The following is a 1,135,997-nucleotide window of genomic DNA, read 5'->3' as shown; positions in this document are numbered from 1 at the left end:
CCTCAATAAAATACTGGCAAACTGAATCCAGCAGCACATCAAAAAGCTTATTCACCATGATCAAGTCGGCTTCATCCCTGGGATGCAAGGCTGGTTCAACATACGCAAATCAATAAACGTAATCCAGCATATAAACAGAACTGATGACAAAAACCACATGATTATCTCAATAGATGCAGAAAAGGCCTTCGACAAAATTCAACAGCCCTTCATGCTAAAAACTAGGTATTGATGCAACGTATCTCAAAATAATAAGAGCTATTTATGGCAAACCCACAGCCAATATTATACTGAATGGGCAAAAAGGGGAAGCATTCCCTTTGAAAACCGGCACAAGACAGGGATGCCCTCTCTCACCACTCCTATTCAACATAGTGTATGGAAGTTCTGGCCAGGGTGATCAGGCAAGAGAAAGAAATAAAAGGTATTCAATTAGGAAAAGAGGAAGTCAAATTGTCCCTTTTTGCAGATGACATGACTGTATATTTAGAAAACCGCATCGTCTCAGCCCAAAATCTCCTTAAGCTGATAAGCAACTTCAGCAAAGTCTCAGGCATTCTTATACATTGTTAACAGACAAACAGAGAGCCAAATCATGAGTGAACCCCCATTCACAAATGCTACAAAGAGAATAAAATACCTAGGAATCCAACTTACAAGGGATGTGAGGGACCTCTTCAATGAGAACTACAAACTGCTGCTCAATGAAATAAAAGAGGACACAAACAAATGGAAGAATATTCCATGCTCCTGGATAGGAAGAATCAATATCATGAAAATGGCCATACTGTCCAAAGTAATTTATAGATTCAATGCCATCCTCACCAAGCTACCAATGACTTTCTTCACAGAATTGGAAAAAAACTACTTCAAAGTTCATATGGACCCAAAAAAGAGCCTGCATTGCCAAGACAATCCTAAGCAAAAAGAACAAAGCTGGAAGCATCACGCCACCTGACTTCAAACTATACTAGAAGGCTATAGTAACCAAACAGCATGGTACCAAAACAGATATATAGACCAATGGAACAGAACAGAGGCCTCAGAAATAACACCACCCATCTACAACCATCTGATCTTTGACAAACCTGACAAAAACAAGAAATGGGGAAAGGATTCCCTGTTTAATAAGTGGTGCTGGGGAAACTGGCTAGCTGTATGTAGAAAGCTGAAACTGGATCCCTTCCTTGCACCTTATACAAAAATTAATTCAAGATGGATTAAAGACATAAATGTGAGACTTAAAACCATAAAAACCATAAAAGAAAACCTAGGCAATACCATTCAGGAAATAGGCATGAGCAAGGACTTCATGATTAAAACACCAAAAGCAATGACAACAAAAGCCAAAATTGACAAATAGGTTCTAATTAAACTAAAAAGCTTCTGCACAGCAAAAGAAACTATCATCAGCATGAGCAGGCAACCTACAGAATGGGAAAAAAATTTTGCAACCTACCCATCTTACAAAGGGCTAATATCCAGAATCTACAAAGCACTCAAATTTACAAGAAAAAATCAAATAACTCCATCAAAAAGTGAGCAAAGGATATGAACAGACACTTCTCAAAAGAAGACATCTATGCAGCCAACAGACACATGAAAAAATGCTCAACATCACTGGCTGTCAGAGAAATGCAAATCAAAACCACAATGAGATACCATCTCATGCCAGTTAGAATGGCAATCATTAAAAAGTCAGGAAACAACAGATGTTGGAGAGGATGTGGAGACATAGGAACACTTTTACACTTTTGGTAGGAGTGTAAACTAGTTCAACCATTGTGGAAGACAGTGAGGCAATTCCTCAAGGATCTAGAACTAGAATTACCATTTGACCCAGCAATCGCATTACTGGGTATATACCCAAAAGATTATAAATCATGCTACTATAAAGACACATGCACACGTATGTTTATTGCAGCACTATTCACAATAGCAAAGACTTGGAACCAACCCAAATGTCCATCAGTGATAAACTGGATTAAGAAAATGTGGCACATATACACCACGGAATACTATGCAGCCATAAAAAAGAATGAGTTCATGTTTTTTGCAGGGACGTGGATGAAGCTGGAAACTATCATTCTGAGCAAACTATCACAATGACAGAAAAACCAAACACTACATGTTCTCACTCATAGGTGGGAATTGAACAATGAGATCATTTGGACATAGGGCGGGAGACATCACACACCAGGGCCTGTTGAGGAGTTGGGGGCTAGGGGAGGGATAGCATTAGGAGAAATACCTAATGTAAATGATGAGTTGATGGGGGCAGCAAACCAACATGGCACATGTATACCTATCTATCAAACCTGCACATTATGCACATGTGCCCTAGAACTTAAAGTATAATAAAAGAAAGAAAGAAAGAAAGAGAGAGAAGAGGAAGGAAGGAAGGAAGGAAGGAAGGAAGGAAGGAAGGAAGGAAGGAAGGAAAGAAATAAAATAGATATACATTCATTACTCAGATTAGTAAACCTTGACTCCTAATATGACAATATTCCCTGGGTTTACCTAATGTCTACACCTAGTTAAAATAGGAACCTGCTGAAAAAGATCATTAAAGAATCAGTGTGGGAGCTGGGGTTAGAAAGAGTGTGATGGCCTAATTGTGTCCTCCCTACCCCCGCCAAAATTTATACATTAAAACCCTAACTCCCAAGACCTCAGAATGTAACCATATTTGGAGACAAGGTCTTTAAAAAGGTGATTCTGTTAAAATGATCTTTAGCGTACAGCCCTAATCCAACAGGACCGGTGTCCTTGTAAGAGAAAAAGATACCATAGGTGTGTGTGCACAGAGGCCATGTGAGGACAAAGCAGCAAGAATGTGGCCATGCGCAAGCTGAGGAAAGAGGCCTCGGAAGAAACCAACCCTGCTGATACCTCAATCTTAGACTTCCAGCCTCCAGAAGTGTGAGAAAATAAATTGTCATTGTTTAAGCCACCCATTCTGTAGTATTTGCTGTGGCAGCCCTAGCAGTGAAATACAGGAGAAAAAAGAAACCCTGAAGCAAGAGGAGCTTTTTTCATGCATAAACTTTACTCCACAAATATGCTGACATTTTCCAGGAGAGCTTCCGTTGCACATCATTTTTATTATGTTCAATAAAATTATTTAATGGACAGCTAAAAGTGCCATTTTCGTACTTTCACATGAATAACTTTTTATAAATCAAGGGTGAAGGAAGCCCTTGTTGGGCTGCTGTATGAATTTTAATTCATTCTCTGGTCTTCTTTCCTGTAGCTGACAGGCAGACTTATACATGAAGCTTGGGGCAGCCACACATGGGATCAGCCCTTTATCTGCCAGGCCTGAGGAAATGGGCAGTTTGATAAGGGTGGTAGGCAGAAAAACAGCCCCCACCCCCACCCACCACCAGAGATGTCCACATCCTACTGCTTGGAACCTGTGAATATGGTCCACAGGACCTTGCAGATGTGACTGAATTAAGGATCTTGAGACAGGGAGATTTTCCTGGATTCTCCAGGGAGGCCCAATGTAATCACAAGGGTCCTTATAAGAGTAAAACAGGGGAATCAGAGTGAGTAGTAGGAAATGTGATGACAGAAGCAAGAAGTAGGAATGATGCGAAGAAGGTGCTATGAGCCACAGAATGCTAGCAGCTTCCACCGGCTGAGAAAGGCAAGGAAACATTATTTCCTGAAGCCTCCGGAAAGGACAGAGCCCCACTGACACCTTGATTTTAGACTTCAGACCTGTGTTGTTTTAAGTCATTAAATTTGTGGCAATTTGTTACAGCAGCCATAAGAAATGAGCACACTGAATATTCTGGTTTCCAGGCAGCAGGCTGTGATGGGCTTCTCAATTTAATGCAGATTTAGGGTTTGATGCATTGTTTTTGTTTTTGTATTTGTTTTTGAAACAAGATCTCACTCCGTCACCCTCGTGGTGGATAATACAATAATGCAATACTATACATTGTACTATTCTTCTTTACATTGTACAGAAATGCTTCATAAACTCTAGTATAAAAACTATGTTTTACAATAACATTTTAAAAATAAAAAAAATTGTTAAGAATTTTAAGACAAAGAAATCTGTGAATTGGCTCAAGTCCAAGGTCCATGAAAGAAGCAAGAACAAAACTCAGTCTTCTGAGTAGGTTACGATTGTTATGGACAATTCTTCCCTAAATACGCCTAGATCAACATTAACCCATCAAATGAGGATTCCTAAGCTTTGCAGAATACTCAGTGCACATAACCTTAATTCTGAAGATCCAAGGGCTTTGTATAACGGACCTGAAAATCACTCTTGTTTTTTAGGGTTAATGTGTCTTAAAAATGATAATACATATAAAGTGCTAAAAGTGGTTCCTAGTACAAAATAAAGATTCAATAATTATTAATTGTTATTATTGACCTAGAGCTAAAGAATCGTTTCAGAAAGTTTAAATTTCAGGGTGTTTAATGGAGTTGATGTTTTATACCTTTTAACAGTTTTATGTTGAGAACTGGATGTGGACTATGGTCTTTCTGAAATAGGAAATTAATAAAAAGAGAAATCTAAATTCACAGCTATTGGAAGATTTGGCTGTGGTTAGGATGCATTCAAATGGTAGAATCTGGAAATCATTATGTTTCAAGTGTTCAACTGTCAGAGGCTCTGGAGTATTTAACCTTCCACCTGCCTCCAGTCTCTTTTTGTGCTTGAATATTCAGGGATTCTATTACCCTCAAGTTCCTTCCCAAACTGAGATGTCTCTTGGGATCTTTTCACATTAGGGGTCTTTATCCTCTCACTCAACTACCCTGAGCCAGGGGTCTGCACATTCTTGCTGATATTAACTTGAACAAGACAGAATTGGACAGGCAAATCTGTTCCCCAACCAGGGCCTCCAACACCCACCCCGTTACTTCTTAAACTCCATCCTTATTTGGTTTCTCAGATGCCAAGAGAGCAAGCTAACTTGGGGTGAGAACAAAGACTCTGAAGTACAACAAATCTGGGTCCAAGTCCTGAGTCTGCCATAGGCTAACAACATGACCTTCGCTGAGTTACTTACTCTCTCTAAACTTCTATTTCTGTATCCATACAAAGAGCCTAATATCAATTTCATAACAATTCATGACAATTTCATTGTCATGAGCATCAAATCATACAATGCATGAGAAAGTATTTAGCACAGTAGCAGGCACATAGTAAACACTCAATAAAATGTTAACTATTTTTGTACACTCTTAGTTTCTATCCAGACCCTGCAACACCTCTGTTAGTTTCACTGCCTGGTTCCCCCTTCTCTACCTGCACCCTTAATGTTAGAGTTCCTTTTCTCCCCCACTTTGCACGCCTGCCCAAGGGGACCTCACCCAGTCTCAGGACTTTCACTGACACCCAACTACTATGCACAAAACTCCGAGTGACAGCACCCAGAGCTCTCTGTCCAACCCTGATCTTTTATCCAAGCTCTAGATTTGCATTTCCAATTATTTATTTATTGTGTCACCTTAGATACCCTATAGTCGCCCAAACAGAACCCACCATCATCCTCCTCTAACCCATTTCATTTCCTGTCTTCTCAAGCACACTTAATGGGGTCTCCCAGGGTAGAAATTGTGAAGACATTCACAACCCCTCATGCCCACTCACCAAGCCCTGGGATTAAAAAATGTCTCCTGGCTCCAATGCCATCCCAATCCCTCCGCCCTGCCACTGCCTTGGTTCTGGTCTTCCTTATCACAAACTAGACAAAGGAAATAGCCTTCTATTTGTGGTCTGTCAGCCCTCACACACCAAGTCTCCCATATCCATTCATCCTCTAGTCCCCTACCCAACTCATCATCTTCAATACCTGCCAAGGACTACAGAGATACTCTGAATGTCGGGAAAAGTGAACATCTTAACGTACATTTCACAGGGAAATATTGGGGGCATAAACATTAAGTTCAAGAAACAGTCAAAAAAAAACACCCTGTGATATTATTATTATTTAACATGGTTCTGTTTTTCAGTTTTTACCATATTATTTAACTACTACCCTGATAGAACTAGTTGCTCTGTCTTCTGGGGTCCCACTACATCTTCATTACACATTTGCTTTAGCCTTTAACCTGTATGGCAATTCATCTGCCTTTCTCTGGTTAGCCTACATCATTTGCATCTTTTTACACCCAGAATCTGTTATCATGCCTACACATAGTCAAAGCTTGCTAATCAGTAGAAAACAGTCTAATAATTGACTTTTCATGCTTCCCATTAGAAACTAAGAAAATTGACACTTTTCTTGAAATCGCAAAATGGTAGCATAGGTTTGGTTTGGTTTTGTTTTGTTTTGTTTTCAGATGAAGTTTTGCTCTTGTTGCCCAGGCTGGAGTGCAAAGGCACGATCTGGGCTCTCTGCAACCTCCGCCTCTTGGGTGCAAGCAATTTTCCTGCCTCAGCCTCCCGAGTAGCTAGGATTACAGGCATGTGCCACCACGCCTGACTAATTTTGTATTTTTAGTAGAGACAGGGTTTCTCCATGTTGGTCAGGCTGGTCTCGAACTCCCGACCTCAGGTGATCCGCCCGCCTCAGCCTCCCAAAGTGCGGAATTACAGGTGTGAGCCACCACACCCAACCAGTTTTTTTGTTGTTGTTGTTGTTGTTTATATCAAAGTATTTTCCCTTCTTGAGGATTCAGGATTTTTTATTTTGTCTTTATTTTGATCTCTTTTTTCCCTTCTAACATTAAGTCTAGGCCCCAGGAATAGAAGGCAGATTCCACCTATAACTTTGAATTTCAAACTAGACTTTTTATTAAGATAAGTAAGAGGAAAGTCTTTGAAGGAACCGGAGCTTGGAAGATTGACCATGGAGTTTATCACAGAAGGAGATACTTGAGGGAAGTTCCTGCCTCACTAGAAGGGGAAAGCCTTTCCAGTGCTAAGAGGGAATCTGTTTCTCTCCTTTGCACACTCTAAAATTCAGCGTTATCAGTGATCATGGAACAATGAAGCTTATGATATCAGGCTTCATCCTAACTAAATTCGTAAAAGAGCAGTGCAGAAAGCACAATGTCGCTTGTTTTATGACTGATTCACTCATTTAACAAGGAAATGCGGCACAAGATTAAGAATGCCAGCTCTGGAGTCAACAGCAAGTGTGACTGGGGCCACATGTCTCAGTTAGATTTTTTATTTAGTCCTTTAGCACAAACCTAAGATTTTCCCTCCAATCTATAGAGTCTCAATCCTCTATTCTCTTTGTACATATAAGATCCTTAGATTAGCACACAGAACATAAGAAGAGATCTAGAAATACAATCTGAGAGCCGAATCACATATGAACTCCCATTCATGACTGCCACAAAAAGAATAAAATACCTAGAAATACAGCGAAAAAGGGAAGTGAAGGACCTTTTCAAGGAGAACTACAAACCACTGCTCAGAGAAATCAGAGATGACACAAACAAATGGAAAAACATTCCATGTTCATGGATTGGAAGAATCAATATGGTGAAAATGACCATATTGCCCAAAGCAATTTATAGACTCAATGCTATTCCAATAAAATTACCATGGACATTCTTCACAGAATTAGAGAAAACTATTTTAAAATTTACATGGAACCAAAATAGAGCCTGAACAGCCAAGGCAACCCTAAGCAAAAAGAACAAAGCTGGAGGCATCATGCTACCCGACTTCATACTATACTACAGGGCTACAGTAACCAAAACAGCACGGTGCTGGTACAAAAATAGACACATACACCAATGGAACAGAATAGAGAACCCAGAAATAAGATGACACACCTACAACCATCTGATCTTCAACAAACCTGACAAAAACAAGCAATGGGAAAAGGATTCTCTATTTAATAAATGGTGCTTGAAGAACTGGCTAGCCATATGCAGAAAATTGAAACTGGACCCCTTCCTTACACTATATACAAAAATCAACTCAAGATGGATTAAGGATTTAAATGTAAAACCCAAAACTATAAAAACCCTGCAAGAAAACCTAGGCAACACCATTTAGGACATAGGCATGGGCAAAGATTTCATGACAAAGACATGAAAAGCAACTGCAACAAAACAAAAATTGACAAATGGAATCTAATTAAACTAAAGAGCTTCTGCACAGCAAAAGAAACTATCAACAGAGTGAACAGGCAACCCACAGAATGGGAAAAAAATGTTGCAATCTATGCATCTGACAAAGGTCTAATATCCAGCATCTATAAGGGACTTAAACAAATTTACAAGAAGAAAACAAACAACCCTATTAAAACGTGGGCAAACGACATGAACAGACACTTCTCAAAAGAAGACATAGATACATGCATGCAACAAACATGAAAAAAAGCTCAACATCACTGATCATTACAGAAATGCAAATCAAAATCGCAATGATACACCATCTCACACCAGTGAGAATGGCTATTATTAAAAAGTCAAAAAATAATAGATGCTGGTGAGGTTGTGGGGGAAAAGAAACACTTATGTGCTGTTGACGGGAGTGTAAATTAATTCAATCATTGTGAAAGAGAGTGTGGTGATTCCTCAAATACCTAAAAACAGAACTACCTTCAGCCTAGCAATCCCATTACTGGGTATATACCCAAAGGAATATAAATCATTCTATTACAAAGACACATGCACACATATGTTCAATGCAGCACTATTCACAACAGCAAAGACATGGAATCAACCTAAATGCCTATCAATGATAGACTAGATAAAGAAAATGTGGTACATATACACCATGGAATATTATGCAGCCATAAAAAGGAATGAGATCATGTCCTTTGCAGGAACATGGATGGAGCTGGAGGCCATTATCTTCAACAAACTTGTGCAGTAACAGAAAACCAAATACCGCATGTTTTCACTTGTAAGTGGGAGCTAAATGATGAGAACTCATGAACACATGAGGGGAACAACACACATTGGGGCCTGTTGGAGGGTAGGAGTGAGAGGAGGGAGAGGATCAGGAAGAATAGCTAATGGATACTGGGCTTAATACCTAGGTGATGGTATGATCTGTGCAGCAAATCACCATGGCACACGTTTACCTATGTAACAAACCTGCACATCCTGCACATGTATCCCTGAACTTAAAATATAAGTTGGAATTTATATATATATATGTGTGTGTGTGTGTATATATATATATATGTGTGTATATGTATATATACACACATATATAATTACATATTTTATATATAATTATATGTAATAAATTATATATGTAAATTATATATATACAAATTATATATGTGTGTGTGTATATATATATATCAGCCATGGTTATCATCTGGGCCAGGAGATGAGCTAAAGTTGTGGACACCTGGTCCCTTTCCCCAATGTGCTTCCTGAAGGCCGAACTAGAGTTCTGCTGCTCTTAGGCAATGCGTTATTTCTCTTTGGGCAATCTGTGGAAGCCAAATCATTAGTTGCTGTTTGCTTGGTAACCATCTTGGCAAATAAGATTAAAAGCCAGGATGTCTGTTGGCTCACTAGTCCTCCTAATGGGCCAGTCTCAGGCTGTCTTACTCTGAAGTATCCTCCACTCCTCAAAATCACAGATGAATGCTTCTGGGAAAAGTGGTATCTTGTTTATTTTCACAGAAACCGCCATGTATGCATCAAACCCATTTCCCCTTCTGCCTGGGCACACACCTAACCTTGTCTCCCAGCTTCCTTTGCAGTTAGGCCACATGACATGCATTAGCCAATACCATTGGCGTGGAAGCCATGTGCACCCTTCCTGGTCTTGCTGATAAAGTCCCCCCACAGGCAACCCTCCGTGCTCTACAGGGACTTTGGAAGCCACATGCTGAAGACATGAGAGCCACAGGCGAAAGAAATCTGGGTCCTCACATATTACTTGGGTGAGGCATCCACTCATCAGCAATGCCCGTTGTGAACTTTATGTGAGGAAAAACAAACTTCTATCACATTTGAGCCATTACACATTCTTGAGTTTGTTTGTTACAAGTTCTAGGATTACCTTAACAAATACATCTGTCTCAGTCATCATGAACCTATCATTCCCATAGCAGTGCCTTGTACACAATAAGAATTCATGTCTGTGGAAACTCTAGATTTTACTAGAAATCAGAGCCTGGTGTTTACACAGACTAAGAGTAATCATTGACATGCAGGAGACAGACTCTGGAACTCTGCAGAAGAGTTTAGTTGTCTACCTTTCTGAAACATGAGGATGCCACCAGGAGAGGAAATATAAGATATTTTTTCCCAATTTCAGTTCTCCTCAGATTTCATCAGTCTGATCATCCAGACTCAGAATTATCTGAAGTTATTTCATTCAGAGACGATAGAAACCAGGGCGTTTAAGTATGCAGAGAGCAATTACATTCTGAGAAGAAACCTCTGAATAGCACAATCACTGGCAGCTATCTAAAGAGAATAGAAGATTGAGACTGCATAGGTGGGGAAAAGATCTTAGGTTTGACCTAAAGGGTTGAATAAAAATCCTAAAGGACACTTATGGTCCCAGAGCTGGTGCTTTCCGGGGGTGTGAGGCCTGGACAGTTGGAGAACCGGCAGTAGTGACTAGAAAAGGATAGTATTTGGACAGATGCCAGAGGTTACATTCCAAATTCCTTCCACCTCACCCCGCTTCTCATTCCCCAAAACATTATTTTCAAGCGAGGAGTCACAGTATATTGAATTTACCACTGAGGCCATTAAGAGAGGTGTGTGTTGTTATACATCACCAGAAAACATTTCCTTATTTCTCAAGGTCTTTTTTGATTAAAGAAGCAAAATCATACCAGCTCTTCCCAAACTCATCTTTCACTCTCCGTTAAAGAGAAAAGCAAGACTATCAAGTAAGGCAAGCAGCAACCTACAAAACGCAATCTTGGACCACATGAACAAGAAGATGAGCAATGGACAAGAGAATGTCATTGCAGGTGGGAGTTGGAGGTAGTATGTATGTGGGACAGAAAAAGTCTTGAAATCTATGACCCTCATTGACCCCTCATGAGGGGTTATACTCAAAGCACTTCACCAAGCTTCTGCTCCATAAGCATAAACGGCCATGCCCTGCACCATGTGACCCCACCCCAGGCTATATCTGACTGAACCAGAGGTGGACACCCAACCCAAAGGCAGCCAATTTAGAATTGCCCAATAGCCTGTGAGATAGCCTGGTAAGAAATCTCTGTCATACACAAATAATGACGATAAAGGCATCAAATTATCTTTCTCTGGAATAGAAAAGGAAGATGAAATAAAGATATGATATAAAATGAAAATATGAGGAAATTCTCAGGAATACGAAGAAGAGATAGAGGGAGAGAATCCATCTTCGTTAGCAAGAGAGAAAGAAAAAAACAGAGAAAAGGCAGGCAAGATTCGAAAGAATAATGAAAGGTCAAGAGAAAGCAGAAATTATTAAATTAGAGTAAGCAGAAGTTGGGAGGAGGCAGAAGTCCAAATGTACGTTAAGCAGAGCACGAGGGAGATGTTTAGAGCAGGTTCAAGATAAAGGCAAAAAGGAGGTGGGCCCCATAATGCTAGAACTCTTGAAGATCAACAAATTCGAGCTTCTGGTATAAGCAGGGAGACAGGAGAGAGGGCCAGCAGCAAGATTATCGGTGTCCAGGACATTTAACTGGACACTGAATGACCTTCTGCATGGGATGATTTATTCCGGGCTCTCTGATGCTCTCCTGTCCTGTGGGTCTTACTCTTCTTTGGCTGTTATGTGGCTTTCCCTCGATTCCAAGGAGGCCTGGCAACAAGCTTGAGATTCCTGTTTTCCTTAGTCCCACAAATCCGCTAGCAAACTGTCCCCTACTTTTACTCGAAATAACACAGGTAAGTATATTCCTTGCTACCAAGCAGTGGGGTGTGTTATTTGTACAGTGTGGATGTATGTGTGTGTCCAGTGTGTTGTATGCTGGGAGGATGAGGTGAGAGGCCAAACGCAGAGGACAGAATCACCTTGATAAGTGTGGGAGAACAGGGGGGTGATAAGGTAAGGAAGTCTGGGAATGGGAGTAATAGGAGTGAGCAAACTCATTTGGGCTTCTTCACATATGTCTGGCACCTGGTCTGTGGCTTCCTGTATCCGTCAGTTTCCCTATCTCTTAAATATACTGCATATCAAGAGAAAAGGGTACATGTCTCTTCTATGGACATTCCTAATCTATTGTTGTTTATTCAGAAAATCATCTCATCTTCCTCTAAATAATGTGTTATAGGCTGGAGTGGTGGCTCATCCTTGTAATCCCAGTACGGTTCAAGGCTGAGGCAGGAGGTTTGCTTGAGCCCAGGAGTTCAAGATCAGCCTAGGCAACATAGTGGGACCCCGTTTCTACAAAAATATACAAAAATTAGCCATGTGTGGTGGTGCGTGCCTGTACTCCCAGCTACTCAGGAGGCTGAGGGAGATGATCACTTGAGCCTAAAAGGTTGAGACTACTGTGAGCTATGATCGCACCACTGCACTGCAGCCTGGGCAACTCTAGAAGAACCCCGTCTTAAAACAACAACAACAACAACAACAACAAATGCTTTATAGAGTGTACTGGTCAGGACTCTTGGTCAAACGGGGAAAAAACTCAATTTGGACTAGCGTAAGCTAACACTCCCCTCTTTTTCTCTCCTGTCTGTCTGTCTGTCTGTCTGTCTCTCTCTCTCTCTCTCTCTCCCTCTCTTTGAGACAGGATCTCCAGGCTGGAGTGCAATGGTGCAATCACAACTCACTACAACCTCCAAGTCCTAGACTCAGGCGATCCTCCCACCTCAGCCTCCCCCAAGAGCAGCTTGGACCACAGGCCTGTTCCAACACACCCAGCCCCTCCTCCTGAGTCTGCTCCTCCTGGCTTGTCGGGCACCTTCTCACAGGCCTGCTGTCTCCTTGAGGCTGAATCCTGAGAGCACAGATCCTGTGTTCACATCCTCGCAGCTTCACCTGCCCAGATGACATACACTCAGAGCAATTGCTATGACTAGAAGGGGACAGTCAGCTCCTATTTGAATCAAATGTTGAACTTTTGGCAAGAGATGTGGGGCAGACCGAGCAAGCCCACTAAAGGAGTTGTTGGGGTCCCCCACACTCACACTTCGCATCTGCTGCGGGAGCCGTTATTGCCCTCACTGTCTCGGATTTGGCCAGCACTTAGTGGCTGCACAGGGACACTTCCCCTGTAGACCTGCTGCTCCCCTTTAGCCCAGTAGAAGGCAGCATTGCCCCTCCTTGCCCTACGCCTCGCCGGGCTGATTCCAGGCTTCCAGCTCAGCAGGAAGAGGGTCCATTAAAAAGATTTTGTCTTCGGAAAACCTTATCACCCCTCAAATGTCAAGACTTTCAGAAATTAATCTAGAGCTTTCTTCTTCTCAGGTCTCAAATTTTGAAACAGAATCATAAAATCCTAGAGCCAGGAGGAGCCTCTGGAGTCCTGTCACATCCAGCCCTCTGTTTTAAAGATGAATAGATCGACCAAGGCAGAGACTCAATTATATATTCTAACATTTGGTACCAGATTGCGAAGTCATTGGAACCAAGCATAAAAAGCTATCAAGGAGAGATAAAAGATCTGAAGGAAAGGTTGCTTATCAATTTCTGGAAAGCTGGACTAAACTTTTAATGGGAAAACAATTATTTTATAAAAGGGTAAAGAGAAAACGTGAAATTTTAAAAACAGGTTAAGTAATACTTCAATAATATTTAACCTACATATCAAATATACTATTATTTCACCATGTAGTCAGTAAAGACACCTGTGAATAAGATCTTTTGCATTCTGTTTCTGTACTAAATCTTTGAGATCTGGTGAGTATTGTACAGTTATAGCACATCTCAATTTGGACAAGCCGTGTCTCAAGTGCTTAGTAGCCACATGCAGCCAGTGGCTACTGTGTTGGATGGTGCAGAATTGAAAAACAGGTTCGTACAGAACCTTGTAGAGCCCTCAGGACAAGCTGCACAGACATTTGAGCTCACCCAGGGCATTCTGGGGAAATGTCTTATATCAACAGAATATAAGGGGCTGATATATTTTACCAAAAAGAGCTTCCTGTTTGAAAAAAATTATACTTTTCACCCCATCTCCTCTCCTCAGATAAGCTGCAGAAAGATGCCTGATCATTGCATCATTATCATTCTTAAACAATGAACTAAGGTGGACCAGTCAAGTGAATGCCAAAGGGAGTTTGATGGAAGAGGCTGTCTTGTTCTCGCCTAGAGTGACCTCACCATCTGTGGCCCAGGAGGATTTTATAAGATATCAGCATGCCTGTGGAGAACAAATGAATAGTTTTTTCCTTAGTGCTAAAAACACCAGAGGCAATTTTCACATACCCACCCTTCGTTTTTACAGGACATGGTGGGGGAGTCAGGCTGTAATCACAGTGTGTTAACTGAGGATAAAATAGAGAGCATCAGCTAGATTGCTCTTTCTTGAAAACAACAGCCAAAAAAGAAAAACAGCACTCAGGATTTTGAGTCGCTTTGCCTGCTCAGGAAAGGATGGCAGTTTCAAGCACAACATCAAGAGGAAGGACAAAGTTGAGCCCAGCTGGGCACCAGGAAGCAGTGGGTGCACCCATCCATGCCTCCACACTCCTTCCTCCACAGTAAAAATGAGGGCTCCCGTCATTTTGGGATAGTGGGTGTTTCACAGTCTGTTCTCAGCAGCTTTGAAATTCTGCGTTCTGAGTTCTGGTATTGTAGCCTGACACAGAGTTGCAGGGACAAGGTCTGTTCACACCCTAATCTCCTACCCCAGCCTGCTGTCTTCCTGGCTGCCCCACAATCTGAAGTCGAGGGTTTCTCACTAAACACTGAGCAGAGCTGCGGGCAGACCTTGACTTTGCCTCATACGTTCAAGTGAAATAAGCAACCACCCTAAAAAAGAAACCAAGTTTTGCCTTTGTTGATAGATTCCTCCTTCTATGGAAGTATCTGTGATAAGGATACTGTCATCCTGAACCACTGAGTCCTTTGTTCCAAAAATAGTGATTGACAGTCATTGATCACTTACTGCCGGGTCCCTATAGTAACTCATTTAAAGCTCTGCATAATAATAGTCCTTCCATAGCCAGTTGTGGTGGCTCACGCCTGTAATCCCAGCACTTTGGGAGCCTGAGGTGGGCGGATCACTTGAGGTCAAGAGTTCAAGACCAGCCTGGCCAACATGGCGAAACCCTGTCTCTACTAAAAATACAAAAATGAGCTGGGCTTTGTGGCAGGCGCCTGTAATCCCAGCTACTCAGGAGGCTGAGGCACAAGAATTGCTTGAACCTGGGAGGCAGAAGTTGCAGTGAGCTGAGATCACACCACTGCACTCCAGCCTGGGCAACAAGAGCAAAACTCCATCTCAAAAAATAATAATAATAAATAAAAATAAAATAAAATAAAAATAAATTAACCAGTTATGGTGGCTCACACCTGTAGTCCCAGCTACTCAGGAGGCTGAGGCAAGAGAGTCGCTTGAACCCAGGAGGCAGAGGTTGCAGTGAGCTGAGATCGTGCCATTGCAATCCAGCCTGGGCAACATAGAGGGATTCTGTCCAATAATAATAATGACAGCAATAGTCCCTCCAAACTATCCTAAGTGCTTTGTATACTGTATTAAAGTCCTAGGTTCACCATAACAAAGTACCACAGACTGGGTGGTTTCAACAACAGAAATTGTATTTTTCCACAGTTCTGGAGGCCAGGCATCTTAGATCTAGGTGTCAGCAGTTTTGGTTTCTTCTGAAGCTATGAAGGAGACTCTGTTCCACACCCCTCTCCCAGCTTCTGGGGGTTTGCTGGAAATCTTTGGTATTCCTTGGCTTGTAGATGCAACACCCTAGTCTCTGCCTTTGCCTTCACATGGCATTTTCCCTTTGTATGTCTGTATCCAAATCTCTCCTTTTCAAAAGGGCACTGGTCATGCTGGATTAGGGCACACACTAATAACTTTATTTTAAGTTGATTACTTCTGTGAAGACCCTGTTTTCGAATAAGGTCACCTTCTGAGGTCTTGGAGGTTAGGACTCCAGTATGTTTTGAGGGGGACACAGTTCAACCCATAACACACATATTAACTCATTTATCTTTCCAACAGCCCTTCAAGGCAGCTTCCTTGATAATTTATCCCATTTGCAGAAGAGGGCACCTGGGATACAGAGAAAGTAAATGACTGGCCAAGGTCACTGTATTAGTCGGTTTTCACGCAGCTGATAAAGACATACCTGAGACTGGGTAATTTATAAAGAAAAAGAGGTTTAACGGACTCACAGTTCCATGTGGCTAGGGAGGCCTCACAATCATGGCAGAAGGCGAAAGGCACTTCTTACATGGCGGCAGCAAGACAGAAAACTTGTGCAGGGAAGCTCTCCTTTGTGAAACCATCAGATCTTGTGAGACTTATTCACTATCACGAGAACAGCACAGGAAAGACCTGCCCCCATGATTCAATTACCTTCCACCAGGTCCCTCCCAAGACATGTGGGAATTGTGTGAACTATGATTCAAGATGAGATTTGGGTGAGGACACAGCCAAACCATAGCAGTCACCAAGCTGGCAGTTTGTGGAGTCCCACAGGCTGTCTAGTTTGAGTGAGTCTGCTGTGCAACCCCATATGTATTGTTATTACTGTCTCAGACTTAGACCTGAGGAAACCAAAATATACAGGTCACAAAACCCACCAGTATTACACAGTGAGTCATTGGCAGAGCTGGCGTTTGAACCCCCTGCCATTCGGCTTCAGCACCTGAGCTGGTAATCACTAAACTATGTGAATTCTCTTAGATAAAAATATCTTCCCAGAATTCAGGAAAGGCTAATTTGCCCCTCCACACTTTCCAAGGACTGCACAATTCTTTGGTGGTGTTGGTTATGCATCACAGTAACCGTTGGAAGGGACTGGTGTTGGTCATTGGCGTGGGTCAGCAGGGTATCAGGAAAGAGCAAAAAGACCCAGGGGGTCTGCAAGTCCTTGAGCCCCCACCTCTAGCACTGCCCTTAACCACCTCGGGCTCTGCCAGGGAACCAGGAAGAGGATGGGCAAATAGGAGGGCAATTCTGGGCTGCTTTGGGTAAAATAAAAAGGGGGCAGGAAATGAAAGGATTCAGGCTGTTAAAAGAAGCGACTCAACAGATCCTGCCTTATCCTTTCTTCCTTACTGGAAGGAAGCGGGTCTTACTGTCGCATGAGGAAATGGAGGAGCCCAGCTCCTGAGCATTCAGGCCAGTCTTGGTGTGATTCATAGTGTGATGATTTCTCTCTCTGAAAAATTTAAGTGTAGAGACACAAAAGCTGGGAGTTGAGAGCTGTGTCTCATGATTGTCACAACTGGGGTCCCCACACCTACCCTCCTTAGGATTAGCTGTTCAATTCCTCCTGGAATTTTGGGAGAAATCCATTGAATCCCACCCCCTACTCCCTGTTACTAGTTGTTGGTGGTGGTTAAGAGAGCTTGAGTTGTTTTCTCTGTTCACTTAGTTTGAGTCCTGTACACTCATAAAAGTTATGTCATTACCTTTCATTTCATTGAATCTAAACTATCTTTTCCCCATTTGCCCAATTTAATGAATTTCCTCAATTTAATTCTCACTAATTACACACCATATTCAGTATCGAAAATAAATCCATTTTTTTTACACCCGTAGTGTAAAAGCTCCCTGAGGGTAGTGATTTCATCTTTTGTTTACTTCTATATCCTGAGCACCTAGAAATATTGATAATGAAGGAATGGCTATGTGTAAATTTTTTCTCCCATTTTATATACTTGGTAACTTGCTATACATACTGTTCTGCATATGTGTTTTCTACTTATCAATATATCATGGAGATTGTCAACATTTAGTGGGTCAACACGCAGGGGACGGGACTTTTACATTTATTAAAATTACCTGCTTAGAGTTCCAAGCAGAATAAAAGTAATTCTCCATCCATGCATGCACAGACTAATCCCAGGAAGTAGCCGTCACCCAGCATGAATTAAATTCGCTGTACAAGGCATGCCTGGTATGCAATAGAGCTCTCTCACTTTTTTGTTGTTTTTAATCTACATGACTGACACCATAGCCACTGTTTCTTAGTACACACCATTCAAGATACAACTACATTTTAAAGTATCTATTTCACTCCACAGAATCCTTTTATCTTGCAATCACACTAAACATGGGTGCCTTATACCTGACAGGTATTCAAGTGTGGGGAAGGGGTGTGAATGAAAAGTTAAGATATACTAAACCACAAAGTATATTAACTTTTTTTCCAAGTTAAGGTAGAAAAAGGGAGGAAACCAATACATTTTAATTTCTTTAAATGAAAAACTCTGGAATAACCACGGGATTTAATCCGATAAGCTATGGCAAAATCATGTTGGTGACTTGTGCCTGGTGCCTGCCCATCTATCTATTTCATGACTTAGCACCAAGTTTTTTATCTGAATTTGGGTGTGTACCACTTCTGTGAGACACAGCAAATTTAAAAGTGTCATCCCCAGATTGCAATGTCAAAGTTATCGTTTATGGCCTGTCGACAAAAACATTGTGGGATGAAAAGAGGAGCGTAGGCAGAATGATTGGAGTTTCAAAATTGGAACAATGTGAGATAAATGGGTGATCAGGGGTCAAAAGGGCTATTTATAAGGCTTACTCTTCTCCTAGACTTTAATTCTCCAGAACACTTATATCACCCCATGGAAGTATCTTGCCTGTGAGTTTTTGTTTATTCTCTTTCTCCTCCCACTGGAAAGTATGTTCCATGAGAGCAGAGACTTCATCTTTGTTCACTACTGTATGTCTAGTTGCTGGCATATGGTACATGCTTAGTACATATTTGTTGAATAAAGGAATACACAAGAGAAGGATGAAGGTGACTTTTGGCTTCATCCCATTCCTATTGCTTAGGGGTCGTTCATCTTAAGAACACTTCTAGAAATTACCAAAGAAAGTTTTTTCCATACAAACAAGTGGGAGTGGAGCAGGTTCACTGTGCACTGACTACCAGTTTATCTGAGTACAGTGAGACAGAACACCCACATGCAAGTTACATGAAGCAGGTTTATCACTTACAGGTAGGCAGCAATGGATAACAGAAGACAAGGCTTCATCCTGAGCTGGTCTCCCAAGGCTCACAAAGCTGCTTGGGGAACATAGAGTCTCCAGGGCACATGCCCCTCTTGCACTGCATCTGAGGTACCTGGAAAAGCTGTCTACCCTGGGCTTTATGCCCAGGGGCAATGAGATTCTGGGCCAAAGCATTGAAGGACATCCTATTTCTAGGGTGGGCTGGAACGGAGCCCAGGCTGTTCTGGCCAGTCCCCTACTATCTCACGACATTGCATTGCATTCCCAGCATATTCTACAGTTATTCTTAAGAATTACAAGTAAGAAAGTAGTGAGAACTGGGTCAGTCCAAGGCCACCTGGAGAACTGTCCTGCAGGAGTCATTGAGAAAGGAGTGGCTATCTGGGGTTCAGTGGAAAATTTTCTCTTAAAATGTAGCTACAGCCCAGGGTCCATGGAGCTTGACTTCAGTCTCACCAGTATTCTTTAGTTTTTCACTAACACTCTTTCCAAAGTCCTGCCCACCACCCCATTCCAAAGCCACATCCACACTTTCAGGCTTCCATTGACTCTTCCAGGTACCTACCTCTAGATTAGTTATCAATTACTGAGTGAAATGTTACTTCAGAGTTAATGCCTTAAAATAAATACAGTATAATGGGAAATACATATTTGGTCTTTATCCCCAATTAGTGACCAACAGTTCTGAAACCCTTGGAATCCCCGGAGTGATAGGAGTGTTTCTGGTATGTTAGTGGAGATGACTGGTGGCTGGGGGGCCCCAGATAGCTTCAGGATGGAGGCTAGTCACCCAAAAGACCAAGGCATGATTAGAGGGTTGGAATTTTAGCCCACCTCAACCTTCAGGACCAACACCTAATGATTTAATTAATCATACCTTCATAAACATCCCCCAACAACAGGATTCAGGAAGCTTCCAGGTACTGGGAGGGTGGCATGCTAGAAAAAGGAATAGAAGCTCCATGTACCCTTCCCTGTCCCTATACCTTGCCCTATGCATCGCTTTCGTTTGGCTATTAGAATAAACCAGTAAAAGTGGTAATGTATGCTCCTGAGTTCTGTGAGCCATTCTAGCAAATCAACAAACCTGAGGAGGTAGCAGATATGTGGCTGGTTGGTCAAAAGCACAGGAGGCCTGGGACTGAAGACCAGCATCTGAAATAGGAGGGACTGAGTCCTTCACCTGTAGGGCCTGCACAGGCAGAGTCAGAATTGGTTGGAATTTAACATTCAGCTGGTGTCCAGAGAATCAGAAAATAGGTTGTTGGTGTGGAAAACCCCCATACCTTTTGGGTCAGAAGTGTTGTGAGGAGATACAGCTCAACAATAAACATTTATTATCTCATCATTTCTGTGAGAAAGGAACTTGGGAGCAGCTTATCTGGTTGGTTCTGGATTGGAGTCTTGCCAAGAGGTTGTAATCAAGATGTTGTCCTGGGCTGCAGTCATCTGAAGGTTTGACTGGGCCTGGAAGATTTACGTCCAAAGTGACTCACTCATATGACTGTCCGATGGTTACAGGTGTAGGCAGGAGGCCTCGTTTCACCAGTCGGGCCTCTCCAGGGCGCTGCTCAGTCCATGATAGCTGGCTTCCCTCCAAGCAAGTGCCCAAGAGAGCAAAGTAAAAGCTGTAATGTGTTTTATTCCTGGCCTCCTAAGTCACAGCCTGTCATTTTAACAGTGTCCTATTGGTTACCCAAGTCAGCCCAACTGATTACAGAAGGGAATTACACAGGAACATGAAGACCAGGAGGTGAGGCTCTTCAAGGGCCATCTTGGAGGCTGCCAACCCACAGGGCTCACATACACTTTTCAAATAAATGAACAAAATATTTAATCAACTCCAAGTCCTCTGTACTCAGTCCATTTGGATCTAACATGAGAGTTTAGGCTTCTGACGACATGCAACTTTTTACTGGCTTTAGCATTTTCACTCTGGAAGACCTCTGACAAGTGATCTACTTTCATTGTGCCTCAAGTCTTAAAACAAGAGCTGTAAGATCACCATGAAATTAAATAATTTTAGTGCCATGGAGAATGTTCATTAATGAAACCTTCCCACAGGATTGGCCCCACGCAAAATCATGAAGATAAGGTAGCTTGCTTTTTCTAACCCGTCTCCACAAATCTCCCCAATTTCCCCCACCCCTGCTCCCCGACCCTACACATGCAATATTCAGTTTAATGGACAGAGGCACGTATTTTGCAGGATTTGCTTCCACATGCCTTTAAAAAGTACCAGTTGGAGATAATAATTGTGTATACATGCATGTTTCAGTAAACTCGATAAGGCCAATTTTTCCTGTAGCTTTAAAACATGTCACTGAATCTCAGTTGAACACCTGATGAAAATGGCTTACAAACAGAAGTTGAGACGTATGAAAATCCTGAACACTGGAGATGTTTGTTGTGGAGAGATCATCAAGGAGTGAGATCTCACTGAGGGGCAGAGGATTCCTACAGCTCATCTCAGGCTCACCTGAAGGGTACACGAATTGAGCAGAAGGATGGATAGAGTTTGCTTGTTTGTTCATTTAACACATATTTTCCAAGCACCTACTTTGTGCCAGGCACTGTTCTAGGTGTTGATCTACGCTCACTTCGGGTTTTTGCTCAAATATCATCATTTCAAGAAAGCCTAGCCAACTGCCATATTTTAAATTGCAATTTTGATTGCAGCCTTCCCAATCCCTTATTCTGCTCTACGTTTTCTTGTTTCATAACATGTGTTATGTTTTACTACATACTATGATTTACTTTTCTATTGCTTTTGTTGTCTTTCTTCCCCCACCCAACTCCATGCCAGAATTTCAGCTCCACAATGGCAGGAATCTCAGTCTATTTTATTCATTGATACAGTGCCTGACTCATAATAGCAATTGAATTGAACGCCCAGCTGGTGTCCAGAGAATCAGAAAATAGGTTATTGGTGTGGAAAACCTCCATACCTTTGGGGTCAGAAGTGTTGTGAGGAGATACAGTACAGCTCAACAGTAAACATTTATTATCTCATGATTTATGTAAGAAAAGAATTTGGGAGCAGCTTTTCTGGTTGGTTGGTGAATGAACTGATGAGTGCTGGCAGCATAAGAATGAATAAAACATATCAAATTCTCTGTCTTCTACAAATTCATTCATTCATTTATTCCCTCTCTCTCTCTCTCTCTCTCCATGCATATAGTTGCCATTCACTGGGTTAAGTCCAGCTATGATGCTGTCACATTGTTCTGACCTGCAAATATCATTTCCTACAAATGCCCCAGGCAATCTGTGGCTTCTTTCCAGAGCAGCCTAAGTGCCCTTGCTACAAAACCTAGATCCCTAGTGCACTGCATATTCTAATTTCCCATTTGTTTTTATGAAAATAAAGTTTGCCTTTCAAATGTAAATGCTCCAGGGCCCCAGTCAGGCTTCCTGAACTCTCTGCACAGCAGTACCTCTGAGTTTAGGGAAGAAAACAGATTTATTTTTACTTTCATATTGGTCTAAGGAGGTTACAAAGTTATTACACACTTTTGTCAATAAAGTTAAGATTACCACCACCCTCCTTTCCAAACTATGAAAAAGACAAAACTCATTACTCTCCAAAAGCCACATAAAAGCAAAAACATTCCATTGACAGTTTAATAAAAAACAGGACATGCCAAACAGGAAGCATACAGAGAATGACAACTGGGATTAAGCAAGGGGGCTGGAGAGGACAGATTAAAGATTCTCAGTGAGCACAATCAACAACAGGAATGTTTAAGGGAGGGTTTCATTAAAGTGCATGAAAATGGTAACTGACTTCAGTAATATCTACTGCCTTTCAACACAGATAATGACATTAGTGTATGAGATACAGAATAGACATCAGGAACTATTTTTCCAGATAGAAGACAAAACGAGAACAAAAAGCCTTATATGTCAAGACCCACTGGGTACAAAAACAGTGAAATGAAAACAGAATGTGAATAGAAGGGGAACGTTGCTGAAACCAGCAATTAAGAGCTGTCTCAGGAATTTAAAGGAGTGTTTTGGTGGGAGGCATGGAGCGGGAAGGGACACAAAAAAATCTTTGTGGCTTTGTTTCTTTTGTTGAGGGATGAAAGGCCAATAGTGGTTGGTCTTGCTAAGGAGGGAAAGAATTGTCAAACCTGCATTTCAAGGGCTGAGCTGTTTAACAAGGTAGCCACTAGCCACATATGTGATTGAAAATTAAACGGAAATTTTTTTTTTTATACTTTAAGTTGTAGGGTACATGTGCACAACGTGCAGGTTTGTTACATATGTATACATGTGCCATGTTGGTGTGCTGCACCTATTAACTCGTCATTTACATTAAGTATATCTCCTAATGCTATCCCCGCCCCTCCTCCAACCCCATGACAGGCCCCCGTGTGTGATGTTCCCCACCCTGTGTCCAAGTGTTCTCATTGTTCAAATCCCACCTATGAATGAGAACATGTGGTGTTTGGTTTTCTGTCCTTGCGAAAGTTTGCTCAGAATGATGGTTTCCAGCTTCATCCATGTCCCTACAAAGGACATGAACTCATCCTTTTTTATGGCTACATAGCATTCCATGGTGTATGTGTGCCACATTTTCTTAATCCAGTCTATCATTGTTGGACATTTGGGGTTCCAAGTCTTTGCTATTGTGAATAGTGCCGCAGTAAACATACGTGTACATGTGTCTTTATAGCAGCATGATTTATAATCCTTTGAAATGAAATAAAGTGTAAAATTCAGTTTCTCAATCACACCAGTCACATTTCAAGTGCTCAGTAGCCACACGTGACACATTGGACAGCACAGGGCCAGAACATTTGTTTCATCATCACAGAAAGTCCTCTAGGACAGCACTGCCATGGAGCATGGCAGGTAGGAAAGCAAGTCTTGGTCAGTATCGACTCCAGCTTTACCTGTGGTTCTCTTACTCCCTAAAGAGCTACAGACTCCTAATGTTAGAGTCTGCAAGGACCGTGCAACTGAAGTCAAAATTCTCATCACCCTTGAGGCTTCCCCCTCCATACGCGCAAATGAGGTTCGGAGTGGTTAGAATAAGGCATTTATCAAACATATCTTCATAAAGGTGCCAGAGATACTAAAGTGAATAAAACACAGACTAAAACCTCCAGGTACTTGCACCCTTCAGCCAGTAGGGTAGACATGAAAGAGGCTAATGACATCAAGATGGTCATTATGAGAAGAGAGATACATATGAGGCACTGTAGCATACTGGATTTAAAAAAAAAAAAATGGCCATGGCAATATTTCCAGTTTCACATGCCTTTCCAGATGCTTTCCTCTCCATCAAGAGTGGGAATCCATTTCTTCTCCTTTTCCACCTAGGGAGCCTCATGACTGCTCAGACCTATGCAGTAGAATGGAAGTGATGCTATGTGACTTCTGAGGCTAGGTCATATAAAAGACACACATTCCTCCTGACTTGCTGTCTCTCTCTCTCTCTCTCTCTCTGCCACGTGAAGTGCACACCTTTGTAGCCCTCAGCCACCCTGTAAAAAGTCTAGCTACTTTGAAGTTGTAATGCTAAAAAGACCATGTGGGAAAACAACAGAAATACAGAGAGAGATGCCTAAGGAGCCCCAGCTGTTCCATACTCCGGAGGTTTGGCCCTTCCCAGCATCAGCCAAGTGAGTGAATGTCCTCTCGAATGATTCCAGCCAAGGCTTTAAGTCTTCCAGATAAGATCCTGTTAACACTCAGGGATGGCTGGAGTGTAGGCAGATGTAGTAGATGTAGGAGTTTCATTTATTCATTCTCTTATTCATTTATCCAATAAATATATATATTGAACCCCATTGTGCCAGGCACCTGGCTTGTGCATCAGTTAAGATTGCTTTTGACTGAAAACAGCTGCACTCCCACAAAAGTGGTTTAAATGCTAAGGACAAGTTGTCTATTTAATGAGAAAATCAGAGGGGAGCAGTCCCTGGAATATGTTGCTGTTTCCAGCTAGCCTCTTGCTATCTTTCTCCTTCACCAACCTCAGAATGTTGGCTTTTTATCTGAATGCCTCATGGTCACAAGATGGCTGTAATAGCTCCACGCATCACACCCTCTCAAGCTTCTCATGCCACATCCAAAGGCAGGAAGAAGAACACCAAAGTTTCCTCTTGTGTGCTCTCAACTTTTATCAGAGAGAAAAACATTTATCTGAAGTTCCCACCAGCCAACTTCCCCTTATATCAAATCAACCAGGAGCAAATCACACAGCCATCCTAGCAGAGGGTAGATGAAACAGGGAGGGTGCTGGGAAAGTGAGTATCTGGCCTTTTCAGCTTCTATAGTGGAAAACAGATGAGGGAAAGGGGGATTGGAAAAATTAAGGGGAAGACAACCAGCAGGGCCTGCTGCAGCAAGGCTCAGCAAAGCAGTTGGGACATAATCCTGCCTTCAGAATGCCAAGGTAGGAAACATCCAATTATGCAATGCACAACCATGGAAAAGTATGGAAAGGCTGCAAGCAGCACACTTGAGATGTGGCCAGTAGCATAATGGGAGGCAGAGGAGAGGAAAGGAAGGGAGAAGGGAGCGATAGTTATTCCCTGGTGGTGATACCTTTGCAACAGGCACCCCCTACACACACACACACACACACACACACACAAACACACACACATCACACAATTACCATTTAATTCAATAAGAATAATAGGATGTATTAGAAAACTCTGCTGCCATGTGGAGAGAGGTTGGATGGGACCAGGTCAGAGGCAGAAGAAAGACTAGATTTTTGTTTCTTTTTTTTTTTTGTCTTTGAGACAGAGTCTCACTCTGTCACCAGGCTGGAGTGCAGAGGCATGATCTCGGCTCACTGCAACCTCCGCCTCCCAGGTTCAAGAGATTCTCCTGCCTCAACCTCCCGAGTAGCTGGGACTACAGGCATGTACCACTACACCCAGCTAATTTTTGTATTTTTAGTAAAGACAGGTTTTCACCATGTTGGCCAGGATGGTCTCGATCTCTTGACCTCGTTATCCACCCGCCTTGGCCTCCCTAAGTGCTGGGATTACAGGCATGAACCACCACGCCCAGCCTAGACCAGACTTTTCAAAAAAAAATCTACCTTAGTTTCAAAACAGAAATGGGAAGCAGAGTTTGAGGAGCCTACTTTGTTATTATGTATGTCTTAGTCCATTGGGGTTGCTGTAACAAAGTATCATTAAGTGGGTGGCTTATAGGCAACAGACATTTATTTCTCACAGTTCTGGGGACTGGGAAGTCCAAGATCAAGGCATCAGCAGATTTGGTGCTTAGTGAGGCCCTGTTTCTGTGTTCTCACGTGGTGGAAGGAGTGAGTGGTCTCTGTCTGGGTCTTTTATGCGGGTGCTAATCCCACCCAAGAGAATTCTTCTGCCCTTGTGATCTAATCAATGCCCAAAGACCTTGCTTCCTCATACCATCACCTTGGCAGTTAGGATTTCAATGTACAAATTTGGGGAGACACATTCAATCTATAACAATATAATCTACAGAAACATTAAAAATACCCTCCCTGGAATTCCTTTAAATTCAAATGCTTTATTTAATCAGAGAAATAGAATAGAAGAGGAGAGGCAGAAATCAATTTCTTTAGATTAAAAAAGCTTTGCAATGCATTAAGAGGGAACAAAGGAATTTAATAACACAAAGATAAGTGACAGTGGCAGACAATCCCTCAACCCTGACTCTCACACAAACAGTACACTTTTTCCCCACTAATTTTTCACTGAACTATTTTCTCTTCTCCAGTCTAGGCTGGACTTGATAAATAGAAAGTATTCAAACAAGAAATGGCTCTGAGATATTGTAAAATAATAATTAAACCACATACACAATTGCTCTAGCTGAAAAGGTCTCTAAGCATTTTTCTGTGGATAAGAAATGCACATGTTTACCTGGAGGCTTCTGTGTGTTCATAGAATATGGAGAGTGTGATTAAACTGGAAGATAGGTGAAACATAAAAGTAAACTGGATTATTCTACTATGAAAAGTTACTTTTTGTTGAAAAATGAATCTACTACTAGGTCTTGCTTTTGTCCCAAATAAGTGTTCAACCAGGAGATTTGAAGCTTCCATAGGATAAAAAAGGAAAATACAAACATGCTATGCATATGGATTTTGAAAGGGGTTTGTGTATAGGTCATTAGTTGAGGAAGGGGAAAGGAGGTGGAAGATTATATCTGAGATGCTTAAATCACTTTTTTGGGCTTCTCTTCATCACTGAGTTGCCCCAGCCAGGTGTAACCCTGGATAAATTGAGGAGACCTCCAGGTACAGTGACAATGGGGCCTGAAAAAGACAGGCAAATAAGTGTCCACTCAATTGCCTAAGTTGCTTGGCACTGTGCAGAGGCCTGATGGAGCCATACTCTACTCTTCCTGAGAACTCCATGACCCTGGAACTAGTTGCCCAGTCCCAGCAGGGGCATGGTACGTGTGAGAGTGACATGTTTGGTCACAAAATAGGAGAGAGAAGAGTGACAATGAAACTGCTTCCTCCCACTCTCCCCCAACCCAACTCCCCCCACCCCTCTCTAATATAAGTATTGATGGTTAATTTTATGTATCAACTTGGCTAGGCCATGGTACCCAGATATTTGGTCAAACATTATTCTAGATGTATCTGTGAAGGTACTTTTTAGATGATATTAACATTTGAATCAACAGACTTTGAGTAAAGCAGTGTATCAGTCCATTTTCACACTGCTATTAGTTTAGCATAAAAAATTACCTTTAATTATTAATTTTAATGGCAAAAAATGCGATTACTTTTGCACCAACCTAATATGAAGATACTACCAGAGACTGGATAATATAAATTACCCAGGAATTCATATTATATTAAAGGAAAGAGGTTTAATTGACTCACAGTTCCACATGGCTGGGATGGCCTCAGGAAACTTACAATAATGGCAGAAGGCGAAGGGGAAGCAAGCACCTTCTTTACAAGGTGACAGGAGAGAGAGTGAGCAAAGGGGGAAAAGCCCTTATAAAATTATCAGATCACATGAGAACTCAGCCACTATCATGAGAACTGCATGGGGGAAACTGTCTCCGTGATCCAATCATCTCCCTCCCTCAACATGTGGGGATTACAATTTGAGATAAGATTTGAGTGGGGCCACAGAGCCAAACCATATCAAGCAGATTATGCTTCCTAGTGTGGGTGTGGGTGGGCCTCACTCAATCATTGGAGGCATTAACAGAACAAAGTCTGACCTCCCCAAGAACAAGCAGGAATTCTGCCAGCACATGGCCTCTGGACTGTGACTCTTCCCTAGGTCTCCAGCCTGCCTGCCCACTCTGCAGATTCTCAACTTGCCAATCTTCACTACTGCTTGAGACAATGCCTTAATCTCTCTCCTCTCTCTCTTTACACACACACACAGGCACCCACACACATTCCATTGGTTCTGTTTCCCTGGAGAACCCTGACTAATACACACACACACATGCACACACACACACATACACACACACACAGGCACCCACACACACTCCTCCAAGGCATCAAATTCTTACTATTTAATTCAGCAAGACAAACTTGGGGTTTCTTAGATGTATCATCCACAAGTTTGACTGTGAACTATCCTAATAGTCATGGCTCATCATTCATGACAAAGAATCCCTATTTCACAGTTTGCCTGTGATGATTAAACCACCCCCTCCATCCCCCACCCCAGGAGGAAGTACTCCTTCCCGTAGTGCCTGGGAGTGTTGGCTGTTGACAGCTCTCAGCTGAGTCTCTCACCAGAAATTGTCCTTGGCTGAAGAGAATGATCTCAGTCAAGGTCATACACCCTCCCTGAGGCAATCCCACGCAAGTCTGGAATGATGTGTGGTAAAGGGGTAGAGTTACGGTTTACCCCCTTTGCCTCAATTTGGGATAAATCTGAAAGGTCCTCCAGCTCCAGAGCTCCCCTTGGAATCAGCTGTGGCCTTTGTTACACTGCACCTTGGTTCAGCTTCTCTCTCTGCCCAAACTTGCTTCACTTACCACCACCCTCAGCCACCACACTTGCCGATATTGAGACCACTCTCCAGTATATCTCCTGCATGCAAATCTCTGCCTCAGAGTTCACTTCCAGAATCCCTGCACTGTGGGCCCAGCCCACCTCCAAGCAGCCTTCTGACTATTAGTGGGATCCCGTATGTGAGGATTTGCCAAGATCTCAGACAGTGCCAATGGCTTGCTGTGTCAATTGCATACCCCTATATGGATAAAACCAAGGAAGTTGTTGTGGGCAGCACTGTCGTTAGACCTGTGCCTAATAGAGGGCCCTGTACCTTGGAGTGCCTTCATCAAAATTTTCTTTTTTTTTTTTTTTAGATGGAGTCTCGCTCTTGTCACCCAGGCTGGAGTGCAGTGGCGCGATCTTGGCTCACTGCAACCTCTGCCTCCTGGGTTCAAGCAATTCTCCTGTCTCAGCCTCCCGAGTAGCTGGGATTATAGATGCCCGCCACCACACCCGGCTAATTTTTGTACTTTTAGTAGAGACGGGGTTTTGCCATGTTGGCCAGCGGTCTCAAACTCCTGACCTCAGGTGATCCTCCCACTTCAGCCTCCCAAAGTGCTGGGATTACAGGCATGAGCCACCGTGCCCAGCTGCCTTCATCAAAATTTTCTAAGTCTCCCTCTGATGCCTGAGGGCAGTCAGGGCCAGCAGTGCCATCCAGGTGGGCCACCTCTTTCCTTGAGATGGCTGCACCTGTATCTTCCAAGGGTATTCTAGCTACTAGGCCACATGATTAGGCTAATAGCAATTTTTACAGGATGCCTAACAAACGTGATCTTATTTGTCTTCTGCTCTGAATAAAAAGTGAAATATAGATTTTTGTTAGTATTAGGTTGATGCAAAAGTAATCGCAGTTTTGCCATTCCTTTGCGTGGACTATTAGACTTAGACGTGGTCTCTGGGCACTCCCACTTTTCCCCTGCCACCACTTTGGCCAGGCTGTATTCTTTTCCTTTGGCTCTCAACTTAGAAGTAACCTCCTCTGTGAAGCCTTCCATACTCCACCCTAGCCCATTAATTCTCCTGCCACATGTCATACCGTATGTGCTTGCCTGTGTACCTGCCTGTTGCTTTGAGGGCAGGATCTATGACTTACTCATTAATAAATGTGTAGCACCCAGCAGATGCTGAGCACATGGTAGAGAGTTGTTGAATGAATCTGGTCCAACCCTTCGTAACACCTGAATATCCTTTTATCATTGCTTTACTTGAAGGAAACAAAGCACAAGACAGTTAGTTATAGGTTTGGGAATCCTAGATATCAAAAACTGCCTCCATTAAAATGAGCTCCCATTGGCTTTCTTGTGAATTCCCCCCATTAGCTCTATCTCTGCCTTCCTGAGCTACTCAGAACGATCCTGGATCCCTACTCCATGAATTACTCCTTGAGTATTTGGAGTCACATCCTCCCTTCCCAGACGGGGCAAATTATTTTCTCTTGAAGTCCCTAAGTTAAACATCTGGATACTTATCAACACATGAGAAGTATGTATTTCCCTAATGAATAGTGTTTATAGGAAACCAAATAGATTTCAGACCCAAAAAGGGTAACACATTTCTCAAGACCAAGAACTGTACATCTCTTCATATGCACTGCCCAGCACTCAATAGATGTTCAGATTAAACTACCTTTCACTCTTCTTTTTCTTTTATTGTATAAATGAAAAAATAAGCATGGCTCCACTAGGTCTTCCATAACATCACTCTTCCTTGACCCGCCCCCAGCCCTGTGGAAATAATTCAATGATCCTTCATGTACTTCTACAGCATGTTGTAAACCAATTTGAAAGTACTGGCCAGGCATGGTGGCTCACGCCTGTAATCCCAGTGCTTTGGGAGGTTGAGGTGGGAACATTGCTAGAAGCCTGGGCAACAAAAAAATAAAAAAAAAATAGCTGGCCATGATCATGCGTGGCTGTAATCCCAGGTACTTGGGAGGCTGAGCTAGGAAGCCCAGGACTTGGAGGCTGTAGTGAGCCATCATCACACCACTGCACTCCAGCCTGGGTGACAGAGAGACAGAGACAGAAAGAAAGAAAAAAGAAAGAGAGAAAGAGGAAAGAAGGAAGGAAGGAAGGAGGGAAGGGAAGGGAAGGAAAGAGAGAGAGAGAAAGAGAAAGAAAGAAACAAAGAAAGAAAGAAAGAAAGAGAAAGGGAGAGAAAGAAAGAAAGAAAAAACAAACTGACCAATGTGTGTTATTGTGAAGTGCTTATGTACATGTATGTTTCCCCACTAGACTGGGAACACCTTGAGGAGGGAAAGGTTTTATTTGTTATTGTATCACCAACACCTAGCACAATGCCTGGTACATGATAGGTACTAAATATATGTTCTGAGTGTGTATAGTAGAGTATTTGAACTAAAAATACCTTATTTGTGTACACAATTCTTTGTCCTATCCATTTTTAACAAAGAGATAAAGTTCTGCTTTGCTGAACCATTTTGCAGCAAGATAAGATGTGCTCTTGTACATATTGTACTGTTTAGATATTTGAGAAACATCAGACAGGAGTCTTCTTGGGCTTTCAGAAGAAAATATATGTGCTTTATGCTTCCACATAGTTAATGTATAGTGCACAGGGTGTGCCCTCAGTTGAGTTGAATCACATCATTGCTTCAGTGAGAGCACTCTGAAGTTCCAAAACACGAGTTTTGCACTCTAGAGAGTGCAAATCACCCTTGCTCCTTCATGGGAACTTCTGTGGCAAAACAGACATCTAAGCAATACTCCCCCTGGAGCAGGAAAGCTTTAGAAGTCAACTCTTACAATGAAATTTTTTTTCTTTTTAAAATTAATCTCCATCATCTCTTTAATCTTCTTTAGGGATCTAATGGATTGTTGGGTTAGAAGTCAAAACCCATGACAGAATTTACCCAAGAGGTATCTTCATCAGCTGTAATGGAAACGGAAATGTGTATGCTAATAGTAACAGACACATCAGAGCAACATCAGTTAAAATAGAAGCAGAGCTTACTGGAATTTTGTTGAGGCACCCCCAAGGCCAGACACTAAATCTACAGAAGCGGACTCCTGATGAAGATTCCATGGCAACCATCACTAGGGGAGATGGGCATAGTAAGAGCGAAGAATAACTGCCCCATCCCCTTCTAGAATTGTCCATTGAAAGAGCGAGCCAAATGTATGTCCCCCTTAGCAAGTGTGAGTTTACCTTTTGTTTACATTTTGTCAGCCTGTTTGCTGACACCATTTTACGTCTCTATTGTATCTTTTTTTTTTATTTTTTTGAGACAGAGTTTGGCTCTTTCTGGCCAGGCAAAAAGTGCAACGGTGCAATCTCGACTCACTGCAATCTCCGCCTCCCAAGTTGAAGCCATTCTCCTGCCTCAGCCTCCTGAGTAACTGGGATTACAGGCACATACCACCACACCCAGCTAATTTTTTGTATTTTTAGTACAGATGGGGTTTCACCATGTTGGCCAGGCTGGTCTTGAACCCCTGACCTCAGGTGATCTGCCCACCTCGGCCTCCCAAAGTGCTGGGATTACAGGTGTGAGCCACCACACCCGGGCTATTGTGTCTTTATAAGCCCTCATAAATTAGTTTGGGAACAAAATGAGGAATAATGGAAAAGGAGAGCATAGGGCTGTTGACTGGTGGGCTTCTCTGGCATGATATCGAGCTAGAGATCACTAATTTTTTGCATGATAGGGCTCGATACCACCAATTCTTTTCTCCTGGACTGATAGGTTTTGCAAGAGAGAAATACTCCAATTTCTGCCTGGGATAGAGATGGCTGTAAAGCCTCTTTTCTGTTTTCATGTTTTTTCAGAACCTAGTGGAGAAAGGAATTAGGAAAGAGGGCATTAACTATTTAGTTGGTGTCCTGTGATTTTGCCTTTGGTTGTTCCTTTACTATACACTGATGGTGGGAGTGGGGTGGTGGACTGAGGTAAGTGTGTGATTTCAACCTGCCAGAATTAACTGCAAATCTTCCCAATGATGTCAGAGAGGGGTGGGTGCCTGTAAGTGATTGCATGAGCGAGAATATCTGGTGGCCATATGACATGGAGAAACACTCAACTGAACTTTCTGTATTGGAAGCAAGGCTGTTCATCAGTTTCTTGGACCATATTAACCTAGTGTTTTTCTAGAGCACTTAAAGAAGTCATCACTGAAAGGTCCAGAAAAGGGCCATACTCTATGTCTGCCATTGAGGCTCTAATCCACCTTCACTCGGTAGGGACTCCACATCTTTGAAACCACTGTTAGAGAGGTGTGGGTACATGCCAGGACAGTACGAGTTCACTTGCTCAAAAGGGCTCCTCCAGATTTCATTACATGCCAGGGTCCTGCTGGTAGATGCCTTGTCTCCTTCTCTGTGACTGTCATCTCTACAGTCCTCCCAGAGTCCCTCCCAGTGACAGCCCTCCAGGTTCAAACCCAAAAAGATTGGAGAAGGTGGAGGATTTGGGGAGGCTGCCTATTTTACGTGAGGCCCTCTCTTTTCTACATACCAAGGATACAACAGGGAAGAAAATAGGAAAACTCCTTGTTTTCATGGAGCTTACATTCTCATGGGAATGAAATTTAAAGGCAGCAAGACCAATTTTAGGAAAAACTTACCCACTCATTCTAACTGTAAGCGAAAGATGACAAGTGGTGCATTTAGGCTTCTAAATCTTAGGAAACACAAGGTCTTTATAAACTCAAAAACAGTGAAGACAATGGCCACCCAGGAGCAGAGTGGCAGGTTGGTGAGTGGACAATGAGTCAGCAAGGATCCCTGACCCTCAGTGAGATCTGGACTAGACATCCCTGGCCCATCCATGGAGGAGCTGGTGATCTCACATTCTCATTTCTAATGTCTGCATTGTCTCTGTTGGACATAGAAACACATGGATGTGCTGAGCACAGTGCCCAGGGACAAATGCTGATATTATAGCTGCTGGAGTCAACACCTCTTCTTTCTACCCTTTCTTGTTCAAGGCTGTGAAGATAAATGTAATGTAACAGCCATTGGAACCCCCAAAACGCTTTAAGTCTTGAGAAAGATGTGACTGTGATCTGAGTCAAATATGGTTACAACATCTGTTCTCAGATTATAGATTAACTGACCAGATGATAGAAAACTCATGACTATTACATCCTCTGTTTAAAACAAAGTGAAATAGTTAAATGTACCCTTTCTAAATAGAAAAACTTCCTATAAGCAATTAAATTGCTATAACTATGCACCAACCTTGTCTGAATAATGTTGTAATCCTGCTAAAAATCCCTCTGTCTCTGCCAGTATAAATAAATGAAACCTTAACCTTCCTATTTGTGAACTTACTCCATTCCTTTGGAGTTGGTGTTTCTGGGTGGTCCATCTTCACACTTTGCACTTGAATAAACTCTCTTTAAATTTGATGCTGACCATTTTGATTATTTTAAGTTGACAAGGCTGACAGCATATCCATATTTCCAGAAACATCTTTCTTATCTGAAACTTTATTTCCCCAGGGCACTTGGATTCACACTCTAGATAAAATTTCTCAAGCAACTCTGAGTAAAACTGTTGGGAAAATTGAGGTCTCCCTTTAATATTTAGGGGATTAAAGACTTCTGTTGTCTTAGTGTAGAGCACAGGTTTAGGCAGGAATGGCAATGGGCATTTGTTGGTTTGGTGTCATCCAGTATCCATAACAGGTCCTGTTTTCATTTTCTTTTGGAAATCCACGCTCACCTATTCTTAGGTCATGTGGTTCAGATGCACACCAGCCCTCCCGCTGCTCCCAAGACATCACCCCATGAAGCACAGGGATGAAGAAGCGTGTGACTTCAGCCAAGTGGTTCATTCAAACTCCTCTCCACAGTGGTTAGTCTGAGGTAGCAACATGGGTTCTAAGCAGAGCTAGCGAAATGAAAGGAGACCTTTTGTGGAAATGCCAGAAGAGAAGCAGGTGATCCCTGATGAACTTGAACCTCAGACATTGGAAGACCTAGGACTACAGCCATCTTTTAACCAGCTGGGCACTTGAGCTAAAATTGAGGAAAGACAGAGAGAGAGAGAAAAGGAAACATAAATGATATCAAAGCAAAGAGGGAAGACAGATTGGATCCTGGTGCCATTATTTGAGCCCTGAATCAAACTGTACTTGAAACTGGATATAGAGCTCAAGTTTTCATCCAGATGAGTCAATAATCTCCGATTTTTACTTAAACTAGGTTGCATTACGTTTACTGTCATAAAGAAGAAGCCTAGTTGATAAGCTAGTGTGGCTATCCTCACAGAGTAAGCAGGGAAGGGATGCCTCACTGATGTGACTTGAAGGGAAACAGGCCCAGGACCAGCAGACTTGATTAAAGAGATGTGCAAACAACAGATCTTCTTGGTCCTCCTCCCAGAACTTAGGACTGCTGAGAGCTTAGGAAGAGGATGTCACTGTTTGTCTCAGGTAATACAGTGTCTATGTGTTTATAAATCTGGGGAGGACAAGTGATTTGAGTGATTGTAATTAGGAAATAATGAACTGCCTAATAAAGTAGATTTCCTAGATCTCTCAGACCCCAAAAAGGAATGTGATTCTCATAAAGTTCTACCATCTGGATTCACCAAAAAAATTCTGCAGCAAGAAAAAGAACCCAGTTCCTGCATGCTAAACCCAGAAACTCTTCTTAATCTGAAATATAAAGTAAACCACCATAATGCTGCAGAGATTCAGTGGGCTCTTGCCATATTTCCGCTCTTTAAATTTCACACTATGACAAACCTCTTCTGGTTGTTTAGAGGTTGCTGCGGTGATTTTGATAGCTGAGATTCCTGACCCGCAGTTTTTCCTGCCTCCCAAAACCAAGGTGCCCTTGTTTTCATGGGGCGGGTTTCATTTTGCGGTTTTCTTCAATTCCAAGTTTGAGCCTGGTGTCTAAAATAGATATGCTGCCCTTTGCTGCTGATCGCAGTGACCTTCTAAAGGGTTTAGCCGAGAGAGTAATCCCTGTTCATATGAAGTACCCCTGCTGCGAAAGCTTAACTTAAACCACATTCCACAAATCACACACCGCCCCCCCAGGAAAAACCTCCATCATAAAGAGATGATTGCACTTTTTGTTTTTCAAATAGAGCTCAAGCCCCTGTAAATTGTATCAGGGATTCTCCATAGGATAATGAGATTTGGGAATAGGATTAATACCAGAACATGTATCCCCAAAGTTTCAAAGAATTATTATTTTTTAAATCCTGTTTTTCATTTTGTTAGAAAGTGAAGTTAAAGGGACAGCAAATTATTTGTTGGCTTGTTTTTTAGTTAAAACCGTATGGAGCAAGAATTTCATCTTTGGTCAGCTTATTTTAAAAAAGGATTCTCTACCCAACTAATATACTCTTGAATTCTAGAATGTGATTGCTATTTGCTAGGGACAAAAAAGTAAAATAAAATAAAATAAAACAAAACCAGGTATATATTGTCATCTGCTCGATTAGGTATGCTCACAAATAACCCCACTCTCAGTGGCATCACAGAAGACAATTGTATTTCTCGCTCATGTAAAGCTCAACTGGCTGTTGGGGAGGTAGCCCAGGGAGCTGCTTTCTAGCTGAGTCTTGGGGTTACTACATAGAACTTGTGCATCTGGCCTGCAGAAGATGGAAGAAGGTAGAGCAAGGAGAAGCATGTGGGAGGATTTAGGGGCAGGCTGGAAAGAAGCAAGCATCACTTACACCCCTCTGACCAGAGGTCAGTGAGGAATCCGTATTAACTGCAAGGGAGGCTGGGAAATGCAATCTTCCTCTGTTCCCAGGAGGGCAAGGACATGGGTTTCGTGAGCCTCCCACTGTTCTCTGTCACCTCTGCTATGCCCATCACTCTAAGTCAGCATGCTGGCTTCTCTTTCTTCTGGGTCTTCTCTGTAATCCTCATCAAAATTACAATATTTGCATAATACTTTGTAGTTCTTAAAGCTTTTGCATGACCATTATTTCAATTAATCCTCGCAACAACTCTGAGACATAGCAATCATTAATTTCCACTTTAAAGATCAGCAAACTGAAGCAGGAGTAAATGAACAGCAGAGCTCAGTCTTGAACCCAAGTCTTACTGCTCTACTCTTCCAGGGAGGCAGTGTAGTGAGGTGGCCAAGGGAACTGGCTCTGGTCGCAGACTGCCTGGGATGAAATCCCAGCCCTGCCACTGGTTGACCACAAAACTAGGGCATGTTGTTAAGAAGACACATCCGTGGGGACCCAGCCTGAGGTGGCCTTTGAACTGGGGACTCACATGCACTTTAACTATTTCATTTCAACACCATGAAAAATATCCAAGTATACCAACTCCACACCAGATTTCTGTGGACTGTATAATTTACCAAGACATTTTCTCATTTGATCCTTGCCCCACATTCACCCCATGAGGGAGGCATGGAAGATATTATTCCCCATCTCTAAGATTAAAGAAACTGAGTTCTCAATTAAATGATCTTTCCAAGGTTATATGGCTATTAAATAGTAGGGTCCACACTAGAACGTGCTAGTGTATGAAGTGTTACTGCCTTTCTTAGTATGGTGTCTCCCAGAAGCATACCTGAGACAAGGACTAGAGAGCAAGTAGTTAATTTTAGAGGCAATCCCAGGAAGTGAAGAAATAAGAGAAGAAAGGGAAGGAAGGCAGTGAAGCGTGCATTATTGAGCAGGTGACTCCTGTGGGCAACTGAGGCTTATCCTGCAGGAGAACTCTGGGAGATAGTGTAAGACGCGCCCCTTGAGGGTATTTATCCTCTAGCCCCATCTCTGCTGTCATTGGCTGAGACCTCTTCCCAGGAGTATTCCCTCCCTGGCCCATTCATGCTCCCTGTAGCCAGGCTGAGAGCAACCCTTTGTGTGAAAAATCCCCAGGACTTGCAGTAGGTGACTCTGACATGTTTCTGAATGGTGAGGGTGACAGGGATGTGATTGGGCACCAATGCCTCTGCCAGCTTCCTATGTCTGAACAGAGGCCCCCACCATGCCCCTTCCTTTACCTCTACCCTATTCCTACTGCTTCCTCTACAGTGAGGCTCTTAGTAGAGATTGTGACTTTCCCAAGGGCTGCAAAGTGTCCTGAGTGGGAAGGAATTCTAAATTCTACATATCTAATAATAGTGTATAGATCAAATATTGAATCCAGGCCATTTCCTCAGGTAAATCAGCTTAACCTATTGGAGACTATTTCCCCACCTGTAAAATAGGGATAATACAGATTGTAATGGATTGGTAGGAGGACTTTTTTAAAAACTGAAGTGTAAGCCCCATGACAGCAGGGACCATGCAGGTCTCAATCATAATCATCAATGTATTCTCAGCACTTAACACAGTGCTTGAGACATATAAATGAGTGAATGGGTGAGCAAAAGCGGGGAAGGAAGGGAGGGAGGGAGAGAGGACAGGCTGAGAAACTAATGAAAATATGAAACTGCCTAGCACAGTACCTAGCCCACTGAAGCCTCTCACAAAGTGTTGATTCTTATCTCGCCTTCTGGTTTCTTGGCCTGCTGATATACAATATTATACTAGCTGAATCAGGGAGAAAATGGAAACTTTAAGCACCACTAAATATTGTTTTATTTCTCATGGAAACCATGAGGTACAGAGCTAGAAAAGCATTTCCCCAAAAAATGGGCTCCATGTCTCTACCCGCTGCAGCCTCTCAAGCATCACATATCCCTGCCCTCTGTCCTTGCCCAGCCTCCATCCTGCTGTTCCTTCTCTGATTGGTAGTTTACCTGCCCGGGACTGTCAAGTGCAAAGTTCAAGGGAAGCCAAAAGCTCTACTTTTCTTGCTGCTTTTGCATGTTTCTCCTTAGCATCCTGCCTGCCATGCACCACCTCTACCTGTCTCTTTCTCTCCCAACCTCCACCATACCCCAGCTGTGTGCCCAGAGGAGAACACAGACTCTTCTGCCCATCTTGGGTTTCAGTGAATGTTACTGTGAATGCCTAAAACCTAAATATCATGAACCTTAAAGCCAGAAATCTCCACCCTTTTTTTTTTTTTTTTCCACAAAACACGTTCTGCATATTGATAGCCACAAAGCAATGCTGAGACACCACAGGGCAAATTCACTCATTCCACCATTATTAAGCAACTGTTATGTACCAGGCACTTTGCTTGGCTCTGGGGATATAGTGGTGAATAAGTAGTGAACAAAGGAGCCTGTGTGTCTCCTTCTGGAACTTGAAGTCTAGTAGGCGTGGGAGAGAATAAATAACTAATCACCAAATAAATATATAATTACAAAGTCATATGCATTGTGAAGGAAATGTACAAAATCTTATGGGAGCCTGTAATAGGGATATGCCACTTCATCTGTGAAGTTTCACTAGGTGTCCTCGTAGTCTGTTGAGGGCCATAATAAATACCATAGACCAAATGGCTTATAAACAACAGAAATCTATTTCTTACAGTTCCAGAGACTGGGAAGTCCAAGATCAAGACACCAGCAGATTCATGTATGGGGAGGGCCTGATTTCCGGTTCACAGATGGCACTTTCTCACTAAGTCCTTACATGGCAGAAGAGGCAAGCTAGCTCCCTCAGGCCTTGTTTATACCAGCACTAACCCCATTCATGAGGGTTCCACTCTCATGACTCAATAGCCTCCCAAGGGCCCCACTTCCTAATAACATTACATTGGCAATTTGGAATCAACATATGAATTTTCAGGGAACACAAACATTCAGACCATAGCACTAAGAAAGTGGCATTTGGTGTGTAGATGCTCGGGGAGAAGACGTGAGATGTAAAAGGGAACTGCCTGGTAAAAACCCTTGAGAGAAAAAGGAACCACACAGATGCAAAGTCCATAAAGCCCAGTGTGGCTAACACACAGTAAATAGTCTAGAAGGGGTGGGACTCTGGATGAAGCCTGAGAATTTCAATGATTTTCCTAAGTCACATGGCCAGTTCACTGGGACTAGACTAGATCTCGAGGTAGATTACACAGAGCATTGTAGTTTAAGTCATTCATTACAGTGTTTATTGAGCGCCTACTGTGTGCCATGCATTGTTTTAGGCACTGATATAGAGGAAAGAAGAAAACAAGGCCTCATCTCTCAAGGAGTTTGGTTTTTGTCCAAGGAGCCCTAGGGGCTGCACTGAAAGAGAAAACACAATCAGACTTGTATTGTCACAAGACTGTGCTGCACTGCAGTGCAGTGAATGGGATGGGGGGACCATTTCAGAGACTGCTGCAGTTGTCAGAGAGAGAACAAATAGTGGCTTGGATCCAAGAGAGACAGACAGGACAGAAGGAAGTGGATGAACTCAAGAGATATTTAGAAGGTAATGTTTATAAAACTTGGTGATTAATCGGATGTCAGGTTGAGAATGATGAAGACATTACAGGTGCTAGGATTTGAATATATCACCTCCAGAATCTAAGTGTTGCCAATGTGACAGTATTAAGAGGAGGGGACTTTAAGAGCCGATTAGGCCACAAGGGTTCCTCCCTCATGAATGGGATTAAGACTCTTATAAATCTGCGTGCTCTCCCTTCCAATGTGTGAGGAAATCGTGTTCTTCCTCGCTGGAGAATGCAGCAACAAGGTACCATCTTGAAAGCAGAGTGCAGCTTTCACCAGACACCAAACCTGCTGGCACCTTGATCTTGGAATTCCCAGCCTCCAGAACTGCGAGAAAATTAATTCCTGTACTTTATAAATTACCCAGCCTGTGGGATTTTGTTACATCAGCAGGAAAAGACTAGGACAGCAAGTAACCCCCTGATTTCTGAAGAATGTGGAATGCCTTCTGAGTCATCTAAGAATGATTAGTTTATATGCAATGCAGTTTAAATATTTGGATTCCTTAAAAGCATAGACATTGGTGTATGACATGGTAGCTAACTAGAACTTGCCCTTTTCCCAAATGCATTTAGTTTAGGGTAAACAAGAGATGTATGGGGGAGGTGGGTGTTTGTTCTGGTAGAAGTAGAATGTCTAGATTTGCCTCTAATTTCTTTAGTTTTGATTTTTCTTAAATGTTCAGAGTATCCTTTATCCTTTATCTCAGGGCTGCCATGACAAATTAGCACAAACCTGGCAGCTTGAAACAACAGAAATGTATTCTCTCCCAGCTCTGGAAGCCAGAAGTCCAAAATCAAGGTGTTGGCAGGGTTGGCTCCTTCTGCGGGCTCTGCGGGAGAAGCTGCTCCATGCCACTCTCCTGGCTTCTGGTGGTTGCCAGCCCCTCTTGTCATTCCCTGGCTTGTAGACATACCACTCCAATCTCTTCCTGGTTTCACTGGCTTTCCCTCTGTGTCTCTGTGTCTGTTTCTCCTTTTCTGTCTCTTAGAAAGAAACCAGTTGTTGGATTTAGGATTCAGCCTAAATACAGAATGATCTCATCTTGAAATCTTTAACTTAGTTGTACCTGATAAGACCCTATTTCTAAATAAGTGCACCTTCCCACGTATCAGGGGTTAGGACTTGGATATATTGTTTTGGGGGATTCAATTCAACCCACTACAAGGGTATAACCACCTATATATTAGAAAATATAATTGCAGACTTAGGGAGAGAGATTTCTGGGTTTTAAAGATGCGCATAGAAATATATTTGTTTCCTCTTTGTTGCCGAATGTTAATTACTATAGTCTTTTTTTTCTTCTTCTTCTTCTTGATGCCCTAGAGCAGAGCTGTGGTTTCAGCAGTCGCTTCCGAAGTTTATGTATAAACAGAGGAAACAAAAGATTTGTTCCATTGTGCATGGCCTTGGAGATATTTACAAATTCTTTCAAGCTGGGACTAATTGTTTAGTTTAAAGGCTGATAATTTATTTGCCGAAGAGTCAGAAAATAGCCAGAGATTAAAGAACGGCTGTGGATGAATTAATTTTATCCTCATCCCACGAATAAGAGCTGGAAATGTACCAGGAGTAAAAGTGAATAAATGAATTGAAAGTCCTGGGCATGTACATTAAACTTAAATTGATCATTTTCAATCTATTCACCATTGCAAAGAATAGTAATGGAAGCTTAAAATATTAAGCATTTACTCTGTGCTTGCCAACCACTTTTCAAAGCACTTTATATTTATTATCTCATTTGGTCCTCACAACAACCCTATGCCAATTATCACCTCCATATTACAGAAGAGAATACTGAGGCACCAAGAGGTTAAATAACTTGTCCAAGGTCACAAAGCCACTAAGAAATGGACAGGCCAGGATATAAACTCAGGCAGACCATCAGAGCACCTACTTTTAATCAGTAAGCTATTTTTAAAGCCATCTTTGTTCAAAAACTAGATATAACATATATAAAATAGTAGAGTTTTTTCTGCTAAAGGCAAAAATATGGGTAAAATTCTGCCGGTCACTACCAAGTGCCTACACTTCTATTCAGCCTTGATCTTCCTGCCTTCCTAAAATGATTTGATTGCTTACAATATGTCTTTCTCAAAAAACAAGAGGAGAAAATATAAGAGAGTAGAATGATGGTTACCTGAGGCTGGGAAGAGTTGGCAGGGAACAGGGAGGCATGGTTAATGGGTATTAAAAAATAGAAAGAATAAGATCTAGTATTTGATAGCACAACAGGGTGACTATAGTCAATCATAATTTAATTGTACATTTAAAAACAATTTAAAAAGTATAATTGGATTGTTTGTAACACAAAGGATAAATGCTTGAGGTGATGAATGCCTCATTTACCCTGATGTAATTATTATGCATCATATGCCTATAGCAAAATATCTCATAACCCATAAATATATACACCTACTTACTATGTGCCCACAAACTTTTTTTATTAAAAAAAGAAAAAAAAAACATGTTTCTCAGGGTAGGCAGTCTCTACTTGCATATTTAGCCAATGTATAAAAGACTCCGGGCATTAGGACAAGGTCACGTAAAGGATACTCTCCAAGATTAACAGTAAGAATATTCAAACTGTGGATTTTGTAAAAGAAAGGGAAGGGAAAGGATGGGAAGGGGAGGGGAAGGGAGGGGAGGGAAGGGGAGGGGAGGAGAGGGGATTTTAAGGAAAAGAAAGGGATGGAGAAGAAACCTGTAAATTAAAAGAGACTTAAAAAATTAGCCAGACATGATGGCATGCACCTGTAGTCCTAGGCTGCTTGGGAGGCTGAGGTGGGAGGATCACCTGAGCCTGGGAGGTCGAGGCTGCAGTGAGCTGTGATTGTGCTACAGCACTCCAACCTGGGCAACAGAGTGAGACCCTGTCTCAAAAAATAATAATAACAATTTTTAAATGGTTAAGACTAAACAAACCATAGTGCTCAACAATGTACACTGGGTAATAAAACTATTTTTCAAAACACAAGACAATTATAGCTATAAAAGTCAGGAAAGTGTTTCCTTCTGATTAGAACAGGGCAGGGGGAGGGGCTACTAGGGTGTTTGCCAGTATTCTGTTTCTTGTCTTGGGTGGTAGTTACAAAAGTGCTCAACTCGCAATATCCAATTAAATCATTCATTAGTTTTGTGTGGTGTTCTGTGTCTTATTTTACCTCCAACATATTTTTGCATTTTTAATAGTAACTTAATTTCAAAGTAATCTAATACAAGTTAGGTAATTTGTATTACTTATAAATAGAGAGGTAAACACCAGAAGTGGCCAAAGCCAGCAAGGTGGTTATTTCTGGGGTATTGCATAGATTATAGCTGATGAGCTCCTATTTTGCATTGTAAATCTTTTGGCGCTAGTTGGGTTTTTAAATTATATGTGTGTACTATGTTGATAAAAAAAATGACTTTTAAAATAAATTGTCCCAGACCGGGGAAGACTAAGAAGACATGACAAATAAATGCAGGGTAGTAACCTGGATTGGATCTTCAGACAGAAAGAGAACATAAGTGGAAAACAAGTCAAATCTGAATAAAGTCTGAAGTTGTATTAGTCTGTTCTCATGCTACTGATAAAGATGTATCCGAAACTGGGTAATTATGAAAGAGAGAGGTTTAATTGACTCACAGTTCCACATGGCTGGGGAGGCTGCCACCATCATGGCAGAAGGCAAGGAGGAGCAAGTCACATCCTACATGGTGGCAGGGAAGAGAGACAATGAGAGAGCCAAGCGAAAAGGGAAACCCCCTATAAAATCATCAGATCTCATGAGACTTATTCACTACCATGAGAACAGTATGGGGGAAACTGCCCCCATGATTCCATTATCTCCCACCAGATCCTCTCACAACACATGGGAATTATGGGAGCTACAATTCAGAACAAGATTTGGGTGGGGACACTGCCAAACCATATCAGAAGGTTAGTTAAAAATAATGTACCAATGTTGGTTTCCTAGTTTTGACAAATTTACCAAGGTAATGTAAGATATTAAAATTAGGGAAACTGTGTGAAGAAAATCAGGAACTCTCTGTAATATCCTTACAACTTCTCTGTAAATCTAAGTTATTCTAAAATTCAAAATCTATGTTTGCCCTTCTGCCACGTGAGGACACATAAAAAGTGCCATCTATGAGGAATCAGCCCTCACCAGACATGGAATCTGCTGGCACCTTGATCTTGGACTTCTCAACCTCCAGAATTGCATCTTTGTAAACATCTTCACCCCATGATACCCCCACACTGCTTCATCTCATACAGCAACGGTAACACAAGGCTCTTCTGGGAATCTGGGAAACAGACTTATGGTGATGATTTCGAATGGAATTTGAGAAGACCTATTAGGAATAATTGCTTATGATTTCCCCAAGAATTCTAAATGGAATTATTTAACCAGATCATCTAGCTTTATAAACATGAATACACTTACTTTTTATAACTAAGGTGCCAAAAATATTTCAAAAAAAAACATAAAAAACATTTTTAAGTGATTTTTATGAGCTGCCTTTTAGATTGTCTTATTGCAAAAATTTTAGACACACACACGTGCACACACACACACAACCACCAACTAAACCTGTCACATGGGAGAAGGATGAGTCACACTTCTGAATATGTCAAGTACCAGAATGGCTTATTCTGACTTTGGGGTAATCCAAAAGCTGTAGTGGGGTAAAAGACAAAATTTTAACACAATTCACCTTGCAGTTCTTTCCATTTCAAGGTCATGGCAATTTCTTACTCTATCTCTGTTCCATAGCTGAACTCCTGGAACGTACAGGCCAATGAACTGGAAGCAGAACAGAGTGAGGAAGAGGTTTTAAAGGAGAGAGTTTGACCTGCTCGAGGAACTGGACAAAGCCCAGTGCGGCCAGAGCTCAGTGCAAGGAAGAAGCATAGCAGGATAGAAGGAGGGGCTGGCGTGTGTAGGACCTTAGTATGGAACAGCTGACTCCACGAGATGCCACTGGAGGATGATACATTCACTGGAGAATGTGCCCAGTGGGAGCACAGTCTGATCCACTAATTTCAAAGGTCCTTCTGCTCCTGATGTGATAACCTGAGAGGGACCCTACCAAACATGCATCACCTGGATTTACTCACGAGGAAATCTCAGACAAACCCAAATGGGGGAGTGTAGTATAAATTACTGGCCTGTACTCTTCAAAAGTCCTAATGTCACAAAAGACAAAGAAAGCCTGAGATTAAAGAAAGCTGAAGGCACATGACAAGCAAGTATCTGTCCAGGATTGGATTCTGGAAGAAAGTAACTTTTTAGGTAGGACATTTTGCGGACACTTGGTAAAATTTGAATTTGGACTCTATAGTAGATAGTAGTATTGAATCAATGTCAAATTTCCTGATCATTGTAGCTGTAGTTATGGAAGAAAATGTCCTTGGTAGAGGTTACAGACTGAAATAATCAGGAGCAAAGGGTTATGATGTCTCCACCATACTCATAAATGAATCAGCAACAATAATGTAATAACAGTAATTGTAATAATCAAAATATGCCTATATAAAGAGAGATAAGATGACAAATTATTAAAACTGGTAAATCTAGATGAAGGATAGATAGTTGTTTGTTGTCTATTCTTGCAACTTTTCTGTAGGTTTACAATTTTTCAAAATAAAAAGACAAAAGAAAGCCCTCAGGTTGCTGTGCCATGAATGGATTGAGGAAGCAAGACAGTATGGTGGCTTGGACTAGGGGGTTGGCAATAGACATGAAGAGATACCTCTGTGATTGATGTATATGTTGGAGGTGAAGGGATGAACCTGGAGGAATGAAGGAAAGGAGGTGTTTTATTTATACTTGCCATCATCACAAATCTACCTGGTCAGTTTTTTTTATTGGTCTATCAATATAATATCTTTCAAGGTATGACAATAATCATTAAAATCACTATAAGCATAAATGTAATAAGTATCATCATTCATGTGACTATCACAAACTCCACACAAATAACTTATTCCACTGAAATATAATTTACTATAAATGCTCATGGGTGAGCTGGACCCATGCCAGAGTCTGGGATTTGGTAGATGTTATGGTCATCATCTATGTTGCAGGAGTTCAGCTATGGAACAGAGATAGATTAAGAAATTGCCATTATCTTAGGTGAAAAATTTGGTCAGGTCATAGTTTTTCATTCGGTATATGAGAAACTATGTTATTGTTGCTGGTGCTGGTGGTGCTGCTGGTGCTGCTGGTGCTGGGGGTGTTGCTGGTGTTGCTGGTGGTGGTGAAAGCATCCTGCTGGCTCTGACACAGTCAGGCTGGAGAACCCCTGCTCTAGGCATAGTCTGGGTTTGGAATTCAGATTCTACTCCTGCTGCACTTTGCCTCCCTCAGTGTTTCAGCACAAACCCACCCTCAGGCTAGAGTGGGTTTATTAATATTGATGCAGGGATTGTCTGACAGACGAACAAGATCATTCAAGAGACTTTCAAGTCAAAGCAAGCAGGTGATATAATCCCTTCATTAAGGATTTTGAAATGGTATCTTCTTAAGTTCTCTTCCCAAGTCCTAGCCTTCAACTTTCAGATTTCCATGTTTTATCTCAAGAATAGCAGAATAAATTTTGTGGCATTTACAATTTATGTCATATGACTTTGGCAATAATTTCAAGAAAACCCCAAATCAAGGAAAAACATTTCAGCAAGAAGACAAGTTTCACAATTAGACCAGTTGGAAATTCTAAACCCTGTTGAAAGGGCAACAGTGGAAAAACACACATTATCAACTTTCAAGCCCCTCTTGGGCCTGGAATACTCAAGAGGAAAGAATTTCAAACACCAGATGAGGACAGACATCAAGCCTATTACACTGTCTTCCAGTAATCTTAAAATTATATCTCAAATTACTATACTTAGATGACGGTTCCAGGGCCTGTGTTCATTAAACAAATGTGAAACTAAAAAAATCTCTTTTGGCATTCATAAAACCAGGTAGTTCTAGGGTTCAGTGTTAGCTCTTGGTCCAAAAGATTTAATGAGTTCCTGTAATTTCCCCAAGTACTTTCTCAGGACAAATTCAACACTTGCACATGGATACAGCTAAGCCTTCCGAGCCTACTGGTATAAGTCCTTCCTGCCCTATAGGGAAAATTTTTAAGTTTAAAAATGTGGTTTACATATGTGCAAAGATATTCACTCCAAGGTTTTTGTTGCTGTTGTTGTTGTTGTTTGTGGGTTTTGTTTTCGTTTTTGTTTTGAGACAAGGTCTCACTCTGTCACTCTGTTGCCCAGCCTGGAGTGCAGTGGCACAATCATGGCTAACTGCAGCCTCAACCTCCCTGGGCTCAAGCGATCCTCCTACCCCAGCCTCCTGAGCAGCAGAGCATGCACCATCACACCTGGCTAATTTTATATTTTTTGTAGAGATGGGGTTTTGCCATGTTGCCCAGGCTGGCCTTGAAATCTTGAGCTCAACTGATCTACCCGCCTTGGCCTCCCAAAGTGCTGGAATTATACATATGAGCTACCGTGCTTGGCTTTGCAAGGTTGTATGCATACATAAAAGTAGCTATGATACATCTATATTATGGAATTATATGCAGTAATTTTTTTTGAGATGGAGTCTCACTCTGTCTCCCAGGCTGGGCTGCAGTGGCATGATCCCAGCTCACTGCAACCTCTACCTCCCAGGTTCCAGCGATTCTCCCGCCTCAGCCTCCCAAGTAGCTGGGATTACAGGCACACACCACCACACCCATCTGATTTTTTGTATTTTTAGTAGAGATGGGGTTTCACCTTGTTGGCCAGGCTGGTCTTGAACTCCTGACCTCAAGTGATCTGCCCACCTCGGCCTCCCAAAGTGCTGGGATTACAGGCGTGAGCCACTGCGCCTGGCCCAGTAATTTATTTTAAATGAAGTCACTCTAGTATAGAAAAATCTCTAAGACTATTAAGTTGAAAGACCAAGTTGCAGAATAAAACTTAATAATCTTTGTTTTAAAAATTAAAACTAAAACCATATATATTTATATATATCTATGTGCAAATATACATGCGTTAATGCAAAAACAGGTCTGTAAGGGCCTACCACAAACTTTCATTAGCAGTTATCTTTGGGAAAAAAATGGAATTGGAATAAAGGGGAACTTTCGGTTTTCACTCTATTTAACTGGATATTTTTGGTGAATTTTTAAATATGATCATGATTTCTGTGTCAAAATTACTGCATACAATTTCATAATATGGATATATTGTTATTTATTTAAGGAACATTTAGATCTTTTTGACATTATATGCAACTTTGCAGTGACTATCTTCACACAGATGTAAACAGCATTTTTATACTTAACACTTTTCTACATAGAGCAGGAAGGACTTACACTAGTAGGCTCAGAGGCTTAGCTATCCACATGCCAGTGTTGAATTAGTCAAGTAACTTTATTTTAAAAAATGCATATGGAAGTCAAACTACAAAAATAATAAGAAAAAAAGCCTTGTGAAGATTCTTTTTTATTATGTTTTCCTAACTGTGGACAATAAGCATTTAGTACTTTCATCTTTTAAATAATACAAACATGTTTTAATAAAACCAAACATGTGATCTGACTAGAACTAGGGAAACCCAAGAGTGTTTCTGTATAAGAAGTTTCCTAAATGGCTCAGGTAAGAGGTTGCCAAATTGCTATGATTTGGAGCCGTTGGTGTTGCCAAGGCCATCTTCAGCAGATGAAAAGGGGCAGAGAAGGCTGCCTTCACCGTGGGCCCCACTGACTTGAAGCTCTGGAGAGGTTCTAACAGCTGTGAATCTGGACCTATGTGAGCACCGACTGCCGCTCTCTGAGAGGGTCCCTGGCATACATGTGAGGAAGGCTGTGTCGGGCAAGACCCTCTGTGCTTCAAGAGGTGCAGAAACAGCACTTGTGAATAAAATGCTGACTTCAATGGACACTGGCAGCATGATTGGCTCCCAGGGGCAAAATTTGTCCCAAAGCTAGGTATAGAAAAAGTTTGCTCGAAGAACAAGAAGCAAGACTTGATAATATCAGCTCTTTCTGCCTTCTCTTTCATTGGCTGACCAAAGCAGCATCCATCTATGTGCAAGAGCCCAATCTGCAGAGTTTGTTGCCCTAAAAGAAAAGAAGATATTAGAGCTAATTTTAGAACCAGGCCACAGCAGAGACTGTATATGATCCAAAGGGTGAGCATACCTTCAAAGAATAAAGGAATTAAGCTAAATGGTGTTAGCACAGTCTCATTTTGTTTCTTAAATTATTCCAGATAACTTATACTTATTCCTATTTTAAACATGTGCTTCAGTGGAAGATTTGAGCAGTTCTTCCATGTTCAGCTAGCTCAGGCCTAATAATGAGTTAATAATAATAAAATAACAGCTAACACTTTCTGAGCACTTACATTCCAGCATTGAATGTATTGAATGCACTGAACACAGTGACAGGCATCAGGTTATGTGTTTGACACACTTTATCTCATTTAATCCTCACAACAACACTTAGACGTAGGTACTGTTATTATCTCCCATTTTACAGATGAGGACACTGAGTTTCATACAGTTGGTAAGTGGCTGAGCCAACATTCAAATTTGTGTTATTTTTACTTCAAAGACTGTGCTCTTAACTGCTGTGTTATTGGGGAAAGCTCTATTCTTTCAGATGAACAAAAGCTTGCTTCTAAACCACCTCATCATTTGTACCTGAAATTTGCACCACGTGGCCTGGGTGGTCACCAAAACAAAGGGTTCCAAAAGGACTCTCAGCTCTTTTAAATCCTGGCCTCAGTGTTCTCATCCCTAGATGGGAATGATAATGAGAGAGAGATCCTATCTCACAGGGTTGCTGTGAGAACCCAATGATCATGTAAAGTACTCAGCTTATTACTCATTGCAGATTAATTGCTTAACAAATGTGTGAGAAAAAATAACTAACATTGGCAAACGAGTACCAGTAAACATATCAGCTGGATTAGCTTGCTACTGCGTATATGCTAAACATATTAGCTAGAAAACACCTAGCAGAAAGCAGTGTCTAAATCATGGGACACTTCCCATTCTGTAAGTTTTGATATGGCAGAAGAAAAAAATCTGGATCACGGCCCCCAGGGATCTCAGTGTGTGTTGGGGGCACAGGGAGCACAGCATGTCCAAACAGAGCAGCTTGCTACCACATCTTCCTAAAGGGAAGGGGATGCCAAAAACAGTAGGTGGACTTCCTTCTCACAGCTTCTTCAGTCCTGGAGCTGAAGTCCACCTGCTTCACGATTTTACTTGGGGCTGACTCGAACCCACCCCCTTTATGCCATGGGATGGAGGCGAAAGAAGGAAGGGAGGTGGGAATGCAAGGTCCCAGGCAGAACAAGCAGCCACTTTACCCTTTTTTCCATCCTCCTACCAACAACAGTGCTAACTTAATGAAATTTAGTTAAAATGAGTTCAACACCACTCTAAAGGGGAAAATAAGCCAAGAAAGGGCAGCGGGAAAGGCTGAAAAACTTTTGGGGTGAGGAAATAAAGGAGGCCTTACTTCTTCAACACCAGATTAGTGGTTTTCAAACTATGTTCTACGGACCCCTGCTTCAGGGGTTCCACAAATGTTGTCATTAGAGTTTCACTTTTAAAATATAACTTGGCTTAATAACCAACAGATATACTCAACTGTGTTATAAATCAAATTTGAACTCCTTGGAGACTCTAACCGAGGTAATCTGAGAGGTTAACTTATTTTAATGAGAAATCATAAAAATAAAAGTTTCCCCACTATTTTGGTTTTATTGAAAAGATCTTGGAGATTGCAAGGCAGTTGTTTAAAAAACAAAATGAAACACAATATGCAACCATGTATCAGTGCAAACTTGAATTTTCATAATTCCATGTGAGTGAAATAAAAGTTCAGATGTAAATTGGGTGCTAAGACCAATACAAGAATACTATTGTCATTGACAATCCTTGATTTCAAAATTTCATGTTCCTCAGATAGTTGCATTGTTCTCATTCTAAAAAGAATTTATAAAAGGAATGTATACTAATAAAATGCCACATAAAACACCATATATACACAAGTGGTCAACAGATATATGAAAAGATGCTTAACATTACTAAGCATCAGACAAATGCAAGTCAAAATCACAATGAAACATCACTTCATGCCTGTCAGGGTGGTTATTTCCAAAAAGTTGAAAGATAAGTGTTGGCAAGGATGTGGAGAAAAGGGAACCTGCTATGGTTTGAATGTGTCCCCGAAAAAGCACGTGTTAGTAACTTAACCCCCAATGCATCAGTGTTGGGAGGTGAGGCCTAATGGAAGGTGTTTTTAGGTCACGAGGGCTCCACCCTCATGAACGGATTAATGCAAATGATGAAGTGCTTGAGGCCGTGATTTTGACCTCTTCTTCCCTCTTGCTTGCACTCTCTTCCCCTTCCATCTTCCACTGTGGGATGGCACAGCACTAAAGTCCAGGCCCAGAGAGGGGCCCCTTGATCTTGGACCTCCCATACTTCAGAACTATAAGAAGTGAATCTCTGTTCTTTACAGATTACCCAGTCTCAGCTATTTTGTTATAAGCAGCACAAAATGGACTAAGACAGAACCCTTATATATTGTTGGGGGGAATGTACATTGGTACAGCCATTATACGGAAAAAAGTGTGGAGGTTCCTCAAAAAATTAAAAACAGAAATACCATATGACCCAGCAGTCCCACTATTGGGTATATATCCAAAGGATGTAAATTCGGTAACTTCCAAGACATATCTGCATTACCATTTCATTGCAGCATTATTTACCGTAGCCAAGATGCAAAACATCCTAAGTGCCCATTGACAGATGAATGGATAAATACATGTCATATATATATATATATATATATGCACACCATTAAATATTATTCAGCCTTCAAAAAGGAGGAAATCCTGTCATTTGCAAGAACATGAATGAACCTGGAGGACATTATGCTAAGTGAAGTAAGCAAGACATAAAAAGGCAAATACTGCATGATATCACTTATATATGGAATCTAAAAAATGGAACTCATAAAAACAGAATAGAATGGTGGTTACTAGGGCTAGAGAAGGGGAAAATGAGGAGGTATTAGTCAAAGGTTACAAATTTCAGTTTAAGATGAGTAAATTCTCATAATCTAATATATAGCATGGTGACATAGTTAATAATAATGGATTACATACATGAAATTTGCTAAGAGGGATCTTAAATGTTCTCATCACACATACACAAGAGTATTGGCTAATTAACTTAACTGTAGTCATCTCACAATGTACACAGGAAGGTGTACAACCATCCTGTTGTACACTTTAAATATATACAATACTTATTTGTCAATCGTACCTCAATAAAGCTGAGGGAAAAAAAATTCCATATACACACAGTTAGGTTTTACATTAGATTTTATTTTTCAAAAAGGTTGTGCTACTGAAACGAGAGCTTGAAAACAGCCCTAGATCATTTGGGTGATGGACTGGAAAGGGTGAAATTCTATATATAAGCCCCTCTGGTTTCTGCTCTACCTCCTGATTGCTAAGACCAGCTCTTTCTCTTTCCTTGCCCTAAACCCTGCAGCTCAGGCCTCCACATGCTTCTTTGAGCAGGCACCAGGGAGAGATGGAGATTTCAAGAGGTACAAGTGAACTTGCATTCCCTTTCTCCTGCAAGCACCCACGACACAGAACAGTGACGCTGCTTCTACTCTGGGCAACCGTCACCAGTCCCTCCTTTCTTGCTTTAGGTAAAACCAACTTGGAAAGTGATGCAAGCAAGTCTTGATAAGATCTCAGGGCTTCTGTTTCCTCATCTTGACTTTGGAAAGTTTGAACTATTTTCCAGGAACTCTCTTTCTGCTCTAGCATTCTTTGATTTAACACATTGATCAGTAAAATCTTCTAATGACATGCCACAAGAGAAAACATCAACAGGAAAGGGGCAAGACAAACAGAAATTTTGAGTCTGGCCCCATCCTTTTGGGATAATTCCAGAAAAGTAAGGGGTAGATGGAAAAGTGAAAACCTAGAAGGCATGTAAAACAGCTGTGAGAGGTAGAAGTTGTCACTTTTGCATATATATATTCATAGAACTATATTCTATAATCTATATTAGTTATAAAGTGCTGTTGTTTCGTTACAATTTTCCAAATAAATGTGGTTACTTCCTTATACTGCAGCTTCAGTCTCATTATTTTTTATATTATTTAGCCACTGTAAAAGTTAAGGCCATTTCAACAATTAAACCTCTGCATCACAAAAATGTTTTTGCATTTATGCTAATGATTATGTTACTTCAAGTTAGAGGAATGACAAAACACATGGAAAATCCCTTAGAGTTGGTTGTCAATCTAAGCCACATCAACAGCTAATACATTTGTCCTTTATGGGTTTAGAGATCTTGAATAGTTGAAGGCTTGTTCATTTGGTAACTTTCCAGTACCATCTGAAAATTCCAGCAGTCTGAAACAAGATTGGCTATAATTAACTGTTGAAGCTGAGTCGTGGGTTCACAGAGGTTGTGTTCTATTCTACTTTTGTACATGTTTAAAATTCCCCATGATAAAGTTTTAAAAATAAACTATATCTACTTTCCCAGAAATCTATTTTAAAATACATTCTATCAGGCAGCTTTCTTTAAATGTTAGTGTGACAGAAGTCACTCACTCACCAGCCATGCCTAAGAATGCATGAAATCTCTGTTCCCTTCAGCTCTGCTTTGCCATTTTTCTTTATTGAATATTCTCCCTACACTTCCATCATTCACTTATTCACAACACTTGTTCTCAGAATGTCACTATAGGCTTTTTATTTTTTTGAGACAGGGTCTTGTTCTGTCACCCAGGCTGGAGTGCAGTGGCACAATCATGGCTCACTGCAGCCTCTACCTCCCCAAGCTGAGGTGATCCTCCCACCTCAGCCTTCCAAGTAGCTGGAACTTCAGGTGCATGCCAGGAAGCCTGGCTAATTTTTCTAATTTTTGTAGAGATGGAGGTTTCACCAGGTTGCCCAGGCTGGTCTCAAACTCCTGGGCTTAAGCGATCTGCCTGCCTTGGCCTCCCAAAGCCCTGGGATTACAGGTGTGAGCCACCATGCCCAGCCAACTTTCTGTCCAGTACTTCATTCCTCCATATATGTAAATGGAGAAGAGAAAAAAATCCTGTACCTAATGTAATTAAAGTTCTATTATGTAGCTTATAGTCTGGGGTCAGCAGACATAATTACAAATAAATGCCTCTAGCAAAAATAAAGCAGGAAAGCTTCAAAATGCAAAACTATTTTCCAGAAATTCTAAAACAGTAAATGAGTTCCTATCCCATATCACTTTTTCTAACACCTTAAATGAGTCCCTATCCCATATCACTTTTGAGAGGTCTCACAGTTTTTGCCTACAAAAATCAAAACTTACAAAAAATTGTAACCAAAACTTGAATAGCAGAAACAAAATAGGATATTTGTTCTCAGGTAGGGGAGGACTATAAGGATTAAAATTATGCTTTGCCACTTTAGTTGGCTTGCCATGAGGCTCTTTTCCTGTACCTCCGAAAATCAGAAAGTGGCTTTCAGATCTTTTATTTAAACCCTTACATCGATTTCTCAAATATTGTATTTTCTTTCCCTTCTTCTTCTTCTTTGTTCTTCTGTGAAAAGAAAATTTCAGGACCTTCCCTATTTATTATGCCAAGGGCAAAAGTTAAGCCCTGGAAACTGAGTCACAGTTGTTTTTCTTCTCTGGTGAATGACCGTTGCTTCTTGACCTTTGTGTTGAGATGTTATACATTAACGAGACTCCCTAATCTTTATTCAAACCTAAGCTAAATGAGATGGAGACCCTCATGATTTTCACCTCTTTACAACTGGATGTTAAGCAATCCTTTGGAGTGTAATCAATAGCAGCCAATCAAATCCTATATCTCTGTGTTAGCCTTTGTATGGAAAATGTTGTGATTCTGTTCTACACCTGTTTTTGCCTATATAAATAATCTTCACTTATCCCCACACCAAGAGCACTAATAATCATTCTCTGGTATCTGGGTGTGCCTGGACAGCTACCCTCAATCTTTGCACTTAAACTATTTTAATTGGATCCTGACTCTTTTAAATTATTTTAGGTTGACCCTTCCTTTCCCGCTTTATAACATTAAAAAGCTAAATAGGAATAAGAATCACCTCTCCTCTCTTCTTCTTAGATTTCTCCACGTTAGCCCCACACCCCCTTGTCACGCATTTGTTTTAACTCAACAACCCTTTCTAGGCACCAGCTTCAGAGAGGGACAGGACACTGTCTTCACGGAGCCCGTCTTCTTCTCTCTTTTCATGATCTCTTGTTCCATTGCCCCATCTTGCAGAAAGGTAAGGGCTTGTTTAACTTCAGCCTTGGTTTGGATTCAAGATCACTGTTGTCACATTTGGGGGTGTTTTTTTTTAAAAAAAAAACACATAGACAAGCAATGCAAACAAAGTAAGAGCAAGACTTGTGCAGCAGCTCTTTTGAGGACAATCAGGAGGTGTCTGGGGGGCCCTTCCCACTAGAGGGCACTGGACCCTGTCCCTGCATCTTCAATCGTCTCTACTGCCACCTGCCCTGTCCACACCAGGATGACCCTTCCCCACCCCAGCCCTATGACTCTGGAAAGCTCTTCAGCACACATAACAGGATCCAGACAGAACTTGGACCTTCTCTGTTGGAGCAAATTGGAATTCCTGAAATTTATTGAACCCTCCATACAGAGGGAGCTCAGTCCGCATCTCCTCGGTTTAAGGCCCTGCCTCAAATAGGGGTTCTGACCCCTCAGGAAAGCAAGGGCTAGAGACACAGACACACCTGAGCCTCAGGGACTCTAAGGGAAGGTGTGGAGGTGCCAGAACTATGAACAATGAGCAAAGCATGTCAGTCGTACCAGGCGATGCCCACCATCACACTACATGCTTTCCAGCATTTCTATTCATTACAAAACTGCTTTGACCTCGTTTTACAGGTTAGGAAAAACTGAAATCCAGATTTCTCCAGTTACTTGTAAGAAGCCTTCTTTGGTGTCTGGGCCAACACCACCAACCCCGTGGGCAGGACGAGTTGCTGCTGATCAATGAGGCACCAGCACACCAGTAGCCATCCTGTTTGTGTGTATGACGCTCTTTTCCCCCTTGCCCTCATGAGAACAGCAGACTTCAGGAAATGACCTCCCAGTCTAGCACTCTCCAGCCAGACCATTAGGAACACAACTGTGGTTGAACATATGCTCAGTGCATTGGGAGACCACACACTGGGGGACTGTGGGGCATCTCAGTAAGCAGCTGTCAGAAAGAACTTTGAGGATGGAGGCCTTGCTTAGGTCATTCGTGGGAGTGTTCCACGGATAGGGGTGTGCTTTGGATTGGGTGTTGTCAGGAAGTGGGGGAGATTATCTGATTGAGATCATAGTAAATCTCATGTAGCACAGATGAAAGCAAGGCTAAAATGGGAACTGGTGAAGGGCAGCAGGCACTCGGATGAAGAAAGAGTTTGTGATTTCGGGGTCTACATAGTGACCTTGTGTTTGCCTATGCTGGGATGAAATTATGAAGTGGTCTTGTTTTTTGTCTCACTTCATCACAGTCACGGCATGACCTTGTCTGAGGGTGGTGTTCTGTGCGATTTACATGGAACAAGAAACACCACAGCCCAGCGATGAGCGCCGGGATGCCTCCTGACAACATCAGAGGGTGGCTGTCTCAGGCTAGGCTCTGGCTGTCAGGGGATGCTTGTTTTTCTCACGTCTTCAGCATCATCTTTCATGCCTAGGAAATGTTAGGAAATGTTGTGGGGAATAAATAGAACAGTAGAGCCTAGTATCCCAGAACTACTTATGATTTAAGTAGCTAATATTATATACTTTCCATTGTTTTGCCAATTGGTCTCTCTCCCTTGGGGACTTGTGTGGAAAATGGCCCCTTCACCAACTACCACTCATCAGCACCCTACCCCAATACTATGTCCAACATCTGACTTAGGCAAACCAGGAAGCAAAGATCAGGACTGAACTAGGATCTCATGCCTCCTGATCCTTTGCTTTCCCATATGCTAGGGGGATTGCATAGGCTGGTGACCAACCCACACTGGAACCTGAACTCCATTGAATTGAATCTAAAATTCCATGGGAGAGTGAGGTCAGGGAAACAGCAGAAAGAGTAGAAAATGTGTAGGCTTCCTGTCAGCGAGGGACAAAGTGGGGTTTACCTAAGTCCCAGCTAACCTTGCAAAGCACACACACACAGGTGTTGGGCAGGTGTTGCGGCAAGACCCAAGGCTAGAAGCTAAGCAGTATTAGGAGTCTTAACCTTATTTCCCTCCTCTTACCCCCGAAACTCACAGCCCCTTATTCTTCTACATTATATACACATTTCCATCTGAGGGGAGGTTGTATGGTGAATTCATTCTTCTTAAACCTTCACAGACTCCTCAGATGACATAATCAGTTAAAAGACCAAGTCAATCAATAGCCATACAGGAAGAGGGTTTTCTCTCCATTCTACAGCCTTCACCCTTCTGCTGAAGTCTCATACATCTGTGAAAGGAAAAGAACATCTCGGGACCCCAAACTCACTTTACCAAAGGGAAAAGTTAAGCTTGGAAGTGGGTCACAGAACACTGTCTTTCCTTTCGTTCCTAAACAGATAGCTACAAGAGGCCATGTCTCCCCAGGTGGCCTTCCGGAGTATGGGACAAAAGGAGAGTACAAACCATCCCCACTGCCCACCGTAAGATAAATGCATATTTGACTTCTCCCCTATTCTATCTTTTGTAAAGTGCAGTTTTACTGAGCAGGGGACATACATAATCGACTATTCCTCTACCCATTCCTTGCCACGTGCAACATGTGGATTCAGTAAGTGTGAATCAAAGCCTCCTAAGAATGTGACCATACTCTCCCTCTTTTTTTTTTCCTTCCTCCTTTCTCCTCCTGCCTACTTTTCCCCTTTAAATACTGAAGCCCTCAAAATCCTCTTTGGAGAAAGTAGGGGCCATAGATCATACTGTGGCTTGTGTCTCTTTTCCCTGGTGTGTCTTCAACCTTGGCAAAATAACCTGTACATTGATTGAGACTTGGCTCAGTCCTTTGGTTTACATGTCAAAGCTGGCACATATGACATACCTAGCCTAGCAATTTATACTTAATATTTGTTCTGTGGGCTTTGGGGTAGCAGAGATAGAACAATATACTGAAGCCATTTCTCTTCAAAGAGTTTTCAAACAATTTATTTCACAGGAGAAGTGGAGAAGGCCAATCTTCTTCACACAAGTTTTATAACCCATTAAAACAGTATCTTTCTAATCCCCTCAGAGTGGAAAACAGGTAATTCTCAACTTGGAGACAAGCTCTAAAGTACAGAGCTATCACCTGCTGCAGGAGGTGTGAAGTCTCATTAGTTTCCTCACGTTTATTTTCCATTTTCTTAGCACAGAATGTTCTTTCCAGCAAGGTCCATTAGGAGAGACTGAAATATGAATACGACTGCACTGGATTCCAGAGGAGGGCTTGATCAAATACGTAGAAATAGTGGCTTCAATGATCAAATTATTTTGCTTCTAGTCAAGTCGGATACAAGTCTGAGTTTTCTTTTCAAAGCTCCCTTATGCTGAGAGGAAGTAAGAACAGAATCAGACTGCAATCTACAACACAAGTGCCTGAACTTCTTTTCCAAGAAGAGCTTCTGTAGAATTCCACACTGCCTTAAGCACAACCTCACTCTTTCTCTCACTCTTGGGAAAGAAAAAAGTGAAAGATGCATCCGTGTAATTGACAACCTGAGTACGATTCCCCCCGAGGTTGTTAATACATAGTTTATTATAATCATGTGGGAAGTAAGCACACAATTAGAAGTCTTTTCTATACAATCTAATGTCGTTTCTGACTCTGGTATCTCATAAGCAAAATGAAGCTATTTTTCCTTTGTAAGCTCCTAATGTCTTTTGTTCAAATCACTTTAAAACATAAAGGAACCTTAAAAAGCAAACAAAGGCTGATGCACCAATAAATCGCTTATGCCCTATCTTATTTTGGTAAGTCTAGATAGGCTCTAATTACTTGGTCATAATGTAAACAGATTGTTTAGAAATAACAGATATTTGATTCATAAAGCCCACTGTTGAGGCTTTCATGATACTGGCTCTTTTAACATCAGAAGAGGCAAAACGTGAAGTTCATTGCTGCAGCATAATCGATTTATACTTTGTTTTTCAAAATGTGTTGTCCCTGAGCTAGAAGGCAGGCTGGGAAGAGTGTGGGGCTCCCAGGAAAAAAGATGGGGTGGCTTCATCCAACAGTGCCATCTGCATAGTGAGGCTGCGGCTGAATACCAAACTGTGCTGAACTGCAAGGAGTTTCCCCCACACGTGTTATTTCCACAACTTAAATTTTAAATTTCTTTCTCACCCAGACTTGTCTTCTGAGACAAAAAACGAGTCCGTGAGAGGGACCCAATCTGTGTCACCTTTTTATCCTCCAGCTCCTATCACAATGCCTAGAATGCAATAGGTGCCAAATAAATGCCTAATTAAAAATCTCTCCACCTGGGGTATCTTCAGAAAAAGTCTACATGGGCTATCTTTAGTACTAATCCCACAACCAAAATTTTCCTTCAGTAAAAGAAAAATGACTGATACGGTTTGGCTCTGTGTCTCCACCCAAATCTCATGTTGAATTGTAATCCCCAGTGTTGGAGGTGGGGCCTGGTGGGAGATGACTGGATCATAGGTGGTTTAGCACCATCCCCCTAGTACTGCCTCATGACTGAGTTCTCACGAGATCTGGTTGTTTAAAAGTGTGTAACCCCAGCCAAGCAAGGTGGCTCTTGCCTGTAATCCCAGCACTTTTGGAGGCTGAGGCACCTGAAGTCAGGAGTTCCAGACCAGCCTGGCCAATGTGAGGAAATTTTGTATCTACTGAAAATACAAAAATTACCCGGGTATAGTGGCACATGCCGGTAGTCCCAGCTACTTGGGAGGCTGAGGCAGAAGAATCACTTGAACTCGGGAGGCAGAGGTTGCAGTGAGCTGAGATCGCATCACTGCACTCCAGCCTGGGTGACAGTGAGACTCCATCTTAAAGAAAAGAGAAAGAAAAGTGTGTAACCCCTCCCCCTTTGCTCTCTTCCTCTTGCTCCTGCCATGTAAGATGGGCTTGCTTTCCCTTTGCTTTCTGCTGTGATTGTAAGTTTCCTGAGGCCTCCCCCAAAACAGAAGCCTGTATAGCCCATAGAACCATGAGCCAATTAAACCTCTTTTCTTCAGAAATGGCTCAGGTATGTCTTTATAGCACTGCCAGAATGGACAAATACTACGACTTGGTAAATATTTTTATCTTCACGTAAACATAAGGGAATGGAAATGGAAGGCTTCATTTTTTTAGTAAAGGTATTTTAAGTATCAATAAAAAGAGAGGAAAGGAAATTTGAAGAAATGGGAAAACACATTCTCTAGAATTTGTGTCGCCTTGGTAGTGACAGGCCTATCCTATAAATCCCACGACAAAGTGAGGCCTAGGAAAGAAAAACACAGTCCCAAGAAGGTCTTCTCTGCCTTTGGCCTTCGTGGCAGACAGAAGTGACCTTCCCAACAGTCTCTGTTCCAGCTCAGTCAGGTTCAACTGCACTGCCCCGAGATGGACAGCAGCTGGGAGACTCAACACTTACTGGCACATTCCCTGCTCTTGGTCTATGAGGTTTTATTCCCATAATTGGGCCCAAGCATGTATTCAGATGACAATCTTCTGTCCACCCACAGATGCCCTGGGTGATTGACGGGGAAAAGCAGCCCTACCCGTGGTTACTGTAGGCTTCACTGAGGCCACATGGCATGGACCTGTGCCTGCCCTCCTTCTGGGGCAGGGAGTGGTGTGAACCCACCTGAGTATTTCTGAAGCTGGGGGTCCCCCATGGCTCAGAAACAGGACCATCAGGGACCAACCACACTCCTGCTCCTTCCTAGAAACCAGATGCTGGAAGCTGCCTCCTTATTTGGGGAATGGATCTTTCATTTCATAACTGGTTAAAAGGATTTTATATGCAAAGTCCCCAAAAAGAAATTCACTGTGATGCCTAGTTAACTATCCCTAAATTCTTTTCACTGATATTCTCAATTTGCTATTCTCCAGATACCATTTCCTGAATTAAATTCTGTTGCTCTTTTTCACTTAAAAAAAGTGATGAGTTATCTCCAGAACATTGATTTTTATCAACCTTGAAAGTAATACTGCCTTTATATATTATAATGATCAGAATGTTCTGTACATTTCCACTGCTTCAAAATTGTTTGTAATAATTATTTGGACATAAGACCTGCCACTGACTCACACTTTATAAAAAGGATTTTAAGTCCATGTGTGTAGCATTACCCGGATATAATTCTCTAGAAAGAGAATTCCCATTTTATTCATTTATTTATTTTTTGCAAACAATTTTAGAGGCAGGGTGTTAAACTGATTAAAATTTCACAAGATTGACATTATTGCTTAAAGTGCTTGAATTGGTTACATTTTAAAAAATTAAGGTACAGATTATTTTAAATAAAAACTACAATATTTTTAGCAACAAAATAATAGGAACGCCACACAAATACAGTAACTATTTTGGTTATACAGAAATGGAAGCCAAAAATAAATTAATGTAATACTGGAAAACAGAAATTTAATTAGGCAGAAAAGTAGGAAATAATTTTCCCTGACCCATGCCATTTACATGAGTTCATTACAATAGTGCTGATAAATGCCTTGACCATATAATAGCAAACAAGGGCAAAACATTTAGTGCACAATATTTTAATACACATGAATATACAAAGTTGATCAAAATGCAATGTTGAAAGATAAAATCCATCTGTAATAAAGCTACACTCCAATATCTAAAATAAGCCCTAAGCTCCAATTAGAACATAGATCATTATTAGGCATGCCCATGAAATTAAGGGTATCCATGAAAATAAATGCATAGGGACCATTTCTGACATTTTTTCCCTATTTTATCTTAAATCCAAAATATACCAGGCCATAAAACCAAATATGATTGACTCCCTATTCAAACTAATGCCCTGCTTGTGTTGTGCCTCACTCTCTTTAGACCAGTCCATTTCCTATGACCACAGAAGGGAAAATGCATCAACACAATAGGACCAGATGCCAGCATTTTACCAACATTTACTTTTAAACACATGATTTTTTAGCATGCTATGTCATAACCTAGAGGTTAAACTAGTAAGTAACCAATAAAGCAAATGTTCCTTCTGTTTTTTTTTTAAGTGTAAAACATTGTAACTTATTTTGTAACACCCAGCAGTTAAAAGAAATACAGCAGGCCTACTCTCTCCTGCAGATGACACACGAAATCCTTGGCCGTTGGAGGGAATACTGCAGAGGCTTTGGGCTATCGCTGACCTCAGAATGGTCTCATATCTCCCACATCATTTCCTGCTTTACACCATGAATGAGGGATGCATGTTACTGTCTTTACATAAAGAGACATGATTGGGAGAAACCTGCAGCTGCCCAGTGTTTGTTTCATTTATTGAGGAGGAAGAGGGAAAAAATTAGCAGATAGCTCTAAATTTTAAAAAGCTGATGGAGTGTTGCTGCAGAAGTGTGTTTTGGTCTTTTTCCAATCTTCTTTTCCTGCACCATACAAGTGTTTTAATGTCTTTGCAATATTTTCTTATACTTACCCTTTTTCATTCCAAAAATCTATCCATGAATGCTGAATTTTAACTGACTCTTTCTATTAAAAGGAATTACTTCGATTAAATCACTGGAAAAAACATTTTGCACAACCAAATAGAAAAGAAATATCCTGAACTTATGACTTAGCATTTAAACATTACTTCTACAGGCTTCCAATTGAAATATTTGTTCTAATAAATTATCTTCAAGAGGTGTTTCAAAGATAAATTTAATAACTTTTCTTATGAATCAGTTCCAAATATATTAGAGACCAATCATCATGTTCTTAAAACTTTGTAACTTGCAGTCAAATCTATGGATTCTATACAGTACAAACACTTCCCCACATCAATCACCTTCAGTTGGAAAGTGACTCTCCTTAAAAAGAGATCAAGACTCACCTTCCAGGTAGTGATTACTGTGTAAGTTTCATGGAGGAAAAAAAATATTTATAAATGTGAAATTGCCTCTAAACAAGGCAAGGTACATTTCCATCACTTGTAAAACAATAACATGAAGATCACCCTGTTTTGTCTTCTCCAGTGAAAAGTAAAACATTTCACTTCAAGCATAAACAAACGAAATGTTGGCATGCTTACTTAAGTTCTGAGCAATAAACAGTTCAAGATATTTCAAAGATAAGAAATCCAGTTTTCATCTAGATAAAGTGCTATCCTCTTCATTGTTGCAAAATGGCCACTAACATTTTCCATTTCAATTTTAGTTCACATTATGCCCAAAGTTTGCATGTTCATCAGCGGATGCATTAGTTAACAAAAATATGTTCACAGTTTATTATAGTGTATGGAAGTTAAGTGACTTCCAAAGGAAGCCAAGATCTATGACTCAAAAACCAGCTCAACGGCAAAACACCAAATGACCCTTTTAAAGGTACCAATATTCAAATGCTCTAATAAATACATATATAACAAAAGTGAAAAAAGTAACTATAGTGAGATGAGGTTCTTCCAAAAAAATTCTGACTTGTCAAGCATTCTAGGAGTCTGAGCCAAAGAAACAGCGCCATTTTGTTCATTCCTCCCCCGCCCACGGACACTTCCTTTGAGCCACCTCCATACCCAGCTAACTCTGGTATTCCCTCTAGGGAAGGTTCTGTATCAGCCCTGGGACTCGCCAGTGCCTCAGTAAACAGACGGACTATGTTAAAAAGTTAAGTTGTACAATGTGCTGATGGCTGAAAAGATGCAGTACCTTTGTTATTCCTGATAAGGAACAATGCTGTGCTGACTGGCTAAGGGGAGGTTTGCCAGCCCTGCAGCCATTGACTGCGACACATCAGCAGGATTGGAAAGATACCTTGAAAAGCTTAGCAGTGCCAGATACAGGATAAATACAACTCACAGGGCCTTACATAAGTGTCACTGAAAATAAACAACATAGAGTTATTTTCCTGAAACTTGGTTTTGGTAGAAAAGTACGAAAATAACTTTTCATTGTCCACAAAAACTTCCTCCCCTTGACTTTGCCTGCCCTGAGCCTTCTTAGCCCCTGGAATTCTAATGGCTAGGTCAGCACAGCCCAGTGCCAACGCCAGCCAACACCAGCCACCGTGGACAGCTTCTCTTCACCCTGTTTCATGACAAGGATGATTTTAGTATCGAGGTTACTCACTTTTCAACATTTTCACTTGCACAAACTTAAAGCTATACTTGCACCCCTAAAAGGTGAATATCTACCCAATTCTTCTGTCCTTGTATCAGAAGAGAGGCAGAGAAGCTGAAAATGGGTAGCAATGCTTCCAGGGACAAGTTAAAGGAATGCATTGTAAGAAGACCCTGGAAGCCATAGAAGTTTAGCAAACACCTAAAATAGACCATAGACATTCATAGGAAACGTCATTCTAATACAGCCAGACATAATGAATGGCATAGCTTTCACCCAGTCCTAAAATTAGCAACTGTTATTCATCTAAATCAGACTACAATCTGATTGCAGTTAACTCTATGTCAGACTGAAATAAAACCAAGAGTAGTGCTGCATGTAAAAACACAAAAGGAGAGAGTCTAACACAGCCAGACCACTGAGACTCAGAGTGACACCATTAGTGGGCCGCTGGGGAAGAAGAAAGACTGCAGAGAAACCAGGTAATCGTGCTTTGAACATTTTCCCCCACTTGAATTAGTTCCACAGTTCTTTCAGTTACTCTCTTGACTGATAGAATAAAATATATCCAGATTCTGAATTTTTTGATATATCTGACGTCAGGCCATAGAATTCTTCAATAGCTTGAGCATCTATTTTCTGCAATAAAGGAGAAAGAAAACAACACAATTACTTAACATGATTCCTGGGGACAGGAAATAAAAACGAATAGAATATATATTAAAATGCAAGGAACACAATTTGTTATGAAATCATGATTAGGAACTTTCAATAGCAAATGGAGAATTCCACAGACTTGGCTAAAGGACATCATCACATAAATTGTACATCTCTGGGAAAGAAGGCAACTCCTTCATGCATTAGCAACCCTGTGTGGGCACACTCTTTGAAGAACAGGCCAAGACATCTCCCAAATGGTAAACTGATGGGTCCTGGAAATAGCCTTAAGTCTTTTCAGCCACCAGAGTTCATCTCTTTTGGTGTTATTCCACTAAAACTGCTACCCTAGTGGGTTAAAATAGATCATGTCTTTGAGTGTAGAATTCATTCCAGCTAGTATTCTTTTATAACAAAATCAATACATAGAATGTATTGATGTAATATAAAGATTTCCAGATCCAACAGACTGAATAAAATATTTTAAACAATAATCAATACAAGAAAAATATGTTATAATAATTTTAATAGAACTTTGAAGTCTATTGTTTGCCCTGTATCAGAGGGGGCTTTAGTCATGATAGGAAACAAGACTTACACTGAAGTATGATTTACGGTGGCACAGATAGAGAGATCCCATGTCTATGGCTGAACCGTGGAGAACACAGCGTCAGTGAGTCCATGATTACACCCCTTCTCCCTTTCCATGGAGCATGGGGATTAGCAGAATTTGGTTTTGAACACAAGTTTAAGTTGTTTTCAAATTACATTATGGGGAAACAGGCCTATTTTAGAAAATGTCTGTACATACACATTCTCCGAAATACTACTGATGCTCTATGACTACTGGAGAATAATCTGCAAACCAACCTCTACAATGTCATCATCAAACAAAAGCCAGAAGCCATGACTTTTCACAATAGTGATATAATGCCCACGATTAGGACCACTGGAAAAGAACAAATAAAAGACAGTTAGCAAGTTAACATTTATCTCTTTATAAAACTCTACTTAGCACTTTATAAGCAGTGATTCTCTGGGAAAAAAACTATATCATCAGCACAAATAACTTGGCATATAGCTCATGTCTATGTTCACAACACCATGCTGGACACAGGGGAATACAAAAGTGTGCAGAAGAGATGTCTCCTAAGGACTCATAATCCAGCAGCAAAAACAGACATTCAAATTCAGCAAATATTAACAAAAAATTACTCTCTACGTATTCTGTGCCAGGCCCTATTCTAGCTGTCAGGGGAAGAAGCAGTGAACAAAACAAAGACCTCACTTACTTGGGACTTGGAGTAGGGGCTAGATTGGCAATACACAAACTAAACTTATAAATGTATGTCAAGTGGTGAGAAGTGTCATGGGGAAGGATGAAGCAGGGTAACGGGATATGAATAATGGGAGAAGGTAATATTTGATGGAAAGTGAAGGGAGGCCACTTTGATAATGTGAGTAGAAGGAAACTTCCCTGAAGGAAATGGCAGGGGTAGGGGTAGGGGTGGGGGTCAGGGCATGGGGAGAAGCCATGTGACTCTGGGATGGAAGTTTCAGAAATAAGGAATAGCAAGTGCAAAGGCCTGGGGTGGGCGAGTAGCACTTGGTGTGTTCAGGAAGAGCAGAGAGGCCAAAGGAGGCCAGAGCAGCAGAGTGAGTGAGGAGGGGAAGACCAGAGGGGGCTGAGGGGCAGGCGTAGTAGGAGGAATCACAGGTAAGATTTTAGGCTTTGCTTCGAGCAAGCCAGGAAGAAATAGGGAATTTTAAGGAGTTGTATGATCTATGCTTTAGAAAGACATTAATATACCAATATGCATAGTAACAAGTGTTAAAAAGCCGTATACTATGCTATATAGAAAAAAGCAGAAAGGACAACTAAGCAGCTGTTACTATGTAGTTAGGTTAGATTTGCACAAGTGAGGAGATTTTAATCCTAAACCTAAAACTGTTTTTTAATGCACGTTAAAGTTGAAAAAGCCAAACTTCCCCCTTTGTTTACCCTCTTTCAATACAAGATGATGTCAATGATCTGTTCCTGCCCTTTCTCCAGCCTCCTCCAGCTACTGTCTCCCTTTCCCTCTGAGCTCCAACCCATCGGGCTCCTCTCACATGCTGCCCCCTTCATATTATGGGCCTTTGGATTGCTGTAAACTCTGCCAGAGATAATCTTCCCCCAACTGCATTCTATTTAGCCCTCTGCTCAAATGTCACCTCCCCAGATAAATCTCTGCTGACCACCTCATCTGAAGATGTATCTCCCATCACTGACTCATCTCCCTGTTTATTCCTGATAGCACTGATCAAAATCATAAATTATCTTGCAGTGGTTTGTTTTTGGGGGTAGCAGGGTGGTGTGTTTATTTGTTTATTACCAGTCTTTCCAGATAGATTACAAGCTTTGTGAGGGCAGGGTCCCTGTGCTGTGTGTCTTTTCGTTACTCTATTTTCAGATCCTGGCATGGAATCCAGAATATATGAGCTTAAAAAAAAACTTGCAGCAGAAATCAGTGCATGAGGTTATGCACCTGCTGCAACTGTGGGCCAGGAGGTCCTGGCATGGAAGGGAAGGCAGGCCCAGCTCGCTAACCTCAAAGCTTTCCAGTGCTACCTGGAAGCCACCCAATCTGCATGCATAGGCCAGCCCTGCTCCACATAGGAGAACAATGCTACTTCTGTGGGGAGGAGTTTGAAGAATCCTAGTTAGTGGCATGCATGACTTGGCACCAACTGAGCTCTGCTACCAGGGCTCTTCTGACCTTGTGCTCACATTACAGAAACTGACCTTAGAGAACCCAACCTCCTGCTGGACATCCAGTTCCCTCACCTGGGTCTCTGCCAGTCCTCCCAAGGATCTGAATTGGGCACCCACAGAGACCCACACTGAAAGTCCTGTACCCTGTGCAAGGGGCCCTCCTGTCCACACCACCCCTGCCACCCACTTTAGCCACAATGCCCACCAGGTCCCAGGCTCTGCCTGCCCTAAGATCTTCCCCAACCTTGCACCAATGTGAGGCCTCATCCAGTGCTCAAGGCTGGGTTCCAGATCACTGGAACCTTGTGTTCTTCAAAAGAATAACAGCTGTTCTTTAGGGAGAACACCACAAAACTGGCATATAACTAGCCAATAAATATCATTTTACTGAGAATACAAGAAAATAGCCAGTGACTTAAAGTTAATACACACAGGATAAAATATGGGGTGCTTCAGATGTGAAGTTACAGTTTCTGATGCCATCTACCCTAGTACACAATTAAAAATACATCAACCTATTCCTCTGCGTGGCAATGGTAGTCTCCTGGTAATGGTGTATTCACTATAATCCGATCTTAGCAGATGGAGGAGAAAGGCTCTTGCTCTATGACATGCCCCAATCTAAAACCTATGAGGGCAGGGGGAAAGCTGTGCCTACTCCCAAGACAGAACATAAACCTGTCCCAACTGAGCAAAGAATAACAAACAGGTGAATTTTCAAGATACTTTTCTTCTCTTATACCAAATTATGGAATAAAAAATATCTGCTCAAAGGAATTTTGGCAAAATGCTTTGCCTCTCCATATCTAGAGGCCTTCTCGCTCTTATCTTTTTTCTGATTGTATACTTATTACAGAATGTTGGGGAAAGACCAAAAATAACAAAGAATTTTTTTAAGAATATATTTTTAATCACTCAAAGTGCCAAAAAATTATTAAATTTGATCCATTGCTTCTAGTCTTTATTTACACATCTTAAAATACTTTTGAGATCATACTATAAATGCAACTTGGCTTTTTAAAAATTAAAATCATAGCATAGACATTTATTTCTCCATGTTATTTCAAATTCTTCATAACCATCGTTTTCATGCAATGGAGATTTATTAAGTTATTTCTCTCATGATAGAACATTTAGATTATCATTATTGGAATGCTCTTTATTTTATGTGTCTGCAGGCATGTTTATATATTTTTTGTGATGATCAGTAAGAGTTTGGCAAAGATCCCAAAAGTACTGAGTGCCACGGCCCAGGAAAGGTGCAGCTGGGTATACTTCAGCAAAGTGGCAACCCTTACACTTACCCTGTATACCTGCTTCCGGTCTTGCCCTTACCTGCCACAGTGAACGACCACGGCAACCAGGTCATACATGCGGTCCAGGTTCACTGCATCACTGGAGGTGTTGAAGAGCCGGAGTTCCAGAGGAAAGACCACACGGTAAGACAGCTTGGTGTATCTGTGCAGCTGCTCCATGTACTTGAACCGCTTTAGGTGCAGGGCCAAGATCATGGGCAGCTTTTTTACCCTCATCCTAAGAAACCATGAAATAGAAAATCAGTTGTACCCAACACCTATTAAGGGAAGAGAATACACTGTCATCTGCACAAACAGAACAGTAGGTTCTATCCAACTTCAAACCAGCAAACAACCAAACAGTTTGCAAGGATAAAAGTATGCTGGCTTATATAGAGCTGACTTATCCTACATCCCTGGCTCCCAGCAGGAGAAATGTACAACAGTGTGTGTCTGTTTGTTGAAAGGAGACGTTCCAGAATTTTTGTACAAATAAAAATAGGCTGTGCAATTGTTCTCCATCACTGCCCTGTGCCTTCCAGAGAGAAATGATATTTGGACAATCTACTCCCTGAGATGATGGAGAGGAGGGTTGAGAGCTTTTGAGAACAGGAAACTGGGAAGAGGACAAGGTAGACGGTGCTGACTGCTGGACTTACAGGTTCTGAGGACTGGCAGGAGGATGGATGCTTCTGACATACACTCTTGGGCATCAGGACATCAAGCGTGCCAGGCTCACTCTCATTCTGACCCTCGTGATCTTGGGCAAGTCACTTCCCTTCTCTAGCTCTCAGTTTCCTTATTTATAAAATGCAGGGGTTGGCTTAGGGCTACATTTCACAAACTGGGCTCAGGAGAGCCCTGGAGATGTTAACAGATGTGGTGTTTCTGTGGCTAGGTAAGTTTGGATGATGCTACTTTCTGCTTTGAAGATCCTATGTATACATTACCAGACTGAAGATTTTGAGAAATCCTGCAGTAAAGGAATTGTTCTGTCGTTTGATGTTGGACTTCCCAAACTTATATAAACATAGAAAAGTTTTTTTACTAGGTAACCATTAACATTCCTCAGTAAAAAGTCACAAAGGCAACAGTTTATGCAGAGTACACTGCTAGAATAGAGAGTCTTCCAGTTACCTTCCAGCCCCCCATTCCATGAATGTACTGAATTAAGTGTAAATGCCATTTAGTTTGTGTACATTTTTAATGCATAGTATGTGAAAAGGACAAATTTTAGAAGAATAGTTTTAAGGAATCTATTAAGGAAAAGCCCTGTTCATACAAATAAGCAAGTAAAACAACAGTAGAGAAATAAGAAGTATGGGGAACTCCATGTTTTATGGGAACACATGACACTGTAACATATAAACCCCCCAGGGCTGAACAAAAAATGTCTTAATGCCACAAAGGAAGACCCAAGGCCAGCCTTAGGCAGACTGAGGTTATAAGGATGGGGGACAAACATGAGTGACCTTCTTTACTAACAAAAGATATCTACCTGCCTCCTTGAGGCCTGCCTGCTACAGTGACTAACCATCTGTAAGTTTTGCAGCAAAGAAAAGTGTACATGTTTGGAGTGAACGCCTGGGAAGGCTGGGCAGAGAAATGATCTTAACCTCAGGTCTAGACCCCTGATGGTTTTAGACAGCAGTATTGAGCATCTGCCAGCTGCCTTGAATACTCCAGAACCACTGACAAGATAGATTTAACTCACAGGAAGCCTTCGCAGGATGACTGAAATGGCAACTTTCCTGGCTTCTAGGAGCAGATTAATGGGGGACAACTGGTTATTCCAGATTTTCCAAGAACTGTAACCGTCTAGTGTGCGGAAAAGGTGGTGCAATAACTTTCTAACTTTCTTATCACCTGTTTTTCTTTTTTCTTTTTTTGATACAGAGTCTCACTCTGTCACCCAGGCTGGAGTGCAGTAGTACAATCTCAGCTCACTGTAACCTCTGCAGCCTGGGCTTAAGTGATTCTCCTGCCTCAGCCTCCTGAGTAGGTGGGATTATAGGCACCTGCCACCACGCCCAGCTAATTTTTGTATTTTTAGTAGAGACGGGGTTTCACCATGTTGGCCAGGCTGGTCTCAAACTCCTGACCTCAAATGATCGGCCTGTCTCGGCCTCCCAAAATGCTGGGATTATAGGTGTGTGCCACTGTGCCCAGCCTCTAATCACCTATTCTTATAACTGATGTGTTAATAATTTCCTCATGAGTCCTTATGAAATGATATATATTTTTTAAACCTCTGTCTCTAAATAAGAGGTCCTAATGTTTAAGCAATACAAACAAAAATAATATTGGGTGCCTACTATGTGTTATATACTCTGCTAAGTACTTTATATAATTTACCTTTAATCTCAAGAGAATAGTGATTATATTTAATCATTACTTGTTTAGCATAATATCTGGCACATGGCAGGGCTCAACAAATATTTGCTGAATGACTGAAAGAATAAACAAATAAGTAAACAATCGGACAGACAACTCTCCAAGTTGTTCTCTCCAAGGTCGGTGTTCTTATCCCAGTTTCACTGGTGAGGAGGGTAACTGACTTCCCCAAGGCTCCACGGCTACAAGCCCAGGTAGCTGAGATTGATTCAAAGCCAACCCTGCTGGGCCCCACAGTTGGGATCCTTCTCACCACACAAAGATAACCCTGAGCTAAATCTTTACCTACCTTTTCTGGGCTTCTTGTTTGCTGCAGCATGTTTCACAATAATATTTTTGTTCACTACACAGTGTTTCTGTGTTGCTGAAGTCTCTGTAGAGGAAAATATTTCCATCGTTAAAAAATGTCCAAATCTACTTGGTATACCATGTTTTAAATCCCTCAATTAACCTGTAGGGTAATTTTTAAGTAAAAATGGAAGAAGAAGTAATCAGAAAAAAATCCTACTTAAGACTAGGATGGTAGAGAAACTTCAGGATGAAAAACAAAAATAAGAAGACTGGGTGCCATTATGGTGGTAGACATGTTCTTTTCATCAAATCATGAATTTACCATGAGAGATTCAAATATAGTTTTATTTAATGGGATACAGGCAGATATAAATTAGGGTTTCCAACTGGATTTAGAAAAAAAAACTCACGATTTAATGGAGAATACCTATAAGCTAGAAATTAAAATCATAATAGAAAAGTACTGTTGAGTAAAAGTTCACCATAAACACTAAAACTTAGATCCAGAAAGCAAATCACATAATATGCAAGGTGACATTATTGTGTAGTTAATGAAAAATAGTATTTCTCTGGTAGTCCATATTTTCAAAGAGCATGAAAGTAAAGATAATGACATTTAAACCATATACAAAACTGCCCTCTTAGTGAACTAAAGAAATCCTGAATTAATCAGATGACCACCTCCCACCAACCCCTGCTCCCCACTGCTCCCCCACCAGAGGATATGAACTTTTGCCTGCCCTTTGGAGAACAAAAGCCATTGTGTTTGTCATATGTGTATCTGCCTTATCATGAGGTTCTACTCTGCTACTTACGGTTTTTATTTTTTAAATGTCATGGTTTTTCATTCTTTTCCAGCCATCGAGATTCTACTTAACATTTCTGTGGTACTGCTTCAAAGGCTGAAAAGAACATCTGGACTAATACCCTACAGTTTTGAAAAATTCTGGGGCATTTCCTTGTTCATAGTGTCCTAGTACCATAATGGCCAGATTTTATTAAACAGAAAATGTTATTTAAAATGTGTTAAATGATTCTACCACTTACACAGAACACATCAAAAGAAAACATGGATTCTTTCATTCATTAAGTCCCCAAATGTTTCCTGCCAGTTCTCTGGGCTAGGTTCTGGGGATCCACAGAGAATAACTGCCCTCATACAGCTCACACTTTAACAGAGACGCATGCAAATGAACCACTGACAACATGAAATGATCAGTGCAGCTTCAACAGAAAGCATTACTTGATTCCCCTGCTGAAACCCTCCAGCAGTTTCCAGTGCACTTATCCACCCTGCCTCCTTCTCTCTGCTCCAGCCACACTGGCCCTGGGATATCCTCTTCTCATCTTAGGGTGTTTGCAGGTGCTATTTTCTCAGCACTGAGAGCTTCTTCCCAGAGGCTTCCATGGCTGGCTAACCCGGTTGTTCAGCACTCAACCTAAACATCCCCTCTTTGAAGAAAACGTCTCTGGCCACTTTGTCCAAGCCTATCCAGCTCCAGCCCCAGCCCCTATCACATTGCTGTCTTATTTCTTCCCAGCATCTGAAACCATTCTTCTGTTCATTTGATTACTTGCCTCCCCTCTATGTGGGCAGTGCACTTGTCATTCCTATATCCCCAGCACGACACACAATGGAATGCATTAATATTTGTTGGTTGAATGAATGAACCAACCAAGACAGAAGCAGGTGTAAAGTCCAGGAGAAAGCACAGAGAAAGAGGGAAAGTGTGCCAGGTGAACAAGTGAATAAGAGTCAATGACTCCAGAGAGAGAACACTGCAGTGCAGAGGCCTGGAAGTAGGGAACAGCAGCAGTGGCGTATTAGTCTGTTCTCATGCTGCTAATAAAGACACACCTGAGACTGGGTAATTTATAAAGAAAAAGAGGTTTAATGAACTCACAGTTTCACATAGCTGGGGAGGCCTCACAATCATGGCAGAAGGCAAAGGAGGAGCAAAGTCATGTCTTACATGGCAGGAGAAAAGAGACAGCAGATGCAGGGAAACTCCCATTTATAAAACCATCAGATCTTGTGAGACTCATTCACTACCACGAGAACAGTATGGGAAAAACTGCTCCCATGATTCAATTATCTCCGCCCGGCCCCACCTTTAACACGTGGGAATTATTACAATTCAATGAGATTTGGATGCAGACACAGCCAAACCATATCAGGGAGCAAGTCACACAGCCTGGAATATGCTACCAAGAAGCCAGCATGAACCCTAACTAACAGTCTCAACAAAGAAAAGACATAATCAGGTACTGCTTTTTAGAAATTCCACTTTTGACAGCATGGCAGAGGGGGGATTGGAGACGGATGAAAGGCAAGAAAGCCATTAGAATGCAAATGTACTAAACTTTCAGATTTCAAGTACATGGTGCATAAAACAAACTCATACTTAGCTGAATGAATACTTCAATTGAGTAAGTGCTGTGGAATCTTGTTTTGGCTGCATGGGATTGACTGGAGTGGAACGGGGAGCCAGAGGCAGGGAAGTGAGTATGGGTGTGATGGAGCCTCATATCCTCCCAATGTCTACTGCAGAGAAGCTGTACTACCAAGCTAAAGGGTCACAATAGCCAAAGAAAGGCCAGCAATAAGGAATCATTCATTCCTACTCATTCTTATTTTCCCCAAAAAGTTATTTGATTTGTAGACCCAGACAGGTGGAAATATAGCAGAAGTTAATACCTAATGTAAAGACCCATTTTACAAAGAAGCTTGCTGACAGAGTAATGCTCTTAGGGCACCCATGAGTTGAGAATTAGAAAATGAAGGTAAGTTAGGAGAAGGCGAGGACCCCAGCAGGCGAGACCTCTGCTGAGGCAGAGCAGCTGTCAGTTAATGTTCTATACCTATTGGAACAAAAGTGGGCAACAATGGTATAGGAAACTCTTCAATGAGAAAGACAAGAGGGGCACTTGCTCTTTCCAACACTTGGGATAAACTACCAAAGCACGGAGCAGAGGTTGGGAGAAAAACACAAAATTCTTTGTATTGCTTTAAAAAGAGGCAGAGCAGCAATAAAACATTACTTAAAAATACACTTTGGGGCTTGATATAGTTTGGATCTGTGTCCCCACTCAAATCTCATATTCAATTGTAGTCCCCGATGTTGGAGGTAGGACCTGGTGGAAGGTAACTGGATCATGGGGGCAGAATTCTCATGAATGGTTTAGCACCATCATGGTGCTGTCCTCGCCATACATCGTGGAGAGTTCTTGTAAGATCTGGCCGTTTAAAAGTGTTTAGCCCCTCCTCCAACCCCTGGCTTCTGTTCCAGTTATGTGATGCGTCTGCTCCCCCTTCACCTTCTGCCATAATTGTAAGTTTCCTGAGGCTTCCCCAGAAGCCAAGCAGATGCCAGCACCAAGCTTGCTGTACAGCTTGCAGAACAATGAGCCAATTAAACCTCTTTTCTTTATAAATTACCCAATCTCAGGTTTTTATTTATAGCAATGTGGGAATAGACTAATACAGGGCTGGTCCAAAAGTAGTGAGTTATCTCAATTAATGGTTCACAGTCAGTTATAGATCAAACTCCTTGTTCTACTTTTTCCCTCGTTCTCAGGAAGGAAGGAAGGAAAGAGGGAAGGAAGGAGAGAAAGAGAAGAAAACACACTTTGGGAACAAATCTAATAAGAAATGCACACTTTTACAAAAAAGGCACTAAAGCCTTATGCAACTATTTTAAAAATTCAAAAAATGGAGAAAGACTGTTTTTGGATGGGAAAGCTATCATTTTTTGTAAACACAGCTATCGTGTCCAAGTTAATATCTATCTTTGATACATTTTCAATTAAAATCTTTTTCACTCACCACAATAATTCAAACTTGATATTAAAAATCCTCCAGCAATGCTTCCCGATAATTTCCATGTCATGATCCACACAGAAATACTACATGAGAAAGAAACTAGGATATACTGATGAGGCTGCTCCTATGGCTGGCCATGGGGCTCTGGCACGGCCAGGCCCTCCCAGCCTCCCAGGAGCCGAGGAGATGAATACATCTAATCCATTTTCCCTGGCTCACCAGTTGGGAAGCTTTGTTCTAGAATCTAGTGCAGTGGTTCTCCTCCTGCCCTCCTGGCTGCTCATTAGAATCATCTGAGAGCTTTAAAAACAATCCCAATGCCCAATCCCACACCCCTCCACCTGCCACTCTCCCTCCATTCAATTATATCAGAATCTCTCCAGGTGGAACCCAGGTATTGTTGTTCTTAAATCTTCCCGGGTGATTCCAATGTGCTGCCAGGGCAGAGAGCCATTGCTCCAATGCTTCCCAATAACCTGGGGATCTCGTCGGCACTGGGAGAATGGGAATTTAAAATGAGAGGAAGACAGAGGAAAGAGAAGGTGGTGGTTTTAGAGCACTGAGCATTTGGAGGAGTAAGGGGAGATTCTGGGAAGGACTCATGGGGAGGGTCTAAGGCGCTCAAGTGGAAGACAAAAATAACCAAAAAGGCCATGCAAGGATAATTAAGATAAACTTCACATAGTTTAAGTTTTTGCCTGAGGCCACCCCTGAACTTTTCACAAGGAAAAAACATCTTTCTTTCTCAGTATTAGCCTATGACACAAATAGCTTACTCTGCCTAAGACACAGCACTGAGGTTTGAAATATTAGAATTATAACTCAGCTACCATACAAACTTAACAGCTTCTCCAGACCTGTATGCTGAATTCAAACACTATTTATATCATTTCTCTGGAACAAAAGTTCAGTCACCAACTAAAAACCTTCTGGAAGAAGGTGGCAGAGATCTTAGATTCAAATCCCACCATTTTAGCTTAATTTTTTATTTTTTAAAGTTATCAAAATGAAAGAAACATATCAGAAGAGATATGCAGACATAACATTAGAGAAGAAAATTCATAATTCTAGTTTAAAAAACAAATCGTCAAAAATGTAATCCACATTAAACCAGGAAAGGGGCCAAGCAAGAACCCACCCTTCCCTTATCTTTTGTCTGAGAGACAGAGAAAGCTAACGACTCCACTGGCATTATTTGCTCCCTGCATCTTTCTCCCGCATGTCCTTCTCCCATCGCAGAACTCTGAGTGGTGAGTGGCAACACCTGGCAGGCTTCTCTTTCTGCTGTGGAGGTGACATCTCACACTCATGTTAGGGCAGGTATAGCCGAGTTGGTCAAGGTCTAGATTAGGTGTGATGTAAAACAGGGGATGGGGAGGCACTTCAGAGATATCATCCTGCACAGTGCAATAAGACAGAGTCGAATATGTTTAAAAGGCATTCAGAGGCTACTTCATACTCACCCACCCTAGCCTGAACATTTCCAAGTGCCTCTAGCCTGCCTTCACCAGGTATGGATGACCAACATACACATTTCTCCAGGAAAAAAAAAAATTATGGAAACCTAAACCTCAATTCTATTTGTTATAACAAGGTTTCCCAAAGGTTGAAATTATCACCAATCACTTAACACTTTACCTGGCTGATCTCAAATCTACAGCCACTGCCACCTGCCCTTTTGAACAGTTCAAGTAATTCCTGGAAAAGAGGGAAAGCAGCCAACCTCCCTAACTCCAAATTCTCACCAAGGACAGGAATGGGCATATAATGGCTTTCTCCCATTCCCTCATCAGCAACTAATGGTGGTACACCCTTAACGTTTTCCACAAACCCAAAGAATGGGCTTAGAGTCACAAAGAACAGTGGAAACAAGACTTTTAATGGCGGTCTGGCAATATTGGATGTCTGGTTACGCAGGCACACCAGGGGCAGGTACAGTAGGTAATTTCAGTAGGTAATTTATCTCCTAGCATGCAAGTCCCTCCCCCAGTTCCTCACTGGTTGAATACTATGGGGTTACAATCTTCCCGGACATTGCCTAAGTTTCATTATTCCCTCATAAGGTCATACCCCAGTCCCCTTCCCTGCTTAAGTTTCAATTTCCCAATAACAAAACTTTCTTCCCTTTTATGTGCTGACCCCTCCTCTACATCCTGTTCACTTATCGTGACTTTCTAGGTGCATGAGCCATGCAGTTTGTCACATCCACAGGCTGGCTGACAGTACTTAGATTTATTACGCCTTGAAAACAAACCATTTAAAATGTTCTCTCACAGAGGGAAAAATGATTTCATGGGCCAGACCTAGGGCCTCCACTGCACCATGCAGCCTCAGGACATGGCATCCTACATCCCAGCCACTCCAGCTCCAGCTATGGCTAAAAGGCACCAAGGTACAGCTTGGGCTGTTGCTTCAGAGGGTGCAAGCCCCAAGCCTTGGCAGCTTCCATGTGGTGTTGGGCCTGCGGGTGTGCAGAAGGCAAAAGCTGAAGTTTGGGAGCCTCCACCTAGATTTCAGAGAATGTATGGAAATGTCTGGCTTTCCAGACAGAAGTCTGCTGCAGGGGCGGAGCCCTCATGGAGAGCCTCTACTAGGGCAGTGCGGAGGGGAAATATGGGGTTGAAACTCCCAAACAGAGTCCCCACTGGGGCACTGCCTAGTGGAGCTGTGAGAGGAAGGCCACTGCCCTTCAGACCCCAGAATGGTAGATCCACCAACAGCCCACCCTGTCCACCTGGAAAAGCTACAGGCACTCAATGCCAGCCTGTGAAAGCAGCTACAAGGGCTGTACCCTCCAGAGCCACAAGGGTGAAGCTGCTTGAGGCCTTGGGAGCCCACCACTTGTGTCAGTGTGCCCCGGATGTGAGACATGGAGTCAAAGGAGATTATTTTGGAGCTTTAAGATTTAATAACTGCCCTGCTGGGTCTCAGACCTGCATTGGGCCTGTAGCCCCTTTGTTTTGGTCAATTTCTCCCATTTGGAATGAGAGCACTTACTCAATGCCTGTACCTCCCATTGTATCTTGGAAGTAGCGAACTTGTTTTTTATTTTACAAGCTCAGAGACAGAAAGAACTTGCTTTGTCTCCAATGAGACTTTGGCCTTGGACTTTTGAGTTAATGCTGGAATGAGTTAAGACTTTGGGGGACTGCTGGGAAGACATGATTGGTTTTGAAATGTGAGAAGGACATGAGATTTGGGAGGGAACAGAGGAGGAATAACATGGTTTGGCTCTGTGTCCCCAACCAAATCTCATGTTGAATTGTAATCTCCAATGTTGGGGGAGGTATCTGGTAGGAAGTGACTGGATCATGAGGGCAGATTTCCCCCTTGCTGTTCTCAAGATAGTGAGTTCTCATGAGATCTGGGGGTTTAAAAGTGTGTAGCGCTTCCCCCTTTGCTCTCTCTCTCCTGTGGCTACTCCCCCTTCGCTTCCACTATGATTGTAAGTTTCCTGAGACCTCCCTAACCATGCCTCCTGTACAGCCTGCAGAACTGTGAGTCAATCAAACCTTTTTTCTCCATAAATTACCCAGTCTCAGGTATGTCTTTATAGCAGTCTGAGAATGGACTAATACAGAAACTCGTTCCATAAACAGAAGCATTCAGAAGGAAAAAAAGGCCATCATGGCCTATAAAACTCTTTGCAAACAAAGAAATTGCAAACTTGTCCTAGACTCCTGGACACAAGCAGAAATGCCAAACCAATAAGAAGCACTCAGGAAACTATCAGTGCCAGGGTGGGGAACTCTCAGAGCCCTGGGAAATGGGAACAAAATCAGCCCCCAGCTCACACAATACATTACACTCAGATGAACCAAGAAGCTCTTCCAAGCTGTTGTTGGTGCCTTTGCCCTGAAAGACGGCCTTCTAACTGCAACCACCACAGCCAAATCCTTTTAATCTATTCTTCTAAAAGGTTCCAAGTAACCTGAGCTCCTGAAATAAAAGTTCTGTCATCTGGCCCTTACTCATAAAAATTATGATACTGTAACAATGTCTCTGACACCCTGCTGGAACACCCCAAGCCTTGGGGAGGCCCATGCTGACCACTTGGTCTACACAGGCACCTCCACTACCAGCCACTCTCTAAACTTGTTTTATTTCCTTCAAAGCACTGATCGTTGTCTGTGCATTCCCACTAGAATGTAAGTGCTGTGAAAGCACAGCCCTCGTCAGGTTCACTCCTCTATCCCCAGTGTCTACAACAAAACCAGGCAAATTATAAGCACTCATGGCCTCTTGTTGAAAGGAAGAAAGGCAGAAGGGAGTGAGGGCTCAAAGGGAATTATGTCTTTACAGCAACTCTGAGCACATTTTCAATGCACAAGTCAATAAAAATGTCTACAGTAATCCTGGGCAAGCATTATTGTTATCCTCAGGGCTCCTTATCTTCTCTCCACCCTCATGAGAAAGAATTTCTTTCCCTGCATGATCTCCACTGAATGCTTAGAAGATGGAGGAACAAGCAACTCCCTCATTAGTTCTCAGCCCAAAGTGCATAATATTTAAAATAATAAAATAGATTATCTTAGAAAAAGAGTAATGGTAGGCATCTATAGCCCTTATTAACTTAATTGTATGAGAGAGAGAGACTGTGTGTGTGTGTGTGTGTGTGTGTAAGAAAGAGAAACACTGATTGATGAAGGCCAAAGCCTACATCTGCATTAAAGATTAACACTTTATTTTTAAATTTAACGACTAATGACTTCCATTTTATGCTCTTTTTTTTCAGTGGGACTCTTCTCCAGACCACATAATCTCTCTTGGGAAAGGAGAGATAGAAAATAATAGGATCATATTGGTTTAAGAGAAGGGAAGATTATGTCCTGAAGAAATACAGGATTTTCTCTCCCACTTAGTTAGAAGCCTGATCAAAAGCTCAAACCACCTCAGAGTTCATAAGGTTACCTTAGACAGTGGGTAATGGATGTATTCTGCTCCACATCAACAGAAAGGTCAAGAAAATCTTCATCTTTGCTACTAACCTGAAACAAAAAAAGGAAACAATATATTAGGCATGAAATATGTAGTAGATAAAACTTTGAACATGTATAGGTAATCACTGACTGCAATAAAAACCACAACTGCAGTTAGTCCTGCCTGGACATGTATACTCATTGGCACCCAGTTACCTCAAAAACAACCCAATCTAGAGAAAATCCCAAATTCTCAATTTAACCTCATCCCTATCCCAGTTTTGACTCACAGCTTTTAATAGTTAAAACTCAACCAGATTTCTCTTCCTCTCCATTCATTTTTCCCATCGTTTCAAAGTAGGGAGTATTAAATATCCATATAGCCCAGATTGCAGAGTAATAAAAATGGAAATGGAAAAAGGACAAGAGACTTATAAAATCTACCACCCAGATGACCATCCCTTGTTGAGTCGTTTCCACTTTTTGCCAGTCCCTTGAAATCACTCCCTTTCTCCCTTGCCCCATCATTCAAACTGTATGGTGGGCCAGGGTGCCTGACAGGCAATGGGCTGGAGAATCGCACTGACCACACACAAAGCTGTCCTGTGGCCAGGAAGTGGTCATCACATGCAGAGCCCTGTGCTGTCCATGACAATGACCAGACCTGGGGCTGGCCTGTAGCCTGGGCTCACACAGGCCCGCCATACCGTGGGCAGCTCTCAGCTGAGCCGGTTCAGTGACCCCAGCTGTCTCTCAGCCTTCAACAACTCACTCCACACTAATTCTAGATCTCATATATCTCAAAGCTCACTGAATAAGTGCTTACTTCCCAGTAATTCACTGACAACCCTGGGGTTTTACTGTCTTGTTCCCGGAGTAGCAGAAACAGTTGGCAACAACCTTCAGGTGCTCAGTCATTTAGCAGCAAAATGAAAACAACATTCTTTTTAAAGTGTGACAACTACCCTATGACCCAAAATTCCAGAAGTTATCTGAAGAAATATTCAGAGATGTGAATACACTTTTTTATACTTTTAGAAGTACACATGGGGGCCAGTCGTGGTGGCTCACACCTGTAATCATGGCACTTTGGGAGACTGAGGCAGGTGGATCACTTGAGGTCAGGAGTTCAAGACCAGCCTGGCCAACATGGTGAAACCCCATCTCTACTAAAACTACAAAAAATTAGCCAGGCATGGTAGCACATGCCTGTAAAAATCCCAGCTACTTCGGAGGCTGAGGCAGGAGAATTGCTTGAAGCTGTGAGGCAGAGCTTGCAGTGAGCTGAGATTGTGCCATTGACTCCAGCTTGGGTGACACAGCGAGACCCTGTCTCAAAAAAAAAAGTACACACAGGAATGGATACTGAGACACAAGAATGGTTACTGCCCAGATCCATATCCTGTCTCTGCAGTTTATAAAGTCGATGGCTTTAGGCCAGCTACTCAGCCTCTGTTTCCTCATCTGTGAAGCGGGGACAACAAGAGTGTCTATCTCATAAGGCTGTTGTAAGGAGGAAATGAGATAATACATGTGAAGTGCTTTAAAAAGTAAGGACTCAATAAATTAGGAAGGGATAAAACATTTTAAGTGGCCTAAAATGGTCAAAAAGTTGGGAATGGCTTTCTACATTGTGGTTATCACCCTTATTGAAAAAGTAGGTTATACAACTACATATAAGTTAATCCCAATTTTGTATAAAAAAGGCATCTTTATACTTACACACATGCATCCCCTCCCTTGGCATTCTCTACGATCCTGTTTTAATTTTTTAATGACATTTATTTCTACCATGGTAGAATGCATTAGTAGCCCCAAATCCTCACCATTGCCTCTACTGGCTTCTTTGTCATATGGCTTCACAGATACTCTCATCAAGAGGTGATTATGTTTTGCCACCCTTAAGTCTGAGTGTGACCATGTGACTTGCCTTGGCCAGTGGGATGCTAGAAGGCAGGTTACCACCAGCAGAGGCCAGAACAAGCATTTGTGAAACTGCTCTCTTGCATCACTGTAAGAAGGATAACCCCAGGCTAGCCTGCTGTTCCCAGGAAGAGGAGAGATCCATGGAGAAAAGCTGTCCTAACCAAGGCATTCCAGCCAAGCCCAATCTAGAGTAAAACCCCTAGTGATCTTGCAGACACGTGAGTGGGCTAGCTGAACTACAAACACACAAGTTTAGCTGAGTCCAGCCTAGACTAGTCGACCACAAGCCAATCCACTATTGCATGAGTTATAATAACAAATGATAGTTTAAGGCTCAGAGTTTTGGGGTAGTTTGTGACAAAGCAATAGGTAACTGATACAACCACTTATCCTTTTATATGTTTTATTTTTATGTTTACTGTCTGTCTCCCCCTCACTAAAATGAAAGTCCAAAAGACTGGCTTCCATAGTAACTAAGATCCCAGCACACCAATACTCCTCCAGAAAACTAGAAACTATAAACTCACATAACCAAAAACTAAAAGCAGCTACCTGAAGGTACTGGAGAGTGAACACAAGCAAGCACATGGGGAGTCCACACTTGGAGGAGGAGAGCTGTACACAACGAGTTCATGGTTTCATGGCCTTTAGCTTGGGGTGCTGAGGGGGAAATGCAGTCTTTCCGGTCTGCAAGCCAGAAGACTAAATCTGGGAAACCATGCCCACTGGAAAGAAAGGAAAGAGGGTATCTACAACTCTGCCCACATGTGGCTGACCCCTGATCCACCCATGCATGGAATACACACAAAGCAACTTGGCTATTAACAAAATGGCTGCCACCCAAGATTCAAGCTGTCACCCAAGAAACATAGTGAATAATTTGGGTCCAACCAAGATAAGTGCCTGTTAAAACTAAAGAAACTCAATATGCATTAAAGAAAACTAACAGAATCCGACCAGGTGTGGTGACTCACACCTGTAATCCCAGCACTTTGGGAGACTGAGGCAGGTGGATCACTTGAGGTCAGGAGTTCAAGACCAGCCTGGCCAAGATGGTGAAACCCCATCTCTACTAAAAATACAAAAATTAGCTGGGTGTGGTGGTGGGCACCTGTAATCCCAGCTACTTGGGAGGCTGAGGCAGGGGAATCACTTGAACCCAGGAGGCGGAGGTTGCAGTAAGCCGAGATCTCGCCACTGTACTCTAGCCTGGGCGACAGAGCAAGACTCCATCTCAAAAAAAAAAAAAAAAAAAAAGAAAACTAACAGAATCCAGAGTCTCTGCCACTTAATATTCTCAATGTTCTGAATAAGATCTACAGTTATACTATGTGACAAATGTCTTACCTAAGACACTGTTAAAAGAAAATAAACTGAGACCAATCCTGGGATGACCCAGATGTTGGAATTAGCAGACAAGGATTTTAAAGAAGCCATTATAACTATCATCAGTAAAATAAAATATACTCACAATGCATCAAAAAACGTGAAACCCCAGTAAAGAAACAGAAACAATAAAAAAGAATCAAATAGAAATTCCGGAACTGAAAAACACAATACATTGAATGAATTTAACAGCAAAGTGGAGGTGACAGAGGAAAAAACAAGTGAATATGAAGACAGATCAATGGAAATTATCCAATGAGGACTAAAGAAAAAAGATTGAAGTAAAAATTAACAGATACTCAGGAATCTTTTAGCTAATACTGTACATATAATCAGAGTCCTAGAAGGGGAGAAAAGGGAGAATAGGGCAGTAGAACTATTTGAGAAAATAAAGGCTGAATATTTCCCAAATTTGGTGAAAGACATCCATTAATAGATTCAAGATACTCAACCAACACCAAGCAGGATAAATACAAAGAAGGTAAGCCAAGGTGCCTCACAGCCAAACTGTTGAAAACCAAAAATAAAAAGCAAATCTGAAACATCTACCAAAAAAAAAGACAATGGGATGATCCAATTGGCAGCTGACCTCTCATCAGAAACTATGGAGGCCAGAAGACAGTGAAGCATCTTTCATGTGCTGAAAGAAAAAAAATAATTAGCCTGGAATTCCTATATGCCACAAACAGATCATTCAAGAATGAAGGCAAAATGAAGAGAATTCATTGATATAAGAGACCTGAATCACAAGAAAGGTGAAAGGAAATTCTTCAAGCCAGAGAAATGACACCAGTTTGAAATCCAGATCCTTAAGAATAAAATGCATCAATAATGATAAATATTTGTGCAAATACAAAATACTTTTTTCCTCTTGATTTTTGTATAATATTCACACCTCTTTAAAGGAAAAGGCATAACACTGTCCTGCGGGATTTATATTCTACATAAATGTAATATATCTAACAACTACAGCATAAAGAACAAGGTAGAGTGGGAGCAGAGGGAATATACACCTATATATTTATATGCTTTCTATATTTTATGTGAAATAGTATCATTATTATGTGTAAGGATACTGTGAAAAGTGAAGAATATCTATTGTAATCTCTAGCAAAATCACTAAAAATACACACAGGCATGCGAAAATGTACTCAGAAATGATCAAGAGGAAAATTAAAATGGAATTATAAAAATACATTCAAAAAGAATAAAAATATGTTCAAAAAATAATTCAAAAAGAAAATACAGAAGAGGAACAGAAGAACAAAAAATAGAGGAAATAAATAGAAAACAAATGAAATGGCAGCTCCAAACCCAACTATATCAATAATTACCATAAACATTAATGGACTAATAATTACAAGTAAGAGACAAAAATTGAAGGAAGGATTTGTTTTTTTAAGGCAAGACCAATTTCTATACCATCCGCAAGAGCTAAACTTTATATATAAAGACACAGGTTGAAAGTAAATGGTTGGAAAAACAACATACTATGCAAAGAGTTAGCATAAGTTTGTAGAGGGCTAATGTCAGATAAAATAGATTTTAAGATAAAGTTATTCAGAGAAATAAAAGAGGACATTTCCTAATGATAAGAATGTCAACTTATCAGAAAAACACAACAGTCAAATATGGAGAGCCCCCATAATAGAGCCTCAAAAACATATGAAGCTGGAACACTATTTCACCAACAAAAGGGAATAAACTCCTGATACATGCTACACCACCAATGAATCCCAAAAACGTTATGTAAGTGAAGGAAGTCATACATAAAAGACCACATATTGTATGATTCCATTTACATGAAACATCCAGAAAAGGCAAATCTCTAAAGACAAAAAGTAGATTAGTAGTGACCTCAAATAAAACAGGAATTAACTGCCAGTTATGAGGGATCTTACTGGTGTGATGAAAATTTTCTAAAACTAGGTTACAGTACTGGTTACACAACTCAGCAAATTAAAGAAAAAAAAATCACTAACTGGATAGGTTTATGGCACGTAAATTATACCTCACTAAAGTTGTTTTCAAAAAGTCAAAAAATTCATAAAACAAAAATTGACAGAATTAAAAGGAGAAACAGGACAATCCCACAAAAATATTTTAATGCTCCTTTCTCAGCAACTGGTAGAAAAGCTAGTAGGGGGAAAGTCAACTAAGACATAAAGGATCTGAATAACTTTATCAATCAACATATCTAACTAACAATTATAGAATGCTACACCCAACAACTGCCAAATATTCTTTTCAACTCAGTAGTTCTCAACAGGGGAAATTTGGCTTCCAGGAGACATCTGACAATGTCTGGAAACATTTTTCAATGTTGTATCTTGGGAGATGCTACTGACATCTAGCAGGTAGAAGCCAGAGATGCTGCTTAACATCCTATAATGCACAGGGCTGTCCCCAACAACAAAGAATTATCTGATCCAAAATGTCAATAGTTCTGACACTAAGAGATCTTGTATTTCTTTCTTTCTTTCCTTCCTTCCTTCCTTCCTTTCTTTCTTTCCTTCTTCTTTGAGGGAGTCTCGCTTTGTCACCCAGGCTGGAGTGCAGTGGTGCAATCTCAGCTCACTACAACCTCCACCTCCTGAGTTCAAGTGATTCTTGTGCCTCAGCCTCCCAACTAGCTGGAATTACAGGCAGGCGCCACCACACCTGTCTAATTTTTGTATTTTTAGTAGAGACTGGGTTTCACCATGTTGGCTAGGCTGGTCTCAAACTCCCAACCTCAGGTGATCCGCTCGCCTCAGCCTCCCAAAGTGCTAGGATTATAGGCATGAGCGACCGTGCCTGGCTGAGAGATCCTGTTTTCAAGGGCAGATGGTACATTTACCAGGACAGACCATGTGGAAGGACATAAGACATATCTCAATAAATTTAAAACTGAAATCATACAGAATATATTCCCTAACTACAACAAAATTAGAAATCAATACTATTAGGATATATAAGAAAATCTCAAATATTTGGAAATTAAACAGCATACTTCTAATTAGTGTATGGATCAAATAAAAAAGATCACAGGAGAAATTAGAAAATATTTTGAACTAATGCCAAAGAAAACATACCATCAAAATTTGTAGCATGCAGCTAAACCAGTGCTTAAAGGGAAATTTATAGCTTTATATCTGTATGCTAGTAAACAAAAGGGACCATTTTTCTACTTTAACTGCTATATCCTTAGTACCTAAAATAATTCCCAGCATTTAATAGGAAATAAATATTTACTAAATAAATAATAACTGAACAGAAGACTGAACAAATGGAAAGATATCTAAATGACAACAGTGGCATCTGAGTGGCAGAATTATGATTTTTTATTCATTTCTGTTTCTAATTTTTAAAAATAATCCACAGTATGTTCCTTAATTAGCAGAACTTTTTTCTTAACCTAAATGGCCCTTCTCTGAAATAAGAGGATTATAGCCAACTGAAACCATAAATAAATTAGATAACTAGGATCTCATTCTACTTAAACTCTTATACGAAGAAGGTAATAAAAACAAAAACATTTTGTCCTGTTGGATGCAAATCTTTTTCTGAACTTAATCGTTTTGGAGAGAAGGAGAAATGGAACAAATGTAATTCATTAACTGAAAAAAGTCACTGTACCTCTCTCAATTCCAAATGCAAACTGCTACTAGAATTAGAGTGTGTGAAAGCACTGCTCAGAGGAATCACCCCTGCAGGGGCTATCAAAACATGGTGCAAAACCTTTCCGTTTGGATTTTTCTCTCTCCTTGCCCCAGACTGACACAGTCAAAAGCAATTAATGATCAAATAATGTGGTTTTTTTGGGGTGGGGTGTGGAGGAAGGGTGTTGGTTTGGGGGTTCTGTGGGGTTTTTTTGTTGTTGTTGGGTTTTTTTTGCTTCTCTCTCTTCTAAGAAAGCTGCCACAAAAGAAAACCATTTTCTTCCCACACACAAGGATCTCATTCTGGTCTAACTGAAAATACAGCTTGTCTCCAAGGAAACATCTATCACTAAAAGACTCCAATACTCTTAGCAAGTACAAGCTATATCTTATTCTCCTTTCTTCTCCCTCAATTTTGAGCATGGAGGTCTCTCAAAAACTCTTAGTTTAAAAGCATAAAGAGACCTCACTTAATATTCTTTTTAAAGTAATTAACTACAAATCAGTTAGTAAAACAGATTACATATAGGGTATACATATAAATCATGAGCTTTGCTAAATCCTTAAGTAATTAAAATCATATTCAGGCCAGGCACAGTAGTGGCTCACGCCTATAATCCCAGTGCTTTGGAGGGCTAAGGTGGGAGAATTACTTAAGGCCAGGAGTTCAAGACCAGGCTGGGCAACATAGTGAGGCCCAGACTCTACAAAAACGCCTGTAATCCCAGCACTTTGGAAGGCTCAGGTGGGCAGATCATCTGAGGTCGGGAGTTTAAGACCAGCCTGGCCAACATGGTGAAACCCTGTCTCTACTAAAAAATACAAAAATTAACCAGGCATGTGGCAGGTGCCTATAATTCCAGCTATTCGGGAGGCTGAGGCAGCAAAAGCGCTTGAACCCGGGAAGCGGAGGTTGCAGTAAGCCAAGATCACGCCACCACACTCCAGCCTGGGTGACAGAGTGAGACTCCATCTCAAAAAAAAAATCTTATTGAATAGCCAGGCATGGTGGTGTGCACCACTGTATTCCAGCCTCGGCAACAGAGACAGACTCTAACTCTAAATAAATAAATAAATAAAGTCAGCTTCTAAATCCCCATATTCCTTTCTTGGGCTTAGTAGAAAAGGTGATGAGGTGGCTGTTCTGCACTGTTCAATCATGAGCCGAAAATGCGCTGGCTTTAAAAGGTACCCAATGGTGGGCTTTGGAAAAGTGCAACTACAACCAATTTGAATGAATCTCTGGGACTCAGAATCTCCACCGAGTATCACACCTCCCTCCACTACCCAGCCCTACTCCTATCTGCGAAAGCCTCAAAAGCTCTACTGAATCAATTTGAACCTCTGCAAACAAAGCAATGAGGAGCTGTAAAATTGGTACTTAATAAAGCAGTTCTTAAAACAACCTTTTGGCTCCAGTAACAGATACAAACATGTTAAAGCCACTGAGAAGCACGGAAAAACCAGAGATTTGTAGAGCAAAAGCTCAGCTTAAATGGAAAGAGGGAAAATTAAAATAAACAGCAGCAAAATTAAGCTCCAACTGGGCTAACAAATCTTACGAACCAAACAAAAGAATAACCAAGGGAGCATGCAAGGCTACAGTGGAAAATCCCCAAGCCCCAATTCTTAAGTGCCTTTATCAAGGTTACCTGGAAAAGTTAACAATGAATTACCCCTTAAAATAGTCTCTCCAAGTCTATTGCAGAAGGAAACTGTTTGTCTCCATAAATCCCTCAGTTGACATTTGCACTGCAATCATAAGCAACATTTACAAAGGGTGAGACCCGGGGAAAAAAAAAAGAAAAAGAAAATCATTGTTTTCTGAAAGCATGAAGGCTGGCAAAAAGGTTTTCCAGGATTGAAGGAACTAGCAGCTGAGGCAGCGACAATGGCAAGGTGCCCCCAGGGGCTAATTTGCTGCTCAGGATCTAGTGCCATTTAATCCTACAGTGAGACTTCACAAACATGGGTCTTGGCAATTCTGACTGAAGCACCATCTAAAGGCCGTCTGCCCTAGGCAAAGGATGTTACTCAAAAGAGGCGCCTTGTTTTTCATCCAGGTGAAGGAAATCTTTCCCATTTGGTCTTCTTGCACACTAAGTCCTCAACACTTTATAGTAACAGAAAAAGCCTGCAGGCTCTGTGTTTTCTTAGAAAGTACAGGGCTTTCTAACAATTAGAGCTTTCTAAAAATGGAATGCAACGCCTTGGGAGATTGATTCCCTGCCTCTGGACGGGGTCCATCAGATGCTGTTGACCAAACTGGCTAGGCTATCACAGAAGGGACTCAGCACTGGTAGAAAAAAAAGATTAAATGACTGCTAGGATCCCATCCAGTTGAAGGATCTAAGAAAATGGAGGTAATTATCCAAGTAATTCCAGAGAAAAAACACTCTTACCTGAAATCATCTCATCATTTCAGGGGGAAGAAAAGCAGGTTTTTCAGATTGCCCCATTTTCCAGAAAGACATACCTGCACACTCATCTACTTCTACAAAGCAAGTATAAACAGTTGGAATCTCATTATAACAAATACTACAGTATCATCCAAAATTTTCAAAGGCATTTTTGGGCACAGGCTTCCCACTCAAGATAACCCTCCAGGAAATAACAAGCTGGGTAAAAGCTTTGCAATATAAATACTTGACAATGCAATATTTGTATTTATTAGGGTCAGCTGACCTTTTCATAGAAAAACAACAACAACAACAACAACTACAGATGTGTCTGAGCCCATCTTCTGAGTCTTCCTGAAAATCCACATAGAGTAAAGATGGATTTAGCAACAGTGTTACTGTAGAGTCTGGTGCAGGTTTTCTGGCTACAAATGCAGGAACTGAAGCCCCCTTGTTCTGGTTTCCATATCATAAACTCATGAAGTAATCTGTTCTTCTTCTTCAATTATAATTACTTCTTGCAATTATAATTCTTCTTCTTGCAATTATAATTACTTAAATTATTCATTTTGTCATTAAAGTCTGTCTCCATGCTGGAAGTTCCAGAAAGGCAGGGCTCTCACTGTACCCTCAGTGCCTCAGGCTTTTACAAAGCAAATGTGGAAAAAAAACCCAAATATTTACTGAATAAAAGAATACTGTACAAAGCCACTAGATTAGCAAAAGTGAAGACATGAGAATAGCAGGGATAGATGATGTAGAGAAATGAAAGCACTCACTCATATACTCAGTGTGTAAAGTGGTATAACCATTTTGGGAATTTGACACTTTCTAATGATGTTAATGAAAAGCATACCATATGACCTAACAAATTTACTTGATGTGCATATCCTAGAGAAACTGGGTTCAGGTGCACTAGAGTAAATGTATTAAAATGCTTATAGCTGCATTGTTCATATTGCCCCAAACTGGCAACAGCCAAATATCCATCAACAGCAAAATGAATTAGTAAACTGTGGCATATTCATGCAATAGAATACCATACAGCAATAAAAATGAATAAACTAAAGCATCATGCAACAACACAAATGTATCTCACAAAGGATACTGAGGAGCAAAAGGCAAAACACAAAGGATACATATTTATATGTATCAAAATATCAAAAACAAGCCAAACTGAACTATATATTTCAGATATGCAAAAATAGGTCATCAGTTCTATCAAACATTCAAAGAACAGATAGATAAAAACTTATAGAAGCTCTTCCAAAGAAAAGAGAGAACTAATTTTACAAGAATGTTGATAGCAAAACCAGACAAGTACAGTAGAGAAAGAAAAAGTTCAAGCCAATCTCAGCAATAAGCATAGTGACAAAAAACCCTAAAAATCTTAGATCTCACAATCTGACGATGTATATAAAAGATAAAGCCCCAATTCACTTTATTACAAAAATACAAAGTGGGGTCAACATTAGAAACTCTATTAATGTGACTGCATGCTGTGGCTCACGTATGTAATCCCAGCACTTTGTGAGGCTGAGGTGGGCAGATCACCTGAGGTCAGGTGTTCAGGACCAGCCTGACCAACATGGTAAGACCTCATCTCTACTAAAAATACAAAAATTAGCCGGGCGTGGTGGTACGCACCTGTAATCCTGGCTACTCCAGAGGCTGAGACAGGAGAATTGTCTCAGAGGTTGCAGTGAGCCAAGATCGTGCCACTACACTCCAGCCTGGGTAACAGAGCAAGACTCTGTCTCACACACGTAAAAAAAATAAACCTCTACTAATGTAACTAACTTACCACCACTTTAGAAACAATTTGGCACTACCTAGGAAATCTGAAGATGCACATGCCCTATGGCCAGCAATTCTGCTCCCAAAAGGATACCCCAGAGAGAATTTTGCCCATGTGGGCCAGGAGATAGTTTGTAGCAGCACTGTCTACAAGCCAAAAACTAGACACACCATAGAAGAATAGAAAAACAAACTGCAGTATATTCCTACAATGGTATACTACAAAATGATAACAATGAATGAACCACGCTACAAAGAAATGGCCAATTCTCAAAAATATTAATATAACCTTTAATGATAATAGCAAGTTTAGAAGAATACATGTATGTGATTTCATCTATATAAAAGCCATAAACATGCAGAACTAAGTAAATGTCTAGAAATACACATGCATATGTATGTATAACTACAAAGAAAAGATAGTATTGACACACAAAATGGAAGACAGTGATTACCTCCTGGGCAAAGGATGAGATTGAGAGGAAAATTAAATTGCAAAGAAGTACACAGAGGGTTTCAAAGTTATTGTTAATGTTCCATTTTTTTATAGGTGTTGGGCATATGGATTTTTTAAACTATTCTTTAAAATGTATATGTGGCCTATATATAAACATACATTATACACACACATACGCTTCTTTATAAAAATGATATATTTCCTAATTTAAAAAATAATTTCAAGACTTACCAGTCTAGACCAGGCTTTACTATGAATCATTCCTCAATTCTACCTCATGAAATAAATCAAAATCTTTTCCCATAGCATATAGTTTTCTTCTTCAAGAAACATGACAAACATTTTCATCTATTTATTCACTCAACTATTTATTAATTATTATATATCAAATACTCCTTGGGCACCAGAGAGAGAAGCAAGACCGACACTATCCCTGTCCTCATCAATCTTACAGTTTAGTAAGGAAGATAGATGCTGCATACGAAATACATATAGATAAATATATAAATACAACAAAGTGCTATCACAGAAAAGTAGACTATTGTAAGATGATACAAGATGACTTCATTAAGTTGGAAGTTCAGAGAAGGCCTCTCTCGGGTTTTAACACAAGTTGAAACCTGAAGAGGATTTAGTCAGGCAATAGGGGCAGGTGGTGTGCATTCCAGACAGAGAGTGGCATGTGCAAAGGACCTGAAGCAGGAAGGGATTTGAAAGGCTTGAGAAGCTACACTAAAGCTAGAGTAAGAAACAGAATGGCAAAGATGACCCTGCAGAGACAGACAGAGCCAGCTTACATAAGAATTTGTAGGCAGTGGTATTTTCAGTGAGACTGCAGGCCACTACTATACTTTAGGTAGGAGAGTAACATGGAGGAAGGCCAGAGGAAAAAGCAGAGAATGCAGTAGGAGTTACTACAGTAGCTTAGTTGAGACTGCCAGCCAAGAGTTGATGGGTGCCTGAGCCAGGATGGGAGTGGCAGGGAGGAAGAAAAGTATCTTAAGGGAGATAGAGCAGACAGGGAGTGGCAACAGAATAGATGTAAGAGGTGAGGTAAGGATGGTGCGAAGGAGTACACCCTTATTAAATGAAAAAGACTGAAAATCTGTCAACTGTCATATTTACAATATAGCCCTAATTTTGATGTTTAAAAGTATACAAAGTTATTCTGAAAATAAACTGAATATCAAAAGGAACAAAAAACTATAATGGATTAAAACACATGAAATATGTTAAAATTCATGAGTTCATCACAAAATGGTAACACAAAAGACAGAGAGGGCGATAAAGTATATTAAAGGCTCTAGCTGTTGGAAAAGTGGAAAAAAAATGAAATAAGTCAAGGATGCATGTTGTAATCTCTAGAGTAACCTCTAAATGAATTTGGAAATGTAATACATTAGATGCCAAAAAAATGAAAAATATTTCATTGATCCAAAAGAAGAGAGAAAAATGAATATAAAATAAATGAATTAAATAAAAACAAAGAGTAGGGGCCAGGTGCAGTGGCTCACACCTGTAATCCCAGCACTTTGGGAGGCCAAAGCAGGCAGATTACTTGAGGTCAGGAGTTCGAAACCAGCCTGGCCAACACGGTGAAATCCCATCTCTACTAAAAATACAAGAGTTAGCCAGGCGTGGTGGCCGGCGCCTGTAATCCCAGCTCCTGCTTAGGCAGGAGAATCACTTGAACCCGGGAGGCAGCGGTTAGAGTGAGCTGAGATCAAGCCACTGTACTCCAGCCTGGCCAGCAGAGTGAGACTCTGTTTCAAAAAAAATTTTTTTTAATAAAATAAAAATAAAAACAAAGAGTAGGGTGGTAGAAACATACTGCCATTTTATCATACATGTTAAAGTACACCACAAGAATGTTTCCAGAATGTGGGAAATGCTATAGGACAAACACCCTGATTTCTTCAAAAAATAAATTGCAAGGAAAAAAGGGTGGGTTGGGGGGGGTTTGGCGGGGAGGATCAGGATTGGCCAAAGTGTTAACAATCACTGATCCTGAATAATACACACATGGGAAATACCGTACTACTGCCTCTACTTTTGTATTCATTTGAATTTTACTGGAATATAAAGTAGAAAGGAACAGAGGGAAAATGGGAGGGAGAGAAGAAGGGAGAGCAATACAGAGATGGTAGCAGGGAGGGAAGACCTCTGGATACTTATTGGCATATTTATGTGCAGAAAATGTTTTGACAGGATATATTTTTAAATGTTCAAGTGGTTATCTCTGGGCTAATGTGATCACAATTTTTAGAACGTTACAAATTCATCAATTCTGGGTGGGAAGATTATTGGTAACTTTTAGTCTCTTTTTGTTTAGCTGTGTTTTCTCATTGCTTCTACAATGGGTAAAACAGAATGCTTGACTCAAAAATTGTTTAAAAGGATGGAAGAAAGACTGCCAAAACCTAAAAACTTCTCCCTTTACATAGATGTTGATGTGTAAATCTACATTTCTTAAACATTTCTGGGTCACAGCTCACAATGGACTGAATGTCTGTGTCCTCCCAAAATTCATATGTTGAAACCCTCATCTCTAATAGGATGGTATTTGGAGATGGGCCTCTGGGAGGCAAACAGGTCATGAGGGTGGAGCCCTCAAGATAAGATTTGTACCCTTATAAAAGGAGACCCGAGAGAGCTTGCTTTCTCTATCTCCACCAAGTGAGGACACAGCCAGAAGGCAGCTGTCTGCAAGGCACAAAGAAGGTCCTCACCAAGAACCTGACCCTGCTAGCACCTTCATCTGGGACTTCCAGCCTCCAGAACTGTGAGAAATGAATTTCTGTTGTTTAAGCAACCCATGATGGATTGCGTTGTAGCAGACCAGACTAAGACACAGGCTCTTTGCAGAATCTGACAAAAGCTACTACCTCTCTTTCCAGAAAAATGCACAATCTTATAGAATTTTCCATACAATGTCAGGAAACTCTGAGATCCCTAATGAACCCATAGACTTTCTATTCTGTCAGTAGTAGTTATAATAAAAAATAATACCTGACATTTATTGCCTACTTGCCATGTGCCAAGCATGGCTCTCGGTGTCAACTCATTTAATCCTCCCACCAACCCTCCAAGATGGGCATTCTCATCATCCCTATTTTATAGATGAGGAAAGTGAGGACAGAGAAGATTAATAATTTGCACAGGGTCCACTAGCTAATAAGCAGAAAAGCCAGCATACAAACTTGGGCAGCCTGGCTCCAGAGCTCAGCTCTTAAGCAGCAAAATATGAGGCCACCCACAGAGTTGAAGTTATACATGCCAAGAAAATATGACATCCTGAATCATGCTCTGGAGAACATGTTTTCAAATTCAATTAACATTATGTACCTACCATGTGTCAGACCCATCCAAACACATAAGCTCATCCAACCCTCAAAACAGTGCTGTAAGTAACTTGCCCCAATACCCAGTTAACTGCTGTAAAAACAGGAGTCTAGCCTGTCTTCTGACTTCAAGTTCAACATACCACAGCTGATTGCCTCTAAACTGGGGTAATAGTCCTGTTCTACATCACACAAGACCTCCCCATGACCAAAATCTTTGCAAGGTAACTGGTTGACATCCAATTCAATAGATTAAATCTGTAGACCCCAAAATTTGCCCATGGTGTAAAGCAATTCATCATTTGAGGAAATTTTCCTTTATTATTCAGCTTTGACCTGCTGAGACATCCTGGATGGATATGTGCTTCCAAAAGTTTGTACTTGAGTTTCATATGCATAAATAGGATTATTTACATACACTGCAAATAATTGCTAAATGCTGTAATACCACATTGCAATCACATGCAACATAGCCTACATAAATATGAAAATGCAAGTTACATGAGAGCTCCCCTAGTACTTACAGTTTCACAGTTCAAGCATCGAGTTTCATTGGTAAGCGTTCCCTGAAAAATCTCATGGACCCAGGTGAGTTCTGGTTTATTATTTTCTGCAGGTTCGTTCATGTTGCCATTTTTTAATTTTCCATTTTGTTTTTCCTGTTTCTTCTCCTCCTGCAGGATGTCCGCAATAGTGTTTAGCAAATAATTTAAAAATTCATGAGCATCCTGCTGCATGTAGTTATCAAAGAGATCTGGAAAGGAGAAGGTGGTTATTTCAGTCTCTGGTTCTTGAAAAGCAAATGGACGTAATTAGTGTTACATGCCATACTTAAATATTTTTTTTTTGAGACGGAGTCTCGCTGTGTCGCCAGGCTAGAGTGTAGTGGCATGATCTGGGTTCACTGCAACCTCTGCCTCCTGGGTTCAAGCAATTCTCCTGCCTCAGCCTCCTGAGTTGCTGAGACTACAGGTGCATGCCACCACACCCAGCTAATTTTTGTATTTTTAGTAGAGACCAGGTTCACCATGTTGGCCAGGATGGTCTCAATCTCTTGACCTTGTGATTTGCCCGCCTTGGCCTCCCAAAGTGCGGGGATTACAGGCATGAGCCACCGCGCCTGGCCCATACTTCAACTTTTATACTGAAAGGATGGACAGGTATGGAATATAAATATACTCATCTCTACCAGGCAGCTTCAATGAGTAAGTTTCCAAAGAGTTTTTTTAATTCATTTCCATTTTCTGCCACGCACCAAGAACAAAATTTCCCATATCTCCCTAAAGTCATCACATTTATATAAAACTACCAAAAGTTCTATTTGTTCTACAAAGGAACAGAAGTTACCAGATAAGTTCCCTGATAAAATATCAATTTTTAATATAACTACCAATGATCAATTAATTATTCATTGGGTAATTTATTCAGAGCAACTGGGGTGTCCTCCCAAAGATCATATTAAACCCTGGCCCAGCCTGGAAGCAGCTTAGATGAAACACAGAAGGGAGATGAGGGATATATGTGAGCACGCATCTATCTGATAGTGTTCTGAAACCAAATACAAATGATTCCAGAAGCCTAGTGCTGCTCCCTGCCATAAGGACAAACAATCAAGAGATGAATGCAGCTGTGAACCTTCATTATTAATCACATTCACAACTCGACAGAGTGCTCTGCTTCCTTCTCCACTGAAATTAGTTTTATTCTGGTATGTATAAACTGTAACTTCAAAATATAGCAACAAAATTAAAAGAGACTTTATAAAACAAATACCTGATTAACCATGCACGTCTGATGAAGGCAGGCTGAATCTAAGATAAATAGTAATTGCCATAACAAATATCTTTATTGTCATAAAAATTGCCAATACAAAACTTCTGGAATACACACCTAGTTTCTACTACCAATCCCCCAGAAGAAGAAGATAGAAAAACCAGAAAAATCAGGACTTTTAAAAACCATATAAAGCAATCAATTTGATATCTTTCAATTACCTCAGGCAAATGAAAATCAGAGGTATTATATTTAAAACAGCAGAGGCTCTGATTAGATAATAGGCACTTATTTTAATCACCTATGACAAGTGTATAAGCCAGTACTATTTTATTCAATTATTGCATCAACTAATTTAGGCCAATGAGTATCCCACTCCGAAGGCTGCCTTGGACACTAGTCTCTCTTACAATGATACTGCCCAGAATGGAGCAAATAAAATGGTCATTCTAAATTGGAATAATAAATGTGCATTTTTAAGCATGTTTCTAACCCAGTTTTGTTTTATGTTTACTGGGCAGAGAAGAAATGTTGTTTCTTAAAAAATGACACCGAGTAGTTAACCATGCTTATTTTCCCTTTTCAAAAAAATCCCAGCTCTTCCTTTTGAGGAGATACAGAACCATCAATTCTCCTTATTTCAGAGGCTTAAATACATTATACTGCATAGTACTCACCATTCTCTTTTCTCAGCCTTGAAATGAACTTCTTTGGTGGGATGACGCCAACCTTCTTCTTCTGCGTGGCAATGCTGTGGAAAAGGTCCGCCAGGCACGTCAGCAAGTTTTCCTTCTTCTTTTGCTGGGCCTTGTATGCCAACACATTCTCCCGGAATGGACGGCAGAAGTACAATGCCTGAAGCACGGAGTTACAGTAGCATGTGTTTCCAAACTGCCAAGGGACAAGAGGGATGGTTCAAGTCATCGCCTAGGGATGAGCCACCTCTGGAATAAGTGGTGAGGGTGAGAAGGTCCCTGCTCCGTGAACTGGCCCGGATGTCCCTGTATTGGAGTCCAGCTCACCATATTAGAAAACTAGTTAACTACTCTAAACACCAGTGACCATCTGATCCACAGAGAAATGAAGAAAAATGCACATCATTCCGCTGCTTCTCTAGCCCATCAAAGTCTCTAAAATGATAATAAGCACTCTGCCTCAATAAAGAGTCTAATGAGACCTGCTGGTGCTTAAAAAAAAAGAGAAAGAGAAGGGGAAAAAATCTACATACTGTGGAGACCCAGGAAAGCAGCTGGCTAAATAAAAGATGCACATTGCAACACATCAAAACTCCCACGACAGGGAAAGTAAAAATCTGAACCAAAAAGAAATCCAGTAATTAGGAACCACTTGCTCGGCTGAAACAGCCTAAACTGAACGGGGGCTGGTTTTCATTTTTCAATATTCCAGTACTCCTGCCCACTGGCTCAGACCACATTTCCTCACTTAACCCCGAGCAACGCAGGCAAAGATATGCTGCCTCATGTCACCCTCCCAGCTTCCCACCCTCTGGACTTCTAAATGGCCCTTGATCTTGCTTCTGCCAAGGCAGCAATTGTGCCAATACAATACTACCCAAGTTCCTAGCCTGCAATCACATTAGGGCCCACCCAGTAACATTTTATACCTCTCACAAAGCATGGATACTGAGATTATTATTAAAGAGGGAAAACGTCTCACTGATTTTCTACTGACTATAAGACCACCTCTGTAGAAGAACACAGCTGAGACTATCACTTTAGAATTTGTTGTGCACAGTAAAATTTAAAGAAAAAAATTCTAAGGAAATAACTAACAAGATTAATAACACAGATTACGAAATGGTATGTAAGATTAAAATAGAACATGAACACCTTCTCAAAACTGGTTGTTGGCTTGTGTGTCGTTTACCCAAGAGCGAGACAGATGCTCTGCCATACTTAACATGACATTTCTACGTATGCTAAGATAGAAGCCTTCCTATTTTTATATTTTAATCTACTTTGACACAATTATGTAACAGGAGACAAATCTCTTTGTACAGAGAAGCTGGAACTTTCATAAATTTCCATTCAAAGGGAACATAAATGAAGCTATTAATAAACACAGATCCCACAATCCTTACACAAACTAGGAAATGGCCTTAATTCTTTCTTTTTTTTCTCTCTCTCCACTATCTGCATTTGTATTTTTCTTAGCCAGGGCAGAATCCCCATGCCTTGAATAACTCACTTCACAGGGCTAAGCAGAGACCTGTGCAAAATGGCTAAAAAGTTTGTTTTAAAATCATAAGTCAGTATTTCACCAACACAATGCCCTATATTCCAGGACTTAGCTTTCCTCCTTCCATTCTTTTCTCTCCTACTCAGTATCTCACCTTTCCCCAGACACCCTTCAGTAACGCTTGGCCCCAATTCAGTGGACAACTCCTGGGAAGGGAAAGGAACTAACATTTACCGAGTGTCCACAGTATGTTTCAGCTTCATGTCAGGGTTTTAAATAGGTGCTCTCATTTACCCTTCATTATCACCCAAAGGGTAGAAGCCATTATGACCCCCCACTTTACAGATGGGGAAATGGAGGCTCAGAGAGCGCAAGTAACTTGCCCAAGATCACACAAGCTAGGGAGTAGCACAGGCAGAATTCAAACCGAGGTCTGTATTACATTAAAGCCAATGTTCTTCCTATTATATCATGGGCAGCATTTACTTGCAGAAAATTATTTCCAGCTTTCCCAGTGGAAATTACTACTTACCACACCTGGGCATTGATGGACTACGTTCAGCGTAATTATTCAGAAAACCAATTGTTTTTGAGTTAATGTTTGATGTCACTTAACACCTACATCCCAGAGAAAAAGGATCAAGTGAAGAAGAAAGCTCACGAGGATGGAGGGCACACCACCTCTACCGTGTTACTACTCCGTTATCATTAACCTGCCAAGGAAGCAGAGCTGCTGGGTCCAGGCTTCTACAAAGGAGGTTACTGCTGAGTGCAAAAAAAAATGAGGCCAGGAATTCTGAGATAAAATGGTCCCAGTTTTCCCTCCCAACCTGTCCTGCTTCAGGTACACCAAGTTACACTGTTAAAGAAAGACACTGGCAATGTGCTGGTAACGTTTTTAAAACACTGGTTGTACTGATGCATACTTAAACAAAGACTGGCTGAACAGTTCATCCAGATGATACAGGGAGAACATATAAAAGCAGATTTGAGGCCTGGTGCAGTGGCTCACGCCTGTAATCCCCACACTTTGGGAGGCCGAAGCGGGTGGATCACCTGAGGTCTGGAGCTCTGGCCAACATGGCAAAAACCTGTCTCTACTAAAAAATTAGCTGGGCATGGTGGCACATGCCTGTAATCCCAGCTACTCGGGAGGCTGAGGTAGGAGATCGCTTGAACACGGGAGGTGGAGGTTGCAGTGAGCCAAAATTGCGCCATTGCACTCTAACCTGAGTGACAGAGCAAGACTGTCTAAAAAAAAAAAAAAAAAATCAGATTTGGCTACAAAGACTAATGAAATTACTATGAAAGTTTGCGTGCAAAGGAAATTCCTTAAAGCATAGGGGAGAAAATGTAAATTTGACCCAAAATGCAATAATTAAATGTTTTTTGCTGGGACAACTCATACTTTCAAAAATAGGTTAAGTCGCTTTCTCCCCAACATTGGCATTCTGCTAACTAAGGAGCATGACCAATCATTTAAAAATTGGTAGTGATAAAAATGCACTTAAAGTGGAGTTGCTTCATATACCCTAAAACATTTGATGAAAATAATACATTTTACATACTTACATTGACCAATCCGAAATAGTGTTCATTGATTGGAAACTGCTCTGGACCAATGTCTTTTTCCAGAGCAGAGGCATTGGTGCCCTAAAAGAGAAAAATAGCAAAAGTTCTGTTGCATGTAAAATAGACAAAAAGTAAAATCATACCTAAAAGAGTCTACTACTGAGACAAGCATCTCCCCTGGTCAACACAGTATTTGTTGATGTTTGCGCTGAAGAAAAATGTGTCAGAAGTAAAGCAGAAGAGTAGTTAATAATGTCAGCCTTATTCTTCTCCTCATTCAACTTATTCATCCCCTAAAACCTACTCTACCTGACTTCAATTTTCTATTTAGAAAAGAAAGTTTGAGACAGGCAAATGAACAAACAATCGCCAAGAACTTCTGAATAAAACACAGGCATTTCAAACAGCTACAGCAGCTTTTGTAATATTTGATGGCATACAGAATCATATTACCACTATCAAAGTCAATGTCTTCATTTTAATACAGATTTACTGAGCACCCACTAAGCCAGACACACTGTTCTCTAGGTCTGGGCATGGATAACAGAACAGTGAGCTAAACACACAATGCCTGCTCTCATGGATTTCACATTTTAGCAGATGAAGACAGACTGAAAGGAAAAGTGTGTTGGAGAGTTTATTTAAAAATAATAGTGCAGGGGCTGGGTGCAGTGTCTCATGCCTATAATCCCAAGACTTTGGGAGGCCCAGGTGAGCGGATTACTTGAGGTCAGGAGTTTGAAACCAGCCTAGCCAAATGGTAAAATCCCATCTCTACTAAAAATACAAAAATTAGCCAGGAGTGGTGGCAGGCATCTGTAATCCCAGCTACTTGGGAGGCTGAGACATGAGAACTGCTTGAACCCGGGGGCTAGAGGTTGCAGTGAGCCAAGATTGTGCCACTGCACTCCAGCCTGGGTACAGAATGAGACTCCATTGGAAAGGGAAGGCAAGGGAAGGGGAAGGGGAAGGGGAAGAAGGGGAAAGAGAGGTAAGTGAGGTAAGTACTATTACTATCCCCATTGCACGGACAAGGAACTTAAGACTCAGAAGCATTTAAGAATTCAGCCAAGGTCCATTGTAAGTGGTAGAGCTGGGATTTGAACCTAAGAGGTAGACTTGAGAGCCCACAATCATAAGCAAATGCTGTACAGAGCAATTCTACTATTAAACCTTTTGTTGAGCCCCACTAAGGGTCAGTTACTGGCAAATGATTATCATCACTCCCAAAGACCTGAATGAGTCTTCTAGGATTAGGAAAAGTGACCCATGTTCAGTCCAATAAGGTAAGTAGTTTGGGAGGCAAGTAAAATAAGGCTCCATTTGTACCATGGACTCTATCATCATTCTAGAGAAGGCTCTGTCTACCTTCACAGGCCATCATGGAAGACTAACAGCTCACAGAAACTCAAGACTTGAGAGACAGGTATTTTTAAATGAATAAGAAAAAAGTTTTGGCCGGACATGGTGGCTCACACCTGTAATTCCAGCACTTTGGGAGGCCGAGGTGGGCAGATCCCTTGAGCCTCAGTGGTTCGAGACCAGCCTGGGCAACATGGTAAAATCCTGTCTCTACAAAAAATATAAAACTTAGCAGGAGTGGTGGCACAAACCTGTAATGCCAGCTACTCAAGAGGCTGAGGTGGAAGGAGCCTGGGGAGGTAGAGGCTGTGCAATGAGCTGTGATGGCACCACTGCACTCCAGCCTGGGCAACAGAGTGATACCCTGTCTCAAGAAAGAAAAGAAAAGACAGAGAAAGAGAAGGAAGGAAGGAAGGAAGGAAGGAAGGAAGGAAGGAAGGAAGGAAGGAAGGGAAAGAAAGAAAGAGAGAGAGAGAGAAAGAAAGAAAGAAAGTTTCATTTTTAAAAATTGATCTGCTGCTACTACTTATTGTGGACTCACAACTGGCATCTCCTCTCACAGAAAGAAATGACCAAAACGTAACTGAGAACTAGTCGAAATGGCCACTTGTCCCTAAGCAAACATTAAATGCAAAATGACCTTCCTCGGACCACAGAACTACAGTAGAAATGGCACACAGCCTCCCCTCATCATAACATCCTTCAGATTCCACTTGTTTCCTAGGTCCTTAATACTGTTCCACCAAACTAATAACTCCCTTTACTTGTCATCTGAGACTTAGAGTTCAAGGATCATTTGCATCTAGGATAGTTTCCATGTCTTTTCATTAGTATGGGGGAGCTGGGGAGTGCTCACTGCCTTCACAATAATGTGACACTATATACAAGGCTGAATTTTTGAAATAACACATCAAATTACGGTAGGACTTTTTGGTATAGACAAAAATCACTAAAAATTTTCAATAAAGTTATATCTTAAGCATAAATCAATGTAAATAATGCATATTAAATATACCCCCATAGCCATTTTTCAAGCAAAATTAGGATATATGGCTTAGAGCCCGGGAGGAATGTCAGATATAAAAGTATAGCACATGGAGAGAGATACCATTAAATCTTTCTTTATGATGTAGGAACATATTCAAGTTATGGAAATTCTTAAATTCGGTTTGCTTTTTCTACCTATCTTAATATTTTCCCATTTTGGGAGGCGGGAACCTGGAGGTGATGACTAATACTAAGGATGGCAACCCAGGGGTCAGTGTTCAAGAGAAATATGCTGGAGACAGAGGCCTGGCCCACTCAGGCAGGAGGCTGAGTGTACCACAGCACAGCACAGCACAGCACAGAACAGCACAAAACAGCACAGAGAAAAATCAAAGTGAGCTCTCTGTGCTTTCAGTGAAATCTGGCTCTACTCTGAGGCCAACACTTCCTCAACACCCCTCAGACTGAGCTTGCTTGGACCTGCAAGGGTCATGAGGAGAAGTTGGCTGGGCCCTGATCCTTGGCGCTGCTTCTAGACCATGACACGCTCACCCTCTTGTAAAAACATTTCCCTGTCTTTTTCTTTTTTTTTTGAGACGCAGTCTCGCTATGTCCCCAGGCTAAAGTGCACTGGCTTGATCTTGGCTCACTGCAAGCTCTACCCCCTGGGTTCAAACAATTCTCCTGGGCCGGGCACGGTGGCTCACGACTGTAATCCCAGCACTTTGGGACGCTGAAGTGGGCAGATTGCCTGAGGTCAGGAGTTTGAGACCAGCCTGGCCAACATGGTAAAACCCCGTCTCTACTAAAAATACAAAAATTGACCGGCCGTGGTGGCAGGCACCTGTAATCCCAGCTACTCAGGAGGCTGAGGCAGGAGAATCACTTGAACCCAGGAGGCGGAGGTTGCAGTGAGCTGAGATCACGCCATTGCACTCCAGCCTAAGCGACAAGAGCGAGACTTCGTCTCAAAAAAAAAAAAAAAATTCTCCTGCCTCAGCCTCCTGAGTAGCTGGGATTACAGATATTCGCCACCATGCCCAGCTAATTTTTGTATTTTTACTACAGATGGGGTTTCACCATGTTGGCCAGGCTGTTCTCAAACTCCTGACCTCAAGTGATCCACCTGCCTCGGCCTCCCAAAGTGCTGGGATTACAGGCGTGAGCCACCACGCCCAGCCAAAACATCTCCCTTTCTGAGGTCTATGCCTCCCACCACTGTGAAGCTCCTTCCTTGACCCTTGTCTTGGCTGACCCGACTCATGGAAGATCTACAATTATACTACAACTCTTGGTATCATCCCAGGTGATTTCAACACCCATGTGGATGGATGAGCCATCCCAAGCATGCTCTCATAGCAACTTGATGTCCTATTTTGCAATTGTCTTTTATTTCACTCCACTTTTTAAAATTCCATTCCACTTCAGTTACCCCTCCCATAGACACCCTGGATCTGGCCATCACCCTGAAATCCTCAAATGCAGCTGCCCACAGTCTACCCAAACTCAGGTGTCAGCTGGCTGCTTCTACTTCTTCTTTTTTTTTTTTTTTTGCCTCCTTATACCCTCCAGCCAATGTTACCACTGGCTTCTTTTAAGCCCACCATCACAGGCACACCTACATCTCTCCAGAACCTCTAGTCCTCTACTTTCTCATTCAGCTTTGAGTCTAGGGATAACAGATCCAGCTGCTCTTCTAAATAGCCCTCACCCTGCCCTTTGGCCATACCATCTGGCAAGAAAGCCAAGCCAGTGTAAACCAAACATTTTCCTCTCTGAACACACACCCAGACGAATGTGCAATGCTAGAGGGAAAAAAAGTCAAACAACCAAGCTGACTAGATTCACTGGAACGCCCCCATTTCAAGTGGCCCACAACAGGTCCCACATTCCAGGGTTTCCCCAGTGCATTCACTCTCCACTCCACAGTGCTCATTTACAACGGTCCCCAAGCTCCTCAAAACCTCGCCATCCCCTTGACCCTTCTCACTGGCCTTCCATTCAACAGAAAAAAAAACATTAACTATTAGACAGGGACTCCCCCAACTTCCTACATGCCTCTTTCTTGCTAATGACAGAGAGGTCTCTCTTGTCCAAGGGCAATCTCTCCTCCTCTATCAGATCCTTCCCATCAGCATTTAAACATGCTTCAGCATCTCCCATATCAAAAATACACACACCCACACTGCCCCAAACATCACCTCCAGTTACCAGCTCCTCCTCACTTCCCCCTCAGAGCTAAACTTTCTTAAACAACTGTTTATTCTGAAATATTTATGGATGAATCAGATGATTTCTGAGATGGGTTTCAAACAATCTGGTGGTGAGGTGGGGAGAAGTGGGGGTGGAGGATAAAGCTGTGTTGTTGAAGTTGAGTGATGGGTGTGTAGGGGCTCACTGTGCTTTCTGTTTATTTTTCACATAGATGTATATAGGCAGAATAGTAGTCCCCCTAACCTCCATAACTAGAGAATACATGACCTGCCATGGCAAAAGGAAATTCAGGCTGTAGATGGAATTAATTTGCTAACCCAGTGACCTTACAATACGGAGATTGTCCTGGATTCTCCAGGTAGGCCCAATGGAATCAATTACAAGGGTCCTTCCAAGTGAGAGACAGAAGCAGAAGAGATCAGAGTGAGGCAATGTGTGAGGTCTCAGCTCACCCTCACTGGCTTTGAAGATGGAGGAAGAGGCCAGAGGCAAGCAAGGCAGGCAGCCTTTGGAAACCAGGAAAGGCAAGGAAATGGGTTTCCTTACAGCCTCCCAGAAGAACACAGCCTGGTACCACCTTGATTTTAGCCCGGTGAGACCCATTTCAGACTTCTGACCTCCAGAACTGTAAGATCATAAACGTATATTATTTAAGACACTAAGTTGGCCAGGCATGGTGGCTCACGCCTGTAATCCTAGCACTTTGGGAGGCCAAGGCAGGTGGATCACAAGGTCAGGAGTTCAAGACCAGCCTCGCCAATACGGTGAAACCCCATCTCTAGTAAAAATACAAAAATTAGCCAGACATGATAGCAGGCACCTGTAGCCCCAGCTACTCGGGAGGCTGAGGCAGGAGAATCGCTTGAATCCGGGAGGCGGAGGTTGCAGTGAGCCAAGATGGTGCCACTGCACTCCAGCCTGGATGACAGAGTAAGACTCCTTCTCAAAAAAAAAAAAAAAAAAAAAGACACTTAAGTTAATAGTAATTTGTTACAGCAATAATAGTAAATTAATACAAAATGTCTCAGGTGTTCCATAATAAAATCATTTTTTTTTTCTTTTTTATGAGACAGGGTCTCACTCTATTGCCCAGACTGCAGTGCACTGGTGTGATCTTGGCTCACTGCAGCCTTGACCTCCCAGGCTCAAGCGATCCTCCCACCTCAGCCTTCCAAGTAGCTGGGACTACAGGTACATACCCCCACACCCAGATAATTTTTGTATTTTTTGTAGGGACAGGGTTTTCCATGTTGCTCAGGCTGGTCTCAAACTCCTGGGCTCGAGCAACCTGCCCACCTTGGCCTCCCAAAGTGCTGGGATAACAGGTATAAGCCACCACACCCAGCCTCCTAATAAAATCTTAAGACTTGTCTCTACTTCCTTATCTCCAAATCACTCCTCGAAAAGCCCTTTCTGGGCTCTACCCTCACTTCATCACTGTTGAGCCTCAAATCTGGCAAACTCCATGGCACTTTTAGGTGGCTGGCTTTTTCCAAGGGCTGTCTGGGGCCCTCCACCCTCTCCCAGGCCCAGGCAGGAACCACTCACATGGCTTCAATCAGCTGCTACATGCCAACCATTTCCAACTCTTTCTTGGCAGCCTGGACACCTCATTTCTGAGCTCCAGGCTGAATGAATACTGGCAAATCCACTTACTTGTCTTACAGGATCTCAAAATCAATTTAACTAAAACTAGATTATTCACTTATCTGGTGTTTCCCTGCTCAGAAAAGAACAATACCCTCCTCTTCTTGGCTCATGCCAGAAACCTACGGGTCATGCCGACATCGTCCTCTGCACTCTCTGCCCATCCATCACTGTCCTATTGTCTCACCCTCACTAAATCTCTCAATCTCATGTGCTTCTCTTTTACTCTACTGCCACCAGCTAGGCCAGACTACCAGATCTCTCATCTGAATTACAACCACATCGTGAATGGCTTCTACCGCCCACCTTACCTACCTGTAACCCCCACTGTCAACGCTGCAAAAAATCCTCCAGTGCCCTTCACTGCTGTTTCCAACCTCATCTCCTGCCCCTCATCCCCTGTTCCAGTGGTTCCAATGGCCCTCCTGCTATTCTCCGGTACCTCAAATGCCCCCTGCTTACCATCTGAGTGCTCCTCCTTCCCTGCTTCTTCAGACGCCTGTGTCCCAGCATCCTGCAAGGCCAGCTTAAAAGGTCAGCTCCCAGGAGAATTCTACACTGGCACCCCTAGGTTAAGTCAGCCTCTGTGACAGAGAGAATACTGCCCCTCCCAAAGGTGTCCAGGCCCTAATCCCTAGAACCCATGACGACGTTACCTTATGTGGCAAAAGGGACTTTGCAGATATGATTAAATAATTAAGAACCTTGAGATGGGGAGATTATCTTAGATTATCCCAGGAGACACAGTGTAATTACAAATGACTTCAAGAGAGGGAGGCAGGAGGGTCAGAATCAGTGATGGGACATGACAACAGATGTAGAGGTCAGATGGAGAGACTGAAGATGCCATGCTGCTGGCCTTGAAGAGGGAAGAAGGAGCCATGAGCCAAGGGATGCAGGCAGCCTCTACAAACTAGAAAAGGCAAGGAAATAGATTCTCCCCTAGAGCCTCTGGAAGGTGTACAGCCCTGCTGCACCTGGATTTTTAGGCTTGTGACCTCCAGAACTGTAAGATAATATATTTTTGTCTTTTTAAGCTACTAAGTTTGTGGTAATTTTTACAGCAGCAATAGGAAAGTAATATACCCCCCCCCTCAAGCTCCACTCCCCACTCATAGCATCCTGTATGTCTCCCTTATATATTCCAGTTATTATTTATATAATTATTAACATCTGTCCAATGCCCTAAATTACATATATAATATATATAATTTTATATATTTTTTTTGTGAAAAAAAAATATATATATATTTTACTCATGGGAGCCAAGAATGTGTCTGACCTGCCCAATACTGTGTTCTCAGTGGCTAGCACATAGTAGCCCCACAATACCTGCTGCATGGACTGATGGCTGGATGAATGCATGCATGGACAGGGATGGGTAGGGCTGTCTGGGTAGCTTCCATGTGCATGATAATTTGGAAACATATGTTCGTGCTCTCCCTATGTACGGTTCAGTGAGGCATAAGCAGTACCCTTCACCACTTCCCCATTCTCCCTTCCCTTTTATAGACACATACTCTAAGAATTAGTTTCCATGGATACAGAATGTCACTGATATTGACATTTGGAACCAAACTCTTACTTCACATGCTAGCATTTTTCATTGGTAACATGAATCTTTGTGCATCCTTAACAGACTTAGGGCTTAAATATGTTAAATGTAAATGTTTGCATAATAAAAGAACACAGACATGATGGGGAATGTTTCATGAGATGATGATGATAATTGCTTAAAGATAAATTAAGCAGTAGCATCAAAGTTTTAAATGACCATATCCTTCAACCCTGCAATTTGACTTTTTTTATTCTACTATATTTTCACAGAAGTGGAAAAAGAGATAAAGGCTGTAAAAAGACCCAAATAATATAAGTGTGGCTATAACAAGATGAAAATTTATTTTTCTCTCATGTAAGTATGCAAGAGGATGCAGCGTGGGCCTGATACAGCCGCTCTGCAGTGTTGAGGACTCGGGGTCCTTTTATCTTGTTGCGCTGTCATCCTCAAGAGCCAGTTTCCATCTTTGGAACCAATATGGCTACTCTAGCTCCTACCACCAAATGACCTCTGCCAGGGGAAAGCAGAAAAAAAAATGGGAAAGGACTGATCCTCCTCTTTCAAGGATGCTCCTGGAAGCTGCACACATTACTTTTGCTCACAATCCTGCTAGCTAGAATCTAATCTAGTCATATGGCCACACCTAGGTGCAAGGGAGCTTGGCAAAGGTGGTCTTTACCTGGGCAGCCATGACCAGGTAAAATGTCTCTAGAAATGAAAAGTGAATTTTTTTTTCAGACAGGTTCTCACTCTGTCGCCCAGGCTGGAGTGCAGTGGTGCTAACAGGGTTCACTGCAGCCTCAACCTTTCAGGCTCAAGTGATCCTCCCACCTCAGCCCCATGAGTAGCTGGTATTACAGGCATATGCTACCATGCCTGGGTTTTTTTTTTTTTTTTTTTTTTTTGGTAGAGTCAGGGTCTTGCCATGTTGTCCAGGCTGGTCTCAAAATTCCTGGGCTCAAACAATCCTTTCCCCGTGACCTCCTAAAGTGCTGGGATTACTGGTGTGAGCCATTGTGCCTGGCTGAAAAATGGATACTGAGGGGACAATCAGTAGTCATATCCCTGCAGCAAGGTTTGTAACAGGAAAAAAAAAAAACGGAAGTAACTTGAATTGGGTAAATAATTATAGTAATCCATATGATGGAATACCATGTAGCTAATTTAAAAAGTAAAGTTACCCTACAGGTACTGCTATGAAAATTTGCCTAAGATACAATGATAAGTAAAAACATGTTACAGAGTAACAACGTGTTGTATAGGACAATACTGTAAATGTGGTTCATTCCATCAACAGACACTGAGCCCTGCGATGTGCCTGGCTCTATTCTACATCTGAGGGACACAAGATGAACAAGACCAGGCCACTGTATTCAACATCTACATTTAATGGAAATTTCTGAAAGAAGACTTGAGAGATTATAACAGTGGTCTTCAGCATCAGGGAGGAGGCCTAGAAGAAGAGGAGGTCAAGAAGGGGCTTTTCTTATTATCTTCTTAACTCTTCGAATTTTTACTATGAGCATATATTATTTTTTATTAAAATTTTAGGCCAGGTTCATGGCTGTAGTCCCAGCAGTTTGGGAGGCCAAGGTGAGCGGATCACCTGAGGCTGGGAGCTCAAGCCCAGCCTGACCAACATGGAGAAACTCCGTCTCTACTAAAAAAAAAAAATACAAAATTAGCCAGGCATGGTGGCGCATGCCTGTAGTCCCAGCTACTCAGGAGACTGAGGCAGGAGAATTGCCTGAACCTGGGAGACAGAGGTTGCAATGAGCCAAGATCGTGCCATTACACTCCAGCCTGAGCAATAAGAGCCAAAACTCCATCTCAAAAAAAAAAAAAAAAAAAAATTAACAAATTTTTAAAAATATAATGAAAGTTTAGTAAACGAATGTCCTGCAGACCAGTTGCCTAAGGCCCTCGGCAAATACCTCAGAGCTGTATTTGGCCATTTTTTTTTTTTTTTACCATTATGAAATGCCTTTGATTTCAGTCACTTTACCTCTCTGTGGCCTTAGCTTCCTGGCTGAGAGGTTGGGCTGCTGATACCCAGCCTGACTATTCCTCAGGGCAGCGGAGAGAATGAAGCAAAACTGGGAATGTTATCAGCACTGTATAAATTGTAAAGTATGTTACAAACCCAAGAGACTGCACTTCTATTGCTAGCACCCTGCACAAGACACAAAAGGCAATGAGGCGCACTGAAAAATAATTGTTATATGACCAAATAGTGAACAAAGTACCTATCTAGGGGGGTAAATCACAGGGTCTGGAAGCATAAGAAACATAGGGTTCTTATTTCCATCAGTAAAAAACGTAGTAACCTTTGAAAAACAGTGCAGCCAACTTTATTAAAAATAGCATCTGAGCTGGGACAAGTTCCAACAAGACTATAATGTTAACTCCTCAAAGCACCTCTGAAAGCAATTCTATGACTGCCAAGGGGTGCTACCAAAACACAAACAACAATAACAAAATCCCAGGAAGGATGATTCATAAATGCATAAGATGGATAAAGAAAGAAATGTTTTGAAGCAATTTACAAGGAAAACAAGTTAGAATTTCTTCCTTGGTCGGGGGGTAAAGGATGAAGACGGCCTTGCCCAGAAGGAGGAAATAATCAAAACAACGGCATTAAAAGGTCTGGAAAAACCAATGAGAACACTGTCAAAATATGGAAGAGCCTAAAACAAAAACACGGGGACCAGGAAGCGTCCTTGAAGAAGAGCCAGACCATGCCACAGATTAAAAAACGAAGGCCCAGAGAAGCAAACTTACTTGCCCAAGATCTTTCTAAGGCAACTCATTTATCTGCATCCTAGGACATGCAGCCTTTCTTTCAAGTTTGTACAAGGAAGGGACACAAGAAAGGCCAAAGATAACATGTAAGGATTTCTAAGTACATAGAGAATAAGTCATTAATTATAGACCATAAATTAAAGTAGATGACAGAAGAGGTGAACATTGCTGCTAAAACCACATTTGTAGATCTATGGTTCAAAAGGCTACTCTACTATCAACTATACTTTCAAAGTACAAAGCACATAAAGGACCTATTTTCAAAAGGACTAGTGTTCCCAGAATTCTGATGACAAAGATCATTCCTATAGTCTTATGAAGAAAGTGAAGCAAAAATGAAGTGACTCAGCCCAAGATCTCAGGATGAGTCAGAAGACACCTGACAGAATTCAAGGGTGATTACAGAGGAATTATGGCTACTGATGCCTCTGATGTAATTAATAATAATAGAGAACTCATAAATAGCATAGACTGTGTACAGTTACTGTTCTAGGGATTTTACTTGTATTTCATTCATTTTAATCTTCATAATAACTCTATGAGGCAGATCCTGCTACTGGCCTTATTTTAAAGATAAGAAAACTGAGAGGGCAGGGAACTATTCAAGTTCACACAGCTACTAAGTACTGGAATTGGGTTTGAACTTGAATAATCTGGCTCCAGTGTGTGTGCCCCCAACTACTACATAATATTGACTCTCAGGGAGGCAGAGTCTCCTTGGAACCACAGAACTGAAAGAATTGAAGAAACCGAAGGGGTCACAAAGTTGTTGGGAGAACCCCCTTCCTTCTGAAGCACCCCTTGAAATTTTCTAGAATGAGAACACCCAAGTCCTTTTCCATGGAATCTCTACAGAGTACTGGCAACTCGTTTAGAGGAAACATACAATTGAGGTGGGGAGTCAGAGGAGACATGAGATGTAGTTAAGAGGAAAGCAGATTTTTTTTTCAAAATCATTTCAAAGACTGTGGACCTTTTATCTAGCCAAATAATAAAAACAAATAATGTCAACTTTTAAAACGCTAAAAGAGAAAACCGTACCAAAAAGCAAATTTGAGTTCTAGAGAGTAAACCATTCTACACCTAATAATGAAATAATGTGCAATCTTTACTAAATACTTGGATAGATACTGACAATAATATAACAAAAACAATGGAAAAGGGAGAGAGAGAAAGTGCATATGCAGAACAAAATGTGTTAATATATTAATATAGCTTATCTCTTGGTAACATAGCTTATCTCTTGGATTATTGCAGGGAGAGGGGTGGGGGAGGAGAGAACTGGCAATGAATTAAATAGAGGAAAGAAATTATTTATTTTAATCCAAAGAAAGCTGCAGAATATCTGTTATGCCTTTAAAAGATACGAACCCACAGACCAGCCCGGAGCACCCTCCATCTCCTCCTCTGGCTGCCTCTCCTTATCATTTGGTTTCAATGTCACTTCTTCAAAGCTACCTTCCCTGACCCTTCCCATTCATAGAATCCTGTCTGTTCCTCCACAGCCCTTAGCACAATCTGTAACATCATAATTGTAATTATATTTAACAACTGTCTTCCCACTAGACCACAGGTCTGCAAATTACAGCCCATGGGCAGAATATGACCCACCAATTGTTGTCATAAATAAAGTTTTACTGCAACACAACCATGATCATTCATTTACTTATGGCAACTACTTTCACAATATTAACAGCAGAATTGCGTAGCTGTGATAGAGACACTACGGCCCACAAAGCCTAAAGCATTTACTGTCCAGACATTTACAGAAAAGCTTACCAACCCCTGTACTAGGCCATAAGCTTTATAGGGGTAGCAATTAGGTCTGATTCATTTGCCAGCACCTAGTAGAACGTCTAGTTGTATAGAAGGCACTTGATAAATTTGCTCACTGAATAAACTTGGGAAGCTGGGGAAAAGTTAGCAGTAGGTGCCACTCATTCAGAGAACTTCACATCTACATATTCGTTTAATCTTGCCTGCCAACCCAAGGCAGATTACTCTTAATATCCCCATTCTACACATGAAAAAAATGTAGGGAACCTGCCCAAGCTCAGTCAGCCAATAAGAGCAGATCTGGCATTCAAACCTAGGTAAATTCGGTTCCTGAGTCTGAGCTCTGGACCACAAGCCAGGAGAGAAGATATTTTCATTCACATTTTCAGTAATTCTTTAGCTACAGATGTAAGGCTTGGGCAGACAGCCAGAACTGTCTCTGAGTATGTCCACTTTGGCTGCTGGCTGTCACACATTACCTAACCACCGGGCACTTACCCAGAGTGGCTACGAATGCCTGACCTGTTTAGTTAGCAACATGTCACCACGGAGCCCCTGTCCCACTGAGCAATACTGAATGTGACTCTCTCTGCCAAATAAATCACTGATGGAGACTCATTATCCCCAAGTCATAGCTGAAGGAAATGAGGTTAACTAACTTGCCAAGGTCAAGTGTTAGCATGAGGTAGAGGTAAGTGGTGAGCCTATGATCTTAACACCATTATTCCACAACCCTGGCTCCTGTTTCAACAGCCCATTCCTCTCCAGGCTTCAACAGGGAAAGCAATCATGAACAAGAAGGCAGTCAAGGGGCATTTTCATCCCACAGCATGACAACATGTCACTTCTATGTCTTATGTCAGGAGTCCCCAACTCCCAGGTACAGTTCTGTGACCTGTTAGGAGCAGGCGAGCAGGCATTACCACCTGAGCTCTACCTCCAGTCAGATGAGCAATAGCATTAGATTCTCATAGGAGAGTGAACTCTATTGTGAACTGCGCATCAGAGGGATCTAGGTTGCATACTCAGCTAAGAGTCTAATGCCTGATAATCTGAGGTGGAATGTTCATCCCAAAACCATCCCCAGCTCTGCCCAGGTTTGTGGAAAAATTATCTTCCACAAAACCTGTCCCTGGTGCCAAAAAGTTTGGGGACCGCTGTCTTACATGATATTGAATTAAAAAAAAAAAAAAAAAAAAAAAAAACCTCTGAAAAAAACCTTGGCCAGGCGCAGTGGCTCATGCCTGTAATCCCAGCACTTTGGGAGGCCGAGGTGGGCGGATCATGAGGTCAGGAGTGTGAGACCAGCCTAACCAACATGGTGACACCCCATCTCTACTAAAAATACAAAAACTTAGCCAGGCGTGGTAGCACATGCCTGTAAGCCAAGCTACTAAGGAGGCTGATGCAGGAGAATTGCTTGAACCCAGGAGGTGGAGGTTGCAGTGAGCTGATATCGAGTGCCATTGCACTCCAGCCTGTGGGACAGAGAGGGACTCCATCTCAAAACAACAACAAAAATTAGCCGGACATGGTGGCATGCACCTATAATCCCACGTACTCGGGAGGCTGAGGCAGGAGAATAGCTTGAACCCGGGAGGCAGAAGTTGCAGTGAGCCGAGATCGCGCCACTGCACTCCAGCCTGTGAGGTGAAGACAGACTGCATCTCAAAAAAAAAGAAAAAGAAAACCTCAACATGACTTCATTTAATAATTGTACACAGAAGCCAAAACATCTGCCACTGAAGAAAGCTGACCCGGGATACTTGACTACATGACCATCCCAAGTCATTCTAGCAAGGAGCATTAAAGACCATCTAGAAAGAAGCTATGGCTGGCAAAACAATTCTCCATATATTTAGAGATAACAAAATGAAGTCCTCATGCAAAACTAAAACTTCAAGTCAAAAGCAGAACAAAGAATCTTGAGACCATGCCTGTTTTCTAGCTGCAGGTGGAAGACAAGGAAATAGCCACTTATGTCACTGAACTCAGTGAGCTAGAAGCAAGAACCTCATTTCCAATCCAATCCTTCTACAAAGCCACCAAGATGCTGCCTGAATTATCATGTCCCCTAAGCTCCTACTTTACCCACAAATACACTTCCCATCTGTTCCCAGAAAGGCAGCAGAGGAGGCTGGGGTCCTTGCAAAATCCTAGGTCAGAGGCCTTGATACGGTTTGGCTCTGTGTCCCCACCCAAATCTCATCTAGAATTATAATTCCCACAATTCTAGGGGCCTGGTGGGAGGTGACTGGATCATTGGGGTGGTCTTTCCCCTTGCTGTTCTCATGCTAGTGAGTGAGTTCTCACAAGATCAGGTTGTTTGAAAGTGTGTGGCACTTTTCCTTTCTCTCTCTCTCGCTCTCTCCTGCTCCACCATGGTAAGATGTGCCTGCTTTCCCTACACCTTCTGCCAGGATTTTAAGTTTCCTGAAGCCTCCCAGTCATGCTTCCTGTTAAGCCTGTTAAGCTTCCTGTTGAACCTCTTTTCTTCATAAATTACCCAGTCTCAGGTAGTTCTTTATAGCAGTGTGAGAATGAACTAATACAGGCCTGCTCTGCAAATTTTATTAATAGGGTGATTTCATCCTCCCATCTTCTCATCCAAGCTCAAGGTCTTCATCAGTGAAAATCACAACACCTGCATCCCCACCTCACAGCATGGGGAGCACTGTAGGAGTCAACATGCCTCAATGCACTTGTGCAGCAACCCTGCCCTCGGGAACCAGTCCCTCCTGGGTCAGTATTGCACCACCAGAGATATTTTCCACTAATGTAACAAAACCATCCTGAAATGTGCTGATTATGAAATGTAAAATATAAAATTCTGGGCTCTCTCCTCCCACCCTCAAATAGGGTAGCAATGGGAGAGAAAATATGAGTAAGTTGTTCTTTACAGCAATGTTATTTACTCAAAACTCTCTGTGGTGAGCTACATCCAGAAACTGAAAACATGGAGATAAAATGAATGGATAGAGTAATTTTGTATCTGTCAAGTTTAGTAACAAAAAATTAAGGCTTGCATTTTATTTCTCTTTGGGTATTTTTTATTCCATTTTGCTAGTTATTCCTTTTTTATTGTATTTTACAAATATATTGGTCTGAGACAGATTGAAAATAACAATAAAACTGGTCCTCCCCTACAGACTCTGAAAATAATTACCAACAGCAAGGTATTTAAATAAAATTGAGTTTATTTTCCTAAATATGTGAATAGCTGCTGAAGCTCACTTCTAATAAGAGAAATGCAAACTACAAATATACTAAGACACCATCTTTCCCCTGACTGGCAAAGATCAAAAGGTTTCTGGGTAGCACACTGCTTTGGCAAGGCTGCAGGCAGCCAGAGTCACACATATTGCTGATGGAGGGCAATTTGGCAAAATCCATCCCAGTTACAAATGCAAATCCATTTTTAGGAAGTCGGTCCACAGATATACTCCCACATATGGACAAAGTTGTTCCTTACAGCCTTGTTTGTAAAAACCGAAGACTAGAAAACTACCTACAACACGTCCTGCTAGTCAGTGAGGGCCTGGTTCAGTGAATTCAATACAATCAAGCAACTGAATACTCTGCAGCCATAAAAAAATAATGAGGTGGCTCTTCCCACAGACCCTCCTACAAGACACAAACAGCAAGGGGCAGATCGGGACAGATCAGGGTATACTCTATGTACTCTTTGTGCTTTTAAAAACTAAGACAGAAATATAAACACAGTTGCTTGTATATGCATATAACTCTAAATGGAAGCATAAGAAACTATAACTATTGATAGATGCCAGAGACAAGAATTGGACACTGGGTCTATTTTCAACATACAACCTTGTGCACATTTTGAAATTTCTGCCACATAAACTCACAGTACCTATTCAGACACTTTACTTAAAAATTTAAAAAAGAAACTGCGCTTAGCTACTTCATATATTTCTCAGTTAGGAAGGCTGTGTGCGCCAAATGACACAAAAGAGTGTGGTACAAGCTCATTCAAAGACAACATAGCTTTTACTACAGAACGTGCTCTCATTCTCAGGAAAAGGAAAAACATTGTATCTTGACTAGTGACAACAAAAGCTTGGCCACACACCACCAGCATGTGTCTTCCAACGGCATTTTTGTCCGAAATCATAGCTTCTTCCTCTCTTTGTCCTGCAGCCCTTCCCTAGTTCTCCTTGACTGAAAACCATAGCTGGTTTATAACACACATGCTCATCTTTTTGCCACTGCTCACCAGCAGGAGTGGTTCTTATTTTACAGACCCAGAGAGGCCTCAGTGACCTGCCCAACACCGCTAAAGCTGGAAAGCAATCAGAGCCCGGGATTTCTGAGTCCTAGCTCAGGGCTCTGTCTACTACAGTGTTTGGTGGACTCTTTCACTAATGGAAACAAGAAGGGCACTGGAAGAAAGTGGTAATGCAATGCCCAGGCAACAGGCTAAGCACTAGATATCAATCTATCCGGTTAAGCCCCACAATGACCCAGGAAGGTAAGTTCTCTCATCACCCACAGGCTATGGATAAGAAGCATGTCTTCACAAGGGTAGAGAACATCAAGCTCTCATACCCAATCAACAGTGGTGTAGAAAGTCCAACCAGATCCCAGCCATGTGCTCACTTGCCTCCCAAGGAAGCTCACTGACCAGACCATCATCTACAAAGCAGTTCAACAAATGGTGCTCCTCCAAGAGCCAATTATTTGAGCCACTACAAAAAACCTCTTATCTGAGCCAATGTCACCCAAACTATGGGCCATGAATCCTGGAGGGAAGGGAGTTACTCTTAGGTGGCACCAGTATGAACAGTTTTAAGTGTAGCAATAATGTTTTTGAAAAGGATTAGAAAAGCATAAAATTAGCTCATCAAACCCATCATTTTGCAGATGTTTCAGAATAAGGTCAAATTAGGGTGAACAGATTTAAGGAAAACTAAGTAAATAAGTTCAAGTGATACACAGATGTAGCAAAAACCATGAACAATGATGACAAACTGACATTTGAGTATCACTGACCTAAGCAACTGGATCCATCCCACAGTTTTTCTCTAGAGTAAGAAAAGCTTGGAAATAATAGGTTATCCACCCCTACACTGCCAACCATACAATATGCATTCGTTCTGAATGTTATTTTTTATTTATTTATTTATTTGTATTTGCCTTCTCTCCATTACTACATTACCCCTCTGATTCATGAGGCAGGGAAACCCAGTTCCCAAAGCATCCTGAAACTCTGCATTTAAACGGGAGTGTCCTGTGGTGGCTTAACCTTAGAGTGACCTACCTCTAGTTTGCCCTGAATAGCTCAGATTATACCTACAGATCAATTAATATTTTATAATTACTCTGAGCATTCTTTTCGCTTTGAAAAGTATCTGACTTGGGAACCCAATTAGACAGTTTCCTGTTGTCCTGTCATCCGCTACAGCGCTGATTAGAAGAGTCCTGTGGGCCTCTCTCTACCCGTGTCTCCCAATACCACAGAAACAGGGAGACGGGGCCCCCTCACCACCACAGCACCCAGTCAGAACCAAACCATGCTGTGAATTTGGCCTCTGCTTTTGCCAACTTCCTTTACCAATGTCACTCCTCCCAAAGTGCCCCACTAAATGTGGATAGCAGGTCAAAATGGAAGTAGAATTTCACTGGATCCTGAAATACCAACAGCTTTGCACTTTCAGCAAACTGAAGGAAAATAATGATGAACTAAAAGAGTGAAAATAATTACGAAAACTAACATGCATGAAGGTATCACAGCTCACACAGTGCTTCCATGGGCAGGATCTCTTCCGACGCTCCCCAAAAAGCTTTAAAGAAGGTATTTCATTGACTACCTTTGTTGTAAAAAGATAAATAGGATCTGAGATTTACCAAACAGGATTCTGAATTCCAAACTCCTCCACTTTACAACTATATGGAAAATAGAAGTTGTTTTGTTTTTCCCAAAGCCTTGCTGCTCTAAAAATGGTCCCAAAACCAGCATTATCTGTATCACCAGAGAGCTTGTTAGAAGTGCAAAATCTCCGCCCTACCCCAGACCTGCTGAATCCAAATCGACATTTTAACTAGACCTCCAGCTAATGCCTATGCATGATAAAATTGGAGGCATACTGCTTTACTCCAAGGCAATTCTTCCATTCTACCAAATTACATCCCTTCATTCATTTATCAATATTTATTTATTGAGCACCAACCACATATGTGCTAGGCACTGTGCTGACAGCTGGGAAATCAACACTGAATAATACAAATAAATATAGTTCCTGCCCTCATAGAGTTGTCAGTCTAACATGGCGGTTTCTCAACCTTGGATGCTCACATCGGAATCAACTGTGGCACTTAAAATACACACACACACATACACACGCAGGTGCCTAAAATTCACCCCAGACTACCTATATCTACATACTGTCAGAAACGCTGGAGACTGGGACCCTAGAAACTGCATGTCAATAAAGCTCCAATTGGTGGAACCACTTTGGAGAGCAATTTGACACACCTAGCAAAGCTGCAGATGGGCGCATCCTAAAAGCAGCACATTGACTTCCAGGATTATACCCTAAAGAAATGAAGGCATCTGAGCAAAGAAGACAGAAGCAAGAACATTCGCTGCAGCACTGTTTCCAGAGAGAATATTGTAGAAACTACCAAACTGCCCCTAAATAAGAGAATGAATAAGTAAACCATGGTTAAGTCAAAGAATCCTGTAACAGAGCAGTCAGAATGAATAAACTCGACCTCTATGTGTTGACATAATCTCAAATATACTTGTTGAGTAAAGAAAGACAGTTGCAAAAAGCTATACGGTTTTATCCACACACAAACGTTGCAATCCATTGCTTATGAATTCATAAATACGAAGTAAAGTATAAGACATGTTTGGTAAACACCATACCAACTTCAGGAAAATGGTTTGCTCTGGGAGGAAGAGAAAGGAAAGAGATTGGGGTGAGTTAGTGTCTGTTTTTAAGGTAAAAGAGTCTAAAAAGAGTGCTGTTTTTACGGTAATGTGTCTAAAAATAAAAGTAACCAAAATATGGCTACATTTTAATATCTGTTAAATCTGAAGGGTAGGTAAACATATATAACATTATTTTTTTCATGCTTTTTTGTATGTTAATGTTTTGTGATTTAATTATTATTTTTAAAATTTCTTTTAAAAGCTTCACAGGTGATATGATATAAAGCCAGTGCTGAAAATCTCTGTTCTGAGAATATAAACTAATAAAAAACCTGGCTATTTAATATCAAGAAAAAGTTAAGTTGGCCGGGCACAGTGGCTCACGCCTGTAATCCCAGCACTTTGGGAGGCCGAGGCGGACGGATCACGAGGTCAAGAGATCAAGACCATCCCAGCCAACATGGTGAAACTCTGTCTCTACTAAAAATACAAAATTAGCTGGGCAAGGGGGCACATGCCTGTAGTACCCTACTCAGGAGGCTGAGGCAGGAGAATCGCTTGAACCTGGAAGCACAGCTTGCAGTGAGCTGAGATCGTGCCACTGCACTCTAGCCTGGCAACAGAGTGAGACTCCATCTCAAAAAAAAAAAAAAAGAAAAAAGAAAGAGAAAAAAGAACAGAAAAAGTTAAGTTACTAGCTTAAATAATTTTACATTCATTTTTTAAAAACTTTCACATGGCAGGTAATTTCTTAAGCAATATTTTTTAAGAGGCTGAGGTTATTACCCAAGGGAAGCAATATTTCTCCAAGCATGGTCCTCAGCTCACCTATAACAGAATGTGGAGGGAGTAGAAGGAGGAGGGAACACTAATTTAAAAGGCAGATTCCAGAGCCCCAACTAAGACCTACTTAATCAAACTCTCTGGGTGTTGAACCCCAGAGTCTAAATTTTTAATAAGAGAATGCACATGTGGGCACCACTCTTTGGTACACCAAAGAACCTAAAACCATACATTTCTTTGTTTAATGAGGTAATATTCGTCATACTCTGAAAATTAAAATGAAGTGTAGAGAATACTTTATCTAAATATTTGAGACAGTAATTCCACCAGTATATATTCAAGCAGATCCAGACAAAAATTTTCCTGCAGTGTGTACCTAACCTGAAGGACAGAGAAATGTATTTTAGGAAGATGACCATCATTTCACAATGCCTTTCTAAAAGAACTTGAAAAAGCAACTGGGTAAACAGGAAAACTCCGCAAGTCCAGCTTTGCTGCTGTTCTCACCAGAACAGGCCCCAGACACGATTTTCACTAAAGCCAATTTCAATTAAACAAAGCAAATGTAGCTTGAACAAGGCCCGGCTAGCACAGGCAGGTCTCCCAAATTTACTCTCAAAACTCAAGGTATCTTCTCAATGTTACTCTATTAACTTTTTGTTACTAGTTTTCACCCCTCCACAGTGATTATCTTGTCACCATTTTTTTCACCTGCCTCTTCCAGTCCATCCCTACGTTTCATGTCTTTTGCTTTGGTCACCTTGATTTTCCTCTTCATTGTCCCTTCTTCATTGTCCGTGTTTTCAGACAAAACCGAAACTACAATCCTGACTTTCAAGCCCTGGAAAACTGTTCTCAGGCCCCTGAGTTGAAAACAAACCAGCATAACAAACACATGAAAAGATGTTCAACCTCCCCTAGCAAACAGGAAAAGTGCAAATTTTAAACCACAAAGGCACAATTTCACACCCATCAGATTTGCAAAACATCAAGTCTAGCAATATCAAATATCTGCAAACATGTGAAGCAACTGGAACCCCCAAATGCTGCTTGGTTGGAATGCAAATTGGTATAACTTCTTTGGAGAGCAATCAGGCAACTTACTAAAGAAGACGATCAAATTCCTTTGACCCAGCAATTCCCTTCCAGGTTTACACCACAGAGAAACTGTCAACTGTCAACTGTGTATACTATACACAGGGAGATGAGTTCACAACTGTTCATTGCATTAAAACAGCACACTCACAAATTTGTAAACCTGCTTACAACATTAAAATGAATGTGTCATAGTATATTTATATAATGGAATATTACACAGCAGTTAAAATAAACTAGGATTATGTGTCTCTCAATGGATAAATAGCAAAATCACAATTTAAACAATAAAAGCAAACAGAGAAGAATGTTTAGTATTATAAAGCATGTTTAAAACATGAAAAAATACACTATATCTAGTTTATGAATGCATACAAATCCAGTAAAAATATAAAAATATACAATAAACATCAAATGCAGAATAGTAGTCACTCTGTGGGGAGAGGCAATGAGATCAGGAAGGACTCATAGGTGGTTTTAAATGTATATATAGTATTTTATTTCTCCACTGGGTGGGGAGTACACGAGTATTCACTCTATTATTCCACATTTCTGTATGTCTAAAATTCACCAACACTCAGAAAAAAAGCCAAAGTCTGAGCTAATTTAAAAAGTATCTGAGGGTTCTGAAAGTGGCATTGGAACTTGAGGATGAAAAGGAAGGTTGGCCCTATGAGGGTAAAGTGAAGCTTTGGGGACCACAGAGTCCCATCAACATGATCTTAAAACTATCCATTGCAAAGAATCATTCTCAGAATTGGGGTAAACTTCCATGTACAGCACTTACAACATCCCTCAAACTTCAAGCCACAGTCCCAGAAGAGAAATATTCCAAAAACCCTTTACTGTTAGGGTTGTTCGCTAATACAGAGTTCATCTCAAGAATGTTTTCGTGGCAGGGCACAGTGGCTCACACCTATAATCCTAGCACTTTGAGAGGGTGAGGCGGGCGGATCACCTGAGGTCAGGAGTTTGAGACCAGCCTGGCCAACATGGTGAAACCCTTTCTCTACTAAAAATGCAAAATTAGCCAGGCATGGTAGCAGGCACCTGTAATCCCAGCTGCTTGGGAGGCTGAGGCAGGAGAATCACTTGCATCCAGGAGGCAGAGGTTGCAGTGAAGCCATCGCACTCCAGCCTGGGCAACAAGAACAAAACTCTATTTCAAAAAAAAAAAAAAAAAAAGATTTTGCTGACTGATTTTTGGGTGGCCTTTTCTCTTAAAGACCACCAAGGCCTTTCAAACCCTTAGATCAGCATTTGGTTCCACCACAACTGAAGGTTTGTTATAAGAAGCTGCATTAAAATAATTAGACCAGAAAAGTTAACTAGACTAAAAGACACCATCTTTTACATCTCTTCCAGTTAGTTAGCTTTGGGTGGCTTCATGGGTAGGCTAGAGATAGAGATAGGTGGTTACCAAATACCTTTCTGATGATACTACAGAATTTAACGCCATCATGGAACCCCAATCTATTCACACTAACTAGAAAGACCAGGAGGGGGAAAAAAAAGACATCTGAGCTAGAGAAATTTCTCTTAATTGCTAAGAGAATCAAAATTGAAAATGCCTTTCAATTATAACCCAAACATACCAAAATTCCACTTAGTGAAGAATAAATAAACAGGTTTTATGGTATGAGTGAACTGAAGCACATAAAGTTGCTATACAGAAAAGGTATCATAATCTTCATAATCTTTCATTCTAACTAAATACCGGCATTCAACTTTGTTTTCTCTGAGGAGTCCAAGAAAAACAGAAAAATCCGCAGAACTAATTATCAGGTCCCGACCTAACATAAACCTCTGCATATGAGACCAGTGGGGCCAGAAAAACAGAATTTCTTTTCTTTAAACATTAATCCACCTCATCTCAGACTGTATTTTCTAACCCCAGCAACTATCAGAGTAGACTCTCATACGACTTTACACCTAGCTGATATATTAACTAAACTTATAATTGCCAACTATCTTTGAGAATGGAAAGCATGAATAACAGTAACAGAGGAAAAGGCAAGATATCTGTTCCCCCAAATCACAAGATCGACTTTTTTTTAATAATTAAAAAATTGTTTCCAATCATTCTCAAAATACTTGCCTTAGGTAAGTAGTTGACTTATCAAGATAAAACTATAAAAATTCTCTAGTTTTGTTTCAAATTTTTAATGTTTACTTTCCCTTTATTTCCAGATAACTTCATTTATTTATACGATATGTTTTTATTTACATGATTTTATTTGTTTGTTTTTGGTAGAGATTGGGTCTCACTATGTTGCCTAGGCTGATCTTGAACTCCTGGGCTCAAAGAATCCTCTTGCCTCGGCCTCCCAAAGTACTGGTATTACCAGTGAGCCACCATGCCCAGCCTACTTCATTTATTTAAACTAACTAAAATCTGGCACTCAAACTGATGTCAAAAATTATCCTGAGGCTGTTCTACAGATGCTAAAATGCTAATATGTCATAAGTTCAATACAGTTTTAAACAAGGTAGTTAGGTAATGAAGTGGTTGCTAACCAATTAAGAGGTGCAGATTTTCATAAAGGCTTCATCTAAGAAATTCTACCACGAAGCTTTTCATGACCAAAAACAGAAAATCAGTTTTACAAGATGAGAAAAACTAAGGTCCCTGGAAATACAACAATTTGCCCAAAAGCACCATTAGATTCATGCTTAACTGGAGAGACACCCAATGGTGCAGATTTCAATTCTAACTCACATTGACCATAATCATGTCCTCATATAAAATAAAAGCCAGAAGTAGAACATGTATCCAACTTTGGTCAAACGAGAATATATTTTTGAAATGTCCTGTTGTGTTAATCGGTCTTTCCACTGTACAGCTGCTGGGAGTTTATTCAACTTCTATCTGTGCCGATATAACACTGTATTGAAATTGTTTCATCTTTACCAATGGTACACCCACAAGATAAGGAACAGCTGAGCCCCTTGGGGACAGAGACTCACCTCACTCATTTATTAAGCACCTGAGTATAGTCTGTGCCAACACCAACATTGCAGGTCCTCAACAGATGGCCATTTATCGGAACAAAACTCATAATCATTTGATACACGGCATTTTCTCAGAGGTACATCTTACAGCATTATTAACAAATGAAATAAGATTAGATGATCTGGACCAATTTGCATTGGTATGTCACATTTGGTTTCTTCTAACTAATGCTTCCTTTTTAGAAAATTTCTCAAGCTCTTCAAACAGGAAACTTAAAAAACCCAAAAACAAAAACTTTCCATTTACAGGGCCATAAAAATACATAGGAAGTTAAATCCATTGGTCTGGACAAAAATCAGAGGATTATCAACAGAACACATTTCCTCATGCTTGGTAGCAGCTAGTGCATTATGAAAATTACAACACACCAGCCAAGCAAGCTTTACTATCTCTGAACCAGACACTGCTGTGTGGCCAAGCTGCCTTGCCCTGAGCAAGTTCATCAAGAATTACCATGGCAGGAATTCACACGGAAGAAAAATTAAAACAAATAGAAACTAGTACTAAACCTCCAGTGGACAATAAAACTTCAGCAAGTGGGTGGGTAAGTGGAGGAATGAAGACATTTTCCAAGTTTCCTATATCTAAAACTGGCACAAGAAGTATGGGGAAAAGAGGGGATGTTTAGTTCTCAATCACACGAAGTATCTGCTACAAATTTGGTTTCTGCTCTGCTGGGTCCTTTCTCATCTGGTGGAGGAAACAAATCCACTTTCAATGATAGATCTTCGTTTTTTCCTGTTACCCAGAAAAATGGTACCTTCTAATATCCTTTCTGAACACATATCAGCCTGTTCAAAATATGTTAAACAATCTGCTTAAAAAAAAAAATGCAATCACCATTTGCTCTTACTACAACTACTCAAACCAGCTGGGACCAAACAAAGTTAGGAGCGGGAAGGGTCAGTAAGAGGCCCACAGAGGAGCTAAGCAGTGAGGAGGGACCTGTAAGACACCTACCTGGAAACAATTCATTATTGAGCAAAGAATCTAAAGAGAGGTCCAGTTAATATTTACGTCTGATCCAGTGAAGAGACAGCAGTTTCCTCATACCCAGGCTTCTCCTCTGGGAAGGAAGACTGGGAGGGGCAGCAGGGGCGGTGGGTGGGGGATTGACCTGAGCAGGGGGCGGGGTTAAGGATTCCCACTCCAGCCTTCCCATACATGGGAGGTGTTTATATTAGTGGTTGCTTCCACCAGGTCTGAAATGGCATGATCTCCACTGTCCCTTAAATACCTGGTAGATGACATAACAATGAGAAAGATGATGTTGACAATGACACTGAGTTCTAGCCATGTACCAGGCCCTGTGCCCAAGTAATACAACAATATTAACATCTTCTTTTGGTAGATAAGGAAAGTCTAAGACTGGGTAACTTGTTCAAGGACACAAAGCCAACATGTGTTAGAACCAGGACCTGCCGGGCATGGTGGCTCACCGCAGTAATTTGGCGCTTCGGGAGGCTGAGGTGGGAGGACCACTTGAGCCCAGGAATTAGGGACCAGCCTGGGCAACAAAGGGAGACCCAGTCTCTATGGAAAATTTAAAAATTAGCCAGGCATGGTGGCACGTGCCTGTAGTCCCAGCTACTCAGAAGGCAGAGGTGGGAGAATCACTTGAGCCTGGGAAGTGGAGGCTGCAGTGAGCCACGATGTTCGTGCCACTGCTCTCCAGCCTGGGTGACAGTGTGAGACCCTGTGAAAAAAAAAAAAAAAGAACCAGGACCTGAACCCAGGAAGTCTGACATTAGAACCCAAACTCTGTCACTCTCTCTAGACACGGCGTCTAAATAGAACATCAGACTCCTTACTTAATGAATTAGTGGTTCCTCACTTCATCTGGGTGATGGTCCTAAATTTGGTACCTGTTTAGGTCACCTGAGATGTCAACTCTCAGGGCAGTATTGGCCTGCTCCTCTCAGGTCCTCCCCACACCCTGTTTCCCTGACTGAGTTTCACTGAAACACGTTGTGACATTCAGCCCAGGTGTGCCAGAAAGCCCCAGCAGCACTGAGGGCGGGTGGGGGGGCGCGTGGGGGGAGGTTGGGGGCTGGCTTCCTCTAGGGGCATGCTAGCTCTCAAGTTTCCAGCCTGCTTCTACACAGAGAGGTGTAACCACACACAAGCAGGACAAGAACACCACCAAGGGCTGGGACGGAGCCTCACTACCCTGTAGTATCCTTAGGCCTGCGACCACACCAGCAGACATGAAAGAGTATTCAAGCTGCTCCCGATTCACAGTTCCCTCAGGAACTGGTCGTAGGAGAGAGAAACTGAGAAGGCTTCACCTCTTCACAAGCAGCCCCTCCACAGGAATAAGAGGAAACCTGTCTCCTCGCAGAGAAAGGAAAAAAGAGAAAACAGAAAGGCTCTAGGATCCACTCCCCGTATGGAACTCGCCCGGCACCAACCAGTACCTGTGCAGCTATCACTCTGGGAGGCCCCAGCATTTGCTCTGCTGGCCGTGACAGTGGCACGTCCCACTGTGATGAAAGCTGAAGCCAGCGGGTCTCAATTCCACCCCTGAGCTAACACAAGGCTCCTTAATGCTCCTTTGCCATGTGTTGATCTTGCAACAGAATGTGGGACAGAAGATTTAAAAAGCTATGTGATGGGGGAAGGGCAGCCAGATCACCTTACACCAGAGCTTCTCCTCAAGCTTCCTTGAATTCCCTTTAGGGGCCAGTATTACCAGCTTCAAGGGAGGTTTTCCTCAAACTGGCACGTAAGAGCACGTGTTGCCTCCGGGGACCCGCTTGGGAGGGGGCTGGAGGGGAGGCGGGGTGCAGTCTAAAGAATGTAGGCAAAACACACATCATCTCACCCTGCAAGGGACAGCAATGCCTTACTCCAATCTGAGGTCCCCAAAGGCTCTGACAAGTGGAGGTGCCAGCAGGGTCCAGCCTGGGGACCCAAGGGCTGGAGGTTCTTCCTACAGAAAAAGGGAAAGCAATGGGGGAAACCCAAATTAAAGTGACCACCGCGTCATGGGCTCGGACTGCATCAGAACCCAGTGATGTCCCTGGCTGTATCCATGCCCGCCAGCCTCCCCTAGGTCTACAGCGGATCGGGCAGGATAACCCTGGAGACCTCCTCCAAGCCCACAGCCGGCTCCACCCTTAGGGCCTGCAAATATTACGGCCACAGAGCCTTGTCCCTTTTTCACAGATGGGGAAACTGAGGCATGAGGAGCAAATTACGGTGCTTTTTCAAACCAGGTTGAAGTTCACTTCTCCAGCCACAATTTTGCACTTTTTTACAGCTTTATTACATTTCCGATTTCTCCAGATACACAATTGCTGTTGCAAAGTGAATTTTAAACACCTCGGAAGGACTGAACTCAAAATGAGATGATGGCAGTCTGGGCGTCCAATAAGGCTGTCTTGACCGCAAGAAGAGGATGGGTGCCCCCCACCTCCAGCTTATCCCCCACCCCCTCCCCAGGGACGTTCAGGTTCGGTCGCTTCCCTTCCCTCAAGCCGCTTCCACCGCAACCCGAGGGCGGGGGGCGCAGCAGCGCGGCCCCGGGATCGCCGGGCGGGTTCCGAGGTCCCGGGGCTGAGACGGGCGCGGGGGGCTCGGGGACCCTCCCCGGCCGCTGAGGGGGCTGCGGCCGCGCGCCCAGCTCGGGGGCCGGGAACTTCTGGCGGCGCGGACCCCGCTGCCCCCGCCGCCCCAGCCACCGGGCGTGTGTGCAGCTCGGGCTTCCCTTTCTTTGCCTCGCCGCGAGTCGGGCGCGACCCCGAGGCGGCTCGGCCACTCACCATATTACAGATGGAGGCGATGTTTCGGACAGTCATTAGTCTAAAGGTTGCAGCGATCCCTCACCGCCATCTTTACAAGGGGAAACCGGGACTGCCCATGGTGGCGCGCTGGCGGGGAGGCCGGGCGGCAGCGCAGCGGCCTGGGGTCCGGCTTTCAGTTTGGCTGGGAGAGGGAGGCCGGGAGGAGGAGGCGACGGCGCGGGGAGGGCGGGGAGGGAGCGCGGAGGGGCGGGGAGTGGCGGAGCGAGGGAGCCTGGGCCGCGGCCGGCGGCGCGGGGAGGAGGGGCGGCCCGGGCTCGCCGCGTGAGTCCGAGCCGGCCGCTCAGAGCGCTCCGGGCTGGGTTCCCGGGCCCCGCCGCGCCGCCTCTCTCCCCGCCCGCCCGCCCGGGCCTGGCCTCCTGCTTTTCCATTTGATTCCCTGCCTCTCTCTGTTCGGACTGGAATGCCGGGCCAGGCTCCGGGGCGCGCCGCTGCGGCAGCCGCACCTCGCAGGTCCCCCCGGCAGACCCCGACGCGGAAGCGGTGGCCCTCCTCGCCGTCGGGGAGCCAGGGAGCCGGGGACGGTACGGTGCGCGGGGTGGGGAAGCGGACGGCCCGGGCCGGGGCGAACCCTGGGCCGCCTTCCGTCCTCGCTTTTTCCTCGTCGCCTTCCTCCCGCCGCGCCTCGGCAGCCCCCAGTGTTTATTTATTGGTAAGGGGTAGGGGTGGCGACGTCCAACTTTTAGTTCCTCCCGAGGGTTCCAACCAGATGGCACCGGCGGGGACCCAAGAAGTAAAATGGGGCGAGGACACTGGAGCGGTCAGAGAGCCCTTGCCAGCTGCGGGCCGGGCGCCCGAGAAAGGGCGCCGATAAGGGAAAGGAATTCGGGTCTAGGCGGAGGCCAGCAGCGGCGCGTTCGGGCGGCTTGTGACATTAGCGGGTCCAAAGGAGACGTCCCGGTTCCGCGCAAGCACTAGGGACTGTCCAAGGAGCGGAAAGAACGAAAACAAAACTTTTCCATATCTTCAAGGCAGGCATACCCCTCTCGGGGGCACCCAGCCTCTAGTTGTTGAGATGGGCGCTGTATGGGATCATGCACATTTCCTGCATTAAAGGTCGTGGCTGCGGGCTCAGGGCGCGAGTCTGTGCACCACTTAGCAGATGGGTCCACGCGAATTGAAAGGGCCCGTTTCTGAATGTGTGGAACAGTTACACATACAAGGTTGCAATTCGATGCTTTCAAAGGAGAAGTTCTACAAGTGAGATGCATGATAAATTCTTAGATCAATGTATTTGATGACAAATTGAATCAGAAGAAAAATTAGTTGAAGATAGCTTTTATCTAACCAAGAGTAAAGATTTGAGAGCCGTTGATTGCTAATATCCCTAGAATCTGGGGAGGAAACAGTAAGACAGACTTGTTGACTGAAGGTTTTGGGAGTCATGTCACTGTGTTTTCCAGTGGACATGAGTAATAATATTCCTGCTTAAGTCTTTCAACCTAAATATTATTTCCAAATACATCCTGATAATAATTTCTTCCATTGTAAGTCATGACTGATTTTCTTCTCTCTCTCTCTCTCTTTGTTTTTTAAGAGACAGGGTCTCGCTATGTTGCCCAGCCTCAGGCTGGGCAGCCCCGAGTCATCTCAAACTCCTGGGCTCCAGCGATCGTCCCACCTTGGTCTCCCAAAGCGCTGAGACAACAGGCGTGAACCACTGCACCCAATGTTTACATTCCTGATATCCTTTAATCGCCACCATAACTATCAGCTGGTACATGCTATTATCTCCTTTTTTGCAGATCAGTCACATAAGGCTTAGAGGATCAAGTATCCTGCCCAGATGCCTTACCGAAATGTTACAGATTAAGTTGGTGTGGTAACCTGGGCTGAGCACTCTGGGAGAGGAAGAGAAGAGAGAAGACAGGAAACAACTGAGCTATGACCAATCCCAGCACGGAGGCCCAGAAAACTTGAAGATTTGAGTATTAATGTCTCAAGGTCAGGAGCAACCTCAAGGCTAAAACTCAGATCTCAGGACTCAATTTCACAGAAGTTCCACTATAAAGGCATTAATCTAAAGCTTTAAATGATATGAAAATTTTGTAATAAGAGTTCAGTATTTCTGCCAACATTGGCACATGGATTGCAAAGTTCACAAGATTGAAAACACCATCGACATAATGGAAATTGAACAGCATCTGATTACTGAGTGCTATATCAGCAAGTTAAAAGGATCTTTTGCATACCTTTTAATGGTATATATCCTAAAACTGAAGTGTTCAATATAGACATCCAGATTGAAACTCAGGCAGTGAATTACATACACAACAAATCAATTGAACATGGCAGAGCTTGTCAGACTCATGAAAGATTAAATACATTTTACATTTCCACAAGTGTGGTATTCACAGGTCTAAATTGGAAAATTCTTGGGTTGAAGAAGAATAATCATAATCTTAGCTTCACTCATTGAGGAAACATTATTCAGGGATGATAAGAGGTAAAACCTTAAAAATATTGACAAGCTAATGAGAGAACTTTGAAGTAAGCTGATATGCAGGTATAGTTAGGACTGGGAAAAGCAAGAAAATGGAAGGATGGGTTGGAGGGTGGCACTACACGGCTGATATAGTTTGGATATCTGTCCCCACCCAAATCTCATGTTAAATTGGAATCCCCAATTCTGGAGGCAGGGCCTGGTGGAAGGTGTTTGCAACATGGGGAAGGATCCCTCATGGCTTGGTGCTGTCTTAACAATAATGAGTGACTTCTCCCGAGATCTAGTCATTTAAAAGTGTGTGGCACCTACCCACCCCGCCCCCACCAACCCTCTCTTGCTCCTACTCTGCCGTATGAATGTCTGTTCCCCCTTTGCCTTCAGCCATGATTAGAAGCTTCATTAGGACTCCTCAGAAGCAGATGTTGGTGCCATACTTCCTGTATAGCCTGTAATACCATGAACCTCTTTGCTTTATAAATTACCTGGTCTTGGGGATTTCTTTATAGCAATGCAAAAATGACCTAATACAGAAAACTGGTACCAACAAGTGAGTCATTGCTGTAGAGATACCTGAAACTGTGGAAGCAGCTTTGGAACTCGGTAACAGGCAGAGGTTGGAAGAGTTTGTAGGGCTCAGAAGAAGACAGAAAGATGAGAGAAAGTTTGGAATTTCTTAGGGACTGGTTAAATGGTTGTGACCAAAATGCTGATAGCTAGGCCGTGAACAGAATGCACCCAAGCACTTTGCAAAGGCAAAACATGCATGACCTTTGCTCTAGTTCCCAATAAGTTCCTTATTTCCATTCAAGACCTCAGAAGCCTGGACTTCAAACCAAAATGCTGATAGTGATGTGAACAGTGAAGTCCAGGCTGCTGAGGCCTCAGATGGAAATTAGGAACTTACTGGGAACTAGAGCAAAGGTCACACAATGTTATTCCTTAGCAAAGAGCTTGGCTGCATTCTGTTCATGCCCTAGGAATCTGTGGAAGTTTGAACTTGAGAGTGATGATTTAGGGTATCTGGCAGAAGAAATGTCTAAGCAGCAAAGTGATCAAGAAGTGGTGTGGCTGCTTCTAGCAACCTGTATTCAGATGTGGGAGCAAAGACAAAAGGTAGAACTTATATTTAAAAGGGAAGCAGAGCAAAAAAAGTTTGGAAAATTTGCAGCCTGGCCATGTGGCAGAGAAAGAATAAAGCTTTTTCAGGAGAGGAATTCAAGCAGACTGTGGAACAATTACTTGCTAGAGATGTTTGCAGGATTAAAGGGGAGCCAAGTGCTACTATCCAAGACAATAGGGAAAAAGCCTTGAAAGCATTTCAAAGAACTTCAGAGTGGCTTCTCCCATCACAGGCCCAGAGGCTTAGGAGGAGAGAATAGATTCATGGACTGGGCCCAGGGCACTGGTACCTTGCACAGCCTTGGGACACTGCTCACCACATCCTAGCTGCTCCTGTTCCCACTCTTGCCATAGCTCAAAGGGGCCTACATACAGCTTGGACTGCCACTTTGGAGAATGCAAACAGTAAACCTTGATAGCTTTCATGTGGTGTTAAGCCTGCAGGCACACAAAGTTCAAGAATCGTGGATTCTTGGCAGCCTCTGCCTAGATTTCAGAGGACATATGGAAAAGTCTGTTTGTCCAGGCAGAAGCCTGTTACGGGGTGGAGCCCTTACAAAGAACCTCTACTAGGGCAGTGTAGAGGAGAAATGTGGGGTTGGAGGCTCCAACAGGGTCACCACTGGGGCACTGCCTAATGGAACTATAGGAAGTGGGCCAGTGCCCTCCAGACCTAAGGATGATAGATCTACCAGCAGCTTGTATTCTGCACCTGGAAAAGCCACAGGCACTCAACTGCAGCCCATGAGGGCAGCCTTGGATTCTTTACCCTGCAAAGCCATAGGGGCAGGACTGCTCAAGGCCTTGGGAGCCCACCCCTTGTACCAGTGTGGCCTGGATGTGGAACATGATGTCGAAGATTATTTTGGAACTTTAAGATTTAGTGACTTCCCTACTGGGTTTTGGACCTGTGTGGAGCCTGTAGACCCTTTCTTTTGGCCAATTTCCCCCTTTTTGGGATGGAAATATTTACCCAATGCGTATACCCCTATTGTATCTTGGAAGTAAATAATTTGTTTTTGATTTTACAGGCTTATAGGTGAAAGTGACTTCCCTTGTCTCCAATGAGGCTTTGGACTTTGGACTTTTGAGTTAATGCTAGAATGAGTTAAGATTTTGGGGGCCTATTGGAAAGGCATGATTGTAGTTTGCAATGTGAGAAGGACATGAGATTTGGAGGGGCCAGAGGTAGAATGGTATAGTTCAGATATTTGACCCGGCCCAAATCTCATGTTGAATTGTAATCCCCAATGCTGGAGGTGGGGCCTTCCTTGTATGATGTGTTTGGAACATGCAGGCAGATTCCTCATGGCTTGGTGCTGTTTTCATGATAGTGAGTGAGTTCTCCTGAGATGTGGTCATTTAAAAGCGTATGGCACTTCCCCCTACTCTCTATCTCTCTTGCTCCTGCTCTGCTATATGAGACACCTGTTCCCCGTTTGCCTTCCACCATGATTGAAAGCTTTGTGAGGCCTCCTCAGAAGCCGAGCAGATCCCAGTGCCATGCTGCCTGTATAGCCTGTAGAACCACGAGCCAAGTAAACCTCTTTTCTTTATAAATTACTTAGTCTCAGATTTCTTTACAGCAATGTAAGAATGGCCTAATACAATAGCCTAAACTAATTTGAGGGAGGTGATGTGTCTCTTGCTACACAAAGTATGGTTCATGGACTAACAGCATTGGTGTCACCAGGAGGTTGTCAGAAGTACAGACTTTCAGTTCCCATCCCAGACCTAATAAATCAGACTCTCCAAAAAGTTTGGGGAGCACTGCTCCAGCCAATGACTTGTGGTAGAATTCTGTTTTTGCCTCACCAGCATCCATTCTCCTATCAGTAACAACTCCTAGCTTCTACTTTGGGGAACTTTCCATCTCCCACACTCAGACCTAGGGTTCAGATGTGGCTAACCTAGCCCCGTGCAGCCAGAGGAAGGCACATGATCCAGGCCTGGCCAATGACAATGCCTTATGACCCAGCCAGAGTGACTGGTTCAGCAAAGAGGATGTAATATAAGCTGAGCCAATGAGACTTAGCCCTGGTACTTTTGGGAAAGAAATGCTCCCCTTCGTGAGTTTGCTGAGCTGATAAGATATTCATCTACAGCAGCCATCTTTCCACTACCTGAGAATGAAGCCAACATAGGAAAATGGAGCTGAGAAATGAAAGAGATCCTAACTACCAGATCTAAATCCTGGGCTTTTTGGTAACTCAAGCCAGTATAGTCTTCATTTTCTTTGGCCAGTTCAAACTGGATGTCTACTAGTTACAACTGAAAGAATCCTAATACATCAGTCTCTTCCTGTCCCTGAAATTCATTAGGCTCATTCTGAATCTTTGATATTTCCTTTTCCTCTCTTCTTTGTCTGTGTTTAATCCATTTTGCATTGCTATAAAGGAATACCTGAGACTCGGTAATTTATAAAGAAAAGAGATTTATTTGGCTCACAGTTCTGCAGGCTACACAAGCATGGCACCAGCATCTGCTCAGCTTCTGGTGAGGCCACAAGAAGCTTTAACTCATGGCGGAAGGTGGAGGGAGGGCAGGTGTGTCATATGGCGAGAGAGGGAGCAAGAGAGAGGGGAGGGAGAATTCTCTTTTTTTGGCAATCAGATCTCGCGATAACTAATAAAGCAAAAATTAATTCATTACCATGGCAAAGACACCAAGCCATTCCAAAAAGATTCATCCTCATGACCCAAACACCTCCCACCAGGTCCCACCTCCAGTGTTGGAGATCACATGGGAGACAAATATCCAAACTATATCACTGCTCTCTAAACCAGTTTAGAGGGTTCAAACTTTGCCTTCTCCAGATTTGCCTCTTCCCTGAGACCTTCCCAGATAGCTTCGCACACATACTGCTCTCCCCAGCCCATCAATGAATTCCTGCATCCAGGTGGCTAATGGTTCCATACTTACCCTTCAGCTGTGACCAGTTTTGTGTCCACCTCTGTCTTCCTCCCTCTTTTTGCTTAGATGACACCCACTCAACCTCTAGATGTCCCCTGCTACAGGTGGGATGCCCTTGTTATATGTTCTTATAGCACCACCTGTCTTCCCTTCATGGCACTTATATTTGTAAATATATTCATGACATAGAGTACTGCATGAAGGCAGTCGAGTGGGTGGTTCAAATGTAGACCCTGGTGTCAGCCTGCCTGCACTAGCTATATGACCTTGGGCAGTTTCTTAACCTCTCTATACCTCAATTTCCTTATTATCAGGTGAAGATACTAAGAGTACCCCCTCAGAGTGTGATTTTTTTAATTTATGTAAAGTATTAAGAACATGCCTGGCATGTAATAGGCACTGTATAAGTGATATCTATTATTATTGTACATGGGATTATTTGATGTCTGTATCCCATCCCCCATCAGACATGAAAAAATAGGTCTGCTTTTGATCACCATTTTACACTTAAAGAAAAGGGTCAGGCTGGGCGTGGTGGCTCACACTTGTAATTCCAGCCCTTTGGGAGGCTGAGGCAGGTGGATTGCTTGAGCCTAGAAGGGAGGGAGGGAGGGAGGGAGAGAGAGAGAGAGAGAGAAAAGAAAGAAAGAAAGAGAAAGGAAAGGAAGGAAGAAAGAAAGAGAAAGAGGAAAAAGGGAAGGAAGGAGGGAGGGAGGGAAAGATAAAGAGAAAAGAAAGGGAGAGAGAAAGAGAAAGAAAGAGAAAGAAAGAAGGGAAGGAGGGAGGGAGGGAAAGAAGGAAGGAAGGAAGGAGAAGGGGAAGGGGAAGGAGAGGTCCATAGGAGTAGCCAATAAATTGAATACTGAATATTTGGACAATTGCCTCTCTCTAAGTGGTCTAGAAGCTTCTAGAGGGAAGGAATCTTGTCTTGTACATTAAAAAAAAAAAAAAAAATCTTATCCAGTCTTAAGTACTGTGCCTGGCACATTAATTCCTTTCCTCTTTTCCCCTCACTGCCAAATGAGCTATTGCCACTCACTTGATATGCAAACACTGGCTGTCTGGTATGGAAAAATATTTTTCTGGCTGTAGACTTGAGTTTGATTACCAAATTGATTTCTGTGAATTACATTTCAATTCTGTGCAGAACTTTTTGACAGCCCTTTTCTTTAATCACCATGTATCCAATAAATATTTATTAAAGACATATTCTGTGCCATACACTGTGTGAGGCACTTGCCATCCTGGGATAAGAGAAGGTGGAACCAGCACTTACATAACTCAATTTCTAATGCAGCATACATTGGCATTGTTAATTAATGTCTTTGCTACTTTTTGTGTGGTATTAGTATAAGGATAAGATAACTTTGGCATGAGTATCAAATTAGAATTCCTACAATGGAAACTACATCTAAAACCATGGGTGTATTTACGGGTGGTTAAGATTCCCTAAGTTAGCCAGGTAGGGTGGCACACGCCTATAGTCCCATGTACTTGGGAGGCTGTGACGAGAGGATCACTTGAGCCCAGAAGTTCGAGGTCAGGCTAGCTGACATAGTGAGACACGATCTCTATTAAAACTATAATAATAATAATAAAAGTTGTTTAAGCCTTTGAACAATTGGCATATTTTGAACTGCCAGGTAAAAGGCCATTGAAGGATTTTTAAGCTAAGTTGGAACGTGATTAGATTTTTATTTGATAATACCTTTTGATTAACTGAAAGAATGGATTACTCTAGTTGGCTATACTCTGGGGAAAGAGGGTTAAAAGATAGCAACATTTTTCTTGATGAGGCCAGTTAGAAATCTGTGGTGAGAGAGTCCCAGAGTTGTTGATAGTCTGAATTTAGGGGAGTAGCCGTGGAAAAAGAGAGGTGGACATACTGAAGAGCTTTTTTGGAGATAGTCAGCTGAATTTGTGATTGACTGGGATGAAGGACAAGGGCTAGTCCCAGATTTCTGAGATTTCTGACTGGAATGAAGAGATATGTCATTTTGGGTTTTTTGTTTTGTTTTGTTTAACAATTGGGAATGCTGAAGGAGAAGGTTCAGGTGAGGTAATGAGGGAGAAATGAGTTTGGTTCAGAAATGTCGACTTTGAGATAACCGTGAAACACCTGAATCATTATATCAAGTAAGCCCTACACTATACACATGTAGGGCTCAGAAGAAAAGTCTGCACTGTAGAAATAAATCTAAGAGTGATTAATATATAGAAGATAATGGAGGACATGCAATTATGGATTAAAATGCCCAGAGATAGTCAAGTGAGATACAGACAAGCGTGTAGTCATGAAGAGCTCCACCATGCAGAGAGCAGGTGGATAAAGAGTTACCAATAAAAATCAAAAGAGAAATTCCAAAGTGGCAGAAGAAAAGCCAAATTGGCCTGGCACAGTGGTTCATACCTATAATCCCAGCATCTTGGGAGGCTGAGGCAGGAGAATCGCTTGAGGCCAGGAGTTTAATACCAGCCTGGGCAACATAGTGAGATACCCATCTCTACAAAAAAAAAAAAAAAAAATTTAATTAGCCAGGCATGGTGGCACATGCCAGGAGACATTTACTCAGGAGGCTGAGGACAGAAGATTGCTTGAGCTCAGGAGTTTCAGGCTGCAGTGAGCTATGATCACACCACTGCACTCCAACCTGGGTGACAGAGCGAGACCCTGTCTCTAAAACTAAATGAATCAGTTTTTTAAAAAAAGAAAGTCCAAATTAACACACAACATCCCAAAAGCCAGAATATTTCAAGATGGAGGGAGTAGTCAAATGTATCAAATACAGCCAAGTGATCAAGGAAGATAGATAATAATATTAACAATGGTCACTTCTTGAACAAGACTTTAAGATGCATTTAATCCTTTTGATGACCCTGTGAAGGAGGTAATATTAAAATCCCTATTGCAAGGACCACTTGGGGCCAGGAGTTTGAGGCCAGCCTGGGCAACATAGCAACACTCTGTCTCTTAAAAAATAAAAAAATTAGCCAGGCATGGTGGCACACACCTGTAGTCCTAGCTACTCGGGAGACTAAGGCTGAAGGATTGCTTGAGCCCACGAGTTAGAGGCTGCAGTGAGCTATGAACATACCATTGCACTCCAGCCTGGATGACTGGATGACCAGAGTGAGACTCCATTTCTAAAAAAAGACGTTTTTAAAAAATCCCCACTGCAGGGAAGGGAAAGCTGAAGCTGAGAACTTAAGTAACTTTCCAGAGTCCGGTGAGCATTGTCTCAGGAGAGCCTATTACTAAAGAGTTATTTGAATTCTGTCAAGGGCAGTCTGGGTGGAATGGTTGGGAGATAATACCTATGGAAATGGGTTGATCAGTGAAAAGCACATGAAAAGACAGACTCTAAAGCTGTTTGGCTGTGAAGGAAATGAGAGATAGGTGGTAGACAATTGGAGACCTCAAAAATGCCTTCAGTGGGTGATTCTTTGCCTGGTCTGCAAAGACCTCTTCTGATCTGGCTCTTTCCTGCCTCTTCCAACTTTTAAGCCAAAGACAACACTCACTTCATACTTCCAGGCCTGTAGGCTCACAACTCCTCCCATCATCTTCCTTTTGTTTCAAGTTGACTCATTCCTCAAAACTCAGTTCAAACTTCACTTCCACAGGAAGTCTTCTCAGCCTCATCTTCCTCAGTAAGTTTTCATCAAAAGTCACTTTTTATAATTCTTTAGAAACCTAAACTGCCCAGCACAGTGCTAGGCACCTGCACAAGTGGTTCTCAGATACTCAGCGGGTAATGAATGATTTTACCTGAAACACTTGGCTCACGTGATCAGAACCAGCATACTCACCACCCTGCTTTCCTGATGGTTCTCTCTTTTCTCCATATTCTGGTCTGAATTATATGGAGCTGAGAGCCCTTAAGCTTATGGGAGGATGGAATTTAGAAGGTAAGTGCATGGTAGGGAAATTGAAGCCAAGAAGTTTCCATAGAAATGAGACTTAGAGAGGTTTAGCCATAAAGAGAGATCTCAGACAGCAGCTTCAGGAGAGAATAAATAGGTTTGTTGATTTATTTGTTCCTTTTATCGAAATAGTTCATGTGAGAAACCTTGAGTATGTTTGTCATCAAAAGGTGAGGGGCTCATGAACAGGGGGGCTTGATGGGAGAAGTTATTAGAAGGAGTCGGGATGGGGCAGATCAAGAGCCCGGAAGCTTTCGAAAGGGGGAAGTCCTTCCATTAGGTTGAAGAAATTAATCTGAGATGCCCTCCATCTTCTCCGTAGACAGAAATATCTTCTCATTCATTACCCCCAAGGAGTTCCACTGCCTTGTTTACTGCTCAGTCCCCCAGAATGGCAGGCACATAGTAGGGCTCAATAAATATTTGCTGAATGAAGTTATGATTGAAAGAGGATAACACTGGAAGAATACTAAGCATGGACTCTAGGATAAGGTAAGTAATATAGAGTTCCACAGTGGGCAGGTCTATGCAAACCTACCCCAAAGTCCAAGGCAGCTGAGAGGGCGAAGAAAGAGGCTGAGAAATCTGGTTTCTTAGAAAGAAACATTTAATAGGTACTTATGAACACTAGCCTTGTATGTGTCTCAGGTGGCATGAGACAATATGGTGGATTCCCCACCATTACTCCCACAACTCAGGGCTTCAATACTACAGGGAAAGGAGTGGCTCAGAAGGGATTTGTAGAACAATTGAAGTATTATAGCATCAAGGTTATTTGACCTAAGGGCAGGACTGAGGGTCAATATGTGCTCTTACACAGGGAACAGTAGATAAATTGGAAATCTCAGAGGCCTTCCCAGAACTGGGGTTAATCAGAAGCTAACATGGTGAATTAGCACCCAAGATAGAGTTGCTTTGGCCTCCACATGTAGCCTGGTCTTATTTAGAACAGGATTTCTTTGGGAACATTTACATTCCTTCCATGTCCACAAACACTGTTTACAATAAAGGCAAAGCTGTTTCTTCTAACCAGATTATACTTCAGTGTCCTCCCAGCCCATCACTATGGGTCACTTCCACAGCTTTAGCAATCCCACCACCACCTGGTGGGAGGGCCAGGATTCCGAAGCAGCACCCTGAACAAGACTTCTCTCAGAGGGGCAGCACCCTATAATTCTCTTTGGTCCTAGAAAGCGGTAAGCCATGTGGCCCATTGAAAACAAGGTAAGACCTTTCTAAATGCCCTTGCTGTACAGTTTTTCCCCAGTCAGGAGTGAGGGTTTCACTCTTCCACTTCTTCTCGGAAAATTAGGTAGACAGCCAGATTAGGGTTTACACTGGCAGGGCCACAGGCATAGCATCCTCCTAGCGGTGGCTGTGGTACTCTATATTCGTAAAGCACTAAGAAAATGCCGGACATTGCTTACTGTCACCAGTGGCCAAAAAGAGGTAGGCTGTAAGGAACTGACCAGCACAAAATTCTTTACCCAATTGTTAAGCCTTTCAAGATCTACATGAACGAGGTAAATGGATTCAAAAGTCTCACAGGTGCTAATGGATTCAAATGATCACAAATGTCTTGTGCTTTTTTTTAAACGGAATTCTGGTTCAACTGAAACATTTGAAAAACGTGACACTGCAGATGTTTCCATTTTCAGCATTGTATTCGTTGCCATTTGGACTTTTTAAATAAAAAGGGAAACACAAGGATAGCTTAATTATCTTTGAGGAGCACAGTGATTATGACCATTTGACAGAAATCACTGATAAAATAATGAGGTTCAATTTATAAATAGGGTAGATTCCTATAGGTTATTACAACTTTTTAAAGAGCTATTGTTTTTATGTCTAAGCACAAAGCATCACAATTTCTGTATGTTTTTAATATTTTTAATTAAATCATAACATGCATACACAAAAGTACATAAATCTTAAGTAAATTGTCACAAAGGAAATACACTTGTGTAATTACCAGACAGGGTGAAAGAACAAAACATTATCAGCATCACTAAACCCCCACCCTTCTCTGATTCTTCCAATCACTATCCCCTCTTCCCCATGGGTGACCCCTATTCTGACTTCTAACACCATAGCTTACTTTTGCTTGGGTTTTTCCTTTGTGTATGTTTATATAACTAAAACCATGTAGGGTGGGCTCCTTTAATCTCAGCTACTTGGGAGGCTGGGGAAGGAGGATACACTTGAGCCCATGTTTGAGTCAGGCCTGGGCAGCAAACGAAATCCCATATATACATATGCTGGGTGCAGTGGCTCATGCCTGTAATCCCAGCACTTTGGGAGGCCGAGGCGGGTGTATCACCTGAGGTCAGGAGTTCAAGACTAGCCTGGCCAACATGGTGAAACCCCATCTCTACTAAAAATATAAAAATTAGCCAGGCATGGTAGCAGGCACCTGTAATCCCAGCTACTCAGGAGGCTGAGGCAGGAGAACCTGGGAGGCGGAAGTTACAGTGAGCTAAGATCGCACCACTGCACTCCAGCCTGGGCGACAGGGCAAGACTCCATCACAGAAGTAATAATAATAGAGGCCGGGCGCAGTGGCTCATGCCTGTAACCCCAGCACTTCCGGAGGCCAAGGCAGGCGAATCACAAGGTCAGGAGTTTGAGACCACCCTGGCCAACATGGTGAAACCCCGTCTCTACTAAAAATATAAAAAATTATCGGGGGACCTGCCCCAATAATCACATAGATTCTTTTCTGTTTTTCCTAAGCGTCGGCCGGCTTGAGAAATAAAGGGACAGAGTACAAAAGAGAGAAATTTTAAAGCTGGGCGTCCGGGGGAGACATCACACGTTGGTAGGATCCGTGATGCCCCACAAGCCACAAAAACCAGCAAGTTTTTATTAGGGATTTTCAAAGGGGGAGGAAGTGTGTGAATAGGTGTGGGTGACAGACATCAAGTACTTAACAGGGTAATAGAATATCACAAGGCAAATGGAGGCAGGGCGAGATCACAGGACCACAGGACCGAGGTGAAATTAAAATTGCTAATGAAGTTTTGCGCACCATTGTCATTGATAACATCTTATCAGGAGACAGGGTTTTGAGATCAACTGGTGTGACCAAAATTTATTAGGCGGGAATTTCCTCTTCCTAATAAGCCTGGGAGTGCTATGGGATACTGGGGTCTATTTCACCCCTGCAGCCTCAACCATAAGAGACAGGCCACACCCGGGGGGCTGTTTATAAGCCGATACCTCCAGGCATGTATTCTCTTTCTCAGGGACGTTCCATGCTGAGAAAAAGAATTCAGCGATATTTCTCCCATTTGCTTTTGAAAGAAGAGAAATATGGCTCTGTTCTGCCCGGCTCACCGGCGGTCAGAGTTTAAGGTTATCTCTCTTATTCCCTGAACAATTGCTGTTATCCTGTTCTTTTTTCAAGGTGCCCACATTTCATATTGCTCAAACACACATGCTGTACAATTTGTGCAGTTAATGCAATTATTACAGGGTCCTGAGGCGATATATATCCTCCTCAGCTGATAGGATTAAGAGATTAAAGTAAAGACAGGCATAGGAAATCACAAGGGTATTGATTGGGGAAGTGATAAGTGTCCATGAAATCTTTACAATTTATGTTTAGAGATTGCAGTAAAGACAGGCATAGGAAATTACAAAAGTATTAATTTGAGAAACTAAAAAAGTCCATAAAATCTTTACAATCCATGTTCTTCTGCCATGGCTTCAGCTGGTCCCTCTGTTTGGGGTCCGTGACTTCCCGCAGTAAAAAATTAGCTGGGCGTACTGGCGGGCACCTATAATCCCAGCTACTTGGAAGGCTGAAGCGGAAGAATCTCTTGAACCTGGGAGGTGGAGGTTGCAGTGAGCTGAGATCTCACCACTGCATTCCAGCCCTGGTGACAGAGTGAGACTCTGTCTCAAATAATAATAATAATAATAATAAATAAATAAATAGTAAAATAATGCAGTGTATACTCTTGTGTCTGGATTCTTTTGCTTAATATTATATTTATGAGATTCAGCCATGTTGCTCAGAAAAGCTGTAGTCATTAGTTTTCATTGCTGTATAGTATTCTATTATATGAAGATACCACAGTTTATTTACAAATTCAACATTGATGGATTTGGGCTTGTTTCTAGTTTGAGGCTATTACCAAAAATGCTACTATGAACATTCTTCTGTGTATCCTTTGGTGTACATATGCACACATATCTGATTGGTAGATACCTAGGTAAAATTGCTGGGTCATAGGATGTGTATATGTTCAACTTCATAATGCCAAGCAGGTTTAAGGTATCATATCAACATTCCCACTAGCGGAGTGTCAGAGTTCTGATTGTTTCACATTGTCCTTATACTTAGTATTGTCAGGCTTTTTTTTTTTTTCTTTTTAAGACAGAGTCTCACTTTGTACCCCAGGCTGGAGTGCAATGGCTTGGTCTCGTCTCACTGCAACCTCCGCCTCCCAGGTTCAAGTGATTCTCCTGCCTCAGACTCCCAAGTAGCTGGGATTACAGGTGCGCACCACCATGCCTGGCTAATTTTTTTTGTATTTTTAGTAGAGACAGGATTTCGCCATGTTGGCCAGGCTGGTCTCGAACTCCTGACCTCCGGTGATCCACCCACCTCTGCCTCCCGAAGTGTTGGGATTACAGGCATGAGCCACCACACCTGGCTGGCTTTTTAACTTTAGCCATTTTGGTGAGTATACAGCTGTATTTCATTGTGGTTTCAATTTAAAATACTGTCTTTTAATAAACAACCAATTGGGTTTCCTTTTATAGCAGAAAAGAGGGAACCATTTATAACTTGGTAATGCTCATAAAAATATTTTTGGCAACGAGTCCACATCATCCTATTTCCTTTTAGGATGGTGTTGATCAGTCCATGTCCCAACTAATACAAAAATAACAACATAGGATGTGGCAGGGCCGTCCAAACCATCTGTTAAGCAGAAGGACTCATTTAATCTCCTTGAGGCAAAGAATGATAGAAAAATGAATAGCAGCCGGGTACAGTGGCTCATGTCTGTAATCCCAGCACTTTGGGAGTCCGAGGCAGGAGGATTGCTTGAGGCCAGGAGTTTGAGACCAGCCCTGGCAACATAGCCAGGCTAAAGTTTGCTAAAGTTAAAAAGCCTGACAATATTAAGTATGAGGAGAATATGAAACATTCCTTAAACTCTCATCTCTACAAAAAATTTTTAAAATTAGCTGCCACTTAGGAGGTTGAGGTGGGAGGATCACCCTTAAGCCCAGGAGGTCAAGGCCTCACTGCAGCCTGGGCAACAGAGCAAGACCTTGTCTCAAACAAAAAAAAAAAAAAGAAAAAAGAAAAACGAATAGTCAAAAACTATAAGCAATAACAGAGAACCACCTTTTAAAAAATTAAATGTAAAATATAGAATAATTGTATAGTTCAACTTGGCTCATCTAATACAACCCAATGAAAGCCAAGAGATTAGATGATTAAGACCCATACCAGTTATAGACAGAGCCAGAACTAGAAGTCTAGTCCATACACCCATGGCTTTTTATACCCTACCCAGAATTTTATTCAACATACTTAAGTCTAAAATTTCTCTTGGAACTCAATTTAATTGACCAAAGTTCAGATTAATTCTGTAAATGCACTTAGCTAAGCATGAAAAAGATCAGTATGTTCATATAGTGTAATTATATAGCCATGCTTTCTCTCCCTGACTAATTAGGAGACAACTCAACACTGAAATCCAGTCCCAACAGAACATGTTATCTGGCTATCACTCTGCAGAAAGACAAAAGCAGTCTGTGTAAATTCCCACTACTTTCTTTGCCAGCAAGTCAAGGCTTAGAGTTTTATAAAGCAATCCATGTATATACTTAGCTTTCTTTTCCTCTGTGAACTCGAGGGGGCTAGCTCCATAATGCGATAGCTTTCTTATAGGAACATGTCACCGCTGGCCAACTGTCAGTAGAGCATGGACTTTAAGTCAAGGCTCTGCACCAATCAAATACATTCATCCAGAACTGCTAGGTAACAAAATAAAGCTAATTTGTCCCTATAAGGTTTATGGTTCGAGTCTCTGCTAACAGCATCAGCAAACCAGCTAGACTCTTTCACTCACCTTGAACTGGGAAATAGACATTGTTTTCTATTTCACTGTGGCATTCAGGTACTATACCCCCTAAATCAAAGGCCCCACAATGGTAGCCCACAGACATATTTGGTTTCACTATCACTGGTTTAAATATGAATTAGAGCCAACACTTGAAATCTAGCGAGTTTACACAAAAATTCAGATTATCATCTTCTCTTGAACCATGAAATGCTTTAGCCTTTCAGGGTCAAGATTCCTGTTAAGGGCCAGGTGTAGCTGAAAGAGAGTGGCCTCCCTGAGTGGAGACAGGTCTCGGTAGTTCACCACAGTCTCTTGTCCAGGCCTCTTCACTGCTTTATTCTCCCTTCCCTGGCCTCCATAGGCATTTGAGTTTATAACCCCTTCCCTAATCAAATGGCCTCAAGGTCAGGTTTCTGCCTGGAGAAAACAATGGTTGCATATTGTCAGCAATTTTTTAAAGTCTCAAAACAGGCTGCATATGATTGTGATACCTGCAGGGCCCTGGTGTATTGCCCAACCCTGCCCTTATTCATTCCCTTTCTATGGATTGGATATTGGTATCACACAGAGCTCCACTGGCGAACAACCCAGCTAGAGAGATCTGGAACTTCTGTCGTGCCCCATGAACCCAACTTCCATTCCTTCTTCCCAAGTACTGCCCACAGGCAGAAAAGTGCTGAGACATGTAATTCAGTTTTCTGTAATCTGCAAGAAATTCAATTGACAAGGAGATCTGCATGTCTGACTCTCCTTTTAAGCCTCTGTATGTTTCCCCTGTGAATCAGTGAATTCAACAATGCTATTTAAAATTCAATAAAAACAAATGAAATTATAAAAATGGATAATCACTTTTATGGAAAATCAACTAAACAAATGTTTTGCTCAGAATGTCAAGTATTAGGGGACTTGAATAAAATATTGAAAGTGCATTCCCTAGGGGAGATGAACAATTCAAAAATAGAGCATATGGCAACAGTGCTAATTGATATTTCAAATACAAATGGTACTCCATTTCCTAATGGAAGAGGAGCTGTGTTACCTGATGAGATGACACAAATCGTGCACTGGGGGTCTCAAAGGCCCAGTGGACAGCAGCTGTGCAGGATCTGAGGCTATGGATGTGAGCAACACTATGTCCCTGGCAATCCACAGGGGAAATCAGTTCACATATAGAACTATATTTTACAGGATTTACTGTGGTAAAAGCTTCTTAAGTTCCAGTAACAATAGATAGGCCAGGCACAGTGGCTCACACCTGTAATCCCAGCACTTTGGGAGGCCGAGGCGGGTGTATCACCTGAGGTCAGGAGTTCAAGACCAGCCTGGCCAACATTGTGAAACCCCGTCTCTACTAAAAATACAAAAATTAGCTGGGCATGGTGGCAGGCACCTATAATCCCAGCTACTCAGGAGGCTGAGGCATTAGAATCGCTTGCACCCAGGAGGTGGAGGTTGCAGTGAGCCAAGATCGTGCCACTGCACTCCAGCCTGGGCGATTCTGTCTCAAAAAACACAAAATTCTGTCTCAAAAAAACACAAAAAAACCAGATAGCCAGAATCCAGATTGTCTCAACAAAACTGCAGCACCACAAGGAGTTCAGTACTGCATAGCACTACTCCTGTCTGTTGGGCTCTTGTTGAAGGATCTAATTTATCTACCCTCCTTTCTCTTGAATCACCAATAGTTGGTCGTGTGGTATCATTTTGGAGTCTCTGCTAAGAGCATCAGCAAACCAGCTACAGACTCTTTCACTTACCTTGATCTGGGAAACAGACGTTCTTTTCTATTTCACTGTGGCATTCAGGTACTATACCCCCTAAATCAAAGGCCCCACAATGGTGGCTCACAGACATATTTGGTTTCACTATCACTGGTTTAAATTTGAATTAGCGCCAACACTTGAAATCTAGCGAGTTTACACAAAAATTCAGATTATCACTGAATTATCACCTGCTCAGGTGTGCATCCACTCAGTCATTTATTCCCAAGCTCTTGTTTGTGGGTTTTTTTTTTCAACCTGTCTTATGCAGCTGACATTCCCAGGCTCTAATGAGGTTGCCCCATAAGGCTATCCATTCCACAGCCATTTTAGAAATCTCTAGAAAAGTGTGTTAGAAGTGAAGATTCTTTTTCTTTTTCTTTTTTTTTCTTTTTTTTTTTTTTTTTGAGACAGAGTGTCTCCCAAGCTGGAGTGCAGTGGTGTGATCTCGGCCTCACTGCAACCCTGCCTCCTGGGTTCAAGCAATTCTCCTGAGTAGTTGGGACTACAGGTGCACGCCACTATGCTTGGCTAATTTTTTGTATTTTTAGTAGAGAAGGAGTTTCACCATGTCGGCCAGGCTGATTTTGAACTCCTGACCTCAAGTGATCTGCTCGCCTTGGCTTCCCAAAGTGCTGGGATTACAGGCGTGAGCCACGTGCCTGGCCCAGAAATGCAGATTTTAGAGCTCTACTCCAAAAGACTGTCACCTAGTAGGTCCAGGTGGAGACCAGGAATTTACATATGAACCAGTACCTCCAGAGGATTCTGACTTACATGGTCTGTGGCCATACTTTGGGAAACACTATCTCAGAAGGCTGATGGCAAAATTTCATAATTCCATCTCCAGCATCAATTTTTAAAACATGCATTTTATACATTGTCAAATATATGTTTAGAATTCATAATAATACAAAACCTGTTCCATCATTATTGGAGGTTGTTTTCCTGTGAAATTTGATAAATAAAGGAAAAGAAAAATAATGTGTCCTGCCTTTGCTATATGAACTGTTTTTCAGAGTAACCAAATAGTGTTTGAGGAAAAGTCCATCCTTATAGAAGCCCGGCTAATAAATACAGAAGGAATGATTTAAAAAATTTTAAATCACTATTTTACAATTACTAACATAAAAAGTTGTGTAAGGAATGAACATAAATGGATGTCAAGGCCATTTAGTGAAAGGGTGATGGCTAACTTTATTTTATTTATTTATTTATTTTCAGATGGAGTTTCACTCATCGGCCAGGCTGGAGTGCAATGGTGTGATTTCGGCTCACTGTAACCTCTGCCTCCTGGGTTCAAGCAATTCTCCTGCCTCAGCCTTCTGAGGAGCTGGGATTACAGGTGCCCGCCACCATGCCCAGCTAATTTTTGTATTCTTAGTGAAGTCAGGGTTTCGTCATGTTTGCCAGGCTGGTCTCAAACTCCTGACCTCAGGTGATCCAAACGCCTCAGCCTTCCAAAGTGCTGGGATTATAGGCGTGAGCCACAGCGCCTGGCCTGGGTGATGGCTAACTTTTTACTGAAGGGATCACATTTACACCACCTGAGCCCACTGATGAAGCCCAGAAAAATGGGGCAAATATGACAATATGTACCTCGTGATATGATGCACCAAGAAGTATGAAGTTTTCTTGTGCAAAAAAGTCAACCTGAATTTCACCAAGCCACTGTATAGGAAATATGGGAGAAAAAGAAATAAGTTAAGTTACACTAAAATGATGTAATAAGACAAATCCAGAACGTGGGTCATGTGTAAAATTTGGACAATTAATCCAGTTTCTACAACAAATCACTGGTCAGATGAGGGAAGAGGGTTGTTACAAACTAAAAGAGACTTATGGACATAACTAAATGCTATGTGTAGGTCTTATTTGAATCTTGATTAAAAGAAACTGACTGTAAAAAGACAGTTCTGAGATGCTCAGAGGAATCAAGTATTTTTGCAAACACTTGAGCAAAAGTAAGGGTAGATGGTCAGATGAAATGAGACTGACAAAATATTGCTAACTACTGAAGCTTGATGCTGTGTATATGGTTTATTATACTGTTTACTTTTGGGTATGCTTGACATTTTCCACAATAAGAAGTTTTTAAAATATGCTTTAGCTCTAGGCACCTGCCTCTTCCAAGTCAGGCTAATGAAGTCAAGAGGACTTAGCAAGAAGTTGAAGTTCTTATTACTCAGGAATTAAACATTTCTTTCGGGTAATAACTCCCCTATAAATGTCCTTCTAGAAAGTCAAAACTCAGTTTTCAGATCCTGAAATCTACTATTTTTCTCAAAGCCCAAAAAAGCCAGGCATGGTGGCTCATGCCTGTAATTCCAGCACTTTGGGAGGCTGAGGTGGGCCAATCACTTGAGGTCAGGAGTTCGAGACCAGCCAGGCCAACATGGTGAAACTCCACCTCTACTAAAAATACAAAAATTAGCCAGGTGTGGTGCCGTGCACCTGAAATCCCAGCTACTCAGGAGGCTTAGGCAGAAAATTGCTTAAGCCTTGGAGGCGGAGGTTGCAGTGAGCCGAGATCACGCAATTGCACTCCAGCCTGGGCGACAGAGCGAGACTCTGTCTCAAAAAGAAAAGAAAAAGAGAAAGTCCTGGAGTCAAAGCCTAAAAAAGCACTGGTGGTTTTTCCCTGTACTGCATTACTCTCTTCTCTAAAAGCTTAATGAGATACATGGAGTAACTGGAACTCCATTTATATTGTTGGCTGCTCGAGAACCATTGAAAGACCCTAAAAAGCATCACATAGCTATTAAGTGAAAGCAAACTCTTTGCATTAAATAAGGAAAAAACAGCTGTCTAGACTCAGAAGTTTTTGGTGTTGTAAAATGCATTATTTAAATAATGATAAAATGTTGAAACAAGAACGGTTGTACTTCACTGTCACGTATTTCTAGAATAAAAGGATAGTTACCCTTAGAATGCTGCATCTATGACTTACTTTGTTCTTGTTCACCTTGAAGAAAATGGATTCAGATTCAGAATTTAAATTTCCTGAATGAAAACTACTCTAATTAATTAACCTGATTGCATTTGTAAATTCTGAAGTCACTACTGTAAAAATGTGTGTAGTAATGTAATTCTTAGAGTCCATTTGGTTTTCATTGCCTTTAATGTTAAATTGGCTAGTTCACTCACTCCCGGGTAGTTAACATTCACAACACAATTCTCTTGCCCAACATTCTTTCCAATGTCTGTTTCCACTCCCGAAGACATCAGCCAGTATGCTTAGGCCTTTTTTGGTAATTCTGTAAGTAATATTTCTAACTTTATTTTTTAAAAAGTCTTCATCAAGGCTGGGTGCAGGTCTCATGCCTGTAATCCCAGCACTTCGGGGAGGCCAAGGTAGGCGGATTGCTTGAGTCAAGGAGTTCGACACTAGCCTGGGCAACATAGTAAGACCTCATCTCTACAAAATATAAACAAAATTAGCTGGGCGTGGTGGGACATGCCTATAGTCCTAGCTCCTCAGGAGGCTGAGATGGGAGAATCATTTGAGCCTGGGAGGTCAAGGCTATAGTAAGCTGTGATGGTGCGCTGCACTCCAGCCTGGGCAGCAGAGTGAGACCTGTCTCAAAAAAAAAAAAAAAAAAAAAAGTCTCAGTCAATAACCTTTTTCTTTCTTTGGCTTTCCTGTGAAATGCCAACTCCCATTAAAATAAAAATTTTGGATACCTGCCAGCGTTGCCTACGTTGTGTTCTGGGAATACCTACATCAGAATCAAAAGGTGTGTGAAAAATGGGCCAGGCAATGGTGGTTCACATCTGTAATCCCAACAGTTTGGTAGGCCAAGGTGGGAGGATTGCTTGAGCCCACGAGTTTGAGACTAGCCTGGACAACATAGGGAGAACCTGTTACTATACAAAGTAAACAAAATTAGCTGGGTATGGTGGCATGCACTTGTAGTCCCAGCTACTTGGGAGACTGAGGGAGGATTGCTTGAGCCCAGAAGGTCACAGCTACAGTGAGCCATGATCGTGCCACTGCATTCCAGCCTGGGCAACAGAGTGAGACCCTATCTTTAAAAAAAAAAAAAAAAAAAAGTAGATTCTTGGGTCCCCTCTTGAGCCTATGAAATCAGACTTGTGATGAGGCCTGGAATTCTTTACCTTCAGCAAGTGTGTCAGGTGACTCTTTCACACGCTAAAGTTTGACAACCAAGTTTCCAAGATCATGGGGTTCGTGGGGTTTCTCTTGCATTTACAAGAAAAACAGAGGATAGAGAAACAAGTTTAACGGTACCATCAATAAAGCAACCAGCCAAATCTGGCATGTGGAAAACTCTGCAGGAAAACTGACCCGCTTTCTTAAAAAAGTCCAAGGCATATCCATCAACTCATGAATAGATAAACAAAATATGGGCCCATACAATGCACTATTATTCAGCCATGAGATAGAATGAAGTACTGATATCTCCTACAACATAGATAGACCTTGAAAACATTATGCTAAGTGAAAAAAGACAGTTACAAAAGGCTACATCTTGTGTGGATTTCATTCACATGAAATATCCAGAATGGGGCAAATCCATACATAGAAATTAGGGTTGCTGAGGGGAACAGAGATGGGGAAAAGTTAAACATAAAAATGTTCTGGAATTAGATCATGGTGAGTGATCACATAACTCTATGAATATACTAAAAGCCACTGACTTGTGCATTTAAAAGGGTGACTTTTATGACACCTGAATTATATGTCACAAACTGTTATTAAAAAGTTAAAGGCATAAAAAGGGTCATTTTTTCTAGACTAAAAAAAGGCTTAAAAAATACAAAGGAGGCATAAGAAGTAGATAATATGAATAGACTTTGTTTGAATCCTAATTCAAGTAAACTTTAAAGTGACATTTTTAGACAATGGGGGAATTTGAATGTGGACTTGGCAATCATCTGGCTTTGTTGTCAGGTATGATTGTCTTTTTGTATTAGGGTTCTCTAGAGGGACAGGACTAACAGAATAGATGTATATATGAAGTGGAGTTTATTAAGGAGTATTGACTCACACGATCACAAGGTGAAGTCCCCCTGTAGGCTGTTTGCAAGCTGAGGAGCAACAAATCCAGTCCGAGTCCCAAAACCTGAAAAGTAGTGCAGCCTTCAGTCTGTGGCCGAAGGCTCAAGAGCCCCTGGCAAACCACTGGTGTAGGTCCAAGAGTCCAAATGCTGAAGAACTTGGAGTCTGATGTTCAAGGACAAGAAGCATCCCGCATGGGAGAATGATGGAGGCCAGAAGACTTAGCCAGTCTAGTCCTTCCACGTTCCTCTGCCTCCTTTTATCCTAGCCGTGCAGGCAGCTGATTAGATGGTGACCACCCAGATTGAGGGTGGGTCTGCTTCTCCCAGTCTGCTGACTCAAATGTTAATCTCCTTTGGCAACACCCTCACAGGCACACCCAGGATCAATACTTTTTATCCTTCAATTCAATATTAAGCATCACACTTTTCTTTTGAGATGAATACTAAAATATTCAGGAGTGAAATAACGTAATATCTGGGATTTGCTTAAAAATACTTTGACAAAAAGGGGTGATAGATGGGACAAATACGCAAAGTAAATGTTTTTGGTTAATGATTGTTGGCTGGAAGATACATACATAGGGGCTTATTGAACTTTTTTTGTGTATGTTTGAAAACCTTCATAATAAAAAGTTCAGAATAGCCCAGAAGTTCAAGACCAGCTTGGGCAACATGGTGAAACCCTGTTTCTACAAAAATTAATACAATTAGCCAGGTATGGTGGTATGTACCTGTAGTCCCAGCTACTCAGGAGGCTAAGGTGGAACAATCACTTGAGCCCTCTTGTGATCAAGGCTGCTTTGAGCTATGAGTGCACCACTGCACTCCAGCCTGCATGAGAGAGTGATACTCTGTCTAAAAATAAAAAAGTTAAGACTAAACGAACTCAGGATTTCTTGATTGTCTTATTTTGCTGTGATTCAAAAAATTGCACTTGTACTACTGAACACCAAAGGTGTTAGAGTAAGATTGAAGGGCAAATATTAGAAGCTAGTTCTTACTTTTTAGCTCTTCTGCAGGGAAGGGCCAGAGGAATGAATTTTGAATGCTTCCATTAACTGGGAGAAATTAATGGACAGAATAGTAAGGCATTGGGTTTAAAGTTTCTTGGTCATTTTTTTTTTTTAAAGAAAGACCACTTAAATTGAAATTCTAAGCCACTGGAAATTCTAAGAGCATGAAATTATTGTTTACTAAGTATTCTGTTGATACCCATTCTAAGTAATAAATTAATTTTGCATCAAAATAAACTTGTGTTGGATTCAACATTTTATTTTGGAGGGCTTCCTTTGGTGATATATTGCTTCTAGAACCTAGTTTTACTCTTATAATCTTGTTAAAGATATTTACCTGCCTTAAAAATATACAACTGTTTATATACATGCACACGTAAACATATGCACTGAGAAAAGAAAAATAGTTTAGAGCAAGTAATCCCATTACTGAGTATATACCCAAAGGAATATAAATCATTCTATTATAAAGACACATGCACATGTATGTTCATTGCAGTACTATTCACAATAGCAAAGACATGGAATCAACCCAAATGCCCATCAATGACAGACTGGATAAAGAAAATGTGTTACATATACACCATGGGATACTATGCAGCCATAAAAAGGAACAAGATCATGTCCTTTGCAGGGACATGGATCCTCAGCAAACTAACACAGGAACAGAAAAACAAACACTGCATGTTGTCACTTATAAGTGGGAGCTGAACAATGAGAACACATGGACACAGGGAGGGGAGCAACACACACTGAGGCTTCTCTGTGGGGGTGGGGTGGTGGAGAGCATTAGGATAAATAGCTAATACATGCAGGGCTTAATACCTAGGTGATGGGTTGAAAAGTGCAGCAAACCATCATGGCACACGTTTACTTATGTGACAAGCCAACATATCCTGCACATGTATCCCAGAACTTAAAATAAAATAAAATAAAATTTTTTTAAAAAAGAAAGAAAAATAGTTCAGGACAGTTTGAGCTATGTGAAGTATGCAAAATTTATAGCCCAGAGAGACATGAGTATGGAACTTCAGTCATATCCCCTGACTCAGTGCCTATGCCTTGGGGATCATTGTTTAAAGTCATTTTGTTACTAGCTAGCTGCCTTACCCATTATCTTCATGTTCCTAGAATTTGTGACATAAAGAACTATTTGTAGCCAATCAATAGCTTATGTTATTTTAATGTAAATTCTTGATAAACAAGTTACAAATTGCTTCTTTTTTCCTTTTAAAACCCACTTGTAACTGCCACTAATCAGAGTGTATATTCAGGGCAACTTGAATTTATTTGAGCTCAGAGCTTGAGGAGGCCATCCTCAAGCTCTGAGCTCAAATAAATTCTCTACTTAATTATATTTTCTGAATCTCATTATGTAAGGTTGACATTTTGGTGATCCAGCTGGGACCTGAAGCAGACCTCCAGTGATCCTCAGCGTTTTGCCTACAGCCCTGGTATCAGCACAAATGACTTTGTTCATCTGACCTTGCCAGAGTCACTAGGGTTCTCTGGTAAGGCCCTTGGTGGGTTTAAATCCTCTGTGACGGTTAAGGACTCAGAATTGATTCAAGCTGCACACATTTCTACCCAATGGGGTTGGAATTGAAGCTCTACTTTAAGGTAGGTGGTACATTTGTTATTCTCTAGAGATCCTGCTGATTGCAGACTTGTGACTTTCGTATTTCTCTGAGGTTAAGTGTTTGTTTCTAATTACTCCTTAGAGTTCTTCAACTTTTCTGTATTTGAAATTTTGATCAGGGAGAAAACAGTTTCCCTCTGAAAAAGGAAAGTGAAATCTCTGTGGCTGAAGCAAAAAAATTATAATTTGAAAAACTGGCCAGATTCTGAAGCTCAGTTCAGTTGACAAATCTAAACTTTTTTCTTGAATGACCGAAATTTCTCCCAGTAGGTCTTTCAGAAGGAAAGTCTAAATTATAGACATTAGTACTATGATAACCAAGTTCTGTTAGTCCGTTCTTGTGTTGCTATAAAGAAACATCTGAAGCCGGGTAATTTATAAAGGAAAGAGGTTTATTTTGGTGCATGGTTCTGCAGGTTGTACAGGAAGTGTGGTACCAGCATTTGCTTCTGGTGAGGGTCTCAGGAACCTTACAATCATGGCGAAAAGTAAGGGGAAGTAGGCACATCACATGGCAAGGTGGGCGGGGAAGGTGCCACATTTTTTTAAACAACCAGCATTCATGGGAACTACCAGAGCAAGAACTCACCCTTTACCATGGGAATGGTATCAAGCCATTCAAGAGGGATCTGACCCGATAATCCAAACACCTCTCACCAGGCCCCACCTCCAACATTGGGGATTACATTTCAACATGAGATTTGGAGGGGCAAATATCCAAACTATACCATGAGACTTTCTCTTTAAGAAGAAATCTACCACTAGAAACACCAGCTGAATTCATATTTAATACTTACGTTGCCTCTTCATGCACATATTTAGAAAAATATGGGTCTCACATAACTTGAGATGATGACCCTGAGTTACAATGGTCAAAATGGGGTGCCTTGGAAATACCTAAACTAGTTTATCTGCATGCTCAATTAGAAAAAACCCAGCTCTAAAATAAAACAAAATAACTGGGAGAGCTATTTTCAATGGAAAGTAGAAACTTTTTTAGAAACTTCTAAAAAAGTTTCTAGTAAAGGCATTTATTTGCAAGTGGAAAACAAAGGATTGTCTAAAACAATTTCTAAATTGAAAAAGACTGCTGAAATTTCTCCCCCTTTTTCAACTCTTCCTTCCCTTTTGTCAGAACATCCTTGTCTGGACTTTACCTCCCCTTCCTCTTCCTCCTCTTTCTCCTGCTGTTCTGGTTCTATTTTGGGAACACCCTCTGTCCAGTACAGAAGAACATGCCTTGGTTTACCAACCATGGTAAAAATAGAACTTAAAGGGATAACTAAAGAATTCCCAGATCCTTTTCAGAACTCTGTTGGATTTGCTAGAGGTTTTGAATTAAACATTTGAGCTTATGATCCAGAAATTTCTGATTTATATCAACAGGTTCACATTTTAGTGTCAGAAAATAAAGCCAAATATTGGATAGCAAAGGCAAACTGGAGAAATCTTTTAAAGGACTTTCATAATTTTTTTGAAGCCGATTGCAAATGTGCTCACAATACTGTCAAAGCTTTAGTTGACTCTATCCCCTTAGTTTTCCAAAAAGTGGTTGATTGGAACAAAATACAACATGCTGAAAAAGTCCTGTTGATCACATAATGTCATACTATGGGAAATTTGAAAGAATGTTTAAACAATATTCAGGCCTATCGGAAGAAAGTTATGCTAACCATCAAAATGATACTCTCCTTAACTCAAACTTTATAAATGAATCAGATGAAGAAATGGCAACTATAATAAAGAAACAATGCCCTGGTTGGGCTACCTCTCAAACTCCTAATCTAGTTAATTTTGCCAATCCAATGTTCTATACTATAACCAAAGAAGAAAAGGAAAGGGAAGTTAAATCAAGAGGAAAAGTAAAAAAGTCATGAGTTTACAACTAAAACAATTGTCCAGGCCAGGTGTGGGGGCTCATGCTTGTAATCCCAGCAGTTTGGGAGGCCAAGGTAGGTGGATCACTTGAGTCCAGGGGTTCAAGATCAGCCTGTGTGACATGGCAAAATCCCATTTCTACAAAATAAAAATAAAAATAAACAATTGTCCAATCAATTTATAACCCCTACACAACCTAATAAGTTCCCAAACTGACCCAAATCAACCACTTTTCAATTACTAAAAAAAAGCCTGAACATTTCAGAAAGGATTGTATAATACTTGCATCTCCTTTCAAGAAGAGGTATATGTATTTAGAATTAGAATATAAAATAGAATTATTATGTTCCAAAAAATGTTCAAAACCTGATCATTTTAAATCATAAATCGCAATTCATATTGTCACAGAGGAAACTAAATTGGTAAATAATTAAAAATTATAAGAGCTGTTAAAAGTATAGGAATGGCCAGGTGGCTCATTCCTATAATCCCAGCACTTTAGGAGCTCAAGGCAGGCAGATCACTTGAGGCCAGGAGTTCAAGACCAGCCTGGCCAACATGGCAAAACCCCATCTTTACTAAAAATGCAAAAATTAGCCAGGTGTGGTGATGCATGCCTGTAATCCCAGCTACTTGGACGATTGAGGCACGAGAATCACTTGAACCTGGGAAGTCGAGGTTGCAATGAGCTGAGATCACGCCACTGCACTCCAGTCTGGGTGACAAAGTGAGACCCTGTCTCAAAAAAAAAAAAAAGTAATATCTGATCTCTTTGATTTTGGGGAACCAAGGATTACTTTGTGCTGTGAGAGAGAACTTGACTTTAGTGTATGCAGTGTCTGACAAGCCACTGCAAAAGCTGCAGTTTGGGGAGTGGCTGACAGTGGTCTCAGTGAATGCTTGTTAATGCAGAGTGCTACTTATTTCTTTATGCACTTAGGTAAAAAGGTGGGTTTGAACATTTGGAGGTTGTGGGGACACTTGCCACCAAGAGATAAGACTCCTGACAGGGAAGGGCTGATCACAGAAGGGGCTGATTGGCATCATTTCACCCGCCAGTGACAAAGGAATGTCTTCGTGGTGAAAGGCACTGTGGAAGCATTGCATGGCCCAGTCCCAGGGGATTTCCTTTTATTAGGAAACCTGGGATTGTAAAAGTGGGATCCTTGATTTTTTGTTTGTTTTTGAGACAGAGTCTCACTCTGTCGCCCAGGCTGGAGTGCAGTGGCACGATCTTGGCTCACTGCAACCTCCATCTCCTGGGTTCAAGTGATTCTCCTGCCTCAGCCTCCCGAGTAGCTGGGACTACAGGTGCGTACCACCACACCCGGTTTTTTTTTGTATTTTTAGTACAGACGGGCTTCACCGTGTTAGCCAGGAAGGTCTCGATCTCCTGACTTGGTGATCCGCCTACCTCGGCCTCCCAAAGTGTTGGGATTACAGGTGTGAGCCACCAAGCCCGGCCAGAGATCCTTGATTTTTAAAGATCTAGACGTGCTGCCTTCCAGCTGTGCCTGCTTTTCATATATTTAAATATTAGGCCCTGGTAACTGCAAAGGCTTTCTTTGTTTGCCTTGTTCATTAAAGGGCTCCACCTTGAAGTCAGTAATCTAATCAAGAGACAAATTAAGTGGAAAGGAACACCTATCTAACCAGATTGGTATCCAAAATACAATGTGCTTAGCTGGCTATACTGAAACTCTTTGTAAAATCAATCTACATCTATAAAGGAAACCTCCATTTGTAAGGACATCTCCCTCACTGTACTTAAACCACTCGAAACTTTTGGGAAAACATTAGTTTAAAGTTTACTTGACAAATCTTGCCTTTATTTAAGATACTTAACATAGGCCTTTACCTATGCCCTTCTTTGTCTCAGCAAATAATGGTGTTTACATCTAACTTCTGTGTCTTTAAATAAAAATTCTCACATAAGAGTCATGTCTTTAAAAGTACAAATTTAGGGTTGCCTAGCTAATATTGTTTAGAGCTTGATTGTCTATAGATGGTAGAAAAACTATTTGATAATTGGCCTAGAAAGGACATTATGAAGCTGTAAAATATACTTCTGTGTATGTCTATATGTTTATAAGTGTAGTGTATGTGATATTTCCTTACAAAGATATATAAAAAAGCTCTAATCATTGGCTTTTAAAAAGTAAACACTTAAATATTTCATCAGAAAAACAGAAACAAACTCAAATGCCTTTAGTTTACATGACTTGGGTAAATGCTTAGTAAATAAGACTAGTTTAATATTGTTGGTTTAACAAAAACAGCTGTGTCTTCTAATCAACAAAATATGCATGTATTTAACTTTAGGGTTCCTGCTTAGGTGGCAACTACCTAACATTCACAAGCTGTAAAAATGATTAACTAATAAATAGCTTGAGATAATAGCTAGCTTTGTTTAATGAACTATTCAAGCATAATTGTTAAAGATGAATAAATTAGGCCGGGTGTGGTGGCTCACGCCTGTAATCCCAGCACTTTGGGAGGCCAAGGCAGGTGGATCACCTGAGGTCAGGAGTTTGAGACCAGCCTGGGCAACATGGTGAAACGCCATCTCTACTGAAAATACAAAATTAGCCAGGCATGGTGGCACATGCCTGTAATCACAGCTACTTGGGAGGCTGAGGCAGGAGAATCACTTGAACCCGGCAGGTGGAGGTTGCGGTGAGCTGAGATCGTGCCACTGTACTCCAGCCTGGCCAATAGAGTGAGACTCCGTCTCAAAAAAAAAAAGAATGAATAAATTACATGAATGTAAATGGGATACAAGTTTATAAATGAACTCCATAGTTCCAAAAATCTTTTCAGAAACTTGATCTTAAAGTCATGTTGTGTTAAACTAAGTAACAGATAATCATAAAATGTCTGAGTCATTTATCTGATATAGAAAAGCCATATCTAAATCTGTTAATTAGAAAATTGAGGAAACATCTTTCTAAAAATTATGAAATGGTTTAAATTTACAAATACAAGCATAAACTATACACCAAAAATAAAATTCTAAGCCCCCGCCAACCCACTGGACTCCTGCTTGGCTAAGGGCATTCTAAAATAAACCTGATTGAATAGGAGAATACTTAAGGGGAAAAATAGGGGTCCAGGTGTGGTGGGTCATGCCTGTAATCCCAGCACTTTGGGAGGCTGAGGCGGGCAGATCACCTGGGGTCAGGAGTTTGAGACTAGCCTGGCCAACATGAAACCCCATCTCTACTAAAAATACAAAAATTAGCTGGGCGTGGTGGTGGGTACCTGTAATTCCAACTACTCGGGAGGCTGAGGCACTATAATCACTTGAACCCAGAAGGCAGAGGTTACAGTAAGCCGAGATCACACCACTGCACTGCAGCCTGGGTGACAGAGTGAGATTCAGTCTCAAAAACAAACAAACAAAAAACAAAAAAAGGGGGAGAAATATTAAGGAGAAAGAGAGAGAGAGAGAAAAGAAAAAAAAGAAAGGAGAAAAGAAAAGGCAATTTGGAATTCAGGCACAGCTGACCAGTATTAACATAAAAACAGAGACTTTAAGACTGACAAAACAGACTTTTTGTGGCAACAAGACATCAGCATGACAGATAGCAGGCCCTGAAAGAAATTGAAGTATTTTACCCCAAAACATATTTCTTTTTTCTTTTCTTTTCTCTTTTTTTTTTTTTTTTGAGACAGGGTCTCACTCTGTCACCCAGGTTGGAGTGCAGTGGCGCAATCTTGGCTTACTACAACCTCCACCTTCCAGGAGCAAGCAATCTTCCCACCCCAGCCTCTCTAGTAGCTGGGGCCAAAAGACGTGCTCCACCACACCTGGATAATCTTTTTTTTTTTTTTTTTTTTTTGTTAGAGATTGGTTTTGCCATGTTGCCCAGGCTGGTCTTGAACTCCTGAGCTCAGGAGATCCACCTGCCTTAACCTCCCAAAGTAATGGGAGTACAGGCATGAGCCACCATACACGACCTCCCAAAATATATTTCTTTGACATATTTTGAAATGGCACTGCAAAGCTATCTCTTGTACAAAAAATATACCTTCTGTCAAGAACCCCTTTCCCTTTCCAGGTCTTTCTGATCCAGGAGTGAATTAACAGAGTTTGGCACCTTAAAGTAACACAATCTATTTATTTTGAAGCCTGCTACCTGGAGACTTCATCTGCATTATAAGATCCTTGGTCTGCACAACCCCTTACCTTAGCCCAGATACTCTCTTCTACTGATTTCAGATCTTTCATTAAGATCTTTCAACCAATTGCCAATCAGAAAACCTTTGAATTCACTTATGACCTGGAAACCTCTTCTTTGAGTTGCATGAGGGGGAACTTCATGTGTTCAAAATACAATAGGAAAAAAAAGTAAATTTTTGTCCTAAGGTAAGATGCCAATATAAAAAGGAAATACAGGACAAAACTGGCACCTTAAGCAAATTTTAGAAAATCTGTGGAAAACTTATCTTGTGAAAGGAATTTTGTCTGTGATCAAGTTGGCTAAAATTAGAAGGGAATTATATTTAAATTATTTTTCTAAAAATTGAGCCATAGGAGCACTCATGGGCATAGAGACTGCCAGGCCCATACCCACCAGTGCCCTGTCCCCATGCCAACATTGCCACCAGTGCAAAACTGTGCAGGAGACCAGTAGACCCATCCCCACCCCCAGCAGCAGTTGCTGGCTGCACAGAGGGTGCACACAGTTTCATGCCTACCAGCACCCCACCCTTGTGCTAACACTAGCCCTGGAGCAAACACATGCACAGACACTGGGGGGACCCCTGGCTGGCCACACTATCCTGCCACCATCACCACTGTGAACACCTACACAGAAGTTGGCACCCCTGAACCTGCCAGCACCTCACTGCAGCCAATGAGTGTGCACCCTGCCATATTACCCATGCTGCTGGCACATGCAAACAAGGATGGATCCCATTGCCACTTCCCTACAAAGTTCTGTGGCTGGCACCACCCATCAGACTCTTGTGAAAACTGCTTCAGGAACAACTTGGCCCTTCCAGCATGGCAGGTTCCTAACTTCCAGGGACCACAGAACAAAGCCAGAGGTCTGAAATCAACACCCCAGAGTTAGAACACACAGTCTAGGAGTTCTGAGCTGAGCCTTGGCTCCCTAAAATCCTCCAGAAACAAACCCAGTCAATTGAACCCACCTTATACCACAATTAAATCTCCCAGAACATAAAATGGAATAAAAGAAAAAAAAACTTATCTAAAAGTCAGCAACTACAAAGATTGAAGGAATATTAGCCCACAAAGATGAGAAAGAACCAGTGCAAAAACTCTGGCAACTCAAAAAGCCATAGTGTCTTGTTACCTCTAAAGGATTGGACTAGTTCCTAAACAGGCTGAGATGACCAAAATTACAGAAATAGAATTCAGATTCTGGATAGAAATGAAGATTATTGATATGCAGGAGAAAGTTGAAATCTAATCAAAGGAATCTAAGGATTACAATAAAACGATACAGGAACTGATAGACAAAATGACCATTAGAACAAAGAACCAAATTTTTCTGGTAGAGCTGTAAAACATTCTATGAGAATTTCGCAATGCAATCCCAAGTATTAACAGCAGAAATGACCAAGCTGAGGAAAGAATCTCAGAGCTTGAAGACCTCTGAAATAGCTCTATCAGAGTAAAAGAGAGGAAAAACAATAAACAAGAAGGAACAACCTTTGAGTAATATAGAATTATGTAAAGAGACTCAATATATAACTCATTGATGTGCCTGAGAAACAGGGAGGGAAACCAAGCAACTTTGAAAACATATTTCAGGGCCAGGTGTGGTGGCTCACGCCTGTAATTCCAGCACCTGTGGGAGGCTTGAGGTGGGTGGGTCACTTGAGGTCAGGAGTTCGACACCAGCCTGGCCAACATGGTGAAACCTTGTCTCTACTAAAAATACAAAAATTAGCTGGGCATGGTGGTGCACGCCTGTAATCCCAGCTACTTGGGAGGCTGAGGCAGGAGAATTACCTGAACCCGGGAGGCAGAGGTTGCAATGAGCCAAGATCATGCCACTGCACTCCAGTCTGGGCAACAGAGTGAAACACCGTCTCAAAAAAAAAAAAAAAAATTCAGGATATCATCTGTGAAAATGTCCCCAACCTCACTAGAGGCCAATATTCAAATTCAGAAAATACAGAGAACCCCTGCAAAACACTACATAAAAAGACCATCCCCAAGACACATAGCCATCAGATTCTCTAAGTTTGAAATGAAAGAAAAAAAGGCAGCTGGAGAGAAGGATCAGGTCGCCTAGAAAGAGAACCCGATAAGACTAACAGCACACCTGTTAGCAGAAACCCTACAAGCCAGAAGAGATTGGGGGTCTATATTCAGCATTCCCAAAGAAAAGAATTTTCAACCAAGAATCTCATATGTGGCCAAACTAAGCTTTATAAGTGAAGGAGAAATAAGATCCTTTTCAGACAAGCAAATGCTAAGGGAATTTTTTATCATCAGACTTGCCTTACAAGACATTTTGAAGGGGGTGCTAAATATGGAAAGGAAAGATTGTTACAAGCTGCTAAAAAACACATTTAAATACATAAACCAGTGACACTATAAAGCAACCACACAAACAACTCTGCATAATAACCAGCTAACAACATGATAACAGGACCAAATCCACACACATTAATACTAACCTTGAATGTAAACTGGCTAAATACCCCAATTAAAAGGCACAGAGTGACAAGCTGGATAGAGAAGCAAAACCCAATTGTATGCTGTCTTCAAGAGACCCATCTCACGTGCAATGACACCAATGACATCCCTTCAAAGTAAAGGCAGGGAGAAAAACTCTACCAAGCAAATGAAAAACAGAAAAAAAGTGAGAGATTGCTATTCTAATTTCAGACAAAATAGACTTTAAACTAACAAACATAAAAAAAGAGACAAAGAATGCATTACATAATGGTAAAGGGCTCAATTCCACAAGAAGATCTAACTATCTTAAATATATACTCACTCAGCACAGGATTGCCCAGACACATAAAGCAAGTTCTCAGAGACAACTGAAGAGATTTAGATAACCACACAATAATAGTGGAAGACATTAATACCCACCTGACAGTATTAGATGGATCATTGAGGCAGAAAACTAACAAATATATTCAGGACCTTAACACTTGACAAAATGGTCCAAATAGACATCTACAGAACTCTCCACCTGAAAACAACAAAATATACATTCTTCTAATCTGTACATGGCACATACTATAAAATCAACCACAAAATTGGGCATGAAACAACCTTCAGCAACTACAAAAATACCAAAGTCATACCAACCACACACTCAGACAACAGTTCAATAAAAATAGAAATCAATACTAAGAAAATCATTCAAAACCATACAATTAAACAAAAATTATACAACCTGCTCCTGAATGACTTTTGGGGAAACAATGAAACTAGAGCTGAAATCAAGAAATTCTTAGAAACTAGTAAAAACAAAGATACAATGTACCAGAATCTCTGAGACACATCCAACACAGTGTTAAGAGGAACGTTTGTATAAGTAAATGTCCACTTCCAAAAGTTAGGTCTCAAATTAACAACCTGACATAAAGTCTATAGAAGCAAGAGAAACAAGAGCATACTAACCCCAAAGCTAGGAGAAAACAAGGAATAACCAAAATCAGAGCTGAACTGAAGGAAATTTAGATGCAAAAAAAAAAAAAATACAAAAAGGTCAATGAATCCAGGAGCTTATCTGAAAGAATTAATAAGATTGATAGCTTGGTAGCTAGACTAGTTAATAAAAGAGAGAAGATCCAGATAAATACAAACAGAATTGACAAAGGGGATGTTATCACTGAACCCACAGAAATTACAAAAATACCCTCAGAGACTATTACAAACACCTGTATGCACACAAACTAGAAAACCTAGAAGAAATGGATAAATTCCCGGAAACATAAAATTTCCCAAGGTTAAACTAGAAAGAGATTGAATCCTTGAACAGACCAATAATGAGTTCCAAAAGTGAATTTAGGATTAAAAGGCTAACAACCAGAAAAAGGCCAGGACCAGATGGATTCACAGCCTAATTCTACCAGATGTACAAAGAAGAGCTGGTACTATTTCTACTGAAACTATTCCAAAAAACTGAGGAGGAGAGACTCATTTCTAACTCACTCTATAAGGTCAGCATCATCTGATACCAAAACATGGCAGAGACACAACATAAAAAGGAAATTTCAGGCCAATATCCTTGATGAACATTAATGCCAAAATACTCAACAAAATACTAGCAAACTGAATCCAGCTGCACTTCAAAAAGCTAATCCACCACAATCAAGTAGGCTTTATCCATAGGATACAAGCTTGGTTCAACATACATAGATCAATAAATGTTATTCACCACATACACAGAACTAAAAACAAAACCATGGCTGGGTGCAGGGGCTTATGCCTGTAATCCCAGCACTTTGGGAGGCCGAGGTGGGAGGACCACTTGAGCCCAGGAGTTTGAGACCAGCCTGGGCAACATGGTGAAACTCCATCTCTACAAAAAATACAAAAGTTAGCAGCGTATGGTGGCATGCATCTGGAGCTGGAGAGAAGGCGCTCACCTACCAAGAGAACCCCTTAAGGCTAACAGCACATCTGTTAGCAGAAACCCAACAAGCCTATTATCATTTCCCCAGAAGTCATTCCCCAGTCATCCCCCAGAATCATTTCCTCAGTTACTCAGCAGGCTGAGGGGGAGGATTGTCTGACTGGGAGGTCGAGGCTGCAGTGAGCTGTGATCACATCACTGTGCTCCAGCCTGGGCAACAGAGTGAGACCCTATCTCAAAAAAACAGAAAAACAGGCCAAGCGTGGTGGCTCACACCTGTAATCCCAACACTTTGGGAGGCCGAGGCAGGCAGATCACAAGGTCAGGAGTTTGAGGCCAGCCTGGCCAACATAGTGAAACCCCGTCTCTAATAAAAATACAAAAAACTAGCAGAGGTTGCAGTGAGCCAAGATCGTGCCACTGCACTCCAGCCCAGTTCAACACTCTGTCTCAAAAAACAAAACAAAACAAAACAAACAAAAAAACAGAAAAACAAACAAAATCCATGATCATCTCAAGAGATACAGAAGAGGCTTTTGACAAAATTCAACATCCTTCATGTTAAAAAATCATTGCTGGGTGGGGTGGCTCACGCGGGCAATCCCAGCACTTTGGGAGGCCGAGGCGGGCAGATCACGAGGTCAGGAGTTCAAGACAAGCCTGACCAACATAGTGAAACCCCATCTCTACTAAAAATATAAAAATTAGCTGGGCATGGTGGCATGTGCCTGTAATCCCAGCTACTTGGGAGGTTGAGGCAGGAGAATCGCTTGAACCTGGGAGCGGAGGTTGCAGTGAAATGAGATCACGCCACTGCACTCCAGCCTAGGTGACAGAGCGAGACTCTGTCTCAAAAAAAAAAAAAAAAGACAGAAAAAAAAAACCTCAACAAACTAGGCATTGAAGGAACATACTTCAAAATAATAGCAGTCCTCTATGAAAATCCCACGATCAACATCATACTGGCAAAATATGGAAACATTCCCCTTGACAACTGGCACAAGACAAGGATGCCCTCTCTCACTACTCCTATTCAACACGGTACTGGAAGTCCTAGCCAGAGCAATCACGCAAGAGAAAGAAATAAAAGGCAGCCAAATAGGAAGAGAGAAAGTGAAACTATCTCTGTTTGCAGACAATATGATTCTATACTTAGAAAACCCGATAGTCTCTGCCCAAAAGCTCCTTGATCTGATACACAACTTTACCAAAATCTCAGGATACAAAATCAATGTACAGAAATTATTAGCATTCACATACACAAACTGGGAGCCAAATAATGAATGCAGTCCCATTCACAATCACCACATAAAAAATAAAATATCTAGGAATGGCTGGGCATGGTGGCTCACGCCTGTAATCTCAGCATTTGGAGGCCGCGGTAGGCAGATCACCTGAAATCAGGAGTTCAAGACCAGCCTGGGCAACTTGGTGAAACCCCATCTCTACTAAAAACACAAAAATTAGCCAGGCATGGTAGTGCACACCTGTAATCCCAGCTCCTTGGGAGGCTGAGGCAGGAGAATTGCTTGAACCTGGGAGGCGGAGGTTGCAGTGAGCTGAGATAGTGCCACTGCACTCAGCCTGGGTGACAGAGTGAGATTCTGTCTCAAAAAACAAACAAAACAAACCAAACAAACAAAAACACCTAGGAATACATCTAACCAAGGAGGTGAAAGACCTCTACAACAAGAATTACGAAACACTGCTCAAAGAAATCCTAGATGTCATAAACAAATGGAAAAACATTTCATGCTCATGGATAGGAAGAATCAATATTGTCAAAATGGTTATACTGCTCAAAGCTATTTGTAGACTCGATGCTATTCCTATCAAACTACCAATGACATTGTTCACAGAATTAGAAAAAAAAAATTTTAAATTTCTTATGGAACCAAAAAAGAGCTCAAATAGCCAAGGCCGTACTAAGCAAAAACACAAAACAAAACAAAACAAAAAGTGGTATTCATCACATTACCTGACTTCAAACTATACTACAAGGATAGAGAGCCCAGGAATAATGCCACACACCTACAATAATTTGACCTTTGACAAAATGAACAAAAGCAAGCAATGAAGAAAGGACTTTCTATTCAATAAGTGGTGCTGAGGTAACTGGCTAGCCATATGGAAAAGACTGAAACTGGACCCCTTCCTTACACCATATACAAAAATTAACTCAGGATGAATTAAAGACTTTAATCTAGAACCCATAACTATAAAAACCCTGGAAGATAACCTAGGAAATACCATTCTGAACCTAGGACCTGGCAAAGATTTCATGATGAAGACATCAAAAGCAATTGCAACAAAAACAAAAATTGATAAATGAAACCTAATGAAACTAAAGAGCTTCTGCACAGCAAAAGAACCTATCAAGAAAGGGTAAACAATCTATACAACGGGAGAAAATATTTGCAAACTATCCATCCAACATAGATGTTACATCCAGAATCTATAAAGAACTTAAATTTACAAGCAAAAACAACCCCATTAAAAAGTGGCCAAATGTCATTAACAGACGCTTTTCAAAAGACATGCTGCCAACAATCATATAAAAAAATGGCTCAACTTCATTAATCATTAGAGAAATGCAAACCAAAACCACAATAAGATACCATCTCACACCAGTTATACTGGCTATTAATAAAGTCAAAAAAAAAAAAAAAAGATGCTGGTGAGGTTGTAAAGAAAAAGGAATGCTTATGCACTGCTGGCGGGAATGTAGACTTGTTCATTCACTGCTGAGAGCAGTTTGGCAATTTCTCAAAGACCTTAAAACAGAACTACCAATTGACCCAGCAATTCCATTACTGGGTATATACCCAAAGGAATTATAAATCATTCTACCGTAAAGACACATGCATGTGCATGTTCAACTCGGCAGCATAGCAAAGACATGGAATCAACCTAAATGCCCATCAATGGTACACTGAATAAAAAAAATGTGATACACACACACACACACACACACACACACACACACACGGAATACTATGCATCCATAAAAAGGAATAAGATCATGTCCTCTGTAGCAACATGGATGGAGCTAGAGGCCATTATCCTAAGCAAACTAATGCTGGAACAGAAAACCAAATATCACATGTTCTCACGTGTAAGTGGGAGCTAAACATTGAGTACATATGGATGCAAGGAAGGGAACAAGAGACACTGGGGCCTACTTGATGGTGGAGGGTGGGAGGGGGGTGAGGATTGAAAAACCACCTATAGGGTACTATGTTTATTGCCTAGGTGGCAAAATAATGTGTACACCAAACCCCTGTGACATGCAATTTACCTATATAACAAACCTGCACATGTACCCCCAAACCTAAAATAAAAAATTTTTAAAAAGAAAACAGGAAAAAATATTTATTTTGCTGAGCCCTAACAAAAAATAAATAAAAGTCAGAAGGGTCATAAGTGTCTAATCACTCAACGAAACTAGCTCTCTATCTTCAGATCACAAAAAGATGATAAACTCAACACTGATTTTACTTTTCCAAAGAGCATAAGTTCAGCTCCACTACAAGGAATCTTTTTTCACTGTTGTGTATCTTCAATTATTTAAAAAGGTTAGCTTCCCATTCCAGTAGACATAGCTGAAAAAAAAAATTAGTCTTTCTATAACTTCTTCGATCCTATGGGACCCTCTGATATATAAAAGGATAATTTCCCTCTTCTACAGAATAATATATCCACAAGTATAAATATATTCTTGCAAACAGATCATGGTCATCAACACCTTAAATGTTTAGTGTCATGGAAGAATTTGGCATCAAAATTTGTGTATGTTAATTTATTAAGAAAAATATTTTTAAATAAAATGGAAACTCAGCATCCTAAATACAGTATTCTAAATGTAATTTATATTTTGTTCTGTGGCTTTAGGTTATCACCATTATTGAAATAAATTTTTGTATTGTGCTTTCATTAAAAAATAATAAAATAAAAATTGAGCAAACTGATTCAAGACCAGAGTCTAGGACCCTATGTAAAACAACACAGTTTTCTTAGAGCATTGATCTGGTCTTTAATAGATAATTGTTAAGAGGTTATAAAATGTTTATAGAAATCTCATCTTGTGTGGCCAAAGCTGTTAGATTGGATGAATTTGTTTATAAGGCTTTATTAAAATTAGCTTTATTAATATACTAATATGAAAGTAAAATTTGATTTTCTCCTTCCAATAAGAATTTCACATAGTATTAATAAGACATTATAACATATTTATTTACCTTTTGAGTAAACTGCAAAAAAAAGTGGAGGAAGACTTTGCCTCTCATGCTGTCTTTTTTTTTCTTTTCTTGACTGGAAATGATCTCTTCTCTATCAGAGTAAAAGTTTTTGCGTTTTGAAATATGTTAATTATCATTTTGGGTAAATGAATGATTTTTTTTACAGTGACCTGTGATTCTATTTTGATCATATGCTTTAAACTTTTCTTATTTTAATATCGGAAACCTTTAATATTTGACATACTTCCCAAAGTTAAATTTTGAATTCTAAAATGAAGTCTTTTTGACCTGAACTAACTTGCACATAACAAACAGGAAATCCTCAAGAGACATGTTACGCTTATTTGGTATGTTAAACTCATAGGAGGCAATGTTAAATAAGAAATGGTGTTTAACTTTTTCGAGTTATATTTGCATAAATGTGTTATTAATATGTGTTCCAAAATTATATGAGGTTCCTAAAATTCTGATATGTCTTGGTATATGTTATATCTTATGTATGTATGTATGTATGTATGTTTTTGAGACGGAATCTTGCCCTGTCACCCAGGCTGGAGTGCAATGGCACGATCTCAGCTCACTGCAACCTCCACCTCCTGGGTTCAAGCAATTCTCCTGCCTCAGCTTCCTGAGTACCTGGGATTACAGATGGGCGCCACTATGCCTGGCTAATTTTTTGTATCTTTAGTAGAGATTGGGTTTCACCATGTTGGCCAGGCTGATCTGGAACCCTTGACCTCAGGTGATCAGCCTGCCTCGGCTTCCCAATGTGCTGGGATTACAGGTGTGAGCCACTGTGCTTGGCCTATCAGTCATATTTATAATTATTATGTTAAATTGTTGTATGCCACAGAAACAATAGAATTGCATTTTCAATTGCATCTTTAACCATGGCTACTCTAAGTCTTTCTTCATTCACAATCATTGCTTTACTTTTATTCTACTAAAAAAGTGGTTTATAATAGATTATAGTCTATATTTGCTTCTTCAGGTGAATTCACTTCTTTTTTTGTTTCTTCAAGTAAATTCAGTGAAAAGAGTCCTGGCAAGTACCCTTGAGAACAGGCTTCTGATAACTTTAGAGATCATACCATTAGACCAAGTCAAAATTTCCAGAACTCTAACAAAAAGCTTATGTGTTCATGAAATTGCTAACAAAACATCAAGCAGAATAAGAATTATTACATGGTACTGACTTGATAGAGGACTAAAAGTAGGTGTTCATGAAAATTTTTAACAAAACATCAAGCAAAATAAGAATTATTACACAGGACTGAATTGATAGAGGACTAAAATTACTTTTATGACATTTTTTGTTTGAAACATTCTTGGTTCTTTTTATATTTCATTTTCTAGAGTCAAGAAAACATTTTTCTTTTCAGTTATTTACAGCTCACAGTAATTGACTAAAGTATACTTTTGTAAGCAAAATTGAAACAGTTACCTTTCTGTCTACCTGATTTTTCCAAAATTTGGAAACTATTGGTGACTATTCCTATTTTATGGAAATATAATTATTTGAATAGGTTCAATAAAAATATGTTTTCTTTTGTAACAGGACATGTTAGATGAACTGGTAATTTTACTAAGGCTTGACAGGAATGGCATGTTTTACATATGACCAGACTGCTTTGAGGAATTGAAACTGATTTTATATAGCTGCTAAAAAGCTGTTGGAAAGACTGGCCAGGTACCTTGTCTACACTGTTTCTGACCTTGTGGTAAATGAATAATATCACCTTCTGAAGATCCAGGAACCTCAAGATATTTTTGAGACCTTGAGAAGAGAGGAATTCACCCAATTCATACAGGTACTACACGCACAGTCTGATGGTAAATCCCTGGCTTGGTATCCTAACTTAAAGAAGCTTTTAAAAGTTTAATCTTAAGTGGCTGGGCATGGTGGCTCACACTTGTAATCCCAGCACTTTGAGAGGCCCAGGCGGGCAGATGACCTGAGGTCAGGAGTTTGAGACCAGCCTGACCAACGTGGAGAAACCCCGTCTCTACTAAAAATACAAAATTAGCCAGGCGTGGTGGTGCACGCCTGTAATCCCACCTACTTGGGAGGCTGAGGCAGGAGAATCGCTTGAACCCAGAAGGCAGAGGTTGAGCAGAGCTGAGACTGCGCCTTCACACTCCAGCCTGGGCAACAAGAGTGAAACTCCATCTCAAAAAAAAAAAAAAAAAAACTTAAATTCCTTATTAAAACGTTCCAGCAGGCCAGACGCGGTGGCTCATGCCTGTAATCCCAGCACTTTGGGAGGCTGAGGCGTGCGGATCACAAGGTCAGGAGATTGAGACCATCCTGGCTAACACGGTGAAACCCTGTCTCTACTAAAAATACAAAAAAATTAGCCGGGCATGGCGGCGGGCTCCTGCAGTCCCAGCTACTTGGGGGGCTGAGGCAGGAGGATGGCGTGAACCCAGGAGGCAGAGCTTGCAGTGAGCCGAGATCGCCCCACTGCACTCCAGCCTGGGCGACAAAGCAAGACTCTGTCTCAAAAAAAAAAAAAAAAAAAAGTTCCAGGAAAGCCAACTTAAAATATGGCCATTCACTATTCTTGTTGAGTTTTATGCAAATAATCAGGCTGAGTATAATACTAAAACTTATTTTGCAAGTAAATTGGTCCTATTAAAATTTACCTTTAGGAAAAATGGGGAGCTAAAAAGGGAAAAAATATGTTTCAGAAGAAAACTATAGCACACCTTTTCTTGTATACCAGTCCTGAACACTGTTTTTAACATTTTATTATTTCTCTACAATTTGAACTAAATCCTAAATTATTTCCTGGCTATAAGAATTTTCTAAAGAAGGACCAGGTTTTAATTTTCTTCATAATATTTGTAGTTGACTCCTTTATAGAATAGGATTTTCTTTTTTTCATTTTGGCATTCAAATTCTCTTTTTTATTATAACCTTTATGTGTATTATATTTCTACTACTATGTATCCCTTGTTTTACTTCTGAGAAAACTAAACTCCTGGTAATCTGAATACTAGAGATGATTCAACAAGTGACAGCAGCTATATAAATCAACGACTTGACTGAGGTCTCATTTTTGCCACCCTGTGATGCCATCCCAATTAGCCTTTGGGGACTCTTAAAATTCCTCACGAGATGTATCCTGTTTCTCCCACCCCCCAATGTGGAACAGGACCATCTGAGAATGAGTCTTCCTAATGACATGGGACTAAACTCCTGAACATAACTGAAGCCAAAACTGTTTGAGGTCACCTACGATGCTTGCTTTGAAAGGTCTTGATGAAAAGGGGGGAAATGAGAAAAAAAAAATAGGTCAGAACAGTCTGAGCCAAGTGAGGTATGCAAAAATCTATTTGGCCCAGAGGGACATGAGTATGGAACTTCATCACGTCCTACCCCCGCTCCCCACATCCATTCCCAGGGACAATTGTTTAAAGGCATTTTGTTCCTGTCTAGCCCCTTCCCCCATTATCTTTTTGTTTGTTTGTTTGTTTGTTTGAGACAGAGTCTCACTCTGTCACCCAGACTGGAGTGCCCTGGCGTGATCTCGGCTCACTGCAATCTCCGCCTCCCAGGTTCAAGCGATTCTCCCACCTCAGCCTCCTAAGTAACTGGGATTACAGGTGAGCGCCAACACTCCCGGCTAATTTTTTTGTATTTTTAATAAAGATGGGGTTTCACCATGTTGGCCAGGCTGGTCTCGATTTCCTGACCTCATGATCCGCCCACCTCAGCCTCCCAAAGTGCTGGAATTACAGGCTTGAGCCACCACACCTGGCCTACTTTTTGTATTTTTAGTAGAAAAGGGGTTTTACCATGTTGGCCAGGCTGGTCTCGAACTCCTAACCTTAGTAGATCTGCCCATCTCAGCCTCCCAAAATTCTGAGATTACAGGTATGAGCCACCACTCCCAGACCCCATTATCTTCATGTTCCTGGAATCTGTGACACAAAGAACAATGTATAGTCAATTAGTAGCTTGTGTTACCTTAATGTAAATTATTGGTTTACATTACAATTTAGGAACTGCTCTTCTTTTTTCCTTTAAAAATTCACTTTCAGAACAAGGATCACTGAACTACCAAAAAATAAAAATAATAATAAACCCACTGTGGCCATAATCCCAGCACTTTGGGAGGCTGAGGCAGGATTGCTTGAGGCCAGAAGTTTGAGACCAGACTGGCCAGCATAAGAAGACCCCAGCTCCACAAAAAATTTTTGAAAAGTAGCTGGGCATGGTGGCACTTGCCTGTAATCCTGGCCATTCAGGAGGCTAAGGTAAGAGGATCACTTGAGCCCAGGAGTTCAAGGTTACAGTGAGCCATGATTATGCCACTGCACTCCAGCCTGGGAAAGACCCTGTCTTTAAAAAAGCTAAAAATTAAAAATAAACCCACTTGTAACGGCTGCTAATCAGAGTGTATATTCAGGACAACTTGAATCTTTGCTCCTGGGTGGCCATCCTCAAACTTTGAGCTCAAATAAACTCTATACTTAAAAATATTTTTTGAATCTTGTTATTTAAAGTTGACCACACACACACACACACACACACACACACACACACACACGTATGTCTCTGACTAAATGCTGAATCTTTGGCCAAGGAACTAACCCAAATTACCACATCTTTGTTATGGGAACACGCCATCTGTTTTTAACCATTGATTTTACTATTACAGCAGAGTGTAGCCTATCTGCTTCATAATCAGTTAAAAGTCCAATTTTTTCCCCAAGTGTCACTGCATGACAGATAACTCTCTTGCCAAATGATAATTGGGACTTGAAAAACATTTTGTTTTAATTGAGTTCAAGCAAGTAAATCATCTTGGCTAGGCATCAAAAAACCTGGACACCCAAAAGCTAGAGAGATTAAAAACATTATTTTTCTTTTTCTTTTTTTAACACACCTATTTTCCAAGTAAAAAACTACTCTCTTTAGATTATTGGTATTGAGGAGGTTGGTTATAGTACCCTCTTTATAAAGACCCATGGAAGAAATTTCTTTCAGGAATATTTGTGTTTCTCTTGAGTGTCAATTTTTTTTTTCTATTTTCTGCTGTTTTACATTGACTGCCAGGCAGCTCAGAGCAAAATTTTTGGCCTTCCTCCAGCAAGTATTCCCCATGGTTTCATTGTGTGTACTAGCCCTGGACTTTAATCATATTTTCCCTGCACTCCAACTTTCTCACTATTCTTTGAAAATCTTATTGTAATGTATTTGTGTAAATTACACTCAAATCCTTTTTGGACTAAACTGGGCTATAAATAATGAATAAATGACCAGGTGCAATGGCTCACACCTGTAATCTCAGCACTTTGGGAGGCTGAGGCAGACGGATCACTTGAGGTCAGGAGTTCGAGACAAGCCTTACCAATATGGTGAAACCCCGTCTCTACTAAAAATACAAAAATTAGCTAGGTGTGGGGGTTTCTCCCTGTAATCCTAGCTACTTGGGAGGCTGAGGCAGGAGATCACGTAAACCCAGGAGGCAGAGTCTGCAGTGAGCCGAGATGGCGCCACTGCCCTCCAGTCTCTGCGACAGAGCAAGACTCTTTCTCAAAACAAAAACAAAAACAAGAAACAATGAATAAAAAATAAATCACAAATAATCATCAATAAATACAAAAACAGTAGAAATTAAAAAGCACAAATAAATTGCAAATACAAGTTGTTTTCAAGTTCCTGGTTAACTCCATTTCACTCTTAACATGTACTACTTCCCTCTCCCTTTATACAGGGATATCCGAAGCTCTCTTCTGATATTTATCAACAATAAATATGCTGGGTTTTTACCACGCAAATGAAATTAAAGAAGAGAGGGTAGAACTAAGGGGGTTTTAGTTTTGTTATTAGGGCTTTCCAACATTGGGGGAAAAAAGTGACTTAAATGCAGGTCTGAGGAAGACATTGGGATTAATGTGTTTGTGTGCAAGACTAAAAAAGAGGAAGAGCATGTGATGTATATCTATCCCAAAAAGGGTGGAGAAAGGTGGCATTAAACTGTTCCTAGATGACTTCTCAGCAGCTTTATTGTCCAGAGAGCTTCGTGGCTGCTCAGAGTGTACAAATGGCAATTTTTATTTTGAGTTTGTGGATGTCAGGAAACCTTTCTGCCCATTGACCCATCATCTCTGAATCTCTAAAACCAATCTTATGTTATATAGTGGAGGTTCCTGGGGCTCAGAGGCAAGCTTCCCTACCCCCAACTCCCCATATTTGGCTGAGACCTTCTGTCCAGTTCTGGAAACTGGATCTTTCTCCTAGTGACCTATCAGGTCACTTATAGTCCTACCTGCTTTCAACAAGCTCACCCCACAGCAGAGGTCAGGTTGTTGAATCTCAGTTTGGTGGCTTGGGCCTCTCTTTCTGCTACTGTTCTTAGATAGCACGGACCCAGGAATTCGACAACTGGCAACCCATTCCCACCTCTGCCTGTTTTTCAGCACTCAGTGGGTACCTCTTCTTGGGCAAGTTATTCAATATCTCTGGGTCTCAGTTTCCTATCTGTAAAATGAAGATCGTCTAGTACATATATCTCAGTGTTAGTATGAGGAATCAAAAGAGACAACGAAAAAAAAAAAAAAGCTTAGAACAGTGCCTGGCACAAATAGTAGGTGTACAGTAAACTGGACCTTTGCTGATGATTAAGGAAGAAGCCCTTGTGTAAGCATGGAGTTTCCTCCTTAGCTGTGCTGTGCTAAGGATGGTATTAAAGGATAGCCAACAATTCCCCTTTCTAGAGCATCTGAGCAGCCAAGGTAGATTTACCCTAAAACTGTTGAAGTAAAGTTTAGGTGTCAATTTCTTTATTTGCATGGGCCTCACCTAGGGCCCAAGAGGAGCTCTAACAATGTGTCCATGGGGTTGCATATTTTTGTAAAATTCATAAAAGTATAATGTTTTTGCATTGTTTCTTTTAAGAAGGACCACCCAAATTGTATAAGCTTCACACCTCACAAAGTCTGGCTCCATCCCGGTATCCAAGTCACATGACACCTCTGGAGCCGCCAATACATGAGGTGGGTGCTGCCAGTAGTAGATTGATCAATAGATTTAGAATTAGAAATATGATCATACATGTACAAAAGGATGATTTAAAACACTGAATTTCGGGCTGGGCGCAGTGGCTCACGCCTGTAATCCCAGCACTTTGGGAGGCTGAGGCAGGTGGATCACGAAGTCAAGACATTGAGACCATCTTGGCCAACTTGGCGAAACCCATCTCTACTAAAAATACAAAAATTAGCCAGGCGTGGTGGCGGGCACCTGTAATCCCAGCTACTCAGGAGGCTGAGGCAGGAGAATTGCTGGAACCTGGTAGGCAGAGGTTGCCATGAGCCAAGATCGTGCCACTGAACTCCAGCTCTAGCGACAGAGCAAGACCACGTCTCAAAATAAATGAATAAATAAATAAATAAAATAAAACACTGAGTTTGTTACTTATTTAGATAAGCCAACCTATTTTAAAATAAAGAATATAAATTTCCTTCTATCTTTAGAATTGAATTAGAACTTGTACAATACCCTTAATAATAATAATTTGATCTAACCCCCCAAAATGCTTCCCTCACCTTGCTGCTTAATCAAATTTCACAACATCCTGTTATTTTTGCAGATTAGTTACTGTGCAGAATATAAACCATGTCTTGGCTCCAGGCTATGTTGTCCCCTCTATTCATTCTGGTGGCTTTTTGGGCCTTACCCTACCACCAGAGCTCTATACCCTATAACTGACTTCCACAGCTGAGCACACTAAGATCTGCAGAAATTGCATCCCATAGCTCAGCAAAACACATTTTGCCATGAATTTAAAATAACCTCTCAGGTAACTGTCATTTTTTTTTCAGTAAAGAAAAAATTGCCAAAATTTAGAAAAGAAATACAATAGCCAAAAATGAAAACATTCGTTCTTAATAGAGTATTTGATAGAACAAATCCTTGATGCTAAGGGCCAAACAAGATGTCATCTGAGTCACCCAACATATCCATATACTTCTGCAGATGCTTCTAGTGATTCCAGGTGACCTTCTCTGTACACCTAAGGCCCCTTTTCAGACTCCAGCCCTAGCTAGGAGTCAGGCAGGGGATGGAGAAGAGGTGATTGTCGTGGTGCTAGGACCATGTCTGCTGTGGGGGTGGGAGGGTAGACACAGGAGACAGCAGTGGAGGCATCACAAGAGGTCATTCTGCTTTCAGGTTGGTTGTTGCGTATGCCATGGCTACTGCCCGCTCTTGTGTTGTAGACGAGGGAGTGTCTCTAACTGTGGAAGGTGGGGGCTCTCCTTTTTTGTAAAACACTATACTTTATTCTGATATCGTGTTCTTGAAGTTACTTACAAAAGGCTAATATAGTCTTTATTTTGTTTTCTGTAATGAAAATTATTATATCAGTAATACATGCTCTTTGTAAAGAATTCGAATGATACCTCAAAAATATTTTTAGAAAGTAAGACACATGAAATCCCATCACCTTGAGAGAACTACCACTGACATTGTAGTAACCATATTTTCACACACACACACACACACACACAAACTATGCTTGTACGTGTATATACATAGAATACTATACATATATACATACTATACTATAAATATATACATAGTATATATATGTGTGTATTTATATTATATAGCTACATACATACAGTTATTTAAGATTACAAGATACAAGTGGTTTTATCATAGATATTTTCTCTTTCCCTCTCACTCCTCTCCCCCATATCCTTCATCCCCTACCCTCTAGATTACCATATTAACAGCAGGTTATGAGTGTAGATGGGTCTAGGGATAAGTAGGAGTTAAGGAAAAAAGAACAGGTGACAGGCAGCCCAGACAAAGAGAACAGCACATGCAAAGGCAAGGAAGCTAGAGCTTATTAGAGCTGTGGCTCTTGAAACTTTAACATGCATACAGATCACCTGGGGATCTTGTTGAAATATAGATTCTGAATCAGCAGATCTGGGATGAGGCCTGAGATTATGCATTCCTACAAGTTTCCAGGGAATGCCCATGCTGATGAACCACGCTTTGAGAAGCAAGGATGTAAACTATTGTGCAGTTCAATGTAGTATCTACCAGCCACATGTGACTTTTATTTTTATCTATTTATTTATCTTAGATGTCTTGCTCTGACACCCAGGCTGGTGTGCCGTGGTGCCATCATAGGTCACTGCAGCCTTGAATCCTGAGCTCAAGTGATCCTCTTGCCTCAGCTGCCTGAGTAGCTGGGACTATAGGCCTGTTCTGCCATGCTTGGCTAATTAGCAAGACCCCTGTAGAGATGCCCTATATTGCGGCAGCTGGAGTGCAGTGGCTATTCACAGGCACTGTCAGAGCACACTGCAACCTCAAACTTCTGGCCTCAAGGGATCCTCCCACCTCAGACTTCTGCCCACATAGCTGGGATTATAGGCATACCACCACCAGGCCCAGCATGACTATTTAAATTTAAATTAGTTAAAAGTAAATAAAGTTTAAGATCCAGGTCTTGTGTTGTGCTAGCCACATTTCAAGTACTCAATAGCCACATGTGGCTACCATACTGGACAGCAGAGATATAGAACATTTCCATCACTGCAGAAAGTTGTATGGGACAGTGCTGGACAGCATTCAGGGAACTGCCATTAGTTCAGCATGGCTGGATCATAATAGGTATGTGGGAAGTGGGAGGAGGAGGTAGATAGGTGGGGGTTGGTTTTGTTCCTGGTGGCAGTAAAGAGCCATTTAACAATTTCCAATGGAGATGACAGCAGTGTGGAAGAATTCATAGGGAAGGGAACACTGGAGACAGGGAAACTGAATGAAGGTGGAGGCTACTGCAGTGGATGATGCTGAAAGTAAATGATGGAGCTAGAACTAAAGTACAAGCAAGGGCTGGAAAGAAGAGGCAGACTCACGGATGGTCAATAGGAAGAACTGCCCACATGGAAGAAGATGAGGAAGTAGGAGGCTGAGAAATGGAGGAGGAAGCTGAGAAAGGAAAGCATTTGCGCTAAGTCCTGGACAGCTGGGCTAAGGAATTGTTATTCTTCAAGACAGAGGACACAAAAAGGAAGTGGAGAGGTGGAAGAAGAGAATAAACTCTGGGCCAAAAGAGTGATTTTGTGGTGTCTCTGGGAAATCTAGCTGAGAATATCTGGAGGGCTAGTGAGTATTCTTCTAGGTCCCTTTATTCAACCTCTGACAGATTAAATTTGGAGAGACTGAACTCCCTCAAATTGGACAGACTGGCCAGGCGTGGTGCTCACACCTGTAATGCCAATGCTTTGGGAGGCTGAGGTGGGAGGATCACTTAAGCCTAGGAGTTGGAGCCTGCCCCATGAGCTATGATCATGCCACTGCACTCTAGCCTGAGTGATAGAGTAAGACCCTGTCAAAGGGAAAAGAAAGGGAGAGGGAGAGAGACGAGAGAGAGAGAGAGCAAGAAAGAGAGAGAGAGAAAAAAGAAAAGGAAGGAAGGGAGGGAGGGAGGGAAAGAAAAGAAAGAAAGAAAGATTGATTAGACATACTAATTTCTCTCAAAAAATTAGGCCTAATAATAAACCCAACTGAAACAATTCTCTTTAAACTGTATTATAAGCATTTTTAGTACCAAATATATATTATCTTGAACCTAACTCAAAAGCAATTATAAATCAGTTTATTTTGTTCTATCATCTCTGTATTTAATAGATATTTCTCCTCTAAGACCAGTGAACAGTTTTACTATTTCAAATGAACTGAGTTTGTAACGTTCATTGAATTGAGGCATTTGGCCAGAAATGTGAAGCCTTCAGATTAAGGTGAATTTCTCTTAAATCAAACACAAATATAATTCTTTCATAATTCCTTCCCATTTTTATCCCCTGATTGGGGGAGGGGGGAAGACATTCTGCACAACTACCCCCAGCCCCTGCTAGGTTGCTGCTGAATTCCTGCATTAGTCTCTTTACTAAGGAGATTTACTTCTCTTTTCCTATATTTTCCCATGTAGCCTGACCACATTCATTGCCATAGTTAAAGGAAAGGTAATATCTCTCAGCTATCCAAAGGGACTATAAAAAGAACAGCTTCCAACTAGAGATATGTTTGGAAGACTCTTGAGAAAGGTGAAGGGACAATAAACTGGTATTCACTCTCCGATTTCAACAAGATCCTATGAATATCTGCAAGATGATGACTAGGTGCTAGGGTTTATTGGGAAATTTTATTCAACTTCTTCTTCCCACCAAAACCACCTTAATCACACCCGAAACCACACCCTACATCAGATCCTATCATTCCTCTGTTAAAACACACACACACACACACACACACACACACAAAACAAACAAAACACTTGAACAGCTTTCCATCATTCTTAGCACAAAGTATAAACTCTTTCACAAATACAAAAATTAACCAGGCATGGTGGTGCGTGCCTGTAATCCCAGCTACCCGGGAGGCCGAGACGAGAATAGTTTGAACTTGGGAGGTAGAGGCTGCAGTGAGCCAAGATCGTGCCACCACACTCCAGTCTGGGCAACAGAGAGAGACTCCATCTCAAAAACAAAACAAAAGAAAAAAAACTCTTCCAGGGTTTCCTGCATGGTCTGGCCCCAAGCCATTCTCATCTCAGGCCACTCTGCTCTTTAAGTTCCATTTCTGGGAGTCCTTAAACAGGTAAAGCTCTTTCCTGTTTTACCTTGGGGCTCTGGACGAGCTGTTCTTTCTGCTTATAAAGCCGCACCCCACCAGAGCTGCCTGTCTTGATCAGTTAACCAAATGTAGGCTATTTTTTGGTTTCCCTTCCTGCTCCACCCCCAACACCTGGGGAAAGGCTAGGTAGTATGTTGTTGGAGGGGCTCTGCCTTCAGGCTGCTTGAATTCAAATCCTGGATCTACCACTGGCTAGCTGCTCTGTGACTTTGGGCAAGTTACATAACATAATTATTTCCCCATCTATAATTTGGAGATGATTAAATATATTTTGAGGATTAGATTTGTTAGCAGACGGTAAGTACGTGAAACAGTAATATAAGTTCTCCTTTTAGCATATTCTCCAATTTTATTCCACTTGTTTGTTTGCCAAGTTTGAGCCTGTTACCTTGAGATTGCTATGGTTGCCTTCTCAACCTCCCCAACTCCTAACCTCCAACTGATTATGGTCTACTGATTGGAATCTGTAAATGAATAAAGAGGGAGCATGAGGAAAGGAGGTAGTCCTTCTAGCTTTAGGAGAGGCCATGTGAGTGAGCTTGTTGAACAAGACATGGTCGTGGCTTCTCTTTAAGCACACAGATGATGAACACACAACGGATTAGTGTGGCTTTAGCAAAGGGAATCTCAGGGCCTTAGGCCAGCCCTAGAGTAACCTCGATGGCCTCTCCACAAGAGAACCCGAGGAAAGGTCTAGGGCCCCAGAGCACCAAAATCACCAACGCCGAGGATTGGTAGGGAGCCTGAAAAATCGAATTCCAAGAAGGATGCGCCGCGCGCAGACATGGCTTATCCCCGTGCTACTGCAAGAGCCACACCTAGGCCCGCCCCGGACACCGACAGCCAATGGCCGGGCCCGTCCCCCCCCATCCGGGATTGGCTGTGCGTGCCGTGGCCCTCCACCCCGCCCCGCTCAGGGTCTTCCCGGGATTGGCTGAGCTCCCCGACCTCTCCAGGGATCGGCTGCGCGCCCCGCCCTCGCCCAGAGTCTTCCCGGGATTGGCTGCGGGCCCCGCGACTCTCCTGCTTCCCTCCCCGCCCCGCCCCGCCCCGCCCCGCCTCTCTAGTTTGTGCGCCCGGCGCAGGTCGCAGGCCTCTTTGTCAGCTGGAGTTGCAAGGTGAGTGCGTCTCCAGTCTTCGACTTTCGGTCTTCGGCGGGGAGGGCGCCCGGCCGGCCCGCGGGCCGGATCAGGGGCGAGGCTCGCCCGGTGTCCCCACGAGCTTTGCCTGCCTCGAGCTCCTCTGCTCCCGGCGGCCAGAACGGAGGGGTAGAGCAGCCCTCGGCGGCCCGGGGGGCGGGCGGCCGTGCCCGTCCCGGGGCTGCGCGAGGCACAGGCGCCGCGCCCAGCGGAACAGCCAGAGGTTCCCGGCGCAGGTCTGGGCACCGTAACAATTTTGCGCTTTGCTTCCCCAGGGCTGACGCGCCACTACTTTGTAGCGGGTTTCGGGCGGGCCACGCGTGCGACTACAGGAACCCAACCCCAGCCGACCTTGAGCTCCAGGAGTTCGTCTCTTACGTCTGCGGAAGTGCAGCTGCCTCAGTTCTTAGCGCAGGTATGTTCCTAGCCTTGAGCGGGGGGGGAATGACTCAGCCTGGAGCACGTGGCCAGTGGGACCGGAGGGTTCCCCGGCGTCTGTTTGTCGCCAAGGTCCGAATCCGGCTCCCCTTAACTGGAAGGAAACATCCATGTAGGGGGCTCACCAAACAAAACAGCTGTTTCTAGTGGTGGTTTCAGACTTAGAGAAGCAGAGATCCACGAGGTATTGAGAGCAACGCGGGAAATAGTAGTGAACCCTGTAAAAATCAAAGAAAAAAAATCCCAAAGCACCCTTTCCTGTGCCCTTTTAAGGTTGACCCAGTGCTTTAAGAGGCTAACACAGAAGGGTAAAGTAAATCTCCATAAAACCCAGAGAAGAGACTGGAAAGCTCCTCTTTGGATCCTGTCTGGAGTCACAACTGAACCAGAAAAAATTTCGTTACAACTTGAGCGCCTTTATGATTTTCTTTACAGTTTATAGAACAAGCAATACATTTCAGTTTTCTTTGGTTAAAACGTCATTTTAAAACTTTTCTTTCTATAGGTTGACAACTACAGGTACAAGCCGTTGAAGCTGGAATGTCCTGTTGCTGGTATTTCAATTGACTTAAGCCAACTATCCCTTCAGTTACAATAGGAAAGTGCCTCTAATAAGGCCAAATATGCGTACTAACTTGTAGCAACCACGTGTCCGTGCAGTGCCACAGGAGCTAGAGCAGTGACAATGCTGGTGGCAACAGGGCAGTGTAGCAGGTGCTTCATGTTCACCTTTTCAACCTTTTCATTTAATTGTCACAACTTGGAGGTGGATTCTGTTAGGGACAGGCTGCCCCAGGACCACCCCACCCCCGCCAATTCAATGCAGCTGACCCTTACCCTGAATACTCTGCAGCTGCATTCCTGAACCGTTATCTAGGCGCCATAGCAAGGTCACCAGACTTGCTACACTGAAGCCCTCCGGGTGGCAGGGGGGAGGTCATGAGAAACGTGGATAAACCTAAGTTACACCCCCTTGTAAATTACTATTTTCACAAGATAATATATTGTAAGCCGGTCATGAGATTATATGTGGTAAAGCTAGTTGACTAACAACCCCAGGGTCTCTCTCCCCCATATAAACCCCTCATTTTGTAAGCTCAGGGCTGCCACCTCTGACTGGTGGAGAAGCCCGGCAGGTTAATAAACTTACTTGGCCTGACCTTGGGTCTCTCATCTTTTCTCTCAGCTAACCTTACAGATTCTATTCTCCCATTTCACAGGTAAAGAAATAGATTAGGGATAACTTAGGTTTCATCACCTGTGAGTATCTCTGAATGAGAGGCTTCACATGTATAACTTTTCGGCAATGTGACTTCTGGAAAGTCACTTGTCTCTTGAGATTTGGTATCCTGGTGTAACAGTTAAGAATTATTTTAAACTAGGAAGGGACCACAGTCGAACTGTTAAGAATATAAACTCTTTGTATTATTTCATTGCATTGAGCCTAAGAAGATTCACAAAATTTGGCACAAAAGGAGTATCTGTCAGCATATTCTGGTTTTTTTGTGTGTCTATGTAGCAAGTATTAATATTTATCTTGGAGTCATTCTTAATTCATAGCATTGTTCTTACCTTTTTATCTAAACTTTTATGTTCCATATTGTAAAGTCTAGTCTCATAAATTTAGGTAATTGCTCATAAGTTTGCATAATGTTGAATTGTAATCCCGATGTTAGAGGAGGGGCCTGGTGGGAGGTGATTGGATGAAAAGGGTGGATTTCCCTCTTGCTGTTCCTTGTGATAGTGAGTTCTCATGAAATCTGGTTGTTTAGATGTGTAGTGTGGCTGGGGCAGTGGCTCATGCCTGTAATCCCAGCACTTGGGAAGGCCAAGGTTGGGGGATCACTTGAGGTCAGGAGTTAAGACTATCTTGGGCAACACAGTAAGACCTCGTCTCTACAAAAAATGAGGCAGAAGGATTGCTTGAGCCCAAGAGGTTGAGACTGCAGTGAGCCATGATCTTGTAACTGTGCTCCAGCCTAAAAAGAAAAATTAATAAAAATAAAGGTTATGCAATTGTGCACGTTATCTCAAGGCAGAGGCAGAAGAATGGCAGAGTTTAGATTAAAAGTGTGGCACCTCCCCTTCCTCCTACTCTGGCCATGTGCTTCCTGTTAGACATACCCCACGACTGTAAGTTTGCTGAAGCCTCAGCAGCCATGCTCCCTGTGCAGCCTGCTGAACCATGAGACAAACCTTTTCTTTATAAATTACCCAGTCTCAGTTCTTTATAGCAATGTGAGAACAGACTAGTACAAAAAATAAATTCAACTAATGTGTTAGCTGGCTATAATTGCTAAGGGGGTAAGGAAAGGGAGATGACTTAACATGGCCGGCAAGGGAGGCCTCACTCAACATGGAAGAGCTGAGGGAGATGCCATGTCCTTATATATAGTTGAGAGAAGAGCATTCTAGGCAGAGGGAAAACTTGTGCAAAGGCCCTGAGGATAGTTGTGTTTAAAGGTTTGGAGAAGCAGTGAAGCTGTAGAGAAATGACCTTAAGGAGGGGAGGACTTGATGTCTGTATGTAGTAGTGGAGAGTTGGTTATTTTCAAACTATTGTAAAATGGCAACGTGCTCTGGCCTTCAGGGCTCTGAATGTTTTAATTTAACTGGAATGCTTTCTATGGCCTTATACTTTACTGCTCTTAACTTTTCTCTGACCACCATCCCTTCTATGTGCTCTTGATTTTCTTCAGCACCCTGTAATGGCCCTGTAGCATCAGAACTACGTTGGCGCATCGCGTGTGAACTTACCTAACTGCCTCTGCTTCTTTCCATTCTGTAAAGTCCACCTTAGTTCCCACCATATTACAGAGGGTCTAGTCAGGTGCTTGACCTTTTCTAGGTAAGTGGCTTACAGTCCCCTTCTAAGGGCAGCATAATGTTGAGCCTAGGTTCAAATCTCTATGTGTGATCTTAAACCACTTAGTGTTAGGTTCTATTAACAAGTAATTAAAATGAGTTATATGTGGTACATCAGACTACTTGGTAAGTAGTCAGCAAATGATATATTAGTTGGTAGTACTATTTAATCATTTTTATAACACCGTATAGTCATAATGTTAGAACAAAATGACAATACTGATACTTAGTATTGTGCATGTTTCAGCAGCACATCTACTAAAATTGGAACTGATACTTAGTATTTACATAATACTGGAATAGCTCTAATGTTCTTTTAATGGAGCATTTAACTATGGGCCAAGTACTATTCTAGGTATCATGAGAATCAGTGAGCAAGTACACAAAAATCAGTGGATATGGTTGGTTTTGATCACATAACTCATTGGCCACATTTCAGATATTCAATAGCTGCATGTGGCTAGGGGCAGCACAGACATAGAACATCAACATACAGAAAACAACCCCAGAGCCTTAAAAGGCCCTAGCAAGTTCTGTCAGAACAATGGTCCAGTGAAGGTGGGCCAAGAGAATGGCAAGGTTTTCTAGGTACTGTCAAGATGAAAGGTGTAAAAACTGTGTTAAAAGTCTGAAGGCTCTAGCAAATAGTTGTCAAGAATAACCACTGGTTTCACAAAGCACTCCACGGAGTCCTGGTGGTGGTCCTTTGCCCCTTGAGTTACTTGGGCAGAGGCTCTGTAACACGTCCATGGCTCAACAGCCACATGTGGCTAGGGGCAGCACAGATAGAAAACATTTCCATTACTGCAGGGTTTTATTAGCAGTACTCTTGTAGACATTGCATGAATCAACAAACTTTTCAGAAGAGAAAACCTGTGAGAACCTGGAAAGACAGTGTAGTCTGAATGACCGCCTCCAGAGATAATCAGGCCTAATCTCTGGAACCTGTAAATGTTACCTTGTTTGCAGATATTATAATTAGATTAAGGATCTCAGGATGGGGAGATTACCTTGGATAATCCTAGTGGGCCCTAAATGCGATCACAAGTCCCCTCATGAGAGGGAGCCTGAGGGAGATCCACACAGCAGATTGGAAGATGCTGGCCTTGAAGATCGGAGTGAGGCAGCCCCCAGGAGCTGGGAGATGCCAAGGAACACATTCCCCATCAGAGCCTCCTGAGGAGCATCATTTGATTTGGCTCAGTGAAACTGATTTCTGACTTCTGGCCTTCAGAACTGAGAATAAATTGCTGTTTTAAGCCACCAAGTTGTAATTTGTTACAGCAGCCTCTAAGATCACAAATACAGCTGGGGCAAGAACCCCACCACCTCAGCCTGCCTCCATTGTTTTTATTAGTGCCATGTGGGTGGTTGGGAGTAGATCCTATATATATTCATTAGTCATTTTTTATTTTTTTGAGAGAGTCTTGTTCTGTCGCCCAGGCTGGAGTGCAGTGGCGCGATCTCGGCTCACTGCAAGCTCCGCCTCCTGGGTTCACGCCATTCTCCTGCCTCAGCCTCCCGAGTAGCTGGGACCACAGACGCCCGCCACCACGCCCGGCTAATTTTTTGTATTTTTAGTAGAGACGGGGTTTCACCGTGTTAGCCAGGGTGGTTTCGATCTCCTGACCTTGTGATCCACCTGCCTCGGCCTCCTAAAGTGCTGGGATTACAGGCGTGAGCCACCGCGCCCAGCCCATTAGTCATTTTTTAAAGGTATGACCATGAATTTAAAATGTATTTAGACTTTAATCTTGAGATACATGAGCATGTGGCTAAAATACGTGTGGTCAGCAGATACCTCGTAATAAAACATTGTGAAAAGTAAAGAATCAATTTATGGTTTATTGGGAAGTAACTTATGCACACTTGTATTTATATAGCACAAGACACCACATTTTAAAAATTCAATAACTGAAGCAAATTAAGACAATAGGAAAAGCATTCTAATTATAATTTTTGCCCTGCGGGCTGTACAGCTTCAGCCAGCAGTGTCCTGGAGGTAATACAAACTGCTAAAGTGAGATAATGTTTTCATAAACCTCAGTTTCAGTTTGTGTTTTAAGAAATGTAAACTTGAATCTGGGCAAAAGAAGGTTCTCAAAATTTGGCACAAAGGGAGCATCTGTCAGCCTATTAGGTGTTTTTGGTGTATGTAACATGAGATGTAAAAGAGGACTTAAAAGGACAATAGTACTAGTGTCCTTTAAAAAAAATATATATATATATATATATATCAGCTAGGCACAGCCTGTAATCCCAGCTCTTTGGGAGGCTGAGGCATGGGGACTGCTTGAGGCCAGGAGTTCGAGACCAGCCTGAGCAACAAAGCAAGACCCCATCTCTACGAAAAGCCAAAAACTTAGCTGGGCACAGTCATCTAATCTATTTGGGAGGCTGAGGAGGGAGGATTGCTTGAGCCCACAAGTTCAAGGCTGCAGTGAGACATGACTCAGTGTACTCCAGCCTGGGCAACAGAGCAAGGCCCTGACTCCAGAAAAGTAGTATGACTAATGAAACCAGTCTTCCCAGGGTCAGCTACCACAAGGCTCTGACTTAAGTCCTTGCCACTAGGTTGCAATAATACTAATTCTGATTTACGGGATACTACACTTAAACAGCACTATACTAGAGAATGAGAAGGAAATTGGGGTAAAGAACCTAAGTTTTTTAATGAGTTCATATTGAACTCAAATTTATTATGTGATGGAATAACACATGGTTCACCTAGCTCCCTAAACTAACATGTTAATTGACAAAAATACTATCTGAAATCCTTTACATTTTCTAGGTGTATCAAAATTTCTTCTGTGTGAAACCATTTTTCACCTATTCTGTGTAAGAATACCTTATCTATATCAACTGACATGAATTACTAATGCTTTTTTATTAAAGTGAGCAAAACCACCATTTGACTGGACCATGATGTACTTGAGGCTATTCGTGGGCTCACAAATATTCAAGTAATTCAAGCTTTCCTTTAATGAATGCTGTAGAGCTGAAGCATTAGCATATGAAGGTCAAAACTCAGTCACTTGAAAAGATTGTATATATTGTTTACTTGTTAATACCCTTTGAAACTTCTCAAACTATAGAATCTCATTCTCATGATGAAAGTTAGGATCAAACTGAACCCTATTTGCCCTTTATTCTAAATCCTAGAGATGAACAGTTTATATATAAAAATCCATTTAAAAGTGAAATTTAGATTTTTAGATTATATAAAGAACAAAGTATTGTGAGATTCTGAACATAATCAGGTCCTCACTTTTTGGTGGGTGGGAAGAGTGAAAGAGAACAGTATATATATATATATATATTTTTTTGTTTGTTTGTTTGTTTGTTTGTTTTTGAGATGGAGTCTTGCTCTGTTCTCCCAGGCTGGAGTGCAATGGCATGATCTCGATTCACTGCAAGTTCCACCTCCCAGGTTCACGCCATTCTCCTGCCTCAGCCTCCCGAGTAGCTGGGACTACAGGCGCCTGCCACCACGCCTGGCTAATTTTTTGTATTTTTAGTAGTGACAGGGTTTCACCGTGTTAGCCAGGATGGTCTTGATCTCCTGACTTTGTGATCCGCCCTCCTCAGCCTCCCAAAGTGCTGGGATTACAGGTGTGAGCCACCACGCCCTGCGAGAACAGTATATTTTTATTTAATGCTTAAACTGCCCACAATTCTTCATTGTTTTTTCTTTCTTAATTGAATCCCTGTTTCCAACATCTGAGCTCCATCTCCCACTCCCAAAAGAAGTTTCATTATTACAAGTTAAATATTTCTGCCCAAGTATGGCCAGTCTCAGACTACTTTTGAGATGTGTCCATACAGAATAACAATTGCTAGCTCCCTGTTGAAGGTTTAACTGCTTAATCTGCAGGTAACCTGATGAGCTCACTTTGAAGAAATAAGCTAGAAAATCTCCTACGTTAGTTCCTTACTGTGAGATAACAGTTTGTTCCTCCTAATAAACTTCTGGTTCCATCCTCTTTTTTTTGTCATATCCAGCTCTACAAGTTTCATGCTGTTTAAATCATGTACCTACAAAAGCCTGTGAAAAATGTTTGCAGATGCTCAGCTTGTTTCAGTCTGAAATTTCTCCAAGACCAATGAACAAAACAGGATCATGCCCTGAATACACACCCAAGCTGCAGGGCTCCTGCTTACCCCTATTTTGGTTTGGCCTCCATGAGATCTTCAGCCACAATAGCAGGAGATAAAAATCTTCCTAGAAGCTTTCATCAGCTGCAAGTTTTCTTACAGAATGAAACTTTTCTGCTATTTTTCTCACAGTTAATTGGCTATTTGAGAAAAACGAATTTCTGACTCTCAGCATTTAATTGGATTCTGTGGGTGACTGGATGACCTCTTTGCACATCACCATGTGTATCATCCCTACCTTCTTTAAACCTTTTGTGCCAGTCAAAAATTCTTGCTCTTGATATGTCATCACCGGAAACTACTTTTTTTTTTGTTTCTCTTTTGCGACAGGGTCTTCCTCTGTCACCCAGGCTGGATGGAGTATAGTGGAACAATCATAGTTCACTGCAGCCTTGGTACCCTGGGCTCAAGCAATCCTCCCACCTCAGCCTCCTGAGTAGGTGGGACCACAGGTGTCTACCACCAGACCTGGCTAATTTTTTTATTGTTGTTTTTTATAGAGATGGGGGGGTCTCCCTATGTTGCCCAGGCCTGTCTTGAACTCACAGGCTGAAGTGATCCTCCTGCCTCAGCCTCCCAAAGTTCTGGGATTACAGGGGTGAGCCACTGGACCCAGCCAGAAGCTACTTTTAACAGTTCTAATTGCCACTTGTCTTGGCTGTATATTCAGAAAGAGCCACATTGGAATTATGGTTTTTTTATTGCTATTGATAAGGAGGTTCAAATGCAATATACCAAAATAGTCTATTTCAGGTGTCTCACTGACATATTTAACTTTACACAAAACTTAATATGAATTATTTGCTCTAACAGTCAACAATTTTAAGGTCAACAAAAGAATAATTCTATTCACATCTAAGAAAGTTAGTTGGCAACCTTAAAAGCTCTGTTGTAGCCAGCTGAAACATAACCTATTCCAGCAATTTCACAAACTACACAAAGAAAAATTGGTAAATATTTCAACAGATGAAATAATCTTTGGAGAAGCTGATAAAGATTTCAGTGCTATATCATCTTAGCCTTCTATTTTCCCACCTACAAAGGGTCGAAAATAAATCAGCATTTTCTTGTCCAATTAATAGGAAAATGATATATGAAATACTTTAATTATATGTAGTCAGCACTGTCCCACCCCGAAAGAACCTAAGATTTAAAAATACATCCTAATAACATGTATATTGCCACTTGGCTGTATATTCAGAATGAGCTAGTTAGGAATTATGGATTTTGTTTGTTTTTTTTTTATTGCTGTTGATTGGTAGGGAGGCTCATATGCAAGGTACCAAAATAGTTATTTCCAAATATATAACAAGAGAATAGATGCTGTTGTCTCCAGTCTGTATAATACAGTATGTGTGGTTGGGTTCCTAGGAATTCTAACTAACACATAAGTATTGCTTCCCAAATTCATCCTGCAAATACTACCTAGTGGAGTCAATTTAAAATAAGCACACATACACTGAAAAATACCATCTTATAAGCTTTGAACACGTATTTCATACCTCTCTCTAATCAACTTTTGAAAAGGTTTTCACAAATTACAATTGTACAATGTGGATGCTGGAATTAAAACAGGTTTTCTATTTCCAGAACTTTTCCATCATCCCAAACAAATTTTATACCCATTAAATAGCAGCTCCTCATTCTCTCTTCCCCTAGCCCTGGAGAACTTCTATCCTGCTCTCTGTCTCTATGAATTTGACTATTCTCAGTACCTCATATAATTGGAATCATACAGTATTTATCCTTGTGTCTAGCTTATTTCACTTAATGTTTTCCAGGTTCATCCACGTTATAGCAGGTATCAGAATTTCATTCCTGTTTAAGGTTGAATAATATTTCAGTGTGTGTGTGTGTGTGTGTGTGTATACCACGTTTTGCTTACCCAATCATCTGTTGATCAACATTTGGGTTGTTTCCTCTGTTTGGCTATTGTGAATATTGTTGTTATGAACATTGGTGTACAAGTATCTAGAGTCCTTGTTCTTTCAGTTCTTTTGGGTATACACTGACAAGTGAAATAGCTGGATCATATGGTAATTCTATGTTTAATTTTTTGAGGAAGTACCATACTATTTTCTAGAGAGGCTGCACCATTTCACATTCCACCAGCAAAGCACAAAGGGTTCCAATTTCTCCATATCCTCACAAACACTTGTTATTTTTCTATGAACGGTCGTAATTGTATGTGAAGACTAAGGTATCTACAGTGTTTTGTATTCTCTTCCCAATTGCACGATTTTTTCAGTGCTTTGCTTTCAGGGAAAACAGACTCAGACTGGTCTTTCTTATGGTATTAAGTACAGGCTACTTTAAGATAATTTTGTGGTGTTTGCTAAATTCAACAATTCAATACAGGCCAGGCATGGTATCTCACACCTGTAATCCCAGCACTTTGGGAGGCGGATTCCGGCGGATCACCTGAGGTCAGGAGTTCAAGACCAGCCTGGCCAACATGGTGAAACCCCGTCTCTACAAAATTTACAAAAATTAGCCGGGCGTGGTGGCTGGCGCCTGTAATCCCAGCTACTTGGGAGGCTAAGGGGGAGGATCGCTTGAACTCGGGAGGTAGAGGTTGCAGTGAGCCAAGATCGCGCCAGTGCACTCCAGCCTGGGCGACAGAGCGACACCGCCTCAAAAAAAAAAAAAAAAAAAAAAATCAATACATATTGTCATGTGCCTTTACTGAGGGAATCTCCTTTACCTTTTGGGGAGGCTGATAGGGCTGCTTAAAGTATTTGTATTAGAAAGGCACTGGAAGATGTAAACGGGACCTTATCCTATTTAAACTCTCTTTAAATTAGCTAGAAACGGGCTGGGAACAACAGGAACCCACCATTTAACTACAGCAGCTAATCCCCCAAGTATGGTAACATACTGTACTGCACCCCCTAAAAGTGTGTTACCAACAGGACCACAAACAAGTTTGCCCACTGTTTTTAATGCAAATGTTCCTTTCAAGATCGCAAACCCTTCAATACACAGGGCCTAATCCAGTCGCGCTTTACTACTACGGGTAAATCCCGCCAACTGGCGGGAGAGCCACCCCGGGCCCCGCGGAAAAGGCAGGTGCGCGTGAGGGAAAGCATGAGAGCCCGGGCCGCGCCCACCTCGGCCCCAGGCACTGCGGGTCCTGCGGGTCCCGGATTCGAGACGAAGCGACCCAGAGCCTGCGGCTGCTCAGACCTCCTCACCGCGCCCACCTCCCAGCCACCTCCTGGCTCCAGGTGCGGAGCAGGAGGAGGACTACCGGGGTCCCTGGCACACAAGGTGCACAAATACCTTGAGGGGCGGGACCAAGTAGCCCAGCGCTGGATGAAGACCCGCACCCTCGCGGGAGTTCTGAGAGCCCTAGCAGGCCGCGACAACACTGGGAGACGTGTCTGCCAATCATCGGATGGGGGCGGTCGGGGGGGGGCACGCAATTGGCTAAGCACGGAGAAGCTCTCGTTCCATTGGCCACTTTTCCGGTCCCAAGCCCACCCCTAGGCCTGAATCCCCATCCAGTTCCGCCGGCCAGCTTCTCGGCCGAAAGGCTGGGGAGGAGGAGAGGAAACGCCTGGCTTAGTTTTGGTTCCTTCTGCTGGCGCTCGGGCTGCCGGAAGAGTCCTAGACCTTCACCCGTGGTCCCTTGGGCCCGTTTCACGCCCAGGTTCTGACATGTCCTGTCGTATTCTGTACCTCTGCCTTCTACCCTGTGTCCCACGCTGATCCATCCTAGGCAGCGAGAAGGTAGCGTCGCAGGGACAATGCCAAAATCAAGATATTTCTCAGAGCTTTCTAATATTAATACCTTATGTCTAGGTCTGTATAGTATACAATAAGCATATATATTTTTTATAAATCTAAAACCACTCCCCCTCATTAAATCATCAAACTAGTCCCAATGAAGTAGGTACTGTTATTCCTTATTTTTCAAGCAAGGAAACATGAGCAGGAGGATTTAGTGATCGGCTCACGTCCTGTCATGTTTACTTCCTAAATACCAGCTGCACCCTGTCCTCATTCCTATTCCCTTGCTTTAATTCAGACCTTCATAATTGCTTGCCTGGATTAGTTCTACAAATAGCTCCCAACTCCTTTCCCGGTCATCCTCCAAAGCCAAAGATTAATCTTTCTAATGCAAATCTGATCGTGTCTCTTAAACCCTTCTCAAGCCTCTCAAATGTCAACTCCTTCTGTGGCGCCTCATTGCCTGTAGATTCTGGCAGAGACTGCTTTTTATTGAAATATAACATGCCCACAGATGAGTACACAAAAATGCACAGTCGGCTGAAATTTCACAAATTAATCACAGTCCTGCCGCCAACAACTAATTTAAGAAACAGAACATGGCGGGGCGTGGTGGTTCACGCCTGTAATCCCAGCACTTTGGGAGGCCGAGGTGGGCAGATCGCTTGAGGTCAGGAGTTTGAGACCAGCCTGGCCAACATGGTGAAACCCTGTTTCTACTAAAAATACAAAAATTAGCTGGGTGTGGTGGCACGCGTCTGTAATCCTAGCTACTTGGGAGGCTGAGGCAGGGGAATTGCTTGAACCCGGGAGGTGGAGGTTGCAGTGAGCGAGATCACGCCTCTGCACTCCAGCCTGGGTGACAGAGCTAGACTACATCAAAAAAAAAAAAAAAGAAATAGGAAGAAAGAGAGAGAGAGAAAGGGAAGGAAGGAAGAAAGGGAAGGAAGGAAGGAACGGAGGGAGGGGAAAGAAAAGAAGAGAAAGAAAGGAAAGGAAAGAAAAGAAGAGAAAGGAAAGAAAGAAAGAAACAGTGCACCAGAAGTATTTCCTTCCGGTAGCTAACCACTCCTTTTCACCCAAAGGTAACCGCTAGCCTGACTTCTAACAGCATAGAGTAGTATCCTTGTGTTTGTACATTATATACATGTGATTTTTTGTGTCTGGTTTCTTTAACTCACTATTATGGTCATGAGGTTCATCCATATTTTGAGTGTAGTCACAGTTTGCTCATGGGAATGCTGCAGTGCATTCCATTTTGTGAATATACCACAATTTATGTATTCAACCAATTGTTGATAGGCATTGGAGTAGGCTACATTTTGGAACTATTAAAAATATTGCTGCTATGAACATTGTAATAAACGTCTTTTGATGAACATGATGAAAGATGATTGCATTTCTGTTCGGTGTATACCTACAAATGGAATTATTGGATCATAGGTTATATACCATGTTCAAATTTAGTAGATATTAAATATTTTAAAACAGTTTTTCAAAGTGTTTGAGCCAATTTACACTTATCAGCAACATATGAGTATTCCGGTTGTTCCACATTCTCATCAACACTTGGTATTTTCCATCTTTTTTCATTTTAGCCATTTTGGTGGGTGATAATTTTGCTTCAGGTGATTTTAATTTGCAGCTCCCTGATGATTAATGAAATTGAGTACCTTTTCATCTCTTTATTGGCTATTAAGAAATAACTTCATGAAGTGTCTGTTAAAATTTGTGCACATTTTTAGTGTCTTTTAAATTTGTATTTTCCTAACATTTGATTATGAAAAATTTCAAATATTTAGCAAAGTTTAAAGAGTTTTACAATAGCATCTGTAAACCTACCACATAGATTATTCTACCATTAACATTATATAACACTCACTTTAGGATATTTCTACCTTTACCTGTATCTATCTTAATGTTGTTGCATTTCAAAGTAAATTGCAAACAGCAATACATATTTGGCCATTTAAATATTAATATTTCAGCATGTATATCATTAACTAGAATTTAATACTTCAGATTTCTTTTGATGTAAAATTTACATGAAATGAAATGCACAAATCTTTAGTGTATATATTTGCTGAGTTTTGACAAATGCATTCATTTGTATAACCCAAACTTCTATCAAGTATAGAACATACTATCACCCCGGAAAGTCCTTCATGCTCCCTGCCATTTCCACTTTCCCAGGGACAACCAATGTTCTAATTTTTTTCCCCACTGTAGATTAGATTTGCCTGTTTCAGAAGATCATATAACTGGAATCACACAGTATGTTCTTCTGTATAAGGCTTCTTGCACTCAGCATGCTGTATTTGAGATTTATTCATATTGTTGCATGTGTCAATAACTTATTCCTCCTTATTTCTGAGTAATATTCCATTGGATGAATATATCACCTTGTTTATCCATTGTAAGAAGATTTTAAAAAATGACTTTATTGAAGTATGATTAGCATGCTAAAAAGCTATACATATTCAATGTACACAACTTCATAAGTTTGGAGATAAGTGTACACCCTTAAAACCATCAGCACAATCTATGCCATGAACCTAATCCATCACCTCCAAAAGTTTTCTCCTGACCTCTTTATTATTATTATTGATAATAACCCTTAACATGGGGGGAGGGAAAGAGAGGGAGAAAAGTTGGAAAAACTGTTGGGTACGATGCTCAGTACCTGGCTGAAGGGATCATTTGTATCCCAAACCTCAGCATCACGCAATATACCCAGGTAACAAGCCTGGACATGTACCCCTGAATCTAAAATAAAATATGAAAAAAATAAAATAAATTTAAAATAACACAATGTAAGATATATCCTCTTAGCAATTTTTTAAGTATACAGTATTATGTTTTTGTTTTTAGAATTCTGAATATTCATCCTTTGTCAAGTATATATGTCGCAAATATTTTCCCCCATTTGGTTACTTTTCATTCTTTTAATGGTATCTTTTGAAGAAAACTTTAATTTTGAAATATCCAGTTCATTAGTTTTAACAGTTAGTGTTTTTTGGTTTTATTTAAGAAATTTCTGCCTACTTCAGGTTATAAAGTTTCCTCCTTGTTTTTTTTTTTTTTTTTTTTTTTTTTTTAAAGACGGAGTCTCTCTCTGTCACCAGGCTGGAATGCAGTGGCGTGATCTCGGCTCACTACAATCTCCGTCTCCTGGGTTCAAGCAATTCCCCTGCCTCAGCCTCCCGAGTAGCTGGAACTACAGGTGCACACCAGTATGCCCGGCTAATTTTTGTATGTTAGTAGAAACATGGTTTCACCATGTTGGCCAGGATGGTCTCCATCTTCTGACCTTGTGATCCACCTGCCCCAGCCTCCCAAAGTGCTGGGATTACAGGCATGAACCACCACGCCTGGCCCCCAAAAAGCTTTCATGTTTTAGTTTGCTCATTTAGATCTGCAGTCCATTTGGAATTGATTGTTGTGAATAGGGACATAGAGGTAGGTCCAGATGCCTGTTTCTATGTGGATAGCTAATTGATCCAGCATGTTTATTCAAAAAATCCATTTTCCCACTTGAAATTGTCGTAAGTCAAGTGACCACGTATGTGTGGTCCTGTCTCCTGACTCTGTTTTGTTCTATCAGTTGGTTTTTCTACCTTTACAACAATGCCAAACTGACTTCATTACTTAGCTTTATAGTAAGCCTTAATAGTGTATCAGTGAACCGAATTTTCAATGTAATTAAATTTAAATTTAAATAGCCAACTGGCTATTGGCTACTGTATTGGACAGCACAGATATAGAACATTTCTATCCTGGCAGGAAGTTCTGTTGGATAACACTGTTCTAGAAAGCATCTAGAAGCCAATACCAGATGCTTCATTTCATAGCTGCATGCTGGGCTGCTCTTCAAAAATATATATGTAAAACCTTTTTTCAAAAACTCAGAACACAGCCTTCTGTAGTTACGACACCAGTTCTTTTAACCTTGCACTTTTTGCAATACAAATATTATGTCAGGTGCAGGAGAGCTTAGTGAGTTGGGAAACATTTTCTTTGATCAGACACCAAAAAATAGTAGCCCCAAATCATAGGAAAAAATTCCTGCTGAATTACCATTACTTGTAGTTCGTTACCTGCTCTCATCCAAGGTCACACTTAATTCTCTTACTGCTCCAGGAAAGCCCTGGGCTGTCACTAGCTGTGTTTGAGAGAGCTTGCCTTCAGACTTGCAATCAGGGGTCTGAGTCAGATCTGGCTCCTGTAAGGGATTCCTCAAGCCATATGGTCCTAGTCTATCCGTGACACTGTAGACTTGTGACTGTAAAATGATGCATTGTACTCATTTTATCCTTGAGATGTTACTTGAGAAATTGTGTGTATTTATTTCTCCCTATAATGTTTGTATTTGATAACTGTTTCTTTTCCAATGGTTTAGTTTTACACTACTGTGATGGCTATTTTATCATCAATTTCCAGACTGCAGTCTAGCCCAGGGCTTTATTTTTATTTTTAGAGACTGGATCTCGCTGCGCTCCACCCAGGCTGGAGTGCAGTGGTGCAATCATAGCTCACTCCAACCTCAGCCTTCTGTAGCCTAGGGCTTTAGGCACGATCTAAATCTCCATTGGGCAACAAAATGTTTGTGGAGCACTTACTCTGTGAGAGGCACTATGCAAGGCCCTGGGGAGATAGATGACAAATAACAGATCACTGTTACCACTGAGCATCTACTATAGTCCAAGCTCTTGTTATTTGTTATTTTTCATGATCATAACAACTCTGCAAAGGTAAATGTTGCTGCTTCATTTTCAAGATGATAAAGCTAAGGTTGTGGAGTGGGGGGAGTCAAACTCCTGTAGATAGTAAGTGCTGGAGCTGAGATTTAAGCTATGAATTCACCCTTACAGAAATGGGCCCTTTGAGAAGACCCTGAATGTGAATGTGGTGGCTGGATCTCTAGCTGCTACCTTGGGCCACAGGGATGAGAATCACATCCTAGACCTTATGGTCTGAATTGTACCTCCCTCAGATTCATAGGTTGAAGTCCTGACTCCCAGTACCTCAGAATGTGATCTTATTTGGAATGTGACCTTTCAGATGTAAATAGTTAAGATGAGGTCATACCGAAATAGGGTGTGACCAACTTGACTGGTGTCCTTATAAAAATGGGAAATGTGGACACAGAGAGATAAACACAGGAAGAACGTGATATGAACATGAAAATGAAGACAGAGGTACTTCCACAAGCCAAGGAATGCCAAAGGTTCATAGCAAACCCCCGGAAGCTAGAGAGGAGTCAGGGAACAGATTGGTGCTCACAGCCCTAAGAGGAACCAACCCTATCAATAGCTGATCTCAGAATTCTAGCCCCTAGGACTGTGAGAAAATACATTTCTGTTGTTGAAGACACCAGTTTGTAGTACATTGTATGCCAGCCTTAGAAAACTAACACACTAAGGGCCGGGTGTGGTGGCTCACACCTGTAATCCCAGCACTTTGGGAGGCTGAGGCGGGTGGATCACCAGATGTCAGGAGTTCGAGACCAGCCTGACCAACATGGTGAAACCCCATCTCTACTAAAAATATAAAAAATTAGCTGGGTGTGGTGGCACACGTCTGTAATCCCAGCTACTCAGGAGGCTGAGGCAGGGGAACAGCTTGAACCTGGGAGGCGGAGGTTGCAGTGAGCTGAGATCATGCCATTGTACTCCAGCCTGGGCAACAAGAGCAAAACTCTGCCTCAAAAAATAAAATAAATAAAAAGAAGAACACTAACACACTAGAGACGGCTGAGAAACTCACACACTAGGGTGGCTGAAAAACTCTCACACTTGGGATGGCTGAGAAACACACTAGGGATGAAGTGGAAGGAACTTGAGACCCTGAGGATGCTGTGAAGCACAGTCTCCACATCAGCACTGGTTGGAACAAAAATGAATATTTTCTTATTTAAATGACTACTATTAGGGCCTCTGTTATTTGCATTCAAACCTAAATGACACTTAGGATAAAGTCCAAACACCTAATTATGACATACTAGGCCCATCAAGAGTTGGCCCTTGCCTTTTTTTCTACCTTCCCCTTTCTGACCCTGCATATTCTTCAGTCATATAAGACTACTCCTAAAGCTCTCTCCCCACTGCTTTCCTCTGTGCATACTTCTTCCTGTCCTATAAGTGATATCTTTCTATCTTTTTCCCTCTGCCTCTGTATTATTTATTTATTTTGTTAAGCCTTCTTAGCTTGGTCACATCTTAACATAGGTTTTATATCCTCCAGAATTCCTTACCTGACCTCATCAGGCTAGATCTCTTATCTCATGGTACCAGTGCTTCCTGCTATCATAATGTTTACCAATTACATTGTAGATTGTAAATTTCTTTTAGAGCTCAGTGCCTGTTTCATCATAAATACTCAGTAAATCTTTGCTCAATGGTTGAAAGAGCACTACTGTTTTTCCTTGGCCTTCTATGGAAAGATATTCTCTGAATTTCTAAAAAACAAGATCTTACAAATATTTTTAATGAGCAGCTCAAAAACAAACCAAAGATAGCAATAAAATGAAGCATCTGGTACTGGCTTCTAGATTTCTTCTAGAACAGTGCTGTCGATAGACTTTCTGTGAGGAGGGAAATGTTCTATATTTGTACTGTTCAATATAGTAGCTCCTAGCCCTATGGCTAATTACAATAAAATAAAGTTAAATTAAAAATTTAGTTCTTTGGTATGAAAGGCTGAATAACAGCCTCCAAATATGTCCACATCCTAATCCTAGGAACCTGTGATTATTACTTCATATGGTAGAAGGGACATTGCAGATGTAATTAAACTAAGGATCTTGAAATGGGGAAATTATCCTGGGTTATTTGGGTAGGCCCTAAATGTAATTGCAGGTGTCATTACATGAAGGACACAGGAGGAGATTTTACTACAGGCCAAAAGAAGGCAATGTGACAACTGAAGCAAGAGGCCATGCTGCAGGCTTTGAAGACAGAGCTGGAGTAAGGGGCCTCCAGTCAAGGAATGCATGCTTCTGCTAGACTAGGTTGAAAACAAAAGGAATGCATAAAATGCAACTCTAGAATCTGGAAAAGGTAAAAAAAAAAAACCAAAAAAACAAAATTGTCTCCTAGAGTCTCCAGAGGGAGTATGACCCTGCTGTCACCTTGATGATGGCCTAGCAAAACTTATTTTAAACTTCTGGCCTCCAGAACTGTAAAACAATAAATGTATGTTGCTTTAAGCCACCAGGTTTGTGGTAATTTGCTATAGCAGCCATAAGAAATTAATACATTCAGCAGAACTGGCCACATCTCCAGAACACATTCTAGATGGTGCAGCTCTAGAGTTTTCTGCTTGCCACAGACACGTATGTGGGAGATCTCTTGGATGCTACATCTTTCAGACTTTAGACATTCTGAATATTAATTTGCTACATTCGTACATGAATTTATGGTATAATTGTTTTGCATATGGAAACCAAGCCTAGAAAGCTCACCTATCTTCTGCTAAAGCAGAACACTAGGACTATAGTAAATCAAGGCCTTTCTTCGACACTGTGATCCCTTACTTTTTACTACTCAAGACCATTTATAAATGGCCTCATTTTTCTCATGAACGTTGATACCAAAGAGAGGTGTTCCAGTTCACTTCACCTTTGGAACACCAGAAACATCATCAAGTCAGATACAAATCATATTTCTTTGATATATGTCTCATTTAATAAAAAAATGACTTTGATGTCTTAGTTTTGCTTGGTGTGTACATATACAGTCCAGGCAGGAGCATATCTAAGATGTGGAGGTGAAAGAGACTCACCTCTAATCTCTGCTTCAAAAGGCTCCACACACAATAACCCTCACAGCAGTACAGCAGTGCTTTGTGCCTCTATCTGTCTGCACACGTGAAAGTTTTATAACGGGTAAGAATTGTTAGCAAAATGTTAAGTCCTGCTTTCCTTGGAGATGGTAAGAGGAAAAAATAACCACTAAACAAATTCCATTAAAGCAATTACTACAATGCCTTGTATTATAATCCTTAGCACTCTAGTTAATGTTAACTAATTGGGAAAGGACGTTCATAGCCTACCCACTTCCATTAAAATTTTTTTTTTCTTGTCGTAAAATATACATAACACAAAATTTATCTTTTTAACCATTTTCAAGTGTACATTTCCATGGCATTATATAGACTCACAATGTTGTCCAACCACCACCACTTCCATTTCCAGAACTTTTTCATTATCCCAAACTGGAACTCTGTGCCTGTTAAATAATAACTCCCCATTTTCTGCTCCCCCCAGCCCTGGGAATCACTGTTTCTACTTTCTGTCTCTATGAATTTGACTATTCTAGGTAACTTATATAAGTGGAACCATAATAGTATTTGTCCTTTTATGTCTGGTTCATTTCACTCAGCATGATGTTTTCAAGGTTCATCCATGTTGTAACATGTGTCAAAATTTTCTTACTTTTTAAGGCTGAATTATATTCCATTGTATGTATTGACCACATTTTGTTTATCCATTCATCTGTTGATGGACATTTGGGTTGTTTCCTCCTTTTGGCTATTGTGAATAATGTTTCTTTGAACACGGGTGTACATGCTGGTGTATTTTATTAGTGGGCTACACAAACCTATTAACCAGAGTTTGCATAATATGAGAAATAGGTTTAAAGTCTCCCCTAAATAAGTGGTTATACAATTTGGTCATACATTAGAATTACTGGGGGTTTACAAAGTTCCCAGTATCTATGTTGCACCCCTGAAAAATCATGTGACATTACCTGGGAATGGGACCCAGGAATCAGTGTCTTTTGTAAATCTTACCTCATGATTCCACTGTGCAGCCAAGTTTGAGAACTAGTGCCCTAAACAATTGCCTCATAAATATTGTTTCATCTAAGGCTCTTTTCCTTTCCCTACAATCTCTAAACCACACTCAGTTTTCCCATATTTACAAATCCAATTTAGCTGAATTAAATTCATTGTCATGTTTTCAAGCTCTTTCCACCAAAGCAGTTACTCATATAATTTAAGCTTAAGGGGGAACATCTCAGCTCTGCCTAAAATTATTAAGGAAATGTTTGCTCCTATCAGCAATAGGATGCATATAGTCAAATATGTTTTAAAAATTTAATCTACTAATGAAACTCTAAACATGTTTTAATTGCAGGACTGAGAATTAACTTTTTATTTATTTATTTATTTTGTATTTTTTTGAGATGGAGTCTCGCTCTGTCGCCCAGGCTGGAATGCAGTGGCGTGATCTCGGCTCACTGCAACCTCCGCCTTCAGGGTTCAAGCAATTCTCCCTGCCTCAGGCTTCCGAGTAGCTGGGATTACAGGTGCCCGCCACTACACCTGGCTAATTTTTGTATATTTATAGAGATGGGGTTTTGCCATGTTGGCCAGGCTGGTCTTGAACTCCTGACCTCGGGTGACCCACCCGGTTCGGCCTCCCAAAGTGCTGGGATTACAGGCATGAGCCACCATGCCTGGCCACAAAATTAACTCTTACTAATACAATTACTAAATACTGCCTTGGGAATGTCATGCTAATGTAATTTTATAGGAAAGAAAGAAAAGCATCATTATTTGCAGGTGACACAATTGAAATGCTTAGAAAATTCAAAATAATCAGCTTTTAAAAAGTTCTGAAGGTATACAAATAAGTTAATGGCAAGAAAAAGAGATAATCCTTATATGGGATCCTTGGATAGCCAGTTATACCAGTTGAAAAATAAGAGATCCAATGTATAACAGCCACAAAAATTAAAAGACTTAAAACAAAAGATGCAGTACACATTTATTTGTTTAATCATAAACCACATCGGACAATGCTTCAGAAAGTGGCTTGTAGAACAGGCTGCTTAGGGGATAATCCTGGCTTCCAGCACTTAGTAGCTGTGGGAACTTGGGGAGTTATTTAACCTCTCTGTGCCTGAGTTCATCTATCTATAAACTGGGGAAATAATAGTACCAACTGCATAGTTTTAGAAGGATTCGATGAGTTTAAAATCTATAGTGCTTAGAACAGTCCCTGCTACAATAGCATCATTTCAGTGTTAGCTTTTAGGTTTATTATGAGGAGTCTTTTGAGAAAGGAATTGACTACATAGAGGGCTATAGCATATTGTTGAATAGAGTGAGTTTTTAGGTGTGAAAGGAGACAGAAAATAAATACACAGTGGATGACTGGGTGTGAAAGAAACAAGTCTGAAGCTTGAGACTAAATATTTTATATATTTGTCCTCCCTATATAATATGAAATTGCATGAATGTGTATAAGATTTTTACATCAATACAACTCCAGTTAAATACAGAGAATGCTAAATATAGTATAAAGGGAATTTATAAAAATTCACAGGGCAAAATAAATGGATTTAAATATAAAAGAATATTTGAACAAGAAGGGCTGTTATCAGCTTTTACAGCCTATTATGCAGCACTTACAAAACAGTAGTGGCATAGTAAATACTACTTCAAGAACTAAGAATCTAGAAACAACTCCAAGTTTAAAGAAAGCAAGAGGAAACATGGCTGTATAAGGTTTTCCAAAACTCAAGGGGATGTACATATATATCCTATGTATACACAATATGTATGTATATACACATACACAATTAGTTTTCTATATACTATACTATATATATATATTTGTGTGTGTATATTTATACACATATATATACATATATACACATATACACACATATATACATATATACACACACATATATATACATATATATACACACACACACATGACTGTGTCCAACTAATTTTTAAATTTTTAAAAATTTTTACTTTTTGTAGAGACAGAGTCTTGCTACCTTGCCCAGGCTGGTCTTGAACTCTTGGCCTTAAGTGATCCTCCTACTTTGGCCTCCCAAAGTGCTAGGATTACAGGTATGAGCCACCATGGTTGGCCAATGTAGTTGAATAATTGGATAGAAGCTTGAAAAATACTCCAAAGGCCTTAAACATTAAAAAAAATAGGGAACCATTAGAAAACAATTTTTAAAACAAACTATGAAAGAAAAATTAATTTCTTTCTGCTTTGAAGACCTCGGTAGAAACAGACTGGAATATCAGACTGGAATATATATTACAATTTTAAGTATCTGTAAAATGGAACACAAAAGCACAATAACAGAATAGGAAGATTTAAAAATCAAGTATGACCAAAAAATTGATCCATCTCCACTTCCATCCTGGACATGGTGTGTCTTGCTTTAACTTCCGAAATAGCTCCTACTCGAATAGGTTTCTCTGCTTTTACCCTTGCCTTCCTAAAAATCCGCGCTCCACGTGGAAAGCCGAGCAATCCTTTTTAAAGAACTTAATAAGACAGGGTCAACTCTCACACTTAATACTCTCCATTGCCTTCCCAGTGCACTAAAATAAAATCCAAATCCCTACTCATGGTTCGTAAGGTTTCACATGATCACTCACTTTATGCCACTCTACTTCAGCCATTGATATGTCCTGTGCTGGGTCCCACCTGAGTCTTTGTACCAGCTGTTTTCTTTTCTTTTCTTTTCTTTTTTATCTCTCTCTCTCTCTCTTTCTCTTTTTCTTTCGAGATGGTCTCACTCTTATTGCCCAGGCTGGAGTGCAATGGCACAATCTTGGCTCACTGCAACCCCCGCCTCCCAGGTTCAAGCGATTCTCCTGCCTTAGCCTCCTGAGTAGCTGGGATTACAGGCATGCACCACCACGCCTGGCTAATTTTTTGTATTTTTAGTAGATACGGGTTTCTCCATGTTGGTCAGGCTGGTCTCGAACTCCTGACTTCAGGTGATCCACCCACCTTGGCCTCCCAAAGTGCTTAGGATTACAGGCGTGAGCTACCGCACCCAGCCACTTTTTTTTCCCCCCAAGATGGAGTTTTTTTCTTTCCCCCAGGCTGGAGTGAAATGGCTATCTCAGCTCATTGCAACCTCCGCCCCAGGGGTTGAAGCGATTCTCCTGCCTCAGCCTCCCGAGTAGCTGGGATTATAGGTGCCCACCACCATGCCTGGCTAATTTTTTTGTATTTTTAGTAGAGACAGGGTTTTGCCATGTTGGCCAGGCTGGTCTCGAACTCCTGACCTCAGGTCAACCACCTGCCTTGGTCTCCCAAAGTGCTGGGATTACAGGCGTGAGCCACCATGACCAACCTCTACCAGCAGTTTCTTTTGTCTGGAATGCTCTTCACAATCCCCCATCTTTACAAGACAGGATTCTTCACATGCTTTAGATTCCAGCCTGCATAGTTCTTTCTCTGAGAAGCTTTATCTGAGCCCTCAGTTTAAAGTAATAAAAACAAAGCAAAACAAAGACTAGAGGCTGGGTGTGGTGGCTCACACCTGTAATCCGAGCACTTTGGGAGGCCAAGGCAGGTGGATCACTCAAGCCCACAAGTTGAAGACTAGACTGGGCAACATGGTGAAACCCTGTCTTTACCCACAAAAATACAAAAATTAGCTGGGCATGGTGGTGCACATCTGTAGTCCCAGCTACTTGGGAGGCTGAGGTGGGAGGATTGCTTGATCCCAGGAGGCAGACATCAGAGTGAGCCATGGTTGCCACTGCACTCCAGACTAGGTGACAGAGTGAGACCCTGCCTAAAAACAACAACAAACCTAAAACAAAACCAAAATATATTTCTATATGCCAGGCACTTTCTAACCCTTTACATACAAAACTCAAAATATTCTCACAAGAACCCAATGAGAGAGATTCTATTATCATTCCCATCTTATAGCAAGAAAACTGAATCCCAGCAAAGTTGGGTAAAAATCTCAATATACAGCAAGAAAGTAGCTTATAAGTGCTTTTATTTAATTGCTGTGCTCTGCTGCCTGTACAGGTAGCCTTCCAGCTACTCTCAACCATATCACTGTTTTTATTTTCACTATGGCACTTTTCAAAGTGTGATTTTTAAATTTGTGAATTGTTTGTTTCTATTGATACAATGTCTGTCTTGTTCACTGCTATATGTCCAACACCTAGAACCATGACTAGCACATTGGAAATACTTAATACTCAATTTATACATATATATATACACACACATATATATATATACACACATATATATATAGTGTGTTTTTTAGATGGAGTTACACTCTTGTTGCCCAGGCTGGAGTGCAATGGTGCAATCTCGGCTCACTGCAACCTCCTCCCGGGTTCAAGCGATTCTCTCACCTCAGCCTCCCGAGTAGTTGGGATTACAGGCGCCCACCACCATGCCCAACTAATTTTTGTATTTTTAGTAGAGACGGGGTTTCATCATGTTGGCCATGCTGGTCTTGGACTCCTGACCTCAGGTGATCCACCCATCTCGGCCTCCCAAAGTGCTGGGATTACAGGTGTGAGCCACCATGCCGGCCAATTAATATTTTTTGAATGAATGGACGAATAAGTGAAAATTAAGAAATCATTCAACTTGATAAAAATAAAGATTATGAAAGGACCAATTTTATTCCCACTCAAAAGTTCCTACTTTCTTTTAATGCTATGCTGTCTGATGGCTATAGTACCTACTATCCCTCATTTATTCTAGAGATGAAAGATAAAATACCAGGTAATGCACCATGCCATTAAGGGACTACAGTATTTCTTCAGATTGGGAAGCCTCCCAAAGGTAATATTTAAACTGAGACCTTAGTGACAATAACTCAAGCCATGTGAAGATGGACACAGGGGAAGTATTCCAGGCAGAGGAACAGCTATAACAAAAGTCTCAAGATAGAACAAACATGGGAAATCGAAGTATCTGATCATATATGGGTTTATGGGCTGTGTAAAGAGTTTGGATTCTATTCTTCAATGATAAGCCCTTGAAGACTTTTCTTATAGAAAGTTATGTGATACTGGTTATGTTTTCTTCTTTTCTTTTCTTTGTTTCTTTTTCTTTCTTTCTTTCTTTTTTTTTTTTTTTTTTGACTGGGTCTCACTGTGTCGCCCAGGCTGGAGTACAGTGGCGTGATCTTGGCTCACTGTAACCTCTGCCTCCGGGTTCAAGCAATTCTCCTGACTCAGCTTCCTGAGCAGCTGGGATTACAGGCGACCGCCACACCTGGCTAATTTTTGTTTTTTTTTTTTTTTTTTTTTGAGACGGTGTCTCGCTCTGTCACCCAGGCTGGAGTGCAGTGACATGATCTTGGCTCACTGCAACCTCCGCCTCCCCGGTTCAAGCGATTCTCCTGCCTCAGCCTCCTGAGTAGCTGGGACTACAGGTGTGTGCCACCACGCCCAGCTAATTTTTTGTATTTTTAGTAGAGACAGGTTTCACTGTGTTAGCCAGGATGGTCTTGATCTCCTGACCTTTTGATCTACCCCCCTTGGTGTCCCAAATTGCTGGGATTACAGGCATGAGCCACATGCCTGGCCCTCATTTTTGTATTTTTTTGTAGAGTCGGGGTTTCTCCATGTTGGCCCGGCTGGTCTTCAACTCCTGACCTCAAGTGATCCGCCCACCTTGGCCTCCCAAAATGCTGGGTTACAGGCATGAGCCACTGTGCCTGGCCAAGTGATACTGGTTATGTTTTCTAAAGTCCCCATTTGCCTAAAGCACAAAGAATAGATTTTTAGGGGGATAAGATTAAACACAGTAGGTTTCCAAAGTGGCTAGAGGAAGTGGTGGTTTAAAGTGGGGTAATGCTGATAGATTATTCTGACTGTGTTGTGGAAATTGAGTTGAAGGAGCTTGCTGGTTGATTGGATGTGTTGGACAAAAGGGAAAGAAAGGAATAGTGAAAGACCACCTGAGTTTTGGCATGAGCAACTAGGTGGATAGTGTCATTATTCATTGAGATAAGGAAAACTGAAGAATAAGTCTGGGGGAGGGAGCTGAAAGTGAAGTTTGTCCATGCTAAGGTTGAGATGCCTCTTCAGCATCCAAGGGGAGATGACAGATAAGTACAAAGAGACATGAGTTTGGAGTTGAGTAGAGAAATCCAGGTTTGAGATACAGATTTGGGAATCATTGCTAGAGACTCAAGAGAGCCAATTGTGTAGTTCCTGTTTAAGGCCTGGTAGGCTTGAGACCCAGAAACAGCTGAAGGCAAGGGGGAAAGGTCAAATTCACAGGCAGTCAAGCAGGAAGAATTCTCTTCCTCAGGGGAGGGTCAGCCCTCTTATTCTCTTTAGGCCTTCAGCTGATTGGATAAGGCCGACTCACATTAGGGAGATAAATCTGCTTTACTCACTATTCCCATTTAAGTGTTAATTTCATCCCAAAACACTTTTACAGAAACACTCAGAATACTGTTTAATCAAATATCTAGGTGTTCTGTAGCCCAGTCAAGCTGACACAAAAATTAAGCATCACACTGTGATTCAGGGAAGGTGTTTGGAAAGAGGGAGTGGCCAACCATTAAGACTGGCACTGCACGATGTGTTAAGAAATTTATAGACCATTTATTTGGCAAAATGGTTTTTTGAATATCTTTGTAGAAATTATTAGGAAGACAGAAGGTATGAAAGGGCAGAGTATTTCCTTAAGATACATTTCCAGTGAAATTACTCAGCCAATGGAAATGAAATTTTAAATATCCTATTATACATGGTACATTTGCTTCAACCTTTCTGAAGGATAGTTTAATACAGAAAAAAGAAACTCATTGAAAAAGGCAACTAGCTTTAACATACATAAACTATATATGTATATATTTATACATCTGTTTAATTTGAGGATGTAAAATACTATTACTTTTTAAAGCTTTTTACTCTGAATTATATATTCGAAAAAAAAATAGTGCAGAGAGATTCCACGTAGCCTTCACCCAAATTCCCCCAAGTGGAAGTCACTATAGCACAAAAACAAAACTAGAAAATTGACATTGAGCTGTGTGTGCCAATATTACATCATTCTATGTCATTTTGTCATGTGTAAATTCATGGAACCATCACAATTCAGATACAGAATTATTATGTCACCACAAAGATCTCACTCAAAAAGTATTATGTCCTAAGGCATTCGTTAGGAAAACAGAAAAAAAAATCATCCACATTTCCTCCCAAACAATTATCTTTATTGCATATATTCCCTCACAGTTGTAATTACTGTATAGCATAATATTTTCTTAACTGTGAATGCACATTTTCTTCACCTTTGACTTTGTGCACCTCTAGGTTTTGAAAGCAAAGCGACCCATGCTGCAGGATTATTGCAGGGTTGTTGCCACCCCTGAAATATTCCTTGTGGTAGTACTGATTGCTGGTTAAGATGGCTACATTTAAATACTCATCTTCTGAAGCTTTCTGTGGAGAAATTAAAAAATATATATCCTGTATAAAGTCATAGATAACAATCAAAAGAATAAAAAGTATTTGTTCTTCAGTAGTCCATCTGTGTAACTATCATTAGAATTGTATGAGGAGGCTAGCCCAATTACTTTTCATGATTTAAGTGAATTTAGCGTTTTCTTGTTTGCTTGTACTTTGTATGTAGATTCTCTAGATGCCAATAATGATGGGTTAACTTTTAAAGAAGTGAATATATATACACATATGTGTATATACCTATATATAAATTGAGAAGATGATTTAACTTTCAAAAACAATGTCTTGACTGAATACTGCAAAGCTAAAGACAAAAAAGCAAATGCTGTATTCTAATTGGTTACTTTGTTTCTCATAAAGGGACAGGTTAGCAATTATGTAACTATGTTATGTAACTAGTTTACACATATAGTAGAGTTTAACAAATAAGCAAATAAATCTTAGATAATAGGAGACAGGTTTCTCAGCAACAGAAAAGTTACAAATAAGCAAGGGGTAAGGTGAGGCTAGAATGAATCCTGTGGTGCTGAATGAGAGTTGCAGATATCAGTATAAACTGGTTTATTTCAATAAACTGTAGGTATAGATGTACAGGTATCTGTGTATACATACAAACATTTCCTAGCTGTGTCCACTGAGGGGGCCTACACAGTGATAACCTAGTAGCAGTAGCAATGAGCACATCTTGTGCCCAGATCTTGGTTTCTAAAACCATTTTTCAGTACAGGGAACAATGGTTTCTTGGGAAAAAAAATCACTGATTCTAGGGCTGGGCAGGAAAAATAAAAGATGAGCTTGCAGCATATTGGAGCACTGGAGAGTAAGGAAGTGCTGAAAAAAAAATAAGGCCAAACAAACAAAAAACACATAGGGAGAGGCATGTCAAAAGGAAAGAGGAACCAATTTTTCAAGAGCTCTCAAAGGCCAAAGCTGCAACACTTTGAGCAACAGTATGATAGTACTGGATTACAACCCAAAGAACAATATATATATCCATGAGTCCACACTGATAAAAAATATTGGATAACAATTTTCCTTAAGCTTCTAATTAATAAATATATCAGGAAATAGGAAGGTAAAACATCTGGTGAGCCTTTGAGCTGGCTAATAAATGTTTTTGCCAACCAACCTATTTTGTGTTCCTTCTGATGCATAACAATGGAAAGAGGATTTTTTTCCCCTATGAGTTTTGAAAATCAGAAATACCTCTGTGTCCATCACTAGTAATGTTGAAACTATTTCCTATAACTTTTCATGCCCTACAAACCTTACTTTAATCCAATATTGTGCAGCTTAACACACCTCAAAATCAGTCATGCTATTTGATGAAACTTTATCCTAAATTAATAAGACATTTTCTAACATTCCAATGACTGCCTCTTTATTTCATATTTCCTCTTCACTTTGTATTCGTACTTGACATTGTGAAATGAGGACCAGGCCAGGTGCGGTGGCTCACACCTGTAATCCCAGCACTTTGGGAGGCCAAGGCAGGCGGATCACCTGAGGTTGGGAGTTCAAGACCAGCCTGACCAACATGGAGAAACCCCATCTCTACTAAAAATACACAAAATTAGCTGGGCATGGTGGTGCGTGCCTGTAATCCCTGCTACTCAGGAGGCTGAGGCAGGAGGATCACTTGAACCCAGCAGGCGGAGGTTCCAGTGAGCTGAGATTGTGCCACTGCACTCCAGCCTGGGCAACATGAGTGAAACTCCGTCAAAAAAAAGGAAAGAAAGAAAGAAAGAATGAGAGAAAGAAAGAAAGAGAGAGAGAAAGAAAGGAAAGAAAGAAAGAAAGAAAGAACCAAGCATCACAAATACCCAATACTGAAAGTTGCATTATCTTTTAATGGCTTCTCTAGTTTCAATGTATATTGCATAACAAACACAGGAAGTCCTATGTCTTTCAGCTCAAGGAGCCTTTCTCTTGTATCCTATATTGCTGAAAGTTTTTCTTACCTTCTTTTGTGTGTGTCTGTGTGTTGTGTTTTTGGGGGTTTTTTTTTGAGACATAGTTTCGCTCTTGTTGCCTAGGCTGGAGTGCAATGGCGCGATCTCGGCTCACCGCAATCTCCGCCTATTGGATTCAAGTGATCTCTTGCCTCAGCCTCCTGAGTAGCTGGGATTACAGGCATACACCACCAGGCCTGGCTAATTTTGTATTTTTTTTTTTTTAGTAGAGACAGGGTTTCTCCACGTTGGTCAGGCTGGTCTCGAACTCCTGACCTCAGGTGATCTGCCTGCCTTGGCCTCCCAAAGTGCTGGGATTACAGGCATAAGCCACTGCACCCTACCTTCTTTTGATATCAACATTACTATGAACAATAAACCCATCTATAAGGGTTCTATTGTTCCAGAGTATGAGTTTTCTTTTCTTTATCTTTTTGAGACAGGAGCTCACCCCATCACCCAGGCTGGAGTGCAGTGGCACAATCTTGGCTCACAGCAGCCCCGACCTCCCAGCCTCACGTGATCCTCCCACGTCAGCCTCCTGGGTAGCTGGGACTATAGGTACGTGCCACCACACCTGGCTAATTTTTTGTAGAGACAGGGTTTCGCCATGTTGCCCAGGCTGATTTCCAACTCCTGGGCTCAAGCAATCCACCTGCCTCAGCCTTGCAAAGTGCTGGAATTACAGGCATGAGCCACCACACCCAGTCTGTGTTTTTTTTTGTTGTTGTTTGTTTGTTTGTTTTTGCCACAGAATCTTGCTCTGTTGCCAGGTTGGAATACAGTGGTGCGATCTCGGCTGACTGCAACCTCCGCTTCCTGGGTTCAAGCGATCCTCCTGCCTCAGCCTCCTGAGTGGCTGGGACTACAGGTGCCTGCCACCATGCCCAGCTAATTTTTGTATTTTTGGTAGAGATGGGGTTTCACCATGTTGGCCAGGATGGTCTTGATCTCTTGACCTCGTGATCTGCCCACCTTGGCCTCCCAAAGTGCTGGGATTACAGGCGTGAGCCACCACGCCTGGCCATCCATGTTTTCTTAATGTAACTTGAAATGATTATTCTGTTAATAAATTATCAATCTGCTATGTTCATAAATTTGTTTATGTGCAACCTTAAAAAGGAGGTGAGAATCTCACTGTCCATTCCTCTTACATGTAATCACTTTCAATTGTGAATGGCTTTTCCTGTTTTATTTGCAAATACATACACATATACATATCATTTCACCTTTTTTAAAATAAAAAGTAACATACTAGGCTGGGTGCAGTGACTCACACCTATAATCCCAGTAGTTTGGGAGGCTGAGGTGGGTGGATCATGAGGTCAGGAGACTGAGACCATCCTGGCTAACACGGTGAAACCCCGTCTCTACTAAAAATACAAAAAATTGGTCAGGCGTGGTGGCAGGCGCCTGTAGTCCCAGCTACTCGGGAGGCTGAGGCAGGAGAATGGCATGAACCCAGGGGGCAGAGGTTGCAGTGAGCCGAGATCGAGCCACTGCACTCCAGCCTGGGTGAAAGGGCCAGACTCTGCCTCAAAAAAAAAAAAAAAGTAACATACTAGGTACCCTGTTCTGCATCTTGCTATTTTTCAGTAATAGTATAATCTTTAGCAAGCTATCTACCCTTTGAGTTGATTAATCTGTAAAATATGAACACTGAGAGGATTAACTAGAAAGATGCATGTAAGGAACTCACCAGAGGACTGGGCAGAGTGAAGCATTTGATATAATAGATGCCACCTCAACACTCCCTACATCGTACTTCCACTTGCGGCCCATGTCATAAGATGGCTAAAATGCATATCAGACTAACATTCCATTAGACCACTAAAATGCCCATGGGAAGTCAGGAAAGCTCAGATCATACCAGCCTAAATTATTTGTGGCTTTCTCCCTAAAGTAAGTTTTCAGTCAATTCTGATGACTACCCAATATTTATTCTTTGAGACAAATTTAAGGACATAGTCCTGTGTATGTGTACATTAGATTCTTCTACCTTCAACCAAAATCAAGGGAACAAAATTCCCTTATCTATTCAAACACACTCTTTGGTCTATCCAGAAGCCTACAAAGTGCTGTTGGGAGAAACTATCCTGCCCCCAACTTAGTTCCAGTGTTTGGGGGCTTGCAAATTAACAAATCAATAGAAAAAAACATTTATTATATATGCATGCAAGAACACTATAAAGAGTAGCTCTCTGAACAGCAAGGGGTAAGGGTTTACAGATCAGCTTAATGGTGTGTGTCTTAAGGCTTCAGGGTGAAACTATGAAAAGTTCTGATAAGGCTTATTTACAATACCTTGGGAGGTCCTAGTGCTAAGTGCTCTTATAAGAGGAACACTCAGAGGAGGGTTTTGGCAGCTGAATTCTCAGTAAGGCCTGCTTTACTCATCAAAGTTTAGCTAAGGCTTTTTATCTGCAGCTGCTGTTTGTTCAGATATTCTCAAAGTAGACTTGTGTCATATTGATGGGTTGTTAGTCCTTTCATTGCCCTATTTGAAACTTGACATGAAGTTTCACTGACAAGGAGCTGTGCTGATTGCTGTGGAGATAAGGCTGGGTTCAGAGGTTGGGAGTTAAGGGATCTGCGAGATTTGCGAAAGACACGAACATAGATTAAAACAAAGATGAATAAGCAGAAAAGAACAATTAAAAGCACATAGCCCCATGATCTGAACCAGTCTCCCACTTTTGCAAATATGCCTTCCCAATCAAGTAACGGTATATTCTTCAGGTTCTCGGATGCTTCGTGGAGACGCTGTATATTAGACTTTATTTCTTCTGAATAATTTATATAGAGGCAACACTGTTTGCCAACAGTTCCACAAGCCGTTTGTCGTTGGGTGGTCGGTATATCCAAGACATGATCCTTTTGGGATGCAGAGGCTAAACTGCTAACTTTTGATTGGTGTGCTTCCAAGGTCTGCTTAGTGGCACTGAATTCCTGTTCCATTGCTTTGGAAATGTTTAGAATTGCCTTTTCTAAATCATAAGTTCCCAAACTTGGAAAAAGGGCCCTTATTGTTGAATTGTCTTTGGGGTTGCAATACAGAGGTGGATCGTCTGTGTCTCGTTGGGTGCATCTATGTGGTGTTACTTTATGAATGAAGGATCTCAGGTTTGTAATTTGGCTAGCATTTAAGGTGAGGTATCTGGTGAGGGAAGGTACAAGATACCCAAGTCCACATCGCCCAGACCATTTAGGTGGAAACCCTTTGTACACCCCATTGCCGCACAAAAAAAAGAGGCCAGAGTTGTTCACAGACAAGGTCAGATTGGAACCTGTGAGCCACCAGGTGGGGGTCTGGTGTCCATCATGACCTTTGTCATTAGTTATGTTGGCATCTGCACATCTCCATTTCCCATGTGCCTCTGTCAGGCCATAAGAGCAAAATAGGTTGCGAAACAGCTGGTACAGAAGGCCTTTGGTTTGGTTTTGGCAGCTATAGAGACAGGTGTCATTACCTGACCAGGTCAATCCAGAATTTCGATCTACCCATTTGTAGTCTTGGGTATTGGGCAGACCAATCAAGGGAACAGCTGAGCTGTTCCAGGTCCGGTTTGTGCAACCTGCAAACCAGGAACATTGTCTAGTGCCTAGGCAAACACTTGTATCATCATAATCATTCCTGGATTCATTTGTAACATCTATAGAGGGCATGAAGGTGCCATCTGTAGAATCAAACCATAGTATTTGATTACAGTATTGTTTAGGTATATTACCTAGGAAGGGTCCAGTGCCATTTTTATTTTCTACGCAAAGAGAAAAATTTCCCTCCAATAACCTTACTTGAGCAAAGGATAGACCTTGAGCTTCCATGGAGGCTTCCCAGTGCCGAGTCACTTTACCATAGGAGGAAGTAGAGGGATTCGGTACTTCTGCTTGTGGATACCACACCCTTTCATACATCCATTGTCCAGAATAGGTCCACCAGGTGCTTGCACTGGAAGGAACAAAAACTAGTTCGGGTTGTTCTGCATTATCTAGATGTTCACATAACCAGCAATTAGACTGATTAGTCAAGATAGATAGTGTCCGGAAAACTGGAGCAAGCAGGTGTTGAGGTTGTACTAGAATTGTCAAAAAAGCAGTAAAGGTTAGTTGAAGCAGGGCATAGTTTGAAAGGGAGCCCATAGTGGAGGAACAGAGGGAGAACAGGCTAGGTTAAGACAAGCAAACTCCAGACAATGGAGATTCAATGAAAGGGGAGGGTTTTGTTTAAATTTCTAAGTCAGAGAATTTTCCAGGTCGAGGAGGGAAGATGTTTCAGCTAGTTGGAGTTGGAGAGGAAGTTCTTGGTGTGAGATACTGAGTAAAGCTGTCTACTTCATCTGCTCATGGAGATGAATTTCCTCCTGCTCACCTCCTGTGAGCAGGTGCTGAAATTCCTTAATTTGAGGTAACCCATAGGCTTGGCCTTCCAGTTGTCATGTGATGATCTCAATCTAGCTTGCTGTGGCTTGTACAAATTCAGGAATTTTATTTTGATGACTATGTAGGTGGTTAGCAGTACTTCATAAAGTCTCTTCTTTTTCCAGGGAGGTTACATCTTTTCTTCTAAAAACTTTGAGATATACTTGATCACCTGGTTGAAAAGATGGCAGGGTCTATTAGTGAAAACCACACATTTTTACCTGTTGAAAATATGCTCCAAGTATACTAATTATTGTATATAATTAGTCACAGTTTTGAATTGTTCACTGAAGTCCCCACAATGCGCATTCAATCTATGAAAGTTTTAGAGATGCCAGTAGGCACAGAGTAGCCAAAAACTATTTCAAAAGCAGTTAGTCCTCCTATTTGGAGTATTCCAGACCTTTTTTGTTTGTTTCTTATTTTTTGTAGAGATGGGGATCTCACTTTGTTGCCCAGGCTGGTCTTGAACCCCTGGCCTCAACTGATCATCCTGTCTCAGCCTCCCAAAGTGTTGGGATTACAGCCATGAGCCACCATACCGGTCAGTATTCCAGATCTTTATAAGGACCAAGGGTAATGCTTCTGGCCGTCTGAGTCCAGTTTATTGACAGATTTTTTCCTAGAGTTCATTTTATGTTTAGATTTTTATGTTTCACTTGCCTTCAGGATTGAGGATAGTAGGGGGTATACAATTTTAATGAATATCCAAGAGTTTTGCAAGCAACTGATTTAATTCTGCTGTAAAGTGAGTTCCTTTATCTGATTCAATTCATAAAGCAATGCCAAAACAAGAAATAATCTCAGTTGTTAGTTTCTTTTCCACTGTTATGGCCTTAGCACATCTAGTTGGATAGCACAGTCCATCCATTAAACATGCAGTGAGAACAGTCTAAGACTGGAGACAAATCTATAAAGTCCATTTAGAGTACCATGAAAGGCAGTGTGGGTCTTGGAAGACTCTTTGCAGTATGCTTACCATCTCTAGAGTCTTGGTGAGATTTACAAGTACTGCACTGGGAAATAATTTGATCAGAAATGCTATGGATGCCAAGGGCCAACTGTCTTTTGGCTCTTTTTGGCTCTTTTGATCATCCTATTCACACATATGTAAATACCTTAAAATTTTCTGTATACTAATTATGTTCTGACATTTGGAAAACCTTTCCAGCTGAGGGCTGGGCACAGTGGGACACACCTGTAATCCCAGCACTTTGGGAGGCTGAGACGGATGGATCACTTGAGGCCAGGGGTTCAAGAACAGCCTGGCCAACATGGCGAAACCCCACCTCTACTAAAAATACAAAAATTAGCTGGGCATAGTGGTGTGCGCCTGTGGTCCCAGCTACTCGGGAAACTGAGGGAGGAGAATCTCTTGAACCCAGGAGGTGGAGATTCCAGTGACCCAAGATAACGCCACTGCACTCCAGCCTGGGTGACAGAGTGAGACTCTAAAAAACAAAACCAAAAACAAACAAACAAAAAACCTTTCCAGCTGAGGAGACTACCTTTCTTGGGGGCTAGCCAATTCTCAGAGATAACAAAGGGCCAACCAGGAGCATGACTTTGATATACAAACTAATCAATCCAGAGCCATACCTCCTCTATCTGGCCCTTACACACATAAGCAATTATTTGTCTGCCTTAATCATCCCAGGGCCAAGTGCTATGCAACTAGGGGACAACCTCTACAGTTTGAAATCCATTGAAATTATTCAAACTAGCCAAGCCTAAGCTGTTCACCCTGCCCTGCCTCTTCTTTCCCATGGAGGTTAAACCATACATCCCTGGCCTTGAGTGGAATAAAATGACCCAGGCCACAAGCACATGACCAGTGCGACTGGAGGGTTCCTTGGTGCGTTTGTCACCAAGGCCCAAATCTGGCTCTCTTAACAGAAAGGCAATTGACACCCATGGGCTCACTTAGCAAAACAGCTGCTTCTAACGGGGATTGCAGACTTAAAGAAACTGAGATGCAGCCGGGTGCAGTGGCTCACGCCTGTAATCCCAACACTTTGGGAGGTCAAGGCGGGCGGATCACCTGAGGTTAGGAGTTCGAGCCCAGCCTGACCAACATGGAGAAACCCCGTCTCTACTAAAAATATAAAATTAGCCAGGCGTGGGGGCATATGCCTGTAATCCCAGCTACTCGGGAGGCTGAGGCAGGAGAATCGCATGAACCTGGGAGGTGGAGGTTGCAGTGAGCCGAGATTGTGCCATTACACTCCAGCCTGGGCAACAAGAGGGAAACTCCATCTCAAAAAAGAAACTGAGATTCATGAGCTGTGGACCAGGGAGCAGTGCAGGGAGTAGTAGCAAACCCTGTAAAAAAAAAAAAAAAAAAAAAAATCTTTAATCACCCTTTCTTGTGCCCCTTTTAAGGTTGACACGTGCATTAAGCAGAAGGGTTAAGTGAGTCTCCATAAAATCCAGAGAAGAGAATGTAAAGCTCCTCTTTGGAGGAGCTGGACTCCTGTCTGGAGTCACAGCTGAACAAATTCCTTACAGTTTAAGCACATTTGTGATATTTTTACATATCACATATGATGCCTTCAAACTTAACCTTAGCTTTGACAGTGCATTAAAACCAAGTGTTGGTATTTGACACTGTAGGCAGTAATGGCCCAGCAGAATAGTATAAAGACTACTTTCACCTGAGAACATCTGAAGACTGGCTGACTCTGGTCATAATGCCTCCCGGAACCAGATTTCAATGGGTACGGACATTTGAACTGTTACCTACTTAGGCCATGGAATGTCTCAAATTACTAAAACTCACCCGCAAAGGCCTTGCGTCACTTGCGTTCATCCTGATCTCAAAGGCAGGTGTGCACACTTAGCAGCTGGCTGTTGCTGCCAGTGGATTCCCAGTTGTGCTGCCTTTGCCTAACCTCTACGTGCTCTCCCAGGCACAACTACAGAAACCTTTACTGAGATATTGAAATTAGCATTAACCACCCCACACACCTGTTTTTATTTACTCAGTTTTGACAAGCCTTTCTGTGTATATTGCTGTGAAAACAATGAGATAGCTGTGGGTATTCTAGGACAACTTTCTTCCTCTCAGGTAAGTTCCATAGCATATTTTTTTTTTCTTTTTTTTTCCTTGGAGACAGGGTCTCACTCTGTTGCCTAAGCTGGAATGCAGTGGTACAAGCATGGCTCACTGCAGCATCGAACACCTGGGCTCAAGAGATCCTCCCACCTCAGTCTCCCCTGTAGCTGGGACTACAGGCATGCACCACCATACCTGGCTTCTTTTTTTTTTTTTTTTTTTTAATTATTTTTAATAGAGACAAGGTCTGGCCATGTTGCCCAGGGTGGTTTCAAACTTCTAAGCTCAAGCAATCCTCTCATCTTGGCATCCCAAAGTGCTAGTATTACAGGTGTGAGCCACCATGCCCAGCCTCATAGCATATTTTTCATGTCAGTTGGATCCTGTGGCGTCAGGCATGCTCCTACGCCTATGTAGTGACCTCAGCTGCCACCCTAATTGACAAAGCCATTAACCTTACAATAGGTTCTCTTATTTACCTTTGTTTCCCATTCTGTGTCAGCTCTTACAGTTCCATAAAAGAGTGCCTTTCTACTTGACAGACCAACCCCTCCTCATCTTGCAACTCTGTAATGCTCTAAACCTATACCTCTCCCTGATGGAGAACCCCACTCCCCATCACATGATTGCCTTACAGTCACAGAGTTGGCTTCTAAACCACAAGAAGACCTCTTAAGACACTCCCTTGAGCCATCCACACTTACTCTGGACCGGGTGTGGTGGCTCACACCTGTAATCCCAGCACTTTGGGAGGCCGAGGTAGGCAGATCACCTGAGGTCAGGAGTTTGAGATCAGCCTGGCCAACATGGTGAAACCCCATCTCTACTAAAAAATACAAAAATTAGCCAGCGTGGTGGCTTGTGCATGTCTTCCCAGCTACTTGGGGGATCACTTGAACCCAGGAGGTGGAGGTTGCAGTGAGCCGAGATGGCAGCCTGGGTGACACAGCGAGGCTCTGTCTTAAGCAAACAAACAAAAACAGACTTACTCTGTCCTGTGACAACTCTTATAATCAAAATTCTCAGAAAGATAATAACCTGCTATGACATAGTGAGCTTGTACACTGGCGAAAGAGAAAACGTACACTACTTACACTGACTAGGTATATACCCTGGGACTCTGCCATGTCCTTGGCAGTTTGGAAGCCCCATAGATGATGATGATGATTATTTGAGATGGAATTCTTCTTCTTATTATTATTAATTGAGATGGAATCTCACTCTGTTGCTTGGGCTGGAGTGCAGTGGTGTGATCTCTGCTCACTGCAACCTCTGCTTCCCGGGTTCAAGCAATTCTCCTGCCTCAGCCTCCCGGGTAGCTGGAATTACAGGCATGCACCACCACGCCTGGCTAATTTTTGAATTTTGAGTAGAGATGGGGTTTCACCATGTTGGCCAGGTAGGTCTCGAACTCCTGACCTCAGGCGATCCACCCATCTCGGCCTCCCAAAGTGTTGGGATCACGGGCGTGAGCCACTGCGCCCTACCCCCCCATAGACTCTCGACCTCAGCAGATACTCCCATCACCCATGGGCATATAACTGTTATCCTATTACAGGCTATTTATTTTCCTACATAAATTGTTACTGTTCATTGCGCAACACTTAGGAAACTGATAGAGTATCTTTATGGAATTGTAGGGCTGAGAAAGCTGCTAAATGGGCAGGCAAAAATGGACCCTCTGTCTCTCCTCCACCCAGCTTGCGACCCTCCTCTTATCTCTGACTCACGTTCATTGTCGGGCAAATGCCCCACAACCTAAAACAGACATGGCTACCAAAGGGGGCCAAGCAGTTATGCGATGGATTAGACATGGGACCAAATGGACTTCTTTAGCCACTGTGCTCACAAAGGGGAGACATAGGAGAGGCTCAGGAAAAAATAAAGCGTTATACTCACAAGTCCTAAAGACAGGAACCATGCCAACCATACAGGGCCACATGGGAAAGACACCAGCATGGTCAATAGGCAGAAGACCATCGTGAGGGAAAGGTTCAGAGCACAGCCTCTATTGCCTTCCTGTTAAGCGAGCGGGATTCAGACACCAGGAACCTTCCGGTCCCACTGGCCACGTGCTCGGGGCTGGGTAATTTCCTCCCGCTCAAGGGTAGGAACATACCTGCGCTTAAAACTGAGGCTACCGCACCTCCGCAAACGTAGACGACGAACTCCTGGAGCCCAAGGTCGGCCGGGGTTGGGTTCCTGTTGCCGCACGCGTGGCCCGCCCGAAACCCGCTACAAAGTAGCGGCGTGTCCGCCCTAGGGAGGCAAAGCGCAAACTTGTTACGGCGCCGGGACCCGCCCCGGGATTCTCCCAGCGGCTCCGCAGGACGCAGCGCCTGTGCCTCGCGCGGCCCTGGGACTGGCACGGCCGTCCGCCCCCTGGGCCACCGAGGGCTGCTCTACCCCTCCGTTCTGGCCGCGGGCAACAGAGGAGCTCGGGGCGGGCAAAGCTCGAGGGGACACGGGTCGAGCCCAGACCCTGCCTGGGAGCCCTCCCCGCCGGAAACCAAAGGGCAGAAACGCACTCACAGTGCAACTCCGAGGGACAAACTGGCCGACGATCGCCGCCAGGCCAGAGGACCAAGAGGAAGGCGCGCGGCGGGAACTGAAGTGAGCGGGGACACACAAGGGCTGGGAAGATCCTGGGTTGGGGCGGAGCGGGGCTGGGAAGGTCCTGGGTTGGGGCGGGGCGGGGCACCGCAGGGCGGACAGCCGGATTCAGGCACCAGGAACCCACCGGTCCCACTGGCCAGGTGCTCCGAGCTGGGTAATTTTCTCCCGCTCAAGACTAGGAACAGACCCGCGCTTTCGGCGCAGGGAAGACTCTGGGCGGGGGCGGGGCTGGGAGGAGGGCCGCGGGGCAGGCAGCCAATCCCAGGAAACTTTGGGACGAGGGCAGGACCGGGGCTGGACGGGCCCGGCCATTGGCCACCTGTGTCCTCTGCCTGCCTAGGTCTGGCTTCCTAGGTCTGGCTTCCTAGGTCTGGCGGGTGAGACACAAGGCGAGCCTGCACGAAGCATCCTTCGAACCTCAGGTACCCTGGGCAGGAGAATCGGCTTCTTCAGGCACCCTGCTGGGCGTTGGCCCTCGTCGATCTGGTTCTCTCAGCCCCTCGGTTTCTCCCCTGGGGAGCCTTCGCGATTACCCTCTCCTCCCCTTGGCGCCTAGGCTCTCAGTCACGCCACCGCCTAGAGCCCTGAGCTGCTATTTATGCCGCGTTTTTATTCACTTAGGTATTCAGCACGGCTTCATCAGGTGTGTACTCTGTGCCAGGCAATCTTCTAATCCTTAAATGGACGAAATAAAGGCCTCCCTTGGACTGACATTTTTAATGGAGAACAAAAACTCATAATGAAATATAAAAATATTAAGGTTATAAGAGCTAAGGGAAAAAACATGTGTTACAACTTGAAAATACAAAAATAGCAAATCATCTTTCTCTGTGAACGAATGAAACCCCTCTGATTGTAAGAAACAAAGAAACAAAACTCATCATGACTGGTGTTCTGCAGTCTTTGGAAAATACGTTTTACTGTAGAAATGACTAAATGCGATGAAAGACTCTTTACCAGAAGCAGTGGCTGGTTGGCGCCTGTATGCCTGAGGAGCACCCTATTTTGGTCCATGTTTGATAAAGCAGAAGAGACCTAAAGATACAAGGGGCGGCCGGGCGCGGTGGCTCACGCCTGTAATCCCAGCACTTTGGGAGGCCGAGGTGGGCAGATCATCTGAGATCGGGAGTTCGAGACCAACCCGACCAACATGGAGAAACCCCGTCTATACTAAACATACAAAATTAGCCGGTCATAGTGGCGCATGCCTGTAATGCCAGCTACTCGGGAGGCTGAGGCAGGAAAATCGCTTGAGGCAGAGGTTGCAGTGAACCGAGACTGCGCTATTGCACTCCAGCCTGGGCAACAAGAGCCAAACTCTGTCTCAAAAACAAACAAACAAACAAACAAAACGACAAGGGCCATCGCTCTGGGGCGTGGGACACGTGGTCCGCAGTTGGGATACTAACTGTTGTATGGGTGGGGGAGTGGTCCTCAAACCCTGGAGCTTCTCAGTCCCTGCCTCTTTCAACCTCTAAATGGGCCCACTGCTTTTCCCTTCCCACTGTTCTGCTGGCTGGAGCACCCCCAACACCAGCAGCGCTGCTCCCAACCCTCTGGTCTGGGCTCTGCCAACCCCACGGGTCTAAGCTCTCCCCAGGCCATTATTTTTTGTCTCCTCTTTCTTCATTGAGGTCCTCTCTCTGTCTTTTGCTCTTGTGCCTGGCTCAAGACATGGGTTTAACCACTGTTTATACTACCCCTTACTAATGTTGACTCACTACCCCATATCTTTTTCTTTTTTCTTTTCCAAGTAGCACTCTTTGAGATGTCTTTTACTGATGTTTCTTTGCACGTTGTTTTTACATGCATTACAGTGTAATGAACATATCCATCCACTGAAATAACATTATTCTCAACTACGCAAAAGCAAGCAATACTCTTAGAAGAATCCTTTCTGCATATGTCTTTAGACACTTTTACATTCATAACACTGTGGTCACTACCCCATTTCCATGTTTAAGTAACTTGACTTTTTCTCCTCCCTTTCTCTACCAATTAAATTCACATTTTATTTTACCGCAAGCTACTTTTACCTAGTAGAGTGTCTATGTTTTTCTGTAAGATTGAGTAAGGCCAGAGATGAGGAGAATAGTGATTGTGAAATAAAATGAAAGATATACTCAATTCTTGGGAGCAATAGCCTTGTTGTTGGGATATGTTTATTCATTTATAAAACTAATGAGAACCTACCATATGTCAAGCACTGTAGTAGACCTGAGAGAAAATAGTGAATAAAACCCCAAATCAAGGACCTTGCCCTTGTGGAACTTTTAGTATAGTATATAGAACAGACATTGATACACGAATCATGTAAAAATGTAAAATTACCACTTAAGAGCTGGAGTGGTGGTGTCAGGGACCTAGCTGTGAGTTTGAGGGAAGGATGATTAAGCACAAAATTGAAGATCATTTTATAAAGCAAAAGAGTGGAGCTTGGGGTATAGATAGAGGAAAGAGGATGTACAGTGTGTGTGCAAGGCTGCCGTGACTTTCTACACAAAAAGCCAAGGGGTGAGGTGGGGTGGAGAGAGATATAGGATAAGGCATGATATAATCTGGGCTACAGAGGTGCTGTGGCTGGAGATGCTGGTGACTGCCAGACCATGCTGGATTTTGTAGACCATGTTTAAAATGTCCATAAATGATGCTCATTAATAATGTGTTGTATAAATGCATGTCAATAAAAGTTGATGTTTGCAAGACCAGCATGTGTTCAGGCCAGCATGTTCACAGCTAATAATAGCTAACCATTATTGCACACTTATTTCATTCTTTGCACTCCTTTAACTGCTCTATATAGATTATCTCATTTAATTTTTCCAGCTACTGTACCCAATAGGCATGATTAAATTCCTCATTTTAGGCAGAGCGTGGTGGCTCACACCGGTAATTTCAGTGTTTAGGAGACCGATGTAGGAGGATCACTTGAGGCCAGGAGTTCAAGACCAGCCTGAGAAAAATTAGCCTGTTGTGGTGGCATGTGCCTGTAGTCTCAGCTACTCGGGATGCTGAGGTGAGAGGCAGTGAGCTATGATAGTACCACTGCATGCCTCGGTGACAGAGCAAGATCCCATCTCTAAATTTTTTTTTTTTTTTTTGAGACAGAGTCTCGCTGTGTTGCCCAGACTGGAGAGCAGTGCTGTGATCTCGGCTCACTGCAACCTCCTCCTCCCGGGTTTAAGCGATTCTCCGGCCTCAGCCTCCTGAGTAGCTGGGATTACAGGTGCATGTCACCAAGCCTGGCTAATTTTTGTATTTTTAATAGAGACAAGGTTTCAGCATGTTGGTCAGGCTGGTCTCGAACTCCTGACCTCATGGTCCACCCGCCTCAGCCTCCCAAAGTGCTGGGATTACAGGGGTGAGTCACCACGCCTGACCTCTAAAAATTTTTTTAAAAATCTTCATTTTGCCCTTGAGGATCCACATATTGCTTTTTTTTTTTTTTTTTTCTGAGAGCTAGTCTATTCCCAGTCCAATAGTGTAGATGGTTAGTAAACATATTAGGAATTCTGAGCACATCTAATCAGTGTAGTAGCTCATGACTGAAATGCCACTCTAACAGTTGCACATGTGTGCACAAACACAAATTTAGAAAATTGAAATTACAGCTGCAATGGCAAGATGGTAGACACAGAATTCCATGGCAGCATGGAATTCTCAATTTCTGTAACTTTGAAGGTGCTTTTCTTTAAAAACTTGTGGGGCTTAATTTGGAATGCTTTAAAATACAAAATTATATTAAGGCAGTCATATTGGAAGATGCATGTTGACCTGCTGAACCTAAATAATACAGCTTCCTGTCCTGTAGAATTTGATGATATGGATTTTAAATAGTGCTTTTTCTTTAAAAAAAAAGTTCCTTAAAATGATTACATATTATCCATTATGCTTAGCATCCAATGTATTCGATGAAATTACTATATAAATTAAAGTAATAATTTATACAGTATGGTCAGACTAATTAGCATAAGGCACTCAGTTGAAAGTAGAGCTGAAATAAATGATTGAACTCTATTAAAGAAAATTGAGTGAAGAGACAGACCAGCTTCTTCTGTAGCATGATTTTAATGAGACTGCTGAGTTGAGTTCTGTTCTGTATCAAAAAGGGAACACAAATCTCTTGAGGTTCTATTTCTGGCTCTACCAAAGGCTTTGCTGTTATACCTAGAGCAAGATGGAACCTGTTACTTTTTTTCAATCTGCAAAATGCAGGCAATGTTTTTAGCTTTTTTCACAGGAGTAGCAGGATTAATGAGCACCACAAATGGCTTTCCCTATTTTGTAACTGCAAATGCATTCTTATTGCCATATTTTCATGAGAAATGAACATCTGCTGGTTTTTTCCAATAAGGCTAAAACTTTCAAATGTGGAATATGTAGGTTATGAGCTCCACTTTAAAATTCCAGTTCCAAGTTTAAACAAAAGGAGAATAAGATAAATATTTCAAGTACTAATCAAAACAGTAAGAAGGAAGTGAAAGTGTTCTTATAAATGGAGATCTTTTGTTTTTTTTTTGGAAATCTACTATTTATTTTCGGTAAGATTAGTAAGAGTATCTGAAATATGTTATTAAAGCTTATGTTGAACGAGGCTGGTTTGCTGGAAAAGATAATTTCAAAAGTAAATTGGTATGTCCATGGGAATTAATATGGCAAGCCTGTTGAGAAGTTTGTAATTTGTTAGTTTTTATTTTATTTTATTTAGAGACAGAGCCTTGCTATGTTTCCCAGGCTAGAGTGCAGTGGCTATTCACAGGCATGATCATAGCACACTACAGCCCTGAACCCCTGTGCTTGGATGGTGGGCATGTCTTGCCAGATAGCAGTAACTAGAGCAGACCCTGAGAATTACCCTATGTTTCTTGGTGAATGTTTGTTCAGTGTTCTGAGGTATGGACCCCAGGAATGGCTAAATCAGATGTTTACACCATACCTGTAAGAACACCAGGACCCTGACTCGTTCCTTGGAACACAAGTCATACAAGGAAGTGAAGGCCTTTGTTTTGAGCATAGTAGAGGCTACTAAGTAGAGGCTGCCAAACGAAAATACCTTTATAACTTACGTGTTATTCACAAATAGCAGTGGTTTTCCTGTCCAGCATGCCATTCCTGGATGCCCGGTATATAAGCCCCCGGAATAAAACTCCATGTCTTGCCTGCTGTCTCCGGATCTTTTTTATTAGCCTCTCGGCGACTGTACCCTCCCAGCTTGCCAGCCTGGGGATCCAAAACGACGGGGCTCAAGCAATCCTCCTGTTTCAGCCTAGCTGGGACTACAGTCATATGCCACTGTATAGGGTAATACACTTTAGAATGACTCTTGATAACTCTGAGATCTATCAGTCCCCACACTGGGCTGGGCGTGGTGGCTCAGGCCTTTAATCCCAGCACTTTGGGAGACGAAGGTGAGTAGATCTCTTGAGCTCAGGAGTTTGAGACCAGATAGCAGTAACTCAAGCAGACCCTGAGAATTACCCTATGTTCCTTGGTGAATGTTTGTTCAGTGTTCTGAGCTACGAACCTGAGGAATGGCAAAATCAGATGTTTACAACATACTGGACCCTGGCTCGTTACTTGGAGTGCAAGTTGTACAAGGAAGCGACGGTAACATGGCGAAACCCCATCTCTACAAAAAATACAAAAAATTAGCCTCGTGTGGTGGTGCACGCCTGGAGTCCCAGCTACTCAGGAGGCTGAGGTGGCAGGATTGCTTTTTGAGCCTGGGAGGCAGAAGTTGCAGTGAGCTGAGATCATACCACTGCGCTCCAGCCTGGGCAACTGAATGAGACCCTGTGTCCAAAAAAAACAAAACAAAACAAAACAAAAACCTAGCATTGATGCCGAGGGTCTGGGATTGATGATGTAAATGAAATGAGAAACATTCTTAAACTTTGTGATTTACACAGATTTCCAGCTAGTCAATCCTAGGTGACTGTTACTGGCCTATACTACTGTGGGAGAGCTCAGTCCTTATTTCAGCAATTGGATGAGACACACGTTGTGATTGTGCTTGTTTTTGAAAGACAGAGTCCAGGTCAGAATCACAGGGAAGGAAATCAACTACTTCAAAATATTGAACTGGTTAGTGGGAAGCGCTTAACTTCTCACTCAGAAATTCCAAGTGGAGAAATTTGCAGTAGAATAATGTGCCTGGCTTGCCTCGGCTCCTTCTCTCACTCTTCCCCAGGGAAGGAGGAGCATTTTCTCTGATTGGTGAGTTTCAAGAAGTAACCGAACAGGGAATGGCAGCCTCTCCCTGCCTCCAGGCCTCTGACATTGCTGACCTGCAAGAGCTGGTGTAAATTAAAAAAAAATTTTTTTGTACATTTTTTATGCGTATCTATGGAAGTCTTCTTGTTTGTTTCTTTGTTTCCTTAAGATGAAGTCTTTCCCTGTCACCCAGGCTAGAGTGTAGTGGCACAATCGTGACTCACTGCAGCCTTGACCTCCTGGGCTCAGGAGATCCTTCCCACTTAGTCTTCCAAGTAGCTGAGACTACAGGTGTGCACCACCATGCTTGGCTACTTTTTGAATTTTTTTGTAGAGATGGGGTCTTGCTATATTCCCCAGGCATCGAACTCCTGGACTCAAGCCATCCTCCCACCTGTGCCTCCCAAAGTGCTGGGATTATGGGAGTGAGCCACTGCACCTGGGTAGTGTGAATTCTGTTTTCTGCAACTGAGTCCATTCGACATACTTGGTGCTTCTGGCCAAGCTGTTATTAGTGTTCATTATGTGGACTCCAGGATGGATTTTACGTAAAGAATGAAGACAACATCTATTCATAAAATTCCCCCAAATCAACTATCACCTCATTTCAGTAACTTACAGGAGAAATTGCCCTCTTCATATAGGCTGATATTCAGATGAAATTGGACTTACTAAATATTCTGTTTTTTTTCTTTTGCTCACATTCTTCTATACCCTTGACGGCCGTGGCTGTGGACATGCAGAATGAATGGAAGAAGTGTAATGTTTTTACATTGGACCTTTCCTACTATTATAGCACAGTAGGTAACACATATTTGAAACTTAGCAAATATTTGTTGACTGAATGAATTGTTATATTCAGGGATAAACTGAAAATGTTTTATTTATTTATTTATTTATTTTTGAGACAGAGGTTTACTCTTGTTGCCCAGGCTGGAGGGCAATGGTGAGATCTTGGCTCACTGCAATCTCTGCTTCCTGGGTTCAAGCAATTCTGCTGCCTCAGCTTCCTGAGTAGCTGGGACAAGAGGCATATGCCACCACGGCTGGCTAATTGTTGTATTTTTAGTAGAGACGGGGTTTCACCATGTTGGCCAGGCTGGTCTCGAACTCCTGACCTCAGGTGATCTACCCTCGGCCTCCCAAAGTGTTGGGATTACAGGCATGAGCCTCTGCACCCACCCAAAAGTATTTAAAAATCACTGTAAAGTATTTTATAATGCCTTTAATCAGATTCTAGTAGCATGGTGGGTTACTTACTGATCCAGCCTGGGAGTCTTACCAAGCTAATTTTGGGACAGATCCATCATGCAGGCCATGGGTGTGCTGTACTGAGAAAGCTTTTAAGCATTTATCACATTAAAGAGGGCACTACCACATTAGCCTGGATCTCGTGTACACACATAGATACAGGTTCTCAACCAATGTTTCCAGGTGCAAATAGTTAAAAACGTTAGAGTCCATCCTGGACAGGCAGCAAAGAAAATGATATCAGCTTTCTGCTCTCTGGGGTCTGAAGCTGTAGCCTGTGTCCTATAATGGCTGTCATCTTGTCATTCACTTCACCTTTAGCCCATATTTAATAAGCCCCTTTCTACTAAATATGCACCTGACTTCTTGGACCTTCTTATGTCACATATTCCAACTGCCCGTCCTTGCTCTAGTTGACCTGTTTCCCAATTGTTCTCCCTCTTTCTTCCCAGACTCCTGAAGACTCTCGCTTTTAGCCACATGGGTGAAGGGTGATCTGCACATCCATTCATGCTCTTAATCAGATAACAGGTACTTGGGAGCACCAACTGTGTACTGGGCAGTGGGTTATGTGCTAGGGATACAAAGATGATCAAAACATGGTCCTAAATCTCAGAGAGCTCACAGATGATGATCGTACAATAAGTGATAAGGTCAAGGTAGCACTGGGCACTATGGGGGAGAGAGATGAGGCATCAAACCAGGCTGGGAAGGGTTCCAGGAGCAAAGCTGCCTTCCTCCGGTTGCCGTGTCCCAAAGAGCATCTATTTATAAAGGTGAAATTGAGAATCCTGAATAAGTCCTAGAACCAGACCAGAAGGCTTTTTCTGCTTCTGGGAGAAAATGGATAGGTAGACGTGGGCTCTGAGGAGGAAGGAAAGTTCTACACACATTAGAGAAAATGTTAAGTGTTTAGGTTACTGGGCTTAGAAACAGCATTTGTACATCTTTGTGATGGGGCCTTATTGGCACTCTTTTAAAATTAGTCTTGGGGAACAGGGTTAAGTGGGGAAAAATATATTAACTAAAATTTGTTTATAATGCATAGGAAAAAATTGTGTGTGTGTGCTCTCAGTATTTTTACTGCCATTTTGGAGGAGGTTTATGGTTTCCTAACAAGCTCTGATTATTAAAAAGCATGTACTTGTATAGACAAGTTGAGGGAAAAGCCTGATTGACATTAATCTCAAACATGTTGCTGGGAAGAATTTTTTTTCCTGGTTGTCTTTGAAGTGAAGATCAGAGGTGATTCTTTGCTACCGAAAAAACTTTGATGTTTTCCTGCACTACTGCTCACAGCCAGGATGTAAACACTAACATCCACCATCATTTTATGATTAGAAATTTGTTCAGGAAAACATAATTTGTTATTGCTCAGTTGTGACTTTAAAATGTTCCTGGGTGTCTTGAAGGGAAAGATAGTTCTAGAACAGAAGCATTGACATCCATTAACGAAGTCTATTTAAAAACTTGTTTAGCTGAAAATGAATGCATCAAAGTGGCAACAAAAGAACTTGCTTTAGTACAGTTGGAGTGGGACGGAATCAGGATGCGTCCGACTGCTGAGCGTGTGGAACTGAGCCTGAGGATTTGGAGCTGGACAGGCTCAGCTTTGAATCCTGGCTCTGTCATTTATTAGCTGTATGTCCTAAAGCAACTTACATTATCTCGGGTTCTTCATAAAGAAAATGAGCATAATAATATTGTTAGAATTCAGTTCCAGTACGTATTTAAGGTGCCTAATATGAGTAGATGCTCAAAATGGTAGCTGTGTTGATCTTGAACAAAATCATTTCACAAAATTTTCACTCTGAAGTGTCAAATGATATGGCATGAGTTTTAAATATACTAAATGGCCCAAATGTCTTACCTTGCACAGCTCCTCCTGGTATGATGTTGGCTTCTGTTTTTCCTGATTGATATAGAAGCTGAAGGTGCTAGAATGTGACTCATCGAAGTGCATGGGTGAGACCTGGCAGAGACCCTTTGGATCAGTCCCACGTGTTGACATATATACCTGTGGTTTTCCATATGCTATATTGACAGATGCACAGATGATTTCTGGTTGTTGCTGGCTGTTTCTCACAAATGCTATCCTCTCCTTAATTTATGACCTAATAGATACAGAAAGAGGTGAAAGTAGTGCCTATACTTTAATCAGCTGAATGGTCCTCCAAGCTATGAGAAAATCCTACTGTGCCACTAAACTTCAAGAGAAAATAATAGGGAATTGATGGAGGAGAGAAACCCCTTTCTGGCCCACCAGCACAACCAAATCCATCCACCCAACCATTCATCCACTAGCATGTGCTCAGCAGTGGGGGTCACAATGTGAAGCAGACATCTGCTCTCACAGAGTTGACAAGCTGGGGATCACAGGCCCAACTGATTTGTTAGGCAGAATGCCTTCATATCAGGTGAGGAAAAGAGCATTTCATCCCAAATATGCACTCATTGTAGAAAACTTTAAAAAAACTGTGATGTTAGGGTGTCAATTTTTGATCTTTCCTGCTTTCTCTTGTGGGCATTTAGTGCTATAAGTTTCCCTCTACACACTGCTTTGAATGCATCCCAGAGATTCTGGTATGTTGTGTCTTTGTTCTCATTGGTTTCAAAGAACATCTTTATTTCTGCCTTCATTTCGTTATGTACCCAGTAGTCATTCAGGAGCAGGTTGTTCAGTTTCCATGTAGTTGAGCGGTTTTGAGTGAGTTTCTTAATCCTGAGTTCTAGTTTGATTGCACTGTGGTCTGAAAGACAGTTTGTTATAATGTCTGATCTTTTACATTTGCTGAGGAGAGCTTTACTTCCAACTATGTGGTCAATTTTGGAATAGGTGTGGTGTGGTGCTGAAAAAATGTATATTCTGTTGATTTGGAGTGGAGAGTTCTGTAGATGTCTATTAGGTCTGCTTGGTGCAGAGCTGAGTTCAATTCCTGGATATCCTTGTTAACTTTCTGTCTCGTTGATCTGTCTAATGTTGACAGCGGAGTGTTAAAGTCTCCCATTATTATTGTGTGGGAGTCTAAGTCTTTTTGTAGGTCACTCAGGACTTGCTTTATGAATCTGGGTGCTTCTGTATTGGGTGCATATATATTTAGGATAGTTAGCTCTTCTTGTTGAGATACCATCTCACGTCAGTTAGAATGGCAATCATTAAAAAGTCAGGAAACAACAGGTGCTGGAGAGGATGTGGAGGAATAGGAACACTTTTACACTGTTGGTGGGACTGTAAACTAGTTCAACCATTGTGGAAGTCAGTGTGGCGATTCCTCAGGGATCTTGAACTAGAAATACCATTTGACCCAGCCATCCCATTACTGGTTATATACCCAAAGGACTATAAATCATGCTGCTATAAAGACACATGCACACGTATGTTTATTGTGGCACTATTCACAATAGCAAAGACTTGGAACCAACCCAAATGTCCAACAATGATAGACTGGATTAAGAAAATGTGGCACATATACACCATGGAATACTATACAGCCATAAAAAAGGATGAGTTCATGTCCTTTGTAGGGACATGGATGAAATTGGAAATCATCATTTTCAGTAAACTATCACAAGAACAAAAAACCAAACACCGCATATTTTCACTCATAGGTGGGAATTGAACAATGAGAACACATGGACACAGGAAGGGGAACATCACACTCCGGGGACTGTTGTGGGGTGAGGGGAGGGAGGAGGGATAGCATTGGGAGATATACCTAATGCTAGATGACGAGTTAATGGGTGCAGCACAGCAGCATGGCACATGTATCCATATGTAACTAACCTGCACATTGTGCACATGTACCCTAAAACTTAAAGTATAATAATAATAAAATTAAAAAAAATTATCACATGTATTCCCAAAATATATACATTACATATCAATAAAAATTATAAAGTAAAAAAAAACACACAAATAAATGAACAAAATGATAATCACCTTTAACTTACTTCCTAGAGCTAATCATCATTAGCATTTTGGTGTAGTTCCTCCTTAATTTTTTTTTTTTTTTTTTAGATGGAGTCTCGCTCTGTCACCTAGGTTGGAGTATAGTGGCACAATCTTGGCTCACTGTAACCTCGACCTCCTAGGTTCAAGCAATTCTCCTGCCTCAGCCTCCCGAGTAGCTGGGACTACAGGTGCCTGCCACTACACCCAGCTAATTTTTTTTTTTTTTTTTTTTGGTATTTTTAGTAGAGATGGGGTTTCACCATGTTAACCAGGATGGTCTTGATCTCCTGACCGCGTGATCTGCCTGCCTTGGCCTCCCAAAGTGCTGGTATTACAGGCATGAGCCACTGTGCCTGGCCTCCTCCTTAAGGTCTTTGTGTTTGTGTATGTGTGTCTAACATGCAATCCATATTTTCTGTCTTGTTTTATTATTCACTTAATATTATATCATGAGCAGTTTCCCATGCTGTTAAATGTCTTTTAAAATATGATTTTTAGTGGTTGCTTGATGTTCCATTTCATGGATCTACAAAATTAATTTTTACCATTTAGACTGTTTTTCTCCTTATTGTTTGCTACCGTAGTTAATAGTAAAATAACATCTTTAAACCAAAAATTGTGCCCAAATCTCCAGTTTTTCTTTAGGGTATATTTCTAGAGGTGTAAATTTTTGGATCACTGGATATGAAAGTTTTGCTGCTTTTGCCAAATTACTTTCCAGAATGGGGAATATTTGGTTCTAGAACATCTGGATAATTTAAGCAGTGGTTTGGTTTAGTGCTTGCTGTCATGTAAATCAATCACGATGACATACTTAGCTGAATGATGGTGTTTTGTTTTTTACAAGTGCGTATTTGGACAGAAGCTTTTTAAATTACAGGTCACAGAGGGTGGCTTTGAGGACCCATGATGAAAACAATGGTCCTTTTTTAGTGTTTTTCTTTTTCTTTTTCCCCTTTCTTTCTCCTTGCCTTTCTCATTCCCTCTTCCCCTTTTATTCACAGCAATTCAAACTTCCCCATCTCCACCCATGCTCTTCCATTTATGCTGGTAACCCACATTCACAGTCTGGTATGTCTCCTTCCATAATTTTCCTCCTATACATGTAATTTTTTTTTTTTTTTGAGGTGGAGTCGTGCTGTCAGCCAGGCTGGAGTGCAGTGGCATGATCTTGGCTCACTGCAACTTCGACCTCCTGGATTCAAGCAATTCTCCTGCCTCAGCCTCTGAGTAGCTGGGACTACAGGTGCCCACCACCACACCCAGCTAATTTTTGTATTTTTATTAGAGATGGGGTTTTGCCATGTTGGCCAGGCTGGTCTCGAACTCCTGACCTCAGGTAATCTGCCCGCTTTGGCCTTCCAAAGTGCTAGGATTACAGGCATGAGCCACCACACCTGGCCATTGTACATGTAATTTATGCACATATATATGCACACACATGCACACATAATGTCACTATCTTACAGAAATGATGTTTCATTATACTTTTCCATGTTTGAAAAAAAAAAAAGGTGAAAGGAAAGCAGTGTCTGGTGGTGAGTTCAGCAGTGATTTTCTGGTGGCCATTGCTGGAGGCGCAGCTTAGAGCCAACTGCTCCAGCCCTTTCAATAATAGGTGCTTAAAAATTATTATTTTGTATTTCAGGTTGGGTGGTTCATGTTTCCTGCACTGCAACCTGATATATACACTTCATTTAATATGTCTTTTACATTATAATTCCTGGTGTTCCATTCCTTAGTCTGTTCCAGCTGCTATAATAATATACCATAGACTGAGTGGCTTACAAACAACAGAAATTTATTTCTCACAGCTCTGGAGGCCGAAAGTCCAAGATCAAGACTCTGGCTGATTCAGTGTTTCGTGAGGGCTGCTTCCTCACAGATGACAGCCTCCTTCTCACTCTAACTTAACATAGAAGGGATGAGGGACATCTCTAGAGCCTCTTTCACAAGGGTGCTAATCCCATTCACAAGGGCTCCACCCTTTCGACTTAATCACCTCACAAAGGCCAGATCTTCTAATGCTATCACCTTAGGGGTGAGAATTTCAACATATAAATTTTGAGAGAACATAAACATTCTGCCCGACCATAACACAAATTAAAACAGAATAATTTCTCTTTTTTAAACCTGAATCCTGACCTTATTCAATCACCCTTTTCCAATTCCCACCACTTATATATGTCATTGCTCTTCAAAATTTTTGCCAGTCTGATGGGTATAAAATAATATCTCAGTATTGTTTAATTTTGGTCTTCTCTGATAACTAGTGAGTTTAAACATATTTTCTTTAAAAATTGCCATTCACGTTTCTTTTTCTGTAAATGCCTATTGATATCCTTGGCCATTTTTCTTTTCAATTGCTTACTTTTTTCTTATCCATCTTTAATAGCTCCTAATGTATTTTAAATTATATGTCTTTGTCTATCATCAGTGTGGAAGTTCCCAGCTCACAGCCGCCAAATATGTTGCTTTTGAATGAACTTTGCTTGTTGGACATGATTTTGCCAGTGGATGTAGAGAAACCCTTGATATAGAACCCCTTCTATGTACTCTTTTGACCACAGGTGCTGGCAAGATAAAGACCACATTCACAGATTCTCCTGCAGCTAGGAATCTTTTATTATTATTATTATTATTATTATTATTTGAGACAGGGTCACCCAGGCTGTAGTGCAATGGTGCAATCATAGCTCACTGTAACCTTGAGTTCCTGGCTCAAGCAATCCTTTCTCCTCAGCCTCCTAAGTAGCAAAAACTACAGGCTTGCGCCATCACTCCCGGCTAATTTCAAAAATATTCTTAACAAAATAAATAAAATAAAATCCTGTCTCACTATGTTTGCTCAGGCTGCAGCAAGAAATGTGGCATGAGTTAGGTTGCACCAAAGGGATGCATTCTTGCAAGACCTGGAAGATGGAAGGGAGGCAGAAGCCATCTTCTTCTGCTATTTCTGCTGTAAAGCAAGTTTAGAGAATTATGAATATTTGTAAGCAGACTCTGCATTCCAGTGTCTGATCATCACCTTCCTGACTTTGAGAACTGAAGAAGCAGCGGTGATAGTAGCAATAGCTTTCTGACGTCTCCTTGTAATTTTGTTGATGTGTCCTTGAAATGGGTCATACGGTGGCAGACACCTGACTTCTGGTTCTTGTTCTGTGACCTTCGATACTTTTGTAAACTCCTAATTTTCTGTATTAAACTCTTTACTTCTTAAAATATCTAGGGTGGTTCATGTTTCCTGCACTATATTCTCACTGATGCACTTTGTTTTGTTTAATGTATCTTTTACTCTGTAAAGTTCAAAATTTTTATACAGTCAAATATTTCTATTATTTTTACTGCATGGTTTATGAGATTCCTGACTTGGTTAAGAAACATCTGTGACCCTAGATTATACCATACATGGAGTCCAGATTATCTTTTACATTTTTATAATTTAACTTTTTATTTTACATTTTTATTTACCCTGGAATTTAGTTTTAATATTATGTAAGATAAAGGCTGAATATTACTTCTTTAGTTGGTGTTGTGGACTGAACTGTGTCTCTGCAAAATTCCTACATTGAACACCTAATTCCCAATGTGACCAGATTTGGGGGTAGGGCCTTTAAAGAGGCAATTAAGGTAAAATGAGGTCATTAGGTGGGGTCCTAATCCAATATGACTGGGGTCCTTATAAGAAGAGGAAGAGAAATCAGGGATGTGCATGCACACATTAAAAAGGCCATGGAAAACCGGGCTCGGGGGCTCACGCCTGTAATCCCAGCACTTTGGGAGACTGAGGCCGGTGGATCACTGGAGGTCAGGAGTTCGACACCAGCCTGACTAACATGGTGAAACCCCATCTCTACTAAAAATACAAAAATTAGCCAGGGTGGTGGCATACGACTGTAATCCCAGCTACTTGGGAGGCTGAGGCAGAAGAATTGCTTGAACCTGGGAGGCGGAGTTTGCAGTGAGCCAAGATCGCGCCACTGCACTCCAGCCTGAGTGACAAAAGCAAAAAACTCTGTTAAAAAAAAAAAAGAAAGAAAGAAAAAGAAAAAAAGGAAAGGCCATGGAAGATACAGTGAGAAAGTATCCCATCGACAAGCCATGGAGAATGGCCTCAGGGAAAACCAAACCTGGCAATGCCTGATTTCAGGGCTTCTGGCTTCCAAAACTATGAGAAAATCAATTCCTGTTGTGTAAGCCACCCAGTTTGTGGTATTTTGTTAAGGCAGTGGTAACAAACTAATACAAGTGCATAGACAATTGAATTAGCATTATTTATAACTTAATCATTTCTCTTGTTGAATTGAAATACCACTTGATCATGTAAAAATGTATATATGTATAAGGCTCACTGTAGCCTTGGCCTCTGGGGCTCAAGCAATCCTCCCACCTCAGCCTCCTGAGTAGCTGGGACTACCTGGGGATGCACCACCATGCTCAGCTATTTTTTTTTCTTTTTTGTAGAGATCTTTTGTGATCTTGCTATGTTGATTGTGCTGGTCTTGAACTCCTGGCCTTAAGCGATCCTCCTGCCCTCCAACCTCCCAAAGTGCTGGGATTACAGGTGTGAGCCACCTCACCTAGCTGAGGTTTTTTTGTTCTTGTTGTTTAATTTTTGTGGGTACATAGCAGGTGTATGTATTCATGGGGTTCATGAGATAGTTTGATGCAGGTGTGCAATATGTAATAATTGCATTATGGTAAATGGGGTATCCATCCCTCCATCATTTGTCCTTTGTGTTACAAACAATACAGTTATACTCTTTTAGTAATTTTTAAATTTATAATTAAATTATTATTGACTATAGTTACCCTGTTGCGCTATCAAATACTAGGTCTTAGTCATTTTTTCTAACTACTTTTTCTACTCATTAACCATCCCCATTTCTCCCTCTGCCATTCTCCCATCCTGCCCACTGCTCTTCCCAGACTCTGGAAACTCTCTGTCTCCACGAGTTTAATTGTTTTAATTTTTAGCTCCCACAAATAAGTGAGAACATGTGAAGTTTGTCTTTCTGTGCCCGACTTATTTCACTTAACCTAATGACCTCCAATTTGATCCATGTTTTGCAAATGACAGGATCTCATTCTTTTTTTTTTTTTTTTTTTTATGGCTGAATAGTACTCCATTGTGTATATGTACCATATTTTCTTTATCCATTCGTTTGTGGACACCTGCATTAATTCCAAATCTTGGCTATTGTAAACAGTGCTGCAACAAACATGGGAATGTAGATATCCCTTTGATATCCTGATTTCCTTTCTTTGGGGTATATACCCAGCAGTTGGATTGCTGCATCATATAGTAGCTATATTTTTAGTTTCTTGAAGAACCTCTAAACTGTTCTGTATAATGGCCATACTAATTTATATTGCCACAAACAGTGTATGAGGGTTTACTTTTCTCCAAATCATCGCTAGCATTTGTTATTGCCTCTCTTTTGGATAAAAGCCATTTTAAGTGGGGTGAGATGATATCTCATTGTAATGTTGAGCACCTTTTAATATGCCAGTTTGCCATGTGTATGTCTTCTTTTGAGAAGTGTCTATTTAGATCTTTTGCCCTTTTTAAATCAGATTATTAGATTTTTTCCTATAGAGTTGTTTGAGCTCCTTGTATATGCTGATTATTAATCCCTTGTCAGATGGGTAGTTTGCAAATATTTTCTCCCATTCTGTGGATTCTCTCTTCACTTTGTTGATTTTTCCCTAGCTGTGAAGAAGCTTTTTAACTTGATGTGATCCTATTTTTGTTTTGGTTGTCTGTGCTTATGGAATATTACTCAAACATTTTTTGACAAGACCAATGTCCTGGAGAGTTTCCCCAGTGTTTTCATTTAACACTTGATAGTTTGAGGTGTTATATTTAAGTCTTCAATCGATTTTGATTTGGTTTTCATATATGATGAGAGATATGGGTATAGTTTTATTCCTTTACATGTGGATATCCTGTTTCCCCAGCACCATTATCGAAGAGATTGTCTTTTCCCAAAAGTATGTTCTTGGCATCTTTGTCAAAAATGAGTTCACTGTAGATATATAGATTTGTTTCTGGGCTCTCTATTCTGTTCCACTGGTCTATATGTCTGCTTTTGGCCATACCATTGCTGTTTTGGGTACTATATCTCTGTAGTGCAATTTGAAGTCAGGTAATGTGATTTCTCCAATTGTTCTTTTTGCTTACGGTAGCTTTGACTATTCTTGGCCTTTTGTGGTTCCAAGTAAATTTTAAGATTTCTATTTCTGTGAAGAATGTCATTGGTATTTTGATAGGGATTGCATTAAATCTGCAGATTCCTTTGGGTAGTATAGACATTTTAACAATACTGATTATTCTATCCATGAAAATGAAATATCTTTTAATTTTTTTTGTGTGTGTCCTCTTCAGTTTCTTTCATCAGTGCTTTATAGCTTTCATTGTAGAGATCTTGCACTTCTTTGGTTAACGCCTAAGTGTTTGAATTTTATTTCTGGGTATTTTTGTAAATGGGTTACTTTTTAATTTGTTTTTTCAGATTGTTCACTGTTGGCATATAGAAATGATACTGATTTTTGTATGTTGATTTTGTATCCTGCAACTTTACTCAATTTGTTTATCAGTTCTAATAGTTTTTTGGTGGAGTCTTTAGGTTTTTCTAAATATAAGATTACATCTGCTGCAAATAAGGATAATTTGACTTCTTCCTTTCCATTTTGGATGCCTTTCAGTTTTTTCTGTTTTTTTTAGTTTTTTTTAAATTATACTTTAAGTTCTAGGGTACATGTGCACAACGTGAAGGTTTGTTACATATGTATACATGTGCCATGTTGGTGTGCTGCACCCATTAACTCGTCATTTAGCATTAGGTATATCTCCTAATGCTATCCCTCCCCCCTCCCCCCACCCCACAATAGGCCCCAGTGTATGATGTTCCCCACCCCGTGTCCAGGTGTTCTCATTTTTCAATTCCCACCTATGAGTGAGAACATGCAGTGTTTGGTTTTTTTGTCCTTGCGATAGTTTGCTGAGAATGATGGTTTCCAGCTTCATCCATGTCCCTACAAAGGACATCAACTCATCATTTTTTATGGCTGTATAGTATTCCATGGTGTATATGTGCCACATTTCCTTAATCCAGTCTATCATTGATGGACATTTGGGTTGGTTCCAAGTCTTTGCTATTGTGAATAGTGCCACAATAAACATACGTGTGCATGTGTCTTTATAGACACATGATTTATAATCCTTTGGGTATATACCCAGTAATGGGATGGCTGGGTCAAATGGTATTTCTAGTTCAAGATCCCTGAGGAATCGCCACACTGACTTCCACAAGGGTTGAACTAGTTTGCAGTCCCACCAACAGTGTGAAAGTGTTCCTATTTCTCCACATCCTCTCCAGCACCTGTTGTTTCCTGACTTTTTAATGATTGCCATTCTAACTGGTGTGAGATGGTATCTCATTGTGGTTTTGATTTGCATTTCTCTGATGGCCAGTGATGATGAGCATTTTTTCATGTGTCTGTTGGCTGCATAAATGTCTTCTTTTGAGAAATGTCTCTTCATATCCTTCGCCCACTTTTTGATGGGGTTGTTTGATATTTTTCTTGTAAATTTGTTTAACTTCTTTGTAGATTCTGGATATTAGCCCTTTGTCAGATGGGTAGATTGTAAAATTTTTTTCCCATTCTGTAGGTTGCCTGTTCACTCTGATGGTAGTTTCTTTTGCTGTGCAGAAACTCTTTAGTTTAATTAGATCCCATTTGTCAATTTTGGCTTTTGTTGCCATTGCTTTTGGTGTTTTAGATATGAAGTCCTCCCATGCCTATGTCCGGAATGGTATTGCCTAGGTTTTCTTCTAGGGTTTTTATAGTTTTATGTCTAACATTTAAGTCTTTAATCCATCTTTAATTAATTTTTGTATAAGGTGTAAGAAAGGGATCCAGTTTCAGCATTCTACATATGGCTAACCAGTTTTCCCAGCATCATTTATTAAATAGGGAATCCTTTCCCCATTTCTTGTTTTTGTCAGGTTTGTCAAAGTTCAGATGGTCGTTGATGTGTGGTATTATTTGTGAGGGCTCTGTTCTGTTCCACTGGTCTATATCTCTGTTTTGGTACCAGTACCATGCTGTTTTGGTTACTGTAGCCTTGTAGTATAGTTTGAAGTCAGGTAGCATGATGCCTCCAGCTTTGTTCTTTTGGCTTAGGATTGTCTTGGCAATGCAGGCTCTTTTTTGGTTCTATATGAACTTTAAAGTAGTTTTTTCCAATTTGGTGAAGAAAGTCATTGGTAGCTTGATGGGGATGGCATTGAATCTATAAATTATCTTGGGCAGTATGGCCATTTTCACAATATTGATTCTTCCTACTCATGAGCATGGAATGTTCTTCCATTTGTTTGTATCCTCTTTTATTTCATTGAGCAGTGGTTTGTAGTTCTCCTTGAAGAGGTCCTTCACATCCCTTGTAAGTTGGATTCCTAGGTATTTTATTCTGTTTGAAGCAATTGTGAATGGGAGTTCACTCATGATTTGGCTCTCTGTTTGTCTGTTATTGGTGTATAAGAATGCTTGTGATTTTTGCACATTGATTTTGTATCCTGAGACTTTGCTGAAGTTGCTTATCAGCTTAAGGAGATTTTGGGCTGAGACGATGGGGTTTTCTAAATATACAATCATGTCATCTACAAACAGGGACAATTTTACTTCCTCTTTTCCTAATTGAATACCCTTTATTTCTTTCTCCTGCCTGATTGCCCTGGGCAGAACTTCCAACACTATATTGAATAGGAGTGGTGAGAGAGGGCATCCCTGTCTTGTGCCAGTTTTCAAAGGAAATGGTTCCAGTTTTTGGCCATTCAGTATGATATTGGCTGTGGGTTTGTCATAAATAGCTCAAGTTATTTTGAGATATGTCCCATCAATACCTAGTTTATTGAGAGTTTTTAGCATCAAGCGGTGTTGAATTTTGTCAAAGGCCTTTTCTGCATCTATTGAGATAATCATGTGGTTTTTGTCTTTGGTTCTGTTTATATGATGGATTACGTATGTTGAACCAGCCTTGCATCCCAGGGATGAAGCCAACTTGATCGTGGTGGATAAGCTTTTTGATGTGCTGCTGGATTCAGTTTGCCAGTATTTTATTGAGGATTTTTGCATCGATGTTCATTAGGGATATCGGTCTAAAATTCTCTTTTTTTTGGTTGTGTCTCTGCCAGGCTTTGGTATCAGGATGAGGCTGGCCTCATAAAATGAGTTAGGGAGGATTCCCTCTTTTTCTGTTGATTGGAATAGTTTCAGAAAGAATGGTACCAGCTCTTCTTTGTACCTCTGGTAGAATTCGGCTGTGAATCCATCTGGTCCTGGATTTTTTTGGTAGGTAGGCTATTAATTATTGTCTCAATTTCAGAGCCGGTTATTGGTCTATTCAGGGATTCAACTTCTTCCTGGTTTAGTCTTGGGAGGGTGTATGCGTCCAAGAATTTTTCCATTTCTTCTAGATTTTCTAGTTCATTTGCATAGAAGTGTTTATAGTATTCTCTGATGGTAGTTTGTATTTCTGTGGAATCGGTGGTGATATCCCCTTTATCATTTTTTATTGTGTCTATTTGATTCTTCTCTCTTTTCTTCTTTATTAGTCTTGCTAGTAGTCTATCAATTTTGTTGATCTTTTCAAAAAACCAGCTCCTGGATTCATTGATTTTTTTGAAGGGTTTTTTTTGTGTCTCTATCTCCTTCAATTCTGCTCTGATCTTAGTTATTTCTTGCCTTCTGCTAGCTTTTGAATGTGTTTGCTCTTGCTTCTCTAGTTCTTTTAATTGTGATGTTAGGTTGTCAATTTTAGATCTTTCCTGCTTTCTCTTGTGGGCATTTAGTGCTATAAATTTCCCTCTACACACTGTTTTAAATGTGTCCCAGAGATTCTGGTATGTTGTGTCTTTGTTCTCATTGGTTTCAAAGAACATCTTTATCTCTGCTTTCATTTTGTTATGTACCCAGTAGTCATTCAGGAGCAGGTTGTTCAGTTTCCATGTAGTTGAGCAGTTTTGAGTGAGATTCTTAATCCTGAGTTCTAGCTTGATTGCACTGTGATTTGAGATAGTTTGTTATAATTTCTGTTCTTTTACATTTGCTGAGGAGAGCTTTACTTTCAACTATGTTGTCAATTTTGGAATAAGTGTGATGTGGTGCTGAGAAGAATGTATATTCTGTTGATTTGGGGTAGAGAGTTCTGTAGATTTCTATTGGGTCTTCTTGGTGCAGAGCTGAGTTCAATTCCTAGGTATCCTTCTTAACTTTCTGTCTCGTTGACCTGTCTAATGTTGACAGTGGGGTGTTAAAGTCTCCCATTATTATTGTGTTGGAGTCTAAGTCTCTTTGTCAGTCTCTAAGGACTTGCTTTATGAATCTGGGTGCTCCTATATTGGGTGCATATATATTTAGGATATTTAGCTCTTCTTGTTGAATTGATCCCTTTACCATTATGTAATGGCCTTCTTTGTCTCTTTCGATCTTTGTTGGTTTAAAGTCTGTTTTATCAGAGACTAGGATTGCAACGCCTGCTTTTTCCTTGTTTTCCATTTGCTTGGTAGATCTTCCTCCATCCCCTTATCTTGAGCCTATGTGTCTCTGCATGTGAGATGGGTCTCCTGAATACAGCACACTGATGAGTCTCGACTCTTTATCCAATTTGCCAGTCTGTGTCTTTTAATTGGAGAATTTAGCCCATTTACATTTAAAGTTAATATTGTTATGTGTGAATTTGATCCTGTCATTATGATGTTAGCTGGTTGTTTTGCTTCTTAGTTGATGCAGTTTCTTCCTAGCATTGATGGTCTTTACAATTTGGAATGTTTTTTTCAGTGGCTGGTACCAGTTTTTCCTTTCCATGTTTAGTGCTTCCCTCAGGAGCTCTTGTAAGGCAGGCCTGGTGGTAAAAAAATCTCTCAGCATTTGCTTGTCTGTAAAGTATTTTATCTCTCCTTCACTTATGAAGCTTAGTTTGGCTGGATATGAAATTCTGGATTGAAAATTCTTTTCTTTAAGAATGTTGAATATTGGCCCCCACTCTCTTCTGGCTTGTAGAGTTTCTGCCGAGAGATCCACTGTTAGTCTGGTGGGCTTCCCTTTGTGGGTAACCTGACCTTTCTCTCTGGCTGCCCTGAACATTTTTTCCTTCATTTCAACTTTGGTTTGACTGACAATTATTTGTCTTGGAGTTGCTCTTCTCGAAGTGTATCTGTGTGGCGTTCTTTGTATTTCCTGAATTTGAATGTTGGCCTGCCTTGCTAGATTGGGGAAATTCTCCGGATAATATCCTGAAGAGTGTTTTCCAACTTGGTTCCATTCTCCCCGTCACTTTCAGGTACACCAATCAGACGTAGATTTGGTCTTTTCACATAGTCCCACATTTCTTGGAGGCTTTGTTCATTTCTTTTTACTCTTTTTTTCTCTAAACTTCTCTTCTCGTTTCATTTCATTCATTTGACCTTCAATCACTGATACCCTTTCTTCCACTTGATCGAATCAGGTACTGAAGCTCGTGCGTGCATCACGTAGTTCTTGTGCCATGGTTTTCAGCCCCTTCAGGTCATTTAAGTTCTTCTCTATGCAGTTTATTCTAGTTAGCAATTCATCTAATCTTTTTTCAAGGTTTTTAGCTTATTTGCAATGGGTTCGAACATCCTCCTTTAGCTCAGAGAAGTTTATTATTACCAATCGTCTGAAGCCTTCTTCTCTCAACTCCTCAAATTCATTCTCCATCCAGCTTTGTTCCGTTGCTGGCAAGGGGCTCCGTTCCTTTGGAGGAGAAGAGGTGCTCTGATTTTTAGAATTTGCAGCTTTTCTGCTCTGGTTTCTCCCCACCTTTGTGGTTTTATCTACATTTGGTCTTTGATGATGGTGACGTACAGATGGGGTTTTGGTGTGGATGTCCTTTCTTTTTGTTAGTTTTCCTTCTAACAGTCAGGACCCTCAGCTGCAGGTCTGTTGGAGTTTGCTGGAGGTCCACTCCAGACCCTGTTTGCCTGGGTATCACCAGCAGAGGCTGCAGAACAGCAAATATTGCAGAACGGCAAATGTTGCTGCCTGAACCTTCCTCTGGAAGCTTCGTTTCAGAGGGGCACCCGGCTGTATGAGGTGTCAGTCGGCCCCTACTGGGAGGTGTCTCCTAGTTAGGCTACTTGGGGGTCAGGGACCCACTTGAGGAGGTAGTCTGTCCGTTCTCCGATCTCAGACTCCATGCTGGGAGAACCACTTCTCTCTTCAAAGCTGTCAGACAGGGACGTTTAAGTCTGTAGAAGTTTCTGCTGCCTTTTGTTCAGCTATGCCCTGCCCCCAGAGGTGGAGTCTACAGAGGCAGGCAGGCCTCCTTGAGCTGCTGTGGGCTCCACCCAGTTTGAGCTTCCCAGCTGCTTTGTTTACCTACTCAAGCCACAGCAATGGTGGATGCCCCTCCCCCAGCTTCACTGCCACCTTGCAGTTCGATCTCAGACTGCTGTGCTAGCAGCAAGTGAGGCTCCGTGGGCATGGGACCCTCCACACCAGGCACAGGATATAATCTCCTGGTGTGCTGTTTGCTAAGACCATTGGAAAAGTGCAGTATTAGGGTGGGAGTGTCCCGATTTTCCAGGTACTGTCTGTCACAACTTCCCTTGGCTAGGAAAGGGAATTCCCCGACCCCTTGGGCTTCCCAGGTGAGGTGATGCCCCGCCCTGCTTCAGCTCACACTCCGTGGGCTGCACCCACTGTCCGACAAGCCCCAGTGAGAAGAACCCATTACCTCAGTTGGAAATGCAGAAATCACCCATCCCCTGCGTCGCTCACGCTGGGAGCTGTAGACTGGAGGTGTTCCTATTTGGCCATCTTGGAATCTCCCTTAATGTCAGCTTTTTTCTCTTGTCTGATTTTTCTAGTTAGAAATTTCAGTATTATGTTGAATAACAGTGGTAAAAGTGGGCATCCTTGTTGTGCTCCAGATCTTAGAGGAAAGACTTTCAGATTTTCCCCATTCAGAATGATACTAGCTGTGAGTCTGTCTTGTATGGCTTTTATTATGTTGAAATATGTTTCTTCTATACCCACCAGCTGAGATTTTTTAAATGTCTTTAATATTTATTGGTTCTGATGGATTTTTGTTTGTTTACTTATTTTTTGCTGTCTAACATCTAAACTACCTTCCTGTTTGAAGAATTTTCTGTTGTATTAGTCTTGGCCAAAGGCAGCACCTGTCTTCCATTATAATAGCTGAAATGATCGAACATATGCATTCCTCTACCTACTAACATCTAGGATCTGGGAAAATGCTATGTGTTCAGTGAAGGAGGGCCTCTTGCCTAGTATTTTAAACCTAGAGCAAATTAGCAAAGAATCAAGAAAGTATAGAGTTTTGTTTTGTTTTTCTATATGTGGCAATGGTACAAGAAATAGCATCAAGTGTCTAGGGACTGCAATGTCTAGTGATATCATGGTATCCTCTCCAGTTATAGCATCATTTTGTCTTTAGAGTTTTAAAAAATTCATTGCTGCATTCAATGAGCTAAATCTTTTATAGGTGACCCTTGAATAAAATGAGTTTGAACTACCTGGGTGTAGTTTTTTCAACCAAACTTGTATTGAAAATACGTTATTTGGCTGGGCACAGTGGCTCACACCTGTAATCCCAGCACTTTGGGAGGCCAAGGTAGGTGGATCACTTGAGGTCAGGAGTTTGAGACCAGCCTGGCCAACATGGTGAAACCTGTCTCTACTAAAAATGCAAAAATTAGCTGGGCGTGGTGGCAGGCGTCTGTAATCCCAGCTACTCAGGAGGCTCAGGTAGGAGAATTGCTTGAACCCAGGAGATGGAGGTTGCAGTGAGCTGAGATTGTGCCACCGCACTCCAGCCTGCACAGAGCGAGACTCGGTCTCAAAAACAAAAACAAACAAAAAAGAAAATACATTATTTGTGGGATGTGTAACCTGTGTATATGGAGAACCTTTTCTCATACGTGAGTTCAGCAGAGCCCACTGCTGGACCTGAGTATGCAAGAATTTGAGTATATGCAGGAGGTCCTGGAACCAATCCCCACGTATTGGGGTAACTGTATTTTGGCTATTTGCATGTATATGCATAAGTGAGATTGGCTGATAACCTTTTCTTGCCCTGTGGCTTTTTTCAGTTTTTGTAACTGAAATTTCAGTTTTTGTAACTGATTTTGTAAAGTAAGCCAAAATCATTTTCTGTTGCTTGAGCAAAGGAACCCTGGCTGACAAAGTGTTCTCTTCAGATCTTGTTTTTCGTGTAATTTGGTAATTCATAATTTTCTATTTGTTTCAAGTAGAATCAAGATTCTGTTTTTTTTTTAATCTGTAATCTTGACTAGAGGTCACTTGTTTGTGCGTGTGTGTGTGTGTGTGTGTGTGTGTGTTGCCAATACACTAAGTTCCTACCTTTGTTTTCATTTTTTGGAATTAATTTGTTATAAAAATTTATTCTTGACTTATTCCTGAAGAGCAGATAGATATTCATAGGTGGTTAGCATCATCTCTAGTGACTTCCAGCTGTCCCATAATTACTCTCCGGGCAAAGATCCTCATCTCAGTGCAGAGAAAGTACCCATGCCCTAGGAGAGTGCCTCTGCGCAGCATCTTCATTAATTCAGATAGGACTGTGGCAATCTCCTCTGGGAGAAGACTGGGGGTTTCTGTATGGACAAATGTCCCTAATTACCATATGACTCAGGAGAGATTGTCACAGACAGAATTTCACAAAATGGAACTGTTCCACCCATTCCCTGTTTCCTTCTCCTGCCCTTGTCTTGCCTTTGTCTGGCCACCTTCTCCCCGTTCCCAACTCCAAGTCCTGTCTTGGCTTGCTGATTTTTGGGAATTTGGGATCCAAAGTAGAGAGAATGATGCCCAGGCCAAGACCTAGCTACTTAGGAGACTGAAGCAGGAGGATCCCTTGAGCCCAGGAGTTCAAGTCCAGCCTGGGCAACATGGTAGGACCCATCTCAGAAACACAGAAAGAGAGAGAAAGGGAGAGAGAGAGAGAAGAAAGAGAGAATGAGAGAATGGGTATGAATGACAGAGTAAAAAAGAAGACAGGAAAGAGAAAAGAGAAAATAAGGCTTCTGAGAAAGGGAGGAGCATCAGGACTTACAATAGGACCACCAGCTTCTAAGGCAGTGTTAGAATGCAAGCAATAGCAGCCCTGCTGAGACGATGGGGAATTATTGCTGTGGGATATTAATTGGATTTCTTTACTGTTCTTCCAAAATACAATCAATGGCTATAATTACCTTTTAATGACCTGATTTCTTGACTTTTTTCCTTAAATGTGCTTAATGTTTAATTCAGCAATATGAGCCCCAGGTTCACTTTCAAGGAGCTGAGCGTAGATTGGCTTCTCCTTGGTTGGCACTTTTCATCTTTCACTTGTGCTGGACTTTACAATGAGGCTCAAGAACTCCATATACTATGCATTGAGTATTGCTGAAAAAATCTTCTTGTTGTTATTGTTATTGAAATAGCGTCTTGCTTTGTTCCCTAGGCTGGAATGCAATGGTAAGATCACAGGTCACTGCAGCCTCAACTTCTGCGCTCAAGCAATCCTCCCACCTTGCTCTCCCAAAGTGCTAGGATTACAGGCACGAGCCACAATGCCAGGCTGTTCAGTAATTCTTGAAATATATTTTAACAGTGGTCATGGAGATTTTCAGAACTTGTATTTCATTGTGGCATTGTTTCCTAACCACCCCCAATATCCTTTTCCCCTTTCTTCCTTACTAATAAAATTCCCAATGTTTAGGTTGTATCAGTGATGCAGAATAAGGATTACATTTTATAGCTTCCCTTACAGCTAGGTGTAGCCACCTAAGTAAGTTTCAGCAATGGAATCTACGTGGAAGTTGTATGTGGTCCTTCCAGGAAATGTCTTTCAAATGCCTATAATCCCGGCTACTCAGGAGGCTGAGGCCAGGCTCTGAAGTCTGGGGGAGACTTCAGAATGCTTTTACTTATGGCAGAGGGTGAAGTGGGAGCAGGCACAACACATGGCTAGAACAGGTCAAGAGAGACTGAGGGCGGAGGTGCCACACATTTTTTTTTGTTTTTTTTGAGACGGAGTTTCACTCTTGTTGCCCAAACTGGAGTGCAATGGCGCAATCTTGGCTCACTGCAACCTCTGCCTCTTGGGTTCAAGTGATTCTCCTGCCACAGCATCCCAAGTAGCTAGGATTACTGGCACGTGCTACCATACCCAGCTAACTTTTTGTATTTTTAGTAGACACGGGGTTTCACCATGTTAGTCAGGCTGGTCTTGAACTCCTGACCTCAGGTGATCCGCCCACCTTGGCCTCCCAAAGTGCTGGAATTACAGGTGTGAGCCACCGCGCCTGGCCGCCACACACTTTTAAAGACCAGATCTCATGAGACTTACTATTGTGAAGACAGCACCAAGCCATGAAGGATCTGCCCCCATGACCCAAACACCTCCCACCAGGCCCCCCACCTCCAGCATTGGGGATTACAATTCAACATGAGATCTGGGCAGGGACAAATGTCCAAACTATGTTACTCACCTCATCCCAGCTCTTGGGATGATCTAAGTGTTATCTCACATTTCTGGCAAGAATTTGGTACATGAATGGCTACATGACCCAAGGTGGGCTACTTAGACTCAAGAAGCAGTTTTCTGGACCTTCTAGGAAAGTTACTTCTCATTTCCTTGGAAAGTTTCTGAAAGCGACCCTTTCTCCCTTTGCTTGGCTATTGCTGTTCAGATCCAAGGCCCGACACTGCTGTAACCATCAGCACATGCTTGAAGATGATGCTGACACAGAGGACAGCAAAGCCAGTCAAGTCACAAGCACATGGAGTCATAGGCACTGGATTTAATACTTTTGAAGCAGGTTCTACTTCAGGACTTTCAGTGAGGTAAATCGATCAATTTCCAGGTAAGTGATATTGAATTGGATTCTCTACTACTTGCAGTTAAAAATATTCTAAGCTGATATGACCATATGGTGGAAACAAGCCCTCAACTTGGAGCTGAATACTTGGATTCTGCTCCCAGCCCCACCACCAAGTGGCATGTGCCCATAAGCAAGTCACTCCACCTCTCTGGGCCTTACCTTCCTTATCAGAAAAGGTGAAGCTTTGGGGCTAGATCAGTGATTCTCAATCATGGGTAGTTCTATTCCCATAAGATATTTGGAAAAATATGGGACGTTTTTCATTTTGACAATAATTGTGGAGACACTACTGACATTTAGTGGACAGGAGACAGCAATGCAGAATTTCTTCAATGCTTGGAGTGATCGCATATGATGAGAATTTCTCACACCTGACATGCCTCTTGAAACACTGCATTAGATGTTCCTTTTATCTCTTTCTTCCTTATGAATCTGGGGGGTCATTTATTAATCTCTCTTAATTTGCTCTCTTGCTTTTCTCAATCTGTTGGCCTCTATTTGGCTGTCTAAATAGAAGCTATAGAACAGGGTTTCCTAGTTGTGGTCCCTAGGATAATATGCAACAGAATTACCCTGGAGAATTGCTAAGAATTCAGATTCCTGGGCGCAATCTGAAACCTACTGAATCAGCATCAAGATCCCCAGGTTGGGGCACAGTGGGATGTGCCTATAGTCCAAGCTACTTGGAAGGCTGAGTGAAGGCTGAGCCCAGGAGTTCAAGTCCAGCTTGGGTAATATAATGAGACCTTGTCCCTAAAAAAAACCAAAAACCAAAACAACGTCTCCAGGTTATCTTTATGCAAGCTATAATTCACTTTACATTTTGTCTACCTAGGCCACAATGCCAACACTGTAAGTTTTTTTTTAAATAAAAGTCACTTACAACATTTAAAAAAATAAAGTGTCATTCATCTTGGTAGTATTTGAGTTCCTTACATAAATTATTTTACTTAGCCTCACAGCAACTTCATTTAAATAAGCTACTATCCCCATTTTACAGAAAAGAAGAACTAAAGAACTAAAGTTCGTATCTTCATTTCATAGGTTAAGGAAAGAACTGCTCCATCTTTACAAGCTAGCAAATGTTAAGGGCTGGGACTTGAGCCCAGATTTGCTTCAGCCCAAAGCCTGACTCACGCCATTACACTCTGCCAGCCCATGTTGTTCCTTGTCTTTGATAGTGTCTAGCAAAGACACACACCGGAGAAATGCCCCAGCTGCTATTTGCAGCCACACTGTTCGCACAAATGATGTACATTAAAAATATATGTGACATATGTTATTCAATATACTGTTTATGATAAAATTCAGTTAATAAAACAACATGTATAGTATGATGCCATTTATTAGCTATATTCCAAAATGTTAACGGTAGGAGGGATTATAGAATATATATTTTTAATGTACTGACATAACTCAAGCATGGCAGAGATGGCTGGCTGAAACTCATGTTTCCCTCTTTCTTAGTTTAGAGTTATCACTTGGACACAGATGTCCAATAAGGGACTACATTTCCCAGCCTCCTTTGCATTCAGATCAGAACATATGGCTAATTCTCACCAATGCAATGTGAGCAAAAGTGATGTATTACTTCCGGGATGGGGCTTTTTTATGCTCCCCTCCACCCTCTGTTAGCTGGGAGCAGAGGACTCCAAGGAAACAGAAGCTATTAGACCCTCAACTTGAAAAGATCCTAGGTTCCTAAATGACAATGTGGAGGAACAGCCACTGTCTGAACTCAACTGTTCAATTACAGAACTGAACTTTTCAGTTTAGTTACCCACCTGAACTGTTACATGAGCAAGAAATAAACTGTTACCTGAACTGTTACATGAGCAAGAAATAGACTGTTGTGCTACGTCATGGAAATTTGGGGGTTATTTGTTATAGCAGCTAATGTTACCCTACCTAATATGTGTAATACATACTGACAATTACACTTTTAATTTTCTTCTTTTTATACATGTGTGATTTTAAAAATAATGATAAACAACATTTTTGGGATTCAAATTTGTAGCTATAGTAAGGAGTCTCCTTACTGATTTTTAACTCTCAAAACTCGCATCGTTTAATGAAAACTAGAGGGATTTATGAAGGAAGGAATAAAAAAGGCTGGCAGATTGACTAGCTGCCTCTCAACATTTCTTTTTACATGAAAGCTGACCATGCATAGAAAGCCATCTAAATATCCTTCAGTTATTACTGCACCAGAGGGACAAATCAGTGTCAAAAATTTGGGAACTTGTTACCCAAAATTTTGCTTTTCCTTTAGTTGAATGGCATTCTTCACATAATAAGTACGTATGAACATGGGACGACAGATTGCAAAGTGCTCTTAAGGGCATAAAGAAGAATGAATAAAAGATTTTCCTGTCCTTTGTCATGGTACCTTGCATGGATGAAGCTTAATGTAATACCTAATTGGCTAGAAAAGAATCACAGGCCTGTAATCCCAGCACTTTGGGAGGCCCAGGCAGGCAGATCACGAGGTCAGGAGATCGAGACCATCCTGGCTAACACGGTGAAACCCCATCTCTACTAAAAATACAAAAAATTAGCCGGGCGTGGTGGCAGGCGCCTGTAGTCCCAGCTACTTGGGAGGCTGAGGCAGGAGAATGGCATGAGCCGGGGAGGCAGAGCTTGCAGTGAGCCGAGATCACGCCACTGCACTCCAGCCTGGGCGACAGAGCAAGACTCTGTCTCAAAAAAAAAAAAGAATCACAGGGTTTTAGAAAAGCTGAATAGTGCCTTGGGTTTAATTTCCAGGGAGTTATGCTGCAGCATCTTATCCAACAACTCATAATGAATTGCAGTAACATAATCCAAAGGCATTGAACATGAAGCTGACTTTACCGTGAGGCTGCATGAGAACCCTGAAGAGTATACAACAGCCACATTGTGGACGGGTTTTAATAGGTTTAAGGTTTCATCAAAAATGAAAAAGAAGATGAAAGAAAAACCTGTAATTACTTCAACAGAAGAAACCAGAATAGTTTAATTACTTGGAATGAGAATTAAAGCACAAAATAAATATTTGGTGAGAGCTTAGCTATAAATACAGGGGAATATTTATTTTCATGGGCAAGATCCAGGTAAAATTATCATTTTTATTTCTCATGGTTCAGTAATTACTGCGTTGTTTGCTTGTAGTGTCTGTATGATGACAGAGATAGATCTTTGTGGACAGAGGTTTTATTTCAAATGGATCATTCCTGCTTCCTGGCTATGTGCACACAAAACCAAAATATCTAGATAAGTGCTATCAAGCTGAAAAAATGGCAAATGATGCCAAGGTTTCTGGTGTTTCTAAATATCTGAGTGTTTGTACAAATGTTTCCAAATATGTAGATGTAGGCATTGGCAGTTTAGTTGACAAAACTCAGATAAGTACTGGACTTTCTATTTTTAGCATACTTATTTTTAGCACAAGATTCTACCTATGCTTAGTAATGGATGATAGAGTAACTGCTTCAAATTCTTGACCCCAGGAAAGGCCCACATATTCAAGGAGGTCTGGGAAAAGCCGCTTATCCCTTCAGCCTTCTATGGGTCACCATTTCCCTGTCACATGAAATCTAGTAAGTCCTGCAAACAGTCCTGAGTTATTACTGTCCTAGAGAGGCAAAGGCATGCCAAAGATGTGGAGAACCTGTTGTGATGACCTAATGGGCATCCTAGTCCTGAGCACCCAATAAGTACACGAGAAAATCTGCCAATAAAGAGAATGTTCACAGACTGCCTTTACCACATCTGTCCCACTTATCAGCATCTGAAGCTACATCTTCCTATGGATGAATTTCCTGTGTTCCTATCTAAAACCAATCCTTCCACTTTGCACTAGACCCCTTTCTCTCTTGCCTACCCAAGATATTGTCCCAACAGTTCTTCTTTCTCCTACATTGGAACGTTTTCTCTTCTTCTTCAGGATCATTCCCATCTGCAGACACACATGCTGTTGTTTCTCCTGTTCTTCAACATGCACAGGCATGCAGGCATGGGCGCACACTGCACTTTCCTTTGATGAATACTTCCCCAGCTAGCTACTGTCATACTTGTTTGAGAGCGAAACGCTTTCCAGATGTGTCTGTACTTACTGTCTCTAAGCTTTGTCCCCTCACTTTCTCTTAAACCTGCTCTTATCCAGTTTTTAGTTCTACCCATTCCATCAAATCTGCCCTCCTTGGCTGAGGCTGCTGGATCCACCCATTAGTTCTCAACCCTCCTTTTAACTTGATCCCTTAGTAGCATTTGATACTTTGGGTCACTCCCTTCTTTTTTTTTTTTTATTATACTTTAAGTTTTAGGGTACATGTGCACTACATGCATGTTAGTTACGTATGTATACATGTGCCATGCTGGTGTGCTGCACCCATTAACTCCTCATTTAACATTAGGTATATCTCCTAATGCTATCCCTCCCCCTTCCCCCCACCCCACAACAGGCCCCGGTGTGTGATGTTCCCCTTCCCGTGTCCATGTGTTCTCATTGTTCAATTCCCACCTATGAGTGAGAACATGCAGTGTTTGGTTTTTTGTCCAAAGGGCTAATATCCAGAATCTACAATGAACTCAAACAAATTTACAAGAAAAAAACAACCCCATCAAAAAGTGGGCAAAGGATATGAACAGACACTTCTCAAAAGAAGACATTTATGCAGCCAAAAGACACATGAAAAAATGCTCATCATCACTGGCCATCAGAGAAATGCAAATCAAAACCACAATGAGATACCATCTCCCATCCAAGTACTAACCAGACCCGACCCTGCTTAGCTTCCGAGATCAGACAAGATCGAGATCGGGCACGTTCAGGGTGGTATGGCCGTAGACGAGATACCATCTCACACCAGTTAGAGTGGCGATCATTAAAAAGTCAGAAAACAACAGGTGCTGGAGAGGATGTGGAGAAATAGGAACACTTTTACACTGTTGGTGGGACTGCAAACTAGTTCAACCATTGTGGAAGTCAGTGTGGCGATTCCTCAGGGATCTAGAACCAGAAATACCATTTGACCCAGCCATCCCATTACTGGGTGTATACCCAAAGGATTATAAATCATGTGTCTATAAAGACACATGCACACGTGTGTTTATTGCAGCACTATTCACAATAGCAAAGACTTGGAACCAACCCAAATGTCCATCAATGATAGACTAGATTAAGAAAATGTGGCACATATACACCATGGAATACTATGCAGCCATAAAAAATGATGAATTCATGTCCTCTGTAGGGACATGGATGAAGCTGGAAACCATCATTCTCAGCAAACTATCGCAAGAACAAAAAACCCTTCTTGATCTTCTTTCTGTTTCACTTGGTTTCCAGGACAACAGACCCTTCTAGTTTTCTGCCTACATTAGTGCTTGATTTTTCTCAGTCTCCTTTGCTGTTTCTTCCTTCCCCTCCAACCTTATTTTATATCTGTTTTTATAGAACAAACTGTAAAACAAACTTTGTCACCCAGGCTGGAGTGCAGTAGTGCAGTCATAGCTCACTGCAGCTTTGAACTCCCAGGTTCAAGCAATCCTCCCACCTCAGCCTCCCTAGTAACTGGGACTACAGGAGCACACCAACTCCCAGCTAAGTTTTTTATTTTTTTGTAGAGAGGGAGTCTCATTTTGTTACCCAGACTGGCCTCGAACTCCTGGCTTCAAGCGATCCTCCTACTTCAGGCTCCCAAAGTACTGAGATTACAGGTGTGAACCCAGATGCAGTGGCACCTGGCCCACACAACCTAGCTGAAGTATCTGAGAGTATAAACATCAGAACTTTTCTTCGCTTGATCTAAATACATTTTATTGGAGACTTTATTTAGTCTTATGGTATATTCTGAATGTTTCTATCCCCCTCAAATTTGAATGTTAAAAATGTGATCATCAGCTGGGCGCAGTGGCTCACACCTGTAATCCCAGCACTTTGGGAGGCTGAGGCGGGTGCCTCACAAGGTCAGAAGTTCGAGACCAGCCTGACCAACATGGTGAAACCCCATCTCTACTAAAAATACAAAAATTAGCAGGGCGTGGTGGTGTGTGCCTGTAATCCCAGCTACTCAGGAGGCTGAGATTGGAGAATCACTTGAACCCGGGAGGCGGAGGTTACAGTGAGCCGAGATTGCACCACTGCACTCCAGCCTAGGCGACAGAGTGAGATTCCATCTCAAAAAAAAAAAATAGTAATAATCAATTCAATGGTATTATGTGGGGCATCATGAGACTAAAGCTCTCACTAATGGGATCAGTGCCCTTTAAAAAGAGGCCCCGGAATGCTGTCTGGCCCCTTCTGCCATGTGAGGACACAGCGAGAAGACATCTGTCCACGAAGAAAGTGGGTTCTCACCAGACTCTGAATCTGCTGGCACCTTGATCTTGGACTTCCCAGCTTCCAGAACTGTGAGAAATAAATTTTCTCTTGTTTAGTCATATTATCAGGTATTTTGTAACAGCAACCTGAATGAAGTAGGGTATATAGCTTTAAAAACACCATGCTGATGACAATAACTCCTGAATTTATTTCATAATTCCAGGCCTTTCTCCCACACTCCAGAAGTACATCTATTAATATCTCCACTTGGATGTCTAATAGACAAGCTCAACTCCTGATCTCCCATCTCAGTTAAAGGCAACTCTGTCCCCAAGGTGGTCACATCAAAAGCCATGGAGTGAATCCTGGACTCCTATTCTTCTCACAGCCCACATCCAATTCTGGCTCCGTAGAAATCCTGTTGGTGCTACCCTCAAAACATATCCAGTGTCCAACTACTTTTGGCCACCTTCACTACTTCCATCCCTTCTGGTGTCACCATAACCATGTGTGTGTGTGTGTCTGTGTGTGTGTTTTGAGATGAGCTCTTGCTCTGTCACCCAGGCTATGCTCCATCATAGCTCACTGCAACCTTGAACTCTTGATCTCGAGTGATCCTCCCACCTTGGCCTCCCAAAGCACTAGGATCACAGGCATGAACCACCATGCCCAGCTCAATTACTTGATTTTGATGCGCATACTCTATTGTCTCCTCTCTCCCCACACTGGAATGTGAATTCCATGAGGGCCAGGGTCTTCGTCTGTTTTGTTCACTGATGTACCACAGGTGGAGAGAACAGAGCTTGGCATACAGATGACACTCAATAAATATTTGTCAAATGCATTAAATCAATAAGCAGAAAAATCAGGTTGTAAGATTTTCCTGGTAATGATGATGATGATGATCATGATGATGCTGATGACAGCTATCTTTTATTGGGCACCTACAATGTGCCATTGACAGGCTATGCACTGTATCTCATTTCATCTTCAAAACAACCACCTAGCATAGATACCTTTATTTACCCTATTTTTCAGATGGAGTCTGAGGCACAGAAAATTTCTGTAATGTGGCTGGTCCAAGTGCAGTGGTGTTTACAATGAATAGATCACAACCAGTTACATATCTCTTTGTTTCTTCTCCATTCCCACTGCTTCACTTGACTAGCCTTTAAAAACTTTAAAGAAACATTAAAAAAAGAGAAAATTTTTGTAATTTGTCCCAGGTAACCATCACTGGAGGAGGCAGAGCCAAGATTAAACCCAGAGCTGTGTGCTCAACTTCTCCACTATTCTTATGCATTTCTGGAGTGAGTATTAATTAGTGCAGCTTTTCTGGAGGGTAATTTGACCTCAGCTTTAAAAAGCATATGTTCATACATTTTATTGCAGAGAACTACTGACAGATATGCACAAAAGTCTATGCACACCAACGTTATAACGAACAAACAACCAAACAAATAAAAAATCAGGAAGAACCCAAATTATTCATAGCAGGTACATTCATACAATGGAAAACTACATAGCCAATGATACAACACTTTAAAACAATGTAATGACATGGAAAAACCTCCACACTATGTGGTAAGCAGAAACAAAAGAATAACAAGAAACCAGGACACAAAACTGCGTACATGTCATGATCTCCTAATTTTAAAAATTTGTGCATAAAAATAACTGGAAGGAGGACACCAAAATGTTAATAATGGTTCTCCTGATACTGTGATTATGGGTGCCTTTTATATTCTCTTGAATAAATTTATGTATAGCTTTTTACAGAAAAAAAATAATAATAATAGTTATATTATTATATATATAATATATTATATTCTATATGTAATATATAATAATAGTTATATTATTATATATTATATATAATATATTATATATAATATACAATAATAGTTATATATTATATATAATATATAACAATAGTTATATATTATATATAACATAACAATAGTTATATATTATATATAACATATAACAATAGTTATATGTTATATATAACATATAACAATAGTTATATTATATATAACATATAACAATAGTTATATTGTTATGTAACATATAACAATAGTTATATTGTTATGTAACATATAACAATAGTTATATTGTTATGTAACATATAACAATAGTTATATTGTTATGTAACATATAACAATAGTTATATTGTTATGTAACATATAATAATAGTTATATTTTATATATAATAATAGTTATATATTATATATAATAATAGTTATATATTATATATATTAGTTATATATAATATATAGTTATTATATTGTATATAAATTATATATATAATATAATATATAATAGTTATATGATTATATATTATATATAATAGTTATATGATTATATATAATATATAATATATAATAATGTATATAATATATAATATATATTATGTATTATATAATTATCTATTATCTATTATCTGTTATCTATTATATAAGTATATATTATATATTATATAATTATGTATATATTATATATTATATATTATATAATTATATATATATTATATAGAATAATAGTTATTATTATTATTATTATTTTTAAGATGGAGTCTGGCTCTGTTGCCCAGGCTGGAGTGCAGTGGTATGATCATAGCTCATGGCAGCCTCCAAACTCCTGGGCTCAAGCAATCCTCCCACCTCAACCTCCTGGGTAGCTGGGACTGCAGGTGTGTGCCACCCCACCTGGCTATTTTTAAATTTTTTGTAGAGATAGGGTCTCACTTTGTTGCCCAGGCCAGTCTCAAACTTCTGGCTTCAAGCGATCCTCCTGCCTTGGCCTCCCAAAGTGCTGGGATTATAGGCCTGAGCTACCATGCCCAGCCAGAAAAAGTTATTTTTTATTTATTTATTTTTTTGAGATGGAGTCTCGCTCTGTCACCCAGGCTGGAGTGCAGTGGCGCCATCTCCGCTCTCTGCAAGCTGCATCTCCCGGGTTCACACCATTCTCCTGCCTCAGCCTCCCGAGTAGCTGGGACTACAGGTCAGGTGCCTGCCACCGTGCCCGGCTAATTTTTTGTATTTTTAGTAGAGACGGGGTTTCACCATGTTAGCCAGGATGGTCTCGATCTCCTGACCTCGTGATCCGCCTGCCTCGGCCTCGCAAAGTGCTGGGATTACAGGAGTGAGAGAAAGTTATTTTTAAAAGGAGTCTCTGCTTCAACATTAAAATGTGCTTTTCCATTTATAAAATATGTTAATAAAACTTATTACAAAATTACACATACCTGAATAGCTGAAATAAAAGATTAGATATCCATGAAATATCAAAGGGCTCCTAAGAAGTTGGAATGCAACAACTATATTTCATATATCCAATTTTTTCCGGTATATATCCATATATCAATTTTTCTATATATCAAATTTTTGTATTGCATATCCTCATCTGGATAAAACATATTGAACCATTTCATTTAAGCACACTAGGTTTTCAATGTTTTAGTAAGGTTTAGCTTCTCTTTCCCTTTCTTTTGGAGGTATATTCCTTAAAATGATGTTAAGTTCTCTTTGGAGCACTTGGTTCTCTTAACCAGGAGAGAAGTATCTCATTCCATAGCAGAGTGCCTCGATAAGTTGTTTCAAGGACATTGCAAATAAAATGTATTTACACTGTTTCATCACATTAAGAAGTTACTGTATTAAACACATTCCTAGGCAATACTTACATGTAATCTCTCTTAACTCCATTCCTGGAGAATTATCTTCTTTACTTGGAAAACATCACTTTTTTTTTCCTGATTACAAGTCATTCTGAGAGATTTCAGAAACCTACATGGTGCAAGTGAGTACTGTGGGTTTTCTTAACATCAAAAATAAGATCAATGCCTGAATGATTAGTTAACTTACTAAACAAAGAAAGAAAAGAAAAGGACACCTTTGAATTCACTCATAGAACAACTTGAAAGATTCAAAAATGTTAATGTTTCTAGGTTAATAGTCATGCGACTGAAGTGACTTTTGAAATATATAATTCCTGAAGCCTAGATAGAATCTTAACATTCTTGTGGGTTTAAAGGTGAAATGTTTTAAAGGATTGGGAATGAATGTATTAACAGAAAGGCTATGAAGAGAATGAAAGAGCTGACAGAAAGTGCCACACTGGAGGGGAACACACACACCAGTGTGCACACACGTGCACAGCCACACACGTGCACACATGCGTGAGCACGCGCACACACACACACACCTGTTCATACAGCTCCTACAGCAAACTGGGCTCAGTTTTGAGAACTTGAATATAAGCCAAATGCCTGCTCAAGAGAATGAGTCCAGCCTAGGTCAACATAGCCCAAGAGATGGGGCCAGCTATTGAAGAAAGAATGCAGGAGCCATCAACATCAAAACCAGAAACAATGACTGGAGACCTGAATTCCAAACCTGGAATGTAGAATATAAAGGAATGGAGAAGCACATTGTTTTCAGAGAATCCCAGAGCTGAAACACAGGGAATAAGAGGAGAAGAATAATTAACATGTATGAAATCCAGAAATCCCGTGGACCAGTAATGATCAGCAAAATGCCTGGCCAGGGCTGGAAGCCCCGAGGGCCATTGCCTATGGCTAGTTTTCCCAGCATACCCTAACCTCTTTCAGTGCTGCTGGGACCTCTGCCCTTCTCATCTCAGGCCCACCTTCCTGCAACCCTTCAGCAGGGAAGAAATGTCTTCCTGGGAGATCCCTTTCCTAGGGTCACGACCTTCAGGGAGCAGTCAGGCCAGAGCATCAGGTTTTCGGACGCCATAGGGATGGGAAGGCCACCAGTGCCCTCTCAGAGGCCCCTGCATGGAGCCCATGGTGTCTGGCATTTTCACCTTTCTATTTGGGTATTATGATATCCACTTTTATTCGTGAGGAAATTGAACTTATTCTGGGTCATTCAGTTCAAAATTAGCAATATTAGGTTTTAAAATTTCTTCTACTGTTCTCCAAAACTCAGATTCTGTTTTTTTGTTTTTGTTTTTGTTTTTTTTTTTTTTAGACTGAGTCTCACTCTGTCACCAGGCTGGAGTGCAGTGGCACAATCTTGGCTCACTGCAACCTCCACCTCCAGGGTTCAAGCCATTCTCCTGCCTCAGCCTCCCAAATAGCTGGGACTACAGATGCGTGACACCATGCCCAGCTAATTTTTGTATTTTTAGTAGAGACCAGGTTTCACCATGTTGGCCAGGATGGTCTTGATCTCTTGACCTCGTGATCTGCTCGCCTTGGCCTCCCAAAGTGCTGAGATTACAGGCGTGAGCCACCGCACCCAGACCAAAACTCAGATTCTTATACTTATGACATCATTAAAAGCACATCAGAGTTCTACTCCTAATAACAAATGTTTAATTTTTAATGAAATGTGGGTGTTAGACCTTTACTAAGTGCTGGCAGGAATTTCTGATAGAGGTGGATTTTAGAAACCCTGGTTCTTACGTGTCCTCCCTCTCTCTCTTGCTCTGTCCGTTCATTCATTATTTATTTATTTATTTTTGAGACAGGGTCTCACTCTGTCACCCAGGCTAGAGTGCAGTGGCATGATCACAGCTCACTGTAGCCTCGACCTCCCAGGCTCAGGTGATCCTCCTGCCACAGCCTCCCGAGCAGCTGGGACCACAAGGGTGCACCACACCCAGCTAGTTACTTTATTTTTTGCAGACACTGGGTTTCACCATGCTGCCCAGGCTGGTCTCGAACTCCTAGATTCAAGCAATCTGCATGTCTCAAGCAATCTGCCTTCCGAAGTGCTGGGATTATAGGCATGAGCCACTGTGCCCCACCCATTTGTTCTTTCTTTCTCACTAATCTTCTTTTATTTCTCCCAATCTTAAGAGAGAGCTTTAGCTCCTAGGCCTTCATCCAGCCATCCATATCTCTGGTATGGACAAATGCAGTTTTCACCATCATATATCAAATATGTCCTCGAAGCCAACCCTCTCCCCGACCCGCACATCCAGGCTGGTGCCTTAATCTCACCCTTTGTGGAATTCCGTGCCAGGCCTTATGTTCTAGTGCACACCTTAAAAGGGATCTGCATATCCAAAAAGCTGTGCTGCTCAGGAAGCAAGGAGGCCAGCCCCTCCGGCTGCCCCCACCATCCTCACTGTGCTGTTTTCTGGATCTTACTTGCAGTGGGGCAGGAATTCCAGGCTTTTCATTTTTCTTACTTCTATGAGGAGAAAAAAAGAAAGAATGTTCAGATGGGTGGATGAGGCACATGGATTCCTCCACCTGAGGACTCCCAGAAAAGCAACTGAAAATGGAACACATGTTTTAATTTTTTCAGATTCAAGCCCCATGTTTTCCAACAGAACAAAAATGTGACGTAATGCTTCTTCACGGAAGCAACAAGTGTGGGGTTAAACAGGGAGAACGAAGGTGGTAACAGAGGCCGGTGTCGAGGGAGTGTGAAGGGAAGGAAGGGCTCTTGGCTCACACCATGGGGGGCAGGGGGAGGTGTGGGCTTGCCCTTTGTCCTCCTCTGGACTCTTATATGAGCTGCCTTTTGCTTCCAAATCTGCCAGAACTTGAGATGAATGCCTGAGCCATAAAATAAATGGGCTGAGGTTCAAGAAAGCCCACCTAGCCATTCTTACCAATGGTGACTGGAGTTACGTTCATAAACAAATTAGGAGGATCAGTCACACTGATGGACCAAAAGGTCATACTTACACAGCAGTAATGTCTATGTGGATATGAAGCACATATGCTGTTCATAGTGGTATTAAAGTGGCTGTGGATCAGACATCAGACCTGGCTCAGGGGTTGTCTCCTCAGGAAGCTTTCATTGACTGCTCCTGGCAAGGCCTCCAGGATAGATGGGACTTCGCTCATGCGGAATCCCTCCGGATACCCAGAAGCATATTTACCTGGGATATTCACTCTGTTCATCCATCTCTCTTCTCACTAGCCTGTGACCTCCTTGAGGATGAAAACTGTGTCCTTCTTGGCTCTCCAATACCAGCAGTCAGTCTAGGGCCTGGCACACAGTAGGGCTTCAAGACCTGTGTCTTGAGGCACCTTAAGCCTTTAGGTAGTTGGAGACAGGATAATTAGTGGTTTATGTGCAGGGACCATGGACCCAGACCTCCTAGGGCTGAATCCTGCTATCAGCTCGTAATAACTGTGGGCTCTTAGGCCCACAATTTCGTCATCTGTAAAATGGAACTGTGATTGGTACCCACCTCTTCAGACTGTTGAGTGCTGAATGAGATAATTATTTTAAAAGTTTAGCCCAGGGCCTGCCTAGTAGCAGTTCTGTAGTGATTCATTAACAATAGCTAATCTTACTATATCATTAGGCTGAGAGCTTTTCTGAGCAAGAGCAAATGGAGTCTAGTTCTGTCCTTTTCTTTGCCTTGAATCCAGGTTTCAGAGAGTGATTCATCCTAAATCCTGCTTCTCCCTATATGGCATGTAAACCCTTCCAGATTCCTGGAAACTACATCCTGGTTGTTTATCTCAGCAAGCTGAGCCGACGACTGAAGGCTCATGACCACTATCTCGAAAAGCAGGTCAGTTTAACTTTGGTATTTCTGAGGAAGCTGATGGCATCAGTCCATTTCTGGCTCTTTGATGATTTCCTCTTGGTTGCTGTATATCTTAGTCCATTTTCTGTTGCAATAACAGAATACAATAGACTGGGTAATTTATAATAAACAGAAATTTATTTCTCACATAGTTCCAGAGGCTAGGAAGTCCAAGATCAAGGTGCTGGGATCTGGTGAGGGCTTTTGTGCTACATCAGCTCATGGCAGAAGGTGAAAAGGCAAGTGAGTACACAAGATAGGGAAAACTGGACCAAATGCATCCTTTTATCAGGAGCCCTGTCCCATGACAACTAACCGGCTCTGGTGATAATGGCATTAATCCGTACACGAGGACAGAGCCCTCACGACCTAATCACCTTTTAAAGGTCCAACCTTTTAACACCATCACAATGACAACTAAATTTAGAATGGGTTTTGAAGGCCACATTCAAACCACAGCACTGGGTTACAGGATGAACACTGGAAAGATGGAGCCATGTTTAGTTCCTTGGTACTTCCAAATATTTAAATAGCTCACAGATTGGGTATTTCTCAAAATTAATATCCTCCTTAAAAATGAATACTCACTCTCACCCTCTGCCAAGTCCTTTTATTATTATAACCCCATTAATTGTCGTAACACTTCTATGAGAAGGGCCAGATAGCCTCCCTTTTAAAAATCAGATATTAAAGTCCCAGAGAAGTTAAGTGAATTGTCAGGATCACACAGAAAACAGCAATGTGTGTGTTGAGGGAGCACTATAGAACTCAGGACTCTTGACAATGAGACCAGTTGACCCAGTTTGGATACCTGTCCTCCCCAAATCTCATGTTGGAATTTGATCCCCAGTGTTGGAGATGGGGCCTGCTGGGAGGTGTTTGGGCCATGGGAGTGGATCCCTCATGACAGGCTGCAGAGACTTGCCACTCTCCCATCAAGATTACAGTCTATTTCTCCACCTCCTTGAATCTCTGTAGGTCCTGTGACAGCTGCACTCAGAATATGGCAGAACTGACTCTCCACCTGTTCCTGGTGTGACCCTTCACTGGCCCATACTTGTCATAACACTTTGGCCTGGCAGCTTCTGTTTCTACCTTTAGAAGCCAGTTGTCAAGTAAGAAGTGCAGGTACACTGAAGCCACCATGCTGCATGAAGCCCAGGTGAAGTCGGGGAGGCCTGGGGGGCAAAGCACTACATGAAAAGAGAAAGTCCAGAAGGCACTGAGGCACCAGCCATATGAGGGAGCCATTTTGAGTGTCCCGCCTGGATGAGCCTTTGGATGACTGCAACCCCGGATGCTATCTGATTGTGATCTTGAGACCCTAGACGAGAATCTCCTGGATGATCCCAGCCAAAGCACAACTTTGTGAGCAGTAATAATACATTTTGGTTTAAATCCATTTGGTTTCGAGGTGGTTTGTTATGCAGCAATACATAATGTGAACACTGGCACAGAATAGGCAGTTGGTAAATATTTATCAAATGAATAATTAATAGATGTGGTTCTTTTCATTCTTTAATTGCTGGAAGCTAAAAGGCCCGCAGTAATTCTTAGTCAGACCCACGATCAGAGTGTCTTTCAGGGTGGAAGTCTGTCCCTGTATCACAACATCCTTACCGTAGGCCTGTGATTTAATCCTTGCAAGACTAAAGCAAGAAGAAGACAACTTCTGCAAGAGTAGGTCTGGGAACTGAGGGTGCAGCATGGGAGATAAGACCAGGGCAGTTGGCAGGTTGTCCCTGGCCTCTTTGCTTATTGTGGCACATGCCATCTTTATTCTTTTAGGTTTTTTTTTTTTTTTTGAGACATAGTTTTGCTCTTGTTGCCCAGGCTGGAGTGCAATGGTGCGATCTTGGCTCACTGCAACCTCCACTTCTGGGTTCAGCTGATTCTCCTGCCTCAGCCTCCCTAGTAGCTGGGATTACAGGCATGTGCCACCACGCCCAGCTAATTTTTTATTTTTAGTAGAGACAGGGTTTCTCCATGTTGGTCAGGCTGGTCTTGAACTCCAGACCTCAGGTGATCTGCCTGTCTCGGCCTCCCAAAGTGCTGGGATTACAGGCATGAGCTACCACCCCCAGCCAACATGCCATCTTTAAATCATCATACACACAGCTGAGTGAGACAGGCAGAAGGCAAGGAAGTCCATGAAATGCAAAAGATAGAGAGGTGAGCAGTGGCTGCGACTGTCTCTGGGCAGCGGAGTTACAACCAATTTAAAATACATCCTTCTTTTTGTTAATTTGTATTTTCTAAACAACCTTCAAAATATGTCTTACTGTTTTACTAAAAATAATAAATAATTTTTTTTTTTTGAGATGGAGTCTTGCTCTGTTGCCCAGGCTGGAGTGCAGTGGTGTGATCTCGGCTCACTGCAACTTCCCCCTCTAGGGTTCAAGCAATTGTCCTGCCTCAGCCTCCCAGGTAGCTGGGATTACAGATGTGTGCCACCATACCCAGCTTATTTTTGTATTTTTAGTAGAGACAAGATTTCACCATGTTGCCCAGGCTGGTCTCAAACTCCTGACCTCAAGTGATTGGCCTGACTTGGCCTCCCAAACTGCTGGGGTTACAGGTGTGAGCCACTGCACCCGGCCAATAAACTTTTATTTAACAGTTTCACTTGTGCTGTGAACTTTGCAGAAGGCCAAAACAACCAAACCAAAATTGTAACAAGACAAAACAACCAAATAGAAACCCAGCCTCCAAAATTACATTCTCTTCCTCCAAAAGATTAAAGCAAGAACTACCATATGATTCGGCAATCTCACTGCTGGGTATATATCCAAAGAAAATGAAATCTGTATGTCCAAGAGATCTTTATACTCCCATGTTCACTGCAGCATTCTTCAAAATAGCCAAGATATAAAATCAACCTGATGTCCATGGATGGATGAATAAATAAAATGTGATGTATATATACACACACTATTCAGTCTTAAAAAAGAAGGAGGCTAGGCATGGTGACTCACACCTGTAATCCCAGCATTTTGACAGGCTGAGGTGGGAGGATCGCTCGAGGCCAGGAGTTCAAGACCAGCCTGGGCAACAGAGTGAGACACTGTTTCTTGAAAAAAAAAATTTTTTTAAGTTAGCCAGGTGCGGTGGTATGCATCTGTAGTCCTAGCTACTTGGGAGGCTGAAGCAGGAAGATCACTTGAGCCCAGAAGCTCAAGGTTACAGTGAGCTATGATCATGCCACTGCATTCCAGCCTGGGCCTCAGAGCAAGACAAGAAAGAAGGAAGGAAGGAAGGAAGGAAGGAAGGAGAGGAAGGAAGGAAGGAAGGAAGGAGAGGAAGGAAGGAAGGAAGGAAAAAGTAGAAGAAGGAAGGAAGGAAGGGAGGGAGGGAAAAGAAAGAAAGTGAAGAAAGAATGAAAGAAAGAAAGAAAGAAAGAAGAAAGAAAGAGTCAGCTGGACGTGGTGGCATGCACCTACAGTCCCAGCTACTCTAGGAGAAGCTGAAGCAGGAGAAGGAAGGAAGGAGAAAGAGAGAAAGAGAGAGAAAGAAAGGAAAGAAAAAAAGATAAAAAAAGAAAGAAGAAAGAAAGATAAAGAAAGAAGAAAGAAAAGAAGAAAGAAAGAAAGAAAGAAAGAGAGAGAGAAAGAAAGGAAGGAAGGAAGGAAGGAAGGAGAGGAAGGAAGGAAGGAAAAAGAAGAAGAAGGAAGGAAGGGAGGGAGGGAAAAGAAAGAAAGTGAAGAAAGAATGAAAGAAAGAAAGAAAGAAAAGAAAGAAAGAGTCAGCTGGACGTGGTGGCATGCACCTACAGTCCAGCTACTCTAGGAGAAGCTGAAGCAGGAGAAGGAAGGAAGGGAGAAAGAGAGAAAGAGAGAGAAAGAAAGGAAAGAAAGATAAAAGAAGAAAGAAAAGAAGAAAGAAAGATGAAAGAAGAAAGAAAAGAAGAAAGAAAGAAAGAGAAAGAAAGAAAGGAAGGAAGGAAGTAAGGAAGGAAGAAAGAAGAGGAGAGGAGAGGAGAGAAGAGAAAGAGAAAAACAGATTCAGTTGGGCATGGTGGTGTGCACCTATAGTCCCAGCTATTCTAGCAGAGGCTGAAGCAGGACAATGCCTCGAGTTTATAAGTTCAAGTCCAGCCCGGGCAACATAGTGAAACCCCATCTCTGAAACAAAATGAAACAGAAAAAAGAAAGGAAGAAATTTTGTCATTTTTGACAATATAGGTGAACCTAGAGGACATTATGCTAAGTGAAATAAGCCAGGTACAGAAAGATACATAGTGCCCGATCTCACATGTGGGCTCTAAAGAAAGTCTGAAACTCACAGAAGCAGAGAGTAAAATGATGGTTAAACCGGAGGAATAAGTTCTAGTGATCTATTGTACAACATGATGACTATAGTTAATAATAATGAATTATATATTTCAAAATTGCTAGAAGAATAGATTTTAAATGTTCTCACTACAAAGAAATGATAAGCATTTGAGGTGATGGATATGTTGATATGCTTGAATTAATCATGCTGCAATGTGTATGTACATATATCATAACATCACATTGTATCCCATAAATGTATAAAATTATTTGTTAATTAAAAATAAAAATAAAAAGTAAATATCATGAAAAATTACATTCTCACCAGCTAATCATTTTTTTTCAGTCTTCAAGGCCATTATTTTAGGAAATAAAGAAATATGCCATCCTAAAGTAGCTTATAAAGGGCAAATGAGAGCGAGCCTTTGGTAGGGTATGGCAAGGGGGTGGCAACTGTCTGGAAGCCAGGTGCAGAGGACTCTCTCATCTTTATTTTTCCATGGAATATTTAGTTCCCTCAGCTTGGTCCCTTAGTGTCCCATCTAGCAGCAACTTGGACTCATCAAACACTCTGATTTATAATTATCCAGCATTAAGTTGCTCTTTGGCAACAATTTTTGGTGATTCTGCTCATTGGTGTGTGATTAATTACACCCTATTAAGAGACCAGTATATGTTCTGTGGGAGTGTAACCTTGTCTAATTTGTGGGGAGCAGTTTTCAGCGCAGCCAGCTCAGGAACAATTTAATACTGAATCACCAGCAAAGAATCATTGCTTCTAAAGCAGGCAGCTCAGAATTTGGAAATCTGATGAGGAAAAAATAAAATAAAACTAGAAAAATTAGTTTGGGAGGGGAACAACTCCACCTCCCCAGTTAGGTTCTCCCAGGGGTCTCCTGAGGATAGATTCACAACTATTTAATGTCATTTGATTCAGCTGACACTTATTGACTCCCGCTTTATGTCAGGAGCTGTTTGGGCTACTGGCTCCACATAACACATGGCATTCATTCATTCATTCATTCATTTAGTAAGAATTTAGTGAGCATCTATTATGTCCCAAGCATGTTCTAGATCTAGATTCTTTTCTTACATCACACCAGGGTAGGAATTTCTGTTTTGTGCATTGATATAACACAGGAATCTAGACCTAGAACAATGCTTGGCACACAATAGATGCCTACTAAATTCTTACACATGCACATACACACACACACACTCCTCCTGATGCTCTTTACCCTCTTCTAGTGGAAAGGAAGAATAACAATAAACCTTATACATAAGCAAATAATCTAGTATATTAGCAGGTGGCAAGTGCTACAGAAAATAAGAAAGACAGGAGGAGATACAGACAGTGACAGAGGGATGAGGGAAGTGAGGAGGCCAGAGCATGCAGGGCCTCTCAGGGTGTTGTAAAACCTTGGGTGCAGCCAGGCGCGGTGGCTCATGCCTGTAATCCCAGCACTTTGGGAGGCCGAGGCGGACGGATCACAAGGTCAGGAGATCGAGACCATCCTGGCTAACACGGTGAAACCCCATCTCTACTGAAAATACAAAAAATTAGCCGGGCATGGTAGCAGGCGCCTGTGGTCCCAGCTACTCAGGAGGCTGAGGCAGGAGAATGGCGTGAACCCGGGAGGTGGAGCTTGCAGTGAGCTGAGATCGCACCACTGCACTCCAGCCTGGGTGACAGAGCGAGTCTCCGTCTCAAAAACAAAACAAAACAAAACAAAACAAAACAAAACAACAACAACAAAAAAACACCTTGGGTGCAACAGTGCATGTAGAATTCATCATAAAAGCACCATTACTGAGCACCTATTGCATGTCTAATACTGTACATAGTTACTTCTTCACCTGCACCATCTCAGCTATTCCTCACAAGGGCCACGTAAGAAAGATTTCCTCCCCTTAACTTCACGGACAGGAAACTGTATTATTTAACACGGTTGTATAACTAGTAAGTGTTTGAGTTGGGACCCAGAGCCAGTCTCTCTGCCCCAAAGCCCACATCTTTCTACTCCATCACATAACCTTGCAAGAAGTGCAATAAAAATGCAATGACCTGGGCAATACTGAGAATAACATGAATACACCTGCAGCTTCAAATCATCGTAACAAGAGCAAACACTTTTCAAGAGCTTTATACATTATACATATCAACTCATCTCATCTTCTCCACAATCCTATGAGGGCCCATCAGGATGTTCCCCATTTTGTAGATGAAGAATCTGAGAGGTCAAGTGACCCGTGTGTCATGCAACTAGTAAATGGTGGATCCAAGCTCTGAGTCAAAGTGGCTGGCTCTGTGTTCATAACTACCGCACTCTGTTGATTCATTCATTTATTCAGCATTATTTGTTGAACACTGTGGCAGGAAGGATAATTGCCGCCTCAAAGTGTTCATATTTTAATCCTGGAACCTGTGAATATGCTATTTTACATGACAAAAGGGACTTTGCAGGTGTGATTATGTTAAGAACCTTGAAATGGATATCTGGGAGTATCCCAGCTGGCTCAGTCTTTAAAAGCAAGTCCTTAAAAGTGAGAAACCTTCCTGACTGTGGTCAGAGGGAATTGTAACTGTAGAAGAAGGGTCAGAGCAATGCATTGTGAGAAGGACTTGACCCCCCTGCCCTGATCAGTTGCTGACTTTGAAAATGGAGGATGGACATGAGCTAAGAGGCAAGAAAATGGATTCTCCCCTAGAGCCTCCAAAGGAAACCAGTCCTGCTGACACTCTGATATTAGCCCAGTGAGATCATGTGGGACTTCTGCCTTACAGAACTGTAAGATGATATATTTATGTTGTTTTAAGCCATTTAGCTTATGTAATTTGGTAGCACAGCCATAGAAAATAAACATGACCACCTACTATGTGCCAGCACTATTGTAGTCACAGAGGATATGGGAGTGAAGAAAATACAGCAGAGTAACTCATGGTGCCTATGACAGCAAAACACTGGGAAAAACTGTGGAGAGAAGCAGCATGAAGGCACCGTGGCCTAGGAAACGCCTTCCTTTCTCTCCATACCCTATGGGTGGAGGCAGCAATCCTGTGCTACTGGAGAGGAGAAGGCTGTACCTTCTGTCCAGAGCTTTACTCAATTAAGTACAGTCTGCCTTCTGTGTCCTTGAATTCAGCATCTGGAGATTCAATCAACTGCAGATACGAAATCTCTGAGGAAAAAAATGGAAAATAACAATAAAACAATACAAATAATACAAAAAAATATAGTGTAACAGCTATTTACATAGTGTTTACATTGTATTAAGTATTACAAGTAATTTAGAGATGATTTAAAGTATACAGGAAGATGTGCATGTGTTATATGCAAATACTATGCTATTTTATATAAGGAACTTGAGCATCTGCAGATTTTGATATCCTTGAGGGTCCTGCAACCAATCCCCTTCAGATACTGAGGGATTATTATATTTGCTTTTCAGGCTTTAAGCAGTCTTGAATTTGAATCTGAGCTCCTCACTTCTTGGCTTAAGCATGTCTATGAATCTTCTGAGAACATCTCATCTGCAAAATGGGGGTATTGATACACACTTTACAACTACATATGTATGTTGTATTAAGTATCTGTTCTCATACTGCTATAAAAAGAGACTGGGTAAGTTATAAAGAAAAGAGATTTAATTGGCTCACCATTCTGCAGGCTGTACAGGCAGCATGATGCTGGTATCTACTTGGCTTCTGAGGAGGCCTCAGGGAACTTACAAACATGGCAGAAGGCAAAGGGGAAGCAGGCATGTCTTATATGGCCAGAGCAGGAGGAAGAGAGAGAGAGGGCAGAGGTGCTGCACGCTTTTAAATAACCAGATCTTAACAGAACTCACTCACTATTATGAGAACAGCACCAGGAGATAGTGCTAAACCATTCCTGAAGGACCACCCCTTAGTCCAATCACCTCCCACAAGGCTCCACCTCCAACACTGGGGATTACATTTGGACATGAGAGATTTGGTGGAGACACAGATCCAAACCATATCATATGTATATAGAGTTTTATTTAAAAAAATCTGTGTCTATAGCTATAATTTAAATGACACTTGTGAGGTTGCTGTATCAACCTGCTATACCTGGTTTTAGATTTCACGCTACAGTAAAGAGTTAAAAAAAAATCATCTTATTTAAGGACCACACAACAAATCAGAGTAATATACATGTCAATCTCTTACCTTTGGGGGTAAAATTATGGGACATTTCCATTTTCTACTTTTTATATTCTGTTAATTAAAATAAAAAATCTTTAATATTTTTGTAAGCAGGAAAAAATAAAGACAAAAAGAAAATGATAGTAAAGACCTGAATTACATACCTGTCAGGCTTCTTGGGAGCATTAAATAAGCTCTTGGTGCTTGAGAAAGAGCATCAAGGGAGGACGTGGGAAGAGATGCAGCACTTGAGCCGTAAAGTTCAATGCTAATCAATATTGTGGACATGAACCTGAGATCCTGCAGGATTCTGAAGCAGAGTCTGTTCAGGGTTGGATACTTTCTGGACTAGTATATTTAATTTTATTCTAATTATTTGGAGGATGGCAAATTCTTTGTAGATAGAATCAGAGTTTTATTTCTCTTGAATCCCTGACAGCTCCTAGGGTAATGCCTAACTACATCATAGTTGCTGAATAAATACTTTTTAACTAATTGATGAATTTATGTTTCATGTACATTACGTATAGTAACTTATTCTTGAGTGAACTAGAATACTCCATATGGGAAGTGGACTAGAATGTACTATATTGTACCCTGGTGTTAAAGAACAAGTGCCACTTGGGGCTCATAAAGAACTATTTGGAAAAATTCATTACATCTAAAGATAAACTTGGTAGGAACACTGCAAATAACTTATGAGGCTGTCAATACCTTGATTCCAAACCAGAAATAGCAGACAGTTTGAGAAAAGAAAATTATAGATCAATTCTATTCATGAATATAGACATGAAAATTTTTAACAAAATATTGGTTAACTTAATCCAGCAATTTATAAAAAAGAATAATAAAACAGCTGTTTGAGAATACTGGTTTAATGTTTAAAAATCAAATCATGTGTTACATTGTACTGTCTAAAGAAGAAAAACCACATGATCATATCAATCGATGTAAAAAAAGCACTTGACAAAATTCAACATCCACTCATAAAAACATTCAGAAAACTAGGAATAGAAACCAATCCAAATTTTGATATCTAATTTTACTAGTTTTAATTATAAACACTCAGCAAACTAGAAAGAGAAGGAAACTTCCTCACTCTGATAAAGGATATCTACAAAAACCTATAACTGGCATCATACTTAATGTACTTAATGGTGAAAGACAGAATGCTTTCCCTTCAGGATTGGGAACAAGATAAGTTTTTCCATTCTCAATGTTCTTGTTCATCATCATATTGAAAGGTTCTAGCCAGTGCAACAAGGTAAGAAAAAAAATAGGCATATAGATTGGAAAGGAAAAAAAAAAAGTGTTTGCAGATGACCTGATTGTTTACATAGAAAGTTCAAGGAATCTGTGGGTTGCTGGCAAGATGGCCAAATAGGAACAGATCTAGTCTGCAGCTCCCAGTGAGATGAATGCAGAAGGCAAGTGATTTCTGCATTTCCAACTGAGGTACACTGTTCATCTCAATGGGACTGGTTAGGCAGTGGGTGCATCCCACAGAGGGCAAGCAGAAGCAGGGTGGGGTGTCACCTCACCTGGGAACTGCAAGGAGTGGGGGAGCCTCCCTTTCCCAGCCAAGGGAGGCCATGAGGGACTGTGCTGTCCGGCCCAGATACTATGCTTCTCCCACATTTTTTGCAATCCACAGACGAGGAGATTCCCTTGTGTGCCTATACCACCAGGGCCCTGGGTTTCAACCACAAAACTGGGCAGCCGTTTGGTCACACATCGAGCTAGCTGAAGGAGGTTATTTTTTTTTCTTATTTTTTTTTTTTAACCTCAGTGGTGCCTGGAACCCCAGCAAAACAGAACTGTTCACTCCCCTAGAAAGGGGGCTGAAGCTAGGGAACCAAGTGGTCTCACTCAGCAGGTCCCACTCCCACAGAGCCCAGCAAGCTAAAAACCACAGGCTTGAAATTCTCAGTGCCAGCACAGCAGTCTGAAGTCAACCTGGGACCATCAAGCTTGGTCGGGGGAGGGGCCTCTGCCATTACTGAGGCTTGAGTAGGTGGTTTTCCCTTGACCATGCTCAAAAGGCCTGGAAGTTCAGACTGGGAAGAATTTAACACAGCGTGGCAAAGCGGCTGTGGCCAGACTGCTGTTCTAGATCCCTCTTCACTGGGCAGGGCATCTCTGAAAGAAAGGCAGCAGCCCCAGTCAGGGGGCTTATAGATGAAACTTATAGATAAAACTCCTGTCTCACTGGGACAGAGCACCTGGGGGAAGGAGAAGCTGTGGGCATAACTTCAGTGGACTTAAACATACCTGCCTGCCAGCTCTGAAGAGAGCAGTAAATCCTGACAAGGAGGGTTCTCCCAGCACAATGCTCAAGCTCTGCTAAGGGATAGACTGCCTCCTCAGGTGGGTCCTTGACCTCCGTTCCTCCTGACTGGGAGAGACTTCCCAACAGGAGTTGACAGACACCTCATACAGGAGAGCTCTAGTTGGCATCAGGCCAGTGCCCCTGCAGGATGAAGCTTCCAGAGGAAGGAGCAGGCAGCAATCTTTGCTGTTCCGCAGCCTCCAGTGGTGATACACAGGCAAACAGAGTCCGGAGTGGACCTCCAGCAAACTGTGGCAGACCTGCAGAAGAGGGGCCTGACTGCTAGAAGAAAAACAAAGAAACAGAAAGCAATAATATAAACATCAACAAAAGGAACCCCCACAGAGAAACTCCATCCAAAGGTCATCAATCTCAAAGATCAAAGGTAGATAAATCCACAAAGATGAGGAAAAACCAGCACAAAAAGACTGAAAATTCCGAAAACCAGAATGCCTCTTCTCCAAATGATCACAACCCCTCTCCAGCAAGGGCACAAAACTGGAGAGAGAATGAGTTTGACAAGTTGACAGAAGCAGGCTTCAGAAGGTGGGTAATAACAAACTCCTCTGAGATAAAGGAGCATGTTCTAACCCAATGCAAGGAAGCTAAGAACCTTGACAAAAGGTTAGACGAACTGCTAACTAGAATAACCAGTTTAGAGAAGAACATAAATGACCTGATGGAGATGAAAAACACAGCACAAGAACTTTGTGAAACATACACAAGTATCAACAGCTGAATCGATCAAGTGAAAGAAAGGATATCAGAGATCATAGATCAACTTACTAAAATGAGTCATGAAGACAAGATTAGAGAAAGCAGACTGAAAAGGAATGAACAAAGCCTCCAAGAAATATAAGACTATGTGAAAAGACCACACTATGATGGATTGGGGTCCCTGAAAGTGATGGGGAGAATGGAATCAAGTTGGAAAACACTCTGCAGGATATTATCCAGGAGAACTTCCCCAACCTAGCAAGACAGGCCAACATTAAAATTCAGGATATACAGAGAAAACCACTAAGTTACTGCTCTAGAAGAGCAACCCCAAGACACATAATTGTCAGATTCTCCAAGGTTGAAACGAAGGAAAAAATGTTAAGGGCAGCCAGAGAGAAATGTCAGGTTACCTATAGAAGGAAGCCCATCACACTAATGGTGAATCTCTCTGCAGAAACCCTACAAGCCAGAAGAGAGTAGGGGCCAATATTCAACATTCTTAAAGAAAAGAATTTTCAACCAGAACTTCATATCCAGCCAAACTAAGTTTCATAAGTGAAGGAGAAATAAAACCCTTTACAGACAAGCAAATGCTGAGGGATTTTTTCACCACCAGGCCTGCCTTACAAGAGTTCCTGAAGGAAACAGTAAATATGGAAAAGAAAAACTGGTACCAGCCGCTGCAAAAACACACCAAAATATAAAGGCCAACGACACCATGAAGAAACTACATCAACTAATGTGCAAAATAACCAGCTAGCATCATGATGATGACAGGATCAAATTCACACATAGCAATATTAACCTTAAATGTAAATGGGCTAAATGCTCCAATTAAAAGACACAGACTGGCAGATTGGATGAAGAGTTAAGACCCATCAGTGTGCTGTGTTCAGGAGACCCATTTCATGTGCAAAGACACACATAAGCTCAAAATAAAGGGATGGAGGAATATTTACCAAGCAAATGGAAAGAAAAGAAAAAAAGCAGAGGTTGCAATCCTAGTCTCTGATAAAACAGACTTTAAACCAACAAAGATCAAAAAAGACAAAGAAGAGCATTACATAATGGTGAATGGATCAATACAACAAGAAGAGCTAACTATCCTAAATATATATGCAACCAATATAGGAGCACCCAGATTCATAAAGCAAGTTCCCAGAGACCTACAAAGAGACTTAGACTCCCACACAATAATAGTGGGAGACTTTGACACCCACTGTCAATATTAGACAGATTAACAAGACAGAAAATTAACAAGGATATTCAGGACTTGAACTCAGCCCTGGACCAAGTGGACCTAATACATATCTACAGAACACTCCACCCCAAATCAACAGAATATACATTATTTTCAGCACCACATAGCACTTATTCTAAAAATTGACTACATAATTGGAAGTAAAACACTCCTCAGCAAATGCAAAAGAATGGAAATAATAACAAACAGCCTCTCCAACTACAGTACAATCAAATTAAAACTCACGATTAAGAAACTCACTCAAAACCACACAACTACATGGAAACTGAACAACCTGCTCCTGAATGACTATGGGTAAATAAAGAAATGAAGGCAGAAATAAAGATGTTCTTTGAAACCAATGAGAACAAAGACACAACATACCAGAATTTCTGGGACACAGCTAAAGCAGTGTTTAGAAGGAAATTTATAGCATTAAATGCCCACATCAGAAATGGGAAAGATCTAAAATTGACACCTTAACATCACAATTAAAAAAACTAGGGAAGCAAGAGCAAACAAGTTCAAAACCTAGCAGAAGACAAGAAATAACTAAGATCAGAGCAGAACTGAAAGAGATAGAGACATGAAAAACCTTTCAAAAAATCAATAAATCCAGGAGCTGGTTTTTTGAAAAGATTAACAAAACAGATAGACAGCTAGCCAGACTAATAAAGAAGAAAAGAGAGAAGAATCAAATACACCCAATAAAAAATGATAAAGAGGATAGCACCACTGATCCCACAGAAATACAAACTACCATCAGAGAACACTATAAACACCTTTATGCAAATATACTAGAAAATCTAGAAGAAATGGATAATTCCTGGGCACATACACCCTTCCAAGACTAAACCAGGAAAAAGTTGAATCCCTGAATAGACCAATAACAACTTTGGAAATTGAGACAGTAATTAATAGCCTACCAACCAAAAAAAAAAAAAAGCCCAGGACCAGACAGATTCACAGCTGAATTCTACTAGAGGTACACAGAGGAGCTGCGACCATTCCTTCTGAAACTATTACCAACAATAAAAAAAGAGGGATTCTAACTCATTTTATGAGGCTAGCATCATCCTGATTTCCAAACCTGGCAGAGACACAACAAAAAAAGAAAATTTCAGGCCAATATCACTAATGAACATCCATGCGAAAATCCTCAATAAAATACTAGTAAACTGAATCCAGCAGCACATCAAAAAGCTTATCCACCACGATCAAGTCAGCTTTATCCCTGGGATGCAAGGCTGGTTCAACATACACAAATGAATAAACTTAATCCATCACATAAACAAAACTAATGACAAAAATCACATGATTATCTCAATAGATGCAGAAAAGGCCTTCAATAAAATTCAACATTCCTTCATGCTAAAAAGACTCAATAAACTAGGTATTGATGGAACATATGTCAAAATAATAAGAGCTGTTTATGACAAACCCATAGCCAATATCATACTGAATGGGCAAAAGCTGGAAGCATTCCCTTTGAAAACCAGCACAAGACAAGGATGTCCTCTCTCACCACTCCTATTCAACATAGTATTGAAAGTTCTGGCCTGAGCAATCAGGCAAGAGAAGGAAATAAAGCGTATTCAAATAGGAAGAGAGGAAGTCAAATTGCCTCTCTTTGCAGATGACATGATTATATATTTAGAAAACCCATTCTCTCAGCCCCAAAACTCTTTAAGCTGATAAACAACTTCAGCAAAGTATCAGGATACAAAATCAATGTGCAAAAATCAAAAGCATTCCTATACACCAATAACAGACAAGCAGAGAACCAAATTATGAGAGAACTCCCATTCATAATTGCTACAAAGAAAATAAAATACCTAAGAACACAACTTACAAGGGACTTGAAGGACCTCTTCAAGGAGAACTAAAAACCACTGCTCAAGGAAATAAGAGAGGAAACAAACAAATGGAAAAACATTCCATGCTCATGGATAGGAAAAATCAATATGATGAAAATGGCCATACTGCCTAAAGTAATTTATTGATTCAATGTTATTCCCATCAAGCTACTATTGACTTTCTTCACAGAATAAGAAAAAATTACTTTAAATTTCATATGGAACCAAAAAAGAGCCCATATAGCCAAGTCAATCCTAATCAAAAAGAACAAAGCTGGAGGCATCATGCTACCTGACTTCTAACTATACTACAAGGCTACAGTAACCAAAACAGCATAGTACTATTACCAAAACAGAGATATAGACCAATGGAACAGAACAGAGGCCTCAGAAATAACACCACACATCTACAACCATCTGATCTTCGACAAACGTGACAAAAACAAGCAATGGGGAAAGGATTCCCTATTTAATAAATGGTACTGGGAAAACTGACTAGCCATATGCAGAAAACTGAAACTGGACCCCTTCCTTACACCTTATACAAAAATTAACTCAAGATGAATTAAAGACTTAAATGTAAAACCTAAAACTATAAAAACCCTAAAAGAAAACCTAGGCAATACCATTGAGGACATAGGCATGAGCAAAGACTTCATGACTAAAACACCAAAAGCAATTGCAACAAAAGCCAAAATTGACAAATGGGATCTAATTAAACTAAAGAGCTTCTGCACAGCAAAAGCAACTGTCATCAGAGTGAACAGGCAACGTACAGAATAGGAGAAAATTTGTGCAATCTACGCATCTGACAAAGGGCTAATATCTAGAATCTACAAAGAACTTAAACAAATTTACAAGAAAAAAACAACTGCATCAAAAAGTGAGCAAAGGATATGAACAGACACTACTCAAAAGAAGACATTTGTGTGGCCAACAAACATATTTAAAAAAGCTTGTCATTATCAATTGTCATTAGAGAAATGCAAATCAAAACCACAATGAGATACCATCTCAGGTCAGTTGCAATGGCAATCATTAAGAAGTCTGGAAACAACAGATGCTGGTGAGGATGCGGAGAAATAGGAAGACTTTTACATTGTTGGTGGGAGTGTATATTAGTTCATTCATTGTGGAAGACAGTGTGGTGATTCCTCAGGGATATAGAACCAGAAATACCATTTGACCCAGCAATCCCATTACTAGGTATATACCCAAAGGGTTATAAATCACTCTACTATAAAGACACATGCACACACATGTTTACTGAAGCACTATTTTCAACAGCAAAGACTTGTAACCAACCCAAATGTCTATCAATGATAGACTGGATAAAGAAAATGTGGCACATATACACCATGATACTATGCAGCCATAAAAAAGGATGAGTTCATGTCTTTTAAAGGGACATGGATGAAGCTGGAAACCATCATCCTCAGCAAACTAACACAGGAACGGAAAACCAAACACTGCATGTTCTTACTCATAAGTGGGAGCTGAACAATGAGAACACATGGACATAGGGAGGGGAACATCACACACTGGGGCCTATCTGGGGGTGGGGGTAAAGGGAAGGGCAAGCATTAGGGCAAATACCTAATGCATGCAGAGCTTAAAACCTAGATGATGGGTTGATAGGTGCAGCAAACCACCATGGCACACATAAGCCTATGTAACAAACCTGCACATTAAGCACATGTATCCCAGAACTTAAAGTAATATTAAAAAAAAAAAAAGAAAGTTCAAAGATTCTGATAACAACAACAACAAAATCCAAGAACTAATAAGTGAGTTTGGCAAGTTTGCAGGATGCAAAATAAACACACAAAAGTCAACTCTATTTCTTTATATTAGCAATGAACAATTGGAAATCAAAACTTTAAAAAAATACCATTGACAATAGTTACTCCCAAAATAAAACACTTAGGTATAAATCTAACATCATGAGACATGTATGATGATCACTACAAAACACAGATGAAAAATAAATCAAAGAAGACCTAAATAAATGGAGAGACATATGCTCATGGATTGGAAGACTCAACATAGTAAAGATGTCAATTGTCTCCAATTGATGTACAGATTTAATGTCATTTCAATCAAAATTGTAACAGAATTATTAAAAAGATAGAGACAAGCTGATGCTAAATTTTATATGGGGAGGCAAAAAAGTAAGATAACCAAAACAATTCTGACAAAGAAGAAAAAGTTTAGAGAAATCATACTATCCAATTTTAATACTTACTCCAAAGCTATAGTCATCAAAGCAGTGAAGCAATTGTGAGTACTAGCAAAGAGAGGCACATAGCTCAATAGAAAAGAAATGAGAGTTTAGAATTAGACCCACACAAATATATCTGATTTTTCACAAAGGCAATTCGAAGGAGAAAGAATAGCCTTTCAACAAATGCAGTTTGGACAAGTGAACATCTATATGAAGAAAAAGAAAGAAAGAAAGAAAGAAAAGAAAGAGAGAGAAAGAGAGAGAGAGAAAGGAAAGAAAGGAGAGAGAAAGAAAAAAGAAAGAAAAAGAAAATAACTTTAACCTAACCCTCAGAGCTTACATAAAAATTAAAAAGAATCATAAATCTAAATGTAAAACTTAAAACTATAACGTTAGCCTTCAGTGGAATGGATCTAAAAAGTTAGATCCTTTCAGTCCATTACATTTTAAAGAAAAGAAATTAAATTACCTGGGCGTGGTGGCATGCACCTGTAATCCCAGCTACTTGGGAGGCTGAGGCTGGAGAATTGCTTGAACCCAGGAGGCAGAGCTGAGATCGCGCCACTGCACTCCAGCATGTGCAACAGAGCGAGACTCCATCTCAAAAAAAAAAAAAAAAAAAAAAAAGAAAATTTAGCAAAAAGGCAATCTCCCCTTTAATTTAGAGGAACAATCAGGAGTAAAAAGGAAAGAAACAGAAACATACTGGGAAAAAAAAATGGTGAATCACATGGAGAAACGTGGCCTGGGAGATCTACTTGGGAACACGAATTCCCAGAAATAGCAGTGTCTTGACAGCCTTTGAACTCATTTATTCATTCACCAAATATTTACTGAGCCCCTTCTATATCTGAGATGCTAAGTACACAACAGTAAACAAAAAAGAACCCATCTTGTTCCATACCCATGGATATTACACTGAAGCAAGGGAAATAGGCTTTAGACAAATACTAATAAGTACATAATAACAACCTGTGAAAAGTGCTATGAGAGAAACAACAGCGTAAAAAAGTAACTGGGTGAGGTGATGGATGTGTTAGTTTGCTTCACTGTAGTCATCATTTCACTTTGTGTATGTATATAAAATTATCATGTATACCTTAAATACATACAATACAAACTTTTTAAAAAGAGAACAGGAAAGAGGAGAAAAGAGGAAATAATAGATTATCATCCTAGGAAAGACCAAAAGGGAGGCCTGCTTTAAGTTGGGATGGAGATCAAGGAAGGTGTTCCTGAGGAGGGGTCAGAGCAGATGAGCAGGAACAAGCCAGAGCAAGACTGATGGGGAGAGGGCTTTAGGCAGGGGTGGGCTTCACATCAGACCTCAGCTGGAAAAGTGCTGAGGGAATATGAGAAATGGAAATATGAGAGACGAATGGGATGAGGAGTGTGTGGATGGGGAGGGGTGGCATGAGATGGGGCTACAAGAAGACACCCAAGGGCTTTTATGCAAGGGAGTGACATGATTCAATGCAAGCTGTCAAAGATTTGCATTGTCAATGTATGAAAAGGGGCCTCGTGAGAAAGTAAGGTAAGTGGTTGGAAAGTCTTGACAGAGGTCTACGGTGGCCTTATTGGTGACATGTCAGTGAAGATGAGAAAAGTGAACAGATTTGAGAGGTGTTTTGAAAGTATTAGTTTGAGGATGGGGAGCAGTGGCTCACACCTGTAATACCAGCACTTTGGGAGGCTGAGGTGGGCAGATCACGTGAGACCAAGAGTTCGAGACAAGCCTGGCCAACATGATGAAACCTCATCTCTACTAAACATATAAAAAAAAATTAGCTGGATGTGGTGGCAGGCACCTGTAATCCCAGCTACCCAGCTACTTGGGAGGCTGAGGCAGGAGGATCACTTGAACCAGGGAGGCAGAGGTTGCAGTGAGCTGAGATCATACCATTGCACTCCAGCCTGGGTAACAGAGTGAGATTCTATCTCAAAAAAAGGAAAAATAAAGTGTTAGTTTGAACACTGTAAAATTGTCCATATTTGGCCTTTTTTTTTTTTTTTTTGAGATGGAGTCTCTCTCTGTCACCCAGGCTGGAGTGTAGTGGCGCTATCTTGGCTCACTGCAACCTCCACCTCCTGGGTTCAAGCGATTCTCCTGCTTCAACCTCCCTAATAGCTGGAATTACAGGCGCGTGACACCACACCCAGATAATTTTTGTATTTTTAGTAGAGACGGGGTTTTGCCATGTTGGCCAGGCTGGTCTCGAGCTCCTGACCCACCTCAGCTTCCCAAAGTGCTGGGATTACAGGTATGAGCCACCATGCCCAGCTGGCTTTTTTTTTTTTTTTTTTCCTACAAAGATGGGAATTTCATATGATTTGGTCTAACATTTGGCAGGACTGGTGAAGGAGTTGCAGGGAGGTGTTAGGAATAAGAATGACCCCCATGTTTCTGGCCTTAGCAGCAGAGCATATGGAAGTTTATTGAGATGGGGAAGACTGGGGGAGGGACAGGTGCTGGGGTGTGGGGGTTGGTAGAAGAAGCTCAGTTGACAGATGTGAGGTTTGTGATATCTGTGTGATGTCCAAGTAGAGATGTCCATAAGCCAGTTGTTACAGGATTTGGGAGCTCAGCGGAGAGTTCTAGCTAAGACACACATTTAGGAATTTTAGCATATTAGATGATACTGAAATATGTGGGAATGGATACACGCATCTAGAAGAAAGTTTAAAATGAGGAGAGAAGAGGGCCCAGCAAGCTCCAATATCTGGAGACTGGGTATAGGAGGAGGAGCAGCAAGAAACTGGAGAATGAGTCAGAGCTGTAGGAGGAAAACCAGGAGAGTGCAGCCTGTGAAGGCCAAAAGAAGAGCAGGAGTCAACAAAAAAGAGAGAACGGTAGATTATGTTGGATGCTCCTGAGGGGTCTAGCAAGAGGAGACATCGATTATTTGTTGTTTAAACTCCAGGTTAAGGCTAGGCATGGTGGCTCACACCTGTAATCCCAGCACTTCGGGAGGCTGAGGCAAGTGGATCGCTTGAGCTCAGGAGTTTGAGACCTGCCTGGGCAACATGTTGAAACCCCATCACTACAAAAAATACAAAAATTAGTTGGGTGTGGTTGCACACACCTCTAGACCCAGCTACTCGGGAGGCTGAAGTGGGAGGAATTGTTTGAGTGTAGGAGGTGGAGGTTGCAGTGAGCCAAGATTGCGCCACTGGATTCTAGCCTGGGCAACAGAGCAAGACTATGTCTCAAAATAAATAAATAAATAAATAAATAAATAAATAAAATAAAATAGAATAAAATCCAAAGTGAGAAAATATACCTCCTACTCTATAAAACAACACAGATTTGGTAACATCACAGAAAAGAAACCCTACTATTGCTGTGAATGGATATGACAGTATAAACACATACATTGTGTTTGCTCTGTGCCAGGCACTGCTCTGAGTATTTCTTATATATCCACTCATTTAATCCTCACCACTCCCAGTTTACAAACAGGACAAAGGTAAATAACTTGTCCCATGTCAAAGGGCTAAATGTAATGGAGCTGGAATTAAATCCAGGCATTCTAGCTCTGGGGTTAGTGCTATTAACTATTATACTCTCATGAATGATTGACAGATTCCTTAACAAATTTGAAAGCTGTCATTTGAAATACAGAATGTCACTGCTGATGCATTCAGATAGCTGCCAAAGGTGAAACAGTTTTCAGTTTAGAATTTTAGTGGATTTGCTATAAGGACGTGTTTGTGTGTGTGTCCACGTGTTTTAACTTCTCTAATCCTGGGCAGACCTATTGCCATATGTGGTAGATTGTTTCAGAGATGCTTACAACAGTCTCTCCCATCCAGCATGCCCTTAGCCTCTCCTCCATCAAGAGGAAGGGCCTATTCCTTTCCCCTTAAATCTGGGCTGCCCTTTGTGACTTGCATCAGCTGATTAAAACAGGGTGGAAATGATGTTCTTGGACCGTCAAGGCCTGGCCTCAAGAAGCTTTTAGTTAGTTTTTTTGTTTGTTTGTTTTTTGTTTTTTGTTTGAGACAGAGTCTCGCTCTGTTGCCCAGGCTGGAGTGCAGTGGCGCGATCTTGGCTCACTACGACAACCTCCTCCCAGGTTCAAGTGATTCTTGTGCCTCAGTCTCCCGAGTAGCCAGGATCACAGGTGCCTGCCATCATGCCCAGCTAATTTTTGTATTTTTAGTAGAGATGGGGTTTCACCATATTGTCCAGGCTGGTCTGACCTCAAGTGATCTGCCCACCTTGGCCTTCCAAAGTTCTGGGATTATAAGCATGAGCCACCACGCCCAGCCAAGAAGCTTTTAGTTTCTGTTTTCACTTAGGAAAAGCAGCCATCATGTAAAGAACTCAAGGCTCTTCTGCTGGAGGGAAAAATATCTGAAAAGGAAGGCCCTGGAGGATGAGACAAAATGAATCTAGAGAGGTCAAGGGAAGAAAAACCGAGGCGTCTCAGTTGAAAGCCAGCACCGCAGCCCGAGATAGATGAGTGAGGCTGTCTTGGATCTCTAGCCCAGTGAAATGCCAGCTGGACACAGCTGTGTGAGTGAACTAGCAAACACCAGGTAAAACAGTCTTTATGCTGAGCCTGGCACAACCTCCTGACCCACACAATCGTGAACAATAAGAAATGGTTGTTGTTTAAGCCACTAAGTTTTAGGGTGGTTTGTCTTGCCACAATGTGTAACAGATAAATTCGATCTCAATCCTCTCTCTATGTTCCTGAGAAGAAGAGTGTTAAAGTCAAGGAAGGGCCTTTTACTTTGACTCACAAGTCTACAAGACCTTCAACGCCTGGGTTAGATCCCCTTTCCTCTGTCTCCACTTGGCTTCATGTACCCAATAAAGAAGATTTTGGTGTCCTCAGACACCAAAATGTCAGTGGATTTCTTTCGGTCATGTAGTTATAGGTAACTTCCTGTATTTTTCAATTTTTCTAGAATTAGCAAAAATTATTTTAATAATGAGGAAAGATATACCAAAACTCTTTTTCATAACCGTGGCAGCATGGCAACCACTGTTTGTGGGTTGCACAGCAGCCACTCCCAGACTTTGTCTTTCTTCCCAAAGAGCCTGAAAGAACCAGGTGCTCATCTTCCCAGTCTCCTTTGGTGCTAGAGGCAGCCATGCAATCAAATACCAAGAAGATGCTGATAGATACGAAGGTAAGTCTGCTGAGAGGCTTCTGACCAAGAGTTTTCCTTCTTGGGAAGGAAAGAAGGAAGGAAGAAGAGCTCTCTCTTGTTTTGCTCCTTCTGCACCCTGCCTTTGGTTGTGGACACATAAGATTGTTGATGTTTGGAGCTCTGTAACCATGTTGCAGCCATAAGGCAATGGGTTTACAGTTTAAAAAACTAAAGAAAACAATCTACTCAAAAATAAAAAGGAGGAAAGAAATAGAGATTGAAAAGCACTTGGCTTCTTGATATCATCATTGGTTGCTGAACCAACCCTGAGACTTCCTGTCTGTTGACTACCTGTTAACTAATTGACGAATGTCCACATAGTTTAAACCAGTGTTAATTTTTTTTTTTTTTTTTTTTTTACTCACAGCTGAAAGCATCCTAGCTAAGACAGCATCTCTCTGGGTATTGAACATTCTCTTACTGGTACAATCATCCCTTCAGTATACATGGGGGATTGGTTTTAGGACCACTGCATATACCAAAATCTGCATGTACTCAAGTCCTTCAGTGAGCGCTGTGGAACCCATGCATGCCAAAAGGCAGCCCTTCATATACACAGCTTTCGTGTCTTGCCAGTACTGTATTTTTGGTCCATGTTTGGTTGAAAAAAAACCTATGTATATGTGGACGTACATCGTTCAAATCTGTGTTGTTCAGGGGTCAACTGCACTTAGTTTTCCCATGCTGCTAAATTCAATTCTTCCTGCTGTAAATTAATCCTTTTCCCTCTTTTTTTGTCACAGTGGAGACAAGACTTGCTGCTTATCAATCTTTGCAGTAGAGGGAATTCTGTGGCAGGCAGCCATCAGACTTGAACTGCAATACCGGCTCTTCCTGGCTTTCCAGCTTGTGGGCCCGCCTACATAATCATGTGAACCATTTCCTTAAAATCAATCACCCCCTGTGACTTATTTATATATATATGTATATGATCTGTTTCTCTTGGGAACCCTGACTAATACAATGATCTAAACCAATTTTCTGTTTTGATTTTAGCTTTGTATTACGGCAATTTGTTATCTATCCAAAAATCGACAAAATAGAATTAAAAACTCCCATGCACCTAGCACTCAGCTTCAACAATGGTTAATTTGCAACTTTTCTTTCTCATGCTATACTCCCACCCACTTAACTACCTCCCATATTATTTCCAGGCCAACCCCAGACATTGTATCATTTCACCTATATATCGTTCAGTATGCATCCCTAGAAACTAATGACTTTTAAAAATATAACCACAATACCATTTGCACACTTAAAAATAATTCCTTAATATCATCAAATATTCCATCATGTTTAAATTTCCACCAATTATCTATCTCTTAAAAATTGGGACTGAACGTGGTGGCTCACACTTGTAATCCCAGCACTTTGGGAAGCCAAGGTGGGTGGATCACTTGAGCCCATGAGTTCAAGACCAGCCTGTGCAACATGGTGAACCCCCATCTCTACTAAAAATACAAAACATTTAGCTGGGAGAGTAGTGGTGTGCACAAGCTATTTGGGAGGCTGAGGTGGGAGGAGCACCTGAGCCCAAGAGGTCGAAGCTGCAGTGAGCTGAGATTTTGCCACTGCACTCCAGCCTGGGTGACCAGAGTAAGACCCTGTCTCAAAAAAAAAAAAAAAAAGTTATACTATGTATCATTTTTTAAAGTTAATACAGAAGTAGGACATACTCATTGAAGACGTTTTGGAAAACATGAGAAAACACATAGAATAAAAATGAAAATCACCTGCAGTCTCCACCAGCCTATAAGGTGCCATTGTATGATTAGAAAAAGATGGACCTTTCCAGCAGGCACAACCTGTGCCAAGATGCCAGCCACCGTTTATTGTCTCAAGTGGTACCCTCACATCCTGCACAAACTGGGCCATTGTACACTCACGGCCCTGAGTATTCCACCAGTGTTTACATTTTGAAGTAGAGCCTTCCAGATTGTTTATGGATATAGGCATAATTTTTGTATAATCAGTTCCATGCTATACATTCTGTTTTGTAAGCAGCTTTTTTTTTTTTTCACTTAATAACAGACCATAAACATTTTCCCACGTCACGAAATTTGCTTCCCAAGCATGACTGTCTGTGGGTACACAGGGTGCTGTGTATGACTATACTATAATTGGTGTAGCCAGTGAGCAGTTGTTTAAACCTATTGCCCTTGCAGTGCAATGCCTATCTTAAAACACAGGCAATAACATTATGTCCTTTTTGGTAGGAACACTAAAGCATGCAGGGGAGTTTCTGCACATGGATTGCATGATTATGAGGTTTTAAATTGGTTCCACCCATTGGTTTGGGAAGACAGAGAAAGTATGCTTCCACTTAGTGCAACTCACGTCTTGCGGGGTGGAGAGAGCTGTCTCTTGATGCATTTAGATTCTTAGCTCTTCCATAGTAAACAAGAAACTTCAGCGAGGGGCAGTGAGTCACAAAAATGGAACATATTTATTTGTATGGTTATTCCCAAAGTGATGCAACCAGGAGACCTAGGGTTTGGGGAGCCAACCTCAGCTGATGTGTGAGGCTGGCAGAAGGCCACAGCCATGAGGGTTCTCTTGGACTGGCATTGCTGGGTGTCAGGGCATGAACACACCTCTCCCTGAATGAAAAAACCTGCTAATTGCCTTGTAAGAAACATCATCACAGACTCAAGGAGTTGACTAATGGATTCTCGGAAAATTGCCAGCTCATAATCTCTGTGTCTTGAGAATTGGGATAAACATTGAGGTCAATTGCAAAGCCCCATTTGACCAACCCACAGCCCAGTCAGTCCAAAGCCAGAGCCCTAGTGTTTTCTATGCCAGCTCTTATCATTTTTTCTGAATTCACGAAACTAAATGACTCAGTTTAATGAAGGCATTCGGACTAGGGGAGGTTACAGGGCAGATGCAAAGCAGGAATTCCTAACCCCAGAGGCCACTCCTAGGGGTAACGGTATTTGGTAAGTTTGTTGAAATACCTCAGATGGGAAGACCACATACATGAAATCTTCAGAAGGGTGATTTCACATTAATCCACAAATTAAACTTTAGGAGGAGAGAAGAAGTCCATATCACTGGGCCTTGATGGAGGGCTTTTCTCAGGTAACAGGAAACACAGAACATCAAGTTCTCCTCAGAGATGACTCATATATTAAACTTGACCTGGTAGGTACTCTTGAATCTGAAACCACAATGAGCTGTCTCTCATCACTTCCAAGGAATTGCATTTTCTAGAATTTCACCCAGTTCTTGTATCAGAGACACTATTGGATGGTATGAGTTTTCTAGGACTGCTGTAACAAAATGCCACAAACTGGGTGGCATAAAACAACAGAAATTCCTTCTCTCACAGTTCTGGATGTTAGAAGTCTAAAATCAAGACGGTGGGCAGGGCCATACTCCCTCCAAAGCCTCTAGGGGAGGATCCCTCCTTGCCTCTTCCAGTTCATGGAGGCTTCATCCGGGTGTTCCCTGGCTTCTGGCTGCATAGCCCTAATGTCTGCCTCCTTCTTCATATGGTCTGTCTTCCCACTGTGTATGTCTGTGTCCAAATTTCCCTCTTATTATAAGGAAACCAATCATATTGGGTTAGGGTCTGCTCTAATGACCTCATTTCAACTTGATTGCATCTGCAAATACTTTATTTCCAAATAAGGTCATATTCACAAGTACCAGGAGTTAGGATTTCAACGTGCCTTTTTAGAAGACACAATGTGACCCATGATAGCTGGAAAGTCGAAAGTCCAGAATTATAGATACAGCTGCATCACCAACTGCTGTGTGATCCTAAGCAAACTGCTTTTCATCCCTGGGCCCAGGTATCCTCATCTGTCCCCACAATTACCCTCATGACTCGCAGATTCAATTTCTTTCAGATCAGTCAAAGGGAATAGACTCATTGTAGAAAGGGTCTACCAGGCGGGAGCAGCATCACAATGCTGGCAGGCAATGCCAGGACTGGCGTGGAGGGGTCTGCATGATAGCCCGGGTGTGCCAAGTGGAGAATGAAGGGCACCAGGATACCCCCCGCAGTCTCTGGCAAGGCCTTTTGTGGTGCCGGCAGCCAGGCCATACACTAAAGAGCAACCAGCCAAATTGCCATGCTCCTTCCCCCGGCCCTGTAGGCAGCCAACCCCTGGGACAGCAGTCATGATACTCAGTTCTAAGGCCCAAAAAGCACAGCCAATAGCCTTTGGCTTCCAGAGCTCATCATGAAACTGGCATGAGCAGGTGAGATCCAGTTGGCTTGAACAACTAGCGTAATCAATCCAGACTAAATATACCTCCCCTTGGCCCAGCTTAAATATTTAGACAGCCACAATGCCTGTGCGCAGAGGCAGTGAGTGGGTGAGAAGGTTTTAGCTCTGGTGAGGCTGAAGGGACTTGACATGTTATTGAATCAAGGGCTGTAGAAGGTGAAGCTGGGGCCGCCACACATTCCAGGAATGCGGATGTAGCACTCTCAGTGTGTATCTGAGGCTGACAGGGTTTGACAGTCTCCATCTGGGAACAATAACCGCCAGCAGCAGGCCAGGCCATGCTGAGGGCTGCTCTGCCTCCCTCCTGACTCTGCCCCTCATCTCTGGCCCTGAGCTGTGCACTCCGAGATGGATAGTGCAGGGGAAGTCCATATTCCATGGTCCCCCGCAGCACTGCGCTGTGTGCAGGAGCCCTGGAGAAGCCAGGGGTAGGGGCCAGCCTCACCAAATGCTTGCAATTCCAGGAGCAGCGGGCTGAGGACAGAATCCATTTCCCCACTCTGGGAGACCTGAGTGGCATGCCACAGGGGAAGGCAATTTGGGATGCTGACTGATCACCCAGCCAGCTGCAAAGTCTCCTAGCATCGGGTGGAGAAGCCGGGGGTGGCAATGTGTTTACGTCACGTTTAATACCTTGGGCTATCTTTGTGTGAATGGGGGAAGGGAGGAGGCTTTCATCTGTGAAGTTCAAAGCACTGTTCACAAACTGCCTCGGCTAATCCTCACTCTGATCTGAATTTTGTTGTGTAGTTAAACTGATTACAAGAATTTGGTGGATAGGGCTAGGCTGGGCCTCTGGGACGGGCTTCCCCATGCTTGGTTCCCATGTGGCCAGGCAGTGAGGTGGGGGGAGTGGGTTTATGGTGCAGAGAGTGCTGGAGCAGGAAGGAAGACCTCAACACCACATCACACAGCCCAGCAGTGTCCTGCTTTATACGGGTGACACTGAGTGCAGGGAATGTGACGAGACATACTTTCCTGAGCTCCAGAATGACAACCTCTGACTACCTTCTGGACATGTCCACAGGTCTTTCAAACACAGCCTGTCCAGAACTAAGCTCAGTGTCTTTCCCTATCTGGTTTTCTCCCTGCAGTACTGCCCTTAGCCTGGGCTTCTGGGACCCTGCCCTGGGGTACATCGAGGCCCCCATTCTCTTCTCTTCTGGCTGTGCCCCTTTCCACAGGAACATCCCATCACAGCCCACACCAACCCCTCAACTATGCTTATTCTCCAGGACCCCAGAATTCCCTGCCCAAACAGCTTCAGGCTTCTTCCAGGGCCTATGCAGGCCTCTGGCACTGGTTTGTCCTCTGGAGGGTGCCACCTGCTGCAGGGGCAGTTCTTAGTGTGGATGGGGCATTGGCGGAGCTTGGCTGTGCAGACTGGAGTGCCACTTGTTGGGCTCCTCATGGTGCAGGAAGACGGGTAGGCTTTGGGTCACTGGCCTCCATGGATAGTGTGGCCCCAGGTCCTGGCCTGTCCCCCTGTATTATCCAGTTCTGTGACATATCATCATCATGTTTAAACCCCTCCTGCCATCTTGATCAGATCATCCTGATTAGCCAGTTACTAACTTCTCTTGACACCACCTCCACAACAGCTCTTGGGCACACTCCCTTCTCTCCACCCACACTGCCTTGGCCCCTCCTCTGTTCCCCTGGGTAAAGCAAAATAACAGCCTCCTCCCTGGTCTCCCTGCCTCTATACCTGCCCCTCCCCAATTCATTCTCTGCACTGTGGCCAGATGATCTTTTGTCCTCTAATCTTGTGACTTCACTGTTATTCACAATCGGAATAACTTCTACTTGACCTTCAGCTCCCAACTTGGAGGTCAAGACCTACCAGTGAGGTACCGGGGAGCCTCACATCCCACCCCTCAGCACCCTACACCATGCAGGTGAATTGTCTATGACCCATGCTGGACTGTGAGCACCATGAGGGCAGTTTAGTTGCTTGTGTTGGTTCTTGGGGTCACGATGTCCCATGTAATGCCTTGGGTAGGTTAGATGTTGTGATGGTTATTGTAGACATCAACTTGACTGAATTAAGGAATATCTACAAACTTGATAAAGCATAATTTTGGGTGTGTCCTTGGGGATGTTTCCAGAGGAGATTAACATGACAGTCTGAGCGGACTGAGTGGGGAAGATTTGCCCTCAGTGAGGTGGGTACCATCCAATTGTCTGGGGACCCAGAAAGAACAAAAACAGAGACAAGGCGAATGTGTCTGTCCATCTGCTGGAGCTGGGATACACCCTTCTTCTCCTGTCCTTGGACAAAAACTCCAGTCTCTCCAGCCTTTGGACTCCAGGACTTACATCAGTGAAGCCCTGAGTTCTCATTCCTTTAGCCTCAAACTGAGAATTACACCATCTACTTCCCTGGTTCTGAGGCCTTCAAACTTGAGCTGAGCCATAAGCTCAGCTTCCCAGCATCCAGTATCCAGGGTCTTCAGCTTACAGATGGCCTGTTATGGAGCTTCTCAGCCTCCGTAATTATGTGAGCCAATTCCCCTAAAAAATTCCCTCTTAGCCGAGCGCAGTGACTCATGCCTATAATCCCAACACTTTGGGATGCCAAGGCAGGAGGATCACTTGAGGCCAGGAGTTTGAGAACAGCCAGGGCAACAAAGGGAACTCCATCTCTAGAAAAAATTTAAAAATTAGTTGGGTGTGGTGGTGCACGCCTGTAGCCATAGCCACGCGGGAGGCTGAGGTGGGAGGATTGCTTGAGCCCAGGAGTTCGAGGCTGCAGTGAGCTATGATTGTGCCACTGCACTCCAGCCTGGGCAGCAGAGTGAGACCAGTCTCTAAATACATAAAAATGGACTGGATGCAGTGGCTCACACCTGTAAGCCCAATATTTTGAGAGGCCAAGGTGGGCAGATTGCTTGAACCCAGTAGTTCAAGACCCACCTGGGCAACATAGGGAGATCCTATCTCTAAGACAGATAATAAATAAATAAATAAATATTTTAAAAGCTCATCTCAGATATCTATATATTTATGCTATTGGTTCTGTCTTCCTGGAGAAACCTGACTAATACAGATGTTTGACAAATATTTGTTGAATGCATAAAGGATCCAGACAGACAGTACCATTGCAAGAACTAGAATCTGCCAGGTGTGGTGGCTCACGCCTGTAATCCCAACACTTTGGGGGGCCGAGGCAGGCGATCATGAGGTCAGCAGATCAAGACCATCCTGGCCAACATGGTGAAACCCCATCTCTACTAAAAATACAAAAATTAGCTTGGTGTGATGGTGCATGCCTGTAATCCCAGCTACGCGGGAGGCTGAGACAGGAGAATTGCTTGAACTCGGGAGGCTGAGATTGCAGTGAGCAGACATCGTGCCACTGCACTACAGCCTGGCAACGGAGCAAGACTCCATCTAAAAAAACTAAAACTAAAACTAAAAAATAAAAAAAACGAACTAGACTCTAGGTCTGCTAGTCAGTGTCAGACTTATGAGTGCATCAGTCAGGTAACTTCACAGGCCACAAATCTTTCTTTCTTCCAAATTTATTTACCTTATTAACAGCAATAATAATAATGATAATTTATGTATGCAGTATAAGTTATTATTGATAACTGAGTGACTAGGTGGGGTTTCCAAGATACCTTAGACTGTTAATATTCTAAAATTGTGAAACTTCTCCTTATCTGAAAATGGAAGAATTCAGATGAGGGCTAACTTTATGCAGTCCTATTATTAAAGGGCTGGAAACTTGAAAGTGTTGAAAATCTATGGTTTCTTTTTTTATTGATACATAATAATTGCACATATTTATTGGATACATGTAATATTTTGATACATGCATACAATGTGTAACAATCAGGTCGGGTAATTAGGATATCCGTCATCTCAAACTTTTTTTTGTTGTTGTTATACTTTAAGTTCTAGGGTACATGTGCACAATGTGCAGGTTAGTTACATATGTATACGTGTGCCATGTTGGTGTGCTGCACCCATTAACTCATCATTTACATTAGGTATTTCTCCTAATGCTATCCCTCCCCCCTCTGCCCACCCCATGACAGGCCCCGGAGTGTGATGTTCCCCACCATGTGTCCAAGTGTTCTCATTGTTTAATTCCCACCTATGAGTGAGAACACTGTCATCTCAAACTTTTATCATTTCTTTGTGTTGGAAACATTTCACATCTCCTAGCTATTTTGAAATATGCAATAAATCATTGTTAACTATAGTCACCCTACTGTGCTACACAACACTAGAACTTATTCCTTCTGTCTAACTGTATGTTTGTACCTATTAACCATGCTTGCTTCATTCCCCTCTTCACCCTTCACAACCTCTGGTAATGATCATTCTGCTCATGAGATCCACATTTTTAGCTTTCAGATATGAGTGAGAACATGTGACATTTCTCTTTCTGTACCTGAACCACCAGTCTTTGAAGGGAGTTTAAACATTGCTGTGAAGCTAAAGCATCCTTGGAAATGTGCCAACATGGAACCAACTCTATTTACTAGAATTTCGCTCTAGGAGAATATAGTATCATAGGTCTAGAAAAAATGTTCTGACATTTTCTGGGGAGTATTTGAGTAATAAGAGGTAGTAAATATGGTGCCTTACAAAGTACTTCCTTTTTTGCTAGGCAGGTACGCAAGTTGGGGGCCAGAGCAGAGTTGTTGGGGACAATAAAATGGAAGCTGAGCTGCTACGAATAGTCCCCATTCTTCCTATTTCCCTCAAATCACTGTCAGTGTCTCCTCATATAGCACAGTCTCCTCTGTAGCTAGGTGTGCTTGTGCGTCTGAGCTCTCACCACTGAGATGTAACCAGAATGTTTGTATAAGACTTCTGGGAAGGCTTTATAAAATGTAGAGGATGTGAATACTTTTTTTGCCCTTCCTTGGTTCCTCCTTCATGCTCCCTGGAATGTGAAGGTAATGGCTGGAGCTACTAGCAGCTATATTGGATCACAAGGCAACCTTCAAGAAGGAAAGCAATGAACTAGGTTGGTGGACCAGAAAGCTAAAAGGAACCTCAGTCCCTTTTGAGTTTATAGAGCCACTACAGAAACCATCTAGATTTCTTTTATGTAGGAGAGGAATAAGCCTCTTCCCGAAGGTACCACACTCAGGTTTCTGATGCTGGCAACTAAATCCAATTTCTAATTGAGTCAGGGGCCAAATGATTAGCTTGCCCTGGGGTCCTACATGCCTCAGTTAAGTTCATTCTGATCCTGGCCCCTAGCCAAGGACTCCCTTCCCTCTCCCTTTCTCCTTTTTCTCCTCCCACATTGGCAAAGCCCCAGGCAGCTGATGTCTCCCATGAGCAACCCATGAACAATTCCCTTCCAGCTTGGCAAGATGCACCCAGTCTTGCCGAAATAGTGATCAGTAGGGGGATTCAAACATAAGCAAGACTCTACAAATGTAGTAACAAGGAAAACTCTTTCTCAGAAGTTTGGGCCTTTTCATTGATTATGGAATCTGTTTCCTGGGATAAAGTCGATGAAATGTGGTAGTATTCTTGAAATCGTAGACACAGACAACACTAGTCTAGGATGTTCAGAGCACTTTGTACAGCTCTTCCAGGGTTCCAGGGTGCAAGGCAGAACCGTGGGGAAGCGGGAGAGACATTGTTCTTCCAGTGGGAAAAGGCAGAGAGTAGGAGGTGCAATGGCAGACCTTTCCCATGGCAGTCATCCCCCTTCTGATGGTACCATTGTATTTCCCATACATATGACTTCCTGAATGTGCACTGGTGGGGTTGTACCCCATCCTGGAGCCTGGAATGGAGGGCTATTCACTGACTTCCATAGGAAGCGAGAGTGCCTCAAAAGGCAGGGCTTTGAAAGGTGAGCTGACTTGCCTGAGATCACAAAGCTTGTTGGCACAGAGTCCATTCAATAATAATAATTAATAATAATAATAGTAACTAAGAGTGATATTATTACCATAACATAAAATATAATAACTTATTTTGTGACAGATATCATTCTCTGTACTTTACACATTTCAACTCCTTTAATCTTCAGAACAACCTTATGCGGCATTCAAATCTGCATTTTATAGATGAGGGGATGAAGAACAAATAAATTAAACATCACCCAAAATTACCCCGCTGACTCATGGCAGAACTTAGATGAGGAGGGCCCTCTGTCAAGTGTTTTTGCTACCATAGCCCAGGTGCTTAGGAAAGGTTTCCAGATCAGAGTAATTTTTAAAATTTTAACTTTTATTCTTTTTTAAAAAAAATTTTATTTCCATAGGTTTTTGGGAAACAGGTGGTATTTGGCCACATGCTATAAACATGCATGTTTATAGCAGCACAATTCATGATTGCAAAAATGTGGAACCAGCCCAAATGCCCATCAACCAATGAGTGAATAAAGAAATTGTGGGATAGATAGACAGATAGATAGATAGATAGATAGATAGATAGATAGATAGATAGACAGACAGATAGATAGATAGATAGATATGATGGAATTCTATACAGAGTCATTTTTACAAGGGCACTTCTCTTCAGTGTCTTCTTGGGATAGTGCATCTCCATCTGCACATGACCAGGCTTCAGTGACAGGCTGGAGTCACACCTAGGGTTGGGGAACACGATCCCAGAAGCAGAGAAAGCTCACTTTCTTCCTCTCTGCTCTGTCTTTGTCTTCCTCACAGGCAAGGAGGGCCTTGATGGGCAACTTAGCAAATGACATTCCCTGGGGGTGGTCTGAGTAGATGACCATTGAGTATTTAAACCTGGGGACAGGAGAACTTTTAAGCAACAGGTGCACTGATAAAAAGCTGGTGTCTTATTTTTACAAACAGGATTCTGTTTGAAATGCACAAGAAGGATGTATGTGGAGCTTGTCTGTTAGCACGTCTGTGGTGACTCATTTACAAAACCTATTATCAGCTATCACCCTCTACTTGATCTTTCTTGAAAATGTAGGGTTTTGAAACAGGTATTATTTAAATATCTCTATATTTATGATTCTGAAATATAATCTGATGCTCCAAGGGTGGGGCTTCTGGGAATTATGACACACCCTGTGACCCCATCATAGCTGAGTGCTCTGGGGACACAAAAGTGGACCTTGCGTAGGTCATTGGGAAGACACCCCTATGGCTGGCAGGGTGCCTCAAGCCCAGCCATGCTTCACTGGACAAATATTTTTGGATCTCTTTTCTCTCTTTTTAAAAAATCTCTACTCACTCCCTGTACGATCTCATATTTTTGAGTGACATCTTTTCACTTATGACTCCCACATTTTTATTAAAGTATCTACTTGGCATATTCTCTTGGATGTCCAATGGACATCTCGAACTCAGCATGTCTAAAACTACTTCTAATCAATCCCTTGAAGATGGCTCAGTTGCAGCTTTCCCATCTCAGTAGATGAAAACTGTCTTCTTAGACGTCAGGTGAACCATTCTCGACTTTTCTCTTTCTCTCAAACCCAACATTCAGACTCTCAAAAAAACTCTTCTTGACTCACCTATCAAAGTATTTCCAGAATTTGACCACCCTTCACCACCACTACCTTGGTCCAAGTGCTAACTTCTGTCACTTCGATTATTGCAATAACTTCATAATTGGCTTCCCACTTCCACTCTTGGCCTCTTTGGTCTACTGCTAACATGGGAGCCAGAATAAACCTGCTAGATAAAAGTGCAATCATGTCAACCCTGTGCTCAGAATCTTCCAGTGGCTTCTTAACTCTCAGAAGGAATGTACAGTCCAGGCTCTGATCTACAAGTGCCATATGCTTTTCTTGACTTCTTCTTCATTACATTGCACACTGCATCTTCTTTGCCTGTCTCTCATTCCTCCACTCCAGCCTCCTTGCTTTTTCTTTAGCATGCCAAGACCACTGCCACGTCAGAGCCTTTGCACCTGCCATTCCCACCTATGGACAACCCCCACCCCTCAACACACAACCTCTCCCCATTGGCCACACAATGGGTGCTCTCACTTCCTTTAGGCATTTCTTGAAGCCACCTTCCCAGTGAGGTCCCCTGTCCATCCGATGTAAAATGTTACCTCCTACTGGTATGTTGTAACCCCTCCTCCTGAGGTAGACATGGCAGTTGCTCCATCCAGAATCTTTTCCTCCCAGTGCACCCACCCTGAGCTGCTGTGAAGATCAGCTGCCAAACACTCCCAGATGTCCTGATTCCCTGGAGAATTTCACTCAACTAACAGGTACTGCCTTGATGGGAAATCACATTCCCTTCTCCATCCACACTAGCGCAGCCTGCAGCCAGTGATGGAAAGATATGGGAACACAAAAGGCCGCTTCCTTTGCCTTAAGGGGGAGGGGGAGAATTCTGCAGTGTTATGTGAATATTCCAGAGTCCCTGTGGATCAGACCTAAGACCACATCTTGTTTGGCTTTTTTTTCCATTCACTCCTTGATTCCTTCCTTCACTCTCTTTCATCTGAGAGCTCTCCCTCAAAACTAAATCAGGGCTGGGTGTGGTGATTCATGCCTGTAACTCCAGCACTTTGGGAGGCTGAGACAGGCAGATCACCTGAGGTCAGGAGTTTGAAACCAGCCTGGCCAACGTGGTGAAACCCCGTCTCTACTAAAAATACAAAAAAAATTAGCCTGGCATGGTGGCAGGTGCCTGTAGTCCCAGCTACTTGGGAGGCTGAGGCAGGAGAATCACTTGAACCCAGAGGCAGGGGTTGCAGTGAGCTGAGATTGTGCCATTGCACTCCAGCCTGGGCGACAAGAGTGAAACTCTGTCTCAAAAAACAAAAACAAAAACAAGAACAAAACAAACAAACAAACACCCTAAAAACTAAATCAGCTGCACTGAATCCCTGTCTTAGGCTCTGTTTCTAGGGTACTCGACCTAAGACATTTCTATTATTCTTTTCTTCTTAGTGATCACCTAACAAACTATGTATTTACCTTTATCCATCTCTATCACTAAAATGTCACTCTGTGAGGACAGTCACTTTGCTTGGTTCACTGAGGCATCCCCAGTACCTAGCACAGTACCTGTACATAGTAGATGCTCAGTAAATATATGTGGAAAGAAGGAATGAGTCCTTATATCCCTGTGAATCCTAGAACTTACAAAAATCCTGCTCTTGTTAATCAGGCGGGGGGCCTGGACTCTTAATTCTGTTGCCCACACACTCTTCCCACTTTCTCATGCATTTTCTCTGGCCTATTAAGGTGGCTTTGGATTCCAGTGGTCTACTCTGCTCTATCTTGGGTGACTTCCCAGTAACCTATATCACTTGCTTGTTTGTCCAAAAGCACCTGTCAGCTCCTCTTTGGACTACTTTCCTCATTCAATCTACCCATCCACTCCCAGTAAAATAACAAGGTAAGCAAGAAAAATCTATTCATCGGCATCCAGGTGTGGTATGAAAACTAGGTAGATGAGGAAAGGTAAGAGGTAGAAGACAGCCAGGGGCTGTTCTTCACAGTTGGAGTGAGAGATCAGAATGTGTGACAGAGATGGGAATGACCACAGGCAAGGGGAGAAGCTCCCTTTTTTGCGGGGGGATAGATTGGGTATAACCTTGCTAAAGCAAGCTGAGAGCCACTGCTTGACTCATGTTAAAAGTGAATTTTGGCATAATTACAAGAGGATATCTCAGCACTGTGCTCCAGCCAAGCTGTGCTGCTATCACCTAGGAGTGATTAAAGGTCTAGTGACACGAAATCAGGCAATCCAGTTGGGGCTCAAATCTTGGAGGTTCTGCACTCTTGACTAGTCAGTGACCTCGGTGCTTTCCTGGGCTGTTTCTGGTGAGTAGTATTCATTGGTTTCAATAACAGCAAATTCTTCCTGCTGCTCTTTATGTGATAGGCCCTGTTCTGAGTGCTTGCTAAGTACTAACTTATTGATCCTTCTGATAACCCTGTGAGCCACATACCCATATGTCTTATTATTATACACACTTGTCAAAGAGGAGGCAATGGAAGTACAGAGAACTCAAGCAACTTGTCCAAGACTGCAGTCAGTGGTGGAACTGGGATTTGGACCCAGTTTTCTCACTCCACTGCTTGTGCTTAACTGAAGCAAAAGGAAATGCATTGAAGGATATTGAGTGCTTGCAGAATTAATGGAAAGCCAGTGTCAGGCCTCTGAGCCAAAGCTAAGCCATCATATCCCCTGTGACCTGCACGTACACATCCAGATGGCCGGTTCCTGCCTTAACTGATGACATTCCACCACAAAAGAAATGAAAATGGCCTGTTACTGCCTTAACTGATGGCATTATCTTGTGAAATTCCTTCTCCTGGCTCATCCTGGCTCAAAAGCTCCCCTACTGAGCACCTTGTGACCCCCACTCCTGCCTGCCAGAGAACAACCCCCCTTTTTCCTTTACCTACCCAAATCCTATAAAACGGCCCCACCCCTGTCTCCCTTCGCTGACTCTCTTTTTGGACTCAGCCCACCTGCACCAGGTGAAATAAACAGCTTTATTGCTCACACGAAGCCTGTTTGGTGGTCTCTTCACAGGGATGTGAGTGAAAGCCAGGAGGACCAGCTCCAAAATAGGCAGGTGTGAAGGTATTCTAGAGAAGTAGGAGGCAAGAGCAATAAGGAAAAGTCTTTAACAGAAAGAGTCTCATCAGGATGAATAAGCCCCAGCCATTCTTACTCTGCTGAAATTCTAACAGGAAAGGGTGGGCTTGGTCTAGCTCAGGTCATGCGCCTCCTCTTTGGATCAAATGAAGAAAATAACTCCTTTAATGGGTACAAAAAATAGTTAGAATGAATGAATAAGGCCTAGTATTTGATAGCACAACAGGGTGACTATAGACAATGATAATTTAATTTTGCATTTAAAAATAACTAAGAGAGGCTGGGCATAGTGGCTCAAGCCTATAATCCTAGCACTTTGGGAGGCCAAGGTGGGCAGATCACCTGAGGTCAGGAGTTCGAGAACAGCCTGGCCAACATAGTGAAATCCTGTCTCTACTCAAAATATAAAAATTAGCTGGCTGTGGTGGCATGTGCCTGTAATCCCAGCTACCCAGGAGGCTGAGGCAGCAGAATCGCTGGAACCCAGGAGGCAGAGGCTGGAGTGAGCCAAGATCACACCACTGCACTCCAGCCTGGGTGACAAAGTGGGACTCCATCTCAATAAAATAAAATAAAATGAAATAAAATAAAATAAAATAACTAAAATAATATAATTGGATTGTAACTCAAAGGATAAATCTTTGAGGGGATGGATACCCCATTCTCCATGGTTATTTCACATTGCATGCCTGTATCAAAACATCTCATGTACCCCATAAATATATACACCTACTGTGTACCCACAAAAATTAAAAATAAAAATTATATATATGAAAAGAAAATAACACTGTATTTTTTTAATCTGTTGCTACATAACAAATTACTCCAAAACTCAGCAACCTAAGAAAACAACAAACACTTATTATCTCACACAGTTTGTGTGTGGGAATGCAGGAGTGGCTTGGCTGGGGAATTTTGGATTGGGGCTCTCACGAGGTGGTAGTCAAACTGTCAGTGGGCAGCTGCAGCCATCTGAGAGCTGGACTGGAGGCAGAAGTTCTGCTTCATAGATGTCTCCCTCACATGGCTGGCAAGCTGGCGCTGGCTGTTGGCAGGAGGCCTCAGCTCCTCAGTGCTTGGGCCTCTCTGTGGGACTTCTTGAGTTCCCCATAACACAGCAGCTAGTTCCCAGGGTGAGTGATCCAAAAGAGCAAGGTGGATGCAACCTTGTCTTTTATGACATACACCACTCTTTCTACAATCTCTTTTTGATTACACAGATCAGCCCCATTCATTGTGGGTGGGGACTGTCAAAAGCGTGAATATCAGAAAGTGAAGTTCAGTGGCCATCTTAGAAACCAGTTACTACTTTCCTCAAAAAGAATCCAGAGCATGGTTAGGAATTGGGAGCAGATGTTACAAAACCAAAACAAAATCACACACAGACACACACGTGCACGCACATGCGTGCACACATATACACACACACACAGAGATATCTTCTAGTTTCCTGCAAGTGAAATGGGAAAATAATAGTATCTACTTTACATGGTTGTCCAGAGAATTGGTGGATTAGCTGGCTGCATGGCACATTGTCAGCAATAAACAGATGTTAGTTACTATTGTTGTGGTTGTTTGCTAGAGTCATCAACTTGTTAGTCATCTTCTGGTTTAATAAAACTCTTTCAGTCAAGTTTCAATGGTGCTTTTGCCCTAACTGGCATTTACTTTATTCACTTCTCACTGATTTCTGATCACACAGCTCTCAGCATCCACTGCAACTGTGGTTTCTAGGTCATTCCATTCCTTGCATCACCTTTGCTCCTCTTTTCCTGAAATGTATAAGCTCCTCCATGCTGCCTTTTCTTTTCTCTATTTGAATGTTTATCTCTACACAATTTCTCATCTTATCCTTCATTCTTTCTTCCTGTGACCAAATGGCTTAAATTCTCACCTGGAAATTCTATCTGTGCCCCAGTGTTAACAGGTCTTAAAAAGGAAAAACTCTAAAATTCTTCCCTGCCATTTTAAGCAGATACAGAAGGTGGGCTTACCCATGCAAAGAGTAATACTTTTTTTTTACTATAATCTCTAACATTAAAGCATCATTTTATAGTTTATAAAATGTGATAGTTATCAAGTAGTATTAAGTACCAGTAACTCCTGGTAATGGAGTTAAATCTATTTACATTCTAAGATGTTTTGCTGAAGTTGAATGCAGTTGAGCTCTCAGGAGTGCCATCCCAGGGGCTGGGTGATCTAGTCCTTTCAGAGCTTGTGGTGAATGTAAGTGCTACTTCCACTATATCTAAAATCCCACAAGCCTACTCTAAGAATCAATTGTTTGCAAGATGGACAGTACACAATGATTCATTCACTCAATTATTTGTAACCAACATTGTAAATGAAGCTACCAGGGACCTCTTACTGTGCTAGATGCTGGGGATACAACAATGAATAAAGCTGACTCCATCCCTGTCCTCATGGAGCTGAGTTTGCAGGGCTAGGGCAAGATGAAAAAGACATTCAACTAATAATGGCACAAATATTTTGTTTTGTGGTTTAGTTCTGGTTGTTGCAGAGGGAAAAGCAGCAGATGCTGGGAGAGTATTCTACAGAATCTCCAACTCACTTACTCTGTCTCACTTGCCCCAACTTGCCCATGCCCTGGCTGTTTCCCAGGCTCCATGACGGCACAATTCCTGCTTGGTTCAGCCAGGCGGAGGCACTGACTGGAGGCAGTCTGACTGGAGACTGGAGGACAGGGCAGAGGGAGAAAAGCCAAGATGCTTCTGTTCCCTTTCCTTTCTTGCCTTGGATGGTGTCCTCCCCATTGCTCCCCAGCAGCCCCAGCTGCCGGTGAGGTGGCTGTCCTTTGATTGTGGTTTCTTTCTGGGACTCCTGCCTCGGCTCTGATTACACCATCTCCTCGCTTTGTCCCTTAAGCCGTAGGGTAGCCACAGCTTCCTTCTGTTGCCTATTTCAGGTGGTCTCATCATCCCATTTGGCTGCTTGGCTCTTCCCTCACCAGCGTGACAAATTCCCTGGAATCAATTCCCTGTTTTAAATACAGAGTGGTTTCTGTTTTCCTAGTGGGACTAGACTGATATAATTGCTCTCTGTATTTTTTAACCCCAACGACTGCATTTGCTGCAATGTCTGTTCCTGTCGTGGAGCTGGACTGTGGCTTTCTCACAGACGGTGCCTGTCTTAGGTCATGGCAAAAGAATGTGGCCCAGGGCTGCAGGCAGTAATGGCTAATAGCACTGAGCAGAAAGAACTCAGGTGGGATCGGAGCAGCACTAGCTTTATTAATTTTTCCACCTTTGACATAAGAAACCTATCCTAAAACCTCAAGTCTCCTGATTCTCAGCCCATTTCCTTATGGAACCCACCTATTACCTCCAGAGTCCCACCCATTGCCTGAGCCCATGGGATCATTCCACACCTACTCCCAGTTTCATCTGGCTTCATGGCCACCCAAGCAGAAATTATTTGTCTGCCCACCCTGTAACTTCCACCCTGAAAGTACTGAGGTTTCCGAAGTGCCCTGGGGCAGGGGAGAAGGGGTGGGGGCAGAGGTGAGGGGACAAAAGATGGGCTGTTATTTAAGCAGAACAGAGGTCTCAAGTCCAGGGGATCAGCTAGCCGCGTGATCAGAAAGCAAATTGGGACTGGAGATCAAAGGGCGTGAAGCAGGGGCAGGAGTGGAGAGACATTTCTGGAGCTGTGTCCTCCAGCTGCAGTTCTCCTCTGTCTCCAAGCCCAAACCCTCCCAGGCAACTGCCCATTGTGTCAAGCAGTGGCAGCAGGTTTCAATCTAGTAATATCTTTTCTTGGTCTGGAATTGCTTCTGGAGCCCGAGGCAGGATAAGGACCAGTCAGCATTTTCTACCGGATACAAATGTTTCTCTCATTTACCTCTTTGTGCAGAAAGCCTGACTTCCTCAGAAATGTCAGCCAGAAAAATCCACACTCTTCATAATCCTACAATTTCCCACTAATCAGATGTCTAGACAAGAATGGTCTCTGCCCCCTTTCCTGTTTGCAAATCTGCCTCGACAAGTTGTATCCTCCTGACAATACCGTTAAAATGTTCTTTATTTGCTCCGTGGGCCTTCTGAGACTTGGTTGCTGGAAATGCTACCAGTTCCTGGACCAATGCAATTCTCTTGAAATCATGCTTTGATATTCCTCTGCTTAAATTTCATTCTCATGAGAGGAGCTCTGTTAACAAGGCAATTAGTACAGCTTTGAATATAAGTAGAGTACTGTGGTGTTTGCAGCCAGATGGCCCATGAGCCAAACTTGATTCAGGGTTACCATGACTTTGCAGAGAAAGCTATTCTCACTGTAGCTTGAACTCATTTAGAGAACACAACGTGCTTCTTTAATTTGGTAAGAAAACTGGTGACCGGTTTCAATTTCTATCCATCCATTAGAGATCTGGAGAAGCTATCATTTGATTTCTCCTCCTTGGTATGCTACCCATAACTAACAAGGATTGCAAAATCACATAATGGAGGCTTAAAGCTAATTTATATAGAGTACATTGTTTAAAACTTAGCAATAAGATAATGAGGATCAAAGGCTGTCAGAGAATGAAATTCCCAGCTTCTTCATCAAGTAGCTGGGGAACAGGGCACTGGATTAAGTGATGGACCACCCTCACCTTCCCGCAAAATCCCACCCAAACCACTTCTTACTTGGCATCACTGGGGACCACATTGGCAATCACTGAGCCAGGGATGGTGCCACCCTCAAGGTCAAGGGTGGCTGCAAGTACTCCCTTCCACATTGAGAAAAAATAGTGACTTCATTCTTTAAAAGCAGTACATGCGTATGGTATTGGATTTTTGGAACCTCTCTACTTCGGTTCAGATGCTAGAAGTATAAGCTCTGCACCTCAGTTTTCTCATCTATAGAATGGTCATCCTAATAGTTCCTACCTCTTAGGTGTGTTGAGGATTAAATGAGTCTATAAATGTGAAGTTATTAATGTGAAGCAATACCGGGTATGTAATATGTGCTAAACCAGTGTTAGCTATAATAAAGATAATTTTTAAGTTTTAAAATTCAAACATTATAAATGGGTATCCAGTGAAAAGTAAATGTTCTTTTTACCTCTGATCTACAGGCCCCTCATTTTCCTCCCCGGAAACAACCACTGTCACCAGTTTATTATGTATCACTCTAGAGATATTCAAAGTACATTTATTTATAGATATAGATACTGAAATAGATAAACAAATGGAGAAAGAAAGATAGATACAGATAACTCCCAATTTAAAACAACAACAGTAAATATTATACCCTGGACTGCATTTTAAAAAATTTACATTGAAAAAAATGTGCTGTAAATAAAACATATTTACAATAAAAAGATTGTTCCTTATCAGTCCCTACAGATCCAGCCAATCTTCTCACCAGCTGTACAACACCCCCTTCATCTGGATGTGCACGTGGAGTGATTCATTTAGCCAGGCCCCTGCTGATGGGCAATTAGGGGGTTTTTCACTCCCTTTCCTTTGATCACTCTGGCCCCTCCCCCTTCCTTTCCTTCATTCCAGCTAAGTGGGAGAGGCCTTCATGAGTCTCTTCATGAGGACGTTGATACAGATCCTCGTGTCTTCTAAAATGATCAGGGCCAAAGTTATTTACAGAAGTGACCAGGCAGCTTCTAGCAGAGGGTTCCATTTCCAGCCTACTGCCCGTACTATCCATAAGAGAGGAATTCAGAGCACCTGGGTCTTGCCAGACTTACAAAAGTTTATCAAGTTTTAGAATGTCTTTAAAATATCTTCAGGTTATTTTTCAGAAGCCATGTCACGAAGATATAGAATCGATGTGTATATAATTGTAAATTACATACAGATTGTAATCTGCGGGTGTATTTGCATACCAACCTTGTTTTTCCAGTCTTTGGGAACTCAAAGAACAAGTCATTATACTGTCACAGCCATTTATCTCACTTTTTGATTTTTTTTTAAGTTGCTTTAAAAGAGCATTTAATTTTAGCACCGCAATAATGATGGCTCTGGAAAATAGTCTCCCTCCACACCCAACAGGCTTTGAAATACAGGAATTTCGGGTATAAATAACAATTGGCATGTTACAGTATTGTCCAAAGATTCAATAACAAGTCATGAAAAAAATGTTATGTCTCGATTTCTTTCTAGAACAGGAAACATCTTTTTTTTTTTTTTTTTCTGAAAGCTAAGCCCTGAAGCAAAATTTTGAATGCTGGTAAATTTGTCTGAAATAATCAAAAGGTCATCTGGGAGGTAGCTCTGTAACAATCAAAGGTCAAGGTTTTTGGCCAGACGGTTCTGCATCTGAACCCCAGCTGGCTGGGCTGCTCCACCATTTTTTATGTGGAACCTGGCTATGGGACCCCCAGAAACCTCAGCAACCTCATTTTTGAAATGGGACTAAGGTCTACCACGAAGATCAAGTGAGGACTGAAAAGCACTGTGAATGGGCCTGGCCCGTAACAACATCCTATGTTCATCACTCAGAGTGCCTGACATTACTCTGTTTCTAAGCCCTTGGAAGCACGTGGATGAGAGAAGAGACTGGCTGCCTTGCTTGTTTCCTTTTTAATTCTGTCTTAGTAGAATGGGAGTGAGGGAGCCAGGCCCGACCTCACAAAGGGCCACTGTCTGTGGGCTCGGTGATGTCTGGGAGGCCCATTAGTCTGAAATGGGGCCCCGCCAAGTTTTCATATGGTTTTCATATCAACAGGCTTGTTTTGACTTCTGCGAGCTTCCTTGCCACAATCCCTCTAGAAGCAAGGAAGTGCAGGTGATGTGAAGCAAGGCTGCCTGCGCAGAGGCAACCAAGGGTACAAAGACAGAGAAACACCTCCAGGGCCTTGCGGAATCCCTGAGAACTGTCTTCCCCAGTGACTGTCTTCCCCTCTGACTGTCTCCTCACTCCCCTTCCAAGTCTCCCAGCCTCTGGCATGCGTCTGCCTCTGAAGGACTCCGTCCAGTCTGCTCTTCCTTCCCAGAGGAGGATGGGCGGCAGAATCGGCAGACGAACAAAAGCCATTAGCAGCGTCTGGTCTGGCGGAGGCACAGCATTTGGGGCAGTCCTCGGCTCCACCGGGCCGACATGGGCTGGGCCCTCCATCAGCTGCCTTTTGACAATTGCACCCCAGGTCCCTTCCAGCTTGGGCAACTGGTTGCCCAGAAATAAAATTGGGTTACATTAGGCTCTTCCTAGGTGCTATGTAAATGGAATGGGCTCTTGATGTTGCTTGTGGGTCCTTTGTGGCAACAATAATAATATAATAATAACTAATTCACTAATATTTATTGAGCTCCAACTATATGCCTGGCATCGTAAAAGTCCTGAACAAAACAAATGAAAACAGCCAAGGCTTGCTGTATTGACACTGTTGCAAAGAACTTTTCAGGTATTATTTTAATTAATCTGCTCCTTATCCTTGTGAAATGGGTATTGCAATTACTCTTCTTCTTCAGATGAGGAAACTGAGTCTCAGAAAGATTAAGCAACTTGCCCCAAATAACATCACTAGAAAGGGGGCCACAGGTAAGGTGGTGGGCAGGAAAATGAAGCCAGGACCCTGACAACATTGTGCAGCTATTGTGACTGTCTACCAGGGGCAGCCTGAGAGTGCTCCTCTAAGACTTTGGTTCCAAGCTGCTGCATCTAACCTTAACTGATGCGCTGTAAAGACCTTTCCAGCTGGGAAATCCTGACTCTGTAAACACAATGTCCTGCTTGCCTCTCAGCCCTTTGCCCTCTAACCTTTACAGCTTTCACTTCCGCCTCAAACTGGGGGCTTTCTCCAGGCTAAACAAAGGAGAAGCGTTCTCAGCCCCAGAGCAGGAGAGCCAGGCTTCCCCGCTCTTGCGACCACTAACTACTAAGTCTTCCTCTTGTTTTGAGACTAAGCTGCCGTTTCCACCACACCCCCTCCTTCCATCCCTCCTCCCCCAAGGCCCTGTCTTGCTTCTCTGTCTGCTGCTGAGTTCCTCTTGAACATGGCTCCAGCTTGGAGTTTGCTAATAGGGATAGGAGGGAAGGAGAGAGGTTTGGAAACTCCGGGTGGTCCTATTGTCTGCTACATGGAGAAAAGCTTCCAATGAATGGTTCAAACCGGTCAGTTTTGTGGGAGATGGGAGGATAACACTTTTGCGTTTCCAGGCCTTAGGTCTGTTATCTAAATTCAAGGAAGTGGGAGAGCATAATCTCTTTGACCCTCATTTTCTACTCCAGACCCTGCACCTTTATCATAGTCCGGATGTGACTAAAGCTGCATCTCCTCCTTAATCTCAGTTTCAAACATCCCGCATGTCTCATATCTTCTACTCCCCCAGCTGGCTTCCTCCCGTTGCTCAACAGAAACCATCCTTTGGCCCTAGTGGGTAGAAGGTCCCATTAAGTTTACTGCCCTCACCTCCGTCCTTTCCTCATTTCTCCAGCTGAGTGTCCACTATCCATGTCTAGAGTCATTTTCTTGCAAAGACCCTCAGCCTCTTTACCTCTCTCTCTTCATTTATTATCCTGGCAGAACACAAACTAGTCAAATCCTATTCTGTGCCTGCACGCAGGCCAAATGACAAGACCTGAGAAAAATACTCAGCCATGCTGGCTAGTCTCATTTTATGTTCCTGACCACCAATCTTAAGTCGGTCTTGAGTTTGCCCAATAATCCTACCATGTATCCCTAGTTTATTTACCTCCTTCTACCCCACCCTGTGACTGTTTCACACTCTTTCCTCCTTCCTCAACTCCACAACACCTCCCTCCCCATCTCCATCTCAGCTGCTGGCCTTGCTTTCCGCTTCACTGAGAGGATGAAACAGTCAGGGGAGAACTTCCACACTCTCTCCCCATTCGCATCCACCCTCCTTCCTGCTTTAGCATCCACATTCTGACTTCCTCCTGAAAGGGGCAGTGCCAGCTGCATCAGAGCTAAAGGTTTTCCTGAAACTGTCAACAAGCTTCCACTTCCTCTATTTCGTTGGCCAGGACTGTGTTATAATCTTCCTCACTATGATGGAGATTGGGAAATGAGAATTTACCTTTCTTTGCTTCTATAACAGAATCTGTAAAGGCTCAGGAGTTGGGATTGGCTGTTGGATTAGACAGGTAATCCTGTCTGCCACAAATAGTCTTATTCACCAAGACTCATTCATGGCAGCAAGGTGGTTTCCTGTATTTGGTACATTCTTTCTCCTGAAGGTTCCCTCCCTCCCCAAAGTGTGGGGCCCTCACAGGCACTGTTGTCCTAAGTGAGGGAATGTTTTTCAGCTAAGCTAAGAAGGAGATAGCTATTCCAAGCCTTTTGACTTCCTAACTCTAACTCTTAACCTTAATCAACACTTTATTAAATTGATCAGACTCAATTCACAACCAAAACATGAGTGTGTGGTTTATGTTTATATTCCTTTCTTCAGGATGTGTAGGTAGTTTCTTTTCACTCCCTTAACTACTCATTTATGATGGAAATTGAGATTGGTTTCTAAAAAAACAGAGGCAATGAAACTATACACTAAGCAATGATAAAAGAACAAAGGCTTAGCTAAAGGCTTAGCAATGAAGGTGTGAACGAGTCATACCAGAATATTCAAGATGAGGAATATGGATCCAGTTAAGCATCACTCTTAGGCCTGAGATTCCTGGGAATTGTAATGAATAGTGCATGATTGTCTTGTAAAATGAAAGGATGGTTTTAAGAAGCATCGGCTTGGTTCATAAAATAAGTAAGTAAGTTTTGGTCAGGTGCAGTGGCTCAGGCCTGTAATCCCAGCGCTTTGGGAGGCCGAGGCGGAGGATCGCTTGAGCCCAGGATTTTGAGACCAGCCTGGGCAACATAGTGAGACCTTGTGTCTACTAAAATTAAAAAAAAATTACTGGGTGTGGTGGCATGTGCCTGCAGTCCCAGCTACTTGGGAGGCTGAAGTGGGAGGATTGCTTGAGCCTGGGAGGTTGAGTGAGCCGTGATTGCACCACTGCACTCCAGCCTGGGTGACAAAGCAATACTCTGTTTCAAAAATTAAAAAGTTAAGCTTTGGCATCTGTGTCTTGGTCAGCTCCTTCATGTCATAAATGCCCCTTGGGAAGGGTCATGGCGATGCATGTATCCGCTGCTGTTGTGTAGAAATCAGTCAATTGCAGAGGCTCCTCATTGGGGATGAGCTTGGAGATGACCAAAGGAAGCCCTATGAGCTATTTTGAACAATGGTGCATGCTTACCAGGTATGAGGTGCTGGGAGAGGCAAACACCAAACACACCAGGGACACTGCATTTGTCACATATACCACTGTGGAACTATTTCTTTTTATCTAGCTAGAAGATGATTTTCAAAAGCTCCTTCATAAGAATTCCTCTTATATCTCATTGGCTACTTCTGTGGTGAGGGATGCTGGAAAAGGAAATATCTAACAATGGGAAATGGGATAGCTATGGTGGGCTTAGACCAATCATGATGCATTCTTTAGGGCTGAGCACATTTCTGACCAGAACAAAACAGAATGAAAAAACCAACAAGAATTGGTTAGGAAGAAAGGATGGTTGGGGAAGGGGCTGGCTCCTGGAGGCCACCTGCAGTGTCTGCCACAGAGGCTGTTTAGCGTAGTGGAGGGAATGCAGGCTTTGGAGCTAAAAAGACCTGGGTTCAAATCCTAGTGCTACTGTTTTCCAGCCAGGCAACTGTGGCTAAACTCTCTAGTCTCTCTAGGACTCATTTTTCTTAACTCTACAATGTAAGTGATATGAATAAATAATCTATGTATTGCTTGGCACATAGTAGGGGCTCAGTAAACTGTAGCCATTATTATTACTACTAATCCATCAAGTCCTTTCTTGAAAGTTTTCACATCCTCACCACGGTCGCCGAGGTGGGAAGTATATGGTAATTCCCATCTTGGCAAGAGGCTCGAACTTCAGAAAAGTTAGAACTAACCTAAGATCACATGGGAAGCTGGTGGCAGAGCTGGAACTTAGATGCGGAGGTGTGGATTTCCACCTTCCCCACCTTCTGCCTCCCCATGAAGTTTTGATCCTCCAGTGCATATGGGCCAACCACTGGGGACGAAAACCCTTTTCAGAAATGCCTTCTGAATTCCATTTTTCTGTATCCCAGAGAGACACACTAAATGTGAGCAAGAGAAGCAGAAAGCTTCCGGAGGGCACCAGGACAGCATAGCCTGATCTGTGCATGGCCCCTTCTATTTCAAAATGTGAGCCAGGGCCTCATACAAATCAATTAAGATCCCAGAAGAGATTGTTTATTTACACATGGAGGGGAGCGTAAATTGGAGGTCTGCTCTTTTACCTGTCTGGCATTCATTTCTCATTAATAACCATCCTGTTCCCATTCCTAATACAAGTGGTTCAGTGTGGCCGACCTCAACTTCTCGGCTCCAGGGCTGGGCATGTGGTCTAGGCTTGGCCAGTCAGCAATTTCTATCCTCTTGGCCAGGACACTTGGTTCTGGAGTGGACCTGTGACCCAAGCCAGCCAACTCAGGCTCAACTCTGGAACTTTTGCCAGGAAACAGGTCTTTTCTTTCAGCTGGGAGCTGCTAAATGTGAGGTTGATATAAGCTTGGAGCTTCCAAGGACAACTGCCTGGCCAGAGACTGCTTAAGAATAAAGGCAAGCAAGAGATGAGAAGCAGGCCTGAGACCTATGGACCTGTGGAGATTGTGGGAGACTATAAAATCCAGCCATGCCTAAAAACCTACCGAATCCACCTTTAGATTTTCCCATTTTAAAAGCCTATACATTTTATTTTGATCCTTAAGACAGCTTAAATTGGGTTTCTGCTATTTTTTTTTCCAAGGAGTATCCTGACTAATTTGCAAAGATTCTTTTCCCATCCTCCCTATAAATCCATTAATCTACACGATAAAATGAAAACCATTCCAGCCAGCGTTGTTACTCTTCTGCTACTTAGCTGAGACAGGTCCTTCTTTCTTAGCTAAAGGCATCACGAATTAGTCTTTAGCATCAGAGGATGACACCTTGTCTGACACTATCTGCAACAATAACCCAAAGATCGAGAGATTTAAGTTTGAGTGGGAGACAGTTATGAGAAGGGGGTCATTGCTGACTCTGCTTTTCTACAGAAATTTCATATTTTTAAGCAATTAGACATCTGCTGTAACATTATGTCCAGCTTAATACCAGATAAGCCACCAATACCAGAAGACATTAGTATTGACTTCCTCAAAGCATTCTTGTACTCACCAAGTGCCAGGCTTGTGACTATTAATGCATATTCAGTAAATCATACAGCCAATGAGAAGGAAAAGTCAAAGTTTTGCAGAAATTAGGACAAGACAGTCCATAAATTTTTACTGACTTCACATTTCTCACTCAAGTAAGTAGAGAGAAAGGTGTCATCGCAGATTGGAAATTATTGCCCACTATTAACCTCCCAGAGGGAATAAAGAAAGCCATTTATCCATCTATTCCATAGCATAGGCTTGAGCATTCTATTTCCAGCCATTTCAGATGTCCAGCCTGTCTCCTAAAGGGCTGACCTTTCATCACCAAAGGAAGGCAACTCACCCAGGGGCTTTGTAGAGGATACTTTATAAATCTAGCATCTGTCTATAAATGCACTTTCATTGTCACCTCTCTTTCTATGGGAAAAGCTGCCTTCAGCTCTCCTTGAACCCATTCTAAATGTGAGGACTAGAATGAGTGGGCAAGAAGAGCTGGCCCAGGCTCTAGTGTCTGGGCAGGATTTGTTTTGGGGCCTTGTGCACACATCTCTTGCTCTTCTTTCTGTGCTCTTTCAACTTCCAACTTTGATTGGTTGGCTGCTTCCTATTCTTGGACTCACCCCTGAACCTACATTCATCTGCATCTACAACAGTGCCTGGGGCACATAGTGGGCATGCAATCTGGGCCATCCTGATGCATAGCTCCAAAAACACTGTTCATATTTACTCTACATGGCACTCCAGCAATGCCCTTTATATACAAAACAGTGTATGCGGAGCCCCCTGTGATTGGGTAACTGAATGACTGCACTCAACATATTTTGTTGATAAATAGATAGATGAATGAATGAATGAATGAATGAATGAATGAGACCCTGGCTGGACATGCTTTGACTTCTTTCCTTGGGTGTTGAAGGTTCTCCTTTTCACTAAGTTCTAGCTTGCCTTTTCCTAACATGCATCTGACATACAGTTGGCACTTTGTAAATATTAACTAGATGACATCAGCCTCGAAATTAATTCTGTTCCTACGTCTACCTGCTTTCCACTTAGGTGATTTGACTGGTTATTCTAGCTTCTGGACAAGTTCTGCTCAAGGGTCCAATTATTTTTTATTTATTCCTTTTTTTTTGAAACTGGGTCTTGCTCTGTCACCCAGCCTGGAGTGCTGTGTTGTGTTCTCGGCTCACTGCAACCTCTGCCTTCTGAGCTCAAGCAATCTCCCTACCTCAGCCTCTGGAGTAGCTGGGAACACAGATGCATGCCACCATGCCTGGCTAATTTTTTTTATTTCTGGTAGAGACAGGGCTTTACTATGTTGCCCAGGCTGGTCGGTCTCAAACTCCTGAGCTCAAGCGATCTGCCCCCCTCAGCCTCCCAAAGTGCTGGGATTAAAGGTATGAGTCACCGTGTCCGGCCTCAAGCAGCCAATTTTTTTATCTCATGGCTCTTGACATCCTCCTCCAGGTTCGTGGCTCCCTAGGGTTGGCCTTCACCCCCTCACCCCATCTCTCCTTTACTCCTCTTCATTCCACATGCGACGTCTGCCCCTGGAACGTGAAGGCACTAGGGGGAGTGGTTATAGCTTGATTTTCACAGAAAAACAAAGGTAAGAAATGGATCATAGTTCAATGATTAACTTAAATTGTGGCCTATTTTTGACAGTAGCCATAGTCACAATGTTTCAAATGCTTTCGTTTTGGCAGGTTCTGGAGTGCACCTCTCCCGCCAATAGGCTCTAGCAGGGGTAGCTGGCTACTGTGAGAGTGGGGAACCTTGGGGTCCCCCACTCAGTTTGGGTACTAGCAAGTATCAAGGCTAAAGCCTAAATGTCCTGCCTTTCAGCTTCCAAGTCCTTCCACAATCTGGTAACATCTTACTCATTCAATCTGAGTTCCCATTCCATCCTAACACATTTCGTTGATCAGTGCAGCCTCTTCCGCTTCCTCCACAAGGCCACTTCCATTCCCCCTCAAATGCACCCTCTTATCCAAATCTCATCCATCCTTCAAATTTCTGCCCAATTTCCAGCTCCTCTGAGAAGCTTCCTACAGCCACTCCAGCACTTATTCATCTTCCACTTTCTCCTTAGATACTATTTGACATTATTTTTATAGATTATAGTATATCATTCTCTCTTTCCTGTGTGGATCTTGCCTTTCTTAGCAGACTATATATTCCTTGAACGCAGGGATCATGCCAAAGTCTTTCAGTGACCTTCACATTGAACTCACATGCACATGATGATTTAAACAAATACACTTGACTGACCTGCATCATAGTTAAACATTTAGTATTTTTGAGGTATCTTTCCTGGGAAAATTTCATTATTTTGACAATTGAAACAAGACCGGCTTTTCAACTTTTCAGCATCATGTTAATGAGGACAATTGAAGTTAAGCATGTTTGCTGAGGAAGTAGAATGAACTTTCTGTCCAAGACGGAAGTAGAATCCTTTCTTTGAGACCCCTGCTGGAGCCTGTTACGTACACATAGTTGTCACATTGTCAGGGCATACAAAATAATCAAAGGTTCTGTTGATCATTATAAACTCAAGTGGAGCTGTGGCATTTGTCAACAGCCACTAGTGTTCAGCAAATGTGCTCCTTGTCATTGAATGCTGGCCCTGTTTTGAAGCATTATTCCTTTTCTGAATGGGGCTAGCATTATGTAATAGGACAGAAGGTAGAAAAAGCAAAACATCAAGAAATAGACAAATGCCACTTTTCCTTTCTTAAGCACGCTGCAGAGCCCTTGCTTATGATTGGAGTTAAATTAAATTCTACTCCACAGATTCAATTTTGAGGGGCTTCTTTTTCAGGCCTTGGAACTTCTGGGTAAAATGAAGAGGTGTTTGATCGAATGCTTAAGTTAAATTCAACAAGTGATGCTCTTTCCCCCTTTTCCATGGGGAAGAGGCTGAAAATCTTGGTAGGGTGTTGCTTTTCTGGGGAGCCAGTCCTAAAGTTTCTGTGCTCTGACTCTACATTGGCAGAGGTAACATCACGGTCAAATCACTGTTCTGTAGCTCTGATCCATGCAGCTCTAGGGGGAAATATATGAGAAGTCATTTTTAGCAACTGCAGCCGCTATCACAATACACAGACACACACACACACATACACACACATGCAAGCACACACGCACACACATGCTTCGGACTCTGGTCTTCTGCTCTCTCTTCATCTTAGAATTTCACATATTCCATTCCAAATACAAACCTCTTCCACCTGTGAGTCACAGAAAAGATAAAAAGGGGAGATAAAGGCTGAGAATAAAAGGGACTTTGCCCTGGGTAACTAGACAGTAGAGCCTACCGAGAAATGGGCAGCAGATTTAGAGTAGTGGGTCTCTGGAGCCAGACTGTCTGGGTTCAAATGTTGCCTTTCCCACTTTCTAATGCTGTCATCTTGAGCAAACTGCCTAACTTTCCTGGGTGTGAATTCTATGTCTGTAAACAGCTGCCAACAGTACTGGCCTTGTCTCATGGGTGTGTCGTGACAATTAAAAGAGCCAGTACATATGGAGCACTCAGAACAGTGCCTGGGACATGGTATGTGCTTAATTCATATTAGGGAAAGGGGTGTAAGTTCCTTAAGTAACAGTGCCTGGGACATGGTACATGCTTAATTCATTGTAGGGAAGGGGGTGTAAGTCCCTAAGGTCCAGGAGAAGATCCACATGAGACAGCAAACAATAGAAAACCGTATCTGCGGCTGGGAGCGGTGGCTCATGCCTGTAATCCCAGCACTTTGGGAGGCTGAGGTGGGCAGATCATGAGGTCAGGAGATTGAGACCATCCTGGCTAACACAGTGAAATCCCGTCTCTACTAAAAATACAAAAAATTAGCCAGGCGTGGTGGCAGGCGCCTGTAGTCCCAGCTACTCAGGAGGCTGAGGCAGAAGAATTGCTTGAACCTGGGAGACAGAGGTTGCAGTGAGCCGAGATCCCACCACTGCACTCCAGCCTGGGCGATAGGGTAAGACTCCATCAAAAAAAAAATAAAATAAAATAAAGAAAGAAAACCGTATCTGCCAGTTCTTGCATAGAACCTGCTCTTGCTCATTAATTTTATTCAGCAACTATTTACTGAGTGCTTAATATATACCAGCCACATGCTAGGTGCAGAGAATAAAGAAGTAGAAAAAAATCGCACAGTCCTTGCCCTTGTACAGTCAAACACATGTGTCCATTCACAGCCACTCTTGGTATGAGATGCTGTGCCACTAGAGACTTGGTGTGCAGCACAGTGCCTGGACCACAGGAAGGCTCCAGAATTATTTACCATTATAGGCTCCTGATGGACATCCCTGATTCACTTCCCACTTGGATTCCAGAATCAGCCATTCATCAAAATTCCAGATAAACTCACTTTCTTGGCTCTCTGAGATGCCTCCCCACCCAGCTTCTCTGCCTCTCCTTCCCCATAGAGAATGCTGCTGCCCAAATCACACCCTCCACACTCCTGTTTTCTCTTTTCAGCTGGTCCTTTGGTTCCTGCCAAAGCATTTTAAGTGGGTGTCGCCTGCCTGTCCTGCTCTCCCTCTGACTTCCCCACCACCAGCCTGCCATTCCTAGTCTTGCCCCTCACCCTGTTCTGGGCCAATGACCTAAATTCTACTTCCTTGAGACCTGAGTTGGCCACAGCAGCATCCTCTCACCCTCTTCATCCTGTCCTCTTCACGGTCACCTCACCCTTCAAGCCCTTCCCTTTCATCTTTCCACTGGTGCCAGTGGAAAAGTGAGCCAAGATTAAGCCTATGTCTGGAGCATCCTGAGAGCTTGCCTCATCTCCAAAGCCAGCCTCTGCTTCTGTGATCTCATCCCCACCACTCCCTCCCCACTCCAGCCCCAGCTGCCCCATCCACTTCCACAATTCCAGCTTCCTCAGGCTCTTCCCACTGCCTCCTTTCTCATTGCATACAAAATGCACAGATTCATTCATTCATTCATTCATTCATTTACAAATACCCATTAAGTGCTAGCATGTGCTGTGTGTTAAGCACTCTTCTAGGTTCTGGGGATAGGGCAGTGAACAAAACAAAATCTCTACCCTTACAGAGCTTACACTCTAGTGTGGAGAGTCGGACAATAAACAGCCTACCAAATAATGCAGCATGTCAAATGGCGAAGAATACAAGCCTGAACCAAGCCTGCAGGCGGTGCTGGGCCTGCATGTGAACTGGAGAGAAAGGATGGAGGAAGAGTGAGAGAGGTCAGTCATTACTTCAAAGGGCTCTCCTTATGGGTCAAACTATTTCATAGTGGTGCAGGAAGAGCTGCTAAGGGTCGTATTGCTTCACTGGTTTGCTGAGAAACTTCTGGAGCCTGCTGCTGGACAGGACTACAGTCTGGGTATTGTTCTCTACAAGGCTGTGGGGCTTGGCATGCACTGAAACTGCAAGGAGCCTGCTGTATTCTGCCCTAAAATCACAGTAGGTCTGAGGTTGATAAAACAGTGTGCCAGCCTGTCCAAGAGGAATCATTCCACCTCTTGCCTGGGGATAGAGAGCAGAGGAATGCCTTGGCTCTTGGCTGTGCTGTGTATTTTGGCAAATGAATATAAGAAAGGCTTCAGCGTGGTCTTTCTACCTATCTCCTCATCTAAGTCCAGGTAATGAGGAATTTGGGAGAAGATCTGACAAGGTTATGAATGTGCTACCTCCCAACCACTAATTAAAGGACAATCCAGGCTGGAAAAAGAGCTCTTTGTTTCACTTTCATCATGAACATATCAAAGTATTAAACTTTTATAATTTACCAGGCTATTTTATATGACAGAATATGTTGACAATATGTTCAACATATTGTATGGCACAAAACTTGTTGTAATTTACTTGTCATTGAGCTGAATATATTTCCCAGTTAGCATGGGGGTACACATACTTTGCAAAACAATATTTTGTTGTTGTTTTTCCCTTTTAGAGTTAGTTAAAATCATCTCAAATGACACTAGAGCTTTTCTATCTTGCAACACTTTGGAGCAGATAGCTTTACATTCCAGCTGAATTAATAATAATTAATTATGGGCTTCACACAACATTCTCAGCGGAGATGTCCCAGCATACCAGTCTTCATACTCCTGATGCTTGGAATGTGCAGTTCCTCTATCAGTTACAATCTGCTGTGCACAACTTCTATTTTGGGCCTAAGTTGTTTCTTTATATAGAAACCAGTACCCTTGTCAAATCAAGTGAGTGCATGAGTCATTTCTGCATTTCTTAAAAACCATCACATCAAATTTTCCTCATCTGTTATCCATTTTCTTTTTTAATTAGAAGGAAAAAGCATTAACAATGCATATATCTTGGTGAAAATCCTAAGTGTTCACAGACTACTGTTACAGTAAAAATGTTTCTTGGCCAGGCACGGTAGCTCACGCCTGTAATCCCAGCACTTTGGGAGGCTGAGGCGGGTGGATCACCTGAGGTCAGGAGTTCAAGACCAGCCTGGCCAACACGGTGAAACCCTGTCTCTACTAAAAAATTCAAAAATTAGCCGGGCGTGATGGCACGTGCCTGTAGTCCCAGCTACTCGGGAGGCTGAGTCAGGAGAATTGCTTGAACTCAGGAGGCGGAGGTTGCAGTGAGCCAAGATCACACCATTGCACTCCAGCCTGGGTGACACAGCAAGACTTCATCTCAAAAAAAAAAAGTTCCTTGGTGGTGACTGAATTTCATACTTGTTTAAGAAATGATCAGTCTCCATTTGCATTTTCATCAACTATGTAACTTAAATACCTCTGCTAACTTGGGGCTCAACTTCGATCGTTCATACTGTGACCTGTAATATTTTAGACACTATTGAATGGCTGGAGACGGTGTCACTAATTAGAGTTTAGAAAGTATTTGATGGTTACCCTGATTTTTGAGTCCGATAAAGCAATGAGAACCAGTGTGGCCCCAGACAACACTTAAATTCTCACTTTCCAGGTGACTTGAGGTATGGGGGGGACATGAAGCTTGTTCTTTCCCCATATCATGGATGGATATTTTTGAAAAGCTTTGATTTCCTTTAGGTCTTAGTACATCATGCTAAGGAGCTGATGCTTTGGGGAGAGGATACTGCCTTCTATGGGAAGACAAACAAGGACGCCTAAAATGTCCTTAGGTAGCCCTTTCTGCACTCTAGGGGCAGTTAGAGGCAAATATGAGATATGTCTAATCTACTTAAGAATTTGAACCCAAAGAGGTCTGTTAAACAATTGGCCCATTCGTCTGAATCTTTCTGAACTTTTCCTGCTTGTGCATATCTTCTGATCACAAAATCTTGTCAAGTATCCCAAGAGTACTCGCTCCTGTGAGGCCAAGGCCAATGCTCATTTCTTTTGCTCTTTTATCTTCGGAATGAATAACAAGTTAGAAGGAGAAGAGGCAGAGGGATATTCTTGTAAGATTCTTCCCGCTGGAGAAGAGAATGATCCCAAAGAATATTGCCACTGTCTATTTGCAATATTATTAGACCTTACATTTAACTGAGGGAACTTCTACCAATGGCTTTATTAATAATGTAGTAATGTCCGTTTCTAGTGTCATTCAATGTTCCAAAGGCTTTGTGAAAATGGGCACTGAGACTTTTCCTATTTCCAATTAAAACAGTGGAAATTTACCAGTTGTTTCACGGACTATTTAATATTTGAATTTATTCTGACCTATTGTCATGAGATTGCTTATCAAATAGGTGTTCTATGTTCCCAGAAAAATGACTGAGGCTATTAAGATTCAAATCATTGAGAGGAGAAGAAAGTCTCAGATTTTAACTTAAATGAAAAAGAACTAATTTAACTTTTTATTTTATCTTTCTTTAATATATTACATTGAAATAGAGAAAGAGGGTGGAAGAAGCCTTCCAGAATAAGGAAGATAAAATCTGACTGAGTAGCAGGGGAATATAATACTAGAACACTAGTTCTTCTTTCCTGCCTGGTGTGGAAAGGGGGACATGTGGGCTGTTTTGCTGCCATGGAAACCAACCAAGGTATGTGGGAGGGGGAGGGAAGGCCCCTTTGAGGCCCATCCTCCCCTTCTTGGAACTTAAATATCTCACTTTTCTCAGAGTTAAAGTGTTCTAGTCAGGTGGTGATCTTTCTAATGGCAAGAGGTGTGTGTGTGCGTGTGTGTGTGTGTGTATGTGTATTTTATTTAAAGTACCAATTTGCCTTCTTTCCTACTTTGCCTTTTAAATCTAGTGATTCTGGCTGTCTTTAGTCTAGACTCACCCAGAAGGAAAGTTGACAGTTAAAAACAAAACAATCGTTGAGCACATATTGGGTATCAGCACAGCCTTCTGTTGTGGGGATGCACAGACTGCAAGATATCTAACACATCACATAGAGTCACTAGATAGAACAAACTTAGCAAACTCTCTGTTATGCTAAGTTATATCTGTCCTGTTCCTATTTCCATACTCAGAGATCTCTTAGAAAATAAGCAGCTCAAAATGAATTTCCTCTCCTCTTTAATTCAGAGGATGTTTCTGAGCCACAGTTCTCTTTAATTTTTAAAACTGAATATTAAAAACTGTCATCCTCAACACAGATGCAGAAGCCTCTCCTCCCGGGTTTGCTATTTCTTTACAATCCTATGTCACAGGCATCCACCTTTCCTCTTCTTCCTTCCCTTCAAGGCGAAGGAGCAATGAACCAGGTATTTGCAAAGCTGGTGAGCACGCCAGTCTGTTTTTCTGGAAGGATGTTATAGGAGAGAAGAGATCAGCTTGGTAGAAATGTGCTGCTGTGGATGGTAGGAAGTTCCTGTCACAGGAAGCATCCTAGACTAGGTTGGACAATCTCAGAGGAGGCGTTGGATTAGATGTCCAGTAATCTCATTTTTTAAAAAATAAGCATTTTATTTTTTAGAGCAGTTTAAAGTTCACAGCGAAACTGAGCAAAAGGTGCAAAGATTAGCCCTCTCTCCACCAATCTCTCCATTATCAACATCCCACACCAGAATGGTGCATTTGTTACAGTCCATGGATCTACATTTACATGTCACGATCACTCAAAGGCCACTCTACATGACTCTACGTGAGGTTTCACTCTTGCTGTACATTCTATGGGGTTGGATAAATGTATGACAAGTATTCACCATTGTTGTATCATACAGAGTATTTTCACTGTCCTAAAAATCCTCTGTGCCCTGCCTGTTCACCCCTCCCCCCCCCCCAGATTTCCTGGCAACCACTGATCCTTTTACCACAGTCTTACCTTTTCCAGAATGTCATATACTTGGAATTAGACAATATGTAGCCTTTTCACATTGGCTTTTCTCACTTAGTGATACACACTTAAAGTTCCTCCCTGTCTTTTCATAGCTTGATAGCTCATTTCTTTTTAGTGCTAAATAATATTCCATTGTCTGGATGTACTAATATCCTTATGTTAGTTTCTAGAGATTGCAGGATAGCACTGCTACGGTATCCACAGAGATGAAATAAAAAGGATGTAACAGCCTGATATCTGTGATTTCTACTGAGAATGAATGGCTGAGTTTCAGAGTTCTGAATGAGGAACATTGCTGATGCTAGGGAGTCAACCTCAGCGTGGCTTGTGTGCAGCCCATGACTCTGTGCAAACAGATGTGGGAGGGCTTGTGCAGTCCAAGTGACAGAGATGCAGCACAAACCAGCTGAATCTAAACAGGGACTGTATTGACTCCTGTAACTTGGGCTAAGTCTGCATTTTCAGGCATGGCTGAATGTAGGGTGGGAAAAGGTGCTATCAGGGTCCTGGCTGTCTCTGCCTCTCAATTGTCTTTTCTTCTGGGTTGGCTTCATCCTCAGCTGACTCTCCACGAGGTAGCCAAAATGGAGCTCCAGGCTCACTTTCTACCAGCCGGTTGACACCTGCGCAAATGAAGAAGCTCTTTCCTAGCAAAACTCTCAGGGATGGATTTAATTGGCCCAGCCATGAAGGAGTCCCTGTGGTGGACGCCCCTTCTTCCGCAGAATTAGGGATTGGGATCATCATACCACCACCACCTGGGCAATATAAAAGTGGGGCAGGGGAGGTTTCTAAAGGAAAATTGGGAGTGCTCTTATTAAAAGAATGGAAAATGATTCTGAGCAAGGGAGGTCAACAGACGTTCTTTGTAGCCAGACTACAGGAAAACAGTTCAAAAGAGTGGAGATGGGTGTTGATATGGTTTGGATATCTCACTCAAATCTCATGTTGAATTGTATTCCCCAGTATTGAAGGTGGAAGTATTGTGGGAGGTGTTTGGATCAATAGGGTAGATCCATTATGAATGGTTTTGGGCCATTGCCTTGGTGATAAGTGATCTCTTGCTCTGAGTTCACATGAGATCTGTTTGTTTAAAACTGTCTGGCACCTCCCCTCCCACTCTCTCTCTCTCTGTGGCTCCTGCTTTTGCCATGTAATGTGCCTGCTCCCCACTCACCTTCTGCCATGATTGTAAGCTTCCTGAGATCTCCCTGGAAGCCAAGCAGATGCCAGCACTGTTTCCTGTAAAGCCTGTGGAACCATGAGCCAAGTAAAACTTTTTCTTTTGTTTTGTTTTCTTTTCTTTTCTTTTTTTTTTTACCTTTTTCTTTATAAATTACCCAGTCTCAGGCATTTCTTTAGAGTAATGCAAGAACAGCCTAACACTACATAAAAGCAATGAAAACAGTGGTCTTGAATATGGTCTCAAAGCAATCAATTCAAAAAGAACCTCATTACACCCTTTTATAATTGAAAGTTAAATGTCTACTGGGACATGACCTCTCCTTTTCTGGGCCTTTGTGTTGTTTGGGCTGCTAGAGAAGAGTGGAAGAAATGGTGAATTCACACTGAGTTCCTGTCTATCTGTTTCCAGTGTGTCTTCATGTACTGCCAGGAGTAGAAAGGTAAACACGACATTTCCTAGACTCCCTTGCAGCTAGAGTAATAGATACAAATGAATTTCATTAATTAGATGTGCTCAGAGATTTGAAAGGCAGAAGCAAGGAGGAAAGATTCTTTCTGCTGCTTGATTGCTTTCTGCTGGCATGCACAATTGAGATATTGGGCTTCTCTGCAGCAACTTTCCAATGTCTGGTCTCTAGCTTTGTGAGTTTTGAGAGAGAACAACAGAGGCAGCCGCTGTGTTCCCCTGATTATGGAAGAGGCAGCGGCTTCCTGCGTGGGCCAGTTCTGCAGTGCTGCTCTGGGAGCCATTTCTGCAGGTCCAGCCTAGAGCCCGCTACTCCAGCCCTTCCAATGACATTGAAAGCAGGTAATTTCCTGTATTAAATCGTCTTCTGCTTAAAACTGCTAAAGAGTGTCTGTTTACTGGATCTAAACAAGCAGAGTTGACAAAAGTCTCAAGAAAAAATAAAGTCTGGTTCTTGCTCAAGGCCCGGATGTTCAGAGAGGGCTGATTTGGGAGCAACTCCTGGTTATGTGGGCAGAGGAGCAGCTCATTTTGCTTCAATGGGGGCATGTTCCCATGGAAGAAGGGAGCACCAAAGCAACTTCTGGAGCTTTTCTTATCAATATGAGGGCTCCTCCACAGAAATCACCAGGGCTTTTCTCTCTGTTCACCCATCAGGAACTATCCTCTGTTCCTTTAATTCATTTTCTCAAGTGAGGCCTTTGCTATATTCACTTATGCTTTCATTTATAATCCACAACTATTTACTGAGCACCTACTGGCAAGTGCTATTCTCTTTGCAAACTAACCCACCTTGCCCCCTCCTAACTCCCTGCTCCATACTCCCATGTACAGGCACACACATCCATGCACACTGTACACAACACACAAACTTCTCAACTCCTTCACCACCCCTCCTTCACTGCCACAACCCAGGTTTTTAGTCCTAGTTTGTGCTTCTGTAATTCTTGAATTTTCCCTATCAAAGCATTTTCTCACACTGTATTGAAATTGCTCATTCACTTCAGTCTCTCATGCGAAATGTAGCTGCAGGGATGGCAAATGTTGCATTTCTTATTTGCCACTGTAGACTCAATACCTAGCATAATGCCTGGTATACACATAGACCAGACATCCAATAAATATTTATTGAATTTATATTCTGGCATTCTAAGGGCTTCCAGCGACTGAATTGTCTGGGCTAACCTCTTAAGATCAAAGGAAGTGCTAGAAACTCCAGATGCTGAGGTAAAATTGAACCTTGGCAAAATACTTCTTTCTTTTCTTCCCAAACCCCACCTCATGTTTCAATTCCCCATCCTCATCTCTTTTAGCTTGACCAAAAAAAAAAAGGCTCTGTCCCTTACTGGATGTGTAACTTTGGAGGAGTTTTTTAACCCGAGACTTTGCTTTCTCACTTGTAAAATGGAAGCGTAGTGAATTAAAGATGGCCATACATTCTTTGACACCATTCCCATTTAAAGATAGGATTGATGTTCCTGCCCCTTGATCTTTAATCTGGGTAGGCTCTGTGACACTTGAGCAATAGAACACAGCAGAAGTGATGCTGTGCCAATTTCCAAGTGCAGGTCTTAAGAGACTAGCAGCTTCTACTTGGTTTCTTAGAATGCTCACTCAAAGGGAAGCCCGTCACCATGCTGTGAGAGAGCCTGAGCTAGTCCCAGCTGTTCTGCCCATTCCAGCTGACACACAGACATATGAACGAAGGTACCATCTTGGATGAGCCTTCAGATGATAGCAGCCCCAGCTGCCATCTGACTGCAACCACATGAGAGACCCTAGTTAAGCACTCCCCAGCTAAGCCTAGTCAACACACAGAACTGCGAGCCACTAAAGGTTGGGGTGGTTTACTAAGCAGCAATAAATAACGGCAACTAGAAGTAATGGTAATACCTACCTCACAGGACTGTTATGAAGGTAAAATGAGATTTTTAAGTGCAAAACCCCTGTGTACAACCTAGAATGAAACAAGCGCTCATTATGTATCATCACTTCTCCTGCCTTGTCTCCTTCCTCTTTTTAACTTTATGAATGTTTCAGAAGGAGAGGTAGGTGGAGTGGAGATGGGCTATATGCTAGGTATTTGGAATTTGAACAGCTCTCTTTTCTTTTTTACATCTTTCTCTTGCTTCTTTCTTTTCTGTGTTCTTTAAAGCATAGCCAGATCATTTATATCTAAAATAAGAACACCAAATCAAGCCTTTGCGTTGCAGACAGAAAAATCACAGGTTTTGTATGGGCTTATGGTAATGAAAATCAAGCCCAAGAAACTAAATGATTCAAAGCAAAATTCCCTTTGACAGCTTTTGTCACGTCTGTGTGTGTGTATTAAACCAATACTTTAGCCTACATCATTATTTTACCACGTAAGCATGATAGAATTGCAGGCTTTTTGGAGGGGAAGGATTTTAAAAGTACATGGTTACCTGTACTTACAGTCTTGCAAAGTTTGATTTTATAGAAGTGACATTCAAGTCTGATTTAAACCATGCAGAAAGACATGGTGCATATTGGAAATGCTCTTTTTCTTTCTGACTCAAATGGCTGTTTATTTTGTTCTAGTGATCTCCCTAGAAGTCAGCCTTTTATTATGTTTATTGTAAGGTTGTATGTCTTTCTAATTATGTGGCCCATCCTAGAAAACTTGCTACCTTGAGATTACCTTTCTATTTCTCCTTGCATTCCTGCAAACACCTAAACCTCTGTGGACAAGAGGTTCATCTCAGAGTCTGAACTGGCTGAGGATCATAAAATTCTGTCAAATACCTGGTCAATTAAGTTCAGGTTGGAAGAGGGGGTCAAATTAGATGCCTGACATGTGCGGATAAGGGCACTGGTTTATTTCACATTTTAGCCTGTAATGTGGGTGGGTACACAAAGCCACAGAGTTTGTTGTCATACCCCAACATAAAAGCCTCTGGGACAAGATTGAAAGGGTAGCGGGGAGAGGGCCTTTGATGGGGCGTGGGGTGGTTAACCCGCGACTCTGGTGACATCTTGCCATCAGCTGCAGCTACAGAATGTTGCTTGCAGGAGAAATTTGGCCTGCCGTTGGAGATGTGTTTCTCAGATGAGACTGTAAGGGGCCGGAGCTTGGGATTTTAGGAGTGCAGGGCCCACCTCTTCCTTGGCATCAAGCCACTTAACTAAACTCTTGCGGTGTCTTATGACCAGGGACGAAGTGTGGGGCCCCTTCGGACGTCGCAGCTGGGGTAACTGTTTTCCTTCCATTTCACAGCTCTTGGTGGAGGTGTGACTGAGTGAGGCGCTGGAAAGCTTGTTCTGTAATTACTTCTTGATCCGCTTCTAGGCGTGCTGTGCATGCGTCCGACCATGTGTGTTCGCGTTAGCTTGCGCCGTCAACAAGAGCCAGAGAACGTGGGTCTAGGATAAAATGTGGATGGTATTTTTGCTTCAAATGTCACATTTTACGGGGGTCTAAAGGTCTTAGGCTGGAGTCTTTGTGGATGATTGCAACTGTAGCCGAATCTATGAGCTGGGATGTACCCAAGCCAGTGCAATCGCTCCAAATTAGGGCGTGTGGCACTAAGCCGGGCAGCAAACGCCGCTCCCGGCCCGCCCAGAGCAGGCGCCCTAGGTGGGGGCTGCAGCGAGTGCGCGCGTGGGCTGTGGAGCCGGCGGAGGCAGCGGTCCGGGATGGCTCTGTGGAGGCTGCGCTCTCTTCCCGGCCCCGCAGCCACAGCATCTGCCCCATGCTTGCGCGGCAGGACCTACCAGGCGCCCGCGCCGGGCTGCGCCACCTCGGACCACCCGCGGCTCCCCTCCGCCCGCTGCCTCTTCTCCCCGCGCCTCACGGGGCTCGGCACTGACTCCAGGCGCCTCCGGGGGCGTCGCGCGCGCGGAGCGGCGCCGGGGGCGGGGCCTCGTGTAGGGCGCCCCGGGATTGGCTGTGGGGAGAGGGGGCGGGGCCTGCCGCGGAGAAAACAGCCTGCGCGCCGCCCCAGTGCAGTCTCGGTCTGGAGCCTGAGCCCTGCGGAGGGTCGGCCCCCGGCCCCACCCCGCCCGTACCTGCACTTATTTATTGTTGTTATTATTTCTTACTGCGGAGCCCCGCAGTCGGGTCCTCCCGCCCGCTGCCGCGCAGCGCTAGCATTCTCCGGTCCCTCAGTCCCTTCCCGCGCGCTGCGCCGCAGCTGAGGCGATGCGCCTCATTCAGAACATGTGCACCATCGCCGAGTACCCCGCGCCGGGCAACGCCGCCGCCTCCGACTGCTGCGTGGGCGCCGCCGGCCGCCGCCTGGTCAAGATTGCCGTGGTGGGCGCCAGCGGCGTGGGCAAGACCGGTGAGTCGTCGCGCTTAGCCCTGGGTCTGGTCGTGGACGACCCCTGACGGGAGTTGAGTGAGGCTAAACAAGGCGTGGGGAGCGGTGGGAGCTGCAGCGCGACCGCTCTCCGTCCCGCCGCAGGGAGCCGCTGCCCCTTGGGAGTGGGCTTAGCCGTTGTCTACGCCACCCGCCTGCTTCCACAGACGAGGGAAACAGGGATCAAGAATGGCCAGGCAGCTTTCTGGGGACCACCGGCACCGCCGCCATCAGAACTTTGGGGTGTTTGAGCCTCTGGCAGTGCCTGGCACAGAAAGGGGAGTTAGTGAAGGTAGCCCCCCGGGAGGTCTTGAAGGTTAGGAAGACATGGGTCTACTGGAAGGCTTAGGTGTGGCTCAGCCGGGCTCAGAGGAGGGGGTGGGCCCAGTGAGCCTTCCAGCTGCACAGAGCCATAATTCACGATGCCTTCTAGCCCCCTCCTTCTTGTCTGGAAGAAGGGTCAAGGAGCTACAGGGTAGGAATTTCACTTGGTGGCTATCTATGGCTTTCTTTGGGAGAGCTGTTTTCCAGGCAGGGGGTGGGGTGGAGAACAATCTAACTTCCAGGGTTAACACTTTGACTTTCTTTTTTCTGACCTGCAGCACTGGTGGTCCGGTTCCTCACCAAACGATTCATCGGTGACTATGAAAGAAATGCAGGTGAGACAATGCATTTGAGAAAAATTCTGTCCCACTGCAGGAGGACTGCGGTTCCGATTTTCCAGCGCTTCCCAGGCAGGTTCTTTCAGTGACAGTCCGAGCCTGAGGATCCTGCCACTTAAAACTTTCCCCAGTCCCCAGCCCTCCATGGCGCCCCCCTCCCATAACTACCATCTGGCCTCATTCCATTCCAAGCCCATTCATCATTTTATCAAGTGCCTGAAAGTATTCCCCTTGGTATGTTTTAACTATAGTGACCCCAGTTGGAAGCACCCTTTGTAGTCAAGAACCTCTCCCTTCAAAACACTCCTGCAAAAGTCGTAAAAAAAAAAAAGAAGAAGATGGCCAGCTCCTTCCCCCACCCCTCTCCTCTGCTGGCTGCCTTTCAGAGGTGACCTTTTAAAGCAAAGGCCAAAGGAGAGCAGTTGTAAACCTAAAGTTCCTCCTTCTTAACAAAGACAAACAACTGGATGGTAGAATTTTAGGAGGAGAATTCCCGAATAAATGAGAGGACACATTTTTCAATCCTTATGATTAAGAATAGCCACGGGGGAGGCTTAAGAGCTTTCTACCTGTGCTCTGTTAGCAAATTGCTTAACTCTGTAGACCATATGAGTACCTATAGGGGATTATTTGAAATGAGCTGTATAAGCTATCCCAAGATAAGACATGGCAGCCTTCTGCTTTGATGTAGAGTTGATTATAATTATGTCACATTTTTATTCCAACTGATAACATTGGCTGTGTGTTTACTAACAGTATTTGTCTAGCAAGCCAGTATATCTAACGGCCAAAATACAAAGTTACAGTCAAAGAATGAATCAAGTACTCAAGAAAACAGAAACCTCACATAGGCTGAGCAAGATAATTTGCATCAAGGGAGTACTCTAAAAATGGAAACTTTGTTTAAAATTAGATAAATAAGTTTTCAAAAACTTGCAAACTCTGCCCTGGTTTTAATAAATCTAACATAGGATTAAAATTGCTGTTGTTTTTTCAAAAAAATCTGAAGTAAGCCCACTAAATGGAAATAAACTATAGCTGTTTTGTGTGCATTTGTGCATTGTGCATTTTTTTTCTAGCTTAAAACTCACAATGTTTTAAAAGTTGTACAAGAAGGAAGAACATAATCTTTTTTATTTGCCTTCATAGGTAATCTCTATACTAGACAAGTTCAGATAGAAGGTGAAACCCTGGCTATTCAGGTTCAAGACACTCCAGGTATTCAGGTGAGAAGCTCTGAGACTGGGTGAAAGGGGAACCTACTTGGCTGTGGAATCATTCACTTTTTCTCAAAGTTCCTCATGCTGCAGGATCAGAGAAATTTGGGGAGTCACATCTAGACTTTTACATGTCTGACAATTCAATTGTATCTGGCTGTTGGTCAATCTTAGCATGGTTTTGTTTGGGAGATTTGGCTAGGGGGCAGAAATCTTCCTTTAGAAGGATTCAACACAGCCGGAAAGCCCAAACCAAATGCAGTTGGAATTGGTGTTTTCCTTGCTATGGTTTAAAAGTCCAGTTTTAATATGTGTGTCTTTGGCATGAAAAACCAAGCTTCTGGGTATAGTCTGCAAATACTTGGAATCTCTTTTGTACTGGAAAGTTGCTCTATAGACAAAAGCGCCATGCTAGGGTTTTCTTCCCCCCGCCTCCTGAACTGGGCAGTTATCCAGGTTTAAATGCTTCCAGCTCCTATCTTTACTTCCCCAGACTTACTGTCTAGCCAGTTAATTTCCCATTTTGTGCAACTACAAAGTCTCTCTGCATGGAGTTCTCTGCAGGTCAATTTTCCACTTGAGTGTGGTAAGCTGCACTGTTATTTATTCCAACTCTGTGCAGCTGGATCAACATATCGTCAAGAAAGCTGAAGTGTGTGGGATATAACTTGTTTATGGCCCGCAACCTGGCATTACTATGAAGGGCTCTTTTGAATTTGAAATCTACCCAAGCCCAGGCTCTTGGTACAACTGGCCAGCATTCACCTTGCCATCACTCCTTTCTTTCAGGTCCATGAGAACAGCCTGAGCTGCAGTGAACAGCTGAATAGGTGCATTCGCTGGGCAGATGCTGTGGTGATCGTTTTCTCCATCACTGACTACAAGAGCTATGAACTCATCAGCCAGCTCCACCAGCACGTGCAGCAGCTACACCTGGGCACCCGGCTGCCTGTGGTGGTCGTGGCCAACAAAGCTGACCTGTTGCACATCAAACAGGTTGACCCTCAGCTTGGACTGCAGCTGGCCAGCATGCTAGGCTGCTCATTCTATGAAGTGTCTGTCAGTGAAAATTATAATGATGTCTACAGCGCCTTCCACGTCCTCTGTAAAGAGGTCAGTCACAAACAGCAGCCTAGCAGCACACCCGAGAAGCGAAGAACCTCCCTCATTCCCAGGCCCAAGTCACCCAACATGCAGGACCTGAAGAGGAGGTTTAAGCAAGCTCTCTCTGCCAAAGTGAGGACTGTCACCTCCGTCTGAAGCAGGAGGAGCACTCAAGGGGGTTTGGTCTTCCCAGGAAGAGGGCCTGAGGTTCTCCCAGTGCAGGAACGTTGAATATTGGCAATGATTCCTGGTTCCAGAAGGGCTGGAGCAGAAGGGCCAAGAGGGCCTATGGAACTGTTACAGAAAAGGAAGTGTTGTTCTGAGCAGGGGGACAGGATTGATGAGGCTTGAAAGAGCCCACTGAGCCACTCTCTGAATATGTGAAATGTACTCTGTGTCTTTTCCTTTAGAGTGGGGAGGGGTCATAATCATTTTGGTTTCTGCATTCAACTACCTTGTAAATGGTGATCCGTTGCAGTTTCACCAAATGTATTGATGTGACTTACAGTGGGAATGAAAGAACAGATTAAGCATTAATAGGCTTTCTTTTTTCCCCCTTTTTTCTTTTTTCGCTTTTCTTCTTTCTTTTCCTCTTTTTCCCCAAGAGGAAGAATTGCTTTTCTCTTATCAGTATGATTTGTAACTGAAACACTATTCCTACAGAATGCCTTTCTAACCTGAAGGATACCCAGATTTCTTTCTTTATGTACAAGATGGAAAATCCCCTACCCCTCAAAAACAGGTTGAGTTTATGGGCCAGAATATTCTGTATACCAGACATTGGTAAGCTCGCACGGTTTGCAGGAAGGCTCTGGTTCCCCCTCACAGGATGAGCATGCTCAGTTGGGTGTGTGTGGAGGAGCTGTGAACTTCACACTCTTCAACCCCAGACTTTGACTGTATAGTTTTTTGTTTTTGTTTTTAACTGTTCCATCAGGAAAAAAAGGTGTCAGTTGGTTTTGGTGTGACTTGTGTAAATGGTTCATGGCAATGACGTTGGGTTGCTTCCTAGGCCTGGCCGAGTTGTGCCTAAGGGTGGCTGAAATACTAAAACACTATCTTACAGCAAGTGAACAGGGGCTACCTGCCAAATCCCCTCCACAGATGCACTTTAAAAAGCCACTCATGCTTTGGCTTAAACTGTAATTAATTTATTTTATGTACAATAAACCGCATTTGAAAAAGAGCAGATGTCTAACTTCGTCTCTATTGAAACGTTAACTTTCTGCCATTTAGACAAAGTATGACCTAGAATCCTGTGATTATTGGGCATATTGAATCTGGCATTGTGCCTTTTAGGGGTTATCTCTCAAGGATCACAGCAATCCAAGGAGGTGCATTCTAGTATTATCCCCATAATACAGATGAGGAAACAGGCCTATAGAACAAGATCAGTAACTTGTCAAAGGCCACAGCCTGTAGCATTGTTAATTGTAATTTGCTGCTTTATATTCAAGGGTAGCGTATCTCCTATTCACTAACTTCGTGGTCTTCCAGGTATACCTGAGACGGATGTCTGGCTCCACATAGTCAGCACAGCCTCGAGGGTATTCTTTCTTGGACACTAAGATGACTGCTTCTTTACACATGCTTTGTTTGGCAGACCTCTTCTTTGGGTATGCTGCTTTCAGGAGATTCACTTTATTCTCACTGTAGAAGCTTGCAGTCATTGATCTGGGGCTGGGAAATCAGGAGCCCAGTCCTATAGACCTTTGCCACACGTGTCTCGCTAAAGCTGCCAGCTCTCTCATCTGTAACACTTGGGCCTAGAAGAGCTTTCCTGCAAGCTAAGTAAGCCACCATCTACAGGGGCAAATAATCACAGCTGGCATTTCTTTGAGTAGTGTTTTCACATATCTGATCTCATTTAAGGCCCAGGAGAACCCAGGAGAATACTGTGGGGTATTGATACCATTTTACAGATGAGGAAGACAGGCTGTAAGTGTTGAGTGATGTCTTCAGATTCACACAAAGGAGCTGAACCAATGCCACCTGACTATATTTACTGTTCTTAGTCTTTTAGAGCATTTCATAGCTAAAATACTCCGGCACGCGTGGGGTGATGGGGCCACAAGTGAACAGCAGTTGAGGGGCTACTGTGGGGTGTTGCCAGGATTTCCAATCAGTGTTCCCACAGGGTACAGATCCTGACAGCTGACAGCATTTCCAGGGATGCCTCAAACCTTCCTAATATGCAAGGTAACTTTCTATGCTTTCAGCCTAACCTCATCTCTGAGAAGGGTGTGTGTGTTGGGGGTGGGCAGGGAAACGGCGCTAACATGGGACTGAAAACATCTCAGTTCAAGGGCAGTGACAAGTATCTCCAACTGGATTCTATTCACTTTTATTTCTATTCAGCCTATGCGGTTGTGTTAATGTCCAGTGAGTGAGAGGTTGATCTTTACATATTTACTGACGATCCCTTCCCCACGTTCTGGAATTAAATAGGAGTTTTCCTGCAGGTGGCTTTATGCTCCCGAGGCACTGAGCAGTGCTGCATTTCAGTGATCACTGCCGCGCCACTGCCCCCTTTTCTTCCCACCAGCTTCCAGGCTGCAGGGCTCTGGCAGCCCTTGTCTGCTCCCTTGCTGAGCTGTGAGCTCCAGCTTTTCCCTTCCTGGCCCCACAGCTAGCGATTGCCCCTTACTTCCTCAACCCTGTACTGGACTCAGTGTCTCCTACTGCACCTTAGACAGGCTGGAAGGGAGCTCAGAGCTGTGGCACACCCAGAGGGATAAAGTGGCTTGTGCAAGGCCACTCTAGGAGAGAGAGGGTGGGGAGAGAGACAGAGACAGAGAGAGACACACACACAGGGACAGAGACAGAGTCACAGCTGGAAACCACCCAAGTCCCCATTCTGTCCACTCTCTCAGGCGGACTTGTCTATTTATAGTTCTGGAACACATTTTTCTCTCTTCTAATAAATCTAGCTTTATGTGTTATTACTTTTGCTCATCTCTTTCCTTGCTGGTTAACTCTTCACTTAATCCCTGTTTCTGTTTTGTTTTAAAATTTATGAGCTACCACCACCTGGCCCTGAGAAACGACCCTCTCCACCTAGGTAGGGGAATACCTCCTTTGCCACCTTGGAAAGGGAAGGCAGGGATGTGTATGTGTCTGGGGTACAGGGGAGCAGAGAAAGGGAAGGAGTTAGAATTTACTGAACATTTACAACACGCCAGATTCTACGTTATCCCCATTCATCTTTTGAAGAATCCTGTAAGGAAGGGTAGTAATAGCGCTTCTATTTTAAGGATAAAGAAACTGAGGCACAGAGAGATGAAATTTACCTGCTTAAGGCCACATCGGTTATAACAATTATTGTTTCTATTTATGGAAAATCTGTGTGCCAGACCCCATAGGAGGGTTTTTGAAATAACTGATGTTTGCTGTGATATCTCTACAATCCATCTTTAGTCTCCTCTTCAGAAAAGCAAAAGGGAGGCTGAGAAGAATTGGTTGGCCCAGGCCCTAAGGGGCGGATCCAGGACTCCATCCCAGGTCCGTCTGATGCCACTGCCTAAGCCCTGGGCTGATGGCTCAGCAGAGCCCCACCTCGGAGCCCTCCTCTTCCCTCCCCTGGCCAGGTCTCCTGTCCTGCTGTTCTCGTCTCCCCTTTGCTGCTGTGGGCTCCTGGATTCTGTGGGGCTCCAGGCCCCCCTGGCTGCCAACCACATCTGCTGTTGCCATCAGCCAGCTGCTCACTGGCCTCCAGCCCTGCTCAGTCATAAAGACGTCCAGGCTGGGAGGGGGAGGGGCATGTAGTCCGGCTGTCTCAGAACCGAATCCACTTCTGTCATGATGTCTGGCTTTTGAGTTTCCTCCCTTGCCTCAAATCAAAAACATTTGCAACACTCTGCAGCCTGCCTGGCGCTGCATGGTGTGCAGAGAGGGCTCAACCCTCAAAGTCTTCCTGGCTGCTCCTGGCTGCAGTACTCACCAGGCGCCGCAGATCCGGGTTTGCCTGCCCAGCCAGCTCCTAACCCCAGGTTTAGAAGCCATGGGTGTATTTATGGTGAGCCCCTTGCTTTGGTGGAAAATGAGATTTTGACATTCATCTGACACTCCAAGAGGGAGAAAACAAATGTGTTTTCTGGGCAAATGAACAAGTTTGTAGGCACATCCCTCAAAAATGAGCCCCTGATAATCTCTGGTGCTACCTCTGCACCCAGGGGAAATAGGCACTGTCCAGCTGTCTCTGTGGATAACTCATGACAGGTCCCTTGGGGAGTGGCCCAGGATGAATTAGAGAGCTTGTCTGGTTATAATAACCAGGAAAACTGGTGTTGCACAGATTCCCTTTCAAGTCTAAAGAGAGATGGTTCCAGAAAGTTCTTACTATCCTCATTACTCTCCTGAATTTGCAATGAGAATGGGATTAGGGTTATTACTGACTGTGGCAAGATCCCAGCCACCACCCTCCAAGCTTCCCTCTCAAATAGTTTGCAAACCCTCCATCATCTGGTTTTGTCTTTTTAAATTCCTTTTAAGACAGAGATGGAGTCTCTTGATGTTTCTTGGGCTGGACAGCAGACATTTGTAATACTGGATTCTTTGTTGTTGAGATTCTGTTTCTGGTAACCAGGGTAAAATAAATAATAGTGGTCTTGGGGGGAGTTTGATGGAATTCTTTGTTATTGGGATCCCATTGTAATGGAGGGGTGGCATAAACAGAGCCATCTGCATAGGCCCCGGCCCACTAGGGACAACTCTTGGCTGATGTAGCCTGGAGTGCTTCCAACCACTTGGCCGTGCCCGTGCCCGCTATGTCTGCCCTGAGGTAGACTCCAGAATAGGGTTTACAAAGGCAGAAGTCAACCGCTACAAAGTATTTACACTTCCATCAATTATGTTTATAAGGAGTGTGGCCAGTGAGGTAGCTGGCAGAAGGTTTGGATTTGTAAGTGCTTGTTTAGGTGATAAACACTTAGACCCAGGCCCCAGACAGGGGAAACCAGTCTTATCACTCAGCTCAGCCTTTTAAGTCACCATCAGGTGGCTGACAGCTGCTGGATCCCTTTAGAATGGATACATTTGGAGGGGTTGAAATGGGAAATCAGTAAGTCCATCTCAGATTCTGCCTGACTTCGTGGCTAGCATTAGTGATGGAGAAAGTTCTATCAGAGACATATGGCCCTGCATGAGCAATCATCAGACATTTATTACCAATAAATTCTTATGTGCTCTGTATGAGCTCACCATGTGCCATGTTCCAAATGCATTACACATATTAACTCTTTTAATTCTCCCCCAACCTAATGTGGCAGGTCCTATTGTTATATGACTGCATGGTCAGCAAAGACCAGGAGAGGTGGACGACGATGTGGAAGAGGTGGGATTGGAATCCAGCCATCAGACTGGGCTCTTGACCTCTGGGCTGTGCTACCTTGGACCTATGTTGGACCGAGTTGTTATTCCTCCTCCATTTTCTCATTTCTTTGCAGACCCCATGAATGCCTCCAAATTTCCTCTTCATTTAGTATTATTTTCCTGTTGACATTTTATCGTTTTGAGAGGTAACTTCCTTGGCGTCCTCAGTGTGAAAACTCATATTCCTTGAGATTCACATGCTGGCCACTGTGTTAGGGAGATGGCTCCACAGCAACCCCCCATGAGGCAGGTGCCACAGTTATCATTTCTTACAGATGCAGACACTGAGGCTTGGAGAGATCCACAGTGCTTGGAGTGGCAGAACTGGGACTTAGGCCCAGAGAAGCCTTCAGAGCCCTTTTCTGCCCGCTGCTCCTTCCGGGGGTGGAGGGCATGACTTGCTTCTCCTCCAGCCCCTCCCACGCTGAGAAGTGTGCCCACGAGCCTGGCAGCAGCAGGGAGTTTCCCGGGAGGCTCTGCCATGGCCACAATCCTCCTTCCCCCAAGCCCCCCTCTTTTTCCTTATTTGTTGGAGGCCCTTTGCAGGATTTATACCAAATGTCTATTGTGTTCCTGCTTTTTAGTCAAGGAGCAGTGAACGTCCTGTGCCTCCTGCTTCATCTTCACCCAAACTCTGGTTACGAAGAAATTCTTCCAGCTCACCTTTCCTCCAAAGCCTTCTCCCACCTGACCACCTGCCTGGCTCAGCTCCTCAAGCCAGCCTCCAGAGAAGAAAAAGATGACCATAAGCCAAACTTCTGACACTTCTCCCACCACTCACAGACTGCCCCTGACCATACTAATTACAGTATGGGGAGCATTTTCAAGACATAAGAACTGCTGAATAACATTTACAATCAATACCTTCCTCCTTTTATCATTTCAGATTAAAAGCTTCTGAATTTTTTTTTTTTTTTTTTTTTTTTTTAAACAGAGTTTCACTCTTGTTGCCCAGGCCAGAGTGCAGTGGTGCGATCTCGGCCCACAGCAACCTCTGCCTCCCAGGTTCAAGTGATTCTCTTGCTTCAGCCTCCCTACCTGGGATTACGGGCATGCACCACCACACTCGGCTAATTTTGTAATTTTTTTAGTAGAGACGGGGTTTCTCCACATTGGTCAGGCTGGTCTAGAGCTCCCGACTTCAGGTGATCCACCTGCCTCAGCCTTCCAAAGTTGAATATTTTTTAAAATAAATAAAAAATTAATTTGTAAAAATACAGTTTTCTGCTATGGCTGATTGAAGTCACAAAAGTAATATACAAATACACGTTTGCTGTAAAAAAAAAAAATAATACAAAAGTATACTGAGGGTGAGACTCTCCCTTCTCTTAGCTCTCCCATTCGATATTCCTTCCCAGAAGTAACCATTATATATGTATTTCCAGAAAGTTTCCTTTGCATATAGACATGTGGTTTACAACTTCACCTTCAGAAGATGCTCACGTCGGGCCAGACCATCAGAGAAGCGCCAGCTACTCATTCTGAGTGCCAGGGAGTCAGGGACGCATCTTGTTCATTCATTACAGTGGCCCAGAACCTAGCACAGTGCCTGGAACATGGCAGGTGCTCAGTCATCAATCTTTAGGAATGAATGAAGGAGTACAGATTTGAGTCACGTAACAGGTTACTTTTCAATTTTTTATTTTAGAAAAGTCGTCTCCTCTTTAACATTTCTTATGGATGGCTACCATTAACTTCCTTATTCAAATTCAACACTTTAAGATTAGTAGAATGAAAAAGGCACCTGAGGTCTCCTCTATTTCATGAAAGAATTGATATTATGTGGAAAACATACCTGGGCAAGAAAAAGAGTGTCTGTGTCTACAAAAATCCTGCTTTGATTACATCTTAAAATATTCTCCAACTTCACGGTTCTTTCAAAAATGACAGTGTTTTATACAGAACTAAAATCAGAGACATGTGAGTGTTTTGGTTTACATGTTATTTCCTCCACCTGTGTAATCCACAATAAAAACCTTTTCAGTTTTATCTCTTTATTACCAACATGGATGCCAGAAACTTCCATCGACCATACACCTACAAACATGTGGGTTGCAAGTGGTTCATTTTTGCCCTGGAGTTCTTAGAAAATTTTACTAGGTGGGTCTAGGTTTTTCTGCTATGGTCAGATGGAAAACTTAAACTTACAGAAAAGAAAGCTTTATATTTCAATCAAAACTCATACCCACAAAGTCCATAGGGGTTGCTGTTACAATTTAGACTCCCTGGGACCAGATATCTTGTATTGGAGTCTTTCTTTGGAGGGGAGAAAACCTTTTATATGCAGATAACCCTCCAATCAACCACCTTCCCACTACAGTTCCAAGTAGCCTGGCAGACCTGCCCAGTGGGCCAGCTAGAACAATGCAGTCCTTTGTTATGGCAGGATGATTTACAACACATGCAGGCTACCAGCACTGCCCCAGACACTACCCCTCCCTTCCTTGCCTTTTCAGAAATGTTTCAGAGCAAGAGAGAGACAAAGCCTCAGACCCTATTTGCAATGTTCCCTCCTCAGTTATATAATCCTAAGGAACATCAAATTTTCCCTACACTCATAATTCTAAAGCATGTCTAACTTCTCGAGCAACTTCAAATTAAAAGAGTTGTAATCTACCAACACTTACCAACAGGCTTTTATTGAGAATTAATGAACTTGTACGTGGAATCAGGAAGATCACAAACAGAGGGTTAAGGATAAATGGAAACGATCACGAATTGGACTCGCCAAAAGACAGACTGTCGCCTTCAGGAAAATAAAAAAACTTTTTTTTTTTTTTTTTTTTTTAAGAATCACAGCAATCCAAGCAAAGTACCTCACTGAGTAGGTATCAAGACCCTTCAGGCAGAATTCCATCATACTCGCAATTAGTGACAGGGATGCTTGTTGTGGAGGAGTATTTGGAGTGGTGGCAGAAAACTGCATCGGCATTTCCAGCTTGAGTAGGTCTTATCTTCTTAGCCGATGCTCAGAAGCCAAGGTCTGGATGCAGTCGGTCAGTTGCAAATAACAGTTCAGGAATGTTAAGTGGCTTCAGGAGTCGTGTGGACAGCACGATTACCTAACAACAGGAGAGGGCAAACACACCACAGGGAATTAGGGGGGCCAATCTCGGGGTATTGGATGATGAGAAATAGAATGCAACAAATGTCTCTGGGGGAGGGCATGAAGCGAAGTTCTAGGAAGGAAAAGTAGAAGGCAGCCAGCTGAATGGCACCTGGTGCTAGTGCCCTGCCTGGAAGGAGGGGGGCACAGTCTGGGAGAGATGGCATGTGGGACAGCTGGGCTATGTCTACTGAACCTTTAGCCAGTGGGGCACTCAGGATGGCTGAGACTGGCACTAGGTACATTTCAGAGGCAGAGCCCAGCCACTACCCTGCTGCTAAATTGAACTGGATCATATTCTCGCTTTGTAATGCAGTAATTTGATGTCAATATCAAGGTTTCTCTCCATTTCAGGGAGCCTTTGCTCCTCCAGGGAGCATGAGAAGGCACATCCAGGAGGTGGATGTTGTTAGTGATGATGGTGATTGTTAGTTTCCTAGTACCATAAACTGGGTGGCTTAAACAATGGCAACTTACTGTCTCATAGTTCTGGAGCCTAGAAGTCCAAGATCAAGGTGTTGGCAGGATGATTTACAACACATGCAGGCTACCAGCACTGCCCCAGACACTACCCCTCCCTTCCTTGCCTTTTCAGAAATGTTTCAGAGCAAGAGAGAAACAAAGCCTCAGACTCTATTTGCAATGTTCCCTCCTCAGTTATATAATCCTAAGGAACATCAAATTTTCCCCACACTCATAATTCTAAAGCATGTCTAACTTCTCAAGCAACTTCAAGCAGCCCTTCTAAGGGCTGCGAGGGAAATCTGTTCCATGCCTTTCTCCTAGCTACCCTGCGCCTTCACATTGTCTCTCCCTATGCATGTCTGTTGCTGTGTCCAAATTTCCCCTTCCTATATACACACAGTCACACTGGATTAGAGCCCACACTAAAGACCCTATTTTAACTCGATCATCTGCAAAGATCCTATTTCCAAGTAAGGTCATATTCACAGGTACCAGTGGGGAGGTTAGGACTGCAAGACATTTTAAAGGGGACACATTTCAACTCATACCAATGATGATGGTGATGATAATCATAACTAATACTTGTTAATTTTTATGATGTGCCAGGTTCTGACGATTATCTCATTGAATATTCATTTGATTCTGATATCAAGCTTATGAAATAAGTACGTTTATTTTTCCTGCTTTGTAGATGAAGAAAATAAAGTACAGAAAGGCTCAGCAACTTGTACAAGGACACACATACAGTCAACAGCTGAGTAAGGATCCCAGCGCAGACAGGCTGGCCCCAGTGCCCCCGTGCCTCCCTTCCCTGTCATCAAGGGCTCTGGGCCCTTTACTCCCTTACCCCACAGGCACCTTTGGGCTCCTCTGGCTTCTTTCATGGTGACCCTTTCTGCTTCCCTCAGTCTGGATTTTGTTCCAGGATAGATGTATCTCTGCAACAGTGGGAGAGCCTATTCCCTGGGTCTGGGCTGGGGGCATGATGTGCTTTGTAAGGGCCTGGTTAGGTTTTGCACAAGCAGTATTGTATGCACCCTAGAAGAAGAGGTGACTATGGGAAAAGCTGTCCTGGAGCCTGAATTCCACAGCCCACAATCCCTTGGAAGGGGATTCCAAGGCCTGCAGCATGACTACCTGGCTGCGCTCCTTTGGAGTGGCACAAGTGGGCCTGCACACTTTACTATCCTCCTTGCCCACTCCCAAAATTGTCCCAGGTATAATTAAATTAGCGAATTAACCAACCCCATGTCCACGAGCTCGTTGGTGGAAAACAAAAAGTCTATACTCCAATGAAGAGAAAAAGTAGAAGAGGAAGAGAGAAGGAAGCATTTCTTGTTGTTAAAGAAAGAATTTTTCAACAACCTTATAAGAAAGTTTTCTGTTTAAAAAACTTAGTCTTTGGAAGCATCTCTGTTACTTCTTCTTGAAAGAGGATTATCTTAAAATATATATATATGTATGTATAGTTAATGTCAGCCAAGTCATATTTTTGGCAGAAACAAATTCACTGAAATCTGTGTTTCACGATTTTCCTTGAAAACCATGCAAGGATCCTTTGAGGACAGTGGGTGAAGATTGGCCTTCTCTATCATCGGCATGCATGGTTTAGACACCGTTTGAATGTGTGTCTCCCGAGAAGGTCTCTACTTATTTCAGGTCTTCCTCACCAAACCTAGTAGGTAATTGAGCCTGGTGGCTTCCAGGCGAGTGCCATCAGCAGACCCTGAGAAGATCCCAGCTCCACACGGACTGGCCAGATGCCCTCCAGAAAGTCACAACTTACAGCCTTGCTCATCTCATCTCTCTCAGAAGGAAAATAACAGTGCCAAGCTTGAGGCAGTATGGCAAGGATTACATAAGATCGTGTATGTGGAGCACAGGAAGTGCTCAGCAACTGTGAGCTGCTGTATTATTGTGATTTTGTGATTTGGTCCTACATCTCCTTTTGAATCTTATGAAAGCTAAGAACTTTCTAGAAAAATACACAGACGTTCATCCAAGATTTTGTGTTATAGTTTTAGGCATGGTTCATGAACTCCTAGGAATTCACAGACCACAATTAAGAAGCCCTTTTTCGAGCTGGGTGCGGTGGCTCATGCCTGTAATCCCAGCACTTTGGGAAGCTGATTTGGGTGGATCACCTGAGGTCAGGAGTTCAAGACGAGCCTGGGCAACATGGTGAAACCCCATCTCTACTGAAAATACAAAAATTAGCTGCGTGTCGTGATGCACACCTGCAGTCCCAGCTACTTGAGAGGCTGAGGCAGGAGAATAGCTTGAACCCTGGAGGTGGAAGTTGCAGTGAGCCAAGACTGTGCCACTGCTGTCCAGCCTGGGTAACAGAGCGAAACTCTGTCTCTGTCTCAAAAAAAAAAAAAAAAAAAAAAAGAAGCCCTTCTTTAGAAATCTTTTTAAATGTACACATAAAGACAAACATTGCGCTCTTTGGAAGTAGGTTCTTCGAAGGTGGTAGAGGCCAGCAGTCGTTCATGCAAAGGGCCTTCTCCTCCTGCTGTGACTTGGTGGTCTCCAGCACACTGCTAGCCCTTGGGGTCTTTAATTCTAAAGCAAAGATGGTGGATTCCTCTCTGGCTGGGGTGAGGGTGGACCTGAGGGCTAGGGTACGTCTCCATCCCCATGGGTGCTAAGTCTTCTCAGCAGGTTTGAGGAACTTGGAGTGAAAAGGCTAAAAGTGTTGACTTCCAGACCAGCAATAACTGAGCCCAAATAATCTGTCACTCTTGGGTAATGTGTTGGGCTCCCAGCCATGGCTGACAGAGACCGTGGATTTGGCTACCGCCACTGAGCTAGAACAGTAAGGCCAGTCCTCACATCTGAACAAGCAGGTATTTAACAGTAATCAGCCTACAGCTTCAGGAGGGCTCAGCCAGAGGCTGTCTGGGGCCTGCTCTGTGGAGGGGTGAAAAGAAACAGATGGAAAACAGGGGCTTCTCAAGCAGTAGATTAGGGGGCCTTTGTGGAGGGGAGACTGCAGGACTGAGGCCAGGAGGCTTTGGGATAACACAGTGGTTAAGAGCACAGGTTTAGGAGGGTCCAGTCTGCGTTGGACCCTGGCTGGGCCACTTGCCAGATGAATGACCCTGGAGCGGTTGCTTAACCACATTGAGCCTCAATTTCTTCATCTGTAAAGTGGGAAGGATACTCACCCCATATGATTATGTGAGGATCAATGTGAACATCTTTGTAAAATACCTGACACAATGACAGGCTCCAGAGGGTCTTAGAATGGCAGCTGCCATGACTGCCTTTGTCACCGTCACTGTCCTCATTATGTGCATCCCCGGCTGCATCCTTCCACCCAGCTCACAGCAGTTATGGGACAGATGCAGGGAAGGTGGAGTTGCCAGAGCCAGTGACCCCAAGTGTGAATCTGATCGCATTACTCCCAGGCTTAAAATCCCTGCAGCTTCATCACTGCCCTCTGGTAAGCCCAGCCCTCCCGGAGAGCATCACAGGACTTCAGAACCTGAATGCTGCCAGCACTCCACATCCGGCCCTTGCCTCCACACCCCCAAATCAGTCTCACATTCCAGCCTCCCTAACTCCTAGCAATTTCACACCCGGCACTTTGGGGATGCTTCTTTGTCTGGGAGAGGAGCTCCCCATTCTGCCCAAAGACCCCTCCTCCATTGCCCTTCAACAATCAGCTCAGGCATCACTCCCTCCAGAAAGCCTTCCCAGACCACCCCTCCCCCAAGCCTGAGTGTGTCCCCCTGGCTGTTGGTATCTCATGGTATTCCCTGTCAACTTAACTGAGTCTTTTCATTGTTTCTTAGCACAGTGCCTGATACACAGCAGGTCTTTGATTGAGTCAGTTAGTGCCTGAATGAGCGAACAAAAACCATACAGCAGTGAAAGAGGCAGGGAGTGTAGCCACGGTCAGTGGGAAGTTTTCACTCAGGGCAGCTCTAGTAGAAGATGCTCAGACAGCTCCAGGTAAATGTGTTTCCTCTCCATTCGATGAAAAACCTACTTGTCTCTAATTCCTATTTTGAAGAGCAAGCAGGATCAAACTGCTGACATTTCACATAGAGCATGAAATATAATAGTTGGTGGCCTTTAAGTATGCTTGCATCTTAGGCATCTTCTGGTATTGGCTACTTTTTTGAATTTTCAGAATTTTTAAAGCACATTTTACTAGAACATTTCTACATTATTTGGCTAAGATCACCCTAAAATTCTAAAAAGTGGGCCCTAAACAGGAACACAGATGCTCAAAAATGAAAAAGAAAATAGAAGAGTTTGGAATTGGCTGATCAGATATGACATTTAATTTTTTTTAAACATAATCATCAAACATGTGATAGTGGACAAATTAAGCACTAGAGAATTCCTTTCAGAGAACTGGTCTTTTCTCAGGCAACCAAGGGCACTGAAGAAGATTCCCACGGGTGATGCTCAATCCTTGCCCATCATATGGCTACTTTTCTCTGCATTTTCTAAAATGCTTCTTTTGATTCTCAGTATTAGAAATCAGAGGTACATAGAACCTAAACCTGGTCTTCCCTGCTTCCTCTCCCTCTCCCCTTTTCAGGGTCCCTGCCATCTCTTCTTCTCCTTCTTCTCCTTCGCCTCCCTCTCTTTCCTCCTGTTCCTTTTTGGGGGTTGTTTTTGTTTTTTCTTCTCAACACAGGCCTGTGTGTCATTCAGGGCTGAAGAGTCAGCTGACTTTACCCCGAACCATCAACTCCTAGCCACCTCACTTTCACCTGCTAATAGCCAAGAGGGCTGGTGGCAGTGGTCAGCCTCCTTCTCAAGCCAGAGGCGTCCAGGACACTCAAGAGCACCCCGCAGTGCTCAGAGCTTGGCCCAGCCACCATACCTGCCCTGCACCATCTACCCACCAGAACACCTTCCACAAAAACAGCCAGTGGGGAGAGAATCTTTGCTGATTAAAAATAAATTTCACACTCAAATATGAGAAATGGGGTTTTTAAGGAAAACAAAAAAATTGTTTTCAAAGAGCCTGAACGACACTGCAAGCTGCAGGGCAGTTATGACTTAGGTATCGGCACGTGTTGCCAACTGCAGGCAGTTCTATCAAGGAATGTTTGAAGATGCAGCTCATTCATCAACAACAAGCCTCTGTGTCAAAGCAGATACTTGACATCAAAAAAATATACCGACTGTGAGATGGGGTGGAGGACATCAGCCAGGGAACCAAGTCCCTCCAGCAGCCTTCGGCCCACACTTGCTCTCTACTCCAGCTGGAAGGGGGATGTTCAGTCTTTGTTCTCAGGCCTGCCCTGAAATCCACATGGGCAGCCCAGCCCTTGGGAGTGACCCAGCCCTCTGGGCTTTCCGTTGCTCCAAACCATGGCTGTAATTTGTAGGTGTCAGCATCTTCCTGTTCTATTTCTGCTGAACACAGAAGAAACAGGGAAGTCCAGGATTTACATTCCATATCCCCCTGATTCCTAACACTCAATATCAAAAGGAGCAAGGGGTACATTTTTTTCTCCCCTTTTCTTTTACATTTGGGAGATTCTTCCCCAAAGTGACCTACATATGCACAGACACCAACATGCATATTCATTCGATAGGCAGCTTTTGGAGCATATATTGTATTCACGCTGTATAGGCACACACACACATACACACTCACACACCTGTGTTAAACCCAGAAGGTTTGTATCATTAAGCCAGTGGCACAGTGGATTAGCCTTACTGAAAAACCTGGAAACATCTGACCTGGCTACCACTGCCTCAGAGCCACTGTGTTGTGCTTATAAGGCTCTCAGAAGACCTGAAGTGTGATTCAGATCTTTCCGCTGTTGTCTCCCTGGGGCTTCCCATCAATTTTAGAATAACCTGGGGGTAGGTTTTGGAGCCAGGATTAGGGATCCTTGAACCTCTTAAGTTGCGTGCAAAACTATTTTTTTTTTTTTTTTAAGTATTGTGTCTTCACTAAATATTCAACTCTGGGTTGGGCATGGTGGCTCACTCCTGTAATCCCAGCACTTTGGAAGGGCAAGGTGGGCAGATCACTTAAGGTAGGAGTTCAAGACCAGCCTGGCCAACACTGTAAAACCCTGTCTCTACTAAAAATACAAAAAATTAACCGGGAGTGGCGCTGGGCGCCTGTAATCCCAGCTACTCGGGAGGCTAAGGAAGGAGAATCACTTGAACGTGGGAGGTGGAGGTTGCTATGAGCTGAGATCATGCCACTGCACTCCAGCCTGGGCGACAGAGTGAGATCCTGTCTCAAAAAAAAAAAAAAAAAAAAAAGGAAAAAAAAGTATTGAACTCTATAAATGCAGAACTACAGGAAAGTGTGGGTGCGGCAAGCACGTGCCTTGCTATGAAAAGCAGTGGATGGGGGTCAACTCTCCCACTGGACTTCCCCTTTTTCCTGAGCTGGCCGTTCCCTGTATTTCCTCAGAGGTTCCCTCCCTGTTATTTTCTATTTTCTTCTTACAATCACAGGCTTCTGCTAGCCTCTTGGCTATCATCCAGCTACAAAGTTCAGCCAGCCAGAGCTGTCTGGCCATGGAGTCCCACAGTAGGCATCAAGTGAGTGAGGAGAGAGGCTGGTGTCAGGCACATGCGGATCAGAGCAGGGGAAACCTGGAATCTCCCACTTGGTGTTTGTGGCAGTTTGGGATGGGGGAGGTTGCCCTCTTGATCCCTTTTCTGTAGACAGGAAAGACGACCTTCTCCAATGCACCCATTTTCTCTCATCAGCACATCTCCCAACAGCCACAGGCAGGAGAGTGGAGAAAACATGTCCCTTTTAGAGCAGAGCAGTCATCAGAGGCTAGCAGGTAGGTATGTGGTTTCTGGTTTCCTATGTTTCATGCTATTCTTGCCACTTTTTGTGAAAGATAGTTCATTTCTGGAGGTGCTGTGAATGGATTCTATTCATTTCCTTTGAACAGCTGATCCCCGAATGCTTTTTAAATCTCAGATCCAAAGCCTTCTCCATGGGAGTCTGTGCTATCTAAAGGAAGCTATTCCTCCTGGTTTTTCTACACTAGCACCCATCTATGTCTGTTGTCCTTTTGTCATGAGCTGTTGCTTCCATGTTTATTGTCAGTTACCACCCAGTAGAATGGAAGTTCCATGAAAGTAGGAATGTGTCTAGCTTGGTCACTGTTCTGTCCTTAGCATAAAAGACAATGCCTGGCACAGAGCAGATCATGTTTTTGCTTTTTAGATAGTCAATAAATGCCTGATGAATCATTAGTTAATCCAGCTTAATAGGAATGATTGCAAGTTCCTGTATGTGGATCCAAAGAGCACCCACACAGCAGCAGAATAGGGAAGATTTGGAATAATAGCAATAGATACAAAAGACAAAGTGGTTTTAATTGTCTATAAAAGCTGCTTTTCTGTTATGTTGGAATGGCACAAGTAGAGTCTCTAATGTTCAGTATTGGACATTCAATTAACATTCATGAATATCCACTAAGTGGCAGACTCTGTTTGTGGTGCTGAGAATACAACAGTTGAAAAATGCAGAGTCCTGAGGCTGGAGGGGCATACGCAAGGAGAAGAGTGGTAGGAAAAGAAGCCCCAGACGTAGGCAGGGGTGAGATCATGTGGGCTTTGTAGGCCATGGTAGAGAGGAGGAGGAGGTGACCCTAATTTTCTCTGAGCTGATCAGTCCACACCAAGGTTTGGCTTTTGGTTCCAATCAAGTGTGAGAGAGGGAGACAAACTGGGGTTGAGGAGAGCTGCGACATCGACAGGGGATTCAGGTCCGTTTCACAGGGTAAGAGTGGGGTGGCTACAGGAACTGATGATATTCAGTTTGGAGAAGAGAAGACCTGGGGGAGGACTTGGGAGCTATCTTCATATGTCTGCAGAATTGTCGTGCAGAAGAGGGATGAATCTCATTTTCTTTTAAATTCTATGTGGCTCAAGAGCTAGAACCAGCACTGATGAGTGACAGTGCCAAAGAGGCAGATTTGGGCTTCATTTAGAGGAGATATTAGAACCAAGAATGAAGCCCTCCGTGACGGTTAATTGAGTGTCAACTTGATTAGATTGAAGGATGCAAAGTATTGTTCCTGGGTATGTCTGTGAAGGTGTTGCCAAAGGAGATTAACATTTGAGTCAGTGGACTGGGAAAGGCAGACCCACCCTCAATCTGGGTGGGCATAATCTAATCAGCTGCCAGGACAGCCAGAATAAATGCAGGCAGAAGAACGTGGAAAGACTAGACTGGCTTAGCCTCCCAGCCTACATCTTTCTCATATGCTGGATGCTTCCTGCCCTCAAACATAGGACTGCAAGTTCTTCAGCTTTTCAACTCAGACTGGCTTCCTTGCTCCTTAGCTTGCAGATTGCCTATTGTGAGACCTCACCTTGTGACTGTGTGAGTCAATAGTCCTTAACAAACTCCCCTTTTTATCTACATTTATCCTGTTAGTTTTGTCCCTCTAGAGAACCCTGACTAATCCACCCTCCAAGCCTCAAATAGGCTGCAGTGGGAGGGGACAAATCCTCATCCTGGGAGATGGTCAAGTAAAGGCTGGATAGTAAAGCCAGAATGGAAGCACTAGCTAGGTCTATTATTGCTGTTTACATCAATGATCAAGTGAGGGTTACTCCCTTGCTTGCTCAAAGGTCTTAGACAGTCTATTGGGTATAGCTTCCGTAGAACCTATCCCCTTCAATTAGGTCACATGTGTTCTCGAACAGAAGTCTGAGTCTGAGCAGACAATGGAACTAGCACGCATGCCACTTCGTGTATTGCTAGGGCAGCAAGGCATGATTTCTGCTGCACTCTAAAAAGCAGGAAGCTGGTCCTGTCTCAGATTGGCAGAGTTTGCTGTAGGGCCAGGGCAGCTATGTGTCTGTCAAGGTCTAAGAAAGGGAGACCCGCCACAGCAGGTGTCACTCTGCAAACATCCAGGTAATTCACCTCCTTTCAAAAATGTGGAGATGAAGGACTTCATGATAAAGAATGCCTTTTCTGTTTCCCCTGCTGCCTGAGGAATCTTCCTAGGGCCTGCTAACTCTTCAGGGGAGCTTTTTGCACAAAGGGCAAGTAGCAGTCAAGGCTGATCCTTAAGCTCAAAATTCTTTGAGAAGCTCTCTCTGCAGATGACTGAGCACAGGGTCAGATTGCAGCAAAGTCACTGTAGATTCTGGGACTCTGTTGTCACACTCAGGTCACAGGACTTTGAAAACGTCTGCATTTTATCCTTTTAGAGTAGGGATTAACATGTCTGTCAGGCTATTACAATGCATCACTGTTCTGAAGAGCTAAGAATTTGGTTCACCATGTTAGAGGCAGCAAGAAGTGTGGTTTCTGATGAAAAAAAAAAAAGAGGTCTTGCTCAAAAAGGCAATCATTCGTTAAACAGAACCTTATCACTGCTGGCAGGGAGGGTGTTAAATGAAACAGAATTTACAAATTTATCAGAAATCTCACCAGCTATGACCATAACAGGTGATAGTAACAGAAGAATGGTCATAGTCAAAAACTGGCCACTCCCCTGCTCAAGAGTCTGCTGTAGCTCTCTAGGTACCCAGGTCCCATTCCTCAGGTGGGTGTCTGGAGACCAGCAGGGACCAGACCTTCTTGGCTTAACCTGGTAGCTCAGCCAATCCAACAACACAGACTGCTCCTACCAGGCCAGTTCTCGTGGAGTCAATAAACCCCTCAAACTACAAGGGTTACTGAGCCACTGCCATGTGCTCAGGCCTGGAAAGCCCCAGCCTTTGTCCTCAAGGAATTTGTATTTGATTGAGGAGACTAGGCCAGCAAATATGAAGTAGTCAGGGAGAAGTCCAGAGCTGCATTGCCCAGTATAGATGGTGGATGCGGGTAGAGATGTGGAAAGAGCCTGGAGCAACAGGTAGGGTGTCACAAAAGGGAAGGATGCAGCTCCTGGAGCTGGCTGTGTGGATATGTACAGTAGTGGGTGGAGGTAGGAGGTGGCACAAAGCTGTAACCCCAGAGCACTGGGAAGATAACACCCCCAGAGTCAAGTCTCAACCTGGGAGGATGAGAGTGGAAGGGAAGACATCCCAGGCTCTCTGATCTCTGGCATGACAATTCTGAGCCATGTAACACCAGCTCCTCAGGGGCCCCCAGAGGACCGTGCCCAGAGCATACCCAGCTTGGCAGTGTGTCGTTTTGTGGCTTTTCTTCTTCACTGTCTTTTTTTTTCTGAGTTCTTCACTTCTGCTTCTTGGGATCATCTGCCAAGTAAACCACCTGCTCTCTCATCCCTGGCTCAGGGGCTGCTTAGGGGAACACACTAAGGCAAGGGTTTTACATCTTACCAATTTAACAGGCTGTGCAACCCCAGTCACATGAGAACTTCCAGAGGCAGGGGTTCTCCTCTTCCAAAAGCCTCTCTCCTTGGGCTCCTGCTGCATCATGCTGTGAGCCTCAAACCCTCCAGCACAGCAGTGTGGTGACTGCTGAAGAACGGCCGGGAATAACTGCAGCCATCATTGACCGAGCGTTCTGAGCCAGGCACAGTGCTAAGAAGCATATTCTCAAGCCTCTTCTGATTTAAGATTCACAGCCACCCCAGCGCATTTCCTAAAGGAGGAAACTGAGGGCTTTTCCCTCCCAGATCACCTGATTAGTCAAAGGCAGAGGCAGGATTGGAACTTGGGCCCATAAAATAGAAAGGTCTATGTTCTTCACCACTGGGCAACAGAGCCAGTTTTCTTGTTTAGGGGATGGGATGGGGCCTGGCAGGAGGTATGGAGAAGAAAGCTACAACACTAGTCATTGTCTGGACAGTGATCCTTCCCACACTCCTCTGGGCCCGCCCTCTAATTGCCACAGTTGGGAGGTGGTTCCTGGAGTTATCCCTCCATATCTGGAGCCTAGAAAGCAGTGAAAACTCCTGAGTGATTCAACACTGATTGGATGCCAGAGAATATAGGCCCCTAAGGAATCAAGAATAGGGATAACAGTACCTTAGACCCAGAAGCCCAGAGCTAGAAAAGAAGAGCTCTCCTCCCTCCCTTCACCCCACCGGACTCCACCCTGCCCCAGATTATTTTGCAAAGAACAGAGTTTCCATTTAGGACTCATTTGCTTGGTGTCATAGCATCTAACCTGTCACGATAGACTTTATCAAAATGACCCAGTCCTCCACCACTGGGAACAAAGGAACTCCAGGGCATGTAGGGCTGGTTCTGGCTGCAGGAAGACATTGTGACACAGGTGGCAGCAGGAGGGAGGGAACAAAGCCAAGAGGGTGATGGGCAGGCAGGCTAGGAGAGGAGCACTGGGACCCATAGGTGGAGGGCCCTCACCCACCCTTCACACCCCTACCTCTGAGCTCTTGTTCAAATCATGGAGGACTCAGTACCTGGGTTCCTGGCTTCAACGATGCCACAAGATCTTTGACCATTTTCACTTCAGAGACTGTGATCCCACCTACCACAAAGAGGATCAGGAGGGGGTAGTCACTAGGATGAGGCCGGCTCACCTGCAAAACAAAACACCAGCAATAGCAGATGGATGGCAGTGATGCAGGCACAATGCAGCTGGGTACGATCTTCATTGTCCCTCGGTAGAAACCTCAGGACTACTATTGATAGTGGCAGGAGGCAGACAAATCCTAGGCAGACAGGGGTGGGTCCCTGGTGAAACCTGTTGACAGTTTAAAGCCTAGCTACAAGTCCCGGGTAAATCCATGGACTGGATTGAGAACCTGTCTTCCCATTTGGTGTGTTTTCCTCTGATTGATCCCTACCCTTCACCTATTTTACATATACCTACCCTTCCCTAATTGTTTTTTTACACTGTCATTTCCATCTTTGAGCGGTGACTTTGTTTTAGCCTTTTTTTGCATACTTGCAAACCAATCAGCATGCACTCCCCATTCTGAGCCCATAAAAGCCCCGGACTCAGCCACACACAGAGAAAAACCACCTGACTTCGGTTGGAGGACCACCCTTGCATCCCCTCTCTGCTGAGAGCTGTTCTGTTTCTCAGTAAAATTCTTCTCCACCCTCCTCACTTTTCAATTGTCAGTGTGACCTTTTTCTTCTTGGGCATGGGACAAGAACTCGGGAACCACCGAATGTGGGTATGAGCTATAACATGGGTGAGCTGGGGCATGCCTGCCTAGCCACAGGCTAAGCCAGTGCACAAGCCAGGTATGGCCCAGTGGGCCGAGTAGGTGGGGTATCTCCTGTGGCAGGCCCGGGGCCTAGCAAGGCCTGGGAGTGGGGCATTGCTGGCTGTGGAGGTCCCTGGTTGGCAAAGTGGGTGAGAAAAATCCTGCGTCACTACATCCATTATGCAGGTGTGATAAACAGCCCTTAGAGAGATGATGACTTCTTAGCTACCAGATGTCCCAGTGGTCTGTGAACTCACTGACCAGGAAAATGTATAACACAGCCCCTTATTATGTCTCTTTCAATAAAGATTTCATTGAAAGAAAAGTTAAAGGAGCAGGAGCTACTAAAAACAAGAGAAGGCTGAGGGACAACTTCTTTCTTCCTTGTTAATCTTCAGGTCTCAGCATAAATGTGTCCCCTTCTTTGTTGCATGGCTCTGTTTATTTCCTTCAGAGCATCTACCACAGCCTGTGGTTACTCTATTTGTTTGTTTATTTATTTGTTTACTTGTTGGCCATCTTCTCTACTGGAACATAAACTCCATGAGGCAAGAGCCTCATCCTCCTGGTTTATGCTATTCCCAGCTTACCTAGTACAATTTCTGGTACATAATAGGTGCTCAATAAATGTTAGTGGAATTAATAAATAGTTAAAGCTTTAGGTAGGTGGAGGCAGAGGGTGTACAAAGATGAAAGAGAACAGGGCCCACCCTCAAGGTGCTTACAGTACAGTACAGACTTACAGCCCTTAACTTCTTCAAGCTAGCCTGAGCTGAGGGTCCATGTTGCATGAAACCTACACTAGATGCTGTGGAGAATTCCTCCTGATTCCTTATGATTTCATCAATGAGGCAAAAATATTCTTATATACTAAAATGAGAATAACTCAAAGTAACCACTCAGGAAATGCGAAACGACCAATAACTAGACTCAGTGATGGAGACACTGAGGGGACAAGAAGGGATTCCTGAAGACAGTATGTTTTGAGCTGAATCTGGAAGCCACAGTTGGTTTGATGAGGAGTGGGGAGGAGAAATAGTGTGAGTCAAGTTCCAGAGAAAATCAGTCACCAGAAGGGTGGAGCGGGACAGGGAGGCCCAGCCAGAATGGAGCATGCATGGAGTCCTTGCAGGAAAAAGTCTGCCAGCTGCCTGCGTGGCCACCAAAGCCAGAAGGTAGGCAACAGGCTTCACCTCCAGCAAGGAGAGGGGGAATGAAGGTAGTAAGTGTTCTTGCCCAACACAATGCATCTGTGGGTCACAGGCAGTCCCGAGGAGTGCCTGGGGGAGGAGCAGGGCAAGAGGAAGCCCTTTCTCTTACCACCCCCCAACTCCTTTCTCAGCTGAACTCTCTGGCTCCCTTGCCTGATTATACCCACGTCTCAATATCTTATTCTAAAAGCACTTGAAAGGATGATGCTTTAAGTGTTCCAAGTTACGTAAGTTATTCCTTGGCTTCTGAAGAGGAAATTCAGAATGCAAAGGCAGGCAGGCAGGAGGAAAGGAAGGACAGAGAGAAGAGAGAGGACTGGGGGACTATCTAATGACCTCAAAATAGGTGGTGGTGAATACCGGAAAAAGTTTCAAAACACTCTCATCTTTAGAAAAAGACTCAAGTCCGCATCCTGCTCTGCACCTCTGTTTCCCCCTGATGAATTTGTCAACTGCTTTCTTCCAATCTGCATACCAGACACCATAGCAACGCTGCTTTTGTCCTACTGTACCCTGGAATTGCTCTCACGGGAGTCACCAATGGCTATCATATTGTAGGAGTCAATGGACACTCCTTTGTCATCATCTAACCTGACATTTCTATGGCGTCTGTCACAGCTGATAACACCCCTCTTAGGTACCATGAGAGTACTTTCTCTAGGTAGTTCCTTCTACACTTCTAATTATTTCTTCTCAGATTTCTTAATAGGTTCCCTTTCTTGGTCTGCCCATTTAAATGTTGTTACTTATGGCTCCATCCTTGGCTCCTTGCCCTTTGCACTCAATGCAACATCCCTGAAGGACCTCATCTTCTCATGTGCCTTCAATATCTTTTAGGTACCTCTCAAACCTATGCCTTTTGCTCAGTCATCTCTATTGAGCTCCTGTGGACATCACCACCCAGCTCCTGCGGACGACACCTCCCGGGATTTCTGAACTTAACAGGTTTCAAATGTGATCCATGATCTTTTCCCCAAAACTTTTCCTTCTCTTGAATTTCTAACAGCATCACCACCTTCACAGTCACCTGAGCCAGGCACATGAAAGACATCTTAGACTTTGCTGTTTCTTTCATCTCCCAGATGAAGTTCTATTCATTCTACCTACTTAAGGTTATCAACATCTCCTTGATTACTTCCACATTAGATCACTGCTATAGCCTTCTAGTTTGTCTCCCCATCCGCAGTTTGGCCATACCCCATTCATTCTCCTCATTTCTGCCAAGTATGTTTTCTAAAACACAAATATTTATTATTGAATACAGCAAACATTGTATTATTTTTGTGTATTATCTTATTTAATTCTCAAAATATCTTTGGAAGGCAAACACAATTATTAGTGTATTTTGCAAATGCAAAGATTGAGGTTCATGCACAGTAATGGATCCAGGAGCAAAACGCCAGAGGCCACACTCTTAAAACACCTCTCAGCTCCATCACACGCTCAGATTATCTGCATAGAGTCTCATAGCTCTTAGGATAAAGTTCGAACTCTGCAGTTCAGCATATAAGGCTTTTACAACGTGGCTCTGGTTTATGACTCTATTTTCATCTCCTCCACACACATTATTTGCTGGATCCATTCACAGTGGCTTGTGCCATACCTGAACACCTGGTATGTGTTTTTTGGAACATCTGTTAAACATATGATAATTTACTGAGTGTATGCATATCACCAGTGTGCTGCTCCATTAATTTTAAAGTAAACAAACCAGTGTAACCAGTACCCAGACCAAGAAACAGAAAACCAGCACCCTGAAGAGACCCTCTCATAACCTACTCCTGTCACTACCTCCCCACAGGTAATCATCATCTTGAACTCTAACACTCTACCTTATACTTACTCAACCGTACACCTTGGGGATTTTCCATATCAGTAAGAAAGGCCTGTAACCTATAGACACGGTGTGGACTACACCAGTGGGTTTTGGCCTGTTTGTGCTTAGTACTTAGCACCTGGTAAGCTTTCAGTAAATGTTGCATGAATGAAATAGTTATATGAAGGAATGAATCATATCCACAGGTTAACAGGAAAGGCCCTTCTTTTCCTAGAAACTCTCCCTTTGCTTTATGCATAGTTCTTCTGGCTGAGTAAGTAATCCAGACCTTCCTTCCAGCCCTACAAACAATTGTTGTTTCTCAGTTAATCCTGGGACAGAAATAAATTGGCTCCAGAACTTGAACGTGGTGCAATATGTTCCCAAAGACATATGCTTTCTATAAGAGAGTCTGGAATCCAAAGTACATTGGGAGAATCTTGGAAGGATGTATTGACAGATGAAAAGGGAAAAAAAGAAACAAACTGCAACAACAAAGAACAATACCCTGTGGCTAAGGAGTGGGGGAATGTTGGTTTTGGTACAAATAAATGGGTCCAATTAATGCATGTTGGTGTTTGCTATTTTGGTTTCTGTTTAGAGTCATGTTTTGACACCAGACTTTTCTTGTGGAGCCGTTTAAGTCAACAGACTGTTGGAAAGTGGAGTCTTTTCAGTCTTTTCTATCAGAATAACACATTCCTTATAATCAGCCATACATGACTGAGTCCTGTTTGCATGTTAGTTCATGGTATAAGGCACTTTGAAGATGAAAGACGGAAGCATAACTACTGCAATTGCAAATGCACAGATTAATAAAGCAAGTCTGAGTCACTGTTCTTTCTTTCATTTTCTAAATCTTTGCTGGCTGTGATTTTAAGACATCAGTTCTGGTGAGAGAAGACAGTTTCCTTCCACCATTCTATCCCAGCCTTTGCAGCAGAGGCTGCTGAGACCCCTTTTGAGGTGTGCGCCCCTGAGAGAGCTCTTTCATGTGTTGATTGTCTTCTATGGGGTTGTCAAAAGAAGGGTTTCTGCTGCTGCTTCCAGTTTCTAGGCGCCCTCTAAGAGTATGGGATCCTGATTCCTCCTCCACATGGTGCTCCTCCACTCAGTTTCTCTTTATTTGTGACTCATTTGTCCCTATAACAAGCAAGGGGCAGGTCATTCTCCAACTATGGGCAGGGCCTTGTAGAAGGAAGACAGTTCAATAGGCGCTTTGGCCTTAAGGGGTACTAAGCCTAGGAAGCACCCAGGTTGACACTGAAGTTGGCCCTTGGTAATGGCTTTTCTCCTGCCGAGAATTAGTAACAGCACTGCCACTCCCTCTGAACACTTCACGTCTCATGTTTCATTCATTTATTCATCCATTCAACAAATATTTATTGACCAACTACTGTGGGGACAGACACCATTCTAAGCATCAGGGATTCATCAGTGAACCAAAGAGAAAAGAACCTCTGCTGTCACAGAGCTTATATTTTGGTGGAGGGAGAGTGACAGTCAATAAAATCAGTAAGTCAGTGGGTAAGTAAGGAAGGTGGTGAGTGCTATGGAGGAAAATCAGGTGGGGGAGGGTAAGTGACAAGCATCACTTTATGCAAGCCTTAGAATCTATGAAGCAGGCAGAAGCCCCATTTCACACAGAGACACAGGGGCTTAACGAGGTGGAATAACTTGTCCAAAGCAGCTGAACTAGTAAGCTGTAGGGTTGAGGTTGAAATCAAAGTCCATCTCGCTGCAGAGCTGTAACCGTTCTACCTTTCATTCCACATACCGCCTTTTCTCAACAAATTCTTCAGACAAAAAGTATTTTTATTAGCATTCATCTCTTAAAACTCTGTATTTTTAGTTCTTTAGAAACATCAGCCAATCACCAGAGCCTTGTGGGACTTACTTTTACTTACACTTAATCCCATTGCAAAAGGTTTCCATGCTGCTAGAGACCGTCGGCTGTTCAGCTTGACCTCTCTGCCTCATTTGCTGCAGTTGATGACTTCCTTTTTCCTGAAACTCCGCCCCCCCCGCCCTCAACTTTCTAAGCCCTCTTAGCTTCTCTCCCTTCTTGGAGGGCTCCTCTTGCTCAACTTGCTCCATGACAAGCTGTGTTTCTGACTGCTCTGGCCTCTGGCCCCTGTTCTTCTCCCAAACATCCTCCCTTGGTGGCCCTGTCCCTGTCCATAGTTCAATGCCTCACACATGCCAGTGTCCCCAGATTGCTACCACTGGCCCAGGCTCTGCTGAGCTACAAGGCTGCCTCTCAGGCTCCTAAATTCAACAAGTCTAAAGTGCAAGTTTTCTTCTTTTCCAGTTCTGCTTCCCAGTAGAAACAATGTTAACACTGTCCATCCAGTCACTCCAAACTAAGCGAATGGCCCTAGACAGCCTCCACTCATTTACGGCTGCATCCCATCAATCCCCGTCCTGTGGAATCCAACAGCTTCATCCCTGCCCCCTCATCCCCTTGGCCCTACTTGACCTTAGACTTTCATCTTCTCACCTTCCCTCCCCAAGCCAGTCTGCTCTTGTTTCTGTCTTGTGCACTGCTGCCAGGGTGAACTTCATAAAATGTAAACTGATCATATATTCCTAGCAAACATCCAATGGCACTTCAGTGTTTCTGGTCAAATGTCAAAACTCCAGCCCTCTGAGATCTAGTTTCTGCTTATCTCTGTCTTCATATTCTTCTACTCCCTGCAGGTTACCCTTAGCTCCAGCCATTTGGAACTGCCTGTACTCACCTCAATGTATGATGGCATTTCATTACTTTGGAGTTCCTAATTGCTGCTGGTCTGGCAAAATCCAACTCCCCTGGGAAGCTTTCTTTGACTCCCTGACTGAGCTACTCCTCTGTGCCCTCACATCCCGTCCACCGCATCACTTATCTCTCCTCTCTGCAATCCTCAATTTTCTTATCCATCTCCTTAACAAACTGTAAGCCACATGATATAGCTGTGCTTTGGCAGGTAGGGAACCTGGTTTGTCTCTATATCTTCCTTAACCGCAACAATGACTAGCATACAAAAGAGCCTCTCAATCATTGCACACTGTCAGATGCAATATACAGACTGCCAAAATCAAGTTTGTGTCTTTGCTTTACAGTTCATACGAAAATCTATATCACTTGAACTTATGGATCATGTTTAGCTAATGTTATGCAAATATTGAACCCTATTTCATAGCATGGAGTATGATTAAGAAAAAGAAATATAAACAATGGTTTCAAATAGTGTTGCAAAGAGGAATTCCAGGACTTGTACTCATTTAATCAACAAACATGAACACTGAGATATTTTCCTCTTGTCAGAAATGCCCTTAAGTCCAATGGACCTAATCCAATAGTTCAACCCTCTGAATCTTGCTTTTTCTTCTCACCTCTCCTCTTTCTTTTTTCTTTCCTTCCTTCCTTCCTCCTTCCTTCCTTCCTTCTCTCTCTCTCTCTTTCCTTTCTTTCTTCCTTCCTTCCTTCCTTCCTTCCTTTCTTTCTTTCTTTCTTTTTTTCTTTTTCTTTCTCTTTCTCTTTCTTTCTTTTTTGTCTTGCTATGTTGCCCAAGCTAGTTTCCAACTCCTGGGCTCAAGCGATCCTCCTGCCTCAGCCTCCCCAGCAGCTGGAATTACAGGAGCACTACTGCATCCTGTCTTGGTTTTCTTTTATGAACGATGTGGAACGGGACTAGATGACCTCCAAGACATGTTCAGCTTTTACCATCCAAGGACCTGACATCAGTCTTTACTGACAGCCCATCATTTTTGCTCTGCATTCCAAAGCATCCTTTACCCCTGCTGTATATTCCTCTGCAGGTATCTGTCCAATCCACAAGCCAACAATCTCCCCTGCCCACATGGTCATAGAAAAGGCTCCTAGCATCCATGCAGTTACAATGTGACCCTGTCCTTCAGCCACAGTTGATTGGTCCTGGAATGGCCCCCGACCCAGCGTGGGCCAACTAGAGGCCCTTCCCTGGGAATTCAGGCTTGACCTAAGATAGATAAGGTTCAGTCAAAGCTGTGGCATGGCTACTCAACCATTCATTTATACTATTTATTGAGCATTTACAAAATGCAGGGCACCGTTCTCATGCAAGGCAGAATGGGTCTCACAGAACTGCCTGGTTTCCTGATGGCTTTCCAGTTCTTAGTCTCAATCCTTACTGAGGCCTCTCTCACTGCTGCCCTTGGGTTCCCCAGGACATCCCATGGGCCTCATAATAAATTTTCCTTTCTTTAAGTTATTGCAATTTGTTGGCATCTTACTTCCAATGGAAAGACTTTTATCTCTTACCCCCTCACCACCAACAGCTTTTCAAAGCCTACCTGAGCGGTTGCTCTAGTTCTCCTTGTGGTCCTCTTTTTGTTGCCACTTAAGGAATGGGGGACTAATATCCACTCAAATAAGGGACCCAGAGGTAAGCACTGGGCTTTCTGTGAGTCTTTTTCATAGTTTTAAAATTTTTTTCCAATTAAGCATGGCCACATAAGAAATGAAAGAACAAAAAAAGAACTTCTTAAAAAGCACACATAAAAAGAGGTAAAAGGGCCTCATGCAGTTTCATTAGATAAAACCCACCCTTCTCATGTCAATTTTAGCAGAGAAAACATCTTGACAAATCATGTCCTTTAGTCAAAACAAGCTGAGGTCCAAACATATGGAGTAGATAGAAAATAAATTATTTTCAGGAGACTGAGATCCAAACCACAAATTCCAGAAATGCACTTTAAAAGTGCTGCCTATTAGACATGCTAGGTTTTTTTTTTTTATTATACTTTAAGTTTTAATACTAGTTTTAAATTAAATTAATGTTGTAGGGAGAGGGGTAAGGTATGTTTTGATTTATTTATTAGATCATTATCAAGCTTTCCTCTAAGGAGCTCAAGGTATTCCATGGACAAGGATTTTAGAGAAAAGGCTGTTTGAAGAATGTCAAGTTCTGCCAAAGCTGTTTCTCCCTAGTTTGCTAGAACCACTCCCTAGGGGGCTTCACACACTGCCCTTTGAAGCTGACAGCTTTGTGTGGCTAACCGGAAGTCTATCCTCTGGTTGAGAAGTACATCAAGTTACTTCAAACACTTTCTCAAAACTGCTGCAAAAATGATCTAGTGGGTAAACCTGCTCTTCTCCCGAGCTCGTCTGGCTTACTTTATGGGACTTGATGGAGCAAACTTGGGAGAGGAAAGTTCCCTGGCTCAGTTTCTTATCCGGAAGTATTTTTAAAAATGTTATATTGTTAAAAAACATTATGGAAGAATGGCAAACAGGCCTTTCAGTAACAAAGCTTTCTGGGCTCAATTATTTTGAAACCAGCATAGAAGCATGAGTGATATCTTCCATCCTCTAGATTGGAGGGAAAACTCCCAGTATTAGTCAAACACTGCCTTGCCCAGCTGGACAGCCAAACATATTTAGGTGGGGTACAGATTATTTATATTTTCCAAAAGTGCCCATGACAATATTTTCTTCTCCTCATGCTCTTGATCCATTTTCTTTTTTTATTATTATTATTATTATTATTATACTTTAAATTTTAGGATACATGTGCACAAAGTGCAGGTTTGTTACATATGTATACATGTGCCATGTTGGTGTGCTGCACCCATTAACTCATCATTTAGCATTAGGTGTATCTCCTAATGCTATCCCTCCACCCTCCCCCAACCCCACAACAGTCTCCGGTGTGTGATGTTCCCCTTCCTGTGTCCGTGTGTTCTCACTGTTCAATTCCCACCTATGAGTGAGAACATGCAGTGTTTGGTTTTTTGTCCTTGCGATAGTTTGCTGAGAATGATGGTTTCCAGCTTCATCCATATCCCTACAAAGGACATGAACTTATCATTTTTTATGGCTGCATAGTATTCCATGGTGTATATGTGCCACATTTTCCTAATCCAGTCTATCATTGTTGGACATTTGGGTTGGTTCCAAGTCTTTGCTATTGTGAATAGTACCTCAATAAACATACGTGTGCATGTGTCTTTACAGCGGCATGATTTATAATCCTTTGGGCATATACCCAGTAATGGGATGGCTGGGTCAAATGGTATTTCTAGTTCAAGATCCCTGAGGAATCGCCACACCGACTTCCACAAGGGTTGAACTAGTTTACAGTCCCACCAACAGTGTCAAAGTGTTCCTATTTCTCCACATCCTCTCCAGCACCTGTTGTTTCCTGACTTTTAAACGATCACCATTCTAACTGGTGTGAGATGGTATCTCATTGTGGTTTTGATTTGCATTTCTCTGATAGCCAGTGATGATGAGCGTTTTTTCATGTGTTTTTTGGCTGCATAAATGTCTTCTTTTGAGAAGTGTCTGTTCATATCCTTTGCCCACTTTTTGATGTGGTTGTTTGTTTTTTTCTTGTAAATTTGTTTGAGTTCACTGTAGATACTGGATATTAGCCCTTTGTCAGATGAGTAGGTTGCAAAAATTTTCTCCCACTCTGTAGGTTGCCTGTTCACTCTGATGGTGGTTTCTTTTGCTGTGCAGAAGTTCTTTAGTTTAATTAGATCCCATTTGTCAATTTTGGCTTTTGTTGCCATTGCTTTTGGTGTTTTAGACATGAAGTCCTTGCCCGTGCCTATGTCCTGAATGGTATTGCCTAGGTTTTCTTCTAGGGTTTTTATGGTTTTAGGTCTAACATGTAAGTCTTTAATCCATCTTGAATTAATTTTTGTATAAGGTGTAAGGAAGGGATAAAGTTTCAGCTTTCTACATATGGCTAGCCAGTTTTCCCAGCACCATTTATTAAATAGGGAATCGTTTCCCCATTGCTTGTTTTTGTCAGGTTTGTCAAAGATCAGATAGTTGTAGATATGCGGCATTATTTCTGAGGGCTCTGTTCTGTTCCATTGGTCTGTATCTCTGTTTTGGTACCAGTATCATGCTCTTTTGGTTACTGTAGCCTTGTAGTATAGTTTGAAGTCAGGTAGTGTGATGCCTCCACCTTTGTTCTTTTGGCTTAGGATTGACTTGGAAATGTGGGCTCTTTTTTGGTTCCATATGAACTTTAAAGCAGTTTTTTCCAATTCTGTGAAGAAAGTCATTGGTAGCTTGATGGGGATGGCATTGAATCTATAAATTGCCTTGGGCAGTATGGTCATTTTCACGATAATGATTCTTCCTACCCATGAGCATGGAATGTTCTTCCATTTGTTTGTATCCTCCTTTATTTCATTGATCAGTGGTTTGTCGTTCTCCATGAAGTGGTCCTTCACGTCCCTTGTAAGTTGGATTCCTAGGTATTTTATTCTCTTTGAAGCAATTGTGAATGGGAGTTCACTCATGATTTGGCTCTCTGTTTGTCTGTTATTGGTGTATAAGAATGCTTGTGATTTTTGCACATTGATTTTGTATCCTGAGACTTTGCTGAAGTTGCCTATCAGCTGAAGGAGATTTTGGGCTGAGACAATGGGGTTTTCTAGATATAAAATCATGTCATCTACAAACAGGGACAATTTGACTTCCTCGTTTCCTAATTGAATGCCCTTTATTTCCTTCTCCTGCCTGATTGCCCTAGCCAGAACTTCCAGCACTATGTTGAATAGGAGTGGTGAGAGAGGGCATCCCTGTCTTGTGCCCGTTTTCAAAGGGAATGCTTCCAGTTTTTGTCCATTCAGTATGATATTGGTTGTGGGTTTGTCATAGATAGCTCTTATTATTTTGAGATACATCCCATCAATACCTAATTTATTGAGAGTTTTTAGCATGAAGGGTTGTTGAATTTTGTCAAAGGCTTTTTCTGCATCTATTGAGATAATCATGTGGTTTTTGTCTTTGTTTCTGTTTATATGCTGGATTAAGTTTATTGATTTTCGTATGTTGAACCAGCCTTGCATCCCAGGGTTGAAGCCCACTTGATCATGGTAGATAAGCTTTTTGATGTGTTGCTGGATTTGGTTTGCTAGTATTTTATTGAGGATTTTTGCATCAATGTTCATCAAGGATATTGGTCTAAAATTCTCTTTTTTTGTTGTGTCTCTGCCAGGCTTTGGTATCAGGATGATGTTGGCCTCATAAAATGAGTGTGGGAGGATTTCCTCTTTTTCTGTCAATTGGAGTAGTTTCAGAAGGAATGGTACCAGCTCCTCCTTGTACCTCTGGTAGAATTCGGCTGTGAATCCATCTGGTCCTGGACTTTTATTGGTTGGTAAGCTATTAATTATTGCCTCAATTTCAGAGCCTGTTATTGGTCTATTCAGAGAGTCAACTTCTTCCTGGTTTAGTCTTGGGAGAGTGTACATGTCGAGGAATTTATCCATTTCTTCTAGATTTTCTAGTTTATTTGCGTAGAGGTGTTTATAGTATTCTCTGATGGTAGTTTGTATTTCTGTGGGATCGGTGGTGATATCCCTTTTGTCATTTGTTATTGTGTCTATTTGATTCTTCTCTCTTTTCTTCTTTATTAGTTTTGCTAGCGGTCTATCAATTTTGTTGATCTTTTCAAAAAACCAGCTCCTGGATTCATTGATTTTTTGAAGGGTTTTTTGTGTCTCTATCTCCTTCGGTTCTGTTCTGATCTTAGTTATTTCTTGCCTTCTGCTAGCTTTTGAATGTGTTTGCTCTTGCTTCTCCAGTTCTTTTAATTGTGATGTTAGGGTGTCAATTTTAGATCTTTCCTGCTTTCTCTTGTGGGCATTTAGTGCTATAAATTTCCCTCCACACACTGCTTTGGACGTGTCCCAGAGATTCTGGTAAGTTGTGTCTTTGTTCTCGTTGGTTTCAAAGAACATCTTTATTTCTGCCTTCATTTCGTTACGTACCCAGTAGTCATTCAGGAGCAGGTTGTTCAGTTTCCATGTAGTTGAGCAGTTTTGAGTGAGTTTCTTAATCCTGAGTTCTAGTTTGATTGCACTGTGGTCTGAGAGACAGTTTGTTATAATTTCTGTTCTTTTACATTTGCTGAGGAATGCTTTACTTCCAACTATGTGGTCAATTTTGGAATAGGTGTGGTGTGGTGCTGAAAAGAATGTATATTCTGTTGATTTGGGGTGGAGAGTTCTGTAGATGTCTATTAGGTCCACTTGGTGCAGAGCTGAGTTCAATTCCTGGATATCCCTGTTAACTTTCTGTCTCGTCAATCTGTCTCATGTTGACAGTGGGGTGTTAAAGTCTCCCATTATTATTGTGTGGGAGTCTAAGTCTCTTTGTAGGTCTCTAAGGACTTGCTTTATGAATCTGAGTGCTCCTGCATTGGGTGCATATATATTTAGGACAGTTAGTTCTTCTTGTTGAATTGATCCCTTTACCACTATGTAATGGCCTTCTTTGTCTCTTTTGATCTTTGTTGGTTTAAAGTCTGTTTTATCTGAGACTAGGATTGCAACCCCTGACTTTTTTTGTTTTCCCTTTGCTTGGTAGATCTTCCTCTATCCCTTTATTTTGAGCCTATGTGTGTCTCTGCATGTGAGATGGGTTTCCTGAATACAGCACACCGATGGGTCTTGACTCTTTATCCAATTTGCCAGTCTGTGCATTTTAATTGGAGCATTTAGCCCATTTACATTTAAGGTTACTATTGTTATGTGTGAATTTGATCCTGTCATTATGATGTTAGCTGGTTATTTTGCTTGTTAGTTGATGCAGTTTCTTCCTAGCCTTCATGGTCTTTACAATTTGGCATGTTTTTGCAGTGGCTGGTACCGGTTGTTCCTTTCCATGTTTAGTACTCCCTTCAGGAGCTCTTTTAGGGCAGGTCTGGTGGTGACAAAATCTCTCAGCATTTGCTTGTCTGTAAAGTATTTTATTTCTCCTTCACTTATGAAGCTTAGTTTGGCTGGATATGAAATTCTGGGTTGAAAATTCTTTTCTTTAGGAATGTTGAATACTGGCCCCCACTCTCTTCGGGCTTGTAGAGTTTCTGCCGAGAGATCCGCTGTTAGTCTGATGGGTTTCCCTTTGTGGGTAACCCAACCTTTCTCTCTGGCTGCCCTGAACATTTTTTCCTTCATTTCAACTTTTGAATCTGACAAGTATGTGTCTTGGAGTTGCTCTTCTCGAGGAGTATCTTCATGGCATTCTCTGTATTTCCTGAATTTCATTGTTGGCCTGCCTTGCTAGATTGGGGAAGTTCTCCTGGATAATATCCTGCAGAGTGTTTTCCAACTTGGTTCCATTCTCCCCGTCACTTTCAGGTACACCAGTTAGACATAGATTTGGTCTTTTCACAAATTCCCATATTTCTTGGAGGCTTTGTTCATTTCTTTTTATTCTTTTTTCTCTAAACTTTTCTTCACGCTTCATTTCATTCATTTCGTCTTCCATCGCTGATACCCTTTCTTCCAGTTGATTGCATCGGTTACTGAGGCTTGTGCATTCGTCACGTAGTTCTTGTGCTGTGATTTTCAGCTCCATCAGGTCCTTTAAGGACTTCTCTGCATTAGTTATTCTAGTTATCCATTTGTCTAATTTTTTTTCAAAGTTTTAACCTTCTTTTCCATGGGTTCGAACTTCCTCCTTTAGCTTGGAGTAGTTTGATCTTCTGAAGACTTCCTCTCTCAACTCGTCAAAGTCATTCTCCGTCCAGCTTTGTTCTGTTGCTGGTGAGGAGCTGCGTTCCTTTGGAGGAGGAGAGGCGCTCTGATTTTTAGAGTTTCTGGTTTTTCTGCTCTGTTTTTTCCCCATCTTTGTGGTTTTATCTACCTTTGGTCTTTGATGATGGTGACGTACAGATGGGTTTTTGGTGTGGATGTCCTTTCTGTTTGCTAGTTTTCCTTCTAACAGTCAGGACCCTCAGCTGCAGGTCTGTTGGAGTTTACTGGAGGTCCACTCCAGACACTCTTTGCCTTGGTATCAGCAGCGGTGGTTGCAGAACAGCGGATATTGGTGAACCGCAAATGCTGCTGCCTGATCGTTCCTCTGGAAGTTTAGTCTCAGAGGAGTACCCGTCCGTGTGATGTGTCAGTCTGCCCCTACTGGGGGATGCCTCCCAGTTAGGCTACTTGGGGGTCAGGGACCCACTTGCGCAGGCAGTCTGCCCATTCTCAGATCTCAAGCTGCATGCTGGGAGAACCACTACTCTCTTCAAAGCTGTCAGACGGGGACATTTAAGACTGCAGAGGTTATTGCTGTCTTTTGTTTGTCTGTGCCCTGCCCCCAGAGGTGGAGCCTACAGAGGCAGGCAGGCCTCCTTGAGCTGTGGTGGGCTCCACCCAGTTCGAGCTTCCAGGCCACTTTGTTTACCTACTCAAGCCTGAGCATTGGCGGGCACCCCTTCCCCGGCCTCGCTGCCACCTTGCAGTTTGATCTCAGACTACTGTGCTAGCAATGAGGGAGGCTCCCTGGGTGTAGGACCCTCCGAGCCAGGTGTGGGATATAATCTCCTGGTGTGCCGTTTGTTAAGCCCGTTGGAAGAGCGCAGTATTAGGGTGGGAGTGACCTGATTTTCCAGGTGCCATCTGTCACCCCTTTCTTTGATTAGGAAAAGGAATTCCCTGACCCCTTGCACTTCCTGTGTGAGGTGATGCCTCGCCCTGCTTCGGCTCATGCATGGTGCACTGCACCCACTGTCCTGCACCCACTGTCCGGCACTCCCTGGTGAGATGAACCCGGTACCTCAGTTGGAAATGCAGAAATCACCTGTCTTCTGCATCGCTCACGCTGGGAGCTGTAGACTGGAGCTGTTCCTATTCGGCCATCTTGGCTTCACCCCCCCGGCTCTTGGTCCATTTTCAAGAGGAAGAGTGCATGTCTCTTCCCCTTGAACCTGGGTGGGCATTTGTGATTACCTTGACAAATAGAGTACAGTGCTGTGGAAGTGATGTTATGTGGCGTTTAAGGCTAGGCCATAAAATACAATACATCTGAATCCTGGCTGTCTCCTAGGATGCCGGCCCTTTGAACGCAGCTGCCACATTGCAAGAAAGCTTGGCCACATGAGAAGGGCCGTATGGAGAGAAACTGAGGCCCCTCGCTGCCAGCTGCCACTCAGCATCTACTTTCTGACTATATGAATGAGCCATCTTGGAGGTGAATCCTTCCCTACTGAGCTCTAACCAGAGCGCAGATTCATGAGTAAAATGAATGATCAATATTATTTTAAATCAATGATTTGGGATGACTTGGTATGTAGCAATAGATAACCAGAACAGGTGGAGATGAAAGACTTCTCTGGACAATCTGATTTCAACAGGAATGCATGCTAAACGCTGCAAAGAAAGTAAGTTCAACCAGTTGCAATATGATGCAAATGAAATTCTGACTCTAGTAAAGGCAAAATCCAGCTACCGTGACTTTCCTGACACAGAGAATTTGTTTGATGCAGACAATCTTAGATACACAGTTATTTTTCTTAACTTTCGCTGCCTGCAAAAATGTACATAAATAAGATTGAGTTCTGTGAGCCATTTCCAAGTACCTGGAATGGAGGTCTCCATTTCCCTGCAGTGCTGAGGCTGCCCAAGGAACAGGAGCAAACCTTTGCAGAGCACAGCTCTTGATCAGTCCCCATACATGGAGACTGTACTGCTGAAGTGCTCCTGGGAGAGTTGGGGGCCTGAGTAGCTTGGGGCTTCTGCCTCTGTGTTGGCCAGGGTCTAGCCCTGCTGGCCTCCATTCCCATGAAACAGCTTGTCATGGCATGTGTCCAGAATTTCACTGGCTCCCTACAGTTTTCCCCAAGAAAGACAGTTTATATCTCCCAAGACTGAGGAGCTCAACAAGTTACTCACAGTGGAGAAGAAAAAGGGGAGACTGGAAAAACACGTCACTGCCTTATAAACATGGCTTCCCATAGGCACAGCAAAAGAAGAACACTCAGCACTCCATGTCTTTCTGAGAAGAGCAAAGCAGTAGTGAAATATGAAATGTTTGTGACTTCTTTGGGGTGCAGTGTACCTACTCCCTTCTATTTAATTCACTTATTCACCCAACAATTAGGCTTTGTGCCCCAAATGCTTGAGCACTGGCTATGTACAGGCATACAAGGGTATTCAAGGTGGCTCTTTTCAGACGTCACAGTGTGGCAGGGATACAAACCCATAAAAATAATAATAGCAAATACTTATGTAGTACTTACTACGCGCCAGACACTGTTCTGAGTGCTTTATACGCATTCATTGATCTAATTCTCATAATAGCCCCCCAAAGTAGATGCTATTATCATCCCCGATCTATAGATGATGACACTTAGGCACAAAGATGTGCCCAAGGTCACATAGTTAGTTAATGGTGGAGCTTGGGTTCTAACCCAGGTAGCGTGACTCCAGATGTGTTATCACTACTTTCTGTTGGCTCTTGTAAACAAACACAGTAGAATGAAGTGATTGCTATTAGCATAGCTTATAGTAGACAGCATGAGGAAGGAATGCATGAAAGAGACAGCTGTCTATCATTTATAAAATCTAACTTAAAAAATAAAGATGTTAAATAGGAAAGAGCCTCAAATCTCCCTTGGTGTCACTCATCCTCCTATGTGACCACTCTGTGAGGACATTTTTCCTCTCGATTCCTTGAATTTCTCAGTCTACAAAATACACCCCTTTATTTCTGTTCTGTTCTCTAGAGAAACAAAGAAGTTGGAAGAAACAGATTTGCACACTGTCAGCATGGAAAGGAGAAGAGAGCATCAGATTTCTTTGACAGAGGTGGAGGCAGGCTTCGTTTCCCTTGTGCACATCAATGCATGGTGGGCGAGGCAAGAGCGAGTGGGCTGCTGCTTCTTTGGGGTTACCTACAGCTGAAACAATGACCAGCTTTGCCTTGCTTAGTAGCTGCTGGAAAGGAGAGTCGGGGCCTCCTTTGAGGGTCACTGGAGTTGAGTGATGGGGCTGCTACCTTTCATCCCCTGTGAAACTGAGATAGAAGCTTTTGGCTTAAGGGCAGTAGTTGGAAAGAGGAACCAGTGACTTGAAGCCATGCTGCATTCTGAATAAGGACTAAAACAGGTCCACCCTGACCACCCTCCCAACTTTTGGCGAGCCTCTGTTGTTTGTAAGGCCTATATAGGTGCCGACCGCTGAGGATGCAAAAAAGAATAATACCCAGATCAGCTTTCTGATTCTCACAGTGATAGCTTTCACATTCTTTTGATAAATAAGAAAACATTTAAATCATGCGTGTGTATCTATGTGCAACTGGGTTGTGTTATTTTACCTTGCTAGATGCAGTGAACTCCGATCTAGTCTGTTCTATTCTTTTTCATTTAAAAAAATGCCGATTAAAACCATTGAATTGATATGTTGATCCACTAATGTGCAGTGAATGAAGTTGTGGAGTTAGAAAAATGCTAGTCTGAAGGAAAACATTAGTCTGGAGAAAGGTACCTAATATGTATAGTTACAAAAGAGTGTATGAATGCAGCTTCAAAAGTATGAAAAAAATGTATAGAGCCCTGAAGAAGCCACATGGGGCCTGGACAACACTCTCCTGTGTTCTTTCCATCACCCTCTGTGAGGGAACACACTCCACACCCCACGGGAATAACTGCTGGCTCTGTTTCCCAGCGCATCTCTCACCAGGCTCTCAATCTGCCCTCATCCCCGCACAGTCCATAGACCCTGCTTCTGGGTGTCCCTGAGCCAACACCATGACGAAACCATCTATGAATTCAGAGACAGGGCAGAGATGGATGAGCGGCTCAGCTAGAGCCTTTCAAGTTCTAGAATTTTCCCATTTGTAGGGCAGCACCCTGAGCACAGGAAGGATTCCGCATTGATAACTTTATTCAGCAGGCTTTGCCTTTTTGTGTCTTTCTGGCTCAGCACTGGTGGGTCTTCAGTGAGAAGGGGAGGAGGGAGCAGATTCCAGAGGAACAGAGCAGGGCAGTAAGTGACAAGAAAGAAATGAGCAATAACTGTTGGTAGTTAATACGCAATGAAGATGCAATGTGTACAGGCAACTCAACTCCAATGCACACGTTTATTCTCCTGGGGAGCACTGCCAATGAGTCCCAGGGCCAAGTCCCAGAGATGCAGATGTGGTAGCAGCAGATGACCTCGAGGGAGCTCACTCACACTGGCTGTCTTGATGACCAGCCCAGGCATAGATTTTATTCATGAGCTGGATAGATACTGGAAAGGGAGAGCACTTGTGCTAATGAGTAACCATGAAGGAAACCAGAATGAATAACATATGAGTATATGAATACTTAACTTCAAAGAAAATGCCTGGCAGCCTCCTGGAGCCAAGAAATGTGGTTAAGAGCTAGGCTTTGGAATAAGAGTGACCTTGGGACAAATTCTGGTGTCACTATTTCCTGTGTGCTCTTAGGAAAATGCCTGAGAACAGAGGAGAGTAAGACCCAATCCCAGGTTTCTGGAGGTTCACATCTACTGCTTAACCTTTCTGGGCCTCAGTTTCCTCACTGGTAAACAGGGATAATGATAGGACCTACATTCTAAGGCTGCCATGAGGATTAATATCAGACTGAATGGTAAGAGCTTGGCTGAACCATGGTACACACTGATCACAGGTTCTCTGTATAACTTTGGATAGTAAGAGGTGATGGAAAACAACACAAAGGAGGCTGGTAAATGGTTATAACCATGTTAGACTCCATCTGCATCTTGCATCCTCCTCTTCTGGAAAGCCTTAAAGCAGAGTGGTAGACATCTTCTCTTGATGGCTTCACCTCTATCTCAAAGAAGTAGCTCTTTGGGCAATTACAGTCAGTGTCTCAAAGCCCTACTGGGTGTTCCTCTTTAAGTTCATTCCAATTTTGTTCAAACCCCAACACATATGCCAGAGGTAACTCTTTGCTGTACTGTGTGGAATTGTAGGAGGGTTCAGCCACAGAGAAGGCCCATTTAGAAACCAAACAAAATGACTCTCCTTTGGGGGCTGGAGTGGAGAGGGCTTTGTTGCCAGCCCACCAGAATTCTCCCCCACCCCCTGTAGATAGATGAGATGCCCTGGCAATTGAGAGCTGAGGCCTCACAGCTAAAGTCTGAGGAATGGATCCTGACAGCTGCTGGGAGAACATAAATTCCTTTTTCTTAAATCCATTACTTGGAAACCTCCCTTTGAGATCAGTCTTAAGCTGGCGGAGCATTTTGTCATGAGCCCTAACACTGGGGGTTTCAAATGGAGAGAAACACAACAGCCCATTGCGGCCCAGGACGGTTCTAAACATCTTCCTAGGTGGAGCCTGCTTGAGGACAGTGGAGCAGGAAGAGATGTAGAAAACACTCTGCAGCGTTTGAAAGGGTCATTAAAAAATAAACTCCAAAATAAACATGATCAACAACAACAACAAGTGACACTCTTGTTTCATCAAACAGTGACAGAAAATGCAGGTGGATATTCCTTACACAACACGACTATGTTCTATAATATATTCCATATTCTCCTCAGGAAGGATTGTAAAGTCCATTAGTGTATTAAAGGCACTGTGATTTTGGACTACAAAGAAACAATCAAATTTGTTGTTTAAGCCAGTGTTTCTGGAACATATTTAATCAAAGATCCCTTTGGCTAAGAAACAGCTATTTCTGTGGAACATCTTTGGACAAAGAGCAGAGTTAGGGCCTCCTGTCACCTACACTGCAACTCTCCAAGTGCAGGTGGGGTGGAGCCTTCATTTGTACCCTTGGCCAGACACCCTGTACAGGGTCTGACTGCACCATAGACACAGCAGCCTGTCTGGGAAAGGGCACATTGGCAATTGGGCCATCCTCAGACCTTACTAACTAGGCTCTGAAAGTCCACACTTGTTATTTTAGTCTCTCTTCAGGGTAAAGCCACGCCTGTGAATGAAGGAGAAAAATGCTCAAGTGGAAAAGGCTGGAAACCGTGTCTAGTCTGGAAGTTTCTGTACCAACTAGCCACCATGAAGGGCTACTAGGGAGACACTAACCAATTCTGAGCCTACTTATACCAACGCAGAAGTCCCTAAACACTTTGAAGAAGCTGACTACACTGCTTTACTAAAAAATATAGAAGGAAAATGCGAACCAGGCACTGCAACAGAAGTTGCTGAAAATTGGGAACAGCAGGAAGGAGACCTGCAGGTCCGCTCCAGCAGGTTTACTGCTTGGTTTAGAGTCTGATTGTCTGGCATCCGTCCTCTGGGTTTTGGAGTGGAACAGTTTTCCTGGAATATGCATTTATTGAACTCTGAAAGGTCAGATCTCTTAGGTAGATTAATTCATGATTTCAAAGATGCTTTGATGCTGACAAAACATTCTGTTACTTCCAAGAGTTATTACAAGTGAAATTCTGGCATGGACTGAGAGGTCAGCCTGTAATCTTATTGAAATCTTTTTAGATTTAGAAACTCTACAGTAGGTTAAAAATAGATCACATTTGTATACTTTTTCCTCCTTGCATCCCCACTTCAAGGGTTGTTCGGTTATTTTGACCCACCCCAGATATCAGCCAGATAAATTCTGGCACTTGTCACCTAGGAGTCTGCCAGTCCAAAAGTCATTTCCAAGTGGGTTTTGGGGTGATGCTAGCCATAGGACTGAGCAGAGCCGCTCATCATCCTACATAATCAGTTCTAGAATTAAGAGCAAAGGGCTGTCACTAAGACCGGTGTGTGCTATGTGGATTCATTTTAAGTGAAAACATAGGCTGCAAGGAGGAGAGTTTTCAATAGTGCTGTCCCAGAGAGCTTGTGTCCTCCACGTTAGACCACATGTGCTGACCAGAAAAGACCACAGTGCTCAGGTCAGAAGAAGCTGTATGAGGCTAACAGGTCAGGCTGCTTACAATCAAAAGATAAAGATTGCCCTTGATTTTAGAAGAGCCAAAATACCAAATGTTATCTGTATGGTGCTGGCTAAGGTTAACAGGGTGCCAGAATTTTCATGCCCAGCAAAGAGAACATTTCTATACTCAGGATTACCTCTTCATGGTTACTTTACCTTCATGAACATGCTAAATCCAGTTTTAAGGAGATCAGTGAGGCCTGAAGACATGTGTTCAATATCAACGGAATCTGGCCTCTCGGGATGAAATATTTCCTCCACAACTTGCTTCAACAATGGCTTATAAGATGCCTGGAAAGACAAAATACTGTGAGTAAAGGGATTGTTTGGTTTGTCTGGAGAGAGGACAGCTTTATCGTCAATGAAGAAAGCAAAGCAAGTTTATTTTGATACTGAGCAATGGCTATGATGTGTGTGTGTGTGTGTGTGTGTGTGTGTGTGTGTGTATGTCAGAGAAAAGACAATATAACAACATTGGGCTTTTAAATAAACTTTCACCCCAATTCTTTAGCATGCTTTTCTGCTTCTTATGCTCCCTTCTACAAGCAAATATATCTTACGAGAGCTACAATCGTACTATGACTAATTTTTCTATTTAAAGTGACAATTTTATGTATACTGAGAAACAAAGTACTGTCGTTTGATACAGACATGAAGACATGAAGACGGTCTCCAGTTTTTCCTGAACATTCTTAGCATTATGCTCTCCTCTGCTAAGAACTCCAATGTTATTTACAATGTGCTGTCAATAACCAAGCTTAAAGCAATCCCTCTTCCTTCTACAGAGCTCAACTCCCAAGTATGACTTGGCCAGGAAAAGAAGCTAAGATGACATAAAGGAATCTGACAAAGGTCAGAAAGCAGACTACATGGTATCACAAGAATTTCAGTAGAATTAGGGAGATGTTAGTTTGCAACAACTTCTACAGTTTGATAAATGCTGCTAAATGCCTTCCTTTTCTGTAATCTGAATAACCCATCCATGTTTAGGTTATATTGGGAGCCAGCTGCCTTATTGACCCTGAACTTTCTGAGCTGTTTTTCGCCACCTCTTTCCTTAGTTCTTGCTACCAAGTTCTTCCCGTTTTCTTTTCCCACTTGGTGGACCACCTTCCTCCCAATCCTCCAGTCAGATATGGCACGAAGTCTGGGGCATGAAGGGCAAAGGACGAAGGAATATCTTCTCTCAATGCACTCTCTGATCTATTATAGCTTCAGTAAAGCCAGTTTCTAACAGGGCATAGTTGAGGCATATCCTGTATTAAACTCTTTCTCTCTTTGATTGGCCAAATATGTGACTTGTCTGTAGCAACTGTCAAGGATATTTAGCGTACTGACCTCATTCCTGGCTTCATCTTGGTTTTCTTCCAGTCATTTTTTTTTACTCAAATTTTCCCTTTCCAATTTTCTTATTTAAAATAGCTTAGAAATAAAGCAAGGTATAAACCATTAAAATCATAAATAACCATTCAGCAGGAATATAGCTGGCATCTTTCCCAGGGAAAACTAGCATCTTCTCACTTGGGGATACCAACCTTTTTATGTTTATTAGTCAAACAGACCATTGTTTGTCCAGAGATCTCATGGTTACATGATCATGAAGGGCAAGACAATGAACAGAAACACCGGTCAGACAGAAATATTTTGAAAACTATGGATCCACCTTGCTCATACAGAAATTGCAATTAAAGCTATGCCAAGATGGATTTTTTTTTTAAATCAGACTATTGAAACTCCAAAAGTTTGAAAACACACTCTTTTGATGAGGCCATGGGGTAACAGGCCCTCTTATACATTGCTGGTGGGAGGGTTAATTGTTACAATCAATGCAGAGAGCAATTCGGTAATATCTATCAATATCACAGATGCATTCGACATAGCAATCACACTCCTAGTCATTTATTCTTTGCATATGCTCATGTATGCAAATGAGATCCAAAAAGGCTGTTTATTGTTCGTAGTACTAAGATTAGAAACCACCCAAGTGCCATCAGTAGGGAGCTGTTTAATAAATGGGGTGCATCCACAGGGAGGAATGCCATGACAGAGAATAAGAAAGCTCTGTGCTTGTGTGGCAGAAACAAGGTACAGAATAGTGTGTGAATGAAAAAAGCAAGGTGAGGATACTGTGTATGATGGGTTAGCATTTGTGTAAAAAGTGGCAGGGGGAATATGGAAGTTTAAATTGCTGAAATATGCAAAAATAAGCTCTGGTGCGACACATACTAACTATCAGCAGCAAGGATTATGGGGTGGCGGACCAAAGCAAGGGAGAAAGGTGAGAGGAAGACTTTTCATTGTATTGTTTATTTATTTATTTATTTACAGCACAGTTTAAAGCACCACTACAAACAGCAAGAATGATCTCAATTGTTAAAAATTAATAAATTATTTATGCATGAGAAAGAGACTGGGGTAAAGCACACCAAAATGTTATTTAGGGTTATCTCTAGGTTCAGGAAGTAGAAGACATTTATTTTATTTTTCCAGATTTTCCAAAATTATGAGGGCTACTTCCAGAATCATAAGATAACTTAATAAATGTTATTTTAAATGTAAAAAAAGGGCCATGGAGTGGCCTCTGAATCCTGCAAATACTCTTCCCTGAGTAAACTGTTTCGAATGCTCTTCTATCACCTTAGCCTTTCTGGACATTGACTCGCTTAAACTTCAATTTCTTTAAAGCTCCTCCACAAAAAGTTCTTTGTCCAATAATCTGATACCTTATCAGCACTATCATCAAATAATAATTGACCTCTTCCTTGGTAATAGACTTCAATCTTCAGCCATGCACATTACCAGCTGGCTAAAAGACTACATTCTCCAGCCTTCATTGCAGCTGAGTATAGCCATGTAATTAAGGTCTGGGCAATGAGAAGTAAATAGAGTAATGTGAGAATTTCAGAAGTCTCCTTTTTAAAATGGAAGGATATGCTTTTCTCTTTTCCTCTGCTCTGCTGGCTGGAATGTAGAAGTGAAGCCTGGAGCTCCAGCAGCCATCTTGGAAGACAGGGCATTCCTTAGAGATGGTGAAGCAGAGAGCTGGAGAAACCTTGGTAAGTGATGACTTATAGCGCCACTATCACCATAACATGGACAGGCTAAATTAGTACCTACTTTACATGTCACTATAAAACCTTGTATGTTTAAGCCACTGTTTTTCAGATCTCTGTTACTTGTAACTGAATGAAATTCTGATAGAAAGCATGAAGGGAATACAAAGATATAAAAGGACGTTTCCTCCTTCCAGAAGCTTACAGTTATTTATTTTATTAGTCTATTAAAACTCATTAGCAGAATCACAGAGAAATACACATAGGCTGTCATATTTAAGAGAGAAGAAAATATACCCCTGATATGGTTTGGCTGTGTCCCTACCCAAATCTCATCTTGAATTATAGCTTCCATAATCCCCACATGCAGCAGGAGGGACCTGGTGGGAGGTAGTTTAGTCATGGGGGCGGTTACACTCATGCTGTTCTCATGACAGTGGGAGAGTTCTTATGAGATCCAATGGTTTTACAAGCAGCTTTTCCCCCTTTTGCTCAGCACTTATCCTTGATGCTGCTGTGAAGAAGAGCATGTTTGCTTCCCCTTCTGCCATGATTGTAAGTTTCCTGAGGCCTCCCCAGTCCTGTGGAACCGTGAGTCAATTAAACCTCTTTTCTTTATAAATTACTCAGTCTCGGGAATGTCTTTATTAGCAGCATGAGAACGGACAAATGCAACGCCTTAACCCATAGCAAAAAAAATAGATTGTCATTCTCCATAAGATGTACTGTACAAAAAGGAAGAGTAGTGATTCTGAAAAAGAGATCATACACAGCACAAAGGTGGCTCTGTAATTAAGCGAAAACACTATACTCTGTACCTCCTCTGTGCAAGGCACAGTGTACCTGGGGTGATAGGATTTGTTCTCAGGGGTCCTGTGACCCCAGTGTAGACTGGGAGACGGCGGAAAGCAGGAGTTATGGAGGGATTGGGGAAAGTAGGGACACTAGGATCACTCTCTCTCTTTCCCCTGCTCCACTTTTGACTAAATTTTGGGGAATGAAACATCCAGGAGAAAATGCTCGCTGAGCTGGGTTCTCCTTGGGGGTAGTGAGCAGAGATTTTAGAAGTGCTGTTTTGTTAACCTCTTCATTCTTGAGACTTTCTGATTGTTCTGTGCTACACTGGGAATGTTGGAAATCTTTTTTGTTTTTTATTTTTTTAAGGTATGTAGGTGAACATTTATTTAGCAGGAGAAAAGAAACTATGATTTAAAATACAGAAAAGTAACAGCAAACACATCACATAATCCAGGAAAAGAACATAAATGCTTTTATTAATTGCCTGACCTACCTCTTTGATATTCATTTCTTACATTTTTTTGGTTCCATTCTCTCTGATTATCTTTTCATATAACAACAATTTTGAAATAACATTTTCTATGAAAATGTGATAGTTATCAAGCTATTGTCTCTCAATTCCAAACCCTCTCTTCTAGACTCAGTTCTGTGATGCTGGGCTGAGACTCTGAAAACCACTTTTGTGCTTTGCCAGCTAGGTCTGTTAGACTCTGCCGATGGGGGGCACTAGAGGGAGACCGGAAGGCAGGAAGAACAGGCAGGAACTTGCTTCTCCTGTTTATTTGCAGTTCCTGCCACCATCACCCTGGCGATGGCCTCTCACCACTTGAAGCTGCCCCTCCTCTAGACTTTTAAGTTATAGGATTTAATAAATTACCTTTCTTTTTTTTTTCAAGCTCAAAGTGGCATTTTATTTAGTAAACAATCAGTATGCATAATGCTATAATAGTAGCAGAAGCTGATTAAGTCTACAAACAAAACAAAACACAACAAATCTTGAACACTGACAAAACCAGGTACAGATATTAACAGAAAAGATGAGATAATGAACATCATAAAAATTTATTCTAAAATACATTTATTCCACTAAAACAGTGTAGTAGAGGATGAGAGGGACACTCTGGTTTAATATTTTATCTAAAAGCATTTAGATTTTTAAAAAAGACATAAAATGGGAAAAAGGAGAGGGGCAAGAATCAGGGGCTAGAAAGGCAGAAAAAACATTATCTTTCTTGTTTAAGCTTTTTAGAACTTTTTTCTTTATTTTTAATCGTAACCAAAAGCATAGTAAATGATGTAAATATTAATTCATAGAGAAGTTGATAGGTTTTCCTACTTGAATGGGAATAAGGGGAAAAAAACCCTCTAAATTTTCTACTGAAAGAACTAAGTACAGAACAACTGGGTTACATTGTGTATTCAGAGAGCACAATTTGGTAAAGACTTTCTCAGGCACGAAACAGTACTTGTGCCTTCTTAATAAAAAAAATTCCCAGTTAAGTTTTTAATGAGGAGAACCTTTGGTTTCTGCCTCTCAGCCTCTTAGTTTGGACCATTTTGTGCCCTAAATCATGTCACTGAAATCTGGTTAGAATGAACTGCTTGGCAATGACTTCTTAGATGGGAACCCTCTGACTTTCATGAAATTTTCTACTCAGCCAGGAATGACTCACTTCTCAGCAAAGGACCCTGTAGAAGGTGGTGATAGTGGAGACAGATGTGATTTCTCTGGTGCCCTACTCAAAGATTCTCTCGCATGCTAGGAAGGGCCAGAGGAGAGATTAGCCATATAGTTTGTCTCCATATTAAGAGGGTAAACCATAGTAATTTAGTTTTCCTAATCAAACACTCTCTGCCAGTTCACCTTTTTGGGAGATTGGGAGAGGAATTAAAACCTCAGAAAAATTTGTTTTTTCCTTTTCTTGCTGGTCATTTATTTATTGCTTATGTCACATCCAATGTGGGTTGGCAATAGGAGATCTGTGCCCTGCCCAATCATTCAGTGACCCAGGTTCCTGCTACACCAGGGGTCCCCAACCCCAGGCCATGGACCGCTACTGGTTCATGGCCTGTTAGGAACTGGGCCACACAGTGGGAGGTAAGCAGTGGGTGAATGAGTGAAGCTTCATCGGTATTTACAGTTGCTTCCCATCACTTGCATTACTGCCTGAGTTCCGCCTGGTGTCATATCAGTGATGGCATTAGATTCTCCTAGGATCACAAACCCTATTGTGAACTGCACATGTGAGGGTTCTAGGCTGCATGCTCCTTATGAAAATCTAATGTCTGATGGCCTGTCACTGTCTCTGTCTCCCATCACCCATAGACAGGACTGTCTAGTTTCAGGAAAACAAGCTCACCTCTCCCACTGATTCTGTATTATGGTGACTTATATAATTATTTCATTATATATCACAATGTAATAATAGAAATAAAGTGCACAATAAATGCAATGTGCTTGAATCATCCTGAAACCACACCGACCCACCCTGCACCGCCTGGTGCCTTCCATGAAACAGGTCCCTGGTGACAAAAGGTTGGGCACCACTGTGCTACACCATTCCCTAGAGCATTAAAATCCTACACTGAAGACTTTACCTCTCATCAGCAGATGGTGAATGAGAGAGAGAGTATGAAGGATTTCCAGAGACTTTATGGATCCAGCCCTAAAGTGATATGTATCACTTCCACCACGGTTCATTGGCCATAATTAGTCACAATTCTACAAGGGAACCTGGAAAAAGTAGTCTAACTGTTTGCTCCAGAAGAAAAGGCAATGGAGTTTTGGGAATACACAGGATGGTCTCTGCCATAGACACATTGTTAAGTTTTGATTGGAACATTAATGTAAATATTTCCTTAACAACTGGCAAGCTGCAGGTTGTAGGTAAAAGATTATTAAACCCTTTTCCCTTCTGAGTAAGAATTTAACCTTTGGTTAACTTTTTATCTCTGTTTCCCTGGAAACCTGATAAAGGAAGAATGTCAAACTATGCAGCCAGGCAAGATTGCTTATGACAAAAATGACCGCTGGTTGGTAAACTGCATTAAACTGGAAGAACTATAAAAATTTGATAGAAAGCCAGAACTTTGGGCTTCTCTGAGTATAATGATTCTTGAATAATAATTGGACTTGTCCCTTGGAGGAGTGCTGGAAGCTATGTCTGTGGAGTTCTTACAGAGAAATTAGCTCCTATAGGATATGAGGTTTTTAAGCCAGGGGACTTGTGTATTCATCCCATGTGAATCTAGCTCTCTCACTCCTGAGCTGTCACCTTGAAACCAGTCCAAGTAGCTCCTCAGTAGCTGCGTGGACTGCTTCAAGCTTCATGGATGGCCATAGGGACTACTCCAAGGAAGAAAAATGCCTGATGCTTCCCTGATGGGAGCTACGTTCCTGTCTCGGGCACACTTGCGTCAAGTGGGAGCCATGACCACAGAGCTGACTTATTTGTTAGATACAAACCTACAGTGCCTTGGGCCCACATTCCTTTTGAGGGCCCATGAAAATACATTTTTTTAAATCAGAAGAAAAAATACTTTAAGGTGAAAGTGATGTTTTGATATGTAATATTGATGTATTTATTTTTACACCAATGCAATTGTATCATATGTTTTTTACTATTTTTTATTTTTCAAAAAAAGGGGCCCATGAAGGTCATATCGTGGCCCTGTATGAGAGCCTCCTGACGCTGGCCTGATAGCTTGATAGAGCTTAAAGAGACCCCTTGATGGCTGATACACATGGAATAGTTGAAGTTTCAAAAAACGAATCTTTAAAAAAATACCACATTTAAGTAAAATATGATAACTAAAATACTTGTGTCAATGTCTCTGGTTACTCTTTTGGGATGAACATACTGTGGGTGGGTCTGGAAGATTCTTTTGTTGACTTGAATGTTAGCTCTTCAGGAAAAGTAGTGAGTATAGCAGCAGTTCCTGACATAATATATAATAAGTCAGATACAATCTTGAGAAACCAGTGTAACTACAACATCTTGAATTTGGTGCACCTTAAAAATGACTTAGGATAGCAGTTTCCAAGAAAACCCAGTTGGGGCCACAGTCACATCTCCATCAGCTGGGGCTGCTGACCTTGTTTTTGCTGTTGCTGTTGGCGTAGCTGGGGACTCCTCAGTTCTGATAGTGAAGATGCCTGCTTCTCCCTTTTCTGCAAAATTGACTCTGAACAACCAGCCTCTCAGAAAAACCAGGCTTACTGGGAGGATATTCATTTTGTTTCAACCCAAGACAGCACAGAAAAACATCTGTTCAAAATTGCTCATGGCTTTGACTAATCCATGGCTCATTTATTTTTATTTTTTGCTATACGATGACTGTTTTTTCTCTTTTCATCTTCTTAAAGGAAACAATTTATTTGTAGATTTTAAAATGGTTCATTTGTCTGTCTGTTCATCCATCCATCCATCCATCCAACCACCCATGCTTCAATCCAGAAGCAGATTAGTTTTTAAAAATTTGAGTATAGCCCCTTCAATTCAATATGAGGAAGGTGAAGCCCAAACTCATTAACATGTTTGCTTGAGTTCACACAGCCAATTAGAAGTAGACTCAGGACAGAGCCAAGTTTCCTGGCCCTCAGTTTAGTCCTACCCCATGCTGATTCCTTCAGAAAGGATGCTAGCAGGTCTGTTAGAAAGAATCAGGAGGAGGAATAGAACTTAGCACTTGGAAAAGAACAACCAGAGGCCAGGGCTGGGGACTGTTGACAAAAGAGGCCTGGCCTAAAGCCTGTTCAGAGAGCCATATTTCACTGGGCACAAGATGAATCAAGCCTCCTCAGGCACTGCTGGTTCGAAATGCTCTTGTTCAACATGCCAGAGGCACAAAGTACAGTATGTGTCTGTGGAAGGTTTTCTGCAGCTCAGCCCTGCTCTTCAAGATGCATGCCAAGGCAAGCCATGCGAGAGCCATACAGTATTTTGTCTGAAAGCCCCGTATAAGCTCCCTGCCCTGAGACATCTGCCTAATATCCTCCTGGTGTCGCAGCTGAGGAGTGGCATCGCATCAGACACTGTGGCATTTAGTGGGGAGATTAAGCCTCTCACTAAACTGAGCATTTGCAGTAAGAAACGGAAGGGTAAGAAGACTTTCTGCGGCCGGGAGCAGTAGCTCATGCCTGTAATCCCAGCACTTTGGGAGGCTGAGGCAGGCAGATCACCTGAGGTCAGGAGTTCAAGAGCAGCCTGGCCAACATGGCGAAACCCTGTCTCTACTAAAAATACAAAAACAATGTAGCTGGGCATGATGGCATGCACCTGTAGTCCCAGCTACTTGGGAGGCTGAGGCATGAGAATCGCTTGAACCTGGGAGGCAGAGGTTGCAGTGAGCCGAGATTGCGCCACTGCACTCCAGCTTCCGCGACAGAGTGAGACTCTGTCTCAAAACAAAACAAAACAAAAAAAACACTTTCTGCACAGGCACAGTTGGGGGCTTAGGTTTCCAGTCAACAGAAGAGACCAACAAACACAACCTTTTAAAACAAATGGGTGTCAGCAACAAGCCTTCTGCCGCACAGCAGCTAACAGGACACCCAGCTTTTGAAAGACACCCTTTCTGTGTGGCCCATGTCCTAACAAAGGAAAAGATAAAATGTTGCAAAAGAAAATAAAGGAAGGCCCTTTTGTTCTTTACTGTTACAATGGCTGTGATAGCAAATGCTTACATAGTGCTGTCTAGGTGTCAGATACTATTCTAAGAAGTTTTTTGTTTTTTGTTTTTGAGAAGGGGTATCACTCTCGCCCAGGCTAGAGTACAGCAGCAAAATAATAGCTCACTGCAGCCTAGAACTCCTGGGTTTAAGTGATCCTTTTGTCTTAGCCTCCCTAGTAGCTGAAATTACAGATGCCTACCACCACACCCACCTAATTTTTTTAAATTTAAGAATTTTTTTTAGAGATGGAGTCTTGCTATATTTCCCAGGCTGGTCTTGAACTCCTAGCCTTAAGTTATTCTTTCACCTCAGCCTCCCCGGTAGCTGGGATTACAGGTGTGAACCACTGCACTCAGCATGTTCTAAGAGTTTTATATGTATTAATTCACCAAATCATTAGAGCATTTTTATGAGAGAGCAACTATTATTAGCTCCTTCTTACAGAGTAGGAACCAGGCACAGAGATGTGAAGTTGCTTGCCCAAGGTCACACAGTTAGTAGAGGGGACAGCTGGGCTATGAACCCCGATGCTATGGCTTGAAAATCTGTTGTTATCCTCTGTGCTAAGCCCCCTCTTACTAAGAATTAAAAATGTAAGAAATGCCATTCTAGATAACGTGCACAGTCTGGGATCCATCTAGCCATCCACCTACCCACCCACCAGGTGGCAAGCACTGAGTTAGCCCATGCAGATACCATGGTGATCAAAGACAGGTGCTGTCTCCAGCCTTGGTGTCATGTTCTTTAAGTCAAGAGCTTCTGTGGTTGCCTCTTGATCCCCATTGCCCCCACTCTCCAGGCTGTGAAAAGGTCCTGGCTGCTCTGGAGGGCCAGGCCTGTGGTGATGTTCTGGGATTTATTTCTGGAGGTCTAGTCCAGATCCCACTCCTCTGACCCCTCTAGAGATTTTATATGCTCGATGTAACACAGTTGGGACACCTTCTCCTTAAAGTGACTAGACGGTGTCTGTTTTCTGCATATGAACTGTGATTGACACCTTTTCCTAATGGGTTAATGGGTAAAGATTAAAATAAGAGGTGCCTCTAGTCCTAACAAGGGAAACAGGAGTGGCTCTGAGACTTAGTGCATGTGCATCACAGCAGGACAGAGGGCCACTGGGAGGGAAGGTGGGGCCGGTGGGGGCCCAAGGCCTAGATCCTAATATGCAGCATAGGTCAGACCTGGAACAGGAACCCAGGGCCGGGCCAGCTAGCGCTCTCCCACGTGGCTGGGGAGCCCAGGACATCTCAATCAGATTCTGTCTGGAGACAGCATGGAGCTGGGTAGAAAGCATAGATTTTTTCTGGAGCCACAGGGCTGAGGACCAAATTGGGAGATGAGATGAACAGAAGATTGTTTAGCCAACAACTATTTTTCAAAACTGGACACACAGCTGGACTCTGAGTCTAGTCTGGACACTTGTACTTTCCTATGTATGCATATTTTGTGTCCCAATAAATCCCCTGATCTGTAATAAAGATATATGTATTGTACTTAAGATGCACCTAACAAATATTTGTTAAGCATCCACTATGTGACAGATGCCACTCTAGGTAGTGGGGATATGGCAGTGAACAAAACCCATAAAAATCCCTGTTGTCACAAGGCTTACATCTGTAATTTAAAAATATTTTAAATTTGAAAAACATTGAAAAATCCAGAGGTAAAAATTACCCATAATCCCATTAAAAAGTGTCACGTGTATAGAATATGTAAAAATAAAGCAAGAAATCAGTGTTTCTCCTTATCCATCCAATCCTACCCATCCACCATAAGGTAACCATTACAAATTTTTCCTAAATTTTAAAGACATTAAATATACATACCTATGAAATATTTATTTTATTCTATTTTTACAAAAATAGAATAATGCTTTACAGAATGACCTACATGTCCCCCCACTGCCACCCAATTGATCATGGACCTCTGTTTCAGTTGAGCTCCCCAAGAAGTGGACCCTGGGTCAAGGATTCAAACACACACCCTGCTCAGCATATCTAGGTCTATTCCATTCATTGTAATGGTTGCACAGCATTTCACCATGTGTCTGTATCATTATTTATTTAATCCCCCCAACGTACACACATCACCCTACCTCCACCCCACTTCCCACTCACTGACACTTAGTATTGTTGGGAGTGCGCTGATGTTATTGACTATTGTAAGGGGGGACATATGCCACAAAGGGAAACTCCATTTTCCAAAGGCCATGGCTGCAAGACAGGGTTCTGAGGGCTGGAGAAATGACAGTGTTGGCAGCAGGGAGGTAAGGTCTAAGAAACTTATCATTGTCTTTATCACATGCAAGATATATAGCTAATACATGTTTACGTGAAGTTGGCCAAATCAGTCACCCGGATGACATAAAATGGAAAAGACCTCATTCATTTAGGGGTCTATTTTCTCTTTGCCAACTACACCAGCCACTTGCTTCTTGACATTTTTGGTCTCAATGTCATCATATATCACTAGTTCTAGCATGTCTTTTGGAACTAGTCCACATTATAGTATTTAAGATTGCTGATTTTTTAAAATGACAAAACCACGTATGATTATCTGAGTGATTTTATCTGTATTTTGTCGCCATGGCATTCTCAGATCTTTGAGTAAAGGATGAAAATCTTTATGTTTCTAAGAAGAGTGACAGTTTCTAAGGTCTTCAGTATCTTGGTAGGTGATTTCAGATGATCATCAGCACCATCAATCAACACTTGTAGAATCTCTATGAGAACCATATTATAGTCAGGGAGGAGGTTTTGGGCTAGCAGCAAAGATCTGGCATCTGCCCCTGGCCATCTGCATGCCTGTGGCATGTCACTTGGCCTTCCTGGATCTTGGAATAATAATGCCTCCCTGGCATGACTTGTGGCAATCAAAGGAAAAATCCAATGTAGAAGTGCTCTTCAGGTATCAGCTCCCAAACAAATACAGGATACTGGATGAAGAATCTGGATTGTGCTAGGCTGCAGTGGGTAACATTAGCTCAAGTCTCCCTTAAAGAGTCAGCACCCTGAAGCTGAACTCTTCCCCACTAACAGCACATTCAGCTCTCCAAAAAGCCTTAACAAATAGAGTTTATTTTACTAAAGGTTTTATGGAGAAATAAATAAGATTCCCCACAGTTAAACCTAGTCATCTTTTCCATCAGAAACATTTGTTCTTCCCTGAGAGCTCATCTTTGGCCACCAGGAACCTTAGTTCCATCTCCTACCTTGTCCAACAAAGACTCCCCAGCCTCAGTGGCTCTAACCTTTCTTTATTCCTTAAGCTTCCCTTTGGATCTTTCTATGTACTTTCCCCCTCTGAGTTTTTACACAGCAATTACACCTCAATCTTGATACCATCTTCTTACTCAATGGTCAAAAAACATTCTTCTTAGGTCCTCCTGCCCTCCTTTGAAAGCAGTGGAGGAATTTTAAATAACACATATTTTCATCGCAAACTTTTCCCTTGTTGTAACATTATCAGGTGCTTTTCATTATTCTACTCGTTCAAAATGTTTACGGACTGGTTAGATCCAGAAACTTGGGAATCCTCTAAGGCCAGCCCCTCATTTGGTACCTGTAGTCATTGGCTCCCAGAGGAGAGAAGGGACTTGCAGAAGGCTATAGAATCAGTCTGCGACAGACCCATAATTAGAAAGCCGTGGCTGACTCCCAACTCAGTGCTCATCCCACCATATCAAGCCTGGGGCATAAATGAATTGAGAGGCTTTCAGATTCCGTGGGACCCAAAACTCTGAACTAAAAGAGAACTTGGAGATCATCTAGAACAAACCTTTGATTTTAGAGAGGTTAAAAGGGAACCTTTTCTTGTATAGACTCTGAATCCTAGAAGTACAACAGATTAGAAGGTTACTTTAAAACGTATATACTTGCCTGGTGGGTATGATTTCCAGGAACATATACAGACTTAAACTGTTTCAGGAGACTCCGAGCTCCAGCAATATCCCGAAGTGAAGTAAAGAGTTCATCCACAGCAATTTTGGATTTGTGAAATGTCAGGTTAATTGAAGAGTCCCAGTCTGAAAAAATCCAGAGATATTTTCTTGAGTAAGTAAATCTTTAAGTTTTCATCATGACAGCTTGAGCTCAATGTAATGTAGTTGGGAGGTTTTATTTTTTTCTTTATTATTATTATTATTATTGTTATTTTTTACCCTGTTTTCCCCTGGCTGTTTATCAACTAGGCTGTTTCAATCGTCCATGAACAATGAAGCAAATTGAGTATAAATGCCTTTGACAGAAGTGGAACTCAAAACTGCCTGGGATTGCAGCCACTGGCTTCCATCCCTAGACTGCAGACGTTTCACAGAAAGCAAGCCCCTAGGGCCCATAATTCTCGCAACACAACTTTGGGAAAATATGAGGAGACACAAAGGAAAATACGAGAGACTGTTACGATCAAACTCGCTTGCTTGAATCCCACCAATAGTTTCCATAAAGCAGGAGAGCAAGAATGAGAAAGATCACAGTGTTGCTCCAAGGACAGAACTCACTGCAATGGGCATCTGTCTAATGCACTAACAAAGCACGTGGCACATTCCAGAGGGCGGCCATTCAAAGCTGATCAAACACAGGGGGACTTATCAAGAAGACGGTTTTCTGCAACCTTCTGTTTCTTTTTCAAACTTAGAAGAACGTATTCTCTGTTTTGTTAGAAGCTCATTCAGAAGAGACATGATCATGGATAAGTTAAAAAAATAGGAAAATATTAAAAATATGTCTTCTTACCTCTCCCAAATACATCAGCTACATTAACTCATTAATCGTCACATCATCCGTATGTCTTCACCATTTTAAGAATAAGAGGACTGAGGTGCAGGTTAAGTAACACCCCTGAAAGCAGGTGTGTCAAGGATTGCCAAGGCCCTGCCCATACCCACTCGGTCACCCTGGGTGTCCCCTGTGAGAGTGGTAAAGTTTCTGTGTATTCTGACTGCTTCCTACCTCAGTACCTGCATGTCAGGCAGTCAGTCTGTCTGTCTGTGTCTCTCTGCCTCTGCCTCTTCTTGTCTAAGGGCTTTCTCTGATGTAGAAGCATGTTTGGCTTGTGTACGGGGCAGGCTGGGAGTGCTGGGGAGTCAACACTCATAGAAATAATCCCATTTTCTTTTCCCGTGGAGGAGTAATTCTGAGTTGTGGTCTGCACAGCCTTTCTGAGGGGCCCCAGAAGGATGAAGCCCCCACTGCCCACAACATCAACTCACCCATTAATACCCCCATTAGTGGCTTTCCTTCCTCTACCGTCTCACTTCCCTATCTCCTGACTGTGCTTTGGGATATCTTTCCAAATTCAGTATTTGCACCCACATCCTTGTCTCAAGACAGTAGTGATTTGAAGACAGGTCTGGCTTTATTTTTTTAGTAACGGCTTTGTTGAGATATAATTCATATCCTATATGGTTACCCATTTAAAGTACACAATTCAAAGCTTTTAGCATATTCTGAGTTTAACAACCATCATCACCACCACAATTTTAGAACACTGTGTCACCCCAACAAGAAATCCCATACCTGTTAGCAGTCACCCCCGATTTCTGCCCCCTCCAGCCCCTGGCAATCCCTAATGTGCTTTGTCTCTATGGATTTACCTATTCTGGACATTTCATACAAACAGAATGACAGAATATGTAGTCTTTTGTGACTGGCTTCTTTCACTTACCATAATGTTTTCAGGGTTCATCCAAGTTGTAGCATTAGTACTTCATTTCTTATTGCCTACTAATATTTCATTGTATATAGAATATTCACGTATATGGAATGTGGAAATAGCACATTTTATATATCGACTCATCGGTTAATGGACATTTGGGTTGTTTTTGCCTTTTGGTTATGAGTAATGCTGCTAGTTTTACACGTACATGTGTTTGTGTGGACATACATTTTCATTTCTCTTAGGTATATACCTAGGAGTAGAACAGCTGGTCATATGGTAACTTTGTGTTTAACCTTTTGAGGAAGTACTAGGCTGTTTTCCAAACTGATTGCACTATTTTACCTTCCCACCAGCAGTGTAAGAGGGTTTCAATTTCTCTACATCCTAACCAATGCTTATTATTAGTTATCTTCTTAATTATAGCTATCCTAGTAGATGTAAAGTGAGGATACACATGTTGAAGAGAAATAGTTTTTAGGGAGTAGAGGTAGATTCAAACAAGCTTAAACTAAAACGGAATGAATCTAACACACACAGAAGCATCCAAAAGAATCCAGTTGCGTCAGACACAGCGAGGTGGCATGTGAGAAGCTGAGCTTGTACTCTCAGTCACTGCGTGACATTGTATGTAATAACTCTTAAAGGATGGGCAAAAGCCTCTGATTAGTCTTCATCTCCTGGTTTCCAGAAATGTCCAACCCATTGCCATTAAAAAAAAAATCAGGCTGGACATGGTGGCTCACACCTGTAATCCCAGCGCTTTGGAAGGCTGGGGCGGGTGGATCACTTGAGGTCAGGAGTTCAAGACCAGTCTGGCCAACATGGTGAAACCCTGTCTCTACAAAAAATACAAAAATTAGCTGGGCATGGTGGCAGGCCGCATATAATCTGAGCTACTTGGGAGGCTGAAGAATGAGAATTGCTTGAGCCTGGGAGGTGGAGGTTGCAGTGAGCTGAGATCGTGCCACAGCACTCCAGCCTGGGTGACACAGCGAGACTGCATCTTAAATAAATAAATAAATAAATATATATATATATATATAAATAAATGAAAGTGTGGTCAAGCTTAGTGAGAAAATGCCTCCTCACGTCAGTGGACCCTACACACATGGGATTCATAGACTGCAGGGGATTGGGGGGTAGGGGAAGAATGAAGGGATTCAGGAAGTTCGTGGGAACTTCCTGGAATTCTACGCCAAGCTTTGAGGAAAGAAGAAAATATGTAGTTTTATGGGGAGCATGTCTATAATTCCCTCTTGATTCTAAAAGAGTTCATAACCAAGGCAAGTTTAGAGCTACAGGTACAGAGCATTGATTGATATCACAGAGTGCTTACTGTTGGCATCACACTTCAGTTGAAATGCACTAGCTTGTGCTTTAGGCAATCACCAGCCAGAAGAAACCCTGGGAGGTTATGGCTTCTCACTCAACATGTGGCTTCTTTCCTTCAACCCCTAGGCTCAGCCATTTAAGATGTGAGAAACTGAATCACTTATATCTAGGAGTTGGGTACTATGTACTACTTTTTCAAATTTAAAAAGGCACAAAAACAAGGAGAAAAAAACATTACTAGTTCTAATATCATGCAAAGTCTTTCAGTCTCTCTAAAAGTCAATCCAGCTAAATAGACTAATTTTTTTATTTAAAGTAATTCATTTTCTATAGAACAGAAAGAGTCATCCATTTTCCATATGGTCTCTTGCAATTTTTTGGAATATGAGAAGTATGATATTCATTCATTAGGCTGGGTAGAATAGAATCATCTACTAGATTATACAGTATTTACTTAAAATCCTAGATTATACATGAAAATTGTGGATTATACATTGACATTAATTAATCATAGGCTGTGTAATTGCAGAGATTTAGGTCTACTGTGGAGCAGGTTGTCTGATATAAGTGTTTACAGGTTACTACTGGTAAATTGAACTCAAATGAACCCAACAGAAAAACAAGACTGTTAAAGAAACTGCTGGAAGGAAAATGCAAAGTTCTAAATTCACAAATATAGTCAATCTTGCTGAAAAATAGTCAATTATGTCTATTTTTCAAGCCTACTGTACATGGGCAATTTCTGTCCAAACCATTAACCCTCTCCAATTTGTCATCCTCAAAGTTCTATGATATATATGTTTTAGGGATACTGGGCCAAAGGTGACTCATTTTTATCAGTCTTTGAGCATTTTTCATAATCACATCAATCCTCACCAAAAGAAGGATTTACATTTATTTTCCCAAACCCTATAATGAAAGGTACACACACACACACCCTTTAGAAATATGGATCAGTCAGGATAAATGACTTATGCAAGATCACATCACTATTCCCAGCAGAGCCAGGGTTCAAATATCCCTGATTGCAGACCTGAACTTCTCCATGTATGCTGCCTCCCTCAATTCCAAATCTCATCTGTGAATGCAGCTCATTCCAAATATATGCTGAATTGATAGATAAGAAGGAATATGGGTACAAAAGCTGTTAAATGGGATGAATTATTTTCTGTGATAATAGTAGTATGTGAGCACCAGTTGCTCACACTATGCTAGAAACTATTCTAAGAAGTTTATATATATTAGCTCATTTAATCTCCACAGACACCTAATGTGCTAGGTACTATTATCATTCTCATTTTGCAGATGGAGAAACTGCGCCACAGAGAAGTAACACAAACTCACTCAATCAGTACATGGTAAAGCTAAGATTCAAACCCTTACAGTCTAACTCCAAAGTAGGTCCTGTTAAACATTACATTCTGCTGTCTTTCATATCTGCTAAGGCCACGTGTGTGTGTGTGTATATATATATATGTGTGCTATATGTGCTATTTTATATATATATATGTGCTATATGTGCTATTTCATATCTGCTAAGGCCATATATATATCAACAAAACACTTAATTCACATTTAAACCAAAGAGATGCTAAAATGGAGGGAGTTGCGAGTACCTTTCTTTTTGGGAAGACCTGGGCCTGTCTCTAGGTTAGATGCTAACAGTGTGGTTTGTAGCTAGACCTTAGATCCTTCTTTTTTTGCCATACGAGGTGTGAGCTATCCCGGGCCTGGTTGCACAGCCTCCTTTGAATCTCTGCTCTGTAAGGTGCTGTATTCAGTTACTTCTAATAAGCCCCTGACAGGCTGTTCCATTAAGCCAGCTTATGAGATAACGGCCTTTTGTAAGGAAACTTCAAGTGTCCAATTCCAGTCAATTCTCATTTAATCCACTTAGTTAAACAGATAATAAACCAGAAGCTGATTGTAACCTTTAGCCAAGCACAGTCTGTGTACTTCAGTTGCCCACTTCTTGATAGGGGAGGCCCTCAATCCCCTAGGGTGCCCTGTGTTCTTCCATAACCGGGGGATGACTCATGCCTCTGTAATTTCTTTCTCTAAAGGGCTTGAGGACCTCCTGGGCAGGGGTCTAGTTACCCCTCAGATCAACAAAATAGGGCTCCTGTGTCAGCACCTACACTTCCTCTATTCCCCCTCACCCTTCTCCACTTACTGAAGCCCCTTTCCTTCAGCAGAGTGAGAGGAATGGTTTCCATGGCTCTGCACACTGCAGGGACCCACAGTGTGGGTCCATTTCCAGCCCCAACATAATTAAAATGGAGAGAAAACAGAACAGCTTAATGATCCTTCTGGGATGGCTGAAATGAAGCTCTACTTCTTACTCCAGTCTACCCAGTTCTCTTCTGTTTGGTTCTCTCAGGAAACAGTCTTGAAGCTTGCTGGTGCTTGGGGCACCTTTTCATAAGAACCTGGTTTCCATAAGTTTGGTTTCATTACTTAGGTATTTAGGAAAATAAAACATCTTTCATCAGAAGGGTACTTCAGTCTGGATTCGAGCTGAAGTAGCCCTTACCTGAGTTCTTCAAAAACACACACACACACACATACACACACGCGTGCACGCCTGTACACATATGCATTTATGCAAGTCAAGCAAAAATCATGCACACGTGTGGCTTGATAAGCTGGGAGTAGGAGGGCATAGCTAGAGTAGGATTTGAAATGTCTCCCTATTTACTGATATCATTATCTGCACAGTTCTAAAGGCCCCTCAGGCCCCTCACATCTGTTTGGGAAAAGCTAAGGTCAAAAAATGTACTTTAACCCTGGTCAAGAGGCTATTTTCTCATCTGGTCTAAGACTGGTCTCATTTTTCTACTGGCCTGAGTTTGAGAACCTCAGGCCCACTTTCTAGTTTGCACTCCTGCCTGCCTGCCTGCCTCTCAGCAAGCCCCAACGCAGCAGGGGCCACCTCCATGGGCTCCTGGGGCAGTTAGAGAAAGGGTTGGCTTGGGGGTGTGACACAGCCAGACAGGGAAGAGCACTGGGGGTCACGACCTCCCCCATCCATTCAGCAGTCTGACAACGCCTTTTCTCTCTCTTCAAATGATTGTTTTTAAAATGGAGTCTTTTCTCATGGCTTTCAAGAAATGTTTGGCAAATGAAAACAAAACTAAATGAAGTAAAAATCAAATAAACCTTAGCAAGTAGCATCATATCTGAAATTTTTCAGTGACGCTGACTGTATAAAACCCCTCTTGAGTAGGACAGTCCCAGGAAGTGCATGAGGCAAATAAACAACAATAGAAGCCCTCTTTCCAAATATGCTTGGACTGATGTGTGATTGGAAAAGTCATTAAAAGACGGGGATCATGGAAAATCAATCTCTCTCTTACAAACATTTCTAAATTATTCTATCCACACCTCCATATGTATAAGTACATATTCATATATGTAATCTTTAAATTAAAATATAAATGTGTTTTCATTCACTAATCCTTTGATGACAGACCAAGGTAATTTTTTTTTTTTTTTTTTTTTTTAGTATTGTCTGCTGATTAGAGTTCTTTTTTAAAAAACATCATTATTTACCATGTAGGATTTCTGACATGCCATATGCAATTCCATTTAAAGTGGAACCAGAAGTTAAAGACATCTGCAGCACAATCTGAGGACAGAATTCTTCTAGATTTTAAATTGTTTTCTTCAATCTTTTACATTTGCCTTGTTCACACCTAATTCAAAAGCATTTTTATTAATGACCCATTTTTACTGAGTCTTTGAAAAACATCTAATTTGGTTTTCACTGAGACAATTTTCTTTTTGAGTTCATACTTCATTAGTATGTGAGAACATTTAATTAAATCTTGCAACTTAATAACAAGTACAACTGGCACACACAGGTTTGAGAACAAACACAGTTGACTTTCAGAAACACACAACTCAGCTGGGAAGAGCAGGCGTGCACAGGACATGGAAATAGCTTTAGAACTGTGATTGGTCAGGGTTTTGGCGTTAGTCCTATTTTATAAAAGGATTGTGAAGTGTGAGTGATTCTGGTGACTGGGTCAGGTGGAGGCTGGTTTAGAATACATAAATTATATCTATTATATATACACATATTTATTAGATGTATTACTATATTTTACATAAATCAAAACAATATATAAGCACATATTTCTGAGGTTCTATATTTATACTACCCAGGCAGTTGTATCTGTCATCAATTTCATGTTTAATAACCTAATGTGACTTTAAGTTCTAACATACAAAAATTATAAGCTAGGTGCAGTGGCTCATGCCTGTAATCCCAGAACTTTGGGAGACCGAGGTGGGAGGATCACTTGAGGCTAGGAGTTTGAGACCAGCCTGGGCAACATAGCAAGACTCTGTCTCTACAAAAAATTTTTAAAAAATAGCCAGTGTGGTGATGCATACCTGTAATCTCAGCTGCTTGGGAAGCTGAGGTGGGAGGATCATTTCAGCCCAGGAGTTCAAGGCTACAGTGAGCTATGATCACCACTGTCCTCTAGCCTGGGTGACAGAGTAAGATTCTGTCTCAAGAAAATTATAATCTAGGTTGTCAGACATCAGGTTTTATAGGGACAATTTCCCCTTTCATATTAGAGTTCTTGAGCTATGTACCACACAGCAGGGCACCTCAGCAGGTGTGGAGGTAATGATATAAAGATGCCTGGATTAGTGAGGAAGGCCAACTAACAAAATTAGAGCTATAACTATCTAGGTGAGGTCACAAAAGGCCAAAGACAAATAGGCATGCACAAAGGGGGGACTCCTTCTTGAAGTCCTCCCAGAAGTCTCCCTTCTGGCTCCCAGCCTATGCTGATCCCATGACTCTTGGTGCACTGAATCCTGCTTGGTGTCTTGGAGTCTCTTGGCCTATAGTTATTGCTCCTATTGTTATTGCAGTCTGTAGCCTATAGTTATTGCTCAAATGACAAAGGAAGACAGCTGAGAGGAGGCCTGAGGACATGCTCCAGTGGGAGCAGAGACTCTGGACTCTCCTTGCATGCCTAGCACAGTGCTTAGCTCACAGAAGACACTCACTACATAGTTTTTAAATAAGTGAATGGGGAAAATAGAGAGGTTATAGAAAAAAATAGGTAAATCAGACCAAAAAAATGACATAAAGCAGCAGCACTGATTTTCTTGAGCGGCTGATAAACTGTCTCTGCATGAAATTTCAAACAAAGAGCTCCCAGATGGTTTTGAGCAATTGCAGCCCACATGGGTAAGTGGATAAACTTCCAAAAAGGCTACTTGAGAAGACCAACCTCAATTGGCTGATAAATTCTGCTTGTCTATTTAACAAGCAAAACTAAACTATACGTGGTTTAGGTATACACACATATATGACAAAAACTCTGAAGTTTGTGTTTATGATTCTCCTTCTCTGTTTTAAAGAGAAGGATGGGTGAGGAAGGCAGATTCATCTGGAGGTAGGTAAGCAAAGTGCCAGGATAGGGTGGTGGATTCATGGGTGTTTATTATATAAGTATGTTTTATACCACACAGATCATGTAATTTTTATATGTATCAGCTATTATCTTAAAAATATAACAAAACAAAAACCAGTTGCACTACTTTCTAAAGCCTCCAGCAAATTCAGCTTTTTAAAACAGCTGATTAGAGAAAAAATGTCAGCTGAAATCTATTATTATTAGGCAGGTTTGGGATGTGTGATGGACATGGAAAGACTTGTACATTCGGGAGAGAATGTGACATGGTTGCAAGTGGCTGCCCAGCTAGAATTCTGAGGCTTTTTGTGAGAAATCACGTGGTGGGAAGCCTGAAGGAAGGAAAACCATCAGGAATACGCTTCAGAACTTGCACAGTCTTAAAGGCAAGTTTGCCTGGCAGGGTGCAAAGTTGCCAGAGAGGCCCAGAAAGCGGGAATCCTGTTAGGGATGCAGGCACTGGGACAAGCAGCCCTTTGATCCTGAACATCTGTACTACTCCAGGAAGCATTGCTACAAAAAGAATAAAATACCTTGGAATCCAACTTACAAAGGGATGTGCTGGACCTCTTCAGGGAGAACTGCAAACCACTGCTTAAGGAAATAAGAGAGGACACAAACAAATGGAAAAACATTCCATGTTCGTGGATAGAATCAATATTGTAAAAATGGCCATATATTCCAAAGTAATTTACAGATTCACTGCTATTTCCATTAAACTACCATTGACATTCTTCACATAATTAGAAGAAACTACTTTAAAATTCATATGACAAAAAAGAGCCTGTATAGCCAAGACGATTCTAAGCAAAAAGAACAAAGCTGGAGGCATCACACTACCTGACTTCAAACTATACTACAAGACTACAGTAACCGAAACAGCATGGTACTGGTACAAAAACAGACACATAGACCAATGGAACAGAATAGAGATCTCAGAAATAAGACCACACATCTACAACCATCTGATCCAAATTTGACAAACCTGTCAAAAACAAGCAATGGGGAAAGGATTCCCTATTTAATAAATGGTGCTGGGAAAACTGGCTAGCCATATGCAGAAAATTGAAACTGGAACCCTTCCTTATGCCTTATACGAAAATTAACTCAAGATGGATTAAATACTTAAATGTAAAACCTAAAACTAGAAGAAACACTAGGAGAAAATCTAGGCAATACCATTCAGGACATAGGCATTGGCAAAGATTTCATGACAAAAACATCAAAAGCAATTACAACAAAAGCAAAAATTGACAAATGGGAACCATCAAGGAGGTAGAAAAATAGACAATCCTAGATCATCACAAAAACAATGAAATAACCCCAACTATTTCTAAAAATTTTCTCTAAGCTGCCTATGTGAAAAATCTCTCTAAAATGGCTCCCTTCTGACTGCCATAACTATAAAATAACAGTTTATCTTAAGGTTTTATGTGTTAAATAAGGGAAGTGTGGAGGACTATAAAAATATCATGATACTGTATCACAGTAATTAATACAATTTCATATGTTGGTTATTAGGTTGTCTATTAAATCAATCTAAATACACTATAGACAGAGATTCTGAAGTTCAGCATTCAGAGTAACTGAAATACAATGTTTGAGGTTATTTCTTTAAAAAGGTAGGCATCAGATTTTTGATCAGTTACCCTAATGTTCTATTATCGGCTGTCACCATGGGAAAATCAGATCTCTCACAGCGTTTCGACTTTGGGCCCTTTTTCCAGCAATTAAACCTACTGTAAGTGGGGGAAATGCCTGTATACAGCCACTTACGCCAGGCTCAGGTTCACAAATCTTTCCATTCCCAAGGAAGGCAGCACACAGGCTCCTACTAGGAATCACAGCCAAGTTCTCAAACAGGCATATCTCACTAGAAGTGCTTCCTAAAAGGTGGATTGTTTTTATTCCATTGAATTAATTGTATTAAATTACAAACTTGCCATTTTCACTATAATAAGTCCCCTTTCAAAGTGTGTTGACATTTCTGGTGGTTCTGAATAGCTCAAAATGGTTTGCTGGACTCTCAGAGCTGACTTGAGAGACTACCTGGATCTGGCTGTTTTCAACAGCTGTGGGGCGGTAGAGCCCAGGGAGCTATGCTGCACCTGATAGAAGAACACTATGACATTATTACCACTGCTTTCGTCTTCTGAACTAGGAGAAAACAAGGTACACAAAAGAGTTACCACAACATGCCCATGAGTTAAGCACAGCTGGCAGTTTTCCTGTTAATATTTGCTTACTTCTTGTTTCCCTCCCCCCTCCCCCGGGTGGGGAGTGCAGGGTGCTACAAAAGATGAAGCAGCAACAAAGTTAAGAAAACACAGGACAGATGAAAACTTATGGTGAGGAAATTTTAATCTGCTTACTTTATTTTTCTTTGAATTGGGAAAAGACTGCTGTAATTTGATTTTAGCGGAAATAGTATTCCCCTAGTGTATAGTTTCAGAATGAATGGGCCAGTCCAGCATCTCAGAGAGAGTGACATGGAAGCCCAGATGCATCTTCTGTGGATGGTCCTTTCGAGACCTGATGGAGGCTGATCCCTCCTGCCCTCCAGGAAGCATATCTGATGTGCCACTTCCTGCAACAAGTCCCGTACCTTCTTACCCTCCACGCTGTCTCCCCCTATATTTCATCACGAAGATGTGTGGCTGTATGTGTGGGAGGGGGATTCTACCTGATGCAGCTGCAGCAGAGGCCCCAGGGCTCCCCCAAGAAGACCACCTGGAAGGCTTCCTGGAGGTGCAGGCCAAGAAGGAAGCTGTGAAGGATGACATCAGGTACACTATTTCTGCTCTTTTCTGAATCTTCGCCCAAGACCAGTCTGGTTGCTGGTTTAAAAAATAGTACCAAAGGCCCACCTCACATGGTGATTTGTTTAAAGAGATAATGTTATACTTTATTTTAGAAATGCCAATAAAATTGGAGTAGAGTGTGGGAGTCATATGGTGACACTTCTGGCTGTGATGTGTCCCTGGAAAACGCTTTTCTTATTGGGTTACAAAGAATACTTCATTCAGAGTTTAACTTGTCTGCTAATTACACAAACTTCTGTCACAGCTAATTGTCCATTTGTAGAAAAGGATGGAATCAGAAGACCAAGTCATGGCATACTTAAAAGCCTTTCAAGTTACTGTCTGCCTTCCCCACCTCTTGTTTTCACTGTCATTTGGAAGAGTTCTTTAAAAATCTTTATTTTCCATTAAGTTTTTTGAGGTCCAGCCTCACTGACCATGTTACAGGATTCTGTAAGTATCGGGGGAATAGTAGTGTCTTTTTTTTTCATATTTTTGGGGAAGGCAAGGTGGTTAATAATATGGGATTATTTTCTGATCTATTTGAGAAAGAGGCAAGAATAAAAGAAGCTTAGTGGCCTAAAGTTCCTTTCATCCCTTTGTTTCTTAGAAGAAGAGAAGGGCAATTTGAGTTTATTTTTCTTCCAGTAGCAGACAGATCAAATGAGGCCCCCACTTTCTCCCCTCTCCCAACACACACACAAATCACTCTCTGCCCCAATCTAAGGTTCCACTGCACCTGTTGTTGTAAATCTCCATTGAACCGAGCCAGCATCACTATGCCTGAAATTTAAGCTCCCACTAAATGAGGCCCCTTATCTATCACTTTTCTCTATTTTCTTTTGGAGGCAGCATGAATTAGTGTGTAGGTTAGGCATGCTTGATTCAGAGTTGGGACACAGTCCAGAGAGGGTTGCCAGTGGGCCGTGGTGAGGAGGAGAAGGGTAGAAATATTCCCCTTCTTCTCATCCCTTTCTGAGGCAAGGCTGGGCCTTGAAGGTGGATTCCAGAAACAAATGCAGAAAAATCAGGGAAGTTTACAGAAAGATGTCTCCCTCTTGAAACTCACTTAGGCTCAAAGCACATTCAAGTAGCATTGTAAGCAGGGTTAGGATCTGGAAGAAGCAGGACAGAAAGCAGCAGCTCTCTCTGTTTCCCTGACCCAGAGGACAGGGCTAGACTTCCTGCTGGGTACAGAGGCTGCTGTCTGCAGCCTTCCAGGTGCTCCTTACCCGGCCTGACCCCAGTCCAGACTTAGGCCCCCATGGAGATGCCCACTCATTTCCTTCAGCCTCTGGCAGAGATAACTAAGATGAATCACATTGTCTACAGGGAGATTTAAACTCTTAACAAAACTGAGTTATCACAAAGATTTAGGGCTTCTAGGCTTTCACTTGTTTCTGTGCAGGGACAATTTCAAGCCCACAGCTGTTTTCATAGTTACTATGTCCACCATGTCCATGTAGGATGGGTTTGAGAGAGTGGGGCTTGGGCTCAGAGTGCAGCTCTTTCCTTCTGCAGGATGGGGATGGGGAGAGTTAAAGACTGGTGAACTACAGCTGGCTCCATGATCTGAAGGCAGAATATGCAGTGAACAGCTGAGGAGGTCTTAGCTTCTCATTTCCCAGAAAGAGCAAGGGATTTGAGAATTAGTTTAGAAATAAAAACTCTAAAGTAGTTAGAATTTCTTTTGGGCCCTGCTCTGACTTGAATGTGTCCCCCAAAAGTTCATGTGTTAGAAACTTAATCTCCAGTGCAACAATATTGGGAGGTGGGGCCTCATGGGTCATGAGGGAGGAGCCCTCGGAGTGGGTTAATTATCATGGGAATAGGCTGTCATAAAGCAAGTCTGAAGCTAAGTGCCTCTGTCTTGTGTGCTTGCTTTCTCCTGCCGTGGGATGGTCTTGCCAGATGTTGGTGACATGCCTTTGGAATTTCCAGTCTCCAGAACCATAAATGGAATTTCCAGTCTTCAGAACCATACACTTCTATTGTTTATAATTTACCTAGTCTGTGATATTCTGCTATAGCAACACAAAGTGGACTAAGACCGAAAAAAATGAAAGAAAAAATCATCAACCTAGATGGGCCAAGTTGGTAACACTTAAGTTCTCGTTTCCCACACTAGCATACAACCACCTACATTACTGCATCAAATGCTTGCCTCTCTCCCAGTGGGAAAAAAAATGTGCAAATTGTTCAGGACCAGCCTTAATGAACAGCCATGTCTTGCCCCCCAAGTTGCCACAATGGCTTCACTGTGAGCTCATAAAATGAGACAGGTCTCAGGCCTGCAACCGGTTTGGCATCTCATGTAGGGTCAAGCATCCAGGAGGTGGTCAATAAATGTAACATGTGGCTAGATTCAAAACACATAATTATTCTGGAAAAAATTTTTATGGAAATTGTTGGCTGTGGCTTCAGGGCTCTACATTTCCAGAGGCAGGCTGTGGCTGTCTGGTTTGTTTGTTGTGAAAAGCCTTGGGGCCCAATTCAGGCAGGAAGCCTCTAGGAATTGCAGCTCCTAGAAATGCACCTCCAGGGGCTCCTGCAAAGCTTCACATAGTCATAGTCAGCATGTACTGAGCTCTTACTGGGTTTTGAGCACATCTCCTGTATTATCTGATTGCACTTTGCAAAATTTATGTTAAAAAAGGTTGGAGAAATGCACAAGGATATAAGTTCCAAGGAAGTTCATGGCAATATTATTTATAATAGTGAAAAACTGGAATTAAATATCCATTAATAGGAGGATACAAATCAATGTGTTTGATTTATTGATAAAAGAAGATGACCACGCTAGATTAAGTGACAAGAGTTGGTTGCTGAAGAGTATGAATGGACATTATTGTCCCATAGAACTTTCTGCAGTGATGAAAATAGTCTATACCTGTGTGGTCCTATACAGTAGCCGCTAGCTACTTATGGTCATTGAGCACTTGAAATGTGGCCAGTGTGACAGGGGATCTCATTTTTAAATTGTATTTAACTTTACTAAATCTAAATAGCCACATGTGGCTAGTGGTTACTGTATTGCATTGCACAGCAGTAGAATGTAAGTCCAGTGGGAACAAAGATCTTTAATTACAATGAATTGGAACTTCCCAAAACAGTGCTTGTGCTTGGCATATGGAAGGAGCTCAATAAATAGTTGCTGAATGAAACAACTGCCTGTTAAGTGTTGTTGTGTCAGGAATTATGGGAGATTTCTATTTTCCACTTTATATGCTTCTGTTTTGATTTTTAAATAAGCATATAATTTAAGTGTTTAATTAACAACAACAACAACAACAAAATTCTGTGTGGAGGCTGAAGCAATTCCACCTTGAAAGCTAATCTACCATGTTGGCTGCTGATCAACACCTGTTCCAGGAAGACCTCTAAGATTTCCAGTTTATCGATTGTTCCTTGTGTAAGAGCACATACTCACTGTAAATCCTGCCCTTAGGTCAAACATCCTTGATGTTGTTATACATTGATTGTTCTACATATCTTCTGAACCAGCCCTCCTCTATGGTATGTAAACCCTGGGTTTGGGAGTTAATGGCATGGGGATCCACCATTGTGTTTCACCGCTGTCTGATACACAGACATGGCTTCTGTTAAACATTTAAAGTCTCTATTAAATGTTTCTTTCTAAGAAATTGGATATGTCAGCCTCTTTCTTTGGCATCTCAGCTTCCTCAGACTTTGGGGTAGGTTTGCATAGACCTGCCCAATGCAAAATAAATTGCACTTCTGAGAAGCAACACATATCTATCTCATTCTTTTCTTTTTCTTTTCTTTTTTTTTTTTTTTTTGAGACAGAGTTTTGCTCTTGTTGCCCAGGCTGGAGTGCAATGGCATGATCTCGGCTCACCACAACCTCCGCCTCCTGGGTTCAAGCGATTCTCCTGCCTCAGCCTCCTGGGTAGCTGGGATTACAGGCATGCACCACCACACCCAGCTAATTTTGTATTTTTAGTAGAGACAGGGTTTCTCCATGCTGTTCAGGCTGGTCTCAAACTCCTGACCTCAGATGATCTGCCTGCCTCATCCTCCCAAAGTGCTGGGATTACAGGTGTGAGCCACCGCACCCAGACTTCCTTTCCTTTTTCATGGCTGTCTAAATGACTGCTCACTTTGGCTGGTGGGGAGGAAGGCCAACTCCTGGGTAGTGATGTAATTTATTGCTGGGTACCCGGATTAACTTTCCCTAAATAAACATTACTGGGTGACACAGCTCCACCTGCTTAAACTCATCCTCCTGTCCTTGATGCCTGGAAAAAACCATAGCCTCCATTTCATTTTTCATCAGTCAATGCAGTCTTCATCAGGATTTCCATATGTTTGAACAAGGTTAACAGCAGAGGGGAAAAAACCTGATATATTGTCTCTGCCATTGAAATATGGGGTCAGGTACATATATTTTTTTTTTTTTTTGTAATTTACAAGGTCAGCCACAGTACTGATTTATAGCCTTTCTAAGTCAATGAGTGTCTTAGTAATAAGACTCTAAAATACCTCTTCACTTCTCCTGACCACCCATCAAGTCTGTCTGTCAACTCAGTTTTCAGTTGTCTCCTCAAGCCTTGGTGAACACCAGTTAGACTTCCAATGTCAGGCTGGCCCCTCTAGCTCTGACTTATCTGCTCTTCTCCTTCAAAGCCTGACTCTAGAAGCCAACTCCAGAGCACTCACCTCTCCACTCCTCTGCCTCCTTCAGCTCATAGACGTTGTATCTGCTAGATCCATGTTTCCCAAACTTCAATCACTCATTTATCACCTTCGCTTCTGCGACTTCTTTGCACTGTCTACTCCATTATTTACTCAGTCTTCTCCTATAAGTTGACTTTAAATCAACTCATGTATTTATTAGCTGTAAGCTGATCTTCCTTTCTTTCAATAAATATTTATTGAGTGCTGACTACCGCTAGGCACTGAAGGTATAGTGTCCGTGCTCATGGAGTCTACACTTCAGTGGTGAGAAAGAGACATATACATGTAAATAAATCATGTGATATGAGAGGTAAGTGCTTAGAAGAAAAATGGAGGTAGGGGATATTTTACATGTGGCCAAAAAGGGCCTCTTGGAGGAGTTTGCATTTTAGCAGACACTTTTTGAAGTGAGTAGGCAAACACTACAGATACCTGGGGAAAAACTTTCTGGGCAGAAGGGAAGCAAGTGCAAAGGCCGTGAGGCAGGAATGTGTTTAAGTTCTAGAAGAGAAAGGGGGCCAAGTGGCTGGCTGAGGGGTAGGGAATGCAGAACAAGTGAGAGAGGCAGGGAGGGCCAGATCACTTGGGGGCAGGTACAGAATCACAGATGAAGGAGCAAGAGAGACAAGAGCATGCACATGGATGAAGGCTGGAAAGGAAGGCACATTCACAAGCCTGAACTCCTTCTTAGGCTGATAAGTGGACTTATGTGGGGGCACCAGGAGAGAAGCAGACCATCTACAAGGGGCTCCTGTAGAGAGCATACAAGCTCTGCACTTCACATGGACATTTTCAATGTCTCCTCCATCCCTTCCCGACTGTAAGAACATGATGAAATTCAGTGGGACAGAAAGCCACATTATGAAACACAATAATCATCCAAATTGCTATAGGAGGAAGCTATAGCATGGCTTCATTGTCACCAGCCTCTGTTGTGAGAGGCTCAATATTGTAATGCCAGAGTCACCAACTGAGGGTGTGAAGAGTGGGGAGGAGAGTGCCAATCTCAGAAGCTCGACATGGCACCTCTGCCGGATTTGATTGAAAGTGAGCTCACAAGTGAAGGAGAAAATGAAAATCCTTGGCCAGTGAGGTTACTTACTGGTTCATTCTGGATCCTGAAAATTCAAGGTTGGTCAAGGTAGCTTTAAGAAAAGGAAATTTTCTTATTATTCCAATAGAGGAATCAAGAATTAAGCCAATGTTTAAATTTCACAAAGGTAGTGCTCATACATTGATTCATACATTGACTCAACAAATATTTACTAAGTGCCTGCCATTTGACACTGTCCTAAACATAGGTTAGAACAGCAAACAAAACATAAAAACTTCTGCCTACATCACACTTCCTCTGCATTTCTCCACTGTGCCTAAAAATGATGAAAATAGTTAACATTTATTGAGCACTTACTATGTGCCAAGTACTGTTTTAAGTACTTTATATGTATTAATTCATTTACTCCTCAGAGCTGTTCTATGAAGTAGGTACTAGCATTATCCGCATTTCACAGATAGATAGAAAAATAAGACAGAGAGGTTGAGTAACTTGCCTAAGGCCACGCAGCCAGTCAATGGCAGAACCATTATTTGAACCCAGGTAGTCTAAGCCCAGAGCCCAGACTCCTAAATGTTATGTTTTTACTATTGCAGGAAATCAATAAACACTGAAATGACTATGATAAAAAGTATAGTACAAACACAGTAAAATAGTCCAAATTTAAATAAATGGCTAGGAGAAAGATCAGTTTAAATTGTGACAAACCTGTGAGTTACTTAGAAACTGCACTTTTATTACCTGTAGATACATACTGATACTAGGGCGAATCTGTAATATACTAACAAGCAGAGGTCTCTACTGCTTGTTGTGATGAACACTTAAAATTAGATTCCAACTCAAGAGCCCTACAGCTAATAACTAACACTTAATGTCCTTAAAATAATTTTTTATTCTCTTAAGCAGGCCAAGCAGTTGCCATTGTAATTTTATTGATTTTACTCTTTTGTTCAACAATCTTCACTCTCAATCTAGATCAAAGTAACCTAAATGAATAAGGTTTCATTGTGTTTCAAAGTCAACTCATCTTAAATATTGCTGGACTCGTCATTGGTGTTCAACAATATCCCAGTTCTCCTCTTCTGTGTGTGGTAGGATTTTACTCTTCTCTGAATGAGGCAGGGATTGGGCAGTAAAACATGAGTGGCAGGGACATGTGCCACTTCTGAGCTGAAGCCTTTAAAAGCCAGTGTCTAATTTACCCCTCCCCCTTTTACCTGCCTCAGTGATCATGGAAGCCAGGGGACTTCTGGATGTCTGGCAGAACCCTCATAGATCTGAGGTGGACCCATAGCACAGTGAAGAAACCAGCCATTGTTTTAAACTACTGAGATTGTGGGGTTATTTGTTATTAGTACAACCTAATGGATACAAACGCCAACCCTCCACATTCTAGGTAAAAAAGAAAATGAATAAAGAATCTATGAGCCAATTAGAAAGAAAATAGAAACAAACATTAATTGGCCATTATGATATTTTAGATATTTACATGTTATCACACCTAATCTTCTTGGTATTGGCAATACTGAGAAGTGGGTATTATTTCCATTTTATTTCTATGGAAACTGATGTTCGGAATTGCTAGTAAGTGACAGAGATGAGTTTCCAATCCAGGCTTGTCTGAATCTTGTGATTACGCTATGTTGTCTATAAAAAGCATATGCAACTAGATTACTCTAAGGGCCAAACATAGGAACACTAGGAGGGAAAGGCATTCAGTCACTGAGTCATTCTCCAAAAGGGATAAGATGCTTACTATGTGTCAGGCATTGTGCTAAGAATCTCAGAGTGAACAAGACAGTTCTGTTGATGAGCTGACAATCTAGTGTGGGCAACAGACAAGTAAAGTGGCAATTTCATTATGGTGTAATAAGAGCTATTTGACTAGGGTAAGGATGGGTTTGGACTTAAGAGTACACTCAAAGGAGTGGAAGAAAGAAAAAATGAAAAAAAAAAAAAAGCAGAGAAAGGAAAGCTAGGAAATAAATGAGGAATAATGGCCAAATAAAGAAGCACCATCAACGTCATGATCTCTTCCTGTCCAGATTTGCACACATTTGGTAAGAATATGCCATATGTTTCACCCTGGCACACATAACTCTGGTAGCATGCTGCCACTGGCTGGTGACATCAAAGTCACCTGTGAAAACCAAGAGAAGCTCTGCTCTGCTGTTAACAGCAGTCCCCAGCCCAGCTAGCTTAGGAATTCAAACCCAAGCAGGGAGCCTGCATTCCCTCTAGGGCAGCTGGCACCCCCAACTCAGGAGGACAGAAGGGCAATTTGCTTGCTAGTCTTCCCTGCTGGCCTATGTCTCTTGGTCAAATTTATCAGAACCTTACAATGCCTGACCTGCGAGCTACTCAATAAATGTTGATTGGTTGCCTGATTGAATGAACAGCTGTTGGGGTGGAAAGGTGCCTAAGGAACCTCAGGTGCTGTAAAGCATCAAGAGGCCTGAGCCCCTTTAAAACCCAGCCAAGGACCCCAGAATGGCTGGGGCTTGTTCCGACTACACTCAGCATGTATTAATAGATCTGCATTCTCAGTTTCACAGGGAGATCCCTCCCACATGGAAATTAAGAAATAAATGGCTCTCCTGAGTGGAAATGTCAGAGTACGGGCTGCTAGGTCACAACGTAGGACCATGAGATCTAGAGAGACAAGTAAGTCCCACATTAGAAATTAAAGGCACAGTCCGTATCTGGGCAGTTTCACAATCTAACTATAGAAGGGTTAATGCATAAGGTAGATTAGAAGATGACCTGGGAGGACTCTTGTAATCTAAGGATTCCAATTGCAGCTAGAAAGAGGAATGTAGCTGAAATGACAGGAAACATGAATCACTGCTCATAAGTTCAGATTTCAGAAGGGCACCCCTGTGTCCCTTTTAAACTGATTTTTCTGAGGGCTCAGCCAGGGAACAATCTGTTTTGTGGTAATGGGCAAAGGGACTTCTTGTTGTAGGACTAAGCACTTATAGGAGAAGACACAAACTGATAGAAAGGGTGGAAGGAACGAGCATTTTAAGGTAGAAAGAGTACACACCACCCTGTGGGAGTAGGAATGAGCATGTTCTTTAGGAGAGGACTGGTTAAGACCCTTGGGCACGCTCTTTCCACTGTTAGAAATGCCCTTCTGATTCTGTGCCTGGTAAACTCTCCTTCTCTCTGATATACCAGCTCAGATGTCCCCTTTCCCATGACACCTCCCTTGATTCCCCCTGGCCCTAGATAGCAGTTTTATAGCCTAAGTTCTGAGACCCTCTATCCAAGCCATAAAAAACTATGCTAAATCCTGACATTTTTTGTTTCCCGCAGAAGAGAAGGTAGCCTCACACCCCTTTTCAACACAGTTCCAGAAAGATCTTTTCAGCTGACAAAATTAATTAAGCACATATTAATTGAATACCTACTATGCAGCATGCAGTTTCTAGGGGATGTAATGGTGAACAAGACAACATACATACCTGTTTCATGGCTCTTACATTCTAGCTGAGGAGACAGATAATGAACAAATAGATATGTAAGTAAATGTTAGAACGTAATAAGTACTAAAAATATAAACAAAGCAGTGCATGGCAGAGAGGGTGAATAGCTTTTCTGACATTTATTTCTGCTTCTTTTGGTGGGTCTTTCTATATAACAGAGGCTGGAAAACTAAACACTCAACTTCTTGGACTCCTTGCCCAGAAGCTGAGATGCTCCCTTGGTAGCCTTAAGAAGATCCCAGAAATACAATGTTGAATTATCACCCCACTGTGTTAAACCTGTCTTCATCATTGGACAGGGAGTATTGGGAAGCCAGACACTCACTCCGGTTCACTTATCTGGCACACAGAAGGCACATGCCAAATGCTTGTTGAGTGAATGGCTCCATCTGAAACAGACTGCGTAGCTTAAACAGAGGGCCTGCCCTGATAGGGATGAGGGAAATTTACAAAGTTAGGATGTGGGCACAAGTTACCCACTGCACAGTGCATGCTAAAAGGCCATGTGAATACTACAGGTTGAGTATCCTTTATCCAAAATGCTTAGGACCAGAAGTGTTTCAGATTCAAGATGTTTTGATTTGGGTTTTGGAATGTTTGCATGATACTTAATCTGAAACTCTGAAATCTGAAATGCTCCAATGAGCATTTCCTTTGAGTATCATGCCAGAGCTCAAAATGTTTAAGATTTTGGAGCATATTGAATTTAGGCTTGGGATGTTCAACCTGTGAATACTAATTAAAGAGAAGCTACTGCTGATTCTTTCGCAGGGCCAAGAGTTTGATGAAAATAGTATATGAGAGGAAAGATTTTTCTAGTGTCTATGTGTGGTAGGACTGGAGTATACAGAAAGTGGAGGAAAAGAACTAAAATCTTGACTCTAGATGGTAGAAAGTTGGTTGCCAAAGAAAAAGGAAAAGAGCGGGCAGAAGCTACAGAATATTTGGCAAAAGATTAGCTTTTTAGTTTTTAGCCAAGGGACAAGGGGGAGAGTGGGTTGTGGGACATAATGGAGAAGTTGGAAAGCGTGTGCTAGTTTGAAAGAAGTTGAGAGTTCTGATTCCAGCACCAATGTCATGCTAGAGGAACTGGGAGCTGATCTGGACAGATGTGACTACCTTAGCTGGAAGTGCTAACTTAGGAGAGGTAAAATCATGTGGCTGTTAGGAGCAAGGGCCAGGGAGCCAGGGAGACTGTTATGAGTTCTGTTCTGCCATTCATTAGTTGTGGGGGCCTGAGCAAGTTACCTGACTTCTCTGGGCTTCATAAATTCAATATGGGTGATAAAAGTACCTCCTTCATAGGGTTGTTGGGGGAATAAATGAGTTACTATATGGAAAGCCCTTGAAACAGTGCCTGACACTGAGAGAAAGGCAACTTTGTTAAAGTTATCTTTAGGTAGCACTCTCAATGAATGACATCTCAGGAGGAGAAGTACAGAAGGGAGAGGGACTAAGGTCCAGGGAGAAAGTATTTCACTCTACTTAATATAACTCAAAACAAATGGGCTAGTAGTGGCTTGGCCTTGGAAATATTCTGAGCATTTTGATATGAGAATATTCCTCATCAAAATGGGATTTGCCTATACAGGAAAGCTTATAGATAGCTAAGGATATGACCTATATAAATCTGCCATGGAAAGTAAAAGCAAAAAAAAAAAAAAAAAGTCATTAAGCACAAGGGAATTTGGTACTACCTGAATTTGACTTTACCTTGATACTACTAAATAACATCTTCTAAAATGGTAAAAAATAATTTAAACAAAACAAAGGTATGGGAGTAGCCCAGTGATTCAAGATGGTATGCCTGACACAAGAAGGCCAGCTGCAGCCCCCAGCTTCTCTGGCACTAGTGTCAAGAGTATGCCTTACGGAATGTGCTGAATTCCAAACATCCCATATTAAAGAAACTGTCAGTAACTCATGCCTTAAACAAAACAAAACAAAACAAGACAAAACAAAAACACTGTTAAAGATAGGCATTAAGCTTATGCTAGGTATACGTTTTAGTTTGCTCTGTGCTGCTATAACAGAATATTTCAGACTGGGTAATTAATTAAGAACATAAATTTACTTCCTCACAGTAAATTTATGGATGTTGAAAAGTCAAAGTGCCAGGTGACGGCCTTCTTGCTGCATCTTCACAGGGCGGAACCAGGTGTAGCTTCTCTTTAATTGATACATAGTATTAATCTGGCCTTCAAGCACTCACCATGCAGTGAGTAACTTGTGCCCATATCCTAATTTTGTGAATTTCCCTTATCCCTAACAGGAAGGGCAAGAGAAAACCAATCCCCTCCACAGAGCCCCTTTATAAGGGCACTTAATCCTCATTCATAGGGGAGAAGCTTTGTTGGTCTAATCACATCTTAAAGACCCCACCCCTTAATACTATCTTATTGGCAACACTTGAATTTTGGAGGGGACACATTCAAACCAAACCCTAGCATATTAGGCTGACATGAAGAGAGACCCTGAGCTCACCATGCAATGGCTCTGTATGATCCATCTTGGCTTCCTTGTTCTTCTCCCAACCCTTCAATGTGTCTAAAATAGAACCATGTGGGAGGGCTGAATTCAGGCACATGGTATACCTTTATTTTTAGCCCATTGAAAACATTTGTTTACCAAACAATCACATGAAATGGAAGCCTAACTACAAGAGCTCCAGGATGTCAAAATGTTAAAAGTACAAACAATTATTTAGCAGATAAAGCCTTAGAAACTGACAAGGATAATGAGCACTAAAAATATTCTTAATGGGCCTTATTGAATGATAGATAACACTTGTAATTTTAAACACATTCTGTCTCTTTTAGTTGTATCTGGATTAATATAATTATATCATATGACCTCTCAATATTTATTTTATGTCATTGTGGACTAAGACTGAGAATTCTCTTGTTTCTTTATTCATACAAATTATGTATTACTGCTTATCTCATTTGTCAAAAGATTTCCATACTGCAACAATGTTATTGAGTTCTATACCAAAAGGTCTGTGGTTGTGGGAGAAGACATTGAAATCATATTGCTTTCATAACAATCATGTCTTAGAAATGTTAAGTTCCTTCTTATGCCCAAATATCTGGGACTTAAGAACCATGACAAGTAGGGTTAAGCACTAAAGGAAGAGACCATAAGACAGAAAAAGATGATAGCTGACTATATTATTCAGTTCTTTAGAGCCCATGCCAGAGAACTATGCAACACTGTAAAGAGATAGATGTCATGACTCTTTTATTTAAAAGACTGAATTACCTATGTCTGTTGTTCTAATGACAAATTTATCATCTAAATTTTGCTCTCAAGGACAAAACTCCCTGGTCTCTATTTTCACATGTTTAACATCATAGATACTCTATTTCAACTTTCGAATTTAGTTTTAAATATATTTCACTAAAGTGCCTGGGCACTGTTGCCTAATGCTTGATCAGAGACATCCCTCTGAGGAGAGCTATAGGTAGGTGAAGTAACCTCCAGGTTAACTGGTGGAAGGAGAAGGTGGCCTCCTTCTGAAGTCCCCTCCCTGGAGTCATTCAATGTCTTTGAGCTACTCAGAGATAATCGAATCTTCCGTGTCCACCTAGCTGCAGATATTTCTTGACCAACTCCTGTATCAATGAGTAATGACTAAATTAATAATATGGAGTAATATGCAGTCACTAAAAAAGGTCTATAGAGTTATCTGAAAATAACTAACACATATTAAGTGGAAGAAGCAAGCTGTGGAACAATATGCAGAATATTATGTCATAATGCTTTAAAAAGCTCTATATACTTCTAAGCATTTCTTTGCAGATAAATTTTTATGTGAATACTTACAAAACAATGTAGAAGACTACATCAAAACTGATGAAAGGGGTTACATACAGAAAGGGGTGAAATTAGAAAAAGAGATCTCAAGAGGGACTTGTGCTTTTATCTCTATTGTTTAAATTTCATTCGAGATCACATTCGTACGCTATAAGCATTATGAATCTTATTTAATTATACATTTAAATTATTTTTCTTTAGAGAACTAGAGGCACAGCCCAGAAAATCTGGTTGGAATGCCTTGTTTTTATATCCCCAGCCCACACTTAAGATTTTCTCTCCCCAAATCCTCTCCCCCTCAACACATATATTTTAACTTAGTCTGGTAAAATAATTCCATATCCTTGTCATGGCAATGATTATGAGGATGTTAACACTGACCTTTTTACAGATGTTTCTTTTTACATTAATACTCAGTGTTCATCCATGGGAAAATGAGTTGTACTTCCGCTAATGTCAAGGGCAAGACTCAAATTCAAAAAACATCACCACTACCAATAAACAAAACCAAAGGGAAAGGATTCCTTATCAGCAGACAGTTACAGCTCCCACTAGGACACTGCCTTCTCAGAGGCTTCAGTTATCAGATATTCCTGGACATACTTTCCAAGCCATGAAAAATAACGTAAGTTTCAAATGGGATGATTATTTTACTGACTTTAAATTTAATTCTCTTTTTCTTTCTCTAACTTTTCAGTTATAGAAAGACTCATGAGAATTTTAACATTCCTTTCTCTTTTTTCATGAAGGATAATGAGTTTGGGATTTATACGTTGAACATTTTGGGGGGTTATATTCTTTCCTTTTCCCTAAATTAACTGATTTTAAAAAGCAAATGCTGCATCCTTTTAAAATAATCTTCTAACTTTTTTAGTTTTAGGAGAAAATAAAACCACATGCATTTGGAATAAGTTACTATCATGGAAAAATGAAATAGGTTATTTGCAAAAAATTGAGACAATAAGACTCTTGCTTCAAAAGCACAGAAAATTATCACAGGTGGCTAATGAATCTCTTGGCATGGTACCAGGGATCTGCATTTTTAATACCACAGTTAGTTCTGATGGTTTGCCAGCTATGTTTTCCTTCTTGGTATAAAATGCATTTTCTAAAGCTGTGATTATCAGCCGTGAACATCATAGGTTTATCTCAGAATGCCAAAAAGATCCTTAAGATCTCATAGGAAAAGATTCTAAAATTTTCCATTTAAAAAATAAATATATTCCATTGAGTACTTTCAGAAGGATAGGAAATGGCATGTTTCAAAATTACCAAAGTATTCTTACTCTAAAAAGGTTAGGAATATTTGCCCTTTACTTCTAAAAAAAAAAGTTTGATGAAAATACCTAAAATTCAGAGTTCCTTCTTAAGCAAAGAGAAAGGAGTATCAGAGTTCTCAAGAATTTTTCTATAATTAGGAATAAAAATGACTTACCATCATAACAACTAAGATTAGGGTCATAAACAATCACTATGTTTTTATCTCCTTAACCAAAAATATTAATTATGTTTCTGTAGTTTACCATAATAAAGCCACTTATTTTAATTTCTAGAAAATCTTAAGAGTTAAAAGAAATAGGCTCTCATCTTTTAAAAATCCTCATTTACCAGGATTGGAACCTCCTAGAACAAAGGATTAGCATTATTACTATTCAGGACTCAGGGATTGTTTTTCTTTGAGTCTTAGGTACTTATGGTTGGAAAGCTGGGAGGATCAGAAAAGTAGACATCAGAAGAAAAGGGTAATAATCTTTGGAATGAAATTGGTTGGGCATGTCAACCTCAGCAGGCTCGAAGGCACTGTCCTATTCTATTTTTGCATCTCTGTCCTGCTGACAGTTTCCAGCCCATGCAGGCTGCTCACTGTGCCCTGGTGCATGTGAGCGCTTTCATTCAGGCCATCTCAGGGACTCAGCTGTCAGAGCTGAGTTGGCTCCTGCACTGTTCTTACAGGCTTTCTTCTCCCTAATTACGTATATTTGATCACTCAGCTAGAAAAAAGTCTTGGCAAACTGCACTACAATAATCATTTCTCCCTTCAGCTCACCATCAAGAAAAATATCTGCCATGATGAACTCAAGATTCATTGAAGGATGGCCATTCGGAAAGAGCTTTCCATTCACGGGGAAACTGACAGACAGAAGCCAGAAGTTATTTCATTATTTAGAGCAAGCTCCGGCCTTCATAGGCTTATGGCAGGTGAAACTCAGGTTCCATCAGGCATTAGTATTGTAAAACTACCAATTCTTTACAAATTAATCTAGCAATTCAGTACAATTTCAATGAAAATCACAAAGTGAAGTGTTTATGTATAATTTTACAAATTGATTCTAAGACACCTATGCGAGAGCATATGGTTAAGAATAACCATGAAAAATTTGAAGAAGAACAGCTTCATTATACATATATAGTAATTAAGACAGGGTGGTATTGGCACAGGGATAGACACATTTAGATGAATGAAACAAAGCAGAGGGCCCACAAACAGTTCCACGCACATATGGAAACTTGATATACTACCAAGATGGCACTGAAATTCAGTAGGGGCAAGGATGAACTACTTAGCAAATGGTGTTTGCAAAAAACCAATATAAAATTTCATCCCTAGATTACAAATTTCATGGAAAAAAATACAGGTGTATTGAATACCTAAATGTAAAAAGGCCAAAACTTTAAAATTAAAAAAAAAAAAATTGAAAGATACCATGAACAGAGTGAAAAGCTAAGCCTTAAGCTAGTATAAGGTATTTGTAACATAAAACCAACAAAGGATTACATAAGCAAACAAAGAAATCAATAAGAAAATCAATTGGAAAAATACAAACAACCAAGTAGAAAAATAGGAAAAAAAAAAAAAAAGCAGGCAAATCCTAGAAGAAATCATGTGAATCACAAAAAATCACATACAAAAAATTCTTTACACAGGATCAGGGAGGAAAGAATGGCACAAATTTAAAGGTGTGATACCACCTAAATCCATATGGGATACAGCAGAGGCTAGAACCCTGAGGTGGGAGAGTGTAGTGTTGTAAATAAAATACAGGGATTAAACGAGATAAAGGCTATTACATGCCTGGAACAGAGCAAGTGCTCTGTTAATGCGCTTTCTCTTCCCTCTTTTGTCCCCCTGGCACATGGCTCTTAATCAGCAGAGCCACAGCTTTCCCAGCACTCTGACAAACGTCCATGAGCCCCCAAAGACTGGGAAGTAATGATGATGCAGCTGCGGCACCAGAGAAGAAACAAGTGATTTCAGTCAAAGGGCCTGGACTCACGAGCCGGCAACTTTGGACAGATTCGTGAACTCTCAGCCTCAGTTTCCACTTCTGTAAAGGGAGATAACTACAGTGACCTTAAGGTTATCTTGAAGATGCCAATGAGCTAGTGAAAATGCAATTTAATCTGTACAGAACTAAACAAATGTAAGTCAGTGCTAGTATTCTGTTCCTAGTGGGGACATGCCAAGTCTCTTTATTGCAACCAGTGGTTCATATATGGAAATATTGTGCTAATTTCCAACTCCTACTTATATATATGACTTGTTAACTCTGGAGGATGCAGCCATCAGCATAAGCAACCAACAGAAGAACATGCTGGATCCTCTCCTTTTCCTGACAGTGTGTAGTCTTCATGGGGGTGGACAGGCTAGATTTAAAACGATGGGCGGATTGATTATTTTTCTGCGTCTATTTCCAGGGTTGTAATGTATATTCTCTTTCTCCCACATCCCGCCTTCTATTTTCTTCTCCCTACACAGCTCTTTTAATACAAATTAATTAAAAGCAGGCATCTTAAGAGGTGGCTTAAGAAGACTCCTGCATCATCATAGGGAGTTAAAATTCTGAGCAAAAAGCCTTCTGCAGGAGAAGCATAGGACAGGCAGCCCCAAGACTGGACTGGATAGATGTTGCCGAGCCACCAACTCTGAGGGACTTGAGGCAAAGCCAGGTGACCTCACTGGTGCTCCATGTTCTCACCATAAGTTCTATAGGACACTCAAATATTCTCAAGACACCAGTTTACTATACACATGCACACACACATATTTTACATTTCATTCAAAGGGTAAAACATAGACTCCCTTTGTTCTATAAACCTACAAACATGTCTGAGCATTTTTTACATAAATATTTCACATAAATATTTTACACGAATACTTCGACTTATAAGTCCATATTTTAACAATGGCATCTTTTCCAATGTGTACATTATGGAAGTGTGGTTGGGGTGTAGAGCCTAGGAGCTCAGGGACTGCACAGGCCTGTTCTTTATGAATGCATTGCATTCATCTCCCACAGCCATTTGTAGCTTCAGCTGTTTCTGAAAGCAGCCACTTTCCCTTTTGATGTCTGAGGTTCATTATTTTCATTTTTGACTTAACCAACAGGTGTTCTCTCTTGAACTCTTTCCTACATGAGCTGTCTTCCCTCAGGGTTCCCATGGACAGGAGAGATTTTCCCTACAGTGTTACTGAGAGGCACAGAGAAATCAGTTCCTCCTGGTTCACTGGTTCCACTCGCAGCACTGCAGTCTCTTGTGACCACGCTGAAGTCTCAATGTTTCCCCCTTCTGAGAACATGCAGGGACAGAAGGGTGAACCACAAGGGCCAGACCTAATGCTCCAGGAAAACAATGAAAGAACAATTTTCCATCCTTTCATTTAGGGCTTAAGTAAGCCAGGCCTATAACACCAAATTGTGAGAGTGCACAAGATGTTTTTGAACCTTGGTGCAGAATCCAGAAAGAAGCGTAGCCTCTGGGGACAGGGTCTTGGGCTAGCCATGTGAAGCCTGGCTTTATGTCAGACCTCTCAAATGTGCTGTACAAACCTACCTGCAGGTGTACTCTAGGCAGAAGGGGTGGACTGATGGCACCAACAAACACATCTGTACACACAACAGTGCAGCAGACACTTGTGGATGGGGTATGAGACAAGATGAAGATGCCCTCAATTAAATCTGAGGACAAAAGAAGACTGCCCAGAGAGTGGCACTAGCATGGCAACAAAATATTTCAAAATATTAATGGGTTTTACACACACGCATAAAATCACATTTTTCTGACCTTATAACACAGTTCAGTCATTTAGGTATTGACTTTTTAATGCTTGTGGATACTCAAAAAATTGAAAGAGGCGAAGTTAGACTTCTTGTCCCCAAGACCGGAAATATGTCCCTTGGTTGAGAGTTGGGTGGTGTTGAATGCAGTTGGGGTGGAAGGAGAGGAGAGCTAATGGGAAAACAAAGAATAAGCAAATGTTCTACATTCCTGAGAAAAGGGGCCCTACTCCCTAGCCATCTCTGCAGCAAAGCCCTGGGGGAGAAAGAGAGAATGCTCAGACATGTTTGTAGGTTTACAGAACAAAGGGAATCTATGTTTTACCCATTGAATGAAATACAGGAAAGCAAAATACCTAGAGCAGAAATGGCTGTGTGATATGTCAGACAAGGTCATAGAGTTTTCCATGGCCCTGCACTGCCCATGGCTCATGTGGCATGACTGTAGGTGAAACCCAGAATGGACTCTCAAGGTGCCCTGGGCTCCCTTCCTCAATGGCTGAAGAAGGCTTCTCTTGACCTAATGGAGTTTAAAGAGACTTGGGGATATAGTGAACTGGACCCCAAAAGCCTTTCAAACAGGAACTAGGGGGCACCCATCAGGACCTTGTGGACTGACAGTGGAGGATCAATGGGACAAAATGTGTCATGGAAATACCTTCAGGACAGACAGCATTGGGGAACAGATACCAGCTCCTTACAGTCTTGGCCTCCAGATTAGACATGGCCCTGGAAAAAGGTGATGGGGGACCTGGAATTACTGGACAGCAATTCCGTTCCCCCACTTAGTGGAATGGGAGCACAACATGTAAATTAAAGGAATTAGAGAAAAACATTTAAAGTTGCATTTGTTATACACCCGAACATTTATCCTGAGACTGATGCCCACTACACTTGTAAAATCAACCCATAATAGATGTGTTTAGTTTGGGACTAACACACTCTACGAGGTGGCTTTGATTGATTCATTCATTCATTCACTAATTCTCTCCCTCCCTTCCTTCCTCCCTGACTCACCAAAGAGCCAGCCATTCTGCTGAGTATTAGCAATGTTTTTCTTTAAAAAACTCCAAACATCTGTTGTTTCCTGACTTTTTGATGATTGCCTTTCTAACTGGTGTGAGATGGTATCTCATTGTGGTTTTGATTTGCATTTCTCTGATGGCCAGTGATGGTGAGCATTTTTTCATGTGTTTTTTGGCTGCATAAATGTCTTCTTTTGAGAAGTGTCTGTTCATGTCCTTCACCCACTTTTTGATGGGGTTGTTTGTTTTTTTCTTGTAAATTTGTTTGAGTTCATTGTAGATTCTGGATATTAGCCCTTTGTCAGATGAGTAGGTTGTGAAAATTTTCTCCCATTTTGTAGGTTGCCTGTTCACTCTGATGGTAGTTTCTTTTGCTGTGCAGAAGCTCTTTAGTTTAATGAAATCCCATTTGTCAATTTTGGCTTTTGTTGCCATTGCTTTTGGTGTTTTAGACATGAAGTCCTTGCCCATGCCTATGTCCTGAATGGTAATGCCTAGGTTTTCTTCTAGGGTTTTTATGGTTTTAGGTCTAACGTTTAAGTCTTTAATCCATCTGGAATTAATTTTTGTATAAGGTGTAAGGAAGGGATCCAGTTTCAGCTCTCTACATATGGCTAGCCAGTTTTCCCAGCACCATTTATTAAATAGGGAATCCTTTCCCCATTGCTTGTTTTTCTCAGGTTTGTCAAAGATCAGATAGTTGTAGATATGCGGCGTTATTTCTGAGGGCTATGTTCTGTTCCATTGATCTATATCTCTGTTTTGGTACCATTACCATGCTGTTTTGGTTACTGTAGCCTTGTAGTCTAGTTTGAAGTCAGGTAGCGTGATGCCTCCAGCTTTGTTCTTTTGGCTTAGGATTGACTTGGCAATGCAGGCTCTTTTTTGGTTCCATCTGAACTTTAAAGTAGTTTTTTCCAATTCTGTGAAGAAAGTCATCGGTAGCTTGATGGGGACGGCATCGAATCTGTAAATTACCTTGGGCAGTATGGCCATTTCCACGGTATTGATTCTTCCTACCCATGAGCATGGAATGTTCTTCCATTTGTTTGTATCCTCTTTTATTTCCTTGAGCAGTGGTTTGTAGTTCTCCTTGAAGAGGTCCTTCACTTCCCTTGTAAGTTGGATTCCTAGGTATTTTATTCTGTTTGAAGCAATTGTGAATGGGAGTTCACTCATGACTTGGCTCTCTGTTTGTCTGTTATTGGTGTATAAGAATGCTTGTGATTTTTGTACATTGATTTTGTATCCTGAGACTTTGCTGAAGGTGCTGGAGAGGATGTGGAGAAATAGGAACACTTTTACACTGTTGGTGGGACTGTAAACTAGTTCAACCATTGTGGAAGTCAGTGTGGCGATTCCTCAGGGATCTTGAACTAGAAATACCATTTGACCCAGCCATCCCATTACTCGGTATATACCCAAAGAACTATAAATCATGCTGCTATAAAGACACATGCACACATATGTTTATTGCGGCACTATTCACAATAGCAAAGACTTGGAACCAACCCTAATGTCCAACAATGATAGACTGGATTAAGAAAATGTGGCACGTACACACCATGGAATACTATGCAGCCATAAAAAAGGATGAGTTCATGTCCTTTGTAGGGACATGGATGAAATTGGAAATCATCATTCTCAGTAAACTATCGCAAGGACAAAAAAGCAAATACCGCATGTTCTCACTCATAGGTGGGAATTGAACAATGAGAACACATGGACACAGGAAGGGGAATATCACACTCTGGGGACTGTTGTGGGGTGGGGGTAGGGGTGAGGGATAGCATTAGGAGATATACCTAATGCTAAATGATGAGTTAATGGGTGCAGCACACCAGCATGGCATATGTATACATACGTAACTAACCTGCACATTGTGCACATGTACCCTAAAACTTAAAGTATAATAATAATAAAATAAAATATCTATGGATAACGTAAAAAAAAAAAAAAAAAAAAAAGAAACCTCCAAACACCTATTTCCTGCCCTCAAGATTTAGAAGTTTGGCTAAGACACGGAGAATCATAGAGAGGCAGAAACAGAAACACTGACAACTAAATCTAATACAACATGGTAAGGTCTATAACCAACATGCATACTACATTGTCTAAGAGCACAGAAGAAGGCTTGTTAACCTGAGACTGGGAAATCTTTGAAAACTGACAACTCCAATCTAGCCAACCAGTACCCTTAGAAAGACTAACTTACGATTGGAAAGCTGTAATCGACTCAATTGTATTGAAAATTTGGGGGGATGTGTTGTGGCAGAAGCATCATCTGCATACTGACTATCTGTAGGATCCACCTAATTTTCCAGCCCCCTAGCAGTTAGGAAGAGTCATGTGATTAGTTCTTGCCAAGAGTCTGTTAGAAGTGATACTCCAAAAGCTTACACGAGACCCTCCAGTTCAGCTCTTCTTTCCCCACCGTAGTTTCTGTGGAGACCTCAAGATGGTGCAGCTTTGAGCTGTCTGAGCCTCCATCAAGCTGTATCTTTGAGAAACTATGTGAAACACAAACCTCACTGAGCCATATTGAACATGTAAAATCAGCAAGAAATAAGGCCTTAATTGAATTAAGTCCTTGAACTTTTTGGGTTAGTTTGTTACTGCAGCAAAACTTAATGGCAACGGAGGATTAAAAAAGGGAGCTGGATTACAGAAATGCATTTCAACACTATGAAGGAGAAGGCGCTCTACCCCCAGGTGATCAGTATCTTAAGAACAAACTCCTGAAAGAGATGATGGAGTGGCAGGCCACAGAGTGATATCTGTACACGGAGACAGTACCTAGAGATGAGCTTAGATGCCAGGTTGGTAAGAGAAGCCTGGACTAGAGGCAGAAGACAGGTGGAAAGTAGGAAAGCCACACTTCTACTTTCTCTCTGTTCATCTGTCTGAGTAGTAGCCCAAAGCCACTCCCTACCGTATCCCCTCTCACCTCCCCATCCCCTCTCACAGCCCCATCCCCTCTCACACCCCCATCCCCTCTCACACCTCTGCCCCAAATGGTCCCACGTGAGGCCCAGACAGTAACACACCACCGTCAGGCGTCTTTCTGGGGGACAATCTAAAGGCAGCTGCCCTCCTCTCTGCAGGCCCCTGCGGTCTGCTCCAAGGGAATGAATAGCTTCAGACTTGGCATCTTAGAAAGGCTGACAGCTCCTGAGAGAGAAAGCAAGTAAGTTCAACAAGGCCAGTTTAATTTTACTCCAGAAAAAAATTTATCTTCTCTCCCACAAATAGTAAACATAAGCTTTAAAATGTTTCCATTATTACTGCAATAGTTAATTTTAAAATTTTAATTTCTTTTGAAATAGGCAGTAATCACATATGGGCAACATCTAGGTGACCCCAGCGGCATGGAGCTGCTGCACGGATTGCTGAAGGTCCCTTTCTTTCCTGATACATAACTCATGATTTAGTGTGGAACAAAAAGGTTCACAGCATTACAATCTGTTAGAGATAAGGGGACACATGTTGGAAACAGGTCCATTAGAAAAATGATGATCCTTTCATTCCCTAAATGTCACTGACCTTCTCCCCCACCTTTTCCTAGATAAAAATAGAAATCTTCATTGTGACTGAACCATTCCCCGGGAAAGTCATCAAACAGAAGGGAACCAGTGATAAAATGAATGCTAACATCTTGAAATCTAGTAAAAGTATCTTTTTAGTAGCCACAGATAGCAGAAAAGTGTTTATAACTTTAAAATGTCCCATAGGCCCAGCAACTTTTTCTGCTGGGTAGGGTGAATATAAAGGCTTGTTGGAAAAGTAACAACAAACGAATAACAGTAACAACAACTACAACACCTAGATGGCTCCATTATCTGAGTATTTACAGAGTGCCTGGTAGTACTCGGTGCATTATCTTCCTCAGTCCTCACAGTGAGCCCTTGGGGGAGTTACTATCATTGCCTCCACATGGCAAATGAAACACTCTAAAAGCAGCCATTTAACTACAGTAGTTTCCAACTATAGAGTAAAGAATGTGTATCTAGGTTAGTTTGCTTTACAACCTATAGATCTGGTGTCAGTTTATGCCAATGACTGTGACTTGGACTAACATGGGATAGCCAGCCTCAAGGAGACCAAAAAAGGAAGGGACCTCTACTATGTCTACAAGATAGACAAGTTCACAGACAGCGCTGGACACCAACCCTGCCAGCTATGAATATTCCCGATCTAGGAATAAAGAAACAAGCTCAGGGAGGTTAGATCACTCTCTAAAGTCATGCAGCCCCTGAAGGTGGTGTCAAGGGGAGTCAAAGCATTTTTTTAGCAGCACCCTGTGAATTCAGTTTCCTTATTCAGGAGACAGGGATTGTGAGGAATGAATGAGAAGATGAACCGGAAACTGCTTTGTCAAGGGTCAAGGGCTGCACAAGTGTGAAGAGGATGGTGGTAAAATCCCAGGAGAATTAATCATCAAGAAGATAATTACCAATGGACTTATATTAGAGTTTATCCAGAAAAACTACCTCATCCAAGCCAACAGCAATGCCAGGACAGCATTGAAATTAAAAGGCTGGGCAGGAATATTTGATAAATAATAAGATTAGCAGTGTACAATAAAGGACAGATGGGCACTTGTTGATTCTTGTTTGGTCAAACACCATTTTATAGTGAAGTGGCTGAGACCATGGACTCCTGAGCCAGGCTGCCTGGGTTCAAATCCTGGTTCTGCCACCTACTAGCTATGTAACTGTGGGCGAGCTGCCTTACCTTTCTGTGCCTTTGCTCCCTCATGGCAGACGGGGACATTCCAAGTACCCATGGCATGGGGTTGCTGTGACATTCACAGGCAGCACTGGGAGCAGTGCCTGGCATAGAGGGCTGCCATCTAAGCACGAGCTGCTCCCACATCCATTTCCCATTCTTGACAGTTAACTTGCTTTCTGTCACCACAACCTCCTCTTCAGTGGCAGGTTGTCCCCAAGTCTTTGGTCTCTCACCTGCCTGTGGAGGACCAGGCTTGATGGGTGGGAAGCAGGCCCCACACCAGGCCAGTCTGAGTGCCTATATTCTTCTATCAAGTACGTCTTTAGCCTCATCTTCCCATCTTCCTCAAATCTGTGGAAGGTGAGGAAGATGACAGAAGATTACAGGCACTCAGTTCCAAAGATGGAATGCCTGTGGAAGGTGAGGAAGTTGGGCGGGTGGCTACAATCCAGCTCCCTTGGGAATTCACAGTTGTAATCTTAACTTGAAAATATTCAGTTGGGCTATATGAAATTGCTGTTTTGGTAGGTCAAAAATGGCTGAAAAGCAGGAATTTCATATTCTGCCACCTAATCCACATGGGCAAACAGATCAAAAGCTCAGAAAAGCAGCAAGAGAAAGGAACAAGCAGTCTAGCGAAAATCATAAAGGGTGAGTCCAGAGAAAGGTAAATAAAATAACCATGGATTACACAGCTGCATCAGAATCAAAGAAATGCATAAATCAAGTCCAGGATCTAATCATGTCCTTTAGCACAAACATTAGCTCAAGGGCTGGCAGGTTTGCAGATGTACACATCTGACTAAAAAGTGGGAAGAGGAGGGATTCTTCCAGGCCATAAAAGAGACATGGAAGAGACTCTGTCCGCCCTCAAGAAGTGGCTCCTATCTGCACGAGTACACACTCCTCTTTCATCTGTTGCTTTTCCTCCCTGTCCTTTTGATCCACAAAAGAGAACCTCCACCCACCCCTCCTGCTCCTGACGTCAAGGCGTCTCCCACACAGTACCCCATTCTTGAGACTTTCCTCACTCCATCTGACGGCTACTTTCCTCCCACCTTCGAGCTTCACCTTTGTCCTCTCTCCCACAAGGGCAGCCCTGTTTAGGAGGAAATAGAGAACAGACAGGGGCTCAGCTGTCCACAGTGGGCAGCTGGGGTTCCAGGATGCTCCCTTTATACTTGCATTGGACAGGAGAGCTTAGGGCAGTGGGTTTTCAGAACTGTTTTCTGTTCAGTGCTAAGAGCAAGAGGTCATCCCAGCATCTTTCTCTTCCAGCACACCTTTGGTCTTCTTGCTACTAATTTTGCTGAGACTCATTTCCCAGAAGAAGGAGAAAGACTATAATATAAGAAACAGATCTCACAGCCTCCATGTGAAACAATGATTATTATTGCTAATATTTATTAAATGAGTACTAATGTGGTAGAACCTATGGTAAGCCCTTCATGTCTTCTATAACATTTAACTTCTCACAATGGCCCTATAAAATAGGTGCTGTGCCTAGCGTCAGTTTTCATGTGTGGGAACTGAGGCACAGAGGGGTTAAGTGATTTGTTTCAGGGAACACCACTGGTAAGTAACAGATATAGAAGTCCAACCAAGCAGTTGAACACCAGAGCCTCTGCTCTTAGCCTTACTCTAAATACCCCTGAAAATTGGCTTTGTGTTTCCATAACCTGATAGGACATTCATAAAAAGACCCCAGCAGCAGATTCTACCTCAGCAATGTGGAACAGAAAAAATAATGTATTTATACACAGAGAAATAAAAGAAAATAGCTTTTCCACGATGACAATGGGACAAAGACAGTGGTCAGTAATAATGATTTGGGGCTGAGAAAAATATCCCTTGCGTGCCCAAGTTATCATGCTCTAATTGAAGGAAAGGCAGCTACTTGGCTGTGGGAATACTTCCTAAGGACAGAAGATAATCCTTTACATTAACCTGGTGTCCCACAGTAGGCTGAGATACCTATTGCTGTGGTCAGCAACACCATGGAGGCTTCACTGTGGGACTTCAGATTTGCTGGTGAAGAGAAAGCTATGGGGGTCCCACTCTCCCTCCCAGCTTGAGGTCTCTGAGATGCAACACGAGGAGCCTTGGAATGAATTTCTCCACAGCCAGAGCTCTAAATCTGGAAGAAGCTCAAGACTATGGCTGGAGCTCACAGAATGGTCATCCCTGGAGCAGCAGCCATCTCCCCTACATCCTACCTGCCTCCCCATCATACTTAGAAGGCAAACCTCCTCCCCCTTGGAGCCTGGAAGGGGAGCTGTGGCTGAGGAACCAGAGGAAAGCAAGGTGGCTTCATGACAGAGGTCAAGGGGACTATGTTAGATAGGGCTCTTGATGGCAAGTGACAGAAATCCAGCTTAAATTATCTTAAGGAAAAGAGGAAAAGGTATTGGCTCAAGTAACCAGGCTGAGGGAAGGGCAGGTGGCCACCAGGGTTCTGGGACAGTGCAACGAGGACTTGGAACCCACCAGGCCCTTTCTGTCTCTTGTCTCTTGTCTCTTCTCTCTAAGGCTCAGTTTAATTCTCCTGCAGATTGGAGGCTTCCTTGCAGTATAAAAACACGGCTGCCAGCCGCTCTCATGAGCACCTCTTCCCAGCTTCATGGTTAAGAAGGAATGCTCTTCCTTCCATTCCAGTTAGTAAAGTCCTAGACAAGAAAGCCAAATGGCCCAGTCCTGTGGGCAAAAAGGTGAAGCACTATAAAAGACAGTCCCCATTAACATCAAGTGGGGGAAGAGGAAGAGTAGCTGCCCATGAAGGATTCTCAGAAGGAGGGCTGGGTGACTGGCAGGCAACAGCACAGATGTCCACCAGATAAGGATCTTCCAGTCCTGGGCCCCCAAGCCTCTGCAGTATGGTGGGAGCTGCCCCGGGTGAGCAGCAGGGGAAGAGAAAATGGGGATGAGACAGCAGGGCTGGAGTTGCTGAAATCCTGGCAAAATTCGATTTGTGGTCAGAATGAAACATGCCTTCATAACTCAGGTCTTCAATGCTTTGGGGAACTCATGTGGCTTGGGAGACTGAAGGCACACAAGAGAGGAGGGCAAGGGGATCAGAGACACCTCACAATTCCAGAAACCACCCTGGGCTTCAAATGCAAATGTTGCTGCCATGCAGAAGGAGTGGGGTTGTAAACATAAGGGTTGGAAAAAAAAAAAATGAACGCAGTCTGGTTGCAGTATTTCCACCTGAGCCCTGCAGAGCTGTTCTGCCAGACAGTCTACAAAGCACGCACCTGGGTCTGCAAGTGCCGGGTGTGTGCTTCTATTTAATGAATAACCCTGGCACACTGTATAAACATCAGATGAACATGAAAGCTGCAACATCTGGAGAATTGTCACCATCTGCCACTCTGAGGGGAGCATTTAAAGAATCAGCGGGATAGGAGCGGTATGTGGCCTGAGTTAAAAAAAAAAGTTGGCAGCTGCTGCCAGCTATCAGTTGCTGAGAATAGCAGTGGTTCTTCCTGACGTGGCAGTTTATGGACTTTCACAAATCCCGGGTGACCCCTCACAAAGGCGGAGGCCAACATACCAACCGGCTCCAATGGCCATCACTCACCAAGTGCGTTTACAAGGCTTTGTTCCTTCTCTTCTGTGGCCTCACAATGGCAGATGCACACCAGGTCCCACAGCCAGAGAAAAAGAGAGGGAGGTTACTCGTGGAGATGTCAGAAAAAGTACTCCCCTTGTGCCTGACTTCTTTGATTAAACCCTTGTTTGATTTTGTCCAGAGAGGCAAGACTTCAACATGCAGCTCTAAGTGCTGGGCCAGGCACCCCAGGTTTAGATGAAAAACTAATGCTGATAGAGGTATGTGTTTACATCAGACCGAGGTTATACTTACATTTTTCATTTGTTAATATAAATCTAAGTTAACCACCTCAAGCGGGACTCAGTAAGGGCTGCTCTTTATTAATGGGCTGGTCGTTGCTGTTTTTAAGAGAGTGCCATTAACCCTAACATACGGGCTCCTTGTGTAATTGAACAGTAAATGTGATTATGATCCCAACTGCCATCTCCAGGCACTCCTTGGAACACAAGTTCTTTGTACAGGAGAAATAAAGTCAGACACAAAGGAAAAAAGGTTCATTTTCTCTTATTGTATCAAAATTGTTCCTTTAGATTAAGCAGGGTTATTCTTACTCCCCAAGGTGAGAAGCAAAAACAAAGACACTTTAAGTCCAATTAGAAAATACACTCATGCGTAAACATTTGATCCCAGTCTTTATTACAAGGTTATGAACTTGTGCTTACATATTAAAATCTGACTGAGCTGTGAGGCCCTTTTGTTAATACTATAAGGCAGGCTCCACGTGTTTGTTTATTTCTGGGAAGGAAAGAATTAACTGGGCTCTTATCCCAGCTCTGTCTCAAATCAGGTACTTTCCTCACTTATTAATGGAGGAGGGGAGAGTGCCGGACAAGATGTTTTCTGAAGCTCCTTTCAGCAGTAACATTCCATAACATGGTGACATTTTTTATGTTGTCATGACTGACCTTTCATTACGGTTTCACCCCCACCCTCAACAAGTGACGTTCATCGGCTTACCGTCAGATCCAACATCCCCATGTCTACAGATCTCACAGCCACCCTGAGCACAAGAACAAAGGAACAGCTCTCGGAGGAGAACAGCTCTCTAACTTGGGAGTAGTTGAGTCCCACATCAGCCACCCATGGCCAGAAATACGGGAGGAAACGTGTGGCTAGAGCAGAGGACAGGTGTCTCTGTACAGCTCTCCTGTTCCCCAGAGATGCCTTGCCATTCCATCTCAAATGGCTCTTATACTTTTTGGAAAGCTCTACAGGTAAATACGGTTCAAGAATGGAGATAAATTACCATAAATGAGAACAATAAGCTGATAATCACTGATAATCACATTTAAACATTAACCTGAACTCATTATGTATTAGGCATTATGCAAAGTGCTTTATGTGTATTATCATGTGTAATCCTCCCAATAACTCTTGACAATTGGTATTATTACACCTACCTCACTGATTAAGAAACTAAGGCTTAGAGAGGAAAAGTAATTTGCAGAGTGTCTCATGGTTCAGAGGTGGTCACGTTGGCGTTTGAATCCAGACAGTATGACTCTTGAGTCCACATGTTTAATCACTATGCTATATGATGCCTCTTACAAGACAGGCAGACAGGCAAAGCTCTGGACCGGGTGTCAAGAGGCTTCGGTTCTAGTTTCAATCTGTAATGGCTGTGTGATGTTCAACAGGTCACTTTGCAAGTATTGGCTGCAGTTTCTTTCTGCCTGATAATAGGAGGTTGGGCTGGGTCAGTGCTCCTCAAAGCGGGGTGTATGGGCTGCTCTACCCAGAATCACCTGGGGTGCTTATCTGGGCTCCATTGCAGATGTACAAAATCAGAATCCCTGGGGATAAGGCCCAGGAATCTATCTGTTGAACAAGAACCCCAGGTGATTCTTAAGCATATTAAAGTCTGAGAACCCCGTGTACATGATTCCTAAATCTCATCTGGGCTGTATTATTAAATGGGCCATGGTTTCCTTTTGTTAGAGACTCTTCAAGAATGCAAGCCATTCTCTTTCAATGGGGCCCGAAGTTAACCTCCAAATATCCAGAACATCTTCTTTAGATCAACTTTATACGACACAAGCTCTTGCTTCGTATACGACACAGGCACATTCCTCCTCCTCTAAAATGTTTAAACCACGCCAAATGAATTCCGCTCATTTAAGAGGAATGCAAAAACAAGATGACATGGCCTTAGCTAAAATAATTTTCTTAAAGTTGTTTTGCAAATAGATGTGAATAAACATATGGAACTAGTTACTGAGGAAAGGGTCACTGGATCACAGAACACTGACAGTACACGAGGGAGGGAGGCAGGGAGGAAGAGAGACTCCAAATTGAAACACACACACACTTGAATCACCTATACAGAAGAAAACAGGTAAAATTAGGCTGTAAGTGAACAATGTGAGAGAAAACAGGCTTCATTTTTACTGAGAATAAGTAAGTTTTGTCACCTTGTCCATGGTCTTAATTTTTTCTCTGAATTTATATTCCTATTTTCCCCTAAAAATGTCCCTCTAACCCCATTATCTTCATTCTTTCCCCCAACTTACCTTTTGGCCTATTTATGTTTGTCCCTTCCTGCTGAAGGTGAGCTTAGAGTGACAAAATAACCCACACCCAGTACCTTATAATTTCATGATTTTACTGCCCAACAGGTAAGGATGCAAAACCTCCTCACCTGAGGCCTCAACTCTGGCTACCAAGATGGCCAATTACTGGCATTAGTCATGCGGCCACCAGGACCATGGGCTGCCTGCTGATGTTTCTGCAGAGAGGCACATCTTCTTCTTCTTCTTTTCTTTTTTTTAAGACAGAGTTTCACTCTTGTTGCCCAGGCTGGAGTGCAATGGCGTGATCTTGGCTCACCACAACCTCCACCTCCCGGGTTCAAGTGATTCTCCTGCCTCAGCCTCCCGAGTAGCTGGGATTATAGGCATGCACCACCATGCCCAGCTAATTTTGTATTTTTTAGTACAGATGGGGTTTCTTCATGTTGGTCAGGCTGGTCTCAAACTCCCGACCTCAGGTGATCCGCCTGCCTCAGCCTCCCAAAGTGTTGGGATTATAGGCATGAGCCACTGTGCCCGGCCAAAGCACATCTTCTTTTCTATGCACCTCATTTCTTTCTCTGACACACACACACAACACACACACATGCACACCACACGTGCTAACAGTAGCAAAAGTCACTCACAACAACAAAAATTTATTATACATCAACTATGCAAAGTACAGTTCCAGTTGCTATGAGGAAAACAAAGATGCAAAGATGTGTAAGATGTGGTCTCTGCCTTTAAGGACCTTAGCACCTAATTTTAGAGACTAGGAATGCTCCAGGAAGTGAGTATGGTAGGAGTTCATGGTCATTGTGAGTAGTCTGGCTACAAAATGGCCTCCTGGGGGAAGTGGGACCTGAGCGGGACCTTGCAGGAGAGTCTGAGGAGAGTTGGCAGATCATTCTGGGCACAGAGAATGACTGCAGTCTCCACTCCCACTTCTTTTGATTCTGGCACATTGATTTTCTTTACCCTTTACCCTCAGCTCCCGTGATTCAGAACTTTACCTTGCTCACCAAAGCATTCTGTCCATCTGGCCACGGTGAGGGCTCAGCATGGCCCATAATCCAGATCAGTCTGAGACATGATCTTGAGACTTTTGCTGGAACCATGGGAAAGGGAAGTTCTCCTTTTCGGGGGGCTGCTTGTTCAGAGGATGTAATCCTGGAGCTACTGGTGGCCATTTCGCTACTACCCAGAGAGGGAAGAACTAAGAATAAAGCCAACACCGAGAGAGGCAGAGCCAAGATAGAGGCAGACTCCTGAGGACAAAGATTGAGGAAACCAGACCTATCCCTGGCCTTTTATTTCATATGAGCTGTTTATTTTAATCCACTTTTTAAAAGCTAGCTTGAGTTGATTAGCTGTCATTTGTAAGTTGGAAGGAGAAATGTCAGGGTGTTCATGGAATAGTGGGAAAACCAGCCTCCCTGGTTGATGTTGAGCAGCTGAAACGGTGAGGTGTGGCCAGATTTGGTGGAGGATGGGAGGGTAGGCATGAATGCAAAGCAATGGAATAAGAACTTTAAATCTTATTAGCAAGAGATGCCACTGACGACTTATGGGTGAGAAAATACTGATGACAGAGGTAACGTTTTAGTAAGAGTTCATGCACAAGACAGGAGGGAGGGCAAGATGAGCTCTTAGGTTACTTTCAGCCTGCAGATTCTGTGTAGATGGTAATAGCTGGTGACAGTCATGGCTTAGAAGTGGTGACACTGGAATCTGGGATAAGCAGAAGGCAGTTATAGACAGGCTGAAGGCAATACTACAGTGGTGATGATAGGAATGCAGAAGGGAGGCTTGGAATGACATTGGTGACTGCTTGTGACAGGCAAAGAGAAGAGAAGATGTTGAGTCCCTGCACCTCTGAATTGAGAGGATAGTGGTTCCACTGATGGAAATTACTGGTGGAGTGGGGATGATTCTCACCTAAGACTTTTGAAGGAATGTGGCTGGAGCTTAAAGGTGGCCATGGTAATCCTTTAGTCTCCCTGAGTATGGGTTGGACAAGACAAGCTTTGAGGTCCCAGCCAATTCTACGGCTCTCTGATTCCAGGAAGTAGGTCAAGGTTGCAAATGCAGATTTGGCACTGAAGGGAGCTCTCTGTTCTAAGCAGCTTCAGAGGGTACCTCACAGAAGCTCCAACTCAAAGCAGGAATCTCCTTTCCAGAAAGTCTGTTAGTTAGGCCTTCAGCCTGAACACATTTTACTCCTGGTACCTTACAAACTCTTGAGGCCGTCAACTTTGCTGCCAGATAGCTTTAACAAAAAATGATACCCTTTATTGAGTTGAAATAGTCTTCCCTATAAATGTGGTCTGTAGGTTGTAGTATTTTCTCCTGAAAGTAGCACATTTAAGAAGAAGCATAGCTGGGCTGGGAGTGGGGTGGCAGAGGTCATTCTCCTTGGCCACATTCTCAAAATATGATTGTCTTCTTATTTTTTTCTTTTTGAAGTAATATGTTAAAATGAGCATTGTGTTAATGCTATGATGAAAATAGTTTGGCGGGGGCAGGCAGCATGAGTGAAACAGGCTAAGAAAGTAGACAAAAGTTGTAACTTCTTGCCTCCCTGTCCGTCTGCTTTAATCAGCAGTAGGAAACCTGCCTTACCCCCAGACTGGCTCTCACAGATGATGGAATCTGACTTTCTTTGAAATGAAGTTGAATCCCTTTTTCCCAACACAGCTTATCCAATATTTTACTATCATGGTCATTGTGAATCTCTCTTTTCCAAATTAATTATCTCTGTGGATGACACAGCTGAAGTTTTTAGCTTGGATGAGATCCCAAAAGGAGAGGGAATAGAAAGAAGGGCCAAGGCCTCACAAATCCACACAAAAGTGACTTACTTGTATATAAGCTCATTGATTTCCTTATTTCTCCTCCCCCAGTGCAACACACACAAACCTGGCTTTGTTTAAATCAAGAATTACTAAACAAACACAAGTTTTACCAAGTTGAAGTATCCAGAAGTACTCCATTCCTATGAAGGCATTTCAATTATCCTCTATTGAAAAAAACTGTATCTTCTCAAGTTTGCAACTTATTTTCAGAATGCCCTGGTCAATTATTAGTGAGATTACTACAGGGACCATTTAGGGTTAAACAAATAAAATCTTTCTCTCTGTTGTCATTATTTCCGTTGTTTTCTCCTGATGCAACGTAAGGTTGGAGGAGAAGTGAGAATCCTGGGGTCACTCACCCTATTGCTTTAAAAATGTTCACATATACTTCATTCTTTTGCATTAAGAATTTGCTGTAAGGTCCTTGGACTGTCTTCTCTTTCCCATTTCTGGGAGTCGGGTTCTAAAAGGCAATCTATCTTTCTGAGAGTACCCATGTCTGTAAAGAAAATATTTTTAACTTGACGTTTTGTTTTTTAATCTAACCACCCTGCCCTGTTCCTTATCTTAAATTGAACTACTTCAAATATGAGTATATAAGATACAGTTACACACTCAACTGTCTGCAAAAGTCTCTCCATCAAATGAACTCAAATTCCCCTTTTCTAGCCATGATTATTTATTTTTCCTCAGGAATGGGGAAAAATGGTCCTTTGAGACAGGAGTCTCTTCTGTAAATTTGATGAGCAACAGCCTACATCTCTCTCTCAGCCTCAGTTTCACACTCCAAAAGACACACTATTGGTAAAAACAGAGGTGAGGGGAGGATAAAATGTTGCCTTTTGGTTTCATAAGTTGGACAAGAAGCAATGGCTGTGCAACATTAAAAGTTCCATATTGTGTCATTATCTGAATAGTTAATCAAATACCTGAAAATCAAGAGATGCCTAAGAAAAATTAGACATGAGAATGAAGGACTAGTCATACATTTGTCCTTGCCAAATTACATTTTTCTCTAGTCATTAATTGGGAAAAAGAATAATATAAAGATTGTATTCAATTATTTCCATTGAAAAGCTCAATGATGGATTAATTAAGACCAACACATCTTTCCCTGAAGCAGGCCACTTAGCAATGTTCTGGGCACCAATTTTAGAAATGGAAAGCCTCCAAGCAGTTGTGTTCCAAGATTTTAAAGCTAATTAGTACAGAGAAATTATTTTTATCTATGCATCATGTAAAGATACAAAAACTAGGTCAGGAATATTTCTGCCTATTGTTAGCTGCTTAAGTTCTGGACTGGTTAAAGGCACAGGAGCTTGGCAGAAGGGTAAAGATGCATATATCACAGGTTGAATCCAATCCAGTGTTAAGTCATCAGTAGTAACTGCTAATTGCTTTAGCCAACAGGTCCAACTTTTCCAAAATAGGAAAAGGACATTTTACTATACCAAAAGGGGGTTCACATATTCCCAAAAACCAATGTCTTTTCCAACGGCCCTGTCAGCACTGAAGTAATCTCCATCCATGTTTCCAGGCACATTCTAGGAGTTGCAGGCTAAGTGTCTTGAATTTTGATTTCACTGAATTAATGGTTCAAGGTAGACAAAGTGGGTTTGCAATGTCAAGACAATGTAGTCAACTACTACAATCCACCTCAGATTGCCAAAGTAATATAGACGTTGCGAAATGTGAGGGACACCCACACACACACATACACACGGACTCAGAAGCGATCCTTGAATATTTTGGTCTAAAACACCCATCAAGTGTAGTTTGCCGTCCAGCCCTCGCTTGAGTACTCCTAAGGGTGAGCCAGCATAAAACAGGATGCTCTAAGATAAGCATCTGAGATAAAATAACACCATGTTAATTTAGTCAGTAATTTAGACAGTGGTATCAGTTGAGATCCCATCTTGCAATAGAAAAAGCCTCGCAGAAATGACATTAATTACATGATTCCTAATCTGAAAGGCACAATGTATGGTGGTGACTAAGTGAATAAAACAAAAGATATGCGCGCACACACACACACACAGTGCTGTTGCCATCTATTTCATAATGATCATTCACTCAGACAGCATTTATTGAACACCTTCTACATGCCATAACCATCATGATAGGTGGAGGCCAGGCTGGAAAATATCAGATTTCATGCCATTTCTGCATTCTGTTGCACATATTTCCTTTTCTAGGAGCCATATTGAAAACACCCCAATAAATTAAGTAGACTATAAAAGCCCCCCCAAAAAATGATGGGCCTAAGAGTGACATCTTTCATGGCATATTATTGGATTTCTTTGATTTCTCACTTCATGCCACAGACACTATTTACTGGTTTCCGGACTCAGGCCAGAGCCCTCAGTTCCTCTGGCACCCCTAACCAATGCCCATTTCCCTCAGCAGCTGAGCACATGCTTCTTTTATTCTGTCCCTGCCATGCTAGTGTTCATTCTACCCACAGAGTTGTGTCCCATAACTTCCTTACTCTTCTCATGTTGATTGGTCAGAATCTGTGCATGCCCAATTTCCACAGCACTGTGCAGTATTCAAAATGATGCCAATATTGCTGACATTTCAGCTCCCAGAGGGTGTGGAGCAGAGCACCCATGGAGGCTGTGCAGTGCCCACTTCTGATGTTTCATGCCTCCTCTAGCACCTCCTGCTGTAGCCAGCAAGCCTGGCTGGGTCTGGCCTTTAGGAAAACAGCTCAGTACCATACATGTGACCAAAACCTGCCATGACTTGGTTTCATTTGGTTTGACAGTTGTTATAGAAGGAGCCTAGGAGCTCACAATTCATTCTTTCATAGTCATAATAGGAAGATCATGGTTGTGGTCCTTTTTCTATTATTTATTACTCAAAAAACTTGACTCTAGTGTCTGCAAATAATGCTCTATGCTAGTCACGCTACCAGTTATTGTAATTCAAACAACATGGGTAAACATGCCAAATACAGACTTTATGGGTGCTAAAAATGTGCTGAACTTGGATCTGATTGATAAAGACTTTCTTGGGTCAAGAATTAAAAATGGCACGATCCTATGAAAACGACATCTGATTTATAGGATCAACCCTTGACAGCCCAGTCTTGACATGTTGAAGTGCCCTCATTTATGGAGACACACCAGGCCACCTGGTGATGGGCCCATGCCTCATGCCCTGCACCATTCTTTTTGTTCATAATTGCCAGGATTTTGTTGTGCTTTAAGGAAACATACCAAGGATGCATGTTTAGTAATCTTCCATATCTGGAATTTGAAATACTCTCAGCTGATTATACGTGTGTTTTTAGGACATTCTCCTGTGCATGTGCAAAGCAGATCAATGTAAGCGCAGGTCACTTGATGACCTGAGTCCTTTCCCAGGCAGTGCCCATGGTCATCTGCTCATCTGCTGCTGTGGTCAATCCTGTGATTCCTCAGATTCTTTAAATCCCTTTCCTCCTTCCCATATTACCTTCCAAATCACCTTTTTAATCTCTGTTTTCGGGCTTATAACAATCTCTCCCTGAATCTCAACCATCCCTTACTCAACCAAGGGAGCTCTTACTCAACCAAGCAGCTCTTTATCTGGTTCTTCCCAACTTCTGCATCTACTTTTTAAAAATATACTTCATTTATTTGGTAGGACAGTTTTAGATTTATAAAAAAAGTGACAATAGTACAAAGATTTCTTACATAATTTATTGCTATCTGAAGCCAGTTTCTCTTATTATCGACATCTTACATAAGTCTGGTACATTTTCTTACTATTAGTGAACCAATATTGATACATTATCATAACTAAAGTATAAACTTTATACAGACTTCCTTTGTTTTTAAAAAAAATTGTGTAAAGCTCATGTATATAACATAAAATTTACCATTGTAGCCATTTTAAGTGTACAGTTCAGTGGCATTAACAACATTCACATTGTGCAGCCAACACCACCATCCATCTCTGGAACTCCTTTTATTTTGCGAACTGAATTCTTGACCCGTTAAACTGTAACCACACTCTCCCTTCCCTCCAGGCCCTGGCAAACACCATCCATTTTACTTTCTGTCTCTATGAATTTGACTACTGGAGATGCTTCATATAAGTAGAATCATATAATATTTGTCCTTTTATTTTTGGCTTACTTCAGTTAGCATAATGTCTTCTAGGTTCACCCACATTGTCCATCATCTGCATCTTTAAACAACCTCAAGGGCATGTTGCTGCACATTCTTGGCCTTTCTACCATGGTCTCACTCGTACTTCTGGTTCTCCACCCTGGAGTTGGCCATCTTCCACATGGAACCCCAGCTTGCCTCTAGTTCTGGGACCTTGCCCTAAATCCCACTTTGCCTCTGGGACCTGAGAACCCCTCCTAGATCTTACATTTTCAAATCACTTACTACATGGCAGTCCTTGTTGTCCCTAAGTAACTCTATACATGTTATTTTGCTTAATTTTCACAACATCCCCATGAAGTGGGTACTATTATTAATCCCACTTTACAGATGAGGAAACTCAAACATAACTTGCCAAAGGAATACAGTAAACAAATGGCAGTCTGAGAATTGGAATCTAGGCAGTCCCAAATGCCCTGTAACGTCTCTCAGTTCCTGCCAGTCCTGGTGTTCCTTCCATGGGAGAAGTGGTCCAGTTCTCTGTACTCCTGATAAGACCACAAATGCACACATTTCCTCATGAGACTACAGCTGGTGCTGATTCCTTTTGGAATCTCTCCCCATTGCCCTGTTCGCTGGTTAGGGTCTGGTGGTACCGGTGTTTCCTGAGCCATGCCTGAACTTGTGAGACCCTTTGTCTACCCTCTGGGCTCTGGAGCCTGTGTCTCATGCCCTGCTCTGCACAATTCTGTCCCTTCCTTTTTCCCCTCCCTATGTCATTCCCATTAGTGTTAACTTGTTTCCCAGTTCCAATATAACTTCAGCTGGAGTCCTCTCAGTTATTAATTTTTTTGTTAAATTTAATCTACAACTACAGGGAAGATGGCTCTAGCATCCCACTAACATTTTATTTTATCATCTGGAAGGCTGGCAATACATAATAATTCAATTCAAAAGCCACAATAGTCCTTTGGCCTGTATTAATAGAGGCCATTTCATAGCTGGGAAATGCCACCATCCTCACAGGGGAAACACAGCCATCAATGTTTCCTCATTCCATTTCTAAAGTTATCTCTGCTCTCATTTAGACCGGGGCTACTGTGTGTCAGGCACTGTGCTAGGGCTAAGAATATAGGTTGCTGTTGCTCAACTACACAGGGAGCATTGTTGTTTGACATTTTAAATGCTGGGCACAAAAGGTATTCTTATTAAAAGGCACAAAGTCAGAGGCTGCATCAGGGAGGAGATAAGGTACTTAAAATGCCACCTTGAGTTCAAATGGAAGCAAGTCAGAACATGCAGGCATACTTGGTTCTGTTTCATGGCTGGGCTTTGTTAGTATCTGGTCTTCCAATCTGTGGCCATGGGGCAAATAGGTGATCGGGTGTACGGGTGTGTGTGTGCATGCACGTATGTGTGTTCAGCATTTATGTAGCCGTAGTTGGCTGACATGGAAGACAGATACTATTATGAATTCTTTACTGCAAGAAGGGAAGATTACACAGAGGTTTTCAAGAACCTAGCCACAGGGAAGTGGGTGTGACAAAAATCTTTGATTTATACTTCTATCACTGCAAGACAGAATTGGACAGGTATGACGAGGGTGCTGTTGGCGTGGGGATTGGCAGCCAACTGTGTGTGTGTCTGGGTGCTTGTGTGTGCGCATGTATGTATATGTGTGTGTTGTGCTCAAGGGATCTCATGTGGGGGCAGCCAAATGTTATCTGGGGATGGGGCCATAAAACACATTCAAATATATGACAAAGATTCTCTGCTTGGCCAAACGCTAATTAGGCTTCTGAATCCTCTGCTAGGCCCATATGTTCACTTCCTTGTAAAATCCAGTTTTGGCAAAGAATTCTGCTACACCAGTTTAGCAAGAACCGCTATCCTCAATATCTGACCATTCTTGATCTCTGATTAGGTTTCTTACCCTCCACCATTCCCCAGGTGATGTCCAATCACCCTGGCCTTTCTTTGGCAAGAATCCTGTTAGGTGGTTTTAGCCAGACTCTCCCTTGCCCCTGATGTCTCCCCTTAGTAATTTTCCATCCACTGACTCCCACACTCCTCCTTGGCTATAAATTCCCACTTGCTTATGTGTTTGGAGTTGAGCTCAATCTTTTTCCTGACTGCAAGGCCCTGTTGTGGTGGTCTCTATAGCTCTCTTTATGGTTCTGAATAAAGTCTTCCTTACTGTGCTTTAATAAGTATCATTGAATAATTTTTAATAACATGTTTTTAAATCATACATAAATATAAACCATTGCTCTTGGCCCAAATATCCATTGGTAGGAAAATGGTTTAGGAAATTAGGGTTCATGACAGAATAGAATATATTTATGGAACTCATAAGGGCCCTTCTCAAACATTCCATCTCTTGTTCTTCCGGGCACACAGTAGATGAATAGTTCATTCCCCCTGAAGTTGGCTTGGCCATGTGATTTGTGTTGGCTGGCGGAAAGGAAGCTGGGGTGATGGGTGTTACTTCCAGGCAGGACTCTTAAGAGGCTGTTTGTAATTTGCTGTTTATCCTTCCTCTGCATCAGTGATTGTGGAAGTGTGTGTCCTGATGAGGTCTGACCCGTTGGGCCTGAGGAGGAGTGACTATGATAAGCAGAGCCTTCTGCAAACCTGAGGCGGTGATGCAGAGGGAGTGAGATATGAATTTGAGTTGTGTTTAGCCCCTGAGATTTGGGGATTATGTTAATTGGAGCAAAACCTAGCCTCTACTGCCTAAGATGACCTGCAAGGACCATTATGGAAAACATTAATAGTGTGAGCCTGAACTGGAAGGCAACATGGAAAAACGAAAATCACTGTTAGTTTTTTGAAAATGGGCAGTTTTCTTCAATATAGTTGCATTTTTTCCACTTATAAAAATGTTTAAAGAGGGTAAAAATCTCAAGGAGTATAAAAGAAAACAATTGTGGGGGTGGAGCCAAGATGGCCAAATAGGAACAGCTCCAGTCTAGAGCTCCCAGTGTGAGCAATGCAGAAGACGGGTGATTCTGCATTTCCAACTGAGGTACCGGGCTCAACTCACTGGGGAGTGTCAGAAAGTAGGTGTAGGACAGTGGGTGCAGCATACTCAGCGTGAGCCGAAGCAGGGCGAGGCATCGCCTCACCTGGGAAGTGCAAGGGGTCAGGGAATTCCCTTTCCTAGTCAAAGAAAGGGGTAAAAGACAGCACCTGGAAAATCGGGTCACTCCCACCCTAATACTGCGCTTTTCCAACGGTCTTAGCAAACAGCACACCAGGTGATTATATCCCGCGCCTGGCTTGGAGGGTCCTAGGCCAACGGAGCCTCACTCATTGCTAGCACAGCAGTCTGAGATCAAACTGCAAGGTGGCAGCGAGGCTGGGGGAGGGGCACCTGCCATTGCTGAGGCTTGAGTAGGTAAACAAAGCTGCCTGGAAGCTGGAACTGGGTGGAGCCCACCGAATCTCAAAGAGGCCTGCCTGCCTGTGTAGACTCCACCGCTGGGGGCAGGGAGTAGCCAAACAAAAGGCAGTAGAATCCTCTGCAGACTTAAATGTCCCTGTCTGACAGCTTTGAAGAGAGTAGTGGTTCTTCCAGCATGCAGCTGGAGATACGAGAATGGACAGACTGCCTCCTCAAGTGGGTCCCTGACTCCCAAGTAGCCTAACTGGGAGACACCCCCTAGTAGGGTCAGACTGACACCTCACACGGCCGGGTACTCCTCTGAGACTAAACTTCCAGAGGAACGATCAGGCAGCAACATTTGCTGCTCACCAATATCCGCTGTTCTGCAGCCTCCGCTGCCGATACCAAGGCAAACAGGGTCTGGAGTGGACTTCCAGCAAACTCCAACAGACCTGCAGCTAAGGGTCCTGACTGTTAGAAGGAAAACTAACAAACAGAAAGGACATCCACACCAAAACCCCATCTGTACGTCACCATCATCAAAGACCAAAGGTAGATAAAACCACAAAGGAGGGGAAAAAACAGAGCAGAAAAACTGGAAACTCTAAAAATCAGAGAGACTCTCCTCCTCCAAAGGAACGCAGCTCCTCACCAGCAATGGAACAAAGCTGGACAGAGAATGACTTTGATGAGTTGAGAGAAGAAGGCTTCAGAAGATCAAACTACTCCAAGCGAAAGGAGGAGGTTTGAACCCATGGCAAAGAAGTTAAAAACCTTGAAAAAAAATTAGACGAATGGCAAACTAGAATAACCAATGCAGAGAAGTCCTTAAAGGAACTGATAGAGCTGAAAACCACAGCACGAGAACTACATGACAAATGCACAAGCCTCAGAAGCCGATTCGATAAACTGGAAGAAAGGTATCAGTGATGGAAGATCAAATGAATGAAATGAAGGGAGAAGAGAAGATTAGAGAAAAAAGAATAAAAAGAAATGAACAAAGCCTCCAAGAAATATGGGACTATGTGAAAAGACCAAATCTACATCTGACTGGTGTAGCTGAAACTGACGGGGAGAACGGAACCAAGCTGTAAAACACCCTGCAGGATATTATCCAGGAGAACTTCCCCAATCTAGCAAGGCAGGCCAACAATGAAATTCAGGAAATACAGAGAACACCACAAAGATACTCCTCGAGAAGAGCAACTCCAAGACACATAATTGTCAGATTCACCAAAGTTGAAATGAAGGAAAAATGTTCAGGGCAGCCAGAGAGAAAGGTCGGGTTACCCACAAACGGAAGCCCATCAGAATAATAGCTGATCTCTCGGCAGAAACTCTACAAGCCTGAAGAGAGCGGGGGCCAATATTCAACATTCTTAAAGAATTTTCAACCCAGAATTTCATATCCAGCCAAACTAAGCTTCATAAGTGAAGGAGAAATAAAATACTTTACAGACAAGCAAATGCTGAGAGATTTTGTCACCACCAGGCCTGCCCTAAATGAGCTTCTGAAGGAAGCACTAAACATGGAAAGGAACAACCGGTACCAGCCACTGCAAAAACATGCCAAAATGTAAAGACCATGAAGGCCAGGAAGAAACTGCATCAACTAACGAGCAAAATAACCAGCTAACATCATAATGACAGGATCAAATTCACACATAACAATAGTAACTTTAAATGTAAATGGGCTAAATGCTCCAATTAAAATGCACAGACTGGCAAATTGGATAAAGAGTCAAGACCCATCAGTGTGCTGTATTCAGGAAACCCATCTCACGTGCAGAGACACACATAGGCTCAAAATAAAGGGATGGAGGAAGATCTACCAAGAAAATGGAAAACAAAAAAAGGCAGGGGTTGGAATCCTAGTCTCTGATAAAACAGACTTTAAGCCAACAAAGATCAAAAGAGACAAAGAAGGCCATTACATAATGGTAAAGGGATCAATTCAACAAGAAGAACTAACTATCATAAATATATATGCACCCAATACAGGAGCACCCAGATTCATAAAGCAAGTCCTTAGAGACCTACAAAGAGACTTAGACTCCGACACAATAATAATGGGAGACTTTAACACCCCACTGTCAACATGAGACAGATCGACGAGGCAGAAAGTTAACAAGGATATCCAGGAATTGAACTCAGCTCTGCACCAAGCGGACCTAATAGACATCTACAGAACTCTCCACCCCAAATCAACAGAATATACATTCTTCACAGCACCACACTGCACTTATTCCAAAATTGACAACATAGTTGGAAGGAAAGCACTCCTCAGCAAATGTAAAAGAATAGAAATTATAACAAACTGTCTCTCAGACCACAGTGCAATCAAACTAGAACTCAGGATTAAGAAACTCACTCAAAACCGCTCAACTACATGGAAACTGAACAACCTGCTCCTGAATGACTACTGGGTACATAATGAAATGAAGGCAGAAATAAAGATGTTCTTTGAAACCAACGAGAACAAAGACACAACAAACCAGAATCTCTGGGACACATTCAAAGCAGTGTTCAGAGAGAAATTTATAGCACTAAATACCCACAAGAGAAAGCAGGAAAGATCTAAAATTGACACCCTAACATCACAATTAAAAGAACCAGAGAAGCAAGAGCAAACACATTCAAAAGCTAGCAGAAGGCAAGAAATAACTAAGATCAGAGCAGAACTGAAGGAAATAGAGACACAAAAAACCCTTCAAAAAATCAATGAATCCAGGAGCTGGTGTTTTGAAAAGATCAACAAAATTGATAGACCGCTAGAAAAACTAATATAGAAGAAAAGAGAGAAGAATCAAATAGACGCAATAACAAATGATAAAGGGGATATCATCACCGATCCCACAGAAATACAAACTACCATCATATAATACTATAAACAACTCTACGCAAATAAACTAGAAAATCTAGAAGAAATGGATAAATTCCTCAACACATACACCCTCCCAAGACTAAACCAGGAAGAAGGTGCATCTCTGAATAGACCAATAACAGGCTCTGAAATTGAGGCAATAATTAATAGCTTACCAACCAAAAAAAGGCCAGGACCAGATGGATTCATAGCCGAATACTACAAGAGGTACAAGGAGGAGCTGGTACCATTCCTTCTGAAACTATTCCAATCAATAGAAAAAGAGGGAATCCTCCCTCACTCATTTTATGAGGCCAGCATCATCCTGATACCAAAGCCTGGCAGAGACACAACAAAAAAAGAGAATTTTAGATCAATATCCCTGATGAACATCGATGCAAAAATCCTCAATAACATACTGGCGAACCAAATCCAGCAACACATCAAAAAAGCTTATCCACCATGATCAAGTGGGCTTCATCCCTGGGATGCAAGGCTGGTTCAACATAAGCAAATCAATAAACGTAATCCAGCATATAAACAGAACCAAAGACAAAAACCACGTGATTATCTCAATAGATGCAGAAAAGGCCTTTGACAAAATTTAACAGCCCTTCATGCTAAAAACTCTCAATAAATTAAGTATTGATGGGACGTACCTCAAAATAATAAGAGCTATTTATGACAAACCCACAGCCAATATCATACTGAATGGGCAAAAACTGGAAGCATTTCCTTTGAAAACTGGCACAAGACAGGGATGCCCTCTCTCACCACTCCTATTCAACATAGTGTTGGAAGTTCTGGCCAGGGCCATCAGGCAGGAGAAGGAAATAAAGGGTATTCAATTAGAAAAAGAGGAAGTCAAATTGTCCCTGTTTGCAGATGACATGATTGTATATCTAGAAAACCCCATCGTCTCAGCCCAAAATCTCCTGAAGCTGATAGGCAACTTCAGCAAAGTCTCAGGATACAAAATCAATGTGCAAAAATCACAAGCATTCTTATACACCAATAACAGACAGCGAGCCAAATCATGAGTGAACTCCCATTCACAATTGCTTCAAACAGAATAAAATACCTAGGAATCCAACTTACAAGGGATGTGAAGGACCTCTTCAAGGAGAACTACAAACCACTGCTTAATGAAATAAAAGAGGATACAAACAAATGGAAGAACATTCCATGCTCATGGGTAGGAAGAATCAATACCGTGGAAATTGCCATACTGCCCAAGGTAATTTATAGATTCGATGCCATCCCCATCAAGCTACCGATGACTTTCTTCACAGAATTGGAAAAAACTACTTTAAAGTTCAGATGGAACCAAAAAAGAGCCCGCATTGCCAAGTCAATCCTAAGCCAAAAGAACAAAGCTGGAGGCATCACGCTACCTGACTTCAACCTATACTACAAGGCTACAGTAACCAAAACAGCATGGTACTGGTACCAAAACAGAGATATAGACCAACGGAACATAACAGAGCCCTCAGAAATAATGCCGCATATCTACAACCATCTGATCTTTGACAAACCTGACAAAAGCAAGCAATGGGGAAAGGATTCCCTATTTAATAAATGGTGCTGGGAAAACTGGCTAGGCATATGTAGAGAGCCGAAACTGGATCCCTTCCTTACACCTTATACAAAAATTAATTCAAGATGGATTAAAGACTTACATGTTAGACCTAAAACCATAAAAACCCTAGAAGAAAACCTAGGCAATACCATTCAGGACATAGGCATGGGTAAGGACTTCACGTCTAAAACAACAAAAGCAATGGCAACAAAAGCCAAAATTGACAAATGGGATCTAATCAAACTAAAGAGCTTCTGCACAGCAAAAGAAACTTCCACCAGAGTGAACAGGCAACCTACAGAATGGGAGAAAATTTTTGAAATCTACTCATCTGACCAAGGGCTAATATCCAGAATCTACAAGAAACTCAAACAAATTTACAAGAAAAAAACAAACAACCCCATCAACAAGTGGGTGAAGGATATGAACAGACACTTCTCAAAAGAAGACATTTATGCAGCCAAAAGACACACAAAAAAATGCTCATCATCACTGGCCATCAGAGAAATGCAAATCAAAATCACAATGAGATACCATCTAACACCAGTTAGAATGGCAATCATTAAAAAGTCAGGAAACAACAGGTGCTGGAGAGGATGTGGAGAAATAAGAACACTTTTACACACTGTTGGTGGGACTGTAAACTAGTTCAACCATTGTGGAAGCCGGTGTGGCGATTCCTCAGGGATCTAGAACTAGAAATACCATTTGACCCAGCAATCCCATTGCTGAGTATATACCCAAAGGATTATAAATCATGCTGCTATAAAGACACATGCACACGAATATTTATTGTGGCACTATTCACAATAGGAAAGACTTGGAACCAAGCCAAATGTCCAACAATGATAGACTGGATTAAGAAAATGTGGCACATATACGCCATGGAATACTATGCAGCCATAAAAAAGGATGAGTTCATGTCCTTTGTAGGGACATGGATGAAGCTGGAAACCATCATTCTCAGCAAACTATTGCAAGGACAAAAAACCAAACACCGCATGTTCTCACTCATAGGTGGGAATCGAACAATGAGAACACATGGACACAGGAAGGGAAACATCACACACCGGGGCCTGTTGTGGGGTGGGGGGAGGGGGGAGGGATAGCATTAGGAGATATACCTTATGTTAAATGATGAGTTAATGGGTGCAGCACACCAACATGGCACATGTATACATATGTAACTAACCTGCACGTTGTGCACATGTACCCTAAAACTTAAAGTATAAAAAAAAAAATTGGTTGTTTCTAAGATTCTATTCATGTACAAATTTGAAGGCTTTGTAAAAAGAAAGAGATAGGAGTAAATTTTAGCTATTGCTGCTGAAGGCTGCTATTGTATTCAAATGAAGTAATACCTACCTGGCAGGTGAAATGTTACTTTGATAAAGGGAATTGTTAGGGGAGGCATTTCCTTTGTCTTCCAGAGTGAAGCAGAAAATTATTTCCTCTTTTAAAGTCATGGAAAATTGTGGCTCTCCTCCTATCAAGCTTTCTCTTTAATCACAAGTATCATCTCCAAAATCAGAAATCTACCTCACAGGGATTCACCTCCTCCTGAAATAGTAAAAATTCTGGTGGAGAGGAAGGGGAGCGGCAGCCCAAACTAGAAATACTAGGCTGGATGAACTATAGCCACAGGTAGCCTTGGTTAAGTCAGAATGCCAGCAGACCCTGACACTGAAGGAGCGGATGTTCCCAGTGACCCAAACACCTTTGACATGGGACAATCTGCCACTTCACTGAGGCATTGATTTGAATGCTCCACTGTAGACAACAGGTGTGGCAGCCCCATTCAAAGGTGAGTGAGCCCTCACCAGCACACCTCATCACAGCTTTTTTATTCACTCATATTGAGAAGGATGACAGAGTTGAGATTTTGGCATTGGCTCTGAGGACAGGCAGCCTTGATAGGAGTCCTGGTTCCACCATTTACTAGCTGGATAATGTGAGGCAAGTTATTTTACCTCTCTCTACTTCAGTTTTCTCATCTGAAAAATGAGGACAATAATAGCACTTAGTTTGTAAGGTTGTTGGAGGATTTAAAGAGTCATGCATGTAAAGAGGTCAGCATGGAGCCTCACACACAGTGAGCTCTGTGTCGGGCCAGCTCATATTCCTGTTATTATTGTTAACCACATCACTCTAACTTCCTTGAGGTGGCAAATTCTACTTTGAACAATTGCTCCCACGGGAAAGTTGACTCCTTGTACTGTCACTGGAGGTGGAAAGAATATTAAGAAGTTGTACATAACTGATGATTTTTATAAGAAATTCAATTGTTTTTGTTTAATATAGAATCATTAAGGTTCTGAAGAGGTCACTTACACTTGACTGCACTTTATGGGAGAAATTATGTGTTACAGCACCATTTCTAAATCTGAACAATTGCTAAGAGCTTGGGACATCCTTTCTAAGAATATTAAGGGTCTACCTCATTCCACTCTAAGGTCGAGGGGGTCAGGGCTGGCAGTCATACTCCTTTCCTGTAGGCAAGAACTTCATGGGACGAGTGACAAAACAGTATTATCAGAGACTGGCTACAGTAGCCCCTTGGGATCCTCTGAGCTCAAGGGGCCAAACTATAGGCCAGAAGAAAGATACAGGCATCTGGCAAGGAATGACTAAAAAAGAGGGTATTACGTTTCCTTCTAGATTATTCTATTCAGTTCAAAATGGAAGTATCTGAGGCAGACAGTATTCAGTAACAAAGACTGAATGGCTGGCTAGATTCTCTCGTGCTCTAGTTATTGGGAATATGAACATATAATAAAGAGGAAAATTGTTACAGAGGAGCTAGTAGTTCCTACAGCCTTGCTCATTATTCAGGTATATGAGTAAGGAACACAGAGGCCAGGGCTCTTCTTTCAATGAATTCTTACAGCCTAAGAAGGATGAAGAGACTTCGTCTATGCCACAGACTTTGTCTATGGCAGATGAGAAAGAGCCCATCCATGTTTTTGACATGTGTTTGGTTAGAAGCCTGGAGTTAAGTATGAGATTGAAAGGGTAAGATTCAGGGTGATTTTATTACTTGTTTATTTTCTGTCTGTGCTCAACAGCTCCACAGAACAGAGATTTAAACAAAATAGACTGTTTTGTTCACTGCTGTTTCTCCAGTCCTTGGAGCAGTCGCTGGCATGTAGAAAGTGCTTGATAATTACTTGTGGAGAGGGTGAAGCATGGAATGAAAGGAGAATTGTGGAGAGGGCAGCAGGGTAAGCAAACAGTCATCATAAGCGAGGAAGACACAGAATCTGGAGCTTGAAGGCCAGCAGGTCCAACAGAGGAGCTGTGAACACTAAAAGTCACCCCCGGAGCAAGGGAGTGTGCTCACAGGCCTAAACAGAATTCTGCAGGATGCTGGCCCTGCTCCCCCAGTGTTTGATGCTACTCTCTGATGACCCCCTAGGCATTTCCAACAAGCATTCTAATTAGCATCTGCTAGTAAGGCCTGAATTACGTATATCTTAGCCCAACCTCCTCATCTGTAAAATTGAAGTAATATATCTTTCAGGGTTGTTGTGACTATTACATTTCGGTAATACATGGGAAATATGCGGCACTTGGCAATGATTAGGACTCAGCAAATAGTAGTTATTATTGTTATTATAAAATAATACAGATGGTTTATTTCCTTAAGATTTGTTTTTAGATTGATTTCCTAATTATTGGATGTTGATTGTGATTAGATGTTTTGGAAAAATAAAGAGGCATGTTTTGCTTTAAAAAAATGAAAAAAAAAAAAAAAGAAAGGAACAGCAGATAAACTTACTTGTGACATTGATCTTAGGTAAAATGTATGCTTTACAGTGCAAGCCCCAGAATATAGAATCAAGGCATTGACAACTCTGGCGCCCTAAGAGTGAAGCAATACTAAAAATGTGGCATATTTTATAAGTATCACACATAAGGTAAAGCAGGGAAAAAAATTAAATCCCTAAGAAAAATGTGTTTAGCCAGTGTAACCTGTTGGACTGGGTTTGTTATTGTTGTTTTGTAGAGATGGGGTCTTGCTATCTTGTCCAGGGGTCTTGAACTCCTGGCTTCAAGTGACCCTCTCTCTTCAGCCTCCCAAGGTGTTAGGATTACAAGCATGAGCCAACACACCAGGCCTTTTTTTGAGGGGGCGGGGGAGTAGTTAATAGCAAGATAAAATAGAAAATACATAATTGGACCCAAAACAGGCTAAGAAAATGATCCTGCCATACTCTTAACTGCCTGTTCCTGGGAGGCTTTTCCCAAGGGACTCCCAAGACTCCTAAGAGACCTCTACAGATGGGTGTGAATAATACACCAGTGGTGTAGGCTTTCTAGGGGCTGACGCAATGACATAACCCACATTCTTTTCTGTCTCTTCTATTTGAGGGTGCTCTGAGCTTGTCTGTACAAAAAGATGCATATACAAATATTTCTTCTTCTGTGTCATTAAAAGTTCACACTTACATGCGCTGTGATGAGTATTTCAAATATATATTAATCAAATGAAGTGCTTTTTCACAACTATTAGGAGACTCCATTTTTATGTATCATATTTCACTGAAAAGGTGTCTTGGGTGATTGAAATCATTAATTCAGAAATAACAGTGTCAGTCTTGCCAAACAGAAGACTGCAATAACACAAAATCAACATAGGATTCTGACATTTATCCTGGCACTGAACTGCATTGGGCTATGTTATTAGGAACACAGTTTGAGTTAATCAGGATTAACTCAGTAAATCCCAATTATTTACACTCATAAAAGGATGAAACACACTTAATAGAACAAAATCACTAATCTGAAATCATGTTTATTTTCCCTTTGGAAAGCAGTTAGAGACACATATTCGGAGACATAAAATAATCTGAGTTGATTCCCCACCCCTCTTACTTCCCCTCTGCACACCTACCCAGGCCAGAAATCTAGTAGTTAATCAAGTCCCTCTTTATTGTTCTTACCCATGAGATCTCTTGTTTCCCAATATCTGTCACCACTGTTTCTTCTCTGTTCCCCTCATTTAGGTTCTCGTCACCTCTGGATTACCTCTTGTCTTGTTCTGCTCAGAGCCATTGCACAGCGCAGGTCCAAGGGGGCACTGTGTCATCTACACTGACTACAAAGTGAATGGTGCCCCTTGGGGTTGGCAATATAATAGCTTTGCCACCTGCCTTGCTTCATTTGCCCTCTTTGTCATCTTTTAATGCAAACAGGGTAATGGTGTTCCATTTCTTAAAATCTTAAAAATTAATGCAAATTATAATGTTGAAGATAATAATAACAACGGCAGTTACATGCCACGTGCCATGCACAATGCTAACCAAGCATTTTACGTTTGTTAATTTGTTTAGTTCTTACAGCAGTTCTATGAGGCAGGCACTATCATTATTCATGGTTTACAGATGATGAAAGGAGGTTCAGTGTTGAGTAATTTGCCCAGGGTCATACAATTTCTATGGCTCCTTTTCACTTGGAGGTGGAATAACCGTAGTTCAGAGCACGACTCAAACAGTGGCTTACCTGAGCTGAAACCTCATCAGCTGTTGAGCATTATATGAGTTAGATCATGTAAAGTGGTTTTAGTGAGGCCCCCAAGTTAGCTCATGTTGTTAGTATTAGTATTTCAGGATACAGCTCAAATTTTTTGGAGAGAATACGAGACATACAAAGTCCTTTCATGACTTGGTGCCTGCATCTCTTTCCAGCTTTGTCTCTGGCCACAGACACTTTTGTATTTCAGTTGTTTCCCCAAAGGACACTGCTGATGCACTTCTGGTTTCTCTGCATACCTGAATCCTCTTCCTGGGACACTGTTTTCTTCTTTGACAGGTAAATATTATTTACTCATGACACTTTGTCTGATCCCTCCATGGTGACAGAAGCGCTTTTTTACCCCAAAGCACACAGTGCCTTCTTCTATTACTTCACCAGGTTTCTGACACGGTATTTTTGCATATAGGTCTTCCTGCTGGACTGTGAGTTCTTAGAGAGCTGGGCCCAGCATTTGCTTATTACATAGCCTGTATTGGTGTAGTGCCTGGCATCTGGAAGACACTCAGCAAAATGCACAGAACCGGATTGAACTGGCATGGGGTTGGCTCAGTTTATAAATAAACTGAATTTTAAAAATTCACCTTCATTTTCTGTAGTCCACTGATTTAAGAGCATCTGATTATTTATTATCTGCTATAGGCAATGGAACAATTCTAGTTTGGATGTCTGACAATCTGAAATTAAAAACTTGACAACAGTGTTCTGCTGATGAGAATAGTATAAACCTTGAAAATGCACTTATAATAAAGGATGGTTAGAATGCCAATGAACATACAAACTTACATGGAGCTGGTACATTCAGATAGAAACTAGTGAGAGAACAGTAAATTTGCTTTCTAAGAAAGATGAAGTCTCCTGCCCTGCTTTAATTTTAGGCTTTAAGCATTCTCACAAGGTATACACATCCCTCTATTAATTGAAAACATTGCTGGTTAACATGTATGTCTCAGTTTCAAAGCATTTTATAGGTCTATACTATACTTGGAAACTATTTTCCAATGGGCCTGTGGCTAACCTCTCATATTATGTCAGGGTCAGTGCTGAGTAGAGGATTATTAGAAGATAAATTCAAGAGAACTGCTATTTTTTTCTAAGAAAACAGGAAGGTCGTTGCTAGAAAGGACCAAGGTCCTTATTTTAGATGAGAAAATCAAGGCCCAGAAGGTTAAGTGACTTCCTGAAATCACACAGCCTTCAGGCAGGGGCAACACCACACCGGAAGGCCCTGAGTCAAAAAGAATTTGGAAGGGGTACAGGGTGAGCCAGGAGAGATGGTCAGGGCTTAGAGAGCCACTACCAGGGGTTTAGATTATATTCCAAGATGAATGGGCAGCAGTTGAAGGATGTCACGCAGGGAAATGCTAAGATCTGGTCTATGTTATCAAATATAAATACCCTACTACTGTTGGGAAGAGAAAGACCAGCTGGAGGTTCTTACAGTGTGCAGACACGTGATGATGGGGGCCCAGGTGAGAATCTGACAGTGGAACTGGAAAGAAGGAAATGGATTTGGGATGTATTTTAGAATTAGAATCAAGAGGACTTACAGACAGTAAGGAAGAGGAATGGATCAAGGATGACTCTTATGTTTCTGGTGTGGGTGGATAATGGTACTGTTTATAAGCTGGAAAGATATAAGAACAAGGAACCAAGATTCTGACTTTGGACATGTGGTTATGGGAGGCTAGAAGTGGAAGCCATACAATGGAGGCTGCACTGCATGGTGTCTGCCACAGCATAGGCATAATGGTGGTGGTTATTTTCGCTGTAACTCTCTCCATCACCCAAGGAGAGTTACTATGGCCAAGGGGAAACAGATCAGAATTGTGATGTAGTTTGTACAAGGGATAGTTTGACTGCATAATGAATGGTAGACACATTTATTGGTAAATTGATGCAGATGTCTTGAATGTTGGGTATAAATAGGCATTCATTGAAATGACACTGATTTTGATGACTCTTCTACATAAGTAGTCAGAGATCTGCTTTGAATTACAGCTATTACCGATGACCTAAATCTTATGCAGAATTTGTTACCAAATTTTTCTACTCCAAAGTAAGCAGTTTTGACTTATAATAAACTGCTTATCAGTATAAATACTAGCATTCCTATTGATAGCTTATTGTTTGGATGTTATTTATCCAATCTCTAAAAATTGATTCATTTATAAGATAGTTCAAATTGTCTTCCACTGTCAGTGGAAACTGAATATCACCTTAAGAGAATATGCCTGATACTGTTTTGAAGCATGTTAATTTTCGGCCAGCTATGTGCTCAGACACTCCTCTACTGCTCTCTAGTGTCCATAATTACTCAGCAGACCTTTAAGTTTGCACATGTAGCAATCCACTGGGGAAGAAATAAAAACCTTTACTTTATCTATACTTTATCCCAATTTATTTTGGGAGATGTACATACCATAAGTAGTCAAAATAATAATCCACCTGGAGCAGTAAATATTTTCAGAAAATCCATTCTCAAGGATTTCCAGTGGGCATTATTTATAATCATGATTCTCTAACCTCTCAGAGAGGTTATTTTTATTGAGTTCCAATGTGAACTACTTGGTCCCTTGGTTTGTTGTGCTGGCTTTTGACAGTGTTATGGTTCAACCTATACAAGGTATTGTTTCAGTGCCTTCACAATAGACCTGGATGCTTGCCAGATAACATAATCTACAAAGTGCACAAATAAAGGAACAGAAGGGCACGATAACTCTTTGCTTAGCCACATGAGAGTACCAGATCTGATAAAACCAAATTCAGCATTCAATGTATATATTTGTCATTTCCAACACCCATAGAATCAGATTTTAAGGACGGATACAACTAAAAATCACAGTACAGCAGAGAATTGCCGTGATATTTATGACTCTTGTGTTAAATGTTTCCAAGAGAAGGAAAGCCACATTTTAAAGCAGTCAAAATAATTTAAAAGCTGTAATTGCGTATGTATATATGTATGCACAAATGTTCAAAGGATATGTATTTACCTTAGTTTAGTGGGGATTTATCTCAAATATCAAGATCTAAATCAAGCTGCTTGTTGTAGTGGGTCTTACAATATACTTAAATAAATAAATAAATAAACTGCTTGAACAGCCTACATTTTCTAGACAAGTGCTATTTTTCTTTATCTACAGAATAAAGTGGTCTGTTCCCAGTTCCAGGAGCTGAGAGCTCAGTTTCCAGGGCCTCTTCAGTAATTTGCCTATTCTAATTTATAGAACCTAACAATTCCCATGTCTGACTTTGAAACTCATCTAGATAATGAAAATGGTGCCCTCTGCTGGAAAAAATCAAGAGGAACTAGAGTGACAAACCCTTTCTCGTGTTGGTTTCATTACCTGGAATATGGAAAAGAAACATCTATATTTGTTTTAGGAGTTAACCTAGTATCCTTGCCTACACCCTTATTAAGATAGATGCTCCATCAATCTCTTCTATCCTGGAGAATTTAGGCTGTTTTGCTGAACATTTCTTTTCCGAAGAGAAAGCCTCACCCCAAATATGGACTCCACATAGTTTTTGACTGAGTAAATAGGGTTATTAGTTTACCACTTCTCTGCAAAGCAGTTGGAGTACCTGTGTACATGAAGGAGAATGTAAGAGAATGGTGGATTGTTCAAAAAGCATCTCAAGCCTACTTATTGCCCCTGCCAGGTTCCCAAACAGGAAGCCACTAGGGTGGTAAATATAACCCCAGTGGGTGAGTTACTCCAAGGGCACCTTTTGTAAAACTCTGGAGGCTATATTGGATATATTCACAGTGAAACAAAAGGGTTGAAGTTGAAGAACATTTACAATATTAAAATCACTGACATAACAAGGTGAAGAATTTGAGTGTTGTCTTTAATAGGAACTTTTTCTGCTGCTCTATAAAATAATGACCTCAACACTGTGCCACAAAGCCACCATTGTCAAGGGTGCTCTATCAACACTGTTATGAGGATCCAACACACTTTTAATTCTTTATCAGGGAAACAAAAGAGTCACAAGGTGACTGACAGTGGAATCAAATGCTTTCCAATAGGACTAGACTCATAAAAGAGCTTACAAAGGTTTAAGTTCCTCTGAAGCCAGGGCCTCTTTGGTGTATATGTGACCTAAGAGTGACCATTATATAATAGAATGAATGGGAAACTGCCTGTTCACCATGAATCCTAAACAAGTCTAAGTAGTTCTTCTTGTTGAATCATCAATGACAAATCCTTAGGTCAGCAGAGGCCTGAAGTCATTTGTCATCCAAATATAAGGGGAGAGAGGCACATAAAGCCATGTGCAATGTTTAACCTCAGGTTCCAAGTATTTAATTTTGAGTCCTCTTTTCCCCATGGGCTGTCTTCAACTTTCCAAAACAACTTTAATGAAATGCAGCTGGATTCTGCACCTTTTCCAATAATGCAGGAGATGGGAAAAATGATTTTGCTTACTTGCCTACACTTTTTATATGCTAAAGTGTGAATGAACTATCAAAACCTACTGAAACTTATTAAGCTGAATTCTGTCGCCAGTAACACATTTTATAGCTTTTAAAAGAAAAGCTATGGGGAATTTTGAGTAGGACATGGGTATTTAAAAACACAGTTCACTCATTTAATTGGGAGCTGTACAGCTAAGCTTCAGACAAATTAAGTTTTAAAATTTCTCTTGGGGTTTTAAGGGTATTGATCATAAAATACTTATTTAATACTGTTTGACTGTGTGACTGCTCCTTCGCAGTAAGGGTCATCCTTGCCCTGCTCCCTCCCAGGTATGAAGAGTGGGACACGGTATTTAGCATGTGTTAGTGAAAACACAGAAACAGCCAGCATTCTTCTGAGTACAGTTTTAGGACCTTTCTGCTGCAGTGAAGTCATTGGTTATATCTGCTGCAGTGAAGTCATCTTGGCACCATGCTTCGCTCCTTATTTTATTAATTAGCATTCTGTTTCCTTCTAATACTAAAATAGAAGCCTTTCAAGTTATTGAGGATCCCAAAGCATTTATAATAAAATGCTAATATCATCTTTGTAACTTTGGGGATTTTGGTGTTGATAAATTTGAGGGTGTTTTGGAGAGGTTTCTAGCACCACATAGCAGCATATTATAAAACCATGGCAGTTTTATTCTATTAAGAAATCACACCCCCAGAGGTATCTGAAAAACTTCCTTTGGAAGATTGCAAAAGGCCAGATGCAAATTTTTTGCTTAAAAAATTAGTCCAGGAATATAAATATCAAATGTTTATGATTTTAGAAGGTCCAAATATCTGTCTGGAATTCTGGGTCGAAGTTAGCAGGTTAAGGTCAAGTTTTTTTGAAAGTCTCTCCAAATATGCAACAGATGACACTTTGCAATTCCAGCTGTGTTCACCTATTCTTAGAACAAAGCCCTACATGTACTAGGAAATTTCCAATCAGATAAGAAAAACACCAAAGAGAATGGGTAGATTGGTGAGGTGCGAGTATATGGACTTTTTTTTTTAAAGTGCTGAACAAATCACCAAGAAATAATTTCTTCGAAGACACTGAGAGGACAGAATTAGCATACAATTCCTTTACATATTCTGTTTTTGCACCTGTCCCCCTGTGATGTCGCAGTCAAGTAGATCTCATGTTAACCGGCTCCCTGGCTTTGGTAGGCGCCTGGGGCTGGAGGCTGGCTTCCACCTCTTCCCTCCAGAGCTGAACCTCTTTGCACCGTGAGAATTACCTCCCCACCTTTCTTCCCTCTGTCCTTTCCCTGAGCAATTTAGAGGGGAAAAAAGTGTAAAGTTTTTTTTTAATAGTCATTGAGTATATGTAAGATTTTAAAACTTCTTGTATCCTCCACTTTGGGTATTAAGGGAAAGCTCAATGATAAGAATCTAATTCTGCAACGTTTGTGGCTAATAATGACGGTGCAAGTTCAAAATTACTCTGAGCTTGTGATAGAAGTCAATAAGTATTCTCTCAGCAACTATTGTAGGCTGGGTGTTACAGGGGATGAAGAGAGAAGAAAGACACTACCTTCATCTCAAGCTTAGGATCTTCATGAAATTCTTTTTTTTTTTTTTTTTTTTGAGACGGAGTCTCGCTGTCTTGCCCAGGCTGGAGTGCAGTGGTGCGATCTTGGCTCACTGCAAGCTCTGCCTCCCAGGTTCACGCCATTCTCCTACCTCAGCCTCCCGAGTAGCTGAGACTACAGGCACCCACCACCACGCCCAGCTAAATTTTTTGTATTTTTAGTGGAGATGAGGTTTCACCGTGTTAGCCAGGATGGTCTCGATCTCCTGACTTCGTGATCCACCCGCCTCGGCCTCGCAAACTGCTGGGATTACAGGTGTGAGCCATTGCGCCCGGCATGGGATTCTTAAAGTACCTAATTTAAGTTCTTAAATTTCTAGACTACAAGAAAGAATTCAGTAGTTGTGATAAATGAGGTTAAGATTCTAAGCCATATGATAGTGACAATATTTGAACATTTGTATCTATAAAATGGGAGTTTAATGTGGCTCAGCCCTGGTGAGAATTTAGAGCTTGATACATAATGTTCTATAATTTTTAGTTGCAAAATAACAGTAGTTTGAAAGGATTTTTTTTTTTTTTTTTTTTTGAGACCGAGTCTCGCTCTGTCGCCCAGGCTGGAGTGCAGTGGCGCAATCTCGGCTCATTGCAAGCTCTGCCTTCCAGGTTCACGCCATTCTCCTGCCTCAGCCTCCTGAGTAGCTGGGACTACAGGCGCTGGCCACCGCGCGCGGCTAATTTTTTGTATTTTTAGTAGAGGCGGAGTTTCACCGTGGTCACGATCTCCGGTCCTTGTGATCCGCCCGCCTCGGCCTCCCAAAGTGCTGGGATTACAGGCTTGAGCCACCACGCCCGGCCTGAAAGGACTTTTAAAATAAATGACCTATGTATCACTCCCTTTCCTCTTTTGTTGTAGTTATTTAATATCATTTGTTTTTCTAAAATACAAATGAGTAAACTTTCATTTTCAAATGGCCATTCCTTTCTTCACAAACTTTCCGCCTCAAAACAATGCTTTTCTAGATCTTGCTCTCCTTTTCGTCTCCTTTTCCTTGATGTCTCCAGAGTACACATTCCTCTGGAGTGTCTCTTTAAACAGAGTTCATGGAAAGGTGAGCCATTTCACCAAAGAAAGGGGAGAGTAGAGGACTGGCAATGTGCCATTATCATCAGAGCCTCTTGTAAATCAGAATATGTGATAAGTTCTTCACTGAACTAACTCCAAGCAGTAGTATTTCTGTTCAGATTCATTTATCTCGATTTTTTTCATTTACTTATTTTTGTGCTTTTTACATTGTTAACTGAGATGGCAATGGTACACACAACTATTCTGCTATCCACAAAAATAAAACAACACATAAAACTCCGCAATGCAATTCCCTCTCATCAAACTGATCAACTGTAATAGCTAGGGTGTCATTTCCCCCATGTGGAGGAACTGCAAGTGAGACAGCACAAGCAATGGGTATCTCAGAAGATCCTACCAAAGTGCATATGAAGAGAAAGTGCCAGGTTGAAACGTCTGCCAAGATCAGAGAGTGTGAGGCCAGCTCATTACAGTGTCAGACAAGTAAGGACTTTCCAGTGCTTCCCTAAACTCTAACCTTGCAGGGGTCAGAACCTACAATTCATCAGCTGTGGGAGGAGAAGGAGAAACCTTATGTGAGGGAGAGAGAAGGACCCAGACACACCTCTCATCATCAACTGCAGCACGCAGAAGCTGGGAGAGAGAAAATGTGTTAACTGTAAATCACACTCCGAGTTTTGACTATGACATGGAGTTGGACTTACAAATTAGCAAATTAAGACTGTTTGTATTTCTTAAGGATGAACAGAAAAGTTATGGCCTCACCCAAATATTCATCCTGGGGTAGGGGAAGAACTGGATCCTATTGAATAATTTAAAGAAACGTGAAAAACAAAATAATGTTGCTTTAGGACCTGATCTTATGAACCATATTTGTCCAATGTCCTGGTTACACAGCTTAGAGGTCTCTGTGTCCTTGGGCTCCAGAAAGGCTTTAAGTTTGAGTGATGAAGTCTGAGGGAGAATGACCACTGCTGATTCTTGGGTTTTTGAATGTCAAAAAATCAGGTTTCAACCTTCGAGACTCTTCTTTTTATAGTCTGGATCCCCCTTAATTCGTTACCTCAACCATCAGGTACAGATGAAGACATCTTCTGAGGGACGCCAAACCTCCATTTTAATCGTACTTCTGCAGTTGAATTTATTTCATTTCTGTACTTGTTTTCACTGAGGTACACTGACCCAGAGGCAATACAGGAATACATTTCCATTTTACTATAGGATACAACCACTCTAGCAAGCTTTTCCATTATTTTCCTTTCCTGCTCTAATTTAATCTTGCTGTCTCCCCCACCTTTTTGATGAATACAATATTAATACCTCTTTTTTACTGTAAAAATATGTATGACTATTTGCTGTTGCATGAAAATGATAATTGCCACAATGTGTTGACTATCTACCTGTTTCAAATACTTTATATATTTTATCCCTAATAGTTATAATAATCCTGGGGTGGCAGTATCTCCATTTTATAGAAAGAGAAATCTAACAAAGAACATCAGAGTTGCTCCAGTTTATAAAGTTATAACATCAGGGAGTCCAGACTCCCAGCTGGGTGTGTTTAATCCCTGGTTCATTTGTTTCTGTAGGATGAACAGAGGGGGCAATCATTGTACGAATGGAACAAGAAATTTGGATGATGTCCCTAGTTATGTGACTAATTTGTGGATTATTTTATTAGTCCTTTAACCATGTTTGGTGAAATAAAAACCATGCTATGCCCATCAATTTCTCCTAAGGGGATGTTATAAGACCAACGTGCCACTATGGATAAAGCATCCTAAGGAAAGATGATGGAAATAGTCTTATTAACAGAATAACTTCAGTTTTGTCTCTATTCATATGATAGCTTAGGAGTTCAACTTATGATAAAGACACTGTAATTTTCCCTGGTGTGCCCATTTCAAATATATTGCAAAGAAAGAATAGAATGCCCGTGGAATGCTTATGGTACTGACTTCAAAGGAGTTCAGAAATTTCTATCACACAAAACCTTTGCTCCCTTGTTTACATAAAATCGACATCATCTAATAATATATGTTTCCCACTTTGACATTGGATTCTATTCACCTTGATTCCTGTTTTCATTTCTTTCATTCTACTTTCTTCCCAATCTGCCTGATGCATTTTGTTTTCTCAAAATTCTGCCTTTTCTGTTGGTTGCTAATGAGTTTTCCCCCTCTGTTCCCTTCTTTCCTTTTACCTACTGATGCCCCCTCCCACCATCTCTGCTTACATGTTTCTAGTCCTGCTGTTCACCTCCCTTTATTTTTCCTTCTTTGACTCTCTTCTTCTGTCTACACTCTGCACATTCTGGCATCATCTCTCTCCTTCCCTCCCTCCCATCCTTCATGCCTCCTTCAACTTTTCCTCATTACTGCTGCATGTATAAATAGGCTCGAGGCAATCTATCATTTATGCACATGCTCTCAGATAATCTCCTGCTGCATCTCACAGACAGTAGTTAACTGCAGCAGCAAATGTAACATGCTCATTTATTATCTTTTTAGAAGGAGTGCTGAAGCAGGGGTCAAACATGAAAGAGACATCTCACATGATTCAGTGGCTTCTGAAGAATGAGCTGGTGATAAGAAGAAAGCTGTTTTCTTACATTTAAGATCGACTGAAAACATGTTTCTAATGAGACAAAGCTGCTGCAAAATACATAAGGCTCTGAATGATATTAATCTGTCTTCCCAATGTGTTCTCATTAGTCTCATTCCACTATTACAATTAATAATGTTATTGCTAGAAATTTACAATGTGTCAGGCTTTCAGTGTTACTTTTTAAGTATTTAAAGTGAATTATCTAATTCAGGGATCTTCCTATGGCTGTACCATTTGTGTACTACATTAGGGAGACCAGCCAACGGGGAGAGCTGAGGCTGCTTGCAAAGCCATAGGTGGAGGCTAGCATTATTCCCATTTTTCAGATGAAGAAAATGAGGTGCAGATGGTTTAAGCAACTTGCCCAAGTGGAAGAATCATGTAAAGTACAAAGTTAAAACTGGGCATTTTGAGACTTGAAATGACAAATGTATAATATACTGTCCAGTACAGTATTCTCTTACTAAAGCATACACAAATTGAAGGCAGGTATTGTGTCTATCTTGTTCATCCTGGTAGCTACTAGTTTTAGAATAAAGAAAAAAAAATAAGGGTAAAAGTCATGAAACATTTAAAGGATTGGTCTTTCCAACAAAAGAGAAATGCAGTGATGATAAAGAAACTGTCCACTGTTGTAACTCTTACGCATCAGTTTTATCTTCACTTCCATCAGACCCCAGGCTGAGGTGGTGGTGCAGAATGTGGGAAAGTCTGGACTGACCCACCTGGACGTGGAACACACCTGGCTGTAGGTGGACAATGCGAGTTCAGATTGTTTTATCTGCCGGTATCTGTCCCAAAGCGATCTTGAATCCTTTTGGAATGAAGTAGGGTATAAATTTAAAAAGTGTACATGTCTATATAGTGGATACATTTCCCCAAGCAGCCTTAAAATGTGTGTGTATATTTTTCTTAAGTATGTTTTTTAATTTAATTGAATATTTTATTTATGTGAGGCAACTAAATCATCAAAGTCCTTTCAGTGGCTCACTAGGATGCATACCTAGAAGCAGCTCCACGTTTTAGTCTCAAGTGTGTTTGCAGGTTCCATATAATTTTTTATGTATATTGTTTATCTCTTCAAAATGACTGCTTCAAGAAAACTGAAGAAACAAAGACAGTGGCAAGGGGCTGGCATACAGGGTGAAATAAAAATGCCACTCCACTCATACCAGGCAAAAGTTGGCAACATTGCTGGATTTCCACCCCAAGTTTCCAAACTCCAATGATAAAAATGGTCATAAAATTAATTGGAATCATTGTAACTCTCTAGCACAGGTACTTTTCTTTTGACATGAAAATTATTTATAGACTGTTCTGTACTTAGTAATAAGTAGCCTCAAAAAAAGGCTCTAGAGACAGAGGGAAGTGTGGGAGATATTGAGATTGTCAAAACGATGATTGGGGGCGTGAACTGCAGGTCTTGGCAGTGCCATGGCAAGAGGAACAAGGCGCAGACCGCAATGCTTGGACCCCAGCCCTCCTCCCAGCCCTGAGGCTGGTCCCGCTCTAGACAGCTGGGTTTGGAGCTGCTCCTGTTCAGGGGTAACTCCCCACAGGCCAGGAGTGGGGCTGTTCCTGGGGCATCCTCAGGCCAGCAGTTCCTCTGAATGGTTGGGGGAGAAATGAAAAGACACCTGGAGGGCTGTGGATCACAGCTGGGTATTCTTGAGGGAGCTCAAGCACTCTGGGCAAGTCCTGGATGAACCCTGACCAAACCTAGAGGATCCCCTGTTTTTCTTAACACTGCCTTGCTACTTCAGTTTTCTTCAAAACTCTAACATTTCACTAGCCTCTTATACTGCCTTGGACCACCCTGAAATTATGAGAGGGGAAGTGGAAAGAGCAGGGGACTTGGTGCCAGAGAACTGGATTCTACTTCTAGCTCTGCTGATCTTGACCTTGAGCAAGTCAATTAAACATTGCCCAAGTCAGTGCCATCAGTGCCCTCACCTGTCAAATAGAGGGTGGGCGGCAAGCCCCACTGTTCAGTGAGGGATCTGGAGATCATCTGGCCCATTTGACACAGGGACCTTGTTTTAGAGATGAGTAAACCAAGGTATCAAACAGCCTCGTGCTCCCCTGGACTCTCAGGTGGTGTGGGGATTACGCTTGAACTCCAGGGCTCTCGCCCTTCCTCTACTCCACTCGACAGATATACCACACTGTTGGTGATTAAAGTCTTGTCTGTTGTGAGACTCCATGGAGCAATTTAGACCAACACTGACATAGTTTCTGTCCTCACTGTTTGCAATGCAAAAACATTCCCTCATTAACAACATGAAAAAATGAGAGTATCTACATCTGCATAATATCATACACTATATTTATCATCATTACCATCATCATCATCATAAAACAAAAGCCTTGCAAACACCTACTATGTTAATGATACCAACCAACATCTGTTGCTGGAGAGGAAATTAATTTACTTACAAATAATGGCTATGTAGGAAAGAAAGCAAACTGATACCACAGGGCAGCAGGGATCAGTTTCATGGAAGACAATTTTTCCATGAACCAGGGGGGTGGGGTGGGGATGGTTTTAGGATAATTCAAGTGCATTACATTTACTGTGTACTTTATTTCTATTATTATTACATTTTAATATATAAGGAAATAACTATATAACTTACCATAATGTAGAATCAGTGGGAGCCCTGAGCTTCTTTTCCTGCAACTAGATGGTCCCATCTGGGAGTGATGGGAGAAAGTGAAAGATCATCAGGCATTAGATTCTCACAAGGAGCGCGGAACCTAGATCCCTTGCATAGGCAGTTCACAATAGGGTTCGCACTCCTAAGAGAATCTAATGCTGCTGCTGATCTGACAGGAGGTGGAGCTCAGGCGGTAATGCTCTCTTGCCCACTGCTCACCTCCTGCTGTGCAGCCTGGTTCCTAACAGGCTAACAGGCCATGGACCAGTGTCAGTCTGTGTGGCCCAGGAATTGGGGACCCTTGCCCTAGAGCAACTATTGTGTTTACTTGTGTCTTCTCTTCTAGATTCAGTTTCTTAAGAGCAAGAACTGAGTCATTTCCATTTGACCAGCATGTAGCATCATGCCTGGTCTGGGTAAGAGAAATAAAGATTATGGATAATCCAAAGGCTTTCAATCTCCTTTCATGTCTTTCACAATAAACCTTTGTTGAAGACTGCTGTGGAAGTAATGCCTACTTTGAGGAACTAAAACCTTTCTTGACACCATCACAAGGAAAGGGGCAAAGAAAGAGTGGCAGAAGGAAAAGGAGATGGGGAGGGGTTGAAAATTCTAAACAGCAGGGTGGTTATAAGTGGATCATCGTGGTATTCCATGTGCATTCCACTGCTGTGTTATGTCCCACATATGAGGTCTGAGGGTGCCCTATTACCTCCTGGTCTAAAATCCAGTAAAGAACAAGAGTCCCATATTAGCCTGCGGATCCTCAGTGGTGGCAAAGAGGAAGACTGATCCTGCTGATGGCAGTAAAACGGGGCTCTCGGTCAATGCTAGATCTATCCAGAGTGTCACTCTCTGCCTATTCAACATGAAACAAATGACTGAAATCTTGGTACTGCCTTTTGAGTCACTTTCTTCCTCAATCTCTGGTTCAAAGAGAATAAAGCCTAAACAAAAAGTCACCTCGATTATGGAAGTTTTTTCCTCACACATTTACTCCCCCTGAGTCAGTCAGGGACCAGACTTACTTGAAATCCCATGTGCTGAAAGAGACAGGCGGATGCACAAGGTCATGCCTTTCCAAGTCTCTCTAGCCGTAAGGACCCCACTGCCTCCCAGAGCTTGAGCAAGGAGGTCTTGGCAACTGTATGTACAGACGATAACAGAGCAATGATAAAAATCCTCCAGCTGGAGTGGAGTCGCCTGACCGTCACTGGAGCCTCCAGCCCTCTTTCCTGTGCAGGGCACATTGGAAACACATTGGTGTTATTTTCCCTTTTTAAAAGCTGTTTTATGTTTCAGCTTTCAAGTTGTCCCAGTTACTGCGTCATGGCATCATCACATACCAACTCAATGTGTTTCATGTTCATTTGGAGAGAACATTCCCTCCCTTCCCCTTCTGCGAAATAAAAAGTAAGATGCTGGTGTTGTGGATAAGCAGCTATAGGAGTATATGGGGCTTGGGGTGAGAAGAAGGAGAACAAAATGAAATTCTAACTAATCTGGCCCATCTCATCTCAGAAAACCAGAACCCTATGAATGATTTATGATTCTCCTGACCCTCACAGCAATGCAGATTGTGGCTCTTGCCAAGAACAAATTAGGCTGTCTGCATCTGTTACTTTTCCCAACTGAGAAAATCTCCTTGTGTGAGGAAGGAGCAAGGTCAGCAGCCAGGACAAATGATCAACCCAAGAGAAGGAAAGATAAGGCTGCATTCCAATGCTTCTATTGGAAACACCACTCACTGGAAGCAAAATCAAGTCTTCTTTCAAAACTCAGAATGGTTGCATGTGTGAATCTAAAATACTCAGAATAAAAAACAAAATAGAATACTCAGAATAGCAGTGCCATCAGGCACATTCCAAATGTTTAACCCTTATCTTGCTTCAGGGGCATGCATGACTCCAGGCCAGCTATTGACTAGGTTTGGCTCAGGTAACCTTGACCTTATTTCCCCCAGACTGAGGGTACCTCTCCATTGCCACAGCCCTGGAAATCTTTAGGACTGAACCCCTCTGCGCCCACTTCAGAACTTTTCCCTTAGGCTCCTGCTGTGTCCGATGAGTTGTTATTGTTGGCTGCATGTGTAGCTTTGGAAGGGAGCTTGAGGTTTCCCTCCTCCCACTCAAGCGCCGAAAGAAAGGCCCTCTGCACTTGGATCAAGGGATCAAAGAGCTCTCAGGAAAACACAGGAGAGCCCTGGTGTTAGGGGCAACTGGAACTTTCCGTGGCAGGAATAAAAAGGCGAAAAAGCCTATTGTCGTGTGTCTTCTCATCCTTCCCAGGAGCACGTGCAGAAAGACAAGCCTCCTACTTGTGGGGGGCCCACTTTGGAGTAGAACCAGGGGATGGGAGCTCTGGAGTGGATAAGGCCATTAGGTATGGTCTAATGTTCAGAGAAAGGCTTTCTAAGATTGCTTTTTCATTTTATTGCTGGCCTGGGGAATGGTAAAGCATCAAAAAGGCCAACCTCAGGGTTTAGGCCTGGGGAAAACAGGTTCCTTCACCTCAGAGAAAATAGACTTTAGGCAAAAACAGACCCAGAGGCTTCTATATGGTATAACCCCCTCACCAATCTAGGTAGTCAGATAAGGAATTAGGGTCAAACCCCAGCTACTTGATGAGGAGTCTGTCTTTGCCCAGAGGGTCTTCTATGCTTATATCCCTGGCAGCCCTTGGACTCTGGGATTTGGCATGGTGGTAAAAATATCTTCTCAAGAGACACACAATTAAAAGTTAAGATAGTATAGCTTGGTCTGACTACTAATCAAGAGTAGTAACATTATTTTCCTTATATTCTTCCTTATTAGATGATCTAATTCTTTCAAATACCTCGTAGAATATTGGTATAAATGCAAGGGACTTTTGAGTGGATGAAACCCAATGCCTTCATTTTACAGATGGTTAGGTTAGGATCCAGAAAGATTATTTCTCTAGGCTAGGTCACCCTGCTAGTTAGTGGTGAAACTGAGACTAGTGCACAAGGAAAGCTGCAGTCATTGGCAAGGCCTGGGATAATGAAAAAAACATGTGACACTGAAGGGGTAAAATCTTGGCAATCATCCATCAGATACTCAGTAAAGTCCTACTATGTGCCAGGCACTGCAAGGCTGAAGTGTGAGGTCAGACAGACATAGCCACTGACCTCGCAGGAGATATAAAATACTGTAAGTACCAAACAACAAGAAATGGAAGCAAGGCCAGTTTTACTTCAAAGAAGAATGAGTGCTTTGCATCCTGAGAAACTTGTAGGTACCTTGGCCAACTGCATATTCAGCCATCAGAGTACTTCAATGATAAGAGATTAAATCCTTCCTGTTCATATACATGAATGTATTATTTCCACATTCATGAAAATGAAAGAGAAAGTTAATTTCAAAAGAACTATCCCGACTTTGCTAGTGCCAGCCCCTTTAGCCCCAGCTGGAGAAACAACTGTAGGTGTGGAGCCACACTTCTTTGTAGTCAGGAGGAACTCCTTCCTGGTAAGATCACCCAAAAAGAAGACTGATGCTCAACCACAGCTGACATGAACGACAGAGTCACAAATGGACTGTGCATTTACTCCTGACTCCGCAAAAATGAAAAACAAGAGTGATGCTTCAAAATACTAAAGGAAATACTTTTGAGTAATAATCAATAATAATAATAATATTAACAATAATGACATGGTATGCCATTAAAATACTGTTTAGACTAAAACACATTTTGGGGTGTTACGATCCATTCCAACAGTCCCTGAGCTATAGGGTTGGAGAACAAAGTTCCATGAAAATAAACCCTCATCTGGGGCAAAACCCACCTTATCCTTTTCTGTAAATCCAGCCAAATGTATGTTTCCTACTATTTCCCTCTGAAATTTAATTTCAGGGCATTTTGAATTAGCAATAAGGGTTAACACATGGAGTTGACTTTTAAAGAATTGGATGATTATTACTTTCAGGAACATAAGATGAGCCTTCAAGAGTGTTGGCGAGTAAAATCCCTGGGGACCTGCTTTAACAGATTGACAAGGACTACATATAATTAGCACCCTGATTGCCTATACCCTAAAACCTTGTTTACACCAATCAATTGCTTTGACTCCCTAATTTCACAGGACAAAAGAGACTTCAGTCCAATACCAGTGTGAATGACCATGAATCTACTCAAAATTAGTAGACTGTAATGAATTCATTTGTATTCCATTTAATAACTCTCATCAGATTGCAATTCTCTTCCTCTTGCCCAGAGGTAGTGTGTTACTAGAACGGTTGGGGGCAGGAAGGAGGTGACACAAATCAGAGGGAACTGTGAGAGGTATCAACATGAGAGGGGCATTTATTTTTCTTTGTTTTGGTTTTTGCCTTGATGAAAAATTTGTAAAAACAAATTGGACTACGATATTTCACATTCAACTCAGCTGACTGTGTGTCTGACAGGACCTGGTATGTGTGGAGGGCAAGGACATCAAGGTAAAATGTGCGAAGGGTCATGTTTCCCCTGCCAACCCTATTAAATACTGTTTGACATTCTCATCCATCTGACTATTAGCTTTACGCTTCGTGCCTGCTTCTTCTATAATGTTGTTTTTGGGTAAACCACGACTTCTTTGAAATCACCAAAAGAGAAGACCACCTGTTGCATTATGATCATCATGGTTCAAGGTCAGGTCACTGTGAGAGTCTAAAGAGGTGTCAGAGATGAGTTCCTTGTTGTCCTCTCTGATCCTCCTGGGCTGTTCTGTGCAGTGGGAAGGATGGCAGTCGCTGAGCTGCTGGGACACTGGGCAGCCTCCTCTGGTCGGCGTTTCTCCTGTGGTCTATTTATTTACCTGTGTGTTCCACACAAGCCAGGGAGCTCCTCAGGGAATGTATCTTCCTAATCTTTGCACTCCTGTCCAGCGAGCCCCCAGCACAGTGCCTGGGGCATAGCAGATGCTCACTAAATGGTGGGACTGGATGATGGGATGTTGTGGGAGGCAGGGACTGCAAACTCAAGTGCTTTCACAGGGTACTGCCTTTGCTCCCTTTGGTATCCAGTCTGAGGAGAGCACAGGTTGAGAAAGGCCAGAAAAGCCTCGTACCTGGAACGCCCATTAGGTGGCCAGGTGATGGTAGACACCTGAATTCTGTTGGAGGCCCCAAACAGATTTTGCTCCCTATATCTAAAAATCAAAAGATTTCATATACAAATAGAGACTTCCAGCTTCTCTAGAAAAACTAGATACTACAAAATTCGGCCCACATTCCAACTCAGCAACAAGTGGCTGGAGCTGCTCCCTTTAGATGGGACACAGTCTCCAACCATCCACCATTCATGTTTATACTATCTGTGTGGCTCCATGAGGCATCTGACTTTGCACCTCTTCTACTGGAGGAAAGGTTAGAAATCCAGCCAGATTGTGTACAGAGGAGCCAGGGGATCCATAAGCTGAGTCCTGAGTTCCAAAGTTCCCAGGCCATAGCACCAAGCATCACGTTACCCAGAGTCTTGGCCTATCTTCCAGGCCAGCCTGCTGCCCCTGGTCCTCGCTGTGGGTATCCTTTGAACAGGTTTGGTAGATTAGTACCAGCAGAGAGAAGCAAGAGTCCCTCATGGGAAGGGCACTTGTTGTTGAGGACCTGTTACACTAACATAGCAACCACTCAACATGTGCTTCTTGATTGACAGGAGGCGGAGCTCAGGCGGTGAAAAAGGGTCTTTGCCTACCACTCACTTCCTGGTATATGGCCTGGTTCCTAAGAGGCCACAGACCTATACCAGTCCATGGCCCGGGGGGTTTGGGGACCCCTGCTGTAGAAGGATCTAGCATTCTTCTAGCATTGAAGTCATTAATCAAGAACAATGAATTAGATTAAACACTATGACACTGGCTGCTTTCTTTGTAAAACAACACTAGCAATTTTGATACTTCTCAAATATAACTTTGCAATACAGTAATCAAAGCTAACTGCAGTTATGTAGCACAGTGTAGCTACCTCCATAGAACTAAGTTTGCTGAAGGGCTGTTTAGTGCTCATGTTGTCTTTGGGGAGGGAGCATACAGTGGCTCCAGAGAACTGAAGATGTCTCCCGCAAAGGGAGGTTCTACAGTGAGAATTTACGTTTGTAAATTGTTGTCCTTTCTACCAGGACAGTCAAGAGAGCACACAGCAGCATGGGAATTAACCCTAATTACACTGAAGAATTTACACTGGAGGTACAGTTCTTTCCTTTTAGCGTTACTGATTTGCCTTTTACTGAATTGTTTTTCCAGTATTTTGTTTCTCTTTGTTTATTTGGCTTGATTAGGTGGTTTGCTTGATTTGTAATTTAAAAAATATAAAAACATGGCTTTTTATTACTTGTAAAAGGAATTTCCAACTATGTTGCATGGCGACAATGCTTAGCTTTACTAATAAACTAAAACAAACTAGTTTTCCACATGAAAGGTAGATAGTAAGATTATTATTTTAGTAGTTTAATCTTTTAACAGTGAAATAGGTGTATAGGACAATACAAAACGGTGAAGTGTGATTAAAATTTGAACACTCGAAATTGACGTTAAATTCCTATGTATATGTTTGGGAATATGTATATGTTGGTATATTTAAGGAGAGAAGAAAGCTTACATTTTTTGCACACCAAGCACTGTGCTAGATACTTTACCTACAATGTCTCACTTAATCCTCAGAGTAAATTTATAAGAGATGCATTATTATGCCATTTTACAGATGAGGACACTGAGGGTTTGAGAGTTTACATGATTGGCCCAAATTAATCTAAGTAGTAAGCTGTAAAGCTAAGACTTGAATCCAAGGTGTCCACCTACAAAGCCAACATTTTTTCCACTATTTGCTATTAAGTGATCTTGTGGTTTACTGAATAATAAATAATTATTCAATAATTATTGGATATCCTGTAATAATCTGACAGCTTGGTCATGGTTGTCAAGGAGAAGGGAAGAGGAAGGTCAGAATGATACGGTTCAAAAAAGTAAGCATCAGAGCAGAGAGAGGCACCAAGAGAGGCCCCTTGTGAAAAACACACGAATAAGGGGATGATGGGGACAGGGCTTAAAGGTGGCATAATAAATAATCATGACTACCTCCCTTTCTCTTTATAAAGGATTTTAGTGGTAAGTAGCTGGATTTCCAAGCCAAACAGGGAGCAAGAGGTGAGGATATGTCAGAGAAGGCAGATTTGCTTGATAGACTTGGAAGGCCTGGAGAGGATACCACCACCAAACGGCACCAACATTGCTTGTCTGATATACAGCACTGGGTGGGGTATCTTTCTTCCTCCTATTAACAACAGCAGCCTTGCTTAATATCACTGGGGAAGGGTAAGTTTTCTTCCTATTAACAACAACCACTACTAGGATTACTATCCCCACCACTACCAATCTTGCACTTATTCAGCATTGGTTTCAACTCAACTAACATTTCTTGAGCCCCTCCTATGAGCCTTGATATAGTTTTAGGCAATGGGTATAAGGGTATGGGCAAAGAAAAGACAATCCCTGTCTTTGGAACTTAAAGATCTGTAAGCAAATATATAAACAAATGGGTGTCTACTACATTTAAGCTCTACAAGGTCAGAGACCTGTTGTACCAGTCTGTTCTCACACTGCTATAAAGGAATATCGGAGCCTGGACAATTTATAAGGAAAAGAGGTTTAATTGGCTCATGGTTCCACAGGCTGTACAGGAAGCATGGTGGAATCCGCTTCTAGGGAGACCTCAGGGAGCTTTTACTCATGGCGGAAGGCAAAACGGGAGCAGACATCTTACATGGTGGGAGCAGGAGGAAGAGAGAGAGGTGGGAGGTACTACACACTTTTAAATAAACAGATGTCATGACAATTCACTCGCTCACTATCAGGAGAACAGCACTGAGGGGACAGTGAACCCATTCACGAGAACTCTGCCCCCATGATCCAGTCCCCTCCCATTGGGCCCCACCACCAACACAGGATTACAATTCAACATGAGATTTGGGTGGGGACACAGATCCAAACCAGATCACCCATCTCTCTCTTTTCCCTCTCTCCCTTCCTTTTGTCCTTCTTTTCTTTCTTTCATTCATGCCAAATGGCAGGCACTGTTCTTCATCCTGGGAGTAGAGTGATAAACACAAGACACGGATCTCTGTCCTCATCAGGCTTATGTTTTAGAGCTGTGCTGTTCAATACAGTAGTCAGTAGCCACATGTAGCTATTTACATGTACATATAAAGTAATAAAATTACACATTTGGTTCCTCTGTTGCACTAGCCACATTTCAAGTGCTCAATAGCCATCTATGGGTAGCAGCTATCATACTGGGTAATGCAGATATAGGACATTTCCATCCTCACAGAATGTTCTACTAGATACCACTGTCTTCAAGTTTTATTTTCAGTTAGATTTTTAGAATCTACCACTGTGCCTGGCACATAGAAAGCAGTATTAAACTGTCATTAAATGTTAGAGTAGAGTGGTAAGGACAACAATAAAGTTATGTCCCTGTACAGAAATTGCACAGAGGGAGAAGAACTTAATGGGATGGGGTCAAGGAATATCTCCCAGAGGAGACAGAAACAGGTGATAGGATTTGAACTATGATAAAAAGTTATGATGTACATTTGGTCAATGAAGGCAGCTTGCTACAACTCTAAGGAGGACAGTAGAAAAGGATTCCTTTCAAAGTTAAATCACAAACTTCATGATAGCACTGGTCAGATGCTTCTTGGATGGGTAGGCTGAAACGTGGAGGAAGACGAAAAGGGCACAATAACAGTTTTCAAACCCCTGAGGAATTCTCATTAGGAGGATGTAAACAAAAAGCATGCCCTCCTTATTTTAGGAAATAAACAGTTTGCAATAAATGTCTGAAATAGTCCTGGTTCTTAAGTATTAACTATGCTCTTCAAAATGAATGCTCTGGTGAGGCCTTCCTTTTAATCAGCAAATATGCTAGTCAGAGTCTTCTATAAAAAGAAGCAGTACTTAGGTGTCCATTCCTTAGCCACAAAAGGAAACCGAATAAGAACATGCACACGATATGTGGTCAGTGATGGAGACCTCTGCGGCCTGATTCAGAATAGCTGTAGTCTAGAGCTGCCCATTCCAGTGGGTATCTCAGCTACAGGAAAACCAGAAGATTGGAGAGCATGGAAAGGAACGTAAATGCGGGCCACACGGAGGACATGGTAGGTTAACTTCAATTACCCATGTCTGCTTACCAGAGAAATAGAAAGGCAATTATCTTGCATAAAGGTGATCTGGTGGCTGGCCAGACACCCACTGTCATTGTAATCAGAATAAGTCCCATAGCTAACATTCAGATAGCCCTTACACATGCCCGGCATTTACTACATTTAATTCCTACAATGACCGTACGAGATAGGTATTATTATGATTCCTTTTGACAGAGGAAGGAACTAAGGCACGTAGAGGTTAAGCAGCTTGCCCAAGGTCACACAGCTAAGTAGTAAGTGGTAGAGCTAGAATTTGAAAGCATTGATTATATGCCAAGTGTGGCTGGGGACAGAGGGGCCAAAGGAGGTTAGGTGGTGAGAGGGTTAAACACTTGCATATACTGTCAGAGGCATTCTAGAAACTTCCTGCGGTCAATCCCCACCCTGACACCCCGAAGACAGATGGTGCACCACTGGAAGTAAGGAAGACAGTCAGGGAAACTGCTTATGGTTGGGGGTATTTTTAGGGGTAAAGTATCCATTCCCCCAGCACCCACGAAACCTCACTGCTCTCAGGACAGACAGGAATTTCTATTCTTTTTTTAAAGACAGAGTCTCGCTCTGTCGCTCAGGCTGAAGTGCCACCAGTGGCGTGATCTTGGCTCACTTCCACCTCTGCCTCCTGGGTTTAGTAATTCTCCTGCCTCAGCCTCCCCAGTAGCTGGGACTACAGGCACGTGCCACCACACCCGGATAATTTTTGTATTTTTAGTAGAGACGGGGTTTCACTATGTTGGCCAGGCTGGTCTCGAACTCCTGACCTCAAGTGATCCACTCGTCTTTGGCCCCCTCAAAGTGTTGGGATTACAGGTGTGAGCCACTGTGCCTGGCCAGGATTTCTACTCTTAACTTTGGTCATGACTCCACTCCCCAAGTCCATGAGACCAAGGTAACAGATGTTGGAGAGAGCTGCTAATTCTGTACTTTTCCATAAAGTTGCAAGGAGAGTAAATAGCAGTAACCCACCACTGCTGATCTCTGCTGATAGGCATTTGACCCTGCTCAGCAAAGAACAAGAGCCCCAAGTTTTGGCCAATTCTGCATCCTCAACCACTTCCACTTTTTCATAAGGAGAAGTTTGTGAGGTTTCCCTCTCCTCATACATTAAACTAAAGAGACAGCTGTAAGCACTATAAGATCTTCATGTTCCTTCATCGATAAGTAAGGCTGATTATTCCATTAAAACAGACTCCTGTTTTGGGAAAGATGATTCATTTTCTTAAATTTGCATCTATTTCCTGAAGTCCTTTGGCCCCTTAAAGAAGGGTCAAGCTATAACAAGATGGAACAATAAAACATTCAATCAGAGAGACACAAAGAGTATTACATTTAAAAAAAGGATTATATGCTCTTACCCTGACTGAAGCATGCTTCATAGTTGTACTTTAGAATAACATCTAGATTCTACTGAAACCTTCTACCTTGAGTGTGCATTCACAAAAGTAAAGCCGACATTCACCAACAGGGCTTTCTGCCACATACTTCATTGTACTAACTGGAGAACTTGCCCTTTAATAAGCCCTACTGAGTGTTATGCACTCCACTCCACACTCCAGGAGAAAAGAGGAAGGAGGGGGACCCAGCACTGTGTGTGTTCCTGGCAGAACCTCTCCCTCCCCCACTCCTGCCTCTCCTTCAACCCTCACTGCCTCATGACTGCAATCTGCTTTGGGAACCATCAGGACTATCACCAGCATGTCCTGCATCCCTTTGTACATCTGTCACTAGAGGGACCCAGTCATTCCTCATCACTCCTGTTCCCAAGATGGGCTTTGCAAATTCCTGCTCTCCCTCCTTCTCCCCTTGCCCAGCCCCCAATCACTGTGCCTTCTGGACTCATGTCCACCACCAGCAAAAGCCTCTATGTTCTCAACTTCTTTGAAACTTCCCTTCACCTTGCTCCACCTAAAATTGGCTCTTCCCTCTCCCATAGCTCTCTGAAGCAGCAGTTGTTTTCTCTCCTACAAACTTCACACCATTGGGCCTGGAGGTGAAGTAGATATTCACCTTTCATTAAAAATAGGGGCAATATTGCCAACAGCAGCTATCTTCAAGAATACCCAGAGATTTTACTTGTTTGGCTTTAGAAGCAAACTGCTTTAACGGATTAACTCCAGTCCAAGAATAAGGATGCCTCTCTTGTCCTTGCTGAGTTACCTAAGTTATTAATAGCTTACTTAGTTAACTGAAGCAGGTTGTTTTCTTCAAATTCACAGGTTTTCTATTGAGTATAACCTGTTCTGTTTTAGGTGTTGAGGCAAGCTTAAAATATAGACTGTCCTCCCTAAACCTAATCTAGCTGGGGAAACAGAAGTTCATGTGGGAAATGACTAAAGGCATGCAAGTGGTTTCCAAAGACCACATGTAAAAATGATTTTCACGCAGAGATCCCAGGCTCAAGGCCTCTGGAAGTCAGGAAGGAGCATGGATTCAGGAACAGGCTGGGCAGAGGCCCTCACAAGTGAAGGGCATGGACCCCACCTGAACAGGGCAGCTCCTGCTTGCTCTGGCCAACTGTTGCTGTGGCCTATGGGTCCCAACAGCCAGATCTTCCATTTTTTCAAGAGACACCAGAAATGCATGTTTTAAAATGAAATATGGGCTGGGCACAGTGGCTCACGCCTATAATCCTAGCACTTTGGGAGGCCGAAATGGGAGGACTGCCTGAGGCCAGGAGTTTGAGACCAACCTGGGCAACGTAATGAGACCCTGTCTCTAAAAAAAAAATTAAAAATCAGCTGAGCATGGTGGTACGTGCCTGTAGTCCCAGCCACTCAGAAGGCTGAGGGGGGAGGATTGCTTGAGCTCAGGAGTTTAAGGTTACAGTGAGCCATGATTGTGCCACTGCACTGCAGCCTTGGCAACCGAGTAAGACCTTGTCAAGAAAAGAAAGAAAGAAAGAAGGAAAGAAAGAAAGAAAAAGAAAGAAAGAAAGAAAGAAAAAGGAAGGAAGGAAGGAGAAAGAAAGAAAGAAAGGAAGAAAGGAAGGAAAGGAAGGAAAGAAAGAAAGAAGGAAGGAAGGAAAGAAAGAGAAGGAAGGAATTTTTAATGGTAATTGTTAATTTGAAAATTTAAAAGCACTGTGAGAGGTAGCTTAGCACAGAGTTAAGAGCATGGATTCTGGAGCTAGACTGTCTAGGTTCAAATCCTAGCTCAAGCACTTATAGGTATGTTCTGGGGCAATCTACCTCACTTCTCTATGTGTCAGCATCTGTACCTGTAAAATGGAGGTAATAATAGTATCCAACTCTAAGTGTGGCTTAACAGCACCTGGAAGTACTCTATAAAAGTTTGGTAACTGCTAATTGTCTGCCAAAAGTCAGGCTGCCAATTGGCAACCTCTACTCACTAGCCACCCTTCCTACATATCCATGAAACATTATTTATAAGCATGAGGAGCATTGGTCTCAGTGCATTTAAGTCAGTATATGAGAGAGCATTTTTAGGTGCTTATGAGTGTGGCAGACTGTAAGAGCTAGGAGATCTCAAGAAGAGCTTCATGCTGAACAGAGAGACTTCCTTAAGAAGATGAACATGAGTTGGGCTCTAATGAATGATGTTCCTGGCTGGTGAGCAAAAAGGAGAGGGTTACAGGAAGGTGAGTATATCAGTCAAAGTCTCTGCAGGAAACAGATAACTCACTCAAACTAGGTAATTTGAGGAGAGTTGAATAAAAGGACTATGTACAAACATGTGGGCAAGGTTAAAGGAAACTAATGAGTGGAGGGCTAGTAGTCCCGGGCCATGCGTAGGCCCAAGGAGCCCATGCAGGAGGCACTAGAATACAGAGAAAACAGCTCCATGGAGAGGGTGGCCTCATTCTCCTCCTAAAACCTACAGCTGATGCCTCTGCATTAGCCAAATCCATCCAGAAACCACAGGGCAAGAGAGCCTACTGGTGCAGTCCATGTAGAATGACACCCTCCCTTCCCCTCTCCCTCCCCACCGTGGCACACAGCATCATGGAGAAGCATGGAGAAGGCAGAATAATGAGCACAATGGGAAAGATGAAGCAAAAGGAGAAGAAACTAAAATGTGCTTGAGAGAAAGAAAACTATTGTAAGACTTAGTTTTTAACTTATCATATTCATTTGCCCTCCCTAATGTCCAATAAATAACAACAACAACAACAACAAAACTCTTTACAATGTTGGAAGGACACTGTAGCTATGTAAACTTGCTCAGTGAGGTGGGGAAGAGAAAGGGTAAAAAGTCAGCCAGGGTCAGGGAATGGAGAGGTGCATGTATAAAACACTCTTCAAAATAATGAAAGGTTTCTAGAGAAAAAAAAGCACAAGTCTACAAAACTGTTGAACTTGAATGCTTAGCCAGGTTTTCAGAGAAAAGCTATAGAATCCAGCTGCTATTATTTTAATGGGCATGAACTGAAACTTAATAGAATGTGACTGGCCTCAAAGTTCTATAGAAGTACTTTCCAATTGTCTATAATCTCACTATCATGCAGAACGATCTGCTTGATTCAGCCAAAACTTAAATGAGTTTCTTCTATGTACTTTTCTCTTTTGATGGTGCAGAAGAGATGTGTGATCCTGACAGAACAATCTAAACCCTGATGTGGAGATCTGGGTCTTAACAACTCCTCTAAAAGCACTGTGGGGACTCTAATGGCTTTCCTTTGGATGGTCAGCCACACTTCCCAACTACCTTTGATGAACTTGCCATCTTCCATAAATGACTGTAAATTCCTACTACTTGCAAACTATTAGTCCTCACTCACTATCAGCCCCTTTATTATTTTCATCCAGTATTGATTGGCTCTAGAAGTAATAAATTTCACAGTGTTGGTAGCGCTTCTTCTGTCATGGATTAACTTCCTTCCAGGGACCTTAATAATCTTAGAGTCCTATCTTCCCAGAAGCATTTTCCAAAGTCCTCATAGGCACTAAATGAACAAAGGATTACATGGTCAAATGAGTTTGGTAAATACTGGTTGAGATCCACAAAGTTAAATAAGTTTTCCTTAAGAACGACCTTTTGAGATCTTTTAATATCAAATGTAAAGGGAGAATCTACTGGAAGAACACATGGTATGAAGAAATTTTCAAACTTACTTGGCTAAAGAATACCTTTTTTTAGCAAGCACCTTGTAGGACAGATGTGCTGCTGAACATATTCTGGAATCTGGATTACAAAAGAAGAAACTGGAGTCGAACAAAGTGGCATGTCTTACTCAAGACTTCACAAATGATTATGGCTTTCCCTTGGTTCTCGTAATTCTGAGACTTAGTGCTGACCTTATATATAACCTCCATTTATAGACACACATAGTCTCAACCTCCATTTCTACAGACTGAAGAATCCTAACCTTCTTGTTTTTTCCTATTATGGCATCTGAGCTCTCCCACTATCACCCCCTGCTTCCCTTTATCATTTTAATTGCATTTCTCAGAACTCTGTCCAATTTGAAGCTATCTTTCTGGAGGAACAAGTTTGGAAGCAGCACACACATTCCAGGTGGGAACATGGATGGCCCTGTAAACACCTTCAGTCTGGTTTCCTGCAGCTTTCCCAAAACCCCTTGCATTTCACTGGCCTGCTGGCCTACCAGAGCTCTGTGCTCACTATACTTTCTCGGGCTGCACTGACAGCTTGGAGCACATCACCTTCTAAGTCAAGGGCTTGTTTCATTTCCTCTCTGAGATTAGATTAGAGACCATCTTATTCTACCTCATATCCTCCACAGCGTCCAGCCTCCTACATGATAACCGAGTCCTCAAAGTCTTGCATTTGTTTTGCTAAGTTAATATTTTAGAAGTTTCTTCCCGAGTTATTATCTTGCTCCGGCCTCAAAGAAAACATATTCAACACATTTCTATAGCTTTACAAGATCTTGTTTATTCCTGACAGCTTCGCAATTACTCTATATTTACAGGTACTTTCTTCGAATTACTTAAAACTATTTTCTATGAACTGTTTCTTAGGGCTTTGTACTGCTTCTTCAAGATATGACAAAAATTTATATTCAAAACATGACTTTTACACAATAGTAAATATGTTGGCAATGACAAGAACAGTCTAGCAAACAGGTTTGTGCTTTTAGAGGCAGACACGCTAAGTTCTGCTGAATGTCAAGGCTGACTTGGGAATCCAGCTGCTTCTTACACTATAGCAATGAGGACAGAACATTCTTGGCAGAAATCCCTGTCCTTGTGGGCAAGCTGCCTTTAAACTAGACCTCCCAGTACCTGGCACAGTTCTGGTCTCACATTAGATACTCAATAAACTTTTCTGAAATGAATAAATCATTGAATAAAGGATGAATAAGTGAAGAAAGAAACATTTTGGAAGAGAAACATCTTAGGTATGGTATTGGTCACCTCTCTCAAGTGAAAGTTTTCATTCCTTTTGCTTCTTTTCCCATTTTGGGGCCGGGCGGGGGGGGGGCGCGGTCCAGCCTCTCCAACATATGTCTTTACACTCTCAGGACGTTCCTCAGATCCCAAATACAGCAGCAGGTAGTCTAATCAGTCATGTCCTTAGAATGGTGACAATTTAAAATTTCTGTACCTCTTTTGTTCCAGAAAATTCATGCCTTAAAAGACCAATGGCAAACTTTTCAAAATGCCTTCAGGAAATAAAGGTGACATTTGTTTCTATAGCGTACCTTGAAAAAGCAGCCAGTTCAAACACTGTTCTAAAGCACTAGCTATGTCTAATTTCATATTTTACATTTGGACTTTATTTTCCCCCTAAAAAAGGCAGACATCAGAATATTATGTTTGCCAACTCATGAAAAAATTGTTACTATTCTGTATTCTTTCTATGAGGATATTGTTATGAGGCTGTGCTCATAATAAAACCTTCATCCTAAATCTCTGTGCACCTTATGAATTTCACTGCATCTTTGCTTTTTTTTCCCAAAGAAGTCATTCAGGTTCCTTTAATAATACCAGTAAATAGCTCCAGCCTTCCACAGCTGCAGAGGTTTACTGTCCTGAGAGATTTTTCAGTGTTACAATTCATGCTTCCAATCAAAACAGTGACAGAGTTGACATGATTTAGTGAGAAGAAGGACTTGATTAGGAACCAGAACACTACTGAGCAAATATTAAACAACTACAGGGAATTTTTAATATGCAGTGTTCTCTCTGTTCACAACAAAAACAAGCCAGAAACAATTTCCTGTGCTGCAGCTAAGTGAAATGGAAGTTTGTTTTTAAGGTTCCTTGTAGTGTGTTGTGTACATTTCAGCAAAGCCGATTTCACCTATGAGAGGCACTGGCTCCTTAAATAACTCCATCCTTCTCATTTCAAATAGAAACCAGCTGCACTTCTAAACTGTAACAAGAACACCTATCCAGGAGGTCAAAGCTGGAAGACACCTCACTGTGAAACGCTTCAAGCTTCTTTATCTGGGTTACAAGTTTGGTCTGCAGTGAATTGTCAGTGACAACCTGTAGCCTGGAATTTAATTCCTTGATGCCTTAATAACACTATTATTTCTTCCTCTCTAGAGGATAAACAAGCACATAATATACTATGAATTGGAGGCTGAAACCGACATTGATTGTGGGGAGAGGAAAAGGTTCTGGGAACACAAATCCGGGGATTTTTCATTGAGAATAAGTAATTTTGAAAAACCAGGTTATAGGCTTTTTTTTTTTTTTTTTTTTAAATAACTTAACTCCTTCTATGGGATAATTTGAGAGGACTCTATCCCCCTACTCTCTGCCCCACAAATTTCCAAAAATAACAGCAAGAAAGATCCTGCAGAAGTCAAAGGGTCAATGGATCCTAAATAGTTTTCAGGTTCAAGTATGCACCATCAACAATGAGAAAAGCCCAGCCGTGTTACAACGACTCACCCCTTGACAAGAGATTCCAAACTGTGAAATCGAACAACTGCATATTTAGCCCTATGAATTGCATGGCTTACAAGTTACAGAGGGGTAAATTTGAAATAGGGAAAGGCTGGGATATCTTATTAGCATAAAATATCTCTCTCTCTCTCTCTCTCTCTCTTTCTATCTCTCTCTCTCTCTCTCTCTCACACACACACACACACACACACACACACCCCCCAAAGGCAGGGAAGTGGATGCAGAGGCTGCACTGTGATCCTGGTCAAATAGGTTGGTCCTCTGTGAAGTGCCCATAATTCCAGAAGAACCCAGGGCTGGCTATTTGGTCTGAGGGGCACTCTCATGGCCTGTTTGAAATAGTTCTCCTAACAGCAAGATTCAAAAAAGAATATTCTTTTCTTTCTCTCTTTATTTTTCTTTCATTCCTTTGTTCATGTAGGATAACATTTTTACCTTTCTCTACCCCATTTCATTTTCTTAGCATTTCAGGAGAGATGAACCAGTGCTTTTCTGGTACTGCTCATCAGCATATTCTAGCCAGTTGGCAAAAAAGGCATCTGCATTTATGGAGTTAATTGACATCTTATTAATTTTGCTCAGATTCTTTCTTTTACCTCCCTCTCCCCTCCTTTCTGTTTTTTTTTTTTTTTTTTTTTTTTTTAAGAGAGAGAAAGCTAATGAAAACCATGTTTATGTGCTCAAAGGCACAGAGGAAATTCATTACTCTGAGGAATAGCACACTCCACAAGTGAAATGAAAGTAATCTTATTTATGACAGGAAGGGGCCCTAGCTAGACTGAACTCCACCACACTTCCACTGTTACATAGAAAAGGAGCTGCAGAGCTCCTGCACCAACTCCAAATGGCGGCCTCGCTGACAACAAACACATTTGCACTCTGTGTTTGAAAACTGTTAGAAGCTCCGGAAAAACAGCCATCTGATAGAGACAAGCAAAGAAAATCTGCTTAGAATAGGCCATTCTTCCTTTACACCTACAGTACTTTCCCAGGACTCCTTGTGACTAAATGTTACAAAGATATGTCATCAAATCATTAGGTGATGACATTTATCAAGTACTGGTAAATACAGCTATGTTAGTTTCATAGCCTTAATTCCCTTATTAGAAGAGTTTTTCACTGTAAATTCATGGGCCCTTTCCTGTGTAAATAAATAATGTAAGAACTTAAATAATTCCTTTCACTGTAAATGTCAACTTGTACCCTTGCAGACAATTCTCCCTTTCCTTCTTGAAAATTCCATCAACTGTGAGAATATTTCCCTTTTTATTACTTGGGTTTTTGCCATGTGGCTTTTTTTCCTCATTCATTCAATTAGTCAATGAAAATCATTTAGCTGTTATGTTCTAGAGGTTGGTGGGGAGATAGTCTCTACAATTTCTGTCAAAACTACTCATGAGTACTCTTCTAAATCTTAACATTATGTGAAATGTTGGCAGTAATAAGATAGTTTTATAATATTTATTATGTGGCTTCTGAGAGTAACTTTTGCTGGAAGGTCCTCTGAGATCATTAGGCCCATCTCCTCATTTATAGATGAGAAATCAGGCTCAAGGGCAGATCCCAGACTGTATATCTCCTTATTAAAAAATACTTTTTTAAATTCCAAGAAGCTTCACATGTTTACCACTGAAGGAAAGGTATTACTGCTTGGATTCTGTGCAGAGGAGGGATTTTATAGTCCTCCCATCTTATGAAAAGGCTTCAGTATAAAATAAAAAGGGTCAACTAAAAAATATCTGGTATTTTGAAGTCCCATACAGAGATGCTATATGAGAGAGCAACTTGGAATTATATTAACTAATTTGAGTTAACTCATCTTTATTAAGCCTGAGGTGCTGAGCATGTGTTGGGTCCCGGAGAAAAACAGACATACACCCTTTGCCATGTATAGGGGATTCAGGGAGGTAAATGGGTGGACCTGTTTACATTATGGTATGGTAGGCGCTATGACGTGGAAGTGCAGAGTGCTACGAAACAGAGGAGGCTTCCTCCAGGGTGAAAGGAGTTGGTATGGAGATGGAGTGGCAATGATTGTTCCAGGCAGAAGAAACAACTTGTATAAAAGCCTGGAAAAGAAAGTTCCAGAGTTTTTGTAAAAACAGTGTCAGTTATGCACTGAAGGGGAGGTTAGAAAGGGATTATAGTCAGAGTCTCTGATTTTCACTGGCCACACCTAAAATCCATGTGTTTCTTACTTGCCTTGTCCAAGTTGACATTTTTAAGTGTGGTATGTAACATTTATTTGTGCAGTTATTCTTCCCTGTCATCCAAGACACTATTCTTAGTTTTCCTTTGCAATACACAAAGGTGATTCACTCACCTTGAGAAGGCCCTGAATTCAGCTTATTCAGCATTTATCAAGAACCTCATAGGCATGACCCTCTCCATGTGCTGCCTCAGCCCTCTGTGTTTACAGTCCTTGTTATAACACAGATCACATGACATTAGGGCTCCTTGGGCTCCCCCCTGAGCTCCAGGAAGGACTGTCTTAGCCACCTCCAGAACTCCAGCACAATGCCAAGCATATAGCAGGAGATAAATGCTTCTTGAATAAATACATGAGTTTGGTGGGATATACCTCAATTCTTAAAACATACTTAAATGCACCTTTTGAAAACAACAGTGTCCTACATAGCTTGCTTTGGTACAGATGGTAAGGGGACAACTAAAAAATGGTTAGAGAATCTCTGTTTTGTGAAAAACGCATTAACTCAGCATTCCCTGTTATAACGGTACATAGAAATATTTTTGAATTTATAATATCCACTAGAACATTTTACTGGTGTAGTACTTAGTAGCAGTTGTTTTGAATAAAAACTAGACATTACAAGGTAATGATTTAGCAAAACAAACCAAAAGTCAGTGAGTCAGGAGGAGAAAAGGCACTGTGTTAAAATGACCAGCTGTATTACAGGGTCTGCTATTTGCTACATCAGTTTCTCATTAAGCAAAGCTCACTACATTTAAGGTAATTTTAACAGAGTAAATACAAAAAAACACAGTAATAAAGACTAACCATATACTTGGATGGTCAGGACACAGGCCAGGATTATGGATTTTATTCTTCTGATCCACCACAGTTGGTCCTAAAACACCTGTCATTCATCTAGTGTTACTGGGGACCTGCTATTTGCCAGCCACTGTGCTGTGCATTGAGAATACAAAGGTAAGACAGCAGCTCTGCCCTGAAAAATTTTTAGTAAGGAGTACAGGAAAATAAGCAAAAAAACAAAAACAAAAACAAAACCCAAAAAACAAAACGAACCTTTGGAAGAAGCAGCAGGAGAATCAGGGCAAGCTTCCCAGGAGAAGCAAAATCTCTCAAACGCCCGTTGTCAGTCATCAGACGGTTCAGATAAGACTTTGAAAACTTATCAGCACACGTCTTCCATCACTATTAGAAAAATAACTTGAGTGTACCCAACCCCAGCTTATCTTCCAAGTTGGTAACACATCTCTATGTGTTCCTGGAAGCTTTGACCATATGGCATGGTCAAATAATATATTTATTAAAATATATTCTACCTTTAAAACTGATTAAGTTTGGGGAGGAGAGAAATAGCAAATTGATAAACGGTCTTCTGTAGTAACATGTTTGGGCCACAAAGAGGCACTCTGGATTCAAGAATGAGTGGGCTTCTCTTATTGTACAGTCTCTTCTCTATGAGGGGCTTTCAAAGAACAAAATGCATTTATCTAACATCAGGAAGGCCAGCAGCTCTTGTAGGAAGGCAGATGTTTGTCCTGTACAAAGTACAGATGTTTTTGACTGAAGTTCCAAAATAAATCTTATTTGTGGAAGAAGAATTAAATGAAGGCAGAAACTGCTTCTTAACAGAGGGGCTTCTAACATCTAAACCATTTTCCTACACGGTCACCTGGGGTGGAGGAATAAATAAAACAAACAAGCACATCAAATTAAAATATTAACCAACAACAACAAATGATAAAAACCCTCACAAAATAAAACAAAGCTCTCAGAATAATGAGAACATTTTTGAAACGACACATCGCTGGAAGCAGCTCTGATAATATTCCCCTTGGTGTTGGTTTTGGAGATCCTATCCAAGGAGGAATCTTCCTTAACCTTCATGCTGAACTAGCCAGTAATCTCATGTTTGTAATATTACGATCAGTAGCCATGGAAATAAAACTGATGTCACAAATTTTGCTTTTTGATTAACACTCCTGGATTGTACAGGAGCAGAAAGCAAGAAAATCACATCTGACCTGTGCTATTTTGTTTTTAGTAGATTAAGAAAAATTGGACCAACGGTATACTGTTATAATATGAATCTTTAAAAAATCTTCAAAATCTTTATGCAGATTTTCAAAACTCCAATGCTTCAAGATTCTTATTTAGCTAGAACTCCTGAGCTCTTTAGTCATGAGTATTCAAAATATTCTTTGTACTAGACAAAATAAATGACTCGTGCTAGAGATGAGTAAAAGGCTCTAATTAGAAGACAGGTGAAAGAAAACTTATACTTCTCACTGTTTAGAACATTTAGTTTTAGCTGAGCTTGTAGGGATTTTTTTAAAAACTGCTTCGAGATCTTGAAAAAATATGAATCTTTCAAGATTTCCCAAGTATTTCAGGACATTTAAAAATGATCAAGATCTGGCCAGGTGCGGTGGCTCATATCTGTAATCCCAGCACTTTGGGAGGCCAAGGCAGGCAGATCACAAGGTCAGGAGTTCGAGACCATCCTGGCTAACACAGTGAAACCCCGTTTCTACTAAAAATACAAAAAATTAGCCAGGCGTGGTGGTGTGCACCTATAATCTCAGCTACTTGGGAGGCTGAGGCAGGAGAATTGCTTGAACCCAGGAGGCAGAGGTTGCAGTAAGCCGAGATTGCAACACTGCACTCCAGCCTGGGTGACAGAGTGAGACTCCGTCTCAAAAAAAAAAAGAAGAAGATTTATCCTTCTTCCTGCTCGTACCCTCGTTCCCTCCCCTAAAAAGGAAAAGAAGAGCTTGAACCCAGGAGGTGGAGGTTGCAGTGAGACGAGACCGCACCACTGCACTCCAGCCTGGGCAACAGAGCGAGACTCCGTCTCACTCACACACACACAAAAAGAAGCAAAAGTTCTTGCCATAGTAATCATATTTGGGTGGGCACCGGTGGCTAATTATAACACAATAGGCTATTTTCTGCTTCCTAAATATAAGGAGGACAATTATCCAGGGGTGGAGGTAGTTATGCAATGGTACCACATATTTCTTCACTCACTAGAAATAAACGTGCAAAACATTCAAATCACATATGAAAAACAAGGAGAGAGAAGATGAATAAAAACAAGTTAAATGAAAACATACTGTGTGAAACAGTGAGGTAACTCACCCAAAGTTCTGATGCTGCTGCTGTTTTATATCTGTAGTAAAGATGACAGATGAAATAGTAGGTGCAATATGGGTTTTATAAACCTAAGGAAAACATCTTAAAGTATTTGACCCAACTATGCTTTATCTTTTAAGTTTCAATTTCCATCTAGATTCCATGAGAATATGGACTTTAAAATATCCCACATTAGTAAGATTAAGTTCTTTTAAAATTAACATTTGGGAAAAATAATGACCAATTTGTTGTAGTATAAAGACCACTGGGTTGGGTCTGCCCAAAATCCTCTGTGACACACTTCTCACACAGAGCCAAAATCCCCATGAAGGCAAACTAGGTCCTACCTGCGCTGAGCTCTGCCACCTCTCCTTCTCCTCCCACTTGCTCATTCCACCCTCCTGGGTATTGTTCCTTGAAGAAACCCAGCAAGCCACCACTTCAGGGCCTTTGCATTTGCTATTCTCTCTACCTGGTAGGTCATTCCCTAAAGTATCCAAACAGCTCACAGCCCAGTTCTCTGTAGGTCTGTACAAATGGCTCCTTAAAGTAGGGCTTCTCTTGACCATCCTATATAGAACAGCACACCGCTAAACCACTCTGTATCCATCCTGCTCTCTTTCCTTACTCTATTTTTCTCCAGAGGTATCATCAGCATTTGACATACTATACGTTTGTCTGTTGTCCTCCCATACCAGAAGGTAAGCTCCATGATGGCTTACATGAGAGCTTTGTTGGTTTTATTTACTGTTTCAACCCCAGGGTCCATGATAGGGCCTGACACTCATATTTATTTAATCATTTAATTGATTTCTGTGACATTGTTGAGCAGTTAAGAAAAAGTTGATGAAAATTTGATATTGTTACAGAATAAACCAAGCATTATAAACCATAACTATCATAAATCTATTATTCATAGATTACTAAAATGGAAAAGGAATTGATAGAACATGTACACCCAGAAAAAGATAGATCTAAATCTTACGGCAAATCCAATATTGCTCCAAATAACATGATATCTGAAATAGGGCAAAAATGCAATGTTCCTGACAAGTATTGCTCCTGACGGCAATAATCCAATGTCTCACACTTCAGAGGCCAATTTCCTTCTGGTGATTTCTTTCCAGTTCATCCTGAGTGGACAGAATCACTCAAGTCAGAGTGATTTATATTTAGTCAATCAATTCTACATCAGCAGGAAAACTCCACTGGGCCCATGAAGTGCAATTTTCACGCTTGGAGTTTCCTTTATTGCTGGACCAGACATTTCTGGGAAAGAGACACAGCATATCAACCCTGAAGACCAAACACAACCCTCCCAAAGGATGCTTAGGACATCTAAATATAACAAAACTTACGCCAGCCTGACCTTGCTCATTAAGAACAAGACAGTGCATGTGTTCATGCAGGATGCATCAACGATGGTGTGTACGCTCTTGTTCACCTTTAGACTAAGGATAGCCATAATAAGGTTTGTTGTGATAGCCTCTCACAGTGTATACTCAAGATGGCCAGTTAGGAAGCAAAGCAGCCCGTAAAGCTATAGAGGCCCTAACATGTCCAATTTCTACTTGATAAGTAAAGAATAATAGTGTTGGAATGATTTTGGTCAGATGGGTCCTCTCATACCCAGATGATAGGAATGAACTGCAGCAAATTTCCCAGGGTGCAATGTGTTCCATACATATTAGGAGCCTTAAAAAGGATTATAATCTTTGACCTAGTAATTCCATTTCTAAGACTTTCTCCTAAGGAAGTAATCAAAGATAAGGACAAAGATTTATGCACAAGGATGTTCAAAAGCTGGAAACAGCTGAAATGTACAAAAACAGGAAAATGGTTAAATAAAAAACAGTAAATCTTATAATACAACATTAAAAACAAATTTTTGAAAATGAATAATTTGGGAAGTACCTTTCATATAAAGGTTAACTTGTATTTAAAGCCCTGTTTATGCAGATGTATACAGATAGATAGATAGATAGATACTTATACATATATGCTTATGAATTGAAAGAAATTTATCAAAATATTTACAGTGATTATCTCTAGATGGTGAGAATAAATTCTATTTAAAATGTTTATCTTCATAGTTTTCTACCATAAATAGATATTACTTAATTTAAAATAATACCATTGGCCTGATTATAAAAGGACACTTACTACTTCAACATCAGGAGAAGAAATAAGGAGTAAAAGTTCCTCTTGGATTCAAAGGGGTTGGACAACCCTGACACTTGTAAATGTGTGATTGTATCAATGTTGTTGAAATTCTTTCCTTCTATGAGACATATCACTTAAAAAAATCACCTCCAAACAGACTTACAAACAAACAATATATAAAGTTATGCAGCTGAGTTTCTCAGCTTCCCACCTTCATTTTCCCAGTGGGTTCTCTGGTGGTAACTTACTGATTTAATTTAGATTAATATGGTAGGTCTTAGGTGATTACTCTGCTTTAGATCCCAAGCAATGCTAATTATTATCATAAAGGACAAGCTACTCGGAGGTTTAAAGTTCAGGCACAGAGACCTTGTCTACATTTCTGTTATCTGGCTCACCAAATTACAAGCGTCTGGTGAGTCAATATGAAAGATTCCAAACACAAAGGTCAACGCTGGGCTACTGATCTTCCTGACCCTAACTCAGAGCCAAGAATTGCAATGCAGTTTTCTCCTCCCACACTAAAACCATTAGCAACCAGCTTGTCTTGGCTGATTCTTTTCTTTTACAACTATCTTTGAATAGGCAACAGCTCTTCCGGTGCCCACATACTAAATTAGCATGTCATTTCATGACTTTTCTTCTCTGTAAAGCCTTTAATGTGTCTGTAACAGTACTGTACTTGCTAATGTTAATTCACATTAATTAGATGATGCTCTTTCAAATCAAACTATGGTCCCTCTGAAAATTCACATGATCTAGAGTGGATGTGGAAAGCCAGTTTATACATATCTTGTGAGTTAATCGGTTACTGTTTCAGAACAACTTTGCAACAGACAACTATCCAGAACCTGGTCCAGTTGTTTTTTAGAAATAATTTTCAGACATCCTCAAAAGGACAGAGATAGGGAAAGGTTAAGAAACTGTCAGTCCTATCATCTGTCTTTCGACATCCCCATCCAGTCAGTCACTAAATCCTAATCATTCAAATAGCTCTGGTGTTGGTATACCCTCGTCGACTCCCATGACTCTATGCCTGAAACAAGGTATCCTGTGAGATGCTTTCAGATCTCAGAGACTAGATAGCTGTTCAGCACACTCCTTTCCTTCCTGGGTACACAGTAGCCCACATTTCCCAGCCTCCCCTGCAAATAGGAAGAACCATGTGACTGACTGAGGGTACAAATGAAATACACCACCGCCACACATGGCAGATAAAGACTTCCCATATATAGTCTTTATCTTGGATTAAACAAGATGGAGCTAGGGTGCCTAGGTTGTGTTCAAATGAGAGCAAATCATGACTACCTGTTCCTGCCCTTTGATGAAAATTTGGTGTGAAGGGTCTTAATGCTAGGGTGGGTGGTTTTGGCTTCTGTTCAAGTGAAATTTTTGCCCCACATTCTTCCTTCCAGAATTGCTCCTGTGGCCACCTCATCACGTAACCCTAAACTGTGCAAGCCATCACTGAAGCGGTAGATTTTTTTAAAAGTGTTACATTCTTTTAGAAATGAGTTCTACCTTGACTAAGCATGTACATCTTTTAGATGACAATATACTAATAATGTGAAATTTTCAAGTAAAGCAGAAACCCATTTTAGAATGATAAGCACAAACTTATTGGGCCTTTTAATTCATGACAGAGTTGCCAAATGTCTGAGGTCAAATCTAAATGACCTGAATAATTTTACATGTCCTGTGAGTTTCAACAACACAAAATGGCAATTGTTTTTAAAAATGTATCTTTAAAAGGATAACTTGAAACCCAAAACAATAAACTTCCTATTTCTAACATTTTATAGAAGGAAAAACATTTTAAAGTACTTCATTTTTAATAATAGCAACTTTCAACATAATTTATTCCTGTAGGTTTAGTTTAAAACTAACAGATTACTAATTTCTTCTAAACTTGCAAATCATTTCCTCAACGGAAACATACTGTATGTTACGAACTTTAAAAGATACAGTGGCTACTCTCCTTTGAAGAGTTTACTGTCTAGTGGGAGAGAGGAAAATACAAATAAATAATGGCAATGCAATGCGGTATGCATTAAGTTCTCCAGGGGCGCAGCGGCAAGTCAAGGGTGAGGGTGTTGGGAAAAGCTCCTTAGAGAAGGTGACATTCGAGATCTATCAGGATTTGAAGATGTGGGAGAGAAGAAAGGAAGAGAGATGGTAGAAAAAAGCATTTCTGAACTTTTTGACTAGACTTTTTTTCCTCCAGTAAATTTATTTTAGATACTTCAGCAAAACCTTGTTTTGTTCACAGTGCCGACAGAAGAATATGTAGTTGTTCTTCTGTAGCATCCCTAACCTTGGCCCTGGAAACTGTAAGACAGAATCCAGGTGACACTCTATGATTACCGGTGCCAAGCCAGCAGATGGAAAACATTACTGAGCCAGTTCTACCCCAATGACTGGATGCCAGCATCCTGGTGTGAAAAATGAGGAGGGGGTCACAGGTCCACGTATCATAGAGCATGATGGTAAATGCCAATGGGGATGTTGTCAGGTGATTTGTGTTGTTGTCAGAAACACTTCCACTATAATTTCTTGTTCTTCAAGGCTTTGGGAATAGGGAAAATATTATCCCTGGCAAGTTAGGAAAGGAGGCTGAACTGCAAAAGGATGTCAAATGTTAACTATTGAGAGACGCATGTAGAAAGGAACAAACATGGAAAAATGTTATTTTCTCTTACTGGGGGACTTAATTTACTTTTAAATTGATAGTGACAAAGAATAAGGACACAGTATCTTTCTATTCCCCTCCACCTATAAGTCAGCCCTGAAAATATGCCTGAGCCCACATCTAGGGCCTCTAAGGTCATTGAAAGCTCACATTAAATCAGGCAGCAGTCTAAAAATAACCTGTGTTCCGATTATTCCTTTTTACTTGCTTGGTTTTCTGAGAAATCTGTATATCTGTATTTATAGTGTCATAAAGAGCTGCTTATCCTTTTCCATCTAGCAAATTGGAGGTCAGAAAATGAAGGGAAAATGCCTAATTGGGAGAATAGTCTAAGAGAGAAAGTTTAGGCCTTAGAGTTGGGAGAACTGGTTTTGGATCCCTGCTCTGCGTGGCCTTGGCAAGTTTTAAACTTTCTCCTGATCTCTAAAGAGGGATTAATTCCTGCCAGACTACCTCACAGAGTAATTTAGAGATCAAAATAGAAATGAGATAATACTTAAGAGGCTGGTTGGTTGGCTAGAAGAAAATGCAACAAGAGTTAAGTTTCTTTCTTAATAACAAAATAATAATTATAACTGTAGGGGTGTGGAGATTGACATTTTTATTCATTGCTTTATCCCTAGTGATTGGCACAGTGCCTGGCACATAGTTGGAGTATGAGAATTATTTATTGTATAAATGAATGAATGGGGCCAAGGTAAATCTATAAAGCAGTGCTTCTACAGGCATTTTGAAAACTATCCAAAAGGCTAAAAGAGCCACATTAAACCTCTTTAGTGCATCACAGGCAATTGATTTAATTTATGGTGATATGAGTGGTTGTTATCTTCTTGAGACCTTTGTGCATAGAGAGTTTAGTAAATACTTAGACTCATGGGTACATGGGTCTAAATGTAAAACTAGACTCCAGGGAGGAAAAGTCCTTTCCTGTGATATTATATTTAATTTCGGAGCTACATCTCATTCCTTCATTCTGATTTGAATTTGCTCCCCCAAAGATGAACATTGCTAAGATGAGGAGTTGACATCTGCAATGGGTTATGACTCCAATTCAATGAATTCTCTACTCCAAAACCGCACTTTGGAAAATTTGGATATCAGTTTCCAAAGGTACATTTTGGAAAAAGGAATTATGAACCCATGTGAACCTGGCCCTAAAAATATTGGTATAGCTGTAGGAGGTACCAAGAATTCAGGAGGCTTAGCCCCTACTCACAGAGTGGAGTCTGGGTGGGCAGATTGCTGTGATATTAGACCCCTTCATCTCCTCACAATCCCAAATTCTAACTAATCTTAGTTTTCACTTTTCTTTGGCTGCTAGGAAGCTGTGTCAAATCTAGATCAATCTCATCTATATAGGACCTATGAATTTTATTTCATGAATTAAAGTCCATGATTTTCTTTACCATACCTTTAGCTTCATGTTTTCTATTCTCTTTTGCCCTGGTATTATCACTGTTTTTGTAGTCTGTTTCTCTGCAAACTGCTTTGGATCTCTTTTGGAATGAGGCATAGTATTAATAAATGCAACTGCAAGTGCTAGTCTCAGAGGTTTCTAGAGTGAAACCTGAAGATGGACAGTAGCTCTGCTCAGTATGAGCTCTGTCACCACTGGATGACATACTCTTACCACGTGCAGTTAATCATTTGAGGGAAAACTTCATCTCGACATTGAGAATGTGGGAGATTGGGGGTGGTGGTGGAGGGAAGCCCCACTGATGACAAGCCAGAGTTCTAGAGACACTGTAATTCAAATGAATCTGAGGCTGGCTTGGAACATAAACTCCCCAGTCAGCAGCAGCCTTATTCTTGGGCATCTAGAAACAACCAAGCAATGGAAACCTGCTGGTTTCAAGATGTCTGCTTTCATTAAATTCTTGTGGCTGCACTTCTAAAACCCTAACACCAAGTCCTAGCCATCACAAGGAAACCTGAAGCCTTGAAGATTCACTTACCTCCCCAATAAGAAGGATTCTAGGCTAACATTTGGCCCCAGAAAAATCTTCCAAAGAGGTGGTGGCTGGCTCAATCTTTTCTTATTTAACTCAAACTGGCTAACAAACACTGAAGACCAAAGGCTTTTCATCCAGCTTGTCCCAGGTAATAGGTTGAGAGATAAGATTTAAAGCCGTTTTTAAGATGGCATAATCAACTTGGAGGAAGATATTGAAGAAATGGTTGTAGAGATGAAAAGAAAAGAAGGTTGAGGGGAAGTGACATAAAGTAGGCAAGCTATAAATAGCTGATGAATGAATAGTTGCATGAATAAATGGTAGGCTAAGACACTATTGGTTCTTTCTAGATATTTGGTTTCACTTGTTTTGAAGACTGGCCATCCAGTGCCAAATTGAGACCACTACCTTCTGCCAAAATTCTAAAAAATAGAAATAAAATATTCCCATGTTTTTTTCAGCAATCATTAGGGATAGTACTTTTATTGAAAGGTGTTTATGTCTCAGGCCATTTTTTTTTTTTTTTTTTTTTGCCTTCAGCCACTCCAAATAAGGTTTTCACCTAATCCATGGGTTGACATTACTCTGAAGCAGTTCCAGAGTTCCTTTAACTCTGGTCCTGTCACCACCTCAATCAACACACATTGGCTCAAATTATCCCAGGGCCCGAGCATTTTGAAGAAAGCAGTCCTTGGTAACCTGAAGACATTGACACAGCTTCTAAACCCCTGTTGACTCTCCCTAGAATATTAGCTTAGGCGCTGTGAGTATCCACTGCATTTGTCCCACTGGTTATACTCTACCTTATCTATTCACAGATAAACAGGGCACACGTGATTAATCCAACATGTGAGGATCTCCACAGCCCCTCTGTGTTGCTCTGCTGAAAGTTTCCATTACTATAGTTACGAAAAAAAGGAATGGAATGAACAGAAGAAGGGGGTAAGAAATAGAGGGGAAGGTGGCTTAGCCCTTCTGGGTGGCCACGTCTGAAACAGAAATCTATACTTGGTCATATAATACCACATTCAGTTTTTCAAACTCTCAAATCACACTTATACAAATAAAAATATCTTTATTTCCAAGTTATCATGAATGAAGCACAGATGGGGATATCCTTCTTACAACGAAATTAGAAAATAAACATTAAAATAAACATTCTTGTTAATCCATGAGAACATCTTTTAGTTTAATTGATGCCAAACAACATACATACTTCCAAACCAAAAAACACATCAAAGAAAACATATATTCTCCATGCTGCTGATGGAGAATGCCTAGTAAGTACAATTTAGAGATCACACAGTAGGCAGATAGTTATTTCCCAATCTCTATCAGTTTATCAAAGCACAATTTTTCACTGCCGTAGTAGGACTCTTATGCTAAATTTTCACTCTTATGCCATCTCAGCATGTTCTGTTGTGATCTACCTATTATCCAAGGGCAGAATATTTCCATTATAAATTCTAAAAATTTGAGTTAAAAAAAGAGATTTTGAAAAAGCTATTCAATTGATGTGGGAAAAACTACCACAATGTGAGCTCCTGGAGGATGAGGCCCCTGTGGCCTGCTGCTGTGCACCACAGCACACACACAACATTTATTTAACTGGAGTCACCTCATGGATCTATGGACTGGATTTTTAAATAAAAGTTTGTCAAAATGTAACCTCTGTTAAATACATGTACAAAACTAACATACTTGATTTCCACAGGGATAATTTCACATGTTAAAAGTTTCAAGAAATCTTTTTACTTAGACTGAATTATGTTCTTATCATGTACTTTCATGAACATGGATATGTAAAAGACTACGGTTTTTCATTTTTTTTTCTTTCTCCTTCTCAGGAAAAATTTCATACACTTTTCTAGAAAAGTAAGCTATCACCACCAGAAAAACAACAACAACAACAACAAAATAAGACACAAAAAAACTAAAATTCTTTTTGTTAAACTGTGATTACAGAGTTTCTTCCACACTGTTTAAGTTGCCCCTCAGTTCCACTCAGAGATTCTAGGAAACTCGCTGCTTTCAGGAGTAGAATATTCCCATTGTGAAAGACGTTTCAAGAATATCCAGTCCAAGTCCTGCATTTAGAAAGGAAAACTTGCCCAGAGCCCACTGCTAATTAGAGGCATAACTTAAGTTCCACCAGGGCAGGAGTTATCACTGTGCTTCCGATGCCTAGCACAATGCCTGGTACATGGTTGACATTCTATAGGTATTTGTTGGCTAAACAGATGACTTAACATGAGCTAAGAATGCTGCCTCCAATTTCCTAGTCCAGTCCTGCTACAGCAACATAGCCACAGGGCCAGTTTTTAAATGATGCACTAAATGAGAAACAAGGATATCAGAGCCATGTTTGAAGATTAGCATTTTCAGGGCTGAATTAATCTTGCCAGCTAGGGACATGTGGATAAAGTTACATTGAGAACCCTGCAAATCCATACTGGCTTATCATCATGCAGCATTTTAGGCAATCACTCTAGGAGCCAGACCCTTTTGGGTGTCTGAAATACTCCATAACTTCTAGACAGCTAGAGTAGTAGTACTGCCATTACTTGAAGGTCACTCTAATAGGGTACAGTGCAGGGCAAGCAGAAAAAACATAAAATGCAAACTTTTAAATTCAAACCATCATTTTTTCTTAAAAGGAAAAGGCAAGAAATGGAGAATGACAAATTCCAAAGTTGACAATGGTTACTAAACTCTTTCAGTTTTTTCCCTGCTAGTGAAAGTGTAAAAGTTATTAATTAACTTCTCTGGCCAAATGATATGTGTACAAATTACTGTTTTGAAACAGCAATGAATTGCCTGTCACCCTAGTGACCTGATAGAGTTAATATACACCAAGGTAACAATCTCCTTAAGTTCCTAATTGACCACATTATCAGTGAGCAGACCTGTCTTTAGTTGAGCTAGCCTCATCCAGAATCATGGGCTTGTTTCCCTGAAGGGTTCTAAACTCCAGAGTTCTGCAAACACATCCTCTAAGCTTACCCTGTTCTTCCCATCCTTCCAGGCCTTGTTTGTCCACCTCCTTCATGAGGTCTGCTCAGTTACCCAGCCCCACACACTTCTTTTTTTTTTTTCTTTTTTTTTTTTTGCCACAGTCTGAGGTACTTTCAGGAAAGAACTGGTCCAGCTCTGAAGTGCCCTGCGCAGTGATGTAGGTAAAGTGGGCTGACCTGCCCAGTGTTGGTTTTCCAACATGCTTGGATAGGGTGATTAGAGAAATCTCTCCCAGCCCCAAGAGTCTATAACTCCACCTACTCTTTGCATTTGTTACTCTGGCAATTCTTTAAGTTCTTCACCTGGAAGTCTGGGAGTGATCTACAGAAGAGTATGAACAATTAATATACACATATTTAATAAAAAGTAGGCTGGTAGCGTTGGCTCATGCCTGTAATTCCAGCATGTTGGGAGGCAAAGGCAGGCGGATCACTTGGGACCAGGAGTTTGAGACCAGCCTAGCCAACATGGCAAAACCCTGCCTTTACAAAAAATACAAAAATTTGCCAGGTGTGGTGGCACCCACCTGTAGTCCCAGCTACTCGGGAGGCTGAGGTGGGAGGATCGCTTGAGCCCAGGAGGCTGAGGCTGCAGTGAGCTGCATTCAAACCACTGCATTCCAGCCTGGGTGACAAAGTGAGACCACATCTCTAAATAAATACATAAACAAAAACAATAAAGAAAGAAAGTAAAGTAAGTACATTTTTGTATTAATTAAGATTTTATTATTTTTCTTTATGGGATAGACTATGGTAGCAATATTAAAGTTTTAAGAAAAATATATGTGGGCGGGCACGGTGGCTCATGCCTGTAATCCCAGCACTTTGGGAGGCTGAGGCGGGCCGATCACTTGAGGTCAGGAGTTTGAGACCAGCCTGGACAATATGGTGAAACCTTGTCTCTACTAAAAATACAAAAATTAGCTGGGCATGGTGGCGGGCTCCTGTAGTCCCAGCTACTTAGGAGGCTGATGCATGAGAATCACTTGAACCTGGGAGGCGGAGGTTGCAGTGAGCAGAGACTGTGCCACTGTACTCCAGCCTGAGTGACAGAGCGAGACCCTGTCTCAAAAAAAAATATAAATAAATAAATAAATAAATAAAAGAGAAGAAGAAAAATATGTGAGAGAAATGCTTAAAGTTTTATTCTTTAAATTCTTTTTGTTGTCAAATTAGACAAAAGACTGCCAATATTTTATTTTATTGATAACAAATATAAATATCCCTTGGAAAAACTAGGTAAAATTATCTGTAGGCTAATTCTTTGTGAATCATACTACAGTACTCCTTCTCTGTCCCATGGATATATGTTCTCTATTCAACACAATCAAGGAGGAACTATGTCTTATTTTTTCTGTGATTTCCTCATATTATGGCTCAATGCTACTTATTCAATAGAGATGGAAGAAAAGGGAGAGAGGGAAGGATAGAGGGAGAGAGTAAGAAGAAAAAAAGAAGAGGAAGAAAGCTCTTTCCCGGGGTTTTAAGTTTTCCCTGGTCAAGTATTCTATGAGTTAAGTATAAAGGGGGAGTGACTACCAGGCTCTTTTCAAACTTGCCAAACTAACTTTTTTTCTGAATTCTACCACAAAGTTGAATCAGTTACTTGATGAAATGTTCTCAGGACTTTTGAAGGTTAGGTAGGACCACTGCATAGTAAGCTGGCACACTGGAGATGAGAGACAAGTAGGCAAGCAGGTTATTTTCTGAACCATTTCATTGATAAATGCTAGTTACACATACTTTGTAGCTTGCTTTGAAATCTTGCTGGTTGGAACCAAAAAGATGCCAGTTTCTAGTACTCCATTCCAATACAAGAAGGCAAGCTTTTAGTAATAAAAATAATTCTATTCTTTTGGGCTTAAACAAATATCGAGCTGTAAAATTTTTCTTCTGATGTGTGGTATGTGTGTGTATTGAAGAGGAAATTATTCTGTAATTTCACACTTCCCCTTTTAGGAAGAATCTGGAAAAGTTTATGCCAATCTTCATCTTTGGAAAAATCTTACCAAAAAAAAAAAATTTAAAACAAGGTGTGCAAAAATTGCTTTTCCTTAACTTTGTTCTTCTACCCCGTCCAACCCTGGTGAGTTCCACTTCCTACTAAACTGCTCCAAGAGGCAAGAGGGGAATGAGGCAAGGCCTTCTGGTAAACAGGTGGTCAGAGGCCCAGAAAGCAGGACAGAAGCTCTAATATTTTCTTTCTTTAGATCATATTGTACATGCACTCCACCTTGAAGACCTGTGCCTTAAACAATTCGAGTTTTTATAACTTGAATTTAACTATAAGATGTGTTCATTTTGACTTCATTAAGCTATAAACAAGAACATGGTCTAAAGGGATTTGATAACTTCATTTCTTGGGTAAATTTAGAAGCACTATGGTGGATCTTTAAAATTCTTAACTCTGGAACAGAATACAGTGTTTAGAAACATATCCACACATATATGATCAACTGATTTTGATAAATGTGCAAAGGCAGTTCAATGGGGAAAAATAATCTTTTCAATAAATGGTACTGAAACTACCATCTGTAATCCAAAAAATGAACCTCAACTAACACTTTGTACCTTATATGAAAATTAATTCTAAATAGATCATAGATCAGAATTTATTTATTTATTTATTTACTTAAATTTTATTATTATTATACTTTAAGTTTTAGGGTACATGTGCACAATGTGCAGGTTAGTTACATATGGATACATGTGCCATGCTGCTGTGCTGCACCCATTAATTCGTCATTTAGCATTAGGTGTATCTCCTAAAGCTATCCCTCCCCACTCCCCCCAGCCCACAACAGTCCCCAGAGTGTGATGCTCCCCTTCCTGTGTCCATGTGTTCTCATTGTTCAATTCCCACCTATGAGTGAGAACATGCGGTGTTTGTTGTTCTTGCGATAGTTTACTGAGAATGATGATTTCCAATTTCATCCACGTCCCTACAAAGGACATGAACTCATCATTTTTTATGGCTGCATAGTATTCCATGGCGTATATGTGCCACATTTTCTTAATCCAGTCTATCATTGTTGGACATTTGGGTTGGTTCCAAGTCTTTGCTATTGTGAATAGTGCCGCAATAAACATACATATGCATGTGTCTTTACAGCAGCATGATTTATAATCCTTTGGGTATATACCCAGTAATGGGATGGCTGGGTCAAATGGTATTTCTAGTTCTAGATCCCTGAGGAATCGCCACACTGACTTCCACAAGGGTTGAACTAGTTTACAGTCCCACCAACAGTGTAAAGCGTTCCTATTTCTCCACATCCTCTCCAGCACCTGTTGTTCCCTGACTTTTTAATGATTACCATTCTAACTAGTGTGAGATGGTATCTCATTGTGGTTTTGATTTGCATTTCTCTGATGGCCAGTGATGGTATTTTTTCATGTGTTTTTTGGCTGCATAAATGTCTTCTTTTGAGAAGTGTCTGTTCATATCCTTCACCCACTTTTTGATGGGGTTGTTTGTTTTTTTCTTGTAAATTTGTTTGAGTTCATTGTAGATTCTGGATATTAGCCCTTTGTCAGATGAGTAGGTTGTGAAAATTTTCTCCCATTTTGTAGGTTGCCTGTTCACTCTGATGGTAGTTTCTTTTGCTGTGCAGAAGCTCTTTAGATCTGAATTTAAAGGTAAAATTATAAAACTTCCAGAAGAAATCATACAAGAGACTCCTTGCAGTTTTAGGTTAGGCAAAGATGTCTTAGACATGGCACCAAAATCATAATCTCTTTTAAACTGGTAAATTGAATATAATAAAAATTTAAAACTTCTGATCTATTAAAGACACAGTTGAGCGAACAAAATGAAAAACACGGTCTAGGAGAAAATATTTGCAAAATAATATCTGTTAAAGAAATTATATCTAGAAAACATAAAGAACTCTCAAAATTCAATATAGGAAACAACCCAATGAAAAAATGGGAAAATATTTGAACTGATACTTTACCTAAGAAGATATATGAATGGCAAATAAGCACATGAAAAGATACTCAGTGTCTTTATGAGTGGTAGCTACAAACCTACTGGAATGGTTCAAAAAACAGAAACAAAAAAGGAAATCCTGAAAATACTAACTGCTGGTAAGGATATGCAGAACTGGAACATTCTTATATTGCAGAATGCAAAACGGTATAGACACTTTGGAAAAAAATCTAGCCCTTCTTTTTTTGAGACAGAGTCTCATTCTATCACCCAGACTGGAGTGCAGTGGCACGATCTCGGCTCAGTGCAACCTCCGCCTCCTGGGTTCCAGCAATTCTCCTGCATCAGCCTCCCAGGTACCTGGGACTACAGACGCATGCCACCACGCCCAGCTAATTTTGCATTTTTAGTAGAGATGGAGTTTCACCATGTTAGCCAGGCTGGTCTCGAACTCCTGACCTCAGGTGATCCACCTGCCTCAGCCTCCCAAAGTGCTGAGATCACAGGTGTGAGCCACCACCCCCGGCCAATCTAGCAGTTTTTCATGAAGATAAACACATACTTACCTATATGACCCTGTAATTCCAATCTTGAACATTCACCCAAGTGAAATTAAAGTTGATGGACATATAAAAGCCAATACATGCATATTTATAATGGCTTTATTGATAATTTCAAAAACTGGAAATAATTCAAATATTCACCTGGCTAATGAATAAATACTTTGGTACTTCCACACAGCAGAAGACTTCTCTTCTATAAAAATAATTAAACTCTTGACACACATAACAAATGCATTATGCAAAGTGAAAGAAGCTATATTTAAAAGGCGACATCCAGGAGAGCCCTGGTTAGCATCTGTCAGGTGCCCCTGTGGGATGAAGCTTCCAGAGGAAAGTCAGCAATCTTTGCTGTTCTGCAGCCTCCACTGGTGATACCCATGCAAACAGGGTCAGGAATGGACCTCTAGCAAACTCCAGCAGACTGGAAGTAGAGGGGCCTGACTGTCAGAAAGGAAACTAACAAGCAGAAAGGAAGAGCACATCCACTCAAAGACCCCATCTGAAGGTTGCCAACATCAAATACCAAAGGTAGATAAATCCACAAAGATGGGGAGAAACCAGTGCAAAAAGGATGAAAATTCCAAAAACCAGAAGGCCTCTTCTCCTCTAAAGGATCACAACTCCTTGCCAGCAAGGGAACAAAACTTGACATAGAATAAGTTTGACAAACTGACAGAAATAGGCTTCAGAAGGTGGGTAATAACAAACTCCTCTGAGCTAAAGGAGCATGTTCTAACCCAATGTAAGGAAGGTAAGAACCGTGACAAAGACAAAAGGTTAGACGAACTGCCCACTAGAATAACCAGTTTAAAGAAGAACATAAATGACCTGATGGAGATGAAAAACACAGCATGAGAACTTCGTGAACCGTACACAAGTTTCAATAGCCAAACTGATCAAACGGAAGAAAGGATATCAATGATTGAAGATCAACTTAATGAAATAAACAGTGAAGACAAGATTAGAGAAAAAAAGAATGAAAAGGAATGAACAAAGCCTCTAAGAACTATGGGACTAGGTGAAAAGACCAAATCTATGTTTAATTGGTGTACCTGAAAGTGACGAGGAGAATGGAACCAAGGTGGAAAACACACTCTTCAGGATATTATCCAGGAGAACTTCCCCAACCTAGCAAGACAGGCCAACATTCAAATTCAGGAAATACAGAGAACACCACAAAGATACTCCTAGAGAAGAGCAACTCCAAGACACACAATCGTCAGATTCACCAAGGTTGAAATGAAGGAAAAAATGTTAAGGGCAGCCAGAGAGAAAGGTCGGGTCACCCACAAAGGGAAGCCCATCAGAGTAACAGTGGATCTCTTGGCAGAAACTCTACAAACCAGAAGAGAGTGGGGGCCAATATTCAACATTCTTAAAGAAAAGAATTTTCAACCCAGAATTTCATATCCAGGCAAATTAAGCTTCATAAGTGAAGGAGAAATAAAATCCTTTACAGATAAGCAAAAGCTGAGAGATTCTGTCACCACCAGGCATGCCTTACAAGAGCTCCTGAAGGAAGCACTAAACGTGGAAAGGAACAAACAGTACCAGCCACTGCAAAAACATACCAAATTGTAAAGACCATCGACACTATGAAGAAACTGCATCAAGTAATGGACAAAATAACCAGCTAGCATCATACTGACAGGATCAAATTCACACATAACAATATTAACCTGAAATGTAAATAGGCTAAATGCCCCCAATTAAAAGACATCGACTAGCAAATTGGATAAAGAGTCAAGACCCATTAGTGTGCTGTATTCAGGAGACCCATCTCACCTGCAAAGACACACATAGGCTGAAAATAAAGGGATGGAGGAATATTTACCAACCAAATGTAAAGCAAAAAACAAAAACAAACAAACAAAAAAACAAAAACAAAAAACAGGGGTTGCAATCCTAATCTCTGATAAAACAGACTGACTTTAAACCAACAAAGATCAAAAGAGACAAAGAAGGGTATTACATAACGGTAAAGGGATCAATGCAGCAAGAAGAGCGAACTATCCTTAATATATATGCACCCAATACACAAGCATCCAGATTCATAAAGCAAGTTCTTAGACCTACAAAGAGACTTAGACTCCCACACAGTAATAGTAGGAGAGTTTAACACCCCCCTGTCAATATTAGACAGATCAATGAGACAGAAAATTAACAAGGATATTCAGGACTTGAACTCAGCTCTGGACCAAGCAGACCTAATAGACATCTACAGAACTCTCCACTCCAAATCAACAGAATATACACTCTTCTTAGCACCTCATTGCACATATTCTAAAATTGACCACACAATTGAAAGTGAAACACTCTTCAGGAAATACAAAAGAATGGAAATCAGAACAAACAGTCTCTCAGACCACAGTGCAATCAAACTAGAAATCAGAATTAAGAAACTCACTCAAAACTGCCTAACTACATGGAAACTGAACAACCTGTATTTGAATGATTACTGGGTAAATAACGAAATGAAGGTAGAAATAAAGATGTTCTTTGAAACCACTGAGAAAGAAGACACAACATACCAGAATCTCTGGGACACATTTAAAGCAGTGTGTAGAGGGAAATGTACAGCACCAAATGCCCACGAGAGAAAGCAGCAAATATCTAAAATTGACACCCTAACATCAAAATTAAAAGAACTAGAGAAGCAAGAGCAAACAAATTCAAAAGCTGGCAGAAGACAAGAAATAACTAAGATCAGATCAGAACTGAAGGAGATAGAGACACGAAAAACCCTTCAAAAAATCAATGAATCAGGAGCTAGGTTTTTGAAAAGAACAACAAAATAGATAGACCACTAGCCAGAATAATAAAGAAGAAAAGACAGAAGAATCAAATAGATGCAATAAAAAACAATACAGGGGATATCACCACTGATCCCACAGAAATACAAACTACCATCAGAAAATACTATAAACACTTCTATGCAAATAAACTAGAAAATCTAGAAGAAATGGATAAATTCCTGGACACAACACCCTCCCAAGTCTAAACCAGGAAGAAATTGAATCCCTGAATAAACCATAACAAGTTCTGAAATTGAGGCAATAATAGCCTACCAACCAAAAAAAGTCCAGGACCAGACAGATTCACAGCCGAATCCTACCAGACGTACAAAAAGGAGATGGTACCATTCTTTCTGAAACTATTCCAAGCAATAGAAACAGAGGGAATCCTCCCTAACTCATTTTATGAGGCCAGAATCATCCTGATACCAAAACCTGTCAAAGGCACAACAAAAAAAGAAAATTTCAGGCCAATATCCCTGATGAACATCGATGCGAAAATCCTCAATAAAATACTGGCAAATTGAATCCAGCAGCTCATCAAAAAGCTTATCCACCGTGATCAAGCTGGCATCATCCCTGGGATGCAAGACTGATTCAACATATGCAAATCAATAAATGTAATCCATTACATAAACAGAACCATAACCAATCACACAAACAATCACCATATGATTATCTCAATAGATGCAGAAAAGGCCTTCAACAAAATTCAACAACCCTTCATGCCAAAAACCCTCAATAAACTAGGTATTGATGGAATGTATCTCAAAATAAGAAGAGCTATTTATGACAAACCCACAGCCAATATCATACTGAATGGGCAAAAGCTGGCAGTATTCCCTTTGAAAACCAGCACAAAACAAGGATGCCCACTCTAACCACTCCTATTCAACAAAGTGTTGGAAATTCTGGCCAGGGCAATCAGGCAAGAGAATGAAATAAAGAGTATTCAAATAGGAAGAGAGGAAGTCAAATTGTCTCTGTTTGCAGATGACATGATTGTATATTTAGAAAACCCCATCATCTCAGTCCAAGATCTCCTTAAGTTGATAAGCAACTTCAGCAGTGTCTCAGGATACAAAATCAATGTGCAAAGATCACAAGCATTCCTATACACCAATAACAGACAAACAGAGAGCCAAATTTTAAGTAAACTCCCATTCCCAATTGCTACAAAGAGAATAAAATACCCAGGAATCCAACTTACAAGGGATGTGAAGGACCTCTTCAAGAAGAACTACAAACCACTGCTCAACGAAATAAAAGAGGACACAAACAAATGTAAGAACATTCCATGCTCATGGATTGGAAGACTCAATTTGTGAAAATGGCCATACTGCCCAAAGTAATTTATACATTCAATGCTATCCCCATCAAGCCTCCACTGACTTTCTTCACAGAATTGGAAAAAACTATTTTAAACTTCATATGGAACCAAAAAAGAGGCCACATAGCCAAGACAATTCTGGGCAAGAAGAACAAACCTGGAGGCATCACGCTACCTGACTTCAAACTAGACTACAAGGCTACAGTAACCAAAACAGCATGGTACTGGTACCAAAACAGAGATATAGACCAATGGAACAGAACAGAGCCTCAGAAATAATAACACCACACATCTATAACCATCTGATCTTTGACAAACCTGACACAAAATAGCAATGGCAAAAAGACTCCCTATTTAATAAATGGTGTTGGGAAAAACTGGCTAGCCATATGCAGAAAACTAAAACTGGATCCCTTCCTTATACCTTATACAAAAATTAACTCAAGATGGATCAAAGACCTAAACATAAGACCTAGGACCATAAAAATCCTAGGAGAAAACCTGGGCAATACCACTCAGGACATAGGCATGGGCAAAGACTTCATGTCTAAAACACCAAAAGCAATGGCAACAAAAGCCAAAATTGACAAATGGGATCTAATTAAACTAAAGAGCTTCTGCACAGCAAAAGAAACTATCATCAGAGTGAACAGGCAACCTACACAATGGGAGAAAATTTCTGCAATCTATCCATCTGACAAAGGGCTAATATCCAGAATCTACAAAGAACTTCAACAAATTTACAACAAAAAAACAAACAACCCCATCAAAAAGTGGGCAAAGGATATGAACAGACACTTCTCAAAAGAAGACATTTATGCAGCCAACAGACATATGAAAAAATGCTTATCATCACTGATCATCAGAGAAATGCAAATCAAAACCACAATGAGATACCATCTCACGCCAGCTAGAATGCTGATCATTAAAAAGTCAGGAAACAACAGATGCTGGAGAGGATGTGGAGAAATAGGAATGCTTTTACACTGTTGGTGGGAGTGTAAATTAGTTCAACCATTGTGGAAGACAGTGTGGCAATTCCTCAAGGATCTAGAACTAGAAATACCATTGACCCAGCAATCCCATTACTAGGTATATACCCAAAGGATTATAAATCATTCTACTACAAAGGCACATGCACACGTATGTTTTTTGTTTTTATTTTATTTTATTTATTTTATTATTATTATACTTTAAGTTCTAGGGTACATGTGTACAATGTGCAGGTTTGTTACATAGGTATACATGTGCCATGTTGGTTTGCTGCACCCATCAACTCGTCATTTACATTAGGTATTTCTCCTAATGCTATTCCTCCCCCAGCCCCCAAACCCCCGACCAGCCCTAGTGTGTGATGGTCCCTGCCCTGTGTCCATGTGTTCTCATTATTCAATTCCCACTTACGCGTGAGAACATGCGGCGTTTGGTTTTCTGTCCTTGTGATAGTTTGCTTAGAATGATGGTTTCCAGCTTCATCCATGTCCCTGCAAAGGACATGAATGTACATGTATGTTTATTGTGGCACTGTTCACAATAGCAAAGACTTGGAACCAACCCAAATGTCCATCAATAGTAGACTGGATAAAGAAAATGTGGCACATATACACCCTGGAATACTATGCATCCATAAAAAAGGATAAGTTCATGTCCTTTGCAGGGACATGGATGAAGCTGGAAACCATCATTCTCAGCAAACTATCACAAGAACAGAAAACCAAACACCGCATGTTCTCACTCAAAAGTGGGAGTTGAACAATGAGAACATATGGACATAGGGAGGGGAACATCACACGCCGGGGCCTGTCAGGGGGTGTGGGGCTAGGGAAGGGATAACATTAGGAGAAATACCTAATGTAGATGACGGGTTGATGGGTGCAGCAAACCACCATGGCACATGCATATCAATGTAACAAAACTGCGCATTCTGCACATCTATCCCAAAACTTAAAGTATAATAATAATTAAAAAATCTACATCTACATGATTCCATTTTTATGATATTCTGGAAAAGGTGAGATTATAAGAACAGAAAACAGGTCAGTGATTGCCAAGGGCTGGTTGTGGGGTAAAGGGTTGATTACAAAGGAGCAGTAAGGGGAAACTTTTGGGATGATGGGAAGTTCTGTATCTGAATTGTGGCAGTTACATGACTGCATTCATTTGTCAAAACTCATAGCAGTTCACTTTAAAAAGTGAATATCCCTGTATTTAAGTTTAAAAAGTAAATGAAAATTAACACCTTACGTAAATGTCTATCAACTGAGAACTGTTCAAATAAATTATAGGCCACTTCCCAAAGGAATATAATATTCCTGTCAAAAATGAATAAAGTAGATTTATATGTAATAGCAGGAAAAGCAAGTTGTAGAAGTTTAGGCATATGGTGATTCCATTTTAAGGACTATATGCACAAGCATGTTAGGAATTATATAGGAAAAATTATGGAGAAATAGTCTCCAAATACTAAGAGAAGTTGCATAAGAGACTTTCATTTTCTGTGATTTGCATATTAAAATAATGTATGGAGTTTTTAAACAGATTTTCTTCATAATACAAAATTTTAAAGCTATAAAATCTTATGTCTCAAGCTGAAGACATGCATGTATTTTCCCAATAAAGCACAGAATTTAAGTGATTTCATGACAGGTTCTTAAAAATGAGTTTCAGCAATAATTTGAAATGGAAACTTGATTCTGAGTACATTATAGAAGCATTTGTGTTGCCAATCAGTAACTGTCTGCCAAGTTGGAATATTTTATGTAACCAATGAAAACAGCCAACCAATATGACACACATCCTGTAAGCACAGGTGCATGTAAAAGCGAAGCTTTTATAGCCCCCCAACCTTAACTCTTTTTGGACACTATGTTGTCTCAGATCTGAAGTTGTCTTTTCACAGAAAAATGTCTAATCTCTTTAAAACCACATATATCTGTTATATTTATGAGACCTGAGAACTCATCCTGGCAAAGCAAAGCCAAGGAAAAAAATCTATTGATAAACATGACAACAATCCAAAAATGAACATAATGTCACAGTTCAACCAAACCCTGGGGAATACAGATCTTGGATATCTGCTTGGAACATGACACTTCATTGCAAGCCAGAATGTGAAAATTTTTATTAAGTCTGCATTCAGTGAAAAGAAAATAGTGGTGCTCTGGATCTTTCTAAGAGGGTTGGCCAATGTTAGGCTGTAAGTGTAATACTTTTTGAATAATAATTGGTAACACAAATTGGCTCTTGAAATATCACATGCTCCCAGAATTTTCCTTAATAAGAACAGCATGTTAGAAAGATAATTCTGAAAAGAAAAACGAATACAAGTCTAGAAGAAGTCATGTTTTCTGATTTACTGAGCTCTTTACTGGCATTTACTGGAATCCCATAGAACTCCAGCCTCCTGGAGTTGGCAAATCCTTTCATGAGTCTGAAGAGGGTTCCATGAGGCAGGAAGTCTGCCAAAATGAAATCACCTTTCTTTGGCCCACCCTCAACTGTAAAGACAACTGGATTGTCTTGGATACAACTCTTCAGATTGATAATTGGGCTCCTGTATATTTCCTTACAGATGTTCAAATGTTCACAGAAGAGTTTGTTTTAAACAGTTTTCATTGTAAAACAGTTCGGTTTTAATTAAAACAGACTTTCATGGAGAGTTTTATGAACAAATCATGCCTTATATCTGAAGCCTCTGAGCCTTGTCCATTATGAATTTTACTCTAAGTACAAAATGATAGGGAGAAACAACATGGAAAATAAAATGCCAGGTTGTTAACAGAAAAAAGGAGACATTTAAAGTTTTTTTTTTTTTTTTTTTTTAAGACAGGGTGTTGCTCTGCATTCATAGTGGAATACAGTGGTGTGATCACATCTCGCTGCAGCCTCAATCTTCTGGGCTCAAGCAATCCTCCCACCTTCGCCTCCCGAGTAGCTGGGACTATATGCGTGTACCACAATGCCCAGCTAATTTGTTTTTTTTTTTCTTTTAGAGATGGGGGATCTCACTTTGCTGCCCAGGCTAGTCTCGAGCTTTTGGCTCAAGTGATCCTCCTGCCTCAGTCTCTCGAAGTGTTAGAATTATAGGCGTGAGTCACCATGCGTAGCCTAAAGTATTTTAATACTGACAAAAATATTTCCTTAAACAGGATTTGAATTCTGAGCTTTCCTTCTACCAGCACTATATATTCCCTTTCCAGGTAGCAGTTTGGCTACTCTAGTCTAGTGCCTTCAGAATTCTAAAAAGCTCTTCTGGGCTTTCACTTTCCATTTCATCAAAGAGAAAAAGAGATTCAGTCTTCCTTTATGGGAACCCCATTTGGGATCAGAGTTTGGCTCTTAGGCCACGGTCTAAAACATATACATACCATATGTGTTCAATAAATGTTCATTTTTTTCTTTCTCATTCTTTGTTCTCTACTCTCTCATTTCCAATCCAGTTTGCATGTCCAATTATCAGGTCTATCAGAATAAGCCTTAAAGTACCAATTTCATTAGGTGACTTTCTTGCTCAAAAACTTCCAGTGACTCCCAACTGCCCATAGAATGTAGCCTGAACTTCTCTTCCTGGTATTCAAGGCCCTCTGTAATCTGACTACAATATACTTTAAAATTTTCTAACACACTTTAAAGACAAATTTCTATTGGGCCAATCTTCTCACCAATTCCTGCCTTTAAGTGCCAGGCCCTAACCAAAACTTTCACTGGGCCTGAGTTTAGGCATATCTTTTGCAAGAGGACTGGCTGCTCCACTCCTGCCCGGATAGATCACAATAGCCTTAGTATAGCTACCAGGTAATGGGTGCCTCCTGTACATCATGCACTTTTCATACATTACCTATTTTCATCATCATAACAACTTATAAAGAGGACATTCTGATTCCATTTTACAAATAAGGAAGTTGGAGCTCAGTGACATTGTGACATAAGACCATGTTGCTGTTATGAAGTGGTGAAAACAGGATTCTCTCCTAAGACGGTTGCTAGAGCCATTGCTCTGCCCCTGCCTCTATGCTGACTTCATTCATCTCTTCTGCTCTGAACCTTGTCCAGTTTTATCTTTGGAATCACTTATTTGACACTTACACTCCTTCTGTCTTGAACTGGTAATTACATGATCCACTTGTGCTTATCTTCCCAACACGGCTGTTAGAGGGCAGTGGCTTCATGCTATTAACAAATCACCTCCATCAGCATTGAGCACAGTGCTATGGCATAGCAGAAATGCAGTGGGTGAGTATGTTCTGAAATCCTACTTATAAACTTCTTTTTGAGTTGAATTCTCCCTCAGACCTCCTGTTTTTGTTTAGAGCGCTGTTGCTCTTTGCTGAGTTAATGTTATCAAATGAAGCAATATATCTTTATCTGAGCCCATGCAACTACCGCAGCATGTAACTCAATATGAAAGAGGGAGGTGAGCTTGACTCAAACATCAATTTTCTAAAATTAACAAAGTATTTATGAATGAATGAACTTACATGAGTCATCTGAAGAAGGATCTTTCTTTATAAAAAATCCACATTGGAATTTGATTTTTTTTCTCTAACCACACCTCAATTTTATATGATGGGGTTCATTTAAATCAAAATTTAATTTCCTACAATGCAATAAAAATGAAACAATGTGAGATTCCATATGTTTCATCATGGAAGCTTGCTAGTCTGTAAAATGGAAAGTACCTAGCCATGTTTAATGTAGATACTTTGCTTTGCTCTATTTGTCTAAAAATCTCTGAGGAATGCCCTGAATTATGCAACTATAAATATCTCTGTTCTTTGAGTTTCCTATCTTTTCTGCAAACTCCACCTACATTAAGTTCTTCCAATGCATGCTTCTTACTCATTGCCTTTTAGCAGTGGATTCATTATAGAACTTCCAGCATTGTCGATAAGAACTGTACTTTTTTGATGGTTCATGCCTTACCAAAAAATTTGTGAAAGACCTTTACCAAGAGTGAAAATGATAACTAATTTTGAAAACAAAGGTTAAAAGATTTTAAACTTGTTGATAGAAAATCTTTCATGAATGCGATAAAACCTCTGTTGAACTTAAATAATTGCCTAGGTTTTAAAAGCTTATTCATTTCCCTTATTTGGTGAAAGAAAAAGAAAAAGAAAACCACAGGGACTATTCAGTCTATAAATCTGATACTAGACATATGCTATGCATATTTTCATAAAGACTTTTATTATGTGATCCTTAAGCAGCATATCCGTGCCATATGGGTAGACTGGAATATAAAACACATCTCTCAGAAGAAGCTATTATTGGGTCAATAATATGCTAATTAAAAGGGTTTATGCAACCATCTGTGGGATCCCCAATGGCAGAGGTTTGTTTCTACAACTTATAGTGCTGCAGCATCTTATGGTGCCTCCTACAGTGTTATGGATGCTTGAGACAGTTTCACTGATGGTGATGGGAACAGAGGTGTTGGTAAACCTGGTGAATTCATAAGGTATGTTTTACACTTAACAGAGATTTACAATCACTGCACGTAACTTGGTAGATTTAAAGGCTTTCTGTGGAGCTAAGTTCCTCTAACTACCATTCTATTAAAAATAAATCAACATTACATTTACCTGTTTACCATACTTGCACACAGTAAAACAGCATTTAAATCAGGAGATGAGATGTCCAATGAGAGTAACTAAGTGATTAACTGTGCACTCCAGTTACCAGCTTTTGGGAAGGGTAAAAAGTTAGTTTTGTAAAAGCACTGGGTAAGGATGAGAGAAAGAGAGAATGAGCCACATTGTTTCCTCAAAATGCCTTTGAAAATGGAAGCGTTCACCTTGTACATGTGGTTTAAGGATGGTTTGATGTAGCCCTTAGGAAATTCACACATTACTGCTTCAAAAACCATGCTTCACTATTTCAGTGGTAATATAATCACTTGTTGTTGGTGTTAAAATACTTGAGTTTTATTCTTTTCAGGCATTCCATAGCACAGCTCTGTTTCCCAGAGTGTATCCACTTCTTCCATCATTTGCTACCCTCAAGAGTTTCCTTATTTTTATATTCATCCTCTTTTCAGTAGTGATAGCATGGAGCATAAATGTTCCACTTTGTTAAGACAAGCTGAGGGACAAATAAGCTATGTCAAAAGAATAAAACATATCTCAAATATACCCAAGAGCCAAGACCTGGTCTCATGGGTCTAACAAAGGGGCACATACACTTCTCTCAGCAGAGCTGGAAAATGCTTCTGCTGACTCTGGGCCCTTTAGTAATCAACAACTCTGATGTGGTTTACAAAGCTGGTCTCGTTGGAGACTGCAACAGGGTTTTCTCTCATTCTCTACACACCATGGTGGTGGATTTGCTATCTATTCCTCAATCCAAATCTGGAAATGCATAAAATCATTTCACTGTTTTCAACCATCTGCTATTATAGACATTTACTTCTATGTAAGTAGTATAAAGCTTCTTCTAAAAAATGTGTGTGTCTGTGTATATATATATAGATCATCAAAAGATCCAAGAACACTGGACCTTCATTCCCACATGGATGCAATCAGCCAAGGCTGAGCAAAGGTGTCCCTTCCCTGTGGTATAATTTAGCATGGTTCAACACACCATGTTCTTTGCCTTTCTCAATCCAGTAGAGAAAAAGGAAATATGTACTGGACTTCCTGGAAATTGGAACTTTAAGGCTGGATCTAAATATTACAATACACAAAGAAATAAAATATACATTTTCTTGTGACACATCTGGAAAATGTACATGGAGGATCTGGTATAAGATAAAATATTCTCAAAAACAAAATCTCTACATATTAATTTCCTCCTTTTCTTCCCCAACCTATTTTTTTTTGTTTTTTTTTTTTCAGCGAATTCAGCCATTTTCTCCTAATGTCCTCCATTTACACACGTTAGATTTCCAAGTGAAGTAACAAAATGGAGCCTCAGAATCCCCTGGAGCTGACCACCTTTCTTGGAGCAGTCTCCTGTAGTCTCTCCTTGGGACCATGGATTGTCATCTAAATGCTATCCCTGGTTTGTCTTGGGGCAAGTTTGGGCTGAATCTTCACAGCCGGAGGTATTAGGACTTACTCTACTTATTCTGTTTTTTGGAAAAGGGAAACCAGAAAGCACATGAAACTTTATAAGTTAGAAAAATAACAGGGCCACAGACACTACTTCTAAAAACAAATACCACCTCGCCATTTCTGACCATGGCAGTGGGTTCAGCTACCAATAAAATCCGATTACATTATGTATTAATTGAGTGGCTTTCTATTAAGAGAAGCAGGGGTGAGAGGGAAGGAGGTTAGGAAAACATCTCAATAAAGCTCAGCTTCACAATGCTGAAGGCAATAGCAAATCAGATGGAACCAGGAAAGGCACTGTGGGGAATCTGATGAAGCCCACATCAGTGACAAGTGAAAGAAAAGGGATGGCTTTGAGCCAAAAGGAGGAAGAAAACAGATGGCAGCAAAATTAAAGCATCTGATTAGGCTGGAGATCTTAGCTAACTGTCAACTAACAAATATAAATAAATTAGGGAGACTTGACATATAAAAAACAGTGTTGAGAAAAGAAACCAGCCATGCTTAATTTTAAATAATTGGTGACCATGTTGCTGTGAAATCCATGCATTTGTCAACAAAGATTAGTTAAATTGGGGAAATAAAAAGTGAAAAAATAATAATTATCTGGAAAAAAATTTCTAGATAATTATAACAAAACATGAGGGTCAGAGCAGTGGAAGGCGTTAAAGTGTGCTAAAAATCCTATCTTGTTGAATAAAAAAAGCAACTTGCAAAACAGTATTACTTTTAATATCGTTCCACTTTTTATGTACCACAAGAAAAGACTTTGTGAGGATACACACCAGATTTTTCAAGTGGTAACTGGAAACAGAGGGAGAATATTTGGGTACTTCTGTATTATTTAAATTTTTTAAACAATGAACTTTTAAAAAATATTCTTTTAAAATAAACACAAACCTTTAAAAAATAATATATTTCCCAAAGTATGTTTTCAAAATATGAAATCTCTTTTATTTTTTGACATTGATATACTGATTATTTGCTTCCTGTGTTTCAATAGTAAAACATGTCACAGTTAATGTTAGATGCTGTGGTAACCCTGGAGTTCACTGTTCAAACTCTTTCAAGAAAGAACTTGCCTTTGAGCTGCAAGGAGTGCAATTAGTAGACAGCTGCCAGCTGTCACCCCATTGGCATCCACCTTAGCTTTTGAGACGGGGCCACAGTCCTCCTGGTCAGTACCAGCCAATAACAGAAGATGGTGAGGGCACTAGGACCTGGCCATTTCCTCCTAATGAAGTCTTCTGTAATAGTCAATCTTTAATCCCCAATTCCCCCTGGGGTTGGTACACTTGTCAGACCTGCATCAGAGTCTGAGGCTGTACCTCCCCAACCCTGCTTCCCCCACTGTCCTTTCACAGTTGTCAGGTTTACATCACAGCCCAAGGCTTTCCCTGCTTAAATTGCAATCCTGCTCCCTCCCCCTTTTATTTTTCAAAGCCTTTATCGCCTCCTCCCACCTCCCATAAAGCTCTTGCACTTCGAACTCTGTCTCAGCACCTGGTTTCTGGAGAACCAAATCAACAGACACCTTTTGGGGTTCCACATACTTTACAGGAACTTCCTTCCTTCCTTCCTCCCTCCCTCCCTCCCTCTCTCCCTTTCTCCTTCTATATACTTTACAGGATTCCTTTCCCTTTCCCTTTCCCTTTCCCCTTCCCCTTCCCCTTCTCTTTCTTCTTCCTTCCTCCCTCCCTCCTTTCTTTTTTCCTTTTTTCTCCTCCTCCTTCAAAGGGGAATTCCTCTCTCCACTCCAACCCTGTAATTCCTTGCCAAGCCTTTAAAAAAAAATCATATAGCTCTGTCCTAAGATTATTGGCAGTGTAGGAAGCAGACATAATCTGTCTCCATCTTTACATAGTGAGTCAATTAGTATGCAAAAGTATTTCTGTTTTTTTTTTCCTTTTTGTCGGTACATAAACTGTATCCACTTAACTCCCCACCCCAATTCCCACCTCCACCCCCAACCCCCCACCCCACCCACAAAAAACTTGCTTTGAGTCTGGGGTGAGCCGTGGTAACTTATAGTCACTTAGTAGCTACTAAAAATATTCTAAAAATAAGCAATGCTACTGCAATAGAAAATTCAACTAACAAATCTGCCATCTGCATTCAATGGACAATAGTATAGGAGAATAGCAATGTTGCCCTGATGACAAAGTGTGATCCCCAATACATCACAGCAAAGAGGTGAGTTTCACAAATATTCAGGTTACCTGGAAGAGAATTCACGTACATTTATAGGATTTTACTGTTTCCTTTGTACGAGGTTTTACTAATATTGTTGCTTTTGATTGCATACACTCTACTGGAATTCATTTATTATTTGTTTTATAGTGTGGATTTTTAGTTATTAGTATTCAACAAAATATAGTACTTGTATTTGCTTTTCTAACCCCATAAGTATGGTATGGGCACTTAATTTGTAAATGCAATTTGTGTTTTATTGCCTGCTGGGTTCTAGTATTCTACGGCCATTGTATTTCTTTTTGGGTATGTAATTTAGCTTTAAAAGCATAATTCTAAAGGTTTGAATACTACTATATATCCAGAACTTATGATTTCATATACTATACAAATAAATTTATAAATAAAAATAGCTTTTCTTATTCTCTGTATAATAAGACATACTTAAATTTTTAATTTCTCCCAAAATTTCCTTATAAAATTAGATTGCATCTTACATATCTGAGTATATCTTATATTCTGCCAAATAAGGGATTTTGTGTGTGTGCTTAGCATATAATTCTTGGCATAGATAGATAGAGTGGGTGTTCAAAAATGCTTATTTGATGACTGAATGAATTAATCTACCAATTATTTACATATTTTGGAAAATAGAAAATAGTCTGTGGCTATCTCAACTTAAGATCCTGTCAACTAAGAAAAATTCTAATATGCCATAAAATGTTCTTCATATGCTAATTATCTCATAGTTGTAATCTAACTTCTTAAAATATAAATGTTTACTAACTATTTGTGAAATGAAAAAAAAATTTATAGCTTTGTAGAGCTGGAAAGAGATCAGTTTGCTAACCATCCCATCTTAAAGACGGGGAAACTAAAGATCAGAGGTCACTTAACTATCCAGAGGCTATACACAGCTATGGAGGTGCAGAAGTGGCCCCAGAATGCGGCTCTCTAATATTTTCAGCTTAGTTTTCATTTCTCTTCTACCATGAGGTTGAAATATCCATACTAAAAAATCTTTTCAAAACAAATATTCAGTACCTATGAGGATGGAGTCAGCAGTGGTATAAATTAAAGTGAATATTTTAAATTTTATTTTTATTTTTTTAGAGATGTGGTCTCATTCTGTCACTCAGGCTAGAGTGCAGTGGTGTGAACACAGCTCACTGCAGCCTTGATCTTCAAGCAATCCTCCCCTTTCAGCCCCCAGGTAGCTGGGACTACAGGTGTGTGCCACCACACTCAGCTAATTTCTGTACTTTTTTGTAGAGACAGGTTCTCATTACGTTGCCCAGGCTAGTCTCAAACTCCTAAGCACAAGCAGTCTATCTGCCTTGGCCTCCCAAAGTGTTGGAATTATAGGTGTGAGCCACTGTGCCTGACCTATACCATTTTTTAAAGAGCACAGATTTTTTTTTTTGGTGATATCCAGAAAATCATAAAATAAGATATGCTCTGGAAAATGTTGCAAAAGTAAGTAGAAAGTTCTGGTTCAATGGTACCTGACACTCCCACTTCAACAAAGCTACGTGTTTTTGTTGTTGTTTTTTTCTTTGAGATAGAGTCTCGCTCTGTCGCCCAGGCTGGAGTGCAATGGCATGATCTCGGCTCACTGCAACTTCCACCTCCCAGGTTCAAGCAATTCTCCTGCCTCAGGCTCCCAAGTAGCTGGGATTACAGGCACGCGCCACCACACCCATCTAATTTTCTTTTGTATTTTTAGTAGAGACGGGGTTTTGCCATATTGGCCAACCTGGTCTCGAACTCCTGACCTCAGGTGATCCACTTGCATCGGTCTCCCAAAGTGCTGGGATTACAGGAGTGAGCCACTGTGCCCGACCAAAGCTATGTGTTTTTGTGATGTGTGTAGTAATTATTTTCCCAAGTTTTGACTTCTTTTCATATTTCAGTAACAAATATTTACTGAATGCCTACTATATTTCAAAAATTGTTCTATAACTTGAAGATCATAGATTTAAAAAACACAAAGTTTTTTTAAATCTGCCTGCCATTCTCAAAAGTGTGAAATCACAATTCTCACTGAGCACAGTGGCTGATAACCTATAATCCCAGCACTTTGAGAGGCTGAGGCAGGAGGACTGCTTGAAGCCAGGAGTTCAAAACCAGCTTGGGCAACATAGTGAGACCCAGACTCTACAAAAAATTAAAAAATTAGGCAAGCATAGTGGCATGTGCCATAGTCCCCAGCTACTTGAGAGGCTGAGGTGGGAGGATCACTTGAGCACATGAGGTTGAGGTGGCAGTGAGCCATGATCACACCACTGCACTCCAGCCTGGACAACAGAGTGAGACCCTGTCTCTAAAACAAAAAACAAACAAACAAAAAGCCCCACAATTATCTTCCAAGTATTTTCTTTGCAGGCTGTGTCTTCTTGACCCCTTAATTATCTGTTCCTCATGATATCTTCCTCTCACCTGTACCACGCACACTAATGCACACACACATACACACATACACTTCTATCAGGTGACTGACATGCATGTTACATCTTACGATTTTGAAATTCAGAATGACTTTACTCTTTTCCAATTTTTGGCTCTGTGGTTCCACTTAGGTTGTTTCTATCCAAAGAAAGCCATGAATGGCATATTTATTTCTTCCCTCAAACTCCAAGGTGTGCTTTGCTTTGCTAGTTTGTTTTCCTTAGAGAAATGAGGTTTAAACTGTCTCAGAAATGGGCATCTCCAGTGGGTAACCTTCTGGACTTCAACTGATAATACTTTGCAGGGGTGTCTAATTCTTCTGAAAATGTGACAGCTCTTTGACCCGACAGGCCTTCTGCCCTGACTGGTCACATGTGAGGGAATGTGTATACCGTCTGGTGACTGCTAAATGTGGCCCAGGCATTCATTTACCCAGTGCACAAGACTCAGCAGCATCATCAGCAAGGTAGCTTGAAAAATCTTTTAGTTAAATATTCTAGGCTACACGCGGTTGCTCATATCTGTAATCTCAGCACTTTAGGAGGCCGAAGTGGGTGGGTCACCTGAGGTCAGGAGTTCGAGACCAGCCTGGGCAACATGGCGAAATCCTATCTCTACTAAAAATAAAAAAATTAGCTCGGTGTGGTGGTGTGCGCCTGTAGTCCCAGCTACTTGGGAGGCTGACGCATGAGAACCACTTGAACCTGGAGGCAGAGAATGTAGTGAACTGAGATCGTGCCACTGCACTCCAGCCTGGGTGACAGGGCAAGACTCTGTCTCAAAATGAATAAATAAGTACATACATACATACATACACACAGACATACTCTAAAACTTAGTGAGTCACTTTAACCTTTGCAGTATTGTCTTGACCTAAAAAAATGAAGATAGTAGATGTAGTGGCTCATGCCTGTAATCCCAGCATTTTGGAAGGCTGAGGCAGGAAGATCCCTTGAGCCCAGGAGTTTGAGATCAGCCTAGGAAACACAGGGAGATCCTGTCTCTACAGAAAATAAAAATAAAAAATTAGCCATGGGTGCTGGTGCGTATCTGTGGTCCCAGCTACTAAATAGGTTGAAGTGGACAGGTCGCTCGAGCCTGAAAGGTCAGGGCTGCAGGGAGCTGTGTACCTCAAATGTTTTATTTCGATGGCCCTCCAGGCCCTGGGTCATCTGGCTCCTGCCTCTCTTCTCTTTGGGCTTCAGCCATGCTGCCTGCATTCCTCCAACTCCCAGTGCCCCTTCTTGCTTCCTCTAAAGCTGCTCACATCTTCTGTCTTCCCATTTCCTGTCATCTGTCAGGTGGAAGCTTAGGGAGGCCTTCTCTGGACTCCCACACACCACTACACTCCAGCCTGGGTGACAGAGCGAGACCTAGTCTCAAATAAATAAATAAATAATAAAAATAAAGCATCAAAATATTAATCTTAGGAATCTTTCTCAGCTTGTGGAGTAAATCAGATGAACAGTGTGTGAGAATTGGAAAACATGTCCCAAAGAATAAGCACAACAGAATGGCGTACCTTCTTTCAACCCAGTTCAGTTTAACACAAGAGACTTCACACGGTTAATTCCATGTGGGAAGGACATTTTCTTGCTGGAAACAAATTTTAATCTTTGTGAGTCTGGAATTCACTAGGAAGAACACAAGATATGATACCAAGAATGTCTGTCCAGCCTTGCCATTAGAAGTCTTGTGACATGGAACTCTGTCTGGCACACTCATAACCTTAATGCAAGGGGATGGTAAACAGGAATGTTTAGTGACCTGACTGTAGATTATTAGTACTAATAGTAACAATCACAGTAACAACAAACAGTGGTATAGTGCATACCATGTGCTATTCACTGTGCTATGCACTCTTCATAACCTATATTAACTTATTTAATCCTCACAAGAGACCTAAGGGTCAGTCTACAGAGGTTAAATCACTTGTGCAAGCTTACACAGCAGAAGTAGGATTCAAACCCAGGCAGTCTGGGTTTCTAGTGCTCTAAACCACAATGTTTCACTGCCATTAGCTATCGTCTCCTCCTTGTTTTGTTCCCAAATGACAGAATAATGTTAAAGAGTGAGCAGAGAGGCAGCAGGGCATAGTGAATGGAAGGCATGCATCAGCTGGAATCATGAATCTTGCCTGGTTCAGCCTCCTGCACCAAGCTGCCTAATCTGAGTCTGAGTTTATCTCTTTAAAAAATTTCTGATAATGGTAATGACTACCTTATGTCAGAAAATTAGATAAAATGCACAGACAAAATGCTCTCTCTCAGTGGAGGGGTTATAGGTCATTTTGTTGATGTTTTTGTTTTATTTGGGGTCATTTTAATTTTCTTCTTTTGGCTTTTCAGTATTTTAAAAAATTCTTTGATTGGCATGTATTCATTCATATATTCAGCATTCAGCAAATGTTTATTTACTCCTGTTACAGGCTATACGGGTTAAACAGGAAAAAATAAAACGCAATAGAAAATATTTTGATATGTGTACATGAGTCCACAAACACTCTAATGTCACATGCAAAGGTAGTCATATAAAGGAGGTAAGGAATTTCTTTCTCTAAAATTCTATGTTTAATGTTGTTTCTATGGCCACTTTTGACATCAGCAAATAAAAAGAAGTCTTAAAAACACCCTTAAGTACTTAAGAGAAGCAAGATCTTACCAGGATACCTTATTCTCCCAATAATGGTGGACAAATGAGGCGTTGATTACACATTTTCAAAATGGCACAAAAGGCAGTCATGAGCACTGCTTTCTAACAGCTCCAGATTAAGTGGCGGCAAACCTCACCAGCAACAGTCTGGCTACATAGCTGTCGTGATTAAACGAATCAAGATAGGTTGTAGAGGAGGCCATGAGGAATATTTCAAGATGACAAAGCTCAGAATTGGATTGGATTATTCTAGTTCAATAAAACAGATAACATCTCTATGTCTGGAACTGAAAATTACAGCCATCCCCTTGAAGCTGGAGAGTTTTGCACACAGTGGTGGGAGGCTATGAAGAAAGAACAAAAACCATGAAAAAGCCAGGCAGATAATGCACCTGATTGCCGACACCATCTCTGGCCTCACTCCAACCCATTCTCCACATTGAGGTCAGTGTTTTATAAAACACAGATATGATCAAGTTACTCATAGGTTGAAAACCCTTTCATGGCTTCTCACTGCTTTGTTACCTCAAATGTTTTATTTCGATGGCCCTCCAGGCCCTGGGTCATCTGGCTCCTGCCTTTCTTCTCTTTGGGCTTCAGCCATGCTGCCTGCATTCCTCCAACTCCCAGTGCCCCTTCTTGCTTCCTCTAAAGCTGCTCACATCTTCTGTCTCCCCATTTCCTGTCGTCTGTCAGGTGGAAGCTTAGGGAGACCTTCCCTGGACACATCTTGATTAGGTCAGATCTCCTGGTAGGCACTCTCTCAAAACATCAGGTTATTTTCCTTCATAGCCTTTATTACAATTTCATAATTAACATTGTGTGATTGTTTTATTTCTGTCCATCTCCTGGCTAAACTGCAAGCTCCATGAGGGCAGAGACCACATCTAATTTGTTCCTCACTGTATTCCTAGTGCCTGGCACAGTGTAGGCATTTATGAAGATGTATTGAAAACAATAATGAATAAATATACTTTACAAAAAGCAACAAAGGTTTGAGAACATCTTCTATCACTATGGCAGACTGGTTAGACTCTGATCCCTTAAATTTTCTTCTTCTTCGTACTCTGGGAGACATCGGTCAGCCTCCCTTTCAGCCAGGTTCTGGGGGGCATGCAACTGTGCCCTGGCCTGTATGCAGAAGTGACATGAGCCCCTTCCAGGACCAGCAACAGAGCATCTCCAATCTTCTATACCACTCTTTTCCCCAGGAGTATGGTCAGAAGTTAAAGATCCCAAGGTGTGGAAGCACCTAGGGGAAGCAACCCAAGCCCCTGAGTTACCTGTTGGTTAAGTGGGCTGCTTGAACCACGCTATGCTTGGCTTGAGTGAGAAAATAAAATTTTATTAGGTAAAGCCACTTTATAATTTGAAATTTTTATTACAGTGGCTAGAGTTAATTACATTGGTTAATACTACTGCTTATTTCACTAACTTGTTTTTCCACCTGGATATAAAGTGGCACTAACTGCACTAGCAATGCTGTCACTCATCTGAAGTTAAAGTCCGGAAGTTTACCACCAATCAAAGAAGGCTCTGATTAAAGAAGAAAGTAAGGATTTTAAAATTAGTTCTACTGAGTATTTCTCCTCATCTTTTAGTCAAAGAGAAGGAATTTCTAAAAGTCAAAGATGTAATAAAGAAAGAAGATACAGAAAAGATCTGAACATATTAAAAAATGAGATGAGGCCATTAAAGAATAATGACTGGTCCCTCAATTAGATCTAATTTTTCTAAAGAGCCCAAACCTACAGGTCAGACATTCAGCACCAGACCTCCTTTCTTGTAAGAAAAGCACAATAGGGAATCTAATTATTTTTAAAATGCAAAAATATGACATTATTCCCCTTCTTAAAACCTTTCAGAAGCTTTCCATTGCTTTTACTAATAAAATCTAAGTTCCTTCATGCTGCAGGCCCACACATGATTAGGTCACTACCCACAACTCAACTCTGCCTCTCTCTCCCCTTACTCTCTTCACTCCAGATACACTAACTTTCTTTTAGTGTCTGGAACTTTGAGGGTTTCCTCCACCTTATGGCCTCTGCACATGCTGTGCTCCCTACCTAATTCCTGCTCATCTCTCAGTTCTCAGCTTAACAAGAAAAATTAAAAACAAAATCTTTCCCAGTCCTCTAAATTAGCTCAGAATCTTGATTGCTCGTTACAAACTTCTTGTCACATGTCCCAGTGACTGGCATCTAGTACATTCTCAACAATCATTCATTCATTGATGAGTCAAAAGGCCATTGGAGATTAAAGAATAACAAGAAAATAAAGACTGTGCATTATCAACTGGAATACTCTTGATCTTCCCTTGAGATGTTTGCGATCTTAAATTTTCCAGCTACTGACAGATCCTTGATCCCTTAGGTGGGACAGTGGGGCAGTCTTCAGCTTAAAGCCCAAATGGTAATTGAGACTTATACAATGAGCATTTTGTAAAGATGGCTAAAATGAAAGTGGAGAAGTCTGTTCTTGGTTCACTTTCAGGTGATTTTAGGTCAACAATTGAAACAAAATTAGTTACAAGTGACCCTAAAGGTATCTCCATACAATGCAATACTACACAACAAACAAAGCTACTGCGACATGCAACAACATGATGGATCTGACAGACAAAATGTGGAATGAAAGAAGCCAGACACAAAAGAGCACACACTGTATGATTCCAGTTACATGAAGCTCAGAACTGGCAAAACAGGCCAGGCGCCATGGCTCATGCCTGTAATCCCAGCACGTTGGGAGGCCGAGGTGGGTGGATCACTTGCGGTCAGGAGTTCGAGACTAGCCTGTTCAGCAACATGGTGAAACCCTGTCTCCACTAAAAATACAAATGGTAGCACATGCTTGTAATCCCAGCTACCTGGGAGGTTGAGGCGGGAGGATCGTTTGAACTCAGGAGGCGGAGGTTGCAGTGAGCCAAGATCATGCCACTGCACTCCAGCCTGAGCAAGTGAGACACCGTCTCAAAAAAAACAAAAAACAAAAAACAAAAAAAAACTGGCAAAACAAATATATAGTAATAAAGGTCAGAATGCTGTTTACCTCCAGGGAGACTGATGGGAGGAGGTACAAGAGAGCTGCTTCAGTGCTGGGAATATTGTATATGCACTGGGTCCAGACATATGAAAATTTCATTAGGCTGTAAACTTATGATTTGTCCACCTTAGTAGATAAGTGATATCTTAATGAAAAAGAAAACAGAGATTCCACTGGTCAACACCCTGCAATGATTCTATCACAGCCTATAGAATAAGGTCTAAATTCTCAGCAAGGCATACAAAGCTCTTTGTAATCTACTCCCCAATCAGATGCCCTCATCTCAACTCCCGACGCTCAGCACTTGCACACCGTGCTCCGATCATATGGCTCTCCCTGAAGTCCTCTAGAAATGCCATCCCATTGCTCATCTCCATGCTTCTGCATCCGCTTTCCCTCTGCCTAGAGAGGACTCAGTCTGCTGTCCACCCAACACCCTCCTGTTCCTCAGGGAATGGCTCTACTTCTCTGGGGCTGAGTCAGGAGCATCTTCCCCTTGTTTCCCTGTCTATTTTCTTTTTAAAAATTTTTAAATTAATACATAATAGATGTATATATTTTCAGGGTACATGTGATAATTTAATGCATTCTGATAATTTTTAAAGATCAAATCAGTATAATTGGAATATTTACCACCTTAAATATTTGTCTAATTCTTTCAAAGAATTAGAATTATTCTTTGTCACTATTTTGAAATATACAATAGAGTATAATAAACTATAGTCACCCTCTGGTCTCTGAAACACTAAGTCTTATTTCTTCTATCAAGCTGTATATTGGTATCCATTCATCAATGTCTCTTCATCCTCCCCTCCTCACTACCTTTTCCGGCCTCTGGTAACCACCCATCTATTCTCTGTCTTCATGAGATCCACATAAGCTCCCATGTATAAGCGAGAACATGTACTATTTGTCTTTCTGCGCTTGGCTTATTTCACTTAGTAACCTGCAGTTCCATCCATGCAAATGACAGGATTTCATTCTCTTTTATGACAGAATAATATTCCCCTGTGCATTTTTCGTACGTCTTATAATTTACAACCAGAATTAGCATTCTGCATTTTAGTTGACTTTTTACATGTCCGCTTCTCCCCCTAGACTTAAGGCTTCTAGAGGGCAGAATTTTGTATTAATCAGCTCTATACCCTTAGGTCCTGTCATGGTGCCTATCACACAGAAGGTACCTGACAAATATTTGCTAAGTTTGAATTGAAAAATATGCAGTAAGACATATAACAGGTAGCAAAGAACAAGAGGACATTTTAACTAATGATTCATTTAAAGAAACTAAATCCTTCTAGAATATAAGAAGCCAGAGATAGATGAAGTAAAGAAAGAAAATGATTAGCTTTGGAAAAAAAAAAAAGGGTTGTTTTTTTTTTTTGTTTTTTTTGAGACAGAGTCTCATTCTGTCACCCAGGCTGGAGTACAGTGGCACAATCACAGCTGCTTAGCAGCCTTGACCTCCTGAGCTTAAGCGATCCTTCTACCTCAGCCTACCCAGTAGCTGGGACTTCAGGCATGCATCACCATGGCTGGCTAATTTTAGTATTTTTTGTAGAGACAAGATCTCCCTATGTTTCCTGGACTGGTTTCAAACTCCTGGGTTCAAGCAGTCTGTCCACTTCGGCCTCCCAAAGTGCTGGGATTACAGGTGTGAGCCATTGCCCCTGGCCTGAAGTCCAACTTTTAAAAGTTAACAGATTGAGGGGAGAGAAGCAGCCATAACAATAATGAAGGAGTTTGTGTTTGTGGGTTGTAAGGCATGAGCTAGACCAGGATATTCACCATAATATCAGTAATAACACCTAATTGTGGTACCTAACATTTATTAGGTGCTTCCTATCTACTAGGCAATTTGCATTCATTATTAGATTTAATCTTTATGGCAGCCCTTTGAAGGTCTGTCATTATTCTCCATTTTATGTATCAGGAAACTGATGTTCCAAAACGGTAACTTGCTAGGGTCACACAGACAGGATGTGGCTCAGCTCAGATTTTAATCCAGGCCCATGAGATTCCAGTGGGACTGTGATCAGTGACACTCTCCAAAGAGCACCTTGGAAGCCCACATAATGGTGGACGACAGGCAGAAAAGTGGCATGGCCTCTCTCCACTGTGTTCACTTATAGCATTTAAACGTTCACAGCTGGAGAGCTACCCTTGGGAAATGATGCCTGGGAGTCCTGAGGGTTTGGAAAGTTGCCTAAAAACAGGCCCATTACAAAACCACATATGAAGCTGTGTGGTGATTTCCTGTAAGGTATTCATCCCAGCACCTACTAGGATAAAAAAGAACCACCCTGGAGGAACCCACAGGTTGACAGATCTGAGGGAACAGCTACCAATGTCTACATGCCAAAAATAAAAATAAAAAGGAGAGAGAAAAAAGAATGAAACAGGACTCACCAGAGTCTTATGATGGACACATGGCTCCCTCTGCAACCCACAACAAACATTAGAGTAAACGCCCTGGCACACCAAATGCCATCTGGTTTATTTTAGGCAATCTTGGGCACAGTATATTTAGTGTGGCTTCCTAGGGTCTGGGTATTGGAGTGTGTGCGCACTTGCTTAGCCTCTCTCCTGACTGGCTGCAGTGAAAATAAGCTCGCTGGCCAGAGCAGACCACCATCAGAAGAGCCACCCGCCTCCTACAGATGCTTCATGTGGTTCTCTCCTAGCCCCAGCACTTAACTGCAAAGGAAGGAAAATAAAGTACCCCAAAATGAACATGTGTATCCTGGGCACTTTTACCAAATTATGCTGCCAGATTTTTTCTATGTTATTCCTCAAGATACCTTCCAAAACCAACATTTCCAGGGTGTCCTGTGACTTTGTAACGCAGCTTTTTTTTTTTTTTTTTCAGGTCATAGGGGAAGGCAAACAGACACATTTTTTACATTGACAGGCCTAGAAAAATAACAATGACTGCCTGTATTATACAATGGGGCCTTGTATTTTTACAGCTAAGCTGCATTAAAATACAGCCAGTGGACCTAGACTAAATCAATTTAATGACCTCAGGTGAGGACCCGGGGGAATGTCCATTCTCATAGTAAATCCCAACCATTCAGCCTCAGCCTCAGCCACAGTTTAGGACTGGGCTTCATCAAGTCTCAAAAATGGTAATGTGAGATATATATGTTTTGCCTCTCAAATAAAGGACCACTCCTGGAAGTAAGGAAAGAGTAGATTTTATAGGGAGAGGCTAATTATGTTTTATCCACAACAAATTCATTTATATATCTAACTTTTTTTTTCTAAGTATTGTTCAATCAGATTACAAAATCATACATGAAAATTAGCTTAGACAAAACTAGTAGAGTAGGGTGAACTGTCATGACTTCATTCTAGAGATAGATTTTCCAGAATATATTGTACATTTCTTTCTAATTGTTCAGTTTCTCTAGTAAAGCACCACTTTTAGCCACCAATAACTTATGTTTCGACATCCCCCACTCTTCAGTTTTAGATCCTTGTATAAATTGGAACACAGTGTTGAAAGAGGAAGAGGGATAGGGGCACTGAGTGGGGAGACCAAAGGATGAAGAAGGAAGAGTAATAATGAGGAAGGAGATACAGGGAAAAGGAGGAAAGTCTGACAAAGACAAAAATATCACAGGCTGGGCACCGTGGCTCATGCCTGTAATCCCAGCACTTTGGGAAGCCGAGGTGGTGGCTTGAGGTCAGGAGTTGGAGACTAGTTGGAGACTAGCCTGGCCAACATGGTGAAACTCCGTCTCTACTAAAAAATACAAAATATACAAAATACAAAATACAAAAAAAAAAAAAAAACAAAATACAAAATACTCTGTCTCTACTAAAAAAATACAAAAATTAGCCAGGCGTGGTAGTGCAGGTCTGTAATCCCAGCTACTCTGGAGGCTGAGGCAGGAGAATCACTTTGAACCTGGGAGGTGGAGATTGCAGTGAGCTGAGATCGCGCCACTGCATGCAGCCTGGGTATATACCCAAAGGAATATAAATCATTCTACTATAAAGGCACATGCACACATATGTTTATTGCAGGACTCCCATACTAGCAAAGACATGGAACCAACCCAAATGCCCATCAATGATAGACTGGATTAAAAAAATGTGGTACATACACACCATGGAATACTATGCAGCCATAAAAAGGAATGAGATCATGTCCTTTGCAGGGAAAAAGCTGGAAAGGGATAAAGCTGGAAAGGGATAAAGCTGGAAGCCATCATCCTCAGCAAACTAACACAGGAACAGAAAATCAAACACTGCATGTTCTCACTCATAAGTGGGACTTGAACACTGAGAACACACGGACACAGAGAGGGGAACAACACACACCACGGCCTGTTGAGGGGTGCGGGGTGAGGGGAGGGAACTTAGAGGACGGGTCAATAGGTGCAGCAAACCACCATGGCACACATATACCTATGTAACAAACCTGTACATTCTGCACATGTATCCCATTTTTTTTTTAGATGAAATAAAGGAAAAATAAAAGACAATTATCAGGAACAGGGTGCTTGCTTATAAAAGAAAGAAGTAGGTATGTGCCATTCAAGATAGGGAGGGAGAATAATTAGAGCCTGTCATTACTTTTCCAAATGTGGTAGAGCATAAAAATAAAGCTATGCATACCTTGTGCTGTGTTAGCAGCCAAAATGTAACGTTACCAACACCAGCATGTGGCAGGGAAAGGGCAGTGCAGAGATCAGCAGGAACTTGATGCCAGCTTACAAGAAGAGATTGCTTAGAGGGTAGAAAAGTACTGAGCACTCTCAATAAAAGCCATCTCGGAAAGTCAAGCAGAAGGGAATCTCCCCTTTGTCCTCGGCAACTTCCATTGTAAATAATGCTATCAGATAAAATCTGACCATTCAATAGACAGCTGCATTTATTACTAACTTAGCTAATTATAAATCTAATTACAAATATGATTAATTTTAACATTCTATCTTAAATAATTTTAAGGCAGAGGTGATAATTTTATTATGTGCTATTATAGAGATTATTATTGTTTTGCTAAATATAACATTAATTCAAATATTTTCTTTTTTTATGCCTATGAGTTGGGGAATTAATGTTATATCCCTAATTCATATAGGCATAAAAAAAGATTTGAATTAATATTATAGTTAGTAAAACAAAAATAAGATATATTTTTAATATATCAGACAGTCAGACGACTACATAGTTAACTGTATATTTAGCTTCAAATACATATAATGTCTCGGGGAAAGTAGCCATTTTAAGTATATGCAGAATTTTAGGACCAAAGTCCATATAGCAGTGGGCTGGCTGCACATTGGTATCACCTGGAAAGCTTTAAAAATTGCTATTTTCTAGGCCAATCCCTGTCCACTGACACCAGAATCTCTGAATCAGGCACTGATAGTTTTAAAGACTGATAGGAAATTCCAATTTTCAGTCAAAGTTCAAATTTATTGTTAAAAAGGAAAGCAAAATTGCCCCTAACAATCTGTCCCTTAACTGAATCTTTTGGTTTCGATCTCCGGGTTTGGGTCCTTTATCAATTGCTTAAGACACAATGGTTGAGAACTCTCAGATAAGTGTGGAAGACTGAATATACAAGTTTATATCTGCTTATCCCCAGAACCCCAGGAAAACTGACAGTAAAGCAGTAAAAATAGGTACCACAAAGAAAATACGACAGGAGATATACTTGATGCAAGATAAAACGAGCCTTTTGGAAGATGGAAAGCACACAGACAAGTGGCAAGTAACTTGGAGCTGAGAAAACCATCAAGTAGCATGCCACTCAGTGCCACAGCATCTCAGAATTGCTCCGGAATCGCGGTACCAGGAGCTGACGGCAAGGGTGTAGAGTAGAGCCAAGTGAGAGAAATGATTGTAAGTTTCTACTAGAAGCAGTTTAGAATATCAAATTTCTTACCCTGATGAACTCCAGCCAGGTGACTGATCTCTCCCTTGCCTCAAAGGAAATAGGAAATTAATCCTGGATAAAATAAAACAGAGACCTCGAAACTAAGGACACCAGAAACAGCAAAGGCCTGTGCTGGTTAAATCCTCCCACAACTGTGAAAGAGAGGTGTCATTAGCCCTATTTTACAGATGAAGATCTGTAATGAAGGGCAAAGCCAGCATTTACAACTACCATGGGCCTGGCATAATAACAACTTGCCTCATTCAATCTTCAAAGCAACCATAAGAAGTAGATACTTTTAGCTCCATGTTAGAGATGAAGAAATCATCGTTTAGAGATGTTACGTATCCAAGGCCCTGTATGTGCCAAATAGCCCAGCCGGAACATGGGTCTTGGCTGTGTCTGACTTCAGAGCCTGAGTACTTAAACACGAATGTAAAAGCATAAAGCAGAGCCTGGTTTAGTGATACAGTATTTATTTTGCAAATGTCTTTTGGTAAAATCTCCTTTCTCTTTTTTTTTTTTCCTGACTGTGGCTAGGAAGAGGTAATCTGCATTCCCCTTCTTCCGTATAGCCAACTTTCAAATACTTAATTAGTGCAATTTACCTCAATTCAAGCCTCCTTGATATGTCAGGAGGTTGACTGAGATGGACTTCAATAATTCTCAGAACAAAAATATAAGTGTACTATATTTTTCTTAAAAACATTAACCAAGTACTTTTCTACAAATAGCAATATAATATACATTACATTATTTCTCCTTGCAATTTTGTAGTCTGAAATTTTATGCAGTAAAAAATCTCCAGTGCTACAGTAACTAGACACGTAAAGCAAGTTCTTCCTTCCTTTTTAATGATACTCCTCTCACTCTAAGTGGGAAGAACAGAATCTCACATTGAAAAGATTCTTGGGCTCATTGGTCCAACTTTCTCATGTGCTTACTACTGGGAACACTTGGTTCCAGAAAAATGATTCTCTCAAATGAGCAAATAATTTTCCATAATACTTAGGCCAAGACAATATGTCTTGCTCATGGAGTGTAGAATGAATAAAGAACAGTCAGGGTTTAAAAAGAAAAGAAAAAAGTTATAGCATTAGGTCAGAGTGCTAAGGAACTAAAGGCCCCATTAATTCTACTTTCTCTACGAAAAAAGTACTTTCTTCGTGTTACTCTGATCACGAAGGTAACTGGGCTGGGGTAGGTTGGGAGGTGGAGATTTGGCCCAAGCCTCTGATCCATGAATGACCTCCAAATGTGGATATGTGGCATCATCTCCAAGTGAGGTTTACATGTAAGTTGAAACAGAAATGTCCTCAAGAGGTTGAAAGATGCTTATTCTACACATGAAACTTAGATCTCTGTACTGCAAAGGTTCTCAAAGTGTGGTCTGGCTGTCCACTAGGTTAATGCTATTTTCATTAGAATACTAATACATTATTTGCCTTTTTCATTCTCATTTTCTCATAAGTACATAATGGCTACCTTTGGTGTGATATCTCAACATACTGAATGCAAAAGGAGATAAGAGAATCTACCTATCTTCTATTTAATGAGACATTAAGGAAATCTGGAAAAATAGAGAACAATGCCACTCATTCTATATATATATGTACTTCTGTTGTTTTTGAAAGTATAATTTAAAAATATAAAGATATGTGACTTTGTTAACATGTAATGAGTTTATTATATTCAGGTTTAATTTCTAATAGATAAACAGCAATAGATAAAATCCATATAAACAAAAGCTTTGAGGAGCTTATTACTATTTATAAAAGTATAAAGAGGTCTAGATGATCATAAAGTCTAGGAACTGCTGCTTTACTGGGTCATAACATCTACAGTGAATTATAAATTTAGAATTCATCCTGTAATTTTCTTGTGAATTACAAAAATGCAGTGCATTATATTTTTGTTAAAAGTATTAACCAAGTAATTTTCTATAAATAGCAATATAATATACATATAAATAATAGAAATATAACTCTTTAAAATATGCCACAATTTTTATAAACCTGCTTTGACATCTCTTTAATTAAAATATGCTAAGAGCTTAAAAAACATCAGGTCTTTCTTGAGTTCTGAACATCCATTAGTGAAGAAAATGCAAGATTGAACTTATATTTTGGCATGGCAAATACTAATGCTCATATTCATGGAGCTCTTACTCTGTGCTAGATGCATTTCTAAGTGCTTTCCACTGGCTCTCCTCACGGAGTCCTCACAACAATGCTCAAGGATGGTATCGAAGCCCAGAGAAGTTCAATAACTTGTCCAAGGTCAGACTGCTGGTAAAAAGCTAGGATTCGGACCCAGGTAGCCTGTATCCAGAGCTCCTGCTCTAAATCATAGGGACCACCATGATTCATCCAGTCCATTCCTGTCTTAGGAATCTTCCTCTCTTACTTGCCAGAAGGCACTTTAGTACAAACGAGGAGAGGAGGACTACAAATCAGAAGGGCTCTTAAGAGTATGGCAGGCCCTCACTCATAGATGGGAATTGAACAATGAGAACACATGGACACAGGAAGGGGAACATCACACTCTGGGGACTGTTGTGGGGTAGGGGGAGGGGGGAGGGACAGCATTAGGAGATATACCTAATGCTAAATGGCGAGTTAATGGGTGCAGCACACCAGCATGGCACATGTATACATATGTAACTAACCTGAACATTGTGCACATGTACCCTAAAACTTAAAGTATAATAATAATAATAAAAAAAAAGAGTATGGCAGGCCCTTAATGTAGATTGAGGTCCATGGTTCTGCCTTCTGTTGCATTTACGTTGCGAGTTCCTTTAGGGTAGAGTTCTGCTTACTCTGTGTTATTTATTCATTTGGGAAACATCAGCCTATGTGTGAAGCGCTTCAGGGCTGGGAGATCAGATGGTAGTTTTAAAGGACTTTTTCCCTGGGGAGTTGTGTCACAAGAAATTCTCATAACGGCACTATGTCCCCCTATTTCCATTATGCAAATCTGATTGCCTTAATCAGTCCTCCTTCAGCACCTGAAAAAGAAATGTAATACTAGGACACAAACTGGTGCAACAGAAACAATAAGTGATTTTTCCCAAGTCCACGATTAGACAGAGGGTGAGAGAGCTAGCTGGCCTGATGTTATCACATCCAGATGTGATGGCAGCCTTTAGTCTAGGGAGGTAACAAGATGCTATTAGGTGACTTAAAATATATATAATTATTGTTGTAATTATATAACATAATATGTAACATAGTAATAGTAATAATAGGCCGGGTGTGGTGGCTCATGCCTGTAATCCCAGCAATTTGGGAGCCTGAGGTGGGCAGATCACTTGAGGTCAGGAGTTCAAGACCAGGCTGGCCAACAGGGCAAAACCCCGTCTCTACTAAAAATACAAAAATTAGCCAGGCCAAGGTAGTAGGCACCTGTAATCCCTGCTACTTGGGAGGCTGAAGCAGGAGAATCACTTGAACCAGGAGGCTCAGGTTGAAATGAGCTGAGATAGTGCCACTGCACTCCAGCCTGGGCTACAGAGACTCCGTCTCAAAGAAAAAAATATGTACAATAATAATAATAATAGTCTCTCATTAAAGAGTTTTGTTTGCTTTCATTAGACCCATACTTCCTTGTAGACAACAGTTGATTTAGAAATTTTCCTCTGCATTTCTGTTCAAATGCAAATTCTAGTTATCAAAGAACCAAACAAAGAATGACAGGCATTTTTGTTTAAGTATCATGATTTACATACCTACTAGCAGAAACGTTATTTCTTGTCAGCTGGGGAGCCTGGGAGTGGGGAGAACAGTGCTCTGATGGAAAACCCAAATCAGGTGTTCTTCCTACCTGTGTAAATTTTTAATAATTTACTCAGCTCTTACAACTTTTATCTCATTGTGATATAAATGTAACACCAGGATAAAATTATGGCTGAATAGTGACACACAAAAAGAGTGTTTTCATTTCAAGTGAGAGGAGATGCAAATCACATCTGTGATTAGACATTTAAAAAACTGTTTTTTTGAGCACCATCCAGGGATTCAGTCTCTTGAGTAACAAAGCTGGCTTTATTACATGGAACCCATATAATTTAATAGGTGCACAGTGATACAAAAACACTATTACAAATGTGAAATGACCTGGCCCTACCAAAATAAAAACCATTCATCTAGTAATTTCTTGAGTTCTTTTCACATTCAGATGACAAAATAGAAGCTTCAATTATAAATATAGGTTTATATTTAAAATACCTAAGACAAGGTTTTGCATACAAAAATAGGAGCTTAGCATATGCTTGTTAATACATGGCAAAGATTAATTTAGAAATTTCATCTTCTTCATAATTGGAAACAGTATTTGGAATAATGCCTTTGTCAGACTTTATTCAAAATTTATATACAAATAGTGATCTTAGGACTTTGACCTTTCAACATGTAAAATTGGGTAATCAATCTTTATATTAGAAGTTTTAATTTTAAAAACCCACAATAATTATTCTATATACAACTTATGCCCCAATGTAACATTTCTCCAAAGCTAATAAAAGAAACATAGTTCTTTAAAGGAAAGATATCATAAATACATTTAAAATAATAATTCCCATTTTAAAAGGAGATAAAAAGGGGAGGAAGGAGAAAGGCCTGATTTCACTTTCATAAATTCATTTAATGATCCTAATGAACAAATAAATGCTATCATCTCCTTTAAGAGATAAGGAAAGTGAAGCTCAGATGCTGCTGCTGCTTGCCAGTCTCAAGTCAGATAAACAGGGAAGTTAGGATTCAAACCCAAATCTGTCTGACTCTAGGACAACAGTGCTTACCTCTACTAAATGAGAAGAGTGAAAAGACTACTATATAACTTGAATAAGCTTCACTGTTATTTGATGAAGGTCCCCAGAATTTATTCAAGCTCTCTCCATGCTAAATGACCTTAATCACTAAAAGTAGATTCACTTGATTAAAGTATCCCTCTAGAACCACTTCAGATGAACATGGCCAGTTCTTGGTTACCACTGGCAGAGTCTATGCTTATCAGAATTTTTTTTCTAGCTAAGCTCAAGGCATCAACTGTCTAGCCCGGGTTTACTATCATTTGTAGCTAATTTTGAGGCAAATTGCAGTCTCCACCTTCCCTCCCTCTCTCCTTCCCTTCCTTCTTTCTTTCCTTCCTTTTTATATAAAATATCAGTATTATCTCAAATTTACCTTCATTTTTTTTTTGGTAATGGCTCCCAACACATCCATGTTCTAAAAATGTTGTTTTCTTTTTAATTAATCTATTATTTCAACTTTTATTTTAGATTCAAGGGGTACATGTGCAGGTTTGTTACATGGGTATGTTGCATGATGCTGAGGTTTGGGGTACAAGTGATCCCCTCACCCAGGTAGTAAGCATAGCACCCAGTAGTTTTTAACCCTTGCTCTCCTTCCACCCTCCCCCTCTAGTAGTCCCCAGCGTCTATTCTTCCCATCTGTATGTCCACCAACACATACCATTTTGATTAAATACTTGAATGCAATAGACTGCCATTTAAAGAAATGTCTAACAATATCCTGTAATGCAAATGACCTTTAGGCAATTGGAAATGGAAGGGGGAGACTTATTACTTGGGTAACTGTCCTGAAGACACGATAGAGCCCATTATGCCTCATTTTCAAAGCTACAGGCAGCATTACTTACTTTCAATACCAATCTCTTGGAAACTGAGGACAATCCAAGTAACAGTCCTAGATCACTGAAGGTGTTTAAAAGAGGAGAAGAAACAGTAACACACAATGGTTGAGGGGAAAGGCTCTGTTATTGAATAAGCTCACTTTCAGAGGTACCCTAAGGCAATTAAGTGTGACATTATTTGTCTTAAACAATCATAGTCTTAAAATATTTCCTTATGAGGTCTGAATTCCAGCTCCACCAATTTATAACACTTTGGACAAGTTTCTTAACTTACTTGAGCTTCAGCTTCCTCATCTGAAAAAACAGACATAAAAAGGCACTGACTTCATAGGGTTCCATGAGATAATACATGTAAAGTACTTAGCTCAGTGTCTGGCATGTAGAAAGTACTCAATCAATTATGACTTATAATTAATCATGTTCTTAATATTTTCTCTTGGGACATCTATAGTTTTTCACTAGAATGTGTGCTTTATTTTTGAAAACATGTTGCTTTTTAGAAAAGAGCCAAAGTTTTTCCAGTAGTTATACAAGGCAAAAAAATTTAATCAGAAAAATATAGAAAGTAGACAGGAAAGAACTCCAGTCATGACAGCAGATACCTTGAGAGTGGCAGGAAAACTTTCAGCAGATCATCTCAGTAGAATAATAACTGCACAAATGACAGGCATATAACTAGCAGTGGTCATAGATCACTTATAGCAGTTAGCACAATAAATTCAATATGGCTTATGAGTTAAGAATATTTATACCATATATAAATTACTTCAAGGATACAGACCAGGGAAGTAGCCTGGGGGAAAGGATAACAGAGACAAACTTTAGTCTAAATATGAAAGGAAATCTGGAAAGAAAATGAATACTTCTACTGTAAGAACACTTACAATACAAATAATAAGTCAGATGTCAGATTAGGAGAAAGCAAGGAAAATCTCTGAAATCCTGCTGAGAAACTAGCATAGCAAACTGTCAATAACACTCTGGTTCACCTAAAAGAATTTGTTATTTTTCTTAAACTGTAGTCATAGTTAAAGACATTAATTGTTATTCTGTTTTAATATTAATAATATCACACTTCAAAGTATGTCATAGTATCTTTTAGGTCAACATTATTCAAAAGCATTACTATTCTATTCCAAAAGTTTTATCTTATAAATAAAATTTATAATTTTTTTCCCATTTGGTTTCTGTTACCATGTCTTATCAAAATAAGAGTTTGGCTTTTTTAACTTAAAAAATTAAATACACATAGTGCTTCCTGATGCCATTCCACTACCATACTATGTATTTGTCATTTTTCAACAGTTTTAACACATGCACAGTACAATCCCTTATTTTGGAGAAATAAGTAAGACTGCTGACTGAGGTTTAAAAAAGAAAATGATCAACTGAGCCCTTAAATAAAAATACCACATGTTTTTCATCCATTTTCTCACTACGGTATTCACTGAACAGCTCTTATAAGAACAAAACTTAAAGGAATATGAACTTGTGGCAAGACCAGAAAGAATATTCTGGAACTACGCTTTGAAGTAAAATGATTCCCTTAACATCAGGAGACTTAATACTACAATTTCACCGTGAAAATAATCACAGATGAATGTTCTGACCAGGACTAATTGTCTTTGAAGTTCTCTAAATTCAAGTATTAAAAACAGTGCTTGAAAAAACTCTTTACCTTATCAAAAAGTTACAAAGAAAACAACTTGTGGGCAAGGCTCAATCTACTTTGGCTTGCATATAAAATCAAACCTGTAACATTAAGCAAAATTAAAAACTGTACAAGAATCATGTTACTAAGGCAATGTAAATTTGAGAGCCTGACCTTTGGTCCTTATTTCATAGTTACCAAGGTGACAAAATAACTGCTGGGTGACAGTAGCCACTTAGCAATCAAAATCAGAACAGTCAATGTATGTGCTCTTTCCTTGTGATTGTTTTATGGTATGTGTTCAAATTCTGTACCCAAAAGTACAGCTGTAAAAACAGATTTTATGGTGAAACAAAACATACAAAAAATAAATATCGTAGGTCCAGCAGAACATTCACTTGCACCTGTATGGGTCCTATGAGGTGTTTGGGAGTTGTAATATTAAAAACTGAAGGCTTTTTTTAGTTATCTGGGCCCCCACCCAACCAACAATATTAGAGTTTTAGCACATTCTGTTCCATCTGCCTAGAAAACCTTTCACTTTCCCTGCCTATTTCACGCCAACTCATCCTTCAGATGTCAGCTGAAGTGTTATTTCCCTGGGGATGTCTTTCCTGACTCCCTAGATTCAAACCCTCTCCATAATATGTGGAGATATGTTATTTCCTCTCCTCCGTAGCACTTGTCACAGCAGCAACTTTACATTTTTATACATAGCAGTTATTCAATCCGTGCTCTCTCATTCGAATGCAGGCCTCAGGAGGAAAAGGGGCTGATGATGCTCGTTCCTGCCATTAAAACCCTAGAACCTAGCACAGAGCTGGGCATGCACTTATGCTTGTTTATGGAGAGATGAAAGGAAGAGGAAAAGTAATTATAGTTAATTGGTTTGCCAGTTACTACTGGTTGGTTAGGTAATGATAACTAGCATTCTACTTCAGGCCAAAGTAGAATGCTACCTTCTCCACTAATCTTACTTGGTTTCCTTCTACCTTTTATCTTCTTTCTCCCTGTAGCCTCCTGCTATAGGGACCATGGAGCAAAATGTACAAGATTGGGATGGAGATCTCAACCCTGTGTATCATGGCCTTGTAGCTCCTGTACTCATTTCAAACATGCTTTACTCATCCTGGGCCTCACACCTTTCTTTTGGGGAATGTGGTTAGTACTCAATCATACATTTCAATCAAGGCTCTCTGGGGTCAAGATTATACCAAAAGAGTGGCTGTGATGTCACTGTGGCAGCCTTTCAGAATGGGCATGTGCATTTGATATGGTTTGGCTCTGTGTCCCCACCCAAATCTCACCTTGAAGTGTAATAATCCCCATGTGTCAAGGGTGGGACTAGGTGGAGATAATTGAATTGTGGGATGGTTTCCCCCATGTTGTTCTTGTGGGTAGTGAGTAATTTCTCATGATATCTGATGGTTTTATAAGGGACTTCTCCCTTCTCTTGGTTTCATTCTTCTCTCACCTGCTGTCATGTGAAGAAGGACATGTTTGCTTCCCCTTCCGCCATGATTGTAAGTTTCCTGAGACCTCCTCAGCCATGCTGAACTGTGAGTCAATTAAACCTCTTTTCTTTCTTGGGTATGTCTTTATTAGCAGCATGAGAACAGACTAATACAGTGTTGAACACAACAAAGGCTCTGAGAACAGAGGTCATAGCTAGAAAATACAGGAATCTAGCAGGTGAATAGTCTGCCTGGTCTATGACTAGGAGAGAGATGAAGGCTGACAGAGTTTGGGGTTCAAGAGGACAGGAGGAGCCAGCCAGAAAAGAAATCTATAATACCAGATACAACAGAGTTCAGAGTTCTTAGCAAGTCCTTGCTTCTTTCCAGACTACAGACAGAATCATCTTGCTCATAAGCACTGCCCTTATGACTTATTAAAACTCAAATGTTAACATAACATGTTAACTGACATCACCTATGATCATGAGACAATAAAAGATGGCCAACTAGTGAAAATGTAAAGGGTCTTTCAAAATTTTCATAGATATTTTTAGAGATTTACGTTTACAGAAATATTAAGAAGAAAGCACAGAGTTCCTCTATACCATCACCCTGACCCACTCCACAGTTTCTAAAGAGTCAGTTTAAAATATACATAAATTTAACTGTCAGAAATAAAATGTTCCAAAATCTGTTCCTCTTGTTTCAAATTAATTGGCAATTTTTCTATTTTAGATAAGCATTAGCACCAGTTAACTTATTTAAATGACTTAATGTTTAGTTTATTTTGAAAGAAAATTTAGTACTGATGAAGGAAAGAGAGAGAGAATAAGATAGAAAGGAAAATTCAGACCTAGTCTTTGTACTCAAAGGTAACTACAATAATGTGTTGGTGCATACCTTTCAATACTTTTTCCTGTGTATATATTTTTAATTTTTAATATTCTACATAGTAACCAAATATTCTGCATATTATTTTGGTTAGATGATAATTATCCATATAATAGAATATCCTGGTCATATTTGTACTTTATTAAGTATTCTTCAGCCTTATTTTTAAAGGCAGCATAATATTCCATTTTATGAATAACCATACTTTATTTAACCAATGTCTCCTAGCTTTGGACATTCAATATTTATTTGTAAAATTTCAAGCATCTATCTTCCCCAATTCATTCTTTTACATATATTTAAAGAACAGTACTTTGTAGGGGTGGAAAACCCTGCAGTGAAACGTCAGATAATTTATTTTAATCTTTATACAAGATACTTGTTGGCAAGGCAGGAGAGAAGAAAAGCTCTTCCTATGACGCTTGTTTAACTTTAGACGGATGTGCACAGTCCAAGGCCAGCAAAGTGATAAATGGGTTTTGGCAGCTCATTCTCCCTACCTTAAGTAATATTACAGTGTGTCATTGGAGTGGGTCATTTAGAACAGGAAGCCAGGGACACTCTGTGGTATTCTCCCAGGGTAAATTCACAGATACCTCATAGAAGGCTTTGGCAGGATTCTCAGTATGCACAGAGAGGCATAGAAAGTGGCTTTATTTTTAAGGCTCAGATTCAGCTGAAGGATCCTGCTAGGGAATCCAGAGAAGGGAATGCCTGGGCTTGGGTTAAAATAGCTGGTTTATTCCTGCCTTCACAGTGCACAAAAGCTTTACTGATTTGCCCAGCAGTCATCTGCTAATCTCACACCTTGGGATGAGTAAGTAACACACACACATCCTCATTATGAGTGAGTCCACGACTCTGAAGGGAGGGATATTCAGGAGACTGCAATTCTAATTCACATTAATTAACTACATTTTCATATCTGATTGGAATTCAGTGTAGATATTGCAATTCAGCCCACCACGGGCTGCATACAGACTTCATCAGCAAAAGCAGCAAAATTTCAAATTTCCCGTGAAATTTCCTAAATGCTATGCTTCAAAATCACAGTAGTCAGTCATGGGGTATACAATTTTACTTTCGAGGTGGCTCTTTGATTTTTAGATGATAGAACTCTGCGGTGGAAAAAAGAAAGAATGCTACTTTTGTTTATCAATTTTCTTATAACTTGTCTCCAAAATGGAAAAATGTGCCAGTTTGTTTTTTCCCCCAGTAATAAAAGTAATGCAACATGGTACTATAAAAATCTATACAATATAGAAAAGAAGCTCTAGACAGTAAAAATCGCCTTTAATCCCATCATCCCAAAATAGCTGCTACTATTCAGTTGGATAACTGGTGTGTATTGTTAGAGATTGTTTTCTCCCTGACACTTAAACATTTTAAAAACCATATTAGACATTCTTGCTTTGTAACTTTCCTTCCACTTTAATAATATACATATACATCTTTCTGTATCAATCGATATTTTTATAGCTTCATAATTAACTTTTTAATATTTTTTAAAGTCCTGACATATTTTTTAGATTGACAATTAAATTAGTAAGACCATTTTGAGGGAAGGGGTCATGTGTTTCAATGTTGACATCTGGCTTTCTTCCAAAGAGAGAAACTTCTTAGTAGTCACTAATTAAAATAAAGAAACCAACCATTTATAGCTACAAATTTCTGCATCAGCAAAGAAAACTATGCACAATAAAAACAAAAATAAGACCATTAAAATGTCTAAAAACAGCTTGCTTTCTTAGAGTTGGTTTTATCAGTTGTTGATTTTTGAAATGAATTAAATTAGGATTTTTGACATTTTATGTGTTGTTCAACATGTGCTACTTAAAACTAGGTAAAAATTAAAAGATCAGATGATTTGTACAAAGCAAAAGCATTAAAGCAGAAATTCAATTAAACTAAAAAAGATGTTCACCAGGCTTTATTAAATTGAAATTTAATTAATTATGAAAAGCAAAAGTTAATTTTTAATTCTCAAAAAGAATCTTAATTAGTATCCAAAATGATGAAGGAAAAGGGTAGATAAATTTTAAATTGTTTAGGAATCATTTAAGTAACAGATCATAAGTAGATGCATAAGAAATAAGTCATTGACTTATGATGTGTAAAGTGATTGATTTAAGAGAGCAAATTAAAATGATAAACATTATCAACTGGTGTCTATGCTGTGTACATAATAGCACCAAATCTGCACTTACTGGTTGGCTGATTATGTCCTACTTTTCTGTTCACAGCACAGGTAGAAGATGATCTAGAAAGATGCTTTAGTCTATAGGTTTACAGAATAAAACGCCTGATTCCACTTTGAAACGGTGTTTTCTTAGGTTTATACATTAAAATACATCTCTTTGAGATTCTGATGAAAGCCATAGATTCCTTTTCTCTCTATAAAAATATATATCCATATTTTATAGACATAGAACACTCTCCCATTAGGCGCTCTTCTTTCTTGCTTACTAATGAAACTCTGAGAATAAAAACTATGTTTCCCAGTTGCTCTGTTAGCTAGATGTGCCATGTGGCTAAGTTTTGGCCAATGACATATAAGCATAAGTGTCATACTCAACTTCTACAGAGTGTCCTTAAAGGTCAGTAGCATGGCCTTCTTTCACTCCCTCCTCCACTTCATCTTTATTGTTGGCTCGAATGTAGATATGACAAGTTGGAGCTTGAGCTGTCATGCTGAACTATGAGAAGGAAGCCATAGGCTTAGTGAAGTAAAACAGCAAGAGAGGAGGAGCTTCAGTCCTTGATGATTATGGAATTATTGTACCCATCCTGGATGAATTTTCTCTGGAGTCTGTATATTTGAGAGGGAAATGAACTTATATTTTATTAAGCCACAGTTCCCTGTAGGTGTAGGCTCCGCTGTGAGCTGAGCCTAATATTAGGTGATACAGGTGTAAACACATACAAGGTTACATATAATTTTTTTGGAGGGAGGTGGTCCATGGACCCCAAATTAAGAATATCACTTTAGAAATATATATAAAAGGATAACCATTTAATGTTTGTACTTTGTAATTAACAAATTTTTCTTCACATCCATTATCTTTCTTAATCTTCACAATCATCAGAGAAATAAATATCATTTTTAATACTATCTGTTTATTAAGAAACAAACAAAAAAATCCTGAGGCTAAAGGCATATATCTTGCCAAAAGTTAACAATGCAGTAAAAATTATAACCAATGTGAATGATTCTAAATCCCATGCTCTTATCACTATTCCAATGACTGTAGTACATGTACAGGTATCCTCCAGTTTTGTAAAAAAATAAAAATTAAAAAAAATTATTCTTAAAAAACATGTAAGAAAGGCAAATGTATGCAACTTAAATGTAAGAATTATATTCTAAAAGGGGGATTCCATTTCCATATAACTAGAAACAGTTTAGCTATTATAAAAGCTTTATTTTAATAAAATTGCTTCTACTTTTTGATACCAGATAGTAATATAATTTGCACATAATTATTTAAAATACAGAAGGCAAAAACAGTCCTTGTTTAATGTGCAGTGCTTCACTACCACCACCACCCTTTCTTCTGGTGACAGATCCTATCATACCTTCAGTGGTGTATACCCCACGTGCTTCCATAACAACTTTACAACTAGAGCCGGTGGGACAAAACTGCTTCTCTGATGGATGATATGAGTCCAGAATCTCAGATACTTAAAGAAAATCTCATGTGCAACAGATCATCACCTACACCTAAGAAGAGGCCCAGATGAGAGACAAAGATGGAGAGAGAAAGGGTACTGTTAGCAATCCAGGCTCTGGTGTTAGTGATACAGGAGCTAGAAATAAATTATTCAGGCAGATAGTGAGGATAAAAGAGTCCTCAGCAGAATTTCCCTTTTAACAAAAAGCAGCCCCAAATCATTTCTTTTCTAACAAAGAACAGCCTGAAATATCGAGCTGCAGACATAGATAAGCAACCTGGAAGCTTGCACAGGTGAAGGTTGGCAGCTGTGCCAACAGAAAAGGGCTACCTGGGGTTCGAGTATGTTCAACCTGGAGGCTCCATCTTCCCTTTTCTTTGTCACCTCGTGTACAGTGAAGAAACAGGCAACATGGCACTAACCAGGCAAAGAACCCAGAGAATAATAAAAGATTAGGGTGGGGAAAGCCAGGTTTTCACACCCTATGCAAACAGCACACTTAGTCCTAACTAGTTTTTTGTGCCCAATGCAAATGACACACTTGGTCCAACCAATCTTTTGTACCCTATGTAAATCAGACACCGCCTCCTCAACCTCATCTGTAAAACTCACTGCATTTCACCAAGGAAGTGGCAACCGATTTCCCTGGGACCCTTCTCTGTAGCAAGAGAGCTCTTCTCTTTCTTTCACCTAGTAAACTCCCACTCCTAAACTCACTCCTTGTGTGTCCGCATCCTAGTTTTCTGTAGCCATGAGACAATGAATCTCAGGTATTTACCCCAGACAGTGATGTCACTTCATTAGTCCCTGAGATGTCCAGGGCTACCCTCACTTTTATATCCTTTGATTAGACTCAGTCTTCTTCTAATTAAACCACCATTGATGGGTTCTGCATCTATGGATTCAAACAACTGCAGCACAAAAATATTCCAAAAAATAGTGCCTGTACTGAACATGTACACACTTTTTTTCCTTGCTATTCCCCAAATCATATAGTATAACTATTTATATAGCATTTTCATTATATTAGGTATTATAAGTAATCTAGAGATGATTTAAAGAATACAGGAGGATGTGCATGGGTTATATGCTAATACTATGCCATTTTATGTAAGGAACTTGAGCATCCACAAATTTTGGTATCCATAGAAGGTCCTGGAACCAATTCCTGAGGGATGATTGTATGTGTTATTTTTCTCTCTGGAAATGCACAAGGCTTTGAAACTTTTTCACTTTCTATTGCTTGGATAAAGCTAATTTTACAAACCCAATACAGTTGATCGGGTCCCTATAATTTACCTGAACCATGTTTAGCCCCCAGCAGTAAATACCACCTGAATGTGGCTAGCATACCAAGCATTCCAAGCCCTGCTGACCCTCTCAACATTGCATTTGGACTATCCTCTGAAAATGAGATAAAGATGCTGAAAAGAAAAGGTGGAAGACTTTAGTTTCCCTGCCAAAAGATCTGCAGACATGAGTGGGCATAATGACATACAGACATACTTCAGAGATACTGTGGGTTTGGTTCTAGACCACTGTAATAAAGTGAATATTGCAATAAAGTAGGTTGCATGAATTTTTTTGATATAAAAGTTATATTCATAGTATGTTTTAGTGTATTACATATGCAATAGAATTATGTCTAAAAACAATGTACATACCTTAATTAAAAATATTTATCGCTAAAAATGCTAATGATTATCTGAGCTTTCAGTGAGTTGTAATTTTTTTGTTGGGAGAGACTTGCCTTGATGTTGATGGCTGCTGACTGATCAGGGTAGTGGGTGCTGAAAGTTGGGATAGTTGTGGCAATTTCTTAAAATAAGACAACAATAAAGTCTGCCTTATTAACTGACTTCCTTTCATAACAGATTTGTTTGTAGCATGTAAGCACCACAGTAGAACTTCTTTCAAGATTGGAGCCAATCCTCTTAAACACTGCTGGTACTTTATTACCTAAGTTTATGTGGTATTCTAAATCCTTTGTTGTCATTTCAACAATGTTCATAGCATCTTTGCCAGAAGTAGATTCCATCTCAAGAAACAACTTTCTTAGCTTATCCATAAGAAGCAGCTCCTTATTTGTTCAAGTTTTATGGAATTGTAACAATTCAGTCACATCTTCAGGCTCCGCTTCTAATTCTAGTTCTCTTGCTGTTTCTACCACATCTGCAGTTACTTCGTCTGCTGAAGTCTTGAACCCTTCAAAGTCATCGATGAGGCTGTTAATGATATTTTCACCTCCTCCCATGAATCACAAATGTTCTTAATGGCATCTAGAATAGTGAATCCTTTCCAGAAGGTTTGCAATGTACTTTGCCCAGATCCATCAGAGGAATCACCACCTCTGGGAGCTATAGCCTTAAATAAATGTGTTTCTTAAATAATATGACTTAAAAATCAAAATTACTCCTCAATCCATGAGCGACAGAATGGATGCTGTGTTAGCAGGCATAAGAACAACATTCATCTCCTTGTACATCTCTGTCAGAGCTCTTGGGTTACTAGGTGCATTTTTAATAAGCAGAAAAAAGGAACTTTTTTTCTGAGCAGTGGGTCTCAACAGTAGGCTTAAAATATTCAGTAATCCACGCTGTAAACAGATGTGCTGCCATCCAGGCTTTGTTGTTCCACTGAGAGAACACAGGCAGAAAAGATTTAGCATAATTCTTAAGGGCCCTAAAATTTTCAGAATGGTAAACGAGCATTTGCTTCAAGTGAAAGTCACAAGCTGCATTAGCCCCTAGAAAGAGAGCCATCTTGTCCTTAAAAGCTTTGAGGCCAGGCATTGATTTCTCTCTACCTATGAAAAGTCCTAGATGGCATCTTCTTCCAATAGAAAGCTGTATCATCTACACTGAACATCTGTTGTTTAGTGTAGCCACCTTCATCAATGATCTTAGCTAGATCTTCTGGATAACTTGCTGCAGCTTCTACAACAGTGTTTTCTGTTTCGCCTTGCACTTTTATGTTACAGAGACAGCTGCTTTCCTTAAACCTCATGAAACAATCTCTGCTAACTTCCAACCTGTCTTCTGCAGCTTCCTCACCTCTCTCAGCCTTGATAGAATTGAAAATATTTAGGGCTTGCTCTGGCTTAAGCTTTGGTCTAAGGGAATGTTGTGGCTCATTTGATTTTCTATCCAGACCACTCAAACTTTCTCCATATTAGCAATACGTCTGTTTCAGTTACTTATTGTTTGTGTGTTCACTGAAGGAGCACTTTCAATCTCCTTCAAGAACTTTTCTTTTGCATTCACAACTTGGCTAACTATTTGGTGCAAGAGGCCTAGCTTTCAGCCTGTCTCAGTTTTTGACATGCGTTCTTCACTAAGCTTAATCATCATTTCTATCTTTTGATTTAAAGTAAGGGACATGTCATCTTTTCACTTGAACACTTAGAGGCCACTGTAAGGCTGTTAATTAGGTTAGTTTCAATATTATTGTGTCCCACAGAAGAGGAAAGTCCAAGGAGAGGGAGAGAGATACAGGAACAGCCAATTGGTGGAGCAGTCAGAACACACATATTTATTGATTAAATTTGCTGTCTTACATGGGGGTGGTTCATGGTGCCCCCAAACAATTATAATAGTAACAAAAAAGATCACTGATCACAGATCACAATGACAGATATAAAAATAATGACTAGTTTGAAATATTGTGAGAGTTACCAAAATGTGACACAGACATGAAGTGAACATATGCCGTTGGAAAAATGGTGCTGATAGACTTGCTAGACACAGGGTTGCCAGACACAGGTTAATTTGTAAAAACAAAACCATACAAAAAAATGCAATATGTGCACAGTGCAATAAAGTGAAGCTCAATAAAACAAAGTGTACCTGTATATGTGTAGGGATTATTTGCCCAAAAAAAAGTAGTTTTATAGCAAAAGGTATAATTTCTTAATGACATTTAATGAAATCTGAGCCTAGAAAGGATTGTTCTCCTCAGTCCTAATTTTCATATATTACAAGAAAAAATTTCTATCACAGTTACAACTTTTCACTTGGACATCTGGGCTGGTTATTCCATCCCCTTTTGGTCTTTTCTAAAGAAACCTTTTATATACAAAAACATTCAGTTATTTTCTTTTGGCTAAAAAAATCCAATTTTATAAAGTAGGTGTTCTCTACAGCATCAAGGTTGATGAAAACCATACCCTTGAACAGGAAGTTCAAAAGACAGAACGGCAGGCAAGAGTGGACCCATCTGCTATGGAAACATGTTACCATCCTGCGAGGCCCAGAACCCCTGACAAGAGCACACCATTATTTATGAAAAGCCTCTGCTGCCTGGCTCTTGTCAGACTCATTCCCAAGCCACTCTGGGGCTGAGCAAATGCGCTGATATCTAGTTGGCCTTGTGTCCTCGTAACTGTCAGGAGCAGAGGTGTTGGTGAAATATTAAGAGGAAAATGAGGTGGACGGACCAATCAGTGGCAAAAGAAGTAATTTTAAAAGCTGTGAGGAAAAAAGGACCTGCCAGGTCTGAGCATTGAAATATAATTCTCCATCAAATTTAATGAACCTTTAAATGGTGATGAGCAGGAGCTCCCCAGCAGCCTTTCTCTACACTGGCTCAGAGTAGGCTGCCAGCCACACTTGCATTTATCCAACACGGGCTGCTTCCCCTTCCCTCTTCTTTGAGAACAAATTATTTCTTCATTCAACAGCAGAGTAGAACTTGGAGAAAATATGCTTGGTAATTGCCCTAATTTAAACGTACCAGAGGTCATTTTACATATTGCTCACTCAAAGTATGCCAAGTAAAGGTCTAGGAATACAGTTCAGTTATAAGATGTATATCTTGTATATATCCTTTAAGCACCCAATGGTATCATCATAGAACTTGCATTGTATTTTCTTCCTATAAGGAAGAACACTCCTTGTTCTCTGGAGAAAATCTAGCTTTGGGGGATACACATGTAGGTTATGAGCCTAAGTGTGATCACATTTAATTTTAAGATCTCACAGTGTGACAAGAAAAATAACAACATAAAAATACAAGTTCTCTATTTGATCAGTGCATTCAAAACTTTATTAATAGAATTCCTTTAAGTGCTTGTGTTTTATGGGTCATATTTCAGTTTTAAGATCTAATTTTTACTTCTCATTTTTGCATATACACAAGTTTTCTGGAAAAATCATGGGAAATTCCAGTAATATTTATACCCTAGTTTGACAAATGCTCAATCATCTTTACTGTATTAAAAGCTTATTCTATCTTTCCTGGACTCATGAACATTTATTTTTTATTTATTATTTTTTGAGAGAGAGTCTCACTCTGTTGCCCAGGCTGGAGTGCAGTGGCATGATCTTGGCTCACTGCAACCTCCGCCTCCTGGGTTCAAACAATTCTCCTGTCTCAGCCTCCCAAGTAGCTGGGATTACAGGTGTGTGCCACTGCACCCAGCTAATTTTTGTATTTTTAGTAGAGATGGGGTTTCACCATGTCAGCCAGGCTGGTCTCGAACTCCCGACCTCAGGTGATCCACCCGTCTTGGCCCCCCAAAGTGCTAGGATTACAGGTGTGAGCCACGGCGCCTGGCCTCATGAACATTTATTTCTAATAATAATAAATGAACATTTATTAGGTCATCTTGTCCAATCCTCCTATATCAAGAATGAGTCACAGAACAATTCAGTAACTTGCAGTAGATCACATAAGCTGTTGCTATTACTTTACTGGATTTTATGTCTAAAATACATAGCACTTTTCTTGGTGATAAACTGTCAAGTTTTTCTCTTTAGGCCAAAATTCTACGTGACAGCTTGGTGTAGTATGATTAATGTTAAGCTCCAGCATATTTTGGAGCACTGTAAGATCAAGACCACTGGAACCATCATAAGACTTTGCTGATTTTTCGAAATCCTCTGGCATGGTCAATAGGAACTAGTTATTGGTTAAATTACAGGAGCAATTTTTTAGCACCATCATTTGCCTTATACTACAATAGATCAATTGCCTTATTAATCTTACTTTATAGACAAGGAACTGAGGCTCAGGGAAGTGAAGTACTCGCCTGGGATCAGAAAGCAGCAGACAATGGGATAAGATTTAAAAACCCAGTCTGTATCTCCCAAGCTCACATTCTTTCTACTCTACCAAATTGACTTTAATCGCTATTTGTTGTAGGAAATATTCAAATTATTAAAGCATTCATAGGTAAGAAATCCATTTTAGTTCTAAAAATGTTAAGAGCACAGCCATAATTAATTAATAAACAATTTGTGGCAAGTTCAATTTTAAAGATTTCACTTTGACAAAGACACAATCCATAATTTAAAAAGTGTGCAATGTGTGCCTTTCTAAACAACAGGGGCTGAATTAGAAGTCTTACCTTCTGTAACAAATCAAGAGGCATTTCCTTGGGCATTGACTCTATGTGCTGGTAATGTTCTAAGTGGTTCAAATATATAATTTCACTTATAATGCTAATAAGGCAGGTGCTATTGCTAGCCACACATTCTAGGTAAGAACCCTAAGGTACAGAGAGGTTAAATAACTTGCCCAGTCGCACAGCTAGTAAACTACAGAATTAGAAATGAACCCATGTGATCTAATTCCAATATCCATGGTCTTATCCACAATGCTGTATTTACTAATATAATTTTAAAAAATCTATTAAATGGTTATGTCTTGTTCTTTTACTTGCACTTACTCAGCGTATTAGTCAGGGTTCCCAGAGGAACAAAACCAACAGTCTATATAAAATGTTCATTTTACCCCTAAACACAGAGTGATCCTGGTAATTACAAATGGTGATATTTTGTAAAAATCTAAACCAAGAGGTTTAGATTAACTCTGGTTTGTACAAGAACCAAGAGGAGATCAATTATAGGCAGTGGCTCACATAACTATAGAGGTTGAGAGGTCCCATGATCTTCCCTCTACAAACTGGAGAACCAGGAAAGCTGGTGGTGTCATTCAGTTTGAGTCTGAAGGCCTGAGAATTGAGGTTGGAAGGGGAGGGGAGACAATGGTGAGGAGGGCAAATGGTGTAAGTACCAATCTGAGTCTGAAAGCCCAAAAATCAGGAGCACTGATGTCTGGGGGGCAGAAGATGGATGTCCCAGCTCAAGCAGACAGCTATTCTGTTCTATTCAGGCCCTTGAAAGACAGTGCCCACTCCCATTGGTGAGGGTGATTACACAGTCTACCAATTCAAATGCTAATTCTTTCTGCAAACAACTTCACAGACAAATGCAGAAAAAATGCTTTACCAGCTCTCTGGGCATCCCTTAGCCCAGTCAAGTTGACACATAACATTAATCTTCACATGGAGTTAAGATGAAACAGAATGAGGTGTAAATCAAAGAAGAACATAGCATTCTCTTGGATCCAAATTTTTTTTTTCATAGAATATTCTGCAATTACTCTGTGTGCTATCACTGGCTACAATGTGTAGGCAGAGGGAACTAGGAAGATACAGCACTGAGTTTATTGATTTCTTGTGGCTGTCCAAACTAAAAAGTAACAGTGCTCACAGCACCCAGTAATTACCATTATATGGTTCCTGGCACAGTAATTAGACTCTTGATAAATGCTTACATTCCCCTTACATTGTGCTTTATAACCTGAATATACTATGCAATTGCAAGTCCTCAACCAAAAGCATGAGAAAGTCACTCTCTCCATTATAAATCATCATTGAGCTAAGACTGCAGAGGATGTTTGGTGACTATATGGCATATACAGATACATATCTGTGTGATATAGAAAACATATATAAGATTTATGTGCATAAATATACATTTTAATATATACATGAAGAAATTTCTTTCTTCACTATGGGAATAGTTACATATTCCTGTTGTGTAACACATATAGACAGATGGTAAGGATTCATATATTTCTTTAAAGGTAATTCCAGTGAAGCTTTGCCTTTGCAAAAGGATAGCAACATACAGAACCAAGTGCTCTAACAACGAAACATTACCCTCTGCCTCTACTCCCCTTAACAATTGCTTCTTAGCCTAAGAATGATGAGTTCTCGTCTCACGTTTAGATTTTTACAAAATATCACCATTTGTAATTACCAGGATCACTCTGTGTTTAGGGGTAAAATGAACATTTTGTAAGTTATGGTTTAATAATGTCTTTCCAATCTCCACTCAGGAATCTAAGACTTTCTGGCTTAAAAGGCATTAGAAGAGATACTTGTGCAAAACTTTAACTTTGTTGTTTTATAGGATGTTTTGATATAATTAGAATGGGTCATAGCAATAAAAAACTATTAAATTATGTCCTGTAATATAAACATTGAAGACTTTATGCTAAAAGTTTGAAGTGAAAATAACATATATAGAAACAGGATTTTTAAAATGCCTGATTATTTACAGGTTCCACTTACTCCTTAAAATGACCCAGGGTGACAGAAGGGTTTGATCAGCAGGGAGAACACCTTGATAGGCCTTTCTCTCTCTGGCCCAAAAAGAAGTAAAGAAAGGCAATTATTCTTATACTCACAATACAGCAAACAGGGAGGGGTTGTGGGAAATCTTCATTTAACCCCTAAGAACTATTTTTCATGCAATTAGGAGATATGTCAACAACCAGGTTTCAAAACCTCAAAACAAACATAGCACTGGGGGTGCACTGGAAATGATGTTTTAATATAAATAGCTGTTTAGGGAATAGTAAAATTAATTTTACACAGCTAACTACTGTAGAAAGACATCTAAAGCAAACACACATGATACAAAACTGCCATATTTAATCAAATCTAAGACATCATTAATTGTGAAATATATCTCAGATGTTAAAATTGGAAAAAAATTGTACATCTTAAAGTAGATGAAATACATTAAGTATATAATAATTCTGACTTCAAGAACTACCCAGTACATTATTTCAATTACTTGTTGCAAACTACGATCCACCTCCTAATGCCCCGTAAATGCAACACATGATTAAATCTATACTTGAGCACACATGAAGCAGAATTTCAGGCAATTATCTTAGTGTGTGTGTTTGCAACATCTAGGTAATTGTTGTATAATCTATCCTTTATATCCTGGGAGAAACACTTGCTGTCATAAACAACTCATCTTCTTTTTCAAAATTTTTTTGTTTCAACTTTTATTTTAGATACAAGGAGTACGTGTACAGGTTTGTTGCAAGGGAATATTGTGTGATGCTGAGGTTTGGAGTATGGATCCCATCACCCAGACAGCAAGTATAATACCCAATAGGGAGTTTTTCAACCCACCTCCCTCCACTTTCTACTAGTCCACAATGTCCATTATTCCCATATTTATGCCCATGTGTGGTCAATGTTTAGCTCCCACTTATAAGTGAGAACATGTGGTATTTGGTTTTCTGTTTCTATGAACCACTCATATTCTTAAGTACTTTTACCTTTTAATAATAACTTAGGGGGGAAATCAGAACTCTGGATAATTATAACATTGCTTTATCATGATGACTTTTAGTTTGTTCATTGATTTTTATAGGTTCTCTGTGTTGATTCTTAAAAATTGACACATAATTCACATATAAATTGATTACTTTAAAGTGTGCAACTCAGTGGATTATATTATATTGACAAGATTGTACAAGTGTCATGACTATCTAATTCCAGAACACTGAAATCACCCCTTAAAGAAACCCAGACCCATTAGTTGTCATTCCCCATGTCCCTCCCTTCTCTACTGCCCACTCCAACCCTCCTCACTCTACCGTCAGCCCTAGGCAATATTAATCTTCTTTCTAATCTGTATAGATTTGACTATTCTGGACATTTCATATAAATGGAATCATACAATAAGTGGCCTTTTATGTGTGACTTCTTTAATGTAGCATAATGTTTTTAAGGTTCATTCATGTTGTAGCATGTGTCAGTACTTCATCTATTTTCATAACTGAATATTGTATGGATATAACACATTTTGTTAAACCATTCATCAGTTGCTGAACATCTGGGTTGTTTCTATTGAGTTACTATGAATAATATTGCTATGAACATTCATATACAAGGTTTAGTGTATAAAAACAGAATCTTATTTCTCTTAGGTATAGGAGTGGAATTGCTGGGTCATATGGCAACTCTTATGCTCAACTTTCTGAGGAACTGCCAAACCATTTTCCAGTCTGGCTCCACTATTTTATATTCCTATCAGCAATGTATGAATGTTCCAATTTTCCCAAATCCTCATCAGTATTTGTTATTGTCCTTTTTAGATGATGATGATTATTATAGCCATGCTAATGGCTATAAAGTGGTATCTCATTGTGGATTTGATTTGCATTTCCCTAGTGGCTAATGAATCTGAGCATCTTTTCATGCACCTACTGGTTATCTTCTATGGAAAATGGCTAGTTAATTTTATGTGTCAACTACACTAGGCTAAGGGATGCCCAGCGAGTTAGTAAAACATTATTTTTATGTTTGTCTGTGAGGGTGTTCGCAGAAAAGATTCACATTTGAATTGGTAGCCTGAGGAAAGAAGATCTACCCTCACACATAGGGGTGACCAAGATTTAATCCACTGAGGTCCCAAACAGAACAAAAGGCAGAAGAGGACCAAATTTGCAGGTCTCAGAGAGCAGAGAGCAAATTTGAGATATCCATCTTCTCTGGCCCACAGACATCAGTGCTCCTGATTCTTAGGCCTTCAGACTCAAACTAGAACTTACACCATTGACCTTCGTGGTTCTAGAGCCTTCAGGTTTTAACTAGAATTATACCACTAGCTTTCATGGGCCTCCGGTTTAAGACAACAGATTATGATATTTCTCAGCCTCTATAATCACATAAGCCAATCCATTATAATAAATATCTATCTCTCTTTCTCTCTCTCTTTCTTAATATATATCCTATTGGTTCTATTTCTCTGGAGAACCCTGACTAATATAGATTTTGGTACTGGGAGTGGGGTGCTACTATAACAAATACCTAAAAATGTGGGAACAGCCTTGAAACTGGGTGATGGGTGAAGGCTGGAAAAGTTTTGAGGTGCATGCTAGAAAAAAGGTATATTGCTTTGAACAATATTTCAAAAGCAGCTCTGGTGAGGTCACAGAAAGAAAGGAGAAGAACTGTAAAGAAAGCCTCAATCTTCTTGAGAATACTTAATTATAAACAGAATTTTGGTAGAAACATGGATGGTAAGGGCCATTCTGATGAGGTCTCATATGGAAATGAGAAACATCTTATTAAACATCGGAGGACAAACATTTAAAGGAAAACTAATACCAGTCCTACTCAAACTATTTTTTTAAAAAAAGAAGGAGGGAATACTTCCAACCTTATTCTGTGAGGCCACTATTACCCTGATACCAAAACCAGACAAACACACACAAAAAAAGGAAAACTACAGGTCAGTATCTCTGATGAATATTGATGCAAAAATCTTCAACAAGATACTAGCAAACCAAACTCAACAATATATTAAAAAGATCATTCATCATTATTGGGGGAACCCACCCTCAATATTTCAACATAGGTTCTTTCTATTTTCCACAAGTGTCAGCCAGCTGAGAAATAGAGAGAGACAGTACAAAGGGAGGAATTTTACAGCTGGGCCACAGGGGGTGACATCACATATCAGTAGGACTGTGATGCCCACCTGAGTCTTAGACTAGCAAGTTTTTATTAAGGGTTTCAAAAGGGGAGGGGGCGTAAGAACAGAGAGTAGGTATAAAGATCACGTGCTTCAAAGAGCAAAAAGCAGAACCACTAATAAAGGTCTAACAAAGATTACATGCTTCTCAGGGAACAGGACAAAGGGCAAAAGCAGAACCACTGATAAGGATCCAACAAAGATCACAGGGCAAACGGCAAAAGCAGAACCACTGATAAGGGCCTGTGTTCAGAGGTGCACGTATTGTCTTGATAAACATCTTAAACAACAGAAAACAGGGTTCAAGAGCAGAGAACAGGTCTGACCACAAATTCACCAGGGTGGAGTTTTTCCCCACCCTAGTAAGCCTGAGGGTTCTGCCGGAGACCAGGGCATATCTCAGTCCTAATCTCAACTGCACAAGACAAACATTCCCAGAGTGGCCGTTTATAGACCTCCCCCCAGGAACACATTCCTTTCCCAGGGCATTAATATTAATATTCCTTGCTAGGAAAATAATTTAGTCATATCTTTCCTACTTGCATGTCTGTTTATAGGCTCTCTGCAAGAAGAAAAATATAGCTCTTTTTGCCCGACCCCACAGGCAATCAGATCTTATGGTTGTCTTCCCTCATTCCATAAAAATAGCTGTTATTCTGTTCTTTTTCAAGGTGCACTGATTTCATACTGTTCACACATGTTTTACAATCAATTTGTACAGTTAACACAATTATCACAGTGGTCCTGAGGTGACGTACATCCTCAGCTTACGAAGATAACAGGATTAAGAGATTAAAGACAGGCATAAGAAATTATAAAAGTATTATTTGGGAACTGATAAATGTCCATATTAATATGAAATCTTCACAATTTATGTTCCTCTGCTGTGGCTCCAGCTGGTCCCTCCGTTCAGGGCCCATGACTTCCCACAACACATCATGATCAAATGGGATTTATCCCAGGGATGCAAGGATGGTTCTGCTTATGCAAATCAATCCATGTAATGTGTCATATCAACAGAACGAAGAAAAAAATATGATCATTTCAAATAATGCTGAAAAAGCATTTGATAAAGTTCAACACTCCTTCATGATAAGATACCCCAAAAAACTGTATAGAAGGAACATACCTTGACATAACAAAAGCCATATATGACAGACCTACAGCTGGTATCATGCTGAATGGTGAAAAACTGAAAGCCTTTCCTCTAAGATCTGGAACACAACAAGGATATCCACTTTCACGACTGTTATTCAACATAGTATTGGAAGTCCTTGCTAGAGCAACCAGACTAGAGAAAGAAGTAAAGGGCATCCAAACGGGAAAGAAAGAAGTCAAATTATCCTTGTTTACAGATGATATAATCTTATATTTGGAAAAACCCAAAGACTCCACAAAAACCATTAGGACTGATAAACAAATTCAGTAAAGTTTCAGGATAAAAAACCAATATACAAATATCAGTAGTATTTCTATATATCAACAGTGAACAATCTGAAAAAGAAATAAAAAAGTAATCCCATTTACAAAGGCCACAAATAAATTTAAATAATTAGGAATTAAGTTAACCAAAGAAGTAAAAAATGTCTACAATGAAAACTATAAAACATTGATGAAGGAAATTAAAGAAGAAACATAAAAATGGAAAGATATTTCCTGTTCATGGACTAGAAGGATCAATATTGTTAGTATGTCCATACTACCAAAAGCCATCTACAGATTCAATGCAATCTCTATCAAAATACCAATCACATTCTTCACAGAAATATAAAAAACAATTCTAAAACTTATATGAAACCACAAAAGACCAAGAATAGCCAAAGCCATCCTGTTCAAAAATAACAAAACTGGAGGAATCACATTATCTGACTTCAAATTTATTGCAGAGCTGTAGTAACCAAAATAGCATGGCACTGGCATAAAACAGACACACAGACCAATGAAACATATTAGAGAATCCAGAAACAAATCCATACACCTACAGTGAACTCATTTTCGACAAAGGTGCCAAAAATATACATTGAAGAAAACGCAATCACTTCAATAAATGGTGCTGAGAAAACTGGATATCCATATGCAGAAGAATGAAACTTGACCCCTCCCATCTCTCATCATATGCAAAAATCAAATCAAAATGGATTAAAGACATAAATATAAGACCTACAACTATGAAACCACTACAAGAAAATACCCTGGCAACTCTCCAGGAAATTGATTTGAGCAAAAATTTCTGGAGTAAAATATCCCACAAGCACAGGCAACCAAAGCAAAAATGGACAAACAGAATTAGTTTAAAAGCCTATGCACAGCAAAGGAAACAATCAACAAAGAGACAACCTACAGAATGGGAGAAAATGTTTGTAAACTACCCATCTGACAAGGGATTAATAATCAGAATATATGAGGAGCTCGAACAACTCTATAGGAAAAAAATCTAATAATCTGATTTAAAAAGTGGGCAAAACATCTGAATAGACATTTCTCAAAAGAAGACATACAAATGGCAAACAGGCACATGAAAAGGTGCTCAATATCATTGATAATCAGAGAAATGCAAATCAAAACCACAATGAGATATCACCTCACCTCAGTTAAAATGACTTTTATCCAAAAGACAGGTAATAACAAATGCTAACAAACGTGGAGAAAAAAAACCCTATACACTGTTGGCGGGAATGTAAATTAGCACAACCACTATGGAGAACAGCTTGGAAGTTCCTCAAAAGACTAAAAACAGAGCTACCATATGATCCAGCAATCTCACTGCTGGGTGTACACCCAAAAGAAAGAAAATCAGTATGTCGAAGGGATATCTGCACTCACATGTTTGTTGTAGCACTGTTCACAGTATCCAAGATTTGGAAGCAACCTAAATGTCCATCAACAGATAATTGGATAAAGCAAATGTGGCACATATATACATTGGAGAACTACTCAGCCATAAAAAAGAATGAGATTCTGTCATTTGCAAAAACATGAATGGAATTGGAGGTCATTATGTCGAGTGAAATAAGTCAGACAGAAAGACAAACTTTGTAGGTTCTCACTTATTTGTGGGTGCTAAAAATCAAAACAATTGAACTCATGGAGATAGAAAGTATATGGATAGTTATCAGAGGCTGGGAAGGGCAATGGGGGGTTGTGGGGTAGTGGAGATGGTTAATATGTACGAAAAAAAGATAGTTGGAAAAAAGGAATAAGACCTGGTGCTTGGTACCACAACCAGATGACTATAGTCAACAATAATTTAGATAGCTGGAAAAGTATGACTGGATTGTTAGTAACACAAAGAATAAATGCTTGAGAAGAGGAATATCCCATTTCCCATGATGTGATTATTGCTTATTGCATGTATAGAAGTATCTCATGTACCCCATAAATATATACACCTACTATTACCCACAAAAATAAAATTCTTTTTAAAATTGAAGTAAAAGCTATCTTTGCTCTAAAGAGGCAAAGAACCTGGCTGAACTGTGTTCATGTTTTAGCAAAACACTAAAACATAGAAGATAGAACTTCTACAAAACATAGAAGGTAGAACTTATGAGCAAATAAATAGAATATTTAACTAAAGCTATTTCTTTTTCTTTTGTGATGAAGTCTCACTCTGTCACCTAGGCTGGAGTGTAGTGGCACAATCTCAGCTCACTGCAACCTCACCTCCCGGGTTCAAGTGATTCTCCTGCCTCAGCCTCCCAAGTAGCTGAGATTACAGGCATCCGCCACCACACCCAAGTAATTTTGTATTTTTAGTACAGACAGGGTTTCTCCATGTTGGTCAGGCTGGTCTCGAACTCCTGACCTCAGGTGATCTGGCTGCTTTGGCTTCCCAAAGTGCTGGGATTACAGGCGTGAGCCACTGTGCCTGGCCAAAGCTATTTCTTTTTCTTTTTTCTTTTTTTTTTTTTGAGACGGAGTCTCGCTCTGTCCCCCAGGCTGGAGTACAATGGCATGATCTCGGCTCACTGCAACCTCCGCCTCCCAGGTTTCAAGCGATTTTCCTGCCTCAGCCTCCCGAGTAGCTGGGATTACAGGCACCCACGACCGTGCCCAGCTAATTTTTGTATCTTTAGTAGAGATGGGGTTTCACCATCTTGGCCAGGCTGGTCTTGAACTCCTGACCTCATGATCCACCCACCTCAGTCTCCCAAAGTGCTGGGATTACAGGCATGAGCCACCATGCCCGGCCCTAAAGCTATTTCTAAGAGAAGTGTTGAAAGTGAGGCTTGGTTCCTTCCGACTGCTTATAGTAAAATAACAGAAGAGAGAAATGACTTAAATATGAAATTGTTAGGTAAAAAAGGAAGCAGAACATAAAGGTTTAGAAAATTCTTAGCCTCTCCATATTGCAAAACAAGATAACAGTAAAGGTGTGACCAAGCAACCATTTGCTAATGAAATTTGTATGGATCAGCCATCTCAACAGAAGCCTGGTATGATCCTCTAAGACAATGGAAGAATGACCCCAAAGATGATTCCAGAGATCATCAGGGCTACCTTCCTTGGTTTCAAAAGGGAAGACCATCATTGCACAATCAGCCAGATTTCCTCCACCCAAAATAGTGAGAGCAGGACTGCCAAAAGGCTTGGAAACTAAGCCCTGCCTGACAGAGCCGTGGGAGCAGAACCTCTAACCCAGCAGTTCTTGAAGGCAGGAGTCCCACTGTAGTGGGCCTGGAAGGAGCATCAAGCCAAGAAAGATTTTTCTCAAGCCTTAAGATCTCATGGGGGGGAGGAGCCAAGATGGCCGAATAGGAACAGCTCCGGTCTACAGCTCCCAGCGCGAGCGACACAGAAGACGGGTGATTTCTGCATTTCCATCTGAGGTACCGTGTTCATCTCACTAGGGAGTGCCAGACAGTGGGCGCAGGTCAGTGGGTGAGTGCACCGTGCGCCAGCCGAAGCAGGGGCGAGGTATTGCCTCACTCGGGAAGCGCAAGGGGTCAGGGAGTTCCCTTTCCAGGGGTGACAGACGGCACCTGGAAAATCGGGCCACTCCCACCCGAATACTGTGCTTTTCCGACGGGCTTAGGAAACGGTGCCCCAGGAGAGTATAGCCCGCACCTGGCTCAGAGGGTCCTATGCTCTGCAGACTGAAATGTCCCTGTCTGACAGCTTTGAGGAGAGCAGTGGTTCTCCCAGCACGCAACTGGAGATCTGAGAACTGGCTGACTGCCTCCTCAAGTGGGTCCCTGACCCCTGACCCCCGTGCAGCCTAACTGGGAGGCACCCCCCAACAGGGGCAGACTGACACCTCACACGGCCGGCCAGGTACTCCAACAGACCTGCAGCTGAGGGTCCTGTGTGTTAGAAGGAAAACTAACAGAAAGGACATCCACACCAAAAACCCATCTGTACATCACCATCATCAAAGACCAAAAGTAGATAAAACCACAAAGATGGGGAAAAAACAGAGCAGAAAAACTGGAAACTCTAAAAAGCAGAGTACCTCTCCTCCTCCAAAGGAATGCAGTTCCTCACCAGCAACGGAACAAAGCTGGACGGAGAATGACTTTGATGAGCTGAGAGAAGAAGGCTTCAGACGATCAAATTACTCCGAGCTACGGGAGGATATTCAAACCAAAGGCAAAGAAGTTGAAAACTTTGAGAAAAATTTAGAAGAATGTATAACTAGAATAACCAATACAGAGAAGTGCTTAAAGGAGCTGATGGAGCTGAAAACCAAGGCTCGAGAACTACGTGAAGAATGCAGAAGCCTCAGGAGCCGATGCGATCAAATGGAAGAAAGGGTATCAGCCTTGGAAGATGAAATGAATGAAATGAAGCGAGAAGGGAAGTTTAGAGAAAAAAGAATAAAAAGAAACGAGCAAAGCCTCCAAGAAATGTGGGACTATGTGAAAAGACCAAATCTACGTCTGATTGGTGTACCTGAAAGTGACGGGGAGAATGGAACCAAGTTGGAAAACACTCTGCAGGATATTATCCAAGAGAACTTCCCCAATCTAGCAAGGCAGGCCAACATTCAGATTCAGGAAATACAGAGAACGCCACAAAGATACTCCTCGAGAAGAGCAACTCCAAGACACATCATTGTCAGATTCACCAAAGTTGAAATGAAGGAAAAAATGTTAAGGGCAGCCAGAGAGAAAGGTCGGGTTACCATCAAAGGGAAGCCCATCAGACTAACAGCGGATCTCTCGGCAGAAACTCTACAAGCCAGAAGAGAGTGGGGACCAATATTCAACATTCTTAAAGAAAAGAATTTTCAACCCAGAATTTCATATCCTGCCAAACTAAGCTTCATAAGTGAAGGAGAAATAAAATACTTTACAGACAAGCAAATGCTGAGAGAATTTGTCACCACCAGGCCTGCCCTAAAAGAGCTCCTGAAGGAAGCGCTAAACATGGAAAGGCACAACCGGTACCAGCCACTGCAAAATCATACCGAAATGTAAAGACCATCGAGACTAGGAAGAGACTGCATCAACTAACGAGCAAAATAACCAGCTAACATCATAATGACAGGATCAAATTCACACATAACAATATTAACTTTAAATGTAAATGGACTAAATGCTCCAATTAAAAGACACAGACTGGCAAATTGGATAAAGACTCAAGACCCATCAGTGTGCTGTATTCAGGAAACCCATCTCACGTGCAGAGACACACATAGGCTCAGAATAAAAGGATGGAGGAAGATCTACCAAGCAAAGGGAAAACAAAAAAAGGCAGGGGTTGCAATCCTAGTCTCTGATAAAACAGACTTTAAACCAACAAAGATCAAAAGAGACAAAGAAGGCCATTACATAATGGTAAAGGGATTAATTCAACAAGAAGAGCTAACTATCCTAAATATATATGCACCCAATACAGGAGCACCCAGATTCATAAAGCAAGTCCTGAGTGACCTACAAAGAGACTTAGACTCCCACACATTAATAATGGGAGACTTTAACACCCCACTGTCAACATTAGACAGATCAACGAAACAGAAAATCAACAAGGATACCCAGGAATTGAACTCAGCTCTGCACCAAGCAGACCTAATAGACATCTACAGAACTCTCTACCCCAAATCAACAGAATATACATTTTTTTCAGCACCACACCACACCTATTCCAAAATTGACCATATACTTGGAAGTAAAGCTCTCCTTAATAAATGTAAAAGAACAGAAATTATAATAAACTCTCTCTCAGATCACAGTGCAATCAAGCTAGAACTCAGGATTAAGAATCTCACTCAAAACCGCTCAACTACGTGGAAACTGAACAACCTGCTCCTGAATGACTACTGGGTACATAACGAAATGAAGGCAGAAATAAAGATGTTCTTTGAAACCAACGAGAACCAAGACACAACATACCAGAATCTCTGGGATGCATTCAAAGCAGTGTGTAGAGGGAAATTGATAGCACTAAATGCCCACAAGAGAAAGCAGGAAAGATCCAAAATTGACACCCTAACATCACAATTAAAAGAACTAGAAAAGCAAGAGCAAACACATTCAAGAACTAGCAGAAGGCAAGAAATAACTAAAATCAGAGCAGAACTGAAGGAAATAGAGACACAAAAAACCCTTCAAAAAATAAATGAATCCAGGAGCTGGTTTTTTGAAAGGATCAACAAAATTGATAGACCGCTAGCAAGATTAATAAAGAAAAAAAGAGAGAAGAATCAAATAGATGCAATAAAAAATGATACAGGGGATATCACCACTGATCCCACAGAAATACAAACTACCATCAGAGAATATTACAAACACCTCTACGCAAATAATCTAGAAAATCTAGAGGAAATGGATAAATTCCTCAACACATACACCCTCCCAAGACTAAACCAGGAAGAAGTTGAATCTCTGAATAGACCAATAACAGGAGCTGAAATTGTGGCAATAATCAATAGCTTACCAACCAAAAAAAGTCCAGGACCAGATGGATTCACAGCCGAATTCTACCAGAGGTACAAGGAGGAGCTGGTACCATTCCTTCTGAAACTATTCCAATCAATAGAAAAAGAGGGAATCCTCCCTAACTCATTTTATGAGGCCAGCATCATCCTGATACCAAAGCCTGGCAGAGACACAACAAAAAAAGAGAATTTTAGACCAATATCCTTGATGAACATTGATGCAAAAATCCTCAATAAAATACTGTCAAACAGAATCCAGCAGCACATGAAAAAGCTTATCCACCATGATCAAGTGGGCTTCATCCCTGGGATGCAAGGCTGGTTCAATATACGCAAATCAATAAATGTAATCCAGCATATAAACAGAACCAAAGACAAAAACCACATGATTATCTCAATAGATGCAGAAAAGGCCTTTGAGAAAATTCAACAACCCTTCATGCTAAAAACTCTCAATAAATTAGGTATTGATGGGACGTATCTCAAAATAATAAGAGCTATTTATGACAAACCCACAGCCAATATCATACTGAATGGGCAAAAACTGGAAGGATTCCCTTTGAAAACTGGCACAAGACAGGGATGCCCTCTCTCACCACTTCTATTCAACATAGTGTTGGAAGTTCTGGCCAGGGCAATTAGGCAAGAGAAGGAAATCAAGGGTATTCAATTAGGAAAAGAGGAAGTCAAATTGTCCCTGTTTGCAGACGACATGATAGTATATCTAGGAAACCCCATTGTCTCAGCCCAAAATCTCCTTAAGCTGATAAGCAACTTCAGCAAAGTCTCAGGATACAAAATCAATGTACAAAAATCACAAGCATTCTTATACATCAATAACAGACAAACAGAGAGCCAAATCATGAGTGAACTCCCATTCACAATTGCTTCAAAGAGAATAAAATACCTAGGAATCCAACTTACAAGGGATGTGAAGGACCTCTTCAAGGAGAACTACAAACCACTGCTCAAGGAAATAAAAGAGGATACAAACAAATGGAAGAACATTCCATGCTCATGGGTAGGAAGAATCAATATCATGAAAATGGCCATCCTTCCCAAGGTAATTTACAGATTCAATGCCATCCCCATCAAGTTACCAATGACTTTCTTCACAGAATTGGAAAAAACTACTTTAAAGTTCATATGGAACCAAAAAAGAGCCCGCATCACCAAGTCAATCCTAAGCCAAAAGAACAAAGCTGGAGGCATCACACTACCTGACTTCAACCTATACTACAAGGCTACAGTAACCAAAACAGCATGGTACTGGTACCAAAACAGAGATATAGATCAATGGAACAGAACAGAGCCGTCAGAAATAATGCCACATATCTACAACTATCTGATCTTTGACAAACCTGACAAAAACAAGAAATGGGGAAAGGATTCCCTATTTAATAAATGGTGCTGGGAAAACTGGCTAGCCATATGTAGAAAGCTGAAACTGGATCCCTTCCTTACACCTTATACAAAAATCAATTCAAGATGGATTAAAGACTTAAATGTTAGACCTAAAACCGTAAAAACCCTAGAAGAAAACCTAGGCAATACCATTCAGGACATAGGCATGGGCAAGGACTTCATGTCTAAAACACCAAAAGCAATGGCAACAAAAGCCAAAATTGACAAATGGGATCTCATTAAACTAAAGAGCTTCTGCACAGCAAAGGGAACTACCATCAGAGTGAACAGGCAGCCTACAAAATGGGAGAAAATTTTTGCAACCTACTCATCTGACAAAGGGCTAATATCCAGAATCTACAATGAACTCCAACAAATTTACAAGAAAAAAACAAACAACCCCATCAAAAAGTGGGCGAAGGACATGAACAGACACTTCTGAAAAGAAGACATTTATGCAGCCAAAAAACACATGAAAAAATGCTCACCATCACTGGCCATCAGAGAAATGCAAATCAAAACCACAATGAGATACCATCTCACACCAGTTAGAATGGCAATCATTAAAAAGTCAGGAAACAACAGGTGCTGGAGAGGATGTGGAGAAATAGGAACACTTTGACACTGTTGGTGGGACTGGAAACTAGTTCAACCCTTGTGGAAGTCAGTGTGGCGATTCCTCAGGGATCTAGAACTAGAAATTCCATTTGACCCAGCCATCCCATTACTGGGTATATACTCAAAGGACTATAAATCATGCTGCTATAAAGACACATGCACACATATGTTTATTGCGGCATTATTCACAATAGCAAAGACTTGGAACCAACCCAAATGTCCAACAATGATAGACTGGATTAAGAAAATGTGGCACATATACACCATGGAATACTATGCAGCCATAAAAAATGATGAGTTCACGTCCTTTGTAGGGACATGGATGAAATTGGAAATCATCATTCTCAGTAAACTATCGCAAGAACAAAAAACCAAACACCGCATATTCTCACTCATAGGTGGGAATTGAACAATGAGAACACATGGACACAGGAAGGGGAACATCACACTTCGGGGACTGTTGTGGGGTGGGGGGAGGGGGGAGGGATAGCATTGGGAGATATACCTAATGCTAGATGACGAGTTGGTGGGTGCAGCGCACCAGCATGGCACATGTATACATATGTAACTTACCTGCACGTTGCGCACATGTACCATAGAGCCTAAAGTATAATAATAATAATAATAATAATAATAATAATAATAAAAAGAAAAAAAAAAGAGACAAAGGAAAGCCTAGAATTATACTAATTTAGCTTCCTTTAGAGGAACCTACCATGAATGATATATTGCAAGTGAGAAAGTAGTGTTCTCCTTCATAATAAACCTTCTCTGTTTTTGTTTACCTAAAAAAAAAAAAAAAAAAAAAAGATCTCATGGAGTTTGGCTTGTAGTCTGGACTTACATGGGATTTGTTATCCTTTTCTTCTTTGCTATTTCTCCCTTTTGGAATGGATATGTCTATTCTATCCCTGTCCCACCACTGTATTTTGGAAGCATATGGCTTATTTGGTTTCACAGTGTCACAGCTAGGGAGCAATTTGCCTCAAGATGAATCACATCTTGAGTCTCACCCATATCTGATTAAGATGATATTTAGGTGAGACTGTGGGTTTTAAATTTTAGGTAGATGCCGGAATGAATCAAGATTTTGAGGACTGTTGGGATGCAATGTCTTTTGCTTGTGAGAAAAACATAAATTTTGGGAGGCAAGGGGTGGCAGGCTATGGATTGAATATGTATCCCCCAAAATTCATATGTTGAGATACTAATCTCCAATGTGCTGGCATTAGGAAGTGGGCACTTTGGTAGGTGATAAGGCCATGAGGGCAGAGTCCTTATGAATGGAATTAGTGCTGTTATAAAAGAGACTCTGGATAGCACCCCTACTTCTTCTATCATGTGAGAACTTAGCAAGACACTGTCTGTGAACCTGGAAGAAGGCCCTCACCAGACACCAAATCTGCTGGCACTTTGATCTAGGAATTCCCAGTCTCCAGAACTGTGAGAAATAAATTTGTTACTACAAACTACCTAGCCTATGGTAGTTTGTAATAGCAGTTCCAACAGACTAAGGCAAATGTCTATTAAATTCTTTGTTCATTTTTTAAATGGTTTATCTTTTTATTGTTCAGTTTTAAGAGTTCTTTATCTATTCTGAATACTAGACTGTTACCTGATATACGGTTTACACGTATTCTTCCAGCTCTTATAATTGCCTTTTCGCTTTATTGCTAGTGTCCTTTAAGCAAAAAAGTTTCTAATTTTGATGAAGTCCAATTGTGCTGAACTGTTTTGAACCACAAAAGTTCTTTATGAAAATTTTCATTATGATACAGGTAACTAAAATTAAAATGCAAGGCTTTTTACAATTATTCATTTGACAAATAACTGAATATGGAATCAGCTTACAAATTCTCTGCTGGTACAAAAGTCAAATTTCTTTAATTTGTAAAAGAGACAAATAACTATAAAGTGGGCAATTAAATATTTAATAATCAAAAGATACCAAATTAATTTTGTCATGAGGCATTCATAACAAAAGATTTTTTTCTATACAGGTTAGGAAAGAATTGCTTGAAAAGGGATCAAAATAAATATAATCAATTTCTTGCCAACGGATAGAGGTTAAGGCCATCTCTAGATGTCCCGTTTGTAGAATTTCTATATTCTTAAATTAGTTTTGGAATCTACATCTGGACTAAATGCTAGTCTTATTAATTCACAGAACATGTTTGCTTGCCATCATTTCTTAAGATGTGAAGTTATACAAACATATTTCCCCTGCAGCATTTCAAAACATACTCAACCATTAAAAGGAAATTAATTTTAAAGACATCTGTGCCAAAATGTATGATATATTTGCTTCTTCTGCAGAGAGCTACAAAAGACAGAACTTTGCTTTGGTAATAATAAAATGTGTTGACTTCCAAGCACTGTATAGTTTTGCAATGGAAAACAAGCTGGAGAAGATTTTGAAGGTTTGTCAGGAACTATGATGTCTGGGTGGCAAGTGGGATTCCACTAATCCCCAGGGACATTGCAAAACTGTCTTCCCAACCATCTGTTGCCTGTTGCTTTGTATCTGCAGTTCTACTGGACTCTAGTCAAAAAGAGGATGACAAGTGAAAACTATTTTGGCAACAGAACAAAAAATAAGAAACCCAAAATAAACCTCTCACAAACAGTTGGGCTTTCTATTAGATTCAAATCATACACGACCACATTTTTAGAAATGTACATATTCAACTCACTGAAAATGCCAAAAGACATAGAATGGAAAAGGAAAGGTAACCAGGAGGGGACACCTCTTCTGGAAGAAACTTGTCTATTAATACTTGTTCATATGACAGAAAAGTTCATTGAGGGCAGTGATTGTATTCTTAGAATGTCAGTGCTGGCTAAATGAATATGTGAAGAAAGAGTACAAGAAAGGATCATAAGATCCAGATAGGAAAGAAATGAGCTTGAAAATATCCACAGTATGTGACTTGGGATAAGGAAAGAACACTGAGCATGGCAGTGGTATGAAGAGACAATTGAAGTTTACATAAAGGGACTTGTTTACGTCTGAGAATTGATAACAAACACACTAACCACTAACCACTGAAACTCTAATCTTCACCACTGCACAACTCCCCTCACAGATTCATCATATGACTCTACGATCATACTTCTATATTAATAACTGCTATGCCACGTTGTTTATTTTTGGATGGCAATTACGCAAATGGGTGTTATACCATTTCATACTATATTATACTATTATAGTCATTCACAGATGAGAGAAAAATCTTCCATATTGGTAAAGTTTAAATCTATGGGCTGAAGAAAGGAAATTTTTTGTCTCTGAAGACTGCTGAGAGACAGTGAGGAGATACAAAGTTAAAACAGATGCACATAGCAGAAAGGAATAATGCTATGAGTTTTTCTAAGATGGAAGAGAGCTGTCTCCCACTAGAGATAAAGAATTAACTCTCAGCACCCAGGCAAAAGAGGAAAATAGGTTAAAGAAAAAAAAGAACTCTGGCAACTCTGTGCTAGGATGGTGTGTAAGTCTTAAAGTAATTATTAATGAGATTCAGAATATTAAAAAACTAAGAAAATCATTTGAGTATATATTGTCTCTGATGATTTTCCAGTAATTCAGAATCTAGAAAATAACATATAAAATATTAACATGACCCTCCAGGGATATCTACATAAATCTTATTGCTAAATAAGTTAATTATGACTTATTATTCCATAAAATGTCAATTTAGCTCAACTATCAACTGTTCAAATTCAGAACACCTAAAGTCTCTCCAGAGTCCTGTAGATACAACTTTCATAGAAACTGCTTAGGTGACCTGTGATATAACACAGGCAGATATGAAGATTTCTGGGAGGAGAGATGCACTCTGAAAAATAGGGCTATGGAGTCTGGTCCTTTTACATTCATTTTAGCAACGCTACATCTTCACTATTAGACACTCTAGATCATGCTCACTTCCCACTTACAATAATTTATAGCTTTTCCTTTAAAAATAATTTTATTAATTGATGTTCTGCTGGAATATCAAAACTCTTAAAAGATTCAATTACTAAACACTTAAAGAAATATAAATCTTCCAGAGCCAGTATCATTATCACTGTGAGTTTTTAGGCAGATGTGACAGAAAAGAAGACGTCAAAATTACAACAGGATGCAAAATAATCTCATTAAATCAAAGCTATATTAGAAGTTGTCATATGACATATTGTACAAATTACAGTGCATATTTGCGTTTCATTTCATTCAATAAATATTTACAGAATACAATAGGTCAAGCCTATTGTATTCTATGCTAGAAGCATATATACAGGACAAAATGATACAGTCTGAGCTTTTGATGGATTTACAATATAATTTGCCTGAAAAAACACGTCATATGACACATAACAGGTCATATTTTTTAACATCTTGTAAGAAAAAAATTTTAGGTCTAAGGAAATAACCTCAAAATTGTTAGTTGAAATGTAAAATGGTACAGCCACTCTGAAACACAGTTGGGCAATTTCTTTAAAAAATAAACATACACTTACCATACAAACCAGCAATTACACTCTCATGCATTTAACTCAGAGAAGTAAAAATTTACAACTCCACAAAAACTTGTACATGAATATTCATAGTAGCTTTATTTTTAAAGCCCCCAAATTGGAAACAACCTACATGTCCAATAATAGACAAATGGTTAAACAAACTGTGCTACATATATACCATCGAATACTACTCAACAATATAAAGGAACTGATTGATATATGATATAAAAAGAACTATGGATATATGAAACAACCTTGACAGATCTCAAGGGTATTTAAGGGGAAAAAAGCTAACCTCAAAAGGCCACTTAATGTATGATTCCATTTATATAACAATATTGAAACGACAAAATTATTAAGACAGAAAACAAGTTAATGATTTCCATGAGGTAGGTAGGGATGATAAAAATACAGTATGTCAGATGGTAATAAGTGTTATCAAAAAAATAAAGCAGACTAAAAAAACAAAACAGAGGGCCCAAATGGGGAAGGAGATTATTGCTACTTTACATAGGTTGGTGAGAAAGACTGCTCTGAAGGAGGTACAAGAGTGAGTCACGTGGCTATTCGAAGCAGAGAGGACAGAAGAGTAGTGTCCATGGCTGGAGTGTGCACAGTGCATTTCAGAGGGCTCAGTGTGGCTGAATGAGGGAGGACAGAGGAGCAGGAGATACTGTTAAAACATTGGGAAAAAGAGGAGAGTTGATCATAAGTGGTCTTGTAGGCAACTGTATGGATTTTGACTTTTTTGCTGACTGACCTAGGGAAGCTGCTGAAAAGTTTGGAGCACAGGGTTTATACCAGTGCCCAAAACAATGACTGCAAATGGTAGGTGTTCAGCAAATAGTTGTTCAAGGGATGGCACGTTTTGACTTATATTTTTAAAAAAGGATCACCGTGGCTGCTGAAAGAAGAATGAAATGTGTTAAGGCAAGAGTCTGAAGAAACAGTATTGATGTGAGAGTAAATCAGTACAATTTCCATTAAGAGCAATTTGGCAATAATTTGGCAATATCTGTCAAAAATATCAATATATATAACTTTTGATCCAGGAATTCTTCTTCTAGGAATACATCCTACAGATATACTCACACATGTGTGAAATAATGTATCTGGAAGGCTTCTGTGTAATAGCAATAGATTTTAAACAACTTCAATGGCCACTGTGAGATAAGTTAGAGAAACTATAGAATACCCATACAACAGAATACCATGCAACCATAAAAATTTAATAGAAAGCTCTTTACATGCTGATATAAAACAGTCTCCAAGATATATATTAAATGAAAAACCAAGGCAGATTCCAATGCTATGATTTAAAAGGTAACAGGAAAAAAATATGTATTTGTGTATGTGTAGATATGTATATCTTTGCAGGAGCAGTCAAGAAACGGTAGCATCAGTCATCTCCAGGAAGAACAGCAGGGTGAAGGGGCTAGGGATGGGTGGGGGCCAGGATGGAGGGAAAACATTTCACTGTATGTAATTTTTAAACTTTTGGATTTTGAACTATGTAACTAAAAAATGAATAACATTGAAATTTTCTTTAATATTTTTAAAATAGATTATTTATATACCTTAGTTAGGAAGGGGGGAAAGAAATATGAGACTTAAAGTTACAAAGATGCAGGTTTAAGACCACTTCCAGCATTAGTAGGGTTATAACATTAGAAAAGTCACATAACTTTTTGAGCCTCAGTTTCCTAACTGGTAAAAGGAAGTGTTGTAGAGTAGCCTAACTCTTAATCAAAGTTCATCTTTCCACTGTGCATCACATTCCATCCTTTCTCCTCTACTCAATTATGTGGCTTGTATTAGTTTGCTATGGATGCCATAACAAATATCACAGACAGGTGCCGTAAACAACACAAATTTATTTCCTTACAATTCTGGAGTCTAGAAGTCCAAGATCAAGGTATCAACAGGGTTGTTTTTCTAAGTCTGTGTCTCCTTGGCTTGTAGGTGGCCATGTGTCTCCCCATGATCTTTCCTCTGTGTATATCTGTGCCCTTATTTCATAAGGATGGTATGAGATACTAATCTCATTGGATTATCACCCACCTAATGACCTCCTGTAGCCATCATTAACCTCTTTAATGACCCTATCTCCAAATACAGTTCCATTTTGAGGTACTGAGGGTGAGGATTTCAACATATAACATCAGGAAGATCACAATTCAGCCCATAACAAAGTATTGGCAACTCTGCTCTTTTTCCCAGTGTCATCAATTTCTTTAATCTCTGTTGGACCATTTTCATCAGCGTACAAATGTGCTTTTATTTCTTTTATCTTAAAAAAAAAATCTCTGACTCCGCTTCTCCCTGCAGCAACCACCCTATTTTCCGGGTCTCCTTTACAGCATAAGTCTTCCAAAGAGTTGTCCATATTCACTGTCTCAAATTTCTCTTTTATTCTCTTACACTCATTCCAACAAAGCTTTTGCCCCCTCACTCCACTGAAGCTGCTATTGCATTGGTCACCAATAAACTCTATGTCACAAAATACAGTGGTCAAAACTCAGTCCTCATCTTAACTTGTCCTGTTAGCATTATTGATGTACTTTTACTTGGCTTTAAAGACATATATTCTATTAGTTTTCCTCCTAATTCATTGGTTCCTCCTTCTCAATTTCCATTTCTGGTTTCTTTCTTCTTCCCCTCTATTGAACGTTAGTTCTTGATTTTGTTTCCTTCTCTAATTATACTCAATCCCTTAGTGATTGTCTCATGGCTTTGAATAATGTCTACATTCCAATAGCTCTTGCATTTTTGCCTTGGATGTTCAATAGATGTGTTAAATTCAGCATGCCCCAAAGTGAACTTATGTTCTTCCCTTAAAAACTGGCTCACACATAGCCTCCCCTATTCCAGCTGACTTTAACTCCAATCCCTCTAGCTGCTCAAGTCAAGTAATCTTTGACATCGTTCTTTTCCTTATATCTCACATCTAATCCTCCAGAGAATGCCTAAGGCACAGTCTGCTACATATATAATCTGATCTCTTTTCACCTCCTTCACCACTACCATCCTGGTTCAAGCTTTCATCACCTCTCACTTAGATTACTCTAAAAGCCTCCTAACAGGAGTCCATGCTCCCAGTCTTACTCCCCTCTTCAGTATCTTCTTGACATGATAGACACTGTGATCCTTTAAAAATGTATGACAGATAATTTCACTCCTCTGCTGAACACACTCCAACGGCTCTACACTTCATTCAGGGTTAAAACCCAAGTGCTTAAAATACCCTAAGACTCTTCGTGACCTACTACTACATTTTTCTCTCTTGCTCATTTTGTTCTTTTTTTTTTATTATTATTATACTTTAAGTTCTAGGGTACATGTGCACAACGTGCAGGTTTGTTACATATGTATACATGTGCCATTAACTCGTCATTTACATTAGGTATATCTCCTAATGCTATCCCTCCCCCCTCCCCCACCCCACAACAGGCCCCAGTGTGTGATGTTCCCGTTCCTGTGCCCAAGTGTTCTCATTGTTCAGTTCCCACCTATGAGTGCAAACATGCGGTGTTTGGTTTTTTGTCCTTGAGGTAGTTTGCTGAGAATGATGGTTTCCAGCTTCATCCATGTCCCTACAAAGTACATGAACTCATCATTTTTTGTGGCTGCATAGTATTCCATGGTGTATATGTGCCACATTTTCTTAATCCAGTCTATCATAGATGGACATCTGGGTTGCTTCCAATTCACTATTTGTGAACAGCGCCTCAAAAAACATACATGTGCATGTGTCTTTATAGCAGCATGATTTATAATCCTTTGGGTATATACCCAGTAATGGGATGGCTGGGTCAAATGGTGTTTCTAGTTCTAGATCCTTGAGGAATCGCCATGATGTCTTCCACAATGGTTGAACTAGTTTACAGTCCCACCAACAGTGTAAAAGTGTTCCTATTTCTCCACATCCTCTCCAGCACCTGTTGTTTCCTGACTTTTTAAAGATCGCCATTCTAACTGGTGTGAGATGGTATCTCATTGTGGTTTTGATTTGCATTTCTCTGATGGCCAGTGATGATGAGCATTTTTTCATGTGTCTGTTGGCTGCATAAATGTCTTCTTTTGAGAAGTGTCTGTTCATATCCTTCGCCCACTTTTTGATGGGGTTGTTTGTTTTTTTCTTGTAAATTTGTTTGAGTTCTTTGTAGATTCTGGATATTAGCCCTTTGTCAGATGAGTAGATTGCAAAAATTTTCTTCCATTCTGTAGGTTGCCTGTTCACTCTGATGATAGCTTCTTTTGCTGTGCAGAAGCTCTTTCATTTAATTAGATCCCATTTGTCAATTTTGGCTTTTGTTGCCATTGCTTTTGGTGTTTTAGTCATGAAGTCTTTGCCCATGCGTATGTCCTGAATGGTACTGCCTAGGTTTTGTTCAAGGGTTTTTATGGTTTTAGGTCTAACATTTAAGTCTTTAATCCATCTTGAATTAACTTTTGTATAAGGTGTAAGGAAGGGATCCAGTTTCAGCTTTCTACATATGGCTAGCCAGTTTTCTCAGCATCATTTATTAAATAGGGAATCCTTTCCCCATTTCTTGTTTGTGTCAGGTTTGTCAAAGATCAGATGGTTGTAGATGTGTGGTATTATTTCTGAGGGATCTGTTCTGTTCCATTGGTCTATATCTTTGTTTTGGTACCAGTACCATGCTGTTTTGGTTACTGTAGTCTTGTAGCATAGTTTGAAGTCAGGTAGCGTGATGCCTCCAGCTTTGTTCTTTTGGCTTATGATTGTTTTGGCAATGTGGGCTCTTTTTTGGTTCCATATGAACTTCAAAGTAGTTTTTTCCAATTCTGTGAAGAAAGTCATTGGTAGCTCGATGGGGATGGCATTGAATCTATAAATTACCTTGGGCAGTATGGCCATTTTCACAAATTGATTCTTGCTATTCATGATCCTGGAATGTTCTTCCATTTGTTTTTGTCCTCTTTTATTTCGTTGAGTGGTGGTTTGTAGTTCTCCTTGAAGAGGTCCTTCACATCCCTTGTAAATTGGATTCCTAGGTATTTTATTCGCTTTGAAGCAATTGTGAATAGGAGTTCACTCATGATTTGGCTCTCTGTTTGACTGTTATTGGTGTATAAGAATGCTTGTGATTTTTGCACACTGATTTTGTATCCTGAGACTTTGCTGAAGTTGCTTATCAGCTGAAGGAGATTTTGGGCTGAGATGATGGGGTTTTCTAAATACACAATCATGTCATCTGCAAACAGAGACAATTTGACTTCCTCTATTCCTAATTGAATACCCTTTATTTCTTTCTCCTGCCTGATTGCCCTGGCCAGAACTTCCAATACTATGTTGAATAGCAGTGGTGACAGAGGGTATCCCTGTCTTGTGCCGGTTTTCATAGGAAATGCTTCCAGTTTTTGTCCATTCAGTATGATACTGGCTGTGGGTTTGTCATAAATAGCTCTTATTATTTTGAGATACATCCCATCAATACCTAGTTTATTGAGAGTTTTTAGCATGAAGAGTTGTTGAATTTTGTCAAAGGCCTTTTCTGCATCTACTGAGATAATCATGTGGCTTTTGTCTTTGGTTCTGTTTATATGCTGGTTTACATTTACTGATTTGCCTATGTTGAACCAGCCTTGCATCCCAGGGATGAAGCCCACTTGATCATGGTGGATAAGCTTTTTGAAGTACTGGATTTGGTTTGCCAGTATTTTATTGAGGATTTTTGCATCGATGTTCATCAAGGATATTGGTCTAAAATTCTCTTTTTTGGTTGTGTCTCTTTCAGGCTTTGGTATCAGGATAATGCTGGCCTCATAAAATGAGTTAGGGAGGATTCCCTCTTTTTCTATTGATTGGAATAGTTTCAGAAAGAATGGTACCAGCTCCTCCTTGTACCTCTGGTAGAATTCGGCTGTGAATCTGTCTGGTCCTGGACTTTTTTTGTTAGTAGTCTATTAATTATTGCTTCAATTTCGGAGCATGTTATTGGTGTATTCAGGGATTCAACTTCTTTGTGGTTTAGTCTTGGGAGGGTGTATGTGTCCAGGAATTTATCCATTTCTTCTAGATTTTGTAGTTTATTTGCGTAGAGATGTTTATAGTATTCTCTGTTGGTAGTCTGTATTTCTGTGGGATTGGTGGTGATATCCCATTTTGTTCTTTAAACATTCCAGACTCACTGCTGCTTTAGAGACTGCTCTAACTGTTCCCTCTCTCTGGAAAGCTCTTCCCCTAGATAGCCACTTGGTTATCTCCTCAGTACTTTAAGATCAATGAGCCTCTTCCCTGACATCTCTATTTAATACTTCCTACATGCACGTGTGTGTGCACATACATACACACACACACTCTCTCTGACTCCCTTAATGACTATATGATTACTCACACACACACACGCACGCACACAATCTGACTCACTTAGCCACTATATGATTACTTTTTCTTAGTCTCATCAACTCCGTTAAACTACTGTAATATTATTTGTTTCCATAGACCTATTCTTCTAACATGCTCTATCATTCATCTAGCTTTGTATGTACCTATCTATCAATCATGTTTACTGTTTATTGGCTGTCTCCTCCAGATAAACTGTAAGCTCTGTAAGGGAAATGAATCATTGTCTGCTTCGTTCACTGGCATATCTCAAACACCCAGAACAGTGTCTGGCACTCAGTAAGTATTCAAAAACTATTTGTTAAGTGAATGAATACAATTGCTAGTACTACTGCTTCTATCACTTCTACCACCATCATTCATATTAGAAATATACAAACAGTAAACAATGACAAGTCTTCACCAGTTTTCCAAATCACTAAGGATGTCTATAAAACTACTTCTACAATCTCCTTTTGTCACATGAGGTCACAAAATTTCACAAAGTGGAGAGTTGAAAGAGAAAAGAGTAAGTTATCATTACATTCCTTTTAACTTGTGCCCACCAAACCCATAATTATTAGCCCACTTCCTTATTAAATATCCTCTAATGGGTAGTAATCTTTTGAGGGCATCTTCATCTACTTTGTATTGCTATGAAGGAATATCTAAGGCTGGGTAATTTATCAAGAAAAGAGGTTTATTTTGCTCATGGCTCTGCAGGTTGTACAAGATGCATGGCGCCAGCATCTGCTTGGCTTCTGGTGAAGGCCTCATGCTGCTTCCATTCATGGTGGAAGGTGAAGGGGAGCCAGCGTGTGCAGAGATCACATTGTGAGAGAGGAAGCAAGAGAGTCTGAGGAGAGGTATCAGCCTGTTTTTAACAAGCAGCTCTAGAAGGAACTATTAGAGCAAGTACTTACTCCCCCTACCCACTTAGGGAGGGCATCAGTCTTATTCATGAGGTATCTGTCCCCATGCCTCAAACAAACACCTCCCATTAGGGACTACCTCCAACACTGGGGATCAAATTTCAACGTGAGGTTTGGAGGGGTCAAACATCCAAACCATAGCAGAGGGTTTTTGTTCTTAATTTTTTTTTTAATTATTTATGGGTAAGAGGTATGTGAAAGTTTATAAAATACTGGAAAAGACACTGAATTGAACCTCATTCTAGTTCAGTGGACACGGAAAATATGAAGAAAAAACTAATTTAGAAGTCTGATAAATACCAATAAATAATGGTATAAGCAAACTAAAAGGAAATCAGAACGGACATCAGGAAACTGATGAAGAAGAAAATAATAATAATAGCAATCTGTTGCTTGTCATGTTAGTAGTCTTAGCCTTCACTTCTTCTAATTCTTACTCATGTGGTAGTTAAGAGCTCAGGAATTAAATTGCCAACATTTACTACCTGGATGAACTTGGGCAAGTTATCTAACTTGCCTCAGTTCCCTCATCTGTTCAATGTAGGATAATAATAGCAACTACTTACTAGGGCTTCTAAGAAGAATAAATACCTTGTTTATAATAGTGTCTGGCACCCAGTGATGGTCCCGCGGTCATTAATCAGAAGTACCATCATAGTTATGAAATACTAAATAAATTATACAAACAAAAAATAAATGTGTACACATGCATGTGTGCATATGTGAATGAACGAATAGAAATGGTTTCATAATGTGATTATTTAATTAGCCATAAGAACCACTTCCTATCCATGCTAGATAGCAAAATTGCGTTACCTTTATTAAATTAGGTGTTGAAAGGTCATTACTTCTATATTACAAATTCTTATTATTAAAAAGTTGCTTTTATAACTATTCCAACAAAGCGTACTGTGAGAATAAAATCTGGATGAGGAAAGAATGAACAGACACATAAGGCTCCCTATGGAATCAGCCCAAACCCAGTAAGTGTTCAAGATTATAGAAACTGAATTTCTGGCTTTACTTCAGCATTATTCTGGGTCCCAAAAATTTGCTTTCTTTTTAAGTATTTTTCAGTATCTCTTTTTTAGTGAACGCAAGATATAACCAACGTTACAAGTAAATTGTAAAAAATGGTCTGCAAGTTTTCATTAAAATCTCATCACTATGCAAATACTCAGAACTTTTGCATAAATAATCACCACGACCCCCAAATGATGTTTGCGAATGAATCATGCAAACCCACAGTTGAGAGATTAAGTATAAAAAAAGACAGATATCCACCTCTGGCACAACTTCAAATGCGTCGAGAGAGACAGAAAAATGTCAAACACAAAGATTACATGAAGCACTGCAGCTTCCATGGACAGGGAAGAAACTACCAATACTTTCTGTATGGTAAAATACTTAACACACTTCAGCTTTCATGCATTATAAAGAGGACTGACTTGTAGAAACTCAGGACCAGTGGCTTTATGGATCTGCAACAGGGACTCCTATGCTGTATATGAACCTAGTCAAAGAGCTGCACTTCCAAATGCTGACATACTGCTAAGGAGATTGGGGCTTCTCTCTGGTCCTGTTCCTCTCTTTGACTCTTTGACTCTCTTTGATTCAAAGAGCAACTCAGAGTTTTCAGAATGATATTCTAATGTGATAGTAGTTGATCTTTTAAATTCTAGATAGTGAAGGGTTCCAGTAGATTCTAGTTAACAGTACATGTGTGAAGTTTAAAATGTATCTGCTGATAGAGAGGAAATTACTCATGGAAGAAATATCTCTGATGCATAACACACAGTCTGGCTGTAATGAGATAGTTGTTTCAAATGGAAAAGAATGCAGTTGGTAGTGCTTTTAATCAGAACTTTAAAAACCACTGGGTGAAGTTAAAAGATATAATGGTAGAGAAAAACCTCATTTGCAACAACAACGGAAAAAAGAGATAATACTTGGAAATAAACTCCAAATGTTTCAAACCTATAGGAGCAACACTTTAATAAAACACTCTTGCAAAACACAAATGTAGACTTGAACAAATGGAAAGACATTCCTGGTTCTTGATTAGGATGTCTCAACATCATCAAAAGATGTCTGTACTCACTAAGTCAATTTATAAATTCTGTGACATCCCAATAAAAAAAACCAATAAGCTTTTTCTCCCCTGGGAAATAAACAAATGAACTTTACTACACATGAGTTTTCACATGAAACAATAGCCAAATGAGAATATCAAGAAAAACAATGAAAAGAAAGAGTTGTGAGGAGATAACAGCCACATCAGATATTAAAACCTACCACAAAATCTGTATAAGTAAAATGGTGTGGTCCTGGAACATGAATACACATGCAAATCAATGAAGCAGAACAGCAAGTCCAGCAAAAGACCTGACCACAGGTGGAAATTATTCTAGTATATGATACAGGTGCAATTCAAAATGCTGCGGCAGCAAAGAACATTTTAATAAATGCTGTTGGGACAATTGGAAAGCCATTTCCAAAAGATAAATCTTGATCCATTCCTCATGTTATCCATAAGCACAAACTTCAAATAGATCAGATTTTTAATAAGTAAAAGTATACAATTAATTTTTGATGGATAAATTCCTCTATAATTCCTCTATAATCTGAGGGTAGAAAAGGCCTTCTATGACTAAAAATCCAGATGCAAATTTTTAAAAATTGACATATTTGACTAAAAAAATTGAATGGCAAAAACACCATAAGCAAAATGATAGGACAAATAAATTAGAAGAAAATATTTGCAAATAATATAAAGAACTAATAGTCATAATTTATAAAGAACTTTTAAAAGTTGATGAAAGGAGACCAAAAGTACTCTAGAAAATGGGCAAAAGACATGAATAGAAAATACACAAAAAAGATACAAAATTACATTAAAATATGAAAATATGTTCAATTTTACATAAAAGGAAAATTCATATTAAAATTATATTGAAAACAATTTCTCATCCATCAGTTTGACAAAAAAACAAAAGCTTGTTGGTGAGGCTGAAGAAAAACAGGCCCATTTCTATACATGATTTTCAGGAAGGCAAAAGGGTATAAATCTTATGTAGGGGAATTTCACAACGTCTAACAAAAATATAGGAACCAGCTTGTAGGAGCTCTTACTTGACAAATGTAAAACAACAGGGTACCCAAATTAATTCATTACAACTCATTGAATTAAGAATCCATGAGTCTATACTGATAATAAATAAATAAATACATATATAGGCAGACAGCTGGGGAGAAGGAAAGGCTCTTCCTTCTGGTAGAATGTCAACTGATGAGTGCAGAGAGTAATGGAATTGAAAATCACCCTTTACAACCATCACTGTAAGATTGTTTGAGGGAAGAATCAATGGGGAAAAGTTTGATGAGGAGCAGGATATTTGTATGGTCTCAAAGAAAATGACCACACATTGCTTATTTCTTCCAAGGGAGAACATAATAAATATATTATAAGTCAATGTCTTGACTGGGTGATCAAAATTAACATAACTGAAGGGAGATGATTAGCAAAGGGCTCTGGATATAACACCCCAAGAAGGCTACAACCTCACTTATGTAGTATTGTGGGTGAGTAGGGGTTGGGAGTATGAACTGAATCTAAACAAATAAATGGATGCAGAATTATGGGAGCCAGGTTTTTCACTGTTGGTGTGGAAGCGTGCAGATAAACAAGGACATAAGGCTATAATCCATCTATTCACATAGAATGCTCCATCTGGTAATGGATTAGAGCTGAAGACATTAGTATAAACAAATGTTTAGCTTAATCTGGATGTAGAATGTTTCATAAAAATATTTATAGATATCTATATTTTCATGGTTTTTATATATATTATATATAAATACATATATAATTTTCTTGCTCTGTCAGCTAAGAGGATGTAGAAGGACAATGACATTCTAGTAGCAATGAGCATATCTAGTACCAGACCTTGATTTTCAATATCCTCCAGTGAAAGGAAGCAGGGTTCCCTGAAGAAATAGCTGATTCTAAGACAAAGGCAGGAAATATACAAGATGATCTGGGTCTTGTAGTTCCGGAAAGTAAGGAAGTAAAAAAAAAAAAAAAAAAAAAAAAAGGCACAGGGTAGGGGATGGGAGAAAAGAAAAAAAAAATCCCATAAGGGTTGACAACACAGATGCCACTGAAAGAGCTCCCAATGGCCAAAGCTGTAACAATATGAGCTAAAAAAAAAAAAAAAAAAAAAAAAAAGATGTATTGGATTATAACCCAAAATACAAAATAAATATGTATCAGTCCATACTGATATAAATAAATAATTGATTAAGTAAATAAAGGGAGAAGAGAAAAATATCTTGTGCAGAAGAATTCCTAATAATTATGCTGAGGTTTTATAGATGTTATGTATGTATGTTGCCTTCAAGGAGGTGGAGCATAACTCCTTATTTATTAAGTGTGGGCTACTTCCTAAAGAGTTGAGTATGAAAGCGGGAGTAGTGGGGGAAGAGTAATTGTACAGTAGAGAAAATTGAAAAATGCTTCTTTAGCCAGGTGATAAAGGTCAACATCATGTCGATGGTATATACTCTTGATACGATGTAATGAAAATGACACTTTACCTCTGCAGTCTTCCTCCCCAAAATTTATACCACCAATCTAATAATGAGAAAAACATCAGACTCATCCCAGCTAAGAGCATACAAAATGCTAGTGTTCCTCAATACTGTCACGGTCACCAAAAATAAAGAAAGTCTAAGAAACTGCCATAGCCAAGAGAAGCCAAAGGTGATGCGATGAGTAAATGTAATGTGGCACCCTGGATGGAATCCTAGAACAGAATAAGGATATTAGATAGAAACTAAGGAAATCTTTAAAAAGTCCACACTTTAGTTAATAATACTGTATTGTTACTTGTAAATGTACCATACTAACGTAAGATGTAAATAATAAGAAAAACTGGATACAGGTTATATGGAAACTCTGTATTAGCTTTAAATTATTCTGTACATCTAAAACCATTCTAAAAAACAAAGTTTATTTAAACTAAAAACAAAATCCATGTCAGCTGAACAGCTTGTGCTAATCATTACTGCAGAATATCATCACAAAACATAGATGACCTGACGTTTCCTCACAGTTCAGTTCTCCACAGCTCATGGGGTCTTACAGCACAGCCTAATTAAGAGATTTGGTAGTAAAAAAGAATTAGAGAGTGGCTGGCAAGATGGCTGAATAGGAACAGCTCCAGTCTGCAGGTCCCAGTGAGATCAACACAAAAGGAAGGTGATTTCTGCATTTCCAAGTGAGGTACCTGCCTCATGTCATTGGGACTGGTCAGACAGTGGGTGCAGCTCACAAAGGGCAAGTTGAAGCGGGGTGGGGCATTGCCTCACCCCAGAAGTGCAAGCGGTCGGGGAACTCCCTCCACTAGCCAAGGAAGCCATGAGGGACTGTGCCATGAGGAATGGTGCACTCCGGCCCAGATACTATGCTTTTCCCAGATTCTTCACAACCTGCAGACCAGGAGATTCACTCCCGTGCCTACACCACCAGTGCCCTGGGTTTCAAGCACAAAACTGGGCAGCCGTTTGGGCAGACACCTACCTAGCTTCAGGAGTTTATTTTCATACCCCAGTGGCACCTGGAATGCCAGTGAGACAGAGCCATTCACTCCCCTGGAAAGGGGGCTGAATCCAGGGAGCCAAGTGGTCTAATCAGCGGATCCCACCCCCATGGAGCCCAGCAAGCTAGGATGCACTGGCTTGAAATTCTCACTGACAGCACAGCAGTCTGAGGTCCACCTGGGACCCTCGACCTTGGTGGGGGGAGGGGTGTTCACCATTTCTGACACTTGAAAAGGTGGTTTTCCCCTAACAGTGTAAACAAAGCTGCCGGGAAGTTCAAACAAGATGGAGCCCACTGCAGCTCCACAAAGCCGCAGTAGTCAGATTGCCTGTCTAGATTCCTCCTCTTTGGGCAGGGCATGTCTGAAAGTAAGGCAGCAGCCCCAGTCAGGGGCTTATAGATAAAACTCCCATCTCCCTGGGACAGTACGCCTAGGGGAAGGAGCGGCTGTGGGCACAGCTTCAGCAGACTTAAATGTCCCTGCCTGCAGGCTCTGAAGAGAGCAGCAGATGTCCCAGCACAGTGCTCGTGCTCTGCTAAGGGGCAGACTGCCTCCTCAACTGGGTCCCTGACCCCCCGACCCCCCGCCTCCTGACTGGGAGACACCTCCCAGCAGGGGTCGACAGACACCTCATACAGGAGAGCTCTGGCTGGCATCTGGTGGGTGGGTGCCCCTCTGGGACGAAGCTTCCAGAGGAAGGAACAGGCAGTAATCTTTGCTGTCCTGCAGGCTCCACTGGTGATACCCAGTCAAACAGGGTCTGGAGTGGACCTCTACAAACACCAGCAGACCTGCAGCAGAGGGGTCTGACTGTTTAGAAGGAAAACAAACAAACAGAAAGGAATAGCATCACCATCAACAAAAAGGACGTCCACACAAAAACCCGATCTGAAGGTCATCAACATCAAAGACCAAAGGTAGATAAATCCATGAAGATGAGGAAAAACCAGCACAAAAACGCTGAAAATTCCAAAAACCAGGACACCTCTTCTCCTCCAAAGGGTCACAACTGCTTGCCAGCAAGGGAACAAAAATGGACGGAGAATGACTTTGACGAATTGCCAGAAGTAGGCTTCAGAAGGTGGGTAATAAGAAACTCCTCTGAGCTAAAGGAGCATGTTCTAACCCAATGCAAGGAAGTTAAGAACCTTGAAAAAAGGTTAGAGGAATTGATAACTAAAATAACCAGTTTAGAGAAGAACATAAATGACCTGATGGAGCTGAAAAACACAGAGAACTTTGTGAAGCATACACAAGTATCAATAGCCGAATTGATCAAGAGGAAGAAAGGATATCAGAGATTGAAGATCAACTTAATGAAATAAACAGTGAAAACAAGATTAGAGAAAAGAGAATGAAAACAAACAAACGAAGCCTCCAAGGAATACGGGACTATGTGAAAAGACCAAACCTACATTTGATTGGTGTACCTGAAAGTGATGGAGAGAATGAAACCAAGTTGGAAAACACTCTTCAGGATATTATCCAGGAGAACTTCCCCAACCTAGCAAGATAGGCCAACATTCAAATTCAGAAAATACACAGAACACCACAAAGATACCCCTTGAGAAGAGCAATCCCAAGACATGTAATCATCAGATTCACCAAAATTGAAATGAAGGAAAAAATGTTATGGGCAGCCAGAGAGCAAGGTTGGGTTACCCACAAAGGGAAGCCCATCAGACTAACAGCAGATTATCTCGGCAGACACCCTAAAAGCTAGAAGAGAGTGGGGGCCAATATTCAACATTCTTAAAGAAAATAATTTTCAACCCAGAATTTCATATCCAGCCAAACTAAGCTTCATAAGCACAGGAGAAATAAAATCCTTTACAAACAAGCAAATGCTGAGAGATTTTGTCACCACCAGGCCTGCCTTACAAGAGCTCCTGAAGGAAGCACTAAACATGGAAAGGAAAAACTGGTACTATCCACTGCAAAAACATACCAAATTGTAAACACCATTGACACTATGAAGAAGCTGCATCTAGTAATGGGCAAAATAACCAGCTAGCATCATAATGACAGGATTAAATTCACACATAACAACATTAACCTTAAACATAAATGGGCCAAATGCCCCAATTAAAAGACACAGACTGGCAAATTGGATAAAGAGTCAAGACCCATTGGTGTGCTGTATTCAGGAGATCCATCTCATGTGCAAAGACACTCACAGGCTCAAAATAAAGAGATGGAGGAATATTTAACAAACAAATGGAAAGCAAAAATAGCAGGGGTTGCAATCCTAGTCCCCAATTAAACAGACTTTAAACCAACAAAGATCGAAAAAGAAAAGAAGGGCATTACATAATGGTAAAGGGATCAATGCAACAAGAAGAGCTAACTATCCTAAATATATATGCACCCAATACAGAAGCACCCAGATTCATAAAATAAGTTCTTACAGATCTGAAAAGAGACTTAGATGCCCACACAATCATAGTGGAAGACTTTAACACCCCAGTGTCAGTATTAGACAGATGAATGAGACAGAAAATTAACAAGAATATTCAGGACTTGAACTCAGTTCTGGATCAAGTAGACCTAATTGACATCTACAGAATTCTCCACCCCAAATCAACAGAATATACCTTCTTCACAGCACCACATCACACTTATTCTAAAATTGACCACATAATTGGAAGTAAAATACTCAGCAAATGCAAAAGAACGGAAATCAGAACAAACAGTCTTTCAGACCACAGTGCAATCAAACTAGAACTCAGGATTAAGAAACTCACACAAAACCCCACAACTACATGAAAGCTGAACAACCTGATCCTGAATGACTACTGGGAAATAATGAAATTAAGGCAGAAATAAATAAGTTCTTTGAAACCAATGACAACAAAGACACAATGTACAAGAATCAATGGGACACAACTAAAGCAGTGTTTAGAGTGAAATTTACAGCACTATATGCCCACAGGAGAAAGTAGGAAAGACGTAAAATTGACATCCTAACATCACCATCAAAAGAACTAGAGAAGCAAGAGCAAACAAATTCAAAAGCTAACAGAAGACAAGAAATAACTACAGCAGAAGTGAAGGAGATATAGAGGAACGAAAAACCCTTAAAAAAATCAATAAATCCAGGAGGTGTTTTTTTTAAAAGATTAACAAAATAGATAGGTGACTAGCCAGAAGACAAGAGAGAAGAATCAAATAGACACAATAAAAATGATAAAGGGAATATCACCACTGATCTCACAGAAATACAAACTACCATCAGAGAATACTATAAACACCTCTACACAAATAAACTAGAAAATCTAGAAGAAATGGATAAACTCCTGGACACATACACCCTCCCAAGACTAAACCAGGAAGAAGTTGAATCCCTGAATAGACCAATAACAAGTTCTGAAATTGAGGCAGTAATTAATAGCCTACCAACTAAAAAAAGTCCAGGACCAGATGGATTCACAGCTGAATTCTACCAGATGTACGAAGAGGAGCTGGCACCATTCCTTCTGAAACTATTCCAAACAATGGAAAAGAGGGACTCCCCTCTAACTCATTTGATGAGGCCAGCATCATCCTGATACCAAAACCTGGCAGAGACACAACAAAAAAAGAAAATTTCAGGCCAATATCCCTGATGAACATCGATGAGATGTTCATCTCATTGATGTTAAATCCTCAATAAAATACTGGTAAAGCAAATCCAGCAGCACATTGAAAAGCTCATCTACCATGATCAAGTCAGCTTCATACCTGGGATGCAAGACTGGTTCAACATTTGCAAATCAATAAACGTAATCCATCACATAAACAGAACCAGTAACAAAAACCACATGATTATCTCAATAGATACAGAAAAGGCCTTCGATAAAATTCAACACCCCTTCATGCTAAAAACTCTCCATAAACTAGGTATTGATAAAAAAGTATCTCAAAATAATGAGAGCTATTTATGACAAACCCACAGCCAATATCATACTGAATGGGCAAAAACCGGAAGCATTCCCTTTGAAAACCAGCACAAGACAAGAATGTCTTCTCTCACCACTCCTATTCAACATAGTATTGGAAGTTCTGGCCAGGGCAATCAGGCAGGAGAAAGAAATAAAGGGTATTCAATTAGGAATAGAGGAAGTCAAATTGTCTCTGCTTGCAGATGACATGATTGTATATTTAGAAAACCCCATTGTCTCTCAGCCCAAAATCTCCTTCAGCTGATAAGCAACTTCAGCAAAGTCTCAAGATACAAAATTAATGTGCAAAAATCACAAGCATTCCTATACACCAATAATAGAAAAACAGAGAGCCAAATCATGAGTGAACTCCCATTCACAAATGCTACAAAGAGAATAAAATACCTAGGAATACAACTTACAAAGGATGTGAAGGATGTCTTCAAGAACTACAAATCACTGCTCAAGGAAATAAGAGAGGACACAAAAAAATGGAAAAACATTCCATGCTTATGAATAGGAAGAATCAATATCATGAAAACGGCCATACTGTCCAAAGTAATTTATAGTTTCAATGCTATAAATCAACCTATCATTGACTTCCTTCACAGAATTAGAAAAAACTACTTTAAATTTCACATGGAACCAAAAAAGAGCCTGTATAGCCAAGACAATCCTAAGCCAAAAAAAAACAAATCTGGAGGTATCACACTACCTGACTTCAAACTATACTACAAGGCTACAGTAACCAAAACAGCATAGTACTGGTACCAAAACAGATATATAGACCAATGGAACAGAAAAGAACAGAACAGAGGCCTCAGAAATAACGCCACACACCTACAACCATCTGATCTTTAACAAATCTGACAAAAACATGCAATGGGGAAAGAATTCCCTATTTAATAAACAGTGTTGGGAAAACTGGCTAGCCATATGCAGAAAACTGAAACTGGATCCCTTCCTTACACCTTATACAAAAATTAACTCAAGATGGATTAAAAAATTAAATGTAAGACCTAACACCATAAAAACCCTAGAGGAAAACCTAGGCAATAGCATTCAGGAGATAGGCATGGGCAAAGACTTCATGACCAAAACACCAAAAGCAATGGCAACAAAAGCCAAAATTGACAAATGGGATCTAATTAAACTAAAGAGCACAGCACAGCAAAAGAAACTATCATCAGAGTGAACAGGCAATTTACACAATGGGAGAAAATTTTTGCAATCTGTCCATCTGACAAAGGGCTAATATCCAGAATCTACAAGGAACTTAAACAAATTTACAAGAAAAAAAACAAACAACCCCATCAAAAAGTGGGTTCATCTCAAGCTCATCATCACTGGTCCTTAGAGAAATGCAAATCAAAACCACAATGAGATACCACCTCATGCCAGTTAGAATGGCAATCATTAAAAAGTCAGGAAACAACAGATGCTGGAGAGGATGTGGAGAAATAGGAACGCTTTTACACTGTTGGTGGGAGTATAAATTAGTTGATCCATTGTGGAAGACAGTGTGTCAATTCCTCATGGATCTAGAACCAGAAATACCATTTGGCCTAGCAATCCCATTACTGGGTATATACCCAAAGGATGATAAATCATTCTATGATAAAGACACATGCACCCGTATGTTTACTGCAGCACTATTCACAATAGCAAAGACTTGGAACCAATCCAAATGCTCATCAATGATAGACTGGATAAAGAAAATGTGGCACATATACACCATGGAATACTATGCAGCCACAAAAAAGGATGAGTTCGTGTCCTTTGCAGGGTCAAGGATGAAGCTGGAAACCATCATTCTCAGAAAACTAACACAGGAACAGAAAAACAGATATCACATGTTCTCAGTCATAAGTGGGAGTTGAACAGTGAGAACACATGGACACAGGGAGGGGAACATCATACACCGGGGCCTACTGGTTGGTGGGGGACTAGGGGAGGGATTGCAATAGGAGAAACACATAAGGTAGGTGACGGGTTGATGGGTCCCGCAAACCATCATGGCACATGTATACCTATGTAACAAACCTGCATGTTCTGCACATGTATCCCAGAACTTAAAGTATAATCATAAAAAAAGAAGAATTAGAGTGAAATGCTAGTAATAAGATATACTGTTACAGAACTTTCTGGTACATATAATTTCACTTATTTCAATGTCATAACTTTGTTTTGAATTATTCTGTGTTATATTTATCTTCAAGTCGGTCATCTTTCAAGCAAAATGTTGTGAAGCTTTGGTAAAAATTAAAACAAACCATAGCATAAATATTACTTGATTAGGAAAGCTATTCTGGATCACACATTCCTGGAAACAAAGACAGTCTCTGGACGTATAATTGAGGACTAAAAGGGTAATTAATTGTGTAAGCTGAATTTTTGCATTTCTTCTTCCCAAAGCCCACAGCAACATTGCTAATTTTACCATTTAACATTTTTCATATTTGAATATATAGAGTTTCTGATTGTGTTATCTGAAAATTTTATTACTAACTATATTTCAAGAGCACTTGTGATTCATAGCTTATGCTGAAATATCAATGCTATACAAAGATTAAGATAAAACCTCATTCATTCTTCTATTATTGAGTGTATTAGGGAGTAACTGCATGCTTGGCACCATGATAAATAAGTGCATTTGGAAACAGTGAAAGAAGTATGAAGAATGAGTTCTTCATTCTCAAGGAGGACTATAAAGAGGAGCAGGAATTAGTCAAGGATAAATGTGCTTAAAACAACAACAACAAATGAAGATCATTTAGGAATGATAGACAAACAGTGAGAAGTTTCATGGACCTGTGGATACAGAGCTAGGCCTGGAATTTTTATGTCAATAGATGGAATTGAAAAGAGTTTTACAGAAGGACTTTGTAGTCCACATATTGAATCACTCTGCTACATTGCTTGAAATAAATGTCACTCAAATGAATCTTGACCAAATGAATGCCTGAAGGAAAATGAAGGGAAAAGAGAATGAAAGGTGGAGTTTTCTGAGGAAGGAATCAGGATAAACTGAGGCACTTTAACTAAATCTAAACATCTTGTATTACAAAAGACTCTATCTAGCCTTAATGCATAAATTAATTTAAATGAAAGCATTTACATACAATTTTGAACTTTGACTTTAACACCTCATCAATATAAACTCAACTGGGATTTATTGCATAGCTGGTATGGCTCTAAGGTGAGCAGAGAACAGTAAGTCATGACATCTGCCATCAAAGGGTCTATCTGCCAGATGCATTTGCACCAAGTAGAAGCCCTAAAAATTTGCATCCTTTCTCCATTACAGGACATAAAATAATGCTTCTCAAAACATTTGACTGAAGTAGTGTGACATGGTAGTTAAGAGCACAGGTTTTAGAACCAGGCTCAGGTTTGAATCACTGGTTTGCCACTCAATAGCTGAACTCTATTATTTCTCCAAACCCTACTTTCCTCACTGAGAAAATGGGGATAATAATAATAGATTCCTCAAGGGATCTTGGAGGATTATCCCATCAATCTGGAAACCCTGTTTCTTCAATCTACCCACTTCTCTCAACTGTTGATGCCTAAATCAAGCCTCCATCTTCTCCAGCCTACATTAGGACAATGGCTTCCTCACTGGCTTTTCCTTATGCATTCCCCACCCCTATTCCCACCATCATCTATTCTCCACACTAGCCATAGGATCCCAGATAAAATATAAATCTTATGATTCCCTCTTAAAGTCTCTTACTGGCTTCTCATAGCTCTTAGGATGAATATTAAACCCTTAAATTGGCATACAAGGCCTTGAGTTACTCTACCACATTAGTCACATTTTGTGCTTCCATCTACTCCCCACCCCAATCCCTTCGCCTTTTGCTTCAGAATTCAACTCAAACATTGCCTCCTAAGGAACCCTTTCCTGACCTCAAGACCAGACTGGCAGATCTTAGTGCCACTCCTCAAATATTTCTGCTTTTCTTCTTTCAGGCACGGTAGGACTGCACTTTTCCTAGCCCCTGTAAGTTAGGAGGGACCATAACCCTTACTTTGGCCATTGAAATATGAGCAGAAGCTACTGTGTTACTTCTTTTCCTGTCCTGAAAATGGCCATGTGCTTGTTAGTGGCGGCTCTGTTTGCCTGTGTCCTGGAGTAAGGGGGACAAAAATACTGATGGAGAACAGAACTCTCAGCCTACTTCTCATAGACATGTAGCATAAGCAAGAAATAAGTTTTCATTGTTTTAAGCCATTGAAATGTCAAGGTTGTTATTTCAAAATAATCTGTCTTATCCTGACTGGTAGACTAATTTAGAAACCCCACTAGAATGTTCTCCTAACAGTCTCCTCTATGACAGTTTTCACAACTGCAATCACATAGGTATACGTGAGTCATTTGTTTCATGACTTCCTCCTACTAGAATGTAGCCTCCACCAGGGCAGGTTTGTCTTGTTCACTTCTGGAACCTTAGCACCCAGCACAGTACCTGACATAATTCTCAATAAAAATTGGACAAATGAACACATTTATTATTGGATAATGTGTATAAAGTGGCTGGAATAAAACAAAGATATAGAAAGTGGTCAATAACAATGAGGCATTATTTCTTCTCACTATTGTGAGAAGGCATTATTCCTTCTCACTGTTGTAAGAAATTATTTCTTCTCACTGTTGTGAGAAGGCATTATTTCTTCTCACTGTTTTAGTATAATTATTACATAATCATAGTTAATTAAAGGCAGCTTAGTGTAATGGTTAGGAGCCAGACTCTGAAACCAGATTCCCTGAGGATTTGAATCCTGGCTTCACCACTTACTAGCTGTGTGACCTTGGTCAAATTACTTAAACTTTCATTCCTTTAATTTCTTCATTTGTAAAGTATGGGACAATAATTATACACATCTCATGGGACTGTCATGAGGATTAAATGAGTTAACTTGCACCTAAAACTATGGTTGGCACATACTAAGGACTATGTTAGATTTTGTTAAATACACACAAATATGCACACATACCACACATAGTGTTAACATAAAAGGGGCGTTAGCAGCTTCTGTTGAACTATGTATCTCGAAAACAGATGCACATGGAGGTTCCTGGTAAGTTGAAGTTACAATACTCCATCTTTTCGCCCCCACTGAATGCAAGTAGAAAACCTGGGCAGAGCACATGACCCCAGAATGCAAAAAACCATACTTTGAAGTCTCAGTAAACTGGTGGTGAGTATATCATTCTTCTTGTTTTCCTCCCAGCCTGTACTCAATCCAGCCCAAAAGCCAGAAATTTGATTTGAATAATTGTGGATTTCTCATCAGAACCTCTTGGAGGCCAGAAGGAAGTAGAACATTTTTTAAAGGCTGAGAGAAAAGAAATACATTCAATGAAAACATTTTTTCAGAATTGAAGGTGATGTAGCTATTTTCAGTTGAAAGAAAATTAAGAGAATTGCTACAGGAAGTTCTTCAGATAGAAGGGAAATCAGAAGGAAAAATGGAACATCAGAAATAAAGGAAGAAAAACAGAAATAGTTTTGAAAACTGAAATTGAAAATGATCACATTATCTAATGGAGTTTTTAACGTATATAAATGTAGTATATGAGAGAACTACAATATAAAGAGATTTAGAGATATATGAGTAATGTTTCCATGTTCCACTTGAAGTAGTAAAATATTGATTGTAAACAGACCATGTTAAGTATGTGTATTCTAATCCCTAGAGCAACCTCTAACAACACTATACAAACAGAAATAGGCAAACACGATGTTTTTAAAATGGAGTATTAAAAAAATGTTTAAATAACCCCAAAGAACACAGGAAAGGGAAAACAGAAGAATGAAAATTAGAAGGAATAATCAGAAAACAAATTATAAAATGGTAGACCTAAATCCAAACATTTCAATAGTTACAATAAATGTAAGTGGTCTACACACACAAAAGACAGAGATTATAGACTGAATTTTTTTAAATGGAAGCAAATCATATACATAGACAAACTGGAGCACAAGAAGGAGAAAACAGTACAGTTAGGAGATTTAGAAACACTAATTCAAGAAAAAACTGAAAGAACATGACAAGATTAACCCAAAGAAGAAAAGACTGGGCCAGGGTATCTTTAAATTTTTAAAAATATACAGTGAGAACCTGTTCTTTACTTAGTGCCAGGTCCATCCTAGAAGCTTCCACACACATGGAAGTGGTACAAAATTTGCTTTCATCTTGAGTCCTAAAAGGCAGAATTAATGAATGTCAGTGAGATGTAGACAGATCAATTGCTGTAAGAATCCAAAGACAGAGAGGGCAGACCTGTCATCTCATCGGAGGTATCTTCCCTAAAGCTGAATAAAGGCTGAAATTTGGGTGATACTGTGGAAGAAACTTGAGAAAAGGAAAGGTAGTCACATTCGTATTTTAATCTTTTACTTTATTACTGACAAGTGGATATGGGCTGACATGATATTTCTACTTTAGGCTTCAAATTTATAATTTTTTCCTGACATATCTATTTATAGTATGGCAATAAAGAAGACCATAAAACTCTCTTCAATAGATTTAAAAAGACACTGACCTTCTAAAAGGTCTAACAATGCGACGCCTGCTCCAAAATAAAAATAAAATGCTGCAGAAATTTTTCCTTTCTTATCGTATAGAAGACCTGTGCTGTTTTAATTTGCCTAGCACTCATCCTCCATTTTTCTGATATCACTATTTCTTTTGGGTACCTACATCTCTTTTACTTTGCCCATGAGCATTGGGTGGGCTGATTTCCCCTCTGACTCAAGGATAAAGATGTGACCTTGACCTGGCCAATCAGAACACAGGATTCGTTCAGAAATTAGGAACATCACTAACCATAGCTATTCAGAGTTAATACTAGGACACTTTTTTGAGCAACCAGAATAGAAATTCCTTTTGTTTTCATTTGTATATGAACATGGAGGATGTATGTTAGTCAGGATAGAAAGGATTATGTTATAATAAAATGTTAAAACCTCAGTGAGTTAGCAAAACAAAAATTCTCTCTCACATTAAATGTCCATAGTAGACAAGCAGGGAAGGTCTGCTCGTTGCTGTGACTCATGCATCTAAGCGGATGAAGGCCCACCCCATCTTGATACATGCTTCAATGTTTGCCATGGTAGGAAGAGGGGGACATAATAAATAACGTACTGGCTGTTCAAAGCTTTCTGCCCAGAAGTGCCACATGCCTCTTATGTCCACACTTTATTGGTAAAAGTAAATCACATTGCCAAACCTAACTTCAGGGGACAGAGAAGCAGAATCCTACCCAAAAGGAAGAAAGCTGGAAATATTTGGTGAACAGCTAACAATTACATAAGACATAACAGGATATACTACACAGAAGAGCACTTGCACAGGTAAAGGAAGATGGAGTCCTGATAACACTGTTCCAGCTTCTGAATCAAATTATACCTGAAGCTGGATGGCCTTGGATAGCTGGGTTTTGTGAACCAATAAATATGATTAATTCAGTTGGATTTTCTTTCATATCTAACAATTAAAAGAACCCTGAGTCACATACTTCTCAACAAATAACAGAGATAGCACAGTAATTTGGGGTTTTGAGGGATATGGTAGAAAGCAGATGGACGTTAACATATCCTTTGGATGCCAACAGGTCTTAAAGCAACCACAGAGCCTCTAAGTACCATTATCTTGTCACAGATATCCTGGAATTCTGTATGCAATCAAAGTTGAAGAAGCTGATGAAGAAAGAAAACCAAAGATGCAAGATTTCTAACTAGACCTAGACAAAACTTCTGCATCTCATCTAACAGATTCTGAGAAATAGACTCAGAAGAGGAGTGTTTCTCATTTTCTACAGGAGGAGAGTAGCACTCTGTGTACTGGAACTGAAACCATGGAAACTTGAGGGAATTCCAGACCACGCTGACTCCTATCAAGCTGCTGTGCCCCACCCCAGGAGAGCTGAACACAGGAGTAGCACAAGAGGGGCCACATTTTAACCTACCACTTCCTGTGATCTGTCTCACCTGGCCCAGAGCAGCTTGGAGTAAGAGAATTTTCACTCTTGCAAGACTTAGCCAAGAATATCTATTAGATAGAGAAGAGGTGCATTCTTGTTCCCATATACAGCAGCTTGGGGTTGGCAAACCTAGGTTCAAATCCTAACTCTGCTACCTCTCTACTGAATATTCTTGAGAAAGTTTCTTAACCTCTGAGCCTTAGGTTCCTTATCTGTACAGGTGATCAACACTATCTACCTCAAAGGTAAGAGGTGATTTAAAAAAACAAAAAACAAAAAACACATACAGTGTTCCATACAAAGCCAAGCACCTAATATGACTTCCTCTCGCCACCTCCTTCCCATCCCACCACCCACTGTCTTTCTTCTTTATCTGGAGGTGTAGAAGGGAAGGCTGATGGTTTGTGGGCAGACCAGGAGTTTTGTGCACACTAGAGAAGGAACTCATCATGCTGTAAAGTACAGTAAAGTTCAAGAGCAAGTCTCCAACCTTGGTTTATATTTTGGAAAAACCTTCTTTTAAACATGTCTTGATATACCAAAACACCACATGCAATTTTATATAAATAGAGTCACAGCCAAGGGCTTCTTTAAAAAGCAAGAAAACAGTAATCAGCTAGATTCATTTTTCCATCCAATCAGATGGATTGAGATTGTTAATAAATAAAACATAAAGACAAGGTGGTCTTTTCATGGAAAAATCCTAATTTTTTAAAGAAAATTTCCAGAAAGAGCACTGGACTTCCATTTCAGTTAAGCTGCACTCAATTCACCCAAAACAATCCCACTTTGATTGAGCATCAGCATTGTATGCCAGGTACTATGCAATGTGAGATGGACACAAACACGAGTAAGAAGTAATGTTGCCATTAAACCACAGGCTCTTTGAGGGCAGGGGATTTTTTCTTATTTGCCATTGTTTTCCCAGAACCCATTCCTGCCTGGCACATAGTAGGTGCTCAGTAAATAAGGGACAACTGATGAAATGACTGGCTCAAGCAGTTCATGGTCTCCTGGTAGTTAAAATTAAGTGACATAAGTCATATTGGTGACTGCATTTCTCCATCTTTGAGTAGTTATTGATTAAATAAAGAGGCTGTGGTGGTCAATAAAATTTGAAATGAGATTCAATCACAAAGAGAGATAAATCAAATATTTGTATCAGAAAAAAAAGTATTTTGAAAATCCTTTGAAAACATGACATCTCATAATTGCAATAAGTAGAATTTTCTTCCAGATTCAGTTTACAGCAAGGTACAATAACAGTAAAGCAGTAATAAAGGTAACATATTAGTGGCTGAGTGCTTACTAAGGGTGGGCTGAGCAGTGATCCTACCCACCACCCAGAGGGCGGGACACAAATGACTCCTGATTTACAAAGGACAAAACTGAAAAGTAAGAACTTGCCAAGGTCACAGGCATAATTAGCAGGGATACATTCGATTCTGACTCTAGAAGACTTCCCTCCCTGCTTCTGCCTTTTAACTGCCATACTATATCTATTCCCTCTTATAATCTACAATGCATCTACGTAAAAAAAAAATAAAATAAAAGGCTTTTGTTTCAGGGGTATCCATATCACATGGGGGAACAAAAGCCACTTTGGGAAACAAGTCTGACAGAATTCACTGTTACTTGGTAGACTCTTGAAATGCATTTTTAAGTAACTGGAAAGAAGAGGCCCAACATAAACATTTGTAATCTTGCTACTAAAATCAAGTTTCTGGCTGGGCACGGTGGCTCATGCCTGTAATCCCAGCACTTTGGGAAGCCGAGGTAGGTAAATCACTTCAAGTCAGGAGTTCAAGACCAGCCCGGCCAACATAGTGAAACCCTGTCTCTACTAAAAATACAAACATTAGCTAGGCATGATGGTGCATACCTGTAATCCCAGCTACTCAGGAGGCTGAGGCAGGAGAATCACTTGAACCCAGGAGGCAGAGGTTGCAGTGAGCGGAGATTGCACCATTGCACTCCAGCTTGGGCAACAGAGCGAGACTCCATCTCAAAAAAAAAAAAAAAAAAAAAAAAAAGCCAGGTGTGGTGGTGGGTGCCTATGGTCCCAGCTACTCGGGAGGCTGAGGCACAAGAATAGTTTGAACCCAGGAGGCAGTGGCTGCAGTGAGCTGAGATTGCACCACTGCACTCCAGCCTGGGCGACAGAACGAGACTGTTTCAAAATATAAATAAATAAAAATAAAATAAAGTTTCTGCCCAAAGTAAGTAAGGGAGTGGATCAGAGGAAGAGATGGTAATAAAGCCAGCTTAAAACTCCTGTGGTTTGATGGTTAAGAAAAAAATAAAGTCTCCATAAGGTTAGCATATACTGTTAGCCCTGTGAGGACTGCCAGTGTTTGGTATAGGCATGTGTTACCCCTGAAGTATGCTTTCATTTCAGAACTTTCCAAACCCCTGAAGAGTGCTGTAATCCCCTGTAGAAAACAGATAAATTGAGGTATTCCAATAACACAGATGAAACCCAGAACCCTGGGGCCAATCAGCAGTGACATCACACCACATTCCAACGCTGGCCTCTCACTACAAGGAGCTCACACAGAAACCAGAGCTTTGTTTTCCTTCAGTAATCAGGGGTGAGAGAGTGTTGGATTTTTATAGAAAAGTAATTACTGCAGGAAGATAATTACCTTCCCTCAAACAGGCCTCCTCTGCCTGTCATAACCAGGAAAGCAAGGGGCCCCTTCTATGCATACCTGAAGGGTTCCTGTTTTACCAAATCCAACTCAATCATACACTAATGGGTGAAAATGTATCCAATATTTTTATAGTCTAGTGACAAAAGGGCTGTGCAATCTTCAAAGTAATAAATGCATTTGACAAAAACTATACCTTAAATATACACAGTTTTATTTGTCAATTATACTTCAATAAAGCTGGGGGAAAAGAGACAAAAAACCAAATTAAAAAAAAGTTCTTAGTGGCATATTTTTATAATTTAAGACAGATATCACTTCTGCTATCATTATTACCACCAGAGTGGCAGCTGTCATTTACTGGAGGTTATGTTTAAGGCGTTGTTCTAACTATGCTATGATCTTACTACTGGGATACTCATTTTGCAGATGAGAAAATTAAGGCACAGCAATGAGATATAACTTGCTCAGGGCCACATGATGAACAAATAGTAGAACGAAGATTCAAACCCTGTCAATCTGTGAAGCCCTAGTCCTAAATCACTGTGATAGAAGCATTAATAACTTGTATTTTTCCTTGTAGGACAGGACCTAAATGTTATTAACAGTATAAGCATTCATGGTTAACACCAAATGTCTCTGGGGCACAAAGATACAGAGGTCCCTGTTTCACAGTCCACACTGGAAGAAATAGACAGTATCAGGTTAGAGAGACTGTCAGGCGTCACACCCAACTGAACCCAAGAGGACATTTTGCTTGGATGAGAAAAAGAAAATTTATTGAAATTTTATAAGGTCACCAAAGTTTAATGTCCCCCAGAAGGGTGTTGGTATAACGTGGCCAAGGTATCCCATCACAAAATAAAAATAAAATCCTGTATTTTATGGAAATGAAAAAAAATTGCTAGCTGTCATCCAAACTCTTTGTGTACTTAAAGAGTGTCATTAATATTCCCAAACTGCCCTGTAAGGTCTCTTCTTCCAGCCAAACAAATGACCCTGAGTCCCCACACACTCAGGAGTTCTATTCGTAGATTCACTCAATAGACGCTTGCCAAGCGGCTACTATGTGCCATATCTGGTACTTGATACATTTCTGGGCCTCTAAGGACACTTATAACTGTGTGGATCTTGAGTTCCTGTTTACAAAAAATTGACACAATGATAAGTGAACTATTTCCAATTTGATCAGAACTGTTGCTCATTATAATCTTGTATTCCACCAACAGGGTGGTGGAGGGAAAACATGCCAGTGAAGGGAAAGCAGAGGCCATAAACTCCACTGCACCTAAGGGCCCACATGTAACACAAGAGAATGAAAGGGATTGATTCTGGGGTGGGCTGGGAGCACAGGCCCCTTCTAAGGGGCAACCATGATTCAACTCCAACCAATTCCTACCATTCCTTGCATTTTTCAAAAAGAAACACACAAACAAAATCCAGCTATTCATGTGAAGTCTCTATTGTTCAAGTTTGGGCTCCAAACGAAAGTTATCACAAACACTGAGTAGGCCAAACAAAACAGGGCTCCAGAACAGCTAGGGCTTGCTGGTTATGAGTCTGCCATCCAGTTTCTTTTCTGAGGCGTAGAAGGATAGAGGCTGATTGAATTGGGAACATGCTGTTATGGACAGTTCTTTCAGGTCCCTTCCACGTCCACAAAAGAAGTAACTTTGTGACTTACTGGCAGAGCAGACTGAATGCGGTGCTTACGTAACAGACCTGGTCGCAATCAGAATAGTGTCCTGCAAAGGCAAGGCACAGACAGAAGCGGCAATCCATGTGATGTTGACTCCCTTTGTGGAAGAAAGTGGGATCCCAGGCAGCCCTGCCTGCATATTGTTTCATATTACATAAACATAACTAATTGGTTGTGACTGGTACAATGATTATAGCTGTATTACCAGTGTGATTTTTTAAAAGCAGACATTAATCAAGAATGCTAATATAAGCAGCTACCAAGGTCACTCTTATTTTTCTTGTTTTTTTTTCCCCCAAAGTGAGTTCTTGCTTTTAATTTCAGCTGCCATCATCACATCACATTATCCATTTGAACCCAATACTGACCTGATGGAATCACCTAAGGAATAAACTTCCCAAGACTCACGCACTTTGGTGCCAAGCAAAAAACATTCTGAACCCTAGTCTTGGCGCAGTGGCTCATGCCTGTAATCCCAGCCCTTCGGGAGGCTGAGGCGGGTGGATCACCCGAGGTCAGCAGTTTGAGACCAGCCTGGCCAACAAGGCGAAACCCCATCTCCACTAAAAATACAAAAATTAGCTGGGCATGGTGGTGGGCACATATAATCCCAGTTACTCAGGAGGCTGAGAAAGGAGAATTGCTTGAACTCAGGAGGCAAAGGTTGCAGTGAGCTGAGATCATGCCACTGCACTTCAGCCTGGGTGACAGAGCGAGACTCCGTCTAAAAAAAAAAAAATCCTGAACTCTGACCTCCGAACCCTGACATGGTGACAAGCCCCAGCTCACTCACCATGAAAGGGAAGGAAGAGCCTCAGCATAAACCCTGTCCTGCCAAGAACTTCAGCCACTAAATGGCACAGCTGTGTCACAATAAACAAAGAGAAATAAGCAGAATAAATAGGTGGGGAGGGAATGTCGGAGCCTCTTGGTCCAGAATTAGTAGGCAATACAGGCAGACATAAAGAACTCAGACTTTGACTCCAGATGGGCCTACATTTGAATTGTAATTTTTTCACCTAATAGTTTTGTGATGTCACATAAGTCAGTTCACCTCTCTAAGCCCAGTCTTCCTCATTTGTAAACTGGGTGGTAACACCTACTTCACAGGATTGCCATGAGGTATAATGAGGGAAAGTACACAAGGCATTTTATAGGCACTCAGTAAATGGCAGCTGTACTTACTCTAAATGTTTTCATGTTTAATATTATTATGGTAAACTTATTTTTATATTATTTTCATGTTTTTTATTTTTAATTTTATATTATTTTATATTTTTAACATAATAAACTTAGGGCTTACTCATACAAAAAAATTAGGGCTTATTTCTGAACTGTGAGATTATTTGGAACATATGTAAAATTCCTGTCCAATACTCCTTACTGCTCCTATTAAATGGCTATTGAAGGACTTCTTTGCTGACCCACTCTCTCCAGACAAAATTTTCATTACAGATTCACATTTTCAATGAAGAATAGCATGCTGGATATTTACAGTTTTCATTTTCATTTCTCCTGTTGCAAGGTATGTTTCTGTCCCCCCATTTCCACCCTATCCTAGCCTGATAGCTAGACATGAATTATTTTCTGCAGAAACAGAAAGCAAGATTTGCAAACACTTGAACATTAAGTTTAAACAACATTAATCTAAGCAAAGGGCAAAAAGATTAGGCTGTGTACATATAGAGCTTTCTCACTCCCAGGTTAGGTTTTTAAATGTTTCCGGTTTGGCCAAGGAGATGGGAAGAGAGAGGGAATGCATGAATAGGTGACTGTGAGACCATGGAAATCCACAGTGGGGACTGTCCAGTGCCAGAGACAGCTGAGGAAACAGCCAAACCAGTGCCCTAAGGGTTACCTTGCTGCTAACATGAGATGGGGGTTGGGGGGAGGCACTGACAAACATTGTTAGCAAGTTGCCAGTTGTGTGCCTATTAAGAGGTGATGCTCGTTGATGCCCAAAATGCTACTAAAACCCAAAACCTCCACTGATCCCCTCCAAGAACACAACTCTCACCCCATTCATTGACCTAGGACCTTAATTGCTCCAGAAGAAAGGGCAAGGTGCTGGGCAGCTCAAGTGAGATGATGTCTCAAAGGAAAGCCATTCCTCATGCTTGATCAAGGGAGCTCCAGACAGAACACACTGCTCCAGTTCCACACAGATCTTCAGACAGGCCTCCTCAGCTTTCTGATTCAGTAGGTCTAGGGTAGGACCTGTAAAGCTGTATTTTTAACAACCATCTCAGGTGATTCTGGCTTGCAGAATGGTGCTTGGAAACCACTCCATCTAGAGGAGAATTAAAATGGATTTTCATAGGTACCTCTGTGGTAACAACAGTCCCATACCGGGAAGCAAGAGTCCAAAGGCTTTGTGCACTCTAGTGATGAGTCTATAGAAACAGAATATTTGGGGGGCAGGGCTTTGTCCTATTAAAGGGTCCGATATATTGCTTTCCTGCTTTAGACTATGAGACCAGTGAGCTAGGTCATCCCACAGGGTGGTTTGGTGCTGTATCTGGTCATTTTTGGTGTAAAATAAATATTAATTCCTATTAGTGTTGCTTGGCATGCTAGGAACACAGGACCAAGTATTTGACAAACAGACACCAAATCTTCCTCTTATATGGGCAAATTAATAGTGTCTGATAACCAAACTTCACAAGGTTGGGCCAGAGAAAGCTGAGGGTCAAACTATAAAATTTTCTTCTGAGAAAAGAAGCATAAGAAAGTAAGTTCATCTTAACTATGCATAGGTTAAGTGTCCTTCTCTTGTGAAGTTATTATTAAAGAAAATCAGTTCCAAATATGTAGGTGTGAAAGAAAAATAGGAGACTCAATTCTAGATGAACAAAGTGGTTTGGGGGAAGAATAACTAGACTCACTGTCGAGAAGATGATGTATTGTTATGACATTTGGCTTATCAGGATTAGAGAAAAAAGTCCATGATAGTGTAAGCAAAGTTTTATGAAGAAAGAAGATTTTTCTAGAAAGTATTGGTCATTAACAAATACTTCCCTCATTAGCTAACATCCTAGAACCAGGTCTAGACCCCAAAGGATCAGCTATAAATCTAGCCTCCATTGAGTTTAAACCAAATCAGAAGAGAAAAGTGAAGAGCATCATAAAAATGTCAAAACTCTTTGTTCATTCCTTCATTCAGCACCACCATTTTCAGATGGGAGCTAGAAATGCAAAGGTGGAGAACACAGTCACTGCTCTTAAGGAACTTAATTAATAGAAGAGAGAACAAACAACAATAGTAACTATATTCTGCAATCCCATGAGATAGGTACTATTATATCCCCATTTTAGACATGGAGTAATGGAGGTAAAGAGAGATTAAGTGATTTGCCCAAGATCACCCAGGGAGAAGGAACACATGTGGATACATTTCAACCCTGTGTGGCAATACAAATATAAGTCCCTAGGATCCTCACAAATCAATACTGAGGCACAGGGGTCATTTTGAGCTGGGATGATTAGGGAAGGAATAAGAAAGGCAGTGACATATGAGTTCCACCTTAAAGAATGAGTGGGAGTTTTATAGGTAAGAATGGGGAACAGGGAATGTATTTTAGGCATAGGAAATGGTATTAAAATATAGTACAGTTGGGGAAAATAACTTATGATAGAGATGGTCTAAAATTATTTTAATCCTGAGGAGAGAATACAGAAGGGATCTTCTTCCAGCATATTATAACATGTCAGATGAGATCATTTTGGTTATAATATTATAAGAGTAACATTTTATTTATCTTGATCTAAAGCCTTTTTCATTCTTATTCTCTTTTACTAGCATTTTGAAATTTTCCCGTTTATCACAGTCAACAAAAATTTATTAGATATTCTACTGTATGTAGGAAAAAAAGCAGCAAGTGCTCAGACAAGCCAGTCAGCTTCCTGCTGTTGAGTAGCTAACCTCAGAAGATGGGACACAAGCTCATGTTTCTGGCAATGGGCACACATGCCTGATGGCAGGGCCCAGGTTATATATATGCAGGGAAACAGATACCTGGGGCTAGGAGCAAACACACTCCTGCCACTTCATATTAAACATTATATATTCTTAGTTTCTCTGTTATAATGAAAGACTACCCAATAGGATGCTGTAACTTAGAAATGCCAATTTCATGTCTGACTGGCAGGGTTTAGGGCCTGATCACTAAAGGGAGGGGGCAGATATGGTGTAAATAGAAGTTGTTTTAGAAAATGTTTCAGGAGTGATGGTTCCATCCAGGTTGGGAAGAGTATGGGAGAGCATCCAGAAAGGACTACAGAAGTTGGCTGAGGACAGATTTGTCAAGGAACATTTGCAAAGAGGCTGCAGCTGTATACTACCAACAGGCACTTCTCCCATGAAGGACAAAGGGAAGTGGACCATGCTGAGGGAGTTCAAGGGAAAACCAGAGAGTTGAAGTTGAGCTAAAACTAATATGAAGTTTCGCTAAAACTAAGGGATATCTGTGGCATTCATGAGAGACACTTTCCCCATAAAAGTAAGCTCCATGGCAACACACACCTTGCCTACTCTACTATTGACCCTTTGCCAGTACCACCTTAGATGCACAGTTGTTCTTCCATAATAATCGGTTGAAAGGAGAGGAGAGAAAGAAGATGAAAGAACAGATACTTTTGTCACTTTAAAATGGCAGATTGTGTTAAGTTACATTACATTGTTTTTTGTTTGTTTGTTTTGAGACAGAGTCTTGCTCTGTCGCCCAGGCTGGAAGTGCAGTGGTGTGATCTCGACTCACTGCAAACTCCGCCTCCCGGGTTCAAGTAATTCTTCTGCCTCAGCTTCCTGAGTGGCTGGGATTACAGGCATGTGCCACCATGCCCAGCTAATTTTTGTATTTTTAATAGAGACAGGGTTTTGCCATGTTGGCCAGGCTGGCCTCCAACTCCTGGCTTCAAGTGATCTGCCCGCCTCAGCCTTCCAAAGTGCTGGGATTACAAGTGTGAGCCACTGTGCCCATCCTTACACCGGTTTTTAAATGATGGTGTACAAATGGAATTTACTTTCCTCCTTAAAACTGGTACCTTGCAGGTCCCTCACACGTGGGACAAATAATTTGCCCACTTAACTACAGAGTACAAGTTGTGTGGGTGAGCCACACCTGCAGGGAAAGCAGGATTCCCGAGAATCACCGTCTCGGCAGAGAGCACTCCTCTTTCTCCCTGAGTTCCTCCCAAAAAGTTATTTGGCCTGTTTCATTCCTATTATAATCAGGTTGGGAAAAAAACCTTCAGAGAACCAGAGGATTAAAAGATGGGTTTTAAAAAAAACATTTTGCATTCCATGTGTTGGCTGAATGGAGTGCTCAGTACCTGACCAGGAAAACAAGATGTGGGGACAAAAGGAAAGAAGAGAAAAGCAATAAAGAAGAAAAAAACCTGAACAGGTAGAGAAAGAAGCAGCTAATTTAACCCAAAACTTCAGAATTTAAAAATCTGGTCATGTAAAAATATTAAAACACAAAGCAACAGTTCCACTAACAGCTGATGTGACTTGTTTTCATTTCATGAAATATTTTCTTCACTATATTTCAAACAACGGGATTTAAAAACTCTCATCCAAAACTCATGGTTTCCTTTTATGTTTCATTTCCTTCTTCAACCAAACTTTCTATTCTCCAAAGCTAAGTTCATCTGGTAAACTTGCAAAATATTTGCCCTGTTGCACAGCATCAGAGGAAACTCTGAAACGCAATCAGCTTCTTTCTTATTCCTTTATTCATGCAATAAATATTTATTAAGAGTCTTCTATGTACGCCGCCCCCCCCCCCCACCCCCCAGCACAACTGGTGCTTGAGATACAACGTTGAGCAAAATTCACAGGGTTTATGATCCTGGAGGGAAGGCAGACACTAATCAAAGTAACACACAAATACGTAATAAACTTTGTTCACTTTACGACACACAATGGGGTTGGGAGGAATTGAGCTGGTCTGGAGGGTCAGAGAAGGCTGATCTCAGGAGTTGTCTGAGCTGAGCTCGGAAATGGTTAGCTGAGCTGGGCTGGGCTGGGGAATGAGTTGGAGAGAACTGCTCTTGCAAGCACTTAGTATCTCAGGCAGTATAATATATTTAAGGAACTGCAAGGCCTGTGTCTGGGACAGAGGGAATGAAAGAAAAAAATGGCCTCCAGACTAAGAAACTGGCCACGGAAAAATGACCTGCTGCTGCTCTGAAAAGTCCAGTGTGGAGGGGTGTGTCACTTTGGTCCAGACAGAGAGGACATGGTGGGTGTAGCACACTATTTGGTAACCATTTCTAGCTCCTCTCTACCCTGGAAAGTAATAACCCAGTTTTTTTTTGTTGTTTTTTTTTTTGTTGTTGTTTTTAGCCCAATCATGTGCATTTTTGAACAAGGGCCATGTCCTAAAAAAAAAAAAAAAAAGCCAATAAAAAATCCAATATATGCACGTTCCCAGAATTGTTTTCATTTGTTGAATCTGACATTAAAATAAATTTTGACATAAATTGGCTCAAGAAAAAACGTAAAGATAATACTAAGTAATTAAGAAGTTGATATTTTGATTTTTACATGCACATACTCCATCAAAAAATTCCAACAAATATATCCTGATGGCTTTTGTTCTGTTCTAAATTCTGTATATAGCTGACCTGATGTATAACAGCTTCAACACTTCCATTCTAATATCTGGAAGGGCTGCTGCTCTGAAATGCTATAATCACCTCAAAGTCAAAAGCCATTAAATGTTCATTTCTAAAATAAAAGGCATGTACTCATCTCAAATGATGTCATTTTGTCTGGGCTTCTGCGTTTCCAAGGAGAACAACTTGAAATAATCAAGAATACAATGTGCAGCCTCCCAAGGTGACCAGTTATAAGATATAGTATGTGTATGTTTTCTGATTTCTCTTGGAGAGCTGTAAGGTTAGGAGGGGAGGAGGGGTGAAAGGGAATGGTAAGCAAGAGATTAAAGTTTAAAAAAATAATAAAGATACATTTACAGAATAAATTGGTGCCTTGAAATATGTTTCTGGGAACAAAATTTAAAGCATCCTACATTTTCAAAATATATGAAAATATGTGCTTCACTTCTTATCCACGAAAGAGATGACCAAAATACCATGAACTATAACTACAGTGTTATTGTTTTTATGGTGCACTGTTTCTATGATTTCACAGAAGGGCTGTGCATTCCCAGTTAGCATGTATCCAGTCACATTTTAACTATGAAGAAAACTTTCTTGGCCAAAGATTGAATTCTTTGCAAGGTGGTGATTTGTATGGAAAAGAACCCCCAAATTGTATATCACTATGTGAGAAGAACAGTACAGATGTAACTGTTTTCTTAACTACCACAACACAAATAAGGAAATAAAGAGTTTAGTCATTTTACAGTATAATTTGGCTTTAAAAAAGCTTCAAAAATTAAAACTCTAAAGCATTTTGCATGTTGGGAAATGTAAATTGCTAATGAACACGGCACCACATCAGTTTCCTCTGCCAGCTGGCTTTCTGTCAGGTTGGCAACAACTCAAGAGCCAGACAGGAAAGTTCAGGCGTGTATCTTGGAAGAAAACAAAACAAAACAAAACAAAAAGAAATGAACAGAGAAAAATAGAGAAAGGGGCTTCATTTTGTAAACACTTCAGTGAAAATTAACACTCCATTTGGGACCAATTCAGTCCAGGTGCTAAGGACAAAACAAACAAGCAACACATGAAGGCCTAAAAAGTCAGGCTTCTATGGGAATTATATTATTGGTTACATTTAAAACTAAATTTTAAAATACGAATCAATATCAGCATGGTTGCACACATACATTCTCCTTCTGGCTTTAAAAATGTTAATCTTCCATTCTCACATCATAAAATAATGTAAGTCAAAGCCTAGAGCCTGTTGCATCTCTTTCAATATTTTTTCTGCTGCAATTTTAGGCTGAAATGGTTGTACCTAAATGTTTTTCCTCCCATTCAAGATCCTAATGAACCTCATTTTGAAATTAGAGGATCCTTTTTACATTCTGATTAAGGATAAATTTACTTTTATGCAATAACGTCTCCTAGAATGTGAGACATAAATTCAGCACCAACATTGTCAACAATTTCCTTTCCAATGTCAGTTTTAATATTTTTATGTTGACAGTATATCCACGCTTTCTTTATTCTAGGCACTGGTGGCCTTAATACAGCAACTGCAAAACACATGCAAAACAAAATCCCACCTGATACCTTCACCTGGAAAGCATATATGGGATCAGGCTTTCTATTTACCAATAGACTTTGCACTAAATACATACTAAAATACTAACAGTGGTTTTCTCTGGGTAGTGGGTTAATAAATTATTTTAAATTGTATTCTGTGTTTATTAAAGAGCAAAAGCTCACACTGAAAATCCTGACTTCACCACTATACAATATATCCATGTAACAAAATTAGACTTGTGTCCCATAAATTTATAAAAATTTTTAAAAATAACTATAACATCTTTCAAGTATTCTAAAATAAAAAAGTATGACTTCTGTAATAAGGAAAAATCCAATTATAAATAATCCATCGTAAAGGAAATTATAAACATAAAGAGAGATGTTTTTAAGACACTGTTTTTAAGTTTTTAAGACACTAGAGGAAATTCCATACAATTATTGTTAGGCATACAAAAAATCTTGAAGTAACTGTTCAGATGTCAGTGACATTTTCATCTCTTTATAAGTAAAATATCAAACTCACTGTGAGAGAAGACAAGATACCTCTATTTTTAAAATACAGAGATATAAACCTGGTTCTTTAATGAATGCTCTTATGGTAGACATATCTAGTTTTTGTACATTGGTATCCCTTCCTTTGTGGAATCACTCCAACTGTCAATCTAAGTGGCAGTTGTGGGACTGCCAATTGCAGTGCTACCCCACTGACCATTTCTTCAAATCTCTTCCCCCATCTCCCCTCTCCCTCTACACACACACGGTTATAGCCATATGACTTTGGTTTGGCCAAAGGGTATCCCATCCTCCTGGCAAGTGACTGAAGGTCAGTCAGCTTCCTTTCCTGGGACTGATCTACAACCTCTGGAAGAAAAAACCCTCTTTTTTCATGGGTTGCTATTCTAGAATGACATAAACCAAAAGTGGTTGGGGGTGATGAGGGGTTATACAGAGGCAATTGTGATAGGAAAGGATGAGGTCAATAACTAAAAGGAAGAAAATGCACAGAATACTAACTAAAAATGCAGAGAATATAACTAAAAGGAAGAAGATGCAGAGAACACTGATCATGCTATTGGGCGCCTGCCCCAACTCTCCTAAATATAGCTCTATCTCTGGCAAATATCTCTATCTACACGCAAATATAAAAGGCAAACACCAACCAGAAAAACATATTAGCAAAATATATGACTAAGAATTAATAACCGTAATAATCCAAGTGCTCTGATTTTAAATCATTAAGCATAAAATGAATGATTCAGCAGAAAAAAAGGAAAAAGGCAGTACCAACAAAATGAAATTTATATGTGGGCTCTACTTTGTTCTTTATGATTCCAAATTTTCTAAAATGAGAATTTATTACTGTAATAATAGATAAAAAAAGCTTAAAGGCATTAAAATATAAAGTTAAATTTAAGAATGTTGCCTGGGATCAGTATGCAGGACGAATGGGTGGGTATGCAACGAGTCAGAGATGTCAGACAGAAGGCCATGGGCCAATGGGTGTCTGAGATAAAGAGGCATCTTTAGAGAGATCTGAACAGCATATCAAAGGAAACAGAAATGGGCTGCAGGGAGGTGCTGCCTACTGTGGGGGTGAAGGTGAGTCAATGACTCCATTGCTTCCCTCCTGAGATGATGGTGTGACCCTGAAAAAGACAGATAGTACTGAGGAAGAGCTGATTTGGAAGTGGATGAGGGAGTATATTGATTCAGATAAAAATAAAAAGCATATGAAGCTAGAACCATAGAATGGCAGAGAAAGAAGAGATCTTAGATTTGTCTAAAACAAGATTCTCATTTTATGATGAGTATACTGAGTCTGCAGCGAGCTAAGTGACTTGCAGGTTACACAACTGTGGGCATACTTAGGAGTGAAAATTCGGCCTCCTCCCCGCTGTGCTCTTTTCAACCACATCACATCATCTCTCCAATTTGATCCATAGCTTTGTGTTCAAGAAAACCACTCTTGTGTTCCATGCATTCCATCTCTTCTCTTTCATGATTGAGAAATATGTATTGTATCTAATGTAGAGTTAACAAGAATCAGTAATAGCTAATCTCTTAAACAATTCATTGTATAATTACAAAGACAATTATTACTGCCAGCATTGTCATAAAAATTGGTGATATGGACAGTATGTGTCATGCATTTGTACACATATAAATATTAGTAGAAGAAGATTCATTCCAGTGTCTCAGATAAGAGTAATCATTTTTGTGATGTGGCATGGAAAAATTAAGTACTGGAGAAAGTAATTTGTAGTGATTCTTTAATATGTTAGCAAAATTACTTAACTAGTTAGCTACCTCAATAGGAAGCTCTAAGTATCTTTCTACATAGCTTGTGATATATTTTAAATATGTATTAAACATCTTAAACTTCACTGATACAGTGTTTAGTAATATGTGCTATGGGTAACTATTTTAATATGTTGGATAGTAAAACTAAATGTAACGGTTCCAACATTTCTCCTGGGAGTGATTTTGGCAGACGTATGTTCTTCGTCAGAGTTTCCAGCAGAAATCTTAGAAATCAAAAGAAAAAATAGACCTTATTATACCAAACAACGTTGCAAACCACAATAGAAAACAAGTATTTAAAGCTGCTTTTTGTTTTCTTTTGTTTTGTTTTGGCAGCCCTAAAATAACAAATCTGAAACACTAGAAATGAAGATGTATTCTGTAATGGAAAAGTCTAACACTGGCATGGCACAATAAATGAGAATATTTAAATTAGAAACAAGAGATTAGGCAAAATCCTTTCTGAAATGAGTGTTCCCCCTACACCCTGAAGTTTTCCTTTAGCTGAGTGGGTGGATTTGACAGTCATTGTTTTGTACACTTTCACTTACTGTAATGAGCTAAAATTTTCATTCAAGTGTGGGTGACATGAAAGCTGGTGATGGACGTGTAGAATCAGTCTTCCAGTTGCCATAGCAACATCCTTGTCACCACCAAGCCAGGAGGTATGCTCAAGGTTTAAGGGACAATTTTTGAAGGAAAAGATTTTCAAAATCCTGAAAACTGTCTTTCAATTGTAATAGTGTCCTGAGGAGCAGAAATATGCAGCTATACATATCCTGAAATTTGATGAATTACTGAGGAAAAACTGTGGGATGAGAGAAGAATGCAGAGGTGATAATAAGGGAAGCGTAGAGGAAAAATTCTTATTAGCTCCTTGTCTTTTACAATTCTCTGTTTGAGGCCGGGTGCGGTGGCTCACGCCTGTAATCCCAGCACATTGGGAGGCCAAGGCAGGTGGATCACAAGGTCAGGAGATCGAGACCATCCTGGCTAACACAGTGAAACCCCATCTCTACTAAAAATACAAGAAATTAGCCGGGCGTGGTGGTGGGCATCTGTAGTCCCAGCTACTCGGGAGGCTGAGGCAGGAGAATGGCGTGAACCCGGGAGGCAGAGCTTGCAGTGAGCCCAGATCGCGCCACTGCACTCCAGCCTGGGCGACAGTGTGAGACTCCGTCTCAAAAAAAAAAAAAAAAAAAAAAAAAAAATTCTCTGTTTGGAAGTACTTCATATGTTATAAAGAAGACTCACTTTCTACAAGGCTGGAGAAAATTACTTGGCTAAGTATGAAAAATGCTTAGTTTGAAAGATATAACTTCTCAAAGATAATAAACAAAACGTCCATGCCTTGTGCTAATGGAGACGAAAGCTTGTATAATTAAGTGGTAGCCATGAAGAACAATAATAATTTTATATGGTCTACATTAGACCCAGACTTTTCCAAAGAAGAGAGATAACATAAACATATCATTGCAAATAGATTTTTACTACTGCTTGTAGAATGTGGCCTTGTTTTACTATGGATAAGAATACATACATGGTTTCCTTTGGAAACTAGAGCTGAAGACATTACCATGAGCTGCCTTCCACAACCCAAGGAAAAACAAATCCTCAACTCCTTCCTCATTCACAGTTGATAAGACTCTGCTCTGTTAGATTTCTAGTGGGGAATGTAAGAGAACCCCAATTGAAAGCTCACTATACTATGCCTGCCTTCCCAGTGTCTTTAAGAACACTGCTTTCCATTTGTCTGTCAATGAACATTTAGGTTGTTTCCATAGCTTGACTATTATGAATAGTGCTTCAGGGAATACCAGAACGCCAATATCTCTTTGAAACAATGGACTATTTATTCAACCTTAAAAAAGAAGAAAATTCTGTAATATGTGACAACATGGATGAATCTTGAGGACATTACAGTAAGTGAAATGAGCCAGTCACAGACGGGCACATACTGTGTGAGTCCATTTATACGAGGTATAGGCAAATTCATAGAATCAAAGAGTGAAATGATGGTTACCCAGGGCTGGGGTGAGGGGAACTGGGGAGTTGCTTGCTAATCAATGGGCATAAAGTTTCAGTTACGTAAGGTGAAAGAGTAGAACTTATTCTACTTATTCCGCTGTGCAACATGGTGCCTATGGTTAACAATACTGTATTGTACACTTTAAAACTTGCTAAGAGGGTAGATCTCATGTTAATTGTTCTTATCACAATAAAATAAAATTTAAAAAAAAACAGTGCTTTTTAAACCAGACCTGTCTTTCCTCATTTGTTATACATGGTTGAACTTAAACAAGGTAATGAATAGGTGAGAAAAATAGAGAAGAAAAAATTTACAGAAGAACTAAAATCAAAATTTTTAAAAAGTTGATGATAATTTTTAAAAAGCATGGTTCACTACAAAGGTAATTTATACATTTTATGCAAATAAATGTGAAGCTTTTGATTATTCCAATTCGAGTAACAGGAATCTCTATACCATTATTTTATGTCAAAGTTTTGGGAATTAAATAGCAAAGGAAGCACAGATACAGATGTAGCTAGAAAACATACCATCTTGACAGAACAGGAGGAGAGCCTCACACTTTTCCATAAAACTTACTTTTCACATTCTAGTTTCTTAAAGTCCTAGAACTCAATTAGTGCAATTCCTACCAATGCAGAAGGCCCAGTGTCAGTTCCTCATGCTGGGAAGCTCTTCTCATGGAGTAAATCAGACGTTCTAGCTGGCTGTAGTTTCCAGAGATGTCTGCCTTGTATTTAACCCAAAACTGCCTCTCAGCCTTTTCTGTTCAATAGACAGAGTTCTATGAGAAGCCTACTTCCACTTAAATGGTAACTTTATAGAATCTATTTGAAAAAAAAAAAAAACCTATTCTACATCACTAGTAAACTTAAGCCAGATTAAAATGTAAACAAATGTAATTTTTTTGTTTTAGTTAAAAGTAATCAAAAAAGGAGATCATTGGGTACTTTCCCTTGCTTTCTGATAAAAGTACAGGGCATCATTTTATCCATCTGGAGATCTTTTAGATTTCTAATAATTTCTAGAGTTAGAGATTCAAAAGCATTCCTCTGTAACCAATGCCTAAGGCCGGGGCTCTAGAATAAAGACTGGAAATTGTTAAGTCCACAAGCTGAATTCTGTCCACCAATGAGATTTCTTTGACTCATGTAATGTTTTGGAAAATAAACCAATTTCTTAAACTTTGGTGATTTCAAATTTTTAAAAATCCAGATTCCTGGTTTCTTGAGAGATGGCAATACCAGACTCATGCTGCCCCGGCAAAAATAAGAGGATCTCAGGCCAGGCGTGGTGGCTCACGCCTATAACCCCAGCACTTTGGGAGGCCGAGGTAGGCGGATCACAAGGTCAAGAGATCAGAGATCGAGACCATCCTGGCCAACATGGTGAAACCCCATCTGTACAAAAAATATAAAAAATTAGCTGGGCATGGTGGTACGTGCCTGTAGTCTCAGCTACTCGGGAGGCTGAGGCAGGAGAATCGCTGGAACCTGGGAGAGAGAGGTTGCAGTGAGCCAAGATCGTACCACTGCACTCCAGCCTGGCAACAGAGCGAGACTTCATCTCAAAAAGAAAAAGGATCTCCAGTTTGACACAGTCTCCACCACTCCCTATTGCCCCTTTTAGTAAGACTATACATCCCTGCCATTTATCATTGCATTTTCACTGTTGTTTCCCCAAAACCTAACCTACTTTACTTATTTATATTTCTTGCTAGCCTCTGTAAATACCTGAGTTTGAGATTCCTGTGCTAACCCATGGTTTCAACCATTTTTAAAGTATGAAGACACAATATAATTATGCTTTTGATATCTGTTAATTGAAAAATGGGAAAAAATTATGTAACCTCAGCACTATCTTTAAATAAATTTATCTTCTATAAATCACAACTGTATCTACAAATATTTGTATATTTATATGCGAGAGTAATATTTAGTTCATGGATGATACATAAAGCACACATGAAGCAGTGAACCTTTGCACTAAGTCTTATGTTTTCCCAGGGATCCGTAAGCCAAAGGTTGGGAATCACTGGTCTAGTAAAAGGAATTCTGGACTGGGAATTGGGAGACACAAACCCTAGTCCTATCCCCTCATTGAACAGGCTATGACTGGTGATTTGAGGCAAGTCAAATAACCTTTTGTGGCCTCAATTAACCTTGTTGTCCTCATGAGCAAAGCGAACAGACTAGATAATTGTTGAGAACATTTCCATCAATAAAACACAATAATATTATGCCTTATGACTCCTTTTACCTACCATAAAAACCCAGACATCTATAAAACTCCCAAAAAGTATACTTTGATGGATTAAAGGAAAGAATTGCCACGGAAAACCTGAAAACACAATGAAAACTAACTCTACCATTTCCAGATTTAGACACAATACCATATTTTCTGTCCCAAACCATGTTTGAAAAACTAGTAGTGTATCTGCAAACAAATTCTCCCAAAGAGAAGTTCGTATTACAGATACATTTCACTTGAATTCAGATATTTTGGCTACATTTATTAGACATGCAAGTTTATGGAAATCAGCACACAACTACTAAGAGTCAGAGTCAAAACCAGAACCCAGATCCACTTGACTCCAAATCCTGTGCTCAGAGCCTCTACATTCTATTACCACTGTCCCAGGGTTTCAATGCTAGAGAGCTTAGACTAATGCTAGGTACATAAATGTGGTCAATAAATATTGACAATCTGAGAATGTTTATAAGTCCAGCACACAATAGATCATTATTTCAGTATATACTGTAAAAAATTTTAATATTATAACTGTAATATTAAAACACTGGGCATCACTCCAACTCACAGTATCTTGCCTTAGAATTTCCTCTGTTAGAGAAGTCTGTAATTGTAGCAAATACAAGTTTCCTACCTGATGTACATTTTCACCTTCTATCTTCTAACAGAAGCCTTACTTTGTTTATGACAAATATACACCCAGTTAAAATATACACTCATCAGATTCTCTTGCAGTCAGAGGCTGCCATGAAACCCAGATCTAGCCAAGGATGAAGTCTTCTGAGTGGGGCTTTCAAGAAAGCTATTGTTTTCCTAATAAAAAAAGGACAGATTTGGCTAGCATATGCCTTTTACCTTCATCCTTCCTCACTTCTTGCCCAAAGCATGGACACTTCTCCCTGGAGGGGAAGCATCCAGCACATGACCATGATGATAAAAACCACACCTAGGACAGTGAAGGAGGAAGTCAGAAAGAGCATGAATTCTGTCTGGACTTCTTGCTTAGAAAAATAAATCCCAGATGTTATGCTAATATGGTAAATTTTTCATTGTATACAACTGGGTATCCTAATGCATATAAAGATATAGTAACTGATAGTCCCAAATTATCAACAGTAAAATAAGAGTTTGATAAATGTAAATTACAGTTCTTAGGGTATTATCATGCCTCTATCATGAACCACTGCATTTTTAGATACTTCGAGTTATTCATTCTCTAGCATTACACTAAGCCTAAACAGATCTAGCCCTTGTTGACCTGGACTTTAAAGATACTATAGAAATAACAGGGAAAATCAATGAGTAATAATATGAGTAAATCAATGAGTAATAACAAAACATGTTTAGCAAAACAAATTTTTCCAAAGTAGTTTTTTGTGTCAAAAAGTAATATTAAAGTCTTGTTTTCCTTTGTTTCCTGATTCAGAGCCTTCTGACCGATATACCCTAAAGCATTGGTTTGCTCCTAATAGGTCAGAGGTGTGCCAAGCTGCTGCTTCACCTCAGTCCACAGGTCAACTGGGTAGGACCTAGACTGGCCAGGGCCCCCAGGGCTGGTTGCCTTTGATCATAAGAGTCTCGTCCACTTACCTCAATCTACTATGCAAACATTCTCATTGTCTATGCACATGATGAGAAAAGGGTGAGGAAGCACTACCCTATATGACAGCTAGATGCTATCAAAATCATAATGGTGGTGGGAGAAAAATAGCCTATCTATAATACTAGATGGACCAAACATTAGTTAACACACATAACATCATTTTATTCTCAGCAAAATCAAGAATGGTCAATAGGGCAGTTATGTTTATATCAAGGTTCAAGGATGGATGATTTGCCCACTAACACTCACTGCTGAAAAACAGCAGAGCCCAGACTTTCAAATCAAGAATTTCTACATCCAAACACTATGCTTTTTTTGATATACCTCTCTATATGATGACATTCCAAGTTTACACAGATCTTTAAAAATAGTGTTTTGATTTCGTTCTCTGAAGAAAATTCAAATCGTTTTCCTTGTTTTCTCTTCTGACTGCCATGCAAACACTAACGTATGTTGAAACTGATACTCTCTTAGAACTTAGCATGACTGAGAAAGCATAACACTAATCAACATACTTGGCTGTACCAATTTTCTTTTTACAGCTCCCTACCCTTGAAAAGCAGAGAGCCAACCCTTGTTATTTTGTGTGAGTAGAAAAGTGAATTTTTGCCCACCACGCTAGAAATCTCCTCAAAAGTATCTATTAAAAAGTGAACAGAATAAAAGTAAAAGAGTATGCTGCCATTGAGTATGCTTAAATTTTTGTTTTGTTTTGCTTCATTTTGTCAGAGATTTGTATTGCCTTTCCATACAAGGGAAGAATATAGAGAAATTAAAGAAACTGTCAAAAGTAAACTACATATTTAACAGATAAAAGAAAATATAAATTGTAATCCACAGGGCAATCACTGTCAAGAGATATTATTGAAATAAACAAAATTTAAGTTTCCTAGCCTTCTTTTAGAAAGCTGGGCAACCAATAGATTTCAATGGCTTGAAGTGATACTTTAATTTCTTTATAACAATGCAGAAACTAAAGAGGATACATTCATAAAAATAGGGAGGTATGGCAAGATCTATAAGTAGCTAATATAGACAGATTAAAAAGCCTAGGCAATATCTAACATATTAACCAGAATATTAATTCTCTGTTCAGAAAACAAGAACATAATGGGATGGCTGAGCATGCACGGCATAAAATGATATATGTAAGCAAACATGAGTTACAGAATATAATACATGAAATGGTTACCAGAGGTGAGGTTGTGGCAGGTTTAGAATACCATGTTTAAAGACATGGGCTACAGATCCAGAATACCTGGGCTCAATTCCAGGCTCTACTGTTTATCAGTTGGGTGATGTTAGCACACTTAAATTTTTAGTATACAAAAATGGTTACTTTCTTGATCCTATCAACAGTTAAGATGGTAATGCAGGGTAGCCAATCATATACCCAAAAGATGCAGTCCTGAACTCCCTAATCCTTAATGTTGAAATACTAAAAGATCAGAACCCCTAAAGCTGAAATCCTAACCATTGCAATCCTAAAAGCATAATCCAGGAGGAACTGGTACCATTCCTTCTGAAACTATTCTAATCAACAGAAAAAGAGGGAATCCTCCTTAACTCATTTTATGAGGGCAGCATCATCCTGATACCAAAGCCGGGCAGAGACACAACCAAAAAAGAGAATTTTAGACCAATATCCTTGATGAACATTGATGCAAAAATCCTCAATAAAATACTGGCAAACCGAATCCAGCAGCACACCAAAAAGCTTATTCACCATGATCAACTGGGCTTCATCCCTGGGATGCAAGGCTGGTTCAATATACGCAAATCAATAAATGTAATCCAGCATATAAACAGAACCAAAGACAAAAGCCACATGATTATCTCAATAGATGCAGAAAAGGCCTTTGACAAAATTCAACAACCCTTCATGCTAAAAACTCTCAATAAATTACGTATTGATGGGACGTATCTCAAAATAATAAGAGCTGTCTATGACAAACCCACAGCCAATATCATACTGAATGGGCAAAAACTGGAAGCATCCCCTTTGAAAACTGGCACAAGACAGGGATGCCCTCTCTCACCACTCCTATTCAACATAGTGTTGGAAGTTCTGGCCAGGGCAATCAGGCAGGAGAAGGAAATAAAGGGCATTCAATTTGGAAAAGAGGAAGTCAAATTGTCCCTGTTTGCAGATGACATGATTGAATGTCTAGAAAACCCCACTGTCTCAGCCCAAAATCTCCTGAAGCTGATAAGCAACTTCAGCAAAGTCTCAGGATACAAAATCAATGTACAAAAATCACAAGCATTCTTATACACCAATAACAGACAGAGAGCCAAAACATAAGTGAACTCCCATTCACAATTGCTTCGAAGAGAATAAAATACCTAGGAATCCAACTTACAAAGGACATGAAGGACCTCTTCAAGGAGAACTACAAACCACTGCTCAAGGAAATAAAAGAGGATACAAACAAATGGAAGAACATTCCATGCTCATGGGTAGGAAGAATCAATATCATGAAAATGGCCATACTGCCCAAGGTAATTTATAGATTCAATGCCATCCCCATCAAGCTACCAATGACTTTCTTCAGAGAATTGGAAAAAACTACTTTAAAGTTCATATGGAACCAAAAAAGAGCCCGCATCGCCAAGTCAATCCTAAGCCAAAAGAACAAAGCTGGAGGCATCATGCTACCTGACTTCAAACTATACTACAAGGCTACAGTAACCAAAACAGCATGGTACTGGTACCAAAACAGAGATATAGATCAATGGAACAGAACAGAGCCCTAAAAAATAACGCCACATATCTACAACTATCTGATCTTTGACAAACCTGAGAAAAACAAGCAATGGGGAAAGGATTCCCTATTTAACAAATGGTGCTGGGAAAACTGGCTAGCCATATGTAGAAAGCTGAAACTGGATCCCTTCCTTACACCTTATACAAAAATTAATTCCAGATGGATTAAAGACTTAAACGTTAGTCCTCAAACCATAAAAACCCTAGAAGAAAACCTAGGCAATACCATTCAGGACATAGGCATGGGCAAGGACTTCATGTCTAAAACACCAAAAGCAATGGCAACAAAAGCCAAAATTGACAAATGGGATCTAATTAAACTAAAGAGCTTCTGCACAGCAAAAGAAACTACCATCACAGTCAACAGGCAACCTACAAAATGGGAGAAAATTTTCGCAACCTACTCATCTGACAAAGGGCTAATATCCAGAATCTACAATGAACTCAAACAAATTTACAAGAAAAAAACAAACAACCCCATCAAAAAGTGGGCGAAGGACATGAGCAGACACTTCTCAAAAGAAGACATTTATGCAGCCAAAAAACACGTGAAAAAATGCTCACCATCACTGGCCATCAGAGAAATGCAAATCAAAACCACAATGAGATACCATCTCACACCAGTTAGAATGGCGATCATTAAAAAGTCAGGAAACAACAAGTGCTGGAGAGGATGTGGAGAAATAGGAATACTTTTACATTGTTGGTGGGACTGTAAACTAGTTCAACCCTTGTGGAAGTCGGTGTGGCGATTCCTCAGGGATCTAGAACTAGAAATACCATTTGACCCAGCCATCCCATTACTGGGTATATACCCAAAGGACTATAAGTCATGCTGCTATAAAGACACATGCACATGTATGTTTATTGCAGCACTATTCACAATAGCAAAGACTTGGAACCAATCCAAATGTCCAACAATGATAGACTGGATTAAGAAAATGTGGCACATATACACCATGGAATACTATGCAGCCATAAAAAATGATGAGTTCATGTACTTTGTAGGGACATGGATGAAACTGGAAATCATGATTCTCAGTAAACTATTGCAAGAACAAAAAACCAAACACCGCATATTCTCACTCATAGGTGGGAATTGAACAATGAGAACACATGGACACAGGAAGGGGAACATCACACTCTGGGGACTGTTGTGGGGTGGGGGGAGGGGGGAGGGATAGCTTTAGGAGATATACCTAATGCTAAATGACGAGTTAATGGGTACAGCACAGCAGCATGGCACATGTATACATATGTAACTAACCTGCACATTGTGCACATGTACCCTAAACTTAAAGTATAATGATAATAAAATAAAATTAAAAAAAAAAAAAATTTTTTAATCTTTAAAGATATTTACATTTTTTAAGGGTGATTTATTTGATAAACAACATGACAGAACACTCCATAAGCCACTTTACAAAATAAAACAGCCAATGATAATCTATATTTTTGTAAGCATAAACACTCAGGTATACTAATGACAGTCACAGGGGTATAACAGTTAAGATGAGAGGAAGTACATTTATAGAGAAATAGGGTCAAAAAGCGAAATGTATACATATATCCCTCTAATTGGTAATTGTGTGCACCCAGCTTTATGTAACTGCAATCATCTGAATTACTATGATGAACAACCTATGTCTTTTGACAAGATTGATCAAAAACCAAGATGACTGAGACAGGAAAAAAACAAAACAAAACACACGAGTCACCACTCACAAGAGCCAAGATTTTGAGAAATTTTGTCTTTCACAAGTGCAGATGTATGAAAAGGACACCTCTTCATTTATTGAGGAAGTTTCAATGTTTTTATATACATGTACAATGCTTACACACAAAGTCAGTGTCGTGATAATGTAGATTTGTGGAGTCAAATTTGAAAAAAAAAAACATTAAATCAGTTAGAACTCTTTGAAAGTCTCTACACATTTTATACCTCCAATTTATACTGGATGTTGGTAACATGGCTCAGGCTGAAGAAGCCTCAGGATTCTGGGGATCAGTGATGTAAGTTCTGGAGTCTAAAGTCCAGCAAGCCTGGAGTTCTGATGTCTAAGGCAGCAAAAGAAAAGTCTGTCCCAGCTCTCAGAGAAAGACCAATTTGCTTTCTGTATTATTATAGTTCTATCCCGGCCCCAGCTGTTTGGATGCTGCCCACCAACACCAAGGGTTGATCTTCCCCACCAAATCCACTCAGGCTCACACACTCATTTCCTCTGAAACACCTTCACAGACACACCCAAAATAATGTCTTACCAGATTTCTAGGTATTCTTTAATACAGTCAAGTTGACAAGTAAAATTAAGTCCACAAGTCCACCACCCCTTGTCAACTTGACAACCATGCACATTTTCTTAAAACATACTTAATTTCCAAATAAAGACAATAACAAGAAAATGGTTCCACCAAACATTATTCAACTACCCTGTGTTTGTGATTTTCAGGATTTTAGATGTTAGGAACTTAGGCTTTAGGGATTTTGATCTTTCAGATATCAACACTTGGAACTGGTGTTCAGAAATGTGTCTTTTAGGATTATCCAAACCTATAAAACTAAAGCACTATATAAAAAGTAGAATTGCTATTCAATTGTTAATCGATTCCTTATTTTCAATAATTCTTTTTAACCAAATTTTCATCAACCACAAAATGTGCATGAGGCATACAATAAATTTTGCCATTCAGTAAGAAGAAAGCCAAAACTGTACATCAGAATAACATGAGTGCAAACCTTATGCCAACTTTCCAACAGCAAACTGTAGTCAAGTTTGCTGTAAAAGCCAGGCTAACCTAGTTCTAGCACATACAAAGCACATTTGGAAGGCAATTCAGTTTTCCAATATGTACTGGGATATCCTTTCCTATTCTACAAGACCGAGTCAGAGTCACCACTGCCCCAATACTATGCTTTTTATCCTGAGATGTAAATCAATAATCATTTCAGCAGTAACTGAAAACACAAATGCTTCTTTTTAGTACATTTTTGATTTCTCAACATACTTAGTAAGATGTATGTCTATACTGACCAAGTAAGTCTATCTTCAGAAATAAAGTCCTATTGGTCTTCACAAAGGCTGAAAAAATGTGTGTGTGTGTGTTCCAGTGGTAAGTTTGAATATGTCAAATTTATTTGACATCTTCTTTACCCTGTTTAAAGTGTATATCCAAAGTTAATCTAAGCTGCAATGTGTACTTAGTATTATAAGATGTCTCTAAAACTTAAAAATATGCCAAAATTTCCACATATTCTTAATTTTTAATCTTTAACTTCTGAATATACAAATTTTCCTAATATTAGTATGAATGCACAGAAGTATTTTAAAAGCAAGAACATGCAATATCCTAAGCAACCATAAATAGAGAAACTAATTAAAAAATGAAGTGCTGGGCCAATGAACACCTTGAGTGAATATCAAATGAATATTCTTACAGCATGATTTCAGTTCCAAAAGTACCATAGCAACATATAAATGTTTAAAAAAGCTATCCAAATAACCTTGGTTAAAACATGTCATCTCGTTATCTGTTTCCAAAATTATGCTTCTTAGGAATAACTTTTAATTAAATTCTCCTAGCATTCAAGCCTACTTTGAATCCCAGCACTCTTCCAAGCACTGTATATCATATTAAAACTTTCTAAGTTGATATTTATTGATGGCCAAACACACGCTATCACATATAGTGTTATACTTAATGAAATGGCTTTAAGTTTTTCTTAAATGGATTTTAAGTTGGCCTGAAATGGATTTAGGTTTTAGGTTTTATACTAAGCAAGAAAATGTTTCATTTCTGTGGAAAGTTCATTCAATTTCCATCTTGACAGGGTTTCATTTTCTATAACCAACCATAAGAAAGGTCAACAGTGGGCACAAAGTAAAGTTCACATGCATGAGAGACTAAGGTTTACAGCTGCACATCCTGCTCCTGAGAAGTCTGGACACTCCTCCCAGAGAGGCCCAACAGAGGACAAGAGGAAAAGATGGAGGATAATATAAGCTGCCTCAGCTGCAACTTTCTGAATGAAGAAGTCTTCATATACCTAAACACACACACACACACACACACACACACACACACCAGCAAATGAATGGAAATGTGGTACATTTTTAAAGTACTCGCATTTCACATAGAACTTTTAATAACTTCTTACTTTCAGATAGACAGGCTCAATCCATACTCATGGAAATTAGCTTTACAAAAAATATAAATAATAATATTGAATTTGATACAAAATAACATGAATGCCTTCATGAGTTATATTGCAGTTATTATTGGAAGTGAAGGTAGTTAGATTTTATGATGTTTAATTATATGTCCCTAAAATTAGCAGAACCTACTTTACTGGGATGTTTAGGTATTATTCTGGATAATACCAATTAATTCAAATTCAAAATAAAATAAGAAAAGTCAAAATATAAGGCTGGGCATGGTGGTTGACAGTTGTAATCTCTGCACTTTGAGAGGCCAAGGAGAGAGGATCGCTTGAGCCCAGGAGTTTGAGATCAGCCTGGGCAACATAGTGAGACCCCATCTCTATTTAATTAAAAAAAAAATACACACCCACATATGTAATATATGTGTGTATATATGTGTGTGTATATAAGTATATATGTTATATATACACACGTGTGTGTGTGTGTGCATGTGTATATATACATATACATGTATATACATGGACTTATATATGATATATATTATATATACACATAGATATATATACTGGACATATATATACAGGTGTGTATATATATACATACACACACAGGTATATATACATTGGAAATTAGAATATATGTATTTTTTATATATATATATAAAAAACACTACTGAAAATGGCAATTTCCAGTCCTATAATATTGTGTAACATCTCAAAGAAACAGTTTTTAAAGTTTGAAATGACAATCTCACAGAGAATATATCAATAGGAAACTCTTTGAATAGGATGTACTACCTTTTATTTTTCCTTACAGATAATACGCTCTGTATTTTGCTATTTTAACAAGGTCTAGGCTCTAAGGAGTATTAATTAGACAAGCAATTAGAAGAGAGGCCATGTCACTACCATACCATCGCAGAAAAATACTGCAGTGGAAACCTCTAATCCTATAGGCCAGGGGTCCCTAACTCCGGGCTGCAGACAGGTACCTGTCCATGGCCTGTTAGGAACTGGGCACAGCAGGAGGTGTGCAGTGGGCAAGCAAGCATTACTGCCTGAGCTCTGCCTTCTGTCAGATCAGCGGCAGCATTCGATTCTCATAGGAGTGTGAACCCTACTGTGAACTGCACACATGAGGGATCTAGGTTGCATGCTCCTTGAGACTGTAACTAATGCCCGATGATGTGAGGTGGAACGGTTTCATCATGAAACCATGCACCTCCATCCCTGTCCCCTGATGGCTGCCCTTGGTGCCAAAAATGTTGGGGACTGTTGCTATAGGCTGGCTAGCATTCATCAGGCCTCATGAAATTCCAAACAACTCCAGTGAAGATGGCTACCTCCTCTTCCCAAAACAGTATTTATTTTGAAACCTGTTTCGTGTATCAGTGATGTTTGTGTCCCATATCTTTGTTAGACACTCACCCGTAATTTTTTGCAGCAAAGGTGACAATTCAGATTCCTCACAGAAGACCTGAGCCAATGCTTTCTTGACTTTTTCTTCTGCTTCACACAGGTCTTTATCTACTGTGAGCTCTCCAGTGACAGAATAAATATATATGAGAAGGATCAGCAGTTCCTCAGGGCTGTAGTCCTCATTGGTTCTCTGGGTTACAGGCTTAATCATGGGCAGCAGCTGATTTAACACAACGGACATTGCTGACTCCCCAATGCTCTAAAATAAAAAACGATATGAAAATATGTCAATCTTGCACAAAAACATAACTTATGGATTACATTAGTCTAATGATAGCTTTCAAACAAGTCTGTATATGATATTTACTGACTGCATCACTTTTTATTTGTGTGTTTCTTGTCCTGGAGAGAATACTACAAGAAGTTTGGCATTACAGTTTTGGTTTTGAAAGTCCTAATTTATAAAATGGCTAGTCAAGTTGTAGGTTCCATTATATCATCTTAATATTGCTTAAACAAATAGGAGTCCATTAATTTTAAAGAAAAAAAAGTAAGTACTTCAGATACTTGAAATTTTAAAGAAAAATAGTATATTTGTAAGATAATATTATTTAACAAAAAAACAAACATGGCAGCATCTATATATCCAAATGAATGCTGACACTACTTCAGAGGAATCACCTCGGATTTTCCAGCATATTCTTTATAATAGTCTCTATATCAGCAAATATTAGCCAGAATACTTTTTAAAACAACAAAAAGTCACTTTCTGCTAAATCTGATGAATAAAATACAGAATCACACAGGGTAATGTCACTTAGGGTTGAAAATTTCTTTGAGTGAGTCAGTAGATAACTCGCATTAAATTAAAAAAAATTGCCTTTATATCTTCAACAACTTCTTAAGTGATATTTAGCAGAGGATTTCAAAATTCTTTGAATGTGATAATAGCACTGTATTGCTGGAGTAACTGTATAAGTTCCCAGAAACTACATATTTCTATCATAAATTCTGAGATTTTTGGTGGATACAGAAATCCTCATCTTAAATAATATGATTTAACTCCTCTTAAAATATAAAATAATCCTATAAGATAAAACTCTACACTTTGTATTTATATTCAATACAAATTGAATATTATATTCAAATCAGGGGCCAAATTAATACAACTTGCAACTTACATTATTCATTCAGAAGCATTCATTGAGCACCTACTATGTTCTAGGCACGAGTCTACGAATACAGCAGTGCACAAAACAAACTCCCTGCTTTCATACAATTTACATTCTAGTTAGAGAAAACAATTAAAAAGCAAAAGAAGTAAAACATAAACAGCAGCCCATCCTTATCCATGGTTTTGCTTTCCATGGTTTCACTTACCTGTGGTCCAAAAATATTACATACAATGAGATATTTTGAGACAGAGATAGAGAGAGACCCCATTCCTATAACTTTTAGTATAGTATATTATTATAACTGTTCTAATTTTTATTAGTTATTGTTAATCTCTTACTGTGCCTAATTTACAAATTAAACTTCATCATAGGTATGTATAGAAAAAAACACAGTATATACAGGATTCAGGACTATGGATAGTTTCAGGAATCTACTGGCAGTCTTGGGTCTTGGAAAATATCCCATGCAGATAAGCAGGGACTAGTGTAGTATATTAGAGTAGTAAGTGCTATAAACAAAAATAAAGCAGGAAAGGAAACAACATCTTAAGATGTGTGTCTGTGTGTATGAATATGCACACACAGTTTGGGGCTGCAGTGAGCTATAATTGTGCCAGTGCACTCTAGCCTGCACAACAGAGCAAGACTCTGTCTCTAAAAAAATTTTTTTTAATGCTCAAAGAAGAAAAGCTTTATTGTGGATACAGTTTACATAGGAAAAGTCATGTTAAAAGGAAATATTAGAATAAAGAAATACCAATAGAAACTCTTCCTCTTTTTGAAGAGAAAGTTAACAGCAAACAGCTCAATGTTGTTCTGTGCTGAAATGATTACCAAAACGAGCTTTTCCAGTCAAGCCATTTCCACACCTGGAAAAATGTGGATAGATCATCTCAAGGTTAAGGTTCATGATTATATTTTATACACAAAAAACAGCTGTTACCATTTATTTCCACTAAAAATCTTGGATGTTCACAATGTACCACAGAAAAATAAAATGTTCAGTCCTTGGAATGGACAAGGTAAAAATGGAAAAGAACGCAACAGAGATTTTACTGTCACATGGTGACAAGACACAATTTACCAAGTGTAAACACACACATGCTTCCAAAGGACCAGGGGGCCGAAAGTTTTGAAGACACCCTAGGGCTGCCCTGTAGCTTCAGGAGTCTCTCTAGAGCAGGGGTGTCCAATCTTTTGGCTTCCCTAGGCCACATTAGAAGAAGAACTGTCTTGAGCCACACGTAAAATATACTACCACTAATGACAGCTGATGAGTTTTTTAAAAATTGCAAAACAATCTCATAATGTTTTAAGAAAGTTTACAAATTCCTGTTGGGCTGCTGCATGCAAAGCCATCCTGGGCCACATGCATCCCATGGATCGTGGGTTGGGCAAACTTGCTCTAGAGGAACCCTCAAGTGTTTCTTTGCTTTATAAGCTGCCAAAAGTAATTTAAAAGAAAACAGTCCTGTGGTTGGCCTGTTAAAGGAAGGTCATGAAGGCTGCAGCTTTCATTTTTGCTGTTTACTCTACCACTAACTCCTTGGATGACAATAAACAGATTATTTCATTGCTTTATGTCCCATTTCTAGAAACTAGGTGTATACATAAAGCATCTATCCTACAGGGGCCCTCTGGGTCTCCCCCCAGAGCAAAATGATTTTTTAAAATATAGTTATAAAAAGTTTATATAGTTATAAAACAGAATAGAATAATCATCATGATCATTTGTAAAGATTCATTCACTAACATCTTGCCTTCAGAGCTTCATTTTCAAGTCATTGGTCTATGACATGTGCAAGAGAATAAAATCCCTCACTAGTGATACCCTATCAGTATTCTGTTGTACATACCAATTTCTAAACTTACATTCTAAATCTGTTTAATGCATCCCAATAAGCCTGTAACTGACCTGAATACAAAGTCAGGAATATTGACCAGTCTTAAAGAGCCATCAGAGATGGTGGAATAAACAGACTCTATTTCAAAAAAGCTAGATTCCAACCCTGATGGTTCCTCTAACTCCTTAACTTCTCAGGATCTCTTCTTTCTAAAATGACATGATCTGACCAGAGGATGGCTGGGCAATAAGTCATGTTATGCCCAGGTCTCCATTTTCACTTTCTTCCCCTTTTCCTTTTTTAAAAACTTTACCATTGTTGTGAGGGCAGCAATTCATACTCTTACTGCTGGCTACTTAGCAAAACATAAATGCTCAAAAGAGGCCAGCTGTGGTGGCTCATGCCTATAATTTCAGTACTTTGGGAGGCCAATAGGGGAGGATCACTTGAGGCCAGGAGTTTGAGAACAGCCTAGGCAACATAGTGAGACTCCTGTCTCTACATAAAACAAAAAACTAGCTGAGCATGGTGGCATGTGCCTGTAGCCCCAGCTACTCAAGAGGCTGAGGCAGAAGGATCGCTTGAACCCAGAAGTTTGGGGCTGCAGTGAGCTATGATCATGCCAGTGCAACAGAGCAAGACCCTGTCTCTAAAAAAAATTTTTTTTAATGCTCAAAGAAGAAAAGCTTTATTGTGGATACAGATGGACAAATCCAGAAATAATTGTAGACATGCATGTAACATGGGCTGGCATGGATACATGTATTTCCTACTCTGTCCACTGGGAAGTAGTGCTGACTCAGTAGCAATGATCACAGCCAGTGCCAGATCTTAGTTTCTAATATCATTCTCCAATAAAAGGAAACAGGAATCCTCAGAGAAGTGATTCTAGGGATGGGGAAAGGAAAATTCAAGATGAGTCTGCAAGGTCTTTTTTAAAAGTAAGAAAGTGCTAACAAACCAAAATGATAAGCACAAGTCAAAAGGACACACAAGCCAAATGTAAGACTTCCCAGTGACCAAAGCTGGAACAACGTGAAACCCAAAATAAATAAAGTAGTATTTGATTTTAACCCAAAGTATACAATAAATATACGTCAGTCCATATTGATATAAATCAGTGATTGGATTAATAAATATAAATGTAGAGGAAGAGACAAATCTTCCTTAAGGAATTCCAAGTAACCTATGTAGATACTTTTATCTTCAGGAGGTAGCACTTAATTCTCCCTATCCCTTGAATATGGGCTGCACGTAGTGACTTGCTTCTAAAAAGTAGAGTATTTTTGGAAGGGAAAATGAAGGTGTATCTTTACCTTAGCATAACCAGTGATAAAACATATTGATATCATGTCCCTAAGATGATGCCATCTTCCCTCATGTGATTTGATGAGAATGGTGCTTCACCTTTCTACTATTCTTCCCCAGAACCCATAACCCTAGTCTAACCATGACAAAAACATCAGACAAATCCCAACTGAGCAACATTCTACAAAATGCCTGGCCAGTATTACTCCAAACTACGAAGATCATGAACAATCAGGAAAGACCCAAAATCTATCACATGCCAGTTGAAACTAAAAAAATAACCTAACTACTAAATGTAATTGTAGTATCCTCGATGGGCTCTTGGAATAGTAAAAGGACTTTAGGGGAAAATTAATGAAATCTGAATGAAGTCTGGAGTTTATAGTTAATGTGCCCATGTTAGTTTATTATATTTGATAAATGCACCACAGTAATATAAGATTCTAACAATAAGGTAAAGATTATATAGAAACTCTCTGTACTATCTTGGGAACTTTTCTGTAAATCTAAAGCTATTCTAAAATAAAATGCTTAGGGAAGGTAAAGGAGGGAGAAGGAAGGGGAAAAGAAGAAAGTAAGGGGAAGGGAGGGCAAGGATGAGAAATAAAGACTTTGTGGTCAGGGAGAACTCCTCACAACCAGAGCCATCAGCCAAGATAAGGGACTGACCCAGGAAGCAGTAAAGTCTCCATCAATGGCAAAGAGAGGCAGGGTGGTCATCTGCCCAAGATGAAGCAAGGAGAACCCTGTGCCACTTTGGCTTTGAAGGTAAACCAGACTAGACCCTCCTAGTGCTATCCATAAAAGCATGGTTCCAAACTGAATGTTTATACATTTTCTGCTCTTCTCTATTCTTAGAATGGAACCTTGACAATAAGGAAGAAAAAAAATCCGTGACTCCATAGATTGAAAACGTTTTAAAGGCAGAAGATAGAATCTCAAGAGGATTAATAATAAGGATGTGGGAATAAGATAATATGCTTGGGTTTCAATCCAGACTGTACCAATTACTAGCTGTATGACCTTGGGCAAATTATTTACCTTCTCCAAGTCTCAATTTCCTCATCTGTAAAATGGAAACAATACCATAAATGCCTGAATATTAGACAATCCTATATCACAGCCATCCGTGTGCATAAGATTGGGACAACTGCTTCAACTACTTTGTGGTTTCAAATGACGTAATCCCCATAATATGGTAGTCTTTGTAAAGACTCAAATATAAGGTGATGCCCTATTTTCTGAGGGCTAATTTGGGGAAAGTACTTTACCTGATTTAGGAATATATAATCATAGCTTTTGCTTTATCAGGTTGTTCTGAAGATGTAACATCAGAAGTGAATTACACAACCAGTAAATATAAAATATTACTACCACGACTCCCACCTACTACCCCACAGGCTCCTTTCTTAGAACTGATTAAGATGATTGGAAAGAGAATCAGACCTTCTAAGAAGAGGAAGTTAGTAGTCTCAAAGGAGGGAGGGGCAGCCTACAAATACTCGGTTTGAAATCACATCTTGGAACTTACCTACAACAGTCAGTGAAAGGTCAAAGGCAATATAAACATTATTAAACACTGCCATTAAAAAAGGACATGCACAGCAAACCAAATCCGAGACCAAAAGAAAAAAGGTTTCCTTACAAAGTACTGAGATTAAGTTTCTCGTTTGTTTTGATATAAATGGGCTTACTAGCAGGAGGTAGAATACTGAAGCTGTGTCTAGAGTGACAAAACCTTTTGTTTATCTGAAGTCTGGGGCTCCTGTTATTCTTCAATGAGTCCTCAGTCACTATGCTCAAAAGGCCCTCTGTAAAATACGTGTTTTCTTTAGAAAAGCTGACCTTTTTGGTTCAATTAAAATGCCACTGCAAAGTCAGAGTTTGTCTCTGTACTGGCTACCTTGGCAGGCATGAGGAGCAAACAGGCTTTATTCCACGTGGCTGCAGAGCAGGCCAGGCTGGCTGTACACCTGCCCTTCTACGGTGCACAGCCTGAAAACACTCTGTAGAACTCCAAATCATGCTAAGCTTCTGCTGGAGAACCCATCTCTGCAACTCATCGTGTTAGTCCATTTGTGTTGCTATGAAGGAATACCTGAGGCTTGGTACTTTACGAGGAAAAGAGATTGATTTGGCTCACAGTTCTGCAGGTTGTACAAGCATGGTATTAGCATCTCCTGGCTTCTGGTAAGGCCCCAGGAATCTTCAATCACAAAGGAAGGCAAAGGGGGTGCTCAGTACATCACATGATAAGAGAGAGCAAGAGAGAAGTGGGGAGGTACCACACTCTTTTAAACAACCAGATCTTTTATGAACTCAAAGCAAGAACTCACTTGTTACCATGAAGAGTGCACCAAGCTATTAATGAGGGATCTACCCCCATAACCCAAACTCTCCCACCAGGCCCCACCTCCAACACTGGGGATCACATTTCAGTCTTTTTGTATTATTATTTTTGACAAACCAGACTTTACTAAAATTTCTGTTCAAAAGATGTAATTAATAAGGCAGTAAAAGGTAAATCCAGTCTCCTATATAAACAAAACACCTCAAAGAATCAGTACAAAGTATACCAAAGCTTGAGACTTCATGTAAGAGGATATCCAAATACCATTAGGCACATATACATGTACTTAGCATTGTTAATCAACAGGAAAATGCAAGCTAAATTCACAATAAATCCATATCATACTAACTGGAATGGCTAAGTGAAAAAAAAAATTAAAAAAAGAACCTTCCAATATCAAATGTAGGCAAGGATGTGGAGCCACTAAACCTCTCATACATTGCTACAAGGAGTGAATATTAACATAAACACTATTAAAACCTGTTTTGTGACATCCGCTAAAGCTGAACACAAGAATTTCTGATGAAGAAAAAACTTCATTCTTAGGTATAGGGGTTTCAATATGAGATTTGGAGGGGGCAAATATCCAAATATCATTCCATCCATGGCCTCCTCAAATCTCATGTCCTTCTCACAATAAAAAATACGGTCATCCCCTCCCAATAGTCCAAGGTCTTGACTCATTCCAGAATCAGCTCAAAAGTCCAAAGTCTCATCATAGACTCAAAGTAAGTTCCTTTCACTTACAAGCCTGAAAAATCAAAACAAGCTATTTACTTCCAAGATACAATGGTGGTATAGAAATTGGGTAGACGTTCCCATTCCAAAAAGGAGGAATCAGCCAAAAGAATGGGGCAACAGACCCCACACAAGTCTAAAACCCAGCAGGGCAGACATTAAACCTTAATGCTCCAAAAAAAATCTTTGACTCTATGTCTCACATCCTGGGCACACTGGCATGAGAAGTAGGCTCCCAAGGCCTTGGACAGCCCTGCCCGTGTGGCTTTGAAGGGTGCGACCATGAAGGTTGCTCTCATGGGTCAGAGGTAATTGTCTGCAACTTTTCCAAGCTCAGGATGCAAGCTGCCAATGGCTCTACCATTCTGCGGTCTGGAGGATGGTGGCCTCCTTCCCACAAAGCTCATCTCGAGAGTGTCCCAGTGTGGAATCTGTGTGGGGACACCAACCTCACATTTCCCCTCCACACTGCCTTAGTAGAGTCTCTCTGCAGGGGCTCCACCTCTTCAACAGGTTTCTGCCTGGGCATCCAGGCTTTCCAATACATCTTCTGAAATCTAGGGGGAAGCTGCCAAGCCTGCTTCACTCATGCACTCTGCGTGCCTACAGTCTTAAAACCATGTGAAACCTGCCAAGGTTTATGGATTGTGCCCTCCAGAGCAGCAACTAAAGTAGTATCTGGGGCCCTTTGAGCCATAGCTGGAGCTGGAGTGGCCAGGATCCTGGGAGCAGTGTCCTGAGGCTGCATAGGGTAGTGGGGTCTCAGATCTGGCCCCTGAAACTATTCTTTCCTCCTACACCTCTGGCCCTGTAACAGGAGGGGCTGCAAAGGAGATTTCTGATGCTTTCAAGGCCATTTTCTCACTGTTTTGGATATTAGCACTTGGATCCCTTTTAGTCATGTAAAATCTCTCTAGTAAGTTGTTGCTCCACAGTCTGCTTGTATTCCTCTCCTGAAAATGCTCTTTCCATCTCTACTACATGACCAGATTGTGACTTTTCCTAATTTTTATGCTTTGCTTCCCTTTTAAATATAAATTCCAACTTTAAGTAATTTTTTTGCTACTATATCTGGTCATAGGTTGTTAGAAGCAGCCATACCACATCATGAATGTTCTGCTGCTTAGAAATTTCTTCTGCCAGAAACTCTAAGTCATCTTGCATAATATGAGCAACCATCACTCCAATTCTCAATAACTTTCTCATTTCCAACTGATACCTCATCAGCCTGGGCCATCACTGTCCATATTTCTATCAGCATTTTGGTCACAACTATTGAACCACTCTCTAATAAGCTCCAACCTTTCCCTCATCTTCGTTTTTTCTTCTGAGCTCTCCAAACTCTTCCAGCCTCTGCCCATTCCCAAGTTCCAAATCCACTTCCACATTCTCAAGTATTTTTATAGCAATACCCCATTCCTTGTACCAATTTTCTGTGTTAGTTTGTTTGCATTGCTATAAAGGAAAACCTGAGGCTGGGCAATTTATAAAGAAAAGAGGTTAATTTCTCTCGCAGTTCTGCAGGCTGTACAAGCATGGCACAAGCATCTGCTCAGCTTCTGGTAAGATCTCAGGAAGCTTTACAATCATGGCAGAAGGCAAAGAGTGAGCTGGCATATCACATGGTGAAAGAGAATGGAGGTTGGGGGAGCAGGTAGCATACTCTTTTAAACAACCAGATCTCACATAAACTCTGAGCAAGAACTCACTCACTACTGTGAGGAGGGCACCTAGGAATCAAGAGGGATCTGCCCTCATGATCCAAACGTCTCCCACCAGGCCCCACCTCCAACACTGAGAATCACATTTCAACATGAGATTTGGAGAGGACAAATATCCAAACTCTATCATCCTCCAAGCTTCAGCCAAGCCATGGTGTGTGCAGGCTCATAGGATGTTGCCAGTGGGAGCCTGACAGAGTGCTCAAAGGAGCCCACATCCTAGTCCCTGGAATCTGTGACTGTGATACTCTATATGGCAAAAGGGACTTTGCAGATGTGATGAAGGTTGCAGATCTTCAGATGGGAAGACTGCCTACATTATCTGGGTGGGGCCAATCTAATCATATGAGTGCTTAAAAATAGAGGACTTTTCCTGGCTGTGCTGAGAGAGAGATGTGATGATGAAGAATCAGAGAGATTCAACATTTATGGCTTTGAAGATGGAAGAAGGAGGCCATCAGCCATGGAATGCAGGGGGTCCGTGGAAGCTGGAAAGAGCAAGGAAACAAATTCTCTCCTAGAGCCTCCAGAAAGAGAGACAACCCTGATGACATTTTGATGTTAATCCAGTAAGACCTTCCAAACAGTAAGAGAACAAATCCATGTTGTGTTAAGCCACTAAATTTGTGGTAATTTGCTACAGCAGCAATAGAAAATTAATACAAGTGGCTGATGTGAGGTAGGGCCTGAGAGGTTCTGCATCAGGGCACACAACTTAGGCAGAGAATCTGGTACATGGGGGGGTAGGATGCTGTGGTCTGAATGTTTGTTCCCTCCAAAACTCAAGCTGAAATTTAATTGCTATCGTAACAGTATTAAGAAGTGGGACATTTAAGAGATAATTAGGCCATTAAGGGCTCTACCCTCATGGGTGGGATTGGTGCAGTTATAAAGCAGCAAATTCAGCCCTCTCTTGCTCTCTCAACCTTTTCACCTTTCTGTAAGGGATAATGCAGCAAAAAGGCCTCACCAAACGCCAGCACCTTGATATTGGACTTCCCAGCCTCCAGAACCATAAGCCAATAAATTTCTAGTTGTTATAAATTACCCAGTCTCAGGTATTGTTGTAGCAGCACAAAACAGACTAAGCCATAGGGCTCAAAAGGTACTTGCTGAATGATTAAATGAACAAGCAATAACACGCATGAACAGGCAATTCAGCTGTATCCATTCCATCTGTACCACTAGTGATCCAGTGCATGTCTTCAGGGATGTGATAGAGAGGAAAGGCACAAAGACACACTGAATTTAAAGCTTGCTACTTAGTAATTTTACCAAGAACTAGTCAGTTCAAAATCATGTAATCTCATAAGCCAATATTTATCAGATCCAGAATAATTATATAGGAGGACAGCAGTTTTCCAAGTTTGGTCCACAGGCTCCTGAGATCCCAGAGATTCTGTCAAAAGGTCCACGAGATCAAAATTATTTTTGTAATAATAGGAACACATTCTTTCCTTTTTCACTGTATTCACATTTGCTCTAATAGTGCAAAAGTACGGTGGGTAAATTTGCTGGTAACAACACAGATAAAGGCAGTGGCTCCAAACTAATAGTCACTGAATTCTTTATCACTAGGCTATATACTCACAGCTGAATTTTGTAAAAGCCAGTTTCACTTAAGAGCTCTTGATATGGCCAGGTACAGTGGCTCACACCTGTACTTTGGGAGGCCCAGGTGGGTAGATCACGAGATCAGGAGTTCCAGACCAGCCTGGCCAAGAGACCAGCCTGGCCAATATGGTGAAACCCCGTCCCTACTAAAAATACAAAAATTAGCCAGGTATGGTGGTAGGCACCTGTAATCCCAGCTACTCAGGAGGCTGAGGCAGGAGAATTGCTTGAACCCGGGAGGCAGAGGTTGCAGTGAGCCGAAGATCATACCATTGCACTCCAGCCTGGGTGACAAAGTGAGACTCAACTCAAAAAAAAAAAAAAAAAGAAAGAAAGAAACAAAAAAGAGCTCCTGGCCTGGCTTGGTGGCTCACGCTTGTAATCCCAGCACTTCGGGAGGCCAAGGCGGGCGGATCATGAGGTCAGGAGATCGAGACCATCCTGGCTAACACAGTGAAACACCGTCCCTACTAAAAATATAAAAAAATTAGCTGGGCGTGGTGGCAGGCACCTGTAGTCCCAGCTACTCGGGAGCCTCAGGCAGGAGAATGGCATGAACCTAGGAGGCGGAGCTTGCAGTGAGCTGAGATTGCGCCACTGCACTCCAGCTTGGGCGACAGAGTGAGACTCCGTCTCAAAACAAACAGAAATCTCATGACAAAGTGGTCAAAATTATTAATCTTATTGACTTTCAATCCTAAATGTCTCTTTAATATTGTGCATGACAAAATGGGAGTATTTATGAAGCACTTCTGCTATATACTAACAACAATGGTTATCCCTAGAAAAAGCACTTGTTTAATTGTTTTGAGTTGTGTACTGAAGCAATCTCTTCTTTCATGCAATAGCATTGTTACTTGAAAGAATGACATAGAAGTTACAATTTTTAAGACTTGGCTATTTGGCACATATTTTCTCCAAATGAACAAAGTGAGCCTGTTCCTTCAAGGAAAACAACCAACATACTTACTGTCAATGTCAAAATTCTGGCAAAAATTGGAATTCTGGAAAACTTATATATGCCACTGCCAGATGATCTATTCTTAAAAACTTTTCTGATGAGATCAGTGGTGACATTAAATGTGATTTTTTGAATTACATAATAAAATGTGTTGACATTTGGAACATCTGTATAATTTGGTGAATCAAAATGTTTTCCAAATGACCAATGCATGATGTAAGAAAATCAGGCATAGGCTAAAGATCCATTCAAAATACAAAGTATACCAGTGAATTTTAATGTAAAAGGGTACAAAAAGCTTATTGATAGGGTTTACAATGCCGCATTACAACTTAACTTCAAGAAATCACTACTTGTAGAGTTTAGATATAGCATCAAACAAGGATATCCATAAGCATCTAAAAAAGCCATCACAATATTCCTCCCTTTTCCCACTATATGTCTGCATGGGGCTTGATTTTTTTCATATTTTTTCAACCAAAACAATATATAGCAGCCTATTGAATGAGGAAGCAAACATAAGAATCCAGCTGTTTTCTATTCAGCAAAACATTAAAAATATTTTCAAAAATATAAACAAATGTCATCCTCATTTTTTTGTTTTGGAAATATGGTTACTTTTCATAAAATATGTTATTTGTACTATGAATCAATGGATTTATTTTTTTTTTAAGAATAGATACTTTTCAATTTTCTCAGTATTAATTTCTAACAGAGTAAATATCAATAGTTACCAATTTAAGGATATCAAAAGAAAGCTCATTATTTTCTACTCTCTTTTCCTCTCTCCACAGCTGAAATACAGATAAAGTGGTTGTAATCCAGCTTCATCTACGTTGTTAGAGAAGAAGTCTGAGAAACAAGATAGAAGGAAGGTTAGTTCCCTGGATCAGAGCTTCTCAAAACTTAATGTGCATGTAAATTATCTGTGCTCAGTTAAATTCGTTAGGTCTGGGATGGGGCCTAAAGATTCTGCACTTCTAAAAAACTTCCAGGTTGATGTCAATGCTTCTGATCTTGTAGCTCCTTCAAGTTCCCTGGTAAGGTACATGAATGGCCTCAGAACCTTAGCCCAGGTTAAAACCTCCAGTGGAGGGATTATGTAGTTCCAGCACAAATAATGTAGACCACATTTTGAATGGCATGTGGACTGGACCATCCAATTATTTCTAGACTGCAGTGTCAAAGTGAAATAAGCTATCCTGTTCGAGTCCCTATATCACTTCTTTTGGTATAGCACTTTAATCTGCATAATAATATAACACGTAAATACATATCTCCAGCCAAATTTCTCTCCTTTGCTCCAAACCCAGCCAAAACTGCCTATTGGACTTCTCCACTTGTGTATCTCACCTGTAAATTTGATTCAATGTGTCTAAAGCTGAAATCACTATTTGTACCCCCAAATTTGCTCTTCATCCTCTACATCCTATACTATTGTGCGGTACCATCACTCTTCCAGTCGACCAAGTCAGAAGCTTGGACTCTACCAGAATTCTCCCTTGCGCCTGCCACATCAAATCAGCCAAGTCCTGATGATTTTTATATATCCATCCCTTCTTATCCATTCCTTCCCCTACCACATAAGTTGTAATTACCATCATCTCTAGCTACAATATATCTCATTCTAAAACAAAAAACTGATCCACTTAAAATTATTTAATGTTAAATAAAGTCCTCCAGACAAAGCCCTTAACATTACATACGTATTCCTTTTATCTTCTTGGTCTCAATTAACTGCTTAGCCTCAGCAGTCACTTCTTTTCTCACAGATTACAATTAAACTTTACTGAACTACTTGCATTTGCCTCTGGGCTTTTGTGCATGCAAATCTCCCTGCCTAGACTGTTCTTTTCCCTCTTCACTTTGTCTCAGGATTCAACCTAAGCATTACCTTCTCTGACCTTCCCCAAATGGGTTAAATGTGCCCATTTTGCAATCCCAAAGAAGCCTCTCTTTCTGTCTGCCATGGCTCTTATCACCCTGAATTTAATTATCTATTTATATCTAGCTTTCTTCTAAGACTGAAAAATCCTCAATAGCAAGAACCACATCTTATTCCTAATCCCATCTCCAGGAACTAGCTCCGACCTTTGAATACAGTTGGTATTGAAATCATACTTGTCTCTACAATGAAATAACTGACATTAGAAAAAGAGAAAAAAATAAACATTTATAAAGATATAATTGTAGATTATGTCATTTAATCCTCCTAATTACCCTGTAATATGGCTATTATTATTACAGAGGGGGAAATTGAGTTTGAAAAAGATTACTTGTCAAAGATATCAGCTGGTGAATGTTTGAGCTGGAATCCAACCCAACGCCATCTTTCTTCAAAATATACATTGAGTCTACCACACATTTTCGTCTCCAGTGCCTCCCAATCAGAGGAAAGCTAGAGTTTGCAGGGAAGGGGAATCCAAATCCTTGGGACAAGGATGATAATGACAAGGATTCTGATGAGGACAAATAGTTAAGGGACCCAGTTTATAAGACAATAGATAAATTACATGAGAGTAGAGGCAGTAGCAGGGAAACTTTACACATCAGAGGTAATCTACTGACTTGTGGCTCCTTAGAGTTCTCTGGTAAGGTACATGACTAGCCCAAAGTCTCAGTCAAAGTTAAAACCTCCAGCGGAGGGAAACCAGATTTCCCCCACCCCCTTGGCACATAAATACTATGTGCCACAAATATTAAGGCAGATATTCCCATCCAGGATGTCACCATGCCATGACCACCCCCTTCACAAGCCCTAGTGACAGCTGGCTGGGGCCTAGGACAGCCAGTGCCCCTGGGCCAGTGACCATAATTTCTGTGAACCCAGTATATGCTGTGCAAATGCAGTATTTTGTATGTATACCTACCACTATATGAAAAAGGATGGGATGCACTTAAGAGATATGCACAAGAAATGCACGAAAAAGAATCAGATTCCAAAGTTCACTAACAGGGTAGAAATGGTCTCCATGAGCAGCTTATTTAAAGATGATAGACTGGAACTCTGGCATGGGCTTCAGACGCAAAGAAGGGAGAGGGTGCTAGATCAATGTTACGGAAATTGTCAAGATAGATTTAGTTCCTTTAGCAATGGAAACAGAAGAGTGGTAAGACAAGGCAGAGAAGGGGCCAGATCATTTAGGGTGGTGTAGCCGGCCCATTGTTAGAACTTCTGCATTTCTTCTGACATGGAAGTCACAGAGGTTTTGAGCAGAGAACTGGTATGATCTTGTTTTAAAGGGTTTCTCATTTGGGCTATGGTGAAGAGAACAAACTAGAGGGACAAGGGTATAGGCAGGGAGACAGGAAGAAATTTCAATAAACCAAGTGAGAAACAATGGGGCCTGGATCAAGGAAGGAGCATTGAATGTAATGTGAACTGGTGGAATTTGCAAAGATTTTGAAGTTAAAGGCAGTGGTTTGTTGATGGACCAAATGTGGAGTATAAGCAAAAGAGTCTAGAATTATTCCAAGATTTTTAGAGGAGGTTCAGAAAAGGAGGGGGTGTTTCAAAGGAGAAAACACAGAGGACAGAATTGGTGTAAAATGTTAAGAATGAGACAGATACAAATATTTCAGAAAGTAGGATGTCTAAGCCCAGGACAATAAAAGAGAATAGAATTAACTGAAGGATTCTGGAGTGAGGAGCAAAATAATGGCAAGGGTGAGAGGCAGGAGAGGTAGAAGAATGCACCGAGAAAACTTAATAGACAGGATAAGCAGATGAAAATAAACACAGAAAGGTTAATCTCAAAGTATCAACGTGTTTCCCAAAATGTATTCCTATAAGGCTCACTAGCTGACATTGTGTGTCTGTGGAGCATACAATTCTGATAGTGAGAAACAGTGAAGTCCTCGAGGAAGTGAAAACATTCTACAAACTTTCTCTTCTATTAAAAATGCCACTGGAGGAAAAAATGTGCTATATTCACACAATGGAATATTACATAACAATGAGAATGAATGCTCTGTAATTTCATAAAATGATAATACAGATGAAACTCACAAACATAATGCATAATGGAAGAAGCCAGAAAAAATATATAATTATATCCATGTAAAATACAAAAGCCAAGGGAAACGTATCTAGATTTTCAGAAGTCCCTACTCCTTAGAGGGAGGGAGTAACCGGGAGAGAGCAAAAGAGGGGCTTCCAGGGTTGTTGGTAATCTTCCAGGTTGAGCTGGGTGCTGATTACACAGCTGTCTTCAGTTAGTAAAAATTCATTGAGCTGTACTTTTCTATATTATATTTACTTCAATAAAAAGTTTTTAAAATGACATTAAACCGGCCATATTTCCTGTGTCCTGGGAAGAACAGAGCTATCTACTTAGAGTTCCTATTACAGATTAGCATTTATCCAAAGTAAGAGCAGGAAAACATAAGAAGCTCACAGGATTCATCAAATAATCTAATTCAGCTACAAGTACCTTTGGCTAGGAAGATAGGGAAAGGCCTTGATTTCAGAGGATGGAAAGAACAACTTTCAATGGATGCTCAGTTTAAAACACGCATATGTTTTAAGGGAGATATAAACTTTTTTGTAACTTTTTTTCCCATCTCTCGGGAAGTGATGTTATGCTGTGCTTCAAACAGAACTGCCAAGTTTAAGAGGCTGTTTTCTGTAAACAGGCCAGCTGAGCCATAGTTGCATGAAACAAGGGACAAGTGACTTCTTCAGAGAGCAGAACAGAACACCACCGGGAATTGAGAACTATGCATCCAACAGAACCACCAGTCATTCATCTTTATCTGGCCACGTTTAATGATTTAAGAACTCTTGTTGTCATGTTATCGTCAATCAATTACAATGATTGAGCAGCTTCTAAAAACCCAGGGTTTTTAAAATGCAACTATCCGTGACCTAAATTTCCTGCTGATTCTGTTGGCCCCAGGTTAGGCCTGTTTGTCTATCATCAAGGGAGCCAATAAAAATAATAAAAACAGGTCAATACTGGGCTTTCCAAAGCCTTTATAAAAATATGCACACTTCTCCAACCAGTGCCAACTCAACATGTCCACCCTTTGCTTCAGCTCTTGGTAAATTCTGCCCCTAATTACAAATATTTCACAGAATGTATACATTATCTAAAAACCTGGTTTTTTTTTTTTCCTTTTTCCCTTGCTTGCTTTTTTTTTTTTTTTAGTCGGCTAAGCAACAATTTTGCAACTCTGATCAGGCAACATAAACGATGTCATTTTTCTGTATTCAGCAAAGGAGCTACATCTTGGCAAATTAGGGGATATATGAGAAGATGAGAATCTAAATTTTAGCTATCTGAATGGAGAAGGTGATACTGCTGCACTCCCAAGCCTGTGCTAGAATCTGACTTCCAGGATCCACAGAACAAAGCAAAAGTCTAAACTGAATGTTTAAGGAGGAGGAAGAAAATGGCTAGTAAAAAAGGCCAGTTTAAAAGCTGTCTGTAGAAATGAGGGCAGTTATCTTAAGTGCTACTTCAATCCATTTCCTATCACTTGTTTGAGAAGGAGAAGAGCATTTCAATGGCTGAGGCCTCCAGCTACCTTATGAGAGTGAGGAGCAACAGGGAAATTCTACTGGGTAATAAAGCACCATTCCTCACATTCATGACCTCCCTGCGGAAACCTGCAGGCTCAGTGGAGCCGGGACAAGGCCCTGGAGTCCTACCCTACAAGAATTCCAGCCAGAAGCTCTGCAAGTTAGACCAGCACATTTAAAAGCAATTCTGGAATGTTCTCTGCTCCAATGGAGAAGTCTGGACAAACTCCAGAAAAGGCTTGAGTGATGGAATCAGGGCCCAAAGTCAAAATCAGGAAGGTAGCAAATTGCCTTTAGGGGTTTCTATTTTCCTTTCTCTCACTTTGGTCCTCCCACGTCCCCACCCAGAACTCACTGGCTTCTTTCGAGCATCAGCAAATGAACCACCGCTCCTCTAAGAAATGAATGACTGGATGACTGTATTTAAAAAGAAGAGAAGAGGCCAGGCGCAGGGGCTCACACCTATAATCCCAGCACTTAAGGAGGCCGAGGTGGGCGGATCACTTGAGGTCAAGAGTTTGAGACCAGTGATTGAGCCAACATGGCAAACCCCATCCGTAGTAAAAATATAAAACAATTAGCTGGGCATGATGGCAGACACCTGCAATCACAGCTACTCAGGATGAGGCAGGAGAATTGCTTGAATCCAGGAGGTGGAGGGTGAAGGGAGCCACAATCACACTACTGCACTCCAGCCTGGGTAACAGAGAAAGACTCTGTCTTGGCGGGGGTCAGAGAGTGGGGGAGAGGAGAAGAGAGAACCAAAGAGGAAGTGAGATGACTCTTTAATGGTTAAATTTCTGGCTTGATGGTAGTTTGGCAGAATTTGGCATTGGAAGCCTTTCTGGATCTCTTGAAATAACATTTTACAGAAATTAACTGAAGCATACTTCATCTTCTCCTCCTCTTTTAAAAATGTACTAGTACACATTCAGAAGGAACATCTCATTTTTAAAGGAATAATATGAAAGGCTGTAACTGAAGACTGCTATACCTCTTAACCATAGCAAGGCATTTAGCATCTCTAGGTCTCAAGTTTTTGGTAAAAAGCAAGATAATACCACACACCTCACCAGGCTTTCATGGAAGAGAAATGAGATGAACACTCTATAAAGTACTGTATATTTGTTTTACTACTACATTTATTACTATTTTATTACCTTCCCCAAAAGGATGCTTCTATTTATTTAGAGAGAGGCCTGGTGTGTGAGGTGTATTTATGTTCCTCTAAAGATTCACCTGCCCACTGCCCCCAACTGCTGAGTCTTGGCCACTTGTTCCGTGGAGCCCCTGAGCGACTGCTGCACTGCCTCACCCCTATATAGCCAACTCCTTCAGACTTCCCTCAGGACAACCTTGACACGGTTACATCACACCCATATGGTGTGAGCCACAGTAGCTCCACGTGCCTAGGTCCAGCCAGCTAGTTCCACAGAGGCTCTGGCTTCCATTGTAGCCACCTAGAAGACCCAGAGAATACCATCTAGAAGTAAGGGCAGTATTGACAGAATGTGGTAACTCATGCCTGTAATCCCAGCACTGTGGCAGGCCAAGGCGGGCAGATAACTGGAGGTCAGGAGTTCAAGACCAGACTGGCCAACATGGTAAAACCCCGTTTCCACTAAAAATACAAAAATTAGCCGGATGTGGTGGCGTGCCTGTAGTTCCAGATACTTAGGAGGCTAAGGCATGAGAATCACTTGAACTTGGAGGTGGAGGTTGCAGTGAGCCGAGATCCTGCCATTGCAGCCTGGGCGACAAAGCAAGACTCTGAAGTCTCAAAAAAAAAAAAAGAAGAAGAAGAAGGGCAATGTAGTCATTCCTTAGGAGAAACTTTAAGACCAATGAGAAAGAAGAAGACTAGAAAGAACTAACAGATAAATTCCTCACCAGCTTCTCCCTTACAAACGATTCTAAGTAGCAACAATGCTATAACAAGTCTCTTCAGAGTTGACCCCATGACTGAAAAAGCTGTGTTTTGTGGAGCACTGGCTGGCTTAGCAGTGCAGCCCCTGGAATGTGCTTTTCTTCCATCCCTAACTCACTCTCCTTGTTCCCTTACTCTTGCTGCTCCTGGGTTCCACCTACCTTTCCTTTTAAGCGTTACCATGAAAATTTTGCCTCAACTCTGTTTCCTAGGAAAACAGGATGAAGATACTTAGAGGATGGCACAAAGGTGAATTAGGCAAATAGAAGCTTCCTGATGCCACTGAACTGTTTGAGTTTGAGTGGGTTTGTGTATGTGTGCATGCATTGTCTCTTCAACTGTATACTTGCATAAATTTTGGAATAGAAAATCCTTGAAGAAAGGGAAAGAAAATCCTTGCCTATCTTCATATAATTAATGAAAAGCAAACATTAACCAGCCTGATTTTTTTAAAAAGAATCTCCTTATTGTTGTATAGATCATGGAGCTGTAATCTCAGAAAGCCATGGCGTGCAATGGAGTCTCCACTCCTTGCACTGACTTGCACGGCCCTACATGACCAGCTTTGCCTTCCTCTCCTTTTATCCAATACCACTCCTGCTCCCACCCTGACTCTTCCCTTGTTTGCTCCAGCCACACTGGCCTCCATTCACCCAATTACCCTTCTCTGGTTCATATTTCTCTATAGACCTTTTCACCACCTTACTTACTATAGGTTTTACTTATTTACTTTGTTTATTGTCCGTCTGATTTCACTAAAACACTCAGGGAGACCAGGATAGTTGAATGTTTGAGTGTTTTGCTCACTGCTGTAGCCCAGTGTCTAAAACATACTTGATACATAGCAGGAAATCAAAATTTATTGAATGAATAGATGACTGAATTAATGAAGTCTCTAAATACTGACCCCCACAAGATACGATTTTCTCCATTTCTTCTCAGATGTAGTTTTTTAAATTGTTGCAGTAAAATATAAATAACATAGAATTTGCCATCTTTATTATTTTAAGTGTACTTTCTGTTTGTATAAATTTAACTATTCTAGGTACCACATATAAGTGATAACATACAATATTCATCCTTTAGTGTCTGGCCTATGTTATTTAGCATGTCTTAAAAATTCATCCATGTTGTAGCATGTGTCAGAGTTTCACTCCTATTTAAGGCTGAATAATATTCCACTGTATGTATATACCACATTTTGTTTATTGATTCATTTGTCAATGAATATTTAAATTGTCTCTACTTTTCCGATACTGTGAATAACGCTGCTATAAACATTGATGTATCAGATATCTTTATAAAGAGGTAAAGATGTATCTGTTTATCTTTTTGATATAAAGAAAAAAACAGGAGGAGACCTCAGAGGTCATGACATTTAATCTTTGTCAATACACAATCTTTCTTTGCTTTTGCGGCAAAAAGAAAAAAATCTGTGAAACAAACCGGCTGCTTGCTAGGTAGAAATCATTCAGTTTGCATTGGAAATGGCTGGTATACCTTCACTTCATGTGTTTGAAATGGACCTGCCTTATAAGGAGGTACATAGAGAGATTGGAGGGCTGAAAGACATAAAAAAAGAGATAAATTTTGAAGTTACAAGAAAAAAAGTGAGACAAACATAAACCGATTCTCTAGATTAAAAATGTTAAAGTTAGTGAAAATGAGAAAGAAAGATTATGGTAACCTGAAGTAAAATAAAGTATTTTCCCTATTCCTGCTGCAAGTGGTAATATACGAAAACAGAAAGCAAAGTGGTACCCATCCACAACGAAGGCAGCCAGCAATCAAGCAATCAACACTTGGATTAAAGATAACACAAGGACCAGAGATCATTCTGAGGATTGAAAGATGGTGTAATATCAAAAATGCCCACCAAAAAAAAAAAAAAAAAAAGGACTCCACATACTGAATTCTTTATAATCTAGGTCCACATAACAAGATAAAGCATTTGGTAGCATTTGGGAATAAGAGGATAGGGCTGTGAATAGGAGGGACAGAGGAGCTGTGATTTCATTAAACTAAGTCAGTGGCCTTTACCGCCTATGAGACAATGAGTATGTGATAGTATTAATCATCTCTTCTTCAGATAAACCTTTCTAACCTGCTCCATCTAACAACAGCCCCTTTGCCTAGACTTCCTCATCTCCCCCTTTCTTTACTGGACAATTCCTACTTACTCTTTAATACCCAATTCATATGTCCCTTCCTTTGTGAAGTCTTCCCAGACTGGTCAGAACCTCAGCATCACAGACACAGATGCTCCCTCCTGCGTATACACAGAATACTCTGTAGCCTTTTCTACTCTGGGACTTAGCCCACCACCTTACAATGATTTCCAGACATTTATTTTCTCATTAGGCTAATGTGTCCAAATGATTTCCAGACATTTATTTTCTCTTTAGGCTAATGTGTCCAAAGCACATGACTATTTGAAGGTTAAAATCTCGTGGTAACTGACCCAACAGAATTGGAGAATGATGCAAAGGACAAATCTAACTTATGGAAAATACTGAATATTGAGCAGGAACATTGATAATAACCAAAGTACAAATAATGGATCCAAAATTCCAACCCTAAAACATAGTTACATTTTAAGATATCTAGCTCCTAGGCTTTTTCTGATGCTACTTAATGAGATAGTCCATATATATAATCCAACAAGTGAATCAAAACACTTGATTTAGGTTTTAATTTTGTTTAAAAAATGATCTAAAAATACATGAGAAACTAGGATAAAGACAATGACAAACGCTAAATTTTACAGTGATTATACTGTTCACCAAAACCAAGAGGAAAGAGGAACAGTTCTTTCTTCATATAAGACTAATCTCTATACTTGCAATGTTTCTGCCCATGAAAGCACTTCATTATTCAAAATTTTCAAGGTTAATTATGCTACATATTTTCTGAAAAACACAGATTATTAGGGACGCATATGCAAAATGAATAATTAAAGGTAGACTTCAGTGTCTTGGAGTAATATGAGGCTGGATATTATGATGGACCCTCTTGCTACAATAATATATATACCACACACAATACAATAATATATAAATGACAGTAAATGTACTTTTTAATTCACTGTTGACTTGTAAGGAAAATCCACATAGGCCAAATAAGTAAAACAAAAACCAACCAATGAGCTGAAATCAGACTTTAGATAACAAGCCAACAAAAAGCTGGAATTGCCTTGGGGAAACTACTGGCTTCCTTGCAGGAATCCAGAAATTTGGACTTGGGTTGCCTTATAGGTGGGAGAACTGAACCTGCAATTCATCTGTTCATTCAGGACCCCAAAGTGAGCTGAAGCAGTGGCAGATTGGTAGTGTCCCTAGTGACCCCTTAGCTTCAAAGGAGAAGCCAAGCCAAATGCTCTTTGAAGGAAATCACCCCTGATTTAGGCCTGCAGAAGTACCAAAGATTGTTCTTCCAGATAGGAGCTCACAACTCAAACCTAAAAACACAAAAAAGCAAGTCATGAATGAGTCAACAGACATATCATAGAGCAGATTCAAATGCCACTGACTTCAATAGTGGAATTATTAATGAATATAAACTATATATAAAATGTTCCACAAAATAAAAGATGAAAGCAAAAGAATTAAGTTGGAAGTAGGACACTATCAAAAGTAATCTGAACATTTTTTATTATAGATTGATATATTATAGTTGTACATATTTATTGGGTAAAAAGTGATGTTATGATATATTCATAGAATGTGAAATTATTAAATCAAGTTAGTTAACATATTCATGATCTCAAATACTTATAATTTTTTTGTGGTGAGAACATTTGAAATTTATTCTCAGCAATTTTGAAATATATAGTATGTTAGTATTACTATAGTCACCATACTGTGCAATAGATCTAAAAAACATATTTTTCCTGTCTAACTGAAACTTTGTATCTTTTGACCAGTATCTCTTCATTCTCTCCATGCCTCGGTCTCTGATAACCACCATTCTACTCTCTGCTTTTATGAGTTCAGTTATTTTAGATTCCACATATAAGTGAGATGATGTGGTATTTGTTTCTGTGCTTGGCTTATTTCACTTGACATAATGTACACCAGGTTCATCCATGTTGTCGCAAATAAAGGATTCCCTTCTTTTTTTTAAGAATGCATAGGCCGGGCATGGTGGCTCACGCCTGTAATCCCAGCACTTTGGGAGGCTGAGGTGGGCAGATCACCTGAGGTCAGGGGTTCGAGACCAGCCTGGCCAACATGGCGAAACCCCATCTCTACTAAAAATACAAAAATTAGCCGGGCACCTGTAATCCCAGCTACTCAGCAGGCTGAGGCAAGAGAATCTCTTGAACCTGGGAGGCAGAGTTTGCAGTGAGCCGAGATGGCACCACTGTATTCCAGCCTGGGTGACAAAGCGAGACTCTGACTCAAAAAATAAAAAAAGCATGAATAGTATTTCATTGTGTACATATATACCATGTTTTCTTTATCTGTCCATCTATTGATGAACATGCAGGCTGATTCCATAACTTTGCTACTGTGAATAACCCTGCAATGAACATGAGAGTGCAGATATCTCTTCAACATGGCAATTTCCTTTCCTTTGGATATATACCCAAAGTGGTATTGCTGGATAATACGGTAATTCAAAATATTTTAAGGAGCCTTTGTATAGTTTTCTATAACGGCTGTATGAATTTACATTCCCATCAACAGTGTGTACGGATTCCCTTTTCTCCACATCCTCGCTCACACATCTTTTTTTGTTGTTTTAATAATAGCCATTCTAATACAATCATATCTCATTGTGGTTTTAACTTATATTTTCCTAATGTTTAGTGATTTGGGGCATGTTTTTCATTTTCTTTGTTGGTCATTTGTATATCTTCTTTTGAGAAATATCTGTTCAGGTCCCATTCCCATTCGTTAATTGGATTGTTTCTTACCATTGAGATGTTTCTGTTCCTTAAATATTCTGGATATTATGGATGTATCCAGTGCATGGCTTGCAATATTTTCTCCCAATCTCTCTAGGTTGCTTCTTCACTCTGTTAATTGTTTCCTTTACTATGTAGAAGCTTTTTTAATTTGATGTAATCCTATTTATCTCTTTTGTTGCTGGAGTTTTTGGGGTCAAATACAGAAACTCATTGCCCAAACAAATGTAGTGTGGTTTCTCTTGCATGTTTTCTTGTAGTCGTTTTACGGTTTCAGGTCTAACGTTTAGTGTCTAACTCATTTTCAGTCGATTTTTGTATATGGTGTGAGATATACACAAGTGTTCAGTTTCATTCTTTTGCATGAGATACACAGTTTTCCCAACACCTTTAATTGAAGACACCATCCTTTTTCCCACTGTGTGGATTGGGCATCTTTGGCAAAAATCAATTTTCTGAAACTGCATGGGTTCATCTCTAGATTCTCTATTTCATTTCAACCATCAATGTATCTACTTTTAGGCCAGTATCATGCTATTGTAATTACTGTAGATTTGTAAAATAGTTTGAAAGCAAGTAGTGCAGCGCCTCCAGCTTTGTTCTTTTTTACTCAAGATTGCCTTGGCTATTTGAGTTTTTATGTTGTTTCATATCAATTTTAGAATTGTTTTTGCTATTTCTGTGAAAAATGCCATTGGAAATTTGATAGAAATTGTATTGAATCTGTAGATTGCCTTGGGTCATATGAACGTTTTAACAATATTAATTATTCCAATACATGAGCGTGAAATATTTTTCCATTTATTTGAGTCTTCTTCAATTATTTTCATCAATGTTTTATTTTTTTCAGTGTATAGATCTTTCACATTCTTAGATAAAATTATTCTTAGGTATTTTTTATAGCTATTGTAAACAGGACTGTCTTCTTTATTTCCTTTTCTGATAGTTAGTTGTTGGTGTATAGAAACGCTACTCATTTTTCTATGTTGATTTTGTAACCTGCAACTTTACTGAATTCATGTATTAGTTCTAACAGCTTTTAGTGAAATCTTTAGGGTTTTCTATACATGAGATCATGTCAGCAACAATCAGTGATAATTTCACTTTATTTCCTATTTTGATACCTTCTATTTCTTTCTCTTCTCTAATTGATCTGGTAAGGATTTCCAGTACTATGCTAAATAGAAGTGGTGAATGTGTATATCCTTGTCTTGTTCCTGACCTTAGAAGAAAAGCTTTCAACTTTTCACCATTGAGTATAATGTCAGCTGTGAGCTTGCCTTTCTTGTGTTGAGGTACCATTCTACTAGACCTAATTTGTTGAGAGTTCTTATTGTAAAAGGATGTTGGCTTTGTCAAATGTTTTTTCTGCATCTAATAAGATGATCATATGATTTTTAACCTTCATTCTGTTAATGTGCTATTTCACATTTTTCGATTTGCATATGTTGAACCAAGCTTGCATCCCAGGGATAAATCCAACTTGTTCATTGTGAATTATCCTTTTGGTATGTTGTTGATTTCAGTTTGCTACTACTGCATTTTGTTAAGAATGATTGTGTCTGTGTTCAACAGAGGTATTAACCTATTATTCTCTCTCCTGGTAATTTCCTTCTCTGGCTTTGGTACCAAGATATGAGTTTGGAAGTATTCCCTTCTCTACAATTTTTTCAAAGAGTTTGGGAAGGATTGGCTTTAGTTCTTTTTTAAATGTTTGGTAGAATTCAGCAATAAAGCCATCAGGTCCTGGGCTTTTCTTTGATGGGAGACATTTTATTACTGATTCAATTTTCTTACTTGTTATTAACTGTTCAGATTTTTTATTTCTTCATGATAGTAGGTTGTATGTGTCTAGAAATGTATCTGTTTCTTCTAGGTTATCCCATTTGTTGCTGTATAATTGCTCATGGTAATCTCTTATGATTCTTTGTATTTCTATGGTATCACCTGCAATGTCTTCTCGTTCATTTCTGATTTTATTTTAATCTTCTCTCTCATTTTCTTAGTCTAGCTAGGGGTTTGTCAATTTCAGCTATCTTTTCAAAAAATCTGCTCTTAATGTCATTGATTTTATTATTTATTTTTATTTTATTTTACTTATTTATTTATTTATTTATTTATTGAGACAGAGTCTCACTCTGTCACCAGGCTGGAGTGCAGTGGTGTGATCTTTGGCTCGCTGCAACCTCCATCTCCCGGATTCAACTGATTCTCCTGCTGCAGCCTCCCATGTAGCTGGGACTACAGGCACGCACCACCACACCCAGCTAATTTGTGTATTTTTAGTAGACAGGGTTTCACCTTGTTGGCCAGGATGGTCTCAATCTCCTGACCTTGTGATCTGCCTGTCTCGGCCTCCCAAAGTGCTGGGATTACAGGCGTGAGCCACCACACCTGGCCCTGTCATTGATTTTATTGCTTGTTTAGTCTCTATTCCATTTATTTATGCTGTAATCTTCGTTAATTCCTTTCTTCTGCTAACTTTTGGCTTAGTTTCTTCCTTTCTAGTTCCTTGAGATGAAACATTAGGTTTTTTATTTCAGATCTTTCTTCTTTGTTTGATATAAGTGTTTATTGCTATAAACTTCCCTCTTAGAGCTACTTGTACTGTATCCATTAAGTTTTGGTATATGGTTTGTCCACTTTCATTTTTCTCAGGATATTTTTTCATTTTTGTTTTGATTTCTCCTTTGACCTACTGGTTGGTCAGGAGCATGTTGTTTAACTTCCACATATTTGTAAATTTCCCAAGATTTTTCCTGTTACTGATTTCTAGTTTTATATCATCATAATCAGAAAGATACGTGATATGATTTCAGTCCCCTAAGTTTATTCAGACGTGTTTTGTGGCCTAATACATGATCTATCCTGAAGAATATTTCATGTGCAGTTGAAAAGAATGTGCATTCTGTTGCTGCTGCAGGTAATGTCCTATATAAGTTTGTTAGGTCTATTTGGTCTAACGTGTAGTTCAAGACCAATGTTTCCTTATTAATTTCCTCTCTGGATAATCTGTCCCTTGTTGAAAGTCAGGTACTGAGGTCTCCCACTATTACTGAATTGCAATTTATCATATCTCTCCCTTCATATCCTTTAATATTTAATATTTACTTTATATTTAGGTGCTTCAATATTAGGTACAATGTATTTATAACAGTTATATTCTCCTGTTGAATCTACCTTTTTATCACTGTATAATGTACTTCTTTGTGTCTTTACAGTTTTTGACTTAAAGTCTATTTTGTCTAATATAAGTACAGATGCCCCTTAACTTATAACAGGGTTGTATCCTGATAAATCCATCATAAGTTGAAAATATTATAAACAATGTAAACCAAAAGTGCATTTTTGACTTAAAATGTTTTCAACTTACCATGGATTTATCAGGATGTGCCCCATCATAAGGCAAGAAATGTACTGAAAATGCATTGCTTTTGCACCCTGATAAAGTCAAAAAATCATAAGTCAATCAAAAGTCAGGAACCATTTGTATAACTACCTCTGCTGTTTTTTGGTTTCCATTTGTGTGGAATATCTTTTTCCATCCCTTCACTATGGGTCTATGTGTGCCCTTAAAAGTGAAGTAAGTCTCTTGTAGGCAGCATATAGTTGGATCTTGTTTTTTTTTTTTAATTATTATTATTATTATTATACTTTAAGATTTAGGGTACATGTGCACAATGTACAGGTTAGGTACATATGTATACATGTGCCATGCTGGTGTGCTGCACCCATTAACTCGTCATCTAGCATTAGGTATATCTCCTAAAGCTATCCCTCCCCACTCCCCCAACACCACAACAGTCCCCAGAGTGTGATGTTCCCCTTCCTGTGTCCATGTGTTCTCATTGTTCAATTCCCACCTATGAGTGAGAATATGCGGTGTTTGGTTTTTTGTTCTTGCGATAGTTTACTGAGAATGATGGTTTCCAGTTTCATCCATATCTCTACAAAGGACATGAACTCATCCTTTTTTATGGCTGCATAGTATTCCATAGTGTATATGTGCCACATTTTCTTATCCAATCTATCATTGTTGGACATTTGGGTTGGTTCCAAGTCTTTGCTATTGTGAATAGTGCCACAATAAACATACGTGTGCATGTGTCTTTATAGCAGCATGATTTATAGTCCTTTGGGTATATACCCAGTAACTGGATGGCTGGGTCAAATGGTATTTCTAGTTCTAGATCCCTGAGGAATCGCCACACTGACTTCCACAATGGTTGAACTAGTTTACAGTCCCACCAACAGTGTAAAGCGTTCCTATTTCTCCACATCCTCTCCAGCACCTGTTGTTCCCTGACTTTTTAATGATTACCATTCTAACTGGTGTGAGACGGTATCTCATTGTGGTTTTGATTTGCATTTCTCTGATGGCCAGTGATGGTGAGCATTTGTTCACGTGTTTTTTGGCTGCATAAATATCTTCTTTTGAGAAGTGTCTGCTCACGTCCTTCGCCCACTTTTTGATGGGGTTGTTTGCTTTTTTCCTGTAAATTTGTTTGAGTTCATTGTAGATTCTGGATATTAGCCCTTTGTCAGATGAGTAGGTTGCGAAAAGTTTCTCCCATTTTGTACGTTGCCTGTACACTCTGATAGTAGTTTCTTTTGCTGTGCAGAAGTTCTTTCGTTTAATTAGATCCCATTTGTCAATTTTGGCTTTTGTTGCCATTGCTTTTGGTGTTTTAGACATGAAGTCCTTGCCCAAGCCTATGTCCTGAATGGTAATGCCTAGGTTTTCTTCTAGGATTTTTATGGTTTTAGGTCTAACATGTAAGTCTTTAATCCATCTTGAATTAACTTTTGTATAAGGTGTAAGGAAGGGATCCAGTTTCAGCTTTCTACATATGGCTAGCCAGTTTTCCCAGCACCATTTATTAAATAGGGAATCCTTTCCCCATTGCTTGTTTTTCTCAGGTTTGTCAAAGATCAGATAGTTGTAGATATGCGGCGTTATTTCTGAGGCCTCTGTTCTGTTCCATTGGTCTATATCTCTGTTTTGGTAACAGTACCATGCTGTTTTGGTTACTGTAGCCTTGTAGTATAGTTTGAAGTCAGGTAGCGTGATGCCTCCAGCTTTGTTCTTTTGGCTTAGGATTGACTTGGCGATGCGGGCTCTTTTTCGGTTCCATATGAACTTTAAGGTAGTTTTTTCCAATTCTGTGAAGAAAGTCATTGGTAGCTTGATGGGGATGGCATTGAATCTATAAATTACCTTGGGCAGTATGGCCATTTTCACGATATTGATCCTTCCTACCCATGAGCCTGGAATGTTCTTCCATTTGTTTGTATCCTCTTTTATTTCATTGAGCAGTGGTTTGTAGTTCTCCTTGAAGAGGTCCTTCACGTCCCTTGTAAGTTGGATTCCTAGTTATTTTATTCTCTTTGAAGCTTTTCTGAATGGGAGCTCACTCATGACTTGGCTCTCAGTTTGTCTGTTATTGGTGTATAAGAATGCTTGTGATTTTTGCACATTGATTTTGTATCCTGAGACTTTGGTGAAGTTGCTTATCAGCTAAAGGAGATTTTGGGCTGAGACAATGGGGTTTTCTAGATATACAATCATGTCATCTGCAAACAGGGACAATTTGACTTCTTCTTTTCCTGATTGAATACCCTTTATTTCCTTCTCCTGCCTAATTGCCCTGGCCAGAACTTCCAACACTATGTTGAATAGGAGTGGTGAGAGAGGGCATCCCTGTCTTGTGCCAGTTTTCAAAGGGAATGCTTCCAGTTTTTGCCCATTCAGTATGATATTGGCTGTGGGTTTGTCATAGATAGCTCTTATTATTTTGAGATACGTCCCATCAATAACTAATTTATTGAGAGTTTTTAGCATGATGCGTTGTTGAATTTTGTCAAAGGCCTTTTCTGCATCTATTGAGATAATCATGTGGCTTTTGTCTTTGGTTCTGTTTATATGCTGGATTACGTTTATTGATTTGCGTATATTGAACCAGCCTTGCATTCCAGAGATGAAGCCCACTTGATCATGGTGGATAAGTTTTTTGACGTGCTGCTGGATTCAGTTTGCCAGTATTTTATTGAGGATTTTTGCATCAATGTTCATCAAGGATATTGGTCTAAAATTCTCTTTTTTGGTTGTGTCTCTACCCGGCTTTGGTATCAGATTGATGCCGGCTTCATAAAATGAGTTAGGGAGGATTCCCCCTTTTTCTATTGATTGGAATAGTTTCAGAAGGAATGGTACCAGTTCCTCCTTCTACCTCTGGTAGAATTCCGCTGTGAATTCATCTGGTCCTGGACTCTTTTTGGTTGGTAAGCTATTGATTATTGCCACAATTTCAGAGCCTGTTATTGGTCTATTCAGAGAGTCAACTTCTTCCTGGTTTAGTCTTGGGAGGGTGTATGTGTCGAGGAATTTATCCATTTCTTCTAGATTTTGTAGTTTATTTGCATAGAGGTGTTTGTAGTATTCTCTGATGGTAGTTTGTATTTCTGTGGGATCAGTGGTAATATCCCCTTTATCATTTTTTATTGTGTCTATTTGATTCTTCTCTCTTTTCTTCTTTATTAATCTTGCTAGCGGTCTATCAATTTTGTTGATCCTTTCAAAAAACCAGCTCCTGGATTCATTAATTTTTTGAAGGGCTTTTTGTGTCTCTATTTCCTTCAGTTCTGCTCTGATCTTAGTTATTTCTTGCCTTCTGCTAGCTTTTGAATGTGTTTGGTCTTGCTTTTCTAGTTCTTTTAATTGTGATGTTAGGGTGTCAATTTTAGATCTTTCCTGCTTTCTTTTGTGGGCATTTAGTGCTATAAATTTCTCTCTACACACTGTTTTGAATGTGTCCCAGAGATTCTGGTATGTTGTGTCTGTTGTCGTTGGTTTCAAAGAACGTCTTTATTTCTGCCTTCATTTCATTATGTACCCAGTAGTCATTCAGGAGCAGGTTGTTCAGTTTCCATGTAGTTGAGTGGTTTTGAGTGAGTTTCTTAATCCTGAGTTCTAGTTTGATTGCACTGTGGTCTGAGAGTTTGTTATAATTTCTGATCTTTTACATTTGCTGAGGAGAGCTTTACTTCCAACTATGTGGTCAATTTTGGAATAGGTGTGGTGTGGTGCTGAAAAAAATGTATATTCTGTTGATTTGGGGTGGAGAGTTCTGTAGATGTCTATTAGGTCCACTTGGTGCAGAGCTGAGTTCAATTCCTGGGTATCCTTGTTAACTTTCCGTCTCGTTGATCTGTCTAATGTTGACAGTGGGGTGTTAAAGTCTCCCATTATTATTGTGTGGGAGTCTAAGTCTCTTTTTAGGTCACTCAGGACTTGCTTTATGAATCTGGGTGCTCCTGTATTGGGTGCATATATATTTAGGATAGTTAGCTCTTCTTGCTGAATTGATCCCTTTACCATTATGTAATGGCCTTCTTTGTCTCTTTTGATCTTTGTTGGTTTAAAGTCTGTTTTATCAGAGATTAGGATTGCAACTCCTGCCTTTTTTTGTTTTCCATTTGCTTGGTAGATCTTCCTCCTTCCTTTTATTTTGAGCCTATGTGTGTCTCTGCACGTGAGATGGGTTTCCTGAATACAGCACACTGATGGGTCTTGACTCTTTATCCAATTTGCCAGTCTGTGTCTTTTAATTGCAGCATTTAGTCCATTTACATTTAAAGTTAATATTGTTTTGTGTGAATTTGATCCTGACATTATGATGTTAGCTGGTTATGAAGCTTAGTTTGGCTGGATATGAAATTCTGGGTTGAAAATTCTTTTCTTTAAGAATGTTGAATATTGGTCCTCACTCTCTTCTGGCTTGTAGAGTTTGTGCCGAGAGATCTGCTGTTAGTCTGATGGGTTTCCCTTTGTGGGTAACCCGACCTTTCTCTCTGGCTGCCCTTAACATTTTTTCCTTCATTTCAACTTTGGTGAATCAGACAATTATGTGTCTTGGAGTTGCTCTCCTCGAGGAGTATCTTTGTGGCGTTCTCTGTATTTCCTGAATCTGAATGTTGGCCTGCCTTACTAGATTGGGGAAGTTCTCCTGGATAATATCCTGCAGAGTGTTTTCCAACTTGGTTTCATTCTCCCCGTCACTTTCAGGTACAATCAGACGTAGATTTGGTCTTTTCACATAGTCCCATATTTCTTGGAGACTTTGTTCGTCTCTTATTCTTTTTTCTCTAAACTTCCCTTCGCGCTTCATTTCATTCATTTCAGCTTCCATCACTGATATCCTTTCTTCCAGTTGATCGCATCGGCTCTGGAGCCTTCTGCATTCTTCACGTAGTTCTCGAGCCTTGGCTTTCAGCTCCATCAGCTCCTTTAAGCACTTCACTGTATTGGTTATTCTAGTTATACATTCGTCTAAATTTTTTTCAAAGTTTTCAACTTCTTTGCCTTTGGTTTGAATTTCCTCCTGTAGCTCAGGGTAGTTTGATTGTCTGAAGCCCGCTTCTCTCAACTTGTCAAAGTCATTCTCCGTCCAGCTTTGTTCCGTTGCTGGTGAGGAGCTGCGTTCCTCTGGAGGAGGAGAGGTGCTCTGCTTTTTAGAGTTTCCAGTTTTTCTGCTCTGTTTTTTCCCCATCTTTGTGGTTTTATCTACTTTTGGTCTTTGATGACGGTGATGTACAGATGGGTTTTTGGTGTGGATGTCCTTTCTGTTTGTTAGTTTTCCTTCTAACAGACAGGACCCTCAGCTACAGGTCTGTTGGAGTTTGCTAGAGGTCCACTCCAGAACCTGTTTGCCTGGGTACCAGCAGCGGTGGCTGCAGTACAGCAGATTTTTGTGAATCGCAAATGCTGCTGTCTGATCGTTCCTCTGGAAGTTTTGTCTCAGAGGAGTACCCAGCCGTGTGAGGTGTCAGTCTGCCCCTACTGGGGGGTGCCTCCCAGTTAGGCTGCTCGGGGCTCAGTGGTCAGGGACCCACTTGAGGAGGCAGTCTGCCCGTTCTGAGATCTCCAGCTGTGTGCTGGGAGAACCACTGCTCTCTTCAAAGCTGTCAGACAGGGACATTTAAGTCTGCAGAGGTTACTGCTGTCTTTTTGTTTGTCTGTGCCCTGCCCCCAGAGCTGGAGCCTACAGAGGCAGGCAGGCCTCCTTGAGCTGTGGTGGGCTCCACCCAGTTCGAGCTTCCTGGCTGCTTTGTTTACCTAAGCAAGGCTGAGCAATGGCGGGCGCCCCTCCCCCAGCCTTGCTGCCACCTTGCAGTTTGATCTCAGACTGCTGTGCCAGCAATCAGCGAGACTCCATGGGCGTAGGACCCTCCGAGCCAGGTGTGGGATATAATCTCCTGGTGCGCCATTTTTTAAGCCCGTCGGAAAAGCGCAGTATTGGGGTGGGAGTGACCTGATTTGCCAGGTGCCGTCTGTCACCCCTTTCTTTGACTAGGAAAGGGAACTCCCTCACCCCTTGCGCTTCCCAAGTGAGGCAATGCCTCGCCCTGCTTCGGCTTGCGCATGGTGCGCTGCATCCACTGTCCTGCACCCACTGTCTGGCACTCCCTAGTGAGATGAACCCGGTACCTCAGATGCAAATGCAGAAATCACCCGTCTTCTGCGTCGCTCATGCTGGGAGCTATAGACTGGAGCTGTTCCTGTTCGGCCATCTTGGCTCCTGATTTGGGTCTTGTTTCTTAATCCATTCAACTGTTCTGTTTCTTTTTATTGGAAAATCTAACCAATTTACATTCAAAGTAATTATTAATAGGTAAGGACTTAATACTGCCACTTTATAATTTGTGGTCTGGTTGTTTTGTAGATACTTTATTTCTTTCTTCTGTTCCTGTCTTCCGTTGTGGTTTATAGTTTCCTCTAGTGGTATGCTTTGAATTCTATTTCAGTTTTGTACTTCTTTTATACATTTTTGCTTTGTGGTTACCATGAGGCTTATGTAAAATATAACAAGCTATTTCAAGCTGATAACTGCTTAACTTTGATCACATACAACTCCACACTTTTACTGCCCATGCTCATACCATATAGACATACACACATCATACAGCAGATTCAGATCTTACTGTCTTCAATAGTAGAATTATCAACTAAAGAATATAAGTTATATAAAAAATGTTTAAAGAAATAAAAGATGAAAGCAAAATAATTAAGGTATGAATAAGGAATTATCAAAAACTACCTGATATGTTTTAAAAAGAAGTTTTTAAAAGTGAAAAACATATTTGAAATTAAAAACTCAAACACTGACTTCAAATACTAAAGAGGAAAATAGTAAAATGAAGATAAATCTGAAGATATCAACAAACCATGGCAAAGAAATAAAAGACAAAAATATGAAAATAATATTGAATGCGAAGGTCTAAAACATGATTAATTAGAGTTCCTAAATTTAAAAAAAATGAAGAGTAGACATAATACTAAATGAAATAATATATGAGAATTTTCTAAAACTGAAGAAAAACATAAAATCACAGACACAGGAAATACAATATATACCAAGCAGGGAAAATGTAAAGATATCCAGAATTAGACATTATAACATTATAATGAAATTGTAAAAAAAATATATACATACACATCTGAAAAGCAGTCAAAGAAAAATGGATCACATACAAAGAAACTGACATTACAGTGGCTGCAGATGTATCAACAGCAAGAATAGAAGCTGAAAATAGTAAAATAAATAATATCACCAAAATGTTAGTCATCTTTGTGCATTTAGCTCCTATTATAGTGCCAAGTACACCCCAAAATGCTCCAAAAATGCTGGTCTAATCAATCAACCACTTCAATAAAATGATTAAATTGGGCACAGGGAAGAATGGAATGAGACTTACATTAATGAAATCTGAAATTATCTTATTTCCTCATTTGTTAGAGTCCTGGAGTGGGGGAAGGTGCAACAGTAAATTCATGACAAAGTGGGAAACATCTGCTAATATGAAACAATAAGTCTTCATACCCACACCTCACCCCTTGTATTCAGTCAAAATAAATGACATTTATTCAGTATAGTTAGCATGGGATGTTTTTGTTTATAAGAAAGATTTGTGTCATCCATATAAACGTTCTGCCTATGCAGTACAGCACAGATGACTGTTTTGCATGGTTGTGACAGACCACAGCTCCATATTGACTATAGAAAGTCTTACTCAGCTCTAATTTCAGTTTACTCTGGGGTTTCAGATTCTGCTGACTACAGACAAAATTTTTTCTCCCCCAACAATGGCTGCATACTTTAACCATCCCCATAGAATTCCACAGGAGTCTGAATTGAAATACAGAACTAATAAGGTACCCTAACAAATAGAAAAACTTCAAATCACTTTTAGAGTTAATAACTTCTCTACTTAATTAAAAAGCAAATATTAGTACAGAAATAAGTTTTATTTCTTAAAACAAAGCCATGTAATGTGATATCTTTCAGCTTGGTTTAAATTTTTGAATTTCCTGTTTTCAGGGACTAGGAAATTGGATGTTCAAATTCACTTGAGACAAACTGTAATGTTTTCCAAATAATTAAAATATAACAAAAAATCCTACTAAATTTAAAATTTTATTTGTACAAGGAACGAGGCTAAAAATTATTTTAATCTGCAAGTAATTCAATGAGTTCATATAACTATGTCTGAAATTTTTTCATTTCTTTAGCATTCATTATAGACTGAAATTAGTTCCTAATTGAAAATTGAAACTGCTAATTGAAATTTTACCATGAATCAGATCTATATCTGTTATTAGTTTATTTATGCCTTATCTTTTTTCAGGAAAGATTTAAAGCACAAAGATCAATGACTAATTTAGGACACTTTGGCATCTTTAAAATTGTCTCCATGAATATTTTATTGGACCTCATGACTATAAGCCATGACACTTTCGAAAATGGAAAAGCACACTAGCAGATAAGACAACTGCCACTTTCAGTGACCCTGGATATACCACTTAGGCTCTCCCTCATCTATAAAATTGGAACACTGAACAAGAGGATTCCAAAGGTCCCTGGTTCTAGCTTTACAATCCCATAACACATAAGGAATCTTTATATCTTCCTAGTCCCTGACTTCCTTAATTATTCATTAAGTCTCTAAACCCAAGACTGTGAATTTATAACCATTGTGATGGTTCTTCTCCCATTCCATTCTTCACACCTTTCTACCTGTCACATAGTTGCCCATTTTCTATTATTTTCTATCTGTTCAAATGATATTTTTTACTTTATTTTACAGAACAGTCTCATTCAATTGAGAAAGTGTTCTCAATGTTGAAGATAATAAAGGAATGTACCATGATAAAAATGTGTCATTGAATACTTAGATTTCAATTAAATAACAGCCAAACTAGATACATTATAGTCTACCTACAAACAACTTCTTTCAAAAGTCTGCAAATTAAAATATAAGTAAAACATATTTTGCCAAGTCTAAAAACACTGGATAGATTTTTAAGTTAGTAATACAGACAATACTCAAAGGAAATTTATTTTTGTGAACTGGTAGAATATAATACATAGTTGAAACACATAACTGAAACCCTCCTTAAGCCTCTTAGAGCTCTTTGGGAGTGAACTGATGAGATACCTTGGGGAGGAAATGAAAGAGTTACCTTGGCCAGACAACTTAGCCGACACAGAAACAACTCTCACTCTCACCACACCCTAAATTGCCTCTGCTTTCCACCATGAGCTTAGAGAAGGGACCTGAATAGAGAGAAAGGAATAACTACCATGCTAAGCAAGTGGCAGCTGAGACAAAAAGCCTTCTAGACCACTGTTCTGACTGCACTGTGAGAAAACTGACAGCTGGGTGGGTCAGACAGAAACAGGTTTTGGACGGGTGCAGTGGCTCACGCCTGTAATCCCAGCACTTTGGGAGGCCAAGGCAGGTGAATTACCTGAGTTCAGGAGTTCTAGACCAGCCTGGCCCACATGGTGAAATCCCGTCTCTACTAAAAATATAAAAATCAGCTGGATGTGGTGGTGGTTGCCTGTAATCTCAGCTCTTCGGGAGGCTGAGGCAGGAGAATCACTTGAACCCGGCAGGCAAAGGTTGCAGTCAGCTGAGATTGTGCCACTGCACTCCAGCCTGGGCAACAGAGTGAGAATCAATCTCAAAAAAAAAAGAAAGAGAAACGGGTTTTAAACAGGTAGACATCATGAAATCAAATGTACTTCTTCCTTCTTCCTTATCTGTTTCCTATTCCCTTTTTGTTAGCTTTTCCTTCTTCCTCTTCCTTTTCTTCACCCATTCATTTTTACATTTGTTTAACAAATGTGTGTTCAGGCACTGAGTGCCAGATAGAAGAGATACATTGGTGAATAAACAACATAGGTCATCCCCTTATAAAGCTTAGAGTCTAGTGGGGGATAAAATCATATAAGCAGACAATGATAAAACAGAGAGTTAGTTGAAGAAAGTAAATAGCATCCCTGGTGTTACAGTAATACATGCTTGGGGCAGCCAATCCACAATTGAGATATCAGGTAAAGAAAGCTTCCTGGAGGAAGTAAAGACCATGCAGAATCTGGAGGAGAGAGGGCCAAGGAGTGGGCTAGGAGAAGGGAGAGGGTATTAAGGTTTATTTGTTTGTTTGTTTTGTAATTCAAAGTAAATTGAGCAAAAAAGTAAAAATAAAAAACAATAAGAAATGAAAACTAACATTTAACAGGATTAAAATAAGAACATGCCTAAACTTTGGAATCCTTATGAAATTTTCCATCTTTCTTACATTTTGGCTACTAGGATGATGGAAACTACTTAACAGTCACAAAGAAACATCTTTCAGAACAAAGTTGTACTAGCTTCCATTTCTTCATTCAAAAGTGGCCTGAACATATAACAGGCTGCATGTTCTTGGCTTCATATCTGCATAATAATGACACACAGAACAGTTAATCTGAGCAAGCACATACAACAGTTAATCCAAGCAAGGATGATGATGCAGCCAGTTTCATCAGCATTACCTAATATAACAAATGCCTTTCAGAGACTACGAAATTAACTAGAAAATGTAACCTACTGCTAGAAAAATATCCCATTTAAAAATGTAATTTATGTCACTGACTTTCAGTACTATAACTAGTGGTAAAGGCCATTGTATTGGAGATTGTTTCTTGTGCCCAAATATTCAATTGTCCTTACATCATTTAGTAATATAACCACCCGTTTAGCTTGGCACATGGTTATCTAGGGAAAAAGACTGCATTTCCCACCAGTCCTTGCAACTAGATGTGGTCATGGAAGTGAAATCTAGTCAATGGGAGGGTGGGAGATGTAGTGAAATTACAATTTCTGGGTCATCACCTTAAAGGGAACATACTGTATCCATCTGTTCCTTTCTGTTTCTATCTTTGATCTCTGGAATCAGGAAATAATTGCAATAGCTAAAACAGCTATTTGGGACCACAAAATGGAAATAGTATAGACAGCAGAACAACAGTAACTGGAACCCTCATACCAAGAAATTGCATTGCCAGCTCTGGACCACTGATGGAGATTTTTACATGAGAAAGAGTAAAATTTCTATCTTGCTTATATCTACTGTATTTTAGGGTCCATTTATTAGAAAAGCATAAGATATATCCTAGCAAATTTGACTAATATCTACCATGTTTGTCCACAGGCCTTTCGAGATGGCTGGTGAACCACTCTTAAGCAAGCTGTTGGCAATAGGGAACTCAACTCATCAATCCCTCACTTACTGTTTACTTCATGTCAAATATCAACAGTGCTATGCAAAAAGAACTACTCTTGTTTGTTATCATGAGGCTTTGTGGAAGCTTGGGAACTTCTTACTTGCTCTAATATATCCTGGCTGCCCATGAAACAATCTTTCTACCAGCTACAAGAGACTAACTTTCCTGGTGAGCAAGCATTCTCTTTGTAGATGGATCTGTTGTGATGAATTTGATGCATCTCTTTGCTAGAGGGAAAAAGCATTTAGAAAAAAACAAATAAAATATAAAAATACTCTCCCTAAATAGAAGCCAGTGAACATTACCAATAGCTAATTGATTCTCATATATTATAGACTGATAAGAGAGAAAAATATTCTTCACTTAATTCAGACTACAGGGGCTGACACAGTGGAACATGCAATCTAAAGAGAAATATAGAGAGTAATAAAACTCTTTTGAAATGATAATCCTTTGTGATATTAAATTTATGATAAGTAAACCGTATAGCAACCATAATCACAAAACACCTTATCTCACGCCCTTAGGTTGTAGTAAACCATGGCAATTTTAATCGAAAATAATACTTGGCACCAGGAAACCAAGAATGGCATCCTTGAAAATGCTGCTCTGAATAGGAACCTAACATTTTAGGTATATTACAGAAGAAAGTAACTCTTAGCTGCTTTGAATTATAATAATAATTATAATGCATTTATTTCATTTCAAGTGGCACTCCATTATGCAAATACTTTCACGAATTAAAATACATTTTTGAGATTTAAAAAATTCAGTTGACCTTGTAGAGAAAGGGGAGAAAAGCTTCCCAGGAAGATCCAGGGATTGTGCTAGACTCTGTGGATACCAGGAAGATATCCTTGTCCTCAACCTCAAAGAGTTCAAAGTCCAATGGGGGAAGGGAGGACAGAGGGACAGGCCCTGAAACCCAACCATAATGCAGTATAAATTTTCCCTAACAGGTGCTACGTACGAGCACAGAGGAGAAATTGATCCTATCTAGAGAGAAGACCAGAAATCTTTACAGAGCAGGTAACACGGAAGACAGGTGTGAAAAATGAGGCTTTTTACATGGCATCTTCAAGAATGAAGGGTCAGTAGTGGGAGGCCAGGGTAGAGGTTCTCAACCTGAGTGATACTGTCCCTCTAGATGCTATCCCTCTAGGGGGCATTTGAAAATGGGGGTGGGGTACATCTCATTGACACTACAACTGGGAACACTATAGATATTTACTATGGAAGGTGGAAAGTAGGACCAGGACAGTAAATATCCTTCAGTTATCAAGACAGCACTGCACAATAAAGAATTGTGCAGTCGTCTAAAATATCAATTGCATCGCTACAGGAGGATAAGGTAGTTGAAGTTATGTGATGGGATAAAACACTACAATGGTAAAAGCCTCTTCAAAATGGCATTTATAATTTCTCCTCCCCTCTTTCCCAATAAGCAGCCTTTACTTCCAGGGCAGTACCATATTGACTGTACATTCTACATCTAAGGGAGCAGAATTCAAATAATAGATATCATAGATTTGTATATTTATTATGACAATTTTCTAGCAGAAGCCATGGGGTATCTTGAGGAAGGGGAGTTTTTTCTTATTGCTATAAAGGTGCCATATGAACTAGAAGTAGTCCTGTGTGTTTTCTAACTCCTAAACTATACGAGGAAAACTGGTTCTAGTGAGGGAGGAAGTGGTGGTTCTGATGGCTATGGATAGAAAGAAGAGAAGAATGGGGGGATGGTTGGTCTCATTACTCATTGTGTCCCACTCCAGTTTATAGTAAGTGCTAAATATCATGAGGAGCTGCAACTAGCCTTTAGTCCACCAACATTGATCTGCATGGACATGCTCTCTCCCAAGCCTTGGGGACTGGCTTCTGTTCTCAAGGTTAAATGGAGAAGGGCTTAGCAGTCATCATCTATTGGACCTAGTCCTGGTCCCAGGTTCCAGACTGCTAAATAATGCTGCTCTTAAAATTCTATTGTAGGCTCCAAGCTTCCTGCTTCCTAGTCTCTCATGTTGACTGTTGTTCCCTGGCAGGGTCCTACCCCCAACCAAAAGAAACCTGCAAGTCCCCAAAACAGCAAAGGTATCAAATATGATTTTTTAAAACTCTTTTTATTATCTAAATTAAGCTGGAATTACTCTAATATATTAAGTTACCAAGAGTAATAAAAGGCATACCCATACACATATATATCACTGTTTGAAGATATTTAAATTTAACTGTGATTACAATCTTTAACTAAGGCTCTCAGACTCTCTTAAACCTCTAAGGTTAATTAGTAACCAATGAACAATTTTCAAAATAAAAGCATAATATATAAAAGTTAATAAAACTGGCTCCAAGTTAATTAAATTTATTTTCCTTCAGAAATATCCTGCCCTCCTTGAGATGCAACATGGATAACTTTGTGAAAACAGTGAAATGTAAAATTCAGCAACTACTAACACAAAAAAATCAAAGGGATATTCTGCTTTGTAAGTAAAAATCTACAAGGTAGGCCTTATTCTACAGTCAGCACTTTTCTAACTTTTGTTCAAGTTGTGATCATGAAAACAGTGCTTAACATTGACTTAGCTCTTGACTGCGTGCCAGGTAGTGTCTCACACGCTTCACATGTATGAACTCACTTGATCTTTATGACAGTCCTATAAGATGGTGCTATTATTATCCCAGTTTTAGAGTCTGAGTCTTTCCCACCCTTCAAGATTTGGTTTAAATTTCACTTCCTCACAAATCCTTCCTTAATTATTTCCCAATTCATATTATTTTCTACCTCCCCTTTTTCCCACTATATTATGCGTATCTCTTACAGGACTTATCATAGTTCCCCCTAAAGCTCTTTATGAATGCTTCTCTTTCTTGTCATTACATCACAAGTTTCTGGGGAGGCAGACTCTGTCTTACTCATTTTTGTATTCCTACAATGCCTAGCAGAGATTCTTGCATGAAGAACGTGTCTAGAAAATGTTTGTTGAACTTACTTATACTAGAAGAAAGGAATTTAGCAGCAGCTCTGAAAACAAAGAAAGAGTCATGAATAAAAAGCAACAAGCAGTTATTCTGTTTCTGCAGATGACAGAACAAAAGAGATCCCAGAGATCATAAGATAAAACATTTAAATATTAGGTAAACATTAAACCATAATTATACTGAAAGAAAATACAGGTGAATGGTTACAAAATCTTTAGAGGTAGAAGGCCTAAATAGGACACCAAGAGCAAAATCAAGCAAGAGAAGAATTAAATAAATGTTCACGGGAGCCAGCTCTGAGTTAGGCTACATGGTTTTGATTCCCAATTTGCTGTCTGTAGAGTCAGTTTATTCAACCATAAAACGGGGATGATGACAATATCTGACTTACAAGGTTGTACAGTGGAATGAAGGAGATAATGACTATCAGGCTCTCAACACAATGCATGACATAATGTCTTCCATAAACATTTCAAAACAAACCAATTAAGGAAAAGATAGAGTTGACTGTAAAAAGAAAAAAGCATTTATGCTATAAAAGTATCAATCAAGTCAATCAGTATCAAATGACAAACAAAAAAAGATTACTATCATAAATATATGAAAAGCTTGTACAAATTAATAAGAAGATTAAAACTCCAATAGAAAAGAAAGGAAAGCCGAGCTCAGCATTTCACAAAACATTAATATATACAAATGAGATAATAAACATGAGAAAAACACACCTTATTTAAGAAATTAGAAAGTGTTCATTAAATTTTTCTTCTTATTAAATCAGCAATATTGACAATGCTATGAAGCAATGGACAGCATAGTCTTGTGGAAAGCTTAAATTGGCATATTTCCGAGGGCACTTTGCCAATAACCATCAAAAGCCTTAAAATGTGCATACCTTCCTAAAAATGCATAATTATTATACATCCATAAAAATCTAAAAAAAGAAAAAAGTACATATTTTATGACCTAGGAAATTGAGGCATTTATACCAAGGAAATAATCATTGATATGCACAAAGATGTAAACTGCAGCCTTGTTTATAAGAGTGAAAAACTAGACATAACGTAGTGATCTAACAATGAGACTAGTTAGTAAACTAAACACCTTTACAAAACTGTGACTGCAGTGATCTCGTGGGAGATACTTAATGCCATAAATGAAAGAAAAATGATATAACAGCTTATTATATGGTCCCATTTTCATTAAAACAACAACAATAACAAAATGTGTGTAGGTATGGGTGTGTGTATATACACACATAAGATCTGAAAGGAAAGATAACAAAATGCTAACATTGATTATCTCTAGGTAATAAAATTATAGATGACTTTGGAAAACCATAACATTTTCTAAATTCTTTATGATAAACATATCTTCATAATTAAGAAAATAAAAATTATCTTTCCAAAAGGAAAAATTAAACATCAAGAGATATTCTTACCCATTGTTCAGGTAGAATATATCTTTAATTGTGGCTGCACTGTGCTCCTTAGAAAAGTCATACAGTAATGAGCTTCAGCCCACAGGTTCTATTGGTACAGAAGCAGCTCAAGCAGTTTAGCAGAAAAGTTCAATCAAATACAAAAAACAACTCAAGGGAACATCATATGCTTAATGGTTAAATGGCAATAGAAAAAAAGACAAATAACTAAGCAGTACTGGATAAAGCTAAAACCTTAATCTCATGCTTACTCAGCAGCAAAAAGAAAAAGCAAAGCAAACATTAATTATGGAAGATTTAGTGATCTGTATGGTTATAGTTGTAGAAACACTTTCAATCTGTGTTTACCCACGCTATAACTCATTGCTTTCTGCAAATTTAAAGAAACCTTTTGCCTGACAGTTCAAATGCTTGGTTACAGCTAAGGGACAAAGTCCTCACACTTCAAAACTGGTGTGTGTGTGTGTGTGTGTGTGTGTGTGTGTGTGTGTGTGTGTGTGTGTGTGTGTGTGTGTTTAGTGGCTTTCCAACTTCATAATAAATCTACAAAAGGGCCAACTTCGCAAGGGAGCCAGTCTGAATACAAATATATTTAGCCCCATCCTCCCCACATGGCAAGGAAGGAGCAGGCACATCACTATGTAACTAGGTTGCACATTCATTCGTTCTTACGACTGTTACCAAAGATTCCCAAAGTAAATAGTAGTCAAAGCCATGGTATTACAGTATTGAAAGCAATCTATTAACTCATGCCTTTTCAAAACCAATGAGAGAATAGACCTAGTTGAAAATTCTTAATTCCATCTAGTAAGATAAATCTTGAACACAAAATGCTAGAAAAAAGGGTGGGGAGGTCTAAGTACATAACTATTTAAATTGTCTATCCAGTCTATCCCAAATGCAGTGCTCACTTGTTTTTTTCCTGCCCAGCATCCATTGCCCCTTCTCTGAATAATAGCACCCAGTTTTTATTTAGGGGAATCTCCCATTTTGGTTCATATGATCGCCTCTATTTCCTAACTTCAGGAACTGACAGGTAACTCAGGAATGGTCATGCAATGTATTCATTCCCTAGACAGAATAAATATTCATCAAGCACATAGCCCAAGCTAGTCCCACTGGTGACAAGAATTATCAGCCTTAAAACTTTTCTCTAAGCTCCTGGGAAAGAAGTACGTTCCTTTTGCCTGAGTTTCATGCTGAAAGAATGTAAGCCATTGCTGTTGGGCGCAGCTTTGCCATCACTTGGAAAGAGTATATCTAAAAACGAAACGGTAAAAAAGTGAGTAGGATTAAAAAACAAAGAAAAACAGATTCCTGATAAACTATTTTTAAAAGCTGGATCCAAACATGCCTGAAGCTATTCATCACCATTTGATTTAGATTCTGTCACATGAGACTAAAAGGAGACAATAAATATGGGGGAAATGAAAGTTAGATGGTTGTCTCTTCCCTCCCCAGTTGATCTACCTGTCTTGGTCAGCATGGGTTACTATTACAAAATATCATGGACTGGGTAGCTTAAACAAGACATTTCTTAGCTTGCAAACTTTGCTTCCTTCTTGCTGTATCCTTGCATGGCGAAGCCTGAGAGAGCAGTAAGGGAGGAATTCTCTAATTTCTTCTTAAAGGGTACTAATCCCATTATGAGGACCCCACCCTCATGACCTCATCTAAACTTAATTACCTCTCAAAGGACCCACCTCCAAATACCATCACATTGGAGCTTAGGGTTTCAACATAGGAATTTGGAAGAGACACAAACATTCAGTGCATAGCACTACCTAAATTGCTTTTAGACACACACAAAATAGACTGGAGGAGGTTACTCTAGGCTACCTCCAAGCAGATCTGTGTGACTGTCATTGTACTAGAATATATCACCAGAATATTGGCTACATCCTTAAGTGTATATCACTGCTTACTCCAAAGCCTAACCCAGTGCCTAGAACACAACATCACCCAATAAATTTTTGTTGAAAAATGAATACGTGAATTAACTAAACTTTTGGGACTTATTTTCAATACAAACTAAACAATAACATGAATGCTATAATAAAGATATCAGTAACATGATATGAAAATACACAGAAAGGTCTAACTGTATATTGGAAACCAGATAATCTGGAGTCACATTCCAATATTCAACTGATCTGAATCCCTCCTGAAACAGTCAACCTATCTCCTCATCTTCTCCTTAGCCTTATCTTCAACAGGCACAAAATACTTTAATAATGAAAAATAATCCCCAATCACTGGCATCTTCTACTTGACTAGCTGAGAAACAGCTCTGAAACTGTAGCACAGACAGATGTTTGCATGTGTGTTTTGTGTATGTGTCCTTATCATGGTCTACAAGGCCCTACAGGCTCTGTTTGACCTCGGCTGTTCTCCTTGCCGGCTTTGCTCCAGCCATATGGGCATCCTTGCTCTTTGAAAACACCTGGCACTTCTCACCTCGCGACCTTTGTTTTTGCTATAACCTCTGCCAACGGATGATACAAGTGGCTATCCCTTTTCAGGTGTTTGTCTAAATGTCACCTTCTCAGTGAGGCCTTTTGACCCTCCTTTTTACAATTGCAAACTACTCCACCTCTAATATTTCCTATTCCAAGGCATTTATCCACGGCATTATACCTTCTAATATACGATTCACTTATTTATTTTCTTCATCATCTGTCTGTCTTCCCATACTAAAAGATAAACTCCACGAAGGCAGAGATTTCAGTCTGTTTTTTGTTCTCTGTTGAATCCTCAATGCCAAGGAAATAATAGATGCTGAATAAATGAACAAAGAAATATAACACAAGAGAGCTACAACTAAATCATTAAGTGCTCTGATTCAAATTAAATATGAAGATTTTCCAATCAAATAAACTATAGAAGGTTATGTCTGTGAACTCCTTCAGAAGTTAAAACCAGAGAATTCCTATAAATATATTTAAAACTATAAAATATTCCCTTATATTACAGAAGTTAAGACATAACAATTATTTAAGAAATGAAATATGTTATCACAAAAAACTACAGCAATAACCAGAAAGTATAAGGGTTGCATTTACTTTGCTTTAGATCTAAAACAGTATTAAATATAAAATTTGAGGGCAGAGTGTTGTGGCTCACGCCTGTAATCCCAGCACTTTGGGAGGCTGAGGAGGGCAGGTCACTTGAGGTCAGGAGTTCAAGACGAGCCTGGCCAACATGGCGAAACCCCCATCTCTACTAAAAATACAAAAAATTAGCTGGGCCTGGTGGCAAGTGGCTGTAATCCCAGCTACTTGGGAGGCAGCTGAGATCGTGCCACTGTACTCCAGCCTGGGCAACAGAGCGAGACTCTATCTCAAAAAATAATAAATAAATAAACAAACAAACATAATATTTGAGTGATATTCATTAGCAAAAAAATCAAGCGTGAAAATATTCATAAATTATGGTTATATGGGTTTTGTTTTTTGTTTTTTTGAGATAGAGTCTCACTCTATCACCCAGGCTGGAGTGCAGTGGCACGATCTCCGCTCACTGCAATCTCTGCCACTCGGGTTCCAGCGATTCTCCTGCCTCAGCCTCCCAAGTAGCTGGGATTACAGGTACATGCCACCGCGCCCAGCTAATTTTTTGTATTTTTAGTACAGAGGGGGTTTCACCATCTTGACCAGGCTGGTCTTAAACTCCTGACCTCGTGATCCACCTGCCTCAGCCTCCCAAAGTGCTGGGATTATAGGCGTGAGCCACTGCGCCTGGCTGGTTATATGTTCTCTTATAGAAATTAAATAAGGAACTGTCATAGAAAACAATAGGAACACACTTTGTGACTCCAAAAAGGTTTGTCTATTGGAAAAACAGAAAGCACCAATTAGAAAGGGGCTTCCTGGATGCAAAAAGTCCTACTTCTACTGCTTGTAACAGTCCCTGTCCCTGGAGCACTCTTTTCCTGATTTCCTTTCCAGTAGAGATCACCCTAGGTAAATGGAAAGATAAGTTTAGCCCTGGCTGCCCCCATGCGCCTTAACAGGGGAACAGTAATATTAACATTTAATGTCAGGAATCCCCAGCTCTAGACTCTGGGAGTCAAATGTTTTGTTTAGCAAAAAGAGTGTCTTGAAAATTAACAAATTTCCCATTACAAATTCAAACTGCTGACTTCTCTTAAAAATCTGCAACTTTAAGCAAGACCGAAGTTGAACTGCTTAATAAAAAGAGGAACTAAAGAGTAGTTGCCCCTTGACACTAGGCACCTGTTTTCAGGTTCACCACACTGTCCCCACGACTCCCTATTGTCTTACATCTTGTTTCTACTGCCTGCCTGGCCAGGGAAGTGTTGAAAGTCCCGCTGTATATAGTCCAGTACCTTTCCTTATCATTTGTAAGCATGAACCCTGAACTCCCTGCGTTCTGTTGTTTGATTCATTTAACTCTTAGCCCCTTCTGCCGTAGATTTAAATCCTACTGCAGAGTAACATGAAATCAAGGTCAGAATCGAATTTTCTAGGGGAAACTGAGTGAGGGGTATATAGGAACTCTCTGTACTATCTGTGCAACTTTTCTGTAAACACAAACTACTGTATTCTACATAAAACGTTTATTTAAAAAAATCAGAGGGGAAAGCATGAACTATTCAATAAATGACAACAATACAAAAGAAAACCCCACGAATTGCCATTCTTCACCCACTCAATGTATGACTGCATGCAAGTCACTCATCCTCTCTTATCTACAAAATGGGGATGGTAATTCCTCCTCTGCTTTACTCAGTTTTGCTGTGATGATTAAATGGGATAACAGATGTAAAAGGTCATGGAAGAGCTGTCACTATACAGTAAATGCTAATCTTACTATAGTAAGTATACTAACAGGATATTAGTAATATATAATAAATGTGCTAATAGGATAGCACATTTAAAAATATACAAAACAACAGCATCTTATAAGAATCTTTAAGGATGTTACACCAAGAAGGTTTGATTATCTATACATGGTTAATGGCACAAAAGAAATTATGAAGCCTAAGATTACATACTCAGGAAATATAAAAATATACATATTAAAAACAACCTCCTTATTGTAAACAAGTTGTAAGCATAAATTACATCTAACTTGTCAGACTGCTAAACTGAGAAATGACTAAATTTCCTGAAAACTAAGGATAACTTTAAGGTCAGCCAAATAAAGTTTTCAGGAATAATATATATGACCAAAACAAGTCTATCTAGGAATGACAATGTTAAGAAGTGAACAAAATTCATCTGTAAAGGAAACTAAGACAAATGTTGATATTAAAATGTATGTAATGAGCTAAGATTACCACTACCTCCAAGGAGAATATAACAGGATTTCTTAAGTGGTTAGCCAGCTTTAAGATTCTAGACAGTCAAGGTTGCTGTGATTATCTGTTTCAAAGAAACAGGCCTACAGAATACAAGTATATTCTGGTAACAGTCACCAAAAGACAAAAAATAATTTAAGAAGTCCTTGAGGCATCGTGTCACCACATCCATCACTTAAATCTATGGACTTCAGTAATTTGCTATTGAAAATTAATCAAAATGGTCCACAGGTCATTGGTCAGGTTTATTCAGTCATCAAAAAACCTGGCCTAATTAACCAAACAGATTATGAAAAATGTCTTCTCTGGAAACCTTCACCTTACCAACAAAGGGAACTTTTGAGACTAAACAAAGCCAAGAGCAGTTACTTATATGCCAAATTAAGACCTCTGTTTAAGGGGGAAAAGAAAAGTACAATGGGGTACATGAAGAAATATTTTTTCTTGTTTTTTTTTAAATATAGAACTTTGAGTACCTTTTGTTTCTATCACCATTGTTTTTAAAGTATTTTATTCTTATCAAAGTAAAATATAAGCATGGTTCATAAGATTCTATTCAAATAGTACAGAATAATTTACAGTGAAAAGCAGCAGCCTCCTACCTCACCCCTTCCCAAGCCTGTGCCTACTTCTCAGAGAAAATCACTTTGGGTTGATTTTTGGTTTGGGTTACTCTGGCGATCTGCATCAAGTCATAAAATAGAGTGCTATAATTACACCACTTCTTTTAAAAATCACTTTTTTAGCACTTTCTATTGGCTTCCTACTATGATAGATTAGAATTTAGCTTGCTTGCATCCCCACCCTATACATACAACCAACATATACACAGACAACGTACATTTATATAACAACTTTGGTTTCTCTATTGATTACCTTCTTCATCTAAAATACTATAGTTACACTTTTGTCTCTTCTTCCATCAACTATAGAGCATCCTTTCTGTCTCGTGTGTAAACATACTAACGAATGCAGTTTTCTTTTCCTTTTCACTCCTCCTGTCACTACTACTACCACTACGTTAGCTTATACCTCTGAGATTCTCTTTCTTTTGGTCAATGCTTATTCCAATTATGTAAAGAAAAAATTCACTATTATCTATTAAAACCTTTTTAGAACCTATAATTATATAAGTTATTGCTAGCAGTACATTTGTGCCTCACTTTTGAAGACTATTATTCACTATGAAAATCCACTCTAGTAACACATATATTCTTTTCTTCATATTACAGATGAACATAGATCAAATTTCTTAAAGAACTAAGTTTTACTCAGCCAAGGAAGTACCAGTAGTTTCAATTTATTGTTGAAACTAGAGGCTTTCCACAGTAGAAATCCATCATTAGAAAATAACACAGATTTAGGATAACTTAATCATTTGAAGGAAATCACAGACTAGCTGAGATGAACACAAACCATCTTTTATCTTAATCCTTCTCTACAGAGTATCAGCCTCCTAAACCAAAGATTTCTTTTCATCACTACCTGATGACCTCTGGCACAAATCACCCTATATCCCTTCTGTCTCCAACCCAGTACACACGAGCGAGACTCTGTCTCAAAAAATAAAAAATAAAAAAAAAGATCTTATTTTCTCATTTAGAGCCACACATTTGAGCACCATGGCTGTAGGTACAGATATAGCTGCTGATAAAAAGTCAATGGATCTGAACTGGACAGATTGGACATTAACAGGATTATAGGTTACAGATGTCATGTAAAAACCCCAAGTGGCTTTAATAACAGAAAAATCAGTATGTATTATGCAGTGGTAAAGCAGGCTAAGAGAATGGGCTTTACAGTCAGAATGGCTGGTTACAAGGACTAGCTCTGCCACAGCCAGTGGTGTGACCTGAGCATGTTACTCAAGCCTCTGTATCCAGCTTCCTCATTTTAAAAATCGAGTGCTGTAGGGATTAAAAATAATGGTATATGTAAAGAACTTAGCATTGGCATGGCATATACGAACTTAACAAGTGAGATCCACTAAAATTATTAGGAGTAGTAGTAGTAATAGTATGTTATCGGTCAGAGAGGCAACTTCACCGATTTTTTTATGTTGGACCTAATCACATCTTTCACTTCTGCACATCTGGTGAAGTCAAATAAATGACTTTCCTTTTCAGAAACCTGCCTTTACCTCTAACTGTAGTCAAGGCAAATAGTCCTGATAGGCAAATAGCCCCCAGGTGACCCTTCTGGTCTGGGCTCACTGAGATATTAACCCCACATTCCTACAGATCCTGGTTTCACATTGTGTCCTTCAAATGCTTTCACCATGCCACTTCTCATAGTCAGCCCCAGTTTTTAAGGTGCATTTAAAATAAGCTTACATTTGGAACCAGCTAAGAATGCTAAAAACAGATGTGCTACTTTCCAGACAGACTGAAGAAATCGTACGAACAACCGATTCAGTACTACCTGGATTGTGACTAAAACCTATCGAATTATAGCTCCTGTTAACGAGCCTGAAGAAAAAAGTTAATTTAGTGATAGCGCCCTGTTAGACACATTTAGGGCAAAGAAAAGTACATTTCTATGGCAATTTCCAAGATATTAAAAATGAGATAAAACCAAATGAGAGAAAAACAGAAATCTAGCTCAAGACTTAACATCACCACATGTGAAATATCAAATAAATAGCTACTCTAATCTCAAATGGTAATCTTTCCTTTCAGCCTTTCTCATTTTATTGGACCAAATATTTCAAGCCTCATCTGTGTTCTATTACAGTCCTAAAGACAACATGATATCTAGGATAGTGTTCATATATAAAAATCATTTTAGATCAGGAGGTGACAGAAACTGATGTCCAGATTCCATTACCCTAAGACTTCATGTAATTACATTGTCTTTTTAAAAATCCTTAAATGACCATTTTCTCCTTTGGCACAGAGTCTTTTGACTCCACTTTTGATGCCAACATAGTCTCATCATGAAAATAAATTGAAAGTAGGTGGTCTGGTTAGTCTTCACAATGCTACATTTTAATCAGGCAAAGCAGTGAAAAACATGATTGTCGAAATGCTGGCGTGTCTTCAAACAACAGTGCATGCTGTCCATTTTACTCTCAATGAAAAAGCTCTTCAAGAGATTTCGATAAAGGTTTCCTTCCTACTTGCAGTCCACATTTGTAATGTTTATATAAGTGGAGGATATAAATCTTTCTCCAATGAACCCCATGGTTTTTAAAGCAGACTTCTTGTTATAAACTGCCTGTTTCCGTTTTGCCTGCCTAAGCAAGCCAGGCAAAGACCATTCGCGAGAGACTGGAACTAATTTAACGTGCTCCAGGTTTAAGCCCCTAGCCTCTGCGCCTTTGCAGGGAGATTTTACACAGTGGATTACTGCTGACTTTAACAATGATTCATATGATAAGTGGCTTTTGATTTGTTTTTTAATGTCAGGAAATATGCATTGGCAAAAGAAATGTCATTGAAATCATTTTGTTAAAGCAATATCCATAAAAAGGGGTGGGAAAAGGAGAATGCAACTTTTCATCAAAAAAAAAAAAGTCTAAATCATGCCAATGTCTCGTTCACATAAATTTATAGTTTTACTCAATGCAAAAGAATACAAAGCTGTTTAGAGATAATTAGATTTAAGACTGGATGAACTGCAAGATATGATTGGTTGAATCGATATACTTTACCACAAAATTGGTTCTTATTATTAAAATACCAAAGCCACACGGAAGATAGACAAAAGCATCATTCTTTATCCAGCCTCAAAGACACCCTGTGTGCTTTTTTCAAAGATTCACAATTCCTTGAAACCAACACTAATTAAAACAGAAACACATTCACAAAACCTGGAGTAAGATCCATCATCCCAAAGCATGTCAGGGGAGGAAAATTTCCTCTGTTTAACTCAAAGGAACAGAGCAGCAACAACATTAATTCAAAAGAAAACAAACTGAGAAACAAAAGTATGTATTATACTATTATTCTAGAGTTCTGCATTTAAGAGGCCTGAACTGTTCATCAAAACATACTTTTAAAATGCCAAATGTAATAAGATATGCTTGTCCCCAGTCATCTGTTAGTTTCTTCTGGTTTTTCTTCAAGTTCCTTTGAAAGGATTATCCAAAGTCTTACAGTAGGCGGCAGTATTGTAACATCATGCTCACACTTAAAAGGCCTCCAGGTCAGCTCAAAAGAGGAAAAAGAGCCATTATTCTTCATAAAGACTTAACTATGTTGGCGTAATTACCCAAATTATTACAAAATTTCAGATTTTTTCTCCGAAGCCCAACCTGCTTTCTTACCACCTACCTATAATATTAAGATGTCTTAAACAATAGAAAAAGCAAATGCTTTTTATTGAAAAAGTCTGTCCAACAATCTGATACATGCTGATTGCTGTTTAGCAGTGGAAGAACTATTTATTGAATGTCATATTTCAAAAGCGTGAAGACTTCTCCAATTGCAAATATCCAGATGTTCTTTATTGTAAATATGACATTAGAAGATGGCAAAAAAAAAAAAGAAATGAATATTTCATCTTACTCTAAAATGAAATGCAGAGCTGGTTTATAAACACAAGTCGATGTAACCTATGCTAATGAGATGTTAATTTCAAAAATATGGGGTAAAAAAATATTTACAAGTATAAGAATGTCTTCATATTTTCCAGGAATAAACCTTTTCTTTCCATCTGTCTAGGATGGCTCTTGGCTGGCCTGCTAGGAAATATGGAAACTGAAACTATTTGTACTGAATGCTTGGCTTCCAATGACTTACAAAATTCTGGGAGTTTGCGGAGAGGAAAATGCAAAGTCCTCACCATGTCCCAAGATAAAACATATAGACATATAACGGCAATTTTTTTCCATGCATAATGGTGATCCATATTGATTTCTCTTAATTCTGTAAATACGAGTGATTGCAACTTTTATTTAATATTCAAAGCCTTAAGGTCACTAACCAAAACAATAATTACTGTATTTGACTTTAAAAGAATCAAACCTCCTATCATCTTAGGCAAGTACTGTTGTTTATCTTCAATTTCAACTCAAATTGAGTTGCTCGTTTGCTGCCTGCTAGCTTTAAGGGGATGGGCTGTTATAAATTCAAACAGGATATTTTTAAATCTAATAATTTCAACAAAAAATTATATTAAAAGTATTATTTTATAGACACATAATCTAATATTTTTAAATGTAAAAAGATCCTAAGAATACTAAAATCTATGAAATATCATAAGAAGCCAGCAATTATTGTAATCATGTTTAAATGCTATAAATTTTCAGTTTCAGTACTTCAAGTTATAGTTTATTCTAGTCTTATTATTATACATTATACTCTCTCTACTTGTCCATTTTTAAGTTGTTTTAGAGTTGGGAATGTTTTGGTTTTATGCTGTGTGAGTAAATGTGTGTGTGTGTGTGTGTGTATACATGTGTTCATTTAAAGATCCTATAAGAACCCTCATATGTATACTTCTTGGAGAATATGGACTGCTCCTATGCCTTATCACCCAGGTTTTCTCAATTGTTGTGATAGCTTCCTTTTCAAGACTTAACAGAAAAACTGTGCCTATAATTACCATCAAATTTCCCTCAAATTGAGCTAAACAGCATACATTTGAGTTGCCAGATGGGACATAATTCTTCATAATTACTGTCCGAAAGAGCTTGTGACAGTTACAACAAAGTAATTCACTAATGGAAGAGCACCAGGTATGCATTTTCCTGAAACATCTGTTTGAAATGCTGGGTCATTTGAAGAGTATGTAAAATGCTCCCATCTTCTAATTAGTTTCTCACCAACCAAAACATCACTGCCAAACTTAACTAGTTTGAGGGGCCAAGGTTCTTCTGTAGCAAAGCCAGTATAACCACTCAGTCCCTCTAAAGGCAAGCACTTGTTTCATCTCTGAGTGATGGCATTTGTGATGGAAAAGAAGGAAGCATTTCCTTCTAATAATAACATTTTTTCTTATTATTTCATTTCTCCATGATCTGTAGTCAGAAAGCATCCTGACATACTACATAAAATGCTTGCTTACTTTCTTGCTTCTCTCCCTTCTTTATCTATCTGATCGAATGAGTGGGGAGATGATCACAAACAACAGAGTATGAACTTTGGGTTGTGTGGTATAAGAAGAAATACATTTGGTTTTTGTTTCTGGTTCCTGGCAGAGAGTGCCAAAAACCTTTAGAATTTCCTGAGTGATAAGAGTATCATTGTTTATTCATAACTAGCTCCTTTTGATTCATAACTAGCTGAGTTTATGCTAATAAGGTAACTTAGGGTAGGATCCCTAGATAGCCTCAGGATGGGGCTGGTCATCAGAAAGATCAAGTAATTAGAGGGTTGAAGTGGGTGGGACTTCAGATTGAGCTCTACAAAAACACCTTAGCAACAAGACTTGATGAACTTCCCAGCTGGCGAACGCATCAACAACATGCTGGAAAGGTGGCATGACCAGAAAGGGCATGGAAGCTACTTGTCCCCATACAAAATAAGTAGCACTGGGTAGCTTAAACAGGAGAAATCTATTTTCTCAGTTTTAGAAGCTGGAAGTTTGACATCAGGGTGTCAGTATGACCAGCTTCTGGTAAGGGCTCTCTTCCTGGCTTGCAGATGGCTTCTTTCATGTGTATTCACATGAAAGAGAGAAGGAGGGAGGCGGGAAGAAGAGCGAGAGAGTAAGAGTGAGAGCAAGGGTGGGGGAGAGAAAGAATGCAAGTTCTCTTGTGTCTCTTTTAATAAAGGCATTAATCCTATCAGAAGGTCCCACCCTCATGACCTCATGTAAATCTAATTATGTCCCAAAGGCCTCATCTCTAATTACTATCAATCACATTGGAGGTTAGGACTTCAGCATATGGGTTTTGGCAGAACACAGTTCAGTCCATAGCACTGAGGTCATTGGCCAAAATCAGATATACAGCTTGTACTCATGTAATAATCCTTCTTCCTAGGAGTGAGTGATTATTCTGCACCTGATCCTTCAAACCAGGATATAAGAAACAGAGTCATTGCAATAGAAGTTTGTCTTAAACAACAGCCTCTCCTATTCTTTTTCCCATCCCTCTACCTCCAAACTCACCACCACCACCACCAACAAAACCCACTGTAGAATGTAAGTAGCACTATGAAAATGAATCTCCAAAAACTTTGAACTATTAAAGTAGATTTCAAATGAAAAAAGTTACCATAGTATCCTGATACAATCAGATTTGAAAGGAAAATATAAGCACTGTCTCTATGACTAATTACAGAGTTTTTCCTCTACTTAAGGTAAAATCAATAATCTGTTTCTGGAAAGAAGACTGGGCTTCGTGTTTGAAAAGTCAGAAGATAGGACAAGCACTTGTCTAGTAACTGAAAACAGTTTTCCTCTATGAGGTAGAGTATCTGGTTCAGAAAAAAATGTGTTCAAATTAAATCCTGACTATTGCTGAAGGATAAATGTAGACTAAAGTACATTCTGTCTTAATGGCATGAATTTAACCTACACTGTGACCTGTGCAGCTTCTAGAAGACTCAACCTCATGACACATATACACATGTATTCAATGGATTCAGTTCATTCATTCATCTCTGTGCACATTAAATTTTTCACTAATTCATCAGAAATGTATAAATCAATTCTAAAAATCAAAAGTTTAAAAGTTCAGCAAAGTTCAAGTATTTCATGGAAAATAAGGTTGATATAATTTATAATACAAATATGAATTTTATTTTTTTATTTTTTTAATTTAATTTTTTAAATTTTATTATTATTATACTTTAAGTTTTAGGGTACCTGTGCACAACGTGCAGGTTTGTTACATATGTATACATGTACCATGTTGGTGTACTGCACCCATTAGCTCATCATTTAGCATTCGGTATATCTCCTAATTCTATCCCTCCCCACTCCCCCCACCCCACAACAGTCCCCAGTGTGTGATGTTCCCCTTCCTGTGTCCATGTGTTCTCACTGTTCAATTCCCACCTATGAGTGAGAACATGCGGTGTTTGGTTTTTTGTCCTTGCGATGGTTTGCTGAGAATGATGGTTTCCAGCTTCATCCATGTCCCTACAAAGGACATGAACTCATCCTTTTTTATGGCTGCATAGTATTCCATGGTGTATATGTGCCACATTTTCTTAATCCAGTCTATCATTGATGGACATTTGGGTTGGTTCCAAGTCTTTGCTGTTGTGAATAGTGCTGCAATAAACATACATGTGCATGTGTCTTTATAGCAGCATGATTTATAGTCCTTTGGGTATATACCCAGTAATGGGATGGCTGGGTCAAATGGTATTTCTAGTTCTAGATCCCTGAGGAATCGCCACACTGACTTCCACAATGGTTGAACTAGTTTACAATCCCACCAACAGTGTAAAAGTGTTCCTATTTGTCCACATCCTCCCCAGCACCTGTTGTTTCCTGACTTTTTGATGATCGCCATTCTAAGCGGTGTGAGATGGTATCTCATTGTGGTTTTGATTTGCATTTCTCTGATGGCCAGTGATGATGAGCATTTTTTCATGTGTTTTTTGGCTACATAAATGTCTTCTTTTGAGAAGTGTCTGTTCATATCCTTCGCCCACTTTTTGATGGGGTTGTTTGTTTTTTTCTTGTAAATTTGTTGGAGTTCATTATAGATTCTGGATATTAGCCCTTTGTCAGATGAGTAGGTTGCAAAAATGTTCTTCCATTCTGTAGGTTGCCTGTTCACTCTGATGGTAGTTTCTTTTGCTGTGCAGAAGCTCTTTAGTTTAATGAGATCCCATTTGTCAATTTTGGCTTTTGTTGCCATTGCTTTTGGTGTTTTAGACATGAAGTCCTTGCCCATGCCTATGTCCTGAATGGTATTACCTAGGGTTTCTTCTAGGGTTTTTACGGTTTTAGGTCTAACATGTAAGTCTTTAATCCATCTTGAATTAATGTTTGGATAAGATGTAAGGAAGGGATCCAGTTTCAGCTCTCTAAGTATGGCCAGCCAGTTTTCCCAGCACCATTTATTTAATAGGGAATCCTTTCCCCATTGCTTGTTTTTCTCAGGTTTGTCAAAGATCAGATAGTTGTAGATATGTGGCATTATTTCTGAGGCCTCTGTTCTGTTCCATTGGTCTATATCTCTGTTTTGGTAACAGTACCATGCTGTTTTGGTTACTGTAGCCTTATAGCACAGTTTGAAGTCAGGTAGCGTGATGCCTCCAGCTTTGTTCTTTTGGCTTAGGATTGACTTGGCAATGCAGGCTCTTTTTTGGTTCCATATGAACTTTAAAGTAGTTTTTTCCAATTCTGTGAAGAAAGTCATTGGTAGCTTGATGGGGATGGCATTGAATCTATAAATTAACTTGGGCAGTATGGCCATTTTCACGATATTGATTCTTCCTACCCATGAGCATGGAATGTTCTTCCATTTGTTTGTATCCTCTTTTATTTCATTGAGCAGTGGTTTGTAGTTCTCCTTGAAGAGGTCCTTCACATCCTTTGTAAGTTGGATTCCTAGGTATTTTATTCTCTTTGAAGCAATTGTGAATGGGAGTTCACTCATGATTTGGCTATCTGTTTGTCTGTTATTGGTGTATAAGAATGCTTGTGATTTTTGCACATTGATTTTGTATCCTGAGACTTTGCTGAAGTTGCTTATCAGCTAAAGGAGATTTTGGGCTGAGACGATGGGGTTTTCTAGATATACAATCATGTCATCTGCAAACAGGGACAATTTGACTTCCTCTTTTCCTAATTGAATACCCTTTATTTCCTTCTCCTGCCTGATTGCCCTGGCCCGAACTTCCAACACTATGTTGAACAGGAGTGGTGAGAGAGGGCATCCCTGTCTTGTGCTAGTTTTCAAAGGGAATGCTTCCAGTTTTTGTCCGTCCAGTATGATATTGGCTGTGGGTTTGTCATAGATAGCTCTTATTGTTTTGAGATACGTCCCATCAATACCTAATTTATTGAGAGATTTTAGCATGAAGGGTTGTTGAATTTTGTCAAAGGCCTTTTCTGCATCTATTAAGATAATGTGGTTTTTGTCTTTGGTTCTGTTTATATGCTGACAAACATGAATTTTAAAAAGAGAAAGCATAATCGGATTTTTTTTAGCTTGTATTTGATTCTAGTTAGATCATGAGGCATAAAGATCTGTAAGTTGGATTTTCGATTTTCGATCAAAGAAAGAAAGATCAAATGGAACGTAAAGGAATAAATACACTCCCTCAAAAAACCCTATTAAATTACTTAAAAAGAAAAACAAAAAAAAGTTTTGTTCTTTTTTTGTATATAAATAAACCCACAAATGCAAAAAAAAAAAGAAAACTTGAAGGAGATAGCAATAGCATTTTAGGAGCTTGAAAGCCAATGATTAAGGGTTAAAGGACTTATGAAAGTCAAGTCAAAAAAGCCAAATCCCCACTGGTGGAAGAGGTGAGAAACAAACCTACTTATACTATGGAATCCTTGAAAGGCTCAGGAAATGGCAGCAAGAGGTTATTCTAAAATTGGGAGGGAATTGGGTAAATTAATAACACATGGGATAAAGTTCTTCAAGAAGTAGTTGGATCCCTAAATGTCCCCACCAACACGCCATCCAGATCACTCAGCAGGAGGTTTAGTATCTGGAGAGAGTAAAATCGCATTTTGGTCTAGGAATTAACTGGCAAAACTTGAGAATTATTAACTGAATGTACACCAAAAGCTGGTTGCTGACACTACGCACCCTTTCTTCTATGTGTCTCCCAGAAGATGCGTCCAGACCTTTTCTATTCCATGCAGGAAATTGGAAAGGTACTCTTTGTGGGAATATTTCTATTTCAAGAAGAAAGATCTAATACTGATTCTGATGGCTCTCCAACAAACCTCATTCTATAGTAAACCTCAAAGCCACAAACCCCCCATAAACTTAGCCTGTTCCATTGGCTTTTTAGATCTCCACTCTTAATCCTTACAACCTGGGACTATCCAATATCTTCAGAAAGTTTCTAACATGGAAAATGGAAGATAAAACAACTTTTTTTAAAAAAGCAATTTGGAAAATCTATGCAGGGAAAAGGAAATGTCCAAGAAAAATTACATTCTTGAAAAACGAAGAGAAAATATTGTATCCATAAAAAAGAACACTATTTAGAAAAATAATATTTAGAATACAGACATGTACACATATAAACACACAAAGATTGAAATTAAAAATATGAGCAAAAATAAAAATTCAATAAAAAGCTTTGAAGATAAAGAAGTTGAGACTATCTCCCAGAGGAAGAAGAAAAAAAGAAGACAAAAGAAATAACAAACGAGGAAAAAGGTTAAAAAACTTTTTGAATCTTCTCAAAAATAGAACAGGGATTTCAGAAAGGGAAAACAGAGAAAATGGAAAAAGGGAATTTTAAAAAATCAAGAAAATTTTCCAGAGTTGAGGCTGTGTGATTCCATACTGAAAGAGTATCCAGCATACTAGATGAAAATAGGCCCACAGCATGGCTCACAATTATGAAATTTCAGAATACTGGTAACAAGGTAAGATCCTATAAGCTTCCATAGTAAGGAAAAACATGTATTACATATATTACAAAGGATTAGGAATCAGAACACGTTCAGAAATCTCAAAAGCAATGCTGGAAGCAAGAAAACAGTGAAGAAATGCCTTCAAAATTCCAAAAGAAAATTATTTCTAAATTGGAAGAGTATATTCAGCCATATTACTAATAGGAAGATAACATATAGGCATTTTCAGCTTTTCAATGTATCAAAGGATATATCCTTTTCTCCTTTATGTCTGGAAATTACTAGACAATGTCCTCCAAAAAACAGGACGTAAAAAAGTTGTAAGCGAGGAAGATATGGCATGAAGAAAACAGGGGATCCAACACAGGGTAGAAGAAAAGAGAATCTGCAGAATGACAGTGAAAAGAACTCTGGATCACAACTGTGCACTACACATATAAGATAAGTAGTCCAGACTGCACCAGTGTCCAATTCAGGAGACAAGCACACTGAAAGCTATCATTGCCACTGTCCCATTTACCTTTGTACCACCTTTTTTTACCTGGATGTACTCCATCAAATCAAGGAAGTAAACCAGGAAGGATAAAAATAAAGAGGTCCAAGAAAAACTGACTCCATCCCAGGAAAAAAGCAAATGAAATTTGAAGAATGACAGCAAAGAATGATGATGTCTACAACGAGAACTGGAATTCCTAAGATAAAAAGAGAATAGAACAGTGGTTAAAGCAAACAAACAGTAAAAACAACAAACCACAGAACTGCTTGAAACCCTTACACCAACATGATTCATCTTATGAAAAAGTCAAGAACCAAAGATGAAAAAGGCTCTTAAAAGATGGGCAACACTTTGGGAGGCCGAGGTGGGAGGATCACAAGGTCAGGAGATCGCAAGCATCCTGGCTAACACGGTGAAACCCCGTCTCTACTAAAAAAATACAAAAAAATTAGCTGTGCATGGTGGCGGGTGCTTGTAGTCCCAGCTACTCGGGAGGCTGAGGCAGGAGAATGGCGTGAACCCAGGAAGCAGAGCTTGCAGTGAGCCAAGATCGAGCCACTGCACTCCAGCCTGGGTGACTGAGCGAGACTCTGTCACAAAAAAAAAAAAAAAAAAAGATGGGCAAAAAGTTAGTAATAGTACAAAATAAGCTTAATAAATTTAAAAAAACACAATTATCAACTCAAAGGAAAAAGTAAATACAATCATAGAACTTTACAACTCTCAGCTGTGAACAATTTTTGCCTGGGCATTATCAGCACTAATTATTATTACACTAGTCCCCCAAAATGCAGCAAAAATTTTAAGTTAACTTGGTATATTAGCTGTGAGTAATTTTATAGTACAAATTTCACTGTTAGCTTTTTAGTCCACAAATCACTACACAAGTAATAGATGTGCATCTTGATCAATGACTAATAATGTCACTTCTTTCAAATTCTGTAGGCAACTAGTTACTGCATATCTCTTATTTGGGTCACACACAGACAGCAAAGTGTGTAGTGCTGTTGCCTCCTTGTCTCCCAATAATAAGCCCATATGACATTTAATTTAAAAAATAAATAACTAAAAGTAGAAATTCGCAAACAGAAGATGAAGATGTTCCAGAGGAAGTGATGCAAGCAAAAAATCTTCACATTAAAGGAACTCTCAGAGATATGCATGACTTTGAATGTACAAAGCTTAAAATGCTGTAAGTTAACCCAAATTTAGAAAGAACTATGACTGTTTACCAAAGCACAGAAAACATGTTTGCTCCATATTGTAAGTTATAGAAGAAGAAGGTGAGAAATCTTCAAACTACTCAAGTTTTTTTTATCGTAAAAACTCCACTGTAATTCTCAATGTTGCACTGCTTTAAATTACAATATACTAAATAAATACTAATTACCCTATACATGTATCACTGACAGTAAATGAGTTTGTAATATTCTGACTAAAATTATTTAATGGTCATGGAACAATTATTATTTTTCATTGATTATTAAATCACTTGCTCTTCACAGAATTGGAAAAAACTACTTTAAAGTTCATATGGAACCAAAAAAGAGCCTGCATCGCCAAGTCAATCCTAAGCCAAAAGAACAAAGCTGGAGGCATCACACTACCTGACTTCAAACTATACTACAAGGCTACAGTAACCAAAATAGCATGGTACTGTTACCAAAACAGAGATATAGATCAATGGAACAGAACAGAGCCGTCAGAAATGATGCCACATATCTACAACTATCTGATCTTTGACAAACCTGAGAAAAACAAGAAATGGGGAAAGGATTCCCTATTTAATAAATGGTGCTGGGAAAACTGGCTAGCCATATATAGAAAGCTGAAACTGGATCCCTTCCTTACACCTTATACAAAAATCAATTCAAGATGGATTAAAGACTTAAATGTTAGACCTAAAACCATAAAAACCCTAGAAGAAAACCTAGGCATTACCATTCAGGACATAGGCGTGGGCAAGGACTTCATGTCTAAAACACCAAAAGCAATGGCAACAAAAGCCAAAATTGACAAATGGGATCTAATTAAAGAGCTTCTGCACAGCAAAGGAAACTACCATCAGAGTGAACAGGCAACCTACAAAATGGGAGAAAATTTTCGCAACCTACTCATCTGACAAAGGGCTAATATCCAGAATCTACAATGAACTCCAACAAATTTACAAGAAAAAAACAAACAACCACATCAAAAAGTGGGCGAAGGACATGAACAGACACTTCTCAAAAGAAGACATTTATGCAGCCAAAAAACACATGAAAAAATGCTCACCATCACTGGCCATCAGAGAAATGCAAATCAAAACCACAATGAGATACCATCTCACACCAGTTAGAATGGCAATCATTAAAAAGTCAGGAAACAACAGGTGCTGGAGAGGATGTGGAGAAATAGGAACACTTTTACACTGTTGGTGGGACTGGAAACTAGTTCAACCCTTGTGGAAGTCAGTGTGGCGATTCCTCAGGGATCTAGAACTAGAAATTCCATTTGACCCAGTCATCCCATTACTGGGTATATACCCAAAGGACTATAAATCATGCTGCTATAAAGACACATGCACACGTATGTTTATTGCAGCATTATTCACAATAGCAAAGACTTGGAACCAACCCAAATGTCCAACAATGATAGACTGGATTAAGAAAATGTGGCACATATACACCATGGAATACTATGCAGCCATAAAAAATGAGTTCATGTCCTTTGTAGGGACATGGATGAAATTGGAAATCATCATTCTCAGTAAACTATCGCAAGAACAAAAAACCAAACACCGCATATTCTCACTCATAGGTGGGAATTGAACAATGAGAACACATGGACACAGGAAGGGGAACATCACACTTCGGGGACTGTTGTGGGGTGGGGGGAGGGGGGAGGGATAGCATTGGGAGATATACCTAATGCTAGATGACGAGTTGGTGGGTGCAGCGCACCAGCATGGCACATGTATACATATGTAACTTACCTGCACGTTGCGCACATGTACCATAGAGCCTAAAGCATAATAATAATAATAATAATAATAATAATAATAATAATAATAATAAAAAGAAAAAAAAAAAAAGAAAGGATGCACTAATGCAATATGGACAAAACCTAAAAATACTATGCTAAGTGGAAAGCCAGATACAAAAATTGTATTGTTCCATTTATATGAAAAATTCAGAATTGACAAATCCATAAAATACATTAGCAGTTGTCAGGATCTGGGGAGGGAGAGACGAGGTATGGTTTAATGGATACAGCATTTCATTTGCGGATGATGAAAATGTTCTGGAACTAGGTAGTCATGGTGGTCGCATCACAGTATAAAGTGCTGAATGTCACTAATGGTCAATTATATGTTATGTGTATTCTACCACAGCTTTTTTTTTTTAAATTTTCAAGTTAGTTCAATTCTCAGGTTTCTGGAAGGGCTTAACTATAGTCCTGCTCAAAACCTAAGGGGGCTATTGACAGCTGCAGGGTTCCCACAGGCCTTGGGTTCTAGATAAATAAATAAAGCCCAATTTAAGTAAAAAATAAATAAATAAATAAATAAATAAATCACTTGCATGGCCTCAATTCTGAACAGTCATTTTTACCATACCACACTACTGTGCAAAGTGAGGACTATATTTGATTTTTAAAGCTATATGCATGAATTTGCTTACTAAAAATTAAATTAACAGTACCTGGTTGTCTTAGTCCATTTTCTGTTGCTATAAGAGAGTACAAAGACTAAGTAATTTATAAAGACATGAAGTTTATTTAGCTCACAATTCTGGAGCCTGAGAAGTCCAAGAGCATGGTTCCAGCATCTGGTGAGGGCCTCCTTGCTGCATCATAACATGGTGGAAGGTATGGCATGGCGAGAGGGCATGACAGCCTGTGCAAAAGAGAGGCACCAGGGCCAGACTCACTTTATAACAACCTACTCTCTAGATAACTAAACTGCTCCCATGATAATACATTAATCCATTCGTGAAGGTTTTGCCCTTATGACCCAATTACCCCTTATTAAGCCCCACCTCCCAACAATGATGCATTGAGGATTAAGTTTCCAACCTATGAACTTTTGGGGGAGACATTCAAACCACAGCACTGACAAAACCTAGGAATGTAACACATTTTTGCTAAAAAAAAAAAAAAAAAAAAGGATGATGGCAAGAGGGGAGAATTTTTTTTTAAATAGTGCTCACATTTTTCAAACTGCTATACTGACAAAACCAACAATCCTTAGTGTCTGGAAAAGGTCAAACTTGAAAAGATCATAAACCAACAAAACATAGCTGAGTAGTTTGAAAAGTCAATTTTAGAAATTGTAAAGTAGTTATATCAGGAAAAAATCACTATATATATATATACACACACACACGTATTTATATATATATATATATATTATTTATATATATATATTCTAAATGAAAAGCCTAATATGGTTTGGGTCTGTATCACCACCCAAATCTCATGTCAAAATGTAATCCCCAGTGTTGGAGGTGGGGCCTGGTGGGAGGTGATTGAATCATGGGGGCGGATTTCCCCTTTGGTACTGTGAGTGAGTTGTCATGAGATTTGGTTGTTTAAAAGTTTGTAGCACCTCCCCCTTCTCTCTTCTTTCTCTGGCCATGTGAAAACATGTCTGCTTCCCCTCTGCCTTCCACCATGATTGTAAGTTTCTTGAGGCCTCCCCAGCCATGCTTCCTGTACAGCCAGTGGAACCACCAGCCAATTAAACCTCTTTTCTTTAAAGATTACTCAGTCTCAGGTATTTCTTTTTTTCTTTTTCTTTTCTTTTTTTTTTTTTTCCATACAAAGTCTAGCTCTATCACTAGGCTAGAGTACAGTGGCAAGATTTCAGCTCACTGCAACTTTCACCTCCCAGGCTGAAGCCATCCTCCCACCTCAGCCTCCTGAGTAGCTGGGACTACAGGTGTGCACCAACATGCCCAGCATTTTTTCTCTTTTCTTTTTTTTCTTTTTATATATATAGAGAGAGACAGGGTTTGCCATATTTCCCAGTCTGGTCTCAAATTCATGAGCTCATGCAATCCACTTTGGCCTCCCAAAGTCCTGGGCCAGACACGAGCCACCACACCTCGCCAGGTACTTCCTCATAGCAGTGCAAGAACAGACTAATACACTGACATTGAAAACAATAAGCAAGTTTATTGAGTGAAGCAACAACTGAGTAATGCAGGTACATCAACAATGATCTATACATATTTACTAAATAATCCTGTACATGTCACACACACTTTCCTGCATGTTATCTCTTAATACTCAGAACAATCTGTGACAATGTTATTATAGTTTCTCCTATTTTGTAGAAAAAGAACTCATAGTTCAGCAAAGCTAGGTCCTATCCAAGGTCCCCATAGCTGGGTTTGTGGCAAAGCTGGTGTGCATACCCAGTCTCCTGACTCCTAGTTGTGTGTGTTCTATGCTGCACCATGGCAGCAAAGGCTAAGGCAGTGCCCTTAACTCCCAATCAAAGCCATATACACCTCTCATAATTCCAAAGCAATGGAAGCATATACATTTTCAGAATTAGGCAAAGAAGGAACTAGAACAATCTTATAAGTTAAATATCTTGTTAAAAGTACGTCTCACATTAAATGATAAATTGATAAACTAAGTGAGCAATGTTACTGTGATTTTTAGCAAAAATAAAAATATTCCAGTGAAAGAGACTAATCTCAAGAAGCTTGGCCCTTTGAAAGTTTGCCTGCCTGCCTTTAGGCAACTAAGGGACTCTTGGCCACAGGAATGTACCCAGTAGTTGCATTTCTAACAAACCCTAATTTGAATTCCCTGCTCCTGTGCACAGACTTAGGGTAGAGGATTAAGACAAACCCTCTCAGTTTGCCTGAGTTTGAAGGAGTTACCAGGACTTGGGACATTCAGTGCTAAAACCAGGGACGTTCCAGGCAAACTGAAATGAGTTGGTCATCCTATGGAGGCTGCATGATAGTAAGGGATATATGGTCAACACTGTGCTGCCTTCCTGCTCTCACTCTCCAAGGTCGAAGTCTATACAGATATTAACATAATATTAACAATCCAAAACCTTAGTGCTTAATGCATCCTACCATGTCCTTGATAAAGCTAAATACAACGATACTCTAGATGAGGGGGTGGCAGCCAGGAAAGCTTCTCCTTTGAGTAACAGACTTTTGGTTAATATTTGTGCTCAATGTATCCTTAGGGAAGTGGACGCTGAGGTTGGAAAAATGTGATGACTCTCTTCAAAGACCAAGTGGAAGCTCAGCACTAATGATCAGTTCCTCTTTGAATATAGGAATGTCCATTTGGGTATTCCTTCCTATACTGCTAATAGTGGGTCAGAAATTATTTACAATGAACATAATTTCATTATACAGTATAGCTTCTGCTTCATTCTTTCATGGATACATGCCCTCATTGTGTATTCAACTAAAAAGCCACTCAGGGAATACCAACTATAGCTAGACACTGTGTTAAGAGTAGAAAAATGATGACATGGTCTCTGTCCTCAAGAAACTATAGTATAAAGAAGTGACATACCAGTGTTCTTAACAGTCCTTAGATTGTTTTGCCAGTAACTTTAAGGTGTTTCTCCATTAAAAAAAAAAAAAATACAAAATTGGAAACAGTAGATGATGCATTTTTAGTGTGATTTAGGCAAAAAAGAGGACGGAGAACTCCGATCAGTAAACCCTTTCTCAAAGAAAAGGCCTAGCACTACACCAAAATTTTGGTGAATAAATAGATATTTTACACATTGTAAGTTAAAAAAAAGTTGATGTATGTATGAATCTTTCTATGATTCTCTCTTTTGAACTGCTTTTTCAATTAACCAATCATCTTCTGGCCCTTATCGCCATGGATAAGAAGATTTCAACTATAGTTTTAATTTCAGAAAGTGAGTTCACTCATTCTCAACGAATCTTTTTGATATTTTCATGATACCTTGAGTCAAAGAACGCTCCCATAATAAATATCTGTACTGGATAGACTCTACTTGATCTAATGCTTAAGATTCTGGGCTCTGAACTGTGGGCAGCTAGGAGAATAGGTGAGTAGGGGTGGGAAAAGGAGCAGGCTGAAGTGTTGATACAAAGAGGCTCAGAGGGGCTTAACACAAGAGTGTGGCTGGAAAGATTTGTGTAGGCCAATAGTTCTCAAACTGTGGTCAGGAAAGTCCTGAGGGACCTTTCCAGGGGTTCCATGAGGTCAAAATTATTTTCATAATAATACTAAGTAATTATTTGCCTTTTTCACTCTCATTCTCTCAGGAGCATAGAGTGAAGTTTTCCAGAAGCTATGTGATGTGTGATATGACAACAGATTGAACGCAGAAGCAGAGACGAAAATCCAGCTGTCTTCTATTAAACCAGACATTAAAGAGATTTGCAGAATGTAAAACAATACCACTCATCTCACTAAATATCTCTGTTCTGAAAAACGTATTATTTATGTTATCACATATATTTATTTCTATTTTTATTAATAACATGCATTAGTATTCTTTTTAATAAATTAATAAGCATGGTGTTATGACAGATATTGATTTTTGTCCATGGTTCCTGGCTTGTAACTCCCACAGCCTTTGTTACAGTCTTTTGTTATAATGTGGAATGTGTTAGACCTCAGGGGCAGGCTTCTGCCCTCCTGCCCTCCTTTCACCTGCCCCGAGGCAGCACTCTAATCTTTCCCTGCCTTTCTGTTGTGGGTCTTAAGACCCTCCCAGAGATGGTCCACCCCATACCCTGAGGGAAGGAATGCTGACATCAAGAAGCCTCCATAAAAACCCAAGAGGGGCCAGGCATGGTGGCTCACTCCTGTAATCCCAGCATTTTGGGAGGCTGAGTCGGGCAAATCATGAGGTTAGGAGATCAAGACCATCCTGACCAACATGGTGAAACCCCGTCTTTACTAAAATACAAAAAATTAGCCAGGCATGGTGGCACGCACCTGTAGTCCCAGCTACTCTAGAGCCTAAGGCAGGGGAATCGTTTGAACCCGGGAGGCGGAGGTTGCAATGAGCTGAGATTGCACCACTGCCCTCCAGCCTGATGACAGGGCAAGACTCCATCTAAAAAAAAAAAACCCAAGAGAACTGTGTTCAGAGAGGTTCCAGATAGCTGAACCCTTGGAGGTTCCTGGAGGATGCACACCCAGGGTGGGCATGGAAGCTCCATGCCCCTTCCCCCATACCTTGCGTTACACATCTCTTCATCTGTATCCTTTGTAGTATCTTTTATAATAAATTGGTAAACGTGAGTGTTTTCTTGAGTTCTGTGAGCCGCTTCAGCAAATTAATCAAATTCAAAGGGGAGTCATGGGAACCCCAACTTGAAGCTGGTCAGTTAGAAGTTCTGCAGGCCAAGACTTGAGACTGATGTGTTTGGGATGGGGGCCAGTCTTGGGGACTGAGCCCTCAACCTGTGGGATCTGATGGTATATCACTGGGTAGATAGTGTTGGCACCAAATTGGATGATGCTCAGCTGGTGTCCGCTGCTTTGTGTGTGGGGAAAAATCCCCACACATTTGGTCACAAATGTCTTCTTCTGTGTTGACGATTGTTGTAGTGTGAAAGTAGAGGAAAATCATGGTTTGAGAGTTTTCCTCCATACACTCAGTAGTTTTAAAATTTTCCATTTTATTTCTAAGATGGTTGATACCAATAAATATAATCCATTTAAACAAAAGCTCTTTGGAGCCCACAATAACATTCAAGAATGTAAAGGAGTCCTATGACCAAAAAGTTTGAGAACCACTGGCTTAGACCATACACTGGAAAACCAAAACTACCAGCTAAAGAGTTTGAATTTTAGGCTTAACAAGCCTAATTTCTGCCTAGCATTTTACTACTTCTCCTTCACCTCTTCCCTTCCTCAGTTATCTTATAATATTGGATGGATAGTATACCCCCCAACCCAAATTTCCTCCAGCTGAATGTTAAATCACTCAGGCATGGCACCTCTATTCCTTCTGCTGGGGAAAAATAAATCAGAACTTAATAGAATTCACTGTTGGGAAAGCATTCTCCACCCCTCAAAATCAAATGCTCCTTTCCTACCCCAAAGTTGGTAAAGTTAACCATACATTATAGCTTATAAAGGACCAGGACTTCCAAAAGTCAAAACAACACCAAATGTGGAAAGTACGTTTAGCTTAGTGTAACCCTCAGAGCACCCAAAGTGACATAACCACAATGAAATCAATTACCTAGTCAGCAGGTGTTTGTCCATGTCACTTCCCAAACCAATAACATAGTCCAGGAAAGGCTGGAAACAGTATCCAAATTAAAAGAAAGCAAAAAATAAATAAATAAATGAATAATTTGCCCATGAACAAAGAACCCACACAATACAGTATTAAGGAGATGGTAAGAAAGAGAGGAAGAAAGTGAGCACGTGTGTGTGTGTGTGTGTGTGCATGTGGGGTCTGTGTGTGTTGACGTGGAAGGGATAAAGAACTATAAACAAATGACTAATATTCATTAAGGTACAAGGAAAACTGTTCATATTATGAATAAAATTTTAGAGTAGTTGTTTTTATACAATTATTATATGGGATCATTTTTTCTCTAGAGGTGATAGTAGTTTTAAAAAGGAAACCAAATGAACTATTCAAATTCTGCTTCACAAGTGAACCTTAACTCACCACAATGATTACACAGTTTTTTTTTTTAACCAGCACACATTATTTCTTCTATCTTGTTAACAAATATAGTTGATTTTTAAAAATTCTACACATCAGAGAAAAGCCAGTAAACTAGGTGCAGGTAGACACGTGACCAAGGAAAATATTCAGCCTGTATATACCAATAAGGCTGTTCTAGATGTCAAAATACGGAAACACTTCTGTAATAATGATAAATGAAGTGTGTGTAAATGCATCTGGTACACATAAACACTTTCTAGCAATGATAATTACGATTAAATTATTTAGTAGGCATAATGTGAAAAGCACTACCTTTTTGCAAGATTTAATGTCTAAAGACAGTCCAGTTGCAGATAAGACTTTAAATACGATTGTCTCCAGTATAAGCAAAAAGAGATGATGAGTAAAGATAGAAATCAAAATCACAATCCCTTTACGTTTTATTGCTGCAGGTGTATAGAAAAAAAGAAATTCCTCTTGGGGATGCATAGTGCCAAAACAAGAACTCCAAAACCTTCTTTGTAATAGAGTAGAAAAAAATGCCTCTGACTTGATTCATTTCTCATCATGGAACTGACTTTTCATACAAAAAGGGGTCTGAAATTAAAACAAGGGTGACTACGATCTCGAAAGTCTACCTGCTTTCAGTCATGCTCTGTAAAAAGCCTCTTTGTAAAAACTCTTCATGCTAGTTCAAGCTGAAAGTAAATTCAGGAATTAAGATGTGCAGGCAAATACAGGATATAAAAGTATTAGTGGAATTCTGCTTCAAAGAGTTCTTCAAATTTTCTCATTCGTTAAATAATGCCATATGGTTCTTTTATTTATTTATTTTTTTATAAAGTTCTAGGGTACATGTGCAAAACGTGTAGGTTTGTTACATATGTATACATGTGCCATGTTGACGTGCTGCATCCATTAACTCGTCATTTATATTAGGTATATCTCCTAATTCTATCCCTCCTTCCTCCCCCCACCCCACGACAGGCCCCGGTGTGTGATGTTCCCCTTCCTGTGTCCATGTATTCTCATTGTTCAATTCCCACCTATGAGTGAGAACATGCGGTGTTTGGTTTTTTGTCCTTGTGATGGTTTGCTGAGAATGATGGTTTCCAGCTTCATCCATGTCCCTACAAAGGACATGAACTCATCCTTTTTCTTATGGCTGCATAGTATTCCATGGTGCATATGTGCCACATTTTCTTAATCCAGTCTATCATTCATGGACATTTTGGTTAATTCCAAGTCTTTGCTATTGTAAATAGTGCCACAATAAACATAACATGTGCATGTGTCTTTATAGCAGCATGATTTATAATCCTTTGGGTATATACCCAGTAATCGGATGGCTGGGTCAAATGGTATTTCCAGTTCCAGATCCCTGAGGAATTTCCACACTGCCTTCCACAATGGTTGAACTAGTTTACAATCCCACCAATTGTGTAAAAGTGTTCCTATTTGTCCACATCCTCCCCAGCACCTGTTGTTTCCTGACTTTTTGATGATCGCCATTCTAATTGGTGTGAGATGGTATCTCATTGTGGTTTTGATTTGCATTTCTCTGATGGCCAGTGATGATGAGCATTTTTTTCATGTGTTTCTTGGCTACATAAATGTCTTCTTTTGAGAAGTGTCTGTTCATATCCTTCGCCCACTTTTTGATAGGGTTGTTTGTTTTTTTCTTGTAAATTTGTTTGAGTTCATTGTAGATTCTGGATATTAGCCCTTTGTCAGATGAGTAGGTTGCAAAAATGTTCTCCCAATCTGTAGGTTGCCTGTTCACTCTGATGGTAGTTTCTTTTGCTGTGCAGAAGCTCTTTAGTTTAATTAGATCCCATTTGTCAATTTTGGCTTTTGTTGCCATTGCTTTTGGTGTTTTAGACATGAAGTCCTTGCCCATGCCTATGTCCTGAATATTATTGTCTAGGGTTTCTTCTAGGGTTTTTATGGTTTTAGGACTAACATGCAAGTCTTTAATCCATCTTGAATTAATTTTTGGATAAGGTGTAAGGAAGGGATCCAGTTTCAGCTCTCTAAGTATGGCCAGCCAGTTTTCCCAGCACCATTTATTAAATAGGGAATCCTTTCCCCATTGCTTGTTTTTGTCAGGTTTGTCAAAGATCAGATGGTTATAGATATGTGGCATTATTTCTGAGGGCTCTGTTCTGTTCCATTGGTCTATATCTCTGTTTTGGTAACAGTACCATGCTATTTTGGTTACTGTAGCCTTGTAGTATAGTTTGAAGTCAGGTAGCGTGATGCCTCCAGCTTTGTTCTTTTGGCTTAGGATTGACTAGGCAATGTGGGCTCCTTTTTGGTTCCATATGAACTTTAAAGTAGTTTTTTCCAATTCTGTGAAGAAAGTCATTGGTAGCTTGATGTGGATGGCATTGAATCTATAAATTACCTTGGGCAGTATGGCCATTTTCACGATATTGATTCTTCCTACCCATGAGCGTGGAATGTTCTTCCATTTGTTTGTATCCTCTTTTATTTCATTGAGCAGTGGTTTGTAGTTCTCCTTGAAGAGGTCCTTCACGTCCCTTGTAAGTTGGATTCCTAGGTATTTTATTCTCTTTGAAGCAATTGTGAATGGGACTTCACTCATGATTTGGCTTTTTGTTTGTTATTGGTGTATAAGAATGCTTGTGATTTTTGCACATTGATTTTGTATCCTGAGACTTTGCTGAAGTTGCTTATCAGCTGAAGGAGATTTTGGGCTGAGATGATGGGGTTTTCTAGATATACAATCATGTCATCTGCAAACAGGGGCAATTTGACTTCCTCTTTTCCTAATTGAATACCCTTTATTTCCTTCTCCTGCCTGACTGCCCTGGCCAGAACTTCCAACACTATGTTGAACAGGAGTGGTGAGAGAGGGCATCCCTCTCTTGTGCCAGTTTTCAAAGGGAATGCTTCCAGTTTTTGCCCATTCAGTATGATATTGGTTGTGGGTTTGTCATAAATAGCTCTTATTATTATGAGATACGTCCCATCAATACCTAATTTATCCAGAGTTTTTAGCCTGAAGGGCTGTTAAATTTTGTCAAAGGCCTTTTCTGCATCTATTGAGATAATCATGTGGTTTTTGTCTTTGGTTCTGTTTATATGCTGGATTACGTTTACTGATTTGCTTATGTTGAACCAGCCTTGCATCCCAGGGATGAAGCCCACTTGATCATGGTGGATACGCTTTTTTGATGTGCTGCTGGATTCGGTTTGCCAGTATGTTATTGAGGATTTTTGCATCAATGTTCATCAGGGATATTGATCTAAAATTCTTTTTTGTTGTGTCTCTGCCAGGCTTTGGTGTCAGGATGATGCTGGCCTCATAAAATTAGTTAGGGAGGATTCCCTCTTTTTCTATTGATTGAAATAGTTTCAGAAGGAATGGTACCAGCTCCTCCTTGTATCTCTGGTAGAATTCGGCTGTGAATCCATCTGGTCCTGGACTTTTTTTGGTTGGTAGGCTATTAATTATTGCCTCAATTTCAGAGCCTGTTATTGGTCTATTCAGAGATTCAACTTCTTCCTGGTTTAGTCTTGGGAGGGTGTATGTGTCCAGGAACTTATCCATTTCTTCCAGATTTTCTAGTTTATTTGCATAGAGGTGTTTATAGTATTCTCTGATAGTAGTGTGTATTTCTGTGGGATTGGTGGTGATATACCCTTTATCATTGTTTATTGCGTCTATTTGATTCTTCTCTCTTTTCTTTTATTAGTCTTGTTAGCGGTCTATCAATTTTGTTGATCTTTTCAAAAAACCAGCTCCTGGATTCATTGATTTTTTGAAGGGTTTTTTGTGTCTCTATCTACTTCAGTTCTGCTCTGATCTTAGTTATTTCTTGCCTTCTGCTAGCTTTTGAATGTGTTTGCTCTTGCTTTTCTAGTTCTTTTAATTGTGATGTTAGGGTGTCAATTTTAGATCTTTCCTGCTTTCTCTTGTGGGCATTTAGTGCTATAAATTTCCCTCTACACACTGCTTTGAATGTGTCCCAGAGATTCTGGTATGTTGTGTCTTTGTTCTCATTGGTTTCAAATAACATCTTTATTTCTGCCTTCATTTCGTTATGTACCCAGTAGTCATTCAGGAGCAGTTTGTTCAATTTCCACGTAGTTGAGCGGTTTTGAGTGAGTTTCTTAATCCTGAGTTCTAATTTGATTGCACCATGGTCTGAAAGACAGTTTGTTACAATTTCTGTTCTTTTACCTTTGCTGAGGAGTGCTTTACTTCCAACTATGTGGTCAATTTTGGAATAAGTATGATGTGGTGCTGAGAAGAATGTATATTCTGTTGATTTGGGGTGGAGAGTTCTGTAGATGTCTATTAGGTCAGCTTGGTGCACAGCTGAGTTCAATTCCTGGATATTGTTGTTAACTTTCTGTCTCTTTGATCTGTCTAATGTTGACAGTGGCGTGTTAAAGTCTCCTATTATTATTGTGTGGGAGTCTAAGTCTCCTTGTGGGTCTCTAAGGACTTGCTCTATGAATCTGGGTGCTCCTGTATTGGGTGCATATATATTTAGGATAGTTAGCTCTTCTTGTTGAATTGATCCCTTTACCATTATGTAATGGCCTTCTTTGTCTCTTTTGATCTTTGTTAGTTTAAAGTCTGTTTTATCCGAGACTAGGATTGCAACCCCTGCCTTTTTTTGTTCTCCATTTGCTTGGTAGATCTTTCTCCATCCCTTTATTTTGACCCTATGTGTGTCTCTGCACGTGAGATGGGTCTCGTGAATACAGCACACTGATGGATCTTGACTCTTTATCCAATTTGCCAGTCTGTGCCTTTTAATTGGAGCACTTAGCCCATTTACATTTAAGGTTAATATTGTTATGTGTGAATTTGATCCTGTCATTATGATGTTAGCTGGTTATTTTGCTCGTTATTTGATGCAGTTTCTTCATGGCATCAATGGTCTTTACAATTTGGCATGTTTTTGCAGTGGCTGGTACCAGTTGTTCCTTTCCATGTTCAGTGCTTCCTTCAGGAGCTCTTGTAGGGCAGGCCTGGTGGTGACAAAATCTCTCAGCATTTGCTTGTCTGTAAAGTATTTTATTTCTCCTTCACTTATGAAGCTTAGTTTAGCTGGATATGAAATTCTGAGTTGAAAATCATTTTCTTTAAGAACATTGAATATCGAACCCCACTGTCTTCTGGCTCGTAGAGTTTCTGCCGAGAGATCCGCTGTTACTCTGATGGGCTTCCCTTTGTGGGTAACTCAACCTTTCTCTATGGCTGCCCTTAACATTTTTTCCTTCATTTCAACTTTGGTGAATCTGACAATTATGTGTCTTGGAGTTGCTCTTCTCGAGGAGTATCTTTGTGGCGTTCTCTGTATTTCCTGAATTTGAATGTTGGCCTGCCTTGCTAGGTTGGGGAAGTTCTCCTGGATAATATCCTGAAGAGTATTTTCCAGCTTGGTTCCATTCTCCCTGTTACTTTCAGGTACACCAATCAGACGCAGATTTGGTCTTTTCACATATCCCATATTTCTTGGAGGCTTTGTTCGTTTCTTTTTACTCTTTTTTCTCTAAACTTCTCTTCTCGCTTCATTTCATTCATTTGATCTTCTGTCACCGATACCCTTTCTTCCAGTTGATCGAATCAGCTACTGAAGCTTGTGCATTCGTCACGTGCTTCTCAAGTCATGGTTTTCAGCTCCATCAGGTCCTTTAAGGACTTCTGTGCATTGGTTATTCTAGTTAGGCATTCAACTAATCTTTTTTCAAGGTTTTTAGCTTCTTTGCGATGGGTTTGCACTTCCTACTTTAGCTCAGAGAAGTTTGATCGTCTGAAGCCTTCTTCTCTCAACTCGTCAAAGACATTCTCTGTCCAGCTTTGTTCCGTTGCTGGCGAGGAGCTGCATTCCTTTGGAGGGGGAGAGGCGCTCTGATTTTTAGATTTTTCAGCTTTTCTGCTCTGTTTATTCCCCATCTTTGTGGTTTTATCTACCTTTGGTCTTTGATGATGGTGACGTACAGATGGGGTTTTGGTGTGGATGTCCTTTCTGTTTGTTAGTTTTGCTTCTAACAGTCAGGAACCACAGCTGCAGGTCTGAGTTTGCTGGAGATCCACTCCAGACCCTGTTTGCCTGGGTATCAGCAGCAGAGGCTGCAGAACAGCGAATATTGCTGAACAGCAAATGTTGTTGCCTGATCGTTCCTCTGGAAGCTTTGGTTCAGAGGGGTACCCGGCCGTGTGAGGTGTCAGTCTGCCCCTACTGGAGGATGCCTCCCAGTTAGGCTACTCGGAAGTCAGGGAACCACTTGAGGAGGCAGTCTGTCTGTTCTCAGATCTCAAACTCCATGCTGGGAGAACCACTACTCACTTCAAAGCTGTCAGACAGGGACATTAAGTCTGCAGAGGTTTCTGCTGCCTTTTGTTCAGCTATGCCCTGCCTCCAGAGGTGGAGTCTACAGAGGCAGGCAGGCCTCCTTGAGCTGCGGTGGGCTCCACCCAGTTCGAGCTTCCAGGCCACTTTGTTTACCTACACAAGCATCAGCAATGGCAGGCGCCCCTCCCCCAGCCTCGCTGCCACCTTGCAGTTCGATCTCAGACTGCTGTGCTAGCAATGAGTGAGGCTCCATGGGCGTGGGACCCTCTGAGCCAGGTGCAGGATATAATCTCCTGGTGTACCGTTTGCTAAGACCGTTGGAAAAGCGCAGTATTAGGGTGGCAGTGAACTGATTTTCCAGGTACCGTCTGTCACTGCTTTCCTTGTCTAGGAAAGGGAATTCCCTGACCCCTTGCACTTCCCAGGTGAGGTGATGCCTTGCCCTGCTTCGGCTGTTGCTTGGTGGGCTGCACCCACTGTCCTGCCCCCACTGTCCGACAAGCCCCAGTGAGATGAACCCGGTACCTCAGTTTGAAATGCAGAAATCACCTGTCTTCTGCGTCACTCACACTGGGAGCTGTAGACTGGAGCTGTTCCTATTCGGCCATCTTGGAACCGCCCCCGCCATACGGTTCTTTTAATGCTTAACATTATTTTAAGACACACTAAGATCAAAAAATATAAATGACAATAATAATAATGGTTACTACTACCACCACCACGACTGCCAAGGTCTATAAGGCCTAAGAATCTGCCCAGTCATCCCCCCTACTTCCAAACACTCACACCCCAGCAGTGGCCTCCAACCTGCTGAGGTGTAAGCATTGGGTAGTGGAGGTGTTTTTGCCCTTCCTGCTACCTCTACCTAAAACAATCTCTCCCCAGTCAGCCTCATGGCTCACTCCCTCTCTTCATTCAAGTCTCCATTCAAATATCACTTCTTCAGAAATGCGCAACCCTCACCATACTGTATCTGATAGCTTTCTCAATTCTTACTGCTTTTTAGCCCATGACCCAGCTTCATTTTTCATCATAGCACTGATCAAAAGCTATATTCAAATTATTGAAGAGCCAATACAGCAAGGACACCAACCAAAGGAACACATGCTATAGAAAACCTGATCAGCTTATAAGCTCATTATCATATATACCTATTACTCCTGACATAATGTATACATTTGTTGGTTTCTTTACTGTCTGTTTTCTTAACTAGAATGTAAGTTTTGTCAAGGCAGGGACTCTGTAATATTAACTGTTCTATTCCTACCACATGGAACAATTGACTATTAGTCATATAATAGGTACCCAATAATTACTTGTTGAAATAAGTAACTAAGTAATTTCTGTGTGTCTATGTGTCAATATATTTAACAATTTATCAGAAATGCAAAGAATATTCTCATATAAAATGCAGTCAGGTATTCAGTTACTCAAATACCATATAAATGTACACATACACATAGACACACAGCACACAAGAGTTTTATAGCATTAGATACAATAAAGCAGTTAATAATAACATCTTAATATCTGTAACAATATCCTTGAAGATTCAGAAGTCACATGCAAGGCTTCACACATATCACAAGAGTCCCAAAGACTCCATCCAGTTATCACTGATTCTGCTGGTAATGGTTTGGGGAAGAAGAATTCCTCTAAGAAAATAAATATGCTTTACTGAAATAAAAATGTGAAGCCCTAATTCAAATTACATGCAGGGATATTTGAAATGCTGTCTTCTCTTTCCTTCCAATAAAGCTAAACAAAATTTGCTACGCAGGAAGTGGGAGAAATTAATCTTACCTGCATCGTGATGTTTATTTTAATCATAGAAAAAAATAGGTATTAACAAAATACTGGCAGATAAGAAGGTAATAAGCAGCAGAGTAGCAGGAGTATCAGGAGCAACTGCAATGGTCAAATCTATATTTTAAGTACCCACAATTGGCCAGGCACTGTGCTAGTGCAGTATATATATTATCACTAATGCCCAGAACCACTCAACAGCCACCTTACCCACACAAATGAGGAAAATAGGGTTCAGGAAGGCCAAACAACTCTTCTTCGAGATTTGAAAGTAAGATAATGTTGATCATTACAGAATCTCCTCAAAGAAAGGAATAATAATAATTTCTCATTTGACTGATAAGGAAACCAAGGAGCAAAAGATCTAAAGACTGAAAATTAAATCCTTTGACTCCCATTCACAAGCATCCTTGTCTGTTGAGGCTAAATTAGTCCATGTGTTTTTAATTTCACCAAGATCTTGCCTTGTAATAAAAACTGTAATATTAAATTAAAACCCCACTCAGTTCAAATTTATAAATTTAAATCTTGCTAATAACTATTTATCCTTGACAATACTACAACAGTTTGGAATGATGCCTCCCCATCTGTAACTTCCTCTCCAATAGTGATTTGTGACATGAATTCCTATCTAATGGATATTGTCCAGATTTTTGATACAATTTTTAAAATATGATTGCTTGCTTACTTTTTAACTGACTACCTACAAAAATTTCAAATTAAGGCTACTGTAGTAGAAAAGAAAAATCAGGTTAAAATTAAAATGTCATTGACAGGAGACAAATTGCAAATTGGAAGAAGGCAGAACAAGATTAATATTGCTGGAAGATGGAGATTAGAAAATGAGAAATAGGAAGATCCAGCAGCTCTACTACAGCTGGTGACATTTCCAGTCCTTGAACACCATCAAGCACCATGAGAGGCTACAAGAAGAGGCAACAGAGGAACCACAACAACAAAATACTACATTAGCAACACATAGGACTGATTCTGTTAACTGTGTTCCTTGGTTCCTAGTGTACCTGACATTACTTTGAATGAGTCAGATTTCAGTACCAGACAGGTTCCTGGCCACATTGTTTTTCCATTAGGCTTATTACTAAAACAGCTTTTCACAACATCGGCTAACACTTTGAAAATCTGTTCCTATATTACCATCTCATCTGGATTATGTCTTTCCTTTTCACCCGCCCACCCTCACCTTTGTTTTTCTAACACAAGAAAACAGTACAAATTTTAATCATGTTCTAAAACAGTGAGAGAAGCAGCAATGACTCAATGAGTTAAGAAGAGAATAAAAATCTTGGTTTTGAAACACGGAATCCTGGTGTGTCACCATCATAGTATTTAACCTGGAGAAAACCACTGTACATGTATGTGCTCTGACATTCTTCCTGAAGCTTGAAGCTTTGACAGAAGTAATTATTTTTACATGACTGCAAAAGCTTAACTGTCATTTTTATCCATGGGACAGTGGATATCTGTGCATGATAAATTTAGAAAACATTAAGTGATAAATATTTGCTAATAATATCCTGAACTTACTTTTTATTTGAAATTTTTATTGGTTTATCATGATAACTATTTTAATGACAGTTTTAGGGAAAAAAAGACAGGACTTCAACACCAATTAAATTCATTACAAGTGGAAGTACTACTCCAAATACCATTTTTTTTCACTATAATATTGATTCCAAATGACTTGCCCAGAATAAGTCAGTTCTAGTTCTGGTTACCATATTTAATAATGATTTCAGAGATATGTCAAAACATCAAAGGGATATCACTGCAAGTAATATGCCAGAAGAAAGAACTGGTACCACAAAGTTTAAAGCCCTAATTTGTATTGTGTCCTATCTGGTTACTGTTATCTTTGAAAAGTAATATAACTTCAGCTTTATGCATTTAATTTGGTACCCAGATATTTGCAGGCATAGGCAGTAGCAGATTCTACAGAAACGTATTTCTGTAGTCCCTCCAAGGAAGTTTTGTTTTCTTTCCCCCAAAAGAGCACGGACTGGTCACCAGATGTGGAACCCACATGGCACACAAACACGAGAGCCCTGGGACAGTAAGAATGGAGCTAATAAGCTCAACAGGCAGGAGCACCCATTCTGAGATGATGGACAAATGTTCAGTTCTATTGGCTTTCTGAAAAAAATATATAAATCACTTTATTTTTAAACTAAAAATATGGCTTGGCCTGTCATTTTCTCCAATTCTTCTCTTTTTTTAGTTTGAAAGGAAATTTACCCATATGTAATTTGTTACTTAGTCTGAATTCTGTCCTTTTTGCATATAATTCATGTTGAGGTTTAAAGAAAGAAAACTAAATCAGGAACAGATAGTAAGATTGCTTTAACTAGTGAAAAGTTAAATTTTCTTTGCTGTAACTCTGAAGGAACTGTTATAGTTCATCAGTCACTAGGACCTGTATATTCTGTTTCTTGGTTATCTCTGGAATGCAATTCTTCCCCTCCAGGTGTCAGCCCTTTTTCCACAAACACATGCCTTACAGTCACACCCTGCCGTGTGAGATCCTGCAACATGCTATGCACTATCAGAACTCTGTGTCTTTGCATATACAGTTCCCATTGTCTTGCATGTCTTTCCCGTCCTTCCCTAACTGGCAATTCCCTTTCATCCTTCAAAACACAGTCTCACGGAACATTTTCTCATGGAAATCTTGTTCGGCTTGCCTAGACGAAATTATGACTTTTTAATGCCTTTTAAAATGAGACACTGCAAAGAAGTCCACCAATGTGTTTCTTTTCTAACGTAAAAGAACTAAAGATAATACTGATGGCAGTTGACATTTATAGAGAGCTCTATTTATGCCAGACACAATGTTAACTACTTTATGCCAATCTCATGGAAGGTTATAAACTTTATAAAAAGCTCTTACAAATTACAAAAATAATACTTCTGCATTATAGATACTACAGAAACACAAAGAAAATAAGAATCTCACAATCCACTTGAAAGAGGATAAAGATGGTCATAAATTCTTTGCTTCTCCTCCCCTTGGGAAGTGCAGTCTAATTCTTTTCCCTTCATTCTGGGCTAGTCAATTAAGTTCCTTCATTCTGGCTAGTCAATTACTTTCTGGAACTTTCAAGGCTAGGTGATAAAAAGTCTTACATTTGGCTGGGCGCAGTGATTCACGCCTGTAATCCCAACACTTTGGGAGGCCAAGGCGGGTGGATCATGAGGGTAGGAGCTCAAGACCAGCCTAACCAACATGGTGAAACCCCATCTCTACTAAAAATACAAAAATTCGCCAGGCGTGGTGGCATGTGCCTGTAATCCCAGCTACTCAGGAGGCTAAGGTAGGAGAATCGCTTGAACCTGGGAGGCAGAGGTTGCAGTGAGCCGAGATCACCCCACTGCACTCCAGCCTGGGCAACAGAGCAAGACTCCATCTCAAAAAAAAAAAAAAAAAAAAAAAAAAAGTCTTACATTTTCTGCCAGTTCCCGCAGAACAATTTCTCTGGGTACCTTAACCTCCGTGTAAGAGGTCTGACTACCCTGAGACTGCCATGACGGAGAGGCCATGCGTAGGCACTGCAGCTGAGTCCGTTCTTCTACCTAGTCCCTACAAAGCCCAGATATGTGACTGAAGCCATCTTGGATCCTCCCTCTACAAGCTGAATAGCCCCGAATAACCTTAGTAGATGACATGTAGAGCCAAAGAATTGCTCAGCTCAGCTCTGCCTGAATTCCTGCCCCCACAAACTGTGAGCTCTAATAAAATGCTGGCTTTAAGCCACTAAGTTTTGGGGTAATTTGCTATGCAGCAATAGATAACTGAAAAACCTACTACTTAGAAAACTATGATAATAATTGTGATGTATTTTCCAGTATTTCTTCTACTTTATATATGTAATCTCCCTCTACTTTCTTCACCTTTTTTTTATTATTTAACAGAGTTAGTTTCATGGTATATACGTAGTTTTGTTTTTCATGTGAATAAACTCTCTTCTATTAACATTACATGAATAACATTTCCACACCTCATTAAAAATATTCTTCAATAACTTAATTTTTAACAACTATAACACGCATTCCATCAATCTCACTGTAAAACATCTAGGTTGTTTCTAATTTGTCATTATTATAAATAAAAACCATAACGAAAATATTACAACATAAATCATATCACCATATTTGATTATATTCTTAATTATCTTAATTAATCTGAAATGAAATTACCATAAAAAATATAAACCTTTTCAAGGTTTATTGCCAAGGTGCTTTGACAAAATTCACTCTTCCAATAGTAATGTTTCTGAATGAACATGTTACTGAGCTCTACCCAACACTAATTATTATTTGATAATCTTTGATAATTTTAAGTGGTAAATTACATTTCAGCATTGTTTGGGGTTTTTTATTACTAGGAAAAGTGAATATTTTTTTCATATGCTTATTAGCCATTATTATTTCTTCATCTTTAAAATGGCTGGCCACATTTTAAGAATCATTTTTCCTGTTGAATGATGTTTTCCTTATCCATATGAACAAATTCTTCACATGTAATATACATCAATCTTTGTCTTATGGCAAATACTTTTCCTATTTTGTTTGCTTTTATCACAGTGAGTTGTTAAAACACTATATAAAATTTTTAGAGCTAATAATAATGGCTAAAATTTGTTGTGTTTTCTATGTTATTGCCAAAGGGCGACTACCTGACATAAATTTTTGTATTCTAAAGACTTAATGAATTTGCTATTATGATTATCCCCTCTAGTTTACAAATGAGGAAACTGTGCCCTAATGAGGTAGATAATTTCTACCAAGATCACTCAGTAAGTATCAGCAGAATTTAGTTCTAGAACCCTCTAATCTTAAGGTCCTTTCTCTAAACCACTAAGCCATAGTATTATCAAATCTGGTGGCTTTCCCCCTTTGTGATTAATGTCATGGCTTTTAGGTTTTTCCCTATTCCAAAATAAATCCAATGTTTACCAATATTTTCTGGTAGTTTACTTTTTATTTGGGGTATTTTTAATTTTTTTTTAATTTAACAGTACAGAAATTTGATCTTGCTGTATTGCCCAGGTTGGTCTCAACCTCCAAGCCTCAAGAGATCATCCTGCCTTGGCCTCCCGAAGTGCTGGGATTACAGCTATGAGCCACCGCACCCAGGCTGGTTTTGGTTTTCTAATTTACCTTTTAATATAGCAATAATCACTCTCCTCATCAATTGTTCTTGGCCACATATTAAATATTATTTCTTTTCCCACTGGTTTGTGATACGGCCTTTATCAAATAAAAAAGTCACTAAAATACTCTTGCATCTGTTCCTAAACTATCTTGCAGCAATACAACATTATTGGTAATTATTTTTATGGGGGGGAGGGGACTAATTGCTGAATTAAAATGTAAGAACCAAAACCCAAAAAGACTACTAGAAAATACTGATAAACATTACTGATGTATAATTGATATATATTGATATATAATATTGACAAGTATTATCATATGGGCTGACACAAGTCTTTTCCCCAACATTATTGTCTTTTAGGCTTTTTTGGCTGTTTTCAAGAATAACTTAATCAAATTATTTAAAAATTTTTTCACTGACATTCTGATGAGCAATGAAGTTCATAAAATAAATTGAAAGGAAATTTTTAATGAACATGTACTATCTGCCAGGTGGAAAAATAACAATAAACAAAACATGGGATCCCTGCCTTCAGAGAGCTAAGGAGACAGATAAGTTAGGCAATATTTAAATTAATTGAATTATTTAAATTAGGGTGATCAGTGCAGGAGGATGGGCAGCACCAAAAAAAGGCAGCTTACTTGGACTTGAAGGATGAGGTAACACATATAGGTAGAGAAATGACCCAGTAAAAGAGAAGATCACTGTGGCTGCCTCCTTAACCAGAAACCAACCAACCCCCAAAAACCTGTCTACCACTAACTAAATTATTTTTAACACTCTTGTACAGTTATCAGGGGATTACATTTTTTCTGTGGGTTATTTACCCCGATCTAAAAAAAGTATCCCTAATGAGGTACATTTCAGCAAACTCCTTGCTATTGAGGATGTCCTGGACCTTCTCATCCTTTCCTGTCATGCTGTCTCCCTGCGAAAGAAGATGGAGCATGTGGCTGACAGATGGAAAGATGGCCAGTATGTGTGACCTCTGTAAGAATCTCCTCTGGCCTCTTATCTGAGCATCACCTGACCTTCTTCAGTGATGAAAATCCTTCCTATCACCACTCTACAATTTTCTATAAAAGGACACCAATTATAATTTCAGCCACAGAAAGGTGACAAAATTAAGTATAATGTGAGAAAAGGACATTGTATATAAGAGATGTGAAAATAAATTTTAAAGAGAAAAAAATGGCCACTTCCTTGATTATTTTTCCTGTCACAGCAAACAGTGAAATTCTCCTGTGTAGCCAATGTTTACAAAGAAATCTAGATCTTAAATAAACCCATATAAGCCATCTATAGAAGGGTGTGCCATAGAGGGGATTCTTGTAAAGATGACACTAGTTCTTCCAAAAATGAGAATCTTGGTATAAACAGGGCTAAGATTTTGAAGTAAATGCAAACAACAATACAAAGTCTTTGCATGAATTTAAAAACTATATTTGCTGTTTGGATCAAGCCTCACTACAGCAGAATATCTTCACCTTTAGGGCTGAGCACTGGGAAGTCTAAACCCTTTATTCCAATATGAATCATCCATCAGTCATAATATATGGCTGGAAAATAGCAAATAAGATGAACTAGAAGTACTGGAGGGGAGTGCTCCAAAAGAAATTCCAGGGTATATTATTTATTCATAAAACAAAAATAAGGAATTATTTCTGCAGAAAATCAAAAATTATGAATCTGGCTTTATTTGTATTTTCTGATAAATGTATGTACAGATGATTTGCTTATAAACAGGCAGAGCTGCACTTCTCATACTAGAAGTGCAGTTTGACAATTACATTCTTTAATTTATATTTTCAAATAAGCTATTCAATGTAGTGTGGTAGAGTTATTGAAAGCACAGACTTTGGAGTCAGGCAGAGCCAGGATAGAATCCAGGCTCCACCACTTATTAACTATGTAACCTAGGCAAATACTTAACTTCTCTAAGTTTGTGTTCCTTCCTCTGTAAAACAGGAACAAGGATAGTTCCTAGAACTGTAAGGTTTGAATAAGACAATGCATGTGAAGCATTTAAGCCTAGTTCTTGTCACTGGGCAAGAGCTCAATGGTGGTAGATGGGGTGGTAGTGGGGATCAACTATCTCATAATTTCAGTATAAACATCTTGTAAAGACTTCAGAATGATTTTACAAAGAACAGGGTAAAAATGGGAGTGGTGTGGTGAAACAAAAGCGATAAGGGTTTCTGGCAAGATTCATACATTTTTGACAAGATTAGATCAAGTTATAGGCATGAGCAGCTATAGTCATCCTTCATCTACGACTCTTGGCAAAAACCCTTATGTACAAGTTGTCACTTAAACTTGCTGTCTTCTGTTGCTTCAACAATAACATTACCTCTTTTATGAGTTTGATGAAGATAAAACAGATACAAATGTTAAGATATTTTCTATATCTCAGATATTGAAATAAGATATGCATTGACAAAATTCAACAACCCTTCATGCTAAAAACTCTCAATAAATTAGGTATTGATGGGACGTATCTCAAAATAATAAGAGCTATCTATGACAAATTCACAGCCAATATCATACTGAATGGACAAAAACTGGAAGCATTCTCTTTGGAAACTGGCACAAGACAGGGATGCCCTCTCTCACCACTCCTATTCAACATAGTGTTGCAAGTTCTGGCCAGGGCAATCAGGCAGGAGAAGGAAATAAAGGGCATTCGATTAAGAAAAGAGGAAGTCAAATTGTCCCTGTTTGCAGATGACATGATTGTATATCTAGAAAACCCCATCATCTCAGCCCAAAATCTCCTTCAGCTGATAGGCAACTTCAGCAAAGTCTCAGGATACAAAATCAATGTGCAAAAATCACAAGCATTCTTATACACCAATAACAGACAAACAGATAGCCAAATCATGAGTGAAATCCAATTCACAATTGCTTCAAAGAGAATAAAATAACCTAGGAATCCAACTTACAAGGGATGTGAAGGACCTCTTCAAGGAGAACTACAAACCACTGCTCAATGAAATAAAAGAGGATACAAACAAATGGAAGAACATTCCACACTCATGGGTAGGAAGAATCAATATCGTGAAAATGGCCATACTGCCCAAGGTAATTTATAGATTCAATGCCATCCCCATCAAGCTACCAATGACTTTCTTCACAGAATTGGAAAAAACTACTTTAAAGTTCATATGGAACCAAAAAAGAGCCCGCATTGCCAAGTCAATCCTAAGCCAAAAGAACAAAGCTGGAGGCATCATGCTACTTGACTTCAAACTATACTACAAAGCTACAGTAACCAAAACAGCATGGTACTAGTACCAAAACAGAGATATAGACCAATGGAACAGAACAGAGCCCTCAGAAATAATGCCGCATATCTACAACCATCTGATCTTTGACAAACCTGACAAAAACAAGCAATGGGGAAAGGATTCCCTATTTAATAAATGGTGTTGGGAAAACTGGCTAGCCATATGTAGAGAGCTGAAACTGGATCCCTTCCTTACACCTTACACAAAAATTAATTCAAGATGGATTAAAGACTTACATGTTAGACCTAAAACCATAAAAACCCTAGAAGAAACCCTAGACAATACCATTCAGGACATAGGCATGGGCAAGGACTTCATGTCTAAAACACCAAAAGCAACGGCAACAAAAGCCAAAATTGACAAATGGGATCTCATTAAACTAAAGAGCTTCTGCACAGCAAAAGAAACTACCATCAGAGCGAACAGGCAACCTACAGAATGGGAGAACATTTTTGCAACCTACTCATCTGACAAAGGGCTAATATCCAGAATCTACAATGAACTCCAACAAATTTACAAGGAAAAAACAAACAACCCCATCAAAAAGTAGGCAAAGGATATGAACAGACACTTCTCAAAAGAAGACATTTATGCAGCCAAAAGACACATGAAAAAATGCTCATCACCACTGGTCATCAGAGAATGCAAATCAAAACCACAATGAGATACCATCTCACACCAGTTAGAATGGCGATCATTAAAAAGTCAGGAAACAACAGGTGCTGGGGAGGATGTGGAGAAACAGGAACACTTTTACACTGTTGGTGGGACTGTAAACTAGTTCAACCATTGTGGAAGTCAGTGTGGCGATTCCTCAGGGATCTAGAACTAGAAATACCATTTGACCCAGCCATCCCATTACTGGGCATATACCCAAAGGATTATAAATCACGCTGCTATAAAGACACATGCACACGTATGTTTATTGCAGCACTATTCACAACAGCAAAGACTTGGAACCAACCCAAATGTCCAACAATGATAGACTGGATTAAGAAAATGTGGCACATATACACCATGGAATACTATGCAGCCATAAAAAAGGATGAGTTCATGTCCTTTGTAAGGACATGGATGAAGCTGGAAACCATCATTCTCAGCAAACTATAGCAAGGACAGAAAACCAAACAATGGGTGTTCTCACTCATAGGTGGGAATTGAACAATGAGAACGCATGGACACAGGAAGGGGAACATCACACACTGGGGACTGTTGTGGGGTGGGGGAGGGGGGAGGGATAGCATTAGGAGATATACCTAATGCTAAATGACAAGTTAATGGGTGCAGCACACTAACATGGCACATATATACATATGTAACAAACCTGCACGTTGTGCGCATGTACCCTAAAACTTAAAGTATAATAATAATAAAATTTAAAAAAAGATATGCAATATCTGAATCAGGTATTGAAATCAGATATTCAATACCTCAGATCTCTGAGGTATAATTTTGAAATAAAATTAGATGAAAATGCCTCACTAACTATAAAGAACTACACATACATCAAACCAATATGTACACTGTATTGTATGCTTCTTATAGGTCAGGCATATTCCAAGTGAAGTGAAAGCACAAATAAATAAGTTATAAAATGTCAGTCTAACAGTATGGGTATAGTTGTGCCAGAGTGAGATGGATGCAAATAAGCCATGCTACAACCGATATGTATTATTATAGGTATATGCATAAGGGACTATGGCATATCAAGAAAGGAACTATTCATGTGTTAAGTAGGATATATATCCCTTATAAATTGAAAACTAGTTTTAAAAAAAAAACCCTTCTTAACACTGAACAAAGTGTTTCAGACCTAACATGCTCACAATCTGTGCTGACTATAATCCTTATTATTTAACTTGCTTGTCCCTACTCACTAGATAATGCAAGCTGCACAACAGCACAAATCTTGTTTTTCTTGTTCATGGATTCAGCCTGGCTGTCAAAGCATGGCGTCTGGTGTCTAATAGGTGGCTCGATAAATACTGATTGAATGAATGGATTTTATGTTCTGGTTACATAAGAAATCATCTCCATTTGGAGGTCATTTCATAAGTTCTGCTACAAAAGCAAAATGTCTTCGCTTCTGAACTTTAGTCTATATTTTCTCTTTTTTTACTGTATTATTTTATCATGCTAATCAGAAACACACTCAATTATTCCTATACCCAATCAATATGTGAATTATTCTTAAGGAGAATTTAAATCAGTTGGGTGCCATTAAAAACTATCCTGGTCAATAGAGAAGAGTGCGATGATGTATGCCTTGGTTGATAAATTCATCATATTTAAATAGGCAGCTTTCCTCTAAAATGTTATATTTATGAGATAACTGCTAATATACTTTTTTCTTTTCTTTTTCTCACTAAGGCTATAATCCCTTAAAAAATGTAGTACCAAGAAGAAAACAAATCCATCAGATAAAAGTTACTTAAAAAAATTAAACAAAAAATGCTATATATATATTAAAGTTTCATGTAATTATCTTCCTTCTAGTCTCAAAACACCTTGATGTACTCTACATGTACAGATTTTATGTCTTTGTACTTTATGATGTTTTTTCTATCAAAACCAAAGTTAAAGAACACAAAACAAAAAATAGTGGGTATCATATATTCAATAAGACAGAAGAGAAATTCTATATTTTTCAATAAAAATTAGTAACAAGAAATGCCAAATGCAAATTTTTCCAGTTTAATTCCCTACTTTTTTCTATTTAAAAATTATGAATCCAGAATGTTGCAAGGAAAACAAACTTTAAATACTTACTAATATATAAAACAAAACAGCAACCAAAACAAAACAGTTCACTTACAAAAAGAAAAAAGGCTACACCATCCCTATGTGGACAAACTACTCAAAGGAATCTTTTGTATTCTCTAGTAAAACTACAATAAAGATTTTTTTTAAATCACATGGGTGGATAACAATAGAAAGTTCCACGTGGAAGGGTGATAATCTATCAATTATTAACACATATTTTTCCCCTAGAATAAGCTTTTTGGCAATTTTATTTTGCTTATTTACAAAATCAGGAGATAAAATACCAAGACTAGTATTCTTGCATTTTATGTTAGGAAAGACGCCTGTTAAAAACATACAGTACAACCAGTATGTAATTGCCCAGCTGTGGATTTCTTTTTCTGCACAGGACATGAAATATCATAAATTACTCTAGAAGAAACAGTTCCAGAATGTTTGTAAAATTACACTGCAACACAACACTGCAAGTCATAAGCTAGTACTGCTCCCACTGGACAGCCTTGAGTAAAGAAAGAAAGAGCTGAGGAAAGCCACATATTCCTCCTAAAGTATGTCCGTCTTTAGGAGATTCGCATCATTCGACATTCATCACTTCAAGCATCAACACATTCTGGAGAAAAAAAACAGACAGACTTATCAGGTTCTGCTCAGCACTCTTCTGCTTCTTCCACCCATCCACTTCTGCTGTGAGTCCTTTAACTTAAAAGTAAAGAATGAGAAGAACAGAGGGAGACAGCAAGGCATAGACCTTCCAGAGATCATGGAGAAATCCATGCACTAGCCCAACACTCCTGTCTAGTCTCAGGCACCCACTAATGTTAAGCTAACCTCTAGCACTCTCGGAATCCTTAAGTCAGAAATACTCTAGGTATTCTGCCAGCCTAGGCATAGGCTTCTTTCAGAAAAGCACACCTTTAGGCACATTAGACCTAAACGCCCTGTGAATAGACATAAGCAAGACTTGGTTTCTCCAAGGCTAACGCTAAAAAGAAAAAAAAAATCAATTAGACAGTGTTACGTCCTTTTATTCTTAGGAACCCAGGTGTTTAACAAAGAAAAAAAAAATCCTAGCACCACTGGGGTGGTTGTCATGGTACAAACAGCTAGAGCGAGTGGCTCAGGATGGAAGATTCAGTTAGTGTAAGGAAGCACAAACCACTGTTACTCCCCTTTTGGTCATGCAAGAACAACCAGAATGGTTGTATCCTCCTTGTTTTTCACAAAATGAAGACCCACCCATATGCGCCTTCAGTCACTGGCATAAGGTGTGTATTTGAAACTTTTTTTAGTAAACCCATGAAATGGTAAGAACCAAAATTGTTAGCCTTAAACTTACTTTGCCTGATTACTAACTCTGGTTTCCAGCTGGAATAACATATGATATCATTGCTTCTAAGGCAAGGCCAGTTAAAAAGCACTGGTTTACATAGCCTATATATTTGACTCTCATTTTCTGATCAGCTGCTTGGCACAGATTCACCTAACTCCAAATCTGGCCATATGCCTACCCTGGGAAAAGGAACAAAAGTTCATGGTGTTATTTTCTTTTTTCTATTTGTCTCTCTTTCATTATTCAAAAATACAATACGTTAATGTGATAGGGGAGAAGAACTACATTAAAATAACTATTCTGCAAGAAGAAATGAAATTGAGATGATATATCCTTATGGAGAAATGTGTAGGTCTCATGAGGGTCCAATTAAAAGCTTACTGAGGAGTAAAACTCAAGACAAAAATCTAACATGAATGCCAAATTTATAGATATATCAAAGAAAAACAAATTAATGCGAAACACTGCATTTCAGTAATCCCAGTACTCATAAAAAAAGTTACCAATTAAATGCAGAATCTAGGACTTATTTTTCTCACAGAGGCAATACTAGAAAAGCAGGACTCAGATACTCATACCAGCCTATAAAATCCTACTTGGTCCTGTATCCCTGAAAATGGCACAAGTAGTAGTAGTCTACTGATAAATCCACATTACAAAAGAAATTGTATGAACATCCAAAAAAAAATATTTGTTTCAGTTTGACAACGTTACTGTCTAGCAGACAGCATGTGCTCAATACATTGTTATTACACAGACTGAATGAAACAGAATACTTTGGAAAAGGCTTTTCAGCTTTTCCCCTCCACTATTTGGAAGTGACACCTCTCTTGGCAAAGAACTTGAGGGAGGAGATTCCCCAGAGAGGAGAGAAGGTGATGGAGAGAAGATTTATATTTCTTGGAACTAGTAAAGTTTATTAATTCTCTCTATAAATAATACAGTATCCCCCAGGTATTCTGAATGATTTTAAAAAATGGGAACGGGAGGACAGAGGTTTTATCAATTAAATAAAAGTGTCTAATCATATGAATGTCTGAGGAGCCAACATGTTAGGCAGCTCAGATCTCTAATTCCTAATGTTCTTTATCTGGGACTTTTTTGATACATTTCTTGGGAAAATTTAAAAATTCTAAAAATTTAGGTTTGCACTAAAATAAGTGAAATCTTCATACACTACTTCCAAACACCCAGAATCTGGCGATGTTTAAGAGCACAAGCATCAAGATAATTCATTATTTTGATCACTTCCTTAGCAGGTCATAAAATGATCAGAATTACAAGGCTCACAGCACGAACTCCTGTGATGAATATTGCAGCAAAAGGTGACCATATTAATTGGAATGTAGTTCAGCTACTATCACAGAGACCCAAAATTACAGTGCCTTAAGCAAGATAGGAATGTATGTCTTACTCACACAAAGTGAAAACAGGTGGTCCTGGGCTGGTATGGTGTTTCCACCATCATGAGAGAACCGACCATGGTCTTTCCATCTTTTGCTCAAACATCCCCAAGACACAGCTTCCTCTATGATCCAAGATGGCCACTCCTGCTCCTGTCATTCTGGCTGCATTTCAGCAAGCAGGAAGAAAGGAGATAAGGGAAGACATGTGCCTGCCCTTTAAATGCACAGCCTGAACCTGGCCCACATCACATCTACATAGGTCTCATTTGCCAGAAACTGGTCTCATCTAGTTGGAAGGGTAACTGGGAAGAACAGTCATTACTTGGGGTGGCCATGTGCTATGTAAAAATGTGAGAACAGGTGGTAAGAACATAAAGAAGCCTCTCTGTCCTAACAGCCACAACGAGATATCTCTCCGGACTCTGGTAAACCATGTAAACATTTATCAATTTATGGCAGGTACCAATCTGTGGCAAGTAAATTCCATGTTTATAACAAACTACTCCAATTCCCATGAGTGGGAAGTTATGCCTGCTACTGCAAATGTGAAAATGAAGATTCTACATTTGAGGACATACTCATGAATAAAGTACCCAAGGTCCCTACTCTCACTTATCTTATATTCTAGCAGAGAGAGATAAAGTAAACAAAATAATGTCAATAAACGAGAAGTAAATATAAAACAAAAGTGGCTCCAAGCTATTCAGGGAAGTCCTCCTTGAGGAGCCACAAATGAGTTTTGATCTGAGCCAGCTATGTGAAGAGAAAGTAGCAATTGTAAATGCTCTGAGATTCCCCATTTGTCAAGATCAAAGTTACCTCAGCTCTAGTTTTCTTTATGTAAGCCTGATATGTGTGGAAGAGGAAATGAAAGTATGAGCATGCATGTGTGTGCATACGTGTGTGTGTGCATACATACGTGTGTATAAGGACAAAAAGGGAAATCTGTAACACTAACACTGGAGTTAATACTGAATAACCAAAAATAATGTAGAACACTCTAAAGCCTGGGGCAATCTATGGACTGAGGAGGATAAAAAAGTAAATGGTTAGAGAAGTTGAGAGGCACAGTAGAAACTTTGTATTCTGTGATGGTTAATACTGAGTGTCAACTTGGATTGAAGGATACAAAGTATTGATTCTGGGTGTGTCAGTGAGGGTATTGGCAAAAGAGATTAACATTTGAGTCAGTGGGCTGGGGAAGGCAGATCCACCCTTAATCTGGTGGGCACAATCTAATCAGCTGCCAGCTAATATAAAGCAGGCAGAAAAACATTAAAAAGAGAGACGGGCCTAGCCTCTCAGCCTACATATTTCTCCCATGCTGGAAGCTTCTTGCCCTCGAACATCGAACTCCAAGTTCTTCAGTTTTGGGACTCAGACTGGCTCTCCTTGCTCCTCCACTTACAAGGTCTCCACAATTGTGAGACCTTGTGATTGTGTAAGTTAATACTAAAGTGGAGTTTATTAAGCATATGTAAGTGTGTGTGTATATATATGATATATTTATTAGGATATATATATCACACATATATAAGGATATATATACATATATATCCCATTAGTTCTGTCCCTCTAAGAGAGCCTTGACTAATACATAATTCAAAAGCTATTTTTCTTAGTTGTTTTAAATGGTGCTTCTTGTTATATAAAGTTAACTAACTTTGAGTATATTGTTCTAACTAAATTACAGTTCAAAATGAATAATCAGCAGTTATGAAAAAAATGTCTGGCATGTTTTTTTTTAATCAAAATGAGTTCTATGCAAAACAGGTTTAAAAATAAGCAAATACAGTAATTAAATATTTATATATTTATATTGCTTTAAAAATAATAATTACAGGGTTATTTTAACTAGGATAATCTGTCATGATTTCTAACTACTTAAAGTCACTGTTTTAATAAAATGGAGTTTCACTCTTGTTGCCGAGGCTGGAGTGCAATGGCTGGATCTCGGCTCACCGCAACCTCCGCCTCCTGGGTTCAAGTGATTCTCCTGCCTTAGCCTCATGAGTAGCTGGGATTACAGGCATGCGCCACCGCACCCAGCTAATTTTGTATTTTTTAGTAGAGATGGGTTTTTCCAGGTTCGTCAGTCTGGTCCTGAACTCCCGACCTCAGGTGATCCCAGCCTCCCAAAGTGCTGGGATTACAGGCATGAGGCACCACGCCCGGTCTTTGTTTAACACTTAAAATATTACGCTATTTACATTTCACTATATAGACCCAAGCTAAATTAAGACATTCTTGAGCTATCAGTAATCCATTCATAAAAATCTTCCTAGCCTAAGATCTCATAATGTCAGCCTAAAAGGTCATTCCCAAAGCATCCCTCAGTCCTAGACTAGATTGGGAGAAAGTTCAGTGTTGTTGAAATAATCATGATATATTCTCAGCATATTCAAGTAGTCACAAAGGTATCTGATAAAAGATCACCCTCTTTAACTTATGAAAGCTGCTACAATGGGTTGACTACAACAAGTGAACAACTTTTTGTCATACTCAGGGCCAGTGAAGGCAAACTGCCACCATGTTTTTGCTCCAGTGGTTTTGCCAACACAGCAGAACCAAAAAAATATGAAGTCAGGCCCAGGTCAGAGGGAATTTTCATCTACCTCTTACCTTCAAAAATCCCATTTCATTGATCTAAGACTCTATGACTGATTGTAACACACACCATTATTTTATGTGCTCCCAAGCTAGAAAAAAATAGTTTCAACTAAAATATGCTACCAATTTCAGGATGTACCCAAATTTCAGAAATGTAAAAAAAATGGACATATCAGAATCAATGAAAAATGGTAGGTAGTATTCTTCTAGCCAAATCTGCCCCTTTGTTTACAGAATGGAAAGTGACCTTCACTATTTTCAACTTAATCCTCAAAAAAGGAAGGTTGCCTGTATTATATCACCATTTCATTGATTCCAACCTCTTTTTGCATACAACTATTAAATACAAATGACCAAAGGGGCAACTAATACTTTCCCATTTGACGTTTGTCCAAAAATATTTAAAACATTTCATTCAAAACAACTTCTGATTACTGTTTGGATCTCAAAATAGCTATAGAAAACAAAACAAAACAAACACCTCTTCCCAGCTCTGGTTCTGAACAAGTTAAGAAATAAAGCAAAGCTTGAAAAAGACATGCAGTCAGGCATCCGGAACTGGCTGCCTATGCCACAGGGCAGTGATCGATGGCTTCTGCTATCCAGTGCCTTGAGTTCGATTTCTTAGAAACAGTTTGAGATGAAGAAAAGAACACTGAATGGACCTCTCCAAGATGGTCAACTAGACACAGCCAGGAGGAACATCTCCCACACCAAGGGACCAGGACATCAGGAAGACTGGCACACTTCTAGCAGATCTTCAGAGGGAAGGCACTGAGAGCAGACAGATGGAAGACACAGATACTAGACTGAAGGGGAAGGAAGCTGGGAACGCTGTACAGTGCTACCGGCACCAGGACTTATTTCCAGCCCCCAACAACTCCTGCAGAAGAGGTGAGTTGAATAGGCAAGGAGCAACCTGCTCTCACCATAGGCTTCTGGAATCCTGTCAGGAGGGGACCCCTCAACCACCAAAGACAAATGAGTTGGCAGAGAGAGATGCTCAGAGAAGTACTAGGGGCAGAATTCCAGCCACTGCAAAGCCCAGAGGGTTTGGTGCGGTGACAACTATAGTGGAGCATGGACAGAGATACCCATCCCCTAGGTTCAACTTGCTGCCATAGGAGACTTTAGCCCCCAAGGGAACTGTCAGATCTGAAATCTGCAAGGCAGTCTTCCCCATGAGACAGGGCCAGTCCAACCCAAGCACCCCTCAGTGTGCTGGCCTCTCCCAGCCTGGCTGTGCCTGTTTGCAGTCCTGTCTCCAGGTACCTCCTGGGGCCCCACATCATAGCTCCTGTGCTGGTGGACCATACCTGACCAGCAGAGTGCTCCAGTAGAGCAGCCCCATGGATATACACCAGCCCGCTTGTATCCTCCCACCACTGCAGACTCCCATGTACCACTTTGCTGGCACACACCCAGTACATCACTTTGCCAGCACGTGTGTGCATAGGCAAACCTTGCCTTCCCTCCTATGCCAGCATGTATGTGTGTGTGCACCCTGTCATGCCACTGCTGCCAGTGAGAGTTCACTCCCTCCCCCTCCTCCTGCTGCACCACCATTGTTGTCTGAGCATTAGTGGGTACTGAGCTTAACAGCCCCAATTCTGCCAGCACCCCACCCCTGTGCCAACACTGTGGTGGCTTTGAAAAGAGGCATGGAAAACAGTGGACATGCCTCCACTCTGAGTGGCACCACCACCTGCATGGACACGTACAGAGGACATACAAAGTCCTATGCCCACCAGTACCCCACCCCCATGATAACACCATCACTAGTGCAAAAGGGCACAATTGCTGGACAGGGGCTCCCAGCCCCCACAAGCTGTGCTGCCATTGCTGCAGCTGTGAATGCCGAAACAGAGGCTGGTACCCCAGCACCCACTAGCATCCTGCCGCAGCTGACAAGCATGCAGCCTGCTGCACTGCTGCTGCTAGTGCTGCTAGTATGTGCAAACAAAAATGAACCCTGCTGCCAGCAGACTATGAAGTGCTTTGGCTGATACCACCCATCAGAGAGTTGTGACCAGCAGTATGGGAGCACCTCAGTCCCTTAAGTGCAGCAGGTTCCTAACCTTGAGGAGCCAGAGAACAAAGCCAGTGCCAATACCAGTCACCCAAAGTTAGATAACACAGGCTTGGACTCCTGAGCAGAGTCCTGGCTCCCTAAAAATCTTCCAGAAAGGAAGCCAGTTGACTGAACTCACATTATACCAAAAATAAACCCCCAAGGTCACTAAATAGGATAAAAGAGGAAAAAAAACATCCAAAGGACAGCAACTTCAAAGACTGAAGGAACATTAGCCCACAAAGATGAGAAAGAACCAGTGCAAGAACTCTGACAACTCAAAAAGCCAGTGTCTTCTTTCCTCCAAATGACTGCACTAGCTGGAGAGCAAAGGTTCTTAACCAGGGTGAGATGGTTGAAATAACAGAAATATAATTCAGAATATGAATAGAAATAAAGATCAGCAAGATTCAGGAGAATGCTGAAACTCATCTAAGGAAGCTAAGAATCACAATAAAATGATACAGGAGCTGACAGACAAAATAGCCAGTATAAAAAAGAATGTAGTCAATCTGATAGAGCTGAAAAGCCCACTACAAGAATTTCATAATGTAATATCACAAGTACTAACAACAGACTATAACAAGTTGAGGAAAGAATCTCAAAGCTTGAAGACAGGCTTTCTGAAATAAGCCAGTCAGACAAGAATAAACAAAAAAGAATGAAAAAACATAAAACCTCTGAGAAATATGGAACTATGTAAAGAGACCAAATCTATGACTCATTGGTGTCATAGAGATGGGGATAATGGAAGCAACTTGAAAAACATATTTTAGGATATCCTCCATGAGAACTTCCCCAACCTTGCTAGAGAGGCCAACATTCAAATTCAGAAACTGCAGAGAACCGCAGGAAAATACTTTACAAGAAGATCATCCCCAAGACACATAATTATCAGATTCTCCAAGTCAAAATGAAAGACAAAATGTTAAGGCAGCTAGACAGAAAGTATAGGTCACCTATACATGGAAGCCCATCAGACTAACAGCAGACCCCTCAGCAGAAACCCTAAAAGCTAGAAGAGATTGGAGGCCTACATTCAACATTCTTAAAGAAAAGAAATTCCAACCAAGAGTTTCATATCTGGCCAAACTAAGCTTTATAAGCAAAGAAGAAATAAGATCCTTTTCAGACATGCAAATGCTAAGAGAATTAATAATTACCAGACCTGTCTTACAAGAACATCTGAAAAAAACACTAAATATGAAAAAGAAAGACTGTTACCAGTCACTACAAAAACACACTTAAGTACACAGACTAGTGATGCTGTAAAGCAACTATACAAACAAGTTGGCATAATGACCACTTATCAACATGAAGAGAGGATTAAATCCATACATATCAATTTTAACCTTGCAAGTAAATGAACTAAATGTCTCCATTAAAAGGCACAAAGTGGCAAGCTGGAAAGAAAAAAAAAAAAGGAAAAAAAAAAAGAACCAATGGTATGCTGTCTTCAAGAGACCCATCTCACATGTGATGACACCCATAGGCACAAAATAAAGGGATGGAGAAAAATCTACCAAGCAAATGGAAAGCAGAAAAAAGCAAAGGTTTCAATCCTAATTTCAGACATAACAGACTTCATTTGTTTGTTTGTTTTTGGTATTTTCTGTTTTTTTCATTTTTAAATTTATTTACAACTTTACTCAATGAAGAGACATAACAGACTTTAAACCAACAAAGATCAAAAAAGACAAAGAAGGACACAATAGAAAATACATCATAGAAAAGGGTTCAACTCAACAAGAAAATCTACCTATCCTAAATGTATATGCACCTAACACAGCAGCACCCAGATTCATAAAACAAGATCTTAAAGACCTTCAAAGAGACTTAGACTCCCACATAATAATTGTGGGAGAGTTTGACACTCCACTGACAGTATTAGACAGATCATTGAGGCAGGAAATTAACAAAGATATTCAGGACCTGAACTCAACACTGGACCAAATGGACCTGATTGACATATACAGAACTCTCCACCCCAAAACAACAGGATATACATTCTACTCATCACCACATGGCACAAACTCTAAAACTGACCACACAATCAAATATAAAACAATCCAATCCTCAGTAAATGCAAAAGAACTAAAATCATACCAACCAGTCTCTCAGACCACAGTATAATAAAAGTAGAATTCAAGACCAAGAAAATCACTGGAAACCATACAATTACATGGAAATTAAACAACTTGCTCCTGAAAGACTTTGGGGTAATTCATGAAATTAAGGCAGAAATCAAGAAGTTCTTTGAAACTAATGAGAATAAAGATACAACATACCAGAATCTCTGGGACACAGCTAAGGCAGTGTTAAAAGGAAATGTATAGCACTAAATGTCCACATCAAAAAGTTTGATGTCCACATCAAATTAACAACTTACCATCACAACTAAAAGAACTAGAGAAGCAAGAGAAAAGCAACTCCAAAGCTAGCAGAAGACAAAAAATAAGCAAAATCAGAGCTGAACTGAAGGAGACTGAGATGTGAAAAACCATTCAAAGGATCAACCAACTCAAGCCTTGGGGTTTTTTTGAAAAAAAAAAAAAAAAAGATAGATAGACCAATAGCTAGACTAATAAAGAAAAAAAGAGAGAAGATTCAAATACACACAATTAGAAAGAACAAAGGGGATATTACCACTCACCCCACAGAAATTCAAATAACAATCAGAGAATACTATGAACACCTCTATGGACACAAACTAGAAAATCTAAAAGAAATGGAAAAACTCCTGGACACATACACCCTCCCAAGAATCAACCAGGAAGAAATTGAATCCCTGAATAGACCAATTACAAGCTCTGAAATCCAATCAGTAACAAATAGCCTACCAACCAAAAAAAGCCCGGGATCAGATGACAGCTGAATTATACCAGATGTACAAGAAGAGGTGGTACAATTGTTACTGAAACGATTCAAAAAATTGAAAAGGAGGGACTCTTCCCCATCTCAGTCCATGAGGCCCAAATTATCCTGATAGAAAAACCTGGTGGAGACATGAAAATAAAGGGAAAACTTCAGGCCAATATCCTTGGTGAATATTGATGCAAAAATCCTCAACAAAATACTAGCAAACTGAATCCAGAATTACATCAAAAAGCTAATCCACAATGATCAAGTAAACTTTATCCATGGAGTGCAAGGTTGGTTTAACATATATAAATCAATAAACATGATTCATCATGCAAACAGAACCAAAGGGAAAAAACCACATGATCATCTCAATAGATGTAGAATAGGCTTTCAATAAAATTCAACACCCCTTCATGTTAAAAACACTCAACAAACTAGGTATTGAAGGAATATACCTCACACAAACTAGGTATTGCAGGAATATACCTCACACAAACTAGGTATTGAAGGAACACACATCAAAATAGTAAGGACCATCTATGCCAAATCACAGCTAACATCATACTGAATGGTCAAAAGCTGGAAGTATTCCCTTTGAAAATTGCCACAAGACAAGGGTGCCCTCTCTCACAACTCCTATTCAACATAGTATTGGAAGTCCTGGTCAGAGCAATTAGGCAAGAGAAATAAATAAAAGACATTCAAATAGGAAGACAGGAAGTCAAACTATCCCTCTTTGCAGATAACATAATCCTATATCTAGAAAACTCTATAGTCTTGGCCCCCAAAGCTCCGCAAGCTGATAACTTCAGCAAAGTCGCAGAATTCAAAATCAGTGTACAAAAATCACTATAATTCCTAACACCAACAATAGCCAAGTGGAGAGCCAAATCAGAAATGTAATCCCACTTACAATTGCCACAAAAAGTATAAAACACCTAGGAATATAGCTAATCAGGGAGGGGAAAGATCTCTACAGTGAGAATTACAAAACACTGCTCAAAAAAATCAGAGATGGCACTACAAAATAAAAAAAATTTCATGCTCATGGATAGGAAGAATCAGCATTGTTAAAATGGGTATACTGCCCAAAGCAATGTACAGATTCAATGCTATTTCTATCAAAATAACAATGACATTCTTTCCAAAACTAGAAAACACTATTTTAAAATTCATATGGAACAACAACAAAAAACCCGAATAGCCAAGGGAATCCTAAGCAAAAAGAACAAAGCTGGACATATCACACTACCCAAATTTAAACTACACTATAAGGCTACAGTAACCAAAACAGCATGGTACTAGTGCAAAAACGGACACATAGACCAATGGAACAGAATAGAGAGCCCAGAAATAAGGCTGCACACCTGTGACCATCTAATCTTTGACAAAGCTGACAAAAACAAGCAATGGGGAAAGAACTCCCTATTCAATAAATGGTGCTGGAATAACTGGCTAGCAGAAGATTGAAAGTGGACCCTTTCCTTATACCATACATAAAAATCAACTCAAGATGGATTAAGGACTTAATTAATTGAATGTAAAATCTAAAACTATAAAAACTCTGGAAGATAACCTAGGCAACATCATTCTGGACATAGGAACTGGCAAAGACTTCATGATGAAGTTGCCAAAAGCAAGTTTAACAAAAGAAAAAAATTATAAATGGGATCTAACTAAACAAAAGAGCTCTGCACAGTAAAAGAAGCTATCAACAGAGTAAACATACAGCCTACAGAATGGAAAAAATTTTTGCAAACTATGCATCTGACAAAGGTCTAATGTCCAACATCTATAAGGAACTTACAAAATTTACAAAAAAAAAAAAAACTCCAAACAACACCATTAAAAATTAAGTGGGCAAAGGTTGAATACTAAGAATGAGAATTTAAAAAAAAAAAAGTTGAGCAAAGGACATGAACAGATACTTTTCAAAAGAAGACATACATGTGGCCAAAAAGCATATGAAAAACCAGCTCAAAATCAGTGATCATTAGAGAAATGCAAATCAAAACCACAGTGAGATAATCTCACAACAGCCAAAATGGCTATTACTAAATGTCAAAAAATAGGTGCTGGTGAGTTTGTGCAGAAAATGGAACACTTGTACACTGTAGGTGGGAGTGTAAATTCGTTCACACAGTATGGAGATTCCTCAAAGAGCTAAAAACAGAACTACCATTCGACCTAGGAATCCCATTACTAGGTATGTACCCAAAAAAATATAAATTGTTCTATCATAAAAACACATGCACATGTATGTTCATTGCAGTATTATTCACAATAGCAAAGACATGGAATCAATCTAAATGCCCATCAATGAAAGACTGGATAAAGAAAATGTGATACATATACACCATGGAATACTATGCAGCCATAAAAAAATAACAAGATCATGTCCTTTGCAGGAACATGGATGGAGCTGGAGGTCATTATCCTTGGCAAACTAACATAGAAACAAAAAACCAAATACCACATGTTCTCACTTATAAGTTAGAACTAAATGATGAGAACACATGGACAAATAGAGGGGAACAACACACACTGGGCCTACCTGAGGGTAGAGGGTGGGAGAAAGGAAAGGATCAGAAAAAATAACTATTGGGTACCAGGCTGAATGAATGATATGGTTTGGCTCTGTGTCCTCATCCAAATCTCACCTTGAATTGTAATCCCCATAATCCTCACGTGTCAAAAGCAGCACCAGGTGGAGGTAATTGGATCATGGGGGTGGTTTCCCCCATGCTGTTCTCACGATAATGGGTGAATCTCACAAGATCTGATGGTTTTGTAAGTGCCTGGTGGCGTTTCCCCTGCCTGCACTCACTCCATCCTGCCACCCCGTGAAGAAGGTGCCTGCTTCTCCTTTGCCTTCCACCATGATTGTAAGTTGCCTGAGGCCTCCCCAGCAATGTGGAACTGTGAGTCAATTAAACCTTTTTCCTTTATAAATCATCCAGTCTCAGGTATTTCTTCATAGCAGTGTGAGAAGGGCCTAATACAGTGACAATATAATCTGTACAACAAACTCCCATGACACGAGTTTCTCTATGTAACAAACCTACACATGCATCCCTAAACCTAAAATAAAAGTGTAACACACACACACACACACACACACACACACACACACACACGAAGCCAAATATCACCTTTAATACAGATAGAGAGGCCAAACCAGGTGGTAGAATGTGAGGTCTATTAGCCAAGTGAGCTTGCTAATATGGGGCTCCAGAAGGCAGCCTTTTCTTCTCGGTCACAGGTAAGCTATGAGCAGGCTAGGCCTCCCATGAAGGGGCAGGACAGAATGCCTGTTCCCTATAGTCAGTTCAATGTGAAGAAGAGTGCAGAAAGAAACAGCAGCTGTCACACAATAAAGGCAGATCCTAACCCTGGAAGGCTGAGCCCCACAGTGCTCTGCATAGTCAGAGCGCCTCCTAAGCGGAGAAGAGGCAAGTTGAGCCTCTTCTTATTCCATCATTCCAAATTAACCAATCAGATAAAACATCCCTCTCACTAAAAGAAGGTCAGAGAAAGGTCAAGACCATAGGAAAACTCTTCTTGATGGAAATCAGGAGTGGGAGAATGTCGTTATACTCTAATAAAAAAAATTTTCCATGTTGGGTTTTTGGATACAATATTGCAAAAAAAATGCTCCAAAATTTTTCTTCCCAGGAAAAACCTTATCAAAATCTCTTCCTAATCTGTAAAGAGCACCCAACTCTGCCTTTGGAGATTATATTTTTTTGCCTCTTTCTTTACTCTTCATTCAAATGATATCATAGATTTTTTTTTAATTTAAAAATCTCTTTATGTCTGGAAATCATTAGTCCAATACAATCTTTTCTGCATTATACATGCTCTCTTTTTTAAAAAAATACTCATATTTAAAAAAACATAGCAAAAAAGATACAAAATAGGATCAATAAAGAAAAAAAGTCCCTCCCTACATGTTATGAGATAGGGTTGGCTGCAAAAGAAACTTAATAAGATTTAGGAAGTAGAAGGAAGGCTGAGCAGATGATGCTCATCATTGATCAAGGGCCATAAAGGAAAGACTCAAAGGTGCTAGTGGTTTCCAAGTCATCCTCACTTGTTCTCACTCCATATCCAGCCCATCTTCCTGACTGCCAACCTTGATAGCATCAAGTCTTGTCAATGACTTCTTTTAGAATTTTTTATTTCAATAGGTTTTGGGGAAACAAATGGTATTTGGTTACATTAATAAGTTATTTACCAGTAATTTCTGAGATTCTGGTGTACCCATCACCCAAGCAGTGTAACTGTAAGCAATGTGTAGTCTTTTATCCCCCCCCCCACACACACACATTCCCCCAAGTCCCCAAAGTCCGCTGTATCATTCTTATGTCTTTGTGTCTTCATAGCCTAGTTCCCACTTTCGAGTGAGAACATAAGATGTTTGGTTTTCCATTCCTGAGTTACTTCACTTAGAATCATCATCTCCAATTCCATCAAGGTTGCTGCAAACGCCATTATTTTGTTTCTTTTTATGGCTAAGTCGTATTCCATGGTGTGTGTGTATATATACATAACACATTTTCTTTATCCATCCATTGATTGATGGGCATTTGGGCTGGTTCCATACTTTCACAACTGCAAATTGTACTGCTATAAACATGCATGTGTGTGCAAGTATGTTTTTCCTATAATGACTTCTTTTCCTCTGGGTAGATACCTAGTAGTGGGATTGCTGGGTCAAATGGTAGATCTACTTTTAGTTCCTTAAAGAATCTCCACACTGTTTTTTATAGTGGTTGTACTAATTTACATTCTCAACAACAGTATAAAAGTGTTCCCTTTTCACCACCTCCACACCAATATCTATTTTTTTTAAATTTTTTTATTATGGCCATTCTTGCAGGAGTAAGATGGTATCACATTGTGGTTTTGATAGGCATTTCCCTGATAATTAGTGATGTTGAGCATTTTTCCATATGCTTGTCAGCCATTTCTATATCTTCTTTTGAGAATTGTCTATTCACGTCCTTAGCCCACTTTTTGGTGGGATTGTTTGTTTTCTTCTGCTGATTTGTTTGAATTCTGTGTAGATTCTGGATATTAGTTCTTGGTCAGATGTATAGATTGTAAAGATTTTCTCCCACTCTGTGGGTTGTCTATTAACCCTGCTGATTATTTCTTTTGCTATGCAGAAGCTTTTTAGTTTAATTATGTCCCATCTATTTATCTTTGTTTTTGTTGCATTTGCTTTTGGATTCTTGGTCATGAAGTCTTTGCCTGAGCCAATGTCTAGAAGGTTTTTCTAATGTTATCTTCTAGAATCTTTATGGTTTCAGTCATAGATGTAAGTCTTTGATCCATCTTGAGTTGATTTTTGTATAAGGTGAGAAATGAGGATCCAGTTTCATTCTTTTACCTGTGGCTTTCCAATTATCCCAGCACCATTTGTTGAATAGGGTGTCTTTTCCCCACTTTGTGTTTTTGTTTGCATTTTCAAAGATCAGTTGGCTGTTAAGTATTTGGCTTTATTTCTGGGTTCTCTATTCTGTTCCACTTGTCTATGTGCCTATTTTTATACCAGAATCATGCTGTTTTGGTGGCTATGAACTTATAGTATAGTTTGAATTCGGGTAATGTGATGCCTCCAGATTTGCTTTTTGCTTAGTCTTGCTTTGGCTATGTGGGCTCTTTTTTGGTTCCATATGAATTTTAGAATTGTTTTCCTAGTTCTGTGAAGAACGATAGTGGTATTTTGACAGAAATCGCACTGAATTTGTAAACTGCTTTTGGCAGTATGGTCATTTTCACAATATTGATTCTACTCATCCATGAGCATGGGATGTCTTTCCATTTGTCTGTATCATCCATTATTTCTTTCAGTAGTGTTTTGTAGTTTACCTTGCAGAGGTCTTTCACCTCCTTGGTTAGGTATATAACCAGGTTTTTTTTTTTTTTTTTGCAGCTATTGTTAAGGGGTTGAGTTCTTGATTTGCTTCTCAGCTTGGTCGTTGCTCGTGTATAGCAGAGTATATAGTGGTTTATAGATTTGTGTGCACTAATTTCATATCCTAAAACTTTGCTGAATTCATTTACCAGTTTTAGGAGCTTTTTGGATGAATCTTTAGGGTTTTTTAGGTATACGATCATATCATCAGCAAACAACAAGAGTTCAACTTCCTCTTTACAGATTTGGATGCCTTTTATTTCCTTTTCTTGGCTGAGTGCTCTGGCTAGGACTCCCAGTACTATGTTGAACAGAAGTGATGAGAGGTGGGCATCCTTGTCTCGTTCCAGTTCTCAGGGGGGATGCTTCCAACTTTTCCCCATTCAGTATAATGTTAGTAGTGGGTTTGTCATGGACGACCTTTATTACCTTAAGGTATGTCCCTTCTATGCTGATTTTGCTGAGGGTTTAATCACTAAGGGATGCTGGATTTTGTCCATTGCTTTTTCTGCATCTACTGAGATGATCATGTGATTTTTGTTTTTAATTCTGTTTATGTGGTGTATCACATTTATTGACCTGTGAATGTTAAACCATCCCTCCATCCCTGGTATGACACCCAACTGATCATGGTGGATGATCTTTTTGACATGCTGGTGGACTCAGTCCACTAGTATTTTGCTGAGGATTTTTGCATCTATGTTAATCAGGGATATTGGTCTGTAGTTTTCTTTTTTGGTTATATCTTTTCCTGGTTTTGATATCAGGGTAATACTGGCTTTATAGAATGATTTAAGGGGGATTCCCTCTTTCCCTATTGTGTGGAATAGTGTCAATGGGATTGATACCAATTCTTTGAATGGCTGATAAAATTCAGCTGTGAATCCATCAGGTCCTGGACTTTTTTTGTTGGCAATTTTCTTATTGCCATTTCAATCTTGCTGCTTGTTTTTGGTCTGTTCAGAGTTTCTATATCTTCCTGGTTTAGTCTAGAAGGGTTGTATGTTTCCAGGAATTTATCCATCTCCTCTATGTTTTCTAGTTTATGCATGTAAAGGTGTTCATAGTAGCCTTGAATTATCATTTGTATTTCTGCGGTATCAGTAGTAATATATCCCGTTTCATTTCTAATTGAGCTTATTTGGATCGTCTTTCTTCTTTTCTTGGTTAATGTCGTTAATATTCTATCAATTTTGTTTATCTTTCCAAAGAACCAGCTTTTTGTTTCATTTATCTTTTGTATTTTTGTTTGTTTGCTTGTTTGTTTCAATTTCATTTAGTTCTGCTCTGATCTTTGTTATGTCTTTTCTTCTGCTGGGTTTGGGTTTGGTGTGTTCTTGTTTCTGTAGTTTCTTGAGATGTGACCTTAGTTTATCTATTCGTGCTCTTTCAGACTTTTTGATGTAGGCATTTAATGCTATGAACTTTCCTATTAGCACCTTTTGCTGTATCCCAGAGGTTTTGATAGGTTGTGTCACTATTATTGTTCAGACTTTTAATTTGCATCTTGATTTCATTGTTGACCCAAAGATTATTCAGGAGCAGGTTATTTAATTTCCATGTACTTGCATGGTTTTGAGGGTTCCTTTTGGAGTTGATTTCCAATTTTATTCCACTGTGGTCTGAGAGAGTATCTACTATAATTTATATTTTCTTACATTTACTGAGACTTGTTTTGTGGCCTATCATATAGTCTATCTTGGAGAACATTCCATGTGCTGATGAATAGAATGCATATTCTGCAGTTGTTGGATAGAATGTTCTGTAAATATCTGTTAAGTCCATTTGTTGTAGGAACAATTTAAGTCCATTCTTTGTTGACTTTCTGTCTTGATGACCTGTCTAGTGCTGTCAGTGGAGTATTAAAGTCCCCCACTATTGCTGTGTTGCCATCTATCTGATTTCTTAGGTCTAGCAGTAATTGTTTTATAAATTTGGGAGCTCCAGTGTTAGGTGCATATATATTTAGGATTGTGATATTTTCCTTTTGTACTAGTCCTTTTATCATTATATATTTTCCTTTTTTACTAATCCTTTTATCATTATATAAGGTCCCTCTTTTTTTAACTGCTGTTGCTTTAAGGTTTGTTTTGTCTGATATAAGAATAGCTACTCCTGCTCACTTTTGGTGTCCATTTGCATGGAATATCTTTGTCCACCCCTTTACCTTAAGTTTATGTGAGTCCTTATGTGTTAGGTGAGTCTCCTGAAGACAGCAGAAACTTGGTTGGTGAATTCTTATCCATTCTGCCATTCTGTATCTTTTAAGTGGAGCATTTAGGCAATTTTCATTCAATGTTAGTATTAAGATGTCAGGTACTATTCTATTCATCATGCTATTTGTTGCCTAGATGTCTTTTTTTTTCCATCATGTTATTGTTATATAGATCCTTTGACATTTATGCTTTAAGGAGGTTCTATTTTGGTGTATCACAAAAATTTGTTTCAAAATTTAGAACTCCTTTCATCAGTCTTGTAGTGCTGGCTTGCAAGTGGTGAATTTTCTCAGCATTTGTTTGTCTAGAAAAGACTGTATCCTTCCTTCATTTATGAAGCTTAGTTTTGCTGGATACAAAAATTTGGCTGATAATTGTGTTGTTTATGGAGGCTAAAAATAGGACCCCAATCCCTTCTAGCTTGTAGGATTTCTGCTGAGAAATCTGCTGTTACTCTGATAGGTTTTCCTTTATACGTTACCTGATGCTTTTGCTTCACAGCTCTCAAGATTCTTTCCTTTGTCTTGACTTTAGATAACCTGATGACTATGTGCCTAGGCAATTATCTTTTTGTGATGAATTTCCCAGGTGTTCTCTGAGCTTCTGGTATTTGGATGTCTAGATCTGTAGCAAGGCTGGGGAAGTTTTCCTCAATTATTCCCTCAAATATGTTTTCCAAACTTTTAGATTTCTCTTCTTCCTTAGGAAAAGCAATTATCTTATGTTTGGATGCTTAACATAGTCCCAAGCTTCCTGGACGCTTTGTTCATTTTTTAAAAGTATTTTTTCTTTGTCTTTGATGGATTGGGTTAATTTGAAAGCCTTGTCCTTGAGCTCTGAAGTTCTTTCTTCTGCTTGTTCAATTTTATTGCTGAGACTTTCCAGTGCATTTTTCATTTCTCTAAGTGTGTCTTTGATTTCCAGAAGTTGCGATTGTTTTTTATTTATGCTGTCTATTTCACTGAACAATTTTCCTTTCATATCTTGTATCATGTTTTTTATTTCTTTAAGTTGGACTTCACCTTTCTCCGGGGTCTCCTTGATTAGCTTAATAATCGACCTTCTGAGTTCTTTTTCTAGAAATTCAGAGATTTCATCTTGGTTTGGATTGCTCGTAAGCTAATGTGATCTTTTGGGGCTGTTAAAGAACCTTGTTTTGTCATATTATCAGAATTGTTTTTCTGGTTCCTTCTCATTTGGGTAAACTATGTCAGAGGGAAGATCTGGGACTCAGGGCTGCTGTTCAGATTATTTTGTCTCATGGGGTGCTCCCTTGATGAAGTGTTCTCCCTCTTCCCCTAGGGATGGGGCTTCCTGAGAGCTGCACTACAGTGATCATTTTTGCTCTTCTGGGTCTAGCCAACCAGCAGAGCTACAGGGTTTCAGGCTAGTACTGGGGAGTGTCTGCAAAGAGTCCTATGATGTGATCCATCTTCAGGTCTTTCAGCCATGGATACCAGCACCCGCTCCAGTGGAGGCAGCAGGAGAGTGAAGTGGACTCTGTGAGGGTCCTTGGTTGTATTTTTGTTTAGCGCACTTTTTTTTTTTTGTCAGTTGGCCTCCAGCCAGGAGGTGGCGCTTTCAAGAGTGCATCAGCCGCAGTACTATAGGAGGATGCAAACTTGCTCTATGGTTGCCTGGTTAAGTTTTCAGGTTTTTCAGGCAGTAGACAGGGTCATAGAGCCCCTAAGAGATTATATCCTTTGTCTTTGGCAACCAGGGCTGGTAGAGAAAGACCACCAGGTGGAAGCAGGAATAGGTGTTTCTGAGCTCAGACTCTCCTTGGGCGAGGCTTGCTGCAGCTACTGTGGGAGATGGTGGTATGGTTCCCAAGCCAATGGAGTTATGTTCCCAGGAGGATTATAGCTGCCTCTGCTGAATCACACAGATCACCAGGGAAAAGGGGTAAAGTGGGCAGTCACAGGCTTCACCCCACTCCCATGTAGACTACAGTCCTAAAGGCTGGTCTCATGCCCACTGTGCCCCAGCAACAGGACCAAGTTTATTTCCAGGCAGCCAGTGACCGGGGCTGAGAACTTCCCCAGACCACCAGCCTCTCCACTGGGAAAGCAAGCAGACTCAGTTTTTCAGCATCTCAGGGAGCCTGCAGTAGTGATCCAGTTCATCCAAACAGTCTGTGCATTCTCTCAGCTTTCCTGGCATGTTCCTGCAGTAGTTCTTGGAGCAGAAGTTCACGATGTGAATCTCCACACACTGCTCTGTCTGAGTGGGAGCTGCAAGCTAGTCCTGCCTCCTATCCGCCATCTTAATCCAAATCTCCAAAGATGCTTTTGCAAGTGACAATACCCCATGCTGCCTAATGACTCTTGAATAGCAAGGCCCACAGAGAAGCAGAGTGGTGGAAACTACTTCTCAGAAAAACTCAATCCTAATTATAAATGGCTAAAAAGAAGGCATTATAAAACAGAACCTCCCAGGGTGTTGGTGAAGTCAGGAATGGCACTAAAATGAGCCATCATATTTCCAAGCCAAGCCATATGGCGTGACAGCTAATAGAGGCACTAGAGGACTTAGAAAGTAAAATCCGCCAATTTATTAGAAAATTAGCAGACATACTATTACTTAGCTTAGGTAAACTTGATTTGCTATAGAAAGATATTATCTAACATTCAATATATTTTAAAAAACCAATCCTACCTATTAAAAACTACTTTGGCAGCCAATAAAATAGATGCCTATTTTTTATTGCAAAGAGATAAAACTTAAAACTAAAGCTATATTTTACCTCAATTTTCTTGAGTGACTTTATAACTCATTTATATTTTATTAAAAAACCATTTTCCAAGCTGGATTGCTTTAATTTAAAGTATAAATTCTACCTAAAGAAATAACTGGAGATGGGTATATTACATATATATTTATAAAGTATATGTTTAGGAAGTAGGAAGTTTAAACACAGCTGCTTCCTTAATACATAGTTTGCTATCATTTTATAATCACAATAAGTTATAGTCAATAAAAGGTTTTTTTCCTTGTATTACTCTTCAGTGATTTTATAGAGGGGAAATCAGATGTTGGGCAGCGTTCAAGAATACATATTACTTTTCAGTGTTCTCACTCTATGATACCTTGATTTTATCCCACAAAATCTTTTCTGGGGTTTCAAAGTGTTCTGAATCCAATGAGGATTATGTTTATTATTATTATTATTATTACCACTCACACCAATACACCATGCCATTTTTTAAGACAAGTAGAAACAGCATAAGGCTTAAAAAATCATAATGGGTTTGCTAACGCACAATTTTTCTTTAATTTTTACTTTTATTCTAGATTTTAAAAATGTGAAATGCTTCATGAATTTGCATGTCATCTTTGTGCGGGGCCATGCTAATCTTTTCTGTATCATTCCAATTTTAGTATATGTGCTGCCAAAGAGAGCACCTAATGCACAATTTAAAGGGTCATTTCTTTGCTGTGTAATTTTGACAAAAAGGTCAATTGTTTCATTCTCTTTGAAGTTCAAGCACTAGTTATTGTTATTGTTATAACTATTACAATTACATTGTTATAGTTTTATAATAAGTGGTATAAACATGCCTATAAAATAATTGTTTTCTTTTGCCTTATATTTATTTATTTATTTATTTATTTTGAGACAGGGTTACCCAGGCTGGAATGCAGTGACGCAATTACGGCTTACTGCAGCTTTGACCTCCTGGGCTCAAGTGATCTTCCTGCCTCAGTCTCCTGAGTAGCTGGGACCACAGGCATGCACCACCACATCCAGCTAATTTTTTTTTTTTCATTTTTAGTACAGACAAGGTCTCACTATGTTGCCCAGACTGGTCTTGAACTCCTGGCCTCAAGTGATCCTCCTGCCTCAGGATTGCAGGTGTGAGCCACCAGGCCTGGCCAATAAATTTTTAATGGGGAAAAAAAGCTGTTTTCTTGTGATGACTAGCATAAAAACATCAGCCATCCATTACAGAAAAAGTGGGCTTTAAATCAAGGTTTAAAGAAAAATACTGTCAAACATTATCAAACAGTAAATATAAAAAGTAACATTTTTCTAAGTGACAAACTCATTCTTCCTTAATAAATTTTAATTTAAGAAACCAAAATCCAGGTGAGAATATATTAAAGGCATTACTCACATAAAATAAGACAGCATTTGTAATATTTTCAACCCAGCTGAAAGAATAAATAATAATGACTATTTATTGAGGATTTACTGTACTTAGTTATGTATTAATACACATATAGTCTCATTCAATCCTGACAACACTATGAGGTAGATAATTTATTCTTAGCTATGTATTATGTGTATTAATACATAACACATAAATATGTGTATTAATACACATGTAATTTCACTCAATCCTGACAATAACTCTATGAGGTAGATACTTTTATTTATATTTAGATGAGGAAACTAAGCCAAACTCTCTTGCTATACTACAAGAAAGGAATTCTTCATACTTTACACCATTTCACCAAATTAAATGAATTTGTACTTTAATTAAAAGGCAAAGCTACTTTGTGAAAACACTCACTAATTGAATCATAAACATATCCATGATCAGTTTAAACTTGTTCTTTTGTACACTTTAAATTTGAAGCAAAATCAGAATTATGTTATAACTAGCACACATGTATTCAATTCCTAAAACACTGACAGTGATATTGGACCTTGGAGATAAGAGAGAGAAAAAAGGAGTCATGAAGATGCTTTATCTCCTTTGGCTTTTCAAATTACACTCACTGCTAACAAATATTAGATTTTCCCCAAGAATACTCAAAAAGGTTTCTCTTTTGAGCATATAATATTATCTTTAGAAATTAAGTGTATAAATCTATTGTTTCTAGGAGTGTAAGTCCAACACAAATTTTACAAATGGTCCTCAGGTCTCTTGCTGACTAGTTGTTAGATCACCAAAACCATTGTAAGTAGAAGAAATGCAGTAACCTATTTTTAATTGTAGATTTCTAAGACCGATTTCTTTTTTTTAGCTAAGGTTGTCTATAACATTACTTAGGCCATAAAGTAAACATTGAGGTTTCAGTGATGGAGCCCTGGTAGAAAGTGGTAGAAATGAGTCTCCCAAGAAATAAACAATTCTCAACATTAGCTGAAATTTCTTGGTGGCTCTCAAGGCCCTTGGGGAAAAATGAAAGGTTGTCCTCATGCTCAAAATAAACACAAATGCCCTACTTTCAAACCAAAGCCTGTAAAAGGGGCAGCTGCCCATATATTATGACTTGTTAAACTAATGGATGAGTATATACTATGTAAAGTAAGCATGTCCATAAACAAAGAGCATTCCAATGATCAGTTTATACATTCGCCTATGCTAAAACCCTAACTTGTAAGGACCCAGAAGTGACTGAGAACACAGTACTGGTCAGGGTGATATGCAATTATGATAAAAGTAGGATTTTAGTATTTTAAATGTTTACTTCTTTTCCCCAATCTTATTTATTTATTTAAGAGATTGGGCGGAGGCAAAGGGGTCTCTCTATGTTGCCAGGCTGGAGCGCAGTGGCTATTCACAGGCCACTGCAGCCTCAAACTCCTGACTTCGAGTAATCCTCCTACTTCAGCCTCCTGAACTACAGATGTGTACCACCATGCCTGGGGTTCCTCAGTCTTTCAATTCTTTCTTTAATTGTTGAAAGAACCACACCAATTACCATGATCACATCTAATAGTCTAAGAGTCTAATATGGAACAAAAGATTCCAAAAATTAATTACAAATAAAAAATGGCTTAGAATTAATATGTCAAGTTTCTTCAGAAAACTTTAGTAAGCTTATCTAGAAAGATTATCATTCTCAGGAGAAAAATCTCTGTATAGTCTTGTTTTGAAGCAATTTTATGAGATTTTGGAGTGGGGCTCACTTTAGAGGACATGTGATGAAGAGCAGGGTGAAGAGATTGTCCATACAGTGAGGCAGCAGGAATGAAGGAGGGCACAATAGTGGCTTAGGGCAGGTTGTCAGAGCCCACGAGTATGAAGAGGGTGTCCACAGGGGAGACAATGGCAGCCCAGAGCATGGTGTCAGAGCCAGAACCAGGTGAGGAGGGCATTTGTGCATGGGGGTGGGAGAGTCTCGCAGGGGTTGTTGGAACCCAAGGGGATGGAAAGGGCATCCACGTGGAAGGTGGTGGAAGTGAGGATCCAGGGAAGGGGATCAGAACCTGAGCAAGGTAAGGATGGTGTCCATACGACAACCCAAGTGGAATGAAGAGGACATCTCGAAGGGATGGGGAGACTGGAGGAGAGGGGAGAATGCAGCAGCAGCCCTGCATGGGTTGTCAGAACCAAAGCAGGTGACAAAAGGTATCCAGGTGGAGGTTAAGTGACAACAACATCCCAGGATGCAGTGTAGGACGCTGAGCCGGGTGGTGAGGGCAGCTAAAGAAGGCAGTAGCAATGGTAGTGACTCGGCATAAAGTGTCAGAGCCTGCAGAATGAGGAGGGTATCAGCGCTATAGGAGCCACAGTGTGGGCTTAGTGTGGGGTGCTGGAGCCCGAGAGGCATGAGGAGGGCCTCTATGAAGAAGGCAGAGGCAGGGGCAGCACAGGGTGAGATGTCAGAGCTCAATTGAGGTAGAAGAGCATCCCTATGGGGAGGTTTCCACAAGGGTGCCTCTGTATGAAATGAGAGAGAACATCCGTGTGGGCTTGGCCATGGCCTGGAGCAGGAAGGGAGAGCCCAGGTGAGGTGAGGAGGCATCCACACCACAGGGCAGCAACTTTAATGGAAGATTAGTTACACACAGTGGGGATGATAAAGTAATTAAATATGTCGAGGATAATGGGAGACAAGTTCCTCACTGCCAGAGAAGGGAGGTACAATTATGGAAAAGGGGAAAACTAGAATGAACCCTGTGCTATTAGACTAGAGCTATGATATTAGACCAAGTGCAGTGGCTCATGCCTGTAATCCCAACATTTTGGTAGGCCAAGGCGGGAGGATCACTTGAGTCCAGGAGTTTGAGACCAGCCTGGGCAATACAGAAAGATCCTATTTCTACAAAAAATAAAAAATAAAAATGAGCCAGGAGTGCTGGTGCATTCCCCTAGTCCCAGCTACTCAGGAGGCTGAGGTAGGAGGATCATTTGAGCCCAGGATGTCAAGCCTACACTGAGTGGTGATCATGCCATTGCACTCAATCTGGGTGATAGAGTGAGACCCCGTTTCAAAAAAATTTAAAAAAGAACTATGAAAGTAATATGAGCTCATAGTTTTTAATGAAGACGGAGATAAAGACAGTGATAGAGATAGAAATATGTTTTAAAATGGTATAATTGGTAAATTCACAATCATTGTGAGTAATTTAAAATCACCTCTGACAGAAGATAAATCAAAGCTATAAAGAATTGAAGAAATTATAGTTTTGAATCACTTATTACTTATATTATTATAATTATAAATATCAACAACAAAGCAATAGATCCAGGTTATTTTTTGGAGTATTTTACTTTTAAGCAACTGATAATTCCTTTTTTAAATAAATAGAGAATAGAAAAACTAAAACTCACCCTAACTGACTTTACTAAACTATTATAATGTAATCTTTTTTTGGAAAACCAGACCATGGCAGAACAATAAAGAAAAAATACAGGCCAGGTGCAGTGGCTCATGCCTGTAATCCCAACACTGGGAGGCCAAGGCGGGCAGATCACTTGAGGTCAGAAGTTCGAGACCGGCATGGCCCACATGGCGAAACCCTATCTCTATAAAAAAATACAAAAATTAGCTGGGCGTGGTGGCACACACCTGTAATTCCAGCTATTCGGGAGGCTGACATGGGAAAATCACTTGAATTCAGGAGGTGGAGGTTGCAGTGAACTGAGATCACGCCACTGCACTCCAGCCTGGGTGACAGAGCAAGACCTGTCTCAAAAAAAGAAAGAAAAAATCCTAATTTCACCTATGAGCATAAATGCAAATTTCTATGGAAAATATTAGTAAACTAAATCCAGCAATTTGTATGTGTGTGTGTGCATATATTTACATGTGTATGAGTGTATGTGTGTGTGGGAACAAGTTGAATTTGTCCCAAGAATGCAATGAAGATTATTTAGCATTAAAAAAGTTATAAACCCAATTCACCATATTAACAGATTAAGGGAGAAAAACTAATCATTTTAAAAAATAATAATCTGCATTAAACAAAATGCAACACTAATGCATCACTAAAAAAAAAAAAAAAATAGCAAACTAGGATTAGGAAGAAACTTCCTTAGTCTGATTAAAAACAAAACAAAACCTCAGCGAACATAATACTTAATGGTAACATTTGGGAACATTTTCCTTAAAGTCAGGAATAAGATGAAGATGCCTGTTAGCATGACTCTTACTGAAAAAGGGCCTAGTATGCCTGGTCAATGCACTATGAAAGACACTTGGTATCAAGTGTGGAAACGAAGAAACAAAACTGACTTTATTCACAGATAATATTCTTGCCCACACAAAAGACCCAGGACAATCAATGAATAACAACCAGAAAGGTGTTGGATCCATGATCACTATTCACGAGTCAAGATATTCCTACATGCCAACAATAAACAACTAGAAAACTGAATTTTAAAAATTGAATTCATAATGGCATTAAAATCCTTAAAATACCCATGAATAAAAGCATAAAACTGAACATATCGATTTAAAAACACTGATGGATAAACTGACAACTAGAACAAACTAAAAACTGGGGGGAAAAAAAAACTTTTATTTGGGATCTTAGTATATTACATATTAACGGGAAAAAGATGAGTGTATTTTGGCTCCAAATAACAGAAAACCAATCACCATAAACAACAAAAATTATCATCTCACAAAACAAGATATTTTGAGGTAAGGCTCATAGCCATCATTAAGGATTCAGAAAGTTTTTTTTTCTTTTTGCCTTGCTAGAAAAAATACATAATGAAGAAATAAGCTCCTTTTTCTGCCTCTTGATATATGTTTGTGACACTTTAGTCATTCTGGGATAATGAAGGCAGCTCACTGACATCCTGAAGAGGACACAGCTTTGAGCCTTACCTGCTTCAATGTTTTTGGCAATATCTGGTAAACTCAACAATATATAACAGAAGACATATTCCAGGGTATTCACTGCATAACTTTTCCTAATCTCACATACATACGCACATACAACAGACACATACACACATTCAACAGACACACACGCACACACACACACAGCACAAATGCAACAGCCTAACTAAACATCAGTATAGATTGCATAAATAAATTGTATATTTATGATGTGGTTTAAAGGAATGAGCTAGATCTACATACACCACTTTATTTATTTATTTATTTATTTATTTATTTTTGAGATGGAGTCTCCCTCTGTCACCCAGGCTGAAGTGCAGTGGCACAGCCTCAGCTCACTGCAACCTCTGCCTCCCAGGTTCAAGAAATTCTCCTGCCTCAGCCTCCCGAGTAGCTGGGACTACAGAGGACCGCCACCACACCCAGCTAATTTTTATATTTTCAGTAGAGACAAGATTTTGCCATGTTGGCCAGGCTGGTCTCGAACTCCTAACCTCAAGTGATCCACCCACCTCGGCCTCCCAAACTGCTGGGATTACAGGCATAAGCCACCGCACCCAGCCCATCACTTTGGATTATCTTAAAAATAGAACCTTGAGACTTCATGTCTAAAACATCAAAAGCAATGGCAACAAAAGCCAAAATTGACAAATGGGATCTCATTAAACTAAAGAGCTTCTGCACAGCAAAAGAAACTACCATCAGAGTGAACAGGCAACCTACAGAATGGGAGAACATTTTTCCAATCTACTCATCTGACAAAGGGCTAATATCCAGAATCTACAATGAACTCCAACAAATTTACAAGGAAAAAACAAACAACCCTATCAAAAAGTGGGCGAAGGATATGAACAGACACTTCTCAAAAGAAGACATTTATGCAGCCAAAAGACACATGAAAAAATGCTCATCACCACTGGCCATCAGAGAATGCAAATCAAAACCACAATGAGATACCATCTCACACCAGTTAGAATGGCAATCATTAAAAAGTCAGGAAACAACAAGTGCTGGAGAGGATGTAGAGAAAAAGGAACACTTTTACACTGTTGGTGGGACTGTAAACTAGTTCAACCATTGTGGAAGTCAGTGTGGCGATTCCTCAGGGATCTAGAACTAGAAATACCATTTGACCCAGCCATCCCATTACTGGGTATATACCCAAAGGACTATAAATCATGCTGCTATAAAGACACATGCACATGTATGTTTACTGCAGCACTATTCACAATAGCAAAGACTTGGAACCAACCCAAATGTCCAATAATGATAGACTGGATTAAGAAAATATGGCACATATACACCATGGAATACTATGCAGCCATAAAAAAGGATGAGCTCATGTCCTTTGTAAGGACATAGATGAAGCTGGAAACCATCATTCTCAGCAAACTATCGCAAGGACAAAAAACCAAACACCGCATGTTCTCACTCATAGGTGGGAATTGAACAATGAGAATACATGGACACAGGAAGGGGAACATCACATACCAGGGCCTGTTGTGGGGTGAGGGGAAAGAGAGAGGGATAGCATTAGGAGATATACCTAATGTTAAATGACGCGAGTTAATGGGTGCAGCACACCAACGTGGCACATGTATACATATGTAACAAACCTGCACGTTGTGCACATGTACCCTAAAACTTAAAGTATAATAATAAAAAAAAAATAGAAACTTTAGAGAAAAAAGCAAGCTATTTAGGGATATTTATAGTATAATATCACTTATGTAAAATTAAAATCCATAACATAAATGCTCTATATTATTTATGAAAAAGTAAACATTTAATAAAAATATAAAAACAATGAATTGACCATGTAATTATCTCTAGGGAAAGAAAAAGGAAAATCAGAGTAGAGATGGTTATATAGTATCAAAAATGCTTCATCTTTCTCTCTAGTTTTATTTCTTTAATGAAAAAGGATCCATGATAAATATGAAAATAATGATAAATCATATTGAATCTATGCAGAAAGTTTACAGATACTTGTCATTTTATGTACATTTATGCTTCACAATCCTCTATCCTTTTTTAAAGTACTGTATAATTTTTAAAAATACTTCATAATTTTAAAAAATACATACTACATATTTTTTTAAAAGTTTTCCATGAAAATATTTCATCAGTCATGAAAAGTTCCTATCCCACATACAAATACCTGTATAAACACTACAAATGGAAATCACTTCCTTCATTTTTTACTAAACACCATTTTAAGACACATGCTATATGTTGCTTAAGGACTAGAAACTAGATAATGTCAGAAGAAATGTAAATAGCGGTAATATGTTACAGAGAGAGTAGCAAGGATCAAATAAAGATGCCATGAAGAGCAAGAAAGGTCTAAATGGCATAAAATTGAAAGAGGTGTCCAGAGGTTAGTCCAATGCTCAAAAAACATCCTTGGTATTAAATAAGAAGTCAAAGATGTTACTGTCAAATTTTTTTTTAAACAGGTGTGAAAAAAGTTTCTACTTGAATTTTAACTAGGGGGCACTTAGAGAATATGAAGCAGGGCACATGTCAACAATATGATTTATTACTAAGGCTATAATAAATGTCAAGGTTTTTCTCTGGAAGTCAAAACGTTAATTATTAAGATCCCACGAGGTTCCCATAGTAACATACCTGAAGAAGGAGCCTTTCAAAAGCCAGAAAGTTGTCCCACTTGGCAGTCTGTGGGTGTTTCAACGTTTGAGCTGTGGCCAGCCCAAGCTGGAGGAGGCCACAATGATTCATTAGAGCTTTGAGGTTGTTCTTGAAGAGCTGAATATAGGACATGAGCTGTCCCGGTGTGACTCTCCCTGGAAAAACGTAAGAATTTATCAGTGTACCCACTTCTGGGAATAGTACAAATAATGAGAAGGATTCCATTAATAATATCACTGTCTTGTATTTGGGCAGAACTTCAGAGCTGACTGCAAGCTTTCCTAAGCTCTTGTGATTCTTACAACTATATAGTGACAAGAGCAAAATTGGTACTATTATTAATACTTGCATTTTGCAAGTAAGGAAACAAGGATGCTAATTAAGGAATCTGGCCAAGGTCATGTTGCCAGTAGAATTCATTTTACCATTATGTAATACTCTGTAAATAAGTTTTCAAACAAAGTCACACAAATAAATATTTGTTGAGCTCAACTTGGAGTACCTCTTTATGACATATGACATAACAATCTAAGAGGGAAAAAGGTAAGATTTCTAATTGTGTGTGTATGTACATAAAAGAAGACGAGAAATAGGTTATTTCTCATCTACAACTTTACCATTGATATCAGTGAGTTCATGACAATATTCATGAGATAAAAGCAGTTACATGGAACAAAAATGTATCAAGAACTACAGTGGCAAAACCACTGGAAGAGGAGGTATCAGAAGAAAGTGTTGGTGTGGGGAACAGCACATTTGCTACAATGGTCACCTACATTTAGAACAAGAGAGCCTACCTCATAAAAGGATAGAGACTGTACAAACACATGTACATCTACAAACACACAAACTGTCGAGGATTCACTCCTTCAGAGCCCCTAACTCCAAGTTTTGCCAATAGCTGTCTTTCCACTGAGTCTCCTCCCACTCTCCAGTCTGTGAAATTTCATTCCTGCCATTCCTCCATGCTATGTGCAAAGCTCCTGGACATCAGATTCTCCCCACCAGGCAAAAAGGCAATGGGGCCAAACACAGATGTAAGCCAAGTAATTCATTCCTATATGTTTCACCCATGTCATGTCTGTGGGTTGTTCTTTGATACTGAAATCCAAGTTTATTTGCTTGTTATATCTAGGTTTTTAAATATTTAGCAATGAAACCACCTGCATTTATTTAGCAATTTACACAGTGCTTACACAAACACACCCGTTACTGATTCTCATGGCAACTCCTTGAGGTAGCAAACGAGGCTTGTGCTGCATCTATTAGCCCTGCCTGACGTGCTAAGAAAGTAATGTCTTACCCAATGCTAAATGGCAGGTATCACTTAATAAATGGTTTTTGCTAAAAGTAAAGACCTTGCCACATGAAACTCAAAAGCCTACAACATATCTTTCTATCTTTTCATTAATTTTTTTGAAGAGATAAAGAATGTTTAAGTTCTTCATTACCAGTTTATCAGGGTAAGCATTTAAAGAAAAAGAACAGCAGGAGTAAGTAGGAGGGTGAGTCTCATGAGTTTCTTTGGTCCCTTGGTAAAGCATGGGTTTGCTCCTGATTCTCAAAGCAGCAAGCTAACAATTTGCTTGCTCAAGTACTCATAGAAAAAAACCTCATTAATACTTTGTTTCTTTATCAGGTTTATTAAGGTATTTTCTACATACAGTAAAATTCAGCCTTTTCTAGTATAGAGTTCTATGAATTTTGACAAATGGATATGGTTGAATAACCACTGTCACAGTCAAAATACAGAACATTCCCATCATTCCAAACAGCTCCCCTTCTTGGTAGTCCATTCACTTTCCCCAGTTCAGCCCTGTTGGTTGACGAACCCTTATCTGTGTTTATCTGATTTCCATCTCACAGCTTTGTCTTTCTAGAGCATCATATAAATGGAATCACATAGTATGTAGCCATTTGAGTCTGGCTTCTTTCACTGAACCATAATGTATTTGAGATTCATTCACGTTGCTGCTTGTATTAGTAGTTTGCTCTTTTTTCTTGCTGAGTGATATTTCATTATGTGGATGTATCATAGTTTATTTAGCCATTTATTTATCTATTCACTAGTTAATGAGTATTTGTGTTACTTTCAATTTTTTAGAAATTGTGAATAAAGCCTTCGCAAACATCCGTGTACAGGTCTTTATGTGTGTGTGTGTATACATATGTTTCATTTTCCTTTAGGCAAATTTCTAGGAGCAGGTTTCTAGGTCAGATGTTAAGTACATGCTTACCTTTAATTTTTTTTTAGTTTTTAAGCTTTATTTTATCACTCTTACCAAATATATCAGAAAGCATATCAACAGTGCATCTTATGTTAAGTTTACAACAAAATTGAACAATGTAATTGTGTTTGATGAAAAAGTTTTATAGCAAAAAAGCGTACAATACAGTCCATTGAAATGCAGGGTTCATGCTTTTTAGGTACGTTAAAAAGTGGAAAATAAAAGACCTCTGCTACTCAGCAACAGAAAACAAGTTTAAAAGACTTGAGTGGAAATCAGACACTTAGGGGTTTGTGAAAAAAACTTCTTGGTACTGACCCACATATACATTCATAGTTCCATTTAGTTATTTTTTTTAATTTTTATTTTAGGTTCAGAGGTACATGTACTGGTTTGTTATATAGGTAAACTCATGTCATGGGGATTTGTGGTACAGAATGTTTTGTCACTCAGGTACTATGCCTAGTACCCAATAGTTATTTTTTCTGATCCTCTCCTTCCTCCTACCCTCCACCCTCAAGTAAGCTCCAATATCAGCTGTTCCCCTCTTAGTGTCCATGTGTCCCCATCATTTAGCTCTCACTTATAAGTGAGAACATGCAGTATTTAGTTTAAGCACATGTTTAATTTTATAAGAAATTGGCAAACTGATTTCCAAGGTGGGCTGTACCACCAGCAACATATGAGAGTTTTAGTTGCCTTACAACTTCACCAACACTTGGTTTTGTCAGCTATTTTTATTTTAGCCATTCTAACAGATGTGTAGCAGTATCTCATTTGGTTTGAAATTTCATTTTCCTAATGACTAATGTTAACCACCTTTTCATGTGTGTCTTTTGCCATCCTGTATCTGTTTTGGTGAAGTATCTGGTCAAATCTTTTGCTCGTTTTTTAATTAGGTTGTGTTCTTATTACTGAGTTGTGAGTGTCATTCACTTTTATTGATTCACTGATTCAACATATATTTCTGTAACAGGCACTATTCCTGTTTCTAGGAATAAACCTGTGAACAAATCCAGACAAAAATCCCTATGTTTGTAGCCAACAAATAAAGAAAACTCCTTGATGATCTCCTAATTAATTCAGCCTCTTACGTGTCATTCTCTCTAAAGGGATGGGGACCTTTTGTGCAAATGATTGACATTTTTAAGAAATGATATTCTCTGACACCTATTACATTAAATATGTAAGAACAAATTTTCACACAAAATGGTTTCAAAACTTAAGATTGACATGAGCTCCATTTATTTATATAAACACTGTACTGCAGGTGATGGCAGTGTGGCTCCTAAACACATAGAACTTAGTCTATCAAGACAAACATTCATTTAATGATCATACAAATAATTACTTAATCATGATAGTGATAAGTACTGCCAAAGAAAAATACAAAATGTCTTGAAGGTGTGAAAGGCTCTACATGATATGAAAACTGCCTACCTCTCCAACCCCATCTCCTCAACTGAAAAAAGAGGAATTAAATAGATTCAAAATATATACAATTCATGTATTCTATAACTATGTTTTAGAGAGACTCCAGGAAATGGGAATCACCAGAGGAAGCCATCAGAGGATCTGCTCAGATTTCTATTGTAATAACCGTATGTTCATTTTAAAGATAAAAGTGTCTTTGATTAAAAAACACAGTCCAGGCTCGGCACAGTGACTCACGCCTGTAATCCCAGCACTTTGGGAGGCCAAGATGGGCAGACCATGAGGTCAGGAGATCGAGACCATCCTGGCTAACATGGTGAAACCCCGTCCCTACTAAAAATACAAAAAAATTAGTTGGGCTTGGTGGTGGGCGCCTGTAGTCCCAGCTACTCGGGAGGCTGAGGCAGGAGAATGGCATGAACCCAGGAGGTGGAGCTTGCAGTGAGCCAGGATCCGGCCACTGCACTCTAGCCCAGAGACAGAATGAGACTCCGTCTCAAAAAAAAAAAAAAAAAAAACAGTCCTTGCCAGGCACAGTGGCTCACGCCTGTAACCCCAGCACTTTTGGAGGCTGAGGTGGGTGGATCACTTGAGGTCCAGAGTTGGAGACCAGCCTGACCAACATGGTGAAACCCTGTCTCTATTAAAAATTCAAAAATTAGCCGGGAGTGGTGGTGGGCGCCTGTAGTCCCAGCTACTCAGGAGGCTGAGGCAGGAGAATCACTTGAACCTGGGAGGTGGAGGTTGCAGTGAGCCGAGATTGCACCACTGCATTCCAGCCTGGGAGGCAGAGCGAGACTCAATCTTAAAAAAAAAGAAAAAAGAAAGAAATAGAAAAATTAGCTGGGCATGGTAGTGCTCACCTATAGTCCCAGCGACTCAGGCGGCTGAGGCAGGAGAATCACTTGAACCTGGGAAGTGACCGAGATCATGCCACTGCACTCCAGCCTGGGCGACAGAGTGAGACTCCATCTCAAAAAAAAAAAAAAAAAAAAAAGTCAAATTTTTTATCCAATCAGCATTTCCTAGCTGAGACCCAGACTCAGCTACCATATTTATGTAACGTCACCTTCTCATATAAGGCATATGATCTAAAGGAACAAATGGGTATATCTCCTAACAGAAAATATCAACACCACACTACCTTGCGTTCCTTGTGGATTTAGTAGTTATTCACCTTTTCTACTCTGTTCTATTCCCCTTTGTATGTCGTTTCTTACACACTCATGCCACTAATCCTTCGTTAGGTATAAATCATGACAGCAGATTTTTTTTTCCTAAAAATCCCTAAGAGGCTAACTGGAATTTAAGTAAAAAAGTAATTCACACAGATACTCTAAAAAAAAAAAAGGCCAGTGACATTTTTAAAATTTTTAAATTTAACCATAACCTTACCGAAAACAAATGGAAATCAACTAATTGACCATCAAAACTGCTGCAGTAAGACTAACCACTGAAGTAAAATTTCTTAGTTTATACAAACTAAAACAGCAAGCTACTAGACAAGTGTTGAAAAAGTAACGGACAGAACATTTATTCATACTTCACCTTACAAAAACAAGCAAACAAACAAAACCCTTGACAGACAGATTTACATGATTATTTTAAAATGTCAACCCCCCAGGCTTTATAGCACATTTTAAAAGCCATAAAACAAAGGTTATTTCATATTAAGACTGCATAAATATATAGCAACTTTTTAAAATGTGATTTTCAGTTAGGCTTTATTTTTCTTTCTTCTTATTTTTTTTTCTTTGTAGAGACAAGGTCTTGTTATGTTGCCCAGGTTGGTATCAAACTCCTGGCCTCAAGCAATCCTCCCACCTCCCAAAGTACTGGGATTACAGGTGTGGGCCACCATACCTGGCCCTTATTTCACTTTTAAGAAAGAGAAACAGGCTTCTGGTTTCAATTTAGCTAATAGAAAAACACAAAACTTCATCAAACATCAAATCTATACATTTTCAAAACTGTTATTAAAATATAAATTTATCTCTCGGGTAAAAGGTACAGATTTAGAAAACAAAAGGATTTAATATTATGCCAATATTTTTTGTGATTCTTATGATATTGAATTCAACTGAATTCCAATGCATTAAGAAGCTGTATTAGTCCGTTCTCACACTGTTATATAAAGAAATACCCGAGACTGGGCAATTTAAAAAGGAAAGAGGTTTAATGGCCTCACAGTTCTGCATGACTGAGGAGGGCTCAGGAAACTTACAATCATGGCAGAAGGGGAAGCAAACATGTCCATCTTCACAAGGTGGGAGGAGAGAGAAAAATGAGTAGCAAAGAGGCAACAGCCCCTTATAAAACCATCATATCTTGTGAGAACTCACTATCGCCAGTACAGCATCACGGAAACTGCCCCCATGATACAATTACCTCCACCTGGTCTCTCCCTGGGAATTATGGGGATTATAATTCAACATGAGATTTGGGTGGGGACACAAAGCCTAACCACATCAGAAGCTATTCTTCCAATTACTGCATATACTTGACAAATTATAGCTTTCTCAATCTGTTTTCTGGCTGGTAAAATATACTTAAAATATTTACACATGTATAATTCTTTATTGGCACTTTTAAAGACTATTCTATCATAATCACTCTGTCAGATTTGATTTAATGGCAAAACTGTTATGATGGGAAGGAGCAACCATCATAAGAAATTTTGTCTAGAGGCCAGGCACAGTGGCTCACGCCTGTAATCCCAGCACTTTGGGAGGCTGAGGCAGGCAGATCACTTGAGGCCAGGAGTTTGAGACAAGCCTGGCCAACATGGCGAAACCTCATCTCTACTGAAAGTACAAAAATTAGCCAGGCATAGTATCATATGCCTGTAATCCTAGCTACTCAGGAGGCTGTGGCACGAGAATTGCCTGAGCCCAGGAGACAGCGGTTGCAGTGAGCCGAGATTGCCCCATTGCACTCCAGCCTGAGCAACAGAGGGAAACTCTGAAAAAAAAAAAAAAGAAAGAAAGAAATTTTGTCTAGAATAGCATACTTAGCAAATAAAAAATTGTAAAACCCTTGATATAAGAAACAGTCATATCATCATTGCATGTTTTTTATTCATTCAATTCTGCAAAGATGAATGAAAATCCAGTGTGTAGAATTTGAATAAACAGACATGTATGTTTTAAGACTTGCATTCTTAGAAATCTAAAGTCAGCATTTCATTTTTCTCCTTTTCAATCATTTTCTAATATAATAAAGGCAATGTATATTAGAATATTTAAATATAATATATTCTGCTAAAACTCTGGTTTATTAGTTCATACACAACTGGCAAACAGGAATTATGTCAATATTATTCAAAAGTCACATCTGTTCATTTGAGATTTTTTCCCCATTATTTTAACATTTTGTGCTACCAAAGACAGCAGCTAAACACAAAGTAAATGAGCACAACTGAACACATCAAGCTACAAGAGGAATTGAGTACCCTGTGAAGCACCCATTCATCCTTGCTTTTCCTCTTGGCTCTGCTGGCCGTGCGCCCTGTTTTGGAAGTGCTTCCTGTTTGATTCGACCTGATCTCCATTGCATTTTGCTTTTGACTTCCTAACTAAACAACCTCAACTCGTCTTATACCTTCCAATGAGCTACTGTAAACTCTTTTGCTCACATAAAGTTCTATATATGCTGTAACACTGATTTATAGAAATTTAGCATGTCTTTTTAGCCGTGCTAATATTTTTATCAAGAGTTTTAATGTTTTTGTAAGTGCTCCAATTATAAGGTTGCATAGATTTTTGAATGGGCTCCTGCTGATACCATGAGCCCTGATTCCCAGTATGTGATGCAAAACCCAGGTTTTTCAGAAATGCATATACATCATAGCAGAAAAAATACCCATAACTGATATATAGACGGGGGTGGCAACTTTACTAAGATTAAACTATTGGTTAGTAAACAGTACCATGAAAGAAATCCTCAAATGTTAATTCAACAGTTGACACAAGAGAAACAGAATCTTCAGTATGCCAGATGGCTTATGAGTTTCGTAAATAATATGCAAAAGACTCAAGAGGCTACCCTGAGCACATATGTTTATATTGGCTCCTCAGGAGATGCATCAGAATGATAAAAAGTAATAAAAAGGGGTAGAAATGCACTCAAGAAGATCACCGAAATAGTCTATAAGCAGACAAAAGATTTCAATACATTTTCCCCTCACCTGTTGGTTATCTCTGGAACTTGCATTATATATTTTAGCTTTCTTTTTTGTTCTGCAACTAAGCAATATCTTATAGCTGTCCATGTTCTTAGTAGAGGATATTAAGTCCCTTGCCCTTCTCTTTATTTCTTCTTTCCCTCTTTCGTCTTTTAAATCATCAGTATTTGTATTTTTACCTGGTCAAGATTGATAGCATTTCTATTTTATTCCATAACCATAGTAAATTATGGTATTACTAAACTATTTTGTGCTTTTTCTGTAGTTTGATTCTAAAAGTTCAAAATCAGTAAATAGTGTTTACAACATCATAAACTGTATAACAATTCTATTCTCCTGTACTTTGAAGATTCACAGTGATTGTGTCTCATTTAGAGCTTTTTCAAACTTTTATTGTAGGTTCAGGGGTAGAGGTGCAGGTTTGTTATGAGGTTAATTCTTTCTACTTGCTTCTCAGTAAGCCTATTTAATTTGAATACAATTTTCTTCTGTCTTTTGGGAAAGTTTCACATTCTTTCATGCTAATTGCTCTCTGTCTTTTGAAACTACTAATAGTTCATGGGCCTTCTAGATTGCTTCTGTATGTCTGTATTTTCTCTGATCTTCTACACCTCTTTCTATATTCTCTTCTCTCTCCTTTGTTCCTACATTTTAGGAGATTTTCTTAATTTATCTTTAAACTATTGTCTGAAGTTTTTGGCTAAATATTTTATTTTCACAATGATATCTTTAATATCCGAGGGCCCTTTTTAAAACAGCTTTATTGAGATATAACTTACATACTATAAAATTCCCCCCTTAAAGTATACATTCAGTGGTTTTTGGTATATTCACAGAGTTGTACAACCATCAGTGTGGTATAATTTCAACACATTTTTATTAGCCTAAAAAGAAACCCCATACCCAAATAAAAAAGATTTTATGTATCTATACATAATAGAATTTCAGCTGAACAAAATTTCCAGCTAAAAGACATAACTGTACTTAGCTATACCAGCAAATGAAAAAAAAAACCAACAGAAATGATAATATTCAAGTATATTCAGCAATAATTGAACTCTGTTTTTTAATATAGTAAAACTATCATCATGTGTGGTTTTTTAAACTTAATGAAGTATAAATTTCTAGACAGTGAAACAGTGATGGATGAGTACTAATTTATGGAGGAAAGCAAACAATACAAATCAACTCCCACCTCAGTAAGAGGGTTTGCTTGGAATATGTGAAAAGTCTCTGAGCACAGAAGGAGCTAACGGCCCATGAGCGACTCCAGCCTCAGAAGCCTCAGGGATAATAGAGGTGGATAGTGAGGAGTATAACCTACATAAAGCACATGAATCTTAAATATATGGTTCAAATAATTTTTACATATGTATATATCCATGTACTCACCAACCAGAGCAAGGTATAAAATACGTCAAGCACTTTAGAAGACTCCCTTGTATACTTACCCAGTCGATAGTCTCCTCCTAAAGGTAAACACAACAGACCATTTTTTGTCTAGTTTTAAACTTAATATAAATGGAATCCTACATATGTATTTTTTCTTGTCTGGCTTATTTTGTTCCAAAATCTCATTTTTTGTTGTTTCTGTGTTTTACTGCTCTATATGACCCTAACAGTTTCTTTATCAATTCTACTGTTAAAACATATTTAGGTTTTATCGTCTGGGGCCATCATAAATACTGATGCTATGAACATTCTAAGACACGCCTTTCAGTGGACATAATCATTTGTTTCTATTGGATATATACACAGGTTTGGAACTATTGGATGGATGAGTACTAGTTTTACTTGATACTGTCAGTTTTCCATGGTTGTACCAATACCCTCACACATTTTACATTTGTTTTTTGTTTTCCATTTTTAAGGCAGAGTCTCAGTGTGTAACCCAGGCTGGAGTGCAATGGTGCAATCTCAGCTCACTGCAACCTCTGCCTCCCAGGTTCAAGTGATTCTCATGGCTCAGCCTCCTGAGAAGCTGGGATTACAGGCGCCCACCACCACACCTGGCTAATTTTTGTATTTTTTTTTTCTTTTAGTAGAGACAGGGTTTCACCATGTTGTCCAGTTACATTTGCTTTACCATAACTTAATATAATTTTAAAATATGAATGTAGGCCAGGTGCGGTGTCGCATACCTGTAATCCCAGCACTTTGGGAGGCCGAGGCGGGTGGATCACGAGGTCAGGAGATCGAGACCATCCTGGCTAACACAGTGAAACCCCGTCTCTACTAAAAATACAAAAAAATTAGCCAGGCGTGGTGGCGGGCGCCTGTAGTCCCAGCTACTCGGAAGGCTGAGGCAGGAGAATGGCGTGAACCTGGGAGGTGGAGCTTGCAGTGAGCCGAGATTGTGTCACTGCACTCCAGCCTGGGCGACAGAGCAAGACTCTGTCTCAAAAAAAAAAAAAAAAAAAAAGCATGTAATGAAGCATTACATGCATAATGTAATGTATGACTGATAAGTTTCTTTCATGGTATTTTATGCTGGGTAGCCAAAAGTCTAATGAGTAAAAAAAAAATCACAACAGAAACCACATTGCCACATACTATTAATATGCACCTTCATTTTTCTTATAGTTTGTTTATTTATCTACTTACTTTCTTACCTTATTATATAGAAAAAAGTTGGAAAGGCAAGACAACAATTTAAGAAAAAAGGTTACTTTGAAGAACAGGATGGAGGGGTCAGGGAAGTATACATTCATTTTTTATTTTATATATGTTGTCATTTGAATTTTCCATAAGCTTGTGCTAGTATAACTTTTGAAATATTGTCTAGGTTCTGACATAAAATAATATGTCTCATGAAGAATGGACAGATGTGTATTTTTCTCTGGGAAATTTGACTTTATTACTATCACTATTTGTACAATGCGTTCAACAGATAAATAAATAGAAGAGAAATAATAACTGCCTACTTCTTACCTCAATGGGGTTTAAACGAGAAAGAAATATGGTTAACATGCATATTTAAGTCAGCCATAAGAAAAAATTATCCTGCTCATAAAGACTATTAGATACTGAAACAATTTATTAAAGGGGGAAGTGGGATGAAATTATACATCTCCCATGGGGATTTGGAGGACTATATATACAGCCAACCATATAGCGAAAGTTGGATAAAGCCCAGCTGGGAATTGATGTCCATTTTTATAGCACCATAAATACTGAAGGTTTTCTGGGACATCCTTTAAGTAGTATAGGTTTCTTGTTACACAATTTTTTTAGCTCTACAGCATTACAAAGGTAGAATAAGAAACTAATGTGAAAAGAGCAATTTAATTACATGAATCAATTCAAATGGGTTTAAAATTCAGAAATCTGCTGAAAGATCTATTTCAAGGCTACCATGGAATAAAGTGTAACTGCTGCAGGATCCGGAGTCACGAACTGAAAATAAACAGCTCTCTCCGAAGTTATAGAAAACAGTGCAACATAAAACCATCAGAAACATTTATGGTTTAGCTTTCTTTGGAAATGCAGCCTTCTTGAGGCTAACTTAAACACTACCTCAACATTTATAAACTCAGCAGATAGCATGGCAGATAATAGGTAGATTACCTCTGTTATCCAGGGGCAAATTACCAGGCTGCCAGGGAAACCATTTCTTGGTGGATCCACTCTGACTTGGAAAGGAATTTCTGCTCTTAAGGGCGCCTCTAAATAAATTCCCACCTACAGTCATGGGCCTTCTCCCCATATCATTCTCTCAGGATTTAAAAACTGCTAGCCATATTATCATGTTGAGGATCCCTTATATTGAGAAAATTTAAGAAGACTGGTAAGAAAGATGGCTGACTAGAGTTACCTCATGTTCATCTCCCCAACAAAAAAGAACCAAAACAATAAAAAACAACTAAATTTCAAGCAGAATGACTAAAGGAGAGTGCTGAAGTACAGTACAGCAAGGGAGTGGTGGAAACCATGTGGGGCACAAAAACTCAGAGGATGGCACATAAAGAAACACCTTCCCATTCCCCTAGTCAGGATCTGCTCAGAACCAGAATGGACTTCTCCTTGAGGGGAAAGGGTAAGCTGGAGGCCTCCAGCAGCCCCCATCACCACTGCAGGTATCTGCAATCTTTGCTACCAGAGAACAATGCAGTCCTCACAGCCCAGTTAGGGAGTTGCCTAGAGTTCACATGGCTGTACTACTTCAGAAAAGGAACTCACCACCCACCACCTCCCCACAACCCCGTGGCCCAAGCTGCTTTGCACAGTACCATCTTGAAACTAGAGCCTCTGCTAGAGTGTATCCTTCTCTGGGGGAAGAGTAGCCACTGCATCCCATCATCCCTGAGGCTCTGCCATCATTGCACCACATTCACGTACACAGAAGCAGACTATTCCCTAGCCAAACCACTGAAGCTTGCACCCTGCTGAGGTAAAGCTCCCTAAGGGGCACTCCATCTCCTGGATCCCAGCTGCTGCTGTGTGGTGCCCCATTCCCAGGCTACTAAGAGCTTAGCCCAGGGGAATACCTGCACTCCTGGCACCTGAGCCAATCTGGTGCCTTGACCCCCAGAAATCTGAGCTTCAGCCTAGTGGAGCGGCCATGCACCCTGGTGCCTAAGCTGATGCAGCACCCAGCTCCTCAGGGACACAAAGCCCTAGCCCAGCAGAGTAGGTATATGTTCTAACCCTCAAGGACCTGAATCCAGACTTCAGAGAAACCACAGGGCCCCCCAGCATCCCAGCCTCTGGGACCTAGAACCCGGTCCCAGTAGAGCTGCACCCAGTAGAGCTCACTCCCCAAGGACCTGGAGCTCCTGCACAGCAGAGCAGCTATATACCCCATGCTCCCTAGTTGATAAAGGAAACCAGGGCCCTGGCCCAGCAGAGCAGCTATGCCTCCAGGCACCTGAGATAATGTGGTACCCTGTTCCAAGGGAAACAGAGCTTTGGCTGAGCTATGGCACCCCACTCTGGGCCAGTCACAGCACCCTGCCTCCCTGGATGTGGACTAGCCCTTTGGAGTCTGAGCTGCTGAGGTACCCTGCCTCTCTGGGAAGTTGAGTCATTGTTGCCCTGCTCCCTGCACCCTGAAACACAACTACAGTTGTGTACACCCATTCCTGGGCCCTTGGTGCTACTGCACTTGGCCTCACAGAGCCGATGTCACTACCATGTCCCAGCATCCCAGAGTCCAGAGTCACCACCATGTGGCATCCTCTCTCCTAGTGCCTGGTAAGTTACTGTGCCCTATTGGCTTTGGAATCCAAATTCCAGCTGTGCTCTGCTCCCCAGGGCCTGACCTTCTAGAACACCCCTTCTCCCCTGATGCCATGCCAGCTCTGTGCCCTGACCCCTAGGACCAGAGTCACAGACATAAACCTGTCCCCGGGTCTAAGCTACTGGGGAGTGCCTCAGACTCACAGTCCCCAACTTTGTGGGACAGTTTCATCTACCTGTGCTTCAGTTAGTGAACCTGTGCCCACATCACAGGTGTCACAGTAGTTCAGCAAAACACTGAGTTCTGAACCCCAGCTCCACAGCCACTCCAATCACCTGTGCCCTAGAACACAGAACCACTATCACTACCTGTGGACCATGTCAGACCTGGCACCAAGAAGGATACGCTCAGCTAAGTCTCCCAACTTTGGAGAAAAAGAGAACAGAAAAACCCTACCCTTACCACTTGGAACCCTAACCTACAGTGCCACCACTGTTGCCAAAAACTCCTGCAGCCTAGGCCACTGAGACACCTATAATCATCACTGACATTGATCACAGCTGAAGAAGCTACACAGAGAGTCTGTACCCACCCAGAACCAGAGTCAATGCACCCTGCACAAGTAACACCCTAAAACTCACCTGCAGGTGAAAGCCTTTCCCTACAAAAGCCACTCTATAAATTGGGAAGAGACAACCATTCTACCAGATACACAGACATCACCATAGTGACACAAAAACATTTAAAAAGCAAGTAAACATGACACCACCAAAGGAACACAATTGTTCTCCAATAATTGACTCCAAAAAAATGGAAATTTATGAATTGCCTAAAAAGAAATTCAAAATAATAATCTTAGAGAGACTTAGAAAGATAAAAGAGAATACAAATAGACAATTGAATTAAACCAGAAAATAATTCATGATCTGAATTAGAAATTCAACAAAGAGATAAAAATCATCAAAAAGGACCAAACAGAAATCTTGGAGCTGCAGAATTCAATGAATTAAAAAAATATAATTGGGCTGGGCAAGGTAGGTCATGCCTGTAATCCCACCACTTTGGGAGGCCAAGGCAGGAGGACTGCTTGAGCCCAGGAGTTCAAGGCCAGCCTGGGCAACACAGCAAGACCCTGTCTCTAAAATAATAATAACAAACTATAAAAAATTTAAAGAAATAATTGAGAGTTTCAACAGCAGACCAGATCAAACAAAAGAAAGAATCTGTGAACTTGAAGACAGTTCTTTTGAAATAAATCCATCAGAGGAAACAAAAGAAAAAATATTGAAAAAGAGCTTAGAAAGCCTGTGGGACTTATAGAGTAGCATTAACCATCTAAATATTCTCATTATGGTAATTCCAGAAGGATAAGGAATGGAGAAAAGCATAGAAGCTTATTTGATGAAATAATTACTGAAAACTTCTCAAGTCTTAGGAAAGATATGGACATCTAGATCCATGAAACTATAAAGTCCCCAAAAAGGTTCAATCTAAAAAGGACCTCAACAAGGCACACTACAAAAACAAAAACAATTGTAAAAGCAGCAAAAGAAAAAATCAAGTGACATACAAGGGAATCCCCATGAGATTACCAGCAAATTTCTAAACAGAAACCTTGCAGGCAAGGAGATAATGGGATGATATATTCAAAGTGCTGAAAAGAAAAAAATGAAAAACACAAAACAAAACCGTTAGCAAAGAATACTACACCCAGCAAAGCTTTCCTTCAGGAATGAAGGGGAAATAATATTTTCCCCAGATAAGCAAAAGCTGAGGGAATTCATCATTACTAAACCAGCCTCACAAGAAATGCTTAGGAAAGTTCTTCAGTTGGAACTGAAAGGATAATTACTCTCATAAAAACATATCAAAGTATAAAACTCACCGGTAGAGGTAAATAATTCAAATTCAGAATACACCATTACTATAATGGTGGTGTGTAAATATTTCAAATTTCTACTATGAAAGTTAAAAGTCAAAATATTCAAAAACAAAAATAGTTACACCAACTTGTTAAGAAATACACAATATTAAAAGACGCAAATTCTGACATCAAAAATATAATTGTGGGGGGTAGCGAGTAAAAGTCCAGACTACTTTTATGTGACCAAAGTTAAACTGTTATCAAGTTAAAACAAATGGTCTGGGGGGAGGAGCCAAGATGGCCAAATAGGAACAGCTCCGGTCTACAGCTCCCAGAGTGAGCAATGCAGAAAGACGGGTGATTTCTGCATTTCCATTTGAGGTACCAGGTTCATCTCATTAGGGAGTGCCAGACAGTGGGCGCAGGACAGTGGGTGCAGCGCACGATGCATGAGCCGAAGCAGGGCGAGGCATTGCCTCACTCGGGAAGCACAAGGGGTCAGGGAGTTCTCTTTCCTAGTCAAAGAAAGGGGTGACAGACGGTACCTGGAAAACTGTGTCATTCCTACCACAATACTGCGCTTTTCTGACGGGCTGAAAAAACGGCGCACCAGGAGGTTATATCCCGCACCTGGCTCGGAGGGTCCTACGCCCACGGAGTCTCACTGATTGCTGACACAGCAGTCTCAGTCTGAGATCAAACTGCAAGGTGGTAGCGAGGCTGGGGGAGGGGCGCCCACCATTGCCCAGGCTTGCTTAGGTAAACAAAGCAGCCTGGAAACTCCAACTGGGTGGAGCCCACCACAGCTCAAGGAGGCCTGCCTGCCTCTGTAGGCTCCACCTCTCCGGGCAGGGCACAGACAAACAAAAAGACAGCAGTAACCTCTGCAGAATTAAATGTCCCTGTCTGACAGCTTTGAAGAGAGCAGTGGTTTTCCCAGCATGCAGCTAGAGATCTGAGAAGAGGCAGATTGCCTCCTCAAGTGGGTCCCTGACCACTGACCCCTGAGCAGCCTAACTGGGAGGCATACCCTAGTAGGGGCAGACTGACACCTCACACGGCCGGGTACTCCTCTGAGACAAAACTTCCAAAGGAACGATCAGACAGCAGCATTCGTGGTTCACAAAAATCCACTGTTCTGCAGCCACCCCTGCTGATACTCAGGCAAACAGGGTCTGGAGTGGACCTCTAGCAAACTGCAACAGACCTGCAACTGAGGGTCCTGTCTGTTAGAAGGAAAACTAACAAACAGAAAGGACATCCACACCAAAAACCCATCTGTACATCACCGTCATCAAAGACCAAAAGTAGATAAAACCACAAAGATGGGGAAAAAACAGAGCAGAAAAACTGGAAACTCTAAAAAGCAGAACGCCTCTCCTCCTCCAAAGGAACGCAGCTCCTCACCAGCAACGGAACAAAGCTGGACAGAGAATGACTTTGACGAGTTGAGAGAAGAAGGCTTCAGACGATCAAACTACTCCGAGCTACAGGAGGAAATTCAAACCAAAGGCAAAGAAGTTGAAAACTTTGCAAAAAATTTAGACGAGTGTATAACTAGAATAACCAATACAGAGAAGTGCTTAAAGGAGCTGATGGAGCTGAAAGCCAAGGCTCGAGAACTACATGAAGAATGCAGAAGCCTCAGGAGCCAATGCAATCAACTGGAAGAAAGGGTATCAGTGATGGAAGATGAAATGAATGAAATGAAGCAAGAAGGGAAGTTTAGAGAAAAAAGAATAAAAAGAAAAGAACAAAGCCTCCAACAAATATGGGACTATGTGAAAAGACCAAATCTATGTCTGATTGGTGTACCTGAAAGTGACAGGGAGAATGGAACCAAGCTAGAAAACACTCTGCAGGATATTATCCAGGAGAACGTCCCCAAACTAGCAAGGCAGGCCAACATTCAGATTCAGGAAATACAGAGAACGCCACAAAGATACTCCTCAAGAAGAGCAACTCCAAGACACATAATTGTCAGATTCACCAAAGTTGAAATGAAGGAAAAAATGTTAAGGGCAGCCAGAGAGAAAGGTCGGGTTACTCACAAAGGGAAGCACATCAGACTAACAGCTGATCTCTTGGCAGAAACTCTACAAGCCAGAAAAGAGTGGGGGCCAATATTCAACATTCTTAAAGAAAAGAATTTTCAACCCAGAATTTCATATCCACCCAAACTAAGCTTCATAAGAGAAGGAGAAATAAAATACTTTACAGACAAGCAAATGCTGAGAGATTTTGTCACCACCAGGCCTGCCCTAAAAGAGCTCCTGAAGGAAGCACTGAACATGGAAAGGAACAACCAGTACCAGCCACTGCAAAATCATGCCAAATTGTAAAGACCATCAAGGCTAGGAAGAAACTGCATCAACTAATGAGCAAAATAACTAGCTAACATCATAATGACAGGATCAAATTCACACAAAACAATATTAACCTTAAATGTAAATGGACTAAATGCTCCAATTAAAAGACACAGACTGGCAAATTGGATAAAGAGTCAAGACCCATCAGTGTGCTGTATTCAGGAAACCCATCTCATGTGCAGAGACACACATAGGCTCAAAATAAAAGGATGGAGGAAGATCTACCAAGCAAATGGAAAACAAAAAAAGGCAGGAGTTGCAATCCTAGTCTTGGATAAAACAGACTTTAAACCAACAAAGAAAGATCAAAAGAGACAAAGAAGGCCATTACATAATGGTAAAGGGATCAATTCAACAAGAAGAGCTAAATATCCTAAATATATATGCACCCAATACAGGAGCACCCAGATTCATAAAGCAAGTCCTGAGTGACCTACAAAGAGGCTTAGACTCCCACACAATAATAATGGGGGACGTTAACACTCCACTGTCAACATTAGACAGATCAACGAGACAGAAAGTTAACAAGGATATCCAGGAATTGAACTCAGCTCTGCATGAAGCGGACCTAATAGACATCTACAGAACTCTCCACCTCAAAACAACAGAATATACATTCTTTTCAGCACCACATCACACCTATTCCAAAAGTGACCACAAAGTTGGAAGTAAAGCACTCCTCAGCAAATGTAAAAGAACAGAAATTATAACAAACTGTCTCTCAGACCACAGTGCAATCAAACTAATACTCAGGATTAAGAAACTCACTCAAAACCACTCAACTACATGGAAACTGAACAACCTGCTCCTGAATGACTACTGGGTACATAATGAAATGAAGGCAGAAATAAAAATGTTCTTTGAAACCAATGAGAACAAAGACACAACATACCAGAATCTCTGGGACACATTCAAAGCAGTGTGTAGAGGGAAATTTATAGCACTAAATGCCCACAAGAGAAAGCAGGAAAGATCTAAAACTGACACCCTAACATCACAATTAAAAGAACTAGAGAAGCAAGAGCAAACACATTCAAAAGCTAGCAGAAGGCAAGAAATAACTAAGATCAGAGCAGAACTGAGGGAGATAAAGACACAAAAAACCCTTCAAAAAAATCAATGAATCCAGGAGCTGGTTTTTTGAAAAGATCAACAAAATTGATAGACCACTAGCAAGACTCATAAAGAAGAAAAGAGAGAAGAATCAAATAGATGCAATAAAGAATGACAAAGGGGATTATCACCACCAATCCCACAGAAATACAAACTACCATCAGAGAATACTATAAACACCTCTATGCAAATAAACTACAAAATCTGGAAGAAATGGATAAATTCCTCGACACATACACTCTCCCAAGACTAAACCAGGAAGAACTTGAATCTCTGAATAGACCAATAACAGGCTCTGAAATTGAGGCAATAATTACTAGCTTACCAACCAAAAAAAGGCCAGGACCAGATGGATTCACAGCCGAATTCTACCAGAGATACAAGGAGGAGCTGGTACCATTCCTTCTGAAACTATTCCAATTAATAGAAAAAGAGAGAACCCTCCCTAACTCATTTTATGAGGCCAGCATCATCCTGATACCAAAGCCTGGCAGAGACACAACAAAAAAAGAGAATTTTAGACCAATATCCTTGATGAACATTGATGCAAAAATCCTCAATAAAATACTGGTAAACCAAATCCAGCAACACATCAAAAAACCTTATCCACCGTGATCAAGTGGGCTTCATCCTTGGGATGCAAGGCTGGCTCAACATACGAAAATCAATAAACGTAATCCAGCATATAAACAGAAACAAAGACAAAAACCACATGACTATCTCAGTAGATGCAAAAAAGGCCTTTGACAAAATTCAACAATGCTTCATGCTAAAAACTCTCAATAAACTAGGTATTGATGGGACATATCTCAAAATAATAAGAGCTATCTATGACAAACCTACAGCCAATATCATACTGAATGGACAAAAACTGGAAGCATTCCCTTTGAAAACTGGCACAAGACAGGGATGCCCTCTCTCACCCCTCCTATTCAACATAGTGTTAGAAGTTCTGGCCAGGGCAATCAGGCAGGAGAAGGAAATAAAGGGCATTCGATTAGGAAAACAGGAAGTCAAATTGTCCCTTTTTGCAGATGACATGATTGTATATCTAGAAAACCCCATCATCTCAGCCCAAAATCTCCTGAAGCTGATAAGCAACTTCAGCAAAGTCTCGGGATACAAAATCAATGTACAACAATCACAAGCATTCTTATACAACAATAACAGACTAACAGCCAAATCATGAGTGAACTCCCATTCACAATTGTTTCAAAGACAATAAAATACCTAGGAATCCAACTTACAAGGGATGTGAGGGACCTCTTCAAGGAGAACTACAAACCACTGCTCAAGGAAATAAAAGAGGACACAAACAAATGGAAGAACATTCCACGCTCATGGGTAGGAAGAATCAATATCGTGAAAATGGCCATACTGCCCAAGGTAATTTATAGGTTCAATGCCATCCTCATCCAGCTACCAATGACTTTGTTCACAGAACTGGAAAAAACTACTTTAAAGTTCATATGGAACCAAAAAAGAGCCCGCATTGCCAAGTCAATCCTAAGCCAAAAGAACAAAGCTGGAGGCATCATGCTACCTGACTTTGAACAATACCACAAGGCTACAGTAACCAAAACAGCATGGTACTGGTACCAACACAGAGATATAGACCAATGGAACAGAACAGAGCCTTCAGAAATAATGCCACATATCTACAACTGTCTGATCTTTGACAAACCTGACAAAAACAAGAAATGGGGAAAGGATTCCCTATTTAATAAACGGTGCTGGGAAAACTGGCTAGCCATATGTAGAGAGCTGAAACTGGATCCCTTCCTTACACCTTATCCAAAAATTAATTCAAGACGGATTAAAGACTTATATGTTAGACCTAAAACCATAAAAACCCTAGAAGAAAACCTAGGCAATACCATTCAGGACATAGGCATGGGCAAGGACTTCATGTCTAAAACACCAAAAGCAATGGCAACAAAAGCCAAAATTGACAAATGGGATCTAATTAAATGAAAGAGCTTCTGCACAGCAAAAGAAACTACCATCAGAGTGAACAGACAACCTGCAGAATGGGAGAAAATTTTTGCAACCTACTCATCTGACAAAGGACTAATATCCAGAATGTACAATGAACTTAAACAAATTTACAAGAAAAAAGCAAACAACCCCATCAAAAAGTGGGCAAAGGATATGAACAGACACTCCTCAAAAGAAGACATTTATGTAGCCAAAAAACACATGAAAAAATGCTCATCATCACTGGCCATCAGAGAAATGCAAATCAAGCATTCTTATACACCAATAACAGACAAACAGATAGCCAAATCATGAGTGAACTCCCATTCACAATTGCTTCAAAGAGAATAAAATACCTAGGAATCCAACACAATGAGATACCATCTCACACCAGTTAGAATGGCGATCATTAAAAAGTCGGGAAACAACAGGTGCTGGAGAGGATGTGGAGAAATAGGAACACTTTTACACACTGTTGGTGGGACTGTAAACTAGTGCAACCATTGTGGAAGTCAGTGTGGTGATTCCTCAGAGATCTAGAACTAGAAATACCATTTGACCCAGCCATCCCATTACTGGGTATATACCCAAAGGATTATAAATCATGCTGCTATAAAGACACATGCACATGTATGTTTATTGCTGCACTATTCACAATAGCAAAGACTTGGAACCAACCCAAATGTCCAGCAATGACAGACTGGATTAAGAAAATGTGGCACATATACACCATGGAATACCATGCAGCCATAAAAAAGGATGAGTTCATGTCCTTTGTAGGGATATGGATGAAGCTGGAAACCATCATTCTCAGCAAACTATCGCAAGGACAAAAAACCAAACACCGCATGTTCTCACTCATAGGTGGGAATTGAACAATGAGAACGCATGGACACAGGAAGGGGAACATCACACACTGGGGCCTGTTGTGGGGTGGGGGGAGTGGGGAGGGATAGCATTAGGAGATACACCTAATGCTAAATGACGAGTTAATGGGTGCAGCACACCAACATGGCACATGTATATATATGTAACAAACCTGCACATTGTGCACAGGTACCCTAAAACTTAAAGTATAATAATATTTAAAAAAAAAAAACAGAAAAGAAAATTCTTTTCTTTAAGTATGTTAAATATTGGCCCCTACTCTCTTGTGGCTTGTAGGGATTCTGCCAAGAGATCCACTGTTAGTCTGATGGGTTTCCCTTTGTGGGTAACCCAACCTTTCTCTCTGGCTGCCCTTAACATTTTTTCCTTCCTTTCAACCTTGGTGAATCTGACGTTTATGTGTCTTCGGGTTGCTCCTCTCAAGGAGTATCTTCGTGGTGTTCTCTGTATTTCCGGAATTTGAACGTTGGCCTGTCTTGCTAGGTTGGGGAAATTCTCCTGGATAATATCCTGAAGAGTGTTTTCCAACTTGGTTCCATTCTCCCCATCACTTTCAGGTACACCAATCAAATGTAGGTTTGGTCTTTTCGTATAGTGCCATATTTCTTGGAGGCTTCGTTTGTTTCTTTTCATTCTCTTTTCTCTAATCTTGTCTTCTTGCTTTATTTCATTCAGTTGATCTTCAATCTCTGATATCCTTTCTTCTGCTTGATCAATTCAGCTATTGATACTTGTGTATGCTTCATGAAGTTCTCGTGCTGTGTTTTTTAGCTCCATGAGGTCATTTATGTTCTCCTCTAAACTGGTTATTCTAATTAGCTATTCGTCTAACCTTTTGTCAAGGTTCTTAGCTTTCTTGCATTGAGTTAGAACATGCTCCTTTAGTTCGGAGGAGTTTGTTATTACCCACCTTCTGAAGCCTACTTCTGTCAATTTGTCAAACTCATTCTCCATCCAGTTTTGTTCCCTTGCTAGCGAGGATTTGTGATCCTATGGAGGAGAAGAGATATTCTCGTTTTTGGAATTTTCAGGCTTTTTGCGCTGGTTTCTCCCTATCTTCATGATTTTATCTACCTTTGGTCTTTGAAGTTGGTGACCTTCGGCTGGGGTCTCTGAGTCCTTTTTGTTGATGTTGATACTATTCGTTTCTGTTTGTTAGTTTTCCTTCTAACAGTCAGGACCCTCTGCTGCAGGTCTGCTTAAAGTCCATCCGTGTTGTGGCAAATGGATATCCTTTTTAAAGGCTGAATAATATTTCATTATATATTAACCCATTATATATATATATATATGTGTTTTTTTAATTTTTTTATTTTTTCAAAAAATCATTGCCAAGGCCAATGTCAGAGAGCCTTTTCCCTATGTTCTCTTCTAAGAGTGTTATCGTTTCACATCTTACATTTAGGTCTTTTATCCATTTTGATTTTATTTTTGTGTATAGTGTAACATAAGGGTCCAATTTCATTCTTTGTATGTGGACATCCAATTTTCCCAGCAGCATTTATTGAGACTATTCTTTCCCATTGTGTCATCTTGATGCCCTTGTCAAATATTTCATGTATAGGATCTAATACATAATAAGCACACATACTAATTATCTTTTAAATACAAAATACCAGCTGTTTTGTATGAAGTCAGACATTAGACATGTGCAAAGATGTAAAATAATGCCACTCTTTTCACTACCTTATTTTGTTGTAGAAAATAGTTATTTTTTGTAAAAATGTCACTTTTGTTAACATATAATAGGTTTATTATTATCTCAATATGAATTAATAAATATTTTAAAATACTCCTTGCTTTCTTTTCTAATGTGTTGTTTTGTATCTATCCAGCTATCCATTCACCTATCCCACATGTATCAATAGATGTAATCCACATAAACAAAAATTATTGAGGAACTCTTTGGGTTTTTAAGACTGTAAACGGGTTCTAAGACCAAGAAGTTTGAGAACTTATGTTCTAAATCAGTGTCACTCTTGGATTCCACAGGAGAGTGATAGAAAAGCAATCCATTAAATAAATATGTAACAAATACCAACTGACACTGTTAATTCAAGAATTTTTATTTATTAATTCCATAAACATTTCTTCGGTATACAGTAAGTTCAAGTTCCTGTGTTAGGTGCAAAGAATACTAAGAAGCATAGGTAAGAGTTCTCAGCCCCAACTACTCTGAGTCTGGTGGTAATTGCTGTAATATAATAATAGTACAAACAAAGAAATGAGAGCTATGATAGAGAAAGTGTTGGGAAAGAACTGGAAAGCCCAGGATACTGAACCATAGGAAATGGGCTTTTATGTCTTTTATTTATTTTGGAGTGGAGTGTAGAAGTAGAATAAGGTTCTAACATTGGTGGCAGTCATTAAGTAGCATCTATGTGCAAGGCACAACAGGAGATACAAAGATACCTACAACCTCTAGGAAACTAGAAGTAACAGAAGGCATAAAACAATTATCAGAAAGAGGGAGAGATCAGAAGAGCAGAGTGACATGAAGACAAAGGGGAAAGAACCCAACTAAGAAGATGTGATTAGATGCTAGAGAGACATCAAAAGGAACAATAAGTATCAGAAAGGAAATTTGTAAATAGAAATAATAATTATTAATTATTAATTCAATGAAAACTATTTCTGCCTCTTTCTATTGAAAATAGAAATACTCATTGTCTCTCTGTTACTCACCCATACTCATCAGACAATCCATTCATTCAAACTACAAGCACTAAGCCACTCACTGTGTACCAAGCCAATGGCCAATGAAGGACATGACATGTACACTATCTAGCAAGGTTTTTGATCCACACACACTTAACTATATCACATCAGTATAAGTGCTAAAAAGGCACCCATAAAAAGAGCTGTGTGTCCTTAGAAGCCAGAGCAATTAATTCAGCCTGTTGAGGGAGTGAAAAGCAGGGAATCAGATGTGGTTCCACAGAGAAAGTGACATCTGTATTTAGTCATGAAGAATCAGATGGGTTTTGACAGGAAAGATGTGCATTTTTGTGTGCAAATGAGCGTATTGGAAGATGAGTGGTTATATTAGTCAAGGTCTTGGCAGGAAAAAGATGGCATGCCAACTGCATCCTGGCAGGAAGAAGCCAGGCAAACAATATCCTAATTATACTTTCCTCTCACCCACTAAATCTCCTGCCTATGCCTCTTGTAGGCCAAACTCAAATGAGAGGCAAAGCCTGGAAGAGGCAGTCCATGAAGGTCAGTCTCCAGAGGCACAGATATAGAGGGGAGGAGAGTGATCTGGAGGAACAACCAAATGAAAGTATTTCAGACAGAAAACAAAGACCTGGATCTGCAAAAGTTCATGTAGGGAAATAGGTAATAGAGAGGGAAAGCAATGAGAATAGGTAGGTGAAGCATGAGGCTAGAAGGCAGAACCATCTTTATAAATAGCATGCTTAGACATTTGGATACTACCCTGAGGGACCCACCAAAGGGTTTTAAGCGGGGGCATGGCATAATCATATCTGAGCTTGTAGCTCTGTAGATGCTACCTCCCCCAATCCCTAGTTGTTTGACTCCTCTCTCTAAAAAGAGGCCTGATAATAGAAGTCAGACAGATCCAGCTTTGTATCCTGGCTTACTTGCTATGTAACCCATCAGTGAGGACCCAGTCAGAAGACATTAAACACACCAGTGACATGAACAGAGAAAACTTAACATACAGAATTGTTAAGTGGGTAATTGAAAGGATAAAAAGAGAACTCCAAGGTACCAGGGAGGTAGCTACCACCACCAGTGTGGAGGAAACAGAAGCAGGAGATTGAAATTATTAAAACTTACCAACGTAGGGAATGAAATGCAAACCTCTGACAATGGAGCACTACTGGGCTGGGGTGGTACCTCTGAGGAGAGGGTGCCCTGAAGCTAGTTCTCCAGGTGTTAGGAGAACTGCACACTGGATTCAGCTGCTACCACAAGAAAAACTTGCCACTGCTGTGGTGAAGGAGTATACTGTTGGCAAGATACTCACAAGCAGAAGGAAAGTCCACAGAAAGCAGAAAGGAAGGAGAAGGCTGCTTCTTCCCCTCTAGCCTTGCGGTTTCCCTCTAGTTCCCCTTATTAGCATAGCCTGACAGGGATCCAGCTGAGCAAGCTGAAGTGTGGTCTGAAAGTACCAGCCCCAGCATCACGAAGTGGGAGTTTAGATCTGAGAGACAAGAACTTAACAATTGGCACAGTAATCCTGGAAAAGAAACCTCACCTTTGTGGTCTCAGTTTTCCTTGCCTGTGAAATGGGACTTTTAAAAAATTACCAAATTTATACTATTGGGAGCATTAAATGAAACAAACTATGCAAAACTCTGTTATAGTACCTGAAACAAAGTAGCTATTCAATAAAAGTTAATTCCCTTCCCCATTCCTCAAATTGTGGTATCAACTAATATATGAAAACAAAGATGTGTGTGAGTCAATAATCAGTATATGTCTCTTATGAGGCAGCCAGATGTTCTCATCCTTTATAAATGACCATATATCACACGGTATGTTAGTCTTACTAGGTTTTAACTTATCCTTTTTGCAAAGTTGGGCAATCTCCCCATCTCCCCACCCATCTCACTCTTTCTCCTCCCATCCCTCTCTCTCTCTCTTTCTCTCTTACACACACATAACAAAGAGATTTGCATGCACACATGCTCCTCTTAATCTCAGAGAAAATTTTTCCCGTGAAGGCAAAAATAAAAATGTGATCAAAAACACAGCTATTATTCAGCCAGAACTGGATGAACTCACGTATCAAAAACAGGAAGTAGAACACTCTCAATGCTGTTTTTAAAAAACACGTATCAAACAAAATTTTAAAGTATTTTGATGTATTGCTGTTTTTCAAAGCCAATACTGCTAAATGTTGAAATTCAGCAATGAAAGTGTGGCATTGGCGGAAAACAAAAATCACAAATCTTATCTGGGGCTTTATTAAGAGAAGCACAAGCCGGGCGCGATGGCTCACGCCTGTAATCCCAGCACTTTGGAAGGCCGAGGCAGGTGGATCACAAGGTCATGAGTTTGAGACCAGCCTGGCCAACATGGTGAAACCCTGTCACTACTAGATAAAAACACAAAAATTAGCCAGGCATGGTGGCATGGGCCTGTAATCCCAGCAACTCGGAAGTCTGAGGTAGGAGAATCTCTTGAACCCAGGAGGCGGAGGTTGCAGTGAGCCGAGATCACGCCACTGCACTCCAGCCTGGGCGACAGAGCAAGACTTCGTCTCAAAAAAAAAAAAAGAGAAGCACACTACAGAACAGTGTTCAAAATAGGGGAAAAACAAGACAACATCTTTGTTCAGTTCTGGAATTCACATTTTAGGAGGGATGTTAACAAACTAGAGCTCTGCCAGTGACTTAAAACTAGAAGTAAAAGGTGGGAAAGGCTTGTCTTTTCCCAAATGGTTGAAAGAACTCATCATATTTAATTTGGAAAAGAGAGAATGGTGGTGAGTTTATAGGGCTGACACTAAGATGTCCCAGAACTAGGAGAGCAAATTAAGAAGTATCACCTTGTAATGGATCAGATTATCATCTAGAAATGTAACTCCAGAGATTTTTTTCCATAAAAGTGTGACCACAGAGGATTAGGAATCCCAAATACAGTCAAGGGGATGTTGGCGGTGCAGGGAGGAGGAGTCAGGAGGAATGAACAGAGTCAGGAAAGAGGGAATGCAATGGAATTATAACCAGGCTGAACATGGAAAAACTATTTAGAATTCTGCTTAAAAAAAGACAGGGTTATCAGAAGGGAGATATTTAGCATAAAGCCTAGAAAAAATGAGTGAAGTGGAAAGAATGAATTAGTACATTTCCGAGAAAGAAAGAAGAAATAATCTAACTTGATCTGTTTGCTTTGCTTTCACTCTCATCAAATAACCTTCTTATAATTTAGTTTCCCATGCAGATTTTCCCATAGGCAGAGACTGTAACTATAGCTTACTCATTCCAGTTTGCTTGATAGTCATAACTTCACTCTGCTCAGAGCTTTTATTCTCCTTCAAAAGTCCAGAAAATAGCTATTTCCCCCATTTCATGGACAAAGAAATTGAAGTTGGCTAATAAGTGGCAGAACTGTGATTCACCCTCAGATATAATTGACTTTATACTCCATCACAATCAGAAGAGGCTAAAGTCACAGAAAACACAGAGAGACATATAAGAAAGTGGCAAAGTCTAGTAGTGAATGCTGCAAAGAGGTCGAGAAGGATGGTGACTGGCAAAAATGTCCTTATATTTAGTGGTCTGGGAGGCTTTCCAGTAAAAAAGTGTCATGAGCCAGACTGCACTACATTAGTAAGAAAATAATAAAGAAACAGAGGCATCATGCATAGAACACTCGTTCAAGAACTCTGGCTACAAAGAAAAGACAGTATCATAAAGCTATCTGTTTCACTTCGGCTTATATTAATAGAATAGTTATTATATTAATAGAATAGTTCTGCCACCCATTAAACACTGGGGAATATGTCCACTTTGTAGAGAACTACAGGACAGATATGTGAAGTTCCTCAACCACAATCATATTCCAGTGAAAGATCCTCTGTAAAATGTACCAGAGTTTGAGATGGGCATCATCTACTCATTTCTTCTGTGAGTGGCCATTTTAGACTTAAACAAATGGATTTCTTATGGTCTATTTGTTTTGTTACTTTCAGAATACATTTTTCATTATGAAAGCCAGCGGGAAAAATACAACAGCATTTCAGTGTTTTCAAAGTCACTTTTCTGGAACATATCTATTTAGTTAACTGACAATTTAATAACAAGCTCTCAGAAAGATGACATGTTTATATGTGCAATGATAAAATGAATTTTTATCTGTCTTTTAGCAATTAAACATTTTTCCTTTAAGTAGATGATGTTTATTTCTGTTGGTGCTCATAAAGTTTTAACATGAATTTACCTTGTACTGAGAAATTTTATATTTAAGATCTGAGGTTTCAATCATGGGATCCCTCCCCATAAATTTAAATACAAGGGAATCGTGAGTCTATAATTAAAATCTGTTTAACATCTCAAAAATACTAGAAGCCTTTATCACAGTCAGAAAAATTTATACTTCAGTAGAAACTAAGCAAGGATGGGAGAATTGTGCATAGTTTAAAATATATTTTATAGTTTTAAATGCTATATGATAAGCTATATGACAGACAGTTTTCAAAAATCAATGTTTTATTATGTTTACAAGTTCCAGTTCTCTTCCTTACTGTTCATAGTTATGAATCTGTTTATATATGAAAATGAGACAAAAGAAATTCCGGCTAGTGATATGAAGCAAAAATGGGCAGCCATACTGTGTTATCTGTTACTAAAGAGTAGTTGGCACATGGATGGAGTATGCTTTGAATCAATCTTTTTGGTCCTTCTTAAAACAGAAGTTTGCTAACAATCCTCGTTTTTTTTCCTTCTTTCTTCCTCCCACTCTCACCCCAGCCCCTATCAAGAGTTGTGGGATAAAGCAAACAATTCTATCTTTAAAAAAATTTTTTTTGATTGACAGAAAACTCAAACATTTAAATGTGAATTGCTTATGGGATTACCTGTCCTTTTTAAAAATTTGTGGCTCTGCTTATTTTTCAAAGATACAGCCCTTTAGAATAGTAGTTTGTTGCTCTTTTAAAAGTCCTGAATTGAGCAATAAAAATTGATTTATGCTCTGTGATAGTATCATAATGTTGTATTACTGAAACACAATATAAATTAACCTTAACATCAAGACCCTTTGTGCATTCCTACTTTCCTTGATTCACAATTTTTTTTTTTTAAATGGTGTCTCGCTCTGTTGCCAGGCTGAAGTGCAGTGGCGCAATCTCAGCTCACTGCAACCTCTGCCTTCTGGGTTCAAGCAATTCTCCTGCCTCAGCCTCCTGAGTAGGTGGGACTACAGGCACGTGCCACCACACCCAGCTAATTTTTGTATTTTTAGTAGAGACAGGGTTTCACCATATTGGCCAGGATGGTCTCAATCTCTTGACCTCGTGATCCGCCCACCTTGGCCTCCCAAAGTGCTAAGATTACAGGCCTGAGCCACTGCGTCCGGCCGATTCACAATATTAATTAGTTCTTGTTTCAACATACTTAAGAATAAGACACTCAATGAGGTAAATACACTTATTACTAATGTGTACCTAGGGCTATGGAAAGGAAAGGAGAGAAGGGGATGGGAGATGGAGGGACAGAAGGAAGGAAAAAAGGAGGAAGAAAGGAAAGAGAATTAATAGTCAAATGCCAGGATGTCTCAGTGCGGCAAATTTGAGACCCACTCTAAGGGTGAGGGACCAGGCTAGGGCATGTCTGTCTGCTAAATTGTTTTTAGTATGATAGTTCATTTATTAATTCAAAACTAGTAAAAGAGCTCTCACCCTTCAAAACCACTTCTGGCATTGGCTATATAAATTAGGATGATTTTATAAATAAAGTGCGTATTATGTGGCATCAAAATTCTTGGATTTGAATTCCAGTCCTACCACTTATCAGATACATGGCGTTGGGCAATTTATTTTTCTATTTCAGTTTCCTTATCTGAAAAATGGGATACTAATAGTATCTGTTTCATAGAATTACTCTAAGAATGAAATAAGATAACACATATAAAGAGTCCAAAGACCTAGCATACTGTAAGTTCTCAATAATGGTTAGTTATTTCACTTTTCTTATCATCATTATGTTCCTTGCAGCCCTCAAATATAGTCACCTAATACACTAAAAGTCGTATTTTTTTCATGTTATAACCCTGTAACATTTTTCTTCCTAGATTCATCCATATTCTGCTACTTTCAAATTTTGTTCTATTTCAACTTAGTTTGATTTTTGCCCCCATGTGTAATCAAGAACTTGGGCTATGAATCTCAGCAAAGAAAAATTTTCCCATCCAGTAAAATGTACTAATATTTACTGAATACCTAAGAACAGATTATAAGAGAGAAACCTTATTTTTAAAAGAGAAAAATAAAATTTCGCAAGCTTCCATAAACAAATTCTACCTACTAACCAGATTCAATATCCATATTTAAATATTTCTGTATCAATAAAATTATTTAATATTTTTTAAAACAAAAAAATTAAAAGCCAAATTTTTTTTCTAAAATCAACGCATTAGTTCTGTGGTTCTCTGACTTTTTGATCAAAAGAAAAAAGCCATTTAAAACTTAAATTCCATTGCAATCATATTCATCTAATACCAAAGACAAAGCTGGATGTGAAAAAAAAACAAGAAATAGAAAAATTAGGTATGTAATTCCTGGTGAAGAAGAAATAACACTGATGTGACTTGACAATTAGGACTCTTAAGGGTGAGGGACTAGGCCAGACCTTGCCTGACTGCTCAATTGTTTTCTCAGTACCATTTCAGTCACTAATTCAAAAGTAATAAGAGAACTTTTACCCACCATAAGTGGGGGAATAGGGGAAGAATGGGGGAAAAAAGGGAGTAGGGGTAGAATAGAATTAAGGAGAGGTAGTCCAGACCAATTCTGATAGTTCTAAAATAGATCAATAAGAAACTAAAATAATTATTCTTTGTAAGCAAAAACTCTCCTAGAGAGTTCCCAAAGCTGAGTCTAAGAAAAGTGGTCATTGCTGAGCCCAAGGGCAGTGTGCACATATTCCTTCCCTATTCTTTCGACAGTATACAAAAGTCATTACTACTTTGACCTAGATTCCATGTTGGCTAGGTTGGCCCACAATTCAGAACAGGTTTAAATAAGCATCCTCAGAGGCTGCCTGTGTCCTACGTTTAGGCTTACCCATACTCATCTTGATTGGCAGGTTTTCTCTGCTTGCCGCTTCCACTAGATGTCTCCGAACTTCCATCACTGCCTCTTTGTGCTTAGTGTTCAGTAAAGCTTCCCACAGGGCTTTGGCTGTGGTGTCACTGCAGAAAAATCACGAAAAGAGCTTTAGAATAAATTTCTACTGGATACTGGAAAGGGTTGAAAGCAAAATACTTTTTAAAATATATTTTTAAGCATTAATGCAGTCTTTCCTACTGATAGACTCTAAGTATTAGGATTAAATAAAGAATGTCTAATTCACATAATTGGCAGAAAATATTGAGAAATTAAGGAAACAATAAAATCAAGTGGAAAAAAAGGGAAGAAAAGCTGTACTGTGTGATGAGAAGTGTGGGAAAACTATGTGATAAATTTTTTTAAGGATTTTGCACTTAAATCTTTCAGAATGCAGCACTCACTAGAGTAACATAAATGTTATATAAGCCAAAATTAAATGCATGTCCCAAAATGATTTATCAGGGATTATAAGCACTATATCAATTCGAGATTAAATACTTATCCAAGAAACAAAGCAATCAGCAATGAGAATTTCATTCAAAAATTACTCAACAGACTTCCTAATTAATTAGCAGGCTTCCTACTAAATGAAAATCAGGAATTATGCTAAGTAACCATGGCCTGAAGTATCCCACTTTGGGCCTTAGGTTGGAAGGATGGTACTTACTAAAACCTTTACAATTAACCGTTGATAACAGCACGAAGCACTGCATTATATGCAAGGTCTCATCTGGGCTCACTTCCCCAATAGCCCTCTGTCTCACCCAACATGCTATGTCCAAATTATAAATGAGGGCAGTGTTCTTTCCGGAAGATCTCTGCCATGTAGCCAAGTATACACATTTGTAGTAACATTTTAAAAACTGAATACAAAGAAACAAGGATGACTTCTGTCCCTTTCTAAAGACTTTTTCCTCCAATTAAAGCCCTACTCACTCTCCTACTATCCACTTAGTAATAGCTCAAAAATAAATACATTTTTTAATTTAAAGTTACATCTATTAAGATTTTAATTTAGTTTTAAAGTTATACCTAATAAGACATATCTTCCAAATTTGAATTTGATATTGAATAATAGAATGATATATTTTTACACTGAGTTTAATGCCTGACACATTATAATCTTTCATTGAATAGTTTTTATTATCATCCATTTTTCCATAATGAACTAATATTACTGCTCAACATACTCCACTTGTTTTAATCTGATCAAATTTGTCATCATTATAACTCTGCATCTAATATTCCTAAGTTTAATTTAAGTAAGCAGGTAAACTACATGCCAAGCCCTATATTTGGTTGGGATATAGATTTTTAAATAGCTTTGAATGGCATAGTTTAGAAGACAAGGCAGATACAAAAGCAAATAAATTACTAAAAAACTGTGGTAATAAAAGCCATGGTTGATGTTTGCATAGGTTTTTATGCAAGCGTAATCCTAGCTGGGAGGATAGGGACTGAAGGAATGATTTCTACTGTAAATGATGAGCAAGTACAAAGATACATAAGCTCTAAAAGCAGCCTGGGAAGAAGTTAAAACTCAATCTGGGAAGGAAAATGGCAAAAAGAAAAAAAAAGGCTTCAAGAAAGATATAAAATCTTGGTTACAAAACAAGAGAAAGAAGGACATTTCAGAATGCAAAAAATCCTAGGAACATGACCCTGAGCAGCACTGTTCTGTTGCATGCCAAGGTGCACGGGGAGGGGCAGTGGAAGGAGAGCATAAAAGAAGGTGCAGCCACACTCTGGGGGTTCTGCATTCCTTGCCAAGTCATGTCAACTTTGATATGTAGGTGACAGGAAGCCAAGGAGCATGTGATTGATTTCACACTTTGAGAAGAACAGCATAGCTCAGCAGTTATGAATACAGTCTTTATCATAATTCAAAAGCAGGTCTGTTTGCTATGAGGCTTTCAGAAAGTTACTTAATTTCTCTAAAGCTCTGCAGGCAATTGAAGAACCATGGAAGAATTCTGAGCATGGGAGTTACAATCTCAGTTTCCCAAACTTATGCTTCATAATTGTTTCCTAGTCTCAAAAATACCTCTCCACAAAACACAGGGATTTCTCACATAAGTCTCAACGCAACCCAGAACTTTCAGAGTAGAATGTCACTACCCTCCTCTTTTCCATGAGAATATGTATCTGGCTAATTCATCTCTAAGATCACAGTAAGTTAGGCAACGTTGTGGTTGCCCCATCAGATTGGTGTAGTGGTTTATGGACTCCGCAGTCAGATAAATCTGGTTTCAAACTCCAACCATGCTCCTCCTCACCCACTCCGAATACATGGCCTCCTAGACCATTCTTCTCCCGTATTCCAAGCACAGGAACACTCTTCCTACAAATATCTCTCTCCCTCCAGGTATCTGCTAAAATATCACCTTATCAGAGAGGTCTCCCCTTACTGCCGTGCTTAAAAAAGTGACAATGCCTATCACAGCACCTTATGCTAGCACTCTGTTGTCTGCTTACTGGGCTTTACTGTTTTACATAATTCTAATTACCAGCTGACTTATTATGTTTCCATGTTTATTTGTTGTCTGTCTCTCTCATAAAAGGTGGGGTCCTTCTATGAAGGCAGGGACTTTGTTTTACTCATTGCTAATTCTTCACTACCTAGAACAGTGGCAGATCTCTGGTGGGTACACTCAGTAAATACTGAATAAATGATACTTGTTAATTGTGTAACTGTGCACATAATTAACGCTCTCTTTTTGGGATCTGTGGAGTTGGAAGTTATAATAGTGAATTCACAGGGTTGTTGTAGGATTAAATAATATAAGTCATTTAAAGCACTTTCCTGATTCACAATAAATGTAAGTTGTGTGGTGGTGGTTGTAGTTGTTACTAGTATTACTGTTGTTATAAGTGGTATTGTCTTATATTCATGGTCTTTAATTCACTATGTTCAAGAGTTTGTGATATATTGGATGAATTCACTTACTTAATTACACTAAGTATGCTTATTCATACAATCTTGATTAGTACAGATGTACTAAAGTCACTTGAAGCTTGTACTATCTGGCTCTTGTCTATTAAAATATTTTAGAAGAAATACATAGTTTCCATGATCTCTAACACTGATACATACTCAGGTCATGTTTTCTTAAAAATTGTTTTGCTGATATAAACAATTCTGGGCTGGGCGCAGTGGCTCACACCTGTAATTCCAGCATTTTGAGAGGCCAAGGTGGGCAGATCACAAGGTCAGGAGTTTGAAACCAACCTGACCAACATGGAGAAACCCTGCCCCTAATAAAATTCAGTAATTAACTGGGAGTGGTGGTGTGCACCTATAATACCAGCTACTCAGGTTGAGGCAGGAGAATCGTTTGAACCCGGGAGGTGGAGGTTGCAGTGAGCCAAGATCATACCACTGCACTCCAGCCTAGGCAACAGAACAAGACTCCGTCTCAAAAAAAAAAAAAAAATTCTGAATGTCTAGATATGTGTGAGAGTTCCTAATGGCTGCTTCCTGTCCGAAACAGTTTTCTAAACACATCATACTAACTTCACATTACACATGGTCATTTTAAGTTTATCAAGGGAACATTTACAAGTTAATTAAGATTCTCTGAATAATTGGCACTGAAGAAGGTCAAAGTCATACTTACTGGTATTTCTTTTGTCTCCTGCACCCACTTCTTCACCAAGTCACTCTATTACTGCAATGTGGTAATTCACACATGTACACCTATATCAGCATCTGAGTTGAGCATGTAGTTAAGTCACTGCATTTCTCTAATATGCTCATAAAAGTTGATCCAATAGGCAGTATTTCATACAACTGAATTTTCACATGAAATCAACTCCTGATATTAAACTTTATGTCAAGAAAAGTTAATTGAAATCCATACTATAATTGCAGTAACGGATTATATGTAAATCTTTATCATCTCCAACTGTGCAAAATTTTCTGTTTTCCTACTAGGGAAATAAGCAATACAGAGAGGACTATATACAACGGCCAGTGTGGTAGATTATTACTAGGCAAGACTGCAGAGTGGCAGGGGCATAGGTTCTGGACCAAACAACACAAGGTGCCATTTTGCCACTTACTAGCTCTATGTCCCTAGGAGGACTTCTTCTCTCTGTACATGTTTTCTCCTCTCTTAAATGGGGACGGTAATAGTACATATTCAGTAAGCTGTTATAAGAATCAAATGGGCTAATACATCTAAAGCACCTAGAACAAATCCTGACACATAAGTGCTACAGCAGTAGTAGCAGCAGCAGTGGTAATAAAAGAAAAATCAAAGGGCAGAATTTTCTTGTAAGATATAGAAGGAAGCCTTTTGTAGAACTGCAGTAGTCTTCCCCCACTACTTGTGTACATATATGTACAATCACTATCAGTGACTTCATTTTCTAATATGAAAAGGTCAACAATAGATAACGTAGAATTCATACACACTGAAAACTCCAACTCAAGCAATCTCCCTATATATGACAAGTTGATGTAAATAATTTTTATTTTTCAGGAATAAAATTAAGAACTTTACTATAGCTTACTTCAAAACAGACAGCTATAGAAAGTTAGTGTTTTTCTTACAAAGACTTAAGCAATGACTTTTGTTTCAGCTTATCTCTTCAATTTAATTATTGTAAAATTCTGTAGGACCTTTTAAAACTACAGTTATTACTTTTACAAGGAGTTCAGATTCTATATTCTATTTCCAGACTGACTTATTAAATGGTTGTACAACTCTTGGGTCAGAAGCAAACATTAGAGGTAATATTAATCATCTTTATATCTTCAGCAGGACTCTATCTAACTCAATACAGACACACGAAAAATCTGTTTTTAGTTTTTAAAAGCACCTAAAGAAAAATTTATAATATTCCTGAGAAAAACTACAGCTTCAAACAAATCAAAACTGTGATTAGACTCTATTTATACCTAAACCCTTTGTGCTCTACTATAAATCTCGTTCATCTAGCTTAATCTTTTATCTTAAGTTCAGGAACAGCTGGTCAACATCTTTTTGATAATCAGGCCCACCTTAAAAGAGTTGTTTTGTTTTTTTTTTTCCTGATGGCCAAATTAAGGAAAATTTTTGAAAGGTGAATAAAATATAATGTTAAATATAATTTCAAATACCATCACTCCATTCTATTTCAAAAGCATTTCAGAATTTACAAAACTTCTTATATCTCATTTGATCTTAATCTCCTGAGCTAAACTATTATCTGAAGCTCCTTAAATCCAATTTAAAGAGCCTCAGAGAGGCAACTGACTGATTTAAGTAGCCTCAATCTGTAAAAGGCAAAATCACAACTGAGGCAAATGGCTTCTAAATCCAGTAATCTTAATACTATACCATGCCATGCTTATATTATGCAAATCATCAAAGAGAATCAATTATGCAGAACATCAATTGTTTTTCACTTTTCATGTTGGTTTTCTTTTCAAATCCATAATATCCTTTAAGTTCACACATGGGTCCCACAAAGGACAGGATGGAATGGAGTGAAGAGTAAAGTAGATCCACATTAATTCCTGAAGCAGGTAAAGCTCTAAGAACTCTGCACACTTTTGTTTTAAGCAATATCATACTATTCCCCTTGTGAGTCAGCATTAGCCATTGACAGTCACTTGGCTACACAATGCTAATTTTCCACTTTTATTCAGCCTTTTTCCTTAAATGTTTCCTTCCAAGAAGACTTTGATGAATTTTTAATCATTCTACATATATATCATTCATATAACTGAAAAAGCAAAAAAACTGGTCTAAATTGCCTTACAGGTATTATTTCCAATCTAGCTCTAACTCTATGTACAACATGTCCTTGGGAAAGAAAGAAGGGGAAATAGCCTCTACTTTTTTTTTTTTTTTTTTTTAGGAGGAGTCTCGCTCTGTCACCCAGGCTCGAGTGCAGTGGCATGACCTCAGCTCACTGCAGCCTCCACCCTCCGGGTTCCAGTGATTCTCCTGCCTCAGCCTCCCAGATAGCTGGGATTACAGGCATGTGCCATCTCGCCTGGTTAATTTTTGTATTTTTAGTAGAGATGGGGTTTTACCATGTTGGCCAGGCTGGTCTCGAACTCCTGACTTCAGGTGATCCACCCGACTTGGCCACCCAAAGTGCAGGGATTACAGGCATGAGCCACCAGGCCCACCGGTCTCTACTTATTTTTAACACTGATAAAATTGAGACAAAATGAAACGACTTGCCTAACATCTCATTATATTACAAAAATTAAAAAGGAGGGTTAGAGCTCAGGTCCACCACTGGAAGTCCCAATGGGCTGCTTCTGTCACTTGGTTAGTCTTTTTAGTGCTTTATATCCCCTTACAGGTATTACTAATGTTATCATTTTCACTTATTGAAAACTATGTCATAGGCAGCATGACTATATTATCTCATTTAATAACAACAACCTTTCAGGATAAGTATCATTGACCCCATTTTATAAGTGAAAAAACTGATTCTAAACGAGATAAAATAGTTTACCCAAATTACATGCCCAGTAAATTAGGGTTTGAACTCAGGTTCCTGTGAACTCCAAAATCCATCTGTTTACCATAATTCTACACTGTTCTGTAAAATAAAAGGCTTGAACTAAAATGCCAATTTCTGAGATTCCTTGGGTCCCCAACAAGCTATATTTATAAGGTTTCCAGGCAGGGTGGTGGCTCACGTCTGTAATCCCAGCACTTTGGGGGGCCAAGGCAGACGGATCACTTGAAGTCAGGAGTTGGAAACCAGCCTGGTCGACATGGTGAAACCCCATCTCTACTAAAAATACAAAAATTAGCTGGGCATGGTGGTGCATGCCTGCAATCCCAGCTACTCGGGAGGCTGAGGTAGGAAAATCACTTAAACCTGGAAGGTGGAAGTTGCAGTGAGCTGAGATTGCACCACTGCACTCCAGCCTGGGAGACAAGAGTAAAACTCTGTCTCAAAAAATCAATAAAAAATAAAAATAAGGTTTCCATTATGCCATGGTCCTCAAACTTCACATGCACAAATTCGACTAACTTTCCAAAGATCAGCAAAAGATGAGTGAATATCCCATGCTGCTCTTTCTTTTATTAAACCTCTTTTTCTTTTTCACAAGTCCAGTGACAGCAATAAAAAGAATTAACAACAACAAAAAAATTACCAACAGCTTGTGGAATATAAATTAGACAATTTCTTCCCTTTTTTCTGTTTTTAATATCATGGTTTCAAAAGACATAAACTGAATTCATTGTAGCTACTAGAATACAATTTTATTTGTTAAAATAGATTCCTTGAAATATACAACATGAAAGTAGAATATTTATTCTACAAAATATAAGTAGTTTCTATATTGTCAGTAACTATTTAAAATGCCCATACATACTAATTGTCATTTTTTGATAAATTATTCTGAATTCTTAAAAATCAAACTGTTTTTACAAATTGTCACGTTTGAAGAAGACCAATGACATACACATAATAATAACCTGCTACAAATAGCTCTTTAAGGTCTTTCAAGAAACTTCTGTACATGAAAATAGGGTCATTTCAGTTCATTCCTGGCTCTTTATTCACCAGAATCACTCAACTCTGAATGAAATCTTAGAAGCTGCCTTGGGTTGGCATGTACGAAATGTCAAATGCAGTCTGCTAGAAACTAACAGGAAATATTCATCACCAAATAAAATAGAAAGAAGACAGCAAAATTTTTAAAAGGTGGCTGAATGCTGAATCACAGTGATACTTCAATCAAGTAGAAGGCATGCAATTAAGAGATGAGGGTGAAATGTGAATGCACACCATTATCTTGTGACTAAACTTAGTTTCTTCATGGCATGCACGGGAAGTTAAGCTTAATCACAGGATATGCAATAATAGTCACAGTATTCCAACAGAAATACAATGACAACAAAAAACCCAAACAATTTCAACTAATTTTAAACAGAGGGCAAGCTGAGTCATAGTTTTTCACAACAGGGAATAATGGCTTCCATGAGGGGTGAGCTCAATGAGCTCTGAAGGTAGGTTTTCTAATTATTCACAGAGGCTTCAATAGTCATCTTTCCTCTTGACTACCTTTTAAAACAATTACCTCATCTTTAACAAATGTACCAATTAATCTTCATCTCAATAGAAGCAAAAGCAGCTAAGTGCAAAATATGTGAAAGAGTCCTTTGGTACTGGAAAGCAGCCCTTTGTTCATTCTTTCTTTCAAAATATAAGCACTTTCTGTGAGGTGGGCATGGATGCTGGAAACATGGCTGTGAGCACCCTCCCACACCCTGCCCGCATGGAGCTAGCCATCTAGCAGGGAAGGTGAAACTGAGCACACTCCAGCAGGGTGATAAAAACAGAGACTGAGAACTTTGGGAAAGTGCAACACCTAACCTGGGCTTGTCAGAGGCGTTTGAACCAGAGCAACTCCATCTTGAATAAGGACTGGGTAAAATAAGGCTAAGACCTGCTGGGCTGCATTCCCAAATGGCTTGGCATTCTAAGTCACAGGATGAGATAGGAGGTCAGCACAAGGTACAGATCATGAAGACCTTACTGCAAGCTGTTTTAGCTTGCAGTAAAAAAGCCGACAAAAACCCACCAAAACCAAGATGGTGATGAAAGTGACCTCTGGTTGTCCTCACTGCTCATTATACACTAATTATAATGCATTAGCATGCTAAAAGACACTCCCACCAGCACCATGACAGTTTACAAATGGCATGGCAACATCAGAAAGTTACCCTATATGGTCTACAAAGGAGAGGCACAAATAATCCACCCTTAAAAAACGGACTAGATAACAACATATCGTTTAACCATCATATAAAATAGAGAGTATTTGAGCTTCATCTCAGTATAAACATTTTTTATTCTTACTCTCTATCAGCCCATTAATGATCAACACTATAATCAACACAAACGTATTAATAATTTCCTCTTAGAAAACAGTAAAGCATAAGAAAGACTGTTTTTCATATAGATTTCTAATGCATAAATGGATTAACTCAGGATTTTAAATCAATAACACAATTAGATTACTTAAAAACCAAACACATATCCCTTCTCTGCCACATTTTTCTGACTCTAAAGGATATACTTTGAGTTCCTATACGTTAGTACATGATCCAGTACACAGACCAGCACTTGCTTCACTGGGGAACTCTAGGCTGGATTGATTACAGCTGTGTGTTTTGGCTCAAATTCAAGCCATGGAAAGTTAAGGATTAATTCATGTGTCAAGGAACTCTAGGACAAAGAGTTAGTGACAGTTTTATAGAGGCTCTTAGAAGCAAAGGTATCTGCCTGCTTCACCCTTCTGTCACTCACCTCCATGAAGACGGTTCATTTCAATCAGCATAATCTTATATGCAATGATTATACAGTGACTCCAGTATCTATCACTTTGGTAGCTGACACCATTGCGTCTATATGCACATTTGTATGAAGCTTCAAAGCCTTGGAAAAACTTGATGTGTTGAAAATTATTATAGCTTATTTTCTCTTTATTGGTAAAAACCAATTGGTTAAAAACCAGCTTGAGTTTTGGTTCAGCTGAAATAGGAATTTGTATTGCTCCTATTATTAACTATCTTAACTCCCATAGATTTTGTTAAGATGTTTTGTACTATCTCCTTTGATACTCTAGAACTACAGAACAGTGTTGAAGTGTTACAACTCTGAGGAGAGAAGAATACACAGTAGTTCTTTTTTGTTGTTGTTTTGAGACAGGGTCTCCCTGTGTAGCCCAGGTTGGAGTATAGTAGCACCATCACAGCTCACTACAACCTAGACTTCCTGGCTCAAGTGATCCTCCCACCTGAGTAGCCAGGACTACAGGTGCATGCCACCATGCCCGGCTAATTTTTTTTTTTTTTTACTTTTTGAGGAGATGAATTTTCACTATGTTGCCCAGGCTGGTCTCTAACTGGGCTCAAGCCATCCTCCTACCTCAGCCTCCCGAAATACTGGGATAACAGGCATGAGCCAATGTGCCTGGCCTTTCTTTTTTCATTATAGTCAACCTGTAAAAAATATTCTATTTAAAGCATTTTCAATACAGTAAGATAAATAATTCTGTGTGTGTGTGTGTATGTGTGTGTATTGTGTGACAAAAGTAGAGAGCTCTATGTTGTTGCTTAATTTCTGTGTTCCATGATCTCCAAAAACCTGGGAAACCACTTTGAAAGGCTCCAGGCCTAAGGAACAGAGTAAAGAGAAATCTTCAGGCTTCCTTCTAAATTTTTGCAGCCACAATTACCCTATTAATAAAGGAGACAGGAATTCCTAGTAAAAACCCCAAATAAAGGGATAACAAGCACACAGGTCTTGAATATTTCCCACAAGGAATAGCAAAGTTAGGAAGGCATTGAACAACTTGCACTCACATTCAACTTTGTGGACTAGAAGCACACCATCCCCTAATAAATGTCTTCGATACTATTTAAAAATGTACCCAGGAGCCAGGCACAATGGCTCACACCTATAATCCTAGCACTTTGGGAGGCCAAGGTGGGAGGATCACTTGAGGCCAGAAGTTCAAGACCAGCTTGGGCAACCTAGCAAGACCCCATCTCTACAAAAAAATTTAAAAATTAGCTGGGCGTGGTAGCACACACATGTAGTCCTAGCTACTTAAAAGGCTGAGACAAGAGGATCGCTTGAGCCCAGGAATTTGAGGCTACAATGAGCTATGATCATACCAGTTCACTTCAGCCTGGGTGACAGAGTGAGACCCTGTCTCTCAAAAAACAAAAACAAAACAAAAAAAAAAACGTATCCAGGATACATAGGGACAGAAATGACTGTCAAAAAGGAAGAAGTTCTTATACTCACAGACCCCTTGAAACAAGAGGCATGACATGCCAGGCAGGACCACATGGGGAAGCACCAGGGTTGGTCAGGAGGCAGAGGGAACAAGGGAAAAACATAGGCACATGCCCTTATTGTGGATTCTGTGGGAAGGAATGGCCAAGGCAGGGTAAGCAGGCTGAGGGGGCTTAGGATTTGCTGGTTGAAATCATTTCTGTGGGCTCTGGTTGTCTGGTACCCGGTGCTGGGGTGATGAGGGCAGGGGAATATTGGCTGGGAGCATAAGAGCCCAGCAGAGGGAAGAGGGGTGAGCTCTGATTGATAAGTTTGCATATGAGAGGCTCATTCCCTGGCTAGTTGTTTTGCTATTTCTAGACTCCAGGTGCCAGAGCATCAAAGAAACAGAAAACAAGAAAATATTGTTAATACAAATATTGATACTAATTAACTATGTCTTAGTCAAATAAGGCCTAGGAAAGTAGATAAAATAAAACTGTGACACATGGGAAAGGTTCTTGAGGCTTGCCTCACCAAGAGAAGATACATATGATCCCCAACCAACAATCAGGCCCTCTATCTCCAACCCTAACCCACCTTGCAATACTCCTTTTCTCACCATAAAAACTCTTAACTTCCCTCTTACTTTTGTTTCTGATATTCACTCTCCTTAAGAACATAATATAAGCTAGAAAATTACTACAGATGTGTGTGTGTGTGTGTGTGTATGTGCACACTTACATATTTGTGACAGTAAAAAAAAAAAAAAAAGAAGACTCACTGCCTTTCTAGGGGACACAGAGGACAATAATTCTAATAACACTTTCCTAGAAGCTCTCCCATTCTTGAAGGTAAAATGCATTTCAGAGCCATGACCCACCAAAACATAAATGATTAACAAAAATAATGATTGCACCATTCAATCAAATCACAAAGAATTAGCCAGGAAAAAAAAAAAAGAAGAAAGATGAAGGAGTAAAAAATAGAAGAAAAGACACAGGACTGAGCTTCAAGTACAATCTAGACCAGCAATAAACAAAGAAGGTTCTAGATACCACATTTTATTGACTGCAAATGATCTGAATAAGTAAATGAACTAAAAAGCATCGTTGGAATGTATTTTGTGAGATTTACTGATAGCAGCTTTCTACAAAAACTAAAAATGAAAATAAGTAGGTAAATCTGAAATCCCAAAGGGAAGTCACTATACAAGACTTTTGACTTATTTTTATCTCGTTTGAGTCTTACAAGCATATATGGTAGGCATTATTATAACCAAATTTTCAGATAAGGGGGCTAAGTTTCAGAAAGCATAAGCAACATTAACCCTTCAGTTCAAACAATATTTAACAGGTAGCTTTTTGTTTAAGCCACTTTGTCCAGTTGTTTTTAGGATACTAAAGGGACATGACTACTAACTCTCCCCCAAAATCAAACCTGAAGGAACTAAAGAAGAAAACACCAAGACATGGAAAAGTATATGAAAAAATGGCAAACCATGACAAAGCAGCTGAGTTTATGCAAAATATGCTAGAATGATTCAGTCTTAGACTATCTATAATTACAACTTGCCATATTAACAGATGACAAGAAAACATACTATCTTTTAAATAGATTCAGGAAAAACATTTCACAGATTTCAACACCAATTCATTATTTAAAATTTTATTTACTTTATTTTATTTTATTTTTTTTTTTGAGACAGGGTCTCGCTCTGTCACCCAGGCCAGAGTGCAGTGGCGTGATCACAATTCACTGCAGCCTCCACCTCCTAGGCTCAAGCAATCCTCCCACCTCAGCCTTCCGAATACCTGGGACAACAGGCGCATGCCCCCACACCTAGCTAATTTTTGTATTTTTTGTAGTGACAGTGTTTCACCGTGTTGCCTAGCCTGGTCTCGAACTCCTCGGCTCAAGTGATCCACCTGCCTCAGTCTCCCAAAGTGTTGGGATCACAGGCATGAGCCACTGTGCCCAGCCCATGATTAAAACATTTTTAAAAATCTTAGTAAATTAGGATGAGAGCTTCCTTAACCTGATTAAAAAAAAAAAAATCTACAAAAAGTCTACTGTGAACATCATTATAAATGGGGGAACGTTAGAGATATTCCTCTTAAAATCAGAAATAAGGCAAGGATAGTCACCATCACCGCTCCTATTTAAAACCATATACAAGACAAAAAGAAAAAAATATCTTCTCATTCCTAGAAGATATGCAATCTTGCTATCAGTTTTGTCAAGTACCAAGATCAAAAGAATGAAAACACAAACCAACCTAGACTGTCATTAAATGAATAATCTAAACCACAGTGTCCTAAAGATGTGGTTAGCAAGTTGATTTTCATAGGTCCACAGATGAACATCTTTAGTTGTCATTAATCTGTATTTATTTTAATGTAAATCACAGAAAATTTAACCAACAAATTAAACCCATGACTATTCAAGTATACAGACATTATTTTAGAATGAGGCTATAAGTAGGTACTGATCACTTAAGTTTAAAAACAACCAAGCAAAACCTGTCTTTATAATAAAGTCCAAATAAGAAAAAAAAAAAACAAAAAAAACTTCATAATTTAATCCAAAAGCCATTAGTTGGTGCCTAGAAGGGAGTTGTCTTGATACAGCAGCAGAGTTCATTAATGAGCAGGCTGGAAACATGTTCGCACAGAGTGTCAGAGCCTGAGAGGGGTGAGCGGGTATCGTCTTGGGGAGGGTTGGTAGCCGAATACAGGCTGTTGGGATCCAAGCAGGAAGAGGAAGATGTCTGCACAAAGGGCCCAAGAGAGTGGGTGGGAGCATCAGATTGCAACCAGATTGAGGGGACATCCACATGGGATGGAGGGTGGCAGCAGTCTGACCCAGGGTGGCAGAGCCAAAATGCAATGAGAAGGGTGTCTGTGTAGGGGTGGGCAGCTGCAGCCTGGCTCAGGATGTCAAAGGCCAAGTGTAGTGAGAAGGATACCCACACCAAGAGTATGATACACTGTGGCAGTGGCAGTCCAGAGCAGGTGAGCAGACTGAGAAGAGTGAAGAGGACTCCAGTGCAGAAGCAGGCCAAACCAAAATATCAGAGCCTAAATGGTATGGAGTCTCCACGCAGAGCATGGGGCAGGATGCATTTATGTTGGAGACCAGGAGTGATGGAGGCAGCATCCACATAGAGAAGGAGGAAAAGGCAGCAATGTTGACACTATATTGGTTAAATACAGAAGACTGAGCAAAGTAAGTAAATCTACTGAGGGATAAGAGGGTCAGGTTACTCACTGTTCAAGAAGTAGTTACAAATATGCAAAGGGAAAAAACTTAAAATCAATCCTTGTGATGCTGGCTTAGAATTGGAAGTATTGCTGGGAACTCATAGTTCTCAATATACAGAGATTAGCATAGAAATAAAGATCGGCCGGGTGCAGTGGCCTCACTTTGGGAGGCCAACGCGGGTGGATCACAAGGTCAGGAGATCGAGACCATCCTGGCTAACACAGTGAAACCCTGTCTCTACTACAAATACAAAAAAAAGAAATAGCCAGGCATAGTGGCATGTGCCTGTAGTCCCAGCTACTTGGGAGGCTGAGGCAGGAGAATTGCTTGAACCCAGGAGGCAGAGGTTGCAGTGAGCCGAGACAGTGCCACTGCAACCCAGCCTGGGTGACAGAGCAAGACTCTGTCTCAAAAAAAAAAAAAAAAGAAAGAATGATCAATGTAAATACATGTGCACGTGTGTGTGTGTGTGTGTGTATGTATATAAATTCCTTAGCTGTGTCCACTGTGAGGCCCTGGGAACAGTGACACACCAAAAGCAGCAAGCACACTGAGAGCCCAGATCTTGGTTTCTAAATACAATTCTCCACCAAAAAGAATCAGTGCTCTTAGAGAAATGACTGATTCCAGGACTAGCTAGGATAGGTACAAGATGAATTTGAAATATACCAGAAACTATTAAAATGCTCAAAGAATGATGGTTATATATCAAAATGACACAGAAGTCAGGGGATCTCATTGACCAAATATGGGACAATATTAACATCAAAGCAAATAATAAAAAATGAGTTATAACCCATTGAATAAAATATGAATCTATTAGTTTATGCTAATATACACATAAAAAATACATACATACATACATACATACATACATACATGTGGAGAACAGAGAGCTTTATCTTACCATAAAATATCAATTAAGAAATGTAAAGAAAATGATAGAATTGGAAAAATCACTATTCTCAGCCATCACAGAAATAATTCAGTCAAGAAATATTAATAGATGCTAAAGCAGTGGATTAAAATTTGACAAGGAAGAGACTATTTACATAATCTCAAAATGCCTTCTTTATTCAAGTGATCAAAGCTAACATCACCGTAAGTGGACAAATTTAAATTATGTTCCACCTGATGGGATGCAATAAACAGGCAGGGCGCAGTGGCTCACACCTGCAATCCCAGCACTTTGGGAGGCCGAGGCAGGTGGATCACTTGAGGCCAGGAGTTCAAGACCAGCCTAGCCAACATAGTAAAACCCCATCTCTACTAAAAATACAAAAATTAGTCAGGCACGGTGGCAGGTGCCTGTAATCCCAGTTACTCAATGGCTGAGGCACAAGAATTGCTGAAACCCAGGAGGCAGAGGTTGCAGTGAGCCAAGATCATGCCACTGCATACCAGCCTGGCGACAATTGAGATGCCGTCTCAAAAAAAACAACAACCCCAGCATCACTTCTGTGATATTCGTGACAGAAATACATAACCTGAATCTAATTGTGAGGAAACATTAGACAAACATAAACTGAAGAACATTCTCCAAAAGTACTGGTCTGTATTCTTCAAAACTTTCAAGATCATCAATGTTATGGGAAGACTGAAGACTAAGAGGGAATGACAAGTGAATGCAGCGTATGCTTCTGACTGACATCCTTTCGCTTTTACAAAGGACATTATTGAGACAAATGGCGGAACTTGTCTAATCGACAATATATATCTATACTCTAATGAGGGTAGTGATGTTATCTGTTAATCTTTTATTATGACTATGTTGGAAAATATCCCTTTGAGAGAAATAAATACTAAAATATTTGGGAGTGATGGGCATCATGTTGGCAAATTACTCCCAAATGTTTCAGGGGAGGGGAAAGTTTCTTACACTATTTCTGAAACTTTTTTGTATGTTTAGAATTACTAATAAATTTTGTATAAAGGAATCAATCAATTCAAAAAAAAATACCAAGCAGCTAAAATATAAAAGTTGAGTATGTGAATGAGGTGCTCTCCAACTAAATTTGGAAATACTACTCTAAGTAAACGTAAAGAGGAAATGCAGCCATACCAAGCATCTAAATGCTCACAACCCTTCTCCTAGGGTAAAAATTATGCTGGGCATTGTTAAAACAATTTAAATTATAAATGCTCTGAGTAATCTCTTTATATAAAACATAAGCTCTGAGGACCTGAGATTTCTTCCTTAGGGAACCTAATATATTTAAAGCACAGGAATCCCCGAAACAAAGAAAATTCTAAATAAGAGTAAAGCCAAATTCTAGATTGTATAAAGCCCTTAGAGACTCTTACATTGTACTCCTCATAGAAATAGAGTAATATAGTCATGGACTAGTGTTGGATAATACAGGTCTTGGCTATACTCTAAAACTCACTTTTCTCCTTTTACAATTAATATGGTTCATAAAACAATTACCAAAATTGAGCTCTAATATTGGAAAAGTCATCCCACAGAAAACAAAAACAGAAACAAAAGGTAAAGATAATCCTGATAGAAAAAGAAAGTGATATTATTCTATTTATCGAATGATGGCTTTCTATAAATAAAATACAAATATAGAGACTGCTTTTAGAGTAAAAGAAAAAAAGATGAATTCTGTAATCAGAAGCTGAGCTCAAAACCAATTTTGCTAGCTCTATCACCTTCAACAGGTAAACTAACTTCTATAAACCCCAGTTTTCCCATTTCTTTTTTTCTTTTTTCTTTCTTCCTTTATTTTATTATTTATTTATTTATTTATTTATTTATTTATTTATTTGAGTTGGAGTTTTGCTCTGTTGCCCAGACTGGCATACAGTGGTGCAATCATGGCTCACTGTAGCCTCGAACTCCTGGGCTCAAACAATCCCCCCACCTTAACCTTCTGAGTAGCTAGACTACCAGCACTACATCCAGTTAACTTTTTTCTTTTTTAGAGATGGAGTCTTGTTATGCTGCCCAGGCTGGTCTCAAACTACTGGCCTCAAGTGATCCTCCTGTCTTGGCCTCCCAAAGTTCTGGAATTACAGGCATGAGCCACTGCACCCAGCCAGTTTTCTCATTTCTAAAAGCAGAAATAAATCAGGGCTTTGGTTTCTCCATACAATAAGCACATGAAAATGTGCTCAGTATCCTTGAAGCCTGTGTATTTGGGGGAAAAAAAAAAGAGAAAATGTGCTCAGTATCATTAGCCATGAGGGAAATGCAAATTCAAACCACAATGAGATACCACTTCACACTCAAAAGGATTAAAATTTAAATGATGGATGTATTAGTCTTCTCCAGTTGCCATAAAAAATTACCACAAACAGGGTGGCTTAAACAATAGAAATTTATTTTCTCACAGTTCTGGAGACTAGAAGTCCAAGATCAAAGTTGTAGCAGGTCTGGTTTCTCCCAAGGCCCCTTTCTTTGGCTTGCAAATGGCCCACTTCTTGTGTGTTCACATGGTCATCCTCTGTGCATGCATGTGTCTGGTGTCTCTGTGTGCGACCAAAGTTCATCTTCTTGTAAAGACACCAGTCAGAATTGGATTAGGGCCTACCATAAGAGCCTTATTTTACCTCTTAATTACCTCTTTAATTACCTCTTTAATGGGCTTGTCTCAAAATACAGTCACACTCTGAGGTACAGGGCATTAAATCTTCAACATATGAACTTGGGCGGAGGACATTCAGTCCATAACAATGGAAATTATCAAATGCTGGCAAGAATGAGGATCAACCAGAACTCATATATATTGCTGGTGGAAGTAAAATGACATGTATCAACCCATTTCTACTTAAATGAAAGTACAACCCATAAATTAAATGGAAAGGAAAGAGAAGTCATAATATAGCTCCCCCAAAACACTTGTTTAAGAATGTTCATACCAGTAAAAAACTGGACACAGCCCAGGTTTCCATCAACAGGAAAATGGTAAGGTAAATTGAGGTAGATTCATGCAACAAAATACTACTACGTAGCATTACAGATAAAAGCAATGTGGAAAAATTTCCTTTATGCCTAGTGAAACAATTCTGACACAACAGTATACACTATATGATTCAATTTGTGCATTTCTCAATTTTCTAAACATTATAAATTTTGCTTCAGTAAAAAAACATGCATAAACAGACTATTTAATAATCTGCCTTTCAGATTATCCAGATAGGTCCAATGTAATTACAACAGTCCTTATAGGAGGGATACAAGAGGATACAGAATTGGAGGAAAAGGCAATGTGAAAACAGAAGTTCAAATTGAAATGATGTGGCTATAAGCAAAGGAATGCTAAGTCAGCCCCAAGAATCTAGAAGAGGCAAATAATAGATTCTGGAGTCCAGAATGAACCAGCCTTGCTGATACTTTGATTTTAGGGCTGTATGACTGATTTCAGACTTCTGACCTCCAGAACACTAAAATAATAAATTTGTATTGTTTTAAGCCACTAAAAGTTTATGGTAATTTGGCATAGCAGCAATGAGAAACCCATACGCCCATCACTGGCATCTCAGAAGAAGACAAGAAAGAGAAGGATACTAAAAAAGTACTGGAAGAAATAATAGCTGAAAACTTCTCACATTTGCAAGTCATAAACCTACAGATGCAATACACTAAATAAACCCCAAACAGAATAAACCCAAGGAAATACACACCAACACACATTACAGTTCAGCTTCTGAAAACTAAAGGCCAAGGAAAAATTCTGAAAGCACTAAGACAGAAATGATACCTTAACTATAACAGAAAAACAATTTAAGTGACAGCAGGTTTCTCATAAAAAAGATGGAGGCCAGAAGAAAGTAGTATATTTTTCAAGTGCTGAAAGAGAAAAACTGCCAACCCAGACTCCTACACCCAGTGAAAAATCAAAATATTCTCAGATGAATGAAAACTAAAACATTTTGTTGCCAGCAGATCTACTCGAAAAGAATAGCTAAAGGAATTTATCTAAACAGAAAAAAAAAGAAATCTTTAAATATGAGGAAAAAAGAACACAGTGAGAAAAATATAAGTAAATACAATGAACTTTTTTTCTTCACTTCAGGTTTCTAGACTGTTTGACGGTGGAAACAAAACTTATACTCTAATGTGATTCTAAATGTAAGTAGCAGAAATATTAAGATGACTAAATTACATGTATGGAAGGGTAAAGGGAAGTTATGGGAGCTAATGTTTCTATACTTAAACAGTTAAAATTACATCAGTAGATTGAGATGTTATTACATGTTATTATATATATGTATACATATTATATGTAAATGTATATTACATATTATATATATGTAATATGTATTACATAATATATGTATACAACATATTATATATAAGTTGTTATAAGTAATATCTAGTGTAACTACTGAGAAAACAATATAAAAAGATACATTTAAAAACACTGTTAGGGCTCGGAGTGGTGGCTCAGGCCTGTAATCCCAGCACTTTGGGAGGCCGAGGCAGGCAGATCACCTGAGGCCAGGAGTTCAAGAGCAGCCTGGCCAACATGGTGAAACCTGTCTCTACTAAAAAACATAAAAATTAGCCAGGCATGGTGGTGCACACCTGTAGTCCCAGATACTCGGGAGGCTGAGGCAGGAGAATCGCTCAAACCTGGGAGGCAGAGGTTGCAGTGGACCAGGACTGCACCACTGCACTCCAACCTAGGCAACAGAGTGAGACTCTGTCTCAAAAAAGAAAAAAAGAAAAAGTGCTATTACATAAATCGAATGAAATTCTAAAAAGAAGTTCAAGTAACTCACAGAAAGGCCGGATAAAAGAAACACATAAATGAAAAACAGAGGCCACAAACACAAAACAAAAACTAAAATAGTTGGCTGGTGTCCAAATATATCAAAAGTTTTGTTAAATGATCTAAATATAACAAGCAAAAACAAATTGGCAGAATCGGTTCCAAGATGGCCAAATAGGAACAGCTCCAGTCTACAGTTTCCAGTGAGAGTGACACAGAAGACAGGTGATTTCTGCATTTCCAACTGAGGTACCAGGTTCATCTCACTGGGGATTGTCAAACAGTGGGGGCAGAACAGTGGGTGCAGCCCACCAAGCAACAGCCGAAGCAGGGCGAGGCATCACCTCACCTGGGAACCGCAAGCGGTCAGGGAATTCCCTTTCCTAACCAAGGGAAGCTGTGACAGATGGCACCTGGAAAATCGGGTCACTCCCACCCTAATACTGCACTTTTCCAACGGCCCTAGCAAACGGCACACCAGGAGATAACATCCCACGACTGGCTTGGAGGGTCCCACACCCACGGAGCCTCACTCATTGCTAGCACAGCAGTCTGAGATTGAACTACAAGGTGGCAGTGAGGCTGGGGGAGGGGTGCCCGCCATTGCTGAGGCTTGAGTAGGTAAACACAGCGGCCTGGAAGCTCGAACTGGGTGGAGCCCACCACAAATCAAGGAGGCCTTCCTGCCTCTGTAGACTCCACCTCTGGGGACAGGGCATAGCTGAAAAAAAGGCAGCAAAAACTTCTGCAGACTTAAATGTCACTGTGTGACAGGTTTGAAGAGAGAAGTGGTTCTCCCAGCACAGAGTTTGAGATCTGAGAACAGACAGACTGCCTCCTCAAGTGGGTCCCTGACCCCCGAGTAGCCTAACTGTGAAGCAATTCCCAGGAGGGGGCAACGGACACCTCACACAGCTGGGTGCCCCTCTGACGAAGCTTCCAGAGGAACGATCAGGCAGCAACATTTGCCGATCTCTAATATTCGCTGTTCTGCAGCCTCTGCTGCTGATACCCAGGCAAACAGGGTCTGGAGTGGACCTCCAGCAAACTCCAACAGACCTGCAGATGAGGGTCCTGACTGTTAGAAGGAAAACTAACAAACAGAAAGGACACCCACACCAAAACCCCATTGTACATCACCATCATCAAGGACCAAAGGTAGATAAAACCACAAAGATGGGAAAAAAACAGAGCAGAAAAGCTGAAAATTCTAAAAATCAGAGCACCTCTTCTCCAAAGGAACACAGCTCCTCGCCAGCAACAGAACAAAGCTGGACAGAAAATGACTGATGAGTTGAGAGAAGAAGGCTTTAGATGACCAAACTTCTCTAAGCTAAAGGAGGATGCTCGAAACCATCACAAAGAAGCTAAAAACCTGATCTTCAGGGCACTGAGAAACATACATCTAAGGAAAGATTCACTTAAAAACCAGCCAAGACACAGTCATATAATTGGGATCTCCAGGGCCCTGAGTAAAAACAGTCTCCTCCCACTTCGTTGTCAGTAAATCAAACTCTCCACAGATGGCAATAAATTTAATAAAATAATGTCTTTAATTGCAACAAATACCACATAGAGGAAAAGACGGCTTTCAAATGGATTATTTTTTCCAGGGCATTTCCAGGCTTTCCTGTGAATTTCTTGCACCTACAGAGCCTGGCCAAATACTACAGTCCTGAAGGCCCAGAAACACTGGGAACGCACAAGGGAGTCCGACTACACATGAGGCTCTGCACCTTGTCACTCGTCTTCAGAATAGTTTGTGGAAAGTCCCCTTGCCCTCTGCCCCAGCTCGGGTATGCCATCTGCCCTCAGTCCAGCCTTGGTGGCCTCAACCAAATTTAGATGCATTAATACCACATGCGGTTAATGGATGGTACCAAAAGGGCGCACGGCTTCTATCTCCGTCAGCCTCGCTTTGTTACCTCTGACAACCACTCGAGGCTGGGAAGAGACCTGTGTCGTTTCCACTCAGCTCCAGCCCGCCAACTAAGTACATTCATACTAGGGACATCAATCTCAGATGCCAAAGTTTGGAGATGTGCATTGCAAATAGCCGAACGTGGTGACATTTAACCACTGGGAGCAGAACCTGAGGCATCCTCCTCCGTGAGAACTACGGGGGGGAATCCACTTTGTAGTCAAATTGAGTGCAGAAGGAAGGCAAGAAGAGGGAGGGCAGAAATTGGACCACTCTGATTTTGAATGACAGAAAGAATATTGATTTTTGAAATATTGAGGTCACTTTTTTTTTTTTCCAAACCATGGGCTTTTCCTCCAGTACTGAGATCAGGTTTCTGCATTTCCACTTCCAACCCATAAACCCATAGCTGAGGCTCAGCTTCTGCATATGTATCCTACGGACTGCCTTTTCCTGACCCGTGTCTTCTGGAAGGGTTTACTTCCTTATTTTTTCAATTCTTATGTGCCATTCAGATGCCTCACTTCTGTAATTCTCTATCATTTAAAATCTTTAACAAGGATTCTTGTACAAAATGCTGATAAACATAGAATACTTTTCTTTGAGCATTAAATAAGTTACTGTATTAAAAAAAAAAAAAAAAAAAGAAGCTAAAAACCTTGAAAAAAGATTAGACAAATGGCTAAGTAGAATAACCAGCGTAGAGAAGTACTTAAATAACCTGGTGGAGCTGAAAACCATGGCACAAGAACTACGTGACACATGCACAAGCTTCAGTAGCCTATTCGATCAAGTGGAAGAAAGGGTATCAGTGATTGAAGGTGAAATGAATGAAATGAAGCAAGAAGAGAAGTTTAGAGAAAAAAGAGTAAGAAGAAATGAACAAAGCCTCCAAGAAATATGGGACTATGTGAAAAGACCAAATTGACGTCTGATTGGTGTACCTGAAAGTGACAGGGAGAATGGAACCAAGTTGGAAAACACTAAGCAGGATATTATTCAGGAGGACTTCCCCAACCTAGCAAGGCAGGCCAACATTCAAATTGAGGAAATACAGAAAACGCCACAAAGACACTCTTCGAGAAGAGCAACTCCAAGACACATAATTGTCAGATTCACCAAAGTTGAAATGAAGGAAGAAATGTTAAGGGCAGCCAGAGAGAAAGGTCGCGTTACCCACAAAGGGAAGCCCATCAGACTAACAGCAGCTCTCTCAGCAGAAACTCTACAAGCCAGAAGAGAGTGGGGGCCAATATTCAACATTCTTAAAGAAACGAATTTTCAACCCAGAATTTCATATCCAGCTAAACTAAGCTTCAAAAGTGAAGGAGAAATAAAATCCATTGCACATAAGCAAATGCTGAGAGATTTTGTCACCACCAGGCCTGCCTTATAAGAGCTCCGGAAAGAAGCACTAAACAGGGAAAGGAAGAACCGGTACAAGCCACTGCAAAAACACACCAAACTGCAAAGACCATCGACACTATGAAGAAACCACATCAAGTAATGGACAAAATAACCAGCTAACATCATAATGACAGGATCAAATTCACACATAACAATATTAACCTTAAATGTAAATGGGCTAAATGCTCCAATTAGAAGACACAGACTGGCAAATTGGATAAAGAGTCAAGACCCACCAGTGTGCTGTATTCAGGAGACACAACACACGTGCAGAGACACACATAGGCTCAAAATAAAGGGATGGAGGAAGATCTACCAAGCAAATGGAAAGCAAAAAAAGCAGGGGTTGCATTCCTAGTCTCTGATAAAACAGACTTTAAACCAACAAAGATCAAAAGAGACAAAGAAGGCCATTACATAATGGTAAAGGGATTAAGTCAACAAGAAGAGCTAACTATCCTAAATATATATGCACTCAATACAGGAGCACCCAGATTCATAAAGCAAGTCCTTAGAGACCTACAAAGAGACTTAGACTCCCACACAGTAATAATGGGAGATGTTAACACCCCATTGTCAACATTAGACAGATCAACAAGACAGAAAGTTAACAAGGACATCCAGGAATTGAACTCAGCTTTGCACCAAGCAGACCTAATAGACATCTACAGAACTCTCTAACTGAAATACACAGAATATACATTCTTCCAAGCACCACATCACACTTATTCCAAAATTGACCACAAATTTGGAAGTAAAGCACTCCTCAGCAAATGTAAAAGAGCAGAAATTATAACAAACTGTCTCTCAGACCACAGTGCAATCAAACTATAACTCAGGATTAAGAAACTCACTCAAAACCAATCAACTACATGGAAACCGAACAACCTGCTCCTGAATGACTACTAGGTACATAACGAAATGAAGGCAGAAATAAAGATGTTCTTTGAAACCAATGAGAACAAAGACACAACATACCAGAATCTCTGGGACACATTTAAACCAGTATGTAGAGGGAAATTTATAGCACTAAATGCCCACAAGAGAAAGCAGGAAAGATCTAAAATTGACACCCTAACATCACAATTAAAAGAACTAGAGAAGCAAGAGCAAACACATTCAAAAGCTAGCAGAAGGCAATAAATAAGATCAGAGCAGAACTGAAGGAGACAGAGACACAAAAAAACCAACAAAAAATCAATGAATCCAGGAGCTGGTTTTTTGAAAAGATCAACAAAATTGATAGACCGCTAACAAGACTAATAAAAGAAAAGAGAGAAGAATCAAATAGATGTCATAAAAAATGATAAAGGGGTTATCACCACCAATTCCACAGAAATACAAACTACCATTAGAGAATACTATAAACAGCTCTATGCAAATAAACTACAAAATCTGGAAGAAATGGATAAGTTCCTGGACACATACACCCTCCCAAGACTAAACCAGGAAGAAGTTGAATCTCTGAATAGACCAATAACAGGCTCTGAAATTGAGGCAATAATTAATAGCCTACCAACTAAAAAAAGTCCAGGACCAGATGGAATCACAGCCGAAATCTACCCGAGATACAAGGAGGAGCTGGTACCATTCCTTCTGAAACTATTCCTATCAAAAGAAAAAGAGGGAATCCTCCCTAGCTCATTTTATGAGGCCAGCATCATCCTGATACCAAAGCCTGGCAGAGACACAACAAAAAAAGAGAATTTTACACCAATGTCCCTGATGAACATCGATGCAAAAATCCTCAATAAAATACTGGCAAACTGAATCCAGCAGCACATCAAAAAGCTTATCCACCATGATCAAGTGGGCTTCATCCCTGGGATGCAAGGCTGGTTCAACATATGCAAATCAATAAACGTAATCCAGCATATAAACAGAACCAAAGACAAAAACCACATGATTATCTCAATAGATGCAGAAAAGGCCTTTGACAAAATTCAACAGCCCTTCATGCTAAAAACTCTCAATAAATTAGGTATTGATGGGACGTATCTCAAAATAATAAGAGCTATCTATGACAAACCCACAGCAAATATCATAATGAATAGGCAAAAACTGGAAGCATTCCCTTTGAAAACTGGCACAAGACAGGGATGCCCTCTCTCACCACTCCTATTCAACATAGTGTTGGAAGTTCTGGCCAGGGCAATCAGGCAGGTGAAAGAAATAAAGGGTATTCAATTAGGAAAAGAGGAAGTCAAATTGTCCCTGTTTGCAGATGACATGATTGTATATTTAGAAAACCCCATCATCTCAGCCCAAAATCTCCTTAAGCTGATAAGCAACTTCAGCAAAGTCTCAGGATACAAAATCAATGTGCAAAAATCACAAACATTCCTATACATCAATAATAGACAAACAGCCAAATCATGAGTGAACTCCCATTCACAATTGCTTCAAAGAGAATAAAATATCTAGGAATCCAACTTACAAGGGATGTGAAGGACCTCTTCAAGAAGAACTACAAAGCACTGCTGAACGAAATAAAAGAGGACACAAACGGAAGAACATTCCATGCTCATGGAGAGCAAGAATCAATATCGCGAAAATGGCCATACTGCCCAAGGTAATTTATAGATTCAATGCCATCCCCATCAAGCTACCAATGACTTTCTTCACAGAATTGGAAAAAACTACTTTAAAGTTCATATGGAACGAAAAAAGGGCCCGCATTGCCAAGACATCCTAAGCCAAAAGAATAAAGCTGGAGGCATCATGCTACCTGACTTCAAACTATACTACAAGGCTACAGTAACCAAAACAGCATGTTACTGGTACCAAAACAGATCCATAGACCAATGGAACAGAATAGAGCCCTCAGAAATACTACTACACATCTACCACCATCTGTTCTTTGATAAACTTGACAAAAACAAGAAGTGGGGAAAGGATTCCCTATTTAATAAATGGTGCTGGGATAACTGGCTAGCCATATGTAGAAAGCTGAAACTGGATCCCTTCCTTACACCTTATACAAAAATTAATTCAAGATGGATTAAAGACTTACATGTGAGACCTAAAACCATAAAATCCCTAAAAGAAAACCTACGCAATACCATTCAGGACATAGGCATGGGCAAAGACTTCATGACTAAAACACCAAAAGCAATGGCAACAACAGCCAAAACTGACAAATGGAATCTAATTAAACTGAAGAGCTTCTGCATAGCAAAAGAAACTACCATCAGAGTGAACAGGCAACCTACAAAATGGGAGAAAATTTTTGCAATCTACCCATCTGACAAAGGGCTAATATCCAGAATCTACAAAGAACTTAAATTTACAAGAAAACAAACAACCCCATCAAAAAGTGGGCAAAGGATATGAACAGACACTTCTCAAAAGAGGACATTTATGCAGGCAACAGACACATGAAAAAATGCTCATCATCACTTGTCATCAGAGAAATACAAATCAAAGCCACAATGAGATACCATCTCACACCAGTTAGAATGGCGATTATTAAAAAACCATCAAACAATAGCTGCTGGAGAAGATGTGGAGAAATAGGAAAACTTTTACACTGTTCATGAGACTGTAAACTAGTTCAACCATTGTGGAAGATAGTGTGGCGATTCCTCAAGGATCTAGAACCAGAAATACCATTTGACCCAGCAATCCCATTACTGGGTATATACCTAAGGGATTATAAATCATGCTGCCATAAAGATACATGCACACATGTTTACTGCGGCACTACTCACAATAGCAAAGACTTGGAACCAACCCAAATGCCCATCGATGATAGACTGGATTAAGAAAATGTGGCACATATACACCATGGAATACTATGCAGCCATAAAAAAGGATGAGTTCATGTCCTTTGTAGGGACATGGACGAAGCTGGAAACCATCATTCTCAGCAAACTATCGCAAGGACAGAAAACCAAACACCGCATATTCTCACTCATAGGTGGGAATTGAACATTCAGAATACATGGACACAGGAAGGGGAACATCACACACTGGGGCCTGTCATGGGGTGGGGGGTAGGGGGAGGGATAGCATTAGGAGATATACCTAATGTAAATGACAAGTTAATGGGTGCAGCATACCAACATGGCACATGTATACATATGTATCAAACCTGAAAGTTGTGCACATGTACCCTAGAACTTAAGGCACAATAATAAAAAAAAAAAAGAGTTGAGGCTATAGTAAACTTTCTTTTTTGTTTTTTTTTTTTGTTTGGTTGGTTTTGTTTTGTTTTTGAGACTGAGTCTGTTCTGTTGCCCAGGCTGGAGTGCAGTGGCGCGATCTCGGCTCACTGCGACCTCCACTTCCCTGGTTCAAGAAATTCCCCTGCCTCAGCCTCCCGAGTGGCTGGGATTGCAGACACATGCCACCACGCCCAGCTATTTTTTTTTTTTTTTTTTTGATTTTTAGTAGAGATGGGGTTTCACCACCTTGGCCAGACTGGTCTCAAACTTCTGACCTCAGGCGATCCACCCGCCTCCCAAGGTGCTGGGATTACAGGCTTGAGCCACTGCACCCAGCCTATAGTAAATTGTTAATATGATTGTTCCACTGTGCTCCAGCCTTGCCGAGAGAAAGACCTCATTTCTAAAATTAAATAAATAAATAAAAATAAAAATAAAACAAATGGGCAGACTGGATTAAAATATAATGACCCAACCACATGAGTTTTATAACAAACTGGATCAAATATGACATTGGCAATTTGAAAATAAAAGGAAGAAAAAAGATACATTAATCAAACATTAATTAAAAGAAAGCAGAAGTAGCTATCGACATTGGATAAACTAGACTTCAGAGCAAAGAAAACTAACAGAGATAGAAAGACACATTTTATAATGATAAAAGGGTCACTACACCAAGAAGACATAGTGATCCTAACTGATGTATGCACCAGACAACAGATCTGAAAAATATGAGAAGCAAAAACTGATAGAAATGAAAGGAAAAATAGGTTCACAAATATAGTTAGAGATTTCATTATCCCTCTCTCAATAGTTGATAGAACAACTAGACAGAAAATCAACAATGATACATAAGAACTCAAAAACACCATCAACAATAACATTACATATACTTTTCAAATGTCTGTGGAACATATATCAAGATTAAACCATATCCTTATCCATAAAATAAATCTCAACAAATTTAAAATACCTGAAATCATATAGTATGTATTCTTCAACCATAGTGGAAATAAACTCAAAATCAGTAACAGAAATATAACAAGAAAAAATCTCCAAACTCTTGGAAACCAAATAACTCACTTCTAAATAACCTATCAATGAGAAAGTCTCAAGAAATATCATAAAATAGATAGAACAGAATAAAAATGAAACTAAAACATATAAAATTTGTGAGACACATTTAAAGCAGTACTGACAGGAAATTTTATAGCACTAAATGCATACTTTAGAAAAGAGGAAAAATATACAGAGCCCTCAGAAATAATGCTGCATATCTACAACTATCTGATCTTTGACAAACCTGACAAAAACAAGCAATGGGGAAAGGATTCCCTATTTAATAAATGGTGCTGGGAAAACTGGCTAGCCATATGTAGAAAGCTGAAACTGGATCCCTTCCTCACACCTTATACAAAAATCAATTCAAGATGGATTAAAGACTTAAATGTTAGACCTAAAACCGTAAAAACCCTAGAAGAAAACCTAGGCATTACCATTCAGGACATAGGCATGGGCAAGGACTTCATGTCAAAAACACCAAAAGCAATGGCAACAAAAGCCAAAATTGACAAATGGGATCTAATTAAACTAAAGAGCTTCTGCACAGCAAAGGAAACTACCATCAGAGTGAACAGGCAACCTATAAAATGGGAGAAAATTTTCGCAACCTACTCATCTGACAAAGGGCTAATATCCAGAATCTACAATGAACTCCAACAAATTTACAAGAAAAAAACAAACAACCCCATCAAAAAGTGGGCGAAGGACATGAACAGACACTTCTCAAAAGAAGACATTTATGCAGCCAAAAAACACATGAAAAAATGCTCACCGTCACTGGCCATCAGAGAAATGCAAATCAAAACCACAATGAGATACCATCTCACACCAGTTAGAATGGCAATCATTAAAAAGTCAGGAAACAACAGGTGCTGGAGAGGATGTGGAGAAATAGGAACACTTTTACACTGTTGGTGGGACTGTAAACTAGTTCAACTCTTGTGGAAGTCAGTGTGGCAATTCCTCAGGGATCTAGAACTAGAAATTCCATTTGACCCAGCCATCCCATTACTGGGTATATACCCAAAGGACTATAAATCATGCTGCTATAAAGACACATGCACACGTATGTTTATTGCAGCATTATTCACAATAGCAAAGACTTGGAACCAACCCAAATGTCCAACAACGATACACTGGATTAAGAAAATGTGGCACATATACACCATGGAATACTATGCAGCCATAAAAAAGGATGAGTTCATGTCCTTTGTAGGGACATGGATGAAATTGGAAATCATCATTCTCAGTAAACTATGGCAAGAACAAAAAACCAAACACCGCATATTCTCACTCATAGGTGGGAATTGAACAATGAGAATACATGGACACAGGAAGGGGATCATCACACTTGGGGACTGTTGTGGGGTGGGGGGAGGGGGGAGGGATGGCATTGGGAGATATACCTAATGCTAGATGACAAGTTAGTGGGTACAGTGCACCAGCATGGCACATGTATACATATGTAACTAACCTGCACATTGCGCACATGTACCCTAAAACCTGAAGTGTAATAATAATAAATTAAAAAAAAAAAAAGAAAAGAGGAAAAATCTCAAACCAACTATCTAACCTTCTCTCAATAACCTACAAAAACACAAGCAAAATAAACTCAAAACAAGCATTGGGAATAAATTAAAAAGATAAAAGTAGAAACCAATGAAACTGAAAACAGAAAACAATATAGAAAATCATTGGAACAAAGAATTGTTTCCTTGAAAAAAAATCAATAAAATTAACAAACTCTAGCAAGACTGACAAAGAAAACAGAATCCGTAAATTACTGATATCAAGAATAAAACAGGAGAGATCAATACAAAACCTACATACATCAAAGGGGTAATAAAGGAATACTAGGAACAACTCTACATATATAAATATGATGTTAGGTTAAGTGGACCAATTCCTTGAAATGGACCAATTCCTTGAAAAATACATATAGGGTGAATCACAATTTGCCCAATATGAAATAGATCATTAGAACAGTCTTATAACTATTGAGGAAATTAAATTCATAATTTGAAACTCCCAAAATAGACATTTCCAATCCTAGGTGGTTTCCCTAAAGAATTCTACCAAGTACTTCAAAAGAATTAATTACCTTTCCACATAACCTCTTCCAGAAAATAGATGAGAGGGAAATACTTCTAAATTCATTTTATGAAAATAGTATTACTGTAATACAAAAACCAGGCGAAGACAGTAAAAAAAAAAAAGAGAGAGAAACACAAAACAATTTCCCTCCTAATTATAGATCTAAAAATGCTTTAAAAAAATATTAGCAAATAGAATTCAACAACACACATAAAGAAATTGTACACCACGACCAAGAGGATTTTATTCTGGTGATGCAAAACTGGTTAATATTTTTAAATCCATCAATGTATCCCACCATATTAGCAGGTTAAAGAAAAACAATCACATGATCATATAAATCAATGTTTTAAAAAGCATTTCACAAAATTCATGATAAAACTCTCCAAGAAATAGAAATAGAGGGACACTTACTCCATCTGACAAAAAGCACCTTCAAAAAACTCTCACAGCTGGCATTATACTTGATGGGGAAACACTGAATGCTTTCCCCTTGACATAATGAACAAGGCTAGGATGTTCACGCTTACTCTTCTTATTCAACAGAATTCTGATCAGGGCAATAAGGCAGAAAAGGAAATATAACACATACAGGTCATAAAACAACAAATAAAACTGTCTCTATTTGCAGATGACATGATTATCTAACAGAAAATTCACAGTTAGGGCTAGGGTTAGGGTCTATGAAGAGATTTAGTTAAGAGGATAAAAAGATAAGCTACAGACTAGGAGCAAATATTCCAAACTACTTATCTGACAAAAGGTGATATAAAGAACTCTCAGGCCGGGCACGGTGGCTCACACTTGTAATACTAGCACTTTGGAAGCCCGAGGCAGGCGGATCACTTGAGGTCAGGAGTTGGAGACCAGCCTGGGTAATAATGGCGAAACCCTGTCTCCACAAAAAACCACAAAAATTAGCCAGGTGTAGTGGTGCGTATCTGTAGTCCCAGCTACTCAGGAAGCTGAGGCAGGAGAATCACTTGAACCCAGGAGGCGGAGATTGCAGTGAGCTGGGATCTCGCCATTGCACTCCAGCCTGGGCCACAGATCAACACTCTGTCTCAAAGATGAAATTGGAAATCATCATTCTCAGTAAACTATCGCAAGAACAAAAAACCAAACACTGCATATTCTCACTCATAGGTGGGAATTGAACAATGAGAACACATGGACACAAGAAGGGGAACATCACACTTCAGGGACTGTTGTGGGGTGGGGGGAGGGGGGAGGGATAGCATTGGGAGATATACCTAATGCTAGATGACGAGTTGGTGGGTGCAGCGCACCAGCATGGCACATGTATACATATGTAACTTACCTGCACGTTGCGCACATGTACCATAGAGCCTAAAGTATAATAATAATAATAATAATAATAATAAAAGAAAAAAAAAAAACTCTCAAAGCTCAAGAGTAAAAACTAAATTCAATTAGAAAATGGGCCAAAGATGTGAAGAGACATTTTATCAACAGTATATGCAGATGGAAAACGAACACACGTAGAATGTTCAACATCATTAGCCAGTAGGAAAATGCAAATCAACACCAAAATGAGTCATCTTTGAATAACTAATCCTTTCCCTGGGCTGCAGTGTTCTAGCCCCAGATATCCAGAAGAATTTCAACTTACTTTACTGAGGTCTGTGCTTGAAAGACATCTCAGAAAGGCATTTTCTATCTCTCTGCACTCCACCTCAACACCCCACATCACTAGTCACTCTTGATTCCCTTACCTGGTTTCATTTGCTTATCTCCAGCTGACATTAGATCATATATTCACTTGTTTATCTGTTTGTTATCTGTCTCCCCTATTAGAATAAGTTCCATGAGGGCAAAGGACTTGTCTTCCTCAAGTAAGTGCCTGACACACAGTAGTCAATTAATAACTATTTTGAAAAACAAATTACAACACACATTTCCATGCTTGGAGGGTTTGCTTCTGTATTTCCATCCATGATGCTTCATCTAAATAGGCTTCCCGGATTTCTAACCTTGCCTGCCTTGGACCCCAAAGATGCCTCCTTTCATTGCTAAAACCTTTTGAATTACTCTGTTCTCCTTCCAGCTTTGCTAAAAGGGCACCTACCTGTACCCTGTTGATTCCATCCACCCCACTGACAGCCATTGTCCCAGTGTGACACCATTATTAAAAGGCAGAGGTAAAAGAAAAATAGGAAATGGGCCCTCCAACAAGAATAGCAACTGATGTTAGAAGAGAGCCAGAGCTGTGGGGACAATCTGGGCAATCCTGTTGAATATACTCTGGTCTATATAACATAAGATTTAGAAACATTACCGTAAAGGTTGTGATTGGTTAACTCACCAGGAGTTACCTTTTTGGACTTGTTATTGACTTTTACTTGGCAGTAAAGATCAACCTAATTAGGAACTGCAATCAGTTACTACACTTGTCATTCAAATGTAATGAGCCTTTCCATTCCTCCTTTTCCATTTTAACTAACTTCAGAGGGTTCTTGTCTTTGTTGAAAGAAGTCATACTTTCCATTTAGATTATGAATCCCCAAGCCACAGCGACCTGAGTTCAGTTTTCTTACAACATATATAGCATAAACCATTTTAAAGTTTTCAATATAAAAAAGATTCAGCGGTTTGAATGCACATTCCTTAACTAACAAATACCATGACAGAGTAGCAATATGTCAGCAATTATACAACAAGAATTTCTACCTTCAAACTTCCTTTCCTTAATATGCATTTTAAAAGGGAGAATTCTGGAAGATATATCTATTAAATATAATTATTTATCAAGAAATATAACTTAAAATGTCTCCGGTACATTAAAGTATTTAAATATTTTGGCCAGGCGCTGTGGCTCACGCCTGTAATCCCAGCACTTTGGGAGGCCGAGGCAGGCGGATCAAGAAGTCAGGAGATCTCCTTACCTGCACGTTGCGCACATGTACCATAGAGCCTAAAGTATAATAATAATAATAATAATAATAATAATAAAAGAAAAAAAAAAGAAAATTAAAAAATAAATAAATAAATAAATAAAGTTCAGGAAGTTCAAAAAAAAAAAGAAATAGGAATATTTGCTCTGCTTGTGTAACAGCGTTGCTGTCAAGATCAAAAAAGTAATACATTTTAGAAGTGGCTTATAAAAGTATTAGAAGTGAATATTGTCTAAATACCACTGTTCATGAACAAAGTGTATTTTTTCAATAAAAATTGTATAGATTAAAAAAAAAAAAAAGAAGTCAGGAGATCGAGACCACAGTGAAACCCCATCTCTACTAAAAATACAAAAAATTAGCCGGGCACGGTGGCGGGTGCCTGTAGTCCCCAGTCCTCAGGAGGCTGAGGCAGGAGAATGGTGTGAACCCAGGAGGCAGAGCTTGCAGTGAGCCGAGATTGCACCACTGCACTCCAGCCTGGGCAACAGAGCGAGACTCCCTCTCAAAAAAAAAAAAGAAAAAAGTGTTTATCTCTTCATTTTCATTTTCAGAAAAGAACCCTGCTTTATTTCACCACACCATTCACAAATTATTTGTTAATTCTATTGTTTAAACCTGTAACTGAGCCCAGATGGTCTTTAGCAGAAAAAGTTAATCATAGCAACCTGCATGCTGAGAAGAAACAGGCCTTTCTCCTTCCCAATTTGCAATGTTCACTTGAAAAGTACAAAAACAAGAAAAGCCATTTTTACAGAGAGGCCAGGTGGGGAAGAAGAGATGCCCACGGCCTGTACCAACAACACCATCATAACACTGCTATGTGAAGACACACCCTCTGTGTGCTGGTTGTCCAACTTAAAGCCAACACTTAATACATAGTTACTTAACACGGGCATCCAAGTTCAATAATTCTATCTGTCAGAGGCATTTGAACCAGAGAAATTCCATCTTAAATAGGGGCTAAGATGAGGCTAAGACCTACTGGGCTGTAGTACCAGATGGTTAAGGCATTCTAAGTCACACGATGAAATAGGAGGTTGTCACGAGACACAGGTCATAAAGACCTTGCTGATAAAACAGGTTGCAGTGAAGAAGCCAGCCAAATCCCACCAAAACCAAGATGGTGAGGAGAGTGACCTCTGGTTGTCCTCACTACTAGACTCCCACCAGCACCATGACAGTTTATAACCATGAAGAAGTTACCTTATATGGTATAAGAAGGGTAGGCATGAATAATCCACCCCTTGTTTAGCATATCATCAAGAAATAACCATAAAAATGGGCAACCAGCAGCCCTTGGGGCTGCTCTGTCTATGGAGTGGCCACTTTTTTATTCCTCTACTTTCCTCATTTGCTTTCACTTTATGGACTCACCCTGAATTCTTTCTTGCACGAGATCCAAGAACCCTCTCTTGGGGTTGGGATCAGGATCCCCTTCCTATAACACCATATCTACAAAAATTTTTTTTTTTTTTAATTAGCCAGATGTGGTGGTGCATGCCTGTAGTAACCGCTACTTGGGAGGCTGAGGTAGGATGATTGCTTGAGCACAGGAGGTCCAGACTGCAGTGTCAGCTGTGATTGTGTTGCTGCACTCCAGCCTGTCTCAAAAATAAAAGAAAAAAAAAGGAAAATGGGAATCCATCAAAATCATGAAAAACACAGGCAAACAGCCCCCAGGACAGCATCCAGCTGACAGAGTGAAGCACCATACATGAGAGTGGCAGAGACCCTCCCTCTGTGACTCACTTTTCCACTGGGATCCATGTATCCCATGCCAAGGGAGAGTACTCCATTTCTCCCAAGCCCTGGAGCTAACTTGAGGAGAGGCGTGGAGACACTGTGAGAGAAAGACATCAGGAAATGCTGCAGGCATTTTCCCAGACTTGGGACTGAGAGCACGAGGTGATCTTTAAGTATTTATCTATCTATCTATTTTTATTGGAGACACAATCTTGCTCTGTCACCCAGGCTGGAGTGCAGTGCATTAACATAGCTCACTTTAGCCTCAACCTCCTGGGTTCAAATGATCCTCCCACCTCAGCCTCTTGAGTAGCTGGGACCACAGGCATGCACCACTACATCCAGTTAATTTTTTATTTTTTGTAGAGACAGTGTCTCATCATATTGCTCAGGATGGTCTCAAATTCCTGGGCTCATGTAATCCTCCCACCTTGCCCTCCCAAAGTGCCAGAATCATAGGTATGAGCCCTCATACCCAGCCAATGACACCATTTTAAATTGAGGTGCATACAAAGTCAGCCATTCTTTGGTGACCCAATAGCATGGCCATGCAGGCATTTTAGTCTTGGGACAGAGATTGGAGTCCTTACTCTAGAGATCTTGCTCCAGTGGGGTAGGGACCTCCACAGTCAGAATTGTGGAAAGTGTAAGCACTGGAATTATGCTCTCTCCCATTTCAGGCCAGGGGTCAGAGGAGAGCTGCCCTAGCTACAGTTTCTCCTGGCCAATGAGACTTGTGACCAGGGTCACCTTGGCAACCTGGTATTGGTCAGTGCGTGCCATTGCTAGGTGCCCCAGCCTGCTCCCCTGAAATCACAGTGCAGCAGGCCCTCTCTGCTCTATCTCCAGGCATAAATCCAGGTATTTAGAGCACCCCCTTGCCTAGATCAGCAGCCTAAGCCACTCCACTCCTCCTGTGCATAGATCAAGGTACAATGGAGAACTCTCTACTCCTCATGTAGGCAGATCTCCTGGCATTTGGAGCACTTGCTCATATGGCCTAGCAGTGTGAGTTGCCCCACCCCTCCTGTGCAGAGATCCTGGCACAGGGGAAGCCTATCTGCTCCACACCCAGGCAGATCTCCAGGCATTCAGAGCACCTTTTTGTCTGGATTAGCAGCTTGAGTCACTCCACCCTTCCTGTGCAGAGATTGTAGTAAAGTAGGGCCCTGTCCACTCTGCGACCAGGCAGATCTTCAGGCATTTGGAGCACCCATTCACCTGGATTAGCAGCCTGAGTTTCCCACCCTTCCTGTGCGGAGACTATGGTGCAGTGAGGCCCTATATAGTCCATGCCCAGGCAGATCTCCAGGCATCTGGGGCACCGACTCTTCTAAATTAGAAGTCTGGACTGTTCCTAACCTTGTGCAGAGAACTTGCAACCAAGGAGGTTTCCCAGCTCTGTGCCTAGGCACACCTCTGGAGGATTGGTGGGCACCCACTGGATTCTCCCTCAGTGCAGGTGCTTGTGCCTTCCATCAGGGGACCTATAGAGGCAGGCCTGCCCAGTCTGGTCCTGCTCATCTTTCCCTTTTCCCCACAGGCTGAGCAGGGAGCTCAGACCACTGCACATTTCCAGGAATCAGCCTGTTGCCTGAGGCAACAGAAAGCTTCTCCCAATAAACAAGGATCAAGTATTTACCCAGCTGGGTTGGCCTCAGCCAGCTCTTACCTATAAGTGCCACCTACTAGCTTACAGGTTGAACTCCACAGCCCAATATAAAACCTGCCAACAGAAGTGGATATAGCTATAGAAGCAAGGCCAAAAGACCCTACCCAGAACTCTCTACAGTCACACCCCTAGGGAGGAGGGGAAAGGGAAAGAAAATAATAATAATAATATTACAGAAAAAGAAAAATTCCTACCTGCAAAAAATAATTACAAAAATTAGAAGCACCAGTGTCTCCAAATGAGGAGGAACCAGCACAAGAATTCTGGCATTTTAAAAAAATTAACACTGTGACACCACCAAAGGATTAGATTAACTATCTAGCAATGGTCTCTAACCAAAATGGACACTCAGAAATGATAGATAAAGAATTAAAAGCATAGATTACAAGAAAGCTCAATAAGATCCAAAATAAGATTAAAAATCAACGTTAAAGAGCTTCTAAAGCAACCCAGGAAATAAAGAAAGAGATAAACACATTTAAAAGAAATCAATCAGAACTTCTGGAATCAAAAAGATCACTTAAGGAATTTCAAAATACAATTGAAAGCTTTGTCAATAGACTGGACCAAACAGAAGAAAGAATTTCAGATCTTGAACATCAATCTTTTGAACTAAATCAGACAAAAATAAAGAAAAAAGAATTCTAAAAAGTGAACAAGAGAAATATGACATTGTGTAAAGTGAACAAGCCTATGAATTACGGACATTCCTGAGAGAGAAAGAGAAAAAGTAAGCAACCTGGAAAACATATTTGAGGAAGTTATTCAAGAAAACTTCCCTAATCTTGCTAGAAAGGTAGATATCAAGATATAAGAAATCTAGAGAACACCTGTGAGATAGTATACAAAATGAACATCACCAAAGCACAGTCACCAGACTATGCAAGGTCAAAGCTAAAGTAAAAAAACTTAAAGGCAGCTAGAGAAAAAGGTCAGCTCATGTATAAAGGGGACCCTATCAGGCTAACAGCTGACTCTTCCACAGAAACCTTATAAACCAAGGGAAATTGGGGGCCTATTTTCAGCACTCTAAAAGAAAAGAAAAGCCAATCAAGAATTTCATTTCCCACCAAATTATGCTTCCTAAGTGAAGGAGTAATAAAATCTTTTCCAGACAAGCAAGCACTAAGGGAATTTTTTACCACTAGACCAGCCTTACAAGATATCCTTAAGAGAGTTCTAAGCATGGAAATGTAAAAACGATATCAGCTACCAGAAAAACATACCTAATGACATAGCCCCCACACCCTATAATGCAACCATACCATATAAACTACAAAACAACTAGCTAGCAGCTTCACGATAGGATTAAAACCTCACATATCAATATTAACCTTGAAAGCCAGCACAGTGGCTCACGCCTCTAATTCTGACACTCCATGAGGCTGGGGCAGGTGGACTGCTTGAACCCAGGAGTTTGAGACCAGCCTGGGTAACATGGTGAAACCCCATTTCTACTAAAAATACAAAAACTGAGGTAGGAGGATCACATGAGCCTGGGGAGGTTGAAGCTATAGTAAGCTGTGATCACACCACTGCACTCTAGCCTAGGTGAAAGAGTGAGACCCTGTCTCAAAACAAACAAACAAACAAAAATTAACCTTGAATGTAAACAGTCTAAACACCCCCACTTAAACAGCACAGATTGACAAATTGGATTAAAAACAAAAAACAAGAAGACCCATCCATCTATTCATTCAAGAGACCCATCTGACATGTAACAACACTCTTACGCTCAAAGTAAAGAGCTGGAGAAAGATCTGTCACACAAATGGAAAACAAAAAAGAGCAGAGGTCACTATAATTATAGCAACTAAAACAGACTTTAAACCAACAACAGTAAAAAAGGACAAAGAAGGGCATTACATAATGATAAAGGTTCAATTCAACAAGAAGACTTAATTATCCTAAATATGTATGCACCCAAAATTGCAGCACCCAGATTCATATAACAAGCACTTCTAGACCTATGAAAAGACACAGACAGCCATACAATTACAGGGGGATACTTCAACACCCACTGACACAGTTAGATCATCAAGGCACAAAAAAACTCTGGACTTAAATTTGACATTTGACCATTGGACCTAATAAACATCTACTGAATACTCCATCTATCAACCACAGAATATACATTCTTCTCAACTGCACATGGAACATACAACAAGATCAACCACATGCTAGGCCATAAAGCAAGTCTCAATAAATTTTTAAAAAATCAAAATCATACCAACCATACTCTTCGACCATAGTGGAATAAAAACAGAATTCAACACCAAAAGGAGCTCTCCAAACCAGACAATTACATGAAAATTAAACAACTTGCTCCTGAATGACTTTTGGGTAAACAACAAAATTAAGGCAGAAATCAAAGAATTTTTTCAAATAAAAGAAAACAGAGATATAACATACCAAAATCTCTGAGATGCAGCAAGAACAGTACTAACAGGAAAGTTCATAGTGCTAAGCATCTACCTCGAATAGTTAGAAACATCTCAATTTAACAATCTAACATCAAACTTAAAGGAACTAGAAAAACAAGAACTGACTCAAAGCTACCAGAAGAAAATAAATAAATAAAATCAGAGCAGAACTGAATGAAAGTGAGACCCAAAAATCTATACAAAGAACCCATGAAACCAAAACTTGGTTCTTTGAAAGGATAAGCAAGATCAACAGACTACTGGCTAGATTAACAAAGAAGAAAACAAGAGAAGATCCAAATAAACAAAATCAGAAACAACAAAGGTGACATCACAACAGATCCCATAGAAATACAAAAGATTTTCAGGGACTATTATGAACACCTCTATGTACACAGAAACTAGAAAATCTGGAGAAAATGAATAAATTCCTGGAAACACACAACCTCCCAAGATTGAATCAGGAAGAAATTAAAACTTTGAACAGACTAATATTGACTTCTGAAATGGAATCAGTAATTTAAAAAAATAATAAACCTACCAACCAAAAAAAAGCCCTGGACCAGATGGACTCACAGCCAAATTCTGTCAGACATACAAAGAAGAGCTGGTACCAATTCTCTTGAAACTATTTTGAAAAACCAAGAAGGAAAGACTCCTCCCTAATTCATTCTACATAGCCAGCATCATGTTGATACCAGAACCTGGCAAAGGCACAATTAAAAAAAAAAAAACTACAGGCCAATAACCCTGATGAACACAGACGCAAAAATCGTTAACAAAATGCTAGCAAAACAAATCCAACAGTACATCAGAAAGTTAATTCACCATGACCAAGTAGGCTTCATCCTTGGAAAGTAAGATTGTTTTAACATATGCAAACTAATAAATGTGATTCACCACATAGATAGAATTAGAAACAAAAACCATATGATCATCTCAATAGATACACAAGAAGCTTTCAATCCAATATCCTGGCCGGGCGCGGTGGCTCACCCCTGTAATCTCAGCACTTTGGGAGGCCAAGGCAGGCAAATCATGAAGACCATCCTGGCTAACACAGTGAAATCCTGTCTCTACTAAAAATACAAAAAATTAGCTGGGCGTGCTGGCACACACCTGTAGTCCCAGCTACTCAGGAGGCTGAGGCAGGAGAATTGCTTGCGTGAACCCAGGAGGCAGAGGTTGCAGTGAGCTGAGATCATGCCACTGCACTCCAGCCTGGGCGACAGAGTGAGACTCCATCTCAGGAAAAAAAAAAAAAAAAAATCCAACATCCCTTCATGATAAAAACCCTGAAAAAGCAAGGCATCAAAGGAACATACCTCAAAATAATAAGAGCCATCTATGACAAACCCACAGCCAACATCATACTGAATGGGCAGAAAGCATTCCTCTTTAGAACTGGAACAAGACAAGGATGCCCACTCTCATAATTCCTATTAAACACAGTACTGGAATTCTTAGCCAGAGCAATTGGGCAAGAGAAAGGAAGAAAAGGCATCCAAATAGGAAAGAAAGAAGTCAAACTATCTCTCTTCACTGATGATATGATTTTGTACCTAGAAAACCCTAGAGACTCCACCAAAAGGCTCCTGGAACTGATAAACGTCTTTAGTGAAATTTCAGAATACAAAATCAAGTACAAAAAGCAGTAGCATTTCTATATACCAATAATGTTCAAGCCAACAGTAAAATCAAGAATGCAGTCCCATCTACAATATCCACGAATTAAATAAAGTATCTATGAATATATATGACCAAGAAAGTAAAAGATCTCTATGAGAAAAACTACAAAACACTGCTAAAAGAAATCATAGATGACACAAGAAATGGAAAAACATTCCACGCTCTCAGATTGGAAGAATATTGTTTAAATGACCATACTACCCAAAGCAATTCCAGTGCTGATAGGAATTCAACACTATTCCTATCAAACTGCAAACATCATTTTTCGCAGAACTATGAAAAACTATTCGAAAATTCACTTGGAAACAAAAAAGAATCCGAAGAGCCAAAGCAATTCTAAGCAAAAAGAACAAAACTGAAGGCATCACATTACCCAAATTCAAACTATACTAACCAAAACAGCATGTTACTGGTACAAAAACAGACTCATAGACCAATGGAAAAGAACCCAGAAATAAAGCCGCACGTCAATACCCATGTGATCTTTGACAAAGTTGACAAAAATACGCAATGAGAAAAGCATTCCCTATTCAATAAATGGTGGTGAGATAGCTGGCTAGCCATACGCAGAAGAATGAAACTGGATCCCTACATTTTACCATATACAAAAATTAACTCAAGACAGATTAAAGATTGACATGTAGACCTCAAACTAAAACTCCTGGAAGAAAGCATAGGAAATAGCATTCAGGACACTGGATTTGGGAAAGAATTTATGACTAAGTCCTCAAAAGCAATCATAACAAAAACAAAAATTGACAAAGTGAGGCCTAATTAAACTAAAGAGCTTCTGCAAATTAACACAGGGACAGAAAACCAAATACCACAGATTCTCACTTATAGGTGATAGCTAAACATTGAGTACTCATGGACATAAAGATGGCAACAACAGACACTGGTGACTACCAAAGAGAGAAGAGAGGGAGGGGAGCAAGGGTTGAAAAACTAATTATTGGGTACTATGCTCGGTACCTGGGTGATGGGATAAATCATACCATAAACCTTAGCATCATGCAATATACCCAGGTAATAAACCTACACTTGTACACCTTGAATCTAAAATAAAAGTTGAAAAGAGAATATATTATAATAAATCAAAATAACCCAAACTAGTAATACACTCTACCAAAAGCTAAACATCCAGAAAAAAAGAAAATTGGACTTAAAATATGATTTTTTACAAACTAGAGTATCCACAATATCTGAATTTATTGGTTTAATTGTACCTCCTGTATAATTAAATAATTTAAATTTAAAGCTGTGGAAGTTTAAATTATTTTGAGCCTTGAAAGGAATGTGGCTATGTAGCCTGAGACATGTAGCATGCAGCTTTCTCCTATAAATGAATAGGAAAGACCAAATGGCACCAGAGATAAGACCCCTCAAGACTATTACTTCTCTATATGGAATGTTACAGCAATCATCCTTGGCATGTAGCAATCAAACACTATAACATGTGTACTCACCTTGGACAGAAAATGTTATAACCCTGCTAAATGTCCCTGTCTCTGCCTATATAAGTGAAACGTTAACTTCTCCCCTTTGGAGCATGAATTTTATTCCTTTGGAGTCTATATTTCCCAGGTGGTACTTTCAAAGCCTGTGCTCAAATAAACTCTAATCATATTTTCTGAATCTTATTATTTAAAGTTGACAACACATTCAACTAACCATGTGTCAAAGACTTGGTGTGGCCTTGGAATTAAAAACTAATGTTTTTTCAAAAAATGAAAGAATTGATTCAATTACATAGAAAAAATTTGACTTAGGACAAATTACTTAAGTCTCTTTCTCTAAACTTCTATAGAAACAAAACAACAATATTATCCAACTTGTAGAGTTGTTTTTAAACTTATGTATATAATAATGCATTTTAAAATACCATGCACAATGCTTGACAAAATTCAGGTACTTAATATTAACTTGCTTCTTTCTCACTGACCTAGACAATGAAATGCATTTGGGGAAAAGTACATACAAAGAAATAAATAAGGAATCCGTTCCAAGACGGCCAAATAGGAACAGCTCCAGTCTGCGGCTCCCAGCATGATCGACACAGAAGATGGGTGATTTCTGCATTTCCAACTGAGGTACCTGGTTCATCTCACTGAAACTGGTTGGACAGTGGGTGCAACCTATGGAGAGCGAGCCGAAGCAGGGCGGGGCGTCCCCTCACCCAGAAAGCAAAAGGGGTCAGGGAACTTCCCTTTCCTAGCCAAGGGAAGCTGTGACACATTGTACCTGGAAAGAACGGGACACTGCCGCCCAAATACTACACTTTTCCCATGGTCTTAGCAACCAGCAGATTCTCTCCCATGACTGGCTCAGCAGTCCCACGCCCATGGAGTCTTGTTCACTGCTAGCACAACAGTCTGAGATCAACCTGCAAGGCAGCAGCCTGGTGGGGGTGAGAGATGACAGCGTGCCGGCAGCCCTCGCTCGCTCTCGGTGCCTCCTTGGCCTCAGCACCCACTCTGGCAGCCCTTGAGGAGCCCTTCAGCCCGCTGCTGCACTGTGGCAGCCCCTCTCTGGGCTGGCCGAGGCTGGAGCTGGCTCCCTCTGTTTGCAGGGAGGTGAGGAGGGAGAGGCGCGGGCAGGAACCGGGACTGCACGCGGTGCTCACGGGCCAGTGTGAGTTCCGGGTGGGCGTGGGCTTGGTGGGCCCCGCACTCAGAGCAGCCCGCTGACACCAGCACCACCAGCCCCGGGCGGTGAGAGTCTTAGCAACCAGGCCAGCAGCTGCGGAGGGGGCGCTGGGTCCCCCAGCACTGCCGGCCCACCCGCATCACACTCAAATTCTTGCTGGGCCTCAGCAACCTCCCCGCAGAGCAGAGCTCAGGACCTGCAGCCCGTCATGCCCAAGTCCCCCCACGGTGGGCTCCCACACAGCCCGAGCCTCCCCGACGGGCACTGCCCCCTGCTCTGCGGCACATGGTCCTATCAACCGCCCAAGGGCTGAGGAGTGCAGGCACTCGGTGCGGGACTGGCGGGCAGCTCCGCCCACGGCCCTGGCGCGGGATCCACTAGGCAAAGCTGGCTGGGCTCCTGAGTCAGGTGGGGACTTGGAGAACGTTTATGTCTAGCTAGAGGATTGTATATGCACCAATCAGCACTCTGTGTCTAGCTCGGAGTTTGTGGATGCACCAATCAGCACTCTGTGTCTAGCTAATCTGGTGGGGACTTGGAGAACTTTTACATCTAGCTAGAGGACTGTACATACACCAATCAGCACTCTGTGTCTAGCTCAGAGATTGTAAATGCACCAATCAGCACCCTGTCAAAATGGACCAATCAGCTCTCTATAAAATGGACCAATCAGCAGGATGTGGGTGGGGCCAGATAAGGGAATAAAAGCAGGCTGCCCGAGCCAGCAGTGGCAACCCACTCGGGTCCCCTTCCACACTGTGGAAGTTTTGTTCTTTAACTCTTCGCAATAAATCTTGCTGCTGCTCACTCTTTGGGGCTGCACTGCCTTTATGAGCTGTAACACTCACCACGAAGGTCTGCAGCTTCACTCCTGAGGCCAGCGAGACCACAAACCCACCAGGAGGAACGAACAGCTCCAGACGGGAGGAACGAACAACTCCAGACGCGCCGCCTTAAGAGCTGTAACACTCACTGCGAAGGTCTGCAGCTTCACGCCTGAAGCCAGCGAGACCATGAGCCTGCCAGAAGGAACAAACTCCGAACACGTCCAAACACCAGAAGGAACAAACTCCGGACGCACCACCTTTAAGAACTTAACATGCACCGCGAGGGTCTGTGGCTTCATTCTTGAAGTCAGCAAGACCAAGAACCCACCAATTCCGGACACAGGGGGAGGGGCATCCACCATTGCTGAGGCTTGAGTAGGTAAACGAGGCAGCTGGGAAGCTCGAACTGGGTGAAACCCACCTCAACTCAGCAAGGCCTAGTGCCTCTATAGATTCCACCTCTGTGGGCAGGGCATAGCTGAAAAAAAGGCAGCAGAAACTTCTGCAGACTTAAATGTCCCTGTCTGACAGCTCTGAAGAGGGCACTGGTTCTCCCAGCACACCGTCTGAGCTCTGAGAATGGACAGACTGCCTCCTCAAGTGGGTCTCTGACCCCCATGTAGCCGAACTGGGAGACACCTCCCAGGAGGGGCCGACAGACACCTCATACAAGCAGGTGCCCCTCTGGGAAGAAGCTTTCAGAGGAAGGATCAGGCAGCAATATCTGCAATGCTTGCTGTTCTGCAGGCTCCGCTGGTGATACCCAGGCAAACAGGGGTTGGAATGGACCTCCAGCAAACTCCAACAGACCTGCAGCTGAGGGACCTGACTGTTAGAAGGAAAACTAACAAACAGGAATAGCATCAACATCAACAAAAAGGACATCCACATCAAAACCCAATTTGTAGGTCACCAACATCAAAGACCAAAGGTAGATAAAACCACAAAGATGGGGAGAAACCAGAGCAGAAAAGCAGAAAATTCTAAAAACCAAGCACCTCTTGTGCTACAAAGGATTGCAGCTCCTAGCCAGCAACAGAACAAAGCTGGACAGAGAAGAGTTGGCAAAAGTAAGCTTCAAAAGTTGGGTAATAACAAACTTCTCCAAGCTAAAGGAACATCTTCTAGCCCATTACAAGAAAGCTAAAAACTTTAAAAAAAGGTTAGATGAGCGGCTAACTAGAATAAACAGTGTAGAGAACACCTTAAATGACTTGATGAAGCTGAAAACCAAGGCACGAGATATTTGTGACACATGCACAAGCTTCAGTAGCCAATTCGATCAACTGGAAGAAAGGGTATCAGTGATTCAAGATCAAATTAATGAAATAAAGCAAGAAGACGAGATTAGAGAAAAAATAGTAAAAAGAAATGAACAAAGCCTCCAAGAAATATGGGACTATGTGAAAAGACCAAAACTACGTTTGATTGCTGTACCTGAAAGTGATGGGAGAATGGAACCAAGTTGGAAAACACCCTGCAGGATATTATCCAGGAGAACTTCCCAAACCTAACAAGACAGGCCAACATTCAAATTCAGGACACCACAAAGATACTCCTCGAGAAGAGCAACCCCAAGACAAATGATTGTCAGATTCACCAAGGTTGAAATGAAGGAAAAAACGTTAAGGGCAGCCAGAAAGAAAGGTCGAGTTACCCACAAAGGGAAGCCCATCAGACTAAAAGCTGATCTCTCAGCAAAAACCCTACAAGCGAGAAGAGAGTGAGGACCAATATTCAACATTTTTAAAGAAAAGAATTTTCAACCCAGAATTTCATATCCAGCCATACTAAGCTTCGTAAGTGAATGAGAAATAAAATCCTTCACACACAAGCAAATGCTGAGAGATTTTGTCACCACCTGGCCTGCCTTACAAGAGCTCCTGAAGGAAGCACTAAACATGGAAAGGAACAACTGGTACCAGCCACTGCAAAAACAAGCCAAATGATAAAGACCATTGATGCTATGAAGAAACTGCTTCAATTAATGGGCAAAATAACCAACTAACAACATAATGACAGGATCAAATTCACACATAACAACATTAACCTTAAATGTAAATGGGCTAAATGCTCCCATTAAAAGACACAGACTGGCAAATTGGATAAGTAGTCAAGACCCAGCCGGGCGCGATAGCTTACACTTGTAATCCCAGCATTTTGGGAGGCCGAGGTGGGCGGATCATGAGGTCAGGAGATCGAGACCACGGTGAAACCCCGTCTCCACTAAAAATACAAAAAATTAGCCGGGTATGGTGGCGGGCGCCTATAGTCCCAGCTACTCGGAGAAGCTGAGGCAGGAGAACGGCCTGAACCTGGGAGGCGGAGCTTGCAGTGAGCCGAGATCGTGCCACTGCACTTCAGCCTGGGCGAAAGAGTGAAACTCCGTCTCAAAAAAAAAAAAAAAAGAGTCAAGACCCATCTGTGTGCTGTATTCAGGAGACACATCACACGTGCAAAGACACACATAGGCTCAAAATAAAGGGATGGAGGAAGATCTACCAAGCAAATGGAAAGCAAAAAAAGCAGGGGTTGCATTCCTAGCCTCTAATAAAACAGACTTTAAACCAACAAAGATCAAAAGAGACAAAGAAGGCCATTACATAATGGTAAAGGGATCAATTCAACAAGAAGAGCTAACTATCCTAAACGTATATGCACCCAATACAGGAGCACCCAGATTCATAAAGCAAGTCCTTAGAGACCTACAAAGAGACTTAGACTCCCACACAATACTAAGGGGTGACTTTAGAACCACACTGCCAATATTAAACGACACAGAAGGTTAACAAGGATATCCAGGACTTGAACTCAGCTCTGCACCAAGCTGACCTAAGACATCGACAGAACTCTGTAACCGAAATCAACAGAATATACATTCTTCTCAGCATCACATCGCACTTATTCTAAAACTGACCACATAATTGGAAGTAAAGCACTCCTCAGCAAATGTAAAAGAACAGAAATCACAACAAACTGTCTCTCAGACCACAGTGCAATCAAACTAGAACTCAGGATTAAGAAACTCACTCAAAACTGCCCAATTACATGGAAACTGAACAAGCTTCTCCTGAATGACTACTGGGTACATAACGAAATGAAGGCACAAATAAAGATGTTCTTTGAAACCAACGAGAACAAAGACACAAAGTACCAGAATCTCTGGGACACATTTAAACCAGTGTGTAGAGGGAAATTTATAGCACTAAATGCCCACAAGAGAAAGCAGGAAAGATCTAAAATTGACACCCTAACATCACAATTAAAAGAACTAGAGAAGCAAGAGCAAACACATTCAAAAGCTAGCAGAAGGCAAGAAATAACTAAGATCAGAGCAAAACTGAAAGAGAAAGAGACACAAAAAAAACCTTCAAAAAATCAATGAACCCAAGAGGTAGTTTTTTGAAAAGATCAACAAAATTGATGGACCACTAGCATGACTAATAAAGAAGAAAAGAGAGAAGAATCAAATAGACACAATAAAAAATGATAAAGGGGATATTATCACCAATCCGACAGAAATACAAACTACCATCAGAGAATACTATAAACACCTCTACGCAAATAAACTACAAAATCTAGAAGAAATGGATAAATTCCAGGAAACATACACCCTCCCAAGACTAAACCAGGAAGAAGTTGAATCTCTGAATAGACCAATAACAGGCTCTGAAATTAAGGCAATAATTAATAGCCTACCAACCAAAAAAAAAGTCCAGGACCAGAAGGATTCACATCTGAATTCTACCAGAGGTACAAAGAGGAGCTGGTATCATTCCTTCTGAAACTATTCCAATTGATAGAAAAAGAGGGAATCCTCCCTAACTCATTTTATGAGGCCAGCATCATCCTGATACCAAAGCCTGGCAGAAACACAACAAAAAAAGAGAATTTTACACCAATATCCCTGATGAACATTGATGCAAAAATCCTCAATAAAATACTGGCAAACAGAATCCAGCAGCACATCAAAAAGCTTATCCACTATGATCAAGTGGGCTTTACCCCTAGGATGCAAGGCTGGTTCAACATATGCAAATCAATGAACATTATCTATCACATAAACAGAACCGATGACAAAAAACACATGATTATCTCAATAGATGCAGAAAACGCCTTCAACAAAATTCAACTGCCCTTCATGCCAAAAACTCTCAATAAACTAGGTATTGACGGAACGTATCTCAAAATAATAAGAGCTATTTATGACAAACCCACAGCCAATATCATAATGAATGGGCAAAAACTGGAAGCATTCCCTTTGAAAACCGGCACAAGACAAGGATGCCCTCTCTCACCACTCCTATTCAACACAGCGTTGGAAGTTCTCGCCAGGGCAATCAGACAGGAAAAACAAATAAAGTGTATTCAGTTAGGAAGAGAGGAAGTCAAATTGTCCCTGTTTGCAGATGACATGATTGTATATTTAGAAAAGCCCATCATCTCAGCCCAAAATCTCCTTAAGCTGATAAGCAACTTCAGCAAAGTCTCAGGATACAAAAATCTCCTTAAGCTGATAAGCAACTTCAGCAAAGTCTCAGGATACAAAATCAATGTGCAAAAATCACAAGCATTTCTATGCACCAATAACAGATAAACAGAGAGCCAAATCATGAGTGAACTCCCATTCACAATTGCTACAAAGAGAATAAAATACCTAGGAATCCAACTTACAAGGGATGTGAAGGACCTCTTCAAGGAGAACTACAAACCGCTGCTCAACGAAATAAAAGAGGACACAAACAAATGGAAGAACATTCCATGCTCATGGAGAGCAAGAATCAATATCGTGAAAATGGCCATACTGCCCAAGGTAATTTATAGATTCAATGCCATCCCCATCAAGCTACCAATGACTTTCTTCACAGAATTGGAAAAAACTACTTTAAAGTTCATATGGAACCAGAAAAAGAGCCTGCATTGCCAAGACAATCCTAAGCAAACAGAACGAAGCTGGAGACATCACACTACCTGACTTCAAACTATACTACAAAGCTAGAGTAACCAAAACAGCATGGTACTGGTACCAAAACAGATATATAGACCAATGGAACAGAACGGAGGCCTCAGAACTAACACCACACATCTACAATCATCTGACCTTTGACAAACCTGACAAAAACAAGAAATGGGGAAAGGATTCCCTATTTAATAAATGGTGCTGGGATAAGTGACTAGCCATATGTAGAAAGCTGAAACTGGATCCCTTCCTTACACTTTATACAAAAATTACTTCAAAATGGATTAAAGACTTAAATGTTAGGCCTGAATCCATAAAAACCCGAGAAGAAAACCTATGCAATACCATTCAGGACATAGGCATGGGAAAAGACTTCATGACTAAAATACCAAAAGCAATGGCAACAAAAGCCAAAATAGACAAATGGAATCTACTTAAACTAAAGAGCTTCTGCACAGCAAAAGAAACTACCATCAGAGTGAACAGGCAACCTACAGAATGGGAGAAAATTTTTGCAATCTACCCATCTGACAAAAGGTTAATATCCAGAATCTACAAAGAACTTAAACAAATTTACAAGAAAAAAAACAACCCCATCAAAAAGTGGGCAAAGGATATGACCAGACACTTCGCAAAAGAAGACATTTATGCAGGCAACAGACACATGAAAAAATGCTCATCATCACTTGTCATCAGAGAAATAAAAATCAAAGCCACAGTGAGATACCATCTCACACCAGTTAGAATGGTGATCATTAAAAAATCATCAAACAATAGCTGCTGGAGAGGATGTGGAGAAATAGGAAAACTTTTACACTGTTGGTGGGAGTGTAAATTAGTTCAACCATTGTGGAAGACAGTGTGGAGATTCCTCAAGGATCTAGAACTAGAAATACCATTTGACCCAGCAATCCCATTACTGGGTATATACCCGAAGGATTATAAATCATGGTGCCATAAAGACACATGCACACATATGTTTATTGTGGCACTATTCACAATAGCAAAGACTTGGAACTGACCTAAATGTCCATCAATTTTTGACTGGATTAAGAAAATGTGGCACATATACACCATGGAATACTATGCATCCATAAAAAAGGGTGAGTTCATGTCCTTTTCAGGGACATGGAAGAAGCTGGAAACCATCATTCTCAGCAAACTATCACAAGGGCAGAAAACCAAACACCACATGTTCTCACTCATATGTGAGAATTGAACAATGAGAACACTTGAACACAGGGCGGGGAACATCACACACTAGGGCCTGTGAGGGGATTGGGGGCTCAGGGAGGGATACAATTAGGAGAAATACCTAATGTAAATGACGAGTTGATGGGTGCGGCAAACCAACATGGCACATGTATGCCTATGTAACAAACCTGCACGTTGTGCACGTGTACCCTAGAACTCGAAGTATAATAAAAAAAGTTTAAAAAATAAATAAAAGAAATAAGATTTATATTTATACACGTTCATATGTGTAGTATATAAAAACCAATCAACAATAGTAGACAATGACTTAAGTACTAAAATGAAGTAGTTAAGGCTTTTCATGGATTTATGTCATCATTTTTATACTTGGCCTCAAATCTCTTTTTTTCTTTTCTTTTTTTTTTTGAGAGGAAGTTTCACTCTTTTTGCCCTTTTTTTTTTTTTTTTTTTTTTTTTGAGAGGGAGTTTCACTCTTGTTGCCCAGGCTGGATTGCAATGGCACGATCTCTGCTCACTGCAACCTCTGCCTCCTGGGTTTAAGCGATTCTTCTGCCTCAGCCTCCCAAGTAGCTGAGATTACAGGTGTGCACCACCACGCCTGGCTAATTTTGTATTTTTAGTAGAGACAGGGTTTTACCATGTTGGTTAGGCTGGTCTCAAACTCCTGACCTCAAGTGATCCACCTGTCTCGGCCTCCCAAAGCGCTGGGATTACAGGCATGAGCCACCACCCCCAGCCTTGGCCTCAAATCTAATGTTACAGCTTATTCAATCATTTATTGATTGCTGCACTCAGTTCACTAGTACATCTTAAAAGTGTCAGGGCACATCTCCTACTCTCAAGGAATTTACAGTCTAGTGGAGGAAGGAGACACGTAAACAATTATAGTATAGTGTTCTGGCATTTTAATAGAAGTTGTAAAGTGAAGAGTAGTTCAGTGAGGATGGAGGACAATATAAGGGAGAGAAGCTTTGTAGAGGTTCCAAAGTAAGAGACAACAACTTTCTTTCCTAGAAGTGAGAACCCTACCTTAAGCTAGCTTAAGAAGTCATGTTTTTATTTAAGCCCAATGTCTATTTATTTTTAATAACAGATAACTTTCACATGATTGAAAATTCAAAATACTCAAACTGATATTTGTAGTAAGACATCTCCCTCCTGCCTCCATCCTCATTCATTTGACTAACTTCTCATTGTGTCTCCAGTCACCCAGCACTCCACTACAGAGGCAGCTAACGCCATCAGTGTAAGAGGTAGCTAATGTCATCAGTGTCTTAAACATTCTCCAGATATATTTAATATGTCATAAGCAAATGTGAATATAGTTTCCCCCTTTTTTGCAAATGTTTTTACTAACCCAATGACAGTGTTCAAAATATTCCACAGAGTCTAGAGATCCCCATGCTCTCTTCCAGCTTCACCCTCTCTGTCTTACTCAAGTAGCCTCACTTCACTCACCAATCCTGCCCTGGCAGCATCCATCACCATGTGTTCACTCAACAAATATCTCTTGAATGCCAGGAGTGCCTGGCAATGGGGACGCAGCAGTAAATAAATCAGATAAATATCCCTGCTCTCGTGGAACTCCCTAGTGGAGAGTTCTCTCCATAGCTCTCTAGTAGAGGAAGAGACCAAAATACAACATAAATATTAATATATTAGAAAGTGGTAAGTGCTATGGAGGAAAAAAAAATGAAATAGGGAAGGGAACATGAAGTGCTAAGATGGACAGGAAAGGCCTCACTAAGAAGGAAAAAGGGAAATGGGGCCAAGTGTGTATCTGCAGGAATAACGATCTGGGTCGGGGGAACTTTAAGAGCCAAAGCCCTGAGGCAGGACCCAGCACGTCCAATTGGAAGAACAGCAAGGAAGCTTATGTGGCCGGAAAGAAGAAAAGAAGAGACGCAGTCAGAGGGGACCAGGAAGCCAGATGGCACGTAATATTGTAGGCCATTGTGAGGTCTTGGCTTTCACCAGAAGGCATACAGAGAGCAATGGGAGAGGCAGATACTGAACCCAACAGAACCAGCAGCACTGCAGGTGCAGGGTTAGCACAGAGCCAGGAGCGCCAAGCGCAGATGTAGTAAATGCAAGTAGGGCATCAGGTGAAGGTTGTTTAAGGACCTAAAAATGGTTAGAGATAGTGGAGCCCGGTGGGGCACAGAATAAAAACCCATTTCAACAGGAGGAAAACATAAAAGCAGAAAAGATTCTGCCTACTTCTTGTTGAAACATTCCACATAATCCAGAGAACAACAGACAAGGACTGGAAGGCCATGTTAAAATGCATTTTAAGTTCTCAATTTCTCATTTGCATTGGCAGTAACTTCAATTGCTATAATTATAAAGAGCCTTTTATAAAAATTATCTTAGCAAATAAATTTTGACTATCAAAGCTTATTGCTTTTTAAAGACTTTTCCATTGCAGGCGCATTTGTTGCCAAGCACTCATTTGTTTTGCCTTTTAGTACTAACATTTTTATCCTTATTCTCATTTCATTGAGAAGTTTCTGGTAGGTTTGGTCGAAGGTAGTAGTTATTATTGTTTTGATAGACATATAAATTGTGCTAGGAAAGCTGTGATTTATTTCAATTCTTCTTTTGCAGATAAATTAATCAACATAATTCCCTCAGTCTTCCAAGCAATTGAAAAAAACTACCATTTTTCTCCCAGTTATTGCTTTAGACCTCTATTTGTTTATAATTTTCTCACCACCTATCGCTTTATCTTTTACAACCTGACTTCTGGTTTCACTATTTCACCAAACTTGCTATCTCTAAAGCTTTCTTCTTTATTTATATCCCTCTAGACTCATCTTTGACACTTATGACCATATTCTTTTTTTTTTTTGAGACAGGGTCTCACTCTGTTGCCCAGGCTGGAGTGCCGTGGCCCAATCTCAACTCACTGCAACCTCCACCTCCCAGATTCAAGTGATTCTTCTGCTTCAGCCTCCTGAGTAGCTGAGATTACAGGCGTGCGCCACCATGCCTGGCTAATTTTTGTATTTTTTTTTTTTAAGTAGAGATGGGGTTTCACCATGTTAGCCAGGCTGGTCTCAAACTCCTAACCTCAAGTGATCCACCAACCTGGGCCTCCCAAAGTGCTGGGATTACAGGTGTGATTTTTGAATGGCACTCAAAGCTCATAATCTATGATAACACTCACTCACAGTCTAATAAGAAGAAAAGGACAACTAATGAAGGCAAAGACCATGGAGACAAAATAGGTATACATGAACATAGCCTAAGTGAGAGGCAGAGCTGAGTCACAGCAGGGGCTCAGTTAGGAACGATTTTTATTTTAAACCCAAGAAAAGCCTTAGGAGTCATTTAGGCCAATGCCCTCATTTTATAAGATGAAATAATGAGGTGTAAAAAATGTGTCATGAAGACTTTGTCCGCAGGTGATAGAAAACAGCAACTAAATTTGGCTTAAACAATAGGAAATATATTCTCCCGTACAACATGACGTCCAAACATAGTGCATCAAGGAGCTTATAGCTGCTCCTCTCTGCAGTTCTCTTGGCAAGGCCACCTTCCACGTGTTAGCATTAACTTCCAGATGTTAGCAAGATAGCTGCAGCAGTTATCAGACTCAATATGTCTGACATATTGGTCACATCTGGAAGAATATTTCTATTGAGTCTCTTGTCAGTAGCAAAGAAACCTGACCAAGAAGCCCTAAGACTTTCTCTCTTGTCACTTGCCCATTTCTAAAGCATCACTGCCAAGGGAAATGAGATTCCAAGATTGGCTTAGCCTTGGTCTAAGCTTGTAATAGAATCAGTGCTGGGGAGTCCAGGTTAAATAAAGTGACTATAATCAAAACATTACTTACAGGACTGAAATACTTTTATACCTATGTTTGTTCTACTACACTTCTAAAAATTTGCTTCTTTACCTGCTGTCCAATGATGGGCTCTTCTTTCCTTTTGCAAACTCCTCTGGGGAGCTTACTTATTTATTTGGTAATTACCTTAGGTTTCTGTGGAAGTGGCATAGGGTAATGGTAAACACTAATTTTGGAGCCAGGCTGCCTGGGTTCAAATATAGGCCTCTACCACGTCTAACTGTATGCGTTACCTTAGGCATGTTATTTAACTTCCTTCCTCTTCTATAAAGGGGGACGCTAAGAGAATCCACCTCATTGAGATATTGTGAGAAGTACATAAGTTAATACGTATTAAGTGCTCAGAATGATGCCTGTTACACAAAAGGTCCTCTGTAAGTGTGTGCTATTATTAAGGGACATCTACTATTTTTGCATGTCCAGCATCTGTTCCCCCGTCTTCTGATAAGTGTTTCCATTTTCCTTTGAAGAACCACCCCTCTGCCATGCCATATGATTTCAGCATAATTCTAGTCAGTATAAATGGCTCCCAACCCACACTGGGCAAAGGGTGGGTACAAAGACCAAGAAAAGTCAGTTTTACCATTTCCCCCAGAATCTGAATCTTAAGCAGAAGGACTCAAAGAAAACAGTTAAAATCCAGTCTCTCTAATGTCAATGCCTTAAAGAGGTTTTTCCTGAGCCTTTGCTTCCTATATTCCTAGAACTATTTTGTCCTTCCAAAAATCTGATTAATAATCCTTCCTTTCATTCTTTTAGCTACCCAATACCCTTTAATAACCCTTTATTGCTTAAATTAGCCAAAATTGATTTCCATTGTTTGTATAATCACTATGTTGAAAACATAGGACTCCCAAATTAACTCAAAGGGTAACTTTATTTTTGTCTCTCATCTCTTTATTCAAGAGCCTAGCTCTTCTCTGGACCCTTCACATAGATAGCATAGAAGTTAACACAGTGGCTCGAAAGTCAAACTTTTTTTTCTTTTTTCCTGAAATGGAGTCTCATTCTGTTGCCCAGGCTAGAGTGCTATGGCATGATCTCGGCTCACTGCAACCTCCTCCTCCCAGGTTCAAGATACTCTCGCACCTCAGCCTCCTGAGTAGCTGGGATTACCGGCACCCGCCACCATGTCCAGCTAATTTTTGTATTTTTAGTAGAGACAGGGTTTCACCACGTTGGCCATGTTGGTCTCAAACTCCTGACCTCAGGTGATCCACCAGCCTCAGCCTCCCAAAGTGCTGGGATTACAGGCATGAGCCATTGTACCTGGCCTAAAGTCAAACATTCTGGACTCATTTCTAGCTCTACCTCCCACTAATTCTGTTACTTAATGTCTCTTTGCCTCAGTTTCCTTACCTATAAAATAGGGGAATAACAACATCTACCACATTAGGATACTGTAAAACTTAATTTCCCAAATGTAAAATGCTTGGAAGTGTACCTAGCTCATCATAACTCCCAAAAAATGTGAACAGAGCAGATGATAGAAGTGGTCCAATGAGGTCATCTCTCACTGACGTCAGGCCCTGACCATTTTTTGTTTCTATACTTTGGTTCACCTCAACCCTCTCCTCTTTTCTAAGTCATTCAAGACATAATTAAAGCAGTGCCACTTCCTCAAGGTCTACATTGATCTACAAAGACTACATTAACCTGATACTTTACTTGTAGAAATTATACTCCATAGCAGATACATCAATCTTAACTTCATATCATTTCTATTGTTTTCAAACTATGCTTGGGTATAAATCATGATTCCCCAACAAAAAGAGTGTTCGAAGAATAATATTTTATGTCATTCTTGTTAGTTAATCTAGAGTAAGGCTCACAGTTAAGTCCTTAATAATTAACTTCTGAATGGCTCTCTGAGCAGCTAAATGTGTTTCCAATCACATTACTTCTGGGTTTGTAGAGCTGCAAGCCTTTAGGCCTATGCTTTTATTGTACGTGTAAACATACAAAATAGACAAAAGTCTAGAACTTCCCATTTTCTTCCCACATTGACCCACAAACATTGGGTATCCAATAAGTATTCTTAACTATCTACAAAAAGGCTAAAAACTTCAGGAGCTACATATACTAATTATATTAATAAATATGGGAGTAAATTCCAAATGCATCTGCTACAGTGAAGATTTAAAACTATAATACTTAAAGATCCTGTTTTATTTAAAAATATAAAACATGAAAATAAAAAACAGATATACTTACTTACTTTTTTCCCTTCTAATACTTTCATTTTTTCAAACAAGAGTAATTCCCAAGAGAATTGTTAATGAAGGACAAAGTTGAGAAAGTGACTACCATATATTTTTATTGTCATTTCTGCAGAAATTCTTATTTTTTAAACTCTGCATAACTTAACGTACATAATCTTCTCTCTCTGATTCCTCTAAGCATGTGAAAAAAATATACTTAGAAATAAAAACTTCTGTTGATATCCACAGGCATATCATCTAATATAAAGAGACGGCATGGTTTCATTGCTGTTTGAGTTGCTTTTTAGTGATGTGAAAAAGTCAACTGGGAAAAAGAAACTGAGGAAGACTAGACTCAATTCCATGTGAAACTATCTGTGAAATGGAGATATATAAACTGACTCACTTAACCAATCCTGGGAACAAGCTTATATTACATGTAAATGAATGACACTTCTATAAAATTCCATACTTTCTGGATTATTATGTTTAGTGGATGTGGTTATTTCAAAATTAAGAAAAAATGCTTTTTGCTAAATGCTACCCACTGTGAAATTTTCAACCAGACCAACTTTTCATTCCTTTTTTCCTATGGGAATACTCAATCTAGGAGAAAAAGAAAGGGGAAGACAGAGAAAGATAAGACGACAAAAACTACATATCTTACTTGGATTGTGAAAGACAGCCTGGTGCAACCACATTATAATTTTCCTCCTCAGTATGGAGTGCAGTGAGCTCTACCACGTTAACCATCACATCGTTTGTGTGGCCTGGGAGCTGGGGAAGTGCTGAAATGATCTTCTCTACTAAGTTGTCTCCATGATGTCCAACTGCTCCTGTTTAAGCAGACAAGAAGATGTAAATTCATAAAATGGGAGGAAAAAGCAAGCTGGAAAGTGTTTTATCACACGCCTTCTATCAAAAATAACGTACATTTTTAGTTTCTGTTCGACAAAACTCACATTTTGCCCTTTATACAGGTAATCACATTCACCGTCACCTAGTCAACATGTACCTCACAGGTTGTAATTAATGCCCCAGGAGGACAGAACTCATGTCTGCTGTTGCTAGTACTGTATCCCTAGCACCTAGTGTGTCCGGAATTGGTGAGTTCTTGGTCTTGCTGACTTCAAGAGTGAAGCCGCAGACCCTCACGGTGAGTGTTACAGTTCTTAAAGATGGTGTGTCCGGAGTTTGTTCCTTCTGATGTTCGGACATGTTCAGAGTTTCTTCTTTCTGGTGGGTTCGTGGTCTCGCTGGCTTCAGGAGTGAAGCTGCAGACCTTCGCGGTCAGTGTTACAGCTCTTAAGGCAGCGCATCTGGAGTTGTTCGTTCCTCCCCTCCGGGGTTGTTCATCCCTCCCAGTGGGTTCGTGGTCTCACTGGCCTCAGGAGTGAAGCTGCAGACCTTCACCATGAGTGTTACAGCTCATAAAAGCGTGCACGGACCCAAAGAGTGAGTAGTAGCAATATTTATTGCAGAGAGCCAATGAACAAAGCTGAACAGTGTGGAAAGAGACCCAAGCAGGTTGCCGCTGCAGGCTGGGGCAGCCTGCTTTTATTCCTTTATCTGACCCCACCCACATCCTGCTGAGTGATCCATTTTACAGAGAGCTGATTGGGCCGTTTTACAGATTGCTGATTGGTCCATTTTACAGAGAGCTGATTGGTCCATTTTGACAGGGTGCTGATTGGTGCATTTACAAACCTTGAGCTAGACACAGAGTGCTGATTGGTGCATTTACAATCCTTTAGCTAGACACTAAAGTTTTCCAAGTCCCCACTAGATTAGCTAGACACAGAGCACTGATTGGTGCCTTTACAAACCTTGAGCTAGACACAGGGTGCTGATTGGTGCATTTACAATCCTTTAGCTAGACACAACTTTCTTCAAGTCCCCACTAGATTAGCTAGACACAGAGCACTGATTGGTGCATTTACCAACCTTGAGCTAGACACGGGGTGCTGATTGGTGCATTTACAAACTTTGAGCTAGACATAAAGTGCTGATTGGTGCATTTACAATCCTCTAGCTAGACGTAAAAGTTCTCCAAGTCCCCACCCCACTCAAGAGCCCAGCTGGCTTCGCCTAGTGGATCAGGCCCCAGGGCCAGGGGCAGAGCTGCCCACCAGTCCTGCACTGCGCGCCCACATTCCTCGGCCCTTGGGCTGTCTATGGGACTGGGCGCTGCGGAGCAAGGGACAGTGCCCATTGGGGAGGCTGGGGCCCCATAGGAGCCCACAGGGGGAAGGGGCGGGGCTCGGGCATGGCAGGCTGCAGGTACCAAGCCCTGTGCGGAGGGGAGGCGGCTGAGGCCCAGTGATCACGGTGGGGGTGGGCTGGGAGTGCTGGGTGACCCAGCACACCCTCCACAACTGCTGGCCCGGGTGCTAAGCCCCTCACTGTCTGGACCGGCCGGCCACTCCGAGTGTGGGGGGCCCGAGCCCACGCCCACGTGGAACTCGCACTGGGCTTTCAGCGCCACGTGCAGGCCCGATTCCTGCCCGCGCTTCTCCCTCCACACCTCCCGGCAAGCCCAGTGAGCTGGCTCTGGCCTCAACCAGCCCAGAGAGGGGCTCCCACATTGCAGCTGTGGGCTAAAGGGCTCCTCAAGCGTGGCCAGAGCAGACTCCGAGGCCGAGGAGGCACTGAGAGCGAGCAAGGGCTGCTAACACTTTGTCAACTCTCACTAGCACAGTGCCTACATATAGTAGGCATCAATAAGCATTTGCTGAATGAATGAATAAATAAATAACCTGCATCTAGTCAGTCAGGTAAATAGTGCCATAAGATGATACTATCCTGAAATTTTAAAGCTGAATTTTTTCATATTCTTTTCTTTTCTTCTATTTTTTTTTCTTTTTTTTTTTTTAGAGGCAGAGTCTCACTCTGTTGCCCAAGCTGGAGTGCAATCATAGCTCACTGTAGCCTTGAACTCTGAGCACAAGCAACTCTCCCACCTTAGTTTCCCAGACAGTTGAAACTATTCCCAGGATTTGAGATCCTAAATTAAGCCAATTGCTTCACGGATTTGAGATCCTAAATTAAGCCAATTGCTTCAAGGGCTAAACTTTTCAAGTTACCAGGACCAGAAAATACCAATTCTGTATGATCCTGCGGATTATATGTGTGTTAGTGTCATTATCATAAGGCATGTAACATCTTCACTTGTCTTTAAGTCTTATATGGAATAAAATGAGAAGCAAGCATTGAGAAGTCTTCATAAGAGTTCAATACATATATTCCATTAGTTCTGTCCCTCTGGAGAATCCTGACTAATATGCTTATGAAATGAACAGAGATCATTCATACCATTTTTAACACTGTCTTGAGTAACCAGAATTGTAGTGATCTTGCAGGATCATGCAGGGGGAACCTTTCACTTACTCTACTTCATTTTTTTCTCTAGCTGTTCTAGAAGATAGACATGTTAACTTATTTTACCCTCTCAATTACCCTCTGAGGTCCTTATTTTGCAGATCAGGAAACTGAGAGGCAGAAGTTAGGCAACTTGCCCAAGGACTTTTGACTAGGAAAGGGCAGAGCTAAGATTACTATAAATAAGCTCTCGTAATCTCTTTAGTAACAGTAGCTACCATATATTGAGGATCTACCTCAATCCCCATACTCTTTACATAAATGATCCTATATAACATACATTTGATCATATCACATCACAGCTCAAAACTCTCCAACTGATTCCCATTATACTTTGGCTATTATTCTAAATCCTTATTTTAACCTACAAAGCATTCCCTCTACCTACCCCTCCAACTGATCTCCTATCAGTGTTCCCTCTTGCTCACAACACTTTAGCCAAACTGGCCTCCTACTGGTCCTCAAGCAAGACACACATGCTCCCACCTTAGGCCCACTGCACTTGCCATTCCCTGGGTCTTATATGTCCTATCATTAGGTAGCCACATGGCATGCTTCCTCCCTTCTTTCAGCCTCTGCTCAAATGTCACATCCTCTCCTCAAATGTCACATCCTCTCAAAACTTACTGTCTTAAAACCACATGTATTAATCTCAACTGTTTCTATGCATCCAGGAATTCAGAGTGGCTTAACTGGGTCTGACTCAGAGACTCTCATAAAATTGCAGTCAATATGTCAGCTGGGGCTGCAGTCATCTGAATGCTTGACTGGGCTGGAGGATCCATTTCTCAGATGGCTCACTCACAAAACTATTGACAGGAGGCCTCAGTTCCTCATTGGTTGTTGGAAGGAATCCCATTTCCTCACTACATGGGCCTCCCATAGGGCTTCTTGAGTATCTTCATGACATGGTAGCTAACTTCCCTCAGAGCCAGTGATCGAAAAGAACAAAGCAAGGAAAAAGACGCAATGCCTTTTAGGACCTGGTGTTGAAAATTACACTCCTGCATTTCTGCCATATGCTATTTTAGGGAGAAGCGGATAAGTGAGTCACTAAACCTAGCCCACACTCAAGGGGAGGGGAATTTAAACTGTATGTCTTGAAGGAAGAGGTATCAAAGAATTTGTAGACATATATATAGAGAGAGAGACAAGGTCTTGCTCTGTTGCCCAGGCAGGAGTGCAGTGGCTCAATCATGGCTCAGTGCAGCCTAGATTTCCCAGACTCAGGTGATCCTGCCACCTCAGCCTCCTGAAGAGCTGGCACTACAGCATGCAACACCATGCCCAGCTAATTTTTTGTATTTTTTGTAGAGATGGGGTTTCACCATATTGCCAAGGCTGGTCTCAAACTTCTGGGCTCAAGTGATCCACCACTTTGGCCTCCCAAAGTGCGGGGGTTACAGGTGTGAGCCACCACACCCAGCTTGTAGACACTTTTTTTTTTTTTTTTTTTTTTTTTTTTTGAGACGGAGTCTAGCTCTCACCCAGCCTGGAGTGCAATGGCGCGATCTCGGCTCACTGCAAGCTCCACCTCCTGGTTCACGCCATTCTCCTGCCTCAGCGTCCGGAGTAGCTGGGACTACAGGCACCCGCCACCACACCCGGCTAATTTTTTGTATTTTTTAGTAGAGATGGGTTTGTAGATATATTTTTAAACCACCACACCTACCTTCATTAATATTAATAGCCCATATTATTACACTGATATTAGTAATTTGTTTACTGTCTTCATTCCCAACCAAAATTTAAACTTCCTAACTGGAAGGATTTAGATATTTTTAGCACTATTTCCCCTATTCCTTGAGTAATAGATAATATGTATTTCTGAATGAAGGAATTATTTCAGGCCAGGCTCAGTGGCTGATGCCTGTAATCTCAGCACTTTGGGAGGCTGAGGTGGGAGGGTCACTTGAGGTCAGGAGTTCTAGACCAGTCTGGCCAACATGGTAAAGCCCCATCTCTACTAAAAAATATATATATATAAATTAGCCAGGTGTAGTGGTATGTGCCTGTAATCCCAGCCACTCAGGAGGCTGAGGCACAAGAATCGCTTGAACCCAAGAGGCGGAGGTTGCAGTGAGCTGAGATTGAGCCACTGCACACCAGCCTGGGCAACAGTGCAAGACTCTGTCTCAAAAAAAAAAAAAAGGAATTATTTCATATTCTTCCCACAGATTAGAATACAAAAATAGGTGGATATTTTTCCCTCTTTACAAATGAGAAAACCTCAACAGCTCAATGAGGGTCAAATAGCACAAAAAAAGTCACTAAGCCAGGATGTGAAGTTATCCTGGCATGGATCTAACACCAAAAATCTAGTTGGCTTCCCAGCTGTGTCTCATACCTATTTATTTTAAATAGTATCTTCTGAATCCTGAAATAAAGATATAAGTTAGTTAGTTTCCATGTTTTGGAAAAGCAGATCGGGGAGAAAAAAAATCAGACACTTTTCTGAGCACTAAAGCAGCACTGGAGTCCAAATATGTTTAGTCTCTGAAGCTGCTAACTTCTGGACACACCATATAATGATCATCTCTACTGTGCAGGACAACAGTTCTCAAACTTTTCCCACACCCACACATAAGAGTAGTCACTGGAGCAAACTGCCAAGGTTCAAATCCTAGCTCTGCCACTTAACACATGTGTAATCTGAGGCAAGTTATTTAACTCCTCTGTGTTTCAGTTTCATCCGTAAAATGGGGATAATTATAATACTTATCTCAAAAATTATTGTGAAAATTAAAGGAATTTACACATGCAGAGTGCTGAGATAAACAGTTCATTTTCAAATGTTAGCCATTACTAGTGGACTCAAATTTCAATACTTTGACAAGTAATATACAATCACACCTTAAAGCAAATATAAACACTTCAGTGTATCATAATCCCAGGAGTAAGAACCATCCACTGGAATGAGAGTTAATATTTAATCAAAAGGATTTTAATTTAAAAGTTTGCATGAAGCTGCCTGTAATGCCAAAACTTTGGAAGGCTGAGGTGGGCAGATCACTTGAGGTCAGGAGATCAAGACCAGCCTGGCCAACATGGTGAAACTCTATCTCTACTAAAAAACAAAACAAAACAAAAAAACACAAAAATTAGCTGGGCGCGGTGGTGGCTTTCCTGCCTGTAATTCCAGCTACTTGGGAGGCTGAAGCACAAGAATTATTTGAACCTGGGAGGCGAAGGTTGCAGTGAGCCGAGATGGTGCCATTGCACTCCAGCCTGCAACACAGTGAGACGCTGTCTCAGGAAAAAAAAAAAAAGTTTACATGAAGCTAAAATTCAGAATTGAACTAAGAGAGTAAATTTAATTCCCAGCATTGCCACCATCTCCTACCTTTTAATTTTGAACTTGAAAACTATTAGCAAAACACTCTAGCCAATCTCAAGAGCCAGAACATGAAAGGAAACCAAACTCAAATATTTTAGGAATTCATGAATCAAGTCTCTTTTTTTAATTGTCCCTGGAAACAAATCAGAAGCCAGAATAGCCCACAGAACGCTGACTTAAATCGTCTATGCAAACATGCCCGACCCTTAGGTGTCCAAACCCTGGGTACTCTGGACATGGTCAAAGTAAGTCAGAATGAAAGAGATGGGCATCAGTGGCCATTTACTTCTCAAACAATTACAACTTTTTATATTTAAGCCCTGAGTGCTTATCAACTGGATAACCAGGAGAGAAAGGAACTTGCCTATCTTGTTTACCACTGTTTCCCTATTACCTGGAACAGTGCTTAGCACAAAATAGGCACTCAATAAATATTTGTTAAAAAAAAAAGTACATTTAGACAAAGAAATACTACTTTCAGCAAAGATGATAACCAAAAGATGAAAAAGAAACTTGTCTACATTGTAAACATGATGTTAACAATGTCAAGTACTTATGAATTATTTGAGGTTATTTTTGATACTGCCAATTTCACATCTAAGAAAAAAATAAATATATAAATTTTCTAACAGTAAATTATCAAGGCTAGCATCCAAAATATTTAGCGTCTAATAACATAAATTAATATATAAATTAACATCTAAATCAAAGACTGAAAAATGTTATTTCCTTTTGGTCTCTACATTAAAATGGCTGTCAAGTCTCTTAAATTGAAATTCAAATCATTTAAGTCATTCTAATAATTTTCAAATCACCTCTCAGGACTGTAATCCCAGCACTTTGGGATGCCAAGTCAGGAGGATTGCTTGAAGCCAGGTATTTGAGACCAGCCTGGGAACAAAGTGAAATCCCTGTCTTTACAAAAAATAAAAAGTGAAACCCTTCTGATTTTTAGAAGTTGTTGGTATAATCTTTTGTTTGCTTCAGCTGTCACTGGCTAAACAATGCCTCAATCTAAGCCACAATTTGATGTAGGAAACCTCACCAAACTCTTGTAACAACTACTCCATTAAGCTGATAGTCATGAGCTTCCCAGCTCCCTAAGCTTGCTGTGTCCAGAAGGGCAAATCCACTAAAAATGTGAGCATCATGACCATGTGTTCTCCAGAATGCCAGGGCCAGGAGCACCCTTGCCAACAGTAATGCCACTAACATCATCTACCCTACTACCTCATTCAATGTGGGGCCACTCTGAAGCAGTGGGCAAGTGCTGCCTTTTCTCATTCACTATTACCGTGGAGCCACCATGACCTCCACTGCCTCAGTTCCCTCAGTGCCCCTAGGGGGCCAGCTGCATCCACACTAGCATGCTTCTAGGCCCTATCTATTGCCTCCACTGGACAACAATATTTGGTGACTTGTGGTCTTAATAAGTAGAGGGGTTATTTTTACTCACTAATACAGAAGTACTTCAACATTTAAACAAAAGGTTTTACAATACAGCTATGTACCCACTGAAAGTCAATCCTGTATATTACTAATATGGGACGTAACACTATGTGGAAACATCTTTGAATCAAATGAGATTTTAAGCTGATCATCTGGAAGATAATCTGGATGATTATCCAAAAGGTATCTATTAAAAAGACATCAATTTATCAGTTATTAGGATCACAGTAACAAACTAGTCCTGATTAAAATCTATCTTCCAAAGTCTACCCTCCACCATCTAGCAGTAATTTTAATCCTTCTAAAAGTGAGCAGGTGATAATTTTTAAATGGGATGTAGATCGTGGACACTTCTTGAGTATCCTGTGCACAAAGCTGATTGGTTTCAGAGAGGACCACAAATCAAAACTTGGTTCCATAAACCAGTAGATAGGCAAATACACTGGGCCCTGGCCATTCTTGCTTTATCACCCTACCAGGCCATTGCTGCTGTCACCTACCACTACTAAGCAGGTGACCTCACCCTACTCAGGAGATCTCACCCCACTTGGGATCCAACACCCAGGGCCCAGCCAAGGTCTTCCTCCCTGCCAGACACCTACCTCACTGAGCCCTACCTAAATGTTTTTGAATTGAATTATTCAAGAAGGTAAGAAGGAAGCAGAGTCTTTATAATTTTTAATGTATTTGAGAAATACCTCAAGTAACTTTTAGGGGTTCAATCTCATTGCTTTATCATCGTATCTTGTGTTAGAATGCCCATAGCGTCCCATTGAGACTAATATTTTCATGGTTCCTCTCAGGCTCTTGACAGAGTGGCTGAATTTTTCTTACTCTTTTTACATGTTGCCTTGAATCTACCCAGAGAAATCTTCTATTTGTTCCCTTTGAGCAATGCCCCTTTCAACATTAAATATTGTTTCACTGATCTCATGTACCTAAATGCCCCCTCCCACACAAACCTGCTACTGAGTACCTTCACTAACTTAACCTTTCACCCTGGAAGACCACCTACTAGCAGAAGGATTCTTAACAAATGTAAAGAAAGTAAGGACTTTACATTAACAATACAAAACTAACTCTCTCTTTGACAATTCAAAAAACAAAAGATGCTGAACTTTGACATTTACAGAATTAAATGTCAAATGTGACACAATACCATCACATCTGGCTAACTAACTCTTATGCTTTTTTTAGTAAGGAACAACTTTTGAGCCTCAATATCTTAATTCTTAAAATGATAAAGAACACTTAACTCAATTTGTTGAGATCAAATAAGGTAATGTAAAAGTGGGATTTTTATTTTTATTTATTTATTCGAGACAAGGTCTCGCTCTGTCACCCAGACTGGAGTGCAATGGCACGATCACAGCTTACTGCAGCTTCAAACTCCCAGGTTCAAGCAATCTGCACACCTCAGCCTCACAAGTAACTGAGACCACAGGCATGAGCCACTATACCCGGCTAATTTTTGTATTTTTTGTAGAGACAGGGTCTTACTCTGTTCCCCAGGCTGTTCTTGAACTCCTAGGCTCCAGTGATTCACCAGCCTCAGCCTGGAATTACAGGCATGAGCCACCACACCCAGTAAGAAGTGGTTTTTATCTATAAAATATTCATATAAATATGACTAGCTAATATCATTATTTTCTTTCTTAAGTTTTGCTGTGAGCCCAAGCTGCCAAATCTGAGACTATTCAGAAAAGTGTGCATCATTTTTTCTGCATTTGTGTATCACTAATGATATGATTCAAGAATCTCAGAAACATTTTCAATTAGAAAAAATAAGTGTGTTAACTTCAATTAATGTCTGGTATCTACAACCTTTAATCCACTCATTTATCCATTCATTCAATAAATGTATATTGAATACCTACTGTTTTGAAGGTACTCTTGCTGGTTAATAAACAGTAAACAAAACAGAGTCCCTCCCTTCAAGAACTTCCATTCAAGTGAGAGGAGACAGGTAATAAGTGATCAATTAGTAGTGTCAGGGAATAGTAAAGGCTACGACAAATAAAGCCAGGTAAGGGGTAAGAGAGTGTCAAAGAAGTTCACTGAGGAAGGCCTCTCTGAGGAGCAGGAATGATGTGGGGGAGAAAGCCATGTGGATACCTCAAAGAACATCCCAAGCAGAGCTGCAGAGGAAACGCAAAGGCCCTGAGGCTGGAACATGCTTAGCATGTCTCACAATGGCAAGGCAGCCAATGTTGTAAGAGGGGAGATCATGTATGGCCTTGAAAACAACAGTAAAGAACTTGACAGGAGGTATGATCAGAGGCCACTGGAATACTGAGCAAGTAAATGATATGTCATAGTTATGCTTTGAGGTATTATATAAGAAGCTGGCCTAAGTGGTTGCTTGTCTGTATAGGTTTCATACTTCTTTAATTGTTTTTTAATTATTTGCATGCTTTACTGTGTCAAATGCTGCTTTGAAGTCCAGTAGAATTAATGTGGTAATAAAACAAAGGAAGTTTCTGGGAAGTATTGGAAAATAAAACTGTAATTGGAGTCAAGAGAAAATTGGAGCAGATGTTTGTGGAGACAACAAGTATAGACAACTCTTTCAAGTTTGCTATAAAATAAAGCAAAAAAAAAAAATGGAATTGAAGTTGGAAGAGCATTAGAGGTCAAGACAGAAGATGTTCCCTGGGGGAAAATACAGGGAAAAGGAAAAAATGATGATCTAAGAAAGGGAGAGGGTATTTGAAAAACAGTAAATCTATGACAGAAGTGAAAAGAGAGGATTTAGTCTACATAGGTGAAAAAGTTAGCATTAGATAGTGGCAGGGACAGTATATTTCTTTTCAATATGAAGGAAGGAAAAGACTTGGGTACAGATGTAGAAAGGGTGGTAGATTTGGTGATGGGAAAATACAGATTTTTTTAGTGGCTTGTATTTTCTCAGTGATATCAGAAGTGAGAAAGGTGAGTATGGGGAAGGAGATCTGGACACTTGATAAGGGAGAACCTATATAATGATTGCTGCCAAATGGCAACTTTGTCTTTCTATGTGTCTTTATTTTGTAAATCATTCTTTCTTCCTTTTTTTTTTCTTTTTTGAGACAGAATCTGACTCTGTCACCCAGGTTGGAGTGCAATGATGTGATGGTGGTTCACTGCAACCTCCGCCTTCTGGGCTCAACTTATCCTCCACCTCAGCCTCCTGAGTGGCTGGGACTACAGGTCACCATGCCTGGCTAGTTTTTTCATTTTTTATTTAATTTTTAAATTTTCTGTAGAGATTGAGTTTTGCTGTGTTGCCCAGGTTGATCTCAAACTCCTGAGCTCAAGCAGTCTGCCCCCCTCAGCCTCCCAAAGTGCTGGGATTACAGGCATGAGCCACTGTGCCAGGCTCTAAATCATACTTGACTATGTTATATTGATACTTGACTACATTATATTGTAAACTTTTAGAGGGCAGAAGTTATGCTCACCTTATTTATTCTGTATGCTCACCGTATTTATTCTGTATGTTTAAAAAAAGCATTAGCTACTGAAGATGTAAAGAGCTGTTACTAAGATGCTGGACAGTGGGACATTAAGTTTTGCCTAACAGAAGTCTTAGGGGAGGGTACAAAATTATGTGAACTTCCCAGTTGATTATGAAACAACTTTGTTACATTTTTGGCATAAAGAAATAGAAGTAACAGTAATATATAGCATCCACAAAAAAACTCAACGAGCATCTACTTATCAGGTTTTATCTTTTAATCCCCTATGGACTCTGTGATGCTACAGTTATTACTTATATATTTAAATCACAGACTGGACATCTGGTTTTTCCAGTCACATAATTAAGTTTACATCTCAGTATTACCATTTAGCCTACTTTCCATTTTTTTGTCTGAAAATTAATCTTATTAAGATTAAAAACTCAAATATACCTATTTTGTTTTTTATAACTTAATTCAACTTTTTTTCTGACCGATTAAAGGGAATGCCTACCAATGTCAGTTTTCCGATTATTCTCCCTGGACTTGGAAGTGGCTAGGCTATATTACTAACAGTATTAAACAACCTAATTAGAGAACAATAAAGTTGACCTTTGAAAATAACATATCAAACATCAGAAAGTGTCTTTTCTTCATCTGCTTTAAGGATTACATTTGTTTCTTTTGTGTAAATAATACATTATTACAATTTGAGATTATTTACTTAATCTTTAATACAATGAGAGCTAAAAATAAATCAATAAACATTTGAAAATATTTTCTACAATTCTATTTCATCTCATTTACTAGTAACATTTAAGTTCAGCCTCACTTTTGAACATTCATTTCCTAAACCTCAATTGTCTGTGATAATTTTATGTTTTCTTATACAGTAGTTTTCCCTCCACTGGGTCATCTATTAACACTTCTCCAACAAACCAGAGTCTTCTTATGAAGGACTGTTGTGAATACTGGCATTCGTAAATTTCTAAAAATAAAATTTCCCAGGTGCACAGTTTTCCTCCATGTCAGCATAATCTTGGGCTAAAGTTGTTGTTTAACAAGGCAATGGGCATTTATGATATTTCTACCCATTACAGCATTTAACAAATGTTATTGTAATTGCTAATTCACCTGTCTGTATTCCACTTTAGACAATAAACTCTGTGAGATTAGAGACCGTGTCCATCTAGTTCATCTTTGTATCCTCAATCTGATATATATAATAAAAGGTCAATAAAATATATGCTGAATCAATGAAAGTCCCAGCAATGTGGGGAATGGTAAGGAAGAACTCCAGAGCAATGCACTTACCTGTGAGATCCAGGGTTCTGTCCACAAAAACCACGGATGCCCTGCCTGCAGCAGTCTTCTTCCTGTTCTTTGCAGGGGTATAATTGGCCAGATCCGCAGCGATGACCCGACTTAAGGAACCTACAGCAAAACACTCCTCCCGTACTCCTAAATGTTCACACAGAGAACTGAGGCCTGACACTAGGCATCTGATCTGCAGCAGCAGCTCTGGGGTTAGGGCAGTGGCGTCCACATCACCCAGGCTTCCCAGCTTCCTCTTGTCCGGTCGGGCGCTATTAAGGAGGTGCACATCCTGGGGTAGCAGTGGGAAAAGGGATGCAAAGGCTGGAGTTAAGGCAAAGTGGGGAGCAACAGGGGCAAGCAACAATGGGACATGGAACACCTCGGCCGTGTAGTTCATGTTGCCCATCCATTCACACAGCTTCTCCTCGAGCTGCTCGAACACCGGCTGCTGCCCCTCCATCTCGGCCGCTGCCGCTGCTGGGACATGATTAGCTGTGAGGTGGACAGCGTGGCTCACGGTTGTGACCACCACACAATACTGGAAGTGACTGCGGCAGATGATGTCCCGTAGGATCTCCACGTTCCGGCCTTTCAGCAGGCAGCTCAGCACAAACACCGCCTTGGGCTGCTTGGCTCCCCCACCAACTGCGTCGGGCTCGAACTCTCGCAGGTGACAGTCAGGACCCCCCACCGCCTCCAGGAGACAGGTGGATCCGCAGCCCCAGTGCAGGCTTTCGGCGCAGGCGGTGTCCAGGTAAACCACAGCCCGTTTCACTTTGGCCAGCACCTGCTCCCATCCTTGCTGGGTAAAGGACACTACGCCCGAGGCGCTCATGGCTGGGGATTCGCAGACTTGGGGAACTACGGTGCAGGAACTTCTTTCAGAACTCACCGCTTCCGGAAATTGGGCTCCCGGAGACTTTGACAGTCTACACAGTTCACGTGGTCCGGACTCTGACACGCTCCCTGATGGCGCTCGATGATGACGTTGAACTGAGCGGTGATTGGCTACGGAGGAGGTGGGAGTGAGGAAGGATAGCGTGGTCTGGAAGGAAGTGGGTGGGGCTCTGCGGCTCCGGGCTTCCTCAAAAGCTCATGGAGATCAGAAGGTGTTTCCTGGGGTAGAGCTGAACTGAGTTCTTTCCGTCACTCGGCCTGTCTGCGCAGATAATCTTTTCATGTTCCTTGAAAAGTCTCCGAAATAAAAACCTAATCCGAAATTTGATATCTTCCTTAGATATGAACACGTCTCCAAAAGTACAGCCACCTTCTCAATCTAAACTCAGAGCAACTAGAAAAAGATAATAAAAACAACCAACTGTGTGCAATATTTTGAGTTTATAGATTGCTGTCACATACGTTATTGCCCACAAGCCTCATAACAAACCCTGTTGTTCTCATTTTCACTTTCTTCATCTTTCCTCCCTCATCTCATCGTCACTGCATCTTGATAGGCTTAAAAACTCTCAGAATTCAGCCCTTCCTCTCCATTTTTGCTGTCACAAAAACCCAACATCATCGCTCACCCAGGCAATGATCTCCCAACATTTTCTGGCTTTTGATCTCTTTCTCCTCCAATTCTATTTTCTTCCTAATAAACAAAGTTGTTCCTACAACTTTCCTGCTTAAAAGCTTCTCCTAGCCCAGTTGCCTATAGGATACATCCACACTCTTTAAAAAGCATCAACATCCTTCATGATTTCTCAATTTCTCTCCAGCTATCCCCAACCTGGAGAAAAATTGTACCGATACAATGAAGTCAATAGGCTGAACCCAAAATGTTTTATGAGTTTTGTTTGTTCCACCAATATACTTACATTACTAAGTATAATCTCTGTGCTAAGCTTCAAAGATGCAATGGTTAATGAAATTCATTACCTAATCCACAAAGAATTTACCCGGTAAACTTACCGAAAATAATCATTCCAACAGCACTGCCTGTAACAGACTTTTTCTAACTCACCACCACTATCACCCTATCACCTCTCTCTTCCCCCACCTATCAAACCACTCAATTGATACATTCACTAAGTACTTGCCATATCATGGGGTAAGTATTAACACTATTTTCTTTAAACTATCTGTTTTGCTAAATTATGCACTAGATGCTTGGTATCCCCAACACTTATAACAGGTGTTCAATAAATGTTCATTGAATGAAGAATGTTCAATTAATATCCATGGCCAGGCGCGGTGGCTCATGCCTGTAATCCCAACACTTTGGGAGGCCGAGGTGGGCAGATCACCTGAGGTCAGGGGCTCAAGACCAGCTTGGCCAACATGGTGAAGCTCCGTCTCTACTGAAAGTACAAAAATTAGCTGGGCATGGTGGCAGGTACTTGTAATCCCAGCTACTCGGCAGGTTGAGGCAGGAGAACCACTTGAACCCGGGAGGCAGAGGTTGCAGTGAGCCAATATCACGCCACTGCACTCCAGCCTGGGCGACAGAGCGAGACTCTGTCTCGAAAAAAAAAAATCCACACAATAATATATCCAGCCAATTTTTAATAAATATGTACAGTATTCCAAACACTGTCTGGGTTTTAAGGATATAAAGAAAACTAAACCACAGCCCTGATTTCAAAATAATGGTGATGAAATAAAGGGACCCACACATGTAAAACAAGTGCAATAAAATGTTACAGAAGCAAATATTTTTTAAAATTTTTTGTATAGGAGTTAAGAAGGAGGAAAAATAAATTCTAAGAGAAAAAGGAAGTAGTCAGAAAAAGCTTCATATAGGGCATGAGTTTTGACTTGCCTTCAAAGAAACCCAGGTGTTCACCAGGTGGACAGGATGGGGAGGAGGATTCTTAGCAGTCCAGGCACAGAGTGCAGCATAAACAAAGTCGTAGAGGCATAAAACAGTACAACATGTTCTCTGGAACTACAAAGGGTTTCCTATAGCTGGAGTGCATTGTATGAAAAAAGGCGCAAGAAGAAATAAGAGCAAGGAATTAGAAAAGAAAGAAATGGACCAGATCAGCAAGAGCCTTATTTTCCATTCTAAATAGTAGCAGCCAGTGGGGAAGTATTAATGTATTTTGGGGTATGGAAATAATTTGTTCACATCTGGATTTTAGAAAAAAAAATGATTCTAGTCAAAACATGGAAAATAATTTGAAATGGAGCAATTTAGCACAGAGGGAGCAGTTAAGAAAATAATAGTATCAGCAGCAAATCTGGGTGAGAGAGTTGAAAAGCGTAACAAGCAGATGGACAGAGTGGGGAGTGTGAATAGACATTAAGAATATAGTGCCAAAGGGCTTGCTTATTAGTTTGACAGAGAGGGTGACACGGAAGGAGAATTTCAGGTTAGCACCCAGCTTTCTGTCTGGATGACTGATAAATGCCAGTCATTGAGATATGAAAAACCATTAAGAGAAGCAGATCGCGGAATAAATACAGAGTTTAGCGGGGACATATTTTTGTTTGTTTGTTTCCTTATGGCAAGATAAGTGTAACATAAAAGTCACCATCTTAACCATTGTAAAATGTACATTTTGGTGGCATTAAGTACATTCACATTGTTGTATAACCAATCTCTGAACTTTTTGTCTCACAAAACTGAAATCCTGTACCCATTAAACAACAACTCCCCATTCCCCCTCTCCACAGTCCTTGGCGACTTCCACTCTACTTTCTGTTTCTATGAGTTGACTACTCTAGTTATTGGCAATGTAGTAGTTGACTACTCTAGATACCTCATATAAGTGGAACAATACAGTATTTGTTTTGTTGTGATTGACTTATTTCACTTAGCATAAAGTCCTCCAAGTTAATCTATATTGTAACATGCATCAGAATTTTCTTTCTTTTTGAGGCTGAATAACATTCCATTGTATGTTACATCATTTTGTTTATCCATTCATCTGCCTATGGAAATTTGGTCTGCTTCCACCTTTTAGCTATTGTGAATAATGGCACCTTGAATATGCAGCAGAAGAGTCATAAACCTGGTAGAACCCAGTAGGTAAAAGGGCCAATGATAGACCCAAGTTCACATGTTGAACTAGCAAACAAAAAGATATTCCTACATGTTTGTATCCTTGTCAGCATGAAAATTATTTTAAGGAGCTTAAGTTGAATAAGTTGTTGGATGACAGCCCTTGCTCTTCCATTTAAACCCAGGTCAGTGCCTAGTTACTAACACCTGCATTAATCCTGATCTCAAGCTCACTTTTTGTTTCTACTCCTTGCATCTCATGCTGAATCATACATTCATTAGATAAGTTTGAGTGAATTAATACTTCATCTTCTCTGAAAGGGCAAGGCACTCATGAAGTCAGGGTTGAATATTGTGCCAGCAACTGCTAGTGGTTGCCTCAATATTTATTTGTCTCTTCTTCTGTAGTAATAGGTTTATTCTGAACTCATAGACACACAGCTAAAGACTACTTTTCCAAGCCTCTTACAGCTAGCTATGGACAAATGATGAGGCACGGGTGAATAAGATAGTTGGAATTGACACATACAAATTTCAAATCATTCCCTAAAGGTGTATGGTTTTCTTTCCCTACAAATCCTGCTTTCAGTTCTTTTGTACATGCACCCAGAGTGGAATTGCTGGATCATATGATAATTCTATTTTTAACTTCTTGATGGACCTCTGTTTTTGTTTTGTTTTTTACAGAGGCTGCAACATTTTATATTCCTACTAATAATGCACAGGGGTTCAGATTTCTCCACATCCTGGCCAACACTTGATATTTCCTGGGTTTTTTTATAATGGCCATCCTAATAGGTGTGGTGACATGTGGTGGTTTTCAAAATACTTGTGGGACATCAAGGCAGAAACGTCTAGCATGCTGTTGGATGTATGATTCCAGAATACAGAAGAGAAATATGGCAATTGGGATTATTAGTAAATGGGTGTGCTTCACAGTGCCTTAAGAGAACACAAAAAAGAAAGAAGACAATGATGGTGATGGAGAGAACTCTGAGCAACTTTTCTTGATGGGCAGAAGAAGTCAAGCCAGTGAATGGAGTAATGAGAGGTGCAAGTTTTAAGAATAGAGTGGCCAACAGTGGCAAGTGTCAGAAAAGGGAAAAGAGATGGAATATGAGAAGAATCTACAGGATTTGACCTGTGCAGGAAGAAAGTACAGTCATGACAAGGGAGTGCTGGGGGTGCAGTGCAGAATGAGTCAATGGATTGGGGAAAATGCAGCTTCTAGAAATTATCTACACAGTTCCTAGAAAAGAAGGTGGTAGGGGAATGAGGAGGTAAAAAAGTTGGAAGAATATGAAGTTAGGGTCAAAGAAAGTAACTTGGCCTCTACAATTCAGGGAGGGAACACTTTTTTTTTTTTTTTTTTTTTTCCAGAGACAGAGTCTCACTCTGTCTCACAGACTGGAGTGCAGTGGCACAATCATAGCTCACTGCAGACTCAAACTCCTGACTTCAAGCAATCCTCCGGCCGCAGCCTCTTGAGTAGCTAGGACTACAGGTGGCTAATTTTTTTTTTTTTTTTTGAGATGGAGTCTTGCTCTGTCCCCCAGGCTGGAATGCAGTGGCGTGATCTCACTGCTCACTGCAAGCTCCGCCTCCAGGGTTCACACCATTTTCCTTCCTCAGCCTCCTGAGTGGCTGGGACTACAGGTGCCTGCCACCACGCCTGGCTAATTTTTTGTATTTTTAGTAGAGACGGGGCTTCACTGTGTTAGCCAGGATGGTCTCGATCTCCTGACCTCGTGATCTGCCCACCTCGGCCCCTAAAGTGCTGGGATTACAGGCGTGAGCCATTGCGCCCAGCCAGCTAATTTTTTTCTTTCATTTTTTGTTTTACAGAGACAGGGTCTTGCTGTGTTGCCCAAGCTGGCTTGAACTCCTGGGCTCAAACCATATTCTAACCTTGGCTCCCCAAAGCACTGGGATTACAGGTGTGAGCCACTGCGCCCAGCCAAGGAGGGAAAAATTCTAGGATATAATAAGATCCAGGGTATAACCCTGAATGTGCCCTATGGAAGTAGAGTGAATGAAGACCATTAGACTCCAGAAGGTCAGAAAACATGAGTCAAGCAACATATGCAAGTCACACATCATGATGGAGGAAAGGAAGACTGTGGACTTCAACCGCAGATATCACTTGTAGTTGAAGGAAAATGAAAAAGGAGAAGAGGTGGTAAATACAAATGGTATGAGCTGGAAAAGAGGAAGGTTTTCACAGCAAAATGGGAACCATAATGGCCTGGTAGTGGCCCACAAGAACCGGGGAAATGACAACACTATCTCAAGCATTCACAGTACAACAGGGTGAAGGATAATGGCAGATATTCAGTATAGAAAGATAAGGAGAAGTCCTGTCCTTGGAGGGAAGTTAGATTTTAGTTTAGTGAACAAGTAGAGACATCTTCCTGCTAAAATACTGGAACTGTTGGGCATGCACATAAAATGGAACAAAGGTAGGGACTGAGAGCTAAATGCAGAGTTGGGAATCAGGTCTGGAAGAACTTGGAGGGAATAAGCACAGAGACTGTCTTAGTTTGGGCTGTCTTAACAAAAATACCATAGACTGGGTGACATAAACAAAGAAAGTTTATTTCTCACTGTTCTGGAGACTGGGAAGTACAAAATCAAGATACTCACATAATTCATTTCTAGTGGCAGCCCTCTCTCTGGCTCACCAATGGCTGCCCACCTTTGTGCTGTATTCTCAGTTGGTGAAAAGCAGGCAGAGAGGAAGCAAGCTCTCCTGTCTTTTCTTATGAAAGTCCAAACCCCTCTCCATTAGGGAGGACCTAATTACCTCACAAAATCCCCATATCCAAACACCATCACATTGAGGATTAAGGTTTTGGCATATGAACTTTGGAAAAACACAAAAATTTAACTATAGCAGTGAGTGATATGAGGGAAAACACTAAAAGATTTGACAAACGATGACTAAGAATGAGGTGATACAGACAACCCCTAAAAGTTGTGCAATGCAGAGCCCGTATAGCCACATGCAACTTGAGGGACTGTCAGACCATGAAGAAGCTTGTAGGCCATATGGTAGGAAGTTTAGATTTTATTTCACATTTAAGAGAAGGCCACGGAAGGGTTTTGTGTTCCTAGAATTTCAGTGTGGCAGTGCAGATGGAAAGAAGTAGATAGATTTGAGATACGTTTTAATAAGAAGCGCTAACAGATCTTGCTAACAGATTTGCGTAGTTGTGAGAAGGGCAGATGGGGAAGAGAGAAAAGTCAAGGATAATTCTTTGATTTATGGCTAAAACAACTAGTTAAATAGTGGTTACTGATACTAATATGAAGAAGTCTTTGGGAGTATGGGAGTGCGACAAGACAGATATGGGAGAGAAATTTACAAGCTGTGTTTTGAACATAAGTTTGAAAGGCCTATTAAATATCCAAGAGAGGCATCAGGGGAAGCATTTGAGTCAGACTGAGTATCTTGAGCTCAAAGAGAAGTTAAGACTGCCCAGAGAAATATGGGTGTCAGTGGCTCTCAATGACATGACATTAAAAGTCATGGAGGCCAGGCGTGGGGCTCAGACCTGTAATCTCAGCATTTTGGGAGGCTGAAGTGGGCAGAACACTTGAGGTCAGGAATTCGAGACCAGCCTGGTCAACATGGTGAAACCTCATCTCTACTAAAGATACAAAAATTGGCTGGGCGTGGTGACGTGAGCCTGTAATCCCAGCTACTGGGGAGGCTGAGGCAGGAGAATTGTTTGAACCCGAGAGGGGGAGGTTGCAGTAAGCCAAGATCATGCCACTGCACTCCAGCCTGGGTGACAGAGTGAGTCTCTGTCTCAATAAATACATACATACATACATACATAAAAGTCATGAAGCTGGAGGAAATGACTTGGGAGACAGGGTGGACAGAAAAGGTAGGAGAGCCCAGGCAAAGGTCATTTCTTCCTTTCAGATGTTATGGTGGAGTAAAATGAATTCCTATTAAAATGACCTGCTTAAGATCATCATGTTTATTTTATTAAAATGTGATTTGTATTTCTCTGCTCAAAATAGTCAGCTATTGTTTCTCTTCTGTCCAAAATCCAACATACCTCTCTTCACCTCATTTCTAGGTCATCCATAGGCATGATCAGTTCTTAGCTTAAGAACTTTCCATGTACTTGATGTTGTAAGAGAGGACCTGGCAAATACAGAAATAAAACGATTTTGTTCTCACCCTTAAAAAGAGTATGCGAAGTTTACTGACAGCACAGACATGAATAGGAAATAATACAATTTTCCAGAAACAACTAGCAATAGAAAATTTATTTTTTCTTTTTTGATGAGCTAAACTTAGGACTAGGTAAAGTTTATTGTTAAAAGATGTCAGGATGTAGAGGCAGATGGCTAATTGGGGTTTAATTTATCATGGAAGTACATAAAGAGGAAGGAAAGCTCTACACATGTACAATTACTTTGCTTGTTCAAAGAAGAAAAGGCCTAAACAACACATTACCTGCTTGCCAATAACTTGTCAAATGCTTTGACTTTTTTTTTTTTTGAGACGCAGTCTTGCTCTGTCGCCCAGGCTGGAGTGCAATGATGTGATCTTGGCTCACTGCAACCTCCTCCTCCTGGTTTCAAGCGATTCTTCTGCCTCAGCCTCCTGAGTAGTTGGAATCACAGGTGCGTGCCATAATGCCCAGCTAATTTTTGTGTTTTTAGTAGAAACAGTGTTTCACTATGTTGAGCAGGCTGGTCTTGAACTCCTGACCTCAGGTGATCCACCTGCCTCGGCCTCCCAAAGTGCTGGGATTACAGGCGTGAGCCACCGTGCCCGGCTAGATGCTTTGACATTTGAAACCTCAATTTAGCTTTGTTATTCTTCCCCAATATTGGTACGAATGTTATTTTAATGTATCAATTTACTGCTGAGGAAACTTAAGAACATTGAGAATTTAAGAACATTGAAATTTGTGTGACAGCAAAGAGCACAGTTGGGCATAAACATCATATGCATGCCAAACACATTTATATGTACTTGCTATATACACTGGATAGTGAGCAAGGCATTTTTATTTGATCTCCAATTCTTGTCATCATTTAATTCATCATCATCTACTAAACACTCTCAGTACTTCTCAGAGATAAGTACATTAAAACTTATCTTTTAATTTTTTTTTGCCAGAAACCAACAGACCACAAAACAACAATAAAATGGAAAACAAATAGAATATATGGAGCATTGTAGTTTGATAAGGTCATAATATAAGAAATGGAAGGAGGAATATATAATATCTTCAAACTACCTACCTTTGATGTCTCCCCTGGTGAGTAGGGAGAGAAAGATACCTTTAACTAAGAAAGCATATTCAGGCAAGAAACTCAGCTTAGAAGCAAGGAGGAAGAGGTCTTTTCAGAGTAGTTATTAGTGATTTATGTGCTTCTCTGCTTGTGGAAATCTTCATTTTCAAAGCTTAGCTCAAATGCTACCTCCACCACAAAAGCTATTCTAGTATTATTCATCATTTCTTCGGTTATGTTTAAGCAATGCCTTGAAAGGCAGCTGAAAAGAGAAAAAGATCCCTTAACAAAAGGCAATTGGTTTTCTCATGAAACCAATTAAATAAATAGAATGATCAATAGACAGGACTGTGAGTGATTGCCTTACGATACAAACAGTCTGTAAGACTTCATTCTATTACTTTAAACAGTCACCAAGAAGATTTACTCAGCGTTAAGCACTATACTAGGAATCGAAGTGACGGCTATGGGATGCCCTGTTTGGAGGTGGACGAGGTCTAGTGAAGAGCCTGAGGCAAACAGAAATATAGTCAAATAATTACTATACAGTGTGATAGGCACATGGCACAGAAGCAGCATGGTGTCTAGAAGGAGTGAGTTGCTCTATCCCACTCACCCCCCAAATACCTCTGACCTCATCTGCATTCTCTCTCACTCACTGTACTTTAGGTACATTTTGAGTTTCTTGAACATGCCAAGTATGCTTCTGCCTCAGGGCCTTTGCACTTCTTATTCCTCTGTTTGATAGTCTGTCACACCGAAAACCATGGGGCTTACCTCCTGTCTCCATTCAAGTCTCTTATATCACTTCATCAGAGTAGCTTTCCCTGACCACTCCATATAAAATTGCACCCCATCACTTCATTTTATATTGCTTACTCTTTTCACAGTTCTTACCATCATGACATATCCTACGTTCATATGTTTATTATCTGACTCTCTTATTAGAATCAAAGCTCCACAAAAGAAAGAACTTTGTTTTATTCACTGTTGAATCTACATAGCTGGAAGAGTTCCTGGCAAAACAAATGGGAAGAGATAAAATGGGATTCAGGAAAGATTTCACAAAGGTGATTATACCCCCAGAGAGTTTAGAAGGATACAAGAGATTATAAAAAAAGATAAGGGAGCTGGGAATAGCAGGTAGAAGTGTGTTCAAAGGTAAGAAAGATTAAAACCACATGGTTTGTTTAAATAATGTGAGATATTGGTTGGGCGTAAACCCTTCTTTTGTGCTTCTATTACAACACATTCACCTTTTCTCTTGTAGGAGGGTTGTTTACTGCCCCCTCTGTCTTCCTCAATAACTTGAGAGTTCTTTAAGGGCTGGGACTGTTTCACTCATGTCTTCATTTTCCAAGTTCTTAAACAGAGCAGATATTCTGTAATTGCTAAATGAATAAATGATAAAACAATATTTATTCATCAAGGAGCAAGAAAAATCATTTATTTGTTCAATTAAAATGGGTTTCTCGCTGTTGACAAGCAAATGCCCTGTTTGTAAACTTTATAAATGAAACAGACCTCAGAGATCATCTAACTTGGCCTTTCCATTTTGTAGATGAGAAAACTGAAGCATAGAAAGGTTGATTGCCTGACTATACAACCTGCTAGGTATAATGAAGAACTGAGGCCAGGCCTGGTGGCTCATACATGTAATCCCAGCACTTTGGGAGGCCTAGGTGGAAGGATTGCTAGAGACCACGAGTTCCAGACCACCCTAGGCAACATGGTGAGACATTGTCTCTACAAAAAATAAAAAATTAGCCAGGTGTGGTGGCATCTGCTTGTCTGTAGTCCCAGGTACTCAGGAGGCTGAAGTGGGAGGGCTGTTTGAGTCTGGGAGGTAGAGGCTGCAGTGAACAGTGACCCTGCCACTGCATTTCAGCCTGGGTTACAGAGTAAGACTGTTTTTTAAACAAAACAAAACAAAACAAAACAAAAAAACAGGCTGGGCGTGGTGGCTCATGCCTGTAAGCCTAGCACTTTGGGAGACCAAGGTGGGCAGATCACCTGAGGTCAGGAGTTCAAAACCAGCCTGGCCAAAATGGTGAAACCCCCTCTCTACTATAAATACAAAAATTGGCTGGGCATGGTGGCGCGTGCCTGTAATCCCAGCTACTTGGGAGGCTGAGGCAGAAGAATCGCTTGAGCCCAGGAGGTGGAGGTTGCAGTGAGCAGAGATCGCATCACTGTACTCCAGCCTGGGCAACACAGCGAGACTCTGCCTCAAATAAATAAACAAACAAACAAAAAACCTAGAGCTCCAGTTTGAACCATTGTATGTCATCTTTTCACTGGAAGATGTGCTTTCAGAAGTGGCCTGAACATTTAGTTTACCTATTAAAATAAAAACTGTACATACTTTATGATCTATCTTCGAGAAACAGACAAATCTGCAAGGAGCCGCATGGATCTTCATTGTCGTTTTCTGTTGTAGTTAAGTGTAAAGTCGAAAGCAATCTGGGTGTACATCAACGGAGAAATAGCCATATTCACTCTGTGATAGCCATACTATGCAATTTTATGAAGCACTTAAAATAGATATAGTTTGATTCATACTAAAATGAAAAAGAGCTCCAAGACAAGGATGCTAAAAAAAAGAAAAAAAAGGAAGTCGCAGGATGATACTATACTATACTGTACTATTTAAGACTTGTCAATCTCAGGTTCTCCCACCAAAACAGCACAACACACGAAGTAAGTGTATAGGAAATTTCGGAATGATGAACTCCAAACAGGATATGCATCTGTAACAAGGGCTACCTCTGGAGAGACGGGTAGGGGAATGAGGCGGTCTTTGACCTTGACAGTAATTTATGGTTTTTAACAAGGAGGGTGCATTCTTCATCTATTAGTTTTGCTTTTGTTGGCTGTGAAAATTAATTTTTCGAGAAATAGTACTGATTGTGATTTCTTCTCTATTCAGTGAGGAAAGGGAGTGACAGGTAATGATTCTGTATCAAGGCTGATTAAAGAATAAAAGAAGGCCTTTCGGAAGATTAAAAAACAAATAAAAAGTTGAGAAGAAAGAGCACGAAGAGTAGAAGGCAACAATGGTGTACTCTCCAGCAATGGCAATACGGGTTATTAAAAAGAAGCGTGGGGGCGGGGAACCCTGGCCGACTCAAGACGCCACGGGAGGAAGCCAAGCAAAATAGCAAAGCGGGATCCTAGAGGGGCGGGGCCCACCTCAGCGCGCAGGCGCAAGCAGGCCCAGGTGGCCGCCGCCGCGGAAGCGAAGCCACCTATACGTGCCGCGCCGCTTGGGTCTCCTGCGCATGCGCAGACGGACCTGCGCTGGAGGCTTCATCTTTGCCGCCGCTGCCGCCGCCTTCCTGGGATTTGAGTCTCGAGCTTTCTTCGTTCGCTGGCCGGCGGGTTCGCGCCCTTCTCGCGCCTCGGGGCTGCGAGGCTGGGGAAGGGGTTGGAGGGGGCTGTTGATCGCCGCGTTTAAGTTGCGCTCGGGGCGGCCATGTCGGCCGGCGAGGTCGAGCGCCTAGTGTCGGAGCTGAGCGGCGGGACCGGAGGGGATGAGGAGGAAGAGTGGCTCTATGGCGGTACGAAACTTCCTGTCCCTGTCTCTCGGGTTCTCTCAGGCCTCCCCTCTTGGCCCTCAAACGGCCGGCGTTCCTGGCCTCTCGCGCCGCCGCTTCGGGCCTCTGGTTGGGAGTCCTGTCCGGCCTGACTTAGGCCGAGCGCGGCGTGCGCGTGCCCCCAGCCCCCGCGGCTGTCTCTCGCCTGGCCCACGCCCACCATGCGCACCCACCCTGTGGCGGCCGGGCCGGGCTGGGGGGCTGTGACCGGTCCTGGCCCCCGGCTTCGCTGTGCTTTCCCCGGGGCGTCTCGATCGCCTCGCTGCTGCGCTCTTTACCCTTATTTTTTTCTGTCGATTCTGAGGTGGTGTTTTTTCGTGTCTGTTTTTGCCCTGTGGCCTTAGGGTGCCCTTCCTGTCCCTTCTTTCAGAAACAGTCATTCTGTAATAATAGCTAAATAAAGTTAATGCTGTACAACTAACGTCTTGTTTCTTGATGGTCAGTTTGTATGGAATGCACCTGCAAGGGTACCTCCTTGTCTGAAAGTCGTGCTTTAAAAATAATTAATTAAGAGAGAGAGAGAGAGAGAAAGATGGCCCATAAAGAAAACTCTGAATGTCTCCTGTATTAAGGTGAAGTTATTCTTTTTTAAGAGACTGCCGTTTAACCTACATCATGGAGGTATCTCATGACCCTTCGGCTTATAGTTTTCAGTGTCATCTCATGTATTTCTTTTTCTCAAAATAAATTTAATGCATCATGTACTTCTCTCTAGAAGGGTACTTGTTTGACATCTGGTTTTTAAGTCACAATCCCTTCTTGCTTATTACACCAGATTTGAAAGTTAATGTTTGTTCCTTGCCTAAAACATACATTCTTGATTGTCTTTAGAATAGAATAGTAAAAGTGCACTTTGGGCACCATGCAGGTCCTTGATGATGTGACTTTGATAAACTTGTAAAAAAAAATCGTTATCTTTGGTGGCAAGATTTAGCATTAGTTACTATTTGAAATGTGAATGTGTAGGATTTCTTTTACAAAGATCTGGAAATCTTCAATACCTCTTTAAGCTTATTTTTATAGCAGTAAAGTCTGATTTTTTTTCCATAAAATACGTATCTTGTTAAGTAATTATAAGGTGATCTAACTTTGGATGTGCTTATAGGCCCATGGGACGTGCATGTGCACAGTGATTTGGCAAAGGACCTAGGTTAGTGCTTGTGATGATCACTTCAGATTTTCATAATACTAGTTTCTTTAAAAGTGGTTTATTTTGTTTGCTTATTTATTTATTTGTTTATTTTACTTGGTAGATGAAAATGAAGTTGAAAGGCCAGAGGAAGAAAATGCCAGGTTAGTGAAATTTTCTGTTGATGCCTATTACACAGGTTGTGTGATACAATGGTTCTGTCAGTTGTCAAAATTATTTTCTTACAATCATTGGCTTCATTACAACACTGACTTACAACATTTTGGAGGACATTGAATCCTTTAAGGATTATTCCAGTTTCAGGACCTAATCTTATGCCAATTGTATTTGTTGGTAGTTTAAAGGACAAAGTTTTTGAACTTAAGATTTTACACTGTTAAGTAACTTGTTACTCTTAAGTGAATTCAGTAGTGAAGTATACAGTATAATCATTAAGCTACTGATAAAAATATTTTAACTTAATTGAAAATGTTTTTAAGTAAATCAGGAACACTCCAAACTACTACTGCTTTTCCAGTTTATTAACATTTTTGATGATATAATGGCACTTTGGTTGTAATTTCAATGCTATGTATTGTTTACATTAAAAATGTGATTAGCTGATTTGTTATAAGGTTGATTTCTTTGTTAGATTGTAAGAAAAATGTAAGTATTCATTTATAGAACATATACAGGGAGTCAGAATTTTACCCCAGATTTCAAAAAGCAACCCATGCAAAGTACATGGAGATGTCGGCTTTACCCTGACCACATGCATTAGTGTCTGTAATGGAGGGAGAGGTAGTTAGAAGATTTTAAAGAACATTTGGGTTTAAAAAGTGGAAGATATACCACTTCATACCGAGTAAGCTGCAATCAAAAAGATAAAACAGGTGTTGGTGAGGATATGGAGAAATAAAAGCCTCATACACTTCTGGTGGGATTGTAAAATGGTGCAGCTGCTTTGAAGAACAGCCTGGCCATTTTCTCAAATGGTGAAACATGGAGTTACCATATGAGTCCTCCACCTTAGAGGAATGAAAACATATTCACACAAAAACTTGTACGTGAATATTCATAGCAGCATTATTCTTAATAGAAAGTGGGAAAAAAAAAACTTGCAGCTGCATCAACTGATGAATGGATAGATTAAATGTGTTATATCCATACAGTGGAATATTATTGGGCAAGGACAATAAAATGAAATACTGGTAGATGTTACAACACGGATGAACCTTACAAATGTGGAAGCGAAAGAAGCCAGTCGGTAGAGACAGATTAGTGGTTACTAAGAGTTGGGTGAATGATTGCTAATGTATACAAAGTTCCTTTTGGGAGTGATGCATACATTCTGGAATTAGATAGTTGTGATGGTTGGACTATGTGAACATATTAAAACTCAGTTGTCCTGTTTGAATGGGTAGATTGTGTAATATGTGAATTGTATCTCAAAGCTGTTACAACAAAAAATGGATAGAGGGAAAAAGTGAGAAATGGAAGTAGAAATAGCTTAGGAGGAGCTGAAACTACAGTTCAACTTCCTTACCCAAAAAATCCCCTATAGTCTTTTCACTCATTGGTATATTATCTGAAATGTTATTTCATTTTAAAATTTATGTATTCAACTCAGTTCCTAATTCTGATCTCAACCACAAAGTTGAGATTAGTTTTAATTTATGTTATGAAAGTGATTGAATTTTCTTTGTACCCATTCCTTCAGTTGGTCAAGAAATTAATTACAGGGTATAGTTTTACAATCAAGTATACTTTTCTATATGATAATCTTTATCCCATTATTTTCTATTTTTATTGGTTACAATTTTAAAAGCTTACTTTCTAATCAAACATTCTTTAATTTTAATTCTGCAATACACAACTTGCTAAAATTTATTGGAGGGAATCTTCTACCTTCCCTGAGTGTCACTGTCAACATAGCTTTATATTCCTTTCTGCAACTTCATTTGGGGAGCCGTTGAGTTGATTTCATCCTATGGGGGAAAAGACAACTTCCTTTACAGTGTTATTTTTCTAGAAAAAGCTTAAAATTTTATCATGTTTCTAACATTTTAATGGTGATAGAAAATTAAGACTTCCAAAAGAGTAGGCCTATTGAAGAAAGGTACTCCGCCAAACCTACTGCTATCTGGCTTGGTACATCATTGCATTGCTCCACCTAAGTTCCTGCTATTAGAATTTGCCCGTTTCCTACTGACTGGCTCATTGCTGAAGCCTCTGTTTTTCTTAAACATTGCATTGCAGTCTCCAATTGTGTTTTATCTATCCAAGTTTTGACTAAAGAAGGGATACTGTTTTGTGACATAGAAAGCAAATAGGACTTGTTTCTGGCTACCTAGAAGCTTATTTCAGCAGGAGGTAAATGTACTGAACAATTACAGCTGCATATTTGTTTTCTTGAAGCAAGCAGTAGAACGATGAAAATATAACAGTTATGTTTTGACTTTTTATCTTTCATTTTGCTTTATTTGGTGATTGTGCTATAAAATGCCACTGTAAAGATCAAATTGATTTACATAGAAACTACCTGACAGAAAGTGAAGTTTAGAAGAGATTAGCAGAAATCTAATGAAAAGTGCTCTGAACTGTGTCAACATCTGGACATTTTTGTTAAGAATGCTACTAAATAATTTAGAAAGTTGGGTCAAATCAGCTACTTGCTTTATACTTCAATTTTCTTATCTGTAAAATGAGGTGATGGTTAATTCCCACTGTTGAAATTTTAATTACTAAAAAATGTAAGAAACCAATTACACTATGGTACTGGAAGTGTTATTTGCTGGTAAATGACCATATGCTTGAGTTTCATGGGAATGTGAATGTTTTATTGTTACATATCAGTTTTGTTGTGAAAGGACAAGTTCAAGTATTAACTGGTCTTAAAAAAGTAATCAGTTTTATCATTCATGAGAATTAGCTCCTTATTAATATCAAATTGGAGAACAGTCTTGAATGAAGATACATTTTTTAATCTTAAAATTTTATTTTTTATTCAACAAAGGACATATTTTCAATAAGATTGATAACACAGAGAACCAAGAAGAAGCACGTATGTTAACTGAATACTGAAAGAGTTAATGTGATTATACCACAAATCTGAGTTCTTGAGCACCAAGGAAAAGAGGAAGCTGTATTATGTAGATCTGGGTAGTTATAGTAGTAGTACCTGGTACATAGTGGATGTTCAGTAAAGATTTAGGATAATTAAAATTGATTAAGTTTGTCATATATTTTTAAAATGTGTAAAAAGCTTGAATTATAGCCCATCAAATTATAAATCATTTATAACCTGTGAAGGCATTTGCATTCTTTTTTTTTTTTTTTTTTGAGACAGCATCTCACGCTGTCACCCAGGCTAGAGTGCAGTGGCATGATCACTGCAGCCTCACTGCAACCTCTACCTCCTGGGTTCAAGCAGTTGTCTGCTTCAGCCTTCAGAGTAGCTGGGATTACAGGCGCCTGCCGCCATGCCTGGCTAATTTTTTTTTTTTGTATTTTTAGTAGAGACGAGGTTTTACCATCTTGGCCAGGCTGGTCTTGAATTCCTGACCTCGTGATCCACCTGCCTCAGCCTCCCAAAGTGCTGGGATTACAGGCGTGAGCCTCCACACCCAGCCTAGCATTTGCATTCTACTTACAATGTTGAGTACTTGTCTTATGCAAGTTACTAGAAATAATGGAATAAGACAGTCAGATTTTACCATTACTGTCTCCAGTGGAGACAATAATTTTAGGAGCTTTATTAAAGCTTAGAAATACTAACATAATCTATCTGTACTTCCGAAAAATAATGCCTGACATGTATACTTACTTTTGTTGTTTGTAGTGCTAATCCTCCATCTGGAATTGAAGATGAAACTGCTGAAAATGGTGTACCAAAACCGGTAACATAAGGCTTTGAAATCCAGTTACTTTCCTGATACAAATCTTTATCAATAGCTTCACAGTTTACATAGAAAGCAAGCTGGCATTTTATATTACCTTCAGTATCGGGTGTTATCTGGCCCTTTCTTACATTTCCTACTTCATCTGGTGCCATTAAAAACATATATAGGAATTAAAATGAGGAAAAGAAATAGTAGAAAGACTTCAGAGGAAAATAGTATGTGCAAAGGCTTGATGTTTATTGCTTTCAAGGAAATGAATGGTTATGAATCTACTGAATGTAGTGAGCCTGGTTTTCAGAGCAAGTTTTGAGTCCCACAACCTTTCACTGTTATGATTTTTTAGCGTTGCTTTTTAATGTATGTGACAGTCCTTGACTGCATCCCTGCATGCCATTGATATTTTGTGAGATGAACATATCATTGGTCCTATGAATATTTGTACATTTTAATCCTATAAAAGGAAGGAAGTTATTGTTCTGGAAGTTTGAAGTTGTATACAAAAAAGTATTTTGCCTATGTGATCTACTTATTTACTATGATGTGATTAAGCACAAAATAGCCTTTAAGAGCCAAAGTAAAATCTTCACAAATGTAGAATTTGCATGTAGGGCCTCTTCTAGGTATACAAGAATACCAAGCATAACTGAGCTTCTACTTAACTATTTGGTACTTCTTATGCTTTGGTTTTTTTTTTTTTTAATTCTTTAATTGATTTGGTACTTTGTATTTGTGACACTGTGAATCTTAAAATTGTTCTCCTCTTAGATTGTTTTTTGCCAAGACTTCTCAAATACTTATTTTTTATAATTTTATCTTGTAGGTATCTTAGTAAGTTGCTTTAGATCCTTTTTGCAAGAAGGGCAGATATGATAGTTAAAAAAAAATATGAGGTGTTGTTTACCAAAAGGAGATGATGCCAAAAAAGATTTCATTTCTTTATTCTTAGTCTTATCCTTTTTATCATGTAGAACATCAAAATTATGAGTTGAAATAGGTGGCAGCATTATAAGCTTGTAACTTTTAAATTGTATCTCAAAAAAATACAGAGTGGGGCCGGGCATGGTGGCTCACACCTGTAATTCCAGCACTTTGGGAGGCCAAGGTGGATGGATCACCTGTCAGGAGTTCGAGGCCAGCCTGGCCAACATGGTGAAACCCTGTCTCTGCTAAAAATACAAAAATTAGTTGGGCATGGTGGTGGGCACCTGTAATCCTAGCTACCCTAGAGGCTGAGGCCGGAGAATTGCTTGAACCTGGGAGGCGGAGGTTGCAGTGAGCTGAAATCATGCCATTGCACTCAAGCCGGGGCGACAAAGTGAGACTCTGCCTCAAGAAAGAAGAAAGAAAAAAAAAAACAGGGTGGTTACTTTTTTTAGTTATTAGTATTAGATGTTGAAATGGATTATTGAATGTATTTTATAATTTGTTTATGTTCATGTAGAAAGTAACGGAGACCGAAGATGATAGTGATAGTGACAGTGATGATGATGAAGATGATGTTCATGTCACTATAGGAGACATTAAAACGGGAGCACCACAGTATGGGTAAGATATTTTTTAGTAAGTAACAATTGTGTAAATGCTATATAGTAAGGAGAGTGTGCCTGTATCAAACTCTCAGTGGTTGAGTCCATTGTTTTTATGTTTTTCTATTTTAACATAAAAGAACTTGTTAAAGTTTCATGAAGATACTTCTTTGCTTAAATAGTTAATTGATTAGGCAAAGGTACATGGAAGCAGCAGTTTTTGATGCTGAATTTAAAGTGTTTTTATAAAAGAATTGAGTGCTAGGCCCGGCATAGTGGTTCATGCCTGTAATCCCAGGACTTTGGGAGGCCGAGGCGGGTGAATCACTTGAGGTCAGGAGTTCAAGACCAGCCTGACCAGCATGGTGAAACCTTATCTCTACTAAAAATACAAAAATTAGCCAGGCATGGTGGTGGGCACCTGTAATCCCAGCTACTCCAGAGGCTAAGGCAGGAGAATCACTTGAACCTGGGAGGCGGAGGTTGCAGTGAGCCTAGATCGAGCCACTGTACTCCAGCCTGGGTAACAGAGTGAGACTCTGTCTCAAGAAAAAGAAAAAAAAAAGTACTATAAATTCTTTGATTAGAATTAGAAATCCTTAAATTGTAATTTCTATCTGTACTTATTATTATTTCACTTTATTACTTATCCAGACCTGAGTTTAGGTTTTTAATTTTTTTGTCTAATAAAAACAATATCAAAAGTATTTCTTTTTGTTCTTAATAGTGTTTTCAGATTTCTAATTCTCCCTTAGGCCTTTTAGGCCAATGTTTGTCTCAAATTTTGTATTCTATAAACTGGACCAAGTAAATGGACTGTCATTGACTCATTGAGCGCATAAAGAATCTTACAGAAAGATTGGAAGGGAAATACATTGAAGTACGAATTGTGATTTAGTTACGATAGGCGAATAAGAGTTTTTCAAATTGGCTGTATGATGTGGTTATTATAGCTTATGCATTGGAAACATAAAATACATTAATTTCACTATAGTTCATTAAGCAACCTCATCTGGAATCAACCAGTGTATACAAAAATATTGTTAAATATTTTATTAGTAGAGTCATTTGTTTTCAGAAGTCATTTCAGGAAGCTTAAAGCCAATTCAGTTATTGTCATAGTCAGTTTTGTATTATAATAATGACTACCCATGTAATTTTAAAATCCTAGCACCTTTTTAGGGAACAGAGTAAAGAGGCTCATTTTTCATGTTAGGGGTGGATATTCTAAATGTGCTCCTCATTCTCATTTGGGAAAGTAAATAATTACTTAATGAGAAAGTCGGGCTTATACTGTAGCACTAGTAGGGCTTTACTATCTGCATGATGCAAAAGGAACACATATAAAATTGTAATAATTGCATGTTCATTAAATGTTATGTAAAATTATTTGTATTTGCAAGTTATAGAACAATTTGAAGCAAATTACAATTTTTTTGGATTATGAATGGGACCTTTTCTTGGTAGAAATTGCACTCAAATATTAAATATACGTGGACTTCCATAGTACCTTACTAAACTTTATTTCTTACAGCAATTTTCAGTTTTATGCATTGTAATTATGTTTATACATATTTATTACCTCTAGACACTTTAGATTTCTATAGAGTAGAAACCATTGTATTCAAAACTCTTCAAAAAAACAAGAAACTGTGATTTATGAAGTTTTCTCTTCCTCACATTGCCTTAAATATAGTTAAGTGTGCAGTAAATGGTCATTGACTAAATAAACTGAATGTTATTTAGTTACAGTTGTCTCTGAAGGTTTTTTCCCTTAGACATTTGATTATGAAACTTTTCAAGTACTCACAAAAGTTGAAGGAATTGACATGTGAATGCTCATTTACCCATCACCTAGATTATACAATCTACATTTTGCTCTGTTTGCTTGAACTCATATCCCTCTATCTATGCGTTTACCCATTTATCAGTTGATTTATTTTTTATTCATTTTATGCATTTCGAAAGTAAAGTACAGGCATTTGTGAAGAGTGTAAAGTTGTTTAACCTCTATATTTCAAGATATATCCCTTGAAAACAGTCAGTGAGAAAATGAAATTTGATAAACATCTACGTATGCACAGCATTTTCAGAAGCAAATTTAAAGAACAAACTGTGTCCAAGGAGTGGTACTGAACTGATTTATTGTAAATTGTTAGGAAATACAAAATAGCATTTTTTTTTTTTTTTTTTTAGGTAACATACCTTTGTTACAAGTTCATTTTATATGTAAGTAAGGTATGAAGAAAAGCAACTCTTAAAGTAGGAATACTTTATCTTGGAAAGTAGTTTGTTACCTATCTCTGTGAGATTGATCCATTTATGTACTCAATAAATAATTTTTAAAGACATAATTTATCTGGCACTGTGTTAAGTAGCAAAGATAATGTGCCTTTATCAAACCATCTGTGATCATTCCATTATTATTATTTTTTTTTTTACATTTACCATGCTACAAAAGAACTCTTGGTAAAATCACCATGAAGTTTCCTGAAGTTAACGAATTAGATAAAGTTACATGAAAGCAGCAATTTTTTATCTGTGAATGTATTAATTGATGAGAATACAAGAAGTTATCATTTTCCAGAGGTAGTGAAGATGGCAGACATGTTGAGTAAATATTTTCAATGCAACATAAGTGCTAGAATAGAAACATGTACAAAGTGATTTTCAAAAGGTTTGAGAGGAGAGTTGCTAAAAGCCTACAGGTGTTGAAGAGAAGATCCCAGAGGTAACATTTGAACTTGTTTGAATAATTTTTGAGATGGGAGACAGTGGTTTTTAGGCGGCGGACACTGCTTAACAATAAATGTATTAGATGCATGCCTTGGAGGAAGTACATGGCTGGAGGATAAGGTAGACGAAAAGAGATGGTTGAAATCACTTATGGAAGGAGTTAGGATGCTTTTGCTATGTCTTTGTAGACCTTGCAAGCTTGTCCAATGTATCTTATTTTGTTGTTGTTCTGTTTTGCTTTGTTTTAGGCTTTTAGCTGCCCAAAGCCATGGTTTTTAGTTTCTGTCTCCAGTGATCAGTGGAAAAGAGGGGTGATGAAGGGGCTTTACTGGCCTAACCAGAAACAGAAACTAAGGACTCATGACTGTATTCTTTCCCTTAGACACCCCTAATTAGGTTTTTAGACAGGTCATATCATTTGAAAAGATAACTCTAGCATCAGTAGTTGAGATGGGTTAGATGGAGAGACATTGACTAATAGATGTGAAGTAGTTGTCCAGGTGAGATGATAATCTAGACTAAGGGAGCAGTAGTAGAGAGATGAATGGGAAAATAGTACATTTGAATATTAGAGAAACAGAAATATAGTCAGGCATGTGGTATACACCTGTAGTCCCATGGACTTGGGAGGCTGAGGGGGGAGGATTGCTTGAGCCTTGGAGTTTCAGGCCAGCCTGGGCAATATAGTAAGATCCTGTCTCAAAGAATAAATAGAAACAAATAACATGGGTAACTGGTTGGTTGTGGATGGAGGAGGAGATAAAGGGCTCAGTGACTTAAAGATTTCTAGAGCAGTTAATTGGGTACAGGTGGGTGCTACTGCTCCCACCTCCCACAAAATAGATTCATTTGACATGTTTATTTTGAAGTTCCTATAGAAAATCCAAGTATAGGATCTAGCATTTAGAGTGGTCTGAGACTTCATGGGGATCTATTGGACATTATATCAAATTTGCCTCTGCAATTTTTCATACCACTGAGCTTCTCTACACAGGCTTCTCTACAAAGGCTTGTGGCTTAAAAAAGAAAAAATGATGTTTTAAAAGGCAGAATAGGGAATAGAAAGTAGCTGAATGGAAAGCGAAGAAGCTCATTTATCGAACACTTGTGGCTAAGCCTTTTATAAAAATACTATTTTATTCTATACTGTCCTGTAAGAGAACAGTTTAGAGAAAATCCTTGATTTTTCTACATTTGTAGAAAAATCATGTACATCATATGTAGATACCGCTAAGTCACTTTTTCTGAATTTGGATTGTTAAAATGTAAACATCGTGAAGGCAGGAACCATATTTGTCCAGCTCCTCACACTTTTTCCTCAGCCTAGAACCATACTTGACATGGTTTGGTGCTCAGTAAGCATTACATGAATTAATCAGTCTATAAAATGATTATTTCAAGTTGGTGACGATAGTACTGCTTGACAGTAATATTTGGTCCACTTTGTAATTTTTGCATTTCTAGCTGTGGAGCTACAGTTATTTGATACAATTACTTAAACATTTTATTGAATTTACATTTTTCTTTTTTAAGTAGAAAAGAAAAATGACAGTGCAAATGTAACTAAACCTAAGTCTTAAATGTAGTACATTAGAGACAAAAGATGGAAGTAATTATTATTAGACCCAAAGCAGTGAATCTGAAGTCCAGATGGCTGAACTTCTGAGAGAAAAGAACCAAATATATAACATGGATATAATGTGAGAAATATATCATTGAAAACATCTATGACTTGAGGTCTTACTGATATCTTTTTTAGAGACAAAAGATGGAAGTAATTATTATTAGACCCAAAGCAGTGAATCTGAAGTCCAGATGGCTGAACTTCTGAGAGAAAAGAACCAAATATATAACATGGATATAATGTGAGAAATATATCATTGAAAACGTCTATGACTTGAGGTCTTACTGATATCTTTTTTTTTTTTTTTTTTTGAGATAGAGTCTCGCTCTTTCGCCCAGGCTGGAGTGCAGTGGCGCGATCTCACTACAAGCTCCGCCTCCTGGGTTCATGCCATTCTCATGCCTCAGCCTCCTGAGTAGCTGGGATTACAGGTGCCCACCACCACGCCTGGCTAATTTTTTCTGTTGTTTAGTGGAGACGGGGTTTCATGGTGTTAGCAGGATGGTCTTGATCTCCTGACCTCGTGATCCACCTGCCTCGGCCTCCCAAAGTGCTGGGATTACAGGCGTGAGCCGCCGTGCCCGGCCGTCTTACTGATATCTTTTTGTTCAGTGGGAGTTGGTCCTTCTTTGCCCATTCCCATTTTCTTCTAACTTCCCTAGTAACAGAAAAGTCTATTTTAATTAGTATATTTGATAATACTACTCATATATAAGAATCCATTATATAAAAAAGTAAAGAACTGTCTGTAACCCCATATTACAGAAAATGTATACAAGGCTCATTTATACAAGTATAAATGCAATGAATTATTCAAATAATTGTATACAACTCTTAGGTGTCTTGGCCAAGATTACACAACTAGCAATTGACAAAACATTTGCATGTGGGTTGGTCCAACTTCAGATATTTTTTTCTTTATCACTGTGTATTATATTACATCTAAAAAGGAGCAGCTTAATATTTTTTTCAAATATATACATTCATGTAACTACAACCAGATCAAGATATGAAACGTAATTGGCATCCTAGAAGTTTCTCTCATTTTTCCTCTTGGTCATTAACCACCCACCACTGGCAAACACTGTTCTGCTTTCATGCTAGACTTATTTTTGAATTTCTTGTCAATAAATTTCTATTATGGACTGAGTACTCCATGAATAGTTGAAAAAGGATTTATTAACAATATCAAATGCAGGAAGAACTGAAAGGCCACTAGATTTGACAACAAGTTGGAGGAATTTTACTTATGCTTAAGATTGCTGTATATTTAATAACGGGGAGGCAAGGAAATGAAGACAAGGGGTATAAACTATTTTTCCCTTCTTAGCCTTATTTCTTGTGAAGTTTGTTACAGTAGAATGTTGAGTTACTGGCAAAAAGGTTTTTGAAATGGAAACAAGTCAGGCTTTTTGTTTTTTTTTTTTTTTAAATGTTTTTGCCTTTTATTGAGCAAGTGACTTTAAAAATCAGTTTAAAATGTTTTTTAAAATGTGTGTTAGCTGGGCACGGTGGCTCACTCTTGTAATCTCAGCATTTTGGGAAGCCAAGATGGGAGGATTGCTTGAGCTCTGGAGTTCGAGACCAGCCTGGACAACATGGTATGAGATCTCCTCTATACAAAATTTAAAAAATAAAGATAGAAATAAAATGTGTGTCGCACTATCCATTTACTATGTGATTGTATAATTTGTTTCTACAAATGGAATATATTACTGTTTTGTTTAAGCTTTTCAGGATAATTTCTGGTTTTTTTTGTTTGTTTGTTTTTAGGAGTTATGGTACAGCACCTGTAAATCTTAACATCAAGACAGGGGGAAGAGTTTATGGAACTACAGGTAAAGTTTGTATTTTCTGTTGCATCAGTAGGGAAATAAGGCACATATCTTAAATAGGTCTTAATAGCTTTTTTTTTAGTCGGGGACAGAGTCTGGCTCTGTCACCCAGGCTGGAGTACAGTGGCGCAATCTTAGTTCGCTGCAACCTCCGCCTCCTGGGCTCAAACCATCCTCCCACTTCACCTTCTCAAGTAACTGGGACTGTGGGCGTGCACTACCATGCTTGGCCAATTTTTGTATTTTTATGTAGAGACCGGGTCTCACCATGTTGTTCAGGCGGTCTTGAACTTTCGAGCTTAAGTGATCTACCTGTCTTGGCCTCCCAGAGTGTTGGGATTCCAAGTGTGAGCCACTGCGCCTAGCCAAGGTGATAATACCTCTTTTTAAAGAGTAATTTTTGACCGTACATCACAGAGACTGGTAAAAATTTTTCTGGAAAGAGTCCAGTAGCACGTGTTTTAGGCTCTGCTTTGTTGGGAACCCTTGCCAGGTTTTTTGCCAGGAATAGTAAAAAGATGTTTGTTTTCTGTTTGTGTATTTGTGCCAGGAATAGTAAAAAGGTGTTTATATTTTCTGTTTGTCTATGGTATCTCCCAGCTTCTTGCAAATGTAGCTCCTTCATTTTGTAATTTTATAAAATAGGAACAAAAGTCAAAGGAGTAGACCTTGATGCACCTGGAAGCATTAATGGAGTTCCACTCTTAGAGGTAGATTTGGATTCTTTTGAAGATAAACCATGGCGTAAACCTGGTAAGATTATTGTGGATTATATTAATTTCAATATTTTTAGTGTGAAGTCATCAGAAAATTTTTTTGAACATCAATTTAGAATTTTATTTTTTCATTATAATTTTAATTGTCTTAAGCAAATGATGAGTAATAATGACTTGGATTATTAAATCTTACTGGTGGCCTTGTATTACTTAAAATGTAGACTTATTGTTTATTATAATGGCGTTTGTAAAGGGAATAATTTGATCAAAAATGTTATAGTATTTTTGCCACCATAAATGATAGAGTGATAACTGATAGAACTCTAAATTTATATTTTTATAGTTTAGTATATTTTTGATGCTGCATAAAAATAGAGCTGAAATATTTGTACACTAAAGTTGTGTTTTTTCTTTAGGTGCTGATCTTTCTGATTATTTTAATTATGGGTTTAATGAAGATACCTGGAAAGCTTACTGTGAAAAACAAAAGAGGATACGAATGGGACTTGAAGTTATACCAGTAACCTCTACTACAAATAAAATTACGGTAATTAATAAATACTCCGGAATACCCTTGGCTTGTCTACCGTCCCACTTTTACTCCCCAAATAAATTGCTTCCCTATAAAAGTGGTTAAATGCTGTATGATAGTTTAAAAATTCCATTTTGTTTACCATGTTTGTTTTTCCCTTCCCTCCCTTTTAGAGTTTCGTATTTAATGATTATCTGATGTTCTTGCTTTCAAATCACAGACTAGCCACAGCTAGTTTGTCTTTATATGGCCTATTAATTAAATATTATGTGGTATCTTAATGGGGAATATGTTATCTAACTTAGGCCGAAGACTGTACTATGGAAGTTACACCAGGTGCAGAGATCCAAGATGGCAGATTCAATCTTTTTAAGGTGAATTTTAGTAAATTATCCTTGGTTGCTCTCATTTTTTGTTCTTGAGTCTGCTCCCATACCACTACTCAAGGGACAAGATTAAAGTGGAAATAGCTACCTTTTTTCCAAACCTTCAGCTTCCTGGTGACTTACAAATTTGCTGATTGTTGTTTTATCTCCACTTTTGCAAGCATGTGAATTTATAGCCTATTATACTAACAAATGCCGAGTAAAACTATTCTTTGCTATATGTTGTGATTTCATTTTGAGTCGTAATACATGTTTGTAGGATAGAAAAGTTAGTGGCAACAGATTACGCTCTCATTGTAGATAATACTCTAATCTTTATCAACAGAATTGGAAACTTTTTTGTTTTCTTTACAAAAATGGTAAGGAAGGTGGCATACTGTTTATCTCTATGACACTGATAACACTGATATCATTGGTGTAATGCCCTGATAGCTCAAGATATCTTCAAAAATCTTAGGCATTCTCTGAGAGGCTTTGAGAACTCAACATAATGAGATAAGGCCATTGATTTTAAAAATTGGTTCTTAAAAGGATTAGGTATATGTGAGAGACTTTGAGGTTGATACTACAACTTGCATAACAAGTCTGATTTCTGGCTCCTCCATACCATGGTATGATCATAGACCCAGTCCAAAGAATAATACTATATTGTCATAGTTCTTTTATGGAAAACTGATTGTGTACTCTTTTTTCTTTACCTTAATAGTTGACTCTTGTATTGAATGACACTGGGATGAAGATTGGGAGTGGCTTTTAGATGGGGTTGTATACTCAGGGAACTTTAGTGGACTGGAAAGAGACCACTGCTCCCCTTTTGGGTTTGCAGCCCTGTCCATCAGAATACTGCCTTATGCAGTGTGTGTGCTATGTCTGCAGATACAACCACTCTACTGTACACAGTTCTATATAGATAATTTTATTTTAATTTACATCCTACTTTGCGTAAGTATTTGGTTCTTCTTTTGCAAATATTTTGAAAGTATGTGATGATGTCTGTTGTGTTTTAAAGGGTCATCAGTTTCTTTTGGGTTATATTGTCTGTATAGGCATTGAATATATTAAACTTGACTGCAATGAGTAGAAAAGTTGTCTTAATGAACTAGTTCATTAGCAGTAGTGCATTTTATTTTCTTTTAATAGAAATGAGAACTGCCATCATAAACTGTTAGCTTCTGTATACTTTATTTTTTGTAGTAGACTTAAAAAGAGAATAAAAAGAAACTCCTAGGGGTTAGTCTCATTGAAGGTAGCCATTATGAATGTGTATTTTATATACATACTGTGTACTGAAAAATTTATTTTGAAGTTTCTTTTGGTTATGTGAGAGGAGGTCATAGAGTGTTCCATTCTGATTGGATTCTGAATGAAAGATTTTAATTCGATGGGTACAGTCTTCATGGTTTTCTTGCCTTGATAGTGTGTTTAAATACTAATATGTTTGGTAGAAATACTGATTTGGGAATAGGGTGTGTATTAAGAATATGTGTGGCAAACATTTTTTCTTTATGTATATTGTGGTCCGTAGGAAATGGTGGAAATAGGGCCATCATGAGCAGGACGTTGATTTTAAACTAGTCTGCAAACATTTGTGTAGCCAATAGGAAGCTGTTTGAAAGTTCCTGAGCAGTAGAATTAAGTGCAGATCTGGTATTTAGAAAAGGAACTGGCAGCAGGATGGGCTGTAGAATGAAAGGGGTGTGAAACAGATAGGGAGCTGTTGCCATACTATAGGACTAAAATGAACTAGGGCCTGAACTCACTTATGAGGATGAATGGGCAAAGGAGTGGATTTAAGAATTAAAATTTATTTTCATATCTGCTGCAAATAGAATTTTTTCATCCTTAAGTGTGAGACAACCCATCAGCCTCTTTAAGATAACTTTATTTACTTTTCATTAAACAATTTGCAAACCCAGTAACAAGTAGAATAGTACACATGAACCCTTAGGTGCTTATCATACAGCTTCAACACTTAACAGTGTTTTGACATTCTTGAGGTAACAGCCTTTTATATACTTAATATGAATAACGTTTTTTTAAAAAGCAAAATAAAAGAAAAAATTTAATAGGTATAAAAATAAAGCCACTCAATTGGCTACAAAAACAATTGTGTAATTATTTAATTAGAGTGAGTGGAAAAAGAGAAGTGACTAGTGGGAATAGATAACATGTATGTATGAGAAAACATTGACTACAACGTTTTCTTAAAATATTTTTTATTCGTTTGTGCACATATGCATAGATCTTCCCCCCGCCACCCCCGCCCCCCCGACTGTGAATGTATGAGCTTTGTCACCAGTTTTCTGAAATTTTACAGTTATGTGTCTTGGTCTGTTTTCATCCATTGTACCAAGCATTCAGTTGCACCTTCTCAATTTGGAAGCACATATCCTTCACTTATGGAACACTTTCTTCTTTTACTTTTTTCTCTGCTTTCTTTTCTATTCTAGATAAATATTGGATATCTTCGAATGGTCTTCTAATTTTTTTTATTGTTTTTCTCTTTTTCATCTTTTCCATTATCTGGGAGAATTTTTTATTCTTATAATGTTATTGTACTTAGTTTTCATTTCTGTTGTTAATTTCCAAGAAAATTTTTCTTTATTATTTAGTTGTAGCATCTTATTCACGCCTACAGTAATGCAGTATCTTTTTCTCTCCTCTCTCAAAGGATATTAATGATAGGCTGTTTCGTTTCTGTTAGATTTTTCTTTTCCTGCATAGTCTGTTTTCAACTTGATTATTTAAGTTAGTTATTTTTATCTTCTGACTTAGACTTTTCTGAAATGTTTGTTGATTGTTGGCCATTCACTCATGTAATGGTGGGCTGCTAAAATTGATTGGAAGCTCTGTGCATCTGAATAGAACTTGCTTGACTGCAGGCTTCACTGGAGGGCTGTTTTTTCACATTCCCTGATGTTAGTATTTTTAGGTGTTTTTCTTTTTGTGGTAATCAGATTTTTTCAGATAAGGTATTCCAGTATTCTATCTAGAGGGTATACACTTGGCTGATGCAAATGTTCTGGTAGCTGGAGCTTTTAATTTCTGAATTTTTGAGGGTCCTGACATGATAATCATTGTCTTTGCTTTCTCATTGCTGACTTAGGATTCAGTTTTCTTTGGTCTGCTCAGTCAGTTACTATTTTTTAATCTAATTTCAAAGTTCTAAATTTTGTTGGTTTCTTAATTTTTTTCTTATGGGTTGAAACAAAATTGTGATTATTTATGGTTGTCTGTTTTTCCTTTTTTTGACTTTAACATGTAGTAATGTTTTCATAAGTTCTTAAATTTTTTTATAAATATAATTTAAAATAGATACATAGTTTATTATTTGGATGTACCTTAGTTTACTTAGCAGGGTTTTTTTTTTTAAGATATTGTTTGTAAAGTTAAACTTTGAAGCTGTGATAGGCAGCCAAAGAAAATTTCAAAAATATTTTTCAAACTTTTAGTACAGTGGTAGCATAATTTGGGTATTTAGCTTCTCAAGGTTGTAGACTTAAGTTTTGTTTGGATTTGTCAGATCTGACATAAATTTGTTTTTAGAAAATTAGTCATAATGTCTTATGGTCATTTCTTAAGATATTAGATCATGTGAAATAATCTCATTATGTTACTGGTTAGACAAATTTTGAGTCTGTAATCTTGAGTGTAACATCTGAAGACAAACAAATGGATAATGAAGTTGACTAGAAAGGTTGGTAGAATAGTGAGGATTTTCAGAATTGTTTAGTAGAATGAGGATATTATGAAGAAATTAAGGAAAAAAGAAAAGCTGGGAAACAGGGGCAATTTTTGTGTGTTTAAAAATCTGTGCCATTTTCCTAATATCTTCTCTGACCTCACCTCTCTCTTTCTCTTTTAATGTCTCTCCCACGTCTCTTTCCCCAATCCTTCCTGGTTCCTCCTTCCTGGTTTTTAATTGAGCATTGACTGTGCCAGGAAGTATCTTAGGCTTTGGGGGGAAGGGGAGGTCACCATAATAGACATGGAGCCTATAGTCTAGACGTTTATTGTGCTTAATGGGAAAATTTAGGTATTAATTAAATAATCATGCTAAAGATGATATAGTTATAAACTACATGTTCTTTGGAGTTTGAAGAAGTGACATTTAAGTTGATCCCCAAAGTCAGTCAAGTAACAAATATTTATTGAGTACTTACTGCATGCCAGGTACTGTTTTAGGATGAGACATAGTAATAAGGTGATGGAATTGTGTGTGTGTGTGTGTGTGTGTGTGTGTATGTGTATATCTATGTTAATTTTTTGATTTCTTATTTATATATCTCAACATCACAGGGTTGAAAAGCACCTCAATAAATCCTATTAGAATAATGAGCACTCATCTTGTGGATATAGATATCACCCTGAGTAGGCCTTCACTGGCATAACTGTATTTTATGATTTTTTTTTTTCTTGAGACAGAATTTCACTCTTGTTGCCCATGCTGGAGTGCAATGGTGCGATCTTGGCTCACTGCAACCTCCACCTCCTGGGTTCAAGTGATTCTCCTGCCTCAGCCTCCCGAGTAGCTGGGATTACAGGTGTCTACCACCACATCTGTATGTTTTTTGTATTGTTAGTGGAGACAGGGTTTTGCCATGTTGGCCAGGCTGGTCTCCAACTCCTGACCTCAGGTGATCCACCCGCCTCAGCCTCCTAAAGTGTTGGGATTACAGGCATGAGCCACTGCACCTGGCCATAAATGTATTTTAGATGTTAACTTTAAGTAGGCCTTTTAAAGGAATTATCTATACAAAGTAATCATGGATATAACAGAACTTCAAAGGAAATAAAACATTGGCTTCTTATAATTACAATTACATGGTGAGAAAAAGATTCAAAAACAAATGTTTCTATGTTGAGATAAAATGAACTACAATTAGAATCTTTTTTTTTCCCCCCAAGATGGAGTCTTGCTCTGTCACCCAGGCTAGATAGAGTGCAGTGGCGCGATCTTGGCTCACTGCAACCTCCACCTCCCGGGTTCAAGCAATTCTCCTGCCTCAGCCTCCCAAGTAGCTGGGATTACAGGCACCTGCCACCACACCTGGCTAATTTTTTTAGTTTTGGTAGAGACGGGGTTTCACCATGTTGTCCAGGCTGGTCTCGAACTCCTGACCTCGTGATCCACCCACCTTGGCCTCCCAAAGTGCTGGGATTACAGGCGTGAGCCACCACGCCCAGCCTACAATTAGAATCTTATGCTTTCTTTTACAACCTCAAATGGACATTGCTCATAAAATTAAAAAATCATGCTTTCATAAACATTAAAGCCTGTCATAAAATTAGTGGCAATTAATAGCTTCTTTCTTAGTCTCTCTATATAAATAACCAGTGAACCATTTGCTTTCTCCCTGTTGTGCAAAGCCAGATGGTCATTGCAGTTGATTTCAGATTGAGCATTTTTAAACAAAATTATTGAAGCATACACAGACTTAATACTTTTGGAGAATTATGGAGTATGAAAGGAACATTTTGAACTCTCCAGTTTTTACTGCTAGAGAATTCTAAGACATTCAAAGTTATTTTTCTTTTTAACCAATGAAAGAATGTTCATGTGCAGAAAAAGATGAGATATTTTTGTTATGGAAGCAAGTGATTGTGCTTCAGACTGGAATCCTTTTGAATTCATGTTGTTTTCCCTGTAAAGAGAAACCAGGAAGAAGAAAATCCTATGACACTAATACATCATCCCAGATGCTTTCAAAGGATTCCTTTTTGTATGGGAACTTATAAGCAATCACACTATTGCCATAATGAGAATCTTTTGGGTGGTTGAGTAACTTTCCTTCATTCCTCTTCTGGTAGACTCAGTTAAATTGGCTAGAGAGATCAGTGATCACCAGAGAGTGAGCTGTGTGGCTAGAGCTTGAATCCAAGTAGTCTAAAAACACCGTTTTTATTCTTATCCCCTCTCAGGGGAATGGTACTCATGAATGGAGTGGCATGCATCTTCTCTGAAGGCAGGGTGTCTGTGCTGTTTTCTTCTCATGGCTAAATTAGGTAGTCTCTGTCTGTTGATAAAAAGGCTCATAATAAAAATAAAAAATGCAAAAAGGAATTGTTGAAATCTCATTTCTCTGCCACACATAAGTGAAGTGATAGCTCTCAGTGTAAACCAAACAATCTGTAAATAGTCTGGAATATCTGTGTGACTCTCTTTACAAATGACAAACCTCAGAGTACTGCCAGCTGTGTTTTCCAGGAAGGTTACTGATCACAGATTGGAATTTGGCATATATTGTAAAGTTGACATATTGGGTGTTCATATGTATTAGATAATTTCGATGGTTCTTTTTTTCCTTGAGCAGCGCAGTAGATGATGGTGCCATTTATTTATATGGGGAAGACTTGTAGAGGATCAGATTAGGGGAAATTAGTTTTGTTTTGGCCATGGTAACTTTGAGATGTCTGTTAGACGTGAAAGAAGTTACATAGAAATTACTGGTGGTCAGGGGAGCAATTGGGACAATAGTGTCAACTCTGAATATTCCTTGACATCCCCAGGCAGAACAATGCATTTCTTTTTGTGTTATTATAACATCTTTTATCCCTTAGATTTTTTTTCATAATATTTATTATATTGCTCTGATTGTTGGTGTGTTTGTTTTTTCCTAAGGTCCAGGATCCTGTTGTGTTTTTCTCTATCAGCTTCTGGTACATAATAGATATTCAATAAATGATGTTTACATTCTCTCACCAGATCCTGTCAGTTTTACCTGTCAGGTATCTGTCAAGTCCATTTCTTTCTGTTCCCATTGCCTTAGTGCTGATTCTCATCATCTCAGTAGAATCAGGGCATTTAAAATTTTTTTTTAAGCGGTAGAACTCATTTTCAAATAAACTAAATGTAAGATCCTCATTATATGAGGGTATCAATTAGGGATTGGGTTGGACACTTAATAAGAGATCTATCTGACTATAATGGCTTAAGTGTAAAAGAGTTTCTTTTTCTCACATAAAGATTAGTTGGGAGGTAGATGATTTTGGAATTGAATTGGTGGTTCAAATATATCAGTCAAAATGTCTTGAGATTCTCTTGGCCTTTGCCTCATGGGAAAGGAGAGTGATGCTGAATTTAAATGGAGCAGGGAATTTAAATAGAATTTAAGTAGAACATAAAATATGGTGTGATATTATTTAAGTATAAGGAAACTTGAATTTAGTTTGTTTAAATTGAATAGTTTGATGATAATTTTAAGATAAAAAGGTGAGTATAAAAGCAGAAGAGCATAAAGAAGTCATTTCAACAGACTAGAGGAATGTGACTGGGCCACAGTCAAAGGATCTAATAAGAGCAGAAAGGTTAGGCAAATCTTGGAGAAATTATGGAGTAAGTAGATAACTGGTTTTAAAATTAATATTAAGAGAGAGAAGGCTGGGCGTGGTGGCTCACACCTGTAATTCCAGCACTTTGGGAGGCTGAGGTGGGTGGATCACTTGAGGATGGGAGTTTGAGACTAGCCTGGCTAACATGGTGAAATCCTGTCTTTACTAAAAATACAAAACTTAGCCAGGCATGGTGGTGCACACCTGTAATCCCAGCTACTCGGGGGGCTGTGAGGCAAGAGAATCACTTTAACCCGGGAGGTGGAGGCTTCAGTGAGCCGTGATTGCACCACTGTACTCCAGTCTGGGTGACAGAGTGAGAAGAGGTATTAAGACAGATGATTGACTTCAAGCTTTTAAGCCTACTGAACTGTCAGGATGATGGTACTTTTAATGGTGATGGGAAAATGGGAGAAATTGTATGGATGTACAGTAGCAGATTATTCACATTTGTGTTACAGGAAATCACAATCTCAATAGAAAATGGTCAGAATGACTAAAATGGTCACCTATTGTTTTCTTAGAATAAGGGTGGTGAACACAGAACGGGAAAATTCTTCAAGGCCTTTCTTGAATTTGAAACATGAAGTCATAACCAAGTATCTGGGACCTATTTGTAGTGATCTGCGGGAATTTATGAAAGTGCCAAAGAATTACAGTTTATTCGGCTTCTAAGTGTTATTAATGTGAACTTTTTGATAGTTGGAACATTTTGATCCCATACTCTCTTTGGTGCCTTTCACCTAATACTGTTCTAAAATAGGCTAATTTTAATAAATATTCAGCAAAGAAACATTCTTAGTGTTTAACTTCAAATTAAATGTTGTGAACTTATTTTAACATCTAAAGTCCGTTATGTTTGAGTGTTCTGTTAAATTCAACAAGCTAATAACCTTTTTTTTTAAAGGTACAGCAGGGAAGAACTGGAAACTCAGAGAAAGAAACAGCCCTTCCATCTGCAAAAGCTGAGTTTACTTCTCCTCCTTCTTTGTTCAAGACTGGGCTTCCACCGAGCAGGTTAGTTACATAGTTGTAACTCAATTACTGTACGACATTGATATCTTTACATTGTATTTGTGCTATATTAAGTATAAAAGCTCTGAATGTTTTACCAAAAAACTGGAACATTTTACTTTGTTTTAGTACAAAATGAATTATTCACAAGAAACTTCTTGATGTTTTTCCATCTAAAAAGCCTAGGTAAGCAAGAAGTGAAGTGTGGTATATAGTTTTGTGTATGAATAAAGAGACAATCTTATATTCAAGAGAGGTGAATAAAGAGACAGTCTTACATTCAAGAGAGGTGGTAACAATAGTATTTGCTGTTTCCTGTGCTCCCTATTCTTACATAAAGAATTATTGGACTTCTAAGTCTAGATCTATTGGCCTGAAGGTCTTTTGCTAATTGTAGTAAAAGAGGCTATTGAAATTTCAGCTTGGAAAATCTTTAAAATTGGAACGATTTTTTGTTGTTGTTTGATTTTATATGATAATACCTCTTATGTTCCCGAAGGTATCAGATGTAAGAGGCAAATATGCTAGAAAATGTCTTTTTTACTTAAATGTGACAAATGGTTACCCTGTTATGCCATTACCAGGAAACTGGTAAAGGATAGTAGGCTAAGACTAGCGAAGTTTGAGGTCAGTAGTTTAATCTTGGACTAGGTAAGATGACTAAAGTCTGGGCCTGAAACAAGTTAATAACCCAGCTATTACTAGTTCTCGGCCAGATCACTTATCTTTTGTGTTACTGGTTTAAATTTATATAGTTTTCTGTTTTTGTTATTCTGCAGTTTTGTATTGTTATAAGAGACATTTTAGAATAATCTAATGCAGGAAGAGACTTTATAGTGGCATCTAGTCTAGCTGTAAGATAAAGATTCTTGAAGCCTTCAGCCAAAATTAAATGTCATAAAGTGATCCAGGATTTTTGTGAATTGTCATAGACATAACGAAATGTGATTATTTAAGCTAAATATAATCTCAAAATGTTTAGTTTTAAAGAATTTATGATAGCTAAGCTTTTAATATGTAGTAATATATAATATTTTAATATGTAGTATTCTTTTGGCTTATACATTTTTGAAGAGGTTAACTTTCATTCATTGAGTTTATGGTATTCTGCAATATAGAGTGATGGTAACAGCTTGGACTCTGGAGTCAGATTTCTGGAGTTCAGATGCTGGCTCTGCAGCTTACTAGCTGTGCTGTCATTGGGCAAATTCTCTAATCTTCTTATGCCTTGATTTCTTAATCTGTAAAATGTAGTAATAGTACTTCCCTCACAATGTAGTTATGTATATTCAGTGGATTCGTTTATGTAAAGTGTTTTAGAACAGTGCTGGTACCTAGAAAATACTCTAGATGTTTGCTATTATACTTAAACTATTTAAATCAATAGTTTTTCTGTACTTTGCCTTTTGTTTTTTTTATTGTTGATTGGCTTTTCAAAATTTGGGCCAGATTATGTAGGGCTGTGTGCCATTATAAAGGCTTTGGCTTTTCCTATAAATTAAATAAATGGGGACTCACTGGCAGATTTTGAGCAGAGCAATGAAATAATCTGATTTAGGTTTTTAAAGTTTTGATTTAGTCGCTTTACTAAAAACAGACTACAGAGTTACTTAGGGTGGGTGAAAACAGGGAGGCCAGTTAGGAGGTTGCAGCAATTGTCTAGGCAAGAGATAATGGTAACTTGACCAAGATAATGGTGTGGAGATGTTGTGAAGTAGTCAGATACCAGTTATATTTCAGAAGGTAAGCCAATAGCCTATCTTGATGGATTGGATGTAGATTGTAGAGGAAAAAGCAGTTAAGGATGAATCCAAGGTTTTTGTTCTGATCAACTGAACCAGAATGATGGTTTTGTCATTTACAGAGATGGAAAAGACCATAAGGAGGAGTGGTTATTGGAGGAGGAAGACCAAGAGTTCAGTGTAGAACATAATAAAAATGAGATGCCTATTGGACATGCAAGTGGGAAATTTGAGTAGGAGTTGGCTATATGGATCTGGAGTAGAAGGGAAGAGTATGGGCTGGAGATAATGAATTTAGGATAATCAGTGTTTAATATTACTTAAATGAAACTACGAAATGGAATTAGACCATAAAAGAGGTAAGTATTGATAGAGAAGTGGTAAGAGACAGCCTTGGGGCACTCCCTTGTATGTCAGGAAAATAAGGATTAACTAGTAAGAGGAGACCATTAATAAGGAGGAATGATGAATGAAGTAGGAAAAAAACCGACTGTATGTCTTGAAAACGATGTGTTTCAAGAAGGAGAAATGTCAGCTATCAAATATTAAATCCAATTGATTGGGCAAGAAAATGAAGACTAAGAATGACCATTGGATTTTATTGATGGTCATTGGTGATCCTGACCAGGATCATTTTCATTTGTATAAAATGAAGATAAAAGACTTTGGAATGGATTAAAGAAAGAGTGGGAGGAAAAGAATCAGAAAGATAAAATATGGGCACTTTTTGGAAGACTATTTTCTTTCTGTGGGGGCCGGAGAAATGTGACAGTATCTGGAGGGAAATGTGGGGTCAGGAGAAGTTTTTTTTCAAAACAAAGAAAAAAACAGCATTTTGGCTGGGCACTGTAGCTCATGCCTGTAATCTGAGCACTTTGGGGGGCTGAGATGGGCAGATCTGTTGAGGTCAGGAGTTTGAGACCAGCCTTGCCAACATGGCGAAACCCCATCTCTACTAAAAATACAAAAATTAGCTGGGCATTGCGAAGCAAACCTGTAGTTCAAGCTACTCAGGAGGCTGAGGCGGGAGAGTCACTTGAACCCAGGAGGTAGAGGTTGCAGTGAGCCAAGATCGCACCACTGCACTCCAGCCTTGGTGACAGAGTGAGACACTGTCTAAAAAATAATAATAATTACAGCATTTTCTATATTTATGGGAATGATTTACTAGAGGAGAAATTGATGATGTAAGAAAGGGAAGTTGTAGAGCAATGTCGTTTAATAAAGCCAAAGGGATGAGATGTAACATGAAGTGGAGGAGTTGCCCTTAAGTAGAAGCATGGACCGTTCATTCATAGGAACAGTAACGAAGGCAGGATACAGGGCACCAGTGCAGATGGGTAGGTGGATAATGGAATGGGAATAATTGAAAGTTCTCTTCTGATTGCTTTCATTTTTCCCAGCAAAATAATATGCAGACTTATCTGGTGAGAGTGAGGCTGTTGGAAATAAGAGGCCATTGGAAGGTAGCATTGAGTGTTTGAGAAGAAAAGAGGTCTGAAATAGTTTTTTGGAGCTCTGTGAATAAACTAGGTGAAAGGAGTAGCTGGGCAGCTGGAGTGAAGTGTGGGGTCAAGAGAAGCCTTTTTTTCAAGATGAGAGGAATTACAGTATTTTTATATACTGATGGGAATGAGTTAAAGTAAAAAATTGATGACACAGGGAGAGAAACTGTACAGTACTACTTCCTTATCTAGGTTTTGCTTTCCTTGGTTTCAATTACCTGTAGTATGTTGCAATAAGATATTTTGAGAGAGACGACATTCATATAACTTTTATTATAGTAGATTGTTTTTAGATTGGTGTAAAAGTAATTGCGGTTTTGGACTGTGAAATTTAAATCATAACTAGGCTCAAACACATCTTTATTAATCAAAATAGGAACCATTACAATCACATTTTTTGCCAATGAGAAATAAGTTTCTTTATTCCTGTAGTGTAAAAATCCATGCTTGGGATTTGACAAACTCTTGGAAAGCATTTTCTGTATCCTGCTGATTGTGGAAGTGTTTTCCCTGCAAAAAGTTATTAAGATGCTTGAAGAAGTGGTAGTTGGTTGGCAGGAGATCAGATGAATATGGCGGATGAGGCAAAACTTTTTTGTCCAATTCATTCAACTTTTGAAGCATTGGTTGTGCAACATGCGGTTGGGCATTGTTGTGGAGGAGTATTGGGCTCTTTCTGTTGACCAATGCTGGCTGCAGGTGTTGCAGTTTTTCGTGCATCTCATCGATTTGCTGAGCATACTTCTTAGATGAAGTGGTTGTGCTGGTATTCAGAAAGCCATAGTGGATTAGACTGGCAGCAGACCACCAAACAGTGACCATGATCTTTTTCTGGTGCAAGTTTGGCTTTGGGAAGTGCTTTGCAGCTGCTTCTCTGTCCAGCCACTGAGCTGGTCATCTCCAGTCATCGTATAAAATCCCCTTTTCATCTCACATCACAATCCGATAGAGGAATGGTTCATTGTTGCATAGAGTAAGAGAAGACAACACTTCATGGGGATGATTTTTTTGATTTTCGGTCAGCTTATGAGGCACCCACTTACTGAGCTTTTTCACCTTTCTGATTTGCTTCAACTGCCTAACAACCGTAGAATGGTCGTTGAGTTCTTCGACAGCTTCTTGTGTAGTTGTAAGAGGATCAGCTTCGATGATTGCTGTCAGTTGGTCATTGTCAACTTCCAACGACCAGCCAAGGTTCTTGTTTCCTTTGTAAAACTTCTGGAACTACCACTGCACTGTATGTTCATTAGCAATTGCTGGGCCAAATGTGTTGTTGATGTTGCGAGTTGTCTCCGCTGCTTTATGACCCATTTTGAACTTGAATAAGAAAATTGCTCGAATTTGCTTTTTGTCTAACATCATTTCCATAGTCTAAAATAAACATAAACAGCAAGTAAAAAGTCATTAGCAGAAAAAATAAATAAAACGAGAAATGCCCATTAAAATGATGTGTAACATAACCACTTGTTTAAGAATGTATTCCAGTATCAAACTGCAGATCCCAACAGTGCAAAAACCGCAATTACTTTTGCACTTACCTAATATAATTGTTCTTTTATTATTGTTGTTAATTTCTTACTGTGTTTAATTATAAATTAAATTTTATAGGCATGTATGTACAGAAAAAAACATTGTACGTACTGGGTTCAGTACCATCCTCAGTTTCAGGCATCCACTGGAGACCTTAGGATATATCCTCCACTGAGGGTCTTAGAATGTATCCCCCAAGAATAAGGTAGGGGGGCTGCTGTATATTTTCAACTTTTCTTGAGATTAATGGCCATGGGTTTAAAATGAGACAAGTCAGCTGCTTTTTGGGTGTTTCTCTGACTCTTGTTAGGTATATGAGTGTTTATGAAGGTTAGCTAGAGTTGGATTTAACAGAGATTGATGTATCAGGCAATTATAAAAAAAAGGGATAAAGGGGACAGGTACGTGAGCATTTACTTGAGGGAGTTATTGTAATGATGGGCCATTGGCTAAGACGAGATGGAGGGCAAATATAGGTAAGGGACAGCTGAAAGGAGGTAAAGAAAGGATGGAAAAATTAGCAGGGCTATCACTACCAAAAAACCAAAAATGAATAATTACCACTGCTACCTATAGAAGTTACCTAAGTTGTCAATACTGTCACTTTTGTACGTGAAGGACAGTAGCCACGACTCATTAGGAAAGTTTGTTTTCTGGATTCCATTTGATAAAAAGGATACTTTGCAGTCATTGTGAAATATTTCCCATAAAATGTTTTTTTGTTTTATTCATTATATTTATGGAGATTGGACAGACATCTTTGAAAGTAAAATTGTATTGACCTTAGGGAGAAAACAGTAAGTGTTATTCATTAAGACGTAATACAGGGTGCACAGTAGATGTTTAAGACTAATGAGCTGTGCTACTGACCTAAGCACCGTATTTCCATTGTTTACAATCTTAGATTGCCTTGTTAATGTATAGGTAAGTGTTGATATGCTTGCACAGAACTTTTAAAAATATTTTTTCGTACTTTATCAATAGAAATGCTGGGTTTCCAACTTTCTGTACTACCCATCAAATTGGCGTTGTTAGGTAAAATTTTATATTTAATATATCAGAATGCTTTGCTTAATCTTTAAAAGTTTTCATCTTAACTTTTTGTGAAATACATACATACAGAAAAGTAGCATATCAGGAATGTACATCTTGGTTAAATTTTTACAAACTAAACATACTTTTGTAAACCAGGATGTAGACTGATAGAACGTTTTCATTACCCCCAAAAGGCCCCATTATGCCTCCTTCATTTGTTGTCATTAAAAAAAAAAAGTTTTATTTTGACAAAAATTTAAACTTACAAAGAATTGCAAAAAAAAGTACAAATACCTTCCATATACTGTTATCCAGATTTTCCAGTTAATAACATTTTGTCATATTTGCGTTATAATTTCTCAAAAACATTTTTCTTACTGAGCCATTTGAATATTAATTGGAGGCATCATGCCCCTTTACCCTTAAGTACTTAAGCATGTATTTCCTCAGAACCAGGACATTCTGTTAGATAATCATACGGCAGAGTTATCAAAGTCAGAAAATCTAATAGTGAATCAGTACTTTCATCTAATTGCAGGCTGTAAATTTGCAAATTATCCCAATATTCTTTATGGCAATCTTTTCTTTCTTCATGGATTTAGGACTTAATCCAGTGTCACGCGTTAAATTTAACTATTTTATCTTTTTGTTTTTCTTAAATCTGAATCAGCTTCTTAGCTTTTCTTTGTATTTCTTAACATTGAATTTTAGAAGAGTACAATCTAGTTGTTGAGTTAATTGTTCTTGGGTTTGCCTGATATTTTCTCATGATTAGATTGAGGTTTTGCTTTTTTTGGCAGGAATACTATGTAAGTGATGATGTACCCTTCTCAGTGTATTGGCCTGGAAATACAGGATGTCAGTTTGTCATGTTATTTTATTAGTAATGATAATTCTAATGACTTAGTTGTGATGGTGTCCTTTGGGTTTCTGCACTCCAAAGTTGCTATTTTTTCCTTTGTATTTAATAAGTAATTTGTGGAAAGACTAAATATCCTGTTCCTCTTCAAACTTTTCAGGGATTTTAGTGCCAGTGATAAGTTTTTTCTTTAGTCAGTTATTACTGTAATGGCTGCAAAATAGTGATTATGTAACTCTTATTTCTCTTAACATTTATTTGTTGGCATTCTACTTTAAAAATGAGCTTTCCCACTCCTCCACTTATCACTTAGACTCATAAATTCTTATTTTATGTGTGAGAAAGTGTGTATGTGTGACTTACAAATATAGCTTATTTGTATACATGGTGTTTAAACCGTATGTATGATTTATATAAACTGTAATTCATTTTGATGTGAACGTCAAATTGTGCCTCTTCAAACTTGCTCCGTGACCTTTGATATGTCTCCATCATGTTTTTTTTTTTAGGGTGTTTTTATAGTTTGGCATTACCAGGATGTTCCGGGCTTATCTTGTAGTTTCCCTGTTTCTTCCTTAGAAGCAGCCATTTTCAAAGGCACTGTGATTCCTTTTAGTGGGGAATGGTAATTAAAAAACAAGATCAGGGTGCTAGCTGTGCTCCTTATACTAGGGCATCCTTATTTCCAGGCCTTTTCAGCACTCAGAGCTAGGAAAGAATTGGCATTTTCAAGATGAAATTTCCATGTGTGTTTTTTGAAATACATTTTAGTCATGAAATCATCATGTTTCTTTTACTTCCATTTGAACATCACAGGATTCTTATTCCTATTTCTCTTTCCCTATTCCATATTGCATCTCCTTTTTTTTTCACAATGAGAACCTGGCTCCCAGAATCTTGAAATACACATATAACAGATACAGAACTTTTACTGTTATGAGAAAACCTATTCAGTAGAGTTTAGGATTTGTTTACAGTTTTTTCTTTGTCTCTTTTTAGGCTAAGGGTATATAGTTCAAATATTGGGTTCAGAAGTTTCCTACAGTGTTGTTATATTAATAATTTAAAATATGTAATTTGGTTTATTGTATCTGTTTGTATGCAGTTTTAGCATTTATTTTTCCTTCCATGTTCACTGATTTATTTTTTGCATATGTAAAACATCTAACAGTTCCAAAGGCAAGAGTATCCAAAGGTATATAGAAACTTGTCACATCTTTCTGTGTTTCTTTCATTCCTGTCAGAACAGATTTCATTTCGTTTCTGGTTTGTTTTTCCTGTGTTTCTTTTTACATAAACAAGCAGATGCATAAACATGTATATATATCCTGTTGCTTTGAAAGAGCATCTTATTAGTTCTGTAAAGTATTGGCAATATTGCAGATATCTGAACTTTTTATGAAGTATGTCAACTGGGATAAAATTAACTTTTTTGGGAACTTTACTTTGAAAGAGTTATTTTGAAAGGGATTTTTTATAAAATAGTATAGGTTTTTATGAAACACGTCAGAGTGTTGCTGTTAACTGGTTGCACTAACAATACTTATATCCATTGTTGAAGAATATAGAGAAAGAAATACCAAAATTTTGAATAAGATTTTGTAAAACTGCAAAAATTAATATTAAGAATTCATAGAGGCACAGAAATGTATTTTTTAAATAATGTATTGTAACCTGATGTAAATCCTTAGTTCTTTTCTCATTTCTGCATTGACATCATACTATGTTGAAGAATATTTCTAAAAATATTCTAGAGTTAATAAAGTGTTGATAGCACACCTATATTTAAATACTTAGTACCACAGCAAGTAGTTTATATGACTTGAAAATGATACTGTAGGAACATACTAAAAGACTTTAGAAAAAGCATGTCAAGAAAAAAAAACAGAACAAGGGGGGTCAGAGACAACAATATGTAAGAAAAAACATAGAAAATTTATCTCACCAGAAACAGCACCTCTTCTCAGTCTCAGACAAGTACTGCCTCCAGAAAAGCCAATTCAAGCGTTGGGAAGTGGCAGGATCGATATGGGAGGGCCGAATCACCTGATCTAAGGTAAGGCTATTTTTAAACATTGGATACTCCCTGATGTTTAGATCATCAATGTTGTTATGCCTTATTAGTAAGATAATAAATTTTGACTGTACCATATTTTTACCCTCCAACTTATGCTTTTTCAGGGTACAGTTGTAGGTTTTTTAGTTATCTTATAAATCAAAACCCAGCACTTGTCTTGCCACCCATCTTTCTGGCTGTTTATAATATTTAATGAATTACATTGAACCATGCTAATGGATGCTCAGTAATTTTTTTTTTTCCTTCTCTTGCTGCAGGTTAATTCTTTCTCATACCACATCCCATTTAAAAAAAATTCCCAGGTGCTTTTCACTACTTATCGAATAAAACCTAACATTCTGAGCCAGTATTTAGGACCCGTAAAATTTGACTCTACTGAATCTTTCCAATCTTATACCCACTACAGTGCAAAAACCTGTGATTTCATTAAGTGGACATAGTAGCTGCCCTGGAATATGCTATTTCCCTTATTGCTGTTATGCTTTTGTTAATGATCTACCCTCCATTGAATTTTGGTTTGTGTTCTGAATCTTAAATTTACACAGCATACAACCTTGAATGAATATTATAATTTCTCCGAGCCTGAAAATTGAAATAATAACTTCATCTTTAAGGGATGCAATGAGAAACAACTATGTTCCAATATGAAACTACATTACCTGCAGTGATCAATCTGAGAGATTGTGCTTTGATAACCTGACTTCAAAATACAGACCAAGATACTTTCCTAATTTATCATTTGAGGTTTTAAATAATTATGATATGCAAGGGGTAATTTTGTTTTTTGTTTTTGCTTTTGTTAGAGAATTTTAAGCAATTTACCTGGTTAGCTCAATGCTATATAAATATGTTTGCAATTATTTTAATTTAAAAACTTAAAAAATACAAATGTAAATTATGATCAGATACCTTTGATCATAGCACCTAAAAGAAAAGGGAGGAAACACTATCAAAATTTGATTTTCTTATGTTTCATTTTCTATACAGTCTTAATTATATATTCCACATGAGTTGTAAGTATTTCCTGTTAGTAAAGAAGTTTAGTCATTCTTAAAGTGGATATACATCTCAAAGTAAGAATGTCTAAACTGTAAGTCTAGTAACTAATGTAGATAAAAATATATTACCTGCATTCTTAGAATAGTGTCAGTTGCATGTGTTGCTTTAGTAGGTTGAGGAAAGTTTTCATCTTATTATTTTGAAAGTACTCATTGATTTTTTTAATCTATGTATTATATAATATTGATTTATCTTTGTTTTTGAACACTAAAATTCTATTTGAAAAACCAGTAGAAATTTCAAGAGTTATTTTAAATAAAGAAAAGTTAGATCTGACGAGTGTAGAATGAAGTGTATGAGTCTTTTCACATACAACGTTTCCATGGAACCTAAAAGTTCGTAATTGTACTAATACAACTTCTATGTAACAACTAACTCGATTATTGCATAGAGAAACACTTGGGTTTGTATTTAACCTGGCAGTATGGACAGTCTGTTTACTGAACCTAAAAGGGCCAGACAACAAGAACTTATAAACTTATCATGCTATTGGTAAAGAAACTTAAACTTATAACTGTTCTGTTGCATAAGTATTGGACTTGGATTTTAGGTTTAGTTTTGTCAGTAACTACCTGTGTGAATTAAGGAAGGTTTCCTAACATGCCTATGCCTCCATTACCACAGTTGTAACAGTGGAGCTAGACTGTGTAATTCGGAAAGCCTCTTCAAACCTGAAACTCTTTTATTTTCTGACTAGTCCCTGGTTTACAATGGAAACTAGTCCTTAGAGATTTGAGAAATTAGAGAATTTGCCCAAATTCACAGCTAGTTAAGAGGCAAAATCAGGACTAGAATACCTGCTTTTCTGACTTGTAGTACCAATAGTTCAGGCAAGTCAACTTTCATAGACAAAGGCATAGAAATACTTAAAATAGGCCAGGCGTGGTGGCTCACACATGTAATCCCAGCACTTTGGGAGACCTAGGCAGGTGGATACTTGAGGTCAGGAGTTCAAGACCAGCCTGTCCAACATGGTGAAACCCCGTCTCTACTAAAAATACAAAAATTAGCCAGGCATGGTCACAGTCACCTGTAATCCCAGATACTCAGGAGGTTGAGGGGGGAGAATCACTTGAACCCGGGAGGTGGAGGTTGCGTGACCCAAGATCACGCCACTGCACGCCAGCCTGGGTGACAGAGCGAGACCCTGTCTCAAAAAAAAAAAAAGAAATACTTAAAATATGTTATTTTCAATGTAATTTTAAACTTTGTTTCTTTGGCTTTGTTGTTTTAACATCTGAAATTCTTTTTATATCAGCTATTTGACTTAGAATTTTTTATTTAAAATTGTTTTACTTTAGATATAGTATTTTATTTTTGGACACCAGATGGCTAATTTATAGCAAAAATATTGTTTCCCATACCTGAAAGAGACACATCTCAGTGCTTTATCTATAGCAACTCCATCTACACCTACTTCTCTCTAAAGAAGATGCTTTGGAAACAAAAAAACACTCTTCGCTTTAACTTTGTAATTAGTCTCAAGAATATATGTGGAAGGAAGTTTGAAGCTGTATTTTCATTATGTGTTTTGTGCTTTAGAAAATTCCAAAAATAGGCTGGGTGTGGTGGCTCATGCCTGTAATCCCAGCACTTTGGGAGGCCGAGGCAGGCGGATCACCTGAGGTCGGGAGTTGGAGACCAGCCTGACCAACATGGAGAAACCCCGTCTCTACTAAAAATACAAAAATTAGCTGGGCCTGGTGGCGCATGCCTGTAATCCCAGCTACTTGGGAGGCTGAGGCAGGAGAATGGCTTGAACCCGGGAGGCAGAGGTTGCAGTGAGCCGAGATTGTGCCATTGCACTCCAGCCTGGGCAACAACAGCGAAACTCCATCTCAAAAAAAAAAAAAAAAAAAAAAAAAAAGAAAAGAAAATTCCAAAACAGATACCCTGGATAAAAGCTACTTTTTCTCTTTTTAAACACACACACACACACACATTCTCTCTCTCTCTCAGGCTACTTTTTCTCTTTTAAAACACACACTTTCTCACTCTTACTCTCTAGTAGTGTAAGAAAAACTAGATTCCAGCTCTTGTAGTTAATGTAACTGACAAGTGTGGAGTTTGAGGCATTGCTTAAATGTTTGTAAAGAGCAAGTAAATAATGATTAAGATCTTTTTCGTAAGTTATTATATTTGGGCTGGGCGCTGTGGCTCCTTGCCTGTAATCCTGGCACTTTGGGAAGCTGAGGTGGGTGGATCACTTGAGCTCAGGAGTTCGAGACCAGCATAGGCAACATAGCAAAACCCCAACTCTACCAAAAATACAAAAATTAGTTGGGCATGGTGGTGTGCACCTGTGGCCCCAGCTACTTGGGAGGCTGAGGTGGGTGGATCACTGGACAGGTGAGGCTGCAGTGAGCTGTGATCGTGCCACTGCATTCCAGCCTGGGTGATGGAGCCCAACCTGGTCTCTAAATAAATAAATAAATACATAAATAACAGTTATTATATTTGAAGTTGTGGCCTTATCATATGCTAGTTACTATTAATTTGTATAATATAGTGTTTTCCCAATTTTAACAGTATTCTTCAAGCCAAATCTATAAGTGTTTTTCAAACTTTAACAGTATTCTTCAAGCTAAATCTATATGTATAACAATGGCATTTTATGGTGTAAGTTTGCTTTATAAATTCAAATTTTAACTCTTGTGAAACTAATTAGAAGAATGAAGCAGTTTTAGTGAGTGCAGGAAATTGAAACTGGTAATATGGATGATTGCTGTAAACATATCCTAATGCACAGTTTATTTTTTTATTTTGTTTCCATTTTATGTTACCAAGTTCTGTTCCTCTTAATTTTCAAGTGATAGTTTATTTTTCTTAAGCTTATGTTCCTGTATTAGAATGCTTTTTAACTGATTCATACTCTTCAATGAATAGGAAAAATTGCTTTTCAATGTTAAATCACTAATACATTTAAACATGCATGTATTTCTTATATTAAACACAATACTTATAATAAAACTGGACGTTAAATGAACATTATATCTAAGAATGACCTCTTCCTCTGACTATCTCCTTTTATGTCTTGATGAGACACTGTACTGAAAAGATGTGCCTATACCTTGGGGCATTTGATCAAGTGCTCTGAATGCATATTGCTATATAGTGTGTAGTTTGTAAGATTTTATGTTGTTGGACATATGAAGGCCTTTGGGGTTTTTTGTTTGTTTTTTTAAGTTTCTTGTAGAGCTGTGTCTTTTCCTTTCATTGATATATTTAAAAGCATGAAATTAAGCATAAATATGGAAGGTAGAGCTTTATTCCAAGCTCTGTACAAAAGTGAGTAAACTTGCTTGCACTTTTGAACACACTTATGTCCTCCAGTGAGTGAAATTTGGGCTTATTTCACCTTTACACATTCAAGGTTTTTTTGTTTTGTTTTAAATAGAGCTTAAAAATTGATATTTAAAAAATTCAGACCCCAGAAAATTAGTATGATAAACACTGTTGAAGAAGAAGGGAAGGGGTTTGAAGTTGGTTATGCTAAGCCTGAATCCTAGTGCTGCCACTTTACAATGCAAAAGAGCCTCCTCTTTCCACCTGTGTGAAAATGAAACTAATTGGACATGTACTTACTTTACTTTTTATTTTTTTCAAGACAGAGTCTCACTCTGTTTCCCAGGTTGAGTGTAGTGGTGGGATCATGGCTTCCTGCAAACTGGAACTACCAGGCTCAAGCAGTCCTCCCACCTCAGCCTCCCAAGTAGCTGGGACTACAGGCATGCCCACCATGCTCGGCTAATTTTTTATTTTTTGTAGAGATGAGGTCTCACTATGTTGTTCAGGCTGATCTTGATCTCCTGAACTCAAGTGATTCTCCTGCCTCGGCCTACTCCCAAATCACACCTGAGATTACAGGTGTGAGCCACTATGCCGGCCCCATATACCTTAAATGTGATGTACTTGTAAGGATTAAATAAGTTCTGAGCTGTGAAAGCACCTGTTTCAGGGCTTGAAAGATAAATCAGCCAGGCGTGACGGCTAATGCCTATAATCCCAGAACTTTGGGAGGCTGAGGCGGGCGGATCACCTGAGGTCGGGAGTTCAAGACCAGCCTGACCAGGCCAGGCACGGTGGCTCACGCCTGTAATCCCAGCACTTTGGGAGGCCGAGGCGGGTGGATCACGAGGTCAGGAGATCGAGACCACGGTGAAACCCTGTCTACTAAAAATACAAAAAAAATTAGCCAGGTGCGGTGGCGAGCGCCTGTAGTCCCAGTTACTCAGGAGGCTGAGGCAGGAGAATGGCGTGAACCCGGGAGGCGGAGTTTGCAGAGAGCTGAGATCGTGCCACTGTACTCCAGCCTGGGCAACAGAGCAAGACTCCGTCTCAAAAAAAAAAAAAAAAAAAAAAAAAAAGGACCAGCCTGACCAACATGGAGAAACCCCGTCTCTACTAAAAAAAAATTTAAAAAAATAGCTGGGCATGGTAGCATGTGTCTGTAATCCCAGCTCGGGAGGCTGAGGCAGGAGAATCGCTTGAACCCAGGAGGCAGAGGTTGTGGTGAGCCGAGATCGTGCCATTGCACTCCAACCTGGGCAACAAGAGTGAAACTCCATCTCAAAAAAAAAAAAAGATAAATCAGACACTCAGTGAGTGTCGGATCTCCTCTTTCATCGTGGGCTTTATCAGTCTCTTTAAATGTAGTACTGATAGAAAATAAATTGTATGTCCAGAAAAGTGTTTTGAATTCTGTGATTTTTATTTTAGACTAAGTTCTTTTTCTGGATGGGATTTTTCATTAATAAATTGTTACTCGAACATTAGAATATATTTTCTTTATAAATTGTGTATATACTATAGAGAAAATTATTCTTGTGCTTGTGAAAGTAAAACATACACACACACAGGTATAGAAACAGTACCATGTCAGACCAGTCATGTTGCCCAGGCTGATCTCGAATTCCTGGGCTCAAGTACCACAAAACTAAAAGATCAGTAGAAAAATATGTAATCAATGATATTCTTATGTTGATGGATATGACTTCAAATTTTTCTTGAAATAAATAAATATTAATTTTTTATGAGCTACTTTAAGTTCTTTCTGGAGGGAACAAAATGTCTAGCAGTCTCTTGAACATGCTCTTAGATTTGTAGTCTTCAACTTTGACTATATTGGAATTACCTAGGAAGCTTCAAAAAAGTATTGATGCTGGGTCCCAGAAATGTTATTTTAAATAGTCTGGTGTACACCCTGTGCATCAGGATTTTGATATGCAGGCAAGGTTGAGAACCACTGATTTAGAGTCTTGATTCTGGGTTGGCATAAAGATTAAAATCAAATGATAGCTGGGCACCTACGGTTTTGAAGTAAAATGATAGATGTAGTGTAAAATGATAGATGTAGTTACAATGGGAGCTGATATTTGTATAGCATTTTACAGCCTCACAGTCTTTTTCTTTATGTGCCTCTCATTTAATTTACATTTTCTGCCTCTTTGAATGTCTTTTGGTTGGTAACCACTATCAAAGGTGCATGATACTTCTGTTGCAAGCAAATGGATAGGTAATATATTTGCCAGGTAGAAATTGTGCACATATCTGCCCCTCTCCATCTTTTCTCTATGCTCATAGTTGTCCCTCCATCTGAAATGTTCTATCTTCCCATCCTACATGTCTTTTAAGGCTCATCTCTTTCCTAAAGTAGCTTAAAAGATGCTACACAATTTCCATGCGGAACTGTTTACAGCCATCTATTTACATATGTGACCTGAATTAAATGTCATAACAAGTGCATCTCTTTTCAAGTTGGGAATATGAGATAGCCACATTCTAGGCTTTTTCTTAGCAAATGGACCTTTGAACTGTTTGCTGCCCAGTTCTTATTAGAAGCCCTTCTGTGAGAAAACATTCGTAGATGTCTACATTGATAAGTGATTCACCCATTCTTTTAGAATATGGTTATAAACTTTCAAGCAATAATTCAAGCAATATTTCAAGCAAAATAATTTGAAAATTTGCTATAAACTCTGGGCTTTTGCCTGAAAATTGCATCTATACATATCTGTTTATTTAGAAATCAGGGACATCCTGATTCTTCTTTAGAGAACCATGTTGCTAGTTAAGAACTTGAACTGTTCTCAAAAGCACAGTTAAATTATTAGATCAAGCCTGACCATTAAGAGGGCTAGATACGCAGACCATGTTGTTTTGCTTCCCCTGATTAAATTGCTCTTATTGAATTGGGCATTGTTGTGCTTCACTCAGCATTAAAGAGCATTTTGAGAAATAGCTCTTTAAAATTCATTTTTTTTTTTTTGGTAGGAATTTTGGAGACTTTATTTCCGTATTTTTGAAAACATGAGATTGCAATCCATTAGTGGGTTGTGAAACAATTTGGTGGTCCCAACCAGTATTTCTTGGTTTTGTATTGTTTATTTTGCTTTTTTCCTATGCTATATTTAAATATTAATAAAATTACATTTTATCTTAATGTCACCATTTTTCCTTTTTTAAGTATTGTTTCATGAATCTTTTTTAGTTTTTAATGTATTGTGGGTACTGGATTGCTGTGTAAAATGTACTTACTGTGTTTTGTAGTCAATAAAGTTTAAAAACTATTGTACTCATATTTTCTCTTAGACTCAAAGGATAATTTTTTTCTGTTTATTCTCCTTTGTAAAATGACAGTAATGAGAGTTGCTACCTTATGGGTTTATCATGAAGACTAAATATATATAAAGTATTTAGAACAGTGCTTACCTTGCTCATAGTAGGTGCTCCATAAATACTAGCTGTCATTACTGGGAAAACAATCTTAGAGCAAATGCTTTGTTTTAATCTTATGTACATTAAAGACATTTGTTATTAATGATGTCCTTTGCTTTGGCTTCTAAGAAAAAGCAGCTGAGATTTTTTTTTTTTTTTTTTTTTTTTGGAGACAGGCTCTTGTTTTGTTGCCCAGTCTGGGGTGCCGTGGCACAATCACAGTTTATTGCATCCTTCATCTCCTGGGCTCAAGCAATCCTCTCACCTAAGCCCTCTGAATAGCTGGGACCACAAGCATGTGCTGCTATACCTGGCTAATATTTTAAATTATTTGTAGACACAAAGTCTCGCCATGTTGCCCAGGCTGGTCTTGAATTCCTGGGCTCAAGTAATCCTCCCACCTCAGGCTCCCGAAGTGTTGGGATTACATGCGTGAGCCTGACCTTCAGAGATCAATTTGTGGCCCTTTGTCTATCTTCTGTTAGCCCTGATTTGTCATCTTAAACTTTCTGTTGCATCTCTGCAGGGAGCCTTCAGATTCTTTCTGGGATATCAGAATCATCAAAATATGATAATTTAATTCCATTGTAACTTCAGAGATTTTTTTATATTCATTTACTGTGCCAGAAGGGGAGGTAGAGGCTCTTGGGAACATTTACTGCCTGTTTAAACTGTACATTAACTCAGACACCCAGAGTGGTTAGTTTCTTAGCTTTTTACTAGATGATTGAGTCCGATATGGAGAAGAGGATTTTGGTAATAGCATTAGCTGTCTACCTTACTGAACAAGTTTGTTGGCCTAATCAAACCTACGCTTTGTGGAACTCTTAAGTTACAGTAGATTTCCTCATAGGGAAACTCTATTAAATCTTCTTAAGCAATGAAAGAAAAAGCTGTCCATTAAGAACTTTCGTGGAATAATATGGTTCAATATTTTTTTCATAATGTGGCATCAGAATAATATTAGATTTTTAAATTATTTGTCAGTGTTAGATATTATGTGCTTTTTGTTACTGTGGTACATACTGTGTGTCTCATCATAAAACATTTTGGAACAAAATGGTAAGCTTCATTTATATGATTAAAGTAAATCAGTTTATGTGGTTAAAAAATACAGGCACAAGGAGATGTTTTGAAAATGTGGAGAATTGTAATTTTCTGAACTCCCTTTAGGGATATATACTTGTTAAGGCTGATTTCTCAGTTATATGTTTTTAGAAACATAGTATTTGCCATTTTGAATCTTTAGTGATTAAAAACAATCAATTTAAAGTTGAAAGAAACTAATTAGACTTCTGACCATATTTAAGGTACATTTTAAGAGGTGAATTCTTCCATGTGTCCCAGACTTTTTGAAAACTAGAGATCCTCAGAAATAAATGGTAAAAGACAGGCTATAGAAAATTTTCCCCTCAACAGGAAAGTTATTATTATATCTAGATCTTATTTTTACCACTTTTAACAATTTGGAGAATTTGCTATCTGACTTGCAAGTCCAAACAAATTTGGTAGAATTTGTTCTTGATGGGAATAAATTTAAAAATGCAAAGGAGAGAGTCCAGTGATTGGCAAGAGAAAATAGTAGAAAAGGAAATAGAGTGAAAGTAAAAATTTTGACAATGGAGGGCAGCAATTAACGGAGAGGAAATTATGGCCTCAGAATGCACACCTGTATTTAGTAGAATGTTGGAATATGAAATGTCTGTGTATCAGAGGGCTGATGGTATGTGCTTTGATAATGCTGTCATGGTGGGCATAACTTTGCAATTTAAATTATAGGGAAGAAATTGAAGCAATATTTGTTTTATTGTAGAGATATTTGGATTTTTGTAACGTGTGAATATTAAGATCTTTCCCCAGCTGTATTGGAGGATATGTTAATCTTCCAATGAAATCATTCGTGATCTTTGGGATCATGAGGAAATCTAGGAAGTCAGTGACTCAGGCATAAAATTAGAAAGGCTTGAACATTTTAAAATTGTACTAAAATTATAGAGAAGGGAAGTCTTAAGTGGGCAAGGGATGGTAAGTGGGAACTGACTATGTACTTGAAAACCTTTCAGATGTCATGATATGCTTTTTGTAGGGCTGTCTTTGTTAGCACAAAATAATTTGTGGAGTGTTTCAAGGTCTACTTGAGATAAACTGTTACTAACTCATGATTTCCAGAAACGTCTTAAATTCCTCAAAGGTGAATCATCTTGCTGGAAGGAAACCTAGCTCAAGGGGAGGGGAGGTCTATAGTCTTTGGGATCAGAAACACTCAGGTTTGAAAGTTACTTTTGCTATTTAATTCATGCTTAGGTCAGTGATTTCACTTTGGACCATGGCTTGTCTCTAACAGGTATACAGTAATTTTTAAGTTTTTGTGAGGTTTAGATATAATGGGTTTGGCATCCAACCTATGGTAGCTGCTGTTATTTGTCATTTTAGGAGCCTAATCTAGTGACTGTGGAAGGATCTACGGTATTTTAATTGTTTTGCTTCTATAAAGTTTTAAAGGCAGTATTGTTCAGAACTGAAATATAGATGAAGAGAAATTCATCTAATTTGCATCCACTTTTCATTGCCTGTTTCTCCAATGACTTCTGTATCATCTTAGGCATGCATACTTTTATAAAGTCCATTATCTGCATAATAGCTTTTAACATTATTTTAATTATTTAAAATACAACTTACTAAGTTTTTCTCTTAAATTTGTAGCATTGTTTTATGATAGACTATTTTTCCATATCCTTATAAACTTTAAAAAGATTGTAGAGGTGAGGCGAGTATTTAAATATTTGAATTTTTCTATCTAAATGCAAGTTATCAGAAATGGCAAACTGGTTCCTTTTTTATGTTTTTTAACACTTGGAATATATCACAAGGAAAATATCTTGTGTATGTTAAAATAAGCATTATTTTCAGGCCTTTTTGGGGAATATTTAAAGTTTCTGTAATAGAGCTGTAGTATGTGTTACAATTGTAGTGGTCCCAAAATTTCCATTTGTCTAGCATTTACTGTCTTATTTAATTTCACAAAGATAAATTTATTTGGAGACTACTAAAACTAGTAAGTGTAGAAGAAGAGCTCTACAGAGACTTAAAACTTAACATTATGATCATTGTTGGGTATGTTGATTCTAGCTTATTTATTAATAAAAATTTTTATGACAATGCAAAGTAGTGAGCTTAAACTCAGGGATATTTTTCAATGTGTATTGTGATCTGATTTTATTTTAAAATTTATTGCAAACAAGTTTTTATTTCTCACTGCTTTTATTATTTTTTAAGCATCTAATTAGGTGAAACTGAATTGATTCAATTTTTATGTTACAGGAGATTACCTGGGGCAATTGATGTTATCGGTCAGACTATAACTATCAGCCGAGTAGAAGGAAGGCGACGGGCAAATGAGAACAGCAACATACAGGTTTAGTATTTTAAAATAAATAATTTTCTTTAACTGAGGGATGATATCAGCATTATAATTTAATTTATTCAATAGATAGTCATAGTGCTATGCTGTGTTTTAGGTGATACAAAGAGATTTAAAATGTGGAACCAGTCATTTATTATAAAGGCATTTCCAGTTAGAATTTATAATCTCTGAATCTTTTATTAAAAAAAGGGTTTTTTTTCTTTTCCTTGATAGAAACATAGTACAGGTTGAGTATCTCTTATCTAAAATGCTTGGGACCAGACGTGTATCAGATTTTGAAATTTTCGGATTTTGAAATGTTTTTGTGTATGTAATCTTAGGGATGAGACCCAAGTCTAAACATGAAATTTATGTTTCATAAATAAGTTATTTAATTTATTATAATGATTTGTTAATTTATGATAATCTTTTTTCCTTTGGCAACCCTGAATAAACTGTGTAGTGGGCCTGAGTTTTGATTGTGATCCATCACATATGAGGTTGGGTGTGGACCTTTCCACTTAGGATAAAATGTTGATGCTCAAAATGTTTTGGATTTTAGAGCATTTCAGGTTTCAGATTTTTGTATTAGGAATACTCAACTTGTATATAGGTTTACTGAATGACAAATAAAAGACCACCAGTGATTTTACCACCTGAAGATAACCACATCTGGTACATCTCTTGATACTAAGCAAAATTGGGATACTATTATAATTATATTTCTGTGTATACTTTTTTCCCCATCTAAAATTATCATTTGTATGTTTTCATATTCTTAAAATATGATTAAAATATCTTCATGATAGCTTCATTGGATAAATGTACCATGATTTATTTAATGTGACATTTCTGGAGAAGATGTAGAGCTCCTTTGTTTTTAGGTGAAAAATTGAGGGGAGATAAATTATCAGTAAGTTGGATAATTAATGTTAGAACTTTAGTAACTGAGACTTCCAGCTATTCAGTTTGGCCATACTTTTTTCATTATTTATTTCTATTTTCTGAGTCCTTTTAAAAATGTCCAGAGCACTTTATTCTTACCTTTATTAAGTTGATCATGTAAAATGTTCCTTTTTGCATCTTTAAAGGCAAATCATTTCTATAGTGGAAGATGTTAGTCCATTTTTCCTTTCCCCTTACCATTAAAATGCCACGATTTCTCAAAATAAATACTTTAAGAAATAGCTTATCAGCATAAGCCCTACAAAAAACACTGCACTTAAATGTAGGAAGTGTTAGTGGAAAGAGGGATTGTATGTTTAAAAGATTGCTTTAGTCAGCAAGGATCTGAGAAGCATAAATTAAATATACAACATTATGTTGGCTGTCTTTCCCAAATTTATTTACACATCTTTGGGGAGCTTTTCAAAAATCCAGATTTTCAGGTGCCACTTTGCTTGTTTTATTTCAGTAGGTTTGGGGTGCTTCTTATGGTGCCTGTCCCTTAACCTGTTCACACAAATAAGCATTTTGCAAACATTGCTTTATTTTTCAAGAATAAACCCTGGTCTTAAGGTTACAAGAATCACATAATAAAGTTACTTACATATCTTGTTGCCTATTGCTTGCAGTCGGTTGACACATGCCTGACAGTGTCTTACTTTGCAACCTGGTGATGACAGGCCCTTGTACAGTGAATGTCTGACCTGCTGCCATGTTAATTTCTTAAGGCTAGTGTCTGTGATTAATGATTACATTGCCTTAGTTGAATACTTTAACTTTGGTTGGGTGACAAAGATAATACTTGTTAAATGATCTTTATGAAGTACTTTTTTTCTTGTGTGGAGTGTTTGTATTAATTACTTTTTATTAAGAAATTTTTGGTAATGATCCAGTTGTTTTTTCTTAAGATTTGAATATGCACATTTTTAAAAGTATATGTGTGTGTATACTCACATAGGCGTATGTATACACATATCAAACATGTAGAACTATTACTCTCCCCCCAAAAATACATATATGTGAATTAAACTGCCTTTTACTTTGTTTCTTAGATTAAATGAATTTACTAAGATTAATCTTACATAATATTTATGCATCTGTTTAATTAACTGTGCTCTAATTTTAGGTCCTTTCTGAAAGATCTGCTACTGAAGTAGACAACAATTTTAGCAAACCACCTCCGTTTTTCCCTCCAGGAGCTCCTCCCACTCACCTTCCACCTCCTCCATTTCTTCCACCTCCTCCGACTGTCAGCACTGCTCCACCTCTGATTCCACCACCGGGTAAATAGTAAATAAGACATTTGACTTTGAAAGAAAAATAGCTTGCGAGTGTTTTTTAAAATTTTTGACAATTAAAATAATATCTTGATCACATTACATTAAAAGTAATAGATATAATACTTATCTTCAACAGATTGACACTGAAACAGATATATATATGTTTATTGCTATTTCAATGTAGGAAAGAGACAATGTTCTAAAATTAAGAAGAATATACAGATACCAATCTTGTGATTCAGAAATATGATAATGATCCCCAAACTTAAGTTGCTAATAGAATATGTATAAATCCATACTCAGTTACAAACTTTACCAGTGTTAATTTGTTTTGAAAAAAACATTAAAGATACTTTTAGGATGGGAGTAGATCAAAAAATTATATCTTGTGAAGAGATTGATTAATATTTCAGTCTGGTCTTCTTCTGTATACCGGTTTCCTTTTAGGAGACTGCTACTGGGTACCTGGTATTTGTTTCTTTTAAACAAAAGTAAATGTTGATCATATTTTTAGCTACTTTTGATTACTAATTAAAAACCAGGTTAGTGGTGATAGAGAAGAAACTCACAAATAATTCCCAAATTTTATTTTTATTTGAATTTTTCATCGGGTTACCTTTCTTACTTTATTTTTAATCTTTATCTGCCTTAACCAAGTTTTTATGAAACTAGCAAGATTGATTGAGATAATAATTACTTCTTCCCAGGGAGAAAGCTAGTAGTAAATGATGAAAAAATAGCTGCTTGTCCTCATCAGGGCAACATGAAAGACATATGTTAGGCTTTACTTCCTATTAATAGAATCAGTTTATACTAGAGAGCCATGTACTCTCACTCACTTTTATTTGCAAGAGAGCTGTCTTTGTTTTAAGGTGCCGGTTGTGATCCGAGTACAGAACCAAATACAGGGTCTGAATAGTCCTTCCCTAACATATTCATCCTTGGCCTCTAAATGTCAGCCATTGCTTCTGTCTTTCATCCTCAGTGCCTGTGATTTCCTTCCACTGTCACTTCCACTCTCAAAAAGTATGAGAAAAATATGAAAAAATGACTTGTGGCTTTAGAGGGTCTGTTGTCTCAAAAATAGAGGAAGGAGGAGGTTGGAATATAGGTTAGAGGTCCTTATTCCAGACAACATTAGTATTTCTAATTTCAGTGAATTTCTTGTTCCAACAAAGAGATTGAGCAGAAACCACTCATTAGTTGGGATTGACTTGTGGTTCTTGTGTCTTTAATATGCTGACTATTAACCAAATGAAAGAGGACTTAGGTGATTCAAAATGAGGACTTCTGTGATTTCTATATGAATCCTTTGTCCTCTGAAAAAGAATTAGATAAATCAAAGGTAGAAATAATTAATGTTTTAACATATTTGATTAATGATACTAAAAAAATTATTAATGTTTGTGGTAATTTGTTGGATTCCTTTGTAACATTACTTTACTAGGTAGTGATTTGAAATAATTTTCTTTTTTTAATTCTTAAAACTTTTTAAAATTTTATTTTTAATTGGCGGTAATACTTGTATATGTTTATGGGGTACGATGTGATGTTTTGATTATGTCTACATTGTAGAAAATCAAGTTAACATATTCATCACCTCACATACTTACCATTTTTTTGTGGAGAGAACATTCTGAAATCTCCTAGCAGTTTTGAAATATACAGTTATTAATTATAGTCACCATGCTGTACAGTAGAGCTCCAAAACTTGTTTTTCTCATTTTACTGAAACTTTTGTATCCTTTGAAAATCGTCTCCCCTACCTCACCCATGGCCCCCAGCCTCTGGTAACCACCATTTTATTCTCTGCTTCTATGAGTTGGATCATATAAATGAGATTGTGCAGTAATTGTCTTTCTGTGCCTGGCTTACTTCACTTAGCACAGTGTCCTCCAGGTTCATGCATGTTGTCACAAATAACAGAATGAAAGGATTTCCTTATTTACTAATGTAGTATATCCCCAGATGGCTAACATTTTGTATGTTCAGTACTAATTATTAAAGTAAGTAGGACAGAGTTGGTATGAATTAATGACAACAAACACTTAGCTGGTATAAGAGTATTCGAAACTCCGTAGAATATTGCTACAGAGGTAATTGCTACACATAGGCAGTAGCATTATCTGGAAGTTTACTTTTTTTTCAAAATGATAAAATTACTTTTTTTTTTTTTTTTTTTGAGACAGGGTCTCACTCTTTCGCCCAGGCTGGAGTGCAGTGGTGCGGTCTCGGCTCACTGCATCCTCCACCTCCCAGGCTCAAGCGATCCTTCTGCCTCAGAGTAGCTGGTACTACAGGCGTGTGCCACCATACCTGGCATTTTTGTATTTTTTGTAGAGATGGTGTTTCGCCATGTCCAGGCTGGTCTTGAACTCCTGACCTCAAGCAATCTGCCCTCCTCGGCCTCCCAAAGTACTGGCATTACAGGCATGAACCATTACCCCTGACCATTTCTTTTTCATGTAACCTTTGTTCATAAGTATAACAAATCTTTGAACAGTGTTTAGGTTATTAATGACATTATACTATAGAGTATAGCTAATTATTTTTCTGTTGCTTAATCTATTTTTCTACTTAATTCTCAGCTACATGCTTTCCATATTTTAAAATCGAGATTTCCTTTTATGTTTATTCTTGGTTTACATTTCTGTGCTCTTCTGTCAACATTTAATGAGTACAGATTCAAGTGAATTCTAATGCTGGTTTAAGCAGTACCTAACTGGTATATATGCTGAGCAGGATACCAGTTCATTAAAACAAAATATTTGAAGTTGAGACTCTCTGAATTGCTCCTTACTTTTAGTAGAATGTGAGCTGTTGGGGAGCGTACAGGCTATGTATTTCTATCTATGTTTCCCTACAGTTTTAGTCACAGTGGTCTTGTATGTACTTGGCATTCCCTAATGTGTTTGCTAATTGAGTTAACGACATATTTATGTATCCATAACACCAAAGATGATTTTCGGATTTATACCTGGTACATTCAGTTAGGATGGGCACTGGCTCTGAATAACAGTACGGCTGCATAGATATATGCCAGCTGCCATGCTTAAAGCTGTAGTTTTCAGTTACCATTTACCACAGAACCACATGATTACACTATGTTCCGTAGTTTGTTGTAATTTAAATCACCTTAAGAATCATAAGCAGCTAATGAAAGAAAGCTATGATTCAGGATTCTTTTTAAAGTATTGCCTTAAATGATATTCCATTTTTCTTAGATGAACTGTCTTGTTTTTTGCTTTCTTCAAAAATAATCAAAAGAAAATGGAAAAACGTTTTTTTAAAGAATTAATTTAAGTGTATTTTAATGTTGCCTTTTTAACATTAGACTTCTAATATTTTTAAAAGTAAAGTCTAAAATATAAGTATAGTAATGATATTTTATTCTCATATTTTAGGATGCTACTAGTTTTTTGTTTTGTTTTTAAATAAATACATCCAGATTTGCCTGGAAGAGTCCTACTTTATACCTTCTATCCCAGCATAATTATTATTGTTCATTCTTAGAAAGAAATTCCCTGGTTTAGATGATACAATTTCTGATTGACTCTTGGAAATTTACAGAGGGCTTATTGCATAAGTAGATAGTTACTGTTTAACAATTATAAGGTGTTAGAGATAACTCTCATTTGAAGGACTTTTAATGTCAAATAGTTCACAGAAGAGGAGAAATGTATTGCCTCCTCTCACCCTTAAACACACACCCACAAACATATATGAAACTTTGCTAGTAACACAGAGAGGACAAAGTATTTCTGGCCATAATAGATTTGTATGAAGAGTAGAGGAGATTTATGTATTAGAATACAACAAAGAAGGAAGAGCTGTCTGGAAGTGCAAAAGTATTTATCGTGGTTCCCTGCAGCCATACTAACAGTAGCTTGAAAACAAATACTGGGCCAGGCATGGTGGCTCATACCTGTAATTTCAACATTTTGGGAGGCTGAGGCAGGAGGATCACCTGAGATCAGAAGTTCAAGATCAGCCTGGCCAACATGGTGAAACTCCATCTTTACTAAAAATACGAAAAAATTAGCTGGGTGTGGTGGCATACACCTGTAGTCCTAGCTACTTAAGAGGCTGAGGCAGGAGAATCACTTGAACCCAGGAGACAGAGGTTGCAGTGAGCCGAGATCACACCATTGCACTCCAGCCTGGGCGACAAGAGCGAAACTCCATCTCAAAAAAAAAGAAAACAAATACTGGCTAATTTAGTTCTTCTATAATATCCAGAAAATCTCTTATTTCATTTTCTTGTGAATCAGAAAATAGTTTCCATTGTATTAAGTTTTTTCAGAAATACATTAGAGTGGTTTCATGCTTTTTCTGAGTAATAATAGATATAATAGCTAATACTTATTGGATGCTCACTTTTCAGGGTACTATTCTGAGTACATTCCATGTATTAACTCATTTGATTCTTGAACAATATCTGAAGTAGATGATATTCTAATTTTGCACTGAGGAAGCGGGGACCTAAGTCATTTAAGTAATAGCTAGAAAATAGTAAAGCCAGAATTCTGACCCAGGCAGTTTTGCTTGAAAGCCTGTTTTCTTTATTAACTATGTTGAAATGAATCAGTACCTATATCCAGAAAATTGTATTATTGGATTACGTGTATTTGTCACAGTCCTAGAAACTTTTTTTTTTTAAAGCATTTCTCTGATGTTGAAGTACATGCATACATATTTGTGGGTAGGGAAGTTAGGGAGATTATAAGGAATAGTCATCAAATTTTTGAAAATCTGAATAAGGTTTTTACTGTTTGCCTGGCTTGTGTTAAGAAGTCTGTGTTTAGCTGAAGTCAGTTTTGAAACATTTGTTTATTGGAAGAAAAACTGTAAAACTGGAAGTATTAATGTTATAGGGTAGGTGATTTTGTGTGTTTGTTTGTTGTGGTAAAATACAATATATTCGTCATTTTAGCCATTTATAAATATGTAGTTCATTGGCATTAAATACATTCACAATGTTATGTAACCATCACCATGAGCTGTACCTTAAACTTTTTCATCATCTCCAGTGAAAACTCTGTGCCCACTAAACTCCTTCCCTCCTAAGGATAGCCCCTGTAACCTCTATTCTAATTTTGTCTCTATGAGTTTCCTTATTCTAGGTACCTCATGTAAGTGGAATCATGCATTTGTCTATCTGTGTCTGACTTACTTTGTTTCTAAAATAATAGAATTTAATTAATGATTGTGAGCTAACTTTATGGTAGGCTTTTAATTTAGGCTTTTAAATGTTAATTTACTTTAGTGTCATCATATTTGATGTTCATTTTTTTTTTTTGTAGTGGAGTTTACTGAAGAATAGAAGGCAAATTCAGTTAAACTCATTTGTTTTTGTATGAACTCTTATAAGCCTCAAATGACTAGTTTTGTGGGTCTTGGGAACAATTGAAATGTAGCCTGGTAGTGGAATTCTGCTGAGTTGAAGAAGGGTCTTTGCTTTACTGAGATATAGCCCAACTACTCTGGACCACAAACCAGGCATCCCTGCTTTTAAAGTTAGCTCTGGAGTTTAACTGTTTATCTAGATACCAAATGTGTAGGATTCTGCATTTTAGAAAGAAGTAGATTTCTTCCTAAAAGACTGTTGTCTTGTATCAGTGTCTGGCTAATCATCTAGTACTACTAATTTCATGAACTTTAAAATCTTATTTATTCCTTAAATATGTTAATTTTGGGTTAGGGATGATATATAGGAATCGGGTCAGGGGGGTGGGGGCAGGTGGCGAGTTGCTCATATCTAGGGTCATTCTGCATTTCCTCTAAGTCCTGCATTCTCATTAGATTATTTTTCTGTTAGCAGTCTGGTTCTTTAGCACAGCAGTTCTCAGAACTTTTTGGTTATGTCTTCTTTAAACTCTTTAAAATTACTGCAGATCCCATAGAGCTTCTACTTAGGTATGTTTTATCTGTTTTTTAATATTAGAAGTTAAAACTGAGAAATTAAAATATTAGAGATATGTATAATACACTCATTACATGTTAACATTTTTAAATTTCTTATGAAAAATAACTGTACTTTCCTAGAATAATTTTAAAAATTTAATGGGAAGTGGTCTTATTTTACGCTTTTGGAAATCTCTTTACTATGTGGCTTAGTAGAAAAAGCTGGTTTCTCCTGTTTGTTTTCACATTAAATCTATTGTGATATCACGAGTTATGTGGCCCATGGAAACTCCACTGTAAGAGAATGAGCATGAAAAAGGCAAATAACATCTTAGTAAATTTTTTTTTTTTTTTTTGAGATGAGTTTTGTTCTTGTTGTCCAGGCTGGAGTACAGTGGCACTATCTCAGCTCACTGCAACCTCTGCCTCCCAGATTCAAGCGATTCTCCTGCCTCAGCCTCCCGAGCAGCTGGGATTACAGGCGTGTACCGCCACACCTGGCCAATTTTGTAATTTTAGAGACGGGGTTTCTCCATGTTGGTCAGGCTAGTCTTGAACTCCCCACCTCAAGTGATCTGCCCACCTCGGCTTCCCAAAGTGCTGGGATTACAGGCGTGAGCCGCTGCACCTGGCCACAGCTTAGTAAATTTATGAAAGTAGTTTTGACCTGGCAGATTCGGTAGGGTCTCAAGGACCTCCAGGAATTCCTGGACAAAACGTTGAGAACACTGCTTTGCCAGAAGCTTGGCCTGTATTGGATGAATACTATCAGTGCCCTTGAGGAAGTACACTTTTATCCTTTTAATTGAGAAACTATTTTATGACTATAACGTTTATTAAGCTAATTTTTAATACCATGGATTTTTGGTCTTTTTCAACAGATTACCTCAAATTAACTGGCACTGTTTGCCAGAAATGTAAGCATTTTCCAGAGTTACCATTAAAAAAGAACTCCTTAAAGTTTTTGAAAACTGTATTTCTTCTTGAATTTTTCTATATTCAATTTAAAAAGCCTGCCTATCAGTGTTTTCAGTAAATTCAAAACAGAGAGCAATGCTAATTATCTATAATAAATAGAATTTTCTGGCACAATTAAAATTTATTTAAATGTAAATTTAATAGAGATTAAAAGCTTTCTTAGGATGTTGATTTTTGAATGTGCTTTCTCCTCCAGGATGCACCCTTTATAATAGTTACATTTTGAATACATCATTGACACCACATTTTGTCGAATCTAATTACAGTTTAATTTGTGCCTTCTGCTTACACTGCTCTTTTGATCGTCTCATGATTATATGGAAGCTGGTAGAGATAATTTCTTTACAAGTTCTCTATTAAAAAACATAGGTATTTCTATCAAAAATGTTTTGTGTAAGGTAGAAGTTTATTTTCTGTAGGCTTTAGATTTTATAAAATAGAAGAGTAACAGATCCTAATACAGGTAACATAGTTTGTCCATTTTATAATGTATGTAAAATTATCTTTTTTACCTTTCAGACATGAAGTATGCTGGTAAATTTTTGGTTACTTTGTTGTGTGACCATACCACTTTTTAACCCTCTTTTTTTCTTAAAAATAACTTAAATCTTTTTTTGCACCTTGTAATTGTTTTAATTATGAAATAATGGTTTTGCCGTATTCTTTCTACATTCTGGTTTGTATTTAAGGGTGGATGGTAGATGCGATGATACACATTTGTGTGCATATGTTTTTGTTTGTGTTGAATTTTTAAAATCCTGATACATAGAAAAGCATTTCTGGTAGAAGGTGATATTTAAAGATTTTTGTAAATCTTTTCTGTTCATTTTGAGTAAAACTTCTGAGTTTGATGGCTTTGAAATACAAGTCATGAGACTTAAGGAAAGTGATCAAGTTTATCTGTTTCTTAAATAATAGTGCCGATGGAATTTGGAATTTACTAGTGAGAAATAGGAAGCATAGTTTACATATTCTGCCATTTTTTTTCTTTCATTTGAATTTGAATAGAGAAAAGATAGATGGTTATTGCATGTATTGGTTTTCTACTGCTGTATAACAAGTTACTCCAGAATGTAGTGGCTTAAAACAACATACATTTATTATTGAACAGTTTTCATGGGTCAGGAATCTGGGACAGCTTAGCTGGATCCTCTGCTTTAAGGTCTCTCTCAGACCTCACAGTCTTCTCCAAAAGCCTGACTAAGAAAGTGTTTGTCTTCAAGCTCACTCGCCTCTTTGTTAAAAGGATTTTGTTTTTTTCCAGGCTGTCAGATTGACAGGGCTTCAGTTCCTCACTGGTGTAGGCGTCTAATATGTTAGCTTGCTTAATCAAAGCATGTAAGCCAAGAAGGCAACAGACAGGGTGCCAGTGAAATAGAAATAACTATCTTTTGTAACCTAGTCATGGAAGTAACATCCTTTGATTTTTTGTGTGTGTGGTAGAAATAAGTCACAATGTCCAGCCCCCACACAGGACATAAATACCAGCAGACAGGGATCATTGAGAGCCATGTCAGAAGCTATTTTGCCTTAGTTATATAAAATTATGACAGACTACATTGAGAATGAGTTTATAGACAATCTTTGTTTAGTTTTTTTGTGAGTGCAAAGCCCACTATTAATTTTGTGGGAATTTTTAGTATGGGTAAATTCTTTTTAATATGATGTTTAACAGGAATGCTGCCTTTCTGTTTCTTTGCCTCAGTTCTTTCAATCTCCTAAATAGGATTTCAGGTCTTACTCCCACCCACTTTTACATTTAAGTGTATGTGTTATATGCTGGAAAAATTAAGCTGGGTGTGGTGGCTCACTCCTGTAATCCCAGCACTTTGAGAGGCCAAGGCGGGTAGATTGCTTGAGTTCAGGAGTTCGAGACCAGCCTGGGCGACATGAGGAAACCCCATCTTTATAAAAAATGCAAAAATTAAGGCCAGGCATGGTTGCTCACACCTGTAATCACAGCACTTTGGGAGGCCGAAGCGGATGGATCGCTTGAGCCCAGAAGTTTGAGACCAGCCTGGGCAACATAACGAAACCCTGTCTCCACAAAAAATGCAAAAAATTAGCTGAGCATGGTGGTACACACCTGTAGTCCCAGCTACTTGGGAGGCTGAGGTGGGAGAATTGCTTTGAGCCCGGGAGGCAGAGGTTGCAGTGAGCCGTGATCATGCCACTCACCCTAGGCAACAGAGTGAGACCCTGTCTCAACCAAAAAAAAAAAAAAAAAAAAAAAGAAATCATCTTCTCTTTTGAGAATGCCAGATGGTGTAGGCTCTCGTAGTACTTTTAAGTGTCATAGGTAGGTGTTTTTGTTTCATAAAAATTCGGAATGGGATTTATGTAGTCTGTACTAAATTGCTCAGCAGTGAAATTAGGAGGGAAGCTTAGAATCGGATCCAGTGATCGTCATAGTATAGTCCTGGGCCAGCAACATCATCTGGGAAATTTAGGGGAATGTAGGTTTTCTGGTCCCACCCCAGACTACTGAATCAGAAATTCTAGGGGAAGGGCCCAGCAATCTATGTGTTTTAAGAGACTCTCCAGGTGATTCTCATGCATGTTCAAGGTGGTTTTTATTTATTTATTTATTTATTTTTAATTTTATTTTATTTTTTGAGATGGAGTCTCGCTCTGTTACCCAGGCTGGAGTGCAGTGGTGCGACCTCGGCTCACTGCAACCTCCACCTCCTGGGTTCAAGTGATTCTCCAGCCTCAGCCTCCTGAGTAGCTGAGACTACAGGTGCATGCCACCATGCCTGGCTAATTTTTGGTATTTTTAGTAGAGACAGTGTTTCACCATGTTAGCCAAGATGGTCTCCATCTCCTGACTTTGTGATCTACCCGCCTTGGCCTCCGAAAGTACTGGGATTACGGGTGTGAGCCACCGCGCCCGGCCTATGTTCAAGTTTTAATACCACTAATCTGTTCAGTCTGTTAGAGCTTGAGTATTACTTTTCCAAAAGGATTTGGCCGGCACTAGAAATCTACTTTTACTACTGTTACATATAGCTTTCCAGGAAAATCAACATTTTTTTAAACTTGTTTTTCAGATAAAGGATATAGAAAAGAAACAAAATACTTTCCTTATTTAAGTCTGTTGTCTAGGTTAGGCAGCATGTGTTTGCCAGGAAGATGGAGGTGTTGGGAGGGGGAAGAAGAGGGACGTTTGAGATGGATTTTCTCTTCCCTTACACTGTTTCTGTTTTATTAAGAAAGTCAAATATTAAATAGTGATTTTTAAGTGAGAATGATGTTGGCCTTACATGATATCACGTATCAGTTTGAAAATACATTCAGTAATTGTCAAAGAATTGGTTATATAGTGTTTCATCAACTTTATAGCCTTGTTTTAATGAACATTTACTTATAAAGATTTGCATTGAAATAACACCTTAGATGAAATGGAGGTCTCACAAGAAGGGCCCTTCCTAGTTGCCATGCCAACTTTCTGATGTGTAGGTATTGATTGGAAAGACCTATAAATGACATGGTTTTTTCTTTGATTATGTCTTTAATTCCAGTAGATTATTTTTCTCTGTCCTATGATACTGCTGTAGTAAGATTAACATTAAAGGCAGACAGTAATTTTAACTACCTTTGTAATGTACTTAATTCTTTGGCCATATGTCTTTTATCTCTACATTTTGTGGAAGTTTAACAACTTAAATGTTTTTGAGGACTGAAGTTTGAAGGGGCTGACTAGTAATTTTTTAGTTTTTAGCATGAATTTACATATTAATAAGCTGTAGTAAGCCTTAGCTAAAGTAATACATCCTGCTCACATAATCATTTAGGTAAAGTTATTAGGATTATAGTATATAGAATGGGTGGATGATTTTGGTATATTCCTTTATCTTATAAATCTTATCTTACAAATCTGTATCTTATAAATCTATGAAAATAATCATGTATTTACTTATGAAAACTAGATCAAATAGTGAAGTTGTGTCCGTATTGTTCTAAAGAAAATTAGGTTGTAGTATATATTAAAAACATTTAATGCTCTGCCTTCCTTACTTTTCTCATCTACTTTGGAGTCTGGGACTCTACTAGCTTGTATGATTTGTTGGATTCTTTTAGTTTAGTAATTTGGGAAACAGGAAGGTAACCTCAGGATGAATGAGAATTGCCATTAGCTATGGGTCAGTTTAGTAGACTTGTGGATTCATAAAGATTTTTGAAACTTGATGGCTGCTTTATGTATCTTTAATCTTGTTGGTTTTTAAGTTTGGAATATGTTTTTATTGTATGGGTGGTTAAAATCAGGTGCTTTGGTCTCTTTTTTAAGGCCATTTGCTACCTTAAGATCTTTTTAATCTAAATCTCTTACCCTGATAGAAGATGCACATCAGAACATGTTTAGTGTTAGAATATGTTTCCTTTGACAAGAAAACATTTGAAAACAATTCTGTTTCTTTTTTTGGCATACATTTAGCTAATAAGTTAGATTATTTTTTGGACTAATTTTGATGCAGTTTTTAAGATAGGATTTAGGAAACCGTTCCAACTGTTTTAGTTATTTATGGTATAAAACTTTTCATGAAAAAGTTACTTTAAATTGTCTTACATTTTTTTTTATTTTCCTGCTTGGAAATCTCTCATTTTTCCTCCACTGAAAATAGTTAAAATTTGCATGCCACATAAATTGCCTTTCATGTATCTCTTAAATTTAAAATGCTGAATTTAATTTTAGTATTTAGTAAATACATTTTACATTAGGCTTTAAGGGCACATTTGGTCCCTGTAAATTGAAAATATACATAGTTTATTCCTCAGAGTTTATAATGCATACAAATAATGAATGAGAGTCACTCAAATTAGTATTTGCTAGCACCTGTAGAAGTAAATCATTCACGTTTATGTTAACGTGCCTGGGGGTGTATATATATGAACTGGTTATTCCCCCTTTCTCTCCTCTTACAAATCAAAGGAAATGTTAGCCTTTTCTCACTTCTGCCAACAATACTAGAACAGTCAACACTTGAATGAACCACAACATATTGAGCTTTACAAAAGTCAGTAATATCCATCATCTTGAGTTATCCTTGTACTACCTGCAGTATTAGAGAAAGAACCCACAGATCAGTTTTTCTATTAAAATGTTAAAATAACAACCTCAGGCATTGATTATCATATTTAGTTAGGATTCACTTCATGGCATTTGATAATTGTGTGTGCATAAGTGCTTTTTAACTGATGTCTAACTTTGTGATTACTAGTGGGGGAAACCTTGTTATCAAGTTGTTAGACTGGGTTTTCATCAAGGAAGTTGGATGTTATACTCGAATTGTTAGTCCTCTACGAGAAAACAGAATGGTTCTCTTGAGTGAATAAGCCAGGATAATGAGGCAAGGGGTTTTATTTCAAAGTTTGTTTTGGTGATGGCATAAATACATAACAGGTTCTGAAATCCAATTACTATATTAAATTTCATCACTTGTTTTTTAGGTATTCCAATAACTGTACCACCTCCAGGTAAAACTTTTTTCATGTTTTCTCCATCATTGTTAATAAACATGAAATTTCAAGCTTATAGTTACAGGAGAGACGGTGTTGATGCGGTTAGAATATGGAATAGGCTATGGGGATTTCAAGGTCCTATTTTCAGCTCTGCCTTTGCTTCATTCCAGTTTTGATTAAGATATTTAGTTTTCTTATACCTGTCTTACCCATTTCTGTAGAAATAGAGATTCTGAGAAAATTCTTACCTATTCAATTTGTGAAGAAAACAGTATAGGATATAAAATAAAATTTTTCTTAAAAATGTCTTTACAGACCAATGAATTTTTTATGTAATACAGTGACTATAAGAGAAGAGAAAGATAATTTACTTTGACTTTATCATTATTTCTGATTTTTTAATTTTAATCCTGCTGGCTTAGTATCATGAGAAAATGTGTTCTAAACCCCACATAGCAACTAGACAGCTGGTCAGGTGGCTGTTCTTAGAGTGGTGATTGTTTATTGTCGTAATAGTATAATCAATAGGAGTTTATATGTGGCCCAGTGTTTTATTTATTTGTTTATTTTTACATTTTTGTCAGTTATTTCTTTTTATAGTGTGATATCACACCTGGTAGCAAGTGTGTCTTACTGAGTTCGGTGTTAAAAGCCAAGGTGTATAAAGAGAATGAGAGGTGATAATGCTTGCAAGGGTGGGTCTAAATTCAAAATGACTTCGATAAACAGAAAGAGTGAAGTTTAAGTAGCATAGGACAGTATACATATTTAGATGTGGAATAGAGACATTGATTATGTGTGAATGTGTCTGAAAAAGACTCATCAGGAAAAGTCAAAGGAATCATTTGTGTGTCTTTTTAGTTTAAAAAACAATGTGGTTGTAAGGCTGTATGAAATAGGATTGTGGACTTTAGGACTAATGTGGTAATTGCCAATTTTTGTACTTTTAAGATGTTTAATAGAGGAGTTATAGATCCTAAAACTGGATACAGTGAAGAACATGGTAAACATGAAAACAATTTGAAGTGGGGCTAAAAATGGATTTAAGTGGACCTTTGAGAAGGATTCAGAGAACTGATTTATTTTTTCATAGAATTACTAAAACGGAGGCTTAGTGGAAGTGTTTTCACATAACTAGAAGGTGATAGACAATATGACAGTGGAATACCTCTTGTTCTCATTTAGGACAGTGTCTGAGTTGTAGTGTGGGAGACTTAAGTTAGATAATTTAGTGCATTTCCTAGTAGTGAGAGTTGTTAATTGTTAACACTTGGAAGGAATTGGTGTCATAAGGAATTGACATCATAAGTTTTGGAATCTTTTTCTGCTGGGATGCTTTATAGCCTATCTGAATTTGAAAGTGTAGTGTAGATTAACAGTTTTTTAGCCATATTATTCTGTGGTATTCCATTTAGGTATTGTGAATTATTGAGAATGCAGACCCCATGATATAGAGGTATAAATTATATTCCTTCCAAACTAATCCACAAACTATATTATGTGCTTTTCTTTGTAAAACAGTTTGTTAGGGTTGTGCTATTTGAACATATTTTATGGTGGATATTCTCAGCTTTGAGCACTGTACATTTACTGGTAAGATTTTATTTATAAATTACACATTTTAAGGAAATTTCTTTACTTCTAAAACTCGAAATATTTTTTGAAAGAGGTAATTGTTGTATATCTGCTTTTCTTCTAAAATATTTCACATATATCTGGTGGCTACTGTTTTATGTATGGAGAAGGTAAGGCATTGAGATTAACTTTCTCATACTTACAAAATGGGCTGTGTGTGGTGCTGAAAATAAGACCGGTGTCCTGACTCCCAGTTTGTTTTCTGTGTATTAGACCAGACTGCTTACTTAAAGTTTTATTGTGCTAAAAATCTGTTTATAAGTTTGAGCTCCATTTTTTTCTGTCCATTATTACAACATAGAGAAGCACATTCATATCCCCAGAGAAATTTAGTGATATGCAGCAACTTTGTTTCACTCTTGACATTACGTGTACATTCTGTTAACATTTTTTATCTTATGATTGAATGTTTCAGGTTTTCCTCCTCCACCAGGCGCTCCACCTCCATCTCTTATACCAACAATAGAAAGGTAAATCAGTATGGATACTGATTTTTGATCATTGATAGCCTTTTGACAGAAGAAACATATACTTATCTTGGAAATATTTTCAAATTTTTAATTTTATAAACACAGCACCTGTCTTTTAATTTATAAATCTAGATCCATGTTAGTTACTTTTATATAAGATGTTGGACCTGTAGCCTGATATCAAAACAGGGCAAAGAAAACTAAAATCATAATATTTTGAAATAATATCTTGCTTTGATTTATGACACACTTGATTAAAGAAGCTCCTAGACTGTTAAAAACCCAGCAAGTCAGTTTTATGGGAAATACAAACATAAATTACTGGAAATCATGAATAATACATGTCTGTTTTGGGATAAAGTAGGGAAAACTATTAGGGGACCATAGTCAAGAAAAGCTGTTTTATTCCTTGATACTCCACCTCAGCTTCCACAAAGAAGGATTAGATCCATTCTGTGTGGCAGTAGCCTTATTTTTTGTACCGTGTACTTAAGGCTTATGCTAACTAGAACGCTGTACAAAGAATATTTCCTTCATGGGTGGCAGTATGGTGTTTAACAACATAGAAATCAAACAGTGTTGCTAGGCAAGGTTCATAAGCCCTTTGAGACTCAGTTTTCCTTTTTACCAAAAGGGTTGATAGAGTTGTGAAGATTTTAAAAGCTACTGAATATAAAGTGCAAGTATAATTCTTGGCAGATAGAAATCACTAATAAGGGTTATTGTTATTTCCTCTTAAGTGGCAAATAAACTGTTAAAAATAGTGTGTTTCTGAAAAAAATGATTCAAATAATGTAAAAAGACAAAAGATGTGAGAACTTTACATCAGTAGCATCAAACCCTGCATATGATTTTCAGAGGAAACTATAAAATCAAGAAAGTATGAATTGTAAGAACATAAGGATTTAGTTTTATTAAGTGTCTGTTAGACACATTTATTTTCTCAGTCAAAATGTTAAAAAGTATTCTTTGTTAATCCTGTTAGTGGGGCTGAATTACTGATTTATAACCAAAAAACCAATTATTTAAGACTAAATTTTTAATCTGAAATATTCTGATAGCCTGAAATTTTCTTTTACTTGTAACTCAAGCTAAGTTGATTGGATTATTTATGTTAAATAGTATTAGTACATCCTATTTTTCTGTAAAATTAGGTATTTTAATATTTTTTAGGTTAAAAAAACCCATGTTTTATTAATAAAATTATAGAACTAAATTATCATTAAATTGGTGGTTGGATAAAAGTTGTAATTTTGCCTTAAGTTTTTCCTTTTGTACTACATTATTCAAATTCAGAACTTATTTGTACCAGACATAAAAATATATCTTTTTCTTCAACAGTGGACATTCCTCTGGTTATGATAGTCGTTCTGCACGTGCATTTCCATATGGCAATGGTAAGTAGTATTATTTAGATGCCTAGATTCAGTTTGAATCAGTAAAGTACTTGAATATTTTTAAAGCAATAAAAACGTGTTCATGGTTTAACATCTTACAGAGCAATTAAAAAATATTAACTACAGGAATGAGTGGTCTATGTATCTGCCAGGTTAGCAAAAAATTTAATGTATTTATTAATTTAATGTATTTATCAACTATACTTTTAAAATTAATTCATGGTGACACAACAGGGATATTTGTACTTTGCCTTTTCTAAAAGGATTTAGGATTTGTCACCAATTTGTCTCAATCTTCATGGTTTGTAACGTTTCTGTTTCTTCACTCATGGCACACACCTAACCTTGTTTCCATCTTTCTCCCTTGCTGGTTTAATTTTTTTCTATATCATGTGTAGGTCCCCTTTCATGTTCATTCTTGACAACTTTATCCATTCCAAGGCCTTCTGACCCCATTTTCTTCTGCATCTCTTGATCAGTCATTTATTTTAAAAATGCTGTGCATTGTAGTAATTTTTTTTTTTTTTTTTTTGGAGACAGAGTCTTGTCTGTTGCCTAGGCTGGCGTGCAGTGGTGCGATCATGGCTCACTGTAGCTTCAACCTCCTGAACTAAAGTGATCATCCCATGCAGCTAGGACTACAGGCGTGCATCACCATGCCAGGCTAATTTTGTAGAGATAGGGTCTCATCATGTTGCCTAGGCTGGTCTTGGAACTCCTAGGCTCAAGCAATTCTCCTGTCTCAGCCTCCCAAAGTGCTGGGATTACAGGTGTGAGCCACCACACCTGACCTGTACTAAGTTTTAAGGATAGAGTAACCTGTATAGAGTGCTTGCCCTCATAAAAGTTATAGGCTTATGGGGAGATAGCTGGGTGACGGGAGTTAGAGGGTGTCATGGGAGCATAGCAGAGGGGTCTCCTACGCCAGAGAAGTGGAAGGGTAGATAATTTGACTCCCAGGCTATTCAAAGATAAGGGAGTGAGAGGGAACATGGTAGGTATTAGGAGCTGGAAGAAGTGTGTTGTGGCTGGAATGTAGAGACTGTGTGCTTATGCAGGACATTATAGCCATGCTGTGGAGTTTGGACTTTATTCAGAGGGCTGTGTGGAACCAGTTAGTTTTATGCTGAGTTGTGAAGTTGCTACATTTACATTTGAAAAATCTCCATTCTGGCTAGTTACAATGAGGAAGTTTTGAATTTATAGGGTGAGTAGAAAGGTGGGGTTGGCCTTCTTGGATTGGAACAACAATAAGAAGTTGTGGAACATGTGGGGGAGTAAAAAATAATTTTCTCCCTACTCTTCCTAGTTCTTAGGATGGACCCTGTATTAAAAGGCACATTAACAAGAGAGAAAAGAACAAGTTTATTAACATGTATACCTCCTATATCCATGGGAAATAGCCAGGGAATGAGTAGTTCTCTAATAGATGGCTTAGAAATCCAGATTATATAGCATCTTCAGTAAGGAGCAATGAATTTTTAGAGAAGTGACAAGATAAAGGAAAAGGGCCTTGAGTCTTCATGAGCAACCAGTTGTGGAAAGGCAATATATACTATATAAAGGCTAGTTGGTGAACATTCTCATGCAGTTTCCTCTGGTGCCTTGTCCATGCTGATAAGGGTCTAAATTTGTCTTCAGTGATCAACTTTTGTCCTTTCTGGTAGAGAGAGGACGGGGGACACCTTTATCTTTGTAAACTTACATCGTGCTTTTAGGCAAATTAGGGAGGGCAGGAAGCTTTTCCTGTATCTGCATCTGCTCAGCTACCTTCAGCTCAAAATAATCCTTATGTCAAAGAGGGATGTTCTGGGGTGACATATTCTGGTCTCCTACAGAAGTAATCCAGAGGAAAAATTAGGATGTCATGTACTCAATACCATTGAAGATGGAGAGGGAGAAAATTGAATAGACTCCAAAGGATTTATTTGATAGAATCTCTAAGTCTTAGTGGTAGATCAGAAATAGGTACCAGTCATACACTTCTAGGTATCTCTATCAGGGTATTGTACTGTCCTTCAAACTCTACCTGTTCAAACTGCACTTGCCATTCATTCACTACAAAAGATGGTATTTATGTTGACTTACTTGTTTCAGTGACTATGTTTCTTCCTCTTCTCCCCTTTTTTTTGCTAGATATTTAAGTAGTCATAGTCCTTGGGTTGTAATCGTGATTCTCCCTCTTACTATTTATGTGACTTAGAGATATTCAGCCATTAAATGGACAGCTCATTTCTTCCTTTTAACGTGGAGTTCGTTGAAATACATTGAAGCACCTTAGTCCTGCCATTTAGTAAACCATCAAATGTTACCTGTTATTTTTTATAATTATCACCCTAATCTCCAACAAGCTCCAAGTTCCCTCCCTTTTCTGCACTCTGAGGCAGTGTAGCATCATTGTTAAAGCATAGGCCCTGCAGTTAGACAGCCTAGGTTTGGGTCCTGGGTTCATCTCATCTTAGTAGCTTTGAATAATAACCTACATCTTTTTTTTATCTGTAAAATAAATTTTGACTATTAAGTACTTGGCATGATGGCTTTAATATGTAAGCATTTGGTGAACATGACTTATTAAAGTTTGATTTTTTTACTATTTTAATGAGACTTTCCAGTTTCTATTTTGTTATTCAGTTCCATGTATATTTGTTTCAATACAGATAAACATGAGGAATACTCCATATTAGAGTAATTCTTGAAATTACCCATTCAGTTTCATTATGGAAGGTTTTATTTTTTAAAAATGCTAACTTGGTATTTAACTTTTTCTCAAGGTAATACATGCACATTTTTATAAAAAAGTGAGGGTCTCCTGCCCACTCTTTCCTGTCCCCAACTCTTCTCTCAGAGACAAGGGTTTTTTTTTGTTTTTTTTTTTTAAATGGAAAGCCTCTTTAGTAATAACAATTATAAACCATATTGTAAGAATTAAATAGAAGAAAGTTACAAGTTTCCTAGTAAAACAAGGTTTTATAATGCATTTGATAAATACAGCTTCTTTGTTGGTGATTCTTTTTTACCTTTGTATTTTGATGTGTTTTTAGTTCTTTCAGTGGTCTCTACAGCATTTCTATATATGTTTATCATCTTATTTCTTGAGTGTATAACTTACATACCATCTGTTATCTTTCAATATGATAGATGTGTATTTTGCTCAGTTATCATTAATACCCTTCTGTTTTCTCCCACCAATAAAATTATATTACTATTTTTGCTCCTCTTCTCATTTATGTTACTATTTTTGCTCCTCTTCTCATTTATCTGTTTGATGTACCATTCTACTGTGGTAAAATGAGAATATTAGTCTTTCTAAGCCTTCACTGAACTCTTCTTCTTTCCCCACCACCTAGCTTTGCTCAACTATAGTTACAATGTTTACATTTTGTCCTGTAACAAAAATAATTTGTGGTCTGACAGATTTTTAAATCTAAAAGCTAAACAATAAACAACATTTACATTATTATGAATGTTAAATATTGTGCACTGCAGAGATAATTGTACACCTAAGCTCCACAAGGGAGAAAGTTACATGACAAATAATTCAAATTACAAGTTGAGTATTCCTTATCAGAAATGCTTGGGAGGAGATGTGTTTTGGATTTTAGATGTTTGTTTTGGAATATTTGCATATACATAATGAGATATCTTGGGGATGGAAACCTAGTCTAAACATCAAATTCATTTGTTTCATGTACAGCTTATATCTATAGCCTGAAGTTAATTTTACTCTATTTTAAATATTCTTGTGCATGAAACAAAGTTTTGACTGTATTTTGACTGATAACCATCACATGAGTTCAGGTATGGAATTTTCTACTGGTGGCATTGTGTTGGCTCTCAGAAAACTCTGGATTTTGCAGTATTTTGGATTTTCAGATTAGGAAATCTCAACCTGTACCATTGTTTTTCCTTGTATGTCATCAGTTGTGTAAAGTCTTACACATTTTAGTGGGGTTCATATTTGGAACATGCCTTCCTCTACCTCAAGTACATAAAGATATTCTTTAATACTTTTTTCCTCCCAGAAAAAGTTTTCAAGTTTTGCTCTTCACATTTAAGTCATTTGGCCATCTGAAATTAATTTTTTAGGTATAAAGATCTAATAGTTCCCAAATCATTTATTGAATAGTCTGTCCTTCCTGAGGGAGCTACGATTATCGTCTCTGTCATCTATTACATATCTATGTGTATGAATCTGCTTTTGGGCTTTCTAGATATTCAGTTGGTTAGCTGTCCCTGTGCTAATAAATTCCATAGTATCTTTAATTATGAGTTTTATAGTAAATCTGATATCTAGTGCATCAAAATCAATTGTTGCTTTTACATATGTATTTTAGACTGAACTTAGCAAGTTCCATGAAAAACTGTTGAGATTTTGATTAATAACATTTGTATAGTACTTACTACATAATGCTCTTTGAAGCAATTTATGTTAATTTATGTAATCCTGACAGAGTTTTAAAGTAGGTATATTGTTGCTATCTCCATTTTATAGATGAGGAAATCAAAATATTAATTTCCACATATCACACAGTAAGTGGCAGAGTCAGGATTTGAACCTATGTTGCCTGGCTTCAGAGTCCTTGCTTTTATTTACTATACCGTATTGTAATTGCATTGATGCTCCAGATCAGTCTGTGTGGAATTCATACCTTTACAGCATTGAGTTTATCAGTGATCAAGGACTTTCTCTCCATTTACAGAGGTGTTGTTTTCAATAAACTGCTATAGTTATCTCCATACAGTTCTTGAATGTCTTTGGTTAGATTTAGTCCTTAGGTACCTAATGTTTTTGTTGCTGTTATAAGTGGTATATACATTTGAACAGTGTGTTCTGTTTATATTTGCTTGTATTCAGAAATAGTTGTTTGGTTGGTTATTTTTATAGCCATTTACCTTTCTGAACTCTCACTATAATTTGTAAAGTCTATTTAGGAAATACTCTTGCAGATAATGACAGTTTTGCTCCTGTCTTTTCAGATCCTTGTTTGTCCCTTTTTTTGTTTTGTTTATTTGTTCTGGCAAGAACCTCCATTATAATATTATATAACAGCAAATTAAATTATAACAACATTATAATGTTGAAGTACTCAAAGTGGAGTTCTTGTATGATTCCTTTTTTCTTTATAAAGGAAATGCTTCTAGATTTTTACTGTTAAGTTTTGGTAGAACCATCAGATTAAGGAAATTCTGTTCCTCTCCTAATGTTCCAAGGGCTTATAAAACTATGAATAGGTACTGGGTTGTATCAAATGCTTTCTGAGATTATCATAATTGTTTTTCTTCTCTAATCTGTTAATGTGACAAATTACATTTCTACATTCTTCTAATATTAAGCTACTGTTGATTTGCTGAAATAAACCTAACTTGCCCATGATTGATTATCTTTTTTTCTAGATAAACACTGATAATGTGTTTCTAATTATTTAGGATTTTGACATCTAAGTTTATATGTATAATAAAATTGGCTTAGGATTTCCCTTTATTTATATTTTCCTTACCTGATTTTGACACCAAGATTATACCAGACAGGTGGGATAAGTCAGGGAATAATCTTTTTTTTTTTTTTCTATTTGCTGGGAGTTTGTGTAATATTGGAATGATCTGTACCTTCACTCACCTATAAAAGGCATCTGGCCTTGTAGGAAGATTTTAAATTACTGATTTCATGTCTTTAATAGTTATTAGACTCTTCAAGATTTCTTTTTTGTTTTGAGTTTGTTTGGTAAGTTTTTGTTTTTTTGTTTTTTTGGTTTTTTTTTAGGAGTTAATCCATTTCAGCTAAGTTTTTAAGTGTGTTGATACAAAGTGCAGCATATTCTCTTTATTGTTTAATCTGTGTTGTCTGTAGTTGTGATCCCTTTTTGCTTCTGATGCTGTTTATGTGTTCTCTTTTTTCTTAATCTTGTCATAAAATTGTCATGTTTTATTTGTTGTCTTCAAAAACCAACTTTCAGTTTTTTTCCATTATATGGTAGTTTTCTATGTACTTGATTTCCATTCTTTGTTATCCCTTTTTTGTTGGATGATTCTGTTTTTCTGTGTTCTTATATTGGAGACTTAGCTCATTAATTTTTATTCTTTTCTAATGTAGTATTTTAAGACTAAATTTTCCTCTGGAACAACTTGTATCCCTAAACTTTCGATAGATCTTATCTTTGTCTATGTTTAGTTCCTAATGATTTAAATTTATGATATTGTTGACCCATGAATTATCAGAAATGTGTTTTTAATTTGAAATGGTTAGGGATTATTTTCTCATAATAAATTTGACTTCTAACTTAAATTGCATGGTGGTCAGAGAACAAATCTGTTACACTCATCCTTTGAAAGTATATGTACATTTTCATAAATGTTTCATATGTGCTTGAGAAAAATAATATCCTTTGTTATGGGCAGTATCCTATATGATGTCCATTACATCAACCATGCTAAGAACATGTAGCTCAAGTCTTTATCTGCATGGTGGCCTGCGCCTGTAATCCTAGCTATTTGGGAGGCTGAGGTGGGAAGATCACTTGAGCCTGAGAGTTCAAGGCTGCAGTGAGCACTGTTCTGTAGCCTGGGTGACAGCAAGACCTCATCTCTTAAAACAAAAAGAAACCACTTCTGTATTTGTACTGATTTTTTCATCTGCTTAATCCACCAGTAATTGAGAGAAGTATGTTAATCTCCCATGATCATGGTGAATTTCCTGTTTCTACCTGTATTTCTATTAGTTTTTACTTTCTAAAACGTAAGGTGATGTTAGCTACCTGGAAGTTTAAATTTGTTGTTTCCTTGGTAAATTACATCATCCATCTTCATATGATCATCCTTTCTTTCCTAAGTAATGCTTTTTGTATGAGTCTGTTGTGTCATTAATAAAGCTACTCTTTTTTTTTTTTTTTGAGACGGAGTCTCACTCTATTGTCATGCTGGAGTGCAGTAGTGCCATCTCAGCTCACTGCAAGCTCCACCTTCCTGGTTCAGGCAATTCCCCTGCCTCAGCCTTCCGAATAGCTGGGATTACAGGCATGCGCCACCATGCCTGGCTAATTTTTTTTTTTTTGTATTTTTAGTAGAGACAGGGTTTCACCATGTTGGCCAGACTGTTCTCGAACTCCTGACCTCAGGCAATCCGCCCACCTCGCAAAGTCCTGGGATTACAGGCGTGAACCACCGCGCCCAGCCTAAAGCTACTCATTTTTGATGAGGGTTTTTTTTTCCTCATCTTTTTTCTTTCAATTTCTGTGTGTTTTTATGTTGTTTATATTCAGGTTATAGTTAGGTTTTTAAAAAATACAAATCAACAATCTTTGTTTTGTAACTGATGAGTCAGTCCCTTTTTATTACTGAGAATATTGAGCTATTTGAACTTAACTGTCCACCTACATCTTTGTCAAGTCTTCTTGAATTGACTGTTTCTTTCTCATTGATTTTCAAAAAATCCTATTTTCTTCATTGTTTTGAAACTATGCATTTTCTTTTTTTTTTTTTTAGTGGTTACTCTTGAAATTTATTATTCATACTTAACAATGTGTAGTTACATATAATTTGAACATCTTTCTCTATCAATACAGAGACTTTAGAATAATCTTTCTCTTCTAACTTATATCCTATTGTGGTTCACTATTTTAGTTTTCTTCTTTTTTAAAAAAAACTCTCCTATTGAATAGCATATGTTGTTTGTTTGGATTTGCATATATGATTACCATTTATTTGTTCAACCATTACTTCTTTTCATGTTAGATCCTCTAGGATAATTTTTCTTTTTCTCTAAGTATATCTGATAGACATTCCCTTCTTTTTTTTTTTTTTTTTTTTTTTTTGAGATAGAGCCTCACTCTGTTGCCCAGGCTGGAGTGCAGTGGTGCAATCTCGGCTCACTGCAAGCTCCGCCTCCCAGGTTCATGCCATTCTCCTGCCTCAGCCTCCCGAGTAGCTGGGATTACAGGCACCTGCCACCGCACCCTGCTAATTTTTGTATTTTTAGTAGAGACAGGGTTTCACCATCTTGGCCAGGCTGGTCTTGAACTCTTGACCTCATGATCCACCCACCTCGGCCTCCCAAAGTGTTGGGATTACAGGCGTGAGCCACTGCACCTGGCCTGATAGACATTCTTTTGGTGAAGTCTGTTGGTTGTAAGTTTTGCTTATTTTTTTGTTGATGTTTACAAAGGCTGTTTGAATCTTGAAATAAAATGTTGTTGAGTACACTTTTCTAGGTTGATATTTTTTTCTCAACACTTTTTTTTTTCTTTTTTTGAGATAGAGTCTCACTCTGTTGCCCAGGCTGGAGTGCAGTGACACGATCTCTGCTCACTGTAACCTCCGCCTCCAGGGTTCAAGTGATTCTCCTGCCTCAGCCTCCCAAATAGCTGGGATTACAGGCATGCACCACCATGCCTGGCAAATTTTTATATTTTTAGTGGAGATGAGGTTTCACCATGTTGACCAGGCTGGTCTCAAACTCCTGGCCTCAAGTTATCTTCCCACCTTGGATTCCCAAAGTGTTGGGATTACAGGCGTAAGCCATCGCGCCTGGCCCCCTCTCAACACTTTGAAGATGTCCCAGTGTATTCTGGTTTCCATTTTTTATATTGGGAAGTTTGTGGTCAACCTAATTCTGATTCCTGTTCACCTTGTATAATGAAGGGTCTTTATATGTTAGGTTTTTAAGATTTGTTTCTGGATCTTCCCCTGACACTGTGGGTATTCATTCACCATGTGATATTTCTCTTTTCTATTTATAAAATGAATTTGTATTTCTATTATAATCTAATGACACATTTTTGGTGGGCATTTTGTTTTTTTGAAGTACCATAATGTTTGTTTTTAATTGTGTTTTTTCTTTAGTTGCCTTCCCCCATCTTCCTGGTTCTGCTCCTTCATGGCCTAGTCTTGTGGACACCAGCAAGCAGTGGGACTATTATGCCAGAAGAGAGAAAGACCGAGATAGAGAGAGAGACAGAGACAGAGAGCGAGACCGTGATCGGGACAGAGAAAGAGAACGCACCAGAGAGAGAGAGAGGGAGCGTGATCACAGTCCTACACCAAGTGTTTTCAACAGGTTTGTTGGGTGTGCAGGAGTTTATACTATATATTTTATAAGCACTTTCAAATTTATTTTTGTTATGAGGAAGTGAATTTCAGTTCGCTTGGAAAAGAGATGCTCAGGGAGTACTTAGGAAAGCCATCTTAAAATGATAAAGGATTAGAGGCTTCCCATTACCTTGAACAGTAGTCCTTAAATTTGTTTGTTTACTTATCTCTTAAAAGAATTTTCTACCCCTTCATTTATTTTTATCTTGCCATCTAAATTTTTCATCTTAAGCTTAAATTAGTTGACCATATAGGTATTTCCAGTGTATTATAAATATTAATATTTAAAAATAAAATTATCACCACTTTTATTATTATTCTATTTTTAGAGACAGGGTCTTGCTTTGTCACCCAGGCTGGCTGGAGTTCAGTGGCATGATCATAGCTCACTGCAGTCTTACATTGGAAGAAGATGCCATCTAAGACTTTCAGAGCTAGAGAAGAGAACTCAATGCCTGGCTTCAGAGTTTGAAAGGACAGGCTGACTCTCTTGTTTCCCAATGCATTGCTCCCTAACGTAGGAAGTCCTGGGCTCAAGTGATCCTCCTGGCCTAGCTTCTCAAGTAGCTAAGACTACAGTCATGCATCACCATGCTTGGCTCATTTTTAAAATTTTTTGTAGAGTCAGGGTCTTGCTGTGTTGCCCAGGCGCACTCTCTTAAAATATATCCAGTGGATTAAAAACATTATAGTGATTTTCCAAAATTATCCATTTTTTAAAGAAAATGCACAAATAGGCTCTCTTTAAGAATTGGAAATTTTACATTTCTTTTTGTATTGAAATTTTTATTTCTGTACCACTTCCCTCAAAGAATTTTGTTCTTATGTAAAAGTTTCATAATCTTAAAACTTTTTAAATGGGTTTTCCTATTAGTCTTTCCTGCAACACACTTATGTGTTAAGTTTTAATGTTTAAGGAAATTTTTCTTATATGTATTTTAAAAAATTTTTATCCTGATTTTAGTTATTATTTTTATATTCTGTCAGTGCAAACCACATGTACAACAGTGGTCTCATAAGATTACAATACTGTTTTTACTGTATCTTTTGTTTAGATACACAAATACCATTGTGTTAAAATTTTATACAGAATTCAGTGCAGTAATATGCCGTACAGATTTGAAGCCCAGGAGCAATAGGCTATAATATATAAGCTAGTGTATAAATAGGCTGTACCATCAAAGTTTGTGTAAATACCCTCTGTGGCATTTGCACAACAATGAAATCACCTAATAATGCATTTCTCAGAACATATCCCTGTCATTAACTGACACTTGACTGTATACATATACTGCAAATTTTGAAAATAATGTAATGGAACTGCATCCTTTAACGAGAAGGAGGAGCTTTCCTCCATCCCCAGTGAGTATTACTATTGTTAGGAAAAAACAGAGTTTGTTCAGAATGCTTAAAATATTCAGTAAACCATCCTGTAAACAGATGTGCTGCCATTCAGGCTTTGGTGTTCCATTGATAGAGCACAGGCAGAGTCGATTTACCATAATTCTAAGTCGATTTACCATAATTCTAAAGACTCTAGGATTTTCAGGGTGGTAAATGGGCACCAACTTCAACTTAAAAACACCAGCTACATTAAGGAACAATGCATTAGGAAACAAGAGAGTGAGCCTGTTCTTTGAAACTTTGAAGCCAGGCATTGCCTTCTCCTCTCTAGCTATGAAAGTCTTGATGGCATCTTCTTCCAGTACAAGGCTTTTGATCTACATTAAAAATGTGTTGCTTAGTGGAGCTGCCTTCATCAGTGATTTTAGCTAGATTTTCTGGATAACTTGGTGTAGCTTCTACATCAGCACTTACTGCTTCACCTTGTACTTTCATGTTATATAGATAGCGTCTTTCCTTAATCCTTACAAACCAACTAACCTCTGCTAGCTTCCATTTCTTCTGCAGCTCCCTCACTTATCGCTGTCTTCATAGAATTGAAAAGAATTGGGCTTTGCTCTGGATTAGGCTTTGGTTTAAGGGAATGTTGTGTGGCTGGTTTGTTCTTCTATCCAGACACTAAAACTTTCTCCCTCTCAGCAATAATGCTGTTTTCATTTTCTTAACCATTCATGTGTTCACTGGAGTAGCACTTTTAATTTTCTTCAACAGCTTTTTCTTTGGCTTGACAACTTGTCTGTTTGGCACATGAGGGCTAGACTTTAGCCTGTCATTACTTTTGACATGCCTTCCTCTCCAAGCTTCCTCATTTTTAGCTTAATCATTTTTAGTTTTTGATTTAAAATGAGAGATGTGCAATTCTTCCTTTCACTTGAATGCATAGAGGCCATTGTAGGGTTATTAATTGGCCTCATTTCAACATTATTGTTTCTCAGGGAATAGGGAGACCCAAGGAGAGGAAAGAGATGACCTGAACAGTGGATCGGTCAAGAACATGTACATTTATTAAGTTTGTTGACTTACATGGATGCAGCTTATGGTACCCCTAAACAGTTACACTAGTGCCTCAAACTAGATCCCGTTCAGAGATATTATAACAAATTACTGAGTTTATTTTGGTGCAAAAAAATGTTGATATCCTTGCATAATTTTTTCATAGTATGCATTTTCCTGAACTTTTTGAAGACCTCTCATATTGTCAAGCTGTCTAGGACTGGTCGGTAGCTTAAAACTTTACCAAAAAAAATGCACAAGAAGGAACTGATCAGGATTTACTCATCTTTTTTCCTTCCTTTGGCTCCTGCTAATATGACTTATACATTGTAGGCACTTAATAAAATTTTATTGACCAAATAAGTAAACACTATGATATGTGTGTGTGTGCGCATGAGTATATGATTTGTGTTTGCTTGGTGGGAAATGTGCTGTTGACTTTAGCCAATTAAGTGCATGATTCTTCTAAGTTCAAGGGCATTACTTTCCAGAAAGTCAAATTGTTTCTAATGTGGAATGAATATATTTGAGATAGCATTGCTGTCTCTAGAATGTATATGTTTATAAGTAAGGAACTTAATGCAAAACTTGATAGGAAATAAGAGCAAAATAAATTGCTTTGCCAAGCAGGACTCATAAATTTTCTTTGCATAAATAGCACATTGTTTATAGAAGATTTGGCTAAATCCTCTAATTCTTCTGCTTCAAATACATGCACAGATATTACTGAGTTTTTATTGAAACTTAAAAGTGTTAATGTTTAAACCACATTTGATATTCAGGTTGCGGAACTGTAGGGCATTAGGAATCAATGTTTACCTAAATTTGACTAAAATGTTTAAGGCCACAGAGGCAAAAAGTGGAGGAATTTTGAGTTGTTCTGAATTATCCCAGGAAAAAATTATACTCTGGAAAATCCAAGTGAAGTGTAAGTAAAGGTTTCTAAAGGCTGGTATTTTAGCAGTATGGCAGGTAGTATATGTTGCTTTACAAATTACAGGGCCATTGTTTTGAAAATTACAGGCCAGTTTCAACTTCTGTTTTTTAGGGAGCTTAATTATGGGCCAGAAAGAAGGCTGGTCATTCTAGGATGTTTGAAATGAACTCTAATGATTTCCAGGTCCAGAGAAACCTTTGTGGTTCAGTCACTTATCAGAAAAGGGGATGGAAGGAGGTGGGTCTTATATTTTGTATGTAGGACCCAATCTTCTACCATCTGTTGGAAGGTTCCCATCACAGGGCTGCTTTCAGAATCTAAAGGCTCCAAGTTCAACAAGAGTTGGTTGTAGGGTAAGAGGGAAAAGAGTTGCAAATGACACATTATGAGATAATTGACTTTAATTATTTTTATGTAAATCTAGTTGGAGTCATTGAAAAGCCTCATTTTTTGAGAGAAGTTAACTATGTTTATTTCCTATGGTGCTAGTTTATTCTACTTGAAGACATGATACTAAAAAAGTTCTGCTTCTGAAAAAATTAAGCATTAAATTCACCAAAGACTGTCATTTATTGAGTGCCTACTCTCATACCAAGCACTTTATAAACGTTGTCAGTTCTGTAAGAAGTCTTGAAAAAGACTGTTGGCAATTTTACAGATGAGAAAACCGAAGTTTAGAGAGGTTAAGTAACAGCCTGGGTCACTCATTTAGTAAGTGGCAAAATCAGGATGTGATCCTGTGTGTACTCCACTTGTACTCTTTCTGCTCCTCTCTACTGACTGGCATGGCATGTTATTTTTCAGGTGGCATGCCTCCACACTCCAAATACAAAAGTACATATTTATGAGTAGAAAAAAATAGTGGAAATACATATACAAATATGTGCAAATGTGTATATTAATACATTTTCTGTTTTTTAAATAAGATTCTACAATTTTAATGTATCACAGATAATAACGGTCAGCAGTACAATTGGGCATTAAGCATAGCATTAATGAATCATTACTTTTGCTAGAACACAGGCTGACATGTCTTTTAAAATATGGCTTATAGTTGTCACCTATGTTAACCCCTGAGATTCCTTACCATCTTGATGTTTCATACAAATTACTACTTTAATAATTCATATTAAACATTTCTAGAAATCAAAGCTCTTCACCATACTCTTCTAAAAGATTATTCTAAGTGAATTTACTGATGTTAAGTTGTAGAAAGTGTTGACTTCTATGCTAAACAAAAAAAAGAAAAACGAAGAAATAAGAGACTTGAAGGATAAAGAGAAAGATGGAAAGAGAATGTCAGTTAAAGGACATGAAAGGAAAAGCGGTCTAGGGAGGTAAAGAAAGACCACCCTCTAACTCTAGCCATTAGTCTCAGTTTCACCAGTCTGTGTAATTCAATCCAAAATCAGAAAATGGAGATGCAGCTTCTGTTTATGCAGTTGAAATTATTAGCCATGTAGTTCCCCCTCCCAAACACACACACACACACACACACACACACACACACACACACACACGTAATTAGGATGTCAGAATGCAGGTATATCCAATCTGCGTTTTGTATGGATACTGTAGAAGTTGCTTTGATGTCTCTGTTCTTTATTTTTATACTTCTCTATTTGATGAATATTTAATAATAAGACTAAAGTTTAAAAACTTATTTGCTTTCTGTTTTGTAGTAATTGTGAGTCGTCTATTTTTATAATGTTAAATGTATGTCCAGGACTTTCCAAGAATATTGATTAGAAATCTGAGATATACAAATATTATTTTAATTCTAAAAGGAGCAAAAATTTTAAAAGCTGATAACAATTTAAATCAGTTGCAGATCTCACTTTTTCAAGAAATGAAAAAACCGAAGCATTGTTATATTAAATCTTTTTAACAGCTATGAAAGCACAGAACAAAATTGGTCATTTAACATGTGTAATTATTATATATTTATATTCTTAGCTCTAGTGCTATTTTGAGAACAAGCATTATTTTCCTCTCAATTCAACGAATATTTATTCCTCACTAATGTTATAAAAGATGCTAATGTGAGGATTTTGGATTTGGACTGCAGATCACATCTCTCTTACAGTTTGAATCCATTCAGAATTAATGGTCCAGTTGTCAAGAAAACATTTCTATTTCAATTTCAGCGATGAAGAACGATACAGATACAGGGAATATGCAGAAAGAGGTTATGAGCGTCACAGAGCAAGTCGAGAGAAAGAAGAACGACATAGAGAAAGACGACACAGGGAGAAAGAGGAAACCAGACATAAGTCTTCTCGAAGGTTTGCTCTTTAATAAAATAGTGAACCAATAGTATGTGAGAGATTTTGACTTACTGCATTATCGCATTGGAAGAGGGGAAATTTTGGCCTATGAACCAGTCTTGCTTGGTTTCATTAAAGAAAAATTCAGGGCCTTGTCTCAAATTCTTTTAAAAAAGCATTAAACAAAATACCTGTTGTTTGCCAAAAATCAACCCTATACAGTATTTCCGGTTTTGAGTTAATGCCTGTTTCTAATTTGTTACTGTATATTATAATATGCATTTCAGAAGCTGTATGGGCACTGGGAATCTGAGATAATATCAGTGAAGATGGCCCTATAAAATAAATACGATCTCTGCATAAAAGTCACATAAAACTGATTATTCCCCACATTATATTTATGAGAAAATGCATTAGATTATTTTAAACCCAGTGTTATATTGAGAATTTCCTTAGAGTGATTGGATTTTTGTCACTGATTGTGTATTTGAACAGAACACACCTTTTTTTTTTTTTTTTTCCAGTAATAGTAGACGTCGCCATGAAAGTGAAGAAGGAGATAGTCACAGGAGACACAAACACAAAAAATCTAAAAGAAGCAAAGAAGGAAAAGAAGCGGGCAGTGAGCCTGCCCCTGAACAGGAGAGCACCGAAGCTACACCTGCAGAATAGGCATGGTTTTGGCCTTTTGTGTATATTAGTACCAGAAGTAGATACTATAAATCTTGTTATTTTTCTGGATAATGTTTAAGAAATTTACCTTAAATCTTGTTCTGTTTGTTAGTATGAAAAGTTAACTTTTTTTCCAAAATAAAAGAGTGAATTTTTCATGTTAAGTTAAAAATCTTTGTCTTGTAATATTTCAAAAATAAAAAGACAGCAATGACTTTATATCCAAGAAAGGAATGTGAATGAGTCACTTAACAGGGAATCTAAAGAGCTGTGTTAGCTGTGTACATACACAAATTATCTGAGAAAAGGTCAAGGTTCCACTTGGGCCACAGTTTTTTTGTTAATCAAACACCAGTCTCATAAGAGGCTGCACCACGAAAGGCAACAAAGGGCCCCTCTAAGGCTTGAGATTAAAACTAATCTTTATCATTACTGCTGTGACACTCTTGCTTAATATATTAAGAGATTCATACATTTTTGATATCACAACTTTTTGATAGCTTTTCAATATTCTAAATTTGGGTTCCTGGTGAAACCAAATGGGGTACACTTTCATATCCAAATTAATAAAACCTATAAGTCATTTGGGTGGCCTCTATGAAATGAATTACCCTTAGTGTAGTTTCTAGGAGGCACGTGTACAAACCACTCTTCATTGTGGCACAAATTTAAATCGCATCATGACCATGTCTGTGAGCCAGGGTCAAGCTGGTTTGGCCTTCTTGATGCATTTTCCAAGGCCCACTGGTGGAGCAGCACAAGTTTTTATACAGTTACTAACGATTGTGGGGAAAAAAGAGCTTTAGCCATTTCTTACTAAAACAAAACAAGTTTATAATTCTCTGAGCATTTTTAGGGATAAGCCTAGGAGGTATTCATCGGTGATGGTAACAAATAATATGGTATTTGAAAGAATAAATTACTAGGATCTTTTAAATGGTGATAATACAAGTAATCTTAATTAGTATCACATACTAAAAGACAACTATAACTTCTGAAAAATATTTATTTCTTGTTTGTTTGATGAAAGCAACGTTTCTTAGCAGTGCATTTTAAAAAAATCTTTTAGCTGTAAATTAAAAATGGCCATAATATACCCTTGGCAGGCTTCAGCATATACCAAATTTTAAATTTAAATCAACTTGAATTCAGTGGGGTATACAAATCATTTTAGCTGTTTTAGGGCTTTTTATTGAATAGAAAAAATATAAACAATGTTGTAGAGTAATGAGAAATCCTCCACACTGAAAAAAAACTAGTAGTTTTAATTTTTTTGGAATCGTATTTTCTGAGGTGTAACTGGCTTTCATTAGATCATACTTTTCCTGACATTTTTACAATGTATTCTTTAAATATAAAAACTGACAAGATAAATATAGTGTTTCAACTTAGCCTATTTGTAATTTTTCTGTTTTTCTCTGACCCATCATTGATTCTATAAAAAAGTGCCAGGCCAAGAAACAATAGTTAGAGTAATTCTTCCTTTAAGTTCTTTCAGCAGTCTTGCCAAGCAAGCATGTATCATTCCTGATGTACTTCTACCATTGACAGCAAGAAGAATATCACCACATCTAAAAAAAACAAAACAAGATATGATTAGTACTTTAATTCATTGCTGAAGTTAATGCAAGTTTATTTTAGTGGTCCTAGTTTTTGCCACATCTGACCATTTTAATTATATTAACTTCTAATTGAGATATTTCTTGCCTCTTATTTACATTCTCCTAACTCTATCCATTCAGCTTGTGTTAGAAGGAATGCTAAAAGTATGGGGAGTTGTAGTATGGGACCAAGAATACGTGTAATTATTTTGGATTTCTCAGAAGTTGAATGCTACGTAAATACTTTTAATCCCCACAAAGTATAATAAATACATGCCTTATCTCAAATGGGGCCAAGCTTTGGCATTTATGAAACAATATTTAATGTAAGTGTTTTTGGTTAGTCATTATTATTACCTAATTCTTCCATCATTGTATGCTGGTGTTCCTTCAACAATGGATTTGATGAAAAAAGGTTTGTTTCCATTGTATTCTTCATAACCTCCTACAATGCAGAAGCCCAGACTTCCAGCTGTGTTCCTTCGTAATATAATATCTTTACAGTTATACAAGCACCTGAAATAGAATGTAATCAGTGTACATGCACATTTAAGTTTCACAGTTAAGGGAATACTTACTGTGACTCATCCCCCATTCCTTTTGTTGGCATTTGTAATGGCAAAGTAGCACTGCATAGGTCCCACTCAAAATTGTATCGTACCTTGGTGACCTTTGTGCTGTTAGCTGGCTTTTTGTAATTGAACCTGTTTTCCATAATTTTGAATATCCTTAAAAAACTGACACGCCTATTGTGTTCTGTTACACATCTACTGGGAACGATAATCATATTTTTAACTTAAGACAATGCTTGAATATGTATTAGCAAAAAGTTGGATAAACCTAAAATCCTTATTGGTGAACAAACATACTTATGGATGTCATATTTTTATTTACTTGATATAATTTTAATGAAGGCAAAAATCCTTTGAATAATCTCAATGAAAGCAATTTAAACCTAATCCTAATAAATGAATTCGTATACTTTTTTTGACCTTGGAAAAATACCACTTTACACGCGGTTCTGCGTTTGATAAGTCATAGAGAAGCATGCACACATAAAGTGAATGGAAACAGATACGTTTAAAGATTATAAGAACAATTCAAATAGGAGGAAAAACAAACTGCAGGAAACTGGATAGGAAGTTATAAAAGGAATGGGAGAAGGAAAGGCCCAGTTCTGTAAATTAGAATCCTCAACTAAAATAGCAAATAAGATTGAAGAAATTTTTATTCAGTGGCCCCCAATGGGTCAGTGTTCATATAGGTACAGGCCAAGTGTTAACTATGTTATAATTGCCATAGAAGTGTGTGTCAGGAGCTGAATTTTACTCCAAGATGACGTTGTTCACCACATTTGTAGCTGTAGTCCGGGAATTGGTTTGAAAGGAAATTGGCATTTTCATGTTGCCAAAAATCAAGATATGGCTATTTTGTTTATATACCGTACCTTAAAATATTAACTGCTTTTTAGAAACCAATAAAAAGTCTTGTGAAATGTCAAGTGATAAAGTTGATCACTACATTTGTTACCAACCTTGTTAGTCAATGTGACGTGACTTTTTTCATGATGATGTTTTCACTTGAAATAAAATGAGCTTTAGGGTTTGGCAAATACCTTTAAAATGTAATGCTGAAATTCAACTCTAACCGGTTCTGAATCTATTGTCATACATATACATCATCTATAACAATTTCTTTTACTGAAATGATTGCTTAAAACTATGAATTTCATTAAATTTCCTATTTTGTAAAATATTTATCTGCTGCATTTCACAGTAAACCTTGATGTCGGTGGTAAATTCATTCTTTGGGAGCTGTGGTGTGTCAGATACACATTTTACATAACGGTTCATTGACTCCTCATGTACAAAGCAGGTAACTGGCTATTCTGTAAATACCAAAGCATTACATTCCCACCTGGGAGGATATGTGCCCAGTTTTTTGGAGAAACGTAAGAATTAGATGATTGTTATCCAAGGTCATGATCAAATATCAGTTTTAATTGTCCAGTTTGATTCTTTAAAATATATAAATGAGTATACTTTTACTGAATATTTTATTTCATATGGAGAAGCTGTAAACAACCGTCAAAAACATTACGTGTTCTAGTTCAAAGCTTTGAACCCAGTAAGTCATAGTGTGTCCATTTTCTAACCTCTTGATACTGGAGAGAACATAACTGCTTTGATCATCTTTCTGCAGATGTTTAAACAAAACACAAAATCCCCTGCCCTCCTGAAGCATCCATTCAAGTTGATATCAGTGTTAACTAGTTTTATTTCTTTAAAAAGTAAAAGCCTTCTTTTAGTGGTGTTGAGTATTTAACTTTATTGCCACAGCGAGAACTCCATATGTTAACCTGTTTCAAAGTCAGACCTTGGTTAGTTGGGTCTGACTTTGTGGGCATTTTTTTCTTAAGTTGGGTTATTTCACTCCCCACTGGGAAATGTGGCAGCTGTTTTTTATCAGTGACCTCAGATACTAGGTGGCTTTAAACTTTGATTGTAAATGTCGGCTTTTTTCCTATTCTGCACTCATTCTCTAAATTTAGGCCTATTGAAGATTTGGCATAGTATAAGGAATAGCAAGGAGTTTGGTAGTTTTTCCCAATGAGAAAATTATGGTTACCTCAAGAACAAATTTAATGAAATGAGTTAATGAGTATGGTGGCTCATTTGATTTCCACTGAAACGAGTTAGTAACTATGGTGAAGTCTTGAGCTGCTCAAGAAGCTAAGCTTTTTTCTAAATTTTTATATATCCCCTTATATTACTAATTTAGTCAATACATATTTGAGAACACTGACTTTGAACTAAGTCTGCAGACTACAAAGAACACTAAGGCAGAGCCTCTTTCCTAAGAAAAACACTGTTTAGAAAATAAACCAAGTGCATCACCCAAAGCCAGTTGTGAGATCTTATTTCTTCCTGATTTAAATTATTTTAAGTTTTTCATTGCTAAGTGGTGTTAGAATAGCAGAGGTTGGAAAGACAGTGGATGTAGGATGTTTTGAGCTCTGTGAGAGCAGAAAATTGGAAATTGAATCTATAGAAACAGTCCTTTCACTAAATGTTGCTTTATTATTTTGCTAGCCCTGTATTCAGAAAGGTTTAACCTCTTGGCCCCAATTTATATGAACTATGACCATTCACTTAATAGATTCCAGTGAGTAACGTAGAGCCTCCTACTTTGATTAAACTAGCATTTATTCCCTCTTCTGGATCAGGTGCCTCTCAGTCTGTGGTGAAGGGACCACCTTTCATTTTTTTTTACCTGGTTTATTGTACACTAATACTTTATCATTAAATAAAAAATGAATTTCTAGAAAAATGAAATCTTTAGCTCCAATTTTTATTGTACCTAACAAATATAAAATGTTTTAATATAATCAACATGAAAAAGAACTATAAAAACTATGCATTGTTCATTTAAGATGTTTATGGGAGATTAATATGGAAAATCACTGTTATAATTCTGTGTTCAATTTTTTTTTAAAGTTATGAGAGAAATGCCGAGTCCCTATATTAAATGTCTATATGCATACTTTGAACAAACAGGTATAGCAATGTTTAATATAAGTGAGGTTGCTTACTACAATAAGTTGACACTGCTACTTGCAGAGGATAAGGGATAGCTAAACCATTTTCTACTACACTATTAGCAGAAAAGACAATCTCACATAGATATGTTCAGGAGAACAGAAGATTTTAAAGCAATTTTAGTAAGCTCAGGCAAGGGATAATTTAACTTCAGAATTTGTCTTTATTCCTCAATGATAGCCAATTACAACAATTTATACTATAGAGTCAAATTTAAATTATCTCTCAATGACATGAATTCTGAATTCATGAATTTCTTCTGTGTTGGTTTTTTCTGAAAATCAGAACATTCTATAAAATCTGTAAGATGTTTGATGATAACTTTTTGCAGCTGTGCAATATCAAATTTATCACCTACTTGACTGATAATTGTTACCAAGTTACATCATAACAATTTATGGAAGCTATTCTTCCAAGCGTCTTGCATTTTGCCCTTTGATGTTATTGGCCATTGAAAAACATCTTGCATTTTTTTCCTTGCAGGAAATATTAAGCTCAGTAAAAATATTGAAGATAATTTGGCAAATAAACAAGTTTGGCTACCCAGTTTACATCTTTAAAAAGTTGGGACCAAACTGGCTTCCTATCTTGCAGAAAAAATAAGGGTTTGATCTATGGTTCAAACATTTTTGACAGAACTTCTCTTTACTTGTTAGCATGAATAGATCATTATGATTAGCTTCCTTATTATCACATAATAAAGAGAATAAACTAGTAAACTAGTATCTAATGCATTAGTCTTTATGTAGTCACAATTTTTACCATATCACTAAACACATTCTTTAGTTTGGCTGACATCACAGCAAAATTTTCTGAAGGAGGCACTGTATTAAGTTACATTCTGCTCCAGCAGCTTCTTTAATATGGGGAGCAAGTACTCTAGAAAGTTTTACAATCAATGAACTGCACCAGCATAACATACCCCTACCTAAAACTTAAACTTCCAATTCACCAACAATGTAAACTTCCTTAGTTTTGTATGGTTCAGAGCTAATTGTGTTTATTGCCAAAGAACTTTTTAAAAATTCTGATACATGTTTAAATTGTACATACACTAAAAAGATTTGCCTGTGTATTCAAGTTAAAATGAAAAATATGTTGCTGGCTTTTTTTGAAGTTGGTTTTCATATCATTAGTTATGAAACAGAGTACCCTTTTTACCACAGATTCACCCAATATTTCTAAGCAAATTTTAGTTTTCACAAATACCTTGGCAATGTGTATATACATTTTTAATCTTACTAACTTAAAATGCTACTTTATTATAGGAAGTCCACAAAATATATACTTTGTGCATGGTATATTGGCATCTACTTCTGGTGACTTTTTAATTAAATACTCTTTCAAAAAATTATTTTGGCTTTTTGTTTGTAAGAGGCATTTATGATTCCATTGTTTTATTAGCCAACACCTCTCCACAAGTGGTTTTACTACTTCACCAACAATGACAGCTGCAAACCCAAGCTCCACAGAGGAGTAAAAGCAGCATAAACTGTTTGTTTTAAGAAAAAAAAATCACATATTATCTGGAATCACTTCTATTGTACTGTTTTCAGAAAAGGTATGTCTTGTCTTGACAAAAATCCAGTGAAGTTTAATTCACCATCTATAAATAGGCTACTTCCCTAATTTGGCCAATAATGTTGAACTACATACTTAAAGCAGCTTTGCTTTAAGTATGCTTAAAGTATGGTTTTACTACTTCACCAGCAATGACAGCTGCAAACTCGAGCACCACAGAGGAGTAAAAGCAGCATAAACTTCTTGTTTTAAGAAAAAAAAAATCACATATTATTTGGAATCACTTCTATTGTACTGTTTTCAGAAAAGGTATGTCTTGTCTTGACAAAAATCCAGTGAAGTTTAATTCACCATCTATAAATAGTCTACTTCTCTAATTTGGCCAATAATGTTGAACTACATACTTAAAGCAGCTTTGCTTTAAGTATGCTTAAAGCAGCTTAAAATTTAAATGATCGTAAAAGTACGTTTATAAAGAAACCTGAAGATGGCCAAATAGGAACAGCTCCAGTCTACAGCTCCCAGCATGAGTGACGCAAAAGACGGGTGATTTCTGCATTTCCAACTGCGGTACTGGATTCATCTCACTGGGGAGTGCCAGACAGTGGGTGCAGGACAGTGGGTGCAGCCCACTGAGCATGAGCTGAAGCAGGGCAAGGCATCGCCTTACCCGAGAAGCATGAGGGGTCAGGGAATTCCCTTTCCTAATCAAAGAAAGGGGTGACAGATGATGGCACCTGGAAAATTGGGTCACTCCCACCATAATACTGTGCTTTTCCAATGGGCTTAACAAACGGCACACCAGGAGATTATATCCCGCATCTGGCTCGGAGGGTCCTACGGCCATGGAGCCTTGCTCATTGCTAGCACAGCAGTCTGAGATCAAACTGCAAGGTGGCAGCGAGGCTGGGGGAGGGGTGCCCGCCATTGCCCAGACTTGAGTAGGTAAACAAAGCGGCCTGGAAGCTCGAACTGGGTGGAGCCCACCACAGCTCACGGAGGCCTGCCTGCCTCTGTAGGCTCCATCTCTGGGGGAAGGGCACAGACAAACAAAAGGCAGCAGTAACCTCTGCAGACTTAAACGTCCCTGTCTGACAGCTTTGAAGAGAGTAGTGGTTCTCCCAGCACGCAGCTTGAGATCTGAAAACGGGCAGACTGCCTCCTCAAGTGGGTGCCTGACCCCGAGTAGCCTAACTGGGAAGCACCCCCCAGTAGGGGCAGACTGACACCTCACATGGCCAGGTACTCCTCTGAGACTAAACTTCCAGAGGAATGATCAGGCAGCAGCATTTGCGGTTCACCAATATCCATTGTTCTGCAGCCACTGCTGCTGATACCCAGGCAAACAGGGTCTGGAGTGGATCTACAGCAAACTCCAACAGACCTGCAGCTGAGGGTCCTGACTGTTAGAAGGAAAACTAACAGAAAGGGCATCCACACCAAAAACCCATCTGTATGTCACCATCATCAAAGACCAAAGGTAGATAAAACCACAAAGATGGGGAAAAAACAGAGCAGAAAAACCGGAAACTCTAAAAATCAGAGCACCTCGCCTCCTCTAAAGGAACGCAGCTCCTCACCAGCAATGGAAAAAAGCTGGACAGAGAATGACTTTGACAAGTTGAGAGAGGAAGGCTTCAGAAGATCAAACTACTCCGAGCTAAAGGAGGAAGTTCGAACCCATGGCAAAGAAGTTAAAAACCTTGAAAAAAAATTAGACGAATGGCTAACTAGAGTAACCAATGCAGAGAAGTCCTTAAAGGACCTGATGGAGCTGAAAACCACAGCATGAGAACTACGTGACGAATGCACAAGACTCAGTAGCCGATGTGATCAACTGGAAGAAAGGGTATCAGCGATGGAAGACAAAATGAATGACATGAAGCGAGAAGAGAAGTTTAGAGAAAAAAGAATAAAAAGAAATGAACAAAGCCTCCAAGAAATATGGGACTATGTGAAAAGACCAAATCTACATCTGATTGGTGTACCTGAAAGTGACGGGGAGAATGGAACCAAGTTGGAAAACACTCTGCAGGATATTATCCAGGAGAACTTCCCCAATCTAGCAAGGCAGGCCAACATTCAAATTCAGGAAATACAGAGAACGCCACAAAGACACTCCTCAAGAAGAGCAACTTCAAGACACATAATTGTCAGATTCACCAAAGTTGAAATGAAGGAAAAAATGTTAAGGGCAGCCAAAGAGAAAGGTCGGGTTACTCACCAAGGGAAGCCCATCAGACTAACAGCGGATCTCTTGGCAGAAACTCTACAAGCCAGAAGACAGTGGGGGCCAATATTCAACATCCTTAAAGAAAAGAATTTTCAACCCAGAATTTCATATCCACCCAAACTAAGCTTCATAAGACAAGGAGAAATAAAATCCTTTACAGACAAGCAAATGCTGAGAGATTTTGTCACCACCAGGTCTGCCCTAAAAGAGCTCCTGAAGGAAGCACTAAACATGAAAAGGAACAACTGGTACCAGCCACCACAAAAACATGCCAAATTGTAAAGACCATCGGGGCTAGGAAAAAACTGCATCAACTAACAAGCAAAATAATCAGCTAAAATCATAATGACAGGATCAAATTCACACATAACAATAGTAACCTTAAATGTAAATGGGCTAAATGCTCCAATTAAAAGACAGACTGGCAAACTGGATAAAGAGTCAAGACCCATCAGTGTGCTGTACTCAGGAAACCCATCTCACGTGCAGAGACACACATAGGCTCACAATAAAGGGATGGAGGAAGATCTACCAAGCAAATGGAAAACAAAAAAAGGCAGGGGTTGCAATCCCAGTCTCTGATAAAACAGACTTTAAACCAACAAAGATCAAAAGAGACAAAGAAGGCCATTACGTAATGGTAAAGGGATCAATTCAACAAGAAGAGCTAACTATCCTAAATATATATGCACCCAATACAGGAGCACCCAGATTCATAAAGGAAGTCCTTAGTGACCTAAAAAGAGACTTAGACTCCCACACAATAATAATGGGAGACTTTAACACCCCACTGTCAACATTAGACAGATCAAAGAGACAGAAAATTAACAAGGATATCCAGGAATTGCACACAGCTCTGCACCAAGTGGACCTAATAGACATCTACAGAACTCTCCACCCCAAATCAACAGAATATACATTCTTTTCATCACCACACCACACCTATTCCAAAACTGACCACACAGTTGGAAGTAAAGCACTCCTCAGCAAATGTAAAAGAACAGAAATTGTAACAAACTGTCTCTCAGACCACAGTGCAATCAAACTAGAACTCAGGATTAAGAAACTCACTCAAAACCGCTCAACTACATGGAAACTGAACAAACTGCTCCTGAATGACTACTGGGTACATAATGAAATGAAGGCGGAAATAAAGATGTTCTTTGAAACCAACGAGAACAAAGACACAACATACCAGAATCTCTGGGACACATTCAAAGCAGTGTGTAGAGGGAAATTTATAGCACTAAATGCCCACAAGAGAAAGCAGGAAAGATCTAAAATTGACACCCTAACATCACAATTAAAAGAACTAGAAAAGCAAGAGGAAACACATTCAAAAGCTAGCAGAAGGCAAGAAATAACTAAGATCAGAGCAGAACTGAAGGAAATAGAGACATAAAAAACCCTTCAAAAAATCAGTGAATCCAGGAGCTGGTTTTTTGAAAAGATCAACAAAATTGATAGACCGCTAGCAAGACTCATAAAGAAGAAAAGAGAGAAGAATCAAACAGATGCAATAACAAATGACAAAGGGGATATCACCACCGATCTCACAGAAATACAAACTACCATCAGAGAATACTATAAACACCTCTACGCAAATAAACTAGAAAATCTAGAAGAAATGGATAAATTCCTCAACACATACACTCTCCCAAGACTAAACCAGGAAGAAGTTGAATCTCTGAATAGACCAATAACAGTCTCTGAAATTGACACAATAATTAATAGCTTACCAACCAAAAAAAGCCCAGGACCAGATGGATTCACAGCCAAATTCTACCAGAGGTACAAGGAGGAGCTGGTACCATTCCTTCTGAAACTATTCCAATCAATAGAAAAAGAGAGAATCCTCCCTAACTCATTTTATGAGGCCAGCATCATCCTGATACCAAAGCCTGGCAGAGACACAACCAAAAAAGAGAATTTTACGCCAATATCCTTGATGAACATCAATGCAAAAATCCTCAATAAAATACTGGCAAACCAAATCCAGCAGCACATCAAAAAGCTTATCCACCATGATCAAATGGGCTTCATCCCTGGGATGCAAGGCTGGTTCAACATATGCAAATCAATAAACGTAATCCAGCATATAAACAGAACCAAAGACAAAAATCACATGATTGTCTCAATAGATGCAGAAAAGGCTTTTGACAAAATTCAACAACCTTCATGCTAAAAACTCTCAATAAATGACGTATTGATGGGACATATCTCAAAATAATAAGAGCTATCTATGACAAACCCACAGCCAATATCATACTGAATGGACAAAAACTGGAAGCATTCCCTTTGAAAACTGGCACAAGACAGGGATGCCCTCTCTCACCACTCCTATTCAACATAGTGTTGGAAGTTCTGGCCAGGGCAATCAGGCAGGAGAAGGAAATAAAGGGCATTCAATTTGGAAAAGAGGAAGTCAAATTGTCCCTGTTTGCAGATGACATGATTGAATGTCTAGAAAACCCCATCGTCTCAGCCCAAAATCTCCTTAAGCTGATAAGGAACTTCAGCAAAGTCTCAGGATACCAAATCAATGTGCAAAAATCACAAGCATTCTTATACACCAATAACAGACAAACAGAGAGCCAAATCATGAGTGAACTCCCATTCACAATTGCTTCAAAGAGAATAAAATACCTAGGAATCCAACTTACAAGGGATGTGAAGGACCTCTTCAAGGAGAACTACAAACCACTGCTCAATGAAATAAAAGAGGATACAAACAAATGGAAGAACATTCCATGCTCATGGGTAGGAAGAATCAATTATCATGAAAATGGGCATACTGCCCAAGGTAATTTATAGATTCAATGCCATCCCCATCAAGCTACCAATGATTTTCTTCACAGAATTGGAAAAAACTACTTTAAAGTTCATATGGAACCAAAAAAGAGCCTGCATTGCCAAGTCAATCCTAAGACAAAAGAACAAAGCTGGAGGCGTCATGCTACCTGACTTCAAACTATACCATAAGGCTACAGTAACCAAAACAGCATGGTACTGGTACCAAAACAAAGATATAGACCAATGGAACAGAACAGAGCCCTCAGAAATAATGCTGCATATCTACAACCATCTGATCTTTGACAAACCTGACACAAACAAGAAATAGGGAAAGGATTCCCTGTTTAATAAATGGTGCTGGGAAAACTGGCTAGCCATATGTAGAAAGCTGAAACTGGATCCCTTCCTTACACCTTATACAAAAATTTATTCAAGATGGATTAAAGATGTAAATGTTAGACCTAAAACCATAAAAACCCTAGAAGAAAACCTAGGCAATACCATTCAGGACATAGGCAAGGTCAAGGACTTCGTATCTAAAACACCAAAAGCAATGGCAACAAAAGCCAAAATTGACAAATGGGATCTCATTAAACTAAAGAGTTTCTGCACAGCAAAAGAAACTACCATCAGAGTGAACAGGCAACCTACAAAATGGGACAACATTTTTGCAACCTACTCATCTGACAAAGGGCTAATATCCAGAATCTACAATGAACTCAAACAAATTTACAAGGAAAAAACAAACAACCCCATCAAAAAGTGGGCGAAGGATATGAATAGACACTTCTCAAAATAAGACATTTATGCAGCCAAAAAACACATGAAAAAATGCTCATCATCACGGGCCATCAGAGAAATGCAAATCAAAACCACAATGAGATACCATCTCACCCCAGTTAGAATGGCAATCATTAAAAAGTCAGGAAACAACAGGTGCTGGAGAGGATGTGGAGAAATAGGAACACTTTTACACTGTTGGTGGGACTGGAAACTAGTTCATCCATTGTGGAAGTCAGTGTGGTGATTCCTCAGGGATCTAGAACTAGAAGTACCATTGACCCAGTCATCCCATTACTGGGTATATACCCAAAGGATTATAAATCATGCTGCTATAAAGACACATGCACATGTATGTTTATTGCTGCACTATTCACAATAGCAAAGACTTGGAACCAACCCAAATGTCCAACAATGATAGACTGGATTAAGAAAATGTGGCACATATACACCATGGAATACTATGCAGCCATAAAAAATGAGTCCTGTGTAGGGACATGGATGAACCTGGAAATCATCATTCTCAGCAAATTATCACAAGGACAAAAAACCAAACACCGCATGTTCTCACTCATAGGTGGGAATTCAACAATGAGAACACATGGACAAAGGAAGGGGAACATCACACACCGGGGCTTGTTGTGGGGTGCGGGGAGGGGGGAGGGATAGCATCAGGAGATATACCTAATGCTAAATGACGAGTTAATGGGTGCAGCACACCAACATGGCACACGTATACATATGTAAGAAACCTGCATGTTGTGCACATGTACCCTAAAACTTAAAGTATTAAAGAAAAGAAAAAAAAAAACCTGACAGTCTCTCAGATTTTTATACATAGTTTGATGGCAGCTAGGGAACCTTAAAATATAGGTTTTAATGTGGGGTCCTACTGTGCATGACTGGGATGCATATTGTACAACATAAAACTCACCTTGCAAGTTCAACAACATCCCTTTCAACAAGAGTTTACTGATCATATTTGAATGATGTAGCAACGTCAAATTGCTATAAAAGTTTCTAAACAATTTCATTTTCTGTCATTATTGCAGACCAATAATACAGTTTGTGGATTAGCACTAGTCTACTGCCCATTGTTCTGGATAATTTTTAAAGATGTAAAATATACAAAAGCAATATTACAGATTTATTTTTTAAAAAGTTACTAAGGAAGAAAAGATGCTGCCTATACAGGAGTATAGAATTAAAAATTCTTGTCCGGGCAAGGTGGCTCACACATTTAATCCCAGCACTTTGGGAGGCTGAGGCAGGCAGATCACTTGAGCCTAGGAGTTCCAGACTAGCCTGACCAACATGGCGAAACCCCATCTCTACCAAAAACACAAAAACTAGCTGGGTGTGGTGGTGGGCACCTGTATTCCCAGCTACATTGGGGACTGAGACTGGAGGATGGCTTGAGCCTGGGAGGTTGAGGCTGCAGTGAACCAAGACTGTGCCACTGCACTTCAGCGTGGGTGACAGAGTGAGATCCTATCTCAAAAAAGAAGGAAAGGGAAGGAGAAAGGGACGGAAGGGAAGGGAAAAACAAGGAAAGGAAAGGAAAGGAAAAAGGAAAAAGGAAAAGAAAGGAAAAGGAGAAAAAAGAAAAGAAAAGAGAAAAAAGAAAAAAGAGAAGAAAAGAAAGAAGAAAGAAAAATTAAAAATTCTCAGGTAAATTTGAGCATTTTTCTCATCCGTATGGTCCTTATCTGTATCATTACCATGAGTTACTACCCCCAAAGTCTCCTTTTCAAGCACTCCACTCTGATCCTCACCTCTCATGGACTCAGTGCCCCATTCCAACAGATTTTTGACTCCATCTGGACTGGATGCCTACTTTTCCTAGATGGCTGGGAAAGACCTCTAAAGAAGTAACATTTAGTCCATGACCTGAATAACAAGAGATAGCCAGAAAATGTGAAGCACAGCAGAGTATTTCAAGCAGAGAGAGCCTGGACTTTTGAAATTTAATAGAAAACAGAATATTAACTACAAGGAACTTATCACAAGAAGCAGCACTACAGGGGGATGAAAGGGCCAGGTGTCCCACTGAACCTAAGTCATGACAGAAAAGCAGTGAGTGATGAAACCAGGACAAGATGTCCTGGGATCCACTCCCAAGCTTGGCTATGCTGTCCCTCCTATGCTACAGTGTTTGAAACATGCATGGAAAACATCTCCAGTTGTGTATTCTGTATTACTGAAAGTTATAGTTGACACTTCCTTGGCAAGTTTTCCTATTGTATTAATTCTAGGTGACAACTGAGCCTTAATAGTTTTAAAAGATTGAGCCAGTCAGTGCCCAAGGACATGCTGGCTATTCTTCAGTCAGTCAATCAGAGGAAAGATCCAGAATTGATTATTTTATAAAACAGAACTAGAGACCATAACAAGGGCACGGAAAACATTCCAAAGTGAACTCCAAAGTAACACAACCATCAAGTTCAATGCTGCTACACGGTCGCAATGTCCAGCTACACCTGGCAATACTGTGAGGCCCCTGTCCGCTTCCTCCCCCAGACGCTTCTCTCTCTACCCAGCCGAGTTCCTCTCTGATCTCTCAGTCCTCTCCCCCCACCACAAGTTCTGGACACACAAGTCTTTTTTGCTATTCCTGGACCATGCCACATTCGCTTCCACCTGTGGGCTTTTGTTTACCTGCTCTGCCAGAATACTCTGCTGTGCTTCCACTACTGGCTACTTCCTGTTATTCAGGTCACAAACTAAATGTCATCTCTTTAGAGTCTTTCCCAACCACCTAGACCAAAGTGGACATCTAGTCCAGACGGAATAAAAAGTCTTGCAAAGGAGATTTTGGGGTAGTAACTGTGGGTAATGATACAGATAAGAACTGGGAGGACAGGAAAATACCACAAAGAAACAGAGCAAGAGAAGGACTGTAACATGTCCACTGTATGAATCCATAAACAGGCCTGTGGTGATATTAATGAGTGTGATTTTGTGGCAAGAGTGGGAAGGGGAGAGAAGTGAGATGTGGTGAGTTGAGTGAATAAAGGGAGAAGTGGATACAGTGACAATCACTTCAAGACATTCACCTGTTAGAAGAAAGAAAAAGCTGGAGGACTCAGAGGAGCTTACGATTCTTTAACAGAGCAGAAACTTGAACCTATTGAACTGGTGAGAAAATACAGCCAGCAGAGAAGGAAGAGCACAGAAAGGCAGGAGGCACGATCTTTGAGAAGGCATGGGAGGGGAAACTTCAGAGCAGTGCAGCGGACAAGAGAAGGGAATCCTCCTTCACGGTCCCAGGAGGCAAACAGGAAAGGCTGGATGTGGATTTACGCAAAGCAAGAGGTATGAAGGCAGAAAGGTAATGAAGGCACCATTCATAGGAGCTAGATTTGTTTGTGAAGTAGGAAGTGCAGGTATTTGCTGGGGGGAAAGGGGTTGGTAGAGCTGCTGGAGGTTTAAGTTGCTCAGAGTACGTGGGACACCACTGCTGTGGAGAATGACAGAAGACAGCTGACAAGAGCAATGTCAGAGGATACGGGCGCAGCACTGTGGGCCCACCTGAAGGTGGTGACCACAGGTTTAAAGGGTATCTGTTGTTTGATTTTCCCCAGCAGTGTTCTGAGACTGAGTTGTAGGCTTGGAGAAGATGTACATAATTGGACAATCCAGGGGGTTGTGATTTTGCCAGATAGTCCAGAAGGGCAATGGAGTAAGAAAGTGGAAAATAATGACTCCAAAAAAAAGAAAAAGATGGTTGACGTGATTGCCTGTGGATCCCAACAGTGCTGGGATGGAGGTGAAGACAGAAGAAAGAGGTTGAGGGAAAAGGTAGAGGGGTCTATAAACTCGAAGGATCTATGGACTAGATGGTAGAAGTCTGTATTCACAACATCTGACTTTATGATTTCAAAGAGGGAGTGGTTCGAGAAGACGACAAGTTTGGGTGGAGGCCATGGAAGAGGGTGACTGAAATACTGGCTCTTTTAAAAACAGTGCCCTTCTCTGCCTTCCTGGCTCCTGTGTCACCCTCTACACTAAGGACTTACCCTTGTTCTCTGAAAAGTTCCATCTGCATCCACTCCTTTACTGCTCAATAATTTCTTAAAACTTCTCCTGCTTAAGCCTCTGACTACCCCCTCAGGCCAAATCCAGTGAATATTGTTCTGTTCTTTCATTGGTCATTTCTTCTCGGTTTCCTTCAAGGGCTCTCCTTTCCTCAGCCCTCTTCTCAATGGGCCCCAATATTTTACTGAGCCTCTACACTGTACTACCCACATATTGATCCTTCCCAAATCTACCTTTAAAATAAAATATGTTTTATCTGATATAGGGTCTCATTATGTTGCCTAGGCACTGGTCTCAAACTCCTGGGCTCAAAGAATTCTCCCACTTCAGCCTCCCAAAGTGCTGGGATTACAGGCATGAGCAACTGCACCCAGCCCCAAATCGATCTTTAGCTTACACTTTTCTCCAAAGTGTGGTTTCCAAAGTGTGTGCCTTTCAGGGTGTCTGAAGGTAAAAAAACATTTTTGTAATAACACTAAGACGTGATTGGCCTTTTTTATTCTTGTTTTCTTATGAACATACAGTGGCATTTTCCAGAGGCCACGTGATAGGTGATATAGCAACAGATGGAATGCGGAAGCAAGTAAGAGCATCTAGTTACCTTCTCTTAAGCCAAACATTAAGAAGGTTCACAAAAAATGTAAAATAATGCCATTCCTCTGAGATTTTTAAACATTTTCTCATAAAAGATTATTTATGTTAACATAAAATAGGTTTATTTTAAATGACAATAAATTTCTCAGATTAATTTATGATAGGGTACTTTTATTAGATATAACCTAAATAAACAAAAGCTCTTTGGGGTTATCAGTATCTTTTAAAAAGTGTGTAACAATCTTGAGACGCAAGGCTTTGGGAATTGCTATCCCAGACATGTCTATTAAACTTGGACATCCCACTGGTATCTCAAACTCAACATGTCTAGAACAACAAATATAGCTTCATTCTTCCTTAATATTGCAAAATAATTCCTAATTCCTCACTCACTCTTGGTATCTAGATACCACCAAGTTCATATGTAACCAAAAAAGAGCCCGCATCGCCAAGTCAATCCTAAGCCAAAAGAACAAAGCTGGAGGCATTACGCTACCTGACTTCAAACTATACTATAAGGCTACAGTAACCAAAACAGCATGGTACTGTTACCAAAACAGAGATATAGATCAATGGAACAGAACAGAGCCCTCAGAAATAATGCCGCATATCTACAACCATCTGATCTTTGACAAACCTGACACAAACAAGAAATGAGGAAAGGATTCCCTATTTAATAAATGGTGTTGGGAAAACTGGCTAGCCATATGTAGAGAGCTGAAACTGGATCCCTTCCTTACACCTTATCCAAAAATTAATTCAAGATGGATTAAAGACTTAAATGTTAGACCTAAAACCATAAAAACCCTAGAAGAAAACCTAGGCAATACCATTTAGGACACAGGCATGGGCAAGGACTTCATGTCTAAAACATCAAAAGCAATGGCAACAAAAGCCAAAATTGACAAATGGGATCTCATTAAACTAAAGAGCCTCTGCACAGCAAAAGAAACTACCATCAGAGTGAACAGGCAACCTACAAAATGAGACAACATTTTTGCAATCTACTAATCTGACAAAGGGCTAATATCCAGAATCTATAATGAACTCAAACAAATTTACAAGAAAAAAACAACCCCATCAAAAAGTGGGCAAAGTATATGAACAGACACTTCTCAAAGAAGACATTTATGCAGCCAACAGACACATGAAAAAATGCTCATCATCACTGGCCATCAGAGAAATGCAAATCAAAACCACAATGAGATACCATCTCACACCAGTTAGAATGGTGATCATTAAAAAGTCAGGAAACAACAGGTGCTGGAGAGGATGTGGAGAAATAGGAACACTTTTACACTGTTGATGGGACTGTAAACTAGTTCAACCATTGTGGAATTTGGTGTGGTGATTCCTCAGGGATCTAGAACTAGAAATACCATTTGACCCAGCCATCCCATTACTGGGTATATACCCAAAGGATTATAAATCATGCTACTATAAAGACACATGCACACGTATGTTTATTGCGGCACTATTCACAATAGCAAAGACTTGGAACCAACCCAAATGTCCAACAATGATAGACTGGAATAAGAAAATGTGGCACATATACACCATGGAATACTATGCAGCCATAAAAAAGGATGAGTTCATGTCCTTTGTAGGGATATGGATGAAGCTGGAAACCATCATTCTCAGCAAACTATGGCAAGGACAAAAAAACCAAACACTGCGTATTCCCACTTATAGGTGGGAATTGAACAATGAGAACACATGGACACAGGAAGGGGAACATCGCACACCGGGGACTGTTGTGGGGTGGGGGCATGGGGGAGGGATAGCATTAGGAGATATACCTAATGTTAAATGACAAGTTAATGGGTGCAGCACACCAACAAGGCACACGTACACATATGTAACTAACCTGCACGTTGTGCATATGTACCCTAAAACTTAAAGTATAATTAAAAATAATAATAAGAAGAAAGACACGAGGGAGCCTAACATTAAAAAAAAAAAAACAAAAAAGTGGGAAGTGAAATCTTACAACATGCCTGAAAATACTGGAAATTTTTATTTTATTTTTATTTGAAAAAGGTACAAATTTTGATTTGCTGTATTAAAGCACTTATTTGAACAATGATTTATTCAACAACAACAACAACAAAATGGAGAAGTAAAGGACTCTTTGCAATATAATTGATGAACGTGAAAGCCGCCAAAAGTGTATGAAAGCAGATATAGAGGCCAAACAGGGGGAAGGCTGATAAAAGAGATGCTAATGCCAATGAGAGAAATGAGTGTTCCAGAGAGTTGTTATATTGTGCTGTGTTGTAAAGCTGGAAAAGGCTAAGGTGAAATAACCCTACCAGTAAGAAGAGAATAATTGAGTTTGCTAGTTTCTGAGTTAAATGCTGGCCAAGTAGAAAGAACTTTTTAATGCACCTTCTGGAGTGATTTCAAATTTTTTTGTGACTCTCAGGCCTCGACTATGAAATAAGGAAGGTGATTTCTTAAAACTAAATAAAGTTGGTTAGCGAAGTAAAAAAAAAAAAAATTATAACCAACCATATTACTATGAATGTAAAATATTTCTGAAGCAACTGCTCCATGAACAAGAGCTCAATGCAGAGATAAGACTTCAAGGAAGATGAGACAACAGAAGAAATGAGCCAATGGAACAGAACACAAAAGCGGAAGAGAAAAATAAAAACACCACAGCAATGAAAGTGGTTGCAAAGGAACAGAAATAATATTGAAAACACAGTGAGCATTGAAGGAAAGATGCAAATAAGCCAGGAAAACATGCAGCACTATTTACAATAGCAAAGATACAGAATCAACCTAAATGCCCATCAATGGTAGACTGGATAAAGAAAATGTGGTACATATACACCATGGAATACTATGCAGTCATAAAGAAGAACAAGGTCATGTCTTTTGTGGGATTATGGATGGATCTGGAGGCCATTATCCTTAGCAAACTGACTCCAGAACAGAAAACCAAATACTTCATGTTCTCACTTATAAGTGGGAACTAAATGATGAGAACTCATGGACACAATGAGGGTGACAACAGACACCAGGGCCTACTTGAGGGTGGAGGATGGAAGGAGGAAGAGGATCAGAAAATATAACTAATGAGTACTAGGCTTAGGACCTGGGTGCTGAACTCATCTGTACAACGAACCCCTGTGACATAAGTTTACCTATATAACAAACCTGCACATGTACCCCTGATCCTAAAATAAAAGTTAAAAGCCAAGAAAACAAAATGGAGAAAAAAGAGTTGAAAAGGATCAGAGAACATTAAGTATATGAAATATAAAATATATCAAAGAAACAAATTTCTAGAGTCCCTGAAAAGCAGCAACAAAATAATAGAACAGTTATTTTGAATGTTAAGTAAAAAGACCAAGCCACATATGGAGGGAAAGAAATGACATGAGCCTCCCACTTCTCCACACCATTCAGTGCTACTTAGCAGTGATGCAATGCCTATGTAGTCCTATAGGAATGAAGTGCGATACAATAATTTGATATCCAGGCAACCTGGTGCATGGCTGTTTAGATGTACCATAACTTATTTAACCAGTTCCTAATTGGCAGTGGATACAACGATGGTGCAGTGCCTATCATGATACCCAAGAACATCAGATTTGTTTTTAAATAAAATGCATGGTACATAGGAGTGTATATGCTACCATTGTGTTTGTGTGTATGTGTGTGTATACATATAAACACAGGCCAGGGGTGAGCAAATTACAGCCCAACCCAACACCTGGTTTTATAAGTAAAATTTTATTGGAACACAGCCTTCCTCATTCATTCATGTATTGCCTGTGGCTGCTCTCACACCGCAACAGCAGAAATGAGTAATTGCCACAGAGACTGTGTGGCCCTCAAAGCCTAAACCATCAGGCCCTTTTTAGAAAAAGTTTGCCAACCTCTGACATAGAATACACAAGAAATTGATAATGGTGATCACCTCTATTGAATGGATCTGAAGGGAGGGAGACTTACTTTTTGTTCTCTTTACACTCTTTGGCGCACTCTGAATTTTCTACCATGTTTATTCTGTTACTACAGGGAGAGGATGGAATGAAAGAAACTAGGAATCTCCAGGGTTCTGAAAATCAGTGATGTCTATGCCGGGATATCATGCTTCCTTACCGCTGTCTATTTAGAGGAAATGAGCAAAGTGCAGACTCTACTTCTTCTTCTTCTTTTTTTTTTTTGAGACAGAGTCTCTCTCTGTCACCCAGGCTGGAGTGCAGTGGCAAGATCTCAGCTCACTGCAACCTCCGTCTCCTGGGTTCAAGCAATTCTCGTGCCTCAGCCTCCCGAGTAGCTGGGACTATAGGTGTGTGCCACCACGCCTGGCTAATTTTTTGTATTTTTAGTAGAGATGCGGTTTTGCCATGTTAGCCAGGCTGGTCTCGAACTCCTGGTCTCAAGTGATCCACTCACCTCAGCCTCCCAAACTGCTGGGATTACAGGCATGAGCCACCACACCCAGCCCAGACTCTACTTCCAGCAAAAGCAAAGAAGTGCCATGCCCAAGGGCAAATGACAAAAGGTAGAGGGGAAGAAAGACATTCGCTTGGTTGTATTTGGAGCAAAAAGCACCTCACATTGTCCTCTCTTATACAAATGAATAATGAGGGACTTTGATTATATGACAGAATAGCTTTCAAACACAAAAAACAAAATGATTTTAATAGATCCTAGTTTCAGAAAGATTTTTAAAAATAAAACTTTAAAGTAATACTCTCTACTTTCACCCAGGTTCAGTTCTAAAATGTCTAAAGGGTTTTAAACTGACTCAATGCTCAGATTTTAACTGTTTAAGGACTTTTGAAAATGTACTGATTTAGAAAAGAATTTATCAACTAGTGAAGGCTCAAAAAGGAATCTAGTTAATTTTGTATTTGAGGCAGGGTTTTGTTTTTCTTAAAAAACTCATTTGAAATGTAAAAAGAGAGAGAGACTTACCCCACCCTCAAGAAAATGTACTAAAACTAAACGTCTCACTTTCATTTTTCCATATTTAGTCCTATGCTAGTATATCTTCAGTGATGCTAATATTTAGCATTATTCACACATTAGAATAGCAAGATAATCATCTGAAGGCCGATAGTTTATGCTCTCACGCAGGTGAGCAAACACCAACTTGTCTGTTCTTTGAATAGTTCTGTACTAGCCATTTTGTAGGGCTGACCCCAAATTCTTCCCTGAAGTAATTAAGTGAGACAAGTAATTACGTCACTGTAAGGCTCTAAGATGTCACTAAAATGACAACCCAGCTACTTCCTGAAGTTTTACACAAGAACTCCTCAGGAGCAGGCACTAAGGAGAGACAATCTAAGAAATGTCTCCAAACAAAAGGTGCTTAAACATCTTCGCAAAGGCAAAGTGTTCTGGGGCATTGTTTTATGTGCAGCCAAGGCCACTCAAAAGATAAAACTGGCCGGACACGGTGGCTCATACCTGTAATCCCAGCACTTTGCCACGCCGAGGCAGGCAAATTGATTGAAGTCAGGAGTTTGAGACCAGCCTGGGCAACATGGTGAAACCCTGTCTCTACTAGAAATACAAAAATGAGCTGGGCGTGGTGGTGTGTGCCTGCAATCCCAGCTACTTGGGGAGGCTGAGGCAGGAGAATCATTTGAACCCAGGAGGCCAAGGTTGCAGTGAGCCGAGACTGCACCACTGCACTCTAGCCTGGGTGACAGAGCAAGACTCTACATAAAAATAAAATAAAATAATAAAATAAAATAAAGCCACAGAAGGCAGTCAGCCTCCCTGCCAAGGTCCCAGGGCTGCTACTCACGGATTAGGCAAAGGTGAACCTTCTCCTAGGCAGTGCAGCTCAGCTCCAAGGGGTGTAAACACAGGCTGGGTCTCTGCCCCCTCTGCCTGTCTGTGGAGCTCTCTGCTGCATGAACAACCTACATAGCTGTACATGGCAGTCCTGTGAGCTCCTCAGCCTGAACGCCAAACAGTATTTCCACATCCAGGCTTTCATCTTTGCCCTAGAGTGTCCGCATGCATTTTCAGTTACAAATGGGAAGAGAGAATTATTTCACAGTCCCACAACCAAGACTGGGTCTAATTAAGATGCTAGTGCCATGAATCAGCCCTAGAGAGTGAAAGAGTGGTTTAAGAAATGTAATCGTTTCCTCCCACGCCCCTACAGGGATGTTGTGTTGGGACTTACCGTGGTAATTCCAGCCACATGACCCAGGATGGGGACCAGTCACTGGGTGGGGCCATGTTGTGGTTGGAGTCCAGGGCTGCTGGGCTGCTGCAGTCTTCTTGGGGCTCATACTCTTTGACTTCCAAAGCTTTGAGTACTATCGAGGATGATGTTCTTTTCAATAATGCCACTGCCTCACTCCGGCTGACCTCTGTCAATTCGACCCCATCCACATTCAACAAAATGTCACCTGATGGCCAGAGAAGCAGAAGCTATCTTTAGTGAGAGCACAAACAGGGACTTCTGCTTAAAGTGCAAGGGGGTAGGGGCTGACTGGGATTGCAGTGATGCAGAGAGGGCAAAGGTTTTCTTTGTTGACGAGAGGCTGGGTGCTCACATAGCAAATGGTAAACAGTGTGTGCATTCCAAGGTGCTGTTAAGACTTGTTTGGGGTTTTCTAAAGCACACCGATCGGTGTTTGGCTCTTGCTGAAGGAAGGAAGGAAGGGAGTGAGAGAGGAAAATTAGTCTTGTTCACTATTTAATCAAAGAAAACCTACTTTTTCACTCTTTTGTTTCTTGTTTTTAGCATAAAGTAGGAGGATTTGGCAAAAGCTCCAGCATTTGCACAGAGCCAGGCATGTAGTAGGCATCCATGGATTGAATGAAAAGATAACTACCTATGAGAGTGTCTGGCAGAGGAGTCTTGAGCTGCACTCTTAAAGAAGCAGAAAGAACAACATTTTCATTGCTAAGGTGAAAACAGCTACTATTGGTTAAGCGCCTACTGTGTGCGGGATCATTTCCATACAGATCATATAATCCTCTAGCTTATGTTCTGTTAACAAGTCATTTGTTAACAAGCCACTTTGTTTGGCCTCATCATTTTCCACCCAGATGTTTTGTGGAAAAGAGAAATTAAAATATACATCTCCCCCATTTCCATTTTCTATTTTTTTAATCTTCATCCTGTTTTTTTCTGTCCCCTTTTGCTTACCTTTCTTATACAGAATAACCACAGCAAGAGCAAAAAGACAGCAGGAGAAAAAAGAGAAAGGCCCTGAGTCCTTTCTGACCCGAAAGAAGCATCTTTCAGACAGCTGACTAAATCTCTTAAAATACCATCCCCCTGTGGCTCCTCAGGCTCAGCAGCTGTACTTGGGAAACTTCACAGTTTATCTCTTGAATCTGGACTTTTAAATGGCATAATTCCTCATCCATCTGAGCTACCCTCTTGTATGAATTGACAATATTATTAAGGATACATATTTGTAGAGGCAAATTTGATATCATCTTCCTTTATTTACTCAAAGTAGCCCAGAACACATGAGCTTAAAGTAGTAAAATACTTTTCACCCTGGGAAAGTATACAGCATGATACTTTCACTTAATGAGCATTCATTGAATCAAATTTATCAAATGACTTTTTCTATCTAACCCATATAATGGAATAATTCATGAATTATTTCATGAATTCCACCACCGGATCAACCCACCAAAGAACCACTTAGAATGAATGGAACTACATTATGCCATTTAATAGAGGCAACTTGCTCACAACTGTAGCAGTTCTCTATTAATTCCTGGAACAGTTTGGAGATTCTAGCTTTACTTGCAGGCAAGTTGGCCTGCAACTAAGAAAAGTGGAACCTGGTCTAGTATCTATACTCAAACCAATCATGGTCAATGGGTAACAAAAGTCCTGGCCGATCACTCCCACATTCTCTCATTAATTTTGAAAGTAGTCACCTAACACAACAAGCTACTAATTTCTCTTAATACTCTGCCACCCCAGTGCCTTTAAAATCCCTTTACTTTTTACCTGTTTTTATTCTTCCATCTCTGCTTATGACTCCTCCGGGCTCAACACTGATGACATAGATAGGCAAATCCCATTCTCTATGTGATGCTCCCCCTGCGACGGTCATGCCGAGAGATTCACCGGGGTCTTTTTGGATATTTACCACCTTCTCATGACAAGTAATTGTAGGATGGAGGGGCTGAAGGCACAGATGGAAAAACATGGCACATGAATTCACAACTCTGGTCGTTTTTGAATGTAGAAAATGCAAAGTGGGTTTCCATTTTCTAAATGCAAAAATTACCAAAGCTGCATAAATTATGCAAAGTGCATAAATACAATGGTGGTTCTTGAAATCACAGAGAAAGACACCTGGAAAGAACCCTCACCTTATCCACTCCCAACCATAATACGGTTACGTTGTCCCAAATTCTACAAGTTAACTCAGATAAAGTTTACATTTCAAAAGGAAAGAGTAAAAATGGAGGAAGGAACAGATTACAGACCATTAGAAAAATATATTTCTAAAATATTTTCATAGAGACAAAGTATTGCTGTGTTGCTCAGGCTGGTCTCGAACTCCTGGCTCCAAGTGCCTTGGCCTCCCAAAGTGCTGGGATTACAAGCATGAGCCACTGCACCTGGCCACGGAGGAATCTTAAGCACACAGAGTGAACTGCACCCAAAATTTCTCAAGTGAGTCATTTATTCCTGATAGTAGTGAGTCAGCATTTCAAAAACACTCTGTCATTTATAAATATCAGAAACTTTTCTATGTTAAAAAAAGTAACCATATTTTATAGAGTCTTCTTTCACACCTGCTCAGTGCTTACCAGGCAGCCTTGCCTGCGGTGAGCAAGAGATGTTTAGTTGTGCACTGAGGGGCTGGATGCAATGGCTGAAATACCACAAATACGACGTGTGCATGTGTCCTGTGTCTCATGAACCAGTGTCCATGACCATTTCCTTTCTCAACCAGAAAAGAGACCAATGTCAGCAATGGAAAAAGAAAATCATCTGTGAAAGCTTCACACCCAGGGTTACCTGACTTTGGCTGGAGAGGAGGAGAGTTACGTGTGATAGAGATGACTTTTCTATCTGTCTTTTTTCGCCATTCCCCTCACCCTACTATGGACACCTTACAATGTTCCTTGATGTTTAAAAACATAATTTATGGTAAAATAGTTTAAGCTAATTAAAAACACAGTGGGTACCTGAATATTTCTCAAACTATAAGATGTATTTTCATTTTAGAATATTTGCTTTGGATATTTAGAATAAAACATTTTAGACAAGTAAAAAAGCATAAAGAATAACAGAATGACCTACCCATGTACCTCAAAACCCTACATCAGAAATAAACATTCCATGTGCACTTAGTTGCTCTATGACTCTTTCTGCTCATAGGCCTTTCCTCCCCACAGAGGTAAACCATGCAAAATTTGATGCCTATCATTCCTTAACTTTTTTAATTGGCTAAAAGTTTTCTGTCCCACAAATCCTGCTTTGTCTTCTTTGGTATTTCTTTGAATCGTTTAAGCTCTTATTTTTAAAAAGCTACCTGGTTTCCTAAACAAAACAAGATTTTAGTAAGAATATAAAAACTGAAATAATCAAAGAGCCATATATGTCTCAGTTTTATTTTAAATATGTTACTTTTTTGTGAGGATGTTTCAGAAGTCAGCTAGAATATAAGTTAAAACGGAAATAATTACAATTCCCACTAAGTCAGTTTGTACATTTCCAGGAATTAAGACAGGTGACAGAGAGTTGCAGCAGAAATGTGATCAGATCCTCCCAGCTCTTTCATGATGAGGAGGTGGAAGGAATTATAAAACCAGAGTGCAGATGGAGGCTACCTTTTCCATAATTTGATGACTTAGAATATGATGTATTCTAGTTAATTCAACTAAAATTAGTTAATTGGATAAAAACTTCAATTAGTTAATTAAGCTAATAAACTAGTTTTTCATTAATAAAGATGATCAGTTAAATTTAAACATTAAGCATTTACTAGCAAAAAGACATCAGGGAGTCCTTATCCATAAAATGTTTTAGCAGGATATATCTGGTCTGTCTAGACTCCTTATTGTAAAGAAACAGGTAATTTATGGATTTATGAGGCTTGGCTGGCTGGAGAACCTGGAGGGGTGTATAACCTTGTAGGCTCTGTAATTAACACAGTATAAAGCAGAGATGTTCCAAAATAAAAAATTTGAATATTGTTTCTGTATATATTACTCAAAAACTCAATTTGTAAGCTATTCCAACCAACATATAGATTGACATAGAAAGAAAAGGGCATTCCCTACTCTCTGTTGCAAGAAGAATGAGCTACCTTTAAGAATTTTTTTTAGTTACAAGTGATGCCATGAAACCAGATCTCAGGAGAAATGACTGAAAGAAGCTCATCAGCATCACAACAGGATGCCAAGCCAAAGCTATAGGACTCTTAATTTGGACTAAACAAGGTTTGTGTTGCTTAAACACGCATCCAAATGAAGAGGTTAAGGCATTACCTCTAATAGAAGCCCAGAGAGAAGTACAAATTGGGCTGAGTCACTTCATTTAAAGTGAGGCTGCAAACTGGTGGCCTGAAAAATGAATTCCACCCACAGATCCACAGTGTTTTAGAGTTTTCTGGATTTGAAAGTCATATAACATGTGCTCTCTGGTTTGCCCCAAACCCCACCACTCCCTAATGTTACATGAGCTTCAAGTGTTTAAATTATCTTCCTGGGCCCTTCGGCAAACACAAACAAAAACTAAAAGTAGCGGGGAAATCATTGATTTCTAGGCAGACTGAAAAATTCAAAAGCCAGAAACCAGGCAAACTGCTTGCTTCATTTCAAAGTGAATAAAATACAGTCTTCAAACAAGAAGACTCTTGGTAAAAACATGCAATTTATTTGGCTTAGGCTACAAATCAGGTCCCTGTATGAGGTCTGCATGATCAGGTTTCAAAACTTTCCTGCACCTTCCTCTCTCCTGCTTGGATGGGAGACACCTGTTATCTCTTCAAGTCTTAAATATGAGACTTTGGGCTTTTAGTTTTACAAGTCATAGTGTTTCTTTAAGTAAAAAAGTCCAGAGATGACACTTAGAAATGTTAAAGCAAGCAGCCTTCCCAAGAACTAGCCCCTTGCAGGAGCAGGGGACCTGCCCTAGAGGCCTCACCTTGGGAGTGCTTCTCCTCTCCCCTGGCCCTGGGGACCAGCTGCCATTGCTGTTCCAGCCAGCTTCCTGAAAGATGTCAGGGCTCCGCTGCCGAACCTGGCGGGACACGATGAGGTGAACACGTCTTTCACTGGCCTGGGCAAGAAGACACAGGCATTATCCACTGTCAGTTTCCATCCACTGCATTCAGCACCAGGGGCTTACAAAAACGTCACTTTGATTATACCATTTTTTTAATGGCAAAACATGATTTCTAGTTTGTTTGGTTTTTTTGTTAATATCCATCTTGTAATTTGGCAAGAGCATGAGAGCTCTTTCCTTTATCCTTAAACCAGGTAGTGAACGTTGCTCCAAGGGAAAACTAGGGAAGGTTTGGTTCCTTCCAATCTTTGAAAAGGCATCATCAGATATTGCTAATTCATTTTTAGTTAATGGTTGTACCACACACAAGCCATGCTCTAAGTTCTTCCCAGATAGAATTAGGTGCACTGTGTAAAGTAGCAGCCCAAGGCAAAGGTCTAAGATCAATGGTACACAGTAAAGAAAAAGAGATGGAGTTAATGGCAGTAACCTGCCACTGCAGGAAGAGAAATCCTGAGCCTGACACTTGCAAATATCTGGGCATAGGAGAGGTTTAGCACTTTAGAAATATGGGGATGACTTCATACATTAATATGTACAGCCTAATCAAAATCCTTTACCTTCAATTTACAATCACAAACACATGGAATCAACTTAAGTGCCCATCAACTGATGGGTAGATAAAGAAAACGTGGTATGTATATACCATGGAATACTACTCAGCCACAAAAAATAATGAAATAATGTCTTTTGCAGCAACTAGGATGGAACTGGAGGCCATTATTTTAAGTGAAGTAACACAGGAATGGAAAATCAAATACTGCATGTTCTCACTTGTAAGTGGGAGCTTAGCTCTGGAGATGCAGAGGCAGAGTAATATAATGGACTTCCGAGACTCAGAAAAGGGGAGGGTGAGTGGGGTGAGGGATGAAAAACTGCCTATTTGGTACAGTGTACACTATTCAGGTGACAGGTGCACTAAAATCTCAGACTTCACCACCATACAATGCATCCATGTAACCAAAAACCACATGTATCCCTAAAGCTATTGAAATACAAAATGTTTAAAAAACGGCAAAAGAGTAATTTGCCTTGATTTTTTTATTTTTTATAGAACTACCACTTACTCTGACTGCTAATTCTCTCTGCTACATACATTGATATTTGGACAGGCATTCAGAATAGCAAACACAGTACTTATTGGAAAGGTCCACTCCACATGATCGATATGGTTTGGCTGTGTCCCCAGTCAAACTTCACCTTGAATTGTAGCTCCCATAATTCCCACATGTCATCGGCGGGACCTGGTAGGAGGTAACTGATTCATGGGGGTGGGTCTTTCCCATGCTGTTCTCGAGATAGTAAGTCTCACGACATCTGATGATTTTATAAATGGGAGTTCCCCTGCACAGGCTCTCTTGTCTGCCACCATGTAAGACATCCCTTTGCTCTTCCTTCATCTTCCACCATGATTGTGAGGCCTCCCCAGCCATGTAAAACTGTGAGTTCATTAAACCTTTATAAATTACCCATTCTCGGGTATGTCTTTATTAGCAGCATGAGAGCAGACTAATAAAATGATACATTTACAAACTGTCTTTCTGCCACAGATTAGTTTCACATGTGTCAGGTAGTATGGGCCATTATTCCAGAATTGCTGACCATTGAGATTTCAGAGCTGCAGGTCATTCAGACTAAATCTTAGGCCTAAAAACTCACATAAATAGAGCTCTCTGGTGGCCTAGGCTGAAGTAGCCAGCTGACCTCATTTATCACTTTAGTAAAAGTTGAAAATGAATGAGATATGGAAGATTTGATTAGAAAGATTCCCAAGACAGACCTGGTTTAGGGACAAGGGAGATGGAAGAGAGAGGAGTAAGGTTTGGTGGTTCCTCTCTTCATCCCATCCCTTGCCCACTCACCACCACAGCAGAGAAGGGGCAGTGACCTGCCAGCTTTCTTCCTATACAGGGATGGTTATTGGGCTAGGGCAGAAAGGTTATGAAATGAGGGCATTGAAATTCCATGCTCTTTTCCATTGACTCAGACAATGGGGGTGGAGATATTTCCTTCCTGCCTGCTATGGTCTGAACATGTTTCCCCAAAATTCAGATGTTAAAATCCTAACCCACAACATGGTGGCATTTGGAGGTAAGGCCTTTGGGAGGTGATTAGGTCATGAAGGCAGGTCCCTCCTAAGGGGATCAGAGCCCTTATGAAAGGGGCTGGAGGAATCTTGTTTGCCCCTCTACCATGTAAGGACAAAGTGAGATGGTGCCATCTGTGAGGAAGTAGCCATCCCCAGACACCAAACCTGCTAGTGTCTTGATCTTTAACTTCTTGACCTCCAGAACTGTGAGAAATAAATTTATGTTGTTTATAAGTCACCTAGGATAGTGTATTTTGTTATAGCAGCATGAATGGACTAAGACACTGCCTTTTCTGCATCTTCCTTCCCAGAGCACACAACTCACTCACTCTCAGGAACTAGGACCTTGTTTTAAAAATCTCAAGTAAACACTTTGGGAGGCTGAAGCAGGCAGATCACTTGAGGTCAGGAGTCCAAGACCAGCCTGGCCAACATGGTGAAACCCTTTCTCTATTAAAAATACAAAAATCAGCCAGTCGTGGTGACAGGCACCTGTAATCCCAGCTACTTGGGAGGCTGCAGCAGGAGAATTGCTTGAACCCAGAGGGTGGAGGTTGCAGTGAGCCGAGACTGTGGCACTGCACTCGAGCCTGGGTGACAAAGCAAGACTCCATCTCAAAAAAAGAAAAAAAAATCTTGAGTAAAAACCGCCCACCAATGAAACCATATCCCTATGGTTGTCTGACACTAACCAGTCCAAATCTTCATGACTTTGCACTCTTATAACACTTCTTCTCAGGGCTCTCTTGAAACTGAGGGGTCATGATTTGGGTGGCTGTAAATTAAATGAACTTTTAGAGACAACTGCTAGCGTACAGTAAGAGTTTCTATTGTAACATCAAAATGGACGATCGGCCAGGTGAGTTGACTCATTTCACAAAAATTAGAAAATCCTTCTGAAAAGGGCCCAAAAAAGAAGTTGGAGTCCTCTGCCCATGTCCTTCACACAAAGTCCGGCCATCACTTCTGATCTCCCCAGCCAAGGCTAATGTGCCCTTCCTTTGTTTACCTATCTTGAATTCCCTGGTGTTTCTCGTCACATATAAAGCTTGTGTCTGAACAGAACAAAAATAAAACGCCCAGGAAACAATCGTGAAGAAAGCTGACATGAAGAACGATGGAATTAGCCAACTAAATCCAATTCTTGGAAGAGTATTTTGTAATAGCTGTGTCTTTCTTTGTACTATAAGCCTGCCTTCTTCTAAATAAGATTATCTTTGGGAACTCTCTAAAGAAAAACTTACTAAAAGATAAGAAGTGGTGAACATTTAGGTCAAAACCCCAATTACTGAGCTCGAATTTACTCTCTTTGGGGAAACTCTGATGTTTTGAAGGATCCCAGCAGCGTGTCTGTAGGCCTGCAAATTGTATCATGTTCATTTTGGATGAGGAGCAGCCACATGATCTAAGCACCTCATAAGAACTGAGAAAATTTTAGACTTACACATTGAATCAACTTGCCAGGCAAAATCCAAATTGCCAAGGAGAAGCCTGCAAGAACTATTTAATTCACATTTTCAAGGACAAATTTCTCACTGGATTTTCAAATGCTGGCTTTGGTATTAAGTTGTTGGCAGGAATAACACTACAATAAATAATTCTGGTGTCAATTTACTTGGAAAGAAATTCTCTGCAAGACTGGATCTGTGGCTCTTACCAGCCACCTTGTAAATTGCTCACAGGAAGACTTTGTTTGATGCACTTTTGTGGTGTTTGAAGATATAAGGTAGAAAACGGGCTAATATGCTTGTCCTGGCTTTAACTCCTATCAAGAGCTGGATTCAGTGTAGAGAAACATCCCCTAGCACCAGAGAATCTTTCTTTCCACTAGTATCAATGTGGTGTGAGTGTGAGGAGGGGGAGTATAGGGGAGACACAGAAAGACTGAATGAGAAAATGGCAGAAACTTGTTTATTTCACACCTACATGATATGTACCAAGAAAGTGGATACAGCAGATCTGTCATTCCAGCAAGCAAGGAATAGCTTACTGCAAGAAAGAGGTAAGACAGCTTCTCTCTTGCATCTCTTGGGATGTTGCAATTTGGGCAAAAGGATGGTTTAACAATGGTGGCTACCTTAATTAGAAGACATGACTTAAAGTTTCCTCTCCTCTCTCCCTTAAGAATCCTAGATTGTGATCCAGGCAAATTCTGGACACACTGGTTACAACCTGCATAGCTTGACTGCTGTACCATATTCTTTCCCTCCCAAGAGCTCAAGCATTAGACTCCCTCTCTCTTTTCCACCCTGGGCCAGTTCACCCCTCCTTAGGAAACTTGGTGGTCCTCCGCTCCTGGGAGGGCACCATATTGATGCCAAACTTAGTGAAGACACCCAATCGGCAGAGCACACTACAGCCCAGAGCTCCTGGGCTCAAATGACCCTCCTGCCTCAGCATCCAGAGTAGCTGGGGCTACAGGCATGCCACTTCACCCAGCATCCCTCTCTCTTTTCTACAGGCTGAGAGGAAGGGGTTCTGATGCCATCCGTATCCTCCCCTGTGGACTTCAGCTTATTGGCAGCCTCCTGACAAGCACTCTGTCCCCAAGGCTGATCTATGCCTGCCCTAGGCCAGACACCACACTGGGAACCTTGAGGACATAGTTCCTGCCCTCCTGGAATGTTTCCTACTGCAGGGACAGTCAGATGGGAGTGCCATGAAAGAGAAATGGGGAATATACTTAAGGGTCTTCAGAGGTGGGACCAATTACTTCTGGCTGACGAAATAGGAACCATCTAATATTCAGAGAAAAAGAAGAGGGTTAAAACTAAGTAGTGTCTGTTTGGAAGGACTGGCTTTCTGTCGTTTTGTTTAATGACTGCTTTTCTCTGTTGAGATTTGACTCAAAATTGCCAATCATATTTATATGATGGAATTTAGCATTTTGCAGAGCTATACACTGGCGCACAGGGCATCTTTCTACTGTCTTGGCATTGCATGAATGCATACAGTGACTAAGAGAAGAAAAACATAGTCCAGAAGCCTCATTTATATGTACCCATCTTTAAATAACAAAGCCTATCTCTTATAGCTGGAAGGAGTCTGGGAGCGTTGCACTGTGATCTCTTGCCAAGCAAGCATCTTCCTTTGTGTTCAGCCTGCAATTGACTCTTTCCCTTCCAAAATCCACTATGGCTGATGAAAACTGTTCATACTGTCAGGGCGTAACATAGATTTGCAACTTCCCAGAGCAGAGAGATGGAAGTCAAACATGCCACCACACAAGGAGCAGCATTTTGCAGAGCTGTACACTGGAGCACAGGGCATCTTTCTACTGCCTTGGCATTGCATGAGTCCATACAGTGACTATGAGGGCGAGTGATAACATACAGGGGGAGTAAGAACTGGTCAAGTACCTGTTCTCACCCAGCCAAAGGCTTCACTTGCTCATTGGCAGGGACAGATTGGAGTTAAGCCAAATGCATGATAACATTTGCTGCCTTTTTGACTTATAGGTATATACTTAAGTAAAATGTATGATAAACTATATAAAATGCACTGGGTTCATTTGTTATTGTGTTTCCTGTATCAGTTTTATAAAGTTTCAAGTTAAGAAGGTTAAGAGTTGCCACCCTCTCCCCACAATGCCCCAGGGTATTATTCTATACACACACTTGAAAGGAGACTCCAAACCCACTGCTGAGCATCAGGACCGTGTTGTTCAAAGTAGGCAGACCATGTACATAGCTCCCTTTATAGCATAGCCTTGGTCCACAGGAGACACATGCTTGATTGCGTAGGCCCCTTGTTACAGAAACAGGTGAGATTTTTCAACATATACTTGTGGGGATGGCTCTTTCTACACTGTCTGTGGTTGCCCCATTTTAGAATCCCTTCCAGCAACGGTTCAAGTATCATTCTCAGCAAATCCATCTTGTGCTCACAAAGCCCTGGGAAATTGTGAAGGCACTGGTTCCATAAAATTAGAAAGTCACAGACATACAAGAAATGTCAGACATCATCTCATCCAACATTTTCTCTATAGCCTATAATTCAATTTCCCTACAAATTCCTTGCCATGTTGTCACCCAGCTCATGCTTCAGTACCCCCAATGACAGGGAGCTCACTGTGTCCCAAGGCAACATTGGCCATTTTTAGATAGCACTAATTTGAATGTTTGTCCTTAGGTTGAACTTAAATTTGCCATCCTATTGCCTGCCTATTGGTCTAGTTATGCCCAGTAGGGCAACCCCACATCAATTTCCCTGTGACAATCCTATTTGAGGATCACTCTCATTGCTCTCTCTTAGCTCTTTCCCTTTCCAGGTCAACTATTCCTAGTTTTTTCCACATTAAATATATTTTCAAGTCATCTCAAAAATGTAATAAGTTCTGGACTCACTGTAATAAAGTTGTGTGTGTGCACATGCAGAATAGAACCCAGAAGATGAGTTCTGGACTGACCAGTATAGAGTACGGTATTTTTGTTGATGAACCAGCTGCCCTGAGGACCTCATTAATGGCGTTTCAATTTTGTCATTCATACAAGCATAGGGGATTGTCTCTATGCTCTATGAATCCAAAAACTCAATCGATTCCTGTCTTTACCTATGGATTAATTGAAAGGTGACAAGGAAGTATTCAGGACTGTACTATAGGACAAATTATAGCAGAGCAGCCCACCCGAGGCCACATGATGCCATACAGACCTTACATGACAATACAGACAACTGGAAGCATCAGAACTGAATGATATGCTAGAAAAAAATCAAAGTCATCCATCATTCCTGTTGATATGTCAATATATTTCACAACCAAGTTTGGAAACAGAATCCTTCCCCTTCCCTTCCTTCCAGTGAACAAAAGAACTTCCGGGGAAAAAAAATCCTCCCACTGAGCAATGAGTTGGAGGCTCCAGAAATATAACTCTAGAATGAATTAATGGTGTACTTTAAGTTGATATTCCCTATAAAATGAGTTTGGTCAGAGCAAATCTGGTCTGTATTAACTTGTTTGCCATTGCAACTTTGGACCCCCAGAAAAATGCCTGATACATTATTAAAAAGTTTATGAGTATCTCATGCTGAAGAGGTGGTAGCTTCTTCAATGAGCTAAAAGCAATCAGTCTGGCCAAGGAGAGAGAAAATTAAGGAGGCTTTGAAGAAACATAGTAAATAGGATCTTAAGGTTTGATCAGGGTGGAAAAGGAGAATTAGGGCAGCAATATGGTTTATTTTTTCCAGTAGACTATAGCTCCATGTTCATCCTATGTTCCCAGAAGCATATATCTTTAGATGCAAAGACATTAATGATAATACAGATGGTGACCTATATGGGGTCATACAGATGTCAGTGACAAGGGCAAGACACAAGGATTTAGTTCTTGTGTCCCTGAATCTGCTGGTGGCTAAGTCAGTAAAATGACTCAGCATCCTTGCCTCAGACACCATTTCTTTTAGGATATCTAGAAGTTACTCTCATGATTATGTTCTATAAAAAATATATATTTGGGGGGATATGTGGGTTAGAGGAAAGGTAGTGAAGTTTCAAGATCCCCTAATATTTGCAGTGTGTAGCTGCACATAATGTTCACTCATGAAATTCTAAGTTGAAAAGCTGTACAGTTTACCAAGTCACACACTTTATCAAGAATGCATAAAATTTGGAGCCCCATATAAAAATCACTTGGACTTTGAGAATTCAGCTCAAGGAGATTAAAAAATACTCTATAATCAAGTCTATGTGCATTAAATTTACCACAAACCATGGTAAGACAATTTATTTAAGTAGGGATTTAATTGCAGATTAAGTGTGCTGATCTGTTAAAAAAAATACAGATCTATCAGGTTTTATTTCACTGGCGATTCTTACTGGCTCCAGGGGACTTGAATGTTTACAGTACCACAAAAGTTCTACCCTTTTTTGCAGGTGTACAGCAGAATTCATGAGCTGGAATCATGTATTTAAAATGCATGTAGGTAATGCAAGTAGCCCATTATTGGCTTTGTGGCTCTGTCTGAAGGTCTATCTCATTAAAAAAAAAAAACGTTTGAAGAGCCTGTTGTCAAATTTTCTTTGATTAAATGAATTCTCATTTAAATATTGATTCATATAAGGAAAGAAACAATTACACATGTGCCAGTATTAATGAAAGCCCCTATTATCATCGGCTTTACAAATAGCTTTGAGTATTTTCAGTTGCTGCATCAAGTCTGGAATTGCCTAGGGAAAAAAGACTTAAGAGGGACATTCAAATTTGAATCTTTGGTCCATTATTTCTTTGTTCTGTTATCTTAGCTATGACATCAGACAGTTCCAGAAAGCTGCCTCTTTCATACAGTTATTCCAGTCACGATGACCAAACACTTAAGAAATTGACAATGGAGAAAAATAAAATTGTACTTAGTAGCTACATAAGTCATCAGCACCATATTTGAGGCTTCTATCTCTATAAGGACTTTCTTCTTAAAAGGGCCTGGCAAACCCAGGCTGCTGCTGAGTAAGCTGAGGTTAGAGCTCAACATATGTAAAGCTGGTCAAATATAAAATGCTTGTGGCCTCTCTGTAATAACTCTTCCCTGAAGTAATGCAGAAAAAAAGCTGAATGTGGGGTACTGTGGGAGAGAACATGACCAAAAAACATGTTGTCTGGGAATTTCTTTGTAAGGCAAATGTGATTCATGGAGTATACGTACAAAGGCAACATAGCCAAGGATTGGTTAGAAATTTGAGTCTCAACCTTTGAAGGGTATTTAGTTTAATCCCCTCAGCCTGGTGTGTGTTACAAATATCACATAAACAAAATCCACTCTTCAGAAACGGCATGCGATTGCTTAGCTAGGTTTTTCCAGCATTCCGTGTTTTCCATTTCTTTTTCAACTAGCTTTGCTCCCATTTTTTTAAAAAGGTTTTTCCTGCTTATAAAGCATGTTGGCTTTGTTTAGTAAGCAAAAGAATCTTTTAGGAAGTCCCAGTGTTAGGCAAGATTTTATTCCATAAATTAACTTTCTCAGGGAAGAAACTGCTTTTGCTCTTCTGTTATTAATCTACAAAAGCAAAATGCCATATGTAGTCAAGATTTTTCCAAATGACATGATGAGTAAGAGTTTTTCTTTTGCTTATTGCCAAGTATAGTTGGCAAACATTATCTCCAAAATGTGAGTTGCACTGATTGACCTACAGAGGGAGTTAACAAGTGTAATATGAAAAAATACTGGTGGTCACCTAAAAGGCTAGTTTTCAAAATGAGAAAAAAAAAAAATCATGCTAAGAATGCAGTTTCTTCATAAAGAAATACAATGGACTCTCCCTTTTCCATGTGTGAAGGTTTTCATAAACATAGCATATTTTCTCTTCTCATTCATTGGCCGGCTAATGCCACCTGCCTAATTCTGACTTGGTTGTTTTGAGATAAAAGGCAGGAATACATTCCAAGCTCTACCAGGCCAGGAACTGTACCAACCTAGTTCAGCATGGTACCACACACCTCTTGGCACAAAGAAGTTGCTCAGCCAATAATCACTGAACAAATTCAAGGGGACAAAGAGTAGATACAGTATCTTGGGGACAAATGGCACATGAAAGCAGATTTGGTGCTTCTTTGGTAAATGGTTTGATAACCAATCCCTAGGAGATAAAGTTAACGTATAAAATATATTTTATATACACATAGATGTTCATAATTTGACTCCATTTACTCATTTGGCAAATATTTATCGAGTGCCTACTATTGCCAGCCATTGCTTTAAGTGCTGAGGATATGATACTTTTTTTTTTTTTTTTGAGACAGAGTTTCACTCTTTTTACCCAGGCTGGAGTACAATGGCACAATCTTGGCTCACTGCAACCTTCACCTCCTGGGTTCAAGTGATTCTTCTGCCAAGTAACTGGGATTACAGGCGTGCGCCACCATCCCTGGCTAATTTTGTATTTTTAGTAGAGATAGGATTTCACCCTGTTGACCAGGCTGGTCTCGAACTCCTGACCTCAGGTGACCCACCCGCCTCAGCCTCCCAAAATGCTGGGATTATAGGCATGAGCCACTGTGCTTGGCTGAGGATACAATATTTTACTGTACTGTCTGGCAGGTAATATTAGTTGGTAGTAATTGAAGAGTATTGTAGGATAAAGTGTATATGAGCAGAAATGGACACAATCCTAAGTAGAATTGACAGTGAAGAGCTCTCTGACAGTTGAGGGGAGACCTGAATGAACTGTGGGAATGTGGCAAATGGATATTTAGAAGATTCTTCCAGGCAGAGGAACAGCAAGAATGCCAGGCCTGAGGCAGAAATGCTTGAAGAGCACCAAGAAGGCAATGGGGCACATGGCTAAACATGGGGAGAATACTAGACATCCTCTTCTGTAAGAAATGAGGTTGGAGAGAGAACAGAAGGCCAGGAGACGTACGGCACTGCAGGCCATAGTAAGGATCTGCAACTTTAACCTAAGTGTCTCAGGAGGCCTCAGAGGGCTGAGTGAGAGAGAGAGAGAGAGAGAGAGCGGCATCCTGACTGGAGTGATTTGGTAAAGAGCTCATTCTCTCTGCTGTGCATAGAGTAGGAGAGAGATGATTAAGTGTGGAAGGCAGAAGGCCAGCAAAGAGGCTCTGGCCGTCACTCAGACCAGGTCAAAATGGGTTGGGGGAGGCAGACGCTGAGGTGAGTCAAAGTTCTTTTTGGCTCAAGTCACTGGGTAAATAGAGGTGCCATTTTTATTGACTGGGAATGGCCTAGGGGAGAGCACGTTGGGCAAGGGGTGGAATGGGAGGAGCCAAGGGTTCAGTTTTGGACATTAAGTTTGAGATGCCTTTGCCATATCCGTAGGAAGATCCGAAGCAGGCATCTGGAGGTCAGAGGAGAAGGTGAGGTGAGCACATGAATTTGGGAATAGATGGCATACGCCTCAGAAAGAAAATGTCTCTTTTTTTGTTTGTTTATTTTTTGAGACAGAGTCTTGCTCTGTCTCCAGGCTGGAGTGCAGTGGCGCGATCTTGGCTCACTGAAACCTCCGCCTCCCGGGTTCAAGCAATTCTCCTACCTCAGCCTCCCAAGTAGCTGGAATTACAGGTGCCTGCCACCACACCTGGCTAATTTTGTATTTTTAGTAGAGATGGGGTTTTACCATGTTGGCCAGGCTGGTCTCGAACTACTAACCTCGTGATCTGCCAGCCTCGGCCTCCCAAAGTGCTGGAATTAAAGGCGTGAGCCACCACACCCAGCCAGAAAATGCCTCTTCTAACTCTGGTTTTGTTCCCCACCTGCTCTACTGGGCATGAGCTCGGGCCCTCTAGGGCAGATGAGCATCCATGGGGGCTGAGAACCACCTTGGAACTGGGACACCACCAAGTGGCACAGCTCAGAAGCTAAGGTACCACGTGTGTTTTCTGCCCTGGTGGGCAGAGGGAGAAGGCTAAGTCCCCTTGTACCCTCTGCCTCAGGCTGCCCAGGTCTACAATGACAGTAATACCATCCAACACTTGGTCTTCTTCCAAGAAGAGGGATAAGCTACTGTAGAGGACAGTGAAGAGAGTCGCCAGCACCTGGAAGAATCACATAACCAGATCTCAGGTGCAGGCAAATTTACTTGTGTTTAGATAACCAAGTCCTTGAGAGCAAACAGTCTTTTGATGATCACCCTCTGTGGAACTTGGTGCAGGGCTCAGTCAGTTACTGCTGCTGACTTACTGCCTATTCTCAAAGTATGAAGACTTCAGTCACTAAGTGGAAGTTGACATAGACTTGCTGGATAACTGAGAATGCTTCTTAAGGCCTCTGGATCTTGCCGTTCTCCTTTCAGCTCTCCACTGACTTTAGAGAGATCATTCTAGAAGATCATGCCAATTCCTTTCCTAAACCCTTCCAAGAATGCCCCCATGGCTTTGCAGATAAAGTCCGAGGTCCTTAGCATGGCTCGCAATATTTCACGTGATCTGTCTCTTGCCTTGTCTATGGCTGCTTTTTAAAATACACACCCCAGGCTCCAGGTACTATTTATCATTTCCCTAATAGGCTGATACGGTTTGGCTGTGTCCTCACCCAAATCTCATCTTGAATTGTAGCTCCCATCATTCCCATATGTTGTGGGAGGGACCCGGTGGGAGATAATTGAATCACAGGGGTGGTTCCTCCATACCGTTCTTGTGGTAGTAAGTCTCACGAGATCCGATGGTTTTATAAAGGTTTCCCCTTTTGCTCGACCCTCATTCTCTCTTGCCTGCTGCCATGTAAGACTGGCCTTTTACCTTCTGCCATGATTGTGAGGCCTCCCGAGCCATGTGGAACTGTGGTTCCATTAAACCTCTTCTTTTTAAATTCCCCAGCCTTGGGTATGTCTTTGTCAGCAGCAAGAGAATGGACTAACACATGGGCTATTAAGGAAATGTTCTTTTGTCTTGTGTCTCCTTAGGATGACCCTTGCTGACTTGTACACTGGAAAACTTCAGCTCATTCCTCAAGCCCCAAGTTCAAGATCTTCCTCCTCTGAGGAATTCATAGGCCTGGCCAAGCAAAAATCTCACCTGCACCTGCAGCAGCATCATACTTAATTTTTCCATTGCAGCAGTGTTAGACTGCATGGGAAGTCATTTAGATAAAGTCCAGTTTTCCTGCCACACTGGAGGATCCTTTGGAAGAATAATCTAAGTGCTTCTCCCTCCAATTTCTGCATCTAACCCAGGGGCACGTAAGCAGCAGAACTTAACAGATATTTGCTGGATGAAGTGAATGAATGGGTTAGAACATAAGAGCCCAGAACAAAGTCTGTTCGTCCAAGAATAAAGCTCACAGCTTATGAAACGGCGCTGAGACACAAAACTATCAGAACATTATACCGGGTGAAAAAAGCCAGTCCCCCAAGTCCATATATGATTTCATTTATATAACATTCTTGAAATTCAAAATTATAGAAACAGAAAACAGATTAGTGATTTCCAAGGGTTAAGGAGGACGTGGGGTGGGAGGGAAACAGATGTGGCAATAGAAGGCAACTTTTACAGGGATCTTTGTGGTGATGGAAATATTCCGTTATGACTGTTAATGTCAATAGCATGCTTGTGATGCCATACTATGGTTTTGCAAGATGTTAACACTAGGAAAAACAGTAACGAGACATGGGATCTCTCTGTATTATTTCTTACAATTACATATTAATTGATAATTATCTCAAAATACAAAGATGAGTTACAATTGCACATTAATTGATAATTATCTTAAAATAAAAAAGTTAAAGAAAAAAAATTTCAACAGTGACCCTGACAAAGTCAACAAAATACATACAGATGCTTGACGACATTATACTGGTCAGAAAAGTGGATTAGTTTGAACAGTCACGAACTCTACTTGCCTGAGTGATCAACAATTTGTGTCCCTCTCTTATTAGGGGGCTTGCTCTCAGGTTCATACTTGGATTTCCATGTGCTTTCCAAGTCACCTGGACTTAGCCATGGAGACTAAGACTTACTCTGTCCATAGAATCACCGGAGAATGCATGGCATAGCTTTTTTTTTTTAAGATGGGTCTTGCTGTATTGCTCAGGCTGGAGTGCAGTGGCACAATCTCAGCTCACTGCAACCTCCGCCTCCCAGTTTCAAGTGATTCTCCTGCCTCAGCCTCTCAAGTAGCTAGGATTTCAGGCACCTGCCACCACACCTGGCTAATTTTTTGTATTTTTAGTAGAGATGGGGTTTCACCATGTTGGCCAGGCTGACCTTGAATTCCTGACCTCAGGTGATCCACCCACCTTGGCCTCTCGAGAGTAGCTGGGACTACAAGTGCACACCATCGCGCCCGACTAATTTCTTGAATTTTGTAAAGACGAGGTCTCACTATGTTGCCCAGGCTGGTCTCAAACTCCTAAGCTCAAGCCACCTTCCTGCTTTGGCTTCCCAAAATGTTAGGATTACAGGTGTGAGCCTCCGCACCTGGCTGAGCTACCACATCCAACATGGCACAGCTTCTTACGGGAGTTAATACAACTAGATGTCTTAGATGTACCCAGAATGTATGTAAATGACCCCTGGGTCTACACTGAACATACTGGGTACGGGGATGACACAATCCTGCTGAGTGATCCTAATTCTGTGAGATTGTAGCATACAACCCAACGTGTTTATCTGCAGTCAGACTGGATGGCTGACAACACAACACCTAGGGAATGTCCACGGTCTTGAAACCCATCATTTGCTTAAGTAATGTTCTTTTGTTTTTTTTTTGAGACGGGTCTCGCTCTTATTGCCCAGGCTGGAGTGCAATGGTGCGATCTCAGCTCACCGCAACCTCTGCCTCCTGGTTTCAAGCAATTCTCCTGCCTCAGCCCCCTGAGTAGCTGAGATTACAGGCATCTGCCACCATGCCTGGCTAATTTTTTGTATTTTTAGTAGAGATGGGGTTTCACCCTGTTGGCCAGGCTGGCCTTGAACTCCTGACCTCATGTGATACACCTGCCTCGGCCTCCCAAAGTGCTGGGATTACAGGCTTGGGCCACCACGCCCAGCCGAGTAATGTTCTTACCTGGGCAGAAGCTTTGAAAATGTTGGTCTTTCCATCCTGACTCCTTGAAAGGGAGGCACTGCATGACACATGTGGTAGTGACAGGGTGCCTGGTTCAGGGGGATGTGCGTTCTTGCTCATGTCCGGGGTTTCTGACTGGGATCTTGGAATGACCTCTGACTCACCTGAATCAGATGAGCCGCACTTTCTGGGCTGCCATATCGAAGGTCATGTCCGTTGATGGCTAACACGCGGTCGTTCTCCTCGAGCTGACCATGTCGATCTGCCACACCGCCATCCAGCACATTGAAGATGAAAACCCCAGGCCCATCCACCTTGCGCACCAGTTTTATTCCAAGCTGCTCCTCGGGGCTGCTTTTGTTGAGAATCACATGAAAGCTGTCATCCCGGGGTCCGTAGGCATCCGGGACCTGTCCATTGTTCCTGCTGCGGAACTTCTGTTCACGCAGCACAGTCAGCCACAGCACCTGGCAGGGCTGCCGCAGGAGACGCACAGCGTAGTTGTGAGGGACATTGCTGATGTCCATCCCGTTGACCTGGGGGCAGGTGGAACAATCGTGCGGTCAGCTCCACCTGCCACAACCCTTCCTGAAAGATCCAGGCCCACAGAAAAGCCAGGATCCTGTCTTTAAAGACTGCTCTGCTCTCCCGCCTCATCCTGCGTCCAATAACTGCACCTTCCAACAGTGTTTCTAACCCTGTTCTCTCCAAGCATGGCCTGCAGCACCTCTCCAGGCCTCTGTGAGTAGACACTGTCTTTCTCTACTTTGTTCTTACCCAAGCCCACATATTTATTCCCAGAATCCTGGCCTTCATTTCTGTTGTCATTACTTTTTAGCTGGCAGGAAGAGAGGGAAGGAAGATAAGGTAGGAAAAGGCAAAAGAAAAGCATTTTTCCCATTTGCCTCAGTCAAATGATTGCATTAAACAGCTGTTCAAGCTGAGTTGACATTTTCTTCCCAAAAATCTCCAACTGAATTTTTCTCCCTGGGTCAGCTCATACCAGAACTTCCAGTCCTCACCACTGTGTGTGTATGTAGATGTGATAGTGTGTGAGTGAGGGTCTGAGTGTGTGAGCATGATGGAGTGTATGTGCGTGTGATACTGTGTGTGTGCGCATGGGAATGTGTCAGGTCTCAGGGTGGTCCCCTGCAAGGTTTTTTTGCCCATGTTCTCAGCAAAAGGAAGAAATCCTTGCACAGTTTCAACAAACTGATATGAAAGGAAGTTTCCAGGCTCTTTTATTGAAAGGCTGGATCTCTTTATAAAGCTACTTAAACAAGCTTAAGCTCGGCCCTCCCATTTGTGCCTCACTAATGATGTGTAGGGCTGATACTGCACGAGGCTTTCTGGTTTTAATTTCTCTGGCTACACAGGCCCAGCCTGCAGGCTGTAGCCCCCTATGCTGGAAGAAAACAATTTTGCAGCAAGCACTGCACTCTGTGTTTGAGGAAAGAGGCCCCATGGAAGAGAAATAACTTTCTTGAATTTCTGTAGTTTGATAAGATTTCTTGTATTTGCAGCCAATTGTTAGAGAAGGCTTGGAATGGGCTTTACAAAGGCCTTTCTTGAGGATATAATCACCTGTTCTCTGGTGCAGCTCCAGAAGCTCCCTCATGCAAAGGCAAAGCTCACCATCTTTGTCCAAGCACAGGTGAGGAGAGCACCTGAGGTGGCAGGGCCGGGTTCCCCCATCACCTCTGGGCCCAGAGAAGGTCAGGGGAGTCAGGGTTGCCTGCTAAATAGTCCTGGCAGCCCTTTTGTTTGTAAGCGCCAGTTGAAGGCCACAAGAATCAAAATGTTTTATTATGCAACCCTCCCAGGCAGCATAGTTTCCACTAGAACTGGGAGGCAGCCATGCACAGTGTAGCTGATTGTACTGCGGCCTGCCCCGAGGGCCCTGTCTTATGCTCCACCTCGGAAGCCAGCAGGAATTTCAGCATTTCTGTGAAAACTGCTTTAGGTTATTTCTCCTCGTATTGCAATCAGTTTGCCAAAGAAACAGCTCATAATGTGACAGGAGCCGGTCCCTCAGCAACCTAGAAGGGATGGGATAGAACTGTTATCTGAGTGTCAGATAGAAAATATACGAGCAGGGAGGGGTTTCTTGTCACTTTTGGCAAACATTGGGCTTCTGTCTGGTAAACAGCTCTTTTTATCCTTTTTGTTCTGAAAATTCCTCCTTCCCCTTAACCAAGCTTCTGAGGACAGTAACACCCAAAGCATTCTATTCCAACACCTGTCTCCCCTGGAATGTCTCTGGGTTGGTGGAATTAGCATAGAGATTACTTTTATTTTCAGGGAGGGTCATAAGACTACAGGAAATTGACTTTCAAAGAGTAGATGACTGTGATTAAATAAAATACAAAATGTTCTATTAATCTACTCTAAAAACAATTTAAGAAAATATATGTCCCAGTTTTATTTTATATTAATGCTCTTTAAAAAAAGAGATAAAAGAAGAAAGAGGAGGTGGAGAAAGGGAACGAAGAGGAAGATGGAAAAAGCTAGAAGGGAGAAGGCAGAAGAGTGGACAGACAAAATGATATAGAGACAGATAAATATTTATGTACAGAGAGAAAGGGGGGAGAGAGTGAAAGAGCAAGACAGAGAGAAACAAAGATCTCAATTAAATGACAAATCTCAGAGAGTCATAAAATGATAGAAAGTCACTATCCACATTTATTTTACCATTTCCCTCATTCATCCATCCATCTATCCAATTGTTTGCTCAGAAGTATTTTTTTATATCAAGCCTCTTGCTGCAGCCCCACAGCCACAGTCTCTACCTTTAGAATGATGTCTCCTGGAAGTAGCCGGCCGTCTCTGGCGATCACCCCATCACGATAAATGTGTTGGATAATGATATGGACCAGTGGGGTTTCGCTACCTCCCACCAGCCTAATGGAGAGGCTTTCACTGGGATCTACTCGATTGATCTTGATGCTGGTAATTTCACCATCTGGAATCAGGTGGTACAACCTTGGAAAGACTGAAATGGACAAAGAGTGTTTATTTAAGACACCCACCCAATGGACCTTTCCAACTTCTCTTCTTGCCAAACTTCGGTGTCAGCCAAACTAAACTATTCATTTTTCCTCATACATGTTTTCCATTTTCCTGCCTCTGTGTCAATGTAAGTTTCTCTGCTTGGAATGTTTTTCATCCTGAGCTTAAACCCAATTTTTCCTTCAAGGCCCTTCCAATTAAACTCTACCCTGATTCCTCCTTCCCTTGCTCTAAACAGCCCACTTCCTATAAAGCTTTCTAGCTATTTCTCACGGCACTCAACCCATTATTGTTATTTTTACCTTTTTTTTTTTTTTTTTTGAGACAGGGTCTCACTCTGTTGCCCAGGCTGGAATGCAGTGTCTCACTACAACCTCCGCCTCCTGAGCTCAAGTGATCTTCCCACCTCAGCCTCCCAAGTAGCTAAGACTACAGGCACATGCCACCATTCCTGGCAAATTTTTATATTTTTTGTAGAGACGGAGTTTTGTCATGTTGTCCAGGCCAGTCTTGAAATCCTGAGCCCAGGTGCTCTGCCCACCTCGGCCTCCCAAAGTTCTGGGATTACAGGTGTGAGTCACCTCGCCCAGCTTATACTCATTTCTTATATACCTCATATCATGCCCATAAAACCTGAGGGCATAACCTCTGGCTGTTCCATGGTTCTCTACACATATCTCTGCATGCAGGGGCCTTCAGCTGAAGTTTATTGAGTTAATAGAAGTGAAAGAATCATTTTTAATGGAATGAATTGCAGTTTTATCGCTTGCTTATTGAGAGGTAAAAAACAGAACCAATTTGCCATTTTGCCCTCTCAGATAATTTTGAAAATTTCTTCCTTAAAGACTCTGCTTTTCAGGCTTGGGGGAACATCAGTTCTTTCTACCAGACATTGTTGTTAACAAGTGGAAGAGGACTGATTCATGATCAAGAAGAGGCCAAGGCCTAGTTGGTGGCCTTCAGCAGTTCATCCCTGGTTTGCCTGAAATCACTGAGTTCAGAGCAAGGAGATTCAAAGATCATCTAGGCTGGTGTTTTCAAACTGTATTTTTAAATTGATGAATCTGCTTTCCCTAAGAAATCTCTCCTAGCTCTCTTCTCATCTTTCATCCCATCGTAACCACACAGAAAACAGCTGCTCTAATTGTCCTGCTGCTTGACAGTGATAGTCAAACCCTACAAGTGAGGAGGTTTAAGGCTGAGAGAAGGGGAGTGAAGTAACTAACTGGACATCCCAAAGTTAGGTGGCCCTGAGAGCCAGGTCAGAACCCAGAGTTCTTGTGACCGGTACTCTCTGTCAGGTATCCCTGGAGCCAGGGGTTCACAGCCAGGCCAGAGTCCATGAGGGACTTGCTCTATGGAACTATGAGCCAGCAGCACCAACTGGCATTGTTTTTTTTTTCACTTCAGTTTGAATAGAAGTGTTCAGAGGGGACAGACACCAACAAGTGATGGGAACAAGCCACACCTAGCTTGGTGGAAAAAGTGGCTCCTCCAAGCAGCTAGAGGCTCAAGTTTGAATGTAAAGGGCTGAGATGCTTCTGTTTTCCGTAGGTGCTGACAGCTGCCTCACCTTAAGAGTCTCCTTTCATTATGGCATCTGGGAAGATCTCACATGGCAGGCCTGCTTCTGGATAGTCTGTTCCTTGTGAGCATTTTCAAAACCCGTGACCTTAGTCCATTTTACCTAATGAATTAATAAGTACTCAACTCTCTAAGAACAATAAAGAATTAAAATTATTTCTAAGTATGTTAGGGCAAAGCAACTTAGTGTTCAGAGGAAACCCAAGATGTTGTAAATGTGGGTCCTTAATCTCTATACTGATTGAACCGAAGTGACTGCATAAGGCAAGGGTAGCCAGCTTCAGCAGTCAGCTCCTGGTACTAACAGTACTCGGGTGATTGAGTTCAATTAATGTTTAAACTACTTTGGTTATATTAAGTAGGCTATACCACAGGCACTTGCTAGAACATGTCTGGTATAACAAGGGAATGAAAAAAAATTCATTCTGAGCAAAGAAAGATTTGGAAATAATCACAAAAACCAATTTTCCCTCCCTCATTCCCCTTCCCTTGTTACCATCTTTTCAAACAGATTTACAAAAACCACACTACCAAACCTAAACCGCTAGAGAATGTTTGATATGTTTGATATGATAGCTTGAAAGGACATACCATTCACACTTGTAAATGATGTTAGAGCAACACCAGTGAGATCCTAGTGACCTTAAAGAGATAAAGGACTTTTTAAACTGCAAAACTTGTGTTGGTCTGGAAAGTAAAGAATTTGCTCAATATTATGTCATTACTCAAGGACTAAAGGATACAATCTTATTAGCTGAGAGTTTGTTATATGCTGACATTGAGTTAAGGTATTTGAATGCATTTTTTTGTTTAGTCTTCACAATAACCCTATGAAATAGACGATAATAATCTTTTTCTTTTGGGGGGAGACAGGATCTCACTCTGTCACCCAGGCTGGAGTATAGTGGTACAATCTTGGCTCAAAGCAGCCTTGACCTCATGGGATCAGGCAATCCTCCCATCTCAGCCCAAGAAGCTGGGAGTACAGGTGTGTGCCACCATGTCCCACTAATTTCATTTTTTGTAGAGTCAAAGTCTCACCATGTTGCCCAGGCTGGTCTCAAACTCCTGGGCTCAAGAGATCCTCTCACCTTGGCCTCCAAGTGCTAGGATTACCGGTGTGAGCCACCATGCCCAGACCCATCTCTGTCTTTTCAGATGAAGAAATGCTGAAGCTTAGAGCATTAAGCAACCCAGCCGGGTCACACAGTTGATAAACAGTGGCGCCAGTCCCTTTACTGACATTAAAAGGATGGATAAACCATGCCAGTAGGCTAACTGTAGGTTGCTGAAGCAATGAGGCCCTCTGGCCATTTTTGAAAGCATTGTTTCCGCACAAATGCTGTGATGACATTGATTCCAGGCTAGCTGAGTCTTAACATCTCACTCCATTCTGGAATTACAGCTCCTAATGTGTCTGAGGAAATCCAATCTCTCCCACTCCAGCCCGCCTACTCATTGAACATGGCTGCTATCTCTGTCTTCTGGAAACATGGCTCCAATCCTGCAATAACTCTACACAAGAGCTCCCAGGTGTGTTCACTGCCCCCAAATCAAGTACAGACTCCTAAATAATAATCAGGACACACTATGATCTGACCTTCACCTCATCTTCTATATTGGTCTGGAAAGAAAATAATTTGTTCAATATTATGTCCTCACTCAAGGACTAAAGGATATAATAATAATTATTAACTGAGAGTTTACTATATGCTGGCATTGAGCTAAGCTACTTGAATGCATTTTCCAACACACAGTCAGCATCCCAACATCCATCCAAGTCACATGGATTACACTGTCCCCTACGGCTGCTATGGTCATTAATTTATACTTCATTCTTCACAGTACAGGCATACCTCTGAGATATTGTGGGTTTGGTTCCAGACTGCTATAAGAAAGTGAGTCTTTTGGTTTCTCTGTGGTTATAAGAGTTATGTTTACACTGTACTCTAGTCTATCAAGTGTACAATAGCCATGTTTTTAAAAATGTACATACTTCAATTTAAAAATAATTTATTGCTAAAACATGCTGTTTAATGATCATCTGAGCCTTCAGCTAGTTGTAATCTTTTTGCTGGTAGAGAGTCTTGCCTTGATATTGATGGCTACTGACTGATCACAGTTGTGGTTGCTGAAGGTTGGGAGTGGCTTGGCAATTTCTTAAAACAAGACAACAATGAAGTTTGCCACATCAACTGACTCGTGAAAGATTTTTATGCAGATTCTCTGTAGAATGCAATGCTGTTTGATAGCATTTAAACTTCAGTAGAACTTCTTTCAAAATTAGAGTCAATCCTCTACTAACTTTGCTGTTTTATCAACTATGTTTATGTAATATTCTCAATCCTTTGTTGTCGTTTCAACAATGTTCACAGCATCTTCAGCAGAAGTAGTTTCCATCTCAAGAAACCACTTTATTTGCTTATCCGTAAGAAGCAACTGTACACTCGTTCAAGTTTTATTATGAGATTGCAACAATTTGGTCATATCTTTTTTTTTTTTTTTTTTGAGATGGAGTCTTGCTCTGTCACCCAGGCTGGAGTGCAGTGGTGCAATCTTGGCTCACTGCAAGCTCCGCCTCCCGGGTTCAAGCCATTCTCCTGCCTCAGCCTCCCGGAATTTGGTCATATCTTTAAGCTCCACTTCTAATTCTAGTTCTCTTGCTATTTCCACCACATCTATAGTTACTTTTCTCCACTGAAGTCTTGAACCCCTCAAAGTCATCCTCGAGAATTAGAATCAACTTCCTCCAAACTCCTGTTAATGTTGATATTTTGACCTCCTCCCATGAATCACTAATGTTCTTAATGGCATGTAGAAGGGTAAATCCTTTCCAGAAGGTTTTCAATTTTCCTTGCCCAGATCCATCAGAGGAATCACTATGTATGGCAGCTATAGCCTTTCGAAATTTATTTCTTAAATAATGAGATTTAAAAGTAGAAATTACTCTTTGATCCACGGGCTGCAGAATGGATATTGTGTTATCAGGCATGAAAACATCATTACTCTTGCATCTCCATCGAAGTACTTGGGTAACTAGGATGCATTATCAACCAGTAGTAATATTTTGAAAGGAACCTTTCTTTCTGAGCAATAGGCCTCAACAGTGGGCTTAAAATATTGAGTAAACCATGCTGTAAAAAGATGTGCTCCCATCCAGGCTTTGTTGTTCCGTGGAGAGAGCACAGGCAGAGTAGATTTAGCGTAATTCTTAAGGGTCCTAGGATTTTTGAAATGATAAATGAGCACTGGACTCCACCTTAAAATCACCAGCAGTATTAGCCCCGAACAAGAGAGCCAGCCTGTCCTTTGAAGTTTTGAAGCCAGGCATTGACTTCTCTCTCGTTAAGAAAGTCCTAGATGGCATCTTCTCCCAATATAAGGCTGTATCATCTACACTGAAAATCTGTTGGCTGAGCGCGGTGGCTTACACCTGTAATCCTAGCACTTTGGGAGGCCGAGGCAGGCGGATGACCTGCGGTCAGGAGTTCAAGATCAGCCTGGCCAACAGGGCGAAACCCTGTCTCTACTAAAAATACAAAAAATTAGCCGGGCATGGTGGTGCACGCCTGTAATCCCAGCTACTTGGGAGGCTGAGACAGGAGAATCACTTGAACCCAGGAGGCAGAGGTTGCAGTGAGCCGAGATCATGCCACTGCACTCCAGCCTGGGCTACAGAGCGAGCGAGACTCCGTCTCAAAAAAAATAAAGAAAGAAAGAAAATCTGCTTAGTGGAGCCACCTTCAATGATTTTAGCAAGATATTCTGGAAAACCTGCTGCAGCTTCTACAATCAGCATTTGCTGCTTCATTACAATCTGCATTTGCTGCTTTGCCTTGCACTTTTACGTTATGGAGATGGCTTCTTTCCTTAAACCTCATGAACCAATCTCTGCTAGCTTCCAACTTTTCTCCTTTAGCTTCTTCACCTCTCTCAGCCTTCACAGAATCAAAGAGAGTTAGGACCTTCCTCTGGGTTAGGCTTTGGTTTAAGGGAATGTTGCGGCTGTTTTGTTCTTCTATCCAGGTTACTCAAACTTTCTCCATATCAGCAATAAGGCTGTTTCGCTTTGTAAGTCATGTGTTCACTGGAAGCAGCACTTTTAATTTCCTTCAAGAACTTTTCCTTTGCATTAATAACTTGGCTGTTCAGCACAAGAGGCCTAGCTTTCAGCCTACCTCAGCTTTCAATATGCCTTCCTTACTAAGGTTCATTTCTAGTTTTTGATTTAAAGTGAGAGACATGTGGCTCTTCCTTTCACTTGAATACTCAAAGGCTATTGTAGGGTTACTAATTGGCTTAATTTCAATACCGTTATCTATCAGGGAATAGGGAGGCCCAAGAAGAGAGACATGGGGAAATGGCCAGTGAAGCAGTCGGAACACACAATTATTAAATTTACTGACCTATAAGGGTGTGGCTCGTGGCACGCTAAAACAATTACAATAGTAACGCCAAAGATCACTGATCACATGTCACCATAACAGATATAATAATGAAAAACTTTGAGATGCTGCAAGAATTACTAAAATGTGACACAGAGACATGAAGTGAGCACATGCTTTTGGAAAAATGGAGCAAACAGACTTGTTGGCTACAGGGTGACCACAAGCTTTCAATTTGTAAAAATAAAAACGAGATATGCTTTTATTTTATTTTATTTTATTTTATTTTAGTCTTGAATAAATCCCTTGATGCCAAGAACTACATTTTACATTCTTTATATAAAACATATATTCTTTATATATTCTTTATATAAAATATATATATTATTTATATATATTATTTATAAAGAAATATATATCTTTATATAATATATATATTATATATATTATATAAAATATATATATTCTTTATATAAAATATATATTCTTTATATAAAGAACAGCACCTAGGCCAGTGCCTTACATATAATAATCTCTTTCATAAATGTTTTTGTAATAAATATGCAAATAAATCTTTTTCAAGATAACTTTTTTGGTTTTTTGAGGTGGAGTCACTCAGGCTGGAGTGCAGTGACACAATCTCAGCTCACTACAGACTCTGCCTCCCAGGTTCAAGCAATTCTCCCACCTCAGCCTCCCAAGTAGCTGGGATTACAGGTGCCCGCCACCATGCCCTGGCTAATTTTTGTATTTTTTTAAATTTTATTTTATTATCATTATACTTTAAGTTTTAGGGTACATGTGCACAATGTGCAGGTTAGTTACATATGTATACATGTGCCATGCCGGTATGCTGCACCTATTAACTCGTCATTTAGCATTAGATATATCTCCTAAAGCTATCCCTCCCCCGTTGCCCGACCCCACAACAGTCCCCAGAGTGTGATGTTCCCCTTCCTGTGTCCATGTGTTCTCATTGTTCAATTCCCACCTATGAGTGAGAATATGCGGTGTTTGGTTTTTTGTTCTTGCGATAGTTTACTGAGAATCATGATTTCCAATTTCATCCATGTCCCTACAAAGGACATGAACTCAACCTTTTTTATGGCTGCATAGTATTCCATGGTGTATATGTGCCACATTTTCTTAATCCAGTCTATCACTGTTGGACATTTGGGTTGGTTCCAAGTCTTTGCTATTGTGAATAGTGCCGCAATAAACATACATGTGCATGTGTCTTTATAGCAGCATGATTTATAGTCCTTTGGGTATATACCCAGTAATGGGATGGCTGGGTCAAATGGTATTTCTAGTTCTAGATCCCTGAGGAATCGCCACACTGACTTCCATAAGGGTTGAACTAGTTTACAGTCCCACCAACAGTGTCAAAGTGTTCCTATTTGTCCACATCCTCTCCAGCACCTGTTGTTTCCTGACTTTTTAATGATTGCCATTCTAACTGGTGTGAGATGGTATCTCATTGTGGTTTCGATTTGCATTTCTCTGATGGCCAGTGATGGTGAGCATTTGTTCATATGTTTTTTGGCTGCATAAATGTCTTCTTTTGAGAAGTGTCTGTTCATGTCCTTCGCCCAGTTTTTGATGGGGTTGTTTGTTTTCTTCTTGTAAATTTGTTGGAGTTCATTGTAGATTCTGGATATTAGCCCTTTGTCAGATGAGTAGGTTGTGAAAATTTTCTCCCATTTTGTAGGTTGCCTGTTCACTCTGATGGTAGTTTCTTTTGCTGTGCAGAAGCTCTTTAGTTTAATGAGATCCCATTTGTCAATTTTGGCTTTTGTTGCCATTGCTTTTGGTGTTTTAGACATGAAGTCCTTGCCCATGCCTATGTCCTGAATGGTAATGCCTAGGTTTTCTTCTAAGGTTTTTATGGTTTTAGGTCTAACATTTACATCTTTAATCCATCTTGAATTAATTTTTGTATAAGGTGTAAGGAAGGGATCCAGTTTCAGCTTTCTACATATGGCTAGCCAGTTTTCCCAGCACCATTTATTAAATAGGGAATCCTTTCCCCATTGCTTGTTTTTCTCAGGTTTGTCAAAGATCAGATAGTTGTAGATATGCGGCATTATTTCCGAGGGCTATGTTCTGTTCCATTGATCTATATCTCTGTTCTGGTACCAGTACCATGCTGTTTTGGTTACTGTAGCCTTGTAGTATAGTTTGAAGTCAGGTAGCATGATGCCTCCATCTTTGTTCTTTTGGCTTAGCATTGACTTGGTGATGCAGGCTCTTTTTTGGTTCCATATGAACTTTAAAGTAGTTTTTTCCAATTCTGTGAAGAAAGTCATTGGTAGCTTGATGGGGATGGCATTGACGCTATAAATTACCTTGGGCAGTATGGCCATATTCATGATATTGATTCTTTCTACCCATGAGCATGGAATGTTCTTCCATTTGTTTGTGTCCTCTTTTATTTCATTGAGCAGTGGTTTGTAGTTCTCCTTGAAGAGGTCCTTCACATCCCTTGTAAGTTGGATTCCTAGGTATTTTATTCTCTTTGAAGGAATTGTGAATGGGAGTTCACTCATGATTTGGCTCTCCGTTTGTCTGTTATTGGTGTATAAGAATGCTTGTGATTTTTGTACGTTGATTTTGTATCCTGAGACTGCTGAAGTTGCTTATCAGCTTCAGGAGATTTTGGGCTGAGACGATGGGGTTTTCTAGATATACAATCATGTCATCTGCAAACAGGGACAATTTGACTTCCTCTTTTCCTAATTGAATACCCTTTATTTCCTTCTCCTGCCTGATTGACCTGGCCAGAACTTCCAACACTATGTTGAATAGGAGTGGTGAGAGAGGGCATCCCTGTCTTGTGCCAGTTTTCAAAGGGAATGCTTCCAGTTTTTGTCCATTCAGTATGATATTGGCTGTGGGTTTGTCATAGATAGCTCTTATTATTTTGAGATACGTCCCATCAATACCTAATTTATTGAGAGTTTTTAGCATGAAGCATTGTTGAATTTTGTCAAAGGCCTTTTCTGCATCTATTGAGATAATCGTGTGGTTTTTGTCTTTGGTTCTGTTTATAGTAGAGATGGGGTTTCACTGTGTTGGCCAGGCTGGTCTTAAACTCCCACCCTCAGGTGATATGGCTGCCTCAGCCTCCCAAAGTGCTGGGATTACAGGAGTAAGCCAGCATGTCTGGCCCAAGTAGTAGAGGACTTTATATGGAGTGGAATTGAGGAGTCTTTAATAACAGGAAGAGACTGGTGAAAAGGAAGTTCTAATCTTTTCATTTAGTCATTGCACAGACATTTAGTGGACACTTATGTGCCAGACACTGTGCTAGGCCTTAAGAACAAAGATTCAGAAAAATAATCCCTGCACTTTGAGGTACAGTTACATGAAATATGATCATTGCTGATACAGGTGCTTCAAAAACACCTAAAAAGGAGGCTGAGGGAGTGAGGTTTCCAGTAGGAGGCAAAGCCTTACACTACACCTGGAAGAAGGAATGTGAATGCCAGCTGGAAGGAGAGTGGGAGTGCAGGCTGGACAACAGAAGGGAGGTGAAAGAAAGATATACAGCATTTATAGGACTGTAATAAGCTAAGAGCTGTTAGAGCATGCAACATGTACGTGCAGGGTGAGAGGCAATCATGAATAAGTATACAAGAAAAGGTCTGATAAGGCTGCTCATGAATTTTGAGGGCATAATACATACAGTGGTTTGGGTTCTGCCTCCCAACTCCCAAGAGTAGAGGGCAGTATAACCCAGGAGCTAAGAGAGTAGGCTCTGGAACCAGAGGACCTGATTTAAAATCTTGGTTCTGCTATTTTCTAGCTGGGTGACTGGGCTAGTTCCCTAATCCCTCTGGGTCTCCGTTTTCTCATCTGTAAAATGGGAATGATAGTCCTATCCCCTTAAAATTATTGCCACATCTAAATGACTTAAAACACTATGTACATGCAGAAAGAGCTCAATTTTTTAAAAAAGCTGTTACTACTACTCTAAAGTTCTAACATAAAATGCAAAGAGAGTAGGACAGTATTTCCTCAGCTCCACTTACATTGGGGAAAACATATGGGATCTAAGACTCAATAGCTTCCTTTGCATGAATTCTACAGCCATGTTACCTGGATTCAAAGTTTAGCAAGGTAATTTGAGCAACCTAAGTAACCTCTCTGTGCCACAGTTTCCTCATCTGTAAAACAGGAATAGTAGTAGCGCCGGGTGCGGTGGCTCATGCCTGTCATCTCAACACTTTGAGAGGCCGAGGTGGGTGGATCACCTGAGTTCAGAAGTTCGAGACTAGCATGACCAACATGGAGAAACCCCGTATCTACTAAAAAATACAAAAAATAGCTGGTTGTGGTGGTGGGTGCCTGTAATCCCACCTACTTGGGAGGCTGAGACAGGAGAATCGCTTGAACCCAGGAGGCAGAGGTTGCAGTGAGCCAAGATCACACCGCCGTTGCGCTCCAGCCTGGGCGACGAGCAAAACTCTGTCTTTAAAAAAAAGGAATAATAGTAGCTACCTCACAGGGTTCTTGTGAGGCTTAAATGAGGAAATGCATGTAAAACACTCAGCACCACACCTCAAATGTAGTTGAAAGAGTAAGGAGAGCAAATATATATATTGCATTTATTATATGTGCCAGTAATTGTTTTAAATGTTTTTCACTCATTAACTATAATTATTCTTCTTCATATGCATAATGGTACTAGCACCTGAAGGTAAGGGTTTCAACACTTTTTTCTTCAATCTATGTAAAAAGATGATAATACTTTCTGCCTTTAGCTACATACGTGAGAAGTAGGCTAATCAAAGTAAAAAATATTGTATACCCTTGGGAAGAGAGGGGTCACAGAAGGTGGAAGGTGATCAGATTGCATCATCCCTGAAGTCCCCCTGGAAGCCCAGCCCATGTCCATCCAGCCTTATGGGGAGTTCATTTACCTTCAGGGGCAGTGGTGTTTTCAGAATTTTCCCTGCCCTGGTCAGCATGGTTGGCAACTGCACTCCCGCTCTTTGTCCTTCGAAGAACACTCAAAGCTCGATTTATTTTTTTAAACGATCTGCTTCTAATAGTGGATCTCTCAAAGGGCCGTGCTGAGGAATAGCGACAGGAGGAACAGTAGTTATGATTTAATAGAAATAATCATTTATGTACATATCTGATAAGATATATACAATAAGACATTAACAGTGACTACCTCTGGGTGGTAGGATTGTAGAATTTGCTTACCTGTATTTTTTAAGTTTTCTACAGTGAAATATGTACGACGTGCTTAAAATCCTGCTTTTCTTTTTTGTTTCTGGGCTGAACTGAATACAATAATAGCACTTTTCTTGAGCAGCATGGCTGAAAAATTACTGACACTGCAGGAGTGATGAATCATTAGAGGTCTAGTTTCAGCCCCTTTCACCAAGTCAGATTACACACAGTTTTAATGATTGGAGGTACTTGCGGTTTCATTTCACTTTGGCGAATTGGACATTGGGTTCCTGCCAAAACTACCAGAACGATTTCCCCTTAAAAAACATTTCTAGAACTTTCCACAGTAAGTATTCCACAGAGGGCAATCCCAAGCCAAAGAGCCCATTCCCGGACAACCGCCCATTTGACTCACCCCTAGTTCGGTTGCTCCGGCCAGAGTCCACTGGGCTGATTGCTGGCTGCCCATCCTCCGCTGAGGACACGTAGGCAGGGTTGTCTAGGCCAGGCTCGTCTGTCATTAAGGAGATGGTGGCAGCTGCAGAAACCTCTGGGGAGGGAACCGTGGCTGTGAGGCTTGCACAGCCGTCTGGACAGCCATCTTGTGAGCGCCTCTTCCTGTCTTTGGTCAGGCCGTAGTGGGAGGCACCTTTACAGCTGTAACAGAACCAGCGGGGAGGTGAGGAAGAGCTTTGGCTCTGCTGCCATTCCTCAGTCAGACCTCTTCAAATACAATTGAAGAATGTATAATAGACTTGTTGAACTTGGAATTTGATTTGCCTGCCGCTATATCCTCTCTTCCCTTTTCACACGTCGGTACTCAATATACATTTGCCAACCAAGTGAATTAATAATTTGAGATTTTTTAAAGACGCCCACTGCATTCTCTTAAAGCAATCTCTACATTGGCTGCTGGAATGCAAATTTATTCAGGTCGCCATGGTGTCTACATGACTAGGGTTTGAGGCTGGCAATGTTCAACTATTTGGTAATTCCTGCTTGCTGGTGTTTATTTTGACCATGAAAGCCCTTAGTCACACTCTCACTCTTCTTTTGGATTTTGTTCCCACAGAACTGAACGTAAATATAAAGCTCCTCCCAGATTCCGTATTTAACTGTCCATGCAAACAGAATCACCCTCACCACAAAGCCACAGGAGTGAGTTCAGCATTGCTATCCTCTAGTGGCAGCTTGGTGGCTTCCATTCTCTTTCTCTGGGCTGGTCTGGGAGGGCCTCCCTGGTGCTGGGGGCTCCCATGATCTGAGAAGTGTCATTCATTGCCATGTTGTCTAGCATTAAGAGAGTAAAACAGCTTTTGTGGTTTTTAGCAAAAACATATTTGTCTCTACCCATTCACTGTCCATGCTATAAAAAAAAAAATCCAAAAAACGCCACAAAAACCAAACTTTGTGAGAAAGGCAAGTTCTTGGTGCAATAGAAAGAAGTTGAAAAAGAACATTCTTGAGGCTCAGAAGACCAAGGTTGGAGCTGATCTAGGTCCATATTTTGCCATGAACATGAACACTGCCACTTGGCAAGTCATTGCAGCGCACAGGCTAGGTTTTGGTCAGGAAATGGTGATTTAACTATCTCACTGCACTGTGGGGAGGGTAGCTACAGGTAGCCACTCCAGTTTCCATAGCTGTGAAGGCAGAAATCATATCATGAGCCTCTTTAAGAAGTGTCCATTTGCATATAATGGATGTGTTAATTATAAATTCTTATCAATTCATTACTCAAAACCCTATATGATTGAGCTATTTTAAATAGCCCTTTCAGATCCTACTTCAGGGATGCTTCATGTTTTTGAAAGTAGATGAAATCAAAGGTCAGTCTACAGTGATATGCACACATGATTTTTACTGCCCATAGAATCACAGAAATGGCAAGATGGAAGGTCCTATTGTCTAGATCTAAATCCTTGCTCTGAAATTTACATAGCTGGGTGATCTAGGGAAATTTTATTTACCTGGCTAAACTTCCCAATTTGCATATACTTTCTGGATTGCTGTGAGGTTTGATCGACATTAAGTCTTATCAAGGGTTTAGTACTTTTTGTGAAAAGTACTAGAATGCAAATTCATTAAAGTCGTCATGGTATCTACATGACTACAATCAGTTCTCATGAGATTGTAGCTATTTCCATATTTTGTCCATCCTAAGATGTTCTTTTCATGCTTTAACATGTCTAAAATCAGGATGCATGTGTGATTGATGGGGTTGTGAAGTTTCTGTTGCCAGGTGGCAGTCATGATGCAGACGCCACAATCCCAGCACTGCAAACCCAGTTGCACGAGTACCCCTTATCACTTCCATCGAGTTGCCTACATGCTTGGTATTACACCATTGAGTTTAATTGCCATTTGAATGTAATGATTCAGTACTAAAATGAAAAGTTATAGAAAGCCTCAAAAACAGAACAATTGGATATTGATGAAGTACATATTCATTGTTAGAAGCAGAATCACAATTCCGTGTTTTCTTGCAAAGGGACAAGCAAATGTTTTATCTGCTTAGAAAGATGCACCCAAGGGAATTAAAAGTGGTGTTACATTTTGTTATAGAGAACATTCAAAAAGGATTGCCTATTTCATGCCAAGCAACACAGCCAAGGGCAGGAGAAGCTGCCAAATTCATCTGAATGGATTTCAAAGCCACAAGAGTCTAGTTCACCAATCTATGCATCATGGGGATATCTTTGGTGTTTGGGGATTATTTAACTGATGGCACATTTTAAAATGTCATCTTTGCTGTTATATGAACATGATATCTCTTACAGTCAGTGGCATCTTAGATTAGATGAAATGTGGTTTTAATAGTAGTAGAAAAGGAGTTTGGTTATACAACCTTATGTCCTCATCTTCTAGATGAGAAAACAGGCCTCCAACTTACACTGCTAGTGCTTGTCATCAGCTGGAAGAGTTCAAACTCCTGGCTTGAATTTGTGAGGTTTTACTGTACTGACTAGCTGCGTTGGCTTGGAATCATTCTGTTTAAAAATAGTGAAGAGGTTGATCTGGGAAACTCAAAAATTGCTGAAACACTGTGTGATGGAAAAAATAAAAGCCAACTTGCATTTGAGCAGCTCCAAAGTAACAAATACTTGAATGAAACACTTCCAGGCAAGCTGGCAGTATCTGATTAGCAGTGCATGGAAAGGAAGTTCCTAGCTGGTCTGGAAATGGTCTTTTCTGAGGAGGCAGCAATGCTCTTGACCATGTGCCCTGCCAGAGTAATAACGTTATTTTCCAGCTGGACAAATGGCTGGCAAAGGCACAAGCCATGGCTTTGTTGGGAGGACACAGCATGTCCTAGTAAAAGAAAGTGGCACCTTTCTCTGCTGCCCCATCAATGCAGGGTTACAGTATTTTAAAAATATCTGAATCCCAAGATTATGCCATTAAGAAACCATTGCACTTTCAAATTCTTGGGGTTCTAAAGATACGTTTTTGAATCCAGGAAAGGAAAACCTCATAAGGTAGGTAAGTAGCCTTTCCTTTGGTCTCATATCACAGCTGTTCTTACAACAGCTGGGGAGGGTGCAGATTCTTGATTTAAGTATTCAGACTCATGTGCTTTGTGTAATGAAGATTCTGCTAATGCAACTCATACTGTGTAATGTTAGCTTTCTCCAGTCTCTTGGCTTAGTTTGAGCCAGAGACAGAGTGATCTATGAAGGTAGCAGCTTGTACTTACTAATTATCTCTTTTGTGGTGACTAATACTAGGGCAGCTTGATTTACAAGCATTAAAGATGGAAGAAGTGGAGAAGAGCTGATTAGCATTGGCCAGGACAAGAACATACGGTGAATCCTGGGTTGTGTTCAAAGCAAGGAGGATTTATGCTTCCTTTCAGTTACTCTAAGCACTAAGTACTCTCAGGTGGTGATGGGTGATGGCCATGAACTTGAAGGATGACTACAAGGAACACAGAAAATCCCTTTTCAACCAAACCACAAGCTTTGGAGGTGCTGTCTGTTCAAATGAGCAACTCTGAAAAGTCAGTTTTCTTGGGAGATCCTGAGCTCTTTTATCAAAGTGAGTAGAGGTAAATCTGTCTTAATATAAGAACATTAATACTCAATGCCAGAATTTTTGTCTCTTTTGGGGTTGGAAGGGGGATAAGAAAAGAAAATGAATCTCCTTCCTGCAAAACTTCTGAGTTCACTGCTAATGAGAGTTGGAGACGAGACACAGGAGGGAACTCAGATGTGATTCACAGAGGTTCTGATAGGGTATCCTCTGCAAAGATCACCCAACAGGGCAGCATGATATGGGTTCCCATGAAGAGCTCCTTTCTGATGCTGAACTTATCCACTTATAATAGAATAAGAGTTGTTCACAAAGTGAACCTCAATACTCACCAACATCATCTAGCCATATGACCTCCCTTTGATCTCTCCAACTTTCTGTAAATTCTTTCTCTCGGTTCACTGTTGCATTAGCAAACATTGCATCAACTCTCACTTTGGGTTCATTAATTGCCCAGTCTGATCTGACTCCAAACAAGAGCTTGCAAGTTCATATGCTTGTCAGGTGAGAGAATGAGGGAAGGAAGGCCATTGGGGACCATGGTGAGCAGTGCTGCTCGACTTAAGGACACAGTGGCTGCTCCACCCTTCCCTGTTAAAAAGGCTGGCCCAGTGTCGCTGGAGAAATGTGGAAGCAAAAATCTAGTTTTCAATGTAAAATCTCTTGATCTTTTAGATGGTAGCAAGATTTTAAGATTCGAAAATCTTAAAAACACTGTGTGGTCCAAACAAAACACATCTGCAAGCCAGCTCTAGCTCCAGAGATGGCACATTCTAATCTCTGGTAATTAAAAAAAACTGTCGACACAAGTAGATGGGACCCATTTTTCTTTTCTCAGTCCTCTAGAATGCAACACTACCCTCTCCTCTTTCTCCAGTCTTCCTGCCTACCCAGTGTTTGTGTGTGTGTGTGTGTGTGTGTGTGTGTATGTGTGTGTGCATGCGGAGGGGAGATGATCCCTAAAGAGGGCTTTCCTATAATTATTTGCCCTGGCCTCATTTCTGATCCAAGTCCAAAAATGAGACTAATTTTTCAACTATATTTCTTTCACTCATGAGAGCACTAATGGCTGGCCCATAGCTATTATTTAATGAGAAAGGGAGACACTCAGTCCTAATTTATGTATTCTTTCTTTCAGGCAGCGAGAATCAAGATTAGGGGACTCTGTAGGGAAGTAAGTCTCCTTGCCAGCAGCTGGGTTTTAGGCATTAGCTGCTCTACTGAATGGGATGAGTGATTCTGAAACTTTGCTCGAGGTGGGGTTCCTGCGGCCAGGCTGGGAGACTGTGCTGCCAGAAAGGAGATGGTCACTGGGAGACTGAAATGGGCTCTCCCTGAGCACTCGGGTGAGTATGGGCCTCAGTAATGTGTGCTCAGTCCCCAAATCCATCTCCATGGCCAAACCCTGGAGCTGGTCCTCCTGACACCACATCTCCATGGCTTTGCAACCAGTGCCGGCCTATCCCTCTGCCCCTAGTCTAGCCCTCCAGCCTCTACCCCACTGCATCTTAACCATACCAACAATTTTGTTTTTAACTCAAAAACTGCCCAGGGAAATGTTCCCATTGCTTCCAGGCCTTCTCTGATCCATATTATCGATCATGGTCTCTTGCCTACAAATCTATGGCAGCCCAGAAGGCAGTCTGGCAGCAGACAGCTCATATCTATTGATCTCTTTTAATGTATTATGCTTTACGGATGTGGTCTCATTTAAGCCTCCCACTTGTCCTATTAGTTATACCACCTCACTTCACAGATGAAGATATGGACACTAGAAGGGAGAAATGCCTTGTCCGAGTTCAGAGTGGAGCTAGACTCTGAAGTCAGGCTGTGGGTTCCATGCTTTCTCCGCTTATATGGCTTCCCTGATCCCTAGACTCATATCAAACTGCCCATTCCATGTCATCACTTACAAGTCCAATGGGCAGCTCAAATTTAACACTTTCATCCTCCCTGCCAAACCAGCTCTCCCCACATGTTCCTGTGTTACTAAATATGTCCTTATCTGTCATTCAGGCCAAAAATCTCAGATTCATCCTTGATTTCTTTCTCTGGATACCCAAATACAATCCAGCATGAAATATTCGGAATCCAACTACTTTTCATCATGGCTACTGCCACCATACTGGTCCAAGCCACCATCATCAGTGCCTGGATGATCTCAACAGTCTCCCAAGAGGAGTCTTGCTTCCACACTTGTGTTGCCTGCCCATCTATTCCCAACAGAGCAGCCACAGTGATCTTTTCTTGATGGCTCTCCACTTTACTAAAGCATTAGGTCCTTACAATGATCTACACGGCCCTGTATTTTCTGTCTGTTGTGACTTCTGACTTCCTCTCCATCCCTTGCTCATACAGCCCCCCTGCTAGTCCTCAAACTTGCCCACCATATTCCTACTTCTTCTTCAGGGCCTCTGCACTTTGCTGCTGCCCCTGCTGCCTCAGATATGCCTTCCCCAGATTCCCATTCAGTTTGTTCCTGCATCTCCTTCAGGCCTCTGATTAAAATCCCTCTTCTCTGACCACCTGATTTAAACAGCGGCTTCTTTTCTGGCACATCCTTCCCCGGCTTATTTTCTCTCTATGGAATGCAAGTTCCAAAGGGCAGGGATTAAGGTTATGCTTTGTTAATTGTTTTATCTCCAGTGCCAAAGACAATGACTGGCATATAGAAGGTGCTCGGTATATGACTTTTAAATGAAAGAACGACTTCTGCTAATGAAAGAGCATGGGGTTGTATTAGTCCATTTTTACACTGCCAATAAAGACATACCCAAGACTGGGTAATTTATAAAGAAAAAGAGGTTTCATGGACTCACAGTCCCACCTGGCTGGGGAGGCCTCACAATCATGGCGGAAAGTGAGGAGGAGCAAAGTGACATCTCACATGGTGGCAGGCAAGAGGGCTTGTGTGGGGGAACTCCCCTGTATAAAACCATCAGATCTTGTGAGACTTATTCACTACCATGAGAACAGTATGGGGGAACTGCCCCCATGATTCAGTGATCTCCACCTGGGTCCCTCCCACAACATGTGGGAATTAGGAGAGCTACAATTCAACACAAGATTTGGGTGAGGACACAGTCAAACCATATCAGGGGTGAATTATCTAAATTGGCTATCTGCACTAATCAGATGACTCAGGCCATCTGTGTTTCTGCTCAGGGAAAGTACCCCCCTTGGACTATAGAATCTCAGTGTAAACACCATACCATATCTGTACTCAGGCTTTTCAAGCTAAGGGCCCTGAACCATGAACAAGGCATAGAACTATGTGTTTAATGAGTTTTGGGATACTGACCTCAAGAGAACATTTAACTGACCAATTAGGCTAAACATTTTAATTTTAAAAATTATTTAATTGAGGGACAATATTTTAAAACCTAAATACCCCATCCAAACAACATATTTAATGAATCTAAATCCAAATGCAGCAATATTTTCTATACCAGAAAACTATGATTCAAGGATATTTCACAGAGAGATGGGAATTAACTGGTTGGGGGAAAAAAGTCTAGTTCCACAATTACACCAGTAGAACCAAACTTTGAAAATGTAGGCGATCTGTCTCCAGGACTGAGATGGCTTCCTCACATTAGTGCCTGAGAAGTGTTGGCTCATGGAGTCCCACATCACTTATGGGCCGCCAGTCAAGACACATCAGCTCTGCCTTGGCTAGCTGGTTAGCTGCAGGCAAGTTGTGGCCACAGAGCTATACAGGAAACATTTCTTGAATTGATCTGAGCAACTGTCACCCTTTTGGTGTTCTGTTGATTGAAATTACCGCATTGGGAATTGTGGGATTCACCCATACCACCCTGATAATGCATAATTACTTGTGGTAGATTGTGATACCAATGCTAGTCTCTCTTTTCTCCTAGCAAGCTCATGAGTTCCCTTTCCATTTCCCCACACTTCAATTTAAGCGCCCCCACGAAAAAAAATGACAAGAAGGAAAGACCAACTTAAGAAACTGATCTTTTTTTCATGTATTTCCCTGGTAATTTTGATATGATTTTATTTGCTTTGAGTTTAAGAAGCATTATGCATGTAATAAAACTGAAGGGTAATGACCATAACCTTCCTTTGATGGGTTATGCTGCTACAGTGGGTTTTTAATCATAATATTGAAATACATTTTTCAATAGACACTCATGGAAGGGTCTTCTAAGAAAGATGGCACAGCACGGAGGAAAAAGCACATGCTTTCACTTTTTAAGCATCTGGATGTGAATCCTAGGTCTGCCTTATGGAAGGGTCTCCTAAGAAGGCAACTCTACTGGCTCTGCAACTTTGGACAAGTTCCTTAATTCCTCTGAGCCTTGTTTCTCATACATAAAATAGGCACAATGTTTATTTACCATGAGGTTTAAAGACTCACACAAAAGGCCGAGTGTGGTGGCTCACACTTATAATCCTAGAGCTTTGATAGGCTGGGGTGGAAAGATCACTTGAAGCCAGGAGTTAGAGACCCATAGCAGGACCCATATTCCACAAAACAATTTAAAAAATTAGCTGGGCATGGTGGTGCATGCTTGTAGTGTCAGCTACTCAGGAGGCGGAGGCAGGAGGACTGCTTGAGCCCAGAAGTTCAAGCCTGCAGTAGGCCATGACTGGGCCACTGCACTCCAGCCCGGGCAACAGAGCAACACCCTATCTATCTCCTTTAAAAAAAGAATCACGCAAAATGCTGAACAGTACCTGGAATGTATAGTAACTGTGTAACCAGTAACTAGCATAATTATTGTCTAACATCAAGGCATAATGTTAGACACTGTGGATGCAAAGAAAACGACAGTGTATGCACTTGGTTCATGAAAACAGAAAAACCTCCATGCCACATTATCAGAGAGAGAGGGAGGTAAGAGCCAAGTGTCAGGAGAGCTCAGAGGAAGGGGCTACTAATTCTGCTTGGGGTAATTGGAGAAGGCTTCTTAGAAGAGATGAAATCTGAGCTGAGTCTAGAAAAATAAGTGACATTGGTCTAGCAGACTAAGTATGAATGGTATATTCAAAAGCTCCAAGGATGCAGGTGCATGGCAGGTGCCAGGAATGGTAGATTCAGGGCAGGCTTTGTCCTATGTGACACCAGTGGGGAAAGAACAGACCTAAAGTGAGATCCAAGAGGAACAGCATGTTGGTGGTGGTGCTGGGGATAAACCCAGGATACCTGATGGCCAGTCCATCTACCTACTTCTGGGGTTCAGTAAGCCTAAACCATGCCCGTGGGGGTAAGAGAGAAGTGGGCATTGCCAAGTCTGATGCCAAGACAGGAGAGGGGAGGAGGTTTCAGAAGGAATGAAGTTGACAACAGAGGGCTCGAAGTCAGCTCCTTGCAGAGACTCCCTGACCATCAATCCAAAGTGAACTGCTGCCCCTGCCTGCCAGTCACACTCTTTGGAAATTATATTGCTGGTTTGTTTTCTCCCAACAGAATACAGATAGCTTCCATGGGAGTAAAAATCCTGCTTTTCTTACTCGCCACTAAATCCTCAGCACTATGCAAAGAGCACTGGCAGACAGGGTCTGGCAGGGTGGGGGTGGTTGGGTGTCCTAAAGGAGCCTGAGAGATTCTAAAAGCAGCTAATTGTTTTCTTGCTCCTTTTATTAGAGTCTGATTATGCTTTTGATTGTGTTAGCCTAGACATGTTTTAATAGTTATGGGCCACCTTGATCTTTTTTTTTTTTGAAAGAAAGCAGATAGATAGTTTAAATATATGATAACTAATTATTTCATGACTCCTTTAATGAAAAGCACTAGAAGTCTTTATTGTGTGAGATAAAAATAAATGCATCAGTCAGCGCCTTCCAAAACAGTTCCACTTGCACTCCCTCAGCCCACCCTCAAATAGGTCCTATCGCTGCTAACTGAGTCCTGATCATGCGACTTGGAGGACACTCAAGTAACAATAATACAACTTCTATTCATAGAATTCCTCTAGTCCTCAGGCATCCTGGTCCTCAGCACAGACCTCCTGTAAGGAACTTTCAGAGTTCAGTTTGGGTAATTATGTCCTACATGTCACCTCAACTCACCATACCTGCATCTTCTTAAATAATAGCTCTTCGGCCTAAAGACATTACGTAAAGACATTCTTCCTTGTTTGGATTACTTTTTCTCCCCCTTTAAGTTAAAACCCATGTTGCCGGGCACCGAATTATATGGCTGCTCACATAGCTACCAGAAACTGCACATGGAAAAAAGTTACGAGCATTTTTGTGTAGTCAGAGGTGAACTGAGTATCAGTTGAGAAGTAAAAGAGGTCATCAGCTGGGCAAGTCCACCATCTGGTAGTCAGTGTAGATCCGAGTATGAACTTGAGGCTGAATGGCCCTTGCCCCAGAGGACAGGTGGATTTCTGACATCATTTACCACCAACCACACACGGCTTCCCCTCATTAGCCCCTTTCTTCTGCCTCCAAACTGCTGGGAAAATGTCCCTAGTCCTTCCAACCACCCCTGTTTCACTTGTTAATGAACACCAGACAGGAAAAATTCAAAACAAGCTGGAAAGTGATGTGAAAATGCAGGCCACCATCATGGGCACCTGGAATCTGTCTTGGCTTGTCAGGGGCCAGGAGAGGCGTGATGTGCCCTCAAGGTAGAGTCTGCTCAGGTGACAAATGGTCCAATCCCAACCTAAGCAAGCACACTGACTTGGTTTACCAAAGATGCTGACATGTTCCTATGGCATGGATCACCTGGTGCTGAACGGGCATGAGACACACTGGCTAGTCTCTGCACAGTTCCAATTTCAGGGTGGGAAGGAGGCAGGGAAGAAGTGGACATTATTCCACTTGATGTTAATGACTCTCCTTTAATGTTGATGTTTTTCCTATTGGTTTACAGAGTTAGTGTCTGTAAGAATCTGGGCTGCATCTTTTTATCCTTCAAATCTCAACTCACAAATAGTAACATAATTACAGCCAACACTTACAGTGCCCTCACTAGAGACCACATACTGTTTTACGTGCTTCCTATTAACTCATTCAATCCTCATATCATTCCTATGAGGAGGGTCCTATTATACCCCCACTTTACTAATTAGAAATTAAGGGACAGAAAGATTAAGAACTTTCCAAAAGTCACACAGCTGGTAAGTGGAAGGGCTAGGATTTAAACTGAAGGCAGAGAGAACTTTAATTGAAGTGTGCACCTCAGGACTGTAATAGGCCACGCACCCTGGTGGCTGATTATTTGGGGGGCAACTGCAACATGGGACGTAGGGAAAAGCATGGAAAATTAGGAGCAGGTTTTTCATAACCTTATATTCTTTATAGATCTATAAATGCCAGCTACTGAGTAACTGCCATGAGGAATACAAATGGCACAGGCTGGCAAGCAAGTCTGTCATAACGGGGTTGGCATCTTCAGCCTGCAGTTGACAGGCAGCAGTGGTGAGCATCACACTGCTAGGCCTCTGTCCTGCCTTGTCATCAGGGCCATTTGTCAGTGCTGCATGCCTCATAGGTCAGTGCATGGGGGAGGTGGTTGTGGCGGTCCCCACATGCCCTCAGGCTGGCTGTCTCACTGCTCCTCTTCCTCTCCAAAAATAATTAGCTCCAAGCACAGGCAGCAAGCATCATAGAGGCAGAGGCCTAAAAGGATCTTGTCTAAGTGTGCAGGCACCTCCAGGTGATTTATTTCATCCTTTTCTAGAGAAAGCACCTTAGTCCAGGCACTCGTATATTCATATTCATGGTCTAAACACATAGCATTTGAAGTGGGAAACAGGAGGCCGACTTACCCATCCCCCACTGGGTGGGGAGGTACCCTTCTCTCCTGTTAATAGCAGTGGTCATAACAGTAACCACCTGAGCTATCATTTGTTCAGTTTTGTTCAGTGCTTTTTTTTTTTTAATCACAAGGCATGGTACCAGGACTTATTTTATTAAAACTTCCCCCGACTGGTTGTATTAGGCCCATCTTATAGATGGGGAAAATGAGGCTCAAAGAGGTTAAGTAATTTATCCAAGCTGACAAAACATTAAAGCAAAAGAGCTGTCTGGGATCTTGTTGATTTCAGACCTGTGTCTGTCAAGGTATCTGACACACTCTGACGCACACATACACCGCGCATATGCACACACACACACACACACACACACCCCCTCCTTAACAGGCGTCAGGCTGTTCTGAGCACTCTACCCTTTATTCATTTAATCTTTACAACAACCTCATGAGATGGGCAAGATTATTATCCCCAGTTTGCAAATGCGGGAACTTAATACAAAGATTCACTTGCCCAGGTTTGCACAGTTTGCATCTAGGGTGACCAACAATATCAGATTGCCCAGGACTGACTGGATTCTTGAGATGTGGGATTTTCGGTTTTAAAACTGCTCAGCCCAAGGCAAACCAGATGTGTTGGTAGTCACCCTATAAGTGACAGAGACAGAATTTAAGTCAAGAGTTGTGAATGCTCATAACCATGACATAAACTGCATCTTTTTCCTTTGTGGATGTTTTGTCCCCACGTTTAGTAGAAACAGAAGCTAGTTTTGGAGGAGCTTTGTGGTTTCAGGTACCTCCCATTGTGCGCTCATCTGGTACTAAGATGGGTGTCCAGAATGTCACCCCTAAACTGCTGCTGAAGGCACAGCCTCTAACAGCAACCCCTGAGAGTCCAAACTTTATGCAATTGCAGGGCTTCCCAGGGACTGAAAGAACTGATTCCATTGTTTAGTTTAAGAAGAGCTGAGCTGATAGCCTGGAGTGCCTGATGAATACCAGTGCTGCTCCCTGGGGTGACAACTCAGAATTCCAAAGCCACAACCAGATGTGGAGTTGACAGTAGTTAATGAGGGATGGTCGAGGGCTTGGGCACAGTCCACATGCCAGGTCAATTCTTCAGAGATGCCAGAATCGTTTATTCATTCTGTGAGTCTCTGGCATCTTTGGGGTCACCGAGTTCTTTTCCTCCACACTTTGGGGAGGGGAAGCAGGCAATTCCCATGCGACAGATGATTTGAGTTTTCTGTTATCTGTCCATGCATTCAAGTGTGTATGTGATGTGATGGGGTGGGGGTCAGGTTCTTTTTGGTTAACTTTTGGTCCCTGCAATTCTTGGTTCAAAATTATTCTATTTACTTTTGGCTGGGCACAGAGGCTCATGCCTGTAATCCCAACACTTTGGGAGGCTAAGGTGGGTGGATCACTTGAAGTCAGGAGTTGGAGACCAGCCTGGCCAACATGGCGAAACCCCATCTCTACTAAAAATACAAAAATTAGTCAGGTGTGGTGGTGAGTGCTTGTAATCCCAGCTACTTGGGAGGCTGAGGCAGGAGAATCACTTGAACCCAGGAGGCAGAGGCTGCAGTGAGCCAAGATCGTACCACTGCACTCCAGCCTGGGCAATGGTTCGAGACTGTCTCAAAAACAAAACAAAAAAACCCCAAATTATTCTATTTACTTTTAAAACACTTGGAGACAACCAAAGTCTAGCTTTTGGTTTTCGGGAAACTGGGCTATGGATCAACGGCGCTTTCTATTTCAGGACTGACTAGGAAGTGTTTTTAGAATAACTGGAAAGGGTGGGTTTCATGGTGGTGAGGGTTTCTAGAAGTCAGAACTGACTGCCTAGTGAGGTTTTCTGATCAGTTTTGAAAGCAGCCTAGGTTTTCAGCTGCCTGTGATGAGCCCTTTTTGAGTCCTCGTGTTTTTGTGAAGTCTATGCAACCCCAGGGGCTGTGCAGAGGTTGTCAGAGCTTGATATGGAGATGGAGGTGTGGGGGAAGGTGAAAATCATTCCCAGACATTTAAAAACATTTCCTCTGTTCCTCAAAGTGCATTCCATCGCATTCTCAGAATAACCACGATATGTCTGAGTTTGTCCAAGCCCCTTCTGGGCTGGGTGTCACAGGCCCTCCTGGATGTGCTGCATGACACTCAGTGGAAAATTGTGTTCTTCCTTGCTTGGTGTTTGGAAACATGTCATGCAAAGATGGCTGGTTCCTCATACCAAATATTTTTACATGAAACAAAAATCCTATTTTTCCAGCCAGTTTCTGTATTTGCTAAATTAGCTTCCTCTTCCCTCCCAATACATTTAAAAGAAATAACCTTACTCCTTCTATAAAACATATTCCCCAAAATCGTGTTATGCAAATGAAGGGGGAACAGAGTGGATGCTTTTCCTGTTTGCAGGAAATGCTATTATATTAAAACACTTATTGGATAACTGAAAGCCCTTCTTCTTCTATCACCCTTGGGCCAGGCCTACTCTTTGGTTACTGCTCTGCTGGATTCCTCTCACCCCAGGCTGGAGAGCAGTGGCATCATCATAGCTTACCACAGCCTCAACCTCCTGTGCTCAAGGGATCCTCCCTCCTCAGCCTCCTGAGTAGCTAGGGCTACAGGTGTATACCACCACAACTGGCTAACTTTTTCATTAATTTTTTTGTAGAGACTATGTTGCCCAGGCTGGTCTTGAATTTCTAGGCACAAGCAATCCTTCCATCTCCATCTCCCAACCAGCTGGACTACCAGCGAGAGCCACCACACCCAACTCTGCTCAGTTCTTTTTGTTTGGCAGACAAGGCTTCTTGGGCTAGACAAGGCTTCTTGCAGTCAGACACATTGACAAACTGTCCCTCTTCACATCAAACCCATCTCTACCACAGGTCTTTGTCCAATCTGGCTTCTCACTTGGAGTGGCCACCACTCAAACGAATCCTACTCTTTTTTCCTAAGTCCTGACTCTCATCTCACTTTCTCCACTGATGCTTCATAGTGATCTCTCACCTCTCAATGCATTAATTTATTCCACAAATATTGAAGTGATTACTAAAGTCTACCAAATGTAAGGCACCAGGCTTGGTGCTCCTATGACTCTATGCCAGTTAGCAATCCAACACAGAAATAAAGCAGACAGGCAAACAAGTCCAATATGTCTATACTTGCTTAGTGCCGGGACCTTAGGGTTTTATTACATATTGACACAGAGAGTTGCATGGATGTTGGTTGAGCCTGTTTGACTAGACTGCAAACTTCTTAAGGTCATGCCTCCTGTCTTTTGTATCCTCCACTGTACATACAGGGTTGAAGACACAACAGACATTCATGAAATACTTCTTTACTTTTATTAGGATCAAATAGGAATTGTTCTTTTTCTGATTTCAAAAGTAATTGAGGTTCAGAGAAGAAACTTTTTAGAATATGGAAAATAAAGAAAATATTATCCAGCCTGGGCAACAGAGCAGGGCCCTGTCTCAAAAACACAAAACCAAAACCAAACCAAACCAAACAAAAACCCTGTAATTCCACTCCCAGAGAAAACTGCTGCTAATGTGTTTTATTTATTCTTTCAATCTTTTTTCTATGCATAGACACATATACTTCTGTATGTTTATGTTTTTGTATTGATTGTGCTATCAATCTATTAACATGCTTGTCCTCCTATCCAGTGGTTCTTAACCTTGGCTGAGCAATAGACCCATTTGGGAAGATTTTTAAAAATCTAGCTTATGAGGTACCTCAGATCAATCAATCTCTGGCAGTGGGTCTGCTAAACATCAGATACAGACAAACGACTGCATAGATCTCCAACTAGATTGAAGAACAGGACCCTCCAGAGAGCTTCCAAGAAGACACCAACCTAGGCATGGGTTTATGTTCCTGACAAAGAATAAGGATTGTTATAAAGAATGTTCTATTTTGAATTGTGAAAATAATTATTTAAAGCTGTACAATTTTTTTTGTTTGTTTGTTTTGAGACAAGGTCTCACTCTGAAGACAAGGTTACCCAGGCTGAAGTAATATGGCATGGTCTCAGCTCACTGCAACCTCTGCCTCCCAGGTTCAGGTGATTCTCCTGCCTCAGCCTCCTGAGTAGTTGGGACTACTGGCGTGCACCACCACGCCTGGCTAATTTTTGTATTTTTAGTAGAGATGAGGTTTTGCCATGTTGGCCAGAGTGGTCTTGAACTCCTGACCTCAAGTGATCCCCCTGCCTTGGCTTCCCAAAGTGCTAGGATTACATGCGTGAGCCAAAGCACCCGGCCTCAAGCTCTATGATTTTATATGATATGCACATCTCATGTGAAATCAGATAGTGGCCTATTAGTAGAAGACTAGGAGACTAGGGATTTTTCTGCTTCTTAGGTAAATTTGGAAATACAGTTTTTGCATCTCCAAATGAAGACAGACCCAGATGCATTGTAGAATTCACTCTGCATTTAGGTAGTTTTAGACACTTGAAACAATTAGTGGCCCTCTTTACTTTGCTAATTATCCTAAAATACTCAATGAAGGCTCCATTCACACTGTCCCACCATCCTCCTGCTTCCCCTGGCAGTGATAGAGGATTTGGTTATTTATAGTAATGGAATAAGTTGATTAGGATACTGAGAACTTACATTCAGAAGACATCTTTCTTTTCTATTCACTTAATTATAGTCTGGCTGGTCAGCCTAGTCTTAAATTGACCATCAATTGGATGACATAAAACTTACATTTTAGATAAGGGTCTTTGTTCTTCTGGAAAACCAGGAGATTTGGTTCATTGCTCTCTTACTGTTAATAGTATTAATATGTTTCGAGGAGATACGGTTTGATAAGAAATAGTCCTACGGTTTAAATTATATTGTTTTTTTTTTTCTCTTCTAAAATTATAGTGAAAGCTTTCACTAGACCTTGATGGCACTATGGTCATTATCCTGTCAAAACTGTGGTGGATTTGAAGAGCTAGTGATGAAGAATGGAGGTTTCCTGTCCTAGAAATAACCAAAGGCCCAGGCTTGGAGGTGGCAGAAAAAGTGGCACTTAAGGTAACAAATGTTTATTGAGACCTGTACTACTATTTCACACATAGCATCTATCACATTTAATACTCACCTCCAAATCTGAGGACCAAGGTGGTACTCTCTCCATTTTACAGATAAGAAAATAGATTGAGAGAAGCTAAGTCACACACCCAAGTTCACACAGCAAGAAGGCCCAGATGGTTTTTCTTAAACTTTATTCAATTCTAACACAACCAGTAAAATGACAGATCAAGAAATGAAAAACAGGCCTGTAATGCTTTAAGCCTACACTCTTTCTAGAACCAGTCAATATTATCTCCAGGGCTGACTCAATTCCTAGAAAGTGAATTGGGTTTCTGAAGAGACTACAAGTAAGGTTTAGGGGAAATAAACATAGTTGAGCCATTTGGGTCCTGCACAAAGATGCCCAGCTGAGGAATTGAAGGAACTGAGGAATTGAGCATCCAGCTACTGCTCTGCTTTCCAAGAGGCATGCTAGCAGAAGATGCATCTGTCAAGAGGAAGGAACCCTTTCTTTGCAAAAAAGCTCTGTCTGCTTGCCCAAAGGGGTGTTTTCTTCTGATTTTCACATGATCTGGGGGTGCTTTCTGTGAATTTACACATGATCTAAGACTTCCCCTTGTGGAGGGAGTCTTAGAGGGTAAAGATGGGGATTTGTGGTTGATTTGGAAGCTTTCAGAAAGCTCTGTGTATTGGACAACAGTAGTGGTGTACATTGGATAGCCTTTGGCAACGACAGGGCCTCACATGTGTCATGCTCCTCTTTCACTCTCATTTAGAACTCCCCAAACTACTCATGGTGGGCTATAATCCCCTTTTGTTACACATTAAATAAAATTAACTAAAAGCTCTGGCCAGGCTGGGAGCGGTGGCTCACACACATCCCAGCACATTGGGAGGGTGAGGAGGACAGATCATTTGAGGTCAGGAGTTTGAGACCAGCCTGGCCAACACGGTGAAACCTGGACTCTACTGAAAATACAGAAGTTAGCCGAGTGTGGTGGTGCACGCCTGTAATCCCAGCTACCTGGGAGGCTGAGGCAGGAGAATCACTTGAACTTGGGAGATGAAGGTTACAGTGACAAGATCACACTACTTCACTGCAGAGTGGGTGACAGCATTCTGTGTGTATCTAGCTAATCAAACAGCTCAAAGACTCTTGGTTTCCTGCCTGGAATTCCAGCTCTATTTTGACCTCAGCAGAGCTTAGAAATATTTCTGTGCCTCAGTCAAAGTTCACTGGCCATCATCCCCCATAAAGAGAGAACTGTCAGGCCAGTGGATGAAAACATTAATTGCAAAACCACAATTACTTTTGCACCAACCTAGTAACTTGAGGGTTCAAAAGTGCTTACAGGCAGCCTCAGTTAGGGGAAGTTCTTCTTGGATCAATGCCATGGTAGGCAATCCTGTTATCCTGTGGCCAAAACAGTATCTTCCTTTCAGGGAGGGCACTCTGAAAGCCAGGAAAGGGCTGTGTTGGGGGTTGGTGTGGGGAGGCACTGGCAAGCTAGGCTGGGCTGGTTAAGATAATGAAATTCTTTGTGAGGTCAGTCACATCTTTAGGAAATACCATCCTGTAATTTAACAAAATGGGCAAAGAGGTAATTTGCAAATTGGACTCTGCAAATTTCTAGTATCTAATTACTATTTAATAAATAACTTGTTTATTGACATTCAATTTTTTAAAATGCAAGCCATTGTGTGGAAGACTTTGCTTAAAGGAAAAGCGTCACAGTATGTTTTGGCACCTTCTAGAAAAGAAAAAAATATTAAATAAAGATAACATACGCCACGTTCAGCAGGAAACCTCTTCCAATCAACAGTGATATGAACAAACAAAACCCCATCACTGGGCACAGCACACTGCTCCCTGAACACATTCCTGTGTCCATCCTCATGTTGATATCAGAAATTCAATTTGAGGAGCTTATAAATGTTGATGTAAAATGATGAGTACTGGTTACTCTATTAGTGAGACACAATAGCTACTTCTGAATCATTTTCATAATCTTGAATTCTCATGTCTGAATTACCAACTGTTCAAACCACCAAACCCTGGCACAAAGTGGGGAAACCAACAAATGCAACTTAGTATCAGAATGCCTACTTTTTGGAAGAAATTTTAAAGCCCAATGAAAACCCTTGGCCAAGCAGCTGGTAAAGACAAAGTAAGAACTAAGGCACAGCTTTTCACAACAGTGATGAGAGGCTTTTCCTTCTAGACCCCTGTGCTACTCTGGACGCAAATAGCCGCTATCTCAATGCCTTTCCATGTAATCTAGTATCTGCTTGAAATTCTCTTTTTTCTGCTCAACAATACCATGTTCTGTCTTTCTGCCTTCACAATCTGGCTTAAAGGCATCTTTTAAAAGCCTTTCCTTCAGGCTCATGGTAAAATTACTCTCTTTTCTCTTGAACTTTTGTAACCTCTGGAACTTATCAGTTGTGAATTCCCTCGAACTCTTCTGTTATATTGTGAGGACCTTAATGGTAGAAACTCTGTCTTAAAATCTTTGAATCTCCAGCAGCTGGCTCCACAGAAGGCTCACGATGTTTATAAAATTATAGAGCTAATTCTTCTTTGTAAGAGACACAATCATCATGCTAAAGCAATAGAAATGAAACCTAAATGAAGGGTGAGGAATACATAAGAGGCTAAATGTATGCTGGATCAAATAAGGTTTTAGACTCTTCCCCGCCCCTAAAAAAAAAACAGAAAAACAAAAAACGAGAAGAACAAAACCTGACCCAAGCTTGTGTGTATAAACATTAGTTACAACTGAAATATACTATTGGGAACTAAAATATTCAGTTTTCTATTCACAGCACCAAGGTCAGTTTCTTCAATTCACATTTATAAACAGATACGAATTTCAAGGAACAGATATTGTTTTATTTCTACATGTTCAGTGAACTAGCAGATTCAAGGTATAAGCTATTTTTCTAAGACAAGGATTATTTATTCATTGTAACTGACTTTCTTCTATTTTAGGAATTTATATACTTAGATGTAGAGCGCTTTCATAATGTGGTGTGGTGCTCCCTATATGATGGCTTCAAAATCCTTCTGAGAGTGAGTTTGCATGAATTCCCCCACACCCATAATTAGTCTCTACGAGCCTGGTGCTGACTCCGTTATTGCAAAGGTTCTTAGCCCCAGGGCACTCCTTGGCTCCACTGGTTCTGGAGGAGGGCAGGCTCCAGTCTCCTTTCAAGCACTGCATTCATGCATAGGAAATGCTTTGACTCTTCTGTACATTTCCAGTGTCTCTCTTTACATTCTTCAGCATTGTCACCTTCGCTCAGCAAAAGCCTGAACTTTGCACCCTCACTGGATTGGTGGTAAAGCTCATACTCACACATCCAAATTACAGGGTGGACAGTGCAACAGTGAGCCTCAGCAGGGGAAAAGGGGCTACCAGGGCTGTCAGCTACTGGACTTCGTGAGGACAATGACTTTATGAAAGTTGCCTCCTCCCTGGCAGATTCAGTATCTTCTCCAACAAATAAGGGAAGAATTACAGGGATTCTAGTTCCATTACAAAGGCAAAATGCCACAAGCAATTAGGTGATGTTTATGGTCTAATAAAGTTTCTTTTTCTTCATTCACCCACAAACTAATATTTTTGAGCTTACTATGTGCCAGGTTAATATTTTCTAAGTTTATTTAATACTCAGAATTCAGGATTGCCCATGTTTAAGTGTTTTCCAGTCTGTCTCCTAAAATTCTTTGTAATAACATGCGCAGGTTGTTGCCTAACCCTTTGTGTCCACTCAGTGTATTTTCCCTTTGAAAACTGCTCTTTTGCCAGTTGGAAGAACTGTCAATCAATCACTGGGGGGTCATCCAGAGATGACAGCCAAAATATTTAAGAAATACATAGTCCTCCCTTATCCATAGTTTTGCTTTCCGCAGTTTCAGTTACCTGTGGTCAACTGCAGCTTCAAACTATTAAGGAGAAAATTCCAGAAACAATTCATAAGTTACAGTTCAATAGTAGCCATATGCTATGTCACAATGCTATGTCATAGCTATGTCATTCACCTCATTTCATCTCATGTGGGCATTTTATCACCTCATATTATCACATGTAGAAGGATGGGTACTGTACAATAAGACATTTTGAGATAGACCACGTATGCACAATTATTACAATATATCGCTATAATTATTTTATAGCATTGTTAATCTCTTCCTGTGCCTAATTTATTAATTTAGCTTTATCACAGTTATGTACATGTAGGAGAAAACAGTGTATACAGGGTTCAATACTGTGGTGGTTTCAGGTATCCACTGAGGGTCTTAGAACACATTACCTGTAGATAAGGGGGGACTACTGTATAGCCTAGACAGCAACTAGTGAGAACAGATAATTGACCAAAGCTGGTCTAAACAAACTGGCTAAGTTTACCTACCCTGGCACCACCTCCCTGGAAGGTGGGGACTAGCTGGGAGAAGCATGTGATCAAACCTAGCCAATCAGGACATCTATAGCCAAAGGTATTGGCTCTGGGATGGACATGTGACTCAAACATCAGATCAATCAGAGCTGAGACGACACATGTCTGGTTGGTGGGAAGAGGCTACCCATAAAAAAAGGCCATCACAGAGGAAAGCAGAATAGCCCAATACAGAAAGAATGCATGTTGATGTAGTTCCAAGATACAGGGATGTCTGGAGTTTTCAGTTTATGAACCATTCTGGTCTTGCTGGCTTATTGGCAATTACAGCTTAAGAGTCCTGACCAACACACACACACACACATATACACACACACATACGCACACACAGAAAACAACACGAGAAAACTTAGAAAACCAAAACTTAGGCACTGAACTGACACAATCTAGGAGATAAGGGCACTGGAGCTGGAGCTGGACTGAGAAACACAATAGCTACCTTCCCCCAGGCATTAACTTCAGAGACAGGAGAACAGAATCTGCCTGGGAGCAGGCAGTGGGGATGGCAGCATAGTTGAGGAGACAAGGTACTTCTAAATTACCCTAGTCCAGAGACCTAGAGGCCATTGCAATAGAAAAACTGGGTAACATGGGTGCTGATTTTTAAGGCAACCAAGCTACTGCTTTACATTCACATATTTCTACATTCACGTAGAGACTGCAATGCCTAGGAAATGAGAACAAAAGTCTAGAAGAGAAGGGACATTGGTGGCACATTGCATCCTGGAAGAAATAGTCCACCCAGTAAAACATGAAGCTCTGTTAGCAGGGACAGATGCAGGGAGACCCTGGGAACAGAGCAAGCACGGCATCTGACAGCTCCATGTACATTGTGAGCTCCCAGAGTGTGAGAGAGTCAGGAGGAGGTGTACAAGCTACCACCATAGTAGCACAGAGCCACATTGGAAAGAACTTATTACACAGTGCAGGTAAGGCTGGGCTGAACTTACTCAGCATCTGTGGGCCAGAGACAGCATTTGCCTGGTTCCTAAATGCATGACAATCAGAGCCACAGGAAATGAACATACACCATCCAAGGGCAAACCCAGTCCTGAAGAAGCTTCTCTATTCCAAGACAGGTACAGAGAACACATTAACATGGGGCCTGCAGACAAAAATGCTACAGAGACTAGAAAAAATGTAGGCGAATACTTTTCAGACCTCAATATGGAAAAAAAGCTTTCACACTTTCTACCATTTAAAGAAATAGAAGTTTGATATGTTTAATCAAGTAAAAATTAAATACTTTCTCCATCAAAAAGTATTCTAAAGCTATTGCAATTATGTAAAAATGTTTGCCTTCACACACAAGCCTAGCAAATAATAGTTGTGTTAGAGCAATTTGGTTATAGAGTTGTGCTCTCTACTTTCCCAAACATTCCTTAAGATTATTTTTAAGTAATGTTTTAAAATATACAGAAAGAATCATAAGTAAAAAAGACTAATGATAATAGAAAAAATAATTGCAAGATATGTAATCAAAGATCATCTTTAACATATAAAAGGTATACAAAAGTCACCCAAAAAAGCCACCAAAAATGACTAATATTGAAGGAATGTATATGGGAAATTAAACATAAGAAAATTGTTTATCCTCATTTATAATTAAAGAAGTGCAACATTATACTTAAAGAATACTGAGATTATATTTTCATGTATCAAATCAGCAATGATAACATCCATTGCATATAAAGATCTTAAGTGAAACACTTCATAAAAGCTGATAGTAGGAGTATAAACTTTTTAGAAAGCAATTTGGCATATGTATCAAGTATTTTTAAAATCTCCTACTTTGAATCAGTAATTTTACATCTAAGAATTCAGAGTAAAAAAAGTAGTATTATTTAGGACAGTGAGAACTTAAGTATGTATCTAAGTAAATGTCCCTATGTCTAGGGGATAGTTTCATTGACTATGGCATGCCAAAGACAAGACTATGCAGCCAGTTAAAACTATATTTTTTGTTTAAGTATTTCAGGGTCAAATTACATAGTGTCTAGAATTTGCTTTAAAATGCTCCAGAAAAAAGGAGGGGGGACAGGGAATTAAAATTGTAAAATGAGGCCAGGCACAGTGACTCACACCTGTAATCCCAGCACCCTGGGAGGCTTAGGCAGGAGGTATTGCTTGAGCTCAGGGGTTTGAGACCAGCCTGGCCAACATGGTAAAACCCCGACTCCACAAAAAATACAAAAAATTAGCCGGTGTGGTGGTGTGTGCCTATGATCCCAGCTACTTAGGAGGCTGAGGTGGGAGGATGGCTTGAGCCTGGGGAGGCAGAGGTTGCAGTGAGCCAAATACACACACAGACACACTGCTTTAGTCTCATACTTTCTTGCTTCCAGTAAGTTAAACTCAGCTGAGAGGTTCCCCCCTCCGCTACTTTGTCTAGCAGGAAGTGCTGTGGACATGAGGTGGGGAAAGAACACTTTATGGACAACAGAATTCTGTGATCAGCAGAAAACTGGGTCAGAAAAGAAGAGGCCACCTGTTCTTTTCCTGCACCAGCTCACTGCATTCTCTTAAGTAAACCACTTTATTTTCCCGGGCCGCATTCCTCTCATCTATAAAGTGAAATGCTTGGATTGGACAATCTCTAAGACCCTTAATAATCTTGAAATTCGATGGCTCAGCCATTATCCATCTCATTCTGTACCCACAACTCCCTGGATGAGATACACAGAAATAGACAGTAGTTGGTACAATACTTAGTTTTCAAAATGTTTTTGGTATAAATGATTTTAGCTTGAAACTAGTTATTAGGTTCTTCCTGCTCTGATGCTTCTCCACCATGTAAACATATAAGCCTGGGGTGAATGTAAAGGGAGGTGGATGAACTCATAATCATGTAAACTGTGAACAGGATTAAATGTGAGAGTGAAATGCCCCACATTTGTAATACGTTTGAACCAAGCTGTTGGTAAGCCACAATTTCTGCACTTCATTTTTCTTGACATCAGATCATAATTGCTGTCCAGAGTTCTAAGAGAGATCTTAGGACAAGTTCTTCCAGGCTCGGGTGTTGTTGCTCTTTGCTCTATCACAACAACATCCTGGCAATATACTTATTTCTCTCTCTAGAGGAATGTTTTGGTAACGGACACAGTGAGTCCTCTTTGAGGACTGGAAACCACTTGCTACTTCAGTTGTTCTTTTGGCTAGAAACGAGTTAACAGGCTCTGGTGCAGCTGTAAGAAATATACAAGACAAAAACTGACACCCCAAGCATCTATTCAGTCTTGCAATGAGAAACAAGGATGACGTTATTTCTAAATACAACTATGCAATGGCTTAAGTTCTTAAGAAATGATGGACCAAGGACACAAATACTATCACAATATATTGAGTGTTCCCTTCAAGAAAGCAGCACGTGGCTGGGCACAGTGGCTCATGCCTATAATCCCAGCACTTGGGGGGGCTGAGGCAGGCAGATCACCTGAGGTCAGGAGTTCAAGACCAGCTTGGTCAATATGGTGAAACCCCATCTCTACTAAAAATACAAAAATTAGCCAGGCATGTTGGCACGCACTGTAGTCCTGGCTACTCGGGAGGCTGAGGCAGGAGAATCACTTGAATCTGGGAGGCAGAGGTTGTAGTGAGCCGAGATAGACTCCATCTCAAATAAATAAATAAATAAATAAATAAATAAATAAATAAATAAAATAAAAAAAAGAAAGTATCTGGTGACACAAAACCATCAGCTACAAAATGTTTGCTTTCCATAAAGACCCTGCAAAAGGCCATTCCCTCTTGAATGGAGCAGCTCATCCACAGCACTGCATTTTGATAGTCCCCATAGGAAATTCTCCTCATGCCAGTTGGAAAATAACATTCCCTATGTGACCATTTGGAGAGGAAGTTCCAACCACAGGAGACAGACTAAACAGAATTCCTGAGAGCATTCAAATCATTATGCTAGAAACAAAGACATCAGACCATACTTTGCTAGTGCTCAGCTCCTGTGGGGCAACAGGGTGATGGGTTTCCGCTAAAGGCTGCCTCACCTGAGGGTGAATTCAGGTTCACCCTTCCCTCAAGGAACACTGCAGGCTGCCCAGGAAGTTGCTGCCAGCACCATCTGTTCCAAATATTTCCTCCTCTGGGAGCCTGCCAGGCTGATGCTGTGTCCTCATTTGGGTCCAAAGATCCTGTCAGGGGAGCCCATGTATTGTTTTCCTGGGGTTACACAACAGCACAGACATTACCTCCAAAAGGACCCTGTTATTAAGCGCATATGCTCCCTAGGTGCAGAGAGAGGGCCACATATCAACACACAGCATAATTTTGTTTATTTGGTTAGTTAATTGCCTTCTGGACAGCACAGTGGGCCTGGCCTGAGACTAACTGAGCTTTACCTTTTAAGACTGCTGTAAATCCTCTAGGCAGCCATGGAAGCAGGTGCTGAGGCACACGGAGACTTGAAAATGAAGAGAGGTCCAATAGAACATACAAAGGAACCAGATTTGACCGAGGAGCTTGTTAAAAATAGAATCCTGGGCCCCATTCTCCCTCTACGAATTAGAATCCCTAAGACAGTCATTCTTAATCCAGGGCAATTTTATCCCAAAGAGACATCTGACAATATCTGGAGACTTTTTTATTTGAGATGGAGTCTCCCTCTGTTGCCCAGGCTGGAGTGCAGTGGTGCGTTCTCAGCTCACTGCAACCTCTGCCTCCCAGGTTCAAGCAATTCTCCTGCCTCAGCCTCCTGAGTAGCTGGGACTACAGGCACGTGCCATCACACCTGGCTAATTTTTGTATTTTTTGGTAGGGACGGGGTTTCACTGTGTTGATCAGACTGGTCTCAAACTCCTGTCCTTGAGTGATCTGCCTGCCTCGGCCTCCCAAAGTGCTGGGATTACAGGCATGAAACACCGTACCCAGCCTGGAGACATTTTTGATTGCCATGATTTGGGAGGGTGCTCCTGGCATGTAGTTGGTAGAGGACAGGGATGCTGCTAAACATCCTACAATGCCCAGGACAGCCCCCACAACCAAGAATTATCTGGTCCAAAATGTCAGTAGTGCTAGGGATGACTGCTTGATGTGAGAGAGGGGTGCCAAGCATCTGTGTTGTTGACAAACTCTCCAGACTATTCCAGTGCACGCTAAGGTTTGAGAACCTCTGCCCACGCCCTGGCAGCCAACTGACACATCAAGGTGCCAGGGCAGTGAGGGTGGGCAGAGGTAGACAGGAGTGGACACACCAAAAGCATGAGCACTGACAGTCACAGCCTACTTTACGAGTGTATCCAAGTAAGACTTGTGGAAGACTCTCATAATAAGACCTATCAGAAAAGGATGGTTCTCAGGAGAAGCCTAGGGCCCAGTTACCCCATGGAGAAGGGGGCAGGGCAGGCTGAACAAGTGCACCTCAGAAATATCAACTTCACTGCTAATTATTCCACCATTGCCTTCACGGCTTTGTTGGTTTGGCTCTTAAAGGGTCTCTGTGAATCCTCTTCTCAAGGGCATATGTTTCTGGGTAGGGGCCCATCTTCAACCCTGAATGTCATAAGTTGATATGAGGAGAGCAGGAATTAGTGGTGGGGTGCAGTGGTTCACACCTATAATCCCAACACTTTGGGAGGCTGAGGCAGGAGGATCTCTTGAGCTTAGGAGATCTAGAGCAGCCTGGGCAACATAGCAAGACCTTGTCTCTAAAAAGAAAAAATAACAAAAAATTAGGCGGGGGAGGAGCCAAGATGGCCGAATAGGAACAGCTCCGGTCTACAGCTCCCAGCGCGAGCCACGCAGAAGACGGGTGATTTCTGCATTTCCATCTGAGGTACCATGTTCATCTCACTAGGGAGTGCCAGACAGTGGGCGCAGGTCAGTGGGTGAGTGCACCGTGCACCAGCCGAAGCAGGGGCGAGGAATTGCCTCACGCGGGAAGCACAAGGGGTAAGGGAGTTCCCTTTCCAGGGGTGACAGATGGCACCTGGAAAATCGGGCCACTCCCACCCGAATACTGTGCTTTTCCGACAGGCTTAGGAAATGGTGCCCCAGGAGATTATAGCCCGCACCTGGCTCAGAGGGTCCTACGCCCATGGAGTCTCGCTGATTGCTAGCACAGCAGTCTGAGATCAAACAGCAAGTCGGCAGCGAGGCTGGGGGAGGGGCGCCCGCCATTGCCCAGGCTCGCTTAGGTAAACAAAGCAGCCTGGAAGCTTGAACTGGGTGGAGCCCACCACAGCTCAAGGAGGCCTGCCTGCCTCTGTAGGCTCCACCTCTGGGGGCAGGGCACAGACAAACAGAAAGACAGCAGTAACCTCTGCAGACTTAAATGTCCCTGTCTGACAGCTTTGAGGAGAGCAGTGGTTCTCCCAGCACGCAGCTGGAGATCTGAGAACGGGCTGACTGCCTCCTCAAGTGGGTCCCTGACCCCTGACCCCCGAGCAGCCTAACTGGGAGGCACCCCCCAGCAGGGGCAGACTGACACCTCACACGGCCGGCCAGGTACTCCAACAGACCTGCAGCTGAGGGTCCTGTCTGTTAGAAGGAAAACTAACAGAAAGGACATCCACACCAAAAACCCATCTGTACATCACCATCATCAAAGACCAAAAGTAGATAAAACCACAAAGATGGGGAAAAAACAGAGCAGAAAAACTGGAAACTCTAAAAAGCAGAGTACCTCTCCTCCTCCAAAGGAACGCAGTTCCTCACCAGCAACGGAACAAAGCTGGACGGAGAATGACTTTGACGAGCTGAGAGAAGAAGGCTTCAGACGATCAAATTACTCCGAGCTACGGGAGGATATTCAAACCAAAGGCAAAGAAGTTGAAAACTTTGAAAAAAATTTAGAAGAATGTATAACTAGAATAACCAATAGAGAGAAGTGCTTAAAGGAGCTGATGGAGCTGGAAACCAAGGCTCGAGAACTACGTGAAGAATGCAGAAGCCTCAGAAGCTGATGCGATCAAATGGAAGAAAGGGTATCAGCCCTGGAAGATGAAATGAATGAAATGAAGCGAGAAGGGAAATTTAGAGAAAAAAGAATAAAAAGAAACGAGCAAAGCCTCCAAGAAATGTGGGACTATGTGAAAAGACCAAATCTACATCTGATTGGTGTACCTGAAAGTGACGGGGAGAATGGAAACAAGTTGGAAAACACTCTGCAGGATATTATCCAGGAGAACTTCCCCAATCTAGCAAGAGAGGCCAACATTCAGATTCAGGAAATACAGAGAACACCACAAAGATACTCCGCGAGAAGAGCAACTCCAAGACACATCATTGTCAGATTCACCAAAGTTGAAATGAAGGAAAAAATGTTAAGGGCAGCCAGAGAGAAAGGTCGGGTTACCATCAAAGGGAAGCCCATCAGACTAACAGCGGATCTCTCGGCAGAAACCATACAAGCCAGAAGAGAGTGGGGGCCAATATTCAACATTCTTAAAGAAAAGAATTTTCAACCCAGAATTTCATATCCTGCCAAACTAAGCTTCATAAGTGAAGGAGAAATAAAATACTTTACAGACAAGCAAATGCTGAGAGATTTTGTCACCACCAGGCCTGCCCTAAAAGAGCTCCTGAAGGAAGCGCTAAACATGGAAAGGCACAACCGGTACCAGCCACTGCAAAATCATACCGAAATGTAAAGACCATCGAGACTAGGAAGAGACTGCATCAACTAACAAGCAAAATAACCAGCTAACATCATAATGACAGGATCACATTCACACATAACAATATTAACTTTAAATGTAAATGGACTAAATGCTCCAATTAAAAGACACAGACTGGCAAATTGGATAAAGACTCAAGACCCATCAGTATGCTGTATTCAGGAAACCCATCTCACGTGCAGAGACACACATAGGCTCAAAATGAAAGGATGGAGGAAGATCTACCAAGCAAATGGAAAACAAAAAAAGGCAGGGGTTGCAATCCTAGTCTCTGATAAAACAGACTTTAAACCAACAAAGATCAAAAGAGACAAAGAAGGCCATTACATAATGGTAAAGGGATTAATTCAACAAGAAGAGCTAACCTAAATATGTATGCACCCAATACAGGAGCACCCAGATTCATAAAGGAAGTCCTGAGTGACCTACAAAGAGACTTAGACTCCCACACATTAATAATGGGAGACTTTAACACCCCACTGTCAACATTAGACAGATCAACGAGACAGAAAGTCAACAAGGATACCCAGGAATTGAACTCAGCTCTGCACCAAGCAGACCTAATAGACATCTACAGAACTCTCCACCCCAAATCAACAGAATATACATTTTTTTCAGCACCACACCACACCTATTCCAAAATTGACCATATACTTGGAAATAAAGCTCTCCTCAATAAATGTAAAAGAACAGAAATTATAACAAACTATCTCTCAGATCACAGTGCAATCAAGCTAGAACTCAGGATTGAGAATCTCACTCAAAACCGCTCAACTACGTGGAAACTGAACAACCTGCTCCTGAATGACTACTGGGTACATAACGAAATGAAGGCAGAAATAAAGATGTTCTTTGAAACCAATGAGAACCAAGACACAACATACCAGAATCTCTGGGATGCATTCAAAGCAGTGTGTAGAGGGAAATTTATAGCACTAAATGCCCACAAGAGAAAGCAGGAAAGATCCAAAATTGACACCCTAACATCACAATTAAAAGAACTAGAAAAGCAAGAGCAAACACATTCAAAAGCTAGCAGAGGCAAGAAATAAATAACATCAGAGCAGAACTGAAGGAAATAGAGACACAAAAAACCCTTCAAAAAATAAATGAATCCAGGAGCTGGTTTTTTGAAAGGATCAACAAAATTGATAGACCGCTAGCAAGATTAATAAAGAAAAAAAGAGAGAAGAATCAAATAGATGCAATAAAAAATGATAAAGGGGATATCACCACCGATCCCACAGAAATACAAACTACCATCAGAGAATATTACAAACACCTCTACGCAAATAAACTAGAAAATCTAGAAGAAATGGATAAATTCCTCAACACATACACCCTCCCAAGACTAAACCAGGAAGAAGTTGAATCTCTGAATAGACCAATAACAGGAGCTGAAATTGTGGCAATAATCAATAGCTTACCAACCAAAAAAAGTCCAGGACCAGATGGGTTCACAGCCGAATTCTACCAGAGGTACAAGGAGGAGCTGGTACCATTCCTTCTGAAACTATTCCAATCAATAGAAAAAGAGGGAATCCTCCCTAACTCATTTTATGAGGCCAGCATCATCCTGATACCAAAGCCTGGCAGAGACACAACAAAAAAAGAGAATTTTAGACCAATATCCTTGCTGAACATTGATGCAAAAATCCTCAATAAAATACTGGCAAACAGAATCCAGCAGCACATCAAAAAGCTTATCCACCATGATCAAGTGGGCTTCATCCCTGGGATGCAAGGCTGGTTCAATATACGCAAATCAATAAATGTAATCCAGCATATAAACAGAACCAAAGACAAAAACCACATGATTATCTCAATGGATGCAGAAAAGGCCTTTGACAAAATTCAACAATGCTTCATGCTAAAAACTCTCAATAAATTAGGTATTGATGGGACGTATCTCAAAATAATAAGAGCTATCTATGACAAACCCACAGCCAATATCATACTGAATGGGCAAAAACTGGAAGCATACCCTTTGAAAACTGGCACAAGACAGGGATGCCCTCTCTCACCACCTCTATTCAACATAGTGTTGGAAGTTCTGGCCAGGGCAATTAGGCAGGAGAAGGAAATCAAGGGTATTCAATTAGGAAAAGAGGAAGTCAAATTGTCCCTGTTTGCAGATGACATGATAGTATATCTAGAAAACCCCATTGTCTCAGCCCAAAATCTCCTGAAGCTGATAAGCAACTTCAGCAAAGTCTCAGGATACAAAATCAATGTACAAAAATCACAAGCATTCTTATACATCAATAACAGACAAGCAGAGAGCCAAATCATGAGTGAACTCCCATTCACAATTGCTTCAAAGAGAATAAAATACCTAGGAATCCAACTTACAAGGGATGTGAAGGACCTCTTCAAGGAGAACTACAAACCACTGCTCAAGGAATTAAAAGAGGATACAAACAAATGGAAGAACATTCCATGCTCATGGGTAGGAAGAATCAATATCATGAAAATGGCCATCCTTCCCAAGGTAATTTACAGATTCAATGCCATCCCCATCAAGCTACCAATGACTTTCTTCACAGAATTGGAAAAAACTACTTTAAAGTTCATATGGAACCAAAAAAGAGCCCGCATCACCAAGTCAATCCTAAGCCAAAAGAACAAAGCTGGAGGCATCACATTACCTGACTTCAAACTATACTACAAGGCTACAGTAACCAAAACAGCATGGTACTGGTACCAAAACAGAGATATAGATCAATGGAACAGAACAGAGCCCTCAGAAATAATGCCACATATCTACAACTATCTGATCTTTGACAAACCTGACAAAAATAAGAAATGGGGAAAGGATTCCCTATTTAATAAATGGTGCTGGGAAAACTGGCTAGCCATATGTAGAAAGCTGAAACTGGATCCCTTCCTTACACCTTATACAAAAATCAATTCAAGATGGATTAAAGACTTAAATGTTAGACCTAAAACCATAAAAACCCTAGAAGAAAACCTAGGCATTACCATTCAGGACATAGGCATGGGCAAGGACTTCATGTCTAAAACACCAAAAGCAATGACAACAAAAGCCAAAATTGACAAATGGGATCTCATTAAACTCAAGAGCTTCTGCACAGCAAAGGAAACTACCATCAGAGTGAACAGGCAACCTACAAAATGGGAGAAAATTTTCGCAACCTACTCATCTGACAAAGGGCTAATATCCAGAATCTACAATGAACTCAAACAAATTTACAAGAAAAAAACAAATAACCCCATCAAAAAGTGGGTGAAGGACATGAACAGACACTTCTCAAAAGAAGACATTTATGCAGCCAAAAAACACATGAAAAAATGCTCACCGTCACTGGCCATCAGAGAAATGCAAATCAAAACCACAATGAGATACCATCTCACACCAGTTAGAATGGCAATCATTAAAAAGTCAGGAAACAACAGGTGCTGGAGAGGATGTGGAGAAATAGGAACACTTTTACACTGTTGGTGGGACTGTAAACTAGTTCAACCCTTGTGGAAGTCAGTGTGGCGATTCCTCAGGGATCTAGAACTAGAAATTCCATTTGACCCAGCCATCCCATTACTGGGTATATACCCAAAGGACTATAAATCATGCTGCTATAAAGACACATGCACACGTATGTTTATTGCGGCATTATTCACAATAGCAAAGACTTGGAACCAACCCAAATGTCCAACAATGATAGACTGGATTAAGAAAATGTGGCACATATACACCATGGAATACTATGCAGCCATAAAAAATGATGAGTTCATGTCCTTTGTAGGGACATGGATGAAATTGGAAATCATGATTCTCAGTAAACTATCGCAAGAACAAAAAACCAAACACCGCATATTCTCACTCATAGGTGGGAATTGAACAATGAGAACACATGGACACAGGAAGGGGAACATCACACTTCGGGGACTGTTGTGGGGTCGGGGGAGGGGGGAGGGATAGCATTGGGAGATATACCTAATGCTAGATGACGAGTTAGTGAGTGCAGCGCACCAGCATGGCACATGTATACATATGTAACTTACCTGCACATTGCGCACATGTACCATAAAACCTAAAGTATAATAATAATAATAATAATAATAATAATAATAAAAGAAAAAAAAACAAAAACAAATCTGCACGTTCTGCACATGTACCCCAGAACTTAAAGTATAATAATAAAAAAAGCTTGAGTGTGTGCATTGTAAAAAAAAAAAGAAAAAAAAAAATTAGGCAAGCATTGAGGGCATGCTTGTAGTCCCAGCTATTCAGAAGGCTGAGGTGTGAGGATCACTTAAACCCAGGAGTTTGAGGTTGCAAAGAGCTGTGGTCATACTACTGTACTCTAGTCTGGGTAACAAAGCAATACCCTGTCTCTGAAAAAACATAATAATTCTAGGCCCTATATTTTGGTCACTTGGTGTAAAACAACCTATTTGTCTTTGGGGGAGGATGTAAATATTTTCACAAGAAATATCTCAACTGTCTTCTGTACTAAGAGAGTACCAAATCAAGAGTCAATGATTTGTGCTCTTTCTCATTTCTATTCAGCCATATACATTGTCCAGGCTGCTATGTCGGGGGACCTTGGCATCCTTGCCCATAGTAATGGTTGACCTGTCTTAACAGCCTTGTAAAAATCATTGAGTGAGGACCTGTAAAACAATTACAACGAAAGAAATGACTGCTCATGGGTACAAAGAAGCCAGTAGTGTTAATCTGTTAAGATGAAAATGTTTTTCTATTAAGTCATGAAACTGATGGGAGATGTTTGTCATTTTGCAGGGAATAATTATGAATCCTCCTTGCTATAAGGAAAGAGAGGAGAAATAGCACCAATGTTTTCCCTCTGCATCATAATTTAAAGGTTTAGACTTTTTTAAGGAACACAAAGGATGTAATCAAATTCATATAAGACTCACCAATATTGCTGTTTCCATTACAAACTAAGTCTGTTTAATTAGGTTATGTAGACCCCGTAAACCATGGAGACCAGGCTTTGTTGTTTTGGATGCTTAAGCCATGACTCTTTTAGTCCTTTTTGCAAATTTTACCATAGTCATTATCTTTCTCCTTGAAATGTTATTATTTCCATGACACAAAACATACATTTTGATGTTGTCACAAATGAAATCTCTCCCCACCATCAAGGATAGCAAACTTTATTTCACTCTGCTTACCTGCAAGGGTACATGAGAAATCAATCTAACAAAACAAATTGGCTCATTATGTTGTAATGAAGTTGAACATAAATTATTTTTTATGGCCAGATTTTATCATTCTATTCTGTTAGTGAATACTTTAAAACTCTGCATTAATGTTCTCAGAGGTAAATGTTACTATCAATTATAAAAATCATTGCAATTCACTGATACAGATGGGAATAAGATGTGGAAGGATGAGAGCCAGGGAAATGAGTTGAGTTTCTTGCTCTATAGCCAGCGCCTTACATATGCCACGTACTTCCTAGTCAATTCCCTGCCTTTATGCCATCTCTCTTTCACTTCCTCATTCATAGTAATTCAATAGATGAATTACTTCTCATTCATCTATTGGCACAGTTCATGAGCATGTTGGGCTGGGACTAACTGTATGTCTACATTTGATATGACCCCTGATAACTGTCGACAAAAGCACCATCACCCCCATTTTACCGATGGTGAAGCTCAAATACCAAAGTATTGGACTTAGTCAAGGTCAGTACTTCTGAGAGGTATTCAGAGACCTCATCGATAGAAGCCTTGTGGGTTAATTACTTGACCCTGCCCCCAAGTCTTCCTACCTATTTTTAATAAGCATTTTACAGTACCCTGTAGCTGCTTTGCCATTGTTTTGTTCATTATTCCATGTAACAAGGTTGCCTGGTTTTCCTTACATAACCAGGAAGAACTGGGTAGACACTAAAACCATTTCTACATAAACACAATGCTCTCCATCTGTGAATACACTTCCCATATTCTCAGGTCAGTGTCTTAGTGGAAATCCCATGGGAAATACCTAACAATTTCTTCCAGTGCCCAAAGCCACCTACCTCGCAGTGCGAATGAACAGATTCTCACTCCACATCTTCTTCAAGAGGGGACTCTTACACAAAGGCCACACACAGTTAAAGTCGTTCCCTAAGGAACTCTTACAAAAATGGTCCCAGTAAAATATCTAGAAATGTATCTAGGAATGGTGCCTAGATCACCAGCAACTCCTGACCTAAAAAAGTTTCCTCTTCCTCCCCGACTTTTGTCCTAGAACACAGTGTGTTCTACAAAACACACATTACAAAAAAATGATTTTGGCAGTCTTGATTTACCAGCTCTGGACCAGATCTCAGGGCCTCTGTGTCCCTGGTTTGGTGCTTCCATTTCCATATTGCTTCTTCATAAAGACTTTTGCAAATGCTGATGTGACACAGCTTCCTTAAATGAATGCTTTAAATGCCTCTAAAGAGACTTTGATTACACTAAGAAGCAGAAAATGTTCTTGACAAACCACTCGTTTGTTTTTCTATAATTAATTGGGTTCTCTTCCTCTTCCCAATTCTACACCTAACGATGCATCTTGTGTTGTTATTTAAATACCACAAAAGACATGGTAGATTGCATTTATTACACTATGATATAAATATTTTAGTATAGATGTAGAATTTCTGCTCCAACCCCAGGATCTTTATTTTCTGTTTTTAGCAAAATCCAAATATCTCTGACTTGGTGTTAACAGTGATGATTTCTAATTACTTAGGAAAATCTACCTTTCTGTTTACTGCTTTAACCTGAGCCACTAGGCATGCCATTAGGTGAGAAGACTCACCTCTAGGTTTGTTTTCTTTGCATTTTAGAGTGGTAGTGGTGTGAGTACTGATTTTCCTGTCAAAGTTAATTTGCCGTAAGACATATAATAAAAGTGCATGTATTAATAAATAAAAAAGGCACCTAACTTGCACAAACATCTGACACTTCTCATGGAGTCAAACACCAAACAAATTATAAAGGAAGTAAAAGCATTCCTGTAAATGCTTTCAAATGGTAAACAACACCCTTGAAGTCCTATGTGTACTTGTCCTACATGTAGCCTTGGGTCTACCCTTTCTTAATTGACAATGTTTTGTCTGAGGGTCAAGTTCTAGTTTTCCCTCTGTCTAATCTAGTTCATGGGTGGAGAAGGGAGGAAGGCTATTGGGTTTCTTGTACCAACAGGTGGCCAGATGCAGGTTCCTTGGAAAACATTGATTAGTTTTATTCCTTTTATAGCAATACACAATGAGTAGTTTCAAAGGATCAGAAAGTGGACATTTTCTATGTTCCTTTAGTATTTTCTCACTCTGTCCATCTCTCCATTTACGTTAGTGTGACTTTGCATCAAACACGGGGCTCTCCTGCCAGGCTTGTGAGACTCAGTACTGCCAGGAGCCCCACACAGGTGGACAGCCCCAGGCACCTTCTTCGTACCATTTCCCCATCTGTCATTAGGCTGTGCCCTGAGTTCCACAGGAGTCTACCCAAACCACACCCTGTAATACAGTCAAGGAAGAGAATGTCTTTGTCACTGACAACAAAAGAACAGCTTTCAGTGAGCAGCACTCCTTCCTCATGAAACACACTCTGGTCCAGCCAGTTTGCTTCCTTTCAGGAAACAGTGTGGGGAGGTCAGTGACCCGAGTGAGTTGCATCTGTACCTCTCTGAGGACAGAATATCCTAAGGCTGGGGGAGAGAGCCTTGGCTACTGTCAATAATTGCTTCTCTAATTATTCTGTCTCATTCTGAATACCAAAGATTAGGGAACATAAAGTATGTGATGAAGTTTACATAGCAATTGGTTTCAACCAACCATTGGCTAGATATGTTTCATTAAAACAAAACAAAACAAAAAAATCACAAACTCACTCCCAAGCACAGAGTCCAGAGGAAAGGAGCACATGGAACACACATGGCTTGAAGGATGGGCATGTGGATTGCTCCTGTGGATGGGACACCATGGCATCCAGGTTTTATCTGCACCCCTTTCCACTAGACTGCCTACAGAACAGTTGGGCAAGACCCTCTTCCTTCAGGCTAAGAGTCAGGATCAGCAGCCATAGAAAAACACCTTCTGGCAGCAGGGTCTTCTGCTACCTAGAACAGCTTTCCCTGTGAAGTTCTGCTGTATTTGGGGCTCCCACTAACTCCAGGGAAAATTAGTGGAGGAGGCAGGCATATAACATGAGGGGTGGCATGAGACTAGGAGCCCTGCTTTTTTGAATGCATGAGGGTTCATCGTTGAAAAACCACTCCATTGCACTTCAAGTACAATTAATCTGAATGAGCCCTACAATAGGAAAAGTCAGAGTCCATCCACTTTCTCTGTTAGATTGCTTAAACCTAGTATCATGGCATGCATTTGGTTAAAAGCTCTTCCCCATGTAGCCTGAGTCTCACTTGATTCATCTATTATTGAAAAGCTGTGATTGAAAGGGCCTTCAAACTCACAGATGTTCAGGTCACTGGGGATGCTGCACAAAAATTCTAACTGCAGCAGCCATTAGTGTCCAGTCTCATTATTTTCATGGCCAGGAAAGGCTAAACATGAACATGCTGGAACAAGAGCCCTTTCGGGGAGAAAAAAAATAAAAGGTAACTGAAGACCCTCAATAGGGACAACATGTTCTGTAACTTCTGGAAGTAATCAGAGGGAACAAGCCAAATGGCCGATTAACAGTCATGCACAGACTGTCTTCCGTGGCCAAGTCCAGGAGATCTGACGGGTTGAAGGGGATCCAGAAAGAAGACTAAATCAACTTGGTCCCACTGAAAGTGAAGTCAGTTCCAAGGGCTGAATGTGTTTTAAAGGTTTTTGTTTTTTCCTTTAGGTTAAACTTCCTGGACAAAATCAGATCAGCCGTGTAATCACCCTGCTACAATAAAAGGGGCTCAGTGTGCTTTATGGCAACCACACCAGTCAAGGGCTCTCTCCGGCACCAAGGGGGCCATAAGGGCCCCCTGCCAAGTGGAGCTGAGGGATGCTCGAGGCCAGGGTCTGGACCTTCTCACTATGAAAAAAATAGTGAAGTATACAGATATTTACCTACTGAGTTATGTTTGGGCTGATAAAAATGCTCAGGTGTCCTTTAGTTTCTCTTTTTTGTATTAGTTTAATTTTTGAGGGAGGGTCTCACTCTGTCGCCCAGCTTGGAGTGCAGTGGTGCAATCTCTGCTCACTGCAGCCTCAACCTCCTGGAGCTCAAGCAATCCTCCCACCTCAGCCTTCCCAGTAGCTGGGACTACAGGCATGTGCCACCATGCCCAGCTAATTTTTTTAGTTTCTCCTTTAAATGACTGTTTGTGTAAGAATTATAGGACTTTGAAAAGATTTGAGCTTTGAAATTTCTCTAGTATAACGTGAGCACATGATTCATATGAATATTCAGTTGCAGAAAATGTTTTTGTTCTAACTTGTTTAATGCCTGCTCTGATCTTAAAGTGATCTCCTTAACATGTATGTATACACAAGTCTCTAAACACCAGGACTGCTGTTACCCAAAACCCATACTATCAAAGATATTGCTTGCTTCGTATTTTCAAAGTCAGCTTTTGGAGGACAGGGACAACGGTTTCTTGTAATCTGCTGAGGGAGTCGACCCCAGCGAGGCTGTTCCTTCTCTGTAACCAGCTGCAATTAGGATTTCTACTGTCCTTGCATCCATGGCAAAGGTTGACTTGGCCATGTGGTTAGAACTGGAAATTCAGTATTTTCAGTATTTTCAGTTGCTCCAGTTGTTTTTGCTCGGGCTACTAATCAATACCAAATCTAGTGCTATCTGAATAAAATAAAATGGCATAGCAACTACCCCATTCTTGCTAACAACTCCAAATGACAACACGGTGGCTCACATCTGTAATCCCAGCACTTTGAGAGTCTGAGGCTGGCAGATTGCTTGAGCTCAGGAGTTTGAGACCAGCCTAGACAACATGTCAAAACCCTGTCTCTACAAAAAATACAAAAATTAGCCAGGCATGGGGGCGTGCACCTGTAGTCCCAGCCACTCGGAGGCTTAGGAGAGAAGATGGCTTGAGCCCGAGTGGTTGAGGCTGCAGTGAGTCGTGACTCCGCCACTGCACTCCAGCCCGAGTGAGAGTGAGACCCCGTCCCCGCCTCCCCAGAAAAGATAGTGAGGCTTTACTTGAGTGTGCTCCAACTCAACCTCAAAGCCAAGTGCCATGCCACCTTGTAAAAAAGCTTGTTAAAAATAAGTGTTATTAGCCTGGCTGACACGGTGAAACCCCGTCTTTACTGAAAATATAAAAAATTAGCTGGGCATGGTGGTGGGTGCCTGTAATCCCAGCTACTCGGGAGGCTGAGACAGAAGAATTGCTTGAACCCAGGAGGGGGAGGTTGCAGCGAGCCGAGATTGCGCCACTGCACTCCAGCCTGGGCAACAAGCAAAGCTCTGTCTCAAAAAAACAAGAAAAACAAAAAAAACCCCTGTTATTATTATAAACAGAGCTACAGACTCTGTAGACATCGACACAGTGCTGATTTAAGTATACTCACTTATTCGGGTCAAACATTTGTCTTTAGTAAAATAAGGGCACTGAATTTGATTTTAAAAATAAATGGCAGGAGAGCTGGGAATGGTGGCTGACGCCTGTAATCCCTCAGGAGGCTGAGACGGGCGGATCACTTGAGGTCAGGAGCTCAAGACTAGCCTGGCCAACATGGTGAAACCCTGTCTCTTCTAAAAATACAAAAATTAGTTGGGTATGGTGGTCCTTGCCTGTAATCCCAGCTACCTGGGAGGCTGAGGCAGGAGAATCCCTTGAACCTGGGTGGCGGAGCTTGCAGTGAGCCGAGACCACACCACTGCACTCCAGCCTGGGTGACAGAGTGAGACTCTAACTCAAAAAAAAAAGAAAGAAAAGAAAGAAAGAAATGGCAGGAATGCATTCTGTGATTTCAGGATTCTCTAGTGAGTGGGTGGAGGTAACAACCAAGTTAGGATACCATTAGCAACTGAATCAACTTCAGCAAATGGCTCTCTAAAACTACACTGACTTGGCAAGGTCATGTCAAAAAAAAGAGGTTGGGCTGAAAAAAATTATTTCTCTAAGGAAAAGTGTGAACAATTAGTGCCAAACTATTCACATAGTGGAAAGTTCCATGCTTTTGGAAGATGACACACTTGGTAGTTTCTAAGAAGCTGATCTAATCAGCACATTTCATATATATTTTTTTTTCTAAAAGAGTCTTAGAGTTCGTGATTCTTTTAGTGTAGATTCTAACCATTTATATCAAATGGAAAAAGCAGGGATCTATTCAGTTGTGTGTCAAATTCTTAGGATCACTGAATAGTTCTGACTTGAGACAAGAACAATATAAGGCCAAGAAAATGGACTGTTTCAATTAAGCTCAGCAGAAAAAAATACACATGAGCCAAAACAGAACGACTTAATACTTAGCAATCACTTAAAAATCTGTAAGCTCAATCTGAGTCATAAAAAAAAGTAGGCCAAGAAGCTTGAAGGAACACAGATTTACAAGTAAAAGAGGCAAACACTAAAATAAAAATGTTTAAACCCTGCAGTGCTAAACTACTTTCAGATAGCTTTATAATAAGTGAAATTTGGAGAATTATATAAACCCCACACAGATAAGCTTGGACAAAAAATAGGTGAAGGAATATTTGGCAAATGTGAGCATGCATAAATCAGCTGCTCCAGATGACACATGGCCCTGGGGAGTAGAATTTGACTAATATGCTTACTGAACAATGGTGCAGTAAAAATGAATAATTATTTCTGAAAAATTACCTTGCACTCAGGGGGATGTCAGAAGACTGGAACAAGGCCAACAACATGTGATAGTGATGTAGAGAGAAAACAGAAGGAAAGGGTAGTGAAAAATGAGTGTATGAGATATGCAATTGTCAGCTTGAAAAATCGGGAATAACTATTAGGAAAGTAAAATTGAGTTTCCAGAAAATCAGGGATAAGTAAACAAAGTTTGCATTTAAATGATCATAGACAAGTTCATGAGATTATCTTAAAGATTGTGATACTGTTGTTGTAATGAAGAATACAAAGGGATGGGGTAGGGGGTGGATTGAGCTGAATGCGCAGTGTCTTGGGATTTTACATTCACTGTTAGTCCAAAGAAAGCTGAAAATGATCAGAAATCACAAACTAAAGGGGCATTAAGCCCAGCCATGGGAAGGTGTTTCAAAGAGTGTCCTAACAATCGCCATCACATTGATCTGAATCAATACTCCGACTGATGACCTAGGAGCAAGTATCACAAAATTTATGGATGACACTGAGGTGGGGAATGCCACAGAGGACAGAGGCAAGAGGAGGGAAAAAATAGGTCAGACAAGGGTACATCTGCAATTAGAGAAAATCCATGACAAAGACATGAACAGGCTGGAGTAATTTAGAAGGCAACACAATTTCGGAATGAGAAAATTCAACATGAATTTACACTGAGTAAGAATAAGGGTCAAGGTGGAGAAGGCCATTGGCATTTGCAATTGCATTTAAATCTATATTCGGAGCACGTGGCCCAGAGTGATGCTTAACCAGGTAAGAACCCCCCTCTCCCATCAGGAATAAATCAGAGGGAAAGCAAGTGGAAGTAGAGGGAACCGATGGTCATGAGCCCACACAGGTGCCAGCTCCTCTTGTGTGGTTCTCACTTGCTACTCAGGAATCCTGTGCTATAGGAATCATTAGCACTTCATATGTGTGGATTTGGAGTCAGATTGTCCTGTCTGCTACTTTTTTTTTTTTAAATAGAGATGAGGGTCCACTATGTTGCCCAGGCTTGTCTCAAACTCCTCAGCTCAAACAATTCTCCTGCCTCAGCCTCCCGAAGCGTTATAATTACAGAAATGAGCCACCACACCTGTCCTGTCTGCTGCTGTTATCCGAAGGTCAGTTGCCCACATGGCTCCCTCCCTCGCTTCTTTCTGGGTTCTGCTGCTTTCTTGGCAAGGCCTGCTTATGTAGAACAGCATCTCCTTACCTGCTTTATTTATTTCATGCCACTTGTTTCCATCTGATGTACTACATGTGTGCTTATTTACTGCCCTCTCACTGGAATATAAGTTTACTGCAGAATCCCCACAGCCTAGAACATGCCTGATATGTCATAGGCATTTGATAAGTATTTGTTATTAAATTATACTCTTCCCAGGAATGAATGTTTTCTTTTTGCTACCTAAGTGTAAACTCTTAATTCATCTACCAGGAGGCTACCTAGCTTGGAAAAGAAGAAAAAAAATCACACTTATTTAAAGAAAACGCTGAACAGAGAACTTCCAAGAAGTAGGAAATGTCTTGCTCAATTTTTTTTTCAGAACATTAATTTACTTTCACTGGACAAGGCAAATCTGTTTCTATAAACCACTATTTTTATTAATAGAAATTCCCTGCCTTTGCTAAATGGTAAACAAATGTTAAGAATTTGAAGGAGAATCACATCACTGGGCTCCTTTGAGATCCATATGCCTTAATTCAACCCTGTCAACCATGCCAAGAAAGAGCAGAGCAGCTTATGTCCAAAGAAACTGGGAAAGAAAAAACAAATCTCCCTGATGCTTTCTTTAGATGACACTAAGCAACTGAATAGGGGATTAAAAAACAAAAACAAACAAACAAAACAACAAAACAATACAAACACCACCACAGTAAACAAACAGAAAAAACCAAACACACATTGACCTCATCTCTGGGTCTTTTGTAACTGAAGAAACAACACCTGAGTTACATGGAACACTTTATCTTAGTCTTCTTCACCTTCGCTGTCCTATTTTTGAACCCTAGACACCACACCTGCCTAGCTGTCATTGGGCTTTTAAATTCTCTGAAATAGACTATATAGGTGTTTGAGAGCAGTACATGGAAATTAGTAAGCACCTGAGAGGTGCTGAGTTCTCTCTCTCTTTTTTTTTTTTTTTAAAGACAGTCTCACTCTGTTGCCCGGGCTGGAGTGCAGTGGTGCCATCTCGGCTCACTGCAGCCTCTGCCTTCCGGGTCAAGCAATTTTCATGCCTCAGCCTTTTGAGTAGCTGGGACTACAGGTGCATGCCACCATGCCTGGCTAATTTTCTGTATTTTTAGTAGAGACAGGGTTTCACTGTGTTGGTCAGGCTAGTCTCAAACTACTGAACTCAGGTGATCCACCCCCTCGGCCTCCCAAAGTGCTGGGATTACAGATGTGAGCCACCATGCCCGGCCCGAGAGGTACCGATTTCTTTTGTGATGTTAAAGGAATTAGTTTCCTAATGAGGTTGAGCTGCTATCTGAGTAGAACCCAAGGAAGCCAAAAGGTGGGTACTTCAGGGAAGACCCTGGAGTGATAAGACACCAGCACTGCTGCCCAGTACCATGCAAGTATCTTTTCTAAAGAGAAAAGTGTACAGGGAGCGAAGAAAGGAAGCTGGCTTGTACAGTAGCAGAGATGGACACGTAAGTAGCTGACACTGATCAATAATGCCCATGTGCCAGGCGCTGTACTGGGGCTGCATGTGCATGATATAGTCTGTTAGTCCTCACAGTAGCTCCATGAGGTTGATGCAATGACATCATAACAGAGAGAAGTTAAGGCAATTGCCCAAAGACACATTGCCAGCAATTGGCAGGGCCAGGCTCTAACTCTGGAGTCCCACTTGTGATCATAATGCACTTGACCAGCACGTCCCCGATGACACCTCAGACCTATGTAGAGTTTGCATCGCAGGAAGGTGGAGGGAGTGGTACCCAGATGCTTTTTTCTATTAAAAACTGCACCAGCATCTAAGAGGGAAGGATTATTCCAGATGAGTTTGCAATAAGAACCCTTTGATCCTTTGTAATCTTTCATCAATTAGCTCATGCAGCCAAAAATATTTCTGATTAATCACTTTAAAGAATGACTTTGAGAACTCCTATAGTCTGCTCTCTTATGCCTACTTCAGTGGGAAAATAATTGTACAAACTAGGAACTGCCATCTTCAGCATAATTTTAACTGGCCAGAGAAACTACCCAATCATTACCCAGAAAAGTTTAATCTATAAATCAATTACTTTTCTGTTTCAGAATCCATCTCAGCCCCCCAACCTGGCCCTAGTGAATTATAAAGGTGTGAAACAACCTAACACATCCAAGCAAATCTATCTCCATGACAACACAGTAGTGATGCAGTCCTGGAATCAGGATGCCTGCATTCCAGGCTGGCTGGATTACCTAGGGAAGTTTCCTCAGCCTCAATAAATCAGAGTTTTCTCATCAATGAGATGGGGAGCCACTGAATTTGCTGCAAGGTTCCCAGGAGATCATTTATTTCTCATCACCATTAATTTCTCATCTCTGATGTTTATAGTGCACTTAAAATGTTCCAGGCATCTAATGCTTCCTGTGTATTGCATTTAATTCTTACCCCCATGAGGTAGGTGCCATCATTAAAACCTGATTTCAGGATGAGAGGCTTGAAGCTTAGCTGAGGTTACATAGCTAGTCAGTGATGAGCCAGGATTTGTACTCAGATTTGAATGACTTCAGAGGCCACATTTTTTTTCTTCTTTTTGAGACAGGGTCTTACTCTGTCGCCCAGGCTGGAGTATGATGGTGCTATCTCGGCTCACTACAACCTCTGCCTCGCAGGTTCAAGCAATTCTCCCGCCTCAACCTCCCGAGTAGCTGGTAGTACGGTGCACCTCACCATGCTCAGATAATTTTTGTATTTTTAGTAGAGACAGGGTTTCACCATGTTGGCCAGGCTGGTCTCAAACTCCTGACCTCAAGTGATCCACCCACCTCAGACTCCCAAATTGCTGAGATTACAGGCATGAGCTACCGCACTGGGCCAGAGGCCACATTTTTAATCAATACAAGCTAAAGCTTGTTAATGTTTCATGACTGAACTCTGCCCTGCCTCTCTGCTGCCATCCTTTGTATATGAAACTCTTAGAATTAGATAAAAAATCCCTGGAATAGCATATTCAAACATAAAGCCTTATTGCTGTCAAATGGACCCAGGGGGCACGTGTTCAAAATTGGTCTAGGAAATCCCATGTTACCATTCTGAGCAGGCCCAGGTGGTCAGACTCCATCAGAGGATGCTCCATTCATGATGGGTGCTGTGCAGGGTCACTTGCCACACTGTGTCACCTCTATGTCATTGCTTTGCCTAGAGCTGGTAGTTTAAAATTTTAACCACTAGCTCCAATTTTATTGCTTCCTCAGGACACATTTCATAAAATGATGAATGCTTTACTCTTATTTCCAAAAAAAGTCATAACTTGTTCAAGGTCACATAGCTTGTCACTGGCAGGGCTGAGTCATTTGGGTAAATTATTAGGCCTTAGTTTCTTCATCTATAAAATAGGGGGATTAGACTAAATCATCTCCAAGCTCTCCTTCAGCTCTCAAAAATTTATGGTTCTGGGCCACAGACACCACCAGCCAAGCAACAAGCTGGATTCAGTCTTCCTCTTCAAACGGGGGAAGGAGGAAAATAGGAAAGAGGAGCTGCAGTGTGAGGGCAGCAAGGAGCTAAATAGCTGAGGAATGACTGCTGGGGAGGGAGTCGGGGGCAGAGTTAAGAGACTGGCAGATGTGGTAAAGACCAAGCCACTTGAGGAGGCAGAGCTGTGTGGGAGGCGAGGTCTCAGCCACTGACAAGTAGCTCAGGCCTCTCTCCATGGACTTTCCCCTAAGCTAGTTACCCCTTTCTCAGCTCAAGTCAGCCATTTCCCTGCCTCTGCAGTGAGAGGGAGGAAGAGACTATGGTTGCAGCAACTCCAGTTTCTTGATCTCAGTCACCTGTGCTCACTGTGGATAAAGTTAGTTGTTACCAAATTATATCAAATCGAAGACTATGTCTATTGTAAGGCACACCATTATTTTTACAGATAACCAAGAAAGATAGACACTGCCAATTATCTTTGCATGGTGTTGTCAATTCTAAGATGGAATCTGCTTTCAGGAGACATTAAGAAGTATGTCTTAGAATTGATGAAATATATTCTAACTCCCTCCATTATTCATGATAAAATCCACAAGTTAAGGGTTTCCTATGTACCAGGCACTATATTAAATGCTTTACATAATCTCACAACAGCCTGTGAGGTAAGTGTTATTCCCATTTATAGGTGAGAAAAGCTCAGAGAAGCTAAGTAACCTGCCCAAGTTTGCCCAGCTAGCAGAGACTATATAGGAACTGGGGTCAGTCTGACTCCAGAGCATGTGCCTTGAATCACTAGGTCATCTCACCTTCAGCAGAGAGCTACTGGATTACAGTCCTTGGGATGACAAGTGGACTTGTTTCTGGGGTCCCTGGCCTCTCCCTCCCCTACTGTTCTGGGTAGAGCTGCTAACAAAGGAAGAAAGTGGGGAAGGGCTCACAGGTATGTTCTTGGCTCATGGGGCAACCAGGAAGACAGCTCCAGCTCTGGGTATGCAAGAGTTAAACATGGGAGAAGTGGGCTTAGAAGGGTACCAGAATTCCCAGAGCTGGCTCTACAGGAAAATATGAGAGAATAAGAAGAAGGAGTCAGAAAGAAAGGAAGGTGAATTTGGTACCTCAGAGCTCCCATGGGAGAGATGATGACTGTAAGGCTGATGAGTATGGTTCGGGGGTCCTGGCATGCATGTGCCTTTCCAAGAACCTGACGGGGACCTACCAGTTGTGAATTCACAATTTTACCTTCCTTTTTAAAAAGAGGACCCAAATTCTGAACATTTCAAGTTTCATAAACCTGGATCCTCCAGTTCCAATCTTGGTGTTAATGAAAGCAGGTGTGCTTGGGGGTGGTGGGCCTCAGAGAAACCTGGAAGGGAGTGGGGCCACATGAGCACACAGAAGGAGTGATGGTTAAAAAAAAAAAAAAAGTCGGGGGAAATATGACTATGAGAAAAGGATGTCTGCTTCCTTGGCCTGCCAAGTTTTATTTGGCCTGCAGAAGTAGACCATTTCCTGCCCCATTCCTTCCAAGACCAACCCCACAGACTGGCAGTAAGCAATTTTCCTCCATTTACTTTGAAGATGTTGTTTTACCAATGAGCCCTGAAAGTGGGCAGATTGTCATAGAACTCTTAAGTATATTTTTTTATTCTTTAACAATGTTTTTGTGCCTGTTTTATCATGGACATATTAATGTAGTAGTATATGTGTATAATTTTATATAGATAACTATACATAAGACAAGCAATGGAGAAATTTATTGATTGATATAGGTCTGTGATCAAGAAGTTGCAAGATTATTGCCCTGTGGAGATATTTCTCCAGTCTCTTAAAGTTCTCCCGTTAGAACACTTATACACTGTTGGCAGGAGTGTATATTAAATCAACCATTCTGGAAAGCAGTATGGCAATTCCTCAAAGAGCTAAAAGAAGAACTACCATCCCACCCAGCAATCCCATTACTGGGTATAAACCCAGAGGAATATAATTCATTCTACTATAAAGACATATGCACGCAAATGTTCTTTGCAGCACTATTCACAATAGCAAAGATATGGAATCAAACTAAATGCCCATCAATGACAGTCTGGGTAATGAAAATGTGGTATAGATATACCATAGAATACTATGCAGCCATAAAAAAGAACAAGATCATGTCTTTTGCAGGAACATGGATGGAGCTGGAGGCTACTATCCTTAGCAGACTAATGCAGGAACAGAAAACCAAATGCTGCATAGCTAAGTGGGAACTGAATGGTAAGAACTTCTGAACACAAAGAAGGAAATGACCGACACTGGGGTCTACTTGAAGGTGGAGGGTAGGAGGAGGGGGAGGAACAGAAAGGATAACTATTGGGTACTGGGCTTAATACCTATGTGATGAAATAATATGTACAAACCCCCATGACATGTGTTTACCTATGTAACAAACCTTGACATGTACCCCCCAAACCTAAAATAAAAGTAAAAAAAAAAAATATATTCTCCCCTTAAATCTTCTGGGCAACAAGGTCATAAAAGACACTCATCTTGGGTAAAATTGTAGTTATATTCATAGACTTCAATGCTCAATGTTTTGGACCTTTGCTTTCTTACATTTCTTTCAACTTGGACAGTAAATTAAAATCATTGTTTTATTTTTCTCTTTTTCAGTTACTAGCCCAGTATTTGGAATTTGCCAAAGCTATATTCCTCAGAATTTACTTCAAGAGCTCCTTTGTATCAGCAGAGGATGAAGAACGGAGAAGAAGAGGAGGAGGATGAAAGAAACGTAAGAGATGTGGCAACTAATTGCAATGTGTAGATTGTATTTAGCTCATGATTCAAACAAACTAGATATTTGTTATTAAAGAATTATGGTTGTTTTTGGTGTGATATTAGTATTGTGGTCACATTTCTTAAGAATCCATCTTTAGAGATAGGTGCTGAAATGCTTGCAGATGAAATGACATTATCATCTGAGATGTGCTTCAAAAACAGTTAAAGAAGATATCGATAAGATGGCCTTGAATTCACAATTGCTGAAGATGGGTATAGGGCACATGGAGTTTTATTATAATCTTTTCTCTCCTTTTATATTGTTTGTAGTTTTCCATTATAAGTTAAAATGAAGAAAATAAGTCAACCAAGCATGAAGCGGTCAGTGAGATTCTTACAGACATCCCAACTTTGCCTCTTATCTGCCTGACATAGTCATGGAACTAGAAAGACAAGCACAATTTGCCAAGCATCAGAGTGGCATCTTGAAACTGCTGGGTTTTGTTTAGGGTAACCTCCCTAGGAGGAGAACACTTTGGACCAGGGAGTGAACAGCTTGGAACTGGAGTGGCTTTACTGCTGGCAAAAAAGAATTTGCTAATTCTCAAAGGGGGGAAAAATAAGACCATGAAACAGGATCACAATGCTCTTTGGACATCAAAGAATCATTCCAAAACAAGATTTTGGTGAGTTCAATGTAAATGAATGAGGGCCATGAGGCTTCAATTTCCTTCAAAATACACAAGTCTAAAAATTCAAGGAAAAATGCCCTGTTAAACATGTGCTGAACTGAAATGCTTCGAGAGTCATTGAGCCCAAATGGGCCCTGGCTTTGCCCCAAGACTGGATCTTGTTCCTGTTGGAATATGATTTCTCCAACATACCCCATTTCCTCTATAAACTCTACTTCCTTCCTTCCAGGTCCTCATCCAAATTCTACTTCAGATGCTCAAAACACAGGACAAGACAAATCCAGGGATCAGCAACATTTTTTTTCCCCTTTTCAATTTCGATAAGAAAGAAACAAATTCTCGGAGACTCAATTTGGAAAACATTTGCTGGCAAATCCACAAAGCTCACCCTGTTGGTTTGAACTTTGAAAGTGTTGGGAATGGCTAACACAGTGAAAATGAAGTGGGGAGGAAATGGATGCTAAGGCAATCCACTGTATTCCACTCACCCCCGACTCATTCACCCCAGAAAAAATCCAACCATAATCATCTGGACCTTCCTGTGTGGATCTCCATTAGTAAAAAGCTTTTTAAAAAAGGCACTTCCGTAGGTCATGGAGTTCATGGCCCAATACCTGGCCCAGGTCTGACTGGAGTCAGTAGGCAGGAAAAGGAGCTACTAAGGGTGGTCTTGCCACACAGCCTTGACCTAGAGAAGGGGATACTGAAAAGCCAGACCAGGGCTTAATGGGTAGATGGAAATAGATACAGAAAATGGAGGCAAGCGACCTCCCCACTTGAAAGCCTGGAACGCCCAGCTGGGTTTGATTTAAAGTTCTCTTTGGGCCTGTGAGCCCAAAAATGAATGTTCTTGTTGCATGAAGTCTTTACAGTTTGTCAGAAGTGTATGTTGCAGGTTAGGTTAGAGTCAGTTAACCTAGGAGGTGGTTGGTGGTTGGAATCCTTGGTTCTAAGAGCTTGGTGTGTTCTGTGGCTCTGACTCCTGGGGCCTACCACATTTTGCAGGAAGGGCATACATAAAGCTGCCCATAACTCCTACCGCTCTTGGCAGTTTCTCCCTGAGACTTCATCCTTTTGTTACAGTAGGTAGTTAGACACACATGAGCAGGCAAGGCCGCCCTCCCCACAATGAGGAATGGAATGTCAGGCAACCATCAGGTGATGGTCAGGCAGTTGTTAATTGTCTCTCTAAAATAATCATTGGTTGAAGCCAGGGCCAGGCAGTTTCCCAATAAATAGAAAACACCTGAAACTGGTGATCAGCTTCCTAGTAAGATCTCAGGAGTTGGGTGAGTGGACTTAAGCATGCGCACTAAGAGGCAAAATGACAGAGTTTAACTGGTATATGAATCCTCGACTGATAAGGAGAAAAAGCCCTCAAGTGAGCACACACACAACTTCAGTAAACACACTGCGCATGCTCACCCCGCAAGTGCCTGAATGCCACTGTGGATGCAGACAGCCCACTCCAAGGGAAGAATCAGGGGAGAAGAGATGAACCCCCCTGGAAGCATGCCAACATAGGAAACCCCAAGTCAAAGGTCAAACCACCCAGCTGATCTCAAGTCACCCGCTTGGCCCTCTTCTAAGTGAATTTCCTTTTGTTCCTGCTCTAAAGCTTTTTAATACACTTTTCACTCCTGCTCAAAAACTTGCCTTGGCCTCTCACCCTGCCTTATGCCCCTTGGTTAAAAATTCTTTCTTCTGAGGTGTTAAGAATTGAGGTTGCTACAGATTTGCCACCAGTAACACTTCCATAGCCTTAGATGATTTAGGTTTCAAAATTGGAATTTCTCATTTTAATCTCTGGAGTACAAAACTCCAGTGGGAATTTTGTACTATCCCCACTTAGTACTACTATCTCTATAGAGATAAGAAAATAAAGTATAATTTTCTCTCCAGATTCTATTGTGAATATTGTTCCTAGTGATTCCACTTACAAGCCAAAAATATTTGACTCTAAGCTAGAAAGACCACAGCATTTTCTGGCTTCCTGGGAAGTCACTCACACAGCTAGTGGCACTAGTTTCCAGGACTTGTCATCCTCCAGTGACCCCGCCTAGCTGTCTTGTTGATAACTGTCTTCCTAAAATGAAGGGCAGGTACTTTGAAAAGCGAGTCCCAAACTAACTGTGCATCCACTCAAAGCTCACTCAGACTTTGTACCATAGGCAAGAGCAGGTCACACCGTCAGAATATGGCACAAACATGAGAATAATTTTCAAGGATGATAGGAACTAAAAGTTTTTAAAGTGGGAAGGAGATGAAAAAACTCCACTTTTCTGTAACTAGCTCATGAGGGTTTGGTGTGTGGAGAACGAATTGCACCACCAGTACTAGCACCACTCCACCAAATTCTAAGTTTTTTTCTTGGATTTTTGTTAAACTTAAATATTTAGGCTGGGTGCAGTGGCTCACGCCTGTAATCCCAGCACTTTGGGAGGCCGAGGTGGGTGGATCACCTGAGGTCAGGAGTTCGAGACCAGCCTGACCAATATGGTGAAACCCCATCTCTACTAAAAATAAAAAAATTAGCCAGACGTAGTGGCAGGTGCCTGTAGTCCCAGCTACTCTGGAGGCTGAGACAGAAGAATTGCTTGAACCCGGGAGATGGAGGTTGCAGTGAGCCAAGATGATGCCACTGTATTGTATTCCAGCCTGGGCAACAGAGCCAGACTTCATCTCAAAAAAAAAAAAAAAAAAAAAAAGACTTAAATATTTAAAGGAATGTTACAAAAGCCACAGGAGATGACTGACTAGCACAATGACAATCCCAGTTATTCAAGTAGAGTGCTGCATCCTGAAACATCTGAGATGAGCCTAGCTTGTATCATTATGAGCAAGGTCAATATTCCCTTCCGTAGAAACCAACCAGGGTCTTCTTTATCACAGCTTGCAACATTTAGGAGTTGGCCAAGATATGAGGCAAATTCATTTAATTTGGTTTAACTTAATTCTGCCCTGAGCTGTGCAGAAGCTGGGCACATGAACATTACTACATCCCAAGATCTCCTCAGAACTTACAGGGTAGAAGTTCCTGATGCATATAGCACTGAGTGGGGACACAGAGAGGAGAGATAATTTTCAACAGGGAAAGTCAGGGTAAGTTGGCTTTCCAGCTGGAGTGAAGAGTTCTTAAACTGTAGTGCCCATACGGATCCCCTGGGGAGCTTGTCAAGAATGAAAAGGGGGTGGCCTCATGAGAATCACCTGGAAGGCTTAAGCATGAAAACGGATGGGCCCCCTCTCCCAAAGATTTTAATTTTAGTAGGTTTGATTTAGAGCCCTCCAAATCTGTGTTTTGAAAACAAACTACGCCCCTACTTCTGATTGGGTGGTCCTCAGAACCTACACTGTTCTAAAGTTTTCATCTACAAGTCTCTCCACATGCAGGGCTGTAAATATAGGCCCAGAAAGACGAGAAGGCTGTTTCCATGTTCATGCCCATGATGCTGAAAGTTATTTTCCCAGATTCCTTTTGGGGTCTAGGAAATTCAAAAAGAATGTTCATGGAGGTCTGCGGGTGAGGGCATGTGGGGAAAGAAAGCGCTGTCATTCATCCTTAGGGCATGCTCTTTGTAGACCTGAGGGCTGTCCTAGATTCCCTGTGCCCTGATCTATGGATTGGGACTCCACACCAAATACTCTGGTTTTAGGGTTATTCTGTCATATTCAGTGTCCTCTAGGTCAAGGCATCAGGTGACAATAAACATATTTAAAGAAGGAAAGGCCCTGGTATAAACACACCTGATAGCAATAACTTACGCATACCCTGAGACTGACCCTGTGTAGCAGACACACCTGCATGTGGCTCGGAGTTCCAAGCTAAGGAATCCGGAAGTGGCCAACCCGGAGGGTCATTCCTTATCTATGAGAAACAGCTTAGCCCCTAGCCTGTCCCAGGAAACGTGGGCTTTATAGGAGACTGATGACGTCCTTTGTTTTGGGTGAAGGTTGCTAGGTGGAGACTGTTAGGGAGAGGGTCCCAAGTGAATATAAAATGCATGCCTTTTGCAAGCGTTTGCAGTTCTGTCCAGCTCTCACCATTGGACTATATGCAAGGGGGTTCTCCTGCCCAGCCGGCTGCCACTGGACTCTCTCCCCTATATGTAAGTCCCCAGTAAAACCCAGTGTCTCATTTGCCAGTTCTGGGTCTGCTCTTCATCCTTTTGAACCTGGTGTCTTTCCCACTGGAGTCAATAGGTGTTTGGCTCAACATTACGAGTTGGTTTGGCCAAGTCATTGTAAACTATTGGCCCTCAAGACCAAACCAGGCATGCCTAAGTGATCTGCTAAATTGGACGCAGGGTTTTTGTTTTGTTTTAAATTGAATTTGAATGCTTTCAGGCATTATATATTCATTCTGCAGTTGGCCAGAGGCCTCACCACCTCCCTTTGTGTTATGCCTGAATGATACACATTTTAAAATAATTCCTGGCTGGGCACGGTGGCTCACGCCTGTAATCCCAGCACTTTGGGAGGCCAAGGCGGGTGGATCACAAGGTCAGGAGTTCAAGACCAGCCTGGCCAATATGGTGAAACCCCATCTTTACTAAAAATACAAAAATTAGCCGGGTGTGGTGGTGGGCGCCTGTAATCCCAGCTACTTGGGAGGCTGAGGCAGGAGAATCACTTGAACCCGGGAAGTGGAGGTTGCAGCTAGCTGAGATTGTACCATTGCACTCCAGCCTAGGCAACAGAGCGAGACTCTGTCTCAAAAAAAAAAAAAAAAAAAAAATTCCTGCCTTCTCCTGTAGGCATTTGACTTTGAGAAACCTGGGCCACATGCTAAATTTGAATCCATGTACTGGATTAGTTCCAGTGTCTGAGCTGGGCATGAACTCAGGAACACAAGAGTGCATTGGTGTTAGAGAGGAAGGAAAATCCAGGAGGGTCTGTGCACCTGGAAGCACAAGGAATACAGAGCAAGCTTCCCCCAGTGCCAGGAATCCAAAGTTCAGATAAAGGGTGGAGGAAGCCCAGCAGATCCCCCAAGCTCTGCCTGCTTTTGGGATCCTTTGGCCCAGAATAGGTAAGAGAAGGCCTCCATCTTGGACTTGCAGCCATCACCCATCATTCCTGCTCCCGAGGGTGCTAAACTGGCCCAGCAGCCCTATTTAGTGTTCCAAATGATAGTTTTTCAAGCTTTGGTGACAACCACAGCCAGCCCCTAACCTTTTTGCTGGTGCCACTTACCATCCCGGAAATACCTTCTCTTTCTACCCATTTATGCCTCATTCCTCTAAGCACTTCAAGATCCAGCTTAAACCCCCAACTCCTCTGGAAGCTTTCCCTGATCAATTTCACCAACGTGGACAATCTCTACCTCCTCTCAACTTACTACCTACTCTACTTATAAATGACTTATTTCCATCTGCCTTGAATCATTGCTTATATCTCTTATGTGAATAAATTTCAGCTTCTCAATTAGACTGTCAGCTCCTAGAGAGGAGGTACCATACCTCAATTCTTATTGTCTGGATTCCTTAGAGTACATGACAGTACCTGAAATGTGTCACTAATTCACTGATTAATTATCTCCAGTAGCATCAGGGAACAGCTGCACAGACTTTTCTCACAAAGCATACACAGCAATTGGAAGCTTCTAAGAAAGTCAGATAAATGTGGAAACACCATCCTGGCAATTCCCTAGCATCGTACTTTCATAGATTGCTTGTGTCCGTTCAGTTATTCAGCAAAAATGTTGCCTTTGATTCATGTACTTGTAGAAGAGAAAATTATTAAGTGGTATAAGGACCTTCCTTCAATTAGGCTATAAAACTGAAAGTAAACAAATGGAAAGATTCCTCAATAGCAGGAATCTTTGTGTAGGAATAGCAGGAATCTGTAGTCAGTGGAGTGGTGGCCCCCAAAAGATGTCTACCCAGAACCTGTGAATGTGACCATATTTGGAACAAGGGTCTTGTAGATGCAATTAAGGATCTCAAGATAAGATTACCATGGAGTATCCAAGTAGGCCCTAAATCCAGTGATAAGTTTCCTTATAAGAAGAGGAGAAGGCAAAGAGAATTGAAGAGGACACTGAGGAGAAGGCCATGTACAGACTGGTGGAGGCAGAGGTAGAGTTATGCAGCCAGAAGCCAAGGAACACCTGCAGACCCCCTCCACAAAACTAGAGAATGCAAGAAAGCATTCTCCCCTATAGCCTTCATAGGGAGCATGACCTTGCTGACACCTTGATTTCAAGCTTCTGGATGCCAGAATTGTGGGAGAATAAATTTCTGTTGTTTTAAGACACCCAACTTGGGTTAATTCGTGACAGCAGCCCTAGGAAACCAACATAGCAAGGAAGAAGGATAGCGGATGGGAATGCGTGGGCAGGGAAGAATATCATGGCACCGGATTTCAAAGATCCCAACCTCAGCATCCATTGAGAGAGGAATGAGCCTTTTCATAATCTCTGCCATTGCCTGTTTGTCTAGAAAAGCTTCTGCAAGGTCATTATTTCCTCAGAGATGCTCATGATTCAGATTTAAGCTAGATACTTTCTCTTGGATCCTGGAGTTACATTCCAATAAGATGGGACCAGATAATCCTGAAATGCAGAACAAATGATCGCTTCCAAGAACCTAGCTCTATTTATCAAAGGGCACCCGCTGTGTTAGACAAATTGGCTGGTCCAGCTAATTACAAAGGAGGCACAGGCTACCACCACATAGTCATGGGTGGTAGCACTATCTAATGTGACCAGACAAGCTTTTCTGATCTGGGATTTGTGAACTCTATTTAAAGTCTCTGTTTTCATTTGCCCACTGACTGTAATTTACACATAAGCCAACTCTTGCTATTTTTCCCCTCTGGTTAGGTTCGTAAGGAGGAATACATTTTTTGCAAATGTTCCAAACACAAGGCACACACAGCAACACTTTTCATATGATTGCTAGAAGTCATTCACATCAGTCTGTAATCCTTATTCAAAGCTCACTAATAAAAGGAGCTGGAAAAATATAACTAGAGGTTGGTGACATGAGGCATTTCCTTGCATAAAATGGACATGGGTCATGTAGGAAATTGTCTTTATTTTTCAGAGATGCACAATGATGTATTTAGGAGTGATATGTCATGATGGCTACAATTTGCTCCAGACCATCGCAGCAAGAAACATATGAAGCAAATGTGGCAAAATGTTAACCCATTAAATCAAGGCAATGGAAATATGGGTGCTCAAGGCATGTTTCTTTGTATCCCACAGGTTTCAAAAGCATCAAAAATAAAAATAACATGGCTATATACATTTTATACATAGGGTTCTTTTTTTACTGATACTATACCCGTTTTCAGGTATAGAGACTGTCTCAATAAAGGGACGATGCCTGCTTACAATTATAAATACCCAACAGAGGCAGCAGATCTATGCATACAAATTCTATTCTTAACTGCTCTTCAGTTCTATTTATGGAAGGAAGAGAAGTTACATCTATTGAGGAAAAAGAGTACCCCAAAAAAGCAGCATTGGCACTGAAGCAGGAAAAAAAAATGCCTTGTTGAGAAAGTACTGCATCTGTTAATATGGGGCTTTTTTGTCAAGTCACAGACAGCTAAGCATGCCGCTTTAAACTGCTGGCTTTGTCCAAGTGCATCTAGTGTGTGTGGAATTTATTCCTCTAAATGGATATATCAGCTAGGGAATGGACTCGGGTCCCACCCCCAACATACTAGGCACATAAACACACAGGCACGGACAGAGAGGGGACTCACAGTTCTGAATACAGGAAGTGCAGGTTGCCCACATTGTCAATGTAGTTAGCAGGACTGAGCCAAGGCAAGACCAGCAACAGAAGCGCCTTCATTCTCCGAGCAGTGTGCTGCCTTCTCACTGGTCACCTTCTGTCAGCTACAAGGGCCCAAACCAGCCAAGCTCCTTTAAGCAAACCTTGCCATGCCCCCACAATCAGTAGATCACAAAGAATTTGACTGAGAACCTTTAGATTAAGCCACGTTAATAAATCACGGGCCTGTAAGAAGATTATGCTCTCTGATTCTCAGATGAGAGGATGTAGGAACGCAAGGAGCCACCACGATTGGCGAGAGAGCTTAGGCTAAGAGCAGGCAAGCTGATGCCCAGGAAAGGAACCAGCCCCTCCTGCAGGATGCGGACTGGTTCTTGGGAAGCAGCTGGTACATTTACATCACTGGCTGGGAGCAGACAGGCTGGGAGTTAAAATGTGTTGGAAGAGGGCATGAGCATGACACATTCAGACCCCACGGTGTGAATAATTAAATAATGAAAAGCTGCCCTCCAGTTTGCTATAGCGACACTGTGAGAAATTCCCATCTTTGGAGCAGCCTGGAGAGCTGAGCTTAAAGCAAGCATTCAGATATTCAGTGGCTGAAATATGAACCAACCCCACCTTCCTCCAGCACTGTATGTATATTTAGAGTACGATTTAAAACATTTCACCCATCACCATCTTGACTGCACTGACATATGAAAGAGATGTGACAGTGACAGCTTCCTTGCTAATTTTGAAAATTGGCTCCAGAGAAGAATAGGCTGTGTCATTCTCTGTCAGAATAACAAAGAGCCTGGATAGACGTAAAGTTCTGTCCAAACAATGTACAGGTTCCTGTTTGGTGAGGAAATGAGTCACTCCATTCTTCCTTCTCCCTGGGGGGATAGAATTGAGCTCTGAAACCAGCTGTATGACCCTTGTTTCATTTAAGCTCTCAAGCCTCAGTCACCTTACCTTTGAAATGGAGCTAATTATGCCTTACCTGCCTGGTCTGTCAGGGACTGGGCCACATCCCCTCTTCCAGCTTTAAGATCTGGGATTTCAGACTGCGTCACTGGCCTCAATACTAAGACTTCTTTGCAGGCCTAAGCTCTGGAGTGCCACAGAAGCCCCCAGGACTCTCCCTTACCCCATATTCAAGAAGATTAAATTCCATTTTGCCAACTCAAGACCAGAATCTTAATAGAAATGGCTCAAAGGGATAATTACATTCATCACATTAATGACAGCCAAGCCATGATAGCAAACTCCACTCCACAGGAAGTAGACCAGAGAAAAGTCTACAGGATGAGACCAACTGCAATGAACTGTGTAGTCATTAGGAATTTGGCATCAGAGGCAGGGCTAAAAGAGTTTAAATACAGAAGACTCTTAGAATGTGCAGATTTAATTTCTACAGTTTACAGTGCCAATGAACAACCTTGATAAAACATGGGATGTAATAATTCATAAGGTTGTTGAGGTCCAAATTGGAATTCTATTCTCTGTAAGGCTGCTCTGCAAGAGTGAGTCAGAGCTCATGGAAAGCAGTAGAAAGGAAGTTAGGTTTGATATTTAGGTGCTGGGGTTAGAGAAGCTTGAGGTTAGAGTTCTAGCTCTGCTGCATACTAGCTGTATGACAGTGGGCATGTTTGGTTAACCTCTCTGAACTTTCATGTCCTCCCCTGTAAAAGAAAGACAATAGTAATAGTGCTTAACTCAGAGTGCTGGTAAGAAGGTGAAATGAGGCAATGCCCATAAACAACAAAGGGCTTAACGAGTATTAGCTTAATGTTATCGTATTTTATTTTTTTTCAGAGATGGGGGTCTTGCTCTGTCACCCAGGCTGTAGTGCTGTGCCACAATTATACCTCACTGCAGTGGTGAACTCCTGGGATCAAGCAATTCTCCTGCCTCAGCCTCCCAAGTAGCTGGGACTACAGGTGCATGACACCATGCCTGGCTAAAAAAAAAAAAAAAAAAAAAAAAATTAAAATCTTTTTCAGAGATGAGGGTCCCTCTATGTTGCCCAGGCTGGTCTTGAACTTTTTGCCTCAAGCAATATTCCTGCCTCAACCTTCAAGTAGCTAGGATTATAGGTGTAAGCCACTGCACCTGGGTCTACTGTTACTAATAACTATTAGCGATAGCGAATGAACCTACTTGGAAGCTTAACATCTATCTCCAAGAGGTTTTGTTATTCTTTTCTTATCTCTTCTTTCCTCCTATACTATTAGGGAAGTGACATGTTATAGTCTTATCCTAAATATGGAGTTTCACAAAGTCCTGAAACATGCTCTTCTTGGATGTCCACGACCTCCTGTATAGATCAGAACTCTTAAGTAGCATGATGTATTATAAAGGTTGTGGACTTCATATTGGTATTGGATTGTATTTCGGACGATCTTGGACATGTCAGATTGCTTCTGACATTTGGTACATCTTTTATTAAAAAAGGATGACTGCCCATTCACCACCTTGCATTTAAAGGGGATGAAATTAATTGATTAATGTGACTGCAATATAAACATGAATGTAAGGTTTTCTGTTGTTTTTTTTATGTCACTATTGCAACCACTGCTGGTTGCCTATCAAATATTTAATCTCCCCTTCTTCCTTATAACAGAACCCAGGTTTTATTTATGCTGTTACTACATGTAGACCCTCTCACAGATGGGCAGCTGTATAACACAATAGTGACTAATGAGGTATGAGTAGAAATTACTAGGTAAGACATCTCAGAAGGCTCTTTAAAGGGAGGTGTCTCCATTGGCACATTGTATTTTTCCCTGCCTGCCTAATTCTTTCTGCCTGGAACTTGTACATGACACTGAAGCATGCAGCCATTTTGAGACCATGAGGTGATAAACCTGAGGATGAAAGCTAAACTAATTCCTGCTGGCATCATGTCATGGCAAAATCATAGTAATCCTGGGCTTCCTACCCCTAGACTTTGTATTACATGAGAAAAACAAAACTTCTACCTGGTTAAACCAATATAACATAATTTTCTATTACCTGCCATCCGATGTAATCCTAATTAATACAATCCCTTGGGGCTAAAACCCAACCTCAAATGAACAGAGATTGCTCCATGGCTTCCTTGCCAGTAAACAGCCCTAACTCTAATCTTTGCCCTATTCTTTGCCTGGCTGTCCTATTTATCTTAAATTTTATCTCAGATATCACTGATCAACTCCTATTTTCTTGCTTCTTTTCTCTTCACTAAACAAGGTTTATTTAGGGGCCAGAAAAATGTTGGGTTCAGAGTTAGAAGGTCGCAGTAAGGACGTATGTCAAATCACAATTATTATGAGATGTTTAGTCTAGCTAAAATGACCAGCAAGACTAGTACATGCCTACTTTTCATAGGTAATAGTCCCCTGTATTTCTTTTCTTTTCTTTTTTTTTTTTTTGAGATGGAGTCTCACTCTGTCACCAGACTGGAGAGCAATGGGGCGATCTTGGCTCACTGCAACCTCTGCCTCCTGGGTTCAAACGATTCTCCTGCCTCAGCCTCCCGAGTAGCTGGGACTACATGCATGCACCACCACGCCCAGCTAATTTTTGTATTTTTAGTAGAGATGGGGTTTCACTGTGTTGGCCACGATGGTCTTGATCTCTTGATCTCGTGATCCGCCCATATCAGCCTCCCAAAGTGCTGGGATTACAAGCTTGAGCCACTGTGCCCGGCCCTCCCTGTATTTTTTCTTTCAATAAAGTCTTCCCCACTTTGTAGACAGTTAGCTGTGCTGTCCTGAATACACTACCCTGGATGGAAGTAAAGGTCAAAGAAGATCCAGGGTAGACCTTTGGAGAAGAAACTCCCAGGACATTGGATGCAAAGTTAATCAGGAAAATATTCCCAGCCAGCCTTCAGCCACGTGTGTCTTGGGCCAATTACATCACGTTTTCATTCACAGCTCATTTCAAATTATTGAACAATGAACTCTGTATTCATACTAGTAAATACTTGAGGAGGGTCAGTTTTATTATCTTCCATTTTTAGAAAATAAGAAAGTAGGTGCAGCAAACCATCATGACACACACATACACCTATGTAACAAACCTGAATGTTCCGTACGTGTATCCCAGAACGTGAAAAAAAAAAAAAGAAAAAAGGAAAAAGGAGAGAAAGTAAAGGGCAAAGTGACTTGTCCTATGAAACAATTCACGTATGTTTTCAACTTCTCTCTTTTACCTTTAAAAGGTCATTTCCTTAGAGGCAGAAATCACAACTTATTTTTCTTTCATTCAGGGCCTGACCTATTGTGAATCCTTGCTAAATACTGTGTATGCAGATGATGAGATTACAAAATGGAAATGTGGTCTTGAGCCTAAAATAAGTCTCGCTCAGGATCAAGAAGTGAAAGCTTGGCTTCCACACACCTTCTCATTGAAATTCTGGGTCAGGAGAGATGAGCAGATGGGCCCTCTGCAGGGGCCCCACTACATACTGGTAATAGCCTCCAGTTAGGAAAGCTGCCATTCAACTCAATAAGTCCATCACCCCCCTGGGAATTCTCTACAGTAGACCCATGTGATGGGAGTCTGTAAGCATCTAAGAGGGCAGAAATCAACAGAATTAGCCAGAAGTTTCCAACTGCTAGCTCCAAACTCAGATTTATTCCCATAAAAGAGCTCTCTAGTCTGAAAGCAGAAACAGTTGTCCAAGTAATCAATGATCTAGCCAGTCATGCATATCTACAGCCAGTCCTAAATGTTTTACTCAAGTATTTATATTTAGTAGACAAGTATTGTTTACAAATGAAACCCATTCTGGAGAAAACAGGCACCAGCTGTTTAAAGATGTGATGCTGTCTGCCTGTACCCTGACTTAAGTCTCCTGTTGGGCAACAGGTGCAGAAATTTCAGTTAGACAGGAGGCATAAATTCAGGAGATTATTGTACAATGAGGTGATTATAGTTAATAACAATGTATTGTGCAGTAGAAAATTACTGAGTACATTTTAAGTGTTTTCATCACAAAAATGGTACATATATGAGGTAATGCATGTTGATTGGCTTGCTTTAGCCATTTCACAATATATACATATTTTAAAACATCATATTGTACACCATACATATATACAATATATATTTGTCAATTAAAAAAATAAAATTTGGGCCTGGCACAATGGCTCAAGCCCGTAATCCCAGAACTTTGGGAGGCTGAGACAGATCACGAGGTCAGGAGATCGAGACCATCCTGGCTAACATGGTAAAAACCTGTCTCTACTTAAAATACAAACAATTAGCCGGGCGTGATGGTGGGCACCTGTATTCTCAGCTACTCGGGATGCTGAGGCAGGAGAATGGCATGAGCCCCGGAGGCAGAGCTTGCAGTGAACTGAGATCGCGCCAGCCTGGGCGAGGCAGAGCTTGCAGTGAACTGAGATCGCACCAGCCTGGGCGACAGAGTGAGATTCCAACTCAAAATAAATAAATAAGTAATAAAATTTAAAACAATTTTATTTAGATGCATATTTATTGAGTTAAGTGATGTTAAAGATCAAGCAAACCAATGCAAAATTTATAAACAAAAGCTATGACAAGACTCCCATACAAGCAGCCACCAGCCTGGAGGCCCCACAGAGAAAAGTAAACACTTGCCTCTTAGTTTTCTAAATTCAAGGGTCTCCAGAGGTATTAACTACTTCTTAAGTATTCTTCTTAATATCCCTCCTAAGGGGAGTAAGAGGGGGCCTACTGGCTCATCACAGACCCAAAGGCCAAGAGAGATCCACAAATTCTTTTTTTTTTTTTTTTTGGGACAGAGTCTCGCTCTGTCACCCAGGCTGGAGTACGGTGGTGTGATCTCAGCTCACTGCAACCTCTGCCTCCCAGGTTCAAGCGATTCTCCTGCCTCAGCCTCCTGAGTAGCTGGGATTACAGGCATCTGTCACCACGCCTGGTTAATTTTTGAATTTTTGGTAAAGATGGGGTTTCACCATTTTGTTCAGGCTGGTCTTGAACTCCTGACCTCGTGATCCACCCGCCTCAGCCTCCCAAAGGGCTGGGATTACAGGCATGGGCCACCGCACCCGGCCAGGTTAGCTTCAAATTCTTAATCCTTGCCAATAAAATGTCAAGGGGTGGGAGGTGAAGGAATGTATATTAGGCATATGGTGACTAATACATACAACATATTTTTGGAAATGTTGGTTTCAACCTACTTAGGAAGCAGAAGTGTGGAGGCTTGAGAGCATGTGTTGAGGCCCACGCCTCCCTGATGTGGGGGCGTCCTCTCCAGAGAGCTGCTGTGGGCGCCTGTGAAGGACTCACTCAGAGGGTGCAGCTTAAAAAGGTGACTCACTTTCAGTCAGTTTTGGGTTCTCTCCTCACTGCTGTTTTCCAAATGTTCATCTCATTATCAGCTGAGTGTTCATCAAGCCTCTATCTCGGGCTTCTTTGAGGTGTGTGTGGGTCACACGGGCTGCATGGGCTAAGGGTGAATGAAATTCCCAGTCTGCTTCAGGCAGCTGAGGGGCACCTGTGTCATCTTTCTCCTGAAGACCTCACAGATTTCCAACAGTCACCTCCTAGCCCTTGCCCTTCCCCACATCCCTTCTGGCCTCACCATCAGATCCACACACCATCTTCTCCCTATTTTTAGAAACACTCTCAGACCCCAAACAGTCCTGGATGAGGGGATGAGGAGGACTGGCTGGGTTTTCACTTTTTCCCCAGAGGATGACTCCAGTGCTGTCTTCTGTCTCCCCACTCTTACTCCTGGGGTGGGCAGAATAATTATTCCCCAAAGATGTCCAGCTCCTAATCCTCAGAACCTCTGAGTATGTCACTGCATATGGCAAAAGGGACTTTGCAGATGTAATTAAGAATCTTTTGGCCGGGCGTGGTGGCTCATGCCTGTAATCCCAGCACTTTGGGAGGCTGAGGCGGGCGGATCACGAGGTCAGGAGATCGAGACCATCCTGGCTAACACAGTGAAAACACGTCTCTACTAAAAGCACAAAAATTAGCCGGGCGTGGTGGCGGGCACCTGTAGTCCCAAGTACTCTGGAGGCTGAGGCAGGAGAAAAGCATGAACCCGGGAGGCAGAGCTTGCAGTGAGCAGAGATCGTGACACTGCACTCCAACCTGGGCAACAGAGCCAGACTCCGTCTAAAAAAAAAAGAATCTTTTTTTTTTTTTGAGATGGAGTCTCGCTCTGTCACCTAGGCTGGAGTGCAGTGGTGCAATCTTGGCTTACGGCAGCCTCTTGCCTCCCGGGTTCAAGTAATTCTCATGCCTCAGCCTCCCAAGTAGCTGGGATTACAGGCTTGGGCCACCATGCCCAGCTAATTTTTATATTTTTAGTAGAGACAGGGTTTCACTATGTTAGCCAAATTGGTCTCAAACTCCTGATCTCAAGTGATCTGCCCGCCTCCACCTCCCAAAGTGCTGGAATTACAGGTGTGAGCCTCCATGCCCCGCGTAAATTAAGAACCTTGAGATGAAGGAGCCATCTTGGATTATCCAGGTGGGCCCAAGGTAATCACATGAGTTCTTATAGGAGGGAGGCAGGAGGCTCAGAGTCACAGAAGGAGATGTGAGGATGGAAGCAGAGGCCAGAGAGAGCCTGGAAGATGCTACGTGGCTGGCTCTGAAGATGGAAGAGGGGGCCACGAGCCAAGGAAGACAGGCAGCATCAGAAGCTGGAAGAGGCAAGGAAAGGGATTCTCCCCTGAAGCCAACAGGAATGCTACCCTGCTGACACCTCAATGTTAGTCCACCGAGACATACGTTAGACTTCTGACCCTCAAAACTGTATGATAACAAATTTGTTTTTTCTTTTTTTGAGACAGTCTCACTTTGTCACAGGCTGGAGTGCAGTAGTGCATCACAGCTCACTTCACCCTCGACTCCCAGGCTCAAGCAATCCTCCCACCTTAGCTCCCTGAATCACTAAGACTGCAGGCACACATCACCAGGTCTGGCTAATTTTTAAATTTTTTATAGAGATGGGGTCTTGCTATGTTGTCCAGGCTGGTCTCAAGCTCCTGGGCTCAAGTGATCCTCCTGCCTCAGCCTCTCAAAGTGGGATTACAGATGTGAGCCACTGTGCCCAGTAATTTGGATTGTTTTAAGTCACTAAGTTTGTGATTTGTTACAGCAACAACAAGAAATGAACACAGCTCCCCAGCACAAATGTGTAATTGCAACACATCAGGAACATGGGACTGTGGTGAGGGTAGAGGGGCTCTTTCTCCTCCTCATGCCCCTCATCCCCTTGCCCAGTATGGCTCCTACTCTCAAACCTGGCTCTGTGCCAATTCCTGTTGGCATCTACCTCGCCTTTGACTCCAGATCTACTTCTTTTCCACCAACGTCTCTCATACCTGGGCAAAACTTTCAGCAAAGGTCACAAATAGACTACCCTACCCACTCCTCCTTTAACCACATCTACTTCTGGGGAATGAGGGAGGTAGGGCATCCTAGTTTAAACACCAGCAATAACAGCTGCAACCCAAAAACCTGAGGTGGAAGCATCTGGCTCAACATCTTGGGGAGAAAAATGAATTCACTGACATAATGAGCGTGGAAAACATGTGCTAAGCATTACACCCAGGCCATTGCTTTTGATGCAAACTTCCACGTTAGAGTATCCATGCATGTCCCAAAAGACAAAGACTCAGATTCATGACCTAAGGTATGTGACCTTTAAAAAAAAAAATACCTGCACCTGCCTCTTGCCCTTGTCATGACAGGAACCAGGATAAACACCAGCTTCCAAATTTCCTCTTACAAAATAATTGTGGTATGATTGTTCACCCTTTATTAAGCACCTTAAATGTTCTCAATGCCCAGGAACATGACAATGTAAGTGGACAAAATGAGAGGCAGCCAGATGGAACAGGTGATGTCAGCCATCAGCAGCGGCAATCACACCAGAATTCTGCCACCAGTGTGGGTGTGTGTGTGTGGGTGTGTGTGTGCATGCGCAACTTAGTAACTTAGCCACAAAGTTAGCAGAACAAATTGCTTGGAGGACAAAAGTTTCCTAAATTTCTCCTTTTAAAACTTAATTGAGAACACCTCACACCTTCTCGAAGGACAGTTATGCCTTGTCAATTCCAATATAGAAGAAATTCTAATAATCAAGGGTCAAACTGGGGCACCTTTTTTTTCTTAGGTGAAAAAGCAAGCAGTGCCCATCAGGAAATCCTTTTGAGGCCCATGAGCCTCAGAGAAAGCTGCTCATACACCCTCTCTGGTATATTTCACATTTCAAAACATACACACATGAGATGAGCTGGTCGCAAAAGGACAAATACTATATGATGTCATTGATATGAAGCACTTAGAGCAGTCATATCCATGGAGACAAAAAGTGGAATGGTGGCTGCCAGGGACTGGGGGAAGGTGGAATGGGGAATTCGTGTTTAATGGATATGGAGTTTCCATTATGGAAGATGAAAAATTTCTAGAGGTGGATGCTAGTGATAGTTGCACAATACATGAAAGTACTTAATACCACTGAACAATATACTCATAGTGGTTAAAAATGGTAAACTTTATGTTACATTTTATTATAATTTAAAAAAATCCCATAAACACATACATACAACACAACTCCACCAAATGCTATTTCCTTACACTGAATTCATGATCATAAACACCTAGCTGTTTTTTTATTTTGAATGGATCATTTCATTGGTTGGAAGCCCTCAGGAGACTGGGGGACTGGGGGGTGGAGGGGTCCAGCTGTCCCCCTTGGGGGCGGGACTTCCCGGCTCACTGATGGGGGACCTACCTGGTTTGAAAGTGATGCTCGAGGTCGCAGCGCTGCAACACCTGGGTGCAGTGCTCCCTGAATGGGCAGGTCACCAGCAGCTTGTTGAGGAGTTTGTTGACCAGGATGCTGGACTTGTTGCAGTGCTGCAGAACCAGAGGCTTGCGGTCCATGGGACAGAAGTCCTTCTCCACCAGGAAGTTGGTGAGGCAGAGGGTGCAGTAGGTGTGTCCACATGGAGTGTCCAGGGGGTCCAGCAAAGCCTGCAGGCAGATGTGGCAGATGAGGTCATCATCCACTTCCTCTGGATAGCTGTAGAAGTGGTTTTCCTCCAGGGAGTGGGCTTGGCCACACACTGCACACAGGGGTTCAGGGTTGTTGGCAGACTCTGGCTGGTTCATGATGGATTGGAGAGCAGTGTAACAGGAAACTCAGTCACATAATATTTCCTCAGGAGCAAGTCAAGATCTAGGAGCCATCCACACACCTAAAAGAGAACAAGAAGGCTCAACTTTGCTTCCCAGCACATGAAAGTCTTATGCTTATGGTAGACATGAGACAGTGCTGCCAGTGCATGGAGAATTGAGCTATGATTCAGAAAGCCAGGGTTGAGTGTCCACTCTGGAGTGACTGACAGGACCTTGGGCAAGCCCCACGGCCTCCTCATGCCTCTGTTTTTCCACACATGCCAGTGGGAATGATGTCCACCTTTCATATCTGCACATTGGTGTGGTAAGAATCATTTGGGTAATATCTAGGAAATGCCTAAAGTAACTCTAAAAAATGTAATTTGTTAAGAAAATTAAATAGACCAGTGATTTGTAAATTTTTTGTCAGATCAGGACAAGAAAAACAAAAAAAAACAGTTAACACTGTGATGGCTTTCTTTTGTCTTTCTTCCCCATCTTTCTCCCAAACTCAGAAAAAGTAGGAGATCAGAGCTTTCAACTAAGTCATCTGAGAGAAAATAGTGCCGTTGAGCCTTTCATATTTTCACTATGATAAATGCACTGTTGTCTCCTGTATGCATTTCACTCTATTGGTCATTAGTGGCTAAGTGGGCTCTGGACACATTGCCTGGGTTCAAATCCCACCACTATGGGCCAATGATTTCAGACTCTGTTTTCACATCTGTAAAATGGGGATAATCACAGGCTACTTCATAGAACTCTTGTGAGGATGAAATGAGATATGATACATAAAGCTCTTAGATTTGCATCTACCACATACTAAGTGCTCAATAAATTTTACATGTATTTGTTACTGAATTCATTGTCTCTAGTCTAGCTCTGTTGGCCCAGAATCTGAAAGCTAGAGCTCCTATAAGGGGCTGTTAAGCTTTGTTCCAATAGGACTCTTTTATTCCATTAGATATATATATATTTTTTTAGACGGAGTCTTGCCTGTTGCCCAGGCTGGAGTGCAGTGGTGTGATCTCTGCTCACTGCAACCGCCACCTCCCAGATTCAAGTGATTCTCCTGCCTCAGCTTCCTGAGTAGCTGGGATTACAGGCACGCGCGACCATGCTTGGCTAATTTTTGTATTTTTAGTAGAGACAGGGTTTCACCATGTTGGCCAGGCTGGTCTTGAACTCCTGGCCTCAAGAGATCCACCCACCTTGGCCTCCCAAAGTGCTGGGATTATAGGTGTGAGCCCCCACGCCCAGCCTAGATATTTCTTTTAAATAGTAGAATACTATCACAATACATATTTTCCTTTAACACAGATAGGCGTCAACAATAATCAAGTTTTTCAACATGTTTGCTTTGCATCTAGGAAGTCTCTTGGGTAGACAGTCAATAAATAGTTTTCAAGCACCAACTCTAAGCTAGGTCATGAGTTGGATATGCAGACCTTTGAAAGAGACTTAAAGGATATGCTTCTGCCCTCAGGGAGTCCCCATTCGCTGCATCAGCTGGGGATCGGTGGCACCGACCCCAGCATCTGGGACCGACCCCCTAGGCTGGCTAATCAAGGAGGAAACAGCAGCAGTGTCTGCTGTGGGGGCCACAGCTCTGTCTTGCATCATCCTGGTGGTAGTCACAGTGGCTGAGTGAGTTTCTTGGGGGCCCAGCTTCCTCCAGAGGTGGAAGCAATGGCCCAGCTACTAGGGGACCTAAACAGGAGCATGGTCAGAAAGTTGATGAAGTTTGTGATCAGCAACCTGAAAGGGGAGGACTGCCGAGAGGCTGTGCAGTGTCTTGGGGTCAGCGCCAACCTGCCACAGGAGTGGCTGGGTGCCCTGCTGGCAGGCATGCACATGCTGCTCCAGCAGGCCCTCCATCTGCCCCCCACCAGCCTGAAGCCCAACACCTTCAGGGACCAGCTCCAGGAGCTCTGCATCCCCCAAGACCTGGTCGGGGACTTGGCCAGCGTGGTATTTGGGAGCCAGTGGCCCCTCCTTCATTCTGTAGCTCAGCAGCAGGGGGCCTGGCTGCCCCATGTTGCTGACTTTCGGTGGTGGGTGGATGTGACAATCTCCACCAGTGCCCCGGCTCGCTCCCTGCAGCTGAGGGTCCTGATGCAGCTGAAGCTTTCAGATGGGTTAGCATACCGCTTCGAGGTCCCCACAGCCAAGTTCCAGGAGCTGCGGTACAGCGTGGCCCTGGTCCTAAAGGAGATGGCAGATCTGGAGAAGAGGTGTGAGTGCAGCCTGCAGGACTGACCCCTCACATGACCAGTCCCATTCAGGTCAGGCTTGGACAGGCACCTCAGATGGTGCCAAAGTGCAGCTGACTCTTCCCAGGACAGCCCTGCCCTTCCCATGAGGCAGGCTCTTCATCCAGGTGCTTTTGTAGATCTTGTATTTTAGGTTGGGCATTTTCATTCTTCTGCCTTAAATCCCTGACCTCACAGAGCTGACATTCTAGTGGGGCTGAGGGGAGGGGAAACATTATAAAATAAATAATAAAAATAAATTTTTAAAAAAAGAATCCTGCCTCTTCCCTCAGCCCCAACTCAACTTTCCTCTTTTCCAAAAGTAAATTAAAAGACCTTATGCTTTCCACAAGAACATAAAGACACATGAATAACCTAAAAGGAAGTTAGCCACGTTTGGAAACAGCCCAGCAGTCATAAACTGTATTATATCTCTTTTCCAAATAAAGTCGGAGGTTGTTTGTACAAACATAGCCTTATCTCAAAAAGAAAATACATTGACTTCAGGCTTTCATTGAGTCAGCTTTGTTGTTTACATTTCTGTACTGCAGTAATATGCCTGAGAGGCCACTCTAGTGAAGAGGTTGCTGGTAAATGCCCTTAATATAAAAACATTTAGAAATTGTAGCATTTTATTTAGCATCAGATAGGATCACAGAAGGCAAAGATAGAGGGTGCAGGAGGGGGCAAAGTTGTTTCAAGGAAATCTGTATCTATGCAGCTGCTAATTGTCCTCAAGGCTGTTAGAAAGTACTGGAATCTCACAGGAAATACTTTAAGTGACACCAGAAACAGTTGAAAAACAAACATGAAAATGGAAATGGGCCACGCAAAAGATTATCATCTATAATCTATAGGGGAAAAATGGTTCACACAGGATGAACTAAAACTCTAGGTCTTTTAAAGCTTCTCTGTAGTGTTCTGCCATACAGTCCCACATGCTACAGTCTTGGTTATTCTTTCTCATGATGCTGTAGGGGAAGATAAATTCAGGCTGCAGTGAGGCCATACCACTGAAAATACAACTTCATGTTTCTGGGCCATTCCCTTATTGGTGAAATGGTGGCATTGGACCAGATTTTCGTTTTTCAAACTGTGCTGTGGAAGGCATCAGATGCTTCCAGATCTTCCAAGGGAGTGGAGATAGGAGGAAACCAAGGGGGAGCTTTGCCCACTCCTCCAGCTCTGCCATTACTATTATTATTATTATTTATTAAAGATGGGGTCTTGCTATGTTGACCAGGCTGGTCTTGAACTCCTGGCCTCAAGCAATCCTCCCATCTTAGCCTCCCAAAGTTCTAGGGTTACAGACGTGAGCCACCACACCCAGCCTGCCATATTCCTTAATGCATCAGGTTCCTCTTAATATTCTGTTCAAAGAATCCTAGCTTTTAAAAAAACTTGCAAACCACCAGACTAGATCGTGTACAACAGTCCCTTCCAGAAATAGAGTTCTATGATTCTGTGCTAATCAAGTGGGGTTTTTATGTTTTGTTTTGTTTTTGATGATTAGATGTTTGGGAAAAATCCTTTTTTCATCTAACAGTTCTTTGAACATTTACCATGCTCCAGGCACTGTGCTAGGGGCCTTATATTATAGTATATTACGTTATTCAATCCTCACAAATGGCATAGTTTTAGTTAGTCTTTTTTTTTTTTTTTTTTTAGCAGATGAGGAAACTGAAATGCAGAGGGTAAATAACTTGTCAATCACACCAAAAAAAGAAACAAAACGGGCAGGGGCTGTCTGACTCCAAGTTTTTGCTCCTACTTCCCTACTTTGTCTCCCAGCATCTTTCTTGATTATGGCTAGTCAGAATCCCAATAATGTAACTCATTAAATACAAGAGACCCAGGAAATTAGAAGGCTTTAAATCTCTTCAGGCTCTAATTGCAAGTAGAATCATGTGTCGCTTAATGATGGGGATATGTTCTGAGAGGTACATTGTTAGGCAATTCGGTCCTTGGGTGAACATCATAGAGTGCACTTACACACACCTTCATGATATAGCTGACTATACACCATATAGATGTGTAGTCTGTGGCTCTTGCGCTGCAAACCTGTACAGCATGTAAGTGTACTGAATACTGTAGGCAACTGTAACACAATGGTATTTATATATTTAAACATAGAAAAGATACAGTAAAAAGAGTATTTTAATCTTATGGGATTACCATAATATGTGGAGTCTCTCATTGACCAAAATGTCGTTATGGGGTCCATGACTGTAGATATGTCAAAGGTCTCTGAAGAAAAAGATTCCTTGATTTCACTGAGTGCTGAGGCAGAATGAATGGAATGGGGTAAGCAAAAATGGCAGATTTAGCTCCAACTCCAGTTTTCTTTTATCTTTTCCCTTCCTTTCTTTTTCTTTCTGAGAGCAATTTGAATTCCCTGGCACTTACCCATGTGGATAAACCAAATTCTTAATATAATGTTAATGTAAACACTGCTGTATGTATTTTCTGACTTTATTTTAGACTAAATAAAGCCTACATGAATAGAAACAGATTATGAGATAATTGACTGAACAAGCAGTTTTGGCTCTAAGGGAAAGAACTAGGTAGACTTAAAAAATATGATTAATATCTCCCTGGAGGTTCTTATTTGCAGTGTATAGCTTATAAACACGTATGATGTGTCACGTTTTCAGACATATCAGAGCCTTGCTGCTGAATGGAGAAGAAATTATCAAAAATCATTAAGCCTGAAAAGGTAAGCTAGTTTCTCCCACCAAAAGTAAGAGAGAGCGCCTGTCAGCTTTGTGTCCATATAAATTTACTGAATGTATCAGCCATCAGCATCTCTGGCCGTGACTGAAGCAAGTAGACAGAGCTGTGATACAGCGTTTTGGCAGTTTAGAGTAAGAAAGAGTAGTGGAGTTGACTGATTCCCTCCTTATATACGTGTATGATGGGTAGGGTGGAAATCTTACACTTTTTTGGTATAACCCTGTTGTGCCTTAGGAATCACCCTTTCCTTCTTCTTTCTGGTCTGGAATAGGACAGAAACCAGAGGTGATTTTTAGAGATATATGGAGCCAAAATCCCCAATCTAGTGCTGAAAAGCACCCAGAAAAATAAAAACCCCCATCTCTCTTTGCTCCTAATCCCTGCTTCCTTTCCTACCATTTTATTGTCTAGCCTAAAACCTGTATAGAAGCTTCTCTGCCTAATTCTCAAATTTTGAACTTCCTGGATGACAACAAAGACACATACCAGAGCAAAAGCCAGTCGGTGCTGCCCGCAACCAAGAGGGTCGTTCGAGATCGTATGTCTACTGTCACCGCACTAGACAGATTTAAGAACAGCCTTTGGAATACAGCCTGTTTGGAAGTGGAAACATTTCTGCATCAGGTAACTCATCAGAACAATGGGATCCTTGGTGTGCTATTGTCCTGCTAATTCTCCTTTCAATACACCCTGGCTTTATAGAAAATGGTTATCAGATGTAGTCGCCAGAATAAACCACATACTCCACTAGAAAGACAATTGGATAAATATAACATTTGGCATGCGGCACCGATAATTTTACCTGTTCTTCCCATTGAAAGGACAAGATTTGACCCTAAAGCATCTCTGAAATTGTTGCCTGAGTCATAGTTTTCTAGTAATAGGAGGAGGATTCCGTATTATGAAAAAGAATCTTTCTTTATAGTCACATGGCGGTGTGTCCTGCATTGGCACTTTAACCTTGTCAAAGATGAAACACTATAGCCACAGACTCTGAGTCAAAAGAAAGCCTGACAGATGAGAAAGGCCTTTATTACCTTGTAAAATAGATGATTCTGCCTTTGGATAGCTTTGATTAATAGAGGAAAAAGTCCACATAATGAGCAAAATTTTCCTTTCCTATACCTCACCTGCCCTTTCCACAAGTGCCACTGTTACCCTAGGAGCTCTTTAGAATATGTCTAACTTTTTAAGTCCTTTAATTATTTGAAGATAGATCCCATGTTCTCCCCCAGGGCGAGTAGCCTCGGGTTCAGTCAGTGTTTCTTCCACATCCAAATCTCTTCTGCAAGCTCCCCAATTTATCAGTGTCTCTCCTACAATGTATGGGTAGAATGAACTCCAAAACTCCAGGCCAGAGTGAAGTGAGGGAATCTGTTCCCTTGATGTGACTGCCAGACAGCCTGAAACTGCATCCACTTTCTTGTAGCAATAGCACACACTACTGCTATTACTGGAGTGGGTAGAGGAGGAGACACTGCCCTGAGGCCTGGAGAAAATAATTCTTGGAGGTGGTGGAGGAGGTATTTATCTTAAGAGTAAAAAGGTAGAAATGTAGAAGCTTTTAAAAACAAAAGCAATGGCTATGAATGCAGCTTAGAAAATGCAAAAATATGTAGTAGCATTAGGTGGATTTATATAAACAGAAGACAGTCTTCAGTGGCTAAACAGTTCGGTACTGGAACTCATAATGTATATCCAATCCTTAGGACCATTGCTATCTGGGGAATGTGGGGCTCTCTTATTTGCTTGTAAACATTCCTTTACTTTGATAAATCTCATTCCAAAATGTACCGACATAGTACATAACACAAGAAAAGGGAAATAAAAACCATTTAAACAAATGATAAATCAGACATAATTTTTCCCACCCAGAAGTACAAATACTGAAGAACTTCCACTGACATTCACAATAAATGAAAAAGTTTAAACAGTGACAGGCCACAAAAAACTGATGGAGAGGCAATGGGAGGAAATGAAGCCTGCAGCTCCAGGTGCTCCGTGTCCCCACCCCACCCCCAAAAGATCCACAAGTGCTTGAAAAATGAAAGTATCCAAGGAGGTATACTGGTCACCCGGGACCATGGCAGTTGTCCCCTTATCAGTTGCAGCCTGAGGCCAAAGGAAAAATGTATGTCCTGATATGTACATTTTTGTTTATTTTTTAATGGCTAATTTTTTTCAGATCATTAAGGAAGTTGAAAAATGTGGAAAACATGAAGAGTAGGTATATCAAAACTGAAAATATCAACTTAAGTTTAAATATTTTATTTATTCTCCAAACAATTTTAGAAATAGTTTTGTTTTCCTGGCTTTAAAGGAAACACACTCATCATTGTTTCCAAAAACCTTCCTCTTTGCTCACTGTATTAGTCCATTTTCATACTGCTATGAAGAAATACCCAAGACTGGGTAATCTATAAAGAAAAAGAGGCTTAATGGACTCACAGTTCCATATGGCTGAGGAGGCCTCACAATCATGGCGGAAGGCGAAGGAGGAGCAAAATCATGTCTTACATGGTGGCAGGCAAGAGAACATGTGCAGGGGAACTGCCCTTTATAAAACCAATATATCTCATGAGACTTATTCACTATCACAAGAATAGCATGGGAAAAACCCACCCCCATGATTCAATTACCTCCCATTATGTCCCTCCCACAACATGTGGGGATTATGGGAGCTACAATACAAGATGAGATTTGGGTGGGGACGCAGCCAAACCATATCACTCATCTTGTTTTTGATTGAGGAAATTGCCATGTTTGATCATTTCTCTTAACTAAGTGATGATCTTAAACAATTTCTAAATAACTTTAGCTTACTGATCTTGTCTTTATTTGAATACATTTTGATCTTTTGTTCATCACGGATTGTTTGCATTCATTTTGCATTTTTTCAAATATTGCATTCACATTAGGATTACTGAATTTTTTTTGCACCTTAAATTTTGCACCTGAAGGTGAGTGTCTCACTTGCCTCACCTTAATTATGAACTTGTCACTGTTATTTTTAGAAACCTAAGTAGGGAGAGTAGAATATCAAAACTGTGGTTTGGATGCAGCTCTGCTACCAACTACTTTTTTGAGTCTTGATATTTTCCTTTTACCTGACCTGGTGGCCAGCTAGCTACAATGACAAAACAGTAGAATTACAAACTCTTCCCAGGTGTGCCACTAAACTTCACCCAAGGTCAGAATTGACTGTTGCTTCAGCCGATTGTTACACTTGACAGAGACACACAGGTGAACAGTTTGCCGAAGGGTTCACAAGCAAGAGGAATGACTTGCTTCAAAGAAGCAAAGAATGTAACCTAGAGCCAGGTCTCACAAAAGATCACAAAATGACTGGATCCTGTAAGAGCTTTGTTTCATGAGTACATAAGCGAGCCCAGTCAAGTAATAAAGAGTTCTCTCCAGCAAGGACACTACATGGAATGTGACATTTTACAAACAGTGTGAGGCTCTGCCCTACTGTATTCATGTTTGCTTTGAATTTTTGCTCATTTAAAAGTTGTTCAAAATCTTTTACTCCCTTCAGCCAACCTCTTGTTTTACAGCATGTTTCAAACACACAAAGGCTAACTCTATATCAGATTATTTCCGAGGTTACTTTTAGCTTCAAGAAAATGAGCTTAAGTTTTTTTGTTTTTGTTTTTGTTTTTTTAATTGTTGATGTTGCTTTAAAATTTGGATTAAGCTCCATGTGGCAGAATGGTTGCTTAGTTTCAAACTGGTCACTGGGGTGACAGCTCAGTGCAAAAATCACAATCTCAGTCAGAAACACCATCCTGGACCACGAACAGCAGAAATATACCCACAGAGGAACCAAACGGACCAGCGCCTGCCAATTCTTCAAATGGTGGCCTCATCTCTCTTTCTAAAATAATTCACCCAGCAGGCATGTCTGCCCAACTACTGCCCTGGCCCTAGCTGTAACTCCTAAATCAGGTTACTGGGGGGAAAATAATTGCCAAAGTTAGGGCAAAGTCTATCTTTCTGTATTAAACAAAGCAAATGTACAATTACATTTTAAATTTTAGATAAATTTAGTAAGACTTGACAGTATCGATAATGTGCCATCAAACTCTTACAGCAATTTTATAAAGGCCAATTGTAAATGAACATACACAGAGGATGGACAGTGTTCTGTGGGCTATTCCTTGGCTTACAGACTCTCATGTAATAGGGAAGAATTAGGAGCATTAATGACCTGGATAAAAATGGTCACACATGGAATAAAATTATCTTCAAACTAAGAACCTGGGTTGGAAGTGGGGGGTGATGTGTCTGTGTGTGCGTGATGGGGGGCAAATACACTGCAGAGGAAAGAGAGGGGAGGCAGGTGCTTACAGGCTGCTGCCAAGGTCGTGGTTAGCTCTGCTTCTGCTTAACTTCTAAATCAATGATCTCAAAGAGGGACTAAGCCACTCATTAATGAATCTGTGAATGACATTAGCCTGTATAGCATTGCAAACACCCAAAAATACAGAAAAAATAAAACCCTTTTAAATGGTCTTTAAAGAGGTCACAAACATGTCAAGAAATTACAGGAGAATTGAACTAAAGCGAGACCATGTAATACATCTGGAGTCAATAAAAGAGGACATAGATGTTCAGAATGTGGGAAAAACAAGGGAAGTGGTTAAGCGAAAAGAGTCCCAAGTGGCTAGCCAATTAGACGCAAGTTTTAGAAGTCAGGGAATGCCTTTCATAAGCAGGTTAGAGAAGAGTGTTCCTTCTCTTGACAAGATTTTACCACCTTTCCCCTGGGGTGCCATACTTGGGTTTGTTTGTAAAAACTCTGTAACAGAAAAGATGTCCTTCCATTTCCTAGTCCATAAACATGATGAAATAGAACTGATCCCCTGCAAACAACAACAACAACAACAAATGAAGGCAAAGTATTTTTGCATTGATTCGGAGCTCTGTTCATCCTAGGAGTCACCAAGGATCCCGGGAAGAGCTGATATCAGAGGGGTATGGAAAAGAAGCAAACTGACATTCTTTCATCCAAAGCTGAAAAACAATTTCAAAAAGTGTTTATGTGTGTGTGGTTGTTTGTTTGTTTGTTTGTTTTTTTAAACAGATAACGAAGTTTTACGGAGGGAAGGACAAGATGAGGAAAGATTTGAATTCTCAACATTTTCCTGCTGTGTTTCAATTCTACACGGGTCATGGCTTTGCCTAATCCATGCCTGGGATTGGCCTTAAACTCTGTGGGAGTTCCCGTAGGGAATTCCATTTCATCTCCAATACGTTTAACTCTAATTATGAAAACAGAGTTTATCCATAGGAAAAAAATGTAAAAACACTGCAAGAGAATACACAATACATGGCAATGTGTATAATGCCCCAAGACAGGAGCCATGGACAAGCTTTGGAGGAGAGACAATAGAGTGTGTGTGTGGTCCAGAACAATCAAGGAAAGTTAATGGGATAGATGGTCCTTGGGAAGGATCATGAATGATAAATGCGATCTGGACAAGTGGGAAGTAATCCAGGTGAGAAGAACTTGAGCAAATGTGTCAATCAAGGAAGAGTAGTGATCTCTTGATGTGACCCACATGACGACCTGTAAGTGAGGTTTTAAAATGATTTATTTAGAAGTCATAGGATTTTGATTGGGTAAGGAACTTAGATTTTCACCAAGTAGAAAAATCCTCTTTTCAAGATCCCTACAGGACCTACCAGCTTCTACTGGAAACACTTCCACTGAGGGAGAACTGGTCAGTTTTTCAAATAGCTAAATGCTTCCCACGTTACTTTGACCTTTGGCCTTGTTCTGCCTTTCAGTGTAACATATATCACATTTGCTTCCTCAAAACATGACACACACATCCCCAAATTAAAGACAGCATTGGGTGGTTTCTCCCTTGTTTTTCTCTTTGTCTTTGGTTCTTTCAGTTGTCTTCCCGGGTAGTCCAGGTGGTGGTAAAAGATCTACCCAGGATGCCTTCTAGTTTGTTAAGATCCCTTTGAAAACATGTACCTGGAAGTGAAGTTATCCTGTTTTGGTTTGGAGGACTCAGGATTCAGTGGAGTGATCACTTCCTTAACCAGGATACTATGTGTCTACTAATGCAATCTAATATATACTGTTTTGTCTTATTAGATATATCACACTGTTGACTGGAAGAACTCAGTAGGCCTTTAGAGTACAAAACACTTACTACTGTGGCATGGACATAGAAATAAATGAAGGTAATGATGATGGCTGCCAATTCTGACTCTCCTTGCCTGTACTTTGCTCAGTATTTCAGCCTCCAAGCGGACAAGAAATCTCTCCATAAGTAGTTGGAAGAGCTTGTGTATATGGTTGTCAGCTGGGGATACAGTTGGTAGAATGAGGGTCCCTGCAAAAGATATATCCATGTCTTAACCCCAGAACCTGTGACTATGACCTTACAGGAAAACGATCTAAAGAAGATGTCATGAGGTTTAGGATCTTGAGATGAGATCATCCTGGATTATCTGAGTGGGTCCTAAATCCAATGACAGATGTCCTTAGACACTTATAAGACAGGAGGAGAAGACACAAATGCAGAGGAGAAGGTGATGTGAGGAGAGAGGCAGAGATTGGAATTATGCACCCACAAGCTAAGGAATGTCTAGAGCCACTAGAAACTGAAAAAGACCAGAGAAGACCCTCTCCTGGAGCCTTCAGAGGAGTGTGGCCCTGCTGTTACCTTTATTTCAAACTTCCAGCCTCCAGAACTGTGAGACAATAAATGGGAGTTGTTTTAAGCCGCCAAGTTTATGGGTATTTGTTATGGCAGCCCTAGAAATACAGAGGCTACATATTTCCAAGGGTATTCCTGCAGGAATGGGGTGAACACTCCCAGCGATCCTTTCCAACACTTCTCTATAGGGCTTAGAAATAGGCAAAAATATTTGGAGATGGCAGCCACTTAGATTGCTACATATATAGCAACTCTACCCTATTAGAAAATGTATTAATTTCCCTTTAATTCATTAATAAGTTAGAATACAGATGCCTTCAGAGATGACTGTTAGACTAAATCTGCAAAGGGCCTCAAGGGGAAAAAAAAGGCCACAGATAGAATGGCTGAGTGTGTGTATGTTGTGGAAGATGTAATATAAGTCTGACAATCACATTTAATGAGGAGTCTGAAAACACATGATGACTCACGTATTAATGCTAGTATGCAGGAACTTAAACATGCCGCGCTCTATTCAGAAAAGGCCACGTGACTGTCAAAAGCAGTCATAAACACGTTATGCAAATCATCTCAGCAGATAGCAATGACATATTTAGACCTCCCCATCATGCATGTGCTGTTGTGCCAAGAGGCTATTAAAGAAAATTCTTGGAGAGTTTCGACTCTGCTGCTGGTGAAGTCTTTTGTGTGGCTGTGACAAATGCATCAAACACAAGAAGCAAATAAGAGTCACTTGAAAAAACTCGTGGAGTCTAAGTCCACATATTCCAAGTCACAAATTAGTGATGTTACCAAAAATGTCCCCGGTTAATTGGGATAGAACTTGTGTACTAGTCAACTTACCATGCCAAGAAACTTGGCTTTCTAGAGCAGAGAGAAGTTCTTTCAGATGGGTAGACGAAGAAGGGCAGAGGCAAAGAGAATAAGAGTAAACAGATGATTGTAAAAACTGCAAATCTCAAATTGGTGGATCATCTTGTCTACCTTCTACCTGAGGCAGAAATTCTTTTTAGAATATAAAATAAAAAATAATGATTATTACTATTTAATGAGCAGTTTGCAATATGCAAGATACTGCGCTGGGTATTCAACATGTTTTTTCATTTAATCTAAAATAATCCTATGAGATCATTAAGGTAATCTTCACTTTACAGATGAGTGTATGTGCAGCTGAAAAACAAAAATCCTCTTTGTCATTCATTTATTAATTCATTCACTCATCCAGCAAACATACACCATGCACTAAATATGCCAAAAAAAAAAACAATCACCTTTAGTGACAAGAAACTCAGTATCCCAAAACGCAACCTACTACATTTTCGGACAACTCTAATTCATAGAAAGTTCTTCCTCTTACTGATCTGAAGTGTGTATCTGTGTAACTAACCAAATAGGTCACTGTGGTGTCCTCATGTCACACAGAACAAAATGGAGGAAATGGTAAACATAGAAAGTTTACGGGAGACAACCAACATTTTCTGTTCCTGATTTCAGCTCAGTGTAGTTTTCCACATTTTATGTTTTTTTATGGTTTTCATGTCAACCTTATTCTTTGGGGATAGTTAGCGATTAAATCCTATTAACCCAGGAACAGTGACACAGTCTTCCTTCCAAACAGTTTTGAAAAGCCTTTCATACTTTGGAGGCATTGTCAGGACAATAAATTTGCCAACTACATAAAACGGAGTCTATGTAATGCCAGTACATAAATATCAGGAGTAGTTATATGCTACTGGGAAGTCCATGAATACTGAGGCAATGAGGAGGACACACTTTAGAGCATCTCTTATCTGTCCTCACCTTGCCAGCATCTTACAGATGGCATTTTGAGTAGTCAAGATCGTATCCTGGTCAACAGAGTGAAAGGAAAAAAAAAGTAGTCAAGATCCCACCAGACCCTATTTTCTCCACTTTAAGTGAAGAATTCAAATATAGAAAGGAAGTCTTAGCCAAGGTCTTGGAGACAAGGACACAGTGACAGGTGAAGCCAGGAAATCACTGCTCCAGGAAGACCCACTGTTTACTCACATCACAGAAGCCCACTCCCCACAGGTTTATGAAAGACTAGGCATTTTCACTGGCAGCCACTCTACCCTGGAACTCCAAGAGAAACAACACAATCTTTGCTAACAGGTTTTCCTCCTCTGCCTTTGGGAGCCTTTTGGGAAATCTTTTTTGCTCAGTCTTTGGCCCTCAACGTACTACCATTTCCACCATTATTATATCCAGATAGTAGCATGACCTAAGATGTCTAACTGTAAGCAATATAAAAATGTTTTAAAATAATATAACAATAGTTAACACTCACTGAACATTTAAAATACACCAGGCACTTTCCATGTAATTATTTCAATTATTCCTCCCAACAGCACTGAGTCTGGGAAGTATTTCATTTCCCAGGTGATGAAACCAAAGCAAAGTAATATTAAGGAACTTATTTAGGCTAGCAACTACATGGTAGAACTGGGTCTGATACACAGACCTGTCTGATACTATCAACTATGCCTTCTTTTCAAGAAAATAATACTAATAACGAGTAACACTGTGGCAGGTGCCATTCCAAGCACTTTACACATTTCAACCCATTTCATCTTCATGATAACCCTATTACACAGCTGATGAAAGCAGGTTAAAGAATCTGTCCCAGGTCACACAGGTAGCACATGGTAGATCTGGGTTTTGAAAACCCAGGTAGGCAGCCTGATGCCAGAGACCAGACCACTATTCTAAAGCAGTAGCATTGCCCCACCTAGAATGGAATGAATAGGATTTATATTTTCTGGTGAGGCACCACCCAGTCCCCCCAGTCAGTCTGACCTACCCACCTAGACATGCAGCCCACCTTGCTTCAGTTGTAAGGACAGAGGGGGCCTGTGAAGTACACCATTTTAGCGTCCTTTGGGGAAAAATGTAGCTAAGGAAACTGACATGCAGGAGGGTTGAGTTTCTCCCTTAGGGCTCCGTAGGCAAGCTAGTAAAACAGTAGAACCCACTCACCTCAATCCACTAATCCCTTACACTTGAATGATGAATATTTGTGGTATCACTGAAGGGCGAGACCCAGAGAAGTGACCAGGGCCCTGGGCACACAACTAGTCGTATGCAATGGCTCAAGTTCATCCAAGGGCACGGGGTATTCCATGACGAGGCCAATCACATCCAATGGGTCATGAACCTCCTTCTATGGTACAATGAGGCTCCAAACCAGGGGCTTCCCCCACCAGAGGCTCGGCATGAACCCTCACTCTGGTTAGGGAGAAGGGTGTTTATCTGTGAGACCGGAGGGGACCAAACACCCGGTCTGCCCTGGAGATAGCACGACTGACAGCAAAAAGAACTCTCTGCCAAGTCAGATTACAGCAATGATGACTGGACATTTCCCCCGAAAGGTCCATGGAGAATCACATTTTGTGGGTCTGTTGCAGGATGACAGCCTTAGAGTGAGAAAAGGAAGAAATCACAGCCGGCCAGCAACTCCTAAAAGCTTTGCCTGGGAGGCTAGCGGAGACAAATCTGCCCACCTTGTTTAATGACATTGTTTAAGCATTCTCCCGCCTGTTTTCTTTTTCCAAACTGTTAACGTTGAAGTTAATTACCTACAATTAATTACAATAACAAGAACTATCAAGGTTCCTACAATTGCAACCACATATGATCTTTATCTTGATAGAGTCAGACTCTCCTCCAAGCAACCTAGGAAAATTCCTTCCAAAGGAAGAACCTAGCCTCAGTTTAGCACCAGTTAGCACCAGGCACTGGTCGCTGGATGCTAACATACATTAGCTACCTCATTTACTTCTCACAACCCCATTAGATCATGGGGATTATTATCTCCCATCTTACCGATGAAGAAACTGAAAGTCAGAGAAGTAACTTGCTCAAGGATGTAAATGAAGGAGATTGCACATTTTTCCATCAGGCCTATGTCCACTTGAACCAATGGGTGGGGTTACCACAGGAACTCTGGACAGGACTTGTGTGTAAATTACCCAACAGACCAACTGCATTCTAGTCAATCTGACTCTGAATTGCAGTCTTTGTCACTTCTTTCCTTTCTTCTACCTGGGGGTACAGTGTCTACAGCTTTGTTCCTTTAATACTCAGACATGCTGACATACAGTGATGAAATGATTTATTTAATCATAAATTAACTACTGTGAAAAGCACTAATCAACCATGGTAAACCAGAGGCAATGTAATCTTGAGGAGAGGTTTAGATGCACTTTTATCCAGAAGATCCAAGCTTTGAATCAAGTGAGAACCTTACTAAGAGACAAGTGGTAGCCAAACCCCACCCCCTAAACTCACAAGTTTGGGGAAAATAATAAACGAAGGTCAGTTAAGAAAGAACAATACGGGCCTCCAAACAGTAAGACAGAAATTGTCAACAAGAACTGGGCAGATTCTTAGTGGTGACGAACAACTGTCTGTCTAAGGCAAAAATGATCTCAGCTTGTTTCAATTCATACCTTTGGAGAATTTACATGCACTTTGTATTTCTGGGTGGATGAACAGGAGCATAATTCCTAACAGATTATTCCCTTGCAAACTTCTGCTAACTTAAATCTCAGAAAAACAGCTCATGATGGAATCTAGAATGAAGTGTCTTGCAGATTTATTTCTTTTTCCAGTTTTTCCAGCTCATCCCAGCAGACAGTTGAGCTTAAAAATGGTTTCCTTTCTCTGACAACAATATTGGCTAAAGAGTTTGACTATTGGGCTGTCAAGAACAGAAGTAGTAGAGGCTGTGTGATCAGGATTAAGAAAACAAAAATGGATCCTAGAGGTAAAATTACTTTAAAAGCCAGGTCCTGGCAGAACAATTTCCTCGGTATATTTGCTATTAAAAGAAAAAGAGACAGAAAAAGCCAAAGAGGTCCAAAAAATTAAAAATCAGACCTGAAGTCACATTCTTGCGGCAGTGAGGGAATTAATCCTTACTGTAACCAAAGGTCAGCAGGCAGCCAGTCCAGGTCTAAATGTAAACAAATTCTAAATGCACACTGCAAAGTCGTATTTAAAAGAGTGTTCAACAAAGAGCAAAGAAAATGGTAAACTTCTTCAGAGAAGAGAGGAAAACTGTAACGGACAGCTTCTGAACAGGGCAACAGAATTTGCCCTGAGGAACAGGTTTTCAGGGGGAAAGAAAAAAAAACTAGGGACACCTCACAGGTTTAGATCAAAATACAGGGGGGAAAAAAAGGAAAAATAAGAACTCTGAATCCAGTCTGCACTGGCCTCCTAGCCCCCGTTAAATGGGCTGAACAGATCTGCACCTTCGAGCTAAGTTTCAAAACAAAAGCCTTCACTCTACTTCTCTTTAAGTTGTTGTTGTTGTTTTAATCAGATCAAGTACAAGGACAAGCACAGGCTGGATTAATGATCAGAGAAACAAAAAAGATTAAATATCTGGCCTGGGAGAAGTTTATTGTGCAACTAGAATGTCAAAGGCATCTCTCTACTCTTCTCTCTCAAAAAAGCTTCTCCCTCTGGGGCAAACACTAGCGACAAGCCATTCAGCTTGTATTTTTTCATTCAAATTCCGTGTTCAGAGCCCTCAGGGGCCAGTGATCTAAATGCCAAGAGAGAAAAATGGAGGGTTTCAACTCACCTCTTCAAGCGACTGTCTGGGGCTCTCCAAGCAGCAGCAGGCAGGCAGCTCTCATCCCCTGTGGGTGAACCGAGCAGCTCCTTGGGCCGCCGGAGTTGTGACCAGCCTCAACTTCGGTGAACAGGTGCCTGGAGGAAGGAGGACGGCATTGGTCGCTCCAGACCAGGAAATGGGTGACATCACGGAAGCCCCGACAGATAAAGCATTGCTGAGACCTTAGGGATTGAAACAGTCAGGAGGCCCCGCCCACCTGTCATTTACCTGAATACCTGCAAGCAGGTAGGTGGCGTCTCTTTGTGGACAAATGAATCAGTTAGAGCAATTTGCCAGGTGGAATTTACTTTCTTTCCTGAGCACAGCACGTGTCCAGCCCCGTGTTCAGATCTGAAGTCAAATGCCTGGTTGTTTCCCAGGCCCTCCCCTTTCCCCATATCTGCCCACAAAGGAGTTAAAAGGGAAGTTTAAACACCAAAATGAGACAGTAATTTAGCAGACACAAAAAGGAAGAGTGTGAAGCCCAACTGCTTAGAAATATCTGAGGTGCCTTTTTGAACGGCATCCATTTGAACACCAAGTGTTTCTCTAATTCCAATAAAATGACAAATTTAAGGTGACATTTCCAATTCATCTTTTAAACAATTTTAAATAGGATACCTGTCAGCAGTTTCAAAGTGGTTTTCAAATACTTTTGCCCTACCCCCTCCCCTGCCCAGAATTTTTAATTCCATATTCAGGAATTTGCAAAACTTCAGTCATTCCTATCTCGGCTGGCTTGGCAGTTAGAGTCATACGGCAGTTACAGTGCACTGCAGGCCTGCAATTAGGAGCAATTTAAATGATTCAGATTGGAATGGTAGTACAGTCATTAGGCGATGTTGTCTGCTGATATAGCCAGGAAAGAGGCGTCAGAGTTATTTCTGTCCCAAGTGTGGTGTGTGACCCTGGACAAGTCACTGGTTGCTTCACCTTTTCCAGCAGGAAAGGAAGCGTAAACTCATCCAGCACCAGAGCAGGCAGCTGGGAGGTATCCCAGGACTGTTAAACCCTCTGGCATCTTCCCACGAGGGCTGTAAACATCTCCCATCATCCCATTGAAACGCTGTGTATTTTTACCACCTGCATCCAGCATTCCTGGAACTTACTACCTGAGGAAACTGTGGATTCCCCCTCACGGAAGATGGCCTGCCTGCCCAGAGAGAATTTTTTTTCCCCTTCAGGAAAATAAATGTTGACATTCCTATTTTCCTCCTACTTTTGTCTCCCTCGTCTTCTTCTTTCCCTCCTCCTGATTTTGGGAATGCTTTGGTTCCACCGGTTTTAATATTGGACTACCTAGAGGTTTTGGGGTTTGGTTTGGGGGAGGGTGGAGGAAGAAGGAAAAATGGAAGAGGGAAGAAAAGGAAGTCCGGATTCCCACAGCCTGGGCCTCAGCTGGCTGCTGCCAGTCAATAGCTCGCAAAGCGAGGGGGAGGGGAAGGAAGAGAAATTGTAGTCGAGGGCGGCGTCTGGGGGCTGGCTCTGGTGCTTGACCTCAGGGGAGCTGGCTCCTGTCCCCGATCCGCCCCAGACAGATAGATCTAAGCTACCTACCTCTTCGCATCTGGGAACTCTGTGCCTTTTGAGAGTTGAAGGCTTAAAACAACAGCAACAACAACAAGAACAAAACTATTCACGTTTTTATCCAATAGAAACTCAGGTAGGTGTGGCTATTCCTTTATTATTTAAAAGAAAAAAAGGGAGGTAACAAAACCTTTCACACTCAGGTGTTTCAGGAAAAGGTTTCACGCCACTAGTTTGATAATTGAGAAACATCACTCACACAAAGGCCCCCCCCTTCACGCGGACAGGGTGTCCCCTGGGCAAGGGGGAGGGGAGGGCGAGCCCGCCAACCTGATGCATCATCTAGAAGGCCACGCCTTCAGCGGTCTTGCCTTTGGCGAAGGACAGGATCCAACTTGGGAGGGGATCACAGGCTCCGGTTCAAGGCCTTGGGTGGGCAGGGGAAGGGTGTAGGTGAAATGAATTCGCATAAAGCTTCACTGAACAGCCTGGAGATTGTGAGGTTTCACTTGCCATATTCACATACACACAGTCATCTACATATATGGTGTGATGAATTGTTGTAAAACAGAAAGAAAATAGAGAAGTAAGAGTTAATCCAGGAGTGGAGCTAACTCCCAGGTATAGTGTATAAAGGAAGAGAAAAAACTACGCAATTAGCCTTCTCAGTTGAGATCTTTCTTGGTACTCCTGGATTTCGAATAATATGCATGAGTTAAAAAAAAATAATATGGGCTTTTTTTTGGCCATTAGGGCTGTTACATTATCATGGAAATGATATTTCTAAACTACTAGAAAAAAACGTAATCATAAAAATGAACATTGTGTTTAACAGGTGCTACTTATTGTTCTGAGCACTTTATACAAGAAACCTGTGTCGGGATGCCCTCTCTCACCACTCCTATTCAACATAGTGTTGGAAGTTCTGGCCAGGGCAATCAGGCAGGATAAGGAAATAAAGGGTATTCAATTAGGAAAAGAGGAAATCAAATTGTCCCTGTTTGCAGATGACATGATTGTATATCTAGAAAACCCCATTGTCTCAGCCCAAAATCTCCTGAAGCTGATAAGCAACTTCAGCAAAGTCTCAGGATACAAAATCAATGTACAAAAATCACAAGCATTCTTATACATCAATAACAGACAAACAGAGAGCCAAATCATGAGTGAACTCCCATTCACAATTGCTTCAAACAGAATAAAATGCCTAGGAATCCAACTTACAAGGGACGTGAAGGACCTCTTCAAGGAGAACTACAAACCACTGCTCAATGAAATAAAAGAGGATACAAACAAATGGAAGAACATTCCATGCTCATGGGTAGGAAGAATCAATATCATGAAAATGGCCATACTGCCCAAGGTAATTTATAGATTCAATGCCATCCCCGTCAAGCTACCAATGACTTTCTTCACAGAATTGGAAAAAACTACTTGAAAGTTCATATGAAACCAAAAAAGAGCCCGCATCGCCAAGTCAATCCTAAGCCAAAAGAACAAGGCTGGAGGCATCACGCTACCCGACTTCAAACTATACTATAAGGCTACAGTAACCAAAACAGCACGGTACTGGTACCAAAACAGAGATATAGATCAATGGAACAGAACAGAGCCCTCAGAAATAATGCCACATATCTACAGCTATCTGATCTTTGACAAAGCTGAGAAAAACAAGCAATGGGGAAAGGATTCCCTATTTAATAAATGGTGCTGGGAAAACTGGCTAGCCATATGTAGAAAGCTGAAACTGGATCCCTTCCTTACACCTCATACAAAAATTAATTCAAGATGGATTAAAGACTTAAACGTTAGACCTAAAACCATAAAAACCCTAGAAGAAAACCTAGGCATTACTGTTCAGGACATAGGCATGGGCAAGGACTTCATGTCTAAAACACCAAAAGCAATGGCAACAAAAGCCAAAATTGACAAATGGGATCTCATTAAACTCAAGAGCTTCTGCACAGCAAAAGAAACTACCATCAGAGTGAACAGGCAACCTACAAAATGGGAGAAAATTTTCGCAACCTACTCATCTGACAAAGGGCTAATATCCAGAATCTACAATGAACTCAAACAAATTTACAGAAAAAAACAAACAACCCCATCAAAAAGTGGGCGAAGGACATGAACAGACACTTCTCAAAAGAAGACATTTATGCAGCCAAAAAACATATGAACAAATGCTCACCATCACTGGCCATCAGAGAAATGCAAATCAAAACCACAATGAGATACCATCTCACACCAGTTAGAATGGCAATCATTAAAAAGTCAGAAAACAACAGGTGCTGGAGAGGATGTGGAGAAATAGGAACACTTTTACACTGTTGGTGGGACTGTAAACTAGTTCAACCCTTGTGGAAGTCAGTGTGGCGATTCCTCAGGGATCTAGAACTAGAAATACCATTTGACCCAGCCATCCCATTACTGGGTATATACTCAAAGGACTATAAATCATGCTGCTATAAAGACACATGCACACGTATGTTTATTGCGACACTATTCACAATAGCAAAGACTGGGAACCAACCCAAATGTCCAATGATGGTAGACTGGATTAAGAAAATTGTGGCACATATACAGCATGGAATACTATGCAGCCATAAAAAATGATGAGTTCATGTCCTTTGTAGGGACATGGATGAAACTGGAAATCATCATTCTCAGTAAACTATCTCAAGAACAAAAAACCAAACACCGCATGTTCTCACTCATAGGTGGGAATTGAACAATGAGAACACATGGACACAGGAAGGGGAACATCACACTCTGGGGACTGTTGTGGGGTGGGGCGAGGTGGGAGGGATAGCTTTAGGAGATATACCTAATGCTAAATGACGAGTTAATAGGTGCAGCACACCAGCATGGCACATGTATACATACATAACTAACCTGCACATTGTGCACATGTACCCTAAAACTTAAAGTATAATAATAACAAAATTAAATTAAAAAAAAAAAAAGAACCCTGTGTCAGGTATCATTGCTGTTTGCATTCTACAGCTGGGAGAACCAAGACATAGTGAATCTGAGAAACTGCCTAAGGACAAGCTCATCAGCAAGTGGCAGAGCAGTTTTTAATCAAGGCCCACTTTTTAACCACTGGAAAGAAAGGAGGGAAGGTTCTGATTTCATGCTCATTGGGACACTTCCTGGACACATTCAGCTTCTTACCCATTATTCAGAAGGAGATGTAGAAACCTGTAGAAGTAGCCCTGGGGAGTGTCGTTTCTGATAAAGGATGTCTCCATTTGGAAATTAATTAGTAATCTGGTCTATACATTGAAAGTGTGTGTATAAAATATATATATATGTATATATAAATATGTATATATTCATAAATTCATGCATATATTTATGAGAAATCATACCAGGAAATCCATCACCCCTGGGTGCACACTTGAAATCATCTTTTGAGAGCTTATCAAACCAACCCCAAGATGGAAGGCCAGCTTGAGGGACCCCTCAGGAATGACCAGTTGTAACTCTCTATGACATCTTTTATGGTCATTTTTCTCTGTAACTTCTGCAGTCTATCACTTTAAAATCTGAAAATTTAATCCGAGTGGCCATAAGAACATGGAACTGTGTACATTTGGATAATATGAGACAACGAAAAATTAAGTTTCATTATAAACCACTACCAGGAAAGGTGGTTTAGACTAGGCTTGGCAAATCCTGGACATATAGTGCTCCATTCCCTCCTTCCATACCATTCTCACTGTCATTGCTAAAGACCATGACACTTTTCAACTCAGAAGGAACTTTGGAATTTGAAGATATTACTCCGGGCACACTAGCAGTTGGTTTTAACCCCCAAGATCAAACCCTTTTCTTTTACTTTCTTACTTTCTTTTCTTTCTTTCTTTCTTCTAAAAATTTTTTTTTAGAGACAACTCTCCCTTTGTCATCCAAGCTATAGTGCAGTGGTGCCATCATGGCTCACTGCAGCCCTAACCTCCTGGGCTCAAGTGATCCTCCCACCTCAGCCTCCCAAGTAGCTGGGACCACAGGCACGTGCCACCATGCCCAGCTAGTTTTTACATTTTTTCTAGAGATGAGGTCTCACTATGTTGCCCAGGCTGTTCTCAAACTCCTGACCTCAAGTGATCCTCCCACCTCGGCCTCCCAAAGTGCTGGGATTACAGGTGCGAGCCACTTGGTCCCCTTTTCTATCTCTAGTTGGACAGTAAGTGAGACAGAGAAGAGGGCTGATCAGGAAGCAAAAATATTGGTGTTGGCTGGTGCCATTGGGGAATATTTCATGAAGAAAGGAACATGAATTGGGCCTTGAAGGATTTGGAGAGGTGGTGAGAGGGCACAGATCATTCCAGACAGGGCAGTGGCATGGGTGGAACAGGAATGATCATAGCAGATATCTGTTGGGGAGGAACATGTGTGTGGTGTGGGAGAAGAGGAATACGAGACAATGAAATATCCACCTTGTTAGGGCGAAGAGGATCCACTGATTGCTAAATTTAGATGGGCTGAGACTGTAAAGAGCCTCGGGAACCTCAAGGGCTAACTGCTTCATGTCCTCACATGCCTGTTGACTACTTTTCTCATGATGATTAAACAGCTTAAGAAAAAGAAACTCAGTATCTTGGGCATGGGGTAATTTCTTACGCATGACAATGGTTTTCAGCATTGAGCTAAACTTCCAGGATACGCCATTTCGGCAACCACATGATCTTTCTCTTTAGGAGCAAGCCTCCTTTGCAGTCAACATATCCTGGAAACTTTGTTCTTTGGATAGGCAGGTGGAAAACATTAGAAAGCTTTCTGAACTCAAAGTTGGGCCTGTCCTAGTTAACCAGCCGGCTCACTTGGGCTTTTTGATTAGTTTGAATTCCTTTATATATCTTGACAGGGAAATCTAAGGGGGGAAGGAGGTCTGTCTTCAAAGCTCTTTTCTTGTAGATCCCCACAATGAAGTTTGGCGTCCTCAAGGACTCCTCCTGGCAATGAACCTACAGCGAAGACCATGCCTTGTGATTCAGCAGAATTACTTTGCCCCTGTTTTGCTTCCTATTTTTTTTCCCATGACATATTTTCAGAGTTGTCTATGATGATTGAATGCCATAACTAAAATGGACATATTCCATTTGACTTTAATAAAAGTCATCTCTACAAAAAGCCTCTTTGGCTATCTTTTGAAGGTATTTAACATTATGATTTGGACTTGTTTATTACATTACATACCATCATATTGGCCGTAATTACTTTTTTAAATGGGCTCAGCTCCATATCTTTTATTGGCTAATTATATGTGCTTAGCATAACGCAGATGAGCAGATCTCAGAAGGGCAATTATGGGAAATAAGAGTAATAATCACAAACATCAGCTGATGTGATAGAATGCCATCTGGTTCTGTGTATATGGAAGATATTCCATTTCTCTCACAAACTCACAACCTGTGTGTTGCCTGGTTTGCAGATGAGTTTCTAGGGTAACCTGTGGACCTACAGTTTAGGAGGAAACACTTCTCTGGTTTGTGTGCTTTTGGGGAGAGAGAGAGAGTATCTCAGGGAAATTAGCATTAAATCAATTATTGAAGTTGGCGCACATTTTGTGAAAGTTTACCACACTGATTTGTGGTCAGCATGTTCTTCTTTAGTAGGAAAAAAAAAAGAACTTCATTGTTATTGTCTTTATAATGGTCACAAGACCTACATCTTATGACAATTACACATATTTTTATGTTTCTATGATCTCCATTCTTGCATAAACAGGGTGGATTATTCCCAGGGAATTTTTTGGTGGTGGCTGTTGCTATTTTGAAGGTTGCCATGTCTTTGTTCTTTCTTGGATCCTTCATACATGGCTACTTTAATTGACCCAGTTCCACATACCAGATTTAAAATGTCTCTTCTCCTTGTTAACTTTGACTTCATCCTGAAGGCTTCCACATTCTTGTAGATGACCCCTCCAGCATCCCTGACTTCCCTCTATTATAATGACAATTACATTCCCCTCTACTTCTATTGAGTCACCCATTATCAGGATCACCCCTTAGATCTTGTTATCACCCCAAAATCTCCCATTTCAAAAGAAATCTGAGAATGCAACTCTCTACTGTATTTTCTTATTCATTCAGATTTTTCATTCCCTTCCTCAAATTTTACATTCTTTCTGAATGGACTGTACTGTCTGGTTCCTGGACTCCGGGAGGCTGCCCAAGAATATCTACTCCTTACTAGTTTCACTTTAAGTCCATCTAGCCCAGCTCCTACTTCCTTGCCAGCATCTTCAGCTTCCTAAGGACCTGGCAAAACCACGTTGCCAGCCTTCTTTTTCTACAAGCCTGGAGATGAGTGCCTCTACCTATGTATGCTTTGCAATGCTAGCTGCACTTGTCACTCTCCTTGGCAAACTATCAATTGATATTCCTGATCTTTTCAGTAGTCATTCAGCCTCAGCTCCTTTGCCTTGCCTGGCCTGTGAGGCTTTTTATGATCTGGCCCCTGTCTGCCTTCAAACTTTATCCATATCTCTGATCCTTTGCAAGCACAGAATGCCACCACCTGCCAGCCCCCATGCCATAGTAACACTGTGTTAGAGGGGTGCACTCCCCTCACCCCCATTTCCATAGAGAACTGGTTTTCTAAGCACATTCTGGCCATATTCCACCCTTCATTCTCTCTGTCCCTGGGAGTCCTTGACTGGTAAAATGGAAATGAACAGCAGGGCAAACTTGGGTTTGCACCTCTCTTTCCTGTCTTGAAAGTGAGCCAGAGCTTTCATCTGTGGCTCCACACTCTAAGTCTCTCCAGGGCAGGCTCCTGTCTAGGAGGCTGCCATGCCTACATCTGCCCAGTCTGAGTGCCTTCTAGCTCTGTTTCCCTTGTTCTAACCTTGTTCTCCAATTTAGCCATTGTCATTTCAAAGGTGATATTTTGGCCTCCAAAATTATTCTTTTAAAATTTTCTCAAATTATCCTGAACCTAGGTGAGGAAAAGGGGTCCTCCTTGGATACTCCCCAAACCTGACTCTCTGTGGTTCCCATAACAACCAGGCTGGACATTTTTATGGTTATTTCTAAGATTTATTGTACCATTGTTGCGCCATCCTAACATTTGTTGAACCATTGCCTAGATCAGTGTTAGGCTCTTTGCCTATGTTCTGAATCCTGGCAAAAAAATCCCATGAGCTAACTACAAACAGGTGAAGAGACTGAGTCTCTGAGAGGTAAAGTAACTTGTCCAACATGCCTGGTTGGTTATGGGCAGACTTGAGACTCAGTCCCAGGCAGTATTATTCCTCCATCTGCAGGGCTCAGCTCAGATACCATCTCCTTTATAGGACCTTCCTGACTTCCCCAAGCAGATACTGATGCCTATTCTGCACTCGTGACGTACTGTACTTCAGCAATTATTTTACTGACTGTGATTTTTTTTTTTGAGACAGGGTCTTGCTGTGTTGCCCAGGCTGGAGTGCAGTGGCACAATCACGGTTTACTGTAGCCTTGACCTCCTTATGATCAAGGGATTCTCCACCTCAGCCTCCCAAGTACCTAGGACTACAGGCATGCACCACCATGCCCAGCAAATTTTTTGTATTTTTTGTAGAGATGGGGTCTTGCCTAGTTGCCCAGGCTGGTCTCGAACTCCTGGGCCCAAGCGATCCTCCTGCCTTGGCCTCCCAAAATGGTAGGACTAGAGGTGTGAGCCACTGCACCTAGCCCTGACTGTAATTTTTAAAGACTGTTTCCTCTCTAGACAGCGAGGAAAGGAATGTGACTTTCCACGTAATCTCAGGACTTAGCCTGGTATCTGGAAGAAACATAGGAGGCCTTTGATAAATATTAGTTTAGAGAAATAAAGATGAATGTAAGTCAAAGGAAGGAATGGAGGAAAGGAGGGATTACTCGTTGTTAAATTACATCTTGAGTCATCTCTTCGTTTTCTTGAGAGTCAAAGCCTGTACACTTTGGGAAGGGAGCTAACTTTATCACATTTAATTTTCACAATAATTCACAATAATGAAGACATTAATTCATTCATTCATTTATACACCAAATTTATTAAGCACCTTCAATATGACAAAGATGGAAAGAATCTCTGCATTTGAGGAACTTAGAGTCAATAAGGAAGCAGAGCTAAGGACAAACAATTAAAGTGCAAGGTAGAAATTGCTTAACAGAGGAGTGTTACCGATGCAGTTACATGAGACAGCAGGCCAGCTTGTTTCTTCTAATTTTAAGGCTCCAAGTTATTATAAAGTACTTTCCTGAGTTTGTAGAGCTAACATTTGAGTGGCATGTGAACCACGGCAATTCATCTTGAATAGGGGGTGGGTAAAATAAGGCTGAGACCTATTGGGCTGCATTCCCAGACAGTTATGGCATTCTAAGTCACAGGATGAGATAAAAGATTGGCACAAGACACAGGTCAGAAAGACTTTGCTGATAAAACAGGTTGCAGTAAAGAAGCCAGCTAAAACCCACCAAAACCAAGGTGGCTATGTGAGTAACCTCTGGTTGTCCTCACTGCTACACTCCCATTAGCACCATGATGGTTTATAAATGCCATGGCAACATCAGGAAGTTACCCTATATGGTAAAAAAAGGGGAGGCCTGAATAATCCACCCCTTATTTAGCATATATCAAGAAATAACCATAAAAATGGGCAACGAGCAGCCCTTGGGCCTGCTCTGTCTATGGAGTAGCCATTCTTTTATTCCTCTACTTTCTTAATAAACTTGCTTTCACTTTACTCTGTGGACTCACCCTGAATTCTTTCTTGCACAAGATCCAAGAACCCTCTCTTGGGGTCTGGATTGGGACCCCTTTCCTGTAACAGTGCCAGTTGACTATAGAGCCCGTGATTTTCCCAGGTCCCCTACAGCCTTATCTTGGCTCTTATCCATGAAGGGCCAGGCAGAGGAGGCTCATGGGAACTGAGACTGAAGCACATTTTCAGATTCTATGTATGTCACCCGAGAAAACCTATACCTCTTATAGCTTTAGAATTTGCACAATGTAGAGGCAGCTGCTCTGAGTGGGTAGAAAGACTATGTATATTTCAGATATGGTCTCAGTTTCATGCCCACAGTCAGGGCTGGCTGGCATTACACCTTGGGAAGAACTTGAAAAAGATCTGTGCTCAGCAGGTGACAGTAACATCTGTGGCTGTTTGGATGAATTTAAAATTCCTTTAAGGTAGAGTTGGAAGCTCAGTAACCTTTTTAAAAAGGCCCCTCTCCCCAATACCATACACTTTTTAAGTGTTGTATTATTTAAATCCCTGTTAATTCTATTTTTATATAGTCAGTGCTCAGTGGATAGGAGAAAATTACTATTTTCCTCACATTAATCCTCCACGCATTTGCTGTTTTTTATGCTATCCAATAGAGTACTCTGTCCTCTAGGAGCCCAAATTCTTCAAACTTTTTCCCAAAGGGGTTGAAAATTCATAACAATTAGTAACATAAAGTGACTCAAGGACACATGCACACGAAAACAAGTCCTAGTAGGGAATGGAGTGGGAAAGGCAAAAGCCAGAGGGTAATTGTTTTGCTGGCCTACTCGGGTACGAGAAGCGCAGGAGAAGCCAATTTTCTAGGTGGGGAAGTGTTTTCCTTCCCATGAACTTTTGCTTCCAAGAAAGTGCAGGCCCTCAAAAACACGGATTATGGCCAAGGAGCTTACCCTTTTATTGCTCCTAAATTAAAGAATACAAGAAAGAGAATATCATGAAAACCACTCACTATTACCAGAGAGAAGGACTCTCGGTCAGATTCCGACTAACAGGGTCTCAATATAATAATAGGGGAAGTTCATTTGACTTTTCTCAAATCAAGAGCATGTGAAGACACCCCTTTTTAACTTGGACATGAACCTGGATGGGTGGCCTCTGTTTTTTTATTTTTATTTTTATTATTTTTTTTAATTTTTGAGACAGAGTCTCACTCTGTTGCCCAGGCTGGAGTGCAGTGGTGCAATCTTGGCTTGCTGCAACCTCCAGCTCCTGGGTTCAAGCGATTTTCCTGCCTCAGCCTCCTGAGTAGCTGGGATTACAGGTGCCCGCCACCACACCTGGCTAATTTTTATATTTTTAGTAGAGATGGGGTTTCACCATGTTGGCCAGGCTGATCTCGAACTCTTGACCTCGTGACCCACCCGCCTTGGCTTCCCAAAGTGCTGAAATTACAGGTGTGAGCCACCGTGTCTGGCCGACCTCTCTTTTTAGAGCTGGAATTCAGCTCTTAAAAGTTGGCACTTGTCTCATGGACACTTGTCACTAATCTCTGATGAGTTGCCTGGAATAAACAAGATTAAACTTGTGGCCATCAAGCCATCACGAGGTGGAGCAGCAAATATGGATTCGGCTGAGGTAGAGGGAGGGCTTGTCCATGTCCGCAGCAGGTAACTGTGGCTCCACAAGCAGCTGTCTCCTGCCAGGGTCAGTGTGGACGCCAAACTTCCTGTCTAAAGTTTAGATTATCACAGAGTAATGAATACTTTCCCTGCTACTCTTCTCTGAGTATTATGAGAGTGTGGGGAGTTATGATCATGAACCATCTCTGGAGTCCACTGTCTCTGAATACCTCAACTAATCCTGATTTGGAAATGTTGTCTTCAACTGCAATCACAGGACCAAAGTAAACCTGAGGGAGAAGGGATATAATCATGTCTGAGAAGGCTGGCACAGTGGCTCATGCCTGTAATCCCAGCAGTTTGGGAGGCTGAGGCAGGTGGATTACTTGAGGCCAGGAGTTTGAGGAAAGCCGGCCAATATAGCAAAACCCCATCTCTACTAAAAATACAAAATTTAGCCAGGCGTGGTGGTGGGTGCCTGTAATCCCAGCTACTCAGGAGGCTGAAGCAGGAGAATCACCTGAACCCGGGAAGCCGAGGTTGCAGTGAGCCAAGATGGCACCATTGCACTCCAGTCTGGGGGACAGAGGAAGATTATGCAAGAAAGAAAGAAAGAAAGGGAGAGCAGTGGTTCTCCCAGCATGCAGCTGGAGATCTGAGAAAGGGCAGACTGCCTCCTCAAGTGGGTCCCTGACCCCTGACCCCCGAGCAGCCTAAGGGGGAGGCACCCCCCAGCAGGGGCAGACTGATACCTCACACGGCTGGGTACTCCAACAGACCTGCAGCTGAGGATCCTGTCTGTTAGAAGGAAAACTAACAAACAGAAAGGACATCCACACCAAAAACCCATCTGTACATCACCATCATCAAAGACCAAAAGTAGATAAAACCACAAAGATGGGGAAAAAACAGAGCAGAAAAACTGGAAACTCTAAAAACCAGAGCACCTCTCCTCCTCCAAAGGAACGCAGTTCCTCACCAGCAACGGAACAAAGCTGGACGGAGAATGACTTTGACGAGCTGAGAGAAGAAGGCCTCAGACGATCAAATTACTCCGAGCTACGGGAGGATATTCAAACCAAAGGCAAAGAAGTTGAAAACTTTGAAAAAAATTTAGAAGAATGTATAACTAGAATAACTGATACAGAGAAGTGCTTTAAGGAACTGATGGAGCTGAAAACCAAGGCTCGAGAACTACGTGAAGAATGCAGAAGCCTCAGGAGCCGATGTGATCAACTGGAAGAAAGGGTATCAGCGATGGAAGATGAAATGAATGAAATGAAGTGAGAAGGGAAGTTTAGAGAAAAAAGAATAAAAAGAAATGAGCAAAGCCTCCAAGAAATATGGGACTATGTGAAAAGACCAAACCTACATCTGATTGGTGTACCTGAAAGTGACGGGGAGAATGGAACCAAGTTGGAAAACACTCTGCAGGATATTATCCAGGAGAACTTCCCCAATCTAGCAAGGGAGGCCAACATTCAGATTCAGGAAATACAGAGAATGCCACAAAGATACTCCTCGAGAAGAGCAACTCCAAGACACATAATTGTCAGATTCACCAAAGTTGAAATGAAGGAAAAAATGTTAAGGGCAGCCAGAGAGAAAGGTCGGGTTACTCACAAAGGGAAGCCCATCATACTAACAGCGGGTCTCTCGGCAGAAACTCTACAAGCCAGAAGAGAGTGGGGGCCAATATTCAACATTCTTAAAGAAAAGAATTTTCAACCCAGAATTTCACATCCAGCCAAACTAAGCTTCATAAGTGAAGGAGAAATAAAATACTTTACAGACAAGCCAATGCTGAGAGATTTTGTCACCACCAGGCCTGCCCTAAAAGAGCTCCTTAAGGAAGTGCTAAACATGGAAAGGAACAACCGGTACCAGCCACTGCAAAATCATGCCAAAATGTAAAGACCATCGAGACTAGGAAGAGACTGCATCAACTAATGAGCAAAATAACCAGCTAACATCATAATGACGGGATCAAATTCACACATCATAATGACGGGATCAAATTCACACATAACAATATTAACTTTAAATGTAAATGGACTAAATGCTCCAATTAAAAGACACAGACTGGCAAATTGGATAAAGAGTCAAGACCCATCAGTGTGCTGTATTCAGGAAACCCATCTCACGTGCAGAGACACACATAGGCTCAAAATAAAAGGATGGAGGAAGATCTACCAAGCAAATGGAAAACAAAAAAAGGCAGGGGTTGCAATCCTAGTCTCTGATAAAACAGACTTTAAACCAATGAAGATCAAAAGAGACAAAGAAGGCCATTACATAATGGTAAAGCGATCAATTCAACAAGAAGAGCTAACTATCCTAAATATATATGCACCCAATACAGGAGCACCCAGATTCATAAAGCAAGTCCTGAGTGACCTACAAAGAGACGTAGACTCCCACACATTAATAATGGGAGACTTTAACACCCCACTGTCAACATTAGACAGATCAACAAGACAGAAAGTCAACAGGGATACCCAGGAATTGAACTCAGCTCTGCACCAAGCAGACCTAATAGACATCTACAGAACTCTCCACCCCAAATCAACAGAATATACATTTTTTTCAGCACCACACCACACCAATTCCAAAATTGACCACATAGTTGGAGGTAAAGCTCTCCTCAATAAATGTAAAAGAAGAGAAATGATAACAAACTGTCTCTCAGACCACAGTGCAATCAAACTAGAACTCAGGATTAAGAATCTCACTCAAAACCACTCAACTACATGGAAACTGAACAACCTGCTCCTGAATGGCTACTGGGTACATAACGAAATGAAAGCAGAAATAAAGATGTTCTTTGAAACCAACGAGAACCAAGACACAACATACCAGAATCTCTGGGATGCATTCAAAGCAGTGTGTAGAGGGAAATTTATAGCACTAAATGCCCACAAGAGAAAGCAGGAAAGATCCAAAATTGACACCCTAACATCACAATTAAAAGAACTAGAAAAGCAAGAGCAAACACATTCAAAAGCTAGCAGAAGGCAAGAAATAACTAAAATCAGAGCAGAACTGAAGGAAATAGAGACACAAAAGACCCTCCAAAAAATTAATGAATCCAGGAGCTGGTTTTTTGAAAGGATCAACAAAATTGATAGACCGCTAGCAAGACTAATAAAGAAAAAAAGAAGAATCAAATAGATGCAATAAAAAATGATAAAGGGGATATCATCACCGATCCCACAGAAATACAAACTACCATCAGAGAATACTACAAACACCTCTATGCAAATAAACTAGAAAATCTAGAAGAAATGGATAAATTCCTCGACACATACACGCTCCCAAGACTAAACCAGGAAGAAGTTGAATCTCTGAATAGACCAATAACAGGAGCTGAAATTGTGGCAATAATCAATAGCTTACCAACCAAAAAGAGTCCAGGACCAGATGGATTCACAGCTGAATTCTACCAGAGGTACAAGGAGGAACTGGTGCCATTCCTTCTGAAACCATTCCAATCAATAGAAAAAGAGGGAATCCTCCCTAACTCATTTTATGAGGCCAGCATCATCCTGATACCAAAGCCGGGCAGAGACACAACCAAAAAAGAGAATTTTAGACCATATCCTTGATGAACATTGATCCAAAAATCCTCAATAAAATACTGGCAAACCGAATCCAGCAGCATATCAAAAAGCTTATCCACTATGATCAATTGGGCTTCATCCCTGGGATGCAAGGCTGGTTCAATATACGCAAATCAATAAATGTAATCCAGCATATAAACAGAAGGAAAGACAAAAACCACATGATTATCTCAATAGATGCAGAAAAGGCCTTTGACAAAATTCAACAACCCTTCATGCTAAAAACTCTCAATAAATTAGGTATTGATGGGACGTATCTCAAAATAATAAGAGCTATCTATGACAAACCCACAGCCAATATCATACTGAATGGGCAAAAACTGGAAGCATTCCCTTTGAAAACTGGCACAAGACAGGGATGCCCTCTCTTACCACTCCTATTAACATAGTGTTGGAAGTTCTGGCCAGGGCAATCAGGCAGGATAAGGAAATAATGGGTATTCAATTAGGAAAAGAGGAAGTCAAATTGTCCCTGTTTGCAGATGAAATGATTGTATATCTAGAAAACCCCATCGTCTCAGCCCAAAATCTCCTGAAGCTGATAAGCAACTTCAGCAAAGTCTCAGGATACAAAATCAATGTACAACAATCTCAAGCATTCTTATACACCAATAACAGACAAACAGAGAGCCAAATCATGAGTGAACTCCCATTCACAATTGCTTCAAACAGAATAAAATGCCTAGGAATCCAACTTACAAGGGACGTGAAGGACCTCTTCAAGGAGAACTACAAACCACTGCTCAAGGAAATAAAAGAGGATACAAACAAATGGAAGAACATTCCATGCTCATGGGTAGGAAGAATCAATATCATGAAAATGGCCATACTGCCCAAGGTAATTTGTAGATTCACTGCCATCCCCATCAAGCTACCAATGACTTTCTTCACAGAATTGGAAAAAACTACTTTAAAGTTCATATGGCACCAAAAAAGAGCCCGCATCGCCAAGTCAATCCTAAGCCAAAAGAACAAAGCTGGAGGCATCACGCTACCTGACTTCAAACTATACTACAAGGCTACAGTAACCAAAATAGCATGGTACTGGTACCGAAACAGAGATATAGATCAATGGAACAGAACAGAGCCATCAGAAATAACGCTGCATATCTACAACTATCTGATCTTTGACAAACCTGACAAAAACAAGCAATGGGGAAAGGATTCCCTGTTTAATAAATGGTGCTGGGAAAACTGGCTAGCCATATGTAGAAAGCTGAAACTGGATCCCTTCCTTACACCTTATAGAAAAATCAATTCAAGATGGATTAAAGACTTAAACGTTAGACCTAAAACCATAAAAACCCTAGAAGAAAACCTAGGCATTACTGTTCAGGACATAGGCATGGGCAAGGACTTCATGTCTAAAACACCAAAAGCAATGGCAACAAAAGCCAAAATTGACAAATGGGATCTCATTAAACTCAAGAGCTTCTGCACAGCAAAAGAAACTACCATCAGAGTGAACAGGCAACCTACAAAATGGGAGAAAATTTTCACAACCTACTCATCTGACAAAGGGGTAATATCCAGAATCTACAATGAACTCCAACAAATTTACAAGAAAAAAACAAACAACCCCATCAAAAAGTGGGCAAAGGACATGAACAGACACTTCTCAGAAGAAGACATTTATGCAGCCAAAACACACATGAAAAAATGCTCACCATCACTGGCCATCAGAGAAATGCAAATCAAAACCACAATGAGATACCATCTCACACCAGTTAGAATGGTAATCATTAAAAAGTCAGGAAACAACAGGTGCTGGAGAGGATGTGAAGAAATAGGAACACTTTGACACTGTTGGTGGGACTGGAAACTAGTTCAACCCTTGTGGAAGTCAGTGTGGCGATTCCTCAGGGATCTAGAACTAGAAATACCATTTGACCCAGCCATCCCATTACTGGGTATATACCCAAAGGACTATAAATCATGCTACTATAAAGACACATGCACATGTATGTTTATTGTGGCACTATTCACAATAGCAAAGACTTGGAACCAACCCAAATGTCCAACAGTGATAGACTGGATTAAGAAAATGTGGCACATATACACCATGGAATACTATGCAGTCATAAAAAGTGATGAGTTCATGTCCTTTGTAGGGACATGGATGAAATTGGAAATCATCATTCTCAGTAAACTATCGCAAGAACAAAAAACCAAACACCGCATATTCTCACTCATAGGTGGGAATTGAACAATGAGAACACATGGACACAGGAAGGGGAACATCACACTCTGGGGACTGTTGTAGGGTGGGGGGATGGGGGAGGGATAACATTGGGAGATATACCTAATACTAGATGATGAGTTAGTGGGTGCAGTGCAACAGCATGGCACATGTATACATATGTAACTAACCTGCACATTGTGCACATGTACCCTAAAACTTAAAGTATAATAATAAAAAAAAAAAGTAAGAACAAAAGAGGTTTCTTCCCCCTCCATGAGGCTTCCAATTAGGTTTACTAATATTCGATTTGCACCGTTTAGCCAAAATTTACTATAGAGCTTTAAAAGCATTTATTATTAACTTTCCCCCTTTAAAAAAAAAAAAAGAAAGAAAGAAAGAAAGGGAGAGAGGGAGGGAGGGAGGGAGGGAAGGAAAATATCTGAGAAGAGGCTTGCATTTTGTATTTAAATCTATTCCACTTAGTTGTATGAATATGGAGGTTTAGGAGTTAGGAGAAGTGTTATTAACCAGACCGGGAATCCCTAAGTTCCTTGTTTGTGATATCTTAATTTGAGTCTTTGTCCATATCAGTGCCAGCCATCAGCCCGGGGTGGCCAGACTGGTCCTTCCAGTTGTGGCTGTCCCCCTAAAGTGGCATGGTCCACCCATCTCCCACTTTCGCTGAGTCTGCCCAGGAGGTGGACAGGAAATGCAGCTTTGATAAGTCCTGCTATGGGTATACTCTCACCCCCACATTGGGTGACTCTCACTAAGTGTCTTGCCAGGATGGCCAGTCCTTTTAAGTGATTAGGCTGCACCTGGACCAACACTGTTCGCATTCTGGCCACCTGCCCATAAACTCGCAGCAGCTGTGACGACTGTATGAGCCTGGCAGCAAGCCCATTGTCCCCTGGGATGCTAACTCCTCAATGCCATGTGGCTGCGGGGGTTTGGCAGAGGAGACAGCAGCTGTGCTAGGTATGTCCCCTCCTCATCTGTGCCCCCTAGAGGCAGCTGCACACACCAACTCATCTGAATTCGAAGCTAGGAGTTCCATGAGGCTCCGGCTCTACTTTCAACTCATCTCAAGACGGCATCTTCTCCAGGATAAAGGAATAGGGAACCACAAGCCAGTGGTCACTGCAGGTCAGTCTGAAGCTGCCAGTCATCTCAAAGTCAAACTCTCCAAACTGGTTACTGCTGTTTCTCCCTGCCCTGCATCCCCTCTCCTGCATACCACCCCATTCTGTAGAATCTATACCACCAACCCTCCTCACCCCTGCTCACGTGGCTGACTTCTCCAGTCAGCACAATTGTCCACCCCTGGAAATGATCCCTTGAAATTTCATAAAACATCAAAAATGGCTTCTCGTCAGATAGCCTTATGGTTCTACTGGTGTGATAGAAATAGGGACAGAGTGAGAAATAGAAACTAGGATCTGTCTGTGCAGAAACCCAAGGTAATGAAAATGAAGTTACTCTCTGAAGCGATAAGAGGATGGATCCAAATCTGTGACCTTGACATCACCATCTATTCTAGGTCCTGCAAGCAACAGATGCCAAGACTAAATTAAATATGCAGGGACTTGATTGGGGAAAATACCTGTGTGAACAACAGGGGGTGGAGCTGAGAAAGGCTGGGAGAGCTGTCAGACCACCATCCGATCTGACACCAGTGAAGGAGAGGAGGAAAGGTTAGGTGGAACTGTACCTGGGCCAACATCAGCTGTCAGAGTAATCCCAACTTTCAGGAACAAGCCTGTCTTAGGGTCCTGCAGCACTCAGTCACTCTGTCCTGCAGCACTCAGTCACTCCGTCACTGACCAGGAGCTGTACCTGGAAGGGTGGCTTGCTGCAAATGCAGGAGTGGCTTTTAGAGTGTAGCCACTTGAGTCCTTTGTCAGTGACACCTCCTATAATGGGGGATCTGTGAGGGCACTCGAATGGCCTTTCCACGTGGTAACTAAACTAATGAAGTAGCTGAGGAGATGGGGAATGGAGTCCACAGGACCCAAGTCAAGGGAAGGCGATCAGGATATTGTTTCAAGGAATGAAAAACACGTGTTGGGTGATAGTTCACAAGGCTTCAGTCTGGTCACCTGGATTGGGCTCAGTGTGAAGGAAACAGAAAGTCTGTACATCCATGACATACTATTCTACTCTATTTTAAAACAAGCCAAATATACCTGAAAGCATAGAAATTTCAAAGCCTTGAAAAAATTCTTCTGTTTTCAAGTTTGCCTTAGCACTGACAGTAGATATGAAGCTGAGACCACTTTTGAAGCTAGAAAAGGCAAGGACAAAAGTACAGAGACAATGAGTTTTGTGGACATCTTATGACCTTTCTGGGCCTCAGTTTCTTCATCCCTAAAAAGATCCCTTTCAAGTCTAAAATTCTAAAATCAAATAATGCTCAGATTGGCAAAGTTTCTAATAATCAAGGAAAGAAGTTTTCCAGGATCCAGAGCACCACAGTGTCACTGTATTAAGGCAGCAAATAAATTAGCCCTGGTTGTGCTGGCCGTGGAGCCATGGAGGGCTCCACGGTGGCTGCAGGGCTTCCTTGGGAGCTGACTCCTCACTGCATTCGAGGACCTACTCATTTTCATATTCATGGTTCCTAGCTCATGGGGAAACTCAATAACATCTTCATTAAATAAACACACAAATGGACAAAATCAATTTGGGAAGAGAAAGAGAAAAGGATTGGGGTAAAAAGTGATGTGAATTAGCAGAGCTGGGTTATAGGCAGGGTGGATATGCAGCTGGTGTCCACCATGGAGCTTGTGTTAGGCCGTTCTTGCATTGGTATATGGAAATATCTGCGACTGCTTAATTAATAAAAGAGGTTTAATTGCTTCATGGTTCTGTAGGCTGTAAAGGATGATGCCCGACATCTGCTCAGCTTCTGATGAGGCCTCAGGAAGCTTCCAATCATGGCAGAAGACAAAGGGGAACCCATGTATCACATAGCAAGAGCAGGAACAAGAGAGGCGCGGGGAGAGGTGCCACACCTTTTAAGCCATGTCTTGCAAGAACTCACTATTGTGAGGACAGTACCTTGGGGATGGTGCTAAACCATTCATGAGAAATCTGCCCCCATGATCTAATCACCCCCCACCAGGCCCCAACTCCGACACTGGAGATTACATTTTAACATGAGATTTGGGTGGGGACAAATATCCAGACTGTATCAGGGCTGTACCAGCAATTGACTCCTAACATCTGTTCTGACTGGTCAGGGTCCGTTCTGATAGGTTGGTGCCTCTACTGATTATTAAATATTTTATGCTATACCAATTATTAAATATTTTGAAAACCACTTACTGTTACATGGGCTATCATATTGCCTAGAATATTTGGTGATGGTTTCATAAATGGAAAGCAATTGATTTCTGATAGTCATTCCACCGCAACCTAAGGTCACCATATCTATTAATAATTCCTATAGATGGTAGTGGGATGGAGGGTGATTTAATCAAATTGATGACAATTTGAAGTTGCCAAACTGCTGATTTTTGTTCTACCCTTCATAGAAGAGAATTTGTATTACTCTTTTCCTGCTGCCCCACTAGAAATATATTAGCACCTAAAGCTTGTGTATTCATTTATCACAAGCATAATATGTTCTCCTTAAGCTGGATAGAGAATGTTTGAGTTAAAAATGAACTGAGACCAAAGAGAAGTGACCTGTTATTCAAGTCCTTATACTGACAAAATGCTTGGGGCAAAGGGATTGTTTGGAGAAAAGTGATGAATTCTCTAGATTTAAAAGCCAGGTGGATAAAAAGCAGAACTGGCAGAGCCTATGCCAATGTGGGATTATGGATAAAGGAAGAAGCAGGAGGAAGTAGCCCAGAAACTTACAGAAATTATAATGAGGACTCCAAATTCTCATGGGTTGTGGTACTGGCATTCAGGCCAGGTTTAACTAGATGTCCAAAGGCTGTGCAAGGGGATATCTGATATTTGGAATATTCTTATGCTCAATGTGTTTGTTTCTTCATTTGTTTCTTACAACCAAAAATGAATTATGAGTATCAGTCCAAAGTCAGAGACAGACTAATTTGTCTCTCATATAATGAACTAGAAGGTATATTTCTAAGACTAAGTATGTGTGCTTGTGTTTGGATTGGAGCTGAGCCTCTTGGGTGGGGAAGACAGGTCACAGGCCATCTTTCTCAAGAAAAGAGGCTGCAGGGGTAGAAAACTGGAAACATGATGCTATGTATGTATAGAATTCCAGGGCAAGTAAAATGTAAACGAGTGATGAAACAACATCACTCCTCACAACCCGGGTGATTTGCAAAGTCACCAGGGAATTACAGGACACCTGGATTACAAAACTATAGCAAGACTTGGAGTCCCCATTAGCATAGTGAAGTGGAAGCTGCCAGCTCAGTTAAGGGCTATGCCTAGAACTGGCATAGCACCACTTCTCCCATATTCTAGTGGTCAAAAGAGTTACAAGGCCCACCCAGATGAAAAGGGATGGAGAAATAGATTCTACCTCTGGATGGGGACTGGCAAGGTCACATTGAAGAGCATGTGGAATGGGAATTGTGTTGTATGGTAGCCATTTTGGAAAATACAATCTACTGCAACAGATGATTAAAATACTTAAAAAGAAATTTTAATGTATTATCTTCTTTAAACATAGTACAAATTTAAGGTGTATAATGTGATGTTTTGATGTATATTTTATCAAAGTGATTACTAGTCAAGCAAATTAACATATGCATCATCTTACATGGTAACTACCTTGTGTATGCGTGTATGAGGGTGGGGGTTAAAGTACCTAAATATGTTCCCAGTAAATTTCCAGTATACAATACAATATTTGTAACTATAGTCTGCATGCTGTACTTTAGATCTCTAGACTTATCCACTCTATATAACTATAACTTTGTATCCTTGGCCTACATAACCCTGTCCTCTCACCCCCACACCTGGTAACCATCATTATACTCTGTTTCTCTGAATTCATGTTTTTTTAAATTTCATATATAAGTGAAATCATGCAGTATTTTTCTTGTCTGACTTATTTTACCTAGCATAATGTCCTCTAGGTTCATCAATGTTGTCACAAATGACAGGATCTCCTTTTTAATAGCTGAATAATATCCCATTGTACATATGAACTATAATCTCTTTATCCATCATCTATCAATGGACACTTTGGTTGTTTTCATAGCTTGGCTATTATGAATCATGCTACAATCAACAACATGGGAATGCAGCAATCACCAGATATCAGCTGGTGATTCCATTTCCCAGAAGAGGGATTGCTGGGTCATGTGGTAGTTCTATTTTTATTTTTTTAAGGAACCATTATACTCTTGCCAATTCTTATCATTCCTTGTCTTTATCACAAGTGGAGGAACTAGATAAACAAGAGCAAACCAACCCACAGTTAGCAGAAGATAGGAAATAATCAAAATCAGAGCTGAACCAAAGGAAACTGGAAAAAACCATACACAAACCCAACATATCCAGAAGTTTGTTTTTTGAAAGACAGATAGACCACTAGGTAGACTAATAAAGAAAAAAAGGGAGAAGTTCCAAATAAACACAATCAGAAATGACAAAGGGGATATTATCACTGACCTCACAGAAATATAAAAAACCCTCAGAAATTATTATGAACACCTCTATGCACACGAGCTAGGAAACCTAGAGGAAATGGTTAAATCCCTGGAAACACACAACTTCTCAAGATTGAACCAGGAAGAAATTGAATCCCTGAGCAGACCAGTAATGAGTTCTGAAATTGAATCAGTAACAAAAAGCCTACCATCCAGAAAAAACAAACAAACAAACAAACAAAAACAAAACAAAAAAAGCGGAACAAGACAGATTCACAGCCAAATTCTACTGGATGTATAAAGAAGAGCTGGTACCACTCCTACTGAAACTATTCCAAAAAATTAAAGGAGGGACTCCCTAACTCATTCTATTTGGTATCATCCTGATATCAAAACCTGGTAGAGATACAATAAAAAAAGAAAACTTCAGGCCAATATCTTTGATGAACATCAATGCAAAAATCCTCAGTAAAATACTGGCAAACTGAATCTAGCAGCAGATCAAAAAGCTTATCCACCATGATCAAGAAGGCTTCATCCCTGGGATGCAAGGTTGCTTCAACATACACAAATCAATAAATGTAATTCATCACATAAACATTACTAAAGACAAAACCCACATGATTATCTCAATAGGTGCAGAAAAGGCTTCTGATAAAATTCAACATCCCTTCATGTTAAAAACCCTCAACAAACTGGGCATTGAAGGAACATACTTCAAAATAGTAATAGCCACCTATTACAAACCCACAGTCAACATCATACTGAAAGGGCATAAACTGGAAGCATTCCATTTGAAAACCGGCACAAGACAAGGATGCCTTCTCTCACCACTCCTATTCAACACAGTACTGGAAGTCCTGGCTAGAGCAGTCAGGCAAGAGAAAGAAAAAAAAAGCATCCAAATAGAAAGAGAGGAAGTCAAACTATCCCTGTTTGCAGATGATATGATTCTATACCTAGAAAATTCCATAGTCTTTGCGTAAAAGCTCACTGATCTGATAAACAACTTAGCAAAGTTTCGGGGTACAAAATCAATGTACAAAAATCACTGGCATTTTCTATACACCAATGATATCCAAGCTGAGAGCCAAATTGAGAATGCAATCTCATTCACGACGGTCACGAAAAGGGAAAATACCTAGGAATATAGCTAACCAGGGAGGGGAACAATCTCTACAATGAGAATTACAAAACGTTGCTCAAAGAAATCAGAGATGACACAAACAAATGGAAAAGCATTCCATGTTCATAGATAGGAAGAATCAATATTGTTAAAATGGCCATACTGCCCAAAACAGTTTACAGATTCAATGTTATTCCTATCAAACTACTAATGACATTCTTCACAGCATTAGAAAAAGCTAATGGTGATTTATTTTAAAATTCATAGGGAACTAAAAAAGAGCCCAAATAGCCAAGGCAATCCTAAGCAAAAAGAACAAAGCTGGAGGCATCATATTACCCAACTTCAAACTATAGTACAAGGCCATAATAACCAAACAGCATGGTACTGGTACAAAAACAAACACATAGACCAACAGAACAGAGAGCCCAGAAGTAATGTTGCACATTTAAAACCATCTGATCTTCAACAAAGTCAACAAAAACAAGCAATGGGGAAAGGACTCCCTATTCAAAAAATGGTGCTGGGATAACTGGCTAGCCAGATGGAGAAGATTGAAACAGTACCCATTTCTTACACCATATACAAAAATCAACTCAAGATGAATTAAGAACTTAAATATAAAACCTAAAACTTTAAAAACCCTGGAAGAAAACCTAGGAAATGCTATTCTGGACACAGGGCATGGCAAAGATTTCATTAAGAAGATGCCATAAGCAATTGCAACAAAAACAAAAATTGACACATGGGACCTGGTTAAACTAATGAGCACCTACACAGCAAAAGAAGCGATCAACAGAGTAAACAGACAACCTACAGTATGGGAGAAAATATTTGTAAACTGTGCATCCTACAAATGTCTAATATCCAGAATCTATGAGGAACTTTGACAAAACAAGTAAAAAACAACCACATTAAAAAGTAGGCAAAAGAAATGAACATGCACTTTTTAAAAGAAGACATACAAGCAGTCAACAATCACATGAAAAATTGTTCAACATCACTGATTACAGAGAAATGCAAATCAAAGCCACAATGTGATACCATCTCACACCAGTCAGAATGGCTATTAGTAAAAAGTCAAAAATAGCAGAAGCTGGTGAAGTTGTGGAGAAAAGTAAATGCTTATACAATGCTGGTGGAAAGGTAAATTAGTTCAGCCACAGTGGAAAGCAGTGTGGAGATTTCTCACAGAATTCAAAGCAGGATTACCATTCGACCCAACAATCCCATTTTTGGGTACATACCAGAAGGAATATAAATTTGTCTACCACAAAGACATGCACATGTATGTTAATTGCAGTACTGTTCACAGTAGCAAAGACATGGAAACAACCTAAATGCCCATCAACGGTAGAATGGATAAAGAAAATATGGTGCATATTCACCACAGAATACGATGCAGCCATAAAAAGAATGAGATCATGTTCTTTGCAACAACATGGAGACAGCTGGAGGCCATTATCCTAAGTGACTAATACAAGAACAGAAAACCAAATACCACACGTTCTCACTCATAAGTGGAAGCTAAATATTGAGTATGCATGTACACAAAGAAGGGAACAACAGACATCAAGGCCTATGTGTGGGTGGAGAAAGGGAGGAGGGTGAGAATCGGAATACCCAACTTCAAACTATACTACAACGCTACAATAGCCAAAACAGCATGGTACTGGTACAAAAACAGACACATAGACCAACAGAACAGAATAGAGAGCCAGAAATAATGCTGCACTCCTACAACTATCTGATGCTCAAGAAAGTTGACAAAAACAAGCAATGGGGAAAGGACTCCCTATGTTTATTACCTGGCTGGAAAAATAAACTGTATACAAAACCCCTGTGACATGCAATTTACCTATGTAACAAATATGCACATGTACCCCTGAACCTAAACTAAAAGTAAAAAAAAAGGAAATCTAAAGAGAAAAAAGTGTTTAAGAACTACGTTTTAAAATATATCACTTTAAAAATTTAAAATTTAATTAAAAAGAAAATAGTACCAGAACAATATGTTTTAACCCATAAACCATTGCCAAAAACACCAAAAAACTTATATTAGCTAAATATATCTCTTTGAACTGTATTGGAAAGTTCTGCAGAAAGAAAAAAGGAATTGACATATTTTTATTTATACGGAAATTTTATAGCATTTAAAATTCATAAATTTATAATTTACATATAAATAATATATGGTAGAGGGAGGAGCCAAGATGGCCGAATAGGAACAGCTCCGGTCTACAGCTCCCAGTGCCAGCGACGCAGAAGACGGGTGATTTCTGCATTTCCATCTGAGGTACCGTGTTCATCTCACTAGGGAGTGCCAGACAGTGGGCGCAGGTCAGTGGGTGAGCGCACTGTGCGCCAGCCGAAGCAGGGGCGAGGCATTGCCTCACTCGGGAAGCGCAAGGGGTCAGGGAGTTCCCTTTCCAGGGGTGACAGACGGCACCTGGAAAGTCGGGCCACTCCCACCCGAATACTCTGTTTTTCCGACGGGCTTAGGAAACGGTGCCCCAGGAGAGTATAGCCCGCACCTGGCTCAGAGGGTCCTACGCCCACGGAGTCTCACTGATTCCTAGCACAGCAGTCAGAGACCAAACAGCAAGTCGGCAGCGAGGCTGGGGGAGGAGCGCCCGCCATTGCCCAGGCTCGCTTAGGTAAACAAAGCAGCCTGGAAGCTTGAACTGGGTGGAGCCCACCACAGCTCAAGGAGGCCTGCCTGCCTCTGTAGGCTCCACCTCTGGGGGCAGGGCACAGACAAACAAAAAGACAGCAGTAACCTCTGCAGACTTGAATGTCCCTGTCTGACAGCTTTGAGGAGAGCAGTGGTTCTCCCAGCACGCAGCTGGAGATCTGAGAACGGGCTGACTGCCTCCTCAAGTGGGTCCCTGACCCCTGACCCCCGAGCAGCCTAACTGGGAGGCACCCCCCAGCAGGGGCAGACTGACACCTCACACGGCCGGCCAGGTACTCCAACAGACCTGCAGCTGAGGGTCCTGTCTGTTAGAAGGAAAACTAGCAGAAAGGACATCCACACCAAAAACCCATCTGTACATCACCATCATCAAAGACCAAAAGTAGATAAAACCACAAAGATGGGGAAAAAACAGAGCAGAAAAACTGGAAACTCTAAAATGCAGAGCACCTCTCCTCCTCCAAAGGAACGCAGTTCCTCACCAGCAACGGAACAAAGCTGGACGGAGAATGACTTTGACGAGCTGAGAGAAGAAGGCTTCAGACGATCAAATTACTCCGAGCTACGGGAGGATATTCAAACCAAAGGCAAAGAAGTTGAAAACTTTGAAAAAAATTTAGAAGAATGTATAACTAGAATAACCAATACAGAGAAGTGCTTAAAGGAGCTGATGGAGCTGAAAACCAAGGCTCGAGAACTACGTGAAGAATGCAGAAGCCTCAGGAGCCGATGCGATCAAATGGAAGAAAGGGTATCAGCCCTGGAAGATGAAATGAATGAAATGAAGCGAGAAGGGAAGTTTAGAGAAAAAAGAATAAAAAGAAATGAGCAAAGCCTCCAAGAAATGTGGGACTATGTGAAAAGACCAAATCTACGTCTGATTGGTGTACCTGAAAGTGACGGGGAGAATGGAAACAAGTTGGAAAACACTCTGCAGGATATTATCCAGGAGAACTTCCCCAATCTAGCAAGACAGGGCAACATTCAGATTCAGGAAATACAGAGAACGCCACAGAGATACTCCTCGAGAAGAGCAACTCCAAGACACATAATTGTCAGATTCACCAAAGTTGAAATGAAGGAAAAAATGTTAAGGGCAGCCAGAGAGAAAGGTCGGGTTACCATCAAAGGGAAGCCCATCAGACTAACAGCGGATCTCTCGGCAGAAACCCTACAAGCCAGAAGAGAGTGGGGGCCAATATTCAACATTCTTAAAGAAAAGAATTTTCAACCCAGAATTTCATATCCTGCCAAACTAAGCTTCATAAGTGAAGGAGAAATAAAATACTTTACAGACAAGCAAATGCTAAGAGATTTTGTCACCACCAGGCCTGCCCTAAAAGAGCTCCTGAAGGAAGCACTAAACATGGAAAGGCACAACCGGTACCAGCCACTGCAAAATCATACCGAATTGTAAAGACCATCGAGACTAGGAAGGGACTGCATCAACTAATGAGCAAAATAACCAGCTAATATCATAATGACAGGATCAGATACACACATAACAATATTAACTTTAAATGTAAATGGACTAAATGCTCCAATTAAAAGACACAGACTGGCAAATTGGATAAAGACTCAAGACCCATCAGTGTGCTGTATTCAGGAAACCCATCTCACGTGCAGAGACACACATAGGCTCAAAATAAAAGGATGGAGGAAGATCTACCAAGCAAATGGAAAACAAAAAAAGGCAGGGGTTGCAATCCTAGTCTCTGATAAAACAGACTTTAAACCAACAAAGATCAAAAGAGACAAAGAAGGCCATTACATAATGGTAAAGGGATTAATTCAACAAGAAGAGCTAACTATCCTAAATATATATGCACCCAATACAGGAGCACCCAGATTCATAAAGCAAGTCCTGAGTGACCTACAAAGAGACTTAGACTCCCACACATTAATAATGGGAGACTTTAACACCCCACTGTCAACATTAGACAGATCAACGAGACAGAAAATCAACAAGGATACCCAGGAATTGAACTCAGCTCTGCACCAAGCAGACCTAATAGACATCTACAGAACTCTCCACCCCAAATCAAAAGAATATACATTTTTTTCAGCACCACACCACACCTATTCCAAAATTGACCATATACTTGGAAGTAAAGCTCTCCTCAATAAATGTAAAAGAACAGAAATTATAACAAACTATCTCTCAGATCACAGTGCAATCAAGCTAGAACTCGGGATTAAGAATCTCACTCAAAACCGCTCAACTACGTGGAAACTGAACAACCTGCTCCTGAATGACTACTGGGTACATAACGAAATGAAGGCAGAAATAAAGATGTTCTTTGAAACCAACGAGAACCAAGATACAACATACCAGAATCTCTGGGATGCATTCAAAGCAGTGTGTAGAGGGAAATTTATAGCACTAAATGCCCACAAGAGAAAGCAGGAAAGATCCAAAATTGACACCCTAACATCACAATTAAAAGAACTAGAAAAGCAAGAGCAAACACATTCAAAAGCTAGCAGAAGGCAAGAAATAACTAAAATCAGAGCAGAACTGAAGGAAATAGAGACACAAAAAACCCTTCAAAAAATAAATGAATCCAGGAGCTGGTTTTTTGAGAGGATCAACAAAATTGATAGACCGCTAGCAAGGTTAATAAAGAAAAAAGGAGAGAAGAATCAAATAGATGCAATAAAAAATGATAAAGGGGATATCACCACTGATCCCACAGAAATACAAACTACCATCAGAGAATATTACAAACACCTCTATGCAAATAAACTAGAAAATCTAGAAGAAATGGATAAATTCCTCAACACATACACCCTCCCAAGACTAAACCAGGAAGAAGTTGAATCTCTGAATAGACCAATAACAGGAGCTGAAATTGTGGCAATAATCAATAGCTTACCAACCAAAAAAAGTCCAGGACCAGATGGGTTCACAGCCGAATTCTACCAGAGGTACAAGGAGGAGCTGGTACCATTCCTTCTGAAACTATTCCAATCAATAGAAAAAGAGGGAATCCTCCCTAACTCATTTTATGAGGCCAGCATCATCCTGATACCAAAGCCTGGCAGAGACACAACCAAAAAAGAGAATTTTAGACCAATATCCTTGCTGAACATTGATGCAAAAATCCTCAATAAAATACTGGCAAACAGAATCCAGCAGCACATCAAAAAGCTTATCCACCATGATCAAGTGGGCTTCATCCCTGGGATGCAAGGCTGGTTCAATATACGCAAATCAATAAATGTAATCCAGCATATAAACAGAACCAAAGTCAAAAACCACATGATTATCTCAATAGATGCAGAAAAGGCCTTTGACAAAATTCAACAACCCTTCATGCTAAAAACTCTCAATAAATTAGGTATTGATGGGACGTATCTCAAAATAATAAGAGCTATTTATGACAAACCCACAGCCAATATCATACTGAATGGGCAAAAACTGGAAGCATTCCCTTTGAAAACTGGCACAAGACAGGGATGCCCTCTCTCACCACTTCTATTCAACATAGTGTTGGAAGTTCTGGCCAGGGCAATTAGGCAAGAGAAGGAAATAAAGGGTATTCAATTAGGAAAAGAGGAAGTCAAATTGTCCCTGTTTGCAGATGACATGATAGTATATCTAGAAAACCCCATTGTCTCAGCCCAAAATCTCCTTAAGCTGATAAGCAACTTCAGCAAAGTCTCAGGATACAAAATCAATGTACAAAAATCACAAGCATTCTTATACACCAATAACAGACAAACAGAGAGCCAAATCATGAGTGAACTCCCATTCACAATTGCTTCAAAGAGAATAAAATACCTAGGAATCCAACTTACAAGGGATGTGAAGGACCTCTTCAAGGAGAACTACAAACCACTGCTCAAGGAAATAAAAGAGGATACAAACAAATGGAAGAACATTCCATGCTCATGGGTAGGAAGAATCAATATCATGAAAATGGCCATCCTTCCCAAGGTAATTTACAGATTCAATGCCATCCCCATCAAGTTACCAATGACTTTCTTCACAGAATTGGAAAAAACTACTTTAAAGTTCATATGGAATCAAAAAAGAGCCCGCATAGCCAAGTCAATCCTAAGCCAAAAGAACAAAGCTGGAGGCATCACGCTACCTGACTTCAAACTATACTACAAGGCTACAGTAACCAAAACAGCATGGTACTGGTACCAAAACAGAGATATAGATCAATGGAACAGAACAGAGCCCTCAGAAATAATGCCACATATCTACAACTATCTGATCTTTGACAAACCTGACAAAAACAAGAAATGGGGAAAGGATTCCCTATTTAATAAATGGTGCTGGGAAAACTGGCTAGCCATATGTAGAAAGCTGAAACTGGATCCCTTCCTTACACCTTATACAAAAATTAATTCAAGATGGATTAAAGACTTAAATGTTAGACCTAAAACCATAAAAACCCTAGAAGAAAACCTAGGCAATACCATTCAGGACATAGGCATGGGCAAGGACTTCATGTCTAAAACTCCAAAAGCAATGGCAACAAAAGCCAAAATTGACAAATGGGATCTAATTAAACTAAAGAGCTTCTGCACAGCAAAGGAAACTACCATCAGAGTGAACAGGCAACCTACAAAATGGGAGAAAATTTTCGCAACCTACTCATCTGACAAAGGGCTAATATCCAGAATCTACAATGAACTCCAACAAATTTACAAGAAAAAAACAAACAACCCCATCAAAAAGTGGGCGAAGGACATGAACAGACACTTCTCAAAAGAAGACATTTATGCAGCCAAAAAACACATGAAAAAATGCTCACCATCACTGGCCATCAGAGAAATGCAAATCAAAACTACAATGAGATACCATCTCACACCAGTTAGAATGACAATCATTAAAAAGTCAGGAAACAACAGGTGCTGGAGAGGATGTGGAGAAATAGGAACACTTTTACACTGTTGGTGGGATTGTAAACTAGTTCAACCCTTGTGGAAGTCAGTGTGGCGATTCCTCAGGGATCTAGAACTAGAAATTCCATTTGACCCAGCCATCTCATTACTGGGTATATACCCAAAGGACTATAAATCATGCTGCTATAAAGACACATGCACACGTATGTTTATTGCGGCATTATTCACAATAGCAAAGACTTGGAACCAACCCAAATGTCCAACAATGATAGACTGGATTAAGAAAATGTGGCACATATACACCATGGAATACTATGCAGCCATAAAAAATGATGAGTTCACGTCCTTTGTAGGGACATGGATGAAATTGGAAATCATCATTCTCAGTAAACTATCGCAAGAACAAAAAACCAAACACCGCATATTCTCACTCATAGGTGGGAATTGAACAATGAGAACACATGGACACAGGAAGGGGAACATCACACTTTGGGGACTGTTGTGGGGTGGGGGGAGGGGGGAGGGATAGCATTGGGAGATATACCTAATGCTAGATGACGAGTTGGTGGGTGCAGCGCACCAGCATGGCACATGAATACATATGTAACTTACCTGCACATTGCGTACATGTACCATAGAGCCTAAAGTATAATAATAATAATAATAATAATAATAATAATAATAATAAAATAAAAAAATTAAAAAAAAAAATATATATATGGTATATATAATTATATATTATACTATATGTTATAAATAGTATATATATAATTATACTATTTATAATACTATTATAGTACTATTATACTGTTATAGTACTATTATAATATATGGTACAATATATAATATGCTATTATATATTATTATATATAATATGCTACTATATATTATTATATATAATATGCTACTATATATTATTATATATAATATATTATTTAAATGTAAAATATAAATAACATCAATATAAAATTTCTACATAATGCTATATAAATCATGTAATTTAGATAGCATTATTTATAAATATATAGCATATAATTTTTATTCTAAATACTTTATGAATAGTAAATCATTTAATGCTCACAACTGTATGAGTTAGGCACTGTTATTGTTCACATTTTATAAGTGTGCTCAAGGTGAAATGGTAAAGTCAAGATTTGAAAATGGACATTTTCTCTAAAGTCTTTACTTTTAACCTCTGTGTCACGCTGCTTCCCAACACAGTAAATAAATAAACCTCCCTATTCCTGATCTAAAGTATTTTTGTTGTTTTTCATATGTCTGTAGAACATTTATAGAGACTGATCAGGTACCTGACTACAAAGAAAACTTGAGGAAATTCAGAGTAATGATTTTATAGTTAACATTGTCTGATCATAATTCAATAAATAAGAAAAAATTTTCAAAAGGTAACAAAAAGTTGACTACTTGAAAATTTAAAAATACTTAGAAAATAATTGGTTCCAAAAGTTGAAAGGGAAATTATTGACCATCTTAAAAGCCATGAAATGTCGAACTTTATAACATACTCTAGGATTCTGTGAAAACTATATATGAAAAATTTTGTAGTTAAAATGCTGCGGTGGCTCAAGCCTGTAATCTCAGCACTTTGGGAGGCCGAGGTGGGTGGATCACGAGGTCAGGAGATCGAGACCATCCTGGCTAACACGGTGAAACCCTGTCTCTACTAAAAATACAAAAAAATTAGCTGGGCGTGGTGATGGGCACCTGTAGTCCCAGCTGCTCGGGAGGCTGAGGCAGGAGAATGGCGTGAACCCGGGAGGTGGAGCTTGTAGTGAGCCGAGATCGCACCAGTGTACTCCAGCCTGGGCGACAGAGCAAGACTCCCCTCTCAAAGAGGAAAGAAAAAAAAAAAAAAAGGAAATAAACCAAATCTTCATTCTAAGAAATTAGAATAAGAATAAAGAGAGATAAATAAAGGCAAAAGCTTAAATTACTGAAATAGAAGGCAAAATAAGTAATAGGATATATAAATAAATTTAAACTTGTTATATAAAAACATCTAAACTCTATACATGTCTATAACAAGTTTGATTTTTAAAAAGGAGGAAATGCAAAATTATAAAAGATCAGAAAGCAGAAAGAAGACTAAAGTGACTGAAAGTATTACAAGAGAATACAAACTTGATGGTAGCAAATTTTAAAACTGGAATAAACATTGGGGGAAAAAAGAGGTAAAACTGTCTATTTTTGCAAATGATATGATTGCAAACCTAGAAAACCCAAAGGAATCTAATAAAAGTCTTCTAGAATTAAGAATAGAATTTGGTAAAATAGGTGGATCTACAAATAGGCAAAAATACCATTAGCTTTTTTGTACTCTAGGAATAAGAATAGGAATGAAAAAAAAAAAGTCTAAAATAGTGAAAAACTAACCCCTATGAAATACTTAGGATAACAAAAAAAGAAAATGCGCAACAAAGTTATACTAAAATATGCAAAAGGAGAAATGAAGAGATGGAAAGATGTGCCATTTTCTTGGATAGGAAAACTCAATGTCATAAAGATATTAAATTCTACAAATTGATTATGTGTATGGTGTGTTTTACTAAAAATCACAACAAAGTGGGTATTTCGGGTTTGTTTGTTGTTTTTGGTAATTGGATAAAGTGATCTTCAAGTTTCTAAAGAAAAATAAATATAAAAGAAAATACAAGTAATTTAGAAAAAATAAGTAGAGATGGAGTAAGGGACATCCTCGCTAGTTACTAGAACCTTCTATAAACCCATTGTATTAGGTTGGGGCAAAAGTAATTGTGATTTTTGCCACTAAAATTGCAAAACTGTAACTACTTTTGCACCAACCTAATGTTCAAATCAGTGTCCTATTGGATCTCAATTTTATTGCACACTCAAGGATACACTACAAATACATGAATGAAAAATATAAAAGGTAAACCAAAGCTCTTACCAAGAAATCTAGTGGATTATATGTACTGTTATATAATGGGGGCAGGACAAACCCTCCCAATAAAAACTGAGAAGCCAAAAGCTCTGAGAGTAAAGATAGCTGTATTTGACTGAAAACAGTATAACTTTTCGGGCAAAGATAATATAAAAATGCAGTAGACCGTGGTAGATTTGAAGAAATCTATATAGTGTAAACACTAGTTATCATTTTTATAATATACAAAGAGTTGTTTTGATTTGGCAAGAAAAACAAGAACAAACCAATAGGAAAATGGACAAAAGATATGAATGGGTAATATACAGAAAAGCACATCCAAAGGGTTGAGAAACTCGGAAATATCCTCAAATTTACAAAAAGTGAGGGGAGTACAAATTGAAAAAACAATAAGATATGACTTTATACCCACCAGATTGTCTAAAATTGTAAAGATTTGTAACACTTATTGCTGGCAGCATTGTAGGTAAGGGAGAACTTTCATACAGCTTAGGTAGAATGGAAACGCCTCTTGCAGGAGCATGGTGTTATCTATTACAATTTAAAATACAGAGTCTTCAGGCCAGCAGTTCCTTCCTCAGACTCTAATAGAAGCAAAGCCACCAGAATATAAAGATTCATACACAAGGTGTTTTAGCTTGCTTCTTTTACTTTGTTTTGTTTTTGCAAATTATAAAAGCTAAGTGTTTTTTAGCTTTGAGAGTTTTTAGCATTGAGAGATATACCTAATGCTAGATGACGAGTTGGTGGGTGCAGCGCACTAGCATGGCACACGTATACATATGTAACTTACCTGCACATTGCGCACATGTACCATAAAACCTAAAGTATAATAATAATAATAATAATAATAATAATAAAAAGATAAAAAAAGAGTACATTGTGGAATTTAGGAATAAATTAGTGCAATTTAAAAAAAAAAAAAAAAGAATAAATTAACGCTTGTAATCCCAGTACTTTGGGAGGCTGAGGCAGGAGAATTGCTTGAGCCTAGGAGTTTGAAACTGGCCTGGGCAATATAGCAAGCCCCCGTCTCTACAAAAAAGTACAAAAATCAGCTGGGTATGGTACGCCAGCTAATTTTTGTAATTTTTTGTAGAGATGGGGTCTTGCTATATTGGGTATGGCAGTGCTAGCCTGTACTCTCAGCTACTCAGGAGGTTGAGCTGGGAGGATTGCCTTAGTCCAGGAGTTTGAGGCTGCAGTGATCTGTGGTTGCATCACTGCACTCCAGCTTGGTTGACAGAGTGAGACCCCATTTCAAAAAAATAAAAAAGAAGAAATTAGTTGTGCTAGTTGACAGGAAGAATTTTATAGGATATCGTTGAATGAGTAAAGCACAATGCAGTGAAAAGTATATGCTATGGTTTTATTTTTGTAAAACAAAAGCCCCTATGTGTGTATGTGCATGCATATATCTACCTATGATTATATAGCCATGAGTAAAAATATGAAAGACACATACTAGATTATTAATATGGGCTTTCTGGATAAATGGGTAGGTGGAGAATTTATATATGTGGAAGAGAAGAGGAAGCACCAAGCCAAAAAAGGAAAAGGAATAAAAAGACCCCCTACACATAACTGTACACATGAACATATGTTTAAATTGATCCCACCTATGCATTTATGAAAATATATGAATGTGTGTTTCCATACATGAAGAAATAACCTTGCCAGTTTGAGGGTTTCTGTTTCACAGATAACCTCCTGCTTTCCAGGAATTCTTTTTTTTTTTTAACTTTTAAGTTCAGGGGTACCTGTGAAGGATGTGCAGTTTCGTTACATAGTAAACACGTGTCATGGGGTTTAGTTGTACAGATTATTTCAACACCCAGGTATTAAGCCTAGTATCCATATTTGTTATTTTTCCTGATCCTCTCCCTCCTCCACCCCCCACCCTCCAGTAAGCCCCAGTGTGCATTGTTCCAATGCGGTATTTGGTTTTCTGTTCCTGTGTTACCTTGCTAAGGATAATGGCCTCCAGCTCCACCCATATTCCCACAAAAGACATGATCTCATTCTTTTTTATGGCTGCATAGTATTCTATGGCATATATGTGCCACATTTTCTTTATCCAGTCTGTGATTGATGGGTATCTAGGTTGATTCCATGTCTTTGCTATTGTGAATAGCACTGCACTGAATATATGGGTGTATGTGTCTTTATAATAGAATGATTTATATTCCTTTGGGTATATACCCAGTAATGGGATTGCTGGGTTTAATGGTATTTCTGTCTCTAGGTCTTTGAGCAATTGCCACACTGTCTTCCACAATGGTTGAACTAATTTACATTCCCACCAATGGGGTGTAAAAGCATTCCTTTTTATCCACAACCTTGCCAGCATCTGTTATTTTTTGACTTTTTGATAATAGCCATTCTGACTGGTGTGAGATGGTATCTTATTGTGGTTTTGATTTACATTTCTCTAATGATCAGTGATGATGAGCTTCTTTTCACACGATTGTTGGCTGCATGCATGTCTTCTTTTGAGAAGTGTCTGTTCATGTCCTTTGCTCACTTTTTAATGGGGTTGTTTTTTGTTCTACAAGGGAGAAAGTCCCTTGTAGATGCTTTTTCAGGAAAGTTTGCTGTTCCATTTGCAACCCTGTCTCTATATATTCTCCAGGAAAGAATTACTGACTCTGGGGCTTCCAGATTTACTTCCAGAACTACTGACTCTGGGGCTTATTCTAAGACTTCCCCTCCCATGACACACCATTTCATCTCACAAACAGCACTCTGAAAGGCTCCAAGATTCTTCTGGAAATGGATATCCCTTTGGGATCTCTACCTCTATCCCTTCGCATCCATACTTCCTTTTGTGAAGTGACCCCCACACTAACCTTTCTAGGCAAAGCAAATTGGCCTGTTAGGCAGATTTTCTAGGGGTGTCAGGTTCCTCTGCACCCACACCAGAAAAGCCAGAAGGTGAAGAGTTCCATCACAGGTACCCAGGAAAATGACCAATTGCTCTTAAGGTCATAGGTCTTAGAATTTTAGACTTGCCTAAGTTGTGAAATTCTTTAGGGTCTAATAAAAGTAATAAGCAGCCAAGGATGCTAATTTGAGATACCTTTGGTCAGCCTATGCTGTTTATGGCTCACGAATTCATCTCCTCCTTGATGTTAACTGAATGCTTGCTAGTTTTACATTCTATGCTCACATCTGTCTGCCTCCTTCAGCCTTCTTGTGGTGGAGCAATTTCCTTCACTTCAAAGGAGGCTCCAGGTGCAGGGAAGACCCCAGAGGTGTGGCCCGACCTCAGAATCTGGCTCCCTTTTCTTTTACTAAAACATGTATTCTCTTCATCTTATCCCAAGTTGACTTTTGGAGCTATTCCGAAATTTGTTCATCTGTCTTTGAACACCGAGAATGAGAATAAAATATATTTTTCATTTTCCCTCAAAACATTGACCCTAGTTTTGTTACGATGCTTCAAATGAATTAATTGCTGCAAGAAACAGTAGAGATAATTACACATGCCCTACAGGAGAAAAATGCCATGATTGAAACAGTAGAAAATAGGCTGTGGGAGATTTAGTATAATAATGGCCTCTGATAAATCATGGAGAAGCAAGAAGTCGTTATTGTAAGCCATTCACTTTTAGGGTGGTTTCTTATGCAGCAGTAGTTGGCGAATGCTGTGTGTAACTCCTTCAGCAAGGTGAGGCTGCTTCTCCCAACAGGAGGCAGGGAGTATTTCTTACTCCCGTGAATCTACCTGGGCTGGCTTTGGGGCACTGTGGGGGTTCCAGAGCCTAGGCATTCAAGAGGCTTTGCAGCTTTCACCCTTGCCCTCTTGGAAGCTTGAGACTGCCATGCTATAGAAAAGCTTAGCCTAGCTCCCTCATGTATGAGAGGCTTAAGGAAGAAGACTGAGGCTCTAGCCAATGGCCAGAGCCAACTCCCAGACATGAGTGAGGCAATTCTGTACATTCTAGCTAAAGGCAGCTAAATGAAAACCCATAGAGGAAGAGCTTAGCCAACCCACAGAATTGTGAACAATAATAAAGGTTGTTGTTTAAGGTATTGAGTTTTGAAGTGGTTGGTAATACAACCATGCCTTATTAATACAGAGCCTTGGATTTTTTTTTACTACCTTAACATAAAATTATTTATTCATTTATTTTTAGATTTAAAAAATGTTTAGTGGGCATATAGTAGGTGCATATATTTATGGGGTACATGAGATGTTTTGATACAGGCATGCAATGCGTAATAATCTTATCATGGAGAATGGGGTATCCATCCCCTCAAGCATTTATCCTTTTTATTATAAACAATCCAATCATACTCTTTTAGTTATTTTAAAATGTACAATTATTATTGACTACAGTCACCCTGTTGTGCTATCAAATAACAGGTCTTATTAATTCTTTCTATTTTTTGTATTCATTAACCTCCCCTGCTCCTCACCACTCCCATCCTTCCAAGACTCTTGTAACCATCCTTCTGCTCTCTGTGTTCATGAGTTCAATTGTTTTGATTTTTAGATCCCACAAATAAGTGAGAACATGTGATGTTTGCATTTCTGTGGGCTTGGATATTTTAATTCAATATCTATCTTTTTTCTAGTTTTCTATATATAATGAGACATCTTTTTTACTTTTTTTCTTAGAAACCTAGGAAGACACCTTCCCTACATAGACACAAATAACTCCTATATACCATACAGTTAAAAGCTCATAGGAGACAAAAGTGCAAAGGCAGTCACTGCATCTAATTTCTACTCTTCAGTGTCCTGCGCCTGGGTCAGCAGCATACGATTGGTGGGAAGTCAGCATATGTTGACCAGATTATCTCATGTGACACCTGCTGCTGCTTTTATCTCATTTTTTTAGTACTTAGATTTGTCACAGAATGAATGGTCTGATTCATTTGGCCTACCTGGCCAGCTCTATTTGTGTCCCCTTGTTCTCTCACTTTTCCATGTAGATAGTTTTCAAGGGTCCCAGCCTGGAGGAAGAGAATATCTTTCCAGTTGTTGGTGGACTGAGCTTATTGGTCAAGAGTGTTGTAGTTGTAGTTGTAGTAATAATAGTAGTAACAGCAGCAGCAGTAGCAGCAGCTAATATTTATTGAAACCTTATCAATATGCCAGTCATTCACTTTAATTAATTAGTTAATTTAGTTAATTAGTTATTTTAATTTCCATAAAGGAAATGGAGGCAATGATGGGTTACTTGATTCTCCCAAGATAACATAGGTAAATGGCAGAGTCTCATCTTTTAGCAAACACCCTGGCTCGAAATGTAGCTAACTGTGTGGTTACTGATGTTTAAACTAAGAAGTATTAAGCATAGTCATTTATAAAAGTTCCCTGACTACAAATCACCCATAAGCTACAATCGTCAAAGCTTTTAAATATCATTTATACTTCTCATTAGCCAAGAAACAAGTATTACTGAGTGTGTCATATAAGTCTGTGCTTGTGCCAGTTACTATAGAAAGTTATAAAACATATAAACTAGAATACAAAAGCAGCATATAAGAATCTTGGCTCTAAAGGGGCTTACACTATTTTGAAGAGACCAGACTTACACAGTAAAATGATCAAAAAATAAGACCCAGTCTAATAATAATAATTAAAAAAAGAGAGCAAAGGAGTTTTGAGACCTCACCTTTTGCAGGGAAGAATCTGAGTCATATTTCAAATCTCCTTTTCTTCTTCTCAGGGCAAAACCATAGCTTTCATTTTTGAAGGTCACAGCAGTAAAAGATGGTTCAATAGGCCAGACTAACCTGTGTTAGCAACTAGGATAATATCCAGAAAAGAAAATTTACTTTGGGATTTAAGATGATCAAAACTGATTACTTCTCAAGAGGCTTAGAAACCCAAAGCTGTAAACACAGCTGGGGAAACACTTGAATGTGCGGCCATAAAAACTCCAGTGAATAATCCATCCTTCTGCTTCATGACATGGATACTACACCACATACATGAATCTATAGGAAAGCAGTAAATATTTTTATACAACCTTGTTGGTGAAGAGGAAAGAAAAATGTGTAGAGACACGCCCACCCACATCATCTGTGTGTGCAACATAAATGTCTCTCTTGTTTTGTTGAAGTTAAGGCAAAAGGATTACATTCAGTCCAGCCACTAAATTGTAATACAGAGATGTTATTGACTAAACCTGTAACAACTGGGTTTGTCTTCTCAAGATTTAGAGAACCAATAGAATTATTTCTGATTGGATGATAAGTAAATGCTGTATTATTTGTTGACCAATAATCAATGGCAGAAATTGAGCCAGTTTTCTCCATATAGAAAATTTTTGACTTATCAAGACCTCTTTTTTCCCTGGAAAGATAGATATGTATATATTAACAATTATTTTCTCTAGTAGTGTGGTTAGGTGTTTGATTATTTATTTTTCTTATTGGTGTTTTTGAAATTTTTCAAAATAACATCTATAGTTTTTATAATCAAAAGATACTGTGATTTTTAAAAGTGAACAACCTATCTTCTTACTGATAGACAGTCTTACACCATTTAAACAAATTGCCCTTAACTACTTTGCCTACGAAGTAAATCCTTATCTTTGGTTTATTTTAAAGGAATTTTTTCTTTCAGCAGAGTTCTTATGATCAGCTTTCACTGATATCTAGAAATACATGTAAAGGTTAAGAATGTTATGATGCAGGACTTGAGCCTTGGGAAAAAAGTATTCTAAAGAGGACAAAAATTATGCCTTAAAAATTCCTTTTTCAGATGACTTGCTGTGTAGTTCATTAGGCAGAGACACAAAAAGTACTTTCTAAAATAATAATGGCCCAGAACCTTGCTCTTTGAGATAACAAAGCTCTGTTTTTGCAGGTGGCTTTCTACTCAAAGAACAAAAACTGGAAATATCCATTGAATTGGCCTGTTTACATGTGCTGAGTCTTGCTAATAGAACAGAGCTAATCAAGCCCTGGGTACAGAGCCCTGTATGTAAAGGAAAACACCCATCTCACTAACCCTCAGATGTGCACACTTTTCATGTTCTTTACAAAGACACTCACCCTATTGGGGAGGGCCTTGAAGGCAGTGCTGGCCAACAGGATGACAATGCAAGCCACATACAGAGGTTTAAATTTTCCAATAGCCACATTTGAAAGGTAAAAATCAACAAACCAGTTCATTTTAATACTGTATTTTAGCTAACTAAATATATCTAAAATACTGTCATTTCAATATTAAACATGTATTCACATATTTATGCCCCTTTTTTAAAAAAATTAGGTCTTTGATTTCCAGGGTGTGTTTTACCTGCACAGCACAGCTCCCTTTGTTTTTTTTATATGTACACATATTTTTTATTTTTATAGATACAGGGTCTTGCTACGTTACGCAGGGTGGTCTCTAACTCCTGGGCTCAAGTGATCCTCCTGCCTCAGCTCCCAAAGTGCTGGGATTACAGGTGTGAGCCACTGCACTTGACCTCACTTTAGACTAGTCACATTTCAAGAGCTCAAGAGCCACATGTGGCTAGTGGCTACCTTATCAGATAGTGTAACTCTAAAATGAAAATGTTAGCACCACCAAATAAGATTAGACAGGCTTAATTTTTTTTACATTGAGATATAATTTATGTACTGTAAAATTCATGCTTTAAAATGTACACTTCAGTGGTTTTTAGTTTATTCAGAAGACTATACTAAAATATATACAAACACTATTTCATTTCAGAACACTTTCATTATCCCCCAAAGAAATCCCATACCTTTATCAGTCACACCCCATTCCCTCATTCCTTTCTTTCCCCAGCCCTGGCAATCACTAACCTGCTCTCTGTTTTGTGAATTTGCCTATTTTGGACATTTTATATAAATGGAATCATGCAATATGTGGCCTTTGTGTCAGACTTCTTTCTTAGCATCATATTTTCAAGTTTCATGCGTGTTGGGGCATGCTTATCCATGTTAGAGAAAAAAGTACTGCCTTCCTTGTTATGGTTGAGTGACAGTCCATTGTAAGGGTATACAGCACATGTTTAGCTGTTCATCACTTGATGGGCCTTTGGGTTCTCTCCAATTTTTGGCTACTATGAACAATGCTTCTGATATTCATGTGAAAGTTTTCACAAGAACCAATGTTTTCAATTCTACTGTACATAAACTTAGGAGTGAATGTGCTGGGTTACATGGTAATTCTATGTTTAATTTTTTGGTGAACGGTCAAACTGTTTTCCAAAGTGGTTGCACCATTTTACACACCCAGCAGCAATGCATGAAGTTTCTGTTTTCTCCACATCCTTGCCAGTGCTTGTTATTATGTCTCTTTTTAATTATAACCATCCCAGTGGGTGTGACAAGTCCGCTGGTGTTCTCACCAATTAAGAACAAATAAAAACTGTGATTACAAAAATGCAACAGCAGTTTTAATATTCTTATAGATTTAAAAGATTAAGGGTTGAACTCACATTTGTCTGGTCTGTTTGTAACGAAACACATTGTGGCTTTTGTTAAACAACTGTTTTATCCTGTCTGTGCCAGCAGCAAGTGAGGTGAGTTCCTTTACTACAAATAATTAATATTAATTTGCAGTTACTGGGTGTTTTATCTATCTGTCATCTATCTGTCTATTTATCTATCTACCTATCTATCTATCTATCTATCTATCTACTTTCAAAATGTGGTCCCCACACCTGCAGAGTTTGCATTTCTGATATGTTCACAGGTTATAATTTTGCATTATATAATTTTGCATTATAACCTGTGAACATATTATAAATGTAAATGCTCAAGCCCCAACCCAGATGTAGTGAATTACAAACTCTGGGAGTGGGATCCACCAATCTGTGTTTTAGCAAGCCCTGCAGGTGATTCTGATTCAGGCTAACATTTGAGAACCACTAATCTAGAGCAAACATATAATGTGACCAAAGTTTATGGAAAAAACTATGGGTCAGACACAGTCTTAGGTGTTGGGTGCATTCGGGTTGAGGATTCAAAACTAAAAGGCATGACTGAAGACTGTGGACCAGAAGCAGTTGCTTGATGGGTACAACGTGCATTGCTCCACTGATGGATGCACTGAAGTCCCAGATTTCACCATAATGCAATACCTCAGTGTAGCGGAATTGCACTTGTACCCCATGAATATATAAAAATAAAAATCATAAGAAAAGAAAAATTATATTAAATGTATGAAGGAAAAACAAGACATAACTTTCCTCCCAGTGCTTAAAGTCCAGTGCATTTGATGAGTGGGTGAATCAGTGTTAGCTCACAGTGCAGCATGCTCTAAATCAAGGTATGCATGTGTTCGCCACTCAGGGAAGGATGAGAAAGCTTCCCTGCAAAAATGACTTTTGAGCTTCCAATAAACTTAGAAAGCCAACATCGGTTTAAAGAAATTCAATTATATTTGTTACTCCTGTTACTTTCAAAGAGAATCCCAATTTGATAGCATGGTGTTCAAACACTTTGTTAACTGGCTCTTGCTGAGGTTCCCACCTTCACCTCCCAGGGAGCATTACTCAGAGTGTGGTGCACAGGGCACGGTGACATCACATGGGAGCTTGTTAGTGCAGCAGAATTTCAGAGCTCACTCCTGACCTACAGCATCCACATTTCACCAAGATCCCCAGGTGACTCGTATGCATATTCAAGTTTCAGAAGACTTCCCCTAGCTGCAGTGAAGGAATTGCAGTTCTCCAAGTCAAATTATATTCCCTGTGCAGCGCCCTAGGCCTGGGATGCCCTCTGGGACCCCAGAGAAGTTGCATGTCCCTTTTCGGCATCACGCCCACTGCGGGGTTCTAGTTGCCTGGGCATCTTCAGTACTAGAAAGTGAGCATCTCCAGGACAGGGAAACTGTTTTATTTTTCTCTGTAATTTGCAGGATTCAAAACCTACTTGCTGCCTTGCATATAATGGATGCTTGGTCAATGTTCATTTTTTTTTTATTATTATACTTTAAGTTTTAGGGTACATGTGCACAATGTGCAGGTTAGTTACATATGTATACATGTGCCATGCTGGTGTGCTGCACCCATTAACTCGCCATTTAGCATTAGGTATATCTCCTAATGCTATCCCTCCCCCTTCCCCCCACCCCACAACAGTCCCCAGAGTGTGATGTTCCCCTTCCTGTGTCCATGTGTTCTCACTGTTCAATTCCCATCTATGAGTGAGAACATGCGGCGTTTGGTTTTTTGTCCTTGTGATAGTTTACTCAGAATGATGATTTCCAATTTCGTCCATGTCCCTACAAAGGACATGAACTCATCCTTTTTTATGGCTGCATAGTATTCCATGGCGTATATGTGCCACATTTTCTTAATCCAGTCTACCATTGTTGGACGTTTGGGTTGGTTCCAAGTCTTTGCTATTGTGAATAGTGCCACAATAAACATACGTGTGCATGTGTCTTTATAGCAGCATGATTTATAGTCCTTTGGGTATATAACCAGTAATGGGATGGCTGGGTCAAGCGGTGTTTCTAGTTCTAGATCCCTGAGGAATCGCCACACTGACTTCCACACGGGTTGAACTAGTTTACAGTCCCACCAACAGTGTAAAAGTGTTCCTGTTTCTCCACATCCTCTCCAGCACCTGTTGTTTCCTGACTTTTTAATGATTGCCATTCTAACTGGTGTGAGATGGTATCTCATTGTGGTTTTGATTTGCATTACTCTGATGGCCAGTGATGATGAGCATTTTTTCATGTGTCTTTTGGCTGCATAAATGTCTTCTTTTGAGAAGTGTCTGTTCATATCCTTTGCCCACTTTTTGATGGGGTTGTTTGTTTTTTTTCTTGTAAATTTGTTTGAGTTCATTGTAGATTCTGGATATTAGCCCTTTGTCAGATGAGTAGGTTGTGAAAATTTTCTCCCATTTTGTAGGTTGCCTGTTCACTCTGATGGTAGTTTCTTTTGCTGTGCAGAAGCTCTTGAGTTTAATGAGATCCCATTTGTCAATTTTGGCTTTTGTTGCCATTGCTTTTGGTGTTTTAGACATGAAGTCCTTGCCCATGCCTATGTCCTGAATGGTAATACCTAGGTTTTCTTCTAGGGTTTTTATGGTTTTAGGTCTAACGTTTAAGTCTTTAATCCATCTTGAATTAATTTTTGTATAAGGTGTAAGGAAGGGATCCAGTTTCAGCTTTCTACATATGGCTAGCCAGTTTTCCCAGCACCATTTATTAAATATGGGACCCTTTCCCCATTTCTTGTTTTTCTCAGGTTTGTCAAAGATCAGATAGTTGTAGATATGCGGCATTATTTCTGAGGGCTCTGTTCTGTTCCATTGATCTATATCTCTGTTTTGGTACCAGTACCATGCTGTTTTGGTTACTGTAGCCTTGTAGTATAGTTTGAAGTCAGGTAGCGTGATGCCTCCAGCTTTGTTCTTTTGGCTTAGGATTGCCTTGGTGATGCGGGCTCTTTTTTGGTGCCATATGAACTTTAAAGTAGTTTTTTCCAAATCTGTGAAGAAAGTCATTGGTAGCTTGATGGGGATGGCATTGAATCTATAAATTACCTTGGGCAGTATGGCCATTTTCACGATATTGATTCTTCCTACTCATGAGCATGGAATGTTCTTCCATTTGTTTGTGTCCTCTTTTATTTCATTGAGCAGTGGTTTATAGTTCTCCTTGAAGAGGTTCTTCACATCCCTTGTAAGTTGGATTCCTAAGTCTTTTATTCTCTTTGAAGCAATTGTGAATGGGAGTTCACTCATGATTTGGCTCTCTGTTTGTCTGTTATTGATGTATAAGAATGCTTGTGATTTTTGTACATTGATTTTGTATCCTGAGACTTTGCTGAAGTTGTTTATCAGCTTCAGGAGATTTTGAGCTGAGACAGTGGGGTTTTCTAGATATACAATCATGTCATCTGCAAACAGGGACAATTTGACTTCCTCTTTTCCTAATTGAATACCCTTTATTTCCTTCTCCTGCCTAATTGCCCTGGCCAGAATTTCCAACACTATGTTGAATAGGAGTGGTGAGAGAGGGCATCCCTGTCTTGTGCCAGTTTTCAAAGGGGATGCTTCCAGTTTTTGCCCATTCAGTATGATATTGGCTGTGGGTTTGTCATAGACAGCTCTTATTGTTTTGAGATACGTCGCATCAATACCTAATTTATTGAGAGTTTTTAGCATGAAGCGTTGTTGAATTTTGTCAAAGGCCTTTTCTGCATCTATTGACATAATCATGTGGTTTTTGTCTTTGGTTCTGTTTATATGCTGGATTACATTTATTGATTTGTGTATATTGAACCAGCCTTGCATCCCAGGGATGAAGCCCACTTGATCATGGTGGATAAGCTTTTTGATGTGTTGCTGGATTCGGTTTGCTAGTATTTTATTAAGGATTTTCGCATCAATGTTCATCAAGGATATTGGTCTAAAATTCTCTTTTTTTGTTGTGTCTCTGCCCGGCTTTGGTATCAGGATGATGCTGGCCTCATAAAATTAGTTAGGGAGGATACCCTCTTTTTCTATTGATTAGAATAGTTTCAGAGGTCAATGTTCATTTAATGAAACAATGGATGGATGGATGAATGAGATGTGCCAAATACCCAATGTGGACACTGCGTCTGCAGTGAATTGTACCTAAGGATTTACAGTCCACTCTCACACTCATATAACCCTAGTCAGTTGTCTGGTTTGCTAGAGTTAGACAAAATCATACAATCAGACAGAAAGTTAAGGTATGAGGAGACTGGGAAGTGGCTATGGGTCAAAATCTAGTTTCTAGTTTTGAAACGTTTATATTATGGCTTCTCATTATGTTTTGGCTTCTCAGACCCTGCCTCAAATGACAGAGGCAGGGACATGAAATGGGCACCGATTTGAGAGTTGGATTCTAAGTCTGGTACCAGCCAGTGGTAGATTGCTTTGGACCTTTCATTTCATCCCCACCGGATTTGTTGCCTCATTAATAAGTGAAGAAGTTGTAATAGGCAATCCTGTAGCTCTACCCCACTACCCACCCCACCACCTGCCAATAGGTCTTTTTAAGCACAAACAATTCTCATATATGTTGGTACAGAGGCCCCTTTGGAAATTAAGGTTTTATTTAAAAAGGACTCTGAAGGTTAATAAGCAATTTTCTTGACCTTTTTAATAGGCAAGTTACACTAAGTTATATACTTCTCTTATTTCCCTAGATATTTTAAAAAACATTATTTATCATATATATTAGTGTTTCCTAAGAAGGAAACTGTTGAATGGAATCTGCTTTGGAAAGATGTAGGTATGTCATATGCCAGGAAGAGTGGATTTTGATTAAGAAATTTGGCATTTGCAATAAATCCAACTTTGTTCTGAGTGATTAAGTTCTTTAGAAAACCTATTGACTTTTCAAAGTGCGTGGATTAGAAATACTGACAATTTTCAAACCACTAGCCTTGCATTTTAATGCCCCGGTGTCGCAGGAGTGAACAGTAAACCTCTGTTGCCACACACTGGGCCACTCAGCACACATGAAGTGTGTCAACCTGATTGGCATGGCGAGACCACAGCTCCCCTTGTTCCCTCCGTCACTCTCTCACCCGAGGGCTAGCAATGGACCATTATCTCCAGTTTTGACATCTGAAGAGAAAATCTGGATGCCAGGAAGGAAGTTTTTCCAAATTGGTATAAAAAACGCTAAATCCTCTTATTACAACAGGATACAGTAAATATAACAAAGGAGGAAGTTCATGAGATTGAAAAGGTTTAAAAGTGTAAATGAAAAATACTTCTGAGAAAAACAGGATAGCCCTAACACAGTACAGTTGCTTGTGTTTATTGGGAAAACACTCACTGCTGGAAAGATGAGAATAAGAGAGGGAGGCTGACCCATTTGTTACCAGAAAGATTGCACATCATTGTCTGCCACAGGACTTGGAAATCTGACCTATGTAACTGGAAGCCAATAGCATTTTCTTTCACAATTTTATTTCTCTTAGAAGTAAAATATTATTCTTCTGGAGGAGAGTTTTAATGAGTGAATACAGTTGCACAAGAAAGGTGGAAAGAGTTTGTCTTTTACATTAGCCAGAGATTAGGGAAAATGAGTCATAAAGAGCTTTAATAACTTAACCTAGCTTGGGGCTGGAAGAAATTTCAAAATGGTGGGCTGATGTCATCACTCAGGATTCATAATCCTAGACTGATCACTTGAATACATTGTACAGCTGGACTCTATGTGGGCTACCATCTTCTTAGTTATACCTGAAGATGAGAGCATTTGAATTGAGAGCAATTCTTTTTTTTTTTTTTTTTTTTTAGGATGGAGTCTCACTCTGTCACCCAGGCTGGAGTACAGTGGCATGATCTTGGCTCACTGCAACCTCCTCCTCCCAGGCTCAAGTGATCCTCCCACCTCAGTTTACCAAGTAGCTGGGACCCACCTCAGCTTCCCAAGTAGCTGGGACCACAGGTGGATGCTACCATGCCTGGCTAATTTTTTTGTATTTTTTGGTAGAGATGGGATTTCACCATGTTGCCCAGGCTGGTCTTGAACACATGAGCTCAGGCAATCCACCTGCCTTGGCCTCTCAAAGTGTTGGGATTACAGGTGTGAGCCATCACGCCTGGACTCAAGAACAATTTTTATACAAACCATAAGTTCTTCACAGATTTTTGTTAAGAGTATTGTGACTTAGTGGTAGAAAGAGGGTTATGATGGTATAAAATGTAATTTTAGCCAATCGAATTCTCAATTTGAAGTTATATGGCTATGTTTTATTTTTGTTAAAACCACCGAGAATTTATAACTATCAAGAGATTTATATGTAGTCCTCATATAACCCTCACACTGGCAACCTGATGAGGTAGGTCTATTATTGCTGCTATTTTATAGAAGAGGAAATTGAAGCCTAGAACAATTAAATAGCTTGCTCAAGGTTGCATAGTAAATGAGTAGCAAAGTTGGAAGTTAAACCCAGGTCTCTCTGCACCTGAGCTCAAGTTCTAGGTTTTGAACCTCTTTTAGCTTGAATACAAACTTGCATTGAAAGATCTGTATAAGGGTAGTTATTCCTCAAAAGAATATAGGTTTTTGTGATGCCGGGTTTTCATGTAACCCAAGCTCTTAACTCCATCCTTTTGCTTGCCTCTGAGAGCTGGGCCCTCAACGACTCCTTTTCTTGAGCTCTTTCCGTCTGTCCTCCTTACTTCCTTCCTCTGCTCATCACCTACATGCATAGGCTTTCTTTATTTAGAGTAACTCTTTACATGACTCTTTTGTACCTTTCCAATCATTAGCCTATTTCTCTCTTATGTGATTTGGCTGTGGTCCCCACCCAAATCTCACCTTGAATTGCAGCTCCCATAATTCCCACATGTAGTGGGAGGCACCTGGTGGGAGATAATTGGATCATGGGGGCAATTTCCCCCATACTGTTCTAGTGGTAGTGAAAAAGTCTCATGAGATCTGATGGTTTTATAAGGGGAAACGCCTTTCACTTGGTTCTTATCTTCTCTCTTGCCTGACACCATGTAAGACATGTCTTTTGCCATCCACCATGATTGTGAGTCCTCCCCAGCCACATGCAACTGTGAGTCCATTAAACCTCTTTTTCTTTATAAATTACGCAGTCTCAGGTGTGTCTTTATCAGCAGCATGAAAATGGACTAATACATCTCCTTTTCACAAAAAACAGTCTCTTTGGTGCAACTTCATGGCTCTCACTGCCTACCCTCCCACCATGCTGAAATTATGCTCTCCTAGGGTTCTCAGGATCTACAACCACCAAACCCAAGGCCTTTTCCTGGGGGGTCTTTCACCTTGACCTTTCTGCAGCATTTGGCCCTGCAGACTCTCTACCTCCTGGAGCACTGCATGTGCACAGTAGGCACACAAAAATTTATTCAATGATTTATTAACTAAAATATCCAAACATTTTCTGGATTATTCAATAGAATGTATCGTATTTAAGATCCCAGAATTTTTTTACATGTAAACATCCTCAATACATTTTAAAAGAATTCATTAGAAAATGATTTCAGTTAAGGAAATGCTCAACATTGCAACAATAATCCTCTTTTGCAGAGTAAAGAAAAAATTCAATTGTTTTAAAAAGATTTATATATTTGTGATAGATATTTTTAAAACTTGTAGGCACATCGTACTTACAGATTAACTTGAAACGGATCATTGACCTAAATGTAAGAGCAAAAGCTGTGAAACTCTTGGGAAAAAACATAAGAGTAAATCTTTGTGATCTTGGATTAGGCAATGGTTTCTCAGCTATGACACGAAAAGCACAAACAAAAGAAAAAATAAATTGGTTTTCATCATAATTAAAAATTTTTGAGCCTCCAAGGACACCATCAGTAAAATAAAAAGACAACCCATGGAATGTGAGAACATATTTGCAAATCAATATAAGATGAGGGGCTTATGTTCACAATATATACAGAACTCTTGTAACTCAACAATAAAAAGACAAGCCAGTTAAAAAATAAGCAAAGGATTTGAATAGATATTAATCCAAAGAAAGTGCACAAAGGGTCAATAAGCACATGAAAAGATGTTCAACATCATTAGTAATTTGGGAAATGTAGGTTAAAACCTAAATGAGGCTAGGTGTGGTGGCTCACGCCTGTAATCCCAGCACTTTGGGAGGCCAAAGCAGAAGGATTGCTTGGGCTCAGGAATTTGACACCAAACTGGGCAACATAATGACATCCTGTCTCTACAAAATAAAAAAATAAAAAATAAAAATAGCTGGGTATGATGGCATGCACTTGTCATCCCAGAAACTTGGGAGGCTGAGGCTGGAGGATTGCTTGAGCATGAGAGGTCGAGGCTATAGTAAGCCATGACTGCATCACTGCACTCCAGCCTAGGTAACAGAGCAAGGTCCTGTCTCAAAATGTTAGTTACCATATGACTCAGCAATTCCACCCCGTGTGTGTGTGTGTGTGTGTGTGTGTGTGTATCCAAGAAAACTGAAAATACATGTCTACACATGTGTACACAAGATGTGTACACAAACATTCATAGCAACATTCTTCACAATAGGCAATAAATGGAAACAGCCCAAATTTCCACCAACTGATGAATGAATAAATAAAATGTTGAATATTCATGTTAACAGAATGATATTTACCAGTAAAAAGGAATGAATATTGACATATGTTGCGACATGGATGAACCTTGAGACTATTATGCTAAGTGAAAGAAGTCTGACACAAAAGGCCACATATCACGATTCCATTTAAAAGAAAAGTCCAGAATAGGAAAATCTATGGAGATAGAAATTATATTAGTTTTCAAAGACTGAACACAGGTGAGGTGGGAATAGAAAAAGATCGCAAATTGGTCCAGGGTTTCTTTTTGGGGTCATAAAAATGTTCTGAAACTTAATGGTGGTGATGGTTGCATAACCCTCGTATAATAAATATACTACAAAACAATGAATTGTACACTTTAAAAGGGTAAATTTTATGGTATGTGAATTATAACTCAATAAAGCTCTCTTAAAAAGTAGAAATTAGCTCTCTGCAAACTGGTGTTCATTTCCTCATTTGTTCATTTACCAAGTCTTTGTTGAGCATGCATCGAGCGAGCGACTGTGCTAGTGTTAGGCATAACAGCATTTTGAAAAGATCACCTGGCTTCGGTGTAGAGAACAGCTTAGCAGGGCATCAGAAGCCTTATGAACGCTGACAAAATTGGGAGCTAGCCAATACAGAAAGTTACATCTCTTCTCATTCAAAAGTTATTTCTTTACGTTGCTCTTTTTCCATAAATAGGCAAACCAAAAAAAAAAAGAAAGAAATGAGTTCTTCTTCAGCTCTTTTGTGATCCAAGGAAAGCTCCAGGGTTTCTTAGGGGTTTCAGAAAAGAGCTTTATAATCATAAAAACCAAATTCTTGAGTATTAAGTTTACTTTTGAAGTCTAATAAAAACCATACCATGCACCCATCTGTGCCAAGAGTCTGAAATGGAAATTGAAGCTAGAAGCATTGCTGTTTAGCCTGGGAAGCCTGGGAAGACTGAACCTTTACTCATCATACACCTTTGACAAAATGTATTAGAAAGATTGGCCGGGGATCCCAGTTTGGTTTGGTTGGACAGGAGTGGGATGTGGGAGCACCGCACGCTTCTGCAGGAGTTCCTCTTGTCCTCTGCAGCTTCCTTTGCCCCAGGTACACTTACTGGGTTTTCATAGAACATTTCAAGCTTTGTAGCCAGCCTTTGTCTCACAGGATTATGGTGGTTTCAGGGAGAAGGAAAGCGTAGCTGGCTTAATGAGTCTTCCCTAGATTGTGTAATGGGAACAGAGTTTAGAGTTTTTGATGACCTTGGAGGTTCCCTGTTCACTTAATCTCTTTTCACGGCCTTTGAAGGTACAGGGTGGTCCTCAGTATGTGTTTATCATCCTTCCCAATGTAAACTACTCATTAACATTTGTAAGAAAAGTGCAGTCAAATGTTGGTAAACTGATTCTAACAGGGTCGAGCAATCTTGAAAGTTTAATTCCCTTCCAAATAACTTGGGTTGACTCTCACATTATTTCAATGAGAATTCCTACTAATGGTGAGCTCTTATGTTGAAAGTAACTCAACCACAGATCAACAAAACAAGATTTTCTACTCTGAATTGATGCCCCCTAACTCTAATAAAGTGAATCCTGTCAAATGAAAGAAAAGAAAATTCAAATTAGAAAAATAATTGTTAAATAAATGCACAGAGGTGAGTAATTTTTCTCCTTTACATGTGCTTAGACATAGGCCAGTCTTGAGTCAGCACACCTCTGAGGATGGATGTTCAGATTTAACTAACACAGTGCATTGAATCAGCACCTGCTAACCCTCTGTTGATTTTACTGCTCCTCAAAGAAGGTCTAGCATGCTTGAGTTAGAGCAGAAACCCTCCTCATTAGCCAGTCCTCCTTCTGCATCCCCCTTTGGGAGATTTGAGGATGAGGGTTTCAATGGGATGAATGCTAAGCTCTGGGTCAAGCGGACCCTGGATTTACATCATTCTGACTTCACAAGTCTCTGAGGAAAAGTGCATTTAGGAAAGAACCAAAGGAGGAAATCATGGGTATCGGTTTACAGCACTCCAACTTGAAGGCATTTTTCTTTAGTGCCTCTTCAAATTTTCAAGTGGGAGTGAAAATTAAATCCACTGAACACCAAATCATCTGGAGAATTTCTACTGGGCAGGGTTTGGCAGTAGACATTTGGTTGGAAGGGTAGAGGCAGGTAAGACTCTTCTTGAAAAGAATCATCAGGAGAAACAGACAACCCACAGAATAGGAGAAAATATTTGCAAACTATGCATCCAACAAAGTATTAGTATTCAGAATCTACAAGGAACTTAAATTAGCAAGAAAAAACAATCCCATCAAAAAGTGGGCAAATGACATGAATAGACATTTCTCAAAAGAAGTTATACAAATAGCCAAGAAACATGGAAAAATGTTCAACATCACTAATCATCAGAGAAATGCAAATTAAAACCATGATGAGATACCATATTACTCCTGCAAGAATGGCCATTATTAAAAGGTCAAAAAAACAGTAGAAGCGTTGTGGATATGACAAAAAGCGAATGTTGGCTGGAATGTAAAGCACAACCTCTATAGAAAACAGTATGGTGATTCCTTAAATACAAAAAGTAGACCTACCATTTGACCCAGCAGTCCCACTATTGGGTACCTACCCAAAGGAAAAGAAGTCATTATGTGAAAAAGACTCATGTACCTGTATGTTTACAGCAGCACAATTCACAATTGCAGAGATATGGAACCAACTTAAGTGCCCATTGACCAATGAGTGGATTAAAAAACCGTGGTACATGTATACCCTGAAATACTACTCAGCCATAAAAAGAAATGAAATAATGTCTTTTACAATGACTTGGATGAAGCAGGAGGCCATTGTTCTAAGTGAAGTAACTAAGGAATGGAAAACCAGATACTGTATGTTCTCACTTATAAGTTGGAGCTAAGCTATGGATACACAAGGGCATACAGAGCGAGATAATGGACTATGGAGGCTCAGAAGGGAAAGGCTGAGAGGTGGATTTGAGATTCAAAACTACACATTAGGTACAACATACACTACCTGGGTGATGGGTGCACTAAAATCTCAGAATTTATCACTACATAATTAATCCATGTAACCATAAACCACTTGTACCCCCAAAGCTATTGAAATAAATATGAAAAACAGACCACAAACAAAAAGTCTCTTCTTGAGACACTATCCACGGCAAATATACAGGTTTAGAATGTTTGTCTGGGTTGATTAGGGGGCTACTGAAATAGAGGGGTGGCTAAAGGTCCCTCCTCCCTATCTCCAGCCATCCCTGGGTGCATCCAGGAACTGGAAGCAGGACTGGAAACTGTCTCCAGCAGAAACCAGAATAATGGCTGCAAGGCCCCAACCACCAAGAAACAGACCAGGTTTAGGCTGACTCTGGCAAAGAGGCAGACTTGCAGTGCTAAGAGCTCACTCTGGATCTTTCTGTCCTTGCTTTGGCCCATTCTTTTCAAAATGTCCCAGGCCCTGCCAAAGCTTGGGTTCATCCCAAGACCTGGAGAGAAAGTGTGTTGTAAAAGATGCAGTCTGCCTTCCAAATGGCTTGTCTGCACCACAAACTGCAGCCCTGCCCAAAGCTGCTCGAAACCAGCAGCAAAGCCATTTGGCCATGGATGAAGCAACAGAGTTGAATGGGAGGTAAGGGACAAGCTCAGACCTGGAGGATGGGAAAAAAGACACTCCTGCTCTGTGTTTGTTCAATTTTTAGGGTAATCAGAGGTGGTAGGGTGGATGGACTGCAGCTCTTCCCAGCTGATGTCACCTGGAAAATGCGGAGGCCAACACCTCTGACTTGGATAGAGCCCTTCTGTTTGGTTTTATTTTTAAAAAATATTGCAGGTACGCCTTGGTTTGATTTTTAAAATAAGTGATGCTGCTTTATCCTCTATATGTATGCACAGTAAAGACAACAATACATCAAGTTTTCTCATTCCTCCAAAATACTGTTCCATTGAAAAGCCAAAATCTCCACCTTGTACTTATACTCATATTTTCTACTAAGTTTTACTGGTCCAGCAAAAAAGAAGACACTTAATCATGTTGAAAACATGAGTATTTTCCCATGAAAATAGTTTCTTGGTTAAAAAAAGGTGGTGGGGGCATGGGGGTGGGAATAACAACCATGTAAGTTTTCCCTTTACCCTGTGCTAGAGAGTATTCCAGGAGCTCCTGCTTAAAACAGAGACTTTCAAATTAACAGCAAGTCATTAAAATGTTTTGTTACTCAGAATTGGGTATTTATACAGTTGAGCCTATTATTTGTGGATTTCATGGTTATGAATTTAGCTACTTGCTAAAATTTTTTTGTAACCCCCAGATCAGGATTCATGGTGTTTTCACAGTCATTGGTGGACATACTCAGAGCAGCAAAAATTGGAGTGAAAGGACAAACACATTCCCAGCAGAGTTCAGACAAGGTGACCTTCTTGTTTCAGCCCTCATACTGTATGTAAGTGTCCTTTTTGCGGTCTACTAGTGCCACTTTTTTCTTATTTTTGTGCTTTTTCTTGGTGATTTTGCTGTTTAAAATGGCCCCAAGCATGGTGCTGAAGTGCCGCCTGGTGTTCCTAAGTGCAAGAAGACTGTGATGTAGCTTCCAGAGAAAATACATGCATTACAGAAACTTCCTTCAGGCACGCATCACAGTGTTATTGGCTATGAGTTTGATGTTGGTGAACCAACAACATATATTAGATGCGGTGTGTTTAAATAGGAACACATATAAAACAAGCTTATGTATTGATTGGCTGATAAAAATGTTGTCACCAGAGGATCATAGGAAGCTAACATGGTAGTTCCTCTAGGAGCAATGATTCAGAATTTGCTAATTCAGTGTTTGCAGTGATATTAAAGAACTGAATTACCTCAAATATCAAGAAATGATTGCATCAGCTTTTAGAATTTGGGAAGGGGAACTAGGATAGGACATGGGAACCATCCACCAGGGTGGATCAGGGCTTACCTGGTTGCAGAGGTCAACCTGGGCAAGCCAGTCAGGTAAACCAACAGGGAAAATGAGCCAGAACCTTGCAGTAAGTGCTCCTGGGCCAGAAGTACAGTTCTATGGACCGCTGGGTCAATACAGAGAAGTGGGTGTGAGGGATAGAGGAGGAGGCAGTGGCCCATGGAGTTAAGGGATGCAGCTACTTGGAGACAGTTTTAGTACCCAGGGGGAGACAGTTTGTCTTCCCCACTACCTGGTGAGAGTGAAGGATCGGGAGTGGGGTGGGATAATGTAGGAGCCTGGACTCTTTGGACTGAGTAAATTAATTCTGGGCTTAATTTCAGGTACAACGAAATACCCTTTTCCACCCACTATTTCCGGCAGAAGAAGGGAGCTTCCCTGTGGGCCTTCAGCAGAAAGGAACCTGCTAAAGAAGACCTGAAGAAACAAATGATTCCTGAAAATCTAGTTCCACTTTACATTTGATAGGAAATGTGACCAAGTTGGCTGTTCCTTGCCTATTATCCATTGAGGCCTCTTTTCCTCTTCCTGGGACGCTGATCCCAATATAATTCCAAATCTCCGTAACTTGATATGCCTCCCCATGGCATAGTTTAAAAAATCCTCAAGCCAGTGGTTTTTCATGTTGGCTACACATTACAAGTATCCGAGAGACTTAAGAAGTCCCTGATGTCAGACCACAACTTAAGACGATCGATCAGAATTTCCAGGGTATGAGACCCAACCATGGATATATTTTTTTAATGCCCTAGGTGATTCTAATACATAGGCCCAAAGTGACTGAGGACAGCTTGGTGCAGTGATTCTCAAACCTGGCTGCAAACAGAGTCACCCCAGGGACATGAAAGAAATCCCAAGCTAATCAATTCGGAGTCTCTTTGGAGATGGAGCCTGAGCCATTTTTCTTTTAAGTCCTTGAGAATCCTTGACTCGGTGTAATTCCGTAGTTGTTAGATGTTTGAAAATTTTAAATAAAATCTGCTGAAGTAAAGCAAAGAAAGGAGAGTGGAGAGAGTTGGGGATTAATGTATGAATATGGAGAAGGAGAGGCCAAAGCTCCTGGGTCCGCTGGTTCTTCTAATCCATTGAATCTTGACCTGGAGTGGAGGGAGGTGGGTCATTGAGGGGAGCAGACTGGTACTAAGGGCAAGACCTAGGGCTGCATTATCAGGAGACCTGCCCCAGCATGAGGTCCACTGCCTGAGGCTGGCCGCTGTGGTGGCCAGGCCTTTGGAACTGACATCAGCACTGAGAGTGGGGTTTTCAGGGACCACCGGGACAGTGATACTTTCTCTTCTGGGCTCCCATCCTCCCTTTTCTCTCACAGTGGGAAGCTGACAGCAGAATGTGTAGTGGCTGCTGTTGCCTTGCCCAGACTCCTATCTCCTAGCTTCTGTGAGTGTGGCTGCTGATGGCTTATGGCTGCCTCCTTTCTCAGACACATGCCTTCTGCTAAATAGCTGTTCCCTTGAGATGTTACCCCCTACACTCTTGCTTCAGCCAAGAGGGTCAGTCAGACAATGATCGACTGACTAGGGTACAAAAGTCCAGCTCCTTTGCCTCATGGCAGGATGAATTCTGGGGTGCAATTCATGTTCTCTGTCGGATCAGGCTAAAGCTAGGTAGTTGAGGCTGTATCTTTGCTTGGAATTTTCCCTGCTCTATCTTGCTGCCCTCCTCCTAAGAACACTTCCCTGGCTTGAAAAACACTGGCTTGAGGATTTTTAAACTATGCCATGGGGAACCATATCAGGTTAGGGAGATTTGGAATTATATTGGGATCTGTATCCTAGGAAGAGGAAAAGAGGCCTCTATGGACAATAGACAAGGAACAGCAACTTAGTCACATTTCCTATCAAATGTAAAGTGGAACTAGATTTTCAGGAATCATTTGTTTCTCCAGGTCTTCTTTAGTAGGTTTCTTTCTTACTCCCCTCCTCCTGAGAACACTTCCTCAAGATATATCCTATGTACAAGAATCCTTTTGTAGGTTCTACTTCTAGACAACCTGTCCTAAGACAAGACGTCATTAGATAGTGTGTGAGTGGTGGGGAGTTCAGGGTGGAAAGAACATAAACTTTGGGATCGGAAATGTCTGGGTTCAGCACCAACGTCATCACTTCTTAGCTGCATAAATCCATCAAGTTATATGGACTCTATGATCCTCTATTGCCCTCTCTATATAATGTAGGATGGCCACACATCCCTTGCAAGGATATTGTGATGATCACATTAAATTTGATGAGAAAATGGATGTGAAAACCTATGGCACATAACAGGGATTCAGTAATGGCAGCTTCCCTTGCCTGCTGGAACTTGGCCACCACCCCCATCCACGCATGGTTCTGCACTATCCTCTTTGGTCCCCCATGCACAATAATTTTCTTAGTCTCTATTCTCTTTCTCTTCTCCTTTTTATGTCTTCCTCATATTATCGCTTCTTCCCAGGATTTCTTCATCTCATTTTTTACAGTGCTTTTCACTTCTTCTGGCCATGATAAACTAAGAAAATTGCATGACAATACTCAGAAATACTGGTCCTTGTTCCGTGGGCTATGGCCAGGGAAGCTGCCATGAGTTTATCAGTTTTTGCCAGCTAGGCAGAGTTAGGTTGGGTTCATTTTTGTAAACAAGACTCAGGGGGCTGGTTTGTGGCTTTTCCTGAACTAGTGTTTAGCCAGGGAAGGCTATGCTATTTTCCTCATGAGATGAAAATAAAGGCCATTAAAATGGATTAGGCTAGTGCTTGACATGAGCGTCCTCATCCATCTTCCTCCTCTGGGCCAAGTGGTGGCCCAGAAGAGAGCTGATTGCCACAGTCAGGCCCTAAGATGAGAGTTTACAGGCTCAGCCACAAACCAGCTGTGGGACTTTGGGGAGATTGCATAACCTCCTTAGGGTCCTGATTCTGCATCACCAAAAAAGCCCGACAGTGAAATGTGTGCCAGCTACTTCACAAAGGGCCTCCTAGAGTTCCTAAAATATGATCTGGAAAGCACCCCCACCCAGTGCAGAAGCTGATGGAAAACAATGTATTTTGTTACTAATATTCTTGTTAATAACACTCTGAAACCATTGCAAATCAGCTCAATAGGGCAGGAAGTATGCGATAAATCATGTACTCCATAATAACGCTCTACAATGAAGAAGACAGGAAATCTGAAAGTCACACATCAGCTTTGTGCACCCAATACCACCTGCTCAATTGGATTTTTATTGTAATTATGATTTTCACAAGCCCAGTGGAATGGGCTGAGATAATTAACATGTCGTTATCTGTCCAGCTTGGCTTTTTTTTTTTTTTTTTTGAGATGGAGTCTCTGTCACCCAGGCTGGAGTACAGTGGCATGATCTCAGCTCATTGCACCCTTCACCTCCCGGGTTCAAGCAATTCTCCTGCCTCAGTCTCCTGAGTAGCTGGGACTACAGGTGCACGCTGCCAGGCCTGGCTAACTTTTTGTATTTTAGTAGAGACAGGGTTTCACCATGTTGGCCAGGCTGGTCTCGAACTCCTGAGCTCAGGCAATCTGCCCGCCTCAGCCTCCCAAAGTGCTGGGATTACAGGTGTGAGCCACCACCCACAGCCTCAGCTCAGTTTTCTATTCTTCTTCTTGCATGAGTACTCCCTTTCCTCTGGGAGTACCATCTCTACTGGTGGAGCTGCAATCATAGTAGGGCATTGGCTAACCTACTTACCACCGCTCATGCAGGAAGGGTGGGCACATGACCCAGGCTCACAGTTGACTATAGTCCATTTCTCTCTGATCACAGGGACTGCTCCAAGGGGTGGCAGTTTACTAAGTCAATCAGGATTCTTCCCTGGCATGTTTGTCATAGGAAGTAGCCCTCTCTGTTTTTTTTTCTTTTTAAATTTATTATTATTATTATTATTTTTAAGAGAGACAGGGTCTCACTCTGTCATCCAGGCTGGAGTGCAATCATGGGATCATAGCTCACTGCATGGGCTTAATTGATCCTCCTGCCTCAGCTTCCCATGTTGTTGGGACTACAGGTGCACACTACCACAGACAGCTAATTTTTAGTTTTATTTTTTGTATGGATGAAGTCTCACTATGTTGCCCAGGCTGGTCTCAAACTTCTGGGCTTAAGCAATCCTCCTGCCTCAGTCTTCCAAAGTGCTGAAATAGCAGGCATGAGCCATGGTGCCCAGCCCTTCTCTGCCTTTTTGAAAACAAGCAGTTCAGATAAGCCCCCACTCCCACACCTCTTATCTTTCTTGTCACATGGGGTGAGGATGGGCAGAATGATACCATTAGACTCCAAAGCTGAATAGTGCAGAGGCCAGATGTGGAGAGAGAAGGAAAGCACTGACATTGTTTGAACTAGATCCCCTCTTCCGGATGTGCCTGTTTTGTGAGCCAACAAAATTCCTCTTTCTTTAATTAATTTGAATTAGGGTTGTCTCACATAGCTCACTACAAAGTTCAAAAGAATCACATTTTAAAAATATAAATTTTCATTTAGATTGATGTTCTTTTTCCTCAAGTATTTTATACTAATGAATATTTATAATTAGAATAGAATGAGTCCATTTGGTATTAATATATTGCAATTATTTTAATATTATTATAAAGAAAAATAGGACTAATCTGTTATTAGCCCTGTTTTATGCTTTAATGTAAAAAATGTCTATTGGGAAGTAGGGGTATGATTTGATCAATTAAATCAGTTTAATGATTCTATGCAACTCATGAAAAACAAGCCATCTTATATACAAAACAGGAAGAAACAACCAAGAGATTGAAAAGGACAAAATATTAGCCTGTAATCTTGGCTCTCCCAGGTTTTAACCTAGTGCTTTTAATATCAGAGAGACTGTGCCCAGTAATTCAAGTTTATGTTTTCTCACATCTGTTTTACAAACGCATACAAATATATGAGAGTACTTCTTGTCCTAACTGCAGCTGGGAAGGTATTTCAAGCTGTAAATATTTACCAAGTGTGCATAAAATGGCAGTGTGGGCTGATACGGCCAATGATGGGGAACTAGAAGCATTAGGCCCCACTTCTGGCCCCTTTGCTAATTCCTGTATGACCTTGGGCAGGTCAGTTAAAATCTCTGTGTTGCAGTGCTACATTTACATGAAGGAGATGCTGAACTTTATTGGTCGGCACTCCAAAAATAATAACTACTGAGGACAATGCCTGCTATTCAGAGTGGAAATCAAAGAGGGATCTCAGAGACTGCACATCTATTACTCCTTTTTTTTTTTCCTTTTCAGGGGAGAAGGAGTGGTGGAGAAAGAGGGGTGGATGCATGCTTGCCTGGGTTGAGCAAAAACAAAACTTCATTGTCTCAAAAAAATTAGCATGCACCTCCTTCTACACGTCACTGTGGTAAGAAGAACACAATGAGGATAAAGTGGCCAGGGTTGAAAAGCCTTTCAGAGGAGATCACAGGAGAAATGCCAGCAGAGGAATTGTGAGGCATCTTTGGGACTCTGGTGAGACATTCTTTTCCCTTAGAGTAGAAAAAGGAGGGCTCTGAGGCAGAAGGGCTTGAGTGACCTTAAGCAAATCATTTCACCTTCAAGTATCAGGTCCTTGAACTATAAAATGGAGATGATAATGCCCATATTGAGGTGTGTCAAAACAGTTATACAAAATGACCAGCACATAGAAGCAGCCTGGGTTTCTACCCGCTTCCATTTATTCACTGACTTTGATAGTAATTTGACCATAGGACAGCAGATAAAGCAGCCTCCATATTTTCCTATCAGGGAGCAAACCCTCAGCTCCCTTTTCATCTTACACACCCAATTAACTGATTCCATCCTATGTCCGTATTTAGACTCCAGTGAAATTTCTTGGATTCATATTCTCCCTTTATATCAAAAAGCAAACAAATATGAACAAGGATACAGAGTCATGTTCTGTAGTTTAAAACATCTGTTTGGAGTGAAGGTGTTATAAACTTATTTTGTACACAGAACCCAGGTTCCCTCCCTCCCTCCCCAAGAAAGCAAAAATGGTAACTGAGATGATGATCTGGATGACGCAGATGGAAGAATCTTGGGTTATATTAATAGTTTAGGACTGAATTACCGCCTCAATTGTTTCACTCTCCTGTTACTGCTAAGAGCATGCAGCATAGACAGAAGCAGTTTGATGAGAGGAAACCCAACTTGCACTGGCAAAAAAATCTCATAAGTATAAGAGGATCCCAATAATCGGACCAAAACACAACCTCATGATTGCAGCATCATGGTCAAGAAAGGACTGCCTTGGACCCTAAGAAACTTGTGTTTTACTTTCTTCACAGCTGTAGTTCTCAAACTCTTGGGGATCTCTTTTCAATGACACAAGATTTTATGAGCCACTAAATGAATCTCTTTGTACCAATCACTGCCTGAAAAAAATCTAATCAGGATCATAGGGGTCCCTGGTGCAGCTCTTATGATATTTCTTAGTAATGTCAAAAGTAAAAGATTCACTGATTTTAGGAGTAAGAAAATACAGTCATGATAATAATTCCTTAATTCCAAATGCTTTGCACTACACCTGTCATTTCACATGTTATTTACTTTTTCACAACCCTGTGAAGTTGTAGCATTGCTCAATCCCCACAACACTGTAAGGTAGGCTTGTTTCATTACTACGGAATTTCATCACTTCTAAGATGCCAAAGGGTAGAATGTGCACCCTTATTTTATGTGCCCACCCAGAAAGAAAACAGAATACTGCCAATTAATCCACAACACATCATCAATTGCATAAAACAAAACATAGCCAGTTTCTGAGATATTAAAATGTAAAAGAAGGACTGTCTCAGAATTAATGAAATATAGACTTTCCCTTTTGCAGATGAGGAAATTTCTGCTGTGTTAAAGAGTAGGCTGCTGATGGAGATTAGACCACTACTCAAAGTCTCACCTTCTAACTTCAACCCAATGGACTCCACCCAACCAGACCTAGTGATTTTGAAGTTGATCTTGGAAGCAAGAGAGAAGGCTCCCACTGTGTATTCCTGAAACTACCACTTGAGAAGAAATGATTTATCACTGATAGATGGCAGCCACGATGGTGGCATTTTAACAAGAACGACAAACTAGTTTCAGAGGGAAATATGAATGACTGCTTGCCTCCTGTCATCATGATATACTGCATGAATACAATATAGGTACAGATCTTGTCATTGGGCATATTTTGTGTCTAATTAATATGTTTACATATATATAACTTTTGATTATTTCTCTGACTTGGCTTCTCTGCTGGATTTGCAGTCATGAGAGATGAATGGAAGTTGACAGCAGAAGAAATAGACCTTTTGATACTTTAATGATGCAGAATAGTCAATTCTAGTTAGCAAGACTGTACAATATAGGTATAGTACCTTATTATTTGCAGATTGCATAGTTTTGAATTTGCCTCCTTGATAAAATTGAATTGTAACACCGAACTCGATGCTCGTGGTGATTTTGTGGTTATTTGTGGACATGCTCAAAGCAGCGAAACTTTAAGTCATGGGATGCACATGTTCCCAGCTGAGGTCAAACAGTGACACTCTGGTTTCTTGCATCAGCTTTCATACTATCAGCAAGTGTTCTCTTTGCAGACTACTTAGTGCCCCGTTTTTCCTCATTTTTGTGCTCTTCATTGGTGATTTTGCTGTAAAAATGGCCCCGAAGCACAATGCTGAACTGCTGCCAAATGTTCTTAAGCTCCAGAAAACTGTGATGTACCTTACAGAGGAAGTATCTATGTTAGAGAGGCGTCATTCAGGCATGAGTTATAGTGCTATTGGCCATGAGCTCAAAATTGATGTATTAAATAAGGTGCCCCAGTCAGAATGGCTATTACTAAAAAGCCAAAAACAACAGATGTTAGCAAAGTTGCAGAGAAAAGGGGACACTTATACACCATTGGTGGGAAGGCAAATTAGTTCAGCCACTGTGGAAAGCAGTTTGGAGATTTCTCAGATAACTTGAAACAGAACTACCATTTGACCCAGCAATTCTATTACAGGAATATATCCAAAAGAAAACAAACTGTTCTACCAAAAAGACACATACTTGCATGTTCACTGCAGCACTATTCACAATAACAAAGACATGGAACCAAACTAGGTGCCTATCAATGGTGATTGGATAAAGAAAATATGGTACATATACAACATGAATTACTATGCAGCCATGAAAAAGAACAAAATTATGTCCTTTGCAGCAATATGCACGCAGCTGGAGGCCATTCTTCTAAGTGAATTATCACAGGAACAGAAAACCAAATACTGCATGTTCTCACTTGTAAGTGGGAGCTAAACATTGGGTGCTCATGGACATAAAGATGGCAACAATAGACACTGGGTACTACTACAGCAGGGAGGAGTGAGTGGGGGTAAGGATTGAAAAACTATTGGGTGCTATGCTCAGTACCTGGGTGACAGGATCATTTGTATCCCAAACCTAAAAAAAAATTCTTCCTTATATTTATTTAAAATCTGCTTCCTAATAAATTTTCTTTAATTAAAAATGTTAATATCCCAGAAAAAATAAGGCATTTTGAAACAGAAACGTACATTAAACAAGGTTATTTATTGATTGGCTGATGAAAATGGTGCAAACAGAGGCTCACAGGAACCTAACTTCATTCTTGCTAAGTAGAATGGACTGTTTTGGGGTCCTAAAGTATCAAAAGGGCTGTGTCTTCTGTCGCCCACTTACCAGCCATTCATATCTCATGACTGCAAACCCAGTGAAGAAGCCAAGTCAGAGGCATAATCAAGAGTTATTTAGGTCGGGTGTGGTGGCTCATGCCTGTAATCCCAGCACTTTGGGAGGCCGAGGCGGGTGGATCACCTGAGGTCAGGGATTTGAGACCTGCCTGAGCAACATGGTGAAACCCTGTCTCTACTAAAAATAAAAAAATTAGCCAGGTGTGTTGGCACATGCCTATAATCCCAGCTACTTGGGAGGCTGAGGCACAAAAATTGCTTGAACCCAGAGGCAGAGGTTGCAGTGAGCTGAGACTGCACCACTGAACAGCACTCCAGCCTGGGCAACAGAGTGAGACTCTGTCTCAAAAAAAAAAACAAAAATAAAAAAGAATTATTTATATACATATACTAAGTAGACACAAAGCATGCCTGATGATCTGGAAGGAAACAGAAAAATAGAATGACAGTGGTGGTGGGAATATAGGTTTTTAACCTTCTTTTGTTTGCATTTCTAATTGTTGGCATTTCTTTGTAGATTTACATATTAAAAACAAGAACAACTGTCAGGAAGGCGAGGAAGCACTGCCTAACAGAGCATGGCAGTGGTGGAAAAGCAGACCAGGGAGCCCACAAGGAGACAACGATAGAGAAGTCTTTCTTCGGGAGCACATCCTTAGCTGTGGAACAGGCCGAGATGCTTACAGAGGAAGCATGGACCTCTGTATAAGCTCTGTAGCCTTCTCAGTAAAAAGTAAACAGAAAAAAATGGGGGAAGAAAAGGAATGAAGAAAGTGAGTCTATGGCCTTAGTGCTTCTCTGCTTAGGATAGAGCACTGGCAAGCAGATGAAAACACATATATTTCATTGCTAAAAATAAAGAATCAAAAGTGCTTTTGTTTAAACCTTGATGTGATATTAACAATAAAGAGCCACCAGTTGTGGGAGAACCACAATACATCCATAACCCTCAAAATATGTTAGTTTAGGGAAATTGTTGTCAACCGTAGAAACAACTAAGACTGTGTTGTTATAGAAATACTGTGCCTAGCTGGTTTGCAAGAGAAAACTGCCTCTGATGCCTTAGGTCTGGAGGGCCTTTGAAGGCAGTTTATTTCCTGTGGCCAGTAACTGATTTTTCACAAAATTGTGCATTGACTAATTCTCACAAGAGGTTTTGAAAATGAAGCTGGGTTTCAGGTTCGACTCACATGAGCTACTTTTATCTGGACAGTCTTTGTTTTTCTCAGTCTCGTCGGCAGTCCTTCCGGGCCCTTCCTCAATCCCTGGCCGGGGCTGAGGCCTGGCCGTTGTTTGGGATGAAAAGGTATTGGAAGGCTGGCTGCTAATTGGAGCTTGCACCTGCAGACCCCAGCCTTGGAGGCGACTCGGCACAGGCTACTGCTCTATGTGTGTATGCCTGTGTGTGTGCATTTTATTTCCTCAATGAACACTGGAATGTGGCATGGTTTTTTGGCCTGGGTATGCTGGAGGAGATCCAAGCTGCTTGGCCACTTTCTCTGTACTGGGGAAGGGCGGGGTGGGGGGGCACCCTCTTTACTCTCTAAGAAGGAGGAATTTCTAGCCATGCAAATATATCCAGTGTATTCTGATCTAATCTCTTCTGGCCCCAAGAGGGGACTTACCCAGATAAGAGGTGCTCTTCAGAGAAAGTGAGAGGGTGCCACAGCAGGGCTTTCACCCACCAATAAGCTGATGAATTTTTTACGAGTTTCTCACACTTCACTCTAGTAACATTATCCAGGCAGTGCTGAAGAGTAATGGCTACAACCTCTGTGCTCAGCCAAAGACGAGAGAAATGGACAAAATACCTAGGTGGACCTAGCGACCACGCCTCTGTTTCCCCCCACCCCACAATACCCAGGGATTCAACCTAATGCACATATTTAATTTTGTGTATCTGATCAATTTTGGCATACATATATGCCCATGAAATCATCAGTGCAATCAAGGAACAAATTCATCTTCTTTCTCTTTGTAATCTCTCCGTCTCACTCCCCATTCACCAGGTCCCCAGAC

The 1,135,997-nt window shown here is 40.3% G+C and overlaps 7 protein-coding genes, 6 long non-coding RNA genes and 3 other non-coding genes across 68 annotated transcripts; 11 read left to right on the top strand and 5 right to left on the bottom strand.

Moving 5' to 3' along the window:
• Positions 1-61,655: 61,655 nt before the first annotated feature.
• On the bottom strand, positions 61,656-129,374 carry USP46 (ubiquitin specific peptidase 46). 4 transcript variants are annotated; one of them, XM_024245670.3, is made up of 9 exons: positions 129,088-129,374; positions 101,192-101,272; positions 98,098-98,311; positions 96,172-96,401; positions 80,693-80,769; positions 71,957-72,040; positions 69,314-69,511; positions 66,094-66,172; positions 61,656-65,205 (listed from the first exon to the last, which is right to left on the bottom strand). In XM_024245670.3, exons 1-9 carry the CDS (start codon positions 129,121-129,123, stop codon positions 65,104-65,106), a joined length of 1,101 nt encoding a protein of 366 aa, XP_024101438.1. In that variant the 5' UTR covers positions 129,124-129,374; the 3' UTR covers positions 61,656-65,103.
• A 53,008-nt stretch (positions 129,375-182,382) lies between these two features.
• On the top strand, positions 182,383-187,183 carry LOC112132994 (uncharacterized). 3 transcript variants are annotated; one of them, XR_010139701.1, is made up of 4 exons: positions 182,533-182,676; positions 182,823-182,962; positions 183,491-185,833; positions 186,820-187,183. It is a non-coding gene; the product is annotated as an uncharacterized LOC112132994 (long non-coding RNA). The 3 variants fall into 3 exon arrangements; XR_010139699.1 differs by lacking the exon at positions 182,533-182,676 and adding an exon at positions 182,383-182,526 and having other exon boundaries at positions 183,491-187,183; XR_010139700.1 differs by having other exon boundaries at positions 182,525-182,676; positions 183,491-187,183.
• LOC112133280 (small nucleolar RNA SNORA26) lies at positions 183,246-183,367 on the top strand. The gene has a single exon (XR_002914950.1). It is a non-coding gene; the product is annotated as a small nucleolar RNA SNORA26 (small nucleolar RNA).
• A 26,889-nt stretch (positions 187,184-214,072) lies between the features above and the next one.
• ERVMER34-1 (endogenous retrovirus group MER34 member 1, envelope) lies at positions 214,073-222,237 on the bottom strand. Of its 2 annotated transcripts, XM_063723450.1 has the most exons (4): positions 221,932-222,237; positions 221,519-221,658; positions 216,295-216,516; positions 214,073-215,874 (listed from the first exon to the last, which is right to left on the bottom strand). In XM_063723450.1, the coding sequence occupies exon 4, from the start codon at positions 215,838-215,840 to the stop codon at positions 214,374-214,376; it is 1,467 nt and encodes a 488-aa protein (XP_063579520.1). In that variant the 5' UTR covers positions 215,841-215,874; positions 216,295-216,516; positions 221,519-221,658; positions 221,932-222,237; the 3' UTR covers positions 214,073-214,373. The 2 variants fall into 2 exon arrangements, with proteins under 2 accessions (XP_063579520.1, XP_002814838.1); XM_002814792.5 differs by lacking the exons at positions 216,295-216,516; positions 221,519-221,658; positions 221,932-222,237 and having other exon boundaries at positions 214,073-216,287.
• Positions 218,714-218,835, top strand: LOC112133281 (small nucleolar RNA SNORA26). The gene has a single exon (XR_002914951.1). It is a non-coding gene; the product is annotated as a small nucleolar RNA SNORA26 (small nucleolar RNA).
• Positions 222,238-229,608: 7,371 nt separating the features above from the next.
• On the top strand, positions 229,609-268,105 carry LOC112133036 (uncharacterized). The gene is made up of 4 exons (XR_002914698.3): positions 229,609-230,010; positions 250,177-250,350; positions 264,042-264,187; positions 265,181-268,105. It is a non-coding gene; the product is annotated as an uncharacterized LOC112133036 (long non-coding RNA).
• A 59,794-nt stretch (positions 268,106-327,899) lies between these two features.
• Positions 327,900-332,455, top strand: RASL11B (RAS like family 11 member B). Its single transcript, XM_002814791.6, has 4 exons — positions 327,900-328,268; positions 328,889-328,945; positions 330,098-330,174; positions 330,955-332,455. The coding sequence occupies exons 1-4, from the start codon at positions 328,127-328,129 to the stop codon at positions 331,423-331,425; spliced, it is 747 nt and encodes a 248-aa protein (XP_002814837.1). The 5' UTR covers positions 327,900-328,126; the 3' UTR covers positions 331,426-332,455.
• Positions 332,456-339,251: 6,796 nt separating this feature from the next.
• On the bottom strand, positions 339,252-839,855 carry SCFD2 (sec1 family domain containing 2). 4 transcript variants are annotated; one of them, XM_009239998.4, is made up of 10 exons: positions 838,567-839,559; positions 826,319-826,487; positions 769,077-769,204; positions 738,064-738,239; positions 618,620-618,869; positions 603,669-603,728; positions 386,352-386,497; positions 373,105-373,239; positions 351,523-351,642; positions 339,252-339,701 (listed from the first exon to the last, which is right to left on the bottom strand). In XM_009239998.4, the coding sequence occupies exons 1-10, from the start codon at positions 839,402-839,404 to the stop codon at positions 339,609-339,611; spliced, it is 2,115 nt and encodes a 704-aa protein (XP_009238273.2). In that variant the 5' UTR covers positions 839,405-839,559; the 3' UTR covers positions 339,252-339,608.
• LOC129058994 (uncharacterized) lies at positions 425,176-457,773 on the top strand. Its single transcript, XR_008524537.2, has 3 exons — positions 425,176-425,402; positions 426,124-426,398; positions 457,596-457,773. It is a non-coding gene; the product is annotated as an uncharacterized LOC129058994 (long non-coding RNA).
• LOC112133188 (U6 spliceosomal RNA) lies at positions 729,702-729,807 on the bottom strand. The gene has a single exon (XR_002914874.1). It is a non-coding gene; the product is annotated as a U6 spliceosomal RNA (small nuclear RNA).
• Positions 839,856-850,952: 11,097 nt separating the features above from the next.
• On the top strand, positions 850,953-927,681 carry FIP1L1 (factor interacting with PAPOLA and CPSF1). 41 transcript variants are annotated; one of them, XM_054553245.2, is made up of 19 exons: positions 850,976-851,337; positions 852,479-852,523; positions 852,627-852,666; positions 856,344-856,401; positions 857,846-857,949; positions 864,064-864,128; positions 864,771-864,878; positions 865,258-865,388; positions 865,679-865,747; positions 873,999-874,108; positions 882,725-882,832; positions 893,951-894,044; positions 896,104-896,260; positions 908,588-908,614; positions 910,650-910,704; positions 912,046-912,101; positions 920,937-921,159; positions 926,664-926,801; positions 927,308-927,627. In XM_054553245.2, exons 1-19 carry the CDS (start codon positions 851,253-851,255, stop codon positions 927,453-927,455), a joined length of 1,821 nt encoding a protein of 606 aa, XP_054409220.1. In that variant the 5' UTR covers positions 850,976-851,252; the 3' UTR covers positions 927,456-927,627.
• Positions 927,288-1,068,579, bottom strand: LNX1 (ligand of numb-protein X 1). 2 transcript variants are annotated; one of them, XM_009240016.3, is made up of 11 exons: positions 1,068,458-1,068,579; positions 1,050,796-1,051,261; positions 984,994-985,235; positions 984,320-984,472; positions 973,206-973,408; positions 970,581-970,952; positions 955,734-955,868; positions 952,578-952,755; positions 950,778-951,006; positions 929,414-929,572; positions 928,444-929,026 (listed from the first exon to the last, which is right to left on the bottom strand). In XM_009240016.3, exons 2-11 carry the CDS (start codon positions 1,051,173-1,051,175, stop codon positions 928,891-928,893), a joined length of 2,187 nt encoding a protein of 728 aa, XP_009238291.1. In that variant the 5' UTR covers positions 1,051,176-1,051,261; positions 1,068,458-1,068,579; the 3' UTR covers positions 928,444-928,890.
• On the top strand, positions 974,636-1,000,301 carry LOC103890422 (uncharacterized). The gene is made up of 4 exons (XR_654758.3): positions 974,636-974,686; positions 974,980-975,073; positions 976,415-976,542; positions 1,000,017-1,000,301. It is a non-coding gene; the product is annotated as an uncharacterized LOC103890422 (long non-coding RNA).
• On the top strand, positions 1,052,622-1,053,513 carry LOC103890430 (COMM domain-containing protein 5). Its single transcript, XM_009240034.4, is given in 1 exon segment — positions 1,052,622-1,053,513. A coding segment is annotated over 1 exon segment (819 nt). The 3' UTR covers positions 1,053,441-1,053,513.
• A 1,435-nt stretch (positions 1,068,580-1,070,014) lies between the features above and the next one.
• LOC100937715 (uncharacterized) lies at positions 1,070,015-1,090,871 on the top strand. Its single transcript, XR_151514.3, has 2 exons — positions 1,070,015-1,070,153; positions 1,089,016-1,090,871. It is a non-coding gene; the product is annotated as an uncharacterized LOC100937715 (long non-coding RNA).
• A 4,189-nt stretch (positions 1,090,872-1,095,060) lies between these two features.
• On the top strand, positions 1,095,061-1,134,350 carry LOC134761276 (uncharacterized). 3 transcript variants are annotated; one of them, XR_010139698.1, is made up of 5 exons: positions 1,095,061-1,095,149; positions 1,124,030-1,124,160; positions 1,124,639-1,124,770; positions 1,130,530-1,130,751; positions 1,132,112-1,134,350. It is a non-coding gene; the product is annotated as an uncharacterized LOC134761276 (long non-coding RNA). The 3 variants fall into 3 exon arrangements; XR_010139697.1 differs by lacking the exon at positions 1,124,030-1,124,160; XR_010139696.1 differs by lacking the exon at positions 1,095,061-1,095,149 and having other exon boundaries at positions 1,122,809-1,124,160.
• The last annotated feature ends 1,647 nt before the right edge of the window (positions 1,134,351-1,135,997 follow it).

Source organism: Pongo abelii, chromosome 3 (assembly GCF_028885655.2).
Source record: "Pongo abelii isolate AG06213 chromosome 3, NHGRI_mPonAbe1-v2.0_pri, whole genome shotgun sequence".
Lineage (NCBI taxonomy): Eukaryota > Metazoa > Chordata > Mammalia > Primates > Hominidae > Pongo > Pongo abelii.
Note: the sequence above shows the minus strand (reverse complement) of the source record. Positions and strands in the feature narration are given on the sequence as shown.

Bases quoted from the DNA above. Each gene is read 5' to 3' on its own strand.
- USP46 (XM_024245670.3), bottom strand. From the start codon at position 129,123: ATGACTGTCCGAAACATCGCCTCCATCTGTAATATG. The intron at 80,770-96,171 runs GTAAGTACTAGG...TTTTTGTTTCAG, and splicing joins GATGCTTGAACTGTGAAACT to GTTAGTAGCAAAGATGAAGA. The intron at 65,206-66,093 runs GTTGGTTTGCAG...CCTTTATTGCAG, and splicing joins TTGATGATGACATTGTAGAG to AAAATAGATGCTCAAGCTAT.
- ERVMER34-1 (XM_002814792.5), bottom strand. From the start codon at position 216,065: ATGGGCTCCCTTTCAAACTATGCCCTGCTTCAACTAACCTTTACTGCT.
- RASL11B (XM_002814791.6), top strand. From the start codon at position 328,127: ATGCGCCTCATTCAGAACATGTGCACCATCGCCGAGTACCCCGCGCCG. The intron at 328,946-330,097 runs GTGAGACAATGC...TTGCCTTCATAG, and splicing joins TGACTATGAAAGAAATGCAG to GTAATCTCTATACTAGACAA. The intron at 330,175-330,954 runs GTGAGAAGCTCT...CCTTTCTTTCAG, and splicing joins AAGACACTCCAGGTATTCAG to GTCCATGAGAACAGCCTGAG.
- SCFD2 (XM_009239998.4), bottom strand. From the start codon at position 839,404: ATGAGCGCCTCGGGCGTAGTGTCCTTTACCCAGCAAGGATGGGAGCAG. The intron at 826,488-838,566 runs GTAAGTGCATTG...CTGCTTAAACAG, and splicing joins CAGAACCCTGGATCTCACAG to GAGCAGTTGGACATCATGGA. The intron at 769,205-826,318 runs GTAAGATATGTA...ATTTTTCTGCAG, and splicing joins GGCTGTCTTTCACAATCCAA to TGACACCACAGCCAAAGCCC.
- FIP1L1 (XM_054553245.2), top strand. From the start codon at position 851,253: ATGTCGGCCGGCGAGGTCGAGCGCCTAGTGTCGGAGCTGAGCGGCGGG. The intron at 851,338-852,478 runs GTACGAAACTTC...ATGTGCTTATAG, and splicing joins GGAAGAGTGGCTCTATGGCG to GCCCATGGGACGTGCATGTG. The intron at 910,705-912,045 runs GTAAATCAGTAT...TTTCTTCAACAG, and splicing joins CTTATACCAACAATAGAAAG to TGGACATTCCTCTGGTTATG.
- LNX1 (XM_009240016.3), bottom strand. From the start codon at position 1,051,175: ATGAACCAGCCAGAGTCTGCCAACAACCCTGAACCCCTGTGTGCAGTG. The intron at 955,869-970,580 runs GTGAGTCAGAGG...CTTCTTGCCCAG, and splicing joins GTGCGGCTCATCTGATTCAG to GCCAGTGAAAGACGTGTTCA. The intron at 951,007-952,577 runs GTAAAAAGTAAA...TCTGGCCATCAG, and splicing joins AGATGGAAGAATAAAAACAG to GTGACATTTTGTTGAATGTG.